At 45.3% G+C, this 1,099,650-nt stretch overlaps 2 protein-coding genes and 11 long non-coding RNA genes across 17 annotated transcripts; 7 read left to right on the plus strand and 6 right to left on the minus strand.

The window, feature by feature from the left end:
- Positions 1-44,590: 44,590 nt before the first annotated feature.
- Positions 44,591-51,962, minus strand: LOC145523146 (uncharacterized). Its single transcript, XR_014066384.1, has 3 exons — positions 51,916-51,962; positions 46,477-46,603; positions 44,591-44,837 (listed from the first exon to the last, which is right to left on the minus strand). It is a non-coding gene; the product is annotated as an uncharacterized LOC145523146 (long non-coding RNA).
- Positions 51,963-56,368: 4,406 nt separating this feature from the next.
- Positions 56,369-145,007, plus strand: LOC145523143 (uncharacterized). Its single transcript, XR_014066381.1, has 6 exons — positions 56,369-56,523; positions 57,981-58,143; positions 138,521-138,671; positions 141,371-141,438; positions 142,933-143,454; positions 144,625-145,007. It is a non-coding gene; the product is annotated as an uncharacterized LOC145523143 (long non-coding RNA).
- Positions 135,953-784,364, minus strand: PLXNA4 (plexin A4). Its single transcript, XM_081532910.1, has 34 exons — positions 784,205-784,364; positions 781,675-781,748; positions 657,593-657,716; positions 534,880-536,131; positions 515,475-515,657; positions 299,656-299,787; positions 242,672-242,772; positions 232,524-232,647; positions 231,699-231,852; positions 230,362-230,461; positions 227,907-228,021; positions 217,106-217,306; positions 209,752-209,848; positions 209,192-209,382; positions 204,570-204,721; positions 201,718-201,835; positions 196,008-196,144; positions 194,553-194,717; positions 191,429-191,522; positions 190,701-190,940; positions 189,906-190,052; positions 188,760-188,994; positions 185,616-185,758; positions 177,036-177,304; positions 174,053-174,119; positions 173,176-173,322; positions 168,089-168,248; positions 155,522-155,625; positions 154,903-155,002; positions 153,383-153,573; positions 152,279-152,448; positions 148,034-148,246; positions 141,346-141,496; positions 135,953-139,055 (listed from the first exon to the last, which is right to left on the minus strand). Exons 4-34 carry the CDS (start codon positions 536,062-536,064, stop codon positions 138,960-138,962), a joined length of 5,682 nt encoding a protein of 1,893 aa, XP_081389036.1. The 5' UTR covers positions 536,065-536,131; positions 657,593-657,716; positions 781,675-781,748; positions 784,205-784,364; the 3' UTR covers positions 135,953-138,959.
- Positions 293,193-298,328, minus strand: LOC145523145 (uncharacterized). Its single transcript, XR_014066383.1, has 4 exons — positions 297,265-298,328; positions 295,727-295,907; positions 295,083-295,247; positions 293,193-294,152 (listed from the first exon to the last, which is right to left on the minus strand). It is a non-coding gene; the product is annotated as an uncharacterized LOC145523145 (long non-coding RNA).
- LOC145523142 (uncharacterized) lies at positions 298,415-311,771 on the plus strand. 2 transcript variants are annotated; one of them, XR_014066380.1, is made up of 9 exons: positions 298,415-298,697; positions 299,493-299,818; positions 301,165-301,336; positions 301,536-301,739; positions 303,020-303,135; positions 307,536-307,699; positions 308,151-308,308; positions 309,348-309,453; positions 310,528-311,771. It is a non-coding gene; the product is annotated as an uncharacterized LOC145523142 (long non-coding RNA). The 2 variants fall into 2 exon arrangements; XR_014066379.1 differs by having other exon boundaries at positions 301,165-301,327; positions 308,154-308,308.
- Positions 424,473-444,947, minus strand: LOC145522359 (uncharacterized). The gene is made up of 3 exons (XR_014065999.1): positions 444,777-444,947; positions 431,023-431,142; positions 424,473-424,806 (listed from the first exon to the last, which is right to left on the minus strand). It is a non-coding gene; the product is annotated as an uncharacterized LOC145522359 (long non-coding RNA).
- On the plus strand, positions 474,440-479,187 carry LOC145523144 (uncharacterized). The gene is made up of 4 exons (XR_014066382.1): positions 474,440-474,647; positions 475,623-475,712; positions 478,641-478,953; positions 479,039-479,187. It is a non-coding gene; the product is annotated as an uncharacterized LOC145523144 (long non-coding RNA).
- Positions 544,629-546,841, plus strand: LOC145522358 (uncharacterized). Its single transcript, XR_014065998.1, has 2 exons — positions 544,629-544,839; positions 545,237-546,841. It is a non-coding gene; the product is annotated as an uncharacterized LOC145522358 (long non-coding RNA).
- On the minus strand, positions 557,438-564,024 carry LOC145524892 (uncharacterized). Its single transcript, XR_014067927.1, has 2 exons — positions 563,684-564,024; positions 557,438-557,605 (listed from the first exon to the last, which is right to left on the minus strand). It is a non-coding gene; the product is annotated as an uncharacterized LOC145524892 (long non-coding RNA).
- On the plus strand, positions 631,186-633,943 carry LOC145522793 (uncharacterized). Its single transcript, XR_014066171.1, has 2 exons — positions 631,186-632,462; positions 633,354-633,943. It is a non-coding gene; the product is annotated as an uncharacterized LOC145522793 (long non-coding RNA).
- A 25,330-nt stretch (positions 784,365-809,694) lies between the features above and the next one.
- On the minus strand, positions 809,695-1,099,088 carry CHCHD3 (coiled-coil-helix-coiled-coil-helix domain containing 3). Of its 4 annotated transcripts, XM_081532915.1 has the most exons (9): positions 1,098,839-1,099,088; positions 1,086,571-1,086,658; positions 1,041,392-1,041,473; positions 1,004,254-1,004,371; positions 922,553-922,567; positions 920,585-920,668; positions 875,681-875,751; positions 824,353-824,488; positions 809,695-810,424 (listed from the first exon to the last, which is right to left on the minus strand). In XM_081532915.1, the coding sequence occupies exons 1-9, from the start codon at positions 1,098,917-1,098,919 to the stop codon at positions 810,401-810,403; spliced, it is 699 nt and encodes a 232-aa protein (XP_081389041.1). In that variant the 5' UTR covers positions 1,098,920-1,099,088; the 3' UTR covers positions 809,695-810,400. The 4 variants fall into 4 exon arrangements, with proteins under 4 accessions (XP_081389041.1, XP_081389042.1, XP_081389040.1 ...); XM_081532916.1 differs by lacking the exon at positions 922,553-922,567 and having other exon boundaries at positions 809,695-810,329; XM_081532914.1 differs by lacking the exon at positions 922,553-922,567.
- LOC145523148 (uncharacterized) lies at positions 830,864-846,243 on the plus strand. Its single transcript, XR_014066385.1, has 3 exons — positions 830,864-831,149; positions 844,426-844,879; positions 845,501-846,243. It is a non-coding gene; the product is annotated as an uncharacterized LOC145523148 (long non-coding RNA).
- Positions 996,206-998,253, plus strand: LOC145523149 (uncharacterized). The gene is made up of 2 exons (XR_014066386.1): positions 996,206-996,802; positions 997,195-998,253. It is a non-coding gene; the product is annotated as an uncharacterized LOC145523149 (long non-coding RNA).
- Positions 1,099,089-1,099,650: the final 562 nt, after the last annotated feature.

Consider the following 1,099,650-nt stretch of genomic DNA (forward strand, 5'->3'; position numbering starts at 1 on the left):
ATACTGTACTACCGTACTCTATACAGTTCTGTACAGTGAGGTACACAAAAGCACAACCACCTGTGGAGGATGCATGCATGTGACCATGTATGCCAGACATGTGAACTAGTGTAACCGAGTGGACGTGCAAACACATTCGCCTCTTTGATTGTTTGTAACTTGAAGGTTCATATGTAAGGGACTTGCTGTACTGTAATAACTAGTATTATTGCTAACATTTATTGACTGTTCACCATATACTAGGCACTTTGCTAAGAGGTTTGTCTTCATTATATCCTTTAATCCTCATATCAACTTTATAAGTTAGATATTAACATTATTTCCATTTTATAGATGAAGAAAGTGGTGTAGACTGTGTTGCTTATCCAATGTCCATTCTTTTCTTGCCCATAATATTAAAGCCCAGATTTTATTTGGGCTGGTAATATGACAGGCTAATGGCCTACATTTTCTTCCCACCCTTAAAGGCATGGCCTTGTGACTAACTTCTGAGCAAGGAGATAGCAGAATTGTTGTGTATACCATCCAGAAGTGCGCCCCAAAGTATCTGACTCCTTTGAGCAGTGCACCATTCTTGTCATCACTTTTGTTTTATACTCTCTGAAGATGTGATATCTGACAGAGTGCTGTTTCTAGTAGCAATTGAATCGGCAGTTCAGACTCATTCTTCTGCTGAGAATGGCTAGAAAAGCTAGATGAAGTATATCTTTAAAAACCTGTTAGGGACTTCCCTGGCAGTCCATTGGTTAGGACTTGGTACTTTCTCTGATGGGGGCCCCATGGTTTGATCTTTGGTTGGGGAACTAAGATCCTACAAGCCAGTCAAAAAAAACCTGTTTGAAAGTATCAGGAAAATTACAGGTCAATGAAGAATTATTGGGCCAAGTCCTGTGACAAGAGGGAAACCTGGTGAAAGGCAAGCATGGATTTTCTGGCTAGTTTTCTCCTAAGATGTCTGACAATTTCAGAAGATGAGGTTGAGGGACTAAGATGCCAAGCAGGGGACTTCCCTGGCAGTCTAGTGCTGAAGACTCTGAGCTGCCAGTGCAAGAGGCATGGGTTCATTCCCTGGTCAGGGAACTAGATCCCACATGCTGTGTGGTGAGGCCAAAAATGTATACATATGTGTGCGTGCTAAGTCACTTCAGTTGTGTCAGACTCTTTGCAACCCCATGGACTGCAGCCTGCCAGGCTCTCCTGTCCATGGGATTCTCCCAGCAAGAATACTGGAGTATGTTGCCAGCCCTCCTCCAGGTGATCTTCCCAAACCAGGGATTGAACACTCCACGTCTCTTATATCTCCTGCATTGGCAGTCAGGTTCTTTACCACTAGTGCCACTTGGGAAGCCCCTATACTGTGTATACCCATGGCCTTTAGGAAATGACATTATGATGAAAACAACCACAGGTAGGTCTGTTAACACTAAAGAGGAGTAGATTCTATGTGGTCTACTTAGCTCCATCTTGGAGAATATTCTGATGAAGAGTCTGGGTGAGATAGCAACAACAATGACATCAAAATGTCATGGAGACGATGAATATGGCTCAGATGTAAGAATGCTGTAAAGAATTGATACAGTCCAGATAGCATTGTTTTTTAATATTTATTTACTATTTATTTGGCTGCACCAGGTCTTAGTTGTGGCATGCAGGATCTAGTTCCTTGACCAGGGAGCTCCTTCACATCTCTTCCTGGGCATCTGCTTTCATTTCTAAGGTGGGCACTGAAGCGGGGCTGAAAGTGGAGGGATGGAGGGACGTAAATGACCTCATACTCCGGTGGAAGGGAGCCTTCCTAGCTTTGTCCTTATCTCTGGGGAGTGTGCTGAGAACATTAAAAAAAATACATAGCTTCTCACAAGAGAATGAAAAACCAGTAAGACTTCCTCAGAGTTGAAGCTCTGTCCACTATAAAGGTGGCCATTCACATTCTTTTGCAAAATTATTCTTCTTTGCCCCAACTGTCCATAGGAGATGAAACTCAGTACTAAACTTTGCATGTCAAAAATGTCATTTAAAGTGTTTCCTCAAAAAATAAAAAAAGAACAAACTTTTCTTAAAAAAATACCTTTAGATCATAAGTAAACATAATAAGTTGATAAGGTTGAACATTGTTCAGGCCATATTCTTTCAGTATAATGAAAAATAACAGTAAGTCAAACATAAGGAAATTAGTATTTAGAAAGTTATTCAAAATATTAGCTCACTTTAAAACAAAAATAGTTTCGGAAATTTGAGTAATTTTTTATTAATAAATCATAAAATAGACAATTTATGGCTAATATTATCATGGCAAGAGAAAATACGGAGATAAAAATGCCCATGTAGTTTTACATTACAAAGTAAATGTATTAACAGATAAAATAATTTCAAATGATAATTTAACAAAAACAACTTTATGCTAATATAGTAAAAAATCTACCTGACACTAATGACTAATTCAAGAAAAATTAGATAATCTGATTAGATTAATACTTGGGTAAAAAATTGATGTCTAAATATGCTCCAATTTTAGGTGATTTTGCTTTTAATTTTTAAAGGAGCAAGTAATTTCCATGTCATTTAAACTGTTCTGGAATAGAGAAAAATATTAACACCTTCCCATTCACTTTACAAAACAAGTATAATCCTGTAAAAGACTTTCAGAAATATAAAATAGAATACAAATAATTCTCACTATATACAGACACAAGATTTCTAAATAAAGTGCTGGTAAACCAATTTTAATAGTATATAAGAAGAACAACCCATGATGATTTTATTGGGTTATTCTTGAAATCCAAAAATCATTTAATATTATGAAATATGATATTAGTAAGTCTAAAGAGAAAATCTGAATGATCTCAGAAAATGTCTAGAAGGCACTTCAGAAAAATTCTGCACTAATTTGGAATAAAAAAGATATAGTAAACTAGAAATAGAAGGTATTTTTTAATGATAATGAATATTTATATTAAATAATAGCATTTATCATATTTAAAGGGGAAGCATCAGATATATTCTGGTTCAGATGAGGAATAAGATAAAAATATCTGGTCTCATGATACTAATTGATATTGTCCTGGATATCCTAGCCAATGCAAAAAGATAGGAAGCAGAAATTAGGCTACCTGAAAGGAAGCCAAAAATTAATATGATTGTCTTCCCAGAAAACCTAACAGAATCAATTGACAACCTACTAGAGAGCTAATAAAAAATTAGGAAGATGGCTGAAAATGAATAAATATACAAAGTAAGCACTTTACCAATTTAATAGCAATAGTTGGTTTAAATATACAATAGGGAAAGTGTTTCTACTTAAAACAACTACAAAAGTATAATATGTTAGGAATAATTCAACAATGAATGTTATCAATTTCTCCTGATGAATATAAAAAAAGACCAGAGTCAAAGGCTTCCAGACCAGAAGCCTGAATATTGAAGAGAGGCCTGTTCATCCCAGGTTCATTTATAGCATTAATTAAACTCCACTGAAAATCTCAGTGGGAATTACTTTCACATCTGAAAAACAAAAAACCCTAGACAAATAATAGATGAAAATAGTCAACAGTATTTTTAAAGAAGAGTATTGACGGGACCATTTTTCTTTCAGAGAGTAGAACACTTTTAAGTGAAGTGGGTCTAAATTAGCGTTTTCCTGGAACTTAATTTGGCCATTTATATAAAGCAGCTTTACCCCAGTAATTCCTCTGTTATATTTTATCCTGATACACATTTTCAGAGATGCAAATAAAGTTTTATAATGTTCATCATGGAAGTGTTTATAATAATGTTTCTAAAATTTGCAAACACTGAATTTGGTTAAATCAGTGATGATATATTTTAGAATAGATGTTATTCAGCCACCACAATTATGAAGAAGACTCTTTAATCACCTATGTAGCATATTGTATTTTCCAGAGATGGCTATAGAGATATCTTCCATCCTACGTGTTCTTCAGCAACGTGACCTTGCAGCTTCCCTCTGAGGGCTGGAGACCATTTCTCCATTTCCTGGAATGTGGTTGGACCCCAAACCACAAAATAATGAGTAAAAAAAATTATTGTTTTAAACCACTTTATGTGTGTTGGTTGCTCAGTCATAGTCACTCAGTTGTTAGTCACTCAGAGCGACCGTTAGTTGCTCAGTCATGTCTGACTCGTTTGCGACCCCGTGGACTGTAGCCCTCCAGGCTCCCCTGTCCATGAGGTTTTCCAGGCAAGAACACTGGAGTGGGTTGCCATTCCCTTCGCCAGGAGATCTTCCCGGCCCAGGGATAAAACCCATGTCTTCTGTGTCTCCTGCATTTCAGGCAGATTCTTTACTCTCTGAGCCACCAGGGAAGTCTAAACCAGTAGGTTTTGATACAGTGTGTTACACAGCAACAGAGAAGTGAGAAAATAAATAAAGGGATTTTAGACACAGTAAATGAAAACACATGTTATTAAACAACATATACTTTGTAATTCAGTTAAAAATAAGGTATATGTATACACAGAACAGAGATTAGAAGGATTTACGGGGAAATGCTAGCAGAAGTTATTTTGGATGGTGGGATTTCTCTGCTTCTCATTTTCTTCTAAAGCTACCTTATTTCTCAAATTTCTACGATAACTGTGTATTATTTTATAATAAGACAAAAAAGTATAAAATCATTTTTTTTTTTTTTTTTAAATATTGGAGTAGAATTCCTTTGGGCTTACTGGTGGCTCAGAGGTAAAGAGCCCACCTGCAATGCAAGTGGTGTGGGTTCGATACCCCGGTCAGGAAGATCCCCTGGAGAAGGAAATGGCAACCCACTCCAGTATTCTTGCCTGGGAAATCCCAAGGACAGAGGAGCCTGGCAGGCTACAGTCCATAGCGTCACAAACAAGTTGGACTCAGCAGCTGAACAACAGCAACAAACAACAGTAATTCTTTTACAGTGTCGTGTTAGTTTCTGTTGTATAACAACATGAATCAGCTTTATGTATATGCATATCTCTTCCCTCTTGAACCTCCTCCCACCCCCTACCCCTGTTCCACCCTTCTAGGTACCACAGAGTCCCAAGCTGAGCTCCCTGGACTATACAGCAATATACCATCAATGCTACTTCCAATTCATCCCACCCTCCTCTTCCCACTGTGTGCACATACCTATTCTCTATATCTTCGTCGCTGTTCCTGCCCTGCAAACAGTTTCATCTGTACTATTTTTCTAGATCCCATATCTGTATGTGTTAAAATATGATATTTATTTTTCTCTTTCTGACATCTTCACTCTGTCTTACAGACTCTAGGTCCATCCATGTCACTACAAATGACCCAGTTTTTGATGATATTTTAATGACAGATAGATGCTCACAAATCTGTGTTACTTGAAAAGAACGAGATCCAAACACTGTTTCTGAGGGTTTACCTATTCCTTGGAACGCATGTTTCCAAGAGGGAACTTTGGCAAGAAAGCATTGTTTTTCTTTCCACTTTTTTTTTTTCTCACTTGCTTCTCAGCAAAGAGAAGGAATGACTTTCTTAGCTGGTGAGACAATGAGCTTGAACACCCTTGGCTCATCAGTCCTCTCTGGGGGAGTTTAAATGTACAACATGTACAGTGGCCGCTCCCCGGAGTGGACAGGCCTGGATGTCAGGAGCGGAGGGGGAGAAGGGCTGTGGGAAGCGCTCTGTTTCTGCTCCAGGTGTTGCAGTCCTGCCTCCCTAGGTCAGCTGTGCACCGCCTGCTCTGGGGATCAGAGGGTTCAGAGCAGCGAATCTTCTCACCCGCAGCTGACTGGTGAGGTGTGTGCCTTGAGAATCCCATTCTGAAGACTGAGGTGGGGATGGGATGTGAACTGGAAAGCCTGTTTGGACACGAGCCCCGGCCATGGCCTCTGAGCTCCCTGTCTGCCGGAATCCTTACTAAAGCCTACGTTTATTCATCACAGGGAGGAAGAGTGGATTGATAATTTTCTTAAAAACTGTAGTGGTATCTGTGCATGAATGCTAAGTCACTTCAGTTGTGTCTTACTCTATGTACCCCATGGACTGTACCTACCAGGCTCCTCTGACCATGGGATTCTCCAGGCAAGATAGAGTGGGTTGCCATTCCCTCCTCCAGGGGATCTTCCCAAGCCAGGAATTGAACCCCTGTCTCTCTTTTTTTTTCTTTTTCTTTTTATTACTATTTTTATTTGTTTTGCCATACATTGACATGAATCCACCATGGGTGTACATGTTTTCCCCTTCCAGAATCCCCCCCCTACATCCCTCCCCATCTCATCCCTCCGGGTCATCCCAGTGCACCAGCCCCGAGCACCCTGTATCATGCACTGAACCTGGACTGGCAATTCGTTTCACATATGATAATTTACATGGTTCCATGCCATTCTCCCATATCATCCCGCCCTCGCCCTCTCCCATAGAGTCCATAATACTGTTCTATTTATCTGTGTCTCTTTGAATGTCTCACATACAGGGTTATCTTTACCAATTAACTAAATACCATATATATGTGTTAGTATACTGTATTGGTGTTTTTCTTTCTGGCTTACTTCACTCTGTATAATAGGTTCCAGTTTCAACCACCTCATTAGAACTGATTCAAATGTATTCTTTTTAATGGCTGAGTAATATTCCGTTGTGTATATGTACCACAGCTTCCTTATCCATTCGTCTGCTGATGGGCATCTAGGTTGCTTCCATGTCCTGGCTATTATAAACAGTGCTGCAATGAACATTGGGGTACACGTGTCTTTTTCAATTCTGGTTTCCTCGGTGTGTATGCCCAGCAGTGGGATTGCTGGGTTGTATGGCAGTTCTATTTCCAGTTTTTTGAGGAATCTCCACACTGTTCTCCATAGTGGCTGTACTAGTTTGCATTCCCACCAACAGTGTAAGGGGGTTCCCTTTTCTCCACACCCTCTCCAGCATTTATTATTTGTAGACTTTTGGATAGCAGCCATTCTGACGGGCGTGAAATGGTACCTCATTGTGGTTTTGATTTGCATTTCTCTGATAATGAGTGATGTTGAGCATCTTTTCATGTGTTTGTTAGCCATTTGTATGTCTTCTTTGGAGAAGTGTCTGTTTAGTTCTTTGGCCCACTTTTTGATTGGGTCGTTTATTTTTCTGGAATTCAGCTGCAGGAGTTGCTTGTATATTTTTGAGATTAATTGTTTGTCTGTTGCTTCATTTGCTATTATTTTCTCCCATTCCGAAGGCTGTCTTTTCACCTTGCTTATAGTTTCCTTTGTTGTGCAAAAGCTTTTAAGTTTAATTAGGTCCCATTTGTTTATTTTTGCTTTTATTTCCAATATTCTGGGAGGTGGGTCATAGAGGATCCTGCTGTGGTTTATGTCGGAGAGTGTTTTACCTATGTTTTCCTCTAGGAGTTTTATAGTTTCTGGTCTTACGTTTAGATCTTTAATCCATTTTGAGTTTATTTTTGTGTACGGTGTTAGAAAGTGTTCTAGTTTTATTCTTTTACAAGTGGTTGACCAGTTTTCCCAGCACCACTTGTTAAAGAGATTGTCTTTTCTCCATTTTATATTCTTTCCTCCTTTGTCAAAGATAAGGTGTCCATAGGTGTGTGGATTTATCTCTGGGCTTTCTATTTTTGAACTCCTGTCTCTTACTCTCCTGCATTGGCAGGCAGATTCTTTACCACTAGCAACATCTGGGTAGCCTGAGCAGTATCTGTAAATGAACCCAATTCATTTTACATATTTTAAAGCATACATATATACATATATACATTACAGATATGAATTGCTTGTTATATACCACAGGAATTATGGAAGACAGTACATCAAAATATTAACAGTGATAGACCTCTAGATGTTGGGATTGTCTCTATTTATTTATTCCCTTTGAAGTGTACTATGGAAGCACAGATAACCTTTATAACCAGGAAGAAAATCATTATTAATAATTTAAAATGAAGTTCAATTGTCTGAGATTACTCTGCATCACATATCTAGGCTCCTTAGACAGCTACTGCTGTCTAGTTGATTTACAATGTTGAGTTAATTTCAGGTATACAGCAAAGTGATTTGGTCACACACAAACATACACCACACATAGATGTATATATCTATATCCTTTTCTCCTCAGTTCTTTTCTGTGCTTCCTTCTGGGCCAAGGCAAGCTCTGCTTTCCTGCATCCTTTGGGAAGGCCGATTTTCTAAAATAAAATCCTGGGGTAATCAGAAGAGGCATATAAGTCTGGGCCTTTTGTAGTTTGGGAAAATGAAAATGCTTTGTCTTCTACCATCATGTAAGCCATTTGCATTATTTCGAGAATACTTGTGTTGACTGGTTACATCAGTCAGGAAAACAAACATAATTAACAAAGAGAATTTAATATAAGGGTTTACTTAAACAGGTGTTAAGGAATTGCAAAAGCAAAAAAGGAGCATTGAGGTAGCGCAGATATAATGAGTGCAGGAAACAGCTGCTATTCCTAGGACTGGGGGAGGGGAAGAAGGTGGAAGTGTGGAAGAAGGGATCTGCAGAGCTGGGACCTCAGCAACAGCGATGATAGTAAAATGTAAGTAAACAGGCAATAATAAGTTTGGGGTATTAATTACCTTTGTTGGTTAAAAAAAATTTTTTTTTAATTGAAGTACATTTGATTTACAAGCTGTGTTAGTTTCAGACATACAGCAAAGTGATTCATTTACACACACATATGTATATTCTTTTCTCCCCAATTCTTTTCCATTGTAGTTTATTACAAGATATTGAATATAGTTCCCTGTGCTGTGCAGTAAGTCCTTGTTTATCTGTTTTATATATAGTAGTGTGTATCTATTAATCCCATACTCAATGTATCCCTACCCCTTTCTCCTTCGGTAACTATACATTTGCTTCCTATGTCTGTGAGTCTGTTTCTGTTTCATAAATAAGTTCATTTATACTATTTTTTAGATTCCACATATAAGTAACATCATATAATATTTGTCTTTGTCTGACTTACTTCACTTGGCTTGATAGTCTTGAGGTCCATTAGAATTTTTTTATTTTGAAATAATTATAGACTCACAAGGAGCTGCAAAAGCAGTACCTATCATTCAGCTTCCTCCTGTAGTGACATCTGTACATCATGAAAACCAGGTGAAAGAATGGTACAATGCAATTAATTTAACCACTGACCTAGATTTTACCAGTTTCGCACTTATACCTCTGTATATAATTCTGTGACATTTTGTCACATATACAGATCTTTATAACCACCACGGCCACAATCTAGATACATAAGTATCCCGCCACCACAAAGGTGGCTTCTTCTACAAACCAAGAAATGCCAAAGACTGCCAGCAAACCACCAGAAGCCAGGAGACAGGCGTGTAACAGAGCATCCCTCCCAGCCCTGGAAGAGAACCACTCCTGCAGACACCTTGATCTTGGACTTCTTGACTCTAGAACTGAGACAACACATTTCTCAGTTCCAGGCACAATGAGCTTTCTGGGAGCACGGAAAGAACTGGAAGTTGGAACCAGCTGCCACTTTTGCACCAGAGCAATATTTATGGGGGGTTGGCAGCATGCCGGAAGGAACTCCATTAACAGGGATTTACCATTTCTATTGCTGAAGTCACCCAGTTTGTGGTGCTTTGCAGCCCTCACAAATAAATACAGTAGGTTTTATAGAACTTTACTTATAATGTCAACTGTGCTCAAAATTAGTTCCAAGATTCCTGAAATTCTGTGAAGCAAGCTTGCTTCAACATACCATGACCAAGAAGGGGGCACAATGAGCTAGTTCTGGGAGCATGGAAAGAGTTGGAAGTTGGAACCAGCTGCCACTTCGGGACCAGAGCAGCATTGCTGGGTGGGGCAGCACGCCTGAAGGATCTCCAGCCACCCAGCTTCCCTCCAGCACCTTCAATCACCTAGGGTATATAAGTAGCTGTGCTCCCCTGCTAGAACCTCTAAACAAGCTCTCGAGAAGAGATGGTTAAGTTTGGAACTGAGAGACAAGAGTTCAATATCCGAACGCACTTGCTTTTTTAGAAGACTCTTCCAGAGATCTTCTAGTCTTTTATTCAGTTCAGCTAAGATTCTGGGGTTTCCTCTGGACCATAAGCTGCTAGCCAAGGAAACAAGTATTTCAGTCTTGTTGTTGTTCATTGCTAAGTCATGCCTAACTCTTTGCAGCCCCATGGACTGCAGCACGCCAGGCTTCCCTGCCCTTCTCCATCTCCTGGTGTTTGCTTAAACTCGTATCCACTGAGTCGGTGATGCCATCCAACCATCTCATCCTCTGTTGTCCCCTTTTCCTCCTGTCTTCTGTCTACTTACAGTCATGTTTTGTAACTTATTTCCAGAAATGTATCACTTGTGCCATATTTTGAGTTTCATCATTTTTAAAAAATGTTTATTTACGTATTTGACTGCCTTGGGTCTTAGTTGAGACACAAGGGATCTTTGTTACTTCATGTAGGATCTTTCGCTTCAGTGCACAGACTCTCTAGTTGTGGCATGTGGCCTCAGTAGTTGCAGTGCAAGGGCCTAGATGCTCCATGGCATGTGGGATCTTAGTTCCCTGACCAGGGATTGAACTCATATATCCCCTACATTACAAGGTAGATTCTTAGTCACTGGACCACCAGCGAAGGCCCCTGAGCCTTACCATTTTTAAAAAATGCATGTTACAAAAAAGCATGCTGTCTTTTGCTTGTGTCATATTCCCAAGAGTGGATTGGGTTTCTTACTATAATAATAAAAAGGAGGGGAAATTAGGATTTGGTATATGAAAATTTGATTTACAAAAAACTTTTTCAGTGCATGTATGTTCTTTGAATACAGCAAGATTCTCTTGGGATGCTTGGAAATCCATTGTTCCCCTTGGAAGGAAAAGGAACTTCTTAGAAAACCCTAAGAGGAGGAATCAACCTGCCTGACTTCAGGCTCTACTGCAAAGCAACAGTCATCAAGACAGTATGGTACCAGCACAAAGACAGAAACATTGATCAATGGAACAAAATAGAAAGCCCAGAGATAAATTCACGCACCTATGGACACCTTATCTTTGACAAAGGAGGCAAGAATATACAATGGAGAAAAGATAATCTCTTTAACAAGTGGTGCTGGGAAAACTGGTCAACCACTTGTAAAAGAATGAAACTAGAACACTTTCTAACACCGTACACAAAAATAAACTCAAAATGGATTAAAGATCTAAACGTAAGACCAGAAACTATAAAACTCCTAGAGGAAAACATAGGCAAAACACTCTCTGACATAAATCATAGCAGGATTCTCTATGACCCACCTCCCAGAGTAATGGAAATAAAACAAAAATAAACAAATGAGACCTCATTAAACTTAAAAGCTTTTGCACAACAAAGGAAACTATAAGCAAGGTGAAAAGACAGCCTTCGGAATGGGAGAAAATAATAGCAAACGAAGCAACAGACAAAGGATTAATCTCAAAAATATACAAGCAACTCCTGCAGCTCAATTCCAGGAAAATAAGTGACCCAATCAAAAAATGGGCCAAAGAACTAAACAAACATTTCTCCAAAGAAGACATACAAATGGCTAACAAACACATGAAAAGATGCTCAACATCACTCATTATCAGAGAAATGCAAATCAAAACCACAATGAGGTACCATTTCATGCCGGTCAGAATGGCTGCTATCAAAAAGTCTACAAACAATAAATGCTGGAGAGGGTGTGGAGAAAAGGGAACCCCCTTACACTGTTGATGGGAATGCAAACTAGTACAGCCACTATGGAGAACAGTGTGGAGATTCCTCAAAAAACTGGAAATAGAACTGCCATACGACCCAGCAATCCCACTGCTGAGCATACACTCTGAGGAAACCAGAATTGAAAGAGACACGTGTACCCCAATGTTCATCGTAGCACTGTTTATAATAGCCAGAACATGGAAGCAACCTAGATGTCCATTGGCAGACGAATGGATAAGAAAGCTGTGGTACATATACACAATGGAATATTACTCAGCTATTAAAAAGAATGCATTTGAATCAGTTCTAATGAGGTGGATGAAACTGGAGCCTATTATACAGAATGAAGTCAGAAAGAAAAACACCAATACAGTATATTAGTGCATATATATGGGATTTAGAAAGATGGTAATTATGACCCTATATGCGAGACAGCAAAAGAGACACAGATATAAAGAACAGCCTTTTGGACTCTGTGGGAGAAGGCAAGGGTGGGATGATTTGAGAGAATAGCATTGAAACATGTATATTATCTTACGTGAAATAGATCACCAGGCCAGGTTTGATGCATGAGGCAGGATGCTCAGGGCTGGTGCACTGGGATGACCCTGAGGGATGGGATGGGGAGGGAGGTGGGAGGGAGGGTCAGGATGGGGAACACATGTACACCCATGGCTGATTCATGTGAATGAGTGGCAAAACCCACCACAATATAAAGTAATTAATCTCCAATCAAAATAAAAAAATACAAATAAAAAAAGAAAGCCCTAAGAGCCAGGGAATGACTAATTGTAGGCTGCCTCCCTGTGTAGGTTAATTCCCTCCTTGCTAAGTAGGCTGAGATGAGTGGAGCTGCTCTTTTTGGGGCCCCAGGACCAGTCGAGTATTTTTCCTGCAAGCTCTGAGCATAGTGCAGTCCCCCAGCACATTTCCACTAATGATCCAAACTGCTACTGCAGCATCTGCTCTTATATCAGACTCACAAACTAGAAGACATTGAACCTCGGTGAGGCATTTCTGCTAGAGCCTGCCTCTTTCTTGCTGCACACCATCCATTTCATTACCTTCTTGGGCATCATATTTCCATATTGTCTTTGAAAAACAATTGAAAATCTAACCCCCCATTATAAATGCAATGTATGCTTATTGCAGATATTTTCAGAAATACAGAAAATTATGGAAAATAAAATATAATTTGAAGTCATGTGGCTTTAAATACCATCTATGTTTAACAGGAAAAGGAATCAAATGCATGTGTTTACTTAAAAGATGATGTGATTTTTTTTTCTTTTTCTTGGTAATGAATACTGGGGAAAAGTAAACAATATTTGATTTCAATATTCTTTTCTTCTCTGCCTTGGCCTTGGGAGAGCCAAGCCTTACGGTTCTCTTCCAGGGTTCTCCACAGTGCTGCCACCAAGGCGTGCTTCTTGTCGTATTTTTTCAGTGCCATAATGTTAGTTGCTCAATCATGTTTAACTCTTTGTGACCCCATAGACTGTAGTCCATCAGGCTCCTCTGTCCACAGAATTCTCCAGGCAAGAATACTGGACTGGGTAACTATTCCCTTTTCTAGGGGATCTTCCTGACCCAGGGATCGAAACTGGATCTCCTGCATTGCAGGCAGATTCTTTACTACCTGAACTACTGAGGCTCACTTCTTTTTTGTCATATTTTTTCAGTGCCATGCTCTGATAATTTTGGATGGTAGTCTTGTCTGAGAAGAATGATCTGGGTGACCATCATGCCATGACAAGACCGGTTAGAAGTGGAATGCTTTATCAGGACCGTCATGACCAAGATATTGGCTGGGGCTGCAAACAATAGATAAGCTACTTACGTGGGCAGCAGATACCAGACATTTGGGGAGATACAACAATGGGGAGCTCCTTAGAGGAAGGGACTGTGGAGATCCTTCCTTCTCAGAGATTGCAGTTCCTGTTTTCCACATCCCTCAACTTTGTCCTGGACGAAGCATCTGGACCATGGCCACGTGGACTACAGTTGTTGTTGCTCAGTTGCTCAATCATATCTGACTCTTTGCGACCCCATGGACTCCAGCCCACCAGCCTTCTCTGTTCTTCACTATCTCTGGGAGTTTGCTCAAACTCTTGTCCACTAGACTACAGTGGTGCCTAATTCCCCCCTTCCCTTACCCCTCTTCCCACCCCTCCTCCCACTAGTGGCAGTATTAGCATTTCGATTGGTTATCTCTCTAGCCGGGACCTGCCATTCATATGCAGATTTTCTCTTCGGTCAAGGTGGGATTGAGACTTCACCTTAGGGAAAACTGGCTCCGCAGTAATTTCAGTGAGGGGAGGAGAGGAAAATTACTATGAGCTTTTTAACAAAGGTTGTTCCTCTTCTGGTTTTCAGCAAGAAATTGAGAGATGATGTAATGGCAGCTAGAGCAAGGATTTTAGATTAGACTGGGTTCCACTCTTGGCCCTGTCAGTTGCTTGCTGTATGATCTTGGCAGGTTATAACTTTTCCATGCATCAGTTTCTTCCTCTGTAAAAATGGGCTGAGAATATTCTTTTTGTAGTGTTTTCATTGTAAAGAATTGAGTTGTACTACAAGTGGTACCTAATACAGCTCCCCCACCCAGTGATCCCAAGGTAAATGGTACTTCAGTTCAGTCGCTCAGTCGTGTCCTACTCTTTGCGAGCCTATGAATCACAGCACGCCAGGCCTCCCTGTCCATCATCAACTCCCGGAGTTTACCCAAACTCATGTCCATCGAGTCGGTGATACCATCCAGCCATCTCATCCTCTGTCGTCCCCTTCTCGTCCTGCTCCCAATCCTTCCCAGCATCAGGATCTTTTCCAATGAGGCAACTCTCTGCATGAGGTGGCCAAAGTATTGGAGTTTCAGCTTCAACATCAGTCCTTCCAATGAACACCAGGACTGATCTCCTTTAGGATGGACTGGTTGGATCTCCTTGCAGTCCAAGGGACTCTCAACAGTCTTCTCCAACACCACAGTTCAAAAGCATCAGTTCTTCAGCGCTCAGCTTTCTTCACAGTCCCACTCTCACATCCATACATGACCACTGGAAAAACTACAGCCTTGACTAGACGGACCTTTGTTGACAAAGTAATGTCTCTGCTTTTTAATATGCTATCTAGGTTGGTCATAACTTTCCTTCCAAGGAGGAAGCGTCTTTTAATTTCATGGCTGCAATCACCATCTGCTGTGATTTTTGGAGCCCCCAAAAATAAAGTCTGACACTGTTTCCACTGTTTCCCCCATCTATTTCCCATGAAGTGATGGGACCAGATGCCGTGATCTTAGTTTTCTGAACATTGAGCTTTAAGCCAACATTTTCACTCTCCTCTTTCACTTTCATCAAGAGGCTTTTCAGTTCTGTTATAGCCACGTATTCTGGGAAACAAGCTCACTCAGAAGGATGATGCAGATAGTGAAGTGCAGTTTATTACACTGGCGGGCCCAAGACAGAGTATCCTCTTAGCCAAGGACCCTGACCAGCATTTGTGAAAATCTTTTATACCCCATGTGTACGTGTCTGAACCCACCACCCAATTACCTTGTGACTTACATAAACAAAGCAAAGGTAAACACAATCACAATAACCCCACCATTCATGTGTTATGTGTTCAAACAGTCAATAATCAATAAGCCCGAGGTTACAGAAAAAAAATTTATGACCTGTCTGGAGGTAGGGGGATCAGTGTATGTTTTGTCTTAGGTGATGAGTAACCTGGATACAATCTTCAAGTTTCCCCTGTCCGGAGGGGGTCTTATCCCTTTATTGTCTTTTCCATAGGCACTAAGCACAGAGTTCAGAGTCCATTAGAGAGGTGGCCAAACATGATAGCACGAACAGGCCTAAGATGGAGTCCAGGCCCTATGAATTCCTTCTTCATTCCCCCTCTTGATGCTCCTAGTTTTCGTAACGAGCATTATTCATTGAGATATATTGTACTTTAGCCCTCTGGCCACCCACATGAGAGAACGCTATCAACCTCTGGGTTACAAAGTTCACAAGACATTGTAAGAAGCAGGGCCCACAAAGCAGTATGATTAGAACCATTATGACAACAGTAACAATAGTTTTCCACCAATCTCCCTTTACCCAGGACAGGACGGAAGTCCAAAAGGGAATATTTTCATCAGACATGGCTTTCACTTGATTTTGCATATCTTCCAAGGCAGTAGATACATTTTTAGACAGGTCAGGGATGTATACACAACATTTGACTTTAATTATGGTGCAAGTCCCTCCCTGGGCTGCTGTGAGTATGTCTAATGCCATCCTATTTTGAATTACTACCTTCCTCATCTGAATTTGTTCTTTGTTCAAGGCTTGAATGGCTTTTGTACTGTCTAAGAGGGCCTGTTTAGTGAAATTAGTTAAGGCCTCCTCCTTAATCATGATATCCGTTGTCCCTACAGAGGGTACAAACAAGGCAGCAAGATAGTCATACCATTGGAACACAGATCTTGTCCATCTTGCGTGCAGATAGGACAGGTTTACTGGAGGTTGGTGTAGGCTAGGCTTAATACTGCCATGGGCGAAAGCAAATCCCAGTGTGCAACGCCCTACCCAGACAACTGGTAACCATGGCCATAAGTTAAGCCCACAAAGCCACTGGGTCCCATTGGGGGCTACCCAACGGATTCCAGGATTATATTTCCAGTCGGAACCAGGCCACTGAACTGACTGATTGGGGTGATAGGTAACTTCTATGATTTGTTTACATTGTTCAGGAGACAAATAACCCATATATTTTAATTCTTTTGGGTCTAGGTGGCGGTCTCCAAATCCAACTTTGTGTTCTTTTTGTTCCCAGCAAATAGTAGCGGGAGCAATCAACTGTCCTTTCTCAGGAGTCATCCAGAAATATTCATCCCAGACCTGGTAGTATTGCTCAAGGTACTGGGAGGCCTGTCCCCCTTTTGTAAGGGAGCCCTTCTCTTTTTTTATTTTTCATGTATGAGGTATAAGCTCTTGTTACCTGCATAAGACTAGTGTTCATATTAAATGTAACCCCATGTCCCTGGCCCATTGATGGCTTTTTCTTACACCAGGAGAGAAAAGAAAGGTTATGATTGGTGAGAGAAAGGAAAGTTCCCTTCTGTTGTTCCAAGAAGGAGCAAAGTGGTATAAAGTCTCTATAACGAAGTGGCGACACTCACCAGGGGAGTCAGTCCATAACTGACAGGGGCATAGGCCCACATACCCAACAGTCGGAGGAGTGGTGGAAGTCCGCGTAGGAATGTGCCCATGAGATGAAGACGTTGTCCTGTGCAGGAACAGTGGTCAGGTTCAGAACTGTGTTGGTGAGGCCGAGTAGCAGGAGTCATTTACCCAGCTCCATCCTAGAGAGGGCTCGTCTGGGACCTCGTTTTCTTCCTTCTCTTCAGAATGATCTTGGTTTCCTGTGGGTCAGTGGGGTCCTTCTGGGTGGTCCACTCAGCATCTTCTGGGTCAGCGTGGTATGCCTTCTTCGCTCTGGTGTGATGGATCCAAGGGGCAATGCCTGCAACTTTAACTGCGGTAGGGGTGGTTAAAACAACAGTGTAAGGACTTTTCCATCAGGGGGCCAGTGAATCATGTTTCCAGTCTTTCACCCATACCTGATCCCCTGGTATAAACTCATGCATCTGCTCCCCCAAGGGGAACGGTATTCTTTCTTGCACAAACTTAGTTACTTGATTAATTACCTTACCTAGTTGTTCCATCTGCTGTGATATCCCGTCTCCCCTTACCTGAAGTATATCAGTTGTTACCTGTCTTATTATGGGAGGAGGCCTTCCATACACAATTTCGTAGGGAGAGTAGCCGTGGACCGTGGGGTCGTCCTGAGCTTGAGCAAGGCCATGGGAAGTAAATCTACCCAGGAACAGTCAGTTTCTATAATCCATTTAGAAAGTGTCTCCTTTAGTGTCCAGTTAGTTCGTTCTACCATTCCGGAACTCTGAGGCCGGTAGGTGGTGTGTAACTTCCATTTTATATTCATGGCTTTACTTACGTGTTGTATCAGATCTGATATGAAGGCTGGGCCGTTATCTGATCCTATGCTGGTGGGGAATCCAAATCGGGGAACTATTTCCCTAAGCAGGCTCCGAGTTACTTCTGATGCTCTCTCAGTTCGGGTGGGGAAGGCCTTCACCCATCCCGAGAATGTACATATCAGGACCAACAGGTAGCGAAAATGGTGATATGGTTTCATCTCAGTGAAGTCCACTTTCAGATGTTCAAAAGCAAGAGTACCTTTTAATTGGATACCTGGAGGTTTTGGTCTGCACCCTGGAGCGGCGTTAATCTGAGAGCAGGCGTTGCAATTTTGGGATTCCGTTCATCCGGTAGTTCCCACCATCCTTTTTCTGTCTTGGTGGCTCTCTCCGCTTCAGCTAGTTGGTTTTGAGCCTCAGTGTATGTTGGGGAGTCTAGGGCCAGCTCGGGTAGCTCAGCTAGGACAAAAGTTCTCATGGGGATTTCCCCGGATTCCTTTCTGTCCTCAGCTGCTCGTCTTTATACCTTTTCTCGTATTTCTTCTCTATTTCTGTGTCCCTATTCCGGAACACCTTATCTGCTATTTCAATCAGCTGAGAGCTAGACATGGATATAATCCCCTCGGTCTTTTGAAGCTTTTGTTTTATGTCAGGACATGCTTGCGAGATAAATGCCGAATTGATAACAATCTGGGAGCCCATAGCCTCTGGATCTATGGGTGTATAGAGTCTACAGGCCTCACAAAGTCTCTCGTAAAATTCAGAAGGTGACTCGTTTCCCTTCTGAACTACTCCGGCCGGTTCAGACATGTCCATTGGCTTTTGGGCTCCCCTTCTAAGTCCTTGTATAATAGCCGTTCGGTATCTGTCTAACTGAATTTTTCCCTCCTCTGTATTGTAGTCCCAATTAGGTCTGTCAGTGGGGAAGTCTTGCTCTATCCACCTCTCTGGGTTAGCAGTGCCCTCAGGGATCATCTCCTGTAACCATTTTCTTGCCTCAGTGTTGATCCTATATCTCTCTTCTGTACTGAAGAGAGATGCTAGTAAATTGCATTATATCGTCCCAGGTTGGTCGATGAGTGCGGAAAATAGTCTCCATCAGTCTAGTCATGCCCTGGGGTTCCACCGAGTAAGAAGGGGTGTGTTTTTGCCAGTTCAGTATATCGGTTGATGAAAAGGGTTGATAGTAATAGGTTACAGGAGCTTGGTGATAATTACCGTCCTCCCCTATCATTGGGGATTGCTGAACTTCTCTCAGGGGCATCTGCAAGGGTATTCTTCCCTCTGGCTCTTTGGCAGAATGGAGCCTTTGTTTAATTCCAGTGGTTCCTCCCCCTTGTCCAGGAGTACTTACCAGGAGTGGAGGGTAGAGTTTAGGGAACGTAGAGGCAGCATCCGGGGTGGTAGAGTCCGGTGGGCTCATTGTCCCTCCAGCTGAGGCTGGAGCCTGCCGAGTGGGCGGCTCTACAACCCGTGGAGCTGTTGGGACCGCTGAGGAGTCCGGGAGGCTTACCGGTCTCGGGCTGGTTCCTCCTGTTGGGCCTCCAGCGGCCGCGGAGATACTAGTTGGCAGGACCATCATCCAATATGGCAGTGGGGGAAGTTCATCTCTTTCAGGGTCCTGTAAAATTTCCTCCTCGTCCTTGATTACCTTTTGGGCCATCAAGATTTTTCCTTCCCCGCCATGAGCATAAAAACGGGCCCATTTGGGGGGGTCTTGGGCTATTCCCAGCCAAGAGTCTATGTACGGGAACTGATCGGGGTGTCCGGGCTTTCCCATAACTATAGCATAGACTGCCTTTATGAGATTTAAGTCCATAGTTCCCTCTGGTGGCCAGCCAACTCCCATGGAAGGCCATTCGACTTCACAAAGGGTACAGAGCCGGCTGAGTGTCATTTTCTTCCCATAGTCTCCATCGAACCCTTTCTTAAAATTCTTAATCATATTCTCCAATACAGTGGCCTTAGATCCGCTTCCTCCCATTTTCTTACCTCTGGATTTCCCTGTCAAAGGGCCTTCCCAGGAAGCCAATCTACCTGTTTCCACTGGTAGGGGAGATGGTGGGTCACACAGCAGATGGGTACCTCCTGGGGGAGGGCAGAATACGAGCACACGGAATTCAATATCTCCTTTCTAAAACCCTGTGGCTACCGTTCGGCACGTTCCCTAAGACGGCGTGGACACACCTCCTAACTGGCTTTATTAAACCCTAAGTTCCCTTTCTTTATCCCTGGCACGGCCGTCGACCCGAGTGCCGAGTAGCTATTGTCACCAACCTAAACCAGTTTCCTATGTGTCTCCCTTCTGGTCCCTCCCAGGGAGGTGATCAGGCCCCCTGTTCCACCCTACCTGGTGGGTTCCTCCGCACCTGAGCGCTCAGTTCCCTTGCTGCCGTTCACTACCTGCCAAAGCGAAGAAACCGGGCATTGAAAGGCCGAGTTCTTCCAGAGGGGCGAGGCGCCTTGCCCCCTTCTAGGAGATTCAAGCTACAAAGCCTCGGGGTGGCCTCAAACAAGACCTGTCTCCTCAAAGTGAGGAGTTTCCTGGCCAATGCACTAAATGTTATGGCCACACGTTCTGGGAAACAAGCTCACTCAGAAGGACGATGCAGATAGTGAAGTGCAGTTTATTACACCAGTGGGCCCAAGGCAGAGTATCCTCTTAGCCAAGGACCCTGACCAGCATTTGTGAAAATCTTTTATACCCAATGTGTACGTGTCTGAACCCACCACCCAATTTCCTTGTGACATACATAAACAAAGGAAAGGTAAATACAATCACAATAACCCCACCATTCATGTGTTATGTGTTCAAACAGTCAATAATCAATAAGCCCGAGGTTACATTCCAAACAGTCAATAATCAATAAGCCCGAGGTTACAGAAAAAATTTATGACCTGTCCTGAGGTAGGGGGATCAGTGCATGTTTTCTCTTAGGTGATGAGTAACCTGGATACAATCTTCAAGATTCCCCTGTCCAGAGGGAGTCTTATCCTTCTATTGCTGTTTCCACAGGCGCTAAGCAGAGTTCAGAGTCCATTAGAGAGGTGGCCGAACATGATCAGCACGAACAGGACTAAGATGGAGTCCAGGCCCTATGAATTCCTTCTTCAGTTCCTCTTCACTTTCTGCCATAAGGGTGGTGTCATCTGCATATCTGAGGTTATTGATATTTCTCCTGGCAATCTTGATTCCAGCTTGTGTTTCTTCCAGCCCAGCATTTCTCATGATGTACTCTGCATGGAAGTTAAATAAGCAGGGTGAGAATATACAGCCTTGACGGACTCCTTTTCCTATTTGGAACCAGTCTGTTGTTCCATGTCCAGTTCTAACTGTTGCTTCCTGACCTGCATACAGGTTTCTCAAGAGGCAGCTCAGGTGGTCTGGTATTCCCATCTCTTTCAGAATTTTCCGCAGTTTATTGTGATCCACACAGTCAAAGGCTTTGGCATAGTCAATAAAGCAGAAATAGATGTTTTCTGGAACTCTCTTGCTTTTTCGATGATCCAGCAGATGTTGACAATTTGATGTCTGATTCCTCTGCCTTTTCTAAAACCAGCTTGAACATCTGGAAGTTCACGGTTCATGTATTGCTGAAGCCTGGCTTGGAGAATTTTGAGCATTACTTTACTAGCATGTGAGATGAGTGCAATTGTGCAGTAGTTTGAGCATTTTTTGGCATTGCCTTTCTTTGGGATTGGAATGAAAACTGACCTTTTCCAGTCCTGTGGCCACTGCTGAGTTTTCCAAATTTGCTGACATATTGAGTGCAGCACTTTCACAGCATCATCTTTGTGGATTTGAAATAGCTCAACTGGAATTCCATCACCTCCACTAGTTTTGCTCATAGTGACGCTTTCTAAGGCCCACTTGACTTCACATTCCAGGATGTCTGGCTCTAGGTGAGTGATCACACCATCGTGATTATCTGGATCGTGAAGATCTTTTTTGTACAGTTTTTCTGTGTATTCTTGCCACCTCTTCTTACTATCTTCTGCTTCTGTTAGGTCCATACCATTTCTGTCCTTTATTGAGCCCATCTTTGCATAAAATGTTCCCTTGTTATCTCTAATTTTCTTGAAGAGATCTCTAGTCTTTCCCATTCTGTTGTTTTCCTCTATTTCTTTGCATTGATTGCTGAGGAAGACTTTCTTATCTCTCCTTGCTCTTCTTTGGAACTCTGCATTCAAATGGGAATATCTTTCCTTTTATCCTTTGCTTTTCACTTCTCTTCTTTTCACAGCTATTTGTAAGGCCTCCTCAGACAGCCATTTTGCTTTTTTGCATTTCTTTTCCATGGGGATGGTCTTTATCCCTGTCTCCTGTACAATGTCATGAACCTCCATCCATAGTTCATTGTGCTCTCTGTCTATCAGATCTAGTCCCTTAAATCTATTTGTCACTTCCACTGTATAATCATAAGGGATTTGATTTAGGTCATATCTGAATGGCCTAGTGGTTTTCCCTACTTTCTTCAATTTAAGTCTGAATTTGGCAATAAAGAGTTCATGATCTGAGCCACAGTCAGCTCCTGGTCTTATTTTTGCTGACCGTATAGAGCTGACTGTATAAAAGGTGATCCTGGCAAAGGAATTGACCTCTGAATCTACCCACACCCTTGGATGGAGGTAGGGAATCAGCTCAAGGCAGTCCTTCAGAAGCTTGGCTGGGTTTTGTTTGTTGTGGTTCAGTTGCCCAGTCATGTCCGACTCTTTGTGACCCCATGGACTGCAGCACGCCAGGCCTCCCAGACTTAGAGCCCTGAATTGTCGAGTGGACACATTGTCCTGTCTCTGCTGGTGAGTGGTTCCTGCTTTAGCCTTAGATCAACTCTCCTACTTGAGGACTGGCTCCCCTCCCTTACTACTAAAAGGCATTTCTATGGCAATTTCCACTGTTAGCTCCTAAATTACTCATTCGTCTTCTCCCTATTCGTTTTATTCCTGTAATGTGCTGACCATTCCCATGAGCATTCATATATGTTGCTATTTCTTCCATCTGAAAAAAGCTTAAAATTCATTTTTGGCTTCATTCTCCCTTCCAGCTCCCACCCCACTTATCTTGTTTGCTTTACAGGAAAACTCCTAGAAAAGTTGCCTGTGCTTATAGGTTCTGATATTTCTCCTTCTGTTCTCTCTTGAGCCTTTTCCAGACTCAGGAAATGAATTTGTGGAAACTAATCTTTTGAGGATCACCGGTGATATCCAACTTGCCATTCTAGTGGTCATTCCTCGATTCTCCTCTAACTGGACCTACCAGCTGTATTTCATTCAATGGTTTACTGTTTCTTCCTGGAAGCATTTCTTCTCTTGGCTTCTAGAACACCCCTTTCTTCTGGTCCTTCTCCTTCTTCATTGGTCTTTCCCTGTGCCGACTCCTGTGCTGACTTCACCCAACTTCCTGCCCTCTATAGCTTGGAATATCCCAGGGCCTAGGGCTCAGACTTCTTCTCTTTTAATCTTTTACTCATTCTCATGGTGACCTCATCCAATCCCATTGGCTTTAAATACCATCTATGTGGCAATGGCTCAACATTTTCTATCTCCAGCCCTGCCTTTTCAGAATTCCTTACTCTCACAGCCTCTTAAAAGTTCTAAAGATACCTCCGGCTTAACAGGCTAGAACTGAGCTAGTGATCTGCACCCCAAAACTTACTGCTTCCACAGATTCTCCCATCCCAGCTAAAGGTCAACTCTGTACTTTCAGTTCCTCAGACTCAAAACCATGAAGTTAACCTTGATTTTAAGGGCACTAATCCCATTCATGAGGACCACACCCTGTGACCTAATGACCTCCCAAAGGCCCCAGTTCTTAATACCATTGTATTGGGACTTAGAATTTCAATACATGAATTTGAGGGGGCATGGCAACATCCAGTTCTTCACATATACATCGGTGAACCCTTAAGTTAGATCTATGGCTCATACCTTTCTTGGGTTCTTGACCCAAGTGTACTCTATTACTGCTTTTCTGAATCCTACTATATCTCTACTTGCATCTCTCAAAGGTATCTCAAACTCCACAGTCTAAGAGCAAACTCATGATCTGCTCCCCCCCCCCCCGCCCCCACCACCCCCGGGAGCCTCTGCCTGATTCAGGTCTAATTTTCTGATTTTCTGTTTTAGTTTTCCCTGTTTCAATGAGTGGCACCACAATCCACTCAGTTTCTTAAGTCAGAAATCTAGAAGTTTTCCTTGATGCTTCCTTCTTCAATGTCTAGATTTAATATATCTAGATTTAATACACTTTCCTATTGATTTTGATTTCTAAATATCTTCCCAATCTGTCCACTTCTCCCTATTTCTACAACCATCCCTCCAATTAACTCCCATCCTTTCTCCCAAGACTACCATGAAAGCCTACCAATTGGTCTCCCAGCTCTCCCAAGGCTTTACCAAATTATTTGCCACACCATTGTTAGAATGATCTTCCACAACCTGGATATGATCACGTGACTCCCAATCTTGACCCATCTCCTACTTACAACACTTGAACAGCTTCCTTTTCCTCCTGGGATTAAACTAAGTTCTTCAACAAAATCTACAAGACCTGTTTTGGGGGCTCCTAGGTAGCTCCCAGTTGCATCATGTTCCACTTTCTGCTTCATTCTCTGCGAGGCTGCCACCCTGACCTTGCTAGCATTTCACTTCATCTTGCTGAAGATCTTTGCAGATGTCTTTCCTTCTTCCTGGAGAGCCACTCTCTTCCCTTTTCCTGGTTAACCTCTACTAATCCTTCCAATGCCGGCTGAACCATCACTTCTCCTGGGAGGCCTACCCATGCCCCAATCCAGTGCTAGCTTCTTGGTTATATTCTGAAATAGCAATTTCTTTATAGTACTCATGCACTTTGTATTATATACCCATGGTTGTGATTTTAAAAGAAATTAGTATACATTTTCTCCATCCTACCAGAAGCTCTATGAGAAAATAGGTTCTATCAAATTTTGTTCATAGTTTTACCCCAGGGCCTAGCATAGTGCCTGACATTAAGAATGTGTAAAAAAATTTTTTTTAGATGATCAACTGAACACAATTTGTAATACATACTCTAAAAGAAACTAACAGAGAGCAGAGATAGAAAATATAGCTAATGAGGATGATTGTCCTGCTAGTGTAACACCAGCTGCTAGGGCAAGGCCACCAACCCCAACTGCAGATGAAGCTCCTGATGTTGACCTTGGTCAGGGCATTTGCAGATGAGCCAGATCAGGGAGGTCCAATGTGTACATCATCTGCTTTGATAAGTCATTGTCATACAGGATGAGGGCTGAATAGATGCAGAAAAGCTGGAGACCAAGGCTATGGTGTGACTGTAGTGAGTGCTGGGCGGTGGCTGCAGGGACCTGTGCGTTCCAACTTAGCCTCCTCTGAAGGGCAGAGCAGATGAGGAGATGAAGGGGATAGTTTGGTCTTTATAAGAAAAATTTATAATTAATTTTTAGCAGCCTTGGCTCTTTGTTGCTGAACATGGGCTTTCTCTTGTTGTGGTGAGTGGGGATTACTCCCTTGCGGTGTGCGGGCTTCCTTGTTGTAGTGGTTTCTCTTGCCGTGATTGCAGAGCATAGGCTCTATGCGTGGGCACTCAGTAGTTGTAGCTTGTGGGCTCAGTAGTTGTAGTGCATGGGCTTAGTTGTTCTGTGACGTGTGGCATCTTCCTGGACCAGGGATTGAACTGGGGTCCCCTGCATTGGCAGGTGGATTCTTAACCACTGGACCACCAGGGAAGTCTGGATAGGTTGGTGTTGATGAGAAAGGTAGGGGAAGGCATTTGAAGAGATTTTTACTTATGTTATGGGGACCAAGAAAGAAGTGAAAACCAAGTCAGGTGTTGGGAAGCTGCATCCAGAGTAATGACACTTGAGGTTTCCTGGATGGCCTACTATAAAACCCCTTGGGGTTAAGAAGAGGGAAGTTTGTGAAGCTGAGAGAAAGTCAAGCCAGATGTCTTAAAGAAGAGCTAAGTTAGACTGTAACTCTGCAGTATTTCTATAATTTGTTATACTTTAAGCAGCTTTGTTATACACAGATTTTTCTTCCAGAGTAAAGCAGCAATTGATACAGCCAATAAGCACAAGAAAAGATGCTTGACATCACTAATCATTAGGGAAATGTGAATCAAAACCATAATGAGATACCATTTCACATCCATTAGGATGGTTACTATAAAAATAAAATCTGAGAAAATAGTTTAGATGTGGATGTGGAGAAATTGGAACCCTTGTGCATTACTGGTAGGAATGTAAAATGGTGAGGCCATTATGAAAAACAGTGTGGCAGTTCCTTAAAAAATTCACACATAGCGTTATAAATGGCATCCAGAAGTTCCATTTCTGGCTATATATTCCAAAGTACTAAAAGCAGAGACTTGAATAGATATTTGTTCGTCAATATACTATTATATATATATATATATATATATATATATAATAGTTAAATAACAAGGACCTACTGTATGGCACAGGGAACTATATTCAGTATCTTGTAATTAATAATGGGAAAGAATCTGAAAAAGAATGATATCTATATAACTGAATCACTTTATGGTACACCTGAAACTAACACACCACTGTAAAGCAACTGTACTTTAAAGAAAAAGAATTGAACCCTCTCTTGACACCAACACTCAGTGCTACCACCCCAGTCTGAGCCACTCTCCTTTGCTGTGTAAGCAATGCAGTAGCCTGCTAACATAGGTTTATTCTCGATAGAGACTCTAAAGCCATCCTCTTAAAACATAAGTCAGACTATGTGGCTCTCCTAATCAGAATTCTGCCGTGGCTCCCTACTGCCCAAGTTAAAACCAAATGGCCCAACAGACCTTCCATGACCTGCACTTCACCTTCAGTCTATTCCCACTGGTCATCCATTGCCCCCCTCTTCCAATTTCACTTCTTCCACCCCCCCTCACCCCCGCCACACACTCACAAACACACTCCAGCATTGCTGTCTCCTTCCTGTTCTTGCTCCTGCCCTGGGCTCTTGGCTCTAACTCAAAGGTTGCTACACTTTTTCTGCAAAGGGCTATATAGTAAATATTTTAGGCTTTGAGGGTCTCTATCACAGCGATTTAATTCTGCCGACAGCCTGAAATCAGCCACAGGCAATACATAAACGAATGAGTGGCTGTGTTCCAATACAACTTTATTTATGGGCACCGAAATTTGAATTTCATGTCGTTTTCATGTGTCGTGAAATATTACTCTTCTTTTGATTTTTTTTTTCTCAACTGTTTAAAAATGTAAGAAACATCCTTAGCCAGTGGGCCATCTGTAAACAAGCAGCAGGTTGAATTTGACCCATGGGCCACAGTTCACAGGGAATGTTCTTCCTACAGAAATCTGTGGGACTGTGCCTTTCTGTCTCTAGTCTTAGGTTGAATGTCACCTTCTGCATGAGACTTGTCCGGACCTCCCCAGTTAACCCTGCCCCACCCTCTCTCTTGTTGCCTCAACATTCTCTGTCAGCTTTACCCTTCTCCAATCTTTCCTTTTTGCATGTGCTTGTCAACCTCTAACATGTTATATAATGTACTTACTCCGTGTTCGTTGTGTATGGATGTCCTGACCCCGCCCCCTGTCTAGGTGGGGCTATTTGTTTTGTTCATTGGCTGTACTGCAAATGCAGTGCCTCCTACCTGATGGGCCCTCAATACATAGTTGTTGACTGAGTTTTTATGATAAATATCTATTTGTTAGTGATTGTTTTCAGATTATGGTGATTTTTGCTGCTTTGTACCTCATATAATGAATACTAGGAAAACAAGGATACCCTGAATTGACCAGAGGTAACAGGGAAGGCTTTATGGAGGAGGTGACATCTGAACTGGCTCTAAAGGAGTGCAGGAGAAATTCACGGGGTGGAGGAGGGCTGAAGGAAGAGCAGTCCGAGCAGAAAAAAAACTGTTTCTTGGATTCAGGAAAGAGTATAAAGCGTGAGGTTTGGCATTAGTGGAGTGCAGGTGGGAAGCAGTGATGGGGGAGAGGCTAGAAGCATCCGTAGTGGTCGGGGACGGCGTGCTTTGGATGAATATAGGTGCAGTTTACAGATTTCTGCAGACCCAGGAGACTGCCTTCGGCAAGAGTGAAACCAGACTTGTTCTGTCAAGTGAAACCAGACATACTGTGCCAAGGGTTGCTCAGAAAAGTACTCCAGGATCTTTCCTCAGTACTTTTTCTCAAAAATGTGCATTCATGCTAAGTCACTTCAGTCGTGTCCAACTCTGTGCGACCCTGTGGACTACAGCCCGCCAGTCTCCTCTGTCCATGGGATTCTCCAGGCAGGAATACTGGAGTGGGTTGCCATGTCCTCCTCCAGGGGATCTTCCCGACCCAGGGACTGAACCTGCATCTTTACGTCTCCTGCATTGGCAGGCAGGTTTTTTATCACTAGCTCCACCTAGGAAGCCCTTTCTTAAAACGTCCCACCATAAATTATGGGAATCTAGGGGACCAAACTTCTCTGGACGTCAATGCCTCCTAGAGAAAGTTCCCTCAGGATGGCAGACCACACCGTGTGCTCTTCATCCTTATGGCCCTGTGGATGACAGCAACGTGGTGAGATCAGATCTGTGGAACCCCACCCTAAGAAATGCCGCTGCCTTCCTGAGCCCTGGAAGCCTCCAAGACCCTCCTTTACTGCACTGCCCGGGTGGACAGCTGAGACCGGAGCACAGAGAGGTGTTTACATTTCTCACTGCCTGTTGTATTCACAGCCTTGTGGGCTCCGAGCAATAATATGTGTGAGATGTTTCAGGGCCAAGAGGAGAAGGCACAGACAGGAAGAGGTCCTGTACAAAGAAGCTTGTGAGAAAACCTTTAGAAATGGGAGGGAGTCAGGAGGCAACAGTGACCACTTGTAGATGGAGAAATCAAGGAGGACTTCATGGAGGTGGTAGCATTTTTATGTTATTCCCAGTCAAAGATGGGAGGAGAAGGGGAAGGAGACTCCACAACCAGAGTGTGTGGACATTTGTGTGCTTGCAGCCTCCAGATTAGCACCAAAGCAAGGAATCTACTAATTGCATAAATAACAATTGTTTCTCAAGCAGTCAGAATAACCTAACCCTAGCAGATGTTGTCAAATGTATCCATTTTGTCCCATAATCTTTAAACAATCTTTTCATAAAGTACCATCTGAAGTAAAGACCTAATCCATCCTCCCCGCTAGGAGGGGAGTTATCTTTCTGATGGTATATAATAATCCCTTTAGGTGATATGAAACCAGCTCTCAGCCTAAATCCCTTCTTGTTCCTCCCCCACAGGTGCCATCATTACTGTTAAGAACAGCATTTAAAAAAATAATCAGGAAGATTGGAGGGGTTATTTTGAGCCTCTAATAGTACTGAATTGGAACCTGAATCTTCTGAAATGACAGCTGGGCTTGTGACTGACTGTGCTGGGGATCCTGCTGCTTCCCATCGGAAGGGAACCTCCACATCCTGGGTGAGGAGCCAGTGGTTCTGGCCCATTCCCTGGAGACTTGGTCCCAACTGGATCTCTCAGGACCATGAGAGATTAGGTGGGAAGAGAGATTCCCCACAGCCTGGGGGAAGAGATTATTGGAATGAAAGCCTTTCAAGGTAGTGGGAATTGGAGATAATCTTCTTCCTAAGGCTCTTCTTTGAGGGCCAGACAGCCCAATTGGAGCAGGAGGGCATAGAGTTTACAGAGACCCTGAGCTAAAATTCTGGGCTTCCCAGGAGGCTCTGTGGTAAAGAAACCACCTGCCAATGCAGGAGACGCGGGTTCCATCCCTGGGTCAGGAAGACTCCCTGGAGGAGGAAATGACAGCCCACTCCAGTCTTCTTGCCCGAGAAATTACATAGACATACGAGCCTGGAGGGCTACAGTCCATGGGGCCGCATAAAGTCTGACACGACTTACCAACTGAGCACGCATGCAGGAGCTCAACTTCTAACTCTGTTGCTTACTAGTTGTGTGGTTTGGGGACATCTCAATTCGCCTCTTAGAATCTGAACAATGGGAACAGCATTAGGAAAGCTCATTCTTCTAATATACATGTGAGAGGAAGCTATGGACGCAGTAAATGAGAGGACCTGGGACAGAGAATTGAAGAGCCATAGTTAAGGTCAACATAACAGTGAGGTCTGGAGCTAAAATGAGTGCACGAAGCTCCTTAAATTCTGAAGTCCTCTTCCTGTTTACCAGATGAGACTCCATCATGTTGGGCAGCTATATTAGGGCAGAGCTGAGACTGAGAGTTGATTCCAGTCTCATCTGCATTCTTCTTCCTGGTTCTAGCATGCAAACAGGGGCTCCAGCTTGTAATATATTTAGTCTGTCTATTATCCTCTCTCTCTTTGTAATTAACATCATCTATTTGTTGAAACAAGATTTGTTGAGCATCTACTATGTGTCTTAATGGTAAAGAACCTGCCTGCTAATGCAGGAGAATAAGAGATGTGGGTTTGATCCCTGGGGTCAAGAAGATCCCCTGGAGGAAGGCATGGCAACCCACTCCATTATTCTTGCCTGGAGAATCCCACGGACAGAGGAGCCTGGTGGGTTACGGTCCATAGGGTCACAAAGAGTTGGACATGACTGAAGCGACTTAGCACGCGTGTGTCCATCAGGCACTGTGTGAAGTGCTGGGGACTCAAGCAAGAAAGGTGGCTTGTTGGTCCCTTAAGGAACAAACAGACGAACCTGTACCCAGAAAACATACGATGCTCTGCAACGTCTTATAATAGAGATTGGCACCCAGTGTTAAAGGATGCAAGAGAATGGAGCTCATAATTAGAGCTATTTTCATTTTTACAGGAGGAGAGGAAGGAGGAGTTAGGAGAGGCTGCACAGAGGGAGTCATGTCAACTGAGGGAACTGGGAGAGTAGCAGAGAAAGCTCTCAGTAGGTGGATGCTGATGGGAGTGTGTGTGTGTGTGTGTGTGTGTGTGTGTGTGTGTGTTTGTGGGTGGGAGAAATGTTGATGAGGGAGAGGCACTCGAGCAGGCATGCAGACCCCTGTGAAGCTGCTGCCCAGGTATATCCATCGTGGCTGGATGGGGTGAGGGTCCAGCAGGGAGCAGCAGGAAAGATCCTGGGACCTGCCGGTGCCAGAACCCCAAGGTACCTCGTGGCTTCTAAGGAGTTAAGCTTTATCCTGCAGTTTCTTTACAAGCCTTCTAAACAGGGGAGTGACATTATCAGATTTTAGAAAGATAATTCTGGTGGCAGTGTGCAGCACAGATGGGAGGGGAGAAAACTGGAAACAGGGAACCCTGTTCTGCAAAGATTGTGATAATCCAGGCAACGGTGATGAGGGCCTGAGTGAGGGCAGGTGTGTGGGAATGAGGACGAAGAGGATTTAAAAAAAGAGACTCAGAAAGGTTTAAAAGAGAGACTCAGCCTGGTGACTGGTGGGGAGTGGGGGCTGTGAACCAGAGGGAGGAGTGAGAAATACACTGAGCTTTTGGTTTGGGCAAGAGAGAGAATGCTGGTGTCGTTCGCCAGGGAATGGCGGGTTAAGAGGAGGCTGAGGTGAAGGCAGAGAGGATAGAATTAAAAACTTTGCTTTGGATCTGTTGAGATTGAGGATTTCCAGGGAGAGGTGTCCAGCTGGCGGTCGAAAGAGGTTTTAAGGCTTAGGAGAGATGTTCATTTATTCATGACACAAATACTTCCTTGGTGTCTACTTTGTGTCAGGTGACATTCCAGTGTCTGGAGGTACAGCGGTGACGATGATGGACAAGGTCTTTACTTCCATGGAGTGTTCATTCCAAGGTGTGTGTTGGTCACTCAGTCATGTCCAGCTCTCTGCGACCCCATGGACTGTAGCCCACCAGGCTCCTCTGTCCATGGGATTCTCCAGGCAAGAGTACTGAAGTGGGTTGCCATTCCCTTTTCCAGGGGAATCTTCCCAACCCAGGGATCAAACCTAGGTCTCCTGCATTGCAGGAAGATTCTTTACCATCTGAGCCACCAGGATAGCTCTTCCAAATTCACATTTCAAGGAAGGAAAGTAAATAATATATTAGTGAACAGATGCAAAATGAGGCAGGATAACATGATAGAGAGTGACTAGGGGCCTATGTTAGAGGTTCAGGGAAGGTATTTCTTGAGGAAGTGAGATTCAAACTGAGATGTGAATAGTGAAGAAGAGACAGCCCTGTGAAAACTTCAGGGAAAAGCAATCCAGGCAATGGGAACAGCATATGCAAACCTCAGGCTCTGAGGTGAGAATAAACTTGGGATGTGTTCAGGGAAGAGAGAGAAACCCAGAATGTTTGGAGTGTAGTAGAATAGGGGAAGGTAAGACACAAGATGGGAGGAGTGGTCAGAGGTCAGATCACCTTGTATCAGTGAGATTAGGATAAACTGCATGGTACCACGTGCCTGTGTGTTCAGTTGCTCAGTCATGTCCGACTCTTTACGACCCTATAGACTGTAGCCCGCCAGGCCCCTCTGTCCATGGGATTCTCCAGGCAAGAATATTGGAGTTGCAGGGTGGGGGGGGTTGGGGGTGGTGGGGTGCCATTTCCTCCTCCAGGGGATCTTCCTGACCTAGGAATCCAACCCATGTCTCCTGTGTCTCCTGCATTGGCAGGTGGATTCTTTACCACTGAGCCACTTGGGAAGTCCGCATGGTACCGAAGGCCCTGAAATCTCAGTAGTAAACAATGAAGTTTTTCACTCATGCTCCATGTCCACTGTGGATTGGCTGTACATCTTTTTCACTCTAGGACTCAGGTTCATGAAATAGCTCTTATCTGCAACATAAGAAGAGAGAAGAGAGAAGGTAGAGGACCATGTGATGGCCTTAAAACATATGCATGGAAGTGGAGGCGCTCCTTCCATGGGCCAAAGCAAATGATATGGCCAATCGTGATATCATTGGGAGTGGGGATGTTTACTCCCTCCACAGAGACAGTTGGTGTTGAGATCAACATTACAACCTATCACATAGATTGAAGTGAAGAGATTAGATTTTTTTTCTGAGGGCTATATGAAGCCACTTGGATTATTTTTTTAAACAGAGGATGTTAGTGTTGGTTGCCAACATAGATTAAAAAGTAGATCGGGAATGAAAATAAGGGATGTAGGAAGCAGAGTGGGCTTCCCACATGGTGCTAGTGGTAAAGAACTCATCTGCCAATGCAGGAGACTTTTAAGAGATGTGGGTTTAATCCCTGCATCAGGAAGGTCTCCTGGAGGAGGGCATGGCAACCCACTCCAATATGCTTGCCTGGACAATCCCATGGACAGAGAAGCCTGGTGCACTACAGTCCATAGTGCCATACAGAGTTGGATGTGACTGAAGGGACTTAACACAGCATAACACAGGAAGCAGGGTAATCTAGAAAAGTAAGTCTCAGATGCTGAACATGTGGCAAAGGAGTCTCATCAGGGTAGAGTCCTGAAAATACTGCAGCAATCTCTGCAGGAGGTACATGGGGAAATGATTTGGCAAAGCCCTGGCCTTCAAGGCTCTCCATTTATCAAACTATCAGGCACTCTTTGGTAGTTTTTGGACAAGTGGCCCTGGAATACTAGGATTCTGCCTCAAATTGCAGCATTCCTCCCTATACGTCACATTTAAAGTTGTATATGATGAAAGTTGTAAATGGAAACTAAAACAGTACCGCATTGATAATGAGGGTGGACTCCAGCTGAAATGGAGAAGGTTTCTGTAAGTTGGTGCTGCTGCTGCTAAGTCACTTCAGTCGTGTTCAACTCTGTGTGATGGCAGCCCACGAGGCTCCCTGGTCCCCGGATTCTTCAGGCAAGAACACTGGAGTGGGTTGCCATTTCCTTCTCCAATAGGCTGGGGGGAAAAAAAACAACTGTGGCTTTTATTTTCTCTCCCTTCACACATGAGCTTTCATAAGAAAAAACTCTTCTCTCTGGTCATGAATCTTTTTTCTTTCCTACATAGAATGGGGAAGGAGAATAGGGCAAGTTGGTTGGGCTTGTTCAAGGAGGGTGGGTCCCTGGGGCAGTATCCCACTTCTGCCACCATGCTGAAGAGGAAAGAGAAGCAAGATGTCTGGGAGCTCCCAGGGCATGTAGACTCAGCCTACCTTTAGGGCAGAGTGGCCCTACTCAACAGGTAGTCCAGTCCAAACTGTCAAAGTGATGAGCTTGGACCCATCTTCCTCCTCTGTGGGGCAAGTGAGAAAGGGGTGAAATGGGAGCTTCCTTTCTCAGAAATGCCTTCTACTGCTCCCTCACCCCACCAACTCAGAAGACAGGATGGAGAAAACCAGAAGAGCTCTTGACTTCTCCTGAGGAAAGTCCGCCTGGTGGTGGTTCCATTGTGCTTCCTCAGTGCAAGTTTGAAATGTGCCAGAGGGACCCAGAAGTGGGGAGGGAACATAAGACTGACATATCCGGCCGGGACAATTGACTTTGCCCACCTGGAGATTTTCTTTGAACACCAAATCTTTATTTTTAAAAAAACTTTTTGTTGGATAAGAATTGATTTACAAGATTGTGTTAGTTTTTGGCTTTTGTTTTTATAAGAATTTGTCACCTCTCTTCAACTAAAATTACAAATGTTATAATTTATGCTTCTTTGTGAACCCAGCTCTGTCACACGTGCACATGTTCTTAGTCACTTCAGTCGTGACTCTTGGCGACCCTATGGACTGTAGCCCACCAGGCTCCTCTGTCCATGGGGTTTCCCAGGCAAGAATACTGGAGTGGGTTGCCATTTCCTTCTCCAGAGGATCTTCTGGACCCAGGGATCCAACTACACTGGTGGGCGGTTCTTTACCACTAGTGCCACCTGGGAAGGCCCTCTGTCTCATACTCCCCCAACAAGTCCAGCAAAGGTTGGTCAAAAACAAGTAAAATATTGGTATGAATGAATGAGTGAGTGAAAAAATGATTTTGCTGGAGGCTTAGAAGCCACACTTGTGCTGTGTCTGTCCCATTGGCTGAAGTCTGTGTGATGAACTTTGTATGCATATGAGAATACAGAGAGAGAGAAGGGAATTTAAGACATTGTCAGAGAGGGAGAGCTTTCTGCTTGTTTTCCGACTGGCTGGGTCCTGTGGCTTAAAGAATTACAAGGCAAAAAAAAAAAAAAAAGAATTGCAAATCTTGGTCTCTGTTTCCTCCAGGGACCAAGATGGCTCAGGGAGCTGTGCAGGGAGAGCCAACCTGTCAACCTGGCTGGAACAAGAGAGATAAACTCCTAGAGAGTCCTGGTGTGGCACCCTGGGGCTTTGGTGACAGAGTTAATTAATTAAGACACCAGCGTCAAAATTAAAGTGAGGAAGAAAAGTCAATTAGTGACTGAATAGCTGTGAGGAGATGTTTTTTAATAGAGTTCCCTGTAATTTGAGTGGTCCCTTGCCCCTCTTTGTTGGGCATGGTCACTTGTCCCTTTTCTGTGAACTCTAGGGGTTTGCAAGAGGGATCCATGAGGAACCCACATCTCTCATTTATACGAAGGGGCGGATGGGGAGAGAGAGAGAGTCCTCTGCTGTCTGTGAGATGCCAGGGCCCCATACATCTATTTATCAAGCACTCCAAATTCTTTTCAGCAGGATGTTCATTTCAATTTGCAGCCACCTCTTTCGCATCCCTTCAGCAGGCTTGGCCAGACTCCTGAGAGAAGATCTGAGCCGAGGGGGGGGAGACACAGACAGGTGAGGGAGGCTGGAGCTGGGCTCTCCAGAGATGTATCTGCCACCATTCCACCCTCCACAGACTCCTTTAACTCTATTTGCTTCTTCAGGGAGAAGGGAGATTATGATGTTTCACAGGCGTTCCAAACCCTTGTCATGCTTAATAAAGGTCTGGCAGGAACGGGAGCTAGGATGGCTTAGCAGGCTCCAGTGCTAGGGATTTGGGGGAGGGAAGGTATTGCTTTGCTCCAGCTGCCTGTGTGACACCAAGGAATTGAGGACCAGGAGAGACCAGACTGAGGGTTTCTGCTTCCGGCACATACTCAGCAGTTTTCTGATCCCCTGAGTGGTGTGAGGACAGTGGGACTGCTAGGAGCAAGGCTAACAGCCAGAAAAGAAAGCCCCAGAGCATTAGGTTATTAAGACAGGAGTGTAGCACAGGAAGAAGTTCAAGGTCAAATGACCACAAGGGGATCATTAACAGCAAGGTGAAATCCATGATGGGGAAACTTCTGGCCTGGGGAATTCTGCAGTTCCCCGAGGCTGACTTGTATCAGGATTGGGCCCAGGGCTTGAAATTGGGATTTAAATTGACCATTTCTTTTTGTCACAAAATAATACATATTCACTATAGGAAAAGAAGATAGGAAAAATAAGTTTAACCTTGCTTCACTACCCAGAGTCTAATCACTACTAATATTTTCAAATGCTTTCAGATAAATATATTTAATGTTTTACATTAATAGAGTAGTAGTTAGCTGTATATCATGTGTGGTAGGCTTGAGTATTTGGGTCATGGGAAAGGCCTATACCAATTGTTATAGTCACAAATTAAAGTTCAGTTAAATAATTTATTTTCTAGAAATCAGGAGCTATCGGGTAAAACAGGTTCTTTCATAATGAGACTATAACCATGGATTTCTTGTGCAATAAAAAACCAATTTAAACTAAGCAAATGATAGCAGGACATAAGTGACATGTGAGTAACTGAAGAAAAACATGTTGTTCTGGGGTAGAGAGAGCAATATCGCAAATATACCAAAAAAAGAAAAACCTAATATCTGAAAATATTTTTAAAAGAAAGAAAAATATCAAAATTCAGAATACCAAATTGAAAAGAAAAAATGAACATACCTACAAGCCCAACGCAATTTATCATTATGGTTGATTTCCTTCTAGGGTTTTCCCATATGTATATTTTTCCAAGAATGTAAAGGATTATAGCATAAATGTGTCTTTACCTTGTGCTGTAGTCATAATAAATATAATTGTTAGTGACTAAAATATATTATATAAAGTATTGCATTTTGTTTAATTTTTACTCAGTGTTGGAGTTTGAAGTGCTTCAGATTACATACTTACAAAAATACTATGGTCAACATTTTTGTATTTCTTTTATTTTGTTAGTTTTGAATTATTTCTTAAGAGTTCAGTTCAGTTCAGTCACTCAGTCGTGTCCGACTCTTTGCGACCCCATGAATCGCAGCATGCCAGGCCTCCCTGTCCATCACCAACTCCTGGAGTTTACCCAAACCCATGTCCATCGAGTCAGTGATGCCATTCAGCCATCTCATCCTCTGTTGTTCCCTTCTCCTCCTGCCCCCAATCCTTCCCAGCACTAGGGTCTTTTCCAATGAGTCAACTCTTCACATCAGGTGGCCAAAGTACTGGAGTTTCAGCTTCAACATCAGTCCTTCCAATGAACACCCGGGACTGATCTTCTTTCGGATGGACTGGTTGGTTCTCCTTGCAGTCCAAGGGACTCTCAAGAGTCTTCTCCAACACCACAGTTCAAAAGCATCAATTCTTTGGCGCTCAGCTTTCTTCACCGTCCAACTCTCACATCCATACATGACCACTGGAAAAACCATAGCCTTGACTAGACGGATCTTTGTTGGCAAAGTAATGTCTCTGCTTTAAAATATGCTGTCTAGGTTGGTCATAACCTTCCTTCCAAGGAGTAAGCGTCTTTTAATTTCATGGCTGCAATCACCATCAGCAGTGATTTTGGAGCCCAAAAAAATAAAGTCTGACACTGTTTCCACTGTTTCCCCATCTATTCCCCATGAAGTGATGGGACCAGATGCCATGATCTTAGTTTTCTGAATGTTGAGCTTTAAGCCAACTTTTTCACTCTCCTCTTTCACTTTCATCAAGAGGCTCTTTAGTTCTTCTTCACTTTCTGCCATAAGAGTGGTATCATCTGCATATCTGAGGTTATTGATATTTCTCCTGGCAATCTTGATTCCAGCTTGTGTTTCTTCCAGCCCAGAGTTTCTCATGATGTACTCTGCATAGAAGTTAAATAAGCAGGGTGACAATATACAGCCTTGACGGACTCCTTTTCCTATTTGGAACCAGTCTGTTGTTCCATGTCCAGTTCTAACTGTTGCTTCCTGACCTGCATACAGGTTTAGTAGACTTGCTTAAATAAATCACTGAATTAAAATGTTTGGACTTTTTAGAATTCTTTATTATTTTTGCCACAGAGATTTCTAAAATGATTGTCCAATTTATAGGAGTATTGACTTTATTACACCCTCATCAGTCAAATATATTATAACTAAAATTTTTTGGTAGGTATAAGTTGTATAAAATGCAATGCACATATTTTATAATTTGATTTGATGAGTTTTGATGATGATGTATACTTTAAAACCACGAACCACCACCCAAAATAAGATAATAGAATGTGTCTGTCACCCAAGGAAATTTTTTGCTTGTTCTCAGAGTTCATATAAATGTGAATAATAGTGTTCTTTTGTCTAACTTTGCTGTTGTTGAACACATTTTTTGAGACCCATCCATGTTTTTGTACATATAGGTGGTTCATTTCTTCCTGCAGCTAAATAATTTTCTATTGAATGACTATGCCAGTTTGTTTATCCATTCTTTAGATGGTGAACATTTGAGTTGTTTAAAATTTGGAGCTATTATATCCAGGACCAGATGGCTTCACAGGTGAATTCTACCAAACATTTGAAGAACAATCAATACCAATCCTTCATAAACTCTCCTTCAAATAAATAAAGAGGGAATATTTTGAAACTCATTTTATAAGGCCAGCATTATGCCGATACCAAAACCAGACAAAGGTGTCACAAAAGGAGAAAACTATAGGTCAGGGACCATGATGGACATAGATGTAGATCCTCAATAAACTATTAGCAAATCAGACTCAGCAGCACATTAAAAAGAGCATATACCATGACCAAGTGGAATTTATTCCTGGGATGCAAAGATGGTTCAACATATGCAAATCAATAAATATTATACAACACATTTAAGGAAGGAAGGATAAAAATCACATGGCAATCTCTTTACAAAGGTCTGCATAGTCAAAGCTATAGTTTTTCCAGTAGTCATATATGGATGTGAGAGTTGGACCATAAAGAAGGCTGAATGCCAAAGAATTGATGCTTTCAAGCTGTGGTGTTGCACAAGACTCTTGAAAGTCCTTTGGATTGCAAGGAGATCAAGCCAGTCAATCCTAAAGGAAATCAACACTGAATATTCATTGGAAGGACTGATGCTGAAGCTGAAGCTCCAATATTTGGCCTCCTGATGCTAAAAGCAGACTCATTAGAAAAGATCCTGATGCTAGGAAGAATTGAAAGCAGGAGAAGAAGGGAGTGACAGAGGATGAGATGGTTGGATGGCATCACCAATGGACATGAGTTTGAGCAAACTCGGGGAAGCCTTGTGTGCTGCAGTCCATGGGGTCGCAAAGAGTTGGACATGACTGAGCAACTTAACTACAACAATCTCTACAGATACAGGAAAAAGTGACAAAATTCAGCACATTTTCATGATAAAAACTCTTGACAAATTAAATAGAGATGGAATTTACACAACACAATAAAGACCATAATACAAAAAACCCACAGAAATCATATTCAATGATAAGAAACTGAAAGCTTTTCCTCTAAGATCTGGAATAAAGCAAAGATGACCACTCTTGCCACTTCTATCCAACATTGTTCTAGAAGTTCTAGCCAGAACAATTAGGCAAGAAAAAGAAATAAAAGACATCCAAATTAGGAAGGAAGAACTAAATAATGTCTGTTCACAGATGACATGGTCTTATATGCAGAAAATCCTCATGATTTCACACACACAAAAAAACTGTTAGAACTAATAAATGAACTCAATAAAGCTTAGCGTGCTTTGAAAAGATGCCAGCAGTCCTGTAAGGCTACAGCATGGGGGGATACTTGGGGACTTGTCTGAGGTGAGACCCCTGGGGTCAGGCTATGCTAAGAAGTCTGGTTTATAGGAGGGTCACTGCACTGCACACGATGAAAGCAGTGTGTCCTTGAGGGGATTTCTCTCAGCTCTCCCTTTTGTTCCCAATCTCCAGCAGGTCTTGCACTTGGGGATGGTCCTGCATGCCCCAAGTGTATTCTGTCAGCTTTCCTGCCGTGTCCTTAGCCTTCATTCTATTATTTCTGTGTCCTTGATGGAGACCTGTGTGAAAGCATTGGGAGGTGGGTGGGTGTTGACTCCTTCTGTGGCTGCATCTTTTTGGGATTCTGATCTATCACATTAGCTCACATACAATCATTAAATGTTGTTACAAGTTTAGCTGATAGCTCTTCACCGGAGTCTGTGGCAGACTCCTCCCACTTCCTGCCACTTCTTCCAGGATAGGAGCAGCCATGGGTCTCTTCTATCATAGGAAGATCTGGTCGCTTCTGGAACTTAGTTTATTTAGGTTTCTTTACATCTTGAGCTCTCGAATGGTTTTAATATTTATTTATTTTGCTGCCCTAGGTCTTAGTTGTGACATGCAGGATCTTCAGTTGCGGCATGCGGACTCTTAGTTATGGCATGTGGGATCTAGTTTCCTGACCAGGGATCAAACCTGGGCCCCCTGCACTGGGAATGTGGAATCTTAGCCACTCGACCACCAGGGAAGTCCCTCTAATGGTTTTTAAAACCATGCTACAAAAGAAAAAAAAAAAAGAAAAAGAAATCATGGCTTAGCTTGTTCTCATTGCTAGGGCAGGCTCCCCAGTCAATTGTGACTTTCTACATCCTAACCAGAAACAGAAGTCCCAGAGATATTGTTTTTAAAATTTATGCTAATTTAAAAAAGGAAATGGTAGCTTGATGTTTTAATTTATATTCTATGGGAATAGAACATCTCAAATCTTTGTTTTCTAGTTACATTGCATCTTTTGCAAGTGTCTTTTTTTCCTTCTCTCTTTTAGAGTCTTAATTTTTTTTTTTTGATCGAAACTTGTGAGGTCTTAAACACCAAATAATGCCTCTTTGCTACATTTGCTGTAGTAGTTTTTGGTGGCTGTTTGCTTTTATACTTTACACTTTTGTAGTCAAATTTAGTGATCTTGCTCATTTTTATTCCTTGTATTGCATCTAAGCCTATAAAATCATCTTTCCTCTAGAGGTTGGCAAAATATTCAGTCCTATTTTTCTGAGATTTTGATGTTAAAAAAACACATTTAACTCTTCCACTCAATTGGAATTTATTTTAATGCACAACATAAAGTGAGGTTCTGAAATTACTGTTTCTCCAAATTGCCAGATAATTGTCCCAACACCATTTATTGGGTAATCCTTTCTTCCCCTCATTGAGCTGTAATGAATCTTACATCTTTGTACATAATCAGGTCCATTTCAGTGCCATCTGTTTGGTTATAGTGATCTCTCAGTCTGGTCCTGGGCAGATACAGATGCATTTCTGAAACTGAAAAGCTATTATTTTAACCGTGGACTTGATGTGTCCTTGTCATGGATCAGGAGCCACTTTCTGTCTGAAAGCAACTGAAGACAGTTGTATAAATTTAATTTATTGACTTATTTGCTTGTTTAACTCTTAAATCCGCTCCCCCCCATTAAAGTTCTTTGAGGAACTGCGTCCTAGACTATGCTTAACTTTATTTGAGGCTTGTTCTCCTGGAAAACAGCAATGGAAATGATGTACAATAAAGAATCACCATCAAAAATATGACTTAGATGGGATTCAGGAGTGACTCCCTTGCTTTCCTGTGACATGGCCTGACACAAATTCTTGAAATCCCAGTTCTTTGTCTCATAAGTGATTAGTTGAACTGTTTGTTCCCACTGATGTAAAAAGTGAAAATATTAGTTGCTCAGTCATGTCTGACTCTTTACGACACATGGACTGTAGCCCACCAGGCTCCTCTGTTCATGGACTTCTCCAAGCAAGAATACTAGTGTTGGTAGCCATTCCCTTCTCCAGGAGATCTTCCCAACCCAGGGACTGAACCCAGGTCTTCTGCACTGTAGGCAGATTCTTCACCATCTGAGCCACCAAGGAAGCCCTCCCACTGATGTACCTGGACAAAATACTGCTGACTTGCTAACTTGTCTTGGCCAAATTTTTTGCTGCCCGCTAACCCCCTGAACTTTGACTCATGCTCAGCCTGAGCTAACACTGCAGGCATTGGAAGCCCCTCCATCATGACCCCTCCTGAAAATAGGCTGACCCCAAAGAAAAACCACCCTTCCTCTGCTATCTGAGGCAACCCACTGCTCAGCCACTCCCCCAAGCCTAGTTCTTTGGGACTTCCCTGGTGGTCCAGTGGTTAAGTTTCCATGACTCCACTGCAGGGGCTGTGGTTTCTATACCTGGTCTGGGTGAACTAGGATCCCACAGACTGCACTGCTTGGCCAAGAAAACCCAAAAAATGGAAAATCCTTTTCTGCTTGACTTACAATCTCGAAGACGTTCAAGTCAGAACATCTTTCTATTGCTGTGGTTTCCCTTCCCTATTGCAACATTCCCTTTCATTTCATGTGATTATTTACTACTTGAGAAGAGATAATCTAGTTTGACTGTCTCTTAATTAGAGATACCAACTCACCACTGTAGCCCCAGTGTCTAAATCATTCCCATAGCAGAGGCGATTAATCAGATTCAACTAATGGTTCAAGCTAGTTTTTTAAAATTATAAGAATAATACATACCCATGAAAAGAAAAAATTCAACAGTTCGGATTGATATGAAATAAAGTATAAAATCTCTCTTCTCTTTAGTTCTATTGTTTAGAAGTTTCTACTATTTACGTCTTTCATATCTTTTAAGATGTTTTCTATGCTTATGTGAAAAAATCTGTACATATAATAAATGACATTAGTGTAGTGTGTGTGCTCAGTCGTATTCAACTCTGTGACCCCATGGAAAGTAGCCTGCTAGGCTCCTGTGTCCATGGGATTCTCCAGGCAAGAAAACTGGAGTGGGTTGCCATGCTTTTCTCCAAGGGATCTTCCTGATGCAGGGATTGAACCTACATCTCCTGCATCAAAAGTGGATTCTTTACTGCTGAACCATCGGGGAAGCCTGAATGACATTATTTATACTTAATATTCTTCACCTTTCTGTGTTCACTTAGCAATCAGTCTATCAGTATATCTTGGGTGTTTTTTTCTGATGTGTATACGGAGTTACTTCCTTCTGCCTAACAACATCGTAGGATTCCATTAGAAATGTACCATAATTTATTTATTTTGTTCTAGTTATTTGATATTACCAACAACATTGCTATAAATACCCTTATATATAATAAGGAAATACTTAAAGAATTTAATATATAAGAATTTAAAATTTTGGTAGATTATCAAATCATCCTTCAAATTTACACTTCCACCAGAGATGAATAGGCTACCCTTGTAGCTCAGTCAGTAAAGAATCTGCCTGCAATGCAGGAGACCCAGGTTCGATTCCTGGGTCTGGAAGATCCCCTGGAGAAGGAAATGGCAGCCCACTACAGTATTCTTGCCTGGAGAATTCCATGGACAGAGGAGCCCAGCAGGCTACAGTCCATGGAGTCCCAAGAGTCAAACACGACTTAGTGACTAAACCACCACCAGAGATGAGACGAATGAGAACTTTTTTTTTTTCTTACTGGGGTTATTATAGGACTTTGCCCATATTATAGATGAAAAAATGAGTTTAGCTACTAACACAGTTTCAGTTCAGTTCAGTTCAGTTCAGTCGCTCAGTAGTGTCCGACTCTTTGCGACCCCATGAATCGCAGCACACCAGGCCTCCCTGTCCATCACCAACTCCCGGAGTTTACCCAAACTCATGTCCATTGAGTCGGTGATGCCATCCAGCCATCTCATCCTCTGTCGTCCCCTTCTCCTTCTGCCCCCAATCCTTCCCAGCATCAGGGTCTTTTCCAATGAGTCAACTCTTCGAATGAGGCGGCCAAAGTATTGGAGTTTCAGCTTCAACATCAGTCCTTCCAATGAACACCCAGGACTGATCTCCTTTAGGATGGATGGGTTGGATCTCCTTGCAGTCCAAGGGACTCTCAAGAGTCTTCTCCAACACCACAGTTCAAAAGCATCAATTCTTTGGTGCTCAGCTTTCTTCACCGTCCAACTCTCACATCCATACATGACCACTGGAAAAAGCATAGCCTTGACTAGATGGACCTTTGTTGGCAAAGTAATGTCTCTGCTTTTTAATATGCTGTCTAGGTTGGTCATAACTTTCCTTCCAAGGAAGAAGCATCTTTTAATTTCATGGCTGCAGTCAGCATCAGCAGTGATTTTGGAGCCCAAAAAAATAAAGTCTGACACTGTTTCTACTGTTTCCCCATCTATTTCCCATGAAGTGATGGGACCAGATGTCATGATCTTAGTTTTCTGAACATGGAGCTTTAAGCCGACTTTTTCACTCTCCTCTCTCACTTTCATCAAGAGACTTTTTAGTTCCTCTTCACTTTCTGCCATAAGGGTGGTGTCATCTGCATATCTGAGGTTATTGATATTTCTCCCGGCAATCTTGATTCCAGCTTGTGTTTCTTCCAGCCCAGCGTTTCTCATGATGTATTCTGCATATAAGTTAAAAAGCAGGGTGACAATATTACAGCCTTGACGTACTCCTTTTCCTATTTGGAACCAATCTGTTGTTCCATGTCCATTTCTAACTGTTGCTTCCTGACCTGCATACAGGTTTCTCAAAAGGCAGCTCAGATGGTCTGGTATTCCCATCTCTTTCAGAATTTTCCACAGTTTATTGTGGTCCACACAGTCAAAGGCTTTGGCATAGTCAATAAAGCAGAAATAGATGTTTTTCTGGAACTCTCTTGCTAACACAGTTTACATTTCTTTAATTGTGTGAGACAGTATCTTTTCACTCTTATTGATTTTAAAAAGAATTCTTTTTGCATTAAGTAATTTAGTTTGCCTGTCATGTACATTGCAAATAACTTACCCCTTTGTCTTCTGACATTGTAAATGTTATTTTTGCCATAGAAAATGTTCATATTTTTATATAGAAAAATCTATTATTCTTTTTTCATTGTAGCGTCTACATCACTTTCAGTTCAATGTATAGGCATATCATAGTATACTTAAAGCCAACATCTTTGAACATTTGTTTTCCATTTTTAAATTATTTTAAACAACATTTGCAGATACATATTTATACTCATTGTTGACTATTTCCTTTGAGCACATTCCTAGAAGTGTTATTTTAGAGTCAAAAGGTGTGAACATTTTGAACATTTAATAGGTGCTGCCGAATCAAGTCCACTGATTTTCACCCTCTTTTCGGTTCACTGATCTAGCACATCAGTAGAAATGCCTCTTTACTCCCAGAAGAGTTAGATGCTGAAAATGAAAAGGGATGAGAATTAGGCAAACAAAGGTTCAGGATAAAAGAAACTTTTAAGAAGATACTGTAAGGAACTGTGTCACATGTGCAAATTCAAGTTAGTATTTTTATCACTTAGCTTTTCCTCCTTCGTCACAATTTGCTGGAGGGGTTTATTTGTTGTTCCTGAGATTTGGGAGGAGGGGATGAGGACTCATTAGAATCCTGCCTAATAGCTGGGTTTGCATACAATGATCATGACTTTTGTATCAGCAAGTGAGAAGGGACCACTTTCTCTCCATTTTCCTACTGTGTATGAGCTGGTGGTCAGTACAGTTTACATGTTTCCTCCATAATTTCCTGTAATCTTGAAAAGTAGATTGGAGCAAGGGGCATGTTCTATCTAATCATGAGTAATGATTTTGGAGTAAATTGGATTTCTCCCTTTTAAATATAAATGAAAGGAGAATTCACAAATTCTGACTCCTGCTGCTAATTCCAGCAAAGGTAAATTGCATACTTACAGACAAACATGAAGTTCGAATTTCTCTATTTTCAGAATTAAAATTGATTTAGGAACTTCAGTGATAATGAGAAGGTGGCTGATTTGCTTGATGGCTGCTTTTTATGAACGCCATAGGATTATATAATCTTACACCCAGGAACTTAGTTTAACGAATCAATCTTTTACGTTAATCTCACCCTGCTTTTTACATCTCTGCCATCTTCCCCACAAGACTGTGAGCTCCCTGAGAGCAGGCCTACCTTGTGAGGGAGATGGTGCCCTGCTACAGCAGGTGCCAGGTAAACCGTTGTCAAATCACCAAGTGTAGCCACACAGGATTTCCTCTGGAAGTCTTACAGCTGCTGGTTGCTCAAAGGAGGGAGTTCTAATCTGACTTGACATTGCAGAGCCTTCTCCCTGAATAGCAACATTGATTTCACAGGGACTTTCTGCTGGGCAATGTAGCAGAGGTTATGAACCTCTGTGTACAAAATCATTTGCTGTTGGAACAGTGAAACCTGGAGCTGGTGGTTCCTCTGCTTTAGTTCCTATGTGCTTTGGTGCAAATTCCTTAACTTTTCAGTGATCTGAAAATATCACCATGGATTTTTGTCCTTGGTTTCTCTAAAGCACCTGGAAGATTCTGAGTCCCGTGTGGGAGCAGTAGGTGCCTCCCTCCCCTACCACCACCGTAGCCCTCCTTTAGTGTTTTGCAAACTTTCTCAACAGAGATATGCCGGTCTTGCTTTCGGAGTCTGTGTGAGGTGTGACTGGACTCTTGTCAAGAGAACAGGACAGGAGATTGATGGGGGTTGGGGAGGGAGATCAGGGGAAAGGAGGCCTTAAGAATGAGATAGCTGGGTGTAAAGCAGGGTTCTTGGGTCAGTGGGGGAAGTGGAAACATTCCTCATTAGGCATAAACCACTAGGAGACCCCAAGTAGGGGAGGACATGTTCTTATTAATATCAACAATATGGCTTAGTGAGCGTTGGGTTCTATGTTCATCCCCCCCTTTACCATTCTCTGTGCCCACTTTGCTGATGGTCAGAACTTCTAGCCAAAGAATTGGTCTTTAAGATCCCTGACATTCTTAAGCATCAAGGCATGGTCTGGGGCTGAGAGGGGAGTGGACTAGTGTTCAGGAATCTCACTTCTGGTTTCCAATCTTAGAGCTGCTCCAGAGCTCCCAAGAGATGTGGCTGACTTCCTTAGCAGGATAGGCCTCAGTTTCTCTGAGATGGGCAGGTGGGAAGGTGAAGATCTAAGGTAAATCACCATCTGCAAAGGGTCAAGAGATAGCAGATTAAAAACAGGCTTTGAGAGAGAAGGAAGCCAGAAAGCACAAAATTGGAGTTGGCGCATGAGAGAAAGAGATTAAACAGAATAAGTAAAATTGCCAGGAGCTTTGGATTTACCCAGCCGGAGTTTCTCCGCTGGGCAAGGAAAGCTTAAGCAATCCAAATTAATTTCTAGTTAAAGGCAAAACTCAGAGAGCAATCAAACAGGTGACCACAGCTGGCACCAAATTTCACCAGGAGATAAACTTCTAATGCTAAAAATAAGCCCTGTGTGCTGAGGAAGGGGCTGTTTGGAATTAGGCAGCCCCAGGCACAATGCAGAAGCTGGGATGTTTCAATTATTCAGCACACCTACAGAAAACCCCTATTCTGTGCTAGGCACTGAGCTTCCAGTGTGTGTCTAAGATGTGGTCCCTGCCTTGGAATCCCTCACAGTCTCTAGCAGGAGATGCACAGAGTGTTCACAGGATAAGTAATCTGATGACAATATCCAATGTCACCCTGTAACGAAGGAAGCAGGGAGAGGTGAATGGGGTTCTGGAGTTAGGAGAGGCTTTCTGCAGAATCAGACATCTTACCCATATGTGAAAGGACAAATAGGCATTATCACGCTGACAAGGAGGGCAGGAAAAGGACTTTGGAGGCAGCTAGACTATCAGGTGGGATGATGTGGAGGCCAGAGGGAGCTTGGGCATGCTCTGGGGAAATGCCAGCAGCCCTGGGGACATGGCTAAGGTGAGACCTCTGGGGCAGGATACGGCTGGGCTATGCTGAATGGTCTGGATTATATTTTGAAAGATGATTGGGAGTCACTGGGAGACTTTGAGCAGGATATTGTGATCAGATTTATGTTTTCGGAAGATTGCTCAGACAGCATCGTGAGGGATGAGGTGGGGGGAAGACTGGAGGAGGTGAGAGCATCTGCGTAATGATAGTCGTCATCGAGGCAAATGGATTGTAGCCTTGAGAAGGAGAACACAGAAAAGGACATGGATTTGGGACATCTTGAGGGATGGAATCCATGGACTTGGTGAGCCGCTATTTCAGTGTGGCTTGTCAGAAGAGTCAGGTTTGAGCTCATACCACTCAACAACTGCAAAAAAGCCCAATCAAAAAATGGGCAGAAGACCTAAACAGACATTTCTCCAAAAAAGACACACAGATGGACAACAGGCACATGGAAAGATGCTCAACATCGTTAATTTTTCAAGAAATGCAAATCAAAACTACAATGAGATACTAGCTCACACTGGTCAGAAAGGCCGTCATTAAAAAGTCTTCAAGTAACAAATATTGGAAAGGGTGTAGAGAAAAGGGAACCTCCCTACACTGTTGGTGGGAAATGTAAATTGGTATAGCCACTACAGAGAATAGTACGGAGGTTCCTTAAAACACTAAAAGGAGAGCTACCATATGATCCAGCAATCCTACTCCTGGACACACATGTAGAGAAAACTCTAATTTGAGAAGATGCATGCACCCCTATATTCATAGGGGCATTATTTATAATAGTCAAGACACAAAATCACCCTAAATGTTCATCAACAGATGAATGGATGAAGAAGATGAAGATGTGGTGTACACACACACACACACACACACACACAGGAATATTACTCAGGCATGAAAAAGAATAAAATAATGCTATTTGTAGTAATACATATGGACCTACAGTTTATCATACTAAGTGAAGTTAGTCAGACAGAGAAAGACATATCATATGATATCACTTATATGTGGAATCTAGATAATAGTGCAGATGAACTTATTTACAGAACAGAAATAGATGCAGAGACATGGAAATCAAACTTAAGGTTACCAAAGGAAAAGCAGGAAGATGGGATAAATTAGGAGTTTGGGATTAACAGATGCAGAGTTGACTTCACTGGACTGGTACACTGTGAAACCAACGGGGTTGAAAACTTGTTGGAGATAGCTGTGGTTTCAAGGAGTATTCAGTTCAGTTCAGTTGCTCAGTCGTGTCCGACTCTTTGCGACCCCATGAATTGCAGCGTGCCAGGCCTCCCTGTCCATCATCAACTCCCAGAGTTTACCCAAACTCATGTCCATCAAGTCGGTGATGCCATCCAGCCATCTCATCCTCTGTCGTCCCCTTCTCCTCCTGCTCCCAATCCTTCCCAGCATCAGGGTCTTTTCCAATGAGTTGGTTCTCCCTATCAGGTGGCCAAAGTATTGGAGTTTCAGCTTCAACATCAGTCCTTCCAATGAACACCCAGGACTGATCTCCTTTCAGATGGACTGGTTAGATCTCCTTGCAGTCCAAGGGACTCTCAAGAGTCTTCTCCAACACCACAGTTCAAAAGCATCAATTCTTCGGCGCTCAGCTTTCTTTATCATCCAACTCTCACATCCATACATGACCACTGGAAAAACCATAGCCTTGACTAGACGGACCTTTGTTGGCAAAGTAATGTCTCTGCTTTTAAATATGCTAGCTATTTAACAGATACACACTACATATAGATAAACAACAAGGATTTACTGTATAGCACAGGGAAACATGTTCAATGTCTTGTGTGTGTATGTGCTAGTTGCTCAGTCCTGTCCAACTCTTTGCAATCCAGTGAACTATGGCCCACCAGGCCCCTCTGTCCGTAGAATTCTCCAGGCAGGATTTCCATGTACAAAGGAATATCTTATAATAGAATATAATAGAAAAAGGGTCCACCTTGGTGACTGGGGGTACCATCTTCACCGATGGGGAGGAGAGGAGAACAAAGGGAGGGCTTAGGACACCCAGAGAGAACAAATCAGTAAGTGGCTGAAGGGCATCAGAAGTATGGAGCCTCACCCCTTTCTCATTTGCTGTTGACTCCCACCTCCTGAAGTGGGCACCATCTGGGTGCCCCTGTTGTAAGCAGCAGCACCCCTGCAAGTGGGTTTAGAGGATGGCTGGGTGGTAGTATTTGCAGATATTGGCTTCATGGTGCAGGGGGACTCATTTCTACCAGGTTGGTCTTTGAGAACTGAGTTGAGTGTCATTTGCTGGGGAGGATCAGGAAGAAGAAGGGAGGGCTGAGTGGGGAGAACCCATGCAGGATGAAGTTAAGGAACTTAATGCCGTGCTCACTGGCAGCCAGAGCCGGTCTGGTTTACGGGGAGATCCTTGGAGGATGGAGGAGGAATTAATTCTGAGGTTGTGTAGGGTTGGGGCAGGGAGGGAACAGGAGTACTCTAACATACAGGTGACAAGCTAGTGTCTGCTTGCAAAACCCTAAATACAGGCACATTTTGTTTGGCTCTGGAATTTTTCTTTTTATTATTTCTAAATTAATTTTGATTTGAAATTTCTTTTGAAAAAATAAAATTAGACCTGCGTACAGGTGTTCCTACCAGACAACAGTCAGCTGGAGCTACTTTTCAGGTGACTGTCTTTTCCTGTGTGCACCAGCCCCATCCTCCCCTCGTCCCCCCTGAGCCCGCTTTTCTCACTGATGGGACCGACCACCTTCTCTAAGCCAAATCTATCAGAGGCCAGGGACTCACTCCTTTCTTAACTCTCAAAACTACTGGGAGTGCAAAATGATTGTTTTCTCTCCCTCCCTCCTTTCAAAAAAGACTTTAGCCTTAACTCAGTTCCTACTATGGGGACTGCATCCCTTCTACCATCCTACTATCAGGCGTGTGAGTAAACATTCATGACCACTCTAGGAGAAGAGCCACCTGCTGGCCTCTGGACAGTAGACTGTAAAATTGCAACTGTGACACATGCCACAGGAGAGAAGTATGTTAGAGTTCATGGCATAATCCAGAAGGAGAGGGCACATGTCTCTGAGATCTACTGGATGAGAAAGAGTTAGTGGATGTGGGAAAAGAGAATGTTGAAGGTAGAGAGAGGAGCAAGGTGAAGAGATGCTAGGGACGGGAGACATGGGTAGATGAGCCAGAAGGGAACTGTATTAGGCCAGGAGAAAGATGGAAGCTTGGATCAGAGAAATGGCAGGGGATACGTTTCAGGGAATTTTAGGAAGTAAATAGATAGCACTGAGGGATGGATTGGTGATAAGGAGAGAAATAACGTGAACTAATATGTCCTTAGTTTCTGGTTTGTACAGTTAGACATAGAGTGGTGGCATTCATTGAGCTATGCAGCTGCACAAAAGCATGAGCAAGGAAAAGTCACACATCTGGAGACTGAGGTGATGTTGAGACATCACAGAGGAGTTAACAAGTAGACAGTTGGATACACAGGTCTACCAGGGAAGCTTGGACTCTAAAAAGAGCTGTCTGCTACCAATCCATTGGTCTGATGGTTGACTGCCTATTGGCCACTTTGCTTTCTCAGATCTGGACAACTTCATTGTTCATTCTTTCAACAGATGTTTATTTGATACCTAATGTGATCCACTCTGATAGGTGCTGGCTACGGAATGGTAAACCAACAGGTGCTATTCCTGCCCTCAAGGAACCAAGCCTTGAGTTTTTGCAGAAAATGTGGACATGATGAAATTCCCTCATCTCTAGTTATGTCTTTGCCTCTGCACACTATTGGGATCATTATAGGTGGGCTAGTTGTTCTCCATGTTTCCCCTTTCCTTGGATTTTGATTAGCCATTTTGAACAGATTTGCTTGTGGCTTCACCCTCACAGCTACGGAATTTCAAAACTGCCTGTCACCATTATTCTGATGTGGTTTACATAGTATTGTTGGCTCTAGAAATTGGGTCTGAAACTCTGAATGCTCTGAGGTGGGAAACCAGACCTTGACTAATCTTCTTGCTTCGAGTATTAGAGATGATCTCCCAGGCCCTGAAGGAAGTATTTCAAATACTGTGAAACTTAGCCTTCCTCAATACTCAGAGCCAGAAGAGACTGAATTAATCATGAGCATTGATTTGCTCATCAATCTCCTTCTCTAGACCGTAAATACCTTGAGGGAAGGACCATATTATTCAACCTTGTATCTTGGTTTCCCGTCTAGTCCATAGTATACCAGAGGCAATTAATGAATACACGTGGTGAATGAATCCGTGAACATGGGACATCTTTGGATGACTGTCTTGTTCTTTTAGTTACTTTTTATTTGACTTAAACTTGTATGTTTTTGCCTCATCTCTGTAACTAAAATTGAGTTCTATAGGTAAGAACTTTGATTCCTCTGTCATGTTGAATCCCAGCAGATGCTCACTACAGATGTGTTGACTGGTTGCTTAGAATTAGGAAGAGTTTTGCTCTAGTCACTCTCCTTCACCTGTGATGACCTCATCAATCGATTTTCTCAATTTTGCCTGGTTTATAAGAGTGAATCCAAGTTATTCCTTGAATACTTACCACCTCTCAAATTCTGCAAGGAAGGGCAACTTTGAAGAACTCTTTGGCTGCCGCAAACAAAGTATGTTCTTTCTGTTTCTTCTCTGTGTCTTGGGAGACACTCTTATTATGATTTCACAATAGAAGAGAATTGAAGCTCAAGGAAGTTAGGCAACCTGCCCAAAGCTGGGATTTCAATCCAAATGGTTCTGATCCAAAACCCATGCCCTAAGGCAAAGATTGTGCAATTTCCGTAAACATCAGAATCACTGGGAGCCTGGGAATACCTTGGGCTTCTATCACGGACTGTGTCTGTGATTTAGAGTCTGTTTTAACAAGCAAGCACCCAGTAGGGTTCTGAGATGGTGGCACTTGGGCACTGTGCCATCATCCACATGGAACAGAGTTATCCAGAGGCTGAGACTGACTGTGCCTCTGCCATACCTATCACTGCCTCTCGGGGGACAAGGGCTATGATGTTTGTCTCCTCTGTGTTTTTTCAGAAACCTGTAAGCCTGCAACAAAGCTATGCTGGGGGTGCCTCCGATAGGGGCTCTAATATGAGTCCCTTCTCTAAACTGGGAGGCAGTTAAGCACTAAGAAGCAAGGTCTCTAATCACCCTGCATCAGCCCGGTAAAGGAGATGATCTCTTCCTCTCTGTCTCCCCACCTTGGAAATAAAACAAATGAGACACAGAAAGGGACAGATACAGACAGCACACACCCACCCCCAGCGGGGCGGTGTGGAGGTGAGAATTCCTGAGGGACCATTCGGGATACTGGTAGTAGAGCACCCTTCGCTGAGCACAGTGGAGAGGGAAGGAGGAAAGGCAGCTGAGACCAAGTAGAGCCCAGGGTCCCATCCTAGAGGGAGAACACACAGGGCCTCCTGGAGAGGAAGAATCGAGCTGCTAGTGCTAAGCAAAGTGTTGGCTGTATCACTCAGGTCAGGCTACCTGCTCTAGACTCAGTTTCTTTCTTTTATTTTTAATTTAAAATTTTACTTTTATTTTTGACGGTGCTGGGTCTTTGTTGCTTCCTGCGGGTTTTCTCTAGCTGTGGTGAGTGTGGGCTACTCCTCACTACAGTGCGCTGGCTTTTCACTGTGGTGGCTTCTCTTTTTGTGGGAAAGGGGCTCTAGGGTGTGTGGGCTTCAGTAGTTGGGGTGCACAGGTTTAGTTGCCCTGCAGGATCTTCTGGAATCAGGATCGAAGGGTGTCCCCTGCATTGGCAGGCGAATTCTTAGTCACTGGACCACCAGGAAAGTCCACATTCTCAGTCTCCATCTCTGTATAATGAGAACACTAGTCCCTAAACTGCAGTGCACAGATTAGAGATAACCAAGGACACCTTGCCTGGCACAGCACCGGCCCTCGACAGAAGGTACCCATCAGCAGGGGTCTGAGGTTTTCAAGGTCATGTCTGGGATAGATGCTGGCATTCAGCTTTCCCCTTATCCTGCACTAAAATTCCTCCACGAGAAGCCCAGGGGGAAGTCCTGGCTCCAAAATTGACTCACCAAGTGGCATAAATATTTATTGAGAGTTAGGCAACCTCACCAAATGTCTTCTCCACGCGTTGGCCCTGCTTCCCTTTTTCAACGGTTGATATCTAGAGTATTCTGCAAGGGAGAGGCTCAGCCTTTAGAAAGATGAGATAGAGGGATCCAGGAGCTGGGAACCTGGAAGAACTCTTCAGCTGATGTGAAAGGTACAAGATGGCTAATGCTTCAGAGCCTGAAATTGAGCAACTCTTGTGATTCACTTCAGAGCCTTTGGCATATTTATAGAAGACCTGGGGCTATTAAAGGATATGCAGGCTGGGCCACCTGCCAAGGAAACCCTGCTTGGTTCCTCTTGGAGCTTGCCAGGCTTTTGCTGCCTTAGACTGTAGCCTTGAAGCCAGGGGACATTCAAAGGTCCCAGGATAGCCCTGGGAAAATAATGTCTAGAGCAGTAGCAATTCATATGTAGAAGGTACCGTGATATGTGCATTCTTTTATCCTCACAGCCATCTGGTGAGTCAGGTATCCCATAATGATTAAACCTAGTAACTCTTGGAAGAGGAATGCAGAAGACGAGTGAGTCCTGATTTTTACTTACTGTGTGAATGTGACAAATTCTTAACCTCTCTACGCCTCAGACTCCTCACCTAGAAAATAAGAATAAACATATCTATCTCCAAGGGTTATTTCGAGACATTCCAGATAAAGCCAATAGCTAATATCTAGCATATAAATGTGTATATGTGTGTGTCCCAGCCCAGTCGTGTCTGGCTTTTTGCAACCCTATAGACTGTAGCCCGCTAGGCTCCTCTGTCCTTGGGATTTCCCAGGCAAGAATACTAGAGTGGGTTGCCCTTTCCTTCTCCAGGGGATCTTCCCAATGCAGGGATCAAAACCATGTCTCTTGCATCTCTTGCATTGGCAGGCAGGTTCTTTACCACTGTGCCACCTGGGAAGCCCAGCATATAATGTATAACCATCAGCAAATATCAGGTATTGTTATATGGATTTCAGTTTTTGTTTTTGGCTGCCCCTCGCCGCATACGGGACTTCCCTGAGGTTTTCAAGGGCATGTCTGGGATAGATGCTGGCATTCAGCTTTCCCCTCATCCTGCACTAAAATTCCTCCATGGGAAGCCCAGGGGGAAGTCCTGGCTCCAAAACTGACTCACCAAGTGGCATAAATATTTATTGAGAGTTAGGCAACCTCACCAAATGTCTTCTCCACGCGTTGGCCCTGCCTCCCTTTTTCAACGGTTGATATCTAGAGTATTCTGCAAGGGAGAGGCTCGGCCTTTAGAAAGATGAGATAGAGGGATCCAGGAGCTGGGAACCTGGAAGAACTCTTCAGCTGATGTGAAAGGTACAAGATGGCTAATGCTTCAGAGCCTGAAATTGAGTAACAGGTCAAACCTGTGCCCCCTGCATTGGAAGCACAGAGTCTTAACCATGGGACTGCCAGTGTTAAGAAGTCCCATTATGTTCATTTTGCAGATGCAGACACTGAGGCCTCAATACCTGTGTGCCCAGTGTCACGTAGGCAGGAAGCAGAGAAACCAGACTCGGGATTTGAGGATGTTTGACTATATGCTTTTGTTCTTAATGCCTGGATAGCCTGCCTGAGCTGAAAAACTCCCTCAGGAAGTCTTGCTGAACTCCAATGACAGGGAGCCCTGGGGTTCCAGTCACCCTGTACTCTTTAGGGGTAAGGACCTCTACACATGCTGGGTAGAGTCTAGAGGGCCTTGGGGCAACCAGGCTGAGCCAGAAGAGTCAGATGGCATTATATTCTCCACACCCTAGGCTTCCTGGGTCAGCCCCCGAGAGAGGCCACATCTGTGGTGTACTGCCCTCCTTCTTGACTTGCTCCACAGTCAAAAATCTCAGGAAAGAGGGCCAGAAAGGGCGGGGTTCACCCCATCAGTTTATTGGCACTCAGACTGTCTTGCTTTAGGTGGAGCTTATTGCTCTGGAAGGATGCACCTTCTCCGTTTGCCAGTCTGCCTCTCTACTTCTGCTCTCTTCTCCCTTTCTCTCTAGGCCTCTTAGAATTCCTATGAAAGAACAGATAGTCAGCAGCCTAGGGTTTTCGATGCCATATTTCTGGAGCAGTGGATGCAACTAGATTTGTTCTTCTCAAACTATCTGGGATGAAGGAACAAAGGTTTTTCTCGGACAGTTTATTGCAGAGTGGTATTTTGATGCTATATATATATTTCTTAAAATGTATTCTCTAGACTACATTTCTGGGAAAATGAAATGGAAAGATAAAAATACAAGTCCTTTTTAAATTATTAGAACAAACATGTTAACATTACTCTGCCAGACTGCTGTAAAAGTTTCAAAAGCTTGCTCTTGATTGCTGTGTTTACAACCACAATGGACCAGTAACAGACAGCTTGCAGCTTAGTCCCGATATGCACTTTTAGTAGCCTTGGTCTAGAGGACTGGCGGTGGGAGTGTGGTCACAGATGGCAGGTCTGTCTCACGGTCGACAGTTTCATCGATGGACATGGCCTAAACTTTCAGTGGCTGTCATTGTCAAGTGATGGTGACCAGGATGATGCATGGGAGTGTGTAAGAGCTACCCCTCCTTCCCTGCAGTCCATGTTACTGTGGCAGCACCATGTGGAAAGGAGGCCCCGGGCTTGAGGCTGGTTGATAGACACTGCAGAGCCCCATAAATAATTGCCTCGAGGTTTAGGCTCTGGGAGGAAGACTCGGAGTCAGTGTCTTATCTTCGTCTCTGATTGGCACATCGGAGGGTTATTTAGGGAGGGGAACAGAGGGAGGCCATGGGCCCACTCCACACAAGCCTGCCTATCACGGACCTGAGAAGCATGATAGCATATCAGATCTTCTCTCTCCTTAACCTTGTCAGCCTGCCTTCCAACTCAGACAGTGCCAGCCGTTGACAAGAGGAAGGGAGGATGATGGGTAATTCCTCTCCTGGCAACAAGGGAATGTGTTACAGGGGTCCCCTGAGGGAGAGGAGCTGGTTCTAGAATCATATCTGCCAACACCTTGACTTGAACATGCCCAAGAACAGGTCCCCATTCACCTATGAATTCTGTACTCACCCTAGCACAAGATCGAGAGAGAGGGAGAGAGGCTTGTGGTGATGGGTAAGTGTGTCTGCCTCCGTGGAGGTCACACAGGCACCCGCTGTTTCACCTGCAGCCTCTAAAAAGAGGCTGTTCCATCTCAAAGCCCCAGATCCACTTTGCATAGCCTGTTATTTTCCTGTCTGAGAAGAATTTCCAGCTCTCACTGTATTTATAACATCACTGATGACTGACGGGTCCTAACTCAATTAGGCAAACACAGCTTATGACTCACTCCTAATGTACCCCAGGTAGGGCCCCTCAGAGTCCTGTCATTGTCATTTGGCATTCCAAAAGGCCTTAAGCTCTCAGGAACAAAAGAAATAGCTCCCACAGAGAGGAAGGGAAATTTTATTAGTCAAGGGTAAGAGTGGGATGCAAGGAGGCCTGCTTTGCATTCCAGCCAATGCTGGGAGGGTGGGAAGGGCCGCAGGTGATGAACAGGAACAGCCGGGCTTTTCAAATGGAGGGAATGGCTGCCACCAGCCCCCACGTAACCTTGCTCAGAACACTTTTTCTTTCTTTTTCCATCTTTATCCCCAAATAGCATTCCTTGCCACTTTCCCCCTGAGATTGAGAAATGACAAGGATCAGGCATGTGAGAGTCAAAAGCTCTGGAGTGAGGACGGTACAGAAAGGAATGCTTTCACTTTTCGAGATATTCAAAGCTGAAGAGGTCCAGCCCCTGACTATAGGTAGCCATGCCACTTGGGGTCCCCTGGGACATGGCAGCTAGCTCTATCTGCAAGCTACAATTATTCCTGTAGCAGTGAAGAGCAAGGCTTTGCTGTCAGACAGAATTAAGCCTCAACCCTCTCTATGTGTTAAAATACCTCTTTTCCTGGGGCCCTTCAAGTCTTTCCTGGACAATCCCATTCATTCATCACCATAGTCCTGTGGTTTTGGCAGGTCAGCAAGTATTACTATTGTTTTTGTTTTATTTTAAAGACATGAGCGAGAAGCTTTTTCTTACCCTTGGAGTATCACCCCAAGTCCCAGTTGTTTAGGTACACCCAGTCAAGGGTTAACCCTCCAGAAAACCTCTTCAGAAAGCGAGCCTAAAGTGTGCCAGTCCCCAGGAGAGCTAGAGAGTTACTGCAGGTAGCTGGAAGCCACTATGGCTCCACAAACACCTTTGATGTGTATGTGAAGGCCTCTGTGGATGTGGCTGAGCAGCATAGATGTTAAGTGGTAATGATACAGCCCATGGGAATGAACAGGACTCTGCACCTGCCCATGGGTTCCAGCCTAAAAGCCAAACCCCGAAGGTTCCTTCCATATCCGTCCATAGCTGGGGGGCCTCCACCCTCCTGCATGCTCGGAAAATGGTGCTTGCTTGGGAGGTGGATCTGGGGAGAGTAGTAGAGGCCAGTTGACTATTTCCAGGTCACCCCAAACCCACCTTCTCTTCCCTTTGTTCAACAGAAAGGATAGGCCACCTTTCTTCAGTGTGATTTTTTCCCTTTTATCCCCTCCAGCCCTGCTCTGGCCTGACCTGGAAGGGGACCTGGCCAGGAAATGGCCCATCCTGCCCTGGACCTTCATTTGTGGTACTGGGGCCAAATTGGCTCTGTCCGGGGAGATCCCATGGTGAAGAAAAGCACATGAGAAGGTTACACAGTGAGGAAACAGGGATGCTGGGTAAGCTGGATCAGAGAGGGTGGCAAGGTCCAGGGCAAAGGGGAGACTCTCCCCTCCCCCTCCTCTAGTTTCCTGGGCCTTTTCGCTCTCTGTTCTTTAGCTGCATCCTTGCGGTAGGTGGACTGAGGGTGGGTGGTGGCACCCACAGCTTCAGGATGGGTTCACAAGCTGAGGAACCTGCCATCCTCTGGTTAGGGTGTTTCTTAGGCGTTTTCCTCTTTGGAAGAGCATGGAGTAGGGATACCTTGCTGGGAATTTTGCAGGACACCGTTCTCTACCTCCGTTTTCTAGAGTGTCTTTACAGTTAAAAATGATTCTTGTTTCTTCTTTATCATCAAGAAAGTGAATATGGTTCCCTGTGCTATACTGTAGGTCCTTATTGTTTATCTATTTTATATATAATAGTGTGTATCTGTTAGTCTCAAACTCCTAATTTGTTCCTCCCCACTTTCCTCTTTGGTAACCAGAAGTTTGTTTTCTATGTCTGTGAGTCTATTTCTGTTGAATATATATATATATATATTTTTTTTTAGTAAAAACAGACATCACACAGTAATATAACCTGGTCCTTGCACTTAACAATGTCCATAAACATTTCCCAGCATCATTAGATAGTTTTCTACATCTAGCATCTCTTTTATGTTTGCAGTGAATTTCATCATATGGTTATAGCATAATTTATTTAATAATAGGAACTATTTATAAAATGCTTCCCATGGGCTAAGCTTTATACACATCATCTAATTTATTCCTTATTACATACATAGGAGGTAAATACTATTACTCTCTACATTTTAAAACTAAGAATATAAGGTGTGGAGGCGAGATTTTGCCCAGGGTCACCCAGGGAGCTTGCAGAAGAGCTGGGGTTTGAAGCCCACCACACTCTCTCTGGCTCTCAAGTGGAGCGGCTTCCGTGATGTGTTGCCACCCCCGCTAAGCATCCGTTGCTGGCACTTTGGTTGTTTTCAGCTTTTAAATGTTACAAACAGAGCTGTGAAGAACATCTTTATAGCTATATGTTTTGCACATGCCATTGTTATTTTCAAGGATAAATTTCTAGAAATGAAGCAGGGAGGTCAGAGCAAGTACACATTTTTATGGATTTAGAAGAGTTGCTTGGGGGGCAGGAGCTGGCAGCACTCAGAGGCCCTGTGGGGGAGGAGACACCTGCTCGCCACCCCTCCACCCTCTCCCCCTGCCCACTGGAAAGGTTACAACAATCTGGATTCCCAGCACCACGGTTGAAGAGGAACTATTTCCCAGCTCCCACATAGACACCAAGAATTCTCATTTCAAAAACACTTGCTACAGTGTTAGGTGGGGGAAATTGGTATTTTTATTTACAGATTTTAAATTTCTAGTAGGGCCAAATAAACATTTTAAGTTTGTCATTGGGTCATCTGTATTTCTTTTTTGTTGACTTTTGTATTTCTGTCCTCCCTGATAGGGCAGGGTGGTGACATCCAGGAACTCGTAGCGTTTGTGTGTCCTTAGTCCCATTCCCTTCCTGGGGTGGATGGCTGGCTGGCTGGGTGGGTGGGTGGTATGTCTCCTTACAGGTCTATTTTTCATTTTATTGACATATTGTTGACTTACAGTGTTGTGTTAATTTCTGCTATGCAGTAAAATGATTCAGTGATACATATATATTCTTTTTCATATTCTTTTCCATTATGGTTTATCACAGAGTATTGAATATAGTTCCCTATGCTATACAGTAGGACCTTGTTGTTTACCTATCCTATATATAATAGTTTGTGTCTGCTAATCCCAAACTCCCAATCCTTCCCTCCCCATCCACCTCAACGTTGGCAATCACAAGTCTGTTCTCTGCACCTGTGAGTCTGTTTCTGTTTCATAGATAAGTTCATTTGTGTCATATTTTAGATTCTACATATAAGTGATATCATGTGGTATTTGCCTTTCTCTTTCTGACTTACTTTGCTTAGTATGATAATCTCTAGGTTCATCCACATTGCTGCAAACAGTATTATTTTGTTCTTTTTTATGGCTGAGTAATATTCCACTGTATATATGTACCACATCTTCTTTATAAATGAGTAAAGGGCTCAGAGAGGTTCAGTGACTTGTATTGGAACATACAGCTAGCAAGCAGCAGGAGAAAAATGCCCTCTGTCCATCAAAGTAAATTAGTAAGGGGTTTAGGAATTTTACTTTTTGTTCTCTTCCTCATTGGCAATTCTTATTTATTTCATGACTATAAAGAATCAGATAGTTGAAACTTAAGAAGTTGTTATGGCAGCTTTAATACCAAGAAAGTTCTATAATAATAATTTCTAGAATTTCTTTCCGTTGCTTGCATCTGTGATTCAAATGTACATACTTTGAGAACCCAAAGAAGCCCATGTTGGACTTGGACTCCATCTCTGGCCAGCTGTCATTGCTGAGCCAGTTGGCCAGATTTGCATACACTTCTTTTTTCCCTAGGCTTCCCTGGTGGCTTAGCAATAAAGAATCCATTTACCATGCCAGAGACATGTGTTTGATCCCTGGGTCAGGAAGATTCCCTGGAGAAGGAAATGACAACTCACTCCAGTATTCTTTTTTTTTTTTTTTTTAATAAATTTATTTATTTTAGTTGGGGGCTAATTACTTTACAATATTGTAATAGTTTTTGCCTCACTCCAGTATTCTTGCCTGGGAAATCCCATGGGCAGAGGAGTCTGGCGGGCTACAGTCCATGGGGTTGCAGACTGGGACATAGCTTAGGGACTAAACCACCACCACCACTTCTTTCCCTGGCATTGGTGTCTGGTGTTGCTTATTGCTCCCTCCTCCTCTTTCCTTGGATACTTGCTGACTGAAGGGTGGAGTCTAGAGCCTCATTATGGCTGGAGTAGAAGCTTCCTAGGGGGCAGGTAGATATGGGAATGCAAGAGCTGTAGAGTGGGTGCTTCCCACCCATGTCTGCTGGAATGACTGTACCTGCCTACCTACCCTCCAAGTAAGCCTCAGACAGAGGGACAAGCAGCACTCGCCTCTGAGAAGCCTTCTGAGCCCCGCTCCTGTAGATAGATGCTAGTTCATACCTCTGCTGGGACGCTGGGCACCATCTCCTGAAACGTTCCTGGGTTTCTCTCCACCTGACTGGGAAGCTCTTGAGCTTGAGAAATGGCTTATTTATCTTCAAACACAAAACAGATGCTCAATAAATGTTTGAGTGACAGGAAGGAAATGCATTAAGACAAAGAAAAGCTTCTGATATACGTGTGATGCTTTGGCTGGAGTGGATGAGATGATTTCACAAGCCTCCTGGTAAACTCACATCCCAAATGGAACTAGCTGCTTCGACTTCCCTTTCCAAGGAGAAGGCAATGGAGTCTGTCCTCTGGACATAACTTTGTCCACCCACCTCGGCCACCACCGCCATCCTCCTGCCCAAAACAGACACAAACCCTCCAACCCAGAGCCCCCATATCCTCTGAAGCAATGGTTTAGAAAGTAAGGATGTATGACAAAGACCTACCTTTGCGTCTCTTCTTCCCAGGAGGCTGCGGGGCAGCTCCCCCAACACCCACGAGAGGTCAGGCTTGAAGAAGACTGGGCGGAGCTCTCCTGGTATCTGCTGGCACCGTGCCTTGCAGCCCAAGGTGGAGAGGGAGCTTGGAGCTGTTGAATGCTCCTCTCTTATTGGAAAGCCCATGGCTGAGTGAGGAGGGGCAGAAGGCAGCAGCATCTTGGTTTCATCATTGTATCTGCAAAGACCCACGGTGGGATTGGTCGGTGTCAGGTCAGGCATGACTTTCCTGAGAAGTGCCAGTTCAGTTCGGTTCAGTTCAGTCGCTCAGTCGTGTCTGACTCTTTGCGACCCCATGAATTGCAGCACACCAGGCCTCTCTGTCCATCACCAACTCCCGGAGTCTACCCAAACCCATGTCTATCGAGTCAGTGATGCCATCCAACCATCTCATCCTCTGTCATCCCCTTCTCCTCCTGCCCCCAATCCTACCCAGAATTAGGGTCTTTTCCAATGAGTCAACCCTTTGCATGAGGTGGCCAAAGTATTGGAGTTTCAGCTTCAACAACAGACCTTCCAATGAACACCCAGGATTGATCTCTTTTAGGATGGATTGATTGGATCTCCTTGCAGTCCAAGGGACTGTCAAGAGTCTTCTCCAACACCACAGTTCAAAAGCATCAATTACCCCAATGTTCATCGCAGCACTGTTTACAATAGCCAGGACATGGAAGCAACCTAGATGTCCATCAGCAGACGAATGGATAAGGAAGCTGTGGTACATATACACAATGGAATATTACTCAGCCATTAAAAAAAATACATTTGAATCGGTTCTACTGAGATGGATGAAACTGGAGCCCATTATACAGAGTGAAGTAAGCCAGAAAGAAAAACAACAATACAGTATACTAATGCATATATATGGAATTTGAAAGATGGTAACGATAACCCTATATGCAAGACAGAATAAGAGACACAGATGCATGGAACAATTTTATGGACTCTGAGGGAGAAGGTGAGGGTGGGACGTTCTGGGAGAATAGCATTGGAACATGTATATTATCATATGTGAAACAGAACACCATTTCATGTTCGATGCATGTGACAAGGGCTCAGGGCCAGGGCAATGGGATGATCCAGAAGGATGGGATGGGGAGGGAGGTGGGTGGGGGGTCCAGGAAGGGGAACACATGTAAACCCATGGCTGATTCATGTCAATGTATGGCAAAAACGATTACAATATTGTAAAGTAATTAGCCCCCAACTAAAATAAATAAATTTATTAAAAAAAAAAAAAAGCATCAATTATTTGGCGCTCAGCTTTCTTCACCATCCAACTCTCACATCCATACATGACCACTGGAAAAACCATAGCCTTGACTAGACAGACTTTTGCTGGCAAAGTAATGTCTCTGCTTTTAAATATGCTATCTAGGTTGGCCATAACCTTCCTTCCAAGGAGTAAGTGTCTTTTAATTTCATGGCTGCAGTCACCATCAGCAGTGATTCTGCAGCCCAAAAAAATAAAGTCTGACACTGTTTCCACTGTTTCCCCATCTATTTCCCATGAAGTGATGGGACCAGATGCCATGATCTTAGTTTTCTGAACGTTGAGCTTTAAGCCAACTTTTTCACTCTCCTCTTTCACCTTCATCAAGAGGCTCTTTAGTTCTTCTTCACTTTCTGCCATAAGGGTGGTGTCATCCGCATATCTGAGGTTATTGATATTTCTCCCGGCAATCTTGATTCCAGCTTGTGTTTCTTCCAACCCAGCATTTCTCATGATGTACTCTGCATATAAGTTAAATAAGCAGGGTGACAATATACAGCCTTGACGTACTCCTTTTCCTATTTGGAACCAGTCTGTTGTTCCATGTCCAGTTCTAACTGTTGCTTCCTGACCTGCATACAGGTTTCTCAAGAGACAGCTCAGATGGTCTGGTATTCCCATCTCTTTCAGAATTTTCCACAGTTTATTGTGATCCACACAGTCAAAGGCTTAGGAGTAGGGAAAAGAGATGGGTCTTTAGAGTGATTTACAGTGGGAACACAGGGATCCCAGAAGGGTTGCTTATGGCAGGAGCAAAAGGATATTAGAAGGAGTTAGAATAATTCAGCAACTCTTTAGTAAGGATGGGAGGTTGGGGAGCAGGAGTGGAGATTTCAGAGCAGGGTAAGGTCAAAATAGTCCTAAAGCTAGTCTGAAGGAGGCATTTGGCAACTTTTGGGTTAGGACAGTCCCTACAGGCCTCTGGGTGTCCGAGAGGTCTCTGGGGATCCTGGGGTGCCAAAGTGGTGCAGTGGCACCTCCGAGGACGTTGTAAGTATGTGGGGACAGTTTTTGATTTCTGGATGACTTAAAGAGTGTATCTGGCTTCTAACAGGGACACCAGATTTGTTAGTGCTCTTGTAATATGTAAGACAATCTCAAACAGTAAAGATTTCCCCAGTTCAAATGCCAAGGGAGTCTCATTCAGAATCTGAGATGATATCTCAAGATGCTTCCAGTTCTAATAATCTAATACTCTGTGATTTATCCTGGCTACAACAGTTTGTTTTCTTCAAAGATGAAGTGGGGAAAAAATTGATCATCTCAATATATGCAGAGAAAAGGATTCAATAGGACTCAATACGCATTCATGATTAAAGAAAAATCTCTTAGCAAATTAGGATTAGCCTCTTAACTTAATAATGGTATCTACTATTTATAGAAAATATTATAATTAATTGTGTGCGTGCATGCTTATTTGCTCAGTTGTGTCTGACTCTTTGTGATCCCAAGCACTGTGGCCTGCCAGGCTTTTCTGTCCATGGGATTTCCCAGGCAATGATACTGACGTGGGTTGTCATTTCCTTCTCCAGGGATCTTCCTAACCCAGGGATTGAACTCACATCTTCTACACTGGCAGGTTGATTCTTTACTACTGAGCTACAGGGAAGCACATTAACCAAATTAGAAATTTTAATTAAAAAAATTAATTTTAAAAAGATGCAATTTATAATAGCAAGAAAAACTAAAAAATACCCATTAATAATTATAACAAGAATCCAAGTAATGTGCAAAGAATTAAACAAATTAAGAGATAGACCATGTTTGTAGATGGGAACACTCTATTATCAAGATACTGATTTCCCCAAAATTAGGCTATACATATAACAGAAAACTAAGATCATGACATCTGGTCCCATCACTTCATGGGAAATAGATGGGGAAACAATGGAAACAGTGAGAGACTTTATTTTGGGGGCTCCAAAATCACTGCAGATGGTGACTGCAGCCATGAAATTAAAAGATGCTTGCTCCTTGGAAGAAAAGCTATGACCAACCTAGACAGCATATTAAAAAGCAGAGATATTACTTTGCCAACAAAGGTCCGTCTAGTCAAGGCTATGGTTTTTCCAGTAGTCATGTATGGATGTGAGAGTTGGATGATAAAGAAAGCTGAGTGCCGAAGAATTGATGCTTTTGAACTATGGTGTTGGAGAAGACTGTTGAGAGTCCCTTGGACTGCAAGGAGATCCAACCAGTCCATCCTAAAGGAGATCAGTCCTGGTGTTCATTGGAAGGACTGATGTTGAAGCTGAAACTCCAATATTTTGGCCACCTCATGCAAAGAGCTGACTTATTTGAAAAGACAATGATGGGAAAGATTGAAGGCAGGAGGAGAAGGGGATGACAAAGGATGAGATGGTTGGATGGCATCACTGACTCAATGGACATGAGTTTGAGTAGACTCTGGGAGTTGGTGATGGACAGGGAGGCCTGGTGTGCTGCGATTCATGGGGTCGAAAGAGTTGGACATGACTGAGTGACTGAACTGAACTGAACTGAAGCTAAAGATTTGCCAAACTGAGTATATTTTTTTGACTAGCAACTAGGAGGAGAACCAGACTGGGATCCATGCACATGTACCAGGATCCCAGCAACATTAGGAAGGCATTTTCATTTCTGAAAATGGATGTTCAAGGATGTTGAACATGAGTACATATTCAAGGAGTAGGTACATGAGAAATCCCAGTGCTTTTCCTTGTCTTGTTACAGCAGATTAAAGGAAACTAATGTGCTTTTATCCCAATGGTAGGATTGTCCCCAAAAGAAAGATGTACAGTCCCTCCCCCACCAAGGAAAGGTGATTCTTTCTGCATAGATGATTCTCAGGTATACCTGGCAGCATCATATTCTGGGGAGTGGTTTATAGTCAGCACTGTACTATTATCACTCCATTCCCCCAGTAACAACAAATGGGCTCTTCCTCATACATCATTACCACCAACCAGGTCCTTTTGTGACTTAAATATGACTGCTCTCCTGAGCAGTAAGCTTATGACACTGCTCCCTGGGATTATGTGCAGGTGATATTTATGTAGAGAAGGAGGGAAATGTATTAAGGGGAAAATGCGAAATATGTGGAGATGGGAAGGACTTTACAGTGTCTCTTCTCTGGCCTCACTCTTAGTTCTTGACTGAGCCCTAGAGGGCACGGGAGCTTTCCAGATGGCACTAGTTTAAAAAAAAAACAAAAACAACTGCCTGCCAATGCAGGAGACATAAGAGACACGGGTTCAATACCTGTGTTGGGAAGATCCCTTGGAGGAGGGCATGGCAATCCACTCCAGTATTCTTGCCTGGAGGATCCCATGGATAGAGGAGCCTGGTAGGCTACTGTCCATAGTGTTGCAAAGAGTCAGACATGACTGAAATGACTTAGCATGCATGCACACACAGAGGATGTGGACTAGTAAGCAAAGCAAAAAGAGTTTTGTCTCAGATTAGACTAACCTGTGCTGTGGGGGAAAACTCAGTGGTTAATTATAAAGGTTCATTGCTCACTAAGTCAACTTTGACTGTCTTTCCCGCTCTTGTCTATAAGGAGTCTTGGGAATCTAAGTCATTTGTATCTACTCTACCTTTGGAACATGTAACACCGTGTCCTTGGAGAGAGAACAAAGGGCATGGGGAAATCACAGACCCTTTTTGGTGATTTGGCCCAGAAGTTGCACATTCATCACTGCCCCTTATAAACCAGAACATGGTCCCATCTTGATTGCAAGAGCAGCTTGGAATGCAGTCCGGGAAAGGAAAGGTGGCCTGATGAGCACTGAATCTGATCTCTGCAATTAAGTATTTCTGTGAAGGACACAGACAGTGTTCCATCAGGGCTTAGTTGACAAGGGCAACAGGGTTGAACAGAGGGAGTTCTCGCTTTTCTGTGGGGAGATGATGCCTCTGTGATGGCTGGAGGGAATGGGCAGTTCATGGTTTTGAGGCGCAGCACTGTATCACCCCTGGTCAGGAAAGCTTCATCCTCCAGGGTTACCAGCTGTGATCAGGGACCACTCTCACGTGTTTCGGGGTGTGGGGAAGAAGATCAACAAAGAGAGAACCTCACAGAAGAGCATGAGACCTGCGTGTAGACATATGGAGTCTCCCAAATACTTGGTCTGGAATTTTTCAGCTGGGGGCTGTGAGGGCTATCAGCATTAATACCATCCCCACAGAACACATACACTGGTAGAGCTTGGGGACATTTGGTTTATATCTCAACTGCTTGTCAGATAAGAACATGAATCATCTACATGGTTGCATTTTTAGCACTTAGAAACCATTTCCTATTTGGATTGAGCCCAAACAGTTTAGATTCATACTTTATTATGAGCTTTTAAACACTTGAACTCAGAGGTCCTAAAGGTGTGATCCTGGGACCAGCAGCACCAGCATCACCTGAGGATGGGATAGAAATGCAAATTCTTAGCCTCCATTCTAAGCCTAGTAAGTCAAAAGTACTAGGAGTAGGACCCAGCAACCCGTGTTTTCATAAGCTTCCACTCCCTGCCCCCTGCCCCACCATCTGATGCTATACAAGGTCAAGTTTGAGAACCATTCATTAGCTTCTTTGATCTTGGTTACAGTCCTTTCCTATTACAGAATAGGAAACTGAGGCCAACTAAATGACAAAGCAGCATATTTTGAGTCAAAAACGTAACCTCAGGTTTCCTGACTAAATGCTATGCTCAAATCTGGGGTTAGCATCCTTTCCCAGGCAGAAGTGTGAACTCCAGTGTTTTAGGTCATAAGTCTGGGCTGGAAGGGACACAGAGAAAATTTTTTCTTTTAAATTTCTCATTTTACAGATGAAGAAAATGAAGCCCAGAGAGGTTAGAATGGATACTTAATGGCCAAGGCAGTAACTGGAACAGTTTCCTGAAGCCTGGGGCAATGAACTTTCCATTAGGGCATGAAGAAACCATAATTTAATTTTATCAGAGGCCCATGTTTCTGCTTAACTGATCTGATTAAGTCTGAATTGGGACAGGCCACCTGCGTTTTCTGCATCTCTCTCCCACTCCCTTCCCCTTCTCTGGCTCTGGAGAGGTCTGTAAAATACCATGACTCAGCTGCTGCTTGGGCTGGAGGGACTGGTATGGTCTGATGACAGAGGACACCCAAAGTGAATTCCAGTGTTGTACCAAGCCTAAGTGAGGAGTCCCTGAGTAACTGGGGACCCACTGGGGGCCCTGGGAATACTCGAACTCTTCTTTGACTTGCAAGTTCTCCTTGACATCATGGATTTCAGTTTCTTGGCCTGGAGAGGGTCTAAATCAAGCTCTTCTCTCCTTCTTGGGTTTTGAGGGTATAACTTTGCTGTGCGTGTTGTAAATATTTAGTGAAAACTTGAGCCTAGGATTTGAGTCCAGAAGACTCACACTTACCAGCCATGTGATTCGACTCTGTCACACAATCTCTCTGTACCTGCACTGCAGAAATGTAGAAAGCATCCTTCCCTTCACACTGTTAGGAGATTTAAATGGCACAGAACCGTGGGAGCCCTCAGATCTGTGCTGAGAAGTGCCAATTACCACCTTCCTCTTGTTTTGGATTATTTGAAAAAATTCCTCATTTTTTCTTTTATTTGCCAATTTAATCAGTACCCTATGGAAAGACTTTTTTTTAACCCCCTTCTGGTTCAGAATTTTTTATTGAAGTATAACACATCCAAATGAGTGGATAAATCATAAAAGCACAACTCAATGAATTTTCACAAATTGAGGACATTGAATTAACCTACACTTCAATTAAGAAACTTCAGGACGTCCCTGGAGGTCCAGTGGTTAAGACTCTACACTTTCAACGCAGGGGACACAATTTCCATCCCTGGTCAGGGAATTAAGATCCTATATGCCGCATGGCGCAGCCAAAAAAAAAAAAAACCAAAATATCACCAGTATCCCAGAAGGCCCTGGGTGCTTCCTTCCAGGCACTTCCAACTCTCCACCCCAAAGGGTAACCAATATCTTGACTTCAACACCATAAATCAGTTTAACATGTTATATAAATGAAAAAAAGTGAAAATGTTAGTCTCTCAGTTGTGTCCAGCTCTTTGCAATCCCATGGACTGTAGCCCACGAGGCTCCTCTGTCCATGAAATTCTCCAGGCAAGAACAAAAGGAGGGGGTAGCCACTCCCTTCTCCAGGGGATCAGGCCAAAACCTAGGGATCAAACCCAGGTCTCCCACATTGCAGGCAGATTCTTCACTGTCTGAGCCACCAGAGAAGCTTTTTTCTTATATAAATAAATTGATACAAAACTTTTGTGTCTGGCTTTTTTTGCTCAACATTATGTGTATAAGATCCATATACTCCTCTCTTTATAATGTAATGCTTAATTATATCTCTCTTAATAGTTTGTAGCATCTTGTATGACTCACTTTCTGCTCCATGTCTTGTACCCACAAAGTATCTTTAGGCAGCTGATGGGCTTTGCTAACCATAATGGACTGTAGTGCTTTCCCCATCTACCTATGGCTTTAATGAAGTCAGGACTGTGGGTCTTCAGAGGTCGACAGTCAGAGTACCTAAGTAACTGAACGCCTGCTGAGCGCATGTCCTCAGTGGTGAGATCTCCTGCTCAGGGACACTGGCCCCAGACAGAAGACACCCAGGCTGTCCTGTTCTGGACTGCCGCTTCCTTCCAAAGGAAATGACCCAGAGAGGGCTGCTTCAAAGATCCGCTTCTCTTCTTTGCATGACTGACATCTCTTCTCTGAAAGCCCTGGGATAAATAATAGATAAGATCGCTGCATTTGAATGGGACAGCTCCCAGGACCTCAGAATATTTTACTGCGGCATTAAAGGAAATTCTCTTTCCCACTCCCCATGGAGGTGAGGAGGGGACAGGACAGACTTGGGCTCAGTGCTATGGTGTCTGGAGAAGCCGGATAAAAATGAGATCCCAGGATTCTGGGCCACTTTCTTCTGGTTGTTTGAGGAAATGTCCCTTTGTACCCTGGGGCACTCTGAGATGTGCCTGAGTGTGTAAATAATAAAGAAGGCTCTGTGGGTACCTAATACATTTCTATTCACTTTAGATTCTGCAACCCAAACCCAGCCCTGCACAAACCACCTCCCAAACAGCAACAACAAAACAAACCACAGCTTCTAAGGTTTTGGGAAACAATGGCTCAGCTGGATTGCCTTAAAGATCCTTCAGTGCCGATTTCTCAGTGGTTGAGGCTTGATATCAGTAAAGTTATGATGTTGATTTGTTTGTTTTGTTTTTAGGATAATAAGATTGTAGATGGGAAGATTTTAGAGTTTGGATGTCCTTCAAATAGCCAGGCCACTTATTTGTAACAAATGTCCCTTTCATTGCATCCTGGAAAAATTAGTTACCTATTTTTTAGCTTTTTTCAGTGAAGAGGAGCTGACTTCTCTGGCTTCAGCTTCCTTTGAGACAGTCTGTTCTCTTGCTGAACAAGGGACTGTCCCTTGTTGAACCCAAATTTTCTTCTAATAATTTCCATCCATTAGCCCTAGTTCTTTCCTCCAGAGCCATCCAGATTCATTCTAATCCATATAACAGATCTTTAATTATTTGAAAAATGGCTCTGATGTAACCCCCTTAGGTTACTTATTGAATTCCTACTTTTGACAGGAATTGAATCCTCTCTTTTCAAAGTTAAATATTTCTAGTTAAAAAAAAATTTTTTTTATATGAGGTGGTTTTCTAACTTCACTTTTCAGTGCTTTCTGGTTTGTCGGTGTCATTCTTGAAATGTAATGCCTCATATCAAGATGTATTATTCAATCATCAAAATTAGAGAATTGTAATGCTGGCATATTAGTGGTTCAATGGATCGATGGATTTCAATGAAAACCCAGGAACAGTCCCAAATAAATGTACCAGATTTTAGTGTGTGATAAGATTTCTATCTGCATAATTTATCATAATAAATTCCAGATGGATTAAAGATTTCAATGTAAAGCAAATGTCTCAAGAGAAAATATTGATATGGTTATATAATCTAAGGGTGTAGAATGTCTTTCTAAGCATAATTCTAAAGGCAGAAACCATAAAGAAAATGACTAATAAGTTTGATGACATAAATGCATTGCATATGTGGAAATACCATCAACAAATGAAGAGGCAAATGATAAACTGAAAAACATTTTTGTAACATCCATATCAGATAAAGGATGAATATACTTACTATAAAAAGATCTCTTAAAATTAATTTTTAAATAAAAGATGAATCATTTTAATAGAAAAAGCAAAGGAAATAAATAGGCAACTTAAAAAGAGATTTAATATAGCAAATAGATGAAAAATGTTCAGCTCTACAAGTAAAGGAAAATATTCTCATTAAGGCAAAATATTATTATTCATCAATAAAACTTTTTTAAGGACAGAGAGAAAAGCTCCATTAACTATAGTCAGTGTGAGCAGGCTATGGGAAAAAGTAGACACTCATATTCTACTGCTTAAAGGTGAATTTGTACAATCTTTTTTTTTTGTACAATCTTTTTGCAAGACTATTGGCAATATTGACAAAATGAATCAAAAACTTTAAAAAACATGCATACCATTTGATTCAACAATTCCGCTTCTGTGTAATTACCTGATGTAAATAATCAGTATTATATTTATATGTGTATTTATGTAGATATGAATATGCTATGTATTTATGCTCATGTGCATGTGTGCTATGTTGCTTCAGTTGTGTCTGACTCTTTGAGACTCAAAGGACTGTATGTAGACCTCCAGCTCCTCTGTCCAGGGGATTTTACAGGCAAGAATCCTGGAGTGGGTTGCCATGCCCTTCTCCAGGGATCTTCCCAACCCAGGCATTGAACCCGAATTTCTTACGTCTCCTGCCTTGGCAGGAGGGTTCTTTACCACTAGTGCCACCTGGGGAACCCATTTATGTGTGTGTATGTTGGCTCAGAAGGTAAAGAATCTGCCTGCAATGCAGGAGACCTGGGTTCGATCCCTGGGTTGGGAAGATCCCCTGGAGGAGAGCATGGCAACAGCTGCCCACGTCAGCTCCTTATCCTGTGATTCATCCAGCAGCTGAGGTTCTGAGATCTGGGCTGGACTCTGAGAAGTCAATGAAAGGAGTACTGTTGTTTAAGCTCAGGGCCTGGGTATGGGAGAGATGAGCTGGGCAGCACCAGTGCTTAAACTGGACAGCAGGACTTAGCCAGGGTTACTGCCCATTGCTCGAAAGCATCACTAGGAACAAAGCTAGTGGAGGTGATGGAATTCCAGTTGAGCTATTTCAAATCCTCAAGGTGATGCTGTGAAAGTGCTGCACTCAATATGCCAGCAAATTTGGAAAACTCAACAGTGGCCACAGGACTGGAAGAGGTCAGTCTTCGTTCCAATCCCAAAGAAAGGCAATGCCAAAGAATGCTCAAACTATCGCACAATTGCACTCATCTCACATGCTAGTAAAGTAATGCTCAAAATTCTCCAAGCCAGGCTTCAGCAATACGTGAACCGTGAATTTCCAGATGTTCAAGTTGGTTTTAGAAAAGGCAGAGGAACCAGAGATCAAATTGCCAATATCCGCTGGATCATCGAAAAAGCAAGAGAGTTCCAGAAAAACATCTATTTCTGCTTTATTGACTATGCCAAAGCTTTTGACTGTGTGGATCACAATAAACTGTGGAAAATTCTGAAAGAGATGGGAATACCAGACCATCTGACCTGTGTCTTGAGAAACCTGTATGCAGGTCAGGAAGCAACAGTTAGAACTGGACATGGAACAACAGACTGGTTCCAAATAGGAAAAGGAGTCTGTCAAGGCTGTATATTGTCACCCTGCTTATTTAACTTATATGCAGAGTACATCATGAGAAACGCTGGGCTGGAAGAAACACAAGCTGGAATCAAGATTGCCGGGAGAAATATCAATAACCTCAGATATGCGGATGACACCACCCTTATGGCAGAAAGTGAAGAAGAACTAAAGAGCCTCTTGATGAAAGTGAAAGAGGAGAGTGAAAAAGTTGGCTTAAAGCTCAACGTTCAGAAAACTAAGATCATGGCATCTGGTCCCATCACTTCATGGGAAATAGATGGGGAAACAGTGGAAACGGTGTCAGACTTTATTTTTTTGGGCTCCAAAATCACTGCTGATGGTGATTGCAGCCATGAAATTAAAAGACACTTACTCCTTGGAAGGAAGGTTATGGCCAACCTAGATAGCGTATTTAAAAGGAAAGACATTACTTTGCCAACAAACCTTTTTACATTCTATTCCATTATTCATTATTACAAGATCTTGAGTATAGTTCCCTGTGCTATACAGTAGGTCCTTGTTGGTTATCTATTTTATATATAGTAGTGTGGGTATTTTAACATCCATCCAAGGAAAGAATTAAGGTCTCAAATCTCGGTGAGTTGAGAGGCAGGGATAGAGACCTTCTGGCATAAGTTTAGAATTTATTAGGGGAGAAGAAAACTCAGCCGATCTATTTGGGGGAAGTTTCAACAAAATTTGATATCTGCTAAGGCCTTGAATAGAAGAGAGTCAGGTACTACAAACTGGAAACCTAATTCCCATAATACCTGTACAAATGTATACCATAAAAGTAATGCTTAGAAACTAACATAAATGCTGGTCCAGAATTGGTAAAACCAGGGGAAGCTAGCAAAGGTAAATATACAGTATTATAGAGAGAGACGCCACCACCATTTATATTCCAAAGATATGAGATTTTGTAAGGAAACTAATGCCATTGAAAAACTCACAATAAAAATTAAAATCTATAGAAAGCTACAAGCTATCATGAAGGACACTTAGAAGGAACAGCAGACAGGGTAGTTAGCATTCCAAGATCTAGGGGAAATAGAATAATTTTAAATAGACTACAATTTAAATATATTTAAGGTATTTTAAAAACATCAAAAGAGGAATGAAAATAAAATAACAGGACAGAGCAGTACAAAAATAGATTTAATAACATTGAAACATGTATGTTACTATATATGAAGTAGATCACCAGTCCCAGTTTGATGCATGAAACAGGGCACTCAAAGCTGGTGCACTGGGACCACATTGAGGGATGGGATGGGGAGGGGGTTGGAAGGGGGGTTCAGGATGGGGGACACATGTACACCCATGGCTGATTCATGTCATTCATGTCAATGGATGGCAAAAACCACTACAATATTGTAAAGTAATTAGCCTCCAATTAAAATTAATTAATTTAAAAAATAAATAAAAATAAGCAAAGAGTGCTTCTAGAAATAAAAGCTGTATCATTAAAAATTTTATTGTATGTGTGAAGTTGTATATTAGACATGGCCAAAGAGAGAATTAATGACCCGGAAGATACATTGAGACTATCACCTAGAAATTAAAATAAAAAATGTGAAAGGGAGTTAACAGGTATGTAGTCAAAATGCATGTAGTCAAGTGCCAGAAACAGAACAAAGAATATGTGAGAGAGGTAATATTTTCAAAGATAATGACTGAGAACTTTTCAGAATTTTAATGAACTTAAATTCTTAAATTGAAGACTATCAGGTCCCATGAATGATAAAGAAAAACAAATGCAACTCTAGACACTCTGTAGATAATTACAGAAAATAAAAAATGAGGAGAAAATCTTTAAAGGTTTCAGAGATGAAAGAGTACACAAAGGAATTACAATTCAACTAAAAGACTTATCACCAGCACAAATAGATAGCATTAGGAAGTGTATCTTCAAATCCCTGTAGGACAATAACCAGCACCCTAAAAGTCAAATCCTAACTAACTAAACCATCATTCAAATATAAGGGAAAAGAAGGGCAATCCATTCCAGTACTCTTGCCTGGAAAATCCCATGGATGGAAGGGCCTGGTAGGCTGCAGTCCACGGGGTCGCAAAGAGTCGGACACGACTGAGCGACTTCACTTTCACTATTCACTTTCATGCATTGGAGAAGGAAATGGCAACCCACTCCAGTGTTCTTGCCTGGAGAATCCCAGGGACGGGGGAGCCTGGTGGGCTGCCGTCTATGGGGTCGCACAGAGTCGGACATGACTGAAGCGATTTAGCAGAAGCAGCAATAAAAACAAAACCCAAGAGAATTTATGACTCACAGACCCTAGTTGAAAAAACAACTAAAGGATACAATTAGTGAGATGGAGCCAAGCCAGATGGAGGGAGTAGAAAGCCAGAAGCAACGGTGAAAAAATTAACAACAATTAAAAAGATCTAAGTAAGCACTGAATATAATAACACCAATAACAAAGACGTAGATTAAAACAAGGTGAAACGAAAATGTTGGATAACAGAAGGTAGCATAGAAGATAGGAGTGAGGTGGGGTGGGGAATTTTACTTACTGTCCTGAAGGGTATATGCCAAGGGTGTGTGTGTGTGTGTGTGTGTGTGTGTGTGTGTGTGTGTGTGTGTGTGTGCTTAGTTGTGTCTGACTCTTTGCGACCCTATGAACTGAAGCTGCCAGGCTCCTCTGTCCATGGGATTATCCTGACAAGAATACTGGAGTGGATTGTCATGCCCTCCTGCAGGGGATCTTGCCAATCTAGGGATCGAACCCTAGTCTCATGTCTCCTGCATTGGCAGGTGTATTCTTTACCACTGTGCCGCTGGGAAGCCCAATGCCCTGAAGGGAGATAGAAATATTGACAACCTTTTAGCATTGTTAAACTTCAGAATTTCTTTAAAATGTGATTATTTATAGGAACCAATAAAATAAGAGAAATACAATGCATAATTTTCAAGTGATAGAGGCTAAAAAGGAAGTAAAGCAGAATCACTCCAATAGGAACCATGATAGAAGAAAATAATCATGATAACTATTATTAGGTTTGCGAAGGGTCTTTGATTTGGTTAATCCTACTTATAAGCTGATAAGTTAGCCTTTTACTGTGTTTTGGATGCTAACAGAAGACATGAAACTTCGGGGTCAGAGATAAAAGGACCTAAATACTGTCATTTGGTGACCACCTTGAGCATCACGTGTGCTCCAGTTCTTCTTGGTCCCTAAGTCCCGGGCGAGATGACATGGAGGAACCTTGACAGATGTTGCATGTTGGTGAGTCTGTTGCGGCTGAGGAACAATGTCCATGGGGAATCCATCTCTTAGCAGGCCATGAACTTTCCCTATGTCTTAAAGGGAGACATTACCTCATGTTGTTAGATTATTTTTTAAGCAAACACAACCCTGAGAAATGACCTAGGTGATGAGCAGTCCAAGCCTTACATTCTTGGCAAACCTAGCAAGACACGGAGAAACAGGAAAAAGCCAGAGAGGGTTTTACCTACAATTTCCAAACACAAAACAAGATGACAGAAACGAATTAGAACACACCAGGAAACTGATTAAATTTGCCCTTTTAAAGAGAGAATTTTTAAGTTTGGGTCTGAAAAATATATAATTCATAAGGAAGAGCTTGTTCTTTTCACCTTGTTCTTTGGCCAAACTCTATTTTATTAATAGTGGATATCTGGTTGTCTGTATAATATGAGTGTGTGTTTGTGTGTGTTTGTATGTGTGTGTGTGTTGGTGGTGATGCTGATGTACTAGTAGGGGGGAGGACTGGTTAATTTCTTTCCTTTTTCCTTTTACCACATCTTTTGTCAAATCTATTCACACCTATGGAAGACAGATGCAGAAAGTTTGAAAGTAGTTAACAATGAAGAAAGGCATATTGTGAATATACTAACCAAAACAAAACTGATGGATTAAAAAAAAATAGCAAATAAAATATATTTAAGGCAAAATCCCCTCCACATTAATTCAGAATGGAGCCCCTCATTAGCTTTCAAAAGCAGAACAATCTAGCTGAGAGGAAACATAAAAAGTTAAATCCAATAGAAGATGACATCAGATATGCCTCAGATGAGAAGTTCAAACAACAAGTGTTAGGAATTCAGATGAAAGACTGGCGAATCTGATGTGAAATGATCCAGAAGTGGCTTCCGTATAGAGAACACACTGCTGTAGATAGATCCCACATGAGGGTGGCCCGTGAACCATGTAGCAAGTAAACTGAGGCGTGTTTGAGTCACTGACATCTGTATCTTGGGACTTTATAAACGAAGGGAGGAAATCAATGCAGCATGGACCCCAGTGACTGGGCAGATGAAGAGCTTGCTGTTGAGTGGCTGAAGTCAGGAAACTCATCCTTGTAAAAGCTTGTTTTCCTCTGCTCCCGAACCTGTAACAAATTCCAACTGGATTGTGCCTCCTCTGAATAAATTATCCAGTGTGGGCCAGGGTGTTAAGTTATAGGTGGTCTGGAACAATCATATTGCTCTTAGAGAAAAGCATGGACAGCTGACAGTGAGGGAAGGACACTGCAGTACAGAGAAGTGACAGGTGCCTGGTCTAAGGTCGGCTAGCTGGCAGTAGAGCTGGAACCCGCATGTAGAGATTTTATACTACATACCAGGACTTCCCTGGTGGCTCAGATGGTAAAGAATCTGCTTGCCATTCAGGAGACCCAGGTTCCATCCCTGGGTCAGGAAGATCCCCTGGAGAAGGGAATGACTACCCACTCCAGTATTCTTGCCTGGAGAATTCCATGGACTCAGGAGTCTGGTGGGCTACAGTCCATGGGGTCGCAAGGAGTCAGACATAACTGAGTGACTAACACTTTTCACACTACACACTGTAGTGGGAACACTTTTCCTAGCTTCCCAATTTGGTCTTAGTGTGTTGGCCATAGTCTCCTTTGGCAGATGATGGGCTGCCTGTGCATGAGTAGGTGTGTGCGTGTGTGTGTGTGTGTGTGTGTGTGTGTGTGTGCGCGTGCTTATGTGCGTGTGTGATGATAGCGATGTGCTGTTAAGAGGGTGCAGTTAATTTCTCTCCCCTTTTCCTCCTCTCTCATTCTTTGTTAATTCCATTCACACCTTCGCTAGACAGATGGGAAAAGAAATTTCAAGTAGGGGAGTGAGCTTTACAACCTGGTTCCCTGGACACGGGGCCTGGGTGACTGCTGGAGGACTCTGGAGCATCTGTCTGGAGACGCTGTGGACCCGTGTCCAGAGAATACCCCCTCGGAAGCTGAGGCAGGGCGCTACCCTGTCTTGAGAGCCTAAAGCCTTCTCACTCACTAATGCCATGTGCTAACAAGCTGGTAGCAGAGCCCTGGAGAAAAACGTCTGGGTGAACAACAGCAACAATCCTCCCTGCGTCTCATTAGCGCCTGGGGGTGGGAAGAGAGGGGCTGGCACAGCCACAGCCTCCACCTACGTGTGGTGCTCACACCAGTGCAAGCCAGCCAGGGGGGCGGAGTGGGAGGCGCCCAGCGCTCAGCTGCCAAAAGGCCTTTCAGATGCTGTACTTGTTTATTTGTTCCCTGTGTGTGGATTTTTACAAAAAGTATCAGATTCCTAAATCCTTTCACGTTGGACACTGTTTTTTAGTCTGATATTCCCCAACCGGCCAGGTCTTGAAAACCTCTTCCACATCTCTGAACCCTGAGGATATAATATGATTTCTTGGGGCTTCCCAGGTGGCTCAGTGGTAAAGAATCTGCCTGCCAAAGCAGGAGACACAGGAGATGCGGGTTTGATCTGTGGATCTGGGAAGATTCCCTGGAGGAGGAAATGGCTACCCACTCCAGTATTCTTGCCTGGAGAATTCCATGGACAGAGGAGCCTGGAGGGCTACAGTCCATGGAGTTGCAAAGAGGTGGACATGACTGAGCACGCCCACGCCCACCCACCCACCCACACACACAGACACACACAGCAGAAACTAAGACAGAGTTTAAAATCAACCACACTCCAACAAAAATTAAAAACAAAACAAAAATAACTGGTTGTGAAATATTATAAAAAAGAGAAGAAAGGCGTGTCACCACAGAATTCTGTCTTCAGCTGACCTCATGACTTGGACTGGCTATATTTGGCTGCTGGTGACAGCAGGTCAGAGAGTTCTTCACAGACACCCCCACTCACTGCCACAATTAGGCCACCTCACCTCCAGAGGGCACATCCTGTTGTCTAGGCTGGAAATTAGACCCTCTAGATCCACAGCAATTCCCCTCATTTTTTCCCACCTATGCCCTCATCCCTTCATGTTTGTATACTCAAGTTCCCAGTCTTCCAAGAAAGCTCATGTTGGCCTAGAAGAGGGAAGTACAACATGACGTGGCCACGGTCCCGTCTGTCCTCTCACAAAGGAGCAGCAGCCCTATCTGGCCCCCAGTATTGGAGGCACTCTGCCCTTTCACTCCTGAAGGTAGGGGGAGAAGGGGATGACAGAGGATGAGATGGTTGGATGGCATCACCGACTTAATGGACATAAGTCTGAGCAAACTCCAGGAGATGGTGACGGACAGGGACGCCTGGCGTGCTGCAGTCCAGAGTCGGACACAACTGAGTGACTGAACTCAACTGCGGTTTTCCCAGATTTTCCCTTCCAGTTTATTCTATGCCGGCAGGAACTGCTGTTACCTTTTCCACTCTATTTGAGTCAGATTACTACCCCTCTCATTTCTCTTTCCAGAAAATAAGGCTGGGGGTGAAGTGGGGACTGTGACAGAGAGAGGGATGACAGTCCACAGGAAACAACAGGAGGTGGTTCTCTCAACAACTCTTTTTTTTTTTTCTCAGCAAAGACAAGCCATGATGCCAACATTTGTAGCTTGATTCTGGGATCCTGCCTACCCAGAAAGCAGGGCAAGCGGGGGACCAGCAATGTTGGTATAGCAAAAAGTTCAGCTTGATAATGACCTTTTAGAGCTAGATTCCTGGAAATAGTAACAAACCTCCATGCAGTTGTCAAATCATCAAGTGCTTTGTTACCATTTCTTACCTAGAATGAGGAAATCATTATTCAAAAGTTCATCGAGGTGAGAGTGGCAAGTGGGAGAGGTTGCGGTGTGGGGCTCAAGACCCTCTCCAGGGACTTCCTAGGTGCCCCAGCAGTTAAGAATCCACCTGCCAGTGCAGAGGACACGGGTTCTATCCATGGTCAGGGAAGATTCCAAATGCCTTGGAGCCTGTGTACCCTAGAGCCCATGCTCTCCAACAAGAGAAGCCACTGCAATGAGAAGCCCACGCACCACAACTGGAGAGTAACCCCCCGCTCACTGCAACTAGAGAAAGCCCACGTGTAGCAACGAAGACTCAGCACAGTCAGAAATAAATAATTAAAAATTTAAAAAGTAGCGTACTGGTTAAACAATTGGTGAAAGTGTTAGTTGCTCAGTCGTGTCCGACTCTTTGCAACCCCATGGACTGTAGCCCACCAGGCTCCTCTCTGTCCATGGAATTCTCCAGGCAAGAATACTGGAGTGAGTAGTCATTCCCTCCTCCATGGGATCTTCCTGACCCAGGGACTGAACCCAGGTCTCCTGCATTGCAGGCAGATTCTTGACTGCCTGAGCCACCAGAGAAGCCACAGAATAAATGGAACAGCTTTTTTTTTTTTTTTTTTTTTTTTAAGACTTTCTCCAGGAGCCCAGGCTGGTGGGACAGATTCAGCCTCTACACCCAACAGCTGCTTGACATGTCAGTAGGTGTTCAAGGCTATTGGGCTTTTGGAACCAAGTCCTCAGGACATCTTCCCAGCACCAGTGTTATAGGGCATCACCTGCCTGGGACTGGGGGAGAGAAGGAAGGCTGACTGCCCCCTGAACCACTGCTCCCTCAGCCAGGAAGGAGATAAGGAAGAGGTTCTTCATTCTTGTCCATCCTGCTGGATCTGCTCTCGGTTCAACATGACGAGATGCAAACTATCCCAAGTTCACAGATGTGAAAACCGAACACGAGTGAAGAGCCAGGTAAGCTTCCATCTCTGTCTCTGGAGTAAACTGAGCGGACTCAGAAGGAAGTGGTCAGATTGCCCCTGGTGAGGCTCCAGAAAGCTCAGTTTGGGGCTGGGAGCCAGCTTGGCAAAGTCATTGAGTCTCAGCATTTGCTCCCAAGCATCCTTGAAGAGCAGAGCCTGTACCTTCGCTGCATCCTCCCCCACCCCTTCTGCAGGCTGCTTTATCTCCTGGCACTTTGCCTTCTTACTTCTGTTCTTGGTACAGAACCGGGGAAGGAAAGATGAGTAAGTGTTTCTGTTACGTGGATGCCCCTGACTCATCCATCAGAAATGGGCTCCCTGGGGAAGACTTTCCTGTTGGGTGTGCTTTCTGTCTCTTTCCATCTTTTCTCTCTCAACATTCTCCCTCCCCTCCCTGGTCCCTTGCCTCAAAATGAAGTAATGCATTGAGCTCTCATTGGCTTCTATTAGAATATCAGCTCCATAAAGTCAGGTTGAGGATTCACACCCTGGAGGTGAGGATTTGAGTCGTGACTCTAGTACCCACTTCGCGTGGCTTTCAGTGGTCATCTTATTTCTCTAAGTCTCTGTGTCCTTGGTCATAAACTGGAGAAATAATAGAAGCTGCCTCTCAGGGTGACTGTGGGGATCAGCTGAAATAATGTGAGTTGTCAGTGTCGGCAACATGTAGCACATGTGGTGAGCTGGGCACGGATGGCTGCTCAGGTTTGGGTTTGCTCCATGTGGAACAGGCAGTCCCAGTGACAAATGGAGGGAAGAGGAATAAGCCAACCTTGTGTGCCATGGAAGGAACACCCAGCCCCTGTGTCCCTTCCCACTGCCCCAACCCCCACTAAGCAAATGGATAATACCAGGTAGCATCAGCCCAGGGACAGATGTCTTCATAGGGAACAGCCAGATCTCCTGGTAGCCAGGGACCAGGCCACGCTGGGAGGCACAATTGAATTTTCCCCTTCCATCTGACAGTTCAGGACTGGATGCTACTTTCCAAATGAAAGCAGTTCTGGAAGGTCATTGGGAACAGTGAATTGTGTTTATGCTGGCGCATTTTTAATTCTGTCTCATTACAGTTGCTGTTAAGGCCGCATTATAATAATTGCTTTAGTTCTGCTTTGGTATTTTTGGGCTTCTTTAATGTAGCTATAATCTATGTCTGTATTAAAACGAGCAGAGCCAAAGAGCAGGGCCAGCGTTATTAGACCAGCCAAGCAAATGCTGGTGAAGGGAGTGGAGCAGACAGGCAGGCGGGAGGAGGAGCCATGGCTGGAGTGAGGGTGCCAGGCAGCAGCAGGAGATGGGAGAGGGGGGTGGTCCTGGCCCCAGGCCCCACACAGACTCACACTGTGACTCTGAGCAAGTTGAAGCTGCCTGTCTCAGGGCCCCCTATCCATTATGTGAGTTGCAAAGTCTGTCTTGGAGGCACTTACGAGTTGTTAGGAGAAAAGCTGTTGGCTGGCAGAGAGCCCAGTGGGGGGATGCCTGCGTGGGGCCGCGGAGGAGCCTGTCTGCTGGAGGAGACCTCCCTTGCAGCCCCCAGCAGAGGGCCATGTGACCTCTAGAGTCAAAGAGATGGTATGCAGAAAACCCCCCAGTCCCCAGGGGACATTTTGCACTGGTCTTCCTTTCCTCACTCCCTGATCTGTTACTGAAACTTGGTTTCTTTGAGCCATCTCCATTCCAGCACAGTCCTTTACACGTGGTGTCTTAGCCACTTGATGGAGGCCTTCCGGGAATCCCAGATCACTGTGTCATCCCCTCAAAGGGCAGTGGTGCTAGTCTGGGGGGCAGAATACCACGGGCCCTCCTGGACCAGGCACTTATGTAGTGCTTACTGTATCCCATGTTCTGTGCTCAGCATCCACCGGCCATACGAATTCACCACCCTCACAACAATCCTATGATCTAAGTACAGTATCATTCCTTTTTAAGAGAAAAGGAGGCCAGAAAGGCTGAGAAACTTGCCCACTTAACGAGGGAGCGACAGGGCCAGAATTCAAGCCCAGCCCAGGGTCAGTTTCACCATCATCTATCATCTATTCTGGCTGCCTCTTCCCACCTCTCCCCCTCGCTCCCTCCTCCAGAGGGTCTTGCAGGCTGCTAAGTGGAAAAGTCCTGAGTAGTCACTCTCAGGTCAGAGGCCATGTGCCTAGGCTGCCATGCGGCACAGGTGTGGGTCAGGATGACTGTTCAGCAGTTGGGGATGTGAGCACCAACTGAACAAAATGTCTTTTAGTTCCTCACTTCTTCCCCACCACCTGACCCCAAGTATACCTTTGCCTGGAATGTGTGGGTGTTGCAGAGGAAGTGAGAAGAAGAAAGAACTCTTAAAGTCATGTCCCTACCTGCCTGTAACCCCACCTTGTCTCCTGGGCTAAGCAACACCTTGGTATTTCCAGAAGGATTCCTATATATCTTCACATTTTTAAAGACTTTCATATGAAGAGAGTTTCAAAGCCTTTCCCAGAGGCTTTTGCCCTATTACTTCCTTATGCAAAATAGTCTTCATTGTATGCAGTTGAAAAGTACAGCCTATTGCAGCTCAATATCTATAGACTGGTGAAATCTCAATGCTTGCTGCTGCTGCTGCTGCTAAGTCGCTTCAGTCGTGTCCGACTCTGTGCGACCCCATAGACAGCAGCCCACCAGGCTCCGCCATCCCTGGGATTCTCCAGGCAAGAATACTGGAGTGGGTTGCCATTTCCTTCTCCAGTGCATGAACAGGAAAAGTGAAAGTGAAGTCGCTCAGTCATGTCTGACTCTTAGCGACCCCATGGACTACAGCCTACCAGGCTCCTCCGTCCATGGGATTTTCCAGGCAAGAGTACTGGAGTGCTTAAGGGACCCCAAAGTCAATGCTCTACTTCAGGAATTCCTTCCAAACATCTCTGCCTGATGCCTCACAGTCTTACCTCAAACATTCAGGAACATAGGGGCCACCTCCATCATATTGCAGCCTGTTTAATTTCTTGAACTGTTCTGATCATTAAAAAGTTCTTCCTTCCTTTGGATCAAAGTCCCCTTACTGATAACTTCTACTAATCAGTCCTAGTTTGATCTCAAAAATATCAAAAGATCTTAAATTGTCTCCAGCACAAATCATACTCATAAAAATGCTTTCTTTTCTTCCTCTACGGTATTCCAGTTAAAATTTTGGGGTTGCTACTAACACCACATATTGTGCTGAGAATTGGAAAATATAAAGAAAATAAGATGGGGTCTTTGCTCTTGGTTGTGTGATAGTAGTGAGGTAGGAGATAGATGGGGCTCCAGGTTGGAAAGTTACAATCAGCCAACCTCCTCTTTGCATTTCCTGGGGCAAGACATAGAGGGGCTCCAGTTGAGGAATTTACAATCAGCCTCCTGCTTGCTTCCCAAAAGGAGCTTCCCTGGTGGCTCAGACAGTAAAGAATCCACCTGCAGTGCAGGAGACCCAGGTTCAGTTCCTGGGTCGAGAGGATCCCCTGGAGAAGGAAATGGCAACTCACTCCAGTATACTTGCCTGGAGAATCCCATGGACAGAGGAGCCTGGTGTGCTACTGGCCATGGAGTTGCATAATCGGACTCCACTGAGCTCTCCAAAATGGAAAGAACAGCAGAAAGAGGGTAAATAGCTTGTCTCTTGTAAATACTTCAAGGGAATAATCATGGCGAGGACAAAGAGAGGCAAAAACCCTGTCTGAGTAAAAAGATTAAGGACTCTCCCCTTCCCCTTCTTTTGGGACAAGGGAGGCACTACACACGTGCAGAAAGGCTCCTTGGAGTTGCAAGTTGGAGGACGATTCCAAGCCGTAATGAGTCTTGCTTCTCCCAGAAGCCTTCACTTTGAGATCCATCTTGGCTAAGGTGTGCATGCGCGCCCCAGGGGAGGGTCCTGAGACAAATTAACTGGGTGGGGGAGGACAGAGCAAGATGACTGGCCTGAGGGCAGACAGACCCTGAAGACTCCACCCTTATAAAGGATTTGAACTTCCCAAATACGCAACTGACTCTGAGCTCGTCCGAACGTCTTTCCGCATGTACTTTTCTTTTCAGTAAACTTTTTACTTTACTCTTTATCTTCTGCCTCTTTGCCTGAATTTGTTCTTGATTAGGCAAGCAAAGACTAGGGGCCTTAGCCCTAACTGATGGCTCCTGTGGTCCAGTGGTTAGGACTCCCTGTCTGGGAAACTAAGACCTTGCTTCCAGTTACTGCTTGTTGTGAGCTGCTGCTTACTGCTGCACGCATCCGAAATCGATAGCATTAACAACTACGAAGTACCAGCTTTGGACAAACTGCCTGCTGATTCCTATGGATTTGTTTATTGGTATAGAGAGTACACTCATACTTGTGTGCAGACTGACAAGACAGACAGAGATTAGCTTAGTCGTGTCTGACTCTTTGCGACCCCACAGACTGTAGCCTGCAGGACTCCTCCGTCCATGGAATTCTCCAGGCAAGAATACTGGAGTGGGTTGCCATTCCCTTCTCCAGGGGATCTTCTCCACCCAAGGATTGAATCTGGATCTCCCGTGTTGCAGGCAGAGTCTTTACTGTCTGAGCCACCAAGCTGTGTCCTATTTTGACTATAAGAACTGTAAAACTGGCTGCCCACCAGTCTGACTTACTCCTGTTCCTCCCTCTCTCCCACGTCATCTTCTAGGTCACCCTGCGGTCACTGCCATTTTTGTCTCTATTTTTGGTTTTCCTTAATCAGCCCATCCAAGAACCCTCTCCAATCCTCCCATCCCTCTTTCCCACAGCACCATGACACTCTCCCCTAAAAACTGTCCTTAATTAGTTAACAAAATTTCCCTCCCTGACACAGGCTGTGCTCCCCCAGAAAAGCCAGTGACAGATATGAACACCATTTGGTCTAATTTGTTTTGATATTTCACACACCATATTTGTGAGGTTTTTTTTGGAGGGAGGGGAGGTAGGCAGGGAAAATGCTTCTACTAAAAGAACAGCAGGGGCGCTTAGCCGAGGGGAGGGGTGGAGTCGGGGGGGGGGGTGGTCTTCTTTTGTCATTGCCTATAAAACCTTTGTTAAATCAGTGCTACCTGGCCTGAGGACACAACTTCCTTGCACTTCTGTGTGCCTGCATCAGTCCTCCCCAGGGAGGAGACCCATGTCTTTCCTTATTCCAGTGACTCATAAAGTTCCTGATTGAGTGATCTTTTCTCCTGTGCGACAGAAATCTGTGCAAGGTGAGGGGGGCCTGGTGCTGAGACCTGGGTGCTCGCTCTCCGTCCTGCCCTTGGCTTGTTCTGTGACCTTGGGAAGGCCACTATTGAACTCTCCAGGGCCCTTTTGCAGTCGAAGGTTTGTGTGTTAGGAAAGAGGAGGGGGAGATGGAGATAAGACCACATCTTGAGCGGCTGAAATAGATGTCTCCCAAGATGTGGAATATTGGCAATGATAGAGTGTATAAATTAGGAGTGGCTCTTGACATAGAAAATCAATCCTCTATTCCTCTGTCACATTTTCTGTCATCTGTTTGTACCCTGCAAGGTTTAAGAGGCATGTTTATCAGTCCAAAGAGCTGAACATATTCTCAGTGTATCCCAGAACTTGGCCACAATCTCATGAACTGCCCCAGAAATATGCAGTTGAGATTGGAAATCAACCCCGGGCTTTTCACATGCTCAGGTGTCCCAGTGCCTAATCGAAGTGTTGTTATTCAGTCGCTCAGTTGTGTCCTACTCTTTGCGACCCCATGGACTGCAGCACGCCAGGCTTCCCTGTCCTTCACTATCTCCCAGAGCTTGCTCAAACTCATGTTCATTGAGTTGGGGATGCCATCCAACCCTCCTGCCCTCTGTCGTCCCCTTCTTCTCCTGCCTTCAATCTTCAGTCCCAAGTGGATATTCCCTAAAAGTCAGTACGACCAGACATGGGGCAGAATTCCAAGCCTTACCATGGTATTATGGGGCAAGCACTGGAAGGGGAGTCAGAACTCCTGGGTCTCCTCATCACTTGGCTTTGTGAACTGAGGCAATGCATTCAGGTCCCCAAACTCATTGCAGTTCAGTTCAGTTGCTCAGTCATGTCCGACTCTTTGTGACCCCATGAATTGCAGCATGCCAGGCCTCCCTGTCCATCACCAACTCCCGGAGTTTACCCAAACTCATGTCCATTGAGTTGGTGATGCCATCCAGCCATCTCATTCTCTGTTGTCCCCTTCTCCTCCTGCCCCAATCCTTCCCAGCATCAGGGTCTTTTCCAATGAGTCAACTCTTCGTATGAGGTGGCCAAAGTATTGGAGTTTCAGCTTCAACATCAGTCCTTCCAATGAACACCCAGGACTGATCACCTTTCGGATGGACTGGTTGGATCTCCTTGCAGTCTAAGGGACTCTGAAGAGTCTTCTCCAACACCACAGTTCAAAAGCATCAATTCTTCGGCACTCAGCTTTCTTCACCGTCCAACTCTCACATCCATACATGACTACTGGAAAAACCATAGCCTTGACTAGACGGATCTTTGTTGGCAAAGTAATGTCTGTGCTTTTTAATATGCTATCTAGGTTGGTCATAACTTTCCAAGGAGTAAGTGTCTTTTAATTTCATGGTTGCAGTCACCATCTGAAGTGATTTTGGAGCCCCCAAAAATAAAGTCTGATACTGTTTCCACTGTTTCTCTATTTCCCATGAAGTGATGGGACCAGATGCCATGATCTTAGTTTTCTGAATGTTGAGCTTTAAGCCAACTTTTTCACTCTCCTCTCTCATTTTCATCAAGAGGCTTTTTAGTTCCTCTTCACTTTCTGCCATAAGGGTGGTGTCATCTGCATATCTGAGGTTATTGACATTTCTCCCGGCAATCTTGATTCCAGCTTGTGCTTCTTCCAGCCCAGCATTTCTCAAGATGTACTCTGCATAGAAGTTAAATAAGCAGGGTGACAATATATAGCCTTGACGTACTCCTTTTCCTATTTGGAACCAGTCTGTTGTTCCATGTCCAGTTCTAACTGTTGCTTCCTGACCTGCATACAGGTTTCTCAAGAGGCAGGTCAGGTGGTCTGGTATTCCCATCTCATCTCTAAATCCAGAGAGCTGAATAGTTCTCTAGGCCTCATAGTGGTTCAAAGGTCATGATTTTATGACCAAGCCTGGAACAAAGCAGCAAGGGTATTTTAATAACCCTTTTGGTGTAGGGAGTGGGTAAACCAATGGGGTCAGCCTAAGCTTCAAGTTTGAGGGATCCATGAGGGATTTCTCTCTCAAGGGGCTGCCTCTGTGTGATTATCTTGGGAATTATGGGGCAGACCTGTCCTGCTCCTCAGACCATCTTGAACCTCACCCCCAGTTATTTGGGCAGCTGGACATGTGCCCTGGTCCTAGTTTATCCTGCTCTTGTCCCTTTACACCTTCTGTGCTGATATGAGCATTGCTTTATTGTGACCTCCACCTTCACAAGCTGTCTACCCAGCCGTTCCTGGGAGGCAAATGGAGGGCCCTCCCTTAAGGCACGAAGACACAGAACTGCAGTGGGTGATACTCAAGAGTGTGTCCTGGAAAGTCAGTCCAGGTGTGAATGCCAGCTCTTCTGTGACCAGCTCTCCTCCTGCTCTCTCTGACTCTCAGTTCCCTCATCTGGAAAATTGTGGTGAGAATCAGACAAAAACAAAAACTAAAGTGTGTAAAGTACTTAGCACCACGCCTGGCCTCTGGTAAGCACTCAGAAAATAAATGTTAGTTGTAGGTGTGTTGATGCTGTTATTTGTGATAAATCCTCCTGACCCTTTTCCTCCAATCAGGAGTTTTCTTTGCCAACCCCTGCATTAATGGTGTTGGCTTTTCCTTTTGAGCAACGAGAAAAATCGCATGTAATCACACCCTTCTCTTTGTGAGTCTTGAATCCTTCCAGGAAGAGACCAGAAGTCAGATAGATAGGGAAACAATCATTTTCATTGCTGGTAAAGCTGGATTATGGGAAGACAATTAGACCCGAGAACCCCTCTTCCAAATAGAGTTCATCAACTCTAGACCTGGATTTACTCTGTGTAAAGGTTGGATGGCCAAGAGCAAAGATGCCTCAGGGGGCTCAGAGAGGCCCGAGGGGTGTGCCATCTGAAGGTGAACATGAACTCTGCTGGGCAGAGGGGAGCAGCTCCTGGAGGTTTGAAGCCTTGCCTTTCCCATCATGCATTACTGTTCTTTCAGAGCAGGTGGGGTTACTCAAGGGACAGGAAGTATCTTCCCAACTGCTCAGCAAGAGTGCAAGTTCCTCATTCCCGGAGTGAGGCAGGAAGACAGGGAGGGGAGAGTACTATTCCCACTACAACCTCCAGGTAAGAAGTTCGGTGTTTCCTTGCTTCAACTTAAAGATACCAGAAACGCATGTAAACTGACTCTTAAAAAAGCCTTCCAGAAGTTATTTTAAAAAGTCTTATATGTCTTCCCAAAACATATTCTTTAATATATCTTTTTATTATAAAAGATAGAATTATTATAAAAGTTAAAGTATGAAAGAAGTATATAATAGAGCAGGTGAAGGTCTCCCTTACTCTGTAATTAGGTCACTCACCTCTCTCCCAACCAAAAGTTCATTGACAAGTTTTATGTCCCCCAGATATTTTTAAATAATTTATATAAGCAAGGTTAAGTTGATTAGTCACACACTCCTGCTCACTCAATGTGGTATAGGAAAGCCCTTTCCAGGTGCCCTGAGCTGGGTGATTTGGGAGGAGCATCCCTACTTAGTTTGTGTACTACAATCAGGTCCTAGGGGCTCCCCCCATGGCTCAGGGGTAAAGAATCCACCTGCAATGCAGGTAACATGGGTTTGATCCTGGGTGGGAAGATCCCCTGGAGAAGGAAATGGCAACTCACTCTAGTATTCTTGCCTGGGAAATCCCATGGACAGAGGAGCCTGGCGGGCTACAGTCCACGGGGTCACGAAAGAGTCGGACAATACTGAGCGACTAATCACCACCACCACTGACAATCAGGTCAGTGTTGAGGCTCCTCTACCTGTTTCTTTCTTTCAGTGTCAAGAATGTTTAACTTGGGGTGGATTTCTGACCTACTGTTTTCTAAAATGCCGCTACTTCCAGGGCAACCCCAGAGGCGTTCTTTAGGCTATGACCATGGCTCGATGTTACCCAAGTCAGAATTTGGGCTTCTTTTATACAAAAAAAGGGAAGGGGGTGTGGTTGACTGTGGCAGACTTCTTGATGTTGGAATCCTTTGTTCTTTCAGCTATCCACATAGGTCAGGTCACAAGACAAATGTTATTCTCTGTTCTGCAACTTTTTATCTCTATGTGAATGGAAAAGTGTTATACCCTTAAAAGTTGAAGAGCCTTGAGAATAGGCTATCCTGTATATATCAGGCTATATGCAACATTCTTAACTCAAAGCTTTGTTCATTCTGCCCTTGCTCCACTGCTTGGAAGGGTTTGGAACCATCCTACTGACCCACCCCTGGTGTCCTTTGGACTGAATGTGGTCTCCCTGAGATCAGCAGCTACCTTATCCAAGCCCCACAGTTTGGTCTTCCGTTCGGATGTCCTGCACCCAGACTTCCTCTCCACTCCCATTTTCCTCTCTCCTCTTTTCACATCAGGGGCGGGCGTTAGCCCTCTTGACCCCAATATTCTACCTCCTTGATGGGCTTCTTGCCCCGGGCTCACTGAGGTTTCTGGCATCAGTGTCCCGCCTCCCCACTCAGGCCAATTTCTGGCTCATAGACCCTGGGCTGGGGAGACCTTACTCTGTCCCCATGGTCCCAGTCCTGGACCTTGCCTTCTGTCCCTACCTGGACAAAGGGCACTGTGGCAGCCTGGATCTCCCCTGGCCTGGCTGTCATCACCCCGGCTTGCCCCCATTCCCAGCAGGAGCCCCTCATAGTCTGTGCAATCGAGGCCATGTCATTAGTGACATATTCAGCTGTCTCTGCTATTTCCCATGAGACGTTAACTGTCACTCAAATACTGAGCAGTCTCACTAGTTTGCAGTTCTATTTGGCAATTTATTTATTGTTGCTAATACTCCGTCAGAAAAATATTGATGTCCTTTTAAATATGTGATTTTAGCAGGTTTCTCTGGGGAGTTTCTTGTATTTGGGGACAGATTTTTCTCCCTCAGGGACGCAAGCCTAATTTTACCTTGAAATTGAAAATAAGATGCATGTCGGAGGATGCTGTTTCATAGGCAACATTCTTAGGCTGCACAGCACACCTGCGCCACAGAACAGGAGTTAGGGGGAAAGGAGGGCATACATCTGTCAGGCGCTGGGTGTGTGTCTATGGCATCCCCATCACTCACTTCCACTTTTGACTGCAGACAAATTGTTGGTTGAGAAAAATTTCTGCCTTTTGTTTCAAAGTTTGGTTGTCTTGGTTTGCATTAGGCTTATTTCATTTAACACTTCTATACAACTCACTAAGTGCCAGGCACTGTTTTGAACATTTGTAAGTAATATTCTATTAAATTCTTAGACAGTCTTACACTATTATTCTCCCCATTTTACAGATGGAAAAACTGAGGCAGAGAGAGTTTCATGAAATTCTTCAGGATAATTGCATCTCATAAGTGGCAGTTATCATGGTCGTTTAGTCACTAAGTCATGTCGGGCTCTCTGTGACCCCAAGGACTGTAGCCCACCAGGTTTCTCTGTCCATGGGATTTCCCAGGCAAGAACACTGGAGTGAGTTGCCATTTCCTTTTGCAGGGGCTTTTCCCAATCCAGGGGTCGAACCCATGTCTCCTGCATTGATAGGTGGATTTTTTTTTTTTTTTTTTACATCCGGGCTGCCATGGAAGCCCCAGTAAGTGGCAGATCAGGCATTAAAACTCAGGCCACGCTGTGCCACAGTTTGTGTCTGCCTGCTGCCCCAGGCTGCCTCCCAGCCACGAACATCCTTTCTGTCTGCTGTCGACTCAGGTCCTTGGGAGGTTCTTACCTTGTTCTCACTCCACGGGAAATTGCACATGTCAGGACTGGACACACATCTTTGCTACCCAACATGTGGGATTTTTTTTTCCTTCTGGCATCTATTTCCTTCACCTGGAAGGATGAATCGAACAGCTGAGTTGATGCTGTGTAAATGCAGCATTTGATTTGTCCTCAGATGAACTTGTCACAAAAATCAGCAATGTGCCAGTCTGCTTGGCTACTGCACATTGTTTCCAGTTGTGGTCAAGGACCTTCATTGACTATCCCATTCATCTTGTCCTCGATCCATCTTGTGGCTCTTTGTGGTTCTGGGAATCTGGGCAGTGATCTTGACAGCCCCTCCACTCCCCCAGCATCTCGTGACATTCCTTCAGGCACTGGGGGTTGCTTGTAGTATACCAGTCCCCAGAGTGTGTGTCCTTATTTCTCAGTGTGATATGAAAAGGGAAAGTGAGATGAGGGGGCAGGGGCTGGATGAGAATACTACACATTCTAGAAAACATCATTCCTGCTTATGACTAAGATGTGGTGGGTTATACCTTGGGTGGTCAGAGAAGATGGCTATTTGGTGCTCTGTGTGCTTGCAAAACTCGGCTACAGAGCAGGAGCCGGGTGTGGAGGGGTGGACCAGGAATGAGGAGAACTATTCTAGTACCAGCCTGTCTCCTCACCTGGATAGCAAGGAGCTCAGGACAGACATTCTCTTGGTTTCTCTGGCTCTGAAATCCAAGGGTCATACATGGCAGGAGGTCCATGGTATAACAGGGAGACCAGGAAGGCACCCCTTTCCTAGAGTTACAGTGCTGATGTAACAAATGGGCCTGTTAGAGCCAGACACTGTGCTCAGAGATAAGGGAGGCTAGGGCAGTGAGAATGGGCATATCACATGCCAGCTCTGGCATTCATTAACAGGGCACCTGATTAATAGCATCCATTCCAATGACTTTCCCACACTCCCTCCTGCCATGTTCTGCTGCATTTGATACCTGGGTACCCACTCCCCAACTTTCTAAGAGCTTCTTTTTATTTTTGTTTGGTTTTGGGTTTTCTGGCTGTACCAGGTAGCATGTGGGCTGCCTGGTACAGCCCACATGCTGTCAAAAGGGGTCCGTCCCCTGGACCAACAGGCTTCCCTAATAGCTCAGTTGGTAAAGAATCCACCTGCAATGCAGGAGACCCTGGTTCACTTCCTGGGTTGGGAAGATCCCCTGGAGAAGGGATAGGCTACCCACACCAGTATTGTTGGGCTTCCCTTGTGGCTCAGCTGGTAAAGAATCTGCCTGCAATGTGGGAGACCTGGGTTCTATCCCTGGTTTAGGAAGATCCCCTGGAGAAGGGGAAAGCTACCCACTCCAGTATTCTGGCCTGGAGAATTCCATGCACTGTCCATGGGGTTGCAAAGAGTCAGACACGACTGAGTGACTTTCACTTTCAGGCAGCCTGTGGGATCTTAATTCCCTGACCAGGGATCGAACCTGTGTCCCCTGCAGTGGAAGCGAGGAGTCTTAATCACTGGACACCAGTGAAGTCCCTCTGGGAGCTTCTTAAGTCACATTTTTCTTTAATAACCAGTGTGGTTTGGTCAAGACCCAAAGGATGGAGAGGATAGTCCTGATGGAGACAACAGGACTGCTGTCACCCCTGGGTCCTCAGTCTAGCACATAAGCATTTAATTAAAAGTCACCCATTGAATGAGGGGTAATGGTTTACTGCATCCCCAAAACCAGCCAGGAAAGACTGGGGTGGAGAGAAACTTTGAACTTTCTATTTAGAAAGACAAGTAACCCCAGGGCTGCTGGGGGATTCACCAGGCCCTTCAATGTGACCCTGAGTTATCTGGGACCAGCGCATGAACGTAGGTCCCCCACAGCACCAGCTTTCCTTTCCCGTTTCTCCTCTCCTGCCCAGCCGACCCCACCCCATTTTCCCTCCCCTGACTGGGCCACTGCAAGGCTCCCTTCCCATGATGGATTTTTCAGGCTTCATTTAGTGACATAACCATCCCAGTAAAACATACAAATGGCCCAACCTTGGATCCTAATGTGCAGTAAATGGTTTTTCACCTCATATCATTTTTTATGGGAAGGAACTGGCTTTGGGCTTCTTCTGCAGCCCACCCCACCCCTCTCTACAGGCAGACTCTGCTGGGGAAGTGTTGCCACCTCTCCTTCCTTCATCTGCCAAACTGTCAGCTCAGCTCCAGGCACCGTTCACTCATTAGAGTGGTGGGGGTGCAGTTCAGCTTTGATTAACGGTCCCTTGCAATGTTCATTTCCGGCAAGAGGCTCACTCGGTTGTCCCGGCAGGAAAAGGAAGGTGGAGAGGTGGTGGGGGTGGAGGGAGGCTTCCGGGTTCCTGATTGGTTTCAGTTCTTTATTTGCCTGTCCTGTTTGTTTTCAGAAGGCAGTCTTCTGCAGCAATCCTGTCTTCCTACATCTGTCCTTCCCGGCTGGGTGAGCTCTGTCTGCCCTTTGCTTGGTCTTTCTGGGTGCTCTTACATGTGAAATGGGAACCTCAATGCTCCTCTCTCTCTGCCACGTGGCAAGACTGGAGGGGGATCCCCCCCTTTAAGGAGATGAAGTAACCTCCAAACCAACTAGACAGAATCATCTCCAAACCCCATGGTGGGGCAGGGCTCAGTGATGCTGAACTAAACAGCTTATGATCCAAGCTCAACACCTGGACCCAGCAAAGTCAGTTCGTCCATGTCTCAGGACTGACTATGCTTGGCTAATGCTCACAATTGGCCTCGTGGTCTTTGCCTCTTGGCCTAGTCCTGCCCAAGCTCCTCTTTCAAATGGCTTCATTTCCTCCACTCCACTCTGAACTGGGGCATCTCCTAAGACCCCATCCTGGACCATCTGCTTTTTTCTGTAAGCATTCACAGTGGACACTTGTAGAAGTCCAGGCAGATGATTTGAAGGAGGGCGGCCTATTTGCTGAAAAAGAGTTTGGTGATGACTCAAGGTCTTCCCTAGCAGTGGAATTGCTCTGTGCTCTCAGGCAGCAAAATCTTATCTGCCTGCCTTCCAACCAGCTGCCTTTCACATGCCTGGAAAGGCAGGAGACGCAGCAAGGTTGTGAGGTTCCAGCAACTTACTTCTTCTGCTGTTACTTACTGCTGGCTCTGCCTCCCTGGCCAAAGAGGCAGCTGATCCTCAATGCTACATCATGAACAGAGCTCCAAGAATGTGTCTCTGCTTATGCATCTTCTAGTAGGTGCATGAAGCTCCCCCGCAGTGTCTTGGATTGCTTCATGCCCCTTTGGTGGTGGCTGGCTTCTCACTTCTCCACCTGGCCAGCTCTGGGGCAAGGATCACACATGCCCAGCACTGAAGCATGCATGTGGGTGTGTATCCAAGCGAGCATCTTGCATGCAGAGATTTATTTTGGAGCAATATTTGTGCATTTGGCTCAAAGGCATAAAACCAGTATGTGTGTGTATGTTAGTTGCTCAGTCATGTCTGACTCTTTGCGACCCCATGAACTACAGCTTGCCAGGCTTCTCTGACCATGGAATTCTCCAGGCAAGAATACTGGAGTGGGTAGCCATTCCCTTTTCCAGTTGATCTTCCCAACTGGGGAGGGCATTGCTGGCAGATTCTTTACTGTTTGAGCCACCAGGGAAGCCCTAAAATAAGCATACCTAGTACCTATGATGGCATCACCAACTCAATGCACATGAGTTTGAGTAAACTCTGGGAGTTGGTGATGGACAGGAAGGCCTGGTGTACTGCAGTCCACGGGCTGCAAAGAGTTGGACACAACTGAGTGACTGAACTGAAGTACCTATGAGATACTCTGATAGAGAGACACTGCTTTGGAGAAATAATTGTTCAATCAAGAAATAATTGAACAAAAGGAAAGTCCTTTACAGTGTCAAGAAGTTTTATAGAAATGTCAAGGATGATAATAATGATGATCATTCTTTGGAGACTCTATTAGAACATACATACTCTTTAGACCACACCCCCATGGTGAGCCTGGGAATGAAGGACAAGGGGAAAGAGAGCTCAGCTGGTGTTTCCTACCACCTTGGACATGGGGGTATATTCTGAAGCCCAGGTTTCTGGGTGAGTAAAGATAAGCCAGCAAGTGCTTGGGGTAGTGTGGCCAGGGTTGAGGGGGGCTGGGTGCTACAAGCACCACAGTGGAGCCATGAGCTTTGGCCTGCAGGCAGATGGTGGCAGTTGACCAAGATCTTGAAGGGTTTTCAAGCAGAGAAGTAATCAGCCAGCTTGAAGTTGCCCCAGAGGTTGAAACTAGGGATGAATGAAATTCAGGATTAGAGGGCTGATTTCTCCCCCAAGTTTGACCCTCCCCATGACTATACAAGTGGCTTCATTCCACCTGCTGAGATGGAGCAGGCAGGACCGGAGACTGGCTATCAGCGTCATTGAAGGATTCTGGCCTTTGGGGGAAAAACTGCAAGAGACTGTGTGAGAGGCTTTCCTTGGGTTCTAACCAATTATCCCCCAAAGAGAAAATTTGAACCCAGAACCACAGGCGTAAGGAGGAGATCAGATAACCTATAGCAGTTGAGACCCTCAAAGTCTGCATTACCTGAAGACCCTATGACCTCACAGACCCTGGAAAACCTCACGGTGCTTCATGAAAACAATCATGCAGAAATACCGGGATGAAGCAGACATGGCTTGTTGAGGGACTTTCTAGGGTTCAGAAGAGTTCAGGTGACTTCCTTCCATCACCCAGCCCTAAGCAATACTCTTTTTCTTGCCTCTGCAACCATACCTCTCAGTAGCCCTGGAAGACCTGGGACCAAGAAGTGGGTGAGGTTCAAAGGGCATGGAGGTGGGCAGTGACTAAACCCCTAATTTAGGAGACAAAAAGCATGGCAGTGAAAACAAATGTATTTAGAAGCCTCCAGCAGATTTTAGACACCTTGATTAATCATAACTTGCTACACATTATTTCCCTATAAACAAACTACAATGTTACTCATATAAACAGTTTTATCTTAACAGCTGCAAAATGTCAGGATTTAATGTAGAATGAGCAGAGATACACCATATGTTACCACTCCAGGCCTGGAATACACTAATTCATAGCATATTGCCTCATCCTGAAGAGGTGATTACAAAAGAGGGGCTAGGTCTTCGCCTGGCCATGACTATGTATGCCAAGTCCAAGTCCCCGGCCCCCTCTCCTTGGCTGAGCTGTAATGACTGAGAAGCAATGCAGAGTAAGGCTCTGAGGTTGCCAACAGCGAGCTAGATGGCGACGTAGGAAGTACGGATGTGGTTGTGTTGTTGTATTTTAAAAAATTGACTCAAATAAGTACAGGTGTACCACACTGGGAAACCCATGGTTCCAGTACAATAATGATGGAAAGAAAACAAGGCAATGAATTGCTGATACCCTGCTGAGGGGGGACTGCTGCTACCTTTGCCAGAATAAAAAGCTTACAAAAGATACCAAACAAACAGAACCCCCCATGGAAACAAACAATTAAGACAGAAGTTAAATACAAGAGGAAACAGAACTTAATACTATGAAAATCAAGTCTATCAAAGGGCTTTTTAGCGAGGGGTAGTTTTATTCCCCAAAGAAGAAATTTTCCCAACAGACTGCTCTTAGCTAGAAAACTTGTAAGATATATTTTCGTAGAGAGGATGGTTTCTTAACTCTCTTTGCTTCTTTCCCCTTCTGTGGCTCATTTTTTACTTTAATTTGACTTAAGTCAGGGATCGGTACAGTCAAGAACACCCACTGCCTCTTTTTGTAAATGCACCCTTATGGGAGTACAGACACACCCATTGGTGTAAGTATTGTCTGTCTGCTTTTATGCTACACATCAGAGGTGAGTCCATGCAATAGGAACCATATGGCCCACAAGGCTGAAAATATTTGCTATCTGTCCCTTTACAGAAAGGGCTCCAAACTCTAGATGTGTTATGTCACTCTCCAGCCTAAACATTTGAGGCACGCTATCAGTTAACTTTTGACCACCGGGAAATCCATCCTCTTCCTTGGCTCTAGAACCCTGAGTTCCCTTTAAGGAAGTGCCACCCACCTGGCCTGGGTGCGACTGTCAGTCAAGGAGCAGCTATGTGGCCCCAGCTTGCTGTCCAATTCTCCCTGGAGTCTGGCTTGCCAGTGGAGTGGGGTGCAGTTGATTTGTTCTATTGGTAGCTCCCTGAAGCTCTGGAGTCCCAGAACAGTCCTGGTTTTCAGTTCTTTCCCCAAACTGCTGGGTTGTGCTTCACGTTGGTGAACAACCTTCATGCTTCCACCATCTGTGTTTTCTTGCTTGAGTGAGAGCTAGCTTCTGTTGCTTATGACCAAAGAGCCTGAATGGATGTCAACAGCCTCTCAATGGCCTCTTACCACCTGTGGGTCAGGTTGGAGTGAGACCTACTAGACAGACACCCCCTGACTTGACACCGGCTCACTTTGAGGGCCTATCCACCCCCTCTTCTCTCTTCAGTTCCAATGCTTCGTACCCTGAGGGTATGCTGCACACTCTGGTTACTCTGTTAAAGTGACTAGTTTACAAGGCTGTCTTCCCACACCTTGCTGTGAGCTCCTTGGAGACCAGGAAATGGTCTTGTTTATCTCTATCCCCAGAGCATGGATAGATTGTTGAATGTTAGAAGACTGAACCCCTGTGTTCACCACTGGTGCTGTATTTGGCTGTTAAGTTATTATCTTGGACCTATGACAATAGTTCCCTAACCCAACTCAGTATCAAGTCATCCTTTTTGCTCCCATGTTGATTTTATTCCCTGATTCCAGTTATTGGCCCCTAGTCTGATCTGTTCAAGCCCTGAATTTGTACCCACTCTCAGATTGGGCTTTTAGGATTCTTCGCAGGTCTGTTCCTCTGCCCTCAGATTCTGGGTCCTGTCTTCCTCTTCTTAGGACAGCTGTGGTTGACAGTTCTGCACCAGGACCTTGTAGTTCATGGCTGCTTGACACCAGGTGGTATAACTCCCATCCCCAGCCACGCTCAAGGGAGTTACGAACCTTCCAGATGCTTCTCACCCTCTTGGGTTGCTTTTCCTGCCCTTCTGGGGTCTACACCTGGATCCTGACAAATCTGTTGCTAACTTCTTGCCAGGTGCCCTCTGGCAGGACGATGACTTTTTGCCTCAGTGGTACAAGCAGGCAGGGCAGAAGTGGATGCTAAACACCTCCATGAGCCTTTCGCTGGAAGAGTCTTTAGTTCTTTTCTTTTGCAGAGAGGAAATCAGTCCTCTGGGAAGCACACAGCCGACAAGCTTTAGCAGGACAGTTAAACTCAAACCCCAGTGTTTCTGGTGCAGCTCCTTTCTCTTGGGCCAGTTGCATGGGGCTATCTTGGATTTCAGAACTCTTCATGCCCCACATCCATCTACTAGAGATAAGCATTGTGATGCTTTGCAGGCTCCTTGGGGAGGGAGACACATTCGTCTCTTGGACCCACTTCTCTCTTGTTTCATGGTGGGCCAGGGCTCTCTGACTGCAAGATCCCATCTGAGTGTCAGAATCTTAAACATTAATACTAGTAATTCTCTCTCTCTATTGTTCTTATGCCAGAAGGGCTCTCGGAATGTGCAAAACATTCTGCATCCTGATCCTGCTGCCTGGGGGTCAAGAAGGGTACTTGGTTCCTCTCCAGATGGTGGAGTCATCCAAAGAAGCAGATTGTCCCAGTAAGTCCAAACACAGGAGCCTCATTTTGCCCAAAGAAGGCATAATTCTCAAGACGAGTGCTCCTTCTGGGTTCTGAGTTCACTTCTAAAGGCAGTTGGCAGATGCTGGTCTCCACTTGCCAGGAACTCCTCCAGGAACCATGAGGTCAAAGACAAATGTGATGAGTGGGGAGTGAATTCGGGGTAGAGGATGAACAAACATCCTCAAGGGCACAGGACAGGCCAGCATTGTCAAACAGGCTGCTTGACTGCTTTTTACAAACTTTCAGAATATCCTTCAACTTCTGAAGTTTTTGGCTCACAAACTGTGTCTCTAAGACTGTCTGTCTTTCACACTTGGTGTGCACAAAATTTTTGCATGACCACAAATCACATATTGGGTTGGACAAAATGTTCATTCGGGTTTTTTCCGTAAGATGTTATGCAATCTGTAATAGTTGACCTGAAGCCTGGTTCCCGTGTCTTTGGGGACTCCAAAGGGCAGCTGGACCTCAGTTTCCTGCCCTCTCCTCTGAAGGCCCCAGTTGGCCCAGAACTGGGGCCAGCTCCCTGGCCTTACCCTCAGAGGCTGCCATGATGCGGTTAGAAAATGGAGCCCATGAGTTAGATGCTGTCTTCAGTCCAGCTCCAGGTTCCTAGTTTTGAGCTCCTGGAAAAAGCTCATTGTAGGTTGCCTTTTGCCTCACTGGCCTTTGTCTTCTGTCTCAAGGATTTGACTCTGGAGCTCAAAAGACTCCAGACACCCAAAATACAAATGTCTACAGGATCAAAGAGTAGAATCCGATCATTACCAGCAAAGTGGTTTCCCCCTTCTGTGTGCCCAGGGCCCACGACTGCTTTAACACGTAGACTTGGATTTCAAGAGAATAATTCCATCAACACCAGTGCTCAGCAATGAGATTAGCCTGGGTTTCTCCATATTTGCAGTGTGTGTTTGGGGGGTGGTGGTGGTGCGGAGATAGAGAGAGAGAACAAAATTAGTTTCAAAACAAAATATCCCTCAACTCTGATTAGCTGTTGGCGAATGCTAACTCTAACATTCTCTCCCACTCTGAGTACACACACAATTGATTGCAGTCTAAATCAGTCTCATGGGGGAAAGGCCAGGCTTTGGGTGATGCCTGGGACTTTTGCATCTACTTTAAAGGATTTTGTAGATTTCACAGTAACCTCATGGCTAGCGGTGCTGATGGAGGTGAGCAACAGCAAGAGTAATCTGAAGCCGACGGATAATCTGTAAATCATTACCATCTGTGTTTGAAACGTACCATTTGATCATTCTTGGGAGCTGATTTGCCTTCCTAATCAGTCTCTCTCCTTGGACTGATGTTAAAACTGACATCTCTTTCCAATGAAAAATGAGATAAGCTATTAAACATTGTTGAATCCACTGCATCTGATTCAAAAGACCTAAAAAAAAAAACAAAACACCAAAAACAGGAGGGGAAAAAAAGACAAAAAGACAAAAAAAGGTGGTGGAGGAGGAGCCTCTGCTTTGCTTCCGATTGACTTTTCTTGCCACAACTAGTCAAAGAATGAAAAGTGGAGTCAGACCTCAGAACCTAAGCCTATTGCACATTTTCTACTTAGAGGAGAAAACTCCTTTCCCATGTATAACGTTAGAGTCTCTGATTCCAGCCTGATGCAGGTTAGTTTGTAAGGGTGATGCTGATGTTGAGGGCTCTTACCTGTTTGCCCTGGAGCCCACAGACTCCCTTTAATCCAGGTTCTTGGTCCCAATTGGTATTATTTCTTGCTACCTTTTGTTATCTTAATACAGAATTTGCTCAAACAGGTAATGGTTATATGTGGTATGGAGTTCAAAAATATACAAAACAGTGATAATTCAGTCTCCCTCCCTCCACTCTCCCCTGGCCCATTTCTCTCCAGGGTCACCTCTTGCAGTGCCTTCTGCAGACCACTTGGGAGACGGTCCCTTCTTTCTGCTTAAGTCAGCTGCTCAGTTTCAAACAGCTCTCCTCACAGTCTCTTGAGCTCTGATATCCTTACTTGTTCCCTTGGCATCTGAACAACAGCTTCAAGCAAATCTACTCTCTTGGGTCTTCAATGCCAGAGAAAAGTCATGTTCTTCCTGTGTTTCCAGCATCCCCAGGCTCTGCTTCCCACTCCCCAGACGTTAGCTTCTCCATTCTTTCTCTCTTCTACATTCTCCAGTTCATGCTGAAGGACCCCAGAGGCCCTATCCTGGTCACCTCTGGTCTCAGTGTAGCATCTGACAGTCTTGTCTCCATCTTCCTACTGAAGCCCTCTTACTCCGGGACTCTGAGACTTCTGTGCTAGTGATTCTTCTGTTGCCTTTCTGAGTGCCCCTCTCCTGTCTCTGACAGTTGTCTTCCTACCTCTGCACATAGTCCAATCATTTCTTCTTCCCTCTCTCCCTTTCCATCCTTCACTCTCATCTCTATTATGAAGGCGATTCTCAAATCTGTAACTCTAGACCTGACCCTCTCATTGAACCTCAGACACTATTTCCAGCTTTCTGCTGGACAGTTCCGCCACAACTTCCAATGGTCAGCTGACATCCACACTCGTCTTCTACCTCTGATACTCCCCCTTCCTTTCACCTTTAGGATTTCTCAAAATAGTTCCATGATTCTCCCAGTCACTCTTAACTTTTCCAGACATCTTCCTCATTCCCCTGAGTGGTCAATTCCCCTTTCACATTTTCTGCCATAATCATCCTTTTGTTTCAGTTCATACAGCTGCCATTTCATGTCCAAGTTTTTCTGGCCCAGGACCTGAAGGATGTCAGTAAACTTCTAACTAATTCTCCTTTAACTCTTTATCCCCAATCTACTCCACATATCACCTTCAGGATAGCATCCCTGGATATGATTTTGTCATGTCATTCTCCTAAACAGAGGGTGTTTTTTTTTCAGCTTATATAAGCTGATATGAGGGCTTCCAAGGTGGTGCTAGTGGTAGAGAATCCACCTGCCAATGCAGGAGATGCAAGAGATGAAGTTTCAATCCCTGAGTTGGGAAGATCCCCAGGAGAAGGAAATGGCAACTCGCTCCAGTATTCTTGCCTGGAAAATTCCATGGAGAAAGGAACCTGGTGGGCTACGGTCCGTGGGGTCACAAAGAGTTGGACATGGCTGAGAGACTGAACACACACACACACAAGCTGTTGTGAAGCAGACAAAATTCTATAGATTCATACCTTCCTTTTTTCCTGGTTTCAATAACCAAAAGGGAACATTATTATATACTAATCTTGAAAACTCTGTTGCTGAAAGAAAACAACTTTTTAGCCTGACATCCAAGTCAATCTCAAATTATCTATAAATTACCTTTTCTAATTTACCTACTATCTTCTTTTGGTCTTATTTTAGAGGCCTTAGAGTATGGCGGCTTTGACAACGCGCTCTGGGTTCATTCTGCCCAGTCTGTATTCCAGATCTTCGAAATACTTATTAAGTCACTTCAAGGAAGTTTTTAAAAACCCTTCCAAGTTTTAATTTGCACACCTTTTATTAAAAATGGGAGTTATGCACCTATGTTATAAATTGGTCTCTAGATTATTTAATCCATACAAACCTTGTAAAACTTTAGTGACTGCCTGGCACTTCATGGTGCCAAAGAAAATTTTCACCCTTGTTATTTTCCCAAATATGAGACCTTTGCTTACGACAAACTCATCTAACCACTCCTTTTTTTTCTGAAACAAGCATTATAATTTTATTATTATTTTTATCCAAGTGTAGTTAATTTACAATGCTATCTTATTTTCAGGTATTGAATGTTTTGAACAACATGATTCAGTTATATATATGCCTGTGTGTACACATGTGTATATATATATATATATATATAGATATTCTTTTTTAGATTCTTTTCCATTACAGATTATTACAATATATTGAATACAGTTCCCTGTGCTATACAGTAGGACCTTTTTGTGTATCTATTTTATGTTTGCTGGTGGCAGTTTAGTCATTATGTTGTGTCTGACTCTTGCGACCCCATGGACTGTAGCCCACCATGTTCCTCTGTGCATGGAATTCTCCAGACAAGAATACTGGAGTGGGTTGCCATTTCTTTCTCCAATTTTATGTATAATAACGCATATCTGTTTATCTCAAATGCCTAATTTATCCCTCCCCCTCTTTTCCCTTTGGTAATCATAAATTTGTTTTCTATGTTTATGAGTCTATGAGTCTATTTCTGTCATTTGTATCATTTTTTTTAGATTACACATGTAAGTGATATCATATGATATTCATCTTCCTCTTACTTGCTTCACTTAGTGTGATAATCTCTAGTATGATATCTCCATCCACCTTGCTGCAAATGGCAGTGCTTCATTCTTTTTTATGGCTGAGTTATATTCTATTGAAGCTGAAACTCCAATACTTTGGCCACCTGATGCGAAGAACTCACCCATTTGAAAAGATCCTGATGCTGGGAAAGATTGAAGGCAGGAGGAGAAGGGGATGACAGAGGATGAGATGGTTGGATGGCATCACCAACTCAATGGACATGAGTTTGAGTAAACTCCGGGAGCTGGTGATGGACAGGGAGGCCTGGCGTGCTGCAGTCCATAGGGTTGCAAAGAGTCAGCCACAACTGAGCGACTAAACTGAGCTGAACTGATATTCTATTTTATGTATACACCACATCTAACACTACCTCTTGAATAATGCCTTTTGCATTCCTTCTTCTTTGGCTTTGTTCAGGGTTCTTGGTTCATCTGAAAATCTTATCCATTTTTAAAAGTCCAACATTCCACTCCTGTGAAACATTTCCCTGGTTCTTGCTCCTTTGAAACTATTCTGTACCATACTGTTATGGGTAGGTACATGTCCTTATACAGGTGTCAAAGCCCATAGAACTATACAACACAAAGCGTGAACCCTGATGTAAACGATTGACTTTAGTTAACAATAATATATCATTATTGGCTCATCAATCGTAAAAAATGTGCCACACTAATTTTGGATATTAATAATAGGGTAGGCAAAAGAAGATATGGAAACTCACTGTAATTTTCATTCACTTTTTCTGTAATCCTAAAAAAATACTCTAAAAATAATGTCTATTAATTTAAAACAAATCTGACCTGTGAGCTCCTTTAAGGTGTATTTCTTTATCTTCCGACTAACATTTGTCTGACTTGAAGATACAAAGGAGACCCTTTAACACATCATGTTGTACATTCTTCTACATTTATGTTAATATTCCAGAGTAAAGAGACAATGTAGCTTAAGTAAAAGCAAGCATGAGATCAGAAAGGTCTGAGTTTACATCCTGGCTCTTCTCTTTACCCAATTATGTCACCTTGGACCAATTATTTAACTTCTTTGAGCCTCAATCACCTCATCTGTAGGATAGGGGTAATACTATTTATCTGTTAGATTGTTGTGAGGATTACAGAGAGATGTACTAAACCATTAGTTGCCATCTCAGTATTATGTGAGATAAAAGCTTTATTTTTTTTTATTGCCAACTGAACTGCCAGAGGAACACATTCCTAATGAGGTTTTATAAAAAAACAAACAAAAGGTGATTGCTTTTTGGACCAAAAAATGTGATCAGAATTGGAGAGATTAGATGAGTTAGTGGTGAGGATAGACACAATGAGCTTTTTACCCTCAGATATATGCTATTCAGAACATGAAAGAAAGTCCACAAATATTAGCTGAATCTGAGCTGCCATAGCAAGATTACATTAATCAGTAATTAGTGTTTAGTGCATCAAAGATTTTTTTTGGTTATCCTTTTATTTTAATATTTTTAAAAATTAACCTTTAGTGGAGTATGATTTACAGTCTCCAGGACATGGAAGAAACCAAAATGTCCATCGAAAGATGAATGGATAAAGAAGATGCGGTATTTGTACAGCAAAGTTTTTCACTTAGGTCTTCATCTCGCAGATACAATACCTGGCACAACTGACCTCTGAGGTCACTGTGGTGGAGGATCAGGCCTGGAAGTGGGTTAAATCACCTCTGTTTACATCGCAGTGGCCAGAACTCATGCACATGGCCCCAGCCTCATTTCAAGGAGCCTGGGAGACAGTGCCTCCCTGGTATTTAGAAAGAGGAAGCATCAATGAGTACAGAGCAAAGTCTCTGCAGAATCATTTCTCTGCCAAATCATCGTAACCAAAGTATATGGCTTCAAAACTAATTTTTCCAATGCTAGGCTGGTGCTTTGGTTTGAAAATAAAATACTGGTTATTTCAAACGGTGGTTGAATGGGATGACTAAGAAGAAAGAGGGTGATTGCTCAATAACTGAAAGAGAGAAGACCAGTTTCTTCTGCAATAAATTATTTGAACTAGTGCTTCAACATTTTAATGATGGTAAAAGAAAACCATCTGGGTCATTGCAGCCAATCCCAGTAGGAAATGTTGTTCTGTTAAACTATGGATAAAAATGTCAAAAATGAAATCCATCTCTGTCTGCAAGTGAAAAGTAGAGAATGGTGTAGTTTTGCTGAAGAAACAAGGCCTGAGTTACTTTGAAGTCCGGAACCATAGAATCACTTCTCTCTTTTACAGACCTGTCCATCACATTACACATGTAGATTCACTTTGTTCCTAGGGAGAATTTCATTAAAACAACAGAACTGACAGATGATGGAATCAATTTTCGTCTCCAGCCCACATGGTCCAAAGTGAATACATAAATCAACAAGAACATCTTGAGGAACCAAGTGGGCTGAAATCCACTGGTTTATTATCATTGTAATTACTCTTATTATTTGTTTGATTTAGCAAAGGTGGCCTAATTTAATTTGTAATAGTTATGATAATACCATTTGGGTGCCAGATAACAATCTTGTAGCTCATTAGGTAATTTCCAAAACAAATACCAATCATCAAACATGTTTAATCTCAGTTCAGCTCCTGGAGGGACAAAGTGACTGGAAGGAGCCTCACAGCCCCCCACCTTCTGCCCTCAGGCAGAGTCCAGGCACAAGGCTGGATTCAATGAGAAGCCCACAGGCAGTCCTGGCCTCCCTCCTTGGGCACCGTTTCTTCACGCCTTCCTTACTAATGGTTGAAAGCACAGCCATAGCTCCCTCACTTACAATCCAGAAAGTTATTGTCATTGCTGTTCAGTCACTCAGTTGTGTCAAGCTCTTTGCAATCCCATGGACTGCAGCACACCAGGCCTCCCTGTCCTTCACCACCTCCCAGAGTTTGCTCAAACTCATGTCTATTGAGTCTGTGATGCCATCCAACCATCTCATCCTCTGTCGTCCACTTCTCCTCCTGCTTTTAATCTTTCCCAGCATTAGGGTCTTTTCCAATGAATCAGCTCTTTGCATCAGGTGGCCAAAGTATTAGAGCTTCAGCTTCAACATCAGTCTTTCCAAAGAATATTAAGTCTTGATTTCCTTTAGGACTGACTGGTTTGATCTCCTTGCTGTACAAGGGACTCTCAAGAGTCTTCTCCAGCACCACAGTTCAAAAGCATCAATTCTTCAGTGCCCAGCCTTCTTTATGGTCCAACTCTCACAACCATACATGACGATGGGAAAAACCATAGCTTTGACTATACTGACCTTTGTCAGAAAAGTAATGTCTTTGCTTTTGAATACACTGTCTAGGTTTGTCATAGCTTTCTTCCAAGGAGCAAGTGTCTTTTAGTTTCATGGCTGCAGTCACTGTCTGCAGTGATTTTGGAGTCCAAGAAAATAAAGTCTGTCACTGTTTCCGTTTTCCCCCCATCTATTTGCCGTGAAGTGATGGGACCAGTGGCCGTGATCTTTGTTTTTTGAATGTTGAGTTTTAAGCCAGCTTGTTTGCTCTCCTCTTTCACCTTCATCAAGAAACTCTTTAGTTTCTCTTTGCTTTCTGCCATTAGGATGATGTCATCTTCATATCTGAGGTTATGCATATCACATAACCAGAGAGTTATGAGAGATCTTTACGAACCACTGAGCATAGTATCTGGCTTGTAAATGGTGCCCAGATGTTATTATTTGCTCCCGCTTCCCTTTCTCATGATGTCTTAGGTTGGTAAAGGGGCTCCCGAGAGCAGTGCCAAGCCTTCCAATGGCCATTTAAGAAAGAAGAAAGGGTATGAAGCACTTCTCATGGGCCCAGGCTCATCTGCACATCTGTTTCAGTATTTTCCTTTACCCTCACCAGGAGCCTGAGAGAGGAGGTGTCAGCTTCCTTTTGCAGATGAAGATAAAAAGGCTTAAAGAGTTTGGATTCCTTACCCAAGTTCCCAACAGCTGGTGGGGAGTAGAGCTGGGATTAGAACCCACACGTCCACTAAAGTTTAGTGCTGTTTCTGCTTTATTTACTCCATCCTCTGAGAGGTGGAGGGAAGGGATGGAAGGCTGAAAAGGCAGCTGCCACTCCTCCCACCCTCCCCAGTCGACAGAGTAGACAGACGTGTTGGTAACCAGACAGCAGGAACACACTTATCTCTTACAGGCTCCGTGAGTCCCTTGGGGGCCTTGCCCTCAGCTTGGCATCCCATCTGCTCCCTTGCCTGGAGAACTCTGGGGGGAAGTGCAGGTGGTCAAGCCTGTTGACACTAAGATGGGGCTCGTGTTGCCTGCTGTGAGGGGCTGGAACCAGAATGGAGGTCGGTAGCTGAATCTGGAGGAGGCAGTGCTAAAGACCGCCCCCCCCACCTCCTGGCAGCGTGTCCTCCACCCACCACCCGGCCCCCGTGGGTTGAACCCTGAGGAAGAACGTGGGGCTCCATCATGATGCAGGAAGAGGGACTGAAGGGCCCTGCAGGTAAGGGTTCTACCGCCAGGATGCCTTCTATCTCTCCATTCCCCACCCCTTGCCCCAGTACTGATCACAGGGTTTGCAACTCCTGTGGGTGCAAGAGCTATTTCTACAGGACCTCCTTCCAGCCTGTTCTGCCTTCTTGCTTGGTCTGCCTCTGTGCCCAGTGTGTTTTCCTCTCTGTTCATTCCCTGTTTGTGTGGGGCATGGGGCAGTGAGTTAGAGGAGTCCAGGCAGGGGCACTGGACAGAAAAGAGGGACCTGGGCCTTCCCAGGCCTGTTTGTTTTCTTCTGAAGTCTGGCTCAGACTCTGTGGGGTTATTAGATGGCCACTTAGCTTAAACTCAGGCAGGCCTCCAGAGACTCCTCCCCTGAACTCTTCAGTACAGTCCGTGGGTGTCTTATCCCAGGTTACCGTTCCTTATACAGCAGGATGGAGCGAGGAGGGGCTGTTGGTATAGGAGGCAGGAGCCTGGGACTCGGGCATTATTCACTCAATATCTGCCTCCCCTTTCTGCCAACGGTCCCTTCCTCTGAAGGTGCAAGGCTTATTAGATGATTCCTGTGGGCCCTCCCTCCCCAACATTTCTGGGTTTTTGAACTTCGAGATCTGCACCACAGCCCTTGCATTCACTTGATTTAAGCCTCATGATTCTCCAAGGCCAGTACCACGTTTTGAGAATTCGGCCGGCAGCACCTCTAAAGTACACGTGGCCGAATAGATATCCTATAAATTCCCATCAACACTTTACATTGCACGATATTTCCTTTGGATTGATAGTGCTCCTCAAGTGAGACCACTCCCCCACTATTGATTCAACCTTCTAATCTGTTTCTCTGTCCTTGTCGCCTGGCAGAAGGCTGCCTCTCCACCTCCATGAACTGCTGCCATCATTGGTGTATCCAAGTTGCAGCACAGCCAGCAATTATTTCCCAGCTAATCTAGTCCAGCTTGATTCAATGGATATCAAGCACCTGCTTGTGGCATTCTCTGGATTGGGCCCTCGAGCTATCACAGAGTGTGTGGTCCCTGCCTGGAGGAGCTGGCAGTCCTGTGGGGCTTGGACAGAGGCAGTGGTGGTGTGTGGGAGGGAATGAGGCGAAGCACTGATAACTTCCAATCTAGGCGGTCAGGGTCTCTCTTTTCTACCATCCTCATGAGTCACACTCCCCCTGGCTATGTGGGCTATGGGGATAGATTTTGTGGGGACCCAGAGGATATGCAGAGGTGACCACCAGGACCCTCTATCCAGAAGAGAACAGAGAAGACTGTTCACTGTCCTAGGGTTGGAGACATGACTCATCTGCCTTTTCTACTTGTCACTTCGAGGGAAGCTCTGCCACAAATATATTTTTTAAATACAGTATTTAAAAAAATATTTAATTATTTGGCTGCCCTGGGTCTTAGTTGTGGCATGTAGGATCTTTAGAAGTGGCATGTGGGATCTAGTTCCCTGACCAGGGATTGAACCCAGACCCCATGCACTGGGAGCACAGAGTCTTAGCCACTGGACCACCAGGGAAGTCTCTCACAAGGGTTTTATTGGGGGCGAAACCATGCACATATCTGTGGGCTGCAGGGGAAGCAGCACCAAGCATGGTGTCCAGAGGTCAGTCCCGACCCAGCCCTGGGCCTTGTAACCTCCGCCAGGTCCTAATCCCTCGGGCTTGGGAACCTCGTCTGGATGCTGTGTGGACAGGAGAGCACGTTTCTGAGGTCGCTCCCAGATCTAGTGCTGTGTGTTTCCCAAACTACACACCCAGGACCTCCCATCTTCACAGGCCAGGGGGGAAGCCCTCAGCGACCTCCTGGTAAATCCTTCAGCAGGGGCTCCTCCTGGGCCCAGGCCAGCTTCCATCCCTCCTGCCAGCACACGTGTGTGTTTGCTCACCTTCCCCCAAAACCTCATCCCGAGAGCCACTATGCACGCTGGGAACTGAAACCCATTTTCTTACTAAGTAAAGGATCTGCCACCGAAACCCCATCCCACCTTTAAAATCCAATTAGCACGGTTTGAGGGGTGCTCTTTTTAGGACTGGATCCCTCCCCCCCCCCCCGCTTCATTAGGATCACTGCCTGTGAACCTGCATGGGCACCGAGTCCCAGTGCAGGGCCGTCAGGACCCTTTAGGAACTAGAGATGGATGACATGGAAGAGAATGAGCAGGGAGTTTCCTCAAAGATGGTCACACACTGAGAAATCACAAATAACTTCTTCTGTAGCTTCTAATTGGGCAGTTGTCTTGTTGTGAAGTATCTCAGGTAGTGAAGTGTGACTGGGGATAATAGTACCTGCTAAGAGAGTAGACGCGCGTGCGCGCGCGTGTGTGTGTGTATGTGTGACTAGAAAGGTGCTGATTGGTTAGGGGTTCAAATGCCTGGAAGAGAAGGAGGTTTTACCTTAGTCTCCAGGCTTCTAGAAAGGCCCAAGAGAAAGCATCAGCTCCCCGGGCACCCCTTCTTTGGAGCTGGCCCCCTCTGCATTCCCAGAGGGGAAGCCCCTTGTTTTTAGCCCTTGACGCTCTGCCCTCCTTTCAGCAGCTCCCCAAAGACACAGCCTCCCTGGAGACTTAATTGACAATGCTTCACTGAGCGCAAAACCCTGGGGTATGACAGTTCTTGCTCTTTAAATTGTCAAAGAAGGCAAGGTGCTTTGAACTGCAGCTGCTGGGAGGGCAGGGGGACCCTGCTCAGAGTCACCTCTGCCTCCATGAATGTTCAGGGAGCATGAAATAGTGACAGAGAAACAAACAGGTAGATGGAGCAGAGTGGCCAACATGAGCTCGACAGGCCATCTGATGGTCAGGCCATGAGGGTCCCGGGAAGGTAAGTTTGCATCATCTGGGGCCAGTGCTCGCTGAGCTGATGCCGCAGACCGTCTGGGGACTCCAGAGGGACTGAGCCCTGCTTTGGCCATTCACCGTGACTCTGCCCCTTCAGGCACACATGGTTCTGTCACCTGGTTGATGGCTCTGGGCTCTTGCGGGGACTCCACCTGGGGGGCCGGGACAGGAGAAAGTCAGGAGGTATCCCTGACATTTTACATGGGAGGAAAAGAACTGCCTGGGAGGTACCGTGTGGGGACTTCTCCATGCTGTCCCCGGGCATGATGAAGAGGTGGTCCAGGAGGAAGGAGAGTCCTGGACCAGCAGAGGGGGAAGGGAAGGAGTGCGGTGGGGGGCAGATGGAGCCAGCATAGAGGCAGGGAGAGACTGGGACTTGAGTGAGGAAAGATGGAAACAGGTGGAGTAAGTGTGGGTCAATTCTCAAGAAGGTTTTTCTGGAGGGTTTTAAATTTTAATATATATCATAGAACGCTGGGATCAGTTCTTAGCTCTGGCATTTGCTGTTGGAACTTGGAGTAGTCACTTAGTCCCCCGTTTGGACGCCCCATCGGAAAAACTTTTGGTTCATCTAGTTTGTTTCTTCGCCTGACCCTTGAGAGTAAGTCCTTTGAGGGTGGTTGTTGCTGTTCAGTCAATATCATGTCCAATTCTTTGCGACCCCATGGACTGCAGCACGCCAAGCTTCCTTGTCCTCCACTATCCCCTAGAGTTTGCTCAAGCTCATGTCCATTGGGTCAGTGATGCCATCCAACCTTCTCATCCTCTGTTGTCCACTTCTCCTCCCACCTTCAATCTTTCCCAGCATCAGGGTCTTTTTTCCAATGAGTCAGTTCTTCACATCAGGTGGTCAAATTATTGGAGCTTCAGCTTTAGCACCAATCCTTCCAATGGATATTCAGGATTGATTTCCTCTAGGATTGACTGGTTTGATCTGCTTGCTGTCCAAGGGACTCTCAAAAGTCTTCTCCAACACCACAGTTTGAAAGCATCAATGCTTCGGCACTCAGCCTTCTTTATGGTACAACTCTCACATCTGTACGTGACTACTGGAAAAAGCAAAGCTTTGACTATAAAAGCCTATGTCAACAAAGTGATATCTCTGCTTTTGAATAATTGAGGGGAGTAGCCACATGTGTTTGTTACACATCCAGATCTTTAGGATCTTCCCTGTAGCTTAGACAGTAAAGAATCTGCTTGTAATGCAGGAGACCCAGGTTCGATCCCTGGGTCGGGAAGATCTTCTGGAGACGAGAATGGCAATCCACTCCTGTATTCTTGTCTGGAGAATTCCATGGACAGAGGAGCTTGGCGGGCTACAGTCTGTGGGGTCACAAAGAGTCAGACACGACTGAGCAACTAACGCTACTACTACAACTAGAGCTCAGAAGGCCAAGTCATCTCATTCGGCTCCCCCCTTCCTTTGCCGTACTTTAAAAATATTTAGGTCTCCTGTCTTTCCTATTCCTGTGTCAAGCGGGGAGGAGGGAATGAAACAGGGGAGGAAATAGAAAGGGGATAAATTGCTGTCCCTGAGTTAGATTATGAGCATCTAGGACAAACTCCTTTCTGACACAGGGTATAGGGTCATTTTATATTTTTAAATAGAGTCTCCAAGGAGGACCATGGCTCAAAATTGGGATTTACAGAGAGGAAGTCAGAGAGAAAAAAAATCTTTCTTGCTTTCCTGCTGACCCCTAGCTTCAAGATAAAGTTGTGGGGGCTTCCTTGGCTGCCACCTGCTGCTTGCAGATTTGTTTCACACCCTGATTGGGTGCACAGGACTCCGAGCCTCCCCACCCCATCCTGAGAAGCTGGGGATTTCACAGTCTGGTTCATGCTTCCAGGACACATGGTCCTCGAGCTTTAATATATACCAACCCATGACGCTCCTGCGTTCATCCTTGATAATCAATTGGTCTCTAATTACCTCCATTAGCATTCTTATTAGGTCCACACCAGAAACTCTGATCCTGTGGACTCTCCCCATTAGCAATCTCTGCACCTGCGGCCCCATTGAGACAGGATGTGGGTCTTAATATTTATGAACATTAGACTAATTTCAATTAGCTGTGCTAAGGAGAGGCGATCCCTCCTCTTCTCCTTCCTCCTCCTCCTCCCTCATTGATCACTTGGCTTCACATTTACTCTTCCCTAGGTTGTGTGCGTGTGCGTGCTAAGTCACTTCAGTCTCGTCTGATTCTTCAAAACCCTATGGACTGTAGCCCGGCAGGCTCCTCTGTCCAGGGGATTCTCCAGGCTGGAAGATTGGAGTGGGTTGCCGTGCCCTCCTCCAGGGGATCTTCCGGACCCAGGGATTGAACCCATGTCTCCTGCATCTCCTGCATTACAGGCAGATTCTTCACTGTCTGAGCCACCAGGGGAAGTCTAAACTGCTAGTCTCTTACATCTCCTGCACCCCACTTGGGAAGCCTCATCCCTAGGTTAGTTCTGCAGAATTGTGCTGTGAATACCCAGTCTTGCTCACCCTTGAGATGTAGGCAGGGGAGGTTGAAAAGAATCCTTACTTTACAGCTTCATTTTATATCATCGTCATCACCACCATCCACGCTATCATCACCACCCTATTTCCCATCCGTGCTACCCCTGTGTTCAGTACTGGGCATGTAGGAGAGTGGTGCTGGCACTCAAGGCCGTGGTGACTGATGAAAAACATCCATGTTCCTGGAAGCCATGTGACTGAGGCTGATAGCCCTCTGCATCCAAGGCAGAGCATTCTGCCCTGATGCTCCTGTGAGGGCTTGACACCACAGTCTGGATGCCTCCTCGCCTCTCTTTAATGCTGTCATTGAGGCTGGTTGATTAGCTCCTTCCGCTTGGTTGCATCCGACGATCTCTCACTGCAAAAAAAAAAAAAGAAAAGAAACAACCCTTCAGAGGACAGATTGCGCTGATGAGCGCGTTTCAGAATTTGGTCTGTTTACTTCCCTCTGCTTCCTATTTTGTGCTGGCGGGTGGTCTTACACCACAGGCAACACAGACAGCTCCTTCCTTTGGCTGTTCCCTCCTGTAGAGAGCATGAGGAAAACAAGACATTTCTCCCTCGTCACACATTCTGCAGATCGCTCAGAGCTTAACTCTGATTCCAGGACTGAGGACTCAAGAGAGGATGCCTGCAATCCTGGTGCCAAAGAGGTGAAGCAAGACACACCCAGGCTGGGTTTACAAGAGACCCAGGGGGTTGTACATGGTGATTCCCAACTGTGGACACCACGGCAGCCCAAGTCATCCTATGAAGCTCCGGAAGATCCAGATGCTCAAGAAGCCTCATGAAACATTTCCTACAAATTAGTGAAGGGCTTTCCAGGTGGTGCTAGTGGTAAAGAGCTCGCCCTATAAAGCAGGAGACACAAGAGATGGGGTTCAATCCCTGGGTTGGGAAGATCCCCTGGAGGAGGGCATGGCAACCCACTCCAGTATTCTTGCCTAGAGAATCCTATGGACAGAAGAACCGGGCAGGCTATAGTCCATAGGGTCACAAAGAGACAGACAGGACTGAAGTGACTGAGCGTGCACATGCAGGATGGTGGTTACCAGGGGCTGGGGGCTAGAGGAACTGGGGAGATGTTGTTTAAGGTACAGACCAGCAACTAGTAGATAATTAAGTTCTGGAGGTCTAATGCATAGCATAGTGATTGTAGACAACAATATTGTATTATCAACTTTGAAGTTGCTAAGAGACTAGATCTTAAATGTTCCTGTCACCAAAAAGAAATGATAATTATATGATGTGATGGAGGTGTTAACTAGTATGTCGGTAATCATATCGCAGTGTATAAAATACTAAATCAATACACTGTACACCTTAAACTTACACTACATTATGTGTCAAATTATATCTCGATAAAAAATAAATATAAGTAGTAAAACAGCTCAGATGGTAAAGAATCTGTCTGCAGTGCAAGGGACCTGGGTTCAATCCCTGGGTCAGGAGGATCCCCTGGAAAAGGGAATGGCTACCCACTCCAGTATTCTTGCCTGGAGAATTCCATGGACAGAGGAGCTTGGCGGGCTACAGTCCATTTGGTCGCAAAATGTTGGACACAACCGAGGGACTAACACTTTCACTTTTCACAGTAAAATAAAAAATAAGGTGTGTTGATGTATGAATGGAGGGATGATACATGGACAGAAACACGATAATGCAAGTCAAGGAAAATGTTAATGGAAGCATTTAGTTAGTGAGGTATATGTATGTTCATTGTAAAACTCTGTCACCTTTGCATTATGTATGACCTTTTTTATTTCAAAAACATGTGGACAAAATAGGGCAGAGCAACTTGAAATAAAAGAGAAGTCCTTTTCTAGTTTTCTTTTTCATTTTTGTGTATCATGGCTGAAGGAAAGAAGTGAAGTCACTCAGTCATGTCCGACTCTTTGCAACCCCATGGACTGTAGCCTACTAGGCTCCTCCATCCATGGAATTTTCCAGGCAAGAGTACTGGAGTGGGTTGCCATTTCCTTCTCCAGGGCTGAAACTATTTATAATTCATGATTATCCCTGCTTCACTGGATCCAAAAGGGTCAGATGCCACAATTTTATTTTAAAACAGTAAGTATCAACAATAGGCTCTGAAGACAAAACTGTGTCTTCATCTCATTAAGGGGTAAAGGGCATCCATAACTAAAATAAATCCTAAGACCCCATGTGGCTCATTCAGTGCAACCTCAAAATGAAAAAATCAAGAAGACAAAGAAGCCAGCATTGCAATTTGCAGGAGAATGGAGGGTATGGAACAGGGTGTAGCAGGTGGTGTTATGTGAGAGTACCGAACTAAAGTACTTAAAAAGAAAAGAAAAAATCCATGATGAAGCTGAGAAGTTCATCTTTATTCCAGCCTCAATAAATTGACTTTCCTAAGAAACTGGAATCATTTTTTGAGCAATGAAAGATGTCGATGCCTGATCAGCTCAGATTCATTCTAGGCAACTACTCTTCACTTGGTTGATTCCTGACCCACCCGCCCTCTCTATCCTTTCAGGATGACTCTTGTAGCTGAGTTGGCAAGGAGAAGTTGTGCTCTGTGCTCCTTTTTTCAAGTCTAGGATAGTTAGTTATCTGAGATCCAGTTGAATTTTGTACCTTAGATTAAAAATGAGTCTTGATATACAACCTGAATAAATCTTGCAGACCTTCATGGCTCAGTCTTTGTACAGAACTGCATTTAAAGAGGTACAGATAGAAATAAGGCAAGGGCCTACTGTGTAGCACAGGGAACTGTATTCGATATCTTGTAAGAATCTATAATGGAAAAGAATCTGAAAAAGATGTATATATTCAGATATCTAACTGAATCACTTTGCTGTACACCTGAAACTAATATAACTTTGTAAATCAACTGTGGTTCAATTAAAAAAGAAACCAGCCAAATGGCAACTGAAAAGAAATTCCGAACTTAATCTGCCTCTCTTGAAGAACATTAAAGAAAATACAAATTCCAGACTAATGGCCACTGTTGAGGGCTCTTCCTCCTCTGTCTCATTTGGTGTTGTTGTTCAGTCGCTAAGTCCTGTCCGACTCTTTTGTGACCCCATGGACTGTAGCCCGCCAGCCTCCCTGTCCATTGGATTTCCCCGGCAAGAATACTGGAGTGGGTTGCTATTTCCTTCTCCAGGGGATCTTCCAGATTCAGGGATTGAACGCATGTCTCCTGCTTGGCCGGCAGATTCTTTACCACTGAGCCGCCTGGGAAGCCATTCTTGTCTATCTTGTGTTTCTCCAGAATCTTCCTGCCCACCAGTCCTCCTAACTCTTTCTTAATCCATGTCCTTTGGACTTTTCTTACTCTATCTGGCTTTCTCCCTCTTTTCTAGATTTCTATTGTGTATATGATCTTAGTCTTTTGGTCTAAACTCCCTTGCTTTCCCCTTGTATCTAGGCTCTTTGATCCTAACCACCCATTCTCCTAATTCTATCAAAAGACCTGAGAATCTTGGTGGAAATTTCTCCCTTCAGAATGTATGTATGTTCACAGGAAGTGGGGGTGGGAGGACAAACCGAGGCAAGTCTAGATGATCAGAAGGTTGAGGGAGCAGAGAAATGGCAGATTAATATATTACTGCATTTTCTTCCTATGTGTAAGTTGCCTTCCAATACTTTGCACATTGTAAACACTCAGTTACTGCTCCTTCCCCCAGCTCCTTTCTTTGCTTCTGCTTATTTTAAGGTGATCTCTCTCCTAGAGTAGAATAACTGTCTAATTTCTAGAGATCTTTCTGTTCCATGGCTTCCCTGAGAACTTACCATCCATCACAACTCCTGAAGCCAGACAAGAATGACCATAAGCGGTCAGGGTCCTCTCATCCTTGTCCTAAGAAACCCCAATCAAGAGCATGGAAGTGGTTTTAGGAGAATAGCATCTCTCTCCACCAGCTGTGAGCTGATCAGAGGGAGAGTAAAATTTGTCACAAAAAAAGGAAGCATTGATTTGGCTGTCAAATAGTCAGCAAGATAAAAAAGGCTACTGATTTGCGATCTCGCCATTCTTTGATGGGGCTGAAATTTCCTCCATGGACCTTGACTCTCAGGCTCAACATTCAGTGTCTTCTAGCTGATGAAATAGGAAAGAGGTAGGTGGTAGGCAAAATCCCCCCTTGTTCTATAAGTCGCACTGTGGGCTTTAGTCAGAGTGACAATTTCAGTCTTTGGGGGAGAAAATGAAAGCCCATGGCAGCTTGGAAAAGACAAGACAATGAATAGGAATCATCAGAGTCCTGTATTCATTATATTGTATTTCTTGCTCATTTGCCTCTTGGTGCCAGCCTCCCATCAACCACTTACAGCTCAAAGCTGTTTTCCTTTCCTTTCAGCAGAGACAGTTCGTAGCTAGTTGCTGCAATGACATAGCTTAGAGCTGGAGAGGCCAAGGTGGTGGGAGTGGTGGAACTCCTTCTGCCCACTGATCATTCCTAAATCTAGAGAACCTGAGTCTGTTTAGGACAAAATGCCCAAGCTGTTATGGCTTATTTTTTCTTTATAATTAGTTTATTTATTTGGCTGGGCTGCATGCAAGATCTGTCTTCATTGCAGCACATGAGATCTTTTAGTTGCAGTCTTCCCACGTGGCTTCTCCAATGGCTCAGGGGGTAAGGAATCTGCTTGCAATGCAGAGACACAAGAGAGGCTGGTTCGGTCCCTTGGTTGGGAAGATCCCCTGGAGAAGGAAACGGCAACCCACTCCAATACTCTTGCCTAGAAAAGCCCATGGACAGAGAAACCTGGCAGGCTATAGTCCTTGGGGCACAAAAAGTCAGACATGACTGAGAGAGGTGGCACTAATGGTAAAGAACCCACCTGCCAATGCAGGAGACTTAAGAGACACAGGCTTGATCCCTAGGTTGGAAAGATCCCCTAGAGGAGGGCATGGCAACCCACTTCCATATTCTTGCCTGGAGACTTCCATGGACAGAGGAGCCCGGTGGGCTATATAGTACATGAGGTCGCAGAATCGGACATGACTGAAGCGACTGAGCATAAATGCATGTAAACTTTTAGTTGAGCATGAGGCATCTAGTTCCCAGAAAAGGGATTGAACCAGGGTCCCCTGCATTGGGAGTGCAGAGTCTTAGCCTCTGGACCACCAGGGAAGTCCCCAAACCACTATGGTTTGCATTAAGAAGATCATCTGCACTGAAGAGACAGACTTTGGTAGGTTGGCCATGAAACTAACACAGACTGCAGATGTGCTGTACAAAATATAGATTCATTAAGAATGACAAGGTCAGGCTAACTCACGTCAAGTCTGTGGGTGCAGTCTAGAAGCATCACGGTTTTGGATCAGGCAGGTGAGAAAAGCAAAACTAGCTGGGTGGGGGCAGACTTGGAGTCCGCACAGAAAGGATTTCTTTTCCTCTAGGAATAGGAGAATGTTGAGAGAGAGATTCACTGGGGCAGAGAGAAGTAGAAAAGGTAAATTAGGAAGGGAAGACTGTAAATGGCAGTAAAATCTAATTTGTATGGTAATCCACGCCAAGCTAATGTGGTCACAGGCTAGGGCTGGGCCCACTGATTTATTGGTGTACAGCTCGTGTCCTGATAGCTCTGCACCTGCCCTCAAAGGATGTCTGGGCTCAGAACACCTCCAGAGTTGGCCTGGCCAGGGCCTTGGGGTTTTTTGGTTTTTTTTTTTAAATAAATGTATTTATTTTAGCTGGGGGCTAATTACTTTACAAGCAGAAAGATTTGACTGCATGAATGGAAGAAAGAACTAAAACACTGTGTGAAGCTGAGGAGAGGCCTGTGGGGGGCTTCCAGGGTCTAGTTCGTGGGTCTACCCATCCACATCCCACCTATATGCATGGGCAGGGCGTGGCCACTGACGGACCTGTCCTGGCCTGGCCTCTCTGTTTGGGCCTGTGAGTCAAGGAGGCCTGGGTTCTAAATCCCTCAGCATCCCCTTCCTCAGATATTGGGGGTCTCTGTACTAAAGGCTGTGGAATAGCAGAGTTCATCAGCACCCCACTGAGTCCTGAGCTCCAGATCTCACTTGTGAGTCAGTGGGAGGGATGGGTGTGAGCAAGTTTTGTTTTTTTCCTTTATATTAGACCCCCTTTGTTTTTAGTAATTTATTTCCCAAAATGTCTTCCAGCGAACCCCAGCTCCCTTTCAAGGTCCCTGAACCTCCCTTCTACCTCCATGAGGTCAGGCTCCCCTGGGCCTCTGCGGGGGCTGCAGTTTTTTTGGTCACTCCCACTCTGGGCTCCCAGTTATCCCAGTAGGAGGAGGCTCCCATGCACCCGCTGAGACCCAGCTCGCTCAGGCGGCCCCTGCCTGCCTCCCTGGCTTTCCCAGAGCAGGGTCCTTCCCTCTGCCTCCAGGGATGTGTTGCCCTAGGAGACGGAGGAGGGAGGGAGCAGCCAGCAGACAATGGTACTCCAGAGCTTGGTGAAGCTTGGCGCTTCAATATTTATAAGCATCAACTCTAATGGAGGGAGGGGAGGAAACATTAGCAGCAATTTTCTTCTGTGTCTTTGGATTTTTTTCCTCTGAAAGTGCGGGGAAACCAGAAGAAAAAAGGAATGGTAGCAACAGTTTAGAGTGCCTTGATGTGGGCAAGTGAGAAGGGGTGGGCTGAGGTGCCATCAGACAGCCAAGAGGAACTGGGAGAGGAGATCTCAGATGCTCACAGGGGGCTTTGCTGAAGCCCCTCCTGCCATCAGTTCTAGGATGGTGGCCTGCCTGCCACTGTCGCTCAGGTTCCTGCAGGGGAAAGTGATTGAGCAAAATGGGCAAATGGGGGGCATTGCTGGAGCAAACCCAGGGAACCGGAAGTTCTGCTACCCTGCCTGCTCCAACTGTCGACCTTGTGCATGGTCTTGACTTCTCCTGGATGTCAGGACCTGCGTGTATTTGGGCAGACAGGGGACCGGTGCTCTGAGCTTTGGGGTACTGCTAATTCTCTCCTATGTAGGCTCAGTCACTTTGCTCTCTGCTGTTTGTGACTGAGGCACCCTCCAAGGTGCAGCTCAGACCTCAGCTCCCCCGAGAAGGCTTTGCTATCTGCTCCATCCACGAAGCTACGGCAATTATACTCTTCCTGCTCCTTTACCAATGAATCGTGAACTGTCTTGTAGCGTATCTTTCTGCCATCATCAAAGTGTGGTGAAGTCATCTGTTTAACTCTTGTTTATGGTCTGTTTGGTTATACTGTGAGCTTGAAGGGCAAAGACCATCCCTTCTATGGTCTTGAATTCTGCTCTGTGACCAGAGCAGTGAAGACCGTCTATCTTGTGTGGTTGTGACTGTTGTTCAGCCGCTCAGTCGTTTCTGACTCTTTTTGCGACCCCACGGACTGCAGCACGCCAGGCTTCCCCGTCCTTCACCGTCTCCTGGAGTTTGCTCAAACTCTTGTCCGGTGAGTTGGTCATTCTGTGTGGAGGTACTAGCAGATGCTGCCTCTGCTGCGGTAGCGCCTCTGCATGGGATTCCTGTTCCAGAGAGGGGAGGGCAAACTTCCTCCACCAACTGAGTTGACTACCACCAAAGGGAGTAAGACAGCCTTTCAGGGCTGTCTCTAAGGTCACAGCCTCTGTTAGCAGTGTGTCCCGGGCTGGCAGCCCGGGCAGGACTGGCCTGAATGAGCCTGTGCGCACGCTCCTCTCATTTCTGGTCCTGCGTTTCCACATTTCCCCAAGACAAAACCCGGGGGTTCTGCCTCTCCCCAGGTGTCCCTTTGCATTCACACGTCTATGTTGGGGAAGGTGGCTTTGTTTTGTATGTCCCTTCCATCTCTGCCCTGCCCCACGCAGGCTCTTATCTTGGTTCCAGAAGGCAGGGCTAACCCTCTCAATGAAATTGCATGGAGAGAGGTTCCAGCCTATACAATTATATTTTAAAAAATGAAGAAGAAAGCTTGAGACAAATCCAAGGTTTCCAGGAGCCCAGTGCAAACGAGTAAGGAAGAGCCACTGAGGCAGCAGAGGAGGTCCTGGCCTGAGCCTTGGACCAATGGCTTCCACACGTTACCAGCCAAGTCCAGGTGGGTCCCTGGGAACCAGCAGAGGGTCCAGAATCTGGAAACTGGCTGGAGCATGCTGGGCACATGGATCGCTTTATTACAGAGCAGGCTCTCGCTCCCTTTCATTCTCACTGTTTTGCCTTATTTAGTTCTTTTTCGCCCAACTGCCCACCCTTCCCACTCCCTGGGAAAAAACCACACAAGCCCTGCTTCTGGAGCGCTGTCATGTAGCTAGTCAAGCTTTAGATACTCATGCTGTTGTTTCCTGAGTCGAAGTTCATGTTCCCCGCAAACATCAAAGGGAATAATTGCATCACAAAGTACACATGGGCTGTTTCTGGGAAAGAAAGAGATGGACAGACTTCAGCTGTTCCTGGGGGAGGGGACTGATGGTTGGGGACCATGGGAAGGATGACACTCTTTTGCATCTCTTGAATTGGGTCTTGTGTACAAGTCTTATCTATTAACAACAACAATTAATAACCAGTTAATTCACCCCCAAAGTGTAGCACAGATCAGGGCCAAGAGAGAGGTGTCATCCCATCTTAGCAGGAAAGTTGGGCATGGGAGTGTCCTTTTGGGTCATCTCTGGCTCCATCATGGCCCCAAGTCAGCTCATTCCAGTGGGCCCACCACACTTCCCTAGTGACTCAGATGGTAAAGAATCTGCCTGCAATGTAGGAGACCTGGGTTCGATCCCTGGGTTGGTGAGATCCCCTGGAGAAGGGAATAACAACCCTCTCCAGTATTCTTGCCTGGAGAATTCCATGGACAGAGGAGCCTGGTGGGCTACAGTCCATGGGATCACAAAGAGTTGGACAAGACCAAACAACTTTCACTCACTCACCACGCATATGAGGCAGGCATTTCTGTCTTAGTTGTATATTCAGAGGTTCTGCTTTCCTTTTACTAAGACAGCCTGATTGCAAGCAAGCAACATTCCATTTGTGAAGACATGAAAACCCACAGCAGTAATACAACAATCTCAAATTATGAGAAAGTTTCTGTAAGATAACAAATGATATCTCCATGACCTCAGGGATGTGCAAAAATTTCTTGAACAGTGCACTGAAATACTAACCATGTTAGAGGAGAGTAATACATAGGATCCTATATTAAAATAGGATCTTTTTCCATTAAAGTCATCATTTGGACAGTGAACAGGCAGCCCATGGACAAGAAGAAGATATTTACAAGACAGACACACCTTGTTTTATTGTGACTTGCTTTACTGTACTTTGCAGATACTGTCTTCTTATTTTTTTTACAAAGGGAAGTTTTATGGCAACCCAGATACAAGCAAGATGGTTGGCACCATTTTTTTTCTAACAGCATTTGCTCACTTTGTATCTCTGGGTCTCTTTTGATTGATTTTTACAGTACTTCAAACTTTTATTATTATATTTGTTTTGATGATCTCTGATCAGTGATGTTTGGAGTTACTATTGCAAAAATATTACAACTTGTTAAAGCCTCAAGTTATGGTTAGCATTTTTAGCAGTAAATATTTTAAATTAAGGTATGGATATTGTTTTTTTTTTAGACCTAATGTTATCGCACACTTAATGGAAGACAGTATGACGATGGTATAACTTTCAAATACCTAGGAAACCAAAAAATTCGTGAGACTCACTTTATTGTGGTGGTTTGGAACCAAACCCACAATGTCTCTGACATACACCTTTACATCTGATTTTTAAAAAATCTGATATTGTAAAAGAGGGTGAAAGAGTTAGCATGTTCTTTACAAAGGAGGCTATCCTGATGGTCAGTGAGTATATGAAAAGTCCTCAGTACCGTTACTCATTAGATGGATGCAAACCACAATGAGACACCATTATGCACCCAGCAGAGTGGCTAATATGAGAGATGACAAAAACCAAGTCTTGCAGAGGCGTGGTGTGATCTGAATTATTTGACATTTCCGATGGAAGTATGAATTTGTTCAGTCATTTTGGAAAACTGTTTGGCGGTGTCTGCTGCAAAACCTGAACACAGGTCTGCTCTAGGACCCAACAGTTACTCTACTATTTATCTGAAAGTAACAAAATATATGTGCACAGAAAAGCTGCACAAGAATGTTCACAGTAGCGATGAAATACAATGCAGCAAAAAGAAAGAACTCAATGATACCAGGCCACAGTGTGGATGAGTCTCAAAGACATTATATTGAAGGAAAGAAGGAAAAAACTAGACTGACTATACATTGTTTGTTTATATGAAGTCTGTGTAAAACTGATCTATGGTGATAAAACTTAGAACAGCAGTTAGATCAGGAGGGTGGCGGAAAGTTAGTTTTTATTGACTAGGAAAGGGCATGAAGGAACTTCTGGGGGTGATGCATGTGTTCTGTATCTTGATCTGGTTGCTTGTCATCGTTGTTCAGTTGTTAAATCGTGTCTGACAGTTTTGCAACCCCATGGACTGTAGCCTGCCAGGCTCCTTTTTCCATGGGATTTCCCAGACAAGTGTACTGGAATGAGTTGCCATTTCCTTCTGCAGGGGATCTTCCTAACTCAGGGATTGAACCTGCATCTCCTGCTTGGCAGACGGATTCTTTACCACTGTGATACCTGGGAAAGTTAGTATTTAGTAGGAAAGGGCATGAGGGAACTTCGAGCGGAGATGCCATGTGTTCTGTATCTTGACCTATGTGTTGGTACACATATGTGAACATTCACAGTTTACTCTTAATATTTTCATAACTTACTGTATAAAAAGCTCAGTTCAGTTCAGTCTCTTAGTCATGTCCGACTCTTTGTGCCCCATGGACTACAGCACATCAGGCTTCCTTGTCCATCACCATCTCCCAGAGTTTGCTCAAACTCATGTCCATTGAGTCAGTGATGCCATCCAACCATCTCATCCTCTGTTGTCCCCTTCTCCTCCTGCCTTCAGTCTTTCCCAGCATTGGAGTCTTTTCCAATGAGTACAGAAAGTAGATCTCATTTTTTTTTTTTTTTTTAAAGGAAAGGAGGCTCAAAGTTCAGGTAGAAAAAATGATGAATGTCCTCTGAGCCATGAAAACTCTACACTCTCTTTCAGGAGTAAGCATGGAGAGAGTGATGGGGTTATTTGGTGAATCGTAGGGCAGTGCAACCTCGGTCAGATTTCCTCTGAGTGACTTTGGCACTGTGTCAACAGATCCCATGCTGGAATCCAGAGAACAGAAGACTGCTCCTGGTTAGATGAGTAAGCCCCAATTCTTGGGTTTGGGAGAGCAGTTTCTGGCATGGCAAGGCTGCTTCCCTCACCCACATCTGCTCAAGTTCAAGGGCTGACATTTCTGTGGGTTGTCAGTGTTCCCAGTGAAGCCCCACCTTCCACCCTGAGGCATCCTTGAATACAGGTCCAAGCTGGATGGGGCCAGCAGGCATGGTCAGAGATGCCTCTGGATCTGGGTGAGACCCCGGGTGGCATTCTGGGCCATCGCTCTTCAAAGTGTAGTCCATGACTGAAGCCTGTCCACAAACTGATGCTTACCCACGATGATGTAAGATGGAAAGAGAGAGTAAATGTTGAGAAGCTTCTATAGCTATTAGAAAGAGTCCTTTATGTCTATCGAATTTACTGATTAGAAAATTGGGGCTCATTAGGTGTATATCTTTATTCTTCTTTTCATTTTTCTCATTTGTTTACATTGTGTTTTGCAAAAACTTGGAACTGCGATGGACAGAAAATTTTTACAAAGAGAACCCGGTCTTGCATCCCAGGTAGTTGGAGGAGCATTTTCCTAGATGGTCAGAAGGCATGTCCTAAAAGAGCATATGGAATTGCCGGAGCAGGGTCTCTGATAGGTCAGGGGCTGTTGCTGCCTGCACGTGGCAATTTTTAGAGACATTGAGCAAAACAGCCTAACTGTGGTTTCCATAGTTACCAGCCACCGCCGAGGAGAACATGAGCAGATTTTAAAGGGAAAAGCCCGGCACGGGCAGAAGTCAGAAAGGTGGGGTGGACGCTGGACCCCAGAAGGAAACTGAGCCACTACTGTACGTAGCAGAGACCATTAGTTGTGGTCTTGATCCCAGAGGCAGATGCCCTGGGGACCCAGTGATAGCACATTGCCATCTCAGCTGTCCATTAAGGACACAAGACAGGCCGACAAGAGGCCTTTAATCATGGCAGCAGGAGAGATTACCTGCAGGGGTCTCCCTCTCTGGTCCTCTCCCAGGGGCATCTCCAGGACAATCACCCTCTTTTACCACCACGAAGCCCGTGGTCTATGGACCTTCACCCAAAGTAAAGTTAGCAATAAGGGAAAGGCGGAGGGAGCCGACCTGTACCAGCTCCACTGGCCTTCGTGCTTAAGCTTGGGACCAGGATTTCAGTCCAGTCTCTCCTCTACTGTCATCAACTGGGGTCAGTACCTTGGGCCATCCTCTGCCTCACAGGTTCAGTCACGTGCTCATTTCTTCAGTTTTGTTTCACTCAGCAAACGTTTCCAGAGCACCTGCTTAAAGCCAGAACCTGTCCCAGATGCTGGAGATATAGCAGAGCTCAAGCCGAGGCAGTCTCTGCCTTCATGGAGCTCATACTCTAATGGGAGAGACAGACGATGGGAACATAAACCACAAGGCAAGGTGATGATACATCCTATTGGCTTCGGGGTGGTGCGTTGGGTCAGGAGGGGCTGCAGTGTTGGCAGAAACATTTACAAGCAGACTTTAGAATTTGAGGGGATGTGTCCGTGCATGGTAAGTCGCTTCAATTGTATCTGACTCTTTGCAACCCTGTGGACCATAGCCCACCAGGCTCCTCTGTCCATCGGGATTCTCTAGGCAAGAATACTGGAGTGGGTTGACATGCCCTCCTCCAGGGGATCTTCCCAACCCAGGGATCAAACCTGCCTTTCTTATGTATGTCTCCTGCATTGGCAGGGGGAGTTTTTCACCACTAGCACCACCTTGGAAGCCCATCTGCAGTGATGTGAAGGGCTAACATACAGCAGTCAAAAGAAGTCCCTGTTTTTGGAATATGACTCACAGGGTCTGTAGAAAGTGCCACACAAGCCGGGGTTCAAAAAAATGCCTGTCAGTTGAATCTATGGAGCCACAGAAATCAACAGTTTGTAAGTCCCTTTCGCCCATATCTGCAAGACCTTGAGCCCCAGAGAGGCCCTTGATACTCAGTGGATTTCAGACAGGACTTGGGTACCCACAAGCGCCAGAAACCCCACCCAAGAACCCACCTGGGCTTCCAGCCACCAGAGGGCATTGCTGCTGCTCCTTGGCTTGGACGCAGGCTGCTGGAAGCCAAGAGAAAGACGGATGTTGCTTTGGGAAAATATTTGGATTATGTGAAATAAGAAGCGGTCCCGCCTCAGAATTATAGGCTTGTAAATCACTCTGGGGAGAAAGAGGGCCAGGGGAACAGGCGAGATGTGGGCCGTGAGTTTACGATTTCTCCAGAAGCCCTTGATAGAATTACAGCCTCATAACTCATGGGGGCCCACTCTGGCCCCCAGCCTGGCTTCAGCCCCCCACTCCAGACACTGGAAAATGTTGATCAGGGTGCTCACGATGAGAGACTTGATTGGCAGAGGCCTTAAGCAAGCCCCTCTCAGGCTCTCTGGGGCCTGTGAGGGGAGGTGACCCTCGTGGCTGTTTGTACACTGGGTGCCGGCAGTGGGGCCTCAGTTTCAGAGACTCCGTGGGACTGTGTCCCTGTGCATTTTGAAGGACCCATCCTGAAGAGGACAGCTGGTCTGCAGGACTCAACACCAGACAGAAGGGGCTCTGAGGGGTCCTAGGGGGAGGCAGCCACCTGCTGCTAGGTCCCTTGGACCCACCCCGCGAGGACCTGCTTCTCTCTTTGGATGTGGTAGCACGTCATGAGGCCACCTTTCTTCTCCTCCCTTGTCTGAGCCATGTCTCTAGTTGGCCGTTTAACAAAATGGCCCCTTCAGTCAATACAGTGCTGCAGAAGGGCTCGCAGACTGTGTGCTGGGGGAGCTGGCATTGACCTTCCTCCAGCTGGGATGATGTGCCCATGGTTAGGAGGAGGGGGTGGCTGATGATATGCCAGCCATCCCCCCACCTCCAGCCATGGCCTCTGTCATGTCCAGGGTTTATAAAAAGGCCATAGGAAATATGTTTCCAGTGGTGAGTCAGTGATGCCCTGTTAAATATAGCAGCTTTTTGAAAACCCTAAGGACTCCACCAAAAAACTATTAGAAATAATAAATGAATACAGCAAAATGGCAGGATACAAAATCAATATACAAAAATCTGCTTCATTTCTATATGCTAATAATGAGCTAACAAAAGGAGAAACTAAGAAGACAATTCCATTTACGATCACAACAAAAAGAATAAAATACTTGGGAATAAATTTAACCAAGGAGGTAAAAGACCTGTACACTGAAAATTGTAAGACATTGTTGAAAGAAATTGAAAAAGACACAAATAAATGGAAAGATATTCCATACTCATGGACTGGAAGAATTAGCATTGTCAAAATGTCCGTATTACCTAAAGCAATCTACAGATTCAGTGCGATCCCTAACAAAATCTCAAGGACATTTTTCACAGAAACAGAACAAAAAATTCTAAAATTTATGTGGAATCATGAAAGCCCTCAAACTGCCAAAGCAATCAGGAGGAAAAAAAGAGCAAAGCTGGGGGCATCACACTGCCTGACTTCAAGCTATTTAATAAAACAAGCATGGTATTTGCAGAAAAACAGATACACAGATCAATGGAGCAGAATTGAGATCCCAGAAATAAACTCTTGCATATATAGACAACTAATTTATGGAAAAGGAGTAAAGAACATAAATGGTGCTGGGAAAACTGGACAGCTGCATACAAAAAAAAAAGAAACTAGACCACTCTCTCTCACCATACAGAAAAATTAACGTAAAATAGATCAAAGACTTGAATGTAAGATCTGGAACCATAAAACACCTAGAAAAAAATATAGGCAGCATGCTCTTCGACATTGATCTTAGCAATATCTTTCTAGATATGTCTCTGCAAACAATGGAAACCAAGCAGATACTGTATGTTGTCACTTACATGTGAAATCTAAAAAATAATACAAATGAATGTAAATGCAAAACAGAAACAGACTCACCAGTGTAGAAAACAAACTAACGGTTATCAAAGGGAAGGGAATTGTAGGGCAAACTAAGGATATGGGATTATGAGATACAAACTACTATGTATAAAATAGATAAGATACAAGGATATATTTTGTAACATAGGGAGTTACAGACGTTATCTTGTAATAGCTTTAATGGAGTACAAGCTGTAAAAATACTGAATGTTGTACACCTGAAACTAAGTAATAATGTAAATCAACATACTTCAATCTTAAGAAAGTCTAATAAAAAAATGAAAACAAAGTAAATGAACAAACCAAAGCAAACAATAAGAAATGTAGCTACAGAGAACAGTCTTGGAGACCAGAGGAGAAGGGGCAGAGGGAAGGTGATGGATGGAAACTAAGTTTTTGGTGGTGAGCATATTGTAGGGTATACAGATGTAGGAATGTAATGTTTTAGATGTGATACTTACAGAAGGTTTTAAATCAGTGTTACCTCAAAAAATAGCTACCTTTTTTGAGGTGTGCTTACTATGCTTCAGATGTTGTATATATAATCCTACCGTCTCACAACATCTCATGATTTTCTCACAAGTTACTTCCATTTCACAGATGAGGGGAGTGAGGTATTGAGCTGTAAATCAATTTGTCTAAGCCACTCACATACAGCTAAGTAGGGTGTTGAAGACTAGAACCCAGATCCCACATCACTCTTGTGCATCCCACCAGGGAGCCTGCCAGCATCTCATCCCTGTGAATGTCAGTCTCTAAATTTTGCAGCTAAATTCCCATTCAATTTCTATTCTTCTCTCCCTGCTTTAGTTCCCAGTTGCAATCCAGTGCCTATCTTTTCTCATTTTCTCTGCAATGTCCTTTGCATTTCCAGTGCTATGGTGATAATCAACCTACCATGGAAACAGAGAGGGAGAGAGAAGTTCTTTGTTTATAGTTTGTTATAATAGAGCCCAAGCAAGAGTGTAAGTTTTAGAGTCCAGGAAGCCTAGATTCCCATTCCAGCTCCATCACCCCTATCATTTGCCATTTGTGGGATGGGAGTTGCTGTTTCTTTGAGCCTCAGTGTACTCATCCATAAAATGGGTGTAGCAGTGACAGCTACTGCAGAAGGCTAGATCCTGAGAATGAATGAAGTAATGTATGTAAGTGATATATCAACTCATTTTATGAGTTCAGCCCTCTAATGCAGGTCCTTCTGTCCTGAGAGCTGATGACCTTCTTGTCACAGGGCATTAAACCAAGGTTACAGTCCTCCCCTATACTTGTATATGCTTCTCCATCTCCTCCCAGATGCTATATATTCTCAAGGCTCCTAAATTTTTTAATTGATGGAATACCAAAGACTAATGACATCTTGAAAACCTTGTCTTCAGGATCAGTTTGGTTTCATTACATGATCTTCTTCAGGTATCTGATCTTGTGGCCCAATGCTTTAGAGAAAACAGTGGGCATTTATCTTATTCCTATGTATCCAGCTTTGAGTTCAGAATAAAAGAAATGTTAAGAGCCGTTCTACTACTGAGTTGAGGAGACAGGACTTAAAACAAGGTGAAATTATTAGGGAATAAGATTATCATGTACATACATCAGCACTGGTTCTGTTAAAGTGCTGAGTGCTGTATTACAGGCAATTAGAGGCTCTAGCCACCCAGGATAAGGTGCTAATTGTGCATAAAAGAAAGGCAGAGGTGCTGGAGGAAGTTGAATAGCAACCAGTCCCTCTGAGAAGTCACCTGTGGATGTGCTGGGTCACAGAGCCAGTGAGACTTAGCGTTTTCAGTTATCCATTTCTATATTTTATTGGGAAGCTGTATTCTTTCTTTCTTTTTTGGCTGTGCCAGGTCTTAGTTGCAGCATGCAGGATCTGGTTTCCTAACCAGGGATCAAACCCAAGCCCCCTGCACTGGGAGCGCAGAATCTTAACCACTGGACCACTCAGGGAAGTCCTGGAAAGCTTTATTCTTATATTTCAAAATTTGGGCAGCTGAGAGATTCTTGCACTGACTTTATTCATTCATTTAACAGACATTTTTAGAGCAACTACTATGTGCTTGGTACTGTCGCACTAGCTAGGTGCGGAGAGTCAACATGTGGAGTCTTTCCTTCAGGAGCCCGTCACTCAGTACCGAAGCCACCGTTAGGTAAAAACCTGTAAGATGTTGGGACTCACTCTAAGTCCTTTGAAAGCCTTACATCACGTGATCCTCTCAACAACTCTGTGAGGAAGGCGTTATTATCCCCATCTTTCCAGGGGAGAAAAGCCAAGATTTGGAGACAGGAATTCGCTCCAGTTGACCGTGCTAGGCAGTGATGGGGGTAGGGGTGGGGGGGTCTTTGCTATTACTCTATGTAGAGAATGGGTTCAGGTACAAAAGGGGGATGAGGTCACAGTGTCTGGATGTGTGGTGCTCACACAATTCTGAGCCCCAGGTGTATCCCGCCTGTGTTGCCCATGAGAATTCACACAACTGGAGGCAAACCACTGAGGAAGAAGAAATAAGAAGGGCCCTGAGGGATCAGGGTCAGTGTAGGCAGGCACGTGAGGAAGGGGCGCCATGATTAAGTCCTTGTAGTTGACTTGGGTGGGCTGAGAGCCATTCCTAGTGACCCGCCAGCCCCCACTCGCTGATGGCTGTTTCCTATACCCCCAGGCCTGCCCTTGAGTCGCTAGAGTTGGCCAGGTTGGACCAGACAGCTGGGGAATCTGGCAGGTGTGGAAGCAGCAGGTCTGAACTTCTGAACTCCAATATGGAAGAAGCATAAGAAGGGTCCTTTCTGCCAGGGACCAGTTTCATGGAAGCCCTTTTTTCCACTGACCAGGGGTGGGAGGGCGGGACGGTTTTGGGATGATTCAAGTGCATTGCATTTACTGTGCACTTTGTGTGTGTATGTGTTAGTTGCTCAGTCGTGTCTGACTCTTTGCGACCCTATGGACTGTAGCTCACCAGGCCCCTCTGTCCATGGAATTCTCCAGGGAAGAATACTGGAGTGAGTCATTGTTCCCTTCTCCAGGGGAGCTTCCCAACCCAGGGATTGAACCCGGGTCTCCATCTCCAGCATTGCAGGCAGATTTTTCACTGTCTTAGGCACCAGTTTATTCCTAATCTAATGTTGCTGCTGATCTGACAGGGGGTACCGGTCTGGGGCCTAGAGGTTGGGGACCCCTGTCTTGGAGAGATCGTCAGGCTTTTAGTAGAATCAGGCAGCAATAGGTGCTGCTGACAGCAGCCAGCCCATGTGTGTGGACCAGCCTTTCTAGACATCACAAGAGGCTGTCGTTTACTGCCTCCTCAAGACAGCTGCCATCTAGAGTGAGGACCTGGATGGAGAACGTGTTCTCTCCAGAGTGTGTGTGTGCCTGGAGAGCTTGTTGAGAGAGATTGAGAGACTGATCGGCTCTGTACTAAAGTGATGTCTGCTGATGACATTGACCGCGAATACGTCTGCTTTCCCCAGCTTGGCAGGGTTATTGCCTCCTGAGATGCCTGCTCTGTAGCTGAGGAAAGAGCCTTAAGTAAACAGATGAATCTCAGATGGTGGAGTTCAGACATCACATAGCTGAAAACAGAAAGGGCTGTGTGTCCACCAGTATAGGGACACATAGGGTATAGTGGCCACCAGTGGCTACTTGAGGCCCCGCCTCTCCCTTCCAGACAGACACATCAAGAAAGATTCCAAATCCCAAACTGCATTTTTTATTATTTTTTAATAAACTTTATTCTATATTACAAATAGGTTTTTTTTTTTTTTGTTCTGAACTGCAAAATAGGAATGCCTTATATTTACATACACAGGTATACAATTAATTATAACAAAGGTACAGAAGCTTGCCTTTACCAAGTTACAACTGGGCTCCAATTTAAATAGCATAGGTTTCCTTTTTAAAAACTTTTATTTAAAATCTTTTTTTTTTTTTTTTGTAATCTTACTTGGATACGCTTCTTTAAAAACCAAACCAGAAGACCCTCTTTCCTCTAATAGATTTCATCCACATATCTTTGAGGCTCATTATAACACTGTTGTCTAAAGATACATTTTGCTTTGTTCTAATGAAGGGTTGGTGTTCAAGGTGGGAGCTTTATGGAGACAGAAGTGGAATGAGGCTGTGAGTGGGTGATGGGAACAGGACTGACCGACCTACCGCTTTCAGCCACCTGTCTCTGAGACTCAAAGGCCCCTGCCTGTCCCTTGAATCACCCATTCATCCTTTCCTGCTCCTCCTCCTCTCTCTAGTGTTTGAGACTTAACTCTGGGTCATTTGATCAGGCCAGACTCCTCTTCCCCCACCCCTTGGCTCATTGAGCCATTATCTGTTGTGGTACCCTGGAGTTTCTGGTTGCTATGGTAACTTGGCAGGACCCTGCTGAAAGACATAGGCTGGTCTCTACTAGCTAAAGTGGGGAGGAGGGTGGCTGCCTCCAACCCTTCCTTCCCATCTCGGGGCCTGGGGTTCCTGTTCTTGGTCGGCGCAGCCAACACATGACTAAGCCAGGACCTCCGGCCTCAAGGATGCCAGGCCTTGAGAGAGTGATGGGGGTGCGGAGAGTCATTCACCCTAAAACACAAAGTCATGGTTTCCAAATGGAAACAAGATTCTTTGAGGTAAGCTAGCTTTTCTCTTTAAAGAACGGAAGGTTTAACGAGCCAACAAGCTGACAGGAACACTGGGGAAGGGCGAGAGGAGAACACACAAGGACATGCATACCTTCTTGGTCATCTGCCTGAACTGGGTTCAACAGTCCTGTTTGGTAAAGTGATGTCAGTTTCTTAAGTGTTCTTTGCATCGCTCTTTAACCGTATCCTCTGTTTGGAATTCTACTCTTATAAGGGAGCCCTTCCAAAATGTGCTTGAGTTATAAGGTCAAAGATACCAACAAAAGAAGTCTTAATTCCAGATACAGAAACTGGTGGAAGATGAGATGCACAGACCTCTTTGCCATGCGCATCTGTCTTCGTGATCCCTCCACGACCAATCCCTAACAGGGTCTCCCTGCTGTTTGGGGGAAGCCATGGGGTTCAACACCACCAGGGGCAACCTGGAGAGAAGTGAAAGAGGATACAGAGTGGCGGGAAGGTGAGGCTCACCCGACCGAGGTCACCTGCCCTCCCCTCTCCCCACCCAGCTCACCGTCTCTGCCAGTACAAACAGAAATCTCTTTTTATTCATTAGGGATTCTGTTTTGTTTTGATTTAGGGTAGTCACCTGCCTACTCAAGGGATTTAATTGGACCTCTAATGAGCATGTATTACTTTGACAACCAAAACATCTTTTATGTTATACAATGAAATTGGATACTTCCCTTAATTAAAAAATGATTTTATTGGGGAACAGAAATTCATCGTCTGAAAAAAGGTCTCTCTTGAATGAAGTTTTACTGCAGAGATTCCTTTCCGAATGGGAGGCTGGGTCATTCCGTTTTCCAGCACCATGACGGGAAGAGGCTCCTGGAGCATCAGCCTGTCCCGGGAGCTGCCTCTACGACGTCACCTACAGCTGTCCCTCGGTCTCCCTGTCTGTAGGATGACTCGTTTGCTACACCTGTGGGGGTGAGGCGGCACAGGTGGGAGGAGCAGGGTAGCACTGCGGGCTCCAGCCAGCAAAGGTGCAGGGAAGCACCAAGAATGTCAGCAGCCCCTGGCTGCTTTCCCTGGCATGGCCCCGGCCCAGGGATATCCTGAGCCATTTCTTTAACAAGCAGGGTTTCCTCTGTCCCCCGCTCCTAGTTTCTCCTCAGCCCCTTGGAAGTCACAGGCAAAGAGTTCTGTGTCCCCGCCACCCCCAGTATTTGGAGTTTACATCCACACCTGGGCTTCCTCTTTGAACTCAAACTCTTAAAATACACAAACAAAAAATAAACTACGAAACCCCAAACAACCCACAGATGGTTCAAAGACAAAGGGAAGGGCTGAGAGACAAAGGGTCCTTAGTAGTCTCTCCTGAGAGCTGACAGGGCGAGTGGGAGGCTGAAAGAAGGTTCTTGATGACTACATGAGCTAGAAGCAAGCGGAAGGGCCAGGAAGCGGCTGGGATCTGCCTGGACTGGTCTGCTGGGTGCTGGGGGCACCCTGGGGACTCTGGTACCTGGACGCTGTTTATCCATGGAAGTGCTTCTCAAGAGGTCCGCCCTAGGGTTCTCATTGTGGGTTGGGGGTGGGGGGTGCTGTTCCTGGAAGGACTGTAGTCCAGGGTCAAGCAAAGAGTGTCTATGGGTCTTCTGTCTGCAGAGTGCCTCCCCAAGGCCCCTCTCCCTCCACGGGTCTCTGTGAGGTGGGAATGTCTATTCTTGATTAACAATAATTAATCTTAACCTTCACTAGGCTAAATATTTGACTTCGCATTCTGTGAGGTCAAGGAGAAGTGTCCCTTAGTCCTGAGAGAAGAGACAGATGGCATATGGAGCTTCCCCATTTGTAGGGTGGGAATGAGGCCTTGTTGAGGCTCTGAAAGCATCAATAGGACTTGCCTTGTGGAACAGAGGTCATTGGGGAAACCACTTCTGTGGCTCCTTTGGTGGGAGACCCACCAGACCACGGCTGTATCAGGGAGCCTTGAGGGCTCAGTGGGGGCAACTTTGGAAGGCAGGACAGGGCTAGGGTGGTCCCAGGAGGCTGGACTGAGGGCAGAGCTGTCCATCTGGGGCTGAACAGCTCCCGAACTTAGTGGATACATGGCCTGGGGGCAGAGCCTCACGTGCAGGAGGTGGGTAAGAACGGGGGATGGGGACACTCTGCTGGGGAAGGGGCACACTCAGGAGCCAGACATGCAAAGGGGATCAGAGGTCGAGGACCTGGTGAGGGAAAGGGGAGGGGGCAATGTTGGGATAGCACATCAACACTGACCCCAGGGTGGGGAGGTGAGAGCTGGAGACCTTACCCCCATTGCTGCATGGGACCAGTCCTGGCTGTCTGCCTCTAATAACTGACTTGTCTTTTTCCAGCATCTCTGGCCTCACTCACTCGCCCATGGGCTCAAGAGAGAGGCTCTAGGCTGGCTCTGGGTGTGCATGGTATTCTCGGTCAATGGGATGCCCGGGTTTTCCCAAGTCCCTGAATTCCAAACTACACTGAAAGAAGGCAAGAGGAAGTTAACAGCCACAAAAGCCAGCTTCAGGCAGTGTTGCTGTTTGTGGTTACCAGGACATGTCAGGGTTTCTCCTTCCAGGAAAGGACAAGGAATGGTAAATATGCCCACACCTGGGGAGACTTGTGCCCTCGGGAGAGATGACCAGCCTGCAGCTAATTGTCCCAGCCTCTCTCTACTCATTTTTAAATTCAGGACCTCACAGCGTTTCTCTCTGCCTCTCACCATCCCATCTCGCTCCAACATTCAAAGTCCTCACCTAGTCTAGGTTGGTTATGCGTGACTGTGTGATCTCCTGGTACCATTTTGGACCCTGGTGGTTTCAAGGGGGGGTTGAAGGAGTGAAAGAGATGGGATGAAGGGAAGGTGAGGAGACATGGCCTTTTTTCCTGTGCTCTCTGCCCAGGACTCTAGGAGTCAGATAAAGGTCCCACCGTGAACAGAACTGTGACCCTGCACATAAACTGTGACACGGAGGGGGGGCCATGAAGAGACCTCCCTTCTGCAGGACCCAGTTTGCCCAAGTCCCTTCTCTCGTGCATGCTGGCCAGCATGGGGTCTTTTTTTTTTAATCGTGCTGCCTTGTTTTTACTTTGAAACGTATCACACGTGTACCAAGAATCCAAACAAAAGAAATGGAAAACAAACAGTGAAAGGAAAGAGCACTCTTACGGGCAAGATGGGCTGTGGCTCTGCATGACTCTGTCCTACTTCTCCATCCCCAATAGGCCACAGAGACTTCGGGCAAACAAAGCACCAGAAACAACCACCCCACCAATGAAAGAAAACCTGCCCCAAACCATCCCCCAGGAGACATGAGGAAACCAGGGAAACTTGCCCATCCTCCTCCCCTTTTTCTTCCCGACATTTCTCTGATGGGTTTGAGGTTTCTCTTATAATGAAAACATGGGGAGAAAAAGTTTTGTACCGGCAACAAAACAATAACAATAATAATAATCCAGTAAAAAAAAAGCTTCAGCAGAACCATGGTAACAGTCTTTTTCTCTGCTTGTTCAGTTTTTTTTCCTCTAACTGTGCAAAACTTAAAAAATAAATCAAAACATTCACTCATGCACACACGCTCACAGCTTCCATTCAGCACACCTGTGTTAAATATGTTTGTGTCTTTCTTCTCCCCAACCCTTCACATGTGCAAATATATGTTAGCGGCCCAGGTGCCTCCTCAGCCTGCCTCCCGCATGCTTCCTTCCTGGCCTGCCAGGCCTTGTGGCTTCCAGGGAGGAAATCTAATGATCAAGGGGAGAAATTCCATGCTTCTTCACCTGGCACTTCATTTGCCGAGACCTTTGGTTATGTTTTTCCCACTTGAAACGTATCGCTTCTCACTCTCCTCTTCCCGTTGATTAGGCTACTTGCGTTTTGCCCATCACTTGTCCCGCTTGATGCCACATCATGCCCTGCTCTGTGTCACCACCGCCTGGCCTCCAGTCACGTCCAGGCTTCTCTTGGTCAGTGACCACCCTGATTTCCTATAGACAGGTGACCCCACCCCCCAGCACGCAGCACAGAAAACAAGTATTGAAATGTCCTGAAGTTGAAGAATGAATGGTGGGCAAGGGCAGAGAAGGGAAATGCTTCAGACACCGCCCTCACCCCTAATAGGACCAGAAAGCTTTCTGAGCTCTCTGCCTACTCCTGGGGCAGACAGATACACACACACACACACACACACACACACACACACACACACGTGCATGTGCACATGAGATCTCACACATGCACACACACATGCTCATATCCAAAGGGGCTAGCATTCTTCAAATATAGGGTGTTCCACAGATGTTGCTGGAAATGGTCTGGTCCCTTCCTCTTTCCACGAGGGGCCCCTTTGGACTGGATGGCAGTGGAAGATGTCTGATGCTTGAGGAGTGAAGGCAAGACTGTAGAAACCTCATTCCCAACCCCACAGATGCCTCTGCTTGTCTCCCAGAGTGGTGAACAACTTCACACCGGGGCTGCCTGCAGAGAGTCTATGGCGGAGACTGGACTACAGATGGAGATGGTGTCTAAGGTCCTTTCAAGGTTATAGGTTTCCACGGCCCTCCATCAGACTGTCTCTCACCAGAGCCCCTGCTCACCTAGGACGCATGTCTGAGCACGTATCTGCCTGGCTGGCTAAAACGATGTATCCGTGAATGGAAGGACAGAGGGAGAGACACGATGCCAGGGCCAAGGTCAGTGGTATGTCCCTCCTCCCATTTCCGGACAGGTCCTTTCTCTTGATTCTTCGGTCCTCCCCACACATGACAAACCTGGGGCTGAGTTTGGCTGGCATTTTGGTTTGTCTCTGAGAGGCTGTGCTTGCAAGTGTTTCTTCCCGGGGTGACTGCAGAAGGGAGGAGGGAGGAGAGTGACTAAAGAGACAGCTGAGATGTTGACGAAATAATTCCCGAGGAGGTCTGAACAGTCCAGTCACAAAGTCATCTGCATAGCAACGGCACCAGACTCTGCAGGGAGTCAGGAGTGAGGCTGTCTGCCCCAACCTTCTCTAGAGTTCTCAGGAAGGACGGTGGGGATGGAGCCACGGGGACCGCTGGAGGTAGAAGCTCCTGGATGCACTGGTGTTTGACCCTGACCCCTGATGAGTGATGACTAAGGAGGATGGAAGTGCATCCTCTTGACGGTGCTCGGGGATCTGCAAGGGATTAGACCTCTGACTATGGCCATGATTCATTAGCACGTGGGGGTGAATGGAAAACAACCAGTTCTGCTTCCAGGTAGATGCAACTCTCTTCTTTTCTCCTCCCGCATGTTATTTTTCTGCCACTATGAGCCACATCGGGAGGATCTCCACAGTGGGCTGTAATTGCTATTCTTTCTCCTGTCTGGTTTTCCACAGGCCAGGATCAGGCAGGCAGGGCACCTATGGGTGCTTAGAAGGACTCCGAAAAGATCAGAAGGGGACAAGGGAGCCTCTGCAGCCAATCCCACATGTGAGAGGCAGCTTGCAAGGTGCCCCTCAACCGCTCATGCTCCCTACTCCAGCCACATGCAGGAGGTGCAGCCTTTCTTCCCAGAGTTGCAGGGGTACCCCGTGGATGTGGAAACCTGGGCCAGGTGACATCTTCCCAGTGAAGATAATACTAAGCTCACTGCCTCTTCCCCAGGCCAAGTTCAGACCCACGTGGGGACTAAGGAAAGACGGAAGGCAGGGTAACAGCACAGAAGCACCTCCATCCACGGCTCCTCATCTGTATCCTGGCCCTGCTGCTGATTCTCGGGGTCAGCTGCGAAAGAGGAACCCTCTGATGTCTTCAGGTCAGGCCCCTCGGTGGGATGGGAACAGGCCATCCTGGACTAACTTGAGGGTCGGCGGCTTGGTTCAATCGTGTTGGCAGAGGAACTGAAAGAGAGGGGATCCAGGGAGGCGGGAGAGAAACAGGCAGAGAGAGAAAGAGAGGGGGAGACAGCGCTGCTTAGGGGATGCTGCTGACGCCAGTCGGAACTTGTACTTGGTAAAGATGATAATCTAGACTGAGGCACGGCTTGGTGTGTCCCTCCCTCCGGTGGGGGAGGGGGGGAGCGGGCGAGCTGGAAGGACGGTTCTCAGCTGTCTAAGCTCATGAGGGTTATGACTTGTTCTAGTTTGTAGGCCAGTTTCTGCTTCCCACACTGGTCATCGTGGTCCAGGGGTCCGAGGATCTGTTGAAGAGCCAAGAACGGGGTGGTTACCAGTTTGCGCGCACATGTCTGTGTTCTTAGGGTACGCACTGACAGGGGTTGTGGTCAGAGAGTTTGGGAAGACGAGCGCAGGTAAAGCAGCCCACACAGAGTTGCTGGGGAGGCAGGCGGCCTGCAAGACTTGGATTGGGGAGGTGTTGGGGGCGCTCGGGCACAGGGAACCAACTCGTGGGCATCTGTGTGTCAGTGAGCACAGGATGCCAGCATACACGTCGGCATGTCTGAACACACGTGTACATTTCACTACCCATGTACAACAGCTGAGAGTGGGCAGAAGACACCTGTGCTGAGATGCTGCTGTTACCTCTAGGTTCAACAGCAGGCGGGTCCACACCCAGCGGAAAGTACAGTGCTTAGTGTCTCAGGGCAACTATGATTTCACACTATCAAGACATCCCCCACCCTATGAGAAAGGAACATCTTCCCATCAGCAGCCCAAGGCCTGAAATTCCACATTCAAAAAGTTATTTGACTCCACTTGGCCTGTTAAGAAACAAATATCCCTCGAAGAGTGATATCTCAAGCTTTACTGGTCATAGACATCTAATGGCCAGCATCCACACAGCCTTTGCTGAGATTAGATGGTTGGTGGATGAGAATAACAGGGAGCAATTGTGGGCACATGCAGGAAGATGTGTGGGAATCTGGCTTAGACTCAGGAGGTGTAGCAGTGAATAACGGCTCCATCAGTTTCTAGCTGGGTGATGTGGGGGCAAAACATGAAACCTCTCTGAACCCTCCTTTCCTCCTCTATAAAACCTGGGACCTATGACTCCCTCTCTGGGTTGCTCCAAGAGACAGGGATAAAGTCACATAACAAACTTGTCACACCATGGCTACTCCAGGAGGGGCAGGTGATAGACAGGAGTCCTGGGGTCTGAGGAACTAGGGAGTAGGGTGGGGGGGCTGGCAGGAGGGAAGAGGAGGCTGAAGCCTGGAGGAGGGGCACCCAGAGCTCTGGATTTCCTGACCCGGTTAATCTATTTTTAGTTGGGGAGACCAAGTCAGTTGCCAACTTCTCAGCTGGCCAAGAACCACCAGTGATTGGCCCTAACATTTCATAAAGATGGGACATTTTCATACTAACAGTAGGAGAGTGAAATTGGGAAGCTGGTGGCTCAGTGGTTAAGAATCTGCCTGCTGTGCAGGAGACTCAAGTTCAGTCCCTGGGCTGGGAAGATCCCCTGGAGAAGGGCACAACAACCAACTCCAGTATTCTCGCCTGGAGAATCCCATGGACAAAGGGGCCTGGCGGCGGGCTAGAATCTGTGGGGTCGCAAAGGGTTGGGCATGACTGAACAGGCATAAAAAGATAAAAGAGGACTGAACCTGCAGACTGACAGTCCTTTCCAACATGAGACAGTGGCATGCATACACTGGCCTACTCCTTACTTCACAAGTGGCCACAGATAGGTGGAAACTGTCTTGGACCAGCTATGGCCCACAGGCTGGCTTTGGGGTCCCAAAGGACCCACTGCCGACTTTCTCTACATTTGTTCACAGCTCATGGCCTGTGGACACTGGGACTGGGCCCTGCTGGGGCTCCTAGATCCTCCCTCGGGGATGAGGCTAGGAGGACGTAGAGAACCCAGGGTACTGGCTTTGGCTCCCACTACTACCTTCCACTCAGAGAGGGTGGTTGTGCTGCTGCTCGGACATGGGGAGCCTGGACTCTGAACCCAACTGGTCTACACTGATATGGCCAAGAAAACTCTCATAGGCGCCTTTGTGCCAGCCAAAAGATGGCTGTGTCTGAAGGGGCAATGACCCCAGGTGAGGTTTCTTAACTAGGGAACACAGCAACTAAAAATAAGACTCCATTCTACTCTGTATGCATCTATTCTGTTCTGATTCTATCCTATCATACTGTTTCTATTCTACTCCTTATGACCTGCCCACGGATGTGAGGAACTGCTTGATTAAAGAGAATGAAGTCAGAGAGAGAAATGGAAGAAATAAAGGAGAAGGAAGAAAAAATAAAGAGAAAAATAATGAAAGAAACAGAGACTTGTTGTACATATCTGAAAAGAAGAGGGATTATGTAGAATTTACAGAATGGAACATTTCTAGCATCCCAGTCTTTGGAGCACAGCCCCCCAGTCCTGGGTGGTAGAGTTTCCCCTGGCAGAAGTGGGTGGTGGGGGTGCCTGGGGTGGTGCTATTGAGCACAGAAGCTGCTCCAGGCAGGTATATCTGGGTCTCTCCCTAGTCCTTCCCCAGGGGCCCCTGAGCAGGGCAGGGTGGGACTCACCTCCTCGCTGTACTTGCCCACGTAGGAGAAGATCTCGGAGAGGGCGCTCATGGTGTTGAACTCATTCATGTGCATCCGGGACTGCTCAGCCAGGTATGCATTCATGTCCTGGTCGCTGATGGCGGGCATCTTCCCGATGTCTGAGTAATACCTGTGGCGGCATGGGAGTGAAGAACTCTGTGTGTGTGTGGGTGGGTGCAGTGTGTGTAGTGGGGGGTGCAGGGAAGAGATGGGTGCTCTCAGCTCTGGGTCTGGGCCCAGTGGATGCCTGTGTGTGACCTCTTAGAGATCATGCCGAGCTCTCTCCCAGCTGGGCTTCTGAGTGCCCTCTGCAGCTCTGGATGCAGGAGGCAGAGAGAAGGGATTCAGGGGTGACCCAGACATGGTCAGAGAGTGGACAGGGTGGGGCCAGGAGGAAGGAGGGGCTGTCCCCTGCACTGGCTTTGCTCCCAGCTCCCGCAGGAGGGATCCAGTCTGCCTCTCAGGTCCTTCTAACACCCCTTCCCACAGATGCAGGAAGTCCCCTCCAGGGGCCTGAAGGCTCTTCTAAGCAGTTGCTCTGCTCTGACGCTGTCCCCGTCTGTGAGCAGTAGTGGGGAAAAGGGGGGGCTGGGGGTGCTTGGGGGAAGAGGCTGGGAGAAGGCAATCAGTCACTGTCACTTGAGGCTGTGCACTCCTGTCAACTGGTTAATTACATGCCAACATTTACATTTTTAATTTCTGCAGTTTGAAATTTTATGCGGCAACCCCCAAATCTCCCACCAGAGGGGAGCTGTGTCGCTTCCTAATGAGGAACCAAAGGCCCCCGGTGTCCCAAAGACACCGCCTGGGTGCCACCCTCTCCTGGGTGCTTCTGGCACTGGGCCACATGGAAGAGAGGCAACTGCAGGGGTGGGGTAGAGTCAGGACCTCAGGGCAGGGCTCCCAGGAGTCCCCACGGTGTCCCAGCTAGGCCCACACTGAATGCCCATGGCTTCAATGCCGGGGACAGCGAGCCTGGGAGCTTAGAACAGAGGAGTGCGGGGGGGGACAGTCCCCACAGTGGAGACCAGGGTGAGGCAAGTGAGGCCACTGGGGCACAACATTTTAGTTGAGTCACTCACTCTCACCTGGGCAAGCACAGGTGACAGTGATGGGCCCTGGGTTCCCAGAACTCAAGGCTTGATTAGGTGAGCGGAGGGCACTGGTTCAGTCTCACCCTGGACCACAGTCCTGTATCTCTCCCTCTGCATCCCTCACTGTGTTGACCGTGAATCCATCTGTCCTACACTCTGTTCCCCACCTCCACCTCTGCCCACAGCGGCCCACTGGAGCTGGGTGACAGGCTGGCAGAGGCGGCACCTGTGTGCCACTTCAGCATCACATTCAAGACCCTGACTGAATGACAGTTCTAGTTAATCTGCGTAGAGCATCCCCAGGCCAGCAAGAGTAGGCCAGGGCTGGGCTGGCTGCCCTGCGTGAGCCACAGCCCTGCGCAAAGGCTGTCACATCCCTGGCTCATGTGGACTTTCTTTCTTCCCCTGCCCCCCACTCCCTATCTCCAGAGCCCTTGGGCCCCTTACTCGCTCCTTTTCTGTTTCACTCTAGGTCCTCTGCTCCATTCCAGAAGAGCCCACTCTCTTCCAGGCCTGCAAGCCAGCCCAAAACATCTTCAAGTTCCTTGGAGTTCTGGGGAATGACACCCGAGGTACAAGTGCTCCAGTGAGAGACTGGATTCATTGCCACTATTTTGGAAGACAGTAAATGCAATGTTCCGTTTTATAGCGGAGACCTGGAGCATCAGTGGTGCCTCCAGCCTCACCACGCTCAACAATATTTGTGCCATCGCCCCCTTGCAATTGCACACCGACCGAGCAAAATACATTTGTCTTGTAAGAGGTCACGTCCAAAGGTTGCATGGAGGGAACAGGAACGGACAACTCCCTCATTCCTGTGTCCCGGCCAGCAGCCAGACACGGCTCTGATGACACAGCTGGGACCAGAGTGTCCTCTAGGATAGTCAGAGCTACTGACCTCCAGGAAAACCCCAGCGTCCCCCTGGCGGGGCAGGACCGTCATCAGAAGCAAAGGCTCCTGCCGTTTCTTTTACCTGCTTGTGAAACCTTATAGGTAGGAGGATGGCTCTATCAGGCTTTCTGCAGATAGCATCGGGGCTCCTACTGCGACCTGTGTGCTTAGGGACCACACTGTCTTCCCCAGAAATAGCGGACACCCAGCACCCTGTCCTTTTTGAATGGCCTGCCTTGTAGCACACTAAAAGCCCAGTCGCTTTCTCCAAAGAGGATATTTAGAAAATGTGTGAGAGAAAGAGAGGGAGAGAGTGTGGGGTGGAGTTGAGAGTAAAGTGGGTAGGGCAGGGCTCTGACTCCTCACTGAAGTCATGGGGGTGGGGTGAGTGGCCTATCCCTCCTCTGCTGCCCATGTGCAGAGGGCCCTGCCCGTCTGTGCCACATGCAAACCCACCTGGGGATGGGCCATTTGTCCTCATCTTCAGCAAGTTCTACATGGCTGAGCTGAGTGGCTTTGGAATGTTCAATGTCCTAGAGGAGTGTGGGGCGTCAGGTCTGGCTGATATTCAGTTCGTCCTGGTCCCCAGCCCAGCCTGGAGCTAAGTGGGCCCATTCCCGGCTGCAGGTCTCTGCTGCCCTTGCTTTGACCTCTCCCCGTTTCTCTCCACGGCTCTACCCAACTGCACCCCTTGAGCCTGACGATGGCCCAGCTCTGGCATCTCTGTGCTGTGGGCAAAACTGCTCTCTCCTGAGCACCTGCCATGTAGGGGCTTTGTGCTGGGCTCTGCCACTGGGCAGGCTTATTGACTGTGAAGAATGCAATTATGCCCCATTAACGAACTTCACACGAGTGTTCTTATCTGCTGGCTGTGCGGTGAGGAAAGGAAAGGTCAATCTGGATTCCTCTTCTTGAACCTGCTCCCATGGGATGTCCTCCTGCAGGTTAGTCTTTCTCTAGAAGGGACTGGTGCTCTGAAAGTCTCCTGGGACCCACCCTCGAGTTGGCCAGGGCCTGGCCCGCTGAGGAGGGCTGTGGCCCACCACTGGCCTTATCCAGCTTTCTTTGCTGTGCTTGGTCATACCAGGTGGGATGCCAGCGCCATCGTGGTTCTGATATGGTTCTGACACTGGCCCTCAGGAGCTGCTACAAATCCAGCCACCAACCACCAATAGCTGGATTCACGGCTGTGGACCAGTCTGCAGTGTTTCACATTCATGGGCTTCTGTGAGATGCGCCCAGTGTGATGGTGGCACCCATCTCTGTCTCTAGGATGGCCCCAGTGATTGAGAAGAGAGTCTCCAATGCCCTGAAGTTTTTGCGGAGCCCAGTGTATCCTCTCCCTTTCAACACCTCAAGGATGAAGACGTAGACACAGAAGACACATTTGAGGCTCTAATGTAGAGATGCTTGCCTTTCAAGGTCCTGTACAAAAGTCTTTTCCTCTGTGTTCATTCACTGACCTCCCCCAGCTCCTTGCTTCCTGAGCCCCCACGAGTACAGCTCATGGTGCCTGCCTATCTGTATCTTCCTCGACCATGAGGACCATAAGGGAAGGATCAAGTCTAATCTATCCTGAGTGCTCAGTGCACCCATAAAATGTTTGACCCATGGATGAATGAATACGTTAATGAAATGTCCATACTTCACCTCCAGTATGGCTCCCAGGGTGAACTGTTACAGTTTTATATTTTGAGTGATGGCTTCTTTAGCAGGCATTTTTAAGTAGTTAAAATTCTTAACCTTTTCACAAGTGACATAGGTGATAGGTGGCATCCCAATGTGTGGCACCCTTTGGTCCAATTCCCAGGGGTCAACTGTGGTTCTATCTCACTCATTCCTATGTAGAAAACCTGTGCCTGCAAGCAAGGGAGGCTGGGGTTTATTACTGGGGTTAATTTCTATTTAATATGAGAGGCAATCCCTCTAGCATGAAAATGTTACTGCTATTGGCAATGAGATAGGAATGACTACTGACTGTAACACACCAGTTTGGTGACAACACTGTTGACTTCTGCTCCTTAAGATGAGTGGAGTGGGTGGTTGCTACTGGGGAACCAAGAGATTCTTCTCCCTTTCTCTAGATGTGTCTGTAAGCAAAACCTCTCATACTTGGATGAAGGCGGCAAAGACTGGGAGTCTGCAGTGGGGCTGCCAACCACCAGTGTGGCAAGGGGGCAGGAATGGGATGAAGGGTACATGAGATGACAAGTGGAAGGAAGGATGGGAGGGAGGTGGGCGGTTGGGAGGGGGGATGGTGCAGGGATAGGTAGATGAAGAACTTCTAGGAGATGTGACAGCTTAGGTGGGACAGGATGACTCGGGTTACCCAACCAGCAGAGTTAGTAGGGCCTCTGGAATCCAAACACATCTCAACCCCCTAGAGAGAGGGCCAGCCAGAGTAAACCCCATTTCTCAGTGGCGCGGACAAAAGACCCTTCCCAAATGCGTGTAGAGCACACTCTACATCAGTGAGGCCCTAAGTATGGACTTCTTGTGTGCGCACAGCAGCCAGACCACAAAATCAGGGGTGGGAAAGCCCTGGCCATGAGAAAAGGGAGTTCTACCATCACTCTTTTGACCTTGAGGCTGCCGGGGCCCTCAGCAGACCAGCCTCCTGGTGAAGGGAGGGTGGAACTGATTACCAAAGGAAGAAGCTCTCTATGCATGATCTCCAGACCAGGCCGTGCTATTTCTCAACCCCTCCTTCTTTGCACCCTCATCCCAGAAGGAGAGGAGGAAGGATTTGGGACCCCAAACAAGTGAAAGATGACTTTCCTGAGAGTGCCACTGGTTGCTAAGAAACTAGTGAGATAAGAAATGGAAATCATCAAGGCACTCCTAAAAATAACCAGATGGACTGGGGTGACTCGTGACCTATAGCAGCTACGTGGCCCACCTCTCATTTAGCACCAAGCAAGAGGGAGACCGTTCACCTGGCACTTGCATTATCCTCACCTCCGACTGAGCGCCGTTCTGGGGAAGCGTCCTCTAAGCAGATGCTTCATCAATGCTCCCAGCCCATCTCATCCCCACTTTCTCTCTCCCTGCCCGATGTCCCGTCGCAGCGACACTGCACTGGGGTAGGGATGCCCAAGAGTCCAGCTGCTGCCTCTTTCTTTTCTCTCTTTGCTGAAGAGCCAGCTGACCACACAGGAAAACTCGCTCCTGGCGGCTCTGTAGTCAGAAGAGTGAGCCACTGGCAATGCAGGGGGAGGTAAAAACCTCTTTGGTGACTCAGACATAATCAGATACAAGGACAAAAGAGTGAGCTCTCTCTCTGACAGCCAAGGCTGGATGCGCACCACAGGCACCAGCAGGAAGGGGTGGGGGAGAGATCAAAGGACAGGGGGAGAGGGAAGACACAACGCAACTCTTTCAGCAGACCTGGGATGGCCAGGTTTTGTGACTGAGAATGGCCAGGATCCCACCCCCTCTTGGTTATTCCCTCTGTACAAGGGAAGGCAGTTTTCAAGTATAAAGATGGGACTGTGTCTCTACCATGAGCAAAATGGTATTGTTCATTCTGTCTCAGTTGCCGAGTTAAGAACAACTTCTGGTTTCTTTGACTCTTTAAAAAGACACCAAATCTGAGTCTCCATCCAGGTTTCCTGTCTTTAAGCTTGGGAAAAAGAGAAACGGACTCTAAAATCAGAATCGCCATGTAGAGTTGTGCAGGTTGTTCACTGCACAAAGGAGGGGGTGAGCTAGGGCTGACAGTTAGCCTGTCACTCAACAAACCACACGTTCTGGCGTGGGGCCACATCCTCTGGTAGGAAGGAGCACCTTCCTTAATTCACATGGACACCATATGGGTTGGCAGAGGCCCTGTCTAAAAGGATCGTAAATGGTAGAAAGGAGATTTGGGAGTCAGTTGAATTTGGGGATCTACTTTTCTCTTGCCCGCTTAAGTCATCTTGGACTGATTACTTAGCCATTCTGTATGTATAGTTCACCTTCATGGGCACAGAATGAGGTTATAAAGCCTGTCCTCTTATATTCCAGAGCTCCTGTGATGAATAAATAAATAGACTTTCAGCTGGTTGCCTAGCTCAGGTGCTTGGCATACGGAGCTGATGCGACCCAGACAAACCATGAATGTTGTTTACTGTGAGTTAGCTTTGTGCCAAGAGGAATCCAGCTTAATGGCATACAGGTGCCCTCCCCGCCACACACACAGGTGCACAGCTGAGACTGGATTAGATCAGGGCCTGAAGCATCTAGAGCTCATCACCTGAGCATCAAGGGACTGAGACAGCAAGAAGCTCTTCAGGGTGACAATGACATCCCCACAGGACACTGGAAGAACTGCCAGATGGACAGGGCTCCAGCCTGTCTGTGGCAAGATGTTATTCGGTCCCTTGAAGTCTTTTTTGTTTTTCTTTTTTTTGGTGAGCATTAGAGCAGGGGAATATACTTCTTCCTTGGGCCTAGGAAGATCTGGGTCCTCCATGCAGGGAAGCAGAGCACCGTGGCAACTTCTAGCCATGTCCCATTCTTGTTTCGACTGACAACACCGGGTTCTTGGGCTGTGGGTGTCCCAGTGCAGGATGGGGCTTTGTGCAAGGACCAGTCTGCAAGCCCCACCCACTGCAGAGGGGAAGGGCCACCCCTACACACCCCCAGAAAAGTTGCCTGCTGCGGCCAGGGTCCTGGCTGGGATCCCCGGGCCAGCACTCACCTCTCCACCCAGTTCTTGTAGCTGGGGATGTCCTTAGCATAGAGCAGCTTGTTGGAGGGGGAGTCCTTGCCCAGCCGGTGCTCCGACGTGGAGCACGAGTCCATGAAGGTCTGGGCCACCACGGAGAGGCAGGCGTCAGTGATGCTGTTCTTGTGGATGTCAAACACGAACTGGGGGTTCTTGATCATGTTGACCCAAAACCGCAGGGGCAGGCTGTGTAGAGGGAAGAGGCAGATGGTCAAGGGAAATGGGGTGGGGGAGCTGGACACTGACCCAGAGAGGTCCCTGGAGGAAGAGAAAAGGCTGGGAAGCAAGCCTTCTGAAGGGCCCTTCTCCATGCCATCAATTCACCTTCCGGGGAGCTGAAGATCAGCAGGGTTGAACAGTCCATTCAGAGATACAGCGCTGATGGGCACTGGAGGTCTCGATGCCCAGCCTGGACTGTAGAACTCCCCAGCTGCCCTGAGAGCACAAGGCTTTGGGGTTTGAAGCAGTCATGACAGGTGCTGGAAAGTAGAATGTCTAACTCTCTCTTCCACTGTCTGCCCCGATGTCAGATACAAAACATATCTGGTTGGCAAATCTTAAATAGCCTGGAACCTAGGCTATTTATTATTCTCTGCCCTCACTGTAACATGTGGAAGAAGCCACACTCTTCCTCCCTGCCTGACCCAATCAGCTTGTTTTTACATGGTGAGGGCCCTAGCACTGAATAGTTCAAGCAAAACTTACTGATTCTCATCTCCAAGCTGGCAAGCTGAAGAAACCCCACTTCTGGCTCTCACCTGCCCTGTTATGTCCCCTCCTTCCTCTCCCTTTCTTCCAGTCAGCACCTACTGTATACCAACAGCCATGCTAGCAAGTGTGGGTACAGTGTGAATAAGACCCATCCCCGGTCCTTGAGAAGCCTGCATTCTGGTGGGTGCATGGGGAGGTCAGGTATGCAATCAAGAATTTTAGGTGCTGGACCCAGAGGATGGAGGGGGTCTAGTTTAAGACCCAGGTTGGTGTGATCAAAGCTACCCAGAGGGACATGTCTGGAAAGACTTCACAGAGAGGACCGTGCTGAATGGTCTCTGTTTTAAAGATACAGAGGTGTTCTTTAGCTGAATAAAGCCCGGAGGAAGAGAGGGAGGAAAAGGAGCAAGAAAGTACCTCCAATCAGTTCAACAAAGTCAAAGAGGACATGAAACGTGCAGTGCAGTCTGGGGACCATAAACCCTCTAACTATTGCTAGAAAGGACCCTGGGGCATCGAGTAAAGCCTGCCCACATGCCCCTCTGTGACTGTATTCTGCTGGCTCTCTGATCCTGCAAATGTCATCTAGCCTATGGAGACATAGGTCAGGAAGTGGGATGGCACCCAGCAAGGGATTACTTATTTCCCTCCCTCTGCCCCCACCTCCTCACCTCCTGCCATGGGCCCTGATGTTTTATTGTTGTTTTGGTTGCTGTTCTCACGGTTGGTAATAGTTGGTAATAGCCATAATGTTCCTATGTGTTTGGCTTGCTTCTTAGAACTAAAAGTCTTTTGAATTACATTATTTCAACCCAGCAAGAACAAGATTTCTATATTCGTTGTATCTCCCAGCAGCCAGCATATACATACAGCAAATGCTAAAATACAGTAAGATCTCATGTTCAAGACTGACAATATCAGTCAACAAGTATTTATTAAGTTCCTACGAAGTGTGCTGTGCAGCCAGCACTGAGGTCTAACAATGTTAAGCGGCCCTTGTTTCATCCTGGGAAATCCAAAGAGCAATAAAGGGATGGTAAAAGTTCTGACACTTGGGGGAAAGTCAGGGTCACTGCAGTTGCCCAGGGGAGACCCTGAGAGCTGGGCTCAGAGCCCTGGATGCAGGACTGCCCAAAAGATGAAATCTCCAGTCATATATTCCTGCTTCTCGAAGTTCAACCCAGAGAGGGACCCTGGAGCCCACATTTGCCACAGGTTGTTTCTTCCCAACATTCTCCTTCCTTCAGCCAGTTGTGCTGACAGGCAAATCAAACAGGGAGACCACAGCAGCTCCTGCCTAATGAACTATTAGCATATTATTAACATTAGTGGTGGCACTAATCTCTGGTTGATTGCAGCCACTCAGGCTAAATGAGCAGGAGGTTTATTTAAGAGAGAAAAGACAGGGGGATGAGGAGGAAGGGAGCACGGTAGAGGGTGAGCTACAACTTTGGCCAGGAATAAGGAAACAATCTCTTTCCAATCAGGAACAATGAACCCCAAGTCAGTATGTAGATCTCATAATTACTGGACTGACTGAGTCTTGCCCAGGTGGCCATGGCCAGGGTCAGGGAAGTGTGTTCTCTGATGAGAGGACCTGAGAGTTGGTACTCCTGCCTGACTGCCCTTCACTGGGATCGGAGCTCTTTCTGAGAACAGCTGGCACTTGGATGAGCTGGAAGGAAGATTCTGCCCTCTCCCCCAAGGACTTTATTGGATCTTGGAGGTGGACTTAGCCCAGAGGGAGGTGTATGCTGGTTTAGATACCATTTCAGGGGATGTTCTTGTAAAGGTTACAAGGGCATGGTTTGGAAACAGCAGCTCTCCCAGGATAAGGTCTAGACAGGGCATTTCTTGTATTCTGAAGGCTGCAGGCACTCAACTCAGGTGGTAAGAAGGAAGACTCGGTGGCAGAGAGAAGCAGACTGGGTGGGTCGGGGACATGCCCTTGGAACAGCTGCAGAGTCATGCTGAAAAGGTGGGCAGAGTCAAATGCAATCCTTTTTTTTTCCCCCCTTTTATGGCCATGCCATGCGGAATGTAAGATCTTAGTTCCCAGACTGAGGATTAAACCCATGCCCCCTGCATTGGGAGTGCAGAGTCTTAACCACTGGACCACCAGGGAAGTCCTCAAATGCAATCTTACCTATGGGCAGGCACTGGGAGAGGCCAGACCGGCAGGCCTTTCGGAAGAGGGAGCTGCCTTCACCCAGCGCTGGACTAGATGGGGCCCAGAGTCTAAGTATCTTATTTCTGAAAGGTCACAAGAACTCCACGATGCACCCAGAATTACTGTGGGAGCAACCCTACTCTTCAGTTTTATGGTCCAAAACTGTTCCTGCCTGACTTTCCAACTTCAGTGGAGATGCACTATTCTTCAGGGGAAAGAGAGAGGAAGCCAGAGCATCCTATCCTGAATAACATTTCAGTGCCCCAGGCTGACTTCTGCCTAGATCCGGGTTTTGGTTTGGGACCCTGGTCTGTCAGGGTGACTGGCTGAGCCCTAGTACCATGTCAATCCTGGCAGTCGGCAGGTGCTGGGCAGCAGGCTGGTGCTGCTTTGAAAGAATGTGCTGGGGAAGAATACCCCAGCACAAGGACTGTGTAAAAGCTACCAGGAGGCGATTCCGGAACTGAAGGGACTAAATATAAGATGGCTTTACCCCAGGTGGAACTCTCAAGTAGAGACCATCTCGGCTCTGCATCTCCATCAATATTTATTGAGTCCCAGCTCTGTGCAAGATTCCGCCACGAGAGCTGCATACTGATATCTGACCTTGCAGTCTCACACTGAAACACAACCGACACACGAACGAAGGGAAAGGCGGATAAAGGCTAAAGGAGAGAGGGGACCGTGATGAGACACCTAGAGTGTCATTTAAGAGTTAGAGGCTCCCCTCGTCTCAAAGACACCCTAATTATGGGACAGTCCCTTCCCCAAAGGGAATTCTGGAAAGGAAAAACCATGTCTTGAATGGACTGGAAACACTCCCACATTCACCTAGGTGACTCCTAGCTGTGCTCCAAACTACATTTAAGAGTCTCTGTGAGCTGCTGCCTGTCTACAGCCCAGCTGCACACACGCATCCCACATCCTCACATGTGTCCCTCTATCCAAACAGCTGCCCTCCTGTCAGGCCACGAGGGCAGAAGCCAAGCCCCAACAGTCTTTGCAGACTCAGAGTCCAGCGTGATGTCAGGCAGAGGGGAGGCACCTGGATGTGAGAGCGACCTGGCTGTGACATCTGGCATGCTCATGGTTGCTCATTTAGTTGGTTGAATGTTTGTTGACTGACTGGACTGATGACAAAGATGGACGACTCCACTGAGAAAAGGGAGAGAGGAAGTGAACACCCAAAAGGACCGGAAGGAGGCGGAGCCCCGGAAAGCGCTTGCACAGAGCTGCCGAAGGGAAGGCGGGCAAGCCCCTTCTCGTCTGTCTCCAAGGCCAACCATCGACTCTGGGCTGGCCTCTCCCCATGGGGCTTCCGCTCGGCCTTCACTCACCAGTTGCTCTTCCAGGTGTGGCGGACGTGCGGGTCGTGGATGCCGTGCTTGTCTGCCTGCTCGTCCAGAAAGTCGAACATGTACTTGATGGCCAGCGGCAGGGCGGAACCGCGGTGCGCCGTGCTGAAGATGGTCTCGAACAGGTCGTCCACGAACTTCTGCAGCGTGCCCTGCGGAGGGGACCAAGTTCAGACACAACTTGCCCGCCCTGAGAGCTCTGAGGACGGGGCTGTACGATCGCCTGACCTCCCAGATGGCGGAGGGGAGGGGAGGCCAGCACACAAGCCAGGCCTGCTTGGGTAAAATCGCATAAGCGCGTGCAAAGAATCTGCACCCTCCTCCTGCCCGCTCTCATCTGTCTCAGAGCAGCTTTCCATTTCCCCGGCACGTGGAAAATAGATATAACACTGATGACTGGACCTAAGGAAGCCTCCCTCTGCCAACACCGCGGTTTGGTTTTAACACCCTTTGGCGGTGTTATTTTAGCACTTTTCACAAATGCTAATGAACAACTCACTCGGTCAGAGCAGACAAGCACAATCTGCTGGTTCTGTTCGGGCATTACTCACGTCAGCTAATGAACAGTTGACTCATTTGGGTCCACAGAGAACAGAGCTGGGGCCAGTCTCAGGCCTTGAGGGACTAACTGTAGGCACGCAGGGTCCCCAGAACCAGGATTAGAAACGGGGCCTGCAAAGTCACTGATGGGGCCCCAATTTCCACCACTAGAGACTGTATGTGACACCCCAGAGATATATAGCCAGTCTTCCAGAAGGCATGGCAGAGGACCACAAATACACATGGCTAGTGTCTCTCTATTTGAGCAAGGGCAAGAGAAGGGATGGAATCAAGACTTCAGACTGCGTGCCAGCCTGGATGTATGGGAGGGGCTGGCTGCAGGACTGGGTTGAGAAGGATGCCGAGGTTCTGTGCTGGGAAGGAGATCAGACTGATGAGCAGGGCCTGCATGGATGGATGACTGAGGTGGGGGGGAAGGTCACCAGCACAGATGCTAGGTATTTGCCAGCTCTGACATTTCTGTGGGGTGATGACGCCCCACCCCGTAACCCACCCGTGCCCCGCACCCTGGCTGAAGTCCTGTACCTTAGTGGCCAGCAGTCGTGTCAGATAGATTTCAGACACCATCTTGCTCCCCCGGTCCCCCTCCTTCTGGTCCCCATGCTCGTGGTTCTTCACCAGGTGCCACATCTTGACTCCACTCTCCAGGTCGGGGGTAATCATTGGTGTGCGCGAACGGAGGCTGTCGGGGCTGCCCGTGTACCGGATCATGTTTTCTGCCAATGCAAGGACCCCAGGGGGGTAAGGCCACCCAACCTTCCAGCCTATTGTTCATGGCACAGCTCGGCTCCAGCTGAGGCCAACTCTGATCCTTCTTGCCTTTGGAAGCGCTTCTGTACATTCCTGAAACTGAAACACTTTTCCCACCACCTCCAGGAAATTCTCTGTGTCTTGTCTACCCAATCGGATTCCCTTCCCTCTTGTTCTTGTATCTTACAATTCAATTTGTAAAAAAATATAAGCTTGTCTCTTTTTGTACTTTCCTTGTAAGAGCTCTCAAGTCTCAGGATGTGTTCTGTGTCGCCAATTAAGTACCAATGAAAGAGCTCGGGGAGGTGGTGGTGGGGCTTCCCCTGTGGTGTCGGTGGTAAAGAACTCGCCTGCCAATGCTGGAGACGCAGGTTCTATCCCTGGATGGATCGAGAAGATTCCCTGGAGGAGGGCATGGCAACACACTCCAGTGTTCTTGCCTGGAGAATCCCATGGACAGAGGAGCCTGGCAGGTTACAGTCCATAGGATCGTAAAGAGTCAGACACGACTGAAGCGACTTAGCATGCACTTATGAAAGAGCTGGGAGCCTGTTTCCCTTAACTGGTGACTCACCAGCTGAGTGATTTCCCTGTCACTTGTGTACCTTCACCTGCCTCTCTCACCTGGACCATTTATTTGCTGCAGTTTGAGGTGTGGTGAGATGAGTCCCGAGCAGGAAAAGAAGAGGCAGGTGCCACTGTGTTCAGGCACCATTGTGTGTTGTCTTCTATTTATTTCCCAGAACCGTCTGATGAGGCTGGTAGCTTTTTCAGCCAGTTTTGCTGGTAAGAAGGCACCAGGGCATCCAGCCCACATCTGGCGCTCTTCTCCCCACCCTGAGGAGCAGAGACCTGGGTCTGTACCTTCCCTCAACTGCTTCATAGTGTGTGACCTTTACACATCATTTAGCCTCTGTGCATCGGAGTTATAATTTGCTAATCTGCATAATAGGGGGAAATAATAATTATTTAATTCACTGATTATTATGAACTTGACGTTTGATAATGAGTTATCACAAATGTGGGAGCATCTTAGAGACTGTAGGACGCTCAGGAAGGTTAGACTTTCTTCTTGTTTCCAGGGACAAAGCTCCTGCTGCTGCATCAGTCCCTGCCCAGAACCAGGAGCCTTCTTTTGGGTCCAGTGTTCCTTTCCGGGAGCCAGCCTGCCTGACTCCCCCCCTCCCTCCCCACTCCTCACTCCCGGCACCCACTATCTTCCAGCAGTGCTGCCCTGGTGACCACAGCTGCTCAGGGGGCATTCTTTCTTCCCCAGAAAGATTTGATGAACTCACCATATTTACTTGCTGAGGTCCTAGAGACAGTGGAGTTGTTCACTGCATTGTAGGCTGTCACTTGCTTGGACACTAAGGCCACCACGGAACCATCTGGGACCTACCAGGGAAAGGCAGGTAAGGGCCTGGGCACAGAAACTCGGCCACCCAATCAGGATGAACGTTTTCCTTGGGGACAATCAGGGCTTCACCGAGAACCAGGGGATGGAGGAGGCTGTCAGTTTTCCTTTGATGAAACAGGACAGATCTGAATATAGAATTGTAGTCCATGGTGGGGCTCACTCTTGGAGTGACTCTGGCAAGAGCCTCTCACCAGCACCCTCTGTCCTTATGCTTCCCTGGGAGAGCACCCAGCCTTAAACTCCAGGGCTCACCTAAGAAAGGGTTTTGCTCAGAGTCTGTGCCCACGCCCTGCAGGAAGCATGCACCCAGCATGCTATCTCCAAGAAGGTCAGGGTGTCCTGGGGGGCCATGTTTTCCCTGGGTCGCTAAGGGCACACAGAGTGCTGGTGAAGAAGTGGGTTTAGGGCTTGGTAAGAGCCTCAGGACGAACCTGCTATTCACGGACAGAGACTCGCTGCCTAGCTTGCTAGCCCCTACACGTCCACGGTCCCCTTACCTGGTAATGTGCCAGGGTGTTGAGTCTCTTCCAGTCGTTCTCAATCTTGGTGGTGATGTCTTCATCCTGCAGGATCATCCTTGCCCCACTTCCTTGTCGCCACTCTGTAGGGGGAGCAGTTCCATCTCAGACAGGTCCTTGGACCCCTCCCATGGGATCCTGAGGACCCCTGTGCAGGCAAGTGCATGGCACCACCTCAGGGTGCATCTGAAGACAGGTGCTTGCAGATGCTCCCAGAGGAGGAGCACAGAAGCTCTCAGCAAAGGGGGACCCTGATTCCCAGTTCTGGTTCTCATCCCAACAAACTATGGGACAGACATAGGAATAACGTCACCTCCACTGTCCACCTGTTCCTGGTGGGCGGCCACATTGGCAAGAAGTCGATGCTTATTAAATAAATGAAGAAGGCAGGGGGCTTCCCTGGTGGCTCAATGGTAAAGAATCATCCTGCCAAAGCAGAAGACATGGGTTTGACCCTTGATGTGGGAAGATCTCACCCTGCTGTGGAACAACTAAGCCCAGTACACCACAACAACTGAGCCTGTGCCCTCAAGTCCAGAAACTGCAAATCCTGAGCCCACATGCCACAACTACTGAAGACAGGGCATCCTGGAGCTTGTGCTCGGCAACAGGAGAAGCCACTGCAATGAGAAACCTCTGCACCACAACTAGAGAAAGCCCACATGACAATGAACACCCAGCACGCCAAAAATAAGTATTAAAAAAAAAGGCAAGTGAAGACACTTAAGAACATACTAAGCAAATGCAAGGTGGCACCACCACTGTCACGTACTCTTTGCTTGACTGTGAGGTCTTGGAGCTAATGAGACCAAGACTGCAAATTCCATCACTGGGCACCCTCTTTCTATTGCAGGGGTGTGACTTGAAGCCAAAAGCCAGCAGGTGGGCCAGTCTTGGCAGAGAGATTGAGTAAAAGTACGTGGAGGGGCCATCAAAACCTATCCTCATGCCCAAGAACAGCCACAAAGTCGATGTGGCGAACAGCATCTTGGTGATCTATCTGACACCTAATTTTCTCTGATGCCATAGGTGTATGCTTACCTCTCACCTTATCCTCATGGGTCCCAGACACCAACAACACACGGGTTCGCTGATGGATCCCACATGGGGGAACAGGAGACTGTTTCTCATCCCCCAAACCCTCATCGCCACACGTGGTACAAATCACGTGGAGGTGGGGACACGCACATTCTTGTCCTGAAAAGTTCATACATGGAGACCCAGGTGCACGCCAGACACACGCCAGCTCTCGTGCACGAACGCATCCACATCCACACATGCACACACACTCACACGCACACACCAGAAAGGAAAATGGCCTTTTCAATTCAAATACAACATGTGTGCCTGCCAGGAAGCCAGGAATCTGGTTTCCAGGCAGCCATGACCCCCCTCAGCACCTCACAGATGCTGAGATTCTGAAACGGGTGAGAGCACCGGGTTTTTGCGGCCTGTGGATGGGGGCTGGCGTGAGTTACCCACAGTCCTGGTCTAACCCCGCCTTGGAGTTTTTACTATGGCTCTGCAGACACACATTTCGGCTTCCCTCCTCTATTCACTCTCATCCAGGCTGAGGGACCATGACTGATTCTTTCCTGCCTTGTACACTTGGCAGGCCAAGTGCTGCCAGTGCTATAGACGAGAATCAGGACCAGGAAGGGAGCTGCCTGCCTTCAGCAGGAACAGAGATGTTCCTAACAGCCACGTCTATGCCTCCAGCTCCTGGGCTTGTCTGCTGCCTGGTTTAGAGCTTCTTGTAGCGATGGGCTGCCCCAGGAATGGAAACACGATGGTGCCACATGAGTTCACTGGAGTGGAGGAGCTCCAGAGGTCTCTGGGGACCATCTGTCACTTAGTGCTGTTGATGGCATGGCTGGACTCGATCATGGTGGTGAGGGTCTCCAGGGCAGGTGGGGTGGTATATAAAAGGGGAGATGCCCCACCAGGGCACCTGGTCAGCAGCATTTTGTTTGTTTGTTGTCATGTTGTCTGTTGTGGGTTTTTTTGTTTTAGATTTTATGCAGGTATGTATGGGCACATGTTTTTTGAGTGGCTGGGGCAAAATAAGCAGAAAATCTCCCAGTTGGTGAGGCAGCAGATACATGCAGTTGGACTCCAGTGTGATGGACGGGGAAGCCTGGCGTGCTGCAGTCCATGGGGTCGCAAAGAGTCAGACAGGACTGAATGACTGAACTGAACTGAAGACCAGCCTGGGCCAAGGATAAGGCAGGGGCATGCGTTGTCGCAGTTGCACAAAGATAAATGGTTCTGGATGATAAAGCCTCACGGGTCTCCCCTCTTGCCTTGTGAACGATGCCAGGCCATTAAGTCAGAGGAGAACACATGGGTGGGGACCCAGAAGGCAGGCAGTGCTCTGCATGCCCCACATGGGAGCCGGAAGAGGAACAGGGGCCCAGCTCTGGACACTAAGTCCCCTGGCCAGGCGGAGGAGGAGCAGGAGGAGGAGGGAGGAGGACTAGGCTTCACTGAAGAGGCTGTGGGGCTGGCCAGGATTAAGTGGGGAAGGTACCCCCCGAAGGCCAGCTTGCTGGTGTGTACTGGCTCCCTTGCCGATGGTTCTGTAGCACCTCTCAGGGGGTTTGTGAACAAACCAAACCACCTGGGGGACCAAGCAGTGACAGCTGGTGACTTAATTCTGGAGCCAGATGCAGAATTCCTCCGCTATACAACTGCCCTGAAGTTGTGCAGTGTGCAGCCTGTGTGGCCCTATGCAGCAGCCCTGGCTCTGAATCATGTCCAGCAATTATGTAAGCAAATCAAAGTCAGTCTGCCTCTCTGCCCTCAACTGAAAAAATGTAGGGCACAATGTGGCCATCCTTCTCCTCCCCAGGGCAGCCAAGGGATGATGGCTTGTCCTTGGGAATACAAAACTGATGCCACCAGATGCCCACCAGCACGGCTAGCCAGCACCTGGGACACAGTAAGTACCTGATAAGTATTTATTACATGAATAATTCATAAGTGAAAAGAGTGAAATAGATGAATAGATGAAAGAGGAGAAAGAGTAAGTGAGTGAGTAACGGTGGCTTATTTTCCAAGCAGTGAAAGGATTTTCTGCCCATAAGTTGCTGCTCCACGGTGGGCAGACAGCAAGCTAAAGTACCAGGTCAACTGTGAGCCAAGCTGTTAGAACCTGGGACAAAGGAAGAGCTGCCCTCCAGAAGCTCAGCTGGGCACATTCACCGCCAAAGTGAAAGTTCTCTGGAATGATTATCACTCGTTCTTCCAGTTTTACAACTGGGAAATTAAAGAAGCAGGTTGGGAAGGCAGACCTGGAGGTCACTGTGACTTGGAGCTCTGTAGCATGGTGCCCACCACGTGTGTGAGCCACTCAAGTGTTGGGAGTGTGGAGGAGGGACAGTGATGGCTGGACTGGAACCTGGGCTGTGGCCACACTGGGATGCTGGTGGGTAGCTGCCTCCCCTCAACTCCAGACTCTGAGCTCCAGGAATCCCAGTGGGACACAGCACTTCCACCTCCACAAAATCAAGTCCATGCGGATGGGGTTACATGCCTTCTACGCTGGCTGAGGCTTGTGGTCAGTGATGATATGCAGCGGGAAGCAGGATGGTCAAGGGCAGCATGAAGCCTGCTCATCACTGACGTCAGTACTTAGTCACATGTTTAGGGGCTGTCAGAAGAGGTGTCCTGTCTGTTGGTCCTGCCAGCCCAGCCCTTGCCTCTGGTGGGGTGCCAGTGGGCAGCAGGGAGGCAACAAATATTGTCTTTTTGGCAATTATCTCAAAAAGTTAAGAATGTTCCTCCAAACGCCAATATGATGGTAGAAAGCTGGAGAATACTTAGTCCTGCTTTTAGATCTCTCGAGTGAAGTGAAGTGTCAGTGGCTCAGTAGTGTCTGACCTCGTTGCGACCCCATGGACTGTAGCCCACCAGGCTTCTCTGTCCGTGGAATTCTCCAGGCAAGAATACTGGAGTGGGTAGCCAGTCCCTTCTCCTGGAGATCCTGACCAAGGCATTGAAGCTAGGTCTCCTGCATTGCAGGCAGACTCTTTACCGTTTGAGCCACGAGGGAAGCTCTCTTAGATCTCTCAAGCCTGCTATTTTATTCTCCTCCTACAGGAAAAATGCTGTGTGCTTTTTCCCCTTGAAATATCAGAAAGGTGAAAAAGTGAAAACCTCTGTCCCATCTCCAAACCAATCCTGAAGAATGAACCCCAGAAATATCGGAGCCCAGTGTCGGCGGCTCCATCCCTGGGACATGCAAGGAAGAAGAGCCGGAATGGAAGACTGTGGATGCAACAAGAGGGCAGGGAGTCCCTGGCACCGAGTGATATAAGTGGGCTAAATCCATCCCTCAATCTCACTCTTCTCTGCCCAGGGTCCTTAAGTGCACCTGTGACCTGAACACACTTCATTTCCATGTCACTCTTTTCCTTCCTTTTCTGAAACCCCATATCCAGACCAGCTGGGGCCTCTCTTTCCCCAGAATCACCATGGGGTATCTCAAGAAAATCCAGCAGGGAAGGCTCTGCTTTCTGGAATGCTCCTGTGCTCCTTCAAGATCTGCTCTTGACAGAGGTAGGGGCCGTGGAGCTCACACTGCGACCAGGAACAGCCAACGTCAAAGATCAAAGCTGCTGGCTTCTCTCTGCCCCGGGAAGAGTCCACCCCGCAAACTGCATGGCTGGCTTCATGAACCCTCATCCCTACCCAGGGGTCGAGAGCCCAAAGGGCAGGTGGACCGGTTGAGGGTGAGGCAGGCCTGCCGTCTTCAGGTCTGGTGTCCTTGGCAGTGTGGGTGGCCGGTCAGGTCACGAGGCCCCCGAGCAAGGGCATATCTAATTTTGTGCTCTGGGTACTTCTGCATATTCAACATAGGCTTAGTCCTAATAACAGTAATGGAAATCAACAGAATCCAGGTCTCCTCATCCCAGGTTCAGCATTCTTTCCACCAAATAGGCTCCTTCTGTCTTGCCTGTGAAAACAGCACTAAAAATATCTCTCTTTTGTGTCCATACCTTGCTGTGTACCAGGTGACCCTGTTAGAACAGCTGAGGGGCAAAGTGACAGCTGGGCCAATGGCCAGTGTCCTCTGGATGAATGTCCAGCTGCCCGGACAGCTTCGCCTGCCCACGGGGCACAGTGAGACTGGAAAATGCCTCAAGGCACCAAATGATGTGAGCTTGGTGATGGTCCCAGTGAATCCCGAGACAGGGACTCCTCACCATGCCCATGCTGGACCAGGCCATCTCCCTGCTTCCCCCAGACTAGGACACAGGAGGCATCTCCTACGGCCACCACGGTGAGAATTCACATCCAGAAAGTCTTAAAGCTCTAGCCTCACTCACTCAAAACTGAGTGCCCATGGTGTGCTGCTAGGCACTGTGCTGGCAGGACATTACACAGGTAAGCAAGAAAACTTCCTAACACGAAAGCCCTGACCCCTGAAGGCCTCTGTGTGGAAGGCTATGCAGGAAAACAAAGGCGCACAGGACCGGGTGATCAGAGCCAGAAAAGGGGGAGGATAGAGGGGTATTGGGGGGGGGGCTGGGGAGGTGTTCTGGTCCACAGGTGCCACTACTGTGACACTTCTAGGGATCCATGAGGTTGAGTCCTTGTGGGAAGGAAGGAAGTTCGGAACTGAGTTAAGAAAGGTCTGGAATACCATGACCTTACTAATATCTTAGTGTGGTGTCTAAGGCATCTAGGGTTGAGCTGGAAAACCAGAGATGGGGGTGGATGAAAAGGGGTGGGGGAGCCCTGCCCAAGAAGGGGGGGGACCTGACCAAAGGCGGGGGTGGGGTGGGGTGGGATGCTCAGGAGATAGGATGGTACCTGGAGGTTTTTGGAGAAGAAGGGGTGGGAGCAGCATGGGGTGCCCTCGCATTTCTGAGAAGGTGTCTGGAGGAACAATAGGGAGCTGAGGTGGAGAGGAAGGAGCGGTTTATCTGCAGGCCAACCCTGGAGGAAACACTGGCAGCAGTACATCACTGGTCTGGCTCCTGGAAGGTCCCCCACCCACCAGCCGGTATCACTCAGAGAGGGAAACCCCCCCAGGAAGCACGATCCCCTCACTAGCTCAGGGCCTCATGGTGTGCATGCAGACGGGTGCACACACACGCATGCACAGTCACACACATGCACACATACACGCACATACACACTCACACAAGTACCTCATTTCACACCCTAAGGCTCTGCAGCCACCAAACTCTGCCAGCCCTGGCCCCCAGTCCAGTCTTTGCATCGGCCTCTCTCCTCAGACCCCATCACAGGAAGCTTCAGGAGGAGGTGAGCTGGAGGGATGAAGGAGGTGCCCACCAGGCTGGTTAGAACTGGCTGAGTCAACCCTTCTGATCCACAGGGAACCAACTTCAGAACTAGCTGCGTGCACTCCCACCCCAGGCTGCCTTTCCTCCCCACCGGGCGCTGAGCAGGGTCTCAGCAGGTGCACATGCCAGCCTGCAGGGTCCCCAGCAGAAGGCTAGAGGAGGAGAGACAACTCTACTGCTGCACACCTGTGTGCAGGTGAGCCCCAAGGAGAACACCTGGCAGGGAGCCCGGATGCCCTCGGCACCCAGCCACTCCAAACTGTGGGAGGGAGCAGCTTTGGAGAAGAGGAGGGAGAGGCCAGAACAAAATCGGTGTCAACACAAATAATTGGGAAATTGACTCAGGAATGGGAGAGGGTGCCATCTAAATACAATTTGTTAATAGAGGAATAATTTTATGGTGAGAGCAAGTTCTAAAATATAAAATAAGTGAACTAAGAAGCGTGGTGTTTAAAAGAAGAAATCCCTAAATCGAACAGTGCCATCTACTTTCAAGGCCCTAGGTCTTTGCAAACTGTAAAGGGCTGTGCACCAGCTAGTTGTCGCTTTAGGGAAGTCTGGAGAGCTAACGGAAAAAGCGAGCTGTGCTCTGCTACTAGATTTAAGAGAGGTGAGCTAGAGCTTAGTGGATATTCTTGAACATGGAATAATATGGAGGCTCTGGTGGTGCTCCAGGGTGGTGTGCCAGGCTGTGCTGTGTCAAAGAAGAGTTAAGAGGCAAGGGATGGGCGGCTGGAAGGAGGAAAGGTGACACAGGTAGGAAAGGTAACCCAGGTATTCATATACACGTCACTGAGGGAAAACTGCTGGCTCTGACCTCTTCACAGCTCTGCCTGCAGCCCCCAGCCCTACTCCAGGCTCCAAGCACAATGGACAGATACACTCACAATCCAATTTGTTATACTTCCACCTTTCAGGGAGAGAGGGAGGTGAAATAAAAAAGAAAAAAAAATCCCATTATCTTTATCTGTCCTTCCCATCAGGTACAGCGGAAAATGCAAACTGGGGCGACAGCTGCTGTGAACTCTTTATATTTCACTCAGAAGATAGTGTATCTTCTTGTTGCATACAGGAATTACTTATTTGAAAAAAATATACCCTTTCAGACAGAAGGGGTGGCAGAGTTCCGGGGCTATTGATGGGGCATTTGCATTAAACCAGAGGAATTGGGAGGTCATGGCTTGTGGAGGAGGTTGTGTGGGAAGGGAGTGGTGTTCTCTCCACTTCCTGATATGTGACCAGGGCCCAGGCTCTGTGCCTCTCTGAGCTAGAGTCTCCTCCTGTGCAGTGGAACAGAATGGCATCAATTATGTCCTCTGGGGAGTGAAGAGAGGAGACAAAGAGTCCCTTGGCTCAGAAAGAGCAGTGTCTAGCCTCCTGCTACAGTGCAAAGAAGTGAGGAACTCCTAGCCGTGTGGCTCCCTCTGTGCCAGGCATTTCCCCAGGGCAGGCTCTTATGATACGTTGGTTGAGGAGTTTGGTGGTGTAACAGGGTTGTGGTTTATTTAGTCGCTCAGTCGTGTCCGACTCTGTGACCCCATGGATGGTAGCCCACCAAGATCTTCTGTCCATGGGATTTCCCAGCAAGAATACTGGAGCAGGTTGCCATGACCTTCTCCAGGAGATCTTCCCGACCCAGGGATCCTACATTGGCAGGCAGATTCTTTATCACTGAGCCACCACTGAAGTCCAGTATAAGGGAGTATCTATAACCAATACCTGTGGGTGGAAAGGGGCATTAACTTGGCGAGGATGGCCTCACATATAACAAAGTGGGGAGCCCTAGCACTGTGCTTTCAAAGCTTCCAAGGCCCACTTGCCCCAGCATAGTCCTTAACTTCTGCCCTGGGATATCTTCCCTTCCCTAGATTCCAAGAGACTGAAAGAAAGGCAGGTTCTGTGTCCTTTGCTTTGACTCTTACAATGGTTAGTTCTATCATATGTCAACTTGTCTGGGCCACAGTACCCACCCAGATAGCTGGTCAAAAATTATTCTGGATGTTTCTGTGAGGGTGTTTTTGGATGACATTAATATTTAAATTGGTTGGCTTTGAGTAAAGAGAACTGCCCTCCATAATGCAGGTGGACCTTTTCTAATTAGGTGAAGGGCTGAGTAGAACAAAAGATTGACCTCCCCTGAGCAGGAGGGAATTCTGCAGCAGATGCCTTTGAACTGTAACATGGCTCTTCCCTGGGTCTCCAGCCTGCTGGCCTTCCCTATATATTTTGGACTTACCAGCCTTGACGCTAGACACTGAATGTTTGTATCCCCCCAGAATTCATACGTTGATTCCTAATCCTCAATGAGATGGCATTTAGAGGTGGGGTCTTTGGAGGGTGTCTGAGTTCATAAGGGTGGAGCCCTCATGAATGAGATTAGTGCCTTTGTAAAGAGGATCCCAGAATGCTCCCCGGAGAAGAAAATGGCAACCCACTCCAATACTCTTGCCTGGAAAATCCCCTGAGCAGAGGAGCCTGGTGGGCTACAGTTCATGGGGCTACAAAGAGTTGGACATGATTGAGTGACTGAGCACATGTTGTCTTGCCCATTTTCTGTCACAAATAGTCCCAATAAGAGGATGGCCATCTATGAACCAGGAAGTGGGTTCTCACTGGACACTAAATCTGCTGACACCTTGATCTTGGACTTCTCAGCTGCCAGAATTGTGAGAAATTATTTTCTGTTGTTTGTAAGCCAAGCAGGCTATGGTATTCCATTATTCTAGCCCAAACAGATTCCTCCTGGTCCATTATTAATGAAATCCTCTATAATTGCATGAACCAATTCCTTCAAATAAGCTTTTCTCTATATAAACATATCCCATCCCATTGGTTCTGCTTCTCTGGAGAATGCTGGCTAATACAGTTCCCCATCTTGGCTCCTCAATGCCTGGAGAAGCTGGTGGAGTGGGCAGGGTAGGAGAGCTTCAGTCCCAGGAACAATGAACAGAAGTGTTGGGAATGGGGGACTAGGCCAGGCCAGGCGCCACAGTGATGATGAAAGGCAGGGGGAAGAGGTTGGGGCTGGATGTATTTGGGGTAATTACAGAGGTGGTTTAAAATGTCTTTGCTTCCTTCGAAGCTGGCCTGGGACAGATGTCCATGCCTTGCCAGGGGGAGGGCAGTCTTTGCCCAATGCCCTCAGCTATGGGAAGAGGTAGCATGGAGGGAAATGAAGTGGAGGGGTATGCTTGGCTGTCTTGCCTCCAATGCATGTGGCTCAGAGACTTCTCTGTGCCTACATGCTATGTGTCCCTTTGTTGCTGTTGTTGTTTAGTTGTCCAGTTGCGTCTGACTCTTTTGTGACCCCATGGATTGGGATTTTCCAGGTAAGAATACTGAAGAGGGTTGCCATTTCCTTTCTTTAGGGGATCTTCCCAACCCAGGGATCCCACTCACGTCTCCTGCCTGCATCTTCTGCATAGCAGGCAGATTCTTTACTGCTGAGCCACTGGGGAAGCCCATGTGCCCCTTTGGCACAGATGAATTTTTTATAACAATCTCACCTTATATTTGTAAACTGCTTTCAGGCTTTCAAAGCACTTTCACTTACACAATGGGAAAAACTTGCCTTGCCTCTCTCTCCCCGCGGGGGCCATGCAACTAAGTGGAAGCAAATCTTGTGGAAGAAGCATTTGGGTCTCTGAGGAGGCCCTATTCTATTTGTTATGGAATCTGGCTTTGGTAGAAAGACCAGAGTTGCAGGGACAGCTCCAGACCCTGCACTTAATAGAAAAGAAGGAAATTCCACAGGAGAGCATCCATCACGGGAAGCCTTTGTGAGAAGTTCAATATGACGCCACTTCCCCAGGAGGACAAGGCCACAGATGCTCAAATTGTCTCCTTCCTTTGGTTTCTCCCCTTTACCCTGCCTTCTGTGAGGCCTCGTCCATCCAGCGATCCTGCGTCTTTCCCAGCAGCTCCTGTGATGAGAAAGATGGCTCCTTTGCCCTCTTGGGACCTGGTGAGCACCATGCCCCTGGCCTGAGCAGCTTCTAGCTTGAGAGAGTAGCAACTCTTGGGCAGGCCCTGTTTGCTGCACAGCCCTCAGGCTTCCTTCACTCATGGTGGATGGCAGGAAGTGGACAACAGGAAGTGGATGGCAGGAAGTAAATAGCAGGAAGTGGATGGCAGGAAGTGGCTGTGGCTGCTTTGGATACTGCTGCTTCCACTCCAGATTCATTACATCCTTTCATCAACAATCTGCTTTGCTAGTCTTGCACCCAACAAACGTTCTAAAGTTAAGAGCAGCCCCTCCCCCTCCTAAGCTCTGTATGTGTGGCTTCCAGGTGGGGATGGTTGGTCCTCAGCAATATCTATCTACCAGCCATGACATGGTTTCTCTTCCCCATAGGAGATCAGCCCATTCTCAAGCACCAGAAGTACAGGGTTCTGTCTGCACCCACCCAGTGAGCTCTCACTATGTTCTAAACTAAGGCACAAGCTTTTGAAACTCACCTTCCAGCGTGAAGATAAAGGTTCTTGTAATAGTTTCTCCTCTTGGTCCTGCTAGGCCAGGGCTCTCCTCCCACCCATATTGCAGATGAGGACTGACAAGCCATGGCTCTCACAGATGAGTAAAAAGCATGGTGAGTACTACCTGGTGACCCTAGTAAACTCATTTCTCCCTGGCAGACCCACTGTTGAGCAGCCCACTTAATTGTTTGGGGTTAGGGACATGGGGGTCTTCCTTCCCAGGCACTATCTTCTCTCCCATTGGTTCTATAAGAGAGCCTTTGACTCCATCAGTCTGTGGGATCTTCCTGGCAGCAGACTCCCCCCCACACAGACACAAATGGCCACTCCAACTCTAGGGACCAGCGCTGGGGACACAGTCGCCTGGTACCCTCTACCCTCAGGATCTCACAGATGCTTCCTCCTTGTCCAAGAAACAACATACACAGAGACAGTTCCAAAGGGAAGGGAAGAATGTGCTCGGCCAGTCTCTCTCTCTGGGCTGCCAAGCTCCAGGCACAGGGCCAAACACATCCTGCCAAGAGCCAACCAAGAGGAGAGGTGCCGGGGGGCAGGGGGCGGGGGGGAAGGGAAGCAGTAAGAATTGAGGTGAATGAAGTTCCTGATCCCGAGTCTTTAGGCATCAGAATTTGGGGGGGAGGTGGTGAGGCAGTGGGAGGGATGAAAATTCCCCGTGGATTTTAGAAAATAGCACAGATGCCCATCTGCCTTGGATGGCTTAGCTGAAGCCAGCTTAGAGGCCAGATGGATGCATTAGGGGCCTCTGGAGGTCTTCTCCCCTCTATGTTGCCATGAATTTCCAGACTCAACCACGTACACACATAGACACCTTTCCCTCCATGCCCAGGATCAACAAACATACACATACCATTTCCTCACCAGTATTATCTTCATCATCAGTAATAATAGTGGCCAATACTTCCTGGGAGGTGCTATGGACCAGGCAGTGCATTAAAGGCTTCTATATGCATCCTCTCCTTTAATTCTTACAATGAGGCAGGCACTATTATTTATCTCCATTTTATAGGCAAGGAAACTAAGGCACAGAAAGGTTAAGTAACTAGACCAAGGTTACATAGAACTCAATGGAACCAGGACCCAAACTCAGGCACGTGCGATGCTGATCCATGATGCCAAACTGCCTCTCTTCAGCCCTGGCCTCTGTGGAGCCTGGGGCTCCCCACTAGGATTTCCCCAGGTCACTGAGTGTCTTATTAAACACTCAGGCAAGCTGTAACTGGATCTAAGTTCAGCTGGCCCTATGTGGCAAGCCCTTGTTTATATAGGCTATGCGATCTATTCACGGAACATTCAAATAAAATGTCACCCTGCTCCACGGTAGGCTGTCATATCTCATTTTTCTCTATCCTTCCTCCATCACTGACCTAGATCCCTCCTGCTTTCGGTGGTCAGCAAAAATTAGAGGCACAGCACAGAGGCAAAGGGAAAGGCCTGGGGGCACAGAGAAGGTGGTGGCAAGACCTTGGGCCACGCGGATTCAGACTAAATCCTCTTTGCTGCAGGCATGACACCTCCACTGCCACCCCTCTGCTGCTCAAAAGACCCCAGAGGCAGTCAGATCTCCAGCAGACTGTGGTCCCTTCTCTGCTTATTTCTCACTAAGTGGCCATGAAGAGGCAGCCCCTGGGCTCCCGGGGGCCATGCATACCTGCTCTGTGCACCCTGGCTCCACTGGTGGTTAGGAGGGGCTTCTGACCAGCCACAGGACAGCCTCCTAGGTGGGCTGCTTACTCACCTAGGTCCATGTCTGCAGCTTTGGGCCGGTGGGAGCAGGGCACATTCTTGAAGATGGCATCCAGAATCTTCTCCTTGACCTGAGTAATGGTGTCGCAGTTGAGGATCTTCACTGGGACCTCGGGACTGTTGGCGTTGTCGGGGTTGACACAGCTCAGGACCTGGTGGGGTGGGGAGAGGAGGCGCGTGGGGAGGGCAGCATGGAGGACCTGGGAATTGCCAGCAGCAGCTCAGGGTCCTCTCCTGATGGGCTCCCATCTCTGTGGGTTGGACTGGAGTAGGGTGGGGAGACCCCAGCTAAGCCCTTTTCCCTTCCCGTCCCTGCAAGCAATAGGAAGGTACCATGGCTTCTGTGCCACTGCAGGAGTAGGAGCTGTGTATTTAATTCCTTGTCAGAACAGACTCCATTAAAACCCTGATTTATCAAAGGGAGCGATGTCCGAGCAGGAGGAGGCAGCGAGGGGCAATGTGTCTGAGAATGGACACCACTGCATGCCCCACTGTCTCACACACATGCCCTAGGCACCATCTCCACGTACACCCGTCAGACCCTCACCCTCCTCTGAGACCCCTGCCCCATCCCTGTGTGTCAGTCTATCTTTCTCATCACTGTCTCTCACACTCTAATGGGAAGCTGGCTCCTTTCTCCAAAGATTTCATGTGCTTTGATTTTTGTGCGGGTTCCAGGCTGATTGGAGGTTGGACAATCTGTAAGAAGCTTAATGTGATCTTTAAAAAATAAAAAGACGCCCTCTAAAAACTGCAGGTTCCGGCCACCCGCAAGCCCGTCCTGGCTCCGAACCTGAAACCTAGTGTTGCGGGAGGAGGCCACTCTGGCTCAGGACCTCAAGTTCTCTTTTTGGAACTAGTCGGGTAAATCAAGACTCTACATAAATCATCAAGCTATACTTTTTCCTTTAAAATGTTCTGGACCATTTCTAACAGCTATGCATCTCTTGCTGTTCTCAGCATGGGTTTCTCTCTACATGGGGAGATTGTGGAATCCTTGTGTGTGGGGGCGGGGGGTGGGGGTCCAGAGCTGGTCGGGCTGGGTGCTGTGGGTCACAGGTGCTGTCAAGTTGCCATTCTGGGCTCCCACACCGTCTGCCTGACCCTGTGACCTGCGCCCTCTCTGCGTTTCCTCCTCAGAACTTTCACTGCATACCACCCTCCCCCCCAACCCCGCAACCATTTCCCAACTGCATGTCTGGTTCGCAGATTCAGACAACAGCCTTCCTTCCCCCACCCCCTCCTGCTCCATGTGGTGGCAATCAGAACCCTGGCCCCTGGATGCCTGCCTTTCATTAGCGACCAGACTGCTGTGAGCTCAAACCGGAACATGCTTATTCCATTAAGAAGAAGAAAACCTCCTAAATCTATAAAACCAAACTCTCACCCTCAAAATGTCTTAAATTGAAAACAATGGTGGAAGGAACTCTGGGCCACGCACCCCTCCTGCGTGTGCTCTCCAAACCATTCCCTTCCAAGAGCCTTCTGGGCCCCTCTCCGGGCCCCTTCAGTGGTCAAGCACAGCCTGGCCATCTGTGCTGCTCTGGGATGCCCTGGGCTCCTGTGCTCTGGGCTGCTTGGGAGGGGGGAAGTTGATCTCCCCAGGCAACATCACAGCTTTATTCCGGCTGCGAGACCACGAGGCAGAGGCTGCCACCTGAGTTTGCCCCCCACCCCCGCGCCCCCATCTCAACATTTCTGCTTGCCCTTGGAGTTCATGGTGGCCCCACAGGAACAGCTTTGTAGAGTGCTTCAGGGCATCTGGAGAGGCAGTAGTGGGCCCATCGAGGGACAGGGTTCCCAGTCACAGGCCAAGCCCCAGCTCCCCCAAAAGTTCCCTTCCCCATGCCCATGCCTCTGGGCTATTTCAGAGCAAACTGCCTGAGGTTTGTTCTGCTAGGTCATTGCTTCTCAAACATTCCTGTGACTAGGATCACTAAAATGGTTATAAAGTGTTAGTTGCTCAGTTGTGTCTGACTCTTTACGACTCATGGGCTGTAGCCCATCAGGCTTCTCTGTCCATGGAATTCTCCACGCCAGAATACTGGAGTGGGTAGCTGTTCCTTTCTCCAGGAGATCTTCCCGACCCAGGGAGCAAACCCAGGTCTCCTGCATTGCAGGCAGATTCTTTACCATCTGACCCACCAGGGAAGCCCACATTACTAAAGGGTTCTGTTAAAATGCAGATTCTGACTCGGGAGGTGGAGAACCGGGCCTAAGACTCTGCTTTCAGGCAGGCTCCCAGGTGAGCACCCAGCACTCCAGCGGGCTCCCAGCTAGGCTCTTGGCACTCCCAGCAGCAGGGTCCTAGGCCTGCTAGTCTAAGTTCAGTCTAATTCATCACTCAGCACGGAGGAGGTGCATCTGACTGTCAAGTGAAGCTTGCCGAGCCTCCCGGCACCTGTCTCACTCAGCACAAGGTTACCATCAGTTGGCTCACAGTGCCCTGGGCTCTTCCAGCCATGCTGAATTCTAGGATGTCCTGGACTTTATTTGACCCCTTCATCTCGATTCTCAGGTCAGCCCTGTCCGCTGCTAACACACTTTCTTCCTGACCCCTCCTCACCAACGACCAGGCTGCTCCCCCATCCACAGGACGGGGTTTCCTGTCACAGGCCTAAGGGTGGCTATTGAATCTCCCAGCAGCCATTTTTTTTCTCTGGGCAAGACAGTTGCAATTTCCTTCCCCTTCCCTCACAGTGCCTCTTCCCCAAGTGTTTCTACCTCAGTGGATGCGCTTCCCTGACCCACTCCAATTTCCTCACAATCTCTTGAAGTCAAGTCATCTGCAACCAAGCTGGTTGTGCTAACAATAGCTTGGCCTCTGGTATAAAAGATGCTGCAATTTGGGGACACAGTGTTATTACAACTCATTGTGTTGGCTTCAATACTGGGGAACTGCTGATGAGATGGGAAAGAAAGGGAGCTGAGAGGGAGAGACCAGGCAGGAGACATTTCAACAGTAGTTTTTTTAGCTCATTAAGAAATCTATTCAGGTCTCTATTTTTGGAAGATTTTGTTTTTTTTTTCTCTTTTCCCTTTCCCATTTTAATCAGAGACTCTAACTCTCCCCTGGAGCACACCACGACAGCAAGGAAGCTGGGCCCTCACTTAGATATGGCTGCCCCGAAGCCTTGTCAACTGAGCCAATCCTGGCAGATCTGTTGAGATGCATGTTGGGATCCCCAGGGCCCTCTGAGGATGGAGTGGGCAGGTGCATCATGGTTGCATCACTGCCAGCCAGCAGGATCAGCTGTGTTCAGCATGGCCGGGAGATGTCCCCAGCTGGCCTCGGGGTCTGGGATTCATCCTCGGCTCAGGGCTTCTGCCCAGTTCTGCCTTGCCTCAGGCTGTTGTGTATCTCATCTCCTGATAAGTGCATTTTAAACTCGTCTATTCTCTGTCCTTCTTTATGGTTCAACTGGATGTGAGAGTTGGACCATAAAGAAGGCTGAACGCTAAAGAATTGATGTTTTCAAATTGTGGTGCTGAAGAAGACTCTTGAGAGTCCCTTGGATAGCAAGGAGATAAAACCAGTCAATCCTAAAGGAAATCAACCCTGAATACTCATTGGAAGAACTGTTGCTGAAGCTCCAAAACTTTGGCCACCTGAAGAGAGAACTGACTCATTGGAAAAGACCCTGATGCTGGGAAGGAATAAGGGCAAGAGGAGAAGGGGGCAACAGAGGATAAGATGGTTGGATGGTATCACTGACTCAATGGACATGAATTTGAGCAAACTCTGGGATATAGTGAAGGGCAGGGAAGCTTGGCGTATTGCAGTCCATGGGGCCATAAAGAATTGGACACAACTTGCAACTGAACAACATTCTCTGTCCATTTCTGTCTCTTCCACCTCCATTCCTGTGCTCCCTTCATGTACCACCTTCCACGGCTATTGTTTATCTCTTTTTCTCACTCCAAGCTTCCCTTGTGGCTTAGCTGGTAAAGAATCCGCCTGCAATGCGGGAGACCTGGGTTTGATCCCTGGGTTGGGAAGATCCCCTGGAGAAGGCAAAGGCTACCCACTCCAGTATTCTGGCCTGGAGAATTCCATGGACTGTATAGTCCACGGAGTCGCAAAGAGTCAGACACGACTGAGTGACTTTCACTCACTTCTTTTACCTTCTTTCCTCTTTCCTGGAGAAGGCCTGGTGGGAGATCAGAGCTCTCTCCCAGAAAAGTCCAAGAGTGAGCTCTCTGGCCTGGAAAGAGAGTGGGCACCAGCAGACAGTCATGGGGGAAAGAGAAGCAGGACTCACATGAGCCAGCAATGGGGAGCCTTGACCCTGGGCTCAGGGCTTTATACACCTGATCACACTCCTTGTTCTGGACAGCTCTGGGAGGTAAACAGTGCCATTATCCCTGTTTTATTATTATCCTATTTTTTCAGCTAAAAACCCCAAACTCAGAGATTTTTTTTTTAAGAGTCACGCCCCAAATCCCCTGGCTGGTCAGAAGGAATCAGGGCTCCAATCTAGGTCTGCCTGGTTCCAAACCACGTGCTCCTAAGTGCTGAGCTTTGTGGGGACAACTGTTTCTAGCATGAAAGGGAGTGTAAGCTTGACTGAGGGTGGATACAGGTATCCATCTGTTCCCTGGACACACACCTTAAACCGACAGATCAGCCTAGCATCCCATCCTACAGCCTGAGTCATGCAAGTGTGGGCTTCGGGACCAAGAACAACCATTTCTGGCTTCCTCTCCTTCATATTCTACCTGCTACCTGTTTGGAACTGATCTACAAAGCGTGGATTCTCCACTGGGAGAACTGTTGAGAAAGCGTCATTCCTTGGGCTCACACTCAGCCAGCTCTTGGCAAGGGGTTACCACTTCACAATACAGGGTACCAGCCTGGAAGTACGTAGGTCTGGCTGTTGCTCAGATATGTCTGAGCCACTGTTCCCCTGGTGTGGTGGGATGAGGAAGTCGGGGTGGTGCCATGCACAGGGGGAAGACCAGGCTGGCCCTGTGCAGTGGGTACCCTGGAGGCGCTTGTCAGCATTCGCAGCATCCCCTGGGCTACAAAGGACCAGGGTGGGACCAGAGTCAAGGGGAGGAGCTGGGAGGCTGGCTTACCAGGGTCTTGTAGTCGATCTGCTGGCGGATGAGCTTGTCCTCACTCAGGGAGTAGCGGGCCTCGCCCGTGATGGCATCAATGGGCCCCTTCTCCATCTGCTGCTTGATAGCGCAGAACAGCGAGAAGAGGGGCTCCCCGGCGCACTCCTGCACATGGAGGAGAGCTGTGCTGGGAGGACCCCAGATGTGCGGAGCCTGGCCTCCCATGGCCTCTGTCTCTCCAAGGGGCTGCTTTCCACGTCTCTGTCTTGATTCTCTTCTGCTCCCCCTCTTGCTCTTTCCCATTTCTGTTCTAGAGCCCTCTCTTCATGTTTCTGGCCCCATGCCCCTGTCTGTCCCTCTCCCAGCTTCCCCCTGCACCCTGCATTCTCTGCTGCCCCATCAAGGGACAGAGGTCAGTCCTTGGTGGCGTGAATTCCTTACAGGTCAGTAATTGGAGGCCAAGCAGCTCTTCCGCCTCCCAGTCACATCTGCAGTTTAACAGCCACCACATGTGCTTCTGTACCTGTCCAGGGCCCTCATCAGCATCAGTAAGTCAGAAGCGGGGGCCAAGGCAGGAGGAGAGCAAGAGGAAAAGAAGGGGTGAACTGTCTTCAGCTTGAAATGGGAATGCAAGGGTCTTCTTAGAGCTCATCTCCCCTCATCTGGGAGAAAGTGGGGACCGTGCCTCTCAAGCCAGGCCTGACTGTGGGCTCTGTCTCTTGAAATGGTCAGGAGCCTGCTCCCTCCATAACAATGATGAGGGAAACACCATTTCTCAGTGGGATTCTAGGAGCCAGGCCCTGACATCTGTGAACTTGGGAGCTTGCAGGTTGGTGCCCAGGCTGGTGGGGAAGCTGAGGCAGGCCCAGAGATCCCCTCCCGCATCCAGTCATACCTTGAGGAACTTGTAGAGCAGGAAAGTGAACCAGTTGGTCAACATCTTCTCAGCTACCGATTCAGTCCTGGCAGCAGTCACGGAGGGACCCAACAGAGCAAGACAGAGACAGAGGCAGCTGGTCAGACCTCAAGGGCAGGAGGGCAGGATGAGTCTACTTGGATCTTGCTGCTTAAGGCTTTCAGAAATCTTAAGACCGTAAGGGATACCTGGAAACTCCAATACTTTGGCCACCTGATGCAAAGAGCCGACTCATTGGAAAAGACTCTGACGCTTGGAATGATTGAAAGCAGGAGGTGAAGAGGGCGATGGGATAAGATGGTTGGATGGCATCATCAACTCAATGAACATGAGTTTGAGCAAATTCCTGGAGATAGTGAAGGACAGGGAAGCCTGGTGTGCTACAGTCCATATGATGGCAAAGTCGGGCATGACTGAGCAACTGAACAACAAGAAGGGATACCTGAGTTCCACAAACTCCTAGACACATCATAATGATTAAGATAATTAATAAGATAAGTTTTGCCTACCAAGCTGGGAGATAACTTCCTGGGTGTAGGCTTCCCAGTGAGTTTCTGTGAGAATATGCCAGAGCATCATGTCCAACTATTGAAGAGCACTTTCTGTGTTGTCCAACTTGGTAGCCTCCAGTCATAGAGGACTTGAAATGGGGAGAGGCCGAATTTTTTATTTTATTTACTTTAACTTAGATTTAAATAGTCACCTATGGCTCATAGCTATCACACTGACAATCACCTTAGAAAAATTTATAAGATAGGTGTGTTCCTTAGATTAAGAAAAGAAAAAAGAACCCCTGAGATACTCATTTGGCTGGGGATGGAAAAGAAGGTGACAGGGCACATGGGTCATGAAAAAAGGCCAGATAGACTAGACTGAGCCCATCCCCTAAGCCAAACGGTTCCAGAGTAGGTAGTAACAGGGAGCTGGAATCTTAGCTCATTCCAATAGATACCCAAATTGTCCTATTTAAAAGGCTTCCATGTTCTTTGGAACTTCTCCTGGGAGCCTTTCTAGAGTTTTATTTGCAATGATAGCAATTTCATTCTTGAGTCTAATTTGCATCTTTCATGCTACTATCCAAACCCATTTTTTTTTTTTTTTTTTAACTTTGGGAAGTGAGAACATCACAGCAGCATGACCAACTAAAGGACACTTTCGGTTGCATTCACTTAAGAGAAAAACTACATTCAAACTTGCAGTAGGAGTGTGGCCAGTTCCAGAGAGAAAGCGATCTATCAGGTATGTCTGGATAGAGTTGAAAGAGGCAGTTGCCAAAAGATACTAACACCTCAACTCTCAGGCGGTTGGACAGCTGCCAGCACTAAATGAAGCTGAGAAGAAGGAAGACTGTTGAAAGGAGGAGGGCGGCCAAGGACAAGAAGAAGAAAAGGAGACGCAGGAGAGCAGGAGGGAGAGAGAGCATCTGGGAGAGAGCCAGAGGAAGACAAGAGCAGGAGACACACGGATCCAGAGCGAGACCTCGCCAGTAAGTTGTTGGTGGGAGTTCTGGAGGGCGGTGGCAACCCTAGAATTATGCCAGTGGGTGGCTGCATGGTGAAAGTAAAACAAAAAAGCAAAATAATCTACCTTGCTGCTTCTAAAGCTGTATGATTGTGCCTATATGGAGCAACCTTTTGGAGCTGTGCCTGGCAAATGCCCACTGCACCAGGAAAAAGCCAGAAGTAAATACTTCACAAAGCCAAGACTACCCACTGGACTGAGTGGGAAGCCCTGCCTCCCGCTCAGAGACCAAGGATGGAAGGCAGGGGCCAGGCAGAGGCAGGGGATAAGCGGGGTGGTCCAGGCAGAGGGCTGGACATCATAGCTTGATGTGGGGGAGGGCCAGGTTCCAACTTCATCTATGCAAAGGCTAAAGGCAATGGAATAATAGCCTGGAGGAGAAATGGTCTTCAAGTGCATGGACAATTTGAATGGAAGCCCCTGGTGCCTCAGTGGCAAAGAATCTGCCTGCCAATGCAGGAGACATGGGGTCGATCCCTGGGTCAGGAATATCCCTTGGAGAAAGAAAGGCAACCCACTCCAATATTCTTGCCTGGGAAATTCCATGGACAGAGAAGCCTGGTGGGCTACAGTCCATGGGGTCACAAAAGGGCTGGACACCACTTAGTGACTGAACAACAACAGACAGAGGCAGAGGATCTCTGTTTCCTACAAGGCAAGGCCACGGTATATGGTTATATCTGCACACATGACCATGAAGATTCCAAACAGTGTCAAGGATGAGGCATCCCACGCTTTCAAGAGGTGGACCTGGAACTAGCAGAACTCACAGCAGATACCAGGAAATACCTGCTGTGTTGCATCAGGCAAGTCGCCAATAAAGACCTTGAACTCAAAACGCGGACTGGACCAGTGCTTCTCGAACTTTAATACACATTCAGATCCCCTAGGTTCCTCACTAAAATGCTGATTGTGATCCAGTAGGTGTGGGGCTGACCTGAGGTTCTGCATTTCCACCAAGCTCTGGGTCAAGCTTCTGTTGCTGGTCCTGGACAGCAGTGCGAGTTATAAGGGGCTGAAGTCTGCCATCCTGAAATGGTGAGGTGGGTGCCCAGAGAGGCCCTGGGGTATCTCTCCTAACTCAAGTTCAGTCATGGATAAGGTGAGGGGATGGAAAAATGACCTCTGAAGAATGCATAAGAGAAAAATTCTGGTAGAGAGGCTCAATCAGGGGAATGTAACGGCAGAGGGAGGAGAATAGAGAGTCAATAGAGGGGCAGAAGAAAAATCGTGGGGCAAGAAGATGAGCTTGGTTAAGTCACAGGCAACACAAGGAGCAAGTTCTCCTAAGAGAGCATGGGTCCACCCCAGCCTCTGGCCAGGTCAGTGCCGGACCCTGGGGGACTTGGCTGCTCCTGGGAGATACACACTGGCCTCCTGAGGACAGAAGGGCCAAGCTAGTGCGCTGGGCTGTATGGGGCCACTCAGGCCACGATCCTACCTCCTGAGCAGTAGCTTGGGGTGGTTTTTGCTCTCCAGGTTCTTGTCGATGAGGTCAGCCAGCAGCTGCTTCAGCACGTCGGTGGCGTACTCCAGTTTGCTCTGCAGCACCGTCATGATGAGCGAGGCCACGTTGCCGCGATCACGCATGGAAAAGCTGCGCTGAGACTCCAGCGTGCGGATGAAGGACAGCAGGAACACCTTGTTGTTGATGAGCTGAGCAAAGAGCTTCAGGCCTTTCTCCACGCGCTCCTGCCGGTAGCCTGGGACCTGCAGGGGAGACCCAGGGGTGCGGGAGTCTTGATTTCCTCCCACAACGGGGTGAGGCAGGCCGAGCCCCAGGGACACCCCAAGGGGTTGGCTGTGCACAGTGTGGAGCCTCCCAACTTCCCATTCACTCATGACAGGCCACGTGGCTGATGCCACCAAGTCCTTATCTAGAGCCAGGCACTATACTAGGTGCCTACCTAACCTGTGTCACAGCCCACAAGCCAGGTCACTGTCTTCAGAGACAGGGAGAACGCCATCATTAGTACGGAGTTGAAAAGGGGGCCCCTTGCCACTGGAGACCACCATCACAGCCCCGGGTGACTCCAGGTCATGCCAGGTGACTCCAGTGGGTCGGGGCTTCTGATCCCCGCTCCCCTGGCTGGGGGATCACCAAATCTAGGCCTTTGGCTGGCCTAATGCTGACCCATCTCTGATGCTGGAGTTCCTGTTGACAGATCAGTGGCCTCAGAGTCCTGGGCTCCACAGGTACTCTGACACTGCCACGCCATGGAAACTTGGGCAAGTTCCTTTACTTCTCTGAGGCCCAAGTTCATTCACTTGAAAAAAGGGGAAGCTTAAGCCCAAGAGCCTCTCAGGCACTGTTTAACTCTAGCATTTGTCATTTTCCTAGGAATTCCTTCTGAGACCTTGCTCCATGCTGAGGAGGAGGAGGAAGAGGGTTTTATCTTCCTGCCTGCATCTTCCATCCATTTGGGAGATCAGTGCAAGGGTGTCTCATCCACTCAGCAAACATGAGCTAGCAACTGAGAGAGGCATGGGAGCAGCATCTCTGAGCTACATGGGGTCAGGCATGGTGGTACCACGCATCATGGCCCAAATCAGAAATGGCCAGAGGTCATGCTAACAGTAAGAGAGCTCCAGGAACTGTCGTGCATTTACTCAAGGATGTGCTTCAGGGCAACAGGGATGAAGGGCCTATTGCCGTTCACAACAACAGGAATGACTCTTGTAAACATATTGAAAGAAAAAAGTCAGGTGGGAAAGAGAGCATCCTGTATGATACCATTTAAACCCAGGTTTAAAAAAAAGAAAAAAAGTAAAATTTTCAATAATGGAAGAAAAAGGGTTTTCTGGGGGTGGCTGTGACTGGAAGGGGGCACAGGGGAACTTATGGAGACTGTAAAGTTCTGCTTCTCAGTCTGTGTGCTGTTTGACGGCTGTGTTCACTTGGGGAAAATGCGCTGTGTTCTGATAATTTGTGCGTTGCCCTGTCTGTCCGTGTGTGTGTGTGTTAGTCACTCAGTCGTGTCCGACTCTTTGCGACCCCATGGACTGTAGCCCACCAGGCTCCTTTGTCCATGGAATTCTTCAGACAAGAATACTGGAGTGGGTAGCCATTCTCTTCTCCAGGGGATCTTCCCGACCCAGAGATCGAACCCAGGTCTCCCGATTTGCAGACAGATTCTTTACCATCTGAGTCACCAGGGAAGCCTTCTGTCTGTATGCTTCCATTAAAATAAAAAGTTCATTTAAGAAATGAAGCACAGCTTCTTCTCTGGAGGGAAGCACTGGGGGCCGGGGGCATCCATAGGAGGCGCCTTCAAAGCCTTGTCTTGAAGGATGTGTCCCCCGCACCCTGGGGGTGGGGGAGGGTAGATATGCCAGGTCCTTGGGAAGGAGTGTTGTGTATGGAGCAGTAAAGGACACAGTTTCAGTGTCCATCCAGCTTGCATTAACTCCATCACAGCCACTTATGAATTGCAGAACCCTTAGGAGATTCAGATCCTTTATCGGTGACAAGAAGGTACTGCAGCTAATATGTATACAGATGTTATCTATGCCAAGCACGGTTCCTCATACTTTAGAACTACTGACCATGTAATCCACACAACATCCTATGAGGCAGGGGCCATTATTACCACAGGGCCCCATGAGGATAAGGAACTTTCCAAGATCCCAAGACAGGAAAGTGTCAGAGCTGGGCCACGAAGTGGGCAGCGGCATGGTGTTCTTCCCCCTCCTGGGGCTTCTGAGAGCGCTGAACGAGACATGTGAAAACCCTCGGCATGACCACGGGTCGATTATTGAGTGCATCCTGCTTCCCTCTAGGGATTTTAAACTGGGGGGGATGGAGGCAGCCAGAGAAACCCTGTTTGCCAAGGTCCACGAGGCTGGCAGATACAGAGCTGGAAAGTTCCTGCCACTCATTTATGGTGCTGCCCTGTGTTCTGCGCTTGGGGCTTGGTGCTGGCTGAAGCAGAGTCCAGTCAGACCCAGGCCATCCCCTCCGATCGTCAGCCAGGAATCATGCAGTCCCTCGGTGAGGGAACCCCTGAGCCCTGAACTCTGCAGAGAAGCATGTGCACAGAACTCCTGCTGCTTGGCATCAGAAGCTCACACAGGTCAGAAACAGGCAGGTTTCCAAATTGGGTCCATTTGTATTTCTTTTGCCGCCGTGCTGGTACATGGAGGGCTGGTACCTCTCCGGTCAGTTCTCAGGAGAGGTGGGAACTCGCCAGAGCCAGGGTGGTGCTGGCCAAGGGCCCCTGGGACTCATCCTGGCTCTCAGAATAGCTCCTCCTGGCGACCCTCTCGTTCCCCAAGGTCTCCAACCTCAGCTTACCTCTGGCCAGGCCCACACTCCACAGGGCTCTTGAAGGAAGGGCAAGGGGGACACAGCCACCTCGCTGTGCCATCAGGCAGGGCCTCAATCTGTCCAACTGTCTGTCTCCTGCTGACCCCCGCCCCGAGATAGCCCCTCCCACACACGTGTGGACGTTTTACTTCCTCTCGCCTTCAGACCCCTAAGAACAACATCTCTCTAATTTGTCCTGATGATAAGAGATAATGCCATCTCTCAGGCTCCTGCATTGTGCAAAGGACAGTTCTGGCACATTGCACTCATCGGTCAAACAAAGCCCTCTCGTGGCCTTGCAAGGGTGAGTCGCGACCCCCTTATAGCCGCCTCTCAGGGAAGCCACTGCGGTTTCTCAAGGCCAGGCAGCTGGTGGAGGGCAGGGCTGCACTGCCAAACCCCAGCTTGTTTGGCTCCTAGTCCCTGGCCATCCTCTGCATCCTTGGCCAGTGTATCCTACCCCTGGGCCTTGGGTGGGGGGCGGTGACTGACAGCCAGCTCCAAGTGCCCCCTATGCCGGGCCTCCTGGAGCTGAGGTGCCTTCGGAGGAGGACAGGGGAGCCAAGCATAGGGGAGGAGGGGGAGGAGGGTAAGGACTGGCTCTGGACTCCCTGCCCTGGCTGCGTGCTCCTTCCAGGCAACAAGGCCAGGGCCCCCAGCAGGAAGATTCAGCAAAGCGACCTGCAGAGAAAGAGCATCCCTGTAGCCGCAAGCATATGAAATCAGAGAGACTAACAGACTCGTACATGGAGGAAGACTCTGTCACCTCTGGGCTCTACTGCCTCATCTATAAAATGAGAATATGAGTGCCTATGTCATAATGTTTTATGAACATTAAATAAGATAATGTATGTAAAGTGCTTGGCACACACAGAATGCACTTAAACAGCAGCAGTTTTATTACCTGCCTCTCCTCCCTTGGCTGTTTTCACTGATCCAAGGTACCTAATGCATTGGCACAGTGTCCAGGGGCAGAAAGTAGGCATTTTCTCCCCAATTTTATGAAGAGGAGAAGGAAGTGAAGTATCTTGGTAAAAAGTATCCAGAACAATTCCCCTCTGTAGCTTGCCGCCCCCACCTCCTAAGCAAATGGCACGCTGAAACAAGAGTTTCTTTATTCACCAGATGGTTCGATAATTTAGTTGAAGTCTGTGAGAATAAAACTGGATAGTAAATTTTAATTGTAACCCAATAGGTTAGAGTTTAGGAGGCAAGGATAGATGGAAAACAAGGTGTGCGGTTACTGTTTGCTTTGTGTCTTTAAAGGATTGGTGTGCAACCAGAATCTGAGCAGCCCCTTATCTGAATGCCTGGACTGCACTCAGATTGTCATAAAAGAGAGGGCCCGGTGGCCTGACCTCTGGGACAGCCTGAAGCCAGAGGACCCCATCTTCTTCGCAAGCACCGACCATTCATGCCCATCCCAGCACCTGAGAAGGTGGAAACCCTGCTTTAGGTTAGTCAGTGGCTTCCCTGGGAATGTTTCCAAACCTGGAAAACCAACAGGGAGAAACTAATCCAGAAGCCCAGAAAGGTTGGAAACAAATGAGAAAAGAGTGATCCACATGAGATCTCTGAACAGCGCATAGGAGGCTGGATCTCACATAGCCCCAGGCTAATGTGGAACCGTAAAAGGCAATTTCTGTCTGCAAGAAATCAATGAATGAGTTTAATGGAAATGAAAAACTTCTGTGTTCTACATATAGAACCCAAAAGATGGAAGCAGGGCTTCAACAGATATTCATACCCTCATGTTCATAGCTGCATTATTCACACTAGCCCAAGTGTCCATTGACAGATGAATGGATAAACATAATATGGTTTTTACACACAACAGGCTATTATTCAGCCTTGAAAGGAAAGAAATTCTATCACATGGTACAACACGGGTGAACCTTGAAATCATTTTACTAAGTCAAAAAAACTAGTCACAGAAGGACAAATATTCTATGATCCCACCTATATGAGATATGGGCTTCCCTGGTAGCTCAGTTGGTAAAGAATCTGCCTGCAAAGCAGGAGACCCCAGTTTGATTCCTGGGTCAGGAAGATCCGGTGGAGAAGGGATAGGCTACCCTTTCCAGTATTCTTGCGCTTCCTGTGTGGCTCAGCTGGTAAAGAATCCACCTGCAATGCGAGAGACCTGGGTTCGATTCCTGGGTTGGGAAGATCCCCTGGAGAAGGGAAAGGCTACCCACTCCAGTATTCTGGCCTGGAGAATTCCATGGACAGCACAGTCCATGCGGTCACTAAGAGTCAGACATGACTGAGCAACTTTCACTTTCATACGAGGTATTCAGAGTAGTCAAGTTCATAGAGACACAAAGTAGAAGGGTGGTTGCCAGAGACTGAGAGAGGGGGATGGGGAGTTAGTGGTCAATCTGTACAGAGTTTCAGGTGGAGAAGATGAAATAGTTCTGGAGATGGACGGTGATGATGGTTGCACAATCATGTGAGTGAACTTAACGCTACTGAATTGTACACTTAAAAATGGTTGAAATGGTAAATTTTATGTTATCTATATTTTGCCAGAATTTTTACAAGTCTGTGTGACCTGCCTGATTCAGAGCCCATGCCTGACAATTAGCCGTCTCCTGGCTCCACCTCAGGGAGATCGGTGAAGCTGGCTGTTAACTCCTTCCTGAGCAGGAGGGGGGGCACCAGAAAGTCTCCCCTTGTGATAAAGGCAAGGACAAGACAGAAGCCTCAGGTTTGAGGGGAGATTTTAAGGTGCCTCATGAGGAACAAGGCTGTGGCAGGCTATTCCTATGGCCCTCTGTTAGAACAAGGCTATGTAACGGGGGGCCATAGGATCTGTCTCAGGCACAGATGGGGTATCCACGAAGAGAGCATTTGGGAAGTCATACAGGCTGGTCAGGTCATCGGCAGAATCCAGCAGCCCTGATTCTCAGGGGCTTTCTTCTGCAGCCCTCCATGGACTGAGTTCATCCCACAGCCCCTGACAGATGGGTGGGTGGGTGTATGGGGGGTGGCGTGAAGGACTCCTGGACGTGCCCTCCTGTGAGTCCAGCCTGCAGGGTGGGTGGTGTCCCCGTGAAGTGGAGTACAGTTCAGTGCTCTGGACTGTACTGAACAAGGACTCCTGAAGCTTTCTGGGCAGAGGAAGGAGTCTGCTGTCATTCATTCTGCAGCCCCAGAAGCCTCTGTTTAGGGGATGCCTTAGATGTGGGGGGACAAGGCAGGCAGGGCCAGGGCAGTACACAGTGGAGGAGGGAGCTGGCTCCATGCTTGGTGGCCTGGGGTGGGTGTGAGGGGGCCCAGAGTTTCTGTCTGTTGAGCCCAGCTTGCTGGGTAGGGCTAGTGGACTGTGCACCTTGCTGAGGATTAAGGCTAGGACTTGGGTAGCAGCTTCTCTCGGAAAACTAGCTCTTAAAGAAAGGCCCGGGGAAGTGATGCTGGGTAAAGATGCCACCAGCTTTCAGCAAAGGGCCAGGTACAGTTCAAAAAGGCAATGGAAGGGAATCATTAGGATTCTGGTCCTGGGCAAACAGGGCTGCTACGGACAGTGAGGCAGGCTGTGCACTGCACAATTCCAGGAAGTGCTGCATATGATCAGTGCAGTCTGGAGCAGTGCCGTGTTCAATTGCACCACCACTCACAATATCCTGTGGGGGGATGAGCCCTGAAACTCCCCTCCACCACCTGGAGCAGCCCTCTGGCATGTACTGCTCTTGGGTGATCACTATTCCACACCAAGCCAGGCCTGACAATCCAAACATCTCCAGAGAGACTTCCTTGGTGGTCCAGTGGTTAACACTTTGCCTTCCAATGCAGGGGATGTGGGTTTGATCCCTGGTCGGGGAGCTAAGATCTCACCTGCTTCACGGCCAAAAAAACAAAACATAAAACAGAAGCAATGTTGTAACAAATTCAATAAAGACTTTAAAAATGGTCCACATCAAAAATCTTAAAACAACAAAACAAAATATTTATGGAGGTGCAAGGGCAGGTGGGAAAGATATGAGATAGACAGAATCAAATGAGGAATAAGATCATACATAGGATGTGGCATGCTTTATAATCTGGGCCATAGGACTGGTCAGGAAAGCAGTGTGGAGTGAGTATGCATCCATAAGAAAACACCTTGTGTGGGAGAAGGCTGTGGCCCAGTCCTGCTCCAAAGTATTCAGGCTGCCCTCCAGGGATGCTGGCTTAGAAGTGGTCTCAGCAAATCTGATTTAAAAGTTAAATGCTTAAGGGAAATCTACTTGGAAATTTCGAGCTAGTGAAAAGGAGAGAATAACTTTATATACTCATCCTAGTTTAATTCTTATTTTGAGGGGTATGGGCATATTCAAACACAACTTCCTTTTCTTCCTAGGACTGCCATTACTACCCTAATTCAAACAGACATACATTCATCTAGTCAAATCATTCAGCAGTTCCTGCATGCCTACTATGTGCTGAGCACTCTTGCTGGAAGACACAATAGATAAATAAGGCATGTAAGACAAAGACATGGAAGGTATGGAAGACAAAGATAAATAAGGTATGCACAGTCCACACAAAAGTCATACACACAGACACACGCGCATGCACACACACACACACATACACGTGCTCCTGTGCTTCATTCCACAATCAAGTCAGAGAAACATGTGGGCCCCGAGCACCGGGCACTTGTTGCATTTCCTGCAGGGAACACAGCTTCTATGTCCCCTTGGAGAACCTATGCAGACATTAACTGTGCAATTCAAGTAACAGGTCTGTTTCTAGGTTATGGACAATATAAACATGGAACTAGTTTTATCTTCCATGGTGCTCTGGCTGAAGATTTTTGATCCATCAAAGGAGTCTCCAGAGCCGTAAACCATGACATGAACATAGTCTCTCAGAAGCCAAGTGTACAGCCTTGTCCTTAAGAATATAGACTCTGGAGTCTACCTGCTGGACTCAAATCCCAGCCCTACTCCCTCCCCGTTGTGTGATCTTAACTTTATCATCTGTGAAATGGGTGTACCTGATTCTGAGGGCTCCTGGGAGGTTACATCAATGCGTACATGTAAAGTACTGAAAACTGGACCAGGATATTAGTCAGCAGTCAACTCAGGGCAATTATTTCTTAGGATTACTATTTTGCCCTGGTTTCCTCATTTATATGTTTCGCTTTTCTCTGGTGTTTATCTTTATAAGCCATTCCAAATCCCTTTCAGAACAAAGCGTAATATGAATATATGCATAAGCCAGACACTACACTAGACAGTAAGTGGGATAAAACGTTCACAGGATGAGGTCCCTGCTGGTACAAAGGCAGTTACATTCTTATCATTCCCATTCCCACCTCCCGCCTGAGCACGGCAGTTATCTTTTCCACATTTATTTATTGAGCACCAACTAAGTGGTGAAGTCCTTTATACTGTGGTTTCTTAAACAAGGGTTCGCAAACCCCCTACATTGTTGGCCAGATTTCCTGTTTCTGTGTATATGGACAGTTTTTGGGGGGAGGCGCAGAGAAGGTCTTTGGCTTCCATCTAATTCTCAGGGGATCCACAGTCCCTTAAGACCCAACGCCCTACTCTCACCTCTGCTCTGAGATCCCTTTCGTCCCAAGGGACAGACTGGCACCACAAGGTCTTGTCCCCACCCTGGCCTCAGCTGACCCTCCTCTGAAAGAGGCTGGACTTGGTCGCCAATGTCTCTCCCTGCACTGACCCTGTGACGGGAAAGGACTCGACCATGGCGACTGCTTCTCACCTCGAGGTCCCGGAGGACAGGGTGGTCTTCGATTCCCGGGAACAGCACCCGCATGGTGTAGGTTCTGTAGTCCAGGAAGGGAATCCCGGCTCCGTCCAGGTCACTGGTCAACTCGTGAATGTCCGTCTGCAGCTCGGCAAAGGCTGGCACAGAGACAAGCTCATGAGACTGCTGCGTGGGGCCAGCTCAAGAGCTACTCTGCCTTGCAACACTCTGAACCCTCTCCCAGGCCCCTGAGACCTGCACGATGGACCACAGCAGTGTAGGAATAAGGAGGGGTTGTTTAATGTAACCGAGGTGAACAATATAGGAATGAGAGAAAGATGCAGAACGAAGAAACTTGTCTTGGGCCAAATCCTTTCAAAACATGACTGGGGGCCAGAAGGTCCACAGATCTGCACTGTTGCTGGGGCCACGAGGGCCTCCCACTTTGAAGACAAGGGCTTTGGCTCTCTCAAAATACATGGAGGGGTAGGGGGATATGGAAGGACATGGGGAGTGAGGGAGAGGTTGCAGTGATAGAGGGTCTGCTCTGGATTCTGCGCTTTACAGTGGGTTTCCTTATAGGAGTTAGGAACAATTTTTTCTGAAGTCCCAGTTCTTGGCCTCACAGATTACTGGAGCCATCAAACCACCAAAAGGGGCCAGATGAAGGCTCTGCCCAACTGATACATCCCTCCTGGATAAACACACAGGATATCACTTTGTGTTTCCTTGCTCAAGGTGATGGTACCCAGTGGTGAATCATGATCTGCAGATGCGTACCACTGTCTGGGGGAAAGCCCAGACCTCCAGATGGTCCTGAAGTTGCAAGATCAACCCCCACAGTCCCCCGAGAAAGTTCCGTACATGGACCCATTATCACACAGCAGTGTGATCACACTCTGTCCTGGGTACAGCCCTCCTCTCCAGGAGGTTGTCAGAGGTAATGTGCTTGGTCCTTCCCACCTCCATCTTCTCCCTCAGCACGTGCAAATGCACATGTACACATATGCATGCAAACATATGTGTGTATGCATGCACACACACACACACATGCACACACACAAAACCAAGATGGATTAAAATATGCCTGCAAAGAACAGCCAGTGGACGTTGATTAGGCAATGCTTCTTTCTATTTATACAGACAAAAGTAGGAACAAAATGCTTTGTGGGCTCAGAAGGAATTCACAAGCCTAGTGGAGGTCCAGGGCCCTTGAAATGCCAGTCATGTGCCCAGTGGGCTCTGCTGATGACAGGACCATAACACAGCTGCCCAAGCACTGTCAGTGGGCCCCACTGCCCTCCGGAAGTGCTGACTTCCTGCCTGTGACCCTGGGTCTCGGAGCCTTGAGGATACCAATGTTTCTTGTTTGACAGAACAACAGGGAGGTCCCAGGACCCCTCAGAGGCGACTGTAGATTCCCTTCGGTGCTGCTCTCACCCCTGGTCACACTGACATGGGGAGTGCGGCGGGAGGTGCCTTGCCAAGAAAAGTGATTCAGAAGGCAGAGTAACCCTAACACAACTGAATGGAACCTGCACCAATATGTGTGAGCTTACACCAGTGTGTGTGAAAGGGGAGTCAGTAAGCCTTTCTGGGAAGTACTGCCACCAAAAGCCCTGATGAGCACTCACGTGTGTGCCAAGTGAGGAACACACGTGTGTGTGTGTCTGTCTGGGGAAATGTGTGTGTGCATGGGAGTGAGTGTAAAGGTGTGTGAGGGCATGAGTGACCACCTGAGTGCCGAGTGTCTGTACGTGTGTGTGCAGGCATACGTGTGTTTATACAACCGAAGGTCAGGCCAGTGAGGGCCCAGGCAGGGCCTCTTCTGAGTCTGTGACTGGGTGATGGCCTGACTCATTGTCAAGTCTTCGGGAGGTTGCCTTCCCTGGATCCAATTTGCCCTTTCAATGTTCAAGAGCTGGCTCTGGGCACGCCTGAAAATACCTTTAGGGCCAATCCTATGTGTCCTTTGCTCTATCACCTCCTCCCACCAACGAGAGACAGCCCTCTCCTGAGCCGGAAGCCACTGTGTGACCGCTAATTCCTCCTTCTTCGGAATGTTTTCTGAGAGGAACCCAGCTTCACACTCTCCTTGTGCCCCCCTCACAGTTGGGGGGCTCAGCTGGCGGGAGGAGAAGGAGGCGGTTGGCTTTTTATAGGTCTGCAGCTTTCCTTCAAGTCACCGAGCGCCTCCAATATTCAAAGCCTCACGCCTGGCACACATAAAAGAGATTCTAATCACTACACCTAATTAGAGGGAAGAGTACATTGCGGAGAAAAAAATTAAGCAGCATAAATATAATAAAAGGCGGTAATTAACAGTCCCACAAGGCGGATGCTGTGTTGACAGCTGAGGATGTGGAGAGAGGGTGGAAGAGGTCTGCTTCCCCATCCGAGAACCGTGGCCTCCCTGGTGGGAATGCCGGAGCCCCAGGAATAGGCTGATCGCTCCATGTATAAAGCTCCACAAAGAACCAGCCCAGATCCTTGCAGGGTGACTCACGAATGATATCCTGGGGGTGACAAGAGTCTGACTCCTAAATTTCCTTCTTGGATTTAGTGTGGCTGATTGCACTTCATGGTGTTGTTGGTAATTTTTTTAAAAATATAAGCTGTGAAATACTCTTTCCTCTAAATCTCAGATCGGCCCTCCAGCCTTACCTTCCCTCTGAAGGAAGAGAGCTGAAGATTGCTTGAATGTGTCATGGCAAGACACCTCTGGGTCTCACTGAGAAGAGAGTGCCAAAGCCATCGTGGCCAGGATCCTGGGCTGGAAACGGCTCTAGTGCTACTGTTAGCCCTCAGCCAAGTCCGACTCTTTGCGACCCCATGGACTGAAGCCCGCCAGGCTCCTCTGTCCATGGAATTCTCCAAGCAGGAATACTGGAGTGGGGAGCCATTCCCTTCTTTGGGGGATTTTCCCAACAGGAATCAAACCTGGGTTTCCTGCATTGCAGGCAGATTCTTTACTGTCTGAACCACCAGGGAAGCCTAGAAATGGCTCTAGTGGGGTTTGAAATGATCCCTACCCTGGCTTGAGGTAGAAGTTCTGGAGGCAGGAGACCCAGGCCTAGCACTGCCCACTGCTGCTGTGTGAGATGCGCACACACACACACACGAGCACACGCGCCCGACTCCCCACCACTCCCTCAGTACCTTCCTTGCACTCCAGGGCCACGCGGGACTCCAAGTTGTCCATCTGCATTTGCAGCCGCTTCAGGGTCAGGTCACTCTCGCGGGACTTGCGCTTGTAGGCGATGAGCACGGCCACGATGAAGATGATAAGGAGGCCGCCGGCCACGGCGATGCTGACGATGGCGGGCAGGCTGAGTGGGCTGTCCGGGGCTATGTACACCATCCCCGGGGAGTACTCCATGCCACCGACTCGGGCCTGGGGGGACACATCGGGGGAGAGGGAGCTGGGTGTGGGGACAGAGCATCCCAGGGAACAGACTCAAGCCACCGGTGGGCTGGGGACCAGGGCCGGATGAGGGAAATGGCTCCAGGGAGGAGGATTATCACTGGCTGTGATAGCAGATGAGCGGGCATCGGTGCGGAGGGAGGATGGATGGCTTAGCTTTCCCCCAGAACTGGAAAAACCACATTATTTTATTCGGGAGCAAACATGGCCATCTTCATGACGAAATGGCATTCAACTGGAATCTAAAAAAATCTCACATGACCTCAAAGACTGGCTCCTCGAAGACTCATCCCATCCTGAGGACAGATGACTAAGGCACGAGACGTGACATTATGTCCAGCCTGGGTCAACAATGGTCCTTCCTGGGAAGCATCTCTTGCTTCTAACAGGTGACTTGCCATGCATGTCTGCTCAGCTGTGTCCGACTCTTTGAGACCCCATGGACTGTAGCCCACCAGGCTCTTCTGTCCATGGGATTCTCCAGGCAAGAATACTGGAGTGGGTTGCCATTCCCTTCTCCAGGGATCTTCCTGACCCCAGGGATTGAACCCATGCCTTTTTGGTCTCCTGCATTGGCAGGTGGGTTCCTTACCACTGAGTCACCTGGGAAGCCCAGCAGGTGACTGAGCACATCACTGGATGCTGTTTGGCATTGTCCTTAGTGTAGCACCAGCCAGTATGGAAAGAATGACAATACAGAAGAAAGAAATCTGAAGTGAGATGGGGAGAAGAAAGTGGGGTGTGTGAGTGAGCCAGGAGGGAAGTTCAAGAAAGCCAGAATCCCCTCTCGGAAAGCCCCGGTGGCCCAGGATGGAGCGGGACCACTCGCCCCACAGCATCCCTGGTGCCCACCCATCTGGGGTGGGTCCCGCCAGCCTCACCATCACTTTGTGCCTGCCGATGAGGTTGGGGGACTCGCAGAGCAGCTGCACATCCGACACCGTCACGGTGCACGGCTTCTCCCCAATCAGCACGGTGTAGTTCAGCTTCACGTTGCCCCCAGCCACAGGTGGGATCAGATTCTTGCCCTGCATGGACAGGAGCACCTGAGTTTCCACTCCAGAGTCAGAAGCACAGATATTGGCTGGCCACCATGTCCTCCCACCCTGAGGCCCCATCCTTCTGGGGAGCTAGTGGAGAGACCACCTTCCCTAGTTAAGTCCAAAAAATTCTTAACATCTATACTACTATTCCCTTTTCCTCAGTGGAAATCAATAATCAAGGCACTCTTTTCAACTTCGCCCAAAGGCAGCCTCAGAATCCTTGTCAACACAGAGCTATAATCAGTCGCTACCAGTTGATTCATATTGTCATATGAGTTAAAATTAATTTATTATCCATGCTGCAAAGAAGCCCTAGAAGGTGGTTTGCAAAGGGCTTTGCAAGAGGAAGCAGTATGAGTCTTTGACCTCCCAAGTCCTGGACTTGACCCAAAGCTGGAAGTCAGGTGGGCCAGTGTGAATCCGGCTGCCCGGACTAGGCTTTTGTGACCCATAAAGAGAGTGTGCATCTTAGTACAGACTCATAGGGATGTTTACCATAGTCTGGGCTACAACACAACCTCTGCTAGCTAGTGACACAACCATGAGATGTGGCAGAAGGCCATGACTCCTGGCCTTCTCCTGGGATATGGAAAGCCTCCTCTTGCACACCTCCTACCTCCCCCATCAATCTACCTTCAGGATGATGGGTGTGCCGGGCTTGAGCTCCAGGATTCCTGAGGGGCTGAAAGCCTCAAACACAGGGTTGGGGTAGTAGGTGAAGTTGGTCATGTTGAGGATTAGCAGGGACTGGACATTGTCCAGGATGAAGCCAAACTCCTCGGGCCTCTCTGTCAGGTCGGACTGGTGGTCGGGCCCCAGAGCGAGGGCTGGAGCCTGGCAGGTCATCTCAGTGGCATTTAGAACCTCGCAGAGCTGGGAGGGAGCCAGAGAAGGAGGTTTATGTCTTGGGTCTCCACACACCCACAGCCCCAGCCACCCACCAGGCCTCCCTCCGTGGTGTTGACAAGGGACTGTCATAGATGGGTCCTAACTGCCTGACTTGGACACTCAAGGACAAGCTCGGAAGCTGGTCCCTACCTCTGCTCTGCCCACAGCAGCTGTGGCAGGCACTAGGCTATCTCTAAGCTAAGGAGTGGCACTGGAGGTCAGAGGAGGAAGGAAGAAGGGTCTGAAACCCCAGAAACCCAGGAGCAATGGCTCCTCCATGCCTTTAGCCAGGGTATGGAAATGGCCTCATGCCTGCTCCCCCATCCCACCATCCCACTGTCAAGGGGCGTCACACACGATGGGTCATCAGTGTCTGAGATGAGCCTGCCTGAGCCCCCCAGAGAGCCCCACACCCTCTAGCGCAGCCCCCCGCCCCCCCTCCCCGCCCCCGAGCCCACCAGCCTGGGACTCACATTGATGTGCTCCTTCCCTCCATGCTTGGCCCGGATCTGGGGGTTCTGTATGAGGTCTAGGTGAGTCCCCCACACGGCAATGGGTGTGTTCCCACTGACGGGGGAGAAAGAAGAGGCGTGTAAAGACAGGGACAGGAATAGCAATGACTCTTGAGCACAAAGATGATGATGACGGTCAATCAGGCGGAGCTCTGGCACTGAAGACAATGATAACCGGGGGGCCTGATGACGTTCATGGGGCCAAGATGACAAGTGACTGTATAATAATAAGGATGAGCTCTCAGCAGCTGAGGGGGAGACAGTGATGACCAGATGTCCACAGCCGTCCTGTGCTGAGCTCATTCAGAGTGTGGACACCCCACGGAGGCTGAACCTGCAGCATGGCCCTCTTGCCCCCCCACCCCCCCACCCCCCGCTGCCCACTGCCCCCTGCCCCAGCCTCCTGACCTGAGCCAGCTGCTTCTCTGTAGCCCCCCAGGGTCTCTTTCCCTGCCCTTCCCAGTCTCAGGGAACTTTCTTCACACTGGCCTCGCTCCAGACCATCTTCTACCAGACCCTCCAAAGTCTAAGCACAGGACATTCACACTACAAATTTCCACCTTAGAGGCTTCAGCTGGCTGGACCTGGGAAAGGGTGAGGTTCAGACACTCAGGAACCTCCTGTAAGAATGCAAATATAAAACACTCCAGGGCTCTCGCACCCTGGGCAGGGGTCGCCTAGAGGATTGCCAACAGGAGAGATTACAGGATTTGTCTTTGGGTAGCTCTGCATTGGAAACCTGCGTGCCACTGTCCTATCCTTAGTGCCACTGAGATGCTGGCATGGGATGGGGGGTGACTTCCTTGGGGGCTACTCAAAGGGAAGTGATGAATCAAGTTATCTACAATCAGGGGCGTATCACTGAGAAGAACCTACTTAAAATGGGTAAGTGGTTATAAGATTGAGGGTAAAGAATCCTTGACACGCACATTCATCTCTACTGCTCTATCCATTACTACCCTCTCTTCCTCTTGCCCTCCACCTGTCCTATCTGAAACACACACACACAAACACACACATACACACATGCAGGAACATTCTGGAGAGACCCACAGAGGCTCTCTGCCCCCAGGAGGGCCGGCGAATGAGCCTCCAGTGTCCAGCCATCTCCTGATCGTCTCATTCCTCAGTTCCACACACGTTTATCAAATGCCCCCATCACCCTATCGCTGTTGATCAGTAACTCCGGCTGCAAGCAGTGGGAAGTCTAGAGGTCTGCAGAGCCCCACCCCCATTCCAGACTTCGTTAACTGCAGTGACACCCCCTCCTGGAGCCCCACCCACTCAGAACGCACCTCCAGCCTTCCTCTCCATGTGAGGGTGACTGAGGGTGACTGCCGGGTGCCAGGAAGGCCAACACCTCTATTTCTGTGACAGCGGCACGAGGAAGAGCTGAATTAAACCAGGCTGTGAACGCCTTGGGGAACCATAGAGTTTGTCTAAGAACCAGGGGCTGTGCCAACTTCCTGGACTCACCAGGCCCTGGAGGCAAATCCTGGAATAGTTTTTACAGGCTCTTTGCCCCTCTCTGTGTCTTATATTTATCTGCTTTCAGGTTACAGTTAAAGCTTATAAGGCCTGGGCCTTAGACAGAGTAACTGTTGAGGACAACAAAGGCTCCCAAAGGCTGCCTTTCGTCTGGGTGTGTAAGGCCAGGTGGCAAACTTCCCGTAAAGGGCCAGAGCGTAAATCTTTCAGGCTCCTCGGGGCAACATGGTCTGTTGTAATTACTCAGCTCCGTTGCTGTAGTGAGAAAGCTGCTGCTGCTGCTAAGTTGCTTCAGTCGTGCCCGACTCTGTGTGACCCCATAGACGGCAGCCCGTCAGGCTCCGCCGTCCCTGGGATTCTCCAGGCAAGAACACTGGAGTGGGTTGCCATTTCCTTCTCCAATGCATGAAAGTGAAAAGTAAAAGTGAAGTCCCTCAGTTGTGTCCAACTCTTCACGACCCCATGGACTACAGCCTACCAGGCTCTTCCGTCCATGGGAGTTTCCAGGCAAGAGTACTGGAGTGGGTTGCCATTGCCTTCTCCGAGTGAGAAAGCAGCTAGAGACAAAACATATACGGATGAGTATGGCCGTGTTCCAATAAAACTTTATTTATGAAAGCAGGCAGACAGCCAGATTTGGCCCCTGGGCTGGAGTCTACTGATCCTGTTTAAAAGACTGTTCTCTGGACTGGAGTCGTCCCTGACCCCTCTCTTGGCTTGTGGAGACAACATCTTCATGTTTTGCCCGGTCTCCTGACCCCAGACGGCCTCCAGAGCTGAAGCGGCCAGTGGGGTGGGCTGAGGATGAGGGGTGGAGAGGAGGGGAGGGGAGGGGAGCCAGGCACCACACTGGGTGTTTGTAGCTCACATAATCCTCTCCGGGTCCTATGAGAAACCCTGGATCCAGGGAAGCTAGCTAATCTTTAAGGTCCCTTGGGTGCTAAGCAGTGGAGTTGAGCTGCACTCAGTCCTTCTAATCCTAAGTCTATTTCCCACCCTGCCCCCCCTCCCAGGCCTTGATACAAAGGTTTCCCGTTGATCACCAGGGAGCATCCATGCTGTCAGGATGCCCTCAGCAGCCTTGTCCAGCCTCCTAGTTGCCCGTGCATGCACGCGTGCTAGGTCGCTTCTGTCGTGTCCGATTCTGTGTGACCCTATGGACTGTAACCTGCCAGGCTCCTCTGTCCATGGAATTCTCCAAGCAGGAATACTGGAGTGGGTTGCCATTCCCTTCTCCAGGGTATCTTCTCGACCCAGGGATCGAACTCGCATCCCTTACGTCTCCTGCATCGGCAAGCAGGTTCTTTACCACTAGCGCCACCTGTGAAGTCCAACGGTCCCACCGAGATTTGAACTCAGATCGCTGGATTCAGAGTCCAGAGCGCTCACCATTTTCCTAGTTGCCCACCAGTCCTCAAATCGGGGACTGTAAGCTCCTGCTGGCCAGAGCTTGGCCTCCAGAGCCAGGTCCCGCTCAGAGGCGTTCTTAGTAGAAAGAGGGAGCCCCGGCAGGAAGGTCTGACCCACATCACTCCCAGTTCATCGCCTAGGTTTCTGAGAGTCAAGGAGGGACACCCGAGGTCGGGGCAGCTCCTACCTGACGATGCTCCACTCGGGCTCAATCCGCACGATGGTGGGATCCTCCACGTACTGGAAGAACAGGTCCTGGTGGATCTTGGCCCTGTCCACCTGCACCGTCACCTTCATTTCCAGCACCTCATCTGAGGATGTTGTGTTGCAGACGATGTAGGACGGAGAGCGCCTGGAGGGAGGAGGGGAGATGGGGAGCTGACCTCCTGGGTGTCAGGCAGGACCGCAATCTGGGGTCAGGGTCCTCCTGCACCCTTCCCTGTTCATCAGACTCCTCGGGGGCAGTGGGTGAGTGCTGCCCTAGACACTAAGCCCTGAGATCTACTGAACAAGACTCTGCCCTTGACCCAACTGTAGACAGGTTCCTCTGAGCCCACTTTTTGACTAGGCTTCTTTCTGGGGCCCTGCCTTCCACTTGCCTACTCCCATTTTTAGCAAGAATCCTGCTAACTCAATTTAGTAAGAATCCCCCACCCCACCCTGATATCTGAGTACCCTTGATATCTGGGCAGCTTCTGCCTCCCTCACTCTTGATACCTGATCACCTTGACTGCCTTCAGCAAGAGTCCTGTTAAGTCGGTTTAGCAAGAATCCTCTTAACCTTGTTTCCTCTTGGTAATTTTCCATCCTCGGCCTCCCTCACTCTGCTCCTTGGCTATAAATCCCCAGCTGTCTGCTGTATTTGAAGTCCGATCTCTATCCCCGTTGTGATAGTCCTGACACCTATTGCAGTAGTCCTGAAAAGCTCTTCCTTACCATTTTAACAAGTGTCAGAGCCATGTTTTCTGGAACACTCAGGCAAGGTGTGGCCTGGTGTGACTTCAGATCAAGCCCTCAGTATAGCACTCTCCCAGGACAATCTCTGCATAGGACCATCTCTCTCTGCAGAGCTTCCTGCCAACCACAGCTCTTCTAGCTGTGTATTAGATGTACCTTTCGCTTCCCACCTCCCTCCTAACCCTCACCCCCACCCCAGGTTCCTGGCTCACGGCTCACAGAAGGTGTGTCCTCCTGGGACTGGACAGTGGAACCAAAGGAAGGAAAGGAAAGTCAGTTGCCTTTGGAGGTTCTGTGACCCTTGGCTAGGTTTTAGCAGTCCTGGCTGGCTCTGCAGTAGCTGTCCATGAGCTAACCCAGGGGGCAGATACCCTAGATTCCAAACCCTGTCCTATGGAACCCTAGGGTCCTGCACAGTGGGTGGTATGGGGGCACCCAGGCTAAATGGTAGGAGACAGCATGACAGGCCCATCCAGGGTAGGGATCCCTTGCAGGTCCCCGGACTGAGCCACAGCCAAACATGCCCATAAAGTCTTCTCTCAAAGAGAACGGTCACTTTCTCAGGAAGGAAAAAATACCTCCAAAAGGTCAGCTGGAGTCTGCCATGCTCAGCCTCACCCACCCTCTGTGCTCCCTGGAGCACAGCCCTGGAGCTGGCCCTGGAGCCGGTCCTGAGGTGAGTTACCTGTGGAAGAGGCAGGGCTGCTTGCCGAACATCACCACCACGTTGCTGCCCGCGTTCAGGTTGGTGCCCGTGATGGTCACCTGTGTGCCTCCTGACCTGGGCCCCCGGCTAGGCTTCAGGTCTGAGAGAGTCAGCGTCTGTGCAGAAAAGGATCTGGCCTGAGGATGCTTCCGGGCAGGCCTGGGGCAGTGCCCCACTCCTGGAGCCGCCTTCCGGAATCCTTAGTCATGGCAGCCTCCCAGCGAGCAGGTTCATATGCCCTTCATATATATATATATACTTAATTGCTCCATCAATTCTACAAGGTAGGCATTATTGCCCATCTCAAAGACAAGAGTCAGGGATGTTAAGTTTCCAAGGTCACAGAGTGAAGCAGTGGCCGGAGATGTGACTCCGGGGCTGGAGTTCACCCCCTCTCCAGTCTACAGCGTGGGTTGCTCTCACGAAGGTGAGTCGCCTCGTCCACAGGCCTCTCACAGAGAGCTGCCCAAAGCTCCCAGCGGCCAGGGCCGCAGGATGTGTGAGTCCCAGGGAAAGCCAGGAGAAGAAGCAAAGAAGGGTTAGGGGATGGAATGAAGAGTCGGATTAGCGGGTGGGGTAGGGAGGGGCGGGGGATGGCTGTGTGAGCTGAGGATTTGGAGTTTCAGTTTGTTCTTTCATTAGCATTTTAATGGAAAAAACTTTCCTTAGTCCCAGGTGAGAAGCCTGTATCTGCATTTAAATGAAGATTTCTCTTCTCTACTCCCTTAAAGAATTCAGCACCAAAAGTTGAACCTACTCAGCTCCTCGAAGCGGGCAGGCCACCTCCGCTCGGAGAGGCCTCGATCAATAACACAAGGGGAGAAGTGTCGAGAGAAGCCTGCAGCCCGGCGGCCTGACCGGGGCGCGCCTCGGCTCCCGCACTGGGCACAAGCGCAGGGACTCGCGGGAACGCGCGGGGACATACGAGTACCATTGCGCAGGCGCGTTCCCGGGGCCCGCCCACCGGGTCCCCGCTGATCTGAGCTTGGCAGCCCGGTGGCACCCACCGCGCCCAGAAAAGGCTTATCCTGGATCTGATGCTGGCTCACCCTGAGACCCGCGCAAAGGTGGGAAGAAGCTTCGGAAAGAGCCTTCCTTTCTCAGCTTTGCCTAGATTGCGCTGTGTGACCTGGCGCAAATCACTTAACCTCTCTGATCACAAAGAATGAAAAAAAAAAATAGTTTTCTCAGAAGCGCCTGACAATTTTCTGGTTCTAACCTCCCACCGATGGTGCCTTTGTCCCGCAGTCTGTAAAGGGAGAGCTTTCACAGGTGGCTCCTGCTGACCTCCGCAGAGAGGAAAGGGAATGTGAGTGGGTTACTTAGGGGTGGGGGGCAAAGGGAAACAAAAAAGAGGTTTTCTGACAGCCTGATGGGTAGAGGGGGTAAAGGTGAGTAATCTTGGCTTTGCAGTGGCGTTTCTGCGTGGGGTTGGCTGAGCACGGAGTTATTCCAGGGGCCCGGGAGAGGGCGACAGGGGCAGGTGTTTTGTGAGAAACTATTCATTATCCAAGGCTTGCTTCACAAATATTTCTCAGTGGGTCTGCATCAGAAATCAAATTTGGTATTGTTTGCCACCTCCTCCCTTGGCTCTCTCCCCGATGGAGGCAGAGAGGAGGGAAGAGCTGTTCCCTTCACAGAGATCTCTAGGGATGGAACTGGTGCAAGCCCGAGAGTGCTGACTTGGGGTCTGCTGGCCGTGGCATCATGGTTTGGGGTGAATAAACCCACACATCAGAGCCTGGCTTGATTTGTAGAGGGAAACTGAGGCAGACCCAAACTTTGCCCTGACCTTGCATTACTTTGCCAACAAAGGTCCGTCTAGTCAAGGCTATGGTTTTTCCAGTAGCCATGTATGGATGTGAGAGTTGGACTATAAAGAAAGCTGAGCACTGAAGAACTGATGCTTTTGAACTGTGGTGTTGGAGAAGACTCGTGAGAGTCCCTTGGACTGCAAGGAGATCCAATCAGTCCATCCTAAAGTAAATCAGCCCTAAATATTCATTGTAAGGACTGATGCTGAAGCTGAAACTCCAATACTTTGGCCACCTGATGCGAAGAGCTGACTCATTGGAAAAGACCCTGGTGCTGAGAGTGATTGAAGGCAGGAGGAGAAGGGGACAACAGAGGATGAGATGGTTGGATGGCATCACCGACTCGTTGGACATGAGTTTGAGCAAGCTCCAGGAGATGGTGATGGACAGGGAAGCCTGGCATGCTACAATCCATGGGGTTGCAAAGAGTCAGACACGACTGAGCGACTGAACTGAACTGGCGCTGGGAGGGGCTCCCCAGCATCACCAGGCCCTGAGAAGTACCCCTACTCCCCAGAGGAGCCAGGAAGGGGCTCCCCAGCTGAATCTGGAGGGCTTCTATGGGAGGTCCCAAGAGTGCCCCCTGTAAGCTGCCCAGCAGGGTGGGAAGGCAGTGAAGGCTCTGAGGTGCTGGGAGGAGGGGAACATGATGGAGGAGCGTTCTGTCCTTCCTGCCTTCTTGGTGTGACTCACAGCCAGCGGACTTCTGCTCTTCATTCCCACCATGAACTCCTAGAAGCTCTGTTGCTGGCAGTTGTATGGAGGCGCTCAACGACTGGATCTTTAAATGCAACCTGGGCTGTAGGTGGAGTATGGGGTCCCTAGCAACATTCCCCCTCCACAAACCTCTTCCCAAGAGGATGTGTATCCCCAGGATAGTTCATCAAATAGAAAAGTGACCCACATCTGGGTCCCTGGGACCCCCTGGACCAGTGCGTTTTTGCCTTGTGGCCACACCTCACATCTTCCTTGCCCTTCTGGTCCAATTTCTCATCTACCCCGTCGACCCCTGCCTCCCGGCTCCCTTCTGCTCCCATCTTTTGGTGCCCTTCCATATCACACCTTATGCCAGGAACAGCCTCCCGCTACTTGAGATCCATATGGAAAGCTGTATTCCATCTTAGACAGATCCTGCCTTTCCTTCTGGCTCCTTCCATGAAGCCTTCCCTCAATAACCTACATCCAACCACATCCTGCTCCGGGGTAGAAATGATCACGCTGGCAAGACTGACCTTCCCTGAGAACAGAAAGAAGAGGCTTTTGAATGTCTCCTGCCTAGACAGTTTCTAAGAGTTAAGCCCAAGAGCAGACAGCACAGAAGGAGCAGCGGAAGAAGGAGACAGAGAAGGAAAGGAAGTCAGGCCACTCAAAGGCTTGAGGAAGGATTGGATAGGTGAGCAGAGCAGACAGAGGAAGTTGGACAAAGTCTAGAAGAGGTGGGCACCCTGGGCTCTCCTGGAGCTGACATGATAAAAATGGTATCCCCCCCCCCCCCGCCTCATGTGGCTGGATTAGAATGGGCTCAGACCAGTGGCAGGGATTTAAGGGGGCCAGTGTAATGGCACAGGAAACAGGGAGAGTCAGGCTCTAGGACATGGTGATGGAGGGACTGACATCAGATGTCAGGGGAAGCTGAACCACAAGGCCACCGAGATGGTGCACCCAGGTGACAGGAAATGGGCAAGTGAAGGGGACACGCTGTTTACAGGAGCTGACAGCTTGGGTAGACCATGGGAGGTGATGGCAGGACATCCGGGGACAGTGGCCTTTGAGTTAGTCTCAAAGGTGAGAAGTCTGGCTGGAAACATAACAGAGACAGCTGAGGCACAAAGCAAACATCAGCCTCATGAGGTGGCGGCCATTCCTGGTACCGTTCACTTGGTCTCTGCCAAGAGACCACGGGATAAACACCGTTCCAAGTTGCTGACTGGCCAAGGAAGTCCAGCGCTTGTTTTGGCCATGCAGCGGTGTCCTCCCTTTTACCACACCTGCCAGGTAATCCAGAGCCAGGTTTCATGCCCAAGTATCGCCGCCCATGATACACCTCTCAGACATGTGGGGAGCATTGTCACCGACTCTCCCCGGTTCAGCCTCTCTCTGCTTCTCATCTCAGCTCTGCTGGAATAACGGTGTCTGTATATATATATATATATATATGCATGCGTGCATGCTAAGTCACTTCAGTCATGTCCACCTCGTTGAGACCCCCATGGACTGTAGCCTGCCAGGCTCCTCTGTCCATGGGATTCTCCAGGCAAGAATACTGGAGTGGGTTGCCATGACCTCCTCCAGGGGATAGTCCCCACCCAGGGATCGAATATGAATATCTTAACATCTCCTGCTTTGGCAGGAGGGTTCTTTACCACTAGCACCACCTGGGAAGCCCATATATATTATATACATTTATATAAATATATATACATGTATCACTAGTTGTCTTAAAGTGTATTGGGTTTAACTTGAAAATTCCTCAAACTCTTTGAGAACAAGGTGTGGGTACGAATGCTAAACAAATAGGTAAAACTACACATCTGCTAAGTCCATGACGTGTGTGTTCCTCTCCATGAGTTCTTGTGTGTGGGTTCAGTGTCAGCTGTGTTTACAAGGTTGGTTGGTTTTCAAAGAGTAGAGTGGAGGAGTGGAGAGACCAAGATGCAGGCAGCGAGGGGCACCTGGTGTACATCCCTCCTGGGGAATCCTTCATCCAAGGCTGTGTGAGGGAGGGGTTATATGGGGTCTGATTCATCATTGTATCACCTGCAAGTCAGGTGTGTCAAATTATAGCATTCAACCAATTAAGCAAGTATTTATCAAATAACCCAGGGAGAGGTACTGTGCAAGGTGATACGTGGTTGTTGGCTGAAGGGAGGAAGAAGGAAGGGGAGGAAGGCAGTTGAAAGAGGAGGGAGGGAGGAAGGAAGGAAGGAAGGAGAAAAACAGGCTCCTATGACATATTTCAGGGCATTTGATGCCCAGACGTAAAAATCCATCATTTCAGGCTTCCACTTCCAAAAGCAGCTGTGAATCACGAGGAAATGATCTCATCACATCTGTCATTAACCTGAGAAGTTAACTGGATGGTAATAGTTTTGTAAATGACATGGCGTGTGTGGCAGGGGATGGTCCCCTGCCTGAAGAATCCCTGGCCGGGGCTGGTTAGCAGCCTTTTCAGGGGCCAGGGAGGGAACGTGGGGCAGTGGTGGGATCTGCGGAAGCTGTGGGGTAGGGAGGGAGATGTGGGGAAGGGTGTTGGGGCGGGCGGGGATAAGAATGTGGGAGGAGGCAGGTTGGAGTGTGGGTGAGATGTGTGTGAGAAGCTGGCGTGAAGGAAGTCGAGGACAAGGATGCTGGTGAGTGGGGATGATGGATGGAAGGGGTGGACTGCCAGCACACAGGGAAAGGGTGGGGCACAGTAGGCGAGGCGGCAGTCCTAGAAATCATCACAGTAGTGATACTAGAAGTGATCAGTCTATTCTATCTAATCTTCACCACAATACCATGGGGTAGTTGCTATTATCGTCATCCTCATTTTACAAATGGAGACACTGAGGCACAGAAAGGTAAACCACTTGCCCAAGTTCACCCAGTTATTAAGTGGCAGAGCCAGGGTTCAAATCCGAAGAGTTCCCATGCACAGCCCACACCCTCACCCACCAGGTCAGGCTGACGCTCAGCCAGAAGGGGACCCTGGGCCCCGAGAGTCAAAGCCACTTCCCTGGAGCCCAGCCCCTCAGGGTCAGGATGTAAACCCACAGCTCCCCAACTCTTAGGAGCTGCAGGACAGGACTCCCAAGACCTTGGCCTGGGTTTGCCCACAGAGGTCCAGAAGGGCCCAGTAATCATGGTAAAGAGGCCAGTGACCAGTCAGGACTCACCATGAAGTAATAGAGCTGCGAGGACCTGGCCATGAACTCGGGCCGACACACGGCCACACAGATCTCCACGAAGCCGGCGTGCTGGCTGGGCTTGGCCTCTCCCATCTCACACACGATCCTGCAGGAGGAGAGGATGGCCCCATGGGTCACAGGAGGTCACAGGCCTCCCTGCCGTGATCCGTGGGCCCCACGCCTACCTGGGCCTCCTTCTCTGCAGTACCATCTCAGGGATGGGCAGGGGAGGAGGAGGTGAAAGACACTGATTCCTCCGGCAAGGGCTCCTCCCTGGTTCTCAGGAAGTGAAGTGTGGTCTACAGGGGTCTCCTTGGGGGCCCTTGGAAAAATGGAGTGCCTCGGAGAAGACCCCAGACACTCAGTCCCCAATTCATGAATTGTCCACTCAGTTCTAAATTAGAGCGCAGGGAAAGTTTCAGCCAAACAGCTTAGGCAATACAGATGGCAGAGCCTAGAGAGGTAAAGTGACATAGCCAAGGGCACACAGCCATCAGATAGGGACCTCGGAGCAGACCTAAGGTTTTCAAGTCCTCGCCTTGGATCTCTTTGCTCCCAAGGCATGGACTGCCCCAGGCAGTGGTTTCTGCTCCTAGTACATCTGGCAGGGGAAGGGGGTAAGGGAGAGTCTGAAAGTCTGCCCTTTTAGAAAATTGTTTCACTTATAAAATGATTCATACCCTTGAACACAGTACAGAAGTAAAAAGCAAGTGTGCCTTTCTTCACTAATCTCTCTCAAAATCTTGGTGCATAAATCTGTGCAGACCTTTCGCTAGGTCTATGCAAATATATAATACAAATAATCTCCATTTTATACATGAAGAATTGAGGCATAGAAAAATATATGCTTTTCTGTACCAATAACATATTAATACATGGTTGGTAAAAAAAAAAAGGACAAAAAAATCACCTGCCATATATATATCCCTGCACCCCTAATGCAGCCCCTGAAATAACCACTGTCAACATCTTGGTGTTTATGTTTCTAGTCTTGCTTTTCTTTTACAAAATTAATTATAAACTCTATTTTTTGCTTGGTAACCTGTGTTCTCACTTAGTAAAACTTGTGTATATGCCTGGTCATGATTCTCCTACAGCATCAAATTTAATGGCTGTGTAGTTTACTGTCCTAGGTATATACAATAATTTATTAAATTAATTCCCTATTTTTAGACATACAAATTGCTTCTACAGTTTCATTGTTATAAATTAGGCCCAAATAAACATTCTTGCAAATAAATGTTTGTGTGGTCTGTTTATTTGGGGAAAGTTCTAGAAGTATTATGGCCAGGCTAAAGACATTTGACCTACATTTCCAAATTGCCTTCCAGGAAGTTCATCCCAATTTACCTTCCCGACACGAATGTATGAATGTGCTATTTCTCATGCCTCTTATCTGAACTGCGTATTAACTTTTAAAAATTGTCCCCACTGTTTTAATTTGCATTCCATTGGTTGCTACTGATATTAAACATTTTTTATATGACTTTGGTTCTTTGTCTTGTGAATTGCGCATGCACACTCTGCTATTTTGTGATAACTGCCTTTCATCTATAGCATCTTTTTATATGTTAAGAAAAAGCGTACTGTAACAGGGTATAACTGTACTCTCGGTTTACCATTAATATTTTTACTTTGCACACAGTGGTTTTGGTGCACAAGTTTTAAGTATTATGTACTCAAATTTCCTAGTCTTTTCCTTTATACTTTTTCTTTTGCAGTCATACCTGGAACACCTTCCCTTTCTTGAAATCAAAGAAATTCTCACCTGTGTTTTCTTCCAATCCTTTTGCAGTTTTATATTTTACCCTTAACTCTCTAATCCATCTAGACTTTATTTTGGTGTATAATGTGAAATAAGAATCTGATATTGTACTTTTTTCCAGGTATTGAAAATGAACCACTAATTGAATGAGTTTTGCTTTCCTTTGCTGTTGTTGTTTAGTCACTAAGTTGTGTCAGACTCTTTTGCGACCCCATGGACTGTAGCCTGCCAGGCTCCTCTGTCCATGGGATTTCCCAGGCAAGAAGACAGCCAACACAGCATAAATGCATTCACCTACCTAAGTGAGACCTTGCAAAGAGTTAAGAATTTATGCACACAGGGACAAGTGGCAAGGTTTCACTCTGGGAGGGGCAATATAGAGGGTGTAGAATATAGATTCTACTGTGCTGGTGAACATTTATTTCATGCCTGTGTTTGCTGGGCTGGAAAATTGTCTTTACTTATTTACAAGGCAATACATGATTCACAAACCTCCCTTGCCAGGTAGGTTAGAGGTCAAGGCCATTGTCAAGATCACGTGTCTAATGGCCCTCTCTGTGGACCAGCAGATTTTGCTGGAGGAAAACAATCCAAATCCCCACAGGCATGAGAGTGGGTGTGGAGGTCCATTCTCAGCCTCCATAGATGGTCGTATAGGATTAGCTTTTTTCATAACCGAGAGTGGACAGGACTGGGGAGTTAGGGACATCGAAGGGAGTCAGGGTAAGGAATTGAACTCACACTACTGTAGATTTTGATTTTGATCCATCTTGCTCCTACTCATCTCCATACCCCCAAAGAGCTAATGATCATTTTCCCCTTCTCTCCCTGCCAGCTCCCCTTCCCCTTTCTGGACTTCCCCCAATGTGGCAGCTGGCTAGTTCAGGAGCTGGGGAGTTGTAGGAGTACCCCCACCCCCCACACACACACCCTAGAAGGTGAAGGACATTCTCCTTTTCTGTCCATAAGCTCTAAGAGCCTCTGCTGCTGACCAGGGAAGACGTCAGCATCAGTCATCTATTTATATGGACTTCTCATCCCTACCCTTCCCATGTCTCGGAAGGCCTCCACTTACTGTTCGGCAGGGATGTAGCCATCCACCAAAGGGCTGCACTCCACACCCGCCACCTTGACGTGGGAGGCGATGTCTCGGAATTCCAGGCCCAGGTTCTCCCCTCGGATGGTGACCCTGGTGCCCCCTTCCCGGGGGCCTGTCACTGGGATTATCTGGAAGGAGGAAGCATGGTAATCTGATACCAAGACAGAGCATCAACCCCCTGCTGATGGCACAGGAAGAGGCTCTTCCCCTTCTCCACCCCATTCCCTCCACCCAATTCCTTGAGTTGAGTTCAAGTCCACAAGGGCACCCAGGTCTGGGACTGTGGATGGGCAGGAGCTTCTGGAAGAGTATTCTGTGTTTGTGGATGGTTTTAGGAGCAGGGTTCAAAGCCCCTTGTTCCTCTTCCCATTTCACAGAAGAAGAGATAGAATGTGATCTGCAATGTTACTGAGTAATTCACAGAAAATCGAAATTTAAGCCTACCAGCATTTATTTGGTGGTGCTAGTAGTAAATAACCCGCCTGCCAATGCAGGAGACATAAGAGATGCAGATTTGATCTCTGGGCCGGGAAGATCCCCTGGAGGAGGGCATGGCAACCCATTCCAGTATTCTTGCCTGGAGAAACCCATGGACAGAAGAGCCTGGCGGGCTATGGTCCATAGGGTTGCAAAGAATCGGACACAACTGAAGCCACTTAGCAGCAGCAGCAGTATTTGCTTATGTTAGTTCCATTCTCAATGAAAATGAACAAGACTCCTATCAACCCACAGCCCTCCACATGATGGCATCCACCCACCTTTCAAGATCCTTGTCAACAGTCACTTCCCCATCACCAGATGCTCTCTCTGTCTTTCTCCACTGAAATTCCAGGACACCTTTGTATGCTCTTTTCATCATAGCATTTGTGTCTGGTTTCTCACACTGCCATCCCCCTGCCCCCTCCTCTTCAGATCCTGAGTCTCTGAGAGCAGACAGTGGTGCCTCCCTTCTCCTCATGGACTTTCTAGTGATAGCACCATAGTTATTTCTTGAGTTGTAATTGTATTGAACACCCCAACTATCCAAGCATCCTCCTGGAGCTAGAAAAGTGTTTGTCACAGCTCCTCTGTCATTATCTGGTTTGGTTTCTAAGGAGATGGGTTTAATTTAGACTTTATTCTCATAAACTTGGCCAAAATGACTGGCTTTCCCTCTTAAGACGTCACCACTGATGCTAAAAACCCATGATTGGAATGTTAGAATTCAACAACCAAGGGCCTGCTTTGTGGTGGGGACTCCATACACTTCACGTGATCTAATTATGAGCCCACACAGTAGTGACCTGAGTGGCAGAAGACACTCCATGCCAGCCTCTCCTGGCATTGGATAGACCAGAGAAGGGCCCATTTCCTGTTCTTGGTGCCACTGAACACCAGAGCCTGGATCTTGGTCAATGTCAATGGGATCACAGTTGGAGGAGTCCAGATAGGGTACCTCTTTAATATTACCTACTCTCTCTATCCTTACAGGGTTACAAGTGGGGATTTCATCCTGGCAGGAGAGTAAGAGATGGGGAAGGGAGTAATAGCTTTGCTGGGCTTTCTAGACAAAAGACACTTCTGCTTCTCACATGCGTAGGTGTGCAATCTGTAAGTGAGCGTACATGAGGGCAAGGGTTTGCACATGCACATTCCCACTGCAGTGAAAAAAACAGATTCTTTGGAGACAGGCTTGTTTCTCTGTGAGGAATGTGGCCAGACAGAGGGGGGTGGGCCGGGGCAGCCCCTGTCTTCCCCAGATGCCTGCCTGCCCAGCCAGTCCCCAAGGCGCCACTGGCACACCTGGCAGCAGCAGAATCATGATATTCCAGCTCCGGCCTGTGGTCCTGAAAAGGGAGTTTTATCTCTGGCTCAGTCCTCAGGTGCCCGGGGTCCCCGGAGGGCTGATACCAGTATGGAGCCAGTAAATAGCCTTTGTCGCAGGGAGATTTGTTTCATTTGCCGTCTCCTCCCTGTGATTTTCTTGGTCTCAGGCCAAGAAGAAAGCAAGTCCCACCGTTTTCGCCAGACACACTATTAGCAGTCCTGCGAGGCAGCCCTGGGGGATGGTTTCTTGCTACGGGCTCTGAGGGTAGGGGGTGGCGGGAAAGGAGGGGGGCCCTCATATAGAGGTGGGACCACAGAGAGGCATCCACCTGCCTGCCTTTTCCAAATAATCCTGTGAGTAAAATGCATAAGTATCGTCCGCAGTTTGAGAATTATTGTTGAGATTCTGGCTCATGCAGGAGACTGAAGTCAGGGCTGAATGAAGCGCTCCTGACATCTGGAAAACCAGGGATGTGGAGAGTGAAGGGGCTAACATGGGGGAGGGGCTAACCTGGGGGAAGGTCCACATCCAGGGGGCCATGCCCAGGAGGCTGCTTTGCTGGAGGAGCTGCTCACTCAGGAGTCAAGCCCCTTCCTATTTTACACATCCCTGCTGTGCGTGCATCATTTGTGAGGGGAGGAGCCAGGGAATGAGTGGATGTTTCTCTGCCTTTGTAGGGTGGAAGACAGCAATCAAGAGACCTGCTTTTCAGAACTCCTTTGATTTATACTTTGGTCAGAGTAGATCTCAGTGTTGATATTTTATGTAGGAGGAGGGTGATAATAACCCTCAATTCATGGGTTGAACTGTGTCCCCCTAAATCCATATGTCAAAGTTCCTAAATCCCAGCATCTCAGAATTGCGACCTTTGGAGGAAGGGTCTGTATGGAGGTAGTCAAGTCAAAAGGAGGTCATTCCGGTGGGTCCTAATCCAATATGATTGGTGTCCTCATAAAAAGAGATTTGCACAGAGACACACACAGAAGAAAGCCAATGTGAAGAGACACAGGAAGAAGACAGTCACCTACAAGCCAAGGAGTTGTTGTTCTTGTTTAGTGGCTAAGTTGTGTCCGACTCTGCAACCCCATGGACCTTCCTGACCCAGGGATTGAACCACGTCTCCTGCATCGGCAGGTGGACAGAGGAGCCTGGAACAGACCCTTCCCTTCACAGCCCTTAGAATGAACCAACCCTGCAACACCTTGATTTCAATGTCCAGCCTCCGGAACTGAGAGACAGCGTGTTTCTATTCTTTAAGGCGTTTGGTTGCGGCAGCCCTAGGAAACCATACAGCAGGGTTGTTGTAAGGCCGGATGTGGTGAAGGATAGGCGGCTATTTTACAGACTCTGGAGCACCACGCAAGCGTTCAGCCTGTAACTGTGGGCTTCCCTGGTGGCTCAGTGGTAAAGAATCCACCTGCCAATGCAAGCTACTTGGGTTTGATCCCTGGGTCAGGAAGATCCCCTGGAGAAGGAAATGGCCACTCACTCCAGTATGAATTGCCTGGAAATTCTCTGGACAGAGGACAGAGGTGGGCCACAGTCCACGGGGTCACAAAGGGTCGGACATGACTTGGCAACTAAACAACAAGCAACAATTGCCAGGGTACCAGACGTGGGTGTGTGTGACACAGCCCAGGGCTTGATGCCCAGCGTCCACTCACTATGGATGGGCAGACTGAGCTTCCTTCTCCTCTTCTTCCCTCTGTCCCTGCTGTGACATTATCATTATCAGCACCAAGCACCGAGGCACCTACTATGTGCTTAACCCTGGGCGTCAGGAGTCGACATATCAGACACAGTCCTGTCACTGAGACAGGCACATCTCTTATTTCACAGGAAGAGTAAGGGATTCCATCAAGGTAGGGGGTACCTTAGGGGGTCGTCCTGAGGGAGTGTGGCTGTCAAGACACCAGGGCAGTGAAGGACTTAGGTACGCACTGTAACAATGATTTTAACAATGTTGATGATGAACGAGGAGGAAGAAGGTGATGAGATCCCCACGAACTGGGCATCAGCCAAGCATTTGTACGAATTTACTCATACAATCCCTGTCCCTGTGCTGGGAGGTGGGCGCTTAAACCCATGGCACAGGTGAACAAGCTGAGGCCTGGAGATAGAGATGAATTAGCGCCATGGGACCCAACAGTTAGTTGCAATTAGCTAATGACACAGGGGTTCGGATGCCATTCTCTGTGACCCCAATATCTGCATCTCTAGCTCTGCCCTGCCCATCACCGCTCCTGGCTGCACTGCCTGTGTCCCGCCTGTGTCCCGTCCGTACTCCTAACTGTGCTCCCAGTCTGTTTCTGCCATCTTACAGCTTAAGTCTTGCTCTGTGTTCACCCTGAAGCCTCTCCGCTCTGACCTCCACCTCTCCAGGGCTGGGGTCCGTGCCCTTGACCCCCACGCAGCCTGGGCTCGTAGGCGGACTGCTTAATGAGCTGCCGCTGATGAAGCCTCACGGGCTTATCACCGAGACTCTTGGAGACCAGGAAGGGGAGTCGAGGACTGCGAGTCCTTCCTGGCACACGGAGACGCCACAGGACAGCTGAGTTGTGCCCTCTCGGCTCTCGACCTCCTCTGATGTGGGAAGGGCCTCTGAGCCAAGCCTAGAGCTGCTGCAGATTTGCAGGAAAATGAGGCTGCCTGCATCCAGTGGGGCACCTGGTGGTCACTGGGGTGCTGGCCACCATGCCAGGCGTGGCTTTCAGGGCCCAGGCCACATGCCAGGTGTGGCTTTCAGGGCCCAGCCAGGGGGCAGGACAGGGCCCAGCGGAGCACAGCTCACCTCTGTGATGCGGGGGTTCGTGCACTTGCTGTTGGTGCCTGACAGCTCCAGCCACTGGCTCTCGTGGATGGGGCAGTGCTGCCGGAGGGTGCACTGGCCTTGGCTCTGGCACCAGCCGCATTCGAAGTCCGGGTCCGCCTTGAGGCACAGCCCACAGCTCTCACGCATGGCCCCGCACTTATAGAGGTGAACTGCAGGTAGAGGGTAAGAGGGGCTTGGAGGTGGGGGCAAGGCGGGGGGGAGCCAGGAGTGTGGACCGGGAGTGCAGTCCCGGCCTCTGTATGGGACACGGGCAGCCTTGTCCCCTCTGCCTTTTGGATGCAAAAAAGGCCTGGGCAGAAGAACATGGCTGGGAGGTGAAGTCTACTCCACAAGCAGGGGCCCAGTTAGCTAGCTGCTCCCTGCTAACCCTGCTCCCTCCACTGCACTCAGCTGCCCACCCACTGGAGCAGTCACAGAACAGTGGTGGTGCTGGGGAGGCGTGGAGGGTGGGTACGGAATGGCACCGCCCTGAATGGGAGCTGCCTCTCCCTGCCGCCTCCCCGGCCCGCCTTTCGCACCTTTATTCTGAGCCGGGTTGTCAATGTTGAAGTGCCCATTCCACACAACTGTCAGCTCCACCGGCAGGTTGTTGATCTCCATCCCTTCATAAGAATACTGCGGCCAGGATGGGAAGAAAGGAGAAAGCTGGTCACAGAGATTTCTATGGGGTGAGGCACGCCCATTGTTCAGCCTGGTGCCCTCAAGAGTGCACGGGGCTCAGGACAGGCCAAGACTGTGTGAGCGTGTGTGTGTGCACGTGCAAGCACACTTGAGCACATACACATAGACGCATGTGCAAGCAAGGTGGGGATGCTCGTCTCAGGGGACCAGAGCAGGGGGTCAAGAAGCTAAGACAGAGAGGGGCTGGGCCTGGGTGGGACACCCATTTGGAATGTGGGTTCATGGAGCAGACTTCAGTAAGTCTTGGCCACCTTCTCTGGACACCTGTTCCTGCAAGCTGAGCCTTTCCCTGGATGTTTAAGTGAGAGAGGAGATTGCTTCCCACTGGGTGCCCAGGTGGGGAGCTCCAGCCTTTAGGCCTTTCCAGGCCCTAGATGTGATTCGGGAATTTTACTTTCTAGGACATGTTCAGGGGAGATGGGTGCTTTACCAGGGAACTGGCCAAGCCTGATCAATTTGCAGGCATGGAGAGAAGGGGAGAAATGGGGAAGAAATGAAGGGGCTGCTCTCTTCAGGGGTGAGTGGCTCGGGGTTAAACAGAGAAGAGGATGGATGGGAACTCAGAGGTGAGGTGGGAAATCCTGAGGTCATCCTACAGCACAAACCTGGAAATCAGGGTCAAGACACCAGAAGCTCCAAGATCGGGCAGGGGCCCCAGCCCTGAAGCTGTCCATTGGGTGGGGAGCTGTTCCAGGCCTCTGGGCCCTGCCTCCCCACCCAGCTCTCCTCTACTGTCCCTGCCCCTGCCCCAGCCTGGGTCTATCCCAAGGGACTGTGGTGCTAAGTGGGGAGGCGGGGAAGTGGGAGGTACAGCCCCCAGCATGCCAGCCCCTGTCTGCCTTCTGCCAGCATCCCCTTCTCCATCTCCAGAGAAGGAGGGCAGGTGGCAGGAACTTGCTGCCCGCCCAGGGTAGCGCTTCCAATCCCTACCTGGTGATTTTCTCGTTATTCCACTAGGTTCTGCCCACCACAGGGGGTGGGATGGGAGATTGAAGCTGAAACAGGTTTTCTGTGGAGGAGGCACCGGGGGTGGGCAATTTGTTGAAAGAGTTCCGTCCAGGGGACTTGGTCTGAAGTTGTGTTTGCAGAGCCAGCAGGCTCTCTTGACGCGGTTTATGTTTGGAGGGGCTGGGCCGTGGGGGGGTGTGTGGCTATTGTGTCAGGTAGCTGACGCTCTGTTTCCCTGAGGGGAGGACAGCACAGAAACTCAGAATGCTCAGGCTGCAGAAGGTCTCAGGGGCCTCTGCTCTGCAGCTTATCCGTGGGGGCTTCTAAAGGAGATGTTATCATCTTAACCTGGGAAACTGTCCTATATTCCTGAGTGACAGAGCGTGCCCCATGACGAGCATGCTGTGACCTTGTCCTCATACAGAATCACAAGCAGGGTGTGTGTCCAGCCTTCTTCAGGCTCTACCCTAGCACACCAGGGGTTTTCATGAACTCTTTGCTGATGATGCCTGGGCCAGGGAGCCACAAACAGTGTTTTTCCCCCAGCAGTGGTGGTTTACACCACCATCCACACTCTTGCATAATCTCCCCCTTGACTGATGACTCCTGATGGGCCAGGGTCAGGGTTTGGGCTGAGCTGTAGAATAAAGCAAAGCTTCCTACTCCTGCAGGAACAATACTGGAGAATATTTTTGGTCATCCTATAACTCAGCTGATGACTCATAAGCTTTCTGCCGTGCAGGCCAGTAATCAACTCCCCAGAGGTTAAGTGTTTTGCATCTGGGTGGGTCATTCCAAGTTGCCCTGAGTTTTCTTAAAAAAGAAAAAAAGGAAAAGGACTGCCTTCATCAGACTCATGGGAGCCTCGGGGGTGAGGAATGAGGTCTACTAAATGCAGATTCCAGGGCCCTACCCAGACCTGCTAAATCGGAATCCCTGGAGACGGAAGCACTTCCAGGGAGGCACTCTAGCAAGCCTGGTGCTGCTAAAGTTAGAGAATCTAGAGAATCACTGCTCCTTGCCGTCTGCTAGCAGCAGGGAGACAGAGGCCTGCCAAGGAGGATGTGTGTAGGAGAGGAATGGGGGGTCGGGGAGGCAGAGAAAACTTTCCAGACACCCCCTTCCCATTTCCTCCTGTGGCCAAGCTCCTCTGCCTCATCCTTCCCATCCCCCTCCTCTGAGGCCCCAGTGGGAGACAGATGGTGAGGACCAGTGTTAGGCTGCCCAGACCTCTAGGAAGGATGCTGGCAGTGCCTAAATCAGCATCGGAGCCAGGTTCCTGCCTCTCAGGTCTGGGTCTGGGTCTGGCCAGGACCAAGAGTGGATGCGACAGGCAGCACCCAGGGGTGTGTTAGCCAAAGACCAAGAGCACCTTCAGGGACCTCTCCAGAAGGACCTGAGATCCCCTAGAGAGCGAGGCAAGACTGACTGCCCATGTGTGCACGGGAGTGTCTGCATGCACGAACATCTTTGCATGCGTGCGGATGTGAGAAGAGGCCTGTGCACCTCTGTGCTTTCAGATGTGTGTGCGCCCGTGAGCATACACGGGCACACACATGTACTGCTGTGAAGGGGCTCCGCAGTGACCAGCTGTGTGAATGCGGGCAGAGGACCTGAGTTGCAGGTTCTCCACATGAAAAATGCGAATTATACATAGTGCGTACCTCACGGGACTGTCAGGAGGGTTCGAGACAAACATCTGATGCTCTGGGCGGTACAGTGCCTGTCACAGAGAACGGGCACCCAAATATTATTGTGTATTTGAATCTGTGTGGGTACACTGAAGGGTGCTGTGTAAAAACATACTTGTGTTCCCTGTGTTTATGTTTATGTGGAATAATAGCAGCGCCTATTGAGTGTTTATGTGCCAGACACTCAGTACATATGGAGACATATGCAGATGAGAACACTTATGTGTTCAGACTTGTGTGTATCTGTGTGTGTATGTGCATACATTTTCTTTTTGAAGAAAATAGAAATTACAAGGCTTTAAGAATCAGAAGTTCTGGGCATTGCTTCCTCTTTCTCCTCCCTTTCCTGAGACCTCAATTCTGAAATATTAACAGAAATCATTAACCGCGGTGTTCCCCACCACCCTCTAGGTCTCCAGGGAAGTCACTCTGCTTCCTGGAGACGCCCTCCCTCCCCTTTGACCTATATCCTTCTGGAAGCAGCCTGCTGGGGAGCCTGGACCACTGGTTCCCATCCCCCAACACCCCCCACCTCTGCTCCACTTAGCATTTATATAGCTCTGTGTAATCAGTGGGCAGTTAATCTGCACAAAGCCCAGAGCTGAAGGAAGAGTGTTTCAGGCTCCTGGGGGCCAGGAGGTTAAGTGTCTCAATCAAGGTCTGGCTCACCATGGCCCATCTCATGGATGACATTACTCATTCCCTGTGAACCTCAGTTTCCTAAGCTTCTAAAAGCAAAGAGAGGACCTCTGTGTAATTTGGACATTCTTCCCTCCAGCCATTCCGCTGTCTGAGATATTCTGATGCAAAGTTCTATCAATTCTATCATCAACATAAGATGCCGGGGCTTCCCAGGTGCTGCTAGTGGTAAAGAACCCGCCTGCCAATGCAGGAGTCACAGGAGACAGGGATTCGATCCCTGGGTTGGGAAAATCCCCTGGAGGAGGGCACGGCAACCCACTCCAGTATTCTTGCCTGGAGGATCCCATGGACAGAGGAGCCTGGCTGGCTACAGTCCAGGGTCACAAAGAGCCGGACATGACTGAAGCAATTTAGCATGCACGCACACGCATATGTGTTGCATCCATCTCCAGGACCTCAGAGGTTCAGCAGACACACACCCAGCTGTGTTCCAGTAAAGCAGGAAGGGGGCACACGTCACCCTCTATTGGTCTCCCCATCCTTGTTTTGCACGCAGTAAACTGGGGCACCACAAGAATTTGTGAGGCCCCCCGTGGGCGGGTGGGAGCTGGGCCTAGAGCCTTACGTCCACAGTGCAGCCAGCCCTCTACCCCGCTGCGGCCCACTGACTATCGTGATGGCCAGTGACTGCGGGGCGGGACTGGGTGCTATTATTAGCAGCACTTGACATTTCTGGAGCCACAGTCTAAAGGAGGCCTCAAACACCCACAGTTGCTCCGTCCTCCCCCTGTTGCCTGCGAGCTGCCCTGATTTTCCGCCTACAGGCCCCCGAGGGCTACGGCAATTGGCCCAGGGCCTGTCCCCACATAGTGGGCTGGAAGTGAGCTGCCTGCCTACCAGCCCTGGGGTCACCCCGTGCAAAATGTTCCCATGTCTCTCTTTTCCTTCTCTCCTCTGAGACCTCTTGGTCACCCTCCTGTCTCTGCCATCACAAACCGGGGGTGTGGGGGCAGGGGTTGGTTTCTCTGTTAGAACCTCTCTCTTCCTGCCCCTACTCCAGAGAGCTCATTTAGGGAACAAAACAACAGTGACTCTTCTTCCACCATCTTCTCTGAGGCAGATCAGACCCTACTACAAAGCGCTCAGTTGCTGGTTTTGGCCTAATCTTTGATGAGGGGTGTGTTAGTAGACTGGGTTTAAGTTCTAAGTTGGCTATGACTTGCTGTGTGACCTAGGGCAGGTCACTTGCCCTCTCTGGGCTTTGGAGATCCCCACCCTGCCTCTGTCACAGGATCAAGTAAATACTCAGGTCTCTTCCTGCCCTGATGGTATGTTGTTTTCTATTACAATGATAAAGGAGGCTTGCCCCTGACAATGACCCTTATTTTTTTTTGTTTAAGGAAGTCACTTGACAGTAAGCACTACCCTGGCCCAGAGGCATTTCAACTGGGATCCCACTGATCCCCCTGAAAAGAGAGGCTCCTGATAAGCGTTCCTGAACTGCATGATTCCAGCAGGTCCTAGACCTTCTTAGAACTCACTCTTTGTGGGGTACACCTCCTGTTGCCTCAGTTGCTAAGACTTTAAAATGGTAGAGAAACAAATGTTACCTTCCCTTCCCTCCTAGGGTGTTGAAGTGAAAAAGGCAGGAGGGAAAAGGTTATTTTGGGAGCAGGGCCTTGGAGGCACTAACTGTCCATGGGGGAGGGGAGGCCTCTAGAGGATCCTCAAGTCCAGAGGGCCAGAGCTCAGTGCAGGCCCTCCCCCACTCCTGAGGGGACAGCAAGGGGAAAGTCAGGAACTTAGAAGTCACCTCCTCTCCTTGGCAGTCAGAGCCTTGGGCTCCAGGCCTCCAGTCCCAGTGTCACATTTCTACCATGGTTCTGGTGTCTCCAAACTCCTGCAGACAGATCCACAGGTGCTTGAGCCCGTGTACCCTGGAGGCTGGCTGACTGGAGCCTTGGGGGACCAGAAGATGATATGACCATCATGCCCTGGGGCACCAGGCTCCAGGATGAGAAATTCCCACACAAGCCGCTGAGTGACCTGTGATTTCTTGGATCCCGAGAATTCAACATCAGACCAGCAGGCGCCCACACTGGGGGTCACCAGGGCCTTTGCTTATCCCACGGGTACCAGCCAGCACTAGGGACTCAGAGGGGGCACCAGAGAGGAGGAGAAGACCTGGCCCCGACCTGCCTGGCTATTACCTGGGGTGGCTTCCTCTATTCCCCAGACTCAGCCCTAAAGCCCAGTAACTCAGAGGCCACAGACTCTGTCTTCCCTGCTGACGCCTCTGGATCCCTGGGGCAGCTTCTCTGAGGACACAAGCCTGTTTCCTCTAAGGGCTGAAATCCCTACAAACCTACCGCTGGGTCAAATATGGGACTCAGGCTTACTTTTCCCATGGGACGTCCTCATTTGGGGAGAATCACTTGGGCTGGACCCTGGGGGAGCTGGTCTGCTCGGCCTCAGGATTCATGACAAAGCAAGAGGTATTTAACATCCCTTGCAGGTGTAATCTGGGGTGCTGCAGAAGTCTGCAACACAGGCTGGCCACTGGCGAGGAGGGAGATGTGGACACGAGAGAGGTGGGGACACATCTGGGGTTTCACAGGTTGGGAGGTTGATTGCCAGAGTTGCTTAATGATAAGCAACCCTGGGCCAGCATGTTCACCTCTCTGAGCTTCATTCACCCCTGGCCTGCTTCCTGCAGGAAAAGCGGGGTGCCCCGGGAAGAGCTTTGTCAGGGGCTCTCCTGGTCCCACGTCACATCCTTAACTACAGTCATCACGTGTAAGCAATGACAGGAATGACAGCAGGCAGTGTCGTAGAGGAGGACACCCCTGTGCCCAGGTCTGGCCCTGCCACTGACTAGCTGTGTGACCTTGAGCAAGATTGGGCTGGCACTGGGGCCTCAGGGGACCAGAAGCAGATTTGACCATCATGCCCTGATGGGTTACCCTGAAGTGAATGGAGCCTAAGGGTCAGTTTTAGGGCCCTGCACGAGCCCGCACAGCCCATCCTAAGGCCTGCCTGTGTATGTCATTTGTATTGATGTATTTCATTCTTAAAGAAGGGCCCCCAAATTGTATAACTCTCAGTCCCACAAACCCAATCCTGCCCCTTCTCCTGGGCCTCCAGTTCCTCTTCTGTACCGTGAAGAAGAATGTAGGTCTCATATAGCTTGAAAATGTTACAAGTGTTTAAGTCTAATGTTTGTCTCTGAGCATCTGGTTGCATAGAAGTAGCCCAGAAAGAGAGAAGGTCAAAGGCCATCGGGGGAGCCGGCAGACAGGCAGGTGGTGCGCCATTAGGGGCACACTGTGTGGTGACCAGGGATCCGGCAAAGGCTGCTGGCCGTAGACGGCAGCTGAGCCATAGTTGGTCCGGCACAGATTTAATGTGGATTTCTAAATACTGGGCAGGGATCTCCTGCGGCACAGCCCCGGCCAGCTCCCTCCCGTTTCAGCATCTTTGTGGATGCTGGCCTTGCTCAGAGGCCTCGTGTGCTGGGAAACAGCCTCTGTGTGGGTGTAAAGGCTGATGGGGGGCCTTTGTGGGCTTAGATGAGACCCTCAGGTCAGCCCTGGTAGGAAGTCCGGGCCCAGAGTTTCCAGAGCTCCTCTCAGGAAGGAGGACGGAGCCCCACAAACACATCTAAGCCCACAGAGAGTGATTAGCGGTCCCACGGCTGGCCCCCAGCCCCTCGGGTCACCACGACAGGGCCACACCTGCAGGCAAAGGCGTGGTGAGCTTGGCTGGGCCGGCAGGGTTGGCGGAAGCGGTGGGAGGGGAGCTAAACAGTTCTGCTGGTGTTGGGGGCAGTCCTGCCCTGCTGAGCTGACTGAGGCCAGGAGAGAGCGGCGGGCGGGGGTGGGCGCAGGGGCAGGTGCGGGCGGGCACTCACGGAGGTGTTCTGGCACTGCACACTGGAGCTGTTGAAGCGCAGGGCGGGCACCCTCTGCTCGCTGCCCTGGATGTTGAGGACACACTCGTAGCCGCGCTGCCCTGACTGCGGCTGCGGGAGATTCTTGGCCTTGAGAGTGATGGGCTTGATCACCTCCACGGGCACCAGGATCTTGTCCACGCGCAGCAGCTGGGGGCAGTCCTGCAGACAGACAGTGAGGCTCAGCTGGGGTACAGGGAGCCAAAGGGGCAGGAGCCCCCGACATCACCCAGCTGTTCCATATCATCCCGCCCCTCCCAGGGGCTCACCACACAGGGCCCTCTGCTGCCCACCCCCAACCCCCAGCAGACAGGCAGCGGGACTGAGCACCCCATGTCCCGAGTCCTTAAGGCACTCCCCATGGAGGTCAGCCCCCACCCCGCCCTCTCCAGCCCCTGCGGTCCAGACTCCCAGTGGTCCCCTCTCAAGGGTGGGGGTTCTACCCTGGCAGACAGAACTCTGCTGGCTGGGGGTCCTGTCTCATTTTGGGCTGCCAAACCCTTTCCCTTGGTTTCAGGCTGCCAAGCACTGGGACAAAAGGACCCATGCCAGCAGCCCCGCAGTGACCCCAAAGCCCAGGACCGAAGCTCTAGAATGTCAGTCTGGACCACGGTCCAGGTGGGTGTGAGAGGACCTTCCAGAGGTGGGCTGAGTCTGGCATTTGGGGATGTTCTGGAATGAGCCCCAGAGATCTTTGAAATCCAGAAGCTTCTGCCTGAGCTCTGGGGATGGGCTGACCCCAGGAAAGTGCCCCTCGGCAGACACACACTGAGCTCCCTCTGATGAGACAAGCCACTGATTTGTGAGCACATTCGGGAATGGAGGAGGTGGATCACTGGGCCCGTTTTCACTGGGCAAGAAGCTCTGTCCAGAGAGGGCTGGGGGCAGAAGGGGGTCAAGTAAGGAGCACAGTGCTCTGCCCAGCTGGGAGGTGGGCGCTAGCGTGTGGCTGGATTCTCAGGGGCTGGATGGAAGAGAGCCTTGGCCTGGGCAGGCGTGAGGCCCCGGGTCAGGTGGGCCTTACTGTCCCTAGATTCCTCTCAGTGTGATACTCTTTGGGGCAGGCCCACCAGACAGATGGCTCTGGGCAGGTCAATGGCCAAAGCATGGCTCATACATCCTTCGTAAGGATGCTGCCCCACAGGCTCACTGCAGACTCTCAGATCCCCAACCTCAGCCCTCTTCCCCAGTAAAGTAAGGCAAGAGAGAGGCCAAGGGAAGGCCTGAGACCCTGATGGGAGGGGTCCCAGGCAAGGAAGAGGCCTGGGACCCTGATGGGAGGGGTCCCAGGCAATCAGGCACCCAGGAGCTGTGTCCCCTGGGTCTGAAAGCAAACATGAGCCCCTCTGTCACTGAAAACTGGAGGGAGAAGAGCTCTACAGCCCCTGAGCTTCTGACAAGCCACGGAAGCCCGACCACATTACACATCCATCCCCACTTGAGACTCAACTTCCTCATCTGTCAAGTGGGTGGAATCCAAGGACCCATTTGGCTCTAATCAGTCCTGATTCCATGATTAGGGTGGTCTCACCCCCATCTTTTCCCATGACCCTGTAGCCGTGCCTTAGGGGAGCACCCCAGGCCCCATTAAACAAAGCCCCTCCTCTCTTCCAGGGTATCCACGCCTTTATCTTGAAGAGAGGCCAAACCAGGAGCAGCAGACCCAGCTATCCACGTCTGAGTTTGCATCCAAAAGAACCGGAAGCAGAGTCTCCAAGAGATACTTGATGCCCACACTCTAAGTCATGGGTGAATCTTGAAACTATTCTGCCAAGTGAAACAAGCCGATCACTATGGACAAACACTACACGATTCCACTTATGTGAGGTACCCAGGGTAGTCACATGCATAGAGACAGAAGGTAGAACAGGGGTTTCTAGGGGAGTTAGTATTTAATGTGTGCACAGTTTCAGTTGGGAAAGATGAATAAATTTCTGGAGATGGATGGTGGTCATGGCTATTCAACAATGTAAATGCACTTACTGCCACTAACCTGTACACTTAAAACTGGCTAAGATAGCAAATTTTATGATATGTGTATTTTGACCCAGTTTTAACTAAATAAAACAGAGGGGAGCAGCAGGCAGAGAGAAGGGATAGAGCCTGAACCCTGCTTGTGGCCTTGAGGCTCAAGAGCATGTGGGTCTCTGGGACCTTGAGGTCCCACAAAGATTGAGGGTCTTAAAGGTCCATCCTGTGCCCTTACCTGCCATCTCTCCTCCTCTTAATGAAAGAAGCAAGTTCTCCCTGGCAGATAGGACCACCTTAGGATGGGGTGGTGGGTCAGAAAGATCCCCCAGAGAGGAGTTTAGGATTAGGGGCCTTCAAAACCCTCCTGTGGTGATCTGGATCCTCGCCTGGGGGCTGGACCCGTTCTGGTCCGGGATGGAAGTTAAACCTCTCTCTCTTCCCCTGTAAGATTCTCTCTGAGACTTGTTCTTTAATAAGTCCTGGTTGCCAGTGGCCCTATAAAGGCCTGTTTTGCATATAAAAAGGTTGGCGGCTCTGAGACTAAGTTCATTAATAATAATTGGAGAGAGAGCCAGGGCTGGGCTGGGCCCATTTTTCCTCTGGTGGCGCTACTGATTGACCACAGTGTCCCTCCTAATTGAAAGTAAAATGGCAATTTCTCCCCAGGCAACAAGGCATGGAGGGACCACTGTCACCCGGCCACCTCCTCCCCTCTCCCCCCAGACCCTGCCCAGCCTCGTGCTGAGATCCCAGGTACAACACCACCTCTGAGTCTGCTCAGGGGAAATTTCAGAGCAACTTCCATGTTTCTCAATGAAACATTTCTCTGAGGCCCTATTCCCCAGCACTTCAGCCATGGTCCTCACCTTTGAGCTTTCTCAACTAGAAAGAACCTGGTTTGGGAATCCTGTACAAGAGCAAGTCCATCTTCTTCCTCTTGCTAATTTCAGTCTTGAAAGGGTTCTGAACAGTACACGGCTTCCCTGCCAATGGGGATTAAAAACTCATCCCCATAGGGTCATTTGAGGGGAGTTCATGAACTACCATGTATAATACGTCTGGCACAGAGGAGCAAGTGCTCAAAAAAACCAAGTTGGTTCTTTTCTCGTTCATCCCTCTCAGCTCAGGCTGCACCTGGTCTCCCAGCTACTCCCTTTTACTAAGGCTCCTTCTCCCCTGCTCCCGCCTCGCCTCTGTGTTCTTTTGTTCTTTTCCATGAACTCTCATTAATTCCCACGGTCCAGCCTATTCACCTCTTCTTGACTTCAGAGCCTGACAATTTCAACAGCTCCAAGTGTCCCTAACACAGGGAAGGTGGGTAGAGAGGTCCCAGCTCTTGTTTACTGCTCATCTAAAGGCTGCCCCCTCTTCCAGAAGGTTCTGTGTGCTCTGAGAGAGGACCTCGGCTAGCCAACCACATGGCTTTGGAGAAGTCCCCAAACCCTCTGGGTCTCCTCACCCACAAAATGAAGAGGCTGGTTTGGATTCAGCGAATTTTATGGTCCCAGTTCTATTATCAACACAGTAGATGATCTGGGACAGATTCTTACATCATCTTTCTGAGGCTCAGTTTTCCTATCTCTAAAATGGGGGTAAACAATGCCTGCTCAAGTAGCTCACAGAGTAGTATTCAAAATATCGACCACTGCATGCTGGAAGGGGCAGGGGATTTTGTGGGGGAAGGTTGGTCTCCTGGAAGTGCCATTTACCTAGTAGGAGGGTAGTATTTTAATAACTGATATATTGAGAGTGAGATGGTCGGATGGCATGATCGACTCAATGGACATGAGTTTGAGCAAACTCCAGGAAATAGTGAAGGACAGGGAAGCCTGGCATAGCCAAGGACAGGGAAGTCCATGGAGTTGCAAAGAGTTGGACATGACTGAGTGACTGGACAACAACAACAATATTGCAACCTGACATAGTCATACAGGCGGGCACAGCTCTGATAGGCAGTGTGTGATACTGTTACTCTAGGTCACACAATTAACACGGTGCAAGGAGTACAAGGCTTCACCCCACATCCCACCATTTCCATCACCTTACACACGTTTTGCCACGTGCTATCTTGTTTCATAGCACAACACATGATCACCCCCATGTCCATGAGCAAGAAATTAAGAACACCAGTTACTTCACTCAGTCCCCACAATGACCATTAACAAGACACTCCCATCATCATCTTACTTTCATCCTCACATGATGATCAAGCCCCTTCACAACCGAATTCCTTAAAAACATTCTGCCCTTCTTTTTCCAAAGAATATATCTCTTTAAAAAATCATTTGAAAGGGCCAGATCCTGGAGGGTAGAAAACACCTGCATTTAGCAAGATTATTTGGAGACTCATGCCTATATTAAGGGCCAGATTCCTGGGGAGGCTGTTTTGCCCGTGGCTCCATTCTGCAGTCCTAAGAATGAGCTGAGGGTGGGGAGAAGGGTGCCTTGAAGTTCAAGAAGATCTTTAATGTCTTGGCTTTCAGGAAGAGGCTCCAGCGGGCTCTAGGTCCACCATCTAGTCCTGTGCAAGTTTTAGTTTCCACTTTTCCACTGAAATGCACACAGAAGTAAAGACAGCATGACCAATTATGGGGCAGTGTCAACCCCAAGCCGACACATGAGGGCAAAAAAGATGCCTTTCTGTCTACCATGTCCAGCATGTCATTGGCTGCTTTATACAGAGGTTTCATTGCATATTTAAATAATTGAACAAGGACATAAAGAGTGTTGCCCAGCTGGGAGAGGAAAATCTGCCTCCAGGGCTGGTGGTGCCTGGGGAGGGGGTGGTGGCAGGCTGTGGATTTACAGCCCCTAGTGTGTTTACAAGATGAGGGCTCTAATTCTCTCAGTTGTTACTGCAAGACTAGGGGGATGTGATGTTCGGGGGGGTGGGGGGAGCTGGGTGGGGGCAGCACGGAAGGGTAGCTAAGGAATAAGTAATTTGCAGGTCACCCCTCCCCCCATGTCACCTCAGCCGCCATCAATTCCAAAGCCAAGTCAGCTCCAGCCTCAACCCCCAAATTTACACTCACCTTCTCAGACCCAGGGTGCCCAATACAAAAATGCAATGCACCATATATTTTCTTCACTGTTCCCCAAGTTTATAATGCCATTAGCGTGATCTACGGTGGGCCGGTTTATGGAGAGAGCCAAGTAATAACACAAAAAGGAAATACCCATAAGCCTAAGCAGGGGGAGGGGCAGATGAGATTGATGGAAAGTGCAATTGAGTGGAGAAATGGCAACCCAGTAAGAGAAAGCTGCAGCGGGGGCAGGGGCACAAGGGGTCTGGCTTTCTTGAGCTGGGTTTGGCTTGGTTTTCTCAAAGGAGGGTGAAGGGCATGGCAAGGGTGGTTTTGTTTCCTTGAGTTGGGTCTCAGGAATAGTTCCTTTACAAAAAGGGGAACAGAGTCACTGACAAGGTGACCCGAACTCCTTCAAGTCGAGCTGGGAGACAGACCCTTGGCCTGCCTTATCTCTGGGCATGGGGCTTATGTCAGCAGGCTGTCCCGGGCCTGGACTTTCCCTGCCTTACTAGCTCTGCAGTCCTGGGGAGGACTGACCTTGGGATCTGCAGGTTTCCCAATACCTGTCCTGGCAATGGATTCATCTCAGCGCTATCGGGGTGGTAGGGGACTTGGGAAGAGGCTTTCAAGCACAGTTTTGGAAATCAGATAGAATTCATTTTGCCTCTTCTGATCTCACAACGGTTCTCCGGAGAAAGGCTCTGGTTGAACTTCAGGAAGAGAGGGGCTGCAGGAAGCTCCTCTAAGAGCCTGCTCATGGGGCGCTAGGTGAGCCTCGCCTTCCTCACAAAGCTCAGCCAGGCTGGAGCCCGAACAACACAGCATCAACTGCAGCTGACTCTGCTGTTCAGGTTAGATGAGAAATAACAGCAAAATAGTCCTTCGAGGATAAATTCTTCTCAATGAATTTGCTTTCCCATGGAAGTTCGCCTTTGCTCCCCAAGAAGCACAGTTATTAAGTGCGTGGGCTTGATGGGGGGCTCAGGTCACCTAGCAGGGGACTCGGCTTGGAGACCAGTGCCCCCTCCCCCTTGGTGAAGGCGAGAGCATGGCCTTGTTCATAGCTGCCCTGGTGAAAGGCCATTCCAGTGGGAAGCCAGGAGTCTCAGCTGATACTGGAAGAACAAGACTGAAAACTCTGCGATCCCACTTCAGGTTTCCCTCGCCTTCCTCTTCCTATTCTTGTCGGTACCCGGGATCTGGCAGCTGATCTAAAGACCCAGGTTTGTTATCACAATGCCATTATTAGTTGAAACAAAATCATTCCTTGTAACTGGAATACAGTGACTATAAACGACATATGCTATTGGGCATTCTATTTCTAATAATTGTAATTACTGGAGAATACTTGCCGTTAATATAATAACAACAATGATTGACCAGTTCTCTGTTCCAGACCAATAACTTCACCTGAATGCCCTCTTTGTTCAGGAAAAAAAAGAGGTAATTCAACATGCACGGTGATAGTCAGTCAACAAAGCCACTGTTGAAACTGGAGGACGTCTGGATGAAAATCTTCTTAGGGATACAGGATGCTGCTGGGGAGTAGAAGGGCCACCTGGCAGCCTCCTTCTTGGCTAACAAAAGGCCTCTGTCTACATCCCCACACTCAAAGGTGGAAAGCAAATGAAAACCTAGCGACTTCTAGAAGAATCTCTGGGCCTGAGTCTCCCCTTCATTCCCAGGGTGTGTTTGGGCCTTGAAGTTCAGGGCTGCTGCAGACCTGAGGCTATGTGAGCCCCTTGTTGGGCAGAACTGGGAGACCTAGGCCACACTTGGACACTCACCTGGTAAGGCCACTTACTGGATGTGGGTTTCTCGTTGATGTTCTCCAAATTATTTCCACTGATGATTACAGAATCTCAGGGATCACATGGACCAATGGTCCCATTTTACACATCTCTAAATACAGATCTTCCGGTCTCTTGTGTGTGTGTGCTAGTACTTCAGTCGTATCTGACTCTTTGTGACCCCAAGGACTGTAGCTCTCCTGGCTTCTCTGTCCATGGGATTTTCCAGACAAGAATACTGGAGTGAGTTGCCATGCCCTTCTCCAGGGGACCTTCCCAACCCAGGGATCGAAACTGGGTCTCCCATTGCAGGCAGATTCTTTCCCGTCTGAGTCACCATATAATCTTATATACTGTTAAACCTCCCATAATGCTTTGTGTGTAGGAAATGCTCAGCAGTGGGTAATGCAGGATAAGAGGTGACCTGTAACAATGTTTCAGGGTACCATGCCACAGATAAGTTCTTCCCCTGGCATGGAGACTGGATGACTGTGTCTGGAGGCTTCCTCAAAATCACCATTCAAATGTGTACATTTCTTTGTTACCCCTTATTCCTGTTACCAGCTCTTCTGAGAGACAAGAATATAGAAAACAAAACAATGACATTAAAAAAAAATAATCATGTTTCCATTAGCAGCCAGGACTTTTTTTTTTAATCTCTGAAGACAATGACCTTCTTCTGCTGACCTAAAATGGCTCGAATAAGCCAATAGTCCACAGATATTTACTTATTTCTTTTCTCCTTGGTACAGTCTCCAGGAAGATGCTGTTACAACAACCACGATGGAGTGGTGAACTCTGGCCTCTTTGTGTTATATTCAAAATGTTCTGTTATTGATCTGGGTATAGTGCAACCTCCAAGTTTGGACCAGGAGGAGCACAGCTTCAAAGCTTCCTTCTCTTGAAATAAATAAGCATCCAAGAAAAAGAGAAGCCAGTGTTAATTCCATTCAGTGATGTGATAAGAGAGGCATGGTGATTTTAAGTTACCTGGGAGCCTGTCACTGTGATGGCTTGCCGTAACAGTGGTGACTGGACTGTAGTGGGTTAGTCCTTCTCTTCGCTCCTCCACCCATCACGCTTCTCTAGGCTTTTTCTTCTTTCAAGGACCCTGGCACCATACCTCTGAGGTTCCATGAATCCCCAGGGACCTTTGCCACAACCAAGTACAGATGGGAGCTGTGCCTGGCTTGTGATCTGGGCACTTGAAAACATTATTCTTTTATGGAGATCACTGAATGGCACTGGGAAACGTGGTGGGCTCTTGCTTTATTCTTTTCTGGTTTTTTTTTCCCCCCTCTTTCTGAGTAGCAGATGCCAGCTCCTTTTACATATTTAAAAGAAAGGAAATTGGGACAGGAGGAGCAAACAAGACAGAAAAAGCAGAAATGTGAAAACCTCCTTCAAGGTAATTAAATGATTAGGGGCCTTTGAAATCCACCAGATAGCTCAATTGTCTCTGTTTTCATTTTATTCTTGGGCCTCTCTACACGTGAAATCCCTGCCAGATACACCAGTCTGGGAAGCCAGAGAGTCTGAAAACCTCTTTGTCTCTGCTCCCATCAAGTTACTTGTAGGTTTCTGAGCAATATAAGAAGAGGTGCTTCCTGAGCTCTTAGCCCCTGGCTTGGTGGGTCAACCAGCCCTTCTTCTGCTCCTGACCTCACACTCCAAGACAAAAGTCCAGGACTGAGACGGTACAGCCTTTTTTCAGGGTCTTCATGCCAAGATGTGCTCCGTGGCTATCAGACCCCGGTCTGTCTTATTAGCTTTAGCTCCACTTTGTCTTAGTTCAAGACAAGCAGAGAATGGAACCATAAAAATTAGATTCACATTCCTACTTATAGCCAGGACATAACCTCTTTTCTTCCTTTCCCCATGAAGGGATGATCTAGGTCTGGGGCTCTTCTCTGGATTATGAATTCAGAGCAGCCATTTCCAGCCATAGACAGCCCTGGTCGTAGAGGCAGAGGGTCGTAGAGGGTCTAGAGACTTCCACAGCCTCTTCTTGTTCCAGTCTGAAACCTACAAGGGACTTGACTGGAGCAGAGCAAAAGAGGATTTCAGTCTCTGTCCAGCTTCCTCGGCTGGAGTATCTGGCAGAGATTTCATGTGTGGAGAGGCCCAAGAATGAGACAAAAACAGACAATTGAGCTATCTGATGGGTTTCAAAAGCCCCTAATCATTTAATGACCTTGAAGAATGTTTTCACATTTCTGCTTTTTCCTGTCTTCTTTGTTCCTTTGATCCCCCCACCCAGTTGGGATCATCATCTTACTCGACAACCTCACCATTCCTTGCCTTTCCCTCTACATGGACGGCTGTGCCCACTCTCTCCCCAGAGAAGTCCTGCCTGGCCAGCACATCCCGGGAAAACGGGATCCAGGGCTGGAAATTCCTCATCGCCAGGCACAGGTCAGTTATTTTTCCTGGGTGAGGAGGGCCCAACGCAGCAGATGCTGGCAGTGAGAAATTTCCCTGGTGGTCCAGTGGTTGAGAGTTTGCCTCCCAACGCAGGGGATGAGGGTTCAATCCTTGTTGGGGAACTTAGATGCCACATGCTTCGGGGCAACTAAACCCACATGCTGCAACTACTGAACCTGTGTGCTCTAGAGCCCGTGCTCTGCAACAAGAGAAGCTTGTGCATTGCAACCAAGACCCAGTGCAGGCAAAAGAAAAAGAAAAAAAAAAAGATGCTGGTGGTGAGGTGTCCTTTGTTCCTACCTTTCAGAGACAAGACAGCTTCCCTCCTGCCCTTAAGGGTTTGGTCTAAATTAGCGTTCCTGGTGGGACGGGATTCTAGCGGGAGGGGGAGGGGGCACCATGGTGGGCTGCTCTGTTCTCACCATGCCCTATCCAGTCCCCTAAAGAGCCCTTATGGTTTCTGTACCTAGAAAGGCCCTGCTCTCACAGCTATGGTTTGCCACATGGTCCTGGCACTCATGAGGGTGTGTGAAGAGGGCTGGAAGGTACAACCAAGACCTGGAGGTGGGGGCAATATCGGAGCCTATCTGAGTCCAGTGTTGGCTGAGAGAGTGCCCTGTCCCTGCATCCAGTTGGGTCTAACCAACATGATATAGACATTGCTTCTCCATCTTTCTATTCTAAACCACTCTTTTCAGAACTACTGACCCCATGGTTGGAGTCGCACGGCACCATCATGTTTGAACAATAGCAGACTTTTCCAAAGTGTTTTTAAACCCACTATCCTTAAGGTCTTTGCCCGAAAACTTACATTATCAGAGAGGAAACAACATAGGCATAGAGGATATCTATTATGATGATGAAGATTTTTCAGGGATAAGACTAAAGATGAGGAGGGAATAGAAATGGTGCCATGGTCATGAAGCCTGACTCTGGGTCAGTGATTCACAGAGTGGACAGTGCAGCTGAATCGCAGATGCTTCACCCCGAGGGGCCATCAGCTGGTCTGGGAGACTTTGCATCTCTACATGTTCCCAGGTGATGCCGATGCTGCTGGTCTGGGGACCACACTTTGAGAACCACCACTCTGCAGGGGTCGAGGTGGGGTGGGGGAAGATTTAGTGACCATCTTTTCATTCTTATTATCTCTTTTATTCAATTTGACCTCTTTGATCGCAGCTCAGCTTTGTGGACAATGCTCCAAGGGAAAGCTGAGGACTCTATATACAATCCTGCTCTGTACAATTATTTCCAGGACACACACACACATCTCTGGAATTGTTTTGGAACTCACCTGGCATGTGGAGGGTCCTGCTGGCTGGAGTGACCTGGAATGCACTCCTGCCTGTAACTGAATCCCCAGGACTGATCCAGAGTGGAGAACTTTGCTTGTTTACTGCTTTTGAGAAATGATCCTTTAAGAGTCAGGGTTGGGGAGCGAGGGGGTGGTCCTCCTGGATTTGCCTCTGTTTCCTTGTTTTAAGGGAAAGCTTCCTTGTGTGCCCCTTGCTAATGGCAGGTAGCACTCATGGCTCTGGCTGTGGGACCTACCTCAGGCAGCTTCACCCGGCCTTCCTGGAAGGAGCAAGACTTGGGGTCATGGGTGCAGACGTGGCGGTATTTACACCAGTGGCAGCGGTACGGGCTCTCCACGCAGGACAGGCACCTGGGCACAGAGGAGGAAAAAGCACACATCATAGAACCTGTATGTACCCAAAGCCGAAAGCCTAAGACTCTAGGGCCTAGCAAAACATGTTCTCATAGTAGGAGAAACCACCCTCAAACACTCAGGAAGAGCAGATCTGGTTAAAAACCCAGCCCCTTTCTCTCCAAGTCCTCAGGAAGTTGAGAGTCTCTGGCCTCCTCTGTTTTAGTCAGGTACTTGACAACCTGATACCCCAGGACCTTATCAACCACCTTCCATTTTTACAGGAGGGCCCTCACATTGGCTGAATAGGGAAACAGTGAGGTCTGGAGTTGAGGGGCTCATCCAGAGAACCCATCAGAATTAGGACAAACAGTGAAATTGAGTTTTAATTCCAGGTGACTCCAGGGTCTCGGCGGACATGGACCCACCCTGGCAGGGGAAGGTCCTGAGGCTGCCCCCTCAGTATGATGGGCTCTTGCAGAGTTGACAACCCAGCCTCTACTCATTACCGCAGGAAACACAGGCAACTTGATAAAAGTGCCTTCCTGTTTAAAACCCAACATGGTTCTTCCAAAAGGTCAAAGCCAAATGCCTCGCCATGCAGGCTAAGCCCTCTGTGGTCCAGGCCCACTGTCCCAGCATGTATCTGATGCTTCAGCCAAGAACAGGCTGTGCTGTCCCCGTGCTGTCCTTCTACCTGGAGTACCATTTCTTCCGCTTCACCATCTCCTCTTGCTTCTTTGACTGATGGAGAGTTGGTCTCACTGAAACCTTCTTCCCATTCATCCCTTTGTTTCTGTCTCTGAGACAGTACAGGTGTTGTTGTATGATATTTTACTTATTTGCTGTCCTGTTCATCTGCTTGTCCGTTAGGCCATGATTCTTGGGGGGAAGGGATTAAATCTTTGCACGTTATTAATTTCTGATCCTCCCCGTCTAATGAGTAACACACTGTCTTGCACACAGGAAGCTTAAAGTCATTTGATGGACTGAACGGAAACTTTGAATGTGCTTTCATCTACCTACTTCACTTTCCTAGAGGGATTAGGTCACCAAGTGTAAAGCCATGGCAAGCTCTTTGGAAAGAAGGAGGAAGAAAATTCCAATCTGGCTGGGAGGAGTGGCTGCCTGTTACTTGGGGTTCCAAAGAGAGCCAAGCTCTGGACTCACAGCTGCCATAACCAGACAAAACCCACAGCCTGGAGCCCCAAATATCTTTGGTGAGGTTAACTAGCTTGTCCTACATGGAGAAGGAAACAGAACGTTATGTTAAAGCCAGCAAAGCTTTCTGAGATCAGGTTCTGTGGTTTTCAAACTGTGCTCTATGGAACCCCGGGAGTTCCATGGAGCTTTTCTGGAGACTGTGTGAGATGAGAAGGATTCTTAGACAGAGGGGTTCCAGGTGCCCTTAACTCTCAACCATCTTCTACTACCATCCATTTTGTATCTTGGGTATTTTAGTTGAAGAAAGGTTTCTATGGTGAAAGAAAGGTTTGTACCTTCTCAGTTTGGTCCAAATCCATTCTTTTAGAGAGAAAATAATAATATAACAACAGTAAAGTGCACAGTGCCTAAACAATGGGCCAGACATGGATCTAACTGCTATCCTTGTAATAGCTTTTTTAGCTCTCACAGCCATCGGTGGGAGCTGGCAAGCAATCAGCGATGTCCCAGCCAATGGGACCGAGCCCTCACCATGTCAGCTGTTAAGTATGTGGGTGACATCCCCAGGAGGAGAACTACTGCTTCCTCATTTACAGAAGACACTGGGGCGCAGAATAGCTATGTGGACTAGCTGGCCTGATGCCACAGCCTGAGCCTATGTCCTCCATGGCTTCCCTCAGGAAGCAGATGCTCCAGTCAAACAGAGCCAGAGCTGGAGCCTGAGCAAGAGCCAGACCCCGCCCCAGGCCAAAGGCTGAGTCCTGACCCCTCTGCAGGGGAACTGTGCAAGCTGAGCATTCAGGTGACTTGTGGGACCACCTGCCCACACACATGGGGCTTCCTCTCCCTCCCCAGACCCCTCCTCTCACCTGGGGTGCTGGCTGCTCTGTTCTGCAGGTGAAAAGCACCCCCCCCCCCGCCTCCTCAACAGATGGTGGAAGGTGAATCAGGTTAGACAGATTTATGCCAGAGAAGATGTATGGGCGAGGGACCTGGAGCTCCCCAGCTCACAGGCTCTCACTCTGCTCATTCTAGCCTCTTCCCATTAACCCCATGGGTGCCAGAGGAGGGAGGTGAAAGAGGTCACCTTACAGGGCCTTCAGATGGTAAGATGGAACAGGGGTGGGGCCTTCTATCTTTGGATGAACTTTGACCCCAGAAACAGGGAGTTGAGTGAGACTGGGGGACACTTACGAATTGTGGACACTGCAGTTGTAGAAGACAAAGCTAGTGCTGGCAAAGGTCATGCCTGTCTCCTTCGACTTGAGCTGCAGCTGGACAACGTGGTGGTCCCCTGTGGGCAGAGCCGGCTATGAGGTCAGGCGGAGGGCCACAGTCCCGTGTCGGGTCCCACTGAGAGTAACCACCTTGGGAAAGGGCAGCCCACTCCCCAGGAGGTGTGCTTAGCTTTAACAGGACTTGGAATCAGCTGAGCCCGGTCCAGGACAACCCAGAGAACAGAGTAGCTGCAGACAGCGTTCTAGTCTACTCCTCCTTCCTCACTCTAGTCCTAGCATCCACTTCTCACTTGCTCACCAGGTCCTTTTCTGTACACACACACACACACACACACACACACACATACACATACACACAGACTCTGACAGGTATTCACATGTGCATTCACATGCATGATGTTCATGCAGGCCACACAGAATTGTGAACACACACATTGACTAGCTACCAGGAGAAACATGTAGACACTTGGCAATGTTGCCACAAACCACACAAGAAGTTTTGCATGTACGTATCTGCTCCACTAGCCCCTTCCACTTCTGTAAGGGGAGACTCTGACACCCCCTCCTCGGGTGGACTGGTGGCTCCATTCAGGCGGGCGTCCCTGGACTCCTCAGCTGGCGCCAGGAAGGAGCTAGGGTCCATGTTTAATTCACAGCCCTGACCCCAGACCCCTTGTTCTGAGCCTTCCCCAAGAGCCTCATTAATCAATCAGCTTGGAACAAATGTGACAAGCTCAAATGGGAGGACCAACATGGAATCAGGCTGCCCAGGCCGGCCTGTGCCTCCTAGCACTGGGCCTCTGTCCACTCCATCCTTCTCATGGCGGCCGGCCGTGAACAGGCAGCCCTGGGGAGGCTGGGCAGGTAGAGGATGGTGTGGACAGCAGTAAGGGTCAGAGACCCTGCAGTGCAGGCAGGAGGTAAGGAGCCAAATGACCCCTGCACCCCATCCCTCCTCCCATGCCAGCCCTCCCACGCTGCAGCAAGATTTCTGAGCTGGCACATTCCGATGTTGTGCTGGCCGTTCCCTCCCTTGCCCTCTCGGCACTGCTCCTCATCCACAGTGAGGCTGACTCCTGGATGCTCACCCAGTTTCAGTTCCAAAGGCAGTGGAGGGACGCTCCATCCCCCTCTTCCCGGAGCATCCCCACCAAGGCACACCCTTTCCTCTGACCTACCCCTCCTGTGTGCACCCCCACCCCCCGCGACCCCTTGCATCTGTCCTGAGTTCTCGTGGTCCAGGCAGCAGGAGGAAGGACTCGCCACCCAGCTTTGCCTCTGGGGACTGCTCACCATTCTCCGTGATGATCCGGGGCACCTCCTTGGCTGCCGGGGAGTAACACTGGATCTGATTGCCTATCACCAGCCCATCCATCTCTGACAGGTCCTCAAAGGTGCAGTTGACGCCAGCTGTCAGCTCTGGGACGTTGTATGTCTCTAGGACCAGCTGTGAACAGCCCAGCGTGGGGATAGAGAAGAAGAGAGAAATGGGGAAAGAAATGGGAATAAAGTAAGAAAGAGGGAGGGCAAGAGAGATCAGAGAGAAAGAGAAGAGAAAAGCATGTGGCAATATTGACATAGAGAAGAAAAGACCCGGTTTATGATAGGAGCGGAGGGAGAAAGTAAAACAGTAAGAGACAGAGAAAGAAGAAATTAGCGTCTGAATATAGTTGGCCCAGGAAATGGAAATGACTGCTTAGGGGATTTGTAGGTAGAAAGACAGGCATGATTCCATTATCCCCAGTTTTGGAAAACGGGAGCATCAGTCACCCAGGTGCCCGTGCCCCGTCTTCTCCCTCTGCACGTGCATCTTTCCCAACTCACAGACGAGGATGGCGTTTCAACATTCTCCCCGTCTCGGTCACTCTTCTGGTCATTTCTGGTGTCTCAGTTTTCCCTGCCTTTCTATCCATTATGCACAGCATCTCTTCCCCAATATTCCTGCAAACGTTCCCCTCTCCCATCCCCAGGGACACATTCTTAACCCCTGTCCTGCTCTGGGGTAGCTTGGCTGGCCAGACACAGCCCAGCCCTCCTAGGGGTGGGGATGGGTCTGCGGCCCTTTTGGTGGGGAGAGGGCTCTTCCCCAAGCCCCTCAACCCTGTCCCACCATCTTACCAGGACGTTGTACTGAGAAACGGAGATGTTGCTGGGGTGCACAGTCAGCCGGACACATTGCTTCACCTCGGAGGCGAACCTGCGAGGCTCTCTGGACCGCTCACAGCGCTCCTTCCGGGTGCACCTGGGGAGGACAGAGAGACCCACGGGGACTCAGGACGTGGCTCCTGGTCCACCGAGGGGCTGGCACGGAGGTCAGGCATTGCCAGCAGCAACTAGGACGTGCCCAGGACTAACCTTCTAGTTTCCTTCTGCCAGCTTGGTCCAACCCCCATCACACCCACATCGGAAGAAGAAGGTAATTCCAATCACTGGTTGCCACATGCAAAACCCTGAGAGTCACCCCAAAGTGCCCTCAGGGAACTCCTCATTCACAGAAACAGGTGAAAGTCCTTTCCATTCCCCGTCTCCACTCATCCTCAGCCCTCACCACCCTTTCCCTCCTTAGCAAACTGAGGCTGTTCTTTCCAGATTTCTCCTCTTTCTGATTTCCTTGTTTTTGTGCACTGCAGCTCCTCTGTCTGGATGCCCCTCTCATCACATTACCCCTGTCCAACCTCTACCTGTCCCTCTAGACAAGGTTCAACCATAGTGCCCTTGCCAACCCTCCTCTATCCCCGCCAACCCGCTCCTACCCCAAGGGAAATTAACAGCCCTGTGGCGTTTCCTGCCATCTAGAACTTCTTGGACTGTATGACAATTGCTAGGCTAAATGAAGCTCTCTCCTATCAAGTGTGAACTTCTCAAAAGAAGGAACTATGCCTGACTTATTTTGGAATCCCCTGCATACCTCCTGCCCAGCAGACAAAAGTAAATGTGAGTGAGCAGGAGGGAGCGAGGGGGTGGGGTGGGTGGAGGGGTGATTAAAATCGCAGAGTGTAGAAGTTCAGCCTGTGCTCTGGAGCCAGGCTGAGCTAGATCCAGACTCCAGCTCTGTGGCCGAGGGTCACTGCTCTAGTGAAAGTCTCTCAGTCGTGTCCGATGCTTTGCGACCCCATGGACTATATAGTCCATGCAATTCTCCAGGCTAGAATACTGGAGTGGGTAGCTTTTCCCTTCTCCAGGGGATCTTCCCAACCCAGGGATCGAGCCCAGGTCTCCTGCATTGCAGGCGGATTCTTTACTGGCTGAGCCACAAGGGAAGCCCAAGAATACTGGAGTGAGTAGCTTATCCCTTCTCCTGCAGATCTTCCTGACCCAGGAATCAAATCGGGGTCTTCTGCATTGCAGGCAAATTCTTTACCAGCTGAACTATCAGGGAAGCAGGTTCAATGCATACATGCATGCTGAGTCACTTAGTCCTTAGTCGTGTCCAACTCTTTGAGACACCATGGACCATAGCCCACCAGGCTCCTCTGTCCATGAGATTCTCCAGGCAAGAATACTAGAGTGGGTTGCCATTCCCTTCTCCCCTTGCTCAAGGTCACCAGCTAATCAGAGGAGCCTGTATTTGAACACAGATCAACTCTTGATCCTCCATTCTCACCCACTGTGCTCTGTCTCCCCAAAGCTTCTTACTAAACCCATTTCCCTTGCCATTCTGATGTTCCTTTCTGTGCTTAGGGCAAGTTAAAAATTTCCCTTCCATCTTCTTTTCTAGGCTAATCTCTGTTTTTGCCTGCCACTGGAAGCACTTTGAATATCACTGACTCTTGTGAATTCTCCAGGATTCATCTAGAAATCACATCCCAAGGGTGAAAGTTCAGCTGAGAGTGTGATGTCTCCAAGGCGCCCCAGGGCTGCTCCAGCAGACCCATGGCAACAAGGGCATCTGCCTAAAAGTCTGGGAAGTTAATTTACCAGGCTAGCTCCTCTGCGCGGACTTCATTACCTCCAGCCATTAAGCTAATGTTATGGACTTTTCCAGGGTGTCTGCACTGACATCGCTATTAATAGGGTTATTACTCCCATTAACAGCAGACCCAGAGAGCTGGTACGAACTTCAATTATTCACTGACTCCCCAACTTTGAAGTTCCTATTTCCAAGAGCAATCAGTAGATCTGAAAAATGGCTTTGATTAAATTATGAAGAGAGGAAAAATGAAGCTACTTTCAGCCCAAACATCACCAGGAGTTGCCAAATAGAGTCCAGGCAGAAAAGAGGTGATTCCACCTCTGTTGCAGGGGATACAAAGGAACTCGGGTGGGAGAATCTCACAACAAGGTCTAGCTGCATGGTTCGCTGCTCCCAGAGTTCATGGGACTACATCTTTCCACAGCTCCCAAGAGCCCAAAACTAACTATGTATCATCTCCCTGCAGATTTAGGTCTGCAATGCAGGAGACCCAGGTTTGATCCCTGAGTCAGGAAGATCCCTTGGAGAAGGGAATGGCTACCTAGTCCAGTATTCTTGCCTGGAGAATTCCATGGACAGAGGAAGTTGGGAGGCTACAGCCAATGGGGTTGCAAAAAGACAGACACAACTGAGCAACTAACCCTGAGCACAAGCACAGGGAAGCCACCTATAGCTTACACTTTTCAAGATACCATCCTGCTGTGTATTCTTAGACAAATTACTCTAAGATCATGGCATCCAGTCCCATCACTTCATGGGAAATAGATGGGTAAACAGTGGAAACAGTGGCTGACTTTATTTTTTGGGACTCCAAAATCACTGCAGATGGTGACTGCGGCCATGAAATTAAACAATGCTTACTCCTTGGAAGGAAAGTTATGACCAACCTAGACAGCATATTAAAAAGCAGAGACATTACTTTGCCAACAAAGGTCCATCTAGTCAAGGCTATGGTTTTTCCAGTGGTCATGTATGGATGCGGGAGTTGGACTATAAAGAAAGCTGAGCACAGAATTGATGCTTTTGAACTGTGGTGTTGGAGAAGACTCTTGGGAGTCTCTTGGACTGCAAGGAGATCCAACCAGTCCATCCTAAAGGAGATCAGTCCTGGGTGTTCATTGGAAGGACTGATGTTGAAGCTGAAACTCCAATACTTTGGCCACCTGATGCAAAGAGCTGATTCATTGGAAAAGACCCTGATGCTGGGAAAGACGGAAGGCAGGAGGAGAAGGGGGCAACAGAGGATGAGATGGTTGGATGACATCACCGACTCAATGGACATGAGTTTGGGTAAACTTCAGGAGTTGGTGATGGACAGGGAGGCCTGGTGTGCTGTGGTTCATGGGGTCGCAAAGAGTAGGACACAACTGAGCAACTGAACTGAACTTGCTGCCTCAGTTTTCTCATCTGTAAAATGGGGACAAAATAGTACCTACCTAATGTGGTTATTCATGAGGGCTAAAAGAGGATTGAGTAAAGCATGGAAGACACAGCTGATGTATAATAAGCCCTCAATAAAAGCTAATGCTACTGTCCCATCCCTCCTTCACCTTCCCCATCCAAGCTCTCCAAATTGCAGCTGATGCAGAAGTACAGAGCTCCTCTCAGTCTGGCCCACGGGGCAAATCAAAGATGAAAAGAGAAGGATGGAGGCAGCACTTTTCCTCTTAATGAGGGAGGGGGAGCCCCAGAGGGCAGCAGGGAGTAAAGAGGAAAAGCCTGGGTTGTAGCTCTGCTTTCTTCCCAGCTGTCAAAGGGTATTGAGAACTCAGCTCTCTTCACAGAAACTCAAGTTTAAGGTCAGTGTCAGGGATGTTTTGACATTTCTACTATCTCTCAGGGCCCGTGAGGGCGGAAGCTGTGAATGTCCAAAAGCAGACAATTGACCTTAGAAGTGATGGGGAAATGGAGGGGAAGAGTGGATTCCTTCTGGGTTCTTACAGGGTCTGATGGGGTAATGGCTTCAGCGCTTCTGGCACTCTGATACCTCACTAGCCCAGGCAAGAGCTGGGAAATGTGCAAAGGGTTAATTCATGACCCCTGGTAGGGAGGTGGTGCTGCTGGCTTAGATCTTTCCTTCAAAGGAGCTACAGGGACTTCCCGAAGCATCTCTTTGCATTCCATTGTGGGGGCACCTCCGGCATGGCAGAAGACCCTGCTTCATCCATTTTCCAGGCAGGACTCAAACAGTGCATGCTGTATGGCTTTGAGTTTCTAGACAATCATCCCTGCCAGCACCAGGGCTGCCCCCACCAAACACCGACCTGCAGGAAGCGGGCCCCAGCAAGATAGCCTGGGCCTGGGATTGGAGTCTGACCCTGCTAAGCTCCTCTCCCCTCTCCCCCTCACTCCAGTTTCTCTGCGGAGGGTCCTCTGGCCCCAGTCCAGAGGTGCTAAAAGCCCTTGGGGACAAAGGCCCTGGCCCCTGGAGGGGTTATTATTCAAGTCAGTGGTTCCAATGAGATTATCCTGTCTAATGAAGCAGCTCCTACCGCCTCCCCTAAGCCTGAACTTTCACTGCTGGAGAGTTCCCAGCCAAGTGGAAAATTAGAAGGGAGAGGAATGGAAGAAGGAAGGGGGTGAGGGAGAGAGAAAGAGGTGGTGATTAAGTTCTCCAGAAATTAATTCCTAAATACGGCGATAGAAATATTAACTCCCAGGGCTGCCGGCCGGGCAAGCAAATTTCAATTTGGAAGTGGGGCTATTTGTGAGTCCGAACTCGGGCGAGCCTCCAAACTGGAGTCAGTGGGGGGTATACATCATTGCTGGTCCATCTCCCCAGGCCCTCCAGGGTGGGTCTACCGGCAGGCCTCAGATATCAGAACTAGCTCCTTGCCTCTCCCCACAGGTGATCCCTAGTCCTCAACCTTTCACCATGGTCATGGTCTTTGCTTGAAGTGCAATATTTGGGGTATCTGTGTTTAGAACATGAAGGGTTTGGAAAAAATGGAATGGAGGTGGGGCTCTTAAATGAACTTTATAGAAAAGTTAGGAGGAACCTTATTCAAGTTGGAGATCCTGGGGGCACAAAAGGACTTGCATTTTGGAATCAGTTTGGACTTGACTAAGGGGGCATTTAGTCCCTGGTGGCTCAGTGGTAAAGAACCTGCCTGCCATTGCAGGGGATGTGGGTTTGGTCCCTGGGTTGGGAAGATCCCCTGGAAAAGGAAGTGGCAACCCACTCCAGTATTCTTGGCTGGGAAATTCCATGGACAGAGGAGCCGGGGGTCGCAAAAGAGTCAGACATGACTTAGCAACTAAACAACAAGAACAACAATGGAACAAATTGCTCTCTCTGCCCTTTCCCAGGTGGCCCTGGGGCAGCCGCACACACACACACACACACACACACACACACACACACACACACACGACTGCTTCAGACAAGGCGTGGCTGGTTGGGGTTGCCCGAAGCAGGAAGACTTCCCAGCAGTGGGTTTGTCCCAGCCACCCCACCACAAGCCTCCAGTCCCGGGGAGGATAGGGAGGGGACAGGGATCGTGGAGGAGGCCCTGGGTCTGACCCACGACCCCTACTTACACTGAAGTCAGAGCTACTCCCGGCCCCCCAGGGGTTGGCTGCATATCATCTCATTAATTGTCAAGGTGGCTCTTGTCGCAGCCATTATATTGCGGAGGAAACTGAGCCCAGACTGGGTCTGTCCACGGACATGTTCTTAGTTTAACCCACCCCTTCTGCTCTAAGTAGCAGCATTTTTTCCTTCCTTTCCTTTCCTTCATTCCATCTTGGCAGAAGCTATACAAAGTGAGTCCTGAAGAGTGACCCATGCCAAGCCATCCTGGGGAGGGCATCCCTCCAGGAGAAGAAATTGGCAAAGAGGAGGGGTCCCCAGGCCAGGAAGGGAAAGACTTTCTCAAAGCTGATCTTATTTCTCCCCTGTCAATGTCCTGGGTTACACGAGCCTCCCAGGAGTGACGCTGATGACCCTGTTGAAGAAAGTTAACATCTGGGCCAATCGATGGGGCTGGGTCTGCGGGGGATCCCATTACCTTCTTGGCCTGGGTGTGGGAGGGGAAGTGGGAGAGGGGGTTGGGGAGCTGGTGGTTGGAGGGAGGGTTCTAGGCCCAGGACAAGTGAAGGCTAGGCTTCAGGGCTGTAGGTGGGCTGTCGCATTTCCTTTCCTTCACCCAAGACAGAAGAGGCTAGGGCCCAGTGGGATGGAGGCCCTGCAAAAAAAAAAAGGCTCAAGGTGATGGACAAATAAATACCCAGTTTGTTGAAGCTTTTGTTATCGGTGGAACCCAGCAAGACCGTGGGCTGGGACCTGGGACTGCGAGAGACGGCAACAGGGGTGACCCTCTGTGCAACTGGGTTGGCAGGCCTGATTGTGGGTGAGTAACAGAAGAGGGGTTTCAATTACATGAGCATTTCTTAAGCTTGTTCAGTCTGTAGCCTACCTGTGCCCTTGCTGGTACAAACAGCCCTTTCAGCCACCTGAGCCACCTGTTGTTGGGGGCCCCTCCTTGAACTTCACACACGCTCTCTCTCCTCCTGTTCCTCCGTCTGTTTCTGTCCCTCCCTCTGTCTCCTACACACACACACACACACCCCGCTTCTGTTGTCATTCTCTTCCTGCAAAGTTCCCCATCTCCTCACTCCCTCCAACCATGGGAAAAGTTGGCAAAAGTGACAGAGAAAATGTATGTATCTTGAAATCACAAGGAACCCCATTACCGATGCTCTTTTGCATGGATTTTCCTGGGGTGGGCTGGCTGGAATCACAGCACTTAGCGCAGGGTCTTGCCTGCTGTGCAAACTTGACTAACATGCTGATTCTACTATAGACTGCGACCCTCACCCCATCCCTGGATCACAGGCCTGGTTCCCAGGAACTTGCTTCCAGGCAGAAGGTCTAATATGGGTCCCTTTGTGTGCCTGAGCCTAGCAGAGTGCCTGGCACACGAGGCCCAGGGCTGGTGTGAGAGATATAGGGACAAGTCTGTGTGCCTCCAAAGTGATGAAACCCCTGCAGTCTTCACCTCCCTAGTAAACTCAGGTGCCCTGGGGGAGCATCTACACGTTCTCTGGCATCCTTGTCCTTCCCCACTGCCTCTGCCCAACCCCAGCCTGCTCCCTTACCTCCTGCTCAGCCCAAGTCCTCATCTATCAATTTGCAGCTGTGAATGCCCAGTTGCATCTATTTCAGATGAAAGGGATGCAAATGGGATATTTAGGAGAAGCAATGTCTGGCTTTGCCCTGAACTTAAGCAAATAAGAAAGGAAGGCCCCCTGGGAAGAATTAAGACAGGGCATGAGGGAACTTTCTGGATAAGTTGTTGTTCAGTTGCTAAGTCGAGTGCAACTCTTTGTGACCCCACTGAAATCAGTATGCCAGACTTCCCAGTCCTTCACTATCTCCCAGAGCATCCTATAACTCATGTCCATTGAGTTGATGATGCCATCCAACCATCTCATCCTCTCTCATCCCCTTCATCTCCCGCCCTCTATCTTTCCCAGCATCAGGGTCTTTTCCAATGAGTTGGCTCTTTGCATCAGCTGGCCAAAGTATTGGAGCTTCAGCTTCAAAATCAGTTCTTCCAGTGAATATTCAGGGTTGATTTCCCATAGGATTGACTGGTTTAATCTCCTTGCAGTCCAAGGGACTCTCAAGAGTCTTCTCCACAATTTGAAAGCATTCTTTGATGCTCAGCCTTCTTCATGTTCCAACTCTCACATCAGTAAATGACTACTGGAAAAACCACAGCTTTGACTATACAGACCTTTGTCAGCAAAGTGATGTCTCTGCTTTTAATATGCTTTCTAGGTTTGTCATAGCTTTTCTGGATAAGAGAATATTGTATATCTCAATGGGGTATGGATTACCTTGGTTTTGCATTGATCAAAATTTTTCAGACTGTACACAGAGCATCTATTTATGTCACTCTATGTAAATTAAATATTAAATCCTGATTCAAAGCATCTTAGAAGATCCAGGGATCCACTCTTCTTCACCTGACCATGTGGGCCAGGGGATTCTCCTGGTTATTAACTTCGGGAGGGAGGAAGGATCCATGTACAGAGTGTCACGGAGGGCAGGCAGCTTTGGTCTAGGATGCTCATGAGCTGAGTGCTCCCAGGGGGTTGGGCTTTACATCAGCACAGCCCCCAGCACCAGGGCCTCCCACAAACAGGAGGCTCAAGGTCACGGAGAATCACACAGGGAGGATGTGCAATTTGGACTTGGTAGCAGGCACCCAAAGCTCACGTCCTTGGCTGTTTACTTTAGGCCATGCTGAGAAAAGAGCGGCTGGGCTTCCCAGTGCAGGCTGGTGGCGTCCTTCATGAACTGTTTGGACTTCACCTTGGACCCAGTCCACTCCTGTTTTCTGTCACTTGACAGGAGGCAGGTATTAGGTTACTGAGGGGAAACTGAGGCCAGGTAGGAGGTCATCTCTGGGACCTGCTCCTGTCATTCTTGTTTAGCTCAGCTCTAGAGCAGGGAGGTGGGAGTACTCGCAGCCCCCCGAGCCGCTGTCTCAGAGCCTCAGGGCCTGCTCCTCACAGGGCTCCGTGCTATGCGGGGCGGGCCGGCATCGCCAGGCAGGATCAAAGCTGACACAGAGGCATAGAGTGGGTCCCACAGGCATAGAGTGTCAGAGGGGGTTGGCTTTCCTGATCGCCCTTAAACGATGCCAGGTGTGAGAGCCTCACGCAAGGAGCAGCTGAGCCATCCTTGGCCGAGCTGAACACCAGCTGGCCAGAGGCCCCCAAGGAAGCCATGGATCTGGAGCATGGCCCCTTTCTGAGAGGTCTCACTGAGTGGGACAAAGAAAATGACTTCCCCACTGCCTTGTAAAATATTATCTGGGCAACTCTTCTGGGTTGATCAGAGCTGATGTGGCTTCTGAATGCAGTCTCTCCCATCCTCTGCATGCTGGCCAGTCTCAGGCACCACCGCTCTCTGTTATGATACACAGCTTTGGGTACGCTCCTCTACCCAGCTTTCTGGTCGTCTCTGAGCTACATGTATTTCAGAGTAGGTCGATGGGCCTCCATTTTTTCCCACCCCTACAATATGCCTGAGGACTTTCAAACCTTTCCTTAGCGAACTCAAGGTCTCGTGATGCCTGAGACTGTCATCCAGAGAAGGGAGGTTGCCCATCCTGGGCTCTTTGGGGAGGATGTGTTAGAATTTAAGGGGTCACTCTAACTTTCAGAGGCACTCCTGGGGTAGAGTGAGGCAGGACCCTGCCCCCACCTTCTTATAGTTGGAAATGACTGGTAAATGTCATTGGTCACATACAGTTCAGCCTCTTAGTAAGAAATCTTAAGTCTTTTTTTTTTTTTTTTAATTTATGATACTTTTGTTCAGTATTCTTGCCTGAAGAATCCCATGGACAGAGGAGCCTGGTAGGCTCAAGTCCATGGGGTTGCAAAGAGTCAGACCCAATGGAAGCGACTTAGCATGCACGCATACACATATCCAACTCATAGCATGTCAGGTTTCAACTGTTAACTAGAAGCCTGGGGTTCCTGCAATGAAAGCTTGACTGGGACCAAGTTCCACTGAGTGGGACCCAACTACTGATGGTTCTTCCAGTCAGCAATGCCAAGGCCAAGGATCTTTGGATCCCACTAAGAAAGGCTTTCAGCTCTCCCCATGTGTCTGGGTGGTTGTCTATACCCTACTTTCATCCCTGGATTCATTTATCAGGATCCATTGTGCACCACTGCCTTCTTTCCACTTCTGGAGAGTCAAATGGAGCCAGCAAGGAAGAGGCACATGGTGGGAGTGGCCAACACTAGGGCAGAGTTTCACCCATTGGTCTAGTAACCCCGGGCGCAGGGCGCTCTGACAGCCAGTTGAATACTTGGACAACCCCAAGGAGAACCTTTAGGTGCTACACACTTGAACTTAACCCTCAAATACCAGAAGATACTGGGGAGACACTGAAGTCTGTTAAGTGACTGTTGAATCACTAATTGCATACATGATTTAGCTGCCCATGTCAGCCTGGAGAAGAGTCCAATGCCTTTTTCTTGCTGTTCAGCCCTGGAATGTCAGTGTGCAATCAAACGGCAGCCACAAATGCCCAGAGATCTCCCTCCAGCCCCCTAGAGTGTAAGGATCCCAGATGACCCCCTATCCTGACTCATTCACCATTCCCATGTTGACATTTCCATACATTTTTATGGGAAAGTAACAACTTAAAGTGACGTCAGAACACAAGAAGAGAGATAAGATTTGCAAAGGATACAAGGGAGGAAGAGTAAGAAAAGAGAGGAAGAGAGAGGTCAAATAGTAGGAGAGCAGTGACAGAGAAGAAGACGAAGAGGAAGAGAATTACCTGGGCATGTGGGAAGCAGGAGGAAACTGCCCAAAGGTACTCACGTATTGTGGAGCACACACCAGCCACAATGGGGATCGCCCGAGCCAAGGCACTCGCTGCAGCTCCGATACTGACCACAGGACTCCACAGGGACTCTGGTGAGCTAGGACAGGACCACAGGAGAGACAGAGGTCAAGATTTTGTAAAACAGCCTGTAAGCTACCAGGAATTGATGTTATCTCATCAGGTGTATCATCTAAGACTGTGCAGTAGCAGGAAGGGGCCTAGAACCCCAGATTCAAAAGAAACCTGGAGGGATCGTATTTGAGCAGATGGCCACATAAGCATCGGTTATTTTCTTAGAAGTCCCTGGGAATAGATGCCAAAGAATTTATATCACATTGTTGTCAAAGATATTTATATCCTGTACATTTAAATTTTCCCACCATCTAAACCCTCAAATATCGCCACAAACATGCAACTCATCACACATTTCTCTCTTATCAATGTAATCAACATAGACACTTCTTCTTTCTCCATTCATGTTTCTCTTTCACCCCCCTTCCCAGACCTTCTCCTTCAAGTTTTGTCATTTTTGTGGTTCCAGAGAGCATTGCACCCAAGTCCAGTACCTTCCTCTCTCTCTGTGACAAGGTGTAATCCACTCTCTCCACGCTGTCATTTGCCCACTCTCTCTTTCTCATAATGTTGGCCAACTGGCTCGCGGAGTTGTTCACTCTGGTGCTTTTAAAGAGCAGCTGTTGCTATTTTTCTTCCTACCCACACTCTTTGCATGACTAGAGGCTTCCTCTCCAACCTCAAAACTTTATCTTCACTTTCACCAGCCACTTGTTAATGTAAAATGTTCCACATGACATTTCTGTTTAGCTCAAATGCTTCTATTTCCTGCATCCCCATAAAGATCTTTTGAATTTCTTTGTTCTCCAACATAGCTTTGCCCCAATGTCTTTTGACATGATTTCTCAGGGCCTGAGAGATAGGAGGTACTTAACAACGATACACAGGATCAAATGGAATTTTAATTTTCTTTCTAGAGCCTTGGTCTTTCTTCTCTACTTTAGCCAGTTTCTTCTTTACAAAAAGGTTCTATTTTTTGGTAATCATTCTTTTCCATTTGGGATACCTTTTTATCTCAGTGGAGGACTTCTTACCTAATCTTTCAGTTTGAGCTAAGAGAATTTGATGTGCTTATCCTTTTTTTTTTAAACATTGTATTTTGTATTAGGGTATAGGCAATTATGGGCTTCCAAGGTGGTGTTAGTGGTAAAGAACTTGCCTGCCAATGCAGGAGACATAAGAGACTCAGGTTCGATCCCTGGGTTGGGAAGATTCCCTGGAGGAGGGCATGGCAACCCACTCCCGAATTCTTGCCTGGAGAATCCCATGAACAGAGGAGCCTAGTGGGCTACAGTCCATAGGGTCATAGAGAGTTGGACATGACCGAAGTGACTTAGCATGCATGCACACATAGGTGATTATATCACAGCATTAACAATGTTGTGATGGTTTCAGGTGAACAGCATAGGGACTCAGCCATATATGAATCCACATGCATCCATTCTCCCCTAAACTCCCCTCCCATCCAGGCTGGTTATCCTTTTTAATTTCTTGCCATCAGACAGTAGATATGAAGAAGGATAAATCACCTGACCTGGCTGAGCCTCTGTGCTTCATGAGCAAATGCAGAGGCTGTGTGTTCCCTGCTGCTTCATGGGGCATCTGCCTCCATAAAATTATGTAGCACTTGGCAGGGGCTACTTGTAACTCACGCACAGGCGAACTGGCACCAGAGTCTGCTCAATTAGTCTCAGAACTCTTTTGGAATTAATTAATAATTCATTAATTGTTATTTTCCAATCCCACATGATTTCTTTTTCTTTTCTACTTTAATTTTCTTCCTCCCTTTATATATCTTTCCTGTTTTCTCATGTGCCCATTGGGCAATCTTAATGACCACCATCTGTTTTCACTTCTTCCAAGGTACCTTTTAGCTTTTTGCTCCTGTTCCTATAGATCTGCCCTTGGCCTTAGTAGCCCTTTCTCCACACTCTCAGATGTCTTTTTGCACATTTGGAATTTCATCTTTCCTTCTATGACCTCTTACGTGATCAGCCTGGGCCATGCCTCGGCTCTGCGTACATACAACCTTCCCATTTTCGTAACGGATCCTGACAATCAGCCTCTTACAAATTACACCCCTGACTCTACACACAGCCAGGAACTGATCTGCTTCCTGTTGCCTCTTTCATTTCCTTCCCTACCCATTAAATGGGTATAGACACACTGGTTATGTAAGCATATGAATAATGGTACCCAGCCCAAAGCACATGGACTCCTAGGAATTCACAAGTGGTAACGAGATCCACAGCTATTCTTAATATTTCCAAAAGCCCAGTGGAAATTGGATTGTTGCTGTTTTCTGTTTGTGTGCATACTCTGTGATGTATTTACCATATTAAAAATAGGAAATATATTATTACTTAATAAATACAGTTGGTTTAGTAGGCAAAAATCTTTCAAAACTGGATGCCTAGTGATGAAAAAAGTAATAAAGGAGGCCATAGATGATGAAAGTTGGTAACATAAGCACATAATAATGTTTTCATATGTTCCAGCTGCTTGTCTAGCACTCCATATTTTGCACAGGCTTAAAGAGGAAATCACGGCTTGCTCAATCAAAAACATTTCCTTGGTCTAAACTTAATTAATATCCTCCTTGGTTTCTCCCAGGGACATGGTCTGTAATCTGTCTCAGATGGCCATGCCATGGGATTCTGGGGTGTACAACACACGGAGCCAGCTGCTTGCTGAATCTGATCTCCTCCAAAGCCTTTATATTCACATTTCTAAAAACATCTTTCAACCAGTATTTAATAATATCAATACCTGGAATTGTTAGATAGCATCACTGATTCAATGGACATGAGTTTGAGCAAACTCTGGGATATAGTGAAGGACAGGGAAGCCTGGTGTGCTGAAGTTCTTGGGGTTGCCAAGAATCGGACATGACTCAGTGGCTGAACAACACCACCACCAGCTGGAATTGTAAAGCCTCTCCTCTGTTGATTTTAAACAAGAATCATTTACGTTTGGTTGGAAAGAGTGTATGAGCCTTCGGAGCTGGGTTCAAATTCTGGTTTCACTATTTACTGGCAATGAAATCTTATTGTCTCTGAGTCCCATTTTTTCCCTTATCTTTCAACATGGAGATAAAGGTCCCCGTCAATTCAGAGTCCCCATCAATTTTGGACACTACTGAATGACTAACACTTTCATTTTCTTTCACTTTGTGAATGATCAAACACATCATAAGTGAAAGTTTTTATTACTGTCATCTTTGTCAGTAATAGTGTTAATGACACTATTTGCAAGCCCATGGACTGTAGCCTGCCAGGCTCCTCCGTCCATGGGATTCTCCAGGCAAGAATACTAGAGTGGGTTGCCATTTCCTCCTTCAGGGGATCTTCCCGACCCAGGGATTGAACTCAGGTCTCTGGCATTGCAGGCAATTTATTTACCCTCTGAGCCACCAGGGAAGCCCAAGCTTGGGGGGGGCGGGGTCTAAGTAAAAGTACACAGTAATAGCATGGATCACAAGTCTCTTGAAAGTCTATGATCTGACAGGTTAGGTTAGTAGTTCTAATTTCCCAGCCAGTTACAGAATGGTCAAAGAGACCAGGAAAAGCCGACCGAGAAAGGAAAGTTGTCATTAATACTCACTCTTTACCGCACTGTCACTTACTTCTCCCTCCCCCGTCACCCCAAAACTGCCCTGACAGCCTTCCTAGGCCTCATGAACTTGGTCAGGAGTTCAATGCCAGGAAGAACTTTTCTCCTTTAGGAACTCGCTCACATCATTTCCTCCTTGAACTGTGATGTTTGCTACTAAACCATCCATTGCTTCATCCTGGCCTGGCTTCCTGAATTTATTCTACCATCTATTATATCAGTCAGGAACATTTTTTTTTTTTTTTTTTTTTGCTTTTCATCATGGCAATCCCTGTAGAAGGAAGTCCTGGGAAGTTATTATGCTACCCAACTTCCTTTCACCTTTTCTTAGAGGCTCTTTCTATCTGTATGTTCAGTCATTTGTTATTACTCTTCTGAACTTTACCTAGGTTTTCTCCATTCCCCTCAAAGAATGGATGCTAAAACAGGGGAACCACCAGGATTCTGACAGTCCACATAGAAGAACTGCCATTATTTGAAAGCTGAGTGCCACCTCCCTTTGCCTTTGCAGGACTTTCCCAAAGAAAGCCAGGCCCAGAGAAGTGTCCAAAGTCCCACTCTCAGGCAGTATTCTCCAGCATGACCACCTCTCCAAGGGGGACCCCATAACTCCCAATCTACATCATTGCTTTGCCTCACTCCCCACCCCACGTAATCTGGAGAGCATCAGAAATTTGCCTGACACTTTAAATAGCTTTTGAAAATTAGATTTAGCCCACCACTTATCTGGGTGCCATTCTGTACCCTAACAGTCCTGGTTACTGGCCACACCTTGCTAGGAAGCTGCACAGGTAGTCGATAGATTCGGAGTGACCTTGGCTCTAGGATTCTCTTTCCCCAGATACGTAACTTCTCCACCTGCTCCTGACACTGAACAAAGCAGCCTCTCCCATTCCCCATCTCCACTCCTCTCCTGACCCTGGAACACAAACCACTCCAGATGCAGAGCCACGATTAATTAAAAGCACCCCATGCTGATTAAAGTCTTTAGCTACAGTGCCAGGCATGCTAATTAACCAAGTGAGGGAATTCAGACCACAGGAAGGTGAAAAAAGAAAGTCATGGAGGGGGGCTTCTGCTTGGAGAACAAGTCAGATAGCAACGTGACATATCTAGAGATGAGTATACCCTAGTGGCGGATGGTCTCAGAGACCACAGACGAGAGAGGGCTGTCCCCTGGCCGCTGGACTCCAGGAGAGGTGCTGACTTAGGGGCTGCAATTGCCCCCTCGTTGCTTCTAGACACAGGAGCACCCCTCCCCACCACCACCGCCTCTCAGGACCTTTGTGTGTGTCTATACCATGCTAGGAGAGAGTGGGGCTCCTGGGGTGGAAGGTTCTAGTAGGGCAGTCTTCCTGACCCTTTCTGTCAGCTTTAGGCAGAAACCTATTGGGCAGTTTGGCAGTTCCTCAAAAAATTAAACTTAGAACTTATCATACTATCTCGTAATTCTACTTCTGGGTACATATTCCCAAAGAATTGAAAGCCGGGACTTGAACTTATACACCAATATTCATAGCAACATCATTCACTATAGCCCGAAGGTAGACACCCAAGAGCCCATGGACAGATGAATGGATACCGAAACGGATAAAAAAAAAATGAATGGATAAATAAAATGTGGAATATACACACAATTAAACATTATTCAGCCTCAGAAAGGAAGGAAATTCAGACTACAGCACGGATAAACCTTAAAAACATTATGCTAAGTGAAATAAGTCAGTCACAAAAAGACAAATATTGCATGATGCCACTTATGTGAGATCCAGAATAGTCAAATCCATAGAGACAGAAAGTAAAAAGTGGTTGCCAGGGGCTGAGGGAAAGGGAATGGGGAGTTAGTATTGCAGTTTGGGAAGAAGAAACATCTGCTGGTGAAGAATGGGGGGAATGGTTGCAGCACAAGGAGAATGCACTTGATGCTACCAAACACTTGAAATGGATAAGATGGCAAATTTATATGAGGCGTATTTCACCATAATAAAAAATTTTTAAAAACACTATTGGGTGGATATAAGAACATCTATTTCCTGCCTAGGAGCCTAGATCAAGGGGGAGAAGCCTTCTGTTGATAGACTGATAATAAATTCATGTGCATGAAATATTCTGAGATCCTTGAGTGAAAAGATAGGCATCACTATTCAATTTAATCTCAAATGGACAAAAGAGTTCGGGATGAATGTCTCTTATCGTGTATTGTCATGTAAGTGGACCTGTCACTCTCAAGCTCTGCACCTCTGTTTCCTGATTTGGAAAAATAATGTCTTAGTCTTGTTCCATCCAGAACCACGCCTCACATCTCACACCTTCCAAGAGGCATAGGGGAGAGGTTTGGAATTCACATACTTTCTGTGTGGTCAAATGGCCCCTGGTTTTATCAAATTGTCCTCAAATTCAGCCTCTGCCTCAGCATTTCTCATCCCTAATTATGACCAAGAGCATCTATGTGCCCATCTCCATCTCACCTCTTTCTCCCCTCCATGACCTTCCTGGGAATCACAGGAAGGTTGCTTTATCCTTCGGCCACCAAGGTAAACTTCCCTAAATAATACAGTGTAGTTGTGTCTGCTTTGAAACTATGCTCAATAGAATCATCATCTCTACTGTTTTATCTGTCCAGCCCCTTGAGCAAGACCATGAAGTTACAAAACGATGGCCTGGGATAGGAAGACAAGGCGTGACTGACAGCAGAGCAAAGGAGCCCACATAGGAGTTCAATTCATGACCTTGGTTTTTACGAGCTTCTTCACTCTAATCAATGGAACCTATTCTCTGCTGGGCCTGAGGCCTGGGCCTGGGTGTGCGCGTGGCTGTTGGAGGAATTTTCGCAGTTGCCCTGAGTTCTGGCCCCTACAGCCCAGCCCCTGTCTGGTTTCCCTGATATTTTGAAAGATGCTTTCCTCTGGCAATAGGGTCCCACTCTGCCTGTTGCTGTTAACATTCCAAAGGGTGCCTGCTGTTCTGCTGATTACATTCAGGAATGTTCCATACATAGAGCATCCAGTCTGTGTGTGTACCTCTAATTTGTTTAAGCCTTTGACATTCTGGTCTAAGTGTGAGTTATTGCTCCATCGCTCCTCTTATAATTGGATGCTAATGCTACTGTAGATACACTGAGCCTGATGGTGGGAGTTAATTTAAATGTCCAAAAGGCTTCGTAAGTACCCAATTTCCTTCAAAATTGTCAAAAAAGGAAAAAAATCAGGCAAGATGATGCATTAAGAAACTCTGAGAGGCTGCTGCGAGCTGTCAACCTGTGGGGATGCTGTGCCTGGTACTCACCATCCCCTGCGCTGTTCTGTCTCCTGTCCCCAAACAAAGGAAGGAGTGTTGGGAAAAGTCAGTCCTTGTCTAGAAAATTATTAACTCAGCAATGCGTATGGGTATTAGCATCATGGTCTCGGGAAAGCCTAAGTACCTCCTTTGGTGGCCTGTGATTGCCTCTCCAGTCTTTGTTTCTGCTGCTGTGGGGCCATGAAGGGGTTTTGCAGAGCCCTGTCTCCCCTTGATGGCCTCTAAGCCCCTCACTGCCAGGACATGAACTTGTGGTGGCTGAGCACTGGTACAGGAAGCTGTATTTATTTCCTGTCTCTCCAGGTGCCTGGAACACTGTCACTTACATCCTCTTTGCTCAGAAAGTGAAAGTCACTCAGTCACGTCCGCGTCCTACTCTTTGAGACCCCATGGACTATACAGTCCGTGGAATTCTCCAGGCCAGAATAATGGAGTGAGTAGCCTTTCCCTTCTCCAGTGGATCTTCCCAACCCAGGATCTAACCCAGGTCTCCTGCATTGCAGGCACATTCTTTACCAGCTGAGCCACCAGGGAAGCCAAGTACTCTTGCTCAGAGGTGGCAGGTATTTCTCCACTTGGCAGACTGGCAAGAGAGGCAGGGGTCAGGAGGCTGGTCACAGGCTCTGGCAAACTGTGTTATGAGGCCCAACTCTTTACTTCCCTAAAGTGGCCTCTGACACCCCCATGCTTATTCCTATCTGGCCTCATGGTGAGTGGAGAGGTGGCGTGTTCTTCCCACCCCTTGACCTTGGGCTTGGCCTCAGGACTGAATCTGGTCCAGGGGATGGCAGCAAGCACAGGACAAAGGTTTGAGATATGCCCATGTGCTTGGTCTTGCCCTTCATGCTTCTGCCACTGTCATGAAGAGAGCTTTCCCAGGTAGCCGCTTCCTCTTCTGCAAAATGAACCGACGTGGAGAGATCTGAACCCAACCGCCAGAAAGAAAAGGAATCCAGCTGCTATGGCAGCTCCAAGCAGAACTGCCTAGCTTAGTCTAGATCAGCTGACCGTGCAATGGATCTGCAGGTCTGTGAGAATGAGAATCAATGCTTACTATTGTATGCTACTGAGTTTGGGGGTGGTTTGTTACACAGCGTTTTGGGGACAATAGCTAACTGATACACAGGTCCAATACACAGGAAGACAGTCACACCTGGGTACAAAGGTCCTGTGAAGGGGAGAGGGGAGAGGTTGAACGAGGAAGGGTAAGGCGGCAATGTGGTACAGGTAGTTTCAATCCTGAGCATCAGACAGGTCTATGTAAACACTCAGGTTATATGCATCTGGTACCATGTGGGAGAGATTTTTACAAACTGGGACTAACTTGACAAATGAATCTTCCTAGTATCCCCTGTGCTGACCAAACTCTCTATGACCATAGATCTGTAGACCTCAGGGAGGCCTGGGCCCTGAACAAAATGCCCGAAAAGACTCCGGACAGAGACTATGGCTCTTCAGAGGTGGAGAGCTGACTGGAAGCATAGATGCTTGCTGGACCCTCTGTTCTGACCTCCTGGCAGCTCCAGTGCCAGGAAATGATTTTATCTACTTGGCAGTAATAAAAGCTCCTCAGGAATAATTTGCCTTGAACTTTGCAATTTCTTCTGCTTGCCTTCTGGCCAGCGGGCTCGTTCAGCAGGGGCCTCACTTACTTGAGAGCACACTGATGCCCAGGATCAAGGGCACCGTCACCATTGTCCCCATCTGCCTCTGGGCAGGGGGTTCTGGGGTCAAGTTCATCCATAAATACTCAGAACTAGCGAGGAAGACAGCCCCAGAGCATGAAGCTTGGGGAGCTGAGGTCCCGAGCTCTCATCCCTTCCGGGTGTCTGGGTGACCTTGGACAAACCCTCTCCCTTTCTTATGCTTCCCTGGTCTCGTTTTCAGATCGGAGGACCCGGGCCTCCTCTGCCTCAGAGAATCCGTCACAAAATACTACTAATACAAATAGTCTGCGAAGCTCTTTGCAAATAAAAAGTAGCAGATGTTGCGGAGGGCTGCAATTTGCTGCTATTAATAAGTATAAATGCCTAATAGGAAGCCAGTTTGCTCTGGGAACTCGGACAGCCAAGGAGAGAGCTTGACGCCGGAATCATCAACATATGCTGCTCCTCATTAGCAAATGGCAGTAGCTGGGCCAGGAGCGCTCGGTGCAATTTCTGCAGCCTTGAGAAATTACCCCACCCTCATGCCTCCTGGTGTGGGCTGCGCCACAATGGCCTGCCTTCTCTTCAGCCAGACCCCTCACCAAGCGAGGAGCCGTCCCCTTCCCCGCTGCATAGATGGAAAAGCCACAACCCAGAGTGGCTGAGCAGCTTGCCCAAGGTCACACAGCAGGGCCGCAGCCAAGGTGGAAACTGAAATGAAGCCGGGGCAGCCTGCATCTGGCCAGTACACACCCAGTGCTTTCACACAGGTCAGGGGACTGAGAAACCACTAGGCTCTCCCCTGAACCCAGGTTCCAGGGTTGAGAACTCCATAGCATTAGAGGCTGCTGACTGTAAACGAGGAAGGTTTGGCTGAGTTCAGGGGCCAAGGGGCCCCTTCACAGGGACAAAGAGGTCCATCACTGAGTAGGAGCCCTAAAGAGAAGCTGACAGCAGGTCTCAGCAAACCCTCCTTTTTCCAGGCAGGTCCCTCGGCTCCTTTTAAGCATGGTTGGAGAGGACAACAGAGTTTGGAATCCTTTCTCTCAGAGCCAAGTAGAAGCAGAGATTTGGGGGAAAGGCACACCTGGATTTGAATCCTGGAACTGCCACTTCCTGTGTGACTTGGACAATTTACTTAACCTCTCTGAGTCTTCTTTCCCTTATCTAGGGACTAGAGTGAGCGCCCTGAAGGGTTGTTTCGGGGATGCATTGAGATGACAGATACGAACAAGTTAGTGCAATGCCAAGAACAACTCTGTGTCATTCCAGCATCTTTCTCAGGTGAAATGCCCCCCAAGGAGTGGCACGAAGTCATTTTTAGCCCACCACACTTGGCACTCAGCTCAGGCACAGCAAATGAGAATTAATTAGCAAGAGAGTGAAGGCTTCCATGCACGAATGAATGAAGAAATAAACTTGGTTCCTGTCAAGCTCCTACATTTCCCAAGGACCGCATGGAGATCAACAACTTGACAGTCTTGGCTACCCTCCCCCCCAAATCTATAATTTCTGGATTATTGCCACAAGTTCGTTGCTTTGAGTAAAGGTCAAATTCTTGGCCCTCTCTGGGCTCTCATTCACAATGAGCTCAGGAGACCTTGCAAAATGGGCCAATCTGGTGCATCTGATAGAGGAGATGGGCAGTCAGCACATCCACATCCTGCTCAGAAAGACCCTGCACCCAACATGTGAGTGAGAAAGTACCCAGGATTGGAGGAGTGTTTCACAGGGTTAATAGCAGAAAGGGGGTGTTCTTGTTGTTCAGTCTCTAAGTCATGTGTGACTCTTTGTGACCCCATGGACTGCAGCACGCCAAGCTGCCCTGTCCTTCACTATCTCCCAGAGCTTGCTCAAACTCAGGTCTATTGAGGTGATAATGCCATCCAACCATCTCATCCTCTATTGCCCCCTCTTCTCCTGTCTTCAGTCTTTCCCAGCATCAGGGTCTTTTCCAATGAGCCAGCTCTGAGCATCAGGTGGCCAAAGAAGGGGGACAGCTAGAAACAATCTAGCTGCCAGTCCCCTCATTTTTTCAGGTGAAACTCAGCTGCTGCAGGGTTTGTCCAAGGCCACATGGCTACCAACGTTACCCTTTGACACCTAATCCCTAGATACAGGCTCCTGCTCAAGATATCTGCTCATGACCTAGCCCTAGGGTCAGGGATGAAGGAGGAGACAGAGCCCCGGGACCCACACCCAGGGAGAGAAGAATGTGAACCTCTCTCCCCACTCCACCCCTGAGCCCAGCAGGTGGGAAGGAGCCTTTGTCCTGGGATCAAAGTGCTGCTCCGGGTCCAGCCATCTTTCATCGAGCTCCACTGACAAACCATGGCCCCATCCAAGTGGGGACTGGGGACCTGCTGGTGTGAGTTTCCCAAACTCAGCCTGCTCAAGGGGGGCTTTTGTTCCCGCAGTCAGGAAGGGGATGGAGGAGGGACTGGCACGGTGACACCCCTCTTCAGGCCTGGCTGCTGAGCCAAGTGAGTTCCGAGGCATATGCCGAGACCCTCTGGCTCGCTGGCACGGCTCTTTGTGGGAAGGGGCAGGGCAGGCCTCCTCCACCCAGCACCCAGCATTCACTCTAACTGCCTTCTGTTGAGGGCAGTGCTGGTAGGATCTCCAGCAAAGGTCTGACTGTTCAGGCCCAAGAGTGGCTGTGGGCAAATCACACACTGATGTGAATGAGTGCACAGTGGCCCAAGCGTGTATGCCCGGACACGTGTGCCTGGTAACAGGGGTGGTGTTTGCACGCATCTATGGGCAGAGGTTCTCTGGGCCGTGGGAGCAGCTCTGAAAACCAATACGGCTTTTCTTGCAGAATCCCTTTCTGGTGAGGTGGCTCCTTTGGACATCAGACAAACATCTTCCTTCAAAAAAAGGAATTCGACCCTGGGAAAAATCATGGTGTCCAGATGAAAGGAAACTGATACCCTTCAGCAGGCAGCCTTTGAGGTCCATCACCATAGCTTCCCTTCTCACACAGCCAGGTGCTACTGGCTTAGGAAGGAGACAGAGACCACAGATGCCCCAAAGAAACCTAAATCCCCTTTCTCCACTCTCACCACCCACCTCAGTGTAGCCAATGAACTCTCACAGACCTACGTGAGCTCCTCTTGTGAGGTCAGGAGTCAGTTTGCTGCTGGGGGAAGTAGAGGGGGTCCTCTGATGTCTGAGTCATCCTTGGATGTGCACCATCTTTGCCCACACGGGCAAATGTGACCTTTTCATTAAGAGATGCTGCCCTGAGGGCGTTTTCCAGAGTTCTTCAAATATGAAAGGACAGCAGCTAAAATGCCAGCATTTTCAAGGGTTTTTGTGCTTTATACACTGTCGGCGGGGGGGTTAGATTAGTACAACCTTTTTGAGGAGTCATTTTGTAGTTATTACCCAAATCTAAAATGACACAGCAAGTCTTTCTCTTAGAATCTTTCTTATAGAAATACTAGCACCTGCATACAGCTGCAAGGCTTCTCTGGTGCCTCGGACGGTAAAGAACCCACCTGCAATGTGGGAGCCCTGGGTTCTATCCCTGGGTTGGGAGGATCCCCTGGAGAAGGAAATGGTAACCCACTCCAGTATTCTTGCCTGGAGAATCCCCATGGACAGAGGAGCCTGGTGAGCTGCAGTCCATGGGGTCGCAAAGAGTTGGACATGACTGAGCGACTTAATACACACACAGACAGGTGCATAGCTGTGGACAATCACTGTGGCTTTGTATGTGATAATGACTATTTGGAAAGACCCTAAAATGTTCATCCTTAGGGGACTGGTAAAATAAATCATGCGACATCCATACTCTGAGATAAAGTATGTTTGCCTCATTCACATGGAAAGATATTCATGACCCATCTTTGAGTTAAAAAAGCAAGTGACATAAACAACAAGGATTTACTGTATAGCATAGGAAACTATTCATTATTTTGTAATAAATGATAATAGAAAAGAATCAATAAAGGAATATATATATATACGTATATATATGTATATACGAAGCACTTTGTTGTACACCTGAAACTAACACAATATTGCAAATCAACTATGTGAGCATGCTAAATAGCTTCAGTCATGTTCAACTCTTGTGACCCATGGACTGTAGCCCGCCAGGCTACTGTGTCCATGGGATTCTCCAGGCAAGAATACTGGAGTGGGTTGTCATGTCCTCCTCCAGAGGATCTTCCTGTCCCAGAGAGCGAACCCTTATCTTTTATGTCTCCTCAATTGGCAGGTGAGTTCTTTACCACTAGCACCACGTGGGAAGCCCCCAAATCAACTATATTTCAATTTATAAAAACAAGTTACAGGAAAAGTATATTAAGACTCAATTTTTACTTTTAAGAGGCAGCTCTGTATTTATAACACAGACATATTTTGGGGCAGTGAATTGCATCTGGAGTGATAGTAAAACTGCTAACAGCGGTCAGTTCTGGAAAGTCTGCATTTTTCACAGACAGGGCATAATTAAAATTTTTTCAACTTAGCAAATTAAAATAATTTTCAAAAGATGTTTCAAATGTTAGTCTTTTAAACCCAATTAATTAGCTCCAAATATATTTTAGGGTCAAAGTCCCCATTTTTCTTTATACTCTTTGATTTCTTATATTTGGGAACTATGAAAAGGATCCACAACTGATTGGTCTGTACTTTTTGGCTGTCTCATGATAACCAGCACCTTAGATGTCTACGTACCCTGAGTCATAGATGAGTCTTCTCCTCGGAACATTTGATAGCTCATATTGAGGGCAGGGGGCATTTCTGAGAAGGCAGCTGGTCACTGAGCAAGCTCGTGTGCTCACCCAGAAGACCCCCACATGAAAACCACCTCATCCCCACCCAACACAGAGAGGACTCCATCGCTCCATGGGTATACTGAGCAAGGGGCACCTCCGCCTGTGGTCCCCGTGTGGTCATTCTCCAACACACGCTTCCGCTTGGGTCAGCTTAGCTGCCATGAAGAGGCGTCCTGATGTGGTGGAGCATCTCAGTGTTAGGGGTCCTGAGACCTGGGCCTAGGCTCTGATTTGCCTCTAACTTGCTGTGAGGTCGTGGTCAAGGGTCCTTGCTCCTCAGGGGTCCTTGCTTCTCAGGGGTCCTTGCTCCTCAGGGGTCCTTGCTTCTCAGGCTCTCAGTTTCCAGACATGTTGATCCCTATTGTCCTTTCTAGCTGGAAGATTCCATCAGAGTTAAAGGCTAGAAAAGCCTCCAGGAATTTCATTCCAGTATCTTTCCCCATTTTATTCCATCCTGATAACTGTGTATAATAGGCAGGTTCCGAGCTGCCCCTTTCTCTAGTTCTTATGATCTTGAAACAGTTAGATGACATCAACCTGAAATATACGTTGCATTGTCGTTGTTGTTTAGTCGCTAAGTCATGTCTGACTCTTTTGTGACCCCATGGACTGCAGCCCGCTAAGGTCCTCTGTCCATGGGATTTCTCAGGCAAGAATACTGGAGTAGGTTGCCATTTCCTTCTCAAGGGATCTTCCCGACCCAGGGATCGAACCCCTATCACCTACATTGGCAGGTGGATTCTTTACCACTGAGGCACCAGGGAAGTCACTTTGCCTTATTATCAGAAAGCAAATGACTGCAGCTTGTGATCATCAACTACAAAAGCACCAGTGTTTATTATTACCATTTCTATCTACTATTAATATAAACAATTGTGGGGTGAGTAAGGGGCCTCAACGCTCAGGAGTGGTGGCTGCACCAAGCCCAGCCTGATAGGATGGAAAAGAACAGGCTTTAGGACCCTGATTTAGGCTCAAATCCTGGCTCAGCCACCTGTCAAATGAGTGACCTGGGAACAGTTACTTTATGTCTCTGAGCCTCGGTTTCCTCGTGCATAATGTAAATAAACAATATATTCTGCTGTTAGATGACAGATCCCAGCACGCAGTAAGTACTTAGCAACATCATCCTCACAAGCTTCACGTATTCAAGGCAGCAGGGCCGAGGAGGTAAGGCAGGGTCTCTCACTTGCATCTGCCAGGAGCTGACCCCATTGGACTGTAGCCGTGGGTCAGCTGGTTTCCATTAGGAGGTTCATTGTCCAGGGGTGAGTAGGGTTGTGAGGGTGGGTAGCTCATTCATTTCACATTGCGTGCAGCTGGGGACTCTGATGTACATCAGACTAAGACTTGGAGTAGATCTCCCCTTCTGAAATGAGAAGCGGCTGGTCAGGGCTATATTTAGATGGGGACTCAGCGAGGTCAGATAGAATTGCTGGCCCGGGATGGGGGTGGGAGGAGGAGGTGTCTGATTCTGGCCTACGGGTGCCCATTCTCAGAGGACACGTGGCTGGGGGATGGTATGGATCCTCAGCCACTCTGTCCCTGTCCACCCAGTTCTCTGTTACAGGAACCAACAGCCCCAAACATCCAAATGCCACTGCCAACAACAGGTGAGCTCGGTAGGTGGAGCACCTGGGGGAGGAGTCTAGGAGTGGAGAGCCCATCAGGGCAGGGGGTTACCTGGGGAGCCAGCAGGGCAGCCATTAGGACCTGGGCTTTGCAATCTGAGGACTTGCTGCTCTGACTCTAGCTCTGCCACTTAATAGCTTGGCACTTCACATTTTCCAGCTTCGCAAAGGTTATGCTGATTAAATAATACAATACATGTAGAACACTCCATACAGGTCCTGGAGCGTCCACACCAAATAAGTGGCCTCTGTCAGGACAGTGATGACAAGCACGGCCGGCTCACCTTTAGGGTTTGCTTCTCCTTCTGAAACAGACAAAGTTCTCCTATACGTAAAGTTCAGCTTTGAAGATTTCCAGATGTGCCTTTGTAATGATGGAACATTTCTGCCCTTGGTTACTTTATAAGCAGTGTGGGGAAGGAGTTTGAACTTGAGAGACACTGTGCTGAGACTTCAGATCTGTCTTATTCCTGACGCCTCCAACTTCACTGAGGGAGCCCTATGGTTCTGAGGTTTGGTTCTACAGCCAGCTCAGAACTTTCCAGCCAGGTCCCTGCCTCCTCCTCTCCTCTCTCTTGCTTTTCTGATAGCCTTTCCTCTGCCTTTGAAGAGCAGATGGCAGAAAGAGGAGGAAAAAATTCCCAATGAATCGACTGTATTGCACACAGCACCCAGTAAAAGTGAGATGAAGCTAGGAAGACCTTCTAACTCTTACAGGAAACGAGGTCAGGGTTCTCTGCAACCTCCGTGCATTCAGTTTCTCCCTTGACCTCTGCACAAAGGTGGAATCAAAACTTGGCTGTGGGGCTGGGACAGGACACCGAGCTGGCTCCTGGCCAGGCACAAGCAGCCGTGCTGTGTGCTGGCATGTGGGTCTGCTGGTTGGCAGGGCACGTCTGGCAGGCCCGGGTCAGGCAGCGAGGCCCAGTGTGGTGGTGTTGGCACAGCGTCCAGCAGATGCTGCTGTGACAGGGACATGAGGATGCGGCCTCCAGACACGATTAGACACAGGGCTTTTGCTGAGTTTGCCAACGAACCCGCAAGACCGCAGGACTGACGCAGCAGCCAGGAAACAAAATGTGACCATTTAGGGCAGGTAGCGTGCCGTGAGCGGAATCCCCATTTACAAAAGCTTTTCTCCTCCATTAAGCTTGCTTGGGATGCTGTTGTGAGTGTAGCCTGACCTGGACAGAAGTCTGGGGGGGTGTGGGGAGCTGCTTTTGGTTCTAAGACTTCCTTGGCAAGCTCCCTATGGCACCATTTGCTGAGGGTGGACGTCCTCCAGAAACCTTTGCCTCAACAAGAGAAGCAGGGCACATGATACGTGCTTGGGAGGAGGGGCAGGTGGGGAGGTGGGGTCTAGGCCAAGTGGCTCAAACCGAGATGGACATCCCAATCATGCCTGGACCAAGCTCAGACCAGCAAAATCAGAATTTCCAGAAGCTGAGCATCTGTGTTTTTTTTCAAAGCATTATATTCCTTCCTTTATCCCTCACCAATGACCTGGATGATGGGCTGGGTTTGGGACACCTGGCTTTGGCCATGGGAGAAGGGGAGCTGGGAACTAAGTAAGGATGATATATTTCTGGCCTAGAGTCTGAGAGATGTGGAAGCTCAAAGGCTCCCAGGGCACAGAGACAGGCAGACTGGGCATCACATAACACTAGACTCTCGCACTTGGCTTTGCAATTTATAAAGCAATCCCATTGCATGATTGTGTGTGGCCTCTACTGCAACCTGGCGAGATAGCCAGGTCAGCAATGACAGTTTACACTTTACAGCTGAGGTTGGAGGAGATTAAGTGACTTGTTCAAGGTCACATAGACAGGGAGTGGCAGAGCTGGGCTTTTCAGAGTCCATGACCTCCAGAACCGGTCAACCTCCCTTCTCCACTGGAATCCCCTCTCTTGCAGGTGCCAAGTGGCCATGACTCCCTCATGAGGAGCAGCAGCAACTGCCCGAGCCAGCTCCAAACATCATGGAAATTGATGAAGGCAGAATCAGGTTGGAAGGTCTCATTTAAATATCTCTGAGAATTGCTCTCTGGCCGCCTTGTTTCCATGGCAAGATCTGTGTCAAGACAAGACTCACATCTCCAAATAAGGCTTCTCTCATCTCAGGCTGGGCAGGATGCGAGACCATCGCTCAGTGTGCCACAGTGTCACCCTGGCAGAAGCGGGAGGGTATGGTGTGCCTGACGTCGGGAGACTTGACCAATTATGGAATTGTTTCACTGGCTCCGGGGACTGCAGACTTCAGAACTGGCTCACGTCCTGGGGCAGCTGCTCCCCAAGGGCTCAGTCGTGAATTCACGTCCTGTCTGAGGGCCCAGGGGTGTGGTCTGGGGGGCAGGGAGCAGCCTGAACTGCAGACTGGCCAACACATCCAGATAAGCTGCACTCCACTCCGCTGGCAGCATGGCAGGACCAGGTGAGCAGCCTATTCACACCTGGAGTCACTCTCAGTTGCTCAGTTGTGTGGTCCTAGAGATCTGAAGGAACACTGGGCTGATTTTCCCAGGCTGAACTCTGAGCGATCTTCCTGAACTGTGCTGGGGAATAAGTCTGACCCTGTAGGTTCCCTATAGATGGTGCAGTCTGGGAGGGTCCATCCTGGTCTTCTGTGCTGCTCAGCTGGTCCTGTCAACTCAGCTTCTTCAACACAGGGCAGGTGCAGCAAAAACCACAGATACCCACAGTCATCCTTGCCAGCACATGCTTTAGCAATCCACCTCTTTGCAGTTGAAGAGAAGGCCGTTAAAGGCAGAAAAGTTGATGAGAAAGCTCCCTCATGGGGGTCCCCTGCAATCTCTGCAAGAGCCCTGGCCCCCATGTCCTATTCACTTAGACTCAACAAAGCCTGAAGGGTCTCCCACCCTGGTGCCTCTCTGTCCATGGCTCCTTCAAGGGGTAAAGGGAATATGAAAGCATTGCAAAGGAGGGCACCATGTTTGAAAAAGGAAGGCTGGGGGCAGAACGAAGACTGGCACCATAATGCCACAGGGGGAAACAATCAGCTACCCCCACCCTGGTCGGCTCCTCCCACCTTGTCATCACCCCCACCCCCACCCCATGTGATTCTCTCTCTTTCTCTCTTTCACTGTCTCAGAAACTGCTAGGCAGGATCACTCACTCATCCTGCCATATAAATGAGCTCTCCCTGGAGGCTGCTGAAGGCTTGGTCTTGGGAGCAGAGTAGGGGCAGGAGTGAGAGCCCTGTGTTCCCAAAGACCCCAGGAATGGGGGGACTCTGCCTGACCACACCCTCCACCTTTGGAACCCACTTTTTCTCCCATCTCCTCCTCCCTGTCTCCTGTGACCAGTCCTCCAAGGACTCTAGCATGCATGACTGCATGAACTAAAGCTTTGACCTGTTGGGATGCTTGGAACAAGTACCCCACCCAGAACACAGCTCCAAGAAAATCCACAGGGAGGAGAGAAAGGTAACTATAAATGCAAGGCTTGGCGGCTGAAACCTAATACAGGGAGCCGAGAATCCCAGCACTGGGTGAGACCTTCAGGCCACCTAATCCTGTCTTCTGTTGGCTGCAAACACCCTGCACAGCTAGTTATTCAATATGTTTGCCAGTTACACCCCATTCAAAAGACAAATGATAAGAGTTGTTCACATCATTAAATATAGTCAGACGTGACTTATGAAAGAGTTTGATGCAGCATTAAACCGTGCTTATCTGTACTGGAGCCCTAATTTGTTGCTCATGTACCATGATAATCTACTCATAATTACAAAAACAAAGGACTGGGAGCATTCCTTATGTTTCTTGGTTCCTCAGCCTTTTAAAGAGGCCTCTCCTCTGTCACGAGCAGACAGATATCAAGACCCTTCTGAGTGCAGGGCGTGGGCTAGACACCTGTGGAATGAGGTGAGTTCTCCAAGGTCCTTCTGCCAATCTGGACTCCTTGAAGTCTTTGCACCTGGGTCTTGGGTCTTCTCCCTACAGCGGATGGTGGTCCAGAGGGAGATGAAAACCTAGACCTGTGCATGGATGTCTGTGGAAGCTTTATTCATAATTGCTGACACTTGGAAGCAACCAAGATGTCCTTTAGTAGATGAATGGATAAGTAAGCTGTGGTATATCCAGACAATAGAATATTATCCGGTACTAAAACAGAAGTGAGCTATCAAGCCATGAAAAGACACAAAAGAAACTTAAGTGTAATTTGTTAAGTGAAAGAAGCCAATCTGAAAATCTACATACTGTGTGATTCCAACTGTATAGCTTCTGGAAAAGGCAAAACGACAGAGACACTAAAAGGATCAATAGTGGCCAAGAACCAGTGGGGAGGGAAGGACGAATAGGTGGGGCCCTCGGGATTTTTAGGGCAGTGTAAGTATTCTGTAGGGTACTATCATGGTGGTCAGATGTCATTCTACATTTGTCAAGACCCACAGGATGTACAAGAGTGAACCCTAATGTAAACTCTGGACTTTGAGTGATAATGATGTGTTAATGTAGGTTCATTGATCGTAACAAATGCACCACTCTGCTGGGGGATGTTGATCATCAGGAGGCTCTAGGGAGGGAGAGGAGAGCAGGGGGTGAATGGGGACTCTGTACTTTCTCCTTAATTTTATTGTGAACCTACAATGGCTCTAAAAATTAAAGTCTGTTTTTAAAAAAACATACTATGCTAGGAAAAGAGGCAACATATTGTCCCTCTGTCATTTTAAAAAGAATATGTTCCTATTCTCCCCTGCTCTTACACAGCTGAATATGACATGCCCAAGGGGATACGGGGAGGGGGGCAGAAGGAGAAATACTACGGCCAGAGCCATCCGGAAGTGTCACCTGCTGAGGGACTTGGTACAAAGAGCCAGGTAAGGGGTGATGTGACTGTGATGCCCTGTGATGGGCCGGAACAGAAGACGCTTCCTAAGTGGAGCCTGACAGTGGACCTGGACTCACCTTCTCCCTCTCATGGGCTTTACCAGAGGGGGTGGTCGAGAGCAGTGTGCACAGGAGGTTAGCCAAGTCTTCCAGACATGCTGGTTTGTGTGTTCCTAAGTACACACGCTCTACCTAGACATTAGCTTCTGCCACTCCCAGTGTCGTGCATTACCTTCTGGTGAATGACACGGGCTAGACACGTGGCAGCCCAGTGTGTCTCCACCGTCTACTGTAGAGCCCTCAGCTCTTTCAATAAACAGCCTCAGGGGGCTGGACTGTGAGATGTGGATTGAAAGAGCACAGGCCCAGAGGACCCAGGCAGCTGCTGGCTGGCAAAAGATAGCTTGCCAGCTGACCCCTAGAGAAAACAGTCCCAGTCGCTACCTCTGAATACATCCTCCGGGTCGCAGTGGTCTCAGCCCGAGCACAAGACATGGCCAGGTGTCCAGGCGTCTATGACAAATACCCTCAGTTATGTGTCCTTGTGCAATGAACACCCGCACCCCAGGATACCATGGCTCTGTGAGCACATGCACAAACAGCCACAGGGAAATGAGTGTGTCTCAGGGATCAGGGAGACCCAGGTCGAATCCCAGTTCACTCTCACATCTGAGACTGGCCAAATATTTCAACTTCCCAGGCTGCAGTTTCCTTGACTGTAAAAGGCGAGGTTTCTTCCTGTTCTAACAACCTAAGACATACGGGCAACTAAGAGTACATTTCCCTTCCTTCCCCTAGATTGCCCCTCTTTCCCCTCTTGAACTTGACCAAGTCCTTTCAGACCAGGCTAAAACTGAAAATCAATTTTAATTATAAAAATCCGTTTACTGTACCAATAAATCACCATGGCCCCGGCTTGGTTGTGGGAGAAGGTTACACCTGGAGCAGGGCTAATAAGTCACTCTCTCCCTCTGCCTCGCTGCACTGAGGTGCCCCCCTCTCCTGCTCCCATATTCATCTCCGTCGTTAGGCTGTGGATTATTAATGATGCCCTGGGCCGGTGGATGGGAGCCGGGATGCTCTGAAACACACGGTGTCGGTTGTAACTTGATTTCCAGCCGACCCCGTGACAGGAGACCCTGATGGGCTTTCTCCTCCTTCCTAGTGGTGGTGGTGGGGGGGGTGCATAATGGAGGGGTGGGGCTGTCCTTTGAGGTGGCTCCATTGCCAGGGGTCCGAATGAGGCAGTGGCATAGATAAACGGTGATAGCACAGCGTTGTCTATATATATCAGCTTCCTGGGGCTATGAGTCTTTTAAATTAATGAACTGATCGATTATTATTGCTGTGAGGGTTATCCTTTATGTGCTTTAAGGAGAGAAGGACCATCTGCTTCAGATGGCCATCTGGGGGCAAGGGAGAGCCCCTGTCCTGATGTGAGCTCTACGACACACCTAAAGAAGAAGGTAAAACTTTCTGGGGGTCAAAACATCCGGGGGCTACTGAACCCTAGAGATCGCTTGGCATCTGTGACCCCCGGCTAAGGTCAAGGGTTCAAGTCCACCCCCTCTGTGTAACACTGCAACCCTAGGCTTAGACGGAGGCACGGAAGGCAGGCAACAAGCAACAACAGTTGACTCTTGGAACCACATCCTTTCAGCAGTGGGAACAGAGTCTCACTTCCTTCATGGAGAGCGGCTCATTGCCAGCCCTCAGTCAAGCCTGGGTCCCCAAGACTTCTGTTCACACAGCCTGAACAAAGGCATTGGTGAGAATGGCATGTCCAGACCGGAGCGGGAGGCCAAACTTCTCCCCCGGGGTATCTGGGCTTTTGTGTCCTCCTTGCTATACACCTAGACAGTAGAGATGTGAGACTGGCGTCCTGCAAGGAAGAGAACTCGTGTGGTTGACCCACCATCAGTGGGGCAGAAACATGAGTGGTTTTTATAACGGGACCACAGGACTGACCAGGGCAAATTCGTTCTGGTCACCTAAATTCACTGCCATCCTGGCACAGGTTTACCAGGAAGTGGGCACCTCCAGCATTTTCCACTGGCCAGGCTGGCAGTCACCCCATCCATCACAGTGAGCAGGCTGGGGCCAGATCTATGCCCTCAGGCAACTTACTTAGTATCTTAGAGTCTGAGTTCCTTCCTTGTTAAATAGGGATTCTAGTCCTTGCCTTGGTTGTTGTGAGAGTATTTCACACAGTAGGTCTGGTTTGGAATGTTTCACTGCTCATCAGCATCTCTTCCTAAAGATGAAAAGGAGATAACACTCAAAACCTACCAAATTGGCCATTTGCCTGCATTGATTTTGCAGGAGGGAAAATTAAAAGGGACATCCCAAATGAGAATTTAGAATTGTTTATAGAGTCATTGCAGAAACATCGAATTTAACATTCAAAATTGGATTGGAGACTAACTGTGGCACATATCAGCTGTGTGATTTTCAAGAAGTCATTTAACCTTTCTCATCTGTTACATAAGATAATGATGACAACTTCAAAGCATTGCCGGGCAGGTTCAATGAGGTATTGTGTGGAAAGGCACTAGGGAGATGGCAAGCACTAAACAGATCTGTGATATAATTTCATTTGCTCCCACTGCCCCATTAGCAAAAAATAATTTAGAGTTCGCCTGTACCAAGCTTTCTAGGGAGCATAAATGATAGTAACTATTAACTTCTTGATTCAGTTCTTTCACTACCTTCCATTAAGGCACCAGAAGAGAAATCATTTTTCTTTTTTCATCTACTCATCATCATTTCAGACATCCTGCTACACTAAGATGCAAGACTGAGGAGACGAGAACATTATAAAAGAGAGAGCTGAAAAGAAAGAAGAAGAAAAAGCAACTAAGCTCAGGCATAGATCCCCAAGCTGAGGAAATGGCTTAATTAAATTGAAAACCCTGGTGCTTGTGGTAATTGTTATTAAGGAATCTATATCCCATCAGAACCTTCTTCCCTGGAGTTCGCTCCCTATATCTTTCAACTGGGCATTCAAATTGCTTCTATCATTGGGCAGATGCAGCCGCAGAGCCCAGAGATCATTGTGGGGTGACTGTCTAGTGTGGGGCTTGGGTAATAGCCGTGAAAAACCTGGGCCAAACCTGACCTCGTCCTTGAATTTCCCTGACTTGGACCTCACTCATTCCTTCTGCAAAAGGGCAACATATGCTGTCACTTAGGGCTGGTTATCAGGGATCTGTAAAGCAGACAACGCTTACTTTTGGAGCCCTTCTGCTGCTCTACTGTCTGTAAGAGGGTTGGATTTCTAACACCCCTCAACGCTCTGGCTCTACTGGAATCCTGATGTCCCTGAGCCACTGCCACTTGTTCTATGGGCACTGATGGGCTGCAGCCATGAAATTAAAAGATGCTTGCTCCTTGAAAGGAAAGCTATGACAAACCTAGACAGTGTATTAAAAAGCAGAGACATTACTTTGCCCATATAGTCAAACCTATATAGCTTTGCCATATAGTCAAAGCTATGGTTTTTCCAGTAGTCATGTGCAGATGTGAAAGCTGGACCATAAAGAAGGTTGAACACTGAAAAACTGACCGCTTTTGAATTGCAGTGGAAGAGAAAGACTCTTGAGAGGCTCTTGGACTGCAAAGAGATCGAACCAGTCAATCCTAAAGGAAATCAACTGTAAATATTAATTGGAAGGACTGATGCTAAAGCTAAAGTGCCAATATTTTGATGCAAAATATTGAATGCAAAGAGCCAGCTCACTAGAAAAGACCCCGATGCTGGGAAAGATTGAAGGCAAAAGGAAAACGGGGCAGCAGAGGATGAGATAGTTAGAAACCATCACCGACTCAATGGACATGAATTTGAGCAAACTCTGGGAAATAGTGGAAGACAGAGGAACCTAGCGTGCTGCAGTCCATGGGATCACAAATGGTCAGGCACGACTTAGTGACTTAACAACATAGGCTATAAGAAATGCCTGGGCTGTCTTTCCCTTTGATGCCACTAGAGCAGCTAGATCCCAGAAGTAAATACAACAGAAACTTTTTAACCATGCTTAAAATAACAGCAAATATATAATAAGCAACGAGTGAGAGCAGCGGGGGGACAGTTTGATAAAGTGTTGGAAGAGCCCTGGAGAGACTTGGGTTTGGGTCTCAGCTACACCATTTCCTAGGTTCATGACTTTGGGAAGCCCCTTAGGTGTTGATTCTGAATCGTGTTTAGGGGTCAGCTGAGTCCTGCCTAATTCAGACATGCTGCTGCTTCTGCTACATCGCTTCAATCATGTCCAACTCTTTGTGACCCCATAGACTATAGCCCATCAGGCTCCTCTGCCCATGGGATTCTTCAGACAAGAATACTGGAGTGGGTTGCCATGCCCTCCTCCAAAGGATCTTCCTGACCCAGGGATCGAACCCACATCTCTTACATCTCCTGCATTGGCAGGCAGGTTCTTTACCACTAGCGCCACCTGGGAAGCCCAACTCAGGCATATATATAGAGAGAGAGCATCTGGATCAAAACAGATGGAGTGATTTTGTATACTTAGAGTATGAATATTAGAGTATTAATACTTAGAGCAAGAATACTTAGAGTAAGATATTTTGCTTATCAGTTATCGAGCATTCGTTGGGTCTCTATCCCAGGTTAAGTACTGTGCTACAACTGGACAAGTCAGGCAAGAAAGCATCTTTGAAGTCAAAGAAAAACTTTGGGAACTATGATTCATTCTTGGATGATCAACTGTTGGCATGACTTGAACAGTTAAGAATTGGGTGGCTGTGGTGTTGGAGAAGACTCTTGAGAGTCCCTTGGACTGCAAGGAGATCCAATCAATCCATCCTAAAGGAGATTAATCCTGGGTGTTCATTGGAAGGACTGATGTTGAAGCTGAAACTCCAATACTTTGGCCACCTCATGCGAAGAGTTGACTCATTGGAAAAGACCCTAATGCTGGGTAGGATTCGGGGCAGGAGGAGAAGGGGACGACAGAGGATGAGATGATTGGATGGCATCACTGACTCGATGGACATGGGTTCGGGTAGACTCCGGGAGTTGGTGATGGACAGAGAGGTCTGGCGTGCTGCAATTCATGGGGTCGCAAAGAGTCGGACACGACTAAGCGACTGAACTGAACGGAACTGAACTGATACAGGGTACTATGTAGAAAGGACTGGATAGCAAGAAAAGAACAATAAGCCAGGATTGGGGTCATTCTCTGTTTGAGGCAAAGAAGAGAGCCAGGAGAGGGCAGGCGGATGAGGTCCACGTGGTCCTCTCTAGGTAAGCATGGATCTCTGACTCTCAGTGTAAACATCCTGTATACCTGCAGCAAGTGCACACAGGCTCTGGAAGACAGACCTGTGAATGGGACAGTCCTTGAAGAACAGGACACAGCTGCAAGTGCTGTGCACTGAGACCCTGCCAGGCCACTCACATGGGCATGAATGTCCTGAGCAACCATCAGAAGGACCCCACCCTGGACAGGGCACCGAGAGAGCTTGGGGAACCCATTGAACAACACATGCTTACTCCCTTAACAGTGAAGACATGGAGACACACAGAGGTCCTAGAGCACGGAGAGGGATGAAGTGAGAATAAGAAAAAAATTCATTAGAAAGAGAGAAAGGAGGAATCGTTCAAAGTGAAAATGAAAGCCGCCCAGTCATGTTCGACTTTTTGCAACCCCATGGACTGGCCATGGAATTTTCTAGGCCAGAACACTGGAGTGGGTAGCCTTTCCCTTCTCCAGGGGATCTTTCCAACTCAGGAATTGAACCCAGGTCTCCCACATTACAGGCGGATTCTTTACCAACTGAGCCACAAGGGAAGCCCAAGAATGCTGGATCAGGTAGCCTACTCCTTCTCCAGCGGATCTTCCCGACCCAGGAATCGAACAGGGGTCTCTTGCATTGCAGGCGGATTCTTTACTAGCTGAGCTACCAGGGAAGCCCCGAATGGTTCAAAATCAAGACCTCAAATGTCAAGGTGAAGCCCTGCTTCCTGAAATTCACTGGGCTGGAACCCAAACTTAACCCAATCAAGGGAAAGAGTGAGCTCATACATGCATGTGTGTGTGTGGGTTTGTCTGTGTGTGCACACATGGGTGCAAATGGTGGGGAGGTTAGACTTTCAAATTCCATCACAGCCAATTATCACAACTATGTCCATTTTTCCAGCCTGCCAGATAGAGTCCAAAATTGTGTGCATTTGATGTCTCCAACCTCTGAAAACATTACTGTGGAGTTGAAAGTTTCTGGCACCTTTTGATTAAACATTGTGTTAGGTAATGACTGTTTTACTTGTTTTTTTGCCCCCTTTAAATTACTGATTGTTGTCTGACATTAGGTCACCACTTGCTCTTATTAAATTAGCAAGTCTACAAAACTCTTAATGAATTGCAACTCATCAAATGTTTGGAAACGAATAGCAGTCTTGAGATTCTTTTCCTTCTAATGTGTCTCTGCGTGAAACTTTTGAAAACCTGTACTCGGGTTCAGGCAGCTGCATAGAATGAATCAGGTTTCGATTCTTAGCCCACCTGGAGCAGCAGGGAGTCAGCTGCCCACGGAGGTGCAAGAATTTGAGTGCTTGGATCGGTCCTCCAAAGGACAATGTGCTGTCTTGCATCAGCATCAGCTTTCTGGCTGCAACAAGTGATTCCTACTTGCCTTCCAAGGGTGCCTTCGGAACTTTAATGCATTTGAAGACATAACTAGGATACAGTCTGTGGTCATTGGAGTGAATTCCCCTTTTAGGGCAACTGGTTGGCAAAGGGATTAAACTTGTATTTGGGCTATGCTGCGTGCTAAATTGCTCAGTCATGTCCGACTCCATGGACTGTAGCCCGCCAGACTCCTCTGTCCGTGGAATTTTCCAGGCAAGAATACTGGAGGGGTTGCCATGCCCCTCTCCAGGGGATCTTCCTGACCCAGGCATTGAACCTGTGTCTCTTATGTCTCCCGCATTGGTGGGCAGGTTCTTTACTGCTAGCGCCACCTGGGAAGCCTGCTGCCTGTTAGCTAATTGTGAGCTGAAGGGATGGGGATGCTAGAACCCAGTGTCCCATCTTCTCTGGATATTTTTTTTCCTCTCCCAATGCCATCCTCATCTTGAAGCAGACATTTACAGAGATTCCTGTTGAAGTCCTCAGCTCTGTAAAGAGTGAGGGTTCCTGAAACCATCACAGGGCATAGGGTCCAGTGAACAGCATAACCACCCACTTAACTTAGGGAGCATTCAGGGGTAAGCACTATACTGACTTTTGCCCTACAAGTCAGAAAAAATAATCTGGTGACTGGGCAATGCTGCTCAAAAGTCAGTGATTGGTTTACCTTGGGAAGTAGGTTGCTACATGAGTTCCATGTGTGCCTTTAGGAGGAACCTGAAGAAGGTAAAGACATAATGAGCATAGCCCAAGGGGATTATTTTCCTTTCTGGTCACCAACTACTTCCTAGCCAGCTTTGCACCACACAGTCTCAAAGGCAGGTATCCCTGGACAGGTGTGCATGGGGTAAGAGGTATGCCTGGCTCATCAAGGCTTTGCCTGAGAACAGCTCTGCTCCTGACACATTGTATGTCCCAGCTGCTCACAAGCTCAGACACTTACCCCAAAATGTCCCTGGTGGAGGCTTTGCAGGTTGGTCTACCTGCTGTTAGGACGACTTGGTATAGTTAGGACTCACCTGGCAGCCCTAGGGAACATGGCAAGACACTTCATGCTGTTCCATGAGTGGGTCTGCTTCATATTTAGAGCTCTGCCACTGGCTTGTTACAGGATATAGGGATCTTAGATCTATAAGCCACAAGGTGAGAAAAACAGCTCCTTCTATATACTTGGAAGGGCTTCCCCAGTGGCTCAGAGGTAAAGAATCTGCCTGTAATGCAGGAGCGAAGGAGATATGGGTTTGATCCCTGAGTCGGGAAGATCCCCGGGAGGAAGACATGGCAACCCACTCCAGTATTCTTGCCTGGAGAATCCCATGGACAGAGGAGCCTGGCATGCTACAGCCCATAGGTTTGGAAAGAGTCAGACATGACTGATGTGACTTAGCATACGTACTTGGAAAACAAATACACGTTATAGAACAAATAACACCCCTATTCAATAACACCTGCTGCAAATCTTCACTGAAGTGGACAAAGGAAAGAGCCCTCTGGGTTTCTGCCCATGTCTGAGAGATGAATTTCTATCTCCTGCCTACTTCTTAGCAGCATGACCCTGGTCATCAAGAGTTAATGCCATCTGACTCTAAAGGGTGGATTGCCACCCAGCACAGGGAGCTGGGCAAATGGAGAATCCTGCCAGGACCAGTATTGATTAGCTAGCATGATTAGTTGGCTAATTGAATATCACTGCTTTCTAATATAATTAAAACAAGATAAATACTGGGGCTTCATTCCATAAGCAAGTGCCATTAGTGATCACAGTACACACCCTGATTAAAAATGCAATCGACTAGGAGGATAATTTATGAACTTGCCAGCCTCTAGTGCCACTCCATGGCTTGTAGGGTCTTGAGATATTACGTGGCTGGCATGGAACTTCCTAACCTGTCAAGATTGCCCTGGCCTCTTGGTAATATATATATAACACAGGGAAATATATGGGATGGTCTCTCCCTGCAGGTAGCACTTCTCTGTGCTTGCCATGAGCACATTGTAAAGTATCAGAGGGGGAACCCTAAAGCACTATGGGATTGTGCGTGCGTGCTAAGTTGCTTCAGTTGTGTCCGACTCTTTGCAGCCCTATGGACTGTGGCCCGCCAGGCTCGTCTGTCCATGGGATTCTCCAGGCAAGAATACTGGAGTGGGTTGCCGCGTCCTCCTCCAGGGAATCTTCTCAACCCAGGGATCGAACCCAGGTCTTTTATGTCTTCTGTATTGGCAGGCAGGTTCTTTACCACTAGCGCCACCTGGCCATTTTCCCCTTTGCCCTCAATCCCAAAGACAGTACACTCCCAGCTCGCTCTCTGTAATTCTTTGTCTTATCCTCATCAGGTGCATGATGACTTTTTTTTTGGCTGTGCTGAACGTGGGAATCTTAGTTCCGCACCCAGGAATTGAACCCCACGCCCTGCAGTGGAAGCACAGTGTCTAAACCTCAGGTCTGCCAGGGAAGTCCCCATGGTGACTTTTAAAATATGTGTGGATCACTGACTTGATTAGGAAATATTTATGAAAAATTACTGGAAGCAAAGCAAGTGTGGCTAGTGGGAGGCACACAGGACTCATTTACTTGGGGGTTGAGGGGACCAATCCACAGGCTGCTAAGAGAAGTAGCTAAACACCCTGTGCTTCTGCCTCATTTGCACACAGTGCAGGGGCCCCTGCATCAGTTCTCTCTTTCTGAGCATCTGAAGCAGCGGATTCTGCAGGAGGGCGTGAGCTGCCAGACTCAGTGGAGTGCAGGTCTCAGCCTTCTTCCCTTGGATGTTACCTGCTGCCTCCTCAGTCAACTGAGGCATGTGTGTGTGTCAACTGCCGGCCTGACTGGTGCATGTGTGGCAGAGAAGTGTCGTATCACCTTTCCTGAGTCACTCCCAGTGATGTCTCGGCTGTCCCTGCTTATAGCAGAGGGAAAAAGCCTTTGCTGAAAGCTGGTGGGGGTCTTGCAGAGATGCAATCGGCAAAGTCCCTCGGCTGGTAAAAAATCCTCCTGCAATGTGGGAGACGTAGGTTCAGTCCCTGGGTTGGGAAGATCCCATGGAGAAGGGAATGGCTACCTACTCCAGTATTCTGGTCTGGAGAATTCCATGGACTGTATAGTCCATGGGGTTGCAAAGAGTTGGACATGACTGAGCGACTTTCACTTTCACTTTTGTAGTACCTCAAAGGAAGGTGCTATATAAATACAAGGTGTTCTTATTCTATTAGCTTATGTTCTTAATTTTTGGAATGTGTCCAGATGTGCCACGTGGGGAGCAAACATTACAGATGGGCAGGAGTTGAAGAATTCTGTTGCTGATGCCCAGAGCAGAATGGAGCATCACATTGGCTTTGCCTTGGACCTGGGGAGGGTTCTGATGAGGGGTTATGTGTGCCTGAAAAAGCCAGTAAGATCTGATGGTGCAGATGCAGCCCCAGTGTAGAAGTGACAAAAATCTACCTGGTGATTGTGGTTCTGACACTTGTTTTCCTGCCCCCCAAGAAAAGGCTTTTTGGGGGTATGGAGGGGAGCAACTCTCACCCTTCCAAAAACATGTCCCTTTAGTGGCTTTATTTATTTTTTTTCTGAGAGAGTGATTTCATCTTGTTGCCCTTTTCTTTTCCCTGAGATGCTGCCAGGTTTGGATGAACAGGGGATACACTGCTGGGACGTCTGATATTTCCATCACTAGAGAGAAGAGGAAAGAGTGAGGCAAATAGGGAGGCCTGCAGAGGTGAGCAGGAGCTGCCCTTAGAATGTGATGCAAAGCCAGGGCTGAGCCCCCACCTCTAATGGGAATCACAATGAAACGTGCTTGAGGGGTTGACAGGAATAATCTAGAACAGCAGCATGCTCAGAAATCCATTCTGTTCACCCTTAGGCTTTCTAAAAGCTGAACTTATCTTCCTAAATGTTTATTTGGAGAGAGAAAATACTACGTGTAAAGAGATATGTTTATATAGAGAAATGAGGACATATTTCTACCTACAGTTTTGTTATTACTTTGCCATAAAATAAATGTTCATTAATTTCCATACCACATATGGAGGGAACTGCCACATGTGAATATCTTTCATCAGTAATTGCTATGCCTGTGACTCCTTAAGTTACATGTGCCACAGGGATGGTTTCCAAATAAGAGCCTGGAGAGAGGGACAGATTCACAGATGATAGCAGAAATGTCTGGAAATTATAGTCCGATTGAGGTCAGCAAGAAACAAGTTATTCAATATATCCCCTGGGGGCTAGAACCAGACTTTTCCCCATGGTTCCAAAATTACTTGGCAGTTTCATTAAGGTGAAAGGTAGCACAGCCTCACAAGTGAACATTGTTACTTAAAATGCAGATGGACTTGTCAACCAAACACTTAGAGAGGATGGCATTTTGATGGTCTGTCCCTTCTTGCTCATAAGTTGCTCAAATTTGTGGCATAGATGAATGGGAGTAATGAGGATTTTAACTGAAGCATTTGACTGTATATGTATGTCTCTATCCATTTAAAAATTCAGGAAATCAGTACTGCTAAGAAATCGGACTGATGTCCAGGCAGAATCATTTACAATGTGAGGGAGCTGTCCTCAAGTTCTGGTGCTGAAATATAGTCACTAGTTTCATCATTTGAAGCGCCTCCACAATATGAAGGAATGTCTTTTCCTGGCTCCGAGTAGAGTTGCTGCACAATCATCCAGTACCAATGTAAAGCTAAGAGAATACTTATCCCGTAGCTAAAGGATAAAGTTTTAGGGAACATTATAGGGAAATATTCTTTGGACCATTTTAGTGCATTAGAAATAAGTAGTGCTCATTCACATCTGGTTCTTCTTTCCTTTCTAGGCACCTCAACACTGAGCTTTCCAGACTCCATGCAGTTATATGGGCCCCTTCAGTTATGTGGGCCCCTGAATAATCCTGGCCTATGGGGTATGAGTAGAAGTGATATATGTATAACAGCTAAGCTAGAGCATTTAAGGTTCATAACCTTCCAGCTCCTCTCTTTCCTCTGCAGCAGCAGTGATATAGACCATGTCTGATACAGGAGAAGCAAGATGGAATCAGCCTCTATCCCCAAGTTCCCACTTGGAAAGTTTCTTCTCTGGAGAGCTGCTGGGCTCATAGTAAACTCTGAATAAATAAGAAATAAAATGTCATGTATTAAATCTCTGAAATTTTGAGGCTTATCCTATTCTACCCCTAACTGATAAACTTGGTTACTCATTTTGATGTCTTAAAGCCAAGACTATCACAATAAACTATATGCTGCTACCAAAAGCATCAAATAAATACACAAGGAGGAAAGGAAGTTTGATCACTTGGGGAAAAAATGAAATATATTTGACAATGTCCCCACAGTGATGACTTGTATGTTGGTTTGTTTGGGAAAACTATGGAAAGGTGATCCCAAAAGGTTGAAGTTTCTATTTGGCATTGAAGTATATTTTTGAAATTCCTTTTAAAGTGGTGAAAGAATCTATATTGGATTTATGATGATCAGAATTCTACAATGTATGAAGAAGCCAAGGTAAGGTCAACCACTGACATCAAATGATGGATGTAACCATCAAGCAGAGGTCAGAGAGGATAAGAACTGAACAGAGACCATGGGATTTGGTTAAGAGGCGGTCACAGGCTACCTTTTTAACAGAGTAGTCTCATCAAAAAAGCCAGATTGCAAGGGTTGAGGAAAGAGTTGGCAGTAGAAAAAATGAAAGTAGAAAGTCTAAACCACAAACTCAGAGTATTTGGTGGCAAAGGAAAGAAACAGGGTTGTAGTTTAAAAGAGAAAGCAAACCTTGAGTTTGACTGAATATGGAGGTGCGAGAACAAGATGACAAGAAGAAATAGAAGATTAAAAACTGGACGGAAAATTCCTTGTATGTTTGAAAAAGGTAAAATTCAGAGAACAGGGGGAAGACATTTGTTACAAAGAGAGGGAAAACATTAGGGTTGGAAAGGGCTTTCCTACTGAATTTCTTATTTCTTATCTGAGTCCATGACATCATCATGCAACCAGGTTCTGAGAATAGTTTGCTGAGAGTTGTGTGAGTAGTTCAGTTATGTCTGAATCTCCGTGACCCGATGAATTGTAGCCCACCAGGCTCCTCTGTCTTTGGAATTCTTCAGGCAAGAATACTGGAGTGGGTAGCCATTCGCTTTTCTAGGAGATCTTCCCAACCCAGGGATCGAACCCAGGTCTCCTGCATTGCAGGCAGATTCTTTACCATCTGAGCTACCAGGGAAGCCCAGTGGGCCAAACACCCCAAGAATCATCTTTGTATAGCTTTAAACCTGCCCCATAATTCTGATACAACTATCATAATCACAGCTTTACCCATTACCAGCTGGGTGACCTCAGATAAATTACAAACCTCTCAATTTCTCATCTATAAAATAAAAATAAAAAATAACTACTTTGTAGTACTGCTGTGAAGATTAAATTAAATAAGTACCTGACACAGTAACAGCAAACATATTCTTACTTGGTCTAACTTTTGGTTTCCAATTTTTAAATTCATTCACTATGTTGCCATTGGAGAAGGGAGCAGCTACCCACTCCAGTGTTCTGGCCTGGAGAATTCCATGGACTGTATGGCCCATGGGGTCACAAAGAGTCGGACACAACTGAGCAACTTTCACTTCACATGTTGCCATCAGAATAATCTGTTTGACTTTCAAGTATGTCACTGTCTTACCCTAGCTTAAATTACTCCAGCGAATCACTATTGCTTATGGAGGTAAAATCCAAATTTTTATTTTATTTATTTATTTATTTTTAGTATGTAGAGGGCTCTGTAATTCTAGATTGCACCTAACCACAAATATCCCAAATGATCAGAGGCAGGGTCCAGATTTTCAACAAGGGATGGGGCTTTAGCAGGAAATGGATTCCAGGGGTCTCATCTGCAGAACCTCAAGCTGCAAAAAAGTCCATCTTCTTCCACATCCCCTGCAGGAGTTGTGACAGGCACTGACTTCCTGAACACTTGAGGAAGTATCTAATTAGGTCTACCAAGCCAGGCTGTATAAAATCAGGTAGAGGAGACTAAAATAAACCCAGGAAATGGCTAGCATTAGAAAATGGAGTTTCCCTTCTATTTTCTGAATTTGTGGTTTCTATATGTGGTTAAAATATTTTAATTAGTGACTGATCATTCTTATGGAATCCAAAAGGCTGCCAAGGCGTGCCTTCCATTGATAGATAAATGTTCTGTAGTAGCGTTCTCCTTACAAAGGCATCAGGGCCTCTAGCAGATCCCACTGAAAAGATTCCCATTGGCTACTGTAGGGTCACTCTGAAGCTGCCTCAGGTGGAAAGGGCCACCAGGGAGTGGACCTGGTCATTCTGATTATCCAGCTTTGTCTCCACCTAGAACAGAGAGTGTCTACAGAGGCAACAAAAGAGAGGGGCTAAGAGTATAGACTCATGAACTGTGTAATCTTGGGGAGGTTGCTTAACCTCTCTGTGCTTTGGTTTGCTATTCTGCAAGATGGGTCCAAACCTTGCCACAGACTAGGAGAAGATATTTACAGATCACATACCTGACAGAGAATTTTCTTTCAAAATATATAAAGACTCTCAAAATTCAACAACAAGGAAAGCAACATTCTGATTTTTTAGAAAAGGCAAAAGACTTGAACAGACTCTTCACCAATGAACATATGGTACATGTGTGCATGCTCAGTCACTCAGTCATGTCCAACTCTTTCTCAACTCCATAGACTTTAGCCTCTAGGTTGCTCTGTCCATGGAATTTCCCAGGATAGAATACTGGAGTGGGTGGCCATTTTCTTCTCTAGGGGATCTTCCCAACCCTGGGATCAAACCTGTGTCTCCTGCACTGGCAGGTGGATTCTTTACCACTGCACCACCTGAGAAGCCCGATATATAGATGGCAAATAAGCAAATGAAAATAAGCTTTACATCCTCAGTCATTAAGAAAAAGAAAAACAAAACTATGATAAGATATTCCTACATATCTATGGGGCAACCTCCCCCCCAAACAAAAACACCCCCACAAAAAAACAAGCTCTCCTCCCAAAAAAAACAGACAACACTTAGTGAGGATGGGAGAAAAGAACCATGACTCTCATAGTTCACTGGGGAAAATGCAAAACGCAGCCAGGCTGGAAAACAGTTTAGTAGTTTCTCATAATACACCCAGAAATCCCACTCTTGGATATTTACCCAAAAGAAAGGGAAACTTATTCTCATATAAAAACCTGTATGAGAATGTTTATAGGCACTTTTCCCCAAACCAGAATCAACCCAGATATCATTTGATATGTGAATGGATAAACTGAGGTATATCCATATCGTAGGATACGACTCAGCAATAAAAGGAGCAAAAACACAAATGAATCTTAAATTATGGTGCTGAGTCAAAGAAGGCAGATACAAAAGACTACATATTGCATGATTCATTTGTACCAACTCCTCGAAACGGCAAGCTATAGTGATAGGATGACAATCGGTGAGTCTAGGGGTTGGTGATGGGGGAGGGGTTTGACTATGATAGAGCAGGGAAGGAATTTGGGGGATGGAGTGATTTCTGGAGACTGACATAAAGCTGGAAGAAATGGACAAAAATGTACAATGAGCTAATATTGCTACTTTTATTTGAAAAGTTTAAGGAAAATTGATATCTAGAGAAGAAGAAATGTGTCTGAAGGGTATGGTGTTTAATGCTTTTGTTAAAAAAAAAATAGGAGAAATTCAGCTTTTTAAAGCTGTCTCACTGGCAATTTTAAGATGTAGACCTGTTGAGAAACAGTTTTACGTGTTCAGTAATTTTCTCAATGAATAGGTCAACAATATGTTATTTGTTGCATGTCTCTTAGGGTAGGGTGATCTGAATAACTAAGTCTTTACATAATAGAAAAATAAAAAACCTTTAAATCTATAGCTGAAAAAAAAAATGAGGGGATGGAAATGTCTATAGCAGGAAGAATTGATGCTTTTGAACTGTGGTGTTGGAGAAGACTCTTGAGAGTCCCTTAGACTGCAAGGAGATCAAACCAGTCAATCCTAAAGGAAATCAACCCTAAATATTCATTGGAAGGACTTATGCTGAAGCTGAAGCTCCAATACTTTGGTACGAAGAGCCTACTCATTGTAAAAGACCCTGATGCTGCAAAAGATTGAGGGCAAAAGAAGAAGGGGGCGGCAGAGGATGAGATAGTCAGACAGTATCACTGATCAATGGACATGAATTTGACTAAACTCTGGGAGAGAACAGAGGAGCCTGGCATGCTGTAGTCCATGGGGTTGCAAAAAGTTGGACATGATTTAGCAACTGAACAACAATAACAACATGTCTGGATTGCAGTTGTGACTACATTACTGTACACATTTTTTAAAATTTTAAGAACTATTTATTTTGAATTAATTTTAAACATAGAGAAAAGCTGCATAACTAGCACAAATATTTCCCATATCCCCTTCACTCAGGCTTCCCTAATATTAAAAGCGTACATAACCACGTTGCACCTATGAAAAACAGGAAATTAACATTGGTAAAATACAACTGACTAAACTCTAGGTCTGATTTTAATTTCACCAGTTCGTCTACTTAATTTTCTATTCCTTTCCAGAATCTCACATTCCATTTAGTTATTGTAACTCTTAGTCATCTGTAATTTTAAACAATCTTTCCTTGTCTTCATGACTTGGACACTTTCCACAAATACCAGTCAGGTATTTCCTAGAATGTCTTTCGTTTTGGGTTGCTCTGAGGCTTTTGCATAATTAGAATGAGTGTATGCATTTTGGGCAAGAATGTTATAAAAGCAATATTATGTCCTTGTTAGTGCATTTTCTCAAGGAACTCATCATATTGATATGTCTTGTTACTGACGATGTTAACTTTGACTAAGGTGGTTTCTCCACTGTCAGGTTACTATTTTTCCCCTTGAAGTGAATAAATATCTGGAAGAAATACATTTGGACTATAAAAATATCCTGTTTCTCCTCTAACTTTTGCCCATTAATTTCTGTATCCAATGGTGGATCTTCTCTGCAACAATAATTAGTGTAGTGTAATTAAAATTGTTTTCCTCTATCTACATTTAAAATTTTATTTTGCTTTTTAATTCAAAAATATTTTAAATAATTTTAGATTCTTGAGAAGTTGCAAAGATAATATAGAAAGGTCCCATGTATCCAATACCCCGTTTCCCCCAATGATTATATTGTCCAAAACTGTAATATCAAATCCGAGAAAATGACATTGCTATGAAATGTCTATATATCATTTTATCACCTGTATAGATTCATGTAACCACCACTGCAATCAGCATATAAACATCATTACCATATAACTGTACACTTTAACAGGTGATTTTATGTTAATTATGCCTCAATAAAGCTGACAAAACATGAAGCCCCTCCATACACAATCACACAAAAAGACACTGCCAAGGTAACATTAAGCAATATGTAACTATTAGTGTAAAGGAGTATGTCAAGGCCGTATATTGTCACCCTGCTTATTTAACTTATATGCAGAGTACATCATGAGAAACGCTTGACTGGATGAAGCACAAGCTGGAATCATGATTGCTGGGAGAAATATCAATAACCTTGGATATGCAGATGACACCACCCTTATGGTAGAAATCAAAGAATTAAACAGCCTCTTGATGAAAGTGAAAGAGGAGAGTGAAAAAGGTGGCTTAAAACTCAACATTCAGAAAACTAAGATCATGGCAGCTGGTCCCATCACTTCATGGCAAATAGATAGGGAAACAGTGAACAGTGACAGACTTTATTTTGGGGGGCTCCAAAATCACTGCAGATGGTGACTGCAGCCATGAAATTAAAAGACACTTGCTCCTTGGAAGAAAAGTTATGGCCAGCATATTAAAAAGCAGAGACATTACTTTGCCAACAAAGTTCTGTCTAGTCAAAGCTATGGTTTTTCCAGTAATCATGTATGGATGTGAGACTTGGACTATAAAGAAAGCTGAGCGCCAAAGAATTGATGCTTTTGAACTGTGGTGTTGGAGAAAACTCTTGAGAGTCCCTTGGACTGCAAGGAGATACAACCAGTCCATCCTGAAGGAAATCAGTCCTGAATATTCATTGGAAGGACTGATGCTAAAGCTGAAACTCCAATACTTGATGGCCATCTGATTCGAACTGATTCATTGGAAAAGACCCTGATGCTGGGAAAGATTGAGAGTGGGAGGAGAAGGGGACGACAGAGGATGAGATGGTTGGATGGCATCACCGACTCAATGGATGAGTTTTGGTAAACTCCGGGAGTTGGTAATGGACAGGGAGGCCTGGCGTGCTGTGGTTCATGGGGTCGCAAAGAGTTGGACACGACTGAGCGACTGAACTGAACTGAACTGATGCTACATAGAGAAAAAGTACACAATAAAACATAAAAAGAAAAAAAATTAAAGTCACCCAGATCCTGACATCCAACAATAACTGGCAATAACACATTGCGGAATTGTCTCTCTGCTCCTCTCAGTGCACACACATATTGTAGGGAACATATAGTATGTACAACCCAATGGAGAGGGAAGCCTGGTGTGTTGCAGTCCATGGGGTTGCAAAGAGTCAGACACGACAGAGTGACTGAACTGAACTAAACTGAACTATTAGCTCTCATCATTGTTGCTGTTTTATCAAAGAACATCTCTCTCCTGTTCTAGATGCTCAGGCAAAGACCAGTCCAGACAGTAAACAGAAGACAGGTTTTTCCCTTTTTTTTTTTTTTTTTCTGCACAATTTCCTGACTGTTGCTCTATACATGAATTAGATCAAAATTAGTCATGGTTGGGACCTCCCTGGTGGTCTAGTAGTTAAGACTCCACACTCCCAACACAGGGGCACAGGTTCAATTCCTGATCAGGGAACTAAGGTCCTGCATGCCACATGGTGAGGCCAAAAAAAAAAAAAAAATTAGTCAGAGACACCTGGCCCTGTTGGAGAGTTCCAAAGTTGTCTCCTATACATCTACATGGGCTTCTGTTTGCCCCTGGTGTCTCTCTCCATCGCAACCATCTTTCTCTTATTTGAACGTACCAAGTGCACCCTGCTTCAGGTCTCTGCACTTGCTGTTCCCTCTTTCTAAACTGTTCTCCTCAAAGATACTTGATATTCACATGTCATCTATTCAGAAAGAGCTTCCAGGCCACCAAGCCTAAACCTGCCCCCTATTGCTAGTTCCAGCTCCACTCTGCCACGTGATTCCTGTATAGCATTCAGCACTAGAAGAAATTATCTTGGTTGCTTATTGGATTACTTGCTCACTGTCTATCACCGTCCCCTCTAGAATGTAAACTACAGAAATGTACAGGGATCACCTGTTTTACTGGATCTTTTCTATTTGCCAACTGACTATGGTCATACCCCTAGGAGACTTTCTTGCCATCTTCCTTCTCATTTCTCTCTCCTTTCTTCTCTTTCTTTAATTCTCTTTATGGTCCTTCCCCATTCCAACTCGGGCTTTCCTGGTGGCTCAGACAGTAAAGAATCCACCTGCGATGCAGGAGACCTAGGTTCAGTTCCTGGGTAAGGAAGATCCCCTAGAGAAGGGAATGGCTACTCACTCCAATATTCTTGCCTGGAGAATTCCATGGACAGAGGAGCCTAGCAGGCTGCAGTCCATGAAGTCACAAAGAGTCAGACATTACTGAGCAACTAACATTTTCACTTTCAGTCCAACACATATCCATTGAGATAAAAATGAAGTACCTGATTACATTGGAGAAATCACTAACAACCACTTTGCAGTCTTTTCTGCAATGACTCCCTCCTTCTCAACTCTTTTTCTTGGTTCTTTGCCTGCCCTTGATGGGTGTTTGCAGGAGAGACACACAGAAAGGAGGACTTCCACTAAATTGTCTCCAAGCTTTTTTTTAATGAACTGATTTAAGCTAATAGGAAAGGTTTCCTAGGAAATCTGCAGCATCCTCACTCATGCCCTTTGCCCCACTTCAATCTAGTTAGCTCTGTTATTATTATTTCTGTGGAATAGCATATATATGTGCCATTAATTCCATGTATTTCTAGGGGAGAAGGGATTGAGAAGAAGGAAAGACTGATTATTTATCAAATAAAAGACATTTCTCTTCCTCCTAGACAGCCAGATGGATTTTTCTGAACTCATTTCTACCCTGGAAATGGGGCAGCTGCTCCTGAAATGAGTCCTCTGTGTTGGGGTGGGCTCTGTTTTTACGGCCAGTGGGTAATAGCATTTCCTGATTTATGAATTGGCACCTGGGGGGAGGTGCTGATCTCCTGGATAGATTCATCATGGGGAGAACAGCCATATAAATAATTCTATCACATAAAATTATTGTTCTCATTTTGATTTTTTTTTTAAATTCCTTTTGTGTAGGGGTGGGGTTTAGAAGGTGTTAGTGGGAAAGCAGGAGAAGAATATGTTATTTGGCCCTCTTTCTTTCTATACAGCCAAAAATGTACAAAAGATATTCTCCAGAAATAATGACTTGTATAGAAGACAGTGGGCTTCCCTGGTGGCTCAGACAGTAAAGAATCTTCCTGTAATGCAGGAGACCCAGGTTCGATCCCTGGGTTAGGAAGATCCCCTGGAGAAGGGAATGGCTACCTACTCCAGTATTCTTGTTTGTAGAATCCCATGGACAAAGGAGCCTGGCAGGCTATAGTCCATGGGGTTGCCAAGAATCGGACACGACTGAGTGACTAACACAGACACAGACAGACGATAAAAGACAGTAACCCACGTGGTTTCATTATTTGGGGAATCCTTGCAACTTGGTTTAGAGCCCATGCCAAGGTCTTGGCCTGAGATGACATGTACAGTGTTCCCACTCATGAGTTTTGCCTGGGTTCTGCTTGGGGTATTTTTTTTTAAATTGGTAATGAGAAGGTCATTTCATGGAGGTTTCCCCCTTCTTCCCTAAATCAGTGTGGGGATTCATCTGAAGATCCCAGATGCTCACTGAACATCTACATGGTACAAATTATCCTCTGGGCCTGCAAAGGCAAACAAGCAGGAGAGTATAGTGCAGAGTTTGGGGGTGAGAATGATGGGAAGGGGAAGGAGGTTTGAAGCATGCACAAGATTTCTCTGGTGAGAGGTCATGGGGCATCCTGGACAGATGGCAGGATGGAAGCAGAGGCCCAGGGTGAGGACAGACACCATGTAGCTGAGCAGAAAACTGACCACTGTTGGTGGTTCACACTTTATGAAGAAGATCCTTCTTCTCCCCCATGAACTTGCAGGCTCCTGGAGGACAAGGACCCTGCCAGACTTCTTTTGTATCCAGCTCTCTTCTCCCTTGATCTTGAGATTTAACACACAGTAGGTCAGGAGAAACCACACTGTTGTCTATAAAAGGCCAGACAGTTTATACTTCAGACATTGGCGAGGTCATATGGACTGTCTCAACTACTCAACTTGCTATGGTGGTAAAAGCAACCATAGAGGAGACATCCATGAATGGGTGTGACTGGGTCCCAATAAAACTTTATTTACAAAAGTAATGGCCAATCAGATTTGAACTGTCGCTTGCCTGTCCCTCTAGTAGGTCAATTACAAGTGCTTGTGGAATTGAGTTGAAGGGATATCATTTAATAACATGTGTCTCTCACTTTTAAGAAACATCAACTACGACCTGACAAAGTTAAAGAGTTATTTTCTATGTAGAGAGATTTCCATGGTACTCTTAACATACAATCTGTTATATAAGCATATTTTAAAGAAGGATCTCTTAACGTAAACCTGGAATTCCTGAATCTTTAGTAAGCAAGATGTTGCACAAACACCATCTCTTTCTGTGACACTGGGCTCAAGAGGGCGGAAAAAAAAAAAAAAGATAAAAATCTCTCTCTTCATTTTAATGGTCTAGAGAGGAAGAGTGCCAGGAATCTGGGAGTGAGAACCAAGGGGCTGAGAGGCAGGATTCTTTGGCGTGTGTGTGGTTTTGGGAGGCAATCAGCAGAGGCTAGTGAGTGGCTCTAACCTGTATGTGTTTAACCATGGGGGCTTCTGTTCATTGCTCTAATTTATTTCTTTGTTTTCATGGCAGAATAAACTTCACATTCCAGGGGTCAACTAAGTGCCAGCCACCAGCCCACGTGTGGCCAAAAAAAAAAAAAAAATGCTTGGTGTCATCAGTCAATGCCAACTAGTTAATAATGACCAGCCTTCTTGCTAATGGCCCGAGGCAGGGGTCCTCGGGCATCAAAGGTTCTAGCAGAAAGACTTGCAGGCAGCAGCATGGGGAGGATGGAGCATTTCTGCTGGCCACTTTCAAGGGTGTATCCACCCAGGCTCAGCTCTTTAAGAAGGTAGTAATTAGTTTTACTCCCTTCGGTGCACACGGTGAATGCAGCAGAATCTGGCATTTGGAGAGCCATTAGAGTCTTGACTCACCACGGGTTTATGTCTATAACTGAGAAATATCAAGATTACAAGGCATTTCAGAGGTTATGTTCAGTTCCCACAGAAAGAAAAGAAAACTTTCAAGTGTCAGGGTCCCAGGCAAAAAGAGGCCACTGCAAATAAAAGCTGATCAGGACTCAGCTGGCCCTGAACCACACAGTGTCTCTTGCAAACTGCAGGTGGTGAGGAAAACTGCTAAACAGTCAGCTTCTAGATGGCATTGATGTCTTTCACATCTTTGTATGTTCCCAGCATGGGGACCTACACACAGGTTTACAGGGACAAATATTTCCAGACCTGTTTGTATATTGTGGTCATGTGGACAGCGTTTCCCACCTGGGGAGCGGTGGCATGCAGTGATGCTGGGGATGGAGTCCAGGTGTGCTACCATTTTGATCCTTCCAGCCTTTGAGGTAGCTGGGAAATGCCTGGAGGAGACATGTCCCCCAGAGTCTGGTGCCCTCTGGTCATGGGGGGACCTCCAGCACCTTAGAGAGCTGTGCAAATAAATTTATTTTCCATGTGTACCTTAATAACCCTAAAGGAAACTGACCCTGAATATTCATTGGAAGGACTGATGCTGAAGCTGAAGCTCCAATAGTTTGGCCACCTGATGCGAAGAGCTGACTCATTGGAGAAGACCCTGATGCTGGGAAAGACTGAAGGCAAAAGGAGAAGGGGTGCCAGAGGATGAGATGGATAGATAGCATCACCAACTCAAGGGACATGAATTTGAGCAACCTCTGGGAGATGGTGGAGGACAGGGAAGCCTGGCGTGGTGCAGTCCACGGGGGTCACAAAGGAGTTGGACACGACTTAGCGAGTGAACGACAAAACCTTAATAAAATAACAGATTGGAAAGAATGGATCTGGTGCACAAATGAGAAAACAGAGACTCAGAAGTCTAGACTCACATCAAGCCAAGCTTTGATTCCAGTTCCAGTTAGCCTTACTCTGTGTCCAATGCCTGCCTACCAGCCCACAGCTGTCACACCAAACTGTTAACAAACAGCTGTTGAAGCCAAACCGTTGGAACTGAGAAATCAGTTGACTAGAAACTAGTGAAGGAGCAGATGATGTCATTAGCACGGCTTGAAATGTGATCCAGAAGTTCAAAGCTGAAGTCAACTTATTGCCAGTGTATGAAAGTCATTCTCATTCTCCCCTAGGCCAGCGTGTTCATTCCAACCAGGACTCCCGGCAACTGATATGTTTTACGTTGCAACCCAGGGCACACACACACAGGCACATATATAGTCTTACAGATAGCACTTATCCTTACTATGTTTGATGGACACTGTTCTATTTGATTTTCTTCTATTCCATTTAAAAAAATGTTCTGGTCATGACCCTTTAAATTGATTCCGTGACCCACTAAATTGATTTCTCGACCCACTAATGTGTCATGACCAGCAGTTTGAAAAACACTGGCCTGACCCCATTCCAGCTCTGCCTCCCTCCCCAGAGAGGGGAACGTGGAAGGTGGATGTGGAGAAGAGTGAGATAAGAGATTGGGATAAATAAGGAGGACGGTGGGAGGAATGTTGAAAATAGGATAAAGGAAAGAATGAGGATGGAATGAGACAAAGAAGAAATGAATGGGAACTAGAGACATGATGAGAAAAGACTAACTCCTTACTGACTGATTTCTGTCTATGTAACGATTCTCATCAGGCTTCCCTGGTGGCTCAGTGGTAAACAACCTGCCTGTAGTGCAGAAGACACAGGAGATGTGGGTTCAGTCCCAGGATTGTGAATATCCCCTGGAGGAGGGCATGGCAACCCACTCCAGTATTCTTGCTTGGAGAATCCCGTGGACAGAGGAGCCTGGTGGGCTGTGGTCCATGGAGCTGCAAAAAGTTGGACACGACTGAAGCGACTAAGCACAAGCACACACACAATGATTCTCAAGCTCCACGGTCATTCTGATCATTTTGATGCAAGAGTTGTCCCCATCACCTTTCACAGCATAGCTATGGTAATGCTATCTACTTATCTGAAGATTTTCTCATCTGTCAGCATCATCTCAAATTCCTTACTGTTGCTTCCACAGGGAATTTTCAATCTGCTGTTCAGGGATCCTGGCCCTAGAAAGATCTAGAAGGCATTGGGCAAATTACTGAGGAATAAAGAAACTGACCACAAGGACTCCACCCACAGGATGCACCAACTCACAGTGTACTCTATGGGCTTCTGAACTGGGTCTAAACAAACAAACTCTTGGGTACAAAGGAGGTTCGTTTAAAAGGTAACAGGAAAGTGAATATCAGAGATTGAGATGAGAGTAATTTATGAAACAGCTACAACTTCACACACTCCAATGACCAGTAGGTCTCTAAAGAGTTTTGATTGCATACCCCATAGTAAAAAACAATTTTTGAGCATGCACTTACAAAGTTCATATATTTCTTTACAAAGAATACTTATTAACATCATTGCATTATTGCTGCTGCTGCTGCTAAGTCGCGTCAGTCGTGTCCGACTCTGTGCGACCCCATAGACGGCAGCCCACCAGGCTCCCCTGTCCCTGGGATTCTCCAGGCAAGAGTACTGGAGTGGGTTGCCATTTCCTTCTCCAGGGCATGAAAGTGAAAAGTGAAAGTGGAGTCGTTCAGTCGTGTCCGACTCAGTGACCCCATGGGCTGCAGCCCGCCAGGCTCCTCCGTTCATTGGATTTTCCAGGCAAGAGTACTGGAGTGGGGTGCCATTGCCTTCTCCCATTGCATTATTAAGTATACGCAAAACGAGGAAATAATGAAGTGAGATAAAGATAAAATACCATCTTAATTTTTATTTTCTATTATTAATGAATGATACAAACATTTTACTATCACCATGAAAATTATTATGAATAATGGTGAGACTGATGTGTTGGGATTGCCTTCATTGCTTTTGAAAATACTTGTTTAGCACTTCGTGATATGGGGTTTTGAGGTCTAGGGTTCAGTTTATTTCAATACTTTGCTCTAATGGCTGTCATAACAACAACAAAACGACACTTCATGCAGACACAGAGATGCAAAAAGTACATTGTTGGCTATGCTGACTTAATCAAGATATATGTATTTTTTCAGTTTCATGAGTCAATTATGTGAAGATTCTTGTTGAAATTCAGCTAATAGATTTCCATTGTTTCTGATATCAATCAACTGTTCTTTTAACTAATAGGAAGATGCTAAATTTTTATATTTTTTAACAAACGGGTCAAAACTCTCAGAAACTATTTAGAAGGTTTTTAAGCAAGTAGAAGATTCTATTTTCAAGTTTTTAAAGCATTGAGATATGAGTTTTTAAAGTGTCATATTTCCTCATTATCAAATCATATAAAGGTGAAAATATTTCCAAACATCCCTTTTCTCTTCCCAAATGGTCTCTCCTTGCCCTAAATGCTTTCTGAAAGTAGTAACTTTCTAAATCATTGTTAACACATTGCCTTTATATTGAGGGGGCAGATGAAGTGTTTAAGTTTTCAAAGTTATCAGCAAAGTAGCATAGTTCTGACAGCTGCTTGTCAGAACTGAAAAGGTCAGCAAATGTAGAACATTTTGATTCTTTTAAAAGAAAAATCTTTACATTTCCATAACCAGAAAACCTCTATGTTGTACAAAATAAATTTTCATGCTCACTCCCAGCTCATGGCAAAATACTGTAGATTCTATTTAATGGATTTTTTTAAAACAATATTGATAGTATCAGTTGCACATACAAATTTTCTGTCATATACGTGAAACGGAATCAGTCAGTCAGACTGCCATCGTCTACCACCGGGAGAGGTAGGCCCCTCCACGTACCTCCATGCCTTCTAGACACATAAATGGCTGATGTATAGACCAAGGCAGGAAAATGGCACACAGTATTCACTGTATATTGAAAGAGCAAAGCCTAATTTCCTATTTTAAATAGAAAAATAAATAGATGCTCTAATCATTTCTTCCCTTGCACCATCTGATCATTCTTAGCACCATTTAGCATCAAAGTATACTTTAAGACCATTACAATAAAGGAAAAAAAAGGGTACCACATGTTGAGAGTTTGGTCTTTGGTGTTCTGGAGCAAGCATTAGTTGCTCAGTTGTGTCCAATTCTATGATTCTATGGGCTGTAGCCCATCAGGCTCCTCCGTCCATAGAATTCTCCAGGTGAGAACACAGGAGTGGGTTGCCATTCCCTTCTCCAGGGAATCTTCCTGACCCAGGGATCGAACCCTGGTCTCTTGCATTGCAGGCAGATTCTTTACCATCTGAGCCACCAGGGAAGCCTCCATACTTAAATGAATTGTCTCCTCTAAATCATTGTGAATTGAGGAATATCAGGTTATCAGCATTATTGAATTATTGAAGATAGACTAATAAAGATCTGAGAACAATGGCTCCTGCATTAGGAATCATCTGAAAAGATGCAAAGTGGTATAATCTATGAATCTCAGGTGAGAACAGTATACATCTGAATGGTGACAGTAGGCAAGAGGCAAAACGTTAATAATTTTAATAAAATTGGTGACTTTCAGAGAACAATGAATTGAGGATTAAGGCTGGGGCTAAGTTCAGAGTTGAAGAGGGCAGAAGGAACCTAGGACGGAAGAGAGATGGTCCTGGGAGCACTTATGAGCAGAGAGAGCCCAGGGGACAGTGGGAGGCAGTGAACTGGAAGGAGAGAATCTTAGCCCCAAAGTCTGGCTGTGACTTTAAGGCTCAGATCAAAAGAACCCTCCTTTCCCAAACTCAGAAGAGTGAAGACCAAGAATCCAGTCTGTGCCTAGGAATGAAACAGTGCAGAAGATGAGACCAGTGCCAGGCCTAGAGCCAGGCAAACAGCTTGAGAGAAACCTGGAAAAGCTGGGAAAAGATAAAAACGAAGTCTTTCCCAGTGAAAGTTCCACCCTGAGTGCTCCTGGGGTAAAGTGAATTTTGTGGTCAAAGGAGTGTGGGAGACACGACCTCCTAAATTTGCCAGCGCACCCCTGGCTTGGAGATTCAGCACACTGATGCTCTAAGAAATGCTACCGTCAAGATATCTGCTTACTCATTGTTGTTTAGTTATTCAGTTGTGTCCAGCTCTTTTGTGATGCCATGGGTTGTATAGCCCTCCTCTGTCCATGGGATTTCCCAGGCAAGAATACTCCAAATGCATTAGACCAAAGAAGGCTTGTTTTTATTTTTTAATATATTGCAAAACTTTGGCTCTGAGGATGAAACTTGGGGAATCCTGGACTAGCTGATGTTTAAAATGGCACCGAGGCAAGGGACATGTGGGAGAACCTGTGTATGTGTCACAATTCACGTGTGTACTGCTAGTCTCCTGAGACTTCCTTGTCTTAACGAGAGCGAGCGTTTATCGCCAAGTCATGTGGACTAAAGGGGGCTGCAGGGAAGTAGGATTTCCCTTGAGGGGTCTCTCCTCCTATCCTGAAGGACCCGCAGATGTGAGTGGTGACCCCCTTCCAAGGTGATATCTCAAGGAAGTGAGTTGTGCACAAACGGGCCACTAGTGCAGCCTCAGTGCCTTGGACTCAGGCTAGGAACCACAGCTGACACGGGAAGTGTGGCCCATGGAAGCTGCCTTGGTTTTCTCTCTGCCATTTTAGGCACCAAAAAAATGGGCCTCACAGGTCTTGGAGAAGACAAGAGTGAGCGTATGAATGAGGGAAGTAAAAATATCATAGGTGGAACTTATTTCAATAAAATATAGGCACTCTTCTAGTAGAAAATATTAATAATAAAGATGAAAGCTAAGAGTTGTTGAGCCCTTGTTAAGTGCCAGGCCCTGCACAAAGAATTATATATATACATTATATAATTTATTCATTGTAACCACTCAGTCAGTGGGCACTAGTCCATCCCTGTGTTACTGCCGAGAAAAATGAAATACCCAGAGGTTAAATAATTTGCTCAAAGTCATATAGGTAGAAAGTGGCAGAGCCGAGACCAGAAACCAGGACTGGTGGTTCTGGCTCATGCTGTGGACACTCTCAAGTCACCCAGAAGGTACTAGAACGCCTTCCACACCAGCACTGAACTCTGTCTGAGGACGATATACCTATTTCTCTACTCCATTGTTTTGTACAACTTTCTCTAAATATCCAGACCATCTTTTCCTCAACCATCATACATTCCCTTGAAATGATTGCATCGTCTCTGAGTCAGTTTCAAATTCATGTCTCCATTGTCTCCCTGTAATACTTGAAAGGCAGTTACAAGACAGATCAGATATAATTCTACTATTTGTAATTTCTACTTTTATACCTATATTGTGTTTAGCAAAGTCATGTGACACCACTAATGCCAACTAGTCCTCTCGAACAATGGCACAAATTAACATGAGTCTATTTACTCGAAAACTTCTCATCAATATTCAAACTGAGCACACAACTCATTTAAGGATCCAGTATTTCTCTTTCTGCAGAACTTCAAGCACAACTCAGATCAGTTCTCACCAAACTTAACCACTTCCATTCAGACGCCATCCATGGAGGAAGGGAAGAGGGGTGGGATTGTGGAGGATGGTTTCCGTCTGCAGCCACCCTGGGTTAGGGGATGGGGTGCCTGCGGAGTTGAAGCTTGTCTTGGGACACATACCCTGAGCTCTGTCTCTAGACCAGAGTCCTCATGATACCCACCTAAGCTGCGAGGAGAGTGTGCCCTTTCGGGCTAATATCCACCTTCTCTAGGACCCCAAATGCACAGGGCTTCCCAGGTGGCGCTAGTGGCAAAGAACTCACCTGCCAATGCATGAGACATAAGAGGTGCAGGCTTGATCCCTGAGTCAGGAAGTTCCCCTGGAGGAGGACATGGCAACCCACTCCAGTGATTTTGCCTGGAGAATCCCATGGACAGAAGAGCCTGGTGGCCTAAAGTCCATGGGGTCACAAAGAGTTGGACTTGACTGAAGCAACTTAGCTCACACGCTGTGGTTCTAGGGCAGCCCCAACAGTTGGACCCCTCTCTTTTCAATACCCTCTAGGCTGGAGTTTGCACCCATCTCACTCCACAGAGTTTCCAGAACATACTTTGCTCTGCTTTTCTCTATTCTGCACAGTGTCTGGCCCTGCACTGGGCATACAGTAGGCACTCAATAAACACACATGGGGAGATACCTGAAAGGTGGCAGAGACACAGCCCCTGGCCCTGTCTGCCCATACTGTGGAGTCTCCGCACATGCTGCTGAGTGGAGGTTACAGGTGGTCGCCTTTACAACAGCACTTCAAGTGCCCTGAAATCACCGGGACCCTGGCACTGAGCAGAGAGAGGGTCTGATTGTCAGACCAAGTGCTGGAGACAGATGCTGAGCGGAGTTCAGGATCAGAGGGCTGCCAGGTGTTCCCCTAATCACCTGGCCCTCAGGTTTCCTGTCTTTCCTCCCACTCCGCCCCCTCTCTGCCCACCCCTGCCCTCCCTTTAGTACTAGCTCTTCTTTAGTTCGGGGCACAGAGAAGGAGAACAAACCATTTTCCTGTCTGCCCTAGAGGTCCTGACAGATGAGGAGCCAGAAGCTATTCAGATGCCCAGCCTGTGATGACCTCAAGTCCTGTGGGGCTGGACTCAAACTAAATGCCTTCCCCGGGGCTTCCCTGGTGGCGCTAGCGGTAAAGAACCTGCCTGCCAATGCAGGAGACATAAGATGCCAGGGTCAATCCCTGGGTCAGGAAGACCCTCTGGAGGAGGAAATGGCAACCCACTCCAGTATCCTTGCCTGGAGAATCCCACGGACAGAGGAGCCTGGCGGGCTACAGTCCATGGGGTCGCAAAGAGTCATATACAGCTGAAGTGATTTAGCATGCACGTACAAGCAGAAGCACAGTTATGAAGATAACCCCGCCAAGTCCTTTGAAGGGATGCAGCTCGTCTGATTGAGATGGGAGACCCCAGGCCCCCAGCTCTCAGTCTCCTGGTGCTAACAGATGTGAAGGGGGGTACTCAGGCTTTTCTGGGGGATTCTAAAAGGGATTGGGGGGTGCCCGGGGGTTGTGGGGGGCTGGTGGCTGAAGGTGAACTGGCTCTTAGCCACCAAAGGCTAAGTGGTTTGTCTGGGTGTTCCTAAGAGTATTAGTAATAAAAGTAATGACAATAGTGATACCGCCCACACCTGACACTTTACATACATTACCTTTAGTCCTAAAAGCCCTGAAAGCTGGTTATTATCATTTGTGCTTTCCACATGAAGACACTGAAGCACAAACTCTGCTTGAGTGACTTGCTCCGAGGAGCAGAGCAGATGAGCTCTGAGGGTCAGGGTAAAGCCCCATCTACATGGCCTATTCCTTATCGTCCTAGGGTCTCCATGCTGTACACATTTCTGTCTGCCAGTCATCCCCATGATCATCTGACAGATCCTCATCAACTGTCATTCTTTTCCTCTCACGGATGCTGCTGAATTCGACCCTATTCAGATGTTAGGGGCTTTTACACTTTCTATGAGTGACCCCCTCAGATGCAAGTCTGTTGGAAAAGGAGTGTGGGGTTAGGGTGCTTTGCTATCCACTCCCCTTATGGGGTATCCTGGCTGTGTCTATAGCTCTGTGTACCCCCAGGATGTTCTAGAATAGAAAGGGGCTCTTGTCCCAATGTGCATTGGACTGGGAGAATAAACCAAGGGCCCTTCTTCACGCAGCAGTGGGGTGGTTCTTTTATTTTTATTTGTTTATTTATTTGGCTGCACCGGGTCTTAGTTGCAGCATGCAACATCTTTAGTTATGGCATGTGGGATCTAGTTCCCCAATCAGGGATTAAACCCAAGTCTCTTCCACTGAGAACGCAAAGTCTTAGCCACTGGACCACCAGAGAAGTCCTGGTTCTGAGTTCTTACCATCACCTGCAGCATCCTAATCAGCTCACCCCACCCCAGCAAGCCTTTTCGATTTCTTAAGCTTGTTTTGGTGGCCAAGGATTGGGATACAGAACTGTCCTGCTGGGAAGACTAGGAGATGAAGAGAACTCTCGCCCCCTTCGAGAGCTCCGCAGTCCTTATTGGAAGAGGGGCCTGGAGCAGACCTTGCAGTAGGAGCTGAGCTGCGTTCTAACCTGGCTCCTCTGCCAACTTGCTGTGTGACTCTAAACAAGCCATTTACCTCTCTGGGCTTCAGCCAGCTCATGAATCATAGAGGGAAAGGCAGCAGGAAAGAGCTGGACCTGAGAAGCCTTGAGGGCTTTCCCAGTCCTAAGGTTTTATGGCGCTATGGAGAATTCAGCTACCAGCACCAGAGTGTCGAACCTGGAACAGGAAGTCATCTCCCCTACCCAGGTCCCTCCCAGGGAGTGGTTCTGCCATGTTTTCAGAATTAATTAATTGATTGATTTGGGGCTGATTTTGGTTTTTCGTTGGTGTGTGCAAGCTTTCTCTAGTTGCCGTGAGCTGGGGCTACTCTCTAGTTGCGGTGCATGGGCTTGTCATCGTGATGGCTTCTCTTATGGCTGAACTTGGGCTCTAGGGCAGGTGGGCTTCAGTAGCTGTGGTGCACAGACTTAGTTTTCCCGCAGCATGTGGAATCTTCCCGGACCAGGGATTGAACCCGTAGCTTCTGCATTAGCAGGAGAACTCTTAACCCCTGGACCACCAGGGAAGTTCAGGTCCTGCCTTTATTAGAAGGAAGGGAGAAGTGGAACATCTCAGTCATTATGCACAGGATCCTCTGGGAATAGCTCCAGACAAGTGGGAAGGCTTCCACCTGAGTGAAATTGGGGGATACAGGGCAACAGCTCTTCTATTTTTGCAAATGCCTGCAGTGGCTCACAGGCTGTCGCTTGCTCTCAGGCCTGCACTTCAAGCCCCCTCTCCCAGGAGCTATTGGGAACAGCCCTGTCTGGGTGCCAGGAGCAAATGTCCAAATGGCCTTGTCAGAGTGTCAGCCATCCAAATGCAAACTGGAGTGGACAGCTTGGCCCTGCGGGGGCGGGAGGAATGACATGTGCCTGGGGACCTGGCACCAAGGGAGAGAAATCATTCTTACAGTAGCCATCACCTTGGACCCCAGGACTGCACTTGTATGAGACCAAGGTCCATGGACCTCTGAGCTTGTCAGACTTCATGCTGGCTAGTCTTAGAACATCCTGGGAGGCAGGTGGGGGCAGGGAGGGACACTGAGGTACAGAAGGGCAATAATGGTCTGCTTATCACACAGAGGATCCTTGGCAGAAGCACCATCCAGAGAGAGTTCAAGTCCCAAGGGGCGTGAGCCTGTCTGTCTTGAACCCCAGTATCACCTTCCCCTGAACTGAGCTTCCTTCTGAAACTCACAACATGTTACAAATCACTTCCAAGGCTTTCCCCAAAGCCCTCTCTCCCACCACGCGTTCTTCACCATCTCTGTTTCACAATCCCAGGCAAAGAGCTTGAACAGAAATACAGAAAACACAGAAGGAGACAGGGGTCCTCCACAGGCCCCTTCACTTTGATGTCCTTGCTCTCTGGGAAGCCTTCTTTGATCACTGTGTTTTTAAAATTTCAAGTCTTTCACCCTGACCGGTCCTTCTGAATTCCCTTACCCTGCTCCATAACATGTATTACCTGATAATCTACTATAGGACTTTTTAGCAGGTTGATTCTTCTTGACTGTTTCCTCTTGCTGAAACCACAAGCTCCTAACGTCAAGGATATTTATGCCTCTTCACTTTTGAATCCCCACTGCTTGAGCTCGTGTTCAGCACATAGTATCTGCCTAGTTGAGTGAATCTGTTGAGTGAACGAATGGATCAGGCCTGGGTGATTCATTACAAAGCAAGATGGCCTTCGCTGCTTCCCTACCGGATTATGATGGAGCTAAGGGGACCAGATTATGATGGACCCCTGCCTGGGCCCTGCTTTCCTAGCTAACTCCGACCACAGGTGGACCCACCGCCTCAGCTCCTGCAGGCATCTGTATCCTGGCTCACAACTAGGACTAGAGTGCCACTGGCTTATGAGAGGGACAGGCTGTGATGTCGCCAGGCACCTGAAGCTGACCCACTGTCAACAGGAGTCAGTAAAACAAAGAGCTCCATGAGAGACAGCTTTGGCCCAAACACAACTGAAAGTGTATCTCATGAGCAGAAATATGTGTTCAAGGCCCCCCGGCTCTCAGGCAGGGGAGAAGTGGAGTGTGGCTGGCAGGGAAGCTGAAATTTACTAAGAAATCTGCCACTTGCTCTGAGGCTATCAAAGAAGACACTTGCCTGGTGGGGGTAATAGCTGCTTCTCCTCCCTGTAGGGGGTCACTCCAGGATACCTGAGGACAGCCACCAGCTCTGCCACCTCGTCTCTTCATGCATCTGCCTCAGTGACACTTCTTCTCACTTCCCTGCCATCAGTTTGGCAGGTTTTTATCGCACTGGTTTCAGTGTATATAGACGTTCCCTGGGGAGTGCAGCAGTTGTGGTAAATATACCATATACATTCACACAGACTGATGGAGACACACAGAGACAGCCACAGGGGAAGGGGTGTGTGTGTGTCCCTGTATGTGTGTGCATGTGCACGCAAACACACACACACACACACACACACACACACATACCCTAGGGAGATACCCAGAGTCATGCAGAAGAAAGGAAAAAGGCAGAAACATAATACAGCACAGCAAGAGACAGGCAGACCTTGACAAAATGACACTGATATATAGCAGGGCGCACTCAACCACTCCCCAAAAAGTGTACATGGAAGGCAGCCCTTGCTGGACAAGAAATAAAGGGGAACTCATATATCCATAACTACAGAAACAATATCTAGCTAGCTATGGAATTATTCAGCTTGCAAATCATTGTAATAGTAGCTCCATTATTCTTATCACTTGGGAAATTCCAAATATTGTGGTACTTCTGTACCATAAATAGGGTAGAGACCAAGTATGTTTTTCTTATTTTAAATCACAATATCACAATCATATTATGTATGACTAGCACATGAGATGTATGATATTATTATTTAAGAGGTAAAATAGGCTATTTAAGTTTAACCAGCAAGTTTATATAAGGGAAAACACAAAGAAAAAAATAGTTCAGAACAGGGCAAAAGTCATAGCAGTGATAAACAGGGGACTGAAGTCTGGGGGGTGTTTCCTTTATCCAAAGTGTAGTCTTTTTATTAATTATCTAAGTTCAAACTTAGGAATTAAGATAAGCAATAAATCGTTTGTATCAGTCCTTCTCTTTTCTAACTTTGGCTCAGTGAAGACACTGGGGGTTCATTCATTCACTCATCAGAATAACAATAAAGGGTTTAAAGTCAAGGTTTAGACAGCTGAAGAAGACAGAGAGCTGTCCTCCATCTGCTGACAGTCTGGTAGGAGGAAAAAACCAAAGTCATCATGTTGAGCTATGTTCCTTCTATGCCTATTTTTTTGGAAGTTCTTTTTTTTTTTTAGTCATAAATGGATATTGAATTTTGTCCAAAACTTTCTCTGCATCTATTGAGATGATCATATGGCTTTAGCTTTCAATTTGTTAAAGTAAGTGTCCTTCAATTAAAAATAGATAAATAAGAAAGTCATCATGGCTCAGTCAGAGAAGAGCTACCATAGAGGTGTAAACCCTGGGTCAGGAACAGCTCAGTGGAGAATGTGGCAGCAGAGCTAAGCTTTAAGGGACAATAACATATCAGCCAGATGAGAAACTGAAGCATGTTTTAGGCATAGCCGACATCAGTGTCATCAGCCCATACTCTTAGCCTGTAGTCCCCGCCTGCAAAGTGTTCTAATCCTTGATGACTCACTCACTTGATGCCCTGAGGCCTGCTATGTCACCAGATGTATTTACCAGGCTGCTGGTGTCCCGTTAGAACCGCAGGTTGTGGGTTCTTGATTTGCTCTCCACTAGGATTGGATCCCTGCTTAGGGGCCTGCCTTGACCTTGACCTGTGCTCCACTCTTCATAGATCACCCAGAATCTTGATGCCCAACTCCACACACAGCCAGTTCCACACACTCCTGGTGCAATGTCATAAGAATAAGAGCCTCTACTTATCGATTCCTTACTCTGTGCCAGGCTTGATTCATGCTGATTACATACATTACATCATTTGATGCATGGAACCACACTACTGGATTTTATCATTACCTCCATGTGCCAGCTGAGAACAAGGAAGCTTACAAAGCCTAACAGCTCCTGAGATCACAGTTAGCAGATGGCAGAACCATGGTTTATGATCAGATATCCTGACAACAAGGCCTGGTTATTTATCCACTTGCTACCTTACCACTCCCCACCAAGAATCTGCAACCCCAGTGGATTATTGGCCCAGATATCAGGGCCTTGGAGCTGTGATTTGGGTGGCAGCCACCCCTTCTCCGTGAGAAGCAGCACCATGATGAATGAAGGTCTTGACTCCATCTTCTCCTGCCTTCTTCCCAAAGTGCCCATAATCCAGCGCTCCCAGGAGGCCTTGCGGGTCAAGCCTGAATGGGTGCCGACCACTAACTGTGCCCCCAGGGAAGTAGGACAGCTGAGGTCAAGAAACTCAAATCCCAAGGCACCTATCAGAGGGGGCTCCACACAGCTTTTGTATTTTCTTCTTTGGAAGTTTTTAAGTCTCAGGTTCAGAAACCCTGGCTTTCAGGTCACATAAGAAATCCTAAAGCATTCAATGCCTGTGGAGGTCTTGGATCTTCTCTCAAGAATTCATTCCACCAAGGAAAGCTACTTCCTCTCAGCGTCCAGGGCCTTGGAGGTACACAGGGAGGGAGAGTGTAGGCCCCACCAGAAGGGAATAAGGAATGAAAGCAAAGGAGCAACTTCATATGGGTCCTGACTCCTGCGATAAAAGGCTCCCCTCTCAGCCCCACCTCAGGCCATTCCCCGGCCACGGCAGCCTCAACCAGGACATCACAATGAATCCCAGTGTGGATGAATGGGGGGTTCCCACACCCCGAGAAGATGTCATCGAGCTCTGGGGGAGGGTGGAGCTGCTGTGGGCTCCCAAGGCATAATGCACAAGCCCTGTGGGTGGCATAATGTGGTATTTATCTCCCCCACTATGCAGAAAGGGAACAATCCAGACTCTGTCAGCAAGGTCCTCTGGGGAGTCCAGGCTTCGCTAATGAAGATGAATAAGATGGGGAATCTGCCTTGGCCGCTCGGAGCTAATGTATGCATATTCATGGGCTGGGAGGACAGCTCCCAGGATGACCCATCCTCCAGAGAGGCAACGGAGGTATGGCAGTGCATAACCACGCTTGGAGTGGGGTGTGTCTTGTAGGGTGGAACACTCTGTGAGTGTACCCTTAAATGGACTGAGTTTCCAAGGCAAAACTGATTCCTCTGCCTGCTGCAAACTTATGAGTCTGGGTCTAAGCTCAGGGACTCCTGAAGAACTGAGTTCTCAGCTGAATTCCAGAAGTAACTCCAGCTTTGCCATTTCCTACTCTACCTCAGCTAATAGTCATCCCCACACCGTATTTGTTCTGCCTGGCATGGCTTCATGGAATTTTCTGGAGGTTCCATGTTAGAGTTCTTGCTGCTATTGTTCAGTCACCCAGTCATGTCTGACTCTTTGCGACCCCATGGACTGCAGCATGCCAGGCCTCCCTGTCCCTCACCAACTCCCAGAGTTTTCCCAAGTTCATGTCTATTGCGTCAGTGATGCCATGCAGCCATCTTATCACACCAAGGCTCAGGACACATGCTGCACATCTCATTTCATACATATAGACCTTATTTTCAGAATCTCCATCCATCTGACTCTTTCATGATCTGTCCGCAACTATTTTTGGGGGGTGACAAATCCTTGCCCACCATAGACCTCTAGGGTCCATGAAGGTGACCTTGGTAGGAGATTATACACTGTGTAGGAAAATCTAGACCAGAAACTTGAGCATTCAGACTGCGTTTCTTCAAAAGAGGGCAAGTGTTGGCCCTGCCCCTATACACACCATCACTCTGAAGTCAGTGGATTTGTCTTTGACTCACGGATATTTTGATATTTGAACGATTTCCTTCCCTGTTTCAGGTGCACTCAGCCTCTGTCCCCAGGCAGCAGAACAGAAAGGATACACAGTGAGCCCAATAAATCAAACCCCCTCTCTGCAGCTGGCCTCCTGTAGGTTTCCACGGAGCCACAGGCTAGTCTTTAGCGGCAAGATGAATGTCTGGCAGAGTGCAGAGAGCCTTACCTGCCTTTCTGACATGATGTAGAGCTGCTCGCGGTCCTTGGAGAAGGCCATGTCCCGGAGCACGGGGCCAGGCTCCACCACCTGCACCGTCTCATACTGGAGGGCGTTGCCCCTGGGCCCGTCTACCCGGATCTGTGGACAAGAGGAAGAAGAGAGTTCAGATGTGAGTTCAGATCCTGAGCCACCCGCGGCCCAGCCTCAGCTGGGAGCTTCTCTCCCCATGGGCAAGGGAGAGGCGGTGAGCCCAGTGAAGTGAAGTGAAAGTGGCTTAGTCATGTCCAACTCTTTGTGATCCCATGGACTCGTCCATGGAATTCTCCAGGCCAGAATACTGGAGTGGGTAGCCTTTCCCTTCTCCAGGGGCTCTTCCCAACCCAGGGATGGAACCCAGGTCTCCCGCATTGCAGGTGGATTCTTTACCAGCTGAACTATCAGGAAAGACAAAAGGGCAGAGTGGCGCATGCCCACCAGGGGTCTCTTGGCAGGGAATGGCCAAGAGAAGGGGTGGGGATAGTGGAGGGGGCGGCGGGGAGGCGAAACCAGGCTGCACTCAGAACCTGGTGTTCTTCTCTCTGGCTCACTATGCCTTAGGCTCACAACCTTTATGCCTTGCTTGTGTATCTTTGGACAAGAGGGTGGGGCTGATATGGGGGAAGAGGAATCTTGGGATGAGGCAAACAGGGGAAAACTGTTGCTGCTTCAGATCAGAGCATCATCCTACAACAGAAAGGCAGTATTATTAGCTACATTTGTTAGCAGAACAAATTTGGATGTAAAGATGTGGGCTGATTCTTTGAAACTGGCAGCCAGGATCACTGCTGCCCTTCGAGGAGAAGCTGGAACCCCAGAAGATTCACACCAGGTTGCCTTCTTCTGTCTATGAACCCACTGGTTTATGCTTCAGATTCTGGAATAGATGTAGGGTCCCCAAATCCCCTAGAGTTTCTATTTATGTCCCCAGTGCAGGGCACGTGGGCATTCCAGGAAAATGTGTTTTGGGCATGAGTCATTCTTAGTCTTCCAAGAACACTTAACAGACTAGGTCATCTCTGGGCCATCTAACAGTCCTTCCTAGAACTGCTGGAACAATGTGAAGATCATGAGGAAAGACTTTTGTCCACATTCCCCAAGGCTGAGGACAAGTCTAGAAAAGATAGGACTTTCCCATTGCCACCCACCCTCTGATTCAAGGTGCTGGCCTAGGTCTTCAGGATCATCACCAGTCTGAGCTCATAAATTTGCCATGACTATTGATGAGCAATAATATTACCATCCACATAAGTTGGGATCACACATTACCATCCATGTGAGAATGTAGGAAGGTGAGGAGAATGCCAGAGGTAGACGAGGAGAAGCGATAGCTAGGAGATCACTAAACTTGATTAGATGCCATTTGTACAAGTCTCTATAAGACAATGCGGTATAATTTTAGAAATTTCAATAACAAAACTAAGAAAAAAAATCATATTCCAAATATTCCCATTATATATTCATTTTTAATTTTAATAGGTAATTGTTAACCTTTCATGAGCTCAAGGAGAATGGCAGAGCTATTCAGAGGAATTAAGTTACAGAAAGGACACCATATTAATGCCATCTGATAACATCAATTCATCCGAAAGTCTGCTGTCTCTCATTTCTGTTGAATTCACTGAACTCTGACACCAGGGTGGTATGTGACGTATGTATTTGATTTGGGGTTTGTGCTAGCCTTTTTGCTTTTCTTTCTCTTAAGCACAATTTTTCAGCCCTTCCTAGACATCAGGTACTGGGAGATGATTTTACACATGATTCCTTATTGACATAATCTTCTCAAGAGCTTTTTTGTTCCAGCTTGCATGGCCCCTCCAGGATTCATTCCAACCTCTCTCACCTTTTAGGTGGGACTGGACCCAACCCCTGTTTCCTGAGCTGGTCTTCAATGGGCAGAAACAAATCAGTTTAATCTCACTCTCTGGCCACAGCGATGGAGAGAAAGCAGACCCAAACCATTCAACACTTGCAATTAGAGTGAAGCAGGGACTATGTCTTGTGACAGGGGAAGAAAGCACCTCCCCTCACCCTTGATAAGATCAAAGAAACAGGTAGCTCCCAGAACTATTGGCAACCCTCTTATTATAAGAACGGAGTGGGGGGCTGGAGCCAGGGAAGGCCAGGGACAGAGATGAAAAGCACTGGTCTTTGTTGATGTCCCTGAGCCACTGAATCAAAATAGCCCCGAAGGCTATCATGTGTCCAGGCCTTTCTAGCTACTCAGGATACTTTCTTATTGTTAAAGTAACAGAAAGGTTTTCTGCAACATCTAATGATATGTTCTGATAGAATAGATGGGGGAAATGGGACACAGTACATTAAATAACTGCCCTGAGCTATCAAATCTGACAAATGAATGAGGATCCTGCCTGACCCTGGAATCTGTATTTTTCCTACCACTCCAGTACATGAGGGACACTGTTCCTTGATGAGGTTCACGTTTACTTTCTGGGGGTACCACCAAAGGCAGGGGCCTCCGGTACGTACACATTCCAGAGGCTTTTGCCCGTCATTTCCAGTTCTGAAGCTGAAACACTTGTGCTTGACAAATATTCATTTTTAAAATGAAGAAATGAATGAAGCTCAAACTCTTCTTTGCAGATTTCCCATTAGCTCAGGAAAACAACAACAATAACGAAAAAAAAAAAAAACTGGTGAAGGAATTAAGAAGAGACATGCTTAGCTGTTAAAATCCAAATGACTGGGAATCCAGTAGCCCTCCTCCTTCTGTCCCCACCCCCAAGCCACCAAAGGTCCACCCTGAGCAGGTCTTTCCTTAATCTGAATGAAATGGGAGCTCATGCAAAACCAATTGGGATTACCACCCAAGTCTGACCGCGCGTTGATGGCCTTGGCCTCCAGCCCAGCCAGGCTGCCTCCCCAGCTGTGAATCACTCTTGGAGCAGCAGCACAAGAGTGATCTTGTGCAGCCTGGCTGGTCTCCAGCCCCTTACGGCTGCCAGCAGGAGCAGGCACCCCTCGGGGATGCTGGCAGAAAGGAGTCCCCTCCAGTGCCCTGTGTTGTGATCCCCGAGGGAAATTGGATTCAGTGCCTAAGTGACTGTCTTTATCATTTGGCTCCACCTTCCCTGCTCTTTAGGATGAGGTGATGGGCTGGATGTGGACATCAGAAGAAACTAGGAGAACTGGGCAGGGACAGAGGGGGTGGACCAGGGAGCACTAATAGGGCAAGTTTTTCCAGGCCTGGAGAGGCAAGGCATGGGGCAATGGGCCCCACTCTTGCCCACTCCTCCAGGGCAGGAAATCAGTAATTGAAAAGGTGATTATTCCCTTCACATCACCCCACCCCAATCCATACTACTTGTTTCAGGAAACAGAAAGGAAAGCATCTATTCAACCCATCTGCTGAAAAGAGTCTCACACAAGACTTGGATAAAAGGAGTTTGTGATGGGACGTGCTGAATGATGGACAGCTGTCAAATTTAGGTAGGCTGGACTAGCTGCTGGCTCTTAGGCAACAAGAACTGCTAGGAACTTAGTGGCTGCTACGTGTCAGACACGACGGAAGGCCTTCTACGTGTATTTATCTTCTCATTTAAACCTCATGACTCCATGAAGCCTTAATATTATTCCATTTACAGGAATAATAAGGCACAGAGAGGTTTTAATACCTGGTTCATGGTCACGAATCTAGTGATCAGCGTGGTCTGGACCGCTACTGAAGTCTGACTAATTCCAGAGTCCACTCTTCAATGCACTTACATAGTATACAACACAAGTTGAGCCAGGTCCTACTGGGTCTATCAACCTGCATCTCTTCTAGGAGTGAAAGTAGTTAATGGTAAACAAGAGTCACCCCAGGAGTGCTGGAGGAACCATGTCTATCTTCCACAGTCCTTTTGGGAAAGAATCATGCATATGAATGAAAAAGATGCCGCTGTAAATTTCCAAAATAACGATCCCTTATATTTTTGTTTTACACCTTGCTGAGAATGTTATTCTTAAATAACACTGTCTCATCTGATGGCTATAAAGTTTTTATGATGTTGACTGCCAGCATAATCATTCTCATTTTACCAATGAAAAAACTGAGATGGGGGCTGTTTTTGGGCCTTTTCTAAAATTCAGTGATAAACCAATGACAGTCAGGACTAGAACCCAGGTCTCCTGATTCCTAGCTCAGAACTTGTGGTTGAGCTATTTAGATTTTTCCTGAGCCTTTGACAAGGTTCCACATGAAAAAATTTTAAAAATAATGAGTCTCCATGGGACTTTGGGCAGTTTGGCCATGGAGAGAGAATCAACTTAGAGATAGAAAAAGATACATTTCTATGTGGAGAAGTGGGAACTGGGGGACTCGCCAAGCAGTAGTGTTATGACTGGTCTTATTTACTATCTTTTATAAGTGGTCTGGAGCAGAGAGTAGGAACATTTACAGCTGATCCTAAGCTCTTTGGAATAGCCAGAAGGCCCATGATGGAAATGAGCTACAGAAAGACGGTGCCTCCTCTGTGGGAACTGATGGTGGGGGAGGAGCTATAATTGAGCAAATAGACCTGGGATGTCAAGTCTCACAGTGGCAGGGATCATGCTTGGTGTATCCAATGCTGCAGCCCCAATGCCTAGCACATGACCCAAGGCACAATTGGTGCTCAGTAAGTAGTTACCAACAGATGTGGGTAAGAGTATGGAAAAAGGAACCTTTGTACACTATTGGTAGTGTGTAAATTGGTATAGCCACTAAGGAAAACAGTAAGGTAGCTTCTCAAAAAATTAAAAACAGACCTGCCATATGATCCAGCAATTCCACTCCTGGGTATATACCCAAAGGAAATATGCCAGTAACTCAAAGAGATGTCTGCCCACCCATGTTCATTTCAGCATTGCTCACAAGAGCCAAGATATGGAAACAATCTAAATATCCATCAAGGGATGAATGGATAAAAAATTGTGATTATATATATGTAATTCAGCCTTAAAATAGAAATTCTGCCATTTTCAACGACATTGGTGAATCTGGAGAACATTTATGCAAACTTAAATAAACACAGGAAGACAAAATATTGCACAGTCTCACATATGTGTGAGATCCAAAATAGTCAAACTCTTAGAAGAAGAGAGTAGAATGGTGGGAGGGGAAAACAGAGAGATGTTGGTCAAGGCGCAGGCTTCCCAGGTGGTGCTGATGGTAAAGCACCTGCCTGCCAATGCAGGAGACATAAGAGATGTGGGTTTGATCCCTGGGTCAGGAAGATCCCCTGGAGAAGCGAATGGCTACCCACTCCAGTATTCTTGCCTGGAAAATCCCATGGGTGGAGGAGCCTGGTAGGCTGCAGTCCATAGAGTTGCAAATGATCAGACACAACTGAAGTGACTTAGCATGCACACATGTTGGTCAAGGGATATAAAGTTTCAGTTATTAGATGAATAAGGTCTAGAGATCTAATGTGCAACAACGTGACTATAATAATAATACAATACTGCATGCTTGAAATTCATGAAGAGGGTAGATATAAAGTGTTCTCATCACACACACACACACACACGTGAGGTGATGGATATGTGAATTATCTGAATTGCAGTGATTATTTCACAATATATACATGAATCGAAACATCAAACTGTATACCCTAAATATATACAATATTAACTTTTCAACTGTACTCCACAGATGGAGAAAGGGCTTTTCTGGTGGCTCAGTAATAAAGCAGAGAAGGCAATGGCACCCCACTCCAGTACTCTTACCTGGAAAATCCCATGGATGGAGGAGCCTGGTAGGCTGCAGTCCATGGGGTCACTAAGAGTCGGACACAACTGAGCGACTTCACTTTCACTTTTCACTTTCATGCATTGGAGAAGGAAATGGCAACTCACTCCAGTGTTCTTGCCTGGAGAATCCCAGGGACAGGGAAGCCTGGTGGGCTGCCGTCTATGGGGTCACACAGAGTCGGACACGACTGAAGCGACTTAGCAGCAACAATAAAGAATCTGCCTGCAATGCAGGAGACACGAGTTCCATCCCTGGGTGAGGAAGATCCCCTGGAGAAGGGAATGGCAGCCCATTCCAGTATTCTTGCCTGGGAAATCCGATGGACAGAAGAGTCTGGCAGTCTACAGTCCATGGGGTCGCAAAGTCAGACATGATTTAGCAACTAAACAACAACAACAACAGGAGTGGGAAAAGCAAGTACTTACTAAATAACCGATCAACTCCCTCTGGGTAAAACAAGCCACATTCTACCAATCAGAGGATGGACTCTGAGCTGATCAAGGCAAGATCAAGGTAGGAAGCAGGATCAAAAAGGGAGAGTTGTTAACCATTTATCACTCCCAATACTCCACAGCAGCCAAAAAGTCCAACAGAATGACTGGCAGCTGTCAAATGGGATTCCAGGGGAAAACAGGCAAACAGAAGCCATTCTCTGGACCAAGTTCTCCTAGATACAGACAATCACGTCTAGTCTACCCCTGGTAAGTGAGAACAAACCAGATGCCTGCAACTCGGGGATAGCCTGGGAAAGATTCCTCCAGGCCACAAAGACACAGCTGAGATGAAAGGAGACACAGTGGCCAGTGGCTCTGGTTCCATCACTATCACAGGGGCCACCCTGAAGCTTGGGTGGGGACAGCTTAGAATAAGCAAGATTTGTTATCTTACACATTAGGACAAATAAAATGTATTATGTTATACAGCACAGATGATACTTGCATATCAACCAAGCAGTGAGAAAGAATGAAAATAGACATTGATTTAAGGTAGAAAATACAAAGAAACCCCTCCTGTCCATTTGGGTGTTTAGAAGCTGTTATTCTCTGAGGCTGACTCCAAGGAGGAGACTGCACTCTCAACCGTGTGTTCCTTGACAGAGCGACAGTCTACACTCACTCATCATCCCGCATGCATTGATGGAATGCGCAGTGTATGCTAGGCTCCGAGCCAGCTTCTGGAGGAGATCGGTGACTGCCAGCCCTGCCCCCTGGGAATGTGTGTGTTCAGTCGCTTAGTCATGTCTGATTCTTTGCAACCCTATGGACTGTAGCCCACCAAGCTCCTCTGTCCATGGGATTCTCTGGGCAAGAATAGTGGAGTGGGTTGCCATTTCCTCCTCCAGGGCATCTTCCCAATCCAGGGATCGAACTCACGTCTCCTGCACTGCAGGCTGATTCTTTACTGCAGAGCAACCAGAGAAGCCCACCCTCTGGGATATTTAGTCTCCTAATGGCCTCAGATTTCACACAGATGAGGCCAAGCGGCAAATGCTACAGCAGAGAAGTGTTTGAAGGCCTCTTTTCCTTCCTCCCAGGAGATCTGGCCAACTGACTGGAGTGTAACCAGGAATTATCAGCCCAGCCCCAGTCGAGGCTCAAGGGAGCATGTGTATGTCACAGAATAACAGGGCCACTGCATGGTACCACCAGCCATGAGAGTCTGACTAATACAACACATAGTGGGTAATATCAGATTCATTCAAACACTTGCTTCAGAGACGAAATCTCTTTAGTCAGTAGGAAGACTGATCTAAAGCAGCAAAATGAGTGGCACTAACAGATTTTATAAAGATACGCTGGCAGAGGGAGGCAAGAATGAACACATGAAAAAGGGGGTCATAGGCGAGCTTTTGGCCAACTTCATGGACCCCTGTCCTGAGGAGGAAGTACAGAGGTGTTCTCCAAGGCCTGAAGGGTGAGGTGTCACTTCAGGCCTCTCCACCAGCCCGGTGGAAGGTTCTAGACAGCATGGGGCAGCAGAAATATAATGCTAACTACAAATGCGGGCCACATGGGCAATTAAAAAGTTTCCAGCAGTGGTTACATTAAAAAATAAAAGTGTTAGTCGCTCAGTCATGTCCGACCCTTTGTGACCTTATGGACTGTGACCCCACCAGGCTCCTCTGTTCATGGGATTCTCCAGGCAAGAATACTGGAATGGGTTGCCATGCCCTCCTCCAGGGGATCTTCCCGGCCCAGGGATCGAACGTGGGCCTCTTTCACTGCAGGCAGATTCTTGACTGTCTGAGCCACCAGCAGGGAAGCCTCTCCAAATAAAAAGGTAAAATTAATTTCTTCAGAAAATGTTTATTTTTATTTATTTCTCTGGCTGTGCCAGGTCTTAGTCACAGCATGCAGGATCTTCGTGGCAGTGTGCAGGATCTTTACAGTCACCATGTGGGATCTTAGTTGTGGCATTGGTGGGGGGTGGTTCTGTTTTTTGTTCTTCTTTTTAGTTTTGGCATGTGGGGTCTTAGATGCAGCATGCAGGATTTAGTTCTGTGACCAGGGATGGAACCCAGGCCCCCTGGATTGGGAGCTCAGAGTCTTAACCACTGGACCACCAGGGAAGTACCCAAATTAATTTTAGTAATCTATTTTTTACTAACCCACTGTGCCCCAAAATTGTATCCCTTCAACATGTCTACAGTATAAACATTGTTAATGAGATATTTTACATGTGTCTTTTCATCCCATGTCTTTGAAATCTGATGTGTATTTCATACGGACAGCAGAACTCAGTCTGGACCAGCTATATTTCTGGGACACACAGGCCTCCTCACCAGTCCTTCACAGCCGCTTGGTGTCCAGCCCAGGATAATCTGCTTGGCCCCACTTTCCCACCAGCCCATCCACCGGGCAGCACTGCCACCTCTCCACGCCTGGCACGGTGAGCATCTACGTTGCCAGGCAGAACTGCTATTAAAACATCAGCAGGGTGGCCTCCGCAAAGGTCAGCCATCCGGGGAGCTCCTGGCAGCTGCTTGTTTGTTTATTGGAACATTATCTGGGCCGGGCTGTTTATTTACATCCATTGAAGAATTGAACAATAAATATCGTCTCCTGGTAGCAGGCAGATGCTTGCATTAGAGCATTCTGGCTGCCGTCTTGCTTGAAATAATCTCCCTAATGAGCAAACAGTGCTATTCATCCTTAAAGATGCAGGCCACCCCAGGATTCCCCTTTCCTCTTTCCTCTCACATCCTTCCCAGACCTCCTGGTCAAGATCTACACTTGCCAGACCTCCCGATCAGGCCGAGGAATCAGGCAGCGAGGGTGGGGGTCTCACCCGACAGGCAGGGAAAAATGAACTGAGACCAGAGAGGAAGGGTGGGAGCAGACTAAATCCAGAAACCAGTGTCCTGCTGCTGCTGCTGCTAAGTCGCTTCAGTCATGTCCGACTCTGTGCAACCCCACAAACGGCAGCCCACCAGGCTCCGCCGTCCCTGGGATTCTCCAGGCAAGAATACTGGAGTGGGTTGCCATTTCCTTCTCCAGTGCATGAAAGGGAAAAGTGAAAGTGAAGTCCCTCAGTCGTGTCCAACTCTTAGCAACCCCGTGGACTGTAGCCTACCAGGCTTCTCTGTCCATGGGATTTTCCAGGCAAGAGTACTGGAGTGGGGTGCCATTGCCCTGCGACCCTCTGAATTCTCCACCTGGACCCTCGTGCTTCCAACACAGAGGCATGTGAACCCAGTCTCTGCTTCTCCCCCCAAGAGCCTCAAGACACGACTGCGGCGCTCTTAGGTGTCCTGACCTCAACCTGTCTCCCACGGAGGCAGAAATAGAACAGCTGTGAGGACCCTCGGTGGGAAACGAGCGGCCAGGATCTGCTTCTCTGGCACATACAGGGTTATGGCGACTCCCAGGAGGGAAAAATACTGAAACTTTTGGATCTTACTTATGTGGTTTATTTTGTTGGTCCCCAGAGGCTGAAAGCGCTGCAACCCCGGTCACTGTCACTCAGCATCTTGCCACACAGACGGGAAAGCAGGTGAAAGGAGGACTGAGCACCCGGTAGAGCGCCCGCAGCAGGTGCGTGGTCGGTCTTGATCCTTGGCTGAATGAATGAATGGAGAAGCTCATTCTGAGCCCGAGCAGCCACAGTGGGGACTTTTAGATGTGCAGACACACTCACAGGCACAAACACACACACACCATCTCCATCCCTGAAGATGAGGCTAGGTCTCCACTCAAACACCGCCTCTAGGACTTTCCATGTATAATTCTACGACAAAGTGATGGACGAGGAGGACCTGGAAGGGTGTGGTATGCCAGCAGGAAAAGAGACACAAGTGCGAGGCGTGAATCTCTTGGAAACTTGCTGATGGTGGGCTTATACCTCTCCTTAGGGCAAGGGGCCTCTTTACAATCTCCGCATCTCTGTGGAAGAGCTGCCTGGTTCTCAGGGCAGTGGCTGGGATGACCTCTAAGCTCCCGTCAGACTCCCAGGGGCTGCAAGTCTGTCCCCTGCCAAGGGCAGATCCCTTGGCCCCAAGTACTCACTGTTAATATCCTATAACCCGCAACCAAGGACATCTGCAACAAAACTTCACTCGTACTCACTTGAATTGTCCCCAGTGCTTTCAATTTTTTTTCAGTGGCATGCCCATTTAAAAGAAATTTTTTAAAAATTTATATTGGAGAATAGTTGATTTACAAGTCTGTGTTAGTTTCAGGTGTACAGAGAAGTGGTTCAACTACACATATACATACACCCATTCTTTTTCAGATTCTCTTCCCAGAGAGGTTATTACAGAATATTGATGGGGTTCCCCGTGCTATACAGTAGTGCCCAGTGCTTTCATTTTAAAAATCAGAGCCTCTCCCTTTCCTCTGGCTCTTCCAATCTCCTTCCCCTGCTCGACTTTCTCTTTTTATCCACAGCACTTGTTACCATCTCACATACTACATAATTTATTTCTTTATGATGATGATTATTTATCTCCATGTAAACACCACAGAGCAGAAATCTTTATCTGTTGTGCTCACTGGTATCTGTCAAAGCCCTGAACCATGCCACATAGTAGGAGGTCAATAAAAGTCTGTTGAATAAATGAATGAATGGAAACATTCAAACTACTCATCAACATCTTCATTTGTCCCCAGGATGCAGATTTCTTTCTTATCTTACGACAAGGGAACTGAACAGCTGGGGATGTTCGCACTGGAAGGTGCAGCAGCAGGGGAAAAGCTGGAATCATCCAACCCAGACCCAAGGGGCCGGTGGTGCCCATTCCTCCAACAGAGTGGACCGAGCCGCATGCCACAGGCTTGCCTCCCTGCCTTGAATCCCAGGGCTTAGAATGCGAGCAGGGCCCCTGCTTCTGTATTCACTCTGCTTAAGCCACCCCAGAATAGCACAGTGAGGGTGCTTTGTTTTGATTTCCTGATTCCAGCCAGGAGAAAGAGCTTGCAAAGGGAACTGCAAGAGGGTAAACAGTAATTAATTAGACAGGCTCTGCGCACATGAAACCCGCACCGTGTTACCAAACGCTGTTGGGACAACAGGTCCCTGTGGGTCTTGCGTTAAACATGTACAAAACCGAATGATGCTGTCCAGGTAGCCATTAGGACTTCTTGCCCTGTATGGCCCACATCAGGGAAATCAGGGACAATGGCTTCCATCTCACACCCCACCTGCTTGGGTGGTGACACAAAGAACAGGATACAACTCCAGGGGAAAAAGATGCTGATGAAATAAAAATGAAAGACAGTATGGTTGATATGAAGGAAGTATCAGAAAAAAGTTCTAACCGGTATGTTTCAAATGCAAAATATTTAAAATCGACTTCTCTTGCAGCGTCTTCCCAATCTTATTGCAGAGAATTGCACACACAGTTTACTGGGTTGGAAATTTGGTGGGTCAGTCAGATTGTGACCTTAGAGTAGGCTGTACCCCAAAATCCTGAATGGCTTTTAGCTATGTGCCTCTAGCCACAAAGGAGCATGGACAGACTACTCCCACTCCTGGAAAAACAAGTACCCATGAAGAGACTGTTGATATATGCCTGCCACTCACTGCCATGTGCTTTACACAATCTGCTTGTTCCGCATTTCAGAAGACCAGAATCTCCTGGCTCCTGAGATGCTGTGTGTAGGCAGAGAGTGAGAGGGTAAGCCCACGGGCAGGCGGTGTGAATCCCAGCTCTCTGCTTGGGAACTGTGTGGCCTTAGACAACCTACCAAACTTTCTTGAGTTTGCTTTCCTCAGGATAAAAAAAAAAAACAAACAGAAATAATCATAACAATACTTGGTCGTTACTGTGAGAGTCTGATCATCTCAAGCATGCAAAATACTTATTTGATGAGGGGGTGATGGCTATGTTTCAATAAATGTTCAGTAAGTTTCAGTAATCTCATTGATTGCTAGGAAGCCAGTTTTAATGAATCGATCCCTATGATCCCCACTAATCCCCAAGGGGAGCAGCAACCTTACATGCTATAGAAAGAGAGGTTAGAGGATGTGGCCCACAGAGTGGACTTTCAAATTCCAACAAGGTCACCTAAAGAAAGAGAGAAGAGGCCCCAGGGCTCAGCTGTGGACCCTCTGTGAAAGTGGTTCAGTCGTGTCCGACTCTTTGTGACCCCATGGACTATACAGTCTATGTAATTCTCCAGGCCAGAATACTGGAGTGGGTAGCCTATTGCTTTTCCAGCAGATATTCCTGACCAGGGATTGAACTGGGGTCTCCCACATTGCAGGCAGATTCTTTACCAATTGAGCTATCAGGGAAGCCTATGGACCATATGAGCAGACTAGAAAATGGGCATCACCAGACAGAGGAAACTAGGCCTAGAAGAGTCTGTGCCCACGATGGAGGGCTCAGATGGGCATCCCACCCATGCGGTCCAGAGATCATCACAGGATAATACCTCAAGCCAGAGGAATTGTCCGGAAACCCTGATGAACCTGGTTCCACTCAGGTATGATTCAGAAAGCCAGCAACTTTATGGAGAAAGATGAATGCACCTTCATGCATACAGTTTGGGCAAGCTCCAGAAAGGGAAGTGGGGTACCACAGCCCAGTTCATGGAAAGGAGGAGCATCTTTGGGGACCCATCAAGTGGGAAGTGGACTCAGGGCTGGCAGGATGCTAAGGAGAAGCAGGGCCTGTTTCCTAAAGGTGAGGCAGTGGCTCTACCTGGAACTGGGGACAATCTCGAACCCAGAACCAGGATGCTGGACTCCTTGTGCCTACTCCCCTACTGCCTCTTCCATGACTTTGGCAAGTCGCTCTCCACCCTGTTACCCCGGCCTTATATCCTCTGGGCTCAGAGTGCCCTCCTGCCAAATGAGGGGGAGGCTACGTCCTCTTCTGTGCCCCCCCACAATTGTTGCAGTCACCTATGGGTTAATGAGCAGAGGTGTATCCTGACTGCAAGGGGCTGAGGTGCAGTCAGCGTTTTCCTCCTGCTGGAAACTGAGCCTCCTCCAGAGTGGAACCCAGCAGCTGCTCAAGGCAGCTGTAGTGGAAGCAGGAGAAACCAGAAGAGGAGTGAAGGCTGGGGATAGATGGACTCTCACATGAGCTATTACGGGAGTTCCGTGAGTCCCAGCTGGTCGGGTCTTAGCTCAGAGCATAGAGCTTCTGGCAAGCAGCTTGGCCCAGAGTAAAGACTCAGGACTTGTGTTGACTGATCAAGGAAAGTGGGCTTTGTCTAGGTTTTCTCCTGAGCTCAGAAGCAGCTGCAACCCCCACCCGCACCCCCTACACCTTCACGTCTCAGATTTTACCATCACTGCATGCCCCATTGCTCTGGTCCCTAAGGCCCACCCAGGGTTCCCTGGTGGTTCAGACAGTAAAGAATCTGCCTGCAATGTGGGAAATCAGGGTTCAATTCTTGGGTCGGGAAGATCCCCTGGAGAAGGGAAGGGCTGCCTACTCCAGTATTTTTACCTGGAGAATCCCATGGACAGAGGAGCCTGGTGGGCTACAGTCCATGGGAGTCAACTTTCCCTCCTAGTTACTTTCTCTCCTGATCCTAATGTTTCCATCTTCAGATGGTCCTTTGCATATTGTCATCTTTGCCCTAGAGTAGAACAAAACTCTGCCCCCCAGGCCTCCTCCCAGCTCTCCCCTACTTCAGGAACACCTCTCCATCTTCCTCCTCATCACCTAGCAACCACCATCCACGACCACCCACAGCACTTGTAGGTGCAGCATCCTCACTCCTCCACACAGCCCTGCATTTCTCGCCATTCCTGTATCCTCGAAGAGTCGAACTGTTCCTTTCTCACAGTCCTGTTCACAGTCCTATTCACACCATGTCCCTCTCTGCTTTCCTCTCTGCTTCCTCTCAACCAAGCCACGCACATCCCTCCCTCTGAATCCAGTCCAGGACACTCCTCCAAAGGCTTTCTCCATAACACCTGCCTCTCTCTGACTGCCTCCCTGTTTCACATCACCCTCCGCCACAACTGCCTAGCTGTAAAAGTTGTCTCGTGCTCTGGCTCATGTGGACACCTGTCCTTTGCTCTCACGCTTTCAGTGTGTTCGTTTCAGCCGTGAGAATGTCAGCCCTTGAGGGCAGGTCTATAGCACTGAGCTTAAGCACAGGGCTGTGTAGCCAGCCAAGCTGGAGTCCTGATTCTGCCCATTATTAGCCCTTGTGACTTCAGGGAGAATTTTAAAGATCTGCTTAATATCCTCCACTGAAATATGGGGCTCAGAATTCTGAGCCCAGTGTTGCGGTCAGGATTTCATCAGGTGAATTATGAGATGCTCTTACTAAAGTGGCTGGTATATTGGAAGTAGGGCTTCCCTCGTGGCTCAGGGGGTAAAGAATTTGCTGCCAGTGCAGAAGACTCGGGTTTGATCCCTGGGTCAGGAAGATGCCCTGGAGAAGGAAATGGCAACCCATTCCAGTATTCTTGCCTGGAGAATTCCACGGACAGAGGAGCCTGGTGGGGTACAGTCCATGGGGTTGCAAAAGAGTCGGACACAACTTAGCGACTAAAACAACAACAAACATGTTGGAAGTAAAATAGTGCACATGACTGTTAGTTGTGGATAGTTAGAGCTCATTTGTACTTAGTGAGTTAGTCTGAAGATGGAGACGAGATAATGCATTGACGGTGACATTGCAGCCGCACACAGCCTCTAGTCCCCAACAGCTCTGTGAACACCAGAGTTGTTTAATAGATGTTTAGTCAATTAACAAATGAATACACAGATTCTAATCACAATGGGAAAAGATCAAAAGCATCCTGGGATCCTCAGAGACTCTCTCCCAAGTTTAAGTCTTTTTGATGTTCCGTCTCCAGAGGCCCACCAGTCCTCTTTGTAAGACCAACGGCTGCAGCAGCAGCCAGCCCTGTATGGTTCCTGCCCGCCAGACCCTGCACTGAGCTGCCTGTGGGAAGCCCCATGAAATGGTGGCTCAGCCCCTAGGCACTCTTCAGCAATTTCCTTGGCAAACAAATAACCCAGGGAGCATCAGACAAGTGCGCGTCACCACGACATCTGCTCTCTCTGATGAGCTCAGCTCTGGGTTCTTTCCCTGCAGCCTCATCAGACTTCTGGGGATCAGCCCTCTCCCATCCTAGGACAGCTGTGTGTGTTCCTGTGAGCCTAAGAACAACCTATGTTTACTTAGTGCTAAGGGCCAAGGCGCCAGCTATGCACAACTCCCCAAGAAGGATTGGCGGCATCTCCATCAACTGCTCACCTGACGTTCTGCGTGCCACCTCCCCCTTGGGAAGCATGTTGGTCAGTAGCCACCACTCCACTCCTGGCTGAATGTCAGTGGACTTGGAAAGCCCTGAAACAGGCAGAGATTCACATTTTGTTCACTTGAGATTTGTACCAGGATTTAAAGTCCCAGATTCTGAGCCACCTAAGATATATTTTGTGATCAAAATGAGGGTTAGAAGTGTGTTTACTCAAGACTCAAGTCAGCATCACTCTCTCCAAGAATTCTCCCCACCACCTCCAAGGATAGATTCAATTCCCCACCCCCCCACCCAGTTTGTGTTCCTCCTGGCTTGCCGGGACCATGGCCCTTGGGACACCTCACAACATGGGGTCATTATGAGCACCCATCTTTCCACCTGCCCATATGCTCCCCGAGCACAGGGCTGTGTCACGTTCATCTTCCCTAAAGTCACAAAGCCAATGAGTGGAGCCCCAGACTGGAGTTTATGTTTTCTGGCTCCAAATCCTCAGCGACAACTGACAGAAAAGTCGGTATTGCTGGGTGCCCTAGCGGCAATGTTCATTACTATCTAGTAAAAACTTTCCGAATTTTCTTTGAAGAATGGACTTCAGTTCACTCAGTACTGCCTCACAGATCACCAAGGATTACTCAATTCTTCCTCTGTGTATCTCCACACATCTTCCCTGGCAGCCACTGCTTGCATTTTACATTAAACACACACACACACACACACACACACACACACACACAGCAGCTCCTCTGAGCAAGAAACACTTGGAACACTTTCAAATGAGAACCCCAGAATCCATGAGGCCTGGGTGAGGCATATGAATGGTTTGTAGTCAGAAAATCTGTTCCCAGAGACAAGGGGAAGGGCCTTCCTTGGGCTCAGAATTCTGGGGTGGAGAAGGGCATCCCTGTGTGGTGTGACATCAGCAGATGGAGCTGGAATGCACACATTCAGACAGTCAAGGGGCCCCAGGGCCAGGAGAGAGCTTGGTTGTCATACCACAAAGGGTCTTTTGACCACACTCCATCCCGGGAAAACCACAGAGATCCTGCTTGAAGCTGTCCCCTACCCTCAGCAGAGGGGCCTAGAGACACTGTCTTCTAATCCGCCGGGTAACCTTTGACCCCAGTGAGGGCAAGCCTGGAAAAGGCAGGAGGTTTCAGAGCTAAAGGGCCTCGAAGGAAAAAAAGAAATAACCAGTGCCTGTATGGAATACTCATCTGCCAGCAGCATATGGAGTTAATTGCAGAGAAATGCATTTTAAAAATAAGATATTGGAAAACCATCCTCTCCGTCACTGGCCACAGTTATTACAATTATTTATACGGCATCACCACGGCGCGTGTGTTTCACAGCAATTAAACTATTGATCTTGCAGCTCTGAGGTGCTGAGCAAAATCCACTGCCACCATTCCTGCCCCTGTGGGAGTCGTCTGTCCCCACGCTCAGACATGGAAACTGAGACGGAGGAGGAAGTAGCCAAGAGCAGAAGAGTTAGTAGTTGGAAAATTAATATTAAGAATCAATGTATCGGGGACTTCCCTGATGGCTCAGAGTGTAAAGAATCTGCCTGCAATGCAGGAGATCTGGGTTCAATCCCTGGGTCAGGAAGATCCCCTGGAGAAGGGAACGGCTACCCACTCCAGTATTCTTGCCTGGAGAATTCCACAGACAGAGGAGCCTGGCGGGCTATCATCCATGAGATCACAAAAGAGTCAGACATAACTGAGCAACTAAAACACACACACACACACACACACACACACACACAAACACACTGGTGGTCCAGAGGTTAAGAATCCACCTTGCAAGGGAAGCGATGCAGGTTCGATTCCTGGTCAGGGAACTAACACCCCACATGCCACGGGGCAACTGAGCCCCGGCACCACAACTAGAGAGTCCATGCTCCACAACAAAAGGTCCCACGTGCCACAACTAAGACCCAGTGCAGCCAAATAAATAAATATTAAAAAAGAGAATCAATATATTGACATGATAAGCTAATATTATCTTAACATAGCAATAGTAATATGGTCCTGTCTCCATTTGGCCGGCATTTAGTCCGTCATGATGTTATTTTCCAGGCTTGCCCAAGAAGCTACATAGCGCAGTTGAGTGATGGAGTGCATGGATCCCAGAGGCTACAACCATGGACTCCAAACCCAGTCCCACCAAGAACTAGATACAACACCTCTTGGGAAATGAGTCAACCTCTCCTAGTGTCCTCATTCATAAAATATCAAGAATAACAACACCCAATGCATTCAGCTGATGTGAAGAATTCATGAGTTAGTATAGGAAAGGCATTTAGCACATGGGCTGGAACATAACTGGGGCTAAACTCAAGTTTCCTGTTATTGTCACAGCTGGTCCACAGGATTCTCATTCCCCAAGGACACATCTCTCTGAACTCAGGTATCATAGTTACATCACTGGTGAGGGACAGAGGGTAGGCTTGGTCTCCTGTGAGGCTTGACACTGAGAATTGCAGTTAAGATAAGTAGCACACATTTTTTTTTTTTTCTTCTTTTCTGATAGCCTTGAGGTAGGAGCTGGACCTGACTTCTCTTTGTGGCTGGTCACCTAGATGTGGGTGTGGATGGTCCTTGGACTCCAGCCTCCTCCTCTGCCTACCACATTCCACCCCAGGAACATGCCCTTATGGTCCCATCATTTTTCTTCAAGTTCAGAGTCAATATTAAGCTAATAATGGTTATGCAAAGTCTTATTTATGAAATGTATTTGATGTATTATTTAATGCATTTTGAAGATATATTAAAAGAAAAAATACATTGAATAGTGGGTGTCTGGGAAGGTACGAAAATGATTCCACTTCATAGGAAGTTGCATGTTCCTGGACCAAAATCTTTTACGTTGGATAGTGTGGATGTGAAGAGATGAGAAACAGTTCACTTTGGTCCAGCCTCCAGGCCTTGGGAATCAAGGAGATGGATGATGATGGGAAGCGGTGAGATTGCAGATCAGTGACTGCTCTGGATTGTCACACCTGATGACCAAGGCAATGGCGGGACCAAGGGGCAAGTTGGGAGGAGAAACTGGTGTGGGTGTGAAGTGAAGTGTGAGTCAGATCTGTGGCATAAAGTCATGGGAACATGGTCAGTTGGCCTTGTCTGATTGCCTTGGAAATTCAGGACTGGTGCTTGGGTCATTGCTAAGGGCTTGCCTTTGGTCACTGCCATTCTACAGGCGGACTACGAAATCATGACACGAGACGTTTCCCAGAGTCAGAATTTAAGCCACTCTGCCTGGCTGACCCTCTCACATTCTTTTTTGGGGTCAGGTGTGACACACTTCATGGATTACAAGGTACAGATCAGAAAGTCAGTGGTGAAAGGAAGAGCACAAAGTCACATTTTCTGCTTCCCTTCATGCTGCCCCCAAACAACCACAAACGGCTCCCTCAGGTGAGAATGGGGAACATTTTCCCATGTCCCAGGCTAGCCCCTAGAATCGGCTCCATGCCTTAACCTACTTGAGCTTACAAATAAGTAGGCAGGCATTTTGAAGAATACACGAAAGATATGCCTATTGCAGCATCTTCTCTACATGGTCACCACTATCCTTGAATTCTGGTGGAGTAATATTTCTTTGGGTGAAACATCTTTTTATGATACAAATTGTGAAGGAGGGGAAGCTATCTTTGGGGAAAGTGAAAGTGAAAGTATTAGTTGCTCAATTGTGTCCGACTCTTAGCAACTCTGTAGCCCGCCAGACTCCTCCGTCCATGGAATTCTTCAGGCAAGAATACTGGAGTAGGGAGCCATTCCCTTCCCCAGGGGATCTTCCTGACCCAGGGATCGAACCCGGGTCTCCCACATTGAAGACAGTATCTTAACCGTCTGAGACACCAGGGAAGCCCATATTTGGGGGGCAGGGGATAAAGTGAAAGGCCCTGGCCTGAAAGGGGTACAGGAGATGAGTCTGGTCCCATTGGCCAAGTCTCTCAATTCCTTAGGGTACCGTCAGCAACATGGCAGGTTTAGATGCTCCTTCAGGTACAGGTCATAATATAATTATGTAGCCTATATAAATACACTTTGTTAGCTCCAGTTTTTTCATGATGGGAGAGGTTAACAAGGGGACAATATAAACCTGGATGGCTCATAATGGAGAAGTGGGAGGCAGTTTTGAGGAACTAAAGAGAAATCTCATTTCACATTACAGTTTTCATGGTTTTGATTGGGGCTGGTTCTGAATTTCTACCCAAAGTTTATGTCATTTTCAAAAATCTGATTTTATCTATTATTACAAAAAACAAACCCTCAGGGTTTATCTTTTGTGCTGATGTAAGACTTAAAACCAAGTGAAGTACTCTGAAGGTTGAGTTCTTTCTCCTCACAGACCCTTTCCTTTGGTCGCCTTTGGTCAGCCCCACACCGGTGCCCACCACCAGGGGTCGCTGGCTCCCTTCTGCTCCTTGGTGACTTCCTGCTTTTGCTACTGTTAGCAGGAAGAGGAAGGAGGCAAAGGAGGGAGGAGGGGAAAGGGTGCCAAGGGCCAGGAAACTTCAGGAAGGGAGAAGGAAACCATCCAGGCGTTACTCTTTGGAACCCAAGACAGGCCCAAATGACCAGCCCAACTTCAAAAGGCCCCAGGGCCTGAATCAGAAGCCCCCTACAGCCCAGGTCTGGTCTGTAGACTGGAGTCCATTGACTGGACTTCTGGCTGCGATCCGTGGGCAGCGAATTTTATTTCCCATCCCCGGAGGTAGACCAGGAGAAAGCAGGACAGAAACACTTCTTTGTTCCTTTCTAGCCAGCAGGACTCTGCCCACATCAGGTTGATGTGTTGCTCCAGGGAAACAGAGACCCCAAAAACCCCAGCAACAAAATGATCTCCAGCACTTAATTTCCTCCTAGGTTTCTAAGCAGGTACTTGTTTCCTGGGCAGTTATTATTATTATTACAGATACCACATAAACAAAGGTGTCAGATAATTAAGAATAATCTTATCTAACCCCATCCTAAGCATTTTCTTCACCAAGTTGGAAACCAAGCTCCTCCTCCATAGCTTCCCCTCCCTGACTTTTTCACTTGGCACCTAAGATGAGCAGGTCGGAGGATCTGGGAGCAAGTGGGGGCAAGGGAGGTATTTCTGTGACTGATGCTCAGGAAACAGGATCTCTGGGCTCTCTCGCTGGCCCGCTGTGTGCAACCTGTAGGAGTCTCTAGTTCAAGTTCACTGTGAAACATCTCCACTTGAATCTTGAACACATCTCACAAGAATCTTGCAAGGGAGTCAAAGAGAATCTGGCAGGTTTCCCACCCTCAATAATGTCTTGTCTACAACAGCTAATTGGACAGGGAGGCCTGGCGTGCTGCAGTTCATGGGGTTGCAGAGAGTCGGACACGACTGAGCGACTGAACTGAACTGAACAACAGCTAAGATGCCAAACAGAATTTAGGAAGCAGTTTCACATCTCTTTTCTAATTTAATTCATACCACACATAGTAGGTGCACAAGAAACCCTGGTTGATTTCATAAGTGAGCTATAATTCTGATGAGAGTAGGAGAGCATTGTTTTTAGTCACATGTCACGTGTAAATAAACAGAGAGGACACGCCTGAAGTCAGACATAGCTAACAAGCTATGTCATAATTTTCTACCAGGTCTTCAGCCAACATGCCCTACCCCTCACACTAAGCTCCTCCTGGGGAAAGTGCATGCAGATAACTTGCACTTAAACTTTATTTCAACCTTTATCCAAAAATTGTGAAAAAAAATGTTAAAAGTGTGTGGTGCTGAACTTCAGATGCCAACTTCTGACCGCATACGCAAGTGCGGAGACAAGGTCAGGATAGAAGTTTAGAGTTCCTCCCACTCCTGGAGAGAAGGGAAGCTCAGAGTGTGGTGTAGAATGAGAATGCCAGGGCCCAGTGGAGACCAGGATGCCACCCACCCCTCCCACCCTTCCAAGGAAAGGAAGGGATGGTTATGTGGAGAAGGTTCTGCACAAAAGAGTGACCACTGGAACTGACTTTTAAAGGAGGAATGGGATCCCAATGGGAGGAACTGCAAGGAAGATGGGTATTGGGACAGCCTGGCATGAGGGGTGGATGTGAGTGTCATGTGTATGCAGTGGAGAGGGGCCAGCGACGGCCAGGCCATGTGACTGCATAGGGACACAGAGGGAGGTTGGCTACAGGTACAACAGACTCCTGAACGCCCTTCAAAGTGCTAATCTTTCATCTGTAGGCAAAGGGGAAGCGTTGCATGTTGCAGAGGTGGGAACTGATAGAATCTGACTTTTGTGAAATGAAGATAGCAATCCTTCCTCCACTTTCCCAGCTTGGAGACCTCCCTGGAAGAGGCAGGCTTTCATTCCTCTAGCAAAGCTGAGAATCTACTTATTGTCTGCTGCTGCTGCTGCTGCTGCTGCTAAGTCGCTTCAGTCGTGTCCGACTCTGTGTGACCCCATAGATGGCAGCCCACCAGGCTCCCCCGTCCCTGGGATTCTCCAGGCAAGAACACTGGAATTGGTTGCCATTTCCATCTCCAATGCGTGAAAGTGAAGTCGCTCAGTCGTGTCCGACTCTTTGCGACCCCATGGACTGCAGCCTACCAGGCTCCTCCATCCATGGGATTTTCCAGGCAAGAGTACTGGAGTGGGGTGCCACTGTCTTCTCCGACTTATTGTCTGAAACAACTAAATACAAAATCTTCCCCCACTGACATGAGGCTGCAGACTTTGTGCTGGGAGTGGATTGTGTTGAATCAACCACATCCTCCCAGTTCTCCTTGTGGCCAGGTCTAGTGTTCAAGTTTAGGGAATAACACATTTCTCAGAAGCACCAAGGTCTCTAACTGGGATTTTGGAAAACCCTGATGTTCTTAATATAAATGGAGTCAGCCCATCTGGACTCATGGAAAGTGAGACTCAGTCATAGCATCGTAGCAGTTTCCTGACGAGACAGAGGCCCTGACTCTCCCAGGCCTCCAGGCCACGATTTTAAAAACAGGTTTCACTTGTCCATAAGCAGTTACTCAACTAACAATAGCTTCGTGTTCAAACATTGCAGAGGGATTCTGTAACCATTATTTCAGTGCATCCCGCACCAGTGTAGTGAGCCAGGTTGGCAAAGTGTACTCAGGCCCCAGCCCTCCAGCCTAGGAGGAATGAATAGACAGGGCTCCATGGTACCCATGTTCACATCACCACTATAGTTCCGTCAGGTCTCTTCACTCCTGAGCCTGCTGCCCTCACCAAGCGGCCTTGGTGTTCACTTCCTTTTAACAGTCCTGTAAGTAAGGGATGGAGGTGCCACCAGGAAAAATCCACTGCTTAGCCCCCTACCTCCCCAGTTCCATCAGTGCAGAGTGAGATGAGTAAATAGGGTGCTATGAAACTGCCTTTTGCCTTAGTTATTTAACTTTATTGTGCTGTGTTATATTGTGTTGTACTGGGTTGGGTTGTGTTGGGTTATACTGTGTTATGTTGTGTTAGAATGGTTATGTTGGATTGCAATGCTTGTATTGTGTTGCGTTATGTTGAGTTGAGTTGGTTGTATCGTGCCTGTTGGACTGGATTGTGTTGTGTTGCACTGGGTTGGGTTGTATCGTGTTGGGTTGTGTTATGTTGGATTGGGTTGCTTGTACTCTGTTGTGCTGTATTATATTGGATTGGGTTACGTTGTGTTGTGCTATGTTGGAGTGAATTGGTTGTATTGCGCTTGTTGGATTGGATTGTGTTGTGCTGTATTGCGTTGTGGTGTATTGTGCTGCGTTATGTTGGAATGGACTGGATTTACTAGTCTGTGATTCAGTAGACCAAAGTTTGCCCTGGTGCTCATGCTCCATGGTAAGTGCTGGCCTTTTGCTGGCCCTTGCCAAGTCATGGTGGTTTCTTTTTTGTTTTAAGATTTTTTTTTTGATGCAGACCATTTAAAAGGTCTTTATTGAATTTGCCATCGCATTGCTTCCGTCCTATGTTTTGGTTTTTCGCTGCGAGGCATGTGGGAATCCTAGCTCCCCGACCAGGGATCAAACACACATTAGAAGGTGAAATCTTAACCACTGATCCACCAGCAAAGTCCCGCCAGAGCGGTTTCCCAATTTTCAGTGTCCAAGTTTCATGCACAGCAGGAATGACCTGGGCGCCACAAGTCAAGGTCAGCCCTCACTGCCTGGACTCTAGCTCCAGGGGCTACCAGCCTGTTGCCTCCTCAGCCGGCTCAGCTTGCAGGCAGCCAGGCAGCTTCAGAAAAGGGCAAGGAAGGGAGCCAGGAGCAGGGGTGAGGACCAGAGAGAGCCAGGTGGGCGGGGCAGAGAGTGCAGCAGGAGACCATTCTCATTCTGGAGGAGCAGGAATCTGCGGCTCCTGGCAACGGCTGGAGTCTGGTGATCTGTTTCCCCTGAAGACCTGAAGTAACCCGGTCCACGAAACTCAGTCAGAGTGGTTTTGATGTAAGTTCACGGCCCCAAGACAAGACAAGATCAGAAGTTCATCCCCAGAGAAAAGTGGGTGCACAGGTGGCCGGACAGGTGGGCGGGTGGGCAGAGGTCAGCCCTCCTCTGAGTGACTCTGGGGGTTCTAGAGCCCTCCTAGTCAGAGAGGGGACAGCCACTCACTTTCCTGCTCTTCTGAGCGTGGAGAAGGTCAGACTTTGGCTGGGTTCTGAAGGCAGTTTGTGTGGTGGTGGTTTAGTCGCTAAGTCATGTCCGACTCTTGCGACCCCATGGACTATAGCCCGCCATTCTCCTCTGTCCATGGGATTCTCCAGACAAGAACACTGGATTGGGTTGCCATTTCCTTCTCCAGGGGATCTTTCTGACCCAGGGATTGAACCCATGTCTCCTGTATTGCTGGAGGATTCTTTACCACTGAGCCACCTGGGAAGCCCCCTCTGAAGGCAGGGGATACAGTTATTCAAGCCACAAAAGAGGAAACTGAGGCAGAGAAGACCTCGATACTGGCCGGCAGCCAGAGCCTCGGGGGAGGATGAGTTGTCAGCCTGTGCTCACTTGCTCTGGATCCCAGGGGTGCCTGTCTGAGGCATGGTGGGTCCATGCTCACCACCTCTGGGCTCACACCCTCCCTCTCTGCCTTGTCCTGCCCTTCCCGGGAGCCTCTCCCTTCTCCACCCCTGCAGACTTCACGTCCACAGCTCTCACTGACATATTTACCTCCCACGCTCTGGAAAACAGGGAAGAAGGAGGAAGAGGAAGCCTTTTCAGAGCCTCTGGTTACCATCTTGCACTTTCTTTCCTTTTTCCCCCTTTTCCTCCGCCAATCTCATCCATCCCTGAACAGAGAAATTGAACGCATCTGTACTTGTGACAACAGGTGAACCAGCAGCTGCTGCTGAGGGCCACCGGGGGCCGGAGGGGTGCTGGTTGGGGTGTGCCTGTGTGCAGATGCGTGTGTGTGTGCTGTGTCTGTTTTCTGAAGCTAGTCTTGAACCAGGCTGAACCCAGCATTGCATTCTGCACCTCCTCATACAGCCAGTAGGTGGCAGAGCTGCAACAGGCCGGTGATTCCAGTCCGGTGGCGTCTGGCCCCGCAACACTGGTCAGAACTGGTCCAGCTGTAGGGGGAAGGTGTGTCCACAGACACCCCCGGGTGGCCTGCACAGAGGTCCTGGGCAAGATGATTTGAGGGCAGCGAGCTAACAATGCTCCCGAAACTCTCCTCGCTTCCATCCCTCCATACTTGCCCTGCTTTATGTGCCTCTGTGCTCAGTCGTGTCCGACTCTTTGCGACCCCGTGGACTGTAACCCGCCATGCTCCTCTGTCCATGGGATTCTCCAGGCAAGAATACTGGAGCAGGTTGCCATTTCCTACTGCAGGGGATCTTCCCCACCTAGGGACTGAACTCACGTCTCTTAAATTGCAGGCAGATTCTTTACCTGCTGAGCCCCTAATTTTATCTCATACGAGAGAGCCTATTAACATTTACAAAGCATCTGCAGGGATGCTTTGCAGATTTGGTGGAAGTCTGTGAAAATGCAGCTTCCCCTGTGTACTTGGATTCTCACTCAGCATGAATGAAGTGGAGCCCAGGAACTTGAACTTCGAGTAAGCACCCCTGGTGATGTCCATACAGTGACCAGCGAGCCCCAAACTAGGACACCCCCAGGTATCATGATGAGGGCTTCAAGATCCGTTCTTAAGCCTCATGTAAGTTTTTACTCTCTCCACCTGTTTCTTATTCTTCAAATATATTAAATATGTACGTGCATACTAAGTCAGTTATGTCTGACTCTTTGTGACCCCATGCACTGCAGCCCGCCAGGCCCCTCTGTCCATGGGATTCTCCAGGCAAGAATACCAGAGTGGGTTTCCATGCCCTCCTCCAGGGGATCTTCCCAACCCACAGATGGAACCTGCATCTCTATTGTCTCCTGCATTGGCAGGTGGGTTCTTTACCACTAGCGCCACCTGGGAAGCCCATATTAATATACCAAATATATTGCCACTGCCCTTCTCCACCATGAAGTATAAGTTCCACATCCATAAGAGACCACCTTCTTTTTCTTTAGGCTCCTTTCCCAGTGCTCTAAGATCCCTGGACTTCTGGCTCCTTGAGACGGTTTTCTCAGACTGCTTAGCTTTCATCCTAGCCTTTCTTTCATTTGTGTCTAATGTCCTGAAAGCCCTAGCACCATCCCCAGCCTTGACCGTCAGGGGCTTGGCTGGAATTTGCAGAACAGAGGTCACTCTCCATCCCTCTCCTCTTCTCCATCCCCCCAGCTGCCCCAGCCACCCAACTGGATTGCCCTGGCAGGAGGTTCCACCCCCTTAGTGTCCTCTGAGCAGGGCTCCTGGTCTAGCAACTTGAAGCTGACCCATGGATGTGCTTGGGGAACAGGGCATCTCCCCAAAGTCAGCAGACATAAGACCCCACTCCACCCTACCCCGCCCCACCAAAGTAGTCATGCTGGCGCTCCTAAAGCAAATGGTACCATCAAACTCTGCAGACCCCAGGGGTTGGTTTGCTAGGGCTGCCATAACAAATGACCACAAACTGGGTTACTGAAAGTGACAAACTTATGCTTTCATAGTTCTGGAGGTTAGAAGTCTGAGGTCCAGGTGTTGGCGGGGCCATGCTCTCCCTGAAGGCACTAGTGAAGAATCCTTCTCTGGTTCATCCTAACGTCTAGTGGTTCCTGGCAAAGCTTGGCATTCCTCGGCTATGGCAGCATGAGTCCAATCTCTGCCTCTGACTTCACATGGCACCCTTCCCTGTGTCTCTGTCTCTGCATCCAAACCTCCCACTCCTTTCCCTTATAAAGATACTAGGCATTGCATTTAGGGCCCACCCTCATCCAACATGACTTGGGTCTGCAAACTTCCAAATTCATCCAAAGAACTTAATTACATCTGCAAAGACTATTTCCAAATAAGGTCACATTCACAGGTCCTGAAGTTAGGACTTCAGTGCTTCTTTGAGTGCATGCGTGCTAAATCGCTTCAGTCATGTCCGACTCTTTGTGATCCCATGGACTATAGCCCACCAGGCTCCTCTGTCCATGGGATTCTCCAGGCAAGAATACTGGAGTGGGTTGCCATGCCCTCCTCCAGGGGATCTTCCCAACCCAGAGATCAAACCTGAGTCTCTTATGTCTCCTACACTGGCAACTGGGTTCTTTACCACTATCACCACCTGGGAAGCCCCTCAATGCTTCTTGAGGGGGCATCCAATTCAATCTATCAATCCCATACACCAAAGGCACTCCTTTCACACCTGAACTTCTGATTAAAGAGGAGAGAAGGTTTCAGGGTCCAGGGTTTGCTTCCCCAAGCATTTCACATGAATAAAGCGATTTCTTTTGCTGGACACAGTATGAAAGCCCAGTTAACGCACAGCCCCTGGTGACTTCCTGGATTAGAAGAGTTTAAAGCATGTCAGCTTTGGCGGTTCCCTGGCGCAGTGACTCTCAGAGTGTGGGCCCTTGACCAGCAGCATCTGGGAGCGTGTTAGAAAGGCATATTCTCCCTGCATCATAGCAGACCTTGGAATCAGGAACTCTGAGGTGAGGCCAGCAACCTTCATACAACAAGCCTTCCTGGTGATCTTGGTGCTCAGTTGAGGATGATCTTGGTGCAACAGCCTCCGGTGATCAGCCTCAGTTGAGGCTGTTGCACCTGTGGCCGCAAACCTCCCTGTTCTTCTGCCCTCCCGTCCTGGCAATGCCCACTCTCAGCTCCCTGTGTCACTCCACCCCCTGAGCAGCTGGGGGAAGCCAGCACAACTCACCCCATACTCACTGGCCAGCATTTCTCCCAGAGTTTCCCTCTCCCTATCTCCCCTCCCTGGCTCCTCTGCCACCCCTCAAATATATGATGCCCTCAACTCCTCCTGGCTCTTTCTCCTGATGAAGGGAAGAGCTTGGCAGGGGTTGGTTAAGATAAGTCTGATCACACAGAAAACAAACTGTTATTTTTCTATCTGCCAAGCTGCTGAAGACAAGGATGTCAAACCCAGAATCCATGTGAACGTCAGATCTACAGTTACCCCAGTGTGTCTGTGTTCTAGGCAAGCTTTTTAATTTTTTTTTTTTTTAAATCATGGTCCAATTCCCAGAGAGAGAGACCAGTGACAACCTCTTGGATGTTCATGACACTGGCTGTGACAGCCTCCGTACACATTCCCCGACCCAGGGAAGGAGCAGCTCCCACAAGCAGCAGACGGTGGGTCACTTCTGACATCTGCTCCCCACATTGCTGATCCCTTGTTCAAAGCGACACTGAGCTGAAGTGTTGGTGCACCATGTGTGTTTGTTATGTCGGCACGCGCTAGTGACAGACCTGCAGGAAGGCAGATAGACAGGCAGGGGGGAGCCCTGCGGGACATGTGCTGGAGTCTGGTGAGCATTCAAGATAAGATTGTAAAGATATTTCTGTGGGTGCGGGGTAGGGAGGAGCAGAAGGCACTTTGGCCAGAGCCAGGGTGCAAGTCCACGGGAGATCTATGTGTAGGCGACTGACATTCCAGTTTCTGGAGAGACGGCCCACCTGAGCATCTGAGAGGAAGGAAAGTCAGTGTGGGGAGGAGCAGGTGGAGATCCCCAAGCCCCACCCCCAAAGAAGGTGGCAACCAGCAGAGATCAGTATATTCACCTGTCGAGCCAACTGTGTTGGTGTTTGGGCAAATTACTATAGAGTTTCCATGACTTTTTTTTTTTCCCATTTGTCAAATTGGGCACAATTACAGTAGAATCATAGTGGATGAAAAAAGAAAAGAAATCTACCCAATCAAAATGAATAACAGTGAGGGAAAGGGTTTGCAAATGGACCATGGCAGAGAAATCTGGAAATCTTTGCATGCAGGCACTCTGGACTGAGACGCCATTTGCACTGAGTCTAGAAACCAGATGAGCAAAGGCTTGAGTTCAAATTCCCTACAACAACTGCTTCATTCCTCTCCATTCTTCTAGATGGATCTTTGGAACACACGAGGCAGTGACTCCAATCTTTCTATCACACAACAAGAAGGCAGCCTGGCCAAGCATCCGGAAGCACAGTCACCTCCCCAGCAACTGATTCTGATGTGATATTAAGCTCTCAGGACCATTCATCAGCCTCAAACCCTGAATAGTGCTTGGCCATTTGGGGGTCGACTGCTCTATGACTACTGCTAGCTATTGTTGTTTAGTTGCCAAGGGATGTCCGGCTCTTGTGACCCCATGGACTGCAGCCTGCCAGGCTCCTCTGTCCATGGGATTCTCCAGGCAGGAATACTAGAGTGGGTTGCCATTTCCTTCTCCAGATGGTTGGATGGCATCACTGACTCAATGGACATGAATTTGAGCAAACTCCAGGAAATGGTGAAGGACAGGGAAGCCTGGCATGCTGCAATCCTCGGGGTCGCAAAGAATTGGAAATGACTGAGTGACTGAACAACAACAAACCTCTTCTTACGAACATCACGCCCCATATATATTTTTTCTTTTAGACATTGTTTTGGCTGCTCCTGATTTAATGTTTATGTAAAATGGATGTGGTTTTCGACTTCTGACTCATGAGATACAATTGAAATATGAGAGCAATTCAGCTTCTCAAAGAACCAACCGTGAAGTCTGAAATACCAGTGTTTTCAGGACATTGGGATCAGCAACCTCTTCCTTCTTAAATCCTATGAACTGATATGCTGTCCTTTCTCTGGGATAAGTTCTTCCCTTAAGCTAATATGATTTTGTCTCTTGGAAACCTGAAGCTGTGGTTGTATTCCATTCCAGGATATGACACTGGAGCGTGCTTAATCATTCAGTTGTTCAGTTCAACTCTAGCCGGCCAGGCTCCTCCCATGAGGTTGCCCAGGCAAGAATACTGGAGTGGGATCTCATATACATTTTTAAACTACTGTGACTTATTTTGCTTCGGAGACCATCAGGTTACCCTTCAAAGCAACCAGAGGGACCCAGAAAGAAAAGGATGTCCCAAACCAGGTTTTGGTTATCATTGACCTGGGGTTCAAATTCCTGTGACTTATAGATCCATTCAGACTTTAAACAGGACGGTTGATCCATCACCTGTCAAGGGGACCCCGTTGGACAATGTAAGCCAAAAGGGCTTTAAGATCGGAAACCAAGGTTGGAGAGGGGACACATTCGTATTGGTGAACTCTCCTTTGGCACGGATGAAATACACCAGGTGACATAATGGAAATTCATGGAGGGAGGAGATCTATGGAAAGAGAGACTCATAACTCAGGTGGCCGCTGAGCTGTGACCCCCGTGAGTTCACCTTGTCCAGCCCGTCTTCCCTCCCACCCCACACCTGGCTGTAACTCACCTGTGTGTGTACACTGCTGAGAGCTGGGGGCTGATTCATGAGACCTGACAGACAGGTGCCCTGGTGGGGACAGAACAGTGAGGGGTGGAGGAGTGTGAGGCAGAGATTCCGGGATTCCAACACCGTGATTTCCACAACACCTGTCCGCGTGCCTCCACGGCGCGGGCTCAAGGGCCCATGAGCTGCCTTCCCCAACCACTGGCTTCTCAGGCTCCCCAGTCGGCTAAGGTCACTCTTACTCCAGCAGCAGACTGTGTGTGTCTCCCCCTCTTGCCCTTTCTTTTCTTCTCCAACTAATGCTTTCATCTCTTCTCCCTCCTTTTTTTCTTTAAAGATTTTTTTTTTTTTTTTTTGCTGTGGACCCTTTTTAAAAGACTTTATTGAATTTCTTACAACATTGTTTCTGTTTTATGTTTTGGTTTTTTGGCCTCAAGGTGTGTGGGATTTTCGCTCCCCAACCAGAGATTGAACCTGCACACCCTGCATTAGAAGGCAAAGTCTTAACCACTAGATTGCCAGGGACGTCCCTCCCCTCCTTCCTGTTGTCCTAATATCGCTTCCTCTCTCATCCACCCTGCCCCTGTATTAAGGAATTGCCTAGTTTACCTCTGCTGGAGGGGAGGAGGCGGAGGGGCTGAGGGTGGAAATACTTAGCTCTTCAGGCAAAGTGATGATGGGGTGTGCTGACTTGCAGTAATAATTACCATGGTACTATGAGGCCTGCTTGGGTTCCAGGTTTACAAAGTGGACTGTACTTGTCAAATCTCAGCCAGTACTCATAGTGATACGAGGAATTAGGCATTAGCATCCCAGGGCTTACGAGGAGGGCAGTAAAAGCAAAGTCTTCCTTCCCAGCGGTCTGACTTCTGTCCATGTGAAATCCCTCTGGACAATTCTAGGCAGCCCCTCCTTCCAAAGTAGATCTGCCGGATCCTTCCTCTGGGCCAGGCTCTGTTGGGCAGGGTCATGGTACCAGGGGCTCCTCTGGGCCTTGGGTGGATGGGCCCCAGATAGGCCACTACAGCATGGGCTGTTCTCAGACTCTGCCCAGAGTTCTGAACCCAGTAGGGAGGACCAGTGATCTCCTGTACACATAGGTCACTTTGGGAAGACTTGGAGGTTCCATTTTTTTGCCCCTTCGATATCTGCATGGCTGTGGAAAAGACATGTCACCTTCCATGCCTCAGCTCTGTCATGTGGAAGTGAGAGCCTGATATCTCTGCACTTCCTCCAAGCAGAAGATGCTATGATGCTATAAGAAGTGCAAACTAACTCAACTGCAAATAATCACAACATATACCTGAGGATCGAGAAGGAGCTGGCTTGTACCAAGCCATGCAGGGATGATCACAGAGACAGGCAAATGTTGTGTCACGAGTACCCCGGAGAGATTTATGTACAAAAAGCAGGCTCCTCTCCAAGGTTAGTGGAGAACAGAGGACAAGAGTGTCAACCAAAGAACAAGGATGTCAACCGAACTGGGACTCTAAGATCCTCCTAAGAGGAGAGTGACAGGAACGGATGAAAAGGGACAAGGAGGAGAAAGAAGAGAGAGGGGGAGAGAAAAAGAGAAAAACTTAAGAGCTCCACTGGGGTTGACACGCACATGAAAATGTCCTAGTAGATTTGCATTTTCTGCTAACAATCATTTCTGTTTTTATTTATTCTGGCAGGGTTTGCATGTCATGTAATCACTGTTTTAGTTCATTTCCCTCCAATGATAGATGGTGATAAGTCAAGTTGGTTGTTAATAATGCTACAATTTACCTAACAAATTTTGAGCTTGTAGTACAGCTTCATTAATATGCTTAATTTATCGTTACAATTCCTTCAGGTTAACGGTTTGCGAGTATGTTGGAGTTTAATCTGAGCAGTTACTATAAAGTGCTTGTTTCTCGTTAAAATGTAAAACTGAGATACTCAAGATTTACTTGGGATAAACTGGCCAGAATAAATCTCTCCTTTGCACTGGGAAAGGAAGGAATGCTGGCTATTAAAAAGTGTTCTGAATTGGAGAGCCCTTCTGATAACTTTAAAGTCATTTTGTAGATTAAACTGCCTTTCCCCAGGGCTCATGGATGAGATGCTTGCATCTGGAATTCACTCTGGCAGGATTCTCTCTGGATGGAGCATGGGCATCAGGAAATGCATGAAAACTGAATTCTGTCCAAACACAAGCATCAAGGATTCCTGGAAAGGTGTGTGAGTGTTGGGTGATGGTGGCAGGAGACAGAGTTCAACTTGTGAGCTTTTTATGTGTCCTCAGGAAAAAGATTAAAATCAAGAACACAAGCCCTCCATAGAGAACAAAACAGGACAGCAGCCTTCTCTTGTCTGATTGGCATTGCGTTGGGGTCCTCGGGCTGGCAGACCAACAAGTACGCTCTCGGTAGCTCAGACACCTGTTCCCCACCCACTTATACTCCCAGGGCTCCTCAAACTGGTCCATTCTTGCAGGTAGCTTTTAACTCAGCCCAGGAGAAGGAAAACAAACAAACAAACAAACCGACTCTGCCTCCAATTTAACCACCTAACTTCTCAGAGGACTTTCTAGGACACGTAAAACTTCCTCTGGATCTGGGGTGTGGGGAAAGGTACTACAGAGCCTCCTCAGATGCTTTGGGGTGCCTGGCTGTCTACACTCAGGGGATTTATTGGTAATTAAAAGATGGCAAAGGAATTCTTGCAATTTTAATAATCAGGGCCCTCTGGACATGCCTTTGGCTCCTCTGGGGAGCTCAGGAAGAGAAGTGTCATGAGTTGAATTAGGTGCCCCCAAAGATATGCTGAGGGCTTCCCCAGTGGCTCAGCAAGTATAGAATCTGCTGGCAATGCAGGAGACACAGGAGATATGAGTTAGATTCCTGGATTGGGAAGAGCACCTGAAGGAGGGCATGGCAACCCACTCCCGTATTCTTGCCTGGAGAATCCCATACATCGAGGAGCCTGGCAGGCTACAGTCCATAGAGTTGCAAAGAGTCAGACACAACTGAGGGACTAAGCACACACACACTCCAGCATATCGCTGGAGTCCTAAACCCCAGCATCTGTGAATGTGGTTTTATTTGGAAATAGTGGCTGTGCAGGTGGACTCAAGCTAAGATGAGGTTATCAGGGTGGGCTTTCATTCAGTATTACTGATGTCCTTGTGAACTAGGAAAAAGCCATGTGAAGATGAAGGTGGTGATTGGAATGATAACAGCTTTAAGGCCAGGATGGATGGCCACCACCAGAAGCTGGAAGAGGAAGGACCCAGAGGCTCAGAGAGCATGGCCCTGCCCACACCTTGACCTTAGACTTCAAGCCTCCCTAACCTCAGAACAATAAACTTGTTATTTCATGCCACCCAGCTTGTGGTACTTCGTTACAGCAGCCCTAGGAAATGAGATCAAGAAAACTCAGCAGGTCATCCTTGGATGTTAAAGAGAGAGGGGAGGGACATGGGGGTGCAGGGCCCCCAGGGCCTGGAAGGCAGCGGATGCCACAGAAGTGATTCTTGGACACAGCAGGCCTTCCTGTCACCACTAACCAGCCCCTCTTCTCTTCCGCAGACCTGGAATTGAGTCACCCTGTGGGCTGTTAGGGCTTCCCTGGTGGCTCAGATGGTAAAGAATCCACCTGCAATGCAGGAGACCTGGGTTCAATCCCTGGGTCGGGAAGATCCCCTGGAGAAGGGGATGGCAACCCACTCCAGTATTCTTGCCTGGAGAATCCCATGGACAGAGGAGCCTGGCGGACTACAGTCCATGGGGTTGCAAAGAGTTGAAAACGAATTTATGTTCAACTTGACTGGGCCACAAGGTTTCTAGATCTTTGGTTAAACATTCTGGGTGTCTGTAGATGAGGTTTCATCTGAACTGGTAGACTGAGTAAAGCAGATGGCCCTCCCCAGTGTGGGTAGGCCTCATCTAATAGGTTGAAGGTGTGAATGGAACAAAAATCTGTAATAAAGAACTCTCTTTCTACCTCACTCTCCTTGAGCTGGGGATGTCAGTCAGTCTTCTGCCTTTGGACTCAGACGGAAACTTGCTCCATTGACTCTTCTGGTTCTTAGGTCTTTGGACTCAGAGACTGGGGCTTACATCACTGGCTATCTGTCTCCATCTTGCTGACTGCAGACTTGGGTCTTCTCACCCTCCATGGTCACAGGAGCTAGTTCCTCATCATCTATCTATCTGATATCTATCTATCATCTATTTGCCTGCCTGCCTCTCTCTCTTTCTGTCTCCTATTTGTTCTGCTTCTCTGACTAACCCACACTAACACACTTTGAAATCAGCTGCCCAAAAGTCCTTGTCTCATGCGTTCCAGATGTTTCCAGGATTGACATGACCTGGGCATCCCTCCACCCTTGCCCATCCCCCCTTTGCCATGCCCACTTTACTCCCATCTCTCTAGCCTTCTTGCTATGCCTGCCACCTCAGTCTCTGCCTCAGGACTTTTCTGCCCACTTGGGTTGCTTCCCCAGAGAAATTCAAAGGGCTGCCCCTCAATTCCTGCAGGTCTCTTATTCAAATGGCCTTGCTCCTCAGAGAGGCCTTCCATGACTCCCCCAGTTCCCAGGGCTCCCACGCCCCTAAACTGCCTCCATCCCCTCACCCAGGTATTTATCTATAACACAACCTGAACCTATGGCTCTTGAGATACTGCTTGTTTCCCTGCTAGAATGTAAGCTCCCTGAAGGCAGGAACCATGTCTGTCTCGTTCCTGACTATTCCTCCTGTGTCTGTGCCCCATGGGTGGCACAGGCTACTGAGTAACTTCTGTGAAGGGAAGGCAGTAAGGAAGGAATGAGGGAAGGAAGGAGGGAGGGAGGAGAAGAGCCTTGCAAGCCCAAACCCTGAGCCCACCATCCACCACCCATGGATGGGCCCTTGGGGTCCGCTCAAGACCAGAGATCCTACAGTTTGATATTCCTGAGGGAGGCTGCAATCCAGACGTTAGAAGTGCCAAGAGATAGGTCAGTCATGTTAATAAAAATTTTATACATATGTACACATACACACACACATATATATACATGTTAAGATAAGCTTTTATATAAAAGTAAAGAATCTACCTGCCAGCGGAGGAGGTGCTAGAGACATGGGTTCAATCCCTGGGTTGGGAAGATCCCTGGAGTAGGAAATGGCAACCTGCTCCAGTATTCTTGCCTGGAGATTCCCCATGGTCAGAGGAGCCTGGTGGGATACAGTCCATGGGGTCACAAAGAATCAGACACCACTAGGTGACCGAACACACACAGGCACATTGACCTCTCTTTTCTACTTCTACCCCCAAATCTTCTGAAATGGCAAACTCTTCTTCCAGAACAAGATCAGTATCTACCTTCCTTCCCTGGAAAGTGAGGCCCCTCCGAGAGCATTTCAGGGGTCATCCTTGTGACACCTCACCCTTGTGAGGACCTAGTGAGCCCTCACCCAGAAATAAACACCGATGGCTTGTGATGCTGCAGGTCCTCAGGACACAGAAGGGGACACTGTGTGAGGAAGGCAATGTCTTTACTCTGTATGATTTATTCATTGATTGTTGTTGTTGAGTCTCTAAGTCGTATCAGACTTTTTGAGACCTTATGGACTGCAGCACCCAGGCTCCTCTGTCTTCCCCTATCTCCCAGAGTTTGCTCAAATTCATGTCCTCTGAGTCAGTGATGCTATCTAACCCTCTCATCCTCAAATTAGACTATATTTCAATCCTTTGGAAGTAAGTTTGTGTGTAAGTTAACAAATCTTTAAAAAAATGAAGGGAGCCTGCGGTCCGTTGCGGCCTGCATATAAAGAAGGGACGTGGAGTCCCTGATGGCAGATCACCTCCCAGCAAGTCCTCTGGGGAACACACTCCCTGTCCGCCTATTGGATGAGGAGAAAGCTGCACTCTTCCTGTTGGGCTCTGACAACAGGGGAGACCGGCCCTACTAGGGTCACAGGTGAGCTCTCTCCATCCACACGGAAGGAAACCAGCTGTGGGGCAGAGAACTTCTGGTCCCCAAGGAAGGGACAGGGCTGGGGCTGGGGTGGGCAGCTATCTTCCCCATGAGTCACCTGACTCTGCTAGGTGGGGGAGCTGGGCTTCCCGTTGTTCCCATCTCCACATTAAGTGGAGGGTCACTGGGGTCGCAGAGGCGCTGGCTTCTCTTCCTCCTGACAGATCCGTAATTAGAAGGAGACAGAGCATTCAAAGAGGAGTGCTTGGCTCCAGGCACATCTTTGTCAGCCTGTCAAGCAGAAGTCTGTTCTCCACGAGCTATTTTGAGCCACCTTCTCAGCTGTGTTTCTGATCCTCTTGGCCCGTGACATCCTCCCCCCTCTATCGCCCTCCCCACCGAGTCTCCATCATGACATCACTGAGGCGCGTAGGTCTGGACAAAAGGAGCATTTTGTGCACGATGCTTGAACACTGGCGGCGCTGGGGAGGCCGCCTAACCCTACCCCACGCCTCCTTCGTCTGGTCCAGCGGGCTGTGTGCAAGGATCACTGGGTGTGGGTTCTTGACTCTGGGAGAGATTGCTTCTTACCGGAAGCCAGGGGTTTCCACAGAGTCCTGGCTGTGGAGAGAGTAAAGGGTGACCGTTCCCGAGAGAGCATTTCATGGGAGCCAAACCCGGGATGAAGAACAAGAGAGGGTGTGTGTTCTGCCCAGATCTGTCCTTGCAGAATCCCCTGGGGACAGGTAAGCAGGGCAGATCCAGAAATTCTACACACCAGCCCTGAGTCCCCCAGCTCACATCAGCTGGAAGAACACCCCAGGAAAGAACAGCTCCCCTCCTCCACCCCGAAGAGAAGATGCTGTCGGGGAAGCTCTAGGAGTCAGGCTGTGCGAGGTGGCCATCATGTCCCCAGGCATCTGCCATGCGGTGCTCACAAGCGCTGGGGGGGCCCCGTCACCCCATCCATGTCACACATACGCCAACCTGCACCTCCACAGCTCACCCGGTACAGACCACGCGGCCCCCACTGGGAGGCCCTCCGTGGGCACTCCTGGGACTCTCTGGGCGAGATGGGAGTGAGAGAGCGGGCTGGGGGTGGGGTGGGGTGGGGTGTGAGAACCAGGCAACCTGCTCACAAAGCAGAGAGCGCGGGTGTCAAGAAGTGAAGGCTGGATTCTGTGCTACAGGATGTGTCACTGGGCGTCCGCCTCAGTGCAAGCTGAGCCCACTACCTGCCATGAGGGATAAATACAGTACTTCATCCTGTGAACTGTGCTGCTGGCAGCATCTTTTGTGGAGAGGGGCGCTCTCCTTCTGCCCCCACCCCGCTTTCAGTATAATAACGCCCTTCACCGAAGCATCCTGCTGAGAAGGAGGGCTCCTGAGGGTGGGTGGAGGGCCCAGCCTTCAGTGGGGAATGCCTTTTCACGGAGAGGATGCTCCCCTCTGGGACTGCCTGCCTACAGACACTCGCATTCTCTCCTGGGCCACCAGCTGCCCACTCTTTTGAGGTGGCTGACTCCAGAGAGGAGGGAAGAGCACGGATCGGAACCGGATCTTCTCTGAACACCCCACTGACCATCTTGAACTAGCTGTGCAAGCTGACACAGGTGACAGTAATCAGAATCACTACATGCCTTACTTCATGGCGTGTTCACGGCAGCTCTAAGAGGTAGAGACCATTGTAGATGAGGAGGAGTTGGCTTTCATGAAGACCCAGCCACGGAGGACACCATACCTGGCCGGAAACCCTCACGGTCTTGTTTCCCGAGGAAGCTCGGTTTGGTCTCTCCAAGGCCATGGTTCTCAACGGGTGGTCCTGGGGTGAGCAGCCTCCCACTTGGTTTGCTCAAAAGGCAGGTTCTCAGGCCCCCTCCAGACCAGTATCAGAAACTCTGGGGTAGGGCCAGCAGTGCGTGTTCTAACACTGGACCACAACGGAAGTCCTCCTCTGCAATCTTCGGGAACACCACCATCATCATCTATATCCTCCAGATGATGCTGAGGCTCATTCAGATTTGGAACTGCACTCAGAGGATACTTGATTATCAGCCCATGGAATAAACCTCTAGGCAGAGTCTAAATACCCTCAGTCTGCCCCCTCAGCACAGGTCGAGTCTATCCCTTGAATTCAATTCCAACCTTACCCTTCTAAAATGCACCCCGAGCCCATTCTGGAGTTTCCTCGTAGTCTTTTTTTTTTTTTTTGGAAAAATTTTTAAAAAACGAATTATTAATTTTTGGCTGCAGTTGGTCTTCACTGCTCCACACAGCCTTTCTCTAGTTGTGGCAAGCAGCGGCTACTCTCTAGTTGCGGTGTGCGGGCTTCTCATTGTGGGGGCTTCTCTTGTGCCGAACATGCGTTCTAGAGCATGGCCTTCAGCAGTTGCAGCTCCCAGGCTTCGTGGCTCCGTGGCATGTGGAATCTTCCCGGTCCAGCGGTCGAACCCGTGACCCCTGCATTGGCAGGCAGATTTTTCAACCCCCGGACCACCAGGGAAGTCCTCCCCTGTAATATTTGGGAGCGCCATGGCCCATCATTTCCTCACCCACTCCTGACACTGACTCTTGGTGTATTTTTGTCTTTTGTGTGTGTGTTTCCCCTATTATACAAGAAATGTTGAGCTTCTCCTGTTTGTGTCCCTGCAAGATTCTGCCCCAGGGAGCTCAGCCCACCTGTCTCTGTGCTGTTGGGCCCACGCCCCCAGTGATGGTCACAGGCTGCCTTGATGGAAACCAGAGAGAATCGGTTAAGCACAACCCTTAATTGTGGCAGCATCACCCGAGAGCCTGGAACTAACTCCCACTGCTTTGCCTTGTTTGCATCCCTGGCCTCCAGTTTCATGGGTTGTTTTAATTACCAGAATAATGACAATTCAAAGCCCTTTGCACCAGCCATTCTCAAGGGATCACAGGACATGGAGATAAAAACGGGTTGGCTCCTGGCCTCTGGATGCACTCTGGAAATCTGGGGATACTAACAGATGAGTGGGGCCCCGCCCAGGAACCAGAGGTCCCAGGTTCTAGTCTTGCTTTATTCGGTGACCTTGACCCTGGGGCTCTGAGACCTGTAATGAAGATCTTCTGTTTACAGAATTGGGAGGATTCCATCATTCATTCAACAGATTTTTTTTTGACATTACAGGAAGCCAGGTGCTTGCTGTATGGGGCATTTGGTATAAATAATGTATAGGAGACCTAACTCTTTTCAGGGATGCACTGCACTGTGTGTTGAGGGCTATAGCTGAAATCCAGAAAGTGGGTATGTGGAGAGGCAAGGGGATGGATCACAGAGCAGATGCCCCTGAGTTGATTCTCAAGGAATGAGTGGACTTTCTGCCGGTGGAAAAAGAGGGGACAGTCTAGTTTAGGGAACAGCATGTGTCAAGACTAGAGGTGGGAAGGACCTGCTGTGTCTGGGTTACAGTGTAACTGAGCAGAGGATGCTAGAGGGGTTGGTGGAAAGAAAATGAAGCCGGGGGCGGAGGGAGGCCTCTGTAGTGCTGGTCACCTCCCATGAGCGGGCCTCGGGGACACACCAGCAGGAAACAAATGGACTATTTCACTGTGGCAGAGGAACCACCAGAATGAAGCTTTCCCACTGTTCCAGTAATCACTGCTCAGAGTGAAATATAACCCACTTACCATGAATGATTCAGAAGGGACAGGTACCGAGAAAGAGGAGAAAAGGCCCACCATTCTTAAAAATAAACTGTGCCATCTCCCCGTGAAGTCCCAAGTGTTTCTACAGCACAATTCAAAACATGAAAGTGTTAAGAAGCTGGTAAGTCAGAGAGTCCCACTGCAGACCCTTTCCATTCCAAACTGTGTCCGTGTGTGGCTGTGAGGAGGTAAGCGGCCCCAACTGAACCGCTTTAGGTTTGAACTGCTTTGGCCCAAACCCAAACCGGCCCCTAGTTGAATGATACAGTGGGCTGGGTGCCTCACACCCAACCTGAGCTGTGGATCTGGTCTGGGTCACAATTCGTCAGGGCTCACATGGAGAGGATAACCAAGACCACCCAGCGCCGTTAACCCTGCAGTCACCTCGCCAAAGACCTGGTGCCCTTTGCCGTCCTGCCCATCACCGATACAGCCCAAGACACCTGTCACAGGGGTTGCAGGTGGTACTTAAGAGTGAAAAGAAAAAAAATTTTAATAAAGGGGAAGGGCAAGCAAGGGCAGCGACTGAGCAAAGCTGGTCCCTTTACTGTGATTCCCGCAGTCACCTCTGACTTTGGAATGGCTGCCTGGGTCTCAGGATCTGTCAGTCATTTTCTAAGGCGCCATGCACGTCAAGGCAGAATGGAGGGGGGAGGGGCGGGACAGGCTGGGGGAGGGGGTCCACCCTGGCAGAAGCAGTAACTCCCCGGCCATGTTAATGAGAAGCTTTGTTCTGCATCACCTGGCTGTATAATAACAGCTGGAATTAATACAACCACAAATTAATAGCACAGAAGAGCAATCGGGAGACAGAGATACATTCTTAATGGACTCAGCTGAGAGTGGAAAGAAGATAGAGATGGGCACCTCTGCTGGCCCTGGGGCCCTGAAGTGGCTGGGGGGCCATAACACCCCCATACGCACCTCACCTATGCCAAGGATGGTGCCTTGCCACTGCTCAGAGTCCACAGGGCCTGCACCCCCTGCTCCCTGTCCTCACCCCTCCTACTCCGAGGCACAGGTCCAGGAGGGGGCGAGATGCTCAGATGCTGGGGACCTGGGCTGTCTATGTCCCAGTCTTGCATGTGTTACTACCCAGCGGAGGTGAGAGCATTCCTTCCCCACCCCCACCCCCATCCTGCTGTTATGGAGAGCTGTCGGGAGCAATTTTCTATTAGGGCCAAGGGAACTGCTCACTCAGCCATTAAATCTAATAATAACAATGATAAAAGTAATAACCTCAAGTTTATAGTATCTCTCTCATCATAATAATGCGAGGCCATTGCTCGCAGGCTCTCCTTCCGTGCCTCCCTTAAGGGGGCCCAGAGCACCAGCCTCCCCACCCTGCCCAAGCACCCCTGTTGGAAGAGCTGACAGCAAAAACCAGGAGTCACCCACTTGCCTCAAACTATGCCTGGCCAAGGTCAGGGGAGGGTGAGGGCTATTTCCTATAGCAGGAGAGGTGCCACAAGAGCCCAGAGTAACAGTCAAGGGTCCTTGGGAGAGTGGACAGAGCTCTTGGGTGTCCAGATCTGGGTTCTGGACTTCGTTCAGCCACCAGGCACAAGGCACTGAACTTCAAAGAGCAGTCGGTTCATCTTCCATGTAAATAGACATAGATGGTTGCTAATTTCCCTTCAAGCACTCACACCTGGTTAATAATCATTACTAATCAAGTGAACATTCCCAAAGCCTCTGAAATCCCTGACTCATCCCTCTGCGTCCGAGCACCTGTGAAAGGAGGGGAAAAAAACTGCTGGGTCCACCTCGCTGTCAATCACAGTTCCTTGCACGTAATGACTGAGACCCTCAGGCCAGAGAGTGGACGTTCTTACTTAAATTGAAACTTTGGTTGATGCACTGCCCTGGACACAGCCTTTTCCTGGTCCTTTCCTGGGCCTGGTCAACTGTGAAATCAGGAAGAGGCAACATCACATGGAGGAGGAGGGCTCAGGGCCACCAGTCTTCCTTGTTTAACCCACAAAGTCCAATCCTGATTCTGGTTCTAATGTAACGAGTGATGCGTTAATCCAGACTTCCTCATTGTTTGTGATAAGGCCATAGAATCTGAGGTGGCATTTCTAAATTCCTCACCAGGAGACTCCTTTAACCAAGGATTATTACATGAAGGGCAGTTAGATTTCTATTACCTAGTAAGAGAAATGGTGTCAACTGGTATTCAGACTGGACAGTCGGGGAGAACTTGCCAGAAGTGAGGAGTGTTCGTGAAAGCAAGACCTGCTTACCGACAAAGTTGGGCACTTCCTTTAGGAGATCTTTGCATCCTGGGTGGCTCCCACCGGTTCAAGGAGCTTTGGATGGAACTCAGTGCAGAACGGGTAGGACGAGGTTACCGTCACCCTTTCTCCAGTTTTTCTTTACAATCAGAAATACATTTCAACCCAGGACACACACGCTTACAGACAGCAGAAGGAAAGTTCCATTTATATGTGACATGCATTCTGATATTTTTCCGTTTTTAACAGTAAAATGCTGGTGACGACCCACTAAATGGCTTTCATGACACATTAATGGGTACCACTCAACAATCTAAAAGTCATCGGATTCAACGATCTCAAAAGGATGTGACTGGTTCCCATTTCTGGCTTCAAAACGGGGATGAGCAGGCTGCTTCTTCATCAGCTTGTTCCTCCACAACAGCCTTCCCTGGGATGACTGGGCGGGTGGGGGTTGGGGGAGGGTTGTAGGGAGGGGTCTCCGACACTGGCTTGTTACCGGGATTCCCGGCCCGATGCTCATTAGACAACGTGTGTACGAGTGTTAATCGGTTCCCCCAGCTCCTCCCCATCCTTGCACCTGCTCCCAGCCCAGAGCTGGTGTTCCCCTGGTGCTAAGCAAGGAGGAAGAAGAGGGAAACGGGCTGGGGGACGGTAACACCAAGCTTACCATGGGATAACATAGGCCAGGGCGATCGGCAGGGAAGACTTCAGACATGCCCCCATTCCCCCCAACTCCTGGCCAGCTCCTGCTGCTAACAGCCCCGCCGAGAGAGCAGGTGTGGCTGGAGTGGCACTGGGATGTCTAATTGTGCCTGGGACTCAGCTGCGGAGGGCCACGGCCGCCCTGGGGGTGCTCAAGGAGGTGTCTGGGCTTGACGGATGCTTCCCACCACCAGGGTGGGACTGCTGAGAGGGGAGCAGCAAGGCGTGGGGGGCCCTGAGAGAAAGCAGTCAGGAGAAAGCACCTCTCTCCTTTGGTGGGGAGAATCAGCTAGCCATCCACTTCCCGGGGGTGTGGTAGGGATTTGCTGGGGAGACACTGTCCCAAGCCTGGCCACAGTCTCCGTGCCTTGTCCGATGAGCCCAGACAGCAGTGCTCAGTGGGAAAACACTTGCTGGCACAGCCTGAAACTCATTGCAGTCTGCAGCCCCTCCGACCCTTCCTATACAGAAAGAACCTAACTTCCTCTCCAAGGTCTAGGAGACCTAATTCCTCTCTGTTTATAAGGTGCTGTGAGCATAGCTGTGCAAACATATTTAACTAAAGTTGTTACACTAATTAAGGGCATTTAATAATTGTGATGATTTTATAACATCTGTACCTTTTTTTTTTTTTACACTATGTAGCATCTATTTAAAGGAATTCTTGTGGCTCAGTCTAAAATATTTAAGTGGTAGGGAGTGGGCTTCCCTGGTAGCTCAGTCAGTAGAGAATCCGCCTGCAATGCAGGACACCCAGGTTCGATCCCTGGGTTGGGAAGATCCCCTGGAGAAGGAAATGGCAACCCACTCCAGTATTCTTGCCTGGGAAAGCCTACAGACAGAGGAGCCTGGTAGGCTACAGTCCATGGGGTCACAAGTCAGGCATGACTCAGCGACTAAACCATCAGGGAGTGGAAGGTATTTATCCTCCGTCCATTCCCTTCTCTGTTCCTTCCTTCCTCCCTCTCTCTCTTCCTTCTGTCCTCAAAGAACAATCTCAGTGGTTATATTTTTTAAAAAGAGGTAGATCTTTTGCTAGGAATCATGCATGCTCTGGTGCTTTCTGAGAGTTTTGCCTACTTTAGAAAGTGACACCTCAGATTCTGTGGCCTGACTGCAGACAATAAGGAAGTCTAGATTAAGAGGTCCTTCATTACATTAGAGCCGGAGTCAGGATTGGACTTTGTGGGTAAAGTAGGAGGGAATGGCAGCCCTGAGCCCTCCTCCTTCATGTGTACAGACGTTGGGTTAGAGAAGGTCTCTTCTTGATATTCCTGAGACACTAGGACTCAGTGGGACTAGAACAGGAGACTCTCACTGGAATCTAGCTTTCTGATCGAAAAATAAACCCCATTACAAAGCACATTAACAAAATATGCAGTACTTTATGTTGTTTCTGCTGTTCTATTTACTGGGTCTTTCTATTAACCAGAATAACTGTACATTTACATTGACAGATTCATGTTCAGGATGATTAGTCTAGCACAGGCCAAATCCTGATGGATTCCAGGTAATTTTTAAAAATATACATTATAGTCAGCATAGTTTTATTCTATGGAAAGCATAAAGGACAAGGAAAACTTGTTGCTTCTTTTTAATCTTTTGAAAATGCATCACCCCTTGCCCCAGATCTGTGTTCTAGTGACTCACAATATTTCAAAACCCTCACCTTATTCCCCAAGCAGAGACTTCATAAATAAGCAGTTTTGTCTCTAGCACCCTCCACAGTGACTGTGAGCTTTACCAGAAATTAAGTCTGGGGACGATGAACAATAGGAATATTTTGAGTCTGGCAGGAGAACACTAAATAAACAGTGTTCCCTTTTTATAATAAGAGGGATGGTTTACTGATGGCTAAAATCACCAAAATCTAATTATTCTCTGATCCTGTGACTCAGAAGCCAGCATTCTGCTCCAGAGGGTGTTCATTTCCAAGTCCCCGCCCTCCTTGCCCCACTGCCCCAAAGCACTTGAGTTAATTTCCCCTTAAATGAGTCAGCCTTGTTGTGTGGTTTTCAAATACTTTCATTCTGGGGCTTCCTGGGCCAAAATAGAACCTTTTTTTTTTTTTTAGCATTAAAGCTCAAGGCCACCCTATATTAAGTTTTAAATTGATGAGTTCTGACATAATCCGTGAAATGACGAGTCTCAACTTAGGAAACAAAGATCTTGTTGTTTGTTCTTCTCTCATCCAAACCATCAGATAAAGTGAGTTTATGGCATCTCAATGCTCCCAGAGCTCTTCTAAGACAGGAAAGGACAAGGAAACTTCCAGAAAACAAGCTCCCAAAGAGGAGCAATGGAATCAATGGAGGAATAAAATTGCTGGCGCGATGTGGAAAGTCCTGTAAATATCAAGAGACACAGATGCATAGAACAGTCTTATGGACTCTGAGGGAGAAGGTGAGGGTGGGACGTTCTGGGAGAATAGCATTGAAACATGTATATTATCATATGTGAAACAGAACACCATTCCATGTTCGATGCATGAGACAAATGCTCAGGGCTGGGGCAATGGGATGACCTGGAGGGATGGGATGGGGAGGGGGGGGGTCCAGGAAGGGGAGCACATGTGGACCCATGGCTGATTCATGTCAATGTATGGCAAAAACTACTACAATATTGTAAAGTAATTAGCCCCCAACTAAAATAAATAAATTTATTAAAAAAAAAAAATTGCTGGCGCGAGCACCTGAATTGGTCAGTTTTTGTGTGGTCTCCTTCTCTTAAGACCTTTCTCGTTCATTCTAGGAGGCAATTAGGAGCCTGCTGGTGGTATGTCCCACCCAGAACAGGCCACTTGTCAAGACCAATGGGAGCTGCTGGGCTCCTGTCTGCTGAGAACAAAGGAGTCACTAGAAGAGATAAACAGCCTTCCAGCCCCAGGGAAGAAGTTGCCAGACCTTGGAGGAATGATAGTGGGGCTGACATATTCTTTGTCATCTGCTTGCCCTATCATTGGTGGCGGGATCCAAGGACCCAGCTGAGAAGAATGAGAAGGAAAGCCATATTTTTTGTGAAAATCACTTCTGCTCTCCAAGTTTTCTAGTCCCCACCAACTCTGTTTCAGATTTCAGATTTAATTAGCTTCATTAGTAGTATAAATAAGAATGCTAATAGCTTTGCTTCCTTCAGAATGACTGAAGCCATACCTCCCAATGAGCTAATGGCATTTGTCACATTCCCACTCTAGGTCCTCAGCATCTGATCCAGGCAGCACCCATATTTGTCGTGGATTTTCCAGAATAATCCTTCCAAAGTATGTCCTGATTAGGGGGTTCAGAAATCATGCATGCCATCACCTGTGCACCCTTAATCCCTTCCCATTTGGTACTGGTCTGATTTCAAAACCCCAAGGGTTCTGACTTTCTCTTGTCTCCAGAGAGATTTTCCTAGCAAGGAGGGGGAAGAGGAAGGAACACTTACTGAGCACCTACTATGTTCCACGAGCTTGTCTCCCAGGAACCTCAGAGGGTGGCCATTACTATCCTACTTTACAGATGAAGAAACTGAGGTCCAAGATGCAGAAGCTAATAGCTGGCAAAGCTGAGAACTGAACATGGCACATTCAGGCTGCAAAGCTCTCTTCACCAAAACGTGTTGCTTTTCAGCCCAACAGCTGAGAACCTGATTGTTTTCTCACTGTTCTCTTACCGCTCCTTTTGATTCCCTAACCAATATATACACTCAGTGAGGGCAGCCGCCAAGCCTCTGTTGACCAATTAACTAATTCCTGTAAGTGATGGACATTAAAAGCCAACAAGAGCAGCCACTTTGCTTCTGCAAGGACTTGTTTCCGACCACTGCTAGCTTCCTGCTCCGACTCCCATCACACCCAGGAAATTTGGGACATTGCGCCAACAAAAGCTGCCTCTCTCAATCCACTCTGCTGTTGTAATAACAAACCATAAAATTAACTAAATTTCACCACAGTGTAATGTGCCCAGCATAAAAGCTGTGGCAATGTGTCTGCAGGGCAAGGGAACTTTCCATTGAAATCAGTTTCTCTTTATTGCATTGCCAACAGTTAACAATTTCTTCCCCCTAAAGGCAGGGAGAATAGCATGAGTAGAGAGAATGGACACTTGCAAATGTGCTGCAGCGATCTGCCTATGTGTGCAGCCACGGGCCATGTGGAAAGAGAAAAACTGCCGAGGGTCAGATGCACATGTTCACACACACCCCCACACGCTTGCCATGTCCACATGTGTCCCCTGGCTGTGGAAGCACACATGACTATAAAATGAACACCCAGATGCATGTGCAGAAGTAAGCAGCTGAAACAGTACACATACACCTGTGATATACACATCATAGCTACTCCACACAGGTGTACAAATGTTCACCTTAGGCAGAGAGATGTGTTTTATTCTCACTTCAAAAATGTCACCAGTCACCACCCTGGAGAATTCTGCAATCAGTTGCACCCCAGTAGTAGCAAGTTCAGTCCCTTTCTGAGTAACGTTTAAAAGCCAGAACACTCTCTTCCTGACCTATTGCTAAGGAACGACAGCCAAGGCAGCTTCCACGGTTTTGGCAGGCTTGGCTTGATCCAGAATGACACAACCAGGGCTGCTCAGCAAAGAGCAGAAAACAATGAGCCTCGGGGACATGAGCCCTGCTTAGACATATTTCCAGGCTCGGTAAACGTGCCTCGCTCACTAACGGGGCTTCTCTTGCACTTTAGGAGAAAACAGAAAGCCCTGCCAACAGCTGCCTAAGTCTGCAGCTGATAAGATCTACCTTTGACGAGTTTACTGCGCCAGGAGATCTGCCTGAAGATCTGCCCTAAGTCCTTCCTGGTGCAAAGTAGGTCCGTTTCCTCTCGTGGGGAGGGCGCACTCTGCTCAGCACACTCTCTATGGACACACTGTGGAGACCTGTTATTTCTCCACCTCTCAAAAGGGTGAGGTGCTCTCTGAAATTCACAAACATGTTCAGCTTCCACTCATCTCACATTGCAGCTGCACATTGTGGCGAGGGCAAGTTCTTAAAACTTCCAATGTCTGCAAGGACTGAAGGATTGAAGGTTACTGTGTGCCTTGGAGAATAAGCACTGGACTAGGAGACAGGAGAGTTGGCTCATGTCCTGCCACCAGCCCAGGGATCCCGACAGATTCCAATTCCTCCTAGCCTCTAAATGAGGCAAAGACTCTTGAGCAGGTCAGAGAGGCCTTTTCAAGTTCTAGGACCCCCAAATGTTTTGAAATACACTGATAAAAGGCAGATGTCAATCTCCCTTTTATAGAGAGCGGCATTGAAAAAAGAGATAGAGAATACCTCCTGATGGTGTCAAAGCCAACCAGCTATTAAGTCTCTGGATGAAATGTAGCTGGTAAGAACGACTTGCTCCACACTTTCAGGACAAACCGTCTTAAAAATGCTGCCAGTGCAGCAATTACACAGATATTTACACAGTGATTAACATTCTCACCCTCCAAATCACATGAGGATGTTCTATAGACAGCCAGATATCTTCTTAGTCTAGCTGTGGAATGTCTTACAGTGCTCTACATTCAACAGATAATTCCTTAGTGACCACACTGTAAATACTGGGGTGTGGGGGACGGTCTGGCTCTGGGAATGCAACACTGAACAAGATCTGCTCTCAGATAATAACTGTGGAAACTGATGACCCCAGCCACCCACTTCTCTCATCTGGCACTCAGCTCCCATCCTCCAGACAAAAAGACAGTCTTTTTCTTCCCCCAAGAAGACACATTTCTGGGCCCCCAAACAGCATCCTAGAGTGACACTTGGATGCTGAGCTGTCCATGTGCCAAATGAGGGAAGAAGGTTGGCTTACATCACTCTCTCCAGAGGACCCTGACCACCCATCACTGTTTTCCATGCCAGGCCCCTCAGGGGGTGCGATGACTGAAGAGGAGAAATGGAAGCTCAGGGATCCTTCCATGATGAGACATGGCTTCTCCCATTTAGAATGTCAAGGAGCCCAGGAAAGAGAAGGATCCATAGGGGTCCTTGTAAATACAGAGTGAGCAACATCCTTGTTGTGTTACAGACCAGACAAACTGAGACCCAGTGAGAGAAAAGTGATTGACATCGGGACTCACAGAATGTTACATCTGGGCCAGAGGTCAGGGATCTCCTACCCACAACATACTTTGTTTGAAGTGAAAATTCTGAGGTCAGAACTATGCTCTAGTCCAGGACTCCCCAACCTCTGGGATCTAATGCCTGATGATTTGAGGTGGAGCTGATGTAACAATAACAGAAGTAAGTTCAGTTCAGTTCAGTCGCTCAGTCATGTCCAACTCTTTGCGACCCCATGAACCGCAGCACACCAGGCCTCCCTGTCCATCACCAACTCCCTGAGTCCACCCAAACCCATGTCCAATGAGTCGATGATGCCATCCAGCCATCTCATCCTCTGTTGTCCCCTTCTCCTCCTGCCCTCAATCTTTCCCAGCATCAGGGTCTTTTCCAGTGAGTCAGCTCTTTGCATCAGGTGGCCAAAGTATTGGAGTTTCAGCTTCAACATCAATCCTTCCAATGAACACCCAGGACTGATCTCCTTTAGGATGGACTGGTTGGATCTCCTTGCAGTCCAAGTGACTCTCAAGAGTCTTCTCCAACACCACAGTTCAAAAGCATCAATTCTTTGGTGCTCAGCTTTCTTTATAGTCCAACTCTCACATCCATACATGACCACTGGAAAAACCATAGCCTTGACTAGATGGACTTTTGTTGGCAAAGTAATGTCTCTGCTTTTTAATATGCTATCTAGGTTGTTCATAACTTTCCTTCCAAGGAGTAAGTGTCTTTTAATTTCATGGCTGCAGTCACCATCTGCAGTGATTTAGGAGCCCAGAAAAATAAAGTCAGCCATTGTTTCCCCACCTATCTGCCATGAAGTGATGGGACTGGATGCCATGATCTTAGTTTTCTGAATGTTGAGCATTAAGCCAACTTTTTCACTCTCCACTTTCACTTTCATCAAGAGGCTCTTTAGTTCTTCTTCACTTTCTGCCATAAGGGTGGTGTCATCTGCCTATCTGAGGTTATTGATAGTTCTCCTGGCAATCTTGATTCCAGCTTGTGCTTCATCCAGCCCAGCGTTTCTCACGATGTACTCTGCATATAAGTTAAATAAGCCGGGCCCGAGGTCAGGGGCTGTGGCCGAGAGGAGCTATCCCGCGCCTGAGGTCAGGGCGGCAGCCGAGAGGAGCTACCGAGACTCAGAGAAAAGGGGTGGCGGCTGCGGTTTGTTAGAGCAGCCATGAAGAGAGAACCCACGTCCAAGGTAAGAGAAACCCAGGTAAGACAGCGGGCACTGAGAGAGGGGATCAGGGGGCAGACAGGCTGAAACTACAGTCACAGACAACTAGCCAGTCTAATGACATGGACCACAGCCTTGTCTAACTCAATGAAACTAAGCCATGCCATGTGGGACCACCCAAGACGGATGGGTCATGGTAGAGAGGTCTGACAGAATGTTGTCCACTGGAGAAAGGAATGGCAAACTACTTCAGTATTCTTGCCTTGAGAACCCCATGAACATTATGAAAAGGCAAAAAGATAAGACACTGAAAGATGAACTCCCCAGGTTGGTAGGTGCCCAATATGCTACTGGAGATCAGTGGAGAAATAACTACAGAAAGAATGAAGGGATGGAGCCAAAGCAAAAACAACACTCAGTTGTGAATGGGACTGGTGATAGAAGCAAGATTCGATGCTGTAAAGAGCAATATTGCATAGGAACAGAAGTAAAGTGCACAATAATTCAATGTGCTTGAATCATCCTGAAACCATCACCGCTCCCTGCCCCATCCGTGGAAAAACTGTCTTCCATGAAACCGGTCCCTGGTGCCAAAAAGGCTGGAGATCACTGACTTAGTCTCTATTGCCCAATTCCCAATCTGAAGTTTCCTACCACACAAGGTTCCCCCCTGACAACCAAAAAAGAACGTTTATCTCATGAAATACTTTCTTAGTTCACATTTAATGTCAGTTCTCAATCATGTTCTCCACAGCTCACCTTTCCATGTTTTGTCCCATCAAAAGTTTTGTTTCAATAAGCCAATGAAGTAGAGATTCCTTTCATTCTTTCTTTCACAAACATATACTGTGCACATACTATATGCAAGGCATTGATACAAAAAGGGAGAGTGTTCTACCTTAGGAAAATCAGCAATTATGATTGTATTTCCTCACATATAAATAAGTAAACCTTAATAATGTAGCTGTCCTCTCCTTCTCCCTCTCCCCACTCCACCCCTGCCCCTTCTTTGGATACAATAATTGGAACTGATTAAACCTAAGTTTTCCATCTTTTTTTAGGTTAGGACGGAATACTCCAGGACCCCCACACTTGGTTTAGATGCTGAAATACATCCCATGCCTGCATTCAGGACTTATTGTAGCAAGACTACAGAAGATTGGATTTTTCACTGGAAGCTTCTTTGAAAGCATTGAAAAGAGCCACTACTGTTTCTTGTCTGAAAGGACCTAGCATAGAAGCTGAACCTCATAGTCAAGATGTCTCACCAAAGACCCTGAAAGAACATACATATCATATATGATAAATAATACAGACCAGGAATGGAAATACTCAATTTCTCTGCCTGGCTATAGCAGGGGAATGGCAATAGAATGGGATTCGGGATGCTACAGATCCCAAGTGAGTCTTTTTCACTCTTTAGGTCTTGTCCATAAACTTTGCTCTTAGCCAATCCCACAGTGAGACTGTAATACACAGTGAGTAATAGTGAGTCTGTAATACAGCTGAGATTGAGAGCTCAGTGGATTCTATCCAGTCCACTAAAGCTCCACCTTTAGTGGCCGAGTAGAGCTTAAGGGGTTGAGTATCCAAGGAAAATCACACCACATAATTCTCTCACCTATCTTCACTATATTAATAAATAAAAACTGGATAAAATGAACCTCATGGACTGGTCTGAAGGGAAGCAAGCAGAAGAAGAAGTCTGATGCTGAGAAGTCTGTATGGAAAGAGCAGAGGGCACTGTTGCTAGGCAACCAGCCTGGGCCACCAGAGAAGGGTGGGGCTTGTGTCGCTCGGATGAGCCTCAGATAGTTCTAAGCATCAGCTAGTGGGACCTCCAAGTTCTTCTTCACTATCTATCTCCCGTCCCTGTCCTCATAACAGGAGGCCCATTGATTGCTTATACTCCAAGGACAGCTCTCCTCAAGGAAGAGAGGCAGAAAATAGAAGCATAAAGATGCATGGGAGGAGACAGAAGGCAAAAAAATCTCTCTTTCATAGCATCATCCCTTCAGTTCAATTTTTATGCTCAAGTTCTTAACTCTGCAGAATCCACAGCAGTTGCACACAGGTAGGGAGACCCAGTCTTGGAGAAAGTGGTAGAACATGTCAAGGGGCACAGGGATAAGTCTGTGTGAAGGACAAGACAGCAGGTGCTGAGTGTTGCATATAAGTTGTCTTTGGAACACATTGCATCTTTTCTTAGCAGTTTTGCCGCTTTGCCTGCACTTCTTTTCCATGTGCAGCTCTTTGAAAAAAGACAGTTCATCCTGAGTGGGGACTCAGCCCTACACAGGGACCTCCGCTGAGACAATGGCTCTTAAGCATTGGGAGGACTCACGTCCTTTATCAGCATTGATTACATCTGAGCACAACTGGGCATGTGTTTACCAGCAGTGAACAAGTCACTGGAATGGAAAGGAAACAATAACAACGTGAAGCTTTCTCCAATCAGGCCTTGGGTCCTGCAGCCTTTAACACGCCGTATTTCATTTAATCGGAGGCACCGATTGTACAGTACACTGTAATTTCGTGTACTGCTAGGAAAGGAAAAAATGCTGGCAATTAACTATGACAACACATTGATTGTAAGATGTATTCAGTTTGGAGATGCTTAAAAGGTGAAGGAAAATGTGTGTTAAAATACAGTAAAACCAAAAGCCCTTAAGATGGCATTCAAGCCCTTTGCAGAATGGTCCCAATCAACGTTCAGCCTCAGGCCCTGGCCCCACTTGGAAGACCAGTGCTCCAGCCAGATTTCCCTTCATAGATTTGCACATTCACCCCTGCTCATTTCTGGGCCTGGTTGATGCTGTTTTTTCTGCCTGGTAGACAGCCTCTCAGCCCAGCCTCCCCTCTGCCTGGACCAGTCCTCACACTTTGATGTCTCCTCATCATGGCCCTGACTCTTTCCCTCACCAGGCATCCCTGGTGGCTCAGACAGTAAAGAATCTGCCTGCAGTGTGGGAGACCCAGGTCCAATCCCTGGGTCAGGAAGATTCCCTGGAGAAGGAAATGGCAACCCACTCCAGTTTTCTTGCCTGGAAGATCCCATGGATGGAGAAGCCTGGCAGGCTACAGTCCATGGGGGTCACAAAGAGTCGGACACAACTAAGCGACTTCACTTTTCTTTCCCATCATGGCCCTGACCCCTTCTCTCATAGCACAGTTCTGGGGACTCCAGGGTCTGGCCCCTTTTCTGAGTTTCCCCCTTTCTTCCTTGAGGAAGATCAACCAACCACAGTTAACATGTATTGAGCATTTACTATGTGCCAGATAAGATAAGCGTTTACTATTAATACATACATTTTATATGCAAGTGGGTGCCATTGTTATCTAATGAGGAAGATATAAACAATAATGCTGCCAAATTCACACAAGCTATCGACTAAATATACTCCTGCATCAAAATGGGATTCTTTGAACCCCGGTCTGATGACACCATTGCCCCATTTGTAATCATTTTGCCTCTTAGCGGCCTGAGCGTCGGCATCACACAGACACGAAGGAACCCCCCGTGAGCACATGTGACGTGAATGAATGAATCCATCCGCCACAGACTTTTCCTTTGGCATCGATGTGGCTTTGAGGAGACCAGCTTGTCTTGCTCTGCCTCTTCCTAGTCCTCTTCCCCGTAACATCAGAAAAACCATTCCTGCCATTAAGGAATTTACGAGCATAAATAACACAAAGCCTTTAAGATGTTACTGAAAACTAAAGAAAAAGGCAACTCAGTAAAAATAATAACATGGATCAAAGTAGGAATAACAATGCTGATAATAACAATAGAAGTCACAAATAAAGGTTTTGTGAATATAATGAGTTGCAAACAGATTCATCTTGGCTACAAAATAAGAAGCTTCTGTGATTGTTGCTGTTATTATAAATTAAGCCAGGCTTTAGAATTTCATGCCACCAACAAGGGTGGGTTTTAATGTACTTGAAAGGACAACCCAAAGCGAGAGGTCCACCTCCTCTTTCTTGGGCTCAGGAATTTGGGGGCACAGATGCGAGGCCAGCATTCCTGCTGATCCCCTCGTAGGCCAGAGAGCCCATGACCTTGGACTTTTGCACGTTGGCTTAAGGAGAAGGGGGCTTCCCCGATGGCTCAGCAGGTAAAGAATTTGCCTGCAATACAGGAGACACAGAAGATAGTGGTTTGATTCCTGGATCGGGAAGATCCCCTGAAAGGGGAAATGGCAACCCACTCCAGGATTCTTGCCTGGAGAATCCCATGGACAGAGAAGCCTGGAGGGCTACAGTCCAAAGAGTCGAAAAGAGTCGGACACGACTGAGCACGTACATGCACGTTAAGGAGAAGGGAGCCTGGATGAGGTTGACTAGTCAGTCAGTGTTTTCCCTCAGATGTTTATGGAGGCCTGAGGGACCCTGGCGTCTGGCAAGGTCTCCTGGGAATGAGGAGGAAAAACAGGATTCAAGGTTCTAGTGCTGAGGATCCACCGAAAAGAGTAAGTTGTTTTTAAGGCTAGAAAAAATAAACTATAAAAAGAAGAGAGGAAACTACTTTGAAATGATACAGTCGGGGTGCAACTTCAGTGGAAAGTCTTTTAAAAAAATTTTTTTAAATTGTGGTAAAGTCTACAAAACATAAAATACATACCATCTTAACCATTTTTTTAAAGTGTACAGTGTGGTTCATTCCCATAGTTGCGCAACCATCACCTCCATCCATCCACAGAACACTTCATCTCACAAGACTGAAACTCTGGATCCATGAAACAACTTCCTGTTCCTCCCTTCTGGTGGCCCCCGGCAACCACCCTTTTACTTTCTGTCTGGAATGTTCTTTTTAAATGGACCGTTTCATAATCATGATTGCACTGTTCTTCCCAGGAGCCTTAGGTCTTCTGAAAATTTAGTCCTTTTTCTGGAGGAGGAAAACATATACACCCATGGTGGATTCATGTCAATGTATGGCAAAACAAATACAATATTGTAAAGTTAAAAAATAGAATATAAACTAATTATAAAAAAAAGAATAAAAAATAAAAAAATAAATAAAAAGTAAAAAAAAAAAAAAAAAAATTTAGTCCTTTGAAAAGGGCAGGGTCATGCTTCCAGAATCATCTGGCTTAAAGAGACACCGGAATTAAGGTTTTCTCTGGGTATATGCCCAGGAGTGGGATTGCTGGGTCATCTGGTAGTTCTATTTTTAGTTTTTTTAAGGAACCTTCATACTGTTCTCTATAGTGGCTGTATCAATTTACATTTCCACCAACAGTGAGGAGGATTCCCTTTTCTCCACACCCTCTCTAGAATTTATTATTTGTAAATTTTTTGATGATGACCATTCTGACTTGTGTGAGGTGATACCTCATTGTAGTTTTGATTTGCATTTCTCTAATAATTAGTGACCATAAAGAAGACTTAGTGCTAAAGAACTGATGCTTTTGAAATGTGGTGCTGGAGAAGATTCTTGAGAGATGCTTGGACTGCAAGGAGATCAAACCAATCAATCCTAAAGAAAATCAACCATGAATATTCATTGGAAGGACTTATGCTGAAGCTGAAGTTCCAACCTTTGGCCACCTGACGTGAAGAGCTGACTCATTCGAAAAGACCCTGATGTTGGGAAATATTGAAGGCAAAAGGAGAAGGGGGTGGCAGAGGATGAGATGATTAGATAGCATCACAGACCCAATGGCCATGAATCTGAGCAAACTCCAGGAGATAGTGAAGGACAGGGGAGCCTTGCATGCTGCAGTCCATGTGGTTGCAGAGTCAGACAAGACTCAGGGACTGAATAACAGCAACAATAATTAGTGATGTTGAGCATCTTTTCATGTGTCTCTTGGCCATATGTATGTCTTCTTTGGAGAAATGTCTATTTAGGTCATCCCCCATTTTTTGGTTGGGTTGTTTGTTTTTTTGATATTGAGCTGCATGAAAGTAAAAATGTTAGTCACTCAGTCGTGTCTGAGTCTTTGGGACCCCATGGACTGTAGCCCATCAGGCTCCTCTGTTCAAGAAATTCTCCAGGCAAGAATACTGGAGTGGGTAGCCATTCCCTTCTTCAGAGGATCTTCCTGACCCAGGGATTGAACCTGGTCTCCTGCATTGCAGGTGGATTCTTTGCCATCTGAACCACCAGATATATTTTGGCAATTAATCTTTTGTCAATTGCTTTGTTTGCATATACCCCAATGTTTATTCCAGCACTATTTACACTATTTACAGGACATGGAAGCAACCTAAATGTCCATCAACAGAGAGGTGAATAAAGAAGATGTGGCACATATATATAATGGAATATTACTTGGCCATAAAAGGAATGAAGCTGTGCCATTTGCATAGACATGGATGGACCTGGAGACCGACATACAGAGTGAAGTAAATCAGAAAGTGAAAAACAAATATCCTATATTAACGCATATATGTAGAAAAATGGTATAGGTGAATCTACAGATGTAGAGAGCAAACATATGGACACCAAGGGGGGGAAGTGGGGTTGGGATAACTTGAGTGATTGGGATGGACACATACACACTATTGATGTTAGGTATAAAACAGACAACTAACGAGAACCTACCGTATAGTTTAGAGAACTCTCCTCAGTGATCTGTGATGACCTAAATGGGATGGAAATCCAAAAGAGAGGGGATATATGTATACATATAGCTGACTCACTTTATTGTACAGCGGAAACTGGAAACTAACACAACACTGTAAAGCAACTACATTTCAATAAAAATTAATTTAAAAAAAAAAGGACAGTGGGAAGAGAGCAAGCAGGAATCTGAGGCCAGCCTGAGTACCCAGGAAGAAGAAGCTCAGAACAAAAGCAGGTGGCATCTCTTGATAACAGACACTCAGACCCAGTGGTCACCTTCCCTCACTCCCACCAGAAACTGCCAACTTGACCACTGTGCCTTATCAGGATGGCACAAGGGCAGCTGTTACCTGGGGGCAGAGGAATAGATTCCATGACTTCCAGAAAAGTCAGCTGAAATGAGCACGTCCCCACAGGGAAGGGGCCACAGGTGAGTCAAGACCTGGTTTTTCCCCCTCAGTTCTTGGGGAGGCAGCCTCAACATGCCCTACAGAAATGGTCACTCCCTGTGTATGGCACGATGTGATAAAGGACTTCTGAGGTATGTGGATCTGCAACCAGAAAATTCAGAAGAACACTGAGCTCTTGGGTGTGAGGAGGAGGGGTGGGGAGACCAGCTCAAATGAAAGACCATTTAGAGTCTCAGCTCCTGGAGACCAAGGGCTGTACTGTGCCTAGTCTCTGTGAGGGTCAGCCTCCAGACCCCTCACACGCTTTCTCAGTGCCGGACTTTAGCGTTCTCCTTCCTCTTTCTTCCTTAGGAAGACATTGTTCCATCATCTCTAGGGAGATAGAGATGTTCCATCATTGGGACGACAATGTTCCAACATTGTCCCATCATCTCTATGATTCAATGCAGAGTCCCAATGGCTGTTCATTGGAACATACTGTATTTCTACCTGTCTCTTCAAAGCACTGGCACTTTCTATATTACAGTTTAATTATGTTTCAAGGAAGGGTGGAGTCAAGCAGAACTCACTTTTCAACTGAACTAGGGGAAAAGGATTTCTCCAAGGCAGGCAGGGGTCCTGTGACTAAATACAAAACACAGCAGGAGTTCCCTTCTTCCCCTCATAAGAGAAATGAGAGGCATCATGTGGGCTTCCCGGGTAACTCAGAGAGAAAGAATCCACCTGCAATGCAGGTGACATGTGTTTGATCCCGGGGACAGGAAGACAAGGGTGCAGTCTGAGAAATGACAACAACACTGCAGCAGGCACCTGATGAGGGGTTTGAAGGGAGGAGAAAGGACAGACGCAGGGACAGGAGAGCAAGAAGGGAAATATTTGATATCCCTTTTTTTTTTCTTGTTCTTATTTTTTTTTTTGGAAATTAATTTGCTTATTTTAATTGGAGGCTAATTACTTTACAATATTGTAGTGGTTTTTGCCATACATTCACATGAATCAGCTGAGTGTACATGTGTCCCCCATCCTGACCCCCCTCTCACCTCCCCCCCAATCCCATCCCTCAGGATCGTCCCAGTGCACTGGCCCTGAGCCCTTTTTAAAGTGCACTCACAGAAGCAGGAGGGCTTCCTTGGTGGCTCAGATGGTAAAGAATCCACCTGCAATGCAGGAGACATGGGTTCAATCCCTGGGTCAGGAAGATATCCTGGAGAAGGAAATGACAACTCACTCCAATATTCTTGCCTGGAGAATTCCATGGACAGAGGAGCCTGGTGGGCTGCAGTCCATGTGGTCACAAAAGAGTTGGACAGGACTTAGTGACTAAACAACAACAATAAAGATGGACTGGATATGACCTCTAGAATATCAGACCTTAGCTTTCTCATTAGAAATATGTCCATAATAAATACTTCCCCAACAGAACAGGTACCAGCAATTGATAAATGCTGGTGAAATGAACACATGGAAATGCATACATGTATGCAGCTTAGAGGGAGAAGGCAATGGCACTCCACTCCAATACTCTTGCCTGGAAAATCCCATGGACAGAGGAGCCTGGTAGGCTGCAGTCCATGGGGTCATGAAGAGTCGGACACGACTGAGCGACTTCACTTTCACTTTTCACTTTCATGCATTGGAGAAGGAAATGGCAACCCACTCCAGTGTTCTTGCCTGGAGAATCCCAGGGACAGAGGAGCCTGGTGGGCTGCCGTCTATGGGGTCGCACAGAGTCGGACACGACTGAAGTGACTTAGCAGCAGCAGCAGCAGCATGCATCTTAGATCTTTAAAATAACTCCTTTTGGAAAGGGGTGTAGGTGTGAAATCCCATGGATGAACAGTGTTTAAACTAATAATCAACAAAGCAGGCATTAAAGTCTAGACTCTTAATGAATTAAGACTGGTTACTTAATATTAGAGTTCTAAGGGCACATACAATCAGCATTGGTTAACTAACTTTTCTGCTAGTTTGACATTCCAGAATATCATCCTTTATCTCAGTCAATAAACAACTCCAAGGCTTCCCTGATGGTTCAGTGGTAAACAATTCAACAGCCCAATGCAGGAGACAAGGGTTTGATCCCTGGTCTGGGAAGATCCCGCGTGCCTTGAGGCAACTAAGCCTGTGTGCCACAACTATTGAGCCTGTGCTCTAGAGCCTGGGAACCGTAACTACTGAGTCCACACACCACAAGTACCGAAACCTGCATGCCCTGGGGCCCTACACGCTGCAACTAGAGAGTAGCCCCCACTCGCTGAAACTAGAGAAAAGCCCACACAGTAATGAAGACTCAGCACAGCCAAAAATAAATAAATAAATAAATAAATTTTTTTAAAAAATGAGCAACTGTAAAAAGTTATTTGGACAGTGGTGAACTGTAATATTTTATACATCCATGCATGTTTCTTATGGACAATGGCAAACTAATAATTTGTACATGTGGTTGCTTGTTATACAAGCATTAATTACATATGAATACTTGACTCTTATCTCTTGAGGGCAAGAAAGCTCAAATTTACCCAGTATGTGGAACTCCCCTGTAGAAAGACATGTTATATCTCATCTACAGTTGTAACAACGACCTACATTGCTGTTGAATGAATAAATGAATGAGTGAGTGAGTGAATGAATGAGTGAATCAGGAGGAACACCTGTTGAAACTGCCGGGAAAGGAGATGATACAATCCACGGTTCTAACACACATGAGTTCAGGTCAGTTGGTTGCTTGGTTGCTCCGGAAACTCCACAGAGTCGCACCCTCTAAATCTTCTGGGCTCTGCCAGCAACTCACTCCATTTGGGAACTTCCCTCCAATAACCATGGCTACATTACGCTCCTGGCAGGGCCCCAGGGCTCCAGTGTCTTACCCTGGGAGTAACTCTTCAGGCAGTGCCAGAGAGGCCCCAGCCTTGTGAGCAAGCCCAGCTGGACCATAAATTGTAGAGACAGAGATAAAGACACACATTTTCTCCAGGCTCAAAGGCCTTCAGCGTGGCCCATTACCCTCCCCTCTTCCAGGCCAGCACGGGCGTTCACATGGCTTCCTCTACTTTCTGTCCTCTCCACTCTGTTCCTTTTTTCCCCCTCTTTCCCCATCTGCTGCAGGAGCCATAAGGCTCCTCTAATTCCTGGTCACTGGAGCTGCATCTAATTCCAGAGCTGGTACAGTGGTCTGTTTGTTGGGATGACCTTGAAATGACCCACTCTTGGGGACTGAGTCTCAGCACTGGTTTCACCTTGTTCCCAGAGATGGCTGTGGGCTTCTGAAAGGCCCTCAAGTTGAAGTCAGCCCATCCTGGTCCAGACACGGCTGCCTGCTACCTGGGCGAATCTGGGCAAGCCGTCTGATGTCTCTGATCCTTAGACATGAATGCCAGCCTCACAGGATGGTTGTCAGCACCAAAGAAGGTGTCTCATGGTTTTAATTAACCTTAGCATTTCTAGCATGCCTTGAAGGTTACAATGTATCTTCACATCTTTGGGTCACTTAGAGGGGAGGCAGGTAGGTACTTCAACTCAGTTATTTTTTAAGGGAAAAAAAACAGTTAAAACCAGAGTTTGAAAATATTATGTGACTCAGAGAAGTCCAGAATGGAGGAGGCAGGATTAAAACCCAGGTTACCATCAAGTTCCCCATCCAGTGCTAACCCCACCCCTCCCTCTGTAAAGTAAGTCTCCCGGCTAGAATTTTTGCAGTAGGCTTGTTTTCCAAGCATGCCAGAAAGGTTACCGAACAATTGGGAAACCTAGATAGTTTTCTCTTTGTGGTCAATATATTTCATCCTAGTTAATTTCCAGAACTCTCTGAAAAGACATGGCATTCCTCACTTGCACTTTGCAAGAAGTTTCCCTCTCCTACCGAAAGGGGTTAGGTTATATAAGACACTGGCTAAAGTCCTTTGAGATGCTTAGAAAGCAGTGCTGGATAAATTACACACACACACACACATATTACTAGAAATCTGGACCAATCTAAGCTCCTGGAGGAAGTGCCCTTGCAGAGGTGAAGGTAGATAGTATTGATGAGCTGTCTATTCAGAGCCGTGAATGAGAAGGTGAGATATTTTTTGAAGGTGATATCAATAGGCGGTAAGATTTGCTCAGCAGTAAGATGACATTAAATGAAGGGTCAGAGGAAGAAATAAAAATGCATTCCTCTGCTGACCTTGCCAAAGATGATAAAATACAGATAATATGGATGTTACCCTGATTCCATTTTTTTTCCTTTTTTCTCTGATCACTGCTTGGAGTAGTTAGCTAATACAACAAGGCAAACAAAAAACCTCCTGGATTTTTTTTTTTGCCATTCGTTGCCCTCTCCCCAGCAGAAAGACTTGGATTAAGCAAGCATCAAAGTGCTCTCAGCTGAATCCTCTCCCTGCAAAGAAGGAGAAGCAGAGGGCAATGCCAGATCTTTCTTTTCTAGCCCAGAAAGGTTGCCGGGAAGAGCTCGAGGGCCGATGTGGGGTGGGAAGCTGGGATGCGTCTCCATGGCAACCACCCAGGCCCAAGGCCAGTTTCATCACCTGGAAACTAAGCAAGAGGCAGACAGAGCAAGTAGCTGTCGGGAAGTTTGGATTCTCCTAAGTGTGAGCCAGTTTGTACACGAGTGTGTGTGTGTGTTTGTGGGTGAGCGTTTGTGCTGAGAAGGGGCAAGGGGAACGAAAGATTCAAGAAAGGGGCTAGAAAATAAAATCAGCGGGGAAAAGAAATCAATGCCAGCCCAGTGAAGAGGTATTTCTGGAGAAGAGTTTTGATGCCCAAGATGGTCAAGCAGGAAGTGCTGGGTGGGTCACAGAAGTGACGGCTGTCTGAGGGTCTGGTGTTGAGTAGGTTACCCCTGGGGGACAGATGTCTGTAAACCATATCTGAGTTCCAGGAGGGCAGGTAGCTGTCCAGGATTCCACAGGTAGCAGCAGAGCCCAGATTCCATGCCAAGCTTCTAACCCTCATGCCAGGGCTGTCCTTGTTCTTCCATCAGCTTCACCCTCTCCTTCTCCCCTTTCCCCATCTTTCCAGGCAGCATGTGACCTTCAGAGGCACTTCATTGCCACCAGGGTACTCATCTGAACCAGACTTCCCCTGCACAGAGGCATGGACACAGGATAGCCAGACACAACAATTTGGGTGCCTTCCCAGGGGTGACTCTTCTGGGCCAGACGTGGGAGAAAGCATGGCAGGGAAGGAGGTGCAAGTCTCATTTGCCTCGTGGTTTTTCCTTTCGCTGGTGCTGGAGAAGTGATTTCTGGGGTAGGAGGTATCAGCTGTAAACCTGCCCTTTTTCCCCACTGGCCCATCACTCAGCTGGAAAGAAGAGGGGGGAAGAGTAACACCCTGGCCTTGCCACTGCTAACTGAGCCACCTTGCCCAGGTAACCTCTTTGCCTCGGTTTCTGACTCTTTAACACAATAGCAACACCCAGATAGCCCTAATATGTCTCTGAAAAGTGAAAGTGACTCAGGCGTGTCTGATTCTTTGCGACCCCAAGGACTATACAGTCCATAGAATCCTCCAGGCCAGAATACTGGAGTGGGTAGTTGTTCCCTTCTCCAGAGGATCTTCCCAACCCAGGGATCAAACCCAGGTCTCCCGCATTGCAGGTGGATTCTTTACCAGCTGAGCCATCAGGAAAGCCCAAGAAGACTGACGTGGGTAGCCTATCCCTTTCTCCAGTGGATCTTCCTGACCCAGGAATCGAACCGGGTCTCCTGCATTGCAGGCAGATTCTTTACCAGCTGAGCTACCAGGGAATATGTTTCTAGCTGCCCTCTAGCCTTCCACTGAGGGAAGCTCAGTCTGAGGACACAGCTGAAAAATCCCTGAGTACAGGAGCAAAAGGATGAAGGAATGCCTGCCCACCCATCTCATTCAAACCTCTTCTCTTGGGTTCAGATTTTCACACCGTGATGCCTGTAGAGAAGTCATATTTGTAGAAAGTGTTGAGGTAACCTGCAGGACTGCTTGCAGGGGCAGGAAAATGGCCCCAGGGGTTTCTGGCCACACAGTCCCCTCCTGATGGCTCCCAGGGGTGGGGAGGGAACCTGTATCTAGGCTCACTGCAACCAAGAGAGGCAAAGAAAGCACAACCCAGGGGATTTCTTGGTGGTCCAGAGGTTAGGACTCTGGGCTTTCACTGCCAAGGGCATGGGTTCAATCCCTGGTCAGGGAACTAAGATCCCATAAGCTGTGCAGTGCAGCCTGCCTCCCAAATCTAATTGTAAAAAAGAAAGCACAGCCCAAAATACGAGAGGTAGAGACATGGAGGTGGGTTGGCAGAAGCCCCAACCTCTGGGGCCTGGGAAATTCTGGGCACTTATTGATTTAGGGTTATATGAAACAAACTTTGTTATACAAGGCAGGAAGAATCACCCCACTGGGTTTGGTCAATGGGAATCTACTGTGGTCCTGAGGGGCAGAGACAATCCTCCTTACATTCCTGGTGTGTGTGTGTGTGTGTGTGCACTCAGTCATGTCTGACTCTTTGTGACCCTATGGACTGTAGCCCGCCAGGCTCCTCTATTCATGGGATTTTCTAGGCAAGAATACTAGAACAGGTTGCCATTTCCAACTCCAGGGGATCTTCCTGACCCAGGGATTGGACCTGCACCTCTCGAGTCTCCTGCTTTGGCAGGCAGATTCTTTACCACTGGGCCACCTGGTAAGCCCCTACATTCCTGGTCACTAGACTACATGGGAGGAAGGTGGGATGACCGTGGGGTGGAAGCCACAACGATGCCCATCACAGAGAGACAGGGACAGGATGCCTAGTGGGAGCAGTACCCAAGTCGGAGATGTTCCCTCTTTGATCCTAATGCTATGCCTTCCCCAAACATGCACTTTGATCTGCTCATCCTTAAAACAGAAGTTGCCAGCCAAGTTCCCAAACTCAAAAGATCTGCCAAGGACAATCATGGCCACAGTGAGCCATTAATTAAAGGACCAAACATTTGAGCTTGTCTTAAAAGTGTGTGTGTGTGTTTTACATTAAAGTGTTATTTAGCTCTCTTTCTCCCTCTCTGTTAAAAGCACCTTTCAACCCAGAGGATGCCAAAGAAGTTATAAGCTGGGATTATGTATAGAAACCACATCACTCACTATTGAAACAGTGAGCAGTGACTCCCCATGACTTAGGGTGAGGAGAGAGAGAGCAGGCAGATCTAGCCGAAACTGGGCGTGGGGTGGGGGGATGGAGGTGGAGGTGGGCAGGGGATGGAGTGAAGACGGGGAGGGACATGGAGGGAGGAGTGGAGGGGTCACCATCACACTATCTGGTGCAAATGGGGGGTTTACCCGGAGCGCTACCACGGGCAAGCACTGCCAGGAATTGCAGTGTTTTTGTGATAGAAGGACCTGCCTCAGGGCATCTCATTCATGATCCCGAATGCAGTTTATCATATTTGGAGAGGCCTTCAGGGACAGGAAATCTGATAAATTCCCATTCCAATGTTTCACGACCCTGACAGCAAAGGAGCTCTTCCTAATAACTAAGCTACAGGCTACTTCTCACAGTTTAAATGCATTTTTCCTTCTGATGTCCTTAGTGGAGATGGGGAACAGCTGGTCACCATCCCACATAATAACCTCTCTTATATTGAAGATGGTTATTATGTCACTCCTCACCTTTTGATTCTCCTTGTTAAAAAAAAAAAAAAGGCAACAAACTGCAATTTCTTTATCTTGGCATCAAACGCTCTTTTGCTTTGTCCCAACTCAATCCATCATCACCTTCTTTCTCTTATTAAGCTTATATGCTTCCTCCCGACCTTGTTGTAAAATCAGTAGAGCACCTATACATATCATTCCTATTGTACCAGCAGGAAAATGGAGGTCTAAGTACCAGGGGTGGGGGAAGGGAAGGAAGATGGATTGTGTGCCCACCCTTTGCAAGTTGGCTGCTTTCTCTACGTTCTCTGTTAAACCTCATGACCTGAGAAGGTATCTCAACCTCCAGTTCACAGATCTGGAAACTGGGATTCACAGGAACAGTTACCCATTCAAGAGCAACTGGTTAGGAACTTCCCTTGTGGTCCAGTGGTTAAGAATCTACCTTGCAATCCAGGGGACACACGGGTTCGGGGAACTAAGATCCCACATGTTGTGGAGAAACTAAGTCTGTGTGCCACAACTAGAGAGTCTGTGCAATGCAAAGAAAGGTCCCATGTGCTGCAACTAAGACCCGATGCAGTCAAATAATTAAAAAAAAAAAATGATTGAAAGTGTTAGTTGCTCAGTCATGTCTGACTGTTTGCGACCCCATGGACAGTAGCCGGCCAACCTCCTCTGTCCATGGAATTCTCCAGGCAAGAATACTGGAGTGGGTAGCCATTTCTTTCTCCAGGGGATCTTGGAGCCCAGGTCTCCTGCATTGCAGGCAGATTCTTTCCCAAGTGAGCCAATAGGAGAGCCCAATAATCAGCACAGTTGAGCTTTGAATTCATTCCTCACAGACCGGTTTAGATTAAGAGTCCATTAAATCCATTCAGGAAAATCTGAATCAAAACCACAATGAGCCTCTACTTCACACCCACTTGGGGGGGTGGTTATAATAAATAATGACAAGTTATAATGACAAGTATTGGTGAGGATGTGGAGAAAGTAGAGCTCCTCACACATTGCTGGTGTGGAGGTAAATGACACAGCCACTGTGGAAAATGATCTGACATGGTTTGCCATAGATTGGCTGTATTATCCCCAAATTCAAATCCTAGGTATATATCCAAGAAAAGTGAAAACATATATCCAGGCAAAAATCCATACACAAACATTCATAGCAGCTTTATTCATAATGGCCAAAGAGTGGAAACAACTCAAAAGTCCATCGGATGAAGTATGGGTGAATAAACTGTGCTATATTCATATAACAGAATAAAATTTAGCAATAACAAAGGATGAAGTATTGACACATGCTACAACACAGATGAACGTTGAAAACACTACCTTGCATGCAAGAACTCAGTCACAATGGACCCCATACTGGATGATTCCACTCAGATGAAACATCTAAACTAGGCAAATCTATAAAGATGATTAGTGGTTTTCTACAACTTCCCTGGTGGTCCAGTGGTTAAGACTCCACGTTTTCACTGCAGGGAGTGCAGGTTCGATTCCTGGTTGGGAAACTAAGATCCCACATGCAGTGAAGTGCAGTCAAAAAATAAATTAAAAAAAAAATTTAAAAAGAACAAAAAAAGATTAGTGGTTTTCTAAGGCTGAGAGGCATAGGGGTTGGGGGAGGGTGATGGCTAAAGGTTATGGAGTTTCTTTTCAGAATAATAAAAAATGTTCCACAATTGATTGTGGCGATGGTTGCTCAGCTCTGTAATTATGCTAAAAGCCATTGAATTGTACTTTTTAAATGGATGAATTGTATGGAATGTGAATTATAGCTCATTAAACTGCAAAAAAATGTGTACACTAAAACTTTGCTTTTTAAATGTTTGGGACTCCTTTGCTGTCAAGAATTGGACCAAGGTTCTATAAAGCAGGTCCTTGAATCAATTTCTAGACTGTGTTCATGAGACCTGCTCATAAGGATCCATCCTGTCAGCTCCAGTGGTGGGCATGTGAGACTGGCTACTGGCTGTATTGTCCTAGGAGGGAAGACCCCCAGGCCTCAGAAGAAGGGAGTGATGAGGCCCAGTCTCACTGCCATGAGGAACTTCACTTCTGTCTCCTCCATTGCCTGTCCAGGGCTGGAATGAGTCGAGCCTAGGATAAAGGAGCCGGAGTCCCCGCCAGGCGCCAGGACCACCTTCCCTCAGGCAGCAGGACCAGGGGCCTCTCAGCTGGAAGCTCTGAGGGGCAAGAGGCGCCCACCTCTCCCAGCTCACCCCATGGAGCTCCAGAGAAAGAGAAAGTGGAGGCAAGGAAAGAAGGGAAGAAAAGAGCATGCAGAGACCAGTTGGAGAATAAAAGGGGGCCAATTCCCTCTTATTAAGCCTGTTATTAGGCTGCGAATCAAATTAAAGCACAGGCCTTTCCACTTACAGAGTGCTATTTTAAGGCTTATTAGACTATATTAGGATTGGCATACATTTCCACTGACATAATATCGGTCTTTAATTGGATTTAGGGGCGAGGAGGCTGCTTTCAGCTGGAGTAGGCCCCTGCAAGGGGGAGCTTGGTATTCTCCTCACAGCCTCCCCACTCCCCTGCTGGCGGCCACCGGAGGGCCTGTGACCCATTCAGACCCTCAACACAGCTGTCCTCTGCCGCCTCCTCCTCTACCCTCTCCTGCTCCTTTGATAAACTGCCCAGAGGCCACCGCAGGCCTGTCTGGTGCATCTGTGTGCCCATCACTGACTGAGCGCTTGGGTCTCAAAGCAGCGGGGGGGCCCCCTGTGGCTGGGGAGAAGGCTTCAGAGAGTGGGCCCCAGGGAGGGAGCTGGCCTCACCTTTCTAGACTCCAGGCAGCTATGGACGTGAAGGCTGACCTGACCGGCAGTGGGAGGTACTGGGGCTTTTTGTGGGTGCTGATGAACAGGGGGCTTTGGGGTGGGAAGCCCTGTTGGCCTTTGTTGCTGTTCAGTCACTAAGCTGTGCCCAACTCTTTGTGACCTCATGGACTGCAGCATGCCAGGCTTCCCTGCCCCTCACTATCTCCTGGAGTTTGCTCAAATTCATGTCCATTGAGTTGGTGATGCCATTCATCCATCTCTTCCTCTGCTGCCCCCTTCTCTTCTTGCCCTCACTCTTTCCCAGCATCAGGGTCTTTTCCAATGAGTCAGCTCGTCACATCACGTGGCCAGAGTACTGGAGCTTCAGCTTCAACATCGGTCCTTCCACTGAATATTCAGGACTGGTTTCCTTTAGGATGGACTGGTTGGATCTCCTTGCAGTCCAAGGGACTCTCAAGAGTCTTCAACACCACAGTTCAAAAGCATCAATTCTTTGGCACTCAGGCCTCTTTATGGTCCAGTTCTCACATCTGTACATGGCTGCTGGAAAAACCATAGCTTTGACTATATGGACCTTTGTCGGCAAAGTGATGTCTCTGCTTTTTAATATTCTGTCTAGGTTTGTCAATTTTTTCTTCCAAGGAGCAAGCGTCTTTTAATTTCATGGCTGCAGTCACGATCTGCAGTGATTTTGGAGCCCAAGAAAATAAAATGTGCCACTGCTTCCATTTTTCCCCCTTCTATTTGCCATGAAGTGATGTTGGCCTTGGCCTTCGAAACTCCTCCCATCCCCTCCTCAATGGCCAGACTTTGGGAAATAACTCCCTCTGGTCAATCCTTGACCGCCCCTCGGCAGCAGCAGAGTCTGAACAGGGAAGGAATGTGGGAAGGAGTTCACAGCCCGAATGGGGAAAGGAACATTCATGAACATTTGCTGAGCAGTGGTCAGTCCCACCAGAATCACCTTCTCTTCTCCTTGCAATTTCCAATGAAAAGTAGGATAAGAAGCAACAAGGGCCATGGTCAAGCCCTTGGTTTCTGGAGTCAGACCCATCTCTGCCACCTGGCTCTGGGGTCAGCCTCTCAGAGCTGTAGCTTCCTCCTCTGTAAGGGAGGACTGGAACCCTTTCCTTCCAGTCATGATCACTATGAGAATTAATGGAAGCAATTGCAGGTAAATGGCGAGGGAAAGGCTTCGTAACATGAGTGTCTTCTCCCCTTCCCTGTGCTTAAAAAATTTCCAGTACTTCTGCTAAAAGGCATCATAACGGAAACAGATCTTACCAGTCAAGTACGTTACAAAATAATGTTGGGAAAAGAAATTTCTTGGTACAGGGACAAGTATGTATGAAATACCACTTCCCAAAATATTGCTCAAACATGAAAAAAAATCCCAAATTCCTTAAGGTTTTCCACTCATATATGTGAACATCTCCTGCTCCCACTTGCCAAGATACTTCTTGGCTTTCCTTTGATGTCTTCAATTTCCACACTTGTTTTCAGCTCTTCTGCCAGAGCCATGTGCTTGTTTATTTTTACTACATTTTTATGACGTTTCTGCTATAGCAATAAGTTTTGCATTATTAGCTTTATCAAATAACAGAATGTCTGGGTGGCTGGCAGATATTACTGGCCTGGTTTTTATGGCTCCATCCCAGAATACTTTTTGTGATTACTTTCTAAGTTGTTCTTAGATTCATTCTTAACTATGTGTTTGTGCCCTTATTAACTCACATTTAAGGACTAATTATTATGGTGCAAACGTAGCATCAGTGCAATGCCAATTGCTATAATCTTATTGTTATTACTTAATCACATGTTGGTGTACTCAATTCCGTTCCACGGATGTACATAGGAAAGTTGCTTGTAAATCTAATGTTTACGAGCTGAATTTCTTTTTATATTCATTAGGAACCTTCCCCATCCAACACAGAGTGTTACACCTTGAAATATCTGTTTGGCAAGTTCAATGTGTTTGGGATATTGAGTTTCCTGAAACTGGAGGGAAACCTTGTTACAAAACAAAGAGAAACAGACAAGCAGGTTCTCATCTCTGCAATGTGTAGCTTCTTCTACTGTTCTTATTTGACTGGTTAAGTCTATGAATGACTTGGTTCTATCTTGAGAGGCAAAGAAAGCATGTACTCCTGCCACTAATCAAGGGGGAATCTGAGGCAGAGGACGTGGCGTATCTTGCCTGGCCCTGCCATGGGGTCCCAGCTGTCCTGGTCTCAACAGAGGGGGCCCTCTTGTCTGGCATGAACCAAGTCTGTTGTGCTTCCTGAAGGCTTTGCACCTCCTGAATGTCTGTGCTCTTTTTGTGGCAGATCTGTTTCCCTTATGGAGCCCGAGCCCAGGTTTTTTTTTTTTTTTCTCTTCCCCACCCCAACACATGCCCTCATTGCTCACTGGCCCCCAGAGACTCCCACATGAATAAGAGAGGGGACCTCCTGGAATGTTCCCCCAAGGGAACATCAAAGGAACAACTGTCCTGGTGGGATTGTATTAATGGCATCTGAATTATTACAGCCCGAACTGTGCATGCCTGTGAGCTGGGGGTACCGGCAGATTGTGTGTGCACACAAGTGCACACTGGGCATGTGCCTAACGAGGGGTTTCAATCAGGGATGAGCTGAAACTCACCAACAGGCATCACATCATTTTAGACTCATGATCTGCACGATTAAGACAGGAAGAGGTTTTTTTTTTGAAATTCACTAGGGTCACAGATCTTTTTAGGGCTTGGTGATCTGGAGTGGAAGTGCTTTATATTCACATTTTTTTTTCCTGCTGTGCCTTACAGCTCTGCTTTTCTCATCAGGGAATAGAATATTCAGATGGTGGAGGGTGGTAGGCTAGTGTCTTTCATAGAAATAACTTTTGATCAGAAAGCACTGTCATTATCATCGGTTGTTTAGTACTAATATGTGTAGGTTACTGACGAAGGGCAGGCTGCTTGGTGCATGGCTCTGTGGGTATGTTTGTTTGTACACATATGTGTGTGTCCCTGATGCACCCCTGCTCTGCAGATGGGTCTAATTAATCTAGGCAAGGAAAGCTCTTGGAGAGGGATTCTTTTCCTTCAAAAAGGAAGATGTTATAGCTCCTCCCCCTGCTTAGCAACCAGCACGTACAGTTGCGGCAAAGGCAGAGAATTAGAGAAATGGTCTGAAGTTCCACAAAGGCCTCCTGGGAGGCAACTTGCTGACAGCCCCAGGAAAATGTGGAGAAGATCCCCGAGTGTCTTTTCAGCACCGATGTGGTTTTAGGGTAAATGAGTCTTTGAGTGGCTTTGAAACAATGATTGCTAAAAGATCAGGCAAATGCATGTCTTCCTCTACTGGACTTATAAATTGGGGGGTAGTCTGGGATACAGGCACCCCTCCTTTGGAGAAACCCTCCATTAATGGAGGTCTTGGTGGCAGGCAGGACCAAGGGCCCCTACTTGGGAAGCAGAAAGAGCCAGACACCCCCTTTTCCTGCTTCTGGCATCTGGGGACCTGGCCTGGTCAATGGAGTCTTGCTTCAGAGCATCTGGATCTCCAGCAGGCAATGCACATGAAAGATGGTTAGAAATTGCTCAGGATGGCAGGGGTGAGTCATAGCAGGGACAGCACATCCAGCTGATGTTCTTGCTAAAAGATGACTGTCACACTTCCAGCTGCCAGAGTGCCCTGATTCCTGTACTCCATCCAAGCCTGCTCCTCCAGCTTACCCATCAGTCTGGGAGGCCCTGATATCCTTCCCCATAAACTCTCCTTTTGATTAAGATAACCCGAGTCAGTCTCTGTTAGTTGCAACTGAAACATCCTAACTGATAAATCCCCAAGACAGCTGACGTCAGATTTCATTAGCTGAAGGGCAAGTCCCACTGGCTATGAGCAAGAAATGCACCCAATAGCAATCACCATTTCCATATAACATCCAGACATATGAGACCATCAGGGGCTCAGCAGATGCTTTCATTCATTCATTCATTCAATTAACATTTATCTAGCACTAACCATGTGTCTGAAACTGTTCTAGGTATGAGATACAGCAATGAAAAAGAGAACATCTCTGCTCTCATGTGGTTTATATCCTGATGGCAGGAGAGACAGGCAGTCATAAACAGGCATAGAAATACTTCCTATGTCAGGTGTTTCTAAGTGCTGTGAAAAGAATAAGCCTGGGAAAGAGGGGTACAGAGTGCGAGAGATGGGAGTATGGTTGCTCTACAGAACAGGGTAAAGTGACAGTGGGACTTGAAAGAAAGAAGGGAGCTAGTTATATGGACACGTGGGAGAAAAGAATTCCGGGAAGAAGGAACTGAAGATGCAGAGACTGTAGCAGGAGTCTTAAGGATGTGTTGAAGAAGCAGCAAGGATGCCAAATGTGGTTGAAAACTACTGAGCAAGGGAAAGGGTCTGGAGAGAGAGCAGGAGGCCAGCTGGCAAAGGATATTAAGGACCACCTTAAAAACTGTGGATCTTACACTGAGTGAGAAGGGAAGCCACTGGAAGATTTTGAGCATAAGAGTAACACAACTTCACTGATGTTTTAAAAGGTCTCCTCTGGTTGCCTTTGGGATTAGGATCAACTTTGGGATGGTGGGATGGGAAGAAGCAAGGAAAACAGTGGGGAAGCTATTGTAACAGTCCAAGCAAGAGAATATTGTGAGTTGGGCTAAAGTGACCCAACTAGATGGGTCTTCCAGAGACGGTAGAAGTGGTTAGAGCCTGTACTTCTTTGAAAGACAGATAAAGCAGGCAATTATAGTCAACAAAATGTAGAGTGTGAGAGAAAGAGAGGAGTCAAGGATAACTCCAAAGTATGGCCTCAGCAACAAGAGTGGAATTGACATTAACTTATTGGAGAAGACTGGGAACGGGGCAGAATTTTACAGAGAAATTAAGAGTTGAACAGTGGGCATGTTAAGTCTGAAATCTTTATTAGACTTCTAAGTATAGATGCTGAGCAGGCATGTGGGTAAATGAGTGTGGAATTCAAGAGAAAGATATGAGACTGGAGATGTGGTTTTGTAAATCACCAATGTCTAGCTGGTGTTTGAAGGCAGGAACAAAATGAGACCCTCCCCACTCCATGTAGTGAGTTAGAGAAAAGAAGAGGTGCAGGGGTGATGAGCCAAGGTATTCCAGTAAAGGGGTGTGAGAAGGAGCAATCAGTGAGGTAGGCAGGAGAGAAGAGGGGAGAGGCAGAAAGAAAAAAAGCAGAGAAAAAGAGAGAGGAGGAATGGGTGAGGGGAAGGGAGGAGGCAAGAGAAAGAGAGAGAGAGAGATCCAAGGCCAAGAGAAAAAAATGTTTGAGAAAGATGGAGTAAGACCTCAGAAATACAGCTAACTTTACATCTCAGGGAACTAGAAAAAGAAGAAAAAAAACTAAGCCAAAAGTTAGAAGAAAGGAAATAACAAAGACTAGAAAAGAAATAAACAAAATAGAAAAGCAATAGGAAAAAATAAAACTAAAAGTTGGTTTTTTGAAAAGATCAACAAAATTGACAAACCCTTGGCTAGATGAAGAAAAAAAAGAAAAGACTCAAATAAATAAGAAATGAAAGGGGAGACATTACAACTGATGCTATAGAAATAAGGGTTATAAGAGACTACTTTGAACAATTGCATGCTAACAAATTGAATAATCTAAAAGAAATGGATAAATTTCTACAAGTATACAACCTACCACAACTAATTCATGAAGAAACAGAAAAACTAAACAGGCCTATAACTAGTGAGGAGAGTAAATTAAAAAAAAATTAAAAATAAAATCCTTCCAACAAAGAGAAGTTCAGGAACAGATGGTTTCACTGAAAAATTCTAGCAAACACTTAAAGAAGAATAGATGTCAATCCTTCTCAAAATTTCCCAAAATACTGAAGAGGAGGAAACACTTCTATACTCATCTTATGAGACCAATATTACTCTGACACCAAAGCCAGACAAAGACAATATAAGAAAACAATAGCTCAACATTTCTGGACAAACATAGATGCAAAAATCCTCAGTGAAATACTAACAAACCAAGTTCAACAGCATAGTAAAAAACCATATACCATGACCAAGTGGGATTTAATCCCTGGCATGCAAGGATGGTTCAATACACAAAAATCAATGTGACACATCACATTAATAGAATGAAGGATAAAAATCTCCTGTTCATCTCAATAGATGAATAACAAAATTTGACAAAATTCAACATCTTATCATAATAAAAACACTCAACAAACAAGGAATAGAAGGAAATAGCCTCAATTTAATAGAGGCCAATATATGAAAACCTCATAGCTAACATATTTGACAGTGAAAAATCGAAAGATTTCTGCTAAGATTAGGAATGAGGTAAGGATGCCCACTCATGCCACTTATACTCAACATAATGTTTGAAGTCCTAACTAGAGCAATTAGGTAAGAAAAAGAAATAAAAGTCATCCACATTAAAAAAGATATTAGGAAATGATATCATCTTATATGTAAAAAAGCCTGAAGATTACACAAAAAAGGGTAGAACTAATAAGCAAACTCAGCAAATTTGCAGGATACAAATCAACATACAAAAATCACTTCGGTTTCTACACACTAATAAACTACTTGAAAAGAAATTTAAGAAAACAATTCAATTTATGATACCATTAAAAAGAATACAATACTTTGGAATAAATATAACCAAGGAGGTGAAAGACTTATAAACTGAAAAACAATGTTGAAAGAAATTATAAAAGAGATAGATAGCAAGACATTGATGTTCATGAACTGGAAAATTTAATATTGCTAAAATGTCCTTACTACCCAAAGTGATCTTCAAATTCAGTGCACTCCCTATTAAAATCCCAATGGCATTTTTTGCAGGGAATAGAAAAATCAATCCTAAAATTCACATTCAAACACAAAGAACCCCAACTAGCCAAATAATCTTGAGAAAAAAGATCAAAGCTGGAGGCATTATACTTTCCAACTTTTTCTTCATGAAACAACAGTAATCAAAACAGCATGGTACTAGCATATAGATAGACATACAGACCAATAGAACAAAATAAAGAGCCCAGAAATAAACCCTTGCATACATGTAGATGGTCAAATAATCTTTGACAATGGTGCCAAGAGAATTCAGTGGGAAAAGGACAGTCTTTTCATCAAATAGCACTGGGATCTCCACAAGCAAAAGAATGAAATTGGACCCTTATCTTATACTAAACATAAAACTGAACAGAAAATGGATTAAAGACTTAAATGTTATACCAGAAACTATAAAACACTTGAAGAAAATATAAAGGAAAAGCTTCATAACATTGGTCTTGGCAATGATTTCCTGGATATGTCACCAAAGCACAGGAAACAAAAGCAAAAATAGACAAGTAGGACTACATTAAACTAAGAGCTTTGGTGCAGCAAAGGAAACAGTTAACAAAGTAAAAAGGCAATCTAAGGTGTGATAAAGATATCCACAAACCCTATATCTCATAAAGAGTTAATATATATGGAACTAATCCAAAATACATAAAGAACTCAGTAACCCCCAAACCCTTCAAAGAATCCAATTTAAAACTGGGTAAAGGACTTGAACATACATCTCTCTTAAAAAGACACACAAATGGCCAACCACCATATGAAAAGATGGTCAACATCACTAATCATGAAAGTCATCTCATACCTGTTAGGATGGCCATCATAAAACAAACAAATAACAAAACAGAGCAAAACAAAAAACCCCGACAAAACAAGTGTTGGTTAAAACGTGGAGAAATTGGAAAACTTGTGCTATGCTGGTGGGGATGTAAAATGGTGTAGCCACTCTTGAAAACAGTATGGAGGTGAAATATTAAAAATAAAGCTACCTTAAGAGTCTGCAATCCCTCATCTGGGGATTTATCCAAATGAATTAAAAATAATATCTCAAAGAGATATTTTCACTCCCATATTCATTGCAGCATTAGGTAAAGACCATCTAAATGTCCATCAGTGGATGAATGGGTAAAGAAAATGTGGTATATACACAGAATGGAATATTATTCAGCTATCAAAAAGAAGAAAATCCTATCATATGCTACATGGGTGAAACTTGAGGACACTGTGCTTAGTGAAATAAATCAGTCACAGGCCAAATGTTGCATGATTCTATTTATATGAGGGAGTTAAACTCATAAAAGCAGGAAGTAGAATGGTGGTTATCACTGCGGGGAGGGGAGAATGTGAAGTTATGGTTCACTGGGTACAGAATTTTAAGTGGTAAATTAGCAAACAGGTGGACAAGTGTGCAGTCTGAGGGCAAATGTTGCATGATTCTATTTATATGAGGGAGTTAAACTCATAAAAGCAGGAAGTAGAATGGTGGTTATCACTGAGGGGAGGGGAGAATGTGAAGTTATGGTTCACTGGGTACAGAATTTTAAGTGGTAAATTAGCAAACAGGTGGACAAGTGTGCAGTCTGAGAAATGACAACAACACAGCAACAGGCACCTGATGAGGGGTTTGAAGGGAGGATAAAGGACAGACGCAGGGACAGGAGAGCAAGAAGGGAAATATTTGATATCCCTTTTTTTTTCTTGTTCTTATTTTTTTTGTAAATTAATTAATTTATTTTAATTGGAGGCTAATTACTTTACAATATTGTAGTGGTTTTTGCCATACATTCACATGAATCAGCCATGGGTGTACATGTGTCCCCCATCCTGACCCCCCTCCTACCTTCCCCCCCCAAATCCATCCTTCAGGTAAAGAATCCACCTGCAATGCAAGAGACATAGGTTCAATCCCTGGGTCAGGAAGATATCCTGGAGAAAGGAAAGGTAACCCACTCCAGTATTCTGGCCTGGAGAATTCCATGGCCAGGGGAGCCTGGCAGGCTACAGTCCATGGGGTTGCAGAGTTGGACACGACTGAGTGAACAACATTTTCATTTCACTTTTACAGAAGCAGGATGTCCAGTTCTCAAAAGAATTGCTACACAAAGTGAAAACACTTTACTAATAGCGAAGGTGTTTGGAACTGGACCTTCTTAGAAGCTCCTACAGGTAGGTGAGAAACTGGGGTTCCTTCTCCTTCCCGACTGCACCCCTCCGGGTCTGCTTCCCTGCCCCAGTGCTCCAGTGTGAACACCGGCAGCTCAGACGTGGCTGTCTGTGTTAATGGTAAAGTTAAGTTTACAGCAATTTAATCAGCAGCATTAATAATGTCACCTAAGCTTAATGATACCAATTATAACCGCAGTAAACATTGCTGAACAGCTTATAAACAGTGATATTAAAGATGAACTTCCTGCATTCGGTCAATGCTGTTTTTAGAAAACAAAAGTTGAGGGGTTTGTGTTTTAAATATTCCTACATTCTCGCTTCTACTCTGAATCAAGAAAAACACAGAATGGCACACTCCTTCAAGGGAGTGTGTGCGATCATGCTCGGTCACTTCAGTCGTGTCCAACTCTTTTGTGACACCATTGACTGTAGCCCATCAGGCTCCTCTGTCCATGGGGTTCTCCAGGCAAGAATACTGGAGTGGGTTGCTGTGCCCTCCTCCAGGGGATCTTCCCGACCCAGGGATCAAACCCCTATCTCTCGCATTGCAGGTGGATTCTTTACCGCTGAGCCACTGGGGAAGCCCGCAAGGGAGTAGCCCTTTTTTTTTTTCTTTATCACCCATAGCTGTTTTGACTGTTCGGTGAAGACAGATCTCAGCCCACTGTGGGTGGCCACTATAACGGAAGTGAGACCCAGGTGGGGGTATCATAGAATCCACCATCCAGGAGCAAGGACATGGCTGGATAATCACTCTAGCTCAGGAAATATTGGTTCCAAATCCTCAGCAAGTCCTGAGATGTCCAGAGGCAAGCAAAGGGGATTTTTAAAGGTCAAACAGAGAACCTGCCAAAGCTCTAACCCAAACAAAAATTGGGAGGCAGGGTTGAATTAGGACTGTTTCCCTAGGTGTGGGGCTCTCACAGGAATGATGGTAACTGACCTTCTTCTTTGAACATGTGTTAGAGAGTCAAAAATGCTCCTGGAGGAATTCTCATTAGAGAAGAAAGGAGACAGAGACACATGGAAAAATTCCCAAGGAGAGGTTGGGAACCAACCGAGGACTTCAACATTCCAGGCAACATCTTTGCTTACATGGGTGGCAGCATTCAAATGGACAGACTGGTAGGAGGGACGCAGGGCTTTTCAGCCAGAAGTCTCTTCCAGACATTAAGAGTCTTGAAATTTTACTAGTGTCCAGAGACATCTCCATCTAAAATCAGCAGAACTCCCCAGTTGTTTTTTCTCACAGGAAACCATGAACTCTGCAGAGACCACGGGGGTAAACAGAGGAGGTGGTTGATGAGCCAGAACTGCTCAGCCAAGGTGTGACCCGCCATGGTGTGCTGAGTGCAAAGCTCTGTTCCCTGCATTTCCTTGTCCTCTCTTCCACATCCTCTCACCTTTGTGATTCCCCTCTGCAAGCGGTTCCCTTCACCTTCTTCTGATGGTCAGCAGTGAATGACTCAAGGAAAACTCCTCGTATTTAGGATTCCAGCCAAAGGGGAATTCCTGCCCCCACCCCCACGTCATCATGTGACATAGCTCTTGGGAACACGATCATATGTTTGTTTGTTTTTTTGTAACTATGCCCCCCAGGAATTGTGTAGTAGGTAGCCTCTGAATCTACGTCCACTTTGGAGAATCTTAAGATATCAAGACACCAAAATTGACACGTTGTCTCTCCACCCACGTTGCCACAAAGATCAGCCAGAGTCTTTGACATTTGGTCTCAGGTAGAAGAGGGGCTCGGAACGTTTCCCAAGAAAGAATCAAGGGCTTCTCATCTCCCTCTTCATTCAGTTCCGAGAAAGCCGGCCTTCTCTTTGCCACCAACACAAGCCGTTTAAGCCTAAGATCCCCCATGACGGTGGACTCTTCAGAGGGAGTTTACTGCAGTGTTTGGAAATTGCCTCTTGTGTTTTTATAGATTTGTGTGTAGGCCCGGTGGTCTTAGAACTCCACAGGCAGCACTAATAACTACATAAGAGTGCTGGGCTGAGCCCAAGTTAGAGTGAAGGATTTTGTTAGGCCAAAGTCAGAGAGAGGAATTACAGGGACTTTTCTGCCAAAAAGCAGGAGGCTGAGCACAGAGCACTCCATTTGGCCGGAAGGACAATTATATGTATATTTATTTTCCCAGTCAGCGCACCTCAATGGAGTTGAAGATTTGTGAACAAGATTCAAATTCCACTGCCACCACTCACTTCTTTTTTAGACCCTGAAACAAAGTCTTTCCGTGGCTGCATCTATGTGGCATCAACCATCTGGAAGGGACTTGAGAAGTTTATTTAATTATCCAGATATTTTGAAATATATGAATCCTTTATTTTTCTGCTTCCAATGTAACCCAGATGTTTGTCCTCTGTAGAGAGTGTCTACGACTCGGGTTTCTCCTCTGAAAACCAGGGGGGTTTCAAGCCTAACTGCCTCAAAAGAATGTCCTTTATGCGAACAAGTGATCTCAAAACAATGAACCCACACCCTTTGGGAGAATAAAACTTGAAGAATATGTACATCAGTCTAAGTGGATAGCAGCAGGGCCTCTAAATACAGAAGAAATTCGCCAAAGAGTTTGGGAGGAGAGTGTTGGGGGAGAAGAAAAAGGCGAGAGGAAGTGATTGCGTTTTATTAAATTCTTTGGAAGTAATTAGCTCTACAGGGTCTTCAGACATAGTGATTTCAGAGGTTCCAGGCCATTATTTATTCACAGTTAATTCCTTAACGCACAAGTTCATTCAACAAATATTAATTCGATCCTTGCTATGTGACAGGAACTCTGGCAGGTGCTAGAGATAAAGGGGTGAAACATGCTTTTTTTCTCCCTCTTTTTTTTTTTTTTAACTTTTGCAAATGAGTTGTTACAGTTGTGACAAGTCCTGTGGGGAAAAAAAATGTGAAAGGAATTCTTCCAATGGGTATTGATGACATGCTCTCAACTGGTGTCACTCAGGGGTGGGGGTGGGGGTGTTCCCTCCAGGACAGAGCAGGTAAGGGGAAGAGGAGGGGCCCCAGTGGCCAGGATCTGGCAGGCCACATACGTGGTGTTTGGTTTCATCATGAGCACAGTTAAAATCCACTGGAGGGCAAAGCATCGTATAGAGGGAAAAACACCAGAATCAGAAGACCTGGACTCTGTACTCAAGTCGACATCTCAAGGAGCCAGGTGGTCCTAAGAAAGCCATGTCTCTCCAGACTCAGTCTTCTCATCTGTAAAAGGGTCACAGAGATAAACTCAAGACTACAGTTGGAAGGCATGTGAGATCTTTGTTTTCTTTTAGTCCAGCTCTCTTCTAGTTCAGAAGAAAACAAAAATCAAGGTTTCTAATATCCATTCTGTCTGCCTCATTTGACTGAGGCAGTGAGCAAAAGAAATAACGCCCCTAAATATGTTTTGTGAAATGAAGTATAATACCTAAGGTGGTATTATTATCATTAGTTCTGATCTCTTCCACCCTGGCCATAGACTCACTCATCTCAGTGTCCCTTCGTGTTAAGACAGAAAAATGGAGCTGTGCCTGCATGTGTACATATCCATCTGTGTCTGTCTGCATCTTTATCTCATTATTTACATCTAGAGAGGAAGGAGGAAAGACAGAGCTGGGAGATGGCTGCGGGTGTACGGCATTATTTACAGGGAGGGGGCCAATCCTGAGAACGGCTGTATCCCCTTGAGAGCAGTGACCTAATCAAGATGTATAATTATCTGCCTTATCTAAATGAAAGCATCATTTGAGAAACAGTAATGGGCCTCGGTGTGGCTTCAATTGCTATATAGTTCTCAATTGCTATTGAGTTCTCATTTGCCATGGAGTTCAGTTGCTGAAGGGTAATTATAATGTTTAACAAATATATTCCCTTTAGGGACCTGATGTTAAAGACACAACATCCCTTTTCTCATTTCACTGGATTACCCAGCTCTCAGGACCATGGCTACCAACCCCAGAAGCATGAGCACTTTCTGAAGCTCACCTTTCTACCAGTTCAGCTGGTCAGAACCTCATGGTCTCAGAGGCCCAGGAGAAAAATCAAGGCAGGACCTCCAAGTTCGTCTGCCCCCCTCCAAATAGCCATGAGAGTTATCACTGCCCTTCATGCCTCCCTAATGAACTCCAGGACGGCTTGGGAGAATGTGCTTAGTCGATTATTTATCCCCCAACCCCAGGTTCCAGGCACTAGCCCTTCCTCACTACACCAAGACAGAAGACTGTGAGGATCAGAGCACAGGAGGGGCTCACCCTAACAATACAGATCAAAGACATCCAGTTACCCCGAAGACTACAGGACTACCAAAAATAAGGGCCCTGAGGTTTTCTTTCTTTAGCAGGCATGTTGCATAGTGTTTATAGGCTAAGATCTCAGAGTGGAATGGTGCATCTCTCAACCAAACACACGCACGCACATCGATCTGGAAGAGGAAGCCCAAATCCAGGACTGTTTCAAAGTGGCCAGCGCCTGGGTCCACGCTGGAGCTTCGACTGTGGCAGAGAGGTCTGCTTGTGAGAGATAGCTGGTGGGTGCTGCCCTCCTCGTTTGGCTGATTTAATAAGCACAGCCCTGGACCCCCACCTTGTCTAGCCCCTGCCCTTCTGCGTCAGTCTACTGAATGTATGCAGCTTGAAGACAGGAGCCATACCCGCCATATTCACCTTTTATCTCTGGTGGCTGGCCCTGCTCTTAACCCTGCAGAGGCGCTCAGTAAATGCAGAATGGATGCTAAATGGCACACGGAGATGAGTGAAATGTATTACATTACAGCAAGCTGCCTGCCAACCTGTTCCAAGATGTGGATGGTCCTCAATGCCATCCCCTCTCCCGAAGGAGTCACCCGTAATGAGCCCCAGGGGGCGGGCTGCTGCTACACAGCTCGATGTGAACTCACAGAGCACCTTCCAGGGAAAACTGGGAAGATCTGGAAGAGTGAGAAGCATCCTACGTGGGCATAAGGCCAAGATGACAACCACAGGGACCGTTCACTGTGCCAGAGGCCAGCATCTCCAATGGGTCCTGCGGGTCTGCGATGCCTGATGTGAGACTCGCCACTGTGAGAACAGAAACACACTGTGTGGCCACTGTAGGTACTTCATGAGCTCAGAGAAAATGATGGATTGATTGATTTGTTTATTGGGCCTTTTATTTATTTTGCCCAGAGTGATGGATGAATTCAGCTAAGAGAAGGAGAGAAGGGACTATCGTATTTGCAGGATGGTCTGTCAGCTGCAGAGTGGCTGAGCCAGTATCCCGTTATTAGGTTGGAAAATAACATTTCTCTCCCGGCCTCGCTTAATCCTTCATTGGGAGAATATTTTTTCCAACCCACATTAATAAAAAACAATAACACAAAATGTGGACGAAGGAATGGTTAGAGTAGGAAGCATGAGGGAGGCAAGGAACGCGTTTAACAGAATTATTTCTGTACCCCTTGAACACTTTGATTAAAGCCATGGGACCTCAATCAAAGTCACTGTAAGGAAAAATAAAAAGATGTCTGAGAACAATTTTGTTCAGGAATTTCTCCTCCTGTATTATATTATGATGGGGGAAGGGGTAAAAGAAGTTCTATTTGACCCTTCTTTGATCTTTCAAAGTACAGAAGAACATTTGAAAAAGAAAAAGAAGAATAGAAATTGACACCAATCTTGTTTCCTTTCTTTTCTTTACTTGCATTAATAACTCAAATGGATTTGAAGTGAGGTATGACCAGTTATTGAACCCAGGACATCCACAAATGAAAACCAGAAATATGTTTAACTAGAGGGAGTTCAAAAGGCCACTAGGTCACCAAGGACCCTTTCTCAGTCACAGATCCTCTCCTGTCAGCTGGTCTGCACACAAGTCAGGAGACAATTTAGAGGATTTGGTATCAAGGTTAAGTCAGACCAAGATGGAAGGTGAGTGAGGAGAGGCCTTCAATTTATATTCCCACTGTGAGTGGATTTTCTGCAGATCCACTTGTAGTAAGGGGTTCCTTCCATGCAAGATTGGTTGCTCCATCAATCTCAAAGAGATGGTAGAAGGCAGCAATATTCAATTAAGACAAGGCTGCAAGCACTTGACTTATTTCTGGGTCAGGAATCTGTGCAACTAGCTCCATGGCTCTCCAAAGATGGTCATGCCTTTTCTATCAGCTCTCATGAACCTTTGAAATTTCATGAGTGATTATGTGATAATAGTGAAATAGTGATAAACCAGGGGCATCTAAACTAAAAAAAAAAAAAAAATCTGATGCAGATGGTAGAAGTACAGGGATGGGATGTAACCTTCACTTTGCCTACTAATTCTGACTGATTGATAGTGACTAGATGTGTTAAGAATGATTCTGAGGATACGTTTGAATTTTATTAGGAAAAGTAATCAATTGACTGATGCCTGCTATAGGGGTAGAAGAAAGCACTGGTACCATATGCCACATATATGGCATCTTTGGTATTTGAAAAGAGCACTGGATATGGAGTCACAAGACCGTGATCCAATGCACTTGAAAATATGTGGGTTATTTTCAAAATATCTTTTGATATTGATTTCTAACATAATTCCATAGTGATAAGACGGCAGACTCTGTATGATTTCAATACCTTTAGACCATGAAATTTTTCCACCTTGTTTTATGTTCCTGGGTAGGTCTCCTAGTTTACAATCTATAGGAACTTGAATAGAATTTGTATCCTACTGTTGTCTGAAAATTGTATAAATCTTAATTATGTTAAATTGATTCACAGTGATTTTCAGGTCTACTGTATCCTTCAACTTCTCTGTCTATTCATTCTATTAATTTTTGAGGGTTTGATATTGAAATTCCAACTAAAAATCTTAATTTATCTACTTAAAAAATTGCAATATATAGTGGAACTATATGTAACCTTGTTCTGTAATTTACAAGTCTCCTGTAAGTGTGTTATCATACCTTCATAATTAAAAAAAAAATAAAACTTAAGAAAAGACCATGATCTATTACCTTAGAAAAGAACGAATCTTTCTGAGTCACAGGTAGCCTGTTCATTAGAACTAACACTAATGACAGAAAATTGATATACATAAATGGACTTGGCATTTTGTGGAACATGTTCACACATGCTATTCCTTTTATAAAAAAAATTCCAGTAAACATATATATGTATATATATATATATATATATCATAGAATTGATGCTTTTGAGCTGTGGTGTTGGAGAAGACTCGTGAGAGTCCCTTGGACTAAAGGAGATCAAACCACTCAATCCTAAAGGAAATCAGTCCTGAATATTCATTGAAAGGACTGATGCTGAAGCTGAAGCTCCAATACTTTGGCCACCTGATGTGAAGAACTGACTCATTGGAAAAGACCTTGATGATGGGAAAGATTGAAGGCAGGAGGAAAAGAGGATGACAGAGGATAAGATGGTTGGATGGCATCACCAACTCGATGGACACGAGTTTGAGAAAGCTCTGGGAGTTGGTGATGAACAGAGAAGCCTGGTGTGCTGCAGTCCATGGGATCACAAAGAGTCAGACACTACTGAGTGACTGAACTGAGCTGAACATAAAATTGGGACTTCCCTGATGATCCAGTGGTTAAGACTCCTTGCTCCCAATGCAGGGGTCCTGGGTTTGATCCCTGATCACGGAACTAGATCCCACATGCCACAGCTAAGATCTCATACAATGTAATAAATAAATATTTTTTAAAAAGCTTTAAAAACACAAAAAATTGACCATTTTAACAAATTTTAAGAATACAATGCAGTGGCAGTGAGTACATTCATATTGCTATGCAACCATCGGCACTATTCATCTCCACAACTTTTTCACTTTCCCAAATTGAAATTCTGCATCCATTAGACAACTTCCCATTCTCCCCTCCTCCAGCCCCTGGCAACCACAACTGTACTTTCTGTCTCTATGAATATGACTACACTGCTGCTGCTGCTGCTGCTAAGTCGCTTCAGTCGTGTCCGACTCTGTGCGACCCCATGGACTGCAGCCTACCAGGCTCCTCTGTCATGGGATTCTCCAGGCAAGAGTACTGGAGTGGGCTGCCATTGCCTTCTCCATATGACTACTCTAGGACCTTACAAAAGTGGGATCATTCAGTATTCACTCTTTTGTGTCTGGCTCATTTCACTTAGCACATCTTCAAGGTTCATCTGTGCCGTCCATATTGTAGCACGTATCAGAATTGCCTTCTTCTTTAAGGTTGAAGACTATTCCATTTTATGTATAGACCAGTTTTGTTTATCCATCCTTCTCTCACTGGACACTTGAGCTATTTCCAAATTTTGGCTCTTGTGAATAATGCTGCTCTAAACCTGAGTGGGCAAATAGCTATTCAAGTCCCTGCTTTAAATTCTTTTGGGTATATACCCCAGAAGAGGAATGGTTGTGTCATGCTAATTATCTTCATTTTTTTTTCCCCTGGAACCACCATACTGTTATCATCTCTTTTTAAATTTCAATTAGTAATGCCTGTTTGGAATATCTCATGGAGAAGTTAAAGGATCACAAAGAGACCAAAGTTGATGAAACTCAAATGGAAGTCAGCCTGGACCTGGCCAGGAGCAGGCAGTGAATTCCCATCCCTCTCTTGCAGCTGCCCGAGATGCAGGTGGCTCCAGCAGGGCATCAGGATGGAGGAGCAACAGCTTGAGCCTGTCTGCCCCACCACCCGCTGATGTGCAGGGAGCACATGGTCCCTGGGCCTGGACCAGCTCTCTAGTGGGAAGGCACAGGCTCATGGGCAGGATTGTTTCCCTTGGCAGGGGGATAGCTCAGATGCTGCCTCCTGGAACGCAGACCCCTCTGTGGGAAGGGCGAGGGGAAAGGAAGGATAGAGAAGGGTGGACGGCCACGGTGGGAGGAAGCCATTAGCATTTTGCTTGTAACTTATTTATGCTTGGGCTTTGTCATGTGTTGCAAATAACAGGATATTCTGATAGAGACTCAGCTTTCAAATAACAGGCTGAAAAGAAAGAAATGCACTGCCTTTCTTTGTTCCACAAAGGCCCTGGCAGCTGGCAAGACCCGAGCTAGCCTGCCAGAGTACAAAGCTTTAGAGTTCTTGTCCTTCCAATGATGGGGTGGTGGTCTAATGCCAGCTCACAGCCATTAAGTGGCTGAGCTGCCTGGACGTATCCCATGCCCAGGCACTGTTGGCATCTGGGAGTGGCAACTGGCCCAATGGGTTCTTCCTTTCTCCATAAAGTTGTCTGGAAGTCGCTGGACTTAGAGGGCCTGTAGAGAGTCATTCAGCCCAAACTCCTACCTAGAGAGGACACTAGCAAAACCATTCCAAACCACCAGGAATTCTTCTCACTATCAAAACTCTCCTTCTGTGGCCCTGTTCTGGGGATGTGGAAAATGATGGTCCCTTTTCCACTCCGTCTTCATGGTCTAACATGAGGTGGAATAGGCAGGCTTTGGGATCCAGCAAACTGAGGCTGACTCCCAGGGCTCACAGTTATTAGTTTGTGAATTTAGGAAAATTACTCCAATTATTACACTGCTTAATCCTCACATTCTTCATCTGCAAACTGGAGATAAACAAGAATCCTTGTCTTATCTCACTGAGTGATGCAGGGTGCCTGGCACCTCAGAGCACAGTGTAAGCTGTGAGGGTTATACTCCCTCCAGGAGGAGGTGTCCCCCTCAGGGAAGGTACCCAAAGCCCCTTTGACAGATGTCCACCTGGGCAGATGCCCTTCCACCAATGCCCCCAAGAGCTGGATTAGCCATTTGCCGGATGACAATGGCTTCTCACCAAACTTGAAGGTCTAGGAATAAAACTCGACACTTCACCTCCTCCAAGTTTGCATGTGGCGAGCTCAATTGCTCCATCAATAAGCTGAGAGCACTCAGTAGTGAGTAAATAAAAATGCTAGCTTACTATGGCCCCTGGGTGCAAAGAGGAAGGCCTCCTTCTGAGTGTTTTCATGTCCTGCCCCTTATCTTTCCAGGGGCCCTTAGAGGGCTGGTGGATTCTGGACACACCTCTGTCTGGAGGAAGCCACCCCACTCTGGGACTCAATCTTCCTATCTCTAAAACAAGGGGTTGAACAAATTCATTTCTTGACTGCTTTATATTTTAATGGGTCCATGATTCTAGGACTGTGGGTGATGGACAGGAATACCAGGAAAGAAAAAGACAGGAAAGGCTACTGACACAAGGCAGAGGGTAAGGGTGGGGCCCAAACTCAGGACTCCTGCTAGCCAGGCCGTAGAGGAAAAGGAGATTCAGCGAGAGGACAGGCACCTGCAAGAAAATAGCCCCTCTGCCAAGTCTTCTCACATGGAAACCTGTATCCCTAAGGACATTGTTGAAACTCAATTCCTTTGAGAACTTAAAAACTGAGCCAGCAGTGCTCACTGCAAACAGGAAAGCTGGATGGCCCTGTCTCCATCTTTTGTATCACTAACCACAGGACGTGGGACTCTGTCACCCTCTCAGTCCCCTGGGTACCTCGCTACGGCTCAAGGAGCTGGGCGACTGCTGAAGTGATACAGTGAGATTAATTAGAAGGTGCGAACCCATCTCAAATATGACTGGTTATAGGAAGCTTCAGACTGAGAGAAACTGGAAGAAATCTATAACCCAAGATGACCATGGGGGCAATGGTGGGTCTGACCCCTTACTCACGTTCACAGTGAAGAGGAGGGGGACCAATAACGAGCCCCCATCTTGAGGGAATATCACAGATGACTTGGTCCAGATGAAGAGCCGATACGGCTGGGCCAGATGATCACATATGGAGACAGCATGTCCATGGAGAACAAATGCCCACAGGGACAGTAGAAAGAGGGACAGAAGGAACCAGCAAAGGGCATTGGCAGGAGCTGAATGTCCAGGCTCTAGGACTCAGGCTCTTTAGCTGAATTGACTTGAGTCCTCACAACAGACAGGCAGTATAGGTCTGTTGTTGTTGTTCAGTTGTTAAATCGTATCTGACTTTTTGTGACCCCACGAACTGTAGCACACCAGGCTTCCCTGTCTTTCACCAGCTCCCAGAGTTTGCTCAAAGTCATGTCCATTGAGTCAGTGATGCTATCCAACCATCTCATCCTCTGTTGTTTCCTTCTTCTCTTGACATCAATTTTTCCCAGCATCAGGATCTTTTCCAGTGAGTTGTCTCTTTGCACCAGGTGGCCAAAGGATTGGAGCTTTAGCATCAGTCCTTCCAATGAATATTCAGGGTTGATTTCCTTTAGGATTGACTGGTTTGATCTCCTTGCTGCCCAAGGGACTCTCTAGAGTCTTCTCCAGCACCATAATTCAAAAGCATTAATTCTTCAGTGCTCAGCCTTCTTTAGTTCATGGAACTTCTGAAGTTCATGTAGTACGGATCTTCAGATGTAACTACTGGAAAATCCATAGCTTTGACTATATGTACCTTTGTCAGCAAAGTGACGTCTCTGCTTTTTAATATTCTGTCTAGGTTTGTTATAGATGAGAAACTGGAGAACCGGAAGGCTGAGTAGCTGAGCCTTGGCCTTCCAGGGGTGAGCAGTGGAACTGCAATTCCCACGCCGGGCCCCTGGCCAAAGCCGGCTCCTTCCACTGGGTCACCATTCTCTTGGTGCTCCAGGCCTGCTGGGAGACAGAGACCACACTAGGGGGCAAGGACTTTTCTGTGATAATGTAGAGAACACTCACACGGAGTAAGGAGGATGGGTAAGAGAGGAGGATGCCTTGGAAAATGGCTGTAGAGCAGGGTGTTGATTGAACCACAGTAAATCCTGAGAGCGTCAGCAAAGGTGGGGCAGGGTCACTTTGGTAGGAAGGGAGTAGAACAGGCTATTCTAGGCTAGTCAGGCTTTTTTTTTTCTTTTTGGTTGAATGTACAAAAACTATTGATCAATTATTAAGATTCAAGAGGAAAAGGCAGCAAGGAGAGCAGAATGTCAGGTGGAAGGAACAGAGGGGAGGGGTGGAAGGCGAGAAGTGGATGGTCCACACAGGCCTCTCTCCCCATCACTCTCCTTCCTGCCAGCAGCACCATGGACCTGTCAGGCGTCCACAGGAGCAGCTGTGTGAGCCTGAGTCCAGCTGGTAGGATGCCCCCACTGACCTGGGGTCCAGAGGAGAAGCCAAGGCTCTGCTCTCTCCTGTCAGCCCTGTCCTTGCTCCAGCTGGCATGTGGAGAGGTCCCAGGCTGCGCCCTCGGCAGCTCCTGCCCTGCCATGAGGGCCCAGACACCTGTGCACAGGTGTGTCTCATCCTTCCTGGCTCAAGGACGCCTCATTCCACTCTGGGCAAGGTGCCCAGCTCAGCCAACAGCTGTAGACAAGGCTGGAGCTGGGGGGGAAGCTGATATACTTGCCTCTACCAAGGAGCCGGGCACAGCCCTAAAGCATCTCGGCCCAGGACCTCGAATAGCAGGGCGGCCAGGGTGGGATTTGCAGTCACCAGCCTTGAGCCACGGAGTGACACTGGATTTCAAGCACTGACCTTGGGCCCCACCTCCCATCTGCAGTCATGACTGCATGTACTTCCCACCGCTCATAGCACCACCCAAGGGCCAGGGCCTTCCCCAGCCCTAATCCAGAGCATTCCCCTGCTCCACCCCAAGCAGCCGGCTCCTAATCAAGGTGACATGCTTAGATCTGCTGGAGCCTGATGTGCCCGGCTGCACAGGCAAGCCCGGAGGCTCCCCTAGCCCTTTAACATGAGCCGAGATCCCCAGCGCCTCCGCTATTTGACCAACACAGCCCCTTTCAACTCAGTCTTCCCCTCGAGCAAAATCAGCAGCAAAGATGGCGCTAAGTGGAGTGACCTAAGCCCCTTCCTTTGATTCTCAGGCCCCAAGAGCCACCCAGGCACCAGCAACCTGCTAAGAGGTAGCACCAGACCCCTTGCTGATATCATGTGAGTTTCCTCCCTCCTCAGTGAAACTGACAGAATTGTGGTGTCCAGCCTGGAGGTGAGCAGAGAGCTCCCTGAGCCTGGTGAGAACTGAGAGGAGCAGATGGATAGTTTCAGCCACCGTCCTGGGGAGCCTCGCAAGGGGGTCAGGCTAATGAGCCCACCGGCTCCGCTACTGGAGAGGCCCCAGCGGGTGCAACAGTCACCACCAAGACAGAGTACTGCCACCAGTGTCAACAGTGAACAACATTCCACTGAAGCCTCAGACGAAAGGCAGGCAATGTCATGTCTGCCCCAACACCACTGCTGTGAACAATGGGCTCATCAAAGAAAGAGAATTTTTACAGACTGTGGAGGAATGATCTTGATATCTAACCTGTCCATTATGGCCCCCTGAGAAGTAGGTACAAATGGCTGATTGCCACGGGGCCCCAATTGGCTAGTTTGGAACGTGGCTCCCAAGCTTTTCACACTGAGTCAACGAGAGTCAACGTGGTTCCTTGCCTCCCAACCTCAACCCTGTCTGGGAACTAGAGAGTGGAAAATCCAGACACATTCTACCCAAAGCTCCCTTTCAGTGGGTGGGCTCAGAGAGACTCCACATCTTTCTATCACAGATTCTGCCCTGCGTGAGATTCCAGGGATGAAGCAGGTAGCCAGCAGCGAGGGGGATCCCCTGAGAACCCACAGGCCTCTGAGCCCCAAAACATCATGGGTTCTCAGCTTGGACTCAGCCTCTCAAACACTGAAGGACACCCAGCCCAAGGCCTTCAGTGATACTCCCTGGCCTTAAATAACCTTTATAAAATCATCCATTTGTTTGGGAAGAAAAGTCTATATTTAGATAATAAAACTCGTCTTGCTCTGTCTATATTTGGCAGTGCCAGCTCTCCTGGACTGTGTGTGTTGCCTATTTCTACTCCTCTCATATCACTAATAAAGAGAATATAAATAAATGTCAGCAGGAAGCAAATTCACTCAATGGAGCCATGAGCAGGTGCTTTTCTTGGGTTCTGTTGACTCATTTTTAGAGGCTTTCTCCTCACCTGCTCCAGCTCCTGGGTGCTATGACTGAGCCAGGCCAATCCCCACATTTAGGGAGAAACATATTTACAGAGAACCAGTGAATCCTAAAGGAAATCAACCCTGAATATTCACTGGAAGGATTGCTGCTGAAGCTGAAGTTCTAATTCTTTGGCCACCTGATGTGAAGAGACAACTCACTGGAAAACACTGATGCTGGGAAAGATTGAGGGCAGGAGGAGAAGGGGGTGGCAGCGGATGAGATGGTTGGATAGCACCACTAACTCAACGGATATGAATTTGAGCAAACTCCGGAAGATAGTGAAGGACAGGGAAGGCTGGTATGCTGCAGTCCATGGAATCACAAAGAGCTGGACACAGCTTACAACTGAACAACAATATCTCCAAAAAGACATAGCTGTCCGGTGAGCTGACAGCCCATCTCTGCCCCGAGGGGCCCCAGTGAGGATGTGCAATGCCCATAGCAGGTAGTGAGAGATGGTGTTTGGCTTGCAGGGGCCCCTGAATGAGTGATAGCTATGTGTGGACAGCCACTCTGGTGGGCAGGGGGAGAGGCAAGAGTGGATCGGGAAAGTAGTGGAGAGGAAATCCCAGGGCAGAAGAAGATGCAGTGGGGGAGGACCTGCCTCGGGGCTAGGATTTGACTGAAAGGGACTGTGCCTCTGGGGTCAAGGCAGAGAGGCAGGCTGGGGTAGAGAAGGAACCAGGTTATACTTTCCTTGGCTCCATGGTATGTATACAGTAGGAATCAATATGATGGAAGGGAGGGGTGTAGGGAAGGCAGAAGAAGGAAAGAATGATGTTAAGACAAAGGCCATTTGAATGGATGAGAAAAAATGTTTACAAAAAACTGCCCCAGGCGTCCCTCAGGGATGGCCCGGGACCCTCAAAGGCAAAGTGAAAGTGAAAGTGAATTCACTCAGTCGTGTCCGACTCTTTGTGACTCCATGGACTGTAGCCTATCAGGCTCCTCTGTCCATGGGATTTTCCAGGCAAGAGTACTGGAGTGGGTTGCCATTTCCTTCTCCAGAGGATCTTCCCAACCCAGGGATCGAACCCAAGTCTCCCGCATTGTAGGCAGACAATTTACCGTCTGAGCCACCAGGGAAGCCAGGCCCCCCCCATCTTCAGCTGCCAGTTGCTGACAGGTGGGGTCTTAAGTCACTTCTAGTGAGATTTCTCTCTGATGACCTTGGGACCTCTCAGATGTGAGAGCTTATTTCTGAACAGAGCTCCGAGAAGGAAGTGTTGGGATGGGGCATTAGTCCTGGTGGAGGAGTTAATAAAACCAAGGCACTGAGAGGTCTGAAGGCCAAGACTAAAGTGACATGGAGGGGAGGGGAGCAGACTGCCCAGGAGGGAGCCTCGGATTGGAGTGGGGTGGTGGGGGGTTGAGGGATGGTCACAGCAGTCCTTGAAATGGAGGAATCAAACAGAAGGTGCCAGGGACAGTGAATGAGAAGAAGTAAGTGAGAAGGCTCCAGGGACATCATCACAACCCATGTAGGGGCCTCTTGATCAGCCCCCTCCAACACCCCCCTAATTCACACTCAGCCATTGAGGAGTGCTGGAGTTCATACAAGCAGCCTGAAGGAATCACCCTAGGGACACTTGATCAGGAAGGTGAGAAGTGCAACTGAGAATAATTCCAGCAATTCCTTGTGCATTCCAGAGCCAAAAAGATACCATCTTTTGATGATCTGTGTCACCACTCTGTGTAATTAATGTGGATCGTTGCCTCTAGATTAACACTAACATTATTTTTGCCCCAGCCTGGTTCTTACTTCCTATCAGTCAACTCACCATGACCCAATGCAACCAGACATACACACACATGCTTTGGAAAAAGCCTATATCCATGGGCCATGCCACAGGGCACCACAGGAGGGGCTGCGAGGCCAGGAATTCAGCAAAAAACAAAACAAAACAAAAAAAAAGGCAGAGCAGATTTCCTACCAGCCAAGAGCTTAACTTTTCCAGTCCAGAAGAAGCAGGACAGAATGACTAAGCTGAGTCTGAGATGATCGCCTTGACTATTTCTGTCATTTTGATTTGTAAGTTTCCCCAGAACAAACGATGTAGCATTCAGTATCATCACATTGATCACACAGGTATGGTGTGTGTCTGTGTCCTCAAGCAGTCTCTTCCTCATTGAAGGGGTCTCCTAACACATTTTTTGTTAGGATTTGTGGATACTGTTCTTCTTAAAGAGGTGATATAGGCCCATGGAAGATCCCTCCTCCTCATCACATCAGCTCAGCTACTCCACACCTGCCCTTAGCAGGAGTAGAATCTCCTAAGCCTACCTATGTGTCTTCTCTATTTTAAAATACCTCGATGGTTAGGAGATGCTACTCATCATCCCCCAGATCTCACAGACTGGACACCAGCATGATGAGTAGGAAAGATGGAGGCTTTTAGAATCAGACCCACAAAGGATGAAATTCAAGAACCTGGAATACTGTCTGACACACAGCATGTCCGTGTGTGCATGACTGCTCAGTCGCTTCAGTCTTGTCTGACTCTTTGCACTCCCATGGACTGTAGCCCACCAGGCTCCTCTGTCCATGGGATTCTCCAGGCAAGAATATCAGAGTGGGTTGCCAAGCCCTCCTCCATAGGATCTTCCCAGCCCAGGGATCAAACGCACGTATGCCTGCATCTCCTGCATTGCAGGCGGATTCTTTACCCACTGAGCCACCCGGGAAGCCAGACACACAGCAAGCACTTGATAAATATCTGATAAATGAGATTCTGGTTCTGCTACTCATCAGTAGTATTATGTAAGTTCTTGAAGGCTCAACTCTCTCACTATAGAAAGGGAAAGTTGGGATGCTTACAGAAAATAACCTATGCCTGTGGGCTCCGTAAAGGGTTTGGCATGGAGAGGCGGGCAGTTCTCAGGAAACCTACATTTTATAAGCGTCTACTTGCAAAGTCATAAAATACTTTGATGCAATGCCATTATAAATGACTAAACATTTACCTAGTGCTTACTATCGCCAGACACTTTTCTATTGGCTTAGCATCCATTATTGCTTTTAATCTACCACACATTATGTGCTTAGTCACTCAGTCATGTTCAACTCTTTGCGACCCTTTAGACTGTAGCCTGCCAGGCTCTTCTGTCCATGGGATTCTCCAGGCAAGAACACTGGAGTGGGTTTTCATTTTCCCCCTCCAGGGGATCTTCCTGATCCAGGGATCAAATCCGTGTCAGCTCCTGCATTGGCAGGTGGATTCTTTACCCATTGAGCCATTGGGGAAGCCCCCCAACACACTATGGGGGTGGGTAAATATGATTATCCCCACTTTGCATGGGCAACAATGATTTCAAGTTTTGAAAGAGGCCAAGGGATGATGTGCCCTGACAGTGGAAGCAATGCAAAGCCTATAGGCCACATGGAAGGCAATGGCAACCCACTCCAGGAAGTATTCTTGCCTGGAGAATCCCATGGACAGAGGAGCCTAGCAGGCTACAGTCCATGGGGTCGCAAAGAGTCAGACACAACTGAGTGAATAACACTTTCACTTTTCTTTCATGGGGCACGTGGACCAGCCCTGGCTACCCTGCCTGAACTTCACTGCCAACTTCATCCCCAGACTCAGCAACCAGTGACCCTGCCATTGGCCATGCCCAGTCTTATAAAGTCCTTCCCACGGTCTAGAGGAGAAGTCTAGAGGATGGGAAAGAAAAGGCAACCATTCCTTACACACCAGGATTCTATGACTGGAGCCAGGGCATCAAGTTCTCAGACTGAGTTGCTGAGACCACAGGGGCAGTTTTGGCACATTTAAGTCACAAACTTCTCCAGGTGTAGGAGTCTCAGAGGCAGACACACACCTTTCTGGCTTGTCTTATTTTCCCCTGGAAATCCAGATCACGTTATCGCTCCGAAACTCAGGAGCCTTTTGAAGTCATTGTGTTTGGACTATAAACCACATACACGCAAAACCGCTGACCTTCACTAGTGGGGAGAAAAAGCTGTTGGATGGTTTGGCTACTAACGGCTTTCTGGCATGTGCACCATGACTTTAAATAATGAGACGCCCATGGAAAGGCCGGGGTGGAGGAGGGGGCACTCAGCAGTCACAAAAGGGAGGAATCTGGGAAAATAGGGTACTTTTCATCTGTGATAAGAAACCCTTAGGGCTCCGATTAGGCTTTCGGCTCAGTCAGGGAGGTCCCCTGGCTTTAATAAAATCTCATTTTCCCTTAAACTCTCCCATGTGGTAGGGGCCCAGAGTTTAATGGGGATATAAGAGATGATCCCAACCTGAGGCTCAGGTGGCTACAGCCCCCCACCCTCCAGCCCAGCAGCTGGGATTGATCACAGAGCTGCCGGTACAGCCACACACAAGCTGCTGCACATCAGAGAATAATCATGAGCCGTTTGATGCTGACCTGGGCCAGGCCAAGATGGCAGCCGGGCTCCTGTGCATGCCTGCTTGGAGGATGGAGATGCTCATCCTTCTGGTCTTTATCAAGAGGGGACCCAAGGAGTAAGCCGACCAGTTCCAACATGTGATTTATTAATGGACGTCTGCATTTGAAAGCCTCCCTGGCTTTAATCTACGCCTGATCCCTTAAGGTTCCCATCAGCGCTGGCTGATCGTGTTCGTTTGGACTGGGGCATGGTGGTGAATTCATCTCCCCTGTCAGGTGCAATTCTATCAGGGGGTCTCACTCTCAGTTCTGAAGGGCTGACTCACGATGCTTAATACCATCCGACGGACTCCTTCACGAGATGGGCAGGATGTCACAACAGCGGAGAGATGCCAGGTCTGAGCCAGCAGAGGCTGGAGGGAGGTGGAGTATGAGCAGCTGGTAATTAGAAATCACCGGTGGGTATCGGAACACATCCATCGGAAACCCACAGAGATGAATACGCCCCAGCGTCTTCATGAGAGATGGGAGCTGGTGTTGGTTCTGGGTTTTTATTCCACTATTGCACAAGGAGCACCACTTGTTAAGCCCTTGAACCCTAGCCCTAAGACTAAGACTAAGACTAAGAAACATTACGGCTAGCAACATGATTTCCACTTCTAGACAAATATGTGTGAAGCCCTGGCACCAACAGGGACCATATCGCCTCCATACAGCAATTTTAGTATCAATTCAAACAGGCACACTTGCTCTTAAATCCACAAAACTGCTCCAGCTTTCTCCAGGGGGAAAAACACATGTGGTGGTAAGGCACCAAGAGTCAGTCTCAGCCATTACCTGACAAGTTTATTTCTGCCAGGATGAACCCTCCACCCTTTTCAAGGTATTAGAGAGCTGCTCTGATAAACAATGTGCACAAGAATGCATGGGAAAGACCAACAGAGGCAGGACTGCTCCCTGCCTGCCCCGTTTCCTTCCTGGACAGCACAGCTCACTTCAGCAAGGGCTGCGACATGGACGCCCCCCACCTATCTGTGTTCTTTATTCCAAAGCAGAGGGATCTGCATCCTGGTGGAGGTCTGGGCAGGGTCAGGGTAGGAAAGGTGCCTGGTCAGACAGAGACTTCTCGGGGCAAGTGTCGACTAGCCTCAGTTGTCTAGATCCACCTCATCCCGGTCCTTGCCTTTGAGCAGCCTCCAGAGACTCAAAGACTCCCCACCTCTGACCCAGTCCAGCCTTAGAGGATCTAGGATAACATCATTCAACTCACAGAGACATCTTCCTGAGGGTCCAGTAGTCTGGGTGTCCCCCAACAAGTGGGAAAGTCACTGGAGGCTCAAAAAAAGTGCTATGGACAGGGCTTCCCCAACCTTTAACTCTCTTCACCCAAGACAAATGCTGTGTGCACTCTCGTGTGCCACTGGGGACCAGACAGGTGTCAACTGCCCTGCCCAGCAGTGTCTCATACAGGATCCAGGAAGAACAGCAGACAAATATGTGATCTATGAAAACATGCTACTATAGGGGAGTCCAGCTGCAGTCCATTAAGTGGGGCGATTTGTTCTGCTCCAGGACAAGGAGGGAGAGAGGAATAGATCAGAGAAGGCTTCTGAGAGGAGGTGACATCTGAGCTCAGGAGGAGCTCTCAGGACAATCAAAAAGGTGGGGAGGGTGCTAAAGACAGAAAAGACCAGATGTATTTATCAGGGAGGTGGGGAAACAGCAAAACACAACTTGGAGCTGCTGGAGTTTAAGTGTATGGAGCTGGGGGACCATGCACGCAATTTAGAAAAGAAAAGGGTTAGAGACTTCCCTGGTGTTCTAGTGGCTAAGACTCTGTGCTCCCAATGCAGGGGACATGGGTACAATCCCCAAAGCAGGAGGCTCAGGTTCAATCCCTGGCCAGGAAACTAGATCCCACATGGCACAGCTAAAGATCCCGCATGCTGCAATGAAGATCCTGAGTGCTACCACTAAGACGCCACGTAGCCAAATAAGTAAATACATAATTTTTTATAAAAGGTTAACACAAACCAAGGAAGGCAGGGAGCAATATTTCCTTCCAACTCATTTGATAGAAAAGAATGTACAGCTGGTCTGTGGGCATGACCGTAGATAAACGCCTGACACTTACAGAACCTCAGCCCACAGCCTGGGTGGAGGATGCAGACCCATGGCACCAGGAGGCACAGCACAACCAGGTGGACACGGGCAGGGGAGGGAGGAGGGTGTCCCAGGCTCACGTGCATGCAGGCACCTGCTGCACAGTCCTGTGCCAACAGGATCCCAAGAAGTGGCTGCTTCTCTTCATTTACACTTGATTCCGCTCTCCCAAATACCTTCCTTTACAGGTGCTGTTTTGAAGGCCCCTCAGACTTCATGACTATAAACAGTGATGTTAGGCAAGGCGCTTTCCGCAAGAAGCGCCCATAAGGAAACGAAATTGCTGCAGCGAAATCTGTGCTCGCAGGAAGCGATTTGCTGAGTGATAACCGTTTGTCAGGAGCCCTGATCAATCTCCTGCGCAAGCAGGAGAGCAGGCCTCCCAGCCTCCTAACATCTCCATCCTGCAGTGGAGGCCGCGCTCCTCGCCTTGGATTTCACCCATGGGTCCCTGCCTGTGACTTGGGTCTGGGTTTGGGATCCTCCGGAGATGTGGTCCCTGGAAGTGTCCTAGAAGGGACACAGGCTGACCGTCACCCCAACCAGGCCCCACCTGCACCCCAGCTTCCTTGCACCTCTGTCTCCGCCGCACCCCCCCCCCCCATCCAGGTCACCTTTTGACTTTCGAGTGTGAAGCAGGGTTAATCACCTCTGGGCTTTCAGTGGGAAGAGCCAAATCCCAGCCCCAGGCAACACTTGCTTATGGAGAAACTTATCTTGCTTGCGTTGTTCTCTTCATCAAACATGAATGCCAACAAAAACTCCTCTCTCAGCCTCATGAATTTTGTAAAAAACAGAACACAGGGGGAAAAAATTCTACACAGTACTCCCCAGATATTCTCTGTGAGACAATAAGAGGAACCGTCTCTCTCTCTCTCTCTGTCTCGGAAAGGCTATTTAGCAAGAGCCGGTGAATATGAGATGCTTATCTTATTAAACAGTGCCCAGTGGCCTTGTTTACAGGGACCCACTTGGAAAACAGCCAGGCCCCAAAATACAGCCAGGTCTCCTCATCTTCCCCAAATCATTTCAAACAATTTCAGTTCTAAAGATCATTTTTTTTCCCCCCAAGCTGAACACCCTCTGCCTCCTGTTTATTGACACTCATAGGATGGCTCTTGAAGAATGTGTTTCTCTGATAAGCATAGAGCTTTTCCAGACACACGTTTCTTCATGCTCAAACTTAAAAAGAGAGAGAGAGAAGGAGGAGCAGGAAAAGAGAGCGCCAGGATGAGTAGGGAGGAGACCTGGAGGATAAGATGTGACTCTCCCCCCACCTGTGGTACCCACACAGCACATGAGACAGGGCTGCCAGGCATCCTCGCAGCATCCGCAGAGCCAGCCTCTGCCCTCCTCCTGCCCATCACGCCCGCTCCCCGCCTCAGCGCTTTGCTGCTTGGAGGGACTGTCCGATTGACTCGTGCCCCTCAGCGGCCACCAGCACAGAGCCGGCAGAGGAGCTTCTGCTTTCTACTTGAAAATCACTTTGCTTTCCAGGAGACGTCTGTGAGAGGGAAGCTGTGGCTGGAGGTAATGATTAGAACGTGAGAGACCCGGGCTGAGTAGAGGGAAGGGCTGAGCAGCCGGCCTGACAAAGCGCTATTTCTCCCAACATTGTCTGGGAAGAGAGAAAAGAAAGGAAAAGATAACCAGGCTTCAGGAGTACGAGCTGGGTGCTGAGAGAAGGGAGCTGAGACCCTGTGGGAGGCTCACGGGGACTTCAGAGCAATCCACCAACTCCTCCCAACACAGACCTTGTTCCTTGAGTATCGGGAGAGAAGATTCGGGCAACACCCGGTGATTCCATCCCTGACCTCTGCCCCTGCCCCTTGCCCCCCAAGCTGTGTGTTCCCAGTACAACCATCTATGCCGGGACTAAAGTTCTCCGATTATCTTGTTTCTGTCAGAAGCACCCACTTTATTCTCAAGAGTCACGACTGTACCTACGTGGAGGCACTAACTGTCACAGCTCAGCGTCTCACATCGCAGAAGCGATTTTGCTCTCATGTGCCACAGGTCGAATGCTCTCAAGCCACAAAAATAGTTATTCTTCCCCTGTAGGGCTGGAGATGTGCTTTAGAGCAAAGAGGAGGAGTATGTATTTGTTATTTTGGCTGTGCTGGGTCTTTACTGCCACCCAGGCTTTTCTCCAGTTGCGGTGCACGGGCGTGAGGGCATGCAGGCTTCAGTGGTCGCGGTTCCTGGGCTCTAAAGTGCTGGCTCGGTAGTTGCGGCACATGAGCTTAGTTGCCCCATGGCATGCAGGATCTTCCCAGATCAGGGATCGAACCTGCATCTCCTGTATCTCCTATATTGGCAGGTGGATTCTTTACCACTGAGCCACCAGGGAAGCCCAGGGAGGAGTATTTACTTCACAGTTTCAGCTTCTTACCACCTCCAGCACCTAGCTGGCACATGGCATGTTCTGGGTGACTATTTCTGACTTTGTGGTTAATGCAAATCCTCTCTAACACAGCACAATCCCTGGACATTAGGGTGGTGTGAGGAGGAGGCGTGAAGTATGCAGTGGTGTGGGGCTATCCTGAGCCCTTCCAGTGGCAGATTTCTGCAGACTCTGCCCATCCTTGACCACCAGAGGCCACAGCGGTGTCTTTACAAGTTCCCCATTCCCTGAGAAACTATCAGACATTCCAAGAAGGTTCATGGATAGCAACCAAGGCAAATTGCAACCCTGGGCCAGTCATTTCTTTCCCCTCGGCCCCAGATCTCTCCTTTGTTACATGGAGTTTAAGGAAAGAGAGAATGAGAATGACTTACAATATTCAAAAGTCCCTCCACCCTTGATTTTCTTGGAGCCACTGAAATTTGGAATCCCACTCAAGGGTCTCAGGATATACCTCAAGTTGGATCTAGTCTCCTTTAAACCAACATGGCAGCCAACGCAATTCTGAAATGGGTATCTGTTCTCATATTTAAAAATTCGGAAATGACCACTAGTTCTCTTGTGTGTAACAGATGTCCATAAAAGTTGGTGCAGCTGTTCAAGTGTAAGCTGGACAGAAACTTGGCTGGTTGGGCAGGGAGGGGGTATGAAACATCCAAAGGTGGCTAAACCAGGCAACTTTTCATCTCCCTTTTCATTCTGGGAACCTATGATATCCAAGAGAGAAGCTGACCTACACTGATGAGACCTGGCTTTTATGAAATCATTGGAGGAAAGGAAGAAATGGAGGGAGCATCTCAAAGTTTTGTCAGTAAAGCATTCCTTTCTCCAAAAGCTTTCATGACTCTCTCATCCAGTTCCCACTGAATTCTGTGAGTACCTCCATGAGAGCCCTGCCTCTGTATCTCTCCTTAGACTGTGGACCACTTTTGAACAGGGATGCGCTTTACTCTTTGATGTATCCCCAGGCGACCAGCATAGTGCCAAGAACACAATGAGTGTTAATCCAACATTGAAGGAAAAAAAATAAAAGAATGAATGAAGAAACAATCTTGCCCAAAGTCACAAACCATCAGTGACAAAGTCAACATTAGAAACCAGTATTCCCAGGTGACTCAATGGTAAAGAATCCTCCTGCCTATGCAGGAGACTCAGGAGAGACGGGTTTGATGCCTTGGTCGGGAAGATCCCCTGGAAGAGGAAATGGCAACCCACTCCAGTATTCCTGTCTGGGAAATCCCATGGAGAGGAGCCTGGCAGGCTACAGTCTGTGGGGTCACAAAGAGTTGGACATGACTGAGCACATAGTGCACACATTCCTGAAACCGAGGGTATAGCTCTTCATATTAACTCTGCAAATTTCCCAAGCAGTAAATGATTGCATCGGAGAAGGCAATGGCACCCCACTCCAGTACTCTTGCCTGGAAAATCCCATGGACAGAGGAGCCTGGTAGGCTGCAGTCCATGGGGTCGCTAAGAGTCGGACACGACTGAGCGACTTCACTTTCACTTTTCCCTTTCAATCACTGGAGAAGGAAATGGCAACCCATCCAGTATTCTTGCCTGGAGAATCCCAGGGACGGCGGAGCCTGGTGGGCTGCCGTCTATGGGGTCGCACAGAGTCGGACACGACTGAAGCAACTTAGCAGTAAATGATTGCATCCAATCTTACCCTACCCCACTGTCTTTAGGTTTCAAGGCTTTGGGTTGGAGACCAATTTTTAAATTAATTCTTGCCTGACCTTTGCTATTTGCACACATGATCTTGAAGCCAACTACCAACATCTCCTCTATATACATACCCCCGAGGCAGGCTCACCACCTCATATAAGGTGTTGACTTACTTATGACTTGAGAATTGGTTGAGCGTTGCTGAAACTGGCCTCATATGGGATTCCAGGAGTAGAAGCAGCCCCTCCCCTTGGGGCTTCTGGGAACTACAGACAACTTTTTTAATGAACCAAAATACCAAAGAAATAACTCTCTGGACATTTGTTATCTATTGCCCAACTCCCCGCAGGGGGCAGCCTGTGGAATCTGCAGCTACGTACCCACGTGCAAAGGGCAGGACCAGGCCCTGGGGGTAATAACCAGGAGGAACACTTAGCTAGCACCTCTCCCGCGAGAGCTTGTTTTTCCTCCAGTGCAATACTGAGGCCCTCTTGGCTCAACCCACCCAGTCCCCGGCAGGAACATGGCACTGGAAGCAGATGGGTGGATCTGAGAACTTGCCCAGGGACTAGCAGGGGGAGGCCTGGAGGGAGTACATGAGGTGATATGGCCCTGCATCCCTTAGGTGATGTTGCCTAAGCTTAGAGGGTTGCCAGCCTTGGAGAATTTCATAAGCCTGATTTTCAGAAACTTGCCAACATTCCCAGAACCCAGGAGATAGACAACCATCCTTTGTGGGCAGGCTGCAGAGCAGACAGGACAGATTCAAAGCAATAGGAGAAGGGGCCATGTAGGAGGGAGCTCTGAGAGTTCTTGGCAAAGTCAATAGAGACAATCATTCAAGGCAGAGTTTTTCAAACCTCAGCAAGTATGAACATCACCTGAAGAATCTGCTAAAACCCCAATGGCTGGTCTCCAACTCCAGAGTCCCTGACTCTGTAAGTCTGGGTTCAGAACATATGGGTCTAAATGATGATGCTGGTGATGCTGATGTGCCTGGTCAAGGAACCACTGCAGCAGGGGAAGATGACATTACTTGTAACTAGAGTGAACTAGGCAAGATACCAGGAGGAACTTCATACAGCGAAAGTTAGGAATAAGACAGGAAATCAGGTTACTGAGGAAGTTTCTTGAGCTGGATATTCATCTTTCCACAACAGATCTGAATCAGTTCTGCTTAGCTTCAAGGCAATTTTATCTACCACCAGTTATATTTATGTTCAGTTCCACTACTAGATTATAGAGTTTCTTCTACATTTCAAGCACTGTCATAGACACTATTCATACAATACATCCAGTAGGACATGAAACTGGGGGCTTGGGTGGTTGGTTGGTTGGTTTTTATCCCTGTTTTAGATGAGGCAACTGAGGCTCAGAGACTCCTGCCATGTCTATCAGCTGGGATGAGACAGAAATAGGGTTCAAACTCATATCTCGCCATGTGTTTTAGGAATGAGCTGAGGGCCGAAATGCACCTATCAGTATTTTCCTAAATTTTATACTATGGTTCAGTGTCAAACAAAATGTTTTGTTTTTTTTTTTCTTTCCAAAAATGTGACCCAAAATGTGATCCCATGTCAAGTAAGTTTGGAGAAATCAAACGCAAACAAAAAATTTACTGCTAGACTTCTAGGTTATTTTAACATACTTAGGCATACGAGTGCCAAGAATTGATGCTTTCGAACTGTGGTGCTGGAGAAGACTCGTGAAAGTCCTTTGAACATCAAAGAGATCAAACCAGTAAATCCTAAAGGAAATCAACCCTGAATATTCATTGGAAGGACTGGTGCTGAAGCTGAAGCTCTAGTACTTTGGCCACCTGAAGGGAAGAACTGACTCACTGGAAAAGACCCTGATGCTGGGAAAGACTGAAGGCAAGAGGAGAAAGGGGGACAGAGGATGAGATGGTTGGATGTCATCACCTACTCAATGGACATGAGTTTGAGAAAGTGGGAGATAGTGAAGGACAGGGAAGTCTGGCATGCTGCAGTCCATGGGGTTGCAAAGATTCAGACATGACTTAGTGACTGCGCAACAAAAATGGTGAATCTCAGAGAGAAGGCTAGAAAGCATGACCCAAATTTGACCACAGAATCTTTTATTCAAAAACAACACTTGAAATTTCAGGTGACATTACACTGTGTACAACATAGTCTGGTAACATCGGGCATTGATATTAACAAGGCAAAGAATTTACACCATTAGCCCGTATTCTATTAGGCACATACTCACACATTGGGGTAAATCCGGAGACCATGCCTGGTGTGATCCAGGTCAGATTAGAACAGATTCCAGGATCTGGTACCTTTTGCCCAGCATACAGACCTCTATCTGATGACCTAGACCCCACCAGGTGGTCACAGGCTCCAGGGCCCCACTGCGGTGCCTCTGGGGTCCCCTGTAGCACCTCCAGGGCAGGAGTCAGAGGAGCCTGGTTATCATTCAGATCACCTCCCCTTGCAACCCCAGGCTTCCTAGCGAGAGGGATTCCAACCAGAACTGTTAGTCATTGCAGCTTCTCTCAATCAATTATTCACACTTCTATCTGTTGGTTTGCTTTGAGGGAGAAAAAAAGGAAAAAAAAGGCAAGAGGATTTGAAAAGACGAGGGAGAAGGGGGAAGGAAGCCCCTGTCTCTTTCCTGTGCAGGGTGCGGGAGAGACCCCTAGATGCACCTTCTAAGGAGTTGTCTGCATTTGCCCTCTCAGACTGAGCAAACAGGCTGGCCGTTCCCTTGCTCCCTGAAGCCCCAAGAGGAGGAAGCAGGGGAGCTCAGACCAAAGCTGGATTTCAGGGGTCAGAATGATGCTGTCCTTGGCTTGGGCGAAAGGCTCTCGGCGGCTGTTTGCCTTGTCTGCCTGGGTAATATTTGACCAGCTGAGGAGCTCAGCATGAAAGCAAATTTCTTATTGCTCCTGGCGCCTGTCATACAGGCTGCTCCATGCTCCATGCATTCCTCCCAAACACCTAGAGGGCTGTTCCATCTCACCTGGAGAAATCCAGGTGAGAACCAAAGATGAGACACCTGTGGCGGGGTCTCCCAAGCTCACTAGAAGCTTTTCACCCTAAGTATGCCTAGTCAATTTAGGCAAAATGATCAAGATTTTTAAATTGCTATGTGTGGCATTTTGCAAATGGAGATTGCAACAGCATCCACTCATTAATCAGAGAGGAGAGGGTGGGCATGGTCTGCAATCATTGCCATCGAAATGATCTGCAGTGACACGCCATCCTTTGTATTCAAAGACAATGCTACTAACACGGTACAATAAGTGCTTATTTTCCACTGCACAATCTGCATATAACAGCTGAGCTACCAATATATTTGAGAGTGCGGTTTGTAGGTGTGTGTGTGAATATGTATATTTGTGTGTATATTTACATATACATATACATACACACGGGGCTCTCCTGGTAGCTCAGCTGGTAAGGAATCCACCTGCAATGTGGGAGACCTGGGTTCGATCCCTGGGTTGGGAAGATCCCCTGGAGGAGGGCATGGCTAAAACATTCCTGTGTCCTTGCCTCTCAAATCCCCATGGACAGGGGAGCCTGGCAGGCTACAATCCATGGGGTCAAAAAGAGACGGATGTGACTGAACGACTAAGCAAAGCACAGCATAAATACACATACAAATGTATACATAGACAAATGTTGTTGTATGTGTATAATGTGTAATATTGTATATGTATATAAATGTAGTTATGTTCAGGAACTGTTTCATGTCTATACGTCTTAGTTGTTTATCCCTAGATGAGAATGCAAGTTCTGGGACTTCCTGGTGGTCCAGTGGTTAAGACTCTGCCCTTCCACTGCAGACCTCTCAGTCTCCAGTCGGGGAACTAAGATCTTACATGCTGCAGGGTGCAGCCAAAAAATAGAAAATAAAAGACTCCAAGTTCTTCGGGGTAACACTTTTTCTTTGTACTTCTTCTATATCATCCTTAGTTGAAAACAGGGTGCATCCTTCATTATTGTTGTTCAGTTACTAAGTCATGTCAGACTCTTTGTGACCCCATGGACTGCAGCACGCCAGGCTTTTCTGTCCCTCACTATCTCTTGGAGTTTGCCCAGGCTCATGTCCATTGAGTCAATGATACCATACAACCATCTCATCACATTCTTCATTAAAACCTCCTAATAGATTCTGGTTGGCAGTTGGATTTATACCAGCAGTGGGGGAAGGTTGGTGCTGATTCCTCCACTCACAAGCCACCAATCTGAAGCCCACTCATGGCTGAGTCATGAGATGGTCCAGCCACCAAGCAAACCCACTGACCCACTCAGAGAAAGATCCCTCCCCACCCCATAACTGCTGAGTTAACTGACTGGCTGGCTAAAGACCTTGGGGTTGATAGTTTAAAACCTCTCTGTTCTCAAACCTCAATGCTCTCTAAACAATTCTATGGGGTTCTTTCCATTTAGAAGTTTTAATTTTTTTCCATTATAAAACAATAAATATGCATTCAAAAACTTTAGAAAAACACAGATAAATAGAAAAAATATAAGTAAATTGCATCTAGTCCCGTTTTCCAAGCATGGCTATTATTAGACTTTGGGTGGGTTTTTTTGTTTTTTTTTACGCATTGTGAAAAGTTTTAATTGTATCATGCTTTTCCTCTTAATGTTATTACACAAGAATTGGTCAGAATATTGGCCTTTTTAAACTAAATGTTAAATGGCTGCATAATGTGTATAATTTACCTAAGCATTCCTCTATAAATGGATATTTAGATTAATTCCAATTCAGCTAAATAATGCTGAAATATGTATCCTGATGATTAGCATCATTTTTTAAACTTTGAATTGATATCTACCAAAAAAAAATTATCACTAGTTCAAAGGATCTGAATCTTTTAAAGGTTCTTGCTAAATATTTACAAATTGTCTTCTGACCGTGTTGTACTAGTTAGAATTCCCAGCAGCCATGCTTCAAATGCAAACAGAGCCTGCTTCATAGTACACTCCTGGGACTCATTTCCGAAGAACTATTTACAATGCATTTCGACTCCTTCAGAGTCTCTGTTTACCTGTCCCTGTGCAGGCTCAGATGGCCTGTTATGAACTACACCCCCCAGATATAGACCGTTGTCTGGCAGAGGGGTAACCCTTACAATGAAATCTCCAGTTGGGGAACTAATTTCCAGCCCCAACTCTGGAGCAACCACCCAGCCCAAGGTTCGTGAGCACCCTCTGATGCATCAACTCCCACGGGACAGGACCCTGCAGTCAACCTTAATAAGAATTGCACTGATGCATATCTCACAGGAATGGTTTGGGGGACTGTATGGTGTTTCTCAAGAACAGAAAGAATTCGTTGCATTTTCACTTATATTCAAATAATCATGTGACTACACCAGTCTTGAACCTTCCACTTGGCCTTCATGCATTCTTTGCCACATTTTATTTCTCAGTGATCTGATAGAAATTATGGGAGCATATGATGCTAAATGTTCTCACCTCCTACCCCACTCCCCTCCTCTTCCTGGGCTTTCCTGATTGAGCATTATGGAATTGGACCAGATATTGGTCATGCAGGACTCACAGTCATGCTCAGTCATAGCCCATTGTGTTAAGGAAAGGAAAGGGGGTGACACTAACTTTTCTTGGGGATCCCTCTTGCTCCAGATGCCCAGAGGGCTTTAGCACATGATTGGCCACAGCAAGTACTTCCAGCTTTCCCTTTCTTTTCTACTGCAGAGGCTGGTGTGGTTCTGACCAATAAGTTAATTGATATTACAATAAGGTAGGCTCTATCCTCTCTGCCTTGTGTAAACACACACACACACACACACACACACACACACACACACACAGTATCCAGTGACTGTGGCTGCAGAAGTGGACAAATGAGCATAAGATTATCCTACCCTATCAGAGAAAATATGAACCAGATCTAAGAGACAACCATGCTCTGATCAGGGAGTCAATTTAGCTAACACAGCACTAGTGGACTTGACATACAGTGTCATATAGTGTCCAAGAGTGCTCACAGGGTGCCCGAGGCAGGAGAAAAAGACCAACTACCCAACAAGCTAAGTGGGGAGACATTATCAGAAGTTCTTTGTCCCTAGGAACTTGGGGTATCCAGTTCTGTGCTATGATGTCTGGCTGAGTCACACTGAGTAGATGGTGGCTCCTCTGTTTCTATTTTCCAACATCCAAGGCAGTTGTTATTGTTGTTCAGTCACTAAGTCGTGTCCACCTCTTTGCAACCCCATTGACTGCAGCACACCAGGCTTCCCTGTCTTCCACTATCTCCCAAAGTTTGCTCAAGTTCATGTCCATTGAAGTGGTGATGCTATCTAACCATGTCATCCTCTGCCGCCCTTTTCTCCTCCTGACCTCAATCTTTCCCAACATCTGGATTTTTTCAAATGAGTCAGCTCTTCATATCAGGTGTCCATAGTATTGGAACTTCAGCTTCAGCAACTGTCCTTACAATAAATATCCAAGGCAGATGATATGCTAAACAGTTCCCTGCCACTCTGAAATTTGTCTCAGTTTGGCTATAGCTAGGGAGCAGGGCTTGCAGAGTGATTGTGGCTCTGGGGAATCCAAAGGCCCATCTATACCAGGTGAGGTGGGGAGGTAAGGAAAGAGGCCTGTGACAGTGTACACAGATGTGGTTGTAAAGACCCTTTATCCCTTCTCGTTTTCGGTAAACACCTATACTAAAGTTCAGTTTCACAAAATGTGTTAAGAGACCCAAAGCTATGGAACAGGGCTAACAAGGTCACCATCATGGATCCAACTGCTGGATCAACCAAATAGCTTTGTTTTGGTTCCTTGGCCATGGACACCACACCCCCAGCCCCAGCCCCGATACCTGTTTCAGGAATGTGTGCAGTGGCATTTGTCTTAGACAGCAAGGGAGAACAACCAGGGCAGCTTGGCTCATCTCCATCTGGGGAAGAACAACTCAAAAGGCCCGCCTGATCAAGTAGTCCCTTTTACAAAAGTGAGACTGCCCACACATGTACACACTTTCAATGACAAGTCCTCCTGCGGCCAAACTAAAACCTCGTTAATGAATTACCCCAGTTGAAAGGTAAAGCAGCTTTGGGTCATCAAACCGAAGGACAAATCAAAATCTAACCGCTCAATTAAATCAAGTTTAGCTGAAATCATATCTTTTTTGAACACCAGAGTGGCTAATTTCCAAAGGATGTATGAAGATAATTCAACACAGGGTTACTCAATATCAACCCCTTTCTCTGTGATTTTCCAACCTAATTAGCATTTAGTAAAGATGAAGAGGTGTTCTGTGGAGCTTCTATCTCCTCTAGCTCTTGATCACCTCTAGCTCAAAAGAGGGGAGCGTGTACAATCAATTGTGAAAAAAGTATTGATAGAAGGGGACCCACAGCTGCCCAGTGTTGGACCAGGCACCAAAGGTGTGTGTGTGCATGCATGCTCAGTCCTGTACGCCTCTTTGTGACCCCATGGACTGTAGCCCGCCAGGCTCCTCTGTCCATGGGATTTTCTAGGCAAGAATAATGGAGTGGGTTGCCATTTCCTTCTCCAAAGGATCTTTCAGACCCAGGGATAGAACCCACTGTTCCTGCTTGGCAGGCAGATTCTTGACCACTAAGCCACGTGGGAAGCCCTCACCAAGGGTGAGGAGTAGAAGAGAGAAGGCAAAATTTGAAATGAGTCCTGCCACCCTGCCTCCCCTAGGTCATCCCCCCGCCCCCAGCCCTGTCTAGCCTGTGTGACAGCCCACCGGGGGCCAAGAACAACAGAGACCGCCACTGCAGGGAGACAGCCCGACTTGTTTTCATCTCTGACCACTCCCCCAGCAGTCTGGGTCCTGCCAAAGGACCATGGGTCAAACGTGGGCGGGCGCCAGCTGGCCTCATTCCTGTTGTGACTGCGCTGGGCTCATTAACACCCAGCCCTCCCCCAAGGGAAAGCGAGGCAGGAAGCTTTCTCGCTGGCCTGTTTCATTCAGTCTGCCTTCCCTTCTTCTTTCTCAGAGTGGGGCAGGTGGTTGCCCCAGCAGAGTTATATCCTGCTCAGTGACCAGGGATGGAGAGAGCGGGCTGCCCAGACCCGGCCTGGGTGCCCCCGAGGCCGTGAGCTCAAAGGCTCTCTGGCTGGCAATCTCTCTTGCTACTTGGCACTTCCTGGCATCAGCAGAGGCTGAACTCCCCTGACACGTTCAACCTTTGTCTGAAATGCCCAGAATGCTGCCTGGGAAAGAAAACACTGAGCCGAGCTTGGAAAATAGGCAACACGAGGAAATGCCAGGGACCCGACAGGGGATCTCCCGTGGGGACTGCGGGCCACTAGGGTCTGTCCTCCACGGACAGGGCACCTCTGTACGTGAGTTGCAGAGATTCAGAGAATCTCAGAGCCTGCACAGCATGCCAGAAGTCACCTAGTCCTTCGCACCTCACTCTATCCGTGGTGAGGAGTTGTTCTGTAAAACTTCCGATCCATTGTAGATGGTCACTTGTCAAAAACCACAGAGACAAATGATTAGAAAAATGACATTTAAAACTACGAAGTGCAGATTCACCAACCAGGCTCTGAGATGTGGCAACAAGGTCAAATAACTATCCATGTTTCTAAAAGCTCATTCTCAACGTCTGTAGGTATCTCACTGCAGGCTGTTAACAAACAATTCACACATTTCAAACAGCACTGACCTAGACCTTTGCTATTAGAATTACAGTTCAAGGACTAAGAGAATCAGCATCACCTGGGAACTCATTAGAAATGCAGTGTATCAGGCCCCTCCTTGGACCTCTGGAATTGCAGCCTGCATTTGCATAAAATCCTGAAATGATTTATGTGCCATGTCCAAGTTTGAGAAGCACTGGGACAGACCAGACTTGCACATTAATAGATCACAAACGTTTTCTCCACATTCCACCCTTACAATGCCTCTGAATAAAGAATCAACGTTGAAGCATCCTGACTATGTTGGAGAGTGAGAGGGGGCTGAAAAACTCAGCTGCTTCCTCAGGCTGAGATATTTCATGGGAGTTGAGCCGCCCATCTGTGGTTGGATCACTCGACGGCTTGGGAGCCACCTGAGAATGACGGCTTGCATTCGCCAGATCTAAAACGAGCCCAGGGGAGTGAGCACAAAGGATGAGCGATGTTTGTGAATCTGACATTGGGAAATCTGGTGCTGCACCAGAGTCAAGTAGGGAATCCAAGGTCAGGATGTTGCAGCAGACAACCTCATTCCACCACCGAGAGAGGGGCCCGCCCAACTAGAGACAGAAGCGTGTTGATTTAGATCTTGTCTGCTTAGCTGCTTGACTGGCTGCAAAGAGTTTGATTATCATTCTCCAGGGCTCTGTGCCCTCAGCCGGAACCATGTTCCTAATCTGCTTGGCCATTAAGGGCTCTCTGCGCCCTGCTCTGTCTCCAGCAGAGTGCCGGAGAGGCTGGCAGCCCCGGGGGAGGGGGCTGTGCCCTGTGCCCCTCCTCCAGAATGTCTGTGCCTCTGTCTGGGGCTGCAGACTCCCTTCCATCAATTCTCACTGAAGAGCAGCCTGGGTGCTTAATTAAAACAGTGAACCTTCACACAAGGGTGGGAGAAACCACAGCCCTGTTATACAGTCCAAGAAAATCAAGAGGCATACACACTGACCCACCAGGGACCCATCTCTGGGCAAGGACTAGGTTCCCTTTCTCAAGTGCCACCCTGCCCCTTGCTGTCCCAACTGCACTGTGACTCTACTTCATAAGTCCTCCACTTCATAAGTCTCATAAGTCCTTTCCTCCACCACCAATAATCCTCAATTCACAAAGCTGGGAGACTCTTGAAACTGAGGGCCCATGTGGCTAAATGTCTTGCCAGAGTTACCTAGCTAGTTTGTGTTGCAGTCTAAGATAGCATATGAAAATCGGTCATGTAGGAGTCAATCACTCATATTAATCTCAGCCCCCAGATATGCTATTACAGTGACAATTTTTGTACTCAATATTATGGCATAATGTGCTAAGTCGCTCAGTCATGTCCGACTCTTTGCAACTCCAGAGACTGTAGCCCGCCAGGCTCCTGTGTCCACGGGATTCTCCAGGCAAGAACACTGGAGTGGGTTGCCATTTCCTTCTCCTTATGGCATAATAATCCACCCCAATTTTGGTTCAGAAAAAAATGTCCTCTGTGGTCACCCCCTTTCTCACCAGCAACACCCAATCCTCAGTGTCTTCTGAGAAATGCCCGTCCACACCCAGCATCTCAGCATGTGCTCAGGATTCCTCGAAAGTTCAGTTCAGCTTTTACCTCCTCACATGGGTTGAGCAAGAGACTGTTAGAGGTGTGTGCTCTTTCTCCTTTTGTGCTTTGAATCTGGGAAAACAATGCCTATAATAAGGGACATTCTTTTCTGGAGACTCAAAAACCAGGGAAAAGAAAAGGCTGGGAGAGTGAGGCCAAGTCGTTTCTCCCAAGAATCCCTGGTCAGCCTTAGCCGACCGGTTTCCCTTTTGCCCCAGCCTCCTTCCGAAACAAGCAAAGGGCTGACAGATGGTGTTTCTGCTTCGCTCCCAGAGTTAAATCATGGAGAGGTGAGTCTGTCTCCAGCCAGAGGCATGAGAGGACTCTCTTTTCCACCCTGTTCTCTGACCTCTGCTCCTCACTGTCCAACTCAACCAGAAGTCAGAGGCAAGGGAGCCACGGAGATGCCCTTACACTTTATAGAGGATGCAGCAGGGAGCAAAGCACAGACAAAAGACAGGGGACAGGGGCACCTCACAGGACGCGGGGGATCTACATGTTCATATTTCCTTCCTTCCTTCTAGACCATAGGTTCCGTGAGGGCAGGGGAAAAAGTGGAAGCAGTAACAGATTTTATTTTCTTGGGCTCCAAAATCACTGCAGATGGTGACTTCAGCCATGAAATTCAAAGATGCTTCCTCCTTGGCAGAATAGCTAAGACAAATCTAGACAACATACTAAAAAGCAGAGACATCACTTTGCCAACAAAGGTCTGTACAGTCAAAGCTATGGTTTTTCCAATAGTCATGTACTGGATCATGTAAGAACTGGACCATAAAAAAGGCTGAAAGCCAAAGAATTGATGCTTTTGAATTGTGGTGCTGGAGAAGACTCTTGAGAGTCCCTTGGACTGCAAGGAGGTCAAACCAGTCAATCCTAAAGGAAATCAACCTTGAATATTCATTGGAAGGACTGATGCTGAAGCTGAAGCTCCAATACTTCGGCCACCTGATGTCAAGAGCTGACTTGTTGGAAAAGACCCTGATGCTGGGAAAGATTAAAGGCAATAGGAGGAGGCGGTGATAGAGGACAGGATGATTAGATAGCATCACTGACTCAATGGACATGAATCTGAGCAAACTCCGGGAGATGGTGGAAGACAGAGGAGCCCGGCATGCTGCAGTCCATGGGGTCACAAAGAGTTGGACACCACTTAGCAATTTAACAACTCTGTGCCCAGGTACAAGGCACACTCAATAAATATTTATTACATTAACAAGTGGCTGTATAAAGAAAGGAAGGAATGGTACCATGGGTGAAAACAAACCTAACCAGCCCTCATATAGTATCTAGATGCAAACCTGGTTATCACTACACTGTAACCTCTCTAATATGTGGATGAAGCTAAGCTGGTTCTTCCCAGCCTGTCCTCTGGACTCCACCCAGTGAAACCACTCTCAGAGCCTTCCAGGTCTCTCCCAGATCCAACATGATACTCCAAGGTGAAAAGAGTCTCACCTGGGGAGCTGACACTCCAGACAGGCGGCAGGTGCCCCAGAGGTCCTGGTAGCCACTGTCTGGCCTCAGCGCCCTACTGTGGGGAGCAGGGGAGCCAGGCATCGCGTGTTGCCATGTGCCCTGCTCACAGTTACTGTGGCAACAGCCTGCATTCAGTCTCCTCTAGACTGTCCCGCGGTGCCCTGCTGTCAGAGGCTGCGATGATCCTATAAACCAGGGTCATCCTGGTCACAGCACAGGTCCAAGCGCCTCAAACCAGGGCATGGACACAGACACTAGCCTCCTGTTGAGCCTAGGCACAGACCCAGACACTGGCCTCTGCTGAGCCTGGGGTGGGTCAGCAGACAAGATGCTGTCATTCCCCCAAACCCTACAGCTCAGGGACACGCTGCTTCTCTGCATTTGATCACACAGCCCAGCAGGCGGACCCAGGGAAAATACTCTTCTTGGGCTGGCATGGAGCCACTTCACAAGCCCTTCTCTCCAGCCAAGCCCTGACCCATCCCTCCTGAGTCCACACTCCAGCCAAATAAAGTAATTACTGTTCCCCATACAGGCTATCAATTTATTCCTCTGACTTGGCTTGGGCTGTTCCTCACTCTCCCCTCACTTTTTACTGGGGAAGTTGCACTTACCCTTGTGGGTCTGGGTCACTGCCCCTCTTCTCTCTCAGTACCCCTTTCCATCATCAAGGACCCCAGAGCCTAACCCAGCACCCCCCTTCCCCAGAAGAAGCTTCATTCCCTATTCCAGGCTCCCATAGCAGGTGGTAGGCACCTCCATTATAGCTTGATGGTTTCTGTGCCGTACTTCCCACCAGACTGTGTTCATCTCAAAGTCAGAGAAACCAACTCCACCATCTTATTATCAGCCCAGCACCTGGGAAAGCGACTGGTACTTAGTTGTTTATTGAATGGGTTTTAGCTTCAAGGGCCCACAGATCAGAGGTGATGTATTTGGCTCTGATCCAGAGGTCAGACCAACACATGGAGAGCAAACTGAACCACATATCAGCTTTGGACAGGACTGACTGTTCCCAGAAGCCCTGGACAGCTCATCTCTCAGGTCGTGATTTTGTGAGTTAGACATTCATTCATTCATTCATTCATCTGAGAAATGTTTATTGAGCACCTGCTATGCATGCTCAGCACTAGGAATTGAGAGGGGAACAAGGTACAGCCTTGACCCTCTGAAACCCCAAAACCAGAGTGAGAGATGGAAAAGGAAACTGACACAGTGGGGGAAGCAGAGAGGCTGTCGGGTCCACAGGAGAGGCACCTGGCTGCCTGGGGAGCAGTGAGAGCCTGGGGCCCTTCGAGAGCAGCCTTAGTGTGGATGAATCTGAGAGGGCGGGTGGACTCTGACCTGCACCGCTTCAGCATGGGTGGTGCAGCCAGGCTGGCCCGAGAAGGGGGGCTGCATTAGAATCCAGAGTCCACAGCCAACATGTGGGGGGCGCTGCTCCAGATTCCAGGCACAGAGCTGTTGAGATGCAAGCCGCTAATTTACACCCACCCTCTCTTTTTTCCTTCATGCTAACTGGCATCCCTGTCTGACCTTCCCCAATCCCCTGACAACCTGGGTGTCTGCCTGGCTAGCAGCCATCCAGAATTTATTTTGTTCCAAGCCCTGGCTGAGACCCACAGCACATGGGGGGGTGGGGGAGGAGGGGAATGCGAGCTGTTTGTGCTTGTGCAAAGCCGGCCCTTCCATTCAATCCCTGGGCCGGGATGGGGCCAGCTTCCCTCTGAAGTGTTGCCCAGGCACCAGGGCTGCCTCTGTCCTACCCCCGTGAGACACCCAGGCTGATTTCAGTGCAGATGGCACCAGCAGATGCCAGTCCCTGGGAGGACCCCTCCTCCCTTGCTAATGAGGGGAGCAGGTGAAGAGACTGGTGAAAGTGATCAGTGATCAGCAGTGGGAAGCAGAACAAACACTAGATGAAGAATTAGGAAACTTGGGTTCTAGTCCCAGCTCTACCATTAATGAGCTGTGTGACATTGGGCAGGTCGCTTCACCTCTCTGAGCTTGGGTGCTCCTATTGTCTGAGTCTGAGGTTCCAGCTGTCAGGATGGCGGCATATGCTGTTTTGAAAGAAAAGACCATTAACCTGTGTTGTGACATTGGGTAAATTCCCTCACCTCTTCCCTCACCTGAGTGCTAGTTGCTCAGTCGTATTTGACTCTTTGTGACCCTGTGGACTGTACCCCGCCAGGCTTCTCTGTCCGTGGGATTCTCCAAGCAAGAATACCGGAGTGGGTTGCCATTTCCTTCTCCAGGAGATCTTCCCGACCCAGGGGTTGAACCCTGGTCTCTTGCAATGCAGGCAGATTCTTTACCATCTGAGAGACCAGGAAACCCTGATAGCTAAGATTCATAAGTCACATGGCATACAACCTGAGATTAAAACTGCATAAAGCAAGGGCCCCACTGAACCCAGGAAGACCCACGGGGACCTATGAAGTGCTTTTCCCCACTTTCTCCCCCTGCCCCTGTGCTGGGCTTCTAGTCACAAGGAAGAAGCTGGTCCACCCGCTGGGTTTTCAGTCCTTCTCTGAACCCCTGCCCTTCCTCAGCACTTACAAATCTCCCTTCACTTAGCCAGCATCTTCTGCGGCCATCTGGGACTCAGATCCACCAACCCAGGGAGATCTGGGAACCGGTCTAGGAATTCTCACCTCTGAGGGGCAGGTGGGGTGAGCTGTACACTCATTAGAGGTGAGGCTGGGCCTGTACCCAGCCCACAGCCCATGGGTACCAACCCCAGGTGCTGATAAGCACCCATGAGGGCTACTCATCAGATAATCCTACTTCTCACTTCTGGAAATAGTGGAGAAACACCCCATTAGGCATTCAGGCCTGGACTTGAGGGCAAACTGGCCACAGCAGCCCCTCTAGCCTCTTAGAAATGAGGCTGTCACCAATGGACCAGACAATGGGGTTCATGGAGGCTAGTGGGCATGGCTGAGAACTGGGGCTGGAGGGTGGTAGTCCAGGCAGAGAGGATGATACGGGGTAGGGGGCAAGATGGATGGGAAGTTTCTTTAGACTCTGAGGCCCTATGAAAGGGGGAAATAAATAAAAACCTTGGAGGAGAAGACCCTAGAGAGTCACACTGATGAAGGGTGTGGGCCATGATAAATTTGAGGAATGCAGCAATGGGCTGGGGGCACGGAGTCATTTACAAAGTCTTGCAGATAGCCAGGCATTTCCAACCTATACAGAATCAGAGTGCCTTGACATCTGGAGGTCCCAGAAAGGAGTGGGGGAGACCCAGGGATTCCCTAGATATCCATGGAAGTTTCTGGAATAACAACCACAGCCAACATTTATGTAGCAGTCACATACATTAACTGGTTTTCACAACAGCACTGTAAGATAATCACTGTTATTTTCCACGCTTTACAGAGAAGGGAAGGAAGGCACAGAGAGGTGAAGTAACATTCCCAACATCCAGCAGCTGACTTGTGCCAGAGCCAGACTTTGAATCACTGGCGTGTCCTTCCAAAGCCTGTGTTCTTAACTGTTCCACAGCACAGCCTCTCCACAGTGAAGTGGGCTGTTGCCTTCTTGAAGGCAGGGCCTGCCTCTGTTGGGGGGGAACCCATTAGAAAGACCAGAGACTCCGGGGCTAGCTTACACCCCCTCCTGGGACCTGGGAGAATTGGTCCCAAGACCCAGCCCCAGACACCTGCCACTCTGACAGCTGGCCAGGAATGAGGGTTGGGACCTCACACCACCACGTCCTCCACAGGGATACCCAGTCATCAGTTTTAGGCTGAAACTCCCCTCTGTAGCCCAGCCCTCCTGAAAATTTTACAAATACTGGAAGATAAAAGCGCTGGGACCGGCATGAATGGAGTGGGTTTTTAAGAGACAGTGTTTAACATCTGGCTCCCTCTGATGTGAGTCATTTGAATTCTGATGCATTTCTGGATTGTTTGTTGAATTATGCATCAGCAGCTTCTGATGCTGTAAAAAAAAAAAAAAAATCACCGTCACAGGGCTGCTCTGAAACCTGCAGCAATGGAGACAGTTGGGTCCACAGTTTGAGGACTGAGATGCATCTTTGATGACGGTGAACCAGCAGAAAGAGAGAGAGTCCAGAAGTGGAGACAAGGTAGCAGGAAGAACTGGAGGGACGAGAGTGAGAGAAGATGCCTTCCCCAGTACACACTCAGGAAAGCCATGCCCGGAGGGAGAGACCCAGAGAGAAGGTGGGCGGATGTGAGCTTCCCAGAAGCCCAGCCACACCCCAGTCCATGGAACAGAGGAAGACAAGGGGAGTGGGGAATTCACCTGGGCAAAAGACGAACTAGCATCCGCTTTACCACTGAAATGCACTGCTCTCCTTCAAGTAGGGACTCCGGATGGTGGGACCCTTCCGGCAGGGCCAAGGACAGTTATTGCTGCCGTTATCTTTTTTTCCCAAATGTTTCACATTTATTGCAACCTAGGACCTTTACTTAAAAACAACGATGACAGTGTGCCTGAGGCCGTGGAACAGAGAGAGAACACGCCTCCTAAGTCACAGACTGCTCAGTGGTTGGGATGAAGTGGGAATCCCAGTTTCTTGACTCCCAGACACCTTCCCTTCCATCAGCCCTGGCTTCTCATCTCATGGCAGAGGCTCCCAGGATCCCTGACATCCAGCAGACCTACTGCTTAAGCTGGCAATGCCACATCCAGTGACCGGGGCAGGGGAAAACAGTGGCCCCAAATGCCTGGCTCAAAACTCTCTCCATCCCCAGGGCTGAGTGACCTTGAGAGGAGCCTGGTCCCCAGCTCAGCCCAGGGGCAACAGGTGTGGTCTCTTCTAAGGGGTGTCTTGAGCAGATTATTTAACCTTCTGTGCTTCCATTTCCTCATCTGCAAAATAGGCCTGATAACAGTTCTAACAAACTGTGGAAAATTCTTAAAGAGATGGGAATACCAGACCACCTGACCTGCCTCCTGAGAAATCTGTATGCATGTCAAGAAGCACCAGTTAGAACGGGACATGGAACAACAGACTGGTTCTAAATTGGGAAAGGGGTATGTCAAGGCTGTATATTGTCACTCTGTTTATTTAACTTATATGCAGAGTACATCATGAGAAATGCCGGGCTGGATGAAGCACAAGCTGGAACCAAGATTGCCAGGAGAAATATCAATAACCTCAGATACCCAGATGACACCAACCTTATGGCAGAAAGTGAAGAAGAACTAAAGATCCTCTTGATGAAAGTGAAAGAGGAGAGTGAAAAAGCTGGCTTAAAAGTCAACATTCAAAAAGCGAAGATCATGGCATCCAGTCCAATCATTTTATGGCAAGTAGATGGGGATACCATGGAAACAGTGACAGACTTGAATTTCTTGGGCTTCAAAATCACTGCAGATGGTGACTGCAGCCATGAAATTAAAAGACACTTACTCCTTGGAAGAAAAGCTATGATCAACCTAGACAGCATATTAAAAAGTAGAGACATTACTTTGCCAACAAAGGTCCATCTAGTCAAAGCTATGGTTTTTCCAGTAGTCATGTATGGATGCGAGAGTTGGGCCATAAAGAAAGCTGAGCACTGAAGAATTGATGCTTTTGAACTGTGGTGTTGGAGAAGACTCTTGAGAGTCCCTTGGACTGCAAGGAGATTCAACTAGTCCATCCTAAAGGAAATCAGTCCGGAATATTTATTGGAAGGACTGATGCTGAAGCTGAAACTCCAATACTTTGGCCACCTGATTCGAAGAACTGACTCATTGGGAAAGAGTCTGATGCTGGGAAAGATGGAAGGCGGGAGAAGGGGACGACAGAGGATGAGATGGTTGGATGGCATCACCAACTTGATGGACATGCATTTGAGCAAGCTCTGGGAGTTGGTGATGGACAGGGAAGCCTGGCGTGCTATAGTCCATGGTGTTGCAAAGAGTCGGACACGACTGAGCAACAACTGAACTGAATGGTTCTTACACCTCACTGAAGGAGACGACACTTGAAGCCTTTTTGCTCAATTTCAAGGAGACAGTCAACAGTCAATACATAACATGTGTTGCTTTCATTATTGTTATTCTCCTGCAAAACTGTTGTGAGTTCAGAAGGTCAGTCCCCAGGTTGGCCTGTGAAGACCCTGATAAGTGTCCCGCCCTCCTGAGGGGACCAATGCAGGTTCTGTTGAGCTTCCTCAACAGGGATCCTCAAGTCAGGAGGCCCTGGGGTATGCTGGAGTCTGCTGTGCTGGTCTGGCAGGCCTCGCATCCCTGTACTGGTCCTTTTCATGAGGCCAGGGAGCCCAAACTACCCTCCTGGACTGCCTAGTTTGGAAGCTTGGGCTCCAGGGAGGCAAGGGGACCCTCAGCCCAATTATAAATCAATCTAGGAGTTCTCGCCAAGCCCGCTGCCATAAATGGCTCTAAGAGCTCAGCCTCGTCTGCCCTCCAGGCTCAGGGCTCCAGGATTAATGAGCATCAGCTGCAGGCAGGCCGATGGGGACAGATGCCGACCTAATGAGCAGGGTGGCCCAGCCCGCGCAGATGCCAGGTGGGCGGGGCCGACGAGCAGGTGTCATTGTCGTGCTGCCCCTATGCTGAATGTCATTTTGAAAGGCAGGGCTGTTGTCATCAAGTGGCGTCTCATTACCCCACCCTGGGGTGCCACGGGAGACTTAAGAGACCATCCACAAAGACTGGGTACTCTGAGGCCACACCCCCTGCCCCTGGGCTGGGTTAGGGACCAGTCTTCTCTCAAGGTTGCTCAACTTTGGGGCTGGAGAGAGGCTTGAAAACGCTGGCTGGCCCGCCATCCTCACACCTCCCTCCTCACCCTGGCTGGTGTTACATCTAAGAGCAGAAGTCTCTGCTAGAAGATTCCTCAGTCACATCTCTAGAGTGGTCAGATTCGCCAAATATCTGGGCATAGAGTGTGTCTGGAAGTCACACATCTGTGCAGATTTCAATGAGCACAAGCATCTGGCATCTAGCTGAGCAGGTAAGGCACACCATCCAGCCCTCCTCCCCAGGACTTGTCTGTCAATCAAGGACACAGGACCTAGGGAGATGGCTCAGAAGCGTAGACTATAACAACGACAACAGTAGCAGTGATCATATATTGAGAACCTGTGGTGTGCCAGGTGGTGTTCTAAGCTCTTTAAATGTATTAACTTAATAAATAAAAACGAGAGATACTGAGTCATCATGTGTCGAATTACATGAAGGCAGTCAGTGTGAGTAAAGCAGAAATAGGGAAAGTCACTCTGGCTGGAGAGATGGAGAAAGGCTTTGCGGGGAAGGCAGGACTGTCCTGGCCCTGCTGGAATGTGGGAAGGATGTTCCAGAAGCAGCAGGCACACCAGGGCCAGGGCAGAGCAGGTCCCCTGAAGGACACATGACTATGCTCTGGAGGCAGAAGCTTGGGGCCACGACGCACCTCTGAGAATGTCTTTAGCATGAAATCTCAATAGCAGGGCTTTATTGCTGATGAAAGTTGTTCTTACCTGTTCTCTTAACTGTAGCTTCACTGCTTCTATTTTTTTCCTGGAATGCAATTTTTTTTTTTGAAGGTAAAATTTACACACAGGGAAATGTATAGATATCAAGTGTACAGTTTGATGAGCTTTTGACAAATGTATTCACCTGGGTAACTAACATCCAGATTAAGAGCTGGACACTGCCATGGAGCTGAAGAATATGAAGGTGACTTTTAAAATATGATTGTCCTGTCCCTACATCTTCTGGGCGTGTGTGGATGGGAAGAACTCGGAATGATCAACTTCCTCTCTTGCTCAACTCTGATCCACCCTCCCATCCCAGAAGAAAAAAATAAAGTATATTAAGTCATATTTGGAGAGACAAACACCTAATGAGCATTTGTATTTCTCTTCATGTTTCCGGAACAGTGCCCAGTATGTGGCACGGAGCAGACATCCACTCGTATTTCTTAAATGAGGGAAAGAATGAATATCCTCAGGTTAACGTCTCAGGGAAACGATGGACTCCACTTTCTCTAAGTTCCCATATGATACTGAAAATCACGAAACCTTCCTGTCCCCCTCTTGGAGGGGAAGTCTTAGAAGCGCGCAAAAGAGCATTTTCCTGCTGCCCTCCAGCCCTGACCTCGACTGTGCTTTCTACAGCCAGCCCATCTCAGACTTCAAACTCCAGGCTCTCAAGAAAAGCAGGCTTGGGCCATAAGGAATTCGCATCTGTCCCCTACGCTATTTTGGAGACAATGTCTGACACCATGTGCCCCCACCTCAGACACCCTCGCTCTTTTCCCAGATCCTTCGCCATGTGGAAGAGCCAGGCCACTCCTTAATAGCTTTCAGGTGAAAACATTTACACAGCTTCCAGGGCAGAGGGAAGCTTCAGGAAGGACCATCCATATGCATGTGGCCCATTTACTTTCTGGCCTAATCAGCACCTGGATGGGGCCGGAGCTGACTCCTCGCCAGCACGCTCACGGTCAGGGTCCCCGGGAAAGCTCCCTGTGCACAGCTTGTGGGAGACTGCAGGCTTCTAAACAGCATAAGCCAGCATTCCAGTCAGATTATTTCTCACTTGCAGTACTGCACAAAAGAGAAAAAAATAATGCTGAACATTCTGTTCACGGGAGAAAAAATAGCAGCAGAAAACTGTCACATTGTTTGGTCTATTTTCAATTTCATTCCCCAGCCCTGGAAATAGTGATCCGTGCAAGCAGGCCAGAGGAGGACTCTGGCAAGCCAGCATGCAGATCCCAGCTTGGGGTCTGGATGGAGAGGGGGAGGGGGAGGCTGCAGCTGGGAGAGTGGGAGCAGTCTGATGGACCACAGAGGGTCACGTGGGTTCAGCGAAGAAACGTGCATTCAGAGAGGATGAAGGGCAGCAAGGGCTGGGCACAGTGGGATGCAGATGGGGTGTAGCTTTCAGAGCCATGGTTCTCAACCTCCGTCACACACTGAGATCATCACCTGGGAGTTGTGGAAAATAATGCTATCAAGAGGTAGTCACATGAATCTACACATGTGAGAAAATTGCATAGAACCAAACACATGCGCACATGTAAACATACTCACACGAGTATACGTGGAAACTGGCCAGGTCTGAGTGGGGAACTTTGGTACATTGCACCAACATTGACTTTCCACTTTCGGTGTTGTACTCTGTGAGTTCTAAGTCGCTTCAGTTGTGTCTGACTTTTTGCGACTCTACGGACTGTAGCCCGCTGGCTCCTCTCTCCATGGGATTCTCCAGGCCAGAATACTAGAGTGGGTTGTCATTTCCTTCTCCAGGGTATCTTCCCAACCCAAGGATTGAACCCACATCTCCTGCATCTCCTGCAATGCAGGCAGATCCTTTACCACTGGGCCACAGGGGAAGCCTGTTGTACAATAGTTACGTAAAAATTTTATCATGGAGGGAAACTGAGTGGAGGGCACAAGGGACCTTGCTGTATAATTTCTTGCAGTTGCGTGCAAATCCACATATTTCAAAATAGAAAACTTTGAAAAAAGTGCTGCAGGGGTCTGATTTAATGGATCTAGGGTGCAGCTTCTGATCCAGAGTACTCAAAGCTCTCCAGGTGATTCTATGTGTTAAGGTTGAAAACCGACCACTCCAGAAGTGGAGATGCCAATTGAGAAGGTAAGACAGACACCTGAAACTGGGATCATCCACATATGATTCTGTACTAAACGCTTCACTGATACCTGTTGAATAAATGAACCTCTCAATAGCTGCATAGACGGAGTTAGGGATGTTGAGAGAAAGGGTAAGGTGTAGAATGAGCGGAAAGCACTGTGGAGGATGTGGGATTCAAACAGGATTTGATAGACATGGAGAATTCAGAGAGAGGAGCCAGGAAAGGGCATTGGAAGTCAGCAGAGAAAGGCTTGGAGATGGTGTGGCCATCCAGGGAGGAGGAGGAGGCAGGGGAGGGGGAGGGCAAGGACTCTATTTTTGGCACAGGGAAGGGTGAGGATGGATAAAGCTGGTACTAAAAAGTTGGCTCTCTCCCTGTCTTTCGACAGGTGGCTCTCCTGCCACCCAAATCCGCTTTTCCTTGCAAATTGCCAAGAGAAATTGTCAGCAGAGACAATTCTCCAGAAGACCCATGGCCTTTTTCAGGTAACCACAATGTGGAGAACTTGGAGAGGCTCAGAATATAGCTGTTTAGTTGCTCAATTGTATCCTACTCTTCTGGGACCCCATGGACTGTAGTCCATCAGGCTTCTCTGTCCATGGAATTCTGCAGGCAAGAATACTGGAGTAGGTTGCCATTCCCTTCTCCAGGGGATCTTCCAGAGCCAGGGACTGAACCTAGGTCTCTTGCATTGCAGGTGGATTCTTTACCACTGAACCACTGGGGAAGCCCTCAGAATATAGTACCAATGGGTATAAATGTAAGCAGTCCTCACCATGGCTGAAAATCCCTTGCTTATCTCCACCACTCCATTATGGCCTTAGACCTCCGCAGCCCAGAACCCAGTCAAGTGCCAGAAAATCCCAGAAATGGCCTGAGAATGGCTATAATAGAAATCTCAGTGCCTACAAACCAAAGCTAATGCACTTGACACAGCAGGTCCTTTGAGTACTCACTCAATGTCTTTTTATTCTTGTTTTACACAAGTTTAATAAGCTTGATGCTCGCTTTCCAAGTAAACAAAAAATTTCAAAACAAAATTAAACAGGCGTCACATGAGACAGCAACACTGACAACCGTGACAAGTGATAGGTGTGAGACGCCGCAACTGTAGAGGGGAGACAGGAATTAGATGAAGTCACCAGAGGTGCTCATCTGAGAGAAGAAGGCCCCCCCAGCAAGCTTGAGGGGCTCTGCTATAATAGAGAAAGAGCTTTGAGATGCTCAAGCCCAAGTTCTAAAAGCCCCGCAGAGCCTCTCCTTGCTTTATCCTTGTGCCTGCTATCAATTTGTCCAATGTATACACAAAGGTGAGTAGCTGCCAGTGGGTGAGGGGCAGCTGGCTAGGCTTCTTGATTCCAGAGAATGCCCTCTGCCAAAAGAACTAGTGCCCATCTTGAAGCTTGTCTTCTTCCCTTGTAGCAGCCACCACTCCCCTCCCAGGACATGCAAAGGGCAGGCTGCTCTCAAACTACTCAGTCTCTCAGCTCAATTAAACTTAACAGGGAGGCATCCGAGGGACCACGAGAAGCACTTCTCACATCATGACCACAGAAACAGCCCTTTGCATGAGATGGTCCAACTGTGAATTCCAACATCGGCTTGGTCAGAAACTCTGTGCATCCTTGACCTAGCGGCTTCTTTGAGCCTGAGCACCCCACCCACTGATCCATTATCCAGGGGCTAGTGCAGAAGAGCTGGTTAGCAAAGCACAAGCCACTTAGCTGACCCAGTGCCACCACACACGGGTGTGCAGTGACGAGAACTCTCCTCCCCTTGGTGCTGATGCTGAGTATCTCCTAGGATGTTCTTCGTGTGGGGGCAGGCAGGCTGGGCAGTCCCCCCTCCACACAACCATCCCAGGAAGTAGTGCTCAGAGTGGAGTGAAAGAGAAGGCAGGTCCACAACACAGGGAGCTCAGCTCAGTGCTCTGTGATGAACTAGAGGGATGGGATAGGGCGGAGGCAGGGGGTGTTCAAGAGGGAGGGGATATATGGATTCATATAGCTGATTCACTTTGTTGTACAGCAGAAACGAACACAACATGGTAAACCAATTATACCCCAATAAAAAAATTAAAAAATAATAATAATAAAAAAAAAAACAAGCTGCCCTGGACTCCAAGGCCTTGCCACATACAAGTAGCCCTAGAAGTGGCAGAGAAGGGGGTCAGAGGCTCCAAACCCAGTCATCCTGATGTGTGACTACGCATGGTCTCCTCCAGAGCCCCCAATCAGCTCTCTCCGGATGCTGCTGTGTCCAGCTTTCATCCAAAGGTGAAAGTTGAAAAGAGAAATCAGGCAGTAAAGAGAAGCTCTTAGAAGCCCCTGTGCACTCAGGAGTAGATGAAAATATTAGCCTAAAACCAGGCAACAGGTCAGGGGGTGGGGGCCCGGGCCCAGTCTCCGACTCTTAATTGCTGCTAAAGATCGCTGGGCAGCCTGGGTGACAGCTGGGAGTCTTCCGTGGATCCTCAGGCACAAAACATAAATCATCTCCCTCTCACTTGTTACTAATCTTGCTTTCCTGCTGCGTCAGCCAGATTCCCGCATTGGCCTGGGTTTAAACGGGGACTTTTGTTCCCTCCTAGTTTTTTCTGTTCTTTCTCTCTGACCTCCTCCCCCACCCTCATCCCTACCGAAAGCGATGACTGAGGAGAGCAAACTGCAAAAGGTAGGCTTGTGGCTTCACTCTGGGGGTGCAGAGAGAGAAGGAAGAGGGGTTTGGGCGCTGACATGGGGGGACAGAACCTAAGTGACCAGGAGGGAGAAGGTGTTCATCTGGACCACCCTGCAGACTCTCACTGGCCAGCATCCCTTCCAAGGCAAACCCCTTCTCCATTCCCAGGGTGGCCAGGTAAGTTGTGCATCAGAGACGCGGCATCCCCATGGGACTGGACCTCACGGTGAGATGCCGAGAACAGAGCTCGCCTCGCTGAGTCGGCCGAGGGGCTCAGAGACGGTGACCTTGTTACTCCGGAGTGCAAGGATGGCCGGAGCTCTGATGGCGGCTGTGAGAGAAGATCTTGTTTCATTTCTTTTGTTTCCTTGGGTCCCCAAGCACCTCTGTGATGCAATATGGGTCAGAACCTCCTCCTCAGAGGATTTACCCGGAGGCCTGACCCTAAATAGCTCCCCCAAATGCTGCACCTTATGTAACCCTCCCACAGGCTGACGGAGGCTGCACACGGTACCAGATCCCTGCTGAGTCCTGTTTCACAAAACCGGGGGTGACGTCTCAGAAACTTTTCCCAAAGTTCTCACTTGAGCTGGGGGACACTCACCCTAGTGACTTTGCCAGTGAATCCCCGGGGGACCAGATGCTGGCCTTCTGACCTCCTGGGGCAGAAAAAGAGGCTGGACGGGGCTGCAAGCCTGCATCAACTCACACTTGCTGCAAACTCTCTCTCACAGGCCCCGAGCCAGGGAGGCACCAGGCAGGGGTCACTGGCCAGATGACAGAACCAGGACGCTGCCAGGCCAGCATGGCTTGTGTGGGGTCTCAGCTGAAGCCCCTCAGATCCCCTCACCCTGCACCAGCCGTGAACCCTGCCAACAGGGAGGTCACACAGTACAGGGCCATGGTTATGAATAGGACTTCTGAGCCCGACTGTGGGGCTGGGATCTGATGAGCTGCATTAACCATGACTTCTTTAACCTCCCTGTGCCCCGATTGGTCTACTGTTCAAAGGGTGAGAACAAAAGCGGCACATCATCGAGGTACAAGATTAATGGACATAATTCATGCAAAGTGCTTGGAAGAATGCCAAGCTCAGGTAGGTGCCCGGTGTAGGCTATGAGTACTAGTCTGATCGCCAAGATTGATGTTATTATTCTTTATTATTATTATTATTATTTTCCTTTCTCGTGGCTGAGACTAGTGGCCTGGGATGATGGGACTGCAGGGTCCGTGTGAGGGAGCAATGCAGACAGAGGGATATTAGTGCCCTCCTGTCACCCTCGATTGCCCCCACCGTACCCCAGTGCTGGTTCTGCCTGTTGGGATGAGGTGCTCTGAGAACCTAAGGGAATCAGTAGTTTCTGCAGACAGTAAGAGTAGAACAGCTGGGGAGGTGTGTGTGTGTGTGTGTGTGTGTGTGTATTGGGTAGGGGGAGGTGTAACTCACATTCCCCTCTGAGGATGTATGTTTAACCCCAAAGTCCTCAGAAGCCATTTGCAAAACTGGACTTTTCCAGCCAGGATGAGGACAGCACTCAGAGGGGACCAAGCATGAACTCTGCCGATTAAAAACTTGGGTGTTAAACCGCCTACTGCATGTTGCTTGCCCACAGCTTCACCAAGTATCAAGTTCCTTGCCTAATGCTGGGCAGGACCAGGCTGTTTCTGCAGCTCCTTCTAGCTGTTAAATTCTAGGAGCTGTGACTCCATTCCTGACGCATTTGACTCACTATGAGGTGCTCGACTCACTCCTTTCTCTCTCTGACTTTGTTCCTCTTTCATTCAACCGCCTTAGTCTTGAAAGCAGCCAGAGGAGCAGGGGCAAAGGGAGACAGAGAGTTCCTTGCCAGCCTGAAAGGACTAGTGACAGGTGTCTGTCCTCCCACAAGAGGAGGCAGGTCTCCGGGGTCCAGAACCCAGGCCACAGAGCCAGGAGTCAGTGGACCGAGTGAATGCACCCAGGCTCCACACAGCCCACCCTGAGCACAGCCTGGCGGGCCGTGCTCACCACACATACTCACCTGGCGTGAAAATACTCTAAGAAGATGTACAGGGAGCCTCTGCACTCCTTTATCCTCAAGTTCCCCACCCTTCAGAGCAGTTCTGCCTGTTTAGATTGAGACCTACTCAGGAGATCTCACTCACATTGAAACCTGTGCCTGCATTTGTAGTCACTCAATCGTGTCTGACTCTTTGCAGCCCCGTGGACTGTAGCCCACCAGGCTCCTCTGTCCATGGGATTCTCCAGGCAAAAATACTGGAGTGGGTTGCCATGCCCTCCTCCAGGGGATCTTCCCAACCCAGGGATCCAACCCTATGTCTCCTGCATTGCAGATGGATTCTTTACCTGCTCACCCATTAGGAAAGCCCAGGATCAAACAAAACTTTTCAGGAAAACAGGTCTTACCTTAGCTTCCTGGAATGCACTCTGATATTTTCTTATCCCATTTCATTTTTAAAAACATTGGGCCCAGCCCATGAAATTGAAATAATGGTCTGCTGAGAGGTTGTGACCTTGGTTTGGAAAGTGCTATTTGAGAGGCAATGACTCCACAGGGCTGCAAAGTAAGCAAAGACCCTGATTTTTGGAGGGACAGACTACCTGACATATTCAGGGACAGAATAGCCCTAGGGCTAAAATGAAGAATGACAAGGACTTTCCAGAGGCCTGGGCCACTTTGGAGAAGGACTTCTGTATCATTCCAGTGACTAACTCTCAGCACAGACCTCAGCTGGCCCATTTAAAAAGCATGGTACACTCCTCCTGCCAGGAGACTCTATGCATGCACGCATTGTCCTTGTGGGTTGTGAAAGAAGCTGCATTGGTAAGTCACATGCTCTCCAAGAACTTCTTAGAAATTGCAGGTACTAAACTACTCCAACAGAGGTTTTTCTTCACTTCTGAGACTTTCAGGAATGCAGAAACCCAGGCCCTTTTTAATTCACCTGCTGGTCACCCTTAATTCTTTTCAATGTTCAAGGACACCCACATGAGACAGAGGAAAAGGACTGTTCCTCTGGCCTCTTGGATTCACAGCAACTGTTTCCTTCTTGCCAGGAAGGAAAGTATCTAGGCATACCTGATTTTTTTTTTTCTTGTATTACAAACTTATAGAACTTTCAGAAAGGACAAGTGTTCACCTAATCCAGACTCCTATTTTCAGGTGAGAAGAGCATGACCCAGGGAAGTTGGTGACTTGCTTAGAAACACACTGATTACTGGAGTCAGGGGCTAGAATTCAGGTGATATGTCCCTCTGGCTCCAGCATCCCACACTGCTCTCCACGAATGGAAGAAAGACCAAGTTTCCGATACTCCTGGGTTTACCCTCTGATGTGTTAGCAGAAGAGGCTGAGGGTGTCTCAAGAGAATTGAAAAGGAGTAGGTGATGATTTTGAGGGAAAAACTCAACCTTCCAGGCCTCATTTCCTCCTTTTCTAAAGAGGAGGAAAGCAAGCCCATGTGGGATATCTGCTTCTATGAGGACAAATCACGTCAGCATCTTCACGTTTCGTGTGAAGTTGGAAGGGGCAGGGGCTCTAGTCATACCTGCACTAATTGTCCTAGGTTTATGGATCTGGAGGGATGGATATTGACACTCTCATTTGTCCCTAGTGGTCCCTGCCTGCCAGACCTCCCTGTGACCAGCAGGGGCTCATTATCTCAGCTGCCTATCCCCCTGAGCCCGGCTGAGATGGCCTCACCCTTGCTGGGATACCCCACCCCTCAGGCCTGGGCTGTTCTCTGAACAGCAGGGCTGAGATGGACTGAGGGCGAACTTCACAGAAGCCAATGAGCCACCCTGGTGATTTTCACAGGATGGGGCACCAGTCCCCTTTTCTACTGTGGGACATGTGTTTAAGAGTCCATCGATCCAGCTCTCAGGTTTCCTTCAGGGATGGAGATGCTTTTTGGTGCTATGCACACATATACAGAGGCACGAAAGCACACGCACCATTCAGATCCTACATTCTAGTGTGTCTCTAGGGACCAATCAGCTTTTTAAAAAATTGCTGAGGCTATACCAATACATCTCTCCTGGTCTGGGGTGCAGGCATTAGTTTCTGGGGTCTGTCCTAGTCAATTCAACTGAATGGGGTCAATTCTTTTGTTTTCTAGGGGGGTAGATCCAGGGCTTTGTTGTATTTTCAAAAATGCTCAAGAAAAGAGTTTATTCATAAAACAATCCCTGGCCGCCTCATAGCCACACTTAAACTTAGAACACTGAGATTTTTCACATCGGAAATGAGGACTGTCTACCACATTAGCAACGATTTAATAAAATTTCATAGCTTTCTAGTGGGAACATAAATTGGAACAATACTTTTAGAAAACAATTTAGTAATAGATAGCCAATCTTGAATGTGTTTATGCCCTCTGACCTAGAAACACCACTTCTGGGAATCTAGCCAAAGGAAATAGTGTGAAATACAGAGATTAAAAAGAAGAAAAGCAAAACTTTATGTACAATCATTTTTATATTAGCATTATTTATCATCTGAAAATGAGAAGTAACTTAAATATAAAACAGTAAGAGAGTGGATAAGTAAATTATGATGCATGTACATGATAGAATATTAAGCACATGTTTAAAATTATGTTTATGAAGAGTTTATAAGTGAGGAAATTACTTGAGTTACAAGGTTTCATATATATATGCGTGTGTGTGTGTGTGTGTGTATGTATAATTTTCTTTCCAGACTATTTAGTGAATATATATATAGTATATAAAATAATCTTAACTATGAAAAATAATTAACTTAAAAATTGGAAGGAAATATTAACAATGGCCATGGGGTGGTAGCACTCTGGGTATGCATTTCCTTTTATCTTTCTTTTATCCATTTCTGTATTTCTGGAATAAAACTAAAAACTTTTCATTTTAAATTCATTTTTTAAAAACTTTGAACAAGAAAGTACATTATAGAGGGAGAAGACCAGTCACATCTCTGCCACCAACTACATCTGCAGGTGACCTCAAGGAAGTTATGCGACCTTTCTACCTCCCTCCCTCCACTACCCATCACCCCTCCCCTCAATCGCTAATGAGTGTGTAGGATCACATGATCTCTAGAATCCATTCTTCTCTAACATTCTGTGTCTCAAACTATCATCCCCCTGTGTTTGAGGATGGAATCTCAAAAAGGGGCCCAAGAGGCGTAACCAGCTTACAAGTAAAACACTATAATCATCCTAACAAGCGATGGACTTGGAAGGGTCTTCTAGAAGATGCAGCTGTTCTTTTACAGTCAGCAGAGAAACATGCTGACATGATGTCCTTGGGTTTGGACATCTGGAGCCAAACACCCGAAAGAACGGATTTGCTGGCAGCTGTGCTGTGAAACCAGGAATGACAGTTAGGGGAGGCGGGGTCTCAGCCCTGAGTCTCCATCCACCAGCCTGGCTGTAGCCAATCTTGTGAGTTCAGGGCAGATGGCATGATGACCCACGCTGGGACAGCAGGACAAATCTCACATCCTACAACCTCCTCAGCAGCTCTAGCCCCCAGCATCCCCTGCTTGACCAAACCCCTGGGATGCTCTTCTCTGTTTTGAGTACGGAAGCCCTTCCTCCCAGTTTGTAGTCATCTCAAGTCCTTGGATCCGATTTCCTCAGTGGTGTTATCTGGCAATGAAGTGTTGATGTGGTGTTGATGTCTGCCCCCCTCTGGATAATCCTACTGCACCTGGATGGTTCACAGGGGAGGAGAAATGAGGAGAATCCACATACTAAACTGGCTTCCTACCCTGGACAAGAGGATGAATGGATCTCTCAGGTCCCTTCCAATGTGGAATTCCACAACCGGATAATCTCATGTGATTGCATAGTCATCCTTGGGATTTGCAAGAAGTTGGTCCCAGGAGCCCCCATGGGTACCTAAATCCATGGATGCTCATGTCCCTTATATGCAACAACACAGTACAGTTGGCCTCCTCTATTAACAAGTTCCACATCCACAGATAGACGGCTGACTGCATCTCTCCTCTGGACCTTGGCCATCTTTCCTACAGTTCAGAGAAAATAATGACTTGCTTCTAGATCTGATATTTGGTCTATATACACTAGGAAGGATAGAAGTTAAAATAGCAAAATATTTCCACATTGGTTGGTAAGTAGCCACCGCCTTTCAACACCTCCCCTTTTGCCCCAGCAGCCCAGGCTCTTCCACTAGGATACTGCTCAAGAACCTCACTAAGATCTATCACCTAAAGGGTTAATGTCTGGTCCTTCAGGGAACCTCCAGGATCCAGCATTAGGCTTTATGCCCTTGCTGGTGAAATGTTTTGAGTCTGACCGCTCTTGTTCCTTCTACCTAAATTGAATCTATTGGGCTGAGAGAAGCTAAGACTGAAAATCCTTAAGAAGAGAGTTGTATGTGATAACCAGGATGGTTTAAAACCAGTAAGGACAAGTTTTGGTTTGGATCACCCAGTTGTCCCTACTGCTTGGGGGAGGTGGGGAAAAGCTCACAGTGATGGCAAACAGGTAAGAAAAGTAGGCTGTGTCATCTGCCCTGTGCCCCTGCTTTCTTTGTAGGGCTCCTTACCGACTGGGTTGAAAGTCCTACTGAGTGAACGGACATTGAAGTATCACACAAGCATCACCATCCTTCCTTCTGGGCTCTTCCAGCAGCTACTGAGCAGTCACTGTGTTTCCCACCTGGCATCTTGAGGAGGAAAAAGGAAGCAGAGATGTTTTTCCTGGCTCTAAGGGGAAGAGAAGGATGGAGATGCTGAGCAGATGGCCTTGGGTCACCTCATCTATCATATGGACAGCTGGGAACAGACCCAGCCTCACCCTTTCCCCTCCATGGGAGAATCGTGGAATTATCACCTCCATTTCTATCAGTAGAGGAGAGCTCTGGCAGGATTGCATTCTGTTTGCTGTATGTGGGAGACTGGTTTATGAGATGGAAGCCAGAGAGATTAGCTTCAGGGAAGGAGGGGTCAAAGTGCTGCCTTTTGATAATAAAACCATTGTTATTCTGGCCTGCCCTCTCCTAGCACTCACCCTACCCCCAGGTTCTGCTGAGAAAGGCCACCATCATGTTATACCTTTATAGACTCTCCAACAGGAGATGTAGAAGATGTCAAGGACTTCTCTGGACTCTAGGTCTTGCCCTTTCTGTCTGTCAGTCCACCTGTCCATCCCCTCACTGCAGTCTAGCATCCCTCCTGGGCAGGGACTCTACTGAAAGCTAAAACTTCAGACATGAGCTCTAGGAGACAACAGCCCAGGAGGCAAGCCCCAGTCTTCAGTAGTGTGTTGTTGAAAAAGTTCTGATGTCTTGGCCATCATTCCAATTATGTTTGCCCATGATATGATCTGGCTGTCATGGATTAAAGGAACTCGGGGCAGGGTGGGAGGCGGTGGTTAACGCAAAGAAATGTTTAGAAACAGACAGAATGAAAGGAATGAGCTTGTGCTCATATGTTTTCACTTGAATGTATTCAGATCTGGCAGAGAAAGTAGGTTGTTTAACTTCTCATTAATGATTTGCTCCATTTTCTTCCCCCAACTGCAGATGAAGGCTCCCCCACCCCTATTTCCTGGAGTGGTTGATACTTCACACAGGTTCAATCTCCCTGTCTCTGTTAAGCAACCCCGACCAATCAGATTGCGTGCTGGCACCTCTCATTCCTACTTGAGTCTCAGTTCTGAAATTCTTCATCAACAACTACTAACAGTTCTGACGCGCAATTGACAAGACCAGTGAAAGAGGTTTTATAGGCTTGGCTCTTGCCACCAAATCTATCTCAACTTGAAACTGCTTTCAATTTACTGACACCAAAGGGCCCAGAAGATAGGAATGGGCTGTTACTGCCATGGTTACATTCATGGTCATTTTTTTTTTTTTTTAATTTGAGTCTTATCAATTCATCACAAGTCTTCAGCAAGGTCCTGCTTTCAAGTTCTGTTCCAATCTAAGCAAGAGCCACTGCCCAGATGCACTGTTTATAGTTATATCAAGTTTATAAGCATAGAGGAGCAGAGTAATGTTAGTCACTCAGTTGTGTCTGACTCTTTGCAACCCCATGGACTGCAGCCCGCCAGGCTCCTCTGTCCATGGAATTCTCGAGGCAAGAATACCAGAGTGGGTTGCCATTCCCTTTTCCAGGGGATCTTCCCAACACAAGGACTGAACCCTGGTCTTCTGCATTGCAGGTAGATTCTTTACTGTCTGAGTAGCAGGGAAGCCCATAGCCGAATCGAAGATAGAAGTAAACGATGAGCCCACTGAATTGTGAACAGAAAAGGACCAAGAAGTTCTGGCATCCAACCCACTGCCCAGCACCCGTTGTTTAAAGTGCACTCCTCACCACTTCGACTTCTCATTTCCACATCCCAGACTTCCCAGGGCCTTCTTCTCTAGATCATATAGATCCTTATGCTTGGAGTATGAAGGATTCCAAATTCTATCCACCAACCACATCCTTGAGTGTCTTGACCACCCCAGTTACATATTTTTGAAATGGTTTACCTCTCCAACAACACCCAACAAACAGCCCCCTTTACAGAGTTCTATCCTCAGGGAGCCTTTCCTAGGCCCTCAAAGGTTTTCAGCTTTATCCCCACCAAATAACTCCCATCACTTCACGGCAAATAGATGGGGAAAAAATGGAAACAGCAACAGACTTTATTTTCCTGGGCTCCAAAATCACTGCAGAGTGTGACTGCAGACATGAAATTAAAAGACGCTTGGTCCTTGGAAGAAAAGCTATGACAAACCTAAACAGCATATTAAAAAACAGATATCACTTTGCTGACAAAGGTCCACTTAGTCAAGCTATGTGGTAGTACAGTAGTCATGTACAGATGTGAGAGTTGGACCATAAAGAAGACTGAGCGTTGAAGAATTGATGCTTTTGTACTGTGGTGCTGGAGAAATCTCTTGAGAGTTCCTTGGACAGCAAGAAGGTCAAAGCAGTCAATCTTAAAGGAAATCAACTCTGAATATTTATTGGAAGGACTGATGCTAATGCTGAAGCTCCAATACTTTGGCCTCCTGATGCAAAGAGTTGACTCATTGGAAAAGACCCTGATGTTGGGAAGATTGAAGGCAAAAGGAGAAAGGGGCTGTAACAGAGGATGAGATGGTTGGGTGGTATCACTGATTCAATGGACATGAGTTTGAGCAAACTCTGGGAGAGAGTGAAGGACAGGCAAGGCTGGCATGCTATAGTCTATGGGGTTGCAAAGAGTCTGACAAGACTGAGTGACTGAACAACAACAGCAACGCCCTACAGAGCTGATCCCGCTGCTTAGAAACTCTCCCCTCTGTTTTCTCACGGTGTCTCCTTGTCACCTGGCAGATCTCAGGGTGGGCATTTCTACCTTCCATTCAGAGTAGAGGGCCCCCCCAACACCTGATTATCTTCTATTTCAACACCCTATTTGTTTTTTACAAAGTCCTTATAACTACTTGTCATTATTTTATCTGTTTTTGTCCTTTCTCTGTTTAGACTTTGACTCCCTTTGTTGAATGAACGAATGAAATTACTGGATGGATGAATGAAACTGCATGCCAGCTCTATGCCAGGCATTCTTCCTACACGGGAGATGCAACATTCTACCAGCCAGATGGCCTCATGGGGCTTCTCATCTTGCAGACAGAGGCCCTATGAGAAACTGAAATTGCAGGAGGCTTATGCAAAAACGAAGGAGCTCAGAAAGAGGCAGGAGGAAGGAACAGCATCTCGTCAGCTGAAAGCTAAATCCGGTGTAAATATCACAGAAAATCTATTAGTGCTACCGGCTTGGAGGGCAATTGCTTTTTAATATAATAAGATCTTCCTTGGAGGCGATTATGAGGCCCTGATAAGGATCAGGTGACATGTTGAGGTTTTGCAGATGGATTAATTTCTGTTTACATCTAGTTGCTTGCGGCCCGGGGAGTTCTTGGTTTTCAGAAAGAAGGTGGGAGGGAGGGCCTCTGGAGAAAGCAGCCTGCACAGAATCCTTTAGGTGATATTCTAGGGAGCACAGGGTTTCCCAGGTGGCTCAGTGGTTAAGAATCTGTGTGCCAGTGCCCAAGACGTGGGTTTGATTCCTGGGAAGATCCCCTGGAGAAGGAAATGGCAACCAACTCCAGTATTCTTACTGGGAAAATTCCCCAGACAGAGGAGTCTGGTGGACTACAGTCCATGGGATTGAAAAGAGTCAGACATGACTTAACAACTAAACAGCAACTAGGAAGCACATTGCCTGCTGAAGGTCACAGGATGAGCCGGAAAGACAATCAGGGCCCCTGGGGAGGGACCTCCACTCAGAAAATACAGGCCAAGATTTGGATGAGGCTCCACTCTCCTTCCCTCCCAAACCTCAGCGCTGTCACTGCTGAAGTGGAAGCTGCCACTGCTGAAGTGGAAGAACTCCCAGGAACAAAATGTAGGGTTTTAGAGACAAAGTGACCTGACACATAAGAGAACTGCGGGGCTGCAGGATTAAACAGCGATGGAGGGAAACAGAAAAGGGTGTTTTCCTCTTAGCTCATCTTAGTCGCTGTCTCAAACCTCCATACTCCTGCTAGCAAATACTATTCTTCCCTGAGTTTCACGTAGAGATAAACTGAGGCCTGGGAACGGTCAAGGACAGACCCAACCACAATAAAACACAGCCTGGTTCCTGACTCACTGTGCACGGTGACACAGCAAACCCCCAGATGATAACTCTAAAGACTCTCCAGACAGAGGCGGTTTCACTCTCTCCCAGAGCAGTGGGCTTGCAAGCCTACTGGCTCACTGGCTACACTTTCCATCTTGAGAGAATCAGGGCTCCTAGAGTGTGTGCTGAAACTTCCTAGGAGGCTCCGTGGGTAAAGAATCCACCTACAATGCAGGATGAAGTAGACACGGGTTCAATCCCTGGGTCGGGAAGATCCCCTGGAGGAGGGAGTGGCAACCTACTCCAGTATTCTTGCCTGGAGAATCCGATGGAGAGAGGACCCTGGTGGGCTACAGTCCATGTGGTTGCAAAGAGTCAGACATGACTGAAGTGACCGAGCGTACACACCTAGAGTGCGTGTCAAAGTTCCCCAGGTATCAAGACCTGGTTGCCCCACCAGGACATCTGTGAAACAGGAGCAGTGTGCCTGGGCAGGGTCCGTGGGTTGCTTTTCCCACCACATGGCAGCAATTGGGGCCTACGTCAACAATTATGAGGCCACCAAGAGTCAACCCTCCGCCTGTGCCTCTAAGTTCTAACTCGGACAGACTCACTCTCAGCATAAACTCACCCAATACTGTGGAAAACATATCTAAGCCACTCAGGAGTGTCTTACAAATGGACTTCCCACACATCTCTGGTTGCCTGGAACAATCCTCTTTTATGTGAGTGGTTGAGGCAAACTATTAATAATGCCCCCTTTTACTTTAAAACTCTTTTCATTTGGACAAGAAATTCTAGAGTCTTCCTACTTGTGATGCACCTGGATACTCAAATGTGTGAAAGCCTCATAGAGATGATGCTATTTTAAAGTATGGTGGTGGTTTTAGTAGCTCAGTTGTGTCCGACTCTTGCGACCCCATGGACTGTAGCCCACCAGGCTCCTCTATCCATGGAATTCTCCAGGCAAGAATACTGGAGTGGGTTGCCATTTCCTTCTTCAGGGGATCTTCCCTACTCAGAAATCAAACCTGGGTCTCCTGCAGGCAGATGATCTACTGACTGAGCTATGAATGAAGCCTATTTTAAATTATATCCACCCACAACTATTAAAATGCCTTACTCTGACCCCCATGTCCACCACCCACTACCCCCTACACATCATGCAACCATTAATCTACAATGGTTGCATTATACATACACATCGATATTAGGCACACATAATACACCAGCCACCTGCTGGCATACTCTTATACTCCTAGTCCCCACCCGAGTCTCCCAACCACAGCAGATGAACTTCCTCCCTTCCACCACTGGGGCCTAAACACAACCACACATAACCTGGGGGAGCACCAAGACAAACGTGCCCACTCGGACATCCATCCCAGTCAACTAAGCCTTCAGGGATTTGAAACCAAAAGGCCCTGGCTGCTATAATGGCTACAACCTTGTAAGGACATGAATCCAAGTTCATTAAGACACTCTGTGCAGATGAACCCTGTTGCCACTGTGATTAATAATCATAATAGACAGTCAGCTGGAGGGCTTCCCAGCTGCGCCTCCCGGGGGCCCGGTTCTCGGATCCCCTCTCTATCCACCAGTGAGTAATGGTTTGGTTTATTGGAGACTCTCTTTCCATTTTTTATGGCTTCAATTAAGTGATGGGGAGAATCTATCATGTAACCTTGCTGCACTGCTAAAGACTTCCGGAGGGGAAAATATTTATCAAACCCCCAAACCATCAGAGGAGAGGCTGTGGTAAACCTAATAGGAAGCCAGGGTAGCAGGGAGGTGACCGAGGTGGTAGGAAAAGAGGAAGAAAATATCCACATGGAGGTTTCCTGCCTGGACAAGAGCCACATTGACTAAGATATCTGCTCAATTCACAAACATCAGGCTGCTTTTCCCTCCTCACCTCAAATCCCATGCCCCCAGGCAGCCTTCCACCAAATACCCGAGTCACATGGACTCCTGGAGCCCAACAGGTTCAAGGTGGCAACAAGGACAGAGACCCTGGTGAGAGGTGGTCCTCATGGTGAGGGGCACAGGATATTCATCTGATGGGCAGTCCCTGGCCTTACAATATCCATAGAAATGTGGCACCCACTTGAAAACTGCCCACACTCCTCATGAAACCCACAATCCCTGGGTTGATAAGACTGCCAAAGAACCCACTTCCTGGTTGTAACTACAAATTCCTCCCAACACCAACGACAACCAACCCTCTTCCAGACCAATTCATTAGAATCTGCCACCTCCTATCCTTGGCCCAGAGTTGGCCCTTACCCTCTCCCTGACCTCTGCCCAGGCAGCCCTGTGGGTAAGCAGAGCCGGCTCTTTTTCTGCCCTTTAAATTATTCACGCCCCAATCTTGGTCACTGGCATTAATCTTTCATTTGCTATTTAGACATCTGATTCCTGGGGCAGGATTGAAAGATATCACTTGGGAGATCAGGTTGGCCAGAGGGGAGGTCTGAAGGGGGTCGGGGACCTGCTGAGCAACAAGGACCTGCGTGGAATTAATGGGGTCATCTCCCTGTTCCCCATCGCTCAGAGGAGCAGGAGCAAGGGACAGGAGGCACAGATGTGTCTGAAGGAATGAAATCGCGGGTCCATCCATTCCATAAGAACTGAGCATATGTGCACATGTATGTGTGTGTGAAGACGGGGTGACCGTCCCTCAGCTCTCACCCCCCACTGCTATTCATGCAAACATGGGCGCTTCTTCATATGCTACAGAAAGGGGAAAGTGTCTCGAATGTAGAACAAACTCGACTGCAATCTGAGCCCAATATTAGAGAGTGAGTGTAGTCCTACTGATGATATCAGGACAAAGAAGGGGCTTGTGTCTCTGCAAAGGAATGTTGTTGGATGCCATTTTGCCTGCTCTCCTCACCCACCTCCTCAGGGTGCGCCCTGTAGCAGGTGTGTATCTGCCCTTGGGCAGAGGACTAGGGTATCTGGGTACCTACAGAGGAGAGCTGGTAACTGGGCAGAGACTGAGGATCAAATAAAAAGGATACCTACGTGAACCCTGGAAGACAGTATGGTCTTCATACCCTTACTGGTAATAACTAAAGGCTACATTGTCTTAGCCCCCAAGAGTTCACTCTAATAGAAAAGAAATGATGAAATATATCTCCTCTCCTCCTGCTCCCCCTCCTCTTTCTCTCTTCCCTCTCCTCTTCCCCTCCTTCTTCTTCCCCAGTCTCATCTACCAATTGGGGCTTCCCCAGTGGCCCAGCGGTAAAGAATCCACCTGCGATGCAGAAGACGCAGGAGACCCAGGTTCTATCCCTGGATGGGGACAATCCCTTGGAGGAGGGCCTGGCAACCCATTCCAGAATTCTTAACTGGAGAATCTCCATGGACATAGGAGCCTGGTGGGCTACAGTCCGTAGCGTCACAAAGAGTCGGATATGACTAAAGTGACTAAGCACGCACCCACACTCACCTACCAACTATAAAGTGCCAGGTGCTATGCTAAATGTTCTATGTTCATTAGCTCAGTTAATACCTACAACAATCCTAGCAGGTAGGATGATCAGTACTCTCATTTTACAGGTGAGGAAACTGACGCTTGGAAAAGTCAATTGCCCAAGGTCTCATGGCTAATGAGTAGTTATGCAGAATTCAAGCGAAGGACATGTGAATAAGGATAACAAGCTCTCAACCTATCTATTTAAGAAGAATAAATAGATAAACACAATAATGACTAAAGAGCATTGGGAAAAGAGGTTAGAGCTGTGCTGTACAATAAGGCAGTTACTTGATTCATATGTTAGGTTAAAATTAAATAGAATTTAAGGTCTAGTTTCTCAGTCCAACTGGCCACATTGCAAGTGCTCAGTTGTCAATGGGGCTGGTGGCTACCAGGATGACCAGTGCAGAAATGACAACTGCCATCATCACTGGAAGTTCCATTGGACAATAGCAGGTGTGAAGATAATTTAAGATGTTGGCAAAATGGAATGCTTTTTAGAAAAAAAAAAAAAACATCTTGAGGAAGGATTGCATCAACTTTTGAGCTGGTTAGATCTAGAAAGGACAAGAAACAAAACAGGAAAGAAGAGTGGAGGCAGTGAGAGACAGATCAATAGATTTCACTCAATATTGCAGAAGGAGAGGACCTTGAGGATTCACACGTCCAACCCCTTCCCATTACATAGGAGGCCAGTGACCAGTGGGGATGCCACTGCCCTGGGGGCACACAGTCAATTAAGTCCAGGGCTCTCCTCATCCCACCCAGCCTGTCATCCCAGGTCCTTTTCATTGTCCTCATTCCTGATCCTTCTTGAGATGTGTACTCAAGAGGTGATTCTCATCACGACCTCACACTATTCTGACTCCTATCGACTCCTATCGGGTAAGTTTTGCTTTGGAGCAATAAACTGCCTTCATCCCACTAGTTGCCTCTTCCCTTCTTGTAAGCAAGGCTGCTCAAGAATGAAAAGGCGGGCCTTTATAAAAGGGAAGCCAAATAAAGATAAATGGCACACCTGGGGCTTGGGAAGCTGTGAAGTAGGGCTGTTTTCTACTCTGTTCCTAGGGCGTGGCTTAGGGCACATTATGGGAGGTTCTCAAGTAAACCAGTGGATGGTGGGGTGGGGTGAGTAGGTGGTTGGTTGGTTGGATAGATGCATGGATGGATGGATGGGTGGGTGGGTGGATGGATGGGTAGATGAATGGATGGATGGATGGACAGAAGACACTTGTATAAAAGTTCTTTAACCATTTCATGGGCTGGTACCACAAGTGTCTGAGAATGCGGAACAAACTCGACTGCAATCTGAGCCCAATATTAGAGAGTGAGTGTAGTCCTACTGATGATATCAGGACAAAGAAGGGGCTTGTGTCTCTGCAAAGGAATGTTGTTGGATGCCACTTTGCCTGCTCTAGAAATCCACAGACTCTAAGCCAAGCGTGTGACCACTCTACAGGGACTCCTGCTTTCCTTTCAGCCTCAAAGATCATTACCCATCTCACTGCGAGGCCAATCCATCCTCCTAACACCTCACTTACTGAACAGGACTGTCGGGGAATCTCTGACAACCAGAAATGAAAGGGCAGAAGGGGTGCCTCATCTGAGGGCTCTTGGGCACCATTTTCTCCATGCCTTAGACAACCAGGTTTGCTGCCCTCCTCACAAGGCCCGGGCTAGGGATGGGGGCTGCCTCCTTTGTTTCTCTCTCTCTCTGGACCCACGTTCCATGGTGTTCCCTCCAACTACACATTCAGCTGTTTAAATGATTAAACTGTTTTGAGACAAAATGAGAAATATCAGGATATAGACATTGCCTGGTAGATAAGGAATGAGATAGTGCTTTAGCTCACAAATTCCTTGAGGGCAGAGATTTTATTTCTGTATCTTTTAAATCTGAATTTCCAACATGCAGAAAAATGCTTGGCAAATAATAAACCACCAATACAAAGGGTGAATAAATAAATGAGAGAGAGGGAAAGAGACTGAGAGAGATCCCACCAGCACTAACCCTGGTACTTCAGCTGGTACCCAGTCAATTCTTGTTTCATCCCCAGGAAGGCTGGCCCTGCTCCTTGGTCCTTGGATCTCTTCTCCTTCTTACTAGGTCCCCATTTACCTCCTTCAGTTCTGTGGTGAAACTGCTTTCTCTGTAACTGCTTGATTCTCACCCTCTAAAGTTTCTCTTCCTAGGTCATTTTGGTTTGTGTGTGTGCATGTTCAATTGCTAAGTCATGTCTGACTCTTTGCGAACCCATGGACTGTAGACTTCCAGGCACCTCTGTCCATGAGATTTTCCAGGCAAGAATAGTGGAGTGGATTGCCATTTCCTTCTCCAGGGGATCTTCCTGACCCAGGAATTGAACCTGTGTCTGCTGCATTGGCAGGTACATCTTTGCCACAGAGCCACCCAGGAAGCCCTCTCATTTTGGTTTACTGGGATCAAATTCCCCTAATCCAACGTTTTTGTGTTAAAGATTTTTTTGAGCTGATTTACAACAAGAGATGCTGGGCACTGAAAGAGACTTAGTGATCACCTACCACCAAGTAGAAGGAAATGGCAACCCACTCCAGTATTCTTGCCTGGAGAATCCCATGGACAGAGGAGCCTGGCGGGCTGCGGTGCATGGGGTCACAAAGAGTCAGACATGACTGATCGACTAACACTAACATCACCAAGCACCCAGCCAACTCTGTCCTCTGGATGATTGGGTCTCCCTAGACCCCTTGGCAGCCCCATCACCCACACCAAGCCATCCTGCTGCTGCTGTAGGTTTTATTTTCTTATTTTTTATTTTATTTTATTATACTGTTTTATCTTATTTTATTTTATCATCACACCCATTCTCACATCCTAAAGTGACCTGAACCTAATAAAGCTTCTCCTCACTCTCTATCAGGGTTCATTCATTCTTCCCCAAGCTTCTCCATCCCAGACATCTACCCTGGTCCCTCAGACTGAAAAGACATATTCACCTCAAATTCTTGGAAGCCTTACCTGTGGATGGCTCTTCCTTACAGGATGGTGCAATCTGTTCTCTACTATAACATGAGGGTTAAAGCCTCCTGATGAACATGTCCCCTTGACCTTCCCAAAGTCCCAGAATCAAGATGGACTGAACCCAGCTTGGCTCTTAAGGCCTGGAATAGTCTGCTTCCAAATAAGCAAACTGTATTGCAATGGCTTTTGTTATCTGGTTGTTAAAGGTCTTGTGGAGGGTGCTGATGATTAAACAGCTTTGAGAATAGGAAGCTTGGCTAAGCACTAGTTCATGGAGTCATTATTTTGTCTAGTTCATAGTCATGCCAGGCATAGCTGAGAGAAAAGAAAGGGAAACCAGGTAGCCTCTAAGACTGGGGCAAATGCTCTTGAACAAATCAATGATTTTCCTTTCATTGCATAAAGAAAAACTGGCAGTGACGAGCAGGTGGAGATGCAGAGGGAAAGGAAAAAGGAGACAGAGCAAGATCGGGTGGTGGGAAGAAGTAGGGGGGAGGTTACACCAGTGTTTTCACCCTCTGCACATTCTTCCCCTTTTCTTCCTCCACACCTGAATTTCTGTTCTTTTTTTTAATGGCTGCGACCTGTGATCTGTTGCCCTTGATCGATAATTGATGTTTTTCAATGATATCCATGACACTTTTGGCAATATGTTTGCAAACACAAAGCCTCCTCGGATCTTGCCTCTTGTTACCTTGCACAAGAGCCATCCTTCGTCACTCCCGTGTCAGCTGCCAATCGAAGGAGTCAGGAAGGGAACTCTGTGGCCTTGGTCCTGGGTCTTGCTTGTTTTTCTCTTTGCCCAAGAGCAAACGTTCCTTATCCACTGCCCTCTGGGAAAATTGAAACCTCCCTCTTCAAATGGAGAAAAATTGGGCAGAAATGAGGAACTGGCCCTACCTGGGATCAGGCATTGCATCTCAACCATCCTGGACCGCAGTGCTCTGGGGGAGGAAGACGCAGAGGGGAATCCTCACCCACCTGGCTTGAGCCTGGGCTTTGGGCACAGACAACCACGCCCTGAGCAGACATAGCTGAGAGGCATGCGTCCAAATGTTATCCCCAATATCCACGTATGCAACAGTAAATTTCCTAGGTTCACCTAGACTGGTAGCTTTCTTTACATTTTGAACAAAGACCCATAAATCAAAGAAACAGTTCACATCATGCTTGAGCGCACATATGCCTACTTGTGGCTCAGATGGTAAAGCGTCTGCCTACAATGCGGGAGACCCGGCTTCGATCCCTGGATCAGGAAGATCCTCTGGAGAAGGAAATGGCAACCCACTCCAGTACTCTTGCCTGGAAAATCCCATGGACAGGGGAGCCCGGTAGGCTACAGTCCATGGGGTCGCAAAGAGTTGGACACGACTGAGCGACTTCACTTCACATGCCTACTTAAGTGAAATTAAAAAAAAAAAATCTTTAAGGAGAAAAACTGCCTTACAACAAATGACGTACTCTGATATTTTCTGCCATTTTTCTCTCTCTCTCTTTTTTTTTTTCATCTTGAATGCTGATCATCATGTTCCACTAAGTTGATTCATGACTGACTTGTGGGTTGTGACCCAGAGTTTGAAAAAAAATATCGGACTAGACCGGGGTCAGCAAACTTATCGGTAAAAGCCAGGTGAGAAATATGTGCAGCTTTTCAGGCCATATTATCTGTCACAACTGCTTAGTTTTGCTGTTGCAACAGGAAACAGCCACAAACAATGAATAAACACATAAGGGTGGCTGTGTTCAAATACAACTTCCCTGAGGTACATGATAAATCACATTTCATATAATGTCCACGTGTCATGAAATACTGTTCGTCTTTTGATTTTTTTAAAAAAAAAATCATTAAATAATGTAGAAACCATCCTTAGCTCCTGGGCTGTACAAAGTCAGGGTGTGGTCCAGCCATAGTTTGCCAGTCCCCAGCCCACACCATGCCCACCACTGTGCGTGGGGTGCGCTGCTAATCCTTCTCTCAAGGGTTCGGTATCCATGAACAGGCTGGGCTGCAGAAAGTCCTAGCAACGCCCCCTCCTCACAGGCGCCCTTAGTCAAGGTCAAGCCCATGTCAATCTCATGCCTGTGTGTTAGAATTTGAGTTCAAACATATTCAATTAACAGTTTGTTCAGAGAGTGTGCTTTCTCTGCCATGAGTTTCTCCCACTGTCTTTAAATATCGCTTTGCTTGCTTATGGTCTCCATGAGAATGTGAGGCAAGAGATCCCAGAAACTGCTGGTCCAAAGACGGGAAAGCGTCTGCTCTTTCCAATCCTTTTCTTGGCTCATGGACACCATCTACTCGGGAGCTCATTCCCTGGGTCTCCTCTCTTGGGTTTGGCTAAACATAGCCCCACCAGCTAATCTAAAGCCACAGGGCCTGGAAACCACCATTCTAACTTCTGTCTCTGTGGGTTGAGTATTCTAGGTGTTCTGTAAGCAGACGCATACAGTATTTGCCCTTTGCTGTGCTGTGCTAAGTCGATTCAGTCGTGTCTAACTCTGCACTCCTATGGACTGTAGCCCTCCAGGCTCTTCTGTCCACAGGATTCTCCAGGCAAGAATACCGGAGTGGATTGCCACGCCCTCCACGAGGGGATCTTCCCGACCCAGGGATGGAACTTGGGTCTCTTATATTTCCTGCATTGACAGGTGGGTTCTTTACTACTAGTGCCACCTGGGAAGTCTTTTGTGACTGGCTTATTTCACTGAGCATAATGTCCTCAAGGTTCATTCTTGTCATAGTACGTGTCAGTTGCTTCCTTCTTAAAGTTGAATAGATCACTTTCTTTCAACAGGTGGGTTCCCCAGACATTCCTAGAAAGTGAGAATATAACTGGGCCTTTCCCAAATTTAATACAGTTCAAGACAAACTCTCTTCAAGACAAACTCTCCCCCAGAAATAAAGAGTTTAGATGCCACTCCATCTCCTTGTCATTACCCTGTTCTTAGAACATTCCCTGGTTCAGTTTATCCTCCCGTTCTTTAGTATGGTGTCAGAAAGAGGAAGCAGGCTTCATTTGGGGCTGAAATTCCCAAATTTAATTCTTAGCTACTTCTTCACTGTATGAGCTAAAGGTTTTGACCAGAACTTCTTCTATAACATGGAAACATCCACCTTACATGTAACAGTGTTGTAAAAGTAAAATGAGATGCAAAGCAAATTGTGTAACACAAAGCTTAGAACTTAGTCCTCAAAATTATAACTGTTTTTCACCTGATTAATCATTTCGAGGGTCACAGTCTGGTTCCTAGTATCCCAAAGGCACCCTGGAGATTCCTCCAGGAAAATCCCAGAACCTCTTTTTGAGATGCCAACTGAGTTACAAAAAGTACCACAGTCAGAGCCTGGGAAGATGTCAAATATGGCACTGCTTTCCTGTGACCTGGGGAAGCCAGCGTCTTTCTGTCCCCTAGCCTCCTCCTCTGTGAAGTTTAGCAAATAATGCCTCTAAAATCTTGCTCACAATGAGGCAAGGGGTTCAAAGAGCTCAGAGCTTTTCACAGGGAAGTCATTGTCAAATGTTCGCATGTGGTTACAACAAATGCTAATACCTTGGGAACTAAAACACCCAGTCGCTCCCTGAATGCTTTGAGTCTTCACCTGATGCCAAGGCCCATACAAGAGGCTGGGAAACAAGGATGAACTAGTGACCTCATTACCCATTGCCATGTATAACTGTGCACATGTGTGATCCAGAGACTGTGACTTACAGAGAACAATGGGTGTCTTATGCAGACCAAACTGATCACCCACCTCAGAGAGGAGAAAGTTAACATCTACTGGGGATCTACTGTGTATTACCAAGTATTCCACACCCACAATGACATTTAATCCTTCCCATATGTGAGCACATAGAAAGAAGCACAGTGAGGATACGTAATTAGTCTAAAGCCACACAGCTGGTATCTCATAAAGTTGAGATCAAAAATAGTTTTGTCTGCCTCCAAATTCTATACAGTTTCTACTCTTCTATGCAGCCATTCTAATAAAACCCAATCCTAAATATCCATCATAAATCCATCCAGAGATGGACTGGCATTGGTCCTACCTAATGACCTGGCTCTTGTTTCCTTTCTCTCCCCCTTATGGCTCAAGCTAATTAGTGATGGTCTTAGTCCAACATCCAATTGCCAATTTTCAGGCCACTGGGTTCATAGAGGGAAGGAAAGTAGCATTCACTGAGTGCTTTCTAAGACCCCATCCCTGTTCCAGGAAATCCTGGAATACATTAGCTCTCTTAATCTTCATAATAACCTTGGAAAGGGGGTAATTTCCCCACTGGACAGAGTGTCAGAAAGGTTAGATAACTCTAGACAACCCAGGAGGTGAATGGACGAGGTGGTCCATAGCACCTTGGGAACCTCAGACAAACTCTCCCATAGCTGAGGCCACTGAGTCTCTTCGCCTCATCAGGCTCAGAGACACCGGGGAGAGGAAAATGGATCATTTATCATCCCTGTCCCTCTAGCCCCTTGAGGTGGCTCAGAAATGGTTACACAGGTCCCGAGTTGTGTTCATCCTCTCTAGCCTCCTGCATGAACAGGGCAGAATTATCCAAGAAGGGCTGGTCATCAAGCAAAAATCTGTCCTCCGGGGGCTCCACATCTCCAACGCTGTGCTAGATACTTTGCATCCATCATCTCAATTCATTTTTAGGACAATAACATCAAGTCTTTATTTCCACTTTGCACAATTTGTGCATTATTTCATTTGATTGTTCCCAGTAGGCCAAAGCTTATAAAGTAAAGTAATCCTCCCAACCTCACCCAGTTGGGAAGTGTAAAGCCAGGACTCAGACCCTGCTCCGCCCACTCTAACCAATCTGTCCTCTGCCCCAGGCATACTGCAGGGACAGCCCCACCTCCCATTTGACTGATGGGTAAGCTGAGTCCATGAGCAGGGCAGGGCAGTGGTTGCAGACTTGGGACTACAGAGTTCCAGTCACACTTCTATCTGGCTTTCCTAGAGATGGTGATGGAGCTCACGAGAGGAGGTGAGCTGGGAGAGATCCTTGATAAAAGCTAATGTTGAAAAATAAAACTGAGCAATCTGTTTAATCGTTCATCATGCCTCCCTTCTGCAATAGCACAGGGTTTTAAAGAATTCTACTCTTCCCTGAAATGAGTCAATAACAAAATATCTGATTGTGACTGGCTCTCCCTCCCACTCTCTCTGCTGCAGAATGTTTTCTGCTTATCCATGTCCTGTGTCTTCATAATTGTGTTATTCACATGGCAACGCACAGGGATGGAAGGGCGAGAGCCAGCAGCGCCTGTGCCAAGGGGAAGTGGACATCCCTCCAGGATGATGCACTGTTCACCCCCAGGGCTCCCTGGGCCAGGTGGAGTGACACCGAGGGCAACCCCCCGGCCAGAGCTGCCCCAGACCATCTCCTGAGCAAGCCCTTTAGCCAAGGAATCAAGTGTTTATGGAGCTTCCCAGGTGGTGCAGTGGTAAAGAATCTGCCTGCCAATGCAGGAGATGCAGGTTCAGTCCCAGGGTCCGGAAGATTCCCCTGGAGGAGGAAATGGCAACCCGCTCCAGTACTCTTGCCTGGAGAATCCCATGGACAGAGGAGCCTGGTGGGCTACAGTCCATGTGGTCGGAAAGCGTCGGACACGACTGATCACCCCACAAGGGTTTAAGAGGACACCATACACCTGAACTCTGCCCCCTTTAGGTTCAATTTGGAATTGTACTTTTAATAAACACCCTCCTCCAAATGGCATATTCTGCTAGCATGCAGTTTACTAGCTGTCAAGCTCTGTGCTAGGGCTGTTACATCCTGGCTGGGAGGCAAGTCCTCTTTGAGGTCCGCCCTCCATACATCCTCCCTGCTCATCCATCCTCCCCGGAAGCCACTGTGAAGGTGTCTCTCAGGTCCGCCCTGGGGCTGGGTATCTTGGCCCCACTGCACCAGTGTGGTGAACCGTGATGACCCCTGCCCTACCCCAGCCACCATCTCCAGACATGCTGCCTCTTCCCCTTCCCAAGGAGGTGTGTGGGACACAGAGAACCTTTCTCCCAGATCTCCGACTTGCTCGCTGCCAAAGCCATAACAGGGTTGGCACCGGGGCCCTGTCCTTGGAGGCTACATAGCTGCTTGGGCCAGGCTGGTCTCTTCTGTGCCTCCCCAGCACTGAGATAATAAGGGGGGAGATTCCTCCTCCTCCTTCCAGAGAGCAGACCAATTAGCATTTTTAAAATTACCATTGGAGAAATACACCTAATTAGCCACTTTAAAGGAAACCTTTAAAAAAAAAAGTCATAAATTTCTAACTGGCCACAGCTTGGAGACACTTTGAAAGCTAATTGTGTGTTTCTGGTCCTAACAGGGGAATTGGTAAGAGTTAGAAATGGATTTTATGACCTTGGTGGGAAAGCAGAGGGAAATGGGTGGCGGGGGGCGGGGGTGGTGGTGGTTGACCTGGGCCGGGAGGGTTAATTTCTATTTATAGGAATAGATGGGACCCTCCTTATTCCCCCTCCCCTTCTGCTTCCTCCTCTCTCTCCCCCTCCACTCCCATCTTATGTCCTGCCTTGATCAGGGGCACCTGCCTGGCATGAATGTGAAGCCGGACAGCAGGTGGACACCCAGCCTGGTACGGATACAAGGAAGATGAAAAGGAAGAGAAAAAGAGCAAGAGGAGAGGGCTGCTGGAGGGAACAGAGAAGACGGGAGCCATGGCCAGATTCCAGGAACCTGTTTCTCATTTAGGCCTCCTGTTCAACTACCCACCTTGTGCCAGGTAGGACCCCGGGGGGCTGCATATGAAAGTGCTACCTGGCCCAGCCGGTTCCAAACGGGAGGCCCCGGGGCTTCTGCAGCCCTTTAGCTTCCTCCAGGCACACCCTGCCTGGTGGACCCCCACTGCCTGTTCCCAAAACTGAGAACACACGTCCTAACGTGCAAGGAGAAGTCCTGAGGGGCCTCATTCAGGGGGATGGCTGTACAGTGGGGTGTTGGTTCCGGGGGAAGGGATGAGAAGACCTCCCTGCCAGAGGAGGCTGCAGAAAGAAGGGAGGCCAGGGAGAAAGTCACCTCTGCAGTGTCCCCCAACCCTCCTGCAGACCCCACCTGCCAGCGCCAGTCCATCACCAGCCCTCCGCTGCCCACAGTTACAACCAGGAGAGCTGCCACCCAAGGGGGCAAGAGTGGGTGCCCCCTACCCATCCCCGCTCTGGGGGCTCCATGCCTCGGGCCGGGTTGTGGGGCAGAAACGAAGGGAAGAACATGGCCCCCAACCCCTGACTCCACTGCGAGGCCCACACACAGTGGCCGGTGTGATGTGTGCCCCACCCTGGGTGTGGCCTCCACGTTGGGTGAGTGGAAGCGAGGATTTGAGTTTTATAAACGGAACAAGTGAACCTCAGACATGAGAAACCATTCACTCGAGTAGCAGATTTGTATGTCTGCCTCAGTCCTTGAGACCACATTCTTCATTCGTGAAGACCTTTGGTTCTATACAATGAAGGAGACTACAGAGAAACTACACCCAGTTTGGAAACATGTTCTGGAAAGCCTACAGCATGCATTCTCAAGGGGGCAGGAGCACCCCCAAGAGGGTGAAAATGGAGGGCAAAAAACCCTCTTGGACATTATGGTGGTCTGTTTGGGCCCTCCAAAGCCCAAATTCTCTTAGCTTAGCATAGGCTCAATTTGAAAGAATTTAAAGTTAGTGGGTTTTTTTTTCTCCTAGTGGAGGAAAGTGATAATGAGGAAAGGGTTGAGAAATGCTAGACCCCAGGGTCCACCTCCATGGCCATCCAGGCTGGACCCTCTGATGTTCTGCCCATGGGTATTGACCTCAGCTGACTGAAGAGGACATGGGGCACAGGAGAGGGCTCTGTCCTAGTGGGTAACCCCTATACATCCTGACAAAGACAATCCCAAGCGTTAGAGGTGGCGGGAGAGTCCAGCAGTCTTGGGGGTTGAAGCAACACCAGTGTAGGCAACTGTGTGAGATGCCACAATGCTGTGTATCCTTTGAGGTCCCAGGAAAGAGCTTCCAGAACACAAAACATGGGGCTCTTCACACCCCTCACTGCAGACCTCAAGCCCTGAGAGATGGGGTACCAGGTGGACTGGTCAGGCGGACTCCTAGGGCAGGAATGGAGTGTGGGGCTGAGAGGATGCGGGGCCTTGAACGTGGTCCGTGGAGCCAGGGTGCTTGGGGAGAAGGACTGGCCGGGAGGGAGGAACTCGGATTCCCTGAACTCCGCACGTACCCCTCATACCTCCTTTCCCCCTTCTCTGGCTCCAGAGACTAGAAATGGAGAGAGAGGGGGAAAAAAAAAAACATCAACAAAATGTGCCCCCTGACTCCCACTTAAACACACAACAGTGAAGGTCCTTGGGCCCCCACTCCACCCCACTGGAAGTGACCCTGGGCTGAGTCCTCCAGGCAAGTGGTGTGGCTTTCACCTGACCAATCTCTGCCTCAGCGGGCAGCTTTGGCCTGTGGGAAGAGCTTGGAGTCAGACACACGTGGCTACAAGTCACATCACATCCTGAGATGTGTCCATATCACACCCTGGGATGTGTCAATATCATGGGAACCTGGAAGGTCAAGGTCCCAGGCCTGGGCTCTACCAGCCTCCACCTTCCGTGTCCCATGCCTCCTCCAGTACATGCCACATTCTGGTGCTTCAACTTGTCTCTGGAATCATGTAATCCTTCACCTCCCAGTAGGAACATGGGCATCATGGTCTCCCTGACCTCAGGGGGCCTTGGTGAATGTTAACAGAGGCGTCACTGACGACCTGCCAGGGTGAGCATCTCTTCCAGCACCAGATAGCCTGGGTGTCTCCGCCCCATTCTGGCTTCTCCGCCCTTTCTAGAAAGTCAGCGGTTTTCTTGGAAGTCGTCTCATTTCATTTCTGCAGCCAGGTGGGGAGAGGAGTGGGGGAGAGGAGGACAACAGGGTCTCAGGCCAGGTCACATACCTGGCGGGGGGGTCGGGGGGAAAGATGCTCCAGGTACACCCCCCAAGTGAGCCGCTGTCTGCCTGGCCCCACGGGGCACAGAGCACTGTGCAGTTGGGGGACACGTTCCTAACAGCAGGCTCCTGCAGGGAGCACTTATTTGGGTCCCTTTTCTGGGGTTCTGGCTGCTCTCCCCAGGGGACACCACCAGGACCCCCATTTCACCTGCTCGGGCCCAAATCAGGAGGAAGCCATCCACCCTGTTCTCCCTCCACGGGCTCTCCTTGGCTTTCTGGGGCTGAGGGATGGCTCAAGAGTTGCATTCTTTCTGTGTTAGGAAAGCACAAACAATTCAGAGCCAGGAGGGAAGGGCCAGGCTCCCTGTTGCCCACTGGCAGGCTCCCCTGGGAGCTCCACCAGCGTCATGGAAGCCACTGAGAAAGGGAAAACAGCCAGCCTGTGGGGCCGGGAGCAGGAGGGAGGTTTGTTCGTTATGAATGATTAAACCAAAGCTCCCAGCGCCTCAGCGTGCTTCTTCTTGTCACCCTCACCACCCAGACGCAAGGAAACACGAGGGGCGGCCCTCTCTGCCCCACCCTGTGCCCACCCACTCTGACGTGGCCTCCAGCACACAGTCAGGTTCCGGCCAGCCGCCAGGTCCTCGCCTCCTTCCCACTCCATTCCCTGTCTGCAATTGTTTCCAATCAGTTTAGGAAACAGCTCTGAGAACAATTAGAAACGATAACAGGGATGAATTACATAATTACAGTCTGCCTAGATCTCGGGTGCTTCAAAAACACTGCCGAACTGAGTCCAAAACCAGGACTCAAATCCAAAGGGATCAATGCGAGGGAGAAGACGGTGGTCCTGGTGAAAGGTGGGGGTGCAAGGGCTGGGGGCCTGGGGGATGGGGGCAGCCAAGGAGCTACTGTGTCCACCAGCTGGCCAAGCTGGGGCCTTCACGGCTGCCCAGGCCAAAGCCTCAAAGCACAAGTCTGGGAGGAGGCCCAAAGTCATCCTTATGCTAGTATGCAGAACAAGCCTCATAGACCAAAGAAGTGTGCCTACCTGTGAGGAAGACGGGGCCTTAGAGAGCATGCACCCCAAACTACGAGGACCAAAGACCCAGAGAAGAAAAGGTCTCATCCCCAAACCACACGGGACTCAGGATACCAAACCCCAGGGCAAGGCTTCATCCATCTGCAAGGCCCTGAACACCCGGCTTTGTTCTCAAAGCCAGCAGCTGACCTGCTCTCCACACTGGGAAGTTCTTCCTTCTTTTTAAAAAAATTATTTACTTGTTAATTATTAAATAATTATTAAAATGATTGATATAATTATTAATAATTAATAGTAATTTAAATAATTATTAAAAATTATTTACTTAACTTAAAAGTAATTAATTAATTTAAAATTATTTACTTAATTTAAAATTTATTTATTTATTTATTTATTTATTTTTGACTGCCCTGGGTTTTTGTTTCTCTACTCTCCAGGAGCAGTGCTCAGGCTTCTCATTGCGGTGACTTCTCTTTCTGCAGAGCTCGGTCTTAACTTTGCCCTGCGGCATGTGGACTCTTCCCAACCAGGGATCAAACCCACACCCCCTGCACTGGCAGGTGGACTCTTAACCACTGGACCACTGGGGAAGCCCCAAGTCCTTCATTCTTGACCAAGAAGGATAGGTATAGAAAGAACTCGATCCTCTTGCTCAAGGCTCACAAACTTATCCTGTAAAGTGCGAGAGAATAAATATTTAGGCTTCGTGGGCGATGTGCTCGCTGTTGTAACTCTGCCGTTCCACTGCTTAAGCAACCACAGACAAGATGTAAACAAATGAGCAGGACTGTGTTCCAGCCAAACTTTATTTATGGACAGTGCAATTTGAATTTCATATCATTTTCACATGTCATGAAATATTATTCTTCTTTTGATATTTTTTCCCCAACCATTTAAAAATGGAAGAACCATTCTTTTCTTGCAGGCTGTACAAAAACAGGTGGCCAGCCAGATAGTGGGTGGTGCTTGCTGACCCCTGCTCCAGAACATTGCTAGAATACTTGGTGTTTCTCTGATTGCTCCATACTCAGACCCTAAACAGGGCTCTGTGGACTCAGCACAGTATTTGGAAAGTCTTGGTGGTCAGTGTTTGCTAGGTCATGCTGACATGTTAACCATGGGATGCCCTCAGGAAGTCACCCTACTAGTCTTACTCAAGACATCCCTTCTGGGCTTCCCAGGTGGCTCAGTGGTAAAGAATCCACCTGCCAATGTAGGAGATGCAGGTTCAATTTCTGGGTTGAGAAGATGCCATGGAGAAGGAAATGGCAACCCACTCCAGTATTCTTGCCTGGAAAATCCCATGAACAGAGGAGCCTGGCAGGCTATAGTACATGAGGTTGCAAAGAGTCAGACACGACTGAGCACAACAACATCAACTAAAGATACCGCACGCTGCAACTTAGACCTGGTGCAGCCAAATTAAAAAAAAAAAAAAAAAAGACATCCTTTCCATCTGTGATGCCTGCAATGAAGGAGTCCTGGGTTCAATCCCTGGGTTGGGAAGATATCCTGGAGGACGGCATGGCAACCCACTCCAGTATTCTTGCCTGGAGAATCCCACGGACAGAGGAGCCTGGTGGGCTACAGTCCATAAGGTCGCAAAGAGTCAGAAACAGCTGAGTGACTTAGCATGCAGGCATGCCATCTGTGAGCACCTGGGCCCCAGGAGGAAGCTAGGCGGGCAGAGGAGAGGTTTCCCCAGCCAGGCAAGCAGTCCCTTCCCAGAAGAGGATGGAAGAGGGGCTGTGTTCCAGTTTGCCTCTTTCTGAACAAGACAAAAGGTCTCCTGGCATATAAGGTGGTTGAGGACCAACCTCCTGGCTCTCAACACAGCACATACCAACCTACCACTGTGTCCTCCTGCGGTCTCTCCTTTTAGCATTGGGGAACATCAAGCACCTTCATTCATTCAAAGCAATTGGGTTGTGTCCTCCACGGCACTATGCCAGGTGACAATCGGGCACAGGATGTCAGGCACACACTGGTCCAAGTCTCCATGCAGTTAGTGTCTTCAGGGCTGGGACCAATGATTCCTCTTTCAATCCCAGCAGCTGGCACTGCATGGGAGAGGCTCAGAAAATGTTGAACGGATGAGTAAAAGAATGAAGTCATGAGATGGAAATGGTTAATGGTGTAAGATTGATTGAACCCTATGACAACTGAGAGGAGGGAGAATTTGTGCCCATCTGAGAAAATCAAGAAAGGCCCAGTGACAATGGAGGTAACTGAGCTAAGGCTGACAAGATGGGTGAGATTTGGGCATGTACCGTTGGGGCCTAGAGGGAGAGGAGAGAAGAAATTACAGCCAGAAGGGATAGTCAGCAAGGGCCTCACGAGTGATGACATCTGTAAGAACACCAACAGGTTACCCTGCTGATTCTTACATGCAACTGGAGGAATGACAATGAGCGTTAGAAGCCAGGAGGTGAGCTTTATCTAGGTCACCGGAGGGCCCAGGATGTCAGGCAAAGAAGTTTAAACTTGTATAGGTGTTGAGTCTTCTGAACAGAGGTAGTCGAGTGTCAATGAGATTAGTAAAATTAATAGGGCAGCTGAGAACATCAAGACAGGAGTCAGCAAAAAGGACAAAAGCAGGCAGGCTGGGCCATTCCCCTGGGAGGAAGAGAAGTGTGGCCTGTGATGACGTGGGACTCATAATGTGATCAGTGATTATGAGTACACACCCAGGAGTCAGAGAAGCTGCGCTCAAGTCCAGCCCCAGCGCTTATTCACTGTACATGGTCAGTCCTCACCAGGACCCAGCCTCCCCATCCGTGAAATAGGATAAATGTAATAAAATGGGACAATCACCTCATAGGGTCACTGTGATGTTTAGGTGAGGTTATACATGTGCATGCTTATATATGCTCAGTATACATTAGCTGTCAGTGTTCTTTTATTCCAGAAAAACTTCACAATAACAGAGTTACTCGCACAAATGCTCTTTTGAGGGCTGTGATAAATAGTACATATTTCTATGCAGCCAGCAGTCAAATTGTTTCCATTGTTCAGGAGTCACATTTGGGCCAGAGCAGGTACTTGAGCTTCCCTGGTGGCTCAGAAGGTGAAAGAACCCTCCAGCAATGCAACAACCAGAGTTCGATCCCTGGGTGGGGAAGATCCCCTGGAGAAGGGGATGGCAACCCGCTTCAGTATTTTTGCCTGGAGAATCCCATTGGCAGAGGAGCCTGGTGGGCTGCAGTCCATGGGGTCACGACTAAGCTGTTAACACTTTCACTTTCTTTCAGGTTCTTTTCAGCAGAGCGTGGGGATAGCCGAGAACCTTCTATATTCCCCACTGCCTTCTTTCTCATCCTCCAAACCCTGGACCATGGAGCCCCCACTGAATCCTCAGGAAGCTGACATACCCTCCCAGTCACTCCCGAGAGTCAGCTAGTGGCAGCCAGCAGCCAGAAATGTGTGGCCCCACACGGGACCTTAGTTGAGAAAAGTCACTGTGCTCTACGGAAAGCTCCCAGCCCCCAGCACTGTGGGAGGGAAGGAGTCCTGACCCACAGGCCAAAGGCCTTCTATCTCAGAACACAGAGGCGTCACAGATGGATTCGAGCCAAGGCCTCTGGCCAGCAGACAAGTCTAGGGGTCCTCTCATAGGCCAAGCCTGTCTTTTAAGATCCCTCACGCTTGAGACTAGCGATCAGTTGCTTGTCAGGCTCTGACCTGCCCGGAAAGTGATCAGCATCGTGGAAGACAGAGCAGGAGTGTGGATGATGCTGGGGTTCTGATCTGAATGTCCCCACTCCCTGGCTACGTAACTATGCAAACAAGGACAGCAGTCAAGTAAGGGTTCATGAGATAATCGGTGTCCAGCCCACACTGTAGCCCAGCACTGGGACCTCTGGAGTAAAGGCGGAGGACTCTGGAAGTCAGTGCCATTGAATTAAAAACACTGAGGTTTTGCTCGTGTCCTGAGAGGAGGATGAGGCTTCTCCTCCCTCAGTCCACATCGGCCTCAGACCTGGAAGGAGGAAGTGGCTTCAACCAAGGCTCCCCCCACCACCCCCAACCTGGGCTCTACCCCACCCCCTCTCAGACGTCCCCTAATCCTCCTAGGGGCTCTGTGTTGCTCCACATGGTCCCACCTCTCCTCTGCCCTGGTCCTCCCTGCCAACCAGCTGGATCTCTCATCTCTGCGTCTGAAGGAAACGTGATTCTGAAGGAAGACACCAGCTACTTGTGAGCCATCGCTGTGGACGCCCTGAGTCAGCCTTCTTTGCCACTCCCTTCAAATCCCATTTATGACTGACCACATCTCCTAAGAGCAGGAATGCCAGACCACGGCAGAAGGAATGGGGATTTTTTTTTAAAAAAAAAAAAAAGAAGAAAAGAAACGTCCTTCATTTCCCAGGGCACCTCTGCACACAGTCCTCCTTCTGCGTTGCCATCTGGTTGCCATTGGCAACCAGGCAATCATATTTTCCTGGTCCCAGATATAATCATCATAATCAATATAGTATTTATACCACCTCCTTGGTTTCAAGGAACTTAAAGCTTTTCACGTTATTCTTTCTGCACTAACATGGGGGAGACACTGGAGGAGGTGTGCTGCAGTGGGTGGGGAAGGACTGAACCTGAACCGATGCCTCTATTTAGCAGATGGAAAAACTGAGGGGAGGCGCAAGAAAGGAAGGCTGCGAAGCACTGCCCACAGTGAGACGAGAGTATAGTTAACGGTGATTGGCAGGTGATGGTGCTTTCATGTGTATTGTCTGTCTATTTCTCACACCATCCCTGAGAGGTAGGCTCATTTCATTCTCTTACAGATGAGGCTCGGAAGATTAAGTGATTTGTCCAAAGTCATACAGCTAGAAATGGCACTGCTGAAACTCGAATTGGGGTTTTTGAGTTCCCTGTCAGTTTTTTTTTTTTTTTTCTTATAACATCTCTGCAAGGAATTATAACATGTTCCTGGAGTGATCATGTCTCTTCTATGCTTTGCCATTGCCTCACTGTAAATGCTCATCATTCTATTTGCTCTCATGTAGGTAATTCTTCTCTCGAACTCTGCTTGGTATGAGTACTCAATCAGCAACAGGAATAAATGACAAGATTAAAGCATTCAACTGGGTTGACAATTTTAGGAGCTATATTTTACTTCCAAAATTCTATGGATATCCCCTTACCCAAGTAATATTTTTGAAAAAAAAGTCAATATTTTTGACTGTGAAAGTCATTCATCACTTTGGCAACTATGTGATGTACCTGTTATTCCAGTAACTGGTTTGATGTCACCCTTTTATCGTAACAGCCAAAGTGATACTGGAAACATGCCTTCAGGTCCCTCAAAGTGGACGAGGCACATTCTCAACACCTTCCATCCTAAAATAAACACCAGCAAAGACTTTGGTGCCCCCCTTGCTAGTCAGTGCTAAACAGGGAGCTAGAAGGAAAAGGACAGCAAATAAAACACACCTCAGAGAGGACACAAGTGACCATGAGCAGAGCCGTCCTAGACAGGATGTTTTTCTTGGACACCACTGAAAGAAGAGAGTGGCTGCCTTGCGTCTGAAGTTGCTTCTCAATTCTCAGAACAGAGAATCAGCCTTATTCCACCCCAGCTTTTACCCTTTTCCTAACTTAGAGTGGGGCTTCCCTGATAGCTCAGCTGGTAAAGAATCCACCTGCAATGCAGAAGACCCTGGTTTGATTCCTGGTTTGGGAAGATCCCCTGGAGGAGGGCATGGCTAACCCACTCCAGTATTCTTGCCTGGAGAATCCCCATAGGCAGAGGAGCCTGGCAGGCTACAGTCCATTGGGTCGCAGAGAGTTGGACACGATTGAGCAACTAAGCACAGCACAACTTAGAGTGAGGCGCATTTCAGTGCTTGCCAGGAGAGGTCCCCAGACAGAAGAGCCCACTTGGGCTACCCCAGACCTCCTGAAAAGTGAGATAAAGGGACCTGGGGCATCCCTCACTCTCCTGATAACTCATCTAACATCTCCCTGGATTCTGGAAAGAACTCACATTGGGGAAGTCCCTCCATACCCTCATTATACTCAATTGAGTAGACAGAGGAGGAAAATTAGAAATAGAATGCTTCCTGTGCCAGAACTCAGACTAAGGATACACAGAGAGAAACACTGAGAATCCCATGATCCCAGGTCATGAGATTGACAAGGACCCATGTCAACCAACCAAAAAGCGTTCAGCACTTCAGTGTTACAACTGCAACGGCCAGTTAACAGCTGGCAGCCCACTGTCGGCCTTTGGTCTCACCTCCCCTTCTGTTCTACTCTCAGCTCCGGACGTTGTGCTCCTGTCTCCCGCTCCTCATCCCCAGTCTCTTCGTTGGCACCAGACCTGGCACTTCCAGCATCGAATTTTAATGCTCCTTTTGGCCACAGTTTGCACTAACCCCCAGCTAGCACAGTCTCTGGCCACGCTGGATGTCCACCTCACTTGTAGCTGGGGCCCAGCTCACATTAGCCAGACTGGTGGCATCTCTGCCACGCCCATGCCAATGCCCATGGTGGTGATCAAAGAGGAAGGGAAGGTGGATAAATGTGCTCTAGGCACTATGCGGCATGAGATGGTTAGATAGCATCACCAACTCAATGGACATGAATCTGAGCAAACTCAGCTAGATAGTAAAGGACAGGGGAGCCTGGCATGCTGCAGTCCATGGGGTTGCAGAGTTGGACACAATGTAGCAACTAAGCAAGAACAACAGCATCTCTCCCAGAAATTCAGCAAAACTCAGACTTGGACGTGCAGGTTCTCTGAGACAAGGGGGCCAGTGTGGTGTTCTTGGTGAGTCCTATGGTTCCAAGTCCATCTCACAAGTAAATTCTAGATAATGATGACATCTTTCCTGTGTGTGTGACTTGTTTCATTCCAGAGCTTGCTCACTGCTGTCTCTCTTTAGCCTGATCTCAACCTTGGAACGGATGCAGTCAGACCTGAGGATGTGAGCCCCACTTTGTAGTTTGGGGACACGGAGGCACACAGCACTGAATGATACTGTACCGAGTCTAAATGTCACACTCGGCTCTCATCACCCTCGGCCAGTCAAGCATGACCCTGACTGGCTGTAGGTGGAGGAGATAGAGGATGTCCCCCGTGCAGGTGGAACGCTTGAGCCACGCCTGGACTCTGGCCCTACGGGTGGTGACAACCGAAGTCTGCACTCTGGTTCTTCCCTGCAGTGAGCGTCCCAAGTCTGCCGCCTGCTCCCAGCTTCTCTGCTTCCAGCTTCCCAGCCCCCTACCCCTCTCCACACACAGAGGACACATCTCAGGGGCTCAGGCTCTGCTCAGATGTTGCTTCTGGCATCCACACACACTGCCTATATCTTCAGGATCAGAGCACAAGTGTGTGGGCCCCGCCTCAGGCTTCCTGGCCGTGCAGGGCCCGGTCGCCATTTAGAAGGGCAGCCGCGTGGCAGAGACTGGCTGATATCCTCACTCTCGGTTGTGGGCCCACAAACTCCTGCCAAACATGCAGCCATAGCCTTGGGGTTAAACACCAGGAAGGAGGGAAAATAACGAAGGTGGGGAGAGGGGAGGGATTCTGAAATCTGGACAACATCAAGGACTGGTTTCCGTGACAACGCTCTGCAGCCTTTCTAATCAGTGCTGTTGATGGAGCCTTCAATCCTGTCTGTGGTGGCCCCCAGCTCTATTCTTTCAGAAGGACCAAGAACCCCCCTCCTGTGACTCCATTTCCTGCAAGGAAGAAGGGGCCCGAGCTTGCAAGGTGGGGTTTGCTGGGGAGGGAAGGAAGATGAAGGGCATTTGAGAAAGTGGAAAATGTCAGGAAGACTGAGAGTCGCTCCCGGCAGAAGTGTGGGAGCCATCATCATGTGTGTGTGTGGGGACTGCCCATGTCAGGGATGCTTATCTGGGCACAAGTGAGCCCCGGGCACTGGCGGGTCAAGTGACAACACCGGCCCGTGCACAAGCATGGCTGCCCGTGGGCAGGTCAGCGGAACCTGCCCACGCCTCCCTCCTCTCTCTGATGCCCTGCCTCTTGTGTCTTCTCTTTCTCCTCTCTCACAAAGCCCTGAAGTCCAAGGATAAGCCCTGGGAGGCAGAAGCGAGGTGGGGATTGGGTCGGTGCCCAGCAGGAAACAGGTACCACAGCCGCTGACCCCAGCTGGGTGACTTGGGACTGAAGACAGCAGTGACCCCCGGCGTTCTCCAGAGTCATGCTGCAGTGAAGGGTTTATGGCTTAGGGACTCCACTCAGACCCCAGACTCCTCTAAGGTCCCAGAAAATGGTCGGTGACTTACAGGTTTCTCTCTGATCCGCAGATGGGGCCTCAGAGGCAAACCACGCATCAAGGTCGCCCTCTGAGTCTGGGGTCCCCAGAAAACTGAACTCTCTTCCCTCTGCAATGGGCCGAGCTGCCCTCTCCCTCCCTCCACGCCCATCTGGCATCACCCAAACACACTGCAAATCAGGGGACACATGACACACCACACTCCATCCTGCTCCGAAGGGAGTCCGGGCTTGGGGGAGGGTGGGCTGGGGACAGGGGATCTGGTTTATATTTTAAGCAGCTAGAGTGGAAAACAGGGGACTGATGAGGTAAGGCCATGGCAATGAACACTGTGCAGCGGTCCAGGATAATCACACTGCCTCGCCGGCCTGGAGCCAGGGGAGAGGGGCACAGGGGAAGGTGTGCCCCACGGATTGTGAGTCGCTCCAGGAGTGCCAGCTCTCCACCTGCACCCACGCTGCAAGCACTGCCACCCTCCCCTGGAAACACAGCTGAAGGAGCCAGAGGGGTGGAAGGTCCCAGAGGAAGCAAGCCTGTCTTCCCTCCAATTCCCAACCCTTAGGGAGTCCTAGAGAAAAGCTCCCATTCCAACTTCCTCTCCAAGCTGCTACATGGAGAACTGGGGTCTTGAATTTCAGTTCACAGCTGATCGCCCAAAGACATTGGGAGATCTGAAATCAGCACAGGATAGAAATTAGTGAGAAAGTCATTGAACAGGAGACGGAAGGGACAGGCTAAAGGGTGTCTGCCACTGGCTAAGAATGACTATTGAAATCCCCAGTCCCTCCCTCAAGCAAGCATGGAGTCCCTGCAGTGGCTTCCCAGTCACCATACTCCACTGATGTTGTTCAGTCGCTCAGTGGTATCCGATTCTTTGCGACCCCACGGACTACAGCACACCAGGCTTCCCTGTCCTTCGCTATCTCCCAGAGTTTGGTCAAACTCATGTCCATTGGGTCAGTGATGCCATCCAACCATCTCATTTTCTGTCACCCCCTTCTCCTCCTGCCCCCAGTCTTTCCCAGTATCTGGATCTTTTCCAATGAGTCGACTCTTCGCATCAGGTGGCCAAAGTATTGGAGCTTCAGCTTCAGCATCAGTCCTTTCAAAGAATATTCAGGGTTGACTGGTTCTATCTCCTTGACTGAGCTGAAATCATTAAAGGCCCTGGTGAAATTGACTTGTGAAGGGCAGAACTCTATCACGGAGGGATGTGACCACAGTGTGTGCGTGTGAGTACACGCAGACACACACATTCTCAGGAAATGAAGCCACAATAATTGGTGGCATGTGGATGTGAAGGTTGTGACTATGTGTAGCTCAGGATCAGGAATGGAAGGAGAGCACTTGATGCCAAAAAAATCTGCTGAACCAGAACCTCTAAACCAAGAGCTCCTTAGCCTCCTGTGCCCTCACTCATTCTTTCAGCTCCTCCCTTTATCACCTGGCTCAGTGCCAACCAAGCAGAGATCTCCCTCATTTCATCCTCCCCAGGTTGATGCAAGCCACTAAGTGCCCGCGACCTGGAAGATACAGGAAGACCCAGAGGTGGGGACCACGATGATGAGGGCACGTACTGTCACCAGAGCAGGGCTGCAGGCTTAGGGTGGGAGTTGAAGGAGAGGGTGGGAGGGCAAAGTGGGGATAGCAAGAGCCAGGAGAAAGCCAAGGGCTCTGTGCGAGGGAAGCGGCAGGAGCCACATCCATCATGTAGTTGTACTGGTAGGAGGAGGGGGGTCATCTGTAGGGGAAGTGAGCATGGTTTTAAGAAGCTCCTCTTGGGTACAGTATCTGCAGGAAAGTCTCAGCACAACTTACTGACACGAAAACATGTAAATGGGTTTGCACATAACAACCCCAACGCACATGCTGGTAACTTGAGGTTAAAGGCTAGGACTCTGGTTAAAATGTGCCCACTTGGAGCTTCAGTTTTCTCATCTATGAGATGTAGATGATATTAAGTGATGGTTGGCTGCTTTTATGACAAAATCCACGAAAAAAGCACCGGGCTCAGTGCCTGGCATGTAGTAGGCACTCAAAAAACATTCATCTATTTTATTGTTATTTTCCAGGCTCCCACCATCTAAGGTCCAAAATGACAGCAAAAATAAAGGGGTGTTAGATACATAATGTTATGATTTGCAGCACAACTATTATTCACATTACCCAGCATGGAAAGGCTCTCTTCCTAATCACGCAATAAATATAAGAATAAGATGATCATCCTAGCTAGATAATCTCAGTATTAGTCTTACACACATTTAGAAGAGTCATATAGCGTAATGGTAGAGCAAAGACTCTGATACTATACTGTGGCATTATCCCATATTTACCACTTGCTAGCAATTGGCCTGGCTTAGCCCAAATCGGCACCTACTAACAGCCCAATAAATGTTTTTAAAAAGTGTAATTCTGTGTAGTTTTAAATGTGTTTTATATTGACAATTCTATTCTGGATCTCATGATTGGTTTTTGGTTTTTCAATCTCTTGTATGACTATTTGTCAGCATATCAAAACAAAAAATTCTGTTTCATATCGGCTGGCTACTGCTGGATAGCAAGTCATTAAAAAGACTTTTACAGGAAGGCGTGGAAGGTTTGGGCTTCCCAGGTGGCTCAGTGGTAAAGAATCTGCCTGCCAGTGCAGGGGACACAAGAGACCCGGGTTTGATCACTGGATTAGGAAGATCCTCTGGAGGAGGAAATGGCCACCCACTCCAGTATTCTTGCCTGGGAAATCCCATGGACAGAAGAGCCTGGCAGGCTACAGTCCATGGGTTTGCAGAGTCAGACACCACTGAGCATGCACACACATGGAAGGTTTAACAGGCCACGACTCTATGAAGCATATGGACATACTAATTCTTCCACCACCATTGAGTCAAATTATGTCCCTTTTAAACTCTCTATCCCAGGCAGCAAGCATGAACTCACCATTATCACCACGTATAACATTCAACGTGCTTTACTCTCAGCCAGAACGTTAACTGTCCCTGGTTCATTCACAAACTTCACTTCTCACTTTTTTGTCAGGCCTGGAGGGAATTGAGAAGCAGAAAATCATCTCTGCCAGATCCAGCTGCCCTGACGCTCGCATCTCAGCTGGCAGGTGTCGGAGTTTCAGACACAAGGACCACAGACGTAGTGGCCCGCCTTGCACAGGCTTGGCAGTTAAGGAGGCCAGCCCTTGTGAAAGAAATTGTCCCTGGATGCCTCACAAGATCCTCCTGGCTGTCTGCAGACAGGTCTCCCAGAAGGGGTAACCATCCACTCTTCAGAACACATGAATAAATAATATATTTGTTTATCCATATAATATACGATTGGGGCTTTTCAGGTGGCACTAGTGGTAAAGAACCTGCCTGCCAATGCAGGAGACGTAAGAGATGTGGGTTTAATCCCTGTGTCGGGAAGATCCCCTGGAGGAGGTCATGGCATCCCATTCCAGTATTCTTGCCTGGACAATCTCATGGACAGATGAGTCTATAGAATCTCATGGACAGATGAGCCTGGTGGGCTACAATCCCAGGGTCACAAAGAGTCAGACACAATTGAGCAGCTTACCATGCATGCACGCATAATATATGATTACACACGCATATATATATACATCCACATCCACATACATATATAGTACACAGACATACATATGCATAAATCCAGGCATATGCATATATCAGTGCATGACTACACTTCCTATTCAGGCTTCCCTGATGACTCCATGGTAAAGAATCCACCTGCCAGTGTAGGAGATGCAGGTTCAATCCCTGGTCGGGAAGATCTCCTGGAGAAGGAAATGAAAACCCACTCCAGCATTCTTGCGTGGAGAATCCAATGGACAGAGGAGCCTGGCAGGCTACAATCCATGGGGTTGCAAAGAGTCAGACACAACTTAGCGGCTAAACAACAACACTTCCTATTCACCTCAAGTGACAGGACTGCCAGGGATGTTTGTAGGAGGAAGAAGAGCATTTTCTGTGGCTCAAACAGCTTCTGGAATCCAAACATTTGTAAACCCCTGGTTAAAGGGGCAAGACCTGAACTCAGATCAGGTGATAGATGATCAACCACAGTTCGTGGGAGAAATCCTCTCTGCTCTCTCCTCCCTTCCCTTTCCCTAAAGCCACTTGCAGATGTTTTAATATAGTTGCCTTTTAACGTATAGTCCTCCAGGCCTTGCTGGCTGGGGGATTACCAGGGTGAAAAGCACCTGGTTCTTGACCCCAGAAAATGTCCTAAATACAAGTAAACAGCATGTACCTTCTGAAGCTTATGAGATTAGGATAACATGCTCTGGCTAGGTAATTGGAAAACCTTACTCTGTGTATGCGTATGTGTCTCTGTGTGTGTGTGCACGTGTGAGTCTGCAAGGGGTTGTGCATTGCTGCCATAGGACACACTTAGATTTTTATGGGATTTAATTATATCCTTCCATTTCCCCACAAGGAGGCCTCCATAAAAGTTTTGAGCTTCGGCCTCAGGAAAATGCCAGGATCCCTGTATTTAAAAAGGGAGCCTTGTTTTACCTTCACCGTGCCTTCCACAGACGTAAGTGCACAGACAAACACCTGGCAGGCAGTTTGCAAGTCTTTGAGGTTCTGCCTCTCACGAGGAGCTGTCACATTGCACCAGATCAACACAACACAGCAAATAACACTATGACACGCAACCGGCAACTTTTGAAAGTATGCTCTCCCCACCCTGGGGCCCCGCCTGCCTTCCCCAGCGTGTGCTGCTGTCTTCAAACTAACCATCCTGAAACTGCTTAAAAGAGCCTGACAGGTAATTTATTCTGTGGCAGAGGATAGCAATTTCACTGTCCAGAGGCAGTGCATACCAACTGCATCAGAAAATCCATCCACTCAGGGAACACAGGTTTAATATGATAACAATTCCAGGGGTGTGTGGTCATAATTCTCTCTGCTCCTTCCACTCTGTCACTGAAGCTGCTGGTAAATGTTATTACACAGTTTCCTCTTAGACAGGCCCTCCAATGAGTCTCCATCGAATAAATCAAATAGTTCACCAAGAAGGGTGATGATCAGGCACTGGTTTGTGGCAACAGCCAACTCTACAGAGGTCAGGGCCCAGATGCTGCGGAGGGATTTTTGCCCGTAAGTGGAATGTTTTCCAAAATCATCCCTGACTTTGCTGCAACTGTGCTGGGCTCTACAGGGTTTCCCTAGGACACCTGGTCCCAAAGGGAAGCAAGACCAAAGAAGGTTGATATGCAGGATGACGCTTCTAGAGGCAGAATCCAGATGCCTATGGACTCTGGCTTTTCCTAAATATTCCTAAATATTCTCACGTTTTATTTCCTAAAAATTCATGTAAAGTAAGGAAGTACATCAGCTTATTATTATTTCTATTTTATACAGTATGCAGAAAAATCTGAGGCTTGGAGTAGTAAAGACTCACTCAGCCTCCTTAATCACATCCTAGGAACAGAGGACCCTGGGTTCCTTCCAGTGTAAATCGCAACACTGTGGCTTGTCGACAATCACGTGGCGAGTTTCCATCAGGGTCAGAGCTAGCGTCCACGTCTCCTGACTTGGTCCCAGGTGCCCTCCCCGCCCCCACTCACTTTTGCCCCATGAGACTGCACCTCGTCTGCATTGCAACAAAATGCAGATTTTGTCTAAAAGAGATTTCTAAACTTGGCTCTGTCACTGAACTTGTTGTGAGATGCTGGACGAGATGCTCCCTCTTACAGCATTCTGGAAGACTGAGCTATAAGTGGGGCTGGGAGCTCCTCAGGCCGTGGTTCATTCTTTCAGGGTCTGCAGTGCCCAGCACAGTGCCTGGGCTAGTCTGTGTCCTCCACACCTGCTCACTGAACTGAACTGAGAACAACAGAATTCGTTTACCTCCCACTGATGTCTCCAAGTGAGGGACACGTGCTTGAAAGCACAGGACACTGCCCATAGATCCCAGCACTATAGAACAGCAGTGTGTCCACGTGCTTATTCTACTCAGCTCTGCCTTTCTAGGTAGTAATGAATGGAATTATTTTTTTTTTAGGCTCAAAGATAAAGATATTCTGAATCTACCACATTTAAACAACCTATTCAGTCATATGATAATCCTACTGCTAGGCCACCAGTCAGGGAAATGAAGGCCTCTCAAAGAACGATTTGCCCCAGGCCAGTCAAGGCTGAAAGTCAGAGATGGGAGATTCCCAAAGGCAGACCCAGCTTAATGAGGCCAGAGGTTTAAACTGGGCTGTGTTTGGAAAGGGGCCCTTCGGGGAAAAGAGTGCCAACCGTTTTACAAAGTAGCACGTCACCAGCACTCTCGGTGAATATTTGCACACAAGAATGATATTTCTGGCCTCGAGTCACCATTCCATCCACTGAAAGGAAGCCCCAGATCTGCTGAGGCTGGGGAGCCATTGGTTCAGCCTATCTGAGGAGGAGCCCCAGCCCTAAAGAGTCACACTTGCCTTTGGGTCTGGCCTGGGAGACCCAGGGGCAAAAGCGAGACACAGCTGGGACATTTCTGAAGGGGTGGAGAAAAGTCACCGGCCAGGAGTAAAGAGCTGGTGATGAAAGGAACATGCCTGATGTCACCAGCCTGGATTTTAGGGTTCCAGGGCCCCAGAGATCCCAGATGCCAGCACCTGGGGCGAGCCTGCAGGGTGTGTATAAGACTGCAGGTAAGTAAGCAGGGAAACAAGAAACACAGGGGGAAAATCCTGGAAAGATGGGAATGAGGCATCTTTCCAGCACCCACCCTTTTCAGAAATTTTCGCAGATGTCCCTCCCACCCCCATCTCTTGGGAATGCCTCAGGACTTCATTTCTCCGCAGTGGGCAGCTGACTCCACTACCTACGCTCACTTTCTGGATTCCAATCTGCTCCTTCTCTAGGATTCTTCCTGTTCTTTTTCTTTTTTTAAATGCTGACCTCTGTCCTCTCCAAGTTGTCACTCAGAAAAGTCCCCCTCTGCAAACTCATTTCATGCATTTAGGTAGCACTCAGGAAGCATACCCTATGCCCCAGGCCCTGGGCTAAGCACCAATATGCACGAAACAGCGGCTAAGACAGAAAACTGTCCCAGGCTTCCTGGAGCTTATAATTTACTATGAAAAAGGGCTTCTCTGGTGGCTCAGTAAAGAGTCTGCCTACAATGCAGGAGATCTGGGTTCGATCCTTGGGCTGGAAAGATTTCCTGGAGGAAGGCATGGCAACCCACTCCAGTATTCTTGCCTGGAGAATCCCCATGGACAGAGGAGCCTGGCAGGCTGCAGTCCATGGGGTTGCAAAGAGTCGGACACAACTGAGCAACTAACACACGCACACACATATGGCTTTTAACAAGGGACCAGGATGCCCCTAAAAGCAATATCTTCTGCCTCCTGGCTTTTCTTTCTTTCCTTCTTAATTTTTCAGCCATGTGGGATCTTAGTTCCCAGACCAGGGATCAAACCTGTGGCCCCTGCAGTGAAAGCTCAGAGTCTTAAAAACTGGACCACCAGGGAAGTTCTTCTGCCTCCTAATTTTCTATGTGGCTTGTTCTTGGAGTCCTTTGGCCTCCCCTTGCCCTGATCTGATAGTCGTCAGGCTGTGGGTTGTTGGGACTGGCATGGCTCTGAGAAGCCAAACCCCTATGTGAGCCTAAGGCTGGCAACACCGAGCAAGGCGGCACTGATGGGGTCTGATGGGCTGCTTGCAAGCAGCGACGGTTCTGAGTGGCAGTGTCTGTGCTGCCCCAGATATGCACCTGACTACTGGTGCTTCATCATGGAGAAGGCTGAGGGTCCAAGGAAAGCAGTCTTCTCCACCACAATTCACACACCCAGCATTCCCTCCCACCCCGAGGCCCGGCACCCTCAAGTCCCGTGCAGGAACAGAACATTTTGCCCCCGTTGGAAGACCTTCCTCCACGATGCTCAGAGCCTCTCCAGGCTCTGTAGCCTTCCTTCCACAGCAAAGGCGAATCCCATCAGTGGCATCATTTTTTCCCACCCTGTTCTCTTTGACAGGAGACTTCCATCTTCCGGGCTACTCCCCATCTCATCTTAAAGCCCCAAGACTTCACAGAGAGGAGCCATACTCCCTGAAGGTAAAGCCAATCGAGCCATTTTCTTCCCAGGACCCGGTTCCTCTGACACCCTGCGGACTGTCTCTTTTCTTCCTTCTGAAAAATGATAAGAGACACTGACGGTTTCATGATTGTGCCTTCCATGCCCTCTCACCTTGGACGTTTCCAGAATCAATTTGCGGCTGCCAGTGGGCGCGTGGTCTGTTTTCTCAGTCGATAGGAATCAAGGGCAGTGACGGCCATGCCGCAGGTGGTCACGGCCGCGTTCCCCCTGGATTGCTCTGCGCTCAGCCTTCCTTGGATACATCCCTCTTAATTAACCTCATGTCTATACCCTTTCTTTATTACATGGAAGGGAAAATATTGTCACTGAAGGACTCAGCAGAGAGAATTTCTCGAGACCGGCATCTCCAGGGTTCCCCTTCGTTTTCTAAATTGGCACTTCTCTCAAATTAAAACGTCTCTGGCAGAGCTTGCTTTTAAAAAATGTGTGCCTCCAGTGCAGAAACACAATTAACAGGTCAATCCTATCAATGGGTAGAGAGGACCATGGACCCAATCAGCTTCAATACAGGTCAGCATATACTAAAACAGGTGCCAATAGGGCCACACTCCTCCGTGAACTTGGGGGAACCCCCTACCTTGTTCTCTCTCTCCAAATACCCTGCTTATAAACTGAGCCAGATCGGAAACATTCAGATGAACTTAAGAGCATCATCTTGCTGAATTTCAGCCTTTGTTAATACTCTTTTCTAGAATCTGATAGTTTTGTTTTGAAATCCTCTCCCACAGTTCTCTCCTTCAAGTTAGGAAAGCACGCCAAACATGCATCTTCTCACCCCCTTAGCCATGCCTTTCTCTTGGGTGTTGTCATCAGCAATCACCTCCCTTCTGGACACAGAGGAGCACGTTTTGTACTTGCAGTATGCTGACTGGTGGTGGCATCTAAAGGGATGAAAGTTCTAGCCCCTCCCTGCCCCACACCGGGCAGCCCGGTGCCCGGCTTTGCTGAGGTGGCTGCTAGTGTAGGGTGGGAGGGACTGTGAGGTCTGAGTGAGGGTGCGCCTTTCTGTGGATGTGCAGCCCCCAGCCACACACAGCGAGGACTTGGCTGGACATACCTGCAGTGCACCCATGCTACATCATTTTTTTTAAAGTACAGAGAAGCTGACAGTTGCCATTCCCACTCCCACAGAATGAATAAGGGCACCTTTGGGCCCTTCCAGGGGCATCTCCTCAAGCTGGGTTCTCATTAACTTCCTGATCTGGCCAGACAGACCACCTCCCCACCACCACCCTTACACCCACAGCTACTTTCCACACTTGCTACCTGCTCCTTCTTCCCTGTTATCTATGGAGCAGATGAGCAGAGGTTTGTTTGGAGTAACTCACATGCATAGCATCTTGATGTTCTTAACAGCCTTCTCCCTGGAATTGGATGGGCGTGCCTGCCGTGGTGTCCATTTATTCAACCCATAGCAGGGACCTCAGACACAGAGATGCATCCAGCTGCCTAGGGGGTGGTGCTTGAGTGACTATCTCCTTTGTGCAAACCAGGAATTATTGCATTATCTTCGTTGATAAGATATGAACTGCTGCTATGACAGGATACAACAGACTGGGTGGCTTGTAAACAACACAAATCTATTTCTTACAGCTCTGGAGGCTGAGTCCAAAATCAAGGAGCCAGCAGATTCTGATCTAGTGAGGTCCCTCCTCCTGGTTCATAGCCGACTGTCATCTCTCTGTGTCTTCACATGGCAGAAGGGGTGAGGGAACTCTCTGGGGCTTCCTTTATAAAGACACTAATCCCATCCATGAGGGCCCCACCCTCATGACCTAAGCTCCTCTGAAAGGCCCCACCTCCTAACACCATTACACTGGGGATTAAGTTCCAACATGTGAATTTGAGGGATACCCATATTCTGTCCATAGCACATGGTCACCCCTGCATGACTATGACACTCACTTCCGAATAGATGATGGCATTTTCATAACCACATTGTTCACAGCCTCTTGGGCTCACAGGATAAGGTGATAAAATCCAGGCCATAGTTACAGGGTTAAATTCACAAGTTCTTCATAAAGGGGATTGTTTGCCCCACTCTAAAAGCTGAGCTGACATCTGCCTAATGGATTCAACTCAGTCCTGCATCATGTTAGTGAGAGCACACCAGGCCAGATGGAGGCAGGGTGGCCAGCGTGCCAAGACTGAGATACCAGGTTTGTTCTTGGGCGTAACCAAGTCTGACTTCCCCTCTCCTTGAGCCATAAATGAATAAGAGTACTAGGTGCCTGGGCTTCCCAGGTGGCTCAGTGGTAAAGAATTTACCTACCAATGCAGGAGACATGGGTTCAATCCCTGGGTCAGGAAAATCCCCTGGAGAAGGAAATGGCAACCCACCCCAATATTCTTGCCTAGAGAATCCTATGGACAGAGGAGCCTGGTGGGCTACAGTCCATGGTGTCGCAAAAGAGTTGGACATGACTGAGTGACTCAGCACAATCACTAGGTGCTCCAGGTGTTGGTGGTTAAATGAGATATCACATGTAGCAGCCTTAGAACAGAGACTGCCCGTCATGCTCAGCAGTAAAGATGAGGTCAGGACAACCAACATCTCCATAAAACCCTGCATTCAACCTAACAGCAGCTCAGGCAGCAAGGCACCGTGACCATCCCTTTACATATGAAGAAGGGCAAACCTCAGGCCATTGAACTCTGCCCCACATCACACAGAGACTGGGAAGCAAACTTATGGAAGAGTGGAATTTTCTGGTTCCATCCAAGGAGCCCAGAAGACAGGAAACCTAGTGAAGGCCTTCAAACTGCCCCAAGAAAGGAAAGGAAATTAACTTTATTCTCAGTCACCATAATTAGCATTTTAAATATGAATATAAAATAATGGCTGTTTCCATATAGTTGGTAGTAACTATCCTGGTTATTCCCTTTTATTCTCCCCAAACCCCTACATGGTTTGTATTTTATAGAAATGGAACAGCAAGAAAGTGAGGTAACTGGTCTAAGGCTGCACGATGAATAAATGGCAAATTTAAGGTTTCAGCCCAAGGCTAGCTGCCCTGGGCACCCTTGCCCTTGGCAGCATGGTTGGCATGGATGTGAATACCTTTGAATTTCTCAGCAGGTCCCATGCCTGGACTTTCCATTCCTCTCTCTCCCCACCCACATCCATCATGTGCATTTTCATTAGGCATCTTTGCCCAGTGATCTGTTGATTTGTTATATTAGAATTGCAAACAAATGCTCTCATTCTGTCCTCTTGCTCCCCCCTCTCCTGCCCTCCTGGCATCTGGAATTCAGCATTGATTTTTCTGGCCCCGCTCCACTGCCTGATTGACACTCCTGGTTGATTTCACCTTAGAGGCCTTCAGTAGACTTTCCAGGCTCCCACAGGAGCTGGGTTGGAATAGCACATCATCTGGATCAGGGGTCCCCAACCTCTGTGCCAGGGACTGATACCTCCTGTCAGATCAGGGGTGGTGTTAGATTAGAAATAAAATACACAATAAATTTAATGCACTAGAATCATCCTGAAACCATTTTCCTAAATTCCAGTCCATGGAAAAATTGTCTTTCACGAAATCAGTCTCTGGTGCCAAAAAGGTTGAGGACCACTGACCTGGAAAAGCTGAATTGAACCACGTCCCCACCCCCATGCTTACCTGCTCATGGATGCCAAGACTCAGTGCCCCCTAGATTCTGTTCCCAATGTACCTAGTGGATGGGCACACACTCCTCAATCCATCAGGGATCTCAACATGTAGGGGAACAGGGGGAATTGCAAGAAATGCATATCCTTATAAGGTAGGATCAGTAAGCCTTGACCTCTTAAGTACTGACGTTTTCAACCAGACCTGGGTAATTCGACATCTTGTAGATGACGAAGGGGATTATCCTGGAGCAAAACGGATCAGAAGGTATGAGGAAGAAGGGCTCAATGAGTAGGGTGGAAAGGCAGTGGGATACGATCTTGAAAACAGAGGGGTCCTGATCTCTAACCCATCAGAAACCTTCAGAGAAGTTTTTAAAAAATGGACTTAATAATCCTCAGAGGTCATCTAAGCCAGTCCTCTGTCCAGGCCACACAGCATGTCTCAAAAAGATGAGCTTCTCTCCTAAGTTTAAGAACTCAACTGCATAGACTCTCTCTCTCTCAACTTTCAGTTTTTGTCTCTGATCATTCTGTTGGGGTACCAGGTACCAAATAGAGCTACATTTTTCTTTCCTGAACTTTCCATCCTGAGTGGATGCTGCCCAGTGATACCCAAGCTGGAATTTTATGGAAGCCATCACTCTGCCAATAATATCTGGACCCAGTGCTCTGTTAAGTGGTTGGTGGATGACCAGCTCAACAGGGAGGAGACTTGTAGTGGCAGGCCAGCTCAGGACAGCCGAGTGTTAAATTTTAGAGATTCTGGGATCTGGCCATTAAATCATTGGTAGTTTGAGCTCATCAGAGAGGGAACAATTATACAACAGAAACTGGCATAAATCAGGGCATTATAAAATGCTATAAATCAGGACTTTTTTTCCTGGAGAATGAGGGGTTTATTGAAACGAGTGCCCAGTCGGGTGATAAGCTTAAATAGAGGCAGAAGGCAAAGAACAGGTGGAGTAAAAGATAGAAGGGATGGAGGCAAGTCAAGGAATCCACACTCTTTAATCTCTTGGAAAGAACAACCTTTAATTTCATAATCACCCCTCCTCCTCATCTCCTATCCTGGTACAACCTCATTCTCTCTTCATCTATGTCACTTCCTTCCAGGAAAACTATCACTGGTCACACTTTCATACCTAAAATGGGAAAGGTTGAAGAGACAGGTGAATCTTGAGATTCTATCATTTCTCAAAAGCTATAAATTGGAGATAAAAGAACCAGCTAAGAGCACTTGACCAGAGGCTGAATTCTAGATGTACACTTATATGAAGTTTAGCCATGGTTTTCTCAGCTATTCCTTGTATAAATGTTTATTCTACCCAGCCAATTGATGAGCTCATCAAAATCAGAGACTGTACCTTTTATTTCTTATATATTGTTGACGGTGTCTGATAAGGTACCAAAGACAAACAGATAACCCACAAATATTTGGTTTATTCAGTTCAGTTCAGCTCAGTCATGTCTGACTCTTTGTGACCCTATGGACTGTAGCATGCCAGGCTTCCCTGTCCATCATCAGCTCCTGGAGCTTGCTCAAACTCATGTCCATTGAGTCACTGATGCCATCCAACCATCTCATCCTCTGTCATCCCCCTCTCCTCTTGCCTTCAATCTTTCCCAGCATCAGGGTCTTTTCCAATGAGACAGTTCTTTGGCATCAGGTGGCCAAAGTATTAGAGTTTTAGCTTTAGCATCAGTCCTTCTAATGAATATTCAGGACTTTAGGATTGACTTGTTTGATCTCCTTGCTTTCCAAGGGACTCTCAAGAGTCTTCTCCAACACCGCAGTTCAAAAGCATCAATTCTTCAGTGCTCAGCTTTCTTTATGGTCCAACTCGCATATCCATACATTTGGTTTATTAACTGAACTGAATCGAACTGATGATAAACCACCCACCGACTTTTTATCAAGTCCTTGTTTTTTTTTCTAATGAGTTGAAACTTAGCTGTTGGCTAGACAGACAGATACTAGGTCATACATGATCTTGACCTTGGAACTTACTTGAGCTCACGCCTATGGCTCCACCTCATTCCCATTTTCCCAGCGAGCTATCTTCCTTCTTCCCAGTTTCCCAGGATCCTGATCTCCTGTTAAGAATGATTCTATTTGAGACCGTGGCTCTTAGTAAGCTGCTAACTTGGTCACTGATAATACTCAACTGTGTGCCTGAGACACCCCCAGATGAGGGCAACCCAAAGTCTAGTCAGGCCAAGACAACAAAGGGAGCCACCTCCAAAGTGGCTCAGAAGCTAGAGGAACCATCTCCCCAAAACCTCCTGCCTGATTAGTGCTTTTCCCACAGTTGATCCACTACAGGAAAACCAGTACCCAAGGATTTGAAGAGACGTATCCTGGTCTCTGAGCCCCAGCTCTGTGCCCACAAAGGGTGAGATGCACCTCATTTAGAAACCTGTCTTTCTCCAACTTCCCTGTCACACATGGCAGCCTCCATCTCTCATGCTTCTCTTCCTTCCCCAAGCTTCCCCCAGAATCAGGATCAACGTGCCCTTGGTCCCCTGGACTAGAGGCCAAGATGCTCATTCAAATGCTGCCTCTAAAAAGCAGGTCAATTCTCCCCAGTCTCATGACTGCTCTCACCAAAAGCTGCCAGTGGGTGTTCGTGGGTGCCAAGACCTCTCTGAGAATCTTCTTGAAGACTCTGAAGAGTGTTCACTTACCCACTGTTTTTATAGATGACTTCAGAGGGTTCATAAGGAAGCTCAGTGACTCCCAGGCCAGTGACTCCAGATTGAGGACACCAGATGAAACGCCTCTCCGAGTCACACTGTCCATTTCCTTCCAGGACACCAGCTCCTATTTTTCATCTCTTGAATCCCTCCCTATCTCCAGAAAGGAAGAGGACTACTGAATGGGATCCCTCTACATCACAGACTGACATCACAGAGGCTGTGGAAGAGGCTCAGGCTCACACAGTAAGTTACTAAGAGAGCTGAGGTTGGGATGCATATCTGAGGGGCTCTCTCTGGTACTCAAAGCAGCTACATGATGCTGCTACCTGATACAGCTTCCGCAGATCTCAGAAACAACCACATCAAAACCTTGGCCTTCAACTTCCCCTCAGCTAGGAGTTGCAAAAGGTTTCAGAAAGGAAGGAAGTGCCCCTCCCAGGGAGCAGGTAGGTCTCTAAACAGACTAGGCAGAGCATCTCTGTCCATCCTGAACTGACATCTAGAGGACTGATCCTGGAAACGGACACACCACTGACTCCAGCATTAATGGGGGCGTAATAAGAGCCTGTTAATTTTCATCCTGCTCCAACAAGTGGACACATTCACTTCATGCCCCATCCCCAACTCCTCCAACCACTTGGTGGATGGGGAGGGCTGTTCCCCACCAGGCAGCTGCAGGGATGGGAGTTAGGACCCTGCCCTCCCCTCCAGAATCATCTCTGCATGTCCGTGAGTGAAGACGCTGTTCCATTCTGACCTTGAGGTGCTCTGGGCAAGCTGGAGATCCAGAGAGGCCCAAGTGGGTAAATCTGTGCCCAGGCCTTTTGCTTCACAGCTCAGGACCCCAGGCAGGAGCCAAATCTTAGAGGTCTCAGAAAGAAGGTGATTCAAACCTGAGGACAATTCCTGGATGACACTCTCTTCTGTATCCATCCTTCCAAATAGGGATTGTATAAACTCAAATGTTCCTGGTTGCTAATTCGAGATAGGCTCCTACCCACTGAGACCTGCCCCATCCTTTTAAATGGCAATTGGCTCCTACACCTACAGGAGACCATGTACTGATGGAAAGTAAGAGGCCAGGTAGAGTGAGCCCAGACCTCAATGAATCAGGGCTCACCCTTCACAGCTGAAGCATTATCCATGCTGGCCAAGAGTGTTCACCCAGTGAGCAGTGAGCTGTTTTCTGCCTCCATGTCCTCTGGCTGAGGTCTGCTTTTGGCTCCCTCTTCACTGCACCCCCATCCTAAGGCTTCTAGGGGTTTCCACAGGAAGGGAGCTGGAGGCAGTGGCAGTGTCCTTCCAACCAGCATCACCTCCACCACCTACTCCCAAGTAAAAGTTTTGGAGAGGGCTCTCTTACACTGTTTTCTAGCGAGGAAAGAACTTTTCTTTTATGGCTCCCTTGGATTTTGTTGTAGGTTGTGTCTGCTGTGACCGGAGGGGAGAGAGCAGTGGGGTGAGCTGTCAAGACTCATTTTTGCCTGTGGAGAGTTTTCTAGAAGAGGGAGGTGAGAGCTTGATCCCTGGACCCAGTGGGATGCCAGGTTGGGAAGGCCATGCCAGGCCCACTCAGAGAGAGCAAGCTTGCATGCTTTGGCTGCCTCAGCAGCCCAGAACTGACCAGGCACACCAGGCTGGGGTCCCCAGGTACAGGGGTGGGGTGTGGGGGCTGTACAAGTTTATTGCACCAATGATCCTCCTAGAGATAATGGTCAATGAGCCTCCTTTTCTTAAATAAAATTTCTGCTTCCCTCAGGGTTAGATTGGACATTCTTCCAAAATGAGGCTCAAGGCATCAGATACCAAAACATTACATCACATTTACTGCTCTTTTTCTTCCCCCAAAGTCCCCTCCTCATTCCAAAAAGGCACTCTGGAAGGACATATAAGTGATTCTTGGCCTTTCTCTTGGAGTAGTCATGAGTTTATTTTTGTCTCAAATCTGGCTGAGCTTTAAGAGTCAGAGAAAAGGCAAGAAGATGTTTTCCTCCCCTTACTATGACTATGGGGGAAATGTTTCCAAAAAAACTCAAAAACAGTTATCTGTCATCATCTCCCCACTGGAGCACCCTAGCACCATGTATCTAAGACAAAAGGAAATCAATCCAGGATCGAGAGATGGAAGAGGCAGGAAGAAAAGGCAAGGCTTCTGCTTCCCATCTTAGGGTCCCACCTGCTACCAAGTCCTTCAGGCCTTCTCAACCCAGGGGAGCAAGCCCAGGCTCATTCCCAGAAAGCAGAAATGAGTGGGGCTCCAACAGCAAGGGGAAAAGATCATAAGATGGTCTAACACTGGAAAAGCAATGGTGGCCATGTGTGCTGCAGAGTCCAAAAAGATATGGCACAGAGCAAGCTTCTAGGCTCAGATCCCTCCCAGAAATGGTCACTAAAGAGCACTCACACACAATGGGCTTCCCTGGTGGCTCAGCGGCAAAAAATCCACCTGTAATGCAGGAGCCACTTGAGACACAGGTTCGATCCCTGGGTGGGGAAGATCCCCTGGAGGAGGGCATGGGTACCCACTCCAGTATTCTTGCTGGGAGAATCCCATGGACAGAGGAGCCTGGCAGGCTACAGTCCATAGGGTCACAAAGAGTTGGACATGACTGAGCAACTGAGCACACACACACATACACTGTGAAGTGTGGTATGAGAAGCGTGAGGGGCAGGTACCCAGCCCCTAGGAAGAGGATGTTTTGGCCTCCCGTCCATGTAGGGAAAGACACAGAGGAAGGCAACACCCACATCTGCTCATGAGCAACTCAATCCAACCCCAGCTCTCTGGTCTCAAGCAGGGAAGGGTCGGGAGGATAGGAACACCAGCGTGGGGGACCAGGGGAACAAGTATCAGCTGGAAGAAGGCTCCCAAGATGGTCGGAAATGAAGGCCCTAATTATATTCTTCCATTGGCTATGACCTGGGGTCACAACACACCAGCAATTATTTACTCTGCCAAAGTGATTGGGGAATTGGGGCCAGGGAACTGATGCGCTGGGGTAGAGGGACACAGGGGTACGGAAGATGAGGCTGGTGATGGGAAAGATACTCTTTTTGCATCTGACTGTTCCTAATTGGGGTCAGCACAGGCCTCAGTGAGGGAGCTGTACCCTCACCTGGGTCTACTCTTCAGTCTTGATGAAGTATCTGGAGGCCCAAATATGAAAAGAGAATGAAAGGGAAAAAGAGAGAATGTCAAAGAAACAGTTGCCCATTAACAGGTGAGAAGCCTACATAAATCTGAGAGAAGATGGAGCAGATTCAACAAACTGCCCTACACCCCCCAGGATGAGAGCAGAAAAATCAGTTCAGGCAGGTAGGACAACAGCAAAGACAGGACAGGTTGGAGAGAGAAGGTGACACAGACCCTAGCCAGGGCTAGATGCTGTGCTTCTCTGAGTGTGGCCCTGGACCAGTAGCAGCAGTACCACCTGGAAGCTTGCTAAAAATGCAACTTCTCAGGTCCTACTCTGGGGGCTTTCCAGGTGGCACAAGTGGTAAAGAATCCACCTGCCAGTGCAGGAGACATAAGAGACTTGGGTTCGATCCTTGGGTCAGGAAGATACCTTGGTGAAGGAAATAGCAACCCACACCAGTATTTCTGCCTGGAGAATCCCATGGACAGAGGAGCCTGGCGGGCTATAGTCCATAGGGTCGCAATGAGTCGGACACGACTGAAGTGACTTAGCACACATCCACGCACGCACTCTGAGTGTATTGAATCAGAAACCGGGGCTGGGGCCTGGCAATCTGTGTGTTGACCAGCCCCCACCCCACCCCACCTGGGTGATTCTGTATCACATTTAAGTCTGAGAACCACTCTGTAGGGAAAGGGGATTCCAATTTGGGGTTCCATCCTTTGCCGCTAGTGAGTTTCTTCAAATTTTGTGTTCAAAACACCCCTTGAGACTGGACATTGCTTTCCATGAAAATAGAATCATTTTATAGACAGAGATTTTGTCTTTGACCACATCAGCAGAAATGACCTTTGAGTGTAGTTCTTTCAGAAGTGGCAGAATGAGGTTTGCATGGAGCACTCAGCACACCCTTGTCTCAGCTCCCTTGCATGAACATCCCTTGCATGAACAGCAGGTATGTGACAAGTAGCCCATTGGGTACAGGGTGCCTCTCATCAGCACACTGTCCTGTATGCAGGGGTGACAGTGGTATCAGGACTGAAACTGAAAGTAAAGGAAGCAAGTGTTGAGCACCTACTATGTGCCAGCCACTGCCCTGGGCATTACACACACACGGGATCCCATTTAATCCCCACAATAGCCTGATGGTGTGCCTAGGAAAACACACGCAAAGGGGTGAAGTAATTTGATGGAGGCCACACAACTATTGTCTCCTGTTTGTGTCACTATGTTGCATTGCCTTTTTCTCTAAAATTATTAAAAGAATAGCCCCTCAACCCAAATCCTCCATTTTCTTTGCAGTTAATTTGCAAGCCATGACACCCAGAGCTGCCTCATCAGCCATGCACGACAAAGAGCTCGAGTTCTGTGAGGGGCATGCTGTGGCTCTGCCAGAGCTGGCTGGAAAATGGCTCTACAGAGAGTGGGTGGAGACAACCTTGTTATAGACTGAACCGTGTCTTCTAAAATTCGTACACTGACCTCTTCACCATAGCACCTCAAAATGTACTGGGTTGGCCAAAAAGACTGTTTGAGATGTTTCCATAAAACGTTATGGAAAAACCTGAACAAATTTTTTGGCCAACCGAATATTTAGAGATAAGGTCTTTCAAAGGTAAGTAAAGTAAAATGAGGTCATTAGGGTGGGTCTTAATCCAGTATGGCTGACATCCTTATAAGAAGGGGAAATGTGGCCACAGACAGGTGCAGAGGGAAGGCCATGTGAAGACAAAGACAGCCGTCCACAAGCCGAGGAGACAAGTCTTGGCAGGATCCCTCCCTGCCAACCCCTTGACCTTGGACTTCCAGCCTCCAGAGCTACGAGACGATAAACCTCTGCTGTAAGCCACCCAGTCTGTGGGCCTCTGTTATGGCTGCCCCCTCCTGTCCCCACTGGGAGCTGTCCCCCTTCTCACAGCGCCTGCCGTCCCCCCTGGGCCTGATTCTGGCCAGCGGTGCAGGCGCCCCGCATCCTGGCCCTGGGCAGGGGCTGGAGGCTGCAGAGGTGGCCCCTCCTGCCTGCAGAGGGGCCAGGACCGCAGGGAGACAGGAGGTTCTGGGGGGCAGCACTGCCTTCAGGGCCCAGCCTCTCTGGGCTCCCTGTGCACACACGGCAAGTGCTTACTTCAGCCATTCCGGGGTTTACCTCCTGTCTGGCAGGTGCCCAGAGAGAGAGAGAGAGAGCACAAAGCCCTGACCATGGAGGAAGGAAAAGCCCAGAGATAAAGGGAGATTCACAAGAACAAGTTACCTTCAAGAGAGAGAGAGCGGGGAGGGGCCGCTGGCTCCCGCCCTGTGCAGAAGGGATGGGCAGGGGGTGGGTAGTAGCTGTGTGGGAAGCAGAACTGAAGCGGAGGGAGAAAGGGCCAGCTCACAGCCAAGCATGCCGGCATCTACACCACACATGTACACACACACACACACACACACACACACACACAACTACAGGGGTGCTGCTTGCACTTAACAATTTCAGACACGGCAGATCCCATTGCCCTCACACATACACCCGCACTCCCACACCAGGCACAGTCTACACATCTTTGGGGTGCACCCACAAGCTAGCTGCTGAATAAGGGTGCCCCTTAGAGGATTCCCCCCTTTGCATTCACCACATACTCTCTTGTTCTGGCCTGCAGAACCGGGCCTCCAGCACGCAGCTGTGAAGAGAGTTATACAACCACAGGGCCTGCCAGGACACTCCCTGGAGCCTGGCAGAGGGGAGGGGAATGTGGCCCAGACTCTCCACAGCTAGTATGGGCCATAGGTGCACGGCTCCCAGTAAGCAGACTCGCAGCTTCTGCCCCCCTGTCCTCTCGTCCCCTCTCCCATCTCAGGAGACTGAGGATGGGTGTGAGGAACACGTGGAGTTGTCAGGAGAACAACAGAGGCGAGGCTGGACTCTGCAGCTTGATGCACCACCAGAGAAGGCGGCCCCTTTCCTGCCTCTGGGCCTGAAATAGGGTTGACCAGGGAGTAGGAGGGAGGCTGAGCCACTTGGATCTAATTACTGTAGAAGTAGTTTGGTGGTGCTTGTTTGCTTCCTCCCTGTTCTCTTTTTCCAAGACCAGGAGCTCTCTCTGCATTGTCTCTCTACCATTTCCTCGGAAGAGGTTGAGGGGCAGAGCAAAGCCAAAACAACCAGAGGGGCTAATCAAGCGGGTCTGGATGGTGATGGGATTACAGTCAGTGACAAATGTTATTAGGAAGCTCTAACCGTGCCCAGATAAGTGTGTGACGGGAAGATAACAACTCAGCTGTGAGGCGGCTGGCCACCCGGGAGCCCTTAGACTGAGCCCTGATGGGGCCCGGAAGAGAGGGGAGGGGGCGGGGAGGAGCTGATGAATCAATCAGAGGCTGAAGGCGGGACTCCCTCTCCATTCACACGGGAGGACCACCCTCAGACCAGCTCCCGCTCCCCCAGGGGAGCCCTGGGTGGGACTGGAGATGACCCACATGTTCCCAGGAAGATAACAAATACCATCCTATTTGTTTCACACTTCCATTTACACTTAAATGGTTCTATGTGTTGTAAACCTCACCATTTCTGTTTGGATCTTCTGAATACATTCTGCCAACTCTGGATCCTTTCTCCCATGTCACAAAAACAGATGGAGTTTGGAACTTTCCCACTGGTACCTAAGGGTCCTGCATTTCTTTAAACTTTCTACTTTGAAGTAATTCTAGATTTGCAGAAGACTTGCAAAGATAATACAGAAAGCTCCCATATGTGTGTGCTTAGTCGCTCAGTCGAGTCTGACTCCTTGCAATGCCATGGACTGTAGCCCACCAGGCTCCTCTGTCCATGGGGATTCTCCAGGCAAGAATACTGGAGTGAGTTGCCATGCCCTCCTCCAGGGGATCTTCCCAACCCAGGGATCAAACCCAGGTCTCCGGTATTGCAGGCCGATCAAGCTCCCATATATCCTTCCCCTAATGTTAATATCATACATCACCATGGTATAATTCCCAAGACAAAGTTGGCTAAACTATAGGCTTTGTTTGGATTTCACCAGTTTTTCTATTAACGTCCATTTTCTGTTCCAGGACTCAATCCGAGATCCCACATTGCACTTAGAGTGACTTATATTTTGAAATTTTCCTTCCTATCCATCTGAGAGTTTTTGTTACCAAAGTAACAAAGTGAATTAACAATTTGATGAAACGATTCGTCATCTATCCTTTAAATATATTTCTCTGGTCCCACCCAGTGACTTTTTCACACAATGCAATGAGAAGCATAGAGAGTGGCAGAACAATTCGGCAACCTTGTGATGTAGGATGATGATGCTTTACGAAGGTGGTTATTATGGATAACATGGTGAAAATCAAGATACAAGGCTGAGTAACGGCTCCCAGGGACATCCAGGTGTTAATCCCTGGAACCTGTGATTTACCTTACACAGAAAAAGAGATTTTGCAGATGTGATTAAGTTAAAGGTCTTGTGATGAGGAGACTCTCCTGGGCCATGTGGGTGGGAGGGTCCTATATGCAATAACAAGTGTCCTTATAGGAAGGTGGCAGAGGGAGCTTTGGCTACACAGAGGAGAAGGCAATGGGAAGACAGAGCCAAGATTGAAAGCTGCTATGCTGATCTGTCCCTAAAGATGAAAGAGGGAGCCATGAGCCAAGGAATGCAGCTCTAGAAGCTTGAAAAGGCAAGGAGATAGAAATGGACTCCCCTCTAGGGCCTCTGGAGGGAGCATGGTCTTACTAACACCTTGATTTTGACCCATTGAGACACATTTTGTACTTCTCACCACGAGAACTGTAAGAGAATAAGTCTGTATTGGTATAAGCACCAACTTTGTAGACATTTATTACAGCAGCCATAGGAAATTACTATGCAGATGATATCACCCTAATGGCAGAAAGCGAAGTGGTATTAAAAAGCCTCTTGATGAAAGTGAAAGAGGAGAGTGAAAAAGCTGGCTTAAAACTCAACATTCAAAAAACTAAAATCATGGCATCTGGCCCCATCACTTCATGGCCAATAGAAGGGCAAAAGGTGGGAGCAGCGACAGACTTTATTTTTTTGGATTCCAAAATCATTATGGATGGTGATGGCAATCACACAACTAAAAGATGCTTGATCCCTGGAAGAAAAGCTATGACAAACCTAGACAGCATATCAAAAAGCAGAGACATCACTTGGCCAACAAAGGTCTGTATAGTCAAAGCGATGGTTTTCCCAGCAGTCATGTACAGCTGTGAGAGTTGGACCATAAAGAAGGCTGAGTGCCAAGGAATTGATGCTTTTAAATTGTGGTTCTAAAGAAGACTCTTGAGAGTCCTTTGCACAGCAAGAGGATCAAACCAGTCAATCCTAAAGGAAATCAACCTTGAATATTCATTGGAGGACTGATGCTGAAGATGAAGCTCCAATACTTTGGCTACCTGATGCGAAAAGCCAACTCATTGGAAAAGACCCTGATAATGGGGAAGATTGAAGGCAGGAGGAGAAGTGGGTGACAGAGGATGAGATGGTTGGATGGCATCATTGACTCAATGGACATGAGTTTGAGCAAACTCTAGAAGATAGTGAGGGACAGGAAAGCCTGGTGTGCTGCAGTCCATGGGGTTGCAAAGAGTCAGGACATGACTTAGTGATTAAGCATCTGTTCATAAAAGGCAAAAGTGGGAAACCATTCAAATGCTCATCAACAATGAAACAGAAAAGTAAATTTTAGTATAGTCCACAATGGAGTGCTACACAAACACAAAAATGAAAAAGCTGCAACTCTGTGCAGTGACAGAAATCCGTCTTGAATAAAAGACAGAAAAATGAATAGACATGAGACAGTGGATGTGTGATTCCATTTGTACAAAGTACAAAACCAGAGAACCTAATCTGTGCTGTGAGAGATCCAGAGGGTGGCCACCCTAGGGAGGGTAGGGGTAAAGACCAGAATGGGGCGGGGCGGGGGGTGGCGCATGGTGGGGACTATTTTGATTCTTGATTTGGGTACAGGTTACATGGCGAAGTCCTGCACGTGAAAACTCACTGAGGCGTACACTTAAGAGGTGTGCCCTTCCCTGTATGAATATGACAGTTCAGTAAGAAGTTATTGAAGAAATCAAAGTTGGGAAACGGTTCCCCCACCAAGCCTATCCATTCCCCAAGCCACTGCAGCGGAGAGCTGGGCTAAATGCCGAACAGGACAAACATAGCCAACAAGGTCTGCCTATTACCATAATTACATCTCTGGGAACGTGCAAAGCCCTCATTTTCCTTTCATGTCTATAATGTTGTGGGGACATGGGATGCAATTACAGCCCTGAAACATGCAGCTTAGTGAGCATAAATGCATACATTTCCGAGAGCCTGGGTGAGGCAGGTCCACTCACACGGCGTGACCGTTGCAGAGCGCAGCCCAGCCTCCACCTGCCTCCTCCCATCCAGCCATGAACCTCTTAGACACGTTGGGCTGCTTCTCTGAACAAAGACAGCAACTTTGGGGGCAAATTTTTGGGGACAGAATCCCTAATTTAAAAATTGCGTGAAAAAGCACAGGGCAAGATTGTAACTAAAATCTTCTTTTTAACACCAGTAAGATTTTTTGTTTAGGAAAGAACCCCCTATCTTCTTTTCCTATTTGAATTTCAATCCCTTAGTCATACTCTATCATTCAAGAGATGCTGAGAATGGCAGCAAATGTGAAGTGGAATGATCATATTTCCTTGACAGTACAGAGAGGAATGCCGGGGACAGAGAGGTGTAAATGGGCTAGAGTAAATTTGATTTTGTAAGATTCTTTCAGGTGAAGCACCAGAGGGTGTTAGTGATGCTGTGAGAAGAAGATGGATGAGGGTCCAGTCCTGAGATTTTGTGGGGGTTTATTCCCCTTGGGAATTTCCAATCCATAGTCCCACTCCTCCAGACATTCTGGCCAATGGTCAGCGTGTTGGAGAATCTGGGCTTGTTTCATCGGCAGCCCAAGTAAGCACTGACCAGAGGGTAAACCCAGGGGGGTAGGGGTAGGGGGGTGAGGAGCCTGATGTGAAATGGGAAACTCCTCTGCATTTAATGCAAACTATCCCTGGTGGCTCAGCAGTAAAACAAAAACAAAAACAAAAAAACCCCACCTGCCAATGCAGGAGCCTCTGTTTTGATCCCTGGGTCAGGAAGATCCCCTAGAGGAGGAAATGGCAACCTACTCCAGTCTTCTTGCCTAGAGAATCCCATGGACAGAGGAGCCTGGAGGGCTATAGTCCATGGGGTTGCAAAAGAGTCGGACACAACTGAAGCGACTAAACAACAATCCGAGAACAAAGTAGAAATCATCTTTCAATCATCTGGCTTCAATTACCCACATCACATCTCCCTTCCAGAAGTGCAGATAACTGGAGTTGACTAAACTGCAAATATGCCTAATTTTCAAATTCATGTCTGTACAAAGTAGTGAGCCCACACCTGGCCCCTTCTCTAATCCCCCCCCAACCCAAGGATCACACTTACACTCACTCTGGCAATACGTCACCCTGCCAGCCTGTGAGGACATGCATGGTGGAGGGGTACCACTCTCAAACTACGTTTTATGTTAAGTTAGTGAATATACCCAGCTTTGTTGCAGGTAAACATTAACACCTTCTGCTTCTCAAAGTCCAGGTATGGAAATTACAAGATGGCAACCAGTGGCAAGAATACTTATGACTACGTACAATACGTGTACAACATAAAAAGAATTCAAATCATAAATTCTCCAAATATTTTCAAGAATAGCTGCATGGCTACCCCTCCCTCCTGGGGCTCCATTGAGTCCACCCCTGGCATGACAGCACTGTAGACTTCAAGGGCTTCAGGTGTCACAGGGTCCCGGGTAAGGTTTCACTAAGGTGGAACCAAGTCAAGTCAACATGCTTGGAGGTGGGCTTCCAGCTGAGAAGTGGACTGGGGGCTTCAAAGCAAGAAGGCAGTGTTTCAAGTCAAAATTGTGTGTATATTGTCCCAGCCTCCCTGCCCCGAAGTTTCTCTCTGTTCTTCCTTTACTGCATAAAATGGGAAGAATGAATCCTAACCTCTGCTAGTCGCACACATCACTCCCTGAGAGGGTGAATTTGGCTTTTCAGTGAAGTACAAACACAGAGAGAGACATAAAAAGAGAGAGATTGAGAAAGGCAGAGAGAGGTACTCGAAATCTAAACATTTTGGAACAAAATCCACATCCCTCTTTTGTGAACCCACCACACCTCCCTTAGTAAGTCTGGACAACAGAAAAAATTAACATAAGGACATCCAAAAAGTAAGAGATGGCTGATAAATATCTTCCTATAAGAGAGATTTATCATGAAGGAAAAGAGAGAAAGAGAACGCTTGGGAAATTTTCTTATTCGATTGTCAGGAAGATTCAAGAGGACTTTGACCTGAAAAAAATCAAAGTAAACAGTATCTAGAGCAAACTTTTCTTTTAAAAGACCAGAGAGTAAACATTAACAGTTTTGAGGGCCAATGATGTCTTTGGCAATCACTCAGCTTTCGCAACTGCTCAGCTTGGCTCCAGTGGACAACAGGCAGGGGATGGGTGGGAACAGATCGAGACCGCAGCTGTTCTGTCTTTCACATCTGATCTAGAAGGAAGAGCTCAAGTCAGGCCCGAGTTAAAACCTCACTGAAAGCAGCAGAAAGCACACTGCAAAAAATCAAGTTAAAGAAGTAAAGATACAGTTGAAAAGCTTTCACAGAACTTGGATGATAGTGAGGGAAAAAAAAAATGAAACCCAGATGACAAAACCAGGGGACCTAACATATATATATATACACACACACATGTGCTTAGTCAGTCAGTGCGACCCTATGGACTGCAGCCCGTTAGGGCTGTCCTTGGGAATTCCTCTGTCCTTGGGAATTCCTCTGACCTTGGGAATTCTCCAGACAAGAATACTGGAGTGGGTTGCCACTCCCTCTTCCATTTTATATATATATATATATATATATATATATATATAAAATCATCATCGTCTTTTCTGAGCTGAACATTTGAGGCTGAAGATTGAAAGAGCATATTGACATATAGTGCAAAAGAAATTAAATCAACAAGTATGCACATCATGAAACACTTCCTTGGTATCTAGAGAACATTCTATAAACCTTCAGACAAGTAAAAGGAAAAAACATACAAAAGAACTAAAATCCAATTGGCCTTGGGCTTCTTTCCTGTATTCATTGCTCAGAGACAATGGGGTAATTTCAACAACTTTGAGGAAAGAAAAATACTCAACCAAGTAGCCATTTACATGTAAGGTCAACAGAATGACATTCTCAAACATCCAAGGGCTTAAAAATCACATTATCAGTATTCCCTTCATGGAAATAAGAATGTCTTAAAGGCAAATGCTGATCTACCAAAAGACACACTAAAATTAAGAATCCATAGGTGGGAAATTTGTGGGTTGACAGACACTTGAGCAATGAACAGCTATTCAAAATAACGGAAATGCAAAAACACAATGTTTGAAAGGGAAGAATGAATACTGAAATGATCATAATGTAAAAATATTAGTATGAGTTTCGAAACTTATGTCATATTAGGGAAAACTGGAAAGTTGGAGGAGGGAAAGGACATAAAACCATTGTGTTTAATCCTTAACTTTGATGCTTACGAATTTAAATATGGTTTTAAAAACTTAAGGATGATCTCTATTAAGTTCAAATAGGGTGAATATTTGCCAAATCACCAGAGGGAAGGAAGGCAGAGAAAATTCAAGCCATAGAGAAAAAATTAACAGATAAAAAAGAAAAAGGAAATAAATGCATTAAAAAGGAAGCTAGAAAGCCTAAAGATACAGAAGAGCAAAGGTTGCATTATGAAATATTAGCTTGTCATTAAAAATCATGTTAGAAGGATATTTAATTACATGGGAATATGCTCACAATGAAAAGTGGGGCAAAGGCACAATATAAAAATATGTAAATATTATAGATGTTACATTATCTCAATTACATGTATATTTATGTTTTACATTTTAATTTTAAATTGCTATTGGAGTATAGTTGATTTACAATGTTGTGTTAGTTTCAGGTGTACAGCAAAGTGAATCAGTTATACTTCTTAGATTATATCTTAAAACAATAATATTTTGGATATATTTGGATAAATACTAAAATTTTACTTCTATTTTTAACGTGGCTGCTGGAAAATTTTAAATTGCCCATGTGGCTTGAATTCTATGTCTGTGGGACAACACCTGTTTAAGATAAATACAATGGGATTTCCAGGAAGAAAAAGCCAAGCAAACAGAAGTGAAACATTCATGAGAAATAATAGAAGAAAATTTCACCCTGAGATGAAGAAAAAGTCCCATCTTTAGATGAAAGGTTTTTAGATCATCTATGCATATATTTGGGCTTCCCAGGTGGCTCAGTGGTAAAGAATCCACCTGCCAAGCAGGGGCCACAGGTTTGATCCATGAGTCAGAAAGTTCCCTGGAGGAGGAAATGACAACCCACTCCAGTATTCTTACCTGGAAAATCCCATAGACAGAGGAGCCAGGCAGGCTATAGTCCATGGGGTTGAAAAGAGTTGGACACAAATTAGTGACTAAACAGCAGCAGCAATAGCATGTATATATTTAAGGTACGTTTTTAAGAAAAAAAACACACACAAAAATTCACTCTTCTGTCAGTTGTCATTTTCTGAAGGTGGCAGGGTTTCAGGTGATTTTTCATTTTCTCATATATTCTTTTTGAACATTTTCCACAAATAATATATATTGCTATGTGTGTGCTAGTCGCTCAGTCGTATCCAACTGTGTGTGATCCCATGGACTGTAGCCTGCCATGCTCCTCTGTCCATGGAATTCTCCAGGCAACAATACTGGAGTAGGTAGCCATGCCCTTCTCCAGGGGATCTTCCTGACCCAGTGATCGAACCTGGGTATCCTGCATTGCTGGCAGATTCTTTACCATCTGAGCCACCAGGGAAGCCTGCATATATTGCTATAATAAGTTCAGAAAGCAATAAGCACTGTAAAAATAAGTTTTAGGGTGCCATGAGATCAAACTGAGGATTCTTCCCTCAGTACAGAATGGAGGACCAAGAGGATTTGGAAGATATTATCAGTGTGGGTTGGATTTGAGCAATTAGGGGACACTATTAGCTGGAATCTGGGTTTTCCATCTCCCACTGCCTCTGCACTTTTAGCCCTCAGGAGTCTCAGGACCCTCCGAGAAATAATTTACCATGAAAACTCTACTTTTCCCAGTCCTCACTCTGCGCTTTATGCCACGTGCTTTAATCCTCACAGCAGCCCAGAAAGGCAGATTTTACTAGCCCCCTTTTACAGATGAGGAGACTGAGGCCAGAGAGGAGGAGAGACGTGCTTGAGGTCACATGGCTGAGAAGGAATGCTGTCAGGATCTGAACCCTGGCAGCCAGTGAACAGCCTGTTTTTCAAATCCCCTTTCTTTTCTCTCTTCTGGAAGTTAAGCAAAACTTGTCTGACTTCATTGCTATCCTTTTCTAATCTGTCCCTACTTTGCTCTGGCTTAGGAGGACACAACTGTGAGGGTTGCTATCTCTTACTTTCAGCTGGACTGTGAATACAAATGCCCCAGCTTCTTGTGCAAAGACCCTGCAAGCTGCACCCCATGAGAGCTTCCTGAGCAGACAGACTATCCCTCCAGTCTAGTTTCAGGAGAACGAAACCGAACCAAATTCATCACAACTCCACCCACCCCTGCGTCCTTCCCTCAGAAACTAAGCATAGAGTGGAGGCCCAGCAGTCTGGCTGATGGATGTCAGAGTCCTGAATCCATCTCCCCACAGGCTCGGCAGCAGCTACAGAAACCCAAGCTGGCCATCAGCCAAATGAATAAAATCCCTATTTTCTCCAAAAAGGCAGGGGAGGGGAATGGAGAGCTTACCTCTGAATTGCAATGTTACTAGGACACAGTTTGCTGTAATAATACCAATTAACATTTCTCCCCCACTCAATAGTTTCTAGTACAGGATAAAAATAGCAATACACGTGGTGCAAGATGTGGAAAATAACAATGGGGATGTGCTGGGGAACAGCCCAGCTCTGTCTCACCTAGGACAGTGGGGGAGGCAGGCAGGAATAGGAGGGGAGATTTGGAGGGGACTGCAGAGAACCTGTTAGAATGGCTTCATTCTTCTCCCCTTTCTACATCTTGCCCCTCTTCTGACCTGAGCCCCCAGATGTGCGCACAAAAGACACCTATGGAAAAGTGAAGATGGCATTGAGCTCGCAATCACAGATGGGATGGTTGAGTCCCCACCCCGCTCCTAACTGGCTTTGTGACCTCTCTTGAGTCAGGTGACCTCTCTAAGCTGATTCCTTATCTGCAAGCAGACAGTCAGGAACGGCAGCCCCTACTTCATGGGGGTGTGTGCCACTTAAAGCTGGTAACATACAGAAGAGCTTTGTAAATTGTAATGGAGGAGTCAAATGTTAGAGGAGGTCCCTAGGTATTACATCTGGTGGTAGCAGTGAAGCAGGTGACATTTGCCAGCACAACCCTGCTGGTGGTGGTTTAGTCGCTAAGTTGTGTCCAACTCGTGTAATCCCCTGGATTCTAGCCCACCAGGTTCCTCTGTCCATGAGATTTCCCAGGCAAGAATCCTGGACTGTGTTGCTACTTCCTTCTTCAGGGGATCTTCCAGACCCAGGGATTAAACCCGTGTCTCCTGTACTGCCGGCAGTCTCCTGTGTTGTAGGTGGAGTCTTTACTGCAGAGCAACCAGGGAAGCCCAACACAACCTTTATTGGTTGGCAAAATGAAATTTATCCTGAGTTAGCCTCGCTCTTCTCAGCAGGGTTAAAATAACACTAGTAGCTCAGACACTCGGTCGTGCAAGCTCAGTAGACACCATTTCTGACCTAGCACATGGGTCCGCACCTGTCTTCAAGGATGTTTCTCAAATGGAAATATCTCATCCTCAAGACAAAGGTGGCCTACCCAACAGCCATTGTCCTCATAACCCTGGGATATTCAGATGAGAGAGCAGATGCCCAATCATACTCAAGGCATTTCTCCAGGGCTAGCTTCCCTGTAAGAACCATCACTCAGAACCTGACATAGCCCTAGGGAACACAGGTGACATCTTCTGTGATGGTGCGACAGTCAGTCAACAGAAGGTCTTTTCCCTCTTTCCATCCCCTTGCACGCTTGCCTCCTCCATTCTCCAGCGCCCCACCCAGGGGACATAGGACACAGCCCAGATGCCACGATGAGTTCATCATTCAGTCTAGACCACCCACAAGGCAATGGTGTAGGGTGGGGGCACCCTGCTTGCTCCATAATGCTTCCTACAATCCATGAGGTGTCCTAGGAGTCTTGGGGACCATTGGGAAGACAGAGAGGGAAGCTCTGAAACCATGTCCCTCTTCCCCTCACCTATCCCACCAACACCAATCTAGACTGAATTTTATATTTTATGTTTGACTTCCTCATAGTGTGAAAGTATCTCAGGGGGTGTTGGGAGCTTGGTGGCTTGGTGTCTTGGTGGTTCGGATGGTAAAGAATCTGTCTGCAATTTAGGAAACCCAGGTTCAATCCATGGGTTGGAAAGATCCCCTGGAGAAGGGAATGGCTACCACTCCAGTATTCTTGCCTGGAGAATTCCATGGGCAGAGGAGCCTGGCGGGCTACAGTCCATGTGGTCTCAAAGAATCAGATATCACTTAGCGACTAACACTTTCACTTTTCACTTTCCTCATAAGGTTTTCTTTGAAGAAAAAGTTCTCCAAAGAACTTCAAAAATCTTCGCTCTAGAAGCTTGTAATAAGTCTAGGGAAAGGGGATCTTGGGCTCTGGGCTGCAGCAGAGTCACCTAAGGGCCTCTTCCCCACCCACATAATGACAATGTTTTCTAAGTGACAAAACGCAGTCCAACAGGAACACCAGACAGGATTTCCCTGGACTCGTCGCTACTGAACCCGAGGACAAGGAATTGTCTCATTCACAGAAACAGCCCTTCTTCCTCTCTCGTGTGCTGCAGTACCAGGACCATGGGCACCAGGGGTGTCAGCTCAGGCCAACAAGCCCAAGTGAGCAAAGCGCTCTCAGAGAGTTGGAAGGGACACGGACAGAAGGTTTGGGGGAAGGAAAGAAAGCAAAAAGACCAAGAAGAGGCAATTCCCCGTGGAGCTGGAGGAGAGAGGGGCTAGAAGAGCACCCGTGAGCCCATCTGCTTCTTCTGAAATGCACACTTTTGGAAGAGGAGGCGGAGGCTCGGGAAGGAGAGATGCCCACTTAGAGCAGGAGAGCATCCCTTCACAGGGAGCAGAAAGCACTCGAGCAACAACAGTCTACTCTCCCCGGTACCCACATGGCCGGGGGCTGGGTCCCAACTTGGGAACCATCAGGAGGTCAGCCAGTGGGAGAGCCACTTGCCCCAGCTTGTTCCCTGGGGACGTGGGAAGATTGAAACCATCAACCAGATAGGCAGGGAGGATTTACACATCATGGCTTGGCTACCAAAGATCTCAGGGCAAGGAGGATGAAGAGAGAGGGCCTGTTTGAGCCCATGGGAGAAATACAAAGCCAAGGGTATCATCTGATACTTCTGGGAGGCTGCGGGCATCATGGATGATATGCTCAGCCCAACCAGGAAAGCATAATGAACACAAGCATGGGCTCTGAGCACCCTGCACCAAGATCCTGCCTCCACGGCTTTAATCATATAATCTTGGGTTAGCCACTGAACCTCTCTGGGCCTGTTTCCTCAAGTGTCCTTGACAATAACAAGCATGTCTACTTTGCAGGGCTTCTCTGGAGACTCAGATGGTAAAGAATCCATCTGCCAATGCAGGAGATACAAGTTCGATCCCCAGGTCGGAAAGATCCCCTGGAGAAGGAAATGGCAACTCACTCCAGTATTCTTGCCTGGGAAATCCCATGGACAGAGGAGCCTGGTGGGCTGCAGTCCATGGGGTCATAAAAGAGTTGGACATGACTTAGTGATGAAACAACAACTGCTACTTTGCAAGGCAGTCCTGAGGATTGGATAAATTAATAAGTGTACATCACCCAGAGTAGTGCCCACGCTTAGCCACCATGCCCTAAATGTTGGCCAGACAAGTCCCAGATAAATACCCCCGACCGTAACGAGTGCCACTGGGTGCAGCCCCACTAACTGATGGGCATGAGATGGGTCACTCAGGCTCTCAAGGTGGCAGCAGGATGTGATCGGCAATTGTCTCTAGGTGCAACCCGCTCGTGTGGGGCATTCACCCCGCTTCCATCTCTTCAATCTTTTCCCCAACCCCTCCATTTCCCTTCTTTGGAAGTTTTGTAAGCGTTTTCTAAGTTCCTCCTCTGTGCTCTTTTCATAAAGTCAGATCGCCAAGCCAACTCTCAAGAAGCCTAAATGAGTATGGTCGTGGATGCAGTCATCAACTCACAAATAAAAGTACCTTGGGGGCGGGAGGGTTATCACCTGTCTGGAATGTATTGTAGCCTGTTAGGGAAACTCACACTGTCACCCTCCAACCTTAACTGACCATCATAGTCATTAGCAACTCCTTAAAGAGCTCCATCAGGTAATATTGCCTACTGCTTGTTTCACACATGGGAAAGCTGCAAGACAGCCTGAGAAGTTCCTGGTAGGGAAGTTCCTGGTGGGGAAGGGGGTGAGGTCCCACAAGCTCTGATCTTCCTACCAGCTTGCTCGTCTCCTCACTTATCAAGTGATCAAATAAGAGAAGGAACTCCCAGTCTGCCTGCCCTGTAGTGCTCCCCCGAGCTTTGCAGAGTGGCTGGTCTGGGGCCAAGAAAGGTGTGAGGCTCACCACCCCCAGTGGGGATGGTGTGGGGCCTGCATTCTTCTTCCAGAGCTGCAACAGTCACACTCTTTTGTGGTCAAGGTGACCCATTAGGCAAGAGCTCAGGGTTCTGCCTGAGGCCACCAGCCAGAATTGTTTGCTGTCCCCCTGCAAGGGGGCGGGGCAGGCATGTGAAAGACCTTGGCCTCATTACCACCTGCTTTGGCCAACTTGGCCCACCAATCCTAGGCTCTGAAAACTGGTCCACTCCCAGGCTGCTCTCATCAAGGGCTTCCTCAAAGGTCTGCTTCACAAGCACGTTTTCTGGCTCGCAGTAGACAGTGGGGAAATGAACACACGGGGAGGCCGAGGTTACTGCCCACGATCACAACATGTCAAAGCGGTGAACCAGGGACCAGTCTTTCCGTCTACTCTCATGATGGCCGAAGAGAGCACGCCCATAGGTGGCGTGGAAGTACCTTGTTTCCGAGTCATTCTAATATTTTAAATAAGCTCATCATCTAGGGCAGTGGTCTCCAAGTGGTAACATGTGCCATGCGTGGATGGCAGTGCTGCTGAGAAATACAGCTTCTTGGCAGTGGGATCCTTGCTAGCTCATTTTGGAATGCCAGCATCCCACCATGGCATGGCTGAAATGTTCCAAATCTCTCAAACTTAATGAAACACCTGTCCTCTCTAACAGCATCAGAGGTAATTACACATGGCTCTCACACAATCATATGTACCCAGGCTCCAACTGCCTCATCGGCTGCTTCCCTGGGTATATACCTAGGTGTGTTCCCTGTCAATCCTGGCATGACCGAGTCGGAAGAGCCCCTCCTTCTTAATCCTCTAGGAAAACTGGCATAAAATTCTGTAGTCTGGTATCAACTTGGCTTAGATGAGTTTGAAGTAATTATGATAGAGTTAGGAAAATCTTTATTTTTTATTTTATTTATTTATTTTTGGCTCTGCTTGGTCTTTATTGCTGTGTGGGCTTTCCTCTAGCTATAGCGAGGAAGGGGCTACTCTCTAGTTAATGTGCACGGGCCTCTCTTTGCGGTGGCTTCTCCTTGGGGAGCACGGGCTCTAGGGCATCAGGCTTCAGGAGCTGTGGCATGCAGGCTCAGTAGTTGCACTTCCCAGGCCCTAGAACATAGGCTCAGCACTTGTGGTTTAGTTGCTCCATTGCATGTGGGATCTTCCCAGATGAGGGATTGAACCCTTGTCTTCTGCACTGGCAGGTGGATTCTTTACCACTGAGCCACCAGAGAAACCCAGGGAAATCTCTTTTTTTCTAAACAACTTTATTTTTTTTTCCTTTTTTGCCATGTCACGCAGGATGTGGGATCTTAGTTCTCCTGTAAGTGTGTTAGTCACTCAGCTGTGTCCAACGCTTTGCAACCCCATAGACTGTATAGCAAACCAGACTCAGATTTTGAAACTATTGCCTCTGATTGCTGGGTAATCAAACTGTGACCGAATACAAACTCAACTTAGTAAAATAAATATATTCAGAGGCTATTCATTTTAGGAAAGGGTTCTTCAGTTTAGAAAAGGATTCATTGGTTCCTTTGATGAACTTCTATCTCTTAAGCCCATGATAAGTGCAGAGTCTTAACCACTGGATTACCAGGGATGTCCCAGAGTCAGGAAAATCTTTACATTCAAACTGCCAGGCTTTAAATGACTGATGCACACACATAGAGTACTGTTGAAAACTTAGAATCCATATTTTAAAAACTCTATTTAGAAACTGCCCCCATTTGTCATTTTGTAAGTGAATGTTTACACGTACACCACACATATTCTACACAAACACATTTTCCTAACAGTGTTAGTCGGCACACTCAATCCCCATGAACTGCAAAGGGAAAAAACAAAAAAAAAATCCTCATCTTGGGAACCCAAATTCTGAGGTCAGTTGGGGAAGTCTTGACTCGTGGTGAGAAAGTAGGAGAGACAATCACAGGCCCACACAGAGTTCCAGGGTCCCTTGCTATGTCTGCCATCCTAGTACTTCTCTCCTTCTTCCCGCAGGATGAGGGGAAGCAGAAAGAGATGGGAAGAAAGGCAGGGCCAAGCTTTGGAATAAGTCATCAAAACGGCAAACAGGTCCTCTTCAGCTTTTCCAGGAACAACCCCCCACCCCCACCCCCACACAACTATATTTATATACATACTGTTACACACACATATGAAGAGGCAAGGAATTATGGAGCACATCAGCTGTTCATTTTCACAAGCCCAGTTGAGAGTAATCCTGCAATAGAGAAGGCTGTGGTGCGAGTCCAGGGATTGCTACCGGCAGTGAGGGAAAAGGCCCGCTTTCTCCCAGGCTCAGAACGCAGGTCTTGAAATGCCTATAAGCTTCCAGCATGCAGAGCCACCCAAAAACGTTAGTCTCAAGTGCTTCCTTCTGGAGCCTCAAACTCCCCACATGCCCTAGCCTCATCTCTACCCAGGCTTCCCTGGTGGCTCAATAGTAAAGAATCCACCTGCAATGCAGGAGGTATGGGTTAGATCCCTGGGCTGGGAAGATCCATTGGAGAAGGGATAGGCTACCCACTCCAGTATACTTGGGCTTCCCTGGTGGCTCAGACAATAAAGAATCTGCCTGCAATGTGGAAGACCTGGGTTCGATTCCTGGGTCGGGAAGATCCCCTGGGGAAGGGAATGGCAACCCACTCCAGTATTCTTGCCTGGAAAATTCCATGGACAGAGGAACCTAGTGGGCTACAGTCCATGGGGTCACAAAGAGTCAGATACAACTTAATGACTAAATAGCAACAACAACACATCCCTATACAAAACTGGATATTTGATGGGGAAGCAAAACTGAGTTGGAAAACACACACAGGGGGACTTCCCTGGTCTTTCAGTGGTTAATACTTTGCCTTCCAATGCACAAGAGTAGGTTCAGTCCCGGGTCAGGGAGCTAAGATCCCCCATATCTCGAGGCCAAAAAACCAAAGCATAAAGTGGAAGCACTATTGTAACAAATTCAGTTAAAGACTTTAAAAAAATGATCCCATCCAAAAAATCTTTAAAGAATAAAAATAATAAAATGCACACAGGCAAAAGGAACAAAACAAAGTTATTTATATTCATAAAAGGTGGAGATAGCACAGTGGATTATGAGGGCATGGATTTTGGAGTCTATGTGCTAGCTAGCATTCTAGCTTTCTGAATATGAGTCTCTTCAAGGGCAAAATTGCAGCAAAAATCCTCACCATGCAGGGTTGCTGCCAGGGCACTAGGCATTCACCGTAAGGTCTGAGCCACAAAAGACACAGTACACAGTAGCTGCTCACTTTTTTCTCACCTCCAGCCTCTCTTTCCTCCCCAGCCCTGACTGAAGACCCAGTCGTTTTTTCCACCTTAGAAGCAGAACCAGCTCTCATTGACAATTCACCCAGGGGCTGAAAGTTCTATTTCATACACCTGAGGTTGAAGACGGACTTCAGTCTGGTCTAACAAACCCATTGGCCCTTTCTCACTCGCTCTGCCCAAGTGACCAAGGACATAAAGGCCCTTTTTTTTTCCCTCTTGTTTGGTCATCTCACAATGCCTAAAATCATATCTTGCTCAACATTAAACCTTAGGAGAAGCTGGCCATGGCGCTGGGAAATTACAGGAAGGAAACAAAAATAGACACACAAACATGAGTCGGGCCAATCATGGTTTCCCAACCAATAAATCATCAAGGTCAATGGTGACTCCCTTTCGGGGGAGGGGACACTGTTCGCAGCTGTCACAACTGACCCTCGTGCTGACAGGTTTTCTTCCAGTTCTTCCCACTGGGCTTTGGTAGCTGCTGCATATAGTAGAGGAAACAAAACCTTCTTTGCCTTGTAAAATCAAGACAAAGAGGAGCTTTCCAAAAGCCTTTTTTTCCCTCCAGAAAAAGCTCATCTGAAACCAAGGGAAAGCAAACTTACAGATAATGAAACTCCAAATAAAGTCATTGAAACTGATTAAGTTCATGAAAGGCTCCTTTCGTTCCAATGTCCAAGAAGGAAAGCCCAAAGCTGTCTTGACCAGTGGAGCTTCCTGGGTTCAGAAGCATGGGAGACCATCCTCACGCCGTCTGGCTGGGGTGGAAGGAGCTGAAGTGCTCTGCTTGGGAAATATGCCAAAGTCTGGTGGGATTTTCAGTCTTTTTAAACACTTTACTGCTCTCTCTCTCTTTTCTTTTCTTTTTTTTTTAATTGGAGGATAATTGCTTTACACTGTTGTGTTCGTTTCTGCCATTTAACAACATTGATCAATCATAAGTATACATATATCCTCACCCTCTTGAGCCTCTCTCTCACCCCTTCCCATCTTACCCCTCTAGGGGTGGGCCTCCCATGGGTCCTATTTGGTCCCAAAATGCCTCCCCAAACTTCCACCCTCACACGTCTTCCCCAACAACCTTGCAGCTGTATCAGAGCCATCTCTGCTGTGGTAGACAGAATCACTGCCCCTTCAAAGAAAGATGTCCACATTTTAACCTCCAGAATTAGAGACCATGTTACTTCACATGGAAAAGGGGATTTGGCAGGTTCCCTGGTGGCTGAGTGGTAAAGAATCTGCCTGCAATGCAGGAGATGTGGGTCCAATCCTTGGGTCAGGAAGATCCCTTGGAGGAGGAAATGGCAACCCACTCCAGTAATCTTGCCTGGAAAATCCCATGCACAGAGGAGCCTGGTGGGCTACAGTCCATGGAGTTGCTAAGGGTCAGACTGAGTGACTAACATGCAAAGTTAAGGACCTAGGGAGATTATCCTGGATTATCGAGGTGGGCCCAATCCAATCCCAGGAATCCTTAAGAATCGAGACCCTCTTCCATCTGTGGTTAGTAGGAGTTGCACTTGAGGAAGGGGCAGAGAGATGCCGTGCTACTGGTTTTGAGCATGGAGGAAGGAGGCCATGAGCCAAGGAAAGTGGGCGACCACTGGAAGCTGGAAAAGATGAGGGAACAGATTCCCCCCTAGAACTTTTGTGAACGTGTTAGCCTCTCAGTTGTGTCTAACTCTTTGCAACTCCATGGACTGTAGCCCACCAGGCTCCTCTGTCCATGGGGTTTTCCAGGCAAGAATACTGGAGTGGGTTGCCATTCCCTCCTCCAGGGGATCTTCCTGACCCAGAAATCGAACCCAGGTCTCCTGCACTGTAGGTGGACTCTTTACCATGTGAGCTACCAGGAAGGAGTAAAGCTTTGCTGGCACCTTGGTTTCAGCCCAGTGAGCATCTGACGTACAGAATTGTAAGACAGTAAATTTGTGCTGATTTAAGTCAGTAATTTTCATAATCTGTCACAGCAGTGATAGGAGATACACACTACACTGCTGGTCCCTGGCAAGGGGTCTGCCACTCCCTCCCCACGTTCCCCCAGGGCTTGATTCTTCCAAAGGTGCTGCTGGCTGAGTCCTCCCAGCAGAGAAGCTCACCTGCCTCACCTGTTACTTCTGTGGAGCTCTGGCCCAGGCCCTCACCAGAAGAGCAGTCTGTCCTCCTTTTCAGTTTCAAACAGCCCTGCTTCTTTAAAGATACTCCCAAGACTTGTTCCTAGGACCTTTCGAGTTCCAAGCTAATTTGTCAGATGATGGACTGCAGACCCGGGGGAGGGGGAGGATGCTCCGGCACCCAGAGGTGGGCTTGAAAAACATCAAGCACCAGTGCTTGTGATGCAGGATAACTGTCCACAAGCAAGGACAAACAAGGAAGAAGCTGGCCCTTTTTTCTGAGTCTGGGCGCACTCTCTAAGCTGGTTTTTATGCTGGCTCTTTCTAAGGGGAGGTCGTAGGCACAAAAGCTAATCTTTAGAACAGGGAAGCTGAAGACAGAAGTGAGAACTATCAGAGAAGGAAGCCCCTCTTGTGGGACAGCGGTGGTGGCAGGAGCCGGGGCACACGTGGGAGTCTCCTCCAGCAGACTACCTCCAGAGCCTGCCAGGGCCCTGGAACCTGGTTCTGGGCTGTCAGCAAAGACAAATTTAGAACCAATGATCTCATCTTGCAGAACAGCCCCAGGGCCTCAGAGTACTCTGGGAAACATCACTTTGGCAAGTTGTAAAGTGGACGTCACTGCTGGTGCCATCAGGTAGGTGGAGCGTCCAGGGGTCCCTCCCTTGGCTCACCCAGGAGGAGTAACTGCGGGTGATGGCCAGGGCATGGGAGCAGATGGGATGTTGGGTGAGGCCTGGGCTGTTGCCACCCTGTTCTCCCCCAGCCCGGAGAGCCCAGGTACTGTGAGCTGGCGCTTTAAGGTGAGTCCATATATACCAACGTGCTTTGCTGTGATGAGCAGTGAGCAGTAACAAATATCCTAACCGTGAGCTGGTGGCTCACGTCCCTGTGAAGCCCCGCTCCTGCTTATACCAGGACATGCTGTGATAGAATGTTTATAAATGGAGCAGCGGCAGAAGGTGAGGGAGGCCTAGAGCTCATTCCCTCTGCTGTTTACTTCAAATAAGACCAAAGCCCTGCAAAGGGCCAGGTTGGTGATGACTGTCCCTTGACCCTCGAAGTGAGTCAGCAGCAGAGAAGGCTGAGAATTCATCATCAAGTGCAAACCCAAATTTCTGCCGCTGGCCCAGGCCACCTCTCCATGGCCTCGCAGTCGGTTTTCTGGCTTATCTTAACTAGGGACTTTTGCTGGTCAGTTCTCCTGAGGTTTTTCAGCGTGTTTCATGGACAGATTCTCCCTCCAGGGCAAAGAAGCCACAGCAGCTCCTCCAACGCTGCCCCCAAAGTCCCAGGAGGGCAGTGGAGGGGGCAGGTTCTTTGTCTGGGATGAGGACCCCCGGCTCCTGCTTCTGCAGTCAGTGGACCGGGCTCCACAGTCCTCCCTGATGAAGAGAGGAATGAAAATTCTAACAGAGTGGACTTGATACCTCTCTCACAGAAAGAAATCCACCTCTAACTACCAAATAAACATTGGTACTCCTAGAAGTACCAATGAGTACCAATGAGTAACTAGGACTCACAGAAAAGAGTGGTCCCCACCATGCTGCTAAACGTGATGGATAGTGATGGAGAATAAAAGTTGTCATATAAGAAAGGCCAGGTTTATATCCCAACCCATCAGGGGTGAGTTGCATGTTAGATTCAGTCATATTAGGGAAGATAAACTCCCGGAGAAGAAGGGCTGTGGGTCTGATAAATTCCATACTGGGAAGTGCCAATGGGAGGTAATGAGGGGCTGTCAGATAAATAAATCAAAACATATTGAGAATTTGGGGTGACCACCAAAATAAAATCTCTTCCGCCAAAGACAGCAGAGACATCATTGTGGCCGAAGGAAGGAAAGTTATACGAGCAAGTCAGAACAAAACTGACAGCAGCATCTCTTCAAGTAAAGATCTCAGAAAAAACTGCAGGGAGAAACTGTGATACACAGCAAGAAGGGGGGGGGTCTGACACAGAGCACTCAGCCAACATCCCATGACACACACGGATGCACACACACACGTGTGCGCACACACACATGTATTCACATGCCCCTGCAGCACCGGGGCATTCGGAGAAGAAACAAAATTAGTTCAGACTGTGAACCATTTATCCTGGAGAGGCAAAATGAGATTTTTTTTCTGCTGTTCTTTTAATTAAAAGTTAGCTCATAAATCAAAGACCTTGTTTCCAGGCTGCAGGAGGTGGTGGGAAGAATCCCAAGCTTTTCAGAACTGAGTATTGCCCTGTGTCCCCCTTCCTTCACCCAAGGTATGCACCCCGTTACAGCACCTCAAGGTAGTAGCAACCTAGGGAGGGACCAAGGGTGGCTTCCTGAAGTTCTCCCAAAGAGATCTTGAGCGTGTACATGCACACACACACACATATACACAAATCCCACAAGGACTGGTTAGTGCATCTATTTGGAGCCTCTGAGGTTTTCCCTGGGGGCATTCCACCCTCTGCTCTAATACTCTGCCTGGGTTCATATAGGTGTTTACATCAATGGAGTTTGAAGACTCTCCTTAGAAGTTTACTAAGCACAGAAAATCATTTGGTCCTCGTCATTGTCTTAATTTTTATTCGTTTGTTTCTCCTACTGAAACAAGAAATGTTCTCCAGATGTGAAGACCTTTTACTCTCAGCTTATTCTTATGAGAGACGGAGGGTGCACATATTAGCATGCTCATTGCTCAAAAGGTGAAATATGTATAGATAAACAATTTGTCCAAAATCAGGAGTGCAGCCAGCAACAAAGTCGAGATTTCCCAGCTGTGGGTTCCACCTCTTCAGGCAATCTGCTGGTCTTGGTTTCAACAGTTTAGAAGCATGGGAAACCCCTGACACAGACCTTGGCAGACACTTGGGCACAAAGGCTGAGAGGATGCCTAGGAGTGAACATGGGAAGTAGCAGGGTAGCATCCAATGGTGCCTTTTGCTCCTTCTTGCCTTCTTCTGGCTTAAGAGAATGGTTGCCATGACCACTGAGGAAGTTTATTATTTTTTCATTTTCAAGCTACTCCCCATCAAAGCATCTTAAAGCATTTGTGTACTTTCACTCACACGTTTGCACATTTTGAGGGGAGAAATGGGGACAAAGAAAGATGACCTCTTACAAGAAAAGGAATGGAGAGAGAGTTTTGTTTTAGCATCCTTTCTCGAATCTACCCATGATCCCCTGAGCCTCTCTCTCCCTGTGTCCCCTCACCCAACCCAGCTATATCCCTCTGATCTTGCTGCCGTCAAAGAAAGAGTCCAGACAAAAACAAAGGTCAAACGAGGCGCAAAGTTCCCCTTTCTCCTGTCCCCAGACCCCAGTCCCTCACAAACAATCAAATTTAAAGCAGAGAGATTAAATTATCACTAAGTTAATTATGGGAATCACACTTAGGCTGGCTGCTGGGAAGCGAGGTCAGCAGGCAAGAGGCATTAAAATTAAAGGCAGATGCATGAAGCACTTAAAAAAGCGACTGGGAGACTCATTACCCCCCCACCCATGAGGGAGCAAGAAACCACTCTGATGTTTGAGGCGCTGTCCATCTGGGCAATAGTCAGAGCGTTTGACAGCTAAATAGCTGTACTCTGTCATCATCTCAAAGCCAAAGTGGGCAAGTCAGAGGTAAACTGATTAGATGGTGTGCTGCTAATTTCCCAGAGAGAATGCAAGGGAGTGGGCTCAGTCCAAGAGGGCAGAGCACAGGAGGACCTGCCCCAGGCTTGAGAGCAAAGAGAAGGGTCTAGAATCTAAAATATGGCACAAATGAACTAATCTTCAATGCAGAAACAGAATCACAGGTGTAGAGAACAGACATGTGGTCGCCAAGGGGGAGGAGGGGAGGGAGAGGTACAGACTGGGAGTTTGGGGTTAGTAGATGCAAACTATTTCATTAGAATGGATAAACAACAAGGTCCTACTGTATAGCGTGGGGAATTATATCCAATGTCCTGGGACCAATCATAATGAAAAAGAATATGAGAAAAAGAATGCATATATGTGTGTAGCTGAGCCACTTTGCTGTACAGAAATTATTTCAACATTGTAAATCTACTATACTTCAATTTTTTTTTTAAAGAGACGGGTCTGGCTCCTAAGTGTGCATGCGTGGGTACACATCAGCATGCATGAGTGCACACAGGTACGCATGGAATTAGGTACATGTGCATGTTTATGACATGAACGTGTGTGTATGTGTGGCAGAGGGTCCACAGTTATGTGTATGTGGGTGTATCTCGTATCCACCTGAAAATCGAAGGTGAAGAGCTTAGAAAGGATCAGAGGGCTCCTTCTAGCACATCTGCAACAGGGCAACTCCCTATAAGCTTTCTTTGATTTCCAAGACCCACCCGGTGGCTGCCACTAGCTCAGCCGTGAAAATACACATCATTTAAGTATTCCATGTGCCATCCAGTTATGGATGTTCAAGGGCTCCTCAGGTATCATCAATATGATGTAAGTTTAAGACATGTCAGCCAAAAAATTGGCTATCCACAGAATGAGTTCGAAGGCTGAAAAAAATCAGTGTTTTTCAAACCAGTCTGCAGGATTGCTTCCTCCATGCAGGATTCCAGCTCTGACCTTCTGCCTTTTCCAAAGAGGAGGAGATGGTGGGGAAGCCTAACAGGGAACCTGGCCCTGAGTCAGTAGCTAACTTTGGAATTAGAATTCCCAAATTAGGTTCCTTGCCTGGAGGATGAATTTCAATGGCCAGTGGTCCTGACGGTGTCCAGAGTGAATTTTTTAGAATTCATAGTCAAAAAAGAAGAGGACAGAGGGGAGATGGGGGAATTTGTGGATGGGTGGAGTAAATTTCATGGGGAAAATTAATTTGGAAGATTCCATTTAATTGTAGTTAAGAGAAATGATTTAATAAATTTGGATAATTTAATTATTCCAAGAGACATCCATTGAGCACAGTCTAATCTTTGTGTTTAAGTAGAAAAGTACCCTCACTCTTAAGGAAAACTGGATGCAGGAAAAGACAAACAACTACAGCCCTCACTAATGGAAGGGACTGAGTGATTCTAATTTCAGTTTCAGAAGAAAAAGCAAATCACAGGAAAACAAGCTGATAGAGCATTTTGTTTTTAAAAATCTCCAACACTATTTCTGAGCTTGATGGCATAAAATCAGCCACATCCTATAGTTTTCATACATCTTCTCCAATATTAAGTAAGAAGATACCATGTGCTCTTTAATTCAAGAAACACCTAGCATATTACAGACAGGTCAAGTAGATATGTCTTGACTGAAGGTGATGTTCACAATAATAATCCTTACAGTAAACTGTATTATTGACAGAATATTCTCTGTTCCTCCCTCCAGGAACATATATGCACCTGGTCTCTTCCTGTGGTGAGAGTATAGTCTCCATACCGTTCCCTTTGGTTTAGCCAGTAACATGTGAGGGGCAATGGCATGTGCCATCCAAGCCACAGCATTGACATCCGAGAGGGGTCTGGGCATGGCTTCAGCCTCTGTCCGAAAGAAGTGACACAGAGCATAGCTGCAGCCAAACCAGGGTGCACATGAACATGAGCTGGAAACAAGTTTATGCTGCTGTAGTAGTCACTTAAATTAGGGGTTATTTGTTACTGCAACATAACTTAGCCTAAACTAGCTGATACACACACACAAACAGACACACACACACAGGTACTATAAGACCCTAAGCCTCAAGAGTCAGTCTTCAAATACATTTTTTATTTAGCATTTCAGGAAAGTACGGTGCTGGACACCCACATCTAACTAGGAAAGGTTTAGACATGCTGGGGGAGAAGTTTAGAAGTCTGATCCAGAAGCAAAAAAAAAAAAAAAACAACGCTCTATTTTTTAATGCAAAGAAAATGAACAAATTTCTCTTGGGAAAAAATCCTCAGATTTTGAAACTATTGCCTATGATTTCTGGGTAATCAAACTGTGACTGAATAAAAACTCAGCTTAGTAAAATAAATATATTCAGAGGCTATTAATTTTAGGAAAGGGTTCTTCAGTTTAGCAAAGGATTCATTGGTTCCTTTGATGAGCTCCTATCTCTTAAGCCCAGGATCCTTCCATCGGGTGAAGAGGCCCATAGCCTCGTTGAGGTCATGAAGCAGTCAGTCAAGGTGTCCTTGACCCTGTCCAGCTCATGGAGGAGACCAGCTCCCCAGCTGCCACAGGGGCACTTAAGGCCAACAGCATGGTTCAGGCCCATACGAGGCCTCAGATGATCCTGCCTGATAAAACTTCACGGGATTTAAGAAAGATGGATTCTGTGAGTGATATTTAAAATGTAATTTCCTCTCCCAAGCCTGGTATATCTGGGGGAAGGCCTAGAAGAGCTTTAATCATAAAGATTAAATAAGACATTCTTATTGTGTGCTCATCAAAGCATTTAAAACATGGCTTTAGGTACATACAACTTTTCAAAAAGCCGGTGCACCTATCATGAGAAAGCGCTGTAAAGGGATTCTGTTTCTGGTAGAAAAGCAAGGATAAATGCTGTGCTCTTTTGGGGCAGGCAGGACGAAATGGAGAGAACTGAATGATCACAGTGGGGAAGGCTAGCAAGTTAGCAGAAGGACCAAGGTAGAGAATTCATCCACTTACAGGTCTTTAAGAATGAATCAAAGGTATCTAACCACCTTCACTGTTATCAGAAACCACAAAGCGTGTAAGAGACCCATGTGATTGTAGGTATAATCCTGCCTGAAGCAACACACGGCATCTGGGATTCCTGCTGGGAAGACCTGAGAAGCATCAGGATTTGGTGTGACTTGTGGATGCAGTGATGAGAGTGGGTCATAAGCCAGTCTCAGCATCGTTCTGGCCCCTCAAGTCCAACCAGCCACTGAGGTCACTCCCAAGTTCGGCTCCCCCACCCCCAGCACACTCTCGATCTGGTGGGAGATATGAGTAGTTAAGCAGAAAGACAATCCAACTCCCTGGTGAGAGTCGCTTCCTGTATGCCTTCCCTTCCACCCTTCTTGCTCTCAAGACCTCTGGAGCCTTCGGGGTGGGGGGTGGTGAGGGAGGAACCTTCTGGAAGGGGGCTCAAAGCAGAAAAACTGGGTTGAGGGGAGGCACTGTGGATGCCAGAGTGGCCCCGAGGAAGAGAGAGCCAGTGGAGGGGGGAGGACCCCTGAGCCAACACGCACTGCTCACGGACCCACTCTTTGGCCCACTTTTCCTAATGAGACTCACAGGGGCACCAACAGGGCAAAGCAGGTCAAGTGAGTCAACCATCCGATCACAATGTCCCTCAAGCCACTAAATCTATGAAGAAATCGTGGAGCCAGAGCTGCCTCGGGACTTACTACCCCACTGTCATCCTGGGTAGTCAGTCAAGATGACATCTGCGAACGGATTTCCCCTATGGAAAGTGTGCAAGCCGCACAATGACAAAAAACCGAGGACAAGAGCCGAGAGAGCAAACGTGGGGCGAGCAGGTCCAGGACAGAGAAAAGCCCTGAGGCTTGGGTGGAGGGGACCAGCATTTAGGAGGAAAAAGAAGGCTGGACGGACTGGTGGAGGTAGATGCCAACAGGACCAGGGGATCTAAGGAGACAGTATAATTAGGTCCTCAGCTGCAGGGGGCTTGCTGAGAAGTTTGGGATACAACCCAGTCACAGGGACCTTGGCTGACCAATAACAGGAAAAGTAATCAAGAACCACTGAGCACAGTCCTGGGGGCTGTTGGGAGAGAGAATTCTAGTGAGAACCCCCAAGACAAACACCCCAAGTGAGTCCTGGGGGGCGGGTCAGGGGTAAGTGGAAAAGCACAGCTTGTTTCCCAGAAAGCCTCCGGCCCCTCCCCAGGACCACCGCCCACTCTGCTGTGCAATGCGCTCCAGCGTAATTGCCCCTCAAGAGGGAGGCTGTTCTTGGAGGGAAGTTTGTGATGTGAGAGCTGCTGCAGATGTGGGAAGTCCACCATTTCTCAGGTGGAAGCCCCTTCCTTGGTATTTCAATTTAGTTGGGATCCTGGAGACTCATAACATGAGGGGCCAGGCAGCGTACAGGGCTGAAGGGCTGAGCTGGAGGACCTGTGTCCTCGGAGAGGCTGGACCTCTGACATGCAGGTGGCTGACAGGCAGTGGGGGCCACAGAAGCTTGGACGAGAAGATATATAGTTTTTCAAGTAGGAGAGTAAGAGAATTGGAGCTGTTTTAGATAGATGAGTCTGGCACAATCTACAGGAAATTAAAGTGGGGAGCGCCTTGAGATGGGGAATTCAGTTACAACCATCCACACTTGACCACTGGGGCCCTGAGCCAGGGAAGAGACAGAGGGAAGGAAAGGAAAGTAGGAAGGGTCTGGCCAACAGGTATGCCGGCCAGATGCAGGAGGTAAGATTTACCCACAGGCCGAGCGCGTAGCCACAGGTGGAGTCCATGACTTGTCTGTATCAGTGAGGGTAGACCTTAGATCAAACTGTGTGCCCTCTGCTGAGTCACTCAATCCCTTTCCTCCTGTGTAGAAGGGAGGGTGTAGTCTTTACCCGAAAGGAAAGGCTGAGGATGCCATGAGATGATCAATGTACACAACACAAAGGAAACACCTATAACAGTGCCCGGTGCCTACGAGGTGTTCACAGCACGGGAGTCCCCTTCCCATCCTCTTTCCTGCCAGGGGCAATCCACAGGAAAATGACCCCTTCCTAAAAGCTAGGTCAAATGAGCACACGTCCTTCTACTCCACCATCTTGTGGCTTCCCTCATGGTTCAGTTGGTAAAGAATCCGCCTACTATGTGGGAGACCTGGGTTTGATCCCTGGGTGGGGAAGATCCCCTGGATGAGGGCCTGGCAACCCATTCCAATATCCTTGCCTGGAGAATCCCCAGGGACAGAGGAGCCTGGGGGTCTACAGTCCATTGGGTCACAAAGAGTCAGACATGACTGAGCAACTTTCACTTTGCTTCACTTCACTTTAAAAGCTAGGTGATCCTCCAAAGAGTCCAGAGTCAGGGGGCATGGATTCTCCAGGGAATCAGAGCTCTCATCAGTCACTGACATGAAAGGTAAGTCTCGCTCATCCACCATCACAAATTACTACCCTTTTCCTAAGATGAGCTGAGTCCCCAGGGATGCCTCCCCGAGCTCCCAGACCACCTACTCAAGATGATGTGGTGCTCTGGTCCTGTGAGTGTAGCAGGCCACTTCATTCCTTCTTGTTCATCCTTTGGGTTCTCTCCTATGTCAATCAAAGTCTCTGGGAGCCTGAAGTCAGGATTCAGTGCTGGCGCCATGATAGTTCCTAAGTAAGGCTGTGCTTCCTCCTACACCACTAAAAGTCAACTTGAACTTTAAAAGTACTGGTTCAGGTGTCCTTGATGGCTTAGAAACAAAGCCATCATGTGGCAGGCAGCCTCTAGGGTGACTTTAATGACCCCTGCTTCCTTATCCATACCGTTGTAGAAGCCCCTCCCCTGAGTATAGGCTGGACCATGTGACTGGCTTCTAACAACAGGATGCCACAAAAGTCATTTCTGAAGTTAGGTTTCAGAAAATCTGGCTGTCATCATGTTCGCCGCCTCTGGTTGGCTCTCTCTCTCAGCTGCTGTGTTGTGCGAGTGGCCATCGTGGGGATGCCCACATGGCCAGGGGCCAAGGTCTCCAGTGAGGACCTGAGGCCTTGCACTGCCAAGGGCATGATCTTAGAAGAGGATCCTCCCCCATTCTGGCCTTGAGTCTGGAGATGATGGATGCTCCAGACAACACTTCGATTATAGTCCTCTGAGCCAGAGGACTTAGCTAAGCTAGACCTGGATTCCTGCCCCACAGACTCTGTGAGATAAATTATTTTAAGCCTCTGTGTTGGGGTCATTTGTTACACAGCAGTCCATAATCAATACACCTGTGTCCCCTGGGGGCGGGATAGAAGGCATGGAGTGAATGTGGGAAATGTGAGGAGCTATTTTAGAAGTCACCATGAACGCCTCCATGAGAAACCAAAGCTGCTAAAGAAAGCACCACGACACCACCAGGAAGCAAGTCCGGTGGCCGCATGCATGGGAAGTCACTTGAGAACAAGTAGGAACTATAAGCAGACCCTGCCCCCAATCAGAGCTTCCACTGGTGGACTCTGAGTCAATCTGGCTACCACTGCCTTCCCCATCCCTGGTCCTGTCCTGGCTCGGAGCCTCCACCGGGATCACCATTCAGATTCTATCCTCTTCCCGTCCAAAACTGATCAGCTATGAGCCCAGCAGTGAGGGGACCATTGACAGCTAGATGCCCCACCTCCTCCTCCTGCCTCCTGCCTTCTCCCTCTTCCTCTGGTACATCATGCCTTTCATCCTTTCCCATCTTTGTTGTCTTGGTTACATGGCCAGACTCCTGATATGCTGCTAGTTTTCATTTTAATGATACGTTCTTGTAAAGCACAATATTTTACTTCAATTGCATGTGTCACTGGATAAATTCCTCCAGCGTGCCTGGCATTTGAGCATCAGCTGACTGAGCACGCTCTATGATTTGGGGTGTTTCTGCAGCACTTTCTTTAATTTTAATGTCTGTGCTTTAATTTATATCAGGATCATTCTACACAAATGTATACACACACACACACACACACACACGATTCAAAAAAAAAAGGCACACATGTATCAATAAATCTTGAATTGGCAAAGCTCATTTAAAATCATCTCCTTAAGTCATGTGCACTAGCAATGATCATTTGGAAAACAGAACAACAAATGTTTCCAGGGTAGTATTTTCTGGGGATCTCAAAGTAAGTTTCAAGAAGACACCAGGAGGAGAACAAGTCTAAGCCCCAGCTCTTGGGGTCCAACTGCCTTGAGAGGGGCTGCAGCAGACACAGCATTGAGAGGACACCACTGTAACCTCACTTGGGTCAGCACTGGTGACCACTTGGGATCCCCGCCCAGAGACCTGTGGGACAGGGGGTGAGCCTCAGGGCTGAGTAGTGAAAAGTAGGGAAAGATAAGAAAATAGCACGAGTGGGAACACATTTACACAAAAAGGATGGTTGAGTGAGGGCTTAATGTTGTTCAGGAATATAAGATATGCCCAGGAGGATGGCTCAGATGGTAAGAATTCACTTGCAATGCAGGAGACCCAGGTTTGATCCCTGGGTCAGGAAGATCCCCTGGAGAAGGAAATGGCAACCCACCCCAATATTCTTGCCTGGAGAATCCCATGGACAGAGAAGCCTGGCAGGCTACAGTCCATGGCGTCACAAAGAGTCGTACACAACTGAGCAACTAACACACATACAAGAGGATACGGCCCAGCTGAGCTGGTTGCCATATCTCCCAGGTACAGCGTGAACAAAAAGGCCTACAACCCAGCTGAGGAGACTGAAATGAGGTGGGAGGAGGGCCGCAAGAAGCGGACGGAAGGGCACAAGGCAAGGTTGGTTTGAAGGCCAGTCCCAGGACCCCCAGGCTTGAATGACCAGCCATCTCTCTGTCCCTCCTTAGATGTGAAGTCAGAGAAAGGAGGGTTCCTGGAACATCTGTTACACTCTTCTGTGGCAGCATCTCAGCCTCAGCATCCCCCTCACTCAACCCACAGGTTAAGATCTACATGGGCCTAATACTTGCAAAACCAGGGGTGGGAAATGCAAAAACAGCACAACAAAAATAACAACAAAAAGCCAACAACTTTGATGCACTTTTCTTACTATGGAAGTTGTCTGGCATTGATTCTTCAATATTTCTTTTTCCCTTCTGCTTGAGTGACTACCAACAAGCAAAGTGGCCAGCCTCTCTGGTTTGAAAAACTCCTAACAGAGGATGAGATGGTTGGATGGCATCACTGACTCAATGGATGTGAGTTTAAGCAAACTCTGGGAGATGGTGAAGGACAGGGAAGCCAGCATGCTGCAGTCCATGGGGTCGCAAAGAGTCAGACATGACTGAGTGACTGAACAACAACAACATAACAGAAGAAACTGATCAAACCTTATATCCGGTACACTCAGGTTCTGCTCTGATCGCAGGGCAAGCTGGAGTTTCAACTGTATCTCCACTGAATTTCGTGATGTCTCCAGCCATCTAGAGAGCTTTCCATGACATGAATTTCTTTTTAGTTAACGTATTGCTATTATTATTTTTGTTATTATTATTACTGTTTTTATTTTGTTATTTGTTATTATTTTGTTATTATTATTGTTGTTGTTATCAGTTATTGTCAATTGATATATTGATAAATTTCCAGGTGAATATTAAAGAGTTCTCAGATGCACTGAGGAAGTTGCAAGGCAGGGCCTGCACATCTCTGATCTGGTGTTGCCCTGTGACTCGAGCACTGCAGAAACACACACACACACACACACACACAGCATCTGCTTCTGAGAGCTTATGTTCAGAACCACACAGCCTCAGGCGAGTCTCCCTCCACCTCTACTAGTTGCCCTTCTGGATCTGTGTTCAGGGCCTGTGGAATACAGGCAAATCAATTCCAAACAGGCTCAAACAGAAAAAGGCACATACCTATGATATCATTTATCAGTGGAATCTAAAAAATCTGATACAAATGAATCTATATACGAAACAGACTCATAGACATAGAAAACAAATATATGGTTACCAAAGGGGAGAGGGAGGGATAAACTAGGAGTTTGGGATTAACATATACACATTATTATGTATGAAATCGATATAAAATAGATTACCAACAAGGACTTACTGTATAGCGCAGGGAACTCTACTCAATATTTTGTAATAACTTGCAAGGGAAAAGAATTTGAAAAAGAAAAGCTAGATATGTATAGCTGAGCCACTTTACTGTACACCTGAAACTACCAATATTATAAATCCACCATATGTCAATAAAATAAAATAAAAAGTAAAAAAAAAAAATTCAAACAGGCTCAAAAAACAATTAGGAAGACTGATTAAGCTGCATGACAATTCCCAAGAAGAATAACTTTGTGTTCTCTACTCCTGTGACTCTCCATGCTGACACACACCCACACAAGCCAACAGCAAGGCCAGCCAGGGTTCTGCTTACCCAACGTTCTCCCAGCGCTCAGCCCCTTGACATGTGCAGTTCAACCTAACAAAACACCCAGGAAAGATGCAATCACAAAATGAAAGGAGCAATCACACCTCAAGTGGAAGTTTATGATGTTCTGGTTCACAATGAACATTAGTCTCTCCCACTAATGTCAGGCAGTAATTCACTGCTGAACAGCAGCCATAAAATATGATCACTTAGTGGTAAAAATGCAAGAGACAGAGAAATTGGAACTGGAATATTTAAGCAAAGAGATCTTGTCCTCTGAGGCAACACTGACCTCATTTCTCCAACTTGGGTCAAAGGTTTTCAGATTTATACAGACACCTTACAGCAAATCTGAATGGTGCTGGCCTTAAGAGTTTAACCTGTAGTTGAAAATGTAACAGCCTGTAACTTATTCCTAAATTTCTAGGCACTTCCTGATGACTGGAGCATTTATGTGCCAATGCTAGCCATAACACACACACACACACATACACATCAGAAAAAATAAAAGACATCCAAATTGGTACTTTCCTCACCTCCTTTCCCCCTGCCTCATGTGATGTGTGCACTAAAGGAGTAAAATTACGGTCATCAGAGACAAGGTTGCCAGTGATGGGGACCCATACCTTTCAAACAAAATGGAAAGTCAGTAATTTTCAGGGCAGCCCATGGATAGCTGCTACAGTCTAGCTCCTGAACCCCTGAAACTCACAGCAAACTCCCTTACTCTCAGCAAACCCCCTAACTCCCTCCCACCCACCTCGAGTCCCTTGTCATATTGCAAAGAATTCTGCAAGGCCCTTGACTCACGTGGGAGATTATTACAGGGCTCAGAGAGGCCGGCTCTGTAATTACGGCGGCCGTATGACTTCTCTTATCCTGAGCCCCCAGTTTCAGTAGCTCCCAAAACTTCCCACTAAATCCTCCGGCAGCCCCACAGCTCTCCACGGCTGGGCCTCTGCCCAAAGAGTGAATGGGGTCCTGATAACCTCTGGGAAAAGCAGGACAGAGTTATGACAGGGTAAGGGGAGGGGTGCTCAGTGAGCCAGAGTGGTGGGAAATTCTATTGTTTAGAAAAAAATAAATAAATGGGCCAGTTTCGCTTTTTATTATTTCAAACAACAGACGCGGCGGCCCAGCTTTCCTTTCCCTATTCAGACTGTCCCCCAGGGCCGGCTGAGTCTGCAGGAGTGTAGCTGGGCTTCAGCAAAACTATTAAAAAGGCCACTGCTTTGAGCTCGTGGAGCAGAAAGTTTGGCTGCCATGGCCTGGCTTTCCCCCAGGAGGGCCACTGGCTCATTCCCCCACACATGACTCTCTGGCCCTCCTTCTCAAATGTTTACACTTCACCAGTCCCACTACAGTTCTGGAAATTAAATGTAGTGTCCCAAGTGACTGAAATAGAACCTCACCCCCACCGCATGCTCCAAAGTAAAAGATGAGAAATGCCAGTCCACAGTTTATAAAGCCCTAAAGCCCCCGGTCAGGTGTGGCCTGTCATGGCCAGCCTGGCTGACCTCAGGGGACACTTCAAGGCAAGGCTCTGCCCACAGCCTGCCCCACGAGGGATGTCTGTGTGCACTTGGCCTTCCTGGGGCCCTGGAGGTGTCCTCAGCCCCCACTCACAGAGATGGGCCTTGCTCTGACCCCACATCAGTGGACCAGCTTCCACAGGTGAGGGAGTCAGCCCCCATCAGCCTCCGACCAACCTCTGACCAAGAGCACACATTTATTTGCAAGTCAACCGACTTAGGTTTACGATGCAGCCATGGCCAGGAAACATCTTTTCTCCCCGCTAAGAGAAAACAACTTTCTGTTCTGTTATGTGCAGTGAATTCTCAATGTTTATTTCATGGACACCAGCTCAGACAATAGCAAAAAAAAAAAAAAAAAAAAAAATTCTTCTATAGGGTCTACTTGGTCTGGCCAGCAAATGAAAAGATCCTCTGGCCCCTGGTAGGAAGTTGAGGGGTGGGAACCTTACAGAACATTGAAGGAAGTCACCTTTCCCTTTCACTGAGATGGGCTTAGTAGAGACAAGACCTAAAGCACTCCCAGTTCCTTCACTTACTTATTTACCCTCAACAGTGCTTACTTAGCCACTGGAGCAAGCAAAGCAGGTCAACAGACATTTCACTGTGTGACTTGTATATGGGAATGACTTTGGTATTTAGAATCCACTTTGCCAGCAAATCAAACTCGTTGAATCCTCATGAAGAATGATGTCTCCTGAGCAACCAACAGAAACATCTTTTCCCGCAGTGCTTGCTCTATAGCTCGTGGACTTCCCCCCAACCCCTCGGCTTATACGGAGGCTTATCAGACACAATTTCAGCAAGTTTGGTTATCTGATTTCCCAGCTCACTGAAAGCTGGAAGCCGCAGCTCAGGGAGGAGGAAGGGTGCTGATGTGGACCAGGATTCCTGGCAGCATCTGGAAGTGACGAGTGACAAGGTGCCCTAGAGGAAGAGCTGGGAAGGCTGTAACGATCAGACACACACTCCTGCACTTCCCAGCATCCTCCCTGGGCGTCCATGAGCCCAGTCCACCATGTGAGTACTTATCACAATAAGAAGGCCAAGGCAGCAAGAAAATATTCAGTTGTGCTTAACATAGTCTTCGCAGAAAGGCAGATGACTAGGAAATATCATTCTTCTAGCTGTAAGGACAAAGGTTAAATTAATCTGTTCATTTGACACAGAAGGCAGTAAACTACAATGAGGTGGGTGAACCCAATGCGCGCTGGGTTGCCTGCATCACCCTTGCCACATGCCATGGCATTTCACCAACATATGCTTTCCCTTCCAGCCGCTAGCCATGTAACTGCTCCACACACATCCCCAACCCACACACACTCTGCTCCCTGCCTCTCCCCCTCCACACTCTCACCCTTCAGCCCCACCACCTGTTCCGCAAAGATGCACAATCTGAAGAAAGAAAAACAATGGCTGGAATGGGCCATCACACCATAGGACAGGATAACAGGTACAATCTTGAGATTTGCAGAGAGCATTTTCCCTTGACCATCAAGCTTATACCCACAAACACAGCAAAGAGAAAAGTAGGCATCAAAATTCGGTCTCAGATAAGGCACTGCCACTTCATCCATCTGAACCACACGATGTCCAGAAAATTCCAGGGGAAGCCTAATTAAAACAAGCAGGATCTCCACACGGCATCTTCAGTATTTCCCAGGAGAAAGACTCAAGTATGATTATTGGCCAGCAGAAAATGGGACCTACTGCCTTGAGTTTTAGAAAGGCTTTTGATCCAAGCAAGAAGGGCACTCTGGGGGACCAGCGCCAACCCACTGAGATGAAAGACCAGGCCAAGGCAGTTGATAGAGTAGTTCCGCATAGACGGGGACGCAAAACACGGCAGATGGGCCAAGGTCACCCAGTACCGCTGAAGCCAGGAAACTTCTGGAGAACGAGGAGGAAAGCTCGTGTTCCCGGATCACATGGTTCCACTCCACCTGAAGGCATTTCTGTGCTCCCACAGCATCCATGGTTTCCTCGTCCCACGATCTGGCTCTTAGCCCCAGTAGCAATTCCAGCGGGTACTATATACTTTCCTCCATCTGTTCCCTGAATGGGTTCCAGATGGATGCACCAGCAAGAAGGGCTGAAGAGGGAGGAACAGGCACATCCTTTGCCCATGTCCATCCTCCCCAACCATCCACACCTAATAAAGCTCTTGCCTTGGGGCATAAGCCCAAGTTGCACCAAGCACACCATTTAGACTAGCAGCCTGGAGATGCACACCTCTCAGGAGCACACCAGCCCACGGAAGAGGTGGATCCACACACTCACCCAGTGTGAGTCCCACAACAATCCTCCCTGTGAAGGCAGAGAAGGGACAAGAATATCACTGTCGACCTCAAAACAGCAAGACACCTCCTTAGCACAAACCTGTATCACCAGCCAACCAGGCCCGGGGTGGTAAGAGAACGCGAGCCAACATCCGTCCCACTGGGGACAGGCTGTCCGCACAATCACCAAAATGACTACCCCTTGTCCTACCTTCTTCAGCTTGCCACTTTTGGTGCCCACGAAGGCCAGAGAGTGATTCTTGTAGACGTAAGCGATGACAGAAGTCATGCGGTCCATGTCCTCCGTGAAGACAGGGATGCCACGCACCATCTCCGACACGCCCAGGGGGGCATTCATATCCAGGCCACAGAAGTTGTCATCAATGGTTAAGAGCTGAAAACGAAGAGGGAGAAGAATTAGAAGCGAGCACCAGGGCAACTTGAGGAGGTACTGAGGCAGGGAACTCTGGAGCTAGGAGAATCCTTAGAGATGAATCACCTGGTATAAATCCCTGCTTTATCACATGAAAAACTCACCTCCGGAGAAACTAGGTAGCCTGTCAACAGTCATCTAGGTAGGTTGCAGGACCATGGCAGAAAGTCACAGATCCCTGGAGTCTTCTTTCTACCACACCCTGCAGCCTCTCTGCCCCACCTCCAACCGCTCCAGGTACCATCTTGATAGCCCATCATCACCGTGACTTGGGAAAGCACTGGGCCACCACCCACGAGCATGGGACCCAGACATCCCTTTTAGGGAGTGAGAGGGGCGAGGTCTCCACATCTACACACTTACTGTTGAGCAGACACACAGATCAGGACAGAAAGGTGGGGAACAGAGACACAGGAATGTTCATACATGTACGCCAACACCATGGCAGAGACGTGTGTGGACAATCGGTTGGGGAAAGGAGGAATGGGAGGAGTGGGAAGTTTGTGGATGAATTCAGTCGGGCCACAGGTGCCTCCCTACGTCCCATCTCAGGCTCCTTCTTTTACAGCATAGTGAAGAAGGGCAGCCCTGACATTGTCATACTCTCACCAGTGTTTCCCAAAATGCCTTCCCACAAGTCCCACAAGATTTTCTACCATAAACGGTTCCTTGGGCAAATGATTCTGGGCAATGTCCTGAAACCCAGTACATTCTAACATCATGTGAGATATTCCTAGTTGTTACAAAAAAGGTCTGAAAAGTCTTTTTAGGAAAAAATAGGTTGAAAATTCTCTCAGCATTTTTCCGAGCATTTTATTCCCTAAACCATTTTCTCACAGGAACACCTCTTAGCATCCCTTAAAGAGAACATTCCCTGGATTCCCAGGTACCCTGTGGAACACAGGGACCCAACTCTTGCTTATGACTCTGGGACAATTTCAGGAGTCAGGAACCAACAAGTAAAACCATTTCCCCACCCTACCCTACCTCCAGTGTTTTAGCTGAGTCTCTACATGTTTTACTCCAGGCTCCCAGAACCCCATGTAAGCAGGGGATCACAGCTAGGCGGTCTTCCTGGGGAGTGGCAAAGACCTTGACAGTGGCTGCTGAGGGGTTTCCAGTGGCTCCCACTGAGCAGCTTGGGGGATGGCACAGACCTCCCTGAGGCTCTAAGATCCTACAATGGATTTCCCCCTTTTTCTCACAAGAACTGTCTCTCCTAAGAGTCATTCCATCTCCCTGTGCTTTGATTTTCCACTCTATAAAGATGAAGGAAACAACCTCTGCCTTTTGATGGGCGTCCATAAAGCCTATAGAGCTCATGCCTTTGTAAATGCCTTTGGACTTTTCAGAGAAAGCAGGGAAATAAAATACAAGGTGTCATTTTTTAAAGGCTCCAATCCAGCCAAAGGAAGAGGCTTCTGGAGAACCAGCAGCGAGGCTGTCGCCAGCAGAGCCGCATCAAAGTGGCCAACTCTGAGCTTTCCAGGGAGGCAGGGACCCTCAGCTCCCTCCCAGCAGTGGGGGGCAGGGGTGATCGGCAATGTCCATGTGCCAAGCATCTCGACAACCTCCCTCTCATCGTGGTGGGGGCAGCCAGGGCAGGGACGGAGCACGTACAGCCGCGTGCAGAGCAGACATCCACCCCACATCCTGCCTTTGGCCTCTCTCACATCATCTAATCCAACAGCCCAGACCAAACACAACCCCTACCTCACTCAGTCATGTCCGACTCTTTGCAACCCCGTGGACTGTAGCCCACCAGGCTCCTCTGTCCATTGCAAGAATACTGGAGTGGGTTGCCATTCCCTTCTCCAGGGGATCTTCCTGACCCAGGATCAGACCCAGGGATCAAACCCAGGTCTCCTGCATCACAGGTGGATTCTTTACTGTCTGAGCCACAAAGGAAGCCTCTACTACCTCCGCTCCCTCCAAAAACAACTACAGGAGTCAAAGGTAGGAGGAAGCTTTCAAGGTCTAGTCTGACGTTTATGGTTCTTTCCTAAAATGAGGAACTGGGGAAGGGAGAGACAGCTAGGGTGGAAAGTAGAAGAGATGGAGAGGAAACAGGAAGGAAAAAAACCCAGATAAAGGACAGACAATGTCTTCTCCCTGGTGGACATAGCCACAGTGACCGCCAAGCATTCAGAGAGCAGCTTAGGGATCTTCACAGCCTTGCACATTCCTGCCTCTGGTCCAGTCCTCACCCTGGACTTTCTCAGCCCTAACATGTGCTGTCAGGACCTCTGCCATTAGCCAAAGGACCTCGCCCACTACTACCATTTTTCAAGTAGGATAAGGCTGAAGGACTGTCCACTCTCCACAAGGGGAAACTGAGGCATGGAACAAGGCCGTCCATGTTTCCCACCACACCTGGCACACACACCACCTTGACCTGACAAGACTCAGGCTGTTCAGCCCCCAGGACTGCAATTCTGAGTTTTAAGTTACCAGATACCTTTCTTCTTCACTGGGCAGAACAAGAGATGAAAACCAACTACCTACAAAAACAAGAGTGTGCATTCAGCCAATGGCTTCATTAAACCCTCGTTTGCTCAGAGGCAGAAAGTCAGGGACCCACGAGTCTTTACCACAGCGGCATCTTGCATAGCAAAAGGCCTGGTGAGGAATGTTTTCATGGGGGGGCGGGGGGAGTGAGAACAGCTCAGCCTGGTGTCCTGGCAGCCAGGACACCACTGGTTTCAGCTCAGGATAGCTCCCTGCAAGACCCACACAGGAGGCAGATCTGGGGCTCCTCAACTTGACCTGCAGGTACGTCCCCAAATTGCTGACCTCATGGTTTTGTCATCAGGCTCAAATGAAGCAAAGGCCACAACTGAGGCTCCTACCATGGCCCTAGGATTCCAGAGACAATGATGGCTTCCCACCCAGACTCCCCTGTGCCTTGGTTTCTCCCTCTGAGTGGGGCCCTAGGTGATGAAAAGGTGATGGAGACCTTGGACCAGGAGCAGCCTGGGTGTGCATGGATGCTGAGGTCCCCAGCTGAGGTATGGGGTGGGGGTGGGGTCTTACTCTTTGCTTCCTCCAGCCAGGGTTGATAAGGGAAAGATTTTTAACAGTGAAGGAGTAGGAGAAAACACAAGACTTGGGTTCACATGGCAGCTGAGCAGCTTCCCAAGCATACACCTTGGCACAGCCTCCTCCCGCTCTCTGGGCCTATCATTCCTTGACAGTAAAATAGCAAGACGGGCTCATCCTGAGACCAAGGTGACACAACAGGTGTGAAGGCACTGGCTAAACTGGAGATCCCTTCAAGGTACAGTGTTTCTTCGGGTTCACTTTTCTGATGGAAATCCTGCTCAGAACAGCCTTGGGGTGGGGGGTGCAGCAGGGAGTGGCCCTTGCATGCCTGTGGCCAGAGCAAGCTCTCTAAGGACACCACCTCAGAGTCTGAGCCAAAGCCTCAGAGTAATTACAGCATGGGAGGAGAGGAGAGCAGAGGAAGGGTCCCACAGGGCCTGCAGACCCCAGGGGGCTGGGGTGTAGTGAGCAGATGCCAGGGCCCCTGGAAGGGAAGGCTAATTGGCAAACACCTTTGACAAGCGAAGGGTGGAGTGGATTCCTGAGCACCCTGGGCAACAGGGGAGGAGGGCATGTGCTCCTCCAGCCCTGGCCGAGCCCTCCCCTGGGCCCCATTAACAGCAAGATTAGAGCTGGAGCCAGAGGAGCCAGGAAGGGGCTGGACTTCACCGTAATCAGGAGCTGGGCACGCCTGCAGGCCCAGGTTGCACCTCTCCCCTGCCATTCCACGAATACCCACGAATGAGCTCTGGCCACCGCTCCAGTGCTTATTCATTAGACAGCAGTTCATTCTTACCAGGGAAAGAGATTAGGGTCTGCTGCATGGGAATATATGCAGTGGGCACCCCTGTGAACAGACCCCAAAGCCTCGGACAGGGCCACAGCCTCTGGGATCCCTTCTGGCTCATAAGGAAGATAGCAGATCTGTTTTCCACAGATGTCCTAGTGGGGTGCCTGACTTGTAAAGTGAGACTGGTGATCCACTGGATTCCAGGGGCCATGAACTCAAGGATGGCACCATGTTTTAGGCATGTTTGTACCCTTAGCTCTGTTCCTGTCCTAATAGGTTAAGACATATATATTAAATGGAAAATGCATGGAACTTTCATGGAAAAATTTTTAAAAAATCATGGAAAATGCATCTCTCCCAGGAGAGAATGCCACGTGATAAGCATAACCACTAGAGCAGGACTCACTAGACCTGGAAGCAGAGTTGATGGATGACTAAATAAAGCCCTGAGTCTCAAAATAGCTAAAACTATTTTGGAACTAGAGCCAAAAAGCCTAGGTTTGAATCCCAGCTCCACCATTTAGTGCTGTGTGACCTTGGGCAAGTTACTTAACTTCTCTGTGCCCCAGGTTCTCATAGGTAGTATAGGGATAATAATAATAATAATAGCATATACTTCCCAGTTCTGTGGAGAGGATTCAGTGGCTAATTCATGTAGAACAATGTCTGGCACTTAGTAAGTGCTAAGAGAGTGCTGGGCTTCCCTGGTGGCTTAGTGGTAAAGAATCTGCCTGCCAATGCAAGAGACCTGAGAAGATCCCCTGGAGAAGGAAATGGCAACCTACTCCAGTATTCTTGCCTGGGAAATCCCATGGATAGAGGGGCCTGGTGGGCTACAGTCCATAGGGTCTCAAAAGAGTGGGATACAACTTAGCAACTAAACAGCAACAATGAACAAGAGAGTGGTTAGCTCTAGTTACTGTTGGTCATCCTTGTGTGTATGTGAAAGTCTCTCAGTTGTGTCTGACTCTTTGTGACTCCAGGGACTATACAGTTCATGGAATTCTCCAAGCCAGAATACTGGAGTGGGTAGCTTTTCCCCTCTCCAGGGGATCTTCCCAACCCAGGGATTGAATCCAGGTCATCCACAGACAATTCCAATAACCTTTGTGAGTCTTAGCATCTTTGGGGAAATTCATGATACGTGTCTCAGAGAGGTGTGATCAAGATTAAAGGCACTAAGGTTATCAAGATGAAAGAGAAAAGGTGGTTCTTCCTAAATATCTATCATGCCAATAAGGCTGAATAAAGGAGAAATAGTCTTAGGTCCAGAAGAGTTAGGGCTGGGTATGTGTGTTAGTTTCTCAGTCATGTCTGACTCTTTGAGACCTGAGAGAATCTTGCCTGGAGAATCCCATGGACTGTAGGCCACCAGGCTCCTCTGTCCATGGAATTCTCCAGGCAAGAATACTAGAGTTGGGTGCCATTCCCTTCTCCAGGGGATCTTTCCAACCCAGGGATCAAACCAGGGTCTCCTGCACTGCAGGCAGATTCTTTACTGTCTGAGCCACCAGGGAAGCCCTGGTTAGAGTTAGGGCTGCTCCTTTGAAGTGCAAATTCTGGCCACCCCCACCCCAGATCTACTGGATCAGAAACTCTGGATCTGGGGCTCAGAGATCTATATCTTAACCCGTCCCAGATGATTTAGTGAGAAGCACCTTCCCAGGTCACCACAGGGGTCTCTTCCTGGCTGAGGGTGCCACAGACTAGGCCCAGGAGAGAACGCCATGTGACAAGCGTAACCACCGGAGCAGGACCCACTAGACCTGGAGGCGGAGGGGCCCTGTGGCAGCCTCCCCAAGCCGAGCAGTGGTAGTGGAGGTGGCGTGGGGAGCCAGAGCTGACACTCCGAATTACAATCTAATAGCTTACCACGCTTACCTCGCACTCAGCGGCAAAGGTTACCGTGCAATTACGTGTCGCTACATACAAATGACAGAGCAGTTACGGTTACTTTACCAATTACAGGGAAATTGCTCCCACTCTGCAGAGAGACTGGCACTCTGAAAAGCTCTATCATCTCCACAGAAAGGGGATTTTAAGTGCTGCCAGCATCCTTCCTGCTCAGTCTCCCCAGGCTGCAGGGCAGAGCTGCAGAGCAGCCACCCAAGGACCCCAGCGGTGTCTGGTGGTCTCCGTGGAGACCCTCTGAGAAGGGCTAAAGAAGGAGTAGACCTGGGAGACAGCGGGCATCACCTTCCGACCCCTGACCCACCATCTCCCTCATAACCTGGGCCAATCCATCCTGAAGCCCTCCAGTGATGAGGCCTTAGGTGGGGACCTGATTCTGAAATCACTCTTCATCCTGGCTAGCATGGCCCCTGGCCTGGTTGCGGATGCATCCTTCTTGCTGGGTGGAGCTGTCTTAGCCCCGCTCTTAGTCACCCCACCTTTGTAGAAACCCCAGATCGAGTCCTTATTATGGAAAGATCAGAACTAGACCAGATCTCAGTGGTCCAAAAGCAGTGCTAATAAGATAAAGGTCACCAGGTCCATGCCCTTGTGGGCCAATTAGCTCAGCTCTGGGACCTTGTCTCTTCCATAGCCATAGGCTGCCCCTTTCACCCCAGACGTCCATTGTTTACAAATATCCCAGACTGATCCAAAGAAGACTGACCAGGTGAGCCTTCAGGGATGGATGAATGCACCCGTCTCCTCCACCTGGAGATACAGCTGCCAACTGCTCTGGGCTGGCAGCCGCCATCTCTGAATCCAGGAAGGAAAAATACAAAGTCAGACCTGGTCTTCCCATTGCTCATGGTAGCTCCTGGGCCAGCAGAGAGAGGAATCCTTCCATCTGGGAGCAAATCCATTCTCCAGCTCTCTCTGAAGGCAAAAGTAGCATCCAGCCTCAAGCCGCCTGGTTCTAAGCACCCCACACCCACCCCCAAAGCTAGGAGGCTGGACCATTATGGGGAAGAAGGTATCAGAAACCTTCCCAAGCTCACTCACCGTGGGGCCTTCAGTTGGGCCTTTTTCCACCCAACTTTTAGTCTCTTAGGCTACTGGAACTCTCCGTTTCCACTAGAGGACACTGAGGCACTAAATGAAGACAACAGTATTTATTATTCCTCACTGATTATTTTGCTTAAGAATGTTTAGGAGGATCTACTATGCACCAAGCAGCAGGTGAGGACCTAACAATAGAAAGATGGCTTGGAGGACCTGCAGACCAGGTCCAGGACACAAGGCCAGGTATGCCCAGCTTCAGCTGTGCACTGGGGCTGGAGGGACCGAGGGTGGGACCATGACTGCTGAGGGGGGCAGTAAGGTTTCAAGGAAGAGGCAACATTGGGGGTCAATTGTAGGTTCTCCATCCAGGACAGGGCATGGCCCTGCTTTCACACATTGTGCACTTTCAGAGGAAAATGACCCCAGAGCTTAGAACTGAACAGCCCCATTTTACAGAAGAGAAAAATGGAGGCTTAGAGAGTGAAATGACCTCTCGTGTTCTATCAAGTTACTGAGAAATAGATACCAGAACCCCAAATTCCCAGTCTGGAGGGAAAAAAAGTTGTATTACATAGAGGCTTCCTCTAGGGTGCTGGAGGGTGGCTGCAAAGGAACAGGATCAGGTTAACTGGTCTCTCAACATGTCAGGATGAGAGAGGCTGCTGGAGGGGCAGGCCTGACATCTTTTGCTACCATCCAGGAAAAGCCTTCTGCCCTTCTGTGATCTCTGGGAGGAACCGACCCTCCTGTCTGGAGGAGGCCCTTGGCCAGTCATCAGTGTGGGCTTCTTCCTTTCCTGGGCCAACCTGTCCCTAAGCAGAGGGAAAGCTGAAGTTTAGAAAAGAAACACAAGGTAGGAGAAAAAGAGGTGCTTGTTGATGTAGAAGATAAAGGTCTTCAGATTCTTCATGCTCAGCGGCCCCAAACATGTACCCACTAATTAATTACACTTACACACATACACACACACACACACACACACACACACACACACATACTGGGAACTGACGAGAGTAGAGCTCCACAGGAAACAGAGAATAGGTGAATTACACATGTGGGATTCCTTTATAAAGGGAGATATTGATCAGGTAAGTACAGTAGCTCATGTCTAAATACAGACTCTAGCTGTATATCTCTGCAGTGCAGGAAGGTAATGATCCCCACTTATTGGGGCCAGATCTCAAACAGAACCGCTGACCCCGTAGCATTCATAGATGTGCCAGGCTCTGATGCCCACAGCGTATCTATCCCTGGAGACGACTCTGTGTGCCCTCTGACAGCAGGGTGGGAGGGAAGTAGGGAGAGTCCTCAGGGAGGCAGGAACCTCATGGGGAGGCTCTGGTTGGCTTAAGGTTACTCTCATCAGAAAGCTTGTTTCACCATAAAATATTCCCATGTGCTTTGAGCACTTGTTTCTAAAACAAAGAAAGAGATACAAAAACCCAGATGATATCGCTCTACGATTGCTTACTGTTTTTCATAAACTTTCCTCTTTTTCATAATTTCTAACCCTCTCCAAAGCGCTGCCCAGGGCCCAGGCTGATCCCAGGCAATCGAACTCGCTTCAGAGCCAGAGAAACCCCAGTAGAGGCAAAGGTTGGCCCCACACCTCGGCCGTGAGCCCAGATGTCAAAAAAAGAGCATGAAGGAGACCTCATCCACTTAGTTACTAACACATTATCTCAGAATGGCTCTTTATTGTGTCTTTTTCAATGAGATTGAAGGAGAAATGAATGTGCAGAGAAAGAGAGAGGAAGCCAGCAAACCGCAGTCACAGTAACCTGGTTAGACAAACACGTTATTGAAGGGGCTTTGTGAAAAGTGTCTTGGGGTTGGAAAAAGACCCCGAAGAATCACACCAAGATTCCCAACGAGCTATAAGCCCTGTTTCTAAGCATCTCACAGAGATGGGTACCAAACTACGAGTCATCTAAGTGGCCATTTGCTCATCATGATAACAAGTTATCTTTCTAATAGGCAACTGATGCCACTAATTTGAGCTGCTTTCCCAAGAGAGGGGCACTAAGCCCACTCCAGGCTGTAACCAATGGCGAGCCGTAGCAATGAACCCCTTCTAGGAATTGCTGAGCATGGCAGGCAAAGAGCAGCTCCAAGTCAGGAACCCCAGGGATCGAACCCCTGACCTTCTCCTCATTAGCTCAGCTGCTGACAGCCCCAGGTTCCTCCCTCTGGGTAAGCAGAGAGGGCCATGACATCATGACCAGAGATTCAGGCTGGCCAAGCAGGAGAAACACGGATGAAACTCCACTAGTCCAGTTCTGCAGGTAACCTCCACGATGGGTTCAGTGCAGAAGCCAAAGCTGGACCCCTGGGAAAGACCAGGAAAGGCCTTGGAATGGCACCAAGCAAAACCCACATGGGTGCTATCCCTTTCCTCGGGTACCTTAAGCTTCAGAGGTCCCCAGTGGCTGCCTGTCAAGGACCAAGAGCCACCTCCCCGTCCCCAAGCCCATCAATTCCATGTCCCCACTGCTCTCCCTGTCTACTGCAGACAACCTGAGCCGCCACCGGAACTGTAATTGGAGCAGAGCACACCACCATGATTAAGTTTGCGTGTTTTCTGGCAGGCTCTGGGAAGCAGTGGCCCCGCTCGCCAGGCTGAATTACGGGGGAGGTCACTCCCTTGTTAGGAGGAATAAATTTTATTAGCCCCAGTCTCATTGCCATGCTTCTTTCCCCTCTTCGCTCCTCGGGCCCGAGTGTGGATCTGGATAATGTTGCCGGCACGCAGGATAAATCAGCCGAACAAATCCCATTATATTTTGGAACACTGACAGAGACATGGTAATGACACCGAGACTGGGAAAAGATGCGGGCTTTCTTCTCCCCCCGCTGATCCCATTTCATATATGCAGACGGCATGCGGGGCCCAATTCACTAGGAAAAAAAATATATATATATGTAAATTGAGGGGCTGAATGGAGAACTCTGCGAGTTGTCTTTTTTCCTTCTTTCCACTAACTTTGTAAATGAAGTGACGCCGGTGCTGTGTGCCAATGTGGAGCCATTCCCTTCTGCCTTACAAAAACCAGAGGGGCACAGGAAGGTGATCACAGGGAGGATCTGGCTGGAAACATCTCCTTTCCTTCAAAGGCCCTGACTTAGCATTCAAATCATGTGCCGGATGGCAGGGAAGGTGGGTGGGCACGCTCCAGGCCTGGGATTCCGAACATAACATCTGGGTCTGGCACAGCCCAAATTTCTCAAAAGCAGACATCGGTGGAGGAAAAAACCTAAGTATGAAAGCACGGCAATATTGTTAAATCCCTTTCTGTCTCCTCAGGTGGTTACTGTAACCAAAGGAGACTATACGGATGATGCCATGAGCTGTTTCAGTTCTACAAATATAAGGTGTTCTGTGTCTATCATTATTTATGAATGTCTCTGTATTTCTCTCTCCCTAGAACTCTTGGCACACTTTATTAAAGGGATATGGTTTTATCGCCTCCTTCTAAAAGATGAAATGTATGATTCAAAGCAAAAGGGAAACCGCTCACCAGCTCTGTGACCTCTCACGAGCTGGACCTGGCTGAGACTCAAAGACCCAGGCTCACAGGCCAGCATCCTGGCCAAGACGCCACCCTGGGAGGATGAGAGGAACTGAAGGAAAGGCAGACCTGGATGGGTAAGTCGGGCTGGTCTCTGTGCTGACTGAATGAGAGGCTCGGTTGCTGACTTGGCCTGGGACATTGCACACCATCTGGGGGTGTGTGTGCACGAGTGTGTGTGTACATGGGTGTGTGTACACGGGTGTGTGTACACGGGTGTACTCCCAGTGTGAGCTGCTGTGTGTGGTGTAGGGGTGTGGAGGAGGATCCATCACAGAAACGGGGAGCCTCGGGGGTGCCTTGCACAGAGCGTGAGTGTAAGTGAGAAAGTGAAGCACAGCAGAGAGAAAAGACAGGGGACAATCAGTGTGAGCTGGACATCCAGGCAGAGAGGATGCGTGTGCACGTGTGGGTGTGTACCAGGGTGCATGCTTCTGTGCGGGGCTTCATGAAGTCAGAGTCAGGGTCTCGGTGTGAGGACATGGCGTGGCTGGCCCCATGTCCTAATTCCCCGCTCGGTAAACCTCACCCCCACCCCATGGCCATGGCAGCTGTCTGTGGTAACATCTGCAGACCTGATTTCCGGGTCTCGTCACCCTCCCTGCTGGCCCGATGGGCTCCAGAGTGGTTCCTGGGAGGTCACATCCAGCCTAGGAGGCCAGCTTCAAGCCCCTTCCTCTCACCAGGTCCAGCTCATCACCTAGAGCTTGGCCACCATCAGAGACCCAAAGCACCGCATGTACTTGGCCGGGATGTAACTTTTATTGCAAATGCTTTCTCCCAAAGAGAAAGAGGTAGGTGCCGTTTTCACCTGAATAGCTGGGACAGAAGCCTTCTCAAGAGGAGAGAGAAAAGCTTGAATCTATAATGACTGGAGTTGTGACCTGGCAGCCCCCCGACGCTAAACCAAAAGGGGTCATTGGGCTGTGAGGGGTGAGGGCTTGCGCTGACTAGAAAGGAGATTTGTGATGTGTGCTGTCAGGGGGACTTGAGTGTGGCGTATGGACTGGGTCCCGTATGTGTGTGTATGTGTGAGTGAGTGAGTGAGTCTCGAATGTAGTGGAGCTGAGGAAGGAGGGACAGGGGGCAGGCAGGAGCAGGAGATCATGGTCTAAGAGAGGACTTTGGCTGAGCAGAAAGAGAAAGCCTTGCCTTGCGCCACAAACAATAGGATACACCCCTCTAGTCAGAGCCGCGCTTCCTGCTGACAGGAAAAGAAAACAGCCCGAGCAGATGGGCACAATCCAGCCCCCGGAGCCTGGGGTGGCTGCCTGGCCGTTCCGGATACGGACTCTGGTGGAGTGTCAGGATCCCAGGCGCCAGACCTCACTGAATGACCATCCAGGCTGGGCTGGGAGGCCAGCCTGCGTCCAGGGAGTGACCCTGTCCCCTCCCAGGGCTGCCCTGCGAGAGCAGTGGACATGACTCAGAGCGACAGCACACACCAGCGGGTTCTCCTGCACTGCCCTCCACTGCAGGATGCAAAGCGAAGCTTGGAGTTAAAAATGAAAAGCTCGGTCCGAGTGCCTCTGTGAGTCTGAGCGGGACTGGCAAGTAAACCCCAAAGTCGAGAAGATGCCTGGTCTGGCAATGGCTCTCAATCAGGGACTCCAGGAAACATGAGGGATTTCCTGGTTCTGCAGTGACTGCCAAGTCCCATGGGCACTAAGGGCTCTACAGTCCAGCAATGCAAATGCCCAGCACCAACCAATCATCCCCCCGCCCCAGGTCCCACTACGGCCCTATCGAGAAACACCAGTGGGAAGAGCCCCAGGCTGAGAATTAGGATGCATAGAAGGTTGTGGTCCACATGACCTTCGGTGAAGTCTGTGACTTTTCTGATCCTCCATTTCCTCAACTAGATGGGATGTCTGGCTTTCCTATTATCCTACAGAACTGCTGGGAGAAGAAAACGAGGTAATGAAGCCCTTTATAAGTTGTCAGGCCCCACAAGAACTCTCCAGTGGGATTGTCAGGCGGCTCAGAGGCCAACATGCTCTGCTTGGAGGCAAGACAAGGGCGAGGAGGGGCTTCTGGTCACAGTTTCTGCCCCATGGACCAATGTCTTCTATTGGACAGTCACTCTAAGTTCATGTCTTGGAGGGGGAGATTAAGCAGCTGAGTTCTGCTGGCTTAGATGGTAAAGAATCTGCCTGAGATGCGGGACATCCAGGTTCAGTCCCTGGGTTGAGAAGATCCCCTGGAGGAGGGCATGGCAACCCACTCCAGTATTCTTGCCTGTAGAATTCCACGGACAGAGGAGCCTGGCGGGCTATAGTCCAGGGGGTCACAAAGAGTCGGAGACGAATGTTTTCTGCCCCATCCAGCCTTCTCAGCGTTAAAGCTGATGCTGCCTAACTCCTACATCCACTTCTCAACTGGTTCCAAACTTAGGGAAGACTTAAGTAGCGTGAGTGATGGTCACTCCCAGGGTCACAGCCCTTGTTCCCATCATACAGGCCGTAATGACCTGCTTGGAGGCATCTCTCTTCTGGACTCCTAGGCTCCAAGAGACTGATGTCATTTCACGATTCTTGGCATCAGCCAGGAGAGAGTACATTGCCAAGGGCCTAATAAAAGTTTCAACCATTCATTAACTCATTTGTAGGCAGAAGGGCTAGTGTTCTGTAGGTGACCCCAGAAGGCTGAAGAAAGGGTGAGGAGGCGTAGATAGCCATGCCTGGGGAGCACAAGGATGCCCAGCTTCTCCACCCACAAAGAACACAAGGTCTTGGAGCCCAACAGCACACTCTCCAGCTTGGTGGCCTCACTCCAGGTCAGGATTCTTAGGGCTCCCAGAATGGGACTGAGAGCTGTTCCCTTGGCCTGCTCAGGTCATGGGACATGACAAGAGCCTCAGGCTATGAGCTCTTTACCCCAACTGCAGACAGAAGAAGGTTTGGGGAGACCAGGCAGTAGTCTTCAAAGGGACCAAAGATAGAGACCATCTCAGTGCTGAGTAGCAGAAACACAGAAATTACACCATCATCCTTAACCCTCACCCTAGGATGCTCACCAGTAAATGGCCTTAGGCTGGTCTACAGTCTCCCAAATCCTAAGACACACTGGGAGGAGGCCTGGTCGATCCCTCTAGGACCCATCCTCTGCCCAGGCCCTCCTGAGGTCCTTAGAGCAATTTTCATACACCAACCCATTTGTTCTTGGATACCTCTTTCCATCCAGGCTGGGGAAAAAAAAAAAAAAATAAAACAGGACACAAAAGGAATGGGCCAGAAAGCAAAGGCAGAAGTTTCTTCACCCCTCCCCCATACTGCCCTCCCCAAGCACCAGCAAACACATGCGCTGCTTCCCCAGCCTCTACACCCAAGGCCCACTCTGGGATTTGCATTTGCAACAGGCACTGACACTCACTGGGACACAATCCCATGAGGAAGCCACTTCTCACCAACTGGCCCTTATCCACGATGGGGGCTCAGCCAGATTTCCCTGGTTCTCCAAGAGTAAAGACAACAGGTTGCTCCCTGGGGATCTGCAGATCAAGACTCCAGGTTCCCAGCCCAAAGTCTGTCCTCTCACCTGGTCACCAGGCTATGGGCCACCACATGGCTCCACTGATGCCCTACACATGCAGGCCCTCAGACCTCATCTTCCCTGAATACAGCCGAATAGAGCAGGGACCTGGTGAGGAGGTGGGGCCTCAGTTTCATGCTGCTTCCTGCTCGGAGTCCTGGAGGCATGAGTTCAGGGGAAGAAATGTGAATCCCAGGAAATAGAAGAGACCAGAAAAGCCTGAAGAGCACCATGGGACAAGTTTTCTAGCTCAAGGAATTAAGACAACAAGAGTGCATTAAAAACGAGTCACTGGACAAAAGGGATGGACTTTCAGTTATAAAATAAATTAGTCCTGGGATGTAACGTAGAGCATGGTGATACGGTTCATGATACTGTGCTGTATGGGCTTCCCAGGTGGTGCTAATGGTAAAGACCCTGCCTGCCAATTCAGGAGACAAAAGAGATACGGGTTCAATCCCTGGGTTGGGAAGATCCCCTGGAGGAGGGAATGGCAATCTATTCCAGTATTCCTGCTATGGACAGAGGAGCCTGGTGGGCTACAGTCCATGGGGTTGCAAAGAGTCAGACACAACTGAAGCAACTTAGCATGTACACACTGTGTTGTATATTTGAGAGTTGCTAAGAGAGTACAAACTGTGGAAAATTCTTCAAGAGATGGGAATACCAGACCACCTGACCTGCCTCCTGAGAAATCTGTATGCAGGTCAAGAAGCAACAGTTAGTACTGGACATGGAACAACAGACTGGTTCCAAATCGGGAAAAGAGTATGTCTAGGCTGCATATTGTCACCCTGCTTATCTAACTTATATGCAGAGTACATCATGAGAAATGCTGGGCTGGAGGAAGCACAAGCTGGAATCAAGATTGCCGGGAGAAATAGCAATAACCTCAGATATGCAGATGACACCACCCTTATGGCAGAAAGCGAAGAACTAAAGAACATCTTGATGAAAGTGGAAGAGGAGAGTGAAAAAGTTGGCTTAAACTCAACATTCAGAAAACTAAGATCATGGCATCCAGTCCCATCTGTTCATGGCAAATAGATGGGGAAACAGTGGAAACAGTGACAGACTATTTTTTTGGGCTTCAAAATCACTGCAGATGGTGACTGCTGCCATCAAATTAAAAGACACTTGCTCTTGAAAGAAAAGTTATGACCAACCTAGACAGCTTATTAAAAAGCAGAGACATTACTTTGCCAACGAACATCCGTCTAATGAAAGCTATGATTTTTCCAGTAGTCATGTATGGATATGAGAGTTGGACTATAAAGAAAACTGAGCGCTAAAGAATTGATGCTTTTGAACTGTGGTGTTGGAGAAGACTCTTGAGAGTCCCTTGGACTGCAAGGAGATCCAACCAGTCAATCCTAAAGGAAATCAGTCCTAAAGATTCATTGGAAGGACTGATGCTGAAGCTGAAACTCCAATACTTTGGCCACTTGATTCAAAGAACTGACTCATTGGAGAAGTCCCTGATGCTGGGGAAAATTGAAGGTGGGAGGAGAAGGGGATGACAGAGGATGAGATGGTTGGATGGCATCACTGACTCAAAGAACATGAGTTTGAGTAAACTCTGGGAGTTGGTGATGGACAGGGAGGCCTGGCATGCTGCAGTCCATGGGGTCGCAAAGAGTTGGACATGACTGAGCAACTGAACTGAACTGAAGAGAGTAGAGCTTTGTTTTTTGTTTTTAGTATAATTGCTTTACAATGTTGCATTAGTTTCTGCTGTACTATATGAATCAGCTAAATGTATACATATATCCCCTCCCTCTTGAGCCTCCCTCCCATGCCCCCCATCCCATCCCTCTAGGTCATCACAGAGCACTGAGCTGAGCTCCCTGTGCTATGCAGCAGCTTCCCACTAGCTACCTATTTTACACATGGCAGTGTATATATGTCAATGCTACAAGAGAATACATCTTAAAAGTTCTGATCATAAGAAAATATGTAACTATGTATGGTGATGGATTGTTAACTAGACTTTTGCAGTGATCATTTTGCAACATACACAAATATTGAACCATTATGCTGTACATCTGAAACTAATGTCATGTTACATGTCAATTTCATCTCAATTTTAAAATGAACCACTTCGCAAGCTTTTTGAGCTGTAACTATGACAAAACCTAGAAGGGACCCCAACCCTACAAAACATAAGTCCTAAAGTCAGCCTCCAGTGCCTTACACACCCCTCCTCCACTTTCCTGCAGCTGAAACATCACAGGACATAAGTCATCTGAGATTGGATTCCCCTTCTCAGGCCTCAAGAGAATCCAGGACTCAGAGGCAAAACAAAACAAAATTCTAGAATTCATCCCATCCCCATCCCTCATTGCCTCAAGGTAAGAAGGCAAAAGGGAAAGGAATGCAATGACCTTGAGAATGAAGAGTGCAGGAAAAGCTGGGTTTGCAAACAGTGTGCCTGTAAGGGCTCCTCAACTGGAATACTCAGGAGCCTGGCCTGGCTGACGGTGGGTGAAATCTGTGTGGTCTGGGTTGAGGCCAAAAGAACTGTAGCCTAGCCCCAGAGCAAAGTAACTCGAGCATCGGCTGAATCAAAGGAAACTGATACTGTGCGTTAAAAGCCAGTGTGGCCTTTTAGACTGGCTGGGGAGACAGCTCCAGCCCTGTGCAGAGTTTCTGGCCTCCTCCTTTCTGCTCTCAACCATGAACTTGCCTCGAACTTGAAAAGGCTAATTAAAGCCCAAAGAAAAATCAAAAGCTTGTTATCTGGCTCCATTAGTCCCAGTACTGGCATTAGCCTGTCTTGCAAAGCTGCCTTTCCTCTGTTCTCTCCAAGGCCGCCAGGCGGATGTTAGGACCTACAGCTCTGCAGACTCCCCATGATGAACTCTGCTTTTTGCGCTATGGCAGGGAGCAAGGGCTAGACAAATGCTTGCCTGTGGGCAATCAGGCTGATCCTTGCCGCTGATTTTACTCCCAAAAGCATCGCCCCAAAAGACAGGTTAGGAGCAAGTTTTCTGCAGCAAAAATAGCCAACCCCTCTAATCGCAAAAGAACTAGCTGTTAAGTAAGCACACAGCATAAACTTACTATTTTCTAACACAGGGAGCATGTGTGTGAGCTCATAGGGATATTTCTTGTGTATATGCCTATGCATGTGTATAGAGATGTGTGTGGGTGTGTGTGCAAGCGTGGTGGTGAGAGGCAAGGGTTTTCTCCTCAAATGCAGTCTCTGCCATGCACACACAAAGTATGTGACTTAGGGCAACTCACTCAAGTTGTTGGGCCTCAGAACAAAGGTATAGATTGGGAGATCTCTGAGCACCTTTCCATGGAAACACTCTTAGGGCATATCCCCCAGGGACCTACATCTGCGTGTGTAATAAACATACACACAGCACAGCATCTGGCCTGTCATTCATTGCCTTTATGTGGGAGCAGTCCACAGCCCAGGAAGTCCATAAACCCATCTTATAGATTCTTGAGTGGATCACCTACTGCCCAAACCAGCAGGTACAAGGGAGTCCCCTCCATCCCCTGGCCTCAAGTCCCCTCAACGTGTTGCTTCCTTCTTTGGCTCATGGTGCCTCTTCAATGCCTCTTCAATTCCCTTTGTGACACTAGGGGGTCTCCTGGCTTTTCAGCACCTCCAAGAAGAAATGACATCTTTTAATTTCAGCCACTGGAAAACTCATCACTAGAAAACAGCCTGAGCCTAAATGCCAGAGCACCAAAGACAGACTTTGGGTGGCAAGTGAGTTCCTTCTTTCTCTTCCTCTCCCCTGCCGTCACCCCAAATCCCAGTGCCCTGAGGAATGCCCTCACCCCATGCTGGGGATGGGGTGCCATTGTCCTCTGAGGGCTGCTTGGCAAGCAGCCACACTTAATGAACAAAACTTGCCCTTCTTTAGTCAATCCAAATACCCTCTCCTAATACGGGATTCCACCAAAGTTTGACTAGGAGTGAAGAACTACATCCACACAAATGCATGTTTCTACCTGATGTGTGAACTGACTTTTCTTCTCCTACACTAATATTATGGGATAGATTTTCTCAAAAAAGGTTCACAATTTTTCAAATGGACATAAATAGGAAAAAGGGAAAGGAGAGTGACACAGGGCATAGAAGATGCCAACAGCTGAATCTTCCAAGTCACTTGAAGAGTGGTTGAGAAAAAACAACCATGAAGATGAACAGAAGTCAAGCATAGAAAGGCAGATGCTTTTCATTTTGGGTCACAAGTGGGTTAGGTTGGGAGAGGCAGGAGGCTGTGTCACCCGTAGCACCTGTGGTCACCCAGCAGCCTGAGGTCCAGTCTGTCCATCAGGACCCTGGGCAGGCTTCCCAAACCAACCCTTCATTCTCCCCTTCCTCTAGTTTCCTTCAGCCCTTCTGTCACCCAGCACTGCTCCATGGCTGCTTCTGGACATTGTGACATATCTCTTCCATGGAACTGTGCACACAGAAGATGCTTAACAAATGCAGTTTTCTAAGTAAGCTCTGTTTTTCATCTATGTTCACTAGACTCTCATCCTATTCCTTCTGATCTTATTTTGCCATTTCCTAAAGACACAAGGGGCTAAAAACATACCTCTTTAGAAGTTCTACATCTATCCCAAATGTGAAATGACTGCCTTCCCTACTCCCAGTAGTGGTTTTATTCTAAACTATCCCCCCATCACCCAATGGTTTTATTCTATGCTCCCAGAAGGGTGACTTACAGGTGTGGTTGGTAAGAAGGTGGGTATACCAGTGCAAGTTCAGTGCACGAGGTGAGGCATCCAAAGCCAGTGCTCTGGGACCGTCTGGAGGGATATCGTGGGGAGGGAGGTGGGAGGGGGGTTCAGGATGGGGGGACACATGTATACCTATGGCTGATTCATGTTGATGTATGGCAAAAAAAATCACAATATTGTAATATAATTATCCTCCAATTAAAATAAATCAATTTTTTTTTTTAAAGAAGGTGGGCACACATCTGGTATCACAGCACACACAATGCAGCCTTCAACAATGTTTGGTCCACGCGGAATGTACAGCATACAATTCTCGCTTATTCTAGCCCCGCCTCTTTCAGCCAATGAGCCAATCAGAACAGAGAAAAGTGACGATAGGCAATCTACATTCAGCTCTGGCTCTGACTCTCGTAAGCGGCCAGTGGTCACAGCATGCCTGAACTGGTGATGATCCGAGTCTAAGGAGCACCAGAGGTGGGATATACTTGTCTCATCTACAAAACAGGACAGGTGGTTCACACCCTGTGGAGGCCACAGCCTGGGCCACCGCACCATGCCCTCCCGGCCCAAGGGTCCTCCTTGGACTCACCGCGCTGCTGCAGGGAATGTCCTTCACCTTGAGCCAGGCCAGGTCCAGCGTGCCCTCGCCCCGGTAGCAGGACTGCAGCCGCTCCTTAATGCGGTCGTTGATCTGCTTCAGGATGAAGATGCATAACGCCGACTCGTCCAGCGATTTCATCTTCCGCTTCTGGCCTTTGGAGAAGACGGTGAAGAGGAGGTCGTCCTCCGGGCGGACCCCGAGGGTCTGGGCGAGCACGGCCCCGGCTTTGGACAGATAGGCGGCCTGCAGCAGGCGGTACTCCACCCCACCGCGCTCACAGCCAATGGGCACCTCCACGTAGGAGTTGAAGGCCGTGTCCTCCTTGCAAAGCCTCACGAGCTTGGACGTATAAACCTGCTCCTTTGTGGTGGAGCCCGGGGGAGACACCATCTCAGGTTGGAGGGTCAAGAAGTAGACAAAGTTGCCGCTGCTGAAGCCGTAGACGTAATAGATATCAAAGTCAGGGATGACGGTGAAGGTATCCGAAGGGATCTTGATCATCGAGGCCACAAACTCATCGTGGAAGACATAGGCGAACATGCTGTCTGCCTCCGAGTTCTTGGTCAGTTTCCGGCTGGAGATGGTGGGGAAATACTCCGGCTTTCCATCCACCGCGGTGGCAATGAAGAGCTTGTCATCCAGGTTGTTGTAGGAGACAATCACCCCAAAGACGGAGCCACTCTCGTTGACCCCTGACAGGTAGTGTTCCTTCTTGTGGAAAGGCTCCCCCAGCTTGAAGAGGTCCTCCAGCCTCAGCAGCTTGCAGATGCCCTGATACAGGCTCCCACAGGCGATTAGCCTATTCTCCTTGTAGTCTATCAGCAGCATCTTGTTGACATTGTTGGTGGGGGTCAGGGGCTCGTTGCATGTCTGGACAATGCGGGGTGGGTAGCACTTGGGGTTGTCCTCGTCCGGCCCCGTCTGATGGGTCACCAGGACCTTCAAGTCACTGGAAAGCTTGTAGATCCGGTTGACGGCTCCCACATAAATGTGCCCTGTCCTCTCATCCACCACCAGGTGGTTGAAGCTCTCGGCAGGCTCCCCACGGAATGTGACGAAAGACCGCTTCTGGGACGGTGGGGGCGACTGCCGGGGGAGCAGAGTGGAGGAGCCCATCCCCACCATCAGGAGATGGGAGAGCAGGCAAGTCCAGTTCCAAGGCATGGCTTTCATTTCAGAAATGCGTCCTTGGGGCACGGGGCACTGAGCACAGCAGTGTCACGCGAGGAGTACAGGCTCCCTGTGGGGGAAAGGAAAGAGATGATGCTGATGACAAAGGCCAAGTCTTAGTTTCACCCCATAGCTTGTCTGGCTGGGCCCTCAAAGCATCCTGCACACAATGAAATAGATCTGCAAGGGGGAAAGCTGGTGCTGGTCCCCAGCATACATGTATGAGTCAGCCCGAGCTAGAGGCGGTAGGCGGGCAAGTCAGTAGTAGTACTAGTAATAATACTAGCGATAGTTGCAACAGTGATAATGGTGGTGGTAATGATGATGATAATGTTGATGTTGATAATAGATAGTCATTGCCCACAGAATGACTGACTTTGCATCAGTCACTGTCCAGCACCTTCCAGGGACTCTCATTTCATTTGACCAAATTTTTAGTGCTGTGAATCTTCCACCTGACCCCCCACCCCTGCACATACACACACTCCCAGCTCTGCTCTCTTCCCTTCTCTGTGCCCAGAAGCCCTTACATCTGCAGGTTCCTTGCCCTTGGGCCGAGTCAGATGCAGCGAAGTGAGGATAATTAGCAGAAGCCCAGTGGGAGGGGGAGAGGCTAGGAAGAGGGGAGGTGGGCTGCATGTACTCGGCCTCCCCATCCCCAGGGTCTGTGAATTGCCTCCTGTCTGCCTCCATTTGGTCCCGGGGGAGATAAGAGGCCTCCGTGTTTTTGCCCCTAAACACCACCCTGCCTCTGAGGAGGCACCTGGTCAACAGCTCCTCTATTAACCTTTGTGCCAATGACCTGATTTGCATGTATGATGTTTCCTACTAGGACCCTAACTAGCAGCCTCCTGATGTAAGTACTTCTGACACTCCCGCTTTAGAGCTGAGGGCAGGTATCCAAGATGCATAGGTAAAAGCAGTAAAGGTCATCCGACATCCCTGGTGATCCTGTGGTTAAGAATCCACCTGCCAACAATGCAGGGGACATGGGTTTGATCCCTGGTCCAGGAAGATTCCACATGCCTCAGAGCAACTAAGCCCCTGCGCCACAACTACTGAAGTTCTTGCACCTAGGGCCCATGCTTCTTCAAGAAGGGAAGCCACTTCAATGCACTTCAATGCACTGCAACTGGAGAGTAGCCCCTGCTCACCAACACTAGAGAAAGCCCATGTGCGCCGATGAAGACCCAGCATAGCCAAAAATAAATAAAATTTTTGAAACGCTATATATGTATAAAACTATACTTGAATAAACTGACTCACTTTTTTAAAAAAGGAAGAGAGGCCGACTCATACACACATGGAGACATCATACATGCAAATCAGGTCATTGGCACAAAGGTTAATTGAGGTCCACAGTCTCATATTGTCCTGCTAAACCATTTCAGTTTACCCCAGCCAGGCACAGATGGGAACGTCCACCAGTGATGGCTTATACACAACAGACCAGTTCAAACAACCCTTCCTTGGGGGCTGCCCATTACAGCTCCAGCCCCCTGGGTCTGCACCTACTGCAGGGGAAGTTTCTCCTTTGCCCCCCCACCCCCACCCCGATCCCTGCTGGTCGGTACAAGAGGCCAAATTAACAACCCAAATCCCAGATCCCTTCACTGTGTGTCAGCAACCCGGTCCTCTGGGTCCACTGCCCAGCTCTGAGCCTCGATGTCATTTTAATGAGGCAGATCTTGGCTGCCACCCATAGTGAGGCCTCCTCTGAGAGGTTTTCATTAAAGGCAGAGAACAAATGCTTTAAGAAGTGGTCAAGTAAATAAATAAATAAACAACTCCCTGTGGAACAATATAGTTTTCCATCCTAATGGTCTCATTCATTTCTAGTCAAGATGCCTTTCGGCATGCATTTCCAGAAAATGGTTTTTCATATTTCTTCCAGTTCGGGCGAAATCTGGGAAGGAATGGCCTACATCTTATTCAGGGACATCTCACCTCTGTGGAATTTCTTTCATTCTCCCCCCAGTCCCTGCTCAAATAACTCAGAAACAAGCTGATGGGAAGAGGTAGGTGACTGAGCCAAAGAACCAACCCCCACCCCAAGCAGCTTGTTAGTGTTAGTCTCTCAGTCATGTCAGACTCTTTTCAACCGCAAGGACTATAGCCCACCAGGCTCCTCTGTGCATGGAATTCTCCAGGCAAGAAAGCTGGAGTGGGTAGTCATTCTCTTTTCCAGGGTACCTTCCTGACCCAGGGATCGAACCTGGGTCTCCTGCATTACAGGAAGATTCTTTACCATCTGAGCCACCAGGAAAATCCCAAGCAGAGAGAGTGTAAAGTCCTAAATGAAATCAACCCTGAATATTCACTGGAAGGACTGATACTGAGCTGAAGCTCCAATACCTTGGCCACCTGGTGTGAAGAGCCGACTCACTGGAAAAGACCCTGATGCTGGGAAAGATTGAGGGCAGGGGGAGAAGGGGGCGACAGAGGATGAGACGGTTGGATGGGATCATCGACTCAATGGACATGAGTTTGAGCAAGCTCTGGGAGGTGGTGAAGGACAGGGAAGCCTGGTGTGCTGCAGTCTATGGGGTTGCAAAGAGTTGGACACAACTGAGCGAATGAACAACAAGAGACGAAAGAAGAAAGCAAAACAAAGACTTGACATTGTCAGCAAAAGTCGCAGCGAAAACCACAAATCTTCTCAAAAAAACATCAGAGGAGGGGAACTGGCAGATAGCACATCCAGGACCAACAGCGGTCCTGTGAGCAGACGGCCTTCATCTCTTTCTCCACAAGGCAAACATGCACTCAGGGCACATTCCAAATGAGCAAGATACTGTGGCTCCAAGGATGGCTGAGGCTGGACCAGGCTCTGGAAGAACCCTGAGTTAGAGGGGTGGATACCGCCAGAATCCCAGGTACTCAGATGATGAAATGTTAGATGATGGACTTCAAGAGCTCAGATGAGCACAGCTGACCTCTAACCTGGGGCAAGGGGAACAGGAGAAGGCTGCAGGATGCCTTCGAGAGGCCAGAGCATTTGGGCTGAGCCTTGAACTCCGAGAGGACATGAAGAGCTGGAGAGGAAGGGCCTCCCAGGGGAGGGGTCCTTGGAGCCACAGCAAGGGCACCCTCAGGGTGCACACCAGGAGGGTCTGTCTGGAAAACATGGTTCATGAGAGTCAGGAGGACATAGGGCGAGAAAGGGAGCCAGGACCTTGTCAAGGTGTCCTTGGGAGGTTGAGACTAAAATACACGGTGTCAAAGAAAGAAACTTGGGAAAAGCTTACCTCCTGCTCCCAGAAAGGACCTCCATGCTCCTGTTGGTTTAGCCTTTGCTGAAAGAACTGAGCTTGGAGCTGAGGCCTGTGAGAGCTCCATGGGAGCAGGGGGTACCTTGTTCACTGGTGTGTCCACAGTGCTGGACCCACACCTGACATGGAATGGAGACTCAAGACCTCTTTTCTGGCTGGCAGGAAGAGGGCTGGAGGCGAGGAGGAGCATAAGCATCTGTGTATCACTTACAGGACCCCAGGCCCCAGCCAAATGCTAGGACACTCAGGACCTCACTCATCAGACAACCGTTGGCTGGGGTCAGAAGTGTTTGATCTGCTCTGAAGGTGAGGAAGCCAGGTCTGCAAGAGCACATGGCTCATGGCTCATAAGCTGGCAGAGGTGAGGCTGAAACCCAGCATTGGTGGTGGGGTGGTGGTCTGTCACTAAGTCGTGTCTGACTCTTGCAACCCCAGGGACTGTAGCCCACCAGGCTCCTCTATCCATGGGGTTTTCCAAGCAAGAATACTGGAATGGAGTGCCATTTCTTTTTCCAGGGGATCCTCCCAAACCAGGGATCAAACCTGGGTTTCCTGCAGTACAGGCAGATTCCTGACCAACTGGGCTACCAGGGAAGCTCCAGTGAAGCCCAGTATTGTAGCACTACAAAACCCATCCTCTTGCTAGGAAAGTACAATTCCAGAGCCCCCAGAAGTCAATTTTATTTTATTTATTTATTTATTTTTAAGTTTTGATTCTTTCCAGTGAAAGCCCTTATCGAATTTGTTACACTGCTTCTGTTTTATGCTTTGGTTTTTTTTTGGCCACGTGACACGTGAGATCTTAGCCCCCCGAATAGGGATCAAACTCGTACCTCCTGCATTGGAAGGTGAAGTCTTAACCGCTAGACCACTAGAGAAGTCCCGGAAGTCCATTTTAATCCATGTTAAGTTCCCACACACAGAAATCCCAATATATCACCCAGCAATACCTCCACTAGCTCTGTAGGGGGAAAGCAAAGCCCCTGGAACCCCCAGGGCATAACCTCACAGGTAACACCCATCAGGCAGGCACAGGTATTTATTTCTAAAAGCAATAAGGACTGGAAAGTGCGTGGCACACAGTCTCTCCTGGCCCCAAGTAAGTGTTTCTTAAGTGAGAGTTGTTGTGGATGTTATTGTTGTTGTTGTTGACAAGACTTTAACAAGACTAGAAGGACTAGGATCAAAAAATACCCAAAGGTACCATCTCTGTAAGTGATGAGGGGTCAGGATGGTTCATCATGAATTGCCTTGTGCACATCTAAGTATCAGAGAAGAACTAGAAGTTTATCTGAAAGAGATGATCCATTAGGACAATTCCAGTCGCTGACTTTAGAGACAAGAAAGCTGTGACCCACAGATGTTAAATGACTTGCAGGAAGTCATGCAGTGAGCTCACGGTGGGGATGGGGTCAAGCTCAAGTCCCTGGACTCCAAATCCAGGGTTCTTCTCACCACCCGTGGCCTATCTCCCGACTTTATCTGAACCCACTTCAGCCTTTGTCTGGAGGAGCCTGCTGTATGGGTGCCATGTGCTCTGCTGGCTACCACAGCTCTGAGAACACCGCTGCCAACAGCCAAATTCCAGCAGGGTTGGTAATCCTCATTCCAGACAGGCAGGTGCGGGTCATGCCTCAGCCACTGGCCCTCTGGAGGGAACTGTCAACAGTCCCTGTGTTGGAACCTGCCGAGCACCAGGAAAGCGTGCCTGCCGCAGCCCTCCTTTACTGTACCCACTCACGGACCTGCAAGCCAATCAACAGCTCTCTGGTTTGCGAGAGGCGAGACGAGGAAGCCTGTAATTATAAATTTACTGAGCAGAAAGGTGCCAGGCCTCATTCCCCATCTTCTATTAGGCACTGAAATGAGACACAGTTATGCATCTCAAACACTCGTCACCCTCATCTGGGGATGGTGAAATTACTGTGCCTGGAGAGGGGGGAACCCACAGAAAACAATAACGTGTGATAGGAATAACCAGCCTCTCATTTCACACACCACGAAAGAGACTGATTATAAAACAAATAAGAGAATGGAAGAGAATAGGGGAGGTAGAGATGTGAGCTCCAGGGATGTGGAGGGCTCCAGCTTGCCTCATCAGAGACCTCATCGGGCGCCACTCAGAGGTGAACCAACTACAGCCCTCCCAGCCCAGTGCCAGACCCACAGGTGGGCAGAGTTGCCCACCCTGCCCCCGCCCCCCAAGGCTGCCTGGGGCCGTCCATCCTGGCAAAGCTGGATTTAATCCTGGTAAGTGAGGATGTGACCTAGGAAACCCCATTGAGATTCCAGGTCCCATCCGCCATTTCTCTCTTGGGTAATCACTCAGTTGATTTGAAAAACCAAGTATTGGAGGTGGCATTCAGCCCAGTTCTGATGCTTCAAGGCAAATAATGAAGCCGAGTCACCCCCAGATGGCCTGAAAGGACTCATGGAACTAGGAAGAATGAGAAAGGCTCAGGAAGGTGGGACTGAAAGACTCTGAATCAAACCCAAACACGCTGCTGTTTTCCCCCTCTTTGAAATCAAATTTTAATTCTAAATCATCTCAGGAGAGGAGGGACTCATTTTTAGAAGCTGATCATCATTTTGATTAAAGAAATTGGGGCTTTGTTTTCTGTGGCACGTGGTGAAGAGCTCAAACTAATTTTCATGAAATAGCATCATCTTCTCAGATTTTTGAGTGGCAGAGAAGAAAGTTATTATAGAGTAGTTTAAAAATAGCAATTACTGCACAAAATTACTTCAGAGTTTAGAAAGTGTTTTCATATATATTACCTCGTTCTGACTGTACTGTGCGTGGTAACCCTGTTAGGCAGAAGAAGTATTTGTAAGTAGGCAGCCTTTACAGATAACGAAACAGATGCATGAGTAGTTATAGGTCCTGGCTGGGGTCACACCCAGTCATACTGGGACTTCAAAATCTCTTCAGGTCTCCCTCGGTGGTACACAGTACCTTCCCTGACTCTCTGAACAGAATCCTGTTGTCCTCAGGACCTTTGCTATGGAATAATAGAACATCCAGAAAATGTCTTCTGGGATGGCATTTCAAAAGACAAGTCACAATCCATCATGAGTCTAGAAATCAACTGAGCAGGCCACACGTGCTCTTTTTAATGAAATAAAATAGAGGAGAAAAATAAAAGCATGTCACATTTAGGAAGGATAAAACTAGTGTGAGACTTATGTTTCAGCCACGTAAGTGTATGAATGAGTGTGAAGTAAGTGTACTTCCTATGGTTGGTCACTGTTATAGTAACTATGATGTGTCCACTTGACTGGGCCATGGTGCCCAGATATGTGGTCAAACGTTATTCTGGATGTTTCTGAGAGGGTGTTTTTGGATGCGATTACCATTTGAATCAGTGGACTTTGAGTGAGGCAGACTTCCCCCTATAATATGGGTGTGCAGCCACCCAATCAGTTGAAGACTGACTTGAACAAAAGCCTGACCTCCCCAAGGGAGAGGAAATTCTGCAGCTGATGCCTTTGGACTTGAACTACAACATGGGCTTTCCTCTGAGTCTCAAGTCTGCAGTCCTACTCTGCTGATTTTGGACTTGGAGCCTCCATAATTGCATGACCTAATTCCTTAAAATAAATCTCTCTCTCCACACACACACACACTCACACACACACTCACACACACACACACACACTCACACACACACATACACACACACACACACACACACTGCTTCTGCTTCTCTGGAAAACCCTAATACAGTTGTGATCAAAAAACAAAAATTGGAAGACACTGTTAGAGACAGTAGACACCTGTTGTTTTTGCTACTATTCATTTATCCTCTACAGATCCACCCCTTCACCCTTTCTCAGCCAAAAGTTTCTGGGAAAATTAACTTTACCCCTGGTTCAGGGGAGGACATGTCACCCAAGCTCAAACCAACCAGCACAGAGCAGAGGCGGGTCTCAGTGACTGGTTCAGCGATGGGCACTTGGTTGGATCAGAATCTCTGGGAGGCAATAGACTTTGGACAGGAGTGCTGAGGAAAACATTCTAGGTCTGCCACTTGCTGTGGCCTTGGAGAGGGGTGGGCTTAAGAACTGTGGGCACCATCTTGTAACCAGGGGGGTTGGAGGGGGGCAGGGAGCCTGAAGAGAAGGAAGCCTAGTACAGGGAGAGCAGAGTTGAGCCAGGGCACAGGAAGTCCTGAGTCCCAGGTCCTGGTGATCACACAGATGTCTAGCTCATGTGCACTGAAGCCAGCTCTATGCTTATACTTTCCAGCTACGGGAGCCAAAAATTCCCCTTTTATATAAGCCAGCGAGGGTTCTGGCACTTGCTAATGAAAGAATTATGACCCATACACAGAAAAATCCAGGCTTCCAGCCAAAAGAATAAGTGTCTCTCACCACATCCTCTCTAATAGACTGTCCTTTCACAAGAAAAAGTAAGCATGCCTGGGTCCCATTGCCCCAGAGATAAACTAGAATTTTGCTAATATAGTGAGTTTGTGTGTGCGTGTTGACTTTCATAGTCCACCACAATGCTCCCCTGTCTGCTGGGCCTTTGCTCTGAAGGTCATGCTGACAAGTCTCTTGGGATCTTCACCTGTCCACACCCCTGTGTCTTCTGCATAGGTGGTTACCTGGCCTGGGATGACCACCCCACCCGCTCCCCTAAGGCCTCATTCTTCTGATGAAGCATGTCTGACCCTGGCATTGGTCTAGGACAGCCCCCCACCCATGTGTTAGTGCAGGAACTCAAGTTAGTCTCACATTCCACAAATGCTGTGATATTTGCCCATTGATGCTCCCCCTTCTCTAAAAAATATGAGCTTCTGGAGGTTAGAAATCACTATGTATTTTTTGCCACTGTTCTCTTCTATTTCAAGCCCAGAGCTGGATACATGGTTGGTATGTCATAAATGTTTGGGAATGCATAAATGAGTGGATGGATGAATTATGAATGAACGAGTTGATGAGTGACTAAACGAGGAATGAATGACGACTTCACAGAAGAGTGTATGAGACGGCAGCTGGGATTCCCCTACAACTGAAGTACCATATAAATCTGGGTGCTGAGCCACTGAGGCCAAACTCACAATGCTGACTTTACCCACTCTAATCCAGGGCATGCAGCTACTTAAATAGCCTATTTTGTCCATTAAAAACATGACTTCAAATGCAACAGGGAAACTACATCTCTCAGACATGGTTTACAAGGAGAGCTGTCCATCCACCAAGTGGAACATCATAATAGGTTGCCTGGCATCCACAAATTAGACTTGAGAGCCATCTCCCTACTCAGCAGAGGAACTCAGCACAGACCCTGTTGAGAAGAAGGAGCTGGGCCTGAAAACTAAACTGTAGCGAGAAAAACAGACAACACAGGAGACCCAGTTGTTGGAAGTCAGGATGTGTTCGTTCATTCGGTCAATGAGTGTTGATGGAATATGTATCATGTGTGGGGTTCTGAGCTGGGTGTCAAGGGCTACAGACACTCCAAAGCAGAGAACAGTAGCCCTGCTGTCTGCTAGCTAAGGTATATTTGACCCTGTAGCTTTCCCCTTTGAGGTCGTCCACAGTCACTGGCAAGCTCTGCCAAGCTCCACCTCCCAGGCCCTCCTGGTTTCCTAGAAACTTCAGGAACAGGAACTTCATCCCCCTTCATCCTCCCTACTGCGCTGCACTAGAGGTAATCCATCTCATGTGCAGGTGAGCCCAGGGGGACAGGAAGTTAGTTATCCACCAAAAGAGTATGCTTCTCCATCACTGCAGCTGCCGATGTAAAGCTGTTGATAAGAGATGCCTACCAGCTATGGTCTCCCCGGCCTCTCTGCGTCCACATGGCCTCCAGGCGTGACCGCGTGACTGGTGAAGGAGTCATGGTAACATTTTCATGCCAAAGCAGGTAAGAAATGGCTATATCTTCTCTACAGAGCCATTCACCAGCTGGATAAAGAGGATTCTGAGGCCCTGCAAGATCATGGAGCCTCAAGATGGAAGGACCCAGCGACCAACCACAGACATCCAAGTCAGACAAGAAATAAACCACTCTGCCTCCTGAGAAATCTGTATGCAGGTCAAGAAGCATCAGCTAGAACTGTACATGGAACAACAGACTGGTTCCAAATAGGGAAAGGAGTACGTCAAGGCTGTATATTGTCACCCTGCTTATTTAACTTATACGCAGAGTACATCGTGAGAAATGCTGGACTGGATGAAGTACAGCTGGAATCAAGATCACCAGGAGAAATATCAATAACCTCAGATATGATGATACCATCCTTATGGCAGAAAGCGAAGAAGAACTAACACGCCTCTTGATGAAAGTGAAAGAGGAGAGTGAAAAAGTTGGCTTAAAACTCAACATTCAGAAAACTAAGATCATGGCATCTGGTCCCATCACTTCATGGCAAATAGATGGGAAAACAATGGAAACAGTGACAGACTTTATTTTTTTGGGCTCCAAAATCACTGCAGATGGTGACTGCTGCCATCAAATTAAAAGACATTTGCTCCTTGGAAGAAAAGTTATAACCAGCCTAGAAAGCATATTAAAAAGCAGAGACATTACTTTGCCAATGGTCTGTCTAGTCAAAGCTATGGTTTTTCCAGTAGTCATGTATGGATGTGAGAGTTGGACTGTAAAGAAAGCTGAGCGCCAAAGAATTGATGCTTCTGAACTGTGGTGTTGGAGAAGACTCTTGAGAGTCCCTTGGACTGCAAGGAGATCCAACCAGTCCATCCTAAAGGAAATCAGTCCTAAAGATTCATTGGAAGGACTGATGCTGAAGCTGAAACTCCAATACTTTGGCCACCTCATGTGAGGAGTTTGACTCATTGGAAAAGACCCTGATGCTGGGAAAGATTAAAGGCAAGAGGAGAAGGGGACGACAGAGGATGAGATGGTTGGATGGGATCACTGACTCAATGGACATGAGTTTGAGTAAACTCTGGGAGTTAGTGACGGACAGGGAGGCCTGGTGTGCTGCAGTCCATGGGGTCGCAAAGGGTTGGACATGACTGAGCAACTGAACTGGGACAAGGCTTTGAACTGGTTAACTTGTATGTCCCAACAGTTGGCACCAACCAAATGAACACAGAACACAGCCAGCACACTGTATATCTCAGCCAATTCCAACCCAAGACTGGTACCCGGGGCGTTCTATCCCTTGGAGTGCGTGAGGCTGACCCCAGGGAAAGTCCTCTTTGGTGTCAGTAGCTCCCTCCTTGTTCTGAAAGCCAGACTGCAAGTCGCCAAGCCCAGCGAGGTGGGAGATGGCCATGCCAGTGTCTCCTGGGGCAAAAAATCTTCATGTTCCTCTGAAGTGGTCTTTCTGAAGTTTGTGACTAAGGAGGCACATTGCGTGTGTGCAGCTGGAAGCAGTGAAGGGACTGGGGACACGGCCCAGGTCCCCTTTCTATTTCACCTAAGAAACACCAGCCAGCCACTGATCTGAATCAGCAAAATGGACAAAGGTCTTTGTAAGATTCCTCCTCCAATTTGTAATCCATGCATTCAGAAGAACACCCTCAGGAAGTAACTGGTATTTTTTCCTGTCTGCATTTCTCAGTTTAAACTCTTGGTTTCTAGAAGGAGCCATGAATTGCGATTTTCTTTCTTTTCCTGGAGAATTATTTTTTTTCATAGAACATCTGTGGCTGCCTTCTGAAGCCATGATGGCTATAGTGTCCCCTGTGCGCTGCACTGCCAACTCCCGGCCTTGGCTGCCACCCCTCCTCCTTGTTGATGTCTCAGAAATGACTGCCGCATTCATGGGAGGAAGAGCACTCCAGGTGTGGGTGTTGCAGTACATTCCATCACTACCACTAGGGGAAAGCTTGGGTCAAAAGAACTGTCCTCCCAAGAGGAGGTCACAGCGCTGTGACTAAACAGTCTCCTATGCAGGGGTTGGAGGGGCACCCAGAAGGGTCAGCCTGGTTGTAACCCAGCACAAAAGCAGAAGGCAGCAACAGCAGAGGCAGGTCACAAGCCCAGGGGTCAGTCCCTCCAGTCTGCTTTCACTCTGCTTCTGTTCCTTTGAGCAAGGAGGAATGTGCCATCCATGGTCAGGGAAGGGCGAGAGAAGGGCATAAAAGCTATGGAGAGGGAAACATGGGGAGCCAGGCCCAAGCTTAGAGTCTGGCTGCCAGGCAACCAGCCCTGTCCCCAGGAAATTCAGCACCAAGCTCGGTGACTTAATTCTTTACTTCCCAGTTTATTAGACAGGGCTGGGGGGACATGATCACCATGGACAGAGCCTTTGCAACCAGCCTGGAAGAAGCCCCTGCCAGAGAATGAGCCAGGGAGCGGCCCCCATTCAGAGATTAGGTCCGTGCTGGATCCCTGAGGCCCCCACCTGTGGTTTTCCCCTCCGCCAAGGCTCCCCTCCTTGGCCTTGAGGGAGCCTCCCCCCAGAGTGCAGAACCACCCGTTCCTGGCCAAGTCCACTGTTCCCAGCAGAGCCGAGTGGGAGCTCCAGTGAAGCCTGGGCAGCCCAATATGGAACGCTATTATTACACCACGGCAGTCCTTTATATTCTAAGCGCTGTGCTCCGCTGGGGGAGTCGCTAAGCAATGAGTCTCTTTACTCCAAGTCTGGCTGTGAGGCTTTCAAAACACAACACTCTCAGTGGCAGCCTGGGCTGGGAGGACACAACTGTCAGCTTCTTTCCAGGGTCTCATTTAAAGGAACCGGCTGGCCAGGAACTGGGGGGCAGATGTCCCAAGCTGACTTGGCATCCGTGTGGTCACTCTCTCCCATCCCAATCCTTGGTCTGGCTGGTGAAAAATGCCCTGGCTCCGTTTCTTCTGAGCATCCCCACTGGCCTGTGGATATGCAGAAATGGGAGCATATCATGGGAAGATGCTCAAGACACCCCAAAGCTGTGACAAAGGGAGTATTTGTTGTCATTTTTGCTGCCCCAAGATGTGGGTAGACATTTGCATCACAGATAGGGGTCTGGGGGGCCCACCACAAGCTGGGAACAGTCAACAATCCTCGCAGCCCCATCTCAAGCAGGTGGCCTGGGGTGAAGGCTTGCTTTGCTGTCTGATCTTCATCTAAAATGGAGGCTTCCCCAGCCACCCATTAGCCACTCCCCTGAGCCTGGCCATCTTCTCACCCTGGACTCCCAGCCTGGCACCAGAAAGCAAAGTGACATCATGCGGGCTTCAGGCTAGCAAGCTCCTCTCTCTCAAGGCCCTTCTCTCCTGCCACTGTCGCAGGAAGAGGCAGGATCTTCTTCATTCACAGCAGTTGACCTGTCAGCCAAGGTCACCCCTAAGAACCCCTTTCTTTCTGAATCACAGTGGCCAGGATGCTACAGGCATCAGGAATGGTCCTCCTCACTGGCCACAGTCCTACTTTCTTGATGCCTCAGTGTCCCCATCTGTAAAATGGCATTTCTGGAAACAGGGTGCTGAATCAAGATCACTCATCAGGTTTCTTTTGGAGCTTAATTCTGGAAGCAGTGAGAGTGAAGCATTTCAGGCTGCATGGGGCACAGACTGACACATGTGGGGAAGGTTCCACAAGTGGCCTTTGCCATGAAATGGTGAGGATGACAACACCCAGGGGTGGGTGTTCACTGCAAAACTAAAGGCTGATGCTAAAGTCTCTCTCTCGAGTCTCTTTGCGTCTTCGCTTAAAGGCTTTGTAGTGGCTGAAGTCCAAGTTGTGAGGTGCTTTGGGAGGGCCCACTGGTCGAGTCCCATGACCTGGCCCTGGAGAGCACAGGGCACGCAGCTGTTAAGCCGGCTTTCATCACACTCATTGAACCTATTTTCTCTCTCTCAGTAAGGATTGCTGGAGCAGGACACAGTTTGTCAGCTCAGGCATTGGCCAATTCACTGAGTCAGACTCTAGAGAGCAAGTTAACCTTCCAAGGAGGAGCCTTCACTGCTTCCAGCCTCTGAGGACCCAGAGTCTCTCAAGAGTTGAGCAAAGAATCAGCAGGAGGCCTCCAAGCTCTGAGGCTCCTCCACCCACTAAAGGGCTTAGCCACCACCCCACGATAAGGAGATCCTGCCTATTTCATCTCCTATCTTGAGCAAGAGAAGAAAATTTTTAAAGGAATGGAAATTCCTCTTTAGACTGCTGGAAATCTCTCAGTAGACTTCTCTAACTAAAAAAAATCAATAGGTTTGGAAAGGATGCTAGAAGCAGGTTGCTAGGAGGACCCAGATGGGAACCCACTGCACTCAGATCCTTGCACTCTGCATCTCTCCCAGGTACCACTCTGTTCCCAGAATGCCTCTTCCCACCCAGAGCATCAGTGCCAGCTCCTTCAGAGCAGACCTGCATCCCATAGCCCAGCCTCCTGCCTTTCAGCCCACAGGGTCTTCCTGCTGACAGGAAGTGAGTGACTCCACCCAATGGTGGCAACATGAGGGGACAGGCCATTTGGGGCACGTTTAGGCTAAATAATTGCACTTCTGTGTCACCTAATGTCTGGTGGGAGAGCTCTCTCCCTGGTCCCTTCCTGGTCCTTCCTCCTCCTCCCTTTCTTTTTCAATCCCCCAGAAAATCAGGAAGTGAACAGTTGTCTCCCTTGCTGGTCTATATTCATGTAATTAGTGCTATTTAATTCCACGATGAGCCAAAGCTCATAAAACACAAAACACATTTCAGCTGCGTGCCGCAAATCTTGGCAGAAATCTCCCCTACAGCCGGAAGCCGAACAGAGCTATATTCACTCCTTTTAAAAAAAAAATGTTCAGAATCGACTGGAACAAAGTTTATGGACCAAGCACTATTACCTGTAAACAGACAAGGAGCTAGCAAAATAGGGTATTTGATATCTTCAAGTTTGGAAATACTCTATCACCAAGGCAACACTGAATTTTTAAAATATTTGATCAAGTAATGCTAGTATTAGGAGGCCGTACCTCCTAAGGAGGAGGTTCTTAGCCTCCCACTCTCTCCTTATTCCCATGGGCTTTAGGTGTTTCGGTCCCAGGCAGTGGGGGGACCTGAGCCACCGTCTCATCCTGCCTCTCCCACCTGCTGGACACACATCTATGAATCAAAGCACCAAGGAGACCTGTGGGTTCTGGCAATGATTCTCCATTAACTAACACAGTCTTATCCTCCAACTCCTTTGCCCCCACCCATCCCACACCATTTTGCTGAGACCTCACTCTATTTCCATATTGGTGCCAGCAACATATGAACAAGGAGCAGGAAATCTGAATCCCCATTCTGCCACCATTTCTCAGGCAAGGCACAGAATGGCAAAGGCCCTCCAAGACCATTCTCCAAGGTGCCCATCACTGTAGAAGCCACACAGCATGGGTCTCAACAAGTCCACCTCTGCCCCCACATCAATGTCAGGGCCTCTCGCCAGCATTCGCAATGGAACCTGGTCCCTCCCACAGCACCCCTATGAATCAGTCAGCCCCTCCTCCTTCTCCAGGTAACAAGAACTTGGGGGCCAGGGTGCTGGATGGCCCAGAGCAAGGCCAAAAATAGGAAGGAATCCTATTGGATGCTGCTGACATCTTGTTTCAGGACCTGTTCAGAAGCTGTGTTACTGGGGGCACAAGAGTCCAAGAGGTGGATCCAAGGTGTGATAGAGGATCAAACCCGCTGCAAAACCCAGGAAACGTTGAAGTAGACCCTGCAGCTCTTACGAATCTGCTCTGCACATCACTCAGTGGATGGAAACACGCAATGCTCCACTCAGAGAGGAGAACACCTGCCAGCACGGGCCACTTCCTCCTCTTAAACGGCTTGAAATTCCACCACCATCACCTCTTGTTTGTGGGTTGAATTTTGCTTTCCACATGCTCCTTCATACACAATCAGCCCTCGTGACTCCAAAAATATATATCCATTCCCATCCAACCCATTATTATTACTGTCCAGATGGGGACATCGAGACTCAGAGAATTCTATTAAGTTCCCAAAGCCCTGCTCTTCATATGCCCACAACTCAAGTCTTCTGACGGACCCAATACTTCCCTGTAAACTACAAGGCCACCCATCAGAGTCATCAATGAAGATGATATGTCAAAAGAAGTGGGATGGGGGATAAGTCGAGAAGATAAAGACGCCATGACCAGTGCAGTGGTTAGCTGGGAAGAAAGGGAGGCCTCCTAGCCTGTTAGAGTATAAACAATTTTGGACCATCTCATGATGGTCCATATACTTTGATGGCTTGCATGTGATGGGAGGGGACCCTTTCCTTCAGACCAAGGAGATGGCACAAGGGGACAAGTTCTCAGTGGCCAAGGGATGATATAAGGGGCCAAGTAGCAGGAAGGGTGGGTGACCCAAGTCCATCTCTCCATTCATCAACAACATTTAATCAGCTCCTACTACATACCAGAAACCCATGTTACAAGGGTGCACAGTGAGTAAGACAAAAAGATCTTTGATGTCACAAAGCTTACATTTAACAGGGAGAAGACAGACAATAAACAGGAAAAACAGTTATTTTCAGATAGTGTCATTTTCAAATTTTTGAATAGTTATTTTTTAAAAAAGGATAGTCATTTAATACAGAATAACTTCAGGGGCAGGGTGTTCCCCAGCTGTAGTGTCCAGTAGAGGTGCCTCCCAGGTGATGCTTGAAGGGGACTTAACAAATGACAAGGAGGAGCCAGCTATGCAACGATCTGGGGACAGAGGATTCCAGGGCAAAGGCAGAGAGAGGGAGAAACTCTGAGGAGGGGGCAAATTTTGGCAAGGAAAAGGCAGAAGGCTGAACTGCCAGAAGGCACTGGGCAAGCAGGGAAGTGTGAGTAATGGGGTCCGAGGGAAAGGCAGGGGGCAGATGACAGAGAACATTCAAATCCAGGGGAGGAATGAGAATTTCATTGCAAATGGGATGGGAAGTCATGAAAAGGTCTTGAGCAAGGAAATAACACGATCAATATATCATTGACCAACTCAGTCTGGCTCCAGGTGGAGGATGATTTGAGGGTGGAACAGGTGACCTGCCAGAGTTCCTTGAGGGGTGATGGTGGCCTGACTCAGGTGTTAAAGGTGAAAACAAGGTCATCATTGTTCCAGTAAGGCTTGCTGGTGAATACAGAAATGAGAGGAATATTTATAATACCTCCTTGATTTTGGCAGGAGCACCTGGGTGAATGGTAGTGCCTTTTTACTGATATGGAGAAGGCTAGGGAGGAATAGGGCAAGGAAGGAAAGATGTCAAGAGTTCGGTTTGGAACATCAAGGGTAAGGCTGTCTGCAGAGTCTGCCACACTGGGATGGAAGGGAATCATAGAGGGAAGTAGCTTACAAAGAACCCAGCTGTGTGGTCTGCATAAAGCATCTCATTTAAATGCTGCAAGTGGATGCTAATGGTATTCTTATTTTCTAGATGAGAAACTGATTCTCAGTATCTAATATGAAGTGAATCTGAACCTGAGCCTGCAGAAAACCCAAGAGGTATCACGGTGTCTGTCCTGCTTATATCAGCCTTTGGTAGAGGTACAGAATGAACCAAGGGACCTTGGCTGGCAAAGGGGGATGCCAATTGAAATATTTTCCTACGAGACCTAGCATTTTACACTTATATTTTGTGAAAGAAAAACTATCACATCAAAGTTTCCATTTTACTAAAAGGAAATTGCAAGTGCTTATGAAGTACAGGCTAATTTGTAACCTCATAAATTTGTAGCCAAAATTAATAATATTGAAAGAGTGGAAATGGCAAAGGATATTCAGCATCAGTCTTATACTTCTTAGCAATGAGCTCTTTCTTCACTTTCTCTCCAAGTTATAAAGAGCATCTTGGGCACCCAGTTATGCTAACCAATGAAGGTTTAAGAAATTAGACTGAAATCAAAAGAATTCAGGCTAAGGATAAGACTTTTTAATATTAACTTTTAATAAAATTGTGGCAAAATCTACATAAGGTAAAAATTTTCCATTTTAAGCATTTTTCTTCTTTTTTATTGAACTATAGTTGATTTCTTCAGCTTATGTTAGGTCCATGCCATTTCTGTCCTTTATCAAGCCCATCTTTGCATGAAATGTTCCCTGGGTATCTCTAATTTTCTTGAAGAGATCTCTAGTCTTTCCCATTCTGTTGTTTTCCTCTATTTCTTTGCATTGATCACTGAGGAAGGCTTACCTATCTCTCCTTGCTCTTCTTTGGAACTCTGCATTCAAATGGGAATATCTTTCCTTTTCTCCTTTGCTTTTCACTTCTCTTCTTTTCACAGCTATTTGTAAGACCTCTTCAGACAGCCATTTTGCTTTTTTTTTTTTTTTTAATAAATTTATTTATTTTAGTTGGGGGCTAATTACTTTACAATATTGTAGTGGTTTTTGCCATACATTGACATGAATCAGCCATGGGTTTACATGTGTTCCCCATCCTGAACCCCCTTCCCACCTCCCTCCCCTTCCCATCCCTCTGGGTCATCCCATTGCCCCAGCCCTGAGCATTTGTCTCATGCATCGAACCTGTAATGGTGTTCTGTTTCACATATGATAATATACATGTTTCAATGCTATTCTCTCAGAACGTCCCACCCTCACCTTCTCCCTCAGAGTCCATAAGACTGTTCTATGCATCTGTGTCTCTTATTCTGTCTCACATATAGGGTTATCGTTACCATCTTTCAAATTCCATATATATATGCATCAGTATACTGTATCGTTGTTTTTCTTTCTGGCTTACTTCACTCTGTATAATGGGCTCCAGTTTCATCCATCTCAACAGAACTGATTCAAATGTATTTTTTTAATGGCTGAGTAATAGTCCATTGTGTATATGTACCACAGCTTCCTTATCCATTCATCTTCTGATGGACATCTAGGTTGCTTCCATGTCCTGGCTATTGTAAACAGTGCTGCGATGAACATTGGGGTACACGCGTCTCTTTCAATTCTGGTTTCCTCGGTGTGTATGCCCAGCAGTGGGATTGCTGGGTCATATGGCAGTTCTATTCCCAGTTTTTTAAGGAATCTCCACACTGTTCTCCATAGTGGCTGTACTAGTTTGCATTCCCACCAACAGTGTAAGAGGGTTCCCTTTTCTCCACACCCTCTCCAGCATTTATTTCTTGTAGACTTTTGGATAGCAGCCATTCTGACTGGTGTGAAATGGTACCTCATTGTGGTTTTGATTTGCATTTCTCTAATAATGAGTGATGTTGAGCATCTTTTCATGTGTTTGTTAGCCATCTGTATGTCTTCTTTGGACAAATGTCTGTTTAATTCTTTGGCCCATTTTTTGATTGGGTCGTTTATTTTTCTGGAGTTCAGCTGCAGGAGTTGCTTGTATATTTTTGAGATTAATTGTTTGTCTGTTGCTTCATTTGCTATTATTTTCTCCCATTCTAAAGGCTATCTTTTCACCATGCTTATAGTTTCCTTTGTTGTGCCAAAGCATTTTGCTTTTTTGAATTTCTTTTCCATGGAGATGGTCTTGATCCCTGTCTCCTGTACAATGTCACAAACCTCCGTCCATAGTTCATCAGGCACTCTGTCTATCAGATCTAGCCCCTTAAATCTATTTCTCACTTCCACTGTCATACCTGAATGGTCTAATGGTTTTCCCTACTTTCTTCAATTTAAGTCTGAATTTGGCAATAAGGTATTCATGATCTGAGCCACAGTCTGCTCCCGGTCTTGTTTTTGCTGACTGTATAGAGTTTCTCCATCTTTGGCTGCAAAGAATATAATCAATCTGATTTTGGTGTTGACCATCTGGTGATGTCCATGTGTAGAGTCTTCTCTTGTGTTGTTGGAAGAGGGTGTTTGCTGTGACCAGTGCGTTCTCTTGGCAAAACTCTATTAGCCTTTGCCCTGCTTCATTCTGTACTCCAAGGCCAAATTTGCCTGTTACGCCAGGTGTTTCTTGACTTCCTACTTTTGCATTCCAGTCCCCTATAATGAAAAGGACATCTTTTTTGGATGTTAGTTCTAAAAGGTCTTGTAGGTCTTCACAGAACCGTTCAGCTTCAGCTTCTTCCACATTACTGGCTGGGGCATAGGCTTGGATTAGCATGATATTGAATGGTTTGCCTTGGAAACGAACAGAGATCATTCTGTTGTTTTTGAGATTGCACCCAAGTACTGCATTTTGGACTCTTTTGTTGACAATGATGGCTACTCCATTTCTTCTAAGGGATTCCTGCCCACAGTAGTAGATATAATGGTCATCTGAGTTAAATTCACCCATTCCAGTCCATGGCATCTGGTCCCATCACTTCATGGGAAATAGATGGGGAAACAGTGGAAACAGTGTCAGACTTTACTTTTGGGGGCTCCAAAATCACTGCAGATGGTGATTACAGCCATGAAACTAAAAGACACTACTCCTTGGAAGGAAAGTTATGACCAACCTAGATAGCATATTAAAAAGCAGAGACATTACTTTGCTAACAAAGGTCCATCTAGTCAAGGCTATGGTTTTTCCAGTAGTCATGTATGGATGTGAGAGTTGGACGGTGAAGAAAGCTGAGCACCGAAGAATTGATGCTTTTGAACTGTGGTGTTGGAGAAGACTCTTGAGAGTCCCTTGGACTGAAAGAAGATCCAACCAGTCCATCCTAAAGGAGATCAGTCCTGAGTGTTCATTGGAAGGACTGATGTTGAAGCTGAAACTCCAATACTTTGGCCACCTCATGTGAGGAGTTTGACTCATTGGAAAAGGGCCTGATTCTGGGAAGGATTGGGGGCAGGAGGAGAAGGGGACAACAGGATGAGATGGCTGGATGGCATCACCGACTCGATGGACATGAGTTTGGGTAAGCTCTGGGAGTTGGTGATGGACAGGGAGGCCTGGTGTGCTGCAATTCATGGGATCGCAGAGTCGGACACGACTGGGCGACTGAACTGAACTGAACTGAACTGATAGTTGATTTGCAATATTGTGTTAGGTGTACAGCAAAATGATTCAGTTAATATATATGTGTATATATATTCTTTTTCATATTCTTATCCATGATAGGTTATCACAAGCTATTAAATATAGTTGCGTGTTGTTTAGTCACTAAGTCGTGTCTGACTCTTTTGCAATCCCAGGACTGTAGCCTGCCAGGCTCCTCTGCCCATGGGATTTCCCAGGCAAGAATACTGGAGTGGGTGGTCATTTCCTTCTCCAGGGGTCTTCCTGACCCAGGGATTGAACCCACATTCTCTTGTGTCCCCTGCATTGGCAGGCAGATTCTTTACTACTGAGCCACCTGGGAAGCCTAGGTATTTCCTATGCTGCTCAGTAAATCTTTGTTGTTTATCTATTTTATATATAGTAGTTTGTTAATTCCAAACTCCTAATCTATCCTTACCATTTCCTTTTTGGTAACTATTAGCTTGTTTTCTATGTCTGTGAGTCTGTTTCTGTTTCGTAAACAGGTTCATTTGCATTACTTTTCAGATTCCACATATAGGGGCTATAACCACTGTAACCATTTTTAAGTGTACAGTTCAGTGCCATTAAGAACATTTGTATTGTTGTGCAACCATCACTGTCATCCGTCTCCAGAACATTCCCTTCATCCCAAGATGTAACTCTGTACCCATTAAACACCAGTTCACTAAACCCCTCTCCCCGCAGGCCCCTGGCAGCTAAAATTCCACTGTCTATGGATTTGACTACTCTAGGGACCTCATTTAAGTGCAGTCTTACAATTCTTGTTCTTATGTGTATGGCTTATCTCACTTAGCATAATGTCTTCAAGGTTCATCTATGTTGTAGCATGTAGAGTAAGACAGTGTTTAATTTGAAAACATGGACTTCCCCTATCAAAAAAGCTTTTCTAGATTCTAAGTAATTCCTGCTCACAGTTGTCATTTCATGGACACTGGTGAGAATAGGAAGAAATGTTGACATGAGAAAATGTAATAGGATAAATGCCCATGGAAGCTTCTTGAATGAAAGCACACCCCCTTACAACACCTGCAACTCCAAACCCGCACACTTATCATGACGTGGCAACATGAAGAACATCAGTCCCTCACAAAGCTCTGCCCTAAAAGGGTCCCTGAGGAAGCAAGTTTGGGAAACACCAGTCACCCTCCTAAACGGTTAATCTGCATATTTGTTGCTGTTGTTTAGTCACTAAGTTGTATCCGACCCTTTGCGACCCCATGTGCTTATTATTAATAGTCCTGAGAAGTCTTTTGATGAAGACACCCATTGAAGGATTATTAACCAGAGATTCTCAAACATGTTTGACTGAAGATGTTTAATACCTATTAATATCTTCCATTGCTTAACACCTTTTAATGTCTCTAGGAACACTGTTCCACGTCCACACTTTGGGAAATGTTGATGTGCTGGCTTCAAGTCTTCAAAATACTGTTCCATCTATTTTCTCACTAGTCTTTATAAAAATCCTGTCAAGTAGATTGAGAAATTAAAGGTAATTTGCTTCACTTATTAAAACACACACACACACAAAGCTATCAAACTTTAGGTCTGGAAGGAAAATCTCCAGGTGAGAGAAGCATCTGGAAGAAGTGGTCTGGACTCTGTCCCCCTGATGTCCCTTTTGGCTAAAAGCCCACTCACATAACACACCGTGTCCACCATCACCACAGCCCCAGGACACACAGCGACCCCTCTTCTAATCTTCTGGCAGAAGACTGCATAGCCGTGAGAACACCCTCTCCTGCTGCCTCTTACACAGCTAAAGTGAAGTGTGAAGTGAAAGTCACTCAGTCATGTCAGACTCTTTGCAAACCCATGGACTGTAGCCCACCAGGCTCCTCTGTCCATGAGGATTCTCCAGGACAGGATATTGGAGTGGGCTGCCATTTCCTCCTCCTTACATAGCTGAGGGAGGCCACAATTTTCTCTATGATAATATGAAATCTGACTGGGAAACAGAACATACATAAAGGAGGACACATACAATGTGTCCCTCTGAACAAACAATGGGTTTCTGCTTCAGACATTCCTAACTCATTCCCAGGTTCAAAGGTCCCTCCATCCCCCAGCCAAAGAGCGGGTTCAACTTCAAGGCACCTGGCTTGGAAGTCTCACTGCCTCTCGGCAGGTAGTGAAGGTGTTTGCAGTGCCCCTGTGGGGGCTGCTGCTTTGTTTGAGGATAACGAGCCTCTATCCTGGTTTCACGAAGGGGTGACCAAAATGGCATCAGTCATCCAGGTAACAGGTGGCTTCCCAAATGGCACACCTTTGCAGGTAGGAGAGGGGATTCCCATCCCTCTCTGGGCCCCAGTCTTTGTGCCTGAACTTTAAAGGGTCTCTAGGGTTCTAGCCAGGGGTCAAAAAAGGACAGTGGACAGGGCAGCACAGTGCATGTTCATCTACCGATGAAGAGAAATAAACCATAACTTGGAAATCACAATGACTTGTTACAGTATTTATTTTCCTTTTATGATACCCAGGCCCTAGGCAAAATACTATTAAAATGTCCAGTCTTGTCTCAACCGTGCTATTAGATATTAATGGGCAGTTGTAAATCCATTCCTGGGCTGAGGTTCTAAGGAAGATACATCCCGTCCTTGGGAGCCAATGCAGCTGAAGCTGCAGTTAGTAGCAGGAGAAATCCCAATCTCTGGGGGAAAGTCGAGGCTGCAGGATCTCAGCCACCCTCCCCTCAAGTGGAGGTTCTTCCTCCAGTGCCAGGTCTGAGCAAGGCCATCATTCCCTGACTGAGCAAATCTCGCTATCACCTCTACTCTCCCAGATCCCCACCTGCCCGCCTCCCCACCTTCTAGATGCTTTGGGCAGGAATTATCCTCTCCATTGAGTAAGATGAGAAAACAGAGGCTCAGAGAGGTTAAAGGCCTTTCCAAAGGTCACCGAGATTGTCCCAGGAAAGGGGTGATCAGCAACCACATCAAGGAAGGATAACACAGTGCGGTAAAGTGTCAAACGGGCACAGAAAAAATGAATTGAAAAGAAATGAAGCGATCTCTAAGTGAACGACGAACAAGAGTCAGTCAACAGTGAAAAATCAATGAGGCAAAATGCTCAGCCTGTAAAGATCGATGAGGCAACCGACCAATGACCCTTATTCCCACCTGAATTGACACCCGACCACATCACGGTCATGTTTATATTTGCCCAAGCCAACCCTCCATGCCACCTGCCGGCATATTCCCCGGGTACCAGATTCAACCTCCACCTAGGCACCCCCTGGTGCTGATTCGAACAGCATCTTCAAACATCCCTGAGAGGTAGCTGATGGAGTTCGCACAGACAGGCTACAGAAAGAAGCCCCTGGAACGAGGAGATAAGGTCACCTTCAGAGAGTTAATTTAGTAATGATAAAGACATCCTCACGGAAGCAGCAGATATCTGCAGAAACTAGCTTACAGGGACTAAGTGTCTCCAGATCACTACTGAAAGAGCAGGGAGCCAAAGTCCACTTGGGGTGACATGATTTTTTCCTCAAGACAAGAATGTAACTCTAGAAGGCTGTAGTCTGAATAAGGAAGATATTAGCCAACTCAGGGCAGTTGGCCTGGAGTACAGAGCAAAACCACATGAACTGCTGAGTCTTAATCTCATACCAACCAGGGAGAGAGCACGGGGGTGGCCGTTAGACATGAGTATGGGGCTTATCCGCTGGGAGGAAGGACAGCAGTTGGTTACCAGGATTCTCCATGGCACAGATGATACCAGCCTCCTGGTTCCAATTCCACATTACTCCAGTGAGCCAGCTGAACCCCTTGATTCTTTCTTGCCGGTATATCCCCCCAACTTTATTCAGGAGTACAGCCTCCATAGGCAGCCTCACCTCAGAAGGGGGCCAATCAAGACTGGAATAAGCCAGTAAATCCCAGTCCTAGTGGGTAATCATGACTGGATTAAGCCAATCATGGGGGTCTCCTTCCTCCTGCCAGTGATGAGTTTTGGAACAGCCATGAGACTCAAGCCTGGTCCATTGGACCAAGTGGGAAGCCTGCTGGGGACTCCATGCAGAGGGACAGTCCTCTTCCTCACTTGTCTACCACCCTTGGTGCCATCAACTGTTGCAGGCTTCTCCTGAATGGGAGGGGAGACATCACTGATATACCCACCATGGCTGAACAGAGGCAAGAAAGTACCTGAGCGAGGAGGCGGGTGGGGGGTGGGGATGACCTATCACCCCACCTTATCATTGGATGCTGAGCCACTGAACGATCCCACCTGGAAGCACCAATCTGCAGTCATCTCATGGGAGACAATCATTCACTTACTGTCCACACTATCCTTTGGGTTCTGTTAACAGCAGCTGAAAGCCTCTCACTGACTCACCCAAGAAACCTTCAGGTTACACAGGGGTTCTCCAGATACCCTGCCACCACGAAGCCAAGAAGGGTATCTAGGAGAGCAAGCACCTTTCTTCCATTAACTAGAACAGACTCCACGACTATGAATGAGGTGGCATTTTTACGTTAAATATCAATATCCCAGAGAATTAGATTGAGTTCGTCCTGAGAATCTCTCCATCTCTGGATACACTGGCAGAATCAGACCCTGGTCCGTGGTAACTCCACTGTGGGGTACCCTACCCAGAGGCCACTTGCTGCCTGAATGTTGTTGTCACCTTGTTTAATAGCAATTGGAGGGAACAATGGTAAACATATGGCTCCTTACAGCCCCATCTATTTATATCCATTTAAGTCCCTTATCTACTCTATGTACTTGCATCCTTGTTTTCAAACAAGCTACATCTCTCCTGGGGCTTCCCAGGTGGCTCAGTGGTAAAAAGTCTGCCTACTAATGCAGGAGACACAGGTTTGATCCCTGGGCTGGGAAGATCTCCTGAAAGAGGAAATGGAAACCCACTCCAGTATTCTTGCCTGGAGAATCCTATGGACAGAGGAGCCTGGCGGGCTATGTACAGTCCATGGGGTCGCAAAGAGTCAGACACGACTGAGTGACTAAACAACAACAACATCTCTCTTACCTATCTCACGGTATTCTTGAGAGTAAAACAAAATCAACACAAAGAATACAAAGTGACATACAGACCATGGAATTTTGGCTAAGAAGGCTGTGCAGAAAATCATTTCAACTTCCTGTGCATCAGAATTGCTGGAGGAGCTTTGTAAAAAGCAAAGACCCAAGATCCCATCCCCAGAAACTCTCATCCAAAAGACGTGGGATAGAATCAGTATTTTTTAAAAAGCAATAATTATTCAAAATTAATTATAAAACAATAAAATGTTGCTTTTTAAAATAAGCAATAATCACTTGCTTCCCAAGTGATTGCTGTAATATGCAGTCAGAGTCGATGAGTACCACTGACAGCCAATCCTGAGCGGGAAAGGCGGCAAGCCTGGGGAGGCAAGGGGCCACTGGACACTGACCTCCACTGCCCACAGAGCCAGAACACCAGCAGTCTGGGCTCCTGAGTCCCAAATTAGGTATCTTCCCATGATGGGGCATGGCTAAGTAATGTGCATTTCCAACAAATTGCCAGGAAACACTGCTGCTGGCGTGCGGACCACACTTTGAGGACCACTGATACACGGACTCTCATTTCTCTTAGCACCATCTCCTGTTTCTCACTTGCTTCGGTGTTATAATCACCATCTTGCAGGCTGTTGTTGTTGTTCAGTTACTAAGTTGTGTCAAATTCTTTGCAACCCCATGGACTGCAGCACACCAGGCTTCCCTGTCCTTCACTATCTCCCAGAGTTTTCTCAAACTCATGTCCATTGAGTCGGTGATGCCATCCAACCATCTCATCCTCTGTCATCCCCTTCTCCTCCTGCCCTCAATCTTTCCCAGCATCAGGGTCTTTTCCAAGGAGTCAGCCCTTCACATCAGGTGGCCAGAGTATTGGAGCTTCAGCTTCAGCATCAGTCCTTCCAATGAATATTCGGGGTTGATTTCTTTTAGGATGGACTGGTTTGATCTCCTTGCAGACCAAGGGACTCTCAGGAGTCTTCTCCAGCACCACAGTTTGAAACATCAATTCTTCAGTGCTCAGTCTTCTTTTTGGTCCAATTTTCACAACCGTACACAACCACTGGAAAAACCAGAGCTTTGACTAGACGGACCTTTGTTGGCAAAGTGATGCAGAAACTCAAAATCAACAATCATGCGTCCTAGAATCACAAAAGGAGTTCCAGCCTGGACCAAGAGCCTGAGCTTAGCGCTCTGTGCACTCACCAACCACCTCCCTTAAAGTCAATAAATGTCTAAAGGCATAAAAAATGTTTAGATTCATTCCAGTGAAATGTTGAGAGAGATATATAGAAAGCAGCTGGCACTGGTATCAAAATATCCAGTAAGGAGACAGAAAGAGAATGGAGCAGTAATGACTAGAGACCAGTCTGGGGGTCACAGTAATAGATGCAAATGCGTAGATGGAGTTGGAAGGAATTGAAATGCAGACCACTTTCCCTTCATTCTTGTGAAATGAGTTACCTCTTATCAAAATGAAAAGAAATTTTCTCTCCTGCATTGTCCAAAGTAATACGCCTCTGGGCACAGTGAATTACCTCTCACATGCTCTCTAAGAGTCACTTCTTAATTCTCTGCACATCTGATTCTCTTCTTTCCTGACCACTTGTGTGCTCTGATCAAGATACCCTCTTACTTGTGAAATTTCAGTGACTCCCTATTGTCTACAGAAGGAAGCAGAGAGACTAGCTTTGTGTTCAAATACCTCCTCCATCTGGCTTGCATCATTTCCACTCAAACAGAACTCCTCTTCACTGCCCATACATGTCCCATGCTTTCCTGCCTTCACGCCTTCATCAAGTTGTTCCCTTTGCCTGAGATTCCCTTCTTCTCCCTTCTCTAGCTCTGCCCTTACAAATCTGACCCTGGACAAATTACTTATTCCCTTTAGGCCTCAGTTTCCTCAACTGTAAAATGGGGATGAAGGTAAGACCTGCCTTCTAGATTGTGGTGAGGAATAACTGAGGCCGTTTGCATAAATGGTTACCACCATCACAAAGCCCCCCTAACCTCCAAGCCAAAGGAATCTCTCTCCTTCCCTGAGTTTCCAAAACAATGTGTGCAAATATCAGAACTTACCACTTGAACTTTGCAGTTGCCATCATGTTTATACCTGTATTCACTTGGCAGCTACCTAAGCCCTAATGAGGTGAAGATATGCTTCTTATGCATAGTTCAAGGCTCAGAGCTCAGCACCTGACCCAGTGTAAGGGCCCAATAGGAGCTGGAAGGATATATAATCAGTCTCGTGTGACCATAAATGAACCCTACAATGTCCCTCCCAGTGCTCTCAGCCCCATCAGAGTAGCCACATCCTTGGGTAGGCCACAGAGTCAGCAATCAGATGGGTGTGAGGCCTCCAACATGAAAAGATTTAACTTATCCTGTGAACCAGTTGCTAAGCTTTGGAGAAGGGTCTCCAGACTCCTCTGTTCAAAGACGTCCCCCAAATCCCCAGAGGCCAGCCTCAGCCCAGTTTTCCATCCCCAAAGCATCTTCCAATAACTCAAAGATTCCCTTCCACATCAGGCGTCCCTTATGCTTACTTAAAACAAAAAACCTTGGCTTCACAAGAAAACCATTTTTCTCTCATTTGATGCTCCTGGGCCTCTGTTCTTCTGGTGCTCTGCTCATCTCTGAAGCTGCAGCTGCCCTGCCCACCTCGGGGAGCTCGGACTCCGTGGAGTCTAGGGGCTTCTCCACACACAAGCTGCATGCCCAGCAGGCTTCCTTCCCCACCCACTGCCAGCACCACCTCGCCTCCCCTCTGCTCACTGCCTGCCTTGGGCAGCCCTGGTATCATCTCCTGGTACCACCTCAGACCAAGCCATCTCCTTGAGCAAAGCCACATCACCCTGGGACTCTGGAACTCTGACTTGGGCCCACTGCCTGCAGAACCAGACAGCTCTGGGTTCTAAAGGACACATTAAGGGGTTCTGTTTGTTTTGGCATCTTGCCAAGCAACAGAAGCAATGAGACTGAAGGACATTCCTTTGATGGGGGGAGGGGGAAGGCTGAAGAAAGGGAGGCTGGGAAGCAAAATGGGTGCTCAGTGATGACTTCCAGGGCTGAGCCGACTCAGAAGAAAAGACCAGTAAAGAGGAAGCTTGATGTGGGAGAAGGAAGGTTGCAGGGGTGAGGGGAGGCAGGTGAAGAGGAACAGGGAGCAGGAGTTTACACTGAAATGGATAGTGACAGTGTTAGTCACTCAGTCAGGTCCAACTCCTTACAACCCACGGACTGTAGCCCACCAGGCTCCTCTGTCCATGGGATTCTCCAGGCAAGAATACTGCAGTGGGTTGGCATTTCCTTCTCCCGGGGATCTCCCCAACCCAGATATCGAACCCAAGTCTACTGCATTGTAGGCAGATTCTTTTCCATCTGAGCCACCACTGAAATGGATAACTGGTCAGTATAAACAAAGAAAGGATGCAATGCTTCTCTCTGCCTGGCCAGAAGAGGGATACCTAGCGAGATCCATCAGCAATTCTAGTTCTTCCCCAACCCTAATCTAGGGCTCCCCAACTGACCCACTATGGGGCCACCTGTCCTACTAATTCCTCCCACCATTAGATGCACTCCTGCTGTAGGGGTCCCAGTAAGGAAGGGGCATCTCATCTTCCAGGAGAGAGAAGCACGGTCTCCCTATTCTTGTGTCCCCACCACAGTGCAGAGGTGAGAGCCTGGCTGAAAGGGCCATCCCCATGGAACAAACACATGCGTACAGACATAAGGGGCGGGGGAGGCAAGGAGAGAGCAAACGGAGGAGGATGGAGTCTCCGAGTGAGAGTCAGAAGTCAGAGCAAAGGGGACAGAGGCTAGGTTGGCTGGCACAAAAGGTGTTTTCTTTTAGTGGTCTCCAAAATAAGAAGATACGGGGAGAAAATACCAAAGTTTCTATTTAAATATATTTTTATCTCAAAAGAATGAAAGATAACAGCTTTACAAATATTCAACACAGAGAACCAGGATGGCCCTGGGTTAACATGTCAACAGCCCTGTGTCCTATAGGGAGAGCAGGTGTCCTGAGGGCAGAGCTGGGCTCTCATGATGCGGAGGGACTTGTGTGGTCCCCTCACACCTGAATTTGCCAGCAGTATGAGCAAGATATGGCTGCATATCTGCATCAGCTAAGGGGTTTTATGAAGCACTGCATTATTGCATTTTTGCCATCCCATGTTTTTCAAAATGGACAAATGGCTTTAAAAGATTCCTATAATAAGAGTACGGCTAGAAAAGAATATGAAGTGCAAGTACTAGCAAGCAATCAGAGAACGAAGAAGTCATCCTTCTATTCCTTCTACAGCCAGCACAAACTCTTCACCATCCACCTTACAAGTCACAGGGCCACCTAAGCAGACCAGAAGTCACTCCCTTCTCAGAAATCAAAATTATTCAGAAGACTATTTTCATATCTGGATTTATATTCACCATTGTGAATGCATTATGAATGCTGACCTTCCCCATAAGCGCTGGGTTACTTTGAGATACTGCCTCATGGCTGGCAATATGCACTGAAATGAGGCAGACCATAGTCCGTGTCCTGGCCCACCGTGGGCTTCTGTGGGCAGGGAGGACCTGTGATCTGGCTGGTGGGCTTCTATGGGACCATGAGGAAGGAGTAGGGTTACACTCTCACGTATCTCAAGATCCAGCTCTTACTAAAGGCCTTTGAGCTGAGACCAACCAGCTGACTGATTTCTCCTCCCACCCTCTTTCTCACATCAGTCACAAATTTGGGGCTCTGGAGGAAAAGGGAAGGGATCCCTTCCTATTCAAGCACTTCATTCATCTCATTCACCTTCATGGTAGCTACCCCATGGCCCATGCCCCCTTGTTCCAACAGTTCATCCAAGAGAACCAAAAAAAAAAGTGTGATGCCAAGAAATGAGGACCCAGGTCCCCTTGCTCCCTGACTCTGCTTTAGTCATGGATGAACAGTCTCTTGGCAGTCCCCACAGTCAGGAGGTTTTCTCTGTGATTGAAGATCAAGGTATCTTCCCCTTCATAAGATCAAGTTACTGAGACCTCGCCACATGCCCAGCACTGGGCTCTATGACCCCATCACCTCTGATAATCCTCACCACAGCCCCTCGAGGTAGGTATGACTCTTGCCCTTTGACAAAGGGAGAATCTGGGGTTCATAGAGGGTAGGCATTCTTCAGGGCTGGAGTCCAGACTCTATCCCAAGTTTGGAATCTCATCTCCCACCCCCCCTTCTGCTTCTCAAGGAGGTCGGGAGTGCCAAGCTTGGAGAAAAACTCACATCTGTCTTGTGACCTTGGATGAGTCGCTCTCTGAACTTCAGGCTCCCATGTATAAAATGGGGTCATAATACATAATACACTACCATGTGCAAAATAGATAGCTAGTGGAAGCTGCTGTATAGCACAGGGAGCTCAGCTTGTGCTCAATGATGACCTAGAGGGGTGGGATGGGGGAGGCTCAAGAGGGAGTTCAGTTCAGTTCAGCTGCTCAGTCGTGTCCGATCCTTTGCAACCTCATGGACTGCAGCACGCCAGGCTTCCTTGTCCACCACCAACTCCAGGAGCTTGCTCAAACTCATGTCCAATGAGTCAGTTCTTCACATCAGGTGGCCAAAGTATTGGAGTTTTTCAGTTTCAGGATCAGTCCTTCCAATGAATATTCAGGACTGATTTCCTTTAGGATGGACTGGTTGGGTCTCTTTGCAGTCCTAGGGACTCTCAAGAGTCTTCTCCAACACCACAGTTCAAAAACATCAATTCTTTGGCACTCAGCTTTAAAAAAGATCTTCATGACCCCCGTAACCACGATGGTGCAATCAAGAGGGAGGGGATATATGTATACACATAGCCGGATCACTTTGTTGTACAGCAGAAATGAACACAACAGTGTAAAGCAGTATGAAAGTGAAAGTGAAAGTGAAGTCATGTCCGACTCTTTGCAACCCCATGGACTGTAGCCTACCAGGCTCCTCTGTCTATGAGATTTTCCAGGCAAGAGTACTGGAGTGGGTTGCCATTTCCTTCTCCAGGGGATTCTCCCGACCCAGGGATCGAACCCGGGTCTCCTGCATTGTAAGCAGACGCTTTACCGTCTGAGCCACCAGGGAAGTCCTTGTAAAGCAATATACTCTAATTTTAAAAATGGGATCACAATAGCACAAACCATGTGGGGTTTTTGTGAGGATTAAATGAGTGAATAGGTGTAAAAGCCTCAAACAGTGCTGGGCACCCACAGCCATCACATCAGTGTCTGCCATGATTATTGCCATCATTCTTGGATTATATTGCTCTCCCAGGAAGCTTAGTCTCTCTTTTCATCCCCCATGAAAGACTAATCCTTGTCATTTTATCCCAATCCTGACTTTTGCTCCAGGCCTGGGGAGAAGCTATAGATCACAGAGGGGAAAGACCAAACTCCCCTTCCCTTACACACCCCTCGGCCACAGCCAGGTCTCCACCAAAGGAGCCAGGAAGTGAATAGAGCAGAAGAAAGAAGATGTGGGCTTCAGGGCTCCTTCAGCCCATGCAGAGCCCCCACCTGGCACATCCAGTCTTCTCCTCCAAGGAAGTCTGCCCAATATAGGCTGCTTCGCTGGGGCTCCAGACACTTGGAGACTAACTAGGCAGCCAGTCCTTGGACAAATCAGCCCAGAGGACCCAACAGGAGGCAGCTGCTGAGAGAGGCTGGAAGGCTGCAATCACAGAGCCACTCCAAGGAGCTGCTCTGTCCAGCAGTGGTGGTGGTAGGGGCAGAACTCAGAAGCCCTCCCCGCAGTGAGAAGCCATCTACAGAGATGGCTGATTTGACTAGTTGGAGGTCCTAACTGCAAGAAGTTGGGAGAGATGTTCATGAGAAGGGTATTAAAAAAAAAAAAAAAAAGCATATTTTTTGAGAGTGAATTGTGGAATTCCTACTCTCTCTCAGACTCTGCTTGTCGCAGAGAAGAGTTACTAAGTTGACTGTACTCTCAGAAGTATCAGGATGCTTAAAAGAAGAAAAGAAAAACAAGCAGCTACAGGGGACCTCCGGAAGTCTGGAAGGGGCTGGGGATGTTTGGGCTGAAGTTGGGGGCTGCTGGGAGGAGAGAGTGACCTTTCTGGATGACTCCAAAGGGCAGAAATAGGACCCGTGAGCGGAGGTCATGAGGCAGAGAGATTTCGATCCTCTCTGAGTCCAGGGGACCAGTCCAGCCATGCCAGACAGGCTCAGACATGGCCACCCCAGACAGGCTCAGGCAGGAGCCAAGTGTCTAGTTGGCAGGGATGCTGCACACAGAGGCAGGGGAGTGGACCAAGTGATGCTGAAAAGAAGCACTTAGCAGCATCTAGCACCTACTAACGGAGAAGGCAATGGCACTCCACTCCAGTACTCTTGCCTGGAAAATCCCATGGACGGAGGAGCCTGGTAGGCTGCAGTCCATGGGGTCGCTAAGAGTCAGACACGACTGAGCGACTTCACTTTCACTTTTCCCTTTCATGCACTGGAGAAGGAAATGGCAACCCACTCCAGTGTTCTTGCCTGGAGAATCCCAGGGACAGGGGAGCCTGCTGGGCTGCCATCTATGGGGTCGCACAGAGTCGGACACGACTGAAGCGACAGCAGCAGCAGCAGCAGCAGCACCTACTAAGCACTCAGCCTATTATAGCTTTTATGGTAATTACTAATCCAGTGATACGATAGTGCGGTTCTTTCGAGCCAAAAATAATAAAAACAGCCTTTTTCGAAGGGGTCTTAATCCTTCAAGTCCACTATTGCCCTGAATGAGGTTATTTTCAGCACCCAAAATACCATTCTAAGAAAGTTAGGGACTTCCCTGGTGGTCCAGTGGCTGGGAATCCACCTGCCGATGCAGGGGACACAGTTTTGATCCCCGGTCCAGGAAGATTCCACATGCTCCAGGGCAACTAAGCCCATGTGCCATGTCTCCTGAAGCCCAGACGTGCCCTAGAGTTTGTGCTCCTCAACGAGAAGCCACCACAGTGGCTTCACCACCCGCTCACCGCAACTATAGCAAGCATGCGTGCAGCAACGAAGACCCAGCACAGCCAAAAAATAATAATAATAATAATAATAATAATAAAATTAAATAAATTTAAAAAGAAAGAAAGAATGTTAAGACCCTTTTTAAGGACTTTCACCGAGATTCCCCAGGTTGCGATAGACGGATTAGAACAGAAGGCCAGGACCTGGACCGAGAGTCACGTGTCTCAGCACAGGGCAGGGGTCCTTCCCTGCAACATTGTCTCCAGCTCGTGCTGTGCAGGAAAAAGGAGGAGGGAGGCACAGGCGGGAAGAAAGAAATGGAGGCCCAAGGCCCTCTGAGAGTGAGGTGTCAAGTCCACAGTGACAGGGAAACCTCTGATAAGACTGGTAGGTAAAAAAAAAAAAGTCTTTATCTGGATCAAGTCCTTTTCAAGCCAGGAGCTTCTGTTGTCAATTTCATGGGGAAGTGCGCGGGCAGCAGGGGCCACCGCGACCCACATGCTCAGTCTGGACACCCAGCCCTGGATCATTTATCAAATCAGCAGACAGGAAAATCCCCCAGCACACAGCAACTCCTCTGCAGGATGCAGAGCATCGCTGAATCTGCCCTGACCCTAGACCTGCTTGCATTTCAATTCCTCCTAGAAAAGACATCAGACAGTCTCATCCCCACTCACATCCCTTCTCCGGCTCTCCTGGTGCGGTTGCCCACACAGAGAAGGAGGCAGGTGTGTGGGAGCCATGTGACCACCAGGAGCGCCAGTCCCTGGGGGAGGACAGCCCCTGCAGTTATGGATAGAGGACACCATCACCACCTTTCTTCCCAGGAGCCTGGATGTATCAGCCGTCCACACAGCAGCCCCACAAGAAAGGAAAGGGGTCCTCCGTTCACAAAGGGCAGACACTCAGGCCCATAGAGTTGGAGGACCAACTCAGGTTCACAGGCAGGACCTGGTCTGAAGCCTGGGGCATCGTCAGTTCCACGAGACTTAGAGAGTATCTGCTTCTAGGTAAGGAGATGCTGTTGTTTAGTTGCTAAGTCATGTTCAACTCTTTGGGACCCGATGGACTATATGTAGCCCATCAGGCTCCTCTGTCCATGGGACTTCCCAGGCAAGAATATTGGAGTAGGTTGCCATTTCCTCCTCTAGGAGATCTTCCCTACCCAGGGATCCAACCCATGTCTCCTGCATTGCAGGCAGATTCTCTACCACTGAGCCACCTGGGAAGCCCATGGGTAAGGTACTCCTGCAGTGAGTGAAGTCTTCCCTAATTGAGACAGAGAAAGTGCCAGGGTTTTAATGAAGTTCAGTGTGAAAGCTTAAGGGCATGGGCTTTACCTCAGGCAGCCCTGGGCCCTAGGTCTTACTCTGTTGCTTGCTCATTACGTGAATCTAAGCAAATTTTTGGATCTCCTAATTTTTGGATCTCCAAACTTAATTTCTTTATCCATAAAACAGAGTTGAAAATAGGCTCCAAACCCACAACTACTCAGTCTGAGCCCTAGCACACAGTAAGTAATCAGCAGCTATGAGTGGTGGTTATATTATTATTGGAAGGATCTCCAGGTGGGGAGGGCACCTGGACCAAGCAGGCCTGGATGCTGCTGGCAGCTGTCCTGTCCGATGTCCACCTCTCTTTGGGTTTCCCTCACTTGGTCACCATCATGAGCAGCCATCGAGAGATGCAGCTTCCCTCTTAACAGCCTGGCTTAAGCATGGAAGGAAGAAAACCCTTTCCCCTGTTTCCTGTGTGCACAGGTTGAGAATGTCAGGAGAGGAGAACAAAAATCCAATAGTCCCAGAAAATTCAGACACAATAGAAATAAAGTATCCTGAGAACAAGTCTTAGGATCTGTAGTAATACATCCTAGAGGACTTTTCAAGCTCCCAGCCCTTGCCTGTCACCCTGTGGCCGCTGCCACCCCATCACCCACCTTCCCTTTCTGTCTCCTATTAAAGGACCTCACTAGCACTTCTCAGCACCCTGCCTCTTCGCCCAGAGCTCAGGGACACTTCAAGCCTCAGCAGACTGACAGTGAAGACACAACCCAAGTGACACTCTGTCCCCCACCCCAGGGACTGAGCCTTTCCAAGGCTACATCAAACGTACAAAATCCCTTGATGTGTGGATATGTGTGCAAGGAGGTAAGGGATATACTCTCCACTCATCTTCTCAGAGCTTACAATACATGGCAAATTGCTGAAAGTAATAAACTGGAAGACTTAAGTCAGTGGTTCTCAGACTTAAGTCAGTGGTTCTCAACACGTGGTGCCCAGCGCAGTAGCCCCGCCAATTTCTTGGGCCCATCCCAGAATCAGAAACTCTGGTGGTGGGTCCCCACCACTTGTGATTTTCACAAGCCCTCCAGGAGATTCTAAAGTTTGAGAGCCACTGACTGAACTTATAGCCCATGTGGCTGAATAATCTTGAGTCTTAGCATTCATAAGATGGGACTAAAAGTAGTTTCATCATCTGTGAAATGGGAATAATAATGGGACCCACTTCATTGGGTGGTTGGTTACAAAGATTACATGGGATCCTGCATGTAACATGCTTAGCAAATTGCCTAGCACATTGTAAACATTGACAAACATTCATTAATGTTAATCTTCCTCCTGAATCTAAGACAGGTTTTACTATGATCACTGTTCAACAAGTGAGGACCTGAGGGTTCAGATAGTTTTTTATGTGATTTGTTCAAGGTCATTGCTCTGTCCAAGTAACAAAAGAGAAACAGGTATCACGTGCAGGAAGAGAGTATAAACCATGCTCTTCTTCTCAGACTTGCAGAAGTTCTCAGTCTGGAGTGCCTGCCATGGGCATCCAGAAATGTATGAAGGCTTTTTTGGTTGACCAAGGGCTGCTGGCTTTTAACCCCCAGTGGGACAGGGATGCTCACCCTGTATTTTGGAAGATGGTCATGCATAATGAAGAACTGTCTTGACCAAAAGGCCCGGTGGCACCTCCATCAAGAAACATAGGCTGCCCCAGAGGTTCAGAGCTACAAAGAGCAGGACTCTGTGTCAGAGGCTTCCTGGAGGACCTGGCAATGAAATCACAGTCATTGCAGTGAAGAGCTGGAAGTTTCAAGGGACAGAATTCCTGCTGAGATCCCCAAAACTCCCACATCGGGTGTGGTGAGGGCTGGGTTTTACCCTTGACATTTTTTTCTCACTTGAACATGCAATGATTAAAGCTTCCCACCAAACCTACATGAGCCTCCACCTCCACAACCCAGGAAAATGCTGTCCAGCTCTGTGGTATTGAGGATTGTCCAGAAGCTTATACTGGAAACAGATGCTGAGTACAGAGACTAAAGGGTATGATGGGACTTTTCTTAAAATGTTTGTGCTATTTACTATGTGCTGCTAAGAAAGGGCCAGAGAAGGCGATGGCACCCCACTCTAGTACTCTTGCCTGGAAAATCCCATGGATGGAGGAGCCTGGTAGGCTGCAGTCCATGGGGTCGCTCAGAGTCAGACACGACTGAGTGACTTCACTTTCACTTTTCACTTTCATGCATTGGAGAAGGAAATGGCAATCCACTCCAGTGTTTCTGCTTGGAGAATCCCAGGGACGAGGGAGCCTGGTAGGCTCATGTCTATGGGGTCGCACAGAGTTGGACACGACTGCAGTGACTTAGCAGCTTAGCAGCAGCTAAGAAAGGGAGAGGGCTTCCCAGGTGGCTCAGTGGTAAAGAGTCTACCTGCCAATGCAGGAGACACAGGTTCGATTCCTGCGTCGGGAAGATCTCCTGTGGAAGGACATGGCAACCCACTCTAATATTCTTGCCTGGGAAATCCCATGGACAGAGAAGCCTGGCGGGCTACAGTCCATGGGGTGGCAAAGAGTCAGACAAGACTGAGCACGCATGCCCAAGAAAGGGAGAAGGAGAGAAAAGGAAGTAGAATGTGAATGTTGTTCTGAAAGTAAAATATCTTGGATGTCAAAAATGCAAGGCTATAGTTTTTCCAGTGGTCATGTATGCATGTGAGAGTTGGACGGTGAAGAAAGCTGAGCGCCGAAGAATTGATGCTTTTGAACTGTGGTGTTGGAGAAGACTCTTGAGAGTCCCTTGGACTGCAAGAAGATCCAACCAGTCCATCCTAAAGGAGATCAGTCCTGGGTGTTCATTGGAAGGACTGATGCTGAAGCTGAAACTCTAATACTTCGGCCACTTCATGCGAAGAGTTGACTCATTGGAAAAGACCCTAATGTTGGGAAGCATTGGGGGCAGGAGGAGAAGGGGACGACCAAGGATGAGATGGTTGGATGGCATCACTGACTCAATGGACATGGGTTTGGGTAAACTCCGGGAGTTGGTGATGGATAGGGAGGCCTGGCGTGCTGCAATTCATGGGGTCGCAAAGAGTCGGACACGACTGAGAGACTGAACTGAACTGAAAAATGCAAGAAGTGGACTTAATCAGCAGAATCAATAAAGGTTTATTTCAAAGGATGCCCAGTGACCCGGTGCCCAGACAGAGGGTGGAGGAGGGAAAGGGTGGCGGCAACGGCACATACAAGTCACCAGTTTGCCGGAAGCAGGGACAGTGTGTGACCGTGATGCAGTGGGCCGCTCCCCCTAACTTAACACCTCTTTTTCCACACACCGCCCCCTTCCTTCCTCCAGAGACTTTACCCAGTGCTTTCACCAGTTACTCCTCCCCACAAGGGGTAGAGACTGACTGTGCTAAAACGTTTCTTCTCTTGCAAACCATTAAGCTGTCAAGCCAGGTGGTGAACAAATCCAGAGAGAACCAGAGCTGGAATGCTAATGGCAAACACTGCAATTATTCTTTCTGCTCTGGACAAGCCCTGCTTCAACTTTACTGGCCCCAGGTCTCATTTTGCAATCTTTGGATGCTGATGGAAGAGACATGACTTGATGTAGAAAATAACCAGGGAGATGATGTCTTGATAGAGATGGAGGTAACAAGCAGAGGAGTTTGGGGTTTTTTTTTCATTGTTTTCCTTTTGACATCCACATAGGTGTTCTATAATGGCTTCTGGTTATAAACCCTCCTATCCAAAGGAGAAACAACCTCTCCATAAATACCTCGCCCACATCAGTGAAATAGCTGTGTTACACACTTGAGTACCATTTTCGAGGACACTTTAAATAGAGCATCGGTCTCTGCTTTCAATTTAACGTGTGAACGGCAGCCACTGAGGCAGGCAGAGATGATAAGGTGTGGAGACGGGCTCACAGCTTCCGTTGGTGCATCTGCTCAGACTTTTAACAGATCCACAGGCACTTAAGGCATTCTGGGGACAAACCGCATGCAAGACTCACTCAACAAGTAAATGGGCACTTGCCATGCATATGCAAAGCTAGGTGCAAGGCACAGAGTGAGATAGAAAAAGAAGGAAAAGGATCCTCCTCTGGATGAGATGGGCTTAGAAATTATAGTAGTTCAAGGGAGAAGAGTGCAAGTGGTATAAGAGAGGTAAAATGCTTCAGGTTCAGAGGAGGGCTGGTGGTTGCACTTTTTCCTGTGTAGAAATCCCTGGTGAGTTTTAGGAGGATTAAATGAGATCGTGTATCAAGAGTACCCAAACAGTGCCTGGAACTAACTCAGTGTTCCATAATGAGAGCAGTCATCAAGTAGAATTGACATTGATGACATTAAAAATTTTTATAATTTTAATTATAAATCTATAGGGTGGTAAGAACAGGAAGATTATCAGATAAAGCTTGAGGAGACAAAGATGAAGAAGTAAAGAACAGGATGCAAAGTATGCAAAGGTACAGGATACAGGGGGCTTGCATGGGAAATCATAAATAATACAATGTGTCTTCAACATTCTACCTGTACATTATGACATATCTTGATGCAGATTTCTTTTTATTCATCCTGCTTGGAGTTTGTAGGCCTCCTAGAATCTGTTTTTGATGGCTGATGGAAAATTCACAGCCATTACTTCTTCAAATGATACTTCTTCCCCATTTTCTCTCTTTCTTTGTAGAAATCCAATCAAATAGGTAAGACCTTTTCAATGTATCCACTGCGTCCCTTACCCCCTTTTCTGTACTTTTTACGTTCCATTTTGGATAGTTTCTCTTTCTCTGTACCCCACTTCATTAATTATCTCTTCAGCTGTGTCTAAAGTATTTAGAAGTCCATCCACTGAGTTATTAATTTCAGTTGCTATACCTTTCAGTTCTGGAATATCTTTTTGGTTTCAAATCTACTGTATGTTCTTTATAGTTTCTAGTGTGCTGTCAGGTTTTTTGGTTTTGGTTTTTGTGTGTGTGTTTCAGTGAAGTTTTATCTGGAGCAAAATGAGGACTGAAGCCCAGGAGATAGCACCTCATATAGCTCTGAGAAACTGCTCCAAAGAGGCAGGGAGGGGGAAAGGTTAGTATACATATGATTTTGGTGAAGGGGGAATATATACAGTCAAGCACATATTTTTCCAGAAGGTTTCTACTAGTCTCGTGAAGCTTTGCTAGTCACGAGGAATGTCATCACCAAGAAGGATTTTAGTACTTTTCTAGATATGAGGAGATACAACATTTTTGAAGTTAGTGATGGCACTACTCTTCAATCGAGAAAACTGCCAAGGGAGGGAGAAATTCAGCCTCAATTACAGAACCTGCCCCTAGAAAGCATCCACTTGGCATAGCACGTGCTCAGGCAGGAAGGACAAGCCTGTGGCGAGAGGGAGATCACCCCATTTTGTGATTTCAGAGATTCTCTAAGTGATGTTAGCTGACGGCACAATCCTTGTCCAGGGCAAGGAGAAAGCTCTCAGGGCACTTTGTTAATAACCAGAGATCCTGGGAGATCAGAACACAAGCCAGGAAGTTTCATAGAAAATAGAGAGCATAGAAATGGATTTTAAATGCACGGAAGGGCAAGAGGTGCAGACCCATCACCATATGACAGTTGGTCCTCGGAGACTCCTAGGACTGCCATCACTGGTTCCCCTGAGTGACAGGAAGTGCCCACTAGAACTGAACTCCCAGGTTTCCAGCTAGAGACTCAATCCAACAGAAATGTAAACCTTTAAACTATCATCACATCTTCCTCAGCCTACACATCTGCCATGTACTACAGATATTTTTCCCCTTCCTCCCTTCCATTTATATGAATGAGTGTCAAAAAGTAGCCACCTGTGAGGAAATAACTTCTGCTTTCACGGTAGGGATCCAGGAGATGAAATAAAATAAAAGTAAAATGTTACTTTGGGAAGGGCTATATAATTTCATAAATCAATTATCAGGCTTGGCATCGATCTGAGCTGAACTCGTGCTATAGATGGAACAGAACAGGACGGCCACATCAGGCAAAGCTCACCAAGCGTACAGAACCTGTCCTCCCCTGACTTTCTTACTAATTGTCTGCACCAAATCAACGGGCTCTGCAGAAAGCAAATGTAGTTTCTCTCCCAATATCTCTGGGCTCAAAATATTCCCACTAATTCTCCCCAAAGGAACCCACCTCCTGCAATCAGGTCTTCGGCTCATGCAAGCAGCTTACATTTAACCCAGTGAAAGTTAGATTGTAGTTATGCTACCTGCGCACTAAGTCACTCAGTTGTGTCCAACTCCGTGCAACCCCATTGACTGTAGCCTGCCAGGCTCCTCTGTCCATGGGATTCTTCAGGCAAGAATACTGGCGTGGGTTGCCATTTCCTCCTCCAGGGGATCTTCCCAACCTGAGGATCGAACCTGAGTCTCCTGCATTGCAGGTAGATTCTTTAACCACTGAGCCACCAGGGAAGCCGTGGGTGTGCTAGAAGGTTGGAAAACTGATGCAGGCAGAGTGAGGCCTGTGTAAAGGTGTCCCAGGAATGGACCATCAGTTCCCTGAGGGTGGAGTCCTACTGGCTGATTAGCCACTGAACTCCAGGCTCTGGCACCATACCTAGCTTATGGGAGATACTCCATAAATGTCAGAACTGTTGAACTGAGATTCCAGGGAGGAGGAAAACAAGCCAGGCATCATGTCTTTCCAAATAATTCTTAAATATTTTGCCATCCGAGAGCCAGGCAACGGATTGACACAATATTTTTCTAACTCTTTCATTACATCGTCCCAAGGAGGGTTCCCCTCTCCCTGCAAATGTGTTCTTTTTGCCTGTCAAAGCACTTGTTCCATAAAAAAGCAAAAGAGCAGTTGGATTTCCAGACTCCTGAGAAAGGGAGGGCTACATGACTTTCTTGTGTTTCTTGCAGGAAAAGAAAGAAGGTGAGGATAAGGTTAAGTTGGGATGAAGGTGTTAAGAAGTGTAACAGGACAGAAGAGGCTAAGAAAAGTCAAGAGTGTTGCTGGGGTGGGGAACCTGCAAGGCTGAGGGCTGACACCATCCACCACACAGCTACCAGCACCTGTGGGTAAGGACCCAGCAGGAGGTAGCCAGGTATATTCCTGCTGACTGATGGAAAAACTTTGTCTATTCACAGCTAAGGTGGGACATGAGAAGAGGACTGCCAGTAACCCACCAACCCTGGAAACTGACTAGTGCTGAGTGACCAATCATCTCTGATAAATCCAGTCATCACTAGCTAGTGTAACAGTGGCTTTAACAACTGCCCCCAATGGACAAGGCACTCCAGAGGGGTGCACCTGCCTGAGCCAGAACTATGCCACAGTTTCCCTCTGTGATGCTCTGGCCACCACCTAAGGACCAGGGTCCTGTCCTCCAGCTACAATTTCAGAAATTGTACCTTGCCTATTCCCAAAGCTGATCTCTGGAATAGAAAGCAACAAATGAATGTAGTTCCAGGGCAGGAATAGAGACACAGATATAGAGAATGGACGTGTGGATGCAGCGGGGTTGCGGTGGGGGCAGGGAAGGGTGGAACAAATTGGGAGATTAGGACTAATATATATACACTAACATGTGTAAAGTAGATAGCTAGTGGGAATCTGCTATATAGTAGAGGGAACTCAGCTCAGTGCTCTGGGATGACCTAGAGGAATGGGATGGGGGGTGGGAGGCTCAAGAGAGAAGGAATATATGTATGCACATGACTGGTTGACTTGTTGTACAGCAGAAACTAACACAACATTGTAAACCAATTATACTCAAGTAAAAGTAATAATAAAATAAAGTTTGGTTGGTTAGTCACTAAGTCATGTCTGACTCCTTCCCAATCCCATGGACTGTAGCTCACCAGGCTCCTCTGTCCATAGGATTTCCCAGGCAAGAATACCGGAGTGGGTGGCCATTTCTTATTCCAGGGTATCTTCTCAACCCAGGGATCTAACTGGTGTCTCCTATGGCTCCTGCACAGGAGGGTTCTTTACCACTGATCCACCTAGGAAGCCCAAAATAAGGGTGTGTGTGCATACTAAGTCACTTCAGTCATGACCATCTCTTTGCGACCCGATGGACTGTGGCCTTCCAGGCTCCTCTGTCCATGGGATTCTCCAGGCAAGAATACTAGAGTGGGTTGCTATGCCCTCCTCCAGGGGATCTTCCCAACCCAGGGATCAAACCTTTGTCTCTTGTGTATCCTGCATTGGCAAGCCAGCTCTTTACCACTAGCACCACCTGGGAAGCCCAAAATCAAGAGTAATCAGAAGCAAAACAAAAAACCAAGGGCAGCACTGCAAAGAAAAGGTTTGAAGGCAGATATGTGGAAATGGATGCTTCCAGGACCAAAAAAATTATAGCATCCAGGAGGGGCCATGCGTTAGAGAGCCTCATAGTTATTCTGGTTATTCTGGCTTATTCTCTTAGCTCCTCCCATCTCTGGGCCCAGAAGAAGTCTGAATTCTCTTTATTTTCATCCGTCTACCCCAGGCAGAGTTTACAGTCTCCTCCAGAAGCCCCTGACCGGTGAAGGAAGCAGTGAATCTCTAAGTGTGGTTCAACCATCCCCTGCTTGCTTCTGGCCCAAGCTGGGCTGCCTCTCCGTTTCTTCAGAAATCACTGTCCAGCCATCCAGGCCCTAGAGCAGGGCTTCCACTTTGAACAGTGAGTGGAGGAATGAGTAGCTGTTCTATTTCTCCTGGAAAGCTTATCAAGGCAAGTTCTGTTCACTAAGCAGAGCCACCAAGAATGCAGCATTTCACGTTCCACCGACAGGTGCAAAAGCAGAGCTCAGCTGTTTGATAGATGCTGTGTCCCCACCCAAGATCCCTGGCTCCAGAGGAGAAAAAGGAACGAGACACCTTCACATCAACTTCTAAAGCTGAGCTGATGGGGAGACCTGAGGCTGCTCTCCTTGGTGGGATTTGCCTGGACCTCTCTGTGGTCACACACTCACCCTCATAGGAAACTGTGCCTTGAACTCTAGGGCAGTATTTCTCCAAATGTAGCTTCTTGCAGCAGAATCGCACCCATGGGATCAGAACCTCTGAGGGTGCAGGAAGCAGATTTCTACATAATAGATCTTTAGGTGCCTCTTACCACACCAGGAGGCAGGGCTCCCAAAATCAGGTGACAACCCTGGGCCCCAGGCAAGGAAGGCAAATAGCACAGAGAACACAGCAAGCTGGGCAGAGAGCATACAGCTTTGCAAGCTGGAGAACACATCCTCTGGGAAGTGGCCTCTAGCCAGCTCTGTGACTGCCATGTGAGAAGAATGGCTCCATGTTCTCAGATATGCTTGTATTTCTACAGACGTGTAAAAACCACATTTTACATGCAATCTCTTGATCTTTAAATTTTGGCCATGGGGAAATATTCCACGTACCTAAAAGAAACACAGGTGTGCTTGGGCTCATGGGTTTCCACTTAACAGTCACGATGGAGAACCACTGGTCTAGGATCAATTTAAGAACGGCTAAACTTGAGGATGAGATGGCTGGATGGCATTACCGACTCGATGGACATGAGTTTGGGTGAACTCCGGGGGTTGGTGATGGACAGGGAGGCCTGGCGTGCTGCGATTCATGGGGTCGCAAGGAGTCGGACACAACTGAGCGACTGAACTGAACTGAACAGAAACTTGAGGATCCAGATGTGAGAGTTGGACGGTAAGGAAGGCTGAGTTCCAAAGAATTGATGCTTTCAAACTGCGGTGCTGGAGAAGACTCTTGAGAGTTCCTTGGACAGCAAGGAGATCAAACCAGTCAATCCTAAAGGAAATCAACCCTGAATACTCATTGGAAGGACTGATGCTGAAGCTCCAATACTTTGGCCACCTGATGCAGACAGCCGACTCACTGGAAAAGACCCTGATGCTGGGAAAGATTGAAGGAAGAAGGAAAAGAGGGCGACAGAGGATGAGATGGTTGGATGGCATCACTGATTCAATGGACATGAACTTGGGCAAACTCTGAGAGACAGCGAGGGACAGGGAGGCCTGGTGTGCTGCAGTCCATGAGGTCTCAAAGAGTCAGATACAACTTGGTGACTCAACAACAACAAACTTGAGAATGTTTCTCAGCCACACCTAGCAAGACCCTCTGTTTCCCATCTTAATCAGCCCACAGAAGCAAAAGGAGCCAGTGGCTGCCTAGTCTGCTAGAGTGAAGCCTTCTGGTTCCTCCCAGGGAAGAAAGAGAAGGAAGACTCGTTTTCAAGATCCCTCAAGGGGATGTGGTCTCACGTCCCCACCGTCAGGTTGGGGGTAGATCCATAGCTCCCATCACAGGAGGCGTGCTCTCCTAGCTTGGAGCGCTCTCTGCCTCACTGAGGTCATCAACGACCTGCCGGAGGCCATCAAGATTCTTGGAAATTCACAGATTTCAGGCTCCAAGGTCCCTCCCTTGAGTTCCCAGAATCTATAAGAGGAATAAAGCTGACATGATTCTGAAATACGGTCCCTCACAACATCTAAAACCCATCCTTGAGAAGCAGAAAAGAAACGGAAACAAAATCACCCAGTGTATTTCCTAGAGTCTGTCCTCCCTGCCATGGCTCTTAGGGACATCAGGAAAACCCTTCAGAAGCATCTTCCTCGGGAGGATCAGCAGAGAGCTGTTGCCTTGGCTCTAGCAGGAGTCCTGGGCAATGAGGCCAAACAGAACAATGAAGGGGAGGCAAGGAAGGGTCAAGGTGGGACACCCACCCTCACACCCAATCTCCTGCTTTTCTCCCTCTTCTCCTCACACCCCACTAGGGCCACAGCTGGGGAGAATCTGAAGATAAGAGAGAGGGAGGGAAAAGGACATCACACGGACATGGGTTTGCTTGAGGTGGTCCTGATCTTTCCCCCGCTTCTATCAGCCCTAGTGGGTTTTCCCCCACTTCTATCAGCCCTAGTGGGTTCACTACGCTACACTGCTGGGTATAAGAACTGAAAGAGAAAGTTACCCAATGCATACATCAGACGCAAACACCCAAGTGAAAGCCCAATGCCAGCGGAAGTCATTCATAAACTTATCTTCAGATTATAGCATCACTGTCACCCCCGAAGGGCTACGGGTAACTCAGACACTCATCTAGACTCAGGAACAGCAGCCGGCAGACACTGATAACTCTTTGAGTGCTGAGCTTTGAGCTTTTTAAGCTCAGCAAAGGGGGGCAGCAGGGAGAAGGAACACGTGTCTCCCTCCTATGCCCTGAACTCCAAAGACAGTGATTTCACTTCAGGTTTCCCAAGCTGACTGATCATCAGATCCTCCTTGAAACCCTTTCCAGAAGGTTCTCCATCCTCAACCCCCCACTCCCAACACCTTCAGAGGCTCTGATTACATCAGCCTGGGCTGAAACCAGGATATCTACAATTTTTCAAATTTTCTTAGGTGAGTCTTAAAATAAGCAGGGCTTGGGAACCATGGGGTCAACCCTGAGATTCACAAAATGAAAATACGCAGGTCAAATATCAAACTAGCCCATCTGGTTCTACTATTCAAGGCAAGAGATTCCCAAAGTATGCCAATTCATTACAAGTGGCCTAAGAAATACATTTATTTTTCAAATACTTCCTCTCTTGAAAGAATACACTGAATTATATCAGGTTAGTTCCACAGAGGTATTTTTCCCCGATTCCAGTTCACAGAGATCATTTAAAACTGAAAATCCTTTCCAAAAGGAAGACATATGAGGCCATGTTCTTTGACAATGCCCGTTCTGGGCCTGGCATAGGGCCGAGCACTTTACATGCATCACCTCACTTAACCCTATAAGGAAATGATCAGGATTCCATGTGACAGATGAAGAAGTAGAGGTTTAAGAACCTTGCCCAGGCTAGGAAGTGGGGAGACTGAACTTCACCTACATTTGACCCGAGTCTTTACCTTCAAGCCTGCAGCATGTCTCTTCCTTCAACCCTCCCACATCTACATCTCTGCTTGTTCCTGGATCTCTGAACGTCACCGAACAAACATCCCCTCCATGCCAACATAGTTCCTTCAGCCCCTATGTCAGGGCCCTCCTGGAGGCATGCAGGCACTGTTGAGGGCAAGGCGGGTGGCAGAGGTCAGAGGGGAGGCTGGGAGCTATATATAGGCCTCCTCCCAGGATTGCCTGATGATGCTAGGATTTCTGATTTGTGTCTACTGTGCAGAAGGACCAAAGGACAGGCATTCCCAAACCACAGAGAAGACAGGGAAGGGGTGAAAGCCATCAGGACCCACAAACACCCACTTGAGAGCATCAGATCAGGGGTGAAGACAAGAGAGTATGTTAGTTGTCTGGATTTCTGTTCTTCGGGCTGCTCTGTATTTTAGCCCCTGCCCCAGCTTACAGCTGAGCCCTGGGGATGAGAAGAAACCAGAGAGCACCTCTCTCTGCAACCACAAGTCTAGATCCCCAGATCACCCGGACCAAATTAGGACAGAAAGCCGTCACTGACGCACACACGGGCCCCAGGGAGTCTGAGCGTGAGCACATCTAATGCTGTCGAACAAAACGTGAAACCGAAGAAAACACCCAGCCAAACAGAGCCCTTTGAATCGATGGCTTCGCTCCAGGATTGCGGATGGGGAGAGCGTGAAGACAGACAAAGCCTCGCTTTGGAAAGGCTCAAAAGAGTTTCTAGGAATGCCACGTCCCAAATCCGGTGGGGTTTGGGAGGGGTCTGGAGAGCCCCGGGCGTTGAACAGCGCTTCCTTGTCAGAGTAGGAAGTGGAGTCCTAGGCTCGCGTAGCCCTGGTCTTTCATCAAATTAAAGCCTAATGTAAAATTAATTCAGAGTACAGTGTAATTCTAACTTCAAGATGACTGCCAAAGGATTTTATGATAAGCTGATGAGCCTAGGGCCATTTCAAGCTCCGGGGAGATTTTTTATTTGTTTTTGTAATGTCCCATCATTTTGTCTACCTTTGGGGGTTTGGCTTGGCGGGTAGAGTCCAGAAGATGGGGGGCAGGCTGGAAACAGACAAAACTGCCAACAGTGGACGAGCCTGCAGGTGAACACATGCCGGGCAGTCTGGGTTCTGTTCCCACCATCCATCCCAGAAACACCTGTTCTGACTCAAAGTTGGGGAGTTCTCACCAAACACCAAGAATTCTATGGTGCTTTCTGGGAAATACCCAATCAAGCATTAAAAGCTAGAAAGTGAAAGTGAAAGTTGCTCAGTTGTGTCCGACTCTTTGTGACCCTGGGGACTATACAGTCCATGGAATTCTCCAGGCCAGAATATTGGAGTGGGTAGCCTTTCCCTTCTCCAGGGGATCTTCCCAATCCAGGGATTAAACCCAGGTCTCCCACATTGCAGGTGATTCTTTACCAGCTGAGCCACCAAGGAAGCCCAAGAATACTGGGGTGGGTAGCCTATCCCTTCTCCAGCAGATCTTACCAACCCAGGAATCGAACCGGGGTCTTCTGCATTGCAGGCGAATTCTTTACCAACTGAGCTATCAGCGAAGCCCTTAAAAGCTAGAAATGGGGCACAAAACACCCATTTGCTCCTCTCTGATATGCAAGAGTATAATGCACGCCCATCACCACCATATCTAGACAAAGGGGAATTCCATGGAACCTAATTTCCCCTTCACAGGCTATTTATTAACTACTCCCTTCATTTGTCTCTGCAAAGTTTAGCTAACTTTGGCCACTGGCAATGGCTCTGAGCTTGGCTGTACATGAGAATGACCTTGGGAACCTTAAAACATGGGGTGCCTGACGTGCTGCTCCAGCGACTTTGGTACGTTTGGTCCTTCCTAAGTTTCTGAAACCTGCAACCAGAGACTCTTTTGTTGTTGTTGTTGTTGTTATTTAGCCACTAAATCGCGTCTGACTCTTTTGCCACCCCGTGGATTACGGCATGCCAGGCTCCTCTGTCCATGGGATTTCCCAGGCAGGAATACTGGAGAGAGTTGAGATTTCCTTCTCCACGGGATCTTCCTGACCCAGGGATCAAATCTGAGTTTCCTGCTTGGCAGTTGGATTCTTAACCACCAAACCACCTGGGAAACCTAGAGACACTTTATAAACCTTAAAAGTGAGTGGACATTAAAATACCCCTGGGGGCGGATTTCATTGATTCTGGGACCCGCCTGAGTCACTGCCCTCTTTGGTGTTCTGGAAAACGGTAAAGGCCATTGACTGCAGGAACATATCCTCAGTAGGCATGCAAACTACTATTTGGGTTAAGTCCCTGTTACTTCTGTAATAGTCTTTGGTTTTCTGCTTGGTTTTTTTTTTTTTTTTTTTTTTGCTTATCTGGGGAGCAGCAAGGGGGCGGGTTTTCTTCTTTTTTTTCCCTAACATGATTTTTGAATGCTCAGCTCATTTTTCTGAAGAGTCATATGAGTGACAGTCTGAACATTGTTGCTGTCCACTTGCTAAGTCGTGTCTGACTCTTTGTGACCCCACGGACCCCATGGACCCTATGGACCCCATGGACCCTATGGACCCCATGGACCCTATGGACCCCATGGACTGCAGCATAGCAGGCTTCCCTGTGCTTTACTATCTCCCGGAGTTTGCTCAAACTCATGTCCATTAAGTCGGTGGTGCTATCTAACCATTTCATCCTCTGTCATCCCCTTCTTCTGCCCTCAATCTTTCTCAGCATCAGGGTCTTTTCCAATGAGTTGGCTCTTTGCATCAGGTAACCAAAGTATTGCAGCTTCAGCTTCAGCATCAGTCCTTCCAATGAATATTCAGGGTTGATTTTCTTTCGGATGGACTGGTTTGATCTCTTTGCTGCCCAACAGACTCTCAAGAGCCTTCTCTAGCACCACAGTTTGAAAGCATCAACTCTTCAGTGCTCAGCTTTCTTTATGATCCCACTCTCATACCCGTACATGACGACTGGAAAAACCACAGCTTTGACCATACAGATCTTTGTCAGCAAACATTAGGTAGAGAAAAGAAGAAGAGAACACCTCAGGTAGGCCTCTGAGGCCGGATTCAGGTGCAGCCTGAAGCACTGACCCAGACTGTGGGGACCAGACCAATGCTGGACAACCTAGCTCTTCTCTTGTGTCTCTGTTGGTGCTTTAAGCCATATCCTACCCCTGTACCCAAGGGGGCATCCCCTGAAGGGAGTGCGCATTCCCTAGGAAGAAAACAAGCACTGGAATGTGGGTCTTCCATTGACACTCAGAGTACCTCCACTCCACATCATGAGAAGACCTTGTCCTTCTCCTTGGGGGTAGTGGTCAGGTTGCCCAGAAATGCCCGAGACACCTCATCAGTGAGGGACTCACCCTCCCACTGTGAAACAGGGTTGCTCTTATGTTACTATCCTGTTCCCATCATTAATCTTGACCCCTCAGAAAAGTTTCATTCAGAGTCATGGCCTCAACCAGGCCTGGATTCCCAGGGTGCCCAGGAATGAGGAGTCAGTCGGCATTTCTTGAGCTGCAGGAGGCAATGAGTGGCCATTTAAAGGAGACCTGAGTGGAGCCCACTGGTTTCAGAACTCATCATGATTTGGGTTTTAACTGAAACATGACTTTATTTTGTATTCGAAAGGCACTGAGTTCTGCTGTACACGATTACCTCTCCTGCCTCCAAGGTTTCTGTCTGAGATTCACTGGAAGGATAAAGGAGTTATGACCCCAGTAATCCACCTCGGCCCAAGGCTCAAATCACATGCTCCCATTGGGTTGCAAGGACCATGTCTGCCTCCAGCCCCTCATCCCATGTCTCGTCTGGACCACAGTCCTCTTTCCCACTGGCCTTCAGGCCACCTGTACACCACACCCTGTATGTCCCCATCCAGTGTGTCACGGGCACCTCAAGCTCAGCCAATCAGGAGCCAGCGCCTCCATTTCTTCTACACCTGCTCCTTTTCCTGCCTTTGTTGGAGCAGCGCCACCCAGGTGGTCCTCCAAGCCCCTCAGGTGCCTCATCCAATGACCATCAAGGCCTGCTCATTAACCTCTGACCCACATCTGGCCCCTCCCAGCCCTCCCTTTAACTCTTGGCCCAGTGCCCTCATTACCTCTTCCCCAGACTGCAGGAACAGCCCCTTAACTGACTCTGAGATTTCAAATTCACCCCCTCCAGGCCATCTACCATACTTCTAAGACAGATTTTTCTAAAAAAGTAAATTGAATAAGGCTTCTTCCTTGTCCAACCCTTTCCATAGCTATCCACACCCTATAGCATGAAAGAAGTCACAACTCCTACTTTATTTTGGCTGCCACCTTCCCCTCTCCCCCACTTCTCCTACCTCCCTTCTCCAGGAGAATGGTGACATCCAAGTATTTTTCCATTTGTTTTTCCACACGCATAGAATCAAACACACTCTTGGAGCCATATTACACACGCTTTTCTCCCTCCCTTGGAAACCCTCCATGTCACCTGCTTTAGCTGTGAGTTTATTTGGGGATGACGGTATTCCATGGTGTGGAGGTACTGTAATTTATTCAACCATTCTCCTATCATTGGGCATTCTCTTTAGCCCTCCCTCCCTCCTTTTGGCACAAAGACTGATCCTATTATAAACATCCTGTACATACAACTTTACATATTAGTATTGTTATTTCCAAGTATATTCCCAGAAGCAGGAATTGAATTTTGTTTTATTAGATGTTGCCAGGTCACAGTGAGCATTTTGTAGCCTTCTTCATGGAAGCCCAGTTGACTCCCAGCACAGTTAGTGCCACCTTCCTAAGTGGTCTTAACCTTTGACAGTGGTCCAGTAGGTATGCCTTCTTACTAAGGGAGGCTATGAGAGGGCAGCCAGGGTGCATATGGTATGTATGACCTGAGAGGAAGATAGAGGGTGCCAGAACTATATACTGAGGCACCATGGGCTGTGGGGGAAAGTAGATAGACAAGATCATCAGATAAAAGCAGAAGAGAGGGCCCCCGTGTCATAATAATGGTGGTCAAGATTCAGTCCTAAATATCAGGGGCATGAAAAATGAGTAGTGCTAAATCTTCTTAAAATTCCTCTCTTGCAAACCAATCCATCACATAATAACAGGTTTCCCTAGCAGCCTGCAGCATCCCATGTGCATCACTCTGCTTTCCTTTCTGTAACATAAGGATACCATTTAGCCCTGGTGCAAGGAGCCCAGCACCTGCCAACCACAGGGGAAATTGCTCCCCAGAGACTTCTGAAACACAGATTGATTGCCTTTGGGATCTCATGAACTTCTCTTTGACTTGCTTTCTTTTTTTTCTTTTTTCAACTTATAACTCCTTTTCATTGTCTACCAAGTTTAGAAAAGACTTCTTAAGAAAAGTCTATCTTGATCTAAAGTATGTCGCCTTGCTCAGGCCCTCTCCAGGATGGGCAGTGTCCTCTGGCTCTCTTTGCCCTGCTCTGTCTCTAGCTGGTCTGCAGTTGCACTTGGCTCCTAAACATAGAGAGATGCTCTCAGTGCCCATCCTGGCACTGCTGGGCTTGAGGACAGTGAGCCCTCCAGGTTCCTGCACCAGCTCAGTGATTTCCTTCACACTTTCTCTTTCTTCCTCTCTTCAGCAGATGCAGAAGTGTCTGGAGAAACTGAGAGGCCCTAGGGATGTAGAGCCACAAGATAGGAGGAATCTGGGTTTCTGAATGACTTGTTATTGTTCAGTCACTCAGTTGTGTCCGACTCTTTGTACCTCATGGACTGCAGCACACCAGGCTTCCCTGTCCCTCACCATCTTTCTGAGTTTGCCCAAGTTCATGTCCATTGAGTTGGTGATGCCATCCAACCATCTCATCCTCTGTCACCTTCCTCTCCTTCTGCCTTCAATCTTTCCCAGCATCGGGGTCTTTTCCAGTGAGTTGGCTATTCACATCAATGACCGTGCTGTGTACTTAGCCATTCAGTCATGTCTGACTCTTTGGGACCCCAAGGACTGTGGCCCACCAGGCTCCTTTGTCCATGGAGATTCTCCAGGCAAGAATACTGGAGTGGGTTGCCATGCCCTCCTCCAGGGGATCTTTCCAACCCAGGTCTCCCGACTTGTAGGCAGATTCTTTACCATCTGAGCCACCAAGGGGGATCTCACATCGATGACAACACAGAGCAAAATCCCCCATAACATATGAACCAATATTGGATGGCAATGTGCAAACCCACTGATCTTTGGGGCTGTTTGTTACAGAAATCACTGATGCTGATTACTACACCATTCATGAGCAACTCAAGAACAAACAGAACAAGCTTACAGTAGAAAAGCAATGGCCTTCCATTCATTGACCTTGAATTACAAAATTGCAGACAGCCCTACAGGCAGAGCAGTAAGTGTGACTCACCATTGTGTATGAGGATGTGCTAGCCACCCTCACACACAACCAGAGTCTCCTGTGAGAGATAGAGTACAGACAGCCCCACACCCTCTCGGATACCATCCAGTTTCCCTACTCGAGTAGTGGAGAGAGCCTGTGATCTCTGAAGGAAAATGCAATATGACGCGAGGTGTCACCTTTCAAAGACTGTCAGCGAAAGTGATTTAAGCCCCAGAAAAACCCTTGTGTCCTTTTAACATCCAAAACTAATCCTCTTCACACCAGACGTCAATGTTAAATAAACAGAAATTTCCATTAACCTGCACCTCTGTACATTTATTTTTAAAAAGCGATGTCACTCTCCTTTAAATGAACACACTAATTAGTGTATTAATAAATAGCTGAATGGAATCAATGAGACATGTAATCAAGGTCTGACCAGGAGTCGGGCCAGGTTGAAGGGGGTTGGAGGGAGGGTTGGGGAGGGAAAAGGATCTTATTAGCAGGTTTGCTGAGGAGCAATGTGTAAAATCAATGTCCCACATGCAACTGTGATTCAGCCCAAGTGGAGGGTGTGTGTAAAGCTGAGTGCCTGAGCGCCTCCTCCCTTTAACAGGAAAGCTCCCGGTGAGAGGTAATGGGACTGGCAGGGTGGATGTTAATTGGGACTGGAAAAGCCATTCCGAGATCCTGTCCAGATCACAGCTGGCAAAGATTTTACCTAGAGCCTCAGTGCTGAAGACCTGACTCCTAGACCCTTATTTAAAATACTGAAAAATAACAAGCTAGGAGGGTTGATTTCATCCTTAGCAAACACTTGCTCTAAACTAGAAGCCACGATGGGCGTTATTTGTTGGAGGCTTTTTGTTACTCTTACTCCCCTTCCAAATTCCTGGTCCATAAGGAGTAGCTGGAAGTAGCTCTGCCCCCAGAGATGGGGTGCTGGGAGGCCAAGGGTCTGGAGGGCTTGAGACAGCTTTAGGGGTGGTAATGGGACAGACTCTGCCCTTCATCAGCCCTCAATTTCCTGTAGTACACCTCAGACCAGGAAGGCTCAGGAAGGTGAAAAGAGGAAATTTTTTTTGCAGGTATGAGGTTCCAGCTGAAGTGGTGATCTGATTACCTGCAAACCCACCCCACCTCCTTGGGGCTCAGGTTAGCACTGATACCCTCAGTGCATTTCCTCCACCTGGAAACACACCCCTTTGGGCTCCCAAACTCTGAACTAAAGAAACCTGGGTTTTCGTTTCCCTGGAGATTAATTTCAGGAGTCACACCCGTCAGTACAAAATAAATTCAGTGCCTGAGCCCCTTCCCCAATCAAGCGATAAATGGAACACTGCTTGCCATATCAGTAAACAAAGGATGTCAGAGTCATCAGCAATTGCAGCTCTCCAACCAACGTGAGCTGGTGAGCCCTGAGGGGACTCAGGAAGGAAAGAATACCTGACATCTAGCAGCCATCAGACCACAGTCACCCCCAGTGAGCCCTGAGGAAACTCTGAATGTGAAAAGCACAGGATACTGGCCCACAAATAGCTGAGGTACATATCAAAGAAATGATTTCAGTGAGTCCCCACTCTTGCATCCTTCAGTACTTAGAAAAACGCTAAATTCCTTAACTTGGAAGATCTGGTTTTCTTTAATTAATAATCTGTTGACGTTCAGACTACCTGCCCTTTGTTGCAAAACTTCTACATAACCTGGCACCTCCCCTTTCCTCCTCAGAGCAATTCTCTCAGGATCACTTGAGATGCTGTCTCTCAGGCTTGAAGTCCTAAAAATTGCCACCAAATCAAACATAACGCTTAACTTTTAGGTTGTAAATGTTTCTTAAGTCGACACCAGGTAAGTGATACTAGGTGAAGTGGAAACTGTTCAGATGAAAGAGACTCAGAAATAAGAAATCTTGCCTTGGGGCTGGCACTGCCCACGACAAACTCCTTGGGGTGGTCCTACTAAGAGGCAGGGGATTGGCTTGTTAGCCCTGATGAGGTGTGTGGCCCAGGGTTCTGGGTTGCTGTAAGGCCCCCCATGAAAATGAGGGTCTTCCTAATTCCTGTTTCGGAAGAAGCCGGTCTCTCTGAGCTTCCCCGCAGGCAGCAACCCTGCTGCTCTGCACACCTATCCCTAGCACCTGCATCCACACCAGATGACCCGGAAGCAGAGGCTACATCATGAGGTGTGTTTCTGCCGGCCTCAGGTAGTGCCTGAGACCCACCCACCGTAAGGTCAGCATTTCCTGGAGTGACAGTGAGGAGACACATAAAAGGAAGCACGGGGCCTTGGGAGGAGGCAGTTCTCAGCCGCCCCTGAGCTATTTTCCACAGGACAACTAATGGTGTTTTGCCCCAGGAGGTTCATAACACTGCTGGAAGGATCTCCTCCCCAGATCCATCAGAAAAACCAAAGGGTAACAGCCTCCACGCAGGGGCAGAGCTTCCTGACAGGGCCACGAAATCAAATGCAGAAGGAGGGGCCCAAGACAACTGCCCCAGGCCCAACCTGAAACACAGACAGCTAAAGCTGGTAGTCAGGGGCCTCCCTGTCTGGTTTGAGAAGTTCTAGAGAAGCACCCCCGCATCAGTCTCCATCTTACCTTCTCCACTGAAATGCCATTGGAGCTTTGTGTCTTTGGGTCAAGTGTTAAATTTTGTCTCCCAACAACCCACTCCTTACTGTGACTCCTCCATCACTTCCCTTTCCCTGTGGACAGGGAGACAGAAGACCAGGCAGAAGAGGTGAGGGGAGAGGGTTCAAACAGCAGGGGCCCACTGGTCTACAAGGCTACATGGTGAGACTGAGGAAAAGCATCCGCTCTGGTCAACTAAAGCTTGGTGGGCAGAAGGATTTTGGTAGAAGAAAGAGACAAGTCTTTCCTCAGCAAGGAGACGAAACAAAGCTTGGCCAATGGGACATGGCACCATGGCAGCTCTCACTCACTCCTGAGTCATGGATACGCAACTAGAGCCCCTGAGGGCCTGTCTAGAGAAAATAAGAGAGGCAGAAAGGAAGAGGTTTCACTCTGAATGGAGTTCTTAAGGAGAAAAGCAACTACTTCCCAGTTTTGTCCAAGGATAACCTTTGGAGATATGTTGTTCAGTCGCTCAGTTGTGTCTGACTCTTTGTGACCCCATGGACTGCAGTCCACCAGGCTTCCCTGTCCTTCACAATCTCCCAGAGTTTGCTCAAACTCATGTCCATTGAGTTGATGGTATAGGCAGATACATAAATAGACATATGTATATGTGTATGTGTGTTCTGTATCTATACATATAGATATATGTATATCCCATATCTATGTCCATATCTATACCTACATAGTGACTATTTTTAAGCCAAAAATATCAGGACGCATGCTTGGGCAATGGCATAGAATATCTGAAGTCTGTTTCTAGCAAATCCAGGGTGCATGGTTACTATCGACAGGCCAAAGAATGGCAGATGGCTGTGACAAGGATATGGGCGTGATACTGCCAATAAGTGCCTCCTTTCCTTCACAGAACAGAGGAGAAATGACAGGTCTTTTTGTGGTGTGATTGCTCTAGAATGACCATCTCATTCCAAGCTGGCTAAATTCACTGTTCACAGAGGCAACATCATCTTCAAAATCCACCAATGCACTGAAAGTTCCCAGGCTCCCAGGTTTTTGTTCCCTCTCCATAGTGGCTAATTACCTCTCTCCACAGTCAACCAGTTGCTTCTTCCTCCCTCAGCCAGGATGTTGCTGGGGAAAATGCATGTTTCAAGCTTAAGAGTCCATCATCACGCAGAGATATAACTGCTTTCAGAACTGAGTGACCAGGAGAAATTGGGTGTGCTCTGACAATTAGGGTGTCTTGGGGCAATGGATTCTGACTGGGTCACTGGACACATACAGTGAAAAGCATGCAGGAAAATCTCAGAGGCCCTTACAATCTAGCTAAAGGCTATCTTTCCAGGAAATCAGGGCCTGGAACTGAAGACAACTGAGATGGGCTGTTTTCATAAATATCTCCTGTTGGACTCAGGTGAGTATATCCAGGTATGTCAATGCCATGTACACTGGACCCATCCTTCTGGTCTCCAATGAACCATGTCAGCTTTATGACTTTGAAGCAGGCAAACAGCAGATGCTCCATCCTGCAGAGCTTGATGTAATTATCAGGTAGACTCCAGGCAATAATTACCCAATAACGGTTAGTCACTGCCTTGAGTTAAAGCCAAGAGTCTCCTACTTGCTCTCCCTTAAACCAAATCTTGGGGTCTGGGTGGTAAACCTGAAAAAAAACAGCAACCATCACCACTGCCTGGCAAGAAGAACACATTATCTAAGATATCACTGAAGGTGAAACATACATAAAACCATGTATGTTTACAGGAGTGCATTGGCAAAACGGATGGCTGAGCTGAGCACAGATCAAAGATATAAATATTGCTGTTAAACTCCAGGCAAACAGTGGATTTTCCCAAAATGAAGAAACTCCTACAGAAACTTTTAAATCTTTTGCTAGGATGCCACACTTAGAAGGAGAGCCAAGATCCATGGGATCAGCTGCCCGCCCCTCTGCTCCTCCCACGTGCATGTACAATCTCAAGCGGTAGGCACACTGAAGTCTAGTCTTAGAAACAGGTGTGACTATTTATAAGCCAATAAAGTTGAAGTGCTTTAATCCAGCACAGAGTAGCAAGAATCATAACTAACAGGTTTTAGGTATCTGAAGAGGAGGCAATAATTTTCAGCGATATTATGAGCATTTAATATGTGCCAAGCAGTATGCATTATGCCACTTGACTGTCCTAGTAATTCTGTGATGTATTATTTTACCTTTTTAATGATAAGAAACCTGAGCATTAGAGACGTTGGGTTACATGCCCAGCGTCACACAGCCAAGGAGCCAGAGTTTGATGACATCTGTAACTTACTTTAAAACACATCAGCGTAGACAGTGTGGTATAATCTATGTAAGTTACTTTTAATCTACACCCAAGGACAGTTAGTCAACATCTGAAGTACTGACATCAAAAATGCACACACACTCCAGGGTTGCTGAGTTGGCTTTTGAAAGACTCACATCAGAGTCCACCCTGAGTCTTTCAACTTCACTATCTTGATCAGCACCACTGGGTTTGTTAAAAAGCATAAGAGATGTTGGAAATAATTTTTCAGTGGGAAATTAAGTGGTGTCATAGATAGACGACTGGACTGAAATACTGTCTGGGCACTGGGCACCTCTGCTCTATGGCACAAGAAACTGGGAAGTTTGTGGCTTAGGGGCCCCACTAGATCTATGTTTCATCTTTCAAATGATTCTGCCCTCTGATCCCACTAGAAGGTGAGCTGAAAGCTATAAGCAAAATATTGTTGCCTCTGCCTCAAGTAAACCTCCCTTCAAATAAACCTCACAGAGTCATGTTAGAGACTGAATGTGTCCTTCCAAAACTCATATGTTGAAATCCTAACCCCAGTGTGATAGTATTAGAAGGTGGGGCATTTGCAAGGTAATTAGGTCATGAGGGTGGAGCCCTCCTGAATAGGATTAGTGTCCTTATAAGAAAAGAACAAGAACAAGTGTCCCCCTGCCCCCATATGTGTGTGTATGTATATATATACATGTACACACATCATATATGCATCATATATACATTATATATATATATATATATATATATATATATATATATATATATATAATGATGTGTATATACACATCATACAAGGAGAAGGAAGTCACCTGTAAACCAGAAAAAGAAACTTCATCAAGAACTGAACCATGCTGGTGCCCTAATCTTGGACTTTCAGTCTCCAGAACTATGAAAAAATGTCTGCTGTTCCAGCCACCCTTTCTATGGTATGCTGTCATAGCAGCCTAAACTGACCAAGATGGTCACTAAGTCAGTGTTCCCCAAACTTTCTTACTTTCTGACACATGAAGAAAATGATAATATTTGTGCTACTCTCTGTAGCTAGAGAGGGCTGGCCTGGGGGCTCTGTATGCCCCATATGTCCACAGTGGGGCTGAAGGGACTTGCTATCCATGGTACACTAGCTGGGATCAAGAAGACAGGGTCATCATTGAGCTTTCAGGACAGGAGTGCGACTGCTTTTATGTCTCCTTACTAACAAAGACAGGTGTGTGTGGTGGAGTCCAGTCTGATACTTGCTTTGTTGGAAGGTTGTGGAGGAGAAGACCTACAGCTCTCATGCATCCATAATCACTAGAAACTGAGCCCCCAGATAATCTAGTCATTGGGAATGAATGACCAGTTGGCATAAGCCAGGTTGCAATGCCAGGTCTGTCTGCCTCCAAAGTCTTTGCTGGATCCTTGTGGTTCCATTGCTTCTGGAGTACAAAAAAACCTGTGTGTGCTAATGCCAAAGAATGCTCAAACTACCGCACAATTGCACTCATCTCACGTGCTAGTAAAGTAATGCTCAAAATTCTCCAAGCCAGGCTTCAGCAATACGTGAACCGTGAACTTCCAGATGTTCAAGCTGGTCTTAGAAAAGGCAGAGGAACCAAAGATCAAATTGCCAACATCCGCTGGATCATCCAAAAAGCAAGAGAGTTCCAGAAAAACATCTATTTCTGCTTTATTGACTATGACAAAGCCTTTGACTGTGTGGATCACAATAAACTGTGGAAAATTCTGAAAGAGATGGGAGTACCAGACCATCTGACCCGTCTCTTGAGAAACCTGTATGCAGGTCAGGAAGTAACAGTTAGAACTGGACATGGAACAACAGACTGGTTCCAAATAGGAAAAGGAGTATGTCAAGGCTGTATATTGTCACCCTGCTTATTTAACTTATATGCAGGGTACATCATGAGAAACGCTGGGCTGGAAGAAACACAAGCTGGAATCAAGATTGCTGGGAGAAATAACAATAACCTCAGATATGCAGATGATACACCACTCTTATGGCAGAAAGTGAAGAAGAACTAAAGAGCCTCTTGATGAAAGTGAAAGAGGAGAGTGAAAACGTTGGCTTAAAGCTCAACGTTCAGAAAACTAAGATCATGGCATCTGGTCCCATCACTTCATGGGAAATAGATGGGGAAACAGTGGAAACAGTGTCAGACTTTATTTTTTGGGGCTCCAAAATCACTGCTGATGGTGATTGCAGCCATGAAATTAAAAGACGCTTACTCCTTGGAAGGAAGGTTATGGCCAACCTAGATAGCATATTTAAAAGCAGAGACATTACTTTGCCAACAAAAGTCCGTCTAGTCAAGGCTATGGTTTTTCCAGTGGTCGTGTATGGATGTGAGAGTTGGACGGTGAAGAAAGCTGAGCGCCACAGAATTGATGCTTTTGAACTGTGGTGTTGGAGAAGACTCTTGAGAGTCCCTTGGACTGCAAGGAGATCCAATCTATCCATACTAAAGGAGATCAATCCTGAGTTTTCATTGGAAGGTCTGATGTTGAAGCTGAAACTCCAATACTTTGGCCACCTCATGCGAAGAGTTGACTCATTGGAAAAGACCCTAATGCTGGGTAGGATTGGGAGCAGGAGGAGAAGGGGACGACAGAGGATGAGATGGTTGGATGGCATCACCGACTCGATGGACGTGGGTTTGGGTAGACTCCGGGAGTTGGTGATGGACAGAGAGGCCTGGCGTGCTGTGATTCATGGGGTCGCAAAGAGTTGGACACAACTGAGCGACTGAACTGAACTGAATGCTTCAGTCATGTCTGATTCTCTGCAACCCTATGGTCCACCAGGCATGTCTGTTCATGGGATTCTCCAGGCAAGAATACTGGAGTGGGTTGCCATTTTCTTCTCCAGGGGATCTTCCCAGCTCAAGGGTTGAACCCTGGTCTCCTGTGTTTCCTGCATTGGCAGGTAGGTTCTTTACCACTAGCACTACCTGGGAAGCCCCCAAAGAATTTTAATCAATGGTTATTTGTCAAACATATAAGGGAAGCTCTCCAGGAAATGCCATTCCAAAGAGTTCTGTCCTTGGTGCTCTGCAGTTTCACAATTTATCAGTAATATGAATGAAGACACTTCTCAGAATTGCAGAAGACAAACTCTAGGACTTGTGAAGGCCAAATGAGAGGCAATGGGAGAAGTTGTGTGGTCTCTATTGGTGATAATGACACATAATTCAAAACTATCTTAGCAGGCTGGAACAGATCAGAACTTGACTCCAAGAGGAAACTGAATATGATAAACGTAAGTTCAGGGCTTCCCTGGAGGCTCAACACTAAAGAATCCGCCTGCAATACAGGAGATGCAGGTTCAATCTCTGGGTTCGCAAGATCCTTTGGAGAAGGAAAAGGCAACTCAAGTTGCCAAAAGAATACTTGAGTATTCTTGCCTGGGAAATCCCATGGACAGAGAAGCCTGGTGGGCTATAGTCCATGGGGTTGCAAAGAGTCAGACATGACTTGGTGACTAAACAACAACAAAAACTAAGTTCAAAATTTAGGTTTAAAAAACACATGAGTGAATAAAGTACCAGGCGGCAGAAGTTAACATAAAATATATGTCAAATGAGTGTGGGGGGAGTTTAGAAACCCCCCCAGTTCTGGACCAGCAGTGGGATGGGGCTGCCCCTAGAGTGTATGGGAGCCTGTGCCCAACACCTCTGACTCAGGGGAATTCTAACTGGGATCTGGTGTCCCACCTTCCACAGATTCCCACCTTCTCCACACATCTGTCCTCAAGTCAGATGTGGAGTCAGACCTATTCTTTCATGGCAGCAATGAGCTCTCAGTCCATGTGGGAAGGTCATTAGAAGAGAAAGAACCATCGTGTGTCACCAAGATGGGATTGTTCACATCCCCCGCAAAGATGCATAGCCCAGATGTGTAGCTCAGAGAAAAGAGTGGAAGGAGAGTTGATACAAGCTGGGAATTTAAGATTTTCTTCACAGAAAGTGGAAGGAAGGGGGTGGGGGGAAGAAGGAGAAACATAAAAGAGGCCATTAACTACTGAGGGGCAATCATCTATGCCCCTAAATAAAAATCTCTTTATTTCCTTGAATTTCACTTTGATATTATCTTTTTTTATTTTTTCACTTTTATGAAAACTGAGAACCTTGTAGCCAAAGACCACAGGAAGGCAGACTAGTTTAATGGGGTTTTCATTTTGGGAAGGAAGTGACTGGATCTTCCCATGTCCTCCTATGTCCTGCCAGGCATTACAGTAAGTCTGCGGTCAAGGCTACAGGTCAGGATATGCTCCATTCACAATCACTGAGCAACTACGATTAGATGGAAGATTACACACCAGCATGCAGACATCATGGTGTGCTGATTTCCCTGTGAAACTACTTCCCACTTCCTGCGGGTTCAAAGTTGCTTCATTATATGTGATGCCCTCTACCATCTGCCCATTGCAGCAGCACCCCTCTTTTTTAGCTCAGAAAACCAAGAAGAAAACCAAACTACCCTATTATTGGAGCCAAATGAATTGCAGATGCATGTAAGACAGTACAATCACTGTACAATTGCACTCATTTTACATGACAGCAAGATTATGCTCAAAATCCTTCAAGCTAGGCTTCAGCAGTACATGAACCTAGAACTTCCACATATACAAGCCGGATTTAGAACAGGCAGAAGAACCAGAGATCAAATTTCCAACATACCCTGGATCATAGAAAAAAGCAAGATAATTCCAAGAAAACATCTGCTTCATTGACTATGCTAAAGCCTTTGACTGTGTGGATCACAACAAACTGGAATATTCTTAAAAAGATGGAAATACCAAACCACCTTATCTGCCTCCTGAGAAATCTGTATGCAGGAAAAGAAGGAACAGAACCAGACATGGAACAATGGACTGGTTCAAAACTGGGAAAGGAGTACATCAAGGCTGTATATTGTCACCCTGCTTATTTAACTTATACACAGAGTACATCATGTGAAATGCTGGGCTGGATGAATCACAAGCTGGAATCAAGATTGCAGGGAGAAATATCAATAACCTCTGATATGTGGATTATACCACTTTAATGGCAGAAACTGAAGAGGGACTAAAGAGCCTCTTGATGAAGGTGAAAGAGGAGAGTGAAAAAGCTGGCTTAAAACTCAGCATTCAAAAAACTAAGATCATGGCATCCTATCCCATCCCATCACTTCATGGCAAATAGATGGGGAAAATGTGGAAACAGTGACAGACTTTATTTTCCTGGGCTCCAATATCAATGCAGATGGTGACTGAAGTCACGAAATTAAAAGATACTTGCTCCTTGGAAGAACAGCTATGACAAACCTAGATAGTGTATTAAATAGCAGAGATCATTTTGCCGACAAAAGCCTGTATAGTCAAAGCTATGGCTTTTCCAGTAGTCACATATGGATATGAGAGTTGGACCATAAAGAAGGCTGAGCGCAAAGAATTGATGCTTTTGAATTATGGTGCTAGAGAAGACTCTCAAGAGTCCCTTGGACAGCAAGGAGATCAAACCATTCGATCCTAAAGGAAATCAACCCTGAATATTCACTCACTGAAAGGACCGAAGCTGAAGCTCCAATACTTTGGCCACCTGATGTGAAGAGCTGACTCGCTAGAAAAGACCCTGATGCTGGGAAAAATTGAGGTCAAGAGGAGAAGGAGGTGACGGAGAATGAGATGGTTGGATAGCCTCACTGACTCAATGGACATGAGTTTGAGCAAATTCTGGGCGATAGTGATGGACAGAGAAACCTGCCATGGGGTCGCAAACAGTGGTCGCCTGTTCACGGGGTCGCAAAGAGTCAGACACAACTTAGCAACTGAACAAGAAATAAGACAATTGTCTGCTTTCAAGAAGCTTGTAGCTAAAGGGAGATATGAGACGTAAATGTTAAAAATACAAGTCAGTAAATCATATATTACAAACAAATTCTTGGCAGCTTGAATTTGCAGAGAGATTCTAGCTATACGACCGCTATCTTGACATAGAAGTTCCTGGGTATGGCTCATGTCTGGAATGTGGACAAGGTTACATGCAAAATTTGTTAGCTAGGAAAAACTCGCCCAGGCCTGAAGAATTTTTTTAAATTTGCAAATATAAACGCCATTCTTTCAAAACATTATGTGCAGGGGAAATGCTGCTTGATATTTTTAGGAGTCACTTTTCTCTCTTTGGCCATGTGATGTTCCTCAAGCTTTGCACTCAAGCTCTCTGGAACGCTTCAAACACGGGCATCTTCAAATTAAAGCAAGAGAATTTCTATTGCATCTTCAACACTAGATGCCAGGAAAATACCATTTTACCCTATAAGGGCAGCTGCATACAGCAGAAACTAACATAATACTGTAAAGCAACTATTGCCCAATAAAAATTTTAAAAAATAATTAAATAAAATATGCAATCCATTTATGTTTTAGTGCTTGCCAAGAAGCACTGGCTCTTGCTAGTACCAAGTCCTAAAAAAAAAAGGAATGAGGAGGACATCTCTGGCGATCCAGTAGTTAAGAATCTGCCTGCCAATGCAGGGGACATGAGTTCAATCCCTGGTCCCGGAAGAACCCACATATTGCAGAGCAACTAAGTCGGTGGGCCACAACCGCTGAGTCCACATGCTCTAGAGCCTCTGCTCCACAACAAAAGAAGTCATCCCAGTGAGAAGCTCACACACCACAACTCGAGAAAGTCCGTGAGCAGCAACAAAGACCCAAGCAGCCAAAAAGAAATTGGATACATTCCTTCATTTCAGTAGTGTCTGACTCTTTGGGACCCCATGGGAGCCCACCAGGCTCCTCTGTCCATGGAATTCTCCAGGCAAGAATACTGGAATGGGTTGCCACTCCCTTCTTCAGGGGATCTTCCTGACCCAGGGATTGAACCCAGGTCTCCTGCATTGCAGGCAGATTCTTTATCATCTGAGCCACCAAATTTTTTAATGAAAAAAAAAAAGAGGCGCAAGGAGGGTAGAATGAGCAAAAGCGACCTCCTCGTGAAATCAGGCCTGAGTTTAGCAAAGCGTGCTTCCCCTCACCTCCCCCAGCACCCAGCCCAGGGCCCATCAACAGCCCAGACCCTCTGTTCAGTCTGATACTGAGCACAGAGCCAACAGATCAGGTACCTGCACATTTCCTGGATCTTCCCATCTACCCCCTTTGAGGGCGTCAGCTAAGCACAGGTTCAGTGGGAAGTCTCTACAATGACACTTAAGGGGGCAGCGAGGTAGAAAAGCAGGAGCAGTGGGGATCGCTTGCCTCTGTCCCAGACTCAGAGGCGGCCTCAGAGAGCATGTGGCCCAGCGATCTGGAGCCCCCTGCCTCCCAGCACTCGGAGCCAGGCAGAGGGGACGCCACCAGCACAGCCTTGGGCGCTGTCAACCACTCTATTTTGGTCCTCGCCACACATCACTGTGGTTAAATTACTTCCCTTCTTACAACCCCGGGCCCTGCCCTCTGCCCTCAAACAGGGTAACAAGTTGCCACCAGATAAAGTGGGAAAAGCTACTGGGTTCCCTGAGACCAGCAGCGCACCTACATAAATATATTATGTACTGAGTGTAGCTGAGAAGAGCTGGTACAGAGGCGTGGGGCAGGAAGAACACGAACCCTGTCATCTCTGCGGGGCTCTGAGGAGGTAAGAGCTCAACAACAACTCTCCTGCCCCTCTTCCTTCTCCACACAGGAGACTACAGCACAGGCCATTCTGATTAGCTGCTCTGACGCCCAGGGGCGACCCAGAGTAGCCCTATTGTTTCCCTCGAAATTGCATGGCGACTTTGCAGCTGGAGACCATCTTTGGAGCTGAAATCCCAGAATCCCTCATTCAGGAAGACTGGTGTGAATGGCATCTGTGCCAGCCAGACCACTCAACTCTTTGGAGGACCCCCAGCTTCATGGGAGCCTGGTGACCCTTCCACAGCAGCACACAGTAGGGCTGGGGGTTGAAAGGGTCTGGGCAAACTTGAAGCAGTTGGGTATTTTTCTCTCTACACAGTGCTCAAACCAAACATCCTGCTTCCTAAAGTTTCCATAGTGTAAGCACAGAGTGCCTAAAAGTTTTGCAGCAGCCACGTCTATGTCTCCTGCCACTAAATGACAAAGCATCCGTGCAGAATGAAGAGCAATGGATGCAAAAATAACTCATTTTATCCCCACATATTGTAAAGAGGGGGAAAGGACCACTACTTGAGTAGCTCTTAGGTATTAGGCTGCTGGTATTTTAATTCAAATATCTCCACCATAAATGTGTGAAGCAAAGGTGTGACTACAGGGAGGGGAATCCGCCACCTCCTGGAGAGGGACCATCCCACCCAGCGTCTCATCATGAGAATCACACAAATTTCTCTTGAAGGCTCTTTGGATCAAGCAAAACCTCACTAGTGGTCAGATCCTACCTGTAAGCTTAGACTGTGCAGACCTGTTCCTGAGCACAGGACACAAAATTAGACAAACAATATTTCCAAAAAGTGAGGTCAAAATTTTAATCCCCATCTCTCAGCTCAGGGTGGGGCTCATTTCACCAGACCACACTGTTTTCTTTTCTTGGGCTCCAAAATCACTGTGGATAGTGACTGAGCCATGAAATTAAAAGACACTTGCTCCTTGGAAGAAGAGCTATGATAAACCTAGACAGCATATTAAAAAGCAGAGACATCACTTTGCCAACAAAGTTCATCTAGTCAAAGCTATGGTCTTTCCAGTAGTCATGTATGGGATGTTAGAGTTGAACCATAAAGAAGGCTGAGGTGAGCATTGAAGAATTGATACTTACAAACTGTAGTGCTGGAGAAGACTCTTGAGAGTCCCTTTTACAGCAAGGAGATCAAACCAGTCAATCCTAAAGGAAATCAACCCCGAATATTCACTGGAAGGACTGATGCTGAAGCTCCAATACTTTGGCCACCTAATGCAAAGAGCCGACTCACTGGAAAAGACCCTGCTGCTGGGAAAGATTGAGGGCAAAAGGAGAAGGGGGCAACAGAGGATGAGATGGTTGGACGGCATCATCGACTCAATGGACATGAGTTTGAACAAACTTGTGAAGATTGTGAAGCACCGGGAAGTCACGTGTGCTGCAGTTCATGGGATCACAAAGTCAGACATGACTGAGCAACTGAACAGCAACAACAACACTGTTTTGAGTGTGTCCACATCCTTAGAAAAAAAATCTATGACCAACCTTCACAGCATATTAAAAAGCAAAGACATTACTTTGCCAACAAAGGTCTGTCTAGTCAAAGTTACGGTTTTTCCAGTAGTCATGTATGGATATGAGAGTTGGACCATAAAGAAGGCTGAGAGCCGAAGAATTGATGCTTTTGAACTGTGGTGCTGGAGAAGACTCTTGAGGGTCCCTTTGACTGCAAGGAGATCAAACCAGTCCATCCTAAAGGAAATCAGTCCTGAATATTCATTGGAAGGACTGATGCTGAAGGTGAAGCTCAAATACTTTGGCCACCTGATACAAAGAACTGACTCACTGGGAAAGACCCTGATGCTGGGAAAGATTGAAGCCAGGAGGAAAAGGGGATGACAGAGGATGAAATGATTGGATGGCGTCACTGACTCGATGGACATGAGTTTGAGCAAGCTCCGGGAGTTGGTGATAGAGAAGCCGGGTGTGTTGCAGTCCATGGGGTCACAGAGTCAGACATGACTGAGCGACTGAATGAACTGAACATTGGAAATGGGATGAACACACCAAGAGGAACAAGCTAATGCCTGGAACAAAGGCCTGTGATTCTCCTCTGCCAAATTCTACTTCTGCCTTTATTCTGATCCTACTCTGTAATCAGCTGCATATGACTCAACCTTGTAGGACCATGCTGTTTCCATTGGAAAATAGTAGAAATTTCCTAAGGCAAGGTGAATGCCTGGATGTTTTCAGAATAATCTCAAGCAAAATGTTCAAGATAGCATGTTTAATTCAAAACATGAACCACTTGAAAAATGTAACAATCTATATGTGGGTTTTCTTGCTTCTTTACCAAGCTTCTGCCAGATCCCAAAATGAGCTCCTAAGTCTACAAATGGGACCAGCAGTAAATAGCATAGTAAGCAAGGAGATGATACTGCCAGCAACACAGAGGCCATATAGCCACTGGCCACCTGGTCACCTCTATGTGCAAATCTACGTGCACCTCAATTCACCACATCCAGAAAAGACCACATCCTGTCCATCAACCAAGTCTCAGTTTAGAAATCTGTAGCTCAGTGAAGCGGGGCCACCTTTCACCAGCTGCCCGAGCTGGACGCCTACAAGATGTCTCCAACTCCCCTTCCCCTCCCTCCCAACACCTTCATCACTGTATTCACCACCTGTCAACTCTAATGCCCATGGACCTGTCAAATCTGTCCCTTTCTCTCCTTGGCCACCACCTCTGGGTAGCCCTCTTCCATGTCTCCTGGATTACCATAGTAGCATCTGATTCTTTCCCCACACGGTCCCATGGGGATCCTTCTAGAATGCAAAGCTGGCCTTGTTGCTTCTCTCATTTGGAAATCCCCAAGGCCTCACCACTGCCTGCTGGATGAGACCCTGATCTGGATGCTTCTCCTTGTCCTGGCCGGGCCTCCAAAAGGGTTTGTATCTGGTCCACTTCCCAACCTGTGCTGTGGGCGCTCAGCTCTCCATGCCTTGTCTATGTTGCCTCTTCCCTCAGGGCACCTCTTCCCCATGTGTTCACAAGGCCAGTCCTGCTCTCCCTTCAAAATACCTTTCAAAGCTCCGCTTGATGCCCCCCTCCTCCAGAAGATTTTCACCATGTCCTGCTTTATATCTAGATGGGCATCCCTTCTTACATCTTCACAGAAGGTCCTCCGCATGTGCAGAGCTTATGTCTCATCATCCTGTGTTTAACGATCTAGAAATGTGTGCTCTGTGGCCACACCAAGCTGTGTGTGGGCTCTCCCATCCATGCACACACTGAGTCTTTCATCTCTTTCCAGCCAAACTCCTGCATCATGCCTAGAACATCATAGGCACTCAAGAAATATTGACTAATTGATGGATTGATCAATTCATTGTGTTAAACAGTCCTTAGCTCACATATACCTACAGTATGTAATATATACATATGGACCAAAGAAGGAATGGCAGATAGGGAAGGAAATCAAAGACCTTTTGGCTATCTCTGTGGTCCCTGATTGGGCTTCCCAGGTGGCACCTAGTGGTAAAGAACCCGCTTGCCAATGCAGGGGATATAAAGGATGTGGGTTCGATCCCTGGGTCAGGAAGATACCCTGGAGCAGAGCACGGCAACCCACTCCAGTATTCTTGCCTGGAAAATCCCATGGACAGAGGAGTCTGGTGGGCTACAGTCCATGGGGTTGAAAAAGAGTTGAACAGGACTGAAGCGACAGCACACGCAAATGCACATGGTCCCTGATTAACATACTACTGCCAGGATCAGGCCCCCACCCCCAGCCTCATGCCCAAGCCTCTGGACTACTGGGCTAACCATTCTCTCCCAGGTTTCCTGCTATCCCACAGGCATTCTCCTCTCTGGCCCTCTGTGAGCTGTTTTCATCACTAATCACTCTTCACCAGATCAGCAAACACATAGGAACTGGTAAAGGTGCGACGGTGAGAGGCCTAGTCTGAGACACTCTTCCCTCTTACTTGATTTTCTCTAACACTGGATGTAAATAGAACCTTTTTTCTGACGCTCACCTGGTCCTTTACTATGCATGGCATCCTCACGTCTGGGGCTTCAGGTCGGAAACAGCAAGGGCTTATTGTGGCTTGAAAGAAAGAGAAATCGAGGCCGAGCCCAGAGAGGGAACTCGCTGAAAGCGATTCAGCAACCCTAGGATTAGAAGCTGGGGCTCCCAATTCCCTGGCCAGCACGTAATACTTCTTCAATTGCTCTGAAAATGAAAACCTCAGGATTATTTTGCAGAAGGGGAAAAACAAATAAGCCTCAAGAAGCTGTAGCCATATTTCCAACAAGCTCCATTCAGAGGGCACCGTAACTTACATAAATGATTTCCTATTACACTGCAATTGTCACTGCAACATAACAGTGCTGCAGCATCCTTGCAGTGTTCTCTTTGTTGTTTTTCTGTACGGATCCACCAGAAAAAAAGAATCAAATACAGTCCAAGCGGGAAAACAAACCACACAGCACCCACGGACCCAGGTTCCCCCTTCCGCATGACTCCTCCGGAGAAGGACCAATGAGAAGGCTCCGAGTGGTCCCCCTTGGCCCTGAGCCCTCTTCCACCCACCTGTTCCCAGAGCTCCACTGAGTCCCGGCGAACAGGACTCCTATTCTAAAAAAAGTGAAAGTCAACAGTTTATGAAGAAAAAAATGAGGTGGCAATTTCCCAGAATGCCTGGGAATCAACACGAGCTGTGGTTGGGGTTTTCCTTTCAAAGGGTGACTGCCACACTCCTCTGGAGTCAAGAGTGAGAGAGCTCCAGTGCTTGACTTACAACGCCTTCATCATGGCAAGATATTTTAAATTTAAAACTCACCACACTTGGGTTCGAACTCAGCTGGGACTTGATTTACTGCTAATTCATCTCCCCAATTCCTATAATCTAAACTCGGTCGCCAAACAGTTTAGTGCTGCTAGAGTCACCAGTGCTCTGTTTTATGAATGGGCATCAGGGGAATTTTGTTAGTAAGTGTGTGTTAGCAACTGTTTTTCACGTTGAAAAGGAGCACGGTGCTTGGGCAAAGCATGGTGAGGCCGTGTAATTGGGCACGTAGGTTATCAGTCAGTGTCCCTGGGTGAGCCAAAGCCAAGGACCATGGGGGTGATACCTCACCCCCACCCTGACTCATGCACGCACATACACACACACACAGAGACACGCAAGCATACACACACACACACACACACACACACACACACACATCATTACGTAGGTAAGACAAATACTAGGCGGTGAAAGGCTTCCCGTAGGAAATGCCTAGCTTTGCTCTCTGGGTCACTACCCAATGGTAGAAACCATGGATTTACAGTCTAATTAGAAACCTTCAGCCTCTTCAATGTAGCAAAGTTTCTTCCCTGAGAGAAAATGTGTTTCAACCATCCAAAATTTAGGGAGTTGTATCTTAATAACTCACGCCTTTTTTGTTAATTCTGAGCATTTATCTTTGCCAGTTACATTGAAGTCTTTTATTCAGTAAGTGTAGCCGAAAAAAATATATTGAGAAGGTGAATGTCATTATTCACGTATCTTGCAGACATCCATCTTGATCTATAACGTGCAACCGAAAAGTGCTACTTGTTGGAAATGCTGCCACAAACCTGTCAGAACTGCAGTCACACTCCTAAAACGGTCCCTTTAGAAAACATACATTTGAAGGCACCAGGGTCGCCAACGTCTCATAGCAATTCACAGCCATTTCTGAGATTCCCAAAAGCAACTGACAAGGGTAAGCGGAAGTCAGCACCTCACCAGTCCTTGTTTTAAGAGCACAGTAAATTTGTTCTGTTTTTTTTCCTCCAAACTAAACTCAAACCTGAAAGCTTCCAGATGAAGGCCAGTATCTCCCAAAATGCTTTCTGGGGAACACTCATTACAAGAAATGGCAACAGGTTTAAATACACCCACACAAAGGGATCCCTCCATTGAAAAAAATGATTGGCTAAGAATAGGGCCTCCCTGGTGGCTCAGATGGTAAAGCATTTGCCTGCAGTGCAGGAGAACAGGGTTTGATCCCTGGGTTGGGCAGATCTCCTGGAGAAGGTAATGGCTATCCTCTCCAGTATTCTTGCCTGGAGAATTCCATGGACATGGGAGCCTGGTGGGCTACAGTCCATGGGGTCGCAGAGTCAGACATGACTGAACTAACACTTTCACTTCTTCACTTCAAGAATAACTAACCAGGATTCTCTACAGCCAAACTCCTTTGCCTTTAATGTGCATCTTGAACCTCCAAGAGGAGGACACAGCATAAAGCATTTGCAAGACTTACTTGGCCACAAATGCATTTTCCATGGGGCGGGAGTGTGGGGGGAGCTTGTCTTTGGAATACTCTGGTAAATGCAGTTTGGTCATCTCTCCCAATCTACTGGCATCTAAACCCATAGCGAGTTTTACATGGAGAGCAAGAGTTCAATTCTGTGTGCATCAGTGTGACAAGACCATGGCACCTGCCAGCCTCCAAACCACCATCACCCAGAATACTCTAGGGTGACTGATGGGTTCAGCCTGTGCCAGCCTTGGTTCATTTTAATCTTGTGAAACAGCCACCAGTCTTGATGTTGTTCCAGCCAGCCCCTGCCAGGGAGCAGGCACCCGCCAGAGCAGCTGGTTCTCACCTCCCTAGTTGTCTCCTTTATAGACTGTTCCTCTGCTCTCTGCCTTCACTCATTCATTCTTTCTACTCAGCAAATATTTACTGACTGCTTCCAGTAACAGGCCCTAAGCTGGGTACCAAGTATTCAAGAGACATAAGAAACAAGCCCTGTCATCTAGAGGCACAAAGAAATCAGTAATTTCAATGATATTTTCATCATTGCTACGGCCAGTGGCAGCTTCTTTAGCACCATCAAAAGTATGAATTAAGTTCTTGATTACACAAGAGACTGCTTCAAGCAGGGGCTGGTTCTGACCCTCTGGGAGCCGGAAACCTCAGGCAGCCATGCTAACACAGATGTGGTCTCAAAGTCAGTGAGTTGCTTGCATCAATCAGTGGTTAAGGGCAAGTTCATTCAGGGGAAGAAGACAGGGGTCAGTATCTAATGGCAAAGAGAGTGGGGATGGGGGTCACAAGCACAGTGTCACCATCAGACTTTTGCTCCACCAGACCCTAGAGGAGCTTTCCCTGTGGCTTAGCCGTACAGAATCTGCCTGCAAATGCAGGAGATGCTGGAAATGTGAGTTCGATCCCTAGGTCAGGAAGATCCCCTGGAGAAGGATATGGCAACCCACTCTAGTATTCTGGCCTGGAGAATTACATGGACAGAGGAGCCTGGTGGGCTACAGTCCATGGGGACCCAAAGAGTTAGACTGACTAAGCATGCATCAAAGAACAAGGGTTGTTAAAAAAGGTGGGGGGGAACTGACTCCAGGCAATGACCTATGGGAAATATTTTATGCAGAAATGTCCCCGGTTGCTTTGTCTGCCAATGTTTACAATATTGTTTAAATACTGGGAGGGGGCAAAGGTCATTTGTATCTGCCTGCAGCTTCCCCTCTGCTCCCACCAAGAGAATTGTCTGAGCTAGTTGCACACCAGCACGCGGAAGGCATGCCTTTGGTCAATAAGCCCTACAGGTCAGGAAAGCCTCTTGAAACCTGGCTGGGATGCATTCTTCATGTGGTTCCTCAGGGGTTTAAATTGGATAAACCATAGTGTGCTTGGCTATTTCGGCCAGAGTCATGATTCTAGTGGCTGAATGATGCCTTATTGGAGCAGCTGCTGTGGTTCACTGATTGTTCTGAGGAATCGCTTCTTCCTTATATGGAACCCATTATCACAGACCCCAGAGTATGTATCTGCTCAGATCATTGAGCCCCACCCCATCCCCAGTTCTGAACTTCAACCCCTTGCTGTGCTTGCTCTCTACCAGAACAGCCCCATAGACATTTTGCCCCATTCATTCCTCTGCTCCTAAACTTCCTGCTCCTTTTCTTCCTTCAGGGGTAAAACTCAGGGTCCTGCAGGTACAGACCCACTGTGAGGGAGCCACGGATGCCCAGCCCCTGGGCCTGACCACACAGGCTCCAACATCACCTGCCATCATGACCCCAAGGGGCAGGGGAGTTCCCATCTCATGGGGTGAACAGTGCCCAGGGAGCTGCAGCAAGAAGGACCCAGCAGGCAGATGGATGCTGGCTGTGCCTGTCCTCCAGGCTCTTCTGAAACCGTGTTCCCATCAGGCTTCTCTTGGTACATCCTGAGAGCCTGAGCCACCAGCTGTTTCCTGGGAGCACAGTGGTTGGCTTGGTAATACGTCATTCTTTGTACACTTTTTCCCTCTCTCTCCTCTCTTCTGCCTCAGTCTTGCTGCCCTGGGATTCTACTCCTCAATCAAGAGTCTTCACATGAGCTTTTGCCTCGGGCTCTGCTTTCCAGGGAATCCAGGCCAAGACTGGGAGTGGGGAGAAAGATAAGGGTGTTAGGCCCTGGGTTCTACATTGCTTGCACCAGAAAGCCCATCTAGCGCCTGTTCTGTGCATTAGAATTCCATTGCATTCGCAGAGAATTCCACCGCATAATGTGGCGCTAGTGGTAAAGAACCCATCTGCCAATGTAAGAGACATAAGAAACACGGGTTCTACTCCTGGGTTGGGGAAAGCTAGGTTTTGAAGACGGCTTCCCAGGTGGTTCTAGTGGTAAAGAACCTGCCTGCCAATGCACGAGACTTAAGAGACATGGGTTCAGTCCCTGGGTCAGGAAGATCCCCCGGAGAATGGCATGGCAACCCACTCCACTATTATTGCCTGGAGAATCCCATGGACAGAGGAGCCTGTCGGGCTACAGCCCATAGAGTCACAGAGTTGGACATGACTGGAGACAGATGTAGATGATCCCAGCTCTGTCACTTACCAGCAAAAGGGTCTTGGGAAAAATCACCTTATGTTTCAGTATTACTGTTTATAAAATTAGGGAGTTGGTCCAAATCAGTGATTTTAAAAATGTTTATGCAGTTGCGTGCTTGCAAGCTAAGTCCCTTCAGTCATGTCTGACTCTTTGTCATTTAACCAGGGGGACACACCAGCATCATCCAGGAACCTGAGAAAATATACACCTCCTGGATCTCACTACTGTCTGAGAACCTCTCAGCTGCCTTGGAAGGACAAAGGCGAAACATTGAGTCTGGAGATGAACTGTCTGCCCACCTAGCAAAATTCTGCTTGAAACCCTAGTGTCTATATAATCAGCAGAACCTAATACTTATCATGATAATTCAACTGAAACTTTTATTATAGATTCCACTCCTTCTTTTGCAGACAGGAGTAGATGAATGAAGGTGCTTGTCAAGTCTGGCATCTCTTGGGGGATTCCCAGGGCCATTACACATTGTATCTACTTCCTGTGGTTTTCCCAATGCACGTTCACGTGTTTAAAGGCTCTGAGAAGTCCCGCAACAAAGAACCCCTTTTTGCTTTGCTTTTAACACTCAGGATTTCTCAAACTTCTTTGGCCATGGAAACTTTGTGTATGTGTAACACCTATTCACAGAGTACACTCTGTGAAATTCTGCTCTATTTTAGGTATCACCTTCAGGAAGCAGGACTGAGATGAGGAGGAAGAAAATCCACTTGAATCATCTCTGCAAAGTCAGCCGGCATTCCACGCAGGCTGGTTCAATCCCACATTCCGGGGGGCTGGCTGCCGCCCTGCCAGGCCCTCATCTCATTGTCTATTCCCTCCATGAGAGGAGTAGCAAACATCCATCTCTACTCGGCTTCCTGTCCTTCTTCTTGACCTCTGGGCCAAAGCCAAGGAATGGCTTGCTCCTGCTCTGGTTCCCGGCCCCACACTACCCAGGGGGAAATTCAGTTGGGCTCGTAGCAGATAAGTTCAACGAGGCTGTCAAACAGGAACCCGAACTTGAGCAGAGACCAGGAGAGCCTCTGACCAGCTCTGGTTTTCCTTTCCTGCAATTTCAGTGACCTCGTCCTCCACTGCTCCTCTCCTCATGCTTCCTAATGAAAATCCTCGTCCCTGGAAGACCTCGGGAATTGATTCAACGAGTCTGTGTTCAGCACATCAACTGCGGAGACGATATCCTCTTAGCTAGTGATCTGTTTTGTGTTGGAGTGACAAAACATCCCAAAATCCAATTTGCTGTTGCGAATCCTGGTTCATGGAGAAGGCACCGTGAAGAGGGCGGCGGGTAGCCAAGCTGAGCCGGCGAAGAGGATGCTCCAGGTCTCGCACGCACCTGTCGGCATGAGTCTGAGCAGGCCAACGGTGGGAGTCACTCCTGCTGTGGCCCAGAGGGGAGGTGATGAAATCCAAGGGCACCCTTCTAGCCACCTCAAATTTAGCAGAAGCTTCACTCACTTCAGCATGGAGGAGAAGCCAAATAAATAACACACAGAACGAAAGTTGTCTTTCAGAGAGACAAAAAACAAACTAACCACAAGCAGATCACCTGTAGATGTTCCCTGCAGTATTCAGGCCAGAGAGACCAAGTCAGGTAGCTTAGGCCTGACTTCCAGGTGGGACAGCACGCAGCTGGATGAATAGGCTCCATCAGGGCCTTGCTGTCCACATTTCTCAGAATTGGGATGCCATTCCTGGCTAAGCGCTACACTTACCATAAGTCTTCACAATGACATTCCCCACCCACAGGCCATTTGCACCAATTTCCAATGAATCTCCGCTCCAACACCATATGGCCCAGGCCCCCAGCACATCATGACACCCACAAGCAAAGATTCCTTTCCTGCCTCTGGCTTCCAAGATCTGGAACCCTAGGGCAGCTAATCAATGAATGAGCCAGCAAGTGGTGAGCACCTACTGCGTGCATACTCCCCAAAGAATGAAAAGACCATGCGCTGTATAGCAGACTGGGGCCTTGGGCATTCATTCCATCTTAGTTCCCAGACCACCAAAATGAGAATAAATAATCCCCACTTTACTGGGTGATTTGAAGGATTAAATGAGAGTGTGAAGCAGCCACTGGGAGAACTAGACTCCTACCAGCGTAAGACTCAGGGCCTCACAGAGTCAAAAGCAGAGATCAGGACTGCGCTCATTCACTCCTCCTTAGGTTTTTCCCAGGATGAAATGGGAGCTCTCAAATGAGGCAAGAGCCACCCTTAGGAACTGAACACTCTGCCAGAATGATCTTTGAAATTTCACAACCAACGGTAGGTAGTCAAGGATAAGGCCCAACCCCATTTGGTGATAGGGGAAGTTGAGGTTCAAAGAATAAATAGATTTGCCTGGGATCACAGAGGTGGTCCAAGGGAGAAACCATATATTCTAAACCTGGCCCCAGCACATTCCCCACAAACCTCCCCATGGCTTGCTAAGGATGCAAACAGCACAGTGACAAGGGGCCAGGTCAGTCTGCCTAGGGTTGAGACCTGACTCCACCCTCTACTAGCTGTGTGATCCTGGGCAAAGTCCTTACCTTTCCCCCAACACTGCCCTCACCTCAGTTTTCTGGTGGAGGAAATGGGGATAATAACAGTGATTGTCCCTTGGGGCTGTTACAAGGAAGATAAGAGCCAACTTGTGCAAACCCTTAAACGATGCCTCCATCAAGTAAGTGCTCAGGAAATACTAGCCACCATTATCATCACTAATTATTATTAGTTTTCATTCTGTTATTTTCACAAGGACAAATACGTCCTCACAGCCTCTTCCCTGGGGAGGTTGATGTCACATGATCATAAGCACAGAGATGCGGGGGTTCATGCAGACTTGGCCTGGGACTCAGGAAGCTTTCCTTCCAAGCTGCTTGGTAGCAAGCAGGGAAGCAGCCTCCTCTTTCGGGAACAAGGCCCCTGCTCTGGGAATTAGGACCCCTGCCTCCCTCCACTTTAAAGATCCCTCGCTTACCACTAAGCAGCAGAGCCCCCTTCAGCCTTCCTGCCACAACTGAAAGGCTAGCCGTGACCTGGGCAGTGAGGAGGGAGGAAGGAAGAGCCGGTCAGCCGGGCCCAAGAGAGGGGATCAGGTGGGGGTGCAGGGTGCAGAGCAGTGAGGTGCATACCTACTAAAAAGGTAGCCTCCGCAGGGCTCCTCTCGCCCAAGCCTTGCTCCACAGAACCTATAGGGCAATTACCCTAATCACGTGCATCTCCGCAACAGCCGTTTGATTTATTAGTGCGCCGTCTTTTTAAAATGCCGCTCTTAAATATAAATAACACTTAATCATCCAGCTGTCGTTAAATTCATGTTATATTGATTTCTTGGAGTGCCACAAATTTGAGGGCGAATGGGCTGGCGGATGTGTGCACAAAGCCACGAGGTGGATGGCAAGGGGAGGGGCAGGGATGGGAGGAAAGGAGGGGGGAGGAAGAGGGGGTGTCAAGGGAGTGACATGAGCCCTGCTCCACTGCCTGAGGGTCCCAACCGGCTTCACATAGGGCAGCGCTGGACATAGATGAAGAAGAGGAGAAAAGAGCCTAGAAAGAGTAGCACGTGTGTTGCATCCCAGCCGCATCCCAGCCTGGATCTCGGGCGGGTTTTCTGCAGGGCAGACACCCTATCACAGCCCCTCGCTGAAGCCACCCCAACAGGTCTCGAAGTGGCCTTGTCTGTGGATTGGCTTCTCCGGGTGAGGATGGGGAGAAAAACGACTGAAAAATGCCCCCTAGCTGGCTAGGAGGAGAGAGATGGGCGGCGATTTCTTTTGCATCAAAGCTGGGGGATAACCAGGAGCTAAGAGCGGGTGATTTCCCCGCCCCCTGAGCGCTCTCTCCACTTCAGGACCGCTGCAGCGCTAGAAAGACCCCCACCCCCGCTCCGCCCCCCCACCCCACTTAATTCCTAGCAGCCTTCTTCGTGATTAGAAGGATCGGGAGGCCAAGTGTAGGTAGACTCTGCGGCGCAGACTTCCCTGTCTGCGGGGAACAGCGGCCGCGGGAAGGGAGAGGTGCAGAGACGCAGAAAGGAAACAAGTTGGCGGCCTCGGATTCCTCCGGAAACGTTTGCCGGAGCGTCGGTGGGCGTCCAGAATGATGGGCTGGGAGGACAGAGGCGAGCCCGGCAGTAGCTGGATCCGGCGAGAAGGAAGGGCTCGCGGGCAAGCCACGCCGCGGGCCCACAACAGAGGCGCCCGGAGCATAGCCTCTCAGCAGCGAGGGTCTGCAGAGAAGCTAGTTTGACTCCCTTCCGAGCAATGAGGAAGCTCCCCCCCCCAACCCCGCCCGAGAACTTAACTGGAAGGCTACCGGTGGACTGGTGGAGAGGGAGGGTGACAACGAACGTGACATGCTCCAGGGCTGGGCCAGAGAGCCAGGAAAAAATATGAGATGTACAGCCAGCTTTACACAGATGTTAATTAATGCCTGCTTTGTCCTAGAAACCAAATTGGTACCTAACACTAAGTTCCGAAAGTGTGGGGATTTTTTGAACCCACGTTAAAAAAAAATGTTTAGCTTTTCACCAGCATAGTGACTGCTGGCTTGGCGTGAATATGATGAATCCTGAGGCTGCAAATAATCAAGAAAGGAAAGTGGTTGGGGAAGGAAGCGGAGAAAGGTGCAGAGATTTCCCGTGGAAGCCACACAGACCTTTCCGGAAGCTTGGACCCCACCTTTCTGCCCTTTCAAGGTGCCCTGAGGGAATGTTTACCTGGGAGCCACCCACCGTCGCTGGTGCTCCCTATTTCTGTAGAAAACCATGTGCTGCTCCACGCATACATGGGACCTCCCTGTCCACACACCCACAGGGCATGCGTGTGAAATGTTAAGGCTCTTCCATAACCACAAAGATATAGAGATGGGTCCTATTGTCAACCTTTGTTATGTGGTTGGAAGAGCTGACCACATACAGCAAGGCTCTTTGAGAAGGCTCGCGTATATCTAGGTGCGTGTACACACACCCACCATTCTTAAAAAGAGAATAACGTCTCTTTTCCCGACTGGGTTCTCCCCATTGTGAGAGCTTTGCTTTATTCCATCTACCCTTTTCAATCAATCAAAGGGCAGCTCACACAGCACACAGCAGGGAATACAATCTCCCTCCGGGGGATGTCTGGTTCTCTCCTTCCCAGCCTAACCGGAGACCTTTGCAGGAGCTGAAAAAAGTTTGAAAATAGCAGAGAGATGGGGGTAGGAAGAGGGCCCTTTAGTTCAGCACCCATCTTCAGTATTTACAGAATCAGCCCAATCCTGTGCCCAGCACTGAGGCCCACTTGTTCGAAAGAATGTTGCCTCCTTCCCCCTAATGTTCTGGAAAACTCCCAACATATTTTTCCCACTGGTAGGTTTGCAGGACACGCTGAACACATGATCTTGTATAGAGAGTACAAGCTGATTCCATTTCTTGCCAAGTTGCCCAACAAGCTATGCCAAAAGGGACAGCTCTAGAAACACAGAACCTTGCTAAATCTATATTCAACTCCAAACTGCTGTTGTAATGGATCTCACATTCTGCTCCCTACAACTGAGCCCCAAACGGGTTGGTCTTTGATCCCCAAATGGCAACTGTGAAAAAAAAAAAAACAAAAAACCTTTGGGAACCCTATCACTTCCCACCTCCTCCAGAAAAAGTTTGGAAATGGGCAGCCTGTGACACTCCAGCCAAGGAGGAAAAAAAAAAAGTGGACAAGCTTAAGGGAGACAGAGCCTTGAACCACAGGCTTCTGGAGAGTGATTCCACATGTCAGGAGCAGCCTGGCTCTGGGAGACGCTGCCAGACACAAGAATGCCTGGCCTCCTTGTAGGGTGGGCACCGCTGAGGTGGTCATGAAGGGGGGGGACCCTCCTCCCTTCCTGCAGTGCACCCTCCTCCATCTCCCTTCTAGTTCTATTTCTCAGACACACAGCTCGAAAGGCATGTGGCAGGTGTTAGGCGCAGGCAGGGGAAAGCATCCCCATGTTTTCCGGGGCACAGCGCAGAGGGAAAGCTAGGGAGCCCCAGGCGCGTGTAGGATTGCTGTTGCCCACAGACTGGAGATGCTAGTAGGTTAGACCTTCTATGGAGGATCCGGCCCCATACAGTCTCTCTAGACCAGCCACACACCCAAAGCGATGCTTAAGCTTCTTCCTGCCTGAAACCCCGGTGCATTCCCGGGAACGCGGTGCCTCGCTTTAGAAAGGCGGTTGTGCTGCCTCTTACTGGGGAAACGCAGTGCCTGTTCCTTACGCACCGCCCTACAGAATTGCAGCCCCATCCGCCTCTGTGGCCTCCTCCCCGTGCGCGGGGCCACCCCGCTCTCCAAAGATCTGTCTGAATAACTGTCGGTCCGTCCCAGCGTTAAACTTCCCCCCCTCTCCCCGCCCCCGGTGCTCCAAGGCCACGGAGCAGAGATTACCTGGGGCGGGCCTCCCAAGACCATGACTTCTCTGGGTTCTGGTTTTTTTTTTTTTCAAACAGCTAGGGATGCCAGTGGCTGGGAACTGGGGGAAAAAAAAATCGCTCCCTCAACGTGGCCGGCCGGGAGGGAGAGGCAAGAAGGCACAGAATCCCACCCGAAAGTCCCGGTTGGTGAAGTCTGAGTCCCAGAGCGTCAGAGGAGAAAGAACACGGGAAATACCTGCTCCGGCCGCGCCGCACCTACGTGGGTGTCCAGGTGGGACGTGGACAGGTGCGAGTGCGCGGCGTGTGCCTATGTGTATGTGTGTGTGCGCGCGCGCGTGTGTGTGTGTGTGTGCGTGCGTGCAGGGGGCTGGCTCCGGGCAGCCCAGGACTCCGGACCGCACGGGTATCTCTGCCTGCGCTGTCCTCGCCCGCCCGGCTCCTTACCTGCAAGCGCCGCTTTGCCTGCTTCAGCGGGAGCGCCGCATTGACACTGCAGATGGTGCTGGGGCCGCTGCCTCTCGCCCTCCTCTGAACGTGTGCGTGTGCGCGCGTGTGGCTGCCTCCTCCAGCCCAGCCCCGAACCAACGCGAATACTCCACCGAGGCGCGGGGAACCCAGGGGGGAGGCCAGGGAAGCGGAGGGCGAAATCAGAGCCTGCGGGACTTGACAGCTCCTCCGGCGGCGTCCAGGGTGGGCGGAATGTCCAACAGAAAGGTCGGGAAATGCGGATAGCTTCCAAGCACCCCTTTTCCCCGAGATCCCGAGCCCCGAAGCCCAAGCAGCAGCGGTGGCGGCTCTCGGGGGCTGCGGTGGCGACGCGGGGCCGCCCCTCTTCGTCCCCACCCCCGCGGGCTGAATGTCCTTGATGCCAAGCGGGCACGGCGGCGTCACTCCGCACCGCCCATGCTCGCCCGGTCGGGCCGCTGCCCGGGCGCGGCGAGTGCGCCGGGGACCCGCCGGGGAGCGCTGTCCGCGCCTCCGCGCGCCTCCCTGGGCAGCGGCGGGCACCCCCCGGCCACCCGCGGTCGGCCGCGCCGCGGCTGCCCCCGCCCCCGCAGGGGGACGGGCCGGGCCGGGCCGAGGGGCCGGGGCTGGGGGGCCGCGGGAGCCGCCGGCTGCTCCCCGGGGAGGCGCGGGGCGGCGGCGGCGGCCGCCGGCGCTGCGGCGGCGGAGAGCGCGGCCGCGGGCCGAGCCGGGCCTCCCGGGCGCGCCCCCGGCCCCCCGGGCGGGCTGCTCGCAAAGTTTGCAGGGGGCAGGGAGCGGGGCCGCCGCTGGCTCGGCCGCCGCCGGAGCTCCCGGGCTGCCTGCTGCCGCCGCGGCTCGCTGCTGCTGTGCATTGAAGCCCGGCCAAGCGCTGCAAAAACTCCAGCTGCCTGGCGCTCTCTGGGTCCTCCTCTCCTCCCTCCCGCCCTCCCCGCTTCCCTGCCTCCCTCCCTCGCCGTGCCCCCGCCCCTCCCCGCCGCCCGCCGCCGCTCCCTCCCTGGCTCGCGCTGGCTGGCTCGGAGCTCGGCTGACAGCTAGACCGCCCGAGAGCGGCCGGCAGAGGGGGCCGGGGGCGCCTCCCCGCACCCGGCGCCCGCGCCGCTCGCCTCGCCTGCGCTCCCCGCTCCCACGTTGAAGGAGACCCGCCTGGTGCCCTCGGCCCGCACCGGGCGACCCCGCCGGCGGCGAGGTGGGGCGGAGGGGCGCGTACTTGGTGGCCCAGGAGCCGGGCGCGCCCGCGGGATGGGGTACACAGCCGCCTCCGGCAGGTCCGGATGTGGGCGCCGACGGTCGGAGGGATCCCCAGGTGCTCAGAGCCAACACAGACACAGGCACCCGTGCCCCGAATCAGAACCCCATCCCAGCACCCAGCGGGGGACCTGAGGATGCGAGGCTTGTTTGAGGGAATATGGGTGGTCAATGGCCCTAGAGCTCCTTTGCTAACTTGACTTCTCTAGTCCTGTTCATATTGAGGCCGACCTGGCTCCCCTCTTCTTGAAAACCCTAGATCCTCTACCAGAGCAAAAACAGACAATACCAACATCAGGGTGGTTTTTGAAGTCCAAAGAAAACAATCACGAGGCTGCTCAGGTTCAGAGAGACGTGGGGCAGGGAGCAAATATGGAAGTGAGCAGCTCTATCCCTGAAACCTCTGTCTCCATCCTCCCAGGACTGTGCCCCATCCAGGAAAAGAAACTACGATTTCCACACTTAATTTAGCCCCAGACATCCATGTGTCCCTCTCTCATCCCGGCTACACTACAGCCTCCACCCCCAAAAGTGGCACCATCAATTCTGCCCTCCAAGGACCTCCTTTCATAGGCAGCCATCAAGGATGACCCTCAAAAGGAGCCCATGGTTTCTGGCTTCCTCCCTCCTGTCTGGTCTTCAACTTTCCTTTTGTTGCCCCTACAGCCAGCAGCTTCCTGTCCATTACTGTCCTCCCATCAAAACATCTTCAGGGAATCTTCCTATTGTGTATGAACAATTGACACCAGTATACTTTTCTATGCCTTCCTGTAGGAGTTCTGTTATCACAGAAATCAGAGTTGTAAACCAGGAAGTCTGAAACCAGCTGGGCACTGGCGGGCTATACAAGCCCCAAGGTGACAGCACCCTCAGGTCAGGCTGGACCCACCCAGACAGGCCTTGCTGAAGCTTTGCCCGGGAGAGGTGGCTGCCTGCATGAGCAGGAGAGCGCCAAGCGCCAGTGAGAAGGAAACCAGACATGGGGTTGTCTGGTGAGAGGGTATTCCAGGAGACACAGTGGAGCCCTGGGTGCTTCTGGTCCTCCGCTGAACATCGCAAGGCCCAGAAAGCAGCAAGGACTTATCTTATTAGCTTGCGTTAATACATTGATCTGTCTCTTCTCTTCTCAGAAGCCCCGGATCCCAGACTGTAGATAAAGCACACACTATCAGGTTAGTTTCGGAAGTCCGGAGAAACAGAACAAAATAACTCAGTCCTGCTGCTTCTTGGACCTCCATCAGGATTTGAGGAAGCCCAGGACCAAATGTTTCTCCAGGCAGGACCAAGACTAGGGAGAGACAAGCCAGGCGCCCAGGAGGCAAAATTTCAGGAGGCATGCACGCTCAGGTGCCTTCCTGTCAGGCGGTCCTCACCCTGGTCTGGGCCCAACTTCAAGATATCTTCTCTAAAATTGCTGCATGAAACCATCACAGTCCTCTCCCAGAGGTGACAGCCCCACAGAAAACCCTAATGGGTTACTTATGGAATATGGTTCCATAAAAGCAGGAGGGAGGGGAACCCTTTCAAATGTGTTTACCACTCAGCTTTCAGGGTATGCCATAAAAATGCCGAAGGTGGGGGGGAGTGAGAAAAACAGCTCCGCTTCCATTCTCAGCCATCTAGCATGTATTTTTAATACAACTTGATTTTTTTCTCTTGTAGCTTGTGTGTGCACATGAGTGAGTGTGTGTGTGTGTGTGTGTGAGAATATTGCTGGTAAGCCCCAGGTCCATTTTCTGATGGATGGATGGGAAGTCAAAGACCATTTTTTTTTTAGCGGTAGCAAATAAAATGTATTTATTATTCTTTATCTCCTGCCTAGTGTGTGGCGTCATTTATTTTCATTCAAAGAAATGAATGCCATGTGTTGCCCAAAGAGCAATAACAGAGCCAAATGACAGAGAAGGAGTGAGGCAAAGAGCTGGCCCAACAGTGGGCAGGTGAGGGGCCCCACCAGCCGATTCTCCTGTAGTCAACAGGGCCATTTTCCTTCCTTTCCCTTCCATCTAACCTTCCACTTAACAACCAGGTGAAAGTTGTGCTGAGGGGTGGTAATAAGGTCCTTGCAAGAAAGAACATGAAAGGTCAAATTAGCAACAGTGTCGGACCTGTTTTTTTTTTTTTTAATTATGATAGCCGCTTGTATTTACTCTCTCCGCACTGGAAAGTGAGATGGGTTGGGATGAGCAGTGCTCTAAACCGGATGTTAGAAGACCTGGATGCTAGTCCTGACTCTGCCACCTGCCCGCTCTCTAATTTGGAGTGGATCAGTCCTTCTCGGTGACACTCTGTCTTCTCACCTGCCCCATTTACCCCTTGGAGGCAGTGACATTCAAGGAAGACGCTATCCACGTGCTTGGAGACTCTAAGGTAAATGCGATACACATGTAAGGGATTAGCAATGCTTTTCAGAGGACCACGTCTTTTTAAAAATAGCACCCTACAGGGATGGCCAGAAGGTTCTCTGTCATCTTGACCGTTCTCCGACACTGGGAAACACAGCCTCTACACTAGTTCAAAGTGGGTTTCTGCAGAACGTACAGACCCTCTTAGCTCCTGCACATCCCCCCGGCCCCTGCCTGCTGGGGAGGGGGCCAAGAGAGACCGGAGCTTTCTCCTGCTGACAGTGGGTCTGCAAGTCACCCACTCTCTGCCTGCGCTAGTGGGTACACTGCAGAGGTCATTGCCTGGTTTACGGCCACAAGAGGGAGAAACTAAATGGCACACTGCTTCCTAAAGTCCTGTTTCCTAAGGAGACTATTTTGGTGGCGATTTGGTGGTGGTTTCTAGAGGCAGTTGAGGAGCAGAGTAATGGTTCATCCCTCGGGCTGAATAAAAGGCCAGATTCAACAGGAGAGGGGAGAAGAAATTCTTGAGTTTTCCTTCACTTAGCCACCACCGTTTTATTAGTCTAGGAACAGAACCGCTATTTAAGTTGATAAAAGCCAGATTTGCTCGTTAAATAAATCACCAGAGCCTGGTGGTGCTACAGAGAAAATTTTTCCCCCATAGCTGGCCCCATGGCTGAGTTTCAAACAGTGCGCCCAGCGCTGGATGGAAAAAAAAAAAAACAACAACCAGCCGAGTCCGCAGTTTAAAAACCTACATTGTGGCGCCACCTGCAGGCGAGTAGAAATATCAACATTATCCCAACACAGCGGAGATTGGGAGGAAAGTGACACTGCGCTGGAAACAGGGGGTCAGGGTTCCAGACAGAGAGAAGGACCCCAACTCCCCAGCTGACCCCTGATTTCCAAGTGTGTCACCAGGTGTCCACCACACTCCTGCCAGCTTCAATCTTCATCCTCCTGAAAGCTTCCATTTTGAGGTGTCCACAGCTGCTCTCAAGATTCTCAGTCTGTGGAAACAAGCTTATTTTTTTCCTGTTTCCTAAGGGGTTAAGTTGGGCTTCCCTGGTGGCTCAGTGGTAAAGAATCCACCTGCCAATGCAGGAGATGCAGGTTCCATCCCTGGGTCCTGGGTCTGGAAGCTCCCCTGAAGAAGGAAATGGCAACCCACTCCAGTATTCTTGCCTGGAGAATCCCGTGGACAGAGGAGCCTGGTGGGCTACCATCCGTGGGGTCACAAAAAAGAGCTGTACATGGCTTAGTGACTAAGCAACAAGAAACAAGAGGTTAAGTCAGCCTCTAACCTAAGGGTTCCATTCCCAAGACTCCAGGCCATAACGCTGTTAAACTGGACAGAGAAATGACTTCCCTCGGAGGAGGTGGGGGAGGAACATCCTTGTAGCACCACAGTTCCTAATTGTACTTGACCTTGGTGACTGGTGGGGGTGGGGGGTGCTTCCTTGTAGCTCAGATGGTAAAGAATCCACCTGCAATTTAGGAGACCAGGTTCGATTCCTGGGTCGGGAAGATCCCCTGGAGAAGGGAATGGCTACCCACTCTGGTATTCTTGCCTAGAGAATGCCATGGACAGAGGAGCCTGGTGGGCTACAGTCCCTGGGTCGCAAAGAGCTGGACACAACTGAGCAACTGATGCTCTGGTGACTGGGTATCCTTAGTAGACCCAAATCACCTCAGGCTTCTTCAGCCTGTGGGTGCTAGCGAGGAATCTCATAGTGACATCTGAATCTCACCTCCCAGCCTTTTCCTGCTCATGCAGAGTTGGCATCTACTGACAAGCCCCTCCCTGACTCCTCCCACGTGTCAGAGACCCCCAAGAGTGGTTGTGCTGAGGAACAAGTCTGATCATGCTATCCTCCGCAGGCCTCATCGTGGACATCCACTGCCACAAGCCACATGACGGAAGGACATCTCAGCATTGCCTCTGCCCGCCTACACTGCTGGGCACAGCCAGCCCTGCTGTTCTGCTGTGGCTTCCCAGGCCACACCAGGGGTCCAGTGCCAAGGCAGGGAGGATGCTCGCTCCCTTCTCCCACTCACGCGCTTGGTGGATCTTGGTCATCTGGGCCCTGAAGCAGCTCCCATGCTTCCCAGGGTTCAAGCCCTAATCCCCTTCACCCCCAGAAAGTGACACAACACTCAGATGTGTCTGACTCTCTGCGACCCCATGGACTGTAGTCCACCAGGCTCCTCTGTCCGTAAGATTCTCCAGGCAAGACGATCCTCCCCAGACCCTTCACCAACCACCTCCCTCCAGAATTCTCCCTTCTCTCCCAGCTAATGAACCACGTGTCTTTTCAACTGCAGGAACCAGAAGTCGGAGGATACAGTGGGTGGTGGGGATGTGACCTAACTCGATTGGCCAGAAAGAGCAGAGTCCCCATTCTGGCCAACTCCATATCTTGCTACAAGAAAATGTAAACACTTCTGTGTGACCCTTCTTGGGGGTTCCACCCCAGGAGGCATGAGGTCCTATAGCACGCCTAAATTCCAAGAACCAGATGCCATTCATGGCTTCCACATGAAGGCTCCATCTTGCCCCTGCCCCGTTCACTGCCAAGTAGTTCAAAGCGAGTCACTTGGCCCCTCTGACTGGGGTACCAAGAGCACAAAGGCCTTGGTTGTTTTCCTCGTAATGAAGATGGATTTGCGCTAATGGATGAAATACCTTATCTGGTAACACACATTTCCAAGGTGATTGCCAGGTGGTCTGAGTATAATCTTCTAAGTGACTGTGATAACCAGCCTCCAAAATGGCCCTAGTGATCCTTGCCAACTGGTATTCATGCCCTCCTGCAGTCTCTTCCCACAGATACTGACTCAGGAAACCAAGAAAAGATGGTGTGTGACTTCCAAGGCTAGGTCATCAAAGACGTTGCAGCTTCCAGCTTGGTCTCTTGGATCACCCTCTATGGGGGATGAAAGTCACCAGGTGGTGAGGACTTTCAAGCATCCTTGAGGAGAAAAAGTGAGATTTCTCACCAAGAGCCAGCACAACTTGGCATCCCATGGGGGAACTGCTTTGAAAGTGGGTCCTCTAGCCCCAGTCAAGTCTTCAGATGATTCCAGCTTTAAGTCTTTCAACTGAGGTCCCAGACACTGTAGAGCAGAGACAAGATACTGTTGTTGTTCAGTCGCTTAGTCATGTCCAACTCTTTGCGACCCCATGGACGGCAGCATGCCAGGCTTTCCTGTCCTCCACTATCTCCTGGAGTTTGCTCAAACTCATGTCCATTGGGTTAGTGATGCTATCTAACCACTTCATCCCCTGTTGCTCTCTTCTCCTTTTGCCTTCAATTTTTCCCAGCATCAGGGTCTTTTCCAATGAGTTGACTCTTCACCTCAGGTGGCCAAAGTATTGGGTCTTCAGCTTCAGCATCAGTCCTTCCAATGAATATTCAAGGTTGATTTCCTTTAGGATTGACTGGTTTGATCTCCTTGCTGTCCAAGGGACTCTCAAGAGTCTTCTCCAGCACCACAATTCGAAAGCATCATTCTTCAGCACTCAGCCCTTTTTATGGTCTAACTCTCACATCCATACACAACTACTGGAAAAGCCATAGCTTTGACTATATGGACCTTTGTCAGCAAAGTGATGTCTTTGCTTTTTAATACACTGTCTATATATGTCATAGCTTTCCTTCCAAGAAGCAAGCATCTTCCAATTTCATGGCTGCGGTCACCATCCACAGTGATTTCAGATACTGTTGGAGGTGGGTTATTAAGCTGTGGATAACTAATCATATAGTGATTTACAGGAGAGGGAATCCTCCCCCTAACCTTGGCATCATTAGCCTCTTATTCTTTGAGCTCACTTGGCTTTAGAAAGAAGGACAGAGCGGGGCAGGCTTGAGGCATGATACTGACTATACTGGGCAGGACTGGGCACCAGTACGTATGTGCCCTGCCAGGAACTCCCTACAGAGCTCCTGCATCAAGCCCCTTACCATATTTCACTGTGTCAAGTGTAAATGAGAAAACTCAGCCAGGGGGCTGGAGGCACCACACACCCAGTGCTGCAGTCGTGCTCCCTTTAAGTGGATGCGGTCATTTCCAGAGTGTCGGCGTCAGAAACGCCCCACACTGAGGCACAGAGTGGGGCTGGGTCTCGTTCATGTTAACAAGCTGCCCGGCATCTGCCCTCACGGGGAGCCTCCTGGAGGTCAGATTGAGTGGACTCTGGTGTGAGCACCATCCCTGCGGTACTAAAAAAGTTCCTCCCACCTGACCCTGACCCTCCCTGCACTACCAGGCAGCAGGGAGGTCCAAGGTCTCAAGAGAAGACACAGCAGGAAGAGACCGGAAACAGGAGGTGGCCATTTCTCCCCCACTTGGTGTCCTGTGAGGACGTCCTCCCCTCACCAGCTTCGAGGAAATCTCCTCAGCCCTCTGCAGCTTCTGGAGAACCAGGCAGTGCCTGAGGGTCGTCAGGGGCCAAGGCACCCACAGGAGAAGGAGGAAAGGAGGAAGGAAAGAAGCCAGGAGGAAGAAAATGAAGGGAAAGAGGTGCCTGAGCTGAGCTGGTGCAGAAAGAGCTGCAGATGATGCCACAGGGAGTTTCCAGGGACCATGCGTAAACCCAAGGTGACTTCTTTCCTCCTTCATATCTCCCTTCATTCTCTTTTCCTCTGTTTTAAAAGGGCTTCCTCCCAAAGCACTCCTGTCTGCCAGCTTTGCAAATGCTGGGTGTCTGTCCCTTGTGGAATCTCCCAGGTCATAGTGGTGCTTGGTAGTTAAGTGCCTGGGAAGTCCCACTGTACTCATCTCTCTTCAGCCCTGCACTCAGTGATACCACTCTGACAGCAGAAACTGGCCATGGTAGGAATATTTACACCACAGGAATCAGCAAACACTGAAAACCAGGGCGCCACCCCCATACACACACTTTTTTTTTTTTTTTTGGTGGAGAGCCACTTGTTAAATCTTTCCAGAAAGGCACCAGGCAGGGCCAGTGATGGGCCAAAAACGAGGCAGGTCAGTGCAGGCCAGTTCGGCTGAGCTGTTCAGTTGACTGTTCACGGGTGCCCAGCAAATGCAGCAACCACAGGAGCTCAATTTAGTGTCACTGTGGCCAGAGTGAGAGTTCCCTTCTGCCCACGCCCCACCTCTAGATAACAAGAAAATGTTAAGGCATACCCTTCCTAGTAGCTGTTTTTCCCCAAGTCCTATGTCTAAGGAGCCTTGTCATGTTTTTTGACACTAGAATCAAGAAGAGAAGTGATTTCCTTTCCTTGCCAGGCAAACTGAGGCAAGAGATATTGAAGTGATGTATCTCAGGTTACACAGGAATCTGAAATGTAAACCTGTTAACACCCGTCAGTTACTCTCACCACTTCAACTTTCAGATTAATACCTTGGATTTGGCAACAATTCTATTTTCATTCCCTTAAAGCACTGCTGTTAAAATTACGGTACACCCATGCAACAGAACACAGTGTAGTTCATAAGCAAATGAAGTAAATCTATATAATCAATGCTCTGAAAAAAATGCAGAAAGGTATTTGTGTGTATGCTTGCGTATTTCTGAATATAGAGAACACTGCATACATATCTATATAGTTTTATACATACATAGAACATTTTGGAAGGAGATAAAAAATACTTACCAGCAGAAACCTTAGAGTGGGAGCCAGAGTGATATATATTTTATTGTTTCATTGTACATCTTTTGTTCTTTTTGACATTTTACCCTGTGCAAATATTACACTCTCCATGCAAGTATTAAAAAAGCTAGTTAAAAAGGAACAAAAAAACACTGCTGCTAAAAGCATCTTCATCACACCACTCTCGATTCCCGAATCCAGCCAACCACTCCTCCACCCCATCTGTATCATATTCAAGTCTGCTTTTGTTCTACTTTCTGACTATCTGCTCCATCTTGCTTGTCTTCTGCGGGATGCCATGAAGGTCACATAGCATTCTGTCTGCTCAGCATGATGGGGTCAATATTCCAAGTTCTAGTTCTCATCTCTCATTTCCTAAAGACCAGCCAGCATCCCACTTGCTCTGAAGACTTCTGTTGGTACTAGTTGACTAGAGGGAGATTCCAGGAATGATCCAGAACATCCTTTCCATGCTAAAGCAAGTAAATTTGCGTGCACGAGCAGTTTGTCAGTCATGTCCAACTCTTTGCAACCCCATGGACTGTAGCCCGCCAGGCCCCTCTGTCCATGGGATTTTCCAGGCAAGAATCCTGGAGTGGGTTGCCATTTCCTCCTCCAGGGGATATTCCCAACCCAGGGATCAAACCCTCATCTCCTGCATCTCCTGTATTGGCAGGTGGATTCTTTACCACTGAGCCACCTGGGAAGCCCCAAAGCAAGTAACTTTAAGTCAAAGGCAGTATTCTTCTCCACTGTGGTCAGTAAACTCATGGACACTGATACCCAGAAATGGTACAGGCTAAACACATGATGTCAGGAAGCATTTAGATATTAACAGGTAAAAAACTCCATATTGTGTTTCTAATCTCATTAGCAACTGTGTGAGTGTGTGCATGCTAAGTCACTTTAGTCATGTCTGACTCTGTGTGACCCCTTAGAATGTAGCCTGCCAGGCTCCTCTGTCCATGAGAATCTCCAGGCAAGCATACTGGAGTGGGTTGCCATTTCCTCCTCCAGGGGATCTTCCTGACCCAGGAATCGAAACCGCGTCTCTTATGTCTCCTGCATTGGCAGGCAGGTTCTTTACCACCAGCATCACCTGGGGAGCCCCAGGAACTGTGTAGGGACAGTGAAAGGACTAGAGACAGGCAAACCTCATTCTCATTTTTCAAAAGGTGAAAATAATGCAAGTTCTGAAAACTATAAAGAGATGAGCTGGGCCCAGATATTGACCATTGGCTCAGTAAAGGGCTGGCATGTGATTATTTAGAAAATGATACAGTGAACACTAGGAATAGGCCTGTGATTGCCAAGAACACACACTTCCAGGTTGGTTTTGTTCCCTAATTCAACAATGTGGTGAGGCTTTCACATCAAAGAAGTGTGAGAGAGACTATCTGAATTGAGCAAGGATTCTTTAATAAGATCTTTCTAAAACACAGGGTAATGTGGGTTGGATGGATCAACTAATTGAATGGTGAAACCCCAAAGATCAGCCTCAATGCATCAAGACAGCATCAAGGAAGGTTTTCTTGGAGTCTGTGTCTGAGCTCAGTTCTCAAACTAATCCTGTTCAACAGATTTACTGGTAACTCGGATAAAGATGGAGGAGACATAGTCATCAAATTTGTCTCTGACTGCAATGGAAAAAAATATTAAATGTAAGTATTTACAATCCTCCTCCTTGCTAAGGAAAAAAAAAAAAGAAACCTTTGCTTAATATTGGGCATTTTTGGTGTTCGTCAGGGATTTTGATGTTGACCTGGGGCACCATGCTGAGGAATGAAACAGTGAGAGAAGCTGAACTGACCTACATATGAAAATATACAGAGCTCTCCAGAAAGAAGGATCTGGCAAAGAGGAAGGAATGGGGCAGCAGCCTGAGAGGGAAGGGGGCTGTGAGGATGGGTGGGAGGAAGGTGGAAAGAAGGCTGTGAGGATGGAGTCCCTGGAGGCACATGAGCATCAGAAACAAAGAGAGTGGGTTTCAGGAAGTCTTTCAGAGCATGTGACGTAATTCCTTCTTTTGATGCCTCCTCAAGAGATCGTCAGTAGAAAACTTTGTAATTTGTCAATGCTTTGAAAAGGTTGATTTTTGCATTTCTTTTGGATATATTGTCACGTTGGGATGGATCTTAAGGCAGAATCAAGAAGACCCTGTTTTATTCAGGATACAAGTGCGTGATCAAAGTCTAACAACATAAAACAGACTCTCTGAATTCAAAAATAATTTTGCATGCTGAAATTATGGGGAAATTCTTTTCAACAAAATGAAATTTAATATAGATACAACCAAGGTCCTATACATGGGTGTAGAAAAAAACCACAAATACAGGATCAAGGAGTTGTGGCCACATTCTTTTTGAGTGTAAGCTAAAGTTGAAAATAAGCTCTACATGTGAATCAACAGTAAGAGGCTGTCAAAGTCAATGGAATCACAAGCTATGTTATTAGAGAGTGGAGTCCCAAAGGGAACAAGGATAGTCCTGCTCTACTTTGAGATGTTAGACCATAGATTATTGCATATGGGTCCCAGGCCCCATATTTTCAGAGTGGCCGAGCCCAAAAGGGAGTTAAAATCCTGTTATATTTGGAACTATCAAAGGAGTGGGTGATGTCCAGCTTCAAGGAAGTAAGCATCAAGGCAATATGACGACTTCAAATATTTGAAGAGCTGTCAAGGGGAAGAGTTGCTGAATTAGCTCTAAAACTTCAAAATATCCAAGCAGGATCAATGAATAGAATTTCTCTTATGTAGGGTTATTTTTGGCCAACTATAAAGAATGCCTTTGTAACAGAGGTCTCTAAAGACAGAAGAGACCTTCTTAAGTGGTAGTGAGTTCTCTCTTGCTTGATGTAGTCAAACAGGAAGGAATTGATACCTAGGTAAAGGCTGGAGTTTGAATGAAATGATCTCCAATGTCTAAGGGTCTGAGATTTTAGCTATTTTGTGTTTATTGTTGTATCTTCCACAATGCCGTGGGTTTTGCTGTGACTCAGTAAATGTTTATTGAATCAAAATGGAATGCTTTGAGTGTCATGTCGAGGGAAGATAACCAACATCCTGCCCAAGACTATCACCAAGGAGAAGAATTAAGGCTGAAGTTAGAAATATAGAGTCAAGTCAAAGACTTAGATAAAGGGAATGAGTCTCTGTCCACAGAGCTAAGGTGAACCCTGCCTCTTTCATGCTCTGCACTGTGCATCTCATTCACGAGACAGGCCATCCTTTGCCCTGTGCAGGCCTGGATAGAACCATTTTCCTTATCATTCATTCACTGAATATTCACACAATCCAGAGTTCCGAATTTTTAACTTTTTTCCTTTGGTTTTCAAATTATGCACCCTCCCCCCCATTCCTTGCTCCCAGAATACCCATTCTCTCTTTCTGGATGCTCAGGTTGATTTTTATTTCCCTTTCCTCTACATTCCTCTTCCTGCTCCATCAGGGGAACCTTGTCATTCCTCTGTTCCTACCCCTTTAGCCTCTGAAGCTTCCCACAGCTACCAAGGGCCTGACAACCAGGCCAGGGATCCTCGTGTCTCAGAGAAGTTGCAGGTAATGGGCTCAGTGTCAGACTGTGTCATCTTGTCCCAGGGACTGTAAAGCTGGGGCCAAAGAGGCCTCTGTCCTATATCTAACTGCACTGTGGACATTCAACAAGCTACTCATATAATGACTGCTCCTTCACCCTCTAGTTTGTCTTAAATGATGTGAACAATGCATTCTTATCTCCCCCTCCTCTCCACGCCCCAGGGGAAATTATTCTATCATCAAATATATCTCTCTGTAAGTGAGTGGGTGTTGGCTTCTTCTGTGAGAGTTCCAAATTTTCAGTCTATCCCTTTGTCATTCCTAATTATGCTTCTTCCCATATTAATGGTATTATTGACACCTCACCATTTTCTTCTGTAAATAAAACAAAAGCACCCTATCTCTTCCTCTCCAGTGATTTCATCAATACCTTTCAGGCCTGGTCCTAATTTCCCTTCCTGATTTGTCATGCTTCTTCAGGCATAAAGCTACAGGAAGAGAGAATACATCTTAAGGAAGAAAGAGTGAAGTTATAATGATGGTAACAGTGATAAAGATTTCTTCCAAAGACTAAAGCCAGATAGCACAGATTTTCATGAGATTTTAAAGGTTTGGTAAAATTTCATTGTAATTGTAGAGTGCAATATGCCAAGGGGATGCTCTGCAACTCATATCACGTTTAGGATCATCCATTCAAAAACCATTTATGAAGTGCCTTGCATATGTCACTATACTGTGGATCAAAGCTGTTTCAGGCATAGTCCCTTCCTTAGGGGTTTTCAGGTGAATGGGGGACAACATGGTAAACAAATACCTGCAGCAATATGTTATCGATGCTGAGATATAAGTATTTGCCAAGTAATAGGGGATTATAAGGAAAAGACTGTTAATTCAGAAAGCAATTCTCCTTGATTCTGATCATACCACATTCAAATTATAACTATTCATTTTGTTATTAATAGTGTCTCTGCTGTTTGGATAGTTTTAAAATAAGGTTCATCTCAGTGAGAAATAATAATAATAATATCTATTCTTCTGATCAGAAGGACTTGGAGTAAGAAGTTGCATTGAGGCATGGACCAGTAGAAGATAGGAATGAACAATGAAGATCAGCCAGTGAGACTGACTGGGTTACAAAGGAAGTAGGTGAAAGAAACATATATACGTGTGTGTGTGTGTGTGCGTGTGTGTATGTGTGTGTTGCTCAGTCATGTCTGACTCTTTGCAACCCTATAGACCCTGTCAGGCTCCAAACAGGTAAACAGGTAAATACACAGGTGCTAGGTAAACAGCATTACCTTTTAGTATCACTCTGCCTTTTAGTATCCCTGTTTCATAAATACTGAAAAATTCTCCCAGGGAATAAAACCAAGGACTCACATAAGCAAGTAATTCATATCCATTCAGTCTTTTTCTATTTAATGTTGAAGATCATATTGGCTTTATTCAGTGATTTATGAATCAGACCGCATCCAGTCTAACAGAAAAAAAGGAGTCCCCTATACATTCTTTCTTTGATTCATTTCTTTTTATGAATATATTCTGAGTTCCTCCCATGTGCTGAGTTCTAGGTTCTAGAACTCTAGTTCTAGTTCTAGATGCTGGGGCTAAGAAGCCAGCAGGTCTCTGCTCTTGTGCAGGGCACACTGCGGATGAAGGCAAGAATGAACCAGTTAAATGAATGAACAGGATGATTTCAAGGAGTGATTTGTCTCATGAATCATATGAGGATATAGTGTTTTGAGGGGTCTCCATGTGGGTGAAGAAAGACTTCTCTAAGCTGATAACCTCTGACCTGAGGCTTGAAGGACAAGAAGGAGCCAGCCAGGGGAAGACACAGAGAGAAGAAGCAGTGAATGTGAGGGCTTTGAGGTGGAATGGAGAAGAAAAATAATACTTCCAAAGAAGACAAGCTTTGGGAACCATCAAATGGTCAGTGTGGGCAGAACTTTGCAAGGAAAAAGACATAACGAGCCCTTAGAAACACACACACATACTAATCCAATTGGGGAAAATAAAGTAGAAAAGAGTTAGGAAAAATGCATAGCTCTAAAAAGGTCTTTGGGTCATATGACTTCTTATACCACATGGACAAAGCCTGGCTCCATAAAATGTAGTGGAGAAGAAGGAGACTAACAAAATGATGAAATGAGGGTGGAAGATGCTAATTAGAAACACAGAGATGGAGACTGTGTCGTTAAGACTTTGATCCACAAGTAACAACATATTCATCCAGCTGCTTAAGAGACATTTAATACCTCACATGAGTAGCCTGGAGGTAGGTGGTTCCTGGTCTAGTGCAGGAATTCACTGAGGTTATCAAGGATCCAGCCTCTTTCTGTTTTGCCTGTGTCTCATCCCTAATATGTCATTTTTTCGCCCTTAAGGTTAATTTAAGCCCCCTAAAGGAGAAGCAGTGCCAGAAAGCTCTTCTGCACTGGCTCTCCATTCTAACAACAAAGTTAGAATCTCTCAAAATGCTTCTGTATGTCTCATTGGCCAGAACTGGGCCACATGGTCACTCCAAGATGTAAGGGAAGTTGGGGACATGACTGTCTGGCAAAGAAGAACAGGATTCCTGACACTGATCTGGACTAACCGAGACCCCAGTAGTCACCCCCACAGATTCGATTAACCTAGAGAGCCCTGGAACAGAAAGAGGAGGAGACAGTGGGCCATTCACTGGGGTCCCTGCCAGGGTAAGAGGGGAGAAGCAGGGAGTATAGAGTGATGGAAAGACCTCTCAGATCTGGAACCAGAAGACATGGATCACGATCTCAGCTCTGGGAAAATTACCAAACAATCTCAGCCAGAGTTCCTTCATCTATAAAATGAAAGTGACACCACCACCTACCTGTCAGGTAGGTTGTGAGGAGCAGAAATTGTCAGAACGGGTTGTAAGTCCTTAGCGTATTCCCAAGACTCTATGGTGTTGCAGGGCGAAAGTACTACAGTAACTTCTATTTCTACTTATTTTTCTCAGTCTTTAAAAATACATGTGGTTATATATTATACAATAGCATATAACATGAATAATACATGCCATATAAAATATGCATCTATAATATACATACTACATTACAATAACATATATAGGTATATAACTTATACATAAATAAAAGTACATACGTTTTGAGTGCTCAAAAAAAATGTACTGACAAGTCTCCAGGTTTTTAACATAATCAGTTTGGAAACACTTTTTTAAAGAACACAATGCATGTAAGGTACTTGGCACAGGACCGATGTGTATTGAGCTTTCAAATAAGGCTGGTCCTATAGCTGCCTTTCAGAGGTAGTAGAATCACGATTTTTAATGGCATGAGCATGCATCTGTCACAGTCCCTCCCAACTCTGCTCTCAAAATGCTGCATATCATGTGCTCTTGCACCACCTCAAATCCTGCTCCCAGAAAACAGGATTACAAACAGTGCACCACGCAAAGCAGCTCCCAGGAGCCCTGATCATGTAACTTCCCCAACTCCCTGGGCAACTTCTTCTCTTTGGCCAGGTGGGCGCTTCTATAGGAAGGGATGAACAAAAAGCAAGGACAAGAGGAAGCCAAGCCAGCCAGGGAGGAGACCTGCCGGCATAGGAGAGAAAAGGGCCCCATGGAAGGGGAGGGTTAAAACTCCAATGGGGTTTGGGAATTTTCTGTACAGTTCACTTCTCCCCGTGAACCCTGCTTCCCATTAGCATGGACAAATGAGAAGTGCCCATACCTCCTTTTCACCCACCCTTGTCTTTCCTTGCAGGGATTCGGGATACTTTAGGAAGAAGAGCATTTCTTTCTTGCCTTGAGCATCACCTCCACGGTAGACACGGGTAGAGAAATAAAGTCACAAGGTCACTTTAGCGGCTCAGCTAGAAAACACCCAGGAGTCCTGACACCCGATTGAAATCACTTTTCTCATTAAAAGTACAAAAATAAAGCCTCCTTTATAAATATGAGGTCCTTAAATATTATCTGTGGCCATCAGTTCTGCTGGCTGTGTAGGCATTGTTCATTTATTTAATTTAACCTTTTCTTCCCCCCAAAGCTTTTGGCTCTGCCTTTAAAAACCCACACTAAATTTTCACTTAACGATTTGACCGGCTCCCCTTTTAGCTTCCTTTAAACAAGCTGCCGATAAAGGAATAAACTTGCTGAAGAAATAAGAAATAAGCCTCCTGAACACTGTAGCCCTTTATGCCGCCACTGTCCAGGCTGAAGGCTCCTCTCAAATGAATTGAGAGATAATGCTAATGGAATTACACATTGTGACTGGATCAGGGGCTGCCACAGGAAGATAAATACCAAAGCAAGGCTAAGGCATTTAATCAAAAATAAACCCCCTATGTGTCCTTTTTTTTTCCTTCAGAGTTAAACACACACACACACGCACGCGCGCGCGCAAGACCTTGGTTTGCCACGTATATTACTTCACTCCCTTGATGCTTTTATTTCAAATTATTTGGTTTAGGGGAAGTCCCACATACACGCATTTAGAAGCAAATTAAATCAGTAAGAATGACCCACCCAACGTGTGTTTACACTGACACAAATGACACCCTGGCAAACCTCTTGGAAGATAAACCGTATGTGGATTACTTCATGGAGATGATATAGCGCTTATCTGTTCTCTTTAGGCTCAATTTTAAATAAGATAAAATCGCTGGGCCCTGTGATCTGCCTGGTGAAGCTGTTTACCATGCAATTGACATGCAACGGGGGCTGTTATGGAATATAGATTAGCAAGTGGCGGTGGTTGGCGGTCGCTTTCTTCCGGCTCGCTCCTGCTCCCCTAGGGGCGACAGTGATGCCCACAGAGCATGGGTCTGAGGTCCCAGTTCGGATCTGGGTCTAAAAAATAATTCCACATAATGGTAATCTGTTATCTTTCGGGTCTCACGATGTGTCCTGCTTCATTCTAAAATTAAAATGAACTTAGTGACACCTCTCCAGGTAACCTAATCTGGGCTTCCCAGGTGGCTCAGTGGTAAAGAATCCGACTGCCAATGCAGGAGACATGAGTTCACTTCCTGATCCGAGAAGATCCCCCGGAGAAGGGCATGGCAGCACACTCCGGTATTCTTGCCTGGAGAATCCCATGGACAGAGGAGCCTGGCGGGCTATAGTCCACGGGGTCGCAAAGAGTTGGAAACAACTGAGCAAGTACACACGAGCACTCCAGGTAACCTGTGACATCCTGGTGTATCAATCAGAGTTTGCTTTTGTAAGTAACAGAAATGAATTCTGCTTCTCCTGCACAAAAACAGGGCTTACAGGAAGAACATCAGGGACTCCTAGCGGAATGTCAGGTGGTTCTTCTGAGGGATGACCAAGGGGAGACCCAGCAGGGCTAGCCTATAGGAACGGGCTAGTCTGAGTGTTGCTCTGGTCTCCGAGTCATACCATCACTTACTCAGGGGAAAAAAACCCGGAGGATGGATCTGACGGGCTGAGACTAAGGCATGTGTCCATCTGGCTACCTGGAGATAGCAGGAGGGTCTGCCCTTTCAGATCTGAGAAGGGGAAACATGTGCTATCTACCAAGGAACTGTCACACAACAGGAGACTCTCCAAGAGGAAGATCCAGTGCTAATAAAAAGAGGTGGAACAATTTGTTGTTCAGTCACTAAGTTATGTCCGACTCTTTGCAACCCCGTGGACTGTTGTTTACTTCCCGGTCCTTCACCATCTCCCAGAGTTTACTTAAACTCATGTCCTTTGAGTCAGTGATGCCATCCCAACATCTCATTCTCTGTCACCCCCTTCTCCTCCTGCCCTCAATCTTTCCCAGCATCAGGGTCTTTTCCAATGAGTCGGCTCTTCGCATCACGTGGCCAAAGTAGTGGAACGATGAGCACTCCCAAACTGGCAAATGACTCCTATACTAGGGCTGAGAAAGGTGTACTTGGGACCCTTGGTCAGTCTGACATCAGGTAGGAAACAGCTTGCAGTGATGAAAAGAGCTCTTAACCGTGAGTTAGGAGACCCAAACTTAGCTTGGATGCTAAGGCAAATCTGTTTGAACTGAGGCAAGTCTATTTCCCTCTAGCTCACTCTTTTGGGTTGAAATAAGAATCCCAAGATTCATAAGTTAAAATCCTAACCACCAGTACCTCAGAACGTGACCTTAATTGAAAATAGGGTCATTACAGGTGTAATTTGTTAAGTGAGGTTATACTGGAGTAGAGCGGGGCCCCTAATTTATAATAATTTGTAAAAAGGGGAAATTTGGACACAGACACCCATGGGGAAAATGGTCTCCATAAATGGAGTTACGTTGCCACAAGCCAAGGAACTACCAGAAGCTAAGAGAGAAGCCTGGAACAGATCTTTCTCTGGTGCCTTCAGAGGGAGCCTGGCCCTGCTGACACCTTGATCTCAGGTTTATAGCTTCCAGAACTGCAAGACAACATACCTCTGTTAAGCCACAGAGTTTGTGGTACTCTGTTACAGTAGCTCTAGGAGGCTAACACACTCAATTTCTATAAGGGGAATGGGTTGGATTAGGTTTGTGACTCTTCCATGAATCTTGACTCAACTTTGAACGTCCTCGGAGTCCTAGCAGTTCTTGGCAGCATCCTTTGAAAACCACGAGGCCAGGCAATCTCCAAACCCCCTCCAGTGCCCTCTAAATTAAAGCCCTTTTCAGTTTGGACAAAGCAGTGTTCAAAATTTTGGAAAGGATGTTCCTGGGGCATTTTTTTTTTTTCCCTCTAACTGTCTGGACAGGCTAGTTGCTTAATTGGCTCCATGCCAATCTCCATACCACACACATTCACCCTACTTTATCAGCCACTAAGCCTTAGGAAAATTAAGCTGCTTCATCCAGTTTGCAGATGTCTTCGTCTAGTCCAGTGACATGTCCACTCAGACACAGACATATTTGCTGGGCTTGCATCCTGGGGACTCAGTCCTATTGTAGACCCTGATCCAGCCACTCGGAAGGTTCTGTGACCTACCACATCTTCATGTCCCTACATCAAACCCCAGCATCTAGCAGCCATGTCCAATATCTCATAGAACAATAGATACCCCAGTAGATACTTTTCGAGATGTATATGATGTCCATGGTTCTATCTTTAAACAGAGAAAGAAAGCTCATGATGTCATAAATATTTGGAGGGCAACAGACACCCTGCCAGACCTGATCACATACATGTCAGAAGCCTCTACATGAGATCATGACACTGTGGGAACTGGCTGATTATTGATCTGTCTCCTAGGCCAGATTGAGAACTCCATGCAAATAGGGTCCTCTGTGCTCCTCAGATTTGAATCCTCAGATCCAGGTGGACAAACCATAAGTGCTACAGTTGAAGACCAAAAGAGCTGCCAACCTGGAAAGGCATGCATTCACAACATCCAGACTTCACATCACAAAAGAAGGAAGACTTGGCCAGCCCCACTTGCCCAACCTGATTCTACTCCTGCGTCTGTAGGCTTGTGACCCTCCACACAGAGGAAGACCTCCAAGAGACAAAGAAACAGAGGTCACCATTCTTTCTTCCTCCAAGTTGTGCTATGAAATTGTCTCATACATATATAAACCATTTAAAAATTAATGAAATGAACACATGGATACCTTCCACTCTCAGCCCAGTCATCATTATCACTCGGGCACATTTGTAGACATCATGAAATGTCACTTCTAGATACTTAAGCATAACTCTCTTAGAATAAAACATTATCTTATTTAATTGCCAAACCATGACTGCACATAATATAATTAATAATTCCACAATATTTTCAAATATCAGGTATATATTCAATCTTTTCCATCATCCTAAAAAGTGCCACAGCTTTGTTTGTTTCTAATCAGATTCCAATCAAAGTTCACATACTTCATTTGATTGTTGTATCTTTTGAGTCTCCTTTAATTCAGCTGAGTCCTCCAACTCCTTTCTTTGATGACACTAACTTTTTGAGGAGTTCAGTTCAGTCCGGTCACTCAGTCGTGTCTGACTCTTTGTGACCCCATGGATTGCAGCATGTCAGGCTTACCTGTCCATCATCAACTCCCAGTGCTTACTCAAACTCATGTCCATCAAGTCAGTGATGCCATCCAACCATCTCATCCTCTGTCATCCCCTTCTCCTCCCACCTTCAATCTTTCCCAGCATCAGGGTCTTTTCTAGTGAGTCAGTTCTTCCCATCAGGTAGCCAAAGTATTGGAGTTTCAGCTTTAGCCAAAGTATTGGAGTTTCAGCTTCAGCATCAGTCCTTCCAATGAATACTCGGGACTGATTTCCTTTAGGATAGACTGATTGTATCTCCTTGCAATCCAAGGGACTCTCCAGAGTCTTCTCCAACACCACAGTTCAAAAGCATCAATTCTTTGGTGCTCAGCTCAACTCTCACATCCATACATGACTACTGGAAAAACCATGGCTTTGACTAGATTGATCTTTATTGGCAATGTCTCAATGAAACTATGAGCCATGCAGTGTAGGGCCACCCAAGACAGATGGGTCATGGTGGAGAGTTCTGACAAAATGTGGTCCACTGGAGAAGGGAATGGCAAACCACTTCAGTATTCTTGCCTTGAGAACCCCATGAACAGAATGAAAAGGCAAAAAGATAGGACACTGAAAGATGAACTCCCCAGGTCAGTAGGTACCCAATATGCTACTGGAGATCAGTGGAGAAATAACTCCAGCAAGAATGAAGAGATGGAGCCAAAGCAAAAACAACACCCAGTTGTGGATGTGACTGGTGATGGAAGTAAAGTCTGATGCTGTAAAGAGCAATATTGCATAGGAACCTGGAATGTTAAGTCCGTGAATCAAGGCAAATTGGAAGTGGTCAAACAGGAGATGGCAAGAGTGAACATCAACATTTTAGGAATCAGTGAACTAAAATGGACTGGAATGGGTGAATTTAACTCATATGACCATTATATCTACTACTGTGGGCAAGAATCCCTTAAAAGAAATGCAGTAGCCATCACAGTCAACAAAAGAGTCTGAAATGCAGTGCTTAGATGCAATCTCAAAAATGACAGAATGATCTCTATTCGTTTCCAAGGCAAACCATTCAATATCACAGTAATCCAAGTCTGTGCCTTGACCAGTAATGTTGGAGAAGCTGAAGTTGAACAGTTCTATGAAGACCTACAAGATATTCTAGAACTAACACCTAAAAAACATGTCCTTTTTACTATAGGGGACTGGAATGCAAAAGTAGGAAGTCAAGAAATACCTGGATAACAGGAAAATTTGGCCTTGGAGTACAAAACGACAAGTCGAAGGTTAATAGAGTTTTGCCAAGAGAACACACTGGTCATAGCAAACACCCTCTTCCAACAACACAAGAGAAGACTCTACATATGGATATCACCAGATGGTCAATACCAAAATCAGATTGATTATATCCTTTGCAGCCAAAGATGAAGAAGCTGTATACAGCCAGCAAAAACAAGACTGGGAGCTGACTGTGGCTCAGATTATGAACTCCTTATTGCCAAATTCAGACTTAAATTGAAGAAAGTAGGAAAAACCACCAGACTATTCAGGTATGACCTAAATCAAATCCCTTATGATTACTAACAGAAGCAGAAGATATTAAGAAGAGGTGGCAAGAATACACAGAAGAACTGTACAAAAAAGATCTTCATGACCCAGATAACCATGATGGTGTGATCACTCACCTAAAGCCAGACATCCTGGAATGCGAAGTCAAGTGGGCCTTAGGAAACAAAACTATGAACAAAGCTAGTGGAGGGGATGGAATTCCATCTGAGCTATTTCAAATCCTAAAAGATGATGCTGTTAAAGTGCTGCACTCAATATGTCAGCAAATTTGGAAAACTCAGCAGTGGCTACAGGACTGGAAAAGGTCAGTTTTCATTCCAATCCCAAAGAAAGGCAATGCTATAGAATGTTCAAACTATGTACAATTGCACTCATCTCACATACTAGCAAAGTGATGCTCAAAATTCTCCAAGCCAGGCTTCAACAGTATGTGAACCATGAACTTCCAGATGTTCAAGCTGGATTTAGAAAAGGCAGAGGAACCAGAGATCAAATTGCCAATATCCATTGGATCATCAAAAAAGCAAGAGAATTCCAGAAAAAAAAATCTACTTCTGCTTTATGGACCACACCAAAGCCTTTGACTGTGTGGATCACAACAAACTGTGAAAAATTCTTCAAGAGATGGGAATACCAGACCGCCTGACCTTCCTCCTGAGAAATCTGTATGCAGGTCAAGAAGCAACTGTTAAAACTGCACATGGAACAACAGACTGGTTCCAACTTGGGAAAGGAGTGTGTCAAGGCTGCATATTGTCACCCTGCTTATTTAACTTATATGCAGAGTACATCATGTGAAATGCTGGGCTGGATGAAGCACAAGCTGGAATCAAGATTGCCGGGAGAAATATCAACCATCTCAGATATGCAGATGACATCACCCTTATAGCAGAAAGCGAAGAACTAAAGAGCCTCTTGATGAAAGTGAAAGAGGAGAGTGAAAAAGTTGGCTTAAAACTCAACATTCAGAAAACAAAGATCATGGCATCCGGTCCCATCACTTCATGGCAAATAGTTGGGGAAACAATGGAAACAGTGACAGACTTTATTTTGGGGGGCTCCAAAATCACTGCAGATGGTGACTACAGCCATGAAATTCAAAGACGTTTGCTCCCTGGAAGAAAAGTTAAAATCAACCTAGACAGCATATTAAAAAGCAGAGACTTTTTGAGGAACCCAGATTCAAAAATGGAGTGTTTCCCAGGTTAAGATAGCAACAGGGTTGAATGCTCCTGTTCTAAAGTACACTGATCTCTCTCTCCTCCAAGTGCGGGCTCCACACCAGCATCTCCACCACAGCACTGCCACTGAATGCTCCATCCTGCCAGGCCACTGCTCCAGGGCCACTGCACCGCAATGCAGTCCCTATTCACACTCCACTGCCTTTGAGGTCAGAGTGGACACAGCTGGAAACATACAAGCAGTGCCACAAAAGATTGCAACGATTTAAAGGTTTCTTGGTGATTTATGTCTCTTTAATTAAGGGCTTTTATGCTTCAAATAAAAAGTTACAGAAGTTGTCTTTACTTCTGAAAAAATGTGTTCATGGTTGACTGCCTGAGTGAATTCAACAGCATCAGATCCCTAGGCTGGCTCCATGCTAGACCCCTAGAGCTCATTTTCAAGGTAGGAGAAGAAGGTCAGTGAGAAATACCACTAAGAAGAGAGGCTATGACAACTTTCATTACTTTTTGATGATCATGCAATAATTTTCCATGATAAATCATCCCATTATATTTGCAAATTTGGAGGCAGAATCTAAATGCCATGGTCCCAAAAAAGAAAAAGTAAAAGCACTGGGACCTGTTTTAAAGGGATTCACTTCCTAGTTGAGGAAGCAGAGACAAAGCTGACATTTTATTACTAATTGTTTGACTGGTTCTCAAGTAAATTAATTATGTGCAGTGTATGATTTTTCAGAGTTAACCTGAGCTGCATGGAGAATCTGGAGCCAATATCAGAACCCACTTCTGAACCTAGATGGGCCCTAGACTGGCAGATTATCTGAGTCATTTGCCAATTCTATGGGCTCAGCTCAGGTATCAAGACATATGCTCCTATTCCTTATACAGGATTATCACCATTTGCCTTGGCAATCCCTTTCAGTTCAGTTCAGTCACTCAGTCGTGTCTGACTCTTTGCGACCCCATGGACTGCAGCACACCAGGCTTCCCTGTCCATCACCAACTCCCGGAGTTTACTCAAACTCATGTCCAATGAGTCAGTGATGCCATCCAACCATCTCATCCTCTGTCGTCCCCTTCTCCTCCCGCCTTCAATCTTTCTCAGCATCAGGGTCTTTTCAAATGAGTCAGTTCTTCACATCAGGTGGCCAAAGTATAGCAGTTTCAGCTTCAACATCAGTCCTTCCAATGAATATTTAGTACTGATCCTTTAGGATGGACTGGTTGGATCTCCCTGCGGTCCAAGGGAAAAGACAATCCCTTTGGATTTACCTTTAACATTCACTTTTAATTTTTCCTTCTTTCTTCTTTGAATTACGTTATTCATATCATTCCTGTCTCCTCCACTAGAGCGCCATTGTTTCCTCTAGAATCTCATCTCCCCATCCCCCCCAGGTAGAAATTAGCCCACCATGATTTGTGTTCTCCTTCTACCATGAGCAAAATTGTTCCAAAATATTTTAAATCACTTTATTCCACTTTTCAAATGAAATATGTATATCTCCTTATACTAAATTATAAGCCCTAATGACCATAACTTGATCACCCTTTTTCTTTTCTATTCTACTAGATCTAAGGTCAGAGAATTGAGTAAACCATACTTCTTGTTCATGACACACTCATTCCTGTATGGCCCTTCTCCATTCATTCCATTCATTCTTGTACTTATTTATTCCCTTAATTCCCCTTTCCCAATGCTGTTACCTTGATCACTGATTACCATTCTAATTAAGTTAATGAGGTTCTTTTGTTTTTATGCATTGTTATCAAATGTGTATATCTTTATGTACACACAATTTATATTTACATAAATATATAATATCATATATTTCATGTTGTTTTTCTAGAATAATAAATACCTGTATGGTAGGAATTCACTGTTCTTTATAAGTTTGATAAGATGAAACTTTAAAACTATATGAGCCTCAATTTTGAGGGGATAAGAGGTCTTTGGTTATCATTTCAATTTTTTTAATGAAGTGAAGTGAAGCGAAAGTCACTCAGTCATGTCCGACTCTTTGCGACCCCATGGACTATACAGTCCATGGAATTCTCCAGGCCAGAATACTGGAGTGGGTAGCATTTCCCTTCTCCAGGGGATCTTCCCAACCCAGGGATCAAACCCAGGTCTCCTGCAGTGTAGATTCTTCACCAGCTGAGCCACAAGGGAAGCCCAAGAATACTGGATTGGTAGCCTATCCCTTCTCCAGCAGATCTTCCCGACCCAGGAATTGAACTGGGGTCTCCTTCATGGCAGGTGGATTATTTACCAACTGAGCTATCAGGGAAGCCCTTTCATTTTTTCAGTACTTATGTTCTAATTATGTTCTTGAATTTTTTAACTTATTTAAATTATTTTTTATTGCATTATAGTTGATTTAAATGTTGTGTTAGTTTCAGAGTACAGCAAAGTGATATATTATATACATATATATATAATCTTTTCAAGATTCTCTTTCCTTATAAGATTTTTATAAAATATTGAGTATAGTTCCCAGTGCTATACAATAGGTCTTTGTTGGTCATCTCTTTAACATATAGTAGTGGGTATATATATAATAATCCCAAACTCCTAATTTATCCCTCCCCCACTTCTCCTTTGGTAACCAGAACTTTGTTTTCTATGTCTGTGGGCCTGTTTCTGTTTTGCATATAAGTTCATTTGTATCATTTTTAATTTTTCTCATTTTATTTAATTTTTCCTTGTACCAATTTTTAGCACTTATATTTCCTAAAGAATGTATCCATAACTTCTAGTATATTCATACTATGCTGATTTTTCTAACCTCTGCTTTGTGTATAGTTATTTCTCTTTTCATTCCATATTTTATTTATTTGTACCTTCTCTCTTTTGTCTTGATGAGTCATTTCAGAGGTCTAACTATTTAACAAATGATATTAAAGAATCAGCGTTAGTTTTGTTCATCTTTTCTTTTTTGTTCTCAATTTTAAACTTCTATTTTATTTATTAGTTCGTTTATTCTTGTTTTTTTGTTTAGCTCTATACTTCTTTTTCCTTTATATCTCCAGAGATGAGCATGTACTTAGTACATAGAAGCTTTTTATCAAATGTTTACTGAATAAATGAATGAATTGTAAATGTCTTGAAGTCAGATGATATGTGTTATCGATCTTCATAGTCCTCAAAGCACCTACTACATCACCTAGCATATGGGAGACCTCAGTAAGTATTGAGAGAATATTTACTGAGGTAATTGTTAATATAAAGAAACATAGCTCTCCCTAAAGGAAACCATGGAGGTCCTCTAATTGAGTTTTCTGATTTAAAAAAAGAACAGACAACCATAGTGACATTAGTGACCCTCTACTCTTCTTCTTCCTTAGTGATAGAACCCCTAATTTTAACTAGACACAGAACTATCTGGAATGAAGGTCAAGTGATTAAGTTCTCATCAGTGATTCCATAAGAGAAAATGTTGGGTACAACTTAAGAAAGTGAACCTCAAGAGAGATCTGTCTTTTCCCTTCCCCTTGCTTTCTGGAACATAGATTCAATAGTTGGGATTTGAGGGATTATAATGGATCAAGAACTGACCTTGGGAACAGAAGCCCACATAACAGAGGAACAAGACCAAGTGCCTGGGCTCCTCACACTAGGAACTTTCCACGGCAGCCCCAGGTGACTGCTCTTAGACTTCTTTACAAGAGAGAGGACTCCTGTCTTGTTTAAGGTGCTATTTGGGGTCTTTTTTCTTGGGGGAGGGGTGAGAAGACTTCTGTCACATGTAGCTGGACATATCAACTGATCAGAATAAAATTAGCTTAGAAACTAATTCAGCTGGGACCTGTCAGTTCTTTTCTAAAGCATGTCACTCTTCACACAACAAAGACCTAAGAAAGAAGGTGATGGAAAAAATCCCCATTTCCCACGTGGGGAACGCAACGAGGGAGCCGAGATCTAGACTCATCTCTCATTCTTACTCAGATCTCAGGTTGCTGATGAAATATATCCTTGTAAACTCAATCAATTAGAATAAGGCTGATTCCAGGGGTTCTAATCATAGAAGAATCTAGGGATTCTCATGCCAATTCCCAATAATTTGCAGCCCCAATGATTACCTGGGTAAACTCCAGTTCAATCTCAATTTTCTAGATTCTAGTATGATTTTTCTCATGCTTGACTCTCTGGCTTACAAGATAATCAGGTTCCCAGTCCCTTTGAGAAAGGTTAAAGACAAGTCAAAGATATGAAAGCTTTGTCCCTTCTACGTGGCTAGTGACCTTGACTCTCAGAGGGTTGCTCTAAGTGTTTCTCTTGGAGTTGTGGTTTGGGGTCACACTCAGCATGGCTTTGCACACTCCAGAGCAAGCTCCGTGGGTGACACCTGTATGCTCTGTAATCTATTAAATCAAATGACCATGTTGCCTCTGTCTCACTACCAACTTCTTTATGTCCCTATGGAGTCCTTGCTGTGACCAGGGGATTCTTGGAAGATTCTCTCTTAAGTGGCATCATTATCCATGGCCACCATCAACATCAGCCCTCTATTGATCTGAGAATTCTATAGAAATGAAACAGTTCTAGGTCCATAGAAGGGGTTGTATCTTCTGGACCCCAGGGCCTGGGCTTATAGGGCAAAGCATCCAAAGTCTTAGCTGAATTCTGCCTTTGGGGATTGATAGGGAAGAGGGGATTTTAAAGGACTTAGAATGCCTTTGCGCTCTTTCTCTCTCTCTCTTTTTTTTCCCACCGTACTGTGCGGTTTGTGAGATCTAAGTTCCCCAACCAGGGATTGAACCTGAGCCTTTAGCTGTGAGAGCTCAGAGTCCTAACCACTGGACTGCCAGGGAAGTCCCAGCTTTGTGCTCTTACAAGTAAGCTGGATCCAGAGCAGCCTCTGACACAGACATCTCACCAGAAAAAAAGGAAAAGAAAATAAAATATTTACTGAGAGCACTCTGTGCGCCAGGCACTGTTAGCAGGCACTTTCAACATACATGGGATCCCTTGTTCAGATGAAAGGCGGTATAGTGTGACGCCTAAGCATAATTAGTAGCTATGTGGTCTTGAGTGAGTGACTAACTTCTCTGGGATTCATGTAAAAAGGAGATAAAGTAATTTTTACCTCATAAATTTGATGTAATCAATGTATTTAAAACAGTGCCTAGACTATTACTATTTTTGCTTTTCATTAATTTTTATTGAAGGAAGTCTAGTTTCTTTACTGTGTTGTTTTAGTTTCAACTGTATAGCAAAGTGAGTCAGCTATATGTATACAAATATCCCCTCTTTTTTGGATTTCCTTCCCATTTAGGTCACCACAGAGCATTGAGTAGAGTTCCCTGGGTTATACAGTCAGTTCTCATCGGTTATCTATTTTATTCATAGTATCATCAGTTTGGGCTTCCCTGGTGGCTCAGACAGTAAAGAATCTGCCTGCAGTGCAGAGACCTGGGTTCGATCCCTGGGTTGGGAAGATCCCTTGTAGAGGGCATGGCAACCCACTCCAGTGTTCCTGCCTGGAGAATCCCATGGACAGAGGAGCCTGGCGGGGTCGCCAAGAGTTGGACACAACTGAGCAACCAAGCACAGCACGCAGCACACACAACAGTTTATATATGTCAATCCCAAGAGGGCTGTTACTGTGAATCATCATGGTGCTACTTCAAAATTGGTTTTATTATGCCCCCTAATAAAGTTATGGAACAACACAATGGAATATCAGAGTCAGAGACGTAAGATAGCTTTCCCAAGTTCAACTGCTAATAAGTGGAGTACTAGGATTCAAATCCAGGAATAACCAGGATTCAAATCCAGGTTCAGTTAACTCCAACCTCTTGCTCTTTGCCCCATTTTCCAGAAAGCCGGTCCTTCCCTAGATGGTCATTCTAGACACCATTTAGCACTCCTTATGAAACAAGTACCTACTATCCAGGCCATTAATGTGGTCAGTAGTTGGGGCACTAAATGTAAATGAATATTGTCTCGTGAGGAAATGACCACTGATCATAACCCATTCTTCTCTGCCAAAATCAGCTGAGATATAGAGTTAATCAGGAGTTAAATAGGAATAAAGATATTGGTTGTTTTTTTTTTAACTGGTAAAAGTGGAGGACACAGTTTATACCTAAGACCAAAATGTATTTCCTACTTTTTCTTTCCAAGCCCTAAACCTTGGTGCTCACACACGGGGGGAGGTTTGAGTAGGCAGAAAAGACTCGTACCCAATACCAGGATGATTATCATGAATGACAACAGCCTGTCTCTATCTCAGACAGGGGAAGAGAGTCAAAGAAAGACCAGAGACATGGGAATCAGTCTCTGATGAAGACTCTGTCCCATGGGATCACATGGACTAAAAATGTCAGACTCTCACTATCTCACCTGTCAATGGAATCTCCCTCCACCCTTGGTAGGTAAGATAGAAGCTTCTTCCTGATACAATCAGGAAGTGTTGGTATAATTCTTCAAACCAAAATAAACATGGAGAAAGGAAGAGGATCTCTCCCTTCACCATAAGCCCAAATTCTTGACACATATGCCCATCAACCATTTACAATTGATCAGTCAAAACTAGAAAAAAAAATCCCACAAGTACCCAGAAAAGAGCTGCCAGCCTTGAAATGAAAGTATTATTTTTTTTTCCTTTCTTTTTTACACCATGTTTTTATTCTTCTCATCGCCAGTTTGCTGGTTTCACTCCTCCTTCATGTAGCTCCCACACTAATGCAATTGGTACTTTAAATGTTTCAAAGAAACAGCCCAGACCACTGGGAATCTGTATTCTCTTTCTTAAAAGAAAAAAAAAAAAATCAAATGGACTGCAGAGAGTTAGGTGGAATTAATTCCATTCAGGGAAGAGAGAAGTCAAGCAACTTCAGTCTTCTGGTTTATAAGGTCACTAGAATCCCTTGTCGGGAATTATTCTTCTGTAAATCACTTCTGCCTGGCTACTCTGCAGCCCTGAATTGCAGATAATCCAGACAGTGATTGTGTCTGGTCTCTGAACAGAAGCTTCACTGACCTCCCCTAAGAGGATTCTGGTACTAGCTTTGGCTGCAGGAAGAAGTGGGGGAGTCTAGCCCCAGTGCACAACAGCTTTGGAACCACCTTCCAGCCAGGATTCAGCCTGGCACATAAAAATCTTGGGTAGAAAGGCCCCTCCTAAAAGCATAGGCTTTCTTCTGCGAGAGGCTCCCACGCCCCAAGGCCCAGCTCAAATAGCATGTAGGAGGACAGAGGATGAACTAGGACTTAGGAGATGGGGGTGTCAACTGGCATCAAGTACACTAGACTCCCAGCTGTGAGGCTAGTGTCTATTTGCATGTTTCCCTAGGGTTGGGTTTTGTATTTTTTTTTTTTTTAGACTATTCCACTTAGTGGGCCTCCCAGGTGGTGCTGTGGTGAAGAATCCACTTGCCACTGCAGGAGATGTGGGTTTGATCCCTGGATTGGAAAGATCCCCTGGAGGAGGAAATGGCAACCCACTCCAGCATTCTTGCCTGGCGAATTCCATGGACAGAGGAACCTGGCGGACTACAGTCTGTGGGGTCACAAAGAGTCAGACACAACTGAGCATGCATTCACAGTGACACACACACCACTTAGTTCACCTTTGGTTCCCAACTACTCCTGGCCTTGGGCAAATCATTTACTTTTGAGCCTTCGTTTCACACAGATCTGAATTGAAACCCTGAATTTGCTGCATATTAATGATGACTTTAAGCAAATTACATGATCACTCCAAGCCTCAGTGTCTACACCAGTATATTGGGAACATTAATGCACAGTTTGTAAGGTTTTACTGAGGATCTAAAAGATAACATATATAAAGTACATAGAAGATGATCTCGTTGTAGTAAACTGTGTGGGTTACTTGCCTAGCTGTGTCAATCACTGGGCACAGCCCTCTTTGGAGACATCCCCCTGTGTTTCCAGTCTGTGTAGTCCCAGGATGGCTGTCAGGATACCCAACTCCACTACCACTCTGTGGTCCAGGATGGCCACCTAACCCAAGGCAGGTCAATACAAGTCCTCAATACAAGTCCCTTCTCTCAAGATCTAGCATTGGCTAGGTACTAAGAGAGAGAGGACGATGGACACCCAGGAGCTCAGGAGCTGACAGGGACATGATGCCCTGCCAAGCAGCCTGGAACAGCCAAAGAAGCTGGTCTTCAAATGGAAAAGAGAGAAGATGGACACAGAGAGGAGAAAAGAGACAAAATGCAGATAACACTCTAGTCTCTGTCTCTAGTTCACCTCTGCCCTTGGGCTCCATGAAACTCACACCCCTGTACCCTCTTGATCAAGTTCTTTTCTTTTTAGGTTAGCTTGTCTGGTTTTTGTTACATGCAAGAGTCTTAATAATCTGGTAAACAGTTGTGATCCAATAAACAGTAAATACCAACTTGTGGAAAATGACAGAATTGATCAAATGATGCCACAGATTCTTCCCCCCTCTCTGTCTGGAAATAATTATGTCCTGGGAACCCCATTCTGTTTTTACATCCTTTAGAACAACTTTGACCCACACTTATAATTATTCAATCACTTGTTCATTTGATAAGCTGCTTCTCCATATGAGGTCAAGGACATAACTTGCCTCTATGTCCATGTGCAGATGGCCATCCATCTGCACAGATGCAGATCTCTCAACCCCTCCTCTGAATACGACCTTCTTCACACCAGACTCTGCCCATTCCCCATGCTGCCCCACCACAGTGACTTCCTGGGACCCAGCCCATGTGGTCCTATACTTCCATCCTATTCCAGCCCTTGATGGCCCTTCCTTTGTTGACTCCAGCCCTGGCAGCATACAGCAACCCAGTCTCAGCACCCATCAGGAAAGAGGCACTTTTAAAAGGCAAGCTTCCCCATCCTCATGAGAAAAATAGTTAACTGTGCAGTCCCCACACTGAACGTTCCACAGGAATCATCTCATTTAATTCCCACAACAATCTATGAGATTGGCATTCATATTTTAATGACAAAGAAGCTGAGGAAACAGAGAGGGGGAGCAATTTATCCCAGGTCATACAGATAGGAAGTGGCAGAGCTAAATTCAAATCCGTGCTGTGTTGCCAAGGGCCATGCACTTTACCTCTTAAACCACACTAGACTAGAACTTTCGAGATGGGCTTTGATTTTTTTTTTTTTTTTTTAATGTACTACACAGATAATCTGTCTGAGCAATGGCTACTAGAATTCAGAGAAGGAATTCAGCACAGGCTGATAAGGTGACAGAGGATTTAGGGACAAGGTACTAGACTTTGACCCTGGAGAACAGGAAGAGGACATGACAGAGAGTGGAAAGGTCAGTGGCCCAGAGGTCTGACTGTGTGTGGAGGGCTTGTCGGGAAGTAGGCAGGTGATGCTGGTAGATTGGGGTCAGTTCTGGAAAACCCACACATCTAGTGTCAAAAGTGAACAGTCCTATGAGAGTCAAGAAAAATGCATGGAGTTTTTTTTCCCAGTCCTAGAAACCTAACACAGGGATCATCAGAGAAACCTCCCAGGTCCTTGAACAAGACTGGGGCAACAGGGAGGAAGTCGTGTTTTCTGAAAATCAAGCTTAAACAGTGGAAACTGCTCTGAGGCAGAGAAAGAAAACAGACTTTGAAGGAAAATGAGACAGCCCAGCAGTCTCTATACTTTCTCTCTCTCCCTACAGACCAGGGAACGCTTTCCTTCCTTCCTTCTCTCCACTTAACTCCCCGCTGAGCCACCTGGCCCTTCTCTCTTTAGCTGGGTTTCTTCACCCATAGGACGGAGGTGGCAGTGTTGCTGTGGGCTGCTCAGCATCCCTTCAGGTGTTCCTTCTGTTCCCCAAGCCCCAAATACTCCTCCCCTGCACTGTCTTTCTCCATAGCACTCCCACTCACGGTCAAGGGTATGTTGGCATGTTGGCTTATAGTCTATCCCACTCCACTAGAAGTTCAACTCTTGGAGGGCAGCCACGTGCTCTGCCCACTGATATAACTCCATACCCAGATTAGTACCCAACATGTGGCAGGGCTTCAGTGTGGAGAGAGGGTGGTATGAAGATGAAATGCGATGATGAATATAGGGCATCTTTCCACAGGAAAGATGCAGTATCTGCCAGTTCTGCCCCTTCTGTGTCCCTGAACACTTCTTTCATTTCACAAAGTAATTCCATGTTTAACTCCATAACTGGGAGGATATGTATTCTATACTTTGGATACCATAAAAATAAAGTTGAAGTGATACTACCTTAGAGATCTATTTTTCAATTTTGCTCGATTTTTCATTTCTGTAAACTGGAAGATATTCCCAGCCTATTAGAAACGTTCTTTATAAGTTATGTATCTTTGGTGAGCAATCCAAGTGGCCTGTGGTAAGGAGATCAAATGTTACTCACAGATGTATTAATAATAAGGTCCCTTCTCTCCAAGATGAACACTATCTTCCTTTCCAGGCCGGTCAGGGTGAGGCTGGGAGACCCCCAGTTACAGCCAGATTTGCTTTAATGTAACAAACACAAAATCACCATGATGTGCAAAACGGCTTTATAAAAATCACAGAGTTGTGGAACAAGTGAGGTTAGAGGCGCAACACTCAGATATTTCATCAATGACACATATATTTTTCTGGGTTTTTGTTTATTTGTTTTAATTTTTACAGTGTTGTGTTGGTTCCTGCCATACAACAATGCAAATCAACCATAATTATACATTTATCCTCTCCCTCCCAAATCTCCCTCTCCTCCCCCATCCCATCGCTCCAGATCATCACAGAGTGCCAGACTGGGCTCCCTGTGCTACACAGCAGCTTCTCACCAGCCCTCCATCCTACACCTGATAGCGTATATATGTTAATGATACTTTCTCTATTCGTCCCACTCTCTCCACCCCCACTGTGTCCACAGGTCCATTCTCTACATCTGCATCTCCATTTCTTCCCTGCAAATAAGTTCATCAATACCATTTTTCTAGATTCCACATATATGCATTAATACACTCTATTTGTTTTTCTCTTTCTGACTTATTTCACTCTGTATAATAGGCTCTGGGTTCATCCACCTCACTAGAACTGACTCTAGTTCATCCTTTTTTATGGCTGAGTAATATTCCATTGTATATATGTACCACACCTTCTTTATCCATTCATCTGTTGATGAACATCTAGGTTGCTTCCATGTCCTGGCTATTGTAAATAGTGCTGCAGTGAACACTGGGGTACATGTATCAATGACACATTTTAAAAAAGAAAAAGGAATCTAATGAAAATGGTAGCATAATTTGACACATGTAAAAATGGTTACGAAAACCACAAATACTACAATAAATATGGTAATTTACCCTGAAAAATTCTGATGCTTGCTTATGGAAATGGGACCTCGTAAAGTTTGCAGCTTGTGAGTTATTATAACATGAAGTCAACAGAGAGTTGTAACAACAGATGTGGATGGGTGTAGCTCCTAAGATGCAGTGAACAGATGTGGCCGGTAGATGTTAGGGGCGTGTGTGTGCATTCCATACATTTTTATGCTGTTCAGTCAGTTCAGCTGTGTGCAGTTTTCTGCATTCACCTAGTGTTTCTTGCAGGCTAAATGGCACATAAGTAAATCTGAAATTTGTGTTATGCTCAGATTGTTCCCTAAGACATCAATTGCGTTGGAACAAATTTGCATTTCCAAAACAAGTGTTGTAGCAGAACTCACTATATAGCCAAACTCGTGTAGGGGAGTTAGCAATAGGGCCGACCAGTTTATACTAAATTCTCCTGACTTGGCAGGGCCATATCTCACTTTTAGCCTGAGAAAAACTAGGGAGGCTGTGACACGTGGTAAAATTTTCATTAACCTGGAAACACCTCAAGCCCTCATGCATTTAGAATTATCCATCTTCAACTTGCAGAAGAAGTCAATCACAAGAAACAAACTGATGTCTGGAAGTTAGCCAAGTAAAATCAAGAATGCGTCCTAGAATGAGATTTACCCAGTCCCCGAGCCTTCCACACCTGTGGTTACATGTAATAAAAAACTGGCATTTCAGCCTAGAGACTCTGATCCTGATCCTGAGTATGTTCCAAATTACAAAATCAAGAGTAAACAGTGTTCAGTGTTCAAACAGCTTAAGGAAAGAAAATGGACCAAAGCCTTTGAAAAAAAGTTAAAGAAGGCTAACTAAAATAGAGTTTTTTATAATCCTCAGTTAACCAGAAAAGGCATGGTCCAAGCATTCGCAGAGGTTGACCTACGCATGCCTATAGGAGATGTGCCCTCTGAGCATGTAAGATATATCACAGTTTAAAATCCTGGACTTCCCTGGTGGCTCAGATGGTAAAGTATCTGCATGCCATGTGGGAGATGGAGGTTCAACCCCTGGGTCAGGAAGATTTCCTGGAAAAGAAAATGTCAACCCACTCCAGGATTCTTGCTGGAGAATTCCATGGACAGAGGAGCCTGGTGGGTTACAGTCCATGGGGTTGCAAAGAGTTGGACATGAATGAGTGACTAACACACACACACACACACACACACACACACACACACACACACAATGCTGGGGAAATTGCTCAGGCGGTTCCAGTAGTTTAGGGTGATTTTGACTCCCTCCTCTCTCCCTTCCTCCACCAGCCTGTATCTCTTCCTGCTTCACCTGGGAGCTCCCCCACCCAGCCAGGAGGAACAGTGAGCACAACAGAGTAGCAGCTGCAAATCTATATTAAGCAGATGAGGAATCAAGGGAAACTTTTATAGATGGAGAGATGGATAGTTCTGAAGTGCCATAACCAGGCTAAAGGGATTTGATAGAAGAGCCTTAATGGGGCCCCTTGCGAGCTAGGAGAGCCTTTCTGCCCCCATGCCTACCTGCCAAGATCCCCATCCTCCCTATAGGTCCATCCCATTTCCACACAAATGCCCTCTCCCAACACCTTCCTTCTCATGCCAAGTAGGATTCATTCCACTTCCATTACAGCACTTTTAAAGTTTTATCATAATTCCTTGTTTGAATACCTCTCTTCCCACCTAGACTCTGTATTCCTTGAGAGCAGGGCCAGTCTCCCTGATGCCCGGTCAGGGCCTGACATAGAGTAGGGGAACTCAGTAATGGCTGGTGGAAGGCATGATGACAGACAGACTGTCTGTTTTGAAATTGCCAATGGTTCCCCACAGAGTATGTGAGATCCTCTATTGTGATCATAAGCCCTGCCATCAGCATAAAGTCGCCATCCTGCCTTCTCCTAAGGCTGATGTCAAGAACATGTGGTTTGTGGGCATGTCTTGGAGTTAGGGAATCTTCTCTGGTCCAGACACATGCCTTGGTCCCTCAGCCACTGTCCTTGTGTCCGTTGTCACATATAAGTGAAGACCAGCTGGGGTGGGAGTGTGGTTTGTGGCCCTTACTTGTGGGCTGTGACTATAGGAGGCCTACTGTACCCTGCTCGTTTTACTTTTATTTACTTAATTGGATTCATAGATAGTATTATCCCTATCACACAGGTGAGCAAACAGCCCTGCTAGGGTTAAGCTGCCGGAGGCCACGCTAGCTATCGTAAGTACCAGGGCTGGGATTTGAACCTATGGCTGTCTGATTCCCCAGTATGAGTCCCTTCCATCACTCAGGGCTGCCTCCCACTTGCAGTGGAAGCGGGGAACATGTGGCCGAGACAGGCCCAGTTTGGATAACACTGCCTCTGCATCCTGTAGGGCCAGCACTCTGTGAGCACTGGTTTTTATTTACCTTATATGGTGAAAAGAGAGATGCCCATTTTTTTTCCCCCCATTTCTGCAGACTAACAGACGGGTGCTAATTTGGTAAGTGCAAATTGTCTGGCTTCGGTTCTATCCACCATCTGCCTGCTTGAACTAGTGAAACCAGGGTGACTTGTAATTATGCCCAGTTCTCTTCACAGGGTCCCTCCATCCCTTCAGAGGCGCTTATCCTTTTCCTATTTTAAGAAAGAGCTTCACATAGCACAGCATTTATGGAACACATCCAAGTACCAGAGTAGAAAGTGATATTATGAAGCCGAGGCAATCACACAGACAAAACCCTTAAACTAGATGCCAGGGGGGGACCCGGGCTGGCCCTGCTCCTCCCAGAAAATTGCCAGGCGATGGGAGACCGGTCACTGTGACTCTCTGGGCCTCAGTTTCTCCCCTAGGGCACAGACATCTGGAGCCCCCAAGAAAAGGAAATGGTACTTTGCTGTTCGTGTGGCAGGCCTGCCCTGGCTGCTGCTACTTCTGGTGCTTCGGGTGGGTGTTCACAGGGACTGTCCCAACCTTCTCACTCTCATCCTCCAGAAGCAGCTCTTCAAACCCTGCGTCAAGGATTCCCCCTGTCTCCCCACCCCCGCTAAAAACAAAAGGCTGCACTTCATTGTATTCACACCACGGCTAGGATAGTTGCAGTTGCTTGAGGCTCCACTTTCCTGCTCTCTGCAACAAACTCTTCCAACATCCAGACCCCACCATGCTTTAAAAACTATGGGCAGAAATGATAAAAGGGTCACAGGGCTAAAGAAGCAGTTTACCCAGCTGGAAGCACACCATTGAAATCCCAGCGTCGTTCATTCTCATCGGAAGCCATGCTCTCCATGTGTTTACTTAAGGCTGTCTTCTCCTGCCCATTTCTCCCTCCCTGGAGGATGGGTCTTTTGGGAGATAACCACCCACATGGCAAATGAGTGAGTTCCCCCTTCAGTGTGAAGATATCACCTCTTGGAAGAGCAGAGGTTTGCCACTTGGAAGGTGGGCGAGCAAGGGTGCCCATGGCCCGTGGGAGCAGTTCCCTGCCTGCCCCGTGAGGGTGGGAAGCATCTCCTCGCCTCCAGACACCTCTCTCTCCCTCAGCTTCTCCTGTCACTCCCTTCCCCAACCCCAATCACACGGCCACCTCATCCCCCATCCCAGAGACTGCCAAATGAGCCAGTCCCACCGCCAGCAGCCAAGTTAATTTTTTAAAAAATCTCCTTGACAAAATGAAGAGGGAAAGTTGGCTGTTTAACTTGGTGGTTTTCTTTAGCAACACTGAAATGTCTAACATCTCAGTGTGTGCTGTTTGCGAACTTAAATACGTCGCCTCTGGACCCGTCATTCCTCAAGGAACATCTGCTCTCCAGAAGATCAGAAGTGAGAAACCACAAAGTTGCATTACTTATCTTTCCCTAAAGAAATGAAAGGTGTTTTTTCTCCCCCTCAAAGTAACAGCTATTTCTCCACTCCACATCAAAACTCCAGCCTTTGGCAAGCATGTCTCAGCACTTCCAAATCCAAGCTTCGGCACAGAACTGCCATCTTCAAAAGTGATGGTGCGGAGCCAGCCCTGAGAGCATCCCTCAGTACCTGCTCACTCACAGCTTCTGAGCATCTCACATGTAGGTACTGAGCTCACGCGATAATACACACCCAGAGGAAGGGAATTCTTTAAACAACCTCGGGTGCCATCCTGGAAGATAGGCTACACCCAAAGCTCTCCATCGGTTGAGTCTGACCTAGAACTTGAAAACCTGTGAAAATTTCACCTGAGGTTGGATGGCCATTTAGCATGCAAGGAGACTGGTACAAGAACAGAAGTAAGAAAGGAGTCCCAGAGATGGAATAGAAAGTGCCATGGACCTACTATATTCTCCTTGGTGGCGGACTCTCAGCTAGAAGGAGGTTCCACCATCTATTATAGGCAACTTCAAATAAGAAATATGAACACACCAGTTCATCGGTTCATATAAAACATGTCTGGAAGCAAAGAGTCCAGGGGCTCCATGAAGCCAGTGAAAACCAAGGCTCCTTCTGTCTTTGTGCTCTGCCAACTTCAAGGTCACCTCAAGGCCGCTTTCGGGCTTCCGTGTGTGTGTGTGTGTGTGTGTGTGTGTGTGTGTATGCTCAGTCATGTCCAACTCTTTGTGACCCCATGGGCTGTAGCCCACCAGGCTCCCCTGTCCATGGAATTTTCCAGGCAACAATACTAGAGTGGGTTGCCATTTCCTACTACAGGCCCTGGTTTCTATATTCAAGGTCATTGGCATTCTGAATGGCTGATTGACCTCCAGCCATCATACTATGATCTATGAATCAGAAAGAAGGAAACAAGAGCAGCGTTCCCCAACACCACCGCAAGCCACGTCACCTCCATTCTAGCAATCTTCCCAAATGACAAGACATTTCTGCTGACATCTCAGTGGTAAGGACTTAGCCACATGGCCACACCTAACTTCACAGGACAGTGGGAAATAGTGCCCTTTAGCTGGGAGCACTGTGATCTTGAGAAAAGTGGGCTTGTTTTGCTAAGGATAGAACGAACATTGACTATGAGGTGGCAACTGGCAGCCTCTGCCACAGACTCAGCTTTCCATCTCTCAAATGAATATATATATCTTGATTATATTTATATCAGAATATCTCAGCCTCAGCACTCTTGACATTTTGAGCTAGTAACTCTTCATTGTGGGGGGGCTGTCCTGAGTATCATAGGATGTTTGCAGCATCCCTGACCTCTTCTCTCTAGAGGCCAATAGCAACATCTGCACCCCCAGCAGTCATGATAACCAAAAATGTCTGCAAGATGTCACCAAATGTTCCCGGGGGACAAACTCACCCTCTTGTGAGAACCACCAAAGCACATCAAAAGGGCATCCAAATGAGATGATAGGCATGACTTTCATACATCAAGAGTATGAATTTTAACCCTGCTCACCTAGGGGTAACACTATGAGAAACAATGCTTTGTTGATGCTTTGTTGGTTGCTTATGCTTTGTTGAAAAGCATCTTGAGAGATTTTAAGAGTCAAGTGTACCCAACGATGCTCACCAAGTTCCAAAGGGTAAATTCAGAACACAAAGAGGGAATCGACCTACCAGTGATTTGTCTCGCCGTCCAGGGCTTAGAACTGCAGAAATAATGTCCTTGGCCTCGGGCAGCTCTTCTTCTCCATTCCTAGGTCTTCCCCCACCAGATTCACCCTGTCTGGGCTCCTCTCCCACTTCTGCTCTATGCACAGATGACTCCTCGGCTTAAATGTTGTCAGCTTAAATTGACCACGAATCTAAGTCAACCTGCCCTCCAACCACCACCTTGTTCCTTTCCTGAATCCTCCATATCACAGTTCATAAGTGCATTCTTACTCACTTTTATCATACTTCCCCTCGTTAGACTGTAACTTCCACTAAGACGAAGACCTTTATATTGCTACCCTGGTAGCTCTGTCGGTAAAGAATCTGCCTGCAGTGCAGGAGACCCGAGTTCTTAAATTTATTATGAAGGAGCAATTAACTTACAGTGCAACAAGTCCCAAAACAACTGACTTAGGATAGAAAGGCCCACATCAACAGGCCTTCTAGAAAATAAACCAAGTGACTCACCCATGTGAGAACCACAGAAGCATGTGACCTCTGAGATGTCCACGTCTGGAGAAGAGCTGCTAGCCTTGGCCATGAGTATGCACCTGGGGCAGGTGTGCCTGGGACAGTCAAGGGAACAGAAGACCTGCAGGAGAGAGATCAGCGTCTATCTCTGTCTCTGACCTCAACCTTGGTCGCTCAGATGGTAAAGAATCTGCCTGTAATGCAGGAGATGTGGGTTCGATTCCTGAGTAGGGAAGATCCCCTGGAAAAGGAAATAGCAAATCACACCAGTATCCTTGTCTGGAAAATCCCATGGACAGGGGAGCCTGGTGGGCTACAGTCCATGGGGTTGCAAAGAGTCAGGCACGACTGAGCGACTAACACTTTCACTTTCACTTTTCTATTAAGGTGGAGACCATCTCTCTCGATTCACCGGTATTTACCAGTACCTGGTGCAACAAAGTGCCATTAAATATCTGATTGAATAAATGAATGACTGAACAAAGATGGCAATGGAGGTGAGAGAGAGAGAATGAGTGGGGTGTGAGGGAGTCGGGGAAGGAGTGATGGGAAGAAAGGAAAACAGACAGGACAAAAGCTTCATCTGATTCACAATAACCAATCTGTAGTAAGAGCGATTTTTTTTCACAGACTTCGTATTTCCAGCCAGTTATGGGTGCTTATTGAGTGTCTATATCTGGAATAGACAAATGAAGCATGACCACAAGGACCTACAATAGAATACATGGCAGCAGTCCCCAACCTTTTTGGTACCAGGGACTGGTTTCATGGAAGACAATTTTTCCATGGACAGGGGTGGGAGGGGATGGTTTCGGGATGATTCAAGCACGTTACATTTATTGTGGACTTTATTTCTATTATTATGTTGACTAAAGAAATACAGTCACAACCTGAAAGTAGAGAGTTATTTTATTTGGTGGGAATGTTCAGGACTCTGAGCCTGGGAGACAGCATCTCAGTAGCTCTGAGAAAACTGCTCTAAGGAGCAGGAGGGGAAGTCAAGCTATAAACAAGTTTGCAACAAAGGGAGCAGGCAATCTGAACATTAAAGATCAGCTATCAAGTTAAGGAATTTAGCATTCTGTGTATGGGAAGATGCAAGCCTCTGGGCTCACTGAATTCATTCCTTGCATATGTACTTCAGCTATCTGGGGCCAATCCTGTTTTCTTGTTCTCCTTAAGGATTGGCAGATCGCTGCTTCTTGCATTCCCCCAGCTCCTCAGCAATCCAGCATCCACTGGATCGCAGTTTGGGGAGCCCTCATTCACATCTGGAGGCCAGAAATTGCTGATGGCTGTAACATTTCTTGTTTATATAGCAGGAGATATTTTCATTTTGCAATTACATCAGTTCCACCTAATATTATCAGGCATTAGATCCCGGAGGCTGGGACCCCTGATACAGAGGATAACACACACACACTATAATTATAATGAAGGTAGAATGGGCCAAAAGTTTATTTTAAAATACAGAAAAGGAAAACTAAAAGAAAGAAGTTCAACAGTTCTGAATGTAAATAGCTACAGGCAGAAGTATCTTAGACATGGAGCTTCACAGGGCAGCACTGAAGGGGAGGTTTTGCAGGATGGGTAGGAGTTGAGTAGTGGAAGGTGGAAAAACCCTCCTGGAGGGAGAAGCAGTCTGAATAAAAGCAGCGACTGAGAAAGCCCAGGCCTTTCCCAAGACTGTGGTTTAGGTCAGCACTGTGCAGCGGAAATGGCATGTGAGCCACATAGGTAATGTTAAATTTTCTAGTATCAACATTTTAAAAAGTGAAAAGAAACAAGTGAAATTAATTTTAATATTACTTTTTATCTAACTCGATATATCTAAATCATTCCAACACATGATCAATATAAACAATCATTAATGAGATATTTCACATTATGTTCCCTAAGTATTAAAAACACGGTGTGTCTTTGACATCTTCTGCACATTTCAGTTTGGGCTGGTCACATTTCCAGGGCTCAGAGGCCAGTGCACTCAGCTGGGTCATGCCTAGGTGGGCTAGGGCGGACCCACCCAGGGAAGATAACAGGATGTGGCAGAGGCTGAAGTTTGAATGGGCATATTTAATACTATGGTTTTCATAATGTGAGTTATCAGTATAAGCTCAAAAGTGGGAGGTACGGAAGACTACGGGAGCACGGTCATGGGCAGAGGTTATCAATGTGAGACCGGCAGGGACAGCACCAAGGCAAGGCTGGAGGTCACAGACATGGGTCCCCAGCAACTACAACTGTACATAATGACCCCTGCCTGGCCACACTTCCAGGACAGAGGCACCTGGCCCGACTTGGCTAACAGGAAATTGTCAAGGGAATTTGAGGCTAGTTAGTTTATTCAAGTCTCTTGAATGGAGGAGATGTAAACACTAGGGAGATTCAGGGAGGCGCCTCCCAAGAGAAGCTGAGCAGCAGAGAAAAGCAAGCTGCAGAGGAGGAAGAGGGAAACAGGTGCAGAGAGAGAGTGCGCATCGGAGGCTATGAGAAGGCTGTCTGGATACCACCGGCTTTCAGGTTCCAGCTTCCAGACTCTTCTGAGCTCCCCTGAAATCCTGCCCTCGGGATGTCCCTTACTCTTAAACTAAAATCTCTCTCCCTCTCCTTTTCTTCTCTGTAGAATGCTGATTTCTGTTCCATGCAACTAAAGTTTAGAGTCTTGAGAAATACTATTAGTACAGGGTTTTATAACATGCAAGGGTTTTTTTTTCCCCCCGTCCTGATCTGGGAAGAACGCACAGGGAGGAAGTGGAGGGATTCCCGTGACAAGTGAAATGGGCAGGGTCAACACCTGATTCAATGAGAAGTGGGTGGGTGTTGGGGAGATGGCCAAGGGTTTGAGTTTGGATGACTGGAAAATTGCTGTTGTCCTCCACACAGGTGGGAGGGGGATGCGAGGGAGGGCAGGACTCTAAGGGGAAATGATGCAGCATTGTGCACAGACATCAAGTTCTCAGCATCTCTGCCCTGGCTGGGCATGTGGAAATGCTGGGCAGCCCGTGCCCCTGGCTGAGTGTGGGGTGCTTGTGCCCACCCGTAGGCTGTCAGGGGTACCCTGGTCTGAACGGTCTCCTAAGGCTTCTGGATTACAGGCTTTCATCTCCTGGTCTGCTGCTGGCTTTGACTACAACAAATAGTCATTTCTGCTGTTTACTTTCAGATCTGTCTTCTGACGCTTTCTCTCCCACTGGCACCTGCCGCTTATTCCCTGCACCAATCTCCCCCCTCTGTGGTCTTCTTTCCCTTCTCTTCATGTCCCAGAGCTGGAGTACCCTACTTTAAACAGAGGAAGAAGATCTAACAGATATACAAACATGCACTTGTGCACACAAACACACACAAATGGATGCATCTATTTTCTCTCCCTCTCCCGGTACCCCGCCCCCACCTCCTCTTTCTCTCCATCAGCCAGACTTATCCAGTAACACTTTTCCCCTAGAGCAAACCTTTCAAAGATTTTCAGCCTCTCTGGGGAAAGCAATGGCAGATAATGCACGGAGTCCCCTGTTATATTTTCCCCTGGCTCTTCTGACTGAGACAGCACTCTCTACCTGACACTGATCACCACCACACACCCAGCATGCCCACCCCATGCACCACACACCCTAATATGCCGTGAATGAATGCTGACTCTCTGTAGTCCTTCTGCAAAGCCCTGCAGTTGCTGTTGCATTTGCTGGCTACAGGCAAGGGCAGTGAAAAGGTATTCAACCTAATTTTATCCTGTCTCAGTCTCTCTTCTTTAAGGACTTTTCAGGTATCAATCCTAGAAGCTTCTGAAAAGGAGAGTCATGATTGGAATTTCACAGCCAAGGAAACCAGAGTCACTTTGGGGTTAAAGGCTCCAGGCCCCATTTTCAAAGAGCCTTTGGCACTCACAGCCTAAGGGTTTTTTGGTCCCATTCTCTGGCTCAGTGGTCACCCAACATTTCTGATTGCTTGCTCTATCCACAAAGCTTTTTTGAGCATCCACCCCCAGTGTATGCATATTTATTTACTTATAAATTATAATCATGTACCACTACATACACATTATGCACTTTATAAATAGACATACTCATTATAATAGGTATAATAGACATGTTCAAAAAATAGACATTTAAAAAGGAGAAGATAAAAGATAAATATAACTGGAAGGACCACTATGTTCTTCCTTCTCTCAGTGGATCGTGTATACCTCCTGGGATGCATGCCCACTTTGCAGACTTCCTATTCCCTCATCAGCCTTCTCACAGTGTGGTCTCTGAGGTGGGCATTGCTGCTGCTCATCAACATTTGCAGTTCCCCTTATCTTCCAGATACACATGGGAAGATTGCATCCCCCAGTCCTTGAAGGTAGGAGTGGCTATGTGACTGGCATGTCCAATAAATGACTCACTTCTGCTTGGGAGCACCAGGAACCATGATGTTCCGTGCTCTCCCTTCTCTTGCCACAACAAAGCTTGAAGCCTCATGTTGAAATGTGGTATTGTGGGTGGTCCTCTGGGAACCCTCGAGTGGTTACATTACAGATACTGCTGAGCCACACTGGATTTGAGTTTGGGGGTTTGTTTGTTACTGCAGCACAACCTAAGTTGTCTTGACTGATACTCTCTGTAATGAACCAGATGACATCATGGTCCTGAGTTTGTCTTGTTTGCCTCTGAGGGCTGGTCTCTCCCAACTTGCATTGCTGAGACAATAGTGACAGCCAGCCATCGTACCATCAAGGAAGAAAGAGTAGGGAACTGAGCTAAGGAGTCAAGATGTAAGAAATGGCCCAGCGTGTGACAAGCAAACCTGGAAACCAACGAGGTGCCATCTGAGCAGACGTGCCCAGGAATTGAGGGGCAGTGATCACTGTAATCCAAAATCCCTCCCTGGACTCTGACCAGAAGAGTTTCAAGACAGGGTGTGAAAAAATGACTATGTTCCTGTTTTCTCCACATCCTGTGTCTTGCTAATAGAAAGGAGTTCAGTTTGGAGCCAGATACATAAATCCTTCTCCTTCAAGTTACTCTTTTGGCTCCTAAGGCTGTGGATCTTTGTCATTAAGAAAATTTCAGGGAAATTAAATTGGAAAAGTACCTATGTTACTGAAGCTACCTCTCCATTGGCTCTAAACAGCCCGTTTCTCACATGTCTCCCAGATCAGCTGATGCAAGGATTGTTCCTGAACTACACTATGGGATCCCAAGTGGTTAAGAAGAGGAGATTTTGAATTTGAAGCTCTGTTAAACCTTTTACACTTTTAAACCTGATATATGGCTTGATATATTGATCTAGCTGCCCTAATAGAGACTAAATAACAGTAGCTTCCACCAGATATACTTTGTTTATTCTTTTCCACATAATAGTCTACAGATCTTGGGCTGGTCAAGCAGCTCTGCTGTCCAACATTTTTTCTGGTTCATTTTACTTTTCTCCTTGGCCACCTTCACCATTGAGCTTCCCTCTCATGGTCTAAGATGCCTGTCCCAGTTATCATCACTTTTCAGAAAATAGGAATAGGAGAAGGAAGGTACATCCTAGAAACCAGAAGTAGCACACATCACTGCTGCTTAGATCTCATGAACTAAATTCAGTCACATAGCTGCAGTTAAGCTTCAAGGAACCCTGGGAAAGATAATCTCCAGCTGGGCAGACATGCTTTTGGACATGCTTTTATTAAAGGATGGAGAAGGAAATGCACAACCCACACCGCTATTCTTGCCTAGAGAATCCCATGGACAGAGGAGTCTGGTAAGGCTACAGTCCATGGGTTTGCAAAGAATCAGACATGACTGAGCAATTAACACCCTTTATTAAAGGAAGAAAAAAAGAATGAATATTGGTAAACAACTGACAGCCTCTTGCTTCTTGGTGTGCTGTCTAGCCTTCTTAGGAAGCTTTTCTTCCCACCTCTGCCCTAGTCCACGAGCACCCATAGTACCATGCACTGCTGGCCATGGTACTCAACCCAGGGTGCTGTAAATGGCCACTTACTCTTCTCCGTGTCTCATTAGGCAAAGCTTCATGAAAGCAGAGGCTGCGTTCATCTGGTTTACCCTTATATCCCCTGGCCCTGGCACTTAGTGCTTAATAAATATTTATTGACTAAATAAACAGACGATTGTGTGATGGAGAATAATTATTAGGTTATGGCTGTTCTCTGCCATTCCCTCCCTACTGCCCTCTAGTCTTGCCTACCTTTGCCTGCCTCCTGGTCTTTCCTTCTTCTCCTTAAGGCCAGGCTCCCTCTGGCAAGACCAGTGCTTTGGGCTTTTGTGATGCATGATTATGAGAAACAGAGGAGAGAGAAAAGAAGCAGAAGGCTGAGGCTGAGAGGACAGTTTTTGAATAACTGTCCTGGCAAGAGCAAAGTGAATAGCAAAGGAAAGTAGATTTAAGGTGTATGACTGTGGGCATCACAGCATTAAGAAATGCAAGAAGGACAGGACAGAATCTATTTGGAGAATTTAAAAATTTGTTAGACTGTTTCTATGACCCAGACACTGCCTGGTGACTAGACAAGCTGTGGCTCAGAAGGAAATGACTCAGAACACCAGGAAAATGTCAGGGAAGTGTAAATCCCAGAAAGGCTGCTTCACAACAAATTTCTGCCTGCTTTGGATCCTTAGGAAAAATAAACAACTTTGCCAAAGATCCAAGCATACGTCAGCGGTTTTCAAACATTTTTCAGGTACTATCAAGCCTAGAAATGATGATGCTCTCCATATAGCCCCAGAAGAGATTTGTGTTTTTATTCTACTTTATAAATCAATAATCTTAGTAGGAGACAATGTTATCTAAATCATGTATATGAAATATAATATCATATCCAGGCATACATGTCTGAAAAGATTAGTTGTTAAATTAAACATTAAAAAACTATTTCTGAATTTCCCTGTTTTGCAACTGGCTCATCCTTACTGGCTCCCCTGGTGGCTCAGAAGGTAAAGAATCTGCGTGCAATGCAGGAGACCCAGGTTCAATCCCTGGGTGGGGAAGATCCCCTGGACAAGGGCATGGCAACCCACTCCACGGTATTCTTGCCTGGAGAATCCCACGGACAGAGGAGCCTTGTGGGCTACAGTCCATGGGGTCTCAAAGTATCAGATATGACTGAGTGACTAACACTTTCACTTTCATCCTTATTACAATTGTCTGTGCTTACTGGTTATATAAGCGATATGAAAAATCAAAGGGAAAGTTTATGGGAGCAAATCTGAAAATGGAGAAAATTCTGTGCATTAATGCTTTCTGTAAATTAGGAGGACATCTCCAGACTGTAAACTCCACAGGGGAAGTGGCAATGACTCTCTTATTTGTTGCTCTGTTTCAGTTCCTAGGACAGTGTCTGACATATTCTAGAAACGAAACAAATACGTGTGACTAGCTCTTTCATCTTAGCTATGGAACCTCTCACTCCAGCTGGAGTGTAATTTGACAACTGCTGGCCAACAGCAACACTCCTTGTCAACGGTGTTCCCTTTTTTGTTGGTAAATGTGTTCAAGGTTCCAGGGCCACCCTCACTCCTCATGGTTCTGAAAAATTGAATGACACACTCAGTGTGTGTGAGATCCTAATCCCAAGAACTCCTGTGATTTGGGGAGCGAAACTGGGACAAGTTGGCCTGCGTCTGAGTAGGATTTGTGAGAGGCTTCTTGATTGTTTTGTTTTTGTGTCTTTGTTCAAGATCTTAAAACATTATGATAACAATAAAAAGTATTATAAATAACATTGTTATTTATATTTGCAAATTCAACATATTTAGACTTTTTAATTTGTTTTCTCACTTTAGGCATTTCCTTATTTTTATTTATTTTTAATTACATAATTAGTATATGAATGACACTTTACAATGATTAAAGTCCCAACAATAAAAACCAAAATCCCAGCCTTCCCCTGAGAGGCAGCAACTTTCCCTGGTTTGTACCCTTCTAGATCTTTTTCTATACTTTTACATATAAATGTATATGTACCTAGAGACATTTATAGTTTTATCTAGTCTTTATTTCTATGAATGGTATAATTTATTACTGGTGCTCTGTGACTTACTTTTTCTTTTGGAATATGTCTTAAAGCCCTTTCCATGTTCATCTGTACAAATCTACCTTATATTTTTAACCATTCACAGTATTCCATAACATCTGATAGCTCAGCTGGTAAAGAATCGGTCTGCAATGCAGGAGACCCTGGTTCGATTCTGGGTTGGGAAGATCCGCTGGAGAAGGGATAGGCTACTGACTCCAGTATTCTTGGGCTTCCCTGGTGGCTCAGCTGGTAAAGAACCCGCCTGCAATGTGGGAGACTTGGGTTCAATCCCTGGGTTGGGAAGATCCCCTGGAGAAGGGAACAGCTACCCACTCCAGTATTCTGACCTGTAGAATTCCATAGACTGTATAGTCCACGGGGTCACAAAGAGTCGGACATGACTGAGTGACTTTCACTTTGCTTTCATTCTCAATATGCCATAGTTTACTCACCTAGTCCCCTACTACTAGGTATGTACATGGTTTTTAATTTTTTGGTTTATGTACATCACTAGCAATCAGCATCTTATTCATGCTTCACTATACACTTATGAGAGTCCTACTCTAGGAAAAACAATGAGAAATCGAATTGCTGGGTCAAAGGGTATGAACACTTAAATTTTCACAGACACTGACAAATAACTCTTCAAAGTGGTTGCACCAATTTATTCTCCCACAAGTACTGTATGAGAGAATCAGCTTCTGTAAACCCCTGTCATCACCATCAAACTTTAAAATGATTGCTGACCAGATGAGTGAAAATAATTTCCCACTGTTGTTTTATTTCACCCTGTAGTGGTTTGAATGTGGAAGGTCAACAACGTTGCTACTATCTAAGACAGGTTTTCCTCACTGTGCTGTATTTCTTGCCCCCAATAAACAGAGACATAACCTCAGCAGATGGCCATGGCAAGGACTGCTAGCTGTCCACCAAATCTCCTCTTTCGGGCACATAGGGAAACTACATTTCCCAGATTGCTTTGCAGTTAGGTAGAGCTTTATTACTGGATTTTAGCCATGAAAACATAAGTGGAGGGATATGTACCACTTCCCATGCTGACCTATAAAAACTTTCCACCCACTATCTTTCAGGCTCTTTCCCCCTCCACTGGCTGGATGCAAATAAGCCTGGTGAGCCTAGAAGTCTCATTTTCAAGATGGCAGAGCCATAGCAGGAAAGATGCCTGGGTCCTTGAATAACTAATTGGAGAAGAGGCACCTGTCAATCCAAGCCTGTTTTGATTTAGTGTGAACAAGAACACATTTCTAGCATGTTTGAGCATTAAGGGGGAGAGGAGAGGTTATCACGGCAGCCATCAGGACGCTAATATAATATAATGAGAACTAACTCATTAAAGTGATCATAGATGCTAAAAATCAAGGAACAGTTCCCTAGGCTTTGGGGACAATTTCCCAGGGCAGAATATTCTATTTGGGGAAATCTCTAAATAATGAGGAGCTAGTTGAAGGCAAAACAAACAAACAAAACAGTCTGAAATATTGCAGTTTGGCTACCAAAAAGATTTCGTCCATTTTCTGGTTCCCACTGTGGCCCGAATTTCCCGCTGGGGAAGCTCTGACTATTGGTCAGCACTTGGCCTGGGGGACTCCGTTCTGTTAAAATGTCCTGTCAGCTCTCAAGGTCAGTCATCTCAGAGAGTCTAGACACTGCAGAAGCGTTTCATCCAAGGTCAAAGACGACTCAGAATGCCATTTTCTGTTAGAATGCCGCCCATGAGCTTGGGGTCAGGGGTGAACCCACCACTTGATCACCAGGTTACCTACTGAGGATGCCTTGTCTGCAGCAAAGAGAAATTGCCACAAGGGGAGTCAGACCCAGCATTTCATGTGAAGCACGGTAGTCCCAGCAGGGTAACTGTCCAGGCTGTTGTCCTATGGCTATGGAAGGAAGCCACCCCATCCCTCCAGGTGACTTGTCACCCACCCAGTCCCTTCCCCATTCTGTGTGAGTATTCAGATTAAAACCATCATTTCCTGGTTCCATCCCAATAATGGCAATCAGCCATCTCTGCCTCTGGCTACCACTGGGAAGAGAAGAAAGAGACTTTGAAAGAGGCTCACCCATGAGTCAGATACAAAAGTTAGACAAGATCAAGGAGCCAGGCTGTCCAGCTCCTCCCACCAATGGAGTAATCTTCACACAGTGACGTAAAGCAGGAAAAGAGGAGCAAGCTAGCTGAAGGCAGGGAGCAGGACTCGGAGTCCCTCCTGCTTCCTCCGCCCCTCACTCATGTGATTTCTCCCTGGGATCCTTGGGCTCCCAGAGAACAGTTTGAAAAGCTTCTCTCTGAAGGTCTTTCCAGATGGCCCACCCATCCAAAGGTCTAGAAGGAAGCAAGCCCAAGAGTGTGCAGCAGCACACCCAAAGGCGCCAGGCCAGCCTTTCTGGATGTGGGAATGCTGACACTGAGCCACAAGCACGTGAAACTGGAGACTTCATTGCTTTCAGCCCATTGTATTCCCAGAAACTGGCTTAGCATCAGACACATAGCAGGCACTTAATATCCAGAGAATGAGAGAATAATGGAAACCCAGTCTTCGCATTGCAATCAGCAACACTTATAGCATATTGGCCGCACAGCAATTTACAGTTTACAAAGCACTTTCCCTTATACTGTCTCATCCAATCCTCAGAACCCACTGTGATGCAATCAAGGCTGATTCTCATTCTTTCAATAAAAATTGAATTTCAGAGAAGTCAGGTGACATGCTGAAGGTCACACAGCTAGTCAAGGGCAGTTACAGGATTAGAAGCACATCTTCAGGCTCCTTCTACTACCCTCACTGCTGAGGTTCTTAGATGTGCCCACCATAGTGGCAGTAACCATTGGTGGTGATGGTGGTGGAGTATTCATTATAATCACAGCATATCCAACGTATAGAAAGATTCTAGTCCCTGACTGTAAGCAAAACCTGCTGATTAGCTCACATGGCTGTAGCTTCTGCCTCTTTACACTGAAAAGGTCAATCCCTGCTCCACAAGCACAGATCACAGACCCCACATCAAATAATCGTCATAAATGTTCATACCAGGCATCTCCAGGGGTTTGAAGAACATGGAATGCAGAGTTGCTTTCATGACCTAGAAACCAATTCAAACCCCAAGCCCTACTTCGCATAGGAAGTTACATCTGAGAGTTAATCAATCTTGATAAAGGAAGCATGAGTCTAGAAACTACAATTCTTATATTCTAGTATAAGTCATGAACTTGGTCCATAAAACTCACAGGTTACTGATTTGGTGTTTAGTGACAAAGATGAAATACCAGTCCAGCAAATTGTTGAGGGCTACGTGATAGAGGCTATCCATAGCCTGTCCACTACTCTTAGAATCACCTTCAATAAACCTTGAGAAATTCACCTACCTCAAGGTCAGTCCATGAGCAAGCATGAACAATAAGCATGTGTACAGAGAGGTCCAAGAGAGGAAAAAATAGCCTAAGCCAGGGAACTTTCTTTTACTTCTAGGTCACCGTTAACTCCTTTCTATGGATGGCCAATGCTATGAATGCATTTCCAACTGCAGAAAACTGAGTCTTGACCATAAAGCAGTTTTTTGGCCTTCAAGATCTTTCCTTCTTTTGTTCTTCAAGTCCCTTCTGTACTGATCTTTTCCATCTCAAAAGTGAGGGCTAGGCAATTTGCAAGAACCTAAACCTCCTAGTGGGGTGCAGATCAATGATTGAGGTCCAGGAGAGGTTGGAGGGTACTCAACTGAGTTTCCCTGGGTTGAAGATTATACAACCACATAATAAAAGACCTCTCCTTCCTCTTCCCTGGCATCCAAGCACATGACTAAAGCTTGAAGAAGCAGAGTTATGGTGATCAGGGAATCCAATTCTACCTTTCCTATTTTTGTGGCCCTAAAAATATCACTCCCTTGTCTTGCTCATGTACATAATTTGAGCTCGTTTTCAATAAAATTGGCTAATTCTGCAATATTTTAAATGGATCTTTCTGCCCTCTCTGGACACCATCTTTTCATACCATTCACATGGATCCTACAAAGCATTTGGTCTACCCAAGCACCAGAGAGACCATCATGAAAGGTGAGAACAGGTTGGGAGGCAGAGTGGGGTGTATGGAGTCCTAGACCTGAGACCCCTTGGCTGCTCATCAATCAGTTGCATTTGGCATGTGGGTCCAGCCTTATTCTGGGTGCTGTGGGGTGGACAGAAGTTAAATAATTTGTGATATCTGGCAACAAAAAGTTTGAGCTCTCATTGAGGTGGCCAGACACAAAGAGACAATCATAGGAACAGTACACTGGATCAACAGCAAATATCTACATGTGTTGCACTCTCAATACCAGGATCTGCCCTAGGTACTGGGATATAGAAAAAAACAATCCCTGATTTCATGGAGTTGAACTTCTAGTAGGAAATATATTGGGTTAGCCATGAATTTCACTCAGGTGTTTCTGGAACATCTTACAGAAAATCCCAAACAAACTTATTGGCCAACACAATAATTCAAGGTTTGGTTGTGGAGGTCAGAAAACAAAAGCCATCTGGAACTAAGCTGAGGTAGAAGCTTCTAGGGGGCCTTCTCCCCCCACAGGCCTTTCTAATCAGCTTATCCCAAACTGAATGTATCATCTTTTCTCTTATATAAGAGGCCCTCTCTGTGTGAATCCAGCCAGCATCACCATCCATCCAGCAAGAAACCTGGAGATACACCAGATGGTCCTAACTCACTTTTCTTTCTTTTCACTCACTACAGCCAATCTCTCAGCATGTCATTAGGCTTTATCTCCTAATTACCTCTGAAATCTGTTCCCTCCTCCATATTCCCACTGCCATAACCTAGCTGAACCTTCATCATTGCCTGTCTTCTGCAGAAACATAAGTAGTGGAGATGGTCATGCACAGTTTAGGTTCTCCTTCCATAAAGGCCTTGTGACCCCAGCCCTGGGGATGCTGCTGGTGGCCAACCCTTAGGAAGTGCTTCAGCTGCAGAGAGCTGTCTTACTTCAGGCTCATCTATCTCAGCCCAACTCAGGAGAACGCCAAAGAGCTATTGTAGCTCCAGAGCTCCCTGTGGGGTCAGCTGAGGCTGTTGTTGGACCTGCATCGTAGAAAGACATTTTCTTCTGCCCATTCCTGCTTCCACCCCCTCCGCTCCACAGGTGCTGACCCCAAGGATCCTCCTCAACAATTAGCCTGCAAACTGGAAGCCAACCCATGATGCTCAGATAACTGCAGTGCCCCATGACTACCTTCTCTGCTTCCACTTAATCCTTCACCAGTCTCATCTCCAAATATCTACAAAAGTGGTATTTCTGACTTTCTAACAGATTTAGCTTGAATTTTATCAAAGCACTATAAAGTTTACAAAATGTTACTCAAGGATTATACCACAGAATGATATCTCCTTTCCCCATCCATCACCATCACCTTCTGAAATTTACTTTTAAATTCTAAATAACCTGAATATGCTTCTATTTGTTGATGATTTTGACTTTTAGATGTTTACTGACTTGCTACCATAGAAGATGAGGGTTTAGATCTTTTACACACATGCATACTTTTTCTCTCTTCATTCTCCCAGTATTGTTATATCACAATTTTCATTGTTTTTGTTGTTTTTATTCTATAATATTCACAGCTAACCCATGTAATATATGATTACATTTCTTTTTCTGTACAGGTTTTTGCTTTTCCTCCAATAAGTAATTGCCATGTTTTCCAATGTGCTTAGTTTTTATGTACTCCTCACTAATTTCTTTCCAAACCCTTTACCAGAATATCTCTTTTTTATATATGGTTAAACACATTTGGTAATCTATCTGTTTCATACTTTTCTTCTAGGAGATTTCCCTCTTAAAACTCTCTTTCCTCTTTTTCTAACACCATCTGAAGCTCCCTAATCCTGCTCAACTGTTCTCATCCTTATGGAATATAGGCTTCCCTGGTGGCTCAGCTAGTAAAGAATCCTCCCGCAATGCCAAAGACCTGGGTTCAATCCCTAGGTTGGAAAGATCCCCTGGAGAAGGGAACAGCTACCCACTCCAGTATTCTGGCCTCGAGAATTCCATGCGTATAGTCCATGGGGTTGCAAAGAGTCAAACACAACTGAGTGACTTTCACTTTCACTTATGGAATCCATTTTATAGCAGCTTCCTGACCAAGGGTACACATGGGTTAATTTTTTAAGGCATGCATTTCTAAACATTTATTCTGTCTTATATTAGTCAGGGTTCTCCAGAGAAATATAACCAGTAGGAGATATATATATATATATATCATGAGAGAATTGCAGAAGCTAAGAAATCTCATGATCTGGTATCTGCAAGCTGAAGATCCAGGGAAGCCAGAGGTGTACTTCTAGTCCAACTCTGAAAGCCCAAGATCCAGGAATACTGGTGTCTGAGAGCAGGAATAGATAGCTGTCCAATCTCAAGAAAGAGCGCAAATTCATCCTTCCTTTACCTCCTCCAAAGACTGAGATGATGTCCCCTTGCACTGGTGAGGGCAATGTTCTTTATTCAGTCTACAGATTCAAATCCTAATCTCTTCTGAAAACACCCTCACATATACACCCAGAAATAATGCTTTACCAGCTACCTAGGCATCCTTAGCTCAGTCAAGTTGTCACTAAAATTAACCACCACATATTCTCATACTAGAGGTAGTTTGGCTAGGTATAGAATTATTGTTTCAAAACAATTTTCCTCAGAAGTCTGAAGTCAGGGTTCAATGGTCTTCTAACTGCTGATGAGAAGATGCCACCACTGCTCTTTCATATTCTCTTCTTTCTCCCTCCCTCTCCTGTTACTCTCTGTCTCTCTCAGCTTTAGGCTGTTTTTTATGACATTTTGAAAACTCATGATGTGCCTCAGTGCGTCTTAGCTCAGAGGTGTCATAGCAAAATACCACAGACCAAGTAGCTTAAACAATAGAAATATATTTTGCCACAGTTCTGAAGGATGGAAGTCCCAGATCATGACTCCTGGTAAAACCTCACTTCTGGCTTGCACATGGCTGCCTTCGCATTGTGTCTCCTCACACAGTTTTTCTTCTGGGTGCCTGAGGGTGTCCAGGATGGAAAAGGAGGGAGGGTGGGAGAACAGGAACTCTCTGGTGGGAGGGAGTAGAAATAAGTGCAAGTGTTTGACCCGTACGTGTACTTTCCATTCCTTGAAAGTGACATTTCTAAACTGCAACCTTTGCCGTATGATCCAGCAACCCCACACCTGGGCACACATCTAGAGGAAACTCTAATTCAAAAAGATACATTCACACTTATGTTTAGCACTATTCATGGTAGCAACCTAAATGTCCATCAACAGATGAATGGATAAAAAACATGTGGTGTATGTATATATATATATATATATATATATATATATATATATATATGCAATGGAATACTACTCAGCTATAAAAAAGAATAAAATAATGCCATTTGCAACAACATGGATGGACCTAGGGATTATCATACTAAGTGAAGTCAGAAAGAGAAAGACAAATACCATATGATATCACTTATATGTGAAATCTAAAATATGACACAGATGAATTTATTTACAAATCAGGAACAGACTCAAAGACATAGAAAACAAATTTATGGTTACCAAAGAGAAAGGGGGGTGGGGGAGGGATAAATTAAAAATTTGGGATTGGCAGGTATAAATTACCATATATAAAATACATAAACAACATCTTATTATATAGAACAGGAAACTATATTAGATATTCTATAATAAATCACAATGAAAAGAATATATATATGGATATATATATATAAAACTGAATCACTTTGCTGTATAAACTAACACAACATTGTAAACCAACTACACTTCAATAAAAAATACAATTAAATAAATAAGCTGCAAGCTTTATTATGACTCTTCCCTAACTAAAACCCTTCCATTTCTCCCCATGACATGCAGAAGAGACTTTGAAACTTTTCAGGCAATGCGCTCATAGTGGCAGAAGAGAATTAACATGTGAACTCCCCAGTTTCTGGGATGTAGTCCAAAGAAGTCAACCACTTGTGTGCAATTTCTTTGAAATCTTAAGTTTTATTTTTTAAATGTATGCAAATTTTGTCCCTATTCCATAATAGATCTGTTTGTTTTAATATAAGAATATTATTTTAAATTATTGGCATTTAAATGGCTTTACTTTCTTTTTCCCAATCTTTCAAGTAAAACTGATGCTTTGGAAAGACATCTCATGATGTCTATCCCCTTCTCCAGGGGATCTGCCCAACCCAGGGATTGAACCCAGGTCTCTGCATTGCAGGCAGATTCTTTACCAGCTGAGCCACAAGGGAAGCCCAAGAATACTGGAGTGGGTAGCCTATCGCTTCTCCAGCAGATCTTCCCGACCCAGGAATCAAACCAGGGTCTCCTGCATTGCAGGTGGATTCTTTACCAACTGAGCTATGAGGAAGCCCATAGCTATAAGGGAAGCTATGAGGGCTTCCCTGGTGGCTCAGACAGGAAAGTGTCTGTCTGCAATGTGGAAGACATGGGTTAGATCCCTGGGTCGGGAAGATCCCCTGGAGAAGGAAATGGCAACCCACTCCAGTACTCTTGCCTGGAAAATTCCACGGATGGAGGAGCCTGGTAGGATACAGTCCATGGGATCGCAAAGAGTCGGACACGACTGAGCAACTTCACTCACTCACTCAGTATTTTGATATTCTGTCATACATGCACGTGGTAAAAAATCAAATAAAATGAAAAATAACAACAATGGAAAGTAACACTCCCATGTTTGGATCTCCCAGATCCCTCCTTTTTCACCAGAGGCAGACAGTGATACAAGTTTCTTGGGAATCCTTCCAGAGATAGTTTTTGCATAGACAGGAACATATGTATATATATTTTCCCATAAAAGACAAAAAGAAAGGTTAGCACAGTTATCATCCTCTTCTTATCCTTTGTTTCCTTTCCTTTTCTTTTTTAACTTAATTATCTTGGAGACTGTTTCATATAGCCATGTAGATATGCCTCATTATCATCAAGTTGCATGATTCCATTCCACATAAACTGAAGTTGCTCAGTCATGTCTGACTCTTTGAGATCCCATGGACTGTAGCCTAGCAGGATCCTCCGTCCATGGGATTTTCCAGGCAAGAGTACTGGAGTGGGTTGCCATTTCCTTCTCCAGGGGATCTTCCCAACCCAGGGATCAAACCCAGGTCTCCCACATTGTAGGCAGACGCTTTACTCTCTGAGCCACCAGGGAAGTCCACATAAATGTCCAATATTTTAATGAAAATTTTTGATGGATATTCGATTTGTTTCCAGCATTTTGCTACTGCAAAAAAGCGATTCAACAAATGTACTTGTTCATACGTGCTGTGCTTAGTCACTCAGTCATGTCCAACTCTTTGCTACCCCATGGACTGTCCTCTGTTCATGGGGATTCCCCAGGCAAGAATATTGAAATGGGTTGCCATGCCCTCCTCCAGGGGATCTTCCCAACCCAGTGGATTGAACCCAGGTCTCCCACATTGCAGGCGGATTCTTTACCATCTGAGCTACCAGGGAAGCCCAAGAATACTAGACTAGAGTGGGTAGCCTTTCCCTTCTCTAGAGGATCTTCCCAACCCAGGAATTGAACCCATGTCTCCTGCATTGCAGGTGGATTCTTTACCAGCTGAGTTACCAGGGAAGCCCACTTGTTCATATATCTTTAAGCATAAGTGTATATTTATCTATAGAATAATTTCCAAGAAATTAACTGCTAGGTGAAATGGGAAGAAAATGGTTTGGATCGATATCGCCAAAAACTGTCTTTCAGAGATGCTCTTCTGTTGACCCCATAACTTTTTGTGCTCAGTCACTCAGTCATGTCCAACTCTTTGAGACCCCATGGACTGTAGCCCACCAGGTTCCTCTGCTCCATAGAATACTGGAGTGGGTTGCCATTTCCTACTCCGGCGGATCTTCCTGACCCAGGGATTGAACCCGCATCTCTAACAACTCCTGAGCATCCTCCTGCCTTTTTCTCCTTTCCATCTCTTACTTTTTGCCTCTTCTTTTCATTAAAGCCCTAAATGGTAAAGAAGTATGAGAGAGATTGGATTAACCAGCTGGGGGAAAACATTCCAAGTCTTCTGTGTAGAATGTCTGGAATTAAAGCTCTTGGTGGACAAGGAAATCATACCCTTAATGAAAGTATTTAGAAGTAATAACAGAGAACATATAAACTCATTACAACCCCACCAGGTAGGTACTATATGACTCCTATTTCACAGATTAGGAACTTAAAGCCCAGAGGTCACATAACTAGTAAATGTGGGAGCCTTGTGAGAGCCAAGACTGTGTTGTTCCAGAGTTAGGTGTGTAGGGGAGGAAAAATACCTTTCTGTCCTCTGCCTATCTTAGGACCATGGCTGGGTCTCTGTAACAGATGAACAAGAGAAAATATATAAATTTATTTCATATAAATATTACGCGGCATGAGAAACTTCCTAAGGAAACAAAGACCCAAAGAAGTGGTTAAGCCTGAATGTTTTCATGCTAGGTTTGGTGAAGAGACGAAAGTCATGGGAAAATGTGATAGAACAAAGGGTATGAGCTGAGGGTAGGAAACTGGGGGAAACTTAGCAGGGCCTGTTCATTTGGGTTCTTTTCAGTATCCTGCTGTCTTTGGAGATAAGGATGCTCCTTGTCCTCCATATAGAGAGAGGGCACCTCTCACACAAGGGTCTATGACCTGCTTCAGGGCAGGTCAAAGACTTCTTCCTGCCCCTGTGGTCTCTCAAATTCCTACAGCCTGAAATGTTCACTGTGCCAAGGGGCCATATTGGGGGTGGCCTGTCCTGAGCCCCCTCAGGCTCTTACCCACTGTACCAGCTCCTAAAGTAGCAATGCAGCATCTCTCTCCCCCGCTCCCAGACTCTGACTTGTCACATGCCAAGAAAATTTCAAAATAATTTGGGGGAGGGTAGATCGACACAGAATTGCCAGCTTTACATTTTGCCAAATAAGCACATTAAAAATAAATCCTATTATCACCATCATTTCATTTTTAAATGACTTGTTAACACCACAAAATGGGAAGAACATAATCACAGGATAAGAGCAGAAATCTCAACCAAAGAAAATTAGACTTATGAAAAATGCTACACCCCCTTTGTTGTCTCTATTTTTGCTGAAGACCAATGCAAGCTCCCAGTGACCTCAGTGACCCCTCTACAGTACTTGGAGCCAGGGCTCAGCTCACTGGAATGCCTATGTCTTGGGAAGGAGAGTCAAGTGTCCTGGTTCACTTGCTGTGGAACCTTGATGGGGGACACACACTCTCAGCTTCTAGCCTGGGAACATTCCAGGAAAAGAACACTATGCTGGCCCATTTTGAGGCTCCCTCCATCCTAACCAGACTTTCCATGCTCCCAAATACTTTCCAAGAAGCCCAAATACTCCTGGACCAAGAAAATCAGCATGAGGTGGGCAAGGAGATGAAGATCAAGGAACAAAATCAGTGCAGCCAGTGTTCTCAGTAGGCTGCAGAGAGCAAAGGTCGCCAAATGAAATGAGGCAGCTAATTGCCCCCAGACGGAGCAGGACAAATACGATTTGCTCAAGGTAGTTGACAAACAGTGGGCCTTGATCCCACTGTTTCTTTCTTTCTTTTTTTTGATAGAGCATCTGATTTTAATGTAACAGAATATAAAAAGCTTACTGGTATATGTTTTAGCTCCTAAAATTTTTGTAAAGAATTACCAAAAACTTGATGGCTTAAAATAGCATAAAGCTATTCTTTCAGAATTTTAGAGGCCATAAATCCAAAACCAAGATATTGGTAGGGTCGTGTTTTACTTCAAGACTTTAGGGGAGAATAACTTTTTGCCATTTTTTAAAATTTTATTTATTTTTAATTGAAGGAAAGTTATAATATTGTGTTGGTTTCTGCCATACATCAATGTGGATCAGCCATAAGTATACATATGTCCCTTCCCTCTTGAGCCTCCCTCCCACCTCTCACCCCATCCCACCCCTCCAGGTTGTCACAGAGCCCTGGTTTGAGTTCCCTGAGTCATACAGCAAATTCCCACTGGCTCTCTATTTTACCTATGTTAGCGTATATGTTTCCATGCTACTCTCTCCATTTATCCCACCCTCTTGTTCTTATCCCTCCCTGTGTCCACAAGTCTGTTCTCTATGTCTGCATCTCCATTGCTGCCCTGCAAATAGGGTGCATCAGTACCATCTTTCTAGATTCCATGTATATGCATTAATATATGATATTTGTTTTTCTCTTTCTGACTTAACTTCACTCTGTACAATAGCCTCCCTCCATTTGGGACAGCCATCAGAAAGGATTCACTCCATAACCAAAGTGTTCAAGGTGAGGCTCCAGTCCTGATGATGTCACCCCAGGAGTATTTTTCACATTTCCCCAGAGGCTCCCCTGGCTCAGGCTCATCATCTCTTCAGTCAACCATGGCAACAGCCATGGAATGCGACTCTGCCAGGAGGCTGGGGGCGGTAGGAGGGGGCTCCAAGTTTCCGCTGGGAGCATCCTGTTCACCAGAACTCAGGGGGCAGAGGGCCTCGACAAGCAAAGAAAGGGCTGAGGAGGAGCAGCCACCATCTCTGCGATCAGGATGGAAAACAAAGGCAGCAACTCTGGCTCAGAGCCTCAGCTCTAAGGCCCAGGTTGGCTCAGCTTTGGACAAGAACTCCGGACAAGCTGGAGCTTCAAAGCCAGAAAACTAGGGAGCTCTTCTGAGAGGTTCCCCCGGAGCAGTAAGCTGAGAGGTTACTGGGGGTGTAGGGACCTGGGAACTGGGGGACCCGGAGAAATGGGGCCAGGGTAGAGGAAAGAAGGGGCCCCCTCAAAGTCAGGGATGGGAGCTGAGATGCTGGCAGCCTGGACTCCTGGTTCTACAGATTGTGAAAGTTCCCCCTGGAGTCCAGGGTTCGAGATGTGGAACCTCTGGGGAACGACTTTTCCAGGAATGTGTGAGCTTCAGAGACCCTCCCAAGCAATCGCACCCCAGGGGAGACAGAGCTTCACAGCCAGTGGCTATTGTCCACACTTGCTTCCATCCCATGGTCACTGCACAAAGGTCCAAGAGCCCTGGAGCACTTGGGCTCCAAAGCAAGGCTCTCACAGCCCAGGGAACAGCAGCAGCAGCTGCCAAGATCCTGCCCTGCCTGCTGCCCTCCTGGGTGACTTCAAGCCTGGGAGGGTCAGAGTGTCCCCACCTGCCACCCACATCCACCCCCAATGCACCCCAATGAGGTGGCCTTCTTTGAGCAGCAAAAAGACTTCTTAGCCTGGCAGCTTCCTGTGACTCATTCTCTTCCTAAAATGCAACTGACCTTGGGCAGTTGAATCATTCCAGTCTCCCTGGGGGGGCACCTCCAGCCAGCCTTACCTCTGATCTTTTGAAGGTTGCAAAAACCATAGCTAGCTAAACCCAAAGAATGGAGCCGATGGTGAGGTGGGAAGAATTCTGCTCCACCCAACAGCCCCATCACAGGCGTCCACCCCACCAGGAAGCAGTGGCCTCAAGCCTTCTCGGAATCTTCTGATGCACAAATTGTTCTTTGTGGAAATGCCAGGAATGATGGGAGGAGTGAGAGAGAGCAGAGATGGATGGTTCGACAAGTCCATGCCCTGGAGCTGTGTGATCATCCTCTTGGCTCTCAGCTCCCCTGTCCTCTCTCCCTCCCTCCCTCCTCTTTTCTCCCAGCTCTCAGGCCAAGGCCACAATCTGTATGCACAATCCTCCCTCGGCCCATGGGTGTGTAAAAAAGGGTGAATTACCTCCTTGATCTCACCCGCAGGAGACGGCCCCTGCCCAAGTACCCTCACCTGCTGGGTACATAATTGAAGTGTGGTCTCCCAGTCTGCAGCTGTCACGGAGGAATTGACAAAGAGACATGAACAGGGCCCCGGCACAAACCATGCTCTCCTCGGCCGCCTTGAGTGCAGGAGAATGCAATTTTCCACACCGTGCACAAGGGGAAGGCCACAGAAAGTTCTGAGCCTCTGGAAGTGCCCTTTATCTGGGAAGAGAAATTAGCACAGATGCCCCCAGACCTGCTTTCAGCTGCCTCTCACCCTCTACTCCTACTCCTGCCTAAGAAGACTCTGGAAGGCTGACAAACAGAGGCCAGGCTTGTCTTCCAAGTCCATGAGAAACTCTAGGCAGAATTAGCACCTGGCCTGGCCTGGCCCTCATTCTCTGTAACCCCGCTATGTGGTACTTATTAAGCAAACACATAAATAAGCAAATACACAGAAATAGAAAAGGACTCCCCAAAATCATGAGTGCCAGGCCTTCCCTCCCTTTCCCTGCCTCTGCCTTCCCTTCTCCTATAAGCTGAGTACTGGGGCTTCCCTGCCACCCAGATCCGGAGCCAATCCCAACCAAGACAGGAAGCTTACAGTAGCTCCATTGCCTTTCTCTCACTCTGTTTTCTACCTTAGTCTCTACTGAATCCAAAACTGGATACTAAGCAGGGGTTCTCTCGGCCTCCTTTGGTCTTGGCATCTGCCTGGAGCCCCGGTGGCCAGATGGGCTCCATCACCATCCACAGAAGTGCTGCCTGAGTGCTGGTCCCAAACTTGGCAGACTGCATCTCACTTCCCCCATCTCTGGCCCTTGATCCAGGGGAGCTCTCATGCCAGGCACAGCTCTGCCCACCCCCTCCTTCCTGCCTGCCGCATGGTGTCACAAGCAGATCACACTCATCATGGCAAATCTAAGCCTGGGACAGCTGAAGACTAGAGAGACAATCTGGGTAGTTCACTTCAGTTCAGTCACTCAGTCGTGTCTGACTCTTCGCGACCCCACAGACTGCAGCGTGCCAGGCCTCCCTGTCCATCACCAACTCCCGGAGTTTACCCAAACTCACGTCCATCGAGTCGGTGATGCCATCCAACCATCTTATCCTCTGTCATCTCCTTCTCCTGCCTTCAATTTTTCCAATCATTAAGATCTTTTCCAAGGAGTCAGTTCTTTGCACCAGGTGGCCAAAGTATTGGAGTTTCAACCTCAGCATCAGTCCTTCTAATGAATATTCAGGACTGATTTCCTTTAGGATTGACTGGTTTGAGAAGACTCTCAAGAGTCTTCTCCAACACCACAGTTCAAAAGCATCAGTTCTTTGGCACTCAGCTTTCTTTATAGTCCAACTCTCACATCCACACATGACTGCTGGAAAAAAACAGCTTTGACTAGACGGACCTTTGTCAGCAAAGTAATGTCTCCGCTTTTTAATATGCTGTCTAGGTTGGTCGTAGCGTTTCTTCCAAGGAGCAAGTGTCTTTTAATTTCATGGCTACAGTCACCATCTGCAGTGATTTTGGAGCCCCCCAAAATAAAGCCTCTCACTGTTTTCCTTGTTTCTCCATCCCTGGGCTTCCCTTGTGGCTCAGCTGGTAAAGAATCTGCCTGCAATGTGGGATACCTGGATTCAATCCCTGAGTTGGGAAGATCCCCTGGAGAAGGGAGAAACAATCTGAGTAAAACTCATACAAAAGAAGAGGTCGGGCATTAGTTCCCATGGTGACTATCACAGCTCTCTTTTACCCTGATAATATAAAAGAAAAAATAAATAAATAAAAGAATGATGTAAGGGAAGTATTTTGAGCCAAGAGGGAGCAAGAGATGCTCTGGTGTGCGAACCTGGAATGTCTCAGCCCATGGGGACAAAGGCTCACTGACATTCAGTGCACAAATAGCGCACCTCTGAGCCCTGCCTGCCTGACCAGCAGGTCATCTCATCTTTCCCAAGTTGCCAAGGTCCTCAGGAATCACATCTATGCACCCTGTCCTTCCCGCTTCCGCTGGGCACACCTCCCATGTGTTCTATGGGGTCGGCCTCCCCAGCAGCAGCCTGGCTGCATTCCCATCCACACTGAAGTTCACCTTCAGGGATGGTGAGACCGGAGCTGAGGGCAGCATGTGGACCAGCCTTGGGGACCTTGAATGTCACCCCAAGGTGGGTAAACCAGAATAGCACCTCTGTGCTGAGACCTGACCTCCAGCTCTGGGATCCCAGGGCAGGCCCCTCTTCTGAACAGGCCGTAATGGACCTTCTGCCTCCAAGCCTTAATGTGTCCATTTTCTACAGAAGGATATCCTGTGTCTCAGTTTCCATTTCCAACCCAAGTTAAAGACCAAACCTCACGCCCTCGAGTCTTCTCTCTGTTCCATTTTTCTGACAGCAACCCTCAACTCCCCACCATGACTACACCAACACTAGCATCATTTCCTTGTATAAGAAAAAGCAAGAACTTGGGTAAAGTAAAATAAAGGGGGAGGCAGGAAGGACAGGACGCATAGCTGTGATTCCTGAGGACTTTTGCCCTTCAGCCTCCCCATCTAAACAGCCGCTGCCTCCCAAACCCTACACTCCAATCACCCACAGCAAAATTTTCTTTTAGGCTTTACATCTGCATCAGGTCAACACTGCCTCCAGCCACAATTGTCCAGTTTCCCTGGCATACATAGGTGCTGCTCCATACAACCAAAGGAGCCACTCAGGTGGGTCTTGCAGAACAAAAGTCTAATCTTCCTAAATATAATACTAAAGTTTTCCTCTCCAGCTTAAAAAAATAAAATGCATGCAATTTTCCAACTACAAATTTCCTGGCTCTCACATTTCAAATAGAAAATAGTCTTAGAGTCATGGGACACAGTTTCATGGGACATTTGTGAATTTCCAGACTGATGAACAGACTCAGGAAGTGGAAAGGGCACTGCAGAGGACTCCTGAGCCTCTAACTAGCTTTGGGTAAGGATTTTGCTCAGTTTCCTCATCTGTGATATGAGAGGATGTGACTTGATTTCTAAGGATTGCCAAACTCTCATGTTCTAGTGCTCACTATCAATCATGACTAGTAGTTATGACCAACAGGAGCTGGTCTTGACACCAGTGTCTGAAGCATGTATGGGAGATCTCTGGTCTTCTTTCCCAAAGCAGAAACATACCCAATTCTTAGAGAGGATCACAAAGTTTCTAGTGAGGCCACAAACACGCATGGGGCATTTCCTAAGTGTCAGACCACATGCTAGGTGTTGGGGGTACAATGATGATCAAAGGAAAAATCTATCTGAGTGTCACCATGGCACTAACAATCAAAGATCTATCAATTGGCAGGACAGACTTACACTAAATAAATACATATCACCACGTGTTAAGGACTGAATTGGGTTCCCCCAGAATTCATATGTGGAAGTCTTAACCCCAAATGTTTAGAGATAGGGCCTTGGAAGAGGTAATTACAGTTAAACAATATCACATGGTTGAGGCCCTAATCTGCATCCTTGTAAGAAGAGGAAGAGAGAGTTTTCCTCTCTGCTCATTCACAAAGGAAAGGCCACATGAAGACACAGCAAGAAGGCAATCAACTGCAAGCCAGGAAAAAAGGCCTCAGCCGAAAATAAATTTCCTGTCACCTTCATCATGGACTTTGAGCCTCTGACACTGTGAAAAAATACACCTCTTATTGTTTAAGCCAACTAGTCTGTGGCATTTTGCTATGGTAACTCGAGCAAACTAATATACCATATTTAATCAAATCCAGGATGCCACTGATTTTGTGACACTCTTGTTATTTTATTTTAAAGGGTTTTCCTGGTGGCTCAGTTATAAAGAACCCACCTCCCAGTGCAGGAGATATGGGTTCAATCCCTGATAAAGGAGGATCCCCTGGAGAAGGAAATGGCAACCCACTCCAGTATCCTTGCCTGGGAAATCCCATGGACAGAGGAGCCTGGTGGGCTATACTCCATGGGGTCATAAAAAGTCAGACACAACTTAGTGACTGAGAACACACACAAGGAAAAAAACAAAACAAAACACTGCCAGTTAAATATAATGCTTTAGTATCACCTGGAATATTCAGACTTATTGGAAGACTTTTTGAATCATTCAGATAGATTTTCTTATTATTGATCTTATGCAGACAGAAAGGGACATATAATCAAGATAAATTGCAAAGTGATTCTAAAACTTCTTATTCACAGCCCAACTCTTCTTTTCAACTCAGAGTTGAAAATGGTGCCATGGATGAATGATGGATGAGACAGTATTTCTTAAAAGTATGTTTCACTATCATCTCCCGGGCTCTTTCAAATCCTTGACATCCATTATGCAGGATGGATGCTGGATGCTATCATGTGTGTTCTATGATACACAATTCCTTCACACTAATATCAGTATGTAACATAGCTTCATCTGCTTGTAAGAGTCTTTCTTACTTAGGTCCTTGTATTAGTTTGATAGGGCTGCCAGAGCAAAATGCCACAGACTGCGTGACAAACAATAGAAATCTGTCTTCAAACAATTCTGGAGGCTGGAAGTACAAGATCAAGGTACTGGCAGGGTTGGTTTCTTCTGAGGCCTCTCTCTTTGGCTTGCAGTTGACAGTCTTCTTGCTTTGTCCTCACATGGCCTTTTCTCCATATACATCATCCATGGTATCTCTTCCTCTTCTCACAAAGACGCCAGGCATATTGGATTAGGCTCCTACCCTTATGACCTCACTTAACCTTAGTTTCCTCTTTAAAGGCCTTATTAGCAAATACAGTCTTATTGGAGGTTAGAGCTTCAACATACAAGTTTTGGAGGGAATCAATTCAGCCCACAACAGTCTTGTAGAGCATTTGCTTGTTACTCTGCAAGAATATATTAAATTAATATTATATTTCCAGTGATAAATATGTGCTTTGTTAATATAAAATTGACAACCTGCTGTTCTATTCCCTTGCCTCTCTGCATAAACTGTCTGTTTCAGTTCCAAAACAGAGTATGATCCTTTGAAGATATTTTAAATATAAATTAAACCCAAGACACAATATCAATAATGTATTTAATTCCACTGAAGTTATGGAAGTATGAACAACGATGACCAAGTTTGTGTTTGTTCAGACAATGGTAATAGCACCAACAGCTGCCCAGTCCACTACATTGCAAGGCAGTATCAGCAGAAGGACATATTCCAATTTCAAAAATGTTAAATGTGGACAAAAGTGCATACAGATGAAATATGGTAAAACAAAGTTAAATTAGGATATTCATAAAGTTCTTGTGCAGTTTGAGTTTTTAATAAATTCACTTCTATATAATATGTAAACAATTTATAAAATGCAACAGAGAAGGAATTTACTCAAGATTGCAATAAAACTGTTAATGATTCATTTGTTCTAATGTTTGTTAATTTGTTAATGTTTGTTAATGTTCATTAACATTTGTTAATGTTTTTAGGTAATAAACCCTATACTATAGAGAATAGTTACAGCCAAATATATCTAAAATTACATGAGATATGTTGAAACTCAACATTTCTGTAATTAAGTATAGTAAATTATAATGAAATTGTATCTCTGTTTTATCTTTCAGATTGTTTATATTATATATGCTGCTATGTCACTTCAGTCGTGTCCAACTCTGTGCGACCCCATAGACGGCAGCCCACCAGAATCCCGTCCCTGGGATTCTCCAGGCGAGAACACTAGAGTGGGTTGCCATTTCCTTCTCCAATGCATGAAAGTGAAAAGTGAAAGTGAAGTCGCTCAGTCATGTCCGACTCTTCACGACCCCATGGACTGCAGCCTACCAGGCTCCTCTGTCCATGGGATTTTCCAGGCAAGAGTACTGGAGTGGGGTGCCATTGCCTTCTCCGGCATATCATATATACAAGTGAATTTATTAAAATTTCAACCTTTGTAAGGCCCTTAGGGCAATTCTGTACAGTATCAAGTGATTGATGACACAGTGCTTTGAGGATGAACAGAGCTGACCTGAAAAAGTACTTCTCAAGCTGACACAGGTGAGTTGGGTGTTGGCAGAGAGAAGGGAGTGAACATTCCAAGAAGAGCAGCGTGTAGAGGAGAGAACTGAGAAGGTGGCAGATAGACTTGGAGCTGAGAGCACAAGGATGAGAGGGTATGGCAGGATGCAAGGCTGGAGATGTAGGCAGATGTCCCGTGGGTCCCACCTTGTTGGGCCATGTCTAGACACAACCAAATACAAGGATGTCATTCATTGCTTCATTATTCACCATGGCCAAAGGTTAGAAACAATCTCCACGTTTCATCAAAGGGACTGGCTGAATAAATGATGGTCTACCAAAACAAGAATTTCTACAGAGTTGCAAAAAAAGTGGATTGAATTCTTTATGGATTGATATGCTGTGATCTCCCAGACTTATTGAGTGATAGATGCAAGGCAATGAATATAATTTATGTTTTAAAAAAAGAAAAAGTAATTGACACTTCCTTATAGGTGAATAGAGACTATTTCCAGGAGGATACACAAGAAAATAGAAATGTTACCTACTAATGGGGCATGAGGTGGCTAAGGACAGGGATGGGAGGGAGAACTATTGGGTTGGCTAAAAAAATTCTTTCAGGTTTCTCCATACTACCTTATGGAAAAACTCGATGAACTTTTTGGCCAACTCAATATAATAGCCTGCTGTTTGAGCTCTTTGAAGTCTTGACTCTTACTAATGTAACGTCTATTAATAAGGAGGAGGAGGGAATTCTCTGGCATTCCAGCGGTTAGACTTCTTGCTTTCACTGCCAGAGCCCAACGTTCAATCCCTGGTCAGGGAACTAAGATCCCGCAAACCACATGGCACAAAAAGGAGGAGGAGAAGGAATATGATAAAGGAGAAATAAGATAATTTAAGTGTAAGGGCAGCTCATGTGGGTCTGTGACTCTGTTTCTGGAAAGGCTTGTGTGAAGACAAGTAATGGTGGAGATCCTTCATGTTCCTTCAGATTCCTTCAGGATTCTCTCTGGTATTTTCCAATAGCCACCTCACAGGGGGGTATTCCTTGAGGAAGATTATAAACTTCCAGGAACCCAGATGTGCAGGTTCAGGATCTCCATAGAGCCTAACCCATGAATAAAGCAAAGGGGTCTTCATTCTGGCCACCAAATTTGCTGGTCCATCTCCCTCGCCTCACAATGACCCCTGGAGTCTCCCCAAGCCAAATGCCACATAAACAAGCTGAAGAACTGCTCTTCTCCTAGTTATGCCAGACTGCTTTCAGGGTCAGAGAAACACCACTTTATTAGAATTGCTCTTTGTGGTTAGGGTTACTCTCCCAGGCACCAAGAGGAGGTGTCTACAAACTGAGGATTCACAAAACATCAGTGAGATGTGAGATCAATTTAGTGGGTGCAACTGGCCTTTAAAAAAAAAAGAAGAAGAGTTAAAAATCAGAACGCATCACACACTAGTAAAGGTGAGAATTGCTTTGTGAAAATGTTCAATTTCAAATATGTATGTGCATACGGGGTATTGCAAAGAGCCAACTCATTGGAAAAGACCCTGATCCTGGGAAAGATGGAGAGCAGGAGAAGGGGATGACAGAGGATGAGATGGTTGGATGGCATCACCGACTTGATGGACATGAGTTTGAGCAAACTCTGGGAGATGGTGAAGGACAGGGAAGCCTGGCGTGCTGCAATCCATGGGTCACAAAGAGTCGGACATGACTGAGCGACTCAACAGCAACAACAAGAGGGTCCTGAGGTAAAACACATTTACTATTGTGGGCTGCAGCCCAAAGTGTTCGAAAACCAGTGGTCTAGAGGAGAAAGTGAGCACAAGGATCTCAGAGGCAGGCAAAGCATGGTTCAGCACCACCTCTATGACTTCCCGTCCCCGAGATGCTCACTCAGTCTCCTCTCATGGGTAGAATGTGGAGAGTAACAATGCATCATGGGATTGCTATAAGGTGCTTAGCGCAATGGTCAGCATTCAAAAATTACTAGCATTTCAGAATATTACTATCACCACCAAGAAATAGTCTCTCCATCTTGTCAAGCCTCCTGGCCCACCAGCAGACCACAGACTTGGCCATCCTCAGAGCACTCCTGACCAGCAGCTTCTCAGCTCCCCTGCCTGGGCCACTCAGGGAGTGGCTAGGTCCACAGCTCCCTGCTTCTTGACCATCTGAGGAGCTGGGTGATGAGAAAGGCATGTCTCAATTCAGCAGAGAACATTACTTTGCTCTAATGGGGACATTTGTTATTCTGGCCCCCTTTCGGCCTCAGTGCCAGAGATATAGATGGTCTCCAGCTACCATAATTCCTTCCTGGGAGATTTACAGAGGAAGACGATGAAGAGAAAGATGGCAGTTGATTTGTGGTTTGAAAGAATATATAATATGCATGGGCCCATCCAAAATTAAGGACGATGAATCAATGTCTGAGAGTGAAAGTACTTTATCCTGGGGCCTTTGACAAAAAGACATTCCTTCTTCTGGTTCCCAGTTTCAGCCTTTGAACAACACAGAGGGTTTGTTCTGAGTCCCTTCTTCTGGTGAAAATTTCAAAGCTTACCTCCTTCTTTCTTTCACACTTTCCAAACCAGCTGCCAACACTGTGTGCCCACCCAGGGCAGAGGGAAGGAGAGGGGGTTGTAGCAACTGAGAGCTTGAGGATGTGGGGAAACCGGCAGATGCTTCCTGTTGAGTGAGGACCTCACCCAACGCATGTGGACCAAGAAGGACCAAAATGCTCGCTCAGTTAGGTGTGGCTCAGCAAAGCTGAACGTGGATGCCCATAAGGGTCCACACTATGACCCGGTACCATATTATACTCACTGCCTTGTATCTAGCACTTAATATATCTTGAAGATCACTGCACATCCATAGATAAGAGTTCTACCTTCTTGTTTATAAGTCTCTAGAAATTCTTGTCTGCCTGGAGCATCATATATTTAACCAGTCCCTTACTGATGAATGTTGCTTCCTCTGCTCTCATTTCATTATCTCCAGCCTCTGCAAGAATACTAGGGGAGGGAACAAAGCATTAAAAAGAGAGAGACAGACAGAATCCCCATGTTTTATGAGTGGAACAGACTCTGGATGGAGAGGAGCTAGCCTGTCAGTGGTATCTTCATGTGACTCAGCCAAGAAAGTCCGTAGTTCTTCCCAGGAAAAAAAGCATCAAGGGGCTGACAGAGGGAAGATGACTGTGTCCTCTGAAGCTTGTCACCTTAATGGCCCGATGAGAGGAGGGTGACAGAGATAGATCAGGATAATATTGTAGATTACTTACTGGATTGCCATTATCATTAACAGCCTTAATTAGTCTGTAATATACTGCACCTCGGCAGCAAGTGCCATTGTTAGACACAGAAATCAGGCCAGCAATTGGGAAGACAGACAGCAAGTCAGATCCACACAGAATGCCTTTCTGACCTTGGAAGGCAAGGCACTGACTCAAGTACAATATTGAGACTGGAGTTTTTAATCAGGCCTGTATTTCTAGATCCTCATTCTCTTTTCGGTCCCTGTTCTCTCTTCCTCACCAACAACTGCCTGCTCCTTCCACTTCCCTTGATGGTAACACCATCCACCATTTTACATCTTCCCCAAGCATGTTTAAGCATATTCCTTCCTCACAGTAATTCTGTGGGGTATCTAGGGGCAGGAATTCTCCTTCTCATCTCATGGGAGGAAGAAATTGAAGCATAGAGTTGTTGAATGAAATGAAACTAGGACTAGGACCCAGGCTAGGATGAAGCCCAAATGTTAACCCTAATTTCAAACTCATTTCCAGTTCCACAATCTTACACACACACTCTCACACACTATTACACACACACCATGACCGTCTTTCTGATCAAACTTTCCAACAGTATTAAGTAATTTCTAATTATTGAGATGAGTGACTCAAAGATCCTTCCCCCTAACACCTCTCCCCAACTTTTCAGTGACATAAAATATAAAACCTGGCTGTTTCCCATGGGGCCTCAGCCATGGGAACTTTGCCCTCAGGAACTTTACTAAGAGCTGTTTCTTAAATGCCCTTTGCCTTCACACTCCTGACAGTAACACTGCTCAAAACCCCCAGTGATTCTTGCTGAGGAACCTCCTCTAGCCAATCCTTTTCCTACATTTTGGGGGGAATTAAAGCAGAAGCAAGTTTTTGGCTCTGTGGTTCATTGCTCCTCAATCCTGCTTAAGAAGAAGAAATACTAACCTGGGTAATCATGGGCAAGACCCTGGTGCATTAAAATAGTCGGCTTAGGTGGTCTGCACCCCCTAATCCCATAACCTCAGTCTAATTATGAGCAAACATCAGCTAGGATATTCTGCAAACTATGTGACCAGTAATCTTCTAAAGCGTCATGGTCATGAAAAACGAGGAAGGACTGGAAAAGTGCACAGAATGCAGCAGCCTAGGGAGACAGGACTATCCAGCACCACTCGGGATCCTGGCCTGGCTCCCGCAACAGGAAATGATGACAGGGAAAAAACTGGGGAAATCTGAACTGAGTCTGTAATTTAGCTCATAGCACTGGACCCATGCTCACTTCCCCTTCTGACAAGGCTACTACATGTATGTAAGAGGATAATGTCAGGGGAAGCTGGGTGAAGGGTATATGTACTCTCTAGGCAAGTTCTCTATAAATCTAAAGTTATTCCAAAACAAAATATGTATTACATAGAAGGCAGCCCCTGCCTAGGTTACCACAAAGCAGCATGTTGTATGTTCACTCAGGCTCATACAACTGATGGTTACATATGACATGAGCATGCCTCACACACATGCGTCTGAGTCTTGCCTGGCAGTTATTCCTTCATAGAGGGGTGGAGGGTGCTCACGTGCTACAGTGATGTACTTGCTGGTACTATTTACTGGGTGCAGCCATGCCAAGGCTTGAATTTTAAATAAAGCAGTGCAACCTTCCAAACCAATGGCATGTTGAAAAATAGTGTGTGTATACATATACATGCACACACATATATACATATACACACACAGGGATGACAGAAAAAGCTATATTCTAAGGGTCATGCAATATGAGTTCACCTAGCAAAACAAATGAGCATGTTGGTTTTGAACATGTTGATATTTGGCATATAACCCATTAGAGTTGTGTTTTTCATTACAGCTTTAAAAATAGGTTTCAGATGAAATTCAAACTGCTTTGGCAGAAAGAGACCTAGGGTCCCACAGAACAGTTTGAAGATCACTTGGGTGATTATTTGATTTTATAGGTGTGTGTCCTGACAGGCTTATCCAAGGTCACCCAGCAAGCCAGAAGAGGCACCCAGGTCTCCTGGCTTCCTGTCCCAGGTTCTCTATACTGCAGGCTGGTCAAGGGCAGGCCCAGTGACAGAGCCCTGGGTCCACAGACAGCCATGGGAGGATGGCCCTGACATAGTAAGAGGATAATCAAGACACAGGGAAACCACACCCCAAATTCTATTTAAAAAACTGAACAATCTCTTGATAAATATTCCAATCAATCCAAACAAACCCTCTGTAAGAGATAAGTATGATATAGCACACACAGGCATTCGAATCCATATCCACCTAAGCTTGAATAGTTCTATTCCTGCAGCCCCAGGTCTCTCCTGGCAGGAGTCGGCAAACCTCAGAGCTTCCTGCTATGAGCATCCACCCAGATGGAGAACCAGATGGCCATCCAGGGAATGAGGCTGGACACAGCACGTGAGTGCTTAAAGATTCCTGGGCCTGGGGGGCCCTAGTTCTGGGGCCTCGGCTGCTCGTTAGCTTTGTACTCTCGGTTGAGTCTTTCACAGTCCACACACACTGGCCTCCTCATCTTACGAAGGACACCATCACTTTCCAGTTCTAAGCCAGAACACATCACTTCCCTATAAGCCCTCTAGGGATTTCCCATTCAGTTTGGATAAAGTCCAAGCTCTGCATGTGGCTTGCATGTCCCCAAAGTGAAAGTGTTAGTCGCTCAGTCATGTCCAACTCTTTGTCACCCCCACAGACTGTAGCCCACCAGGGTCCTCTGTCTGTGGAATTTTCCAAGCAAGAATACTGGAGTGGGTAGCTGTTCCCTTCTCCAGGGATCTTCTCCAGCCTGGGGATTGAACCTGGGTCTCCTGTATTGCAGGCAGATTCTTGTACCATCTGAGCCAATAGGGATGCCCACACGTCCCCAAAGGATCTGGCTATCCCGAATCTTCTTAATCTCATTTTCTTACTGCTTCCTCATCTATTCATCCTTCAGCCTCACAAGTCTTTTTCGAGTCCCCAGACAGCACCTCCAGGCTGTTCACTTGCTAGTCCAGAACCAGAGCATGAGTGCCCCCAGATATTCCCATGGTCACTCCTTCCTGCCATTCACACTTCTTCAGAGGAACCGTCCCTTGGTACCACGCAGTTTTCTTCTCTAGATGAGTGTTACCATATCTAAGATCATTTTCCTTATTTACCTGTATTATCTGTCTCCTCCTATTAGAATGTCAGCCCCTTATCTGTCCTGTTCAGGGCTGCATCTCCAGTGCCTAGAACAGGGCCTGGAATACAGTAGGTGCTCAATAAAGAGTTACTGTATGGATGAGGGGATGAATCCTTCCCTCACCTGACATGTCTCTGACCTTGGATTTTTTCCCCACTAGAGATGTTCCTGAGTTGCATCTTAGAGTCTGTTTGTCATGAAGCAGAGGCTTTGATTTTAAAAGTGATTTGTTGGGTGTATCTCAGGCAGGGTGTTTCTGCTTCACTTTCTTTCCCTAATGCATGACAGCACAAACCACAGTCTACAACCCATCCTGAGAACACGCCACTTCCCTCCTGGGACCTTCATATCCAGTGCATTTAGTTTACAAGTCAAACGCTGATATTTTTCCTGCCTTTGGGCAAACTCTAACATTCATGTCAGATTACTCTTCTGTCTTAGGAATTCTGGACTTAGCAGGATATTGAAAGGCTAGAGGAGATTCAGAATGTCCTAACTTGAATAGGGATCCTCAGGATCATAGACGAAATGTTTTAGGCTTAGTCTACTAAGTACAGCTCTCATAAGCAAGCGTCACACACAAATTGTTGAGTTTCAAGTCTCTGGTATTTATGACCTAGGGCATTGGTGCCACCATCTTTCTGTATATCAGTAAGAATGAGAGAAATACACTGTTTAAGAAAAATAAAGTAGAGGAATGTGTCTTACTAGATTTCAAGATTTATTATGCATACCTATATCCTTGATACAGAAGTGGTATTTCAGGTCACTGGAAAAAGGATGACTATACCACAAATGCTGCTAAGTCAAATGATGATCCAAGGTAAGGAAGGGGAGGAAGATGGAAGATATGAATTCCTACTCACATGTAAAATAAAAGTCAATTCCAGGGGAATCAGAGACAAATATGAAAGACAAGCATTAAAACATTTAGAAGATAATACAGGTGAGTATTTTTATAAACTCAAAATAAGGAAGGATTTCTTCAGAAACCAGTATAAAAGACTGACAAATGTTGGCAGCTCTAAAGTCAAGACCTTCTGTTCAAAAATTTAAAAAACCATTGTTATCAAAAAATATCATTAAGTAAGTAAGTACTAACAGGGAGAGGGCTTCCCTCATAGCTCAGTTGGTAAAGAATCCACCTGCAATGCAGGAGACCCTGGTTCAATTCTGGATTGGGAAGATCCACTGAAGAAGGCGTAGGCTACCCACTCCAGTATTCTTGGGCTTCCCTTTTGGCTCAGTTGGTAAAGAATCTGCCCGCAAGGCGGGAGACCTGGGTTTGATCCCTGGGTTGGGAAGATCCCCTGGAGAAGGGAAAGGCTACCCACTCCAGTATTCTGGCCTGGAGAACTCCTTGGACTCTGTAGTCCATGGGGTCACAAAGAGTCGGACACAACTGAGTGACTTTCACTCACTTAACAGGGAGAACCTGGTAGCTCAGATGGTAAAGAATCTGTCTGCAATGCAGGAGACCCATGTCTGATCCCTGGGTCCAGAAGACCTACTGGAAAAGGGAATGGCAACCCAGTGCAATATTCTTGCTTGGGAACTCCATGGACAGTGGAGCCTGGCAGGCTGCAGTCCATGGGGTAGCAAAGAGTTGGACACGACTGCGTGACTAACACAGAACAGGGAGAAACATTTGAAAGATATTTAATCAAACAAGGTTGGGAGAGGACCATAAGTAGAGGCTAAACACCCAAACTCTGCTCTGGGGAGAGGGGCTTGAAAGGGGGGCAAATTCAGGGAGATCTCATGACAAGGAAGCCAGGTGAGAAGGGCCTGGGGTAACCTTTCCTCTAGTGCTGTCCTAGAGTCCTTTCTGTGACCATGGAAATATTCTGTATCTTTACTGTCCAATATGGTAGCCATGAGCCCCTTGTGTCTCTTGAGCACTGGAAATATTATCTGTTATGAACAAGAAACTGTTTCTAACTTTACTTGACTTTAATTAATTTAAATTTGAAGAGCCACATCTGGTTAGTGGCTGTGTATCAATGCATTATACAACAAGGCTCTAAAACCAAAATTAAAAAATTTTTTTTTTAATTTAAAAAGGTATTTTTAAATGAGGTAATTTAGAGGAAGACCACCACCAAAGGGAGGTTCTGAGCAAGTACAGGGACTCTGAGTGGGCAGGCTATGAGAGTGGGAGTTTCTACCTGATACTAAGGGAAAAACCCAGATCTACTTGCAAAAAAAAATTCTTTTCCAGATACCAAGAGACAGGAGGTTGAAGACAGATGTAAAGAAAGCCATCATTGTGCTGTTTCTAATAGCCAACACATTGGAGATAATAGCATATCAGCTGAATAAAGATTGATGGACATACAGAATGGGATATTATATGAACATTAAAAATCACAATTTAAAATAATTTTCATAATGTAAGTGATAAAGCAGAACATAAAAAATTATATACACTTCATGTTTGAAATTTCATGGAGGAAAATATATATGTATATATATACATATGCGTGTGTGTGTGTTTGTGTGTGTGTGCATTGAAAAAGGGTTAGAATAAAATATACTAAAATATCAAGAGGAGTCATTTTTTGGCTGGTGAAATTGTATTTTTACTTATTTTTTTACATTCTTTGGACTTTGTCCAATTTATTTTTGTTCATTATTTAATACCAAAAAACCCTTTCTCAAAGCATGCTCTAAAGAGTTTTAATAATGTGGAAAATGCATTTTATACATAAGCAAAAAAAAAAAGAATATGAGAATATGATATAGTACATGTAGTTCTACTATAATCATATACTCTACTGGAGTGGGTAGCCATTCCCTTCTCCAGAGGATCTTCTCAACCCAGGGATTGAACCCAGATCTCCTGCACTGCAGGCAGATTCTTTACCATTTGAGCTACAGGGAAGATCATATTCTATGTATACAGACCAGACTGGAATGGTTACAGCACTCTGGTGAAAATATGCATTTTTCTACTATATTACATTTCTCTGTGGCCATCTTTTCTGCAATTATACATGTATTATTTTCTAAAATAGGGAGGAAAATCTGAACCATCTGGATGAGATTCCAACCCTCAACAGTGAAATAAGCATCTTCAGGCTCTTCCTCCCAACTCTGGGTAGACTGCTGTGAACCCCTTCCATGTCCTCTGGGGGACACAGTGGCCAGGTTCCAGCCCAGCAACCTCAGTGGCCTCATGGCTCCCCCATGCCACAGCGGATGACCCACTCACCCCTAGAAGCTGACTCTTTCTCTTCCGTCCGCCACCCACCCCATGATCACAGAGGTTCACTGAAGGCAATCAATAAATATGAAGAACAATTGGCTTTCTTCTCCACCCCCCACTCTTTCTCTGAATGACTCTGTCTGCCATGCTTAATGGGAACCACACCAGAAACGGAGTGCTGCGGCTTTCCTGCTGGGACACTGGCTTCCCTCTCCTCCCCACCGGCTCTGTCTGTACTTTCCCGAGATTTCAAGATTGGCTGCAATGCTCTTTATCAACTTGGCAGATGCTGTTGTGTCTTCTGCTTGGCTCGCGTGCATCCTGTGCTGGGCTCCCCCTTGTGTGCCGCATCTCCCCTGCTAAGATCCCAAAGCCTGCATCCCTCTCAGAGCCAGCCAAGGCTCAGCTGCAGCTGCACTGCCCTGTCCCAGGAGGACCAGAAACCATAGCAGCTGGCTCACCAGCCTCCATGGTGCACCCCAGAGCCTGAAGAAAGGAGAATTCTCAGATAGATTCCCATCTCAGTGAAGAATCTCCTGCCCATCATCTCACAACACAGCAGTTCTGAGCTATAAATGGACCTGAATCTAGTGGGAACCCCACCGGTGCCCTCCACGGGGAAGCCTACTTCCATGCTGTAGATACAACCTTGACATTTACACATTTAACCTTCACTATTTTGACCCAGGGGGTCCATCATCCATCAAAATTTTATCACAGCATGAATTTGAATTGTTTGTGCTATATGCTTGATATGGCCAAAGCAAAATTGAAATTTAAAACATTGAATACTCATTTGGTTGGGAAACTGAAGCACCCAGTGATGAAGGTATTGATCCAACAAGGCCTTAAAGGTTCTGATTGCAGAATTATAGAGGAATACTCGCATGGTTGGAACAGAAGCTGACCTAGATTTATAAAAATGTCAGTTTCTTGATATAGCAGGCTTTCCCATGAATTTGTAAAACGCACGCACAGAGCATTTATTCACACCCTTAAACTGCACTGTTTGCTCGTAAAGTTCTGCACTCAGTCATCATTGCAATCTGTGGAACTCAAATTATTCCCATTGGGTCCTAATCACTGGCTCTCAGATCTCAGATCACAAAAATGGGAACCCTTTAGGTGAGCCTGCCTCTGGTGGGCATCTAACCACTGTGGCCAGGTGGACCCTCCTCATCCTGATAACTCCCCTCTCTTTCTTCTTATTCCCATCCACTTCAGTCCATCCCTACACTGCTCGCTCTTAAGGCTTTCTTCCTAAAATCTCTTATCTACTCTGCTTCTGTCTGTGACACTGACGAGCACTAATTATATCTCAAGGAGGATGCACGTGCCACACGGGTCCAAAGCACAATCCTTTTATTCCAGGAGTAAGCCCAGTGGGGGTCCAGGGGAAGAACTCCCCACATTCCTCACGGACAGTACACACCCACTTTTGAACGGAGCAAACAACCCCTCTTTGTCTGTGCGCTGGGGGCTAGATCCGTTAGTGCTTGGCTCACCGACCAGGTAGGGAGGCAGCAAGGAAACTGAATGGACAGACAAGTCGTGCCCAGGTGTATGGAGGAGGGCTGAGTGGAGAGTAGGAAAAAGCGAAGAGCCCAGTGAAAGCCCTTCCATGAGGGTCACTTCAGGGTACCAATGCTCTGGTTGATGGCCTTAATCCCATTCCTACACAGTTGATCCTGCAGGCAATGTTTAAATCTGTTAAGTCACAAGCATTTTGGTGACATTTTAAAGAGAGGGTTGTGTTTGATTCAGCTATGAAAGTGTCTCCACTTCCGGGGAAGCTGGTTTTGATCTAGAACAGAAGAGTAGTGGGCTCCCTGGGCAAGGAGAGAGGTCAAAAAGCACAATGGGAGAAAAAGGCCCAGCAACAAGAATAGTAGCCAACATGTCCCTGTCTCTCTCTCTCCCCAGGGTCAACCGCAACCTCCTTTTTCTCTTTGCTTTGTTTTAATTTCTCTTTTTTCCTCCTCACTCTCCTCATGCTTCATCTTTTCCACTGTCCATGGACGAGTCACTACTTCAGTCATGGTGGCTACGGGTTTCCCCAACTTGCCTGCCATAGACATTAACCTGGGTGTGTGTCCCAAGGACTTCATTGGATCATTTTCACATGATGCTCTTTTCATAGCCTCCATGCGGCATCTTGACTTTCTTCCCTTCCTCCTTCTTTCCTTCATTCCTTCCTCCCCAATATCCCTCCCTCCATCCTTCTCTCCTTCTATATTTGCTAGGGACCTGTTTATGTGCTGGGCACTGGGACAATAAAGATAAATGACACGCAAACTAAGCCACCTTTCTCCTCTCAAAACACACTTCAAAGGCTAAGCCCAGGGCTTCCCTGGCAGTCCCGTGGTTAAGATTTCTGTGCTTCCACTTCAGGAGGCAAGAGTTCAATCCCTGGCTGGAGAACTAAGATCCCACATGCCGCACGGTGTGGCCAAAAAGAGAAAAAAAAAAAGAGGGAAAAGCCAAGCTCACACTTTTTAAAAAAAGTATAGTTGATTTACAATATTGTGTTAGTTCAGGTGTACAACAGTAATTCCAGCATGTGTGTGTGTTTGCGTGTGTGTTCAGTTGCTCAGTCATGTCCAACTCTTCTGCTACCCCAAAGACTGTAGCCCACCAGGCTCCTCTGTCCATGGGATTCTCCAAGCAAGAGTACTGGAGCGGGTTGCTGTGCCCTCCTCCAGGGGATCTTCCCAACCCAGGGATCAAGCCTGCGTCTCTTACATCTCCTCCACTGGCAGGCAGGTTATTTACCACTAGCCCCACCTGGGAAGCAGAAATATATGGGGTTCCCAGATATACGCTTCCCAAGTGGCACTAGTGGTAAAGAACTCACCTGCCAGTGCAGGAGATGCATTTTTGACACAGTAGTTTTGTATCTGGTCATCTCAAACTCCCAATGTATCCCTCAACCCCTTCCCTTTTGGTAACCCTAAGACTGTTTTCTGTATCTCTGTCCATTTCTGTTTTGTAAATAAGTTCATTTGTATCATTTTTTTAGATTCCACGTGTAAGTGGTATTGTATACCCGACTTATTTCACTTAGTATGATAATCTCTAGGTTCATCCATGGTGCTGCAAATGGCATTATTGTAGTCCTTTCTACATAAGCCGACACTTGGAGTGCAGCAAACACAAGTTTTCAACCTACTGCTTCCTCTGACCTTGGCTCTCCCTTCCGTCAGTGGATCTCGAGCAATTGAATGAGCTCAACTCCTGGGTTTCTCTGTTGATAAAACAGGAAAATATAAAATCCTTTTTTCCCTTTCACAACCTTGAATAGAAGCATCCTCATTTACCTATAGTGCAATGATTTGTATCCCTCTAGGAACGCATAGAAAACGAAGTGGTATTATTAAACACGCCAATGAAAGATTTTTCAAAATTCAGAGAATGTGTTTCTATTTTGTATACTGATGCTTTGGTAAATCTTCCCTAGAGATTGCATTATAATAATATCTCATTTTAAAGTAAACTGAATCCATTATTCTACTTTAATGTAATATTTAGATGTGTGTGATTTTTTGTTTTCTCTAACTCATAATTTGAAAAAGAGCTTTTCATAAGAATTCCCCCTTAAAAGTTGCTGTTTTTCCTAGAACTCCTAAAGTCTAATAATGATCATATTACTCAAAGCATGAGTTACACCAAGGATTTATAGATTATTATTTGAGTTGCACATGTTGTACCAGAAAGAGCATTAGAGTTAATATCCCAAGACCTAGGTTTCAATGCCAGTACTGCTATTTACTAATCCTGGGTGTCTTTTAGTTACAATTCTTTTACTTCCCAGCACCAAAATCAACTATAAATGACCGCTTTTTTTTTTTTTTTTTAAGGAAGAATTCATTGGAAGGACTCTGGAACAGCTCATGAAACTGAAAGAACTGAACAATAAGACATGAAGAGAAGACACAAGAGTGCCCCTAGGCATACAGCATTGGGAGAAGGGGTGACTCCTTCCAACCATGCTGCCCTTCATGGACTTAAACTCAAGAATCCTCCAGGCTGTTTCAAATATCAGACTTTGGAGAAAGAGACTGATACGCTCAGCTTTAGACCAGGATTGAGAGCTAGCTGTTTTTGAGGCTAACTCAGGAGGGAATTTGGCCACCTGATGCGAAGAGCTGACTCATTGAAAAAGACCCTGATGCTGGAAAAGATTGAAGGCAGGAGGAGAAGGGGATGACAGAAGATGAGATGGTTGGATGGCATCACCGACTCGATGGACATGAGTTTGAGTACACTCCGGGAGATAGTGAAGGACAGGGAAGCCTGGCGTGCTGCAGTTCATGGGGTCGCAAAGAGTCAAACATGACTTCGTGACTGAACAAGAACAACAGGAGGAACTCACCAGAATAGGATAATAGCCCTGGGAGCCTCTTCCTAAACTGCAGACATTCTCAGAAAAGGGGGGACATCAGTAGAACTCAGTCATTCCTAGAGACCTCTGCTAGAGCCTTCGGGCAAGTGGCCCAGTTCCTGGGCCTCAGTTCCTTCCATAGTCAGAAGTTGGACACTATTTCCCTAAGACCCCTTCTGCTTCTTTACCCTGTAGCTAATGGTGGTGGTTCCCAGTGTTTCTGGAAAATAGTAATGAAAAACTAGACTATTCTCAATATTTCTAAAAATGTATCAGAAATGGTTTGTTGGAGATAAGCCTTCCCAAGCACCCTAAAAAAGTCATATATCAATAGCTTAGAGTTATTTCAACAAATGGGTAGCAGTAGTCACATATAGATCAGAAGCTCTGACTGGCAGTTGACTAATATAAGATGGAGAAATAATCATCCTTTAATCAATGTAAAGCCTGATTGAGAAAATAACTTGTGAAGTTCCTTAGGAGTGAAAAACACTGGCACCCTTAATCTATGTTGTAAGAGGAAACAATTTATTTGTGGGAAGTTGTAATAAATTTCTTACCCACATCTTCAGACACCTACAACAGAACTTTGGAAAACAGAGAACTTATGGCCACTCCTACTTAGCCCTCAGATGAAAAGCCAATTGGTGTCAACATCCAAAGTAAGGAAGACAATGAACTTAGCAGGAGGCCTTTGAACAAAGAGCTTGATGTTTCATCTCAGAAAAGCGGTCATAAATGCACTCACCCTCCTTTAAGCAACTCAGAAGGAGAACTTGAAACGTAATAGACTTGTAACTACTTCTCATTGTAAACATTAACAATTAAAACATGTTAAAATAACAGGCAATCATAACATACTCTTATGTCTTAAATATTTTGGATGAATTTTGGTTTAGAAAAGTACACCTTCATTTGAGAAATTTAACAACAGAAAAGTTGATCTCTACACAGTGCCAAGTTGGATGTGGGGAGATCTGGCTTCTAGTTAGTCCCACTCCTCCTATAACTAGTTTTGTGTCCATAGATCAGTCACCTCTCCTTCTGAGCTTCAGCTTCTTCCTCTGTAGACTGAGATGTTCAATATAAGGCTCTCTGAGATTCTTCCTAGTTCTCACTTTCTGTGTTATTAAAATACCATATGTTGCTTGAGCTCCTTCTAGGTGGCAGGCACTTCTCTAGGTGATTAATATGTATTATGTCCTTTCATTCTCAACAACAGAGCATTGTCATTCCTGTTTTATGAAAGAGGAAACCGATGCATAGGGAGGTCAAGCTAGAGAGGAAAAGAGTCAGAGGTCTGTGTCCAGAAAGATAGCCTTATTTGTGCAGACACGGGAAATTTCTCCACATCCCCTTCCTCCAATTTTTGCAAGCCAGTATGAACAGACGCTTGCATGTGCAGTTCTTTTCATCTTTCCCCTGACATCACCTCTAATCACCTAAGTTACTTTGTCTAAATTGCCTGCAATTTGTCTTCATCTTTTGAGAACTAAAGAGATGATGGCAATATGTCTTCCAGGTGCAGTTTCCTTGGAGCCCCCCAAACAAGGAAGTAAACTTCATTTATGGAAGACCCCAGGCAGTCCCCTACAGCAGAGCATCAGTTCTGTCTGCCCCAGAAGGTGGGAAAATACAGAATTCAAAGAGAACCAGAGCCCCAAGGGGGGATAACTGCCTAACAACTGACGAAACTGGGAGACAGAACCCAAGCCAAAAAACTAAAGACATGGAATTTGCTCACCTAAATGTAATAAGACTGATAAACATTGGGAAACAATTCTCCATGGGGCTCCCACAGTTTTGCATGTCTTGCAAGCAGTGGGCAGACTGTGCTTTGTCCCAGACCACCTTTTTAAGAATGTTTGCATAGCAAACAGACCTGGAAGATATAGTGTCTCTGTCTAGAACCAACAGCAGGCATGCTTACTGCTTATTATAAAAGAGTTGGGTTCCTTAGGCTCAGGGTTCCTCTCCTACATCAGAACTCCCTGTGTGTACAGCTATCATCTGACCATCTTCATTCCTACCCAATGGGAATTAGGGTAAGGGAATTAGGGAGCCAGCACAAATATGCTGACAATGTGGCTACTGCTTTTGCTGTAATAAAGTCTTTCATCTATGATCCAAGAATCTCATGTCTTCTGCCAACTTGAAACAAAAACAGGTTAACTTTTTATGTTGTCAGTAAAGTAAAATCTCAGATTCTTCATAATATTTGACATTCATGTACTTGAGAACAAGTTTCAATAAAAAGAATGGTGTGTCTTAAAAGTAAGGTCAGCAAATTTTATTTTTCCCTTTCTAAGAACCAAAGAATATTCTCTTGAATTGTAGGAAAGAAAATATGGACCCATACTTTCAGATTGTTAAATTTGCTAATATTTCTATGGCTTGCTTAGAGCAATTGTGGACTCGCCTCTCATGGAAGATTTTAAAGGATAGTCTAGACACCTCAAAGTGAAATGAAGATATCTATCCATGTGATATACATCAAGCCTAGACACACCTGCATGCAATGACCCAGGCAGGTACCAGCACAGCCTTCATAATGCTGGTAATGACTTACAAAGCAACTCTGTCCATACACAGACTCTCAGCCTGGTTCTTTCTTCATATGAAACATCCACAACATGTGAAGTTTTCTTCAGTGAATTAGCTCGGAGTTGAGCAACCCCAGCGCACAGTCCCCCTGATTTCCATTCATCAGTTAGGACTCATGACCCAGTTTCCAGGACCCAGTTCTTAAATAAGAAGATCCTCCCACTGTAACTTTAGGCCTGTCTGGGAAGGTTGGGGCAGCTGCTGGTGAATTCACCAGGGTGGGGCAGTGACCTTGAGGAACCAGAAACTGGGATGGCTCTTGTCTTTTTCACTTTACTCTATTTTCCTCTCTTCTGTCCTCCCCAAGAAGTCCTCCCTGGGGATGGCTTGAGGAATAACTAGATAAGGGATTGGGTAGTCCTAATGACTGTGTCCCAGATGCCACTGCATAATGGAAACATGATAATGATAGCACAGAGTCCTGAGCACCAGAGAAGAAGATCAAACACACTCGCTTCCTTTCGAAACACAGAGCTTCCAGTGACCTTATACACATCCTTTCTGATAAAGAACTCAAACATTTCATGTGAAATTTCCTACACATGTCCACACCATTAGCACTACCTTACTTCTGTATGAGATTTCTCCTTTTTCAAAGCACTGTCATCTCATCTGATTCAAACAAAACCCTTTTGTCAGGGCAAATATTATCAAATCCATCTTACAGATGAAGAAATTGAAACTTATAGAGATTGAAAGTGTTTCTTGAGGTCACAAGGTGGGGCAGAACTGAACCTGAAACCCAAGTGCCTGACTCTGGGTCCATGATCCTTTCTGCTCTGTGATGCTGGAAAGGGATGCAGGGAGCAGTCAGTGGGGAGATGTTGCTCCCATTTTATTGAAATTCAAGAATCAAGAGACTTGTCCAAGGTCACACATCATGTGAGCTGTAGTGGAACCAGAACTAGATTCAAGGTCTCTGGGATCTGTGGTCGAGGTCTTTCTCAATAACCACTTGGCCTTGACAGAATGGATGGGAAATTGTCTTCAAAGGGAAAAGCATCTTGGAGAAACTGAGCATTTGGGTCAGTGAGAGTCCCAAGTCTGGATACCAGGAATCTACAGAAGGATATTTGTCCTCAATCTCCTGTAATGTAGCTTCCCACCTTTGCCACACTGTGGTTGGCAAAGACATAGGCTTTGGAATCAGAAAAACTGGACTTTCAGTCCTAGCTCTACTATTTGCTCTGTGAGAACTGGACAAATGATAACATTTCCTGGTCTTCAGCATCCTTTTCTGTAAGATATATAACAACAATGTCCATCTCATAGAGACACCATGAAGAAAGTAATCATGTACAAAGAGCAAGAAGTAAATTGGAGCTGGCATTATCAACCATAAGGTAGGGAGCTGGCAGATGGCAAGAGGTTCCCAGAGAAAAAGAGACAGAAGGCAAGTAGAATTGAGGACACAGACAAAGAAGCTTCCCTAAGAGTCCTGACCCTGATGCCCAGAGCATTCTACTTAGATCTGGGAACAGGAATGCCATCCTCAGCCCTCTGACCAGCCCCTGTTCCTGACTTACTAGGCAGATCTGGCTCAGCTGTGAGGAAATCTACAGCTCTGGGAAACAGTCATGAGTCAACCTGTCTCTCACCTGACTAGACCATGAGGGAGGTTTCAGATTTGCAGCTCCGCCCAGCACTATCTGGTAAGCTGCATGGCTCTGAGCCTGCTCCTGCCTTAATCACTAGAAAAAAGCTGCATTTCCTGGTTAGTCAGAGGCAGAAAGGTGACTACTGCAGTGGACACTCTTCTTGCCAGGGACCAAGACATGAACACATCCAACCATATCAAAGACGTTTAGGAGAAAATGTTTTTACAGACACAGAAAATATAGTGTTGATCCTTCTTCAAATCACTCCAGCTCCTGCATCTAGTACACCATTTCTATGTCATCAGGAGTGAAAAAATAGCGGAAAATACTAGCTGTTGGATCCTTCTGTTATAAAAAGTTGGCTTGGATCTGATGAGGTTTTACTATCTACCTTCAAGATAAGCCTAGTCCTTAGACAGGGTTCTTCCCCTGCTGGCTGACCAGATGGAGAGGAACCCTGCAAAACACAAGGGTCTCCAGCTCATCTAGACGGTCTTGAACAACCTTCTTCAACAGTGGGCTGTTGGCATAGGAGAGTCACAGTTTGGAGGTCAGCACTATGAACAGCACTGTGGAAGTGGACTGCACCTGCTAGAAGAACAAAGAGGATGTTCACACCAGCCCAGCACACATGGGCCTGACCACCCCCCGCCCTGACACACACACATCACATATGTCTGAAATTGACACCATCTGTCTCAGCTTGCCCCAGCATCACTCCTCTCAGTTGTCTCACTGGAGCCCCATCTGTCCACGTTCTTTCGGCAGCACTGTTCTGAGTCACCTCGGTCCTTTATCCCATATCATCCACCACCCACCCAGTCCACACCCCACTCTCTGAGCATTCCTCTACAAGGCTCCTCACTCACAAATGCCAGAACTAGAGAGGGTTTCAGGATTCGTTTGCTCTGATTTCCTCATGTTATAGACAAAGTCACTGAGACCCAGAGAGGTAGAGTGATGTGCCCATGGCCAGCCAGCTAGACTGGAGAGAACTGGACCCAGAACCAAGCATCCTGGATAAAAACAGTATTCTTTCCACCGCAGCCCCACCTCCTCAGGAAAGCCCTCCTTCCTGAAGCTCAATTGGAGGCACTGGCTTCTGAAAACCCATACTTCCACTGAACCCGTCCCCTCTGTCCTGTTCTAAAGAAAAAAAAAAATGAAGTCTGGTGAATATTTGCCCACCCTACAATTCCAGAAGGAAAGCTTGAGACAACAAGAGCCCCTCTTTAAAGTATTCAGCTCAGGCTCCAGAACTGATGGGCCATTAGAAATAGAAGCTCACTACCCATATTTGTAAAGTCTTGCCAAGAAACTGGACAGGATCTCAAGGAAGTCTCTCATATGTGTAAGAGCAATAGAGCCAGCTGAGGACTGAGTAAAACGAAGCCTTCTGACTCTTAAGTTGTGTGATGCTATGACTCTTGGAGTTGGGATAACATAGCCTGGAGAACAGAAGACCAAGGGAAGCGAAACAGACTTCTATAAATGACTTCAAGTTTATAAAGAGTTATAGAGATGGTCAGGCAAAGACAATCCAAAAAGAAATAGGCTTCTCTTATATAAGAAAGATTCAGATCAGACATCCCTGAGAACTTCCATACTGTAAAATCAGTAAGGCAGAAACTCAAGGAAGGACACAGGGCACGGAAATCAGTTGCCTTGATTTCAAAGGCTTTCTTTCAGCCCATGGGTGCTAAGATGAGTTGGTCCCTTGAAGATAGTGCTGATGGTAAGAGGAGGGAAAATGATTAATGTCTGAGGGTCATGGTACAGTCCTGCTTAAATGACCACGCTGGGACCATGTCTCCCCTGACCAAGCTTCTCCAGCTCCTCCCCGGAGAAATAAAAAGATGGTTAGATAGAGCATCTCTGCTTTTAAGCACAACTCTGCTGGAAGAACAAACAGGAAGGAACACTGGTTTAGCACTCCTTCCCATCATGGACTCATTAAGTCATAGATTTAAAGGGTGTAAGTGGTCTATACCAATAAGATCCAGGGCCTCTGTGGAAGATTTGGGCACCTGGAGTGGCCTGTTTCCTGCACTGGGAAGTGAGGGATGGTATGCAGAGGGGTGAGGGAACATACAAAGGGGCGAGAAACAAAGAAAACTGGCCACAAAATCTTCTCTTTTCCTCTTTTGTCCCCCTCTCTCTGCTCAGGGTCCACGCTAATGAAAATAAGCCTGCACAGCTTCTTCTGAGCCCAAGAATTCATTCAGAGCAATTTGGAGTCAATTGAATGAACAGGAATAAACGAGCAGATATTGCACTTTATGGCCGGCTGCTCCGAGGCCCCAGGCAGTGATTAGAGGCCCATGGTAATTTTTATGCCCACAGCAAGAAGATGGGGGGAAAATTTGGTCCAGTTAAGAGCTCTAAACAGGAGGCAAGGTCAGGAGGAATAGGATAGATGATTATATTCAGAGTTAAAACAGGGCGGTGGCCATGCCACCCAGACCTGAGACATAATTAAATGATTGAATAAAAGATGAAAACAGTGGGAAGCAGTGATTGTTTTGTTATGCCCCTGGATATACAGGGATGAGGTGCCCTCCTGGGAGGGAAAGCTGATTGCTACTTCGGGGAGACCTTGTCTGCTGTTGGACTCTGTCCCGACACTGATTTCTTCTGCCTATGCAGCAGAGAATACAAGTGTGTCACACACACACACTCACATACACACTTCCCAGAAATGGCACGTACCCTCTGTCCCCCTTCCTTTGCCACCATAGCTTGGAAAGAGACAGTGACACTGAGGGACTCCTGGAGTTTGATGTGAGTCCTCCCCAGTAGAAAGGATGGGTTTGCACTTGTCTTTCCATAATGTTCACTAGCTCTCCCTCATATGACATAGATCTCCAAGGTGGCTGCCCAGCGTCACAGGAACATTTGTGGCTTTGGATAGAGGTTCTCTCTAGGCCACAGAAACAACTCCCTTTGGAGAGTGGAGTCCACAGCCTTGATCTCAGGACCAGAGAAGCTGTTGAACAGATCTAGTTGACCTTGGCTGACCTTGACTCTCAGTGAAGCATTTGGGAAAAGACCTCTGGGATCCACAGAAAGAAAGTACTTCCTCTGTTTTAGGACACTTTACCTCCTTGGATACTTTGCTTCCCGCCCCTACTCTGAGAATAAAACCAAAGATGATATTTTCTCTAAAGCCCACACCAAAGACACACTTTTTACTGCTTTTTGGGAGGGGCACTGAAGCTATAAAGATGAGTACGATGTGGTTCCTGACCTCAATCATTTAAAGTCTTATCATGAGGGAGAAGGTGAGGGTGGGACATTCTGGGAGAATAGCATTGAAATATGTACATTATCATATGTGAAACAGAACACCATTCCAGGTTCAATGCCTGAGACAAATGCTCAGGGCTGGGGCAATAGGATGACCCAGAGGGATGGGATGGGGAGGGAGGTGGGAGGGGAGTTCGGGATGGGGAACACATGTAAACCTATGGCTGATTCATGTCAATGTATGGCAAAAACCACTACAATATTGTAAAGTAATTAGCCCCCAATTAAAATAAATAAATTTATTTTAAAAAAAAGTCTTATCATGGAGATGGCACATAAACAACATATGGAGGAAGTTACGGGATTAACAAACAAGGAGGAGAGCCACCTAATCCAGCCACAGGACAGTAGGGGCTGAATCATGTCATGGGAGTTGAATCTTGGAAGACAAGGTCCAGGAATTAGCCCAGAAAAGAAGAGCACTGCAATGATTGCTCTGGGCAGAGAAAACAACACAAACAAAACCATGGAGGTGGGAAATCTTTTGGCTCATTTGGAGAATGATTATTGGCCCAGGATTATTAAAAATATAAGGTACAGGGCAAATACATTTGAAAGATAAAGTCAGTAGTTCCCAGACACCATGCTAGAAAACAGACTTTATCCAATAAATAATGAGTATCACTCAAGGGCTTCAAACTGGGGTTGGGGGGGGCGGGGCAAGTAAGAGGTGGCATATAGACAGTTTAAAATTTTCGGAGATGGACTTGAGGAAGAAAGACTGGAGGCAAAGAGACCAGTTAAAAAGCTATGGCAAAATTCCAGTCCAGATAAGAGATGATGGCGCTGTCTCTAGGGTGGAGAGAAGGGGGAAGAATTAGGGAAATCCTTAGAAGAGTAGGGCTTCCCTGGTGTCTCAGCGGGTAAAGAATCTGCCTGCAGTGCAGGATACCCTGGTTCAATAACTGGGTTAGGAAGATCCCCTGGAGAAGGGAAAGGCTAGTATGCTCCAGTATGCTGGCCTGGAGAATTCCATGGACTGTATAGTCCATGGGGTCACAAAGAGTCAGACATGACTGAGTGACTTTCACTTCACTTAGAAGAGTAACAAAATCACAAAAACAAGGATGGTTCCCAGATTTCTGGCCTGGATGATGCTGAGTGAGGATGGTCAGGAGGGAGACAAGACATGGGACAGAAAATGGGTTCCATTTGACCATGTGAAATCCAAGGGCTTGGGCGGGGGGTGTCCCGGTGGAGAAATGTCCGGGAAACATAAGGTGAAGTCCAGCTTTGTCACCACGCCCCTCAGTCCCTTTAGGGGAAGGCATTTAGCCTCTCTGAGTATCAGTCTCCCTATCTGTGAACAGGAATACTCACCTGCTAGAACTAGATCATGAAGGTCAAGTAGAAACATGTAATCCAGGCATTTTGGAAATAGAGCTCTACATAAATATAAAGGATTTAAACAGTCTCTGCTTTGAGTGTTCTAGAGTTTGCTATGGAGTTTCATTGATTTCAAAACACGAACCCATTTTGTGATGAGTCTGTTCTTCCTGACTTTTAAAACATGTTTGAAGGGACTTCTCTGGTGGTCCAGTAGCTAAGACTCAACACTCCCAAAGCAGGGGGCCGGGGCTTGATCCCTGGTCAGGGAACTAGATCCCACATGCCACACCTAAGAGTTTGAATGTCATAATTAAAGATCCCGCATGCTGCAGCTAAGACTCGGAGCAGCCAAACAAATAAAGATTTTTAAAAAATAAAATGTCGTTTGAAATACATACAAGTCAACAAGTGTGATTTGCTGTCTTTAACTCTTGTCCCCGTTGGAGCCGTGAAGGGGCGGGGAGGCACATCATAGTAGGTGTGCTCCAAGGGACCTCAGAGGTACATGGTCTACTGCCTTCAGCTCACAGATGAGGACAGCAGGGCCAGGGAGGGGAGGGGATCCACTGGGAGACCCCGGGTGGTTAGCGGCAGAGCCAGGATCAGCATACAGATCATCCAACCTTCTCTGGTGCCCCCTGAAACCGCGGTGGAGCCCTGCTTGCCACTGACATCACAGCCAAGGCCCCGCACCTCTGCCCACGGGCCTCCCATGGCCCCACTGCTCTGCTGACTTGAGAGCCACTGGGATCAGGGTGCAAGCTCTCTGAAGTTCCAGCGTTAGAAATAAACACATAAGGCCCATCTTAATGAGTCTCTTCCTCTTTTATCCCAAGCCCAGAACGTTTTCTAGATTTAAATAATGTAAGACTGAATATGGATGGAATGGGTGGCTGGGAGCAGCGGGGTGGAGGTGGAGAACCGGGGATAATCAATCAAAGCGTTCTGGCCAGGGTAGGGGGGTGGGATGAAAGGGGAACGGGGCAGGGGCACAGAAGACAAGATAAAGGGGCTTCAGGTGGGGGGAGGGGAGCTGGGGCTGGGGGCCAGGAAGACGAGACTGACCTGAGAGAGGCAGAGACCACGGCCGCTGAGAAGTGCACCAGGACAGGATAGCCCAGAGGGCACCCTGTGAGGCAGGTGGAGGGACCAAGCAGACAAGACGCTCATCCCAGGGCCTGGACCCAACGGGAGGGTGTAGATCCTTTTGTACTCTCAGTGGAGCCCTGTGCACATGGGGGTTCCCCACCAGTGAGCCAGAAACCCCAGTTCCGGGATTGGATTCCCCTGAAAGCGACTGCAGTTGACATCAGTGCGGGAAGCAACACTGACCAGCTGCAGACAGACCCATTTAACTTGGCTCATACAGTCTCCAAAGCTGCATGACCGCAGAACCCCTTCCTCACAGACCTCACCCCACCCTGCCCCTGCCCCAGCCCTGTCTTCAGTGGCCTTCCTCCTGAAATGACACCACGTCTACCTTTTCTGCGCTGGCTCTGAGCACTAAGGCTCCAGGACATTTAATAAGGACTTAACGTTGTTTCAAATCGTTTGGTCAAAAAGGTAGGCCACTCTGACGACTCATAGGTAAAAGCCTGGTTTTCTGGTGAGGATCAGAATCCAGCTGAATTCAGTGCAGCAAGTGCTTCCTGAAGACTAAGTTCTCAGCACTGAGTGGACACACAATGACAGAAGCAGAGCCTCTGACAGGACCACTGTCTAGGGGAGCAGACTAGGCTACAACCCCAAGCCAGTGGCTCCAACATCTAGGTTGGCTTCGAGACGGTGCAAACACTGGGTGTCCATGGTGAGCTCTGTAGGTGCTCAGAGAACAGGGAGAAATCAGGAGTCCTTCCTGCAGAGGCCAGAGGTGAGATTTACAAGGGCCAAAGAGAGAAGATGACAGTTCGGGTGTGGAGAGAAATGGCAGGGGGTGAGGAAGCTGGATGGCTCCATGTGGGTTCCCCATGGGGGAACAGGACCCCAGGGGCTTGTGCACAGGCGTGTGATGGTGTCCTCAAGATCCTGGACCTGCTGGTGTCTGGAGGTGGTGGAGTCTCCTTGCCTCGGGGACTGTAGCCTGACAAGGACACCTGTTCCTTTGGATTACACCAGAAAACAAGACTCGACTACCAATGGATGGAGGAACGGACCTCCCTCCTGTTTCTGGAAGCCTCAGATTCTAAGGCAGTTTCTAGAAGGAGAATTGCTTGAGTGAATCACTCACAACACGTTTATAAGAGAAGAGAGAGTGCCCTGGTCTCTGGGGCCATCTCCTGCAAACAGAACAGCTTCTCAAACCTGCCCCACGAAGGAGCTCACTTCTGCTTCTTAATAGAAGAACACAAGCACCAAGGCCCGGCTTCTTCCCCACAGAGCCTTCTCCCAGTGAGGGTCTGAGTCTGTCCCCAAACAAAGGGGACCAGCTGCTCCCACAGTGAGGCATTTCAGATCAACTTGCCCATGAGTCTGGCGGACTATGTCTTACAAGCCCAGGTCACGCGATCCAATGGCCTTTCTCCATCTTCCTTTGGGGGACCATACCTCCTGACTCTCTGGACTGTATCTCAGCTCCCACTTCTCACCACCGAACACTGGCTCCCTCATTAGTCGGCCTCCTCCCCACCCACTGGCCTTTATTACAGTAACTATGGAGTCAGCCTTTTGACAAGAACGAAAAGAGCAATTAGAGGCTTTTGTCTCTGCTGGGCAGTCTAGCTGACATCATCCTTCATTCCCCCGTGGACTGGGCTCATGGTTAACCCCCTTCTCTCCCTGCTGTCTGCTGATCAGGAAGTCAAGCCAGGATTACACAGAAGGACAGAGTAATGTGAGGTATACCTCCCATGTCCAGAGAGGTCGGGGCTCAGGACACTCTGCAAGGCAGAGGAAATGTGTCAGACAGCCCAGAATCTACGGAGGCCCGGAGAATCACTGAGGTCACTGGGGTAGCTCATTACCCATCCTCTACCAGACCCAGCTCTACAACCATCACCTCACGTGGATTCTAGCACTGCAGAAAAGACTGCAGGGCTGGGGCCAGTGGCTGCTGTATTTCCTCAGTACAGCATACACGGAACCCACCCAGCCCAGTGCCGGGCCCACCTAGTGCTGAGAAGACAGAGGCCAGATGGAAAACCCAAAGGATGTTGGCTATTCCCATGGCTTCAAAATAATCACCAGATCTTAAGAGATATCATAAATCCTATCTGCCTGCCAACTCAGGAGCCACAGAAGACACAGATTGATCTCTGGGTCAGGAAGATCTCCTGGAGGAGGAAATGGCAACCCACTCCAGCATTCTTGCCTGGAAAATCCCATGGACAGAGAAGCCTGGCAGGCAATAGTCCATGGGATCACAGAGTCAGACACCACTGAGCCTGCATGCACATACTGTGTGCTAGACAGTGAGGACAGAGCAGACTATAGGACTGACCCTGCCCAGTCCTGGTCCCTGTCCTCAGGGAGCCTCCAGTTTACCAAGGAGGACTCACAGCGGAAGGCTCAGTGCTCCTAGGGAGAGGGCAGGTGATACTCTATTAGGGGCACCTAATCCAGTGTGGTTTGGGTTAAAACCAGAAAGACGGGCAAAAGTTCGCTGTGGAAAGAGGATGGTTGATGTGTGAAAAGACCCCAGACTGGGAATGAAGATGGCCTGTTGGAGGAACTCCCACAGTTCAGGGAAGCTAGAATGTAGCAGATGAAGCCAGAGATGAAGGCATGGAGCCCGCACACCCAACCTGCCTTTCCCTGCCCTGTCCACCTCATGGACACCCATAGCCCCTTATGGGATATCTCAGGAGATTGTCCCCCAGCTTCTGGTAAAACACTCCCAAGAAGGGAAGCACACCGGTCCACCTATGTACAGCTGAAGGTCATGGGAACTTCTCCCTTAAATTAAGGCTAAATCTCCATCAGGGAAAGAACACGGGGCTTCAAATTCAGACAGATGAGATTCATATCCCATCTTAGCAACTTGCCAGCATTATGAGCACATCCAAGTTACAGAAACCTCTCCAAGCATTTGTGTTCTCATTTGTGAAATGGGGAAATACTGTTTATCTTACAGAGTTGTTGGGAGGATTAAGGGAAAGAATGAGTGAACTCCTTGCCCAGAGTTCCACAAACATCAAACATCTTTTCTTAGCAGCTGGTTCCCCTCTCCCTCTGAAATATGTAGCATTCATTAGAGGGGATGATCCTTCATAGTTTTTAAGATTCCTTAAATTCCATTGTTCCTAGTTCCTTGGACCATTCCCCATATTACATAGTCTCTAAAGCTCTTACCATTTGGTTCCTTATAGAAAGAAGGAAGAGGCTGTCAGAGCCAATTAGCACAGAGCTCAGGGTAATTACATTCCTAAATGTCAGCTGCATGAGGGTAGGGTTTGTCTGTCTTGTTTACCGTCCTCTCCCCAGCACCCAGCACAATGCCCAGCACACAGTAAGCATTCAACATACACTTGCTGAGCAAATGACTGAAGTCTGGGCATAATGCTCCTATCAATGCAACCTAAGGTGTCCTGCATTTTAAGAGAAGCTGTGTCATTCTCTTGACTTATATCAGGCTAACAGACAATGAGAACCCCAGGACTTTCACACATAAGCTGCTATTGCATTGAGCCTCCCTCATCCAGCCCTCTTGTAGTTCATTTTTTGAACTAAAGGCAGGACTTTGATTTATCCCTCCTACTTTCTATCTCGTTAGATTCAGTCCATTGTTCTGGTCTGCCCAGACTCTTTTTTAATCTTCTTTGTCATCCAACATATGAGCTCTCCCATCTAGCTTTGCCCCATCTATCAATTTGCTAATCATGCCTTCTAAGTCTTCATGTATCTAAGGATAAAATGTCAAAGAAGACAGACACATCATATGGTTCTTTAAGGAAATGGACAAGCCTCTCATGACCCAGTACTGGGGACTTCCCACTTGACATGTGTTCATCAATCAACACATCTTAGGGACAACTGTTCAACCCGTATGGAAATCAGCATTCGGCCCTCATTATCTATTTTGTTCACAGTGACACTGTGAGAGGCACTGTCAAATCCTGGACCCCAATAAACCCCTGCTATATCAGTAACTAACAGGGTGGGGGGCTGCCAAGTGCCAAGCCTACTGCAGGTTTTCTCTCTTAACCCTCACAACAATGCCACTGGCAGTGCTGGGCAAGGTTGGGTAGTGGCTAAGTAAGCTAAGCTGCCCAGGTTTGAGCCCTGACTCAACCTGCCACCAGGCAGTCTTAGACAGTGGGCCATCTCTTACAATAAATTATTTCAAAATCTCAATGACTTACCATAAAGGCTTATTTCTTGCTCATATCACAGTCCAATCCCATAGGTGGCCTTTCATGGGATAGCTTAGGGTCTCAGCCTCCTAGCATCTACTGGTTCCCCCACAGAGGCCACCTGATGTGAAGTGCTGGCTCATTGGAAAAGACCCTGATGCTGGGAAAGATTGAGGACAAGAAGAGGAGGTGATAGAGGATGAGATGGTTAGATAGCATCATCAGCTCAATGGACATGAGTTTGAGTAAACTCTATGAAATAGTGAAGGATAGGGAAGCCTGGCACGCTGCAATCCATAGGGTCTCAAAGAGTAGGACACAGCTTAATGACCTAATAACAACAACAGAGGCTCCCATTGGGTCTTCTCCATTCAGCCAATGAAAGAACAGAGAGGGTGGGGAATTCCAAAGCAGGTACGGTCCTAACATATGTCACTCTGCCCACACTCTAGTCACATGACTGATATCAATATATAGGAGGCTGGGAAATGTCAGGGAGCATGTTACAGGTGGAAAATGGTGTGTCCCACTTACTCAGCTGGGTCATTGACATTATAATATTTCCTGTATTTTTCAAGGTCTTGAGAAACAGAACCAATAGGAAATGACATAGACGGTTAGTTTTAGATAGAGATAAAGATGCCAAGATAGACAGGTAGATAGAGATACTTTTAGGAATTGCTCATGTGATTATAGGGGCAGGAAGTCTGAACTCTGCAGATTTGGCTGTCAAGCTGGAAATTCTGGCAGGAGTTGATGTTTCAGACTTGAGTCTGAGGCCAATCTGGAGGCAGAAGCCCCTCCTCTTCAGGGCTCTCAGTCTTTTAAACCAGCGGTCCCCTAACTTTTTAGCACCACGGATGGGTTTTGTGGAAAACAATGTTTTACAGACCAGGAAGGAGGGAGGATGGTTTCAGAATGATTCAAGTGCATTAAAGTTATTATGCCACCACTGATCTGACAGGACATGGAGCTCAGACAGTAATGTGAGCTATGGGGAGTGGTTGTAAATACAGATGAAGCTTTGCTCACTCACCCACCGCTCACCTTCTGCTGTGCAGCTCAGGACTGGTACTGAGCTCTTATCCAGCTGAGCCACTGTCACCATCTCTGGATGCTCCCTCCAGCTGAACTGAGCCCTGGACCACAAATTAAAAGTCTAGGATCCTGATCATGAAGCCATCAATGACACAAGGGGAATCACTGACTCATCTTGAGCCCCAGTTTTTCCTTCTGTAACATGGGTCTAATTTCTGCTAGTCCAATCAGCTACATACTATCCAGTTTCAATGTCTTTGAAAATGTTCTGAAAACCATAAAGTGCTGTACACATGTGCAGCATTATTATCAACTTACTGGTTTGAGGAAAGAGCTCAAGGTAACTCCCATCCAACAAGCCTCTCCCTGTATCCCAGGTGGTATAGACCTTGGCAGTGATGCTCATAGTCACAGTTTCCACCATGCTGTCTGCCCATGGCCATGGTGCCCAAGGCTGCAAACGCAGATTGCATCTGGCTCCATCCTGGTCACCAGGCATTTCAGCCAAATGAAAGGAATTTGAAGAGCAAGGTTTAAATTTATGCATGCTGTGGTGGGCAAAAGGATGGCCTCCTCTCAGTGATGTCCATATGCTAACCATCAGAATCTGGGAATATGTCACCCCACCTGGCAAAAGGAACTTTGCAGGTGTAATTCAGCCCTTGGGATGGGGACTGTAGCCCAGACCCCCCAGGTGGATCCAATCTAACCATCCAAGTCCTTAAAAGTGGAGAACCTTCCCTGGCTGTGGTCAGAGGGAGATGTGACCATATAACAAGGGTCAGAGAGATGCAAGGACATCAACTTTTAAGGTGGAGGGAGGGGGCCCTTAGCCAAGCAATAGTGGTGCCTCTAGAAGCTGGGAAAGGTAAGGAAGTAGATCCCCCCACCTGGAACCTCCAGAAGGGAATCCAGCCCTGCCCACACCTTGATCTTAGCCAGGGAGACCCATGTCAGATTTGTGGCTTAAAACCATAAGACAACAAAATGAGTGTAGTTTTAAGCCCCTAGGTGTGCAGTCATTTGGTACAGCAGCAATAGGACACTAGTACACACACCAAGAGGAAGATGGAAGAAGCAGCTGGCATGACCTGGAGTGAAGGTTGAGGAGTGAATAGAAATGACAGCCGCAGACAGGCCCTTAGCCTGCTCTCTGTCCCTCCTCCTTTCTGTAAGTCATCGTTACCCAATTTTGAAGGATTCAGGAAAGTGTGCAGGCAGGGAGTGATGGGAAAGTAGTTTCCAGATCAGAATTTAGAATTTATATCCACATCTGGGCTGGACCTACCTTGATGACCTCAATGTGTTTCTGGGTTTTTGTGTGTAAACTGGAAAGGGGACTGTTAATGTCTAGGAATACATCCATCCTTATTCTAGGAATGGAGAGCTCTTCTTGGCCTCCTCCTTCACCCAGGGACAATCCCAACACCATGGTCTCTCCTCACTGCTTCCTTCCCAGACCAGCCAGAGCCAGCAGTCGTCCATCCCTAGCTCTTAGTCATCTCCTTCCAGTGACGAACACCATCATTAGGAGCCTTTCATTATCAGCGGCTTGCATGCAGCTGATGTTGATTTGATAGAATCCAATTTAGCATCCCACTCTGGGCTCTGCTCCATAAGCATTTGGGTTTAGCATGTACAGGCAGTTTGATGCTATCTTGATGGCCTTTTAAGCGGCTGAGAAAATTGCTAGCATGGCAATTTGGTGGCAGGCAGGCAGGCTCCTGGTGGGTGGGGCTGGAGGAAGCAGGGAAGGAACAGGGGACCAAGGGGGCATTTCAGCCCGTGTCTGTAAAAGGCAGCTAAGTGTTTGGGAACCATGCACTTAAAGTGAAGAGAGAACAGACAAAACCACCAGGGTATCTGAGGGCCTCCACTGGGTGAAATTTCCCCGTGGCACCTCCTCCTCGTGGGCACAGTGCTGCCCTCAAAATCAGTCACGTGCTTGTCACCCTGTACCCGAGACAGCACGTCACCATTCACTGAATGCTCTCCTACACCATCTTGTTTTTACGATGTGCCCACAGCAAACTGTCAGGCTATCTCCTAAGGATGCTATTAATCCTGTCCTTCAGACCAAAACCAAGGCTCAGGGGCAGATGCCCAACTTGAGAGCAGAGGTGCTGTTGGCCGAGAGAGTGCAGGGCTCAAGATATAGCAGAAATTATTGCAAGAGTGTGAGAAATGGAGTGTCTCTTGTCCTATCAGTAAACAAGGATGTCACAGTCATCAGTGATCCTAGCCCTCTGGGGCAACCAGGAAGGAGAAGAATACCTGTGTGATTTGGCAGCCACTGGGCTGCAGCCACTCCTTACGGTGAGCACCGAGGAACTCAGGATGTGAAAACACACAGGATATGACTCCAGGATAGCTGAGATGTACATGAAAGAAATGATTTTAGTGAGCCCAGACTCTTACATCTTCCCAGACACAGAAAAGTGCTAAATTCCTTACCTTGGGATATCTGGTTTTCTTTAATTCACAAATTAAATGACGTTCAGACTACCTGCTCTTTGTTTCAAGCTTAACCTCCTTGAAGCAGTACTCTCAGGGTTCTCTCAGGGTTACCTGAGATGCTGTCTTCTGGGCCTGAAGTCCTAAAAATTCCCAGTGAATAAAATATAACTCAACTTTTAGGTTGTGATCTATTTTTTAAGTCAACAAGTGCAAGAGTGTACTGCAGCTTCCCTGATTTCATTCCTTGATCCCCACCCCTTCCAGTGACTCACTGAGCCTCACCTCTCTGCCCTTAACACAGAGGGGAGCCCTTCACCCACTTCCTTCTTTAGGGGCCACCAGAGGATGAATGGGAGTTCAGCTGTTGCTGGTTCCTTGAAGAATGGACAAATTCCTACAGCACAGTGGTATGCTAGTACACACTTAACCTCTGGCTCTCCAGAGTAAAAAAAAGCCCTGATTCACAGCATCCACCCTTTCACCTGGTGTCAATACTCACAGCATGCCCATCTCCAGGTGTCAGCAAATGCAGTCATGAGAAGGGGTGCCCACCATGGGCTCTGGAAGTGTAGATAGGCTCAACCACACCAGTGCAAGGAAGTTGTGGTGTATTCTGAATTTGTGCCAATGTTACAACTGAGCATGCTGAGGCCCGTTAGTGCTGAAACCAACACCCTGCCCACCTCCATGGGCCATGGAATGCAGACAAAACCATGCCTTCTTGACATGGATAGTCATACTGAAAAGTCTGAGAGTCCAGCACAGGCTAGAATAGGAAACTTGGTAGACAGGCAGCACCAGCTCCTTCCCCACCCACAGGCCACAGGCCACGTTTCCCAGGCCTTCTCCTGGGGGAGAGAGTGAGGGCAGGGCCAGATGCTCCTGGGAAGTGGAGGAGGGGAAGCGGAGTCCTCCCAGTGCAGCCTGATTCTCTTTCAGGAGGCTGAAGGCCTGGGAGGGGGGTGGGACTGTCTCTTTTCCCTTCCACCTGGCTCTTTCCTCTCTCTTCCTACTGTGAGACCTCAGGAAATTACTGCCTTGACATCATCCCCCCGAGCCTTTGTGTGTGTCTCAGAGCCTGGCTCTTCTCTCCTCTGATGGGTGTTGGCGTTTTACCTCATGGCCACAGGCAGCTTGAGGGGACTGCCCTGTATCACATGATTGACCCACCTCTGATTTCAGCCCCTTGCAGTGGAGAGTTCAGAGTGAGCTCAGACTCACCCTCACATGGACCTGTCCTACCTCAGACCGCAGTCCAGCTGGCCTCTTTCCACCCCCAGGGCTTTGACTGGCAGCAGCAGCCTGAAGCCCAGGGGAGTTCATGTTCCCCAGACAACACTCCATTAAGGCTCTGAGGGAATTGCCCCAGCCTTCCAGTCCTCAGGCCGACAACTCTAGAGTCTGCAGGAAGCTGGTCGGGAGCCCCAGGAGCACAGAACCACAGGGCCTCCCTTCTCTGCTGCCCCGTCCTGCTTCTGGGCATCACCTCCCAAAGAAACCACTTGCCCCCAACTCCCGTCCTAAGCATCATTTTCAGAGAGAAACACAAACCCTCTGAGGTGGGTACCATTTACATGCCCCTTTTGCAGATGATGAAACTAAGGTTCTGTCTGCCTGACTTGGGCTAGGCAAGTCCAAGAGTGACTGTGTACCCATCCAGACTGCCCATAAGGATGGCTGTTCTTGGTGATACAGCCCATATTCACTGAGATGGTGGGGCCACCCCCATGCCCAAGAGCTGGAATGTCATCTGGCCCAAGGAGGGGCATTTTAAAAGAAATAAAAAGAAGAAGCACCTTGGCCACAGAGAACACTTCATGAACTATGATTCTCTCTGTCCATCCTTGAACCATTCTCTTGGGAAAGAAACTGACTCAGTGGACATGAATCTGAGCAAACTCGGGGAGAGAGGAGGACAGAGAAACCTGGCGTGCTGCAGTGTATGGGGTCACAGAGTCAGACATGACTTAGCGACTGAACAACAATATATATGTGTATATATATATATATCAGTTAAGTTCAGTTGCTCAGTCATGTCCGACTTTTTGCAACCCCATGAATTGCAGCACGCCAGGCTTCTCTGTCCATCACCAACTTCCGGAGTTCACCCAAACCCATGTCCATCGAGTCGGTGATGCCATCCAATCATCTCATCCCCTGTCGTCCCCTTCTCCTCCCGCCTCCAATCCTACCCAGCATTAGGGTCTTTTCCAATGAGTCAACCCTTCGCATGAGGTGCCCAAAGTATTGGAGTTTCAGCTTCAACATCAGACCTTCCAATGAACACCCAGGATTGATCTCTCTTAGGATGGATTGATTGGATCTCCTTGCAGTCCAAGGGACTCTCAAGAGTCTTCTGCAACACCACAGCTCAAAAGCATCAATTCTGCGGCGCTCAGCTTTCTTCACCGTCCAACTCTCACATCCATACATGACCACTGGAAAAACCATAGCTTTGACTAGATGGACTTTTGTTGGCAAAGTAATGTCTCTGCTTTTAAATATGCTGTCTAGGTTGGCCATAACCTTCCTTCCAAAGAGTAAGCGTCTTTTAATTTCATGGCTGCAGTCACCATCTGCAGTGATTCTGGAGCCCAAAAAAATAAAGTCTGACACTGTTTCCACTGTTTCCCCATCTATTTCCCATGAAGTGATGGGACCAGATGCCATGATCTTAGTTTTCTGAACGTTGAGCTTTAAGCCAACTTTTTCACTCTCCTCCTTCACCTTCATCAAGAGGCTCTTTAGTTCTTCTTCACTTTCTGCCATAAGGGTGGTGTCATCCGCATATCTGAGGTTATCGATATTTTTCCCGGCAATCTTGATTCCAGCTTGTGTTTCTTCCAGCCCAGCATTTCTCATGATGTACTCTGCATATAAATTAAATAAGCAGGATGACAATATACAGCCTTGACGTACTCCTTTTCCTATTTGGAACCAGTCTGTTGTTCCATGTCCAGTTCTAACTGTTGCTTCCTGACCTGCATACAGGTTTCTCAAGAGACAGGTCAGATGGTCTGGTATTCCCATCTCTTTCAGAATTTTCCACAGTTTATTGTGATCCACACAGTCAAATGCTTTGTCATAGTCAATAAAGCAGAAATAGATGTTTTTCTGGAACTCTCTTGCTTTTTCAATGATCCAGCGGATATTGGCAATTTGATCTCTGGTTCCTCTGCCTTTTCTAAAACCAGTTTGAACATCTGGAAGTTCACGGTTCACGTATTGCTGAAGCCTGGCTTGGAGAATTTTGAGCATTACTTTACTAGCATGTGAGATGAGTGCAATTGTGCAGTAGTTTGAGCATTCTTTGGCATTGCCTTTCTTTGGGATTGGAACGAAAACTGACCTTTTCCAGTCCCGTGGCCACTGCTGAGTTTTCCAAATTTGCTGACATATCAAGTGCAGCACTTTCACAGCATCATCTTTGAGGATTTGAAATAGCTCAATGGGAATTCCATCACCTCCACTAGCTTTGTTCGTAGTGATGCTTTCTAAGGCCCACTTGACTTCAGATTCCAGGATGTCTGGCTCTAGGTGAGTGATCACACCATCGTGATTATCTGGGTCGTGAAGATCTTTTTTGTACAGTTCTTCTGTGTTTTCTTGCCACCTCTTCTTAATATCTTCTGCTTCTGTTAGGTCCATACCATTTCTGTCCTTTATCGAGCCTATCTTTGCATGAAATGTTCCTTTGGTATCTCTAATTTTCTTGAATATATATATCATGTTTATAAATATATATTCAAAAGATTGAGGGATTATAAATATATATATTATAAATATATATGTGAATATGTGTGCATAAATATATTAAAAAAGATATGTACATATACATATATATGTATTTGTGTGCATATATTTACAATGTATATATGAAAAGTGAAAGTGGTAGTTGCTCAGTCGTGTTCAACTCTTCGTTATCCCATGGACTTAGCCTGCTAGGCCCCTTTGTCCATGGAATTCTCCAGGCAAGAACACTGGAGTGGGTAGCCATTCCCTTTTCCAGGGGATCTTCCTAACCCAGGCATCGAACCTGGGTCTCCCACATCGCAGGCAGATTCTTTACCATCTGAGCTATGAGGGAATATACACACACAGTCAGAAGGCTGTTAAGAAAATCACAAAAATCAAAAGTTATTCCTGGATAGTGGCAGATGACATTTCTATTGTGTGTGTGCTTTTCTGTCATTTCTAATTCTTTCCACAATGAAATATTGTAGAAAGGGGCAAAAGCATTTTTTTTATTTTTAAGAAAATGCTCAAACCTCTGTGAAGGATTTACCATTAACTTGAAACACTGACTGATAGCAGGCCCTGGGAGGCACAGGAAACTCGATGTCTAGCAGCAAGCTCCAACACTTCCCAGAAATCCAAACAGTGCAGTGGACCAAAGGCAGAGAAGACTCGAAAGTGGAGGCAGGAAAGATTTAAAAGTCAGACAAAGTAACTTCCCTGGGGCACAGAGATGCCCTGGGGTGGGGAAGGGGACTGGGTGAAGAAGAGGAATGTGTGCATGGTCACATAGTTGTGTCTGACTCTTTGTGACCCCATGGACTGTAGCCCACCAGGCTCTTCTGTCCATTGGATTTTCCTGGCAAGAACACCGGAGTGGGTTGCCGTTTCCTTTTCTGGGGGATCTTACAGAACCAGGGATCAAACTTTCATCTCCTGCGGCTCCTGCATTGGCAGGCAGATTCTTTACCACTGAGCCACCTGGGAAGCCCAGGAGAAGGAGTGGGGATCCCACTTACTATCTACAGCAGGGGTAGTGACCATCGTTTATGTAATATGATTTGAGGATAGAAAGGATTTGAATAAGGTGCTGATAAAGGGCTCTGAAGGGAATGGACAAGATCCTAGCCTTCACACATGGCAGTAAATACATTAGACAACATCCATCACCATCCCATTTGGGTGAGATCGTCATTCACGTTGAAATGTTGAGAAAAGAAGTATTTGTCCCAAGTCAGCCAATTCACCCTTGTTCATTCACTCCCCAAATTTGGACTGGAAGCCCGTGTTCCCCCATCACACTGTAAGCCCCATGAGTTCAGGGTTCATCATGGCCTTACTTAGCACTGTCCCCCCACCAGCTGTTAGCACAGGGACTGGCAGACACCTCCAAAATGGATTGAATGATTGAGAGAGTCCAATACCATCCCACCTCACCCCAGAAGAGGCTGCTGGGCTTGAAGGAAAGAAAACTAATCACAAGGCCTGAGTGTTTGTCCCTGCCCTTTCAGCAACCCACCTCATGACCTTTGGTAGGTAAGCTATTTATTTGTGATTCAATTTCCCCCAAATTGGAAGATCTGACTCTAAAAAAAAAAAAATCCAGAGATAAATAACACATCCTCTATTATACAGTTTTCGTTCCTTATGATAAAGACCTGGCATAATGGAGGGCATGAATCAGTCCTGTCCTCAATTATAGAGACACAGGACGTGTAAAGGGGTCAGCCATGAGCTCCACGAGGACCCTCCTCAGACTGCGAGGACCAAGGCAGTGGTGCTGTGGGCTGCCAGGATCCTGGGGCGGGTGTGAAGATTTCTGCTCTCTTCAACAGCCTTTCCTCTGGGATCCTGCCATCCTAATGGAGGCTCCATTAGCTAATCTAGTGATTCAATTAGTTCTAAATGCTCCTGGCCTGAGAAGAGGGATGGCAAGGTGGGGACGTGTTGACTCCAATTTGCCGGAAAGAGTTTCCCAAGACAATGGAGCTGCAATTTGAATTCCCAAGTCTCTCACTTCCCTCTCCATTCATGAGCCCAGGGTCATCAACCCAAATGAGATCATGCATGTGAAAGCACTTTGTAAACTATTTTTATGACCCATTCTCTCTTAGGAGGAGGGCCCTCCACTGCCATCTCCAGCCACCCTCTGTCCCAGAGGTAAGGGAGCTATCCTGGGACAGAGGGACCAGGAAGTTTTCAAGGGCAGGTCCCAGGCATCACCCTGAGGAATCCCAGGCCAGTGGTTTTTTTCAGACTTTGCAGGACGGAAATGACCCTTAGGTCTTTTGAGGGAAAATCTATTTCTTCTCTAGTAACCATTCTGCTCGGTTCAAGGCCACTCTGCCCATAAGGGAAACTCTGTATGTCTTAAGTGGGGACACACTGCCCCTAACATCTTCTTGTTTCCTCAGAGACACCTGACTTGGGGACAACAACCACATCTCAGTGATAAAGAATCTGCCCGCCAATGCAGGAGACTCGGATTTGATCCCTGGGTGGGGAAGATCCCCTGCAGAAGGAAATGTCAGCCCACCCAGGATTCTTGTCTGGGAAATCCCATAGACAGAGGAGGCTGGCAGGCTACAGTCCTTGGGGTTGCAAAAAGAATCAGACACAACTTATCGACTAACCAACTAGGGAGTACATCTCAGTCCCTGGCAGGAGGGAACAGAAAAAAGGGAAATATGGGAGAAGAGAGGACAGCAGAAAAGGGACAAAATGGCACAGAAGTGAGTCTCTACCATCCAGAAATCCTTTTTCACTGCAGAAGAATCAGTGCTTTTTCTAAAGCCCAGGAACTGCTCCCAACCCACCGGAAGCTGTTAGAACTGGGAGTCGCTTTACCTCACTGTGTCCTGTATAAAGTGATTCTGACTTTGATAGTGATTCTAACTTTGGCTGCACGTTGAAAGCAGCCGGGGAAGCTTGAAAAAGCTTCAAGCCTTGGCTCTAAACAAAAATTCTATATACTTTAATCAGCCTGAATGTTCAGTGTGGACTTGCAAGTATTTGCCTCTCTGTAGGCACTGACTTGGTAGTAAAGCAGCTCTTGGGAGAAAAAAAGTTCTGATCTGTAGTGTTCTCCAATTTCCATGGTGTAAATGCTCTCACTATGGCCTAATTTGGGCAACCAGCAGCATGACTGCTGTCTCGAGGACACCACTGTCTCTGGTGATGCTATGCTGCCTGTCTCTAAAGCAGATCCACTCCAGCAGCACCACGGAGGAGCAGCGTTTACAGCAGGGGTCCCCAACCTCTAGGATCTAATGCCTAATGATCTGAAGTGGAGCTGATGTAACAGTAATAGAAATAAAGTGTGCAATAAATGTAATGCATTTGAGTCACCCAGAAACCATCCCCTAGCCCCCAGATCTATGGAAGAATTGTCTTTCAGGAAATCGGTCCCTGATGCCAAAAAAGGTTGGGGACCACTGGTTTACTGGACCAGGGAGCTCCCAGTCCCCAGAGCAGAGGTGAGCAGAAGTGTGGTCATAACTCACACCAAGACATCGCCACCCACCTGCCTTTCTCCACCAGCCCTGGTGACTACCCTCTTATCCTGTTCTCCCCACCAAAGGCATTCTGCAGGGGTCTGCAGAGAAAAAGGCAAAGGACAGAAAGTTCTAGTGGCTTCCAGATGCTGTCAAGGCTCCCTCCAGGATGAAACTTCTCAGTTGTTCACCACCTCCTTTTCCATCAGGAAAATGTCCTCAACACTGAAAGCAGCCAGTCAGGCATCCAAGGGCTCAATGCTCAGCACATTATCCGCTGCCACTGGCAGTGAGACCAAGGGCTGTTTCCCCGAAGACACTCAGAACCCTTGCTGGAGCCAAGATGGGAGGAAGATGGGAGAGAGAGGGGTGTCGGGAAGAAGGAAGACACCTGCTTCTCTCAGTGATGGTGGGGTCCCGAGGGTGTTATCAGGGCCACATCACGACCACCTTTCCTCCTCTCCTCTGAGTATGATCTCCTCGTATTCAGCTAAATCCAGTTGCATTTAAGTACATTCAAGAATTCAAGCCCTGTACTCACCAGTTTGCAAATCTGCTTTTTCAAGTGGAAAATACTGTCCTTCGAGGCCCTTAATGAATAGGAGAGTCAAAATTCAAGGAAAAAACAGCCTTAGAAATTCTAAGTCATGTGTAAACTAGTGCAGCAGCTGGATACAGGCTCTAGATGTGAGAGTTCATGGAGTTTATAATATGCTTTATTATCCCACCCATTTCCAAAACAGAATATCAAAGCCTAAGATCCAGAAAGGGGCAAAGGCCAAGGCAGGCATAAATTGGTAGCCTTCATGGCAGGGAGACTGCACATGATACAGAAAGCCATCTGGCAGTCCCCTGGGTGAGGGCAAGCCTGGGTGCATTGGGCTTCCAAGAAGAGAACCCAGCTGTCTCAGCAGTGACAAAGTGGCAGAGGGTCCTCGGTTTGGGCAGGCCTCCCGGGTGGGACCGTCAGGTAGATCTGTCACGAACAAAGGGTGGGGCTGCATCCATTCAGAAGGGATGCTTTTCTTTTCTTTTCTTTTTTTTTCCTTTTTTGGTTTTCATTTCTGTTTTTCTTTTTTTTTTTTAATTAGCTTATTTATCTATTTTTTAACTTTACAATATTGTATTTGTTTTGCCATACATTGACATGAATCCACCATGGGTGGATGTTTTCTAATTTCCTCAAAAACATCCAATTGCCAGCAAGAGCCCCAGAACGGGTCCATTCTGCTAACACCCCAGGGCCAAGGTTTGCCTCACCAGCATCCAGTCGGACCCGAGGCCTGAATTCCAGTCTCCACTCTGTCATGGACAAGCTGAGTGAGCCTGGGCACACTGCTCTACTTCTAAGCCTCAACGAAGCCCTCAAGGGCCGGCATACACATACTTGGGTCATAAACAAAAGAATCAATAAATGCTTAGCACTTGGGTCTTTGGTCCAAGAGAATTCTCTTAGGTTCAAGTCAATAATTTACATCCCTTAAGACTACACTGAGCTGGTGGTGGTCAGATGCCTGGGGAAGTCACTAAGACCTATGAAATTAGACACAAAGACTATCTATACAGGGGGTTATGAGTTGATTATTTTCCCATAGTTTACATATGATGAAACCAGGGGCTCTGAAGTACAGTGGCCAGGTCAGTCACACATCTGTTTAGAGATGGATCTTTATCCTGGTATGTCTAAGGGAGACGGCCCAGCACAGGCAATCACCCCCATTCACAGACCCAGGGTTGTGCCTGAAAGGATACGCTGGGAAGAAAAGGCTGAATTACAAACGAAATATAGAAACAGACAGTGATACTGATGCAATTCAGTGGCAGGTTGCAAGTGGGGAGAGGAAAAAATAGATTTTCGAATTAGGAGAGGGTCAGATCAGTCAAGGGTGAAAAGAGAATTCTGAATGAAAGATGAATGGGGCACAGAACCATGGAGAAAGATGAAATAAGTGAAGTATGAAATCAACTCTCCTTTGCAGCACTTTGCCAGGCAGCCTTGAAATATGCCTGTTGCTTGCACGTGGAGGGGAGGTAAGGTTGGCAGTGAGTCAGGTGGCATGGGGACTGGCATCCTGTGTGTGGCCAGCACACAGCAGAGGGTCTGCAGGGCCTGGGGGCTTTCTGGAAGGGTTGGCACTCCTGGGGACTCAGGGACAAAACTCAGCGAGTGAACGAGCCAGAGTCTCCTCCACCAGCCGGGATGGGACAGCATCTGCCCTTCATCATCCTCTGCTGAGTCTCTTTCAGCTACACTGTCTCCTTCCTCTGACGTAGTTCTCACTGCCTCCTTGAGTCTTGGGTTCAAGTCCCAGATCCAGAACCCAGAGCAGGGCTTCCCTGGTGGCTCAGTGATAAAGCATCTTCCTGCTAAGGCAGGAGATATGGGTGGGATCTCTGAACTGGGAAGATCCCACATGCCAGTGGAGCAACACAGGCTGTGCGCTACAGCTACTCAGCCTGTGCTCTGGAACCCAGGAGCCGCAACCATGGAAGCCTGCATGCCCTAGAGCCCGTGCTCGGCGACAAGAGAAGCCACTGCAGTGAGAAGCCCGTGCACAGCAACTGGAGAAAGCCCGCCTGCAGCAACAAAGACCCAGCACAGCCAAAAAGTAAATAAACTTTACAAAAGAAAACCCAGTGCAAAATCTGCCTGCTCCCCAGCTGTGTCCTGATCCCCCACAAATGTGTGGACACACCAAGCCGACCTGAGGATCCAGGGCCTTGGGATGCGGTCCTGGTGATTCTTCAGTAAAGCAACCTCCCTGACACACAAACACACTCCTCCCCGCCGCCCCACCACCCGCTCCTTCACTCCCCGGGGCTGAGAACAGATCTCTCTTTATACTGAATCTTACTCCAAAGAAGCAGGATGTACCACACTAGGAGTCGAGGTGTCCACTTTGGGGCAGACACTTTCCAGAAAGTGAACATCTCACCCATCCCTGCCTCCTGGGTGGGGACTCCCTCAGGTCACAAGGCTGCACCCGGCTTCGCTGTTAGAGAAAAGGTACAGACTTGACGAAAACTAGCTTCACCACCCAGAAGCCTGACAGGCAACACTAGCGGGGCCTCGCTCAGTAGATCACATCCCTCTCCTGACTGTGGGACAGAGGCTCAGAGACACACGGAGCTCCAGGGATGTGGTGACGTCACACAGCAAACCTGAGGATGCGCTAGGCCCTGTCGGTGTTCTCCAAGTCACCACACCATCCCCCAGGAAGAGGCCTGGCAAACCTCTAAAAGGCGAGAGCCAGTGTTGTGTCTGAAGCGGGGGCACCTAACAGGCTTCTGATTTGTCAAACTGAAGGAAAAGCAGGTCAGGGGATCGTTACCTCCGTGGATGGGAAACCAGGCCCAGCAAGCAGACAAAATAACACAAACCCCCACACTCTCCCTTCAGCCCTTCTTCCCCAAGTCCCAAAGAAGAGAAACGGGGCTCGGCGAGTGAGTGGAAAGAACAACAAAAGCTCAGGTATAAGCTTCACCTGGGAGCAAGCTAACGAGGCAGACGCCTGGGCTCCCTCCGCCCCCATGTAATTCTGGATTGGGAGGTCTAGGTCCAGCAGCCCCCTTCCATCATCTCTGATGAGGCTGGCCCCTCACTCTGAAGAACCCGGCAAAAGTATTAGTTAAGGGAATCTTGGAAGGCAAACTTGTTGGGAAGAAAGAGGAAGCTGGGAGATAAAAGGTGGTCATTTCTCTCTACACCTGCATTTATTCATTTTAATAACAAGGATGCTTCAATTTCCAAGTCACTTTGCAACTGATCTAACTTGATCTTCTCAGGGATTTAGCCCAAATGGATGCTAATCATCTTGGTCCATCAAAGAGGAAATTGAAGCTGTAAAAGAAGTTAGGTGGTTGCCTGGGGCGACCGATTTAGTTAAATGGCTGCAGGATTCGAAACCAGGACCAATCATCTCTCTTCAAGGGCCCCCATAATGACCAAGTGGGCACTCCGACACACACGGAGGCAAAGTTACGTTGGACAGTCTCCTGTTTGTCCTCAGAGACCACAACCAGCATCATCCGTGACACCCCTGGGCAGGAGGTACTGCCCCTCCAGGCACGCTAGGTTGCCTCTGCCCTGTAACTTCTGCCTTGACATCCTTTATGACACCCTGCCCACCCCTTCTAGAGAGCCCAAGTCTATGGGGTCATCCCCCCACCAGGGGTGTGGGGTCAAGGGGAAGAATGGTACATGAAAGGAGCATCTAAATTTAAATGAATCTCTTTTCAATTTAATCCCTGCGTGACCTTGACCAAAGATCGAACCTCTTTCAGCCTCCCTTTCTCTGTTGTCTCAATGGGGATGGTAACACAGATCTCTCGGTTTTATTCTGAAGAGTGACCGTCAAAACCCTATTCACACGGACAAGCATCACATCTCTTCCCTCCTCCGAACTCTTCCCAAAAGACACAGTGGGGGGTGTCCTGGCGTTTCCATCAAGCGGGCGCCGCTGTTGCCCTCCAGGAAAGAGCTGGGGAGCCGCTGTGTTGGATGTTGCTGACTCCCAAGGGGGTCTCCCGCTCAGGAAAGCCTCCTCCCCACTCACTCACCCCTGACTCCCACCATCCCCTCTACCCAACAGGATAATTGGGAATCTGTGCCACAGATGCTGGCTCAGCAGAGGCCCCATATATAAAAATTATTCTTGATGGCTTGGATGGAGTTTGCACTGTCCAGGCCGAAATGAAATATGAGGATGGGGTGGTGGAGGGTGACAGGGGGGAGCAGTGACTGAATACAGCCCGTGAGCTACATTCAATACTTATCGAAGTTTAAGGATGAGGTTATGTGCCAATGGGTTATTTCTCTCAGGTCTTCCAGCTACTGTCTCCAGCCTCACATTATGTGTTGCCCTTGTTCTCTGCCCACTCCCTCCCTCTCCTAGAACTGAAGCAAGTGTGAAGCTTCCCCACGAATAAGATCTGGTTGGAGGGATTCCCCTGAGTGAGAGCATCTTGCCGGGAAAGGGCAGAGGCTAGGATAGGACTTGCGGGTGGGGGAGGCGGAGGTCTGGATCCCCCTGCCCACCCCCTGCCTGGCTTTGGGACCCCAGGCCAGCCTAAGACCTCAGTTGCCTCATCTAAAAAATAAGAACATAACTATTGGTTTCATGGATGCCCCAGAAATTAATAGGTAAAAGTTTCTCAATTCAGCTGATAGAGCAAAAGTTTCCTGAGACACCTGGAAAAAAACTAATTAGTCCCACAATGGTTAATTTGGTGGCTCTGAAGAAGGGCAACCCTAATGGCAGGGGCAGGGCCTGGCAGGATTTTAAGAGGGAGCACCTTTCTCACCCAGGGCGCTGTGGAAATGTTAAAAAGAAACGGAACTCTTTGCCATTCCCGCCCAGTGACATATCAGAGGTGAAGATCGTTAATTTTGGAAGCTTTGTTTATTCAAAAATGAGAAGCCTTTTGCCTAATGAAGGACCCTTAATAGGTGTTGTTTTTCCTAAATTATCATATTAACCACAGATAATTAACAAGCATATCCTTAATGCTGCAGGATACTGACAAACCAACTGCATGCATCTCGCTGCTATAAATCATCCAGCCATCCTTCAAGGCAGCTGTTTAATTACTCCTGCACTTGGGAGGAGCAATACTGAGGCTCTCTCTAAACTCAGTTGCCAGTGAAAATAAAGTCAGTAACAACTCAGCTCTTTATCATCATTGTACCATCTGAAGATGTGGCTGCTGGCCCTGTTTTGAATGGCAAAAAGCTGGAAACAATCCAAATGTCCAGCCATAGGGAAACAGCTTGGCTAAACAAATTACAGGGTGTCAATTGAACGAGACGTCATACAGCTATGTACATCCAACACGGAAACTACGTCCATACACAGAAAACACGAGTTTTAAATCATGTTAAGTGAGAAAGCAACATAAAATGCTCTGTTCACAGTGATTACAGCTATCTAAAAAGGTATATAATTATTGACAAATCATGGACGAGGACTAGGGCTATAAAGTGGTGTGTGTCATTCTCGTTTTCTATTCTGAAGTGAATTAAGTTCATTTCTTTAAAAACAAAAGGAAACACTGCTGGTGGCAGCTGGCCCAGGCTGTTCTGACTCCAGTCCTGCTGCATGCCTGTCATTTGGGAAGAGACAGGCTGAGCCCCATCACCCCCCCACCCCCAGCTCTAATGCAGCCCCCCACCCATCATCTCTGAAATGTGCCAGATATTTACAGCATCCATGATGTCTGAAAGCACTCTCAGGGTAGAACTCAGCTGAATGTGTTTTCATGCCTTACTGTTCACGAAGCCCCAGACTAGAAGAAGGAAGCTGGTTCTCAGCAGTAGCATCTATGGTGCGCTCCTTTTCCAGAATCCTTCTCAGGAGCTCAGCTGTGGGTTCAAAACGCCCAGCACTCAAGTCTGGCAGAGGCCTTAGGCTGCGGTCCGGCTCTGGATGGCACGGACAAGTGGGGAGCAAGTGGGGAAAGAGGGACATTCCTGTGCTTAACCCGCCTCCACCCCCAAATACCCAGCCAAGCATGAACTGGGGGCTTGACTCTAGGGTGGAGGGGCAGAGGAGTCCTTGCTCAGCCTCTGAATTTGATGAAGCCCTTACTTCTCAAAGTCTACAGGAACTGAGTCTGTCCCCAACCTTTTGGGCACCAGGCACTGGTTTCGTGGAAGGCAATTTTTCCACAGACCAGGGGGTGGGGAAGGTTTCAGGATGATTCAAGTGCGTTACCTTTATTGTGTACGTTGTTTCTATTATTATTATATCAGGTCCACCTTGGATCATCAGGGATCAGATAGATTTCAGAGGGTGGGGAACCTTGCTTTCAAACTACCATTCAGTGGGACCTGAGTTTTTTTTGTTTGTTTGTTTGTCTTCTTTCCCATCACCCTGGGGTGGCAGGAAGTCACAACCGGGTTTAAATCTGGGTGTGGAGAATTGGCTAGTCGACCAATTTTGACTCTCAGCTTCTTTCTCCACGTCGACGCCCAGCCTCCTTGGATATCCAGGTCAGATCACCAGAACATACACGGGGAAAAGAAAAAGAACCCAGCCCAGGGGTCCCAGTCTCCAAGCTGTGGTCCTCTGCTCCCTTCTTCCCTGCAGCATTCAATTGTAAAAGCAGGAAGGAACTCGATCACCAGCCCGGCTAAGCCGGGAACACATCTCACCAATCTGGACTGATGTTCAGCGTGTTGCCGGAACACGTGCCCCAAACAGGGCAGGTGGAGAGACGAGGGGTGCCTCCCACCACCCCTGGTGCTCCAGAGAGGTCTCCGTCTCCCACTCACATCTGTTTGCAGTCCGTCTTCTCACTGGCCCTAACACTGTTTGCCACCTCCTACTTCTAGCTCTGAAATTTTATTTCTGGTTCTCATTAACACATCGAAGCAGAGTTTGGGATGGAGTCCTGAGGTGACCCGAATCACTGCCTTGTGTTCACTTCTGTCCCTTATGGTGCCTGCAGGAAGCATTTTAAAGAGAAGCACTGCGGTGAGCTCCTTCAGCCGGGCACCCCCAGAAGCACAGTTACACAGAGGAAGGCCTGTCACGATCTCACTTGCCAGAGTCTGAAAAGCCATGCTGATGCGAGAGGATGGTGGGAAACCAGGTCGGTGGACACTCCCTTTGACTATGAACCAAGCTGTGAAAAAGAAAGGCATGCTCGCAGCACACCTGTGTGGTACAGGACCATCCGTATCCTCATCTTACAGGTGAAGAAACACGTGCTCAGAGAAATTGAGTAACTTTTCCAGGGTCACACAGCACTGTGAAAGAAGCCAGGCTGTGAAGTCAGGTGGACTCCAGACCCTAGGTTCCCACAGAGTGATGCATTCTGCCATATTGATCACCATACAGGAAGGAGTCAAGGGTAAATGAAGGACATGAAAAAATAGAGTGATTGAAATAAATTCAAAGACCAGTCAGGGGGAATACTGAAGTGTCAAAGGAGTGAAACTTCCCTCAGCATAAAATCTAGGACATAATTTTCTAACACCTTGCGCTCTGTTTCTGCATCCATGAAGCAAGCTTCTGAGTTACAGGTTTGGTTTTTGGAAAGGACCTAATTAGCAGGGAAGATGTGCCCGGAGCAAATCACCCAGCAGGTTCTCAGGCCAGCATCATTCATCCACTTCATTTACTGGTTGGCAATGCAGTCTCCTTGGGCTTTGGGGGCGGGGGAGGGAGTGACGCGTGTGCCCCACTTCTGACCATCTCAGGCAGGACCAGGTAACCATCAGGGCATCGGCCCAACAGATCAGGCACGAGGACTCTCCAAGGTGCAGCGGGCATGCAGCCAGCCAGCGGGTCCCTTAAATAACTCATGTTGGGGTGGGAGGGGCAGAGAGGGGATGAGTGAGCGCTGTGCTTGGGATGCAGGCTCAGGAGGATGGGCGGCCATCCACCTCTTCACAAGATCTTCACTTTTGCCTTTCTCGTACCAGCCTCCTCATCTCCAACCTAGCCTATATTTTTACACGAAACTCTGTCAAGAACTTATTCTACATCATCCCCAGGCTTCACCTCCAGCCAGAGAACTGCCAGACCACGCCTTCCCACTGTCCAAATAGTCCCCCAATTCCATCCCCAAGGGAGCCATGCAAAGGAATATGATGTGGACAGCATAAAGGATGATGGGTGTCTGCAGTTACCAAGAAGAAGTCGTCCTACTGATGAAAAATAGGATGCAAAAGAGAGAGAAGGGAGAAAATAGAAAGAAAGCGTGTTCAGCATAATGGGATCCCATTTGTGTAAAACTTCTAATTATATGTGAATATAAGCCCAGAAGGAGGTCTGGAACTGTGGTTGCCTTTGGTGGAGTAGGGGGTGGGGGGTGGGGAACATTGGAATTTCAAAGTAATTTTTCTTTCTTTTTATGCTTCTCTGCATCATTTGAATGTTCTATAATGAACATGTATTATATAAACAGAAGATATATAAGAAGCCATACATTTAAACTAAAACCTCCCCTCCTTGACAAAGCCTTCCCAGACTGATCCAGGGAGGACCAACTATTTGCAAAGATTGCCAGAAAACAGGTATAGCCCATCCCACGGAGGCAATTTCTCTTACACTTCTTTCCCACACACCATTTTTCACTACTGGAAATCTAAGTGGGTCAAGGCCAGCTGGGAGGAGACTCGCCTCTCCGTGGACCAGCCTGCACTGCTTCTCCTGGGGTTCCCTGGGGCTGGCCTTATTTAGAGAGGCTTAGATCTAATGCACAGCTTTTCTTTAGGCTGCTAAGTGACTCAAAGGACTAGAACATAGGCATGTTTTCTAGAGGTCTGTAGATTTTAATTAAGCTACTAGTATCTATTTTAATGTTTCCTCTCCCTCTTAGCAGCCTCATGAATGCTCATCGGCTTTGTTCTTCCCTATCAGCTCCACAGACGAAAGGCAAAAGTCTTCTTAACCTTTTCTTGCCTATGTCCTAACAGTGACTCTTTGCCAAAGCTTAACCTGACCAGAGCTCTGAGCTCTTGTCTCTCTTCTCTGGGGCCTGTGTCTCTGACCTGAATTCCTCCAAAAGTATATATTTATATCCCTATATCTATTGGTCACTTTAGATTTCCTCACTCAAAAGCCCTCCACTCTGGCACATGGGTCCTCTACCTTCCAATCAACTTCCAAAAGGATATAATAATCGGAAAGGTCTTCAGTTAAAGGTAATAGCAAACCTGACTTAGCATGATTTAACCAAATAGGGTTTTATGTTTCTCAAACAACAAAAAAGTTTGAAGGTAGGTACCTGATAACATTGACTTAACAGCTTAATGATGTCAGGGCAAGTGATCTCTGTAATTCTATTAACTGTTGGTTTCATGGGCCCAAAATGGCTGACCCAGCTCCAGACATCACATCTATAAGTTGCGACAGGAAGACGGAGAATTGGAGGCACTCGGCTGTGTCATCACTTTTATTAGGAAAGCAATAGCGAAGAACACTCAAAGCAAACTTGATTTATTGGCCAGATTGTGAAAGCTTCCTAGGTGGTGCCAGTGGTAAAGAATCTGCATGTCAATGCAGGCGATGCAAGAGACATGGGTTTGATCCCTGGGTCAGGAAGATCCCCTGGAGAAGGAAATAGCAACTCTCTTCAGTACTCTTGCCTGGAGAATCCCATGGACAGAGGAGCTTGTCAGACTACAATCTATAAGGTTGCTAAAGAGTCGAACACGACTGAACATGCACACACACAGCCAGGTTGTATCATACGGCCTTTCCTTTTCTAGCCTCAGAGTAGCATATCGGGAAGATAGATGTGTGCTCAGTTGCTCAGTCATGTCCAGCTCCTTGCGAGCCCATGGACTGTAGCCCACCAGGTACCTCTGAACATGGAATTCTCCAGGCAAGAATACTAGAGTGGGTAGCTGTTTCCTTCTCCAGGGGATCTTCCCAACCCAGGGATCAAACCCATGTTTCCTGCATTGGCAGGCAGATTCTTTACCACTTAAGCCATCTGGAAAGACCTTGGGAAGGTACACAGGGTTAGTAAATCAGCAATGTCTGTCACAGAGGCCGAATTTCTTTCCTTGAGAAGCTTCGCAAACAGAATAACAGTAGCAGACTTTTACTGAGCACTTATTCTGCCCCAAGCCCTCTGTTAAGTACTTCCTTTACATCTACTGTCTCAAGAAATCTAACAGTTCCGTGGTGCAAGCGTACTCGTATCTCCGTTTTATAGATGACAAACACGGTTTACGAAGGCTGGAGAACTGGCCCAAGGTCACCCAGTCTGAAAGTGTTAGAGCCAGGATTTAAACTCCGCTTAGCCAGGGGTCAACAAACTCCTTCTGGGAAAGGGCCAGATAATAAATATTTTAGGGTTTGAGGGTCATACCGTCTCTGATGCTACTACTCCGCTCTGCTATCATGGTGCAAAACCAGCTGTAGCCAGTATGTAGACAAACCAGCTGTGCTCCAATTGAACTTTATTTGTGGACACTAAAATCTGAGTTTCACAGCATTTTCACCTGTCACAAAGTATTATTCTTTCTTTTGACTTTTTTCCCTAACTCCTTAAAAATGTAAAAACCATGCTTAGCTCAGGGGCCTTACAACAACAAACCTCAAGTCAGATTTGGTCCATGGGGCTGTGGTCTACCAATGCCTGCTGTGAGCCCGTGCTGTAAACATTCTGGATTCTAAGTGGATGGATATTTCAACACATGTGCTTGACCCTGCCCTCTGCTTGCCACACGCTCCCACTTTGGCTTAGAAATTGACCTTCTGCTGCCTTCTGCTCCTGCACCTTTGTGCCTGGATCCATGAGGACAGCAAAACAGGGGTCACTCCACCACATTTCCCCAGAGCCTCAGTGTATGCCCTTGACTGTTGGTGTTGACACGGTGGTGACCCTTATCTCAAGAGCACTGGCACTGCCAAAAACCTGTCCTGCTAGACTTGGAGCAAGTACTAGAGCAGTGATGGAGGGTTGGTTTCATCTTGTTTGAGAGCTCTGGGTGATACATTTCTCCCTGTAACAGCAGGCATTTTGCAAGCTCTCAGGAAAGGAGAAGAAAAAACAGGAATAAAGGCCCAGATTACTTTTCTTTGATTGTCTAAGTAATTGTAGATCTTTATTTTAAATGGATACTTAAGGATGTGTAGAGGGAGAGAGGGAACAGTGTGGCATCTAATTGCTCTGTTTCTTTCTGCCTCTCAGGGACCAACATCCTCCATGCCTGGCCTGCCTAGATCATCTCATAAAAGCACCCAGGAATTTCCTCCAGGTTTTATATTTTGGTTATGCCTCCAAAGACGGTACATTTGTCCACAAAAGCTGCTACAGCTTTCAACTGTGTATCTAATGTTTCCCTTCTCTCTAGCTCCTCTGCCAATGGCAGTGATAGGCCTGCTTATTTAAGATTTCCAGAAAGTTCTAATAGTCATGAAGATCGTAAATGCTGGGAAAGGTTTCCCTGGATGTAGATGCCTTCTCATCTCCTACCCCTAAGGCACTGGTAATTCCCTTGGTATTATTGAAGAAAGAATTATTCATGACACTTGTTAAAGAACTGAAGCCCAACTACCAAGATAGGGGCTTCCCAGGTAGCGCTAGTGGTAAAGAATCCGCCTGCCAGTGCAAGAGACACAAGGGACTCAGGTTCAATCCCTGGGTCGGGAAGATCCCCTGGAAGAAGGAATGGCAACTCACTCCAGTATTCTTGCCTGGGAAATCCCATGGACAGAGCAGCCTGGTGGGCTAAAGTTCATGGGGTCCCAAAGAGCTGGACATGACGGAACACACACACACACACGCATACACACCAAGATATAGTATGCATAGGGACCACTGCAATGGAGTTTCGCAGTAGGGGTGAGAGATTGCACTCAGTTCTCAATATGACAAAGAAAAGTGAGAATGTACAGCCAAGGAACCACGTGAGTGTCAGCGGATGGAAAATTACTAAGAGGAAGCATCCGAGGTGGGGGAGAGTGGATTCAGACTTGACTAACCTAACAGGATTCTTGCTGAGGGTGGCCGGGTGATCAGACATCACCTGAGGGTTGGTGGAGGGTGTAGAACCCAATCAGATTTTAGGATGATCAGATATCAAGGGAGGATGGGCTTTGGCTAAACAGACTTAGCAGGAGTCTCCCTAAAATTGGACAATGCAGAGACAGAAGCTCAGAAGTCAGGGCCTAGTTGAGAAGAGGGTTCAGAGGAACCTGATTAGAGTTTGTCCAATGAGAAACTCTGTCAGGGTAATTCCCAAAATCACCCTGTTGTGGTTTTTTAAAATAAATTTAACACCGACCTTGTCAGTGACCATTTTAAGGCTCCCTGGAGGGATTCTGTGCCTTGTTAGCCGCATCCGGAAAAATGATGAGACCTGCTGCATGGGACGGCTGTGCCTGTGGTGACATCTGACGCAGCCAGAGCCCCGAGCAGGCGTGCCCATCAGCGGACACTCCTTCTGCTCCAATGCCTGCCACTACCTTCTCAAGACAACTCTCGAGACTCTGTGTCTGCTGCCCCCACATGCACCATAGATTGGTTCCTGTCCATGGCTCCCTGCTCTCCAGCCATGAGGGGGCTGAGCGAGAGTGTAGACCCACCAGTGCATCAGCCTCTCTACAAGATAAGTACCTCAGTGAGTGTAGACGGCCCACTGATGACAGGGAAAATTGCAGCTTTGGTCAGAGGCTTTGGGGAACACTGGTTAACTGGCTGTGGTTCATGGTTGGCTCCAACTTGGCTCCTATCCCTACCTGAGGGGGCAGGTCTCCTCTAAAAGGGAGAGCGAAGACATCAGGGGCCCTGACCCCCTTTGCAGAAGATGCTGGTCTCAAGCCTGGAGGCTGTTCCGAAGCAGAATTATAAGTAGGAGGAAAATGGAAGTGAGAGAGTTGAAGAGGGCAAGCCAAGGAATCTATCACTTCCTCTGGGCAGACAGAGTCTCACGGCTGAGGGGCTGAGGAAGAGCATTGACCGCCGAGTGCAGGGCTCAGATTTCAGTCCTACCCCAGCCACCTCTCACCCCCATGCTCAGGAGACAGGCACTCACTGAGCTGCAGACGGCAGCCTTGCTCCTGGAAGCGGCCTGAGCCCAGCTGGGAGGCTCTGAGGAGCCGCTCTAGCTGGATCTCCCCTCACAAGGTTTACGTCCCCTGGGCCTCAGAGACAAGAAAGGACAGGGACAGACTTATCCTGAAGCCTAGGCAGCTCGACGGTCATTGCTCATTCATTTCAGCCAGAGTGCAGGTGGGCGGGACTGTCCAACAGAAGCACCCAGTTTCCATCGCCCTGTGGTCCGTGGGGTGTGGTCATTCTTTGGGGTGATCAGATTCCTTCTCTCAAAGGACATGGCCTCACCACAAGCCAGGGCAGAGGTAAACAGAGCAGACGTCCTTGTCTCCTCTCTCGCTAAGGCCTCCATGGTGAATGGATGCTGACCTTTGATGGGAGCTTCCAGCCTCCACATTTAACTCTTCCATGCCCGGCTCTGGACTCCCACATGCTTTCCACCATCCCAACCGGCATGCAGTGCTAAAGCTTCTTCAAAAGCTTCTTTAAAAGCTGCTGTGTGGAAAAAAAAAAAAAAGTAGCTGTGTGTGTGTGCACATGCGTGCATGCAGGTGCACATGTGTGTACACATGTGTGAGGGGAGATGGGTAAGAATAAGTCAAACTAGGTGTTCATCCCTCTTTGGAGTGTTAAAGCAATTCAGTGTTTATCACTCCCTGAGAGCAGCCTCTTCACAAACATTAGCAGAGCCTAGAAGTTTATGAGGTTGCCATGGGTTGAATTGTGTCTCCCCCCAAATTCACAGTTGACGTATTCACCTCCAGCCCCTCAGAACACGACCTTATTTGGAAGTAGGGTGGCTGCAGATGTAATTGCTAAGAAGAGGGGGAGGGTGGACCCTAAACCCAGTGACCGGTGGATTCAAAACAATGAATACCATGTGAAGAGCAGAGGCAAGCAGAGAGGTGGGGTGTGGAGGAACCTCTCTGGCTACCAGAAGCCAGGAGAGAGACCTAGAACACACCCTTCCCCAGCGCCCTCAGAGAGAGCGTGGCCCTGCTGACAGCTTCACTTTGGACTGGCCTCGACAGCTGCAAGACAACACATTTCAGTTGTTCTAAGTCACCCAGCATGTAGGACTTGGCAGCAGTGGCCCTAAGAAGCTAGCACATAGGTCAGGAGACAAAGATGTGCGACACAAAGGCAATACCAAGGATGGCCTCCCGTGGGCAGCCCCACGACAGGGAACGAAGTTTCCCAGCACCCCGCTCATGTGTTAAAGTCATTTCGTATCAGCCCAGGGTCTCCTGGCATTCAAGGCTTAGCATTTATGGTGTTAACTATTCATGAATGATCCCATAACTTACGACACGTGACGAGAGTCATGAATCATTTTGCCAAGGCACAGACTTGAATCATGCACTCTGGGCCCAGAGCATGGACAGGGCTCACGGCTGGGGAATTTGTTCCCTTCCGTTTGTCATCTGGAGGCAGGACCACATGGGAAGTGATGAAGCCTGCGGGGCTTTGTGGGAAACTGAGTCCTCAAAGAAAGGCAGCAGCGGGCATGGGGAAGGAGAAAGAAGATGTCTTATCATGTGATGGTCCAGGTCACAAGGTAGCTTTATCAATGATCTGGGTCCCATATTTATCGAATCATCATGGATCTGAAAGAAGCACTAAGTTTTTCAATTATACTTTATTACCTTGTGAGGGTAGGAATTCTATGACTTAGTCTCAAACTTAGTAATTCACTAAGGTGTAAGGTCATAGCCTTTAAGAATGTCAAGGGTCTGATATATAGCAACAAGACTCCACCATATTTTCCAAATCTTCCTCTTCCTTCAAGTACCAGGCTCTCCACAGACTATAATTGCTGCTATACCCTTAAACTGCTGGAAGAGTAAAGGTCACTTGTGTGGTATAATTTGGAGAGATTCTGAAAAGAGGCTTGTACTAAACCACCCATTCCTCAGGGCCTTCCCTGCCACGGCAACCCATGAGGCCTCAAATCCTGCCATTATATGACTCATTCCTTTGGGTGAGGGCATCACCCCAACTTTAAAAGGCACCCATAGTCGGGAGAGGGTACCTTAAGGGTAGCCTTAAATTGCTGATAATGGCAGACTCCTCGGTGTGAATGGGTTTAGCAGACTCTTTTAAACTAGCCTGGCCACAGCTGTTGAGAGAAGAGGTGGGAAGCACATAACCTTGGCATCCTGGCAGGAGGTGCTGAAGAGTCTTCTAGATGTTGCCAAGATAAGTCCTGGTGGTACCCTCGTGAGTAAGGGCAGGATGAAAGAAGGCTCAAATGCCAATTGGAAGTGTCTGATCCTGTCTGTGAAACTGATATGATGCAAAGAACATCAGAAGAAGGAATTTCTCCAGTGACATCCAATCATTAAAGCTGTGAGTTTGTTTGTTTCCAAATAAATGCTTACAACCACACAAATTACCTGTAATATAATCATCCATTGTGGCAAGAAAAGCCATCAGCTAGCTCTAAGACTTGACTTCCCAGATCAAGCTCATGTTTAATGATGGGTCTCTAGAGCTCTTACTTTGATGCCCCTCATTTTCCTCTTTCTTTTCTCCATTTAGAGTCCCTTCCTCCCCTACCATCTCTGGGAAGCTTTTAAGATAACTCTAAAATAATGAAGCAGCATAAGGAAGAGCCATCACACTGTTACGTTAACAGGTAATCACATGGCTCATTCCCAAGGCAGCTTCGAAGACCGTTTTTGAAATATTGTTGGGTTTCTGAAAATAAGAAGGATTAAGCTCAACACAAAATAGACAGCCAGGGTGTAGAGTGTGAACAATGTCATTGAGCTGGCTGGTCCGGCACACCTGAGGCATTCACCCTCAGATTCAGGGGTTCTTGTCTGTCGGCATATTCAAAGAGTTTTTCTTTCATTATGCATTTGCAATTGACTGCAGAAGTTACACCCTTCTCCAGAATCACCATCAAAACTCTGCAGACTCATCCTACAACCTGGGACTCTTTGATCAACTGACATCACACCACCACCACCATCATCACCATCATCAGCATCATATGTATTATAGCAGCTGACATTGATCAAGTACTTAACTACAAGTCAAGTACTAGGCTCAGGAAGCAGGTACCATTATTATCTCCTCTTTATAGCTGAGAAAACTGAAGCCGAACAAGAATAGGGATCAAAGGGAAGTGGTAGAGCTTCAGCAGGACATAGTTTTGCTGAACTTTGGAACTGAGTGCAACATACATGGAAGCCACTGAGGAAATTGTCTCAAAAGGAGCTGGGGTTGCAGTGGAATAGAGAGACATTATTGTATGGCTAAGTGGTGTTGAGAATGTGTAACACTTTGAAAGCTGAGCTGGCTGTCTTGTGGCTAGAATTAGGGTGTAACACAGTGAAAGTGTGTTAGTTGCTCAATCATGTCCCACTCTTTATGACCCCATGGACTGTAGCCCGCCAGGTTCCTCTGTTCGTGGGATTCTCCAGGCAAGAATACTGGAGTGGGTTGCCATTTCATTCTCCAGGGGATCTTCCCAACCCAGGGATCGAACCCAGGTCACCTGCATTACAGACAGCTTCTTTACCGTCTGAGCCACTAGGGAAGTCTCAAGGTGTAACACGGGTTTTCTGGAAAAAGAATGGTAAGACAACCCTGCTATTGAGGAGGGTTTGTTTGGTTGTAACCTATGGACAGAGGTCTGGAGAAGTTCTCACTTTACGCTCTAGGGCTCTTCTCTTTTTTCCAACTGGAGGTCACATCCAGTATGGAAAGCAACTACTCCTGGGACAAACCCTCCACCATCACATCTTTATATAGATTCCTCTTAGCAAGGCTTGGTGCCCCCACTTCTTCTAAAGAAACCCACAGTAACATTCTTAAACCACAGCCCACTGGTTCCTGGGCTGTCAGGTGTCCCATGGGCATCTGTCCCTCCTCTTGGCTCCTCTCTGGTGGGCAAGCAGGGTCCTGAAAGGGGCAGAGCCATGTAGACCTGGCCGCAGTTCAAGTGCAAAGTGGAAGTGACCTAGGCAGGGACAGCACAGCACCCTTGGTTTCCTTACCTAAACTTATATTATTGGTATGTCTTTTTCCACTAAGTTGTGTTCCAAAAGTATAAACTTTAATATAAGGGGTGGAAATAAGAACTTAGGAGGTGAGGGGCCCCAGAAGTCTCCATGAGGTCTATGGCTCATCAAGCTGCACCAACATCTAGCAGGCCCAAGGTTCCCTGAGAGGTCAACCCACTCGTCACAGCTCCTTCCATGTAGGGGCTCCAGGTTCAAAGCATCCAAATGGACCAGGGCCCCAAACACTAAAACCTCATGTGTAATTCAAAACTGACGTACTCCTAAACCATTAGGGTAAGAAAGTCCAACCTGGTTCAGATTTCTTCCCCCAGAATAACGACTTCATACTAACAAATATCTTCATCTTTTGCCAGAGTTTCTGTGTGTGTGTGTGTGTGTGTGTGTATGTACATGGCCCTGTATATATATACTTAGCCTGACTTGCGGATTTCCCAGGACTGAAGGCTGTTCTCCCACTGGTCAAGGCTTGGTTGTGAGTTGTGCGCTCTACTCCAGGGCTCCCAGGAGGGCCAGGGTTTCATGGCTGACTGCTAGGATGCTTTGGGAAACAGTCCATTCAGTCAAGAGAGAAAAACTCCCCCAGTGCAGCTGTTCCCTTAAGCCCACGGAAGTCAGAGAAATCCTCTGTGCAGATCTAGGGCTCTCTAAGACCTAGAGAGGTAGCCGAGGGCTCAGACACAGCCGTCTTCAGGGGCCAGGTGGTAAAAGCTGGTCCTGCTTTGTGGTCCTACCCACAAGCCCACCACCCTACCTCAGCCTACCACCCTACCTCAGCCCACCCCTCTGTGAATATAGAGAGGCACAGTTCCACACAACCAACTTGACTCAAGATCATTAATCCACCAGTAACTTGCCTCAGGAGGCTACAACCTCCCAGGATCTTTGGAAATTCCTTGGGTGGTGAGTGACAAGGCTTTGTCCTCCAACACTGCTAGGAGGCAGGCTTTGAGAGAGTCAGAGCCCTGCACTCAACCACTCCATTCTTCAGCCTCTTCCCCTGCCTGGCACACATTCCAGCTGCCTGGAATTCCACACTGCCTGTGCTCCCTCCCTCCCTTCTTTAAGGAAGACATACTGCGTCTGATAAGAGCCCTTTAGTCTCACTCTTTAAGCCCGGAAGGCCTTGCTCTACTACACCCTTTCCACGCCTTTTCCTATCAGCATCTAATTTCCACTGCAGCCTGAGGAGGGTCCCAGGAGAGCTGCTTGACTTTTTGCATGTGAGTGCTGGAACTCCGTCAACCAACATTAATGAAACTCCCCTTCTTCCTCAATCAGAAATCTCTACACACAACGTGCATACTCATACATCCTCTCTCTCTCTCTCTCTCACACACACACACACACACAGGCATGTGTGCTCTATACCTCATTCCAGAGGGAGCATTCATTTTCCCTATAATGCTTTCCCATTGTGAGTGGTGATGGGCGCGAGAGATGATGTAATAATAATTTTATCGGATCAATAAATCATTTAGAAAATAAAAGCTCTCCCCTTCGTCAGGTGATGACCAAGAGGGGAAATGCTTGAGTCTGGTCAGTAATTTATGTCTGTCAAGCAGAATGGATGAGATCTCCAGCTCAAAGAACTTGTGTCTTTGTGTTTCACTGTATCCCCTATGTTCTCAGCAGGACCCATAAAACATCCCTCTGAAGAGCTCTCCTTTGAGCAGGAAGCAGCTTCCTCCCCTCCAGGGATTAGACCTCAGTCAGGAGGGAGGCCAGCCTTGCCATGGCTTTTATCGATGTTTCTTTGTGTAGTGGATGATGAGGTTAGTTTCATTAGGCCAGTGTTTACCAGGAGACTTCTTTGTCTTCCTCAGTAAGTAAATGTCAGGAGCCCCAATTTACAGATGGGGAAAACAGAGGACCAAGAGGGTAAATCTTCTCCTTCAGCCCATAAGGATAAGCAAAGAAACGTTCAATTTCAACTGTAATAAAGAGCTACCCATGCCTTTCCACAGCTTTGTGGGACGGATCAGGACAGGAGATCGTGGGCAGGGAACTGTGTCACTTCCTGGTGATAGCTGCACCCCCAAGACAGAGGATGGAGAGTGTGGTTCTTTTCTCTCCCTTTCCCAAGTCCTTTCTGATCTTGTTGTTTCATCCTGACCATGACCTGCTGTGCTTCTAGCCCCTCTTTTCTACGATGACTAGGGACCAGGTCCCACTGGTGACAGAAACTTCAGAGCTGGGCATGAGCAACCCTCAGACACCTATTCCTGGGTCTGAGTGAGTGTGTTCTCTGTCTTGGCTAAAGCCAGGCCAGCTCCCTGCAGAATAAAATTAGAATGTTGAGCGTGGGGAGGAATAAAGGACAACATGCAGTGAAACCTTTGATCTGAAAAAAAAAAACAAAGAAAAAATGAGAGTAGGAAGAACCATCATTTAATGTGTGTAGAGCACTACCATGTTAGAGTATTAAAATACAGAAACAAAAACCCCAGAGGAAATTAATTTTGTTGAAGTGGTCTTGACAACAGAATGGATGCTGCCTTTTTCTTAACTGAGGGCATATAAATGCCTCTGTCCTGTGGTTGTGCTGGAGTAGCTGTATCCACAGTGTAGAGGGGTTTGGTCTAAAACTTACAACCTCTACCTGCTCACAGCAAATGCTCACTTCTAAACATGGGCATCCACTCGCTTATTCATTCAACCACTCAGCTTTTGGAAGAAAGACAATGGGTGGATGAACTACATGATTTATGTGTTCAGGACCAAATCATGTATCTGAGGGATAAACTTCTTAGTGGATTATTTGCCGACACCTTATATTTTAGTATATAGAACAAATTACTTTTATTTATTTAACAGTAATTTTTTTGAGCACTGTGTACTCTGTCCCCAGTACAAAGGGTTGAAGGATAAATAAGATTGAGCCCTAGCCCTCCAGGGATCTGACTGATACCCAGACACAGAACAAGAGGGGATGGTGGATTGAATTCATCACCTTGGCTCCTCTGGCCCCAAATGACTCAACTCTTCTAGAATGAAAATGGTAGGGATTGTGTGTGTTTGTTTTGCTTTTAGTTTTGTTTTGGAAAAAAGGTATTCAAGCTTAAAAGGATAGCAAGCCACTCAGAAAAAAAAAAAAAGGCAAAGCTAAATCCTGTGTGCATCATCCCTCCAACAATATGAAATCTGAACCCAGACACACATGATCAGCTTAAATCTCTCAAGGCTGGTCAAAGATATACACAAATGGAAAGGCTGGTTACTTTAGAAGCCCTTACTTACCCTGGGACGGAGCAAAGACCGCCTTCACAGAAAGGCACAGGTAGCAAGGTGGGGAGAATGGGCAGATGATTGAGTTGATTTACTTAACATATGTCTTTTATCTTCAATCATTCAAATCAAACGTCACCTCCAATTATTTGTTTACTTTCCTAATCTCAGTACCCAGGATCATTCCTGTCATACAATAGAACCTCCATAAATGTTTTTTTTGTACAGTTTTAATTTTTCTCAAAAGAACATGCACACATAATTGACTAGTGCCAGGTGGTGTAAATATGACATAGTAATTACAAGGGAGCATGTGTAAGTCAGAGCAATAGCAGAGCACATGGTCCCCTGGCCTCCCATCACCCCCAGAGAAGTGGCTGAAGCTAGCCTGACTGGACAGGATGCTCTTGGGCCCAGACATGATGCCCCAGGCCATTCTCATTGGTTGCTTCAGATGACCAGACCCATCCCCTTTTCCTCATTTCCCTTCCCAGAGGCAAGTTCTCAAACTCATCCAATCTCAGCTCTCTGAGTGGCTATTACCTGTTTCTTATGCTATCAAACTTTAATAAGACCAATTATAGCATCAATTAAATAACAGCAGCTAAACTAAGAAGAGATAAATCAAAATTACTTTAACAGAGAGAAAACATAGGCGAACATCTTGCTGCAGTCAGCCGCTGTCAAAGTTGAGTGAAACCCGCTTGAGACCCCAGAGCCCGGAGCCCCTACAGCTTCATCCTTTTCTCTCCTGGGGGATCAGAGGATCCCCTGACACTCCCAGGCCTCGTGGGCTGCCTGAGGGACATCACAAACGAACAAGCCACTGGGGAAAGACTGGGTCTTAAACTTGATGTTAGTCAACATTGTGCACACGTGCTAAGTTGCTTCAGTAGTGTCTGACTCTTTGAGACCCTATGGGGTGTAGCCTGCCAGGCTCCTCTGTCCATGGGATTCTCCAGGCAAGAATACTGGAGTGGGTTGCCATGCCCTCCTCCAGGGGATCTTCCCTACACAGGTATCAAACGCTGAGTCTGTTATGCCTCCTCTTGGCAGGCAGGTTCTCTACCACTAGCGCCACCTGGGAAACCAGTTAGCCAATATGATCTTGGCTCAATCAGTCTTAGCTCATTAAGCTTTCTCTCTGCCCAGAGAAACCCCATCCAACTTCCTCATAGAAGGAATGTTCTCATAGAAGAGAATCTGGTTTGGATAGAAGGAAGTGATTCTTCCCCGTTCTTTGTCCACGTCTTCAGCCATTTTCCTATAGAGGTGACCCTTCTGATGTGTGTAGTTCGTGTTTCTATGCACGTTTGGGATGTTTCTTCTCTATTTTTGAGCAGTTATTTCCTTTCTGATGGCTTTTCTCTGAATTCGCGTGACACAATCTACTTGAAGATTCAGCTGAAGCTTCTGAATCTCACCTTCAAGCTGTGGATTTTCAGGCTGCAAAGGGGCTTGCTCAGTTTGAAGACTTTTCCTTTGTTCTGTAAGCTCTTCATTCATTTGATTTTTTTCACATAATTTTCTGGATATGTTTTGCCTTTCTCCAAGTCCTTTAAAGGACACTTTTAAATTCACAGATCAAGGAGTTTCTTTCAGTCAGTTTCTGACTGGGATATTAGGTGGTCTCCATCTTCTGTTTCCGTCTTTGTCTCGAGTTCTAAGTTGCCATCATCCATGTGATTTCCTCTAAAGAGAGCAGGCAAACCTACCACCTTCAGAACTATTTCAGCCAGATATTTCAACTAGTTCTCTTTCTCATCTATGGCCTGTCCCATTCATACATTTTTTTGTTTTCAAGCTTCTTTATTCTCCTGATTATTTGTTTTAAAAAATATATATATACAATTTTGTTTATTTATCCATTTATTTTTGGCTGTGCTGAGTCTTTACTACTGTGCAGGGTTTTCTCTAATTTTGATGAGCAGGAGGCTCCTCTTTAGTTACATTGCACAGGCTTCTCATTGCAGTGGCTTCTCTTGTTGCAGAGCACAGACTCTAGGACACAGGCTCAGTAGCTATGGTGCATGGGCTGAGTTGCTCCAAGGCATGTGGGATCTTTCCAGACCAGGGATCGAACCAGGGTCTCCTGCATTGGCAGGTGGATTCTTTACTACTGAGCCACCCGGAAAGCTCCTCTCCTGATCCTTTGATTCTCAAGCTCTTTGCTTTTCCTGGGCAAATAGTTCTAGATCTTCCTGAAGATGAGTGTTTTCATTCAAATCATCAGTCATTTGTTTCTGAAGTTCTCCTCCATTGTTCTGAGATCCTTTTCAGATTTTTTTTTATTTCAATCACTTGACATTGAAGGGATTTTGACACATCATCAAGGGACTGTGTCCATCTCTGAAGAGCATCCTTAGCCCATGAAGTAAAGTGTACAGCGCTCCCTTTTCTGCCATTTTCCTATAAAGTCTACCATGTCCTTTGGTGAAGAGGACAGGTGTTCTGTTTTTATTGTGCGTGTGTGCTGCTAAGTCGCTTCAGTCAAGTCCAACTCTTTGCGACCCTATGGACTGTAGCCCTGCCAGGCTCCTCTGTCCATGGGATTCTCCAGGCAAGAATAATGGAGTGGGTTGTCATGGCCTCCTCCAGGGGATCTTCCCGACCCAGGGATTGAGCCGGCGTCTCTTACATCTTCTGCATTGGCAGGTGGGTTCTTTACCACTAGCACCACCTGGGAAGCCCCTGGCTTTTATTACGTGCTGCCAAATGCAGCATCTGTAACTGCAAAGGACTGTCACTCAGCACAGGCGACAGGAGCACATTACACTGTAATTAGCCCAGTCTTCTTACCGACTCTTCAATACGCTTTAACCAGGGCAGGAAAATTTAGTGCTTTCCCCTCCTTAAAGTATGCTGGCTCTTTACTCTAAGAACCGCCCTAGCAGTAGAAACCAGCATCTCCCAGGGAAACCCACAGAGACCTGGGCTCATCTCAAGCACTAAACATCACCAGCAGAGCACCGCACAGCGGCTTTAGGATCAGCTGGGAAGACACTTTTGTGTCACTTAGAAGGTCCTGCCTGGTTCCAAAGAGTATCACAGTTGTGCTTCTGATCACCAGCATCCAGTAGACCCCAACTGACCACATGGAACCCTGTGGAGTGTTTCATCTCCAATGGAAACTCATACCCAGCAACCAGGACAGATCATCTCCCCAGAACTGAGATGGGGAAGGACAAGGCCCACAAGGTTCAAAAACAGTCCCTAACTTCACTTTGCTGAGTGTACAAACAGACATGACTTATACGGTGCACTTGGGAATGTGGAAAGGTCTGAGTCCCAGAGCCTCCGGGAGCTCAGCTGCCTCAGCCCCACCTGTCCCTACAGCAAACCCAAAGGACCAATGCAGTGTCTGCTGATGGCTACTGTCTTCATCAACCTAGTGCTTATAACCCCACTTTTTAGTTTATCAGCTCTAAACAGTATCCATTGATATTGATCTGTAAAATACAAGGATTTGAATTCACTTACACTGCTCTCCTTCAAGGCCTAGCTAAGTGTTTGTGGCTTCATATTATTTTTTTATAGATATATGTGGTTACTTTCATAACATTAAATAACATACATACTGTGTCTCCACTTACTGTCTCATCAACTACAGTACTTTGATTCTCCTTTTTAAAGAAAAGTTTACTTTTCGGTTGCACTGGATCTTCGCTGCTGCAAACAGGCTTTCTCTAGTTGCAGTAAGCAGGGGCTGCTCTCGAGTTGCCTGTGTGCACTTCTCGGCAGTGGCTTTTCTGGTTGCAGAGCACTGGGCTCTAGCGCTCAGGCTCAGAAGTTGTGGTGCTCGGCTTTAGTTGCCCTGCGGCATGTGGAATCTTCCCAGACCAGGAATCAAACTTGTGTGAGCTGCATTAACAGGGTGATTCTTAACCACTAGACCAACAGGGAAGTCTCTGATTCTCCTTCTTGTAAGATGAGAATATTTATGCTCTATCCTTCCATCTCTCTTCTGTCTTCAACCTCCCTCAGATGAATGATCATGTTAAATTCAATCCTGGGTGTTCATTGGAAGGACTGATGTTGAAGCTGAAACTCCAATACTTTGGCCACCTCATGCAAAGAGTTAACTCATTGGAAAAGACCCTAATGCTGGGTAGGATTGGGGGCAGGAGGAAAAGGGGACGACAGAGGATGAGATGGTTGGATGGCATCACTGACTCGATGGACATGGGTTTGGGTAGACTCCGGGAGCTGGCGATGGACAGAGAGGCCTGGCGTACTGCAATTCATGGGGTCGCAAAGAGTCGGACACGACTGAGCGACTGAATTGAACTGAACTGAATATTTACATTTTGCAACCACAATCCCATGTTCTAAATTCCCATATCTTTACTCTGAAAAATTCAAATCCTTGTATTTTACATGTCAATATCAATATCAATGGATATTGTTTAGAGTAGATAAACTAAAAAGTGAGGTTATAACACTGTAAACAGTGTTACCACCCAATATACATTGCTCACAGCCCAAACAAGTAGGGCCACTGTATCAATTTCTCCTCTACTAGCCTGGGATTACAGTCCCTTGGCCACTAACAGAACAGTCCCTGCAGCATAAAGTGCAATGAATTCGCTTTCTTAGATTCTAGCAATTGCTCAAAATCATGATACATTTTTCTTGCTATTTGGATAACGACTTTCCAGTACAGCTTCTTATTTCTCTAGGCATTTCTGAATACATTATTTTTTCTTCCTTGAATAATGGGCATTTTTCATACCTCAGGATTTTCCATCCTCTCAATCATGTTACCTGCCACGGGGACTGGCCGTTTTTCTCGGACACTCTCCCAGGCACAGCACTCCCCTCTTCTCCAGTCTGGACCGGTTGTCCACCAGAATTGGCTCTGCTCCAGACTTACCACCATCCTGCTACTTGGGGTCCCTGAACCTTCTTCCTTGATTAGGCTGCCCTCCTGTCTCCTGGATTTTATGTCTTTCTCTTCCCTTGTGACTTCCCCATGCTTCTGGGATCCATCCTCAAATAACTTCCTTAAAAGGGTACATGGAAATTAAGTGTGCTTATTTTGCCCTAATATTTAACTGACAGTTGAGCCGTGTGAAAAAAAAAAATTATTTATTTGGCTGTGTTGAGTCTTAGTTGCATCATGTGGCATCTTCCACTGCAGTGCACAGGCTGTGGAGTGTGTAGGCTCAGTAGCCCTGCAACATGTGGGATCTTAGTTCCCCGACCAGGGATCGAACCCATGTCCTCTGCATCGAAAGGCAGATTCTTTAACTACTGGACCACCAGGGAAGTCCTCAGTTGTTTGTTTTTTTTTTAAGTCTCATTTGCTCAGACCTTTGGAGGCATTATCGTATTGTCTTGTAGCACTGAAGGTTATAGACGAAAAGCCAGTTGTGAGTTTGAATTCAGCTCCTTTAAGGTGACCTGTTTGATCTCTCTGGGAGATTTTAGGTTCTACAGATTACCTTTGGTGCTCTAGAAGTTTACAGAAAAGCATCTAAGGATTGGGTTGTTTTGTTGTTTTCATTTATTTTGCTGGATATCCTGAGCCCTTTAAAATTCAGTCCTTCAGCCCTGAGAAATTTTCTTCTCCTGTTTCCTTGCTAATTTCCATTTTCTCAACTCTCTGTGATTCTTTCCCCTTTTATGTGTGACCTCGGGATGTGTTCTAATGCTTTAATATTTTCTCCAATATTTCTGTTCTACATTCTGAGAGATTTCTTTGACTTTATATTCCAAGCTTGTTTTGAATTTTTTATTTCGATAATGAAAACTTTTTAATCTCTAAGAACTGCCTCTTGTTATCCTTCTGTGTCTTATTACCTCTTACCTTGTTTCATGGATATAATACACTCTTGAAGAATCTGAGTGTAAAAATTATAAGATTATTTTTTTATGAATTAACCCAGGTTTCCATTGTGGTAAGTCTGTTTATCTTGGTCTGTCTCTATTGGGTTCTGGTTCTTCTCAAATTTTTGTGACTTTTGGTTGTCATTCCATAGGTGTAAAGGACTAGACCACTGATGTGTTTCTTCTCTGCACTGCATTGGAACCAAAGAGATCTATTTTTTCACCAAGTCTCTACCCTGGAACTCTGATTGGGAGCTCTCTGTGGGGTGTGAAATGTTGCCTGGTGGCATGCCGGCTGACAGGTTTGGCCTTGACAATTAAGCTATGGACTCCCCAAGTGCCAGAGAGTGGAGGCTCCAACCTGGAACACCACAATCTGCACTTGATGCCTTTGCCCTGTCTAATATGTACACATGTGCTCAGTCGCTCGGTCATGCTGACTCTTTTGTGACCCCATGGACTGTAGCCCACAAGGCTCGTCTCTCCATGGGATTCTCCAGGCAAGAATACTGGAGTGGGTTTCCATTTCCTCCTTCAGGGGCTCTTCCCAACTCAGAGACTGAACCCTTGTCTCCTGCGTCTCCTGCATTGGCAGGCGGATTCTCGACCACTGAGCCACTTGGGAAGCCAACCTTCTCCAGAAAGTTGGTTTAAAGATATAGCCTTTATATGTTGTCCTGGAGCAGACACCAGGTTAACCTGTACCAGAGTATGGCAGGTGGGCCACACCAACTCAACCGTCCCTCCTCTGTGAACCTCATTCCTTATTCCTGCCTCCCACTGTGCCTGCAAACTGTGAGTCCAGAACACTTTCAGTTTCTGGCAAGTTTGCCGGTTCTCATATCCACTGCTGCCCTCTTCCATTCCAGGTTGATGCTTTTTTGACTGCTGCATGTATCACAAATTCCATTTATTTCATCTTCCAAGAAAGGGTTGAACTTTCCTGCTTGCTGGCAATCTCCCCCTGGCCCCCATTTCTTTGCCACGATAGGTATTATTTATCATTTTATTCCAGTGAAATATTAAGGAGTAACAAAGATGAAAACATGTGTTCCAGCTGCTGTCTTGAACCAAAAGCCCTCCTCAAGAATTTGTTTGAATTCTGCTGCGAATTGAAACTACAGCTGTTGGTCTACTCTGCGCCAAACGCTGCATTTGTCTTTAATAGGCCGCCAATGCAAGAAGTATTCAACTCCAGATTACATCTGAGCCCATTTTTATTAAAAAGTTACCAAAAGAAATTCAAAGTGGATCGGAGAGAAATGTTTCAAAGTGTTCAAGGGCAGAAAGGCCAGGGTTGGAAGCTTCTGGCTTTTTGCCCGACTGCAGCTGCTGGGATGCACAAGGTTCGGAGGCCACTCCAGCTCCTGCCGGGAGGATGCAGTGGCTGTCAGTCAAGAACGAGAAGCCGTGCACTGGGGCTCCGATCCTGGGCTCCTCAGCAACAACTTTTTCTCTGTGTCAGCCCAGCTGCCAAGCTTTGTGCACACCTGCTTCCCCGGGCAGGGCCAGGAGAGACTCACCGGCTCCAAGGAAAGGATGGAGGGAAGGCAGGATCTCCTGAGAGAGTTTGATGTGCTGGTCCGCCACTCGCCTTTGAGTAGCGGGAGGCACAGAGATGTTCCAGTATTTCTGGAACTCTGGATGGCAAAACTAGAGACTTAATTGGGCTAACTTAAGCAAAAAAAAAAAAAGATGGTTTTATCACAAGGGTCTAGAAGAAACTAATGAGTCCTAGTAATCTTAGGAAGGAGACAGAACTGAGGTCCCAGAGGCTACTGTGGACTGTTCTCCTCTCATCCCCCATCTCCAGGCCTCTCTGTCCGCAGACTGGCTTTCTCTTCTCCTCAGTCTACACGGCAGAATGTGGGGGCTCTCACATGTGGCCCAGCCCTTCACAGAGACTGACTGGCTGCCCTGATACCAAGGGTGGGCAAGCTTCTTCCTTAAATGCTGGGTAGAGAATATTTTCAGCTCTGCGGGCCATCCTGTCTCTGGCACCCCTCTACCACTGTTGGTAAAAGCGGCCCTGGTCTATACATAAATGGATGGGCACGTGGCCTCATTTCAACAAAACTTCATTTACGAAAACAGGCCGGCAGTAGGCAGGATTTGGCTAGTTGACCGACCCCTGCCTTAGACACAGGCCCAGATTTTTAGAAGGATCCGAATGGTTTCAGTGTGGGTCAGTAGCGAATCCCTTAGTCAGGAAGCAGCCAGGTGGGGACAGCGGAAACATGGCGGCTGGGAGCCAAGGCCCAGAGGAGGGGGCAAGTTCCCAGAGAAGGGAGCCTAAAAGGACGCCCCCAGCCAGGTCCTCTCCACCGCACCTCAGCGGAGCAGCCATTAGTCAGAAATATTAGTTCCTGCATCTTCCAACTGCAGGATATCTCCTGGAACTGAGTAGCAAAACAGTCCTTGCAGTCTGGAGATCTTCAGAAAAAGGTTCTGTGTAGAATGAGACATTCTGAAATTTCTCATCATAACAAAAAGAAAGTGAATAAAGGATGTAAGGTAATTAGCCCTCTACATAACCTATAACTCAAGAAATTTATTCAAAATATCTACAGTTTCTTAAATGTACATTTAGGGGGAACTTTATACCTTTAAACCCAAGGCTCTGAAGTTGAACAAAAGTGATTTTGAGCTACAGTTGGCTGACGGATTCTACTGCACCCTGCTCCCCACCCGCACCCCAGGGCTCACGAGAGTGTGGTTGTGTGGTTGTTGAATGATGTGCGCAACTCGGCTCTCACTCAGTCTGCACCCCACCTCCTATGGTGGCCCTGTGGCTTACAGTCATGCTGTAAAGCAACTGAGGTGGCCAAAGTGGGCAGCCACTGTGGAAAGCAGCACAGTGGTTCCTTAAAAAATTGAAAGTAGAATTACCATACGATCCAGCAATGTCACGTCTGGGTGAACATACCCCAGAGAACTGAAAGCAGGGTCTCAAGGAGATATTTATACCCTCATGTTCACAGCAACATTAGCCAAAAGGTGGAAGTAACCCATGTGTCCATCAACAGCCAAGCAGATACACCAAATGTACTGTATACACACAGTGGAATATTATTCAGCCTTAAAAAGGAAGGAAATTCTGATACCAGCTTCCCGGAAGAACTGTGAGGACATTATGCTACGTGAAATAAGCCAGTCACAGAAAGACAAGCGCTGTGTGATCCCACTGGTAAGAGTCACCTAGAGCAGTCAGACTCACGGAGACAGAAAGTAGAAGTTGGCTTCTGGGAGCTGGGGAAAGGATGAATGGGGAGTTACTGTCTCAGGGGTCCAGAGCATCAGTTCTGAAAGCTGAAAATAATTCTGGGAATTGATCACACAACAACATGAATGAATCTAATGCTACTGAACTGTACACTGAGAAATGGTAAAGATAGGAAATTTTATGTGATGTTTATTTTGCCACGATTAAAAGAAAAAATTGTGATGGGATGGGCCTGGATCTCCCTGGGCACTAGCAGGTAAAAGCTGAGCCACTGCCCCCAAAGGCTTCCCTGGGATGAGTTCTGGCCTCGGCCCTTCTGTGTGTCTATGAAAACCAGAGCTTTGGGGCTTTTCTTTATATCAGCAGAAACCAGGCAGCAGGTATTCAGAAAACCCTGCTGATTGCACCTCTGTGGATCATTTTGGGGGGCTTCTCCTCTAAAGTGAAAGTCGCTCAGTCGTGTCTGACTCTTTGTGACCCCATGGACTATACAGTCCATGAAATTCTCCAGGCCAGAATACTGGAGTGGGTAGCCTTTCCCTTCTCCAGGGGATCTTCCCAACCCAGGGACTGAACCCAGGTCTTCCACATTGCAGGCGGATTCTTTACCAGCTGAGCCATCAGGGAAGCCAACGTTCTCCTCTCCTCCCAAGGGGAACCTGGAATTCTCTGGCCTTCCCACCAGCTGCAAGGGCCCAGATGCTGGACTAACTGGGGCATCCAGACAGCAGCGAGAGGGCAGCTGTGGGCTTTCACGTGGTGGCTGTTCTCAGGACAGCAGCTCGGCGGGTGATCAGACCCCATGTGATCCACCGCAGGAGCCCTCCTTCAGGCAGCCCCTCCTCTACTTCCCACATCCTCACCCTGCACCTTGTCTGAGATCCTGGCCTTTGGGTGAAGGAGTGGCCTGTGCAACGCCTAGCCCCGTGGAAGAGCCAAAAGTTTCCACTTTACGTGCAGGTGGATACTGCTCAGGCCCCTGAGGGCCCCCCTTGCCTCTGGTCGTGCCCCTTCCAAACCCTCCTGCATACAGCCTCCTACTGACCTCGGAACACACATCTAAACAGATTGCTACTGTACACTGTCCTTCCCTGGCTCCCTACTGCCCTCAGGACCAAACTCCCTGGCATGGCGCTCAGATTCCTGCCTTTCTCTCCAGCCACATTCCTCACAGCTTTTGGTGCTTCTCATCTTCCTGCATCCCTGCATTTTCCCAAATATACCCCTTTGAAACCCCAATGAGTAACTCGAGTCCCTTTTCCACAGTATACAGACTGTTGGACCATTCTCTTTGCGGCACAGTGGCCCATCCACACAACTTGTTGCGCCCTCTCCTCGGGGGGCCTCCAGTTCGTCCATACCCTCTGTATGACTGGACACCCAGGAGTGACCATACACTCCAGAGGTGAGCCCCAAGTGGCACAGAGAACAGCCCATAGGTTCAGGGAATGACTTCACAGGTTTGTGTTCATAACACAACACAGACCAACCAAAGACCATGCATCAGAATTACAGAAGGAGGGATTGAGAATGAACTCCTAGGCAAGGGCTTTGGAAATCACTGGGATGAGCTCTGGAAGAAGGCTATCTCCTTTCCTGCCCTGGCAATGCCCAAGGGTCAGCTGGGAACACACCTGGCTGGATGGTGTGGAGACTGCCTTGAGATGGGGGGATGGGTGACCATCCTTCAGGGGCTCTCTGCCCCTGTGAGTTATAAGCCTCTTTGCTGGGGGCTTCCAATCCTTACTCCTTATCCTGATGGCTAGACATAGGATTATCCTTTCAGCTTTGAGTCATGGGGGAGTAAATTCTTAAAAAGTACCCATCTTTTACTCTGGCCAACTTCCTGGCCAATTAAGGTACAGGAATAAGGTATTGGGCATGGCGAGTACCGACTAAGATGAGGTTGGAAACCATAACAATAGGCGCAAAGGATGGAGTTGCTGATGCTTCCCCAGAGACTTCAGGGAAGCTGGAATGAATACAGTCTCCTTACCAGAGGGCTGCTTCTGTGGTCAAGGGTTTGAGAAATGCAGGACAACTTCAATTCCATGCTCCTCCTAGGTTTTCCCTTCCAGCAGTCTGGTCCCAGTTCTTCACGTCTCTGAGCTTCAGCTCCTCTCCCATCAAATGGAGATGAAACTACCAACTACATACATGAGAGGACTCTGCAAGCTGCAGGGCCTGCTATGAACATAAGTTATGTTTATTCACCTCCTATACCAGTTAAGAAACTTCTAGATTAAATAAGGTTGCTACAAAGTTAAGACCTTGATTTCAATGGAAGGAACAGTCCAAGGTAGACAGTGTAATTATTCAGAGGATGAAGAAAGAAATGAGTCACCCCAGATGGGCAGAGGGTAGGAGGAACAGGACTGGCGTGAGAGCTGAGGAACACCCCAAGGTCACTGCAGCATTACTGACAATGGCCAAGACATGGAAACACCTAAGTGTCCATCGACAGATGAATGCATAAGGAAACTGGTACTATCTACAATGGAATAGTGTTCAGCCCTAAAAATAGAAAAGAGAGAGAGCGCGGTCCTGCTACTTCTGCCGACATGCATAAACCTGAAGGACATTATGCTGAGCGAAATAAGTCAGACACAGAAAGACAAATCCTTGTACACCATGATCTAGCTCACTTATGTGTGGAATCTGAAAGAGTCAAATACCTAGAAGCAGAAAATAGAACGGTGGTTGCCAGGGGCAGGGAGCTGGGGAAACTAGGGAGACGGGGGTCAAGGGTACAAAGTGGCTGTCACATACGACAAGTCAGTCTAGAGATCCCATGTCAATGTGGTGACTGTAGTTGACGGTCCTCTACTGAATACTGGACATTTGCTAAGAGAGCAGATTTCAGGTACTCTCAACACACACACACACACACACACACACACACACACACACACAGGGTAACCATGTGAGGTGATGCATATGCTAATTAGCTTGGCTGTAGCCATCAATTCACTTTGTATATGTACTTGGCTGTAGCCATCAATTCTGTGTATGTACACCAAGATGTTTTACATCATAAATATATATAATTTTTATTAAAAACAAAGACACATATTAAATACACACACCTGAGAGATGAACGGGTCCCCATGCTCCCGGGCACTTAGTTACCCTGAGTTGAGACCAGCTCTCTGACATCATCACCAGCACAAGGCTTGGAGCTATCACCCACCGCAGGGCGCCCCCTCCAAAGGTTCAGTCCCACCCTGAGTGGCCAGTGGGGGGGGATGAAGAGACAGGGGCTGGGCTCACCTTGTCCAGCACAGGTACGTGGCCAGAGCTGGGAACTCTCTCCCCTTTACCTCCTTCAAAGCATACAGGGGTCCGTGCTCAGGAGGGAGATGCTAAATCTGGCTGTCAGTTCCCAGAGACAGTTTCCTTCCCCAGGGGCCTTGGAGACTCAGGCAATTGCCAAACTCCACAGCCCCCTCCCCTGCTTAAGTGTGATTGATGGGCTGAGTTTTCCTGCCGGTTTAAACACTTTGCATTGATTTGTGTATTAGTTTGTATATTGTTTTGAGAGACCAATTTCAAGACAAGCTTTGCCCATCGTCCATCAAAGCTCACTGGTGCTTTATCTTCATTCTGAGTTGGCTGCTCATCAGACTCCAGGCAGGCTGTTGCCAAAAGACCCTGCTGCCCAGGACCTCCATCCATCACCTTGTGGGCAGCACTCTGCCTCAGGTATGCTAAGACTCAGGTGGAGACACTGTACCTGCTGGGGAATAAACCTTCTTGCTTGGCTTCTTGGAGAAGATCTGAGCAACCAGTCATTGAGACGCTTTAGATTCCCAGAGATGAAAAGGTTACAGGAACTTTCACAAGTGTTTCACAGACGTGCAAACCAAGTCAAGCATCACAGAAGAGAAACAGGTGTAAACTACAGCTGCATCTTAACAGCGTTTTGGAATAGACAGAGTGGAAACAACTGCTAAGAGCGGGGCACTTACTCTCTCACTCGCTAGGCATCTATGCTCAAGGCTGGGAGAGGACACAGGTTCAGGACAAGGACATGGGTGAGGTCAATCACCCTTCCAACAGGATCTTGCTCTCTCAAGGGGGCTGCCTCCTGCCCTTCATCCATGCCCCAGAAGGGTCTGGTTTCTTGTCTTCCAGGAAGAGATGTATGACATCTTGGGTGGGTGGGTGGGTGGGTGGGTGGGGACAGCTCACCTGTCCCTGTCCCTCCCAGGGACAGCTCACTCCTCCAGCCCTGGCAGCCAGGACTGTTTCCTACACTTTTCCAGGAAGAGACAAAACCTCCAAGCCCCCCAAGTCCCAGCCATGCTTCCGATGCCTGTCTGAAGCCCCGCATCCCAGAATGAGGGCCCCTGGACAGAAATGGATCTCCACCAACCAGGCTGACAGCAAAGAGCCATCCCTGGGGCGACATGACCATCATTCTCTCCTTCTCTCTGTCTCCTCTTTCTGTTGTTTCAAGGACAGGAGTCTCACGGATTATTCTTCTCCTTTCTTGGATATGCAACAAGGTCCTGGCCCCCAGGACAGCTTCACCCTCACTGTCAACAGGAGAGACAGGGGCTGGGTGAGGCCAGAGGCCAGGGCTCTCCTTGCCCCAGAATTCTGATTGTGCTGGGAAGGGTGCACTTGGGAGTTCTGCACACGTGCGCACGCGCACACACACACACAGACCTGGCCCTTCCATTCGGCTGCTCCTGAGTTGCATCCTTTATAATAAACCATAATAGGGACTTCCCTGGCAGTCCAGTTGTTAGGACTCTGCGCTTCCACTGTAGGGAACCCAGGTTCAATCCCTGGCCAGAGAACTAAGATCCCACATGACACATGGCCCAGCCCCCACCCCCCCAAAAAGGACAGTAATAGTAGAAGCACTTTACTGAGTTCTGTGAGTCACTCTCGACCTCCATCTGATAATTCACCAGTGTGATTCACATGCGTGCTAAGTCCTGTGCTAGTGGTCAAGAACCCTTTTGCCAATGCAGGACTTAGCACGCATGTGAGTCATTCTAGTGAATTATCAGATGGAGGTCGAGGGGGCTGTCATGGGAACCCCCAAATTTAGCTGGCAGGCACCCTGTTTATGGCTGCATCTGAAGTGGGGACAGTCTTGGGGGAAGATCTTAACCCTGTGGAGTGTAACACTAACTTCAGATAGTGTCAGAATTGAGTTGAACTATCAGAGAATGGATGCTGGAAAAAACACCACACATTTGGTGTCAGAAAAAAAATAATCACACTTTCAAAATCATCAATGTGTTTATCTTTGATTCAACCACAAACTCCACTTTCTAGGGACTATCTTACTGATAATGCTTGCCAGCAGCAAAAGGATGTAAATACACCCTTATATACTTTGGCATTGTTTGAAATAGCGAAAGAATGGAAGCGGCCAAATTGCCACCTATATGGGAACTGTTTAAATTAGTGAACATGCATACAATGGAATTCTATCTAAGTATTTAAAAAGAAAAGGATTAAAGATCTTTCAGTATTGACAGGGAAAGATCTCCAAGACTTCTTGCTAACTGGAAAAAAGCAGAGGGCAGGACAGTGTTGATGGTGCATAAATCCTGTGTTAAATGGAAAGGGATACAGAAGACAGACTTGTATGGATTAAGTGTGAAGTGCTTAGTCACTCAGTTGTGTCTGGCTCTTTGTGACCCCATAGACTGTAACCTGCCAGGCTTCTCTGTCCAGGGGATTCTCCAGGCAAGAATACAGGAATGGGTTGCCATTCCCTTCTCCAGGGGATCTTCCTGAACCCAGGTCTCCTGCACGGCAGGCAGATTCTTTACTGTCTGAGCCACCAAGGAAGCCTATGGACTAGCCCACTTTTAAAATCTCTGAAAGGATATGCAAGGAGCCAGCACCAATGGTGCCCCGCTTGAGTGGGAAGACAGAACCGGCCCCTGAGGCATGAGGACAGGATAAAGGGATTTCCCTTTGATGGCTGAACCAGGTGAACATAATACCAATTCCGCTCATAGCAGGCCTGACCTGGATCCTATTCCACCCTCTCCCCGAGAGGCTCCCTGGTTCACTCAGCACTCAGATCTGAGAGTCAGCTGGTACAAGAATCCAAGGCCCCAGTTCAGGGTTCTTTCAGAGACACCACGTGACTCTGTGTCTGCCTAGGGGAGAGCATGGGCCACATCTTTGAATCACAGAGCACTGGCACATTCTCACTAGTTATTATTAATAAAAGTTTTCTGAATGAATGAATCTTGTGTTGTACTTCCTGTGTTGTAATTGTTGCAATATAGTCACTAAATCGTATCCAACTCTTTGCAACCCCATGGACTGTAGCCCAGCAGGCTCCTCTGTCCATGGGATTCTCCAGGCAAGAATACTGGAGTGGGTTGCCATTTCTTTCCCCAGGGGATCATCCCAACCCAAGGACTGAACCCCAGTCTCCTGCGTTGGCAGGTGGATTCTTTACCACTGAGCCACCAGGGAAGCCCTGTACTTCCTGTGGCCCCACTCAAATCTCTGACTGAGCTGATTAATTAATTAATCATGGCCTGAGAGTGACAACAACTTACATCACCCAAACTTGAGTCCCATTTTCTCAGGGGCCAACAATGGTGAGACTTTGGATATCTTGGCAGAGGAAACAGGTCTGGTGAGGGGGGCTCTTAACCGTCTCTTTTCACCCTTCAATTGAAATGCCATAAGTAACTGCCATGCTGTGACTTCTTGCAGAATCGGACTATGTACAGAATCAGAAAAGAAAGAAAATGATTAAATAAATAGAGCAAATGTTTAGGACACATAACAAAGCACTCAGGAGAAGAGGAATGATTTATTTGCACTTAGATGATCCAACAAAACCCAACGCCCATGGGGCATATCCTTTGAATGGACTAGGCTGGAGTGGTGATATGGCAGACTGCATCGTGCACACCCTCCTTCTAGGCCAAATTTATGAATTAAAACTCCAAACATCGTTGCAAGGTAGATGGCAGATGTGCCTTTATTCAAAACCTGTAGTATGAGGCTGTTATCCTCATCCTATAACCGACTACCACCCTGCCAGACAGACACGGCACTCACACCAGCTGGAAATGAGAACTCAGAACCCTCTAGAACATAACCGTTCGTCATCCACAAAGTGGGACAAACACAGGTTGTGTCTATACAGGCTGGGAGTGTTCTGAGGGAGCCACGCTACGTAAGATGATAAAAACCCTGGGAAAGCAGATTGAGTAAGACCATGGATGATGGATGGATGCTTGGTAAATCAAAGAGATCTGGGGCTTCTCAGGAAAGAGCCCTGTTGGAGAGCCTTTGGTCACAAATTAGTGGCATGTTAGGCTCCTTAGACTCAGCTGGGCTGGCTGCTGCATAGGGAGCAAGGTTATCAAAACCGCCAGAGGGAGAACGGGTAAGTGAGATGAATGGAGATCAAATCCCATTATAACCAAGCCCATTACAAAGAAAATTTCACCTTAACAAAAACATATCCAAGCCCCAGGCATCAGCCCATAATAATCGCATATTGTCCAAATAATCCATTGGGAAGCATGCTGTTCTTTAGGCCTCCAGGGCAATAGTCTCCAGTTAACAACACCCTGGCACATCCCCACTTAGCACATGATGAATTATTTGTGGTACATGACAATACCTGAATTCCCCTCCAACCATCTGACTGTGGGAGGTGACTTTTGAGATGCTCTATTGGAAGTTGATGTTTTGAAAAACTGCAAGAGATTGGTCTTTAGAATCTTTTATCTTATCTCTTAGTTTCCCATCAAACTGGCCACATGGGTCTAATACCACTAGGAAGATTATTTTCAATGGTAGATGATCACCTCTAAATATGCAGAACAAAAATATTTGATAAAACTCAACACCCATGCATGGATTACAATCATAGTAAAATAAGGCTAGTAACTTCCTCAATCTAATAAATAATATCTGTCAAGCATCCATATTAAATATCAACGCTGAAACTGTTTAAATCATTCCCTTAAACATCTGGAACCAGATTAAAAGCTCACTATATCAGAGACTGACAAAAGCTCAAAGGCCTGGAAAATACTGCGTATACACGAAGTGAAAAAATAAGAACTCTCCTATGGTGTTGATAGAAATATAAATGAGCATGACCTCTTTAAGAGCATTTTGAAGTTGAAAATACACATATTCTTTAATTCTACAACTCTGTAGGCTCAAAGACACATGTATAAAAATGTGTTTTGTTGCTTTGTTTTTAACAGATAAAGGACAGAAACAACATATATGTCCGCCAAAAGATATATAGTGATATATTCTTAGAATGGAAAAGTAGTAGTAGTTAAAATGAATCAACTAGAGCTACATGTATCAACAAGGATCCACACCAAGAAAAAGAAAAGAAGCAAGTTTCAGAAAAAATACATGCATAATACCTTTATATAAAGTTTTAGAGGCATGCAAGGGCTATGGCTCAGCATCGGAGCTCCAAGGGCAGTAAGTTCAGCCTCTCCAAGCAGACAGGAACCCCACAAACATTCATCCTCGAAACTGAGTGATTTGGGGATCACTCCAGCCTGGAATTGGGGATGAAGCAGGTTCACATTCTGTGTCTTGGATATCAGCGTCTTCATCAGCTCCAACTGCTATAATAAATACCACTGACTGGATGGCTTACACATTTATTCCTTGTAGTTCTGGAGGCTGGCTGAAGGCCAGTATGGTTGGGTTTTCGATGCTGTCATCTCTTCCTGGTTAACAGATGGTCATCTTCTCATTTTATACTCAAAGGATGGGGAGAGAAAGGGCCAGCCAGCTCTATTCTAGTAAGGACATTAATCCCATCAAGGGGGCTTGATTCTCATGACTTAATCACCTCCCAGAAGCCCCAGCTCCAAATACCGTCAACATTAGAATTTGAGGGGAACACAAGCATTCAGTCCATAACAATCAGTATCCACTCTTGACCCCTTGGGAATGACCAGAAATCTGCTACTCCACCAGAAAAATGGCAGTATAAAGGGAAACACAAGGACATCCTCTTTTCCTCTTTTTTTCTTATTTGTACCTTCTGGTCTCTGACCTCCTTGTATCATCTGTCACAGATGTATCTTTTAGACATCCAGAAAGCTCTCCCAGAATAGTTACCCTCTCCCTGTGACCTCTCAGGATCAACAAAAACGCTAGAGAGCAAGAAAAATGAGTCAAGTCCTTGGTGAGTGAGTCACAGTACCACACAGCCCTCAGGAGGGACTTAGAGCTTTAAAGAAATTAACTGTAAGATGATCCAGTTCAACCTGCTTCTTCTCTGAGGTCCAGAGGGGTGACATGGCTTGCCCAAGGCCTCACAACTAGGTAATAAAAGAGCAAGACCCCAATTCAGGTCTCCTGTCATCAAGAATGGAGTTGTTCTAATGCACTACAGAAGTCTACAGTGTATATTCAGTACATAAAACCTACAAAACATCAGCTTGAGTCCTCTCAGCCCTGTTGCAGTTCCAAAAATATGAGATCATGGTTTATGCCACTTTCATGCTCATGGAGGATCATTTTCAGAAGGCCCTCCTCTGGGAGGTCAAAGTCATGCTTACTACCACGGGTTGGCATGGCACCCAAGCACGCACAGCTGTGCATGCAGAATGATGGCCTCCACATTTAAACAATGACTCATCATTTTGAACATCACTGGGCTTGGAACAACTTGAAAGGGAAAGAAGGATGGATAGTGATGTTGACATCTCAGTGGAGCATGTTGATGAAGACATGATCCTGCTAATGAAAGGCAAAAATGTATGTTTCCATTCCCACCCTCATTGGCTTGATACCCTTTTATCTGTAAGACTCTAGTGGCCAAAAATTGTTTTAACAAGGGAAGGACTGAGCTATAAATGTAGGAAGATATCTACAAATATCCCAAACTTGATTGCTTTCTGGGTGATTCTGATTTGTAAAGATCAGTGAGGAAATGCAAATCAGAGATAAAAAGAAGTTAAGAGTCCACATTAATGGATGAAAACTTCTCATTGATTACTTTGCAAAGGTGGGAGAAATCTCCAGTCTCTAAGCCTCCAAAACTTACAATCTAACACAGATTCAGAATCAAGACTTGGGACAAATTTAAGATATCTATAGAGAATAGCATTGAAACATGTATATTATCATATGTGAAACAGAACACCATTCCATGTTCGATGCATGAGACAAGGGCTCAGGGCCGGGGCAATGGGATGACCCAGAGGGATGGGATGGGGAGGGAGGTGGGTGGGGGGTCCAGGAAGGGGAACACATGTAAACGCATGGCTGATTCATGTCAATGTATGGCAAAAACTATTACAATATTGTAAAGTAATTAGCCCCCAACTAAAATAAATAAATTTATTAAAAAAAAATAAAAATAAAAAAATAAAAAGACAGAAAAAAAAAAGATATCTATAGAGAATCATACAAGTAAATGGTACTTTAAAAGAACACCAAATTCTTCTGGCATTGGAGAAAAACAAACAAACAAAAAAAGATGATACAAGTGAGAGGGACTTCCTCAAGAAATATGAAGTTTGTGCCATGAGATTTGGAAGGAAGGGAAGGCCTGATGGTGAGAAAGCAAGGCAGCAGAAGTCCAAGGTACATGAATGGCTTCTGCATACACTCAGTGCAGTAGATATGGCGAGGGTGGTACATATACATCAACAATATAAGGTTATTGCATTCACTCGTTTCTCTAAGGACAGTGGTCTCGGTAAAGAAGTAAGGCAGCGACTCTATTTTAGAGGAGGAAACAGGCTTAGCAGACTAAGTGGCATGCCCTACGGTTCACAGCCAGCAAGTGGAAGAGCTCAGTCTTGAACCAAGGACTTTGTGCACTTGCCTTTAACGATCCTAATAGTCAGAAGGACAGCTTTTAAAAGAGCCTGGTCAGGTGCATGTACAGGGTGAGGGAATGTGCTATATCCTTGCAAAGGACTCAACAGTTACGAATGTGACCTATCTGATTTGTTGGTCAAGAGTCATGGAAAATGGATTAGTGAGATCAACGAACATCACAGAGTCAATGTCTCAGGAAGCAGGGCTGAGAACACGGCTGCAAGCCACGGTTCTTTTGGCTCACTCAGGTACAGCCATTCCCAAAAGTTTGCAGTGAGAAGGGTAATGAATGGCAACCTCAATATTAGAGAATGGATTTCTCAGCACACACACCCCACAGATGGAAAGACACCACAAACAGCTACTTATCAATGGATTGTCCCAAGATCTTTTTGCACACCAAGATCGGCACGTTGGCACTGTTAACTTGATGTTAGACTGGACGCTTAGTCTTTTCCCTAACAGCCTGACTTCAGGAGCTCCCGCTGAAATCCAGCCACATCTCTGCACAGAATCTTCTACCCTTAAAGAGTGTCGGGTTCAAATTTTCTTAACTTTTATCCCTAATTTAAAAAGCCAGAGGAACAGTTGGTAAGTACTTTGGGTCTAATTAGTTCTGATTGCATTATGAAATGGAATCAGGGTATTCAACTCTTTACATTTTGAAATTCCAAAGTCATTCTGTGCTCTCCATCAGCCACAGAGGACAACCCTTTGCATATGGAGTACACAAACTGTCCTCACCAGCTGGTCAACCACAAAAGAAACCAGTTCCTGGGCACTGCAAAAGAAGCTATGCCTTTTGCCTTAAACTTCTACCTCTGCAGCCCTATCATGCTCCACCCTCGCACACACAAAAGGGTCCTGGCTTCCTTCTCTTTCCCGTTGGCGTTTTCTCCCTTGTCAGTGGTTTTCAACCTTTGATTCTCATTTAAATCACTGGGGAACTTTAAAAATCCCAATGGTTGGGTGCCACGTCCAGAGATATTGATTTAGTTGATTTGGAGAATGGCCTGGTGTCAAAATTTTTTTCAAGCTTCCTTGGAGAAGGGCATGGCAATCCATGCCAGTATTCTAACCTGGAGAATCCCCTAGAGAGAGGAGCCTGGCGGGCGACAGTCCATGGGTCACAGAGTCAGACACGACTGAAGTGACTTAGCAGGTGATTCTAATGGGCAGTTGAGGTTGAGAATAACTGCAACTAAGTGATCTCATCCAGAGCCTAGGGCTTAAATCTCATCTGTAGGTTATGACTTGGAAATTTAATCTCTTATCTTGAGCTCTCCCCCAAGCTCCAGAATCACTCATTCAAACTTCTTACTTGACACATCCACTTGGATATCTAAAAGGCATTGCAACTTCTGCACAAGTTGAAAGAACTCTTGATTTCTGCCCCCTTCCAACATGCTTCTCTTCCAATTGTAGTGTGTGCATGCATGCTCAGTTGCTTCAGTCGTATCCAACTCTTTGCAACCCTATGGACTATAGCGCCCCCCAGGCTCCTCTGTCCATGGGATTCTCCAAGCAAAAAGACTAGAGTGGGTTGCCATAACCTCCTCCAGGGGATCTTCCAGACCCAGGAACTGAACCCAAGCCTCCGGCCTCCCCTGCATTGGCAAGTGGATTCTTTACCCACCGAGCCACCTGGGAAGCCATCCAATTGTAGTACTCAAACCAAAAGCCTGGAATCTGTCCTTATTTTCTTCCCTTTCCTCATATCAAATTCATCATTTGGTTTGTTCTACAACCAAAGTACATCTCATATGCATTATGCTATGTAGGCAGCTTCCAAGATGGTCCCCAGTGATTCCCACTTCTTGGTATTCATACCCTTATGCAGTCCCCTCCCACATTGTACAAATAGCATATGACAGAGGTGATGATATGTTACTTCAGAGATTAGGATATATTAAGACTATGACTTCCATCTTGTTCTCCCCACCAGCACCCCAACTCTGAGGGAAGCAAGCTGCAAGCCACCATGTTGTGAATAACTTTTGGAGACAGAAATCTCTGGCCAACAGGCAGCAAGGAACTGAGCCTTCCAGAAACCATGTGAGTGAGGCTGAACACAGATTCTCCAGCCCAGTTAAGACTTAAGATGACTGTAGCCCCAGACAACAGTTTGACTACTGACTCTGAGCCGGAACCACGTAAATGGCTCTTAGATTCCTAGTGGTCAGAAACTGTGTGATACAAGTGTTGATTGCTTTAAGTTGCTAAATTTTGGAGTAATTAGCTACACAACAACAGATATTATACTTATGTACATTTTTGCATCTCCTGGCTACCATGCTACTCCAAGCTACCTACATTTCTTATCTGGATAATGAAAAGGTATCCCTTTTCCCACTCTGTCCTCCAACAACCTGTCATCCTCATTTATATTCTTTAAATAAACTTAGTTCAGATCCCTTTCCTGTTTAACACCCTTCAGTGATTTCCTATATGACTTACAATGAAACCCAGTTCCCCATGATACTCCTTCACGATCTGATTTCAGTCTTTATCTCCAACTTATTCTCATGCCTCTCTTCCCATTTCTTACTGTCTTTCAGCCACACTGGCCCTTCATTTTACACAAAGAACTTTGTGTTTCTTTTATGGTTAGATGGTCTTGAGGGAAAGAGGTACATTTTTAATATCAAGAGAACAAGATTCTAGTAACATTGCTCAAAACAAAAATGACTTTTGCTACATCTCTGACAAGTGTTCATCAAGCTTAGAAGTCAAGTAGTGTAAAGTGTAAAAATAGGTGCTTTTGCTTCTGGCAATATGTTGGGATAAACAAGGAGAGAATACCTTCCCAGTACAGAACAACTAAAAATTCTGTATAAAACATAAAACATATTTAAAGTGTGGCCGAGCTAGTAAGAGATAAGGAATATAATCAGAAAAAAATCAAGATAAGGAAGTACAGTTTAATGGGGATAACTAAACTACAGAGTCATGACCTTGTGACAATCTGTGGATTTCCTGGTAGTCTAGGGCTATACATACAAGAGACCAGAGGTAAAAATCCAAGATCCCAAGAAAAATAGGACTTTTATTAACTGGGAATCCTACAGGTGATATCTCAGCAGTCCCATCAAAGGAGATTTATTTGGTTCAACCTTGACCCTTGGAGTAGGAATGTGCCAGGGAGAAAAAAGTTTCCCCTAATATTTCCTGTGCCACAAACTAATACTTATGATGATACAGAGCTGTAATTCATACCACCTGTGAGGCCAGAAGGAATAAATGAAGAATACCAAGCTTATTTCAAATTTCTCTTAGACTGGACAGTGTGCCAGACACCTGGTAGAAGAAACACAAATTCTCTCTGAAAAAAAAAAAAAATTCTCTCTGAAAATTCAACTCAGACCTCTTGTTATTTTCAGAAATGAACAGCAAAATCACTGAACACACGGGAGTACAAGCCCATATTAGTAAGAGTCAACAGAAACAATACACTGCAGAACCAGACCCATACAATCTGCAGGTGCTGAACTATCAGAAAAAAATTGTTAACAAGTAAGTTTAACATAGTTAAAGAAATAAGGGGATTTACAGTAATGCAAAGAGCAAAAGATTAGCAAAGCTGAACAAACCTATTTTTAAAAAACTCAAATATAACATCATGAAATGAGTATTATGACATATGAAATTTAAAACTCATAGGAAGACTTAAACAGCAGAGTAGACACAGGAAAAATACACCTATTAAATTGGAGAATATAGCTAAAGAATTATCTAGAATGTATCAATCAAAAAAGGTGAAAAACATAAATAAGAGGTTAAGATACATGAATGAGAGAATGAAAAGACGCAACTTACATCTAACTGGGGTCCAGAAGATGCAAATTGGAGCTTTTGAACTGTGGTGTTGGAGAAGGCTTTTGAGAGTCCCTTGGACTGCAAGGAGATTCAACCAGTCAATCCTAAAGGAAATCAACCCTGAATATTCATTGGAAGAACTGATGCTGAAGCTGAAGCTCCAATATTTTGGCCACCTGATGCAAAGAACTGACTCACTGGAAAAGACCCTGATGCTGGGAAAGATTGAAGGCAGGAGGAGAAGGGGACAACAGAGGATGAGATGGTTTGATGGCATCACCGATTTGACGGACATGAGTTTGAGCAAGCTCCAGGAGTTGCTGATGGGCAGGGAAGCCTGGCGTGCTGCAGCCCATGGGGTCACAAAGAGTTGGACACAACTGAGTGACTGAACTGAACTGAGATGTAAATAGGGAGGAAAAGAAAGAAGAAATATTTGAAAAGAAGACAACTTAGAATTTTCCAGAGGTGACACTACTTGTCAGTTTGAAGGAAAATAACTATACAAAAAAGATCTTCACGACACAGATAATCACGATGGTATGATCACTCACCTAGAGCCAGACATCCTGGAATGTGAAGTCAAGTGGGCCTTAGGAAGCATCACTACAAACAAAGCTGGTGGAGGTGATGGAATTCCAGTTGAGCTATTTCAAATCCTGAAAGATGATGCTGTGAAAATGCTGCACTCAATATGCCAGCAAATCTGGAAAACTCAGCAGTGGCCACAGGACTGGAAAAGGTCAGTTTTCATTCCAATCTCAAAGAAAGGCAATGCCAAAGAATGCTCAAACTACAGCACAATTGCACTCATCTCACACACTAGCAAAGTAATGCTCAAAATTCTCCAAGCCAGGCTTCAGCAATATGTGAACCGTGAACTTCCAGATGTTCAAGCTGGTTTTAGAAAAGGCAGAGGAACCAGAGAGCAAATTGCCAACATCTGCTGGATCATTGAAAAAGCAAGAGAGTTCCAGAAAAACATCTATTTCTGCTTTATTGACTATGCCAAAGCCTTTGACTGTGTGGATCACAATAAACTGTAGAAAATTCTGAAGGAGATGGGAATACCAGACCACCTGACCTGACTCTTGAGAAACCTGTATGCAGGTCAGGAAGCAACAGTTAGAACTGGACATGGAACAACAGTCTGGTTCCAAATAGGAAAAGGAGTACGTCAAGGCTGTATATTGTCACCCTGCTTATTTAACTTATATGCAGAGTATGTCATAAGAAACGCTGGGCTGGAAGAAGCACAAGCTGGAATCTAGACTGCTGGGAGAAATATCAATAACCTCAGATATGCAGATGACACCACCCTTATGGCAGAAAGTGAAGAAGAACTAAAGAGCCTCTTGATGAAAGTGAAAGAGGAGAGTGAAAAAGTTGGCTTAAAGCTCAACATTCAAGAAAACTAAGATCATGGCATCTGGTCCCATCACTTCATGGCAAATAGATGGGCAAACAGTGGAAACAGTGTCAGACTTGATTTTGGGGGGCTCCAAAATCACTGCCGATGGTGACTGCAGCCATGAAGTTAAAAGACGCTTACTCCTTGGAAGGAAAGTTATGACCAACCTAGACAGCATATTAAAAAGCAGAGACATTACTTTGCCAACAAAGGTCTGTCTAGTCAAGGCTATGGTTTTTCCAGTAGTCATGTACAGATGTGAGAGTTGGACTGTGAAGAAAGCTGAGCGCTGAAGAATTGATGCTTTTGAACTGTGGTGTTGGAGAAGACTCTTTAGAGTTCCTTGGACTGCAAGGAGATCCAACCAGTCCATTCTAAAGGAAATCAGCCCTGGTTGTTCATTGGAAGGACTGATGTTGAAGCTGAAACTCCAAAACTTTGGATACCTCATGTGAAGAGTTGACTCATTGGAAAAGACCCTGATGCTGGGAAGGATTGGGGGCAGGAGGAGAAGGGGACGACAGAGGATGAGATGGCTGGATGGTATCACTGACTCGATGGACATGAGTTTGGGTGGACTCTGGGAGTTGGTGATGGACAGGGAGGCCTGACATGCTGCAATTCATGGGGTCGCAAAGAGTTGGACACGACTGAGCGACTGAACTGAACCTATTCCAAGCAGGACATATCGTAATGAAGCTATAGACAACCAAAGTCAAAAAAGATCTTAAAAGCAGCTTTTTGACTTTGGTTTTCTATAGCTGAGGGGCATGGTAGGGTGGGGAAACACTGTTCAAGGAACAATGATTAGACTGACAGCTGACCTCAACAGCAACAATGAAAGCCAGAAGTCAGGAGAATAACATCTTTAAAATGCTGAAAGGAAATCACTGACATCTCAGAATTGTATTAAATATATGCATTGAAACTATTCTTCAAGAACAAGAGAAAATACGGCATTTCCAGACATACAAAATCAGAGTTCATTCCTCACTAAAGGAATGTCTGAACTAAAAGATGTACATTAGGAAGAAGGAAAATGATATCAGAAAAAAAAAGACAAAAATAAAGAAGAACTACTGAGCAACAAGAAACAGTAAACTTGTAGGTAAATAAAAATAAATATGACTGTATGAAACATAAGGCAGGAGTAAAATAAATTCAAGTTGAGAACTAACAAAAGGAAAAAAAAAAAAACCTTCCACTCACTGAGTTTAGTTTCTAATGGGGAGAGACTGAAAGCCAGTAATTAGCAGAGTTTAAAGAAATAAAAAAGCAGATCATCCAAACAGTGACAAGTGCCACACAAAAAATTTAAATGTGACGTGAGGGCTGAAGACTTGGGGCTCACTTCAGAATTAGTGAAGAGGAAAGGTGACTTTTTAAAAATAATTTTACCTTATTTCTTTATTTTATTTTTGGCTGTGCTGGGTCTTCATTGCTACACGGGCTTTTCTCCAGTTGCTGTGAGTGGGGGCCACCCTCCAGTTGCAGCGCACAGGCTTCTTCTTGCAGTGGCTTCTCTTGTTGCAGAGCACGGGCTCTAGACTGTGAGGGCTTTAGGAGTTTTGATGCACATGGGCCCTGTTGCTCCTAGGCATGTGGGATCTTCCCAGACCAGGGATCAAACCTGTGTCTCCTGCATTGGCAGGTAGATTCTTTACCACTGAGCCACCAAGGAAGTCCAGGAAAGGTGACTTTAAGCTGAAATGTGAATGACAGGAAGGAGCCAGCAACATAAAGTCACAGAAAAAGGGAGGCAGAGAGAAGAAATACTGCAAAAGTCCCCTATCTGACTCATTTTCTGAGTCTCAATTTCCTCACCTATAAGATGGGGATGATATTTCCCTCATATTTGCCATGAGGCTTGAATGAGCCTTTGTATATAAAGTATTTTAAAATATTTAAATTATCATATATGTGGTAATTTTATTGAGGCAGTCTAGTTTCCTGTAAAGAATACAGATTTTTGGAGCAGCCAGACCAAGACCTGACCATTTCTGTATGAACACGCTGAGATCCAGTGTCCTTATTTGTTAAATGGAAATGATGTGGTTGCCATAAGGATTAAAGGGTAAAGCATTCACACAGAGCCTAGTACTGTGCTGGCACAGAGAAAAACTTCATAACTATTAGTTTCCTTCCTTTTTCTCTGCTAAAATATTACCTTTTTTGTAAAGGCTCCAATGTCCTCCTCATCCTCCACAACCCAATTCCAGTCAGAAATTCTCTCTCTTCTCTGCTTTCCCACTGTTCATTACCTGTAATTATCTCTCAATAACCAATTCTTTTGTTTTTCCATTTCTCCCCAGGAGTCTACAAAAATCATCCCACAGACTTTTTTCTATCCATCTTTTACCCCCCGCAGTACCTAGCTAGGAGAAGGTGATGGCACCCCACTCCAGTACTCTTGCCTGGAAAATCCCATGGATGGAGGAGCCTGGTAGGCTGCAGTCCACGGGGTCTCGAAGAGTCGGACATGACTGAGCGACTTCACTTTCACTTTTCACTTGCATGCATTGGAGAAGGAAACGGCAACCCACTCCAGTGTTCTTGCCTAGAGAATCCCAAGGACGGGAGAGCCTGGTGGGCTGCCGTCTATGGGGTCGCACAGAGTTGGACACGACTGAAGCGACTTAGTAGCAGCAGCAGCAGCAGCAGCAGCAGTACATAGCTTAGGGTCCTGCCTATCATAGGTATTTAGTAAGATGCTTAAATGAATGGAAGAAGGAACATATGAATTAGAGTCAGAACATCTCCATCACCAGAAACCCAGATATTGTATGGCAATTGCTCTTCAAAGCATTTCTCTCATATCAAGTCAAAATCTGCCAGTGGTAGATTTTCATAAAAAAGACCCAAGGAATCACATCTCTAGTATCCATATACTGATATTGTCTCCTTCCACCTTGACCTTGCACTTGGCCGTACAACTCACTTTGACCAATGGGACAAACATGGTACAGGCACAGGCTTAGTGCTGTGTGCCTTGGGCTTTTCCTCTTGGATCACTGCCATCAACATGAAAGGAAGTTCAATTTTGCCTCCGTGAAGATGAAAGAGTATATGGTCTGCAGGACCCAACTGGGACCAGAGCCTTGCCAATCCACAATAGGACTGTAGTCACATTAGCCCAGGCAAAACCAGCAGAAGAACCACCCAACCAACCCATAAAATGGCAAGAAACAATAAATCATTGCATTAAACTAGTATGTTTTGGGGGTGGTTTGTAATACAGAAATAGATACAGAAACACTTCCCCTCCTGGCAGTGTGCCTCCCAGACAGGCGGTAATCCCATTAGTCTAGACACTCTGCTTCTATCCATGTGCAAAGTCAGTTCTCTGTGACTTTTCTGACATCTCTATCACTTTGGTAGCTTGCATGGCACTCGGGTTCATAAAACCCAGGGCTTTTCTCAGAAACTGTTGTGAACTCACTTCTTCCAAATCTTGAACATGAAATTTGATACGTCTGAACCTATGTGTGGTTTCCTACTAAAATGATCCTGATAGTTTTGGCCTGTTGGGGGCTATCTAAATCTGAATTCTACATAGCAATGGGCCTCTGCACTATTAATTTCAATGGTCAAGTCTCAGTCTTTATTTTATTGATATATCAGCAGCATCTGACCTAGCTGATCACTCTCTCCTTCCGGGGATGCTTTTGTTTTCCTTTCTTTCTTTATTATTATTATCATTTTCTTTTTTGGCAAGATCTTAGTTCCCTGTCCAGGGATTGACCCTGTGCCTCTTGCAGTGGAAACGTGGCATCCTAACCACTGCACTGCCAGGGAAGTCCCTGAAGATGCATTTTTCCCTTGGCCTCATGGGAATCCCTCTCTCTAGCTTCTCATTCTATCCCTTTGGATGCTCCTCTGTCTTTGCTGGGTCCTTGGATTTCTTCCCTTTTTTATATACCCTCCCTCCCATCTAAAGCCATCTATAGGCTGAACCACTCTTAACATTATTTCTCCAGTCCTAGCTTCTCTCTGAATTTCAGACTCCTATATCCACTGCTTACTGCTGCTGCTGCTGCTAAGTTGCTTCAGTCGTGTCCAACTCTGTGCGACCCCATAGACGGTGGCCCACCAGGCCACCTTGAGAATCCTTGGGATTCTCCAGGCAAGAACACGAGTGGGTTGCCATTTCCTTCTCCAATGCATGAAAGTGAAAGGTGAAAGTGAAGTCACTCAGTCGTGTCCAACTCCTAGCGACCCCATGGACTGCAGCCTACCAGATTCCTCCGTCCATGGGATTTTCCAGGCAAGAGTACTGGAGTGGATTGCCATTGCCTTCTCTGAATGAGCTCACATGGGTAACAAATATACCGCCTGACAGCTGCCTGCTTTGACACCTCAGTGGCAGGGGAGCAACCAAGACAACAGGAGGCTCTGTCGGGTGGACAGGCTCGTGGTGGAGACGGAACAGGCCAGGCTCCTCTGTCCATGGAATTCTCCAGGCCAGAAGACTGGAATGGGTAGCTGTTCCCTTCTCCGGGGAATCTTCCCAACCCAGGGATTGAACCCAGGTCTCTAGCATTGCAGGTGGATTCTTTACCATCTGAGCCACCAGGAATACTGGAGTGGGTAGCCTATCCCTTCTCCATGGGATCTTCCCGACCCAGGAATCAAACCGGGGTCTCCTGCGCTGCAGGCAGATTCTTTACCAGCTGAGCTACCAGGGAATGACACAGCTACGTACATGCTAAAGGAATTCAGAGAAGGGAGAGTGCCACGCGGGGTAATCTCCGAGGGCTCCTCAGAGCAGGTGGGCTTTGAGTACTGAAGACAGACCGAGGGGCCCAAGGAAGCCAGTTCTGGGATGGAACACGCTTAGACTGCTGTGTGGTGTCTTGGAGTTGGGCCCCCCTGAATCGTGTTCAGGCTGGGGGCTGCTGGGTGATGTGTAGGAACCTGCTCATCTCCCCATGTCACTCCCAGTATTTGCCCCCTCCCATCAGAAAAGACATGAGGCCAGAGAGGGAGACATCAACAGGTCTAGAGCAGCACACTGTTCAGGGTTGCCATAGCAACCTCCTTTCCACACAACCCCCTGCCTTCTCACCAAATGTTTATCCCAGCAACATGGAGTAAGCCCTTAGACCCTGTTTGGCCCTGGGGAACACTCCCTCCCTTCCCTGCCCAGCTGGTCCAGCCACAGCCAGGGCCACGGAGGGGAGGGAGCGCACAAAGCTTTGGTTCCAGGAGAAGTTGGAGACCAGTCTTCAGCTACCATTTCCCCAGCTTCCCTTGCTCCAACCACTGAGTGGTACGGGGCTGGGGGATGAGGAGCTGTGATTTCAGGAAGTTGGAAAGACAGGAAGCAATAAAAGCCCAGAGACAGGAAGTAGGGGCAGAATAGGATCTAAAACCATATTTACCCATAACTTATTTTTGTTCTTAGCTATTAAGTAATTTTTTTTTTTTTTAAGTTAAAAACATCCTTTAATTAGAGGGAAATAGACACAACTAGCTCTTTGGATGTGAGCTCTGAAAGAGTTACCAAAACATCTGAGCAAGACTGGTCATGATCTTCATAAGCAAAAAGCTAGCTTTCTGGCGGTTCATTTAGGTTCTTTTTCTATTCCAGGTAATTTTATTGCAGAGCCTACGTGAATTAATAAAACTGTTTTTTCTCTCCATCAGGATAGCTCTAAAATCAATGGTGAAGGAAGAGTACTGCTCTCCATGGGTAAAATACATGTTCTTCTTACTGACACACTTCACGGTGGTTCTAACCTACTTCTAGTTACAACCTGAAGTCTAAACATAGCACTCCTGAGAACAATGACTCATCTGTGACATCACAGGTAAATAGACAACAAAAGTCTGTTTCTTCAAGCATGGTTAACTCATGGTTCTTAGAAGAGGGCATCTTCCCAAATGGAAGGCAAGTCACTTAGGCAAGAGAAGAGGTTTTTTTTTTAGTTCATTGATATAACATTTTTCTGCTGCATTCTTCTCCATAAATGAAAAGTTTAACTATTAGCAGCTGGCATTTGAAAATATCAGTCCTGCATAATGACACTCTACATTTCCATTCATTCTTTCCTCTCTTTGGTGAAGTTCTCTGTCTGAGATTCAGCTCAGATCTTTCATTAGCATTTTTTTCTGAGATTTTGGATATTTTACAGGTGGTTAAGCAATTGACAAACTTTTTAAACTTTTAGGCAAGTAAGTGCTCGGAGAGCTTGCAATCTTTAGTCACTTCCATGCTGACAATGAAGTCAGCTCTGTCATTTTCATAAGATCACCGGAAGCCTGAAGATTCACTGGCTCATTTGCATACAATAAGCATGCAAAAACTTAGAGCTAGCATTTTACAACATCAAAAGCACTTTCCAAACATTTACTCATCTTGTCATAAGCTTCTCAAGATCAGCTATCCTGAGAGACTCAGAGGTCTGTGTCTTGGCCATATTCCATCCCTGGTCCATATCAAAATAACTATACATCATAAAGATTTAACGGATTCGGTTGAATGGATGGATGACTTTCCTGAGCCATTCAGTGGAAATTCAAAGTCAAGAGGTTAAGAGGTGAAAAAATGAAAGTGAAATTTACTCAGTCGTGTCTGACTCTTTGTGACTCTTTGGATTTTATAGTCCATGGAATTCTCCAGCAAGAATACCGGAGTGGGCAGCCGTTCCCTTCTCCAGCAGATCTTCCTGACCCAGGAATCAAATGGAGGTCTCCTACACTGCAGAGGGATTCTTTACCAGCTGGGGGCTTCCCTGGTGACTCAGCTGGTAAAGAATCCATCTGCAATGCAGGAGACCCGGGTGCGATCCCTAGGTTGGGAAGATCCCCTGGCAAAGGGACTGGCTACCCACTCCAGTATTCTGGCCTAGAGAATTCCATGAACTGTATAGTCCATGGGGTCGCAAAGAGTTGGACACGACTGAGTGACTTTCACTTTCACTTTTCTTTACCAGCTGAGCTACCTGGGCTAGTAAGTATCACAGTCTAGACATAAGGACAAATCTTTGGCCACTATTAAGCTGTCCAGGCTCCAAGTAAACCATTACCTTGTTAGAAAAAAAAAAAAAGGAATGTTAGTACCAGCAGTTCTTTTTGGGGGTGGGACAGTAGGAAATGTTTGGTTTACAAAGAGTTTAAATGTCCCAATTGAAAAATCTTAGGGATTATATACGAGATACAGCCTGGAATCATGTGAAGACAGAGCTAGAAACATGTTAGGCCCAGGCCCAGTACTATTCTTCACTACTGCAACCTACTTTGCATTGTTGCTGTGAGCATTAAATGAAAATGCGTGATGGTTAATTTCTTGTGTCACTTTGGCTAGCTTGTGGTATGCAGCTGTTTGGGTGAACATCAGTTTAAATGTTCCTATGAAGGCATTTTTCAGATGTGATTAATATTTAATTCAGTAGACTTTGAGTAAAGTAGATTACCCTCCATATGTGGGTGGGTCTCATCTAATCAGCTGAAGGCCTTGAGAGCAAAGACTAAGATTTTCTGAAGGAGAAGGGATTCTCCTCAAGCCTGTAATACACAAAATGTGCCTGATTCTCTAGTCTGCTGAGGAATTCAGATTCAGGACTGCAGCATGAACACTTCCCTGAGTTTCCAGCCTACTGGCCTGACCTACAGGTTTCAGACTTGCCAGTCCCCATGATTACTAAGCTAGTTTCTTAATACCACTCTCTAGTTTTCCAGTAGTCATGTACAGATATGCGAGTTGGACCATAAAGAAGACTGAGTGCCAAAGAATTGATGCTTTCTAACTGTGGTGCTGGAGAAGACTCCTGAGAGTCCCTCGGACAGCAAGGAGATCAAACCAGTCAATCCCAAAGGAAATCAAACCTGAACATCCATTGGAAGGACTGATGCTGATGCTGAAGCGCCAATACTTCGGCCACCTGATACAAAGAGCCGACTCATTGGAAAAGATCCTGAAAGATTGAAGGCAGGAGGAGAAGGGGATGATAGGGGATGAGATGGTTGGATGGCATCACCAACTCAATGGACATGAGTTTGAGCAAGCTCCAGGAAATAGTAAAGGACAGGGAAGCCTGGCATGCTCTGTAGTCCGTGGGGTCACAAAGAGTTGGACACAACTTAGCAACTGAACAGCAACTAGATATAGATAGATATATAGACACATAGATAATTAGATGAATGGTGTGGTGTGTGTGTGTGTACTATTGGTTCTATTTCTATGAAGATCCCTGATTAATATAGTAAAGTCAAGCTTCCACACAGCCCCCCAGAGAAAGTACCCAAATTTTCATTCTCTTTCATTACCTTCCCTGAATCTAATTCCATTTTCGTATCAAATGTATGAATGCCTGACTGCAAGATGCCAAATGGGGTAAAGATCCAGCAACGGTCAATGACCTTTTCAAGGCTGATAACAATATCAGGATCCAAATACCCATCTTCTGACTCATCATCTGTTTTTTCCTCCCCTTTCTGTTACCAACCCACCTTCCCATTCTGAATCCACCCAAATGCTACGCTCATTTAACTCCAGAAATCAGAGGTCCCCTCCAGCAAGAATGTAGCAGTCCCCAGGGCCACAATTACCCTCTAACCCTGGATGTTGACTTGGGATTTCTCTTCATCCTGGAAGCAGAGAGGATTTCAGTTTGCAGCCACACCTGAAGCTTATCATGCAGTGAGCTGGGCCCTTAGTCCAGTGTCCCTGCTGTGATACCTGCCTCTCCTGTGTCTCGAGCACTTTTTTTCTTCATTTTTTTTCTTGTTTGTGTTCCACTTGTCTGTGGTCAGTCAACTTAGTCACATAGCCAGCGTTAAAATGACTTGTACAGGAAAGGATTCTATTCCACTGCATAATTACCAACTGCAAGGTCTGGGGGTATGGGTGACCCAAGACCACCCTGATGTTCAAATATTCACTAGAAGGACTCCTAGAACTCACTGAAAGCCGTTACACTTGCAGTTATGGTTTCTTACAGTGGAAGGATGCAGATTAAAATCAGCCAAGGGACAAGGTGTATACAGCAGAATCGAGGAAAGTTCCACACATAGTGCTTCCATGGTGTTGTGAACGGCGTTAACTCCTCCCGGCAGTGATGTGTGACACACACACAGAGCACTGCCAACCAGGGATTCCCACCTGAGCCGTGGTCTGCAGAGTTTCCACCTGGGCTCCATGGCTCACTGCCATCACAGCTTGACCCCTCTAGAGCTAGAGTAGATACCACGTGGCTCAAAGCCCCAACTGTAAACCACACTGTACTGTGTGGCTTAAGGTCCCCATGTAAAAGAAAGACACTCTCATCAAGTGGGACATGCCAAGGGCCTTGAGATCACCTTCCAGGAGCTGAGAGCAAAGGCTAGATCTTTCCTTAGGTAAGCTTAATGTCTTTACTAGACACCTCCACAGCCCGAACCCATGGCGTATCAGTGGGTGCCATCAACTCTGGAGTGTTCTGCAGCCACCTACCACATTCCTAACTCTGGCCTATCCTTTTGGAAAGGAAGGTTTCTGTCTTAGAAGACCAGGGGAGGGACTGGGGATGACTCCATGCTCGCCATTCCCACCAATGACACTTACTGGGATGGCAGGTCAATGTGAGGTCCGCCAGGGGGTGCTCTGGCTTGCCCCTTGCCCTTCTTCACTGGAACACTCTGACAGGGGTTAGCCCCAACCCTGGTGTCAGCTCAGTACCCTTCCTGCCCCAATGAACTAACCAACTCATTCCTTTCTGCCTATTATACCCCCAACTCAATAGACAATGGCATCTTCACTCATTTAACAATGCCTCTTCTTTCAGCTGCAGAGCTTTCCACATCTGTTATGTCAGAAGCAATTCACCAGATTTGTGAAATTTACAAATTACTGACATTAAGTGGTAAAACAGCTTAAGTTTTACAAATGAAGACCCCAGAACACCTTGGAGGGGGGGCTCAAGACAAGTAACCCTTTTGCTACGTGTAAGGAAGAGAATTCAGACTAAGAAGAAGACAGCTGCAAGGAGGAGGATTAACCGAGACAGGTAAGGCAAGGGAGGACATGAGGGAGGCCCGGTGGGTGACACACGTGTGGGAGTTCTGCTCAGTGCACCATACATAGGGGTGAATAAGTAGGTACAAAGACCCCGAGCCTGATGCTGGGCATCACTGGCAAGGTGTGTGGGCACCCGCACCCCAGCTAAGCACTGCCCAGTGTCCTCAAGTGGATCTTCCCCTCTGCCTTAGCAATGGCACCCAGATAAGGTCATCTTCCTGGTTCCCTCCCTCTCTCTCTCAAGGAAGGAAAATAGGGCCTGCCTCAAGTCTGCCCTCCAGGGAGGGAAGAGGAATCAAAACAGTGAATCGGCTTTGCTAATTGCAACAAAGGTGTTAAAATCAACAACATTATCAAGCAACATTTTCCATTTAACAAGAGCCCCCATGCCTTCACTCACAAGACACCAGTGGCAGGAGAAACATTTTCACTTTCATAAGTGTCTTCCTTAGCCTAGCACAAACACTGCTGCAGAAGCCAAGAGGCAGAAAAGCTGACCAGCATGATACCTTTGTGCCATCTAACGTCCCTCCAAGAATCACGTAGACACAAAATATGCTAAAGAGATTCCGTGAGGAACCTGGGTTTGCCATGTTTCAAACGGAGCAGAATCTGCTTCTAGAAGCCTGGAGAGGCCAGCTTACCCCTGCCTTACCCTGGCCATGTCCCTCTGTGGGCAACTGGATCTGTCCGCCTTCGGTGTTCCCACAGAAGCCCGCTTGAGCACACCCAGCTCTTGTGGCTCTCTGCCTGGCATTCTCCTACGAAGTCTGGGGTAGGGTGAGACTTTGGCTTTTTCATCTCTGAGTCCTGCAGTGCTTAGCAGGTCAAAATGGAATTGCCAGCACTCTCCCTGGGCCACACTAGCCCTGGTTCTGATGCCCAAGCTATAGGGAAAGAGGGCCATCAGGTTCTCACTTCTTGATTAGATCGGGCCCATTTCCACTGGCTTCTAGAAAGAGGAGACCATGTGGGTGACCAGGGCCAAGTGCATAGCCCTCAGAAATAAAATGCAAACCGTGACAATCTCTGAAGACAAGATCTTGAGGACTGAAATCTCATCTTCCCAAATACTGAAGGGGCCAGATGATCAGAGATACTTGTCCCCAGGGGCACCCTGACAGCTGAGTTCAACACTGTCTCCCCCTGTTACAATGAAGATAGCCCCAACTAATAACCAGGGGTCAGGAGGACGTGGGTCAGGATTGGAATGTACTTTACACAGATGATTACCTTTCAAATGGTCCTATTAATCATCATAACACAAACAAGCAGCTGACCGGAGCTCCATTCCTGATTCCAGTATCCCAGGGGCCATGGACTTGGTCTTCCTCTGCCCCACCGCCAGGGGCCAGCAACCAAGGCGAGACCTGGTCGCTGCGAAGACACGCTGGCCCCATTTTCATCTCCACTCCGTCACCATTTCTCTGTGACCCTGAGCAGCCTAAACTCTTCTCCTCTGCTCACTTCTCTCAAAATGGTAGTAAACCCACTCCCCAGAGACGTCCTCTGGAGGAGGGAGGTGACACATGCCAGGAAGAGCCAGGCGCAAAGCACGCGCTGTTTTTATGTCTTACCTGAGAGCAACAGTCTCTCCGCCGTGTCTGCTGTGTTGGCTTTTCTGCCCATAATATTTGTGGTCGGATCATGTCTGTATTTAAAACCAAACACAATATTTAAGCCACCCGAAACAAGAAAACAAAGAGGGGAAAATTCCATCACATACTTTTTGGGGCTGTTTTTAAGTCTATTCATCCAGATGGTGATCATTAGCAGGATCGCCTGTCTGCACCTGTTACTGTTTATGTACACACTCCACCTATAGCAATGTTAGCAATGTGCTCGGAACGTTCTGGGTGAGTCTAACGAGTGATGCTCTGTAATCAGACACAGCCTATAGCTCTGGATATCACCCTTTAGTTTTCTGGTAGAGATAAAAATAGAGCTCTTGGTGCTACAGGGACCTGCAAAGTCAATGACAGGTTGGCCTGAGAACCTCAGGGACTCACATCTGTGCCTTTCGATTAAGCTGCTGCACACTGAATGCACGTCCCTACTTATAGCAAAAGCAGCTCCATCAGCCACTTGCTGTTTCCTAAAAATCCCTACACTAGGGCCCCACTCCAGATGCACCAATTTGAATTCTTTGGATGGTGCCTGGAAAAACATCTATTTTAAACACCCAAGTGATTCTGACACTGGGTTGAGCATGGGGGTCTTCTGGACTGAAAGAAGTGCAAGGCTTTGAGTGGAGACCTTGGTTCTGTTCCAGGCTTGGTGAGAACTTCTGCTCCTGCGTGTATAACTCTGGGCAAGTCACCATCCTCTGGGTCTGTCTTTCAGACAAGGATGTTGGACTAGGATAACTGAATTTCTGCTTGTGTTCCAGGAGCCTTACAGTTTCCTTGGAAGCTCCAGAAGTTGCTAAGTGGAAAGTAGCAGAAACAGAGTGGTTTGGGCTCTGGGTTCCTTACCTCAAGAGTTAATCGTGGGGCTGCTAAAAGTCTATTGACAGTGGTCTGACATTAAGCAAGATCAAGTGGGAACACCTGCCTGGGATGCGGGACATACACAGCCCTGGATGTGTTCAAGGTGGCTTGAATGAACAAGTTATTCCAGAAATCACATTTTTAAAATGTGAATCCCTGAGGGAATCAAGGATTTGGACTGTGGGACCTTGAGAGTAATATCACTTCATTTCTGGGAGTTGTGATCTCATCCTTCAAAGGAAGGGGTAAAACTAAACTCCATTTAAGGGTCTCATTTTTTGCTATTCGGGTGGTAAGCATGGTCTGCAATGCATCTGCACCCCTGCACTGTGAGCAGACTCAGGTAGGATGTTACCTGTGCCTAGAACCAGGGTGAGTCAGACGACCCCCTAGGAACCCAATGCACTGCCTTGACCTCATTACCATTTGCTGTGGAATGAATTGTGTTTTCCCAAATGCATAGGCTGAAGCTCTAATCCCAAGGTGACCATTTTTGAAGGTAATTAAGGGTATATGCTATCCCTTGGACTGCAAAGAGATCAAACCAGTCAATCCTAAAAGAAATCAACCCTGAATACTCATTGGAAGGACTAATGTTGAAACTGAAGCTCCAATACTTTGGCCACCTGATGCAAAGAGCCGAATCATTGGAAAAGACTCTGAAGCTGGGAAAGCTTGAAAGCAGGAGGAGAAGGGGGTGACAGAGGATGAGATGGTTGGATGGCATCACTGATTCAATGGACATGAACTTGGGCAAACTCCAAGAGGTGGTGAGAGACTGGGAAGCCTGGTGTGCTGAAGTCCATGGGGTCACAAAGTCAGACATGACTTGGCGACTGAACGACAACAACAAAGGGTATATAAAGTCATAAGGGTAGAGTTCTAAACTTATAGAACTGGTGTCCTTGGAAGATGAGACCCCAGAGAGCTCTCTTTCCACACAGGCATGTACCCAGGAAAGGCCGTGTGAGGACACAGTGTAAAGGTGGCTGTCTGCAAGCCAGGAAGGGAGTCCTCAGCTGAACCTGACCACGCTGGCACCCTGACCCCTGACTTCCAGCCTCCACTGCGAGAAAGTGGAGAAACGGTGAGAAAATAAATGTCTGTGGTTAAGCCCCCAGTCTGTGGTACACTGTTACGGCCGCCTGGGCTGAGATATCATCACACCGTGACCAGCTGGGTTCCTCGGCCACGGCGAGCTGAGGCAGGCCACAGGTGTGTATGCCGGGCTCCTTCTGCCTTGCGGCAGCTACTTCATCCTAAGAAAGTCACCTGCTCTTATTTAGGGTGTGTGTCTTGTCTCCCACACTACAATGCAAGCTCCCAGAGGGCCGGGGGTTTGACATCCTTTCTCTTTCTTGTTAGAAAAACTCTCACGGGGTCAGCCTCCCAGACGTCTTACCAGACCAAGTAGTAGACCCTCTGAAGTTAATGGTTCATGCCCCAGTCCCACTGCCTAGAGAGAGGACCTCGGCAGGTGGCGCACCTCCAGTTTCTAGCTCGGGGAGTTTGCTATGTGCTCTTTTCCTTCCGAGCCGCAGCTCAGTGAAGACCTGTTGATGGGGTGGCGGTGGGGAGGGAAGCAAAGGCTTCTGAAAGGTGTCTGGCTGCTTCTTACCCTCCAGGAGAGATGGAGCACAGCCCTCAGGGCCCAGCGTTGGGCGTCCTGGTGCGGTGGGACTTGCAACATGAACGGACTGGGTCCCTGTGAGCTGGGCTCAGCAGGGCCGGCGCTTCTGTGCTTCTCTCCAGGAGGTCTCGCAGAGTGAGGATGCCGTCTGCCAGGTCAGAGAAGGAGCCAAGTTGAAAAAGCACAATATTACCAAGGTTACAATTTTTGGGTTGGGTTCCTCTACTAATAAACACCTTCAAATTACTTGTCTGGAGCATTTACATTTGACTAAGCACTTTCATAAACAATGTCATTTATTCTTTACGACAACCCTGGGAGGCAGATCTTATCCTTGGCTTGTCGGCGGAAACAGCCTCAGTTGTGACAAACCAAATTCACATCAGTTTTGAACAGCAACACCGAGACATGAACCCCTATGTTTTAGTCCATGTCCAGTGTTCTGCTCCTAGGTTTGCTCCACTCAGAAATCAGGGTTAGCTATAAGCTACTTTGGGCTTCCCTGGCGGCTCAGTTGGTAAAGTATCCACCTGCAATACAGGAGGCCCTGGTTCGATTCCTGGGTCGGGAAGATCCCTTGGAGAAGGGATAGGCTACCCACACCAGTATTCTTGGGCTTCCCTGGTGGCTCAGACAGTAAAGAATTTGCCTGCAATGAGAGAGACATGGGTTCGATCCTTACATTGGGAAGACCCCTGGAGAAGGACATGGCAACCCACTCTAGCATTCATACCTGGAGAATCACCAAGGACAGAGGAGCCTGGCGGGCTACAGTCCACGGGGTCTCAAAGAGTCAGACACGACTGAGCAACTAAGAACAGCACAGCACATAAGCTACTTCTCAGCTCAGCCTGTGCCTTGGGATTCCATACTGTTGGGGCGGCGAGAAGAATTACCCAAGGCCCAAGGTAAGAGAAACCCAAGTAAGATGGTAAGTGTTGCGAGACGGCATCAGAGGGCAGACACACTGAAACTAAAATTACAGAAAACTAGCTAATCTGATCACACGGACCACAGCCTTGTCTATCTCAATGAAACTAAGCCATGCCGTGTGAGGCCACCCAAGGCGGATGGGTCATGGTGGAGAGGTCTGACAGAATGTGGTCCACTGGAGAAGGGCATGGCCAACCACTTCAGTATTCTTGCCTTGAGAACCCCATGAACAGTATGAAAAGGCAAAAAGATAGGACACTGAAAGATGAACTCCCCAGGTCGGTAGGTGCCCAATATGCTACTGGAGATCAGTGGAGAAATAACTCCAGAAAGAATGATGGGATGGAGCCAAAGCAAAAACGATACCCAACTGTGGATGTGATTGGTGATAGACGCAAAGTCCGATGCTGTAAAGAGCAATATTGCATAGGAACCTGGAATGTTAGGTCCATGAATCAAGGCAAATTGGAAGTGGACAAACAGGAGATGGCAAGAGTGAATGTCGACATTCTAGGAATCAGCGAACTAAGATGGACTGGAATGGGTGAATTTAACTCAGATGACCATTATATCTACTACTGTGGGCAAGAATCCCTTAGAAGAAATGGAGTAGCCATCATGGTCAACAAAAGAGTCCAAAATGCAGTACTTGGATGCAATTCCCAAAACGATAGAATGATCTCTGTTCGTTTCCAAGGCAAACCATTCGATATCAGGGTAATCCAAGTCTATGCCCCGACCAGTAACACCGAAGAAGCTGAAGTTGAACGGTTCTATGAAGACCTACAAGACCTTCTAGAACTAACACCCAAAAAAGATGTCCTTTTCATTATAGGGGACTGGAATGCAAAAGTAGGAAGTCAAGAAACACCTGGCATAACAGGCAAGTTTGGCCTTGGAGTACAGAATGAAGCAGAGCAAAGGCTAATAGAGTTTTGCCACGAGAACACACTGTAATAGCAAACACCCTCTTCCAACAACACAAGAGAAGACTCTACACGTGGACATCACCAGACGGTCAACACCGAAATCAGATTGATTATATTCTTTGGCAGCCAAAGATGGAGAAGCTCTATACAGTCAGCAAAAACAAGACCAGGAGCAGACTGTGGCTCAGATCATGAACTGTTTATTGACAAATTCAGACTTAAATTGAAGAAAGTAGGGAAAACCACTAATCCATTCAGGTATGACCTAGATCAAATCCCTTATGAGTATACAGTGGAAGTGACAAATAGATTTAAGGGACTAGACCTGATAGACAGAGTGCCTGATGAAGTATGGACAGAGGTTCGTGACACTGTACAGGAGACAGGGATCAAGAAAATCCCCATGGAAAAGAAATGCAAAAAAGCAAAATGGCTGTCTGAGGAGGCCTTATAGATAGCTGGGAAGAGAAGAGAAGCAAAAAGCAAAGGAGAAAAGGAAAGATATTCCCATCTCAATGCAGAGTTCCAAAGAATAGCAAGGAGAGATAAGAAAGCCTTCCTCAGCGATAAGTGCAAAGAAATAGAGGAAAACAACAGATTGGGAAAGACTAGAGATCTCTTCAAGAAAATTAGAGATACCAAAGGAACATTTCATGCAAAGATAGGCTCGATAAAGGACAGAAATGGTATGGACCTAACAGAAGCAGAAGATATTAAGAAGAGGTGGCAAGAATACACAGAAGAACTGTACAAAAAAGATCTTCATGACCCAGATAATCACGATGGTGTGATCACTCACCTAGAGCCAGACATCCTGGGATGGGAAGTCAAGTGGGCCTTAGAAAGCATCACTACGAACAAAGCTAGTGGAGGTGATGGAATTCCAGTTGAGCTATTTCAAATCCTCAAAGGTGATGCTGTGAAAGTGCTGCACTCGATATGCCAGCAAATTTGGAAGACTCAGCAGTGGCCACAGGACTGGAAAAGGTCAGTTTTCATTCCAATCCCAAAGAAAGGCAATGCCAACGAATGCTCAAACTACCACACAATTGCACTCATCTCACATGCTAGTAAAGTAATGCTCAAAATTCTCCAAGCCAGGCTTCAGCAATACATGAACTGTGAAATTCCAGATGTTCAAGCTGGGTTTAGAAAAGGCAGAGGAACCAGAGATCAAATTGCCAATATCCGCTGGATCATCGAAAAAGCAAGAGAGTTCCAGAAAAACATCTATTTCTGCTTTATTGACTATGCCAAAGCCTTTGACTGTGTGGATCACAATAAACTGTGGAAAATTCTGAAGGAGATGGGAATACCAGACCATCTGACCTGTCTCTTGAGAAACCTGTATGCAGGTCAGGAAGCAACAGTTAGAACTGGACATGGAACAACAGACTGGTTCCAAATAGGAAAAGGAGTACGTCAAGGCTGTATATTGTCACCGTGCTTATTTAACTTCTATGCAGAGTACATCATGAGAAACGCTGGGCTGGAAGAAACACAAGCTGGAATCAAGATTGCCGGGAGAAATATCAATAACCTCAGATATGCGGATGACACCACCCTTATGGCAGAGAGTGAAGAAGAACTAAAGAGCCTCTTGATGAAGGTGAAAGAGGAGTGAAAAAGTTGGCTTAAAGCTCAACGTTCAGAAAACTAAGATCATGGCATCTGGTCCCATTACTTCATGGGAAATAGATGAGGAAACAGTGGAAACAGTGTCAGACTTTACTTTTTTGGGCTCCAGAATCACTGCTGATGGTGACTGCAGCCATGAAATTAAAAGACACTTACTCCTTGGAAGGAAGGTTATGGCCAACCTAGACAGCATATTTAAAAGCAGAGACATTACTTTGCCAACAAAAGTCCGTCTAGTCAAGGCTATGGTTTTTCCAGTGGTCACGTATGGATGTGAGAGTTGGACGGTGAAGAAAGCTGAGTGCCGCAGAATTGATGCTTTTGAACTGTGGTGTTGGAGAAGAGTCTTGAGAGTCCCTTGGACTGCAAGGAGATCCAATCAATCCATCCTAAAAGAGATCAGTCCTGGCTGTTCATTGGAAGGTCTGATGTTGAAGCTGAAACTCCAATACTTTGGGCACCTCATGCGAAGGGTTGACTCATTGGAAAAGACCCTAATGCTGGGTAGGATTGGGGGCGGGAGGAGAAGGGGACGACAGAGGATGAGATGGTTGGATGGCATCACCGACTCGATGGACATGGGTTTGGGTAGACTCCAGGAGTTGGTGATGGACAGAGAGGCCTGGTGTGCTGCAATTCATGGGGTCACAAAGAGTCAGACACGACTGAGTGACTGAACTGAACTGAACTGAGGTGTGAAGTGAGCCATGTGAAAACTTAGATGGCTTTATGTAAAGGAGTGCTTCCAGGGAACCCTAACTCCTAGCAAGATGTCTTTTATTTTGTAAAGTGTGGGGCTGTTCTACAAGTCAAATTTGGGTAATACTACATATAGTCTTTCCTTTCTAGGAAATTATGTTAGCAATTAAAGGCTCTGAAAAGTCCTGCAATAAAGAAGGTGGTATAAATTTAATTCAGCATCTGATAACACAACTAATTTTTTTTAGCAGCATCCTGGTCGAGCGAGAAGGTGATGCAGGATGGAGAAATGTTGGTGGTTGAGAGAACAGTGGAGACAACAATATGCCATACATAAAGGATTATTGAATTGAAAGGAATGAAATGTACAATCATTGTCAAAAAAGCACGTTTAAATCCTCTCTTAAAACTTGTTGCTAAAAATACTTTAGCTAAGTCTCTTTAAAGCATTAACTCATGTCATTGTTCATGTGTAAGTATATTTTCACTTACAGGATTAGTAAACAAAACATCAATTGCTTTTGTTTTTATTTTATCTCATATTTTCTGTAAGTTCTCAGTTTACAAATAGGTATCATTTATAAACTAATTCAAAGCAAATAATTTTTTAAAATCTGTCATTCAATAGCTAAAGATTTAGGAAAGGGGTGGACCCTGGAGGACCCAGGGAACAGAACTGGGGACATCAAGGTATGGTCCACACCTTGGACCACACAGGACCAGATAGAACACAATATGAGGCCTTTAGAACCAACAGTGACTGTGTAGGTATGAAAACGGAGATTTCAGAGGTGCAGATTTCTGGATGGAGCAGCGCTGAGGCCCCAGGTCTGACCTCTATGTGTCCCTAGGTGGACTAGAGACCCTGGAAGGAGCGCAGAGACCAGAGAACCCAAAGGAAGACAGGCTGAAGAGCAGGACTCAGTTCACAAAGCAGGAAGTAGGGAGCAAGGGAGCAGCAGGGGTTGACTCGACAGCACTTCCATGGTAGGTTCCCATCTACCACGAGGTTGTGCTAGACCAGCGGGAAACACAGGGGAGCATGGGAGTGCGGACGGGAGTCTAGGTTTAACCCTTGCCCTCTGCCAGGCACTGTTCAAAGGTTCTGTGGTTGATTGGTTCAACCTCACACCAACACTTTGAGGAAAGGTCTACATCCCCGTCATATAGTTGGGGAAACTGAGGCAAAATGGACTAAATAGCTTGTCCGAGTTCACAGAACTAGTGACTGGCAGACCCAGCCTCTGTCTCCCCTGAGAGGGACCCCAGGGCCTATGTGTCGGGGAGGGCAGCCCCTCGCGCCCTGCAAAGGGAGGAAGAGAAAGACGCAGGCAGACCCTGGAGCCGCACGCTGGCAAAGAGCAGTGAGCGCTGCCTGGGAGAGTGAAGTGGACGGCCAGGGTGCGGGCTGGGGCTGGGAAGAGTCTAATCGAACCCCTCATGTTCCCAGGTGGATGGGGTCAGGGGCACGGGGTGGAGGAGTCCATTCCCAGGGTGGTTAGTTGGGTGGGGCTCAGCCCTTGCAGCCTGGCTGCTTACCCAGGGCTCTTTCCATTCCTCATGCCGCCTGTCAACTCGAGGTTGGGACAGATCCATGAGGAGGGCAGGGAGTGGGCTCTGGGGCCTTGTGGGGAAGATTCGCTGCTCTGAGGCGGGGAGCGCAGGCGAGGTGCTGGGCCAGAGAGGCCGCTGTGGGGATGGAGCAACAAGGAATATGAACCACTCCCCGCCATGTCGTCCCTTCTCCTTCCCCGAGTCAAGGAGAGAGCAGGCTCTGACACTGGCTCTGATAAACCAAAGGGCAAGTGAAGTATCTGGTGTGGGTAACCCAGAGCTGAGGCTTGGATGGTCTGACGAGCTCATCAGTGACTCTGGGGGGGCCTCCTGGGAGGAACAGGACCACAGGAGGGAAGGGGTACACCACACGAGGGCCCCGTAGGCAGGGGCAGCTCAGAGCAGCAGAGACACATGTGCAGCAGGAGGAAGGGGGTCACAGAGACGAGGTGAGAAAGACACCACGGTGCCCCTGGCCAGGCACACACGTGCACCCACACACACAGCCTCTGGGCAGCCCAGGTGGAGAAGGCGCCTCCCTGAGCACAGATGTGTGTGGGTGTCCTGCTGATGCCCATGAAGGAGCAGCGGGACAGCTACATGTTCGCCTGTGACCATCTTTTCTTCCGCCTCCACTTTGCTCTAGGATGCTCCTTTACCCCCCACACAACACCTTCTCCCTCTGTTGGATTCCCTTCTCTAACACCGCTCCCCTTCGCTCCCCATCCCTCCCTTGCTGGCCCTACCTACACCCCTAGGTGTAGCAGAATGGAGCTGCTGTTGATGCTCACAGCCAGGGGCTCCTAAGGCCGTGTTCACAGGTACCCTGGGTTCACAGGTTCACACACTGACGTGTACTCAAGTAAAACATCCACAACAGTGTCTGGATGTGGTAAGCACTAGCCTTAGCTCTTTCCTCCAGGCAGTTCTCTGCCAAAGGCACGAACACTGAGGACCATTTAACTTCCAGTGTATTTTAAAAGGTCACGATATCCCCAGTGCAATGATGCTCCCAGTTTAACAACCAAAAGAAGAGTGGCAGCTAGGAAAGCGATGCTACGGTTCAAATCCATAGCTGGTCACTTGGTCTGTCGGTTTTTGAGCTGATTTCCCCAAATGGCACCCCATCTTTCCCCAAATGGCACCTCAGATGCCACTTCTTTCATCCCCAGGTGTCCTGGGAGGGGGGGTACATGGAGGGCCTGGGTGGCAGACTTACAGCACAAGAATAGAATGGGGGTCTGAGTTATTTCTCCTCTTCCAAAAAAAAATTACACTCATGAAAGAATGAAATTAGACTTCCTCATCCCGTATATAAAAATTAACTTAAAATGGACCCTGGACCTAATGTGAAAGCTAAAACTATAAAACTCTTAGAAGAAAATAAAGAAGTAAGTTTTCATGACCCTGATCTAGGCAACAGTTTCTTAGGTCTGGCACCCAAACCTCAAGCCACAAAATTAAAAAAAAACAAACTGATTTAGAAATATATTGGACTTCATAAAAATCAAAAGTTTGTGTGCTACCAATGACACAGTGAGTAAGTGAAAAGACAATCCACAGAATGGGAGAAAAGATGTGCAAATCCCGTATCTTATAAGTTATTTGTTTCCAAAATATGTAAAGAATTCTTACAACAAAAAGGTAAGTAACCCAATTTTTTAAACGGACAAAGAACCTGAACAGATATTCTTCCAAAGAAGATTTAAAGCTGCCTAAAATGTACATGAAAAGATCCTGTTGGTCATCAAGGAAATGTAAATCAAAAACTCAGCATAATCCCATTAGGATGGCTGTGCTCCAAAAGACAGACAGTAAGTACTATTGAGGATACCAAGAAATTAGAGCCCTCATGTCCTGTGGGTAGGATTGTAAAGTGGTGCAGCCACTCTGGAAAGCAGTTTGGCAGTTCCCCAAACCTTAAGCATAGCTACCCTATGACCCAGCCATTCCACTCCTAAGTATACACCCAAGAGAAACGGAAACGGAAGTCTGTACAGAAGCATACACACTAATATTCACAGAAGTATTTTCCTTAAGGGCCAAAAAGTGGAAACCACCCAAGTCTTCATCAATAAAATGTGGGACAGTCATATAATGGAATATCATTGGATAATAAAAAGGAATGAAGTTCTGATACACGCCACAATATGGGTGAACCTTGAAGACGTAGTGCTGAAAGAAGCCAGTCACAAAAGACCCCATATTGTATGATTCCATTTACATGAAACATCCAGAATAAGTAAATCTATAAAGACACAGAGTAGATTAGTGGTTTCCTGGGGCTGAGGATTTGAGAATAGAGTAGATAGGGAGTGATTGCTAATGGCCATAGGGTTTCTTTCTGGGGTGATGAAAATGCAATAAAATTAGATTGTGGTGATGGTTTCCTGACCTGTGAATATACTAAAAGACACTGAAATGTGCACTTACAAGGAGTGAATTGTATGGAATGTGAATTATATTTCAACAAAGCTGTGCTTTTTAAATTAATGGAATTGGTGTAACCCCATTTTTAAACTAAACAGGCCAACCAAAACGTCAAGTCTTACTTTTGACTGGAAACTCTCAGTTTGGCGATAATGATGATCTGATAGCAACAACTAGTTGGTTTGTTGAACTAGATACATTTCAGTTAAATACTTGAGTATTTACATTCTGCCGGGCCAGGTGATAACATTGGTGAAGTAAAGTAATAAAGAAATGACTTAGGATGCAAGTAGTTGGTTAAACAACTCCTGGAACCATGACGGAAGACATAATGGGCTAAAAAAGCTCTTAGCTGGGTGGGAAGCTCTGGACCAAGAAGACAGTCAGGCCACGTGGCCTCTAGCCTCACCACCAAGAACAAGGGGTATTTTGATGCCTCTGAGCCCCCAGCTTGGGCCTGGGGAAAGCTTCTCAGTCTGAGAGGAAGGGCTAGGTCCCTTGGGCATCCAGGAGTCCTCTCGCATCACCCACTGTTGACTATGTAATCTCCCAACTGGCGTCTTAAGTGGCCTAAGAGTTCCTTTTTCTAGAAGATGCTGTGTCCATCCCCAGCACAGGCCGACAGCTCCTAGCACTGGTGACCACACCCCTCAGAGCTCAAGGCAGCCCTGCCCCCTCCTGCCATGATGGAGAGCATCACTGCTAATGAGCTTGGAGAAGCAGGATAAAGTGTGTGATGAAATTCACAGATGATACTAATTTGGGAAGTGTAGGAAACACCAGCTCTAGGAGAGAAAGCAAACAATCTGTGGAGGGAGAGGTTAGAAATCCAGACAAGCTATCATCAATTGAGGCGTGCTAGAAAACAATGCCCGTGAGTAAACACCGCTGGCAGAAAAGAAGGAGCAGAAGCTGCTTCCTTGAGGCCTAAGAGGCACGAGTGTTGATGTTGCCTCATGGTGATAATCTACAGCACGAGAGATAGGGGAGTGCCAGAAGAAAAGACTGTGCAATTTGGAGCCATTAGTTTAGCAAAACAGAGCATGCCAACTCTTCTAGCAAAGTCCTTGGTCCTACCATGATGGGAGCAAAACCCTTCTTTTTCAAAGGTATTTTTATGTCTGCTGGCATTCTCCTGGGTGGCAATCACAGGAATTTTGAAAACATAAAGATTTGTCAGGAGGCTCTACAAATGTTGCCTACTGAGGCTTTAGAGGTGAGGATCTGGGACAGCTGAGCAGGGCAGAGCACAGCCAGCTGGTCAACAGCAACACAGTCCTGTAACATGAAGACAAGCTGGCCAGGTCTTCCTTGGTGGCTCTGTGATGAGGAGTCTGCCCGCCAATGCAAAGACACGGGTTTGATCCCTGGTCCAGGAGGATCCCACATGTCACAGGGCAACTGAACCAGTGTGCCACAACTATTGAGCCTGTGCTCTAGAACTTGGGAGCTGCAAGGACTGAAGCCCATGTGCCCTAGAGCCCATGCTCAGCAACAAGAGAAAGCCACCACCATAACTAGAGAGTAGCCCCTGCTAGCCACAACTAGAGAAAATCCTACATGGCAATGAAGACCCAGCACAGTCAAAAATAAATAAAATTGTATATGTGTGTGTGTGTGTGTGTGTGCAATCAGATGCAGCCAAATAAATTTTAAAAAAGAAAAAACCTGGCCAAGTCTGGGGACAGGGTTGTGGAGTCAAGGAGGAAGAATGGGCAGAGCATAAAGGCAGACCCCTGGCAGGTGTAGCTGAGGCAGGGGGAAGGGGATGGAAGCATCACAGACACCTGATGGCGAGCTGGGGCTGGGTGAGGAATGCCAGGTGCTAGGGACTCAACTGTGTCTCCTCTGAATTCATATTCAGGTCAGTCTCTCTGTCGTGTCCAAATTCATATGTTGAAGGCCTAAGCTCCAATGTGATGGTAATTGGAGATGGGGCCTTTGGAAGGCCAGATGAGGGCGTTAGGGTGGGGCCCTTATAATGGGATTAGTGACTTTTTAGGAAGAGACACAACTGGGAGGACACAGCTAGAAAGCAGCTGTCTCCAAGCCAGGAAGATGTGTCATTAGGAACCAGATCCATCAGCACCTTGGTCCTGGACTTCCCAGTCTCCAGAACTGTGAGAGAGTAATATCATTTGCTTAAGTCATTCATTCTATGATATTTTGTTACAGCAGCCAGGCCAACTAAGACACCAGGTGTCCACAATCAGGCAAACTGCACTGCTCATATATGTCAGGGGATACAGGGAATATTAACTCAAAATAATTACTGAAAAACCCTGTATCTCCCATGCATTCAACAAATATTTAAGAACCACTACCCTCCAGACAATGATAACACAGCCTGGAGCCAAAAATGGAGCCTTACTCTTATGGGGTTTATGTGCAACAGACTTCATCACATGGCTAGCAGTTCAATAAAGGGATTTCTGAGTGTCGAGTGAGCTAATGTTCTTTCAATACAGTTTTTTCAACTGATGTAAGGATGGACTTCTGAAGAGATTAACTCCACACTCACTCACATAAAAGCTTATTAGATACCAGACATCGTATGAAGCACCTCAGATTTTTGAAACTTGTTATTACATCAGCCTCATGGAGGTGACATCTTTATCCCCATTTTACAGATTATAAAACAGACTTGAAGAGGTTAAAGTAACTTTCCAGAGTTCACACAGCTTTCTGGTTAACAGAGCCAGTACTCAAGATAAGGTATGTAAAGTGTTAGTTGCTCAGTCATGTCCAACTCTTCGTGACCTCATGGACTGTAGCCCACCAGGCTCCTCTGTCTACGGAAGTCTCCAGACAAGAATACTGGAGTGGGTTGCCATTTCCTTCTCCAGGGGATCTTCCCAACCAAGGGGTCAAACCTGGGTCTCCTGCATAACAGGTGGATTCTTTACTGAGTTATGCCTGATTGTAAAACTCTGCCATAACCATATATTCATCATTCACTGTGTTATGCTTATGTATGAAACACAGAGAATCCTTTATGCAAATAAATGCCTTCTACTAGCCAGGAAACATTATTCTGAAAGCCAGAATGCTCTTCTGAGGTTTGGGTTGCCCAACTTTGGCATCTCTGGGGAGCTATCCATCCCCAGAAGAGGTAATTCTCAGGTGATGCCAGGGAATCTACAATTTAAGCACCACAGATGATCTTTTTCAGATGCGTACAAACCCCATTTACTGTTATTCTATAGAGGAATTGCTTTTGCCTATACAGTTACTTTTTAACAAATGAAAGGGAGCAATTCCAATTCTTATAATTTCAGAAAGCAAAGTGACTTAATTAGATTGATTTCTTTTGAAAACATCCTTATTTAGATATAATTCACATGTCATAAAATTTACCCATTTAAAGTGCACAATTCAATGGCTTTTGGTATATTCAGAGTTGCACAACTATTATCATAATCTAATTTTTGAACATCTTCACACCTTTTAGCAATCTCTGCTCATTCTCCCTAACACCTGGCCCCTGGCAACCACTAATCCACTTTTTGTCTCTCTGGATTTGCCTGTTCCAGACATTTCATATAAACAGAAACACACAATGTGTCTTTTTTGTGTGTGATTGGCTTCTTTCACTTCGAGTAACATTTCACAGGTTCATCCATATGGTAGCAAGAATCATACCTTCATTCTTCTTTCTTACCAAAAATTATCCATTGTATATATATGCCACATTTTGTTACGTTTATTCATTCATCCGTTGATGGGCATTTGGGTTATTTCTCCTTTTTGACTATTATGAATACTACTACTATAAACATGGGCTTCCCTTGTAGCTCAGCTGATAAAGAATCTGCCTGCACTGTGGGAGACCTGGGTTTGATCCCTGGGTTGGGAAGATCCCCTGGAGAAAGGAATGGCTACCCACTCCAGTATTCTTGGTTGAGAAGATCCCCTGGAGAAGGAAATGGCAACCCAGTCCAGTACTCTTGCCTGGAAAATTCCATGGATGGAGGAGCCTGGTAGGCTACAGTCAACAGGATTGCAAAGAGTTGTACATGACTGAGCAACTTCACTTCACTATAAACATTCATGTACAAGTGTTTGTGCGGGCCTATTTTCATTTCTTTTGGGTATATTCCTAGGGGTGGAGTTGCTGGGTCATATAGCAATTCCATGTTCAACCATTTGAAGAACTACCAGACTCCTTCAAAGCAGCCATACCCCTTTACTCTGATCAGCAGTGGATGAGAGTTCTGTATAGTCCACATCTTCACCAATACTTGCTAATGTCATTCCTTTTGATCACAGCCTTCCTAGTGGGTGTGAAGTGGCATCTCACTGTGGTTTTGACTGGCATTTCCCTAACAATTAGTGATGCTGACTGCCTTTTTATTTGTTTACTGGCAATTTGTATATTTTCTTTGGAGAAAGGTCTATTGAGATTCTTTGGTTATTTTCCATATGATCTTGATGGACCTGATTGGGGACTTCGTTTAACACTGTTCTATCCTACAACTAGAGATTAAAAGTCTAACCTTGACCAAGCATCTGGTGAGAAGGAGACACACGTGATGGATTATAAGGATCTCATTAAAAACCCAGCTTCTCCTAAGAAGAAAGCTAGTCTGAAATTGGTGCCCTAATGACAGAAGGAGAACAGGAAGTGGCAGAGAAGCCTGCATGCTTGTCAAATGCAAATGGATCAGTTAGGAGGTTTTCAGCTTTAAGTAACAGGAAACCCAACTCAACCAATAAAAGAAAAGTATTAACATACCTCCTCTTGCAACAAAAATCCCAATGATAGAGCAGTTTGTCTGATGCCCAGGCTCTGCTCATCTTTTGCCTCTGTTACCCCCACGTCTTGGTTTCTGCCCTCAAGTCTCTCACTCCGTGATCACAATGTGGGCACCAGGGCTCCAGGCCTCGTATATTCCCAGAGCAACACCCAAGGCCTCCAGGGGACACGTGACCCAGCCTTACTAATTTGCTTTTCAACTTTCCCAGGACTCAGGAAACTTTCCTCAAACCCCATTGGCCAGAATTATATCACATGTCCATTCCTAAACCTAGGTATGGATGCTGGCAAGGAAAGTGACAGCCTTGGGTTAATCAAAGATTCACCCAGGGGGCTGGGTAGGGAATACCCTTGAAAGGCTGATGCTTGAACAAACTCAAGCTTCTATCAGTCAAGAAGGATATTAACACTCAGGCCTCAGCAAACATCATTTATCACAGCTAGAGGGGGAAATTATGGAAAAAAGACCTAGGAGAGACCTTGACCCTTTTATATCACCCTCTATAGATATATAGAGATTTTCCCGAAGGACATTATAGACCACCTGTAACCTTCTCAGTGCCTAGTAATCCTCACTCTAAGGACATTATTTATGTGGGTTCAAGCTGTCTATAAAACAAAGGGTTGGTCCAAGTTCTCCTGGCTCTAAAAGACTGTCAGGTCCAAATGGACAGTACTCGTGGGTGGGCGTGGGTAGGTATGGATAAGTAAGGAAGTCCAGGGACCTCTAGAATTCAGGTCCTGGTAACAGGAACATAAAGTGGGTGGGTGGTCAAAAGCCAGAAGGAGCCAGCGTGGGAGAGGTGAGTGGTGGGTGGGGAATTGCTAATGATCAGCTGTTTTGGACCACCTGAGACTGTGGCCAAAATCATCCAGGAAACCATGGATTCAGTGTTCTCAAACTTTGATTTCTTATTTACTGTAGTTGTTTGTTTTTAATCTTCTGACACCAAGAGAGGAGCACCCAGGGAAGGCAGGTGGCAAAGGCTGAGCTGGGGATGCCTCCCGGAGCAGATGCTCTGTGCACAACTGCATTGGTGAGTGGCTCCAACTTCGACACACCGGCCCTGAACACGGCCTGAAAGTTCCAGACCCCCAGTTACTTCCCTTCCCAAGTCTTTTTGCCTCAGAAGACCTTGGAAAACCAGCAGTGTTGGGGGGACTGGGAGTTTTATTTGGAATAGCTGGGCTCGGCGCCCTGCACCTTCTGGCCCACCTGGGGCCTGTAGAGGGGCTGCACCTGGGACCCCCTCCGGAGGCGGAAGCAGCGGGCATGCACACAGCCTGGCTACATCTCCATCTCCGCTTCCTGGGTGGCAGGCCAAGGGAGGAACACGATGTAGTTAGGCAGATGTCTGGGAGCTCAGGGAAAGTAAAAAAGGAAGTAGGGAATTTGTCTGACAGACCCCAGCGAGCAAAACTCGCATCAGCTTCAAGCAGGAGGCTTTCCTGTTATTTTTCCTCCACTTGAAACTTTAGGAACTTCGCCCAGGCAAGAAAATCTTGCACTGCAGCACCCAGTACGTGAGAGGAAGCGGGTGAAAAGAATGTGGCTTTTATTCATTATTCACTCAACATTTACTGAGAGCTTATACTGTACAACTGCACTGGTATAGATGCCGTGAGGGATTTGAAGGCTGCCCTAAACATCTATCAGCAGGATGACACGTGTATGGAGAGGAGAATACACAGCAGTTAAGAGCCAGATATCTAGGGAGGGCTGCCATTTACTAGCTGTATGACCCTTGGCAAGTTACTTACCCCTCCAAGCCTCAGTTTTCTTATCTGGAAAACGGGGATAACAAAAGCAGCTAACTTTTAGGATTATTGAAATCAGAGATAATACATATAAAATAGTTAATACAGCTTCTGGCTCAGAATATTCCTCAACAAATGTCAATCACTAGTAATTATCAAGGGAGCAGAAATGACTTTGTCACAAGGATAAGCCTGAACCTGTTTAAATTTATCTTGAACTCTTTACATTGTGAAGTATAAGACACACAGTGAAGCACACAAAACAAGTGTACAGCTTGATAAATTACCATAATTAAGCAGATCCATTAATCACTCAAAGAAACAGAACATCATCAAGACCCCTGAAGACCCATTTGTGCCCTGTCTCATCAGTACCCAGGGGGCTCAGTGGTAAATAATCCACCTGCCAATGCAGGAGACACAGGAGACATGGGTTGGATCTCTGGGTCAGGAAGATCCCCTGGAAGAGGAAATGGCAAACCACTCCAGCATCCTTTCCTAGGAAATCCCATGCACAGAGGATCCTGGCAGAATACAGTCCACGGGGTTGCAAAGAGTCAGACATGCCTGAACGTGCCCACAGGCACTCAAGCATCAGTACCCACTCCGACCCCCAGGAATGTAACTGCTATCCATTTATGATAACTCTTCCTTATTTCTCTATGTAGTTTTACCATATAAGCATCCATCCATAAACACTATCCTTCATCTCCCCATTTTAAGAAGTTTATAGAAGTGGAATTACACATGTATTTTTTAAAATCTTTTATTTATTTGGCTGCAGCGGGTCTTTGTTGCTGCGCTCTGGCTTTCTCTAGTTGTGGGGAGCAGAGGCTTCTTTGTTGCGGTGTGTGGGCTTCTCTTGGGCGGGGCACGAGCTCTAGGGGTGCAGGCTCAGTAGTTATGGCGCAGGAGCTTAGCTGTCCCGTAGCATGTGGGATCCTCCCGGACCAGAGATCAACCCAAGTCCCCAGCGTTGGCAGGCAGATTCTTAACCACTGGACCACCAGGGAAGTCCCACAACATGTATTTTTTTAAGTCCTTGGCTTCTTTTGCTCAACAGTTTGTGAGCATCATCCATTTTTACTTGTAACCATAACTCACTCATCTGTATTACTGTATAATATTCCATATGTCACAATATATATATTGCTTTTTATTATGATGCACATATGATTGTTTCTTACTTTGCAGCTATTGTGAATGCTATTGAACATTCTTTAGGTTTGTACATAAGGAACAGTATTGCTGGGTCATAGAATATGGGTCCGTGCTATAGACTGAATGTTTGTGTCACCTCAAAATTCATATGCTGAAACCTAACCCCATTATGCAGAGAAGGCAATGGCAACCCACTCCAGTACTCTTGCCTGGAGAATCCCATGGGTGGAGGAGCCTGGTGGGCTACAGTCCATGGAGTCGCACAGAGTCGGACACAACTGATGCGACTTAGCAGCAGCAGTAGCAGCAACCCCCATTATGAGGGTATCTAGAGGTGGAGCCTTTGGGAGGTGATTAGGGCATGAGGGGAGATCTGTCATGAGTGGGACTGGTGCCCTTATAAACAGAGAGACCTCAGAGAGCCCTCTCACCCCTTCCATCATAGGAGGGTACAAGAGAAGATTATCATCTATAGATTGTGTCTGGCCTGCACCAGACACCAAACCCACCAGCACCTTGATCCTGACTTCCCAGCCTATGGAACTGTGAGAAATAAATTTCTATTGTTTATAAGCCACCCAGTCGTCTAGAGGAATTTTGTTACAACTGAGACAATGTGTTCAGCTTTAACAGATGATGCCAGATCATGTCCCAAACTGGCTGCACCCACTTGCATTCTTACCAGCAATGCATGAGAAGTTAGTGGCTTTGTATCCTTGTCAACAGGCAGTTTTTTCCCATCTTTTTAGTTTTTGCCATTCTGGTGGATGAATGGTGGTATCTCGTTGTGAATTTAATCTGCGTGTCCCTAATTAGCGATGCTGTTGAGTATATTTCATATGCTTATTGGCCATTTAGATATTTACTTCCTGCAAAGTGCTAATTTCAGTCTCATTTCTCATTGCTCATTTCTTCTGTTCAGCTGCCTTTTCTTACTGATTTGTAGTTCTTTATATAGTCTGGATGTGAGCCCTTTGTTGGCTTATGCTTCACAAATATCTTCTAAGATTTGCCTTTTCACTCTCTTTATGGTGTTTTGATGAATAGAAATTCTTAAAGTAATCCAATTTATCAACCTTTTTCCTTATGGTTACCATTTTTGTATTCTGTTTTAAGGAACACTTCCTTTGGCTGAGGTCGTGACACTATTCTATATTGTACTCTAGAGGCATTAGTTTTACTTACTCATTTAAATGATATTACAATGAAAATTGACTTCTGAGTAAGGAATGAGGTACAGTCCAGGTTCCTTTTTGTCCCATGTAGCTATCCAGTTGACCTAGCACTATATACACGGTTTCCCTGGTGGTTCAGGCGGTAAAGAATCTGCCTGCAATGCAGGAGACCTGGGTTCAATCCCTGGGTCAGGAAGATCCCCTGGAAAAGGGAATAGCCAACCCACTCCAGTATCTTTGCCTGGAGAACTCCATGGAAAGAGGAGCTTGGCGGGCTACCATCTGTGGGGTCACAAGGAGCTGGACATGACTAACACTTTCACTTTTTGTATGTATTTGTATGTATGTGTGTATATATGTGTGTGTGTGTGTATATATATATATATATATATACAGAAAGAGAGAGAGAGAGGTATATATGTGTACATTTTAATTGAGATATAATTGACATACAGTGTTATATTACTTTCAGGTGAATAACCTGATTCAATGTTTGTATATATTGTGAAATGATCACCACATTAAATCTAGTTAACATCGTCACCATTGTAGTTACAAAATTTTTTCCTGTGATGAGAACTTTTAACATCTATTATCAGCAACTTTTAAGTATTTAATACAGTATTATTAACCATACTCACCCTGCTATACATTACACTGCTTATTACTTCTTACTTTGCATGCGTGCTCAGTTGCTTCAGTCATGTCTGACATTGTGGGATCCTATGGGCTGTAGCCCACCAGGCTCCTCTGTCCATGGGGATTCTCCAGGCAAGAATACTGGAGTGGGCTGCCATGCCCTCCTCCAGGGGATCTTCCCAATCCAGGGATCGAACCCTCATCTCTTATGTCTCCAGCGTTGGCAGGCAGCTATTTACTTTACATCTTATTTATTTTATATTTACTTCTTTTATAGCTGGGAGTTTGTACCTTTTGATCACTTTACATCTACTCCACCTACTTCTCCCATCCCTAGCTCCTCACTAGCAAAACTACTCAAAAATGCTGCCTCTTCTGTCTCCACTTTGCAAACCCATTCTTTTCTCAACCCTATGTGACCAGGCTTTCACCCTCACCAGCTACCAAATCTCCTCGTCAAGTGGCCTTCAGGTCGCCAAACCTTTTGGTTAATTCTGTATTCATCTTATTCAGTCCACCAGCAGCATTTAGCACAGCTGGTCACTCTCCCCTTGAACACTTTCTTCCCCTGGATTCCAGGTCAGCCTGGATTGGTCTCCCACCTCCCTGACTGTCCTCCCATTCCTCTTGGCTCACCCTCTTCAACGAGCCATAGGGTTAAGATTTCAACCCTCTTCACTCTGCACATTCACTGGCTTGGTGAGCACAGCCAGGGCCCAGGATCTGTGCCATCTTGACAGGGATGGCTCAGTCTCCTTTCTATAGCCCCAACAGGGATCTAATGCCTACTCAGCATTTCAGCTTGGAATCGTGATTTATATATTCCACCTGATGGGATCAAACTTGAACCTGCTAGAGTTGTGTCTCCAACATAGTAAATGGTATCACCATTCTGCTGGTTGCTCAGGGAAATCTTGGGGCTCTTATACTTTCCCTCTTTTCCTCACACCCCACATTTAAGCCAACTGTCAGTCTTATTGGGCCCACTTGCATCTGTAGACACCCTTCGCGTGATGACTTCTCTCTCTCCTGCTACCATCCTAGTCCCAGTCACCACCTCTTACTTCATCATTTGTTTTTTTTTTTAAATTTGGTTGCGGTACATGAGATCTTCCTTGCAGCATGTGGGCTCTTAGTTGCGGCATATGAGATCTAGTTCCCTGACCAAGGATTGAACCTGGGCTCTCTGCATTGGGAGAACGGAGTCTTAACCACTGGACCACCAGGAAGTCCCTTACTTCGTCATTAATGCGACAGCCTTCTAATATTCCCCCTGCTTCCACTTTAGCCATACTTCAGATAATTCTTCGCACAGCAGCTTTTAAAAATGTAGATCAGATCAATTAATGACCCTGCACCAAACCCTCCAAAGTTTTTTTTCCCCCATTGTTGTTTGAACCATGCTCAGCATAAAACTTAACACTGAAACATGTATAGTATCATATGTGAAATACATCGCCAGTCCAGGGTCGATGCATAAGGCAGGGTGCTCAGGGCTGGTGCACTGGGATGACCCTGAGGGATGGGATGGGGAGGGAGGTGAGAGGGAGGGTCAGGATGGGGAACAGATGTACACCCATGGCTGATTCACGTGAATGTATGGCAAAAACCACCACATATTGTAAAGTAATTAGCCTCCAACTAAAATTTTAAAAAAAATTCTTACTATGCACGACGAAGTTATGCCTACCTCTCTGAACCATCTTCCAGCACTGCCTATTTCACTCCACTCAAGCCCCGGGACTCCTTGCTGTTCCCCTCACATATGAAACTAGTTCCCACCTCAGGACCCTGTATTCACTGCTCCCCTAGCCTGGAATGCACTTTCCCAGATCTTCATATGAATGGTCCCCTCACTACACTCAAGAATCTGCCAAATGTCACATTTAGCCATCTTTATTGCCCACTAATATAGCATACCCTCCCCTCCAAGACTTATTCCCTCTCCCTGAGCTATTCCTTTTCCCTGCTGCAATATTTCACAGAACATTTACTACTCCCTGACGTTAATGTTCAAGCCCTCCTCCCCACCGCAAGAACATAAGCTCCGTGAGGTCAGGACCTCGTCCATCATGTTGATCAGTATTTCCCTGACTCCAGGAACAGTGACTGGGGCTCAGAGAGCTTCTGCTGGTTTGATGAATCAATGTATGAATGATTCAGGCCAGGCCAGTGTGACATGGTACTACAGGAGAAAACCTCTCTCCCCAGTAGAAGAAAACGCAGGAATTGGTGAGCTAAGTGGTATGGGTGGTCCATACGGTGATGAATAAGCTGCTCCTAAAATGAGGGAGTTGGAAGTGGTTATAAAAACCCAGGACAGTAATTTCCCATGTTCCTGAAATAGTAGTATCTTAATGGTGATGCATAACCCCTCTAGACTACTTCTATACAATGACATATAACTTGGCTGATAGAGCCATCTCCAATGAAAGAAAATCATCTTCACCTTAGTTACTGAGATTTCCAAGTTCTGTGTTAACCACCTCAGGGTAAAGTGTGTGGACTCACATTTAAAATGTGGCTGCTGCAAATGACTTTTAAGAACACTGAGGAAACTTGAACTCCCACCAGCAGGTGAGCTGACACCCTCTTTACCCTCTGTTAAGGGCTGAGCTCCCAGCTCCTGCCCTGCAGCCGGCCTTGAAATAAGATGACATTGCCACTTCAGTTCACTGTTGAATCGTATTTTCAATGACTCTGTGGTCATGCTTCTGAGATCAGGCTGCACATTACCTTAGGGAGATGCAAAGCAAAGCTGAAATTTGCAGGCTGGCACTGCATTTCTGGTTTGATGTTGACTGAGAAACATGGCCCAGGGCTATGAAATGAAGAAAATGGTTTTTACCCTGTCTCTTAAACCACTCAGGCAGCAGAAAATAAGCAATTGGACCCAGTCATCTGGCCTTCAACCCCTGCGGTGTATGTTCTCCAGGGACAGGGAGTGAGCGAGCACAGGCCTTCAACCTGTGCTGTGGGTGCTGATGAGGACCTGTGGGCAGACTCGACAGCAAAGGGCACTGCAGGTGGCTCCCCAAACATGGGCCACTTGGGGTCCAGTCCAGGCATGGCCGCTCCTAGGACCAAGTCTAGGAAGGAAAGGCCTAGCTGGAGCAGAGTATGTATCTGCTTAGTCACTCAGACGTGTCTGACTCTTTGCGACCCCATGGACTGTAACCTGCCAGGCTCCTCTGTCCGTGGGGATTCTCCAGGCAAGAATGATGGAGTGGATTGCCATGCCCTCCTCCAGGAGAATCTTCCCAACCCAGGGATCGGATCCAGATCTCCCGCATTGCAGGTGGATTCTTTACCATCTGAGACACTAGGGAAGCCCTGGAGCAGAGTGGTATCCTGCAACATGGCCACTGATCTCAATCGCCACATTTGCATTTAAAAACCATTATGGAAATATATTTTACTTAGAGGAGTGATATTCAAAGCAGGCTGTCCTCTCAGCAAAGTGATAGGGACCACAGCGCAGTAAGGATGCTCCCAGGAGAGTCAGAGACTACGTAGGGGGACAGAGGGGTGAGAGAAGTCAAGCTTCCCAGCATATCTCTGAAGCGTGTAGAGGTCTTGCCTCAACAAACTCATTTCAAGAAGTCTGGAGCACTGCATTCAATTGAAGTACAGCTGTTTTCCGTTTAGAGTTGGCTTGAGGGAGTTTCAGGGACTGAAATTGACAGTTTCAATTTTTGGTTTCCAAATTCCTTAACTGAAAGTCATAATATGGTGACCACATTTCCTGAATCCAAACTGGATTCAACACTGAACTGTCCCCTAAACCACAGGGCATATTATCATGGTCTGGAGAAGGCTGAGGGTCTATTTGGAAGGTTCAAGACAACTTGTAGGAAAAGTAGAACACCTCTAATTTGGATGATGACTTCTGCTCTCCTCTAAAGCAATTCAACACTTTTATAGGGGTTCTGCCAGCAAAACTGAGTCTGGGAGGCAGCAGGAGAGAGGACACAAGATGGAATGTAAAATTTCACCATCTTCATTCAAACATCAGCCTGGAGGTAGGAGGATGACTTAGGTGGTTGGTCGCTTTTTGCCTCAATGACTCTGGGCTTTTGTTTTGTTGTTTTTTTTTTAAAAAAAAATGAACTTGAAAGTTGCTTAAGCTCTCTGGTACTTTGGTCAAAATTCTTACTGTAAGGGACTTTGTCAGATGAGTGAGATTTCATTCCAGGTAAGGTCAAGTTCCCTTTGTCTCTGGTGCATATCAAGCCAACCCACTCATCAAAGAGTGCTCTCCAAGGTACATCAAGGCAGGAGTCAACCTCCATGGGATACAAGGGCAGCCTCAAAATTTGCTATTCTATGGAGCCTGGAAAATCCCTGACTACTCCCATCTCCCATGGGATGGGGATGATAGTAAAATGGGTACACCTATTGATCAGCTAAACTGAAATAACTAAAAAGGGCTTTTCTCTTCATGTCCTAGTGGATTCCGAATGACAGAGGCTGGTGAAATGACAAGGAGTTTATGGGATAATATCTTTTCTCCATACAGCCTGGATTGCCAAAAGCCAGCATTCCATCTTACAGATAGGATGGCCTGACCCCCTCCCTTTAATTCCTTTTCCACGGTTTCAGTCACTGTTGGAACCTCCAACACCAAGTAGATCAAGGGAAGGAGAGAGTGAAAACTGAAAACCATAACACTGTATTAAGGACTCAGCAAGACAAGAAGCCAAACCAATGTCTAGTATAAATTTAAAAATAAATCGTGGACCTGAATTAACCAGCCTGTGTGTGGTTCAGACAAATCCAGGTAACAGCAACAGCATCACAGGCTCTTTTTCTGGGGGTGGTCTGGATTGTGGGTTTCATTGGCCCAAAGAGAGAACAAGTCTTAAGGCAACATTTCAGAATGTACACAGCCCACCCACTCATTAAATCCCCTGGGGCAAATGATGAGAAACCATTTCTCTAATGCAGATCATAAACTATAAGAAAAAATAAAATCAATGGCCACAGAGAACTAAATACAAATTTAGGGCTTTTTTCCCCCCAGAGAATTTAGAAGTTCCATTTGCCATGTTTATAAACTAAGAACTAAAAATTTAAAAGACTAAATGATAATAAGTTCTAAATATATTACTAGAACTAGGAGGCTGGGGAAGAAAGGGAAGTACCAAAAATCACTTGTTATAGGGGCTTCTCTGATGGTCCAGTGGCTAAGACTCCAAGCTCCCAATGCAGGGGGCATGGGTTTGATCCCTGGTCAGGGAACTAAGATCCCACATGCTGCAAGGCATGGGAAAAAATAAAATCACTTGTTGTAATGGAGAAGAATCAGAGTGGGCCACTGGGAACAGAGAAACTCAAAGGGAAGTGACTCGATCCAATGGGTCAGAGCATAGAACTCAGACCAACATCCTAGGATTCTGTACCCAAGATAATGCCAAAGGTGTCAGGAGGTGGGCCTGGAAGGCCAACAACGGTGAGAAAAGTTTAAATACACAGAGGAATCTAGAGAAGAAGATAAAGATGGAACAACTGAAGGGGGAAGCTGAGAAATAGATGAAAACTTGGGGGAGCCGTGACAAAGAAATAAACATACATGAACTTGTTCATTTAAAGTATTAGCTTATCAAGAATTGTAACTCAAAACAGAATCATCACAGTAAGTCATTGCTACTCTTTCAATTGTTCAACTGCTCTAATTCTTATATCTTCAAAGGGTCAGCTTCTACAGCTCACAGAAATGGGAGAAAGAGAATTATCCTGCAGGTTTCTGGTGAAAGCAATTATACCTGTGGGCTGAAAGATGTCAAGCTAAGATTCTTGACTCCTAAGCCTGGACTCCTAAGAGGATGTCTGGCCACTTTAGTTCAAAGCAAAACACCAGCAGCTGAGAGCTGCTATGGAGAGGAGTCTCACTGGTGGATGAGCAGGCCACCAGCGCCTGACGTTTAGCAGTCCATATTCACTATTAATAATGATCAGTCAATATTTTAAACCTTTGCACATTGGCACATTTTCTGTAATAAGTTATTGACTTTCCTAAGGCAGGACTTGGTGCTGATTAGACCCTACTGTCTTCTAGAAGTTCACCAGACATTAGTTTAGTGTGATAATATCTGACCAGCTTTCAAGATACTTTATTCTTCTTGGCTTCATGAGCCAAACTGTTGTAGTTCAAGGTATGTTCTACTTAATGGAGACACTGATTGGAGTGTGCCGCTCCCATGAGCCTGACACAAATCACACCATTCTCCCCAAACAGCTGTCTTAAGGTTAACAGTTGACCTGGGCAGAGTTGTGATACAATTCACAGGGAGGGCTCCAAGGTGCAGGAAAAGGCATCGCTGCACCTTTTATTTCTCCTGAAGTGTGGTCTTTCCCTCTTGCATGCATCTTGCTTATCTGGATGAGAAGTTAATAATGGTGCTGGGAGAGAGATGCTCTGACAAACCACCTCCTGTTTTCATGGATTTAACCAGCGTGAAGTGCCTGACTCTTCCGTGCTGTATATCTCTGCCAGCCAACAAGACTGGCAGCCTGGGATGTGCCAAGTTCTTGGCTCTAAATTGCAAAACAGAGCAGTATAGGAGGGAATTTGTGAGTTAGCTGATTTGCAAACACTGCAGCAAGTCACCGTGTACACATTTGTTTATGTGTACCTATTATTTCTCCCAGGCAGCTACCTGGATGCCTTCCTGACAGAATGTGCCACTGCTCAAGATACCAAGGCTTCCTTCATTCACGCTGAAATGAATGCAGCTTCTTTTGCATCATTTAACCAAAAGAAAAGTTTCATTAAACAAGAGTCACAGAGCCTTTCAATAATTATTTGAGGAGTGCCCCCGATGTCCCTCAGAATCAACATCAGGTTTTACAGACGTGTCCACGAAGATGCCAAACAAATGGAGCCAACCTGGGAATTCAGATGCATGAGGAGCCACGCTGACACTTGAGGGGGGCTGGCTGAAATTTTCCTGACATGTTAGATGCGTCCCAACTTTCTCTAAAAGGTGCGTGGATGTTCTTTCCATGCCCCCAACTCCAAATATGTTTATTATCACCACATATCCAACAACAATAGACCTGACCAAATGGATGTGCAAAGCATCTTGACTCTTCACCATAAAGCTACAAAGTAGGTTCCTGCCTTTCCCCTCGATTTACAGTTGAGGAATCTGAGGCTCAGTCTGGTGGGGCAGCTTCACCAGGTCCAAGTGGTAGGTAGCAGAGCCACAACCTGAACACAGATGCACCTTACTCCAGAGCCTGGATGCTTAAATTCTACTGTCAAAAGATATTTAGATGACATTACAGAGCACTGGTTTTCCCTTCTTCATTTTCCAGAAAGATCTTTCCATTCGGCATAGATGCTCATTTACAACTTCCAGTGCTGAAACACCATTTCGCTGGTAGAAAAGTGAGACTTAAAATCAAGAAGTTTTGATAAAATCAGAAAGAGAAGAAGCTCTCAGGGTTAATTTGTTTTTCGTTTTCCTTTTAACATTTTTCTAGTACTGCAGGGTCACAAGTGCCTAACCCAGAACTAGTGCTTGCCCCAGGCAGGATAACTTTGGTCATCTCAAAGAAAGGAAGGTTCGTGCAATTTGTAAAGATCTTACTGAATCCTACCTAACTGGGAGGCAAATTATAACCATCTTTTGTCTGTCTGAGGTTCTACAACATGTGCTGGAGCTTTTTAGAGGCAAGGTACCACACAAATGCAAATTAATAACATTATAAATCAACTCAATTCCCATAAGGATAACCATTTAACCCAGCAAAAAAAGAAAAAAACAAAACAAAAAACACACAAGGCCCCAGACTATGACAGTCTTTGTCAGAAAATATATTTATTATTGATAGTGAGTGAAGTAAAGATGTCGGTATTCATGGTAGAGGAGAGGTTGCAGAAGCCAGGTTGCCTTTATATTTATAAAAAAATGCCTTATTTCACTTGTAATCAGAAACATTATTCCAGTAAAAGAGGTACGTTTTCTCTTTTTGTCTTCTTACACGATCACCATAATAAGTTAAAGTAGCTTTTAGACAGTCAAGGCAGAAAAGGAAAAGGGAGAAACCTGACATGCCACAGTGTAGCCAATTCCGCCAACACCGCTGGCTGGAGATGGAGGAGATCTGGCCTTCTCTTCTCCCCACCCCAGTGACCTCAGCCCTTGATTCCAAGCCCCGGCTCTGCGGGAGCCCAGGTTCACCAAATGATGGAGCCTGGTTAGAAGAGGAAGTTGAATAGAAAGTACACAAGGTGGAGGTGGAGAGGGCTGCCTTTCTTTGTAATCATCATAAATGGGGTTTATTAACACCACGGCATGTCCTTGACGGATGATCCCTGATCTAGGCCTTGGCTTTTCAAACTGCTGCTGATCAAACTGTGATAACGCTTCTGCTGAATTTGCTCTCCGATGTTCCTCTGTAATGATCTTCTCTTTACATGGGTTGCTTTCTTACTAGGAAAAAAAAAAATGTTCCACCTCTGGAATTAATGTTGAAGGAATTTTCCTTCTTCTAAAAGTTGATTTTATCCTCCCTTCTCAAGCATGCTCTGCAAGAGAAAGAGAAAACGTAAGATTTACCATCAGAAGGAGGGGACCAGAAATGGGCAGGAACTACTTGGTACTGTTTGTGTTGCTTTTCAAGGAACCACCTCAAAAACATGTATAGCAAGCCATATGCTTCCTAGTCTCGAAATATGACTACCTCTAATGAACACCACTACTGAATCACGAATAATCTCCAAATAATCCCTCCCCCCACCATATCCAACTGAACCCTAAGGGTGAACCTGGCTCGGCCTGTGAGAGTAAGGGTATGGGGGGAGTGTGGGTGCCATCTCACTACCCTGGATATCTGGGGATGTGTGGGAGCTTTCTGGTGGCATGGACTGGGAGAAAGCTATTGCCAAAGGGGCAAGGTGGGGTGGTAGTGGGAGTGAAGTAGGGCAGACAGGGCATCTCTCAGTTGAAGTCAAGATCCTGTCCCTGAAACTTCTTCTCACTTGAGGCAGGGTGCAGCTATTCATGAACTCACAATGCTGGGTGGAGATATACACATCTAAGTAAGTATTCTCACATTTCAGAAATGGCCCCTACATTCTATTTAGTTATCTGTGTGGGTGGGTGTGAGGAACAGTACACAGGAAGAATTCTTTTTTTCCCAGCTTTATTGAGAATTAATTGACATGCATCACTGTATAAGGTTTAAGGTATACAGCATTATGGTTTGATTTACATATATTCTGAAATGACTGTCACAATAAGTTTAGTTAATGTACATTATCTAATATAGATACAATAAAAATAAAAGACACAAATTATCCTTGTACTGAGAACTCTAAGATTCACTTTCTTAACAGCTTTCCTGTTTCATACTGCAGTGTTACTCATTTCTAGTACTTATTTATCTTGTAACTGGAAGTTTGTGCCTCTGACCACCTTCCTCCAATACCTCCACCACGCCACATCCCCCCATACCTGCCACCTCTTGTACCCACAAATCCTGTCTTTTTCTATAAGCTTGGTGTTTTGTTTTTTGCTTATAGATTTGACATATAAGTGAGATCATACAGACTTGTCTTTCTCTGTCAAATTTATTACACTCAGCATAATGCCTTCAACGTTCACCCACATTGCAGCAAACAGTACTATATCCTTGGGTTCTTTTGATAGCTGAATAATATTCCACTGTACCACAACTTCTTTATCCATTCATCTACTGATAGAAACAGGTTGTTTCCATGTTTTGACCATTGTAAATAATCCCACTATGAACATGGCAGTGCAGATGAATTTTTCAAGTTAATGGTTTTTCCCCTTTTGATATATTCCCAGAAGTGGAATTGCTGGATGATATAATTTTTAATTTTCTTAGGATCCTCTATACTGTTTTCCATAGTTACTACACCAATTTAATAATCCCACCAACAGTACACAGGGTTCTCTTTTCTCCACATTTATGCAGTATTTGTTATCTCCTGTTTCTTTGATGATGGCCATTCTAACAGGCATGAAGTAATATCTCATTGTAATTTTAATCTGCATTTCCCTGATGGCTAGTGATATTGATATCTTTTCATATATCTGTTGGCCATTCATACATCTTTGAAAAAATGTCTACTAAGATCCTTTGTCCATTTTTTAATTGGATTTTTTTCTTTGCTACTGAGTTGCATGAATTCTTTATATTAGTTTGGATATTAACCCCCAATCAGAAACATGGTTTGCAAATATTTTTTCCCCATTCTCTAGGTTGTTTTTTCACTTTGTTGGTTTCTTTTGTTGTACACAGCTTTTTAGTTTGACGTAGTCCCACTTGTATATTTTGTTGCTTGTACTTTAGGTATGGTTTCCTAAAACTAATTACCAACACTGATGTTATGGAGCTTTTTATCCTATGTTTTCTTTTAAGCGGTTCATGTTTTCTTTTACTTCAGTCTTTAATCAATTTTGAGTTAATTTTTGTGAGTGGTATATGACAGGGGTCTAGTTTTTATTCCTTGACATGTGAATATCCAATTTTCCCAGTACCATTTATTAGAGACTTTCTTGATTGACTATTCTTGGCTCCCTTGTCAAATATTATTTGACTGTATGTGCTTGGGTTTAAATCTGGGCTCTCAATTCTGTTTCACTGGTCTATGTGTTTATACCATAGACAGCACCATACTGTTTTAATTATTATAGCTTCAGAGTATAGTTTGAGATCAGGACATATGACACCTCCTGCTTTGCTCTTCTTTCTCAGGATTCCTTTGGCTACTCATGGTCTATTGTGGTTCCAAAAAATTTTAGAAGTGTTTCTTTCCTTTTTTCCTATTTAAAAAAAAAAAAAAAAAACCATTGGAATCTTGATAGGGACTGCAAAAAATCTGTAGATGACACTTGTCAGTATTGTCATTTTAGAAGCATTAATTCTTCCAATCGATGAATACCTTTCTGTTTATTTGTATCTTCTTTGATTCCTTTGATCAATGTCTTATAGCTCTCAGAGGAGAGATCTCTGATCTCCTTGGTTAAAAATATTCCATTTTATTGTTTTTTAATGTTACTATGAAGTGAAGTGAAAGTCGCTCAGTCATGTCTGACTCTTTGTGACCCCAGGGACTATACAGTCCATGGAATTCTCTAGGCCAGAATACTGGAGTGGGTAGCCTTTCCCTTCTCCAGGGGATTTTCCCAACCCAGGGATCGAACCCAGGTCTCCCGCACTGCAGGCGGATTGTTTACCAGCTGAGCCACAAGGGAGAGATGGGATCAATTTCTTTTTTAGAAAATTCACTGTTAGTGTATAGAAACACTACTGATTTTTGTATGTTAATTTTGTACTCTGCAGCTTTATTGAATTTGTTGATCAATTCTAACAGTTTTCTTGGTTAGGTTTTCAGGATTTTCTATATATAAAATCTTAAACAAACAAACAAAAATTCTTGATGATCAGATTAAAACTTTGATTAGCTGGGGCTAGAGATAAACTGTCTCTATTTTTTAGGACACTTTAAGAAGACAAAAGTGATCCTTTCCCCTTTAGTTTTGAAATTAAAGAAGAAGAGGCTAGGTCAGGCCCAAGATTGCCTCTGATTTGTTCATGCCTTCTTCCTTCCATCCCTCACACTTACAGCCACTTATTCACGTACCCAACTTCTTAACTGAGCTCCTACTAGATACTCATTATACTGAGTTAGGTGATATGAGGAAAGAGGCATAATAAAGAGTAATAACTTGCTATTTTAAAAAATAATATGCTAAATATGTTAAAATTTTATTATACTGAATAAATAATACATGTACACAGTATAAGATTCAAGAACAAAAGAATACACAGGACAAAGTAATTTTTTCCCTTTCTTCTATTTCCCAGTTTTTTATGTACTCTTCCAGAGAAGGTATTAGTTCAAAAACAGAGTACTGATGCCTATTTCAGAAGAGGATAACTCTCTGCAGCTGGAGTGATCAAGGAAGGGGCCTCAGACAATCTTCCACTATGGACAGAATATATAGACAAAAGGACTGGAGGTGGGGAGGGATGAGGCGGGGAAGAACTGGTAAAGACTCAGAGGAGGGAACAAACCCATTATGCATGGGATGAAGAATGGAGGAGAGACAGGCCCAGCTAGAGGAAAGGATAGACTCTCAGGGTGTACCAAGGAAAAGAGTATAAAAAGGGCCCCCTGTGAATGTTAAGCTGGGATTGGTGCTTGTTGGCTACTGAAAAAACCTGGGAATCCAACAAATTTTTTTTTTTCTTGACAGGAAAATGTCCTTTAGAAAGGTTACCCTGACATCCTGAGCACAATGGCTTCAATGGAGAAGTGTGTGGAGGAAGGAAAACCAAGAGGAGGCAGATGAGAAATGAAGCTAGGGTGGGAACAAGAAATAGTGATAAAAAGACAACAGAAAGGGGGAAAAAAAGCAGTGATGAGACCTTAGGCATGAAGGCTCCTCAGTGACAGGGAGAAAGGTGGTGTGACCAAAACATACAGGGAAGTCAGTGGGAGGAGTCATTTTGGGAATAAGGAAGACGACTCCAATTTTGGGTCTGGGACGATGATGAGACATCCCAGAAGGAAAGGTCCAGAGGGAAGTTGTGGGCTTGGGGAACAGCTCAAAGGTCTTTAGAGATAAAGATTTAAGGATAGAGATGAAGAAAGGAGACTGAAATAAAGGGGATGAAAAGGAAAAGGAGGACAAATAAGCATCCTGGGTCATAGGAGCACAGGGGGAAGAGCGTACCCTAAAGGTTATCCTAAAGTGTCCATGATGACAGGTTTCTAAGAAGCCTATGATTACAGGGCACCAAAGATATAAAAGCAGACTAAGCAGTGTGTCGGAGAAGGCAATGGCACCCCACTCCAGTACTCTTGCCTGGAAAATCCCATGGACGGAGGAGCCTGGTAGGCTGCAGTCCATGGGGTCGCACAGAGTCGGACACGACTGAAGCAACTTAGCAGCAGTAGCAGCAGCAAGCAGTGTGTAGAAGATGCATATAGAAATGGTCAGAAGAGACAATGATGCAGTCAAAGAAGAAGTGAATCAGAAAAGCTAGGCGCATCTAGAGAAAACTGGAAAGACAAAGCAGATCAAGTGGAAGACTTCACTCGGCAGAGAATCGTCTTGCAGAATTAACACCAGAACGTGAGGCTTCTCTCAAACCCATCACTCAAGTATGAGCTCTGTATTTGTTTGAAAACTTAAAAATCGAGCACTTACCATGTTAAGAGTCAGACCAGGCAATTGCCCCAGTTATCATTTATCCGCACACCCTTGTAACTTGATCTGTGAAAATCTCTCCAACTATAGAGGTGGGAAGCTTTGTAAACTCCAGATATACAGAAAACCTTGCCACAACATTATTTATTAATACAAAACAGAAGTCAGTGTAAAGAGATCTACACTGAGGCTATGTAAGGGCACTTAGTTACTAAAGAAAATGATCACTTTGCAGGTTATCATCTGTTACCTGCCTGCTCAAAACCATGTGGCTGTGCCTCATTCTACAATTCAGGTCTCACAGTAATAGCAACAGTCATGTGACCACGTACCTCTTTCCCAATGTTACAAAATGATCCACAGTGACCACAATACAATTGAAAGCACCCCACTCCAGTACTCTTGCCTGGAAAATCCCATGGATGGAGGGGCCTGGTAGGCTGCAGTCCATGGGGTCGCTAAGAGTCGGACACGACTGAGCGACTTCACTTTCACTTTTCCCTTTCATGCACTGGAGAAGGAAATGGCAACCCACTCCAGTATTCTTGCCTGGAGAATCCCAGGGACGGCAGAGCCTGGTGGGCTGCCGTCTATGGGGTCGCACAGAGTCGGACACGACTGAAGCGACTTAGCAGTAGCAGCAGCTAAAAGTATTGGCAAGACTCGAGGGAACCTTTTTACTGTTCTCCTCCCTGTAATCCTGACTGAATACAGAAGGGTAATTTTTCAGCCTGGTCGTGTAATGCTAAGAATGTCAGACTCTCTTAAGAGAGACAAGCTGGGCCTTGGATGGTGTGAGGATCATGGGCCGTCTACCAGGAAGACACTAAAAGAACGTTTTTGAACAAATATAAAACACAAGAGAAGTAACCACAGTCACAAAATACCTTGCTATGTGTATTAAAAACTGCATCCTCAAAGAGAGCATGGCAGTTCACCTGATTCCCAGGAGACTCCCTGAAGACACAGGGGGTGAGGCTGTGTCTTCCAGGGCTGGTCTATACACACTTTGTCAAACTGCACTCAGCTGCCACCAATGGGTGGTGGAGGTGGTACAAGACCACCTCATTTCTGTCAGAGACATTCACAGACACAATGTCAAGTTGAAATTTTTTTTCAATGAACAAATTGGTAAAAACATTTCGTGTTTTTACTGTATCACAAGTATGCAATAAAAACCTGTTCCAATCCAGGCGTAAGGACCTCTGGCTGGAAGGCTCCTGAGGCCTGACAGGGTCTGTATCAGTCAGCTTCCACGTATAGGTTCTGTAAGTCGCTGCTGTTGGGCTGAATTTCAACTCTGCATAAATTTAACGCTGCATAAATTAACATAGGAAATTCCCCAAAGAATGAGGGAGAAGATTTGCAAGTTATAAAAAATTGCTTCCTTCATTTAAGGAACTGCTAACACTTAATATGGAGAAAGAAATTCCTGGCATTTGCTCATCATTCACGTAGTGGGGCCTGCGGAAACGCCTTTATCAACAGCTGGGTAAATTACCCAAAGGAGAGACTGGTTCAGGCACCTGCATAGCTCTTTTCTAAGTCTCTCTGATCTCGGCCACTGAGGAAGAAGCTAGCAGTACACCCTGTCAGACAGGAGCAGGGCCCCTGAGGACAAGAGGATGCGTGTCATTTCCATTGATTAAGACGATGTTAAAGGTCTTCCTCAAATATTTTAGTTACATAGTGATCTCATCAACTGCTTTCTTGAGGGGGGTGGGGGTGGATCATCATTGGCAGTGTGTCAGCTACTGGTCCTCTCTATGTATGTAAGAGGAATTATGGTAACCCTGGGTTACTCACAGCTATCATGGCAATAAAAACAGTGTTCCTGGTCTTTATGAAAAAAAGATATCAGACTTTCCTGGTGGCGCTGTGGTTAGGAATCCACCTGCCAATGCAGGGGACACGGGTTCGATCCCTGGTCTGGGCAGATTCCACATGCCGCTGGGCAAGTGGGCCTGTGTACCACTAGATCTGAGCCCAAGCACGCTGCAGCCAGTGCTCCACAACAAGAGAAGCCACTGCAATGAGAAGCCTGTTTCATGCACAGCAACAGAGACCCAGTGCAGCCAAAAACCAAAACCAAAACCAAAACCAACCACTCAGAGTGCTTGTCTCTCTGAGCTTACCCAGAATCGCACCAGGATTTCAAAAGACCTAGTAAAGCTGGGTTATGGAAGAAGGAAGGCTTACCAGGGAAAAGTTTACCTGGAAACAGAAACGTGTCCTGACAAACCTGAGTTTTCACTAAAGAGAGACAGGAAAAGTGGGAAGTGGAGGAGAATGGAGCTCCGAGGAGGAGCAGGGAGTGAGAGAGACAGGAGGAGAAGACTGTGAGAAGTAAGAGAAAGTAATCAATAAATTCAATTTATGAGAAGCACAAACCGTGCTTTGTTTGTGTGCCAAGTACCACTCCTGGCCACCTGAAAATCCGATTAGCTAACTTATTTTGTTTTCAGTATCTGTCTCTTCCCCCCAGCAAGTGCTGTTCTTTATTCTTCCTTCTTGGAGGAAACGCAGGTTAATTTTTTTATGCCTGGGTCTAGTTTCATCTCTTCTTATGACAAATGCTCTCTGTGTGATATTCAAATTAAGTTACAAGTAATTAACTGTTTATACAACTTGCTGTAATAACAGACAAAACACTAACATACTGCACTTCTAACTCTTGAAGCATAAACACTAGAAAAGAAGTGCCTATTAAGAAAAATAAGAGTCTATTACCACACTAATATTTCTTCTATTAAAACCATATTTTTTTTTTTAAAGAAAATGTCATAAAGCAACTATTACTCTCAGAAGGTGCTTTAGAAGAGGACTCCTGTGACGAAGAGGCTGGAGAAAGAAATGTAAACTTTGGAATTTCATTTGCTTTGACGTGACTCCAAATCTGAAGGGGGGGGGTCCCCATGGAAGGATGGGAATGTTCTCCTCAATGCCCATGTGTCCTCCTGAGGATGAGTGGCCCACTAGGTGATTAAGAAACGTCACCGTGAGTGAATGAAAGTTGCTCAGTCGTGTCCAACTCTTTGCGACCCCATGAACTATACAGTCCATGGAATTCTCCAGGCCACAGTACTGGAGTGGGTAGCCTTTCCCTTCTCCCGGGAATTTTCCCAACCCAGGGATCGAACCCAGGTCTCCCACACTGCAGGCGGATTCTTTACCAGCTGAGCCACAAGGGAAGCCCAAGAATACTGGAGTGGGTAGCCTATCCCTTCTCCAGCGGATCTTCCCGACTCAAGAATCAAAGTGGGGTCTCTTGCATTGCAGACAGATTCTTTACCAACTAAACTATGAGGGAAGCCCTAAGAAATGTCATTAGGTGGTGACGATAAACAAGCCTTCAGACATAATAAGAGCAGGCTCCCTTTTAAGCCTTCTCAGAAGGCGAACCTTGCTGGTTTATCTTGCTACTCCCTGAAGGTGGGCCTGTGTGTGCACTGGAGGCAACAGCCTAAGAAGACGGGTCTCTGATATGGGTCAGGGGAGGGGAGTGGGTGCCTGGGAGCAGCAGAGCGAAGGAAGGGTCCAGTCACAAGTGTGAGCTGGCCAGGGGACTGTTACCTCACCTGGGTGCCTCTCTCCTCCCTACCGCCCAGGAAAACCGGGTGTGGTTCCTCATTTGGCAGCACCTACAGCTGCAATGGCTTCCCAGGTGGTATCTCACCCTGCCAGTGCAGGTGAGATAACGGGACTTGGATTCCATCCCAGGGTCGGGACGATCCCCTAGAGGAGGGCATGGCAACCCACTCCAGTATTCTTGCCTGGAGAATCCCATGGACAGAGGAGCCTGGTGGGTTACAGTCCACGGGGTCGCAAGGAGTCGGACACAACTGAAGCGACTTTAGCACACGTGCACAGCTGCAGTGGGGGCAAGAGGATGGGAGAACAGAACTTCTTTTTCAGGGGCTCCTGCCCTCTGTCTAAGACATCTGATTTATTGCTGAGGCTGAGAACGGAACTAGTCAGTCTGATGAGACCTCTGTGGGCAGCTCAGACCCAGGAGGCTGTGACCGGCAGCTCCGCCTCTCCTGAGACTGGGGAGTCAGACTTGGCAAGACCTCTGAGGCTAAAGACCTCTCACGCGGTTCAGGCCAATGGGGCTCTAGAGCTGTGGTTCTCAGACTCCATGGACACAGCTACCTGAGGAATCAGTTGGAGATTCAGATATTCAGGTCCCACCTCAGCTTCTTGGGGATGGACCAGGCACGTGCATTTTAAAGACATTCCCCCAGTGATTCTGATCATCCATGTCTGTGATCTGACATTACAGGGAAGAGCGTACTGAGTCTGGCATCAAGCCATTCTGGTGTGGACTCTGCCCCATCTACAGACCCCTGAAACTCTTGGTGTGCTAATTTTTCCAAGTGAAGAGATATAATTAGGTTATGTGATTTTTATGTCCTTTGAGCTCTAACAGCTTATGAATCTATGAAACCATTTGCATGTAATTTATAGCTCATCTTAAAACAACGATAAAACACAGCTTGCTCTGAACACCAGGTTTTCAGAATTCCAAGAATTCTGATTTCTAAAGGGACAGCTACCAAATATGGTTTCAAGGGCTCTTCATACTCAAATAACAGGGATGGATGTCCTTGATCCCTGATCTAATATAAATCTAAATACAAGGGGAGATAAAATCCACTGTTCTCAAGAGCGCTGACCCATCGTGCCATGGCAAATTCCTCTACAGGCACTGATCTTGGAGGACAACCACAGACTGGAGGTGTTGCTTATATTTTTAAAACAAAGAATCAGGTACACTAGTCTTAGAATGGAGTCACTTCATAATAGGATCTGGCTTCATTTATCGGGTCAAATAACTTTCTGATCTCCTCCAAGAGGTCAGCGGAAGCACCCAGGCCTCAGTGAGGGCAGGGCTGACTCACTGATAAGATGTCCTCATTTCAGTCCTTCCTGTAGCTGAGCTGCTTGCCTGGTCACCGCCCCACTACCCACTTACTGATTTAAACCTTGGTTCCAGTTCAGGAGTTCTGTCTAGTCTCCACCATCTGACTCCAGCCTCCTTGTTCACCTCTGTCCCACAGGCCTCTCCTGGGTCTGGCCCTTATTTCTAGTCTGGTCTTTCCTTGGCTCTCCTGAGCCGGCTTCCTGCTCTATTTCCATAATTCCTTACCACCCACGGTCCGTGGGGCACAAGGTGGAAGCCAGCCCAGGGCAGAGAAGCCTGGGGCCGGCTGAGGGATGTGGCCTGCTTTCTCCAGTGCAGCTTACTAGCCAGGAGGCTCCATTCTGCCACGCAGCAGTGAGAGCACCACTGTTCACTCCACTGACTTTGGAGAAACGGTGAGACTCTTTTCGCCCCCTCCCAGTTCATTCTGCCACCCTGGCTTCCTCGGGGCTGCCAGGAGTACCTGCTTTAACGAAGGACCAGGAAACATGCAGACCAATCAGAAGCGTGGCTCTCCTTCCAAAGGAGAAGCTCAAGGCTGACAGCAAAATCCAAGAAGCAGAGGCACAAATGCTGGAGGTCACCAAAGCAGAGACGCCGCTTGTGCCAAAGAGCCTGTGTCTCTAACTGTGAAGGTGCTCAGGAACCTGGGCGCTCGTGCGGTCTGCCGCTTGCTCTCAGACGTGGAATACATAACAGCTACGAGGCCTTTGTGGATCACTGAATTCAAATCCTTAATTTACTGAAGGAGAAACTGAAGCCCAGGTCACTGTGACTAGATTAGAGTGTTCCAGCAGTCCCCATAAACTCCCTGCTCCGGCGAGCACAGGATGCTCAAGAATCTAGCCAGCTTCCATACCTTTCTGTCAATAGCAGCAGGGCTGGGGAAAGAGCTGGAAAGCTTAGAATTGCTACCTGCTAAGCAGCTACATTCTGCAAATAAACTGAGGGGCAGCGAAAGGGGTCCCAGGGAGCAGGGCAGTGCAGACTGGGGAGCAGGCCCTTTCTACATACCCCCTTTGTAAGCAGAACTTGGGCACATTTTGGCCCACTAGTGGGCCAGTACTATTGGCTTCCCACTGCTCCCTCCCTCCCATTCTCCTGTAAGGTACATGAAAGCAAGATTGAATGTGAATCAGGCTTCGCCGGTAAGAACAGGTAATTCAATCTTGAAGAGTTTACAGAACGCTATAAGGCTTTAAAAAAAAAAAAAAAGCTATGAGGCTAAGCAGATATGAGAAATAAAAGACACAGAAGTCTATCAATCAATGTCCTCCTGTATTTTTAAATGCTGTATCTCATAAAGCTAGCCAGTAGCTTTTAAGTCTTAGTAGTGATAATTACTGCAATTTAATATCTCTTTACCATTATGAAGAAAACATAATTTAATACATTGGAAGTAACGGTCTGACATGTCTCATGTTGACCGTAAGGAACTGTTTAAGACTGGCTGAAGAAAGACCGATGCGAGTTAAGTGGATGACTAAGAAATGAAAAGTAAGGCTAAGGAATATCCGGGAATTGTCTTATCAGTGAAATCTATTAGCCTAGAGAACAATGCCCCAAGGGGACCAGTGAAAGACCAATCTTAGGAGTCATTTAAAAGTGGAGTGGATTTGGCTACTGGAAGTATTCCAAGGGGGAAACTCTTGTACTGCACAGGAAATGGACAACATGACCTAATGAGTTGTTGTTATGTTTAGTATCTTAGCATGTTCAACCTGTTCTTTGGATTTAACAAGGAAACATAAGAAGGGGTGTTGACTGGTCAGGAACTGTAACAACAAATGAAGGATCAGGACCGTGTATCCTGCCCAAAGTCTCTAACAACAGGGGCAGAACTGGGGTCACAAAGTTAGGCTAACTTCACACACATGGGAAAACACAGTGTTAGCGGAAAAGTGACTGCTCAGGAAATACTGATGTAGCCCCCACTGGCCATTCTGGCATGGTCTTAAAATGGGACAGTGCTAACCTGCACCTTTGGTCTTGGTCTTCATAATCCCACCCCTCTATTTGTTACTTTCAGTCTCAAAGATGACTTCATTCAATCTTCAGGTTTTCCCCTTTCACTTCCATTGTTATTGTCCTTCCCTCACCACCTTATTTCTGTGTTCGTGGATACTGGATGCCTCTTCACACACCCAACTCAAAAGCCAAACACTATCTATTTTTAAATTTGCTGTTTTATGGCAAGCTCTATCTTGGTCTAGTTGTTAAACTTACCATTATGACTTCCCTGGGTCTCAATTCTCTCAACTGTAAAATGGTGAAAATAAAACCATCTCTATTTACATCTCAAGTTGTCATAAAAAAACAAATAAGAGGATGGATGTGAAATGACCTTGAAATCTAAATCTACAGACATACAGGGTGTTACTGTTTCCTGGCTATTTCCCATTTCAATGCCGCTCATCTTAGGTTTAAAAGGTTTTGTGGACATATCATTTTAATACTACCTAGTGTTATATACTCCAATTCTAATACTTGAATATAACAGCTGCAAAAACAACAGGCACCAGGAACACACTCACTGAAAACAGCATTATATTACACTGCAGATGAGAGGGGCTGGGGAGGACCGGAGGTCCCCTTGGGAATCGCTAGTAGTGATTTGCTGCTTTTGGCCAATTTGTCTAAGTTGGTTTTGGCACAATTGAGGCAAGAAGGGAAAAAATTAAGACTCGCTGAATATTCTACAGAAATGGAATCCTCACAACACTGTAAATGATATGACCTCACTTCACAAGGCTCAGGGCTACAGGGCCAGTAAAAAACAGGGCTTGGATACAAACCCGGATTTGCCCAGTTTAAACTCTCTGCTGTACCACGTGGTACATTTGATTTTGGCACAAGTTAGTTTTGTTTTACTCTATGAATGCAGGCTACTGATCTCACCAGGTGGTGTGGAGGCAGTTCAGCACAACCCAGATAATCAGCACGTAGTCAATACTCTGGACGCCATTGCAGGCGCTGCTCCAGTGATGCTACAGATCACAGTATGGACACGGGCACCTGTGTTACAAGACGCTGGTGTTGAAATATACACTGTGTCCCTGCCATTCTGCGCACTGACTACCACCCTCACCTTGATACAGCACCTACATCAAGCTAGAAAAATCCATGAATCCAACTTACAGGTTCCATGTGCTTTAGTTAGTATTGATAGAGATGGTTGGAGATTGTTAAGAGCGTATCAGAAGCTATTTTTGATAAATAAAATGAACTAACTTAACATTAGTAACATTACTTCTACCAAAAACCTTGAAAGAAAGGAATTTCTGGCACACTATGGAGAGTCAGACAAGTGCCACAGAAGCGAAACAGATAAAAGCCTCAAGCCACAAAGGCTTTAATGACAACACAGGCTTTTAATAAATCTTGGTTCCAGTTTTTTCCACTAGTTTTGCTGTTATTTTCCAGCTAACCAGACAATGCTGACCCTCCCATATTTACAGCATGTTAGAAATTTATACTAACTGGCATTATTATAACTACAGCAAATTAGACTGCAGGAAGGCATGCTGTGCAACTCAAACACTAGATTTAGTTGGGTTACAAGGTCAGCTCTAGGGAGTTTGTCAGCAGAAAGAACCACGGTTTCCAGCAATTTTCATCTCTCAGAACCACCTACATCCAACTGTTAAATCAGTTAAATGATACGCAATTATATGACCTGCCAGAATTGATAATTTGCTTCATGGTTTATCATTGGCTTTCTAAAGTACATAAATTAGGGAGAACACACGTCCTGTGATCATCCATTATTCTGCTATGAAAGATCATAAGAATATGGCTATGGCACACAGAAGCAATGGGAACTGCTTCCTAAGTCCATCTCTGGCCTCTCTTTCCCTGCCCAACTGAGTGGACTCTACCAACTGGCAGAAGACTGAGAGGTGCTTGCATTTGGGGGATGGGGAGTGCAGAGTGGTTGTTTCAGTTTTGTGTCTGCATTTTGTTTTTTTAAACCAGACTCTCGGCATGACTACTACATGTTTATGAACTTGAAGCTGTTGGCCCCTTAAGTGTAACCTTCCTCTTTGCTGGCTTTGACTACTGGCCCAGAATATGGGGCAATGACCTTGAGGACACATTTACAGTGTAGAGGACAAAAGTTCAGGGCAACTAGAAAAAGTATTATTTAAGTAAAATCTTTTTTTTTCTGCAAGTGGAACACAAGGAGACTATGGACTCTTCCTACTACCACCTGGATGAAAGCTTATCAACTCGTGACCACACAGAGCTTGTCACATACATTAACCTACCAAGGCCTTCCCAGTGCCCTGGATGGCAGTCTTTCTATTCCTCTGGTGCCCCCGGTAGCTTGGTTCGTACACCCACCTGTTTGGCCTGATTGACACAGCGCATGTACTGGCTGGCCAGAGCTGAGCAGCTGAGGGTCTGCTGGGTGTTCTGGCGGTAACACTGGAGAATCTGGGCCTGCAGATCAGCACAGATCGGGTGATACTCATACCGCCTGGAAACAAAAACAGGCACCACTGAGACAAATGGGCTTCAACTAGAATGAAGATCAAGGCTAAAAAATATGTAAAGCATCAATATATGAATGTTGCAAATGAAAAAAAATTTAAGAGAAATAATTTTCTTTGCCCTTTTAAGAAAGATATTCCACAATATAAGTAACTACCATGAAATTCATTCTATTAACTGACACCCCCATGAGTCTCTCTGGACAGAGCAGCATTTCCACCCAACCCAAAACGTGACCACGTGAATGGGGCCAGTTACTCTGCAGCCCAACCAGCCAGGTCGGCAACCTGGGAGTGCTCTTCCGCTCCCACCTCCAGTGGGTCACAGAGCTGGAGATCCTGCAGTCCAGTCCTTTCTCCATACTCACTATTGTTACTGCTGCTACTGCTACTGCTAAGTCACCTCAGTCGTGTCCAACTCTGTGCGACCCCATAGACGGCAGCCCACCAGGCTCCGCTGTTGGGATTCTCGAGGCAAGAGTACTGGAGTGGGTTGCCATTTCCTTCTCCAATGCATGAAAGTGAAAAGTGAAAGTGAAGTTGCTCAGTCGTGTCCGACTCTTAGCGACCCCATGGACCACAGCCTACCAGGCTCCTCCATCCATGGGATTTTCCAGGCAAGAGTATTGGAGTGGGTTGCCATTTCCTTCTCCGACTATTGTTACATTAATTCTAAATCATTTATATCCTGGATTCAAGCCACGAATCTCTGGTCTCTTTGTCTCTTAGTTTTCACCCTCCACTCCTACCCTCCCAAAAAGTTCTTTCTCACAGCCAAGTCTAGACAGCATCTGCTCTTCAAATGAAATACATGGTCAACAGGCAGGTCCTTTGGGATCAGGTTCCTGCCTACTTTTTTGCCTCAATCCCCACCCTGGACAAGCTGCAGCCTGACCAGACCACATTCATGGTTTGGTTCTTCCACATCCCTTCACGTCTTTGCTCCATTGCTCTTGATTTTGGAAATGCTCTGTACCCAAGCCTCACCCTTTTCTATGTATCTGGAAAATACCTGGTTTAGTTGCCAAGTCGAGTCTGACTCTCACGATCCCATGGACTGTAGCCTGCCAGGCTCCTCTGTCCATGGGATTCTCTAGGCAAGAATACTGGAGTGGGTTGCCACTTCCTTCTCCAGGAAAACACCTACCCACCTTTTAACACTTGAGCTAAGTACTGAAGTGTAACCTCTATATGGCTTCACTAGCTCTCTCCATCCAGAGTAGAGTCTACCATTCCCTTTATGATGACCCTCTCGCCTGTATTAACTTCTTTCACTGTGTACTTAACAGTGACTATACTACAGTCAACTGTGATTTACTAGCATGCAAATCCCAGGTAAAGACTGCATCTTATTTTCTCAGTGATCTCAGCTATTGACATGGACCCCTCTTACGGAAGGCATGCAATAAATTGTTCAGAATACAAATGAGTGGACAGAAAACTTTTTTCATTTCCTGAGCTAAAATTTTACTAATTATACTTACAAACCTTAAGATTTTAGAGTGCTTTCAGTGAATATGCAGGACTAACATAAATGCTTCCAAAAAGCTGACAATATACACTTGAAAAATGGTAACAATAAAATATACCAAATGGATTATACAAACAAAACTGAAATACTCTTGTAATGATGGGATGGGATGGGGAGGGAGGTGGGTGGGGGGTCCAGGAAGGGGAACACATGTAAACCCATGGCTGATTCATGTCAATGTATGGCAAAAACTATTACAATATTGTAAAGTAATTAGCCCCCAACTAAAATAAATAAATTTATAAAAAAAAAAAAAAAAAGAAAAGTTCAAAAAAAAAATGGTAGAGGAACTTGGATTATAAGGAACAAATACACAGAAAAATATATATATTATCATCACTTTAATCTAGGGAGTCTTTTTTTAATCAGTTTTGTTTAATACAAAAGGTTCTAGCCTTTCTTACCAGTTCTTTTCTTGAAATTTAAATTTGTTATTTCCATCATAATCTTGAAAATAGCATTATTTTAAATTTGATGGGTTCTAAAATACCCCTAGAGAACACAGGAGAAATATTTCTCATCAATAAGGAAACCCGTGGGTGAATATTTGTCTCCTCATTACTTTTATCCAACACTAAGCTAATATATATATATATATATATATATACATTGTTAGAATAGAAAGCTGAAACGCGAACCATGTTACTGGCCCCTAAGGGAGTTTACTTCTTACTATCCTCTGAAAAAGAAGAGAGATAACATTGTACTTTGTCATTCATTACCTTACTGTTCTGCCAAATACCCAAGAACAGAATTTAAATCCAATCCCATCCTAGCTGTAAGAGTCTCAAGTTCAGATGTCTGTGAATGTCTCTGGACACGGATTTCCCTAATCCCCTACCATGAACATCAGTATCTAAAAGGAGTCAGCTGTGCTTCAAAGGGTAGACGCACAGACACGACTGACTGATTACAGCAAGACACACATCTGAACAAATAATAAAATAGGATTAAGCATCAGGTGAGCTGAGACAGGCACGTGTACGACTAATGCTTCTAACAGTTGAAGAGGAAGCAGGGTTACATTCTATCCCAGTGTTGAGGACCAACGCCCCTCCGATATACCTTGGATTTAAAGCAGGGGAAGGGAGATGGGAGAGAAGGCTAGAAGCATCCGACCAGATATGCCGCCCCTCCCCATTAACATGCAGTAAAAGACCAAAAAGAATGAGCTGCCACACACTGCTCATCACAGGAAGATACTCGAGTTTTTTTCCCTTCTACAAAGACTACTCACAATAGGATTCATTCACCAAATACTGTGGGCTCCTTAGAATGGGGTTATTTAAGGTCTAAGTAAGCATTTGTCTTGGGTTTAGCTATTAGTCCTGCAAGTTAAAGTCCATGAGTTATTTATGATTTGCAAGGTGTCAAAGCATACTTTTATCACCAGAAATCAATACTACTCACTTCCAGGGCCCTTGATTTCCTGTAAGGTAGTTAGGTCTGTGTGAGAGTGTGTGTGTGTGCACATGCAAATGTAGACATTTTCTGAAATCCTTGCTGTATACATGTCAGCCTGTATTGATGATTAGATGGCAGAATGGGGGAAAGAGAGGATGGGAATCAGCGTAATTGTCTTCCAGTTCCTGGACTAGACTCTGGTATATTTTGCTTGGATTAATCTGTAAGGGCAAAGCTCTGTCTCTGTATTGATCTGCAATGCTTGTTATGCTGCCCTAATGCACTGTTTTCACTCTGGGAAAATGCTAAATGAGATTACTGTCTAACATTAGAAGGCCATAAAACCCAAGCATGGCACCTTCCATTCAGGAAAAGGGTTTGAAAGTCATTTCCAATATGCATTATGGTAAACCCTCCGTAGAGTCATTGAGTCAGCAATTGATTTATATTGACTGCTTCCATTCCTGCTGATGGAAAAAGCCACTATTAGGTAAAAATAACACAAGGCAGAATTTCAAGATACCCAAGAAGGAAAATTAAATCTTAGCTGCAAGAGACATTTAAACAATTTAATTTCTTGGTATGAAAAGATTAACAAAAATAAATAGTGAACAACAAAAGACAAAGATGAAATATTTGGAGAACTCAAAACTATAAAGAAAGAAGTGAGAGAGAAAAGAGTTATCCAAAAACATACCAAAAAGGAATTGGTGGAATAAAGTCAATACATGGAAATATATATAACTCAAAAAAAAAAAATCCAATTGAGTGAATCTGAAATTACTGGGGACTTTTGATGGATCCCACCACTTGTACATTTGTCTCTCTATCCCTTTGTCCCTTCTGTACTCTTTAGTCTACTCCCAGTCTGTTCCCTGTCTCTTCCCTCTTTCTTACCAGCACGAGAAGCTGGGGCTAAGCCCTTCCCATCCCCACCCCACTTCACCCCATGGTGGCACTTCAGGCCAAGGACCTCACTCATACCCTCCAAGGGCAGAACTAGAGACCAAATATCTGGATGAAGAACAAAAGCCAAAGAAGCACTCTCGTAGGTATTCTATAGCCAGTAACATATCGATTTTTTTTTGCTAATGTTTAACACTAATATTCATTGAAAAGGTAGCTTAGAAAATACACCGAAGTATTTTTCTTATAACAATGACAGATCTATTGTAGAAACTTCGGGGGCGGGGGGGAATCCCAATTAAGGCTAAGTTCTTAAAACATCATGGTGATGGACAAAAATTATCACTACTGTTTCTGATCATTTCCTTCAAAGAGTTTCCTGTAACTTGAATTAACTGGTCAAAGAGAAATGAAGATACTTTGGTAAAAATGAAGTTGAGATAAACAAGCCATACTCAGAATTCTCTTCTTAAAGCTCTGGTATAATACATTTCTACTTGGTTATCTGTTTTAGAGCTATCTGTTGATTTGGCTGCTGCCTTTCCTACTTTCATGTCTTAGAAACTTCTTTGATGTGGGTCTGAGCTTTCTATTTCAAGGAAACTACTTATTCATCTTTTCAGTTCTAATATAAACTACAAGGATAATGAGGTAATTTCAGAGAAGGGGAAAAAATATGGAGATAGCCCTCCTCACGCCACTCAGAAGGCTCAAGAAGTCATTTAATAGTGAGCAGGTACAATTCCTGAAGGTCTCATGAACACAAAAAACCATTCTAAGTTCAGGGTGGATACGAGAATGGGTGCCAGGGTAGCAACAATGCATCCTTCGTGGGATCTAGTGGCCTCATAAAATGATTACCTATTACATTAAAAGTAGGTACATGATACACCCGGGGAGGGAAACGTTGGGTTCTAACTTCTGCAGCACAATGCAAAAGCTCTAACTGTAATTCTGTGCTAAAAATGTTTCACTAGATTGCTAAGTCCAGGGTCTTTCTGCTTTTCTTTCACAACACAAAACTAAAACTGCCAAGCATCTTGCCAATTATCTAGTAATTCACTAATTTCTCTTATCATGTGTCATAAAACTATCATAAATGTAATATAAAGTATTTATCTCAAATGTATTCATCATCTTCTATTAAGTTTTTTCATTTTTATTTTTAGTTTAAATTACAATAGTTTTCAGAATAAAATGTAAACAGCCTCCTTCTAACAATGCAAGATCTGAAAAACAACTCAATTTCAGGCTTTTCTGACATTCTTAATAACTGTTAACCATCTATATTAATGATGTTTCTATTTGAGCTGTAATCAAATTTCCACAATTACAGTTTGGAAGCAGCTAAACATCTCCAAAAGCCACTTGCTTTCTCTGCTTCAGTTTGTCTTCATATACGTTTTGCTATAAAATCTTAAACAGTAAAACAAAATAAAAAGACTTTTAAAAATATTTATTTCACAAAACGAACACTAGGTATGATGTTTGTCTATCACCTCATCAAAAAAAATTTTTCTCTGTCCCATCAAAAGACCTACAAGCTGTGGAATGAAGACATGTCCAGGACCAAATGTTAAATCTGAATCTCCAAAGGCTTCATCAGTGTGTAAATGAGACCAAGTCATCTTAACACACACCAAATGACTTTTATTTGAAATATCTCAATAAGGCTTTAAGGCCAGGAAAACATCACCAGCACCATGATCATCACCATCCTCATGATTATTTTGATTAAAGCGTGACAAATGTGACTATAAAATAATTTTAATTAGACAACTGAGAAAATGTTAATATTGAGCATATACAATGCACTGCCCTTGGATTTCTTTTACTTTAAATACATGCATCTATATAATACTTTGAACTCATGTGTGTGTGTGTGTGTGTGTTCAGTCGTGTCTGACTCTTTGTGACCGCATGGATTGTAGCTCACCAGTCTCCTCTGTCCATGGTATTTCCCAGGCAAGAATACTGGAGTGGGTTGCCATTTCCTTCTCCAAGGGGTCTTCTCAACCCAGAGATTAAACCTGTGTTTCTTACATCTCCAGAATTGGTGGGTGGATTCTTTACCAACTGCACCACCTGGGAAGCCCACTACACTCATACCAACACAAATTAAAATTACATTAAGTTATTTTACCTACGAGGCTTTGTGAGTTATTTCCATTTCCCCGATCATGCTACTTTAGAATGTTCACTGAAATTGGGCTAAGGATGGAAAATATGAGAGCTAGTTCCTTCATCTGTTTGTCTACTCAGTTACTCCAACAACAAACACTAAGCCACATTTATCAAGCATACATTACATGCCATTCACCATGGGTGGTGCTGAATGAGATGTGCTCCTTTCCTTCCACTGACTCCCAAACTGGGGGCGGGGAGGGGGAGGGGTTGGCGGCACAGGAGACAGAAGTGTACAGAGTCTTACAATGAGAACATTAAGCCGTAAACAAAGTGCTAACCAGAGCTCTGATTCTGAATGGAACAGGAACTGAACATACAGTGTTCCAAACAAGCGGACATCCATCGCCAGTGAACAGGAAGTGAGGACTGGCCTTAGGACTCTCTTGAAGTAACTTTCAAGCCAGCAGGAAGATCTGTCCATAGTACCTGGAATATAGAGACAGGCCCCGAGATGGAGAGAACAGACCTCCTCAGACCACAGGGATATGAATACACCCACAGTCTGGTGACTCCAAGCCTTCTGGATGCCTCTGCTTTCTCTGAGAGCAAAGTTTAGCGCTTACGCTCACGACATCTGCCGGCACAGACGTGGTGTGGAGAGCTGGGAGTAGCCACACACAGTAAGAGCTTATGAATTCTGGGTCAAGTAGGGGATCCCCTGGAAATAACCAGAGGCGAGGAGCCTGGTTTCAGACCTGTCAACAATAAGCAAATGTTGAAACAGGTTTCTGGTTGCTTCGTTTTGGTAGGAGGGCTGTGGTGGTAACTTTCAGAACTACTCAGCCTCCATCATATTCCCTACTTAGGGACTGCCTTCTGCAACCACTGCCTTCTGCAACCAGCAGCTTTTGGAGAAGGAAATGGCAACCCATTCCAGTGTTCTTGCCTGGAGAAACCCATGGACAGAGGAGCCTGGTGGGCTGCAGTCCATGGGGTTGCAAAGAGTTGGGCATGACTGAGTGACTAACACTTCTGCAACCACTCTATTGCTTTACTACTTCATATGGCCAGGAAGGAGAAAACTGGATAAACTGGTCCTAGATCAAGGCCCAGATTTGGAGGCAGGAGGGAGATAGGAGGAGCTGGAATAAGATGGGGAAGGTAGTAAGCTAAGATACTGGGAAGCTGAAGAACCTTCCAGAATCTGTGGGGACTCCTAGAGAAGAAAGGGAAGGCATTATGGGCCAGACCAGTCCAGATGGAGAGAGAGCAGAGAGACAGGCTGAGCAGCTAACCAACCTGTGAGGAAGGACAAGGGAAAGGGGAGGCTGCAAGTTCCAGGCTACGGGGCTGGAACAAACAGGCATTTGTTTACAAATTCTGGAAGGGTTTACCACACATCCTTCCTGCTCAAGTCCTCAGGCTTAGGAGAGGAAGAGCTAGATCAGCCAACGTGGCTGTCCTCCGTACAGCCAAGGGGAGGCCACCAGTCCTGGCAAATCTAGCAGGTTTTTCCTGACAAGAGGACACTTGAAAGGAAGACATGCCAAGATCAAGTTTAACAGAACACCAGACACAACCTCCCAGAGATAATCCTTCCATATTTGGAGCAATATTTATTTCATAGGACTTATATCATTTTCATCAATGCAATCTAACTATTTTATTAGCACAGAATCAGAGCATCTTCCAGTTGAGCAGTGTGGTACCAGCAGCCTGTGCAGAAATATGGTCAAGCACATACTTCCATGTTAAGCTCCTATTTTTAGGCACTTACAATTTTTCAAAAAGAGTTAACCCTCTGGGATGAATTGTCTATGCTCCTTTCTCAGTCGAGGAGTGACTAGGGGTGAGATGTTTGGTGAAATTCTATTTGAGTCACCCAAGCATAAAACTACATGCCAGTACCCTTACTTCTTCCCTGTGGTGATCAAATCTGAGAGTGTTTTTACTACAAATGTAGCTCAAGAACAGCTTAACTTAAAACATTTCAAAACCACCACATATCTCAATGACTGAGACACAGTCTAAAATACTGGGTTAAGATCAAGTTTTAAGTCTGTAATGAGAGAGCGTGTTATATTACAGTAGGTGATACTCTTCTTTTCACCAAAATTTTGAAAGCAAGATCCAAAGACAAGGTACACCCAGGGAGGAATGTGTCTGACTCTCTTTAACTGAAAGAACTGCAAATGTATTTACTACTGCAGAGACAAGTGAAGGAAAAAATTATCCATACTGATCTGCCCTAAGTGAAAGTCGCTCAGTCGTGTTTGACTCTCTGTGAGACCCCATGGACTATACTGTTCATGGAATTCTCCAGGCCGGAATACTGGAGTGGGTAGCCTTTCCCTTCTCCAGGGGATCATCCCAATCCAGGGATCGAACCCAGGCCTCCCGCACTGCAGGCAGATTCTTTACCAGCTGAGCCACAAGGGAAGCACAAGAATACTGGAGTGGGTAGCCTAGCCCTTCTCCAGGGGATCTTCCCCGACTCAGGAATCAAAGCAGGGTCTCTTGCATTGCAGGCGGATTCTTTACCAACTGAGCTATCAGGGAAGCCCCAGAAGTGTCAGAGTGCTAATAATGAGGAGTGGAAAGAGGGCTAGAGCTGGGCCTCCTGTCTGTTTCCTGTCCTGGTGACAATCTGTAGGGGAGGAGGCTGAGGGTCTACCCTTGCCAAGAGGGAAATCCCAAAGAGGGCGCCCTAGGCCATGCCAGCAAATCTCCAGGAAATGGCCAGGCAGAAAAACGCCACCTGGACATCACAGAGGGGAACACACAGTGAAGGGGCAGGTAAAGATGTGCAGAAACACAAGGAGGGAAAAATACTCATATGTGTAAAAGAAACATCCTCATAAAGCTCACGGGTAAGAGCAAGCGGTACAATGGGTCCAGGGACGGAGTGTACATCAGGAAGCACTGCAGCTATTCTGAGGAGGTAGCTGAGGGTAATCTACGGAGCCCATGGAGGAGAGGAGATGGGGTCTTGAAAGTCTTACCCTCAATGAAGGGTAAGACAGCAAGAGAACACGTAAGAAGGCTCCATGTGAGCCAAGCCCCAGGTCTTGGTCAAACTGGGCATGTCCAGGGGATCAGGTTGCAGGGAGGCTGGCAGAGGTGAGAGGTGCTGCTAAAAAGGGAGGCACTGGGATGTGGATGGTTTTCTGACAAGGCAGAAGATGCTTCGATTCTGTTCTGCGGAGGAAGACAAGCCACCAACCTTTCTAAATAAGAGAATAAAGTTACAAAGGTGCTCTCTTAGAAAACTGGCTGGATGTGAATAAATCAGATGGATGGAAGTGGGAACCATCCAGGCTGGGAGGCCAGTGGAGCTGTGTCCAGCTATAAAGACAGGCAGGAATAGAGGCACTGGGAAGCAAGGATGCGGTAACTGATAGATGTGGACATAAAGAAGGGCAATACACACATGGCTTCAGTTCAGTTCAGTTTAGTCGCTCAGTCATGTCTGACTCTTTGCAACTCCATGAACCGCAGCACGCCAGGCCCCCCTATCCATCACCAACTGCTGGAGTCTACTCAAACCCATGTCCATTGAGTCGGTGATGCCATCCAACCATCTCATCTTCTGTCATCCCTTTCTCCTCCTGCCCTCAATCTTTCCCAGCATCAGGGTCTTTTCAAATGAGTCAGCTCTTCGCATCAGGTGGCCAAAGGACTGGAATTTCAGCTTCAACATCAGTCCTTTCAATGAACACCCAGGACTGATCTCCTTTAGGATGGACTGGTTGGATCTCCTTGCAGTCCAAGGGACTCTCAAGAGCCTTCTCCAACACTACAGTTCAAAAGCATCAATTCTTCGGCGCTCAGCGTTCTTTGTAGTCCAACTCTCACATCCATACATGACCACTGGAAAAACCACAGCCTTGACTAGATGGACCTTTGTTGACAAAGTAATGTCTCTGCTTTTTAATATGCTGTCTAGGTTGGTCATAACTTTCCTTCCAAGGAGTTAGTGTCTTTTAATTTCATGGCTGCAGTCACCATCTGCAGTGATTTTGGAGCCCGAAAAAATAGTCAGCCACTGTTTCTACTGTTTCCCCATCTATTTGCCATGAAGTGATGGGACCAGAAGCCATGATCTTAGTTTTATGAATGTTGAGCTTTAAGCCAACTTTTTCACTCTCCTCTTTCACTTTCATCAAGAGGCTCTTTAGTTTGTCTTCACTTTCTGCCATAAGGGTGGTGTCATCTGCATATCTGAGGTTATTGATATTTCTCGCTGCAGTCTTAATTCTAGCTTGTGCTTCCTCCAGCCCAGCGTTTCACATGATGTACCCTGCATATAAGTTAGATAAGCAGGATGACAATATACAGCCTTGACATATTCCTTTTCCTATTTGGAACTAGTCTGTTGTTCCATGTCCAGTTCTAACTGTTGCTTCCTGACCTGCATACAGATATTTCAAGAGGAGGTCAGGTGGTCTGGTATTCCCATCTCTTTCAGAATTTTCCAGTTTATTGTGATCCACACAGTCAAAGGCTTTGGCATAGTCAATAAAGCAGAAATAGATGTTTTTCTGGAACTCTCTTGCTTTTTCAACGATCCAGATGTTGGCAATTTGATCTCTGGTTCCTCTGCCTTTTCTAAAACCAGCTTGAACATCTGGAAGTTCACGGTTCACGTATTGCTGAAGCCTGGCTTGGAGAATTTTGAGCATTACTTGACTAGCGTGTGAGATGAGTGCAATTGTGCAGTAGCATGGCTTAGGCCTGGGGATGAAAGTGCCCAAGTGATGTTGCTCCCAAGTAGAAACAACCCACCAAGATCTAGAGAATGGAGTTGGAGCTCAGCACTGGGAACAGGGCCACCATCATGGACTGGGCCTTCCCAGACAGAAAAGGCAGGGAGTGCGGAGAGAGATGGCAGGAGGGACACCTGAGCCCTGGGCAGCAGCCCTGTTTGGGAGGAGGTGACAGGGAAGGAAGATGGAGCAGTCAGAGAACTGGGAGTGGAGGGAAGAACCAGTATGACACAGCATCACAAGGCTGGGAAACCAGAGCTTCATGAAAAAGGAAAAAGGCAAAAAGAATACAGACTGATAAAATGCCATGGAATTCAATCCCCAGCAATTTAGAGAAATAATTTCACCGTAGGGCATAAGACAGAAGTCAGACAGCAGGAAATTGGTAAATAAGAAAATGGGCAGTAAAGAGATGAAGGCAGTGGGATTAGGTTAGTTCAATATCCTTTACGGAGTGCTTATTCTATACCAGGTTTTGTGTGTGTGTGTGTGTGTGTGTGTGTGTGTGTGTGTGAGACATACACTCCTCCTATAAGAGCTGCTTTTATGGGGCACATCTGGGAACAGTAAAAATATGAAAGGAGGGAGCACAGCTGGCTGGAGATGACTGGAAAAGGTCTGAGATGAAAGAATTCAGAAGTCTTAAAGAACAAGCAAGGCCCAGGCAGTGAGATAGGACAGAAAGGCACTCCAAATAGAAAAGAGGAAGAAGGAAAGGCTGTGGAAGAAGAGAAGAAAGTTCGGGGGCAGTGATGTCACTAATGAACTTTTTTTTAAAGATTCATATGAAAATTTACATACAGATCAGCAAGTCATAAACACTTTCAGCAAGGATATGCTCTGTAAGCAATAAAGGAATTTCCAGAAAGTATAGTAATTAGCAGAAGTGAACTATTCAAAAGTTGGTTAGAAGGGCAGGTTGTGTGAAAAGGGGAGTGTTTTGACTCAACAGTCTTTATTTATTTAAATATTTATTTATTTATTTGACTGCACCAGGTCTTAGTTGCAGGATGTAGGATTTAGTTTCCTGACCAGGGATCAAACCTAGGCCCTCTGCATCAAGAGCACAGAGTCTAGCTACTGGACCACCAGGGAAGTCCCCGATGTGACAGTCTTTAAAGAGAAAGACAAGAAGGCAGACAGGAGGGTAGACGTGGGTATGATTAAGGAGAAACACAGACCTCTTGGTTAAAGCTGAAGTCCACAGTGAGGAACGTTAAAAGTGGGCTTGGTGAGATGGACGAGTGGAAGGGAAATCTTTCGGTAGGAAATCTCAAAAGCTAGATGAATCATCTGACAGCAATGGTAATGAGTAAGGGAAGAAATCCACTGGAAGAAAGGGAAGAATCCATGAGAAGAAGGATTCTCCTTCTAAAGGCATCAGCAAGTGCTGGTGACGGAAGAGCTGAGATGGGAGTGCAAACCTGGAAATGCCTTCAGACACGTCAGCCTTTGGCACAAGCCCTTTTGATTCACTCTCAGAAACCTTGTGAGAAATGAGACAGAGAAACTGCCTAATTATTTTAAGTCAAAGGGCGAGCCATTGGGTATAACATGTACCACTGAATGTTTGACAAGCCTATAGATTTCTCTGTCTGTGAGGCTCTTGTCTGTCAGAGAACCTGGTCTCTTCTCCTTCTCATTGCTCTCTCGCAACCTCCTTCTCTCGTGTAAAGAGGAGCCACTTCCAGAACTCAGGTCTTTGTCCCTGCCGTTCCTCTCCTGTGGAAGTTATTCTTCCCTCTGTGGGTTCTCTCCTTTTGCTTTGTGCGTGATGAAATGGGTTTTCTAGTTGCTCTCCGTCAGTTAGAAACTCCGTGATCTCAGGTTTCTTGAGGTTTCAGTTCTTTGTACGCAGATAGCAAGCCTACCCTTCTGACGCTAGGGACAAGATCTGATGGTCCTCATATCCTTTCTATCTTGAAGACCTCTAGACTAGGCAACAACTGGATATGGCCAATTTCTTTGATTTCCATTTTCTCATCTAGACAAGATCTTCCTTCCACTTTCCACCAACTGCAGTATTGTTAGCTCAGCATCATGCATTCAATTTTGGCTCTTTTGTTCTGGTTGAATACTTCCTACTGAAGAAGTCATTGAGACTGCTAGTTCCTTCTCGGAAAAGTCTTTCACTTTCAACCCTTCCTCGGTTCCTCCTACATAACCCTAGGTTAAGCTACAGTTCATGCCTAGACTACTGTTATTATCAGCCTCCAAATAGTCTGCCCTCAGCCGCCCACTTTTCGAGCTCATCAACATGAGTTCTACTAAATGCATAACCTGCAAATGCCCACCTTTCTTAAGGGGCAACTGGGACTCTTCCTTCTCCCTCCCCTCTTGTAACTAATTTTATTTTTAAATGTCTCATATCCCTTGCCTTCTCACCAGCTACTACTCATGTTATTAGGAGAAAGGGAATCCGCTGACACTTCTACTAAACCACTATATACCTATTCTGGCCTCAAAGTGAAGGACAGATGGTGACATATGCAAGGTTGTTTTCAAACACAATCTAATATGAATCAGTATAATAGCCAAAGAGCACAACTCCACATATCCCTAACGTCTACTTCCCAAGCCATGTTATAAAATTATAAAATCATTCTCTGAATTGATTTTATTTTTCACCCATGGGTGAGGGCACTATCTATAACAGTGATAATTTTCCAGAGGAACTAAATCCAATTTCAAAGGGTTTGAATATTGAGGCTTTTTTTTTTTTTTAAGTGCTCAAACAACATGATTTTGTACCTAGTGCCTTACATCTTTAAAACTTGGAAAGTACTATAAATATTAATCTCTTAAGTCTCTGAAAGGCCCTGGAATGGAGGCGAGGGGGAACTCTTTGCATTTGGGAAATAGGTATGTTCAAGGTAACTGGTAGAGAAAAGAGCTTAGAAGGTGGGTTACTAACTCAGACTATCATTAAGAACAACTAATCTATAGTAACACTACTGACCAATTTTTGGAAGACAAGTATATTATGAATTCAAAGAGCTAATATTTCCCCCTATGAGGGATACACCACTGAAGAATTATGTAACAGATAAAAGTGACGAGTTTACATGGGATATATAATCACAGTGAACTACACGTGCATCTACGGAACACCCACACAATTACTCTTTAGTTTAAAAGTTCAAACATTTCTTTTTTTGGTTCTGATTAAAGTGCTCGGTATCGATGCCATAACACATCATCCAATCTCAACTCCTTGTGCTACATAAACAGATTTCGGCATTTTTCTGAGGCCAGGCAAGATTTAGCAAATTGGCTTAACATTCTCAGCTGCTGCTGCGGAGACTGAAATTAACAAGACTAACCATGAAAGCAGAGAAAACAACAACCTTCTGCACACAAATTCTTCAAATGATTATGATGTGCCTCACACACGAGCATTTCAGAGGCGGAATTTCAATGGTTCTTATGTAAAGGGAAAATGATGTGTTGCTGCAGGACCAAACAATGCGTTTCTCAACTCGTGTCCTGGACTAGATTCCCCATGCTGAGCCCCATTAGTTTTACATCTTCCCAAGGGTTCCAATTCAGCAGTATTAATCTAAGCCTTCGCATGCGGCTCCAGTCTCCCAAAGTCTGCCATATGACTGTCCTATAATGCAGCTCCCCAGTGAGTGTTTCTGGAGGGAAATCATATAACCAGAGTAAAGTCACAGGTAGCCACTAATTGCTGCCTCCCGTGTTTCTGCAGTTCTGTGGTAAACTCACTCTTGCCCCCTTCCAATGACTATTTCATTCCATTTCCATTCCCCCTTCACTCCTGACCATATTTCTAGTTTTGAGAAAAACAGAAACCAAGAGATAGCTCCCTCACTGTCCCACCATAAAATCTGTATCTGCACCTTTTCTACCGTTACTTTGGAGAAAGGGTGCCTCTCTGATAGCCCTTTCTTTCCCTACTATATCATTTTCACGAGCTTGCCCACCTTCTCTGCTGCTGCTGCTGCTAAGTCGCTTCAGTCGTGTCCGACTCTGTGCGACCCCATAGACGGCAGCCCACCAGGCTCCGCTGTCCCTAGGATTCTCCAGGCAAGAATACTGGAGTGGGTTGCCATTTCCTTCTCCAGTGCATGAAAGGGAAAAGTGAAAGTGAAGTCGCTCAGTCATGTCCGACTCTTAGCGACCCCATGGACTGTAGCCTACCAGGCTCTTCCGTCCATGGGATTTTCCAGGCAAGACTACTGGAGTGGGGTGCCATTGCCTTCTCCGCCCACCTTCTCTAGAAGAGCCTTAATCCAAGAACTCCCTGCAGTGACGGAAACAGCCACGTCTATGCAGCCCAACATACTGGTCAAGGTCACGTACTGCTACTGAGCACCTGAAAGGTGACTAATGCATCAAAGGTAAAACTTTATATCTTACTTAATTTAAATCTAAACAGTCACCCATGTCTAGTGGCTTTCATACTGCTGAAAGCCCAAATCTAGCAAACACTATTCTTATGACAGCCACTTCCACTTCTTACCTTCCATCCACTTGCTTCTATCCATATCCAAGTGACCAAAACCAACCATTCTTAGTAGACATTTTGTAGGACCAACAGGCAGGGACCTACTTGAATAAATTTTTCTTCCCCTTGTGAAAGGGGCTTTTGGCTTCTGTAAACACTACACTTCCTTCCTTGTTTCTCCTCCAGCTCTTCTTCCAACTGATCTCCAGATGTGGGAGTTTCTCTGCTCTTCTCTCTCTATACTCTCTCCACCATGATCTCAACCACTCCCATGGCCTTAATGCCACTGATGTGCTAACAGCTATCAAATACTGTATCTCTAGTCCTGCCTTCCTACAGGTGACTGCCTCCTGCTATTCACACTGAACATTTTATATGTGCCACATGTTTAAAGTCAAACAATTCCTTCTTCTACCCCAATATGCTCTTTCTTCTCCATCGCAGTAGATAGACCTTCTCAAATCAGGGAATCACTTTGATACCTACCCTTCTCTCATTCCCAATATCCAATCTGTCACTAAGACTTATCGATTAAACTTCTAGAATAGATCTGAAATCGACCTCTTTCTCTCCATCATCATTATTCTAGATCAAGTCACCAACACCACCAGGAATATTTTAAAAATCTTCTAAGTAGCTTTCTGCTGGTTTCTATTCTAACTCCTCCAGCCTCATTTCTACTGCAATTCATTACAAACACAACAACTGGAGTGCCCCTTTTTAAATGAATCTTATAACTTACAGGTTATAATGCTAATCTTTCAAACACTTCCTACTGCTCTTGGGATAAAATTCACAATACTAATTATTGGTCAAGTAGGACATGGTTCCCCCCAACCCCAATCTCATCTCTCTCCACTCTTTCCTGCAGGCTTCCTTTCAGAACCCCAAAGGAGCTAAGCTCCTTCCTTGGGGGCTTAACACATGCTGATCTTGCTGCTTAAATGACCTTCCTTAAAGCTCCCCCAACACCTACTATCTTAGCCTGAAAAGAGGTCATCTCTGACTGTTCACGGTGGATTCCCACGTCATATGCTCTCATAGCATTCAACAGCACTTAGCACAGCTGTAACTGTCACATTATTTGGGAGACTAGTCATTTCTCCCATTAGTCTGTAAGCACCAAGAAGGCAGGGATCCTGTCTGTTTAGTCTCCATGGTATTTCCAGAACCTGGCACAGCATTTGCCAAACACCATTGGCTGCCCAGGCCCATCACTACAGGACTATCAGGACACCCTTTCCACTTCTCCTCACCACTGTGTTAGCCTGGGTGAATGTGTAGGCATAAGGGGGACGTGTGAGGAACTACATCCAAACTAGTACACTGGGGAGGCAAGTGTTCCTAACATCCCAAATGGAATCAAGATAAGCTTTTTTCTAATAAAGCAGTATGATCAAAGTTAGCTTCCACAATACAGTCACTGCTGAAACGTGCACCATTTACTGTGATGGCTAACACAGAATCAGGTACCTAAAACAACTACATCCAAACTTTCTCTTGCTCTGGAAGCTGGTGCAACTTGCTTAATCTCTCTAAGGGGCAACTTCTTCATGGGCTCTTACCCTTTAAGACTGTTGTAAACATTAGTAAGATAACGCATGTGCTCTCAATATAATGCCTGCCACGTAGTAAGCATTTTAACAAAATAACAGTGGCTGCTATTATTAATATTGTTATTATTATCTCAACTGATAAACTTTGGGAGGTTGTTCTGCGAACCTCTTAGCTATTACCTTATTTCTAAAGGAAAATGGGTTTCCACTTTCAAACTTAAAAACCAAGTTTTAGAACACAATTCATGTGAGAGTTGGTGACCGTTCATGTAACTGGAAGGTGCCCACAAACAGTTCAGATGGTGGCAAACAAGGTTCCTGCCTGTGTTTTGGATAAAGGGATTAAAAAGTCGCACTCATGTTAGAATCAAACCTCCAGCATGGGGAGTATAATTAACACAAACCTATACATCTTTTCTTCTCTCAACTATGTTCTCACGGGGAGCAACAGCCTTCCCTATGAATAAATGGAATTGTGTTTGGAGTAATTACACTTGGCACAGATTCGCCCACTGCTGGTGGCAGGGCTGCTGCCTGTAACTAGGTACTGAGGGGAAACTCAATGGAATCGAAACAAACTGCTTTAATTTCCTTTAGTGACAGCAAAGTCCTGTCTAAAACAAGCTGGACATTTCAAGAATAATCAACACCATACAGTTAAAGTTCAATTGCCATTAAACCAGTATTCAAACAGGCCAGAAACTGGTTTTCAGCCGCTTTCCGCGAGTTTCTATATCCTTCAAGTCATAAATGTCATTTTGTAAAGTCAGGCTGGCAGTCCTGAGCAGGAGGCCCAGAAGTGCCAGCGTTAATTAAAAATGTCGGCTAACTTTTCAGCTCCTTCACACTGTGAGATGTTCCCCCTAGCTCCACCCTCAAAAACGTTAACCACCAAAGGGCATTCAGGAGCGGGGAGAAATGTGAGAGGACCAAGGATGATTTCATTTTCAGATGGTGTGAAATAGACTGGCAAGGACAGCATTGACTGTGATGGCCTTGCCGCCCAGGCCACAGTGGGGACTGAGGGAAAGCTTGGCATCGAAGGATTTTCTTTTCTGTAATACTGACGAGAAATTAAAGATGGTCTCCTTAGTGCCTGATGAGTAGCCATTGTGAAGGATATGACAACCTGGGACCTTGCACATAATAAAACCACAACAGATATGCATAGATTGATTACTGCCCAGAAGTTAACTGCACGTGACTAAGATGATGTAAAAGCTTGTAAACTTTTGAGTTTCACTATATGTTTCATCTCATATCGTGGTAAGAAGTCTATATTAGCTGTGGCTATACAGCATATCACGAAGTAGACATTTTAGATGTATCTGCCTAATTTGACCAATGTAAACTGCCCCCAAACTGGCTGGTTCTGCCCAGCAACTTGTTTCAGAGAAGAGTCTTGAGAGAGGAAGATCTTGATGTGCTGCTCAGGACTGTTAATTTCAGTTTAAGGTCTGAATAATATTCTTGCCTGGAAGATCCCACAGACAGAGGAGCCTGGCAGGCTACAGTCCACGGGGTCACAAAAGTCAGATAAACTGAGTGGCTAGGCACACACGCACGCGATTGGTTTGGTTATCCAAACTGCATGAACTGATGACATAATGTTTATCACAACCACACATAATAAAATAATGTACTAAACGCTTTCATTAAAACTTTTCAAAATAATGGTAAATCAATTATAATATTAATTTCTACCAAATACAACTAATTTTTATCAGTTTTCAGTCTCCAATATTAGCTTTAAGCACCAGTATTTAGACTGAAGGAAGAGTCGTTTAACAGATGGAGTTTTACTACTTTGGGTATTTAGGAAAGAGGTCACTTGAGTGCAGTCTTATTTCCCTGCTTGTAAACTAAGGCTTCTGCCCATGAGACACTATTTCAGAAATGCACTGAAGGTTAACATCTCTGCATGTATTACAAATGCTAACCAAAGTGCAATGTTAATATATTCTCTTACTCATTACAAAGAAAACAGCAGATACAACTGCACGTTAAAGACATTTTGCCAATGGTATTTTCAATCCTAAGTTAGTTTTTAAGTCCCAGCAAATGCCAGTCATGGCCCCACTGGTGCTCTGGTGGCCTGAAGTCAGGTAAAAGAAATTGGCCTTCCTACTAGGAGCTACGTCAGGATAAGAGGTAACAAAACATAAAAGTCCTCTTTTGTGGTTATTTCATTTCCCCAAACCTGCTGGTAGGTAAAAGGTGAAAAGAGAAAGATATTAAAGTGGCACTACACAGCCTTTCTTCCTTCTTCCTTTCTCTATCCTTCCTATTTCGGGGGAGGCGCAATCAATTGAAGGAGGTAAACAGAGATTTTTATATAGGCTTCTAAAGCAGGGGTAGCAAATCAAAGGAAAAATAGCAACTCTCTCAATGAGCATGCCAACAACAGACATCACCAATCAATCAGGGCACTCCAGATCCCTTAGCCTTCCTTTGTCTCGTGGAGTTCCAGGCTTAGCCTTGGGTTTGACTCTCTCAGTTCTGCATATCCCTGTGGTCCTGCAGCTAAGGCTGAGTACTGTGTGATGTTGATTCTCACTGGAAGCCTGGCTTTCTTCCAACCAGCACTTTGCTGTACAAAATCCAAGGCTTCTGAAAGTGAGGAAGAGACCAGACAATACACCTTTCTGACTCATCTCACATCCCTCCAAAAGGCAAGCAAAGCCAGGAAAAATTATTTGGGCTTAACAGTCTATTTCTTTACTTCCTGGAGAAAAAGAGTGAGGAGCACAAGAGTAGGCCCCTATTCATGTTTAAGCCTTGATCTTAACTATGTCTGCTTTTAAAGCTGGCATGAGGTTCGGGTTCAGCATTCAACTTTTTAAAAAAGTATGTGTGTAAAAGAAAGTTTCATGACAGTCACTGGAGCCTGCACGAGCATTTTAAGGAGTACCTTCCCTATATATTGAAAGTGAAACTGGTAACGAATCTAGAACTGGCTCAGATGGAAAGAATCTGCCTGCCATACAGGAGACCTGGGTTCAGTCCCTGAGTTGGGAAGACCCCCTGGAGAAGGGAAAGACTACCCACTCCAGTATTCTTGCCTGGAGAGGTTGCAAAGAGTCGGACATGACTGAGCGACTAACATTCCCTATATATTAGCATAGTCATTCATTTGGCTTTGAGTTTAATTGCTCTCTCTTTCCAGGAAGCCCTTAATGACACCATCTCACATCCAGCCTTCCTAATTTGGCTCCCCTCCTCAGAGAGGGGAATTCCTGGGCACTGTCTCCTGCCTACCACCTGCAGTGGGGGCCAAGTGTGACTCTCCCCAGCTGCTGCTGTGCGTCCTGCTTTATGGCAGGGGCCTGGCTGATCACTTCGAGCCATTCCAGGCACAGAGCATTCCAGGCAGCAGAAGCTATTAGATGCAACCTGCTTGGGCCACGGCCACCTTCTGCTTCCAAGGATCATTCATGTCTGCCTCTGTCTGGACGCTTTCATTCTACCACTTGAGAGAAGACCACCTCCCACACTTGCACAGAGGATCTCCCTGGATAAAGAAGTTAATAGAAGATCAGAGGATGGCTCTACCTTGCCACAATTTAATTCGATAAATGGCACACACAAGTCTCAAAATAATCTGGAGTATTGATATGGAGGTAGGTTCAGCTATGATTAGAAATGTGGGGGGGACTTCCCTGGTGGTCTAGTGCTTAAGAACCCACCTGCCAATGTAGGGGACACAAGTTCGATCCCTGGCCTAGGAGGACCCCACATGCCATGGGCAACTAAGCCCACGCTCTGCAACAAGAGAAGCCACCACGATGAAGAACCCCGGCATAGCAACTAGAGAGTAGTCCCCGGCCCCCACAGCTACAGAAAGCCCGGGCATAGTAATAAATACCCAGCACAGCCAAAAATAAATACATAAAATTCAGAAATGTGGCTGCCTGAAAAGTAGGGACACAGATCAGAAGAGCTACCCAGGCCGCCCCCAGCTATTCTTGTGAGGAAAGAAAGGTGGCCATTTCTCCTGTGTACGTGTTTGTCCCCAGCTCCCCACAGCTGCTGGCTCTCAAGAAAGTGCTGGTTGCAGGCAGTGGCCACACAAAGGGCAGCACTCCTCTGCTTTACAGAGAGTTGAAAAGACCTACGTCATTTCTCTGGGGTCCCAAGCTTTTTCTTTCTTTCCTTTTTTTTGGGGGGGAGGCATTACCCATAATGTGGTTGTCCATGGGATAAACAGAGACGCCTTCCCCTACAATTATATTTGCTTAAAGGAAAACACAGCTGCTTTTCTTGCATATTAAGACACAACTAGAACTACAGAGACCAAACAAAGATTTCAAAGGGAAGGAAAGTTTTTACAGCATAAAAGACACTCCACCAAACCAACGTGCATTGAAACTAAAAAGCTGAGGCAAAGCAATGACTATTCTCCTTGGGGACAAAAGTCCCATTGAGCAGGAAGCTAGAGGTGCCATTTTCCAGAAGAACCACCTGCTACTCCTTGGAGCTGTGGCAGATATTCAAGAACCAGATTTTCAGAGTCCTTGCATCTCCGGGGTTTGTGTGGGAGAGTGTGCGCACGTGTGCCCTCAGGCAAAACCAATAGGTAATTACTTGCTGCTCTCGTGGCGGGATGAGGGGACCGTCAAGTCGACTACTTAACGATCCCTTCTTAGACGAGCAGCATCACACTGCTAGCTACTGTCCAGAGGAAACCTCTGGAGAAACACGCTAACCCTAGTGAGAGCAAGTGAGAGACCCACTCCTTTGGGAAGGGGAAGGTACTGTACTGCTAAGAGGATCCACCCATCCGAAGTACGGAATTGGCAAGAGAGGATGATGAATCTATTAGTAATTATTTGCTATACTTACAACTGCATCTAATCATACTGCTGCTAGCAGTGCTGTTTTATGTGATGTCTTCTTCATGTGGCAACCTTCTCATAAATCAAAGCAAAAGCCAATACCAGACAGTTTCGTGTACAGCCTGCCTGACAATAAAAGTTAACACTGATCCTTCGCTGTTATCCATCTTTATAAATGTGTCCATGATGTGGCAAGACCGCTACACGTTACAGTGGGGCTGCCGCTAATACATGCAAGGTAGTGACCCACTAGGTTAATGGGACTTGACAATCAGTACAGTCTTAACTGAGCCAGGAAAAGAAACGGCTTCTCTTATCCTTGCCTTTAAGTATAGAGTTTTCTCCTCTCTGCCTTGGTTCCATCCGTCCTTGCTCAGAGAGTGCCTACAGTCAAGTTGAATACAGGCAACTGTATTCAACTGTACATAGCACACGATGGAGACCTCATGGTGGGAGGCAGGTAAGTTAGCTTTCCTAAGAAGGTAACTTGTTATATGAAGTGTTTAATTGGCTTTTGTGGTAGAGAGCTACCTGACTTGAAGATTTTATGCTTTCAAATTCAAGTAGAAAATATTAATGAGACGTATTTTGGTTTTGAAAAATATATAAATCTGTCTACATTAACAGAAGGGAGAAATAGTCCTTGGAAACAGCAAAGGTCAAACGTTTTCACTATCAGTAATCCTTCCCTAACCAAAATTTGTCTTATACAGAAATCTAAACTGAAGGAAGGACAAACCTTAATCTAATAAACAATATTTCATTATATTTTTAATTTTGCTCTTAAGTACCCTATTGATACAGCAAAGAGGAGCACTTGCCTTCCCTAGGGCAGGTTCTGGAGATAAATTCTGGCAATCAGCTAATGCCCAACAAAACTCAGTCCTGTATGCACAGCCTATAAATAAAAACCAGCAATAGCTGGATAAATCAAACCATTAGCTAGACACAGAGATATCACATAGCCACAGTCCCCTAATTTGCTGACTGAATTTATTTCAGCCTGTATTAACTGTGTACAGAATATGTGCGAGGTGCTGGTGGAGATCTACAAACAAAATAACAAATACAATCCCTACCCTCAAGAAGATTTCATTTCAACTAGGAATGAGATTCACACACTGTAACCCGATACACAACCTTGGTAACAGACCCTTCAAATTCCCGAAAGTCTGTAATTCTCACTTAGCCTTTTAGATACCAGTTTCCCCTACCATAAATTCAAATGCCCTTCTAGAGTGAAAACATCCCCAAGGTAGAAGTTGAAAAGCAGGAAAAAGTTTTATAAGAGTTTTAATTCCATTTAGTAATAACAATAGTGATATTAATTGGACATGTGTTTAAGAGTACTACCACTACAAAGATGGCCAAGAGGCAGCTCATGCATCCAGAGGCTCTCACTTCAGAAGAGAGATAGGTACACAGGCAAGTACGATCCACAGTGGGCTGAAATAAGGGCTCAAGTTACCTGTACACAGAGGGAGCAAATGTGACTTGCATTTGGGAGCTGGGAGTGGGAAGAAGGGATGTGTCAAGGAATATTTCAGAGACACCGACATGCGAGACTGGCCTTGACCAGAGGAGGAAAAGGTGAAGGTGTGCTATGTTACAAAGCTGTAGACGCACAGGGAAAGGCACTCTCTCTTGCTTTACAGAGTCGACTTCGGGGCCCATGAAAGAGGGGGAAAAAGAAGAGGCTGAGGAGGTGTCAAAGGTTATTTTCACAGTATGCTTCAATATTGTAAGTTTGGGATGTTAGTCCCAACTTCTAAATAATGATTTATTAGATACTGTCAATTATTTAGCTTTGAAGCAGAAACTTATTTCGTTTTTTAATCATATGGATCAGACTGATGGATGAGTATCTTGAGATTGCAAGGCAAGCTGTTAAAGAAACAAAACAAAACTATTATCAGTAGTCACTACTTATCACTACAAATCAGGATTATCACAACACTGCACAACCAAATAAATGAATGTGGGTGTTGAGACTGCTAGAGACCTGCAGTTCACCATCCTGAGCTCCTAATGTTTAAGTGCTGGATTCATGAAAATAAAGTGTCATTGTTTTCTTGATAATAAGCAAAGGTTGCAGGTAAGCTTATTAACTACAGTGATATTAATAACATAGCTTACTGTCAGCGTTCGGATCCCACACAAGATTTCATTTGAAAATAGGAGTCTACTCACTGCTTGGAAAAAAAAAAAATTATTTTGCAAACTACTAGAGGGACTGGGAGATAGGGAGGAAGTTGTTCTTTTCAAGGCTTATGTTTTCCCCTTTTCATTCTCTCCAGGGATCAACAGTTTTTCAAAGAAATAAGATTATATTTGTGATTACGTTAGTTTTTAAAATCTAGAATATAGTTTAAACACACACAGGCAAGTGCACTCTTTTTTTTTTTTTTTTTTTTTGGTTTCTTTCCAACCCCAAGCCACCAAACCTCCAGCCTTTCATTCTTCACTGCTAACATACAGGGGTTAAATAGGGTTTTGAGGAGTAACCTAGACACTTATCCATAAGTGTCATTTTTATTTCTGGGAAAAATTAGGGTCCAAATGCCAAGTACTGACTTCAGAACCAACTTTATGGAAAATTTTGTTAATTTATCATAGACTGTCAACCTGTAATTGCCTACAGTCTCAAGCAGACATAAATATTCTAAAGGTGTGACAAGTGATTAGAGGAGGATGGCACCATATACTAACAATAGCTGCGTTTCTCCCAACAGAGTCTCCTGTGTGCATTTCTAACTAAATTGTGTACTTCCTAGCCTGTTAAAATATAATTATTATTTTGAGCAGCGCTGCTAACCGTTGGTTAATGATTCAACAGGAAACAGTCGTCTTCAAACACATCTTTTCACAGGCACAGTACATTCTCAATTGCAGTTTTACAGATGCGGGGATCATCCCTTAGGGAAACATATATATTGGATTATATGATGGGTGTCAATTTAAAAACACACATAGAGAGGGCGGGGATAAGATGGCGGAGGAATAGGACGGGGAGACCACTCTCTCCTCCACAAATGTATCGAAAGAACATCTAAACGCTGACCAAACTTCACAAAACTACTTCTGAAGGCTGGCTGAGGACTTCAGGCTTCCACAAAAACTGCGCATTATCTTCAAAAGAGGTAGGAGAAATTATAAAAGATAAAAAGAGAGACAAAAGAGTTAGGGACGGAGACCCGTCCCGGGGAGGGAGTCGTAAAAGAGGAGGAATTTCCAAGCACCAGGAAACCCTCTCACCGGCGGGTGTGGGGGAGGATTTTTTATCTCGGAGGGCAACGTAACTGGGAGGAAAAAATAAATAAAACCCACAGATTACGTGCCTAAAGCAACTCCCAGCAAAGAACCCCAGACGCTCGCATCATCCGCCACCAGCAAGTGGGGGCTGAACGGAGAGGAGCGGGCGGCATTGCCTAGGGTAAGGACCGGGCCCGAGTGCCCCGAGGGCAATCTGAGGGAGCTAACGTGAGATAGTAACCTAAACTGTGGGACAGCGAGAGAGAAAGAACTATCCCGCGAAAAGCCCAACTCTAAGGCACTGCCGGCCCGCTCACAGAACAAAGGACTGAGCGATACCAGAGGAGAGCTAGCCGGCTGCGGACCGCCCCATCCCCCGCCGGACACAGCGGGCAGGCGGGGCCCGCCAGAGCCGGAAAGGGGCAAACTCGGCTCCAGAGAGGGCACCCCCTACCAAACTGCAAACAGGCTCCCAGTTTCTAAGCAAAGACTGCCTGAGATCCCGGAGGGTCGACAGCCGCCGGGAGGGTCGCAGCCAGAGACCAGCTCCCCAGAACCGACACAAAGCACACCGGAGCCGGGCGCGCCCGTAAACCGAGGCGGGGACCAGGGAGGTGATAAGCCGCACCGCCCCAACAGGGAAGAGCGCCCTCGCCAAACTCCTGGCCGCCTGGGCAGCTCCGACCGGGAACGGCACAAGCCGCGGGCGAAACCGAGTCTGCGCCTTTGTGGAGTAACCGGGAGCCTGAACCTGAGCGGCTTAGACCTGGGAAGTGCACGCAGCTCAGGGCCCGCTCCCCGGCCGAGTAACCTGAAGCCTGAGCAGGGTAGACGGGGAAAGCACACACGCCGTGAGCGGGGGCGAACCCAGTGCGGCCGAGACACTGCGAGCTTACCACACGCACGCCAGAATTGCAGTGTTCCTTCCTCCCCACAGCACGATTGAACAAGTGAACCTAAAGAGATCACCTCCACCGCTTTGTTGCAGGGCGGAAATTAGATACTGAAGAGATCTCCAAACAGAAGCCAAATAAACAGAGGGAAGCACTTTGGAAGGGACAGGCCAACAGATTAAGATCCCTGTAGTTAATACCGACTGCATTGAAAAGGACCTATAGATCTTGAAAAGTATAAGCAGGAATAAGGATCTATCTAAAACTGAGCAGATCCCACACTGCTCACAACAGCTCCAGAGAAAGTCCGGGATATATATATTTTTTACTTTTTTTTTTTTTCTCTTCTTTCCTTTTTCTTCAAGTCCTCTATTACACCTTTAACTTTCATTTTCATAACCCACTATTAACTTGCAAAAAAAAAAAACAACCCTATTTTTGAAGCAAACTACATACATATATCTTATACCTTTTGAGTTTTCTTTTTTTAATGTTTTTTTCCTGTTCTACATTTTTTTACTGTTTCTTTTTTTACTGTTTTACTGTTTTTTTTTCTTTTTACACTGTTTCCTTTTTTCTTTTTCTTTTTTTTTTTAGATTGTAAGTTTTATAAGAGTCTAACCTCTACTCTAGATTTTTAATCTTTGTTTTACATATTTGATATCAACTTTGTACATTTAAGAACCCAATCTTTAGGACCCACTTTTACTCAGGAGTGTGATCACTGGCCTGATCACTCTCTCCACCTATTGATGCTCTTTCTTCTCCCTCAGGGAACCTCTATCTCCCACCCTCCTCCTTCTCTTCTCAACCCAATTCTGTGAATCTCTGAGGGTGTTCTGGGTACCGGAGAACACTTCAGGAACAGGATACTGCCCAGATCTCTCTCTCCCCTCTTAATTCCTCCCTTTCTACTCATGCTCACCTCTGTTACCTTCCTCCCCCCTCTCTATGTATCTCTGTGAATCACTCTGAGGGTTCCAAACTGTGGAAAGCACAGAGGGAAGTGCTTACTGGCTAGATTGCTCTCTCCACATTTGAATTCCCCTCTTCCCCTCCTGGTCACCTCAACCCACCCCCCCACCTCATCTCTCCATGTAACTCAGTGAACCTTTCTGGGTATCCCTCACTGTGGAGAATCTTTTCACCATTAACCTAAAAGTTTTATTATTGAGGCTGTATGGAAGGAGAAGTCTTGAGGCTACTGCAAGAATAAGACTGAAAGCCAGGGGAAACATTAATTAATAAGAGACCATCCAATAGCCTCCATAAATTCACTGAAACCAAGCTCTACCCAAGAGACAATAAGTTCCAGAGCAAGACATACCACGCAAATTCTCCAGCAACGCAGGAACATAGACCTGAGCATCAATATACAGGCTGCCCAGAGGCACACCAAATCCATAGACATCTCAAAAATTAATACTGGTCACTCCATTACACTCTAGAGAGCAGAAATCCAGCTCCACCCACCAGAACACCGACACAAGCTCCCCCAACCAGGAAGCCTTGACAAGCCACCTGTCCAACCCCAACCGCAGTGAGGAACCTCCACAACAAAGAGGAACTTCATACTACCAGAGTACAGAAGGGCCACGCCTAACACAGCAATCTAAACAAGATGAAAAGACAGAGAAATACTCAGCAAGTAAAGGACAATGAGAAATGCCCACAAAGCCAAACAAAAGAGGAGGAGATAGGGAATCTATCTGAAAAAGAATTTAGAATAAGGATAATAAAAATGATCCAAAATCTTGAAAGCAAAATGGAGTTACAGATAAATAGCCTGGAGACAAAGATTGAGAAGATGCAAGAAATGTTTATCAAGGACTTAGAAGAAATAAAAAGGAATCAATATAGAATGAATAATGAAATAAAGGAGATAAAAGACACTCTGGAGGGAACCAACAGTAGAGGCAAAAGATAGGATAAGTGAGGTAGAAGATAGAATGATGGAAATAAACGAAGCAGAGAGGAAAAAAGAAAAAAGAATCAAAAGAAATGAGGAAAACCTCCGGGACCTCTGGGACAATATGAAACGCCCCAACATTCGAATCATAGGAGTCCCAGAAGAAGAAGATAAAAGGAAAGGCCATGAAAAAATACTCGAGGAGATAATAGTTGAGAATTTCCCTAAATTGAGGAAAGAAATAGTCACAGAAGTCCAAGAAACCCAGAGAGTTCCAAACAGGATAAACCCAAGGCGAAACACCCCAAGACACATATTAATCAAATTAACAAAGATCAAACACAAAGAACAAATATTAAAAGCAGCAAGGGAAAAACAACAAATAACACACAAGGGGATCCCCATAAGGATAACAGCTGATCTTTCAATAGAAACCCTTCAGGCTAGAAGGGAATGGCAGGACATACTTAAAGTAATGAAAGAGAATAATCTACAACCCAGATTACTGTACCCAGCAAGGATTTCATTCAGATATGAAGGAGAATTCAAAAGCTTTACAGACAAGCAAGAGCTGAGGGAATTCAGCACCACCAAACCAGCTCTCCAGCAAATGCTAAAGGATCTTCTCTAAACAGGAAACACAGAAAGGATGTTTCAACACGAACTCAAAACAACAAAGTAAATGGCAACGGGACCATACTTATCAATAATTACCTTAAATGTAAATGGGTTGAATGCCCCAACCAAAAGACAAAGGGTTGCTGAATGGATACAAAAACAAGACCCCTATATATGCTGTCTACAAGAGACCCACCTCAAAACTAGAGACACACACAGGCTGAAAGTGAAAGGATGGAAAAACATATTCCATGCAAACGGAGACCAAAAGAAAGCAGGAGTCGCAATACTCATTTCAGATAAAATAGACTTTAAAATAAAGGATGTGAAAAGGGACAAAGAAGGACACTACATAAAGATCAAAGGATCAATTCAAGAAGAAGACGTAACAATCATAAATATATATGCACCCAACATAGGAGCACCACAATATATAAGGCAAATACTAACAAGTATGAAAGGGGAAATTAACAATAACACAATAATAGTGGGAGACTTTAATACTCCACTCACGCATATGGATAGATCAACTAAACAGAAAATTAACAAGGAAACACAAACTTTAAATGATACAATAGACAAATTAGATTTAATTGATATTTACAGGAGTTTCCACCCCAAAACAATCAATTTTACCTTTTTCTCAAGTGCACATGGAACTTTCTCCAGGATAGATCACATCCTGGGCCATAAATCTAGCCTTGGTAAATTCAAAAAAATTGAAATCATCCCAGCCATCTTCTCTGACCACAATGCAGTAAGATTAGACCTCAATTACAGGAAAAAAACTATTAAAAGTTCCAACATATGGAGGCTAAACAACACGCTTCTGAATAACCAACAAATCACAGAAGAAATCAAAAAAGAAATAAAATTATGCATGGAAACGAATGAAAATGAAAACACAACAACCCAAAACCTATGGGACACTGTAAAAGCAATACTAAGGGGAAGGTTCATAGCAATACAGGCGTACCTCAAGAAACAAGAAAAAAATCAAATAAATCAACTAACTCTACACCTAAAGCAACTAGAGAAGGAAGAAATGAAAAACCCCAGGGTCAGTAGAAGGAAAGAAATCTTAAAAATTAGGGCAGAAATAAATGCAAAAGAAACAAAAGAGACCATAGCAAAAATCAACAAAACTAAAAGCTGGTTTTTCGAGAAGATAAACAAAATTGATAAGCCATTAGCCAGACTCATCAAGAAACAAAGGGAGAAGAATCAGATCAACAAAATTAGAAATGAAAATGGAGAGATCACAACAGACTCCACAGAAATACAAAGGATCATAAGAGACTACTACCAACAGCTATATGCCAATAAAATGGACAACTTGGAAGAAATGGACAAATTCTTAGAAAAGTATAACTTTCCAAAACTGAACCATGAAGAAATAGAAGATCTTAACAGACCCATCACAAGCACGGAAATCGAAACTGTAATCAGAAATCTTCCAGCAAACAAAAGCCCAGGACCAGACGGCTTCACAGCGGAATTCTACCAAAAATTTAGAGAAGAGCTAACACCTATCCTACTCAAACTCTTCCAGAAAATTGCAGAAGATGGTAAACTTCCAAACTCATTCTATGAGGCCACCATCACCCTAATTCCAAAACCAGACAAAGATGTCACAAAAAAGGAAAACTACAGGCCAATATCACTGATGAACATAGATGCAAAAATCCTTAATAAAATTCTAGCAAACAGAATCCAACATCATATTAAAAAGATCATACATCATGACCAAGTGGGCTTTATCCCAGGAATGCAAGGTTTTTTTAACATCCGCAAATCAATCAATGTAATACACCACATTAACAAATTGAAAGAAAAAAACCATATGGTTATCTCAATAGATGCAGAAAAAGCCTTTGACAAAATTCAGCATCCATTTATGATTAAAACCCTCCAGAAAGCAGGAATAGAAGGAACATATCTCAACATAATAAAAGCTATATATGACAAACCCACAGCAAACATTATCCTCAATGGTGAAAAATTGAAAGCATTTCCCCTAAAGTCAGGAACAAGGCAAGGATGCCCACTTTCACCACTACTATTCAACATAGTTTTGGAAGTTTTGGCCACAGCAATCAGAGCTGAAAAAGAAATAAAAGGAATACAGATAGGAAAAGAAGAAGTAAAACTCTCACTGTTTGCAGACGACATGATTCTCTACATAGAAAACCCTAAAGACTCTACTAGAAAATTACTAGAGTTGATCAATGAATATAGTAAAGTTGCAGGATATAAAATTAACACACAGAAATGCCTTGCATTCCTATACTCCAATAATGAGAAAACAGAAAGAGAAATTAAGGAAACAATACCATTCACCATTGCATCAAAAAGAATAAAATACTTAGGAATATATCTACCTAAAGAAACAAAAGACTTATATATAGAAAACTATAAAACACTGATGAAAGAAATCAAAGAGGACACAAACAGATGGAGAAATATACCGTGTTCATGGATTGGAAGAATTAATATAGTGAAAATGAGTATACTACCCAAAGCAATCTATAGATTCAATGCAATCCCTATCAAGCTACCAATGGTATTTTTCACAGAACTAGAACAAATCATCTCACAATTTGTATGGAAATATAAGAAACCTCGAATAGCCAAAGCAATCTTGAGGAAGAAGAATGGAACTGGAGGAATCAACCTGCCTGACTTCAGGCTCTACTACAAAGCCACAGTCATCAAGACAGTATGGTACTGGCACAAAGATAGAAATATAGATCAATGGAACAAAATAGAAAGCCCAGAGATAAACCCACGCACCTATGGACACCTTATCTTCGACAAAGGAGGCAAGAATATTCAATGGAGAAAAGACAATCTCTTTAACAAGTGGTGCTGGGAAAACTGGTCAACCACTTGTAAAAGAATGAAACTAGAACATTTCCTAACACCGTACACAAAAATAAACTCAAAATGGATTAAAGATCTAAACGTAAGACCAGAAACAATAAAACTCCTAGAGGAAAACATAGGCAAAACACTCTCCGACATAAATCACAGCAGGATCCTCCATGACCCACCTCCTAGAATATTGGAAATAAAAGCAAAAATAAACAAATGGGACCTAATTAAAATTAAAAGCTTTTGCACAACAAAGGAAACTATAAACAAGGTGAAAAGACAGCCTTCAGAATGGGAGAAAATAATAGCAAATGAAGCAACAGACAAACAATTAATCTCAAAAATATACAAGCAACTTCTGCAGCTGAATTCCCGAAAAATAAACGACCCAATCAAAAAATGGGCCAAAGAACTAAACAGACATTTCTCCAAAGAAGACATACAGATGGCTAACAAACACATGAAAAGATGCTCAACATCACTCATTATTAGAGAAATGCAAATCAAAACCACAATGAGGTATCATTTCACACCAGTCAGAATGGCTGCTATCCAAAAGTCTACAAGCAATAAATGCTGGAGAGGGTGTGGAGAAAAGGGAACCCTCTTACACTGTTGGTGGGAATGCAAACTAGTACAGCCACTATGGAGAACAGTGTGGAGATTCCTTAAAAAACTGGGAATAGAACTGCCATATGACCCAGCAATCCCACTGCTGGGCATATACACCGAGGAAACCAGAATTGAAAGAGACGCGTGTACCCCAATGTTCATCGCAGCACTGTTTACAATAGCCAGGACATGGAAGCAACCTAGATGTCCATCAGCAGACGAATGGATAAGGAAGCTGTGGTATATATACACAATGGAATATTACTCAGCCATTAAAAAAAATACATTTGAATCGGTTCTACTGAGATGGATGAAACTGGAGCCCATTATACAGAGTGAAGTAAGCCAGAAAGAAAAACAACAATACAGTATACTAATGCATATATATGGAATTTGAAAGATGGTAACGATAACCCTATATGCGAGACAGAATAAGAGACACAGATGCATGGAACAATTTTATGGACTCTGAGGGAGAAGGTGAGGGTGGGACGTTCTGGGAGAATAGCATTGAAACATGTATATTATCATATGTGAAACAGAACACCATTCCATGTTCGATGCATGAGACAAGGGCTCAGGGCCGGGACAATGGGATGATCCAGAAGGATGGGATGGGGAGGGAGGTGTGTGGGGGGTCCAGGAGGGGGAACACATGTAAACCCATGGCTGATTCATGTCAATGTATGGCAAAAACTATTGCAATGTTGTGAAGTGATTGGCCCCCAACTAAAATAAATAAATTTATAAAAATAAATAAATAAATAAAAACACACATAAAACTCACTCAACAGAAACCTGAACTATCGATGACTGTAATCATTAGCTAACTACTGACTGCTTGGAGTGAGTGTGCCAAGAACACGAGTTGGACCTCCTTTAATTCCTATGTAACATCTCTGTGATGATCACCTTTCACAGATGTAAAAATCTAAGGTGGGGTGAGGAAAGAAGGGAAATAACTTGCTAGAGCCACTCTACTGCACTGTGAAGGATCTCCATCAAGATTATATCCAGGAAACATTCTGCTCATGCAGAAATTTACTATTTCATTATAGCTCTACTGACACTATGGAACTGAAAAATTAAGAGAAGTTCTAATACGTTTAAAAAATATCAGGAAGACTAAAAACCACAAACAAGAGAAGATGAGCACATTTTCTTGGTAGTTGCTACAGCAAAATCTGTAGCATATTAAACACTCCTTTTTTCTTAAACCTACTTCCTAAGCACTACAAATCAAGAAGAAGAGGAGGAATTTTATGGCATGAAGTACAAATAGATGCAACATTAATAAGAATGGATCCGTTTCCTGAAGAACGTGGCCAAGAGCACAGCACTCAAATCTTTTAAAGATCCAGCCTTAATGTACTTTCTGGAGCAACGATCCTATTTTCTTTGCATCATCAAGTTCTGAAAGTATATTTTTCACTTGTCTTGTCATCAGTTGGAAAAGGTGAAGATGTGTATACATTTTGGTTTTCAATTCTCCTATTAAATCAGCTTCTCAGCGCTTCAGTTTCCAGATGCTCCAAAAGAGGTATGGATTGACATTTCTGCCAAAGGACAATTTTTTTGCTCTGTAGTTTTCCCCAGAGTTAATGGAAAAAGTTCTACCACTAATCTTCTCAATTCACCTCTGGGGAATTACAGACTAGCGGCAAAAACTGCAAATGTTCTGCCAAAATGTAATATTTTTAAATTGCATGAGTCAAGAAGGCTGAAATTTTTCACAAGATTGGCTTCCCCCTCTTTAAAAAAAAAGAGAGCGACATACAGACAGACAGACAGGCTTGGGAGGCCAGATACAGATTCACAATAATAAACCCTCTGAAGTGAAGTAACCTGGGCCTTGCCAACTGTAAGCCCACCCTAGTAGATCTCTAGCTATCACCCCCAGGTAGGGCTGAGCACCTACTCTGTACCCAGCATTTCATCCTCATAACTCACACATCTTGTATGAATCCTGTAAGGTCTTATATAAATATTTCCTTCATCAGCAAAAAGAAGTCCAAGAGGTTAAGTAGCCCAATGCCACATAGTTAGAAGGACTGGTCATAATTCAAAGGTGATCCATGTCATGGAAACATAAGTACCAGTTCCTAAGGGTTTATGTACAAATGTGTCTCACTGCAGCCTTAAGAAAAAAAAAAAAAAACCCTACTGAGACACAATCTTGAGTGGCTGTCAGTAGGAGATGGATTCAATAAACCATGGTACAATAATGCCAGGGAATACTATGCAGGTATTGAAAAGCAGGAGTTAGATTTACAAAATGTTGACCAGGAGAGATATACCCACAATAAATGTAAGGTAAAATACACATATGGTATAATCTCAACTTTTGTAAAAACGAAACATTTACGTTTATTAATGTTTCTGTGGATAGAGGTAAACTTGGAAAGATGAATATCAAACTACAATTTCACACACAACTTTTAAGGGATTGAGAAGGAAGAGGAAAAAATTACATTTGCTTTGTAAAAAAGTAGAGGGTACTATATTGACAACTTAAAAAAATCCATTAGCATTTATTAATTTCATGTTTTTCACTTACACTAAGCATCCAGGGAGGATATCAACAGGCAAAAGTTGATCACAAAATGCAATGGGAAGGAGAAAGAATTCTTAAAAGGTTCATTTAATAATACTAATAGAATCTTCAAGGGGACTAGCAGTCCATGAGCTAATTTTATATACATTGGGTGCACATAAGCATAGTTATAGACATAAACCAAGACTTGTGGCCCACAGGGACCATAAATGAATAAACCATATACAACTGCCTCAAAGCACTCTTTCCAAAAACATGCAGAATTTGGTACCAAATGAATTTTCAGGACACCGTGGACAGAGAGATCATGGCTAAGAGGATTTAAGTCCATCATTATACCATTTCAATTAAAAGATGATCTCATATCATAGACTGCATGGACAGGACTAATACGTAGAACTAGTGTCCTACCTTTTGGTGGCCCTCTATCTCCTAAGGCTCTTTGTCTGCAAAATTGCCCTAAGATTTCTCCAGATAGCATCTTATGAACCAAACCTTTCCTGAACTCTTTCCTCTCCACCTTTCCAATCCAAACTACCTTTTCCTACGTCCCATTCTCTCAAGGCCCTGAACTTTGCTAAGGGACAATTAATATAGGCTGATATGTGCTTATTTTTAATGCATGTTAACATGTGTATATAATAGTAATGAATACAAATATTAAATCGTGATTATTGCAACATATACATGTATGTATGCACCAAATATCCTATTTGTCCATTTGACGGGCTCCTTCTAGAAAAAATGACCAATTCAAAAGGCACAATCTTAATGATGAGATTTATGGGCACCAGGCATAAGCAATTAAAAAAAATACTCTCAAGTAGGTAAAACTTTGGGTTCAATTCTCACATCCCAATAACCCTGCCTTTCAAAACACAGGATTTAGGGCTCCCCTGGTGGCTCACTGGTAAAGAATCTGCCTGCCAGGGCAGAAGAGATGGGTTCAATCCCTGGTCTGGGAAGATCACACATGCCACCTAAACCTGTGCACCACAACTACTGAAGCCCAAGCGCCCTAGAGCCCAGGCTCTGCAAAGAGAGAAGCCACCACGATGAGAAGGCCAAGCACCGCAACTGAAGAGTAGCCTCCGCTCATCTCAACTAGAGAAAATCCCTTGCAGCAACGAAGACCCAGCACAGCTATAAACAAATAAATTAAATTATTAAAACAAACAAACAAACAGCATTTAAAGTCCTTTGAAGTCTGACTCTAATCTTCCTTTCTGGCCTCCTCTTCCATTATACCTCCCCCACATTCAGTCTAACCATTTCTAGAATTTGATTCCCTCTTCATGCAAAGTCATTCTCCCCTTTCTCACCTTGAGAAAATCTCAAAAAAACAAGCCCCTCTTCCTTCAGTCCAGATCCTCCTTCTCATCCCCACCCTATTTTGTCCGTGCCTTTATATAAGCATTTAACACATTGTAGTGGCTGTTATACTTTCTGCCTTCTCATGGGTACTGCCAATGTCCTGAGGGCAAGGATCACGCCTCTTCACTTCTGTATTTCCAGTTTATAAAAAGCACCTGAAATGTATTAAATACTCAACAAATCTTCTTGAACAAACTTTTTTTTAAAAAGTTTTGTTTTTTTTATTTGACTGCACTGGGTCTTACTTGCTGTATGTGGGTTTCTCTAGTTGCAGACAGCGGGGGCTACGGTTTCTCATTGTGGTGGCTTCTCTCGCTGTGGAGCACAGGTTCTAGAGTGCTCGGACTTCAGTGGTTGTGGCATGCAGGCTCAGCAGTTGCGGTTCACAGGCCCTAGAGCACAGGCTTAATAGTTGTGGCATGTGGGCTTAGGTGCCCCATGCCGTGTGAGATCTTTCTGGACCAGGGATCACACCTGTGTCCCCAACATTGCAAGGCAGATTGTTAACTACTGTACCACTAGGGAAGCCCTAACAAATGTTACAGTTGTTACACTTATAATTCCAGCATCAGGTTTTGACACTTCTGCAGCAGAACTCATAATTTCAACAAGTAACAGACCTCTGAGGACAAGGACTCAGACATCCATTTCTGTATTTCCAGCACCCACAGAGCGTGGAAGCATCAGAGACCCTTGATGGATGGCTGTGTTGTTGATAGTGATGATGAGCTGTCACATTACTACCCTTCAAAACGAATATATGTCACTGAGAAGCTCTTCACTGGGGGAAGAAGCCAAACAAATGAAAACAGGGTATCAGAATCCACTCATTGAAAAGAACTCCCAGGATAGGGGAGTTGATGAAATTGGTCTCCTGGAAAATCTCGTATCTCAAAGACTTCAAAAATATCTCCAAACCCACACCTCACTAACCACACCAAAAACACAAATGACAAAGCAGTGACAAAACATTTGATCTCTGTTTCTTGTCAACCAACCAGGAGGTCTGAGAGAAGCAGGCTACACCTAGTGATGTTATTTTCTTTACATTAAGGTCTTTTGTGTCAGAGAAACTCTATCATGACAAGAAAAGAACCGGTTAATTGTAAATAGTACCAAATGAGCTATAGTGGAGGTGTTATGCATGTAAATCAGCGAAGCCTGATGCAGAAAACAGCAGCATCTGGGCGTGCAGCTTGCAAAGTAATGAGACTGTGATGACGTGCTGGCATCCAGCTTTGATCACTTCATCTTGTACAAGAGCTCTGCTGGGGAAACAGAGGTGAGAGGCACTGACCTCCCTTCCGCCACTTTGCAGAAGCACAAAAAGACATGAACGGATCAAGGACTGATCCCCTTTCCTCTTCTCCTCCTTGCCAGCCCATACCCCTTTTTCAGAACTGATGGTTTCATAGTGGGGAGCCCAGCATAAAGCAGGCTGAGCAAGCTTCTAGCATATGAAGTGTCATGTCTGCACACGTCGACAGTAATTGGCAATTCATTTTTCACCCTAAAAGCAGAAACAGGTGTATGCTACCTTCAGACTCCTGATCATAAATCACATGGAATGTACCTCACACACAGGCAGCTTTGTGGAAATCTATACGCGTGGTGGGCTGGTGGACTTCAGAGTCTCCACAGATGGGTCTGTCTCACAAATAAATAGGTGTTTGTGCCGTCTCAGAAGCACAAGAAAACAAAATGAAGAGCGGATGGCAGCATGTTAAAAAAAAACAAACCCCACCACACAACAGCAACCCTTAGCTTTTCTTGTATTAATACTGCAGTAGGCAAATAGCTGACTTTTCTGTGCTTGTAAGATCCCTACAAGGCGTGTTTAACATACTGAAAGGGGAGGTTTCAGTCCTTGAAAAGGAGTATAAAGCCAGATGTATCACTGCACAGTATTTCTTGCCAGCCTCATCGAGAAACAGTAGCTGAGGTGACTGGAGAAGGGAGCCAAGAGTGAGCACTCCCCTTGACGAGCACATCTATCAGTTTTCAAGGGAGGCAGCTGATTACCAGCATTGAGACAAACACAATCACACAAGGAGTGGGGCAATGTCAGTGCTGGCCGGTGCATGAGAAAGCACATTAAATAGCTCAAGGCAGCCATGTGAGCAAGTGGGGGATGCTTGGCGACACTTTCACGTGGGAACATGTGTGCTTTCATTTCAACATGTAGGAAGGGCCAAGATGTAAGCTTTTACAAGTTTTCAAGCATTGTGCCAGGGCTCAATACATAGTATGAACAAACTGCTGCCTGAGATTATAATATTAAAAAGTACCAGAGTTACTATATAAATGTTTCATGTACAGATCCTGCCTTTAAAAATCCTTTTTATATAATATGGCATATATATCACATATGTATAATAGGCAACCGTAACTTAATAAAATATGTGGAATTAAAAAAAAAAAGGGTACAAATGAGTTTATCCACAAAACAGAAGTAGAGCTACAGATATAGAAAACAAACTTATGGTTATTAGGGGGTAAGACGGGGGAGGGGGGATGGATAAATTTGAAGATTGGGTATGACATATACACATTACTATATACAAAATAGATAAATAATAAGGCACTCAATATGTCAGCAAATTTGGAAAACTCAGCAGTGGCCATAGGACTGGAGAAGGTCAGTTTTCATTCCAATCCCAAAGAAAGGCAATGCCAAAGAATGCTCAAACGACCGCACAATTGCACTCATTTCACACGCTAGTAAAGTAATGCTCAAAATTCTCCAAGCCAGGCTTCAGCAATACGTGAACCGTGAACTTCCAGATGTTCAAGCTGGTTTTAGAAAAGGCAGAGGAACCAGAGATCAAATTGCCAATATCCGCTGGATCATCGAAAAAGCAAGAGAGTTCCAGAAAAACATCTACTTCTGCTTTATTGACTATGCCAAAGCCTTTGACTGTGTGGATCACAATAAACTGTGGAAAATTCTGAAAGAGATGGGAATACCAGACCATCTGACCTGTCTCTTGAAAAACCTGTATGCAGGTCAGGAAGCCACAGTTAGAACTAGACATGGAACAACAGACGGGCTCCAAATAGGAAAAGGAGTACGTCAAGGCTGTATATTGTCACCTTGCTTATTTAACTTATATGCAGAGTACATCATGAGAAATGCTGGGCTGGAGGAAGCACAAGCTGGAATCAAGATTCCTGGGAGAAATATCAATAACCTCAGATATGCAGATGACACTACCCTTTATGGCAGAAAGTGAAGAAGAACTAAAGAGCCTCTTGATGAAAGTGAAAGAGGAGAGTGAAAAAGTTGGCTTAAAGCTCAACATTCAGAAAACTAAGATCATGGCATCCGGTCCCATCACTTCATGGCAAATAGATGGGGAAACAGTAGAAACAGCGGCTGACTTTATTTTGGGGGGCTCCAAAATCACTGTGGATGGTGACTGCAACCATGAAATTAAAAGATGCTTACTCCTTGGAAGGAAAGTTATGACCAACCTACATAGCATATTAAAAAGCAGAGACATTACTTTGTCAACAAAGTAATCTAGTCAAGGTTACGGTTTTTCCAGTGGTCATGTATGGATGTGAGCGTTGAACTATAAAGAAAGCTGAGTGCCGAAGAATTGATGCTTTTGAACTGTAGTGTTGGAGAAGACTCTTGAGAGTCCCTTGGACTGCAGGGAGATCCAACCAGTCCATCCTAAAGGAGACCAGTCCTGAGTGTTCATTGGAAGGACTGATGTTGAAGCTGAAACTCCAGTACTTTGGCCACCTCATGTGAAGAGCTGCCTCATTGGAAAAGACCCTGATGCTGGGAAAGATTGAGGGCAGGAGGAGAAGGGTACAGCAGAGGATGAGATGGTTGGATGGCATCACTGACTCGATGGATATGAGTTTGGGTAGACTCTGGGAGTTGGTGGTGGACAGGGAGGCCTAGTGTGCTGGGGTTCATGAGGTCGTGAAGAGTCAGACACAACTGAGCGACTGAACTGAAACTGAAAAGGGCCTACTGTATAGCACAGGGAATTCTACTCAATACTCTGTAATGGCCTATATGGGAAAAGAATCTTTTAAAAAAGTGGACATATGTTTATGAATAACTAATTCACTTTGCTATAGAGCAGAAACTAACACTGTAAATCAACTATACCCAATAAATTTTTTTTAAGTAAGAGAAAATAATAAGGGGGGAAACTTATTTTTAACAAAATAAAGCAAGATTTACTCCTATAGCTATAGAGATCAAACATACTGAATGAACAGCCCTGACTTTGAGATGAAGTATTCAAATTCTAGTAAGCAAATATGATTATGGATAAGATTAGAAATAACAAGTTTTTTAAGACTGTGATTAAACTTAGGAAACTCATTTTACCTAGGACAAATTATTGTTAGAAGTAGCATATTCCCAATATTTTGGACATTTTTCCTTAATTAAAATTAGGAAATTTAGGATATTTTAAGAATAATAACATAAAAAATGCACTGATCTTAAGTGTTCACATTGCAGCAAAAATTGTAAATACATCTGAGTAACTATTACCCAGAAAACAAATATCCTCAATATCTCAGGAAGTTCACATGGGTCCGTTTTCAGTCAAGTCGCCCTCTATCCCCATCAACTACTTGCTGATTTCTATCAGTATAGACCAATCTTTCCTTTTTTTGAACTTCACATAAATGGAATCACATAATGGATAATGTCTTGTGTCTGGCTTCTTTTTGCTTAACATGTTCCTGAGATTCATCTATGTTGCTATATGAATTAATGGTTTGCTTTTTTTTTAAATTGCTAAACAGTATTCTACTGTATGAATATACCACAACTTTTTTAATCCAGTCCTTCACTGGTGACCATATGAGTGGTGTCTAATTTTTGACAAGTATGAATAAACCTGATATGAACAGATATACAAATCTTTCTGGGGATGTATATTTTCTTTCTCTCTCATACATGCATGCTCGGTTGTGTCCGACTCTTTGTGACCCCACGGACTGTAGCCCACCAGGCTCCTCTGTCCATGCAATTCTCCAGGCAAGAATACTGGAGTAGGTTGCCATTTCCTCCTCCAGGGTATTTTCCTGACCCAGGGATCGAACCCGAGTCTCCAATGCCTCCTGCATTGGCAGAAGGATTCTTTACCACTGAGGGTATTTTCTCTGCTCCTGGGTAAATACCTGGACCTGGAATTTCTAGGTCATGGAGCAAATGAATGTTTAAATTTATAAGAAACTGTCAAGCTTCTTCCAAAGTGACTTTGCTCTTTTATACCCCCTACCAGCAAAACAGGAAAACTCTGGTTCCTTTACATCCTTTCAGACACTTAGTACTGTCAATCTTTTTTATTTTTACCATTCCAGTGGTTTTAATTTGCAATACCCTGATAACTAATGATGTTATTAGTACTTCTCATGTGCTAATTGGCCATTCTTATATCTTCCTTTGAAGTGTCTGTTCAAGTTTTTTGCCTATTTTTAGTATTTTCAAAATGGTGTCTTAAGATGAGCAGAACATTTTAATGAATAAAGTCCAAATTTATCAACTTTTGTATTTTGTTTGCTTACATTTTAAGAAAAAATGCAACGAGCCAGAAATAGGAATCCTTGATAGACTGACACCAAGAGAGATGATCTGGACATTATACATTCAAATAAACAATGGGAAGGCCCGTTCACGTATGAGTACCCTGAAAGTTCTGGTTTCAATGTTAATACCGTGGTCTTACCCTAGATACAGTGAGTGGGCAACCCTAGGTTAATTATCTGGTTGAGAGCAGGAAGGGCTGATAGCACTTGGAATAGGCTTCCCGAACCAGGGAGTGATGAAACACAAGGAGATATCACCATATGGCTGAGCCTATACAAACTGCCTGAGACCATCTTGACAGCTATTACTTTCATGCATAGATAACTTCTTTGATGTAATTTTTAACCATACTTAAGGCTGTAGCTGGTTAAACTTTGAAAATCTGACACAAGGAAAGAATTAAAAAATCTACCTCCTACAAGTCCTCCTGTATACGGCCGGTCAGTCAGACAGTAATTAACTCTAATTGGCCCCCCTACAAGCTTCTCTGCTTTCTACCTGTAGCGGAGTGGCACTCAAAAAGCAAAATAACTTTTTCTCAGCTTTGAAAACATCAAAGGAAAATTTTTTAAAAATTATTTCCAACTGGATCCTTTAAAAAGTAAATGAACTCTTGCTGCAATCAGCAAGAGGAAAAAACTTAGCAATCCCAGTTAGAAATACCTTTAGGAAACTATGAGCTGTGTAGTTAATTACTCAAATAAGCAAGGATCAATAATTCTAAAATACCATGCATCTCAGAATATAAAATGTTCTCATTTAAATATTATGATACAAAGAAAAGAAACAAGCTATCATTTTGGTAGAATCTTCATTTATCTAACTAACAGTGTGCAATTAATATTTCATATAACCATGTAGAGTAACACTAGATTCTTAATGGATTGTATTGATTAAAACAGAAAGTTCAATGCTAATGTTCCTGTAGGGGAAACACAGAATGATTCGTTATCTCGTGCAGAACAAATCACGAATTCAGGAGCTTATGACCATTAACCTAAGGGCTGCAACAAGACTGGTTTTGATAATTTCCATGCAACACATAAATGGACTGTATTAAAGGAAAAAAAGATTCCTGGAGTAACCCAAACAAGCCCCAGTTGCCACTGCTGAGGCCTGGAAGAGAATTCCAGGTCACGGATTGAGGTAGGATGTGACCAATCTGGTTTTACAGGCTTGAGTCACTGCTTGAGGTTCCTTCACATACACTATAGAAGTGATAAAGGGGTTTCCACCATGACCCTCTAGACCTTGAGACCTACTGCCCAAGTTCATGAAACGGCTGCAATTTCTATTGTTTTGTGAAATAGATAATACCATCTTAGGGCTTATATCCCTGTCCTGCCCTTTTACTCCTATATTCCATCTTCTTGTCCTATATTCATCCACTTTGCCATCCTGCCCTGTCCCCTTCTGCAGATGCTTCTGGATTGAGTAGAATGCTGTGAGGAACAGTCAACAGTCTGTGTTTTTCAAGGTGGCTGCACCAGTCTGCATTCCCACCAGCAGCGTGCATATAGGGGGCGGCGGTATCCCTTTTCTCAGCAGTCTCTCCAGAATTTGGTATTTGTGAACATTTTGATGATTGCCATTCTGGCTGGTGTGAGGAAGTGCCTCACGGCAGTTTGGATTTGCATTTCTCTGATGGTTGGCCCCGGTGAGCGTCTTTTCATGTGCCTGGTAGCCTTTTGGGAGTCTGCTTTGGAGAGGTGTCTGTTTGGGTCTTCTGCCCATCCTGACTGAGTTGAGACTGGGCTGCATGAGCTGTCTGTGTGTTTTGGAGATTGAGCCCTTATTGGTCACATCATTTGCGAGTGTTTTCTCCTGGTCTAAGGGGCGTCTTTTCATTTTGTTTGTGGTTTCCTTTGCTGTGCAGGGCCTTGTGAGTTTGGGCTCCATTTGTTTCTGTTTGCTTTTGTTTCTACTGCCCTGGGAAACTGGCCTAAGAAAGCACTGCTAAGATTTATGCCATAGGCTGTTTTGCCTGTGCTCTCTTCCAGGAGTTTCATGGTGTCATGTCTTAACATAAACAACAAACAACCCTATACTTCTAAATAGGCAATTATAATCAAATACATGCAGAACTCATGCAGGTGGAAACCTAACTCCCAAGTGGTGGTAGTGTTTCTTGGCATTTAATCTTCTATTACCTTAGAGAATTATCCTACATAGACTAAGGATAGAGCTCCCACTTAAAGGAAGAAGAAAACTAACTAGCTAACTAGACAGATGTGATTAGGAGGGATCCGATCTTAAAGGGGGAGGGGGAGAGGAAAGGCCTTAATCACCTAGTTTCCTTAGACATCTAAGCAATTCTACACGCCCAACCTAAGAAATATAGTCAAATACTGGTGTGTTCCAAAGCAGGTCTCACTTTCCTGGGAACTGGCCTGCTATTTTGGGGTATGTGGGGGATGAGAAAGACACACACAGCTTCTTAGCTTGAGGTGGCTGGCTCCTCTCACACAACCCCCAATGAAGGACAGAAGGGGCTGCCATACCCATGGTAGGTGGTGTCTTAGATCGAAGTAAAACAACTACTTAGGTCCATTTTATAGACGAGGATCAATAATAACTTCTTCCTTTTTTTCTTTTTCAACTTTAAAACCTTCTCGGCTTGAATGCCCTAAAGAGATTGGCAGTTAAAATTTACATTTTAGAGATGGAAGACACAAGTCAAAGATACAACAAATAACCTGCCTGAGGAGTGAGGTGTTCTAGGTAATCAAGACTACATTTCATCCAAGTAGGTATTTGCTATCGGACAAACTCGAGCGGGAACGTGAAACACTGTGGAAGCTGACAGAGGTGAGCTGATGTTTAAAAAACGAAAACAACACACAATGCTGTACTTCTAACCAGGCAATTACAACCAAGTGTACATATAAGGAGTACAGGTATACTTACTTTTTCTAGAATTTAACCTCTTCAATTGCTACGTCTCTTACTAAATAATCAAGGCGTTGCTTGACTCTAAGGATCGTAGGGAATAAAATGTCACCACTGCAGCTGCTATATTTCCTGCTCACAGCTCTTCAAATTAAAAAAAAAAAAAAAAGAGGAGGGTGAAGGCCCAATACAAATGTGGAATTTAATTAGTTTGTAAAAGCCCCAATCCTTGCCCAAAGCCTTGTTCTTCCTGTAATATTGCATTCTTTTCTTCTTGTGTAAACTTTTCATTATGGAGGAGACATCTTTATAATACAATAACTCTAGTTATATTGTAACTGCTGGTAACATAACTCCTGCATTGGAAGAGCCAGCATGTTCAAGTAATGTTGTTTTAATACAATTTGTGTTCAGCAGAAACCAAGTTGACTTGGTCATTTAGAATTTGATCAATGTGAATTAGTGTCTTACTGAGATAAACCATTTGATCATTTAGAAATTGATCAATGAGAATCAGAGATAAAACATTTATCATGTACATTTGGTATATCAGAGTCATTCACACAGCAAGAAAGTAGGTTATAAGCAGACATCAATAAGTGTTAGAGACGATGTGCAGCGAAACTGTCAGTTGCAGACACAGATACATTCCCCACAGTATATAATTTTAATCCTTTTGATAAGGCAAGTTCCTCAATGAGGCAGCTGGAATCACTGAAAAATTATAGGAGTTCAACTTTCGAAAAAATGGGAAGAGGCACAGTGATGCCAAACATCTTAAACTTTGGAAATAGGTTTTAATTAAAAGTTTAAGCAGAATGGTAAGTAACATAAATTTACCCGGTGAAACTTTTAGAAGAGCTTTAAGACTATTAATCAGAGTAAACTGTGTACCTGCAATACAATTAGTTCTATTAATCTAATACTTCCAAACTAAAGTCACATTGACATTCAAGCCCACTGGCTTATGCATCTAACAGAATTATAAATTTGCCAGTCAAAACCTTATTTAATTATTTTACAGCCAATTAAGCAGGATCTTTAAACACTGTTGCTTAAAACTGTCCATAATCCACATGTGTGATTACAGAGAACACGAGAAACACCTGCTGATACCACTGGTATGTCATCCTCAGCTTCACCAGCTCATTCGTAGTGTAGCTATTAAAATCACATATCCTTAAGAGAAACTCAACAGCATGACCAAAATGAAACCCTAATAAAACCAAGGACATTTTAAAGTGAAAAGAATTTTACGTTGATGCAAACGTTTGACTATATAATACTTAAAAAAGCCATTTTATCTGTAAGAGTTTTTGCAAAGCATTCCACAGATACTCTACAATCACCTAAACTCCTTCCATGGAGTAACTAATCTTTTAATATGTCACAAGGATAACCCAGGCTTCTTCCATGAACCTAAATTTATAAGTCAGGTTTGAACAACTTCGTTCAAGGATAAAAGTGAAAACCCCTGCTAATGCCTGGCACACAAAGGAGCATTGCCAGCATTCACATTCGACTGCACAGAATCACACTCCTTTACGAATGCTTCATCTTTCAAAGACACTGCAGCCAAGCTGGAAAGTTACACCTCTAATGAAATCAGTCCAAAATTATTTTCAATAGATCTATGTCACTTGCCATATACGTTTTTATGGAAGGTAGAACTGGCCAGTCCATTATCTAAAGGAGAACATGGGCATGAAAGATCAGTCATCTCTGAAATGCTTCTGTTTGCTATTACATTGTCTTCACAAGGTTTACACTGCCTTTACACTATCTCACATTTCTTTGATATTGCTCTACACATTTGTTTCATGTTTGTTCCTGTATTTTAAAAACAACTTGTATATATATAACACCGTGGTAACGTTTCCTCTCTGTAAGTGTGTTATATCAACAAGCCACTGAAGGCAACTGGATTCTGATGCTGACCATAACAGAGCCCTGCAGCACTGTCTGCACATTCCTTATTCTGTCTGTACATCCTGAGAGCTCTGACACACCGCGTACTGGGCTGTCCTGTCATAAGAGCTTTACATGCTGTCTCCTGGCTGGACTATGAACTTCCCTTGGCTATGATCCCTCTCTAATGCTCTTTTGGGAGTTTTTTGTTTTTTCTAAAAACAAATACAGAAACCTCCACAAGTTCTTACAGTGTGTTCGTTCTTTTGTTATTTTTTAAAAAATTTTCTGGCCCTGCCCTGTGGCACGTGGGATCTTAGCTCCCAGACAACGGATGGAGACTGTGCTGCCTACAGTGGAAGTGCAGAGGCTTAGCCACTGGACCGCCAGGGAAGTTCCCCGGAGGTTTTAACATCACCTCGATTTTGTCTGGAACTAGATACAGAAATTTCTCCAATGGTGCAGAGTTTTACAACATGAGTTGGATGTAACAATAAAATACTAATATAAAAATAACAATATATAATAAAAAGAAAATCTAATATTTATTGAGCACTTACTTTGTGCTAGACCTGTCTGTGCTAATAAGCACTATCAACATAACACTTAATATAATATTTTGCTTAATTAATTACCTATAAGGTAGACTACAAGGATTAACACTGAACATAATTTTCAGTAACAGAACTACAACATGGTATTACTGCCAGAAAACTAACCCAGAACTAACATCATAAGTTGCTCTATTTAACAGATAATAACAAAGGGTGATAAATAACAAAGAGTGATAAAGATGGTAAGAAGTGCTTATAATGACCATTTCAGTTGAGCTGAAAAGGTGTATCTTTTGAATAAAAGCTAGATATAGGTGTGTGTGTATGTGTGTGTATATATATATATATATATATCAGTGAGTTTACCCAGTGATTTCAGTTTTATAGCTAATTTTAAAGCTTTTTTGGGGGGAAAGTTCTCGCATGAAAGTAAACACACATTCTTGATCCCAAATTACTTAATTTCCATTGAAAAAATGATAAATAATTTTAATAACTTCATGTTTATTAGGGATGCAATTATCTCATCACAGCAGAACTCACTCTGGATTCTTTTGGAAGCTTTGGGTTATTAAAATTCTGTCTTCCACCTGCTCTTCTGTGATGAGCTTCTAAGTTTCATGCCAGTAAGACCCACCTGTCTCCTTCATGGCTATACATTGAGAACACAGCTGAGGGCATGTTTCATAGAAGCACTATGAATGAATGATGTGCTAATAAAACAAAGGGGGGAGAATGGGGAGTGGGATTCCATTGGCTCTAAAGTGTTTTCATGGTTTGCTCCCAAACTATAAAGTGAGGGACTGAAGTGTGAGCTAATATTTAAGCATCCCTAAGATAATTCCATCGGCTGTCCTGGAGGATGCACCGGAGTAACTGGTGTTCATCACGCGCAGCCTCAAATGCTCTGAGTATTCTTGATTCTCTTTACTGTGACTTTGTATGAAGCCCTCCACCCCCATCAGGCGTGTAACAGTGCCCTTGAAACTGCATTTTAAGAAGCTTCCATCTCCTGTAATGAAGATGTACCCAAATGAATCCTCCCGTCAGATAAAATTAATGAAACCCTCCTCAAAGTCCTCCAGGGTGTGCTGTCTAGGAGGGTCAGCCGAGTTCAGCTCTGTCGGGCAGTGGAGAGGATACAGTACACTGTCTTGCCAAAGACTGAAGATGTCATGATTATCTGAGATCCCCAAGTTTCCAAGGAGAAACATAATTCCACTGAGGAATCTCTGTGCCTTCAAAGGTGGTAAACATCTCCTACAGCTGAAGCACAATCATTTCTTTGGCATGAAGCTGCAAATCAAAATACCATATTCTAGGAAGTTCAGCCTAGCAGGAGGTAGCTGAAAAAAATGACATAAAGAAAACCACTTTCTGAAGAACCAGATCCTGACATTCCTGAATTTTTGTTTGCACTGGAGTTGGCCAAACTGCAAAGTCTGAGGGCAGGGTCCCCAAGACTGTCCTCACTTATGGTATCAACTGCAAGTTCAAAGGGGTTCCCAAATTACCCTAAGCTTTGAAAATTTGATAAAAGGACTCACAGAACTCACTAAAGCTATTAAACTCAGAACTATGGCTCATTATGGGAAATGCTAGAGAGAATCGGCTAAAGGAAGAGAAACACAGGACAAAGTCTGAGAGGGCTCCCAATGCAATGTTCCCACTGTCCCCAGGAGGCACAACCCTCCTGGTATCAGTGTATGTGACAAATGCAGAGGAGCATCAACTAGAGATGCTCACCCCATCTCAGTGCCCAGAGCTTCACCGGGGCCTCATTACATAAGCTGGCCTGACTGCTCAGGTGGCTGACTTCAGTCTTTGGCATTGGGCTGATACCACATGGCCCAAGGGGCCCGTTATGAATAAGAAGACATTTCTTTCACTTGGGAAATTCCAAGGATTTAGAGGTTACTCCCAGAAGCTGAGTACAAGGGCCACAGTTTGCTTTGGGAAAGGTTAAACTGTCTACTACATCGGATGAGAGTAGGAACTAATCAAGAACACCACCTTCTAAAGATAAAAGAGGATGATGCTGTTGAGGCTCTGCTTAAAACCAAGTCCACCCTACAGATCCACACCATCATGGAGAAGGTCAGTCGTCATGACTTAACCTCTGTGCTCCATGCAGTCTCTCATTCTGCAGTAGGCCAGCCCAGGCTGGACTATATTCTTTCCAGGGCCATGACATGGCAGCTGGGTGTGGCTTCAGAAGAGATATTCTTTTCATCTAAAATCAGACTTGTCTGTGAAAGTCAGCTTCCGCCAATTTTCTTTCCAACACAGTAAGTTCATATTTCTGTTTCTCCTTTATCCCTTCTATCCAAGTGTTTGCTCTGGGCTGAAATGCATCTCCCCCAAAATCCGTATGTTGAAATCCTAATGCCTGGTACTTCAGAGAGTGAATGTGGACAGAGGATTTTTTAAAGAGGTAAGTTGCAATGAAATCTTCAGGGCAGACCCTAATCCAATGTGATTTATAAGAGAAGGAGATGAGGACACAGATGGAGAGAGGGAAGACCATGGAAAGAGAGTCACCTGTAAGCCAAGAAGAAAGCCCCTGGAGAAACTGACCCTGCTTACACCTTGACCCGAACTTCCAGCCTCTACAACTGTGAGAAAATAAACTTTTGTTGTTTAAGCCACTCAGTCTGTGGCAGCCCTAGCAAACCAGTACACCAATTAATCACTAATTCACGTCTAATCTCTCAGTGACTTTTGCATCCATCTCTTTTCTTTCACTCACAGAGACTTCTCATCTGGTATTTCTGGCTTTTTATTTTTCTTTTCCATGCCTCCAATCAAACCTCGCATTAAATGTCAGTTTATTATTACTAAAGGAGCACAGAACTCAGGGTACACACCTGGCCAAACACCTTGCAATGTGTGTGTAACCTGCGTACGTGTGTGCTCAACTGTGTCCAACTCTTTGTAACCCCATGGACTGTAGCTTGCCAGGCTCCTGTGGCCATGAGATTTCTCAATCAAGAATGCTGGAGTGAGTTGTCATTTCCTCCTCCAGGGGATCTTCCTGACCCAGGGACTGAACTTGCATCTCTTGAGTCTCCTGCCTTGGCAGGTGGCTGCATTACCACCGCACCTCCTGGGAAGACTATGACTTCCGGCTAAATGAAGATCAACTTCTTAGTTCAGCAGGTAATGAAAGCCCCTACTAACTTTTCCACCTTACCTTGCACTAGTCCCCTCTGCAACAAACCACTGATCTTAACTAGTTTGTCACCCACCAACTCCTGGGCATGATTTTCCTTTTGAACACTTTTCCTTCCTGACAACTCGATACTCTTCTTCAAGCCTCAACTAAAATGCCATCTTCTTTATGACTTCATAGATCATCCTGGTCAGAACGGATCTCCTTTGATTTATCTTAAATTTTACTTATTTGTATAGCTTCAATCTTACAAAAAAGAAAGACCTGGGGTACCAAGTCAAAGGTTCTCATAGTACAGAGACAAAAGGTTTAAAAAACACTGCTTTACCATTCGTGGGAAAGATAAAAACCTAACTTTAAGAATACATATGGAGAGTGTCTTTGAAAATCAAATCTATCCAATTCCATATCTAAATTCTGAAGATAGCACATTAACCTTTAAGAGTGAGATTTATGGCTCATTTTTAGAAGGTCTTTCTTGTCTGCTCCTAAAGAGATAATTCACTAAGGAATACTGGAGGGTTTTATCTATTCAAATAAACCTTAAATCATACTTTTTCTAAAAAATCTTTTAAATCAACATTAAAATAACACCAATATCCATTTCCACACAAATTACAATATGGCAGAAAGTAATAACATTCTACCCTAGGGTTTAATCATCTTATCAAATGCTTATAAACATGCCAAGGAAGGAAGTCAGAGCCTAATACAATCTTTTGACTAAACTTGTCACAACACCTTTCTGTGTGTCACTAATTTGCACATGTGCGACTAACAGGGGTTACACAACAGAAGTATTTATACACTCAGGAAAATTCCGAATGATGTTTTCTTACCGAATGTGAGTACTGACGGCAAAGGGAAATCACAGGGCTTTGGGTCAGGGATACTCTGATCCATCAATTACAGAACATTCATTTAATCATCCCTAGGATTAATACAGGGAGCAATTTAACATCATCTGCATAATCAAGGGCAAGGGAAAGTTCTGTGATTTAATTGTTTTCAAGGTACACATGAAGAAATGAAAACAGCTTAAACGGGAGAAAGACAGATACCCAAATTTGGACATGCCCATTATCTTATTATATGAAAGTGAATGGTCTCTGTGTTTCTACTGTTAGAGGCAACAATTTAACATCCCCTTCATAATCAGGGGTATCTTACTAAAATAATATTCCAAATTAAAACACTACTAGCATTGCTTTCAAGTTCCCCAGAGTTCATAAAATGGAGTTGCAACACACTTTCATCAGACGCCTGTCCCTTGCATTGGAATTGCACGATAACAACATGGGTCCAAACACACTTCCAAGTATTCCAGAGGGCTAACGTGTTAGAGAGAGGTAAAGGTGTGCTTTCATCTTGTCGGGAAGGGTAAATAATGATAATACGATTAAAGACTTACTTGAACTTTGCTTCCACCTCCTCAGCAGCTTTCTGGTATTGCTCGGTGGTAACTTTGTAGAACTCTGAGCTCTGTGGATAAAGATTGATAGCAGAGTTTTCAGTATTCAAGAGGACAACACGTGTGCAAGACTTACGATTTCAAAAACTACATAAAATCTTGTGTCTGCCACTCAAGCAGAAGGAGGAAGATTTCTTGCATGATGACATGAACACTTAAAATACATGTAAGGCTATTTAATAATAGTACCACTGTTGGTATATACATTGTAATCACACACTAAACATTCATGTAAGTCATCAATATTTGATTCTCCTGAAAAAATTCCTAATGCAGTTTTGAAAGACTATTTTGATCTCCTGTATTTGGAATCCATCACTGCAAGACCAAAGGGCACTTGAGAGCAAATATGAAATTCACACATCATATTTTCCTATCATTCCAGTGTTCCACTTAGGATATTAAAGGATCATTTCTTTTCACATTGTATATTTGTCAAGATGGATTCTTTACGGAGTACAACTTGTTCTATCATCTCCATATGACCACAAGAGCATCAACATTTATAACAAATTAATCAGTAAGAACAAGGGGGCAGATTTAGGTAATTTTTATTAAAAAATGTTTCCACTATTACATGAATGAACACATAAGCAATATAAATCAAGTTGTAAGAGCCAAGTAATGCCTTTCCTGGGGCAGCAACGTTAAATATGATCCATTCTGCCTAGCTACTGTGAAACCTGTCTTACTGCAGGGGGTGGCCTAAATGACCCGATGAGCCTTCAGACTCCATGAAATACCCTGCAAAATGCATTGCAGTACAAAGGAACACAATGCAATGCAGTGGTCTATTGTGTCCCTTCATTCTCTATTCACTCAGGTTTCACATGCATGACTTGGGGTGGTTTATTTTTTAATACATCATTGTCTGTTGGTGGGAAAATGAAAGTGAAATCCTCTTCACACCAGTGACCCCTTTGCATTTAACAATCTGGGTTGCCCAATGACAGTCACATCCAGGTTTGCTGGATGTAGATAAAATCAATAGGTATGTGATTAGACAGCCGGCTCAGGATGGCTGGAGCAATGGACAGGTCACCATTTGAGATGATGAATGGCTCTCTATCAACCTAGAGTCCCCGACGATGCTAACATTTACTATAATCTTATTTGGGCTGCGATTTATCTTTCTTGCACCTGATCAATAAAGATGAACAGAACAGTTGTAGGGATCGATTGTAATTTTTTATCATTTTCAAGCACGAAGGTGCATTTCTGACATGAAGACAATATTCTAAGCGTACTGCTTCTGCCTTCTTTAACACTGCAATGTGAGTGATCAACTTCACCAGTCTATATGCTGAGAGGTTTTAGTTCTTCTATAGGTCTCCAGCTATCAAAAAGTCATTTGTCTCCTCAGGTATTTTAACTTTCGGTTGTGTCACTCCTTCCTATCAGAGTTCCACTTATAAGGTTTTTCTTTCCTTTAGAATACATACCAGTCAGGACATGCTCTTTTGTAATGTTTGGTTTCAGCTTTTCTCAGAACCCTTCTAGCAAAGAAGGTAGTAAAAAGGCAGTTATAATGGACCACTAACAGTGATGAGGGACTCCCCGCATTACTATGGTGAACTGTCAAATTGGCATTATGTTACTGAATCACGTATTAAAATGACAGCAAAATAAAAATGTCCTGATTAATATTTTTGCTTAGTTTATGCAATGAAACTGGAATCTCTGGACAGAGCCAGGAAAGATCTGGTTTCTGGTCTGTTTAGGGTCCCTGAGCAAACAACCTCCGCCGGCTTCCATTCCAGTGCTCCTCACCTATAAAATATGGATGATACTAGCACAACTTATCTCTGCTAAAGCTGCTGTAGAAATCAAGTAAGGTGGGCGACAGAGCTATAAAACCTGCTCAATGTTTCCACAGAGTAAGATGAACATTCAAATAAAAGAATTTTGGAGACAAAGAACTAATTTGGGCAATTCCATTCTGGGTACACATTTAAAATTATCAACATTAAATATTAACTTTCTAACAAGAATGATACACAAAAGCAAGAGTTCTGCCATAATATAAACTAGCAAACTCCCTTCTGCTTTGTAATGCCAAAGTGCAGATTAAATTGTTAATTTTGTCAAACTTTCTCCTTCAATGTTAAATAAACACAAACGCATGCACACACACACACACATACACCCTGTACCTGTGTTGCCTGCAACTCTAGCATATGATTTCTTAAAGTTTTAAGCTGATTTGTGCTCCATATTTCAAACTCAGTGACCAGTTTCTGACACTGTATAAATCTAACAAGAAAAGTCCCCAAGAGGCAACACCATACAACAACTAAGAAAATAAACACAAATATGCCCAACATCTGTTTGTAGACCATGTTTAATTCATTAAATATTTACTTGTTCAGTCAACAAAATTAAATTCTTATTTTTCCAATAATGTCCATCTTGGAGAATTAGATCCTCAACAAGCTTTCTACTTGCTACAGGAGAAAAGAAAAAGAATTGTACCGCAAGGTCACAAATGCTAAGCTAAAAGTGGTGGACAGTGTTACTGGAGTTCAGAAAAAAGTAGAGATCTCTTTTGACCTGAGGAAATACTTCTTAAAATGAATAACCATGCAGAAAACAAAACCCCAAACCAAACATACTCCCAATATGTCTGCCAGCAGGAGAAAAGACAAATATGTATTGTGTATTCATAGGCTGGAAATCTATACAGTGATGAAAAAGAATGAATCAGACATAAAGTTGGGCCAAAAAAGCAAGTTGTAGATACGATACAGCACAATGCAATTTATGTCAGTTTGGAAAAGGGCAAAACACTGAAATAGGATTGGTAAACAGTAAGCCCTATTGATTATCTGTAAGTGATGGCAGTTATGTATGGGTGGTAAAAGAGGATGAGAGGGGCAGAATGTCATAAAAGAAAGCAGAGCGGAGGACTTCACTGCACTGTCATATTTTTAAAAGCGGGGGGTGGGTACACAGCCAGTTGTTACATTGGTCATAAATATTTTGTAATACACACAAAAATTGTGTTACTCCCCCTCACTCCCCAAAGGAGCTAATCAACAACAAATGACTCAGTAGAGCTAAAACATAAAAATATGTCTGGGGGATACATGCTAAAGAGAGTGCTGAATGCTAAGCTATTGTAGAGTGGTCATACATTACAAAATAAAAGTTCTTTTTTTTCCAACTCTGTCTTATGTAATCATTTCAGACTTACACAAGGGGGCAAAAATAGAAGAAGGTTCCTGCATGTACTTCACTCAGCTTACCTTCATGTCAACACCTTAGATGATCACAATACAATTGTGAAAACTGGTATGTTAACAATGTTACAACACTAGAGACTTGCGGCATCTGAATTAGACTTTATTTCTCACAGGATCTAGCCCCGGATCCTGTGCTGCATTTAGTTGTCAAGCTTTCTTGTCTCCTCTAATCTGTGACAGTTCCTCAGTCCTGCTTTGCCTTTGATGACCTCAATACCCTCAAAGAACACTGGTCAGACATTTTGTATAATGGAATGCAATTTGGGCCTGTTGGATGTTTTTTCACAGTTGGGCTGACACTATCCCACGTTATAGGGAGGGATACCACAGTAGTGATGTGCCCGTCTCCATGCATTGCATCCAGGGTTACACTAAATCAACAGATCTTTTTACTGGTGCTTCATCTTGACTACATGATTAAGGTGGTACCTAAGAGTTTCTCCATAGTAAAGCTAGTATTTTTCCTCTTGTAATCAATATCTTACAGGAGATTCTTTGACATTATGAAAATATTATGTTTCACCTTAAATTTTTGCCATCAGTTGTTTTTGTTTTTCCCAACCACTGTCTGCAGCAAGGATTTTTGTGGTGTTCTAATGATGTGTCAATCCTAAAGGAAATCAGTACTGAATATTCATTGGAAGGACTGATGCTGAAGCTGAAGCTCCAATACTTTGGCCACCTGATGCAAAGAACTGACTCACTGCAAAAGACCCTGATGTTGGGAAAGATTCAAGGTGGGGAGGAGAAGGGGATGAGAGAGGATGAGATGGTTGGATGGCATCACCGACTCGATGGACATGAGTTTGCGCAAGCTCTGGGAGCTGGTGATGGATAGGGAAGCCTGGCATGCTGCAGTCCATGGGGTCGCAAAGAGTTGGGACATGACTGAACTGAACTGAATGATGCGTTAATTTTTAAATGACATTATTGCATATTTAGACCTCACTGATATAATGACAATCTTCAATTACTCTTTTACTGAAGAGTGAAAACAGTATACTCAAAGAAAAAGCTTTAAAAAAAAAAATCTTCAAAGGGTAGGGAGCTCTTCTCAGGAAAGCATAAATTCCCTACAGCCTGGTTATGAAATAAGGGACAGGAGGTAAACAAGGAACTATGCAGGGGTTAGGGGGAGGATCAGACCTGAGTCAGGCAGAGCGTGCTCTCCACCCCTATTCACTGTGAATAACTGAGAGGGCCCAGATTCCTGCTAACACAGACCAGTCCTTATCATTGTAAAGAGATGACCATTCACTGTTGGGAGAATGAGCCAAATGGGCTTATACAAGATTGGGAAAAAGGAAGAAGGGGCCTATGAGTGGTTTCAGATGTCCCTTTTGGGGGATGTCTGAGCTCCAGATGCAGGTTTTCACAAGGACAGGAATTGGGGTGCCATCCTATTTTGTGAGCCCTTGGGGGAAAGGAATGGGGACCACCTGTTTCAGAGCCATCTGTAGAGCTTGTGAAGCCGCAGATTCCCCCGGTCACACCCTGGATCTCTGGGGATGGGGTGCAGAGGCTGCAAGCTTAGCAGGCATCTCAGTGATTCTGAGCACACACCAACTTGGGACACTGCTGGGTTTCCAGAACAATGAAAGGAAAATGCCATTCAATGTGAAAAATAAATCAGTGTTTTGGAAGAATTATGGCAAAACTCCTTGCCACAACTGAACTTTTTTTTTTTGGCTGCACTGCATGTGGTATCTTAGCTCCCCAACCAGGGATAGAAGCCATGCCCTCTGCAGGGGAAGCATATAGAATCTTAACCACCAGAGTCTCAACCCCCAGGGAAGTCCCAACAGAACTAGGATGTTTATAAAGGTGCTGCAAAACAGGGATGCTGCTAGGCCCGTCCACAAGTCACCGATGAACCTGAAACTGCCCGAGAGCTCTGCCTCATGGCCTCCCCTGCCACAGCACTCCCCCCTCTGAACTGTACTCACAAGCAGTACAAGCGCCATAATATTCAGGTGGGCTGCTTTTGTTATCTATGTTGTCTTGAGATGGCCCCAGGTCGTATCTGCCGCTCTTTTTTGTTTACTCATTGTAAATTACTGTCACTTTAATGTCATCCTGATAACTCAGTTTGTTGCTATTTGGTTAACCAACTCTACTGTCTGGAGTAGTACCTACTTACATCAATTGTATTTTAGCCTGATCATTTTTTATAATAGCCAAATTTTAAGTGGTCAGTGCTTCTAATAAATCAAATCCACACTCCTATTTTCAAGGAAGTGTAAATGCACAGTTATGTACATGGATATGGCCATGCACAAAGCAATTATACATGTGTGTGTGTAGAGACAGACACATTATATGCACACGCATCCTCCAAACATTGCTGTACTGTGGATAAGTCCTCATACTGTATAAGGTATCAAAGAAACAACCTGGTGAGATGACCCTAAAAGATCCCAAAAAAAGAAGCAGAGAGAGGTGCCTGTGACCTGATCACTGCTTTGGACATGGCCACATTCTTTCTATACCTGTGAGGTCCTTACAACCTAAAATTCAAAAATGCTGCATTCATATTCACTCTGCATAGTTTCCTGCTCCATCAATGATAGGAAAAATACTTGACGTGATTTGTCCAGTGGTAATACGGATTTGTGGCAGGTAAATAGGATTTAAATCAAATATTCAAGGTCTAATTTATTAGTGTCTACCTTTAAAACATGACTTCTTATTTGACACAAGATTAAAACATGTTTTCTACCAATATTCTCTTTGAGAAGGCAGATCTTATAAATTCAAAGTAGAATGACAGTTATCTTTCAGATGTTTTAGCACTATCAAAAACCTGATAAAGGTTTTTATTTTTTGGGTCAAGGATATGTGAAAGGAGTTTAGAGGAGGTGAACTATCTCCAAAATAACATCATTTGAGATCTGGGGTTCTGTCATCTGTATTAGAGGACAAGGCATCACTGGATCACTGGAAACAACAGGCATTTTCATTTTCTATATCAAAACATCTTCCAATCTCAGGCACCAGGGACCAGTTACTAAATACAGAGGCAACAAACCGAGTTAGGAGACAGAATGCTCCACTGAACATAACTCTTAAAATGTTTCATTTAAAACACCTGAATATGCTGTCCATGGTCCTCTGCACGTAAGATTCTTAACAGAATAGTGAGGTGGTGAAGACCACACACTTTGGAGACAGACTGACAAGTCATGGCTCCACGGCTATGGAATGTAACTCAAGAGCTGTCTCCCATCTGTGAAATGGGGAGGGCAATAATAAAGTATAAAGACCACCAGGACCCCTTGGGGGATTAAAGATGATAAGTCATATAAAGCTCTTTGAAGACTCTGCTCAATACTCCATAATAACCTGAATGGGAAGAGAATTTGAAAAATAAATAGATATATGTATAACTTCATCATTCGCTATACACCTGAAACTAAAAGAACATTGTTAATAATCAACTATTTTTCAATATAAACAAAAAATTAAAAAAAAAAATAGGAAGAGTTCAGGCAGTGAGAGAAAGAACTTCTATGAGTGGCCTTGACATTTTTCTTCAACATTCTTTTTTAAAAAAAGCAAAATCTAGCAAAAAATAAAATACATACATAAAATTTAAGTCTATAAATAATAAATGCTGGAGAGAGTATGAAGAAAAAGGAACCCTCCCTACACTGTGGGTGGGAATGTAAATTGTTGAAGCCACTATGCAGAACAGTATGGAGGTTCCTTAAAAAACTAAAAATAGAGCTAACATATGATCCAGTAATCCCACTCCTTGACATAAATTGAGAGAAAACACTTATTTGAAAAGATATATTCAACCCAATGATCACAGCAGCACTACATACAATAGCCAAGACATGGAAGCACCCTCCCAGGTGGCTCTAGTGGTAAAGAACCCATCTGCCAATTTAGGAGACTTAAGAGACGTGGGTTCAATTCCTGGATCAGGAAGATGCCCTGGAGGAGGAAATGGTAACCCACTCCAGTATTCTTGCCTGGAGAATCCCATGGACAGAGGAGCCTGGGGGGCTACAGTGCACGTGGTTGCAAAGAGCTGGACGCAACTGGGTGACCTAGCACAACTAGAAGTAACCTAACTGTCTGGCAACAGAGGAAAGGATAAGGATGATATAAGGGTATATGTGTGTGCTTTCCAGTTTGTGCTAGTGGTAAAGAACCCACCTGCCAATGCAGGAGACACAAGAGATGCGGGTTTGATCACTGGGTTGGGAACCTTCCCTGGGGGAAGGCATGGCAACGCATTCCAGTATTCTTGCCTGGGGAATCCCATGGACAGAGGGGCCTGGCAGGCTACAGTCCACAGGGTCACAAAGAGTCAGACATGACTGAAGTGACTTAGCACGTGTATATACATATATATAAGTGGACTGTTACTCAGCCATAAAAAGGAATGAAATAATACCATTTGTAGCAACACGGATGGACCGAGAGATTATTATATTAAGTGAAGTAAGAAAGAGAAAGACAAATACCACATGATATCACTTACATATGGAATATTTTTAAAAAATGATACAAATGAACTTACTGATATTTCCAAAGCAGAAACAGACTCACACAAAGAACATTTACAGTTATCAAAAAGGATAATGGGGGTGGGGAAGAAAGAGAAATTAGGAGCTTGGGATTAACATATACACACTACTATATGGTAGCTGATGCTATCACTTTTTATTAAGAGCTAATAAAAAGGAGCATCCTATTATCTTGAATCTTAAAAATTTGAGATAAATCCTTTATTGTACCCCCCGCCTCCCGCCCACTTCCTCGGAGCCCTGTGGCAGACTGCAAACATGGTCACAATTATTGACTCTTTTCTATATTCATGTCCTTTAGTGACACTTTCTAGCTTCCCTCATCATGAAAGGGTGAAATCTATTTTTCTACCACTCAATCTGGGCTGTGCGTGACCTGCTCTGGCCAACAGAATGTGACAGAAGTGATGAAGTGCCAGTTCCCAACCCAAGACTCGCTCTTGGAACCCTGCCCAGATGTCACGTCAACAAGCCCAAGCTAGACTGTTGGACAAGGAGAGTTTTTCCAGTAGTCATGTACAGATGTGAGAGTTGGCCCATGGAGAGGGCTGAGTGCAGGATAATTGATGCTTTTGAACTGTGGTGCTGGAGGAGACTCTTGAGAGTCTCTTGGACTGCAGGCAGACCAAACCAGTGAATCCTAAAGGAAATCAACCCTGAATATTCATTGGAAGGACTGATGCTGAAGCTGAGGTTCTAATACTTTGTCCACCTGATGGGAAGAGCCAATTCTTTGGAAAAGACCCTGATTCTGGGTAAGAATGAAGGCAGGTGGAGAAGGGGATGACAGAGGATGAGATGGTTAGGTAGTATCACTGACTCAACGGACATGAACTTGAGCAAACTCTGGAAGACAGTGAAGGACAGGGAAGCCTGGCATGCCACAGTCCATGGGATTGCAAAGAGTCAGACACAACTTAGTGACTGAATAGCAACAACAGACTGCTGGAGAAGGAAAGATTACAAGTCTTCCCCACTGAGTCCATCCTAGACCAGCCAAACTGCAGCCAACTCAGCAAGAGTGAGCCTGGACAAGCTGAAAAGACTTGCCCAGCTGACAGCAGCCCAAACTGGTGATAAACATGTAGAATCATGAGGTAAATGGTGATTGTTTTGAGTCACAAAGATTTCTCTGTGTTCTCACAGCATAACAGACTTTGATCAAAGCACCTGCCACCATGCATCAACAATATATGTTCACCTGTTGTCTTTCCAGTTAGCCCACAAGGTCCCCGAAAGCAGGAATCTTGTCCCGTTTATCATTATACTTAGAGCACTCAGTTAAGAGTGACCTATTCATCCTAAAGTGAATTCCAACTCTTGCTCCTATTTAAAACAGAATGGGATAGAGCCAGGTCTAAAATACATTAAATATCAGAACATGGAGAAGGTGCACTACTACATTTATTACGTATCTCCTACAAACTGACAAACACTTCAGTGTGCTCTGCTATGTAAAAGGGAAATAAATATTGCTAAGGATTGTGTTCAATTGCAGTATCAGTACAACAATAGTTTAAGCTACAAACAGTAGCTTGAGCGAGTAAGGAGGTCATTTTTCTCATGCAATAAGAAGTTCAGATGTTAGAAACCCAGGGCTGATGCAAGTGCCAAGGACACCGTGAAGTATTCCTTTCCCAGCCACCCTGAGCCCTTGGCTTTTGTCCCCATGCCGTCTCAAGACGGCTATCACACCTCCAGTGAGCATGCCCACGTGCTGAGGAGGGTTATAAGGGAAGAGAAGGCCTCATCAGAGACTTCCACTCACATCTCTTTGGCCAGAATTATACATCATGCACAACCTTGGCTGCGAAAGCAGCTGGGAAATTAAGTAATTTTGTTTTCTCACTTCTGGAGTAAAGAAAGAGAAGGGAGGCGTTTGGAATTGGTGTTTATTGAGCCAATTTATCATACCTGCCACAGACAGCTGAAGGAACAGCACAAAACCATGCACAAAACAGTGTGGTGGATCTTCAGATACACGTATTTTAATATTTTTTTTCAGTCTCCCTGCAAGTTCTATTTTGGGGTATGGGGGGATTTACCCATTTGGCATTCTGATGCCCAGAGTTTTTAGACAGTTGTAGGGAGGAAACGGCAATCAGCAAGTGTGGGCATCATCCCCATGTTTCTCTGGGCTGGCTGGGGCCCAAGTTTCTGCATGTGTGAGATGCTGCCATTTTCCACTTGAAAAGTGTCCCTTTTGAAGTGTATTTTAAAATGCACGTGCACAGACACACATTATTGCTAGATTCGAAAAGCATCTTTTCGAGTTCTAAATTCAGTGAAAATAAAACATGCACATAGTATATTCTTATAATATTTTCTCAGGCTCAGAAACTTATTTTGGTTCTATTATCACTAATATGATCATTATCTGTATCAGATGAGAAAAGAACAAATCAAAATGGTCACCAGAAAAATCTGTTAACTAGCTCTTGTCAGTTCTTTTATAAAATGCTACACAACACTGCAGACTGAAGGGCAATTTAAATTCTGGTGGGCTGACACTGTTTCTTAGAGGAGACGGACACTCTTACACACCGTCCATTCAGATGCTGGTGACTCTGATTATTTAGAAGAGTGGGTGAGAGATGGAACGAGTCTGACCTTGGATGTGAGCAGACTGACTGCAAGTGTGGGCCTCCTCTTTCTAAGCTGACCTGTAACTACCACCGCCAACTGCTGGTCTCCATCCCTCTCGTACCCACCCAAACACAGGGATCGCTCTATCTGGCTAGCTATTTCAAACAAACGTCTAGTGTTTACACAAACCAATACAAGAAGCCTTCCTACTGACAATGTCAATAAGAGCATTCCTACTGTTAAGTAGATGGATTCAGAACTAACTTGTTTACACTGTTTGTTATTAACACTCAACCAGGAACTGTTATAATCTGTAATCAGCTGGCTGCAGGTAACTATACCTCCCTTAATATGAAAGTTGAGCATCTGGGGGCAAATGCAGTGCGGCTATAATTCCTGGCCCAGGAGCCCTGAGACAGTCATTTACTGTCCAGTCATATACTGTAACTATACTCCAGAGAGAGTTCATGCTTCCTCAACCATCCTGTCTTTCTGCAGAATTAAACAGGATCACAGAGACTGACTGTTCTCCACCACAATTGTAAGAGCTATAGAATTTTTTTAAGTCACTGTCTAAAACAAGTTCAGCTGATCAAGTGGTTTCAGTATTTCTCCTGAAAAACCTATAAGACAGTCTGCTGGCAGGTTTGGGTTCTGCCTTTCCTGTGTTCCTGAACAGGCTGAATGAAGTCTGTTACAGGTGGGCAGGAGAGCAGAGCAAGGGATCTGACAATTCTTGGTGAGAAAAGTGGCCCTCGAATAGAGTAGCTGGCATCTTGAAGAACCTTCCACCTCTCAGACCCATGGTCTTGATTCTACTGTTCTGAGACATTCTGCTTTTACTCCTTTCTGTCCCCCGAACCCTCTGGGGCTTGGGAGAATTCTGTCTACAAGACATAGTCTGCAAACTGCCAACACTGGCTCAGATACACATAAGAATATCAGATTCAGTACTCTGTTTCTAAAAAGCACACCAAGGAATGGTTTGGGTTATTTAAACTGAGTCTCAGTTTTTAACACAAAGATGATGGCCTTATCATTCAGGGTGAGTGCATCAGTGGAACAATGTAAGTTCAGTACTTGGCAGAAAGCCTAGCTTCTCCTTGTGGAAGACAGGGATTCTCCATCACAATACAACCCATGCCAACAGGCCCTGGCTCCCCGGTCTATTCATCAGAGCCCAGATCCCCATTTATTTACCTACACAACTATGCACGAATCTGAAGAATGATCATCAAGTAGATGGGTTTGAACTTAATCTCTGTTTTTTGATCACTGAGTAATGTTTTGTATAAGCAATAAACTTACAAGGCTAGTTATCTGTCCTGAGCATCCCTAAATATTTGCTTATAACCATTTGTGCATCTATAAGTATATCTTAATTTTTCTCAGCCTTACTTTTTTCAAATCCTTTACTGGTGATCAACAATAAACTACTGATTTACAAAGCAGTTCCTAATGATTCAAGGGCTTCCCAGGTGGTGCTAGTGGTAAAGAACCCATCTGCCAATGCAAGAGCTGTAAGAGATGTGGGTTTGATCCCTGGGTAGCGAAGATTCCCTTGGGGAGGACATGGCCACCCACTCCAGTATTGCCTGGAGAATCCTCTAGACAGAAGAGCCTGGTGAGCTACAGTTCATGGAGACACAAAGATTAGCACACAACTGAAGGGACTTGGCATCCAATGACTCAAAAACCCTATTAAGTTCCATGGCAAAGACAAATGAAGATTCCCTGTGGAATTTTTCCACAGGGAAAAGACTATCAGCAGTAGCTTACCAAACAGCTCTCCTTCCTCCTTACATAACTCCATTTGAAGCTAAATATATGGTCAACTCAGCTAAAATTCCCAGTTTGCTTATATTTAAGCTGAGCCATAAGCAGAGTTGTTGTGTGGGACTTCCAGGTAGGCTGTTCAAAGAGAGCTGACCTCAGCTGACAGGGAATCTTTTCAGTTATTTTGCCCCTTTTCTTTCTTCTAGTATGCAGTGTAGATGTGATGGCCAGAGCTCCAGCAGCCATCCTGCAGGGAGCTGGCCTTAAACAGGGAAATTCTATACTAGGATGCAGGAGTGAAACGCTAAGTGCCGAGGGCTCTGATGACACTGAAGCCACCATTCCAGTCCTGAGACTGCTCACCTCTGGATTTTCATCAAATAAGGGGCGGTGGGGGGGGGGACCCAAAACAAAACAAACTTTCTAATTTAAGCAATTTCATTTTTATGATAGAGTCAAATGAATGAGGGATAAATGTTCTTTACACCTTGGTATATTAGCTTTTCCTCTATTTCCTTGCATTGATCGCTGAGGAAGGCTTTCTTATCTCTCCTTGCTATTCTTTGGAACTCTGCATTCAGATGGGAATATCTTCCTTTTCTCCTTTGCTTTTCACTTCTCTTCTTTTCACAGCTATTTGTAAGGCCTCCTCAGACAGCCATTTTGCTTTTTTGCATTGCTTTTCCATGGGGATGGTCTTGATCCTTGTCTCCTGTACAACGTCACGAACCTCTGAACATAGTTCATCAGGCACTCTGTCTATCAGATCTAGTACCTTAAATCTATTTGTCACTTCCACTGTATAATCATAAGGGATTTGATTTAGGTCATACCTGAATGGTCTAGTGGTTTTCCCTACTTCTTTCAATTTAAGTCTGAATTTGGCAATAAGCAGTTCATGATCTGAGCCACAGTCCGCTCTTGGCCTTGTTTTTGCTGACTGTATAGAGCTTGTCCATCTTTGGCTGCAAAGAATATAGTCAATCTGATTTCGGTGTTGGCCGTCTGGTGATGTCCATGTGTAGAGTCTTCTCTAGTGTTGTTGGAAGAGGGTGTTTTCTATGACCAGTGCGTCCTCTTGGCAAAACTCTATTAGCCTTTGCCCTGCTTCATTCTGTACTCCAAGGCCAAATTTCCCTGTTAAACCATGTGTTTCCTGACACTTTTGCATTCCAGTCCCCTATAATGAAAAGGCCATCTTTTTTGGGTGTTAGTTCTAAAAGGTCTTGTAGGTCTTCATAGAACCGTTCAACTTCAGCTTCTTTAGCGTTACTGGTCAGGGCATAGACTTGGATTACCATGATATTGAATGGTTTCCCTTGGAAACGAACAGAGATCATTCTGTCGTTTTTGAGATTGCATCCAAGTAATGCATTTCAGACTCTTTTGTTGACCATGATGGCTACTTCATTTCTTCTAAGGGATTCCTGCTCACAGTAGTCGATATAATGGCCATCTGAGTTAAATTCACCCATTCCAGTCCATCTTAGTTCGCTGATTCCTAGAATGTCGACGTTCACTCTTGCCATCTCCTGTTTGACCACTTGCAATTTGCCTTGATTCATGGACCTAACATTCCAGGTTCCTATGCAATATTGCTCTTTACAGCATCGGACTTTGCTTCTATCACCAGTCACATCCACAGCTGGGTATTGTTTTTGCTTTGGCTCCATCCCATCATTCTTTCTGGAGATATTATTCCACTGATCTCCAGTAGCATACTGGGCACCTACCGACCTGGGTAGTTCATCTTTCAGTGTCCTATCTTTTTGCCTTTTCGTACTGTTCATGAAACTCAGCGATCAATACAAAGAAATAGAGGAAAATAACAGAATGGGAAAAACTAGAGATCTCTTCAAGAAAATGAGAAATACCAAGGGAACATTTCATGCAAAGATGGGCTCGATAAAGGACAGAAATGGTATGGACCTAACAGAAGCAGAAGATATTAAGAAGAGGTGGCAAGAATACACAGAAGAACTGTACAAAAAAGATCTTCATGATCCATATAATCACCATGGTGTGATGACTCACCTAGAGCCAGACATCATGGAATGGGAAGTCAAGTGGGCCTCAGAAAGCATCACTACGAACAACGCTAGTGGAGGTGATGGAATTCCAGTTGAGCTATTTCAAATCCTGAAAGATGATGCTGTGAAAGTGCTGCACTCAATATGCCAGCAAATCTGGAAAACTCAGCAGTGGCCACAGGACTGGAAAAGGTCAGTTTTCATTCCAATCCCAAAGAAAGGCAATGCCAAAGAGTGCTCAAACTACCGCACAATTGCACTCATCTCACATGCTAGTAAAGTAATGCTCAAAATTCTCCAAGCCAGGCTTCAGCAATACGTGAACCATAAACTTTCAGATGTTCAAGCTGGTTTTAGAAAAGGCAGAGGAACCAGAGATCAAATTGCCAACATCTGCTGGATCATCAAAAAAGCAAGAGAGTTCCAGAAAAACACCTGTTTCTGCTTTATTGACTATGCCAAAGCCTTTGACTGTGTGGATCACAATAAACTGTGGAAAATTCTGAGAGAGATGGGAATACCAGACCATCTGGCCTGTCTCTTGAGAAATCTGTATGCAGGTCAGGAAGTAACAGTAAGAACTGGACGTGGAACAACAGACTGGTTCCAAATAGGAAAAGGAGTACGTCAAGGCTATATATTGTCACCCTGCTTATTTAACTTACATGCAGAGTACATCATGAGAAATGCTGGGCTGGAAGAAACACAAGCTGGAATCAAGATTGCCGGGAGAAATATCAATAACCTCAGATATGCAGATGACACCACCCTTATGGAAGAAAGTGAAGAAGAACTAAAGAGCCTCTTGATGAAAGTGAAAGAGGAGAGTGAAAAAGTTGGCTTAAAGCTCAATGTTCAGAAAACTAAGATCATGGCATCTGGTCCCATCACTTCATGGCAAATAGATCAGGAAACAGTGGAAACAGTGTCAGACTTTATTTCTTAGGGCTCCAAAATCACTGCTGATGGTGATTGCAGCCACGAAATTAAAAGACACTTATTCCTTGGAAGGAAGGTTTTGACCAACCTAGATAGCATATTGAAAAGCAGAGACATTACTTTGCCAACAAAGGTCTGTCTAGTCAAGGCTATGGTTTTTCCAGTAGTCATGTATGGATGTGAGAGTTGGACTGTGAAGAAAGCTGAACGCCAAAGAATTGATGCTTTTGAACTGTGGTGTTGGAGAAGACTCTTGAGAGTCCCTTGGACTGCAAGGAGATCCAACCAGTCCATCCTAAAGGAGATCAGTCCTGAGTGTTCATTGGAAGGACTGATGTTGAAGCTGAAACTCCAATACTTTGGACACCTCATGTGAAGAGTTGACTCACTGGAAAAGACCCTAATGCTAGGAAGGATTGGGGGCAGGAGGAGAAGGGGATGACAGAGGATGAGATGGCTGGATGGCATCACTGACTCGATGGACACGGGTTTGGGTAGACTCCGGGAGTTGGTGATGGACAGGGAGGCCTGGCATGCTGGGATTCATGGGGTCACAAAGAGTTGGACACGACTGAGCGACTGAACTGAACCAATATTTGCTTTTTGCACACCTCATGAATAACTTTAATAGTCATATGCAATGATCCAGTAGGAGCATCTTTTTCCTTTCCTTTGTGGAATCCTCTGCTTCCACTTGTCAGAAATTTGTTTCCTTCTGCCTCTCTCCTTTCCTGACACAGAACAGAAAGAATTAAAAATTTTAAAGCGATGCTTAACTCTAGTATCAAATCTTACCATCTCTAAAGAAGTCACATTTCATGGAAACCACACTGTCTCCTGGGCCCCCGGCAAAACTGATACACAGTTTCTGTAATTACCTTTTCATTCCATCTTTACTATTTCTCATATGAAGAAACAGAGCTTCTTTTGGCATCTCTACTTTTATTCCAGGCACTTTACAAACTTCACTAATTAGAATCTGAGGGATTTTTTCCTTGATTTAGTTTCTTTTTTTTTTTTTTAATTAGAATAGAAATCCTACATTCACTGACAGCCTTGCAATAATACTCAAGCTATATTAGTTATGCTATTTTATCTCACGCCTCAGTTTCTTCATCTGAGCAACTTCAACATATGCACCAAATACTCATTTGGCATTCCAAGTTTCCTATTATTTGTTCATTTCGTCATTCTACAAATAGTGAAGGTCTGTGCCAGAAACTAGGCCAGGAATTTGTAATGTGATGGTGAACAAATAAGATACTTGGCCCTACTTCTATGGAGCTTTTTATGGCATACTGGAGAAGAAAGACATAAATTTAAAAATCACATAAATAAATGTATAATTAATAAAGAATCACAGTGCTACCAGACCACATACAGTGTAATCTTTAATTTATTTCTAAGAAGTTGTTTTTTGAATGAGTTTCTAAAGCCCTGATTTCTCTCAAGTACCAAACTACCCTTCATATTCAGTTCTTAAGTCAATTTGTGCTTTAATTTCCTTTTAATATCACTAGCTTTTCCGGTCAGAATTCAAGCTTCTTATCAGAATTCTTTTCACTTGCAAAACTTTATTCTAATCCCTTTAAAGATAAGGGAGATCTACCACTTTTGCAAAGTGACTGCCTGTCCCTCTCCCACCCACAGCTCCCATTAACCCTACTTATATGGAGATCTCCCATTCACCTTAACTATAATCTATTCATTTTTCTTGATATTTTTCTTTTATAAGACAAGGTCAATAAATGGTCTTAAATCCCCCTATTGTTTTAGCTCTTCTACCTGAAATAAAACAATATCCAGTCTTCCATACTTACCTTTCAGACTTCTCAATTACACGCCTAAGGCCTTTCTGCTCTTGACACAGCTGGGTGTCTCCTTGCTCTTCTACAAGTGGTGAGACAGAGCAAGTTCACAGTCATGGTAAGGGTTATCCCATGATGTCTGGCAAGACCCAGACAGAAACTCAGAAATCACTGTATGTTACCAGCGCAGGAAGCGCCTGTGCTCGAGGTCTGAGGAACGTGACAGCCTTACCTGTGTAGGGGCCAGCGCCTTAAGCACATTTAAAAGCACGCACATCGGATGGCTGTATTCAAAAAGCATCGCGCTTGCATTACCAACCTAGCCCAGCGTGCACTCCCGCTCACCCTGAGCTGGTCCGCCTCCTGCAGAAGGGAACTCTGCAGCTCTAACACGCACACTCTCCTGCACTTGCTCCAGCACACGCACGGGCACGCACACGGTGTCCTCTTGACAACCGTGGGCTAAAAGGAAACCTGTGAACAGTAATCCTTACTGCAGAGAAGCAGGCGGACACATACGCTGCATTTTCCTCAGCTGTTTCATTCTGCCTTCTTCATGATGTTATATTAAGGATTTAAAGGGTGTACAACAGATGCTCCCCTGGAGGATCTTTCTCACCCATTTCTCCTTCTTTTCCAGCCTTCTGACAGACTAGCCTAAAATCCATTCATTCAGAAGAGCTTACTGAAGAAGGAACTTGGACCAGGCCCAGGGGGTGGGAGGGTGAAGACATCTTTAAAGGCCAGTGGGGAGAGACACACGAGCGGCGAATCCACTGCAGGACATGATGATAACTGTCTTCAGTTTGTTAGTCCTTTTTGCTTCCCAGAGCTCCGTGTTCTAATGCTGATGCCGCAGGAGGCACTAGGTTCTGTCATTCAACCTAGGATTCCTCACAAGGGTAGGGTTCATCCTACCGACTGAAAATATGATTGCATTAATTATGGAAAGAATCATAGAAATCATAGCACAGAGAACAAACTTGAAAGACTCTCATAGAGACTTGCAGACCATCTGAGATGATTTCCTCAGAATCCAGGTTGAGAAATTCAAGGCTAATCCATTTATTACCCTTTAGCTTATCATCAGTTAACTCCCTAAAAGGGACTCATAACTAAACAGGACTAGTACTTTCGAAGGCAAAAGGTAAGTGTCTAAGAGTAACCACTGAGTCCTTGAGAGGAAGGAGACGTGTCAGGGGAGAACAGGATTGTGACAGAAGAGGGTGGAGCGGCCAAGACAAGTCTGCCTTCTTCCCACTTTTGCCTAGAACTTGAGTTTTTAAAATATCATAGAAGCCAACACCAGTAACTCATACCAAGTCAGAAAATCTACTTAAGAAAAACTTTCCTGAAAACTGAGCAAACCTTTGAACTCCTTCACAGACATAATAGAGTTGGTTTCTCCTCAGCACCAGCCCCAAATTGAATCAAATCTATTTGTTCGAAGGTACTACCTTTCCAACACTACCAAAAATAAGCAGCTCACAGACGGGAAGAGCACCTCAACCAAGCTTGGAATCCCAGACTGAGCACATCTCTCCAAGTGAATTAGATGATGAAAAACTGACTGACCTCAGCAGAATTAGGAGCTAAAAGCCTTAGTGAGAGGGGCTGTGAAGATGGAGATGTGGGAAAGCACTCTTAAGTTTCAAAGATAATTTCATACTAAGCTTTGAAAGTCATGTGTGTCATCTTCGGGACACACTCATTAAGAGCTAGGACGCTCACCCTACGCTGTACACAGGGAAGCCCATACACCGAGCACCTACATTCAACAGAACTTTGGCTTAAGGCTGGTAAGGGGCATGGAACTGCCACCCACCACGGTTTCTCACATGTGGATCTACTCTCGTCCCTGGCACAGTGCATTCTCAAAGGTCAAGGAGGAAAACTATGTGAAATCCAATCAATGCCAAAACTTTAAAAATAATTTTATTTGAAACTTACTGGAGAGATATGCCATTCTTCAGTATCTCCTGATTGAAAAAATGGTCGAGGGCACAGGTATTGGGTACATACACTTGCCTGAAAGCAGCATTTGGTAGGTCATAGAAAAATTTGTGAGACAAAGATTGATAAAATCATTTCATTATTCTATACTTATCAGACTGGCTGTCTTCCTTTGATGAGTATATGTGGAAATGGGTTCCACTAATAATTTACTAGTGAGAGTATGAATTGGTACAATTCACAGCAACATGTCTCAAATGCCTTTGACACAGTTTCATTTCTAGAAATATCTGAAGCAATCATAGTTGTGTATAAAAATGTAGTGAAAAAAATTTTCATCATCGAGTTTATAATAATGAAAAATGAAAAGCAACTTAAATATTCAAGTTGTCACAGAGGACAGCTAAAATAAGTAACAGATGACCCATCCAACGGAAGGATGGGAGTTGTTTTTAGGCTATGCTTTTTCTCTTTTTCTCTTGAAGGAAAAGAAATATTTACATTTCTTTAAGATTTAGTCCTTGGTGAACTGATTTAAAAATAAGGACAGTTACACAACTGTTTCTTATAATGTTCCAAATGTACACAGTTCTCCTCTAAAACAAACAAAAAAAAACCCAAAAACTAAAACCCTGGCATTTTCACAAGCTACAAATGTATTCACCCACAAGGCCAAAACAGATGAGCTAATATATATTAATTTTCTAAAGAAGGAAAGGCTTTTAAATTATGAAGGTAAGGACTGCAAGGAGATCCAACCAGTCAATCCTAAAGGAAATCAGTCCTGAATATTCATTGGAAGGACTGATGCTGAAGCTGAAACTCCAATACCTTGGCCACCTGATGCAAGGAACCGACTCATTGGAAAAGACCCTGATGCTGGGAAAGATTGAAGGCAGGAGGAGAAGGGGACGACAGAGGATGAGATGGTTGGTTGGCATCACCAGCGCGATGGACACGAGTTTGAGTAGGCTCCAGGAGTTGGTGATGGACAGGGAAGCCTGATGTGCTACAGTCCATGGGGTTGCAAAGAGTCGGACACGACTGAGCGACTGAACTGAACTGAAAGCTCCTGGTGTCTCTGAAATTCTTCTGCCATTTGTTAAGTTGAGTCAACGTTCATTTTTTAATTCACTAAATAGTTACCAACAACCATCTCCTAAGAGCAAGGTACTAACAGCTAAGGGCAACATCTAAAAAAACAATTTTTAAGTAGTTACATGACTCTAGCCCTCATAATCCAGAGGTATGTGATAGTCATATGAAGAAAGTCCCTGGAAAAGCAGATGATCTAAAGATTCCATGTTTACAAAAGAACACAATCCCATCAAAGCAAGAGTTAAAACTATTGGGAGGCTGGTGGAGACTTGGACTCTCCATCAGCAAATATGACTAGGAAGCAGTCATTTATCTCAATTGATTACATTAAAAAAAAACCAGTCAAGGAGGAAGTAAAGTTAGAGGCTACTGTCTTCATTTTATCTATCAGGAATGGTATGCGTAACCAAAATTACACATGTGCTTATTGGCCCACAGGTATAGGCGCTATAACCAAATTAGGCCAGGTCTCGTGCTCCAAATCTAGGGCTTGAGATTTTAAAATACTGTAATATTTTCAACACTAAGCAATAAATGGTACTCTGTAAGTACTTGCATATTTATGGTTTCCTTTGAGCATGAAGGTATTGTATTTATTTAACAGTCACACAACAATGAATTGAAGAGACTCAAGCAAAAATATGATCCTATGCAGATGGAACACCTATCTCAAGGTTTAATTTCCTTTCATTGATTTTGTGCCCAAACTCAGACTGTAACAATGGTTCTCTTGAGTCCAGCAATGTGTAAAAAGCTACTCAGGTGAACAGAAAAGTCGGTCTTAATTTTAGGGTTAAAAAAAAATCTCAGCTATGAAATGGAGAAAGATTTCAAAAGTGGTAAAGAGATCACCTATCCATTTCAAAGACATGTTTATCTTTTTGTGTTTCAAAGGAAAGGCCTTTTGAAAGATGTGGCATAGAAATATGCATGTGAATAGAAGCATACCGAGAAGTCTTAGCTTTCAGGTATAATGGCTCTCCCTTAGAAAGTCCTGTGCAGGATTCCTGAATATCTACGGTACATTTCATACGCTGCCAAATACACCAAGGGCCCTGCAGTATCACCTCTTTCCAGCTTTTATCTGATGATTCATTAACATTTTCCTGCATTATGGCCCTAAACCCTACTACTACTTAAAAGCTTCACGCCTCAACAGCACAAATGTATCCATTCATGTGGTACTGAACCATACCAGAATGTCTTATTTGTATTTTTACAAAAAAAAAGGTGGGGGAGCGGTGGAATGAGGAAGAAAAGATAATTACGGAAGACCCAGTAAGGCAATCTGATAGTCTTCTTCTAGAAATATTCATGAAAATCTGTCCCTGAAAACTGCTGGTATTTGGTAGCCAATCTTTTCCACACGATTTCCTGGGAAACATTCTTAGAAAGATCTCACAAAGGGGTGATAATAAAATGCATTTCATCAAATGATTTTTTTTTTTTTGGCCTGGCATGGTGTCTCTCTCTCACACACATCTTCACTGCAGATTGCAACTCCTCCTCTTCCAAAGCCGATCTCACTGACTCTGCCTTAGTCACACTGTGCCTTCTGTCTCGTACAAGTCCTTCCAAACTAGACCTCTAAGCAAGGATGCAGCCATCTCTGGGGGACAAAGCATACAGTCTTCCACTGGCTTCTATAAAGGCAGACTTTGGGGATTCAGAGTTGAGGTTTACAAAAGTGTTATGAGGAACAGCATATTTAGCCCACAGGAAAGAAGTTCTTGTGAAACCCCTGTGCTCTGAACACATCTCACGGGAAAGAGACTGGGTCTTTACTAAAAAAGACAAATGTGAAATATAAATGTAATCTGGGGTAAGAAATGCGAATTTGGCCCGGAAATGATCCCTTTTCCTAACACACATTCACAAAAATTACCCAGCAAAGAATGTCACCCATAACCAGGCTGAATTTGAATTGCAGCTTATTGCTCAGTGTGACCCAAATGGAACCAGACTAAATCCATCAGCAGCCAGATGTAAATGGCCGTGTGCTGGGCTTAGTTTCAACAGGCATCCTCTTTGCCTGGTGAAAGCCCTCTCTCCGACCAGAGGACAAGTTATTAAGAAATTGTTTGTCATCTTAGATTGGATGGATCATTTGTTTCCCTGAATTCTTTTCTCATCATTTACTCATTACACGCCTCCTCCTGATGGAAGGAGACATTTATTAGCTTCTGCATTTATTGCATTGGCAAACAGAAACATTCTGCTGCATTTCCTGGGGGGGTTCGCTCATTTATCTATTGGATAAGAGACTGAAGTTTTCTACAGGGCAGAAAAATTAAAATATCAGTCAGGTTGACAGCTGGGAAAATGAAGGTCTCTCTAGCTTTCTAGAGCTTTTGGTTTAGTGAGAAAGAAGCCAGAATGTTATTTCATCAAACTACCACTTCACATGTAACTAAAACTGTAGGCATCGGCTGGTGAAGGACTACTCCAAAGGAATGATACATGTGGCTCAATGCACTGTGAAGTACCTGAGATGCAAGGCTAATTTTTATTTTAAATGGAAAATGCAACAAAATGCTCTCAAAGATCAATTTCTGTAAGAAGTTAGGGAGCTAGAGAAGGAGGACAGTCTGCTTAAACCAATGAAAATGGAGCTTGAATCATAGAATTTAAAGCTGTAAGGGACCTTACAGGTCATGGAATCCTTTTGCAAGAATCTTCTTTGCAACATCCTGACAAGCGATCACTCTCCTTCTGCCTAAAGCACTGATGGCAGCCAGGAGACGGGCATATCCCACAGAACAGCTGATTTTAGAACTGAAACTTCTGCTTGACAGGGGTCACTCCTCAAGGGTGACCTGATTGCCTGTGACTTTGGGCAAGCCACTCAACCTCTCTGGGTCTCGGGGTCCTTGCTTTCAAAGTTAGGATGTTGACAGGATCAGAGCTGAAGGAAGGAGAAGTCACCAAGAAGCTTGACAACCTCAACTCAGTCCAAAGACCACTGGGTCCAGTGCTCCAGGATCCCTTATTGTCCTTGGAGGCGGCCACTCCACGGCAGAGCTGGCACCCTCCCTGCCTGGTATCACACTGAGATGCAGGTTATTCTAATCCAGATACAGGGGCTCATTTACAGTAGAGCTGTCTTCAATTCTTTTCTAGTTCTTTCTTCTTATTTCCTCTCTGGCTTCACTTCCCTTGAACCAACACTTGCTATACACCTTTCCTTTGTGACAGAGCAGAAGCAATCTGCGACAGAGTTTTCTGCTGAGGCTGCCAGCCTCGGACACAACCCCTCAGGTGGCTGGCCTGCCCCAGTCCTGCCCTGATCTCCCGACTCTCTCATACCAAGCTCTGGGGCTTAGCTCTCAGTTCAAAAAGGCATAAAGGGCCTAGTACTGTGCCAGCAGTAATAATATAAAGAAAAATCAGTATTTCGTCTTTTGCATACTTAGGGTTTATATATCAGACAACTCCAGCTTTCCTGATAGTAATATTGCTCAAGTCCCATCGAATCATTCTGGGGTTAAGAAAGAATACAAACACTAGCAAGTAAATTATCTTTACAAATCAGTAACATCTCTTAGCTAGGTGTTCATAAAGGCATTTTTTCCCCTAAATGGCTCTTAAATCTGATGTGGTAGCACCCTGAGCAGCTATACTGTTCTGTGCACTGACATTTAGTTCAACAAGAATCAGAAGTAAGTCATTACCATGGAGCCTCAGGTTACCACCTGGAAGAGATCCTCATTTGTTACCATGAATGTGTTACTCACAGTCGGTGAACTCAACAGAACGAAGTGATGCAGTGATGTACTTGATAACGTCACTAAAAGTTCCCATAAATGTCCAACCAAACCTTAGAAACCTGTGAAACATAGCAAATACAACTTTCCAAAGACTAATTCATGTGCTCCCGCCCAGTATAGTTAATGCCAACCTAAAGCCAGAGGACATGTCATTAAAAACTAAAAATTATACCTTAGTTATCATGACCTAGCTGCTTACATAACCAGCTCAGATAAAAAACAATACAGAGGTGAGCTGCAGGTTAACAATTCCTATAGACTCTGTTATATAACATGGGATGATAAATAAAATTTTTCCATTTAGTTTCATCACTTACTTTATCCAAGTAAAAGTCCTTCTGAAGACACCCTTAATCTCATGAAGATAAATTCTTTCAAATGCTTCTCATATGTAACAAACTAGAGAAGAGAGAAATAATCCTTGTATTTACATACCTGCTAGAGTTTACTGGCTCCTTAAGAAAAGGGAACCATGTCCATGAATCTTAGCACCTAGTTGTCAACGTGCGATGATCAAAGGAGGAAGGCGAGGCACAGCAGAAACGTATTACAAGTCAGAAACAAAGACAAAGCTTATTTTCTCTTGCTTCTGGTACTATCTGACCATACCGAGAAAGATTTCAATTTCAAAAGATGAGTGGCAATATGATAACCATCAATTTCAAACTACAGTAATGACTCAACTAACTGAAAGACTTTTAAAAAATAACATAAAGGTTCTGAAAACTCTCATATTATCTTGCCGCTCATCCTGCTCAGAACAACCACTATTTTCAAATAGTGTCAGCAATATCTCTAAATATCTCTATTAATTACAAAGATGTATTCAATCATATACCTCTGTCATTAAGACTTCATTTAGTCAGAAATGCTAAGACAGACATTTAAAATGAATTTTTCAGATAAAGAGGGTTATGGCAAGAGGATTATGGCACAAAAATAACACTTAAAATAAAATTGTGTCAAATGTATTGGAAAGCAAATCATATAACTGAGTCCCTTGAGAAAAATTTACAGGGAGGGGGAAAAAAGAGAGTGGTCACCTGTGCTAAGAATGAGAAATGAACATGTGTCCCAAAGCTCCAGAATAGTCACTTTAACTTTTACAATGGTGCCCAACTGCTGCAGCTTCAGCAGCCTGTCCACAGTAGAGAAACCGTTGGGGAGTCCAACCATTTTCTGTTTTAATGATGGGGAGGAGGTAAGGGGCAGTGATGGGCTGGGGTGGTGGGTGGGGCAGGGAGGGACAGGAACCTAAAAGTAGAGAGGGAAAGTGAGAGGAGAAAAACCCAAAAATGGAGACTCAGAGATGACAGGTGCAGAAAGTAGCTATTAGGCCTCTGAAGTTTGGCTCAATGAACAGAGAAAAGGGAACGTGGAGATGGTGAAAGAAGATCTAGCCACCTTGTGGACAAGCTAACCATGGTGACAGGAGTACTTTTTGCTGAACTAATGTTGTAACACACATGTCTAGCTTTGGAAGAGACAGCCTGAGTCAAAGCAACCTCTGTGTCTAATTCAATCCCATCCCAGCTCCAACCTCCCAGGAGTCCTCCCTGGGTATAGGGTGAGACTGTGGGCTTAGACGTCCAGGGTTCAAATCCTGGCTCTACACCTTACTCTGTTGTGACATTGGATAAAATATACACCATTACTCTGCCTCACTCTCATCTGTAAAATGAGGATAACCACCTTGAACAGCTGGAGAGGTTAAATGAAATAACACATGTAAAGTGCATAGCAGAGTGCTAGAAAATGGTGAACTCATGATAAAAGCTGCCATTCTGCCTTTCTAAGAGCTAGGTAGGATTCATGCTGACTTGAACTGGGGAGTCAGAGGAGGCTTAAGAGAGGAGTACAAGGTCACAGGGAGCCTTGGGCACATTTTCACTTGATAAGGCATTTCAAAAAATACTTCAATATTCGTCTACCTGATCCGTAGCGCCTGTTTACTGTACCTCTAGCAGAACAAGGATGAGAATCACTCTTGAAATCAGAGTGCCATTTGAACTCAACATAGAAATGATCTGCTAACAAAGTACAGACCAAAATAAGCACCGTCTGCGAGGCTTGGCAAGACCGATACTGTGGTACTTGAAAAGCAAACCTGGCACTTTCTGAAAAGATAGTGAAGAATACACCAGAGCAATAAATGGCATGGAATCAAGACAAGAGATTGGGCAACGGCTGTTCAACAGTACCTGCCAGAAGGCTCTTCTTCCCCAAACGCATGGCTCAGCCTGGCGCTCAGTCCCTGCTCAAGCGGCACCTGATCAGAGTCCTCCCTGCGTGAAACAGCATCTCCACCCCTCCACACACTGTCATTTTCTCTCCTTATTATGAGTTATTTTTCCTCATAGAGCACATCACTACTTGACGTAAAATATATTCATTATTGAGTGTCTCATATTAACAGAGCGCTAAACTTCATTGGAAAAGACCCTGATGCTGGGAAAGATTGAAGGCAGGAGGAGAAGGGGACAACAGAGGATGAGATGGTTGGATGGCATCACCAATGCTATGGACGTGAGTTTGAGTAAGCTCCGGGAGTTGGTGATGGACAGGGAGGCCTAGCATGCTGTAGTCCATGGGGTCGCAAAGAGTCAGACACGACTGAGCAAATGAACTGACTGAAACTTTATGAAAACAGGATTTTTAAATTTTCTGTTTTCCGCTGTTAAAGCCTAAAATGGAGCCTTCCACAGAGTTCACTCTAAATAAATATCAAATGAATGACTGAGCCTGGAACAGCTCGTAGTGACAAAGAAAACATTTGCCAAAAGTTCTCAATTGTTAGTAAGAAGGGTACTAAATTGCTTGTTTTAATAAATTAATAAAAACATTTTTAAAGTAGTAATTACTTTTAAAAAGTTTCCAAAAATCCAAGTAAACTATCTAAAAGTATTTTAAATCATAGACGGACCGAGAAATTGAAAGGACAGTCACTCCTGAGAGCAAGAAAACGAACTGAGGAACATACAAGGTGGGTTTATGAAAACAAATATTTTAGAATTTTTATTTCACTTGTTAACTGAAATTAACAAACATTTCCCTTCCCCTTAAAATGTTCACCACCCCCTTAAAATGTTCACCTCCCCCTTAAAATGTTCGCCTCCTCCTTAAAATGTTCACAAAGCTATTACTAGAAATAACATTAAATAAAAGTCAGTATTTCAGCTTCTTAAAAATACTTACTACAAACATATAATATTTTATTGCCAACACTGATGTTAGGATAAAGAAATAATGAGAACTATAAAGCATAAAGAATATCTACCAACATCTTGCTTGGTATGTGGATAAACTTTAAGAGCTGCAATTTCTTAAAAGAAAAATGGTTTTCTTTGGATAATGGGATGATCCAGAAGGTATATTATATAAAATAGGCTATGAGAACTTTTTTTAACTGCAGTGTGGGTGTTCAGAGTGGTGAGTTAGCAGGTATTTTACCATGTTTTGTACCACACAGAAAATGAGCAAGAAAAAACAATTTACAATAGCTACTTATGCCTTTATCTTTAAACATGCACATATTTCAATAAAAACACATTTACCCACAATTAAGAAACTAGGCTTTTAATCCTTATAATGCTCATAATTTATAACTGGATACTTTAGTCATTAAAATATACTATGATTCAAGGGATTAAAAACATAACTGCATAATTTAGGGACTAACCAATATTAATTGGGTTTTTTGGTTTGTTTTTTGAGACAGAAGCAGTAAAGAGAACAGGAAGTTGTGGGAAATAAATGAAAATGAATTTACATGAGAAAGATATCAGTGGTTTATACAGATAAATCTTTTTGAAAGGTTACTGGTTGATGATTTTGTTTTTTAGACTGAAGTCTTTAGTAATTAAGTTTTATGAAAACTCAAATCTCAAAAGGCCTCTTGAGGAATCTAGTCAAAAAAGGTACACTTTTTAAGATGATAACACTAGGTATTACTGTTGTTTTGTATTGCATTTATTTTGTGTTGTATTTATTTTGTATTGTATTATTAGGTATTTGTTTTGTATTAGTGTTATATTTGTATTGTGGTTGTTTTCTGAGCTGGCCAACAATATTGTGGGGCTCTTCATTGTATAATTAAAAGGACTTCAGTGATTTTGCTTTTTGATAAGTACGTTTAATAGATCCTCGTATAAGTACAAAATGATGAGACATGCCAGAATTACACCTGACCTAGTGCATTTTTTTCTGTAGAAATGAAATCTACAATACTGATATCAACATACCCCTAGCATTTTCCTGAAGCTATGACCCCACCAGAGATGGTTTCTGCCTCTCAGGAATACAATGCAAAACAAAAGCCTCGTTTTTCAAGAGAAGACCCTTATAATGAGGGTTATAATGTTCTCAACTGTGAAATCCACCCAGGGAAGAGCAATGTCTATCAAGCGATCGCCCCTCTGTGATTCCTTGCCTCACATCTCCTTGCTATTGTCCCATCACCACCCTGTGACCTGTCCTCACTCCTGCTTTCTCCTCCTTGCCATCCATTCCATTTTAACAGATAATAGGAAGAGGGTTTTAAAAAAATAAACAAACAACACTAAAGTAAGAAACTCTGCAAGACTGACCCAAAAATCCCAGTGAAGAGGTAAATCCTTGTTCTCCATTAATATCCAAAGTCAGAGACTGCCAATAGAAGATTAAAATGAAAAGCTAACACTAAACAACAAGAACCAACCTATACATAAGCTGTATAGTATTTCTCCCAGAGTCTATAGTCTCCTCTGGCCCTAAGCTCCCCATCCCTCAGTAACTGCCTTAAAGATGGTACCCCAAAGTTCACCAATACAGTCTCCGGAACCTGACCTCTTTGCCTTTGTGTGCCCAGTCTTGAGGAGCTAGACTCCAACATTACAATATCATAGGGTTTAATAAATAAGCCATTTTTAACCTGGAAAATTGAAAGACTCAACTAAATGGACAAAGATTCACACCAGCCTCTCTCAAAAGATGGAGGATGGCAGAAAAACCTAAGTACAGAAGGACACTCAAGTATCCAGATTACTCTCTCTCACACACATAGGCAGCCATATTTGAATAGAAATACACATGCAAGAGAAATCCCTTTTTCCCTGACAAAATGAAGTACATTAAAGAGATATGAAAATCCAAAAGATAATGTAGACCTAAATTGTAGCTTTAAAAAATTTTTTATCTATTTTACATAATAGTTCTACAATTGAGTCAATGATTCCATTCCTTCTGGTAAAATTCAAGTTAACATTTCAACATGACAAAATAATAGCTATTTTTTCCTAGGGTTTTTCCCCCCAACAAGTTAGTTACCTCAAACAGCATATAATTATCAATCTCCTAGATGCTGGAAACTAATGACGATGATACCTAGTGCTATCCTAATTTAATACCCATATAAATTCACATGTAACATTTCAGTTCCTCTCCACACCCTTGGGAAACATGTTTTGAAAGCCACCTTACAGATGAGGACTCTGAGGGTCAAACAGGTTGCAGGGTGCTTCCAAGGACAAAGAACCAGTAAGTAGAAGGTCTAACATATGAATCTATAACCACCTGTCTTTGATACCATTATATTTACCTTGAGGTCTTTTGGTGGAGGGGTCTCAAAGCTTCAATGCATTCCAGAATCATCCAAGCTCATCTCCCTAACATCCTTGAGGTCTGGGGTTATTCTTAAATATCTCAGGCAATGATCAAAAGACAAGCATTTGTAGGTAGATGAAAATTAGCAACTGGAACAAATTAGCAACTTAGCTGTCCTTTCCTCCAATAGAACAAACCAGGTGAGTTCTAGTAAAAATTTATTTTGTTTGGTATAGCAAATAATTTTAAAACTACCGCATGCCTGCTTTGTACCATGATACCAACAAAGCTAGAGAAACTTTTATTGTCTATTTGATTAAGTTTCATAAAACCTAAGGAATGGTTCCCGAGTATTCATTATATTTCAGTCACCTCGGCAATATCTGCAAAGGCCATCCCAACACAAATCAGTTCTAGGAACCTAAATAAACAAATCTTCATCCACTAACTCAGAACCTGCTTGATGAGACAATAATAGTGACTAGGTAAACAATGCCACCACTCCTTTCCCTAAGTACATAAAACCAATTTTTAAACCTCTCAGTTTGTTTCCTTGTCTGAAAACAACACAAAACAAAAAAACACACTTCTGTGCTAGAAGAATATTAAAGTTCTAAGAAACAGTAAACTTTTATGTGTCTATAAAATATTCCATTTCATTAACACAGTATCCAGGTTGTTGGATTAATATTGGTTTTAATCGTCAGCACAGGCTTAAAACATCAGCAATCTTATTCTGTTGCCTGGCAAGGCTGAAAACTCAAAATTTCATCAGAATCACTGTTTCCATTTGGTGATGTGTAAAGTAATATTCATTCAAAAGCTATCTTTTGCATAATTATTCTTAAATAGCTGGGGTATAATTGACAGTTCTGTAAATGTAGTTACTTTATGTAACTTGTGCCTCTAGTTAAGACTAAAATACTTACCCTTTTGTCTTTCTGGCACTATTCTTTTGGGAATGAAGTTCAGGGTCAAATCTAAATGATACATAATATAATTTTTTAATGTATCCAACAGAGAAATGGCAGTCTCTGTCTTTAACTACATGCTATTGAATTTTAATAAATAGTTCTAGGAATGTCTGCCAAAATTTCTACAATCTAGAGCAAGTACATCATGAGAGACTAGACAGCTTACAATTTATTATGTTATTATTTTTCTCGAACTACAGAAACATTCATTGTAGTTCTACCAACACTTTTGTCTTAATGATAGATAAACAGAAACACAGACCTTCTCAGCACATGGACTGCCTACCCAAGGATCTTAACCCTCAACCTTGAACTACTCCTTCCCTCACACTTCTATCTACACTCTCCACCTCACATCATTTATAGTCAGTCTAGGCAAGGTAGAGACCTCATTATGATTAAGTTCTAGAAATAATACTAAGAAGAACTAGCAGGCAAGGAGGAGGGATGAGACAGCAGAGGTAAACTGTGCCTGCTTTAGCCACTCCATGTATCACAGGACCTACTCTGCACCACACCTGGGCATGGAGCAGGTGTTCAGCATCCCCTAGACAGGGGATGCCTAACACAGGGCAGCGCAGTGTAGAGAGAGACCGTGAGCTTGGGGATTTACTAGTGAACCATGTTGAAGCCACAGAGGGAAAACCATCACGGAGGTGAAACGCAGGGATGGCTGGCTTAAGGGGAGCTGACTGAGTGGTATATTTCTGACACTGATTTAATTACTTGAGTTAATTCTGCGGCAGAGTCTAGGGAAGCCCCTGAGTTGAAGTTCAAATAGCTCTAAGATAGGAGCAACATCTTTGGCCTTAAACTAGAGAAAGGAAATTAACAGTAAATACATATTTGTATGACTATAATCTAACTTTGTAGGAAGTTCATACTCCAAATTTCCATAGGTTCACAATCTAGAGAGCAGGCAAAATGGGCAGGACTGCTGTGGACACAGAGTTACAAGGGTTCTGTCAGATCAACTGGAAGCAATTCTGCAAAGTGGGCCCTTGCAAAAGAAGACGGTGAGGGCAAGAGTGCCCAAGTGGCACTGGGAGTTACCAGATCACTCTTGAACCCTCCACCCACTTCTCTCATGGTCATCCCACTAGGTCTCAGCATCATCACCTTGGCTGATCTAGCCTGCCCTTTTGATTTCCAGCTATTTCTCCCCCTGGTATTTCCAGGTCCTTCATCTTTTCCATCCATCCCCTCAGAGGATAAGGCCCAATCCACAGGTCCTGTACTATTTCCTTACTGACAGCGTCTCCATCAGTTTAGTCTATGTACTAAAGCCATCCTCACTGTATCCAACATCCAATCACTATTACTTTACTGTAGAATATGACCCATGATTAAGGAAGACTACTGGTGCTTAGTTTATAAAAGAAGTCAAGTACAAATGCTGCTAAGGGAAACATGGCTGAGAATCTGTTACTTGACTCGACTGGTTCTAAACAAAAGCTGTCACGCCCACTTCCACCAAAATTCTTCTTAAAGTCTCGGGGAATGGAATTGAATAATAGATGTTAAGGCCAGAAACCCTAAGGGAGTCTCATAGTCGCTCACTGGTCACAGAGAAGGAGAAGCAGTCAGTGAGGAGACAGAGAGAGGCCTGGCTGCAATGGCTGGGAAACATTAGTGCAACTTACTTGATGTCTCTGAGCCCAAAGAACAAAATCAGTAACTAGTTAGGTGGCGAAGGAAGAAAACACCTTTCCCTGGAGGTCTGTCCTGGACTTCAATGATTTGTTAAATCATTTTCTGTACTGCCTGGCTTATGATAATCCCTCAACAGATTGTGAAAAGTGTTAGTCGCTTAGCTGTGTCTGACTCTTTGTGACCCCAAGGACTGTAGCCCACCAGGCTCCTCTGTCCATGGAATTCTCCAGGCAAGAATACTAGAGTGGGTTGCCATTCCTTTTCCAGAGGATCTTCCCAACCCAGGGATTGAACCCAGGACTCCTGCATTGCAGACAGATTCTTTACCGTCTGAGCCACCAGGGAAGCCCCAATAGATGGTAGCTGTTTTAATACGATGCTGATTCTAATGATACTACATTTCTCGGCCAGTAGCCTTGGAACAGCAAGGATGCCCAGAGTACAAAGTATTCACGAACATTTTCACCAAAAGCCAAGTTTGGCGATAACTCATCAAGCTGGGATTCTATTTAGGGCAGAGTTTGTGGATAAAATGGATTACCCCTGCCTCAAGTCACAGAAAAGTAATGGATGAGAACATCACTTAGGCAATGTGATTAAATTTACTTCAAAAGTTTGCCCAAATAGTGGCATCTGCACTGTTTAATTCTATGTAAGAAAGATAGGCTGTTGCATTAATATTAGCAGCTGGCATGGCAGGAGCAGAAGGACCCAGGTCTGAATCTCTGCGAAATCTGCCGGATAAGGTGTAGCTTGGCGTGAGATGCACACTAAGTCACCTGGAAGACGCATATCTAGGGTACCTGGGCCAGTCTGGAGATCGAAGCCTTTTACTTGCTGACAGTTCCTTTGTTTGTTTACTCAACAAAGATCCACCAAACACCTACTACGTGCCAGGCATTGCTTGCAGAGATCTGGTGTGAGACGACAAGTCATTAGGGGGCAGTGCTGTGGCCACACTATCCTACCTGGATTCTTGTGTGAAGTCAAATAAGATTACAGAGAAGGTTTGTTGAGCTTGTGAGGACACAAAGACTGCACGATGTTTCTGATCATGGCAAGTAAATCTTACTGCTTCCAAAGTCTTTCTGAAGGGGTAAAGAAAACTTGAGATCATGAAGGAATGGAAAATGTTGTTCCTTGTTCCTCCAACTCTGGGTCTTGGCAAACACTTGTGGGTTAAAGATCCATGGTGGTAATTCAATATTTATGAAATCCAATTATTCTACTTGATTTAATGAAAAAAGAAGAAAATTTCTATGGGGACCCTGATCCTTAAGGGCATTCTACATACCTGATTCTTCATATGAGGATGTATGACTCTTGGGCATGGCTCTGTGTCCTGCTGGGAAAGATTGAAGGCAGGAGAAGAAGGGGACGACAGAGGATGAGATGGTTGGATGGTGTCACCGACTCGATGGACATGAGTTTGAGCAAGTTTAGGGAGTTAGTGATGGACAAGGAAGCCTGGTGTGCTGCAGTCCATGGGATTGCAAAGGGTTGGACATGACTGAGTGACTGAACTGAACTGAACTGTGTCCTGCGGTGGGAGGGCCCTGATGAAACTGAGTTACTGCAGGCATAGCTTTCTCAAAGACTCTTAGACTAGAGATTCTGAAGAGTAGAGAGTCAGAACACAGAGCCCTCCAGAGGACTATGGACTCCCTGGGCCTCTTCCTCCTCTGTCCACTCTTCTACAACACAGTACACAGGCAGGCAATTCCAGGAGGGTTGCAGGTCCTCAGAAGCTCTCAAATTAGGAACTCTATCAATGAAATTCTATGGCTTCTTGACCTCTATATTCTAGGATACAAATCAGGAAGAACTCAAAAAATATAAATAGTAGCATTATGCAGGGCACAGAAAATCTCAGATGGTGGGCTGCGATAAGTTAATCAGTGTCTCTTGAAAAAGAGACTTTATGGTTCAAGTATAATGCTGAAACATGGCATGCAGTATTCTCATCTTGGAAGCTGAGAATGTACATAAACTCAGAGAAGGACTACAGTAAAGAAATCTGTTCTGCTTAGTTAAGCTTAACATTCTTCAAAATTACTTGGCCAAGAACCCATCTCACTTCCTGACTAACACGTTAATTTTAAAAGTTATCTAGCACCTACTATGTGCCAAGCACTATTATGGTGATCAACAAGTAGAAACAGTTCTGGTCTTTATGGAACTCACATATTTAACATTTATTTCCAAAGATTGCCACTGAAGGTAACTGGTTTATTGGGTCTTTATCTGAGCCTTTAACCTGATGAATCTCTTCAACCCACAAAATTCCCCTCTAAATCCCTTGATCTTTAGACTGTGAAGGAACAAAAATCGTGGCTTTCTCCTCACAAAACAGTTGTGCTCTGGAAGAAAGCCTGGCAAAGCCTACATGGATCCACTGTGGCAATCAAAAGCTCTGTACCAGATGCCAACAGGTGTTGGCGCTGTTTGTATTCGTCACTGTATCTACGTACAGTGCCTGTCTCACTAGCGGAGATTATCAAATGTGTGTTTGAATGAATGGTGAATGTCGAGGATCCCCTCAAACCCTCCCCTGCCAATTCTGATAAACACCACCAAGGTTAAACCCCTATCTTAGTCTCCATGGTCAGGTTAGATTTAAATTCCCTTCATTTCATGCTGTCCTTACCATGCCAATTTGCTTTACATGCCAAGTTCAGATATGGGCACTTTTTATTTTATTTTGTTATGAGATAATATTATTTGCAAATGTTTTATGACCAAATACATCTTTCTTAATGAAGCTAATGTGTTGAGATGTAATCCCTTACAGAGGCACAGCTGGCTCATGGTCTGGACATAAAACTGAGATTCAAGAGCATTTTCCAATACCAGCCCTGCAATTTCCTTTAAAAGAATTAATATTCACGCATTTTAATTCTTCAGTCAGGAAAATAGGGAAATGAGCACTGGCTGGTTTGCCTAAATGGAGTGCATTTGAAATTTATAAATAAACACAGTATCAAGAAGCAAAACAATCACTAATGATGAAATTGGATGCAAAGAAAAATCAAGAGATTTAGCTCATTTTCAATCACATACACAGGAAATACACAGGAAACACAGAATGCCTTCCTGGCTGCAACATTCTTATCAATAGCAAGAAAAGATCCCAGAGAAAGGAAAGAGGGTATTAATTGTTTTTCAAAGCAAACAGCCTACTGAGCCTCCCTAGACAGAACAAACAGAATCTTTAAAAGCAGAATTAATTTTCCCTAGATTTCATCACACTTCATTTCTCTACCTTGTCTTTACACATTCAAGTGGCATATCATTTGAAAAACTGTCATGGTAAACAGAATCTATTTTACTGTACAGTCTCTCATAAGGTAAAGGAGATGTGAAGAGCTGAGAAAGTATGCAGCCCGTATTGTTGGCATCTTAGCACTTATGATCATTACAAGCACTCACAGAAGGGCAATACTGGGCTTTAAAGCTGGAACTGCACATGATCTCTTTCTCAGAGCCCTGGGGCCATTGCTGCAAAGCACAGTGGTCAGTTCTAAGCTCTGAATAGAGAAAAGGAAGAGATCATTAGATTATAATTTCCATGCACAATTGCTACAAGTATTTCCTAACCAACAGGATTAATATGAAAGCAAGATCCCAGAATAAAGCTGCTCAGCAGAGAGGATGGAAGTTTAGTGTCTTGTAAATTTGATTTCCCTGAAAGCCCCGACACATCATAATAGTGAAATCCTATTTACTGTAGCAAGCAGGATGGATAATGCTATTTAATACCTGGTGTACTTTATGCCATCAGCTCATAGCTTTGTACTCCACATTCTCATCTTACCTTAAGGTTAATACTTCTTGACAGCCTACATGGTAAATAGAGCCCCAAATTAAGTGCTGATCCCATGATTTGCAAATCTTTCCTCTAAAGATAGGCACAGAAAAACTGGCTCCAGTTAAAACGATCATTTTAACAGGATGCACTTTTAACAGCTCATCCTGGAAAAAAAAATGTAAGTCTCATATCCCTAAAGCCAGATTAAAAAAGCATTTCAAGGTTACCCATGGCACATTTCCCATTAGAAAACTCAGAGAGGTTAACAGAAACGCCAGTGCGTTTGGAGGACTTGTTGAATAATGAATTAAGGATAAGACCCCCACTGTATCGATTTTCTTGCCACTACAGAACAAAATAGGAAAGAAAAAAAAAAGAAAAGTCCATCCTCCTTGCTACTTTTGGAAAGTCTGCAATAATAAACTTCCTTTAGGGAGCCCAGTAAAAGTGTAGAAGGGTTCAGTCTCTGAACTTAAGTTATAAATAACTGTTTCAATTATACTAACAAGAGATATAGTGATACTGAGCCTTATTAATTTCTCTACCTAACCGCTAACATCTAAGTACATTTATTTGAACTATCAATACTTGTTAATGATTAAAAAAAAAAAACTCATCGAGTAACTAAAGTGTATGCTAAAAACCACTTCACTGAAATCTCTGTCATTTGTAACAGCAATACAATTAAAAGTGACATTGCCTTCAACGTACAAATTCTTGGACAAGAGAGCTTTGTCTGTTTCTTGCAACTCTTGGTAACTAGAGAAACTGCCCTGGTTTCAAGATGAATGAGGAGGCCAGTACAAAATTCCAAGTATCAATGGAATAATCTCTCTCTCTAGATTGATAAGTGCAAACTAGCATAAACTACCAAGGAATATCTCCCACCAAGTAATGCTTTTAACTATTGAGTTAAACTTGCTATATCACAGCGCATGGCCAAAACATACACACAATTCAGTGTATATGAGCTACCCATATGACCTAGGATCATGGACAACTGTTTAGAAAGCACCTCAGAGGGAGAATATCAAAGGGCTTTTTTTTTATCCCTTAAATTGAGTCTAAGTAGTTATTGCCCTACACCCCCCTTAAAAAAAGAGTCTGACTGAAACTCTATCCTGTATTAATTTCTTGAAATGGCTGACCCAGCTCTACTCAATGAAATCTTTTTACAGTGACAGACTTCATCTGATAGTACAAACTGCACCAATAATTTCTTTCCATAAGGAGCACACGGAGCTGGCAATAACCTGTTGTCATTTCTCTTTATCATCATTCGTGGCATTTTCCCCCCAAGCTTTGAGGAGAGGAACACAGAAATGAAGGTACCAATTGACAAAGAAGAAGTCAAGCAATCAAAACAGCCAATTAATCATACAGATGAGCCTGACGCTGTGATGCAATAGAAGATACGCCACCCACTGTAAGTGAAAGGCTTTGAAAACTTGCTCATTTGATGTAAGCATGACCTTAGAATTTAATTAGCAACTCTCTCCACAGGTGATGAATTAGTAAAGCACTTTTCTTCTTAATGACAATTTATTTTTCACCATTCTCTTTGCATCACTCTCTTTCACTCAGCTTGTACAATTCCCTCTCCTTCTTAATTTTATGGGGTTGACGGCAGTGCGTATGCAAATAGGTGCTGAAATCCAGAGGAACCTGCAAACTGGAAACAATACAAACTGCACTACCCTGTTGATCTGAACACTGTAATGGCATCCAACTAAGCTCTCTGATCTCCCTCGACTACTCGAGCCACTAGGGCTGTTATAGCTCTCTTCACTCTGTGCGAAACCCCACCATTCTTAGGAACGCCAAGAGCAAGTGGATTACGTAGAGCAACTCAATTCAAGCTTATAATTGAGAAGTCAGACATGGAAGACACATTCATCATAAAAGAATGCACATCTCTAGATATCCTGGGAGAGGGAGGGGTCCTTCATCCCAGAAGATCCTGGAAGAATCTGGTCTCTGAACTTTTATACCATGGCCTTAGTCCTGCCTCTCCATTCTTTTCCAGAGGGCTAAGAGACTTTGGGAAAATACACATTCTTCTGAAGAACATCCAGGCAACGGATGTTTCAGGAACAGGCAAATTCAGATTTTCATGAAATAACCATCAAACAGCTGATAAAACAGAAAATTTGTTTTCATCCTAGAAATGGAGTGAGATGACTATCCCGTAGCGACACTGTGAACCTATGAATGAATGGGATGCCCCAAGGACATTTCTAAACTGTTTGAATGACTATGAATTTCTTCCTTCAAAGTACAATCAGTACAACTAGACATTAAAGTGATTCTTGGGGGTGTCATGCCACAGTTGCTAAGTAATATGACCTTGCTGCTGCCCTTTTGGTCAGATTTTCCCAGGAAGTGCCAAATCCTGGGGGGAAAATTAAACATTTTGAATGCTAAACACTTCCAGGTTATATGGTAACAATGATCAAGTTTTAACATCAGGACCTAAAACACTGTATTAGAAGCCACAAGGAGTTAAGCTACTACCCATAGAACTAACAAAGCAATCAGCAGGATTTAACTTCTAAAGTGCAGAACTGACAAACATTAAAGATGGTACTGGACAATGGCTAACAGCTCAGGTGTTGGACCTGGTTCAAATTCAGGTCACATTTGACTAGATGCGTGCGTATGTGCTCTGTCGTTTCAGTCCTGTCTGACTCTTTCTGACCCCATGGACTGAGCAGCCCATCAGGCTCCTCTGTCCAGGGGATTCTACAGGCAAGAATACTGGAGTGGGTAGCCATTTCATTCTCCAGGGGATCGTCCCAATCTAGGGACGGAACTTGTATCTTCCGCGGCTCCTTCACTGCAGATGGGTTTTTTCTCGCTGAGCCACCTAGGAAGCCCTTTGTCTGTATATTCTCAGGCAAATTACTTGAACCTGTAGGATCTTCACCTAAACAACAGGATTGACAGCCTCCTAGGGTTGTTTATGAGAATAAAATGATATAATCCATGCAAAGTGCCCAGCACAACATAAATACTCAAAAGACGTTACTGTTAGCTACGAGGATGATGAAGACGCTATACGTATCCAGATATTCAAAGTTAAACTTGATATTTTCATAGGATTCAGTTCAGTTCAGTTGCTCAGTTGTGTCCGACCATTTGTGACCCCATGAACCACAGCACACCAGGCCTCCCTGTCCATCACCAACTCCCGGAGTTCACCCGAACCTATGTCCATTGAGTCGGTGATGCCATCCAACCATCTCATCCTATCTCATAGGATAGATTAAGATTATTAATTTAACTAATGAAAAAGAAACTAAATATTTTGCAAATACTTACAAACTGTGCATGAATGGCTTGGATCTAACCTTATGGCATAAACTTAGGAACTGCAGGATTCATTCACTGCATGTGAGTTGTGTAAAATACAGAAATAAGAAAATGATTTTATCCTTAAGGTGCTAACCAGATAAACACAGACTACTAATCACAATCAGCATAAACATGGCACATTAAGAGAGACATATAAAGCATTATGGAGAATTACCATATGGACTGGCATTATGGACTGGCAAGTGAAAGTGGCTCAGTTGTGTGCAACTCTGCAACCCCACGGACTGTAGCCCGCCAGCCTCTGCTGTTCATGCAATTCTCCAGGCAAGAAGACTGGAGTGGGTTGCCATTCCCTTCTCCAGGGGATCTTCCCAACCCAGTGATCAAACCCAGGTCTCCTGCTTTGCAGGTGGATTCTTTACCATGTGAACCACCAGAGAAACCCCAGCTGCTGCTGCTGCTGCTAAGTCACTTCAGTCGTGTCCGACTCTGTGCGACCCCAAAGATGGCAGCCCACCAGGCTCCGCCGTCCCTGAGATTCTCCAGGCAAGAATACTGGAGTGGGTTGCCATTTCCTTCTCCAGTGCATGAAAGGGAAAAGTGGAAGTGAAGTCGCTCAGTCGTGTCCGACTCTTAGCGACCTCATGGACTGTAGCCTACCAGGCTCCTCCGTCCATGGGATTTTCCAGGCAAGAGTACTAGAGTGGGGTGCCATTGCCTTCTCTGGAGAAACCCCAGAGGGACTGTCAAAGCATCTTAAAAACATTTAAGAACATTTTCCTTGAAAGCTGCCCCGTGATTCCTTTCATCAATCACCGATCAGGAATTAATATTCTCAAGCTTCTTACATCAACCACCGGGAATTGACACTCAAGCTTTTTTCAGTTAGGGCATACCTACATGAGGTAGGAAAGAGCTTAACAAATATAAGCTGTTGCCACTTAAACAATACGTATTTTTCGGCAGTATACTAACGCATATATATGGAATTTAGAAAGATGGTAATGATGACCCTATATGCGAGATAGCAAAAGAGACACAGATGTAAAGAACAGTCTTTTGGACTCTGGGAGAAGGCAAGGGTGGGATGATTTGAGAGAATAGCATTGAAACATGTATATTAACAAATGTGAAACAGATCGCCAGTCCAGGTTTGATGCATGAGACAGGGTGCTCAGGGCTGGTGCACTGGGATGACCCTGAGGGATGGGATGGGGAGGGAGGTGGGAGGGGGGTTCAGGATGGGGAACACATGTACATCCATGGCTAATTCACGTCAATGTATGGCAAAACCACTACAATATTGTAAAGCAATTAGCCTTCAATTAAAATAATTTTTTTTTAATGAAAAAAAAAAAAGGATACGTATTTTCAGGATTTCCCTGGTGGTCCAGTGGCTAGGGCTCCGCACTCCCAATGCAGGGGGCCCAGGGTTCAATCCCTGGTCAGGGCAGTGGATCCCACATGCTGCAATGAAGATCAAAGATTCAGGGTGCCACAACTAAGGCCCAGTGCAGCCAAAGAAATAAATATTTTTTATAAAAAGAATATTTTCCACTGTGTGTAAGATACTAAAAATCATAAAATTACTTTCATGGTATTCAACCTCCTGGTGTCTTCTGTCCATTTCTGTAATATCTTATTTTTGTTTATTACTACCATTCCTAAAAGTACCTAAGCTGAATTTTTTCCAGTTGGATTTCACCTTGGAATATTTGAGAGACATTTAGGTGTGCAAAGATGAAGCACTTTCTAAACTTAATGCAAAAGATTGTAAGGAGGATTTTTCTTGTGATGACAGTGCAAAAAGTATAATGTTTAACTATTTCTGTTAGAAATTCTGCACTTTGTGTTGAAAGATGCAAAACACGGAATCCAGCAGTGGCTAATTTAAGGAAAAATGGTTGCAGTATTATATAAGTTGCAGAATCACTTAACCAACTATGAAGTCCAGGTTCCTGTTTAAAAATGTAAGTTTAAAAGTGGATACAAGAACTTATCTTTCTCTGTTTTAACTAGATGAACTGGTGAAACCATCAACTGAATACTAGGTGGTCTATTAAAGGAGAGGGGACATGGAATCTTGTACAGTCATTCCCAGGATGATTTCTAAGACCACCATACCATCTGCCTGTCAGCTACATTAGCAGCCATAGTAATTGTATACATTATCACTTGTTAAAAATTTATTTATTTTTTATTGAAGGATAATTGCTTTATAGAATTTTGCTGTTTTCTGTCAAACCTCAACATGAATCAGCCATAGGTATACATATATCCCCTCCCTTTTGAAACTCCCTCCCATCTCCCTCCCCATCCCACCCCTCTAGGTTGATAAAGAGCCCCTGTTTGAGTTTCCTGAGACATAACAGCAAATTTCCGTTGGCTGTCTATTTTACATATGGTAATGTAAGTTTCCATGTTACTCTTTCCACACATCTCACCCTCTCCTCCCCTCTCCCCATGTCTATAACTCTATTCTCTGTCTGTTTCTCCATTACTGCCCTGTAAATAAATTCTTCAGTACCATTTTTTCTAGATTCCCTATATATGTGTTAGAATACGGTATTTATCTTTCTCTGACTCACTTCACTCTGTATAAAAGGTTCTAGGTTCATCCACCTCATCAGAACTGACCCAAACGTTCCTTTCTATGGTTGAGTGATATTCCATTGTGTATATGTACCATAACTTCTTTATCCATTCATCTGTCGATGGACATCTAGGTTGCTTCCATGTTCTAGCTATTGTAAATAGTGCTACAATGAACAATAGGATACTTGTGTCTGTTTCAATTTGATTTCCTCAGAGTATATGCCTATGAGTGGGATTGCTGGGTCATATGGTGGTTTTAAAATCCTAGTTTTTTTAAGGAATCTCCATACCACCTTCCATAGTTGCTGTATCAATTTACATTCCCACCAACAGTGCAAGAGCGTTCCCTTTTCTCCACACCCTCTCCAGCATTTATTGTTTGTAGACTTTTTGATGAAGGCCATTCTGACCGCTGTGAGGTGATACCTCATTGTAGTTTTGATTTGCAGTACGCTAATAATGAGCAATGTTGAGCATCTATCTTTTCATGTGTTTGTTAACCATTTGTACATTATCACTTTTTGATGACTCATAATCTTATTACTCAGCTATTCATTTTCATTGACTTGATGCAAATTTCATGATGCAACTACAGCATGATATCCGTAAGAGTTATTTTAATATCTCATTGTGCTTCTTTTACTTTAAAGTGAGAAATTTATGGTCATTTGAGAATATGAACCCTCGTCTACTGAGCATTTGAAACACAAGCAGTTCTGTAATACAGCTTGGGATGTCTCTAGATTCTACTTTAATACACTCCTTATCAATTAGACATTCCCTTAGTGTGAATGGAGCTTTCTCCTCCCATATCAGCTGATTCCCCAGACATCTGAGATAATTTCTTCCTTTCTCCAACTCAGGAGGAGTAATAAGTGTAATTTAACTGTACACCAATTTCACCCTTCTTAGAACCAATATGCAAAGATATCAACTCTTCACTGACAAAGAAAGTCAAAGCCATTTTAAAGTTTTTCAAATACTTGTTTCATTGCAAATGTTGACAGTTTTATCAAAGCTGACCTGGATGTGAAGTAAACTTTTTAAGAATGTGAGAGGTACTGCATGTGGTGGAGGCTTAGTTGCTAAGTTGTGGTCTGACTCTTTGTGACCTCATGGACTGTAGACCACCAGTCTCCTCTGATCCATGGGATTCTCCAGGCAAGAATACTGGAGTGGATTGCCTTGTCCTTCTCCAGGGGATCTTTCCAACCTAGGGATCAAACCCATTTCTCTTATGTTTCCTGCATTGACAGCTGGGTTTTTTACCAGTAGCGCCATCTTTAATTAGCTAAGAGTAAATCCATCCTCTCAGGGCCTCAAACCAATCACTGAATATCTCTAGGAAATTGGTCATTTATGAGAAATGGGTGAATATTTATCAGTGCCTTTTCTTGTATGTAACAGTGATTGATGAGAACTTCAAAACATACCTAGCACAGTTAATACTTTAAGGCAAAGGAAACCATCATTGGGTGGGGGAAAAGCAGGTTCCTGGTTAATCACCTGAAAAACTTGCAGTTGTTCGTTTGATTCAGATAATATTTACTCATTACCTCAGAAACAGTGTTCAGGATAGAAGTCGAAGAAGAGCTACCACTGACTGAACGGTTACTCTGTCCTGGACAGTCTTACAGGTGATTTATGAGAATTATCTCATTTTACAAATTAGTGAGCTAGGTACTACTAAATCCTCAGTTTATAGCTGAGGAAACCTAGAGTTTACGTAAGATACTCCGAGATAGGCAGCAGGTAAATTCCAGTTCAGGGACTTGAATCTAAGCCCCCAGATGTCAGAACCGGTGCACTAAATCAGTCCTCTGCAAACCATAGCTCAAGGGTCATTTCTCGTTGGCATAAATGTGTTTATTGCAATGATTCCTATTTTGATTAATAAAGATATATTTGAACCTAGTTATAATGATTTAAAATTTCACAGTCCAAAACCACAGTTACCTTTGCATCAACCTAATAAGTCCCTCCTGCTTCAGTTCTTACTGAAGACAGCAACTCACAAACCATCTAGCCTTTCCAAACGTGTCAGGCACAACCCTGCTTCAGGGCTTGGTCCTGGCCAGCTTCCCACACCCAGACACCTCTTAGAAAGGTCCCTCCACCCAGCCCCGCATCTACGTTCCCAGGCCCTGGGACGCCTCTTTCCACTTCACTGTTTGCATGTTATTATAATCTGCCATTCAACATGCTGACAGGGTTTTAATGAATTTCAGCTCCACAAGGGCAGCAGTTTAGCTCACTTTCTTCATTAGCTTATCTCTGGCACTATCAGGGCCTGACATATACAAGACTGACATATACATACATCTGCTGAATCGATGAGAAAATGGTCCCTACATTCAAGAAGTACTAAGTTCAGTGACATAGAGAGAGGTGAAGGCAACATACAAATATCTGTACTGAATGCAGTTTGATAGTCTATTTCTTAGTTTACCTACTTTTTTACTAAACATGCTATTCCAAATCAAATTTGGAGGTCTCAATCAAAGCAAAGAGAAAACTAGCTTTGCAACCTCATGGTCTAGGTATGAAATTACCCTAGACAATAAAATATTTCATTGAACAAGGGCACTGATTGGGTCCCCAAATTTCCAATCTTAAGCCCACTGCCTCCTCCTGTTTCAGTCTCAATTTCCTCCAGTCTTTGTCGAATTCCATAGTCATGGAGACCAGAGGTACTTCCTCCACTCTCCATCTTAACTCTTCTCCTGTTCAGCTCCTGTCCATCAGTTTTGAAAAAGACATTCATTTCTTGGCCACAAGTGCAAAGAAACTGAGCTTTCACAAAGACAGTTTATCCTTCAAAACATTTCCGCTTCTAAGAACGTGCTCAAGTTTAGTCAATGTTTGGGAGAGCCCAGAATAGCACTCTACTGCTTGACCTGGAGACAATGCAGCTTCTAAACGTATAGGGGAAAATATTTGGGTGGAGTTCCTGAGTAGTAAAATGTTATCAACGAACCAGTAACACAACAATACGCAAAACTACCAAAGTAGAAATAACATTATCTTGGAGAATGATCGGCCTGGTTGGCTTCTTTACTTCCTGGCCACTTTTTAACTAGGAAAAGTGGTTACAGTTCTAACGTATTGATTTTTAAATACACCCATGGGAACACTGCAGATGTGGTTAAGAGAAGAGAATCACTGACAAGAAACAGCCATACCCTCTCCTCCAGTCTAGCCAGCTGCTCTTTGTAGAACGCATCCTGCTTCTTTATCACCCGATCTTTCTCTTCCAGCTGCTTAGCCTAAAAAAAGAAGTGAAAAATATATTAAGAAAAAGCAGTAACAGCAAAGCAAAAGTTAAGTATAAATTGCATTAGAAATATGTATACAAAGATGAAGATTTTTTTGCAGGCTAGTAGGTCTCTACCATAGAAAAAACATTTATAAGATGATGATTGCTGTATTTAAATGTAAAGAATGGGCTTGCATTGTATTTTTTTAAACTGTAACAGCTGTGTCCTACTTTGTCCAAATGTTTCTGATAATGTGAATACAGCACAGACAGTTTTATTTAACTTCTCTTTCGAAGAATAATTTCAAGGATTAATATTTTGCTTAATAAAACTTTGATTTTTATCCCAGGCAAAAGACACAGAGTTATTAACCTTTCTTGAGCAATAAAAAAATGCCTATATAACATTTTGTACATAAACCTTACGTACGAGAACCCTTAAAATACCCAGTGAAACCAGCATATAAATAAATATATCGGTATGCTTCTTTTTTAATGGCATAGTTGTCTTTGGCAAAAAGGGCAAAAACCATTCTAATTCTTTATTTGAATAATTTTAAGTAATTAAAAGTAAAATAATAAAAGTAATTTTATAACTCTTAGTTACCCTAATTTATCTTTTTTATTAAATTAAAAATCAAGCAATAAAATCTTTATCCTTGAAAAAAATAATGCTTTGTTATGGATGTTTTTGAAGCTAAATTAAAAATGCATTTCTTTGAAATCTTGCCATTTGGGACAAAGCGGATGGACTGAGAGGGTATTATGGTAAGTAAAATAAGGCAGATAGAGAAAGGCAAATACTGTATGATTTCACTATATGTGAAATCTAAAAATCAAAACGAACAAATACAGCCAAACAGAAACAGAGTCATAGGTAGAGGGAAGAAACAGGTGGTTGTCAGACAGGAGGCACCTGGGGGAGGAGAAAAATAAGTGAGGGTGATTAAGAGATACAAATTTTCAGTTACAAAATGAATGATTCACAAATGTGACATGTACTCCAGTTGGGGGATGTAGTCTATGAGTCTATAATTATGTAATACCTCTGCACGGTGACAGATGGCAACCAGACTTATCATGATGACCATCTTCCAATATACAGAAATATCAAATCACAATGCTGTACACCAAGAACTAACACAGTGCTGCAGGTCAACTATACTTCAAAAACAAACAAATGAAAACACTCAGAGAAAAAGAGATCATATTTGTAGCTACCAGAGGTGAGGGGAAGAGAGAGGGGTAAATAGATGATGGTGATCAGAAGACAAAAATTTCCAGTTATAAGATAAATTAACATTAGGATTGTAATGTCCAACGTGATAAGATCATTAATACTGTTCTACCTTATAAAGATCATAAGAGAGTAAATCCTATGAGTTCCCATCACAAGGGAAAACATATTTTTCTACTTCTTTAATGTTGTGTCTGTATGAGATGATGGGTATTTACTAAACATTGTGGTCATCACTGCAGGAGGTATGTAAGTCAAATCATTGTTATGCTGTACACCTCACACTTACACAGTACTGTATGTCAATCATATCTCAATAAAACTGGGGGAGGGACAATGAAAAATGCATTTCTTAAACTGCTGTTTCTATTTTTATTATATTTAAATGACCTTTATTTCTGAGAACAAACCTCCCTACATCACCCATGTTAGAAAAGTTTTTAAAATATTTTTTGGTCAATGTTGAATGTTGAACACAAGCCTGACTAGAAATTTTAAGAAATAAGCAAAATACATATTTTGGCATTCCCATTCTTTTGCCATGCAATGTGATCAAGGTTCACCTGGCTCAACCTGTGTAGAGGAGACTGTCACTACACACTTAACTTAGGTGAGTTCATTTGCACATTTGTTGTAGGTAATTGTTTTGCTACTTACTTTGATTTCAATATCCTGTGGCATGTAAAAAACAGAGAAATAGTTATTTACCAGGAGAAACACTTTTCCCCTTAATGTCAACCAAGAAATCAGATGGATAGTATTTACCTAAAACGCAAACCAAAGATGACAATGGGGAAAAAAATAAGAGGACTTGCTTAACTTGGCACATATTTGAAAATTATTGTACTATTAAATACTGTTTGAATAGAAGATTTCAATCAAAAGTTCATGCTGCTTGAAAGCATAAGAATAATTTAGAAACCAAATAATGAGATTAAATAAAAAATACACACATATGCAAGCACATAATCTACGGTTCCTTGACATAACAGTAAAAACCTTACTAGTCTAACAGGAGTATAAGAGTAGCAGTAATAACAGAGTAGTAATGGAGTAATAATAGACTAGTAGCAATGGAGAAAGAATTTTTGATAAAATTATGTGTAAAGAAAATATGCAAGACTATATGATCTAAAGAGGAAAGATCTGTCTAAATTCAACACATACCCCCCAAATATAAAGGAAATGCAGAAGGATGGATTTATGAAAACCTCCATAAAATAAAAAACATTAAACAAAATGAACAAGCAAATGAAAAGAAATATTAACTCCTAACAGTGAAATTAGTATTGCTCACATAAAGAGCACTTAAAAAATAAGCTCTCCACCCCCAAAAAGAGTCAAGAGAAAAACATCCAAGTGACATAGACTAGCAATCTGCACAAAAATGTACATAACACATTTAAAAAAAGCCCACAAGAAATCAAAAATGAAAACTAAAATAACAAAATTCCATAATTCATCTATCAGATTTAAAAATATAAAATAAAAATAATACTGCCCAAGATACATGAAAAACACACTCTTCAAGACACTGTTCGTCAGAATACAAATTGGCATAAGCATTTTAAAACTCAGTTTAACAAAATGTAAATAAGTTTGAAAACCATACATATGCACTGAGATCTAAACACTCTACTTTTAGGACTTAAGTAATTATGGCAATATGCAAAGATATTCATGATAAGATTAATTAGAATTGCAAAGAAACAGAAACAAAACCCAATCTAACGGTTAAATTAAAATATACTCAAAAATATACTAAGTAAAAAAAGAAAGAGTATAAACAGAAAGGGGAGTATGATCTCTTTTTTTGTAGGGAAGAAGAAATAAAAGACCAGAAGGATATTCAACAAAATGTCAACAGAGGTTATAGCAGGGTGGTAAGCTTATGGGGGGGTTTCTAATTATTTTTTTCCTTATATTTTCCATATTAAAAATAAACACACTTCGTAGGCAAAAGAGAAAGGAGGGAATTTTCTGAGGTGAGGAAACAATTCTCCTTCTTGATTATGGTAGTTAGACAAGTGCATGCATTTGTCAAAACTCAAACAGTGTATCACAAAAGAGTGAATTTAACAATATAAAATTTTTAAGTTGCTCCAAATAAAGCATATTAAAATTTATGAAAATAATTTTATAAATATATGCATATCTTTACTAATGTTAATTTGCTTATTGGTTAGCTAATTTCACTTCTAGGCATTTAATTCTAAGAAATACTAAGAAAAGCACACAAAAATTTATATCTAAGAAAATGCTGCCAACATTATTTTAAAGCAACAAAATACTAGGAACAACAGAGGTTTGTGTAAATAAGATATGGTCCAACAACAGGCTCTTTATTATAAAGACTTGCGTCTGGCCATAATGATCAAACATTGAGAGCCATTAAAAACTACTGCTTTAATAGAATAATTGATTCCTTTAACTCAAAATATTAAGGGGAGCGGAATGATCACAAATTACCATGTACACTAAATTCCTAATTTTGGTTAAGAAACGGGGGTGGGGGACTGAAGGGAAGGACAGGAAAAACTGAGCATCTGGTTATGTAGACCCAGAAAAAGTGTAATATATGCTGAGATGTTAACAGTGGATATAATATGCACAGCAGGATAATGTTCTTACTTAGACTATTCTCTATTTTCCAAAATCTCTGTAACAAAGTTGTATTTCTTTAATCAAAAAAATTTTAAACATTATTATCACATACATTTATCTGTGATTATTAGATAGAAATAAAACATGGTACAAAAAACAAAAGAGTGAGTGATTAAGTGGCTATACTAACAAACAAAAAAATTGAACAACTTAAACAGTTATTTACAGCATGGAAAATTATTTTACCTAGTAAATGCTTAATGTATAAGGATTATCTCCCCATTCAATGCATGACATTATCAACCATGGTTCTTAAACCATTTACACTAGATAATGTTGCTTTTGTTCACACAGTGCTGCACACTGAGATTTCTTTTTTTAGGGAAAAAAATGTAATAGATATTCTATTATGGCTATTTAGAAAACATTACGAATTAAGTATCACAAGTATACAGCTTTGGCCTAAAAGAGACTACACTAACCACCAAATTTAATTTTGAAAGGTTGATTACCACCTAAATGAAAGATATGCAGAGACACCCACATCTTAAGATGTAATCCTTGGAATTTTGTTCAAGAAACAAGACAAAAGGTGAGATATGCACACTAAAGACGAACCACCTCCAAAGACTTGAAAACACCCAACCACAGGCTGACATCACAGGTCTTTCCCTTAGATTGTCAACAGAATCAATAGCCTGAGGTCTGCTGGGGAGAAGAACAGGGCCAGAAACACGGCCACACCACCTCAGTGGCACACTGCTTTGAAACAGTTAATGTGAGGCTGGGAGAGAAAGTCACACAGTATGAACCTGGAAACTTAAATAAGCCTGGGATACACTGACTAAGCTAATAGCTACCGAGGATGAAGAGTCACACGCGACTTAAGAAAAAGCGGTAAACCAACTGCAGAGAATGAAACTTCCACGTGGAAATGTCTGACCGATGTGCAATCACTGTAAACGAACAAATGACAACGAAGAGGATTACAGCGTGATTCACTGTTACACGAGAATCGTTTCTTAGGGGAAAATATGGGTATAAAAAGTTTCCCCCCACCGTCGCTGGTTCGCTATTCCTTCTCAAGAAGTAATGTGTACTGATTAGTCTTCAGATTCTGTTAGATTTTGGATAATGTGATTGGGCTTGAAAACATGACAGAAAGCGCCTGAATGGATCATTATGGAAAACTGGAGTGTGCCATATACAAGAGAAAGAAAATAAGGAAATCGAATTTTAAGAAACCCAAGACATAAACATTTTGATGTTTGCACTCAGTGCTGGTAGCCAGATTCAAAACGAAATGTACTTATTTCCTTAAAGATTTTCCTCGTTTCACAAGAGACCTGAAGCTGTTAACGACAAACGATATAGTAAGCTAAGAGAAGTAAAAACTGGGATTCCGTCTGTGACATAAAGGTAGTTTCCCATTTACCTTTCCATGTATGTTCCTAGAGAAATCTTCATAGTGACGGATTTTGGGCATGGTAGCTCGGCCCTCTTAGACCTGGCTGCTCCAGGAGACTGAGATAAGAAACCCAGTACACAGCACTGGAAACGCAGTGACATCATAATCACGTAGCTCAGAGGAAGTACTGTTACTGCACACATCAAGTACAAGGCATGTAAGGGGAGAGTCAGTGCTATGGGAAAGCCTATATATTTTAAATGACGAAGTTCTTTAAAGGCCAGGATTCAATTTCAATACCTCAAGGTAGAAAACAAAGCAGGTATCAGCTCAATTTTCCATGGGATGATGTTATGAAGACAGAAATTACTAAAACTGAGAAAAGGCAACAATTCTAAAACAATCTAAACAGGAAATGCCTATAACTACATTTTCTATCATTTTAAATCTTGTAACAAATCTGATGCTTTTGAACTGTGGTGTTGGAGAAGTCTCTTGAGAGTCCCTTGGACTAGTAGGAGATCCAACCAGTCTATCCTCAAGGAAATCAGTCCTGAATATTCACTGGAAGGACTGATGCTGAAGCTGAAACTCCAATACTTTGGCTACCTGATGCGAAAAATGGACTTATTGGAAAAGACCCTGATGCTGGGAAAGATTGAAGGTGGGAGGAGAAGGGGACAAGAAAAGTTGAGATGGTTAGATGACATCACCGACTCGATGGACATCAGTTTGAGTAAGCTCCAGCAGTTGGTGATGGCCAGGGAAGCCTGGCGTGCTGCAGGCCGTGGGGTCACAAACAGTCAGACACGACTGAGCGAATGAACTGAACTGAACAAATCTGAAACACACGTATAATGTACTGGGAAAGATTTAATCTTTCCCAATCATAAGGATAATCTGTGGTAGGCAAAAGTCAATCTATACATCTGTCAACTCACACAGGCAAGCAAGAACAGGGAAAAGGGCTTTCTTCTGTGTTAGACCTACATCGAGCATGATACACAGGAAAATAAAACTACATGATGACACTAAGAGACAAAAAATGGAAATATCTGAAGTGGCTGAACCATAAACTTATAAAGTAATATTATATTTAGAAACTGTAGAACATGATCACTGTGAATATCAATTAGCCATAACAAAATAATTAAAGTGGCCATGTATTCAATTAGCTGAATACTAGACTTTTGTTACAAATGAAAAATTACATAGGGTTCACTGAGCTTTTATCAAGTGGCATTAATAAACAAAGAGTTATACTCAAAGCCTTGGTTTCCAAACCACATCAGAAGGTGACCTTCAAAAGGGTAACTCATGCAAGTGAACAATGTCCAACCCATTACCAACTTGAGCATACCTTTCAGTGACTACTTAGAGCATTAAACAGAAGCTACGAGCAAACCCCAGCCTGAAATGTTATGTTCACTAACACAGTTAAGAGCTGATGGAAGTTGAGTACAGGCCAAGGGATGAAAGACAAAGACCATTCTTCCAACAGACTTCTTGATCCCAAGTTTGGAAGTCACACTTAATCTCCCAGGATTTGATTAAATCCACTTGTTTCTGTTTGCTTTGTCTTCCCCAAAGGACCCTGGTCTACACGTCAGCTTTTTTCATATTGTCAACTTACTATAAACAGCCTACTGAATGTGTCCCCTGTCATTTGGGAGCGTATCTGCCTATTCTCTTGAAAAGAACAAAGGCAAAGATAAGTGGTCTTTCAAATTAAAAAGTAAACCAACAATGAAGTGAGGACGTTGTTAGGTACATACATTTAGAACAGAAAGCAACCTAGTAGTACCTTGCTTTCAATTTTTCCAGTAGTTCTCTCCTAACATTTGTGCAGATCATGCTACTTGACAAAAGCAGTGACATTAAGTGCTAGGTGAAATCACAAACAATGTTACAAGTTTTCTTCTATACTTTTAGAGAAGGAAAAAAAAAATTTTTAAATCACAGATTTACTTCCTCAGCTTTCCAGTGTAAGTCAGAACTTACCAGCACTATGACATACTTGGAAATCCACTTCATGAGGGGTCAGGAGACCAGGACACCCATTCGAGCTCAGCTAAATAACCAGGTGACCATGCACGGACCCAGTCCAGACCCCTATCAAGTTTTAAAACACCTTCTGAATGTTCTTCCTTCATGTGGTTTTTGTCACGTCATACCCTTGGTGCCTCTCACACCTTTACATCTAATAAAACTTTCCACGTGTCTCTCAGGGCACATATTTTTGACTTTGTCTTGTATTATACATGTTCACTTACCCACTGCTCCTATCGTCAACCTCAGACTTTCTAAGACAAGAAAAGAGACTTACTCCTCTATCTTCCACAAGGGAAACACTCAGGACATAGTAGCCAATATGAAATTAAGTGCCTTAAGGGGAAGAGTTTGTAGGAGGTGAGCAGACACAGTTTCTGGGAAACAAATCTGTCACAGCATGTGAGATTACTTCAAAGTACGAGGGCATCCTCAGTGGGATGGTATGTGTGCACGTTACTTAGATGAAGCTCTGAACTCGATGCTGCTGGCATATTAGTCAAGAATGCACAATCCAGAAGTGATCAGCAAGTAGTATTCTCATCAAAAACTCCACAATTTGGAAGCTCAAAACATACATATGGCCACAACCAGGGCTTCACCTATCCATATCTTGATCAACAGTGACATCTTGCTAGTTAGCACAGTGACTGTTGGAAATGAGATTTTATTAGAGAAAATGGTTCGTTAACTAGCATGATAAATATCAGGTGTTCTATTGGTAAAACGAAAACTATCAAAGAGATGTAAGGGTTAGTGAATGTATGTAAAGATACTCCTACATCTGTTGGTGCGAACAAGTTATGAGAATATGAGGTTATGAGAACAAGGCCGGTAGTTCTAACTTTAGGAACAGTGCCTCAGGCTTGATCTCTGAACAATCCTGTGTCCAGCCACTGGTTTAGGGCAGAGTCTCACCTTGGATACTACTACCATTTGGGGCCAGATCACCCCTTGCTGTAGAGAGCTGTCCTGTGCACTGCAGAATGTTTTGCAGTATTATCTGGCCTCTATGATGCCAGGAGCACCCCCTGGCTCTTTAGCTGTGAAAGACAGAAACATTCCCAGACAGTGCTCAATGTCCCCAGGAAGGCCAAACTGGCAACAGTTGAGAACACTGGTTTAAAAGGACTGCTGGTTGTCTGAGGCCAACTATAAGTAGTCACCTCTGCCACAGATGACCCATCCCTGCAAAGAGCACCTAAAAGAACAGACAACTGGGACTCCGTTGAGTTCTACAGATGAGGTGTATGAAGCATTTTGTACCTGCTTGCTAATAAAGTTCTATCAAGTAAATGCCTATATGTATGGCAGAACAGGGCTAGAGACCGGATCACGGTATAACTCGGTTGTAGAGTTGCCTGAAGGGTATAATGTAGAAAAGCAAGGTATATAAAGTAGTTAATCATGTCCCAGTTAGAGAAGAAACTGGAAGTTTGAATGCATGCTTTCTGAATTACATAGGAAAGGCACACAACAGGTCTTATCTTTTGCATGGCTCCCTGTAACAACAGAAGCGATGTCCATATAACATATAAGATTTGGAACCTATGTAACCAATATTCAGTTCAGGCAGAATTGGCGAGCACTGGTGCTGGAGGTTTAACATTTGTTCTTCCTGGGCAGTGACAACGCCAGACCTGTTGTTAAATATTTTATACAGCATTCCTTAGAACAGGCATGTTATGATTTTACATAGTTTCATGTTACAAGGCAACGTGATATTTCAATATGAAGTCTCAACATGAAACTTGCTGAAACATATCACCTCATCAGCTCAGTATCATATATTCTGTGCGCCTCTCAAAACAGCCATTTAAAAAGAGAACACACATCAAGATACCCAACACATAAGAAACAGTAAATAAATGCGGAAGCAAAAGGGAAATGAACTGTTAGCGTTTCAGAGTTCTCAGATGTGTAGTTTTTATTTTCTCTAATCACACTAGCTTATGCTCCTATATGACTATGGTGGACCAAGTGAATACAAACATGCATGGTCCAAGAGACCATGTGTAATTAGATTCAGCAGCTGCATAAAAACAAAGTTCCAGAAACCCAAGTTCTACAAAATATATAAGAACTCTATGTCAGAGAATTGTTAGTAAGCTCAGAAACTTCAAAGATGAGAACTGTATTTCAAGAGGAAAATGTGGTTAAAAAGGGTCATATTTAATAAAACTACTCTATGACTATAAGGACTGAGAGTAGGAAGGGGCTTTTATTATCAAATTCAGCTGCAGAACAGATTGGTGTTATAAGCCATTGAATGTTACCATTACATGTAAAGGCAGAGTGGTTTCTCTCTAGACCACAGCTGATACAGTGGAGGCATTGGAATTTGTAACCTAAGTCGCAATTATATTAAATCGTCTCTACTTCTTATTCCATATTGTGGGGAATAATACTTCCATTTCCAGGCACTTACAAATAATCTTGTTTTACCATGGAGATTAAAATCTCAGAAGCACTCTAACAGAGAGATGCTAGTTAAGCTGTACTATCTGTGCCAAGGTATTTGGTGTCACTGATCTGACAAATAAATTGGACAACAACATGGAGACGATTACTGTACAACTTCTGAATTCCTTTTCTTTGTATTAACTTGTATCTGTTCAGTTTAAATTTGGGTTTAATGCTCACATGATTGAAACCAATTGGCCAGAGTCAATCTCTCCTGTTGCAATCTACTTCACATTTGGAGCTGAAAAAAACGTCCAGATACCATCCAGCTCATTTTATAGGAAGTAAGAGGCTTCAAAGTCCCTGGTGTCAGAGGGAATTCTTTGAGGTCAGGAACAAAGTTGGTTCTCGGACCCCTGCCTCTTGACAGCAGTGCACACATCATCACTATCTAACCTTATTTCATGTTGGTTTGAGTTTAAGGGAAGACAACGTAAAGATGACCAGTCAAACATTGGTAGTCACATTTCAGCACTGCTCAACATAAAGAGACTTTTTACCAGTTAATGGAGAATAGCCTGAAAATGTCTTCAAAACCACCTATGTAGCTTATCACAGTTCAGCTCCTCTGGGATACAGATACTGAGATAGAATCAGAAGTAGAGGAAATTTACCAGGGGGAAGGGTAAGGGGGGGGAGAAGAAGACAGGGAGAGTCTTCTATGATGCTGTAGGTTTGACACCTGTGTTGGGAGACAAGGAAGGAAGCAACAGAGCAGCAAGCAACAGTGCAGCTCTGAGAAAACCTTGGCCGGCCAATGGGGACCCCCAAAGCAGAGACTGCCCATGAGAGGAATCCTGTGTCAAGCAGAAAGGCCCCGCTCCAGAATCCACGCCATGTACTGACAGTCAACGCTGCAGTGGATCCCAGGTCTCTGCTAAGTGAACTCTGACAGCAGGCTCACCCTTGAAGAAAGAGCTGACAGGTACACCCCCCAGGGCAGCCACGTCACCTGATTTGCCATTTAACACAAAATAAAGGAGGACAAACAAGGAACTCTGAGCAGGTCTTGAACTTTGGCCTCCAGTTCAAATAGAAAGTAAACCAGCATGCAAAAATGAGGTTCTATCTGTTGCTGTATAACAATTCACTTTAGAAAGGCTTCACTTATGTAGGCCAGGCGGAGTAAATCCAAATAGACTTGTGGGATACAATTTGATCCAGAAATTCTGTATGGTAGGAAAAGCTACAGCACAGTCTGCAGACAACTCAAGTTCTAATTCCAGAATGGCTGATAACTCATGATCACGGGCAGATTAACCTTTGGGGGTTTCTTTGTAAATTTAAGGGGATGGGATAAATAGTATCTAAGAGCCCTTAACATTTGCATTTCATGCATTACATTTACCACATTTCTTCCATTACTCATTTTGAACCTACTCTACAGCTAGGCCAGAGGAAATTCCACAAATGCGTATGTTCTACTGCCAAATGGGCAGGATGCTACGAGCACACACGAAACAACATTTGGAAATAACCATGTGGACATGACACCTGGCTGCCAGGGGCAGACACCGCACGGCAGCAGCGCAGCTCCCTCTCTGCCTGACTTGGCACCGCTGGTGGGTTTGCAGCTACTGGTGAAGCACCAGGGACTTCACTGGCTCTGCCACTCAGCAACATTCGCTGTGCTGCTTCTTGAACCTACCACCACCTGGCCGATTCAAAAAGGTAAGGTCAAGGGTGAAATGCGCCACTTTCTAAAATAAGTTCAATACACTGTTGCTAACCAAATCACACTCACTCTCGTTTTCTACCAACAAAAGACTAAGTTCAGAAAACTAGGCATCCTCATCTCGTTCATGGTGCTTTAAAGAGGACGGTACAGTGGAACTACATCACATGCACACTTAGCTTATGCAACTCCAACTACTCAGGCTAAAGAGCAGAAAGGGGCAAGTTTAACTCATGCGTAGGATCCCACCTGTTTCAGAAGCCCAGGCCAGCTCTACGTTCGGCTTGTCTCATGTTCCACAGGCCCCAATTCTTCCCAGAGAATGAAATGCTAGCGGTTCTAGAGAGTTTTCATTCACAAAATCCTTAACTGAAAGTCAACACTTCACCTAGTGCTCAAAGAAACCTACTAACTCAGTAATGGAAGAAAGACAGCAATGCTGGACTCCCAAGAGTAAATCTGAACAAACGGAATCTTGGCTTCACATGTGGATTTTATTTTTTTTTTTAAGCTTTATTAAGGGATAACTGGCAAATAAAATTCACATTCTGGTGTTAAAACTAAATTCTTAAGCAAGATGTGCCTCCACTATACACCAAGAAACAATGAAACTGTAAAAGTTTTAAAAGAATAAAAATTATATTTTAAAATAGCCTCAGCTGTGGCCACTGGTAATGAAAGTATGAAGGAGTACCTGGCCCTTCAAGACACCCCATTTTCCCCCAAAGCTAATGAGGGAATTTAAAAAATCTTCAGCCTCTATATGAAGTCGGCAGATGACTGGATAAAGAAGATGTGGTGTATACACACAGTGGAGTATTTCTCAGCCATAAAAAAAGAATAATATCATGCTATTTGCAGCATCATGGATGGATCTAGAGATTAACATACTAAGTGAAGTAAGTCAGAGAAAGACAAATACCATATGATATCACTTATACAAGGACTCTAAAAGGAGAAAAAAAACATAGATTAACTTATTGCCAAAACAGAAAGAGACTCACAGACACATATAACATGATTACCAAATAGGAAAGCAGTGTGGGAGGAGGGATAAATTAGAAGGCTGAGATTTATATACACTACTATGTATAGATAATCAACAAGGACCTACTGTATAGCATAGGGAACTATATTCAATATTGTGCAATAACCTATAAGGAAAAAGACTCTGAAAAAAAATGTATATGCCATTGGATCACTGTGCTGTACACCTGACACTTAAGTGATACTATAAATCAACTATACTCCAGTATAAATAAATACACATGTACATGCATAAAATCTTTAGCCTCTGTATGAAGTCTCCAGTTCAACTGACCAAGGAAAAGAGGTTAAGAGATGAGATCACAGGAATAACTAGTGATAAACTCAAGCTTGAACAAAACAAGAAGGGAATGAAGTCCTAGAAGGGAATGGAAAGAAGAGAATGAACCCAAAGCATAAATCATCCAGCTGAAAGGCAAAAGAGGAGACAGAAGAGGATGTAAATAAGCCACTTCAGTTCCTGGAGCTGGTGCAGAAGGATGAAGAAACAGCCGTTACTGCCCATCACAGGGGCCATGCCGAACCAGACTTCTTTCTGACATAAACTGAGCCAAGCTAGCTGAGACTTAGCTTTGTTCTCATCCTTATTTGTACACTGGTACAGAAGGACCATATAAAGCATAGAACTCTGGAATCAAACTCCAGAATTCCTTGGTACAACGGTGAGCACCTTTCATCAGAGACTTGCTAACAAGAAACTGAAAAACAGACATAACCAAAATGTCAACTTACAATTTTTGACATCTTGTATCACTTTTAAAGATGTAAAACTACACAATCACATTAGGAAAGCCTCATGACACAACAATGAAATCACATCACAAAGAGTCACTACACCCACTTTGCTTATTTGCTTACTTATTCATTTCTTCTTATAGCTAAGGAAACAGTTGCAGACAAGAGTTTCCCTGAAATTTACAATCAGAGTAGTTGTGTCATGAAAACAATTTCTGACCTTTCCCACTAGAGCTCATGAAGCAGACCCCACTGCAGGTTTGGACCCAAGAAATAAAAAAGAGCCATGTGATTTTTTATTTGGTTTCGCCTGCTGGGAAGTCAGAATATTATTAGCTACTTTACATTATATCCTGTCTGCTTTACAGTTATGGTTATCATTTTAATTATATATTATCTTTCTGGCTTAACAATCATCCTCCTGTGAGTATGATTTTCACTCATCCATCATTTGATCAGATGCTAGAAAGCTCCTAGCAACAGTTCAGACTGAGAAGCTAAGTAATCAGACGCCAGCTCAGAAGAAAGTGACCCCCACCCTCAAAGCCTCTTAAACCAAGTACACGTAAAATGATGATCTTAATGACCAACCATTAAAGAATTTGATGTCGTACTTATCAGCTACCAAAAACGCTCAGACAAAAGGAGAAAGAGTCATATACATTTAAAGTAGGAATGTACCTCCCAAACTCAGTCTAATTCTGGGACAGCTCTACTCTCATTAGATGACAAAGCTAGTTAGTCACAATTAAAGAGTAGAGTACAGGTTATCTTAAATTAAAAGATACATTTGCATGGGTCATTATCTACAGAGCTTCTAAGATGCAATTCCTTTCCAGGGGTGTTTACTATCTGGAATGAGCACTGCAGAAGTGGACAAAGATATTACTGACAAGTCAAAAACAGCTGCATGAAAAAATACTGAAAGTAACAGATATATATGTAAGCATAAATATAAAGATGTGTAACTTATTTAGTATGGTAAAGAAATAGTCTGCTGAAAGCTCAGCCTTGGTCCTTTAAAAATTTACAATATTAGCAGCTTTTCTATTTTTTAAAGCATTTTGTGATCCCTGCCATTTGTCACCTTGCACAGAATATTCCAGGCTACAGTAAAGAATCCGTGCTTTTCTTCTAACCGAACTAAAAAGACAGCCTGTTTGCTTTGAAAAATGGCTACCACCTGCTATTAATCTGAAACTGAAAACAAGCAGTGTAATGACATTTAGCAAGTTAACACCCCCCTCCACGACCTTCCTGGAAGAAGAGCATAAGTGACATTCCATAATCTTCTCAAAAATAAAAATAATTCTCAGAAATAGGTTTTTATTTTACTAATAATAAACTGAAAATGACATATGAGATTATTAAAACCAGACACTGTGCTCCTGCAGCGTGACAAGCCTGGTCTAAGCACTGTAGGAATTCCCTCCCAGGGCCCCCCATCTTTTGCCTTTATTCTTTCAGTCTGGTGTCAGATGAATACAAGCAGTAATGATGATGCGATCAAGGAAGAACTGACAACTGGCTGAATGTGTGTAAAAAGACTGTCTAGCTGGTCTTTGCAACAAGCCATCTTTTGTCCTGCAGGAGCGTTCCTGCACCTGAGGTAGCCTGAATCTTCAAGAGATGAAATGCAACATAAAATTGTTAATTGTTCTATTCTCCAAAGAGTTCCCGGAACACTGTGGAGAATTTTTCCAATCTGTTCGATAGAACGACCTGGCCGCTAACTTACTAAGTTCTAACTAAGCATACAGCATGACCTGAGCAGACTACACACAATTCACGAACCACTCATAAATGATCCTGGGGCATTCTGAAAAAACCAAACCCTATACACGCTAATGTGTTCTGTTAAATGCTAAAACAATTCACCTATGGGAAGAACAAAATAAACTTAATGTCTCTATTCATTTATTGACAAGCACTCAATGAAACCTATTTTATGAAGATCCTGCGACACTGCACTAGATGGTAGAACACAATGAGTAACTGAGCCAGTTGCACCTCACTCAATGACTTAAAGCTCCAGTTTACATATAGAGCTACAAAACTAGCAACAATCCATTCCTGTCCATAGATGCTGTGTTTTTCAAGGACTTACAGAGTGGGGTGGAGAGCAGCCCCCAGGTTGTATAAACAAACAGCCATAATAAAAGACAATATATGATAAGGACAGTGAATGCTGCAAGGGAAATAAAAGATCTGATCAGCTGGACTGGAACTTGAAAACTGGATGAGTAGCATTTAGATGGGCAGAGACTGAGTCAAAGGCCATAGCAAGAAAGGGGACAATCAAGAGAGGTCCAGAGGAGGGAAGACAGGAGGCCTCCGCAGGCGTATCAGTTGAAGAGGGAATTACAGCAAAAGGGCCAGAAAGTAAGTGGAAACTGGGCTGCAGGAAGACTTAATTGTCTGGCTAAGAGGTCTGGACTTCATCCTGTAGGCCATCAGGGGGCCTCTAAAGGTTTTTGAGTGCAATGAACACAGCATTTTAGGAAGATTAACCTTGGTAAATAGGATGGATTAGAAAGAGGGGAGAATGCCAGTGGGGGAACCATTAAGGGGGCGACTGAAAGGATCCAGGTGTGAATAATAGAGGCCTACACGTGCTGAATGGCAGTTATGTTTCCACCAGCACTTTCTAAACATCGTCTAAAGTAAATGTACAAATTCTAGTGAGAGGACAGCAAACTACAAAACTGAAAGCACTCATCATGCTCTACAACATGGGGGGGGGGGGGCGGAGCATGCGAGAAGTAACACAATGCATACTGTTGGTCATGCAAGGAAAATCTCTGAGAAACAACCACTGACACCTTGTAATGTGGAAATATTAATACATTTAAGATGTCACACACTATTCTAAAACAAAGGAGGAAAATATAACTGATGAAAGAGGAGGAAAATTGGGATATATCATGAGGTATTAGGAATTATTTTTTTTTACTGAGGTATATTATAGTTGACACACTCGTTCCAGGTATACAACACAATGATTTAATATTTGCATCTATTGTGAAAGAATCACAGTAAGTCTAGTTAACATCCTTCATTACACCTAGTTACAACATTCTGTTTCCTTGTAATGAGAACTTTTAAGACCTACTCTCTTAGCAACTTTCAAATATACAATACTATATTATTAACTGCCATCACCATACGAATTATTTTCTTTGATCAAGTGTCAGTATATGGTTGAAAATCTGGTATTTGAGAGAATTATGCTGTCATCACATGGGAAAATAACCGAGAGGTTTCCTTACGTCCAGTACTAATGCACTTCCATCAAAAAGTTCAAATATGCTACAGTCTGATACTAAGCATAAAACCTTTACCCTAAACAAAAGACTACTATATAAAACCCTCAACCTTAGAATAATATAAATCTCACATAGATATAAAGTTCAGAATGTCTTAATTTTACTATTTCTGCAGGTATTTCACTGAGATGTTGTTTAGCATGCCACCTTTAAAATGTGAATCAAGGTAACCCATATTCCATTGTTAACTCATGCTTTAAAGGCATCCTTTAATATCTTTCGTTTCTAAGGTATGATTGAAAAGTTAAAATTCTAGACTCTCCTTAAATTAAGAGATGAGTCTTTTCAATGGATAGCTAAGATGCCCCAGGAAATGAGACAGGAGCATAAACCTTTGTCCTGGGTGCTGGGCCTGGGCCACACTGCCTCATTTAGGCTTGTGTAGACAATTTAATAAAATGGAAGACAGATCCAAGGCACAGATGTCTGAACTCAGAAGTCTGAGGAGAACAGCTTCTAATGACAAAGATTAATAAAAACTAATAACTGCATAACACTTTAAGAGTTGATAAACTTCTTTCACAATTCATAATGTTTAACTCTCAGAACAACACCAGGAAATTCTGTAAAGCAATTATCCTTCAATAAAAAAATAAATTAAAAAGAAAAAAAAGGGAACTACAATCTAAAAGAAAAGCAGTAATGAGCAAAATCAGGTCTAAAACTATAAATTCTATAAAACAGAATTTTAAAAAAAACAAAAACAACACCAGGACTAAATTAAATTCTCAAAGCTACACCTAGCATAGACAGAAATAGTAAAATAAGCAAATCTTGTCAAAATTGCCACCCCCATTTTACAGCAGAGCACTCCAAGGGTCATAGAAGTGAAATGAACTGGCCAAATCACATGGCTGATAAATGGTCAAGATGGCTTTTAATCAACCACTTCTTCATTATTATGCAACTACCTCTATCACCTTCTCTACAAAGCCATGCAAGGCCCTACCAACCACTCCCTTTTATAAACTCTCATGGGCCCAAGCAGCCGATAGTAAACGATTCACTTGGCAACAGCTATGGAGAAACTCCAATGTATGAGGCACTGTAGAGAGGGCAGCTGCTTAGGGGTGTGTTAGTCAGGTTTCTCCAGATGAACAGAGCCAAGGAGATATATATACATATATGTATGTATCTCAAAGAAGAGATTTATTATTGGAACTGGCTCACACAGTTATGAAAGCTGAGAAGTCCTACAATCTGCTGTCTGCAAACTGGAGAACCGGGAGAGTCAGTGGGGTAGGCCTGAGAACCAGGGGAGCTGGTGGGGTTAACGCGCAGTCTCAGGCCGAAGATATAAGAACACAGGGCAGGTGCTGGTTAGGTCCTGGAATCTGGAGGCCCAAGAACCAGGCCCAAGAATGTTCGAGTGCAAGAGAAATGGATGTCCCAGCTCAAGAAGAGAGGGAATTTGCCCTTTCTTCACCTTTTTGTTCCATGCAGGACCCCAGTGGATGGTACAAAGCCTGTCCATGTTGGGGCAGACCTCTTTCATAGTGTACTGAAACAAATGTGCTCACCCCTTTTGGAAACACCTTCATAGACACACTCAGAAGTAACATTTTATTAGCTACCTGGGCAACCTGTAGGCCAGGCAAGCTCACACATAATATTAACATAATATTACATATAACATAATATTAACCACCACAAGAATGAAAAAATGATCAGATACAGGTTTACCTGCTAAAAAAACTTGTATCAAGAAAGAACATAAGCATATAAGTAACTATAAAGATGAAAATAAAATGTGTTGACTGAATTCCTTGAGGGCAGGGCACGTGACCTCTGATGGCCATATGGCCAGAGCATGGCAAGTATGTAACAGAGGTTCAATACAGGTTTGATGGATGGATGGGTGGTAAGGTTTCCCCTGGCTCCCATAATGTCTATATGATTCAGCCTCCTGACAGGCACAGGGAGGTTTACCTAAAGCATACTCTTTATTCCTTGACTTTCTATTCTTAGAAATTACCAGGATTTCAAGGATTTGATTTTTGACAGAGAAAGGTAAAAGGCATAGAAAGGCACGTGCCTTTGACAGAGAAAGGCATATTTCTGAAATTCCCCATTGTAGTTCTGTCTCCTCATTTAACACTACTCATTTCTGGGTCATTTTCTCAATCTCACTTGTTCCAAGAAATGGGTCTAAGCAGGCAGCTACTATTTCCATTCCTCTTGATCCAACCTGACCCCCTGTAGCACACTGAATGCAACAACCACATGCATCCAGAACACTTCTACAGGATAGCAGATGGATGCAAGCGTGTCACCATTCCTGACCGCCGGGCCCTTGGCAGAGGCGACTCAGCCTTCAACACTCTGGACTCACTGAGTCTGAATGGGGTGATACAGTCCTGCCCACGCAGTGCTCTAGAGGCGGGCACTGCCCATCACTGGAATGGGCTGACAGTTTGCTAGACTATTACATGGCTGTCAGACATGCTATGGGTGAAGGAAGAGTGATTCAAGCTGAAGACAAACTTAACAGAAAACTAAGAGAGGTCAAGTAGAATTATTAAGGGGCTATGATGTGACCACAGACTAGGCCCACAAGGCAGCACAAAGGATTCTGAGCCATAAATAACCAAGAGTTGAAAAGGCATGGAGAAGATGGGCAGACAAGCTGGAGAACATGGGAGCTCTCACAAGCTTTTGGGGACATTCGCCCGGAGAGAGCAACAGGCAACCGCAGCTGAGGAGGAGAGGCGTGGACATCAGGTACCTAAGTGGGCAATCAAGCCGCTGGGAAACACAGGGTTGGAAAAGGACAACCCTGACAAACCTTCAAGCAGGTGGAGCCATGCCACAGGGCGGAAGTGTGGCCAGGAAGCCTACAGAACTGGCATGAAGAGGACAGATGGGGACAACCTCCATGGCTGCTTCACTCTTTCTCCTCTGGTGTTTTCTTTTGGACGTTTTGCCGTATTCTTCCCCTCTCTTATCTATCTCTCCACTTACCAGGAACTGCTTGTGTCTCTCTTGTTCTCTTTGTTCATTTCCTCTTCTTCATTTTTACTCCCTCACTTTTAATCCTTGCCCTTAGCTAAAATGTATGTGACCTGTTACAGGGGTGTTTTGGTTGCTTTGTTTTAAAGTTCAAAAGAGGTCAAGTTGAATATTTCATATTTCTGACTCTAAAAATCCCTAAGCATTAATCTTATACCCACCACCTTACTGGTGGTCGGATTTCTTTTTGTTCCCTCCAGATAATTAGTGGCATTTTAGAGAAAATATTCTCTATTCCTTTTTGTTTGTTTTATTGGAGTATAGTTGAAATACAATGCTGTGTTAAGTTTCTGGTATACGGCAAAGTCAATCAGTTGTACGTATACATATATCCACTCTTCAGATTCTTTTCCCATTTAGATCGCTACAGAGTATTGAGAAGAGTTTATATATATATAGGTTCCCTGCGTCCTTATTACTTATTTTATATATGGTAGTGTGTCTATGTCAATACCAATCTCCCATTTATCTCTTCCCCCTTTCTCTCCTGGTAACCATAAGATTGGTTTCTACTTCTGTAAGTCTACTTGCTATTACAAATCAGTGCAAAATTCCCCATTCCTGATTTAGCAAACACACTCTAGTTCTCTTAATAATTGCTCATACTGCTGCCTCACCAAATTTTTTAATTAATTCTCTAATTCTTTTATTCTTTGAGGATGAGGAAAGAAAAGTACTAAGGATACATTATAGCTGGTGCATGTAAAACTTGGGTGCTTTGTGGTACAATATAAAAAACTAAATTTTCACAGAAAGTAAAATGTTCTCTGGTAAGCCAAAATTAGCACTGTCATTCTGGAATCTCACACTGCAGAATTAACACATATGGTAACAGTCCAGTGAATTCCTGAGACTCCCTCTGAAAGATTTCTAAGTTGCCTGTCTGATGACCTATTTTTCTAATTATTCCCCAATGATCTAGTTGAATATTACTTCTTACCCCTGAATTTCAGATACTTCTAACTTTTAAATCCATCCTTTCCTCTTCCATTCTTCATTTTAATAAGTTTACTGCTATCTGGGGTCTACCATTATTATGTTCTTTTGGAGAATTAGGAATAATAACTAAATCACTCAGTGGGAAAGGATATAAACTGATAAAAGTGAAACTTTGTTGCAAAGCCTCTGTCTGCCTAACTATGTTGTTTTCTACCACCATTCATTATTTTCCCTGTAGAACCAAAAGAACGTGGTAGGAAATTATTTACAATAAAGTCTAAGTATATAATTTATTTTGAGTGTATTCCAATGCTACAGGCTGCATACAAGTTTATGATCCCACTGTTGTTAAAAAAAAAAAAAGAGTAAAATCAATATACATAACTGTAGAACTTTGCACTTGATTAACTAGTTTATTATTCTAAATCTGGACAGAATCTTAAAACTGTTCTATAGAATTCCATGGAGAAGATTACCCTACAGACTTTCCTTCTATCAGAACTAGTTCCTGTCTTTCAACTAAATCCCTCCTGCTGAAATTGAATCCTTAAAAAAAAAAAAATTAATCCCATACTCAGATGTAGCTAGAAAAGAGCCAGTAGTAATCCTCCATATAATACTTCAGCACATACTAGGGGAAGGTAATCCCCTCAACATTCTCTTCTTTTAACTAAATATCTGTATTACATAGGAAAATATCTTTTTATCCAACTTTTCAACTGCAATGTGGATCTTTGCTTTACGTTATTCAAATTCTACATCCGTCTCCTCGTTTTTCAGTTGCTCAGTTGTGTCCTACTCTTTGTGACCCCATGGACTGCAGCACGCCAGGCTTCCCTGTCCTTCACCATCTGCCAGACCTTGCTCAAACTCATGTCCATTGAGTCAGTAATCCCATCCAACCAACTCATCCTCTGTCATCACCTTCTCCTCCCGCCCTCGATCTTTCCCAGCATCAGAATCTTTTCTAATGAGTCAGCTCTTTGCATCAGGTGGCCACAGTATTGCAGCTTTGACTTCGCCTTCAAATGCAGGGAGGACAAGTTCAATCCCTGGTCAAGGAACCAAGATCCCACGTGTCTTGGCCAAAAAACCAAAACATAAAACAGAAGCAATACTGTTAAAAAAAAAATTCATTGAAGACTTTTTAAAGGTGTTCACTTATTAAGAAAAAAAAAAATTAACTGGAAGCTCTCTTTTCCTGCTAGCTGGAATTTACCCAAAGAGAATCTGGACTGCTGAATGTGTGCTGAGTCTGAGCTAGAAATTACAACCCCCCCACAACAGGCAAACAAAATACACTTTCCTCTAGAATAGCCAATAGTAGCTCACATTGGAGGTAAGGGAGAGAGAGAGTTGCTCATTCCTGTTTTCCTACTTCTGGCCCTGGGCTCTGATGGTGGGAGCTCAAAACTCAGAGAACAGATAGTATTTTCATCATGAATGTTTCTTTGACTTGGCATTGCTCTGAGTAGGAGCTATTCTGTAATACCTTTTTATATACAAAATCCTGTGATGCGGGCTAACAGTAAATCTGAACACTCAAGTGATACTTTCCATACACCTTTCAAAGAAAGACACTTTTAAGTCCTCTCAGTCCATTCATTTATTTTATCCTTTGAAACCTGAGGTAGGGATTTCCTGATCAAATAGTACATTCTCTAGAAAAATGCTATTTTCATGCTAAGCATTTCTTGCCCTCTTTCTACAAAGTGATCCTGTTATGAAGAAATCATCACAATTGCATTGCTAATTTCTTTATCTGCCCCTACAAAAGTTTCGTTCTCCAAAGCAGCCTTGAAATTGAAGTGCTTATGAAGTGCCAGGTACTGTTGGGTGCCAAAGAGAGAGTTCTACTTAGTCAGATGGCTTTCCAATTCAGGCGGCAGTTCTTAAGCATTAAAGTGCAGAGAATACCCAGGATACTTCTTAGAGGTATAAATACCTTGGCTCCACCTACAGAGACAGTCATTCACAGTAGGTTTGGGGTGGAGCTCCAGCCATCTGCCCTTTTACAGGCATCTCCAATGATTCTGATGCAATGCCCTAAAGCCCCCAATGCTACTCCAATGTTAATATCTCCATGGTGGGTTTCCTGCCTTCCACTGAAAGAAACTGTCGTCTTGTAGAATCCGACATTTCCCCACCACTTTGCTTTTCAGTGATCCACACAGTTAAAGGCTTTGGTGTAGTCAATAAAGCAGATGTTTTTCTGGAACTCTCTTGCTTTTTTGATGATCCAGTAGATGTTGGCAATTTGATTTCTGGTTCCTCTGCCTTTTCTAAATCCAGCTTGAATATCTGGAAGTTCTCAGTTCATGTACTATTGAAGCCTGGCTTGGAGAATTTTGAGCATTACTTTGCTACGATGTGCTGCTGCTGCTGCTAAGTTGCTTCAGTTATGTCTGACTCTTTGCGACCCCATGGACTGCAGCCCACTAGGCTCCTCCATCCATGGGATTCTCCAGGCAAGAACACTGGAGTGGGGCGCCATTTCCTTCTCCAATACGTAAAAGTGAAAAGTGAAAGTGAAGTCGCTCAGTCGAGTCTGACTCTTCGCGATCCCATGGACTGCAGTCCACCAGGCTCCTCCGTCCATGGGATTTTCCAGGGAAGAATACTGGAGTGGGGTGCCATTGCCTTCTCTGTGCTACCATGTGAGCTGAGTGCAATTGTGCAGTAGTTTGGGCATTCTTTGGCATTGCCTTTCTTGAGACTAGAATGAAAACTGATCTTTTCCAGTCCTGTGGCCACTGTTGAGTTTTCCAGATTTGCTGGCATATTGAGTGCAGCACTTTCACAGCATCATCATTTAAGATGTGAAATAGCTCAACTGGAATTCCATCACCTCCACTAGCTTTGTTCGTAGTGATGCTTCCTAAGGCCCACTTGACTTTGTATTCCAGGATGTCGGGCTTTAGGTGAGTGATCACACCATCGTGATTATCTGGGTCATGAAGATCTTTTTGTATAGTTCTTCTGTGTATTCTTGCCACCTCTTAATATCTTCTGCTTCTGTTAGGTCCATACCATTTCTGTCCTTTATCGTGCCCATCTTTGCATGAAATGTCCCCTCGGTATCTCTAATTTTCTTGAAGAGACCTCTAGTCTTTCCCATTCTATCATTTTTCTCTATTTCTTTCCACTGATCACTGAGGAATGCTTTCTTATCTTTCCTTGCTATTCTCCAGAACTCTGCATTGAGATAGGTATACCTTTCCTTATCTCCTTTGCCTTTAGCTCCTCTTCTTTTCTCACCTATTTGTAAGGGCTCCTCAGACAACCATTTTGCCTTTTTGCATTTCTTTTTCTTAGGCGATGGTTTTGATCACCACCTCCTGTGCAATGTTACAAACCTCCTTCCATAGTTCTGCAGACACTCTATCAGATATAATCCCTTGAATCTGTTTGTCATTTCCAGTGTTTAATCATATGGGATTTGATTTAGGTCATACCTGAATGGCCTAGTGGTTTTCCAAATCTCTCTCTTCAGTTCAGTTCAGTTTAGTCGCTCAGTTGTGTCTGACTCTTTGCGACCCCATGAATCGCAGCACGCCAGGCCTCCCTGTCCATCATCAACTCCCGGAGTTTACCCAAACTCATGTCCATCGAATCGGTGATGCCATCCAACCATCTCATCCTGTTGTCCCCTTCTCCTCCTGCCCCCAATCCTTCCCAGCATCAGGGTCTTTTCCAATGAGTCAACTCTTTGCATCAGGTGGCCAAAGTATTGGAGTTTCAGCTTCAACATCAGTTCTTCCAATGAACACCCACGACTGATCTCCTTTAGGATGGACTGGTTGGATCTCCTTGCAGTCCAAGGGACTCTCAAGAGTCTTCTCCAACACCACAGTTCAAAAGCATCAATTCTTCGGTGCTCAGCTTTCTTCACCGTCCAACTCTCACGTCCATACATGACCACTGGAAAAACCATAGCCTTGACTAGATGGACCTTTGTTGGCAAAGTAATGTCTCTGCTTTTAAATATGCTATCTAGGTTGGTCATAACTTTCCTTCCAAGGAGTAAGCGTCTTTTAATTTCATGGCTGAAATCACCGTCAGCAGTGATTTTGGAGCCCCCAAAAATAAAGTCTGACACTGTTTCCACTGTTTGCCCTTCTATTTCCCAAGAAGTGATGGGACCAGATGCCATGATCTTAGTTTTCTTAACTATCTTTCTTAGTTCACTTAAATTCTATGAACGTTAGTTTCTTCATCTAAAAAACATGGAGCTAGTAATATCTGCCCTATTACATTTCTTTTTAAGAATCAAATTAAATCATATACCCAACAGCACTTTTTAAGAGGTAAAAAAATACAGTCATTCCAAGTAGGTATGTTTGCAGCCAGACAAGAAAACCAGAACGCAGAATAGACGTAAGGACAATATAGTTAAGATTTAAGTTGTGCTTGTATTTCTTGCACTAACTGAAGTTAATTCACCCTGTGACAACCTCCAGGTTTAATTCTAATAAAGATCAGCTTAGCAATTCATAATAAGTTAAAATCTTACCAACTACATTATTTCAAAAAAAAAAATCCATATTGCATTTAAACATCAAGTTGGCTGCAGGCAGGGAGATGGTATAATGAGAAAGACAAAAACACTGCATCTCACATGGGGCATTTACTAGCCTAGGGATCTCAAGGAAGTTATATTAGATAACTAACCTTTGGATTCCCAATCACTAAAATGAAGATCATAACTGGGCCCTCTTCCAACAGGCGATGGTGAGGATAAATAAAAGACTATGCAAAGCTCTGGCACATTTGGGAAGCACTCAGATACAATCCGGAGAAGGCAATGGCAACCCACTCCAGTACTCTTGCCTGGAAAATCCCATGGACGGAGGAGGCTGCTGGGCTACAGTCCATGGGGTGGCTACGAGTCAGACACGACTGAGTGACTTCACTTTCACTTTTCACTTTCATGCATTGGAGAAGGAAATGGCAACCCACTCCAGTGTTCTTGCCTGGAGAATCCCAGGGACGGGGGAGCCTGGTGGGCTGCCATCTATGGGGTCGCACAGAGTCAGACATGACTGAAGCGACTTAGCAGCAGATACAATCAGGACTAGTAAACAATATATTTAAAACTCAAAGTAAAACCCAAAAGATACATATGTGCTTTACACATTAAGTTGTAATAAAACATTAAATATAAATTATTTGCCAATTGCTTGATACAAGAATGAGCCTTGAGAGTATGGCTCTGGTGAGCTCCCTGCAACCTTCACACTACATTATCTACAATTTCAACTGGCTTCTTTAAAGGTGAGTGAGAACATAAAGATCCTTATACAGCAGTCAGTGAGTGGGATTTTTCTCAGTTCTGCCACCTCCCTCCATCTCTCCCACAGTTCTCCTACCCACATCCACACCTAAGTCAAAAATGAGTTTTTGGTAAGCCACCTGGATGAGTCTTTCCAAATCACTCGTCTTATTTTTCATACAAATAGCAACAAATGACATGTAATTAAAACATGTAATAACAGTAACAACTGACTTGAATAGGTTTACAAACAAGCACAACTGATTCCTGGGGAACATCTGACTTAACTGGTCAGGTAAGAAATGCTGGAAGTCTGGTAGGCATGGACCAATGAGGCATGGACATCACAGATCAAATATTTTGTCCACCAAGTGGATTCTGTAAGAAGGCCAAGTAAGAGCTACATGTATCTGAATCATCAATACCACCTTTCAGATCAGTTCAGTCGCTCAGTAGTGTCCAACTCTTTGTGACCCCATGGACTGCAGCAAGCCAGCCTTCCCTGTCCATCACCAACTCCTGAAGCTTACTCAAGCATATGTCCATCAAGTTGGTGATGCCATCCAGCCATCTCATCCTCTGTCATCCCCTCTTCCTTCCGCCTTCAATCTTTCCCAGCATCAGGGTCTTTTCAAAGCAGTCAGTTCTTTGCATCAGGTGGCCAAAGTATTATTCTAACTCTAATTCTGTCTATTTGGGTGTGTTCTTGCAAGAGCTCACATGAATTGTTTAACCTTCTTTGACTAAATAGTACCCCAAAACAAGCTGATCTCTAACCAACTCCCAGAAATCTGTAAAACAAACTTTCCAGTCAGGCAAACACAGACACATGTATTCAAAATCCATCTGTAGCAATTTTAGCTTGCAGGAGGGAGGGACAGGGTAAGATCTAGGACAGTTACACACAAGGTCTGTAACTGTTTGGCTCACCTGACTCACATATCTCTATGAACAGAAGAGAGTGTTTTGTATACATCAAGCTCCACATGGCCCATGTGGACACCACTGAGGAGCAGAGATGTCTTGCTTCAACTCTGACAAACTGTGTTCCATGAGACTCCAACTGTGAACTCCGAAGAACTGGCCTTCTCAAACCAGAACTCTCAAAAGCCAATGGCGAAAGCCTGGTGTAAGAAGCCTGATGAGTAAGTTGATACTACTACTAAAGCACTGAGGATTTTGACTGGTTTACTTGTTACAAAATCAGAGAAGATCCAAGGTTATCCAAGGTTATCCAAGTGTGATAAGCTACACTCATTCCTGGGACTTCTGGGATGTTGCCTTAAGTGAGAAAGGGATAGAGCTACAGCGAGCACCCTGGAAGCACCCATTATCATCACCCTTTTATCTATCCCTTTATTTATAATATAGGTAATCGATGGAGCAGTGTTATATATGTGAACACATGAAAATCAGGAACCATCATTCCAACACTGGGGGCAATCAAGTATGGCTCAAGCACCAAATCTTGCACATCACCTGTTTTGGAAATAAAGTAAAATTCCCGCTTTACTGGAATACAAACCCATCCATTCCCCTATGTATAGTCCACAGTTACTTTCACACCACCAGGACAGAGTTAAGTAGCTGCAAGAGAAACTGTATGGCCTGTAAAGCCTAAAATATCTACATCTGGCCCTTGACAGAAAAAAAGTCTGCTGACCGCTCTGTCCAACACTCAGGGGAAGAAAATGAACAGCGGTACAAAGCTGCTGACCTGACATGCAGATCCTCTGAAAAGGCAGAGGCTCAGATGATTTCAATGCAGGAGCACCAGTTTTCTGAACGACCAAACACACAAGGAAGAGCAACACATTCTCTCAAATTACTGTTCCTGTTAAATGTAAGAAATATGAGTCAGAAATAGAGAGGAGGTTGTTTCCTATCTTACTCTTTATTTATCGGTGTTTGTTTACTTGTTTGCTGTCATGAAAAACAGAAGCAAATATAGTCATGGAGTTCCTGGATGCTGACAGAGTGCTCCTGCATGGTTCAGAGGCGAGTTGCTTTTGTGCCTTATATGGACGCCCACTAAGCGGTCCAGCCACTCCAAGAGCAAGTGGTTGGCATTTTAATTTGAACAGCAGGCTTGCTACATCCCAAAAGGAGATGCAATCACTGTGCACGTAATTGTTTCATGCACCACTATTTTCTTACATGTTCTTGGCTTTAAAAAGTTATTCATAGATTACCTTTAGAAAAATCTGGCCCAGTAAGTAGTTTATAATGAAAACAGCTTTTTCAAACCATACTTCCCATTAGAGTTTAGCTTCTTTGTTGAATGCTTATAGGAAAGATAATTCTAAACACATTTGTCTTATGCTTTCTTACCCACATTTACTGGCTGGGGAAGAAGTACAGTAACAGGCATTGCTTGAGCTAAAACAGCAATAATATCCTCCTCTGGGCTCCCAAGGATGCAAGTTGTTTCCCAGCTATGACTAGTCAGTTCTCATGACAAATCACGGTGGAGAAGCAAAAACCATGGAACACCATTAAATGTGGAACAAGGACGGGGGGAACAGTCATATATACAAACTGAGCAATATTTTAGCTTTAATGCTATTACATTTGAGTAAATTATGACTCCAATTTTTAAGAGATTTGAGGCTCCATATATACACAAGCAAAAAGCTAGACTTTACTCATAATGATACTTTAATTTTATAAAATTCTTCTCTACCAAAGAATTCAAGCCAATTATGTATTCCTGAAATATACTAACCCCACTATTTTCCTCCAGGCTCTGAAATTTCATTTATGAAATGTAATAAAAACAAATAAATTCCAAGTACTAGGGCAAGTTTCAGTACTCACCCTTTGAAACAGTCCTTTGCCAAAGTAATAAGATTAATAATCTAACACATCTCTGCATATTAGACCCATCCTCAAAGTAAGCAGTAAATAAACCCAATGCTTGCTTGAAGGAGGTGTCAAGAATCTTAATTTATAGGTAAATAAACTGAAATTAATAAGAGCTGGAGACTTTTACAAACAAAACAGAAAAGTAAGACACACGGATATAAACACAAAGCACAAAAAAAAGGCTTATCTAAGTCATCTTCAGAAGACAACATTCTAAAGGCAACTGTTTGGAATTCTGAACGTATTTTTCCTTTCGAAAATGGTCCTAAGGCAGTGGCAAGACCTAAATGGGGCTTCTTATCACCAAGTCTCAGATGCTGATGACTCTGGGATAGTGAGAGGACTCATTTCCCCACAGACCACAGAACTTTTAGACACAGAATTTTACAGTTTCAAGGGACTTGAGAAATCCCTCCTTTTAAGCCAAATTTCTGTTCAGACGTGGAAACAAAGGTTCAGCAGGAGTGAACAATGGCCCAAGGATGCCCAGTCAGAAGAAACCTGTGAACAGGAAGGGCAAAGGAATGCCTCCGTCCTCCTGAATTTTCCCCTTGATGTGTATGGACTGTATTGGCTTCCGTAAGCTGATAAAGAGAATGTACAGAGTAAATGGGAAACCTGTTGTCAACTTGGTAGACAGAAGGTTGGAGAGCAGAAGAGGAGGAAGCTGCTTAAGGTGAGGCGGGTGGGCACACATAGCTGATGAAGACAGCGTCACGAACACAGACACCAGGCTGGGGACGGCACAGGTGCTGTACCCTCAGGAAGGCAGAAGGGGCTGGCAAACCTCTCCTGACTTAAAAACCGGTTTACAGACATTATGTGTGACCTCTCCTGAGCAAAACTACTAGTATTACCACCAAGCGCCTCTGCTCAAGAATATTCAGGTCATCTCCGAAGCCCAAATACCAAAGAGAAGGCCACAGTTTTAGAGAACTGCCCCCATCCCACACACAGACAGGAGTCTGTGGTCTGTGCCAGGCCTTGCATAGCCCACATTATGCTCACTGTTAAAAAAAATCGTGACACTGTAACCTGCTTCTCTCCCTCCAGACACCAAAAAAAAAAACCAAAAACATCCAAACTTACCAGCAGGTACCGATATATTGGAACTTTTTCAAATGTCTGTTACAACTTTAAAATGAGTAAGTCGTATTTTTCCCTTAAGCATGAAATTATTCTGATTGAGACCTGGTTCTGATTATTTGAGTCCAAGGGGTCTGATCAATTTTTACAGAACTGTATTCACTTTTGGAGTTTTAGCCAAAATTGAGTCAGCCAACATTAATTCAGGGCAACTTATAAATAGCTCCTTTTTACTGTAGGTATGGGGAAATCTATCCACAAAGCACCTACTTCTTGCTTTCCTATATCATATGTTGGCCAGTGAGGAAATACACCATTCCAAATGGTCTTGCTTCATCAAACCTACACCATCCATGGTTGTGCTGAGTGTTCCTGAATAAACATACTAAGGTACACCTTAAATAGATTTACCAATAAACCTCCATGTGAAGGGGCTTCCCTTGTGGCCCAGCTGGTAAAGAATCCACCTGCCATGCGGGAGACCTGGGTTTGATTCCTGGGGTGGGAAGATTCCCCCAGAGAAAGCAAAAGCTACCCACTCCAGTATTCTGGCCTAGAGAATTCCATGGACAAAGAGTCAGACACAACTGAGAGACTTTCACACTTCACTCCATGTGAAGGGGCTTCCCAGGTGGCTCAGCAGTAAAGAATTTGCCTGCCAATGCAAGAGAATCAAGAGACGCAGGTTCGATCCCTGGGTTGGGAAGATCCCCTGGAGAAGCAAATGGCAATCTGTTCCAGTATTCTTGCTGGGAAAATCCCATGGACAGAGAAGCCTGGAGGGCTATAAGTTATGAGTTGTGAAGCATTGGACACGACTGAGCACGCTTCATGTGAAAACTGATTCATTCCCTCATGAGGCAGAAGCTCAAAATGATTGAGAAGGAAAACCAGAATGAACAGAGACACGTAGAATATGAATTCCAGATAATCAGAAAAACATTTTACTCAAATGGGAACAAAGCGTATACCTTTCCACATATGTCATAACAGACGTTGTCACAACAATGTCATAACATCAAAAATTCAAATGTATCAATAGAATCTGCTAATACATTTGGTTTTTAGTTTAATTATCAAAAAAAAATCACATTAATAATCCTTTTTCAGTTCAGTTGACATTATAGCAGGTTTTAAATGTCTACATGTTAATATCTTTCAACACAGTTGACAGAATGTGGCTATCAATTTATAGGCAGATTTATATGCGACTGGACACTCCAAATCCACTTTTTCCGTATGGTCAGAATTGACACGATTAGAAAACATCAGTTCAGTCAGTTCAGTCGCTCAGTCGTGTCCAGCTCTTTGCGACCCCATGAATCACAGCACGCCAGGCCTCCCTGTCCATCACCAACTCCCGGAGTTTACCCAAACTCATGCCCATCGAGTCGGTGATGCTATCCAGCCACCTCATCCTTTGTCGTCCCCTTCTCCTCCTGCCCTCAATCCTTCCCAGCATCAGGGTCTTTTCCAATGAGTCAGCTCTTCGCATGAGGTGGCCAAAGTACTGGAGTTTCAGCTTCAACATCAGACCTTCCAATGAATACCCAGGGCTGATCTCCTTTAGGATGGACTGGTTGGATCTCCTTGAAGTCCAAGGGACTCTCAAGAGTCTTCTCCAACACCACAGTTCAAAAGCATCAATTCTTCTGTGCTCAGCTTTCTTCACCATCCAACTCTCACATCCATACATGACTGCTGGAAAAACCATAGCCTTGACTAGACAGACCTTTGTTGGCAGAGTAATGTCTCTGCTTTTCAATATGCTATCTAGGTTGGTCATAACTTTCCTTCCAAGGAGTAAGCGTCTTTTAATTTCACGGCTGCAATCACCATCTGCAGTGATTTTGGAGCCCAGAAAAATAAAGTCAGCCACTATTTCCACTGTTTCCCCATCTATCTGCCATGAAGTGATGGGACCAGATGCCATGATCTTAGTTTTCTGAATGTTGAGCTTTAAGCCAACTTTTTCACTCTCCTCTTTCATCAACAGGCTTTTTAGTTCTTCTTCACTTTCTGCCATAAGGGTGGTGTCATCCGCATATCTGAGGTTATTGATATTTCTCCCAGCAATCTTGATTCCAGCTTGTGCTTCTTCCAGCCCAGAGTTTCTCATGATGTACTCTGCATATAAGTTAAATAAGCAGGGTGACAATATACAGCCTTGATATACTCCTTTTCCTATTTGGAACCAGTCTGTTGTTCCATGTCCAGTTCTAACTGTTACTTCCTGACCTGCATACAGGTTACTCAAGAGGCAGGTCAGGTGGTCTGGTATTCCCATCTCTTTCAGAATTTTCCACAGTTTATTGTGATCCACACAGTCAAAGGCTTTGGCATAGTCAATAAAGCAGAAATAGATGCTTTTCTGGAACTGTTTTGCTTTTTCGATGATCCAGCAGATGTTGGCAATTTGATCTCTGGTTCCTCTGCCTTTTCTAAAACCAGCTTGAACATCTGGAAGTTCATGGTTCACATATTGCTGAAGCCTGGCTTGGAGAATTTTAGTGTTACTTTACTAGTGTGTGAGATGAGTGCAATTGTGCAGTCGTTTGAGCATTCTTTGGCACTGCCTTTCTTTGGGATTGGAATGAAAACTGACCTTCTCCAGTCCTGTGGCCACTGCTCAGTTTTCCAAATTTGCTGGCATATTGAGTGCAGCACTTTCACAGCATCATCTTTCAGGATTTGAAATAGCTCAACTGGAATTCCATCACCTCCACTAGCTTTGTTTGTAGTGATGCTTCCTAAGGCCCACTTGACTTCACGTTCCAGGAAGTCTGGCTCTAGGTGAGTGATCACACCATCGTGATTATCTGGGTCGTCAAGATCTTTTTTGTACAGTTCTTCTGTGTATTCTTGTATAGGTGGAAATAAATATAAAATAGTCAGAGAAGAAAAAAAAATTTTTGTTATTCCATTTATGCAACGGCCAGATTTCTGAAAGTGCAACAAGCTAGAATATAGTATTGACTTTGAATACGATTTTTTTTTATTCTTAGCAACAGGGATCTCAGGTTCTGTTGACTCTAAACGAGGGTTTTATGTTCCTTCAAATCCTCATCCATAAAACTGCATGTAAAGTAAGATAAAAATTAGAACCCAAGTTCTACATTCAAGTAAACAGTCTTTTTCAACAGGCTTTGTCAATGGGAGATAGACTAGAAGATAGAACCCACTCAGCAACCAAACGTGATTTTGGCCTTTAGCTTCTGAAACTTTATTTAAATGCTTTTGCCACCCAAAGATGAAAGGTGGATACAGGGGAAGGTCAATTTGATCTAGGGAAGAAGCAGGATTAAATAAGCACAGAATACATAGATGCACTGTTTCAGTATTTATTAGTTCTATGCAATAATGAGTGGGTACTGGATTTCTGAAAGTAGTGCAATCCTTAGCAGACAACACTAATAAACTATGCAATTCATCAGAACCATAAAATAACATTTGACTTATAAACCTTAGAGTAAATATCTGATGCAACTGCAAGAAGAATGGGACTTGGACCACAAAGGATGAGATCAGGGGACAGTGATGACACTGGGAGAAAGAGGCCTGGTTTCAGTGAAGTAAGGAATACATCATATGGAAGGTCTGAAGACTAAGTGATCAGGTGGTAAGCCTCCTGAGTGGAAAGGTTTTGGTTTTACATTATCCAATAATGATCTTAGAATAATGTGCACATGCATGCTCAGTCATGTCCGACTCGTTTGCGACTCCATGGTCAGTAGCTTGCCAGGCTCTTCTGTCCATGGCATCTTCAAGGCAAGAATACTGGAGTGGGTTGCCATTTCCTACCCCAGGGGATCTTCCCAACCCAGGGATTGAACCCATGTCTCTTGCGTCTCTTGCACTGGCAGTCGGATTCTTCAACACTGCACCAAGAAAAAGGTTGTTTTAAAAGGCTCTTTTAAAACAAAAAGCCAAGCAATGGAACACTGAAAATACGTATGACACCAGCGTTCAAACTGTAGAATGAATATTTTTACATGGGGATCTTTAAAGGACTCTCAACTTAGTTTAAATAGAAACAAGTACTATTTCAACACAAATGCATTCCTTTGAGATTTGTATCTTTGGGATATGCAAAGCATATGAAGTACCAAATTTCCAGCTCCCTCATTGTCTTCACACACACACACACACACACACACACACACACACACACACACACACACACACACACACACACACACACACACACACACACACACACACACACACACACACACACACACACACAGCATGCAGTAACAGCCACCCGTCTGAGTGCCACATGCCAGAGAGATCTAAAGCTGCTACAAATTAAACTAGATCCTATTTCTTTAAGGTCCAGAACTGAAAAGAAACTGCTGAACACTAGTGGTGAACCTATATCCCTTTGATCTCCCTTGTAACAAAAAGCAAGATGACACGCTCAAATGAAAAATCAGTTATAATGGATGAAAGAAGGGCTATTCTTTCTTTGAATTTGTCTGTTTGAAAGGGGAAAAGAGTAGGGGAATTTCCGGGAGAAAAATTCTCAAAACAAAAAAGCAATCCTTATGATGTAATAACACCAATAATGGAGTTGGCGGCAAGCAGCAGAGCAGGAAAAATGAAGGCGGGGAAAGCACCCCGGGCCCCATCAGGAGGGGACGAGGTTCTCGTCTAAAAGATGGCGGGAGACAGTTTCTCATTTAAGTGGGACTAATTTTAAAAGAACCTGATTAGACTCCAAAGTTGCAAGTACTAACCTCATGAATTAACCCCGCGTTATTGTGACTCTGGAATTCATTTCAAAATGATTACTGCTTTCCAGCTACAAGTTAATACTTTATAAGATATAAATATTGGGAGTAATAAATTTGCCTAGCTATTGCCGTTAAACATTAAAGTTGAACTTAATTAAATGCATCATTCACAGGGGACACGGTTCCCCTGGCTACACCCTCAGGATAGTAATGTGAAGGTTTTATTGAGTTTGTGTTATTTATAGAAATTTCTGAAAAGATCTGTGGCTGATATTTTTCACCTATGGCAGAGTCTACCAGCACCCAGCCATACTAACGAGCTATTTTAACATCAATACTCTTTTTTTTGTCCTTAAGAAAAAAAAAAAAAAAGAGGAAAACTCAACTAAGACCAAAGGTTTGATTAGTTATCTCAACTCACTTTAAAAAAAAAAAAAAAACAAACCCACACACACAGCATATATAGAAGTAGAATAAAAGAACTTTGGATCTGGAGCTATTTCTAGTTGAACCTAGCCCTATAACCCTGAATAAGTCATTTAGTTATTTAAAACGTGAGCAGACTCAAACTTGTGAAATGTTCTGCGAAGGTGTATGTCCCACATAGGGTACAAGGTGCTGGAGAAACAGATGAACCTGTCTTCTAAGACTTCTCTGTCCACTGGGGAAGTGGAGCAGGAACAGAGTGGAAGGAGAACAAAACTCCACAGTGGATGGAAAATGCTGACGAAAGTGCCTCAGAAAGATGTGGCTCAAGAAAGAGGTGGCAAAGGTATAGACGGATATTCTAAGGCTAAGGCACTAAGGCATGGAGGGATGGCAGCGTGGAAGAGCAACTTGCCAGTGGTCTGGGCAGCAGGGCCTAACACAGCAGGGTCTATGCACTTAGAAATAAGGCAGCACTCAGAGAGAACGCAGCAGAAGCAAGCACAGGCAGAGGATGGAGACAGGCCCTCGGTACCAGAATGAAGCTCCTGCTCAACCTGGCAACTGTGGCAGGCCACTGCCGAATTTCCTGCGTGGCAGTGACACAGCAGAGTGTCCTTGCAGATAAGCCACCCCAATGTGGCAATGTGGAACACAGAGGCACACAGGGGTACGCTTGAAGAAACATAGGCTAAATGTCAGGAAGGCTGGGACAAGGTCTGTGGCAGCAGGTTTGAATGTAACGAGGAAATGGAATCAGCAGGGTTTGGAAAAGGGGAGAGGGAAGCCAAGGAGTACAGCTGGATTTATGATGGGAATGGCCATCTCGCCCACTGAGAAAGAGAACATCAGGTCCTCAGGAAGTTGGCAAGTGGGAAGACTGGTTAAATGTTACATGCTGAAAACTACAGCCTTGACTAGATGCAAAGGTTGTTAGATTACAGCTGATGGCTAGAGTCACAGGGGTGGATGAGACTGTGGATAGCAGAGAGGTTGAAAGGGAAGTATGCCAATTTCAAAGGATGCTGCGACAAGCAAATGAGATGTATGTTAAGGTATTCTGTCATCTACATCTTTGATACTTGAGTGTTTTTGTTTTAATTCCACATCAGTGTCCATCCTGTTTATCAAGAATCTCTACTGATCTGTCTATACGAGCAACTTTATATATTACGGATATGGGTGCAATGATCAGAACCCAAAATATGACAGAACTTTAGGCAGTACTGGTTATTGAAACATGTCTTCACAAGATTACATGTAAATCCATAACCCTGGATGAGAACCACTAAATTAAGAGTCTACTATAATCAAGCCTATGAAACAGATGTTAGCTCATTCCCTAAAAGGCAGTATCAACAAGCAGTTTCAAGGAAAACCATAATTTTCTGCCAACTGATGCTTCTGGTCCCTTCCTCAGCTGCCTTCATTAGCCACAATGAAGTAAAATGGGAGTCCTTCTGTGCACACGAACCAAGTTTCTGGAACCTGTATTCACTTCTAACTTCTCACCAGCCAGCTCTGCTCCTAATCCAGATAGGTAGGTATGAAACAATCTATACAAGTCTGTAGAACACAAGAAAGGCTGGTGATTCATAACAAATTCATAACAAACTTCAGACCCTCCAAGTTTGTAACTATGAACCTTGCCCAGGCCGTTTAGCATAGGTTAACGGCTATTGCCAAGTTACAAGGAAGCAACTGGTTTAAAACAGCTTGAATTTCTAAAACAAGCGTTATTTTTCAAAAAATGAAAGACACTTAAAATAGAGCTATCACTTACATATCTATTAAACTGTTTAAAATTGACAATCTTTAATTTAAGGCTATTCTTGGAACTGGATGTCCATGTCTACTGTCAGAAAGTCAGAACAGATTTCAGAAGCACTGGAAGAACTCAACCTTAAATAAGACTCGAAAGTATGCTTCAGTGAGAAAGACTAATCTGATGGAAAACAAACTCTGTCAGATATCTTTAAGACTTTATTCTAATTTTTTACAAGGTCTCATCTTTCCCAAGAAGTATCTTAACTTACTGCACATCCTGTAGGATCCTCTAACACATTCAGTTATTCATATAACAAATATATTGATTGATACAGTTAAAAGAGGAGCCCAAAGGCAACCTCAGTCTTGTTTGCTCTTAGCATAGAAACCAGTTATATCCCAGAACCCACCCTCCCTCCAACCAGGTCCCAGCGGAAGACTAGGCTAAGGTCTTCAGTTGGCAGCCTGTTAAGGAGGCAGGTCAGGCAAGAAGGAAGACCTGCCACATGAAGGAAATGAAATCAAGAATAAAAGGTAAGAACTGACAGCAGTCCAGCAGAGCTGAGCGAAAGCTGAAGCTGGGACAGACGTGCCAAGCAGGGGGAGGGGGCAGTCAGGTCAGGTGAGAGGTGTCAACATCTGAAGAGCAGGAGGAGGCACCTGCCTGGTAACTCCATTATTTGACCTTATTCACCCTGGGGTGCCCCATCCCCCACCCTGAAGGATGGGCTGACTCCGCATTTACACAGAGGAACGTGGAGTGTCAGGAAATCCTATGACTGAGAAAACGGAGGCCTTTAGAAGACCTCCCTCCCTCCCACTTAAATCTCCACAGTCATCCCTCCTTTGCTCCTTCTCTCACCCTGAAGAGAAAGGGTCCCCTCCCCACCTCCCAAAGACCCTCAATTCTACCCTTGAGAGCAGAACTCCCAAAATTCTGAGATTTTGCTCCACCCAATTATTACCACCTCCTTTTTGCATTTTTAATCCTTCTCTTTTCATCGAATTCGTCCCCTCAACTCACATACACATTAATCTCTTTAAAGAAAAAAATCCTAAAAACTCTGCTCACTCTTCGAGGTACATACTCTTCACCACCTTTCTTTCAAAGAATAAAATCTTGAAAGAACAGTAACTGCCTCAGCTATCCCCTTTCTTCCTTCTTCTTTAACCACCTGAAATCTGGGTTCTGAATTCAATGTGCTTTTTGATTATGTGCATAAATATCATAATTATATTATTATGTATCAATAATCACCAATTCAGTGGCCTCCCACTGGGGTTCCTCCACCAGCCCTTCCTGGAAACGTGTCTCTGACCGACCGCCCACTTCCTCAAACTCTTCTGGTGGTGCCTGGTGCTCGTTCTCACCTTGCCCTGCTAACAGCTCCTATGGAGTCTCCAGCGCAACTCCACCTGTCCTCCACCTGCCTCTTGAGTGAGTGAGTGAGTGAAAGTCGCTCAGCCATGTCCAACTCTTTGCGACCCATGGGCTATACAGTCCATGGAATTCTCCAGGCCAGAATACTGGAGTGGGTAGCCTTTCCCTTCTCAGGGGCTCTTCCCAACCCAGGATTCGAACCCAAGTCTCCCACATTGCAGGCAGATTCTTTGCCAGCTAAGCCACAAGGGAAGCCCAAGAATACTAGAGGGGTAGCCTATTCCTTCTCCAGCAGATCTTCCCAACCCAGGAATCGAACCAGGGTCTCCTGCGTTGCAGGCGGATTCTTTACCAACTGAGCTATCAGGGAAGCCCACGTGCCTCTTAGGTGAGGATTTCCAAAATCGTCTCTGCCCTCTTTTCTCTTCCCTCCATTCTATTCCTTGGAAATCTCACCTCTTCTCAGATCTTCACCTCTTGGAGAAGGATTCCCGAACTCTCTCCACCCTTGTCTGCCTGCCCCAGTTCCAGACCTATGTTTCCAATTTACTGAATGAATAGATCCACATGGATACTTTGGAGGTCCTTCCAGTGTAGCAACCTGAAACACCACTTGTCAGCAACCCAGTCAAAAGCCATCACTGAGCTTCAAACGGCAGCGACCTTTCACTCCCTGGCCCAGGTCAGAGCCAGTGAGACAGCAGGAAACAGAGCACAAGACCAGCCTCAGGAGAGCTTTCTTCTCGCCCCATCGGTAGATGACTGAGGGCTGAGAGGGCATCTTGCTCAGCTTCCTACAGGAAGGAAAGTCAGAGAAGCTCTGGTTCTGACTGTCACCAGCATGGCAGATTGTTTCCTCCGTGATAGAGGTAATGACCGCAGAACCTTGGGTCTGCTTCTGTGAAGAACTAATAAGACAAGAGGAAGCCTCACCCAGTTACTTGGGCCCTTAACTCATTGTATACTCTCTGAATTGTTGACTTGCTGGTTCATCAAATTGGAAGCTTATTACACTGGAATGTGATTCTTGCCAGTCTTCAAGTGCAAGTAAAAGTGAAGTCGCTCAGTCGTGTCCGACTCTTCGCGACCCCATGGACTGTAGCCCGCCAGGCTTCTCCGTCCATGGGATTTTCCAGGCAAGAGTACTAGAGTGGGTTGCCATTTCCTTCTCCAAGTCTTCAAAGCTGGAGTAATCTTTATGGTGTGGCCCAGTTCATTTCTCCTTTCAAACCCCCTTATTGCTAATCTGTCTCTGACCTTAGGGACATCTACCAAATACAATCTCTCTCTGAGTGCCAACGAACAGTCCTCTACTTCAAACCACTTCCCCTTCCTGGGAAGGCTGCACCACATTCCTACCAGATGTCGCCCTTCTTCTCTCCTACCTTGTAACCTGTCCCCAGTGTGGTCATGAGAGTGGCAGTTCAGCTGTTCTCTGCATTCCACGTCTGCCAACCATTATTAGTACATTTTTACACAGCACCCTCATTTTCACCATATCCCTTTACTCAACATCCCCAAACAGAATCTATGTCCTTCTCCCATCTCTGTACTTTTTTGTTCCAGCTGCTCTCTTACTCTAGATGCCAAATACCCTCCAAATCCCTATGCCCTTCTCTTGTTAAAGCTCCAGTTTGGATATTCACTCTTCCAAGAAACCATGGCAGCTTCCCCTCCTCATCACCTCTATGGCCAACCCCACTTTCAGAGCTTGAATTATTCCTTCAGCTCTTTAGCACCTTGTGTTTCTATCTGTGCATGCTGCCAATCTTCCAAACTAGCATTTAAGACCAAGAGAGCTGGAATCATCTTTGTAACCTTCAAAGCACTAAAATTCTGCATGTAGAGGGCAGCACGTTATTGAGGGAAAACAACAGACCTGGAGTCAAGAAGGTTGGTTCATGTCACGAATCAGTCACACGTGGTAGGAGTGATTTCCATTAAGTTACTGAACTTTTTGATTTTCAGTCCCCTCAACCATCAAATGTAAAATAATACTTCTTAACTTTGGGATATTCAAAGGACCAAGTGAAATGATGCAGATGACAGTTCCTTGGAAAATCAGTATAACGCAAACAAATGTAAGCTGGTATTACTATAACATTTTACAGAATGTGTGTTGATAAAGAACGACTCAAATCCTCTTTCTACAAAAGAAATGCTGCTAGAAATTATTTCATACTGGCTACAGGAATTAGATGAGACAAAAACATCAAAGAGGTTTGCTCACTGGTAATATGTGATCTCTTTAAGATGACGACTTTGTTTTATTACACTGGAATATATAATATGCTAATCAAAGTATTAAAACTAGATTTTAAAATGCAGCATGTTGTAGCCTTCTGTAATTTCGGCATTAATTTGGGTAAACGACCATTATATTATACTCAAATGCCTAAATGCCCCCTTATATCTTCAACATAAATGTCAATTAAATGAAATAGCTTTTGAAAAAGAATTTGTACCTTCTTGTTCTTATAATTCACTTTTAACAGAACAGTACCTTCTCACTGACCCACGTAAACAAGCTGGTAAATTTTAAGTTCCATAAAAAGAGTGTCTTCAACGCCACCCTGATCGCCACCCTAAACACTTACATTTAATATCATGTCTGCAACACTTCTAAAAAGAAGAAACCCTGTGTGCAGCAGGTGGTGAGAAATACAATGCAGCTTTACAACGCATCATAAAAGCAAGAAAACAGTCAGCTGTGAGTCAGAAAGAAAACAAAATTTTGAGTTGCAAAAGCCAAGGAACCTTCAGGTAACACTGAAAGTGCTCCTTAATTTCAGGCCCACTGTGAACACTGTCAAATATATTTCACATGTTAATTTTTAGTTTCAAAAGTAATAAAGTTGTTGGTCAGACGGAAGCTTGACAGTCACGCCGGCCAAGCTATCAGTCAATCCAACGTGGCTTGGCTTCACCAGCTGCCCCGACACCAATTAGGAAACGGAAAGAGGGGCTGCCGCCACCAGGCTCCAGTCTTGCCAATTAGAGCACAGGTTTGGTGAGAGGGACCAATGAACACTGGGACCCAGGGGCAGGAAAGGGAGGTGAAAAGCTCCTCATGTAACGTGACATGAAAAAGAAAGATTGCAGCAGGGACACAGCAAAGCAGCAAGACAGTCTGGAATCAAACGGTACATTTTATTGTTCACTTGTCAAAGACCTGTGGACACCAAGGCAAAGCAGGAGCAGAGGCGCTGCCCTGGGTCTCCATCCTGGAAGGAGCTGATGATTGGCTGACGCAACTTGGGAGCCAATCACGGTCACGCACAACCGAACCTGCCAACCCCAGCTGTTCCCTTTTAGGCAGGATTCGCAGGTTAAGCCAGCTCACACAGAGTTTGAACGTCAAAGGCAGATCACTGACTGAGGTGCATCAAAGTGCTGGGAGGACAATATTTCAAATCAAGAATCAGCACACAAACTTTTTCAGCTAAAATTTCTCTTTCTGCCATCCTACAAAATTTTATGGACCTCCTTTCAATTTTCCACCCAGATTTTCTTCCAAACCATAGCTTATTGCCCCAGGTTATCAAGCTCTGCAATATCTAAGGATCTGGAGATCTTTCCCTTTGAGTCATCCCTTTATCTAATCATTGTTTCCTACCTCAGAATACCTTCTCTAATTCCATTTCATCTTCTGGCTTTGAGGGACTCCCAGCTGATTCCTGCTGCTCTGTGTCATCTGGAAAAACTAAAGCAAAAGCAAGGTAGACACAGAAATCTCCCAGAGTATGAAAGGGTTTGGGACTATAGGTGTCCCTTTCAGAATAGGTCTTGATCAGTTTCATAAATGTTAGTTAGCAGGTCTCAGATGACAACGACAGACAAAAATGTCCTAAAGTTTAAAAGGAACTGTTATTTTTCAAATGAAAAAAAAAATGCTATTATTATTATTCATTTACCAATTGAGCCACATCTGTTGCAACATATTTGCCACAGGATCTGATGCCAGTCTCATGGTGATGACTCAAATTCAACCCTGGTAACTCTGTTCTGTTGCTGTCAGTTCTGCCGCAGTTTTACAAACACAAGACCAAGCAATTCAAAAAGTATAAGCAGTATGCTGTACATATACACACGTGCACAGGGTATGTGCCAATGATCGACAGTGCAAATGACAGTATCTATCATAAAGTGAAAGTGAAAGCCACTGAGTTGTGTCTGACTCTTTGCAACTTCATGGACTGTAGCCCACCAGGCTCCTCTGCCCATGGAATTCTCCAGCAAGAATACTGGAGTGGATTGCCATTCCCTTCTCCAGGTGATCTTGCCAACCAGGGATCGAACCCGGGTCTCCTGCATTGCAGGCAGATTCTTTACAAACTGAGTCACCAGGGAAGCCCTTCTATCATAAGTAGCTTCTAAAATATTATAAGGCCCTAATAATATTAAGGATATTTTTCCTCTAGAGTGGAGGGTGTCAGTCTTGGCTGCCCTGTGGAATTACCTGGGAACTTTAAAAAATGCTGAGTCCTAAAAAACGCTAGGTCTCAGGCTGTCGAGATGCTGATTTCACTGGCTTGGAGTTATGTCTGAGAATTGAGATTTCCCCCCAACCTTATTTTTCTACAGGGCTCTAGTTTGATTTGGCCCACACCTGGGTCTGTAGGTCCCTCTCTCAAAAATCCCCAGAGGTAATTTGGGAATTTTCACAGCACAGCTGAACCAGTGATCACATGCAATCCAAAGGTGTATCACTCACTCAGGCACAGGAGGATGAGGGGAGTCCCTGGCACAGAGACCACTAGCAAAAGAGCTCTGGTGTCCAGGTGGAAGGAAACAAAATAGGCCTGGTGCTGGAGATATCCGTGCAAGGCCTGGAGCGTGCCTGCAGGACTTCTGAATAATGGGTGATCCATCCTGGGGAGGGGAGGGAGAGACAGGGATCAAGCGGCAAGAGAGGTTGCTTTGCACAGTCTTACTGGCATAGCGGGCTTCCTTGGTGGCTCAGTGGTAAAGAATCCACCTGCAATGCAGGAGTCACAGGAGACACGGGCTCGATCCCTGGGTCAGGAAAATCCCCTGGAGGAGGAAATGGCAACCCACTCCAGTATTCTTGCCTGGAGAATCCCATGGACAAGGGAGCCTGGTGGGCTACAGTCCATGGGGTCGCAGAGTCAGACACAACTGAAGTGACCAAGCACGCGTGCACACACTCAATGGGCATAGCAGAGGCGAGCAAAGCAGGGGCAAATGATGATTTCCACCCTGGCAATGCTTGAAGATTTGAACCTTTCACCCTTAAAGGTTTGGTCACATGTCACTTCACTGGGAGTGACTTACCATGTCCAACTCTGCAGGAGTTGAGAGCTATTACTCTAGCAGTACTTCTCACACTTTATTTTGCAAAAGGATTTACCCTGAGACCTTGTTCAATTGCAGATTCTGCTTCAGCAGGTCCAAGCTGGACCAGAGAGGCAGCACTTTTAACAAGTTTCCAAATAATATTGATGTCTCTACAAGCGTCATCGGACCTATCCCTTGCAACATTGTCCTCTCGAGTTACAGGCCTCTCACAAATGAAAATCCTATCATGGCCTTGACTCACACATTCTGGATCTCTTTAGAGGCTCTGCAGTTCTGAGGAAACCAATCACCCTGGGTGTGGGGCTCAGGTAAGTGAAGAGATGCTGCAGTCACAACTCTCTAGCATCTGACTCTACATCTCTGTTTCTCATACACTTACTGCATTTGGAAAATAAACATATTTATGTATCTATTTGCTATTTATTGTCTGCCTTCCTCTCCAGCACAGAGCATACACTCCAACCCCAGGAGGGATGGGATGAGATGGCACAGACCTCTCAGGTCCAGAGGGTGCTAGGCGGCCCCAGTCCGGTGCTATCAGCTGGTGCGGGGCAAAGGCAAGTGGGTAACAACCTCCCTCCAGCTTGCTGGCCAGTGCTTAGGGAGGTCTGCCTGTCGAAGGGTGCAGAAAGGTGAAGACGAGGGACATTCTGCATCTTCTGAGCTCTACTGTAAACCCACATAGCACGCTGTGTCCTGCACAACACGAGACAAAATGGAAGGGAGAACTGGGAAGAGAACCTGCTTCTCCTTCACTTTCCTTCAACTGCCATAATGAACCCACCTGCACTGCAGAAAGAAAGGAAATCAGCCTCTGGAAGGTCAAATTTGGAGTAAAACCCTATAATCTAAACTCCATGGGACCCTCAAAGGACCATGATAAAATGGCAAAGGAGAAACTCTCTGAGCCTCAGGAAAGGTATTAATCCATCCACAGAATTCAATCACTCACAAATGCCTACTGGCGAAACTACTTGAGGTCTCACAAAATTAGAAAAGTAACAAAATTAGAAGTGTAAGCTCCTGAGGCAGCATCTTAGCAAGAGTCAAACCAGCAAAACACATATTCCACCGACCAGCGTGAAACCCCAAGGCCAGAACTGGTTCTCCATGATTTTCAAACTGTCGGCTGCTACCTATCAGTGGACTGTGAAATCATCTTGGTGTGTCACAACCAGCATTTTGAAAAATGAAAAGAGAGTAAAAATACAAAATATGAAAGCAGAAAATAGTATGATGATCCACAAGCAGTATTATTTATGCTTCAATTAACACACGTGTGTGCACCAGTCATAATGCAAAAGGCATTAATGTGGGTCACTTAAATAAAACTTTTAAAATACCCATCTACGTCAAGAAGAAGCATATTTCATACAGTGTCTCACGTGAATATGTCATGTTCACATTTAAAGTAAGAGTTCATATTTACACTAAAGAGGTGGTACGGCACAGGAGCCTAGAGTATGGGTCTGGAGCCAAACTGTCTACTGAGTGACTCTGGGTAAATTTTTTAATTTCTCTAAGCCTCCATTATTCCTATCATAGGGATACTAATATTACCACCTAATGCCACAACAATTTAATATAATGTATGTGGAGTTCTTGGCACACTCTATGGCGAGTAAGCACCCAGTTAAGACACTGGGCGCTATTACTGCACTATTAAACGCAGACTGACCTGTTTCTTTTCCATTATTTCTATGGTGAAATACTAAAGAAGAGGGGTAAGATAATTCTCGTGTGAGCAAAAACTGTGGCAGCTACATAAATAAAAACTGAGGAACTCACCTAACTCTGGAAAAATCCATTTGAAATAAAGATCCTGCCATCGCTAAAGGGCAAGATGGAGGAGCGACATACTCATGGAAATGCCACAACGTTAAGACACAGTGAAGGAAGCGGCACAGGTCAATAAAGGCACAAATTAAACCTCCCCACCAGGACACCTGGATCTCTGCCTACAGCGTGCTCTTCTTTTAAGGTGCCACCAGTAGTTCTGACTCCAGCCCGTAAAAGTATGGAAGACCATCATATTTTTAATTTCTCTAAGCCTCCATTCAGCTTGCCCTGTTTCCTAGCTTTATTCAAACACGTTCTGTGTTCTTAAGAACAAATTACTAATTAGATGCTCTGGAAAGCTGGACAGCTCTCGTTATTACCGAATCCAGTATCAAAACGGGATGTGGATAATTACTATATTTGCTTCTCCAACTGGTCTTGATGAAATACGCTCAAGTTAAGCTTGACACAAGTGTCGCTGCTGGTAAAGCGCTCAATCCTCTGGCTTCTCATAAATGGCACGCTTGAAATTCCTATTGCTTGCTGTTAGACTAACAGTTTATATTAGGCTAAACACAGTTTGGTAGCCATTGTCAAGAAAATTGGAGTTGTTCAGGCATGGCAGCAGTTACTGATCTCATTTGTTTGGAAGCCTTGTGATTCAGTGAATCACTAGCAATTGTTAAGCAAGTAATTAAACTATAAAGACAAGACCTGTGATTTTCAGTCTTTTCAAAGCAATAATCATCAAAACTCTAAGTACCATTTAACTGAATCCCTTCTAAACGTGTTGGCAACATTTACGTTGTTGTCATTCATTCGGTCATATAGTTGGTAAAAACTAAATTATGGCTTTCATAGAAATTATATGCTGTTCAACTACTTGGCTAAATATAAGAGGTTTATAGGAAAAACTCACAAAAATGATTTAATGAGAACTGGACATAGAAAGATTTCGATCTGCTCACTGTATGGCTATCTGAAACGCTTAATAAAAATTCAAAGAGTCCTACTTTTAGGACTGAAATACTAAAATAACTGGACTATTGTTCTTATAACCTTTTCCAAACATAAGAATGCATTATATAAATTTCACAATTCCTTTAAGTGCCTTTGAAATTACAAGCAATTTAGTCTATGATTCACGTACCATACTGACTGCATGCGATCTTTTTTTTTAAACTTCTCATCTCAATTATATCTTAATATTATGGGGGCTGAAACGCATTAAATAAATCATATTTCAGAGAGTCCTGGTAAAGTAATACTTATATGCATTTTAGAAGAAATTGGCCTGCATTATAAACATATGCATAATGTCATTACCTACCTTTCCACACTGACTGAAATATTAGGCAGCAGTGCCTACTTCAAACTATTGATGAAAGCTTTTAGCAAACCTTATGCTTATTCTGTGGCTGGCAATACGCTACCTCAGTGAACAAAATCCAACATTTACAAACAATTTACCCAACCTATAAACCAGCTTCTGTAATTAGTGAACACTGTTACTGATTAAGATTTAATATGGTAGCCGCTATTTCTGAACTGTGTTACATATAGAGACTGACTAATCTTTCGTCTATCAAAGGACATTGCCTTATCCAAGTATTTCGTTACTATAAGGTGTTTTACCTACAACCCATTGCTATTAAGAAAATTAATTCATTAAAAATCTGTATTACTTAAAAATAATTTAACAGTGATGTTATAAGCTGGCAGAAGTAAAAAAAAGTCTTAGCAAATTCCTTCAACAACTTAAAATTTATATTTTGGAGACCTGCAAAATATAGCTGTTTTCTGTTTCCAATTATTAAATAGTTGCACCTTTTGTTTACATTCCTTCCCATCAAGTTACAGACACCTGCATGTACATTACCTCCTAAAATGTCCTGGGAAATAAGTTACTGTGACTATTTATCATCTCTGTGTTCAACAGGCAGAAATATTTGGGCTCACACCCAAGAATATAAAACTACTAAGAACAAGGATTCATTCTCATTTCTTGATCCTAACATTTTATTTCCTCTCTGCTACACCACAGACTTGATTCATATATTTCCAGGACGCAAGTAAATAATGTGAGTCAGAAATATAGACAGTACATAATTTGGAAATGGGCTGTTCCCAAAGGTCATTTGGAATTTGGTTTTGGGAAATCAATGTCTTAGGTCCCAAAGCTGTCTAGACAAGTTGTTACTGAATTCATAATACAGCTGAACTGTACAGCCTTGAAAAATGTCCTAGTAACCTAATCACTCTTTGTAATACCGTCTCTAAGGAAACATGCATGTTGACCGGAAACAGGAATACCAGGAAGCTATGCCTACAGGCCAGAATGACAGGGCTCCTCCTCCGTCTTCTCACACTTGTGTCCCCAGTGAGTGTCTGGAGAAGACTCTCCAGACAGAAAATTCAGATCTCTGAGCCCTGAGGAGAAGACAGGAGGAGCCCCGAGAGGAACTGGAGCTGGGAGAACTGCCTAACTACTGTTCCACGGGGTGTGTGAGGGGGGCAACGAGTGTGAATGAGAGAAGCAGAGGAGGGAGTGTGTGTGCGTGTGTACGTCTGTGTAGAGCTGCAGACGCCGGGTAGCAGCAAACATTCCCTGAAGAGATCCCACTCTGGATATCTCTCACTAAAAATCCAATTAACCAACCCCAGAGTATTTGCTAAGGTGGTAGGAGAGAATACAAAACCCAAACACACTAGCCCTTACTGAGTATTCACGAAAAGAAGATGGCTTTACATCATTTTAAATACTAAGAACTGTTCAGTCACTCTCTTGAACATTAAGGAGTCCTTTGAACAACCAGGAGGATTTGGAGAAGAGGAATAAAGATAGGCCACTCAAGCATCAAAACCAAGAGTCTGGGGGAAAAAAATCTTGAAATCTCATAATAAGTAAGAGGGGAAAAGAGCCTGAAAGATCTATAGGAACGGATGAGTGTGTAATATTCTCATTTATATTAATTGCCATCATAATTTCCTCTATGGTTCAAATTGATTAATTCAAACTCTTTTCCCCAGAGCCCATCAACTAATAAACAGTCCCCATGGACATATTCTCTTTTGAGGAAACTGCTGAACACAAGCTCCGTAAATGTATCACGTGGAAAATTGCCTTCTCTAAGGAGTGAGCTATCTAAAAGGTGTGAGTGATAGGCAAAAACATAGTACATTTGTCACTCCCATTAGCAATATCAGTGCTAATGAGAAAGTACATGAACAAGAACACACACCTCTTAATTTGAATGTGTTACAAGTAAAGACTAGATTAGTCACAGCTACTCGGATTGAATCTTAGCACTTAACGCTGAAATACTACAATAAAGCGATGCTGATAGTGATTTTGCAGCACAATTTCAGCTATTTAATTACAGTTTTCAAACCATTTAACATCTCTCAGCTCACTGAAACTAGATGTGTACGCGTGTGTCTTAGACGGGTCAAGATTTTCGGTGTAACTCAATTATCTGGCGTCCCTGGGAAATAAACTGCTCCACATAAGTACATTTTCTACATAACTGAGGCTTATCTCTTCATGCATCCTAAATCCCTGATTACATCTATGGCCATCTGTAAGGAAAATCTTTCCTCTGAGTATTTCATTTCCCTGTTTCCTTTATAGGCAACCGAATGGAAACCATAGTGACATGCTGTTGAGTTTTGGGTTTTGTTTTACAGATGAATCAAGACTATTATTAGGAATACTCATCACTGGAGTAATTTAATACAGTCCCCACTGCTTATATTTTGTCTCCATCTTCAATGTTTTCTCCCACAATTAATGTTGACACCTCTAATGCACAGATCCCATTTCTTACTTCAGCTTAAGAGGTTGTTGCAGCTTCCCAGGTGGCGCTAGTAGTAAATAATCCATCTTCCAATGCAGGAGACGGAAGAGATACGGGTTCGATCCCTGGGTCGGGAAGATCCCCTGGAGCAGGACATGGTAACCCACTCCAGTATTCTTGCCTGCAGAATCCCACGGACAGAGGAGTCTAGCGAGCTGTAGTCTATAAGGTCGCTAAGAGTCGGATATGACTAAAGCTATTTGGCACACACACACATACAAGAGTTTGCTGTATTTTCCAAGGATCACTGGGGGGATGGCAGAATAACCAAACTGGTTAAGACATATATTCAATGGATGTCAGTAAAGTTAGGAATGGGGGCATAAGGAGAAAAGAAAATGGTACTATTATTCTTATTACTCAGAAATGGAACAACTAAGGAACTGCTTTATTCACCCTGTCAGTTTCCATTTCTAGTAGAAGAGAGCAGGGGAAATCTTAGGCCCCAGACTCCACACCCAAGATCCAAGTTAAAGTATAACCAAAGAAGCCACTTTCTCGATGGCTTCTCAAATTATTTACACCTGCCGGTTCCCAATCTTACAAGTGCCTTACTAGGATCTGCGTGTTCAAATGTAGCAGAAAGGCTATGGCAGGGCAGCAGTTCTTTGAACTCTGTGGTCAAACCTGTGACTATATCTAACAGAAGCAATGGCTAAGGTCCCGGCTTGCGGCAACAATTCTCAGATTCGAAGTCATTCTTGAAGACTGAATTTAAAACAAGGCACCGCATTTCTTAGAGCCTTCATGCAAGGCTAGTCTCCAGCGTGGCTGCAGCTTCTGCCTCCGCTGCGCTCCACCGAGACTCTCCCTGCTGCCCAGCGTGACTACACTTCAGCTCTCAACCACGGCTTGCCTTATCCTCTTCAAAACACACCCTCTAAGACCATCAGCCACTCACCATTAGAGCTACTCCTAGGCTGTAGGACAGCAAGCTCCGTTCCCCTGACAGATTTGAATTTGACATCCCATGTCTTCAACCACAACCTCTTTCTTATCTTCTATTCTCCTTAATGGGCTTCCTTGGTGGCTCAGTAGTAAAGAATCCACCCACCAACGCAGGAGTCATGGGTTTGATCCCTGGGTGGGGAAGATCCCCTGGAGAGGAAAATGTCTACCCACTCCACTATTCTTGTCTGACCCATGGACAGAGGAGCCTGGCAGGCTACAGTCCACGGGATCACAAAGAGTAAGACACGACACAGCGACTTTCACTTCACTTACTGCAGCCTTCTTTATGGTCCATTTTATAGAGTTCACACAGTTTACAAAGCATTTTCACATATCTCTGAATTCTCAAAAACTCCTTGGAAGTGCCTATGTTGGGCTGAAAGAGAAGGAAACTGAGAGGCAGGAAGACTGACCGTGGCCAAAGTTATATGTATTTAGTGAGCAGGGGAGCACCCTGAGTCACCTGACTTCCTGCAATGTCCTGAATGGATCCTGATCACAGTTCTAGGCCTGGCTGGGACCACTCAAGGGTGTACAGTTCTTTCCAATGAGAAGAGAGACTGGGAGAGGGAAAATGCAGAAGAAAGGAATACTATTATATTCATTTTAAAAAATCTTTACAGTGACTAGTTTATCATACTTGATACAGATGGGAACAAGCCTGATGTAAATTATTTACGATGTGTAACAGTTTAATGGAGTATAAAATAGATTCCTTTTTTCACAGTTAGTAAAAGTTGCAGGGTTCTTAATGTCACATCGAGAAAGAGCCTGGATCCTACTCATCTAGACTTTTGACAGAAGCATCAATTTACTAAACTGTTTCCTACTAAGAAAAAAGAAAATTACTCTCAGTGTTAATAATTGCAAGTCTCCGAAAATACTGAAGAACCCACTGTAATTTCACATCACTGAATCCTGTGCCGTTATACATTATAAGAATTTTTAGACAGTTTCTTCTGTGTGTTTTTTCTTATTAAAAGAAGATATCTATATAAAATACACCGAAGAACTAAACATACGATAGGATCTAGACCAGAATTATAGGCTTGAAAATACTATATGACAACATCCATAAAACATGAAGAGAGAAAAACATATGACATAAACATCCTCTGAAAAAGCAAACAAGTAATTCTCTTTGGTCATAATGAAAACAGGAAGAGTAATCTAAATGAAGTCCATAGGTCGACTTCAATAAATAACAAACTCATGTTATTTATTAATAGCAAAATCCACCTTACATGTGCTGTCTACCACTAGGCATCCGATTGGCTGCAAGGGTTACAAAGCAACCAACTATGCAAGAGTAATAAAGAATTTGAAAGCAAATAGGGAGAAAGGGACTCAAACAAACAATAAGATAAGGAGAAAGGATAAGATATAAGTATGAATAGATGCTTTAAAGAATAAACTACTTGGTATTTAAAGCAATTATATAAGCACAAAAATTTCTATTTACACATACATTCCAAATACTGTATAAAGGTACTGCAATGCACAAATAACCAAAGGGTTGAGTGTTCAAATGCTTAACAAAAAGAAACTCATGTTCATTTTGAAGAATAGATGTTACTATACTATATATTACTATGATATTATATCAGTTAAGAAATTTTGAAAATTAATAATAATCACTGAGGAATTTCCCTGATAAACTTTTTTTTTAAGTGTAAATCTACAGATTTCAAGTACCAGAAACAGCCTTAATTCTACATCAGAAATTGATATTAAAACACACACACACAAAAACACCAAGATACCTCTAAGGAGAATGGATAAATCATTTATTTAAAAAACAAACACTGGCAAAACTTTCTAGAAAAACCTAGTGTGATACCATACGCCAAACTAAATACAAGACTGAGTAAAAATGCCATTGTTAAAAATTTGAAAACACAAAAAGTAGAAATAAACCCATTCAAATAAATCTTGAGAAATCTGTATGCAGGTCAGGAAGCAACAGTTAGAACTGGACATGGAACAACAGACTGGTTCCAAGTAAGGAAAGGAGTATGTCAAGGCTGTATATTGTCACTCTGCTTATTTAACTTACATGCAGAATACATCATGAGAAACGCTGGGCTGGATGAGGCAAAAGTTGGAATTAAGATTGGCAGGAGAAATATCAATAACCTCAGATATGCAGATGACACCACCTTATGGTAGAAAGTGAAGAAGAACTAAAGAGCCTCTTGATGCATGTGAAAGAGGAGAATAAAAAAGTTGGCTTAAAATTCAGCATTCAGAAAATGAAGATCATGGCTTCTGGTCCCATCACTTCATGGCAAATAGATGGGGAAACAGTGGAAAGAGTGACAGACTATTTTCTGGGGGCTCCAAAATCACTGCAGATGGTGACTACAGCCATGAAATTAAAAGACGCTTGCTCCTTGGAAGAAAAGTTATGACCAACCTAGATAGCATATTAAAAAGCAGAGACATTACTTTGCTAACAAAGGTCCGTCTAGTCAAGGCTATGGTTTTTCCAGTAGTCATGTATGGATGTGAGAGTTGGACTATAAAGAAAGCTGAGTGCAGAAGAATTGATGCTTTTGAACTGTGGTGTTGGAGAAGACTCTTGAGAGTCCCTTGGACTGCAAGGAGATCCAACCAGTCCATCCTAAAGGAGATCAGTCCTGGGTGTTCATTGGAAGGACTGATGCTGAAGCTGAAACTCCAATACTTTGGCCACCTGATGCAAAGAACTGACTCATTGGAAAGGACCCTGATGTTTCAAAAGATTGAAGGTAGGAGCAAAAGTGGACAACAGAGGATGAGATGGTTAGATGGCATCACCAACTCAATGGACATGAGTTTCAGCAAGCTCCAGGAGTTGGTGATGGACAGGGAAGCCTGGCGTGCTGGAGTCCATGGGGTCACAGAGAGTCAACACGGCTGAGCAACTGAACTGAACTGATATCCAACTCTACACACACAACAATGGCTTGCCAAGCATCAAAATGATTTTCTGTTCTTTATTTACTACAAGTTAAAGTAACTCCTATGTGATTAAGTGATCCCAAGTGACTTTACTTTTAAAAGTGATATATAGGAAGTGAGAAAAGGGGAAAGACCCACAAAAATACAAGCAAAAAGCAAGCTGAAAAGATAACATTAATATAAAGAGTAAGCAAACATTTGTATAACTCTCATTTACACAAATTGAACTCACATTAATAGAATTTTGTTTTATGAGAACTTTTTAAAAAAACAATCTACTTAAATAAATACTCAAGATCAACTAAAATGCAGACCACTGGCATGAGACACTTAAAAAGTGTGCATAAGATTTTCTGAACTGTTTGAAAACACCATCACAGTCTGCACCAAGAAACATCAGTTAGCAATTATACTAATAAACACAAGCATAATCTTTAGAGGGCAGATTTACAAAGGTCATATAAACATTTTTATAGAAAATGATAAACAGAACCATCTGCAGGCACACACTATCCAAACATCCATTTAATAAATATAAACTGAACTAAAAACTAGATACATTATTATTACATTCAACATTTTTTAAAAATCAAGTTGATGATTACTATATTTGGTCTTGATAGGAAATGCTCAGTTAACCAAAGAGGAATAACTTAGAATCTTTAATTGGCCTTTTTTTTTTTTTTTCCTATTTTGGAAGAGAACATGAGACATTCAAGAGCATTTCAATATCTTTGAATGTAACTGATTTGGTGAAAAACAGTGCCTGGCCCAGTACCTGTAGAATAAAAACTGTTCCATTTCAGAGCCCTAGGGCTGGAACATCACTTAGAACTCTTCTCGTGACTGTATTAGTATGGCTGAGAGGCTAAACCATGTTGACACTACACTCTCGTGTCACTTGGGGCTTCACTCAATTGAGAATGACAAATATTTAATCTGTTTTTGTTACTGGTCATTGAGATTTAACCCCAGGAATTTTTTGATTCAAAATGATTAGTCTTATATTCCTATTTTATAAATATAAAAGCAGAGTGAAAATTGGTATATTTCAGACTGAGTTCCCAAGGGATAGGAATCTATTTTAATGCAAATTTCCATCTCTATTACTGAATATAGCCTGATAGACATTTTATCAAATGAACAAATGAATTAATGAACAAATTCCTAGTATAATATCTTTAGTGAGAATATCCAACTTCTATATATTGTTTCATTATTTGTTTTTTTTTAACATTCAAATCCACAGTAACTTTTATACCATCTAAAACTTTTGCTAAGCCACTGAGTTTTAACAGTCATCTGTTTTACCAAAAAAGTTCATGAATCAGCATTCTGCTGAACAAGCATAACTTTTATGCCTTCTCAAAACATGATCAAAACATGAGCTAATGAGTATTTATTTCTAAGACATACCATTCTGTTACAATATTAGAAAATCTAATGAAAATTGTTGCTTTTATGTAAAATATGCTTTTTTAAAGTAAGTAGACAAAAGAATATCCTAATAAGATTACTTTCTTATATGTAGGGCTAATCAGTACAAACTTACTATGCACTATGTACTTACTATATATTATAATAGTCAAAGGCATTAACTTTATTCATCAAAAATAAAATAAATCATGTAGCACAAATAACCAGAAATAAAAGGTACTTCTTAATAACTAAGCATGCCTTTTTGGCTTTTGTACTAATTTACTTTCTTTCTTTCCTGCCTGTCTGTCTTCCAAAGCAAATTCAATAGCACTTCCCTTCTTTTAAAACTTTACACAAGAAGTTTGGGGAGAGAAAACAAAAACTCTAATGGCAGTAAGAATGTAAAATAGAAACTTTCTAAATTATAGCCTTAAAAAATGAGATACTGCTCAAGTTCAAAAGAAACAGAAATGAGAATCACAGATTTTTTAAAGTCTAATAAATATCATTAAGCTTTATATTTAACAGATACAGAAAAACCCAAATGTTTAGTGAAATTGCTGAACACCTCAATTTAGTTTTATAAGTTATACTTGTCAAGCAATGTAAGTTGATAGTGTGCTAAATATACTACTTATTTGATGAAATTACAATAATATCATTGCATTTGACAATATGGATCTACATGATGATGGTGTTTAAGGGAAGCATAAAAATCTTACTTATATGCAGAGCACATCATGAGAAATGCTGGGCTGGATGAAGCACAAGCTGGAATCAAGACTGCCAGGAGAAATATCAATGACCTCAGATATGCAGATAACACCACCCTTATGGCAGAATGTGAAGAAGAACTAAAGAGTCTCTTGATGAAAGTGGAAGAGGAGAGTGAAAAAGTTGGCTTAAAGCTCAACATTCAGAAAACTAAGATCACGGCATCCAGTCTCATCACTTCACGGCAAATGGATGACGAAACAGTGGAAACAGTGACTGACTATATTTTTCTGGGCTCCAAAATCATTGCAAATGGTGACTGCAGCCATGAAATTAAAAGACACTTACTCCTTGGAAGGAAAGTTATGACCAACCTAGACAGCGTATTAAAAAGCAGAGACATTACTTTGCCAACAAAGGTCCGTCTAGTCAAGGCTATGGTTTTTCCAGTGGTCACGTATGGATGTGAGAGTTGGACTATAAAGAAGGCTGAGTGCCGAAGAATTGATGCTTTTGAACTGTGGTGTTGGAGAAGACTCTTGAGAGTCCCTTGGACAGCAAGGAGATCCAACCAGTCCATCCTAAAGGAGATCAGTCCTGGGTGTTCATTGGAAGGACTGATGTTGAAGCTGAAACTCCAATACTTTGGCCACCTGATGTGAAGAGCTGACTCACTGGAAAAGACCCTGATGCTGGGAAGGATTGAGGGCAGGAGGAGAAGGGGATGACAGAGGATGAGATGGTTGGATGGCATCACCAACTCACTGGACATGGGTTTGGGTGGACTCCGGGAGTTGGTGATGGACAGGGAGGCCTGGCATGCTGCAGTTCATGGGGTCGCAAAGAGTCAGCCTCGACTGAGCGACTAAACTGAACTGAACTGAAAAATCGTACTGCTAATTTTCAAATGTTAAACTCCAAAAGAAAAATATATCAGGTAGCCAATTTATATAATTAAATACTAAGTAAAGTTCAATTTTCTCCTGTATATGTCAATTCAATTACTACATTTCAAATATGACATACAGATAGAAGTACAAACTCTGAAAGGACTATCATCATAAAAAAAAACTGTGACAATGATCCCACAGGCAGACACAAAACACAGCCACTGGAGAAAAGAGTTAGGGGTAAATACAGAAATAAATGACTGAATAAATCATACACAAACTTCATTAATATCATTACCAGACAATAAGATTCATTTTTTAACCAATGAAAGCATCAGCCTGAGAGTTCCTATTTTGGAACTTCCTTTTTGGTCAGCCTTCCAAAAAGTCAAGAGAATCGGCCTCATTACTTTGTAGTTACTCCTTGTATGGGTGAAAATGTTACTACAGTTTCATCACCCACCAGCCTTGACTCCAAATGAGTTCTGACTGTTCTCAAAAATTCAAATCTATTCTCAACTAATGAAGATTCCATATTTTGGAGGATACACAAAGAAATATGCTTTCAAAGGCAATTCCTGAAAGAAAGAAAAGAAGGGAGGAAAGACAGAGGGGAAGAAGGACTTGGAGAAAGAGCATTTCTAAGAAAATAAACGCAATGGCTTCCCAAGGAGACTCCTTTAGAAGGAGGAACTTCATGCATGATTTTGGTTTATTTTTGAACAGTTCTCATTAAATTATAGTCATATTTCTACAGGCATGAATTGGTTAACAGAGACTCTTTTATGTTTATGTGACCTATGATAACAAATTCAAGAAGAAAAATTTTCCATGGAAAATCAGCCACCAATATTCAAAATAACATATGTGTCTCAATATAATACACAAATGGCTTTTCAGTGTAAGACTTTTTTCCTCCATTACACAACTGACAATTGACTTTTTCACAGCTAAAGCTTTAAAATGGCAAAACAGATTTTGACGACATTTTCTGTAATTAAAAACGGCTGCTTAGATGCTGAGAGAGAATTTTCTGAAGGATAATGTTGCTTTTCACTTTTCTCCTGAAAGATTCAAATCAAAGAGAAATGTGTTGAAATCAAGTAATTAGAATTCCATTTGGTCCATCACCCCTTCTCAAAATTTATTTCAAGATTCTAAATTGTACTGACAACTTTTTATCACCACAATATCAGGGAAGGAATAGAAGTTGGTGTTTTCAAATGAATATATATAATCAAAAAGTCAATATGATTTATAATCACAAAGGAGTTGTCAAGAAATGTTAAATATCTAAATATCTTTTAAATTGACTTTGCATCAGAAAGCTCAACTACCACTTTGGAAAACCATGCAATTTTGGCAGATTTATAACCCCTCATAATATCCATCTCACCTTTATCTGTAATAAGGGCTCTGATGTTTAGCTCATTATCATCCTAGAGGGAGGAGAAAACACCCTCCCTAGCTTCCCTTGATGCCGGGTGTGGACAGGTAACAAAGGTGTGACCAAGAGACTGCAAGTAAAGGTGGCAAGTATTACCTTCCAGCGCAAGAGGGCATGTGTGCTCAGTCGTGTCTGACTCTTCTACGACCAAGGGACGGTAGCCCATCAGGCTCCTCTGTCCATGGGATTTCCCAGGCAAGAATACTGGAGTGCGTTGCCATTTCCTTCTCCAGAGGATCTTCCCAACCCAAGGATCAAACTCACGTCTTTTGCATCTCTTGCACTGGCAGGCAGATTGTTTTCCACTAACGCCACCTAGGAAGCCAGGACTCATCCTAAAAGAGAAAGGATATATCCCTATCTCCCTTCTCCCCCTACTCTGTCCTGTTGTCTGAAACAAGAATGTGAAAACCAGCTTTCCTGGATCCTATGGATAAGAATTAACCATATGCAAATACTGATATAAAGTTTAACAATTAACGCATATATATGGAATTTAGAATGACGGTAATAATGACCCTATATGTGAGACAGCAAAATAGACACAGATGTAAAGAACAGGCTGTTGGACTCTGTGGGAGAAGCCGAGGGTGGGATGATTTGAGAGAAGAGCATTGAAACATGTATATTAACATATGTGAAATAGATCGCCAGTCCAGGTTCGATGCATGAGGCAGGGTGCTCAGGGCTGGTGCACTGGGATGACCCCGAAAGACGGGATGGGGAGGGAAGTGGGAGGGGGGTTCAGGATGGGGAACACATGTACACCCATGGCTAATTCATATCAATGTATGGCAGAGACCACTACAATACTGTACAGTAATTAGCCTCCAACTAAAATAAAAAATAAATAAAAAGGATAAAAAAAACCTGCAACTTCCATCTTTTAATGAGTCTATATCTTAACACAACAGCAATTGTTACAGAATGCAAAAATATATGAAATGTATTCAGAAATGAATATCTTTCTCCAATTCAGTCAACTGACTCTAAATTTTAATTAGTCCAATTAAAAATAATCAGCAACAATGAGAATAAATGACTTCATACAGTGTCAATACTTCAAACAAATTTGAAAAAACCTCAGATTCTAGAGTTAATCAGACATGTCCTAAGACGTTTTAAAAAAAAATCAAACTATTTGATTCCTAAGCACCAAGAAAAGGATACTGAAAAAAACAAGGTCTCTCCCAAAAAGGTGTTAAAACTGATGTGTGGAAATTTCTGTATCAGTGAGGATACAAAAATCATTCCAGAGAGGTACAGAATAGCCAAAATAATATTCGAGAAAAGAGCTTAAAAAACACAAGTCACATGTCAATGTATGGCAAAAACCACTACAATATTGTAAAGTAATTAGCCCCCAACTAAAATAAATAAATTTATTAAAAAAAAAACAACACAAGTCAGAAGCCCTGGTCATTCCAACTGTCAGCTGTATAAACTGGACCATATCCAATTTCCTCTTGTGGTGGCGGTGGTTTTGTTGCTAAGTCGTTTCCGACTCTTGCAATACCATGGCCTGTAGCCTGCCAGGCTTCTCTGTCCATGGAATTCTCCAGGCAAGAATACTGGAGTGCATTGCCATTTCCTGACCCAGGGATAGAACTCGGGTCTCTTACATTGCAGGCAGATTCTTTACTGACTGAGCCACCAGTGAAGTGAAAGCCGCTCAGTCGTGTCCGACTCTGCGACCCCTTGGACTATACAATCCATGGAATTCTCCAGGCCAGAATACTAGATTAGTCAGTCTTTCCCTTCTCCATGGGATCTTCCCAACCCAGGGACTGAACCCAGGTCTCCAGCGTTGCAGGCAGATTCTTTACCAGCTGAGCCACAGAGGAAAGACCCGGAGCCACCAGGGAAGGTGTCAGTTTCCTCTTAGAGGTTCTCAAAGTGGTTTTGGGAAATGGAGAATTACATACCCTGTGACTTCACAGTCCTCTTGTAGACATTTTAATATGAAAAAATACTTTTTAAAAAAAGAATGAAAAAAGTATGAAAACAGACCTAAAGCAGATGTTTTATAAATATAAGGAACTATTATTCATAAAGAAAGGTACACATCCTAAAATATACATTGGCTTTCACATTTAAAAAGTAAAGAAACTAATTGTTTTTTAAAGACATATGTCATGGTAAATGCATTCATATTTTAAAATCTAATAAAGATCTCTTCTCACCTGCCCTTGACATTTCAGGGAAAAGATGGCTTAATTTCCCTCTCTGAAGATTTCCCCCTCACAGCTAAATAAATAAACAAGCCTAGTATTTACCAATATTATGTAAAAATGACTTATACCTGACAAGACATTTTTCATCTTACAAAATGAGAAAAGCATTGATTCCATGATTGATTGCAAAGCAGAGTGTGAAAGGCAACCAGTGGACAGTGCAAACACGCACCAGGAGAGGGCCTCTGGTGGGGTCAACCGTGCTAAGAAACTCCACCATTTTTTCAATTAAGCTTTATTAAATGAATTTTTTGTTAATTAACTGTTTTAAAACGTCTGAAAAACATAATTCCCGGGCAGTACATTAAGCACTGTCGATTGTGTTAAGACTGTACAGTATGTTGCTATGTGGCTTCTCAATTTTATCAAAATTACATCTGCGAGAATGAAACCCATTTGTCTACATTTAAAATTCCTCATCTCTACAACTCAATATTTTTCCTTGATGTATTCTAAATGCCCTGGTAGAAATTATTTTGAAAAGAAACCATTAAAGGTATGCTAATGACTCTGAATTGTGACAGATGCTGTGGAAACAGGCCTGTTGGCTGCGGTGCAGCACCATTAACTATCTATCATCAAGTCCTCTGGACTTGCTCATTTATTACTGCTGCGCTGCTCAAGGGGGGAGAAAAGCAGCAAGAGTTTCTCTTTCTGAGGCAAAAATCATAAGGCACTCACTTATTCTAATGTCATGATCCCCACTGTTTATCTGCATGATAATTAGGAAAAACAGAAGTAGTGAAATATTGTTTTAACAACGTGATTGGAATTAAACCGCTGACAAGGCCCAAGGAGAAATTCCATGTGCTTACTGACTGGTGGGTCTCCACCATGAGACACTCACTGCAGGGGAAACAAGGTCAGCTTCCCAGGAATGAACCAAGGAATGAACTGCCAGCCTCACAGGGTGGCACAGAGAAGAGACGAAGTTAGAAAGAGGTGACTCTGAGAATTTACTGTCTGTGCTAAGAAGTTGCTTCAGGTGTGTCTGACTCTTTGCAATCCTATGGACTGTAGCCCACCAGGCTCCCCTGGTGAATCCATGGGATTCTCCAGGCAAGAACAGAGGAGTGCGTTGTCATTTTCTTCTCAAGAGGATCTTCCCGACCCAGGGATCGAACCCATGTCTCTGATGTCTCCTGCACTGGCAGGCAGGTTCTTTATCACTAGTGCCACCCGGAAAGTATCTTCTGTCTACAGTCTGTTGGAATAGTTGTTGATGACCCATTTTAAGGATAAACACTGATCTGGCCATTGTGGGAATCAAAACCTATAGCATTACATTTTTACAGAAGGACTGTGTACTCATTAGCTCACAGGATCCTGCCAAGGAAGCTATAAGGAAAACACCATGTTGATTCTGGAATTGAGGAACCTGAAGCCCAGACAAAACTGAGGGGTCTGACTGAACAGCAAAAGCTCATTAGCGGAAGAGTCCAGAAGTCAGGTCTTCTCTCTCTAAAGCCATGGCTCTTTTCGCAAAGATCAAATAAGAATGAAGTGGCGTGAAGGGGGAAGGGACAAGAGAGAAGGGTTAAGAATGGTTTCTTTGAATCCTCACAAAAACAGGAAGATTATGACATCATAACATGTTCAATACAGATTTTATAATCATGCAACATGGAGGTGTGAAAACGTATATAGGCACTGAGGCTCAAGAGTTAGTACTAACAACTTGCTACTACAGTCCAAATTATAGGCTGTGGGAAAACCAAATGCTCATTATGCACAAAAAGACTCTAAGTGTCCACCTTTTCAGTAGGCACTGGCCCCTAGGCACTAAGCAACAATGGTAACAGATGCAAAATACTACATCTTTAAGGAGACCTTTGAAGTATTCTGAAGAGGTCTCCAAAGTCATCTATAAAGCAAAAGTCAATGTATCCATTAGTTATTTATTTTAGAACCACGTGGTAATATACTCAGTATTATTATACATCCAGTGCCTCACTTCATTTTACCAACACCTGCCTACTCTGGCCACTGAAAAGGACTCTTTCAAAAACTGTTTCATTTATATGTAAAAGCCCATGAACTAATGTCATCTAGAATCCATCAAAGAATTTGTCAGCGACACCTAGTCTCTGAAAGAACCTTATAGAGTCCTCTACTCCGTGTACCCTTTAGCAGCCTTACTAAGTGATTATCACCTTTTCAAATGCTTTCAGTTTAACACTCTGCCTGGAAGGAATCAGGTGTAATGAACATTGAAGATACCAACCACAGCAGGTAGGAACAGGATGCTGTCACCAGCCTGCGTCAGCTGGGTTCCTCTGTCCATTGACACAATGGCTCAGGAGGCACAGCTCGACCACCTTCCTGACTGCTCCCAAGGGCTTTCCTATGGTCAATGCTCCACCTAACAGAACAATCTTGCCAACTGGTTGAATAGAGCAGCACTGAATGAGCCCTAATTGCCATTATCCCAAGATGCAGACTATTGGACAACCCAAAGGAGCCCCTTCACAGCCAAGTCTCCCTGGCCCTCACCTCTGCCCATTCACACAAATCGTCTCCTGACAGCTCTGCAGGAGGTTCCAGCATGTCTGCTCCACTTCTGATATCTCTCATGAATAGCACAAGAATGGAATATTCAGTAAGCACTACTGAGCTCCTACTGAGTGCAAATAAATCCCCATGTGGACAGGCAAGCATAAATGACATGATTCCTCTTGGCCACTCCCACACCTAGAATGGAATTCACATTCAGTCAGTTCAGTTCAGTCGCTCAGTCATGTCCGACTCTTTGCGACTCCATGAATCGCAGCACGCCAGGCCTCCCTGTCCATCACCAACACCCGGAGTCGACCCAAACTCATGTCCATCGAATCGGTGATGCCATCTAGCCATCTAATCCTCTGTCGTCCCCTTCTCCTCCTGCCCCCAATCCTTCCCAGCATCAAGGTCTTTTCCAATGAGTCAATTCTTCGCATCAGGTGGCCAAAGTATTGGAGTTTCAGCTTCAACATCAGTCCTTCCAATGAACACCCAGGACTGATCTCCTTTAGGATGGACTGGTTGGATCTCCTTGCAGTCCAAGGGACTCTATAAAGAGTCTTCTCCAACACCACAGTTCAAAAGCATCAATTCTTCAGCGTTTAGCTTTCTTCACAGTCCAACTCTCACATCCACACATGACCACTGGAAAAACCATAGCCTTGACTAGACAGACCTTTGTTGACAAAGTAATGTCTCTGCTTTTGAGTATGCTATCTAGGTTGGTCATAATTTTCCTTCCAAGAAGTAAGCGTCTTTTAATTTCATGGCTGCAATCACCATTTGCAGTGATTTTGGAGCCCAAAAAATAAATTCTGACACTGTTTCCCCATCTATTTGCCGTGAAGTGATGGGACCAAGGAGAAGGCAATGGCACCCCTCTCCAGTACTCTTGCCTGGAAAATCCCATGGGTGGAGGAGCCTGGTAGGCTGCAGACCCACGGGGTCACTAGGAGTCGGACATGACTGAGCGACTTCACTTTCACTTTTCCCTTTCATGCACTGGAGAAGGAAATGGCAACCCACTCCAGTATTCTTGCCTGGAGAATCCCAGGGACGGCGGAGCCTGGTGGGCTGCCGTCTATGGGGTCGCACAGAGTCGGACACAACTGAAGCGACTTAGCAGTAGCAGTAGCAGCAGATGGGACCAAGATGCCATGATCTTAGTTTTCTGAATGTTGAGCTTTAAGCCAACTTTTTCACTCTCCTCTTTCACTTTCATCAAGAGGCTTTTTAGTTCCTCTTCACTTTCTGCCATAAGGGTGGTGTCATCTGCATATCTGAGGTTACTGATATTTCTCCCGGCAATCTTGATTCCAGCTTGTGTTTCTTCCAGCCCAGCATTTCTCATGATGTACTCTGCACATAAGTTAAATAAGCAGGGTGACAATATACAGCCTTGACATACTCCTTTTCCTATTTGGAACCAGTCTGTTGTTCCATGTCCAGTTCTAATAACATGGCAAATGAACACACACTTGACCAGAACATACTTTACTCAAACAGGGTCATAACTGGGGTGACCATACGTCCTGGCTTCCCTGGAACGCCCCAGTTTATGTGTGCTGTCCTGATAGAATTAATGGTGTCTTCTTTCACCTTCTCTGTTTGGATGATAAATTATAGAGTTCACCCAACTCATAAAAAAGCTATGAACAAAAAGTTTTGGAACTGCAGAAAGGTTGTGGTCATTTCTGAATTAGAAACCAGGAAGGCTTTACAAAGACAACATTTATGCTAGGCTCTGAAATGAAGGGTGAAATTTAAATGAGGGGCTAAGAGTGGGTGAGTACAGGAGGACATTCAGGCAGGGGGGCCAGCATGAGGAGGGGACAAGCAGTAGGGCATGGGTGTCATCAGCCTAACTAGCTCCTTTTCTAAGTGGTGGTCTATATTACGGCCAACTGCAAGCTTCTTGAGAGCACAGACTGTGTTCGCTCTTGTTTCTCTGGCTCCTGACACAGCACCAGGCACAGAGGATGCGCACAGAGCCTACGGATTACTAACCATGGGCTGCTATTCAAATGATGAATCAAAGTAAGCAACACTGTGCCACCTATATCCTATTACACAGCTCTGCTGTTTCAAGAGGAAGATGATGGCCACGGTACTAGCACTTTTCACCGGCCCCACAATTTCAGAGAATGTATAGGCAACACCTAGAGCTGGGAGAACCCAAGTCTCTGCAGTCACTGGGTCAGAAGTTGTGGGGAGACAACCAACCAGAGACAAGTATTAATGAGAAGTGGCTGGGAGGTGAGAGCAAGGGACAGTGCTAATACATGCCACCTGAGCCCTCACCTGTGCCACCTCAGGTATCTCAACAAAAAAGGAATGCTACCATGCTCAGAGACCAGAGGAGCCCCCAGCTCTAGCCCCAACTGCCCACAGGGCAGAGTGCCAACAAGCCACAAAATCCTGCCCAGGAAAGCCACAAGGGCAGCAGCAGTTCTGGGGAAAGAAGACTGAGGTCCCCCCACAGAGGAAGAATTTCAGCCTCCAGACCACCAACATCAACTTTTTCTCCGGGTTTTTGACTTGCCGGCCCCCAGCATCACATGAGCTGACTCCTTAAAATAAATCAATCTTTATATGCGTACAGGCACATATGTATGTACACACACACACCCTCAACTGGTTGTTTCTCTGGTGAACCCTAATACAGGTTTACCTAATACTAAACCCAGTATTTGAATAGTGTTTAGTATTTGTAAAGTTTAAAAGAATGTTTTCAAAAACTTTGTCATCTCATCCAATCATCAAAATTTTTCCAATTCAAATATAAAAGTTAAAATGCCCTGAATAAGTTACTTTAAAAAAAAAAAAATCAAGAGGTTGAATTAGAGCATCAAATACTAAGTTAACTATTTTTATTCCCTTAGGATTAACTCCCTTTCTCCCTAATCTGTAACTTTTCAGACATAGTTTCAGACAATTCCTCCTAATTAATATAAACTCAATTAGGGCAGACATTATTGTTTATTTTGTTTTTATGTATCCCCAGTATATAAACCCGTGCCTAGAATATAGTAGGTTTTAAATAAATAATACCTGAATGCTAATGCAAATGACATACATACACAAACACACACACAGGTATACATATGAAGGAAAAGCAAGAAGTATTTCATTCTTGCTAAATTAATGGGCAATGGATGTGATGGGCAAGCTATGTTTTAAAGTACTCTAAGAGCTCTGTTCTAATTTCACATAAGTACAACATAATCTCGTGATCATACAACGAGGGCTATCCATGACCATTATTCACTGTATTCAATGACTGCATTCCTGCCTCTTTGTTTCAAGGTAAGAGCAGGAAGAGATCAGGGACATTTACTCCCTATCTCAGTAGTCATTAATAGTGGCCTTGAAGATAACTGACAAATACCATGGGTCTTTCCCCCATTATTTAAGAGAAATTATGGCGGAAGCATCAGTTTCATTTTCTAGGAAGCTATAACGTTAATCTCTGCCCAGATACTTAAGGCTCTTAGGTGAGGAGATACGCACATAGTAGAAAGGGCAGTTGAGAAAACTGCAGCATATAAAAGAAAGACAGCAGAGGTGATGCTACCAGAGAAACACGTGTCCGCCTCACCCTGCTCAAGAGCTGTCCATCGCAAACGGCCTCTGTGCCTGGCTTACACTGCAGGGAGGCTGCCGTCCTCAGTGAGGCTTCTGTTCTTCCAGCCAGCCCAAGCTTGCAGAAAGATTCCTGACCTTTTTGTTCTCTGGCCTGCAATCCTGGGAGCCTATCTGAAAAAGGATCACTGAAGAAGAGGAAAAGCATCCTAGAGAGAGATTTAACTGCTGGTCCTCACTCCATCACTCTGTCCCTGACAGCCCCGGGCCTTGCTCTTCACAAATAGAAGAGGGGGTCGCTAGGCAGGGGGGTTTCTACCGTCTCCTCAAGTTCTACCAGGAAGTTACAGCGATCACGAGAGATGACTGCGCCTCCATCTACGCCACGGCTGACTGGTCTCTGAGAAAGGACGAGACAAAGGAGCTCGAATCCCAGGAAGCGGGCTCTGAGCAGGACTGGGGAATGGCCGCAGCACTACGAGCGTCAGGATCCCATGTCAACACGCACGCCCTCCAGAGCGCACGCTTCTCGGGTTCCCTTTATTTAATGACATGTGGGAGAAGAGAGGCCCAACCTGGCACATGGCATCGGGGCTGTGACTGAACACAGCTTCAAGCCACCTGTCAAAAAGCCCCAGTGAAGAATTAGCTAGTTTTGTGAACTTAGTATTGCATATTTTGAAGCCTCGTTTGCTAACAGGCCCCAAAGTTTCAAGACTTTCAAATCAACTCAAAGGCCAAATTCTCACTTTAAAATAAGAACTACACCTGCCAAGAGGAGGCATGCGGGACCTCCCGCCAAGACAAGTGCCTTCTGCAGGCCATTGGAAGCCAAATCAAAATCAGAGGGTTATTTGATGAGTTTCACAACCTGAAAGTATCCTGGCATGAAACTAAGACAGCTACCATTAAGGATCTGCACAAGAGGCCAGCATCCACCAGGGCCAGACAACTGGTAGACCAGGGCTGCGCTGGGGCGGACTCAAGAATTGCTTGTCTTTTCAAATCATTTCTTTCCTTCTCTATATAAAACTTTATAAATCTTTCCTTCTCTATGTAAAAAGTATTAAGTAATTACTGAAGATATGTATTTTGTGCTATATATAAGTAAATAAACTAAAACATATTCAAGAGAATCAGGTAAACCAGAAAATGTTTGAAAAACATGTAAGGAAAAAAAAAAATTAAAAAAAAAAACAACCCACAAACCTATACCAAGCTTTCTGTCCTTGCAGATATACAAATAGTAAAGAGCATGCTGATTTTTATTCTACTGCACATCACATTGTAAACAAGTCCCATGATATTAAATAATCTTTTTAAAACTTTAAAGACCGAAAAAAAAAAAATCAAGATTGACATATTCTTTCTTTAGATGTGTTAATATATTCAATCAGTGACAGGCAAGTCTTGTTCTGGAGTCACTCAAAGTATGTTTTGAACTTTATTTAAGACGACGATTTCTCCCCTGTTTCTAAGTTACTGAAAGAAGACTCTCCCTGCATTAAGTGACGAGCTCAGATCAGACCTCCCTGTCCAGTTAGAACCCTCAGGTTTTATGAAACCTCCACGATGACACAGTGGCAACGGGACACACTACCTCACCATGGAAAGTGGAGAGAAGGCAGAGGTGTGGCCCTCTTCCCCAAATACCAGCTAGATCCCTGGTGCCTGGGTAACAGACTTGTCTATCAGCAGTGGTCAAACTGAACACCCAGCCCTTCTGCCCCTTAGTGAGAGAGGGAAGGAAATAAGAACTCCAGATCAACTGAGACAAGGCTGAGGGGATGTCAAATCAGTGAAAAGTGTATTTCGGGATAGGCAGAACCTGGCAACAACATCACATCACTTCTCTGTCTACATGAGGGACAAGAACCAAGTCCCCACTCCAACTAGGTTACACACACAACAAACTTTTTTCAACCCCCTGCAATGTCTACACTACAAATCTAGGAAACAGCTCCCAAAGCCTTGTATCAAACTGTGGACACCTTAAGAACATCCCCTTAATACACAACAGCCTGTTACTTGCTCATGTCCCACCTTCAATGACACGGGGAGAGGAATGTCTATTGTGCAGCTTCTCTAGGATGACAGACATTAATAAAAACGCATGGATGGATTTACAGCAGGCATGGATCAATTTCGAGTTATTTTACAATTATTGATTAGGGAACTCAAACAGGCTTTGCTACTCACCAGACAAAAAGCTAAATCCACCCTCCCCTCTTCACAAATCCTGAGAAAAAGCCAAAGGAACTGAAAACTGATGGATCCAGGAAACAAAGCATTGCCAAGACAAGATTATAACCAACTCAAGGCTGAGAATCAAGTAACCAATGTATCTCCAGAACAGAGCTTGAGAAGCTGGCATTCTTGGCAAGCCACCCTCGCTGGCAGCAGCATAACCTTTGTTGAGATCGGAACTGATGGGAGGCTTTTTCGCTTCAAGTTAAAAGATTTCTGTCAGGGTGAACATATTTTAATCCACCGCGTGCATTTGTCCCATGTCACTGACAAGGACAAAACCTGACTACTTCAAGAGTCTGCTTTTGTTGTGTCACGCTACGGGCCCATGGACATGTTCCCAAGGCTCGCAGAAAAGAAAAAAATAAACTCAGAGGAGAGAGGAGACAAAGGGCGGGGGGGGGGGGGGAGCAACGTTATAATCTACACACAGAGCATATGCGGAGCTATAGATATATCTTGGAAACGGTGATCTCCAAGATGGGGATACACGGTGAAAACATGCTGCATCCTACAGGAAGATATTATTTAGAACTTGTTCTTTTTGATGCCTTCGGGGTTGGAACTGAGCCAGTTTCTTTATAATATACTGAGTTCCTCAGGGAGTTTAGAAAAAAAAAAAAATTACGAAGCACCAAGACATATTCCTGATCCCCATGCATGACAGGGGATGATGGGAACATTCCAAAAACGCCACCGTCCATGGGCAGGAAATTTAAAATGGGATAGGGGTGAGGGGTATTAGGAAAGGAAGAAAAATTATGTCAGGCAAGGGTGAGGTAGAGATATGATAGTCATATTAAAAAATAACAAATGTCTTTTAATGAGTTAAAAAGTAAATAGGAAATAAATGGAAAATAAAGCATTTGAAAAGATGAAGCCTTGATCTTAGGTAGCAGAAGGGTTTAATCCACCATAATACAGAAATTTAAGGTATTTAATAGTCATTTTTTAAAGGCATAAAGTAGATCAACTTCTGTGCCTTTTTTTTTTTATAAATTTATTTATTTTAGTTGGGGGCTAATTACTTTACAATATTGTAATAGTTTTTGCCATACATTGACATGAATCAGCCATGGGTTTACATGTGTTCCCCTTCCTGGACCTCCCACCCACTTCCCTCCCCATCCCATCCCTCTGGGTCATCCCATTGCCCCGGCCCTGAGCCCTTGTCTCATGCATCGAACATGGAATGGTGTTCTGTTTCACATATGATAATATACATGTTTCAATGCTATTCTCCCAGAACATCCCACCCTCACCTTCTCCCTCAGAGTCCATAAAATTGTTCTATGCATCTGTGTCTCTTATTCTGTCTCGCATATAGGGTTATCGTTACCATCTTTCAAATTCCATATATATGCATTAGTATACTGTATTGGTGTTTTTCTTTCTGGCTTACTTCACTCTGTATAATGGGCTCCAGTTTCATCCATCTCAGTAGAACCGATTCAAATGTATTTTTTTAATGGCTGAGTAATATTCCATTGTGTGTATATACCACAGCTTCCTTATCCATTCGTCTGCTGATGGACATCTAGGTTGCTTCCATGTCCTGGCTATTGTAAACAGTGCTGCGATGAACATTGGGGTACACGCGTCTCTTTCAATTCTGGTTTCCTCGGTGTATATGCCCAGCAGTGGGATTGCTGGGTCATATGGCAGTTCTATTCCCAGTTTTTTAAGGAATCTCCACACTGTTCTCCATAGTGGCTGTACTAGTTTGCATTCCCACCAACAGTGTAAGAGGGTTCCCTTTTCTCCACACCCTCTCCAGCATTTATTGCTTGTAGACTTTTGGATAGCAGCCATTCTGACTGGTGTGAAATGATACCTCATTGTGGTTTTGATTTGCACTTCTCTAATAATGAGTGATGCTGAGCATCTTTTCATGTGTTTGTTAGCCATCTGTATGTCTTCTTTGGAGAAATGTCTGTTTAGTTCTTTGGCCCATTTTTTGATTGGGTCGATTATTTTTCTGGAATTCAGCTGCAGAAGTTGCTTGTATATTTTTGAGATTAATTGTTTGTCTGTTGCTTCATTTGCTATTATTTTCTCCCATTCTGAAGGCTGTCTTTTCACCTTGCTTATAGTTTCCTTTGTTGTGCAAAAGCTTTTAATTTTAATTAGGTCCCATTTGTTTATTTTTGCTTTTATTTCCAATATTCTGGGAGGTGGGTCATGGAGGATCCTGCTGTGATTTATGTCGGAGAGTGTTTTGCCTATGTTTTCCTCTAGGAGTTTTATTGTTTCTGGTCTTACGTTTAGATCTTTAATCCATTTTGAGTTTATTTTTGTGTACGGTGTTAGGAAGTGTTCTAGTTTCATTCTTTTACAAGTGGTTGACCAGTTTTCCCAGCACCACTTGTTAAAGAGATTGTCTTTTCTCCATTGTATATTCTTGCCTCCTTTGTCGAAGATAAGGTGTCCATATGTGCGTGGGTTTATCTCTGGGCTTTCTATTTTGTTCCATTGATCTATATTTCTATCTTTGTGCCAGTACCATACTGTCTTGATGACTGTGGCTTTGTAGTAGAGCCTGAAGTCAGGCAAGTTGATTCCTCCAGTTCCATTCTTCTTCCTCAAGATTGCTTTGGCTATTCGAGGTTTCTTATATTTCCATACAAATTGTGAGATGATTTGTTCTAGTTCTGTGAAAAATACCATTGGTAGCTTGATAGGGATTGCATTGAATCTATAGATTGCTTTGGGTAGTATACTCATTTTCACTATATTAATTCTTCCAATCCATGAACACGGTATATTTCTCCATCTGTTTGTGTCCTCTTTGATTTCTTTCATCAGTGTTTTATAGTTTTCTATATATAAGTCTTTTGTTTCTTTAGGTAGATATATTCCTAAGTATTTTATTCTTTTTGTTGCAATGGTGAATGGTATTGTTTCCTTAATTTCTCTTTCTGTTTTCTCATTATTGGAGTATAGGAATGCAAGGGATTTCTGTGTGTTAATTTTATATCCTGCAACTTTACTATATTCACTGATCAACTCTAGTAATTTTCTAGTAGAGTCTTTAGGGTTTTCTATGTAGAGGATCATGTCATCTGCAAACAGTGAGAGTTTTACTTCTTCTTTTCCTATCTGTATTCCTTTTATTTCTTTTTCAGCTCTGATTGCTGTGGCCAAAACTTCCAAAACTATGTTGAATAGTAGTGGTGAAAGTGGGCATCCTTGCCTTGTTCCTGACTTTAGGGGAAATGCTTTCAATTTTTCACCATTGAGGATAATGTTTGCTGTGGGTTTGTCATATACAGCTTTTATTATGTTGAGATATGTTCCTTCTATTCCTGCTTTCTGGAGGGTTTTTATCATAAATGGATGCTGAATTTTGTCAAAGGCTTTTTCTGCATCTATTAACTTCTGTGCCTTTTAATTTAATAGTGTATATATATATGTATTTTAATTACTTTATTTTGCTATCAAAGATCTGAATTTTCATTGTAAGCCAATAAACACGTATTAGCAAAAAGATCCCACCTTCTTATATCCAAGAAAAGGACACCTCTCATGTTGATCCTTACAATATACAGGAACTGCTAACAGCATTTATACTGTGCCTACAACCAAATCACTTCTACTAATCAGAATAAGTTTTCAATAACAAAAATCCAATTTAACCAAGGAAATAGAGGCTTTCAACTTTAACTATTTTTCTTTTTTTAAATGGATTGTTTTTAATAACTATAGAAAATTAAAATAGATGTGACTCTTGGAATTGGTAACCTATTCATAAAACAAAATTACTTTATGAAAAGTCAATTTATAAGTATATAGAACTTTGCATTCTCTAAGAACTCCTGTATTTATATATTTATTCATCAAGGTAACAGACTTGAAAGAAAAGTACATTCACAACCTTGTCCTCGTTTTAAACAGATGGAACAAAGGGCATAAAGAAAAAAAAGCAATTTGCCTAAAATTACATGGAACGGTACCTGGGGGGTGGTGCTGGTGGGGGAGTGTGGAGAGAAGGCTATTTCAGATAAAATTACTCTTCAAAAAACTCTCCAGAGAAATAGGGAAACAGTTTACTCTCTAATAATTTATAATGATACAACTTGGATGCCTGCTACATTTCAAAGACACGGAATCTACACAGATCTTGGTGAAAGCATTTAAGTTGTTTTAGTTTGGGTTCATAAAAGAAAATATCCAAAACAATCGTTCCTTCACCCACAACACAGAACACCAATCCATAGGTCTGCATGAAATTCTTTACCTCTTTTCATCCATTCTACTTTCATCTTTCTAAAACTCTAGCAATGACAGCAAGAATTCATTAATTCAGGTTAACACAGTATCTGTCTAGATCCTATTACTCGAAAATCACGTTTAAAATGTTTTACGACATGATAACTACATAAATGGAATATATGGCCCAAGAATATACCCTTTTCCAGGAGGAAAATTTGCTATAAGGAGCATTATTGAAATTTTGGTTAAAAATTAAAACACTACATCAGTGTTAAACTTTTTGATTCTGACAACTGTACCTGGTTACATAAGAAACACACTAATTTTTAAGGTACAGAAACACTAAGGGGGCAAATTGGCACAATGTTTGTATCCCACGCTCCAATGGTTCTGCAAATCTGTATGTGCGCTTGCACATTTGTGCGTGTGTGTAGGCTTTACAAGAAAAACCTGTGGAATATCTTCATTCTGAATTTTCCCAAAGTTCAGTGAAAACACAAAACACACGAGTGAATCCACTGCATGAGTGACATAAACACCGTTAACATATATTACATCGACTCTTAAAAATTATCTACTGCAGCAAGTCTATGTCTATTCTCCTCAAGAATCATCCTGCCAGGCTAATGCATTATCATTACCCAAAACAGAAAAATAATCAAATTGTCTTTTATCTCCCCTGCAAATAAAAAGTTAACAACAACAACAAAAAATAAAACGAAGTTTCTGCCTTTATATATCGATGTTCTTCTGAGGGCAAAGGAATGAATAGTTGCTACAAACCCAAGTCCTCTCATATCTCTATCAATCACCTCCCAACCAAAATAGAACAGACCATAGCAAACGTTTTTTAGAAATCAGCCCACTCAAAAAAGACTCTATACAAGTACACAAAAACACTGCATTTAACCAGTATCCTTTGCAACGCAGAGATTCACAGGTGAGAATTTTTCTGGAATCCTGAGAAACTTTTTCAACTCACAATGGCCTAGATGGAAACTTTAGTTGTAACGTGTATTACTACATTCGGTGCTCTTAAAAAGATTATCAACCCCCAATAGTGTTATGATTATGAATATGCTATTTATTTCACTAGGCAGAAGCACACCAGGCTTATGAGTGACCATGGCTGCCAGCCTCTATGATGAGGAGGCCCATCACGCTGTGATGTTTTTAGTCCTGTGTGTGCTCATCATATGTGTGGTGTCTGGATGCCTGTTTTCATTTATGTCTGTGGTAATTTCTTCTTTGTCTGTGTGCCTGTCCTGCAAAGTCCTCTCACCCTTTCTACAGTGGGGCCAATACCAATACAGTGGGTCCAATTCACTTCAGGCTAAGAACGTATTTAGCAAGAAGCGATATATAAAGGCAAGAAGGCTGGAGTGGGTTGCCATCTCCTCCTCCAGGGGATCCTCCCAACCCAGGGATCCCACCCAAGTCTTCTGTATTACAGGCAGAGTCTTTACTGTTTGAGCCACCAGCAAAGGTCCCCCTCACACCAAAAAAAAAAAAAGTAATAATAACTAAATTTGCAAAACTGTGCCCCAAATAAGATCACTGAGGCAGCGGAGGTCCAATCTGCAGCCCTGGCTGTTACGTTGTGCAAACTTTAGGTTTACAATCCCTTAGAAACAGGAATGATTAGCTGTCCTACTATCAAGCATTTATTAACACCAAATAAGAAGCTGGACTTGAAAGCTCTTGGTTAAACAAAGAACATGAGAAACAAGTACCAATTGTTTTTGCTGTGGTGATGATTTATTAACAAAGGCCGTGAGCATATGGCACAACCTAGAAATACTTTGTGACTCATTTTGGTTTCAGAGTTATGGTTCCAGGCCATCAGCTAGCTGTGTTCCTGAGAATCAGATAGGTTAAGGAAAAGAAAAGGATCAACGCTTAACGTCTGAACAGAAATGTACACAAATAGGTTTATAACAATCTCCAATAAAACTGGCCCTGTGACACTGACTGGTGTTCTTTCTTATCAGGAGAATATTAAACATAAATCTGGAATTAAATTTACAGTCAGTGTTTTAAACAGATAGAGAGTATTTAAAAACACAGCTAAGTACAGAACCTTGCAGCCATTTGTCATGAAAGATGGAAGAACTGGCACAAGTTTGCTAGAAAACTCCTCTAAACTTTTAATCTCAACAAATTTCTATGACAATGAAGACATCTGATAAGTTTACCACAAGTAATCATAAATTATTGGTGCTGATCATTCCATTTTATTTTTTTTGAAAACAGCTTGGTGGCTGAGGAAATCATATTCTGCCTGGGGCTATGTAGCTTACCTCGAATTATTTCAGAATCATCTAAAATGACTCATTTTTCTATTAAAATGATGAATGAGCTAAATGAGGTATGTAATAAATACTGCAGGTTTGTAAACAGATTCCTGCTCTCTAGAGAATGGAGGCCTTACTTCATTTGGTAATTCTGCCCCTTGGTATTTTCAGGAGAAGTCATCCTTAAAGTACAGTTAGTAAAGAAAATGGTGGAGAGAGCCACACTGGAACAAAATGTTGAATGTCTTTGTGGTGAAGGGAATAATCCCAGGCTACATAAAAATAAACCCACCAAAGCAGGGCACAGTTCAAAACATCAAGAAACACAGAAAGAACATAACTCAGTCCCATTTAGGAATCATATCTAAGCAATAAAGGCAGGAATACATAAAAGAAGTAAATACACAGTGACTCAAGAATGTTCAGCACTGTGAAGAACTTAATGTCAGTAAGCAAAAATAAAGCAGACCTCACTCCACATGGTATGTCACCTAGTAAACATTGCTGCTGCTGCTAAGTTGCATCAGTCATGTCCGACTCTGTGCGACCCCACAGAGGGCAGCCTACCAGGCTCCGCTGTCCCTGGGATTCTCCCGGCAAGAGTACTGGAGTAGGTTGCCATTTCCTTCTCCAATGCATGAAAGTAAAAAGTGAAAGTGAAGTCGCTCAGTCATGTCTGACTCAGTGACCCCATGGACTGCAGCCTACCAGGCTCCTCCATCCATGGGATTCTCCAGGCAAGAGTACTGGAGTGGGGTGCCATTGCCTTCTCCATTACTGCTCTTCAATTTACTCTGAATTCACTAAACCAGAGGTCCATGTACCACAGGTTGAAAGCAGTTCTCCAAGGCTGTATGAGAACTGACAGTCCTCAGGCTTGCCAAGGAGACAAACTGAAAAGGTTGCTTCTGAACAAAAAAGAGCCCATCGGCCTTAGAGTCTCATTCAAAACATAATGTGCAAAACACTCCTCTTTGGGACTTGGAAGGATTGATGGACTTCATTATGCTTCTGTTCAACTTTTAATCTGTCACAGGTTAAAGCAAACACTGAGGGCCATATTTCTCAGCCTCTTCAGTAGGAAAAGAGATTATGATGTCAGTTTAATAACATTCCAAGGCCCTAATGACAGTTCATCTCAGACCAGGCAGTGAAGCAAATAAGTTAACAATAAATGCCAGGGCATTATAAAGAGATGGAATTATAACCAACCCTTTGCATCTTAGTTACCTATGGATTTTTACTCAGTGCTCTCCATACCTCACCTTGACACCGTAATGACCCAACTGATGGGATGTCAATAAGCTGTTTATGGCAAGGTGACCACGTATGACACCACTCAACAGGAGTTGCCCTGAGCCAACCAGTGTGCAAGCAACTTGATGAATTTGTAAAGTGCATTTAGAATGACAATATGACAGCACCTTCTAAGCAAAGTTGCTCCTCATACCTGTCTTTAAATAGAACTACTTGTTGGCAAGAACATCAACTGCATTATCCTTAGATCCTCTTTAATCCCTCTGTCAACAGGTCACACAAATTGTGATAGTTCCTTGGGGAAAAAAGCAACACCAGCAAATTGCAGTCACCTCTACATTGTGCTCACTGGACAGACTCGCCAGCCTTGACAGTGAGATTTGATCTCCACTTTCAGAAGAATGTTCAGCCATTCTCTCCTCCAGGCCCACCAATATCTGCTCAGCATGACAACAGGCTTCTCTCAGACTAGATGGTAATGTTAAGAGCCTATGTATTCCTGTAAATCCTGATGAGGAAAGGGTCTGACCACATACATTTGAGAAATACATTCATCTGGTTAAGACACTCCAGTATTCTCACCTGAAAAATCCATGGATAGAGGAGCCTGGCGGGCTACAGTCCATGGAGTCACAAAGAGTTGGACGTGACTGAGTGCACACACACACACATACAAGCAATGCTGAAATCTGCAATAGCAGTCCTATTCTTTCTGGGCTCTTAACGTAAAGATGAGGCTGGCATACTGAGACAAAACTTGTTTCTCTTTCTCTACTACTGTGGCAAAAAAAAAAAACGTACCAAGAGCTGGCCTGGCACTCCGTGGAATATCTGACTAAAAATCTCTTCCTAATAATTTCTTCACAGGGCTGTACGTGTTCCAGCTGACAATAGTGTGCTGCTTTAACACACACGGGAGGCAAGGAACACCCAAGATAACAAGCACATGCGGGGAGAAGACGGGATATGGCGGCTTTGTCCCGGAAACTAGAATGGCCTGCTGAATCTAAACATTTACACAGGAGGCAAAATGATGCTGCACGCCTCTGCTCCCACCTGTCCTGAGGGCTGCTGCCCTTTAAATTTCCTGGTCAGAGAGGAACTTAGCGAGAGACAGGAAGAAATGGGCTTGCAGACAGATGCTAGGTCCCATTCTCACCAACAACATTGAGCAAATTATCTTATGCCTAAATGGCTTAAATTTCTGACACAGAACAGAAATTCAGTATTTAAATAGTCCTCAAAAGTGAAAGCTCAAAGTCATTAACTTCATTGTTGGCATTCAAAGCAAACTAATACTCCATGCATGTCAGAACAATTGGGGATTTGTGCCTATAACAAGAAAAACCAGCCCAGGGCATATATAATCAGAGGGAGTATGTTTAATAGAGATTATAACTGAAGTACTAAATTGCACCCCAAAAAAGACCAAACATTTTTAAAAGGATTAAGTGTACAACAAAAGAACCCAGAATAACCGCTGCTACACTGCAGCTTCATTCACCTGGTTAATTTTAATGATACTAAAAGCCCCAAGTGATCACTCTTACCTTTCTTCAACACAGAACTTTTGAGCATGAACCATGCTGATTTCAAAATTACAATCCCAATGGTAACCTCTGCTCTTGGGAAGACCCTCACTTGTATACTTGGGCAGCAGCAGTATTCTTATCCGCTTCCTTTAGTCATTTTCCTCTAGTCCCAAATTCAAAACCTTTTTCTCTTTAACCACGAAATTTCAACTGTCACAGTTTGAAGTACAAACAAAACACAGAAGTGAAAAGCACATAGCACAAAATTAATCAATTCTTCTTCTTGATTGCTTCATTGGTGCCTTTCAGACAAAAGGGAAACTGGGGATAAAAAGTGACATTTTGGTGAAACAGTAGCTTAAATTTGCAAAAACTAAATTTATGCATTCACTTACCCTAATTTTTTGTGTTTTTTCCTAAACACTATGAGGTTTTACAAACTCAAAAATTTTACCATGAGAAAAAAAAATTTTTCAAGTTAAGAATGACCTTCCCCACCCAGCTTATATTTGAAGACGGCAGACTCAGGAAAAGTGATCAAATCTAATCTATCTTCACACCCCCAGCAACTGATGTCACCTAGCACACACCAGGTGTTCCATAAACTTGTGATGGCGGGGACCACAGAAAAAATGATCTCTTTCCATTCATTCCCTCCTCTAGTCCATTCTGCACCCTTCATTACAGAGCTATCAAAATGCCCATCTAACCACTGCATTTCAAACCTTTGCATGTTTATCGTCCAGGGTTCTCTGGATTGCATATGTGCGCCTCGTGATTTTAGCTCTGCCAACTTCTTCTGCCTCATCTGTCAACACTCCTCACCCTTTACTTCCCACTCATTAGCTCCTGCAGTGTTCCAGTGTCCCCAGGCTTCCATGCTTTCTGCAACACTGTAGGCTGGACCATCCCTACTCCTCAACCACACAGGCGATTCCTCCTCCAACATTCCACTCTGGCATCACTTCTCTAGGAAATCTTTTCTCATCTTCCCCAATTCTTCTCCTCCCATTTCCACAACCTGAGTAGACTCAATTCTTCACTTATGAAATCGGCAAGCATTTATTGACTCTACTCTTTGCCAGGCTCCAGTATGTATTAGGCTCTCAAATGTGTGTGAACGAATGAATGCAGATACAAAATGGTTAAAAGAAAGTCAGTCTCTGCTTTCACTGAAGTGAGAATTCTCATAAGGATATAAGTAGCAAGGCTCTATCACAGACTTGGCACTTTTTTTTTAACATTATTTTTCATGTATCTGTCTCCGACACTGCAGTGTGAATTCCTTACAGATTTTGTCTTTTTCATTCATATAACTTCAGTATCCAGCACCACGTTTTTCATATAGTAAGCACTCAATAAAACATCTGCCCAAAAAATGAAGGAAACTCTTTCACATTTAGCTTTATAAGCTCCAAAATATTTAAGCAACTATTTCCTTAAGTAAATTGTGGCTTCTTTTCAAGTTTAGATTCAAAAATAAACAAGAAAATACTACAGTTCTGTGGTTGTAAAAAGAAATGACTAATGTCAAACCAGCAGTTTAATACAACAGAAAGAAGGAGTGAAACAAAATGTTAATTGGCATTTTTAAAAAATGTAAATGCAAAGTCCTTATTCTTTAATTTAAAAAAATTAATGACACAGCAAATATTAGGTTTAGATGTACAGGATCTCAGAAACACACAAATGTCAAGTCACATTAACTTCACAGGTTTCTCGGCTTAGTCCTTCTAATCGGTCTTTCTTTACAGAGTTGCTCTCCTGCTCCTAAGCAACAGTCCTCTCACGTGAATTTTAGTTAACATTTTCAAGCAGATAAAATTATCAGTGAAGTTCTTTTCCAAAACTTCTGGGTAGAATGAGCTGATGAAAATGTTGGTACCTGTCCGTGAGAGGTAGCGTGAGGGACTGGTACACTCTTCTTGAATCGAGAGCAGGACTCATGGCTTCTCCAGCTAACACAATCCTTCCAAAAAGGCAAGTTTTCATCTGATCCTATTTTAAAACTTCAACAACAGGGCCATCATGACTTTGCCTTTCAAAGAGCTTCAATAAAGCCAGCTGCTACAACAACTGTGGGAAGAAACCGCCTGGACTCACATCTAAGGAGACGGCAATCTAAATGTCAACTGTGTGTGGGCGGAGGATGGGAAGGGGGAAGAGGAGTTTTATTCACAGCACCAACACGGCGTCAGTTTGGGGGTTTTATCCTTCCCCTAGTTCTACTGAAAGACAGCTTTCCAATTCCTTCCAATGTGTGAAATCCAACCTTTACTCTCTTGCTGGCTGCAATATTCGGGTTCTAAAAAAAGAAGAAGACACCAACGTTGGGCCATCACTCAAAAAGAGTCCCACATACTGGGCTTAAGAATGGCAGCCGTGGGGGTCCAGCTCAGCAGAACAAAGCTAATGGTCCTGGGTGACTCTCACGGGAGTCACGGGTTCTGAGGATGCCCACTGCCATAGCTTGGGGATCGAGGCACTGATGGAAGATACATACTTGACGTCATGCTCCCCAGCACATGTCCTACAGGATGGGGAGATGCAGATTCTGTGTACGTGGAGGGCGGGGGCCGAGGGGCACAAGGAACTTTACACCTCCTGAACAGGAACTATACATGCAGCAATGCGATTTCCTTAAGCGTTTCCTTTACACCATTTTCATAAGGTGTAATTATGGTAAAATATACATAATCTGAAACTTATCATCTTAATAACTAGAAGTGTATAGCTTCAGAGTATAAAGTGCATTCAGACTGCTGCAAAACCAATCTCCAGAACTCTTCTCATCCTGCAAAACTAAGACTCCAGATGCATTAGAAAGCTCACCACTCCTCCTTCCACTTGGCCCCTTGAAACCACCCTGCTGCCTTCTGTCTCTGAATGTGACTACACTAGATGCTGCACACAATCGGAATCACACAGTATTTACCTTTCGTAACTGGTTTATTTCACTAAGCATAATGTCCTCAAGGTTCATCTAAATCGCATTATACGTTAGAATTTCCCTCCTTTTAAAGGCTGAATAACACTCCATCGTATGTATATGACAATTTTGTTTATGCATTAATCTACTGAGGAACACAAAGATTTCTTCCACCTCTTGGCTATTATGAATAATGTTGCAATGGACACGGATATATATATATCTCTTCAATGTCCTGCTTTTAGTTCTTTTGGATAAAGAACCAGAACAGTGGGGCCTCCCAGGTGGCTCAAGCAGTAAAAAAAAAAAAATTCGTCTGCCAATGCAGGAGCCACAGGAAATGCAGGTTCGATCCCTGGGTGGGGAAGATCCCTTGGAGGAGGAAATGGCAAGCCACTCCAGTGTTCTTGCCTGGAGAATCCCAAAGACAGTCCATGGGGTTGCAAAGAGTCAGACATGACTGAGGGACTGTGCATGCACACATGCCAGAAGAGTGGACTGCTGAATCATATGATGATTCTAGTTTTACTTTTCTTGAGGAACCACCATACTATTTTACAAGGTGACTGTGCCATTTTACATTCTCAGAACATCCTGCCAATACTTGTTACTGTCTTTAAAAAAAAAAAAAAAAAAAAAACCTTTTATTTTGTATTGGGTAGGGCCAAGTAACAATGTTGTGACAGTTTCAGCTGAAGAGTGATGGGAATCAGCCATACACATACATGTATCCACTCTCCCCTAAATTTCCATTCCATCCAGGCTGCCACAAAACATTGAGCCATTCCCTGAGATACCTTACTGGTATCTGTTTTTTCTTAACAGCAGCCATCCCAACACATAAGATGATCCCTTAGGAACTTTAAACGTTTATCTCTGTATTATTTTAATAATCAGAGGAAAATTCAGTGAAATACATTCAACCATTAAAAGTAATCATGCAAATACATATTTATTGGTATAGAAAGGCCTTAAATAGTCTAAATTTTTTTCAATATGAAAGTTACTGTAATAGTTACATAAAACTACATATACTACTATCTATGTTTGGAGAAATACAAATATACATATTAATACAAATGTTTTATACAGACTCAGTGCAATGTGCAAAGGAATATAAAAAAATAAACCAGAAAGTTGATAGTAATTATCTCTGGATAATGGTAATCTAATTGATTTTATTGTTTTTGTATTTATTTCCTGATCTTTACCCAACAAATATGCATGTCTTCTATAATAATAATAACAACAGTAAAGGTGATAACATGGTAAATAAGTGGGGAGTCACCAGGTACCTAAACTGCTGTAGGCAGCCATGTTGTTGTGGCCAAGATCTACACTTAAATATCTGAGAATCCTCAAGCCAGAACAGGATCCTCTGGATCAACTATAATACTACTGCATAAATTTTAATTTTAGTCCCAACGTGCTTTGAGGGCTCTGTTTGGCCAATATATGGCAGAGGCTGAAATTAAGGAGTTGTCAGTAATTTGCCACCCATACCGTATGATTCCAGAATCAATAAAGAAGAGACCTGCAAAACAGAATATATAATGCCGATTTCTTATCTTTAACCTAGAAACAAAAATATATAGATAGGAAATAAAAAGGATTTATAAGGTACAAGGAAAATATGTGCTGAAGATACACTGCTCCAACGCAACTACATTACATAATATTCTAGTTACTGTGAGTTAAGAAATTTTTTATTTTCACATTTCTTGTGAAAACTCTTTTATGCCTTCTCATGTACAAGTGTGTTTAATGAGTTTGTTTGTTTTTTTTAATCTTAATCTTGCTTATCTCCCTGAACTAAAAGAACAAGGTAACATATTCGAATTTAGACCAAAAGAAGTAGAGAAAAGAATGCTTCAAAGAGAAGAGGCAAAAGCTGGGACACAAATGAAAATGAGAACCAAGGGGTCCTCTGCCCACTAGAAACCTCAAAGCTTGCTCCGCACCCACTCAACCCACCACCCTCCACCACAAGCACTATTAAATTCGCTCTTCTTCATCCCTGGCCTTCCAACTGGGAGGCTGTAACATTTATAGGAGTGATCCTTAACGCATGGGCTTGACATGTTTTCAACTTCCCCAAAAGACCCTCAAACTCAGGAGCTCAACAGATGTCATAATTAAATTACTCAACACCTAACACTTTTAATTCTGAAATTATCCCCCATTCACAACGAATGACCTTCCTTCCACATCTCTAGGCCTCAGTTCCACTCAATGTGTGTGTCCTCACAGGGGCGCTGGCCAGAGCCTAGATGTTCCTTTCTTAGTCCATCACCTCTGTTCTGGTTTACTGCCCACCCATGCAGCCTGGATCCTGAATTAGTCACTGAAGAAGTGGATTCAGTACACATTGGCTTCCTATTTTCTCTATTGGCAACTGGTCGTAGGTTAGCCTCTCAAAGAAAGGACCAAGAGAAAGAACAGGAAAGGGTTTGAACCATTTTAATAGTTCGTATGAGAAACTGAGTCTTTTCTGATTAATTGGTAACAATCCCCAGCTGCCTGCTGGACTAGGGACATCCCTTGAGTCTTGCATTCCAAACTCTCCACTGTATGGTTACATTTCTCTCTCCAATGAGTTCCCAACCATATTCCATTGAGAAGATAGAGAAATGACAGGAGGGTTACTAGGAAGGCTAAAGTGAGCACTGAGTAGTTAGGACCCCAGGCTTCACCCAGAACAGCTCCACTTTTATTTAACAACAGGGAGATGTTCAACCAATCATGCTGCATGCAGAAGACACTACTGTTCAGCCATTAAACACCACATTTTGCTGATATAAAGAGTATGTTCACGATGTAAACACTATGTACAGCACTATCCAAAGTCTTCAATAGGTAATAGACCTAGGAATAGAAATTGTCTAGAGGGAAACACCTCGGAGTAAACCATGGTTATGATAGATTTATGAGTGCCTCTTAAATTTTCTGCTACTAATAGTCATTTTTAAACATATTTATATAAACTTTAAATTTCTAAAAAAAAATATTTTCTTTGAAAAAATTATTTCCTTTCTTATAAAAAATGGTCCCCCTTTCTGAAGTCTAGAAAGTGATTGATCAAACCTTACTCACCTCTGCTGGAATGTTCCCAGTTAGCATCTGGTGGCTGCCAGCAAGGAGAAGACCAAGCTAGGCTCTCACCCCAGAGGTTTCAAATACAATGAAACCAAAACCAACTCGAGTGGGAACAAGCAAACAACATCCCTCAGGCAAGATGCCTGTGTCTCTGTGTTGATCTTTTCTTCAATAACTCTCATTACACCTGCCTTACAGTCCTTGATGGTTAATCTCAGCAAATTGCCAGCCACTTGTAAAAGGCAAAGATAAAGAAAATCTAAGCAAAGAGAACATGAATATCATCCACACTGGAAGCTGGCAAGCTTTTCCCAAACATCAGCGGTTTCCTTGTAGACAAGACCTTCCTACTAAATCTTTCATGCTCACCAGGTGCTTTGCCTTCGCACGCTCCTCCTCATTAGATATCCTCTCACGAAGGATAGCTCTGGTCAACTGCTCGTTGGCAAAAGCCTTCTCTGCATCCAGTTCTTTGCTTTGCTTCAGTCTGAAAAGACAACAAAGTTCTAACTTAGATAAAAATAAAAAATTTTAATAGTTGACGTCATGTGTTTAATGGAATACTTAAATAAAAAGATAGAAACAGCCATAGCGTTAGTAGCTGAAGTCATCTTAACCTAAAATTTATCAATAGCAGGTATATTTTCTAATAAATCCTCATGCAGCCTTTATCCAAGCATTTAAAAGAAGAGAATTTAAATATACCAAGAGGCTAATCAATCTAACTGCTGAATTAGTTTTAAGAAGTTCTTCTTATGTCAAATTGAAATCTGCCCAACTAAATATTCTATCCCTGGTGACTCCATCTGCCCTCTGGAGACAGAAGTAATAGCTCTAATTAACAAGCCATGTATAAGACAAATATTTGAAGGTAACTATCATTCTCCCATCAAAACTGACTCTGCTATTTACTGACTCTACACGAGGCACCGTGCGAGGCACTGATGACACAGTACTGAAAAGGACAGTACCGGATCTCACGGACCTGCCATTACCACAGGAAATAAAAACACTATCAAAAGATCTTTCCTCCAGTGAATCTCTCATTTCCCAACAATCCTTATCTGCAAAAATGGCCAGATCTTTCAGGAGCAGGGTTCCTCACTTGTGAGATGACTCCAATTTGTCCCTTAGCTCCAAACTAAATGTTAACACTGCAGACGTGGTCCAGCAAAGTAAGACAGCGGAACCTCACCTCCCAAGATTGCCAACCAACGCTAATTCTACTAATGAAGCATCTGACTGCATTAGGTCTATCAACCTCATCACACAGTTAGATCATTCTAAGCTGCAATCCACTACAACCTCTCTCCTGTACATGACAAAGATGTGCCTGGGCCCATAAAGGTATTCAGTAATCCCTGAGTGAGAGTAGATTTCAGGCTAATCTCATGGACAAAGACTTTGATTGCCTTTTCTTCTTTGACAGAAAAACCCCTCTGTACCATCATATCCCTGAAGTTATAAGCGATGCTATAAAAAGAAAAAGTAAAATTGGTATGTTGGTATAGGTGAAATTCTGAGTGCAATCTACTTCGTAAGTGGGAATGATGAGAACCAAATTGAACTCAATACTAGTCTATCAAATTTCAGTTTTAAAAAGGATTCTTGAAAAGAAAAGAAAACTTTTGGTTACTAGTTTTAAACTGCTGTATTACCTTGATACTCTGAAGTTCTCACAAATCGATTCTAACAGATAAAATCAGTTTGCAAAACACATTCCAAAGTGATAATGCTTTCCCCCCTAAAAATTAAACTTGCGTAAACTTATGTCTTGAATAAAGATAAATAACAGAGGCAAATATACTTTTACCCAAATAAATCCTGGAGTTAAATAAAAGGAAAGCAACATGAGAAACAAAGTGGTCCACATAAGGAGAGCATGCTGACAGCTGCTGAAGTTACTGTACCAGATTAGAAAACAAGGCACATAAAGCATTTCTCCCAGCCTATCACTTGTAAGTAAAAGGCATTACTTATACTACTTATATTACAAGTGAGGTGTAACTAAAAATAACAACTATAATTTACTATAATTTACAGATCACCTACTATATGCAAACACTGTGCCAGGCACTTTATATACATACATAAAACTAGTATAAAATTCACATTTTTAATTATTAGGTCTTGGACATAAAGTGAGTTCTATATAACTAAAGCTTCTCAAATGTTCCACAATTGGTATATCAAATTTTAAAGCATTATTCACTTTAATAACATTTTTTCTGAGTTTACTTGCATATGGCATAAGTTTTAATTATAAATGGAGTTAAAAGTAGCTCAACTCTGGAAATATAAAGTTGGGCAAGTTAATGAAAAATGAAGCAATAACATAAGCACAAAAGTCTTCCATGTTATAATAAAAAAATAAAGATTATTCAGCTTGCAATATCTAATACAGATCCTCAGTCTAAACCAAGGCTCTACCACTTACTAGTTGAGTGTAGTTAATCTCCCTGGTCCTGTTATTCTCATGAGTAAAACAGACTGGTGTTAACATCTACCTTACAGGATTCTATACACAAAAGCACTTAGTACAAAGCCTGTGACACAATAAGCACTCAGTGCATTAGGTAAGTAGCAGAAATAACAATAGTACCCACTATGGCATCAGGAATACAGAAGCAGCAGTTATTTTCTGAAAAGAAGGAAATCTCTACATTCATTAAATCCACCATAACTACATATCGCCTGGTCCTCTCCATCTTTTTTCCCCCAATTCTTCCAAGTTCTGCTTTCTTTTCACGATCAAGCACCTCTAACAAGTAAATCGACTATAATGACTCTAGTAGCCCCCTCCTTGCACATGTTCCTTTCTTTGTTTCCCATAAGGGCAAGGATCTGGTTTACTTTTTTCCACTGCTATACACCCAGTGCCAAAACAGTACCAGCCCCACACCGCAAGCGCTCACAAAATACTTGAGTATATGCATGCATGAGTGAGTGGCATATTTCCGACTCATTGGAAAATGGAAAACAAGCTGCAGAAAACAGACGACTGGGGGACTTACGAAACTAGACACAAACAGAGCTCTACAAGGGCCAAGCCACCGTGATGCTCAGTGTCACACGTGGGATGATCCTGGACCACACCAACCTACCGAAGGCGGCTGTCTGACATTCTGTCACACTGCAGAGCCCCTGACTACCAACACCTAGTTACATTTGACTCTTGGTTGAAGAGACACGGGAGCGGCACAAACCGTCCAAGAAGAAATTCTCCTTTTTCTTACAGTTGCTTTCATTTTCTTACGAATAGACCTGCTCAAATTCTCAAACAGTTTATTCTAAAGGAATGCCTGAAAATAAAAGGAAAAAAAGAAAGGTCTGTGCAGTGACAGTTTCTTGAACAGAGTTTTCTATCTTTTAAGAAGTCTGGCAGTAGAACCCAGAACCAATCCTCACTACCTATTAACAGCTTAATGGTACAATCTAATAAACATCAGTTTTCTTAGCTTTAAATTTTGAAGTTTGAGCTTTATATAGCCCAAGGTTCCTGAGCCACCAAGGTCCCTGTTGTTTAAAACAAATAAGCGGGTGGGGAGGGTGGCAGGTATGAGATAAAATATGTCTTTCATTATTAACTTGGGTTTCCAAAGATTTAAGAATTACCTCAAAATAAATCTAAACATACCAAGTATCTTGGAGAATACATTCTCTTTTTTATTTACTGGCATTTCTCACTTATTATTTCAGATCTCCTGGTCTAATATTATTCTACATTAAGCCCTTGATTTAAGTTTCATTTAAATTTCCTTCTTTTAAATACGTATCTCTCCTCATTTAAATTCTCTAGAGTTTTAAGCAAAGAAGTAGAAGTTTAGTGTAAACTTTTCCTATTTGCATTAAGTAATTGGATAGCTTGCCTAAGCTTAATGAAACAAATACCAGTCAGCTCTGTCCTTACACCTCAAACCCTAGCAACTGAGCTCTTGTTCTCAGTATATTCTCAACCAGGTGAGAGATGTAAGATACATCAGCAAAATGAATTTCTAAAAATGAGCCAAATCTCTTATAATGAACAATATGACACATGTCCTTTAAACAGAAATAATAATTTACTCACAAATGTTCAGTTCTCATGGATATCTGGTATATAAAATTTATGTATTTCAGTTTGTGTAAAAACTGACCAATATTATTTTATTTCAAAGAACCTAAAAATTTTAAGAAAATTGGAGGAACATTTTTAAAGATAACGTTAGCTAGGCATGTTTTATAGATTCAGCTTTGTTGTTGTCTATGAAGGTGGCATTACTATTTAAAAAAATACATATAAGGAAAAAATGAGATGTGGAAAAGCACACAGGAGACATGAAATGACTTGATCTGATTTCCAAAGCCATGGTTCTTAAACCTGAAGAGTAACACAACCACCAACGCCACCACCACCAACAGGATTCAGCTTCCATTACGTTACTCACCTTTGTGGTCGTATAAGGACAGTTTTTACAAGCCACATTACTCATAATTATTTTAAAAGAAGCTCATTTTTTAATTTGCTTTCATTACATCAAGCCAGAGTTTGCCAGAGTCAAAATTATTACCAGCCCTTTCCCAAAGTGGTTTGGCTTTCAATGGCCCTAAATGTTTCTCTGAACCTCGGCACTGCTCATTTGGCAATTCACAAATACTCAGATTTATCTTCATGTAGGTTGACACATAAGTAATGCTACACAATTCTAGCTTAGGAAATTACTTTATAATTTAATATATAAGGCCATTATATTACTGAAGGAAAGTTGATAAGAACCTCAGATAATGGGTGAGAATAAATGGGAAACTGAGATTGTTCCAGATAAAGCGATTTGAGGAAATGATTTATCTAAAATTGAACTATGACCATTACACATAGAATATCTGCATAGTACTGCAATGTACTTAGACTGTTTCAAACACTAGAGGAGAAAAATGAGCGACTATGACCACAAAGGTCAGTTTTCATGCTAATGACGAATTTTATTTTAATGCATCATACTTTGTCAGAACATGCTGAATTAGCATTTTAAACAGAAAAGCTGAGCTGGTAATCCAACGAACTAATTATTAAGACTATTAAAAATAACGACAAAACAAGTATACAGCTTTCTATTAATAAGACTTTACCAAAATAAAAGTACATAGCAAGCTTAATATTTCTCAGCTCAAATAATTTCAAATCCTAGAAGGAAATATACATGCACTGTGATTCCGAAATAAACACATGAGAATGAATGTACACTAATATGGCCATGTCCTATTCATACATAGTATGTGTATATATACTGAATATGTAACATCTGTATGTATAACAGATAGAGTCAGCATTTATTAATGCTTGCTTTGTACCAGGAACAGGTCTAAGCACTTGACGGGTGTAACTCATTTACAATCCTCAACGGCACCCCTATCAAAACTGTTTTACTCTATTTCAGATGAGGAAGCTGAGGCACAGAGAAGTTTTGTAACAATAAGGCTTTACAGGATTTATGAAGTAATCTGCCCGGGGTCACAAAGCCAGTGAGAGAGGTGCAGCCAGGAAGGCTGATTTCAGAGCCTGCATTCTTACAGAAGATACACCCATGGACACACACATAATATATACACACTATTAGAATGTACGTGTGTGCATATACATATTAAGCCAGGGGGCAGGGGGAGAATTTTGTCTTATGCACCACTGCAACTCGGACATGCCACAGTGCCTGGCTCTTGGCAGGCATTCAATAAGCATTGTTGAAAGAAATTAACAGAGGATGAGCCTAGTTTAATACAATGGAACACAGGTACTCTTTATATAATGGTAATTTAGCAAGAAATGGCACTGTCTTGGAAAACTGAATGACTGCAATCTGGCAGACTTACAGTCAATCAGTATTACCTAACCAGCATTAAGACATAGTTCTGAATACAACCAAGAGGATGTTTATTTTGGTCATCTATGTTTATACGCAAATATCATTTAAAATGTCATTCAGAATTTAACAAAGTTTCCTTGCTTTACACAAGAACATTTTTTTAAACGTGTTTTTGTTTTAAAGCGTACTAAAATGTAGCCACAATCTGGCATTTTCCTGCATGGCTTTCAAAATGATGCCTAAAGGAAAAACTCAGCCTCTAACTGGAAGCCTACAGCTAATATAAGTTACCTACAGCTAATAGAGGTAAACATGGGGGATTTACCCATAGTTATGGCTTCACTGGTGGCTCAGATGGTAAAGCGTCTGCCTGCAATGTGGGAGACCCGGGTTCAATCCCTGGGTTGGGAAGATCCCCTGGAGAAGGAAATAGCAACCCACTCCAGTACTCTTGCCTGGAAAATTCCACGGATGGAGGAGCCTGGTAGGCTACAGTCCATGGGGTCCCAAAGAGTCAGACACGACTGAGCAACTTCACTTCACTTTCACTTCACCCACAGTTATAATCCTAAGTGGTTCTCATCTCCTCATTTGAGACAATCACCTCTTGTTCACACGTGGCATATTTCTTTGTACCTCAAGTCCCTATTTCAAGTCTCACTTGAGAACAAGTTCTACCTACCCTGGATTTTCTGGGACCATTTGCTTATCAAATACATTCTTTTACTGCACTGAAAAATAGATCTGTCTGTGAAAAGAATTCTGGTTTTAGTTCACAAGTTAACGTCACCATATCCAAGGCCCACGTCCCCCTCCCTCAGGAATTCACAATTAAACTTCCCTGAGGAAGTTACACAACACCCCAAACCGCCCTTGACTTGTATCTACTGAAGAATCTGTGGCCTCTTTCTTATCTGGCTTAAATGAGATATTTAGAGGCATCTTAAGCTAGAAAAATCATCTTTTTATCTTAGCGAGTATACACCAATTGTTATAATATTCAAAATACAAGTGAACAACAGTGGGAGCACCACACATACTGCATTGTGCTCAATCAGCAGGGCTTTAAGTAAACTGTTGTGTAGAAGTTGTAGCAGGGAATGCCCATGCATGACCTGTTACTATTGAAGACTTGTTTTCAAAGTATCTACACCCCCTCCCTTGAGAACACGTATCGGATGGGCGCTGCAGTTGTTTATTGACTAAGATGTTGAGGAGAACCACAGAGTCTTCCTAGGAAAAAGGAACCACAGGTCAAACGCAGGTATCTCTGGGGCAAATCCCTCTAACGGGCCCAGGTGAACAAGACATCAACTTAAACACTGGCCTCATCCCAGATGGGCTTGAGCCCGGGACAGATGGCAACATGAGATGTCCTCCTGAAGACAGAAAACCAGGACAACATTCCCAGTTCAAGTGACCTGTGAGACATGGGTGGGCCCAGAGCTACGAAGAAAGGACAGCAACTTAGTACACATCCTTACATATATAAAAGATACATCAAGACTTTAACAGTTTTCTGTACTTACGTTTGCTTTTTGTTTAAAAGACACATTTTCACCAGAACACGTATTTTGAAATTGGCCTTGTTAAGTCAGTAAGTCTTGGTAAACTTTTGGTCAGAGAGATAGAAGATATCACCGTTCTCCTTCCTAAGATTTGTAAGGGAAAGAATCAATACTTTTCCTCTCATCTATTTCAAAGGACTTTCAAGCTTAAACCCAACTGCAACCTCTCACCCTCCAAACATACAAAGAAACACACACCACCTAACTCACTCCAACACTTTTCACGGTAGATGTTTTAAAGTTAAAGCTTAGCAGAAACCACCATCAATCCCAGAGTAAACATTTTTAAAGGAAGAATAATTACAGAACATCTTTTTATTATTTTTTAAATCAGGTAGTCTTTGAATTTTTAATCATTTTTGATTCCCATGTTGAGCTGCTAATTTGATTAATGCATAAAGGTTAATGACTGTTGTCTTTAAAATCTGGCTTGTTATCAATACATAAGCGTGCCTTTTTGTTCTATTGAGGGCTGACAACCTTCATTTGTACCTTTTCTCATATTTCTTTTGCTTGGTACAGCTTTACCAATCCAGTAATTTTTTAACTTTTATTAAGATTAAACAAATAACTTTGTTTTACTTGTATGTCAAATAATACATAGCTCTTGGTGTGTGTATGTGTGTGTTAAAATAATCTGGCGCCCTTGATCTTTAAGTGGGCAACTGTGACCAGTCGCAATTATTAATAGTAAGAAACTGATACACTTAACTTTTATTTCTTTCATTTTATATTTTATCTACCATTAATCTTACTTTGCTCTTATTTCTTTTTCCCCTTTCCTTATTTTCCCAGTTATATCAAGTTACTATACATGCTCTTCCCCTCCCAAAAAGATCTTTGGTATTTTTCTTTGAGATTAGTGATCATTCTCTTCCTGAACATTCACAAACACTTCCCTACTATTGTTTAAAAACAAAATTCCTACTATTTTCTCAACCACCACCCTCTGCAAAGTCAGTAGCATGAAATCATTTGAATGCTTTGACTCTCAACCCCACCTCTTAGCTAAGAGTTTAGTGCTTTTAAATTCATACAATTCTTAGTTTTCCCATTAAGAATTTCTCTTCATTTTCAAAAACCCTTATTAGTAGCTTTATCAGATGTTCCCACTCTATCATCCATGCATCTACCCACAGTGAAAAGATGGATTCTCACGGGTGCTGTTACTCCTCTCCACCTTTCCCTAGTTAAGATCTCTGTTCTCATTAATTTGTAATTTGGTTCAAATTCTTTAAGAATCTTCCTAAGATGTACCAGCATGTCAGATTTTTAGTCTTGACTCAGTTTCACACACCCCTACTTTGTGAAGTGGGAGCCAGGAGTCTCTAAACCCCATGCCTGCTTTGCAGCTGGGTCCCTGTTAGGTTCTGCCAATAGAGGGCGCAAGAGGGAGCCCGCAGGCTGCTGGAGGGAAAAGGAATGCTCCAGTTTGCAGTGGACGCCTTTCAGCATCGCTCGGGCCTCACTGCTTCACACCAGCAGCAGCACTTGTTTCTGCAGCAGCAGTTCAATCCAGTTTGCAGGCTGCTCACACCTGCAAAAGCAACCTTCCTGCACCTCACTCTGGAAACACCAGCCCTGCCTACCTGGAGGGTCCTCAAAAATCAGACCCACTGGTCTCCCCTTCCCTAGGCTGCAGCTCCACAGACCCCTCCTCCCAGATTCAGTGTTTTAACTCCTAACTTCCTGTCAGTATTACCTCTGGGATAGCTGAGAGCTGCACTGTCAAATACCGCCGACACATGGCTATCAAGCTCATGAAATCTGTCCAAACTGAGATGAGCTGTCGATATAAAATACATACTGGATTAATACTGAGTATGGAAATAAGAATGTGACATGTCCCACTAACATATTTTATACTGATTATATGTTAACATACTGATTATATGTTAACATCTTGGATATACTAGGGAAAATAAAATCTTAGAATTATTTCCTTTTTTTGATGTGGCTACTAGAAAAATTATAATTACATAGATGGCTCACCATATATTTCTATTAACAGCACTGTGAGTTGCTTTGCTGTGGTTGTTTTGTCTTTTCAGCTCCTAAATGCTTCATTAACAATTCTTGCATTAAATTCTCTCCATAAAAGTAACTGATGAGTTTTGTCTCCTTAGTGGATTCTGATTGCTAGTTGTTTACATTAATAAGTTCTCCAAATCCTTACATATCTGTAAGTCTCTTTCTCACCCTGGCAGGTGAATGAGAGCTCACACAGAATCTGGGGCTCTCAGTCCTTTCTCAGGAATCCCTAGATGTCATTCTGCCTTCTAGCTTCCAGTTTGGCAAAGAAAAGCCTAAACCCGGACTGATCCCATTTCCTTTATAAATTAGTGGTTCTTTCTGTCAGGAAGCTTGTAAGATTTTCTCTTTATCTTTAGAGCTCAGAAATTTTAGCAGTCTGACCAGGTGCGCATCTTTTCTCATCAATCCCTCCCAGAATAGAGGCCTCTCAATTTGCAGACTCCAATCTTTCTTCAGTTCAGTGAAATGTTTTTATATCATTTAATTGTCACTGCTCCTCTCTCTCACTTCCCTTTATTTCCATCTAGAATTTAGTCTATTTCATCAAATATACGGAGTTATTCCCCTACCACCCTTCAATATCCATGAAATCAAGATGTACCTTAAAATCAGTGTATCTTACCAAGTGGCAACAGTTGCCAGTGCTACAAACACCAAAAGTACCATTCAAATATGCCAACAGTTCTTGCCAGAAACACCTTTTCTGAGAGCCTTTCTCCCAGGCTGCTGCTGCTTTTCATCTCCTACTCACCAGGGCTCTGAACTATGTTAAGCAGGGGTCCCTGCTCAGTCCCCTGTCAAGGGATCCAAGAGAAAGTCTCTCTTGTTCCTGTCTCCCACCCTCTACCCATCCAGAGCAGTCAACAGGGGCAGAGAAATCAGAAGGTTCTCTCAGCAACATTCAGATAGACTGGGGCTAACACTGGTGCTCCTTGCGCTGTGCCAAAACTAACCTAGTAGCTCACACCCATCCATCAGATGCTCTACTAAGAAAAAGCAGCTGGGAATTAGACTGAAATTGCAATGAGAATACAATGGAGATGCTTTCAAGCCTCCAACTCCTCCCTAGAAGCCTATCCACCTTTTACATTTCCATCCAATTTTCTTCCCCCACATTAAAGGGTTACTACTTCAAGTGTTTTAGGGCAGAGGAAAGGGATTTAAAGTGCTGGATGGGGCCATCTTGGGCACTGTACATTAATTCTTATGGAAACCATCTCCCTATATTGTATCTTCACTATAAGCTGTACTTTCCTTAAAAAAAAAAACAAAAAAAAAAACAAAAAAAAAAAACACCTTGTTCCTATAAAGAAACAGTCCTGAATATTCATTGGAAGGACTGACGCTGAAGTTGAAACTCCAATACTTTGGCCACCTGATGCAAAGAACTGACTCATTGGAAAAGACCCTGATGCTAGGACAGACTGAAGGCGGTAGGAGAAGGGGACGACAGAGAATGAGATGGTTGGATGGCATCACCGACTCGATGGACATGAGTTTGAGTAGGCTTTGGGAGTTGGCAATGGACAGGAAAGCCTGGCATGCTGCAGTCCATGGGGTCGCAAAGAGTCGGACACAACTGAGTGACTGAACTGAACTGATAAAGAAACACAGTCCCCCTGTGCTGCAAGCACTATGTAGTCTTTCTAGATATATACAGGGTAGAAACTACTAACACCAAAACAATCAAATAAGAGCAATTTTACATGGGGCTAGACAACATGGTCTGGTTTTGCAGCTCACCGATAATCATCAGCTTTAATTGAAGGACAGTTCTTGGAGAATCAGTGGAGAGAAGAGAAACCACCTATATCACAGAGTACTGCTTTGATTAAGTATTACACAGTAGTAAGTTCAAGATTAAACTCCACGGCAAGCACCTGTTCTATAATGCTGGTGAAACGCTCGGCCAATTGCCATAAAGGGCAGTCTAGCTGAGAGAAAAAGGACATCCTCTTTGGAAAGCTGAAGAGCAAATGAAGTTGCATGTGAAACACGGGGACAACCCACCTCCAAAGGGCATGTGCTGCAAAAGCAATTTTGTTCCCAAAACACTATTTGAAACCCACTCCAACAACAAAACAATAAACAGTCAAATTTTTTATCACTGAGCACAACCACAGTTGTTACTGTTAACTAGTTAAACACAGGCTTGCAAAAAGAACCTCGATCAGTCTCACTTTTGAATAAAGATGGCCCCATGATTTTTACTTCAACTACTCTACAACCTCAAAACAAATATCAAGAGTTGAAGGGGCTTTCTCCTTGAGACCCAGCTCATCTTTCCATTTAAAGTCACCGTGGACCACACAGGAAATACGACAGACAGCTTCAGCACCCACCATGCCCACCCCACACTGTGCTGTTCCCAAACAACACGATCCATGTTCACGCCTCTCTGACACTGTTCATCAGCTAAAAATTCATTCCTTGGCAGGTGTTTTATTTCTAGCATTCCCTACGAAATCATGCTGAAGAAAAAATAAATTCAAATAGAAGCACATTGATCTGAAAGCCACACTATGCAGTTCATTGGATTTCGTTTTAATTTTCACCTTAAACACAAAATGAGACGGCAGAAACACGTATCAAAAGAGCAAATGAAGTGAAAGTCTGCATGATTTTACCTACTGTCATCTTAGGGTAACTCCTCTTCATTTCCTTACCCGCCATTTCCCCGTCTCTGACTCACAAGTTAAATCACAGACATACTTTAAGAAATAAGAATTGCATTCAGAAGGCACATCAATGACAAAAATAAAAGAAACAAATGGAGTTGCCCAAAATGAAAATGCATTAAAAAGCACTTTTCAGGAATGTACTGTGCAGACCATAGTGTGAGGACAAGGACTCGCCCCACAGGAGACACGGCGGAACAGAGAGGCCTGGCTCATGAGGAGTCAGCCGGAACTCAGTTCCTCTTTATTCTAACAAAAGCATTCAGACTTGTGTGGTCCTTTCTCTCTCTGCTCCATTTCAGTTCAGTCGCTCAGTCAGTCATGTCCCACTCTTTGCGACCCCATGGACTGCAGCACACCAGGCTTCCCTGTCCATCACCAACTCCCAGAGTTTACTCAAACTCCCATCCATCGAGTCAGTGAGGACATCCGACCATCTCATCCTCTGTTGTCCCCTTCTCCTGCCTTCAATCTTGCCCAGCATCGGGGTCTTTTCCAATGATCAGTTCGTCACATCAGGTGGCCCAAGTACTAGAGTTTCAGCTTCCTTCCAATGAATATTCAGGACTGATTTCCTTTAGGATGGACTGGTTGGATCTCCTGGCAGTCCAAGGGACTCTCAAGAGTCTTCTCCAACACCACAGCTCAAAAGCATAAATTCCTCGGTGCTCAACTTTCTTTATAGTCCAACTCTCGCATCCATACATGACTACTGGAGAAACTATAGCTTTGACTAGACGGACCTTTTGTCTGTTCCATTTGATTTGTTACTTTTAATAGGGAAGACTTTAGATACAACTTATGTCATTCAAATGGAAAAATGCGTTAACATTCAACTAATAACAGCTATCATTTATGGAGTACCTCCTTATGCCAGGGATTTTAACAGGAGTTTTACATACATTATTTCATTTAATCCTCACAAAAAAATCCCAGAGAGTCGTTGTCATTCACCTTTTAGAAATGAAGAAACCAAAACCGAGAGAAGTTCAATAAACTGCTCAAAATATGGGGTGGTAATTGTTTTCTACCTCTGTAACTCCAGAAACCACATGCAAGTCACTATACTACACGGTTCTGACTACGTGAACTAAAACGTTCAGCCAAAGCCCCCCAAAGTAAAACATTCCATGTTCTGATCCAAATATTAGTACATGCATTTAGTTTTTCCTCCCTCCCTTAACAAAGCCCTTCCTTCTTCCATCCATCTATGGAGGACACAATCTACTGGCCCTGATGCAGCTACAAATATGAACACAGGTGCTGATACCACATGGTGACGAGTGGCTGTCAGACTATCCAGGAAGTGCTTCCACGCTTTTCTTTTTCCACCCACAGACTCCCGAGGTCAAGAAATACTGCCACAGTGCTATTCCACAGGCACCAACCCACGTATAAAATTACATGAATGAAGAAGCATAAACTAAAGATTACAGTCATGCTGAGTATGAGTGCAACACAATGTATAATAACACTGTGAAAAATTCAGAGGTTTGTGACGGTCTTTCGCCCTTCAGTTTACTAAGGCTGAGAAGGTAATAAATTACTGTCTTAAGCTGCTATGCAAAGGTCCGAGTGCCTAGGCAGTGCCCAAAGTTAGTAGTTACAGAAGTGGGATCCTCCCAAACCCCTTCACTAATCCCGAGTGTAATTATAAGTGAAAAGGAAAAGGAAGCGTGGTGTTGGAGTGAGGAGGATGTGTGCTCACCAGGCTTTTGAAATGGACCGTTGACTATGGGGCAGACTATCAAGAAGGGAAACACAATGGTGTGGGAGCAATATTAACTAAGCTAATCGTTACACTCATGTTTAACAACATCAAAACTTCAAGATGGCAGGTAAACCGCACCGACCCACACAAAGGAAAATCCTTTCACGGTGTTAACAGCCATTTCTAAATTCCAACTATATTACAGGCCTGAGGAACTGAGGCTTTTTAATTATGCAATATTCGTCACTGACATAGTGTTCCAATCCCACGCAGCACGAACCATGTTAGCTAAACCAACAAAATGAATAATTTAACTCCTAGCCAGCAGGAATTCGCTATGCCACCTTCATTATTTACCTCATAACACCCATTCCTCTCATTTTTGAAATAACAGCTGTAGGTGTTCAAGATGAGCCCACTGGCTACTTACACAGATTCTGATCCATATTATCACAGGAAAATTAATCCATCCTTCATCCCCCCCCCAAAAAAAAAATCTAGGTAATCAAGGCTGTAACATCAGCCTTCCCTCTTACTGGTCTTCCTCATTAAATTCTAACCCATCAAATGCCAATAATCACTAACACATAATATAATCAAGAAAACCATACTTCAGATAAAGCTCATAAGCTATATTGTCGCCACAGCACACACACACAAAAAAAGTATCTCCTCAGCAATTGTGTATTTTCACACCTTTTGCTATTTTAACTTTCTTCTTGCACCAGAAAACAGAATTTCTTTTCTTTTTTATTAAGAAGGGACAATTTTAGCATATTAGACAAAATGTTTCTATCATTTTCCTTCCTGGGAAGAATTTTATGGACTCTCAGTGTAACTAACAGGATTGTGAAAAGCAGCGAGAAACCAGATGTGTTCCTGGTGATCCACAACAAATTTTGTCAGAGACCAAAGCTAGAACTCCATCTCTCACTCTCAGCCAAGTATCAGAAGCTTCCCAGTCACTCCACGGTGCGCAGGAGGCCTCTCCAGCTTCTATTCTGCAGATATGACAGCCATCGTAGAGATGTGAAAAATGGCCCCTGAAGCAGATACCGCAGTTTTATAAGCAGCTAGAATTGTACTAAATTGTACTCAACTCCTAGTTAAAACAATTTTGAAGATAAATAAATACTGTCAAGGAAGAAAAATTTCAGGGATAACTATAAATTTCATTAAGATATATAGCAGATGTTACATGCAACATGAATATTCATCCCATCTGGCTTCTACTGCAATCCATTTTATCTTTACAGTGATATCCAAATATCCCAATGTAAAATGCTTACACTGTACAAAACTTCAACGACAACACGTTTGTGGTGCAAACAGTTTGTCACTTTTTGCTTAGTTCAACATGACTAAGTTCGTTAATGTATTTTGACAGACTTGCATAACATCCTAAAATGTTTTGAACAATGCAGTTTAGGCCGCAATGCAATATTAATGAGTGAATAATGTTCTTGAATATAAGGTTTAATATTTAATGATTCAGAGTGCTGCCTGGATTTGATGCAGAAGAAAAATGTGGTTTGGAATCACTGCATTTATCTGGGGACCTGCAAAAAAGACTACGGACTCCAGGCAAACCTTTAACCTAAACTTTGAGCTGAGGTCTCAGGTGTGAAATTGATGCTTTGCCAACTGAATTTCTAGAGCTTATCAGTATTCACAATATCACACCATCTATCAAATGTCATTCACCAGAATTTTTAAATTACTAGGAACTCACATGTCTGTGCCAAGAGGTGTGGGGAAAAAATATGGAGGGTTAGTGTAAAAACAGCATTGCATGGTCTACATTTAAATACATTGAGGAACCAAATCTGCCAGTTGCATCCACATGTCAATTCGATTATTCATAGCAAGTTCAGATCAATAATGACTTATCTCCATATCTTCTATATATATAAAGAGAAGTTGCTAATCTAAAACATTTCAGGGAAGCTGAAGCTGGTTCAATGTGTCCATCTAATCCAATGAATGGATAATCCTCACACACTATACGACTTGCCTCATTTACAAACAATACTATCTCTTACAGATGAGCAAAAAAAGAATAAGAGCAGGATTTACTGAAATCAGTTAAGTAATACTCAAAACCTCAGCACTGCGAAGAAAGGACTGTAAAGCACTCCTTAGTGGAATGTTACTATTACAAAACCCCAGTCAAAGGATGTAAATAATGCCTAATATCTCACATTCCTCGGCATGCACAGTTCACAACAGCCAAGTCACCAGTTACGAGGTTAAGAATTGACTCTGCCACATACTGATTTCCAATATAACCTCTCTGATCTGCTGGTTTTCTCACAAGAAGAGGGGCACAGTCACACCCTCTGTCACACAACTGTTACAGAATCAAATTAAATGATACTGGTAACCACTAAGTCAAACAAAAAGCATCCACAGCAATGTGAGTAAACAAAGAAAAACCTGGGTAGCCTTTACCAAGCACCTGCAATCACCTTGGGAAAGGCCTTCACTGACATGATCACCATGGTGGCGGGAACACAAAGAACAGGCAACAGCAATTTCTATGTTGTCTCCTTAATTTCTACAATAAAGGAGGAAAATAAGCACGAAATAATAGAAGAAGCAACACAAATACACGGCTGAAATAGTTTCTCATCTTAAACTTCCATGTGATGTCTTATTTCGATAGTTTATAAGGTATCTTCATTTGGGGAAAAAAGTATCAATGATACTCAATGCTGTATTAACCAATTTGATATAACATGTTCTTATCGATAAAGTATTTACTGAGTATGTATTATGTGCTGAGTATACAAAGCGTTATGTTAAAAAAAAATCAGTGATTCTACCATCAACCACAGTAACATCCCTTCCTTTATGTCATAAGATCTAAACGAAACTACTAAGTTCACTTTATTCCATTTTTACCACATCAGCAACTATATCAAAAATTATTTCAAAAAGAAGTAAAACCATTTTCAAATGTGTAATGTAGAAAACTTGAAAAGCTTGCCAATGATACATAAATAGTCTTAGTTCACTGTAAGATCTTAATTACCACCACTGCCATGGAGAGTCCATTTTTTTTCTGTTTAAACCATTTAAAAGAATTGATGCTATAATTCAAAGAAAATTAATTAATTTCTCCTAAGCATCAGTCCTGATGCTCCTGCAGGTAATGATGGTGTCTCTTTAAGGGCACACAGATTGAGTAATTAGACTTTTCTCAAGTGTGAATAACTGAGATGAAAAAGCAGGTATTCACTGGCATTTTCTACACACTTTAATCCAAAAAAAAATATTAAATTATCAATGCATCAGCTTTTACGATTATTCTCTAGTTTACAACATACTTAAGGGCAGAACAGAATCCTTAGGAAAATGACAGGAAGAATAAACAAGAAACTGTTAATGATGGTTACCACTGGGGAGTGAGATGGGGTACTGGACTTAGCTTTTTCCACTGGTGATGTTGACATTTTATGTAAACTACATTTAAATAAAATATGTTAGAGCAGCACTGACTATTAGAAACAGAACGCAAACTAAAAATGCAGTTGTAAATTTTCTAAAAGTCACATGAAAAAAAGTAAAAAGAACCAGGTCAAATTCATTTTAAAAATTTATCTTATTTACCCCAATATATCCAAAATATTATCACTGCCATGTATAATCAATACAAATTATTAAAGAGATATTTCATATTTTTTTCATAGTGAGTCTTTGAAATCTGGTGGACATTTTATATTTAGAGCAGCTGCCAATTTGGACCAACCACACTTCAAGTGCTTAACTGTACAGGGCTACAAAAAGTTTCAAAAGGCCTATCAAGGCATAAGTTAGGTATTTTTTTTCCTAAATTTCAGAGCAACAAATAATAAATAAATGAAAACTTCTCTTATCAGTTCTCAGCTCATGGCAAGCTACTGTCTCACTACCGATTTCTAAGATCTTTATCCAACCCTTGTATGCTATTTACTTTCTTGGTACATATATATTTCATGTGCAATGCCACTAACTGTCTTCATTTCAGAGTTTTAACTATTGATACATTAGCATAAGTGGCTACAGCTAATCACCTGGATCTCTTCTCAGAATATCTTTAAAAAACTAAACACAATTGCATCCTTTTCTGCCACACGTAACACTGCAATATTCCAACAGTGGAGACCCATGGACTTTATAGCTCCCAGCCCTTGAAAACAATTTTCCGAGCCAAAAAAAAAAAATTGAAAGGCATGAATACATAAGGAAAACCATCAATTTTAGAAATCATACTACCCGAAAGAATATTTTTCAAACTAAAAGCTACATTTACTTTTTTTAAATCACTTGTTGCTCTGAAAAGAATAAAATAGTTCTCCTTTCTCCCACTTACCACTTTGGGCATGCATGCATGTATGTGTAGTTGCTCAGTCATATCCAACTCTTTGCAACCGTTTGGACTATAGCCTGACAGGATCCTCAGTCCATGGGATTCTCCAGGCAAGAACACTGGAGTGGGAAATTTCCTTATCCAGGGGTTGCAATTTCCTTATCCAGGGGATCTTCCCACCCCAGGGATTAAAACTGCGTCTCCTGTGTCTTCTGCATTGCAGGCAGATTCTTAACCCGCTGAGCCACATAGGAAGCCCCATTCCTGGGCACATTCTTGAAAAAAGATAATCAATGGCTCATGCAAAAGAGAACAAATTCATATAGCCTCCTTTAGCTTATCTTTCCTGTATTTTCACCAATATAAAGACTTTCTATACTTCTTAGTAAGAATAAAAGCAAGAAGAAGTAAGAAAGAGCATTTGAAGAAAACACTATACAACTAGAGAATAATTCTCTGAAATGGATGGATGGATGGATCAGATAGACAAACACATTTATAGAGCATCTGCTATGATTCTGTGTGAGTCACTGGGCAATGCTAAGAAGTTTACACGGAATATCCCATTTAATCCTCAAAATAACCCTGACGATAACCAATGGTAGGTGTCATAACTGTCCTCCAACTGATGAGTAAACTGATCCTTGAAGAAGTTAAGCAATTACTATGTAGCCTCCAAACTAGTAACCTGTGAAGCTGGAATTAAAGCCAAGTAGTAGTACTCTTGCCTGGAGAATCCCATGGACGGAGGAGCCTGGTGGGCTACAGTCCATGGGGTCGCAAAGAGTCGGACACGACTGAGCGGCTTCACTCACTCCCTCACTCACTCAGTCCGACCTTTGAGACCACACATCACCCTCTGCTGCTCTTCAGCTCAAAGACAGACAGGAGTCCTCTGTAAGAATAAGCATTTTATATTGAAAGTTTAATGTGTGCCAGGCACTCTATATACATTATCTTATTTCATCTTCATTTAAAAAAAAGCTCATCAGGTGAGTATTCCCACTAACCCAATTACACAAGAAGAGTAGGTGGAAAAGGGTGAGTCACCTACTCGGGATCACAGATCACTACTGTGAGGCAGAGCCAGTCCTCAGATTAGATCTCTATACAAAGACAATACTTGGTCCTTATTTTTTTCCCCTTATAATTTAGGTGGATTTGTAATTAGTATAATGGTAGAAATCCATGATAATTACGTTTTCCTGCTATCGGAATAATTTTACTCGTAGTATGTAACAGTTCACAAAAAACATATTCACATACTCTGTATAGAGATAACCTGGATGAAGGTGAGCACTACCAAAAAAAAAAGACCACTCACATAAGACTACTAGAGGCTACAATAATTTCTAAATCATTTTTAGCTTGTTTTAATAGAATTAACTCAGAATGGGAGTACTATTTAAATAGGGACACAATCACATTTTTTTTTATTTTCAACTATCTATAGAACCCTCATTAAAACTGCTCTTCCATTACATGTCACATAATAATAACATCTCCTGAACTCTTCATACACAATACAATCATACTGGCAGTAAATGTTGCAATGATATTAACTTACATTCATTTAAATAGTGACTGCACAAGAATAAAAATGAAAATGAGTGACACTGTTCTAAGTTTCATAATGGTTTCCAGGATGAAATGAAATGGCTAAGTCACTGAAAAATAAAACACACATTTGTATTTCTACAAGTTACATTATATACATGTCTGAGAATGGGGTGAAAAAATAAGTAACTAATGAGACCAATTCAGAAAGCTTTTGAAAAAAATTAATCCTAAAAGCATTAAGGATCTATGCTTTAAAATTAACCAAGATAACCCTCAGAAAGCAGATTCTCAAGTAAGATAAATGTTTCAAAGACAATATGCATATGCAACAAGATTTACAACAGACTGTTAGAACTTGAAACTCTCATTATTGCCAATTCTTAAAAATTCCACATCAGCAGGGCTAAAGGAGTACAGAATTGGCAAACATGCTCCTAAAATAGAGAACTGCTGGCTTTAAAAAAAAAAAAAGAAGGGCTTCAAATGGTAAATTAACCTCTCTGAGTTTGGGTCATTTCAATGGAAAGACAAAATAAAGCAATATTTTTAAAAGCAAAATTAAGAATAGCATATAACACCATGGAGTTTTTATTTTTATCTGTGTGAGATACATAAAGCTAGTTAAATATTCACATAGCTCAAAAATTTAACAATGGAGGGGAGATCGTTTGGTCAGAGCCCTGGATGTATGGCAGTGAAGAGGCACCAGTGGCTCTAAAGACCAGTTTCACTGCCTTCCTTGCCATGAGAAGCCACTATAATTGATAGTTAGTTGTCAAGTTCAAATGTAGCCAGTCTTCTGTTTTATACCTGTGGAGGCTCAGTGCTTCAACTCAAGATGCTGCCCCAAGTTATCTGCCACTTTTAAGAGGCTACTCTTTGGCCTATTTGTTTTATTACTACAAACATACCTACTTAGCTAAAAACAGATGGATAGAGACATATGACATTATTTTCACAAATCAATTAAATCCTAGCCTTAACCCTTTTTATACTTCAAGCCACAATCACTGAAAAAATCCTGAGGAAAATAGTTTTCATTAGAAAATCACCACTCAGAATTTTGGACCTAGAAGATACTCAGAATTTTGGACCTAGAAGATACTTCAACGAATTAATAGGAGACTTTATTTCCTACTGAGGAAGAACACCACCATACCCATCAACTCACATACATGTATCTATCAATCAGTCTAGTCAACCTGTTATGGATTAAATCAGTCCCTCTCAAGTTCATTATGTTAAGCCCTAACGCCTAGTTCCTTGGAAGGTACCCCAGCACCTTAGAAGGTGACTTGACAATAATCCAAAATGATCTGACAAGTATTTACTAGGCATCTGAACTCTCTTGGCACTCCATCAGGAACAAAAAGACTACACACTCTATCCCACTAACCACTACTAAAATTAATGAAAATACTAGTTGAATAAACAGATATGACAAGGCATGGTCATGTGGGCATAATGTAAAACCATCACCTGTTTTATTATTATAGTCCCAATATCTGGAACAAGAAGACAAAAGCAGAGATTCATATTGGCAGTGAGCTAACTTGCACAATTTCTTGAAAGTAATTTGGCAACAATAATATTCTGCACAACCTCTGACCTAGTAATTCCACTTGGTAAAAATTTACCCTAAAGAAATAATACTGGGTATGTGTAAATGTAATAACAGGTATATTCAAAGCAGTGTGTTCATGATAGTGAACCATTCTGAACCATTTATTTGGAAGCCTCAATGTCTTACAGTGAACTACCATGAAATTACCTATTGACAGAACATATCCATGATACATCTTAATGATAAAAACAAAGCAGCTCAAAAAAAAGGGATAGTATGACACCACTTCCGTTATTCTCCCCCTTCGTATGTACGCCTGTATACCAAAACATTTACAACAGTTGTGTGTGAATTAGTGGGACTGTGGCCATTTTCGCTTTGTTTAGTTGCATATCTCTGATTTTCTATATAGTGTATTTATCTTTGTAAATAGAAGAGGCACTTATTACTATCATGTGCCTTGTGACTTTTGCTTTTATCCATAGATATTCTCAGGTACTAGGAAGATATTGTGGGTGAGGTGACGTCAGAACACAGAAAAGCTGGCCAGGCTACAGTAAAAAATCAACTGTGGGACAAGGTAAGAGAAAAAAGCAGAGACAGATTCTAGAAGTAGTCAAGGCAGGGTCCCTGCTCAGAAACAATTCCCCTTATGGAGTGCCTGAGGGACCACAAGAAGGTGGCTGTCCCAAGGCTGCTAACGCCAGACCCTGCAGCACTTAAAAGACTCCAAGGCAGAGGAAACGAGTAACTCTCTGGACCCCCTCAGGGACCTTGAGCTGTACCCTCTGCTGAGCCCGCTCCCTGCAATGCTACAATCCATATCTCCCAATCTTCCTTTAGCTTCTTGATTAATTTACTCGCCCTTTCAAAATGTCCTCTAATTCATTACAGCCTTCCTGGAATTGCTGTCTGGCTTCTCAACATGTGATATCAGATGTCCCATAAACAACAGGACTATTATATTAGAGCCGTGAATTAGATCCAAGCATCCCATTTCTCCCCAAGCCTATTAACTTGATGTTCTACAAGGCAGAATCTCACTCAATTTGCCATTTACAGAATAACCTTTCCAGGTGTATCTTTCAAGTCCTTCCTGCTGCTCTGGATACCTCTGAAATCTGTATGTTGGGAAAAATCATCTGATGGGATAAGAAAATTGTTTCCTTTTTTTTCCCCTAATGGACGAAAACTGGAAGGGATGAGGACACAGTGCCATCATTCATGACTGGACGACACTCTTAAGAGAACTGGCTTCCTATGTGAAGTACAAAGGACCCCTCACCATGAAAAGCGATGAATATTTCTGAGTTTGAAATGACAAAACTGAGTGATCAGAAGGGTCAGGTACGGAGATTTTCCTGTTCTTCAACATTTTGCCATTAGTTACACAGTAAAAGACAACTGTTTTTATGTGCAGAACTGTCACCAAACGTTCCCAGATGTAGTTGTTTAGATTACTGATGGCTTTTAGGATCAGAAAAAAAAAAAAATCAAAAGGAAGACTCTTCTGCCTTCGACACACATGCAGAAAAGCAATAAATTCTAATTCGGCGGGTGGAGGGGCACACATATGTAACAGCAAGGCTGAGCATATTTTCAATAAAAGTAAATTAAAAAATCACATTCCCACCTTCATAACATCTCTCAGTCTTGTACTGAGGAAGAATGATGTGTGTTAAATACATAAAAAGATAACACTAGTCAGACATAAAAAACGCCCAAGACAAATTTAAATGACCGTCATAATAAAGAATTTGCTCTTTTCTTTTTGTATTCTCCCTAGGCTTCTGTCAGTAAACTAGAATAAACATGTTATTAAAAGAGAATCAATAGAAGGCTTTAAAATATACACTACCACAAAAGGTCAAGCCCTGGGATCGATTTTAATATAACATTTTTGTGCAGCTTCCCAAAGGGTTCTTTTCTAATATTGTTCTTCATTTTTCTCTCACTTTGTTCCCTGACTGGTGAATGTGTTGTTGTTGTCCGCGAAATGCTGTCTGAGGCTGAGTTTGCTGAGTGTGTGTCATCCTATGACAAGCTGATAGAAAATGAAAAAGAAAAAAAAACCCACCAAAAAAAAAAAATTGAAGGTAGTAGGAGGAATAGATACAATAGAGCATGAAGCACAAAGCAATATTCACCTCACAAAACATAATAGGAATGCTAAAACTCAGAATAATCTGCCATCACAGGCCACCCTGGGCTTCCACTTCCCCTGGTTGCCCGGAGCGAGCACGGATTCCTGGGAGGCAGGAAAGGTAAGGAAAGCAGAGTTAAGTTCCGGTTTCAATCAAAAACTCTCATCATACCACGAAATGGATGCAGATTTTCAATATACAAATCCATGTGACTCCTGGTTCCTCTTGAACTTAAAGCACCAAACATTCAAAGGAAAACCAGCTGTCATCAACAGGGTTCCTGGGGCATGAGGGCCAAGCCACAGGCTTCCCAACTTCTGTCCCAAACTTCAAGGCTCAAAGACAGATAAATCACGTTCTGGGTCAGTCTCAGAAATCTGGATGCGTGACACAGTAAATGTTTTACACGTTCATAGTTGCAACTTTTGAGAATGTTTTTGGTTGTCAATAAAAACAGGCCAAAGCCTAGATTATATTCTCATAATGCCAGTTTTTTATTTTTTTGTTTTTCTTTTAGACAATACCAAGCAACTGCCTCAGGCTGTCGTTGTTCGGTGGCTAAGTCGTGTCTGACACTTTGTGACCCCAGGGAAGCACTCTAAGCTTCCCTGTCCTTCATTATCTCCTGGAGTTTGCTCAAATTCATGTTCATTGAGGACATGTCTCAGGACAAGAGAGAAAAGTAGATTATTTTTGCCTGAGTCACGGGAAGCCAAAGAAATTGCTCCCCGTCCCAGGACAAGATAGAAAAATTGATTATTTTTGCCTAAGTCACCGGAAACCAAAGAAATTGTTTCCTCTGGAGTAAAAATGCAGTCCCAATATCAAAAAACGGACACCAGCTCAGCCTGCTAGAACAGGAGAGGTGAACTGAAGATGTTCCCTAAGAACCAAGAAAACCTGAAAAAGTGTTGGCAAAGAGGCTTGGGCTTGGAGTAATAGAGAACTGGGTTTAAATTCTGAGTCTGGCTTCTGTCAGTAACACAGCCTTGGGCAAGGGATTTAGACTCTCCTAGGGGCATCTTGATTGTAAAATAAACCCAAAGACAGCACAGCTACACAACCTAGTCTTTCCAGTCTGGTGCAGAGCAGACGGGTCACTCATCTTGGGGTCCAGGGGGGAATGTGAAGGGCATCACCTTACAGGCCACCGCCTAAAACCTAAGGTGAATCTCATCAGAAGGCTGCTGGTGAGCTCCAAGTGAATGTATACACCTGTACCAAAACAGCGCCTGGTAAATAGTAGGCAGTCATTCAGTGGTGGCTGGCTGTAGTCCTGTGATGATGCTCCTGCCTCTTTCTCCCTTTTGAACAAAGTCTATCCCATTTTAATCTGTTCACCACAACTATAAAGTACTGCTGTAATTTAGTGATGCTTTCTTGTTGACACTTATATGACAATGGGTTTTGCCCTCACAGAGCTTTATGTTCCAGTGGAGGAGACGGTCAGTAAACAGATGAAGTGCTCTGCAGAAACAAGGCAGAGAAGAGGACAGCGAGCGTGAGAGGACAGGAAAGAGGACGACTACGGAAAGCAAGCAGGGAAGGCCCTAAACAGTAAGAGGGAGTCAGCCACGCAAAATACAAGTCTTCTAGAGAAAGAGTTGAACACAAGAACAAACAGGTTTGGCAGCTGCTATAGCTAAAATGTTCAGTGGGAAGGTGGTAAGAGATGAGGCCCAAGGGTATAAATAGAAAGGGCAGAGGAGGACCACAAGATCAGGGGGAAGATCTGGATTTCATGCTAAATCTAGACAAAAGTCATTAAAAAGGATTTTAAGCAAATAAACTGCTGTGGTTAAGAATGCATCTTTTCAAGCACATGAACACTGCTTTGTGGAGAGGAGGATCTGGGGGACAGGACTGGCTCCTGGCATTGGAGACTTTCTAACAGCTCAAGTGAGAAGTGATAATGACGGTCCAGGGTTTCTCAACCATGGCACTATGGACATGTGGACCAAACCATTCTTCGTTGTGGGTGACTGTCCTGTGTTGCAGGATGTTTAATAGCATCCGTGGACACTACCCACGAGATAGATACCAGCAGCACCCTCCAAGTGGTGACAACCTTAAAGATCTCCAGATGTGGCCAAATGGCCCATGGAGGTGGGGTTGGAAGGAGGGGGCAAAATGTCCCTCAGTTGAGAAGCTATGGCTTAGACTCAGTAGGCATGGAAATGGTGAGAGGAATGAATCTGCAGTATATTTTAAAAGCAGAAACATGAAGGCAAGAAGGAAGGAGCCAGAATAATCAGTAATCAAATTTCCGACATTACTCTCAGTTTGTCAGACTAACGTCCAAGTTTTTAGTAGTTTGAGGGAAGTGTTTTGTAAGTCAAACCTACCTGGGGCTGCACAGACAAGCTACGTTACAGAAACGGACTTGGACAATGGCTTGGACTCCTTTTCTCTAAGTCTATAAAAACCTAATTGTACAACTGACAGGTATATTCATAAAGAAATATACAATTTCTAACACTTTATAGCAAAATCCACAGAAATATTAACTTTCACCCACTATTTGACAGTTTTATTTCAAAATATCATCATGTGAATTAAAAAAAAAAAACTTTGAAAGTCCATTGTGAATTCTTTTCCTAACTAAACTCCTTATTTAATGAGCTCCACAATCAAGGCAAACTGATTGTACTAAAACCTGAGAAACATACATGTTCAGCAAACCACATCAAAAGAGCCTTAGAGCGTTCAGACTAACATGTAATAGGAAGCATCCCTGTTGGACCACAAAACAAGTTGGCCTGTGAGATGCAGCCAAGCAGAGGGATGATGCGAGTGGTTTCAGGTTCTGGAGTGCGCAGGCTCACGTCCCACCTCCTCCGCTTTCTGGGTGATGTGACTAGAAGCAGCCGCCTCATCTGCAAAGTGAGGGAACCAGCAGATTGGAAACGGCCGCATAGGGTTGTTGTGAGGATTAAATGATCATTACGTGCTAAGTGCTCAGACCAGTGCTTGGGACAAAGGAAGTGTACAAAAACTGTTAGCTAATACTACTACTTATTATTAAATGTTACTGCTGTTAGTATTACTTCTCAGGTAAAAGTATTCTTAAGTGGTGCATATCATCAGATTTTTAAGTGTATTCAAGATCTCCTTATTCTGCAAATAGTAAGAGGACATGATGGGGTGGGGGGGAAGTAAAACAAGTCCTACAACATTATTATTGCAATCTCATTTTGTTTAAAAAAAACAAACTATATAAGAATATATTTCCCTTAGGGTATAATGTGTGAGTTTTGGGGAGGAGGGAAGAGCAGAGTAATGGAGAACGGGGTAAACATGACTAACTTTTGATGCATGTATGTTCTCTGAATTTCTTTGATACATATTTCTTTTGTAATTGTTCTAAATAAATCAACATTATCCACGTATTTAGTAGTTTGAAGAATGAGTGACCTTCCTAAGTCAAACCTACCACATTCTATAGCAATAATAAAAACTATAGAAACTGTTGGGTAATGGTTTTTAAACTAATGGACATTTCCCATATTAAATTAGTGGTCTCAAGTGACTTTTTTTGGTTTTGCTTTGATTTGGTTTGGTTTTAATCTATCAACCTCAGGAAAGCAAAACTGTAATCTACGAATTTTTAAGGGATTTTTGTATTACTCTGATAATCATCAACAGAATGGTACTAGGAAATGAAGAATTTAAGAGATCCCTTCTAAGAAGTTGTGAAGAAATTCAAATTTAAATCATTAATTGAAACACTTAAATGGCTAATGTCTACTTTTATACCTCTTGATGCCAAAAATCACACTAAAATCATTTTAATGGAATAACTTGAGAAAATTTCCTAGTGAAATGGTTTCCGCCTGGAGGAATTACCCAGTGTATGTGTAAGGAAGCAACTGTAAATGGTATGTAACTAATAAACTGCCCCTGTGTTGCTGTACATTATTCAGTGGAGGAATTCCATACTTCAGTTCCAAAGTTGCATTGTCCTAGCAGCTAGATTTTTTTCATTGATTTAAAAACATGTAAGTTTGAAAAAAATGTGATGATTTCTCAAAATACTCTACCACACAAAAAGCAAATAACTAGTAACGAATACTACAAACCAAAACCCAACATGTCAAGCAACACAATGGAAAACAAAGTATCAGTAAGAGAATGAGGCAATGCCTCTTAAAAAAAAAAAAAGGCTAAAGATGAACAGAGAAGTAGAAATACAAAATGCTTTCTACTTCATGAGTATCTATTAAAGAAAGCGCTGTGCCTCTTTACTGCTTCCCGCACAGGGGGAGGGCCTGATTGCTCCAAAGAATTCCGAGGAGCACTGACTACTGGGCACTTGCGTGCCTCACTGACCAGAAGCAGCCCTCACCTCCAAAGTTCACAAGGCAGGCCACCATCTGCTTCGAGACACCCCACCCTTGCTGTATTCCAATCTTAAGCAAACAAGAAATTCGAATTGCCACCATCACTGAAAAGGTGGACACAGACCAGCATTTAACAGTGAGTTTTGGCCTACATGATTAAAGAATATTAACTTGAAACACAAACTCTCAAAAGATTTTGGTACTAAGATAAAGGAGGTTTTAAAAATACCATCCAGAGCGGCTGCACCGATCTAATAATTAGAAGCACACAACCGAGGTCATTTTCAAGAGATCTTTTATTTACTAACGGTTTAGAGGTGAAAGCTCAAGTAAATGTTTGTTACCTCTTTCCACAACTGCAAATGAAAAATTTTAAAGGGAGTATTCCCTGTACACACAGCAACGTAGTACTGCAGGATGGTGAAGTGCATGAACTTGACAGAGACTTGGGTTCAAATCCCAGGCTCACCACTTACTAGATATGACCTTGGGTAAATTTCTTCTTTATCTCTCACCCTCCTCACTTATAAAGAAGGGATAACAGAGGTGTTGTGAGGATGAAATGAGTTAAAATATATAAAGTGCTCAGGAAATACAAGAATCCAACATCTATTTTTTTTTTTTTTCATGTTACTTGGACACACGGGTCCTGTACTCTGGAATGGCTTTCATAACATAATGTGACCCCAAAGTGTGTATTCTATATGTATGTCATCTATAAACTGTGAGGAAAGTTTTCATCAAAGACAAATGACAACTGCTCTGGAAAAGAATGGGATGCAAAAGAATATGGGTTCTCTCAAAATATATATATATATATATTTATCAGAAACTTAAGATGAGATACTCTCTTTTTTAACAGTTTTCTCCAACTAGGAAAAGGGGTCAGGGGATTACTTAAACATGAATGTGCTAAGAGTTAGAAATATGATAATGTTGAGATAAAATTGACATCTGAACTGTAACTATGTTGCCTGCACTCCTTCTCAGCTCAAGGCTCCACTGGCAAAGCTGTTGAGGTCAGAAGACAAAGGGGAGAAGCCTGTGTATTTCTCCCCAGTTGCAGAGGGAGCCGCCAGACCTGCCTCTCATTCTGCTCCCCTCCTCCTAACAGGGCATTCATCACCAGCAGGCTCAGCAGATGGTTCCCCAGACGGCCCGGGACTGAGGGTTCAGAGGGGTAAGGCCCAGCCTACGTGGGCCACCGTCCATAAGTACAGACTTCTGGACTCAAGGAAGTGGACATCAGGCCTGCCCACTCACCTTCTGAAATGGAAACTGAACTGAGTCTATCCAACAAATGCTGTTTGGAAGAGAAAAGTTTACTTCTCACCCATGACATGTCCCAATTTGAGAGAATATTACCCTCACCACAAGTTTCTCTAAGCCCTCTGATTCCAGGTCTCTGGGAAGGGGAAAGGAGGGGAAAATGGCAGACAGAGAGCCCTAAACCCCTAGTCCTAGCTGTAACCAGATGGCACCGGAACCAGCTTTGTATCGGAGTTCTGTCAGGTCTCCTCTGACAGAACCAAAAAACTCTATTACTCCAAGCCCACCAAATGTTTACAGGGTGGTGAGAGGCAATGGGAGGCTCTCCTGGTGGCTCAGTGGTAAAGAATCTGCCTGCCAATGCAGGAGACGTGGGTCTAATCCCTAATCTGCGAAGATCTCCTGCAACAGGAAATGGCAGAACCACTCCAGTATTCCTGCCTAGGAGATCCCATGGACAGAGGCGCCTGGCGGGCCGCAGAACTTAGGGTCACAAAGAGTCAGACACGACTGAACCACTGAGCACGAACAGCGACCAAAGGCAACACGATTCTATCACCTCAGCAACAGAGTGCGGGTCTGGGGGGCAGGCGGCCCAAGCCCGGCTTCCCCTGCTGATTGAAAACTTCACAGATGTCTACTTGAGTCATCTGTTTTTATAAATCGGTGATAACACTGACAAGAAACATTAATAGTTTATGTAAAGAATAATAAATGTTTTACAGAGTACATTACCACCCCTACTCTCCTGAGATTGCTCTGGGTAATGGGGAAACTTCAGGAAGAACTACTAGGACTACAGGACACTCAAAACCCAGTTCCTAGAAATTTCCAAATGCAGAAACCCACTCTGGAACAAATTACTTCAAACACTTGCTTCATGAGAGAAAACACTGCAATTACTGTCAAAAGAAACATCTGAACAAGAAGTGGTTGAATATCACGGCTGCTATTACATCCAATAAAAAAAAAAGGTTACAGATTTCTGTGGCATGCTTGATTGATTCTGGTTTTCCAGGTTTAATATTCCTACATGTAAAAAAACAGATTCTCAAACAGAATTCAGAGTAGGAATCTACAACAGCATAACATCAATAGGAAAGAAAATTGGATCTGGAAAAAGACGTAAAGAGATGTGAATAAAACATAGACTGGATAATCCACCCTTCTGTAATTGTTGGTTACAGAAAGCAATCGTCTCTTAAAAATAGAAAAGTGACACTTGGGAAAAAATAAAGACAAAAGTAGCAGATGGCTACAGATATCAATACCTAGTACATACACAGCACTTTCAATCATCCCCCAGTGAAAAGTACTAGGTGGCTAGGATGTGATCTATTTCATTCAGAATGAGTTAGGTCTTTATATTTCAGCAGAATGGAACAGAAAAGCAACACAACATACATTAAAAAAAAAAAAAAAGCTTTAATGAGGTTAATAAAAAAACTAATCTAATATATTTGGATTTTTATATTATAGAAAGATCTTGTAAATGTCAGAGCACATAAAGAATACAGTTTGTAGATAAAGCCAACCAACTGTCCACTGCCCCTACTGGAGCCAGACATTGGGAAATCTGTCCACATCACAGTAGTGTACAAACTATAATCACTTTCTTTGCAAATACCTATAAATCAGAAGTGAGATTCACTGCCTGTGACTGCTAACTCATCTTTTCAGGTCCCTTAAAAACTATATTTTTATGATAAAAACCATTGATAAATATTAGCAATCAACAGAACTTACTCCCTGAAAGTTGCTTTATTTTTTAATTACTATATCCCTAGAGATTACTTGCAGGTTGGAGATATGTAATTTCATAATAACAACTGTGTAATATGTGTTAATGACTGGAAAATGGCATTTAATTTCTCAAGTAATTAAAACCGGGGTAAAATCTCAACCAACATTCATCTAAAAGCAGCATCAAATTATCTTGGTGGATATACAGCTAGTTACAACATCAAGTAACTATTCCCTTTCTTCTTGATTTCTTGAAAAAGGTTATTAAATGAAGGCAACTTTTACTTGTCTTCATAGGTACAGAGGTGAAATTCAAATACCAAAGGTCAGAGGTCAGAAGCAGTCACATTCTTCTTGCTGTCAGAGACTGACTTTTGGAGGTAGGGCAAAGGAGAGAAGTAAATCACATTTTAAAAGTCTATACTCAAACTGTAGCACACTGTGTCCTTGCTATATTGGCCTGCTCTAGCTGCAACACATTATGGTCAGCTATAATCCAAAACGCACAGAGTATCACAGAAAAACAGGCTGCTGACACAGGCATTTAATTTGCTCTTGACTCCCAATACACCAAGCAACTATTCCATCCATTAGATGTTGTCATAAGCAAAACTATGATTCCAGATTAGACCCAGTGATTTTAGTGTGTGCACTCAATTTATGTCAGTGATTTTGGAGGGCATCAAATCACTCAAGAGTCTCACAAAACAGAATCGGGTCTAAGATGAATTGAGATTCCACATGTAAATGTGTTTTACAAATGAGAATAAAACATACACAGCATGCTCATAATCACCTGTGTCGTCACTGTGACCCTAGTAGAAACCTTTTCCTCGAAAGCAACTTTTAATTAGGCTGTATCTGCCTATTAAAGAAGTGGAGACTTAGATAAGCAAGGTCCAACTGTATAGCACAGGGAACTATATTCAATACCCTGTGATAAACAAAAATGGAAACAACTATAAAAAAGAATGTGTATACATATGTGTGTAACTGAATCACTTTGCTGTATAGCATAAATTAATATATTATAAATCAACTATACTTCAATTTAAAAAATAAACAGGGCTTTTCTGGTGGTCCAGTGGTTAATAATCTGCTTCGCAATGCAGGCGACACCAGCTTGATTCCTGGCTGGGGAAGTTCCCACATGCCTTGGAGCAACTAAGCCTGTGCACCACAACTATCGAGCCTGTGCACCACAACTATCGAGCCTGTGCACCACAACTATCGAGCCTGTGCTCTGGAGCCTAAGAGCTGCAACTACTGAGCCCATGTACCACAGCTACTGAGGTCCATGGGCCCTAGAGCCCGTGCTCCACGAGAGAAGTCACTGTAATGAGAAGCCCATGCACTGCAACCAGAGAGTGGCCCTGATCACCTCAACTAGACCCAGCACACCAAGGAAAACCAGCACAGCCAAAAAAAAAAAAATTTAATAAAATTCTCTAAATAAATTAAAAGTAAGGAAGTAGAAACTTTAAGGACTCCAGTACATTATAAATCTCCTAATAAAATACCTTCAGTGTAAATGATTCTCAATGGGTTCTAAATGTGTGTGGCGTGACCAGTCAGAGATGCTGTAAAAGGGTTTCTGCATTAGGTAGGAGATGAGGCAGACACTCAAGAAATCATTTCCAACCTAACAGGGGTTACGGTCTAGAGTGTTTGCAGACTGTCCTGATGAAATAGTTCTAGGATCCCATCTGTCCAGCTTCCACATGCCTGAAAGCATCTCACACGTGCATTCTTCCAGTCTGTCCTGAGCAGTTGTCATAGCTTGCACAGAAGCATCAAAATTTGCAAAAACTGGTAAAATCCCAGGAAACAACAGCAGGAGGAAAAATCCCAGGAACAACAGCAGGAGGCTGTCGTCGTCAAGGTTCTGATGGCACAGAATATGACACTGTGTGGAAAAATATACACATCAAGACCCTGAGCCACAGAGCAATTTAAAAGAATTAGACCAATGTGAAGAAGTTTTGAGAATCCTTTACTTAACCTTGGGTTTCTCACTCTTAGCACTATTGACATTCTGGGCCAGATAATTCTTGTGTGTTTTTGTGAGTTTTGGGGGAGTAGCCTGTGCATTACAGAATGTTTAGCAGTATCCCTGGCCTCTACCCACTAGATGCCAGTAAGACCTAACTAGCTGTGACAGCCAAAAATGTCTCCAGACATTTTCACATATCCCCTGGAAACCAAAAGCTCTCCTAGTTGACAACACTGCCTTAACCTATTTATTTTCCTTACATTTTCCTTTTCATGAACACACAAGTGATAGCTTTTTAAAAATTCAATCTTAACGAGCTCTTTCAACAAGAAAAGTCTAAGAGATATTAACTACTGTGTTATTATCTGCAACTATTTTTTCTTAGTGGTACACCAAATACAATTAACGGCATCTTCCATTCAATGAAATTCAGACACACACCATCCTTTCCCCTTTATCATGGAACCATCATCCAGGGGAATTACTTCTTCCCCATTGTGTAAAGCTTTAAGTAGTACCCAGTTCTTCCCTACCTAGTGGTTCTCTAGTCCTCATTTTGATTCTTTTGAACTATCTAATATGCTTCTAAAAATTTCCTTGCTTCCCAAGTTGGCCCGAGTTAAGTTCCAGTCTTTCAACAACAAAAAAAAACCTAACTGAAATGAAGCTAGGCTGACAGAAGATATTTCAGAGTAGTTCCCTGCCACTAAATTCACCAACTTATTAAAAATATTAGTGCTTCTCCATACCACTTACCACATAGGTAGAGTGACTAGGATACAGATGAAACACGAATTGTTGAAACAGTGCATGGGGACTCACTGTACTCTTCTGTTTTTGAAGGTGCTTTAAATTGTCCATAATAAAAAAGCTAAAGATGATTAATATACTACAAAGAAAAAGATCACAACGGAAATAATTTCCAAAGTCCTTTCTGCATATGTTGGATTGTGTCTATGCCCCAGTCTTAAGCGCTCAGGAACTCAACTACAGTTATGCGTGCATTTGGGGTGAAAACAGAAGACTTGGGAAGCCAAGGATGTACAAATGACAATCCAAAGGCACAAGGAACCATTCTCAAGACTTCATTCAATTAAGGCAACAGTTACAATAATCTATAAATTCTGTGCTTCTTTAAAAAGTTGCTTTTAAAAGATGACACTGAAAATCTTCTTAATGCTTTTTCTGAAGCTTCTTCTCTGGTTGATAAAAGAAAGAAAATAATAGCTATTGACTCTTGTAAGAACTATTATACAGATAAACACATACTTTTTGCCAAGATTTGACAGCTGGAAGTTTTCATGAAGAGGGTTTCAAACAAAACATTTTGTTAAAAGAGAGAGGGGGAAAAAATGCTGTACCACCCTCTACTCTCCTTAAAAGTGACAGAAAATAAATTCTTTATCAATAGTCATTTGTCCCAGGTTACGGCTAAGCTGCCAACCCTAGTCCACGTGAGAGATGAAACCGGCTCTCACTAGCACCTTTTATCCACCTCATCTGCCCTTTCCCTTTCACAGAACAGGGAGAAGAGATGGGAGCTAAGTAACAGAGGGGGGGAAAACCACCACAGTTAGAATTGCTGTAACAACAGCCGGTACCATAGAAGAAAAGAAGACAAAAAACTTCTATGTGAAAAACTTAAGCAAAGTAAATATGAAGGTCTAACCGAAAAACTCCTTGTTAAAATAAAATTCAATTAAAAATAATAAAATTTCAAAGACAAGGAATTCTACCATAACATGCTGATTTTCTCTGCTTCTTAAAGAAAATGGCCTGACATGTTTTTGAATAAACTTCACTGTCAAATTATATACTCCATCAACCGAACCCCAATTAAATAATTAAAAAGTGCTGCATGGGAAACAATTGAAATATGTGTAAACCCTTTTAGCAGTACTAAGACACGTCAGGTAAATTGGACCTAGCGTACCAAGCACTCCATCAAAAGAGAAGAAATATTAGAAAATACTTCATAAACTCCTCACTTTAGATATGAAATATTTAAGGGCCAATGAGGTTAAATTATATGCTGAAGGTCCTACAGAACTTCCCTCGTAGCTCAGTCAGTAAAGAATCTTCCTCCAATGCAGGAGACCCGGGTTTGATTCCTGGGTTGGGAAGATTCCCTGGAGAAGGAAATGGCAACTCACTCCAGTATTCTTGCCTGGAGAATCCCATGGACAGAGGAGCCTGGCAGGCTACAGTCCATGGGGTTGCAAGAATCAGATACAACTTAGTGACTAAACCACCACCACCTATAGCCAATGAAGACTAGATTTACCAATTCAAAGATTCTTTACATTTAGCTCTCTTCAAGCAAACTAGTGAAGCAGTCCAAAACAGACACACACACAGGAACGCACCCAAAATCTCACAAACCATCTACTGGCAGTAGTCATTGTGCATGTGGAAGATATTCACATGATCATCTAATAATAATGCCTTGTGCCATATGCAAATTTCATAAACAGCACAGAAGGGAAGCACTTGACTACTGATTAAAATATATTCACATATTTTTATGAATAAGCAACTATACTTCAACTCTTTACAAAGTACAAATTTTACCCCCAGGGCTTCCCTGGTGGCTCAGTGGTAAAGAATCCATGGCCAATGCAAGAGATGCAGATTTGATCCCTGGGTTGGGAAGATACCCTGGAGAAGGAAATGGCAACCCACTCCAGTATTCCTGCCTGGAGAAATCCTATGGACAGAGGAGCCTGGCTACAGTCCATGGTGCTGCTTTACCCACAAAAAACTATCTACATTGTTTCAAATATTGTGTTCAGTTTATAGCTTTTCAACATCTTTTTGAATCAGAATGTAAGATCTACTTGATCATATAATATTCCATTGTGGGTATGCACCATAATTCATTCATCTAGTCTCCCATGCTGGGCACTTGGATTGCTTACAGTTTTTATTGCAAAAACTTTAATGAATCCTTTTAGCTGCTAATGCTAGTAGAAGTAGTACTAAAGACAACAATAACATAGAAGTATGTACACAGAAAAAAGTCTAGAGTAATGAAATGTGGTTATCTCAACAGAATAAAATTATGGAGGATTTTGTTTTTCAACCTTACACATCTGTAAAGTCTTTGAATTTTTAAGGGAGCATATTGAACTGAACTGATTATTAATTAATACTATTTATTAACATGGGTACTATCTATGACATTCATTATTGGCTACAATATTGTTAACCTTAATATCCATAGTGCAGTTCAGTCATTTAGTCATGTCTGACTCTGCGACCCCATGGACTGCAGCACACCAGGCTTCCTTGTCCATCACCAACTCCTGGAGCTTGCTCAAACTCATGTCCATCAAGTGGGTGATACCATTCAACCATCTCATCCTCTGTTATCCTCTTCTCCTCCTGCCTTCAATCCTTCCCAGCATCAGGGTCTTTTCAAATGAGTCCATTCTTTGCATCAAGTGGCCAAAGTATTGGAGTTTCAGCTTCAACATCAGTCCTTTCAATGAATATTCAGGACTGATTTCCTTTAGGATAGACTGGTTGGATCTCCTTGCAGTCCATGAGACTCTCAAGAGTCTTCTTCAACACCACACTTCAAAAGCATCAATTCTTTGGTGCTCAGCTTTCTTTGGGGTCCAACTCTCACATCCACACATGATTACTGGAAAAACCATAGCTTTGACTAGACAAACTTTTGTCCACAAAGTAATGTCTCTGCTTTTTAATATGCTGTCTACGTTGGTCATAGCTTTTCTTCCAAGGAGCAAGTGTCTTTTAATTTTATGGCTACAGCCAACATCTGCAGTGATTTTGGAGCCCAAGAAAATAGTCTGACAGTGTATCCATTGTTTCCCCTTTTATTTGTCATGAAGTGATGGGACCAAACGCCATGATCTTCATTTTTTGAATGTTGAGTTTTCAGCCAGCTTCTTCACCCTCCTCTTTCACTTTCATCAAGAGGCTTTTTAGTTCTTCTTTGCTCTCTGCCATAAGGGTGGTGTCACCTGCATATCTGAGGTTATTGATATTTCTCCCGGCAATCTTGATTCCAGTTTGTGCTTCATCCAGTCTAGCATTTCGCATGATGTACTCTGAATATAAGTTAAATAAACAGGGTGACAATACACAGCTTTGATGTACTCCTTTCCCGATTTGGAACCAGTCTGTTGTTTCATGTCCAGTCCTAAATGTTGTTTCTTGACTTGCATACAGATTTCTCAGGAGGCATGGAAGAAGGTCTGGTACTCCCATCTCTTGAATAATTTTCCACAGTTTGTTGTGATCCACACCGTCAAAGGCTTTGGAGTAGTCAATAAAGCAGAAGTAGATGTTTTTCTGGAACTCTCATGCTTTTTCAATGATCCATCAGATACTGGCAATACCCATAGTAGATAATGTAATTTTCTACCAAAAATACATTAAAAGAATCTAGCCTGAGAAATGCCAGAAGAATCCTCAAGAACTATTTCTCACATACTGAAAAACCAGGGCTCAGTTATTCATGCAACTGAGAACAACACAAGAGATAAAACGGTGACTTACAATTGAGTTTGGGAAAGGGATAACCTAGGGCTTTAACAAGCACAATCCAAAACCAAAAAGAGCCACATCCATTTATGTTCAGCACATTCTGAAGTTGAGCCAGACACCAATGATGAGGCTCATTATAATCACTCCTCTCCAAAGTATTTCCCACCAAAATCTGTCTCAAACACCATGAAACTCACCGTTTCTGATTTTCAGATTCTTTCTTGGCCTGCTCCAATGCCAGTTCCTCAGCCACTCTTCTTTTCAATTCTTCATCAGAAACTAAAATCAACAAAGAGGAAAAAAAGATAAAATAAATGACTTCTTTAAACAAAAGCATGAGAATACTCAGGAAGACAAAATTGAGACTAGATCTTAATAGGCAAAGTTCTGCCAGCTGGTCAGTATCTCCTTGGAACCACCTAAGCACTGTGGACAAGACCAATTAGCGCACTTCAGGAGTAATTTAATTAAGAGTTCTCTGGTGACCTAGAAATCTCCACACCTGCCAAAAGTTATAATAAACTCAAGGAGCTGCTTACTGCCCAGTGGGGACTGAGCCATTAAGCACAAATTCTTTAAAATGATGTCCTACCACTAAAGTCTGACAATTGCATAGAGGAGGAGGAGAGGCTGTAAGGAAGGGACTTCAGAGAAGAAAATGACATCAAAACATTCCCACTTTGATAACTGAACATTTTTTAAAATCACTTATTAGAGAAATAAAATCATGTGTAGTTACATTCATTTTTCCATGATTTATGAAAAAAGGGAATTTACTGACTCATGAAAATGTTAAAAACATATTTTTTGGAAAACATGTCCTTCAAATGCAAGTCCCAACAATTGGAGAGAGAGAGACAGAACAGTGCTGAGAACACAGCTGGAGTTTTCTAAGTACTTGGTGACTTGACTTGAAACAGCTGGTCTTTCCAATTAGAAGATTTTGTACAATATGTTTTGTAAGAGTGTTACAGCTATGACAGTGAATAAATCGACAAATTTTATATACTCTTTAAGAGCCCTCCCTAAGAAATAAGCAAGGACTATTTCCTCTTCACTACCCAAAACCCAGTAAATTATGATCAAGAAAGCACCAGAAAACATTTAAACTCTAGGAATACACACAGGACCTTACCCAGGATTTCAACTGGTTGAGCCTATTAGATGGAAACTAGACAGTACTGTCTATGCTCTTCAATGACATTTTATTTGATAATCTTGACACTGTAACAATCTTGCCTTAGGAAATATGCAAAAAATTTAGCTAACACTGGGTAACAGCAAGAAAAGAAGATATATGAAAGGTCTTAAGGATGTTTTCGCTTAATTTCAGACTATCAGAAAATAGCAATATCAAAGGACATCATCAAGAAGGTGAAAAGACAACCCACAGAATGGGAGAAAATACTGGCAAATCATATAGCTGTTAAGGTGTCTGTATCCAGAATATAGAACACTTACAACAGAACTGAACAATAAAATGGCAACATAATTAAAAATGGGCAAAGGACATAAACAGGCATTTCTCTACAGAAGATACACAAATGGCCAATAATTGCATGAAAAATCACTCAACAGTATTCATCATTAGGGAAATGCAAACCAAAGCCACAAGGATTTACCAATTCAAACATAATCAAAAAGACAATTAACAAGGGTTAGTGAGAATGTGGAGAAACTGAAACCTGCATATTAATACACTGCTGGTGGGAATGTAAAATGATTCAGTCAGTATAAAAATAGTTTGGCAGCTTCTCAAAATGCTAAACAGTTTCCATATTACCCAGCAATTCCACTGTTAGATACCATATATAACCAAGAGAACTAAAAACATGTCTACACAAAAGCTTGTAGATGAATATTTATGGCAGCATTATTCATAATATCCCCAAAGTGAAGACAATCTAAATGCTCATCAACTGATGGATGGATAAACAAATGTAGTATATCCATTCAGAGTGATATTATTCAATCATAAATAGTTATGAAGTACTAATATGTGCTACAACATGAATAAATCTTGAAAAAATGCTAAGTGAAAGAAGTCAGTCACAAAAGGTCACATTTTGTACATGTCCATTGATATTAAATGTCTAGAAAAGGCAAACCTGTGGACGTAGGAAGTAGGTGAGTGGTTGTCTGGGGCAGGGGAGTGGGGGAATGGAGAGTAACAGCTAAGGGTATAGGATTTCTTTGGGGGGTATTGAACATGTTCTAAACTAGACTGTAAGATGGTTGCACAATCTGCAAATACTAAAAATTACTGAACTGTACACTTTAATGAGTGAATAGTACAATATGTTAAATGTCTCAATAAAGCTGAAAAAAGAATATAATATAAATGAAAAGAATGATGGACAAGGAACCAGAGAAAGATGTAAGGACTAGCTGAGGTCTGATCCCAGTTTGCCCATCAGTAACTTGGGGGACCCTGGGAAAGTTACTAGCCTCTCTGGGCAATTTTCTCAAGAAGTGCTCTCAAACAGATGTTCTCCATTAGAACTATATAGACACATATATATACACACTATTCTGCTGTTTGCCATTCTTCTACTTGGTAGTCTAAAGCGTGAGACACGTCTCTGCTTTGAAAAAGTCACCCAAAACAAAAACTTTTTAAAAAACTAAAAAAGGAATTGTTTGATTCAGGCAAATCTTAAGATATTTTTCTTTTTCTTTTCCAGCACTAAAAGTTTAAACAATACAAAACCCAGCAGAGAAATTACAGACAGTAATCGCTCGTCAAGGAGTCTGGATAGACTTTGTCTTTTGATCAGCCAGACTTTAGGTCAATCAGCTAACCTAGCTGAGTTTTGATTTCCGCATCCAAAAGCAAGACCGGGCAGGTTACGTAGGTGCCAGCTGGCTATGAAGTTCCAGGCTATGCCCGCCACAAGGTGATGGTTTTCACGGTTTCCTCGCCTTCTTATCACCAAGCACAACAACGTGACACCGTTTTTCAAGTTGTTCACAGCTGGTAGCTCTATTAGTAGCAAAAATTGAGACACATATTTAACCCAGTTAGTAATACCCGATGAAACTATACTCTGAAGTGTAGTATACCTGTTTGGGTCAATGCACAGTCAGACCATGTGTAAAATCACACGAATTTGCTTCAGGATAATCAAATTATCACTGCAAAATTTTTCTCAGGCAAAATTCAATCAAATTCTTGATCACAATTCAATTGAATTTCACTCAACAGAACTAGGCTTTGGTAAGACCTTGGTATATCAGCTCTAAGCATGAAGCAGTGAGATCAATCTTCTAAGGGAGCTGATCCAACATGTCCTCACAGTGCACTGTATGTCTGTAGAGTCAAAGCTATGGTGTTTACAGCAATTGTGGATGGATGTGAGAGTTGGACCATAAGAAGGCTGAGTGCCAAAGAAGTGATAGTTTTGACTTGCGGTGCTGGAGAAGACTCCTGAGAGTCCCTTGGACTGCAAAGGAGATCAAACCAGCCAATCTGAAAGGAAATCAACCCTGAATAGCCACTGGAAGGACTGATGCTGAAGCTCCAATACTGTGGCTACCTGATGTGGAGAAGTGACTCATTAGAAAAGACCCTGATACTGGGAAAGATTGAAAGCAAAACAAGAAGGGAGTAGCAGAGCATGAGATGGTGAAATGGTATCACCGATTCAATGGACAGGAATTTGAGCAAAGTCTGGGAGATAGTGGAGGACAGAGGAGCCTAGCAGGCTGCAGTTCATGGGGTCACAAAGAATCAGACATGACTTAGCAGGTGAACAACAACCACGAATGCCTCTCACATAGGGGCTTCCTACCAGGGGAAAAGCTAAAATCAGCAGTGAGTTTTTCATGATGCTGTGATAAACCTCAAAGAGAATGGTGAGGACTCCATTTCCAAATGGTGGCCAGGTAGGGGGCTGGGAAGCCAGCCATGCCAAGAGAGACTGCAGAGAAGGAAGTGCAGAAGGCTTGTCTTCCTTTTCTACACCCTCCTGCCTCTCATGCCTGCCAAGCCACCTGCCGTGGGATGAGGTGGTAAATAGATGGAGAAAGTGGTGCAATCACCTAGGTAGGCCACAGGTGGAGGGAGAAAGGTGAGAGGAGGAAGCACCAGAGATGCAAAGAGCAGGGATGCTCCCAAAGCCACTGAAGAAGACACGCCCAAGGGACTGGCTAGTTCCCATCACTTCGTCAGTCAAAGCACGGCTGTCTCTCTAATGCCATAGCTATTCCTGGAAAAGAAACACACACACATACCTTTTGGGTCCCAAGTCCAAGGTCACAGCTGAAAAAGTAATTACTTTAGCTACAATGGAGAATTTAAAATAACAAAAGATAAAACATGACCAAGCATAAAGTTTAAAATCTATAACAGCAATTCAAAGCCCAGGCAGGAAAATAAACTGGTGTGGTAATGGGTTTTGAGCAAATCTCAGTTTCATGTTATTTGTTTTTAAATCAATAGCATACAGAAAGCAACAATACATTTCTTCTAGATAGATAGGTCCAAAGAGCATGAGAGAAAACAGATATACCATTTGGAGACCACTATTTAAAATGGCCTTTCTGAAAACACTCTTTTCAGCTTCAGGATCTAAACATTTTCTCAAATAAAACTGTTATTAAACTAAAAGGTCAGTGTTTCAGGATGGACTACTTTAACAGAAGCACAGGAAAGGCCAACTTTGCCTATTAGCACAGTGAATTTCCAAGCAGATCTTTGGGGACTGGCAAAGTTTTTGAAATGAGAAAAAGTAAAAATGAGAAATTTTCAAACCATATACATCAGATTTGCCAGGTAAATCTGCAAAACTAGTTCAGACTCAATAAGTAGGGTTTCAAAGCTTTCACATACATTTCTCACTTTCCTTTTAAAATATATTAAGACAAAAAGATCCAATCAATCCATCCTAAAAGAGATCAATCCTGGGTGTTCATTGGAAGGTCTGATGTTGAAGCTGAAACTCCCATACTTTGGGCACCTCATGCGAAGGGTTGACTCATTGGAAAAGACCCTAATGCTGGGTAGGATTGGGGGCGGGAGGAGAAGGGGACGACAGAGGATGAGATGGTTGGATGGCATCACCGACTCGATGGACATGGGTTTGGGTAGACTCCGGGAGTTGACGATGGACAGAGAGGCCTGGCATGCTGCAATTCATGGGGTCGCAAAGAGTCGGAGACGACTGAGCGACTGAACTGAACTGAAAGACAAAAGGACACTTTTTTCACATACTTGTAACTCATGGACTTGGTAAAATGTTCTCAGAAACCACTTTAATTTTTTTCTCAATGGCAAATGTATCTTAATAAACACAAAGACTGGCATTTTGTCAATTAGTTAAACATGATGTGACACCACAAAATATGTGAGAACAAGTCAAGGATTACAACTGCTTGGTGACAGCAAGTCTGCCCTAAACCCTTTATCTGAAACTACTATTGAAAAGTAAGAAGTATCTGAATTAAAAACAACTCAAATTTATGCTTGCTTTAGGTAAACAGCGTTCTAAAAAAAATGTTTTGGTTAATCCAAAGATTCTCCTTTACTGATCACCTAACAATCTTTTGTCCCTCTTAGCCACATTCTAAATTTCTAAATTAAACTCTTAAGAAATTCTAAGAATTTCTAATTTGGGGATCAAATAACAAACTCCTAACCTTATACTACTTGATTCTTAGCCTTCTCAGGAACTGTGAATACCATGGTCTTAATTCTGAGAGAAAGAGTAGCATAAATTTCTTACACTTCACCTGTCTTCTATGTTGCATAACAATATCCTAATTCTCTGTTTTCAGAAACTGGTTAAATGTGGGGTAGAGAGGGATGGGGTAGAAGAGATGGAACACTATAAATATATTTAAGATAGTTCCCTGAATGATGAACAGAAATGACTCCAAAAGACAAAATGCCTTTAGGAATGGCTCATCAAACCATGACACAATGGCTTGTGTCATGAAAGCACAAGACTGAAAATACAACCATGATTTGACTTACACAGATTCCCTGGATCTCAAAGGACATACCAATTTCCTTTTGCAACTTTTCCCACTATGATTCTCCCTTTCCTTCATTTTCTTAACATAATCCTTACATTGTAATTCCCTCCCCAATTACAGTATTTATGAAACAATCTCCATAAGTTACTTAATAAAAATTATGGCTTGCCTCTTAGAGAAATGTCAGGTCCTTTGGGATTTTTCCTTTATTCCGTTTCTATTTCTGGTCTTACTGATACGTATAACATCCAATTTTATAAAGCCTATTATTTTCATATGCTAGTTTAAAAACACCAAAGAGAACTATGGCGATCTACTCTCAGAAGGAAATAAATGTATGTAATTGCATAACACAAGCAGCAGATTTTAGATAAACACTGACTCTGCCAGGATTGAGATAGCTGAGCCAAAGCTAACACCATAAAATACAGCCAAATTAAATTTTCAGCTCCACAGAAATATCCATTAATCTTATTATTTCAATAAATTCATTAATACAAAAAGAGCACTGATTGTTTAAAAAATAATAATGGAAGCATCCACGCAATCAATGAAATACAACACAGAGTGTATCAGGAGTAAATGACTCACAGCAGGGGTTGCAGGATAAATCTTGTCATGCTCCTTATCTTATAAAAGGTACAGGGTTTGATTAGAAGAGTCAAAAGATGGCTACAATAAATCTCCAGGGTTAGAAAGAAACATGTAACAGTGTGCCATTATCCATTTGTGGCACCATCTATAGTTAGCAGACAAACCTGATTTAAACACACACACACACACACACACACACACACGGAGTGTTAAGCATGATGATATTCAACTGACAGTAACGTTCACCATCACCTTAAGGGTAATGTAACCTAGGACTGACTTCAAAAAAATGCCATTTGTCTAGATACCTGGCAGGGTAGCTGAGGCCACTTATACATCAAAGCTAATGACACTGTTGGAAGGAAAATCCTTAACTGCACTTTCATAACCATAAATATCGAATCAGAAGGTACAGTGTTACAAAGAGTCTGGCAACCTAAACATCAACTGCATCAAGTTAATGGCTTATTTCGCAGTATTATTGCTCCATGAGGATTTATATGCTTTCGTAAATTTCTAATTTGAACAGCATAATATGCAAATAATGTTCATTTTATTGTTTGCCTCACAACAAGCACTCCTGGAAACCAGCTCCATGTTCCATTCTATGTGAAAACAAACATCAATACGGGCTGCGGACGCTGTATAGCAGCAGACAGGCTCATCATTCTTATTCTACAGTCTCCACATTTTTAAGAAGACAATTCATAAACCAGTATTGAGAATCAGATACACCTAGTATTTCATGTCTTAATATCTTGAATAATAGTTGCAAAATCTTACACAGCCTCTAGGAAAACAAGATCTATAATTTAAATTAAAAAATAATAATTACCTCTGGATATTGCTTTGATGCATACCTTAATTTTTTTGTTTGTTTCACAAATGGATGTTATTTTGTTCACTGGGGATAAAACTATAAGTTCAGCAGTGTTAAATCTCCAACCCCAAATGAAGTACCAAAACTACCCAAACCTTTTTCTGTTTCTTTCCAATAGTCCTGAGTGTGGCCACATTCAAAGGCTTCTCCATAAACATCCATGACACACAAAGAGGACCAAGCTGGATGTAAAGGCGGTTCCCATCTAGCCTGGCTTTGCCATAATGCGTTTTTGTGACTTTGTTCAAAAACACGTCATTGCTTTAGGCCAATGCTGTCTCTCTCCTCTGTAAAATGAGAACCCAAACCAGAAACTCTCCAACAGCCTTCCCCTTAACACAGCTGTGTTAAATGAGAGCCTGACAGGACCAAATTCATGCTTGAGCCTCCATTTCCCCGAAAAGCCCAATAACTGGAAGGTGAAAGAACAAAGGGTCTATCATTGACAACATATACTGCCAATTGTTCCTCTGAAGTGACATTCCACTCATTTGGGACAACTGTCTAGCAAATACTCACCCTGAAAACTAGCAAAAACATCCTCTATGCTTTACAGACAAACCAAAAACACAGAGGAGGGAAGGAAGGACAGGGTGAGAGACAGCAATATTGTGCGGACTCTGCTAGGCACACAGCAGCTGTTCAATAAACATGTTAACTGCTTGATCTGTGGAGTCAACATCAGTCATTAGGGGAAGTAAGCCACCAACTTTTCAGGTAACTTAGGGATGATTCAGAAAAAACTAAGAACACACTCTGCAAAATCACATGTTATCTAAGGAAAAAGTGTGGACTGCCAAAAGAAATTCAAAACAAGTGGCTTCTCCCCAACTCTCCATGCCACTACCACCATCACCAGCTTTCTGCCCCTGTGGACACTCCTGAGCCACCACTACCAATGGCGTATTATTTATAAAGGAGAGAGGGATGAATATTCATTATAAGCTTATTGTACTAGCTATAAGGTTTAATGCTTAAGTATATGAACTTATTTTTGCTTAACTGTTTTCTCCCAAATCAAGCAGCCTTGAGGAATATACAAACTAGAGAAATCAATCAATTCACTAGGTAGTAAATCCACATTGATTTAATCCTATGCTAGGCTTTGTAGGAGATGAAGACATATGGCTCCTACCATTAAGGAGATAAGAGTCTGAATGAGTAAAATTGTGTTTTGGGAGTTCAGTATTAATGAAACTTACAAAGGTGAGCTGTAGTCATGGAGTGTTTCACGAAGGAAGAGTGACCAAAGCAAGGACATAAAACTAGACAAATGGAAAAGAAACCAAACAAAGCTTGTTTGTAAGGAAAAAAAAAAAAAATGAAGGGTAACTTATGCTCATTTGTGAGGAGTCTTGGAAACTAGGCAGGAGCTTGGATAGGAAATGTTAAGAAAGAGGGTATCATAAACAGGTGTTTAAAAATGAAAATAATGCAGTGAAATAGAGTGTTACAGGAAGTCTAATCTCACAGAGATGTCCAGATTAATTGGATGGGGAAAATGTAAAGCAATGAGTGGTTCTCAAAATGCAGCTTCATTCTCTCTGCCCCCGTCCCCGGGCATCATCGGGAACCTGTTAAGAGATGCAAACTCAGATGCACCCAGGACTATACATCAGAAGCCCTGGGGGTGGGACCCAGCAATCTGTGTGCTAAAAAGCCCACCAGATCTGAGATGCTCACTTGAGCCTGAGCAGTGCTGGTACGCCAGCACTGATGAGGACCTGAACTAGGGCACTGGCCATAAACATGGATTCTAAGATACAAGGACTTTGATGGGAAAAACTGATCATCTGTGACTGAGAGATGAACAAGAAAGAAAGTCAAAGGTGCACCCAGGTGCCAGAAAACTAACACCCATGATGGTCAATTAAGTGAAGAAAGATAATGAGTTTCGTGTCAGACATATTCAATTGAAAGTACTGGTAGAATCACCACATGGAATGGCAGGCAATTAGACATGTGAACCTGAAATTCAGATTTGACTTGAGACTTGGCTGGAAATGATGATTTAGGAATGACTGTTACAGATCTGAGATCAGTGAATTTTCCTGGAAAAAAAAAGAAAATGTATAAAGAGAGTAGAAGGCTAAAGAATAGGCCTTAAAAATTCATCAGATGAAGGAGAGGCGTGAAAGAACATCATCAGAGACCAAGAAGAAATAGAATGGAAAAAGCAAGATATGAACCAAAGTACCCTGTGCAGAAACAGTGAAAAGGATTTCGACTCATGTGCCAATTCCGATCAGCTGGCAGCAGCGGCATGGGACACTGTGTGCAGGACTCCACGGCCTAGTCCAGGTTCAGTGAATTCACGTCTATCCTGGGCACAGGAGGAAGACCTGGCAGCACGGCTTGCAATGACCCGCCGTCCCATGGAGTGCATGGAAATCAGGTGGTCCGGGCATCAGGAACCAGTGGGAGGAGACAACGGAAGGCAGCAATTACAGGCCACTCTTCACCAAGTTTAGAAATGAAACAAAAGGGAACAAGGTGGAAAAATTATAAATAAAAGATGATTTTCGCAATTGGTGGAGACCAGTGCGTGTTTGAAGGGCAGTCATAATCAATAATCTGCAACTAAATTATAAAAGACTGATGAATGCTACCGGTCGCTGCTCAAAAGTAATTTAGAGACTATAATGTATACATTACTCACAAAGATCTGGTTGTACAGTAGCATGGACCAGTTCACACTGATATATCATATTCCAGTCCTCCTTCCTAATTACCACGCTGATGAAAGCAAGACTCACAGCACATTTCTCTAAGCGTACAGTTTAGAACACCAAAACAGTGGACAAGCCTACTTACATGTGCTAAAGGGTTTTAACCAAGACTAAGCATAGCATAGCATAGCAATGTCCTAACCTAAGTAATTTGCTTTGGTAAATAGAAAGTCAAAATAGTAAGTCATAAATCATTCTTCCTTCTTCCTATTAGCGATAAAAACTGTATTTTAGCCAAAAATCCATTACTGCTAATAAAATTCCTAAATTCAACTAAAATATTTAGTACTTCCAACTCTGACCAGCACTATTTTCCAAGGAAGACTTTAAATGTATCTCTGCACGCAATCGAAGCCCAAGGAAAACCAAAGTCTAAAAACAGAATCTATCTTCTAATCCACCTACAGCCCTGGGAAATGTCAACTAACTCCAACCTCGAGACTTTTCTTCTTCTGAATGAAAATAAAAGTTCTGACCCAATGACAGCTCTTTCTATAAGAAGGAAAAAAAAAAACCTTGAGTCCTATTTCTAGATATCGGCCCACCACTAGACAGCAAGAACAGTAGGCAGATCAGAGTCAGACCTCTGGACTTCAGTGGCTTCATTTATAGTCTATTAAGGGTGAGATGCCAAAAAGGACCTATTTAACCCATGAGCTAACCACTGCAGAACAACGGCCTCTCCTGGGAAGTTTTAAATAAAGCAATTGAGATTTTACACCCATGCCTGATTCATATTTTATTTATGGTAGTTCAAATATATTAAAACTGTGAGGCAGCATAATACGTATTGGTATAATATTTTTCATTAAACTATAGTGCAATACCCTGAGCTTTTTTTTTTTAATTCACACTGTGAAAATTAGGTCAGCCTCGCTTTTATCTATAGCCCTGTTATTTTTTTCCTTCATTCAACAAATATCTACCTATTGTTCAGAAAATCCTGTTTCAACGTAGTCATAGGTGGTTGCAATGTCTAATAAACCAAACATAATTCTCTGTGAAGCACTGTGGAAGCTCTGTGAAGTCACTGACCACCAATGACTTCACCATCTTTAAGAGACAAGACTGTGCACAAGAATTTCAAGAACAAAGGCCCTATCCTATCTTTTAAACACAAGAATGTACTTAACCTTTTTTCTAAAAGTAAAATTATCTACAGTCAGTTCAACGCAACAGAAGATATTAGTACAAACATTTATTACGATTATATTCCTAATGATCCACAAATTTCCTTCATACTAGTGTTACACAGAGAAAGGCTGTTGAACAATTTGTCTTTCAGAAGCAGTTACATCATGTGCTTAAGGCTGAGGATGTAACTGGTTTAGAACACCTGGGATGACATAAAAGGTGCTGTTCAGACCAGTGGGTTTCACCCTATCAGACCCTATGCTGCCTTTTTAGAGCAAATATTTTGTAACACTCCCTCTACTATGCTGAAAATAAATAGATAATACAGACACAAGATTTTTAATCAATATAATACCCTAAGTGTACCATTAAAAAAAATAAAGAGAAATTAATTTATAATGAATAACAGCATTTTAATATGTAAATGTTCAAGCCTGCACTTGTTGCTGTTGTTTAATCACAGAGTCGGATACAAACTGTAGCCTGCCAGGCTCCTCTGCCCATGGGATTTCCCAGGCAAGAATACTAGAGGTGTGGGCAGCCATTTCCTTCTCCAGGGGATCTTCCCATCTCAGGGATCGAACCTGCGTCTTCCGCATTGGCAGGCGGGTTCTTCACCACTGAACCACCAGGCAATCAGCCCTCAAGTCTACACTAGACCCAACAAAACAGGCTGCCTCTTGAGCTCCTGTTAAACCACCACATATGCAATAGCTGTGGTTACTGTGACAGAGCCGTTGCGTCCCCAGAATATTCCGAGTATCTTAAAAGTACACAAAACCACACGCCTTCTGTTCGTTCTGGGCTGGGTGGGCAGGTTTTCAGCTGCATGAATTCCTGATGGGACGTTCTGAAATCGAGGACACAGGACAGTTCTTCAAGGGGCGGAACTCCCTGAGGCACTGCAAGCTGTCTAGATCCCTGTCCCTACCCCCACAGATCTCTAAATGCCTCCCTGGACGCATTACAGTGGTGCTACTGCCCCACTGAAAAACACTGTCACAGATTGTGTTCACCCTGATAAAACATGGGAAACCTAGCTACTTTACAGTCTGTATGACCAGTGATAATCACAAATAACACACTTCAACAATACGGACTTTTCAAACACAGATGAAAATTTGGTGATGACAGCAAAGCACCTTCTTCCCATGTGACCTCTGCCTCGAGGTGCCCAAGTACTACCAGCTTCCTCTCTCTCCATACTCACCAAAGTCACATCTCCCCAGTCCCACTCACCTTGATTGGGGGGGGGGTGTCGCTCAGTCACGTCAACTCTTTGTGACCCCATGATCTGTAACCCACCAGGCTCCTGCTGTTCCTCAGAGTATCCAAAACCACTTTGTGCTAAATCATCCAACTGTCTTTTTTTTTTACCCTCTCTTGGTGGCTCAAAATATGTCATATAATAAGGACAAGGACTTCATTAAGAATCCAGTGGAAATGGAAAGTGACTACAGATTACAGCCTGACGACCCCAGCTCACTGTTACGGTACCATAAGAATGCACGCAGACACAAGGTGATGCCCACCTACCCAAACTATTCAGCTGCACTAAGCATTCACAGACATTTTCAGACTAATGTCTTTAAGAGTGAATTTCTCAAGCATCGATTTATTTCAAGCTGACACACTTCCCACCAAAACTATCTACATCAGATAGCTCTTGGCCAATTAAAATTATATCTTTCATAGGTGACAATATCAGAATTAATATTGAACAAACAGTTCAATAAGGCTATAATTTTATATTCAAAGAAAATGAGAAAAGGATTTAAAGTTATTCACTCTAAATTAACTTACAATAATTCACAGAGATTCCATTTTGAAATTAAGGAATTGAAGGGTTTAATAAGGAATAATTTCTCTATAAACACCAAAAATAAATTAGCTTTTACTACAGCATATAATACGAAATTATACAGAATAAATGGTAGGAAAGCAGCAAGGGTACAATCTAAACACATGATACTTTAAAAGATACACATTCATGTTATTTTTAACTCTTTTACCTGTTATCAGGCAGAGGTCCCTAGGAACTATTTTAATGAAACTAATAATTAGAATAGCAACTTATCCTCTGTAAACAGTAACGTCCAAGGTACACGATGATTACATAAAATAATGTGCTAAGTAATCTGAGATTTCCCCTTGGAATTTTCTTACCAAACCCTCCCTCACTATCTATGCCATCACCTACTCTGACCTCGTTTCATATGAGTAAATATAAATCTTCTCTAATTTCATGACAAACTGTAAATTAAATGAATCCAAATTAATAAGACTTTGCTGTGTGTTTTACCACTTATAAATAGCTTTAATGTATTTGATCTCAGTTATATAATTTATGCAGAATTTTACAGTAAGGAATTTTATGACATTATTCATATGTAATATAAAAATATCTTTTAAAAGATAGTAATAAATGTTCAGATTTAAGTTGATATGCATCTGAAACATGGCCATAAAATAATCATAATGACACAACCTGCCACACATGACTTTCATTTTATAATCATAACCATGGGCCGAAGGTGTGTTTATGTGTGTGTGTGTATACACCACAGGATTATGAAATACAAAAGCATGTTACATTTGATTTCTCTTAAAGGACATAAAAACAGATTTCAAAACAATTTTAATTAAAGAATCAGGTTTAAAGAGACCTGTGGTCTATTCCTGACTCTATTCTCTGTGACTTAAATTCTTATTTGTAAATTACCAATGAAGTTTCTCTGGAAGATGAAATGAACTGAGGAGGTATTTTAAGTCCAAAACGAACTCATTATGAGAACAGAATGAAACTCCCCTCAACTGAAGAACCACCAGCATTTCATTTTAAAAATCCTGACTGATGCTATATAACACTTCATTGAGCCAATACTATATTTTGTGAGAGGCTATGTTAAGCCATATATCCTTCAGAATGTCAACATGCTAGGATTTACAATTTTTAAAACCCACAGCAAAGAGTATGTAACAGAAGAATTTGTGGTGCATCTTTCAAGAGGATTTAGGATCTAGCTTGATGTCCAGGTCCAATTACATAAGTATTTTAGCTTCTGATCACCAAGGTTCACATATTTATTGTAAATTAATTTGATCTGACAGTAACAAGAATTAATTTGAATCTCTTTCATTGTCTTTGAACATTACTAAAGTCACAGATTATGATGAATGAAGAGGAGACTAAAGGGTAAGGTAAAATTGATGCTGATCAAGGATTGCCTAAAAATTCATGTTCATGGCCAGTTTAAATGACTATTAAATCTTCCTCTTAGAAGCATGAAGGCTGATGGCAATGAGAAAGACTTAAACAACAAGGAAGAGTAATATATCTTTTACACATAAAATAATGAAAAAAAGGAACCAAATTACACATCCAAAAATAGGAAAATGGTCAAATAGTAAAACAGAACAGCCATATAACAAAATACCAAGCTAATATTAAGAAACAAGTAATAAAGAATATTAATCCCAGAAAAATAGTCTCACAAGTAACTGAAAAGGACAAGATACTGAACTGAAAATACTGTTGCTCTTCCTTTTGTTTTGTCTATGTCCAGCTCTGAAAAAAGCTCAAGAAATACATACATATATATGGCCTGGAATGATATATACAAAATGATGATGATTATCTTTGATTTGGGGAGAATGGATCATTTTTCTTTCTCTCTTTATACTTAATAGTATTTTTTACCAAAAGCACATTTTTATATTCATAACCATTTCAAATGAGGCATGAATAAACAGGGGAAAAAATTCCAGTTTTTACAAAAACTATCAATTCAATCATGAACATCCACTGTACAAATTATATCAGCTCAGCTAACAGAAGTTCAAGCCACTTTCTATACACCAAAGGAGAGTTGACTGGAATTAAAGTGTCCAAAAACAACACCCCAAGATTCAAGATAACAAAATTGGTTTTCATTTTCTCCTTTTACCCCACAGCCATCCTGCCTACACCCCATTCTTAAAAGGCAAATTACTCAAATAAAATACAGTCACACACCACTATGATAATAAAGTCTTATTTCTAACACAGTTTTTCTTATTACACTGTCTGGAAGCACACCATATGACAAGGGTTGCTTGACAAAGAATTCTTCTGGATTGAAAATGATGATTCAAAGTGTCAGAAAAAAAGACTCGGTGACCGTATTAAATGCATGGAGAATATGGAGGAAATCTTAGCCAAAATATTCTCTTTCCACTTCAGCTTTTAATGTAGCATTTAACTTTTTGCCTTCCATTCAGACTTTTCAATTAATAATACCAGTGCCCCTAGTATGATGAACGATATTTGTTACCAAGACAGCTGATGAAAAATCCTTAGTCAGTGACTTAAGCAATCAGCTGAGGTTAAGTCAGATAAAAGGAATGAAAGAACCACTGATAGGATTTTCTACATCAGCAACAAATATCCCACAACATAATGAGGGTGAAGCTTCATGGAGATACACTTCCCATAGGTAAGCAGTCACTGCTACAAAATGTCTATCTGGGAATGTTCTAGAAAATCACTCTATAACTTGTCCGTTTGGGCTGTGAAACAGACATAGAGATATTTTTATTCCACACGGGCATAGGACAAAAGAAAATATAACATCAACTATAAATTTTAACTATATTGTATCTATCGTTACAGCCTTTGTTGCCACCAGCAAATTAAAAGCATTTAATGTTCTTTGCTTGCTGATTCAATTTATACTTAGTAGGAAATACATATCAAAATATAGCCCTGTTTCCTTAAAATGGAATCTGACTTCTCACTGGGGTTCCACGGCCTGAAGCATCTCTAGGAAAAGCTATTATTCAATGTACCAAATTTTCATTTTTTTAAAGTTGCTTTAGTACATGCACACACTGCAATCACTGGATAAGATGAAAAGGTTTTAAACACCTCTTTGTGGGAATTCTATCTCAATAACAAATATCAAAACCATCTCTTTTCACAAAGCTTTCAAGACAGGGTAGCAATGACAAATGACAGGACTCTATAACAGACACTATAGGTCTATCTTGACTTGCATCTTATTTATTTGGGTCTAAAAGAAAATTAGACTAAATGATTCAATCCTTGCGGTGGTAAAGAAATCCTCAGATGCTGTTTATGCAATCTGGGTATCAGCTGAAAATATTACGTCTTTTCAGTTTCTCATCCTGCTGATAAATGAGGAGTGACTAAAATCCAAACAGGAATTCAAACATGTGAGAAAATGAACCAAAATATTCCAACATAACTCAATTTTATTTTGGCAAGAACGTCCATCTCAAGGTTACCAACATTTTCAGCACAAACTACCCTTTTCCACTCTCACCTGGGAATCCAAAGAAAATGATGAATGACTTAACCCAGCACAGACTGCCATACAGGCATTGCGTGGTTGGGCACATGGCTGATCAGAATAAAGACAACATCGTCCAGCCTGGCTTGCAGTCACACAGTCTCATGACTACGTCCCAGCTAATAACATGTGACTGGATGTGGTGTGTATGGCTTCGAAGTTATTCCCCATGGCCCGGGCTAGAGGACAGCTGGGAGCCTTCGTGGACCATATGGACAAGGGGAACACTTTAGAGGTGCAGACCAAAAGACAGAAGGAGCCTGGGTCCCCAGATTAAGGAGCCAAGAAATTATCCAAAATGTTACACAAGAGAAAAATACAATTCTAACTTTTTAAGCCACTGTTACCTGGAGTCTCCGTTAGCAGAATCTCTCTTCTACCCCAAATATCCTGATAAAACATGGCAAAAATTCAAAGCTCTCTATGGGAACTTGAATAGAATTTGTATCCCGCTGCTGTGTGAAAACTATATAAAATCTTAATTATACTGAATTGGTTCACGGTGCTTTTCAGACCTACTATATCCTTCAACTTTTCTACTCATTCTATTAATTTTTGAGAGTTAGTTTGGTATTGAAACTCCAACTAAAAATCTCTATCTACATAAAAAAATTGTAATATATTTAGTGGAACTATATGTAACTTTATTCTGCATTTTCCAAGTCTTCTGTAAATGTCTTAGCATACTTTCAGAATTTAAAATGAAAAAAAAAAAAAACCTCAAAGTTCTAATTTAACTTTTCTCACACCTAGAAGAATCAGACAGTCTTAAAAACATGAACACTTAAGAAGCTAAAAAACTAGCTATACTGAGCATACTTGAAAGAGGTGGGAGAATCTTGAAGGCAGAAGTTTATACTTGCCCCAGGAAAGTCTCCTCATCCATAATATGTGTAGTAAGAGGAAACTGGAAAATCAATGAAGTGCTTTGTCCAAATCAGCGCAAGTCAGTTAAGCAAGTTATTTAATCTCTTTAGAAGAGAATGTCAGCTCTGGAATCACACTGCCTAGATCTAAAACCCTGCTCTGCCATCTGTTAGTTTGCATCCTTAGTCATAAGTGTTCCTGTGACTCAGTCTCCCCACCTACAAAGTGGGTACAATAAAAGTAACCTTGTAAAAAAAAATGTTATGAGCATCATATTACCTTCTGACATATACCAATACCTCATCAGATTACTCTTTCGCTCCCATAAAGCTACTTCACCCAGAACGTCATACAAATAATCCTCAAATTTCAAATAGCCTGCAATTGATATATTACTCATTTTCTACCCCAGGAATTCTTTGAGGTTCCCTCCTTCCATCTACTGCCTGTTCTATCCACTTATCATAATCATACAACCTACAGACTAATAATTCACAAACTTTCCACCACCTTTCCAGCAAGCTAAACCTTCGTGAGAAAATGTTGCAGCTACCTCAAAGTTTGTTGAGAATCTGACTACTTGAAACAACACTCTCAAATTTTTTCCTTCTCTCTTCTCATACAGCATTCTACACGACATCAGTAAGGATACAACATCAGTTCAGTTTAGTCGCTCACTCACGACCCCATGGACTGCAGCACGCCAGGCCTCCCTATCTATCACCAACTCCCCGAGTTTACTCAAACTCATCTCCATTGAGTTGATGATGCCGTCTAACCATCTCATCCTCTGTCGTCCCCTTCTCCTCCCGCCTTCAATCTTTCCGAGCATCAGGATCTTTTCCAATGAGTCAGTTCTTCGCATCAGGTGGACAAAGTATTGGAGTTTCAGCTTCAGCATCAGTCCTTCCAATGAACAACCAGGACTGATCTCCTTTAGGATGGACTGGTTCAATCTCCTTGCAGTCCAAGGGACTCTCAAGAGTCTTCTCCATCACCACAGTTCAAAAGCATCAATTCTTCAGCATTCAGCTTTCTTTATAGTCCAACTCTCACATCCATACAGGACTATTGGAAAAACTATAGCTTTGACTAGACAGACCTTTGTTGACAAAGTAATGTCTCTGCTTTTTAATATGCTGTCTAGGTTGGTCATAACTTTCCTTCCAAGGAGTAAGTGTCTTTTAATTTCATGGCTGCAGTCACCATCAGCAGTGATTTTGGAGCCCTAAAAAATAAAGTCTGACACTGTTTCCACTGTTTCCCCATCTACTTGCCATGAAGTAATGGGACCAGATGCCATGATCTTAGTTTTCTTGAATGTTAAGCTTTAAGCCAACTTTTTCACTCTCCTCTTTCACTTTCATCAAGAGGCTCTTTAGTTCTTCTTCACTTTCTGCCATAAGGGTGGTGTTGCCATCTGCATATCTGAGGTTATTGATATTTCTCCCGGCAATCTTGATTCCAGCTTGTGTTTCTTCCAGCCCAGCACTTCTCATGATGTACTCTGCATATAAGTTAAATAAGCAGGGTGACAATATACAGCCTTGATGTACTCCTTTTCCTATTTGGAACCAGTCTGTTGTTCCATGTCCAGTTCTAACTGTTGCTTCCTGACCTGCATACAGGTTTCTCAGGAGGCAAGTCAGGTGGTCTGGTATTCCCATCTCTTTAAGAATTTTCCACAGTTTGCTGTGATCCACACAAATGCTTTGGCATAGTCAATAAAGCAAAAGTAAATGTTTTTCTGGAACTCTCTTGCTTTTTCGATGATCCAATGGATGGTGGCATACAACATAAATCCTACTTAATCTCCCCCTTTTTTCCTATAGATTTTCTTTTATTGCAAATTCACTAAAATCAGAATTTGAATCCGAAATGAAAGGATTAAGTCACAAGTTCATTCATCCCACCTCCACCCCTTCCACACATTCGTACAAAACTCAAGTGTGAGCATCCTGTCCTGGGTGTTCCACTTAGGAACCTCACTTCCACTACTCTACATTCTGCTATTAAACTTCAGAAATTCCTAAGTCCCAGAACAAACAACTACACTACTTCAATACTCCCTTTGAAATGCTAACAATCCCTAAGAGAATTTCAACTAACAGTTGAAAAGTAAACATTAGTTTAGGTCTAAAACAGTCTGCTTGGGTATAAGTTAGGTGAAATATTAATACATTAAAGCTGCTGGTAATGTTCTTAGCATTAGCGTTAAAATTCTGTAAGAAAATAATTATTTTAAGCATGCCATGACAGATTTGCTACATTCTTAAGAAATGCAAATTATATCCAGGGGCCCATTATTTTTTCAATATAGCATGTCCAATTTTATAAAAGATGTATTAAAATAAATGGGAACTATAATCCACTTAAACATATTCACTTAACAGCAAGCTTGGTTGAAACATATCTTTTTTTTTTTTAATAAGCAATAGTTGTACTTTTATCATCTTAAAAATGCTTCTCTTATCCACACTGCAGTAATATTTCTGTATTTTCCTAAGATTCTCTCAATCCTGGGTTTCCCTTTCAGTATCCACAATTACTCTAAACATTCCTGCAGTTCAGGGCAGAACTTCAAGGGCTCAACAACAAGATAACACGCTTGAAGGAATCTTATAGTAGTGAAACCTCTTTTACTAAAATCATCCTTAACCCAGCAAGAAGCAGGGAGCTTGGCGTCCCTGTCAGGTGATATTCGTTACCATCGGGAATGCAGTAATACAGGGACAGAGCCCTATTGCAGCTAGGGCCCATATGCTACTGAAACCGTTCAAAGCTGAGCCCAGCCTGCGCCATGTGCACGCTCCCACACGTCCTCCTCGCCGGGAAGATGTTGCTTTTCCCAGAGCGTTCCTCCCCGCCGCACATTCCAGTGGACAGACTGCACTTCTCAACACTTTCAGAAGGGCAGCTCCTCTCACAATAGTATTGGGTTGACCAAAAAGTTCGTTCCTGTTTCTAACATCTTACAAAAAAACCCAAATGACCTTTTCGGCCAATACCATACAATCTTAAGAAACCCACGGTAATTTTTTTTAAAGGCCTTGTAATTTGTATGTCACATGATAAAGAGATTTAAGTTTAAAACATGTGCTCATAAATCGCTAACATTATTAAGATCATGACAAAGTCGACTGTACTATTTTTATAACATTTACAATATATCAAAGTAAAATTCAACTTATTTCAATCTTTCATTACACAAAAAAATTTTCAAAAATGATACTATATTATGTTTGGTTTGGGGATCAATAGTATTTTTGAGGGCTCCTCAGATGGCACTAGTGGTAAAGAACCGGCCTGCTAATGCAGGAGACGTAAGAGACGCAGGTTCGATCCCTGGGTGGGGAAGATCCCCTGGAGGAGGGAATAGCAACCCACTCCAGTATTCTAGCCTGGAGAATCCTATGGACAGAGGAGCTTGGCAGGCTACAGTCCACGGGGTCACAAAGAGTTGGACATGACTGAATTGACTTAGCACATGCAGTATTTTTAAACATAATATCAAAAATAAACAAAGACTGTTTTCATGATCTAATGTTCAGAACTCTTGCATGTTGTACTTAAGTGAACTAAGTGGTTTAATTTTAGACTTTCCGTGTTTTACTTCTAAATAACAAGGCAAGACAGAGGAGGTCAGAGTGCCATCTGTAAAGGTGAATACATTGGGGGGGGGCGGTGAGGGAACAGTTGTTTTTTTTTTTAATTTATTTATTTTAGTTGGAGGCTAATTACTTTACAGTGTTGTAGTGGTTTTTGCCATACATTGATATGAATCAGCCATGGGTTTACATGCGTTCAGTTTTTATTCCCAATAAATTAAAAAAAAAAACTGAATAATCACCATATTTTTCTCTTTTTAACATTAAGTACTAAAATACAGGTGCACCTCAATGTGCTATATGAGGATTTATATCAAATGAACACAGCTTACTAATGTAGTGCAAAGCATCCTAAAGCAAATTTTCAGAACCATCATCATTTTTATGATGTTCATTAACCTGCTTTTCATCAACAGAGTCCCGGATGTTTCTAGACTTTAGCCAATAATCCACTCACGATAGGCCATAAATTAAATACTACATGACTATGAATAAAAATTTTAAACTACATAAACGTCTAATCACCATGGCAGGTAGGAATATACGTATGTTGTAAACCAACTGTGTGATAAAGCAAGTCAGGAACTGAAGCCTTTTTGCTTTATTTCCACTATGACAAAATTCATTAGACATGCAAAAAAAATTTAATAATTGTTTTATTGCTGGATTTATTAAGAGAATTTAAAATAGCCTCCATTAGAGCTTTTAACAGCAACATGCTCTTCCAAACACTGTTTCAAGTCCCCACTTGGGAAACACTGCTTTAAAATGGTACAAAATAAAAACCTAAGCAAACATGGATTCTTTCAAACTTTCCCAATAACTGCATAAACACCTATGTTGTAGGCTTCAGGAAGTTTCCTAATGGGATGCAGCAAAATAAAAATTAATGGGGGAAGGAGGACAATTCTACCAAAAAATGTCATCACAAAAGAAGAGGTACTAAAAGAAAAAAATGTACTATTCAACTTACATGCCAAATTTAAAATGATTTGTTCTCAAATAATCAGGAGATAACAGTATGCTCCAGCCCTACTGTAAGCAAAAATCTTATAAAAATTCAGGCTAAAAGCTTCTGCAAATTACCTGCATCAAGTACAAAAAGTTTTTGACTCTAAGGGTTGGTAATGATTAAAAAAATAATAAACTAGACGTTTGGAAGAGTGGAGAGAAAAAACACATATGGTGGAAGAGAAGTTCAGTAGGTGTTCTTGCAGGGCCGAGTTGGGAGACAGAACCAAGGAAGCTGAGTAAAGCGCATACTTGTCTGAAAGCATCCTCTTTGGGAGGAGATGGGACCGAGGAGCTGTGCTGTGTCAGAGAGTGCCCTGAGTTGACAGCTCTGATCACATGGCTGGACTGGGGAGAGCTCAGCCACGGACTTCATGTATACTCTGGGGGCTACAACTCCACTAGTGGTAAAAGTGCTAAAGGGTTTTTCCCCAGTACCTGAAGCCTTTCCTGTCAACCCCATGAAAGTTACTCAGGGTCTCTGGAGCTACACAGAGTCAGACAGAGGGGCCTTGAACAGTTAAGAAAAAACAGCCTGCCTATTCCTCACCCATGGGAGGAAATAAATGTTTTTAAGTAGTTACCTCCTATTTAACTAACAAAAGAACTAGTAGAATTAGAGTTTAGGGAAGGACAGAAGCAACTACAGTACACTTAAGCTGTCGCGTCTTACAACTGATGAAGAGGTTCAGACTTACCCAGGTAAAAAGCAACAAAATAAGCCTTTTCGGGCTTACATAACACGCAGGAGAGCCATGCCATTTAAATGCTCTTAAACATCCTATTTCAGACCCATCTGTGCCCTGCATACCAGACATCACTGATGGAGAACTAACCTAAACTCTCCATGACAGTCAGTCACTCTCATTAAAACAAATTGCCCAAAAGGAGCTGAAATACAGAAAGCTAAAGCTTTTTAATGAAGAAAATACCATAATCCCCCTTTTTTTTTTTTACCTTTAGGGGAAAGGGAGGCAGAAAACTGACTAGAATCCTAAGGAACAAAATATTAACAATTATATTTAAATAAATAGGTTCTAACCATCTCAAATTAAAGTGAACTTTAATTCGTACCCTCAAGAGGCTCTCAACATATGTCTTAATTGTTCTTCCCGTTTTTAGGAGGCCTTATATCATTAGCATATATTTTGGGATCTGCAAATAGTTTATTCAACCTTTATTAATGCCTAGTAAGTGCCAAGACCAGCAGGTGACAAAATGTACCCTGGCATGAAAGACAGTGTGGTCTAAAGCAATTCTTACCTTGGGAATGCAACAAGATAGTAAACTCGGATAAGGCAAAAAAAAGCATCTTCATTTTTACTAATGGTAAAGAATCTGCCTGCCAACGCAGGAAACACAGAGAAAACACAGGAAACACAGAAACACAGAGACAGGTTCAATCCCTGGGTCAGGAAGATCCCCTGGAGTAGGAAATGGCAACCCACTCCAGTATTCTTGCCTGGAAAATTCCATGGACAGAGGACCCTGATGGGCTACAGCCCATGGGATCGCAAAGAGCTGGACATGACAGAGAAACTGCACAGAGCACACAAATGAAAGTAAGCATTTCCTCCAGTTATGAATGATGGCCTAAAATCAGGGAATATTAGCCTCAGTACCTGTGACTTTGTCATCAAAAGATGGCATATATCTTCATAAGATTACAACCGTTCCAGAACCTCAAAATACAATATACCCAATGTCAGATCTTTTTATTTAATGTGCAAATAAGTAAGCGTATTACCATGCTACAAATTTGGGTTTTTAAGTGTTTTGAAAATGTTGTTATAACTGATTTCCTTTGTATTGGTATATATTTTCTGTATTTAAAAAAAAAAATTACTCTGAGGATGAACTCAGAGGCTTCACCAAACCATCAAACGTGGCACAAAATAGGTTAAGGGCTTCTAATGCAGTAGAGTGCACAGATTTGCAGCGAAGACAGAAGCTAAAAATCCCAGCGTTGGTGCCTGCAGCCTCAAGTAAGTCATTAACCTCTCAGAGGCTGTTTTCTCACTTGTGCTTACTTTTGAGGGTAGCTGGGATGTGAGAATGTGTGAAAAACCATAAATCAAATTTTACATGATGCCAGACCATGATAAAGATGCCAGAGTTAGCAGCATATCTAGGCCAATACGATTTCTGTACAGGATTTTAAAAATTTCAGAGAAAAAACAAAGGTCAGAGGGGACATGTGACAGTTTTTAATCCAAACCCTATTAAAACACCTTGTTCTCAGGTAGTATCTGAAAGACAAACCAGAAAAGGCAAGTAACAATTAAGACATGAACCAAACAGACAGCCTCAGCTCATTATTTCACATAATCATCTAAATTTTTGTCACTCGAGAAAGTTACTTTAAAAAAGTTACTTTACCTGAGTTCAATTAACAAGAGAAATGTTACCAGTTATATTTAAGATGCTAATGTGGTTTATCCTCAAGCAAAAATTATTCTCATCATTTTATCTTTACCACAGAGTATAGCACACTTATAAATTATGCTGAAATGCCTTTTTGTTCAAATATGTTTTACACATTTTAACAATCACAGATCTAATCAAAGGGGTTTTTTTTGTAAATCAGTTTATTCGTGGTGTCTGAATTTAAAATAGCAAATGAAATGGCTAAATTATGAAAATACTATCTCAACTAATGCAGGCAAACAAGAAAATCTTTAACCCTTAGAGACTGGAAGTTAAAAGGAAGAGAGGAAAGATACAGATAATCCCAAAAGTCAAACATCTCAGCTTTATTTTGGATCTAGTAAGAGGTATCCACTTGGATAGAATCAGTTAGTGAATAACCACCTTATAAATTCAGAGGGAAAACAGAAAGTAATTAGTACCTGCCAGTATTCCGACATTGGGCAGTGAAAACAGTCTACACACACACCTTTAAATGACTACAAAGCAACAGTCTCATAGCTCAGTGGGTAAAGAATCTGCCTGCGATGCAGAAGACCTGGATTCGATCCCTGGGTTGGGAAGATCTCCTGGAGAAGGAAATGGCAACCCACTCCAGTATTCCTGCCTGGAGAATCCCATGGACAGAGGAGCCTGGCAGGCTACAGGCTACGGGATCGCAAGAGTCGGAAACGACTTAAGATACCATTGGTCAATCCATCATTAAGACAACATAAAACAATAAAATAACTGAGTGGAGTAAATGCTGGTTAAAAAGTGATTAGAGTTCAGTGGGAATTATCAGGGGAGACTTCTTGAAGAGGCAGAATTGTACTGATTTTAAAGACAAATCTGACCCAACTTTTTTAGGGGGGAGAGTTTGTGACAACTAAGGCAAGGGGAGAGAGGCAAGAAGACAGCTAGAATCACAAGGGGTTAGTTTAGAAAGTTAAAAACAAGAAATCTCCCTCCTTAATTAAATTATCAAAATCTATATTCATGTATCATCATGAATTTACTATCAAAAAATAAGTGTAGGAAACGGTCCCCCTCTAAAATCATTTAAAACCTCTCAGACACTGCAATGACAAAGTAGTTAGACAACAGCAACAATACAGAAACCTATGCGTAAATGTACCCAAACTGGCCTCAAATATATATATATGTACATGTGTGTATGCATGAATGTGTGCTTGTGTGTGTGTGTATATATATATATATACATATTTCCCCCACACACAGAGTGACAGAGCAACTCAGGATGTCTGAAAGCAGGGACCCAGAGTGAGGACATTTTGCAAGTTTCTGCCAGGAGTGGAGTTTTTTTGTAAATATGCCTATACCTTCTCTAAAGTCACATAAAATAAATGTGCTGATATAAACTACTGTACATCTAATATTTTAGCAATAGCTTCTCAATCTTATTTTTTGTTATCATTTTAAACTTACATAAGAGTTGCAAGGACACTACAAAAAATCCACATGTACCCTTCATCCATATTTCACAATTGACATGTTATCAGATATATTTGATCACTGTCTCCTTCACTCTCTCTCCATAGACACACACGCATAATAGTTTCTTCTGAAAAATGTGACAGTACATTGCAGACATGATAACTTTTATCCCTAAATATTTCAGGGAGCTTTCTAAAACACCAGAACAATCTGTTCTATAATTATTGTACAATGATCAAAATTAAGAAATAACAGTCATATACATACAATACTACAATCTATACGTCTTACACTATTCTCTAATTGTCCACACATCTTTTAAAGAAAACAAAAAACAAAACATATGATTCACATCCAATCCAGGATCATATACATTCAGTGACAGTATTTCTTTAATTTATGTAATGTGATGAAATTCCAGTTGAGCTATTTCAAATTCTAAAAGATGATGCTGTGAAAGTGCTGCACTCAATATGTCAGCAAATTTGGAAAACTCAGCAGTGGCCACAGGACTGGAAAAGGTCAGTTTTCATTCCAATCCCAAAGAAAGGCAATGCCAAAGAATGCTCAAACTATTGCACAATTGCACTCATCTCATACGCTAGTAAAGTAAAGCTCAAAATTCTCCAAGCCAGGCTTCAGCAATACATGAACCGTGAATTTCCAGATGTTCAAGCTGGTTTTAGAAAAGGCAGAGGAACCAGAGATCAAATTGCCAACATCTGCTGGATCATCGAAAAAGCAAGAGAGTTCCAGAAAAACATCTATTTCTGCTTTATTGACTATGCCAAAGCCTTTGACTGTGTGGATCACAATAACTGTGAAAAATTCTGAAGGAGATGGGAATACCAGACCACCTGACCTGCCTCTTGAGAAACCTGTATGAAGGTCAGGAAGCAACAGTTAGAACTGGACATGGAACAACAGACTGGTTCCAAATAGGAAAAGGAGTGCGTCAAGGCTGTATATTGTCACCCTGCTTATTTAACTTATATGCAGAATACATCATGAGAAATGCTGGGCTAGAGGAATCACAAGCTGGAATCAACATTTCTGGGAGAAATATCAATAACCTCAGACGTGCAGATGACACCACCCTTATGGCAGAAAGTGAAGAAGAACTAAAGAGCCTCTTGATGAAAGTGAAAGAGGAGAGTGAAAAAGTTGGCTTAAAGCTCAAAACATTCAGAAAACTAGGATCATGGCATCTGGTCCCATCACTTCCTGGCAGGTAGCGGAAACAGTGTCAGACTTTATTTTTGGGGGCTCCAAAATCACTGCAGATGGTGACTGCAGCCATGAAATTAAAAGATACTTACTCCTTGGAAGGAAAGTTATGACCAAACTAGATAGCATACTAGAAAGCAGAGATATTACTTTGCCAACAAAGGTCTGTCTAGTCAAGGCTATGGTTTTTCCAGTAGTCCTGTATGGATGTGAGAGTTGGACTATAAAGAAAGCTGAACACTGAAGAATTGATGCTTTTGAACTGTGGTGTTGGAGAAGACCCTTGAGAGTCCCTTGGACTGCAAGGAGATCCAACCAGTCCATCCTAAAGGAAATCAGTCCTGGGTGTCAGTCCTGGGTGTTCATTGGAAGGACTGATGTTGAGGCTGAAACTCCAATACTTTGTCCACCTCATGCGAAGAACTGACTCACTGGAAAAGACCCTGATGCTGGGAAAGATTGGGGGCAGGAGGAGAAGGGGACAACAGAGGATGAGATGGTTGGATGGCATCACCGACTCAATGAACATGGGTTTGGGTGGACTCCGGGAGTTGTTGATGGACACGGAGGCCTGGCATGCTGCGGTTCATGGGGTCGCAGAGAGTCGGACACGACTGAGCCACTGAACTGAACTGAAGGCAGATTTAAATTTAATGAATCCAGGGAGGGGAGTGCCTGGCAATTTTATCCTACTTTAATTTTTTCCATTCCATTTACATGCTCTATTACAGAAGTCTTCCATGTTTTTAGAGAGAGAAAAAAAACAACTAGAGGCCTACTTACACTTACTTCAGTATATGAAGCACAGTAAACGCACTGTCACCCGAAATGAGATCCAGACTCTGCTATATTCCTGTCAGCTGAGTTTATTCCCATTTAATTGTCAATACCTCAAGAGCAACAAGCCTCTCTTGTCTTTGTATCCCTTATAATTAACACATAGCTATGAATGTTTCATTCAAAGCAAGTTTGATTTTTGAAAAACACTTCAGTAGGACAGGCAGAAGAAACAGGTCTTAGCTTTTCAGGATAAGATTAAACTCCATTAGGATTCTCCATGAGAGAGAAAAGGGAACTGTACATAAAAATGATTGGAGAATAAGTATCTTCACCTGCTAATCATTCAGAATAAAGAAAAACACCCCATCTTCCACCCCTCCACTACTAATACTGACTCCTCAGTGCAAATCCCTTCCCCACCACTGCTCCTGATGCTGCAGTAGTTCATCAATGTAGTCCACTGACTCTAAGAAGCACAATTATTCACATTCCAACAGCTCTGATATCGATGGCATCTTACTGTTGCTGGGGGCCAAGCAGCAGTCATCACATAGTTCATGACATTTTCTGTGTATGATCAAGAAAGCATAGCATCGAAACATGGAGAAAGATGTCAGCAGCTTGGGAGAAAACTCCAGAGCAGAGAGAAAACCCTCTTGTGAGAAATGCCCCATCACTAGCACTTTTAAGGGCATAGAGGAAGACAGTTTGTGGAAATACACCAACAAGACAACTTGGAGTTGGATGTAATTAAAACTAGGACTCTGAACATGAATAAAATTCAAGAATATCATAACCAAGTCATTTCACTTAAATTTTCCTTTCTAATCTACGTTCTTCCAATAAATGCAAAATCAATGTTCCCAAAGAATAAGAAAGCATTTTATCACAGCTTAATTGTCAAGGCTATTTCTCAGTGAAACATAAAACAATGGTATATCTTATAATTACTAGCATCTTAGGTTCAAGGGATGCAGGTTCAATCCCTGGGTCGGAAGATGCCCTGGAGAAGGGTAGGGCAACCCACTCCAATAGTCTTGCCTGGAGAATCCCATGGACAGAGGAGCCTGGCGGGCTACAGTCCACGGGGTCGCAAAGGGTCGGACACGAGTGAGTGACAGAGCACAGAGCACACAGTCGGTTCAAGAGAACACGGACTTCCCAGCCTAGAGGAGAGCGCCGCCCTCCGCGCTTAGAGAGCGCCTTCAGAAAACGACCACAGGGGAATTCCCTGGTGGGCCAGTGGTTACGACTTGTGCCAGAAAATGACCACAGCCATGCCAGAAAGCCCAATGACATTACATCTGCCAGCTTTCAGCCGCTCCAGACACTGACAAGGTTCTTGCAGGCCAGCCAGCTGGGCCCTGCAACATTCAGGCAGCCACTTCTCGAGGCCTCACCTTAGAAGGCAGTATCTCTACCTGAGCTGTAGCATGCTCCTAGCTCCTAACACGGAAGGCAAACCACCAGGGGAGACAGCATGACACTCACACCCCCTACAAACCAAAACACAGCTGGGATGCTAAATTTAGACCTACCAATCTTGACAGTACCCTTTTAATTACTATTATTCCCTAATTCTCTAGAGTGTTTTTTTTTAAACCCAGACACTGCCAACAGCCTTGTTTTGTTATTGGCCAAGTAATTCTGAATATCATATCCAAATAATGAAACATAAATAAACTATTTTAAAGCAAGAGACCTTTAAGAATGCATATCCTTATACGTTGTTCATGTTAACATATTTTCACCTAATTTTAAATTTTGGTACACCAGAACTAAACATACTAATACATACATTTATATATGTTATATACTTTTAGAGATAAAAGTATATTTCAGATTTTTTGGAGACAAACTTCAAAAAATGATATAATTTCCACTTATAAATGTTCATGCTGCTGCTGCTGCTAAGTCGCTTCAGTCGTAGGCATACACAAATAAGACTGTAACTGTAATTACATATTATAACTATTAATTATGACTTGAGTGGGAAAATATCAAACTCAATCATTAATCACAAAATGTTTTGCCCACGTAATAGTGCTGGTGTACAAAGATGAATGAAAATGGTTCTTATCAAAAAAGCTCACAAGCTATCCAAGGAATATAGGAGGTTAAGAGTCCATTCCACCATTTGACAGATAAGAACATTAAGGCTCAGAGAAATAAACTTGTACAAGGTAAACTGGCTAGTTGCCAATAAGGCTGAGATAGAATTATTTCCAACCAGCAAGGCACTAACACATGAATTCAAACAGTCTCTATTTATTAAGCAATGTTCTAAGCTCCAGGTTACCCCTCTGGTAATTAGTACTCAATCCCAAAGGAAATCGACCCTGAATATTCATTGGAAGGACTGATGCTGCAGCTGAAGTCCAACACTTTGGCCACCTGATGCGAAGAGCCAACTCATTGGAAAAGACCCTGATGCTGGGAAAGATTGAAGGCAAAAGCAGGAGGAGGAGGCAGAGGATGAGACGGTTAGATAGCATCATTGACTCAATGGACATGAGTCTGAGCAAACTCCAGGAGATAGTGAAGGACAGCGAACCCTGGCAAGCTGCAGTCCATACGGTCACAAAGAGTCGGACACGACTTAGCGACTGAACAACAACACCAATCAGTACCCAATCACATAGACGAGGAAATCGCTGTGACTGGCCTGTGGTGATCCCAAAGCATGACCTCCCCTCCTGGACCACACTGCCTCTACCTGACTCGGCAACAACGGACATTTGCAGACTCTGACCCTCCCTGAAAAATGGCCTGACACAGCATGAAATTAGTGCTGTGTACCTGTTAAACTCTCCCTCCTACTTAAGACTTTACTGGGGAGAAACGCAAGAGTAATTACTCTGAAATAGAGAAAAGCAAAAAAAAAAAAAAAAGCCACCACTATCACACTTGAAAAATCAGATAAACAAAAGCCAACCAAAATTATATAGGCTATTATAAAAGTAAACTTGTGACAACCCCTTCACTTCACTGTCCAGCCACACCAGCCTTGGGCACAACAGCAGAGGGAATAAAGTTTCTCTCTGATGTAAGTTTACATGTACTGCAAGGAATCTTCAGTGACTACTAATGAAACTGTTAACATGTCTATACTAACGTCTCTGCAGTTAACACGTTATTTGCATACACATACTCTGCGTGTATATGTGTAGACAAATATTTGTTTGCTGCCTGTTTCAATGAGAACCACATACAGACCATAAATGAACCCAAATATTGGAAATGGAAGTGAGCCATTTCAGTCCATTCACAAGTCATAAAGAAACCTTGATTGCGAGCTACGGGAAGGTGCCAACAACTTTGTGGTGGCAAAGCTCACTGTAAATTCCTCATTAAAAGTGAAATGGTATTTGGGTTTCCAAGTTAACCCAAGAATCCATTATAAGCCTGAAGAATTATTTTATAAAAACATTCTTTTCAGCTGCACTCATTCTTTCTTCGAGAAAATGCATTTTGAGTTTCTTGCTTCAATAATCGGGAATGGCCCCAGAAAGAGCAGTGGCTGTAGCACGTAAAGCCCTATCACTCTTGGGCATTACCAAGAATTGAGGAAAGCTGAGGTTCAACAAATTGCCCTCAAGTGACATCCACACTAAGGGGCAGAGCTGAGACCTGTGCTCAGCCACGTCAGGTCTTCGAGATCCATCAACATCCTTGCTCCTTCCCCCAAACCACAGCCCTGGGCGTTTACTAAACAGGTAGGTGTCTGAGCTACCTCTTGGGTGACACACAGGAGGGGCCGGGGGCCTAATGAAAATCTCTCACCAAATCCTGACTCTGCTCTCCCAGCCCTACTAAGCCCTCCCATTTAAGAAGTACGATCCAGCCTCAGGCCGAAGCACCTGATAACATTCTGCTAGTTGCAAAGCTAAGTGAAGAGACATCAAATGCAGTGCTTTTGCTTCATAGAGGCGCTGAAGAAACCCGAGTAACAATCAGATCTATGATGAAGAACCACCCACGGCCACTACTCAAGTGAAATCAAGGTCAAGTAGATCAGATCAGCCTCCCCAAAACAGTAATATGAAGCACTCTATTTTTAAAGATAGTTGGCAATCATATGAAAAAGAAAAATGCACACATAATAATGGTAAATGTCCTAAATTATACTTGGTGACATATTGTCAGGAAATAACTGTTTTATTTAAGTTATTTGATGATGATTTCATTCATGATTTCTTGTGGATAGATTGCATGATGAATACCTTCTGGTTATGATCTTTGTTCATTTTCAAGAGGGCTAAATTTTGCATGAATAGGCATACCAGAAATAGGTGCTCCCTGCTGTTTCATCAACACAGAAACTACTAGTTCCTACAATGTGGGAGAAAAAAGAAAACCACATTACAGAATTTATCTAAGGGAACATGTTATATTAGTATGTATAGCTTCATAAATGCTTTAGTATAAAACAGCTTTTTAAAATGAAGTATATGTTAATGAGAAAAACAAGATCAACAAGCTGAAAAACTAACTGTATCTCCTTCTCTTACTCCGAAGGCGACAGAAAAACAGCACCATCTCTTCTTTTTCAGCGAATGCTGTTTCTTGTTATTAAGATAACGCAGTGCATAATTCCCTAAAGACAGACTTCTTCAAAAACTTGAAAAATAAAAATGCACTGTTCAAATACATCCAACAATGCCACTCTGCTGATACTAAACTGAGCGACTGCCTTTCTCCTCTGACCAGAGAACAAGGTCACCCAGCACAGGCTCAGCAGAGGTCCCAGCTCACACTTCCCGGCGTCTCTGAAAGGGGTATGAATTCCCAACGCTCTTCTTCACCTCCATTCTACTGAGCCAAGTCAAAATTTACAACAGAATAATAAATATCATCACGCCAGTCCCTAAGTGAATGCTGCAAACACAGGAACTGAGAAAATATGCATTCGAAGATGCTTCTTACAAACATGACGAGATTTTAAGTGCCTTTTAACAGCGTTATTCAAAGAAAACTTACAAAAAGAAAAAGAAAACTTACATACCATAAAATTCACCCAAATAGGGTGTACAGTTCAGTGCATCTTAATAGACTTGCAGAGTTGAACCACCAGAAGCAGTCATCTGTATTCCCCAACCGCACCTCCAACACCCTCAGCCCTAGGCAACCACTAACCCAATACTTTCTGCCTCCATAGATTTGCTTATACTGGACACTTCATAAAAACAGGACCAGACACTACATGGTCTTTTGAGACCAGCTTCTTTCACTGAACACAGTGTCTTGAAGTCAAAAGTGTTTTGAAGAAGCTGGGATGCTGATGCTCATGGCTCCTTCTACTCGCTCATTCCATCTTCAGGTGTTTCTAGAACACCTTCTACAGGTGAGACAGACACTGCATGAGTCACAATGAGACCTGGCAGATTTTCAGTATGAATTCTGCCCTCACAAAGCTTACTGCAAAATAAAGATGCTAACATAGCCATAAACAACTTTTTTTTAATGTAGAAAATGTTGACTGCCATGTGCGTTCAGAGGAAGGCAACATAAATGAGATCAGGAAAAGTTCTGATAAGGCAACCGTTGAGTTGATCATACACACACAAATAGTTAAATCAAGTATGACAACACAGGGATGGAGGCACTTTGTACAGAAGCAAACCCACAGCCCTTAGCTCTGTTATTCCATCTATATTTACCCCTCGTACTCTGATCTCCCACTCGGTACCTGCATCCCAAATAAACATAACTAGTTATAATTCCTAAAAATCACTAAGCCCTTTATAATCCTAACTGTTCCACCCACCATTTCCTCTCCCAAGAAATGGCCTTCCTCCTTTCCATCATCCCCCACCATCAATCCCATCATGTCTGATTGGTGAACTCCTACTCATCCTTCACTATTCAGCTCAAATATCATCACCTCTTCCATGAAGTCTACCGGGACCTCCCCAGATCGTTAGTCCTTAAGCCATTCTTTATGATACAAGTATATCTCTATTACAACTCATCTGCATGGCTCTGCTCTGTTCACCTCTGAAATCACGGCACTGAGTAAGGTGTCAGGCACACAGCCAGCACTAACTGTTTGCTGGAATAAGGGCAAAGAAGTAGACAGAAAGGTTGGCAGTACGTGAAAGCGGGCAGTGAAGAGCCCTGGATGCTTTGTTAAAGTATGAGAAACAGAAGGGGACATTTATTGATTATCTGCTAATATATTTCAGCACTGCTACATTATCTCATTTAGTCTCCATGACAACCATATGAAATCAGTCTCTCTAGCTTATCCTGCAGGAATCTGAAATAACTTAACACAAGATGACACAACTATTAAGTGCCAAAAGCTCTTCAAACACTAAACACACACTGTATGCGTGTATGTGTGTGTGTGTGCACATACTTCTATTCAGAAGTAATTCAGCTACAGCCTTTCCATTTCCTACTTGAAGAAACTGGGGTTCATCTCCTTTGGAGCCCCATTACTGAAAGCACACAATCAGATGACATCACTGCCAGCCAAGCTAAGTGAAGGTGGTGACTTCAGTCACCCTTTGCAGCCTCCATCCAGGGTCTGGCTTGTCCAGTACGAACCATGCCTCCTGAGGTACATTTGAAGAAACACTGAAGGCCTGAGTACTACTACAGAGACCTCTGCACTGTTTTTACCTGGCTGAAGAGAAGGTAGTTCTCAATTAAAATACAACATGACCTTTAAAAGTTTCAGATCAAAGTCCGATAAGCAACAATAAGGGGAAAAAAAAAAGAGCAACTTAAAAAATTACTGTTTTTTAAAGTTTCACTTTGCCATTTTTGCTGATATCATTTCTGCAAAAAAGATGAACCTGGGTTATGAAACAACGGTCAAGTCAGCAGAGGTATAATGTTTAACAAGACAAGAAAAAAGAACTAGAGGAAGTAATTTATCATTTGTATGTTTATCAAGCCTGATAAAATATTATTCCTTAATTACATAATCTATGTTTATCTTAAAGATTTATTAAAAAACTAATAAAATATGTCAAAGGTCAAAGAATCATGATGAAAAGAGGGTTACAACATCCCATAATCTTGTAATAATCACTAAAAAGCTTTCTGAAAAAGAATATGAAAGCAACCTTTTTAGAAAAGTTGTATAAAGATGTCACCAAAGTAGTCTATGAGCTTAATCTCATAAAATTCCCAAAGAAATCAACATGTTATTTAACAACACACTATGCCCAGTAGGTATCTATGTTGACCCATAAAGTTAAACAAAAGCTGCTTGGCCATACCAGAGAAGACAGTTAACTGGCCTTATGTGTCTATGAGAGTGCATGTGGTACACAAGAGTCAAAGTCATCTCTTCTTGCTAAAAGTGCAAGTTATAAGAAAGAAAATTAATTGAGGACTGTTAGAGGTGTTTTGTCAAAATAATTATATTTTGTTACATTAATTTCTTCGAATAATTATAGGACAATATTCAGAATCCATAACTGAGCTGGCTGCATTAGTGGAACAATAAAAACATTTTGGGTAAAACTGTCAATCTCAAACACTGCATTAACAATTTTTATTTAAAACAATCTATCCTGATTATAGCAATTGATTTTCATATCATTCCTCTGGTTCATCCTCAAAAATGACAGACAGCAATCAATATTTTATCTTATTTTTTAAAGTCATGAGATGATCATTATGTCAACAGCAGAACTAATTACATCTGAAGGATTTAAGATGTAAAGCAAATGTGATAAGAGTTATATGAATTATCGTCACTGTAGCACAGGGTGATAAGGAGAAAATGGGATGCACCAGGTAAATGTCCATATGAGCTAAAACATTCTTAGTTTTTCTTTTGCACTTAGAGCTTAACTATTTGTGTGCTTGGACATACAAGGGAGCCAGATCCCTGGTCCTCCTCTGCTGGCCTAATGGGATCCAAGCAGTGGGTCTTCCTTTCAATCCTCAAAGAAGCGTTAGTCGCTCAGTCGAGTTGGACTCTCTGCAATCCCATGGACTGTAGCCCACCAGGGTCCTCTGTCAACGGGATTTCCCAGGCAAGAATACTGGAGTGGGTTGCCATTTCCTTCTCCAGGGTATCTTTCCAACTCAGGGATTGAACCCAGGTCTCCTGCATCGCAGGCAGATTCTTTACCACCTGAGCCACCAGGGAAGACCAATCCTCAACCAGAAGCCAAACTAATCCTCAACATGACTGAATTTCCAGACGCCAAAACCCCAGGTGTCAAAGAGCTTGTCCCAGGGCCTTGAGGAAGTGAATGAAGGCAGAGTTCATCCTTTCAGAAGAAAAAAGTTATGATAGTTGATAATGGAGATGCAGCCAAACGGAAGAAGAGATGGTGAAGAGGAGCTCTTGTGGGAAAAGAAGCTCCCTCAACCCTCTGAGACTTTCTTTTGTCCCACACTTCCTCAAAACGCCAATGTTTACCTACAGCAAAGACTGGCCTGTAACTGCTTTTCACCTTAGCAAGGAGAGATCAACACCAAATAAGTCTGAGTGCAGGAAAAAAGTATCATAAAAGGAGGTCCCAAGAGGACAAATGAGTAAATGAGAGCTGTGGATCCGAGGGAGAGAGGTGAGTGGATCGCAGTCACAGTACCATGTGCTAAGGGCTGCAACAGAACAGTACACCCAGGATGCTGGGCGACCCCACAGGAAGCCATCTAACCCAGACCTGGAGTCAGAAAAAATTCCGAAGCAAGTGATTTCTAGGCAGGGACATGAACAATGAGGAAGAGTCAGCAGATAAAAGACAGGGAGGAGACAGGGTGGGCTAGGGTAGACAGTTGAAGGAACAGCAGCGAGACAGAAAAGACAACACAGAGGAAGACCAAAAAGGACAAGTTCAAGGGCTCAACAGCTGCCCTGTGGCTAGACAGAGACACAGGCAAGTCTGGGAGATGATGCAGGACATCAGAGTGGGGAAGGATTGTGCAGAACCTTGTCGGCTACGTAAAAGAGACCTAGACTTCACCTAACAGGAAGGGGGAGTTTCTACTGTTTTAAACAGAGGAATGACATGATTGGTCTTATACTTTGGAAAGATTCCTAGGGCTGCAGTGGGAACAGACTGGGGAATGTGAGACTGAAGGCCGGGACCCCAAGCAAGAGATGGTTAGAACATGGGAGGAGAAGAGGGACTGATGGCCAGACTAGGGCAATGATACTGGGGATGGGAGAAACTCTAAGACCTGAAAGCAGGAAAAGAAAATGCAGAGCAAGGTTCTACTGCTACTCACCACATGCAGAGCAAGGCCTGTGGTGTCCCCTGCAGGACGAGAGCAACGATGGGGGTGAACCAGCAAAAACATAAAGGTAAATAAGTTAAGTCCCGCCAACAATGTCGATGCACAGGGGCTTTCAGCAGCTATCCAGCTACCAATGATACAATCTGCAAGATGTTCTAACCACATCAGGCCTTTAAGTAACAAGACAGTTATCGTTACCACCCTGTAATTTCAAACTCCAATCATTTGATGCTGGCTAATTAAAACCCGTATTTCAATTAACCACTCAGTCAAGGGAACCAGGACATGCACAACCAGAATATTGTTTCAAGCATCCCACAGCAATTACATGAAAAAGTCTGAAGAGCCTTACCATAGTGATTCACGTGGGTTCCCAACACTTTTCAAGATACACTCAAGAACAGTGACAGCTGTCAACCCAAAGTGTCAAGTAGCTCTGGGGGCAGATCAGGTCTAAAAAGAGGACTTAAAAGCACTTATTGTTCCCTGCTAGCATGGACCTGGCCTAATACAGAGCACTGGCCAGGCAATTCTGAATAAACCAGGGAGACAGGAATGGGGAAAAGGAAGAAATGAAATGCCGGGTCAGACTTTACTTTTTTAAAATGTTTTCTTATAAGGAAAAACAGCAGCAGCAGCAACAATAGTCTACTATTCGGATGACACATAGAAGGGTTGTGAATTGATTTTGAACACCTCTACTCACAGTACGAATTTCAAATTCTCTCCAGCAATTTGTCTGAAGAAATCTGAGCCATCTAAATGACACCGTCAAAGTCTATCAAATGCCAAGAAAGGCAAAAATACTATTAACCTAGTGTTTATTTTACCCCTGGCATATTAAATTTAAATTAAAAATAGTGACTTTACATATTATATGCCCTATACTTTAAAATTCCTTCAAGCTGCTGTACAAGCAGCTTGTATAAACCAAGGTCTGATATTTTCTTTCATAAACCCTGAGGTATGATTATAAAACAGTTTACAGTTGTTTTCTCTTTGCGGTTTATGATTATTTATTATTGTGAGTGATATCAATGATTCACTTGATGTTATACCCAATAACACTTGTTCTAGCAGAAAAATGCAATACACTTATCCCTTTAGTGTCCAAAACCCACTGCAGAAAAAACAGAGGTTCTTCAAAACAGCTTCTCTTTTTCCCCAGGTCACTAAAGTTACATCCTTCCAGCTCCTGAGTTCCGTGACTGCACGTCATAACTACATCTCTAATCTACAGAATGCAACACACGTTAACAAGAGAGCTGCTTCTTTCTAGTCATGCAGGAACAGATAGGGAATTTCTGGCCCACTCGATTTCAAGCCATTTGGAAGAACTAGTGCAAAGTAAATTATGCTACAGTAGAAGTATGGCAGGGGCCTCTGAGGATTTAATAAAAAGCAGTCAACGGTCAGTCAGTTAACTAAGAAATCAAAGGGCAGAAGCTCCAAGTCACAGAAAAACCACTGGAAGGTGTGACTCACTGATATTTCAGGACCTACTGAGCTTTTCTCTAAAATTTCTTTCTTCTTCTGCTACAGCTTTTGCTTTTCTATGTAACTCCCCTTTCAACCACCCCAAAATACCATGGAACATACACTATACTGTCAATGATATGTTATACCTTTTTTAAGTTTTCTATGCTCGCATCTTGGAGAAGACTCTTGAGAACCCCTTGGACTGCAAAGAAATCAAAACAGTAAATCCTAAAGGAAATCAACCTTGAATATTCATTGGAAGGACTGATGCTGAAGCTGAAGCTTCAATACTTTGGCCACCTGATGTGAAAAGCCAACTCACTGGAAAAGACTCTGATGCTGGGAAAGACTGAGAACAGGAAGAGAAGGGGATGACAGAGGACAAGAAGGTTGGATGGCATCACCTACTCAATGGACATGAGTTTGGGCAAACTCCACGAGATGGTGAGGGACAGGGAAGCCTGGTGTGCTACAGTACATGGGGTCACAAAGAGCCGGACACGACTGAGCAACTGAACAATAACAATGCTCACGTCTCAATTTCAAAATAGAGTGCTTATGTTTGTGCTGGTTTCTTAAAATACATACAACACAAACAGTGATGAATCCAGCAGCACAGGGAGAAAGTGCCCTGGACCAGGGGAGAAAGGGCAGAAGTGTGAGTCTGCCATTAGACAGCCACGTGGCCTCAGTCACCAACTCCACCCAAACCCTCCTCTGCCTTCATCACTTCCACCTCGACCACACAGCTGCTGTCTTCCCTGTCTCCGACTTCCAACTTACGTTCTACATTTTCCATTTGTACCATTTCACGTTCCCAGCTCACAAAGTTTCTGTTTTACCTTCCAAAGCCTCAAGCAGATGAACGATCTTTCTTTTTTTTTTTTTTTTTTGCTATAAGGTCAGCTAAGGACAAATGAAAATGCTTATGAGGCTGCTTATTTTTTTAAGAAAATGAAACTGGGTTCATTTAGTGCTATGGTGGAAAACACGTTCTTACCATTTAGATTTCTCTGTTGAATATAAAAATATCGAGGAGAAAATCAGCACTGCATTGTTAGGCATAAAAATGTTATTAATGACTGAGTATACTTGAAAAGTGGCAACTAATGCAATTTTCTAAACTTGCACCTTAAAATTAAATGAAGCCGCTCAGTAGCCACTAGACCCTATAGGATAAGATTAAATTCCTTAAGTTCCCCCAACTTTCCCACCCATGAGAACCCCCACTGGAACCTCTTATCTGGTCTGAACTCTTGATCTGCACTGATCCTGCCGGGAACACCTTCAGCACCAATACCCCGATCCCTCTTATCCTCAGCATCTGGCTCAAGTCCACTTCCCTGGATGGTCTGCCACCCAAGCTCTTGAACTTCTTTCTCTGAAGCCCTAAAGTACTTCCTAGACCTTTTATCTATTCTATCTCACTTACATATTCATTCACCTACTCCAAAATCTTAACCGAGCAAGTGAAGGGTACTATATTAGTGCTTATTCATTACACTATAATGTTAAACATGATTTGAAGAAACTAACAGTTCCTCTAAGTGAAAGACCACCTCCCTGCTAATATTTGTTGACTGATGGAGCTCAACCATCCAGTAAATGTAGATGGTTTATGGATTTCTTTTTAAGAGCAGAATATACTAAAGAATTTTATTTAAATCATAGCTTTAAATCAATAGTGTATACATTTCTCCCTTTTATGAAGTGTTATTGGACCTGTTAAAAAAAAACAACAACAACAAAACGGTGCAGTGTCAAGACACTGGCATCAACAAACTTGCACATATTAAAAGCTGGAAACCGGGACCCTGCAATCCCCCTCGGTTCTTGTAACTCTCCCCACCATACTAGGTCTAAACGAGCCCCAAAGGGCTGTTTAAGAAGAACTAGGAGGGCCAGATGCCGGGAGAAAAATACATAGAACGCAGAGACAAATCTGTTTCCCTAAACTGGCTGTTTCGTTTGGGCTGTGCTACTTCCTGCTAAAATTGGTTTCCTGCGATTTGTTATGGCTGCCAAATACTTAGTGATCTCAGTTATACACTTAAAGCAAATCAGCAAATCCTTCTTATTCTTCCCCATGACAAGAAAGGTACAGAGAACCTTTCACAGTGAGGATAATAATAAAAGTGAGCTCCTTTGTCTTTTTGCCCAGATTCATCCTTTTCATCTAGTTGCTAGCAGCTTAGGAAACCAACAAAGAGCCCCCTAGTATCATTCCTGCCTGTTTTTTTCATACTGACTTGGGGACAGAGTTTCCTCAGTATTAGGTGGGATCAAACATGAGAGGTCTGACCTCCCTATAAGCCAGAAAAACTAAAGGATCAAGGAGGAAAGGGAAAAAAAAAATCAATATCCAACATTAATCTTTAAAACCAAAAAATGCAAGATGTTCATGAAAAGGTAACCCTTTAAGTCAGACATGACTTAGTGACTGAACAACGACAACAATCCCTTTATGTCAGCCTGAAAAAAATAATTTCCCCTGGTATGAAAAAAAGCCAATGTAGTTGAGATAACACATAACACAGCAGAGAATTTGAGGCAGCAAGGACACAGTTAAGTTCTTTAGAGCGCATTCATTTATTAAAGTGGCATTACAATCTGCTGTGTGTCACATAGTATATTATTTTGCCTGAACAGCTTTACATGCAAATACTTACTGCAACGAGTCATTGATCTGGTTCAAGGTTGGGCAAAAAATAGTTTCAGTCAAGTCTTTAGAGGAAATCACTTTCTTACAGCTTAAATTATATTCTCAAAACTATATATACAACAAAATTTAGTTCCTATACAAAGAAATCCTAGCGTTCTCAGACCATCAACTCTGTCCTATATGCACACATATGAATAGCCTAGAGGGCTGGTATGAATTAAGAGTCCTGCAAAGAAGAAAGCATTTTAACAAACATTAAAAATTCAACTCACATTTAATATATAATTTACTTGACACTGAAAAATGCAGGAAAAGCTTGTGACATTTTTATCAATATTATTTTTGTAGACTTGAAAAATTATTTCATAACATATCTAAATTATAAATCTTAAGAAATCTATTATTGGGAATGAACTAAAACCCCAAATGAGGAAGAGAATATAAACTTTGAGGCTACTTACTTTTATAAACATATTCTTTAAATTTTAAGAAGAATAAATCTTTGCTAATTTGCACAATCATAGTCTAATTGCATTCTGAACCTAAAGGCAATATCTTTTTAAAATGGTATGTCAAATCTTAGTTCTTTTCTTGGGTTGGGTTGGCATTGGTAAGGGAAATATTCTCAAAGAGCTGGCACTATTAGGCTTGCTGAGCTTTTTTCACATCAAGGTGCAGACAGAAAAAGCAAGTGTTTATATGGCAATATGGGGGTACACATGTGTTCACCAACCTCTCTGAGTCTAAGAAATCAATTCCTCCAATACACTCATAACGCACAGGTTAGGAATCTGTGCTAAAGACTGAAGTGAAGGCAGTATTCCCTGAAATATTTCCTAAAGCGTCTGTTTCCCTGCAGTCCTGGGGAAGCTGAGATGTGGAAAATGCAGGAAACTAGATTCACAAACACAAAGAGCCATCTAGCTCCACTATCTCAGTCACCGCATCATTAAAATCATCTAATGAAGCGTGAAAATTCTAAAGCTGTGCAAGAGAACTTTCTGCAATGACGAAAATGTCCTATGCCTGCACTGTCCAATACAGCGCCACTAGCCGCAGGCAGTTACTGAGCACCAAAAGGTGACCAGTGAGACAGAAGAGATGAAATCTTTATTTTACTTAATTTTAATTGGTTTCAAGTTAAATATGAATAGCCACATGTGACAAATGGCTACCACTGAGAGAGTGTAGTTCTAGCCCAAACAACAAAACACAAGGTAGCATTCAAAGAGCTTTCAGTGCCCAGGCTGGTCATGGACCAGTGAGTTCATCAGCCACATCAAACAGAGAAATGGGATGGGATGGATCCCTCAGCACAGCCAGAACTCATCACAAAGTCAGTGTGATGCTCTGCAGGCCACACCATGAGCACTGATGGAAAGTCTCTCCACCTGCACCCATTCTCTCAAAGTACCAGCTTAAGAAACCAAGCATGGAAGGAAAACACTTCCTTCTCCTTCAACTCATTGTGAGCGAGAGCCAACATAGGGAAAAGCTAGAAAAACCAACAATCAGTTAGAAAAGGAAAGTGCTTTCTTAAACTCTAGCAGAACATCACTAAAAAGCACCTCTTTCCCTAGTTTCTCTCACATCCTTTTTACACATGAAGCAAGGCTTCATTCAAATTACAATAAAGCAGTGCTTTACAGCATTTGCTCTGGAGTCAAACAGACTTGAAGTCAACTATTACCTCCATTGCTCGCCAGCTGTGTGACTTTGGGCAAGGTAATTAATCACTTCAAGTCTCAAATTCCTCCCATGTAAAATGACTTCATGTAGTACCTTCCTCATAGGGTTATACACATTACATAAGATAGACATAAAGGATTTAACAGAGTACCTGGCACATAATAAACATTACTTAGATGTTCTCTTTCACTATTTCATCATTAGTGCATATCATCATCCTATTCCCTTAACACAGTAGGTAAAAAAGAAATCAACCAAGAACAAAGCATATTTTAGATCAAATTCCAATTTTAAAATATCCATATATCAAAAGATGATTTTGGAAAAGCAGAAAGAGCTCAGTCACAGTGTATCTCAGAAGCCAATAAAGCAATTCAAATTATATTCTAAGTATGCAGAGATTCACCATTGGGATGTGACAGGAGCTGATTTATGTTTTTAAAGGTTGCTGAGGCCTCTTGTGCATGGCAGAGCACAGAGGGAAGACAACAGTGGAAGTGGGGAACCAGTTAAGAGGCTTCATCGAAAGACGAGATAAGAGGTAGTGGTTATTTCGACTGGAGATGCAGCAGTGAAGATGGATGTGCGAAGACCATCTCCAAACTTATTTTGGAGATGGAGCTGATAAGACTAGCTAATGGTCCAATACAAGAACTAAAAATAAATAAATAAAAGAGGAAACAAAGGTGAATCCCAGGGCCCTTTACTGGGAAAGATAAAGAGGAGAAACAACTCTGAAGGACAGGAAGGTTTGTTTTGGATGTGTTAAGTTGAAGTAGTCTTAAGGGGCAATCTGAAGTAGGCAGTTATCTGAGATGGCAGTTTCAGGGAGAGCTCAAGGCTAGAGGCAGAATTTTGGGAGTCACAGGCAAGTACCTAACGATTCAAAAGGTATGCAATTTGATGACGTTAGTGGAAATCGCAAAGACTAGACTGAGCATGCAAGTAAGATAGAAGGAAAACTAACAGTGTGGCCCACAAGTCAAAGAAAGGGTTTGCAGCAGAGGGAGTGGCCACTTAATATCTAACCTTCATGAACTATGAACACTTCTTAATGCTCCTACCAAACAAGAAGTTTCAAAAGGACCAGAACTATTTCTTATTCATCTCGGCACTTTCTGCTGTAAACACATCAGAAGCTCAACTTGTGGTTATCAATTTAATGGTTAGTAAGAGGGTCACAAATGCTGCCAAGTGAGGCATTTGTGCAGGAGCTCATCTTCCTCAAGGTATTTCAGTCTGCAGCTAGATTTACCACCCAACACCCCTTTCTAATAAATAATGAAAATTCTCATTTAGTTCACAATGAATCATCTCAACTACTTTCTCACTGTCATTTCACCAAAACACAGCATGTCCATCCATCAAATTTGGCAGCAACAAGAACAGTGCCAGACACATAGCAGGTGCTCAGTAGAGTATTAGGTGGATGAATCAATGGATGGGGGTAGGAGAGGAAAGAAAAACAATCTCTTATCCTCCAGGATCCACAGATAAAATGAGACAATAATCCTCCATGGATTTCATTTAACATATTTTCATCAATAATTAAGACTCTGAAGGAATAAACTGCTTATAAACTTGAAGAAATCCATTACAAAGTAAAATCATTAGAGATATTTCACCATCTGGAAACAATAAATCAGTATTTTCTAAGTTCAATTTTTTTTAATAAATATTTACTCCCAAACCTCTAATACCCTTTATACGTCATTCATTTTATACAAAAAGCTAGGAAATAACCTTCCAAAGCCTAACAGAGGACTCAGGAGCTGGAAGAGAAAAAACAAATTTCCAGAGACTGTTTGAAAGTAGATTCATTCTACCTTTACGTCAAAGCATTTTAAAAGAAACCCTGGTACTAACTGCTAATACAGTTGGCCTTTCGTAACTGCAAGTTCCGCATCCACAGATTCCACCAACCACAGACTGAAATTATTCAGGGGGAAGAAAGAAAAAACAATTCCAGAAAACCCAAAACTTGAATTTGTCATGCAGGCAATTATTTCTACGGCATTTACAGTGTGTTAGGTATCATAAATAATCTAGACAGATTTAAACAATCAATATATGGGAGGATGTACACAGATTATAGGCAACTATGACCCATCTTTATAAGGGACTTGAGCATCCATGGACTACGGTATTCAAGAGAGTCCCAGAACCAGTTCCCCATGAATATCAAAGGAAGACGATTCTTCTGTAAAAAGCATCCAAGTAACAAAAGACAGACTTGTGGGAGAACTTGACTACCGAGTGAACTTTCACCGCTTAGTTTTTCTACTAAGAACTCAGAAATTCCAACTCTGAAATACCTGAGGCACCATAAGAACCAGAGTACCGCTGAGACTTCAGGCCAGATGGAGAGGTTTCCTTCATACGATCGATCACATTTTCCGAAAGCTGAAAAGAGCAACATCAAAATAAAATCAATTATAAGAGAGCAAGAAAGAAAACAGTACAACAGCATCCAAGTAAGCCAGTCATTTACAGCAATATGTATAACGAATGGCCTCAAGAAATCAGACTAAATCTTATCACTGTGAAACTAAAACCAAGAAGAGTTTTAAGATTTCAAGATACACCCACAGCACTACTTCTTTATTTCTTCTAATGCACTGTTAATTGCTCATTATAAATAACTCTTTCCCTCATTCTATACTGCACACTAAATTGTAATCTCTGAGAAAATGTAAGCCATCAGAACTCCTCCAACTTTCCTCCCTTATCCTCCAAATTAATTTATACTTGCAGCAGGCCTTAGCTCCTTCCTTCCCTTCAGTCCCAAATGAAATGGTGTCCCTCCCTCCCTCTGTTCAAGGCTAACCACAAACAATCCGTCTTTCAGTAGATTTCTTTATGCACCAACTCTGTGCCAGGAACTAGACTAGACTTCAGGTATTCTAACAGTCATCAAGCTGCTTAAAGAGGAGAAGAAGAAACAGATGACCATCACACATTTAAATAAAATGTGAAGGATGTTACTTAAGTCAAGTGGCCTGTAATGGAAGGAAAGACAGCACAGACAGCACAATGGGCAAGATGGGCAGGGCATCTAGCCAGGCTTTGGGAGTGCGGCTGGGCAGCAGGTTAAGAAGGATGAATAGTACTTAGGAACAGAAGGAGTAGGATAAGAGTACTATAAGAAGAGGGTATTAGGATTTCCCTGGTGGTCCACTGGTTAAGAACTTGCCTGCCAATACAGGGGACATGGGTTCGATCCCTGGTCTGGGAAGATTCCACAAGCCACAGGGCAACTAAGCCCATGTGCCACAACTAGTAACAACTACTAAGCCCATGCTCTAGAGCCCAGAAGCCACAACTAATGAAGACCGCAGGCCCTAAAGCCCGTGCTCATCTACAAGAGAAGCCACCGCAGCGAAAAGTCCGAGCACTGCAACCAGAGAAAGCCTGTGCGTACCAACAAAGACTCAGTATAGCCAAAAACAAATATTTTACAAATTAAAGAGAAAGAAGAGGGTACCACATGAAGCTACCGTTAAGCAACAGGACTTAACAGCAAGTGGAAATATCAAACAGGCAATTGGCAATAAGACGGAGGCAACGAGGAACACTTAGGCCACGAGATTTGAGTCATCAGATTTGAGTCATTGGGTTGATACCTCTAACCCCTAGGTATCATATCATCCTTGTATTATTTTCTTATCAGGCTTCCCTTGTGGTTTAGCTAATAAAGAATCCGCCTGCAATGTGGGAGACCTGGGTTCGATCCCTGGGTTGGGAAGAGCCCCCGGAGAAGGGAAAGGCTACCCACTCCAGTATTCTGGCCTGGAGAATTCCATGGACTGTATAGTCCACGGGGTCGCAAAGAGTCGGACAGGACTGAGCGACTTTCCCTCGTTTTATAGCACTTATCACTATCTGATACTTTTCTGTTTATTGCCTATCTTGCTCACTAGAAACAAAGCTCCAGGAAAGCATGGATTTGGCTGTGCTGTCCAGTATTATACCCCAGAGCCTCAATAAGCCTGGTTAACTAGTGAACGGTTAAATAAATGAAATATGGATGAAGAAAAGAATGGCTGAAGCAGGAAGTTGAGGAGGGGGCTCAGGGAAACAGAAGGTGGAGAGGGAAATGAGATTCTGGATTTTGAAGACTCGTGGTAAATAAATCCTTCAGGTCAGGGGGTTGACCTTGATCCTGAGGGCAGCTAGGCACTACTGAAGGATTTTAAGCAGAGTAATGACACACTCAGACTTACATTTTAGAAAGACCACTCTAGCGACAGAACAGATTGGAGGGGGATGAGAACAGAAGCAGGAGGACCCCTGAAGGGGGCTAAAGGACCAATTAAGAAGCTCCTAAGCATATGTCCACACAAAGACTTGCACAGGAATGTGCAGAGCAGCACTACTCGTAACAGCAAAAGTGGAAACAATATCCATCTTCTGGTGAATGGATAAACAGAACATTACACGTCCATACAAAGGACTAGAATTCATCAATAAAAAGAAGTGATGTTCTGAAATGAGCTACAACAAGGACAGACCTAAAAAACAATTAAGGAAGCCAGGCACAAAAGGCCACATACTGTATATAATTCCATTTACCTGAAATGCTCAGAAAAGGGAACTCTATACAGACGGAAAATAGGTAAGTGGTTGCCTAAGGCTGGAATGGGAATGGAGATTAACTGGAAATGGGCATGAGAGATTTTATTGGGGTGATGAAAATGTTCTAAAACTGGAAAGTAGTGATGGTTGCACAATTCCGTAAATTAATTAGAAAGTGCTGTACACAGAAAACAGATGAATTGTATTACATGTAAATTACACCACAATAAAGTTGTTAAAAAAAAAAAAAGCTAACCTTCACCAAGTGCTTATTAGGTGCCAGGCACTGATGTTAAACTAAGTATTTGACTCATTTAATCCTTCACAATCCTATGAGATACTTCTATTATGTCCATTGTATAGGTGAGGAGACTGAAGCAAAGCCAGATTAAATAACTTGTGCTGGATCTTACAGGTTGTCAATAATGAAGCCAGGATTCAAATCCAGGAAGTCTGAGAATCAAGGTCACACTCAGACATCCCCTTCACTGCCAGACTCAGTGTCCGATTAGATGAGGGTGAAGCAGAAATCATCAAAAAGGTTTACAAGTCAAGTAACAGGGAGAAACACCACCACCACCCCCCCACCTGCCACAGCTACATCCTCAGGGACCTTCTTTCAGTTTCTACTGCCTTAACACTCCACTGACTGACTTGTAACCCAACACAGCAGAGAAAGTGTTCAGGCAAAAGTCACCACTGATCGAATAAATAACCTTATATATTTATACAGGCTTCCCAGGTGGCACCAGGGGTAAAGAATCCACCTGCCAATGCAGGAGACACAAGAGAAGTGGGCTCGATCCCTGGGCTGGGAAGATGCCCTGAAGGAGGGCATGGTAACCCACTCTACTATTCTTGCCTGGAGAATCCCATGGACAGAGGAGCCTGGTGGGCTACAGTCCATGGGGTAGCAGAGCTGGCCACAACTGAGCGAGATATTTATATAAATAAGTATCTTTATATATACAAAGCACCTAATTTATATGACTTCCCTTTAGCATCACTCCCGTCTTCCAGAAACCCCTCCCCCATCCCCCACGCCACTTTTCCAACATCCCCTTCCTGCTTGTCCTAGGACACTGGCTGAGTCTTATCTCTTTTGCAGGCTTTCCCCTCCCTTGTGTTGTGACCCCATGGACTGCAGCCCACCAGGCTCCTCTATCCATGGCATCTCCCAAGCAAGGATACTGGAGTGGGTTGCCACTTCCTTCTCCAGGGGAATCTTCCCCACCCAGGGATGGAACCCACATCTCCTGGCTCGGTAGGCAGGTTTCTTTACCACTGAGCCACCTGGGAAGTCCTCCCCTGCCCACTCTTATATGTTAGAGGGCTCCACATTCTGTTCTTTGCCTTGACTTCTTCTCACTCCACGTGCTCTTGGTGGTAACTCTCATTCACTCCCTTGATGTTTTATTAATAACTGCTGTTGATTAATTAGTGAATTCTAAACCCATTAGCTCCAGTCCAAGACCTGTATCCCAAAAGGCAGACCTAAACATCAAGTTGCCTAATGGACACTTCCCCGGGGACAGACCACAAGCACCACAAACCCAGCATGTCCCAAGCTAAACTCACATTTGCCAAAAAAAAAAAATCTCTTTGACTTCTTGTTTTCCTTATTTCATTCATGACACCACCTCCATCCAGCTTCCTAAATCAAAACTCAGGAGTTCTTGACCCTTCTCTCTGCCTCATTCTCTTAGCCGTGACCTCCTCAACCCCTAAACAGCTAATGAATTTGTCGTCCCTTCTCCCATCCCATTTCCCCTGCCCTAATTCATGGCATCATCAATATTCTTCCTAAAATACAGATGATTATGGTAATTCTCACTTCAAGTCCTTCAACAGCTACCTCTGTTGACAACAAAGGCCAAATTCTTTTGCGTGGCGTTCAAGACTTCCTCTTCTTTTGGTTATGGCCTCATTCTCTAACCGCAACTTCCACAGCTTTTCCCTCAACACTTCATAACCTGTTCTCTACCCACACTGGCCATATAAATTGACATTGCTGCCATCTCTTTCCCTTTATTTTTGCCTACAATGCCTTCACACCTCGGGAGAGAACTGCCTTTCAAACTTCAGCTCAAAACATCCTGAAGTCATGCCAGTCTAACTCTGCCTACCCACCAGGACCCTTCTTGCGCCCCACGGGTACCCTGCACAAATGCCCAGTGCTCCAGTGATAGAACAAGCATTTCCCTTCCCACAAAACTGTGGAAACTATGGGTTAGTGAGTCACCCAACACGGCTGACTAGGCCGAGCACTAACTGAGGCCCTTGGGAAACGTCAATGAACACGAAAAGGTTTGTAGCTGAACAGTTACTTGTATCTCAGGACCCAAAGCAGAATGGAGGTGAGACAGCAAAGGGAAAGTCGGCAGCTCAAAAGCTGTGACCTTTGAAGGAGAAACCATGACTCCTTTCTCGGAAGAGAAGCGGAAGTTAGGAAGCAGAGCACCAACGGACTGGACTCGGCTTCTCTATCAACTGACAGCCTCGGAGACCGCTGCCTCAACTCATCTGCAAAGCTGAGCTACGTCACAGGAAGAACTCCTTAAGACTGACCCCTATCCTCTCAATTCACAGGCGAGAAGAGAAGAGATTCTAAGGGATATCCAGCGACTGGTAGCATCAGCACGGCAACCAGTAACCCCATTCTCTCGTCCAGTGCTCTCTCTGCCGCTAAATGATACACTCCTTCTCCCACACAACATGTATCACTTCCTCATGAGGAAATAAAATGAGGCTTATTAAGCTTTGGAATCGTAAAACTATTTTTATTGATATATAATTTAAAACTTACTCAATACGTAAGGTAACGTACTAATACATAATATATAATGTACTGTATTAACATAGTATGTTGTAATGTATTATGTATATTTTATATTATATACCATTACTATATATTATCCTACAATACATCTACTATGTTACATAGGTAATATAATTTATGTGCTTAAAGCTAATATGTATAAGGTAATTTGACATATATGATTTTATACTTTATAAAACGCTGGCCCAGAATACAGGCGGAAGCACTGGTCACCTACCAGCTATATAACCCCTCAATGGACCTCCCTTTCCTCATCTGGAAACTGGGAAAGTAGCACCTACCCCCGGAGTTATCGAGGAGGAAGGAGTCCAAGATACAACGCAAACATCTGATAGTTACTACTAACACAGCTCCAGCCACCGGGACTTCAACAGCCTATTCATCTCGGCTCACTCTCATCAGCTGCACCAAGTTCATATGGAGATCCTTCTCTACGTGGTGCGTGAAGACAAGGCCTGCATGAGTCCTGGTCTGAGTATAAGGTGCCCATTTATCCCTACCTATGCGCTTTGCATTAAAAGTACAATGTCTCTTTCAACCTAAACATTTCATTGTTAAATTTTTATTTATGTGGTTTATCTGATACCGCAAAACTTGCTACTTAATGTCAAATTCAATCAATTCAAAGCATTTCCCAATAAGGTCTTTGGTCATACTTCAGTAAATTTGTAAGTATATTTATCATTCAAGGGTACACAATTCATTTTTTAAAGTTGATAAACACGTTGTAAGGCTGCCTTGAGAGTCAACCTCTTTTTTTTTGTTTTTAGAATTACTCATACGTGTTTTCTCAGGTCTTTCCAAAGGAGCAGCGATGGCAGCCCACGGTTGCATCTCTGCTTACTCCAAGCATGATCTACTACCAGCTCCCCAGTCTGGTCACAACTATGCTGATGGAAGGCAACAGCCAGGCTATCCTTTGTATCCCACACTGATACCCGCCAAGCTGACGACCCAGCTTCAGTGATGAGTTCAGGCCTCACACTCACTTGCAAGCAGCTGACAAGGTTCAGAGATGCCGGCCTGTTATACACACAATCTGCAGCTAGAGAACAACTCTTCTCTGTGACACAAACTGACCCCAAAAGAGGTCAAAGGTAAAACGTAAGCTTCTGCAAGAGCTGGACAAGCAGCCTCTGTATAAGCAGCAACTTCTTTAGGACACATCTTTCCTTAAATAGGGTACTTTTTTTAGAAAAGCTTTTTCTTATTGAAAGATCGATACCTGTTATATACCTGGTTTCCAGACATCTCTGGAATCTCCATCAAGGCAAATAGCAAGTGAAATTTACAGAAATTATTTGTGGCAAAGAAGAGTGACATAAACCCCTCACCCACCCACCCACATTAATGCTAGAATTATGCCCTGAGGTCCATGGATTCAGAAATCTATGGATTAATTCCTCAATTGTATGCAAAATTTTCTGCTTATTGTATATTATGGGCAGAGTCCATAGCCTATAGATTTACGGTAGTCTGTGAACTGAAAATTAAGAACCCCTATTCTACTATCAGGGCTTCCCTCATGGCTCAGATGGTAAAGAATCTGTCTGCAGTGCAGAAGACCCGGGTTCTATTATTAGTGAGAACCAAAAGAACGGGGTCTGCCAACAGGGCTGAATTCAGTTCACTGACTTATCTGCCCTATTCTCTACTGCTCCTGAAGACGTTTCTAAGTAAACAAGGCTTGCCAAGTCATGGTCTGTATTACTCCCTACACCAACATGTGCCCCACAGAAGAGGAAAAGATGTGGGTCATCTTCCATAGTCTTCCCACTCATCTCTCCCCACCCACCTTCATTGGTCTTATCTAAAATCAATATACACCACTCACCAACCCAGAATCTAGTATTTTCTCAGAAACAAGAGACTGAGTGAGACAGACAAAGATCAAGTATTTCTACTTCCAAGGAACAGAGTAAAGTGGAAAGAGAATTCCTTTTAAGTTGCCCCTCTCTTTAAGTTGCTCCCCCTACATCAAGACAGGTACCACATGAGACAGAAATGAATCCGACCCCCAGCTCCATAATAGTTTTTCTCAACTTCTTCCATGTGCTTCTTATCAAACTGATTAAAAGACTCATTTTTCTCACTTTGTCCTCTTTCCATGCAGCATAGATCATTTTCTTTTCAACTACCATTTCAAGACTTCAAAAACTGCCCCTAGTATTTGAAAGAAATTACTCCTAAATATTTACTTAAGGGGGAATATATTCCATACTATAAACACATATATAAAAAATGTAACTTTCAACTCATGTCTGTAGTTCATCACTCATATTCTTTGCCTTTGTTATCAGTGGAAATCATGAACTTCTCCTCTCTGTATAAAATCCTAGAAAGCTCAGCATGGTAATATATACCCAAGAGATTCACGGAACCTAACGTGGAAAGGGGCCAATCATTTACCTGATAACCTTCCTCAACACTCCCAGTGACAGACTGGACTTGCAGCCTCTGTTAATGGACCCTCTCCAGGATCCTTAACCACATTCCACATGAGGTAATCTCTTCATGTAGGGGCTCTCAACTGTAAGTCCTCCCAAAGCATGAGCTGTGTTCCACATAAGCATGCCTACTACCATAACTGGCTCCTGTGAATTTCAGCTTGCAACTTCAAGGCAAGTTGCAGAGATTAGTTTATGCCTGGGAAGCATGATAAATATTACTCTGAAAATGATACTTATTGAAGTTGACATTTGCTCTGAAGAGTTCACTCACAGCTTTGATGTTTCAGATAAACTTGTGCAAGACTGAGTGGAAGGCACACTTTTCAAGCAGGCTCAGCAGGTGCTCAGAAAAATCCTATTAAGCACATGCAATATGAGTAATCAAAATGCTTGGTCTTTTGATCACAAGAAATTTATTTTAGACTTAGAAAGGAGGGCAAGGCAAAAGGGTGGCCTTTCATCCAATCCATGAGTTCAGATTCAAAGCTGGAGTCAGGTGTAAAAATACAGGTTATTTTATGGAAAAGGGGAAGGGGGAGTTGTTGACTGCTGAGAATTAAAAAAAGAAAAAACCAGGACCCTAAAAATACCGTGAAAATAACACATGGTGGGTGAGGAGACACTTCAAACTTAACATTTTAGGTAGGTCCTTTAATCGCCAGCTGATGAGGACCTCAGCAAGAAAAATCTGGAAAACATGAGTCTATTAATAAATGCAGCCTAGTTACTGAAAGCCTTATGTCTGTTTACTCCTTACTCAATATGACTCCTCGTATAGTAAGATAAATGAAGATGAAATTACTATCCTTATCAGTGGAACACAAAATTGGTTTTCCAGCAGAGACTGAATCTGCTGCACTGTTGGCACACTCTTATTTTTTTTATTTAAAAATTAAAGTTTTATTGTTATGAAAAAGGGTAACTACAGGTGATATGGTCACAGTGGTCCAAAAGAAAATGCTCTAAACATAGAAGCAGTGGGTGTGGAAAAGTGGTGTGCACAGAAGTAAGGGAAAAATATGAAAGAAACAGAAGTTATTCTCTTAGTGAGAAACTAACAAAAGGTGTCTAAAGTGGGCAAGATTTGGTAAAACCCAAAACCACTGGAGAGAAACACATGTAGTAATTACAGTGTTTAGGGGAACACATTTTTTAAAACACTTTTCCTGGAGAGCAGCTGATTTACTATGTTGTGTTAGTTTCTGCCATACAGCACAGTGAATCAGAGAGATATATACACATATACCCACTCTTGTTTTTCTCTTAAGATTCTTTTCCCGTACAGGCCATTACAGACTATTGAGTACAGTTCCCTGTGCTACACAGTAGGTTCTTATTGGTTATTTGTTTTACATATAGTAGTGTGTATATGTGGCAAACTCTTATTCTTATGAGTAAAAGCATCAATGTTGGTCAACTGGGAAAATCTGGAACGTTTTCCGCAGCCAAGCTGAACTAACCTATCTGCAATTCAATATTGAAGTTTGGGGCTCACGAGCACCGTGTTTCAATCAACTGAGCTAAAACAGTGGCTCTCTCATGGGAAATAAGAAGTGCTGCAGGCTAAAAAAAAATATGTATATATATACATACATGTATATATACAGATCAGCTTAAAAACATTTAGAAAATAAACAGACGAAAAGTCACACAGGCAATCAGTTGCAGAACCCAGGAGTCCCTTCCCCAGTCCATATCCCTTTAGGTACACCTGTGGGAACACAATATGCTCTTATTTTTATCTATTGATTACTGTTCAGTTCATGTAAGGTTACACATCCATCTCCTTGCCCAACTCTAAAAACAGTTACTATTCATGTGAGTAGCAAACACCCTCAAAGTACCAGACCCTGCCAGACGCTTACACACGTGCTTAGTCACTCAGTCGTGTCTGACTCTTTGTGACCCCACGGACTGTAGCCCGCCAGGTCCCTCTGTCCATGGGATTCTTCAGGCAAGAATACTGGAGTGGGTTGCCATCCTCTTCTCCAGAGGATCTTACAACCCAGGGGTTGAACCCAGGTCTCCTGTTTGAGCCACCAGGGACGCTTACGTACATCACGTCAAATTCTCAAAAGCAGTGTCTGGATACATAAGTATTATAAGTATGCTGCACATAGCTAATGAGAAGCACAGCTGGCTCCACACTAAGGTTCACCTGGTTCCAAAGCACATGCTCTTACCACTGCAGACTTTCAAAGAGTCTCAGAACATGAGATGTAGAAGGAACTCTATCATTTTAAAAACAGCTACCTTTTATTAAAAATCTACAATGTGCTTTAAATACTTCATCTTCTTACTACAATCAAGAGATGATACTCCCCTTTGGGGATAAGGGAATATAATCAGGGAAGTGACCTGTCCAAGAATGCAGACTAGAAAATGCCTAATTTAACTTAACTGAGGTCTGTTTAACAACTAACTGATGTTCTTTTGACCATGACCTCAAAGAAATCAGAATGATACCTAAGTACTCAACAATTCAACAGCACGCTGTTTTTAGGGGAAAGTGCAAGAGGCTAAGCATGGCTACAAGAAACTCACAGCGCCGCTAGATGCACAAAAGTTCAGAATTAGAAGAGATCAGAGGTTACAGGTGTACTCCAGCCCCATCACTTTGCAGGTGAGAAAACTGAAGCTCAGAGGTCGAAAATCGTCCTTGAAAAAGAATTTGAAGCTTGAAGGGAGAACGCTGCAAGGGCAATCCAGGTGAAGGGTATAAACTGATGAAAAGCAAAGCACAGAGGTCACAGGGAGCGTGGTATGTGCTTGAATTATAACAGTATAAAATGTACTCCATGAGAAAGAAAAAATAAACAAAAGAATATTTTCACCAAATTGAATGGCCCAAAGACATAGCTTCTTTTCCTATAAAGTTTTTTTTAAAAGCAGTTTTAAGACAATCTCTCCATTTAATCTAACCTCAAACTTTCTTCATACTTAACATATTTAACCTCATCTAATACTTGACGTGAATCTCTGTGCTGTAGCCTAATTCTCTCTTAATTTTGTTTGCTGCCATCACTGTGCCTGTACTAAAGCATGAGAATATGGATTCATACATTTTTCTAGCCAATTGCCTTCTCAACTCAAACTTACTTTTCTTCTTCTTACTTTTCTTTTTCACCCTCTGGTGTGTAACACTTAAAGCCTCTGAAGGCAAGATTAACCAAATCTCTGCATAAAACTCAGAGCTTACAGAAATTTTTATTTTACTTTAAAGAGTACCAACTAAACCTCAACAATGCAAAGAATGCTGCCTCAGACATCTTATTACAGAATGTGGTACTACCATTCATTAATACAAAGAAATGCTGGCCACAGACCAAAAGTTGAGCTCAACAGTCTGTTTCCATAAGGAAAACTAACAAATTCATCAAGGTAACAGTTGCAAAGTGAAAAAGTTTTTCAACATTTCAAATATTTAAGAAGTTTTAATTCCGTGTAATCAATGCTAAAGAGAATTTACACATTTACTTATGCTGGTTGTGTAGTACAGAGGAAGGAAAACAGTGTAAAACTTTCTGGGGTCAAAGTGCTTTAGCTACTAGGTTCAGGCATCATACTTCCAAAAATGTGAGGCTGCTAATTCACGTGCAGCAGAGGGTGTGTTGATGAAGTGAGTGCTGATATACTGACACCCTAGAGAAAAATCAAGCTTTCAGTTTATGTATGAAGCATGCACAGGGGGCATTTAAAATTTTTCTCCAACGTCTCGGTCAAAACAAACTGTACTACTCCTAGTGATATGAAAACTTGCAAACTTATCTCAAGTCCTATGAGGCCAGCAGACATTAATCTAGAAGCCACTGCTGCTGCTGCTGCTGCTGCTGCTGCTAAGTCGCTTCAGTCGTGTCCGACTCCGTGCGACCCCATAGACGGCAGCCCACCAGGCTCCGCCGTCCCTGGGATTCTCCAGGCAAGAATACTGGAGTGGGTTGCCATTTCCTTCTCCAGTGCATGAAAGGGAAAAGTGAAAGTGAAGTCGCTCAGTCGTGTCCGATTCTTAGCGACCCCATGGACGTAGCCTACCAGGCTCCTCCATCCATGGGATTTTCCAGGCAAGAGTACTGGAGTGGGGTGCCATTGCCTTCTCCAGAAGCCACTGGGCCTACTCCAAAACTTAGGCACAGCAGGCCACAAGAGGAGGTGTCTGGGAAAGACAAGATGCCAAGCGAAAGCGAAGGAGGGAGAAGCCAGAAGTCACCTGAAGCAGGTCAGAAAAGTCTAAGGTGTGGGTGGGTGTTGGGGGAATGGGGGGCTTGTCAGTGGGAGAGTACTTAACGACAGACAGTACATAAAGAGTTCCCTAAAACGCCAATTCATCCTGAGAGAAGTCACGTGGGCAGGGCAAAAGCAGGGTTTGAATTTTGAATCCAGGAGAAGACAAGCTCATTTCACAGGTGGGTACAGTGAGGCAGGGGTTTCAAATAAGGTTCCAGGACTACTAAGCAATACAGTATAAACTGGTCTATGTGTCCTTAGAGGGTCTAAATCAACCTGGCATCCTCCAGCACTTGGCACACAGCAGGAAATATCTCTGAATAGATGTCCCAAGTCTTAAGAAACTTCAACCTTCTTTTCAAGGAACTCAGCTTTAGGCCGAACAACACTTTGGCGGCAGAAGTGGGGACAACCAGGCCGAGCAGAACCTGGAAAGGCCAGAGATACCGGGTTCGAGTCCTAATGCTGGCCCTCCGCCCGCCCACTGTCACTCACCCGGATGCCCTTCACCACGGTTATGTTCTCATTCTCGTCCGCCTCGAAGGTGACCCGGCGAGTGCTGGCCGTCCCGCCCATGGCTTCTGCTTCTGACCCCGCAGAGACCTAGCACGGACACACAGGCACCACAGGTCCCACGGGCACACACGTGCGTGGACGGGGAAAGGCTCCTGCCTTGCACAGCGGGAGCAAGGCCACGACCCCAAAGGCAAGGAGAAGGCGCCGGTCCTGAGCTCCCACCTCCTCCGGTCACGTGACACAACAACACTTGACTCCAATTGGTCAAAGATACGAACGGCCCGCCTTTCTAAGGCAGGGGCTCTCGGATTGGTTAGCGCGGACCCGGATGCTATGACAACAGGTGGTGTTTGACAAGGTTTCCGGAGCCCCTGGGTATAGTGGGAATTGTATTCTCGATCTGGTGCGTTGGGTGCTGGGACTTTTCTCGCCTTCATATTTTGAGTTCCAGAGGAGCATGGCCTTCTGGGAGTTGTAGTCTTGGCTGCAGAAAAGGCGTGTAACTGGGGGAACTTTCAAGGAAGTTCTTTCATCTAACAAAGCACATTTTAAGGGTAGTATTCTATCCTTAAAGATATCCTTAAAGTTCAGGCTACCAAGTTAAAAGACACAATCTCTTTCGTAAAGGAACTCATGGTTTAATGAGGGAGCTGCACTCTCCTAACAGCCTTTCCTATTTTCCTATACACAAATATATGAGGCAAATGTTCTTTATTTTAGTTTTAACCAGTCAAAGCAAAACAAAACAAAGCACACCACTGCATTTGGCCTACGGCTTTATTTTGTAAACC

This window comes from Giraffa tippelskirchi, chromosome 10, assembly GCF_054371585.1.
Source record: "Giraffa tippelskirchi isolate mGirTip1 chromosome 10, T2T-mGirTip1v1.2.pri, whole genome shotgun sequence".
Taxonomy (NCBI): Eukaryota; Metazoa; Chordata; class Mammalia; order Artiodactyla; family Giraffidae; genus Giraffa; species Giraffa tippelskirchi.

What these genes read in the sequence shown, in the direction of transcription:
- PLXNA4 (XM_081532910.1), bottom strand. Translation starts at nt 536,064, where the DNA reads ATGAAAGCCATGCCTTGGAACTGGACTTGCCTGCTCTCCCATCTCCTG. An exon ending in GCCGGGTGAAGCTGCCTGAG is followed by an intron (nt 217,307 to 227,906) that starts GTAGGTCCCACA and finishes GTCTGTCTGCAG; the next exon opens with GACTGCCCCCAGCTGCTGCG. An exon ending in CCCAAGCTACTGCTCAGGAG is followed by an intron (nt 174,120 to 177,035) that starts GTAGGATCGTGG and finishes GACTGCTGCCAG; the next exon opens with GACTGAATCGGTAGCTGAGA.
- CHCHD3 (XM_081532913.1), bottom strand. Translation starts at nt 1,098,919, where the DNA reads ATGGGCGGGACGGCCAGCACTCGCCGGGTCACCTTCGAGGCGGACGAG. An exon ending in GAGGTGGAAGCAAAGTTCAA is followed by an intron (nt 824,489 to 875,680) that starts GTAAGTCTTTAA and finishes TTTTGTTTCCAG; the next exon opens with GCGGTATGAGTATCACCCGA. An exon ending in GTGTCAATCAGGCCAAACAG is followed by an intron (nt 812,691 to 824,352) that starts GTGGGTGTACGA and finishes TTTTTTAAATAG; the next exon opens with GAAAAAAGGAAAGAAACACT.